This window comes from Ambystoma mexicanum, chromosome 9 (genome assembly GCF_040938575.1).
Source record: "Ambystoma mexicanum isolate Mex_15411 chromosome 9, UKY_AmexF1_1, whole genome shotgun sequence".
Taxonomy (NCBI): Eukaryota; Metazoa; Chordata; class Amphibia; order Caudata; family Ambystomatidae; genus Ambystoma; species Ambystoma mexicanum.
Window position 1 is genome coordinate 954,375,034 of NC_090931.1, and position 1,153,433 is coordinate 955,528,466.

General features: G+C 45.2%; 2 protein-coding genes across 3 annotated transcripts; one reads left to right on the plus strand and one right to left on the minus strand.

The window, feature by feature from the left end:
• The first annotated feature begins 6,499 nt into the window (after window positions 1-6,499).
• Window positions 6,500-191,440, plus strand: LOC138488826 (retinol dehydrogenase 7-like). The gene is made up of 6 exons (XM_069616156.1): window positions 6,500-6,766; window positions 75,783-75,821; window positions 87,080-87,410; window positions 139,910-140,168; window positions 165,229-165,392; window positions 191,005-191,440. The coding sequence occupies exons 1-6, from the start codon at window positions 6,752-6,754 to the stop codon at window positions 191,253-191,255; spliced, it is 1,059 nt and encodes a 352-aa protein (XP_069472257.1). The 5' UTR covers window positions 6,500-6,751; the 3' UTR covers window positions 191,256-191,440.
• An 81,539-nt stretch (window positions 191,441-272,979) lies between these two features.
• LRP2 (LDL receptor related protein 2) lies at window positions 272,980-789,810 on the minus strand. Of its 2 annotated transcripts, XM_069616157.1 has the most exons (80): window positions 789,569-789,810; window positions 697,196-697,303; window positions 689,167-689,289; window positions 679,160-679,276; window positions 665,125-665,235; window positions 663,461-663,574; window positions 661,969-662,085; window positions 659,613-659,756; window positions 658,245-658,364; window positions 648,193-648,321; window positions 646,855-647,024; window positions 644,292-644,515; window positions 641,459-641,665; window positions 639,694-639,896; window positions 638,252-638,392; window positions 633,700-633,903; window positions 615,866-616,058; window positions 596,573-596,698; window positions 595,035-595,165; window positions 582,745-582,882; window positions 579,690-579,971; window positions 569,075-569,314; window positions 565,180-565,299; window positions 564,980-565,096; window positions 558,424-558,801; window positions 551,309-551,557; window positions 543,046-543,257; window positions 532,957-533,141; window positions 524,161-524,389; window positions 522,194-522,371; window positions 519,609-519,737; window positions 503,640-503,806; window positions 500,707-500,850; window positions 500,074-500,183; window positions 491,955-492,132; window positions 475,158-475,371; window positions 472,856-473,095; window positions 469,935-470,123; window positions 468,238-469,158; window positions 466,148-466,313; window positions 446,955-447,113; window positions 444,799-445,088; window positions 443,567-443,770; window positions 441,901-441,930; window positions 441,553-441,795; window positions 439,665-439,790; window positions 437,304-437,423; window positions 434,985-435,116; window positions 428,484-428,685; window positions 425,161-425,456; window positions 422,059-422,575; window positions 412,671-412,823; window positions 410,953-411,123; window positions 407,420-407,643; window positions 406,839-407,016; window positions 390,071-390,267; window positions 387,579-387,824; window positions 386,285-386,413; window positions 384,108-384,227; window positions 382,548-382,664; window positions 382,302-382,418; window positions 381,453-381,590; window positions 378,686-378,808; window positions 377,081-377,209; window positions 373,408-373,539; window positions 368,971-369,102; window positions 349,117-349,260; window positions 343,857-344,022; window positions 341,264-341,392; window positions 337,560-337,780; window positions 334,243-334,422; window positions 331,742-331,861; window positions 314,302-314,389; window positions 304,884-304,951; window positions 303,051-303,171; window positions 299,052-299,181; window positions 293,843-293,956; window positions 288,644-288,754; window positions 278,395-278,466; window positions 272,980-275,562 (listed from the first exon to the last, which is right to left on the minus strand). In XM_069616157.1, the coding sequence occupies exons 1-80, from the start codon at window positions 789,660-789,662 to the stop codon at window positions 275,398-275,400; spliced, it is 14,016 nt and encodes a 4,671-aa protein (XP_069472258.1). In that variant the 5' UTR covers window positions 789,663-789,810; the 3' UTR covers window positions 272,980-275,397. The 2 variants fall into 2 exon arrangements, with proteins under 2 accessions (XP_069472258.1, XP_069472259.1); XM_069616158.1 differs by lacking the exon at window positions 441,901-441,930.
• Between the last annotated feature and the right edge of the window lie 363,623 nt (window positions 789,811-1,153,433).

Sequence of the window (1,153,433 nt, forward strand, 5' to 3'; positions counted from 1 at the left end):
TGTGGTGAGAAGAACATGTGTGGTTTCTCTAAGAAAGACTTTGTGGTTGAAAAAGACGTTTCTAATTCTTTGAACAGAACTTTGTTGAACCAGAACTATATGTTGAGTATTCCTAAATTGATCCAGGGGAAGGGAACACAACCCTGATCCCAAGGAATACTAACAAGAACATTTGAGTTTGTATTACAAAACCGTTTTGTTGAACCAAAAGTCAGTCATATTTTCCTTGTATAATTAGATTGTGTACATTAGTGTGAGGGCCAGAGGTATTTTGGACACTAGATAATTTTTCTTTAGTTTTAGTTTGCTAGGTAGGGACCTCTCTGTTAGGTTAGGGAATGTTTGGATATCATCACATGTCTTGATGTAAATCTTATAGGCCTCAGGCAAGCAATCACCCATGCCTATCAATTCTCACAACCACCCAAGCTAGAAATAAATTATCTTAAATGCAAAGCATGTGCTTTCAAAAAGGGAGATATGTCAGGAATCCTATTATTGTCCATCCCATAGAGTTGCTTCGTAATATAAAATGCCTTGGATTAAAATTAACAACAGGCTTTATTCAACAGGTGGATGTTATCAACAAACGGCCCCAATTGATCACTGCCCTCTGGAGCTGTGATACATGTTGTGGGGGCTATAGCCTCTTACCCTATGTTAAGGCTTACAAGTCTAAAATGGGTGCCATAGTGTTCTTTGATGCTTTAGTGTGGGCCACTGGTATCATGAAATGGATGAACCGATTGGAGGGATATACATGGAAAGGGTTGCTGGGTCTCCCCTCTAGCACATTCATTGAATATAGTTGGGCTAATGTAGGTGCAGTTTCTCTGTGTTCCATGCAAAATGCATGGATCGTCAATTTTATGGCCACGTCCTTGCTGCATCAAGCTATTAACTGATGGCCGGACTTTGAGAAGTAATCAAAGCAAAGAGGCTGACGACCTCAATAGCTTTTTCCATAAATGTCACTTTTGGTTAGGAAGCGGCCACGCCATTTAGGAGAAGACTAGGGATCTCAATTGGTGAAGACCTATGTTAAACATAACCATGCTTCACTGGATCAGAATAATAATAGTGATAGTTTGAAACAAATAAATAGTGATGGGGCGTATATAAAGGTCTGCTCAGTTGTCCAGATATGTCAAATCTATGTCAAGTTATCGCCTTCCAATAGTGTGAGACAGAACCTTAAGAAGCTAAGAGTTAACCTTGACATTTGAGCGGCCGGGAGGAAGCCCTAGAGTGGACAGAGCATGTTGGTTTTGTAAAACAAATGGATTCGTGTAAATCACCAAGCATACTAATTGCACTTATTTGCACTATATCCACATGCAAATATTATTTGATTTTGTAAACGATTTCATTAGGGCAGTTATGGTCACAACCAAATTGTTACAATTTGGTGATTCATTTGTTTTGGATTGCTCAATATGTTCTTATCGGATGCATGTAAGTGGAGGAGGATAACTGATGTCATATCCTATTGTATTGATTTAATCTATTCTGATTTTATGCAGACAAGGTTTTCCTAAAGCACATTATACTGAATTAAAAGGATGGTCTAGTAAAAATGTTTATTTAAAAAATAGATAGGCCACATAAAAAAAGAAATACTAGCATCCTCCGTTTTAAAACTTCCTATGTAAAATTTTGAGCTATTCAAGCTCAAAATTCGAAAAAGCAAGCACAGGGGAGCAAAGTCTACCGCTGGGTGGCTTTCCCTTCATTAGTGCCGGGACTCGGAGAACGCGGACCGGAGACCAGAGCAGGAAAGCTGCAGCTGAATCTCGGTAAGTGCTATTTATTTTTTTTACAAAAAATAAGCACTAGCTGCGGTTTTTTTTCTAAGTTTTCTGGGCTGGAGGAGCCCGGAAAACTTAGAAATAAAACCGCAGCTTTAAAAACGTTGTATTTATGTTTGCGGTCGCTTTTGAAGTGACCGCAAACATAAATACAACGTTATTGTGTCGGAAAACGCTGCAGTTTTTTTTCCAAGTTTCTCAGGCTCCTCCGGCTCGGAGGAGCCTGAGAAACTTGGAAAGAAAAACCGCAGCATTTTCCAACACAACCGCGTGTGTTTCTACCTGCTGTGGCTATCACTTTGGGTCTCCGGTGCTCCCAGGGGAGCACCGGAGACCCAAATTTATGTATTTATGTTTGCGGTCGCTTCAAAAGCAACCGCAAACAGAAATACAACGTTTTTAAAGCTGTGGTTTTATTTCTAAGTTTTCCGGGCTCCTCCAGCCCGGAAAACTTAGAAATAAAACCGCAGCTAGTGCTTATTTTTTGTAAAAAAAAATAAATAGCACTTACCGAGATTCAGCTGCAGCTTTCCTGCTCTTGTCTCCGGTCCGCGTCCTCCGAGTCCCGGCACTAATGAAGGGAAAGCCACCCAGCGGTAGACTTTGTTTACTACAGCTGGCTGGCTTTTCCTTCATTAGTGCCGCAAAAGCCAGCATAGGAGGGCCTCCATTTCACAAAATGGCTGCGCCCCTGTGCTTGCTTTTTCGAATTTTGAGCTTGAATAGCTCAAAATTTTACATAGGAAGTTTTAAAACGGAGGATGCTAGTATTTTTTTTATGTGGCCTATCTATTTTTTAAATAAAAAATGTTACTAGACCATCCCTTTAATTATTTCGGACCTTTGTCCTATATTCATGACCACCGCAAGCTTTAACTCTGATGTGCACACTATATAGCAACATTTGGGGAATAAAAAGAAATACTACCGTAAAAATCACTTAAACTGAAAAAGGCACTGAATGGGTGGGTCCAATAGCATCATGAACCTGAAGTCTGTCGCTTTGCCTGCATGGGCAGAATTTCGCCCCAAAGTGATGTTATGGGGAAACTGCGCTTTTCACCTCGCTCCTCTTTACTTCTGCACTCCTCCACCCACTTCATCAATCTGCTCCAAACTTCCCAACAATAATATTTGGGGCTGAAACACATTATTTTAGAAACCTGGTGCATACCGACTCCCTAAAATATCATTATATATGAAAGGAGCCCCTCTGTCTTTGTACAAACCCTAAAACCTTGTGCTACTTTCTGCACTGCATTTTTACCCCCACTGTAGGCGGAGGTCTATATTTTTGCTTCAGGCCCATAATCTTTCTATGAAAAGTAGAAGGCCATTTTCCCAGTGCCGCTCCATTGGAAACATCATTGAGGTCCAGCAGCATGGCAGCCTGGGATGGGTATGCTCTGACATGGCCCCGTGCCTGCTGGTCCTAGAGACCCAAGCTACTCCTCACTGATGAGGCCCAACAAGGCCGAAACATGTTTGGGAATGCTTGTGGTCTCGTGCAGAAGGGGTGTGACCTAGCAGTTCGGGCTGGACCGCCCCTTTTGGGGTGGGACCAAGCCTGATTTGCCTATGGTCTTTCCCCTTTGGTAATGGCTTGGCAGGCAAAGAACGATGGTCTGGAGGGATACCCAGAGCAATGTCAGAGGTTAAGATTCATTCTAAACCTTCCAGCCATCACCTCTTTGTTTTAGCCTGTCAGGCTTTACATGGCAAAGTCACAAAGATATACACTCGAACATAGCTATGCCTGGTGGAGCGAACACCTGCACAGCCCTGTGCAATGTTTATAAGCACACTCGGGGGAGCGGTTTCTTTCCTTACATGAAGTGGGATGAATCGGTAATTAAAAATTAAATGTTTATCTAAACTCTCCACGGTGCTGACCCTTTGTCTATTACAATTGTAAGGTGTATGTTGGTGATTGTATGTATGTACGTTTGGTTGGTGAGATCTTGTTTCTTAATTGTAACTTTACAGATGTTACCATTAGTTCAGGAAAATACCACCTTATCTGGGAAATTAACACAAAGGAAACATTACTAAATTCACATCCAGTTTGGAATGTCACTCCAGGGGCGGCATTACAGAAACCAGGGCAAACACCCATTCTTTAAATGTGTTTTTGCACCAAGGCAGTGTTTCCACTAGTCGTGTTTCCGTGCAAAGATGCATTTAAAAAAATGTTCCTGCACTAGGGCAAATTTTGACCAGTGCTAATTGCACTTCGAAATGTTTCTATAATACCACCCTAGCACTTGCCCAGGAAGGCCGGCTACCTCTTTTTTTAGACAGTGGTGCGACTTTTACCCTTCTGGGGATCAGGCCAATGTGTTAGCCTTAAGGGAGTGGGGTGGACAACTAAGTTCTTGTGAGATGTCCCCATCCTTCTTGGAACTGGGTTGGGGGGTAGCAAGTCGGATTTTTATCTCCCCTCACGCTACTTCTTTGTTATGTAAGACAGTTTGCAGTAAGAGGGCAGGCAAGTTTATGGAAATCATGCGCTTTGTGCATGTTAGATTTGCAGTGTTCTCCAATCGCACTGGAGCTTTCTCCTGTGCAATACTAAGCATTGAAGAGGTGGATAAATAGAATTATAGATTTGCTGGCTAAAAAGACTAGAAGACCTGTTACCTCCTAAGATATGCCAAAGCTCAACCAGCCAGCTTCCTGACTGGCTCTGCGGTCTAGTTGCGCCTCTGAGTGTGGTTCACTATCTGATTGGAGGCCTAAGTGCCTTGGGAACATTTCCCAAGCCTGCTAGCTACGTAGTCCAGCAGATGAGAGAAGGCAGAAGCCTGCATTTCCTCTCTATGCCTAGAGGGGGTCTGGAGGACCTTTGGCCCTGCTTGCGTAGCCACTGGTCGCGACCCGAAAGCTCTTCCTTAGTGGAGTTCAATGCTGAAGAGAGCTCAACTTCATGTGGGCGTTTGAGTAGCATTGCTACTTCTTCCTAAATACTGATCAGGGCGAACGTCCAGCACCAGTCTTGTAAAAGATGCTATTTCCACAGGCCGAAGAAATGTGTTGTTCTGCTCAGAGAAAGACTTTATGATCCAAACCATGTTTGCTCCATTCCATCAGGGTGCCCGTGGCACTGCTTTCCTCTGGACAACCAGCAAAAGAACTGTGATTGTGAGAAGGCCCCAATCCCGGGTCTTTGAATCGAACTCCAGAGTACACCTTCTCCTGCATGAAGTCTTCATCAGAACATCTTTAGCTGTACCCTGGGCTCGCTCGGGGGGGGGTGTTTGGTGCGTGAAGCCTGTTTGCCCACTGCTGTAAGGCTCAAAAGGATGAGCTGAATGTTTTGCTGTTTGAGGAAACTAATTCTGAAGGTGAAATTCTCATCCAACATAAACTTTTTGCTTAGGCTGCCTTCATTCAGTCACGGTTCATGCTTACCTGACCGTAGGTCCTGCTCAAAGCAGCGGGTTGGTACGTTTTTCTTTTTCCTTCAGCGTTTCATTGACCTGCATACACACCCATATTAACTGTAATGCCCATCGACTTTTATTAAAATGGTCAATCTGTTTTCGACCTTTCTAATTGTCTCGAACGACTTACTTTCAAAATGTTTCCTTTTGGTCGTGCACTCTGTTCAACCAGAATTCGACCATTTATTTTTATTATGGGTGGGGGCCGAGCCTCCTTACCCCATGCTCTCACCTCTCTGCCCTGTATCCCCCAATCAACCCCCCCAATACTGAACATAGACCTATACCTATAAAAAAACGGGTCCAACACAAGTGAATGACCGTAATGAAAACTTTTAAAAGTCAATTGTTCCAAACACGGTTGACTCTTTTCCTCACTGTTTCTGTAGCAATATCATATTTTCTGTGGTAATCAGTTGATTTGCATTCTTAATTATTTTACCTTTACAACTATTTGAGTGATCAGCAATTTCTTGCATATGCTTGTATCTCCCCTACAGTATGCCTGCAGCTCAGCCCGCGCTACCAGAATGCGAGCCAAGGACAGTTTCAAAGTGTTCCTGGTGTTCTTCTGGGTTGCCTTCCCGACAAGGTTGTTGTGGAAGATTTGGCTTGGCAGATTTTTAAGTTTCTGGTCACTCTTCCTTCTCAGGTTGGCTAGAAGAATTATTGGGATATAAATATACACCCACACAAGTTTGTCTCACTTGTATTAAATTGATAATACTGTACATAGGCTCATTCTTTCCTTGAGCCCCCCGGCTTGGGTAGGCCTTCTGAACATATGTATAGCATGTGTCTGTGTGTCGTTGTACACTTGCCACATACCCCTGCGTTTCATAGAGATGACTGTCTGCTGGGAGCAGAGACTTGTGCAAAGATTGAGGAGTTGACACTGGCTCCGTGAAAGATGGAGTTGATTATGGAGAAATAATCAGTGAATACGCGCACCATATGCAGACTAAATACTAGCAGAGGGAGAAAATATTGGCAAAGCAGGTTCAAAGATACATTAACTGGAACACCCATTAAAGCAGCACATTTCTAAATAATGTAACGTGTAAATGACCGCCAAAAGATGCTGGTTAGTGGTTACATATGTAAAATGTGTGTAGTCTGCCCACGCCTGCTGATTCTTTGTGTAAAAGTGCACTCTAATCTAGTGAAGACAATTTCCCTAATGCGGTTGACCTGTCCAGCCTCTGGGATTAAATAATTAGCAGCGGAAGGATACGTGCCGCAAGGAGCAGGCTACCGACAGCATCAGGCACGGATTAGGACAGAAGAGAGCCCAGGGCCAGAGCAGAAATGACAGCCTGTTTCTAAAAGTGGGCACTCCTGTTACGGGACAGCACCAGGAATCGGGGGGGGGGTTCACCTGAGGCCTGCTGGAAAGCCCCGCGCAATGGATGCCGGGAGGGTAATCCCGCTCTTCGCTTCAGTTTACGATACGTGCGGTCGGCAGCTCGCATCGGTCTGTGTTTGACAGTAACTCTTCCAATGGCCCACGTAAATGTGAGTACCTTCACCAACATTCAGTGAAATGTATTTCAAATGTCGCGATATCTCTTCTTGGTCTTTCCTCTCTTATCGTGCTCGCTACAATCGTGGGCTTGCACGTGTATTTAGTGCGCTGCGCTCTAACGCATTGCTGCAAACGTCTTTCATTGTTAGCCTCTCAATTCAGTATCGATGCATTTCTTTGACGTTGTAACATTAGAGAATCCACAGCGGGCTGGACTTTGTTTTGTGGGTTAGAGTTTTGAAAACATTTCGAAATCCGGGTGATAAGGTGGTCTACCCTGAAGCCGTCCTAGAGTCCTGTAACCCTACTATGTATTGCAACCAGTCAGAGCCCACAAACCTTTACACAGAATGAATTTGATTTCCGTGGTAGTGCAATATTTGGATATGCATTCTTGTTTTGTTTGATAATCAAAATGTGCAATGACGATGAAATAGACCCTTTATAAATGCAGATTAATTCTCAAAACATTCATTACAATGTTTAATTAATTTATTTGTAGAGCGCACTACAGCCCACAGGCATCAAGGCGCTATAATCGGAGTTTAGGCTTAATTCAGGGTTACAGGAATGCAGCTCAGCAAAGGTAACTTGGTACAGGTAGTTTGGTTACATATATAGCGGTACATACAGGTATATAGGTACACTGACAGTGATACATAGAATAGGTACATGTGCAGTTGTCAATCAAAGAGCCTGGTTTTGATGGCTTTCCGGAAGGCTGCATGAGAGTCAATCGCCCTGATGTGGGATGGGAGCGCGCTCCAGAAAGTGATGGCCATAGTTGGGAAGCTGGTACCGCCCGCATGGACTTTGTGGGTTAAGGGTACTGTGATCCTATTGGAGTATGCCGCTCTGGTGGGCTTAGAGGGAATAGGTTTAGATATCCTATGTGATAGGTAGGGAGGTGCCAGGTCATGGACACACTTGCGTGTCAAGGCGAGTGTTTTGAAGGCAATCCTTTCCTTAACAGGAAGCCAATGGACCTGCCTCCTGACCTCAGAGATGTGGTCTCTTTGTGAGATGCCTGTAGCTGCACGCAGAGCGTTTGTTTTGTGCTAGTTGGAGTTTGGCAAGATTCTTACATGATGTCCCTACAAAGAGGGCGTTACAGTAGTCCAGCCTTGACCCAATTATTGCCCGAGCACTGGTGAGGCAGTTCTGTTGGGATAAGAAAGGTCTAGCTGCATTGAGCAGTTTGGAATGATACGCAGAGGAAGATGCTATGGCATTTACCTGCCTATTCATAGTCAGGTTAGGTTACAGGTACACACCCAAGGTCTTAATGGTGTGGGAGACAGCAATGGGGATGTTATCAACGGTGAAGGAGCTGTACTGCTTGTCTAGTTTACAGAGGCCTCGTGAAGAGTTACACAGGTTTACTTTACTTGTTCCCACCTATTTTATATCATAATACATTTTGCCAATATACATGCCAACAATGATGAAGTGAGAATAGCCGAACACACTCAGACAAGCTTTTACGTACTGGGAAGTTAACGAAACACATGCATGGTTGACAAAATTAAGCAATGACTGCCAACTGTTTAGAAGATCTAGAAGCTGTTTCCTTATAATGTAGCCTTCTCATGATTATTGCGGCTATTTGCCCAGTTTTCTCTAAATTAAGACCAGCAGGTCTTTGGTCACAGCCCTTATTCATCTGCCTGTGAAAAGACTTACATTATATCACTAAAGTAGACTGGGTGGTTATCGTGCACGCATAACATATGGGCAGTCTTCCTATGTTTATTCTGAAGGTGGGACGACCTCCCTGTTGTATAATCATCTTGTCTTCAAGTGACGCTGTTGGAGACCATCTTCCTCTGGAAATACACTAAGAAGAGGCGTTTAACTGGCTTATCCTGGCATGCAATTTATCCATGTTTTCCTTCCAATTGCAATCTTGCATAAAACAATGCTACGCCTTCGCTCTATCTAGACTTACGGAATTGTTTAGGGATATAAAACTTCCCCAACCATCTCTGTTTGGTATTTTAGCGGTTTCCTCAATATTAACATTTTTGATGTGCCTCTTAATGGTCATCAACTAAGCTAAACAATTCCCTAAATAACATAGGATTTTTTCTGTCGACTTCTCATATTTGTTGAAAGATGTATTTGTTTATTTTGGATAGTTAGTGTAACACTGACGGGGCTCATTGCGGCCAGTTCCGGACTCTAGATTATGCATAAACGTACTGCTTTCCGTTGATAAAATTGGTTAAACAGACTCATATATTCCGGTTGGATGTGATCATGGGTTAATCCAGCACTTGCCAATCTTCTGGGAGTGGGTTCAGAAGCAGGGATGCCAATGTTCATTCTTATAAGGTAGTGGATTGGACTGATGATGCAGACCGGTCTGAAGGCACAGGGAGTTCTGCATTCCAGGGGTCACGTAGTCAAAGGGATGTGCCCCTGGGATTTTTCCACTTTAAGCTTTATACATGACTGAGGGCGATCCTCTGAGCACCAGAAAATCAAAGTTTCTTCAATTGGCATTTAGTGTAGGAAATGTGTCCGTGGGCAACCAGAGCACTTGCTCCAGTAGGCCTGTGGCATTGGCGCAGAGAACATTTTTCATTCCTTGAGAGTTATTGGAGGACTTTTCATGTGGATTTTGTCTCATCCCATGTTGTCAGATGAAGGCTCATCCTGGCAATTTGATTTTGCACTGCTAAACTATCTGTAGGATTTTGGGGATGCCGATGTTGATTATGCTTCAATAATGCAGGACCACCAAAACCAGGGACCCTGTAAGTTTCATCTGATGTCTAGTGTGAGAATAGTAGGAACCTATAGATGATGGGGAGTTGATGATACGGGCCGCTTTGTTCATTTGGGGGTTAGAAGCAAGAATATTAGTCAGAACCTATGTTTTCTGTTTTTGACCGTTCCCAGGTGTATGCGTCTGCTGAATAATATTTCCTTGGCATCTGCTTCACCCAGCGCCATGATTTCTGTTTTTGGACTATTTCAGAAAGGTGCATGTCACTTTTATCCTAAAAGAATTACTATCAGCCACATTGTGATGTTAGCCTGGACCCCAATTATTTTTCCAGGTGTGAATGTGACCGTTTCATCAGCGTACATCTGATGATGATTAATTACTTGTGACCCTGTGTGTCTGTATATGTTAAACCGGATATGTGAGAGGGATGAGCACCCCAGTACACCACATAGGACGTTGCACCTACACCTTTTGGCGTCAGCGTTGCAGTAACATCCTGATTTTTATTACCTATTTCACTCGTGAGAGCTATGTCCAAAATGCTGCATAACTACAATATATGCAGTAGTGCATACGCTTCTACACTCCTGCACTGTGTGCTCTAACGTTGGTGCAGGAGCACAGAGCCCCTCTTCAAAATGCCCGCCATGTTAACACTGGAGTGTTAACCCTTCTTCGCGTCCCAACCTGAATCTTGATCGGGCAGCAGCTGTTCAAAGCTGCCCAATCACGAAGCCGGCAGGAGTAGCCGGCTCCTCACCCAAGGCCTGCATGCAAGGCCCCGTTTATCCCTGTTTGCGCCGGTGTGAGTCAGGGTGGCTACGTGCACCACACCTACATCTCTGAGGTAAGCGTGCAGCCTTTGCACCCTTAAGCATACACATAGCCACTGGTGCTGTTCCCACTTTGTGTAGCCTATTAGGTTACCCCCTACTATTCCGCGCCTCAACTGCAAACTCCACGGTCCGAGCAACCAGCATACCTAGTAGAGCGTCGGGCGACGTACCAGCCCGCCCAAGTCTTGCTCTCCTGGTTTCATAAGCCTGCCGCCTCAACTGACAATGTAAATTTACTTTGTGAGACTTTCAGCTCACCGCTGCATTCTGACCTGGCGCCACTCTTTCCTCTACCAAAGTGTCTTGCTAACCTAGCACCTGCCCCACACAGCACTCCGCAATGAGTGCTACATCTACACTTGTGCCTCGTATTACAAACTGTCTACAAGCCACACTTAGCCAGTCCGTGTAAACGGATCTCAGGTGGAACCTTGCCCGTACTCCCAACTGACTTTATGCCTAGCATGTATTGTAAAGTGATCTCTTGTCTAGCTCTGCACTGTAAACAATTGTCATGTTGCACCTAGCCTTGCATTGAGAATTTATCGTATATGGCACCCAGCCTTGCACTGTAAAAGGTCTCTACATTGCATCTAGCCTCGCACTGTAAACAGTTTTTATGTTGTATCTATCCTTTCATTGAGAATTGATTCTATGCTGCACCGAGCCTTGCACTGCAAAGAGATTTCATGTTGCACCTAACCTTGTACCGTAGACGGTTTTATGTTGCATCTAGCCTTGCACTGTAGAATGTTTTCATGCTGCATCTAGCCTTACAATGTTAACGGTGTCTATGTTGTATCTAGGCACGGCTCTAGCCTTGCCATCTAGAGTGCCCACTGTAAACAATAGGATCAGGCTGCCAACCTATCATATGCTAGCACGGCATACCCAGGATCTACCACTGGATCCAACTAAGCTTGTACTACTCGCCTGACCCCTAATCATGCTACATGCTCCTTCAAAGGCTGTCGCCAAACTATTGCTACTCTGCTTTATAATTACTCTGCCTCATCGGAACAATGGTGGACTACATGGCCATACCCTCCCCTTTTCAGGGTGGAATCAGAACTGTTACAAACATGAACCTCATGCCTTCTTTGATTAGAAGACCTCTACCTCATTCCAACCAAATTAGTCCTACGTACTTCCTGCCACCTCTCTTTCCTATACAGGATCGAGCACCTTCGGTCACAGACACAACCAAATCGCTACCTGACTCAATGACACCAGCCCAATGGATTCAGAGATTGGAAGTATGCCTAAACCCAACCAACCTTGCACTACTAGCCCGAGAAATCTCAGATTAGGCTCTAGCCGTACCAAATTCTCATCATCCACCGCCAACACATGTTACAATCAGACTCCCCTCAAGCTGCGCAAAAGGAATACTAAACTTAGACCCACTGCTGAGTCCAGCGTTCCATTCCTCCACCTCAACGGCCCAGACAAGAATCTAGATTAGAAACCCCACAAAATTAAAGGAGCACTTATCAATGCCAGATCCTTAGTGGCCCATGCCATTGACATTGCGGATATCATCATGGCCAATCAGTTAGACTTCTTAGCCGTCACGGAGACCTGGTTCCACCCTATCACTAGCTGTCCCTGACCTGAGAACTACACCATTCTCAGGTTAGATAGAGAAACTTCCAGAGGTGGGGGCATCGCCTTCATCACTAAATCTAACTTGGGTTTGAGAGCCAATCAGCATTTGCCACTACTCTCTGCTGAACTCCTTTCAGTTAAACTACCCCTATCAGCCTCATACTATCACTATGCACCTCGTTTATAGGCCTACTGGGCCTATCGTGACATTTGAAGAAGACATAACTGCTTTACTTAATACCAATACTAAACCTGGGTCACAAACTATTATACTCAGGGACTTCAACTTAGGCTTGAACGATCCTAACGCATCTACCCTAGCGAACACAATCACTGAAACGGGCCTTTCCCTCAGAAGTAATGCCCCCATGCACACAAAAGGCTGCACCCTGGATTGGATTGCAGATATCAACTGTAAAACCTCTATAACCGTGATCAAATCTTGTGCATGTACACCATCTGATCTCGTTCTCCATACAAGAGAACCCACAAATCAATTCAGCCAAAACCCTGGCCCCTCCAGCCTTAACAAGAAATAAACAGAACATAACAGTCAACAACATCCTGCCCCTCATCCAACCTATCACCAATGCGGCTGACCTCCCCACAGACCCTACCGCGCTTGAGGGCCTGTACAACAGTACCATTAACATAGCTTTCGATTCTATTGCTCCGCTCAAACTCAGCAGAAGTTCACTTGATCTCCTGGTTTACTCCTAGTCTGAAAGCCTTATGTAATGAAAAAATACATGCGGAAGCTCAATGGAAAAACAACCCGTCTGAGTAGAATAAAAAAAATCCTTGCTACTCTTGCAGACAGTTATAAAAAGGAAATCATACAAACAAAATAAGACACCTTTAACGAAAAAATTAAAAAAGTGAGCTCCAGTACAAGGGAACTCTTCTCTATCCTAAAAGAACTAGAATCCCCTGTCATTCCAAATGACACATGTATCAAAAATCAAACTTGGTGCACTAACATCCAAAATGCCCTTTGCAACAAAATATCTATGCTCCAAGAGAAAATCGTAGCAAAAAAAAACATGCTACACAAGAATGTACTAGTGGCACAAGAAACTATACTTCAGGAACCCGCAACCAAACAATTTAAACCGAGTAATCAGTTTAAATTGAAACCTTCCTCTATAACAGAAGTGGAAAAGATTATCACATCACTTAAATCTTCCAGATGCTTAGGTGACTTATGTCCAGTATCTATAATTAAAGAAGCAGCTAGGGACCTAGCTCCATTCATTAGTAGTCTAATTAACTGGTCCTTCGAAACCTGCTCAGTTCTGACGATCCTCAAAGACGCATGGGTTCTACCTCTTTTAAAAAAGCCAAACCTAGACCCTAGCATACCTACACACTATAGGCCAATAGCAACTGTACCGTTTCTCGTAAAATTCGTAGATAAGGCTGCTTACCCCCAGATTCAATCTTATCTGGAGACTAACAACTTACTAGGTACCCGTCATTCAGGCTTTAGACCAAGACAAAGGACAGAGACCGCCCTCATCGGCCTAAAGAACCAAATGGACAAACTGAAGGACAAAGGACAAGCTTCCATTCTCCTCCTTTTGGACCTAGCCGCCGAGTTCGACTTGGTAGACCATAAAGTCTTGTGTATCCACCTTAAATCTGCTGCCCACGTCTCGAAGGAAGCCACCACTTGGATCAAATCTTTCTTAGATAACAGATCTATGAGAGTTTTTCCCCCTACCTCTGCAGCGGACCCAGCACCCATCACATGTGGAGTGCCGCAGGGATCTTGCATCTCTCCAACCATGTACAATATATTTACAAAGCCTCTTTTCGATATACTTGATATGCTGGGTGTCTCATATACTAACTATGCTGACGTCACCCAGATTCTTATCCCTATCCAAAGAGACTATGACATAGATGCAGCTTTGATCAACAAAATCTACCTGATCATACAAACCTGGATGGCCACACACAGTCTCTGCCTCAATGATGATAAGAACAAGCTCTTACTCATTGGGTCAACCAAAAGACTGAACGCACTTTCTTACCAATACAACTCCTTCATCATTGATGGACTAAACATCAAAGTCTCAAAGGAGGTAAAAACATTAGGCTTTTACCTGGACTCAACACTGAACCTCAATAAGCAAGTTAACGCCACAGCCTCTGCCACCAGTTACACATGCAAACTGATTTACGCCTGCAAACCATTCCTTTCCACTGCAAGCTGTATTACGATAGCACGTGCCCTCATCCTATCAAAGTTGGATTACTGTAATGCTCTCTATCTGAGTACGAGCAAACACATCATCAGTAAATTGCAAATACTCAAAAATAACGCCCTGAGAACTGCCTTAAGCATCCCTAAGACACACCACATTTCCCACGCTAGGCAATCCACAAACTGGCTTGCCATAAAAGACAGAATAAAGTTCAAATCCTGAAATCTGACCTTCAAATGTCTCGCCAACAAGGCTTCTAAATACCTAGTGGAGAGATTTACCAGACACACTTCAGAACGCCCCATCAGAAAGGTCCCAACCAACAGCCTTAGGATCCCAAATTGTAATCTCAAAAAAGCAGGAGGGACCAGTTTCCCAGTCATGGCAGCCCAACCATGGAACGCAATGCCTACTCCTTAAGAGCTACACCGTCCTTTCAAACCTTTAAGAATGATGCAAAGTCATGGCTGCGCTCCCTTGACCATTATGTATGACTTCATGTATGACAGCTCTCGATCTGTCCCTGTACATATGAACACTGCTGTAAATAACTTGTAAATGTTGTAAATGTGTAAATTTGATTCATTGTATAATGGCTGTAACCTTTAAAACTGTACTGCGCCCAGATACCTCAAGGTATGGAGCGCCATATAAATGAATAAACAATACAATACAATAATATAGATCTAGCTGCTGTTCAGGGGGAGAAATTACACCCACTCTTGACCATCCCCAAACTTCCATGACCTCTTCTAGTTTCAAATAAGAGTGTCCTGTCCAAATCCATTCTCCAATTCAGCTGAACTAATAACATGCCGCAAGACTTTCCCCACACTTATGACAATCCCAGAATTCCCTGTTGAACCAGTTGTTTGGCCTTTTTAGAAAATAGATGCCTTTTTTGGCAGTTATGTTCTTTTTTTTGGCAGTTATGTTCTTTTTGTGTGATTTTTTCCAACTTATTGTTTGTTTGTTTGATTGTTTATTGTTTTTTATATGGCGCACCAAACCCAATGGTAACTGGGCGCAAGCAGTACATGGAGGCTTTAGGCTTAATGATACATAGAGTTATAGTCATAGAATTGCCGGTAGGCGGTTAAGGATATATACAATACATTCCAATATATACAGTTGCATTAAGGAAGGCAGTATAAAGCAGTAAGAGGTGAAGTTTCAGAGCCAACTTATATGGTGGCAGGTGCTGGCTTGATCCGTTGTTTGATACTAAGTTGTTGGGTGAGCGTCATTTGTTCTAATCCATTTCTGTAGGCTTCATCTGAAACTGGGGTAAGTTTGATCAGCCCGGAGTGAGTAGGGGAGTGAGTTCCATGTTTGGGCTTCAATGACTGGGAAGCTTCTGCCACCAGATTTGGCGGTTGAAACGTGGTACGCTAAGGTAGCAAGAATTGGAGGATCTAGTCAGGTGATTAGTAGTTTTCTTGGCTATCCGGTCGGAGAGGTACTGTGGTGCGGCAATGTTGAGGCATTTGTGGGTCAGGGAAGTTGTTTTTAACATAATTCTGTCTTTAATTGACAGCCAATGGTTTTGTCTTCTGATCGCCGATATGTGATCTCTGTTTGGGATATTTAGTGCCGTTCTCAGTGCATTGTTTTGTGGCGTTTGGATTTTGTTTAAGATGTATTTGTTAGACCCCATGTAGAGGGTATTACAATAATCCAATCTTGAAAGTACAAGGGCATTAGCGAGGATAATTCAGCTAGTTGGGGATAGCTAAGGTCTTCAGGCCCTGATTAGTTTGCATGTGTATGCTGATGGGGACGCTAGGGAGTTGACTTGTTTCCTCATGGTTAGGGTGGACTCGAGGTAGAATCCAAGTGTTTTTACTTCCTTTACAACCTTGATGGCATTGCCGTCAATGTTGAAGGAGGAATACTCATTGTTGAGTTTTTTAATGTTGGTCGGGGTACCTAGTATTAGGAGTTCAGTCTTGTCATCATTCAGGCAGAGGCGGTGCGTGGCCATCCATGCCTGAATGAGGAGGTAGATTTTGCTCACCAGAGCCGTGTCCGTGATGTAATTACCCAAAAGAGGTATGAGGATCTGTGTGTCATCTGCACAATTGGTGTAGATGACACCCAGATTGTCCAATTTGTCAAACAGTGGCTTCGTGAAGATATTGTACATTGTGGATGAGACACATGATCCTTGTGGAACGCCACAAGTTATTGAGATAGGATCTGCTGAGTCTATCGGGGAGAATACACACATGGTTCTATTGTTGAGGAATGATTGAACCCATGCTACTGCTTACTTAGAAAAGTGAGTCGCTAAGGCAAGTTGTTCGCAAAGGATTTCGTGGTCCACCAAGTCAATGGCAGCTGACAAGTCGAGGAGGAGCAGCATGGCAGTTTACGCTTTGTCAGTGAGTGCCTCAATTTGTGTTTCTAAATCGATCAATGCAGTTTCAGTGCCATGTTGCGGTCTAAAACCTGATTGGCGGGTTCCGAGGAGATGATTAGTTTCCACATCTTGTTGTATCTGGATGTACGCTACTCTGTCAAGTATCTTTAAAAGAAAGGGAACCGTTGTGATGGGCCTGTAGTTAGTTGCAATGGCTGGATCTAAGGTTTGTTTTTACAGCAGGGACAAGACCCAGGATACTTTCAAATTACTTGGGACAATGTTAGTTGAAAAGGATGCATTGATGAGTTTGGTGATGAATGGTGACAAGCCTCTCGCTGCATCTTTGAGTAGTTGTGCTTGGCAGTTGTCACCCTGGCATCTAGTTGGCTTCAGGGAGGAGATGATTTTCTCTACTTCAAGGATGGAAACTTTGGAGAATTTAAATTGGTCTGGTTAATTGGTTGGTGTGTCGGTAGTTTGGGAGGGAGCATCGTGTTTGGTGAGGGAGGGTTTCTTATTCGCAATCTTTCTTTTGAGGAGTACAATTTTGTTGGCTAAAGCACTCTCAATGTTGGTGCACCAGACTTTGTCTTTGGTTATATTGTTGGCTGGAGGGATCGATGCCTCCATTTCTCGTAGTATGGTAAAGAGCTCTTTTGTGTTAGAGCTGGCTTTAGCAATCCTGTCGTTGTAAAGGTCTTTCTTAGTGTTAATTATTTCTTTTTTGTAGTGGTCGGCAAATTTAGTTCTGTTCGTTTTATTTTCTGCTGATGGTGTGTGTAGCCATAAGGCTTCCAGTTTCCTTTTTTTGCCTAAGTTCTTTTAAATGTGAGGTGAACCACGGGTTTAGGTGTGCTTGTGATTTGCTTTTGCGCAGTTTAAGAGGTGCGATGAAGTCCTATGCTGTGGACATAGTTGTGTTGTAGGTGTCGACTAGTATGTTGGGGTCTGTGGATGCAGATATATTGCTTAATGAAGGCAGGATATTGCTTGAACTGAAGTCCTCCACACATTCAGCAGTAAAGGTCTGATTTCTCACATCTTCATAGGAGGTGCCATATGTCCCCCAAAGAACCATGATCTTTGAAACATGATTACTGACATGCCACTATGCCGCCTTATTTTCTTTGTCTAATTCACACGAGAGTCCTAGTTTCCTAAACCTTGTGTGGTAAGCGTCCAGTGTTTCATCCTTCATCTGTACGGTGTTGCAGAAATTGATGGTTTTGTAGTCCGGATTCAACTGTGGCATGAAATGTGCTGTAAGGGTGTCTTTGGCCAGTTGGTATATGTCTGCACCATCGTCAATGACCAGCGTATTGAAAATGGGTAGGACATTGTTACCCACATTGAGCAGAAGGTGTGACCTCATCTTCCTGGGCGTTGTAATGTCCTTGCAGTCCATCGCCATCTCGAACCTTTGGATCCATAGCATCCAGCAGGGTCCCACTGAGGATGGATCAGTGTAGGGGTCGAAAGGCCCCAACGCAGCAGTGGCCCCTCCATAAGGTCGAGGAGACGGCGCCGGCGGCGTCAGTGATGAAGCGATCCTTGATGGTGTACTGGGCCTTGGCGTGGAAATGCCAGTTGCCATGATGCCTTGGTGCTGGAATCAGCCCTGTATGTGTGTGGGTAGCGATGGATTCCTCCTCACCTATGTTTTCTGGTCAGTTGGTGTGGCACTGATGATTTGCCAGCTTCTCTGTATGCCTTCGGGAGGCGCAGTGGCACTCTCTGTGCTGCTTGGCAATGAAGCACGAGGAGAGAGGAAAAAAAATGTCCCCAGTGAAATCCACTGAATTTCTGGGTTCGCTTTGTGGATGGTTGAGTGTTTTGGGAGAAAAATATATATATATATTTTTTCATGTCTCCAACAATTTTCCTGTACCGTGGGCGTGTGGGCTGAGTTACAGCCTAGGAACAGCTGCGTGTGTGTTCAGTTCCCTCTTCTCGTCGCCAGTGTTGTGTTCCTCCCTGCCGGTGCAGCCGGCAGAGGGAGAGATGATCAGGGCCTGAACCGGGGCCCTGCTGAGGAGCCAACAAAGGACACGACACGCTCTGTCTCGTGCTTGGAACTGCCTGCCTTCCGGCAGGGCGGGCTCTTTATTAAACGTATGCCTCACGTCACTGTGCATGCTAGACGTGAGGCGTATGTAACAGGACCCTCTTCGAGGCCCGATCCACACATTCAGCCAAGCAGCACTCAGGCAGACTTCAAGGGAAGCAGCCCAGCAGCCATTAAATAATGTATAAACATGATTCCCAAGTACGGAAAGTACCCAAGTGCTAAGAGCTCTTTGAAGCCTCATGCTCTGCAGAGACCGGGTTCTCATCCGCATATGCACTGCACATAAAAGTGGATGCCCAGGCGGCCCTGCCACTGTGAACCAAACCAGGGAGGGGATATAAACAAGAGGGCCTGAGAGCAGGAGACAGCTATCGGAGTGAGGGGCATGAAACCAGTTGGGACTTCCTAGTGGTTTCACGCCCCTCACTATCTCTGCGTGGTGCAATTTGTGTTGAAGAGGAGCTCCACTCTAGCTCAGCTGCTTCTGCTTGGTTCTGATCATGAGGAGGAGTGACTGACCCACTCCATCTCGGCCCCATGGTAGAGGGCCCCGCAGTGAATCCGGCACCACCTGCTGTACCTGTGCTGTGCATCAACAGAGCGCATGTGGAAATGCTCTGGCCCGCCCATCCGTCCAATTTCATTGGCTCCTACTAAGAGCCAATAAGAATTCAAAATGTCTTTTACCAATGGATAATAAACAGCTACATGGAATCACTGCGCAAGAAATAATGCTGTTGCGGTCATATCTCTGGTGCCCCGCCAGAAGCCTAATTTACATGTTTCTGATACCCGCGTGTGTGCTGCATTTTGGGAAATCTACTGTGATATGGGACCCACCCCTGCCCGCCTTCAGGATATGCTCCATCCTGGATGGAAAATGATGTATTGATATTAATTTACATTGCTGATGTAATCAGCGTGCACGTGTGCTGTAAGTCAGCCTCTGGTTGCACTCTGGTCTGGGGGGGCCCGATCCTCCCCACTCAGCCTTAAACAGCCTGCCCCCACTGTCTGTTGGTACAGCTACCCCGAGTTTCTAAGGTCAGTTGCCATAATGCCGAAGCTGTGCCCAGCGTCAAATGCCAAAGCTGTGCCCAGCATTAATTAAATGTGGAAGGTCCCGCGATACTGGCAGTTGGTCAACTTCAAAATCGCTTTTGTTGGCTGAGCTGTCCGTGAATCACTCCAAAACCAATTAATAGGAGTTAAGTGTATTTTTTCCAAGTAGACACACCTACGACGAGACGTTAATTTGTATGTCAGTGGGATGTTATCTCCAGCTCAGTACGAGTTCAAGTGCCTGCCCATCAAATATGTCCGCCTCGTCAAGTATTTGCAGCGAAACACGCCGCACTAGACTGGGGAGGAGCGCCTACTTGTCTGTCTTGCACATTGCATGTGTCGAAGCATACATGCAGCTTTGAAAAGATTGTATTTTGTCAAAAATCGCACAGATTGTGTTCAAATCAATAGAAAGTACGTTTTGTTGCAAGAAGAGCAAAATATACATTTCAAATACTTACCAAAAAGCATTACACAAAGCCAATAAGTCTAACAGTCATATGCCAGGCCCCACAAAGTATCTCGATCTGTACGGACGAGAAGAATTGGACCCATTGCAGAATGAACAACAATGGTTGCAGTGTTTCTGGTTGACGCAGAAATTAAGTAACCTTACAGTTAATTGGTGAATAGTGTGTCAGGGCTACTGTAGTCCTCATTAAGGTTTCCTTTCCATGCGTTCCCTGGTAGACATACACAAGTGGCAGTCACAGGTTGGAATACGTTGTCAAACTATTCAGTCCGTTTCCTGTCCCTAAAAGGGATTATGGGGGTATCTTAAGTCATTGCACACCCAACAAAGTCGCCACTGATGGCAGACATCTGAAGATATTATCCTGCTTCCTTACAACCATTTCCCGGCATGTGCTTTGCCATCACAGACACACACAGGACGCCTCTTTGCTTGAAAAATTAAACATTTTCTGTTAAACATGAACGTTACAAACATATAAGCAGGGCTCAAGTCGAGGGTAAACGCGGGTGGACGGAGTCCACCCACTTTTTTCAGAAGGTGGATGCCACCCCCCTGGGCATTTTAAAGGCCATGTGTAAAATAAGGAACTCGAAAGGTGGTCACCAGGGCCGCAAGGCAGGCACTTCTCCACAGCACCAGATAAGGTGATGAAAATTAGCAAACAACTAAAGGTAAAATGTCCCATTTCGGGACTGCATGTTCCAGGGAAACATTGTTATTGATTATTGGAGTTTGAACCGTGCACACCGTTTAACATTTTCAAACCACTTCTAGAAGAAACTTTCTTCTTGTTTTTTGTGTGTTGATTTTTTTGATAGTCAAATGCCATTCGTCCGGTGCAATTTGTGTGGTTCTGCAAAGCCAATTGAGTGATATTTGCATATTTCTCCTTGATATGCTAATTTCTGGTGACGTCACCTGTGACTGCATATGTTAATGAGTCCCTCCACTTTTTTTTGTTAGGACTTGACCCCTGCTTTTAGGACCCCCTCCCCCCTTCGGTCCCAGCCTGTGTAGAGCATAGCATACATTGAAAGCCTCTTCGTTGATCACAGTCCTGCTTTTAGGATGCCCTCTCACCAAGTTATTAGTGCTTTCTATCAGCCCCTGCGAGGATCTTGCGATCGTGGAACATCCCCATACCGTATGCCAGAAGCTGGCTTGTTCTTGTGGCCCCTAGGGCAAAGACACCTCTATTTTAACAGGAAAGGCTAAAATGTATAGACCTAAAAGAGAAACCCAAATAGGTTTATAAAATCTGCTGTACAATAAAAGACCCGGCATGTCCTAGTAAAGATCACGGTTGTGCATTTTAGGGCCTCATCACGAGTTGGGCAGTATCCCGGTGGCAATTGTGCCGGGATACCGCCCAACGGAATTAGCACTACCGCTACTCTTTCCGGTGCAATTTGCGCCTGATCACAAGTAGTGGTAAAGCGGTAAATCCCCATTTCGCTTTGGGGTTTCTCTGCGCTATTAGCGCCAGCACAATTAGAGCTGCGCTAATAGCATTGAAAGCGGGTGGAAAGTGAACATGTTTACCTCCAGCAAAAAGCTGGAGGTAAAACACCAACTTTTCACCCAACTCGAGATTGGGCAGAGCGGTAAATGCAGCGGTTATAGCTTTACTGCCACATTTTACGGCTCCATCTAACTTGTGATGAGGCCCTTAATCATGTATTTTTTAAATAACGCTGTGTTGCACTCTGAATCAATTCAGGAGGGAATGGTGGCGTTGCAGGATCCAAGGTTGCTGAGGCAGACTGTAGAGAAAAGTGAAGTAGTGTGTAAAACGCCAACCCGAAAGCCCGCCCTCAGCTGTGACCCGTATGCAGTCACATCCATAGACCCCAATGGTCCTGAAAGCACGAGAACTCTCACGGACACTCTAAACAGCCCACCGTTGAACCAGTGTGTATCCATGGCAATATGTACAATTAAGTGCACCGACAGAACTTTGGAAGTGGGAGATAAAGAGGTGAGAGGGAGTCTGGGTGAACTCCCAAAAGGCAGCAAGTGTTTAAGAGAGAAGAGAGGGTCCCTCTATTCAACCGTCCAGCTGAAGAGGAAAAGATTGGTCCTCCTTGGAGGGGGACAGTGTCTTGATGAATAGAAAACGCTTCTTCTTTAAAAAAAACTTTGGGAAATGGGGAGGAGTCTGTCCCGTCGGCAGTGAAATAGCCAACTGGGTTCTTTTGGAGTCGGCTGCAATGGTGGAACAGGATCTGCATCGTGCACTGGTGGAACAGGGCCCGGTGCACAGTGGAAATGTGGTGATTCATACCCCAAAAAACAAAGTGTACACGATGCCCCTCAACTGTGATCTAAGACGTATCGCGACTGTGAGGGATGACCAATGACCAGGAGGCTCTAAACTGCATGAACACAAAAACAACTATGAGGAAGAAACGGGGGACTGGTGGTCAGCCCCGCAGGAGTACCTACCCTCAGTGGGTTTTGTGCTCAAATCTACCTCAGCTAGTGTTAGTGCTGAGTCAGTGGAGCCCTCCCTTTCCTCGGTTAAGCCGCCTGAATTGTTCTTCACATTGAGTGGCGGCAGTGAAGCTATGAAGGCCCAGTCCACGAGGGAGGTCTTCTCTGAGGAAGGGGGCTGCCCCATGGAAGGTGGCAAAGAAATAGGCACTCCTGTCAGGCCTCCTGAGTTCCAGCAACTTCTACTTGGAGGAAGTCTCCCCGGGGGTGAGTCGGATGAACACCAGGCCTCTAGAGGGCCGTTCGGCAGATTGAGAGACGAGAGGACCCAAAGCCAAGATCCACAGCAACAATCATATTCCTCCTCTGAAAGCTCAGTGTCCTCAGAAGTCTATACCACTCCTAGGGCTGTGGAATGTAGAAGGAAAAAAGGAGGACCAATTACAGTCATGCAAAATTCAATCCAAGAGAATACATGGGGGACAGTGGCCTGGATGTGGTTATGATGTCAGCACTGAACATATGGCTGGCCCTGTTCCTAAAACTACGTGAGGCTCTTAATGACAACCTAAAGGACCAGTCAACAATGCCAGCCATGATGCATTCCAAGGTGACCTTTTTGGAAGGTTTTGTGACCTCAGCCCAAGGTGCCTATGACAAAAGTCTGGAGGCGAATGGCAAATCCCTCAAATCAATCTTGGAATCTCTGATTGAGGAACGTCATAGGAGGAAACGACCAAAGCAGGAGTATGAGGAAATGAGTAGCCACTCTCAAGTCCAGGTGACAAGGGGGAGGAGGGACTGGATGCAGGGTGTTCTGAACCCCTGGTTGGGGTTGATACAAGTCCTTTGGAAGGCCCGGGTGGGGAGGAAGCGGTCGACTCTTCCCACAGAGAATATCCTATTTTTGGAAGGAAAAAGCTGAAAAAGCAGACGTTGAGACGCCCTCAACCCTACATATCCGAGAAATAAAAAAACAAGCCCCCCTGGCAAAAAAAAAAGATCGAACAGAGAGAGAACATTTCTGAGGAATCTATCCCTACCAAGCTCCCCTGAGCAAAGTATGAGGAGCATACCACTAGCGAGGGGTGCCAGTGCCAAAGAAGGCTTGCAGGGAACTACTTTGGTCCATATCGAACAGGGGGGGGACATTACAGACGGAGAAGCTTCTCCATCAGCCTCATTCAAGTGGCTTTGAGTTTATCACGTACCTCTTGGAAGGATCAAGTACAAGAGGGTGAATTGACCGAGGCATTCAGGTCTGCTGAGCTGGAGCAGTGTGATCGGCCCCCATGTATTCCCAAGCTTAGGGGAATTTCGGTGAGGGTGGATGCAGGCCTCATTGCCACCACTATAACGCAGGACGCGGTGGGCAGAGTCTTCTCACAAACTGAAACAGCAATTGAGAGTGAAACAATCGGGCGAAGCGCCATGGTGGCGGTTGCTATCTTCAACATACCGCCTAGTACCGTGGAGCCCTTCTTGACGATGGAGCAAAAGCGCAATGCCCTATTAGAAAAAAGAGTGGGTCTGTCAAAGCAGACTTACAAAGACACCAGATCCGACGTCCAAGATGCGTGCCTAAATCCATCTAGTGCCAAGGGTGGAGGATGTGTAGGCTGCCCAACGGGGATTTTCTGTGTCGCTTCGGAGATAAAGGCAACACAAAACCCTATGAAGTGGCCATGAACTCAAAACCTCCTAAGCTCAGGACGGGCATCCGACCACTGGGAGAAAGAACTGTATCTATCGGACAGACACAGAGGGGGCGACAGTGGAGGTAGACCCAAGACCTTGAAGGAACTCAAGAATGGTGTCCGTCTGGAACGTCGGTTCAGTTTGCCAGATGGCCTCATCCTGAACAGACATAATACACTAAGACTTTTTCACTGTATTCCGAAATTGAGGCCTATCGAAACATGGAACATTGATCTGGTGGCTTTCCATTTGACAACTGTGTGGACAAAGTGCACACATATTTGGCATCTAACCATGTGAAAGCTTTGTTATTAGATGATACTCTCATTGGGGATTTTACCTTACAAACCTGGCCACCCTGCCGAGTGAGGCTGTAACAGAGGGGGTTGAGGGAAAGGGTGATCATGGAATGGCAGGGGATGAGCCCTCACAAAGCCAGGATCGACCAGCTCACGTCCTCAGGGAGGAGGGCCCGATGGAGGGTCCAAAGGAGCATAATCTGGCCAGGCTTTTGTCAGAGAGCAACCTTCCCACTGCCCAAATGGGAAGAGAGGCTGAGTCCCAGGTACTTACCATAACAGTCAGTGGTCCTCAGAAGCAGCAAAGGAAAGTTACCTCCGGGGCATGTTATACACGGGCCTTGCCGATAAGATCTCGTGGGCATGGCTTTCTGAGGCTTTGGTGATTAAAAAAACAAAGAATTAGCATGGAATAACAACTAGGGAGGGGGAAAGCACCATCATTTAATAGAATACCCGGGGCTTTAAGCACCCTTTTGGATTAGGAATACCCCATGCAAGTAAAGCATCTGTTATATGTTTGCAGGAAACTTGGTTACACGATTCTCTGGTAATGGAAGGTTATTCAGTAATATTGAACTCGGCCATAAAGGGGCCTAAAGGGAGGCCATCCTCTGGACTTCTGATGGTGTTAGAGTTGGGTGGCAACCTTTCGGTGGTTGGGTTCAAACATCCTGACTCTTTCATACAGATGGTGTCCATTGAAGTTGACCACTACCAGGGAAGGGATTCCTATATATTATGTAATCTTTACTGGAAACAAGGCCAGAAAGGTGTCAAGCTTTTTATGGACACCTTTGCCGACACCTTAATCAAATGCTTAGAAATACATCCTGGCTCTGAGATTGTAGTGTGTGGAGACTTTATATTCTCAGACTTTGAGGGAGGGGGTGGTAAAGGGGTGCCCGAGGAATCTCAGAGGGGGTTGTGGGCCCAAGAAACCCATGAGAGAAATGTGCACAAATTGAATGGTCAGGTGGAGGGTGACTTTCTGTGAAAAATCACATGGAAAGGTGAAGGGAAGTCTAGTATAATTGTCTACGTGTATGTAACCGAGAAGCTTCTGAACTATGTTAGAAGATTTGAAGTTAGAGACACTGTAACAAGTGACCACATCGTTTTGTACATATGTTGGACTACCAATATGGCTCCTCCCAAAATAATCTTAGCCTTTTGATTTGGAGGTTACTCACTGCCATAATAGATTACAGATGACATGTAGGGAGATTGAGATCTTGCATACGAGATTATGGGGGAACGGGAAGGGTACACCAGACCTGGCCTTCGTGGAGGACATCAACTATCCCAGATTCCTGCTAGACTTTTTTTCTGTGGTAGGCAGATCAACCAAAACCGAATTTGCTTCAAAACATACATACAGCTGGGATATTATGAAAGAAAATAGAATCCTTGAGCCGATCTCAGACACATTCGGTTAGCGAAGGGCCACTTAATGGGAGAGAAGCTGAGGAAACTTCAGCAATATCGCAAGTGGCTGAGGATGTACAAATGGAGGTTGGACCAAGCTGATGCCGAATCCATATTATCTCAGTTGAGAAACAAAAACGTAGCCGAGATGTGGAAGCTGATAAATTCAGTGTGGTCAGATCCTAGAGCGTTCAAGTAAAGGCAGTACTGGAGAAATGATGGATGAAACATTTTACTGACCTCTTTGGGATCCAGCACGATGGGAGTGTGGTCTCACCTATGCTTGAAGTGAACCCATAGGCCTTGGGATTTGACAAAGAAGATATATTTGATCTAAAAACCAAGGCGGTTAACTCCAGAGCCCCGTGCCCTGATGGTTTGACTAATGTGTGGCTCAAAGCAGAACCTGGAGCCTGGGCAGACTTTCTAGAGGTCCTCTTTGGAACGATTGAGAAGCTTGGGAGGGTCCCAGACTGTTGGAAAAGATCTATAATAGTCCCAATTTTTGAAAAGGGCATCCAGGACAATCGTGCCAACTACCGGGCCATTGCCCTGTTGGATTTAATTGGTAAATAATTAAGAACCTTGAGTCCCGTGGGATAATTCGTCCAGTCCACAGCACCTTCAATAATCCGGTGCTGGGGATTTTGAAGCCAAACGGCCAGTGGAGACTCTACGCCGACCTAAGGGAGCTTAACAAATGGGTCCATACTTCCCGATAGCCTCTTCCCTACATTGACCAAAGGGTGTCCCTCGGGGATCCTGTATCGCCCCAACACTCTATAACCTCTTAACAAGGCCCCTGTTTAGCATCCTGGATTCCCTTGGTATTTCATATACCAACTATGCTGACGATACGCAGGTACTGATCCCACTCACGGGCGACTACCAAGCAGATTCCAACACCCTCACCTCTATCTACACTACCATCCAATCCTGGATGCGGAGAATTGGCTGTGCCTCAACAGTGAAAAGACCGAACTCCTCCTCATTGGGTCACCCTTCATTCTGGGTAACCTCGGAGATCAGTACGCCTCCTTCACCATTGATAACATTTCAATCAAGGTCTCGAACCATGTTAAGACACTCGGAGTCTACCTTGACTCCGACCTGTCTATGGATAGGCAGGTCAATGCTATCGCTGCATCCTCAGCCTACTACTCCAAAGTCCTCAATGCAGCCAGGCCCTTCTTGGCCCGTCAAAATTGCCTCACGATTGCCAGGGCAATTATGGGGTCAAGACTTGACTACTGTAATGCCCTTCTCGTGGGGACATCCAGCAAAAACCTGGCCAAATTGCAGCTAGCCCAGAACAATGCGCTAAGGGCAGCCACCGGCACCTCAAGAAGAAACCATATCTCCGAAATCAGAAGGCAAGCACACTGGCTCCCTGTCAAAGAGAGAATTGTCTTTAAAACTCTTGTTTTCACACATAAATGCCTTCACGAACTTGCCCCTCCTTACCTGACCAACAGAATTACTAGGCACACCGCCACAAGACCTCTCAGGTCCCCTTATGCCAACTCAATTGTCACGCCTACTACTCGTAAAGTTCGCGCTGGTGGCTCTAGCTTCCCCACCCTAGCAGCCACGCACTGGAACGCTCTGCCACCTCACCTAAGACTCATTGAATCCCACCTAGCCTTCTGTAAGGCCATCAAAACCAGACTCTTTGTTTAACCTGAACCTGTATCTTCCACTGCATATATGCTTGCCAATCTGTATCTAAGAGCCCTCCTGGCACCTGTCTGTAATCCTAAATGTGTGTATCCTCTGTAACAGTGCCTCGATGCCTTATGGGCTGCAAGCGCGCTTAACAAATAGAAATAAATAAATACAATCTATGCAGCATTATTGCTAAAGAGCTTGAGGCAGTGGATTTCGGTTTCGGCAAGCTTTGACCTCCATCAATCAGGCTTCGTTACACAGGCTGTGACATTATTAAATATATTTTTGCTGAATATTCTGAAGACGAGGGCTCTTGAGAATAAAATCATATATACTTGGCGTTCGTGGACCATTAAGTAGTACAAGTTCTAGGAAATTAGGACTTTCGTTAATCATCAAAAGGCAATTCTATCAAACCTCAAAACACAAAATACAAGTCTTCTTTGCTTTACTTCACCATTGGCCTGGTTTGCGTGTGTCTTAAAAATTCAAATATATACAGACGAGATCAAATGTGCAGACCATCACAGAGGAACAATGAAAGGAGTATTGAGTGACAGACCCCCTGCATACAATTAACATCTTATTCTGCAACATGCTTTAGGGCGTGAACCAGCTTTAGAGTGCCCAGGAATTGGTGCACAAATCATTTGTTGTTCTAAGTTTGAATACCTTCTAATAACGGTTTACAAAATGTCTACTGCGCAGAGCATTTTGGATTCCAGAAGCAGTTAGTCTACGCATTTGGACTAGTTACTATCAATAATATTATTTCTATCTGTGAGGAGCTTGCACTGCAAAGTCAATTAACTGTACCTGTCCTGTGTGAGTGGTGCTCTCACTGATGTGGTTATGCTGTTTCTTTTCTTTGTGAGGGGAGCTTGGATCCCTGCCGCCCATGCTGGGCATGTTCTTGGTGATGTGAAATTGGACTGCTGAGGCCATTCTCTTCCCGTTCCATGCGCGTGTAGCATGCATTTCTGAGGCCCTTTGTTTACCTGTTCAGTGTGGGCATGCTTGCACTGCTCCATCCCATGCCCATAACTTATCTGTTCTAAGAGTGGCAATCGTGTACTGTTGAGACCCACAACGTTCCGATTCTATGCGAGGATAGCATGATCTACTGAGGTCCATGGTATAACCTTTCTATGTGAAGGGGAGCATCCACAGCAGAGGCCCATTCCTGATCTATTCTGTGTGTGGGAATCTTCTACCCTTGATTTACCTTGCAATGATTCACTCCACTTGTTCTACATGATGAAAGCTTACCTTGCTGTTGCTCCGGCTCGTTTTTACTGTTTTTGTGAGGGAAGCTTGACCTGCTCTGTCTGAGCAAAGCATTGAAAACGGTATGCTGCGGTTGTACATATTGTTTGCAGGCAAGGGAAGTTTAGTGTTAGTGCTCATCTTTTCTAGTTGCAAGAGGATGTGTTTGCTACTGCACCCTGCACCTTATCTCTTAATTGTGATGATGTGGACTGCTGCCACATGATAATGATTGCCATACATTTTAACTTTTTGCACGCAACTGCTGGATGTCGCATACTTTTAACTCTCTTGCGAAGGCAAAACTAATTTTTACGCCCTTGAAATCACATTTTCTCCCAAACTTTATAAAATAGGCAGTAAAATACTTCCACCTCTAAATCCTATCTGGAGCATGAAGGGGGGTCATTCCCCAAAGTACAAATCCCAACTCGGAATAGGGAATGAGACCAGGAGAAAGATTGCACGTTAAGTAAAGGTTTTATAAAGTAAATGATGCCCGCAGAGGACTCTGCTGCTCTGAGAGAGCTCTGCCAACAATACAGAAACAACATATCTTTATACACAAATGTTGTCATCAATGATGAACAGTATAAGGGATGAATAGTGCAGACCCATTGGTGCATTGTAACAATACTGTATAGTCCATATGGGATTTGTGCAGCTTGATTGGTTGGTGTGGAGTTGTTGCTTCTCGCAGCACGTGGGTTGGCTCGGCTCATCTGGGAGGGGTGAAGGTTAGGCTGGGTCCACAAGATGCGATTGTCCTGTCTAATCTAACTACACAGTGATCAGTGACATACTAAGAATAATGTAACACATAAACCTTATACCAGAATGCGGGGTCGCCTATAAATTGTGAACAAAGATATACACATTTTTAACCTAGGCCTTAGCAGGGCAGGGGGTATAGTGGTCTTGTTTGCCAGGTGCCTTATCTACAGGTTTTGATCTGAGAATTATTTGCCCTGGTGCCTCATGGTTCAAACGAATGGATTGATAGGTGTTAGTCTAAGGAGAATATATGAATCCATAGGATTAGTTATATTGGGGCAATTTAGAGTGGTCTGTGGGGAAGGGTCTCACCAACTGCTACATGAAAGGAGACTAGAGGGGCGAGAGGTTGTGCAGGCAAGACTACCTAAAGGTGGAGGCGAAGGAGCAAGATCAGGTTTGTGGAGATGGATGAATACACAAGTCAAGATTTGCCCCAGTCTCACACACAGCAATGAGCTCAGAGGAAGAGAACGTTTTCAGTTTGCAACATTTTGCACCTGGGCTTCCATGAGAACAGGGCTGGTACAGCGCAGCCAGACAGGGGAGGAGGTGGTGGGAGCTGTCAGAGCAGGCCGTGCGCAGCGCTGGGCAAAGGGAGAGAAGGCTCTTTACAAATCATTGTGCGCCCTAGTACAAAATTGAGTCTGGGGACATACAAAATGTAGCCGATGTGTCATTCTATGGCTTCCATCCCCTGTTGTCAGAGGCCAGACTTGGGGGACGTCTCCCAACAATTGCATGAGCATATGACACACTTTGTACGGAATGCAGGGGGGCCAAAATGACCTTTCCTAGCTTACAAGCACTGCATGCGTGTGATTATGCACGTTTTTCCTCTCTCTTCAATGAGAAGTCAAATTAGGCTGACGGTCAAGGACCCCAGTTCTGCAACAGTCCTGTCCCAATTTGGAAGAATTTTGCAACTAAGTTGTTCTCAGCATCAGCCTCCTCTGGGCTGAGTGCTGTGCCGCACTACCTCCCACCACCTATCCCGTTGACACTGAGGCTATGAACTGTGTGCTTCCTCTTCTGAGGTTCACTGCCCTAAGTAGCTTCATCCTGAACCCTCACCTTCTGTTCACCTATGCCAACTCCAAATGTTAGGATGCTGCTCTCTACGGGAGCCTGTTATGTGGCTGGCTACACACAGGGTCATAGGGGTCATAGCACCTTTCACCTCTCGCGTTTACCTGCCCTCACATACATACAACACACAGCCACAACTATAACCTGCTTTATTCAACTTCTAACTCACACTAACTGTCATTTCTCTTTTTCACCACCCTCTAAGGTCCAAACCATGCACCGAGTCTTCAGAGTCTACGTCCCGCACTCTTAAAGGGGCGATACAAAGGTTGGGACAGAACTCCTTCCTCCCCCCACTTAAAGCCACTCCTCATACCTCCTCAATCAGCTGGTGTGGATACTGGATCACTCCACCACTGCAACCCTGTGCTTCTCCTCCACTATCAGTCTCTGCCGCCGGACCTGCCTTGCCTTCGCCATCTTCTCCTTCCTGGCTGTCTCCGGATGACTCCGACTCCTTTGCTCCCGGTCCATTGAAGTGATGAAAGTGGAAGGTGTTTCTGGTTCTTTCTCGTCCACCACCACAACCTGCGACGGGGTAGGCACCTACCAGGTATCCGTCTTCCTCAACTGCGGCTGCTGGTCAGTGACCTCATCGCCGGTCTCAAAGCCCCGCTCTCGGCACCTCTCTTGGCATCACTGTTCTCGTTGGAGAACATTTTCTTCCAAAGGTATCGTTGCCTCACCTCTAGGTAGCCCTCTGGTGGTCCATCAGCGCCCCCAGGAACACTGCCTTGTACTCGTCCCCTAATTAGTTCTGCAGGTGCCTTTCCGGTGGCATCATGGGGATTGCTCTGTACTGCCTCATTACCCTGCATATAGCCTGTTTGGCGGGGACTCTACTTGCACCTTTTGTACTGTCTATTTCAAAGTGTCCATGAGTTGCTCCACCATCCCATTGGGCTGGGACCACAATGGTGTGATTTTTCGGTGGTGGAAGCCTAAAGGGTCGGCAAGCTTTTTGAACTTGAGCCCATTGAAAGGGGGCCTATTACCAGTTTTTACAGCACAAGGGACACCCCACTCGCTGAACATCTTGTCCAAAGCTGGGACAGTGCACGCAAAGCTGGTTGTTTCTACCATCCTCGTGAGGGGGATCCTGCAATACTCATCAATGGCTACCAATATATATGATCCCTCTGGGAGGGGCCCAAAGAAGTCGACTGCAATGGTGTGCCAAACAACAGCTAGCATTTCCATTACCACCAACGGTGTTGGGGCACTGCTCTCGCTGCTAGCTAGCAGGCTTCACACCATTGGGTCATGTTCTGCACCATCTCATCGATGCGCAGAAACTAGGCATATTGTCTTTGCAGCCTCTTCGTGTTTACAGTGCCCCAGTGTCCATTGAAATTGCTCAAGGAGAACTGTCCATGTAACTGCTTTGGCACCACCACCCTTGTGCCCCTCATGAGGAGTCCATCTGTAGTGTCGGCCAGGTCATCTTTCATCTTGGCCAGTGCCTGTATATCATGTCTATCTGCAGTGCTGTCTCCTCCGGTGTATCTCTGGTGGTCGTTCCACCTTCCCCGCTTGGTAATTGTGACCACCATCTGGAGCGTGGGATCCTCCCTCATGGCTGCTATCAGTTGGAAGCTTGTGATGGTCAGTGGCAACGCCTGGGCCGCCATATAGTGAATGTACTCCTCCCTTCCTTAGTGAGTTGCCCGACGTCAGGTGTCATTCCCCGGCCTGAAGTCTGAAGAACTTCAGTTGTGATTGGTTCACTGTACACTTGTCTATGTTGAGGGTGAGACCAGCATTCTCCAGGGCTTGACAGACTTATGAGAGTGTCTGATCATGTTCTAGCTGTGTGTGCCCAAAGATCAGTATGTCGTCGTTATAATTGAAAGACTTCCTGATGGAGAGTAAAATGCATCAAATTCTTTCCTGGAAGATCTACAGAGCTGAGGAGATGCAAAAATTCAACTGTTTGTACCTGAAGAGGCCCTGGTGAGTAGCAAATGTTGTGATATGTCTGGATAGAGGGTGGAGGGGCAGCTGGTGATAGCCTTGGTTAAGGTCTACCTTTCAGAAGTGGAGTGCCTTGTTTGAGCCTCACTATCACGTCTTCTATGCTCTGCCCTGGGTGGGGTTCTCTTTCGATCGCATTATTGGGCAGTCTCATGTCTACACGCTAACTTATCCTCCCTCCTTCTTTGGGTACTACAAAAACCGGTGTGTTACGCTCACCTGGCTCCCACAGAGGCGTCGATCGGAACTGGACAGCTGCGGTCTCCACCAATGTGACGCGTAGGGCCAAGATGACGGACTGGACTGGCCCACCTAGCTTCGTTTGCTTGGCCCGTAGGAATATTCCTCTGTAAATGGAGAAAGGGAATTAACCACCCGTGGGGTTGAGCGTAAATCCCCCCACCCCCGCTGTTCTCCCCACAGATCACCTTTGATGTCCCCTCATATAGTCTCACCTGATGGTTTGAAAAGATGAGCTCTCCATCCTGCATTGAGCGGAGGGCGCGTTGATAACCAGTTGCTTCACTGGCTCGAAGGAATTGGTGAGTTCCAGAGCAATATTGACTCCGAAAAGTATGTAGTTCGTAATAGTTCACATGTCTGACTTTCACTCTTGTCCGATTCCTTGCAGTTTGCAGCTTGACCCCAGCGAAGAGTTCCTCGTGGTAGCTGACGAAGTTCAGGTAAGGATTTGGCTTATCCTACACAGTTCAATAAAATAAGGCCAGAATGTAACCTGTGGCTTGCTCCCTTATTCAGGTGTGGAGAGAAAATATGAAGTTCGAGGAATAATGCCTCCGGCGGTAAAATTAGGTAAGTCTATTGTGGTGAGAAGAGTTCCCCTTGTTTGTCCCTTCGTCTCACCTTGTTGTCCTTTTGTTCCCCTTAGGGGCTGGGGTACGGCGAGGATGTAATGGAGACTGCGCCGACTCGTGAAGAGGAATAGTACCCAGGGCGGTAATCAGGTAAGTCTATGGGGGTAGTTACTATTGCCTCTGTTTATTCCCTTGGCTCACCTTTGCTATTCTTGTGTTCCCCTTAGGTGCCAGAGTGCGGCGGGAACGTGCAGAAGGATGCGGTGGATCGTGAGGATGCTGCGAAGGCCGGTGAGTTGCGCGCGGCGCTGCAGCGTAAAATGCTTCTTTCTTCCAGCTCGAAGGCGCGGTGGATCCGGAATTCAGGTAAGGATCGAAGGTTTTGCTCTTATTCTAACCTCTTCTCCTTCTGTTGCTCCTTTTTTCTAGGAGTTGCAGACTCGAGGCGGGCGTGGCAGAGGACTGATGCAGGCTTGCAGACTCGGTGAGTGTTACGCTGCTGGATGCAGAATAACGCAAAGCGTGTGCTGCTCTCCGGGCGTGGTTTAAATAGCTTCCAAAGTAGTCCCAGGTAAGTATTCCTCCCCAGCCCCACCCGAGTAAAAAATAGTCCCTAGGTAAAATAGTCCCTTCCAAGCCTCATTTGGCTTGGAGCTCTGCAGCATGGTCTGCATCAGGTAAGCTTGCAGCATGGTCTGCATCAGGTAAGTTCTACTCTATGAGCCTGGCGCCTATGGTGCCAGGACTGACTCTCCATATCAGCCTGGCGCCATAGGTGCCAGGACCGCACCCAAATAGCCCCTAGCAGGGGTTTTTGGGCTTGCTCAACATAACTTGATGCCTGCTTCCGGGGTTGCTGGACCTGGTCTGGTTCCCCGGGGGTAGGCATCATGACATGGTGATACCCACGGGGTGGGCCCTGTGGCCGGCTCAATGATGTCATCCTTCAACAGTCTTTTTAGGTCCTCTTTCACTTTCCTTTGAGATGAAAACCCACTCTTCAAGGTTGTTGTAGGACTTTGATGTGGAGCTTGACTGGTGCCCCGCTAAACCTTCCCAGGCTTTGGATAATGCTAGGAAAGCTCTGCTGAATGTCGTCTTTGGACTGGAGTGGTGCCGCCGGGGTTGATTTCATGTCTGTTGTCACGCTGTAAGTCAGATCAGTCCTAATTCTGTCACAGAGGCAAATCTGAGGGAGGCACTGACTGATCTTCGACGTGCTGAGGACATATATGGTCGCCATGTGTGTGTTATGTTCATGGTGGATGCAATGTTGGAACCAAGCTATGCACAGTAGAGGCTGGTTTGCGGCCCTTTGGAATATCGGACCTTGGCTGGTTGTAGATTTGGAAGGAGTGTAAGTACTGAGCATCCATGATGCCAACTGTGGCTCTTGTGTCAATGACAAATTCTGCTACTTGTTGGCATATTTCGATGTGGATTTTCAGAGAGGAAGTTCTTTTCGACTCATCTGACATGAGGTGTATCTATAAGTCTTGTATGGTGTAAAATTTGGCGCTGTTTGGTGCATGGTCTTGGGATTCGGGCATATAGTCTTCCTTTCCATCACCTGTACGATTCTGCGTTGATCCTCTCTCCCTTCTTTGTCGGAAAAAGCTGTTCTGGTGCTCCAGCACACGGATTGGACATTTCCTTTCCTATCTGCTTGCATTTGTTGTAGGCTTGGTTGAGGGCTGGGCACTGGTCGCGGTGGGGCAACAAGAGCCCACAGCGATAGCATAAATGCTGTTCTTCTCCCCGGAACTTCTGCAGTCCACGCCTCGCCTGTTGCTGGTATTTTATCTCTCCCTTGTACCTCCTCTTCATTGGCGCACTTGTGTGGCTGTGGTGGCGGCGGTTAAACCTCTGCCGGCTTTGGGTGCTTCTATTACGACCATTTTTGTGGCCATCCTCTCGTAAATTGTAGCCAAATTTGAAAGTTTCGATAGGGTCTGAGGTTTCTTGAGTAGATGTTTTCTTAGGCCTGATGGCATGCACCCCTCAATTACTCTTAACCTGATAGCCTCTTCCTCTGAGAATTGGTTGGAAATGCAGTGCTTGGTCTGTTTCTGCAGGTGAAGTACATACTCGTTGACCATTTCATGAGCCTGTTGGTTACACTGGTTGAAAGGGCGACAAATCTGTTGTTTAGCGCCACAATCAGTGTATCATATGAGGCTTTTCCTGATCGAGCCACAGTCTTTATGACTTTCCTCACTACCATGCCCGCCAGGTCAGTAAAAAATGTAGATTTTCCATTCCGTTTATGGTCTCCTACGGCATTCGATAAAATACTGAAATTCCTCTACCCAATCGGTCCACTGTGATCCTGTCTATGTTGGGGGCAAGCTCAATAGTTGTGGCTTGTGGCGGAAAATTGGCCGATGACTGCGTTTTTCCCCTTGTAGGTCCTCTTGTTGCCGATCTTGCATGGTGGTGTTTCCCAATTGCTAGATGGTGGTGTGGCAGTATTATCGTAAGTATGAGATGTTGTGTTGCTGTCCCACTGCTCCCTGTGTTGCAGTATGTATTCAGGGCAGTTTGTGTAGTCAGCATGTTGTCTCCATGTATAGTGTGGGGTTTGGCCTATGGCCCTGCTTACCCCGTGCTCCGGCGGTGTGTTCACTGCTTCACACCTAAACAGACTGGATTATCACGCACTCTGACATCTGGCTGGCCTCTGCGTGTTATGGTCCGATTTCTAAAGCGTGTGGATTTTGCAGATTCTCTGCTTTGCACTGAATATGCAGGGGTCGAAATAGTGAGGTGTGTACTGTAAGAAACCTGAGGGTATTCTGGGAAAGGCCATCGATATTCGATCCTGACCTTGGGGGCGAGGACGCGAGGGAGGTTCACCTGAGTGGAGGGTTTTGAGGATTGGGCATGGGGTGCCCAAAGGCAAGACATGATATCCTCCTTTCCCTGTTGACAAACAACCTAACCCTCCCCCAACCTTCATGGGCTATTTGAAGCCAGTTCCCTTCAACTTTCCACATGCAACACTTGACAGTACTGGGAAGAAGAATAGACCACTAAGAGCAGTGAAGAATACACCTTTTCACCAATTTGGTACTGGGACGAGGAAGATGCATACTAAGAGTTGTGAGGGTCAGACATGTCCCTTTGTGGTCAGACAGGGCTAATTGGATATCCACACCTGTAGCCTGTCAAGGGGCTGCAGGTGTATAAATGAAGATCAGCTAAACAGAGAAAGAGAGAAGGAGCACGGCAGGGACGGAGCAACGTCTGAGGAGGCAGCTGTGGTGGGACTGGAGCTGCTTGAGCTAGGATGTCGGCAACAAACCCAGTGGACTTGGGGGACGCGATGTAGGTGGCCAGTGTGTTTTCCCCAAGCCTGTGAGCCTTCCTACCCCAGAGCGTGCAGTAGGAGCTGCCATGGAGCCGCAGCAGAGAGGATGCTGTCCGCCTGCCGACAGAGGCAATGAAGCTGCCGATGTGAGGTGAGAGGCACAAGGCTGGTGAGCTGCGCTCGTGCCGGGAAAAGCACAGAAGACTGGCAAGTTTTGGGCGGACAGAGAGGCTCTGGGTCACTCCAACAGGACCGCGAGGGAACACTGGTCTGTACTATGGAAACAACAGTGTTTATTGAATACCGAACTAAAGAGAAACTTAACTTTGAACAACTAAATGCTCTCTGAATACCAAACTAAAGAGAAACTTAACTGTGAACAACTACATGCTGTGAGAAACGAGAAGGTGTTTCACCCGCTAGCGCCTGTGGAACTCTCTCAGGTGGCCAGGGCACGGCTATTGCCTTTGGAGCCAGACCCTGAGGGTGGACTAGTGTGGGAGGAGCACCTGGGTGATGGGTTTTCAGGGAGTGGGAATGGGACACCAAATGGCGAGATGCGGTACCCCTCCCCCGAAACACCTTTCCCCATCCTACCCAGTAGGATATATGAAAACTCTACCCCTCCTTTTCCTGCACAAACACTTTCACATGGGCAGCCCACTCTGGGACGAAACCGACTCGCACCGAAGCAGTGTACCTGACATGTCCCACTACTATGGTCAGGCAAGGTCAGGCAATTAATAGTAATCATTCACACCTGACTTCCATTAAACCTCCCCACTTGGATAAAAGGCAGAGCACAAGAGCACACTTTGAGCGAGGCAAAGCACATGAAGGAACAGTACTTTTCCGACAGCAGCTGAACAAGGGAAGAAGGACGTCAAACCAAAAAGGGTACGCAAGGAGGGAGATACCCTTGACCTTTTCAGTGAGAAACCGTTAATTTCCAGAACACTGCAAATCAGAAAGCGTAATGCCCAGAAACCGAACTGCAGAAACCTATATTATGTGTTGGAGAAACCCAGGGCCCTTTCCAGATTGGCCACGTAAGAACACTTATATTGGCTTTGTGCTTAACCCCAGACTAAAATGCAATTTATAATAAGGAATAATGTTTCATCTTGATGGATAAATGCTACTGCATGTAAGAATGTTCATCTTATTTTTTTTGCCTGCCATGCCACCTGAGAAAACCTTTCAGTGCACCAACACCCCCTTAAGCCCTATCCTTCCACGCAAACATACATTCATCCATATTCACACCAGCAGGCATGCACCCATACAGGTTCTCTCAATCATTCATACATGCACAGAATATTCACGCTACATACAGCACACTGTTTTCCAAATGGATATGTAGCTATATAATAACCCTTATATTCAGTGGGAAGAGAAAACACAGCGAGCGCTGCAAAGCACACATTTTAAGCCCCAGAACAAAAATAGTGAAATTAATATTTTGCAGCGTTACAAAACTGATGACTGGCAACACAGGGGCTGTTGGTGTGGGCCCACTTGACATGAAAAGGTTGAAAGGCCCTGACACTGTCCCTGTCACAGCTCAATGCATTTTATTTAGGAACTCCACTGTGCTACCACAAATATTTCCCTCCATTGAACTTATTTTCTGCTTTTGTGGGTTTGGGTAAGAAGTTGGTTAAATACCCACACATCACTGCTTCCAAAGCTCATCAACTTGAAAAGAAATACGTTTTTAGGTAACAAAAATAATACCGCTTTTTTATAGACTGTTCAAACCTAGTGTGTTTCCAGACCCTGCAGTTATGGGTGACATTAATATTACTGTATTAAAAGGTACTCATTTTTGTTAACTTTAAAAGGATAAAAGTGTGTGCTGGTCATATTGGGAGGCTGTGTTTTGATTACATAACATTCTCTGCAGTCGCCACATTACCGTCCTTTGACCTATTTATTAAGATTGCTTGCATCCCCCATCCATTACATTCCCTCCCAAAGAATCAACTCCAGAAACTCTCCCTTCTCTCAGCAATCCACTCTGGAGCAACACAAAGCATGTAGTGCGATACAAAAACCAAATAAATAAATGAAATAAGCATCAGCTGAAATCCCATATCTGAATTTTACACATAAATTACTTTCGAATATGCACGTCCCTAATAAAGTAACAAGACGTTCTAGATAAAAGAGGGTGCCCAATAGCTTCCAGTTGGGGCTTAAGTAATGGGCTGCCCTGCTCACATCAGCACATCACGACATGCATCTGTTTTCAATTATGTGTTCTATCAATATTTAGGCAAGTACTCTGTTTTTAAGGCTGCTGTCCTTTTAGAACAGGTTGTGTGAGAGTGCTATAGGGGTGCAACTAGACTAAAATTTCAGGGCGGGGCTAACCCTTCAAATATTGGGAGAGACACTCATTTCAGAGAGCGTGGAGGAGTGGCAAACTTACTTGTGTGGGGGCATCTAACTTCATTACTCATTGTAATGAGACTTTTCTAGTGCAGCTTCAATGTTACAATCAGTTAACTCTCTCCTTTAAGTTTGACAACACCCACTTCTTGCAGGTCCTGAAGGTCCTAGAAAGTGTGAGAATGGCAGATGGGGTGCTATCAGCATAGCAGGACATAGCAGAGTGTGGGGCAAGCAACTTCAGTGGCTAGGAGCAACAGGGGAGAAAATGTAATGTTGGTTCAAGCACAGTTAGTCCGCTATACTCGAATCTCTGGTTTGCTGATTGGCTGGTGAGACTATGTCTACCTGTCAAATCAAGTGATACGAGACTGGGGGAGGGCCAGTGCAGCAATAATGCAATTCTACGTGACAGTATTGGAGCCACTAGCAGAGGAGCACCAGGGCACACCAATTGGTCCCTACACTTATTAAAACTGTCCTATTTTAAGGGTGTAAATGTAATCACTTATACACACTCACATTTTTGCAGTTGAATTCAGGGTGAGATTACATTATATGCCCAGAATCACACACTTACGCTAAACAGTGAACAGGGATTTTAACCCACTCTGCAATTTGGGCACGGCCACCTTCTTCCACGCTTTACTTGGAACAAATATTTAAGTTTTGGGTGTCCATCAAGACCTACAATAATACTGTCCTATAGCGTTTACTTGCTAAATGCACAAATTGCATAGTAAAGCATCATGACAACATGCAAATCCATATAGCAGCATGTTGGGCCAAAATAATATCAGTCTACCTTTTATTTTCAGCATCCTGAATGGAAAACTATAATATGCAAAAGGCAAAATATCTATTTACCCACTTTATTTTCAGTACTTTAAGACACACTCACAATAAAATAAGTTGCGTCATAAACTCAATTAGGTTTGGAGATTCATCACAAACCTCCAGCGTGTTGTTATGTATGGTTTTAGGAATATTCAACTAAGAACATCAAAGCAAACTTTACTTTTTAGCATATCAAGCTTTTAGACATTATGGGTGTGAACACATTTTCAAAGGGTGCTTTATTGTGTTGCTCACTTTAACTGTCAGTCACAGATTTGCATCTTGGGAGAGAGGCACAGCACTGAACCGTCCCTCTCTCCCAACCCACTAGTCACCTGGCCTGGCCCTGACTGTGGGATGTTTTTATCCACGAATCCGAGCCCTACCTCAAAACTGTGCAGTACTGACATGGAAAACATCATGATGGCCAGAGCTTCCCAGAAAATGCACAGGGAAATGCATGAAGAATAGGCTGCCACTCAGTTTTGCCGATGTTATGGGCACAGAAGGACACTGCCTAAAACCACCATTGGACTACCCACACAGTAGTCTGAAACCATTGGGAGTGGCAATGCTGATTGCCAAAAGCAAACCCATAACTGTTGGGAATTCATTTTCTTAAATCCCAAAAAGGGGTGCAGTACCAGTACTCACCACTATCAAAAAGCCGGTGTTTTAAAACAACACCAGATTTTACTTTTTTTGTGTAAAACTGAATAAATGAACCCAAAACATGCCAAAGAAAGACTTGCTGAGAGGTGGATCCAATGTAAAGTTATATTCTGAAGTGACTTGAAGGATTATAACAAGACTGGCTGAGCTGTGGATTTCAGCAGTTTAAGTAAATTTGGACTGAACGACACTAAAAATCTAAATGTTTAAAAGAAATGAGTGACCTACTTTGAGTGTCACATAGGTTGCAATTGTTTAAATGTCATAGTTTTAAACTTAGAATCAGCATTCTAGCTGCATATGTAAACATTGTCTTGACTTAAACTGGGTAACAAAAAGTGACATTTTATCTGAAACCTGGCTTAAGGAACTGAATTCTGCCCACCAGCTACCCCCGACAGGAGATGAGACTTGAGTCACAGCTGTGTTCCCAGGCCTATCTGCCTTTTGCTGGCCACACTAAGGATATGCCATCTCTCTGATAATTGAATTAAGGGGAGCCCCCACAGAATACAGGAGCTCTGAACAAAGCCCTGTCCTGACTCAGGCAAATGTTTTATTGGCGGGAGTCGTAAATGGAGCTTCCTCCTGGAAGGACAGGGGAGGAGCACTGCCTGTGAGAGCAAGCTGGCTTGGCAGAACTGGAAAAACCAGAAATTCAACCTTGTGCTGGGGGGAAACCACACCCCTTTGGGGCCAGAACATAACTCTAAAAAGATGAATAACTCATAGTACGGACTTGTCATAATTATTTAAATGATGCCATAATTCTTGTGATTTTTCGGTGCACATTTGAAGACGTGTTAGGACCCGGTGGTATGTTCAGGGGGGTTTTAGCGGAAAAGAGGATATTACTCAAAATGTGTGCATGTGAAAAATCTGACACTTCATCAACTAATGTCCATACCCCTTGCGCACATGTGTGTAAATTTGGGTTAATGTCCGATATTGCAAAATCAGTTAAAAAGTGCAAATATTGCCATTTCTGAATGCAAGCTCCCAGGAAGAGCAGATTTGGACAAGGGTATACCTCCTGTAATGCATGATGGGTGCATGTAATTTTAAACAAATGTGTACCTGTGCAAATATGTCTTTTTGAGCAAATATAGATTGTGTGTAAAGTTGACAGGGGTGGGTTCTCTGTACCATAAACAGACCTCATCATGATGACACTTCATTTCATTCCCCCAATCAAGTGGAAGCGGATGAAGTGGCCAATGACAAGTGGAGAGGGGTAGGGTCTAGTGATGCTGCACACACACCCATTTTAAAAACAGATAAAAGCAGACAGACAGGACAGATAGGGACCTTCAAATCCATTTGCAGCTGGAAGCTCTGCCGGGAAAATCCATACTTTACCTCCATCAACCTTCAGAGAGCTAACAGAGAGACTTCCATCTATCCACCAGCAGAGCAGACCCAGACCAGACCGCTGTTAGCAGAACCAGAGAGAGCTGACCCAGATCACTGTGAAGTGCAGAGACCAGAGTCCAGTCTAAAACCTGACCAGATCCGTGGCGAGGCCCATTCTATTTCTAAATATATTGTGAGTACATAGGAGAACTGTGCAGAACCAATCTCTTAGTTAAAATAATATAATCCAATCTATTTAATCTAAGTAGAACTGCCTCCTAACTGTCACCTGTCATTTGCAAAGCTGTCACCTGTCATTTTCTAGTTGCAAGCTGCACTTGTCTTTTTGAACTTTAAAATTTCAAATCTGAAAATCGACCTTTATTTAATCGCTCATATCTCCATGACCGTTTGTGCTAGAGACTTGCAGTAACTTTCCTCAGAAAGCTTAGAATCGTGGCTTTCCTACGAACCTAGAAACACATTCCTCCCCCCGATACTTTTGCCGCAATCGCGGGTAACGCACTCGCGAATTTACTGTGATTTGCAAATTTCTCAACGTGTGAAAACAGCAGTTTTCTTGCTTTCAGTTGCCAAAAATTCGTTTAACCTGCTAGTTACATCCTAGATCCTTGCTAACGTGAGCCTGAACTCATCCCAAGTATATTTCACTCACCCTGAACCTCCTAGAGGGAATTAAAAGCATTTTAGTATATTTTTCACTTCATTGCCAGCACATATAAAAGCATTTTGGGCCTGTGTTTAAAACTCCGATCTGTAATCTAAGCTTGCTGGGGTGAACTGAATTACAGTTGATTGCATTTCTGAGAACTGTGTGCTTTCCTTCCATTTCCTTGCATTGCATAAAGGGGGGAGGGGATTGCCAGAGAAAAGTGATTACATTGTTTTGTTGAACGCATATTGAGTATTTTCTGTACTGCATTTTCATTCCACCTTGCATCCATTTGAAACCATAAAAGTATTGTTGCTATCTTATTCATCCTATAACCACTCATCATTGATTATAAAGAAGTGTGCTAGTGCCAGACTATCCATTATTGATTACTGATCAGATTAAGTGTGATATTCAATTATTAATTTATTATAAAGTGTGATATATATATATATTGTTTAAATTATCAAATAAACCTTTTTAACTTGCAAAACAGAACTACTTCTTGGCTCAGTGGGGTCAGGAGGATTCCAAGAGAGGGGTGTTATATAGGGGTAGTCACCCAGAACGCATGAACTGGACATAAAGATATATTAATAAGGGTTTCCATTCAGTATCCCAGACTAGGCATTGACTTAGCTGTAGTGTTGAATTGAATCCTCTTACAAATTGGGGGCTCGTGCCGGACGTTTGGATTAGATCTATCACTTGTGCAGATTAATACAGCGTGCCAGCTGACCAGATACACATATCCGGTCGGATCACACGCTGTGCTACGCTGTAAAGCACTCCTCAAAGGAACGCTCTAAGAAAAAGGTCTGTTTTGCAAAAATAAAATACTAATTTCTGTAAGTCAGGACAGAGACCAATCTCTAGAATGACGACCTTGGTAGATATGAAAATAGCCAGAGAGCACTTCTTACATAAGTTATTTGTGAGAGGTGAGTGGACTCACCAGGACCGCATGGTCTGGTTGCAGGCCATCACGCAACAGGTCACTGAAACAGGGTCAGATATATGGGGAGATCAGGGTCCCATACATGTGGCCCTGAGTGAACTATACATGGCTCCTAAAGCTAAGGATGAACAAGACAAGATGGTTAGGATAGCGGCATACCTGTACCTATATATGGGAGACATGCAGGATAAATGTACTGAAAGCCAAGATCTGGCGAATAAGCGACAGATGGCATTAGAGAAGGTCCAATCTGACCTGGTCTCTTCTGAGCAGAGGCTGCAGGGGAGCCAGGAGTCAGAAAATGAGAGTAGACAGCACATCATTAAAATAAAGAGGGATATGGACATCCTGCAACAGGAAAAGGCTGACCAGGATACCAGATTTCTGGCCCTGCAGAAGGAGTACCAAGAAGGTTTGGACTCCCTACTGCAGAGCCAGAAAAAGCTGGAGCAACAGTTAGACTTCAATAGGGCATGTGCTGAGCAGGTAGTCACCCTGCAAAGCCACCTAGATAGGGAGAAGGCAGAGAGCAATAAACTGACTTTGAAAGACCTGGATACCCAGGCAGAATTTGACCAGGAGCGCCAGAAAGCTGGTGCCTTCCAAAGGCAAAGGGACGACCTGGCGGCACAGATGCAGGCTCTTAGTCAGGAAAGGGATACCTTAGGCCAGGAAGTCTGCCACTTAAAAAGGAAATTGGAAGAAAATCACCTGGCCCACCAGGGACTGGGTGACCTCCAAAAAGAACACCAGGACTTGCTAGAGCACACCAGGAGGGTGGAGGATGCTCTGGCAAGACAGGAGCAGGCCAATAGGGACACAGCTCAGGAGGTAACCCTCCTGCAGCAAAGACTGGCCCAGTGCTCCAGGACCAATCAGGAAACGCAGAGCGAGAATGAGGCTCTCTGCCAGCACAATGATAGGCTCCAACAACAGGTAACGATGCAGGAGAGACTGATAGAGTCTAGTAAGGCCTTAACTGAGGAACTGAAGGCGCAGGCTCTTGCATTGCAACAGGGAGCAGGGGCGGATAGAGATGAGGTTCGCTGGGAAAGAGAAACTCCTGAGCATAACCCCAGGAGCCCTAGTACCAGAGGCCTTTATCTCTCTCAGTCCCTGACTCTGTCACCCCCATGTCCCCTGGCGCACATGAGCACAGGGCCACAGGGATGGCAGATTACTATCCAGCCAGAAGCATGGGGCTCATAGGCCAGTACCACCCAGGAATGCAGGGGCGGGCATCCGGGTATGGGCACCCAAGCACGGTGCAATTTAATGGGGAACCCCAGGAGAGTAGGCCCATTAAGGGCATTCTGAAAACCTCTGCCCAGTTAGGTCAGTGGGGGGGTACCCAGCAAATCCTGGCCGCAAGGAGGGATCTGAAGACTCCTCTGAGCACCACAGGAAACAGGAGACCAGGTCCCCACATTCTGCCAGCCATTGCCAGGCTCGCAGAATCCGGGAAAACCTGGAAGATCTGACGGGAACCTCTGGGAGCAGTGCCTCTGAGTCAGAAGATGAATGGACCAGGGTTACCCGAACCAAAAGGGCCAGTAAGGCAAAAAGGGCCTTGCTTAAGGACCCCTTAAAGCAGATTAAGGCGATCAGGAGCGTCATCACGCCTTACCATAAGAACGCTAAGTATTCTGTTTGGGAGCACTTAGAGTTGTTTGAGCAAATGATGGAGACTTTCCATTTGAAGGACAGCCAAAGCTGTATTCAATATGTAAAGTGGACCTTCTCCCCGGAATACTCCAGTTTCTTTGCGGGGCTGGAGGACCAAAATCATTTAAGATGGTCCACCTATAAGGCGGCCATCTTGAAACATTTTTCTGTTCACAGAAATCCTCAAGAGGCTCGCAAGGCAGCCTACAATTTACAGTGTGGGGAGGATCAGGCCCCACAAGAGTTTGTGCAAGAACTGAAACGTGCTTTTGCACAGACCAAAAGAAGGTTGCGCACGGATAGCAGAGAATTTATTAATACGTTTTTCCATGCCTTGCCCAAATATATAATGACCCAGCTCGTGAGAGATTTTCATGAGAAAAGATCTTTAGACTGGGTCATCGAACAGGCTACCCGGATCTATGAGGTGCAGAAGCCCATAGAAAATAAAAGCAATACCCAGAAAAATCCCAAAACCAACAGCACCCCTGCTGCTGCCAAGGTGGCAGAGGTAAAGGTCACCCCCGTTTTGGATTTGGAGATGGGGGGGCCTAAAAACCTACCTGCACCTAATAATGTTAGGCCCAGAAGGTCCTCGGGCCAGTCACAGACAGGGAGCCAGGGAGGCAGCCCCACAAATGGGGTCCCTCGCTCTCCTGATTATGTAAGTCCCCGTTACAAGGGAAATCGGCCCATCCTGGGTTATGTGTGGACTCCTCCAGCCCAAGGGGGGGATCCAGCCAAGCACCTAACCCAGGGAACTTCCCTCCTAACTTCCCACAGGAGGGCAGAAATTCTCCAAATCCTGGGCAGAACTTTTTCCCCAGGTATCCACCCAACTTTCAGCCCCAAAACCATCCATCCTTCTTTCCCCAATTCCCTGAGCCCAGACAACTGAATCCGGGAGAGGGGAGGCCAAGGGTGGAGGGGTACCCAAATCTTCCCAACCTGGGGTATTACCAGAGGAGGGACAGCTACCCTTCCCGGGATCAGCCCAGGGGAGAAAACAGGGCCCCGTATCAGCCTGAGCGGGTTTCCCAGTTAGAGCGCCAGGTTCAAAACATGGCGCGGGATCTGGGTCACATACTGAGGGCTCAGCAGAACCCTCAGATGGGCGTGCCGGCGCAGAACGCACCCAACTCTGGACCTGGTGCTCCAGAACAATGACGGGGGCAGCACCCCGATAACTCACCGGTTCCCAGGGAGGAGGCACAAGGGGAAGGGGGGTGTAAAGCCTTAGAGGAAGCTTCCTTCCTCACTTGTAAACAGCCCCTGGAAACCCAGGAACCGGAAACAAAATCTCTTGCCCCTGAAAGTCTGCCTCCTAAGGAGCAGAGGGGGGGTAGGAGAAACAAAAGACCCAAACAGACACAGTTTGAGGAGGAGGTACGGATCTTCCAATTTGAGGGAGAGGGATCCTCAGAGGATCCTGGGAAAAGGATCTTCTCCTTCAGAGAGGGGGGAACTCCTCCCAAAGAAAAATGGGTCCCTAGGGATGCAAATCCAGACTGGGGAGATGTGGAGACTGAGTTACCGCCGCCCACCATCTCATCCCAGAACCAACCGCAAGAAAATCCCCTGGTTCAAACCCATCCTGGTGACTGCCTCCAAAAAGGGGGGGACGGCCCAGAACCGGAGCCAGGGGAACCCACAATGGCTCTGATCTCCAGTTGCCAACTTTTTCTCTCAGATTCCCAAGACTCTCCACAGAATTCTGCCCAAATCTCTTCTCTCGCCATGTCCAAAACCAGAAAATTAGCCCACCAGTTGTCCAAAAATGTACATTATCTGTGCCCCCTTGAGGAGAAGGAGGGAAGATATTATGCCCCGGTACAAGTACAGGGGCAGGGTACAATCTCAGCGCTGGTGGACACGGGATCTCAAGCTACCCTTCTGTCCAGAAGGGCCTTTGATGAACTGAATGCAGGAAGGGGAGAGAATTACCAAATTCCTCTCACCTCTCTTCCTGGACAACTGCAGAACTTTGACGGGAAGGAAATTCCTGTCGAGGGGACGGCAGACTTGGACATTAAAATTGGGTGACACAAGTTGAAACACCCGGTCATAGTTGTGACTCCAGAGGGCACCCCTTGTTTACTAGGGAATGACCTCCTGAGAAGGTTGTCACCCCTAATAGATTGCGTAAACAAGGTCCTCTGGACCCAGACTAGCCGACCAATAAAATTAAAACAGAGTGTCAACCATGTTAGTTTAAACGGCACCTGTCACATGGTTGAACAAAAATCTGACCAAGTAGAATTTCACTTCCAGAATAGCCAAATTCCAGACGTGACAGTAATAGCAGTAGGACAACAGACTGGTGATGGGGAGTCCTCTCTATTTCTGAAAATCAACCTTCCTTCCAGTTTAAGGTGGTATTCCACACTGGAAGGAAACACTCTGAGATTCTATACTAATCCACAATCAGAAACTCCCACTCCAATAGTCCAGAAAGATGTGAAATCAGCTCAGAGCCTGGCTGATATTCAGCAAATTGGAGAGCAGTTGTTCATCCCTGTTCAGTTAAATGATGGGAAGGACTCTGTTCTCGCTCGAGTGTGTGTGAACAACGGTAAGAGCTTCATCAGCGAAGCCATGTTCCGCCAACTCCCAAAAGATCCAGCCATTCCCACATTCAAACTGATAGACAAATGGGAAATGGACCTGGAAGCACCTAATTCCAAACATCTCCTGCCAAGCAGGTGTATGCTCAAAATCTCCATTGGCAACAAGAGCATAGTCCACAATTGTTGGGTCGTGCGAGACGTCCCTGCCGCCTTTTACTTAGGCAGTGACATTCTCAATCGCTTTGCCATTAGTTTGGACCTAATAAACTTCAAAGCTTGGTCCCGATTAGCGGATAATCCCATGGGCTTTGATGATCCAGAAAAAGCATGTAGGTCAGCTCAATTGCTACCTTATGCAGTTGAAATTCAGATCAAAGAGGAAGTCACCATCCCAGAAAGGACTCGACAATTCTCCCTGGAAGTGAAAGCTAAAAGAGGACAATATTTGCAAAACCCTGATGCTTACATACATCTAAATGCTTCTCTCCAACTGCAAGGGTTGGGGGTAAACCCAACTCCATTAGTCAACATTGAACATGACACCATTCTAATAGAGGTGGATAACAGCGGCTTAAAGAGTATTACTCTAGCCGCAGGCACCATTATTGGAATGGCGGTTGATGACCGACATTTTTCCATAGATTTAGGTAATGAACTGTTAGGGCCAATCCCCAAGGACTGCTTTGACAGTGACAGTGATGATAATACAACACCAGACAGGATTTTTACCCGGCATGGGGGGAACTTCCTGGTGTACACTTCTTGCCCTTATGGTAAGGAAGATGTGACTTGTGACTTCAGGAGGGATGAGGTGATTTTCCAGGTCCATGAGGGCTGCCTTTCCCACCTGAAGCCTCCAGTCCAAATCAGCACTCTGACCAGGGACTTCTCCACCCAGCTGGAGGAGGCCGCTGAAATAGCCAAACCAGAAGTCTTTCCAGGCTTCAGGCAGATGGTGGAAGAGAGAGTCCACCTAGCTGATGCCTGTGTGACTCTGGAACAAAAGCAAAAGTTGAAACAAGTTTTCTTGGGTTTCCAAGATCTCTTTGCGGTAGACTCATATGACTGCGGTCGCACTGACATCCACACAACAACAATCCCCACGGACCCTGGCATGACTCCAGTGTTTGTGAAGCAATATCGCTTGCCTCTCGCATCAATGGAGTCCCTTACTGAAATAATTAAGAACCTTGAGTCTAGGGGAATAATCCGTCCCATCCACAGCACCTTCAATAATCCGGTGCTGGGAATATTGAAGCCAAACGGCCAGTGGAGACTCTGCGCTGACCTTAGGGAGCTCAACAAACGGGTCCATACTTCCCGATGGCCTCTGCCCTACATTGACCAAGGGCTGGCCCAGATCCAGGGGTCACAGGTATTCACTGCAATAGACCTGACCAATGGATACTGGACTGTGCCTGTCAGTAGGGAGGACCAATCCAAGCTGGCTTTTACCTTTGGGGGCCAGCAATACACATGGACCCGGACTCCCTTCGGATACCTTAACTCCGGTAATGAGTTCAACATTTTCCTACATAAGGCCATGCCCGACCTGGGTGCGAGGGGTAACCTGGTTTATGTAGATGATGTCCTCATCAAAAGTTCATCTGTGGAGGAACACATAGCGGAGATCCGTTATGTTCTGACCCAGTTGAGGGCCGCCGGAGCAAAACTTTCCTTTCAGAAAGCACAGTGGTGTAGAACCCGTGTTAATTTCTTGGGGCATGAGATTACTCCCCAGGGTCTCTGTCCCCAGGAAAAGAAAGTGGAAGCACTTCAGAAACTGAAAGACCCCACAACTCTGCGGGAACTAAGGAGCCTCCTTGGACTGACTAATTACAGCAGAAAGTTCATTGAGGGCTACGCAGAGATCACCAGACCCCTGATTCATCTCCTGAAGGGGGGGGTCAAGTGGGAATGGGGTCCAGAACAAGCCGAGGCAGTAAGACAACTCAAAAGAAGCCTCTCACAAGCGCCTTGCCTAGCTTACCGTGTCAGAAACAAGGAGTTCTTCCTGGAGACAGGGTTATCTAATACGTGCTTGACGGCAGTATTATACCAAAAGCATGACAAGGTCAATAAAGTAATCTCCTATGCGAGCAAAACTTTATCCTCTGTGGAGGAAAAATTCAACGATTGTGAGAAGGCACTCCTGGCGACGGTGTGGGCATTGAAGAATTACCGCCCGTTTATCCAGGGGGAACACATCATAGTGGAGACTTCACACCAGCCTCTGCAATATCTCCAAAGTGACAGAATCCGGGCCGGAAATGTGAGTAATTCCCGAATTACTTCCTGGATTCTGTCAATGCAAGGCTTTCCTGTGGAGGTCAGATATGGCCAAAACAAGAAGAGTCCCCTTGCGCAAAATCTGGCTGACTTGCATGATTGTGCCAGAGAAAACTGTCTCGAGGACAAAAGTCTAAAAATCAAGGACAACACGGAGGCATACCTTAATTCCCCACACAAAGTCTTTGAAGAGGACAAGTGTGAGGGAATGCCCACTGTCTATGTGGATGGATGCTCTTACCATGTTGACAACAACGGGGAGAAAGAACTGGTGGCCGGCGTAGGGAATGCATGGGTGAATGAGTCCCCAGAACCCTCCGCTGGATACAAAATTGGTCCCCGAAGTAGTCAGGTGGCAGAATTGATGGCTGTGCATCAGGCCATCCTCACTGCTGTCCAGCATCAACTCCACGAACTGGTCATAATCACAGATTCGGATTATGTACGGAACGGGTTCGTGGAGCACCTGGTTAATTGGAAAACCAGAGGCATGTTATGTGCTAACAACAAACCCTTGAAACATGGGAAGTTGATCCAAAACATTGATGATCTGGTCACCTCGAATGAGATGACCATCTATTGGAAAAAGATCAAGGGTCATTCCAAAGTAGAGGGACCAGACAAAACTGGAAATGACTTAGCTGATCAGCTGGCCAAAACCGGGGCCATCCAAGGGGATCTAATTGAGATTGAGTCCCTGTTGGGGGAAATCCAGGTCACTGCTATCACTAGGTCCCAGACAAATGCTCACAACGACCTTTCAATTGCACAACGGAGTAAGGAGACCCCTGATGCTGATTTGATTACAGCTCAGAAGGGGGATCCAATTATTGGTAAGTTTTACCAACACCTTGAGGACCCAGAGAACTTTCCCCTGACGGATACCGATTACATTGGGAAAGAGGACCTAAGAGTGTTGATGAAATGTCCAAAAATGTTCCGGATCCAAGACGGTTTGCTGGTAAGGAAATCCAAAGCTGGCCACGATCAGTGGGTGGTTCCTACCTCGTTCCGAAGCCTGATGTTAAGTCACGCCCATGATGCGGCCACCGCCGGTCATAGGGGGTTTCACACAACATTGGAAATCTTAAGAGAGGTTGCATACTGGCCACACATGGGGCAGGACCTCGACCAATACTTGAAGGGGTGTCTTGTGTGTGCACAATTTCAGCCAACATCCCTCACGCACCGTGCGCCTCTCCAAAAGAGGGGGATGACACTGCCATGGTCAGATTTACAAATCGACTTTGTAGGCCCTGTGATTCGCTCTGCTAGGGGGAATAAGTACATGTTGACTGTGACATGCTTGTTTACCAAGTGGGTGGAATGTCTCCCAGCCCCAAATTGCAAGGCAGAAACTGCAGCTGCCCTGATGATTAACCACATCTTTTCCCGATTTGGTCTACCTCAAAGGATTGAGTCAGACAGGGGTAGCCACTTCACCAGTGAAGTAATGACAAAGATGTGGGAGATACTGGGGGTCAAAAGGAAGTTGCATATTGCTTACCGGCCAGCTTCTTCTGGGGCAGTAGAGAGATATAACCGGACAATTGTGAGCATCTTAAAAAAGTTTGTGGCAGATTCTGGGCCAAGTTGGGATATCCGATTACCTCTGGTCCTAATGGCCATCAGATCTACCCCTTCATCTGCAACCAAAATGTCACCATTTGAGTTGATGACTGGGCGCAAGATGGTGCTTCCTCAGCATTTGCTCTGCAGGACCCAAGAGCAGACACTGATAAATGCCTCCACAACTCATGAGTATGTGGAGAATTTAAGGAAACACCTTCAACATGCTTTTGCTTATGCTCAGCGGAATCTAGAAAGATCAGCTGATAGCATGAAGACCCACTATAACCTGAAGACTTCCAGGAAGGAATATCAGGTGGGGGACCGGGTCTATCTATACAACTTCCAAAGAAACCAGGCAAAACAGCGGAAATTCTTGCCTACATGGAAGGGACCCTTTGAGATCATCGACAAGATCTCCCCTGTGGCCTATAAAATCCACATCCCCAAAGGTCCTTTGGCAGAAGGGGAAGACAAGTGGGTCCACATAAACCAGTTGAAATGTTGCCATCCCAGGCACACTCTGCAACAACTGGAGGAATCCTCTGGAATCCTAGAGGGTACTGTCTCAGACTAATTCAGTTCCAATCATAAAACATACCACATCTAGTCTCTAAAATATTGTGATTTGCATGAAACTGTCTCTTAGTTATACTGTTTTTTTTTCAAAATAAGAATGTAATGTTTCGTTATGATGAAATGCATATGCTGCCCCACTATCTCAACAGTGGTGGAAGAAATGTCCATGAATAGGTATTGCCGCTCTTCCTTTGTCGTCCTAGGAGAAAGAAAACCTGGAGACGGGCCAAGGAGGACGATCCGGAGACCGGGAGCAGAGACGCAACGGGCCCGGGGTACCGCCCAATATTCCCATCAGGACCGGCGAGGAGATCCGATCGATCAAAACCGGATGGAGGAAAAGATGCTGAACTGTGCCATCTATTGGACGAAGATGAGGAAACATCCCAGGTCTTGCGAGTCCCATCAGTGAAACAGAAGGGCCATCGCAAGAGGGGGGCTTGTGGGATGTTTTTATCCACGCATCCGAGCCCTACCTCAAAACTGTGCAGTACTGACATGGAAAACATCATGATGGCCAGAGCTTCCCAGAAAATGCACAGGGAAATGCATGAAGAATAGGCTGCCACTCAGTTTTGCCGATGTTATGGGTACAGAAGGACACTGCCTAAAACCACCATTGGACTACCCACACAGTAGTCTGAAACCATTGGGAGTGGCAATGCTGATTGCCAAAAGCAAACCCATAACTGTTGGGAATTCATTTTCTTAAATCCCAAAAAGGGGTGCAGTACCAGTACTCACCACTATCAAAAAGCCGGCGTTTTAAAACAATACCAGATTTTACTTTTTTGTGTAAAACTGAATAAATGAACCCAAAACATGCCAAAGAAAGACTTACTGAGAGGTGGATCCAATGTAAAGTTATATTCTGAAGTGACTTGAAGGTTTATAACAAGACTGGCTGAGCTGTGGATTTCAGCAGTTTAAGTAAATTTGGACTGAAAGACACTAAAAATCTAAATGTTTAAAAGAAATGAGTGACCTACTTTGAGTGTCACATAGGTTGCAATTGTTTAAATGTCATAGTTTTAAACTTAGAATCAGCATTCTAGCTGCATATGTAAACATTGTCTTGACTTAAACTGGGTAACAAAAAGTGACATTTTATCTGAAACCTGGCTTAAGGAACTGAATTCTGCCCACCAGCTACCCCCGACAGGAGATGAGACTTGAGTCACAGCTCCCAGGCCTATCTGCCTTTTGCTGGCCACACTAAGGATATGCCATCTCTCTGATAATTGAATTAAGGGGAGCCCCCACAGAATACAGGAGCTCTGAACAAAGCCCTGTCCTGACTCAGGCAAATGTTTTATTGGCGGGAGTCGTAAATGGAGCTTCCTCCTGGAAGGACAGGGGAGGAGCACTGCCTGTGAGAGCAAGCTGGCTTGGCAGAACTGGAAAAACCAGAAATTCAACCTTGTGCTGGGGGGAAACCACACCCCTTTGGGGCCAGAACATAACTCTAAAAAGATGAATAACTCATAGTACGGACTTGTCATAATTATTTAAATGATGCCATAATTCTTGTGATTTTTCGGTGCACATTTGAAGACGTGTTAGGACCCGGTGGTATGTTCAGGGGGGTTTTAGCGGAAAAGAGGATATTACTCAAAATGTGTGCATGTGAAAAATCTGACACTTCATCAACTAATGTCCATACTCCTTGCGCACATGTGTGTAAATTTGGGTTAATGTCCGATATTGCAAAATCAGTTAAAAAGTGCAAATATTGCCATTTCTGAATGCAAGCTCCCAGGAAGAGCAGATTTGGACAAGGGTATACCTCCTGTAATGCATGATGGGTGCATGTAATTTTAAACAAATGTGTACCTGTGCAAATATGTCTTTTTGAGCAAATATAGATTGTGTGTAAAGTTGACAGGGGTGGGTTCTCTGTACCATAAACAGACCTCATCATGATGACACTTCATTTCATTCCCCCAATCAAGTGGAAGCGGATGAAGTGGCCAATGACAAGTGGAGAGGGGTAGGGTCTAGTGATGCTGCACACACACCCATTTTAAAAACAGATAAAAGCAGACAGACAGGACAGATAGGGACCTTCAAATCCATTTGCAGCTGGAAGCTCTGCCGGGAAAATCCATACTTTACCTCCATCAACCTTCAGAGAGCTAACAGAGAGACTTCCATCTATCCACCAGCAGAGCAGACCCAGACCAGACCGCTGTTAGCAGAACCAGAGAGAGCTGACCCAGATCACTGTGAAGTGCAGAGACCAGAGTCCAGTCTAAAACCTGACCAGATCCGTGGCGAGGCCCATTCTATTTCTAAATATATTGTGAGTACATAGCAGAACTGTGCAGAACCAATCTCTTAGTTAAAATAATATAATCCAATCTATTTAATCTAAGTAGAACTGCCTCCTAACTGTCACCTGTCATTTGCAAAGCTGTCACCTGTTGTTTTCTAGTTGCAAGCTGCACTTGTCTTTTTGAACTTTAAAATTTCAAATCTGAAAAACGACCTTTATTTAATCGCTCATATCTCCATGACCGTTTGTGCTAGAGACTTGCAGTAACTTTCCTCAGAAATCTTAGAATCCTGGCTTTCCTACGAACCTAGAACCGCATTCCTAGCCACGTTACTTTTGCCGCAATCGCGGAAAACGTACTCGCAAATTTACCGCGATTTGCAAATTTCTCAACGTGTGAAAACAGCAGTTTTCTTGCTTTCAGTTGCCAAAAATTCGTTTAACCTGCTAGTTACATCCTAGATCCTTGCTAACGTGAACCTGAACTCATCCCAAGTATATTTCACTCACCCTGAACCTCCTAGAGGGAATTAAAAGCATTTTAGTATATTTTTCACTTCATTGCCAGCACATATAAAAGTATTTTGGGCCTGTGTTTAAAACTCCGATCTGTAATCTAAGCTTGCTGGGGTGAACTGAATTACAGTTGATTGCATTTCTGAGAACTGTGTGCTTTCCTTCCATTTCCTTGCATTGCACAAAGGGGGGAGGGGATTGCCAGAGAAAAGTGATTACATTGTTTTGTTGAACGCATATTGAGTATTTTCTGTACTGCATTTTCATTCCACCTTGCATCCATTTGAAACCATAAAAGTATTGTTGCTATCTTATTCATCCTATAACCACTCATCATTGATTATAAAGAAGTGTGCTAGTGCCAGACTATCCATTATTGATTACTGATCAGATTAAGTGTGATATTTAATTATTAATTTATTATAAAGTGTGATATATATATATATTGTTTAAATTATCAAATAAACCTTTTTAACTTGCAAAACAGAACTACTTCTTGGCTCAGTGGGGTCAGGAGGATTCCAAGAGAGGGGTGTTATATAGGGGTAGTCATCCAGAACGCATGAACTGGACATAAAGATATATTAATAAGGGTTTCCATTCAGTATCCCAGACTAGGCATTGACTTAGCTGTAGTGTTGAATTGAATCCTCTTACATGACCTACCGAGGGAAGCTTTACTGTCTGTGTGCATGCATTGTTCACTGTGAGGGAAGGGCTATGTCTACGAGTGTGAGGGTGGACATGTCCCCATGTTAGTGCGTGTGTACACTGTGTAAATGTGAAGGAGTGCAGTATTATGTGTGCAGTCTGAATGCTAGCACATAGCAGCTGTGATCGCCTACGTTAGCTTCTTTCCTGCAGGCAGAGTACTCTATATTAACAACTGCAGCAGTAGGGGGGCTGGCACTGAGCCTTCCCCAAAGCACTGTATGTTTAGTATCTGTGCCTAATGGTGCGATGGGACGATGGGCCCTGTAGTAGGCAGCGACAAATGGAGCAGATGCTGCAGACATTTAACAGGGGCTTTAAATCTGAGGGAAGCAGACAGTGTATACCTGCATTCTGGGATATGGTGCAGTTCACGTTTACACCAAGTTTAACAGAACCCTGTGAAATGAGGTGGGCCCAAATAAAAAGAAATACATGCAGGGGTTACATTCACAGACACTGAGCCACCATTCTGTGTGGGTAATGCCAAAACCAGTGAACTCACAAATTGACTTTTGCACCCAATTCATGTTGCCATGGAAAGTGGTGCAGTGGTATAGATTTTCCTGTGTTGTATGTGTGTAGCTTTGTGTGTGTGTGCTTGGTTTGTTTCATCGCCATACAGTCACTGCAAGCAGTGCCGCCCTTAGTGGCAGCAGTGCCCCGGAAGAAAAATAACAATTTGCCCCCCTCCCACCGAGCCCCTCGCTGCAGCACCACCATGCTGCTTTTTGCATTGCTTTTGTGATGGCGTTGTGTATGCCTGGCACTAACAGTCTATCATGCTTGCGGCGTATGTTGCAATGGAGTACATTTTAAAGAAGTGTGAGTTAGCCCGCCCGCACCCGGCTGCCCTGCAGACTACACCAGCAAAAGTAAATCACAGCCAGATTTGTTAATGCTGCCCACAAAACATCAACATAATAGTGCAGCAAAGTTATCAGCAAAATCAGTGTGCAAACCAAAGCTTTACATTTCAGACCCTGCGACAACGGCCTCATTAAAATATCGTGGTTACTGGGAGGGAGGAAAACAAAAGGCGGGCACTTTTGTATCTGGAAAAGTGCTCCCAGAGGGAAGGCTACGCGTGGAAGCAGTTTCCTCTTGCACCCCAAAGAGCTAAGAGAATTACTGGTGAACCAACATGGCAGCCTTTTGTGGCCAATGATGCATCCACATAGGGTTGTGTTTGTGTTACCCAGTGATGCCTTCCAGATGCCAGCTCAAAATTAAGAAAAATCTACCTGACTGTTGTGTTATAAATGAAACCTGCCTGGTTACAGGGGAGATACTGTGCCCGCTACTGCAGTAGTACAAATCAAATTAAAATATGCTAGGGTCAGGAGAGATGGAGGGCACTGAACCTGCCCTCTCTCCACTAGTCACCTGGCCTGGCCCTGACCTCCCGCCTGCACCCTGCAATGCAGACTACTGTAGTACAAATAAAATATGCTCGTATCACACCCATGTCTGAAGCGGGTGTCCAACCCACCGAGCTATGTTCCGCACGTGAGCACAATATGTACATACAGCTGAACCCAGCACTCTAATTGCCAAATCATATTTAGACAAATGCTTTTTCACCAAGTTTGTCAACTTGTCAGATAGTTACTCATGGTAAATGAGTCAAGCTCACTGATTTCAGCATGCGCACACAGTTGCTTCCCCAATATTTGTGATTGTATTGTGGAGAACGACATATTTTCATGCTTAGATCACAAACTTTGCTGGAGAGCCTTGTAGTTGCTTTGCGGCCACACTCTCTGTTCTGGTCTTCTTAAGCCTTTTCAGAGGGAATGATACTTGCTTTTCCAACAAGTTTCCACGACGAATTCTTAAATATTCTTAAGTTGGTTTAATGCTTTTAATTGAGCTTTGTGGCACATAGGACAGCTTTTTAGAGCCAACTATGCAGCAATATGTGTTGGTGCACAGCTAAAGATGGGTTGAGGTGACGTATAGGGCCTGATTTACAAAACGTTTTTGAATGGGAATTTTCCATTGAAAAACGCTATTGTAAATCAAGCACATAGAGTACTGCTTAAAAGGCAAAATGATGATCCAATGAACATTGACTCAAATCCCAGCTCACCAACGCGATCAAAGTGTGTGATACTGGGCAGATCACTTTACAAACTGGGGTCACCGAGAAGTGATTACTATATATATATTTAATATTGACTGTTTATACAGTGCATGCAACAGGCTGGACTGCCTCTTAGCTCCAGGTTCTCGCTCCACATAGCTAAGTGAATTAAACGATATTACAATGTTCGGTGGGTGGGAGAGGCTTGAAGAATCCCATTCCGAATTCTGAGTAGGGGCAGGAAAGGAGGGGATAATTGTTGTGAGTTCTATATCCACCCCACAAGTGACCTGTGAACATTCACAGTTCACCCTGATCAGAATCTGGCAGCCCACGAGGCTTGCCTTCTGACCAGCCTTCCCTTCTCGGATGGGTCGGGAGAGAGGGACGGCACTGAACCGTCCCTCTCTCCCGACCCACTAGTCACCTGGCCTGGCCCTGACCTCCCGCCCGCACCCTGCACTGCAGACTACTGCAGTACAAACAAAATACGCTTGGGTCGGGAGAGAGGGACGCCACTGAACCGTTCCTCTTTCCCAACCCATAGTCACCAGGCCTGGCCCTGAGTGGCCTCCCGCCCGCACCCTGCACTTACAAACCCCCTCATTACCTACCTGGCAGCAGCAGCCTGCAGGAGGTAACAAAACTCCGACAAGACAGAAGCTGCTGGCTGGGTCACTGGCCCGCGCTTGCGCATACTGAGGGCACGTGCAGAAATGAACCGCACTGCACCTGAATGCGCAGGCGTGGGCCAAGGCTCTGCCATTCATACTGTCGGCAGCTGCATCAGACAGTGCAGTGATACGACGGTCCGTACCTATACTTTTACTTTAAAAAGGAGCGCTCCAGAGCGGTATCTTTTTAAAATAAAAGTATAGGAATGGTAATGGAGGCAAAAAAAAAGTATAGGAGCACCGCTCCCATCCGCTCCCCCTCACTTCGATCACTGGTCCAGAGACAGTTTAAGCAAAACTCATTACACATTCAAAAGGCTTCGATTTTGATGTCAAGAGGAAAACGTGGAAAGTGAGATTGCATGGGCCGAGCCAGAATGAGGGAGACCAAATGTGAATATTGTGCTGCAGGGATCCGAGCCCGAACGAGGGAAATCCATGGTCCGAGCCCGAACGAGGGAGAACAGTCGTGAACATTGTGGTAAAAATGAGCTCCGAGCCCAAACAAGGGATACCAAATGTGAATATTGTGCTAAAAGGATCTGAGCCTGAACGAGGGAGATCCATGGTCCAAGCCTGAAGGAGGGAGACCACTGATGAATATTGGAAATGAGAACTTGTACATTTGAAAATCCTGATAAGAAAGGAACTTTGGTGATTGTTTGTTATGACAGACCCTCTGCAGCAAGAGACTGTTATTGGAAAGGAGGCTTTGGCAAAATGCCCTTATATATATATATATATATATATATATATATATATATATATATATATGCTTTGAGCTGTATCCTTGTGGCAGAGAAACCAGAGTGTGTGTAAAGCTCGAACATGCCGCCTTGTCCTGTGCCGAAAATGTGGGGAAGGGAAGCCAACTGCTGAACTATCCTGACATATTGTTTCTTGAACACTTTTCTTTTTGCATACACTATTGTCCCACACCATTATGTATTTAGAAGTAAGTATTGGCAACAGTTTTATTAGTGTAGGCCCTTTCATTTTGACAGACTGGACTAGGACTCTGTTGTTATTATTTGATGGTCGTAGCTTGCTCTCATTTTTAGATTTAGATTGCACTGTGATCACTTGTGTCTGTCTTCACTTTTTGATACCATCCCTTCCTTACAATGCTCATTCAATATCGAACAAAAGTGAAATCTAAACATTGAAACCAAAAGGTGTATATTGAACATCGAACTGAATAGACCTTTAAATCTGAACAGTAAAAGTGCACATTGAACACTGAACCAAATTGAGCACATGTTGCACAACGATTTAATTCAGACATCAAAGTTAACAGTATCAAAAGCGGAAAAGAGCCAGTTAACTTTTATGAGTGAATGATGTGTGGTAAGGCCACAGCTTGGCAGAAGGTGGGTGATACATGGTGGCAGGCCCACAAGGCTAATAAGGCGAAGTTAGATAAGTGCAAAAATTCCCACAAAGCCAAGAGGCCAATAAAAGGAACGAAGTGAAGAGGACTTAGAGAGAGAGAGAGAGACCGACCCAGAGAGAGAGAGAGAGAGAGAGAGAGAGAGAGAGAGAGAGAGACCCAGAGAGACCCAGAGAGACCCAGCCCCCCTCCCCCCCCTCGGGGCCTTGGTTGCGTGACCTGTAATGGGTGGGCCAGGAGGTCTAACAACTGTGCCTAGAACAGAGAGTACTGCATGGTGAAATATGAGGTCACCGAGCAATAGCCTAAGGAAACCACTGCATACAAACTGGCGAAGTGGGCCAGAAAGAAGGTCAGGTTGACCTGGTGTTTTGTTAAGATTCTTTTCTTCGGAAAGAATGTAACAAGTATAAATGGCAGAGTTGAAGTCTTGGGGAAGGTAACCCTGAGGCTTAAAGGAACTACACTTGTCTTGAAACCCCTTTTGCTTTTGGATTGTGTTACTAGAAACTTGGGGAAGGGAACCCCAGGGGTTGGTTCTGAACTACATCGCCTTGAACTGGGAAAAGGTTAACTTTGAGACTTTTTCATGGAACGTTCTTCTGCTTGGGGAAGGGGAGCTGAAAGTAAGCTGCGAGCTGGAATAAGCTCTGAACTTTGAGTTGAACACTATTTCCTTTGACGGTGACATCCCTACACATTGGTTAATTGTGATTGTGAGGGCAAGGATAGGTTTTGGACATGGACAGACTTTTAAGTTGAACGCTTTGACTTAGACTTTGTTAAATTTCGTTAATCCCACCTTAGCATAGGGTAAGTTAGGCCTTCAACCATCTTGACATTTAAGTTAATAAATATCCTTTGTTTGAACTTTAAGTCTGTTGCTTGCGTCGTACTTCATGATGCCTTCACAGTACCAGGAGCTGAAAGTAGCTCCTGGTGATCTGGGATTATCTTCTAACCAGGAGCTATTTGAGTGGCCCAGGAGCTATTGAATCGAACCATGCTATTCCGGGGTGCCCTCCTATGTTTACCAGTTGACATTGGTTGGAGAGATACAAGGAATGCAGTCCAGCCTAGGTCCCATTCGGGCGCACACTCTTCACAGAAGCTTTAACACATTTAAATAAAGGAGGATCCATTGTTGGCGGTGGAGCCTAGCGTGCAACTGGCATCAGATGTTGCAGCGTAAGGTTCACCTTGTCTAGCAGATTGCAATGAGTACTGTTGGGCAAGGGCATCTTTGTAAAGTGCCAGTGCCCATGTACTGTAGTGGGTGCTAGAGAGAGGGTATTTTTTAAAAAACGTCCACATGTCCAGTATATTGCACGGACGGTGAAATGTCTGCCAGGTTTACCATGTGCCTCAAGCACGCTGCAGAGATGCAAACAGCCCCTACTGATCATAAGCTTCCAGCAGCCCAGGCACATTGCACTGATGCAGTACTTCACTGGTGCACCTGGAGCAACTTGCTTTCTCATTTCCCATTATTTTGAGCAAGAGTTCTCTTTTTCTGAGATAGCCCCACTAGCACCAGTAGTCAACAGTCAATTAGTAATGAATCTGTGCAGCACGTTTGCACTCTGTTTTCTGGCACGTTTAGCATAAATGTAGCTTATGTTCAAAGGGTTACACCCTCAGCACGCCTTTCACTTGACCTTTCCCCAGGGCTTTAAGTGGGGTAAGAAATTGATGGGGGGGGGGCTCCTTTGGGAGCGTGGCTTGGGAGCGTGGCCTAAAAAAGTACACAAACCATAGTAAGGTACACAAACAAATATATAAATGCATGCAATCATTTATATATTTGTATGCGTACCTTACAATGGTTTGTGTACTATGCAAGCCATCTTTTATAAACATAGACATATGTAACATATTTCTATGTTTATAAAAGATGGCTTGAAAAGTACAGAAACCATAGTAAGGTACGCACACAAATATATAAATGATTACATTTATATATTTGTTAGCGTGCTTTGTTATGGTTTGTATACTTCAAACATGCCTAAAGAGCATTTGTCCATCGGCAAAGCTTTATAAAAGATGGCTTGAATTGTGTACTTTTCAAGCCATCTTTTATAAACATAGACATATGTAACATATTTCTATGTTTATAAAAGATGGCTTGAAAAGTACAGAAACCATAGTAAGGTACGCACACAAATATATAAATGATTACATTTATATATTTGTTAGCGTGCTTTGTTATGGTTTGTATACTTCAAACATGCCTAAAGAGCCTTTGTCCATCGGCAAAGCTTTATAAAAGATGGCTTGAATTGTGTACTTTTCAAGCCATCTTTTATAAACCTCGATATATGGCACTTCTGTTATCTTGCCTGACTTAATGTCGGGTGCATCTCCCGTTGCTGCGGGAAAATGTGCCCCGCCAACATTCTGGTGGGATCAGATGGCCCCGGCTCAACCCCACTTTTAGGAGACTGCCGGGGCACGGCCCCAGCCCACTTCAAGCACTGCCTCTCTCTTTCCCACCCACACCGGGTACTTTGCAATTGCATACAGCCGCCTATGTGCCTTTTAAAAATGTACATCAAGCAAAAATGAACTTGTTTAAAACAACAATACTGTGGTCATCGTGATTACAAAAGCAACCAGGTCCGTGGCCTCTGATTTTCAGGCACTGGTGACCTTTATCTGTCTCCTTCAATTACTTGAAAGGGATGTCTAAATGTGAGTATTTAGGGCGGCTGCGTGTGTGAAAAGGCCCTAAAACGTTCTACCATAAAGAGCAGACTTTTAGAAGCTCATTCGGGCAGCAGCACAAACCCCGTGAAACTCTTCACACTGCCAGGGGTGTTAAAGGGAAGAGGGTCACAACAAACACCAAAATGAAAGTTACGTAAGCTATAAGGATGCAGATTACAAAGTGACCTTATCTCACCGGTGCGCAGTCACTGCTAAATATTTGTGGAGCTGAATTTCATCTTGGTGACTTTTATGATGAAATTCCCCCATGTGTCTTGGAGAACTTGTCCATGAATGGACTGGCTTGGAGGTCTTCCAAAGAGCATACATCTGTAGTACAGACCTATTCGCACATGCTGCTGGCATTGATATTAAATAAGGTTAGGTCCTCCTGATTGTGGCGTGAGATTAATCATGTTGCAAACGACTGAGTCAGTTTGGGAACGTAATTAGAAGCATGGCATCCGGAAGGCTGGGCGCGTCAGATAGCAGAGTCTGTGCCCTCTGCAGGCCACTAACACGTGTGAATGCCTTTTGAACAAGCACTTCGGTGCTGGGCATGTTAGCAAAGGCCCTTCGTTACTGCAGGCGGCTCGCCTTAGAAAAGGACTCTGCTGCCACCCAGTGGTCATAATGAAAAATTGGAACACACATTGAACATACAGCAGGTGCAGAAGTCGGCGCCTGGAAACAATTAAAGGGGATGTTATCAGGCGCTCTGTCACGTCGACCAGGAGCTAATTAATTCCAGTCCCTGGAAATGGGAGCGAGCCCGACGTCGCAGGCGTGTACCTTGTTATAGGAGTCGCATTGTCTGGAAATGCGTGGAATCCTGCTGTCATCCGTGTGAACGACGCACTCGCCTTAGCGCCGAAATCGGCCCCCAGCCGCCCGTCGGGAAATGTCTGTCCCGCTGCGTGCTCTTCTTTCAGGCTGTCGGCGCCCTGGGGGTGCTGTATTGCAGCTGCTGCAGCGCCGGCCCGGTGGATTAAGATTCTGAAACTGGCTCTGTAAAATCTTCCTCACTAGTCCAGACATGGGCACTGTGAAACCACGATAGTGGTGATTTTTCTCTTATTAAAAGCGCATCAACATAAACCTAACATAATTCAAGGGTAACACAAATATTGGGACCTATTGAACTTCATCTTGTAGCCTAGAAGAACCTATTTAGCTGGACACCCGTAGCTAGCAGACGCTACTTTGGACTCTGCATGCCAACTGGTGCCATACAATTATTTTATTTATTTGAATTTGTAGAGCGCACTGCTTCCCGCGGGCATCGAGGCGCTATGAGACAATTTAAGAAGGCTTGATTCAAGATTACACGAATGCGGCCTCAGCATAGAAAGCTTGATACAGAGAGAAATGTTACAGTTACATGATTAACAGAGAAAAGCAGAAGGCATACATGAGTGTAAAGAACATAGCACAAGGCATACAAGCATTGTCAAACAAAGAGCCTCGTTTTGATAGCTTTCCTGAAGGTTGCATGGGAGTCATCCATCCTAATGAAAGGGGGGAGGTCCGTCCAGTAGGTGGCTGCTATGTGGGGGAAACTAGAACTGCCCGCACTCTGCGGGTGAAAGGGACAGTAATTCTGTTGGCACAGGCAGCTCTGGTAGGTCTGGAGGAGGTCTGGAGGGAGTGACATAACCCCTGCATATTTGGGAATGTATGTAAAAGTGCGCATATAAGCTTCTAGTAATGGTCAAAGCATAATGGGTTATGGGTAATGGACAGAAAGTTAGATTTTGCATCTCATGTGGATTTCTGGCCTTTTGGTCCTTGTTCCCCAGAGGTAGAACCTACTTGCTTGATGATGCCTGATCCCCAGGGTCTGCTTTTAGCTCCTGCTCATCAAATCTTTATTTCTATCTCATGGTACTTTGAGATACAGTTGACAGGGTGAAAGGTGGGGCGCCTGTAAATCTGTTTTATGGTTTGACTAAAGGGTGTTGTGACAATGTCTCCTGCCTGGCCATGACCACCGGCGTGAGGGTAACCCTGGGGGCCAGGCCTCCCCACCCGCTGAATGAGATGGGGCCTGGGAGCAGTATGTGGAAGGATCCCCGTGTTCCCAGCAGGGCGCATGGATTGGCTGATGGGGGACGTCACATTGTGTTCACTACCTGCCTTGACAAAAGGAAAGGATCTTTTCAAATATGCGCCCAAGAGTCTGCTGGCCCTTTGTGGCAGGATGCCTTGACATAGGCGTGAAGAACAAGAACCGCTGAGTACCTTATAAGACAGAGCAAAATGGGCAGAATAAGGAAAGGCAACTTCAAAACAGAGTAGGTGAAACATTTTCTGCACTGCAGGACATGGAAGCACAGAAAGGTCAAAAATTGCAGAATAACACTCGATTTCGGGCTTATATTCCAGTACAAATAAATGAAGATCACTTCAAAGAGGGGGAACACATATTGAATGGAAGTTGATGTGTTTCAGCTCCTGATGAAGAAATATTTTATTTCGAAACACGTTGAGTGAGAAAGACCCATTAACCATCATCAACGAATGGTAGAATACGATATATATATATGTGTGTGACCATAGGTATGTAAATGATCCGAACAAAATCTTTTTTACTAACTGAATGGAACATTTCAAAGTTTAAGGTGAACTTTTTTTCTGTGTGAAATATCGTTCATGAACGATTGAAAACGAATTCATAAAGGAATTAAAGTGCAGTAACAAATCAAAATGTTATTTTTGAAGGATAATTTCCCTATTTAAAAAACACAAGCAAGTAGTATTCCAGGACAGAGTGCAGAGTTAACCCGACAGATGGTAATCAGGGGATTGGACCTTTATGGCGGTACCCAAGGTGTCAGGCCCACCTTGTAAAAGTTACCAAACTGTGCAGAGGGAAACTACATCAAAGTGACAGTTCCACGGAAAAGATCTTGGTGCAGATGACAAAAAGAGACCTCTTCCTGCTGTCATGTGAGCAGTGCTGGACGGTTATAGGGAACCAGAGAGCCGCTTGCTCCCTCCATTGTACCCATCAGCTTTGCCTCACTGCGCAGGCCTGGCTAGAACAGATCAAAGATGGCGGATCAGCTCATTGAATGATTGATTTGAGACAGGGGAGAAAAGCAGCACAGAACTCATTCCCTCACACACCTGCTGAGTAACATCCATTACACACACACCACCACCCTAAGAGGGAACACTTGTGGAGAAGGAGGATGTGGAGGTGTAGAAGGAGGTGGAGGTACTGAAGGATCTGGAAGTGCAGGAAGTGCAGGACGTGGGAGTAGTGTGGAGAGCTGGAAGCGCAAGTGCACGTAAAGGGGCAGAGGGAAAGGAAGAGGTAGAAGGAGGTGAAGGTACTGAAGGATCTGGGAGTGCAGGACGTGGGAGTAGTGTGGAGAGCTGGAAGCGCAAGTGCACGTAAAGGGGCAGAGCGAAAGGAAGAGGTGAAGGTACTGAAGGATCTGGGAGTGCAGGACGTGGGAGTAGTGTGGAGAGCTGGAAGCGCAAGTGCACGTAAAGGGGCAGAGCGAAAGGAAGAGGTAGAAGGAGGTGAAGGTACTGAAGGATCTGGGAGTGCAGGACGTGGGAGTAGTGTGGAGAGCTGGAAGCGCAAGTGCACGTAAAGGGGCAGAGCGAAAGGAAGAGGTAGAAGGAGGTGAAGGTACTGAAGGATCTGGGAGTGCAGGACGTGGGAGTAGTGTGGAGAGCTGGTAGTGGAAGAGCAGGTGAAGGGGCAGAGGGAAAGGAAGAGGTAGAAGGAGGTGAAGGTACTGAAGGATCTGGGAGTGCAGGACGTGGGAGTAGTGTGGAGAGCTGGTAGTGGAAGAGCAGGTGAAGGGGCAGAGGGAAAGGAAGAGGTAGATAGAGCAGAGGTGAAGAGGTGGCGACATGCAGTGAGTTGAAGAAGTAAGAGGATGAAGAGAAGGAAGGTTGAAGGTATACATTGGGCTGGAGCAGGATAACACAGAGTAGGGGTAGGAAAAGGTGAAAACAAATGAGGTGGCATTATCAATATCTATTTTATTAACTGATCAGCAAAAAGGGCCTACCTTTCCCTATCTCTACAGGGTTACCCGCTACCTACTCTAAAATAACTTGGGTGCTCGTCGTCAGGGTGAGGGTCAAAAGAAATAAGTCTCTGTCCAAAATCTACCTAGTTCAGCTTTTATAGAAAAGAAATAGAAGGAGAATGGCTCTGTTCTCTTGGTAAACTGGTCTAGTAGTTTCCAATCTTTTTTCTGATTCAACAAAGGGTTCCGGGGCAGGAGAATGACTCACTTCTCCTGACCCACCCTATAGTCCGCAAAAGCCTCGTTAATTCCTCCAACAGATTTTTACATACTACTTCCATGATTCCAATGGTTCTTCTCGACCTTTTCCCACCCTGAAAGTTCTCTCTAAAGAATTTGGGTTGTCCGATTTTCTCTGTACTGCTGCTAATGTAATCACTGTGACAAGGCACAGTACTCTATTAATTTCACTGTCACCACTGTGACAACGAAATCACTCCTTTTAAAAATAAATTTGTTTGTTTTTTATAACAGAATAAAACATTACACTACAACAGTACGACGTATGCATACCACAATCAATGTTCATACATATTGGTAGAGGGATATGAGAGCGCCGATTCCAGGGCACTGGCAAGATCAATTGGTAGAAGGACTGTTCAAGGTTCGGGGAGTCCATCCTAGCCTGCCACCTAGCCGACCCCTTCCCACTTCCCCCATATCTCTGTAAATTTCCCAGGGCAGCCCCTTGCTCTATACACTCCTCTTTCTAGGCCCTAGGGGCATGCAACAGTCCAGTTCCGCTGACCACTGACTTAACCTCGGGCGCTCCGCAGACCCCTGGGATGCTGCTATCATTCTTTTGACGTGTCCTATTGCAACAGCCAGGAACGTTTTCTCATATTTCGTGAAATCTGTGTCTTCCCATATTCCCAGCAGTGCCATTTTCGGTTCTAGAGGGACCTGGGCCCCCATCACATTGGAAACGAAATCACTCTTGTTGCACTCTTGACTTTGTCCGCTTTGCCAACTACTGCTGTAATAAGGAAGGCTACTCTGGTTTCTCTTTGTGTCACTGCTGTGACAAGGGAGATTGATCCTGGGGGTTACCTCTGTTTGGCTTCTCTTAGTGTTACCACTGTAATGAGGGAGATTACTCTGGATTGTTTCTTCTTTATGGCCGCTTTAAGGGTTACCACCGGGATGAGGGAGATCACTCCTGTATTCCACTTGAGTTTCAAAGTAGTCACCACTGTGACGAGGGTGTGCAACCTTAATGCAGTTATATTCTGGTCCCTCCCAGTCTCCCTCTATGCCCGTTACCTTCTGTCTTGAGTTCGAGCATCACAGGGTCTTCTTGTTGGGTCCAGGCTGCTTCTCTCCACCACAGGACTTGCACGGCTCGGTCAATGTCTTCTTCCTGGTGGTATGCCTCTTCCTTTGAGGCCTTGAAAGTATCAGCATTGTTTATGGTCCAGCCCGTCCACTCTCCTCGTGTCATGCCACTGCCTGGACCTCTTCTTTTCCGGTTCGGGTGGGTGGCTTGCCTCCCCCTTACTCGTATGGTCGGAATGGGCCGCACTCGGGTCTGACCGTGGTTGTCCCGGCTCTCACTTCTGGCTTCACTGCTGCTCCGCATTCGAATCTACATTGAAGGTTAGTCCTTTCTATCTTTTCTTCAGGTACAACTCCCCAGAGTGATTGCAGAGTCTTTCGCTTGTCTGGTGGATTGCCCTCCACTCCTCTTTCCCTCTTTTTTCGTCTCAGTATGGTTGGCTTACCAACCAACAAGCACTTTTTGTAGAGTTTTCATTCTTCCTCTTCTCAGTACTATTAAAATATGTGTGTGTAAATGGGTCAGCATCACAGTAACAAATAGCAACTTGAGGGTATGATACCTTAGAATGATGAGAGTGTACAGGGATGTCATTTACGAGGTTATGAGGGAGTTCTGTAAAGGAAAGGGAGTCTTTATCCGCCAGGTTGGAGTCTTTACCCATGAGGTCTTCCCACTTATTACCACCAATAGGTGGAATATTGGGTAGCAGCCTCACCTCCCTAGCCTCATAGGGAAGGGCTCCCCCCTGGCGAGAAGTGAAGGAATCCCATGAATCATCACAAACCCCAGAAGACAAAAGAAGACACAAAGACAGAAGAAGGAAGCGGTAGAAAAGAAGGAGAAAGTCACCGGAAGCAAGAGACGGAGAAGTAAGAGTATAAGTCCCTCTCCACCTCACAGCACCTGCAAGACAAAGATGGAAAGACGAGGTTAGTGTTGCTGTCTCCCCTGTTCCGCTCCCCCGCCCTACATCAGCGCTGCTTACCTGATAGCCCTGTTCGGCGCCCTGTGCCTCGCACCATCACTGCTCCCGCATCTAGGTGGCTAGGAAGGACAGGCAAGGAGCTAACCGAAAAATGGAAGGAACAGGTAGGGATCAGATACCATCAAGAAACAAGGACATTTTAACTCAGGCTACAACTCAGGATAAAAGAAACATTAACCCAAGGCAAACTGTACATAAGACTGCACTTCCGCAGGATCGCGCCGATGGCCAGGGTGCACTTTACCCTCCCCCCGTCCAAGGCAAACATCCCAGAAGAGCGAAGCAACCCTTTTCACGCCTCCACTCCCACTTAGACTCCAGGTTGCTGCGGTCTAGTTCCTGGGGGGGGGGGTCACCACAGAGAGACCTGGGCGAGAGGAGGCATCATTCCCAGGAAGCAAAGGTACAGCCCACTCATGGCGGAGGTGGGGAAGATCGTCGGGTGGTGGGTTGAAAGTAACGGGGACAACAATGGTTTCCTTTTGTTCCCCTCTTCTCCTGTTAAACAAGGGGAACCAACACGGACACATCCACGAGAGGGCACCGAGCGGCGGCTGGGAGGAAACTGCTGTCGCCCTCCACGGAACACCTCTTGCTGGTTGTGCTATAACTTGACCTGCAGGGGGAGGCTCACTGCAGGTACAGGCATGGGCATCCGAACCTCCCCAGAAGTTGCGAGAACAGGTAGGAGGTTACAGAAACCCAGAGAGACTTTTTGAGGAAATCTTTTTGAAGCAGGAAGTCGTCTTTTCTTTGTGTTTGCTATTTTGACCCAAGTTACATTCCTCTGTAATCTATTCTCAAAATCACGAGAGACAAGTCCTCCATTGCGTCCACTTGGCTTCTTAACAACACTTTCCAAGTTTTAGAATAAATACATTAAATAAACCACGAGTGCAGTTAAGGTTATTTGGCAAAACCTTTGTCGAAAGGTTCACTGAGACGTGGAAGGCTTGCTTAAAAGTGTAGTCCTGGAGTTTTTTCTAAATTATTTGTTTCCTGGAGTCTCAGGGCCAGGGCTTAGTTGTTACTTATTGTTGGTCTCATGAATGACCGCATTGTCCCCCCAAATTGCCGTCTTTGGGAGGAGTTAGGAAGGAGTTTTCATGCTGCTGCTAATTTCAAATTTCTTATTGATTAGCAGTAGTTAAACAGGTTGATCAAGTTTTTAGGGCCATTGGGCCAGTGACTCGGTGGACCCCTGGACCAGAGAGCTGGATGGATGAGGCTTTGAACACACTTCTTTCTTGGTTGGGCAGCCAGTGTAATACCTTAAGTGCATGAGTGACATGGCCAGCCTGTTTTAGGATCATTCTTACTTCATTGTTTGAATTGGACTGCAGGTGAATTGGTCACTTTCTTTGGCAGTCGCTTTAGTCCAGTCCTGTCAGGATGAGTATATACTTACTACTTGCAGTTTGAGGTGAAGCTCCAGGAGTTGGAGTAACTTTTTAAGAAGGTGTTGCTGGCACTGGGAATTATGTATCATAATGTTTAGCTGAGCCGGGACGGTTCGTTTCTCTTTTTTTGTCTTTCTCCACCAGTAAATGGAGCTGCTCGTGATTTTCAGACACGGTAAATGGGGGCGCTTTACAGACTATAATCCTGACAGTACGGTTTTCTGAGATGCCTGCATTCGTTTTTTAGGAGTGAAATGATGATTTCATTTTGCTCAAAGGTTTTGTTTTTGTTCCCTCTTCCATAGATGTGCTACTGTCTGTTAGGGATATATTGCAGAATTCCATCAGGGTTGGAGCTGCAGTACTGTTCGGCGCTTGTGTGATGCTCGTAGGGGAGAGGTGCTATGGCTCTGTGCTGTGGGTGCTTCCACAGTTTGTGTTTAGTGCTAGGCTTGAACCATGACTCTCTAGTTGGGATTGCCGAGCAGTGCTGGGCAGCAGTTGATCTGCATTGGGTTTCAACATTGAATTTTAGATTTTTAAGTTTGTCCTCAAAAAATGTTGCTAGGCTTTCTGCCAACTTTTCAGTAGGGGTAATACTGCTACGGCTTTGGTCATGACTTGTAATTTTGGTGTATATTTTGAAAGGTTCAAAGTTATACTGAGTACTTCCAAGGTCACCATTTAAACTATTCCTTCCCCTAGACTATGTGACAAATTGACAACCAAGAGCATGAACTTTTCAAGCCGGTTGTTCTTCGGTTAGGTTTCATGTCTGCCTTTCCCTTTTAAGACGTCAACTGATGATTGCGTATTTGTGTAAAAGGTCAGCGGGGAAGTGGGGTCATTTTGTTTGTACTGTTTGGTGTTTGGGTTCCGTGACATCATTTGTAAAGGTGTTCAGGTGTGAGCTTCTTGATGTGTCTGAGGGTAATGTTGGGTGTGTTATTGTCAACCTCTTTTTATTTAAGGTGATGGCCATGTCATGTCAATTTGCAGGTGTCTAGAGAGTGGTGAGTCCAGGGTTCTTGGAAGTAGGCGGGTTGGGTGAGGTGAAGATGGAATCCATGGCGTGTAGTCATTCTTGGTGGGCTCCTGTACCTCTAGCTCCAAGTCTATGTAGTTTTTATCGACCCACACCTTCCTGTACCGGTGTGTTTGCTGGGTTATCAGTCCCCATGGTTAAGTCTCCCATGTCAAATATTGTCTTTGAGCTGGATGGTGAATTATCCTTAACTTTATCCATTCCTCTAGGGAGACCGAGCAATGGTCAGGGGCAGCAAGGTATTACTATTAAGGGGTTTTCTGTCATTTAAGGTACATTTAACCATGGCTGTAGTGCATTGTACATTTTAAAAGAAAATCATGAATAATTTAAGCCGATGTTCACGAGTTTCTTTTCTTTTTCCCTACTCCTACTTGGAAATGGGCTTGGAATGAATGACTTTGTCGTCAGAGGAGAGGTGGTAGGGGTAGCTACTTTAGTGGTGCAGCACACGGGCATACTCGCGCAGCCTGGCCACATGAAGCTACCCTTGCATAAGTGCCAGTATATGGCCATTTGTGGCAGCTTCTAGCCATGTACATATGTATTAAATGAGGGTACTTTACTTTCCGAAAGTGATAAGTTGTGGTTTGGGATGAAATTAGTTAATTTACTAACACTGAAAGGGCAGTTTTGACAAATGTTCATATTAACCATAATTGACATGCTGATGTGTGAATTTAGGGATCCTAATCGCCGATGTTATGGCATCATTTCAGTTATTAAAGGGTCATCTTGTGCTACAGCAATTCCTTCATAACTCGTGTGGATGATTTCTTGCTCTCTGGGGTGTAAGGGGTGTGTCAGTAAGGTGGGTGTAGCCTAAGGAGTAGGTCAGCTGGTGGCTGAGGTCTAATCTGACCGACCTCATGAACCGTTCTGCTGTGCAAGCCCTGGGACTGAAAGACACGTGTAATCTTTAATTCCCTCCTCTTGCCTCTTTCAAGTAGATTAGCGCTTACATTACACGAATCACGAGTTACAGGGAGGGAGTTGCATGGGAAATTCAAAGCAAGCGGGGGTAGGAATGAAGGGCAATGGTTTAACGAATTTTAAATCATGATTATAGTCAGTGCCAAACGGAATACTCAAGTTGTTTAAACTATCTGGAAAAGCGATGGAATATTATAAACATTTATTTTGAAAAAAAATAACAGCTTACCCCGCTTTTTAGGAAAAGTCTCACTTAAAAGACGCTGCAGCATTTCGTCACTGACCATTTACATTTAGAACTGCGTCCGCGACCTATTTTAAATTTCTTTGCCAAATTGTGGTGTACAATGCATTGCTCTCATTTTTAAATATTTCCTTGAGAGGAGAACCCCCTTCCTCCCATGTTGGACGCATGGGCACATTGCCTTTGCCGCGTATTGCCATTCACATCCAAACTCTTTGAAAGTCCACTGAACACCTTCATGGACGCAAAGGGTGTGTGTCCAGGTCGCCTTCATTCTATCAGGGAAAGCAAACGCATGCATAAGCCAATGGCTCAAGGTGTGCAGATCTGACCAGAGTCCATGAAACCCACCGCCACATTTAGAATTTTGTTTTTAAAGGACTTAATAGCCAGAGGGCATGCCCTGGTCTAGCAGTACTGCCTAGGCATGCCAACTTGAGGCCCACTAGGGCGCCCCATTTACAGTGTTCGGAAGCATAAACATAACCATAGCTAAAGAGGCGCTGTAGCTGCATCCACGACCTACATGCACTCATCTTGCACTCACTCTACTTCTTTCTCTTTTACTCTTTCTCTCTCCATCTCTCGCTCTCCCACACTCTATGTGCCAGTTTGCAAGAGACACCCCAGCCGTTGCTGATATCTTCTCGCAACTAGAGGAACAAAAAGATATATGAGGCCTGGGGGCTCTTATTTTTGCAAGATCAGCTTTTAAAATCAAGAATGACATTGTTTATTTGCACTAATATTGTAAATTGAATTTTTAAAAAATCTTTTACAATTTTTATTTCTAATGTTCATTTTGCAGTCTTACTAAATATCTACTCTTGTCTTATTGAGTAAAGGCATTATTAATACCCAGAATAACCATCTAAATATTTTTTTGATAGGAGGCTACAATTCCAAGATAGTCGGGCACGCTCCTAATGTACTCTTTCGAAATATCCATATAATAAAGGGGAAGCGGAACAATAGGACAATAGTGCCAGGGAGGATCGCAGCCTGCTTTGCATAACATCAAAGAGCATAGCCACAGATCTCTATATCTCACATATGTCTGTGATTAAAGGTGTGTGTACGTGAATCACTTAGTACATAACGCACACTGGGCTCAGTGCTTTAGTTTTTCACAGTACTCGCCCTCAATTACATGTTATGTAACATCGACGCGTATGTACACTGATTTAGATAACCTGTTAAAACAGAGGAATTAAGAAGGGAGCAAGATTTGAACTTGCATCAGCGCCAAGGACATTAAATAGCGGACATTGCAGCAAGGCAGGGGATGGAGCGTGTGAAGGTGGCCATCAGCATTCCGCTAAGTGGAGGAGAAAAACAAGCGTAATGAAGAGGGCAGTTATATAAGACTGTCAAGAAAGGTGGGATAATAGCAGCAAATGAGATATTTATTACGCCGGCAAGATAAGGTTAGAACTAAGAACTAGGAACAGAAGTCCTTATCCAGAAAACACATAACCATTTTAAACAGACACTGATTAGTTCATACCAAATTAAAATGTCCGTTATTCAAGATGGGCAGGTATGAGTCAGGAAAATGTGACAATTGTGGTCAAGCAGACACAATCCAGCATTATATCATATTAGTCCCGGCGAGTGTCAATGAGCTTGTAACAAGCAAGCTCATTGGCCCTCACCTCACTGACAAGGCACCGTTCTCTGGCGCGTCCGCCGGTGAATGGCCACCATGGAAAGGGAGAAGAGAGTATGGCCATTTTCTTTGTTTTCTTTTTTCCCTTTTTTTTAATGGCCATCATGGAAAGGGAAAAGGAATTACGTGCAGTCCCTTCTCCTGTTCCATAGCGGCCACTGAACTCGTTTACTTTTTTAAAAACTATTTTCAATGGGCGCCATGGAAAGGAAGAACGGACTTCGTTTTCTGTTCCATGGAAGCAATTTTTCTTTTTTTATTTTCAGTTGCGAAATGCCTGAGCGTCTCGCAACTGAAAATAATTGCTTTTAGTACACCAGTCTTACGGGCTGGAGTACTAATAGCAATAAGCCCCTCGCAGGGCGGTAATGCCCTGGCAGCCATAGTTACAGGCCCAAGCAAAGCGAGGGCCTTAACGCAGGCCTTGAAATGGTAATGTGCCCCCTGCTTGGGGCTTATTGCGTAATTAGTTCACGGCGAGGGGGATGTGGTGGCCTCCCTCACCAGGGGGGGCATAACTACATCCAGTAATGCCCCGGGGCCTTCGTTAAGGCCTTCGCTTTGCTCTGGCCTGTAACTATGGGCCCTGGGGCAGTAATGCACCCCGGTTCAGGGCCTATGCATTAAGGATGTCCAGAGTATGATCTACAAAGAAAGAACATGGAAGAAAGTCTTCAGATGTTGGGAACTGAGGTTGACTCGATTAGAGATTTTTTTAGGGCTAATGTGGGTAACTAACAGAATAAGAAGAATCAGAAAATACTAGGATGTGCCTGAGGCAGGGAAGTGGGGCAAACTGTAATTGGCAGACAATCAAACGTTACGCAGACGTTAATGACACTGGGTGCAAATCGTCAATATAAGGATGTCAGTCACCCAGGAAAAACCCTAAGATCTACAAGACAATCTACGAATCTGGATGCAGGAATAACGTGTGTGTGAGATCCGTCACCCCAGTGCGGTAAAAGGGCCAAGTTTCCTTTCCCCACATGGAATTGTAGCTGGATTCCAGCGTAAGGACAACTGTGAAATGCTCTGTTCTGAAAGGACTGACATCCTAAGAGAATTGTGTAGATATATCTTTGTGTAACTTGTTGTCACTCATTTTCTTCTAGCGTTTACCTTATCACTCTGTGTCTCATAGACATATCTTATCTTGTTTAAACAAGAGATGTGACCTCCTCCAACTTCACAGTGTACACCTCTGGTCCTTCAATTATGATTGTGACTAGAATTTCAAGCAACCTAATGGTGAAGAGAGAAAATCAATTGCTTATTCTGTAAGAGTATCATCTGTGCTATGCAAGATTACGTGGAATTGCTATTTGCCAAGCACATTCTTTTTGCATTAACACTTGTTTTTATTGCAGGATTCTACAGAAGAAAATGTTCTTGACAGAGGGTTAGAGGTAAATTTCAACATTATTATGAGAAATCTTACTGGGATACAAATGCTTGTGTGTCCAATCCTAACGCAATCAAGAGCATAAACTACCAGGCACATATATTATAATAATTGCCATGTACTAAGGTGAAAATACATTAACGTAGATCCTCCAACTCTGTTATATTCTGGTGCTATTTGTAAAGCTCATGGCCTATGTGTTTCCTTGTCTCGGAGACTCAAGTGATACAGGGAAGGAAGTCACTGCGGCACCACTCGAGGGTCGGGATCAGTGTGGAAGGTGGAAGAAAGGGGCCTGTCTTGGGAGAAATCCGGAAAATGTGCTAAGTGAGGGCCTGTCTGAGGGAGATCAGCAGTACAGTTCAGAAGGTAGGGCCAAGACTCCAGAAGGCGCTGCCACCCATGCGGGTGCAGGGGAACTGAGAGACAGTGAGCAGATGGGGGGGGTGGGGGGCGGAGGAGTGGAAGCGGAGGCCCGGGAGGTATAGAGAAAAATGAACACATTTGAAGCCAGGGCAGCTGCTCAACATTTATAGACGCGGTAAGGGAATTGAAGCCCATGGGAAAGGGCCCCCACATATGAACTGAACTTTGGCCGACCTGAAGAGGTAGTTTAAACCATCCCTGCAATAAAGTGGCAAACATCACAGTAGCTCTGCAGTGGCAAAAAACCCAAAGAAAAACTGAAGTGGTCTATTCACCCGGAGGAGTTTGTTCATCTTAGTGCACTGGAGGGAGCAACTAGGATCCACTGGAAGGTACTCCGTGCCCTAGCTCCACCATTTTATCAAAATGAGCATTTTCGGTTTGGACCGAAAGATGATCGCGGTTCCCATCCTGTTAGGCTGAAGTGTGATGTACTGAGCGTTGGTCTACGTGCAATGCTCTTTTGTTGCATTGCATTTCTGCCTTGCGGTGTGGAAACCGCAATTGCCATATATTATTAAATCTGCCAGCATACCCTTCCCAGGACATGTCCTTGTGATAGACCCCTGTAGTCATCGAGAATCAGATGATTCATAAATCCTTAAAGTTCAAGTCAATACCCTTATCCTAGACTACTCATCTGGGATTCTGGTTGCGGTGTCGCATATTACTCTAGGCTTTTGCCGAGTCCCATCAAAACAATGAAAATACTTTTATACTTGGGCAACACGTAACAAAAACAAGATTTTTCCCGACTTTTCCTGACTTACTTATTCATTTATACTTGTAGTTGATTTATAAAGCGCCAGTCACTTTATTGCGGCACACGTGAAAATGGGGAAGGTGGGGAAACCTTCAGCGCCTTCTCATATTCAGGTCAGGTAAGTGCAAAGAGAAAGGAAAGTAGGACAAGTGCTGCAAAACCCTCATTAAGAGGGCTATGGCCTCTATACTGGATTTATTTTTTAGAAAGAGTACCATTCAAGACCCCACTTCTGGTTCATAAGTCCTTCTGCAGAAGGTCCCCTCTCTTTGAAGACGGAAAACTTGTTCCTTAAATCCCTTCAAGGCAACCACACTTCACAACAGCCAGAGAAGGTGAGAGGCCGCAGAGGGGGCGATTTCCATAGATTAACCAGAAAGTCATGTGTTTTTCTCAAGCAAAGCAACCCCGCTGGTTCAATGGGGATTCAGCACACATATCAGATTCTGAAGGGACTCACCCAATCAGAATGGCTCTTGCCAAACATGTAATAGTATCAGACGCCTATTTATGAAGAGTTTGTATTTTCGCAATGAAGGTCCTACTCCTAGCTGATCCTCCCTTTTTTTTTTTTTTTTTAGAAATGCACTGTATTTTTCAAGTTCAACCACCCATAGTCAGATATTTCTTGGATCCATGATGGATACACTGCCTTACAGGGACCATGAAAGTTGGAAGCCCCATACGGCAAATTCAAATTCCAACTAATATCACAAGCGGGAACACCACATCGCCAGGTTTCCACTCACCACCACTCATTCCCCATCCAATTTTTTATAAAATAACCAAGTGCTTCAGCAAAGTGGGTCTGAAAGTCCAAAATTCATTATCCCTGAGGAAATGAAAAAATGAAAGCATTTTTTTATAGACTTCGGAAAACCATTGTTCATTATGCTAACAACTTCCCCAAAGCTAGGTTCTCTGCGACCTTACCCTACTAAATAGTCATGATTGGGTTTTTGGTGATTTCCAAAGCTGAGCCAGGGTTGGGTGGGCAACGATGATGAAATCTGTAATTAGAACCACCATATGGTATGGTATACTGACTAATCCCACGCACCATTACCACCACTGGGGCGTTCTTAAGGCATATATGATCCAACACCGGGTAAGATCACTCTCCATCTGAGTCCTGCGGTATAAGCACCACAGTGTCTAAGGGCAGCCGAATGCAAAGATCTCCTTTATTCTGGACAGGATTATTTTCCAAGATATATGCACTATAGAGCAGGCCCACCCTATTCGGGCAACATTACATATTTTGACAAAAAAGTGTGGAATTAGCTAGGATCACTTTATGTAAACACAGTGGCAAGAGATACGTATGAAGGCAAACCTTGTAGGCAAATTACTATATTGCCTTCACTTAAAAGATCTGTGGGCTCTGGCCCAGATATGTGCCCAGGAATTATGCCCTATGTTCACTCTCAGATCTTTGTACTGTTATGTCATGTAGGGCAACCTTTCTTTGGGATCCACTTTGTCTAGCAATCTATGGAGCTTGGACGCACAACCCATGCCAATCACATCTATCAGGTTGTGTTCCAAGGGTAGATGTCTTTCTGGTATCTGCTCCCACATGTTGAGGGTGAGAAATCCAGTGATGCATTTAAGTTTAATGAGATCTTTCAGTCTCTATCACCTGAAAGCATGTCTTACACTCCTCAAGCATCAGGGGGTGGTGGGGAGAGCTGTTCAATAGCAAAAGCATCTTCAGTCCACTTTGCACTCGGGCATTACGCCCTTCTGAAACCAGGCCTGGTGAGTGCTTTATTAATCACAGGTAAGTGTGGCCCAAGACCCGTACTGATCCCCATTACCTCAGCCCCCTAGCCAAGTAATGTAGGTCAGTCTGCCTAGAGTAGAGCAAAATTCCACTCGGGACCTAACCGTTTGATCGAAAAAGGGAAGCATAGGAATAGGGGATATCCACTACTGAGTGCACCACCTCAAACCACCTTATGCCCTCTTGAGGACCACCCTAATCAAAGCAATGTGAAAGCTGGGAGTAGAAGAAATATTGCTAAATGCTTCTGATGCCCAAACCTCCAATCCCTACCACTCTCATAAGTATGTTCCTAAAACCCTTGCCAATGTTTTCAAAGAGAACATGTTTTACAGAAAGACATTTAATGGAAACTTGTGGATTTTAACTCGAAGTTCCAAAAAATTTGCACTATATCCTGGGAACCAGGTTAATTATTACAGTAGTGATCCTCCCAATCTAGGATAGTTCCTCAGATGATGATTTATCTACGTCACTCTCAAGGCTCTGAAAGAGTGCGGGAATACTTTCGTGATAAAGAATGTTAAACACATGTGATTTTTACCCCAAGATAATAAAAATTCTCGATGGACCACTCAAAAGAGAATCTACCCTACTACCTGGCAACAGTACAGGGAAATAATTAAACCCAGGGATTAAGTGTGATTGATTGAGAAGCCGAAGCCCCTGCCAATTCGCCTCACTCGTTTATCATGGTTTATAAAGTTAATTCTGACTCTTCCATGTATAAAAGCACATCATCGAAATACAGTGGAATTTAATTTGAGCCACATGCTCTTGTCAGTCTCTGAATGTTATCACTCATGTGAACTGTCTGGGTAAGGGGTTCCATTCAGAGATAAAAAAAAAATCGAGGCTGGTAGGGAGGCAAACATGTCAAGTTTGCCACATAAATCTGATGGTGTCGGTGAAAGCTCCATTGAGTTTGATTCTAGTATAGAGATTGTAAAGACTGTGCAAACCATCCCAAGGAAACTCACTTGAAGCCAGAGTGTGCTCAGGGTCTTTCAGATGTATTCCCAGTCAAACCAGTCAAAGACCTTGTTGTTAAGGCCAAGAATGAGAAGGAATTCTAAATTGTCTGCCATGCTACGTGGTCTATGGTTACAATATTATCATGAGCATTCAGCTTTGTAATAAAATCTGCCTGATCTAAACCAACTAAGGAGGGAAGGGCTCCTACCAGTCGGATGGATAAGACCTTCACGTAGAACTTGGCGTTCATGGTGAAAAGGGCAATGTAATGCTATAAGCCACAATCTGTGGCTTCTATCTTTGGCTTCGGAAGCAGCACAATTCTTTACTTAGCTCTTGCATGTCTTAGAAAAGAGGGTAGAGAAGTCCTCTGGACTTGGCCTTTGATATATTGGAGGAAAGATATCCATGTGTCCGTATCTTCCTTTGTAATGGGGCTCTTGAGAGTCTTCAGTTTCCTCTCGAGCAACCAGCGTTGGTTCTCCCATTTTATATAATCCCGTTGATTATCATAAGCTAAATTATCCTCTGACAAGAGTGACCTGTAGTAGCCAGATAATATAGCAGCATTCCCATTATCTCAATATTAAAATGGATCCGGCAGACATGCAAAGTAGTGCTTGGATCTGACTAGTTTGACTGTATGTCTATTGATTGTTTTTTTAAATCAAATTGTTTTCCTCAAATTTCTCGCAGCACTTGAACCTCAAGGATCGGGTCTTTCAGTCGCCAGGTTAGTTTCGAGGGAGCTGTCGTTTGGTTACCCCTCAGTGAGACTGAGACTGCACAATGATTGGTAAGAGCCCAAAGGCTCAACAAGAGACACATATTGGACTGAAATGGAGAACACCAGGACCATGTCAATTTGGGAGGGCACAAAGGACAAGAGAGCGTATTCATTCTCCCTAGCATGGAATAATTGCTATGCCTCGCACAGACCCAACTCTCTCAGAATCTGAGCAAGAGCAACTGCCACAATGAATTCACAATAAAGGGGGCTATTGTTTTGTCATTAGTGGGGTCCAAGACCATGATAATTTTCCTCAAAAAGTGGCTTACCCTGAGGTAAGATATAACTACTTCTGCCATTGGAACAAAGTCTGTGAAAAATGTCTCTTGTTTATCATTTGGAGAATAGATCAAAATATGAGTGACCTGAAGCTAGAGACCAATCGGACATCAACAAGTGAAGCAAGACACAAACATGGGAAATTCCAACCACACAGACAGCTGCACAGCATGATCTTGTGCAAAGTGATACTGGCACTGTGTGCCAAGAAAGAACATAGCATAAACATTATGGATTTTCTGGACTGACATATGAGTAAGGCCCCTTGTCATTGGGCCACAACATACAATTTAAGCCCACACTTTCCCACTGACCCCTACAGCAACAGAAGACAAAAACAACAGAGCATAAGGGACCATGATTAGACCAAATGATTCTGGTGTCAGCTGCAACAAATCCTACTCCTGGGTGGAGCCTCTGACCCCTCTTGACTTTCCTCAGTCGCGTTCTTCGATAAACAGTCTCTTGGAACCCCATGAAGAACCCTCAGATGTGGATGGGCTTGTCTTCGTGTTTGCCAGGGATTCTCTGGTCTCTACCTTTGTGCCTTTTCCCATTCTATGGTCAGATCATATGGTTGTCCCTTTTGCTATGCAGATTGGTACTCCTCGTGTCAACCCTGAACACAAATACCAGATGCGAAACATCTGGCATAAAACCTCTAATGAAGCTATTGTTTCTAGCATCCAGGCTCAGTGCCTTTCTTCTGACACCATCAACTTCTCTGTTCTGACCCAAGTTTTGGCTCACTGGCCAACACGCTAGCCCCACTTACATCTTGTAAAGTGGTAGGCCAGCCCTGGTTTACTGATGAGCTGAAGGAGCTGCGGCTTTTGAAACGTCAAGCCGAGTGGGAATGGTGGCGCACATACTTCCTTTGCGACAGCATTGGCTTCTCTCAGGCCACTTAATCCTACCACCAAGCAGTTCATCTGGCTAAGTGTACTTACTATACCGAGAGGGTGGAAAAGGCCCTCAATCGGCCCACAGAGCTCTTCCCATTAGTACACTCGCTAATCTTCGGTCCAGAGACTGCACTAAAGGTGATCCCCTCTCAGGTTCTCTGTGATGACTTGGCACATTTGTTTCTCACTAAAGTTAATAACATACGTGATCAGATACGTTTATCTCGCAACGGTACTGATTGCAGAGATGCGATAACCACTGTTCCGTTGCTTGAACATAAATGGTCCACTTTCCCTATCGTCTCTATTCAAGATGTTGAGGGGGCGATTAGTCAACTCAAATCTGCCTCTCCCTCTGATGCAATTCCCCTTTGAATCATAAAGGAAATCACAGCGTTTAACTCTAACTGGATAATGGAAGCAGTTAACGACTCCTGCCGTTCAGGTTCTATCCCCTCTGAACACAAACATTCTATTGCTGTTCCTCTCTTGAAAAAGATATCCCTTGATCCTTCGGTACCGGCCAATTTTTGTCCCATTTTGCTTCTACCTTTTTTATGAAGCTTTGGAGTCCCTTGTTTCTCCCCTTTTTACTTCCTTCCTTGATCACTCCTCTTTTCTGGATCCATTCCAATCAGGTTTTTGTCCTGGTCGAGGCATGGAGAGAGTGCTGGTTTCTGTGCTTGATGACTTGTCCCTGTTGGCCGACAGGGGTGTGTGTTTGCTCTGATCTTGTGAGACCTGTCAGCAGCATTCAACATGGTTGACCATCGTGTGTTGCTTGACCGCCTCGTCCTTGCCGGCCTCTCTGGCCAAGTCCTTGCCTGGTTCACCTCCTTCTTGATGGACAGTAGTCAAACACTAGCCCTCTTCTCATTTCTCTCCGCTGCCACCTCTGTACTTTGTGGGGTCCCTCAGGGATCCGCCTTGTCCCCAGAACTTTTTAACATCTATAGTCAGTCTCTTGTCTTGCTCATCCGCTCCCACGATTTCAGGTGCTACTCCTATGCTGATGATGCTCAAATCATCATCCAGCTTGATTCCACCCAGCCTGTCAGCGATGGGTGGATGATGGGCAACAACTGGCTGAAACTTAATGGGGACCAGACCGAGGTCCTGATGATGTACCCAATCATGGTCCCAACTCTGGCATCTTCCCCCCTCAGCCCTAGTTTGGTCCTCAGTTTTCTGGCCAACGGAGTGGGGTCCTTGCCCCACTCCAGTGCTCGAGGTAAAGAATTTGGGCCTCAAATTATCTGCCTCACTGTCCACCTGTGCCCAGGTCAGCGCCATCTGTAAGGCTGGGTTTTTCCAACTCAGAGTCCTTCTCAAAGATCTACTTTTTCTCCCAGCCCTGGTTAGGCCAGTGGTGTCAGCTTCCCTGGTCCTTAGTTTCCTTGATTACTGTAACTCTGTTTTCCTTGCACAGCCCCTATACTTATTCCACCATCTGCAACTCCTTTAGAACCACGCTGCTCGGATTTGCACAGGTACTTCCCATGGATCTCATATCTCACTGGTCCTCCGCTCGCTCCACTGGCTCCCTGTTTTACAGCAAGTGCAGTTAAGTCCTTTACCATTGTCCACCAAGCTTTCTATGGCATAGGAGCGGATTTTTTGCAGGAACAATTCCAGCCATATTTACCACCCTGTGTGCTTCACTCTAAAGATGCCTGCAGTCTTTCGGTTCCCCGCTACCACTATGAGCTGGTAGGTGGGTGGTCTTTTTCAGTGGCGGCTGCAAAACTTTGGAACTCTATTCCACCTACTCTTTGCGCCATAAGCAATCATTTGGCTTTTTGGCGTGCACTGAAAACGTATTTGTTCTAATTGCTGTATCTGTCATGTAGCAACACTGGAAGATGTGGAGACATTGGTGGATCAGCTTGTGTGCCGCTGCGTCATACACCAAAGCTCCCGCCGTGGTCTAGTCTTCCTCCAATATGGCCGCTTCTAATATTTCTATCCTCACTCCCGGTGGAGCTTTGCGTTGCAACCCTCATGTGTTACTTTCGAGTAAGATGCTCAGTGGTTACTCGTAGCTTCTGTTCTCTGGCTGTTTTCCTCTTTCCCTCTCAGCTTTGTCCTCGTCCTGGGCTTCGCCCTCTCCTCTCCCTGCTGTGCCTCTGCTCACTTGCGAGCGCCTCAGCGTCCCTCATTCATTCCTTGGTATCACGCTTCCTTTTTTTCCTTTGAGCTTCGGGCTCCAATTACTCTGTCTCACGGTCTTATTCAGAATGTATACCTGCTATCCTCTTCACATACCAATGGATTGCTACACATACCTCCTGCATACTGGACAACTGACTCAATGGGTATTTTCTGCTTCAAGGCTTTTTCCCCTTCATTTGGGCTGTACCCCTCAGGTTCCTTGCACCCGGTTCGCACCAGAACTCTGGCGCGATGGCCTCCAACGGGGACAGACTCTATCTCCACTCTGGTCGCACCTCCTCTAAAGGTAAAGAAAAGAAGAAGAAGAAGGCTGCAAAGGACTCATCGGACTCAGAAGGTGAATCACAGAGAACAGTGAGATCTGTGAATATCACCCGCCTTTAAACCCTGATAGATCTCCTTCTAGTGCCAAGATGCTTTGGTAATCGTGCGCTTCATAAGTTAATTTACCATAACATAACATAACCAATCTGGATGGAGCAAAGTCCTGAAATACCTTGATGTTGGCATCTCTAAATGGAATCTTCTGTCATGTGTGGAGCACGTCCATGATCTATTTTTTGTCTTAATGAAAATTAACCTGGCTATTGTTAAGGTATCTGGGAGAAGGGCCTTTTCATGCTGTACAGAAAAATGGGCTCCATGTGCTCTATCTAACATCATTTCAAAGCTGTCCTGGAGCTTGAGAATGTTTCAAACAGATCTTGCAATACCCATTAGCTCTGAACTCTATACATGTTTTGGTATGCATTGAATGCGTATATTATACTGACATGATCTATTTTTAGCATCCTCTTATTTAACCTGTAAGGGCATAGTGAGTTTGGAAATACCAACGATCTGCTCAAATGTGGTATTTTCCACTTCACCCAACCCCAGCTCCACTTCTGTCACCTTTTTTATCAAGGCTCTTCACTTTTTGGACTAATCCACCCACACTGCTCTGATATTATTTTTTAATGTCATTCAGGGGATGTCGAAAGTCCAACTTGGTGGTTTCCATCACCATGGCCTCCATGGTCTCACTATACACCTCAGTGACGATCCTTTTATTGGACTTGGGTTGTCTTGGACAGCCATGAAAGAAAGGATAGTGCCCATTCTGGGGCCTTTCGATTGTTTAGTGCTAAATTTGTTACTGTAGTATTAGATGTTCATTTCATGGTGGATTAATACAATCAGAGTCTCGTTGATCTGTCACCCTTTTGTTGTACACCATGTCCATTGCCCCATCAGCTCCAAGGCCATCATCATTTAATGTTAGAGTCTGAGTGCAAGTCTGCACAAAACCTGGGTCCAAAGAGTTCTGTGCGGGAAGGGAAAAGTCACCCAAGATCCACTTGTGCTCAGATGCAAGAACAACCCACTCACTTCAGGCCTATGCAAGCTAGGTCACACATTAAGGTCCTTATGAAGTCTCAAGAGCCTCCCCTGATCCTCCAGAAAGTACTCAATGAAGGTGCGGTGGTGCCAGTCCTGTGGGTGTTTTTATTAGGCTGTGGCAATGCTGATGAGCACGTGGTTCGGCTGTTGGCAGGGAGATGGGAGGGAGCCATCAAGTGCTTCTTAGAATTCGGCAGGGTGGCTACTCCGTTACAGAACTGCACTCTGCCACCCCTGCCAAGCATTCCCTGCACTACTAACATTCGATCCACGTTACTAAAGCCCCTCCCAATTTATAGCCAGTCTCCCGATCAAAGGCTATAAGCGTTTTATGCACAGAGCCCAAAAGCAAAAGTTCAAGGCAACACCTTGTAAAAAAGAGAGCAACACTTCTACCGAACCCAGAACATGCTTGTCCGCCCCCAGATAGATGGACCTCCACTCACCCCGAGCATCCTTGTTGGGAATCAAACCAGGTCTGCGATCCTTACAGTGGGATCCGCTCAGTGCCAAGCACAGGGGTGTGGATACCATCTTGGATCATGAGACAGCAAGTATACAGAATCTTTGTATGTGCCAATAACACCCCTCAAGTCCTCACTGGGTGTACATTGAATGTAAAATATTGGCTTAGCTGACTTTATTACATTGGACATCCCAGCATGTTTTGGTATGCCCTCTTGGAGACCTTCTTCATGGGAAAACATTTGTTAACATTCTTGGGCAGCTGATCTGAATGTCCTCTGTCACTGGTGTTATTTTGTATGTTACAACATCTCCCTTCTTCCTCTTTGTGCCTCCTGTGTCTACCTTTTGGATGGACCTTTTGTTCCTTTGTTTCTTTCTTTTTTGTCTGTGCCTCTGAGGGTGTGGTGTAGATGTTCCTTCCTCTCCCGAATTCACTCTTCCTCAGGGCCACCACATCCATTGGTTATCTAGATAGCCTCCTTGTTTCCAAACTGCTTCTGTCCACCGCAGGATCTGATGTTTGACAACTACACTATTGTGGTCTAACCTCATTCTTTTATGACAGTCCATAGAATAAATGGCTGTTCCTGGCATCACCTGGTAAAAGCTCACATTTATGACAAATGATAAGTTAAGAGTCCTAATTCAATGATGAGGAATCCATTACTGCATCTTATTTCGTTATATCATGAATTATTTCAGTATTACATTTAAAATTATTCCTTACATTTGTTCATTGCCTTCTTCAAATATTCAAACTTATTCAGAATTAAAGTGCTTGTAGTGCTGGTTTATCCTCGCTCTCCTTGTTCGTGTGCATTCAATTTGTTGTGATTATTAAAAATCTATTAGAGCTGTATTACAGAAACTTTAGACCTTGTAGTGTGATCTGCAGTGTGATTTCTTCAGTGTTTTAGAGTATTTTTGGAAAGATTTCACTGCATAGGTGCAACGTTTCTGTAGGGTTGGCTCTGGTGTGCCGTGTATTATATGTTACAAACTATTTAAATAGTGACTTGGTAGCAAATTAGAAATGTGAGCGCATGATTTCCCAACACATGCACCTGAACTTTCAAATAAAGCATGTCTTCTCATTGCGGGTATAACGTGATGAGAACAATACCATTTTTGACCCAAATGGGGAAACCTAAACTGATGGGATTCATACTTTTCTATTAAATTAATTTGCGCCTTACAATGTTCCACTTCGCTTGACACAAATATCAAATTGTAGCAAACAGTGTGGGTAAACCGCAAAAGTACATGAATGTTTGAGAATCAACAAATAACTAATGTTCATGAATATGACTTGCAGTTTTTCCTGATGAAACCTGAGCTGACCGGCTTTTTGGTGACCGCTTGCTTCATCACTGTATGCTGGTTCGTCAAAGACAGTCTGCGACTCAGTGACGTCGATAAAAAGCATGTGTTCATAACAGGCTGTGACAGTGGCTTTGGGAACCTACTTGCTCAACAACTTGACAAAAAGGGAGTCAGTGTCATTGCTGCCTGTCTGACAGAAAAGGGCAGCCAGGAGCTGCAAGCCTGTGCATCGCCCACACTCAAGACGGTGATACTGAACGTCACAAACCCTCGCAGCATTGACAAAGCTGTGGAATTTGTAGAGTTGGAGACTGGAAATAGAGGTAAGAAATACAATGGGGAAGAAACGGTTCCATACTGTAAACCAAAAGGATGGTATGTAGTTTGACAAAGAAGTAAAAATTGTTCAAATTTAAGGGTGTCCCATTTTCTAATTGTCCAAGAGTAGAGGTTTACACAACACCTGTTGATTTGGATGGTCGCTCGATCAAAATTGGGTGTGGTGTCGGAGTATATAATGATTAGGTTAGTGGCTGGTAAAGCAAGTGCATTGTGGGATGGGACAGGAAGGTAAAGCGTGTAGGTGAAATTTTGACTGATCATGATTGGGTGATCTTGTGTGGACTGCTAGTATAGATGGGATTGGGATTGTGAACATAGGGTGGCAGTGTGTCTGTCTAGACTGCTGGATACAGGAGTGTACGTTTGGCTGCAATATTGAATATGTGCCCGTAAAAGGCTAGTACTTTCTCCTGTCAAACACTCAAATCGCATCGAGGAACAGAAGGACATGCAAGGATGGAGGAAATGCTTTAAAGCTGCCATAGTGCACTCAAGATGATGAAACCTTGGGGGATAGTTTGATATACTGCAAGTGCCATGCTTCCCAAGAAGATGAAAGTTTGGCGCATCTAACATCTATCTGCGTTATATGAAGAAGATGAAGAAGAAACTGATATTCATGAATTATTTAACTTCTTGTTATACCCATTAAATGTGTCAATCCATCCCAGCCAGTCGATAGGCCTCCAACTAAGCATCAAGGGGCCAGTGCTGAACACCTAATGCACTACTGCTGATCTGATACTGCACTATAAAGTGGAAAATGATTGCATTGTGAGTTTCAAGCTAATACATATGTGTTTAACCTATTGCCAGGAAACACTTCCAGATAGTTTTCTAGCCCTTAATCTGTGAAAGTTCTTATGTTCACAGTTTTACATATTATTTTCAATTTACATTTGCTTTGTCAACCAGTATAAATCATCTTCAGGAGGTTATTTAAATGTAATAATCATCTTAAAATAATGTTAAAAGGGGGAAAGACAAAGAAATTCATACACGTTCGTAAGTATGTTATCTTAAGGAGAAACCTTTGTTAAAAAAGTACATTTTACGGATCTTACAATATATGAGTGATACAAATTATACTATGATTTGATATTTAGGCAGAGTGTTTGCTACTCATGTAGTGTAGTACTAATCTGTAAATAACGTGGATTGAGTGAAAAAGTGCAAAGATCAAGCAACATGTGGGTCAGACGCAACAATGCATTCAGAGGACCTATTGAACACCAGCAAAAAAGACAAAATACAGGCGTTTGCAGTGAACTACTGGACAGGCATGAGAATTCACAAAGGACGGAAAGCAATTGATTAAAATTAGAAATGTAACAACTAACATTATGGCGGTACAAACCTGGTGGTGGTGATGATGATGATGACAAAAGTGTCTAGCTTCAAGTGCAATTAATGGTGTCCCACAGGATAAAAACAATGACAGGTTTATAATGATGCACTAGACGATAGTGGCTACTGAACTGGGGTTACGCCCAGCTCTTTAAGACGAGGTAGCACCACCCGGGAGATGAATGGGGATGCAGAAGTTCCAAACATCAATAATCAAAATGACTCAGGTAGTTGACAAAAAGGTTTACTGTTTTAATATCAATTATCTAAAACAGGGAGTACAATGGACATCAACTGACATCTCAGCGCATGGTTTCTCAATTTGCTTCAGAAAAAACATCTTCTTTATAGTAAAAACTCATGATTGATGACGTCAACCTACGAATTTACTAACGTCATCCTGCATGGCAAACTACAAAAACCTATTGAAGAAAGTGATAGGACTGGAGGGAACATCTTAAGTACATGTTCCATTTTAGTCTAAGAAAGTAATAGGCTCCTTAACATTAGGTGGGGCAACTAAGCCCTCCCCTAAAACAGGTCGCTATGAACGTCACTAAATACACAACATCCCATTGGTTACACAAACTATAGGACCCTTAATCACACCACCCCCTGCAATTGGTTGGCACTCTTGCATCCGTCAGTACTTTTCCACCTACGTTAGCAGCACGCAGGCTAGACTTCCAGGTCCTGGTGAGCTGGTCATAACCATAGCTTACCACCAATTAGCATATCATCACCTCAGTGGTCTGCTGTCAATTAAGGCTTTGAACTTGACCTTGGGACTGTTCCTTACTCTGGAGAGTTCAGGGGAGTGAAGGCATGCTCTGCCTCCATGTGTAGGTGTGGTTGTCATCTGTGTCCAACTTCATCCGTCCACGTGACTGAAGACCACTAAATTGAGCTCCAGTGTATTTAAAATACTATTTTCTAATAGACCTCTGACGTCTTCCTTGTTTTTGTCCATGCCTTCTGAACAGGAGTTTCGTTCTTTCACACGATTTGTATCCAATGTCTGTTCATCTCAGTCTGATACGACCTTGGCTTCTTGGGGCTCATCCAGCCTTGCCTTTCTGAGTTTCACTCATGTTAATTCAATTTCTTTTATAACTGTGACACACTGAAAAGGCCTTCTTTTCCTGTCCAGCACTGCTATAATACGTAGTGGAAACATCCATTCTTTACTCATTCCTATATATGTATACGTTGGCGCATGCCACAATCTATTCACTATAAAGCTAGCCTCAAGAATACTTTGTCTGCTTGTTTTTTTTGCATATTTACACATATAAAATGACTTAATATCGTCACCATTTCTGTAGCATAAATTTCTTCATCTTGAGCCCAAGATGTCACTTGTCTTTGATACTTTCTTGATGCCTTATAGAATATCTGTATTCTCTTGTCTCTGCATCTTTTCTATGTACGTCAGGCTTGTTTCATGTGTGATGTCACCATTCTTCTCTTCCATTCATTGGTCCTGCTTCTTCTGGCATTTCATTCAAATGGCCATCATACTGTCATGTATGCAGCTATGGCTTTCTTAATGGGAACCTTGCTTCCAGGATTCTCCTTGGTATCTGTAGTTTCAGTGGTACTGTACGTGTCTCACACTCTGGTTCCCAACATATAGGCAATATGGGCGAGGTGGGGGTACTTGGCTCCTTCTCTACACTATTTCATACATTTTACAGACAAAAAGACACAGAAGGTATTCCTAGAGCTAATTATTTGTTAATAAGTGAGCAAGAACCGAGAATTTCCATGGAAGCACATGTACATGCAATGTAGCTCTCTAATAAGGAGATTACCAAAAGGGGCGGACTGGGAACCAGTAAAGGCACTGGAGATGTTTTGCAAAGTAGCCTTCTTTTACACTGCAACCAATGGGTGACTGGTGGGGAGCAAGGGCAAGAGGAACAGAACACCAGGGTAACCTTACAAAAGAGGCCCATAAAGGCCTCCGGGAATTCTTCAGACTCCCCTGTTGACCAGCCCACCACTGATTACCAAGCAACCTAACAAACATATAACCGAAAACAAAGCCAACTGCAGCTGCATGCAAAAAAATGGCAAGGGAATAATGTATAGTTCTGAACAAGTATCAAAGTCCTAAAAGGAAAGGTCTAACATGCATGATTCGCTAGCTTGAATTATCACTGGGCATGATTGCCAAAGCAGCAAGATTTCATTTAAAGAAGCGCAAGTCTCAAATCTAGGAAGTGTAAACAGTATAATATGAGCCGTGCTGCAATGTTCAAAAGGGAAAAGTACATCTAATTCTGAATAGTATGAAAGAATAAAGGGTAACACAAGAACTTTCCAAGACTGAGGATCAAGTTAAAAATGATGCACCTAAGATTAAGGGTTAATGAAAGAAGCCTGGGCTGTTCTTGCATAATAAGTTAAATACATTTCTATATATATTAAAAAAAGCTTAGCACTCTGAGTCAAGAATGACTAGTTGCAGTTCTGTTGCCTATCCAAGGCAATGGCAGCAATGGCATTGCTGTTTTTATCTACTTTATAACACATTTAATCAGAGAGTAGAATAGGCCTTTTCAGTTAAAAAGCAGCACATGCCAGAGTGACACCTAGTAGCCTGCTTGCTATAGGTATGAGAAATAACTGCATTTTGTCTCCATGTGGGATAATTGTCATTGGGCCTCATTCCGAGTATGGAGGTAGCCATGCTGCTTTTATCAGCATGGCTACCCCCATACCGGGTACCGGGTCCGGGTTCCTTGAATGGGGAAATACCGTGCCATTCCGAACTTGGAGGGCCTGGTATTTCCCCATTCAAGGAACCCGGACCCGGTACATCCGCAAACCCATTTGAGCCCCCAAAGGGCTCAATGGGAATGGGGAGGATGCTAACAACGGGCCCGTTAATGACGGGCCCGTTGTTAGCATCCTGGTCTGCTTGCGGAACCCGCTAAGGACGCCTGGTTTACCAAGTGTCCTTGGCAGGTGCCGCGAGCAGACCTCGTAATGAGGCGGTATGGGGTTAACGGCGCCGGCAGCTCAACCGGCGCCGTTAACCCCCTACCGCCTCGGTTGTAATGAGGCCCATTGTCCTATAGGGCAGTGCTATTTTATATTTATTTTATACATAATCTCACCAACCCAAGACCAACAACTCTCTGAGATGTAACAGCCATCGAATGTGTTTCAAACTCTTTGGGGTTCATCAATGTGGTGTAGTTAACATACTTGGGGTTGGAGCATTGGGGCATGTGTGCCAAACATTGATAGATATTTCTCCTCTGTGAAGGGTGCAATTAGCTAAAACGTGGTTGTTTGACCCTCCTGAGTGGAAGAAATTCCATAGAACAGGGGATTTGATCAATGTTCATTCTCAGTAGATGGGCTCCAACGCACCTTTTCAGTTTTGTAAAACTTAAGGTTTCACCCTAAGTAACCAAGGTTAATCCAGATGTGGACCTCTTGCTCACTGTGCCTTAGAGAGGCTCAGCTTCACCTCACTGATGAGGCCCGACTAGGCCGAAACACGTGTCTGGGGTAGCTTATGGTACTCTTGTTCAGAAGAGAATTGCCTAGCATTTCGGTGCTGGACTGCCTTTCTGGGTGGGACAAAGACTGATATGCAAATGGATATGTCTCCTCTGTGAAGAGTGCAGAGAGCTAACACATGGTTGTAGACCTTCCTGATTGGAAGACATTCCATACAACAGGGTATTTGACCCCTGTTCGTTCTCAGTAGAGGGGCTCCCAAACTCCTGTTTAACCATTGATGGTAATTTACCATTATTAAGGCTTTCACTTCCACACACAACCCATGGTATTCATAAACACATTATTTTGGGTTATAAGCTCTGATTTAATTATCAACTTTCATTCTCTGCTAATTCTTTTACTGGTAAAAACCAGCATTTTGCACAGAAGGTGTCACAGCATTAGGCTTTGGGCATATTCGGGCAGAGTAATGTGATGCAATGAACAAGAAAAGTAAAACCTTCACAGATCAAAACACCATAATTAATGACTTCACTACATGCCCACCAGGATGACTTGCAGGTCTTCTTGTTACAAACAGCAATTTAAGCCATGGTAAGGCTGAGTTCACTGCAGAGGTGACGCATCTAATTGTGTAAGCGACAGCACTACCATAGAATTGCACCCACTGGTTGTCTTTATCAAGGGCTGCAGGAACATGCACAGAATCTGCTGGCACTCTCGGCACTGGGAGTGACAGTTCTGTTTCTGCATCTACATTTTTACCAACTACCAGCAGAATCCCTAGCATGGTTTGTTGGAGCTTGACGGCTCCTGTACTCCCACTCAAGAGGTAGCGGGCACGGGACGGATGGAGAGCCGTGCAATAGCCCTTGCTGAGATTTCTTGTACTCATTCTGCTGACTAGAACCTTGAGCCATATACTTTGATTAAGGTGAATCTGCAGCAACAACAGAAACCTCAAACATTATGTCACCTGGCCCTCATGTCCCCACCCCTCCAAGATGTCAGGCTGGAGCCAGGCCACGATCACCTACATGGCCCTCAAGGGCCTCGCCATCCCTCCAAAGACCCACTTGGAGTCAGACTGGGCGCTTGTGGCACCAGACTCACTCACTCCCATAGGATAACATTGGGGATTGGACTTGTAGTGCATTGATGGGAACAAGATGGAGGCCCCCTCATATTTCGGTTCCCAGAACTGCATGTGCAGTCTAGTCTTTTGGGTGTGGTTCAGCCCAGAGAAACCTGGGATACCCAGAGACTATTTAAGCCATGCCCAGGCTGAGAAACATGCTTTGTGTTTTCTGCACCTGCAGCGTGACACTCACCGTGTTCGGATCGGTCTCCAGTAGGCCTGCATCTTTCTTCTGCGCTCAGCTCCTGCAAGAACAAGAACACTGTTAGGAACAGCCTTACCTTGCGGCGCTTCTGCCCATCATTCATCGCTTCTTCTTTTCTGCGGGCATCTTCGGCGGTGTCATTCCCATTCCGGCACGCCGCTTCCTAAGGAAAAAGGAAAAGAACAGAAAAAAGGCATTAGTAAGCATTCAGCAAATCTTCGCTTATTTTTAAAGACTGTACGAGCTTCAAACGCTTACCTGAATCCCAGCCGCTCTGAGGGAACTATGTCTCCAGAACTTCTCATCCATCTGCAAGAGGGAAAAGACACTACAGGTTAGCGTGGAAACATCTAGAGGCGCCGCATACCGTGCTTACTCACCGCATTTCTTCTTCATAGCCGGCATCCACGCTGAAAACTTTGCAGCACCTAAAAGACACAGAAAAAGAACTCAGTTCAATACAAATACGAAAGGGTCGCATCGCGCTCTCAATCACCTTCAGCGCTACTCATCTCAGCAGCACGTCGCCATCCCAGGACGCCGGCCATCATCTAAGGAAGGAAAGGAACGAAGTTAGAGAACTGTTCAGAAGACTCATTATACTTACCTGTCAGACTCTTGCCAGTGAAGTAACTAGGCAGCAACGAACCCGCATCAATCAACGCGCCCCTGCACTGAAAGCAGGGCGGAGAGCACACTTTCCAAGAAAACAAGGTGAGCTGTGGATCAAAGAGAAGGGTTGGACCCCGGGGAAGAAGGGGTTCAAGCACACAGAGACAATAGGGAGTTAAACTCTACCAATCCTGTGTTTCAGGCCCAGTCTCCAGTCAAGTAGACTCCAGGGAAGGGTTCGAGGTCATAAGAGGTCAGAACAGGCTGAGTGACGTCCCCGTGGATACCAGGTGAGCGTTACACCTTAGAATGCTATGATGGGAGATCATTAAACCTTTCTGAACGTCTACTATTTCATGTGAAAGTCAAAATATTATAGGCTGGGCATGGCAATGTTTGACGGAAAGCAACATCTAAATTTCATAAATCATAAAAGCAGGTTTCCAGAGAGGGCTTGGAATTATTGTTTTTGTTGCAAAATGTGTCTTATCGAAAAAGCAGGCTTTATGTGTAACATTCATGTAACAGAACAAAGGTTTTGATGCAGTTTTCAGGCCTCGGGTCAGGACTGCTTTAAGTAAGATGTTGCTCCCACCAGAGATCTGCCAGCAATCCAATGTTTACATAGTGGGCATTCTGCTGTCACATGGGATCCTGGAGGGGAATGTCACGGCCTTTCCCCATTCAGAATTGAAGTGGCCCAATCTTTGGAATTGGGACTGCTGTTGAAGTTGCCTGTGCTCAAGTTAAGGTTTTACCTCTGTGTCTCCATTGTCAGTATTGTTTTTAACAACTATCTAATAAATTTGATATTAACCCTAAAATGTCAAAATATGTTGAACATTGTTTTAGTGTAAGGGGTAAAGTAGTTCTAATTGCCTTTTGCTAGAATTCTGACCATTTTATTCATTATTGAGGGTGGAGGAATTAGCCGAGCACGGTCAGCTTTGGCTGAAGTACATCTCCCATCCGCTATCTTGGGATTGAAGGATTCCTTGGGTTTCCTTAGGCTACATTCATTAAACAAACTTAGACAGCTGGGTATTGATGAACCTAGAATTATCTTAGACTCGATCAAGAGTGCCACTGCATATACTTCTAACCACTGTTTATAAGGTGCATTCATTAATGCCAGGCCTGCAGTGAAAAATGCAGTGGCTTTGAATGACCTTATTATTTCCTCTAAATTAGACTGCCTATTCATCACTGTAAAATGGTTTCAGGCTAATTCTGTTTCACTGCTCCATTTACTTGTTCCTCCTGGCTTCCTGATAACATTTGTAAATCTGGAGCCTAAGAGAGGAGGTGGGGTTGGTATTATCTTTAATTCTAAATTTACAATAACCAATTTTCAGGGCCTAATATGGGATGATAATTCCCAGATGCTTGCTTGTACTTTTTCCATCTCAGCAACTATTTCTATGCAGCATTTTCTATGTTACAGACCGCCAGGTCTGATTGGTACCTTTGTTGAGAAATTCGAATTGTACCTTGCCTCAGAAGCCTTACGTTGCTCCAAATTGATGATTCTTGGGGATCTAAAAGTTTGGTGAAATGATCCCAGTGATGCAGATTGGCTACTGTTAAGTGAGATATTTATAGCTCACATCTATTATTGTTAAATGCTGGTGCCTCGCATTATCCAGGTCATTGCTTAGACATTGTTCTATCCAGGGGACTGAACATCTCCCATCAGGAAAAGAAGGCAGTTATATAGCCAGATCATTTGGTTGTAGTTTTCTCAATTTCTAATGACCAAGCAGGTTTATTGAAAACTCCTCAAACTAACTCTGCCCTGTCCCATAGAAGACAGGCCCTTGATGCCATTACAGGACCTCAATTAAGTTCAGAATTATCAGCACTTTCTGTGGTAAAATATTGTGAACATTCCTATCAGATCAATATGTCATCTCTGAAGAGGTGCTGTGATGCAAGGGCACATCTGAAAGTGAAATAAACAAAGTAAAATAAAAACAATCCCTGGTTTGCAGACTCTTTTAGAGAATTAAAGCAGACTTATTGAAAGAAAGAAAACACATGGCTGAAACTTTAAAGCTATATCCTCTCGCCAATCTGCTAAATATGCATTGGTAGGTTATAAACAAGGAATTGCTTTAGAAAAATCTCAGTTTTTGCAAAGACAAATTAATTCATCAAAGAACCGCTCTAAGAAATGATTTGCTATTATTAGGAACCTTACCTCACTGACATTTTTATCATTTCACTTACCTCCGTCTTGCACTTTGGCAAATGAATGTAATGTTTTCTTTAGTGACAAGGTCAACTCTATTCGTATGCATATTGATTCCCAATCGGGTTCCGTTTTTACTTCTAGTGAGATTCAAGATTTTTCAATAAGATTTACCCCCTAATGCCCTCCTTTTCATTGTATCTGGTTGATCTAGATGACATTGAAGTCCTGATTCGTAAACTCAAACCTACAAACCATCCCAGGCTATCTTGAGGTGCAACATGCTTCATCTGCTTTATGATGGATTTTGTGAGTGCATCGTTAGTGTAGGGAATTGTACCGCAGGAATTTAAAAAATCCTTTTTACGCCCTTGCTGAAAAAACCTACCCTGGACCATCAGATCCTGGCAAACTACTGTCCAATTGCTGGCTTGCTATGGACCGTGAAGATCCTGGAAAAAATGGTCACCACTCACTTGCAGAGCTACTTGGTAAAAAATTCCATTCTCAATACTTTCCAGTCTGGTTTCAGACCCGGCCATGGGACTTAGACGGCGCTGGTGAATGCGTGGGACGACATTTTGAGGGCCTCTGATGAAGCTGATCCGAGCATGTTGAGCATGCTTGATCTATCAGCTGCCTTTGATATGGTTGACTTCGGTCAACTGTTAAACAGACTTGTTTAAGTCGCCCAGGTATCAGAGGGTGCATTGAGGTGGTTCTCCTCTTTTTAGAAAATCTGACCCAAGCAGTGAAACTTGGAGGTTGTTCTACTGAAGCCTCCCAGTTCTTTGTGGAGTACCACAAAGGTTGTCACTATCCCCAATACAATTTATTGTCTATCTTAGGCCTTTTATTGAAATCTATTCCAGTATCAAGCTGAACTATCATTCATATGCGGATGACATGCAAATTTATGTTGGATTAAAATCTGTATCAGAAGCAACAGAACATGTCTTAGCCTGTGCCACTGCTATTGAAAATTGGATGGTAGAGAGGTGAAGCTTCAGCTGAACCCCACGAAAACAGATGTTATAGTGTTTGGCCCAAAACATCTTCTTAATAACCATCATGTCACCACCTCCTGTCCTACCATTTTCGATGCTGCCACATCCTTCTCATTTAAAGTAAACAATTCAGGCTGTATCTGGCAAGCATATATGAGTTGTAATGTTCATGTTTCGGAGGTTGTTAAATCTGTTTCCTATCAACTTAGACTCTTGAAATCTATTTTGTCATTTGTCCCAGAACCAGAACGTGCTGTGGGGACAATTGTAAACACTAGACCCTACTATTTTGGCTTGCTACTTTTGGGAGTGCCAGACAGTCAACTTGAGTGGCTTCAGGTAGCCCAAAATGTAGCCGTTAGATTGGTGTACAATCTGCCAAAAAAGGCTTTCATCTCTACGCACCGACGAAGATTGCATTGGCTTCCTGTCCAGAAAAGAATTGAATTTAGAACACTGTGTTTTATACACAAGTGTATTCAAGGAACTGCACCTACATATCTATCCTTAAAAATATAGTTCTGTCAGTCGCCTCGAGTTTTGCGCTCATCTGGCAAAAATCTACTGGCTGTTCCTCAATCTCACTGCGTTTCTCGGGAGACTGATGTTTCTCTATCAGGGGCACCTACCTTTGGAATGCACACTCCCAGAAAAACTGCAGAATACTGTCTTTTGAAAATTTTTGAAAACAAATTAAACCTTATCTATTCCAATAACTTTGTGGGTCTTACTTTTGGAGTGGGCATAGTACTATAACATCTGCACCTAGATGCAGTTCGCTGTTTGGTTCCAAAAGGATATGCGCGTCATAAATCTTAAATCAAATCAGAAAGGCCTGTGTGATCGCTTCCTTACTTTTTTCCATTTTTATTAATGACTTGATGTGGGAATCTCATTCCTGAATGCGGATACACCCTGTCCGAAGACTAGAAGCCTTCAAATCCTCCTTTATGCAGATAATGCAGCTCTCATTTCTAAAACACCTGGAGGATTTCAAACGATGTTAAAGGAATTCCAAGATATTTCAAGTGAAGGGGTTAGTTATTAACTTTAGAAAAACTAAATTTATGGCTTTCCACAACTGGAGGCCCCTGAAGTTTCATTTGTGTTTGCAGTAGGCCATTATTGAGAGGGTCAGATTATTTGACTAGATGCAAGTGCCAGTCAGTCAGAATAGTTTGGTGCCCCACTACAGAGTAGTGACCATATTCCATCCTCGAGGGTTTGGCTCTTGACACTATTGAAGGTTTTCCTCTAATGCATTAAGATCTGGAGTTCTCTAGCCCTTGGCAAATACAGGGGGGAGGAGAGGCCTGCCAATGTTCTTAAATATCCAGCTACTTCTTCATTGCCTGTATGAAAAGTATCAGGCAAATGGCCAGAAAACTTAGATTGGATTTTATTTGGGATAACACTTCTTTAATGGGTGAGCATATTAAAGGTGTGATGCTGGAAATGCATTGGAGGGACAGGGCCTCCCTGTCCTTGCCCTGTAGTCCTTTTTCACTTATGTTATGTATTGTTTTCTGCCCAGGAGTCCATGTGGGACTCTTGGCAGTGCAGCTCTTCCTGTTTTTGGTTTGGTGTACAGACCCATTGGATACCCTTATGGCACCCATGGGTGGGGGGTACAACCCTGTGCCCCTATTGTATGTTTTTGGGCAGCTGTATGTGGCCCACAGAGCAGGGTATGGGCTGGTGGGAGCTCCATGCTGAATTTGACAGGTGCTCCGAGTTTCCTCCATTTTGGGATAACTAGGCCCTGCAATTGTAATCAGTTGATTCCTGATAGGAAACAAGATGGCCCCTCTGGCCTGTTACCTTGTTTTCCCAAAGTCTTGGGAAGCCCCCACTCTGTCCCTTCCCCCTGAATGGCTGTTGGGTGGAAGTTCCATATATGGTGTTGTTGTGAAGTCCAGGCCAGACTGGCTGGAGCCTTCCCAGTGACTGTATGTTGTGGGTACACCCTGTGGGTGGGACCTGGGTGAATGAAGTGTGTGACCAATATGCACTTCTTGTTGTGGCTGTCTGGTTTCTGGTATGAGAGACAAAGACTGTGACAGCTCTGCCAGAAACTGGTATGAATGCAGTGTGTAGTGTTGAATGGCTGGGTACTTGTCCCAATCCACATTCCTTGTTGTGAGTGTCTGAGAGGGAGGAGTATGGCCTGAATGCACTGTATGCCTGATTGGCTGACTGACTGCATGAATGCCTTTCTGTATGATTGGCTGCTGAGTGTGACCCAGCAGTGTGGATGAGAGGCAGAATAGTATATCTGGGGACCTCTCATCACTGGGAATTGTTCAGAAGCTGTGTCTACACCTGAAGAGTAACTGGAACTGCTGACCCGCGACGCCCAGCTGGAAGAAGAGGAACTGCTACTGCATTTGCTTCAACCCGATCCGAAAGTTGCCGAGTTCGTCGAGGACTGATCCGATCGAGGACCTGGTTAGGCGCCCTCTTCCCGTGCTCCGAGGGACCATCGAGCACCGCTTATCTTCGCCGAAGCTTCCTGGAAGACAAACCCTCGAAAGGCTGCCGACTGGAAACGGGGACAGCCAAGGAGAACGAAGTAAAGCACCCGGACATCGATGCTGTCGAAGTCCATTGCCATCGACCAGGTTTCGGAGTATCGCCGTAACCGCTGGAGGCCCGTCAAAGCTGTGTTGCCCAGAAGAGGGGGCTGCTTGATGCTGTGCCGCCGACGACCGGAGCCGTCCGCTCCTTTGCCTAAGACTGTTGAATCGAAGGACTCCCTTGTCGGCACAGATGACCACATTATCCTGCCAGAGAAAGTCGAGGACACTGGTGCACCGAGGAGAATCTGCCGGTGGGTTTCCCGCTACCCAAGGACCACAAAGACTTCGACGACTCAACGCCCTTGTTGGGCCACAGTTCTTCAGAAACTCTTTGCGGTCCTGAACTAGCAATCGCTGTGGTGCCCCGCACACTTCATCCTCGCAGGACGTTGCCGACGAGCACCGCCTGGATCGACCACGTGGTCTCGGCACCCTCGAACTTTTCATCGACACCGTTGATGCCAAGTTCACCTTCGACGTCTCTCGACGATCTGTGGCTCTTGCTTTAAAGAGAGTCACTCAAGAAGTATCCATCAACGCCTCTTCGAAGAACTCTGCTCCACCAGGTACATTTGGGGGAGGTAGAAACATTATAAAAGGAAATAAGACTTATAGAACAATATATGGACTGGGCTTGTGATACTTCTATGCTTTACAGGTTGCCCAGGTGGGGGGGGGATCTCCACACAGAACTGTGTCTAGTGGTAGGGGCCAGTATTCCCCCAATTGTGCTAACCAACTGCTTTCCTCCTATCTCTATTGTTGGTTACCTTTATTAATTGATTTGTGTGACATTGATCTGATAATAATTGTGGTGCCACTTTAGAACTGTATATATTTGCCATTGTAGATTTTATGAGCACAAAGTGAGTTATTGTGATAGTGTACATAACCGTGAATATTAATTATATAAAGACTGTGTTATAAGTAATACAGTGTGTGGACATTCCTTTGTGGGGGCTTGGGGACTACACTGTACTTAAGAACCAGCCTGCATCACCTCCTGAGAAGCTAGGCTTTGATTGCTCGACCACGTACCAATAATAGAGAATCTTGGCTGGGGTCCTCTATGCCTCTCCTCTACCATATAGAGAGCAGGAGTACAGACCCCCCTCCAGTCTTTACAAAAGGTATAGTCAAATCTGCTTTTGTAGAGTGGTCTCTTGTTACTAGAATAGAGAAATACAAGTGGGGGGATTTCCCTACGAATGTTTAGATAATAAATGGGCCTTAGGCTTTGAAGGCTATTTGGATGAGATTGAGCCTTTTAATGGGAAGGTTTTATTTAATACATGGGGGGTGGATTTCATTGTGGTAGAGTAAAAAGCATGCATATATTCATGTGCAAACATTTTACTAATGCTTTTACTCTACTGAACCTTTCTTAGTTTGGGCTATTCGGGATATGTGGAAACATTTGCATTAGAGTACAGATAGGGATAAATGGCATATGAGGACGTAGACTCAAAGCTCGAAGGTGTTTAATTATTTGCCCACCCATTAACTACCCATGGCCATCATAATGCCTTTGGCCATTCTCACCCAATTCCTGCTCGCCCTGCTCCAAACACCTCCTCATGCGAACTTGTAAAATCCTGGGTTCCCAATGATGACTCTGACATCTCTTGATGTTCCAGTTGTTCCTTTAATTAGGTTCCAGTACATCTCTTATGTTTCTTATGTCAAGTTCATCAGAGCTCAAGGCAAACATACACTGGTATCCTCCCAGGTAGGCTACATCTCACTAACTCTCTCACTCAGAACTCTCAACCATACAATAACATTCTCACCAGCAAGATTCCATGTCACTCACTCAGCATTCTACTCATTCTGCAAAGACAACATGGAAACCTAAATCACTACATATCTCCCTTCCTTACACAACAACAACAATGCCAACAAAAACCGGTCACACTCAAAACACATAGTACACACACACACCCTTCAACACATGCGCGTGCATCTCAACCACATGAACTATCACCACACCTGTACAACCTGAACGCGTCACCAGTTCAAATAGTACCATAACACAATACTAACGATGCCCCTCCCCTTTTCTACACAGTAAAGGAAGGACACATACCAATGAAAATTGTACCACTAGCAATCCATCTTTAACAGCTCAGTTATCTCTCTAACCTCTCTCCTCCTCTACCACACAAAAACTATAACCAATACTAACCTCATAGCCACACCACACAAACAACTCCGAGCTGTGCAACGCACACATCAAAGAACAAGGCTGGGCATTCCCAACACCCAAGTGAAACGACACAATAACACATTGCACCCTAATGTACCTATGCCGCCAACCTCACTTCGTCGCCTGTGTCCTAAAGATCCACCTAAAGACCAAACACAACTATGAGAAAGCATCGTCTCACACACAACATATAAATAAATGCTTCACTTTCACCAGAACAACAGTACTCTGGTTACACTCAGCCACCCATAACTTCACAGCCAAATAAATACACACCACTTTGATGTGAACCTCACACTCAAAGAACCAGGTTGGACGTTCCGAACGTCTGAGTGAAAACAGTACAAACAGTGCAATATTGCCACCCCTTATCCGTGTTCCTTAAAACAAACAAAAGCAACACCGCTGCTGGAACGAACCACTTAGAGCACACCACGCACTAGGCCACCAAGCACACAACTACAAAAATCACCAAAATGCTAAAACTGTAGCACACCACAAAGACTCCCAAATGGTGATCACCACACTGCAACAAGCTAACACTGCTTAAAATTAATAACATTTCTGCAAAAACTCTAACAAATCTTACTGCTCAAAATTCATAACTTTTCTCCAAAACTCTAACAAATCTTAAAGCTCTAACTAAGCTTCTTAGCTCTCATCAAACTTAAAGTCCCACCTGCAAAGGAAAAAATTAGTAAGCATGTTCCATTTATCACATTTTCCGTGCGATGTACTATAGCTATATCAGACCACTTTGCCTATTGCATTGAAAAGTCCATCTGTGGAAAGAACATGCGTTAAACACAGCTGCTTCAAAAAACTAATATTGCTCACATCAAATATATGTCTCTCAACAAAGTCCACGACACCACACTCTCCCATCCAGTGTACATTCTCTCATAAATGCTCATGTTGCAATTATAGTGAAAAAATATCACCACTATCACAGGCCTCACATGACAATTAAAACACAACATGTTAACTTAAACTCTGCTGCATGCTATTAATGCACCCATATAACCAAAAGTAATTCTGTAGCCATGTTTCTTCTCATGCAAAGTAATTCTGTAGCCATGTTCCTTCTCCTGCCATCTCCATCCATAGGAAAAAGTACCTTAGGGGACAGGGCTCCAATTTGCAATGGGCTCTAAACTCCACCAAAGTCACTTTTGACTTTCATAGAAACACAGTTCTCATTGTAGGCACCTAGCCCCTTGACCAGAGAGCAGTGGCCCCCTAGTCACTCCTAGGTGCAGCTCAGCTCAAAGCCTCTCCCAATGCTGCTGTCTTGGGCTCCAAACCCCTCAGTTGCACAGCATGACCTCTGGATTCTTCAATCCCCTTGCGCAGCTTAGGCTCCAAGCCTCTCCTATTGCTGCTGGCATGGGCTCCAAGCCTCTCAACTGTGCAACATGGCTTCCCAGTTTTCCAGGCGTAGCTCAGATTCCAAGCCTCTTCACTTGCTACTGCCATGGGCTTCCAGCCATCCATGTTCCCAAACCCCTTCAAGACAGTCAATGGGCCCTCAGCCCTGCCACTGTTGCTCTGCCAGTCTCCTGGCCCTCTGAGTTTAACCTGTCCAACTTCCGGTTAGACAGGCCAACCCAGATGGCTCTTGCATGGCGCAGATCACTACATCCTGTGCCAGTGGCCCCAGCGCTGGGCCCTACTGCGCCTAAAGACAATGGGCCTCATTACGACCCTGGCGGAGTGGGTTTACGCCAGCGGTATTCGCGGCGGACCCGTCCGCCCTACTACGAGTTCCCGTAGCGCCATGGAGCGTTTTCCGCCTGGTTTTTCCGGGCGGAGAAATCCATGGCGCTATGGGACCTTGTTGTTAATTACGCCACTGTATTTTACGGTGGCGTAATTAACGCCTTCCCCACTCCCATTATACCCTATGGGGCAAAAATGGGAATGGGGAAGGGTAAAATGGGGAATGGGGATTTACCGCCCCGCCAAGGTCGGAATGGGGCGGTAAATCCGCCAACCCCCATGGCGCTATCGGCAGCTTTCCGCCGTGCTCCATGGTGCATATTGCACCACGATCTCCGCCAGGGTCGTAATGAGGCCCAATAAGCGCTCGCCCTACCTGGAAGGGTCTTTTTCTTGGGTTGGGGGGCGGTGCATGTGCCATCCTCAGTGCTGTCCCCCCAGCACAGCCAGCATCCTCATCGCCAATGTAAAATCCTGGGCTCCCAATGATGACTCTGACATCTCTTGATGTTCCAGTTGTTCCTTTTATTAGTTTCCAGTACATCTCTTATGTTTCTTATGTCAAGTTCATCAGAGCTCAAGGCAAACATGCACCGGCATCCTCCCGTGTAGGCTACATCTCACTAACTCTCTCACTCAGAACTCTCAACCATACAACAACATTCTCACCAGCAAGATTCCATGTCACTCACTCAGCATTCTACTCATTCTGCAAAGACAACATTGAAACCTAAATCACTACAGAACTCTTTGCGCTGGCTTAATTCAAGCCCTACCATCAAACTGTGTGCTCCAAGTGCCTGCAAGTGTTTTTTCAAAGCAGTCTTCTGAGAGTTAATGGTTTAAATGGAGTTGTAAACCCACTACTGGTCTAATAGAAATTGTCAACCATGTAAAGGAGCGGCAGGGCACTCTTACCAGTTACCCTGATTGCCAGCATCAGGGTACTTGGGCTCCACCAACATCCCTGCCGCAAGAACGGAAGACGCAGTCATAGGGCAAAGTTTACTTTCTTTATTATCAATCAAATTGACATGGGACCACACTAGAATAGCATTTTATTCCAGAAGTTCTCGTCCTCAACACATTGGTTGCACCATTTTAAAGGATAGTGACATCATAAAACAAGTTACATCTCAACAATCTGTCAGGGCAGGGGATTGGTTAGCCAGGGAAAACTATATATGTAATCCCTAGGCATTAGTATAACGGTTGGGAAGCCATATCTGGTGGCCCCTCTTAGGACCACCTCTAAATGTCACAATTGCAAAGTTGCAGGTTAACAGAGAAAGTATTGGCCACTGCAACACAGTGTGCTTAACGTGAAAGGTAGCCAAGGATTGGACAGAACAGGTCAGCTACCAGGCTGAATGAAACTATTCAAGGTAAAGAGAACGTTTTTTAAGGTGCTGTGTTTTCTCAATAAGTTGCCATCTCTGATGCCTAAGCCCTGAGAGCGTACATCCAGCTTTGAACCTGTGTTGTAATTGTATCCTTCCACATCTGGTTCGATGGGAACAGCTTTCCTCCATCTGCCTTGAATGAATAGGCACTGTCCTATTCTTCCAGGTCAGGTGCATCTGGACAATGAAATGGATCTCCCATGCTTGTAATTTTGAGGATAGTGTGCTGTATTCTGTGCAGGTGCTTTATCGCCTTAGCTAACTGGAAACTTTCCATCTCTGCTCTGCTGGTTAGGATGTGCACTGTGCTCGTGCTGGAAGCTCTGTTCACTTTCCTTTAGCTGAATCAGACTCTGTTTATTCAAAATCAGTCTTGCTTTCCATATTAACTTCAATGCCCTATGGCTTCCATCTTTGTTCTTATGGACGTTCATGTTAGTCGCAATTAAGCATAAAGAAGCTAATTGTACGTATTCTAGGCATCTTGCTGTTTCCACATAGCTAAATATGGTGTAAGTGTGTCAGTCCTCTAACTACTATGAATCATAAGCATGTATCTCCTAAAGGTGTTTGTGTAACCTCATGCATGGATGCCTATATGCTTCATGTCTAATGGATCTACATCATGTTGTTAGTGGTGACGTCATCAGCTTCTCGAAGTTATAGTCAGTCAACTTGTTCGATCAATGATATCTGCATGTCTTCCATATCATAATGTCGACTGGTTGTGACTTGAATGGCTGTCTGAGACAATAACGTTTCTCACATCTGCTATACATCAAAGATGGTGCTAAAGGGCTTAGGAGTGATGTACATCTTTAGGAGTGATGTACATCTCTCATTTCTCTGCATTCGAGCAGCAAGTCAGGTGGGGGCCACAAGGGCCTCATTTGGGTCTTCCACTTCAATCAGGTCGCCCATCGGCCTGAGATTTATAAGCATTCTGCGTGTCCTTGAAGTCCTGTTAAATACAAGCATTGCCAAAGCCAACAGTTTTGGCTTGTGTATAAATATGAGGCATTTGCCAGCCACTGCTATTAGATGCCCACACCATTTGGCACCTGGTACCATCAATGACCAGTTAATACCAGTACCTTTCCCATGCCTACACAAAAGCCCAAACTGTGTCCATTTCCACTGCTTGTTATTCATTCGTATGGTGGAGATGGGGCACGGAACGTATTTATCATTTCCGCCACCCCCATTGTCTCTGCCATACAACTGTGCAAGCATTTACACCAACATAACATTTGTTAAGTATTATTGTGGAGTTAAATATTCAATTTGCTAAGGAACACTCTTTGATTTAGCACCCTCTATTGTACAATCCTACTCCAAAATTCGGGCTCAGGAAACAGGACGTATTTGAATTTATACTCTGCTTTATTTGGATGTAAACTCACCAACTTTACACATGCCCAAGTATCTCTTGGCAAGAAAACCTTCACAACAGTACGCATAATATATCAGACTGGTGCCACAACCACTTCAGGCCATTATATTCATATGTGAAAAAAATAACTGGTTAGTTTGAATGTAACAACACTTCAGGGTATACAGTTATAATAACGAAATGCAAATAACAAATAACTTTACTAACGAAAATAAATAATGAGAACATTTCGAATTTCTGGTTAAAAGTGTATGTATAGGGTGGGGTAAGGGATTAAAAAGGACGGGGGTGGTTTGGGGGTGGTAATAAAGCTAGGGAAACAGATGTTTGATGGGGCACCCTGCAAATTAAAAAGAGAACAAGATTTGAAATGTTTTCGTTATTTACAATTAGTTTAAAATGTTTTTGTTATTATTGCATTCGTTACAATCACATGGAACCCACATCAGTAACTCAAACGTATAGGTTACCAGCAAATCTAACAAATGCATACTTAATATGCCTTAAACCCATATTTACTCATTATATTACACTTAAAATTCACAATTACAATGCCATGCAGTTGGAATACTCCAATGGATATCTAACTACTTTAAACATAAACAAACGCACAACTAATATTCCTTGATTGCAATACACTTAAATACTTAATACGTCCATACTATCACTATGCTACCTTTACAAAACTATACAGTTAGAATACGCCAATGGATATCTAACTACTTCAAACAGAAGCAAAAGCACAAATCTAAAATTCCTTAATTACATTAACCTTATAACACTGTCGCCTATTCAATTACTTAGTATACCCAGACTACCACTATACTACTTTCTAAACTTTCAAAATGTGTCTCCCTTTCATAAATGTAACCGTCTTCAAAAGAAATTAAGAAAAAGTTGAAGACAATGTAAATTTCATTAACAGTAAATGTAGACTCCCCCCCCAATGATTACAACATGTTAATACAACAGTGTATTGCGCACACATTTTGTATAAAAACATAGTAGATACAATGCGTCACTTATGAGTGTCAAAAAAGTAAATGATGTGTAAAACCTTTAAGTATTTATATATTACATACTATTTTCTACAACTAACTATATTTTCTTTTCTTTACAAAGAAACAATGATTATACCCTTTTTATCGTGTCCAACTAAACCCACTATTTTAGCCATTGACACAAGCCACATTGTTGCTCCCATTGAACCCAAAGTAAACACAATGCTATAACCATGCCCCTTGTCCAGATTATTGGTTTCACAATGTTCACATCATCACTGTGGCCATGGCCACTGTCCAGATCATTGGGCGGAAGCCCCCAACGATCTGGCCATGGCCACAACAATATGGTTCAACCATGTCACAAACAGTCTAGCCAATTCCATAGCTACAGCAAGATGCATTGTTATTTCAACTGCACATACATAGTAGTCACACTCACTAGTTTCATTACATAACTGTATAATCCAAAGTAAACACTTTTGAAATATAACACCACCAAGTCCCAAAGAAATCTGCAGACCTATGTTCATGTCTGTGTTGGCCATGAACAGTAAAAAATTATCACAAACTCAGTGACGCACCCACAGCCATTTAACCCACTACAATGATTACGTGTTTCTATTTCTTCTCTCCCCACCCTCCCTAGCCACTCTTTGATTCTCAAATTAACCCCAAATGTATTATCCCGAGACATTTCGCGCCATGCCGTCAACAGAAGAGGTTTGTGGTTCAAGGATCCAATATGGCATTCATTTCAAAACTTTTGATGCACCTCACGTTTTTTAATCAACCAATCAGCGGCCGCATATGATGTCCACAAATGTTGCGCAGCGCCCTTAATGGCCCAGAGCTGTCTGTAGACACTGAACCAGGAAGTGTGTCTGCGTACCGGATAGAGATATCACTATTTTGTTTTACCTACTTTTCCACCATTTTAATAATATCTACTGAACAGATTAACACCAAACTTGCAAAGCACGCTTTTGGGAGCAAGTCACATCACCTCATGCAAATTAGATGCAAATCCATCCAGTGGTTTGGGCTGTAGAAGTGAGCAAAATATGTGTGCATTCATCTCTACCCAGATTTCAAAAGTTTTGGCCATTGAAGGATAAGCACCAGTTAATAATGGCAGACAAAGAGGCTTAGAGGGCAGTGGAAGCCTCATTTATAGTTGATGAACAGACATCAATACCAAGGAATAACAAGAATACTATAGTGGATGGTGATGCTAACAAAAATAAAACAGTGAAGCAAAAAATGATGGCGCTAGAGAAATTGCACAAACGGGAAACAAGCAAATGGTCGGATGCAACATCACTACAAAATTATATAGACATGCAAAGGATTCCAGGAGGCCTGAGGATTCTAAATATTCTGTCATATGAAACACCTGATCCAGAAATGTTAACAGGATGTGCAGAAACAACCAACGACTGCTCATTTAGATTCCTAGAAATGCTATTGAGATATGCCAAAAAGGATTGTGTAAAGATGGTCCCATGTAATAATGTCCCCACAAAAATATCGGCATGCAAATAAATCGCAAAAAGATTGCTGTTTTTTGTGGGGACATTATTACATGGAACATGCGGGGGACACCCCCGCAACCCCCAAACCCTTTTTTATTTTTCATAGGGAGCGGGGGACACCCCTGCAACTCCCGCTGCGCCTGTCCCTTTAAATATGGTCACCTATATAATGTCCAAAAGGAAGGAACGGATAGCTTCCGTCCCTGGAAGAGCTCACTCGTAAGACCCTATCCAGGGTTTCAAACAATGTTCGAATCAAATAGTCGCTTTCATGCAATTGATATGGTTCTAAATCAAAATTCTGTAATTCCTTGTAAGGTTTTTCTCAAATATCCTTATTTATTCCTGACTCGTCAGTGTCATACAGTTTTAGCCAATGCATTTCGGACATCCGTCCATTGTCAGGGGTATTAACACTGCTATTTATCAACCAGTAAATATCCCATCATTATATTATTATTCATTAGTACAATTCATCCCAGTTATCCATCGTAAAGTAAAACCCCAAAAAGAACAAAATATAAATTACACATACCAGGTGATAGTTGTAGTCCAAGGTGAAATTCAGAAAAAACAAAAGATAATGCATTGTAATACATTATCTTGTTAGCTGTCTACTTTGCATATGGAGTTATAATTGCAACTCACTGCCTGTATGCCTTCTATCACCCAGAGCACTGTTCCACTCTGCTATATTTTCTGAGCAGCCTGCATTACCTGTAAAGTTAAGTACTCATGTTAGGTCCCCATATAATTCTACTTCAGCCTATCTGTTCATCACTCTCGTGCGCTTTCTTACCTTGCACTCTCCGTGCTGCAACGACAAGCTGGCTGCCCAAAAGGAGCTGCCGCCGTCACTGCTAGCGTTTTTAAACTCTAATATATTTCGCGCATGCGCGCGACTTTCTCTCTCTCTCCGCCGTTCACTGTATTGTTCTCTGTGATAAACAGTTATTAGATATATCACTAGTAAGTACTCGTGGCCCTTTACTGATGACTAACTGTTACAAACGTGGAAAAATCTAAAGCAACAGTTCTTAAATACGATATATGTTTTAAACACGATATATATTTAAAAATGCATGCGTGTCTGGTGTACACTACAATTCCGGGCCCCTCGCATGCTCCTTGGCCCCAAGGTAGTGTTTCACTATGTGATTTTTGAAAAGCATTCAGAAAGGTGCCCAGAATGCAAATCTACCCATATCTTCGTATTTCTTCATATAAACAAGTGCATTATATGGCCTATATAATTACATACGTTCACAGAAAAATCTTCAGGTTCTCCTGCGTAATGCTCTGGCAATAATAGGTGCTATTTTCCTTCAATGTCCTCAATTCATCCTCTTATTTACAAACTCATCTTTCACACCTAAGGTATACAAACTATCTGCATACATGTATTTCATTTACATTTGTCTCCCTGCAGTATCCTCTTGTATATCACATGAAATCTTGTCTACATGCTTGTTTTTACATTCCCAACCTTATTTAATTAGTCCATCAGCCAGAATCCACTGTTTGGCAGTGTATCACTGCCTTACGCCCCACAGGGGGCTTATTCCCTGCGGGACATGTAGTGGACTCTCTGCTGGTGGCAAGTTTGGCGTACCCAAAATACTGAAAGTCTTGTACCAAGTTTTGTGTTCATATGCAGCTTCAAGTCACAATAAACACATAAAATTAAATTCTTCATTTATAGCTTCAAGTCACAGGAAACGCATAAAATTCAATTCTTCATTTATACCCCCTGGTCTCAGGGAGTCAAGGCGATCTATCCAAAACGATTCTCGTTGATCGAGTCTTCTCCCCAAATCTTCATGTACATTGTGTTGTTGGATAACTTCTAAAACCCGTATCCTCATTTGGCTGACGTTATGTTTCTTTAAATTCCAATGTCTTGCCACCGCTGAATTTACATTATTATTCCGGATACAATATCTATGCTCGTTCCACCATAACTTTCCTGGTCTTATTGATTGGCCTACATAATAAATGCCACATGGGCATTTAATTCCATAAATTATGTACGGTGTATCACATGTGGCATAACATTTTAATTTGATCTTTTCACCCGTGCGTGGGTGATCTATGATGTCTCCTGTCCTTATGAAGTTGCAATTGCTGCAATGAAAACACGAGTATGTCCCTTTTCTTGCCGTATTTTCTTTCCAGGCCTTGTTTTCACCAATCTGTCTCTTAAATTCGCACTTCTTTTATACGCAAAGGTGGGCATTTTTCTGAACAGATGTTTCACTCGCAAGTCGCTTGTCAGCGTACTCCAATTCTTTTTGATCGCATTTTTAATCCTGTTACTTTGTACACAGCAACATGAGACGTAGACTATATTAGGTTCATTCTTCTCCTTCTTTGTCTCACTGTTAGGGGGTCTCATTAGACGTTCTTTTGCTGCCACTATCTCTAAGGGTTTGTACCCTCTTGCTTCGAATCTTTCACCCATCTTCTCAATTTCTGTTTCACATGTGTGATCATTTACAATCCTTTTCACCCTCATCATCTGGCTGAAGGGCAAATTTCTGATAAGACTTGGCTGATAGAAACTTAGACGGTGGAGAAGATTATTGAGGTCTGTTTCTTTCCTGTAAATATTAGTTAAGAAACTGTTGTTTTGAATTTGTATGGACACGTCCAAAAAATGTATTTGAGTTTTTGAAATTTCGTGTGTAAATTGTATCCGCTGATCCACACTGTTTAAATATGTAAAGAAATCATTAAGAGATTGCTCTGTACCGATCCATATTCCAAAGATATCGTCGATAAACCTGACCCACATCGAGATGTAATTCCTCCATATTGAATGATCCAAAACATACTCCTTTTCAAATGTATGCATAAAGGTATTTGCATATGTGGGGGCCATCGAAGACCCCATGGCTGTCCCAGATGTTTGTATGTAGAATTTATTTCTATATTGAAAATAAGAGTTTTCAGAGATAAACTGTAGTAATACAAGAATAAATTCTTTGATTGCCTTCAGATCACCTTCCTTTAGGAGTAACCATTCTATTGCTTCCATCCCTAAAATCGTGTGGGATAGACGTGTATAGGCTATTTACATCAATGGTGAACATGATCGAATACGCTGTATATTTGTTCTTCCTCACTTTTTTCAAAAAATGGGTGGTGTCCTTAATGTAGGTTATCTGTTTTCTGTATGAGTGGTTGCAAAAATTGATCAATGTATTGCCCTAGTGGTTGTAATACGCTATCCACACCGGAGACTATTGGTCTACCTGGTGGCTTAGTTAGATGTTTATGTATTTTAGGCAATGTATAGAAGTTTGGTATTCTTGGGTGCTTGTTGGTGAGAAAATATCTTGTTTTATCACTTATCTAACCTAGTCCTTCAGCTTTCTCCAAAAGTTCTTCTAGATTCTTCAATATCTCAACTGTAGGATCTTTATCCAGTTCTGAATATACATCAGAATTCTTGAGTTGGTCCATACATTCTTTATGATAGTCTTGACTGTCCATGATCACAAGTGCTCCCCCTTTATCTGCCGGACGTATAGTTATATCATCATCTCCAAACAGACCCTTTAGCAAGTTGGGTTTCAGATTACTGTACTTTGGTCATCCCACTTAAAAGAGAGAGCACAACTAACATTCCGTAAACCTTCATCATTAAGATTGAAAATAGTGTCCTAATTTTTGCAGAGAGACAACACCAAGACCACAAAGCAATGGCTCATAGGACCAATCAAAGGCTTTTTCAAATGCAGCAAATGCAAAGCATGTAGATATGGTTCGAATGTCAAGCAATATGTCAACCAACGAACAATGGAAACAATGTTGACATGTGAACGTATGTTTGCTATATATATTATACAATGTGGAAAATGACATGTAGGGAGCACAAAACACATAGCTAAAATTTGCATCCTCTAGCAGATTCGAGCAATATGCAACAGAGATTATGCAAATACCCTGGTAAAACATTTTCAAGAGATATATTAAGGATATCGATCTACATTACAATATTTCGTTATAGATACAATTGACAATAACCCACGAGGAGGGACAGAGAGAGAAGATTGCACCAGCGGAAGTTGCAGCTTATTGTCGACTTGGACACAAGCCCCTAATGGACATAATATGGATGAAGGGTTACACATTTTTCTGGGAGAAAGAAAATAATCTTCAAATTACAGCTCTCCAGCAGGTGTCAATGAGGAGCATTTAAAACAAAAAGTAAACAATTTTTAATGGCTTCCAAGCAATGACGAATTTATGAAGAAATTGCCCCGAAGAGGTCACCTGACAGTATGAGAAAAATGGGACCAATTCAAATATGATGTTCCAAATTTCAGAGGTGGCAAGGTTAAAAGACATACAGCAAGTATATTTATTACTGATTTTAAAGGTGGTTGCTGTTTTATGTGATACAATTTGATGATTATGTCACTTATTAATGTGTTTTAGGACTTAGAAAGGTTGGTACATTCCATGTTGATCAATACCGAGACTTTTAGTTGATGAGAAAAGCCTGATATGAACCAATATGCGCTATGCACTTTTAATATATTTCCCGATACCATGTTCTTATATGTTGCCAAATATACATGGCACACCTGCACTAGATGAAAATGATGCTGCTAATGCATTGTTGCACTTTATTCAAAAGAATAACTTAACCAATTGTTAAATGTATAGGATATATACGCAGTGGATTTGAATGATTATTAACATATAGGTGCACCCCATTTGAGATATTCTCCAATTTAATATACATGCAGGAAAAATAAATGTGTAGGTAACACATGAAACACTAGCACTGGACTTCACTGATGCTGCTTAAGCACAGTTTCACTTTAATTGAGATATTATTTTAATACATTGTGAAATGTATATGATGTATTTGCATTGATTTCAATGGAGCTGCTACTGCACATGGGCACTTCACCTGAGAATTTAAAGATCTATTTCTAAATTAATTTGGTAATGCAGAGTTGCACTTTAAGTTGAGTTATTGTCACAATATCTTGTGAAATGCATATGATGTATTTGCATTAATTTCAATGCATACAATGTATCTGCACTAACTTCAATGGAGCTGCTAATGCACAAGAACACTTTATCCGAGAACCTAAGGATATACTGCTAGTTATACAGATGTTCTCTATTGGTATATATCATTACATATACGGCCAATCTATGGAGGTAAAATATGACATATTAGCACTAGATTTAAAATGATGCCGTTATAGTGAGAGTATATGGTGCTGCTAATGCAAAAAAAAAAAACACTATTTGAGACACATTAATTTACAGCACAGATGCACCTTAGAGACATATGCCTAATATAGGGCCATTATGCCCAAGATATGTGTATACACTTTAACAACTAGGGCTATTAGAGGCTCGATGCTCCCATGCAAGTTAACAAAGTGTAACAGCGGAATCACGAAAAACCAACACGCCAGTGCGCTTTTATTACAAAACATGGGGATCCAAATGCATTGTGCATGGCATGAGGCAACTAAGTGAGAAATGGTAATAGCCTGTTCAAAACCAGACTTCATAATGTTAATTGGAGTTGTACCTGTAAATATAACACACTTGATAGGTACACTAGTGAAAGATCATGGTAAAAACACCTGTCAACCAAAATAATTTCATGGAAATTACATTTTGTCATGATCGTTTGACAGAACACAACATTGTCCACCAGGACAGTAGTTGACGTAGGCGAATATAACATATACAAAGAAAACACACTAGGCCAAGATGGGATTCTACATTTGGCAACTCCAACACACTGATGTGCTGGGAAGAGCAAAGGAAAGTGTAAAAGGACAACAATCCATCATCACAAAAAGAGTATAAAACGAATGAACCAACTCACACTATCAACTCTGATGAAGCCTTGATGGCGAAACGCGTTGATTGACTCACCTGAGTTTTGTCATCCCACTAGTGCCAAATAAATATTTTTATAATATTGTTAAAGACATTTTTTTTTTTAATCCACCACATGTTTTCATGTTTTGATGTTTTTTTCTTCCCGTTCCCTGCCGTGGAATGAGACTCTCGAATGGATGAGAGAGAGGAGTGGAGCCCTGTGAGTGCGGGGGCAGAACGGGGAGTCATCCCTGTAGTGTGCGGCATACAGTTAAGTTGCGCAGATTTAACGCCTTCATCCATGGCTACTCTACATGTCTTTTGGGCCCACTTGCCACAGCCTTTAGCCCTGGCCAGTGAGCATAGGCTTTGGCTGTGCTCACTATTTTTTTTCAAAAACTCCAAAGCCACTAGCCATGACCTTCGGCCGTGTCCACTGTACATGTTCTCCTGATTTGTTTCTTTTGGACCCCCTAGGTGGCCACGGCCTTCAGCCATGGTCACTGTACATGTCTTTCCCAATGGCCACTACCAAGTAACTAGCCACAGCTTTGACATGTTGCCCCAATAGGTTACCCCACACCTCACAGTAGCGCTAAAATTCCAATTTTTTTGTATTAATCTCATTTTCATGTTCACCAATATGTTTCTTTTGGACCCACTAGATGGCGATGGTATGTCTTTTGGGCCCACTAACCAGGGCCTTCAGCCCTAACCATTGTGCACGGCCTTCAGCCATGTTCACTGTACATGTTCCTTCAATATGTTTCTTTTGGACCCAATAGTTGGCCACAGCCTTCGGTCGTGACCACTATACATGTCTTTAGGGTGCACTAGCCAGGGTCTTTGGCCCTGGCCAGGGAGCACAGCCTTCGGCCGTGCCCACTGTATATTTTCAAACACTACCGAGTCCACTGTACATGTTCCCCCAATATGTTGCTTTTAGGCTGTGGCCACTGTACATGTCATACCCACTACCCAGAGCCTTTGGCCTTGCCTTTGAGGACAGCCTTCGACCGTGACTACTGTATATTTTAATACACTACCGAGCCACTAGCCATGGCCTTCAACTGTGTCCACTGGGTTCCATGTGTTAAAATCGTGGCAAAAATGGCTGTGAATACAAAATATCGTGGTATAAAGGCATTGGTTTTGCCACTGCAATCCATGTAAAGGATGCAGGGGACACCCCCGCAATCCCCGCTTCCCTAAATGGTGTAATGGGGTACACCTTTAATGGGTCAAACCACAGCATTTTTGCTGTGATTTTTTTTTGTACAGGCGACATTTTTGCCACAATTTTATCACTGAATACCGCCCACTGTACATGTTCCCCCAATATGTTTCTTTTGGACCCACTAAGCAGCATGTCTGTTGGCTGCGGCCACTGTACATGTTTTTTGGACCCACTGGCCACTAATGAGCCACTAGCCATTGCCTTCGGCCATGGCTATTGGCCATGGCCTTGACATGTTGTCCAAATCGGTTACCCCAGGCCTCACTCTAGCTGTAAAAATACACTTTATTTTGGTATTACTCTCATTTCCCCCCTCACCTTTAATTTCTGAAAAGCCACTCTGCTGCAAAGCACCATTAGAAATATAGCTATAATTGTGGAAGGAGGGGGGCACTCCCTTTTCCATCAAATATTTTAACTACTGGATGGAATAACCCCAGATCCACCCCGGAAATCGATTCAATGCTTTGTGCCCAAGTTGTTTCATACCTGGTACAATTCCATTCAATGGTTTTGGCTGTGCGTTGGAGCAAAATGTGGACTTTTTTGATAACTTTTATATTTTTAATGGATCTTTCCCAAAATCTCACATCCATGTGGGATGGTTAAGGGGCAGAGGGGAGCGGGAGGAGTTGGGAGGCACGGAGGGTATAGGGGCCTTGTTAGCAGAATTTCAGCCAAATCCGTCATGTGAGGCAAAAGTTATTAGCAATTCATTTTTTGGGTTTCCTATGTATCTCGATATTCAACATAACTATACTGCGATGACTGACGCACTATTATATATAGAAAGAGAGATTTTATGCCTTCATGCATAATGTACATGAACACTTTGCATACAAACTGTACACAGAGTGTGTGAGTTTTGTAGATCCTATATTAAACAATTAGCATCTAAAAACTCACATCAAAGGCAAGTGACACCTGACTTTGATGTGATTGGGCAAATGTACACTTCATGTGAAAAATGTACACTTTGCATGCAAAGTGTGCATGAGTTTTACAGTTCATACATTACACAATTAACATCTCCTAAAACTCACATCAAAGGCAAGTCACAGCTGACTTTGATGTGATTTTAAGTTTATGGAATAAATGTACACTTGTCATGCGAATTGTACACAGTGCTTTTGAGTTTTACAGTTCGTACATTAAACAATTGATATCTCCTAAAGCTCATATCAAAGGCCAGTTGCAGCTGATTTTGATGTCAGCTTTAAGGGGATGTAATAAACATAGACATTTTGCACAAACTGTAGCAAGAGGAGTATGAGTTTCACAGCTTGTACATTACACAGTTTACATCTGAAAACACATTAAAGTAAGGGCTGATTTTACACACGCACCTACTACACATAGCATGTGCTCTTACATGGACCTACAACACATACACCTACGACACATGAACCTAAAACAAATGCTTCTATGAAACATGCTACCACTACATGCACTCTTACGACACACAATCTAATGACACACACTACTACTGTATGAGTTTTACAGTTGGTACATTACAAAATTAACATCTCCTGAAAACTCACTTCAAAAGAATATCCCAGCTGACTTTGATGTCATTTTTAAGGAGATGGAATGAATGCACACTTTTCATATAAACTGAACACATAGAGTATGAGTTTTACAGTCAGTGCATTGTACAGTTTACATCTGAAAACACATCAAAGTCAGGGCTGATTTTACAAATGTGCCTACTACACATAACATGTTGATGTGTAACACATGTTCTAACATGGGCCTATAACACATACACATATGACATGCGCATCTATGACACACGCTTCTATGACACACGCTACCACCACATGTACTCTTACTAAACACACTTGTAGCACACTCTTGTGACACACAATCTACTGATACAAACTCCTATGAAATGTGCTCCTATGATACGCACTGCTTTGCCAATCGCCCCTACAACACACACTGCTATGATGCCTGTTCCTATGACATGCACACCTACTACACACAACATATGGACATATGATATGTACTCTCTCAGGCACCTAGGACACATGCACATTGGACACATGGACCTACAACACATGCATCTACAACACGTGCTCCTACCACATACACTCCTATAATCCATGTTCCTATGAGACATGCACCTACTAGACACATGCAGTTTGCAGATTACGCAAATGACATCTTTTGACAACTGCCCGGAAAGTGGAGAGAGAGGTGGTGGAGAGAAAGGACCAAGTTGGGCCTGGGAGGGTCGGTCCAGGAGGAAGGAGTTCAACCACTCCAGGGGCTGATCCGTGATGACCAGGTACTCACAGAGTCGTTTGATCATGATAGCGTGATTGACCTTGTCAAAGGCAGAGGAAAGTTTAAGGAGGATGAGGACAGAGGAAGGCTAGAGTCCAGATTAGTGAGTAGATCTTCACGGGTGTTCAGGAGAGCAGTTTCCGTTCCTCTGGCTACTCTGAAGCCAGACTGATGGTCACAAAGATAACCAACAGATTCAGTGTAGAGTGTAAGCTGGTAGATGGCCCAGAAAAGGAGTGATAGAGATTGGGCGATTGCTTACGGACAGGTAGGATTGGCAGAAGGCTTTTTAAGGAGGGGGTGCACAAGGGAGTGCTTGAGGAGAGAGGGGAAAGATCCAGTGGCAAAAGAGTGATTGCAGAAATTGGTCAAGGCTGGAGCGAGGGTGTCAATGTGGTCCTGGATGGTTCTGGAGGAGCAGGAAAGCACCTGTTTGGATGAACATCGTCAGGAGTTGTCTGAGAAAAAGAGGAGAAAGGAGGAGGAGCGGAAGAGGCTGCCAGAGGGGGGCAGAGAGAGGTAGAGGGAGAGGTAGAGGGAGAGGAGCGAGAAGACAGGATGTCCTGAGTTTCAGTGGAGAAATGAGAATAAAGAGCTGTACAGAGGACCTGGGAGGGAACAGGAGAGGTGGAAACTGCAGAAAGATTGGCCAGCTCCATGCAGATTTTAATGAGTTTGGCCGTGTTGTTAGAAGCCACATAGACGCGGGTTTGGATGTGGACTCTCTACTTGGACAGGGTAGAGAGTCTGTATTGCCTTCGGAGCAGGCGGCAGGCCAGTTTGCCAGAAGACCTCCACTTCTTCTCAGCGACCTGCACTTGCGTTTCAGGGTGGTGAGGCCGGAGTCATACCAAGAGATGCACTTGAAGGTAGTCTTCAGATGGATTCTCATGACAGGGGCAAGGACGACCAGAATGTTGGAATTGGAAAGAAGAAGGTTACAGAGGGCTGTGTCAGATGCGAGTCAGCCACAGGCGCACGAGGAGCAGAGAAAGTAGCGGCAAAGGCATCCACTGACACACGCTTCATGGGCCGAATGTACAATGTATATTTTCCATACCAACTATAGTATAAATCTTTTTAAGACCATCAGTAAAGTTAAGGCTTACTTTGATGTAAGTGCAAGTCCAAATTGGAGAAGGCATATACACCTCTCATGCATATTAAAAATGCACATTAAAGTTGACTTTTATGTGAGCTTTCATAACTATAAGAGGAATACAATGCATGAGCACAATGGAGTTATATTTTATATTAAAACCCTAGACTTACATTTGTGATATTAACATTGTGTACATGAACACTAATAACATAAGCTCTTACTATGCACCCTTTTACAACACACGCTCATATGGCACGCACTTATATAACATGCACTCCTACGACATATGCTCCTACCACACACTCGTATAAAATATAATCCTATGACTCGAGCACCTATGTCATGCACCGCTATTACTCACACTCTTTTGACATATTGGTATCACACACACTCCTGACACATGCTCTTATAACACATGCACCTACAATGTGTGCAACTATAACCATGTGCACATATCACACCTACACCTACAACACATGGACATATGACATGTGGATGTACGACACTCGCTCCTATGTCACATACTCCCAGTGCACACCATCTTATGCCACATACTCCTATAACACGCTCCTACAACACATGCTCCTACAACACACAGTCTTACGACTCAGGCTCTTACAACACAGAAACTTACGGCACAAGCCACATACACTTGCCCCACGTGTTGTTATACAACATTCCCTTATGCCACACGTACACTTTTACTTCATGCTCTCACAACACATGCTAGTATTACAACAAACACTCAAAATCAATAGTCCAATAACCTTAAAAAAAGTTGAAATTATTTGAAATGTTTTTTACAAAAGAGTTCAAGTTAAACCAACAAAAACATAGTCTACAAACATCAGAAATAATAACACAAAGGTAACAACATAATAAACATTATTAATACATGTTTAAAAATTATATTAATATCAAATATCATGGCAACCTTATCTAACCAACACACTTAAAAGCATACAATATTGCGGTAAAATGGTAACAATTTCACACATAAAAACAAGTAGTTGTATAAAATGTAAAATCCTTCAAAAGTACATTAAATGTAGACCTATAATATATGTTCGAAGTATAAAATATTTTTGAAATACATTTCTTCATAATAACAAACTTTTAATATACACAACCACAATCACCCCAAAATGCAATTTTAAAAAAATACACAGAATATTAAAAAAAATACATTTTCAATAACAAAATATACATAATCATTCAAGTATCATGCTTTACATATACAACAATATCAATTAAAAAGGTGCATGTCATCATTGTAAATAGATATAATTTACTAAACAATAAACGTAACATTATAAAAAGAAAACATACACTAAACAAGGAAAAAGGTATTACTATCATACACAGTAACAGCTTACTAACATGTACTTCTACAAATAATATATGCACAACATTTATGCAAAAAGGTAATGTGTGCTAAATTAAACAATCAATAATGCAAACTGTAAATACTAACAAAAGCAGCACAAATGTAATACACATTAAAAAACCAGGGTGAGTAAAAGTTGTGAAATTTGGGCTCCGTCCTCGAACTGACTTCCTGCTTCGGTTCACGGACGGGTGCCCGATTGGCTGGAGTGTGTGGCCTAGATATGTCAGTGAACAAAAACAAGTGGCCCAGATATGTGATCTCATCAGTGATGTCATCAATGACATTTATGATGTCATCTTTGATGTTCTGTTTTAGCAGTGCACAGTGGTGGCGTGAGTTATGGTTGCTTAGTTTACCATAACTGATGAATTTCTGAGGTTTTTTGGTTTTACTTCTAACCATAACGTTCTTTCAACAAAGTTTTTTCATTGAATTTCATAGGTTTTTATTAGTGCAACTTAACCATAATGTATCTTTCACAAAGTTTTTTCAGTGATATGTATACATATATATATATTTATATGCATATATATATACATATATATATATGTATATATATATGTATATATATATATGTATATATATTTCTAAACATCTAAATATTTCAATGCAACTTGTAAGTATCACAATATAAAGCTATCTTTACATGCCACATATCGGCTACTATAAGTTAGGCTTTCACTACACATGTAGAGCATATATCACTTTGCATTTTATTCTCCAATATCAAAGACAAGTATTGGCATTAGAGAAAGATAACACATAAAATGACATTTCACATGTATCACATTTATTGGATATTTCCCATAAGCTATGTGTTCTCATGTGCAATGTGTTGTATGATATGCATGTACATGAAATACATGCAATAGTAGATGAGTTCAAAATCTACATCCTTCAGTTTAGTGAAGCTGTGCTACCAATTTAGAACAAAAACTATATTGATTCATCTACATTATGTGTGGAACCAAAATGATAATTTTCTGAAAGGACAACAACTATCCCCCAATTATTTGATTGATTTGGGTCTATCTAATGCAGGGTGCTCTCGCTTTAACAAAATGTTATTGGCATATGTAACTGTTAATTTGAAATTGCATTATACTCTACTACGCTAATATACCTTTCATCCAAATCTTTGGTTTTAAATGACTAGACTTTCACAGGTGTTGATTTAGATATTCTCTGTCAGGCTATGAAGCGTGTGCCTCATTTTATAGCCCCAGTTGTTAACTATACTGTTGCAAAATCTTGAGGTTAAATTTACTTGGCTTTAGTTGCAAGTGACTGTGCGCCTTGCACAGAAATGCTATTGAGTTCCAATTTATAATTGGTCTAGCCTTGGCTTTAAATATGCTTGGAAAGCAAGATGTGTTTCACACTAACATCTTACAACATTTTACTTGCTTTCAATTGCATATAGTTTATCGGTGTCTGCACGATGTGCAAAGAAAAATGCTATTTGTTCTACACTAAATCAAATCTCACCTGGGTTTGAATACAGTGAGAAAGCAAGGTGCATGTCTGAAGTGCATGTGTGAAAATGAGCTAAACAACATGGCACCGGTGCACAGCCATTTTGGACATTCACTTCCAAACTGCAATGAAAGTCTACATTTCTGTGAGCTCATTTAGAAGGCAGACATGAGTTCTGCAACGGTTGCAATATTGTATTATGAAGCCGCTGAGCTCACTACGGCGGATAGTTGTTGTATTGTTCGCTCAAGGAGGATCCGAGAGGGGAGTCAGAGATGTTCAGGTGCATTGATAAGGGTTGCTGGGAACGAGCATGTGAGAGACGAGCTAGGTTTTTCCACTATTGTCTGGATTTTTCTGCTCTTTGCCGCCCATGCTTGCTGTCTGTCCTTCGGCTGGGGGCAGTTTGCAACTTACGATTGGAGAGATTGTGTCCCCTTTAAGAAGAGAGGTATCCCGATGAGGAAACATAGGATTGGAACCCCGGGTGATGAAGTCTTGCTGAGAGGGGGGACGCTCTGCTCCAGACCCTATTAGCATGTGTTGCCTCTCTGCCTACCTACCTCGGGACTGGGTAGTGTTGTCGTGGCTCAGATGAAGTTTTCTCCTGTAACTGCACTAACAGTTATGTACATCCTTTGTAGCTGTCCTTGTTTGTGTGTTTATGTATAACCAATCACATTTATCCCATAGTTGTCTGTGTGCTTATAAATTGTGAAAGAAAGGGCCTGTAATGAGCCAATTATATTTCCACCCTATGGTCTAAGTGTGCATTATTGCTTTTCTGAGTCCAAGAACTTTTAGTCTGTGTAAAAGGGTAAGTGCTGAGGTCATTACACGTGTCTGAAAAGCAAAACATAGTGCTGCTGTGAGCAGGGTCTTTGTGCTGAAATAGATGCCAGAGACCCAAATGAATTTGAAGCTTGGACACAGAAAGGCAATTTCTCTACTTTTGTGAATTTCGCTATTGTGTTGAGGTATTTTTGGGAAGGGCCGGATCCATCGATACAATGAGTTCCTTATTTAGGAAAAATTGAAGCTCTGCAGGTGGAGATTGTCCCGAAGTGATGATCCCAGAGTGGACAAAGAGTCCGTATGACAAACTTGCAGAGACCTGGGCGTGTGGTGCAGGTTTGAGTGAGACCTGGGACACTAGTTTAGGAGAGGCGAGTCCGGCCGAGGTGGCGGCTTGCTTCCAACAGGTTTTTGTAGAAAAGGGGAAGGAGAGCTCAGCTTTGGACAGACAAGGTTGGATTTTGTTGCATGCATTAAGAAAGGTGCATCAGCAGAATGTAGAATTGCAGGTAAGTGTCCTGAGATTGGAAAAGGAGCTAGCTGCTGAGAAACAGATTGCGTTAATGCAGCAGCTTCAGATTAAATTGTATCATGACAAGGCCAGTAAATATCAAGCAGTTGCTAAGCGAGCTGCTGTGAGAGTTTCCCAATACAAATATCGAAAGAGGAGAGAGAGAGTGAATACCCGCAAGGTGGCAATGGCTATTACCTCCGTTGGGGTTGATTGGGACCCCGACCAATGGGATGGGGATGTATTTGATAGCAGTAGTTCACAGGGTGGTTCGTACAGGGAAATACTTTCCAAGCCAGAGCCTAACAGGAAAGAGGTGACCGCTAAACCAGTTACGCGTAGACGAGCTGGGCCACACCTGAATAATCCAGTGGGTGATCTAGTGGATTTAACAACGTTGGAGGATTATTCTCAACAAGAGGTTGGGGAAATAATTAATTGATTAAAACAGTGGGCTGGTGAGTCTCTATTAACATGGATGGTCAGATTATTTGATGGAGGTATGGCGGGTCTTCTGGTAGATTCGACCGATTCTCCGAGGTTCCTTCCATTGTCCCATGAAATCCATATTCAAGAAGTATTGCAGGGCCGCCTCTGGATGATCAAGGCAGACATTTGCAAGTGTCCTTGTTACAGTTAGCTGCTCAAGGATGTAATCATAAGTATCCGATTACATCGGACTGGCCTAGCGAGGAGAAATGGTGGTACACACTGAGAAAGTCGATCCAAAGGCTAAGGGAGCATGCTATGAAAGAAGCCATCCATGTGGATGATCCAGAATACATGGGGGTGGTGGCATTGTCAGTCTCTGCACGAAATACAATCATTCAAACGGCTCCACTGGCCTATAAAAATTTAATTATGACTGTACTGGTAGTATGACAGGTAAATTAACGGATGAGATAGTGGATGCTATTCGACAGTTAGCAGACTTGGGGGAATGGGACATAGCTGAGGAGAGACCCTGTGAGAGAGAGATAGAGGGGGGAAGTGATAAACAGACCCCTGGAAAGAGGTTCGACAGTAGAGATTTGCGTGTAGCCAGAAAATACATGTTTTTGGCGCTGCTAAAAGATGGAGTGCCGCGCAAAGCCATTGATGGAATTGAAACTCGCAAAATATATTAGCTGTATAAAAAGCAAGGGCTTGAAGGGAAAGAGCAGTACAAGCAAGTGAAAAGGCAAGATGTGAACAAGCAAAGTGGGGATAAGTCCCCTTCTGCGCCGCCCAAAGAGGAGATGGATGACGGCTGCATGGGGACGCCTTCACCATATCAGCCGACCTATGCTGATTTACGAAAAGTTGTGAGTGCAATGTTGGAGACAGAGTCCAAATACACGCATTTGAAATATAAATAGGATTGTAGTCAAACTCTGGTAGCGTCTGCACCGATTAAGGTAGACAGACGACCTCATGTGAATGTGAAACTATTCTAGCAATCGGGGAATACGCAAGAGGTTTGAGCTTTCATTGATACCAGGGCAGAGGACTTAATTCATGGGAATCCTTCGAGATTTAATGGCAGACATTTTACCTTTACTAGACTGGGTGGGAAAGAGACCCCTGCAGTCCAAACGAGAGTTGACATGAAAATGGGTAATTTAAAAGAGAATAAATACCAATTGTTGATTGTTCCCATCCCTGAATATATTATTAGCTTTGATATTCCGGAGGGATTGACTTTAGGACTGGGAGGTAAAACATATCAGCTTGGGGTGAGTGCATTGACGTGTACCCCTGTCATTGTGGGAACATTGAAGGTGCCCCCAGTGCAGGTTCCTTTGGCCACAAAACGGCTATCTATGAAACAATATTGTATTCCGAGGGGGCAGAAGGAGATCTCGGATACCATCAAGGGATATGTTGAAGCAGGCGTGCTACGTCCTGTAACTACGGCTTGGAACAATCTGGGCTGGCCGGTTAAGAAACCAGCTGGAAGCTATAGGATGACTGTGGATTATCACGAGTTAAACAAGTACACTCCTCTGGTAATACCTGCAGTCCCAGATGCCATTACCCTGATGGAGAATGTGCAAAAGTTCGACGGAACTTGGTATGCAGTGATAGATTTGGCGAATGCATTCTACACCGTGCTGATTGCAGAAGTGTCAGGAGCGGTTTTAATTTTCCTGGAATGGGAGGCAGTACACGTTTCAACGTTTGCACATGGGATATGTACATAGTCTGACTATTTGTCACCGGCTGGTGAAGGAACCTTTGGATAAGATCCCGTGCAAACCTGATGCACAGATTTTGCACTACATTGATGATACTTTGATACAGGGAAAGGATGAGCAGAGAGTGCGGATGCACCTAGACACCATTATTGAGGGTTTGAGAAAAGAAGGATGGGAAATTAATGAAGCAAAAATCCAGGGTCCAGCAGAGACCGTGTTTTTTCTGGGAATTCAGTGGCATAATGGCCATTGTGAAATGGTGCCAAAGGCCAAACAAAAGATTCTTGAATTCATTACACCCGTGAATAACAAACAAGCTCAACTGTTCATAGGGTTGTTTGGGTTCTGGAGACAGCAGATACCACATTTGGGGCGATTTTAGCACCCCTTTACTAAGTGACACGAAGGAAATCTGACTTTAAATGGGGCAAGGAGCCAGAGAAAGCATTTCATCTAGCGAAAGATACCATTCAGAGGGTGCTTGATTTATGTCCGTTAAGGGCAGCTGAAGTGGAATTAAATGTGTCTAAACCTGACAATTACGCCAATTGGAGTTTGTGACAGAAACAGGACAGAAAGCATGTTCCTTTGGGATTTTGGAGTCGTAAAATTACCTGAAGCTGGTGATAGATACACTCCCTTTGAGAAGCAGTTGCTGGCATGCTATGGGGCTCTTTTGGATACAGAGCAAATGACAGTGAGTCATGATCTATTGATCCGACCAGAAATGCTGATCATGCAATGGGTACTGAGTTTGCCTAAAACACATTGAATAGGACATGCTCAGGAGGCTAGCATCATTAAATGGAAATGGTACATACAAGATTGTGCCAAAACGGGAAAGGGTGGAGTTGCGAAATGCCATGAGCAAGTGGCTGGTGTTCCGCTGTTTGATTTGGAACCGTCGGAGGGAACTGAAATGTGTGAGTCTCCTGTAAAATGGGGAGTTCCTTATGGTAAGCTAACTAGTGAACAAATTGAACATGCCTGGTTCACCGATGGTTGACTGCATATGTGGGTACTGAGCGACACTGGAAGGCAGTGTCATATAACCCAAAAAATTAAGAAAATACTGACCACATTGGGAGAAGGGAAGAGTTGTCAGTTTGCTGAGTTATATGCAGTTTATCAGGCATTGAAGAAAGAAGCACCTGGTCATTGTTATATATACACCGACTCTTGGTCTGTGGCAAATGGATTAGCTGTTTGTATGCCAACATGGCATAAAAATAGATGGAAAATTCATGCAAAAGTGTTATTATGAGGAAAAGAATTGTGGCAAGATATTGCCGAAATGTGGATGCATAGTGAGGTGACAGTGTATCATGTGGATGCACATTGTGCTACAGACTCATTAGAACGTTGGTTCAATTTTGTTGCAGGTGAACATGCCAAAATTTCAGCCATGGACACGAGGTCAGAGGAAAATGATTTGGAAGGGATTGCTAAGTGGGCACACCAGAAAAGTGGGTATCTTGGAGAAAATGCTGCTATCTGGTGGGCACAAGATCAAGGAATTAGCATTCCTTTAGAGATTGTGACAACTGTGATTTTACAATGTCCAGTATGCCAACATCAGAAACAGAGATCTATTCCACATGTAATTCAAGGCACCCTGAAACAAGGTAAATTACCTGGACAAAGTTGGCAAATCGGTTACATCGGTCAGATGCCAGTCAGCAGAGTATGTCAATATGCGTGTACGATTGTGGACACTTATTCAGGATATTTAATGGTGTTACCATGCAAAAGAGCCACGCAATTGAATACAATTAAATTGTTGTATCAAGTGACCGTATATTATGGGATACCTCTACAAATTCAAAGTGACAATGGGTCTAATTTTAAAAGAAAACTGATACAAGACTATTGTCAGGAGCAGGCGTCAAATGGATTTTCCATGTTCCCTATCACCCCTAGGCTTTGGGTTTGATTGAGAGAATGAATGGTTTATTGAAAGAACGTCTGCGAAAAGATGCGATGCAAGTGTTGAATAACCAACAAATTGCTAACAATGAAACGCCATTGATGCGCATGTTACGCAGCTTTACAAATGAAACCAAATAGGGCATTTGAAACATTGATGTATTGGGAAATATTACCTGGAGCTCTAGCTCCTTATCGAGAAACACCTGAGTCTGCAGGGGTGGATTTACATGGTAGGGAGGAGATTAAACTTGAACCCAGAGAAATCTGTGTTATTGATAGAGAGATTGAAGTACAAATTCCATCAGAACATATGGGATTGATTGCCCCTAGATCTGGATTGGCATTGAAAGGAATCCAGGTACTGGGAGGAATTGTTGATGCAGATTATCAGGGTGAAAAAAAGTTGATCCTAATCAATTGTGGAGAGAAAATGCTTCCCATCCATAAAGGTGATAGAGTGGCACAGCTAATTATCATCCCTATGAAATTATCTATGGTGAAGTAAGGAGAGCCACACACATGGGGATAAAGGTTTTGTCTCATCAGATAGAATGGTTCCTGGAGCGAAAGTTTGAGTTCAGAAACCAACTGATCCGCCAGTTCCAGCAGATGTGATTGCTGCAGGGGAAGATCAAGTTGTTCTAGTAATGGAACCAGGAAAGAAAAAATGGAGTCATGTTGTCGCTGACAAATGTTATTTACATAAGTGATGTACTTCACTGATATCTTGTGTTTTTTTTGTAATTTATTTTTTCAGACCCTGTGTGTGATGTTTGCACTTGTGGATTTGTGTGGAGTCGATTCCGGATGGTCCGGGGACATACGGAACAGATGTGGCAAATATCTCTATCCTACAACTGAATTCGATGGTCTGGATGACAACAAGCGGTTTTGGTGGTACTGCACTGCCTGACGCCGAATCGACTGCGTTATATCATGGTTTTTTGAGAAAACGTTGTGGGCATGGGTGTGATTTTTTACCCCGTTCCGCGACATTCGTGTCTTTTATGGAGCATGGCTATGCTGCTATTGTCGAGCAGCCTGGAAATGTATGGGTTTTTGTAGCCCGTCAAGTTTTGAATATCTCGCACTTTTGCCTGACTGATGTTCATGATGCTGCAAACTTGATTTCGACGTGACTGGTGGCCGTGCCAACGCTGGCCCAACGCCGGCCCATGTGTTGTGACATATTTTCGGAGTGCTGCATAATGATCCTCTAGTGGAAGAGTCCGATGTGAGAAGTTCTTTCTCTGTCTATAAATACTGCAAATTCTGTGTGTGCACACCGATCGTAAATGGAGGAATATGACACGTATTGTCACCTATGACATTCCTCCTGCTGATGTTTACTATTTCATGACTTGCGATCCTCAGCACATTGGCAAATGTCAGCAATTGGACTTGACTAATGATCAGGCTGGAACTGATTTTGAGAAACTTTTATGTACATGGTCAACGGCTGTTTGTACAGGAGTGTATAACGCTAGGCTCTGTAATTTTACTGTCCTAGCTGCCAGCCATCTTTGACAGGTTAAGCTTCCGACGGGTTGGTTGTTTTTCTGTGGTAACTTTACCTATACCTACATTCCTGCTAACATTTCTGGTGGCCCTTGTGCTTTAACACGACTTAGTTTGATGATGTTTCCCTTGCAGCCTGCTATTCCTCGTTCCATGCGTTCTGTTCAATATATTGGCCTATTTCCTGATTGTGATGCTAATGTGCATTTGTTATCTGAAGCTGAGGTTTTGGCGCTTGCATTTTCCTTGGTGGGTGTTTGGGGTTTAGCTGCTGGGGGCTATACATCCTTTATTAGATTGGCCTGTGTAGTGGTTAAGGGGCTTAATGAAACCTCTCAAGCTTTTACTGAACTTTTGCTAGATAGCAGGAATTTTCAGAAAGCTATCTTGCAGAACAGAGCTGCTATCAATTATTTGTTTTTGAAGCACAATTTGGGTTGCAATGCTGTTAAAGGGATGTATTATTACGATTTGGATGATCGTTCCCATTCTATTGAGAGACATATTAGTAGACCTGATTTCTCAAGTAACTCAAGATCAGAACCGGAGCTGGTGGAATCAACTATTTCCCTGGATTCCTGAAGCATTGCGCTATGCTCTTGTTTGTGTTTTTGTAATTGTTTTGTTTTTGATTGTTGTTGCGATATTTCATGCATTCCTAATTTGGTTGGGATGTTTCGTCGGTTTGGGAAACCATCATTTGTTTCATTGGGATATGGTAGTTGATTGTCCATAGGGTGGATTGTAGTGCGTTTGTGAAAATGAGCTAAACAACATCGAGCCGGTGTGCAGCCATTTTGGACATTTACTTCCAAACCGCAATGAACGTCTACATTTTCCGTTAAAAGGCCGACATGAGTTCTGCAATGGTTGCAATATTGTATAATGAAGCAGCAGGGCTCACTACGGAGGATGGTTGTTGTATTGTTCGCTCAAAGACGAGCCAAGAGGGGAGTCAGAGATGTGCAAGTGCATTGATAAGGGGTGCTGGGAACGAGCGTGTGAAAGATGAGCTGGTTTTTTCCACTACTGTCTGGATTTTTCCACTCTTTGCCTCCCATTTTATTTTATTTTTAAATTTGTTTATTGGCATTTTTCAGTGATATCAGTTACATGACATTCAAAAATGCCGTGCACATATATGATCGCAATGCATTTTAACTTAACATTAAACATTATTATAAACAACAACTGTCTCCATGTTCTGTTCTTACAGTTCCGTGTCTCTTGTCTCGGTGGGGGGGGGTGGTCAGATGGTTTAAAGGGGGTGGGGGGTGTCCTCAGAGGGCCAGCTTTATCTCCAGTGGCCTCATCTGGGTTGCCCTTTTTTATCCTGCGGGTATGCTTAGCCTGGGGCCTTTGGTTCATGGGGGCTTATCGTCAGAGGGGTAGAACATATGTCTGGTGAGTTCTCTCCATGCCTCGAGCGCCCTGCTGGATTCATCAGTGGACCTGGCGACGCAATCCTCCCAAGCTTTGGTCTCAGCTAACACCCACCGCTCCATTTCACTGTGCCATATTTTGTAATGTGGTCGTGCTGGTTTTTTCCAGGACATGGCAATGGTTCTTTTGGCCAGTATGCATGCCAAGTCCATGAGTCGTACCGTGTGCTTAAGCTTGGCCAATCTGGGGTAAGTTCCTAATAGACACTCCTCTGGTGTCCATTTGTATTTGGTCATGCCTGCCTTCTCGCACGTCTGTTTTACTTTGCCCCACAGCGACCTTGTTTTGGGGCATTTCCACAGCATATGTATCATGTTGGCCTCTTCCCCCATGCACCAGGTGCAGTTCGGCTGAGCTTGCTTGTTAAATTTGGCTATTCGGTGTGGGGTCAGGTAAGTTTGGTGCAGTACGTTCAGCTGTATCTGTCTGAATCTGTGATTTCTTGAGACTTCTTTGGGAAATGTGAGCGCTCTGCTCCACTCCCCCTCTGTCATTTCTCTGCCTATGTCCCTTTCCCATTTGTTTTTCATTTTCATGCTGCGGGGGTTGGGTATGTCACTCAAATGGCCATATATTTGGGATATTGGTCTGCTGCCCTCCCCCAGGTTATATATCATCGTTAAGAATGGGTCCGAGTCCGGTTCTTCAGGCCACGTATCCCATTTGCGTCGTGCTGTAGTGCGAACCCTTTGATACCATAGGAACTGGCCTGTGTGGATGCCGTCTATTTCTCGTAGTGAGGCAAACTCTTTGAAGGTGCCCTCTTCGTAGAGGTCTCCCCAGGTGTAGACCCCTTCTCTTTCCCATAATCTGATTTGTTTCAGGTCTGTGGCCGTTTTGCAAAGGTCTGCGAGCAGTGGTACTTCTGGTGCATAGGTGTTCCGTGAGTGGGTGAGCATTTTCGTTCTGTGCCATATCTTTTTCCCCAGGGCGGCTCGGAGGGGTACGTTTCCCATTAGTAGTGAGGGTGTCCAGACCAGTTCTTTCAGTTGGTACGGGCGGATCATTGCTGCCATCAGGGGCGCTTCAGATGTGGGCTCATCGGCTAGCCATTTTGTCACAAAGCTTAGCTGGGCTGCGAGGTAATATTTATCCAGATTCGGAAGTTGGATTCCTCCCTGGCTGTGTGGTAGGGCTAACGTCGACAGCACTAGTCTGTGTCTGTTTTCCCCCCATAGGAACTCTTTTATTAACGTCTCAAGGAGTCGGAAGAAGGGTTCGTTAATATAGTAATGCACATTCTGGAACCCGTACAAGAACCATGGTAGTACAATCATCTTGACTATCGAGGCCCGTCCCATCATTGACATGGGGAGTTTCGCCCAGAAGTTCATTGATTTACGCAGAGCTGGGAGTGCTGCTTTTGTGTTGTGCATGTGCATCAGTGCAGGGGTGTGCATTATTTGGATTCCGAGATATCGGAACGAGGTGGTCTGCCATCTTGTCCCCACTGCCGGGAGTGCCTCCATGTCCTCATGTCTCAGGGCGGCTAGGGGGAACAGGCAGGATTTTGGCTTGCTGAATTGGATTCCTGAGACCCTGGAGTAATTATCCAAAACATCTAGCATGGTGGGCACATTGTGTTGTGGGTTCCTAACGTATATGAGTACATCATCTGCGTAAAGTGAGATGACGTGATCTATTCCTCCCAGCCTTATACCGGCATCGAAAAAAAATTGCTTTCTGAAGTAAATGGCTATGGGCTACAGTCCCAGTATGTACAACATTGGGGACAGTGGGCAGCCCTGCCTGGTCCCTCTTTGTATACCCCAGGCCTCTGACACGTGTTTCCCAGAGTTCAAGCTTGCTCTCGGCTTAGCGTATAGTATTGTGATCCATCTAATAAACCCTGGTCCAAAGCCAAATTCCTTGAGTACAGCCACTAGCCACTCCCAATATATGGAATCGAACGCCTTTATGGCATCCAGGGATAGTAGTGCACACAAGTCCTTATCGTTGTCGGTGTGTGCTATAATGTGTTGCAGCCTACGCAAGTTCATGGATGTATTGCGGCCCGGTACAAAGCCGCACTGGTCAGTGTGTATCATGTCTCCTATAATTCTGGACAGCCGCTTAGCTAATATTGTGGTTAAGATTTTCACATCATAATTAAGCATCGCTAGTGGCCGGTAGGAGTCACATCGGTCCGCCGGTTTATTGGGCTTGAGGATCGGGACCACCAGTGTTTCTCTCATGCTCTCAGGTAGTATCCCCCTCTCGTATGCTTCATGGTATACCTCATGTAACAGGGGCGTCAGGGAGGGCTCATAAGCTTTATAAAATTCTGAGGGCAATCCGTCTGTGCCAGGTGCCTTGCGCATGGCCAGGGGCCTAATGGCCTCTGTTATGTCTTCGGGTGTGATGTTTGTTTCTAGTGTGTTGGCCTGTTCCGGGGACATCTTGGGGAGCCCTATCTCGTCCAGTGTGTCCATTATCTGTTCTTGGGAAACCTGTTCATTGTGGGAGTATAGGTGCTCGTAGAAGCATTTAAAGGTGTTCTTTATGTCCTGCTGTATGTGATGCGTGTTCCCCTCTTCGTCCCGCAGTGTAGTGGTGGAGTGTCTGGGATGTTCCTTTTGGCAGAGCCAGGCCAGTAGCCTGCCTGCTCTGTCCGCCTCTACATGTGCTCTGTTTGTTTTGGCAGTGACTCTTTGCCTCCCATACATGTCCTTTGGCCAGGCACAGTTTGCAATTTATGAGGGGCAGGGATTTGTCCCCCTTAAGAAAAGAGGCATCCCGATGAGGCGACAGAGGATTGGAACCCCAGGTGATGAGGTCTCACTGAGAGGGAGGACGCTCCGCTCCAGACCCTGTTAGCACGTGTGATTTCTGTGCCAGCCTCGGGACTGGGTAGTGTTGGTGTGGCTGAGATGAAGTTTTCTCCTGTAACTGCACTAACAGTGATGTATATCCTTTGTAGCTGTCCTTGTTCGTGTGTTTATGTATATCCAAACACATTTATCCCATAGTTATCTGTGTGCTTATAAATTGAGAAATAGAGGGCTTGTAATGAGCCAATTATATTTCCAACTGATGGTCTAAGTGTGCATTATTGTCTTCCTGAGTCCAAGAACTTTTAGTCTGTATAATAGGGTAAGTGCTGAGGTCATTACACGTATGTGAAAAGCAAAACAATGTCATGCTGCAATGGTGAAGCATTGTATTTGGAATCTGTTCCCTTGTAATGGCTCCCCCTCCCAGTTCCACCCACACCAGGGACTTAGCAGGGAAATGATTCTGGCAGGTATATATCTAATTGCATTGGATTTTTTATACTCACTTTTAGATAACTACTTTGAACACAGAGCTAAAATGGACCCTCACAGCCTCCAGGTAATCTCCCAAATCAGCCACGCCCGTCTGCACTCCATTTTAACCACCTTTGCGAATTCAGGTCTGCCTCAGGTGAAACCTGCTTCAGACTTCCTATTGGACAAGACCCATGGTCTCTCTCATCTCTAGATATTATCCCAGATCAACACTCATCCATTTGGACAGAGGTTCCCCTTTCTGCGTCCTTCACAATCTTAGCGCTCTCTCCCCACTTAATGTGGGTTTCTATTTAAATAGTCTTTCATTTGTCATTTGAATTCTAAACCGCTCCATTTATTTATTATATTCATTTGCATTTGTTAAGCACACTAAACCCGGAGGCATCAAGATGCTGGTTACAGGTAAGTGCACAAAGGTTAAAGGCAAGATAGACACTTAGGATGAAACAATCCAGGTCAGCTAGTGAATAATAAAGTCTCAAGGTGTTTTCTGAAGGTCCAGTAGGATTGTTCAGATCTTAGTTTTTGAGAAAGAGCGTTCCAACTCTTGGAATGAGGTTTGGAGAATATTTGGGAGAGGTAAATCAGAGCTTTGTTCGAAAGAATTTGTTGCCTGATGGCTACGGATTTGAAGATGATATGGTCTTGGATGGGGAGCCAGTGGACCTCTCTTCTTAGAGCCGAAATGTAATTACACTTGGATATGTTGAGAGCCGCTCAGAGCGCGTTGTTCTTGACGATTTGTAGTTTTTTGATTTTGCGTGAGGAGGTTCCTGCAAATAGGGCATTGCAGTACTCAAGCCTGGATCCTATGAATGCGCTGGCAATTGTGACACAGCTTTTTGGGGTCAAAAAAGGTCTACAGTCGTTGATTAGTTTAAACGTGTGAGCTGCTGAGGAGGCGATTGCATTAACCTGTCTAGAGAGGGAGAGCGTCTCTTCCAGGTTAACACCTAGGGTTTTAACGCTGCTGGAGACCTCGATGCAGGTGCCTTCGATGGTAAAGGATTTGTAGGCAGGGCTGAGCTTCTTGATAGATGTGTGTGACGCTACCAGCAGGATTTCTGTCTTTTCCTCTTTAAGACAGAGATGATGGGAGGCCATCCACACCTAGATGTCAGTGTCAGTGTTATAATTCCCTGCGAAGAGGAGCAGGATCTGCATGTCATCTGCATAGTTTGTGTATGGAATTCCTTAACTGTCAAGCAGTTTGAATAGTGGCTTAGTGAATATATTGTAAATTGTCAGGAAGACGCAAGAGCCTTGTGGGATACAGCACGTCACCAGTAACTGGGGCTGGGGGGACTTCTGCACTAGAGGAAAACACCCTCATAGTTCTCTCAGAGAGGTAGGAGGATATCCAAGAGAGGGCATCAGGTGAAAAATGCTTTGCTGAATTCAAATGAAGGCACACGATTTGATGATCCACCAGGTCAAAGGCAGTAGACAAGTCACTTAGCAGGAGGGGGGCTGACTTGCCAGTATCTTTTATATCATCTAATTGGATCATTACATCCAAGAGGGCTAATTCAGTGCCGTGGTCAGGGCGGAAGCCGAATTGGCTTAAGCCTAGAAGGTTATGGGACTCCAGGAAGTTCTGGATCTGGAGGTATGCCACTTGGTCCAGGATTTTTAGCAGAAAGGAGACAGTGGTGATAGGCCGGTAGTTTGTAGAAATGTTGGGGTCTAGAGTAGGTCATTTGAGCAGCAGGAGGACGCAGGCGTCCTTGAGGCTTGATGGGACTGAGCAGGAGGAGAACGAAGAGTTGATTACCGTCGCAAGGCATGTTGCAAGGGCTTCCTCACAGTCCTTGATGACAGGTGCTGGGCACATAGCTCCCTGGCAGCGGGAAGGTTTGAGGCCTTTGATAATTTGGACCACCTCAAATTCAGAAATAGGCTTAAAGCAGAACATGGGGACATCAATGCCGTTGGGTGGGGGGCATGTTTCCTGTGAGTCAGGTACAGTGTTTCCCAGGGTATTTTATTTAGGGTAATCTTTTTTTGTAGGATGTGAATTTTGTGGAGACGGGCGTGTTGGATATTGCTGCACCAGGTGCTGTCCTGGGTGCAGTTGGGAGGTATAGAGACCGGTGAGTCTAGTTCGCACATGATGGCAAAAAGTTCTGTAGATTGATGAATATATAGCCAAAATCATTGTAATGTGCAAAACAATGCTTATTTAAATGTTACACTTTATTTATGTTAGACTGGGCACATGAAAACCTATCTCATAATGAATCACATGAGCAACTCTGTGGAGCCCTTTGTGAAACTAATAATTAATATGAGTGCCTAGCAGGTCCCTTTGTGAAGACTTCCATTAACTACAGATGGTGAATTTTATGGGGAGGTGGAGTTCAAAGTTGACATTTCTGAGTGCAATCATTTTTCTTTCAATCCTCTGGTTAGAAAGCAGACCTGTTCAGCCTGTGACTCAGATCTTTTTTATTTGGAGGACCATATATATGGCTACACTGGAATGTAAAGATGTATATATGAGCTATGTTTTTAGGCCCCGAGTATCTGATCCCTTTGTTGTACAGGGCTCCATTTTTTTCCTTTGATGAATGATACATAGGTTTTTCTCCAGATTGCAGAACTAATCCTCTGGGACCTTGAGACTCCCCCATCCGTAATGTGTTCTAGTGTAGGTAGGATAGATGTTTAGCTTGTATCAGACTCACTGAAGAACCAGTGAAATAAACATTGGCAAAGTTAAAATTAGAACTGCTATCTGGCCATGCAAATTAAAACAGTAATTTATTAATGGCTTTTCCTGGGTATCTGGAGAGCTAGGCAGCAAGCAGGAACAACAAAGGACCCAGTATTGTAAGAAAGGAAAGCATTATATTGTTGCAGGTTACAAGTTAAGTGGTTATTCAGGAGATTAGGTTATTAGCATCCAGCAGGCATCAACTGTCATCCTGAATCCCCACCAACAGTCACTCCTCGAATCTAGAGAGCCCCAGTTTCCAGATTCCATGTTCGATTATGCATTCTACTAATACATTCCAACTCATGCACCGAAGACAGAGTAGCCCAGGCACAAACAAGATACCTCAATTCTCACTGTATATGTTCTTACAGTTTAACCTTTAATGATGGACATCTGATATCTTTAAAATATGCTTCTCTCCATGTGTAGTTGCATCATAAAGATTTCTTTGACATATATCCTCAAAATTACAGTACACTGGGTGTATCCTATTACAACAAATGATATAGCAGATAAGGAGCAGCTCACAAAAACAATTTTTGCTGGTGCTATTTCTTTGTTGGTAGTAAATTAGAGGATGTGAAGATGTTTCACCCCATACTGTAAGATTGATGTTTCGCTGCTCTTAGTTTGCAGATATTTATTTTAGTGGAGGTTATTTCATATTAGATCCTCGCAAGCTCCATTCACTCTACAAATGGGTCATATTGAAAAAGGAGGTATGGAAATTACACTGCAGACCTAGGCTGTGGCCGTTGACAACCTTTGCCTTCTCATTAGCCTTTTCTTCTGTACCTTCTTTAAGAAAAAAAGAAGGAAAAAAAGAAAATAAAGAAATAAGAAACAATAAAAAGAAAATGAAAGAAGGTAGCAGGAAAGAGAATAAGAAAAAGAAGGAAGGAAAGGAGTAGAAAAGTAGGAGGAAATGTAATGAGAACAAAAATTAAGAGTAGGAGTGAAGAAAAGAGTCTGGAAAAGAGAGGAGACGGAGATCTAGACTAAGGTAGATGGCAAGAATTAGACTATAGAAATGAAGACACAAAGAATAGAAGAGAAAAAAGATGGAAGGAAAGGAAAGGCTGGCAAAGGATGGGGTTAGGTTGCACAAATTAAAACAAGCTTTTGAAAAAAAAATATGTCTGGCTTTGTAAATGTGAAGGACTAGGTTGTTTGCTAAGCACCAAGTAGCAAACATATTATCCTCTGCATGTGCAAAAACAGGCCTATTTGCTTTTCCAATGATTGCTTTGTAGATTTGCAATTGAAGAAAAATCCCAATGTTTCTACTTCGTGTTGGTCAGATTACCAAACTCATTGTTTGTACTTCAGTCTTATTCTTGTTTTAATTTCCATAAACCGCACCCACCATGATGCCCTCACAAGTAATGTTGTTAATTTCCAGGGAGATTTCAAGTTTTACCTCTCTGCTGAATGCCTGACTCTTTAACTTTAGCAGATGTCCCAGTTAGGGTTGGAGGTAGGTGAATGAAGCATCGATTGTTTTGGACCACCACTATTTCTTAAGTGTTTAGTGATGCATCATGGATCAGCCTACTTTCTTTAAAGAAATAGGAAGAATAAATACAAATGCAGCATGGAAATGGGAAAAACATAATGCACTAGTAAACATAAACTTAAAGTGCTACAATAGAAAATATTCTACAATTCTCACCTAACTTACGCTGTAGTGCTAGCTTCTACAAAGTGGCAGATCGGAGAACAGTAAGAAAGAAAATGTGGGACCATACTACACTCAACGTTTTTAAATGTTTGCAATAGTTTAGTGGTGCAACAATCAATGTTAAAATATTCACATGCCAAGAATTTCACACAAAACAAGATTGCCTAATGTGAAGGCCACCTACCAGCGTCGGAGCACTCGAGTATGGCTGAAGGCTTTCGATTGAGTATCCAAACGAATAACCAGAGAAGTGCTTGTGACAACATTTTTTTTAATGCAGATTATATATATACACCTGTCCATTAAAGCAAATTTCCGCAAAGAAAAGGGCGAAACTCTTGAAGAACGTACACAAACAAGAAAAAGGAAATCAGAACTAGCTAAAGTACAATATGCATAGTCTCAGTTCGGAAGCCGCATAGCAAAGTTACCTTGTTTTATAGTCTGTTTTTTTTAATTTTTAAAGCCCCCTTATTTTATAGCTTTCTACTCCGGGCCGGTAGGATAGCTCAGAGGCAACAAGTTTGTCTTAGAAGCAAGACAACCCAGATCAACATAGGTTTGAATCCCGGTCTTGTGCTTACAGACTGATCTCTGGTATTAGGCACATAAAAAAAAATGAATTAATGACTGTTTTCAGTGTTTACTGTGACATGACACTCACGCAGCATATATTTCAGCTCTCTTTTGTATTAACACCATTGATTTAAGTTGGACCGACATTATGGGCTCCGAAAACTAGATGTGGATCAGGGCTTTAGATATTACCAGTCCAGAAAGTCGAGTGCCAGTTGACTAAAATTAAAAATACCCTCAGCAAGTCCTTAAATGTCAATATCAAATTTAAAAACAGGTTTGGTGGTAGTGCTATCATTGTAATTATTGGGCAAAATGTGTACTGAACACTTAGGGGCCGAGCACAGGAACTTCTGCCATGTCAGCCTGCTGTTTATAGTTGAACATTCTTTTTACATACATTCTTTGATCCTGCCATAATCAACACCTACACATGCCTTAAATGCAGAACTGAATGCATGTGGGGTACAACTGGTGGGTTCACTTGTTGGTGCCAAGGGATCTGTATGGTGCCACTATTGCGATATCACAATGCACACAAATACACCCCCACTCCAGTGGCTGAAATCCAGATTGACATTTTCTTCATATGGTTTTACACTTAGACAAGGCATCATGTATCACTATATGCAGTGCTTATTTTTGTAAAACGATTGTGCTCAAACATTCACCAAGGATTTCTTGTAGGTTTGTTTGGCTTGGTCAACAATGCCGGCAGAGCGACTCCAATTGGACCTACAGATTGGCTGGACATGGAGGATTTCCACAAGGTCTTGGATGTCAACCTCATTGGACTCATTGACGTCACTTTGAAGTTTCTTCCTCTTGTGAAAAGAGCCAGAGGACGTATAGTCAATGTGGCCAGTGTGATGGGCCGGCTCTCGTTTGCAGGAGGTGGCTATTGTTTGTCAAAATGTGGTGTGGAATCTTTCTCAGACAGTTTAAGGTAATCCAATTACAAAAAAAAAAAACGTTTTTAATTAATGATTTAAAAAATTATGTATTTATGTATGAGAATACTAGTCTCAATTATGTTGGGTAAACCATGTATTTTGCTTCTCAATATGGCAGAGCATAATAAGACAATGGGGGTCATTTCGAGTGAGGCGGTAAGGGGTTAACGGCGCAGGTAAAGGTGCCAGAGCCGTCAACCCCTTACCGCCTCATTACGAGTCTGCTTGCTATTGTTATTAACGGGCCCGTTGTTAGTACTATCCCCATTCCCATTGAGCCCTATCGGGGCTCGAATGGGGATGGGTTCCTTGAATGTGGAATTACCGGGCCCTCCAAGGTCGGAATGGCCCAGTAAATCCTCATTCATGGAACCCAGACCCGGTACCCGGTAAGGGGGTAGCCACATGGCTACCTCCTACCTCGTAATGACCCCCATTAACTGAAAGAACCAGGACATTATATCTAAGTGCTGAGATTTTTGTTCTGTTTAGCAGTGAGTTGGGGCAGTATTTTCTGTGTTTGCTTCACTTTACTTTATTGCATTTATATTGCACTACCAAGAGACCCGGAGGCAAATGGGCACAGTACAAAAACAGGGAAAAAAAACAAATAAACATTTAAAACATACTCATTCTGGGAAACTAAATGTAATCACATTGAAGAAAGATCACCCTCTGTATTACTTAATTTACCAACAAAAAGGTTGTTTAGCTGCTATTTCATCCAACTTAAAGGCGCTCATACATGATCAGTGATCTGCAACCTGTAGCACTCCATATGTTTTAGATTATGAATCTAATAATCCCTCAGTATTGACAATGCTTGCTACGGCTGATGGGAGTTGTAGTCCAAAACACTTAGAGAGCATAATGTTGAAGTCCCTTGCATTAAATGAAGTAGGAAACATGGGAGCTGACTCTTCTCTGGTGTTGAGGCTCTCAGGATGAGAAAGCATCTCTTCCTCAAAAACTGTGGATAAGCACTATTCTTTCTATGCAGAGAATCACAGATAAAACTGGACATAAGGGAAGCTGTCCTTGGAAGCTGTCAACTGATGGAGACCAGAAGCGCAAATACCTGGTTTGATTTTGCCTCAGTATGACAAGCTTTTTTTCAATTAATGGTTGTATTTTAGCTCACTGGAAAATAAATCAATGAGGTTTACCCAGCCGAGAGATAACAGCAGTCCTGACTAGGAGAAACTGAAAGAGGATCTCAAAGAAGTAGTGTGTTTTAAACAATAAAAGGGCTAGCTGATCTAGCACAAGAGAGTCCAGCTATCCAATGACTGGTCAGAGAGCAGACTTGTCTGAATTTCTCTGTCAGGCTTGGGCACTCAGGATTAAAGGAAGGAGACATACTTGTTAAGAGCTTCTTGTTAGTCCCTCTTCACAGTAACTAGGACACACATAAATCTAGGGGCCTGGACACCAAATGTATTAAGAAGGGAGAGCTTGACGTAACAAATTTGGTACAAGCACATTGCTGTCAAAGCCACTATTGTAGCTGTTACCTCGCATACGGCAAGACAAGCTCTTTCTACACTTAAAAAAAGAGCTTTTAAATCGTACTTCATGCCAGAGACCAACCAGCCTCTAAGTGCGGGACTGGGATTCTAGCCAGTGACGATCTGGGTTGTCTAACTTACAAGACAAACGGGTTGCCCTGAGCAATACCCTCGGACCATGATCCACCTTTGGTAGTGAGGTGAAATGCAATGGCTGCGACTCTGTTGATTATTAGAAAGAATGAGATAGACTGAGATATAGTTTAACAAAACACAGCACAATATCAAAGAAATAATTCCCATTCATTGGTATTTGCCTAAAAACAAATAGCTATATACAATCTTTAAAAATATCAGTCAGAAAGTATTAGCCAAAAGGTTGAATAATTTTTGAAACTTTCCTCCCCTCCCTATATAGGTGCATTGTGCATAATTGCAACCATCCTTGATCTGAGAAACCACTTAGGCCCAGTGTTGTTATAAGTGTTTGCTTGGAAAGTCAGTTGAACATTATTTTTTGGTTCAAGATTATTTTTCTTGGTCTTTCAGTGTTTCTGAAACAGAAATCAGAAAAAGGGGAATAGCATTTTATAACATATCCCAAAATCCTAGAGCGAGTAATATTCAATGGACTCACTGAGTTTCTTGATACTCACGACCTCCTGGACCCTCTTCAGTCTGGATTCTGACCCCTGCATTCGAATATGACCTCTCTCCTCAATGTCAGCAACTTCATCTCTTCCTCTTGGCATGCAAACCTTTAATCTATTCTTATTCTTTTTGACCTCACTGCTGCCTTCGATGGTGCCAACCATTCTGACCTTCTCGCTACATTGGCCCTCATTACGACCCTGGCGGAAAGGGGAAAACGATGGCGGAAATGCAATACCGCCATCGAAAAGCGCTCGGTGCGACTATGACCCGTCACCGCAAAGTACGAAGCCATTAGCGACACCGTAGTGAACGCCAACGCTAACTGCACTAAGCACGCGCGCGCGCACCATGCCAAACCGCAAACACCACCATGGTGCAACGGTACGCCAATTCCGACCCTAGCGGACATGTACCTAACGCCATCAGGCATGGCGGAATGGACCATTCCGCCATGGCGAGAAATACGGCATCGTGAACCAACCGTAAATGGCCCACTGAGTGCCTGTACTCCACTCCCTGGCCACATTGCACAACTCCTGGCAGGCGCAATGTACTCACACCATGCAACCAGTGAAATCTACAATTCACCCATGCATGCCAACGTAGAAATGCATGCAGGTGTTCGAAGCGCCCCGTGAGTGGGCATCCATGTACGGCATTTCACCATAGCCGTACTGATGCAGCACAGGCATGTGAAGGTACAAGACATCAAAATGGAAATCAAGAACACATGACACAAAACAACAGTAGTCCCCCATCGCTTGCCACCAGCGCAAGGCAACATCCAAAACAGCATCCTGAGGGGGATTGCACCAGACCTGTACTCTTGCCAGTAAACAAACCAACCATCAGCAGAAGCATGTACCACACAAGTTGGCAGAGTGACTGAGCAGCCAGGCACATCCCAAGAGGGGCCGATGGGAGCTGCAGGGCACAGATGGCATGAATACAGAAGCTATTCCAATGGACATGACCCCAGTCCCCCTCCAACAAACGCACGCAAACACAGGCACCTGTGACCAGCCACATTCTGAACATCCCATCATACCATCAATCGACCTGGCTGACAGGCACCAGTCGGCCAAAAGCCAATCCCCCGCCCCTGAACAGCACATCATGTAAACAGTCACAATGGCAGCCCCTATCCGTGACCACACTGTGCTACGTAGGCAAAAGCGGCCAGTACTGTACCACACAACTCAACTCAGAAGGCGGAACACAATGCAGATCATCTCGCAATACATACCGCCACAAATCGAAAATCGCCACATCACCTGCAAAGAATAACGCAACACGCCAAATATCGGAATACAATTTAAATGCACATCCAAATGACAAAGGCCTCACAGCAATTTGTAAAATAACACCAAAACATCCATCATCACCGAGGGCTGCATCTGCAATAATTGACCAGCTTCCACTTGTGTGACGCCCTGTACCATCATGGCACACAGGGCCAACATCAACGTTCCAAAAGGCAACATGGAAGCGGCAAGAACCGCAGGTCCGTCCCATGAGGCAGGCACTAGTCCAGCTGAAAGGCCGAAATGTTGCACCTAGCCACCAGAACAGCGTAAGGGCATGTGGCCCATTGGCGATCGTCCCATAAGATCGTAATGCTGCTCCACTGATTCACCCGAAGCTGCAGGTGTCGAGAGTAAAAACCATCTGGAGGAGTGGCGTACAGATGGCATCTGCAATAGGGCAGGAGATACCTGTCACCAAAATGAAACACAAATTAACCGATTGCACTACATGACACATGATGCATCACTATCTTCATTCAACACACCAAATCCACACCCATATGCATGCTAGCCCACTCCAAAGGAATATACACACCCCTAAATCAGTATCGATACATAACGAAACCAATCGAGGTTAATACACCATTGGCAACGTCGGTTACTGTGCATGCGTCCGTCAAGATAGAACCCATGACATGGGATTAGTAACGTGCCTAGACACAAGTGTATGAAGGCGCGTCGAGACAGGGAGGATCCGACAAGGGCAGATAGACGTAAGTCCCACTATGGCAGCCTTGCATCACATAGCGCAGGGGAAGGGGATTGAATCAAAAAACACATGTACATGGCAGACCCTAAATGGAATCATCTGTCCATGCATCCATTCATCATTCCCTCATCCCGCAATGAAAACGCATGAACATTCACTCACATAATATGTGAAACTTCCATCGCGTCTGTGCGTAATGCAGTCTGCAAAAACCACTGTGCTCCTGGCCGGATCTGTAGTGTCGTGAAGCTAGATGGACTTGGGAACGTCCTGCCTTATCGTCCACTACGCTATTGCGCATCCCATTCAATTCATGTCATTCATTGCTTGCTCGTTATGGGCCCTGTCCCAAGGACATTCAACAATAGAACGTTACATTTCCAGGCAGACCTGTGGGCGTCTCCTCACCGCTACTTCGCAACCAAAAATCCTGGCCTTCGAATTCCTCACTTGCAACATTACGTCGAAAAGGCTTCTGTGAACGCTTGCATTCACAATTACATCAATGTAGTGCGGCTGTGTGTCATAATGCTAACTGGCTGCAATCACAAATGGGACGCCACGCCCGTCGGTGAAGTACGATACTGTGCTGCATGAGGGTCGGCCATCGATCGAGCCCTACATACCACTGACTCTTCACAGGTATGTAAGCGGCTGCAATCATAGCATGTGTAACAATGGGAGCATAGCATGAAAATCAGTCAAAGTACATCACACTGCCATCGGGATTTGATACATGATTCCAATCCCAAGATGCCATGCGGCCAAATGCAGCCTTACGTGCGGGACGTGCTCGGCCAGAAGGGATTGCATCTGCCACAGATTCATTCAATCAGCACAGGTGGAGGCCATACAGGCCGACAGCACATATATAGCAGACCCAAACCCCTCCCACAACCACTCCCACTCCAAAATGCTACCGGCAGGACTAGCGATGTTGGGCCTGGGGCACCAGATAGCACTGCAAGTGCTACAACTACAAGAAGACGACGAACAACAACAGGTACAACAACCGGGCGCACAGGGGAGACGGAGGAGAAGGAGGAGGAGGAGGGCAAGGCAGGGTCAGCAAGGCCCACAAGCACTGCCACTACCACCACGCAGGCGGCCCGCAATCCCACGCCTCCGAGCTGATCCGTTCAACCTCACTGCTGAGCAGATCCACACCCTCTACCGTTTGGACCGGGACACCATAATCGCCATTGTGGACATGACACATGCTGACCTCGTGAGCATGATAGATAGCCCAACCGCCATCCCACCCCTACTGAAGGTGGTGTCTGTACTCCACTTCCTGGCCACAGGCACCTACCAGCACACAGTGGGACAGTTGCATGGCATTTCACAGCCACTGTTCTCACGGACACTCTCCCAAGTGCACGATGCCCTCCTGAAGCACGCCGACGACCACATCACACTACCACGCACGTACCAGGAGATTACCAACGCAAAGGTGGGATTCCATGCACTTGGCGGCATCCCGGGTTGCATTGGTGCCATCGACTGCACCCATGTTGAATTGGTTGTCCCACATGCCATGGAGGTCCAGTACCGCAACCGGAAACAATTTCATTCAATCAATGTGCAAATGGTGTGTGACTCCAACAAGATCTTTACGCATTGTTGTGCCAGATTTCCAGGATCTACCCATGATTCTATGGTCCTGAGGAACACAAGAATACCACGCTACATGGAGCGACACGCAGGGCACAGATCCTGGCTACTCGGTGAGTCTCATTCCATGCATGACATCGTGGCCCATTTGATGCGTCAATGACCTTGCAGGAGGGGGGGGGGGCTACTTAGCACTATCATTCCACTGACACCCTTTATTCGTCCCATACAGGTGATGCCGGGTATCCACTGAAGAGATGGCTCCTTACACCAATCCGGAACCCACAGAACCAGCATGAGGAGGACTACAACCATGCCCACTCACGTAGCCGTGTGGTCATTGAACAGGCATTCGGCCTACTGAAGGCTCGTTTCCGCAGCCTCAGCAGGTCTGGCGGGGCACTCATGTACAGCCATGAGAGGGTTTCTAAGATGGTCATGGCATGTGTCATGCTGCACAACATGTGCATACGTAGGAATGTGCCCATGCCCCCTGACGCTGTACTGCATGCACCTGAAGATGATGATGATGAGGGTGGGGATGTGGAGGCACCCCAGGGAGTCCATGAGGCACAGGATGCACGTGCAATCCGACAGAGCATCATAGATGCATGCTTCTAGCAACCACGCATGGTGCCTATTACACGGAAAGGGGACCTGTGGCACTGTGTGTGTGTAGTACAGGCACATAGTGGACTGTACGCCTATGAAGGCCTCGTACGCAAATATCAATGTCCACACATGTCATTGGATGATAATGAAGTGCTGTATTGTTAATGTGATTTGATTCATACACCCTATGGACCCGCCACCCAGTGAAGCCCAACACACCCCCTCCACCCTACTTCCTCCCCCCCCAACACCAGTGTCCAGATATGCATGCTGCCCGTGGGTAGACGCTATTGCAAGCCCCCTCTACGGGTATCAGGGGCACCCCTGCCCGTGGAGCGCAGGTTCCTGCCAGATCTGCGTTGGGGGCTGCCCTGGACGGAACTTGCCACGGATGACGTCTCTGCCTGCTCGCGTCCATGCATGTCTCTGAGGGTTTGTGAGAGCTCCGAGAGCACACGGCGCACAGCAGCAAGTTCAGCACAAACGTCTTTGGACGTCGCATGCAGTTCCCCCCTCAGGCTCTCGGTGCTTTTCTCCATTTGTGCTCTCAGGCTCTCGGTGCTTCTCTCCATTTGTGCTCTCAGGCTCTCGGTGCTTCTCTCCATTTCTCCCCTGAGGCTCTCACTACTTTTCTCTATTTGTGCCCTGAGTGTCTCGGTGGATGTTTCCATGGCTGCCCTGGAACCCCCGCATTCATTTGCATGGTCCTTGAGTAGCGTGGACGCTTCCTGCTGTTGCTCGATCAGCAGGTCGAGGGACTGTTGCCTCTGCTGGGCCATGGACATTTGCGGTGGTGTGACAGGGGGGCTGCTCAACACATGTTGCCTTGGCACAGGACTTGTGGGGGTTGGCCAGTCGTCGTCTTCAGGGTGCCCCTGCGTGGTTTCGTCATGGTGTAGGGGATGGAACATGCAGGGGGATTGGGAAAGGTCATGGATGGTACCTACGTCGCCAGCACTGTTTTCCGTGTCGGAGCATGCTGGCATGACAGCTGTGTCACCTATGGTGCTGCTACCACCAGAGGCAGTGCCATCAGATACGTTCTTTGGGGGGACCTGTGGTGCTGGGGTTGTGGACTTGCTGGCTGCTGGGGTGCCTGTTGCAGTCCCCTCCAGTGTGCTGGCACTTGATTCCTGCTGCTGCCGTGTCTTGATCCTTGCACCTGAGGTGGAGGCTCTTGGGACGTTGGTCCTGGCCCTCTTTGCAGGCGTGCTGGTAGGGGTGTCCTGCAGCTCGTCGTTGGTATCGGACCCTGTGGTGGAGTAAAGAGGGGCGAGCGTTAGTTATGGGTCTGTCGGATTTGGAATGGCAACGTATCAAATGCATTGGGGTGGTACATGAGGCTGATATGGGACTGGGCCTTGGAGGTGGTCTCATTTTCGTGTGGATTGAGGATGCATTCATTTGGCTGCCTGCAGTTAGGGGGTGCATGCTGCACATGTAGGGGTTGTTTATGGCATCTTGATTAATTTGTTTATTCATTCTGACTTTTAGAGGGCGCTGTCAGGGCAAAGTATGTATTGCACTATGGGGTCACATGGTACTGCACATGTTCGTGGTTTGTGGATTTCGCATTGTTTCTCTTGGCAAACCTACCTGATTCTCCGGATGTCGGCACTCCTTTCTCCATCCCTCCGACTCCCTCTATGCTCTCCATTCCTATGGTGGAGGCGCAGATCTCCTCCCAGGGGGTCAACTTGATGGGCGACTCTGATCCCCCCCCGGTAGCTGTGGCGATGTTCCTGTTCGCAGAAAGTATGCTGCGTACGCGGATCCGCAGGTCGTCCCACCGCTTGCGACATTGCTGTGGCGTGCGGGGTGTTGTCCCCACCGCACTTACGCGCTGTGCCACAAGGGCCCATATGGCCTTCTTGTTGGCAAGGGCCGTCCTGGTCATTTGACTGGAGAAGACGACGGCGGCATTTTCCTGCAGGGTCTCGGTCAGCACGGTCAGTTCCTCTCGGGAGAAGTGGACCTGCCGCTTGCGATCACACGCTTTCTTGGCTACCTTTCCCATATTTATTTTTTTAACTGGGGTTGCTAACGGGTTGGGATGTGTGTCAGGGTCGGATTTTTAATGGTTGTGTTGGGATTCGGATTTTATAGTTGTGCGGCGTGCTGTTTCCCGTTCCGGCCACATGCTTTTACTTCCGTTTCCGTATATTTACGGTGCCCGTAATTTGCGGTGCCCGCTCATTACGGTGCCCGCTCATTACGGTGACCGCTAAGATGGGTGGCGGTATTGCACCTGGTGCAGCGTACGGCGGCGGTAAGGGCCGTTTTGGGGTCATTTCCGCCATCGCAGCCTTTCGGATTCCGCCATGGCGTAATGCTCGTGCCCGATGGGTCGTAATTAGCCGCACTTTGCTCCTTCGTGCAATGGCGGAAACGCTATTTACGCTGTTGCGGTCCGGTCAGTCAATTTCCGCAAGGGTCGTAATGAGGGCCATTATCTCTCCTTGGCTTCAGAGATGAGGCCTTCGCTTGGTTTGCTTCATACCTTGCCTCAGACACTTTCAGGTGTACTGGGACAGCTTTACCTCCACACTCCCCCCTTACTGTTGGAGTTCCCCAAGAGTCTGTTCCTTGGTCCACTTCTCTTCTCTCTCTGTACTTCAGCTCTTGGCACCGTTATCTCCACTTACAGCTCCTCCTATCAAGTCTTTGCTGACGACACTCAGATCTTCTTCTCCTTTCACTTCTTATCCAACTAGCTGTTGTCAAAAATGTCATACTGTTTCTCTGTCATAAATCATTGGATGGCGTCTCACTCACTCATGCTCAACTCCTCTAAAACTGAAGTTCTCCACATCCCAGCCAAACAAGCTATCTCTTCGCCTCCTCCTCTACTTCTCTTCGCTCCTGAGAACCTTCCTTTCTCTGCTTTTTCTCGTTACCTTGGTGCCATCTTCGACCCATCACACAATTTCTCATTCATCATCTCCAAATCTGCCAATGCTGCCAGACCCAACCTCCTCAATATGGAAAAATCTGTCATCTTCCTTTCAGTACTGATAAATGGCTAATCTCCTCCTTAGTCCTTTCTAGACCTGCCTACTATGCGACTCTCCTCTATGGCCTTCACAACTATGCATTGGCAACTCTAGAAAAAGTCCTCATCTTCTTGGTCAGCATACTTTTCAACCTTTCTCGCTTTACCCCTACCTCCTCTGCCCGTCACCAGATTGCTGGCTATCTATGAAACAAAGGGCTAACTGTAAACCTCTAATCATCTTCAACTATCCATGGACTCACCCACCCTACCTATCTGCTCATCTCACTCTGTGCTCTCCTCCTCACTCATTAAGGTAATACTCAGTTGACCTCCTTGCCACTACTCCAGCCCCCTGTGCTCCCTCTTGTTTCCTCTCTCTCTCTCCCCTACACTGAAATGTTCTTCCTCTCTGTAATACTCCAACACTGCCTTTATTATTTAAATCCAACCTTAAAGCTCTCCCTCTTTCTGAAGAAACTGTTTCCTAGCACTCACCACTGCATCACCCTGTTTTCCTCTCTCCCTACCCTTCATAGACAACCCTATGGCACATTTTGATCACCCCTCCATCCTAAATTCAGCACGTTCTCCACCATCCCATTCTTATATCATTCTATCATGTCCTCATCCCTGGTTTATGTTGGCACCTTCCCCTGCAACATCTCGTTATTAAAGTCACATTCTCTCACCCCAATGTAAAGGACCCATGTCCTCCATTCTGTTATCAATGGTTAATTATGTAAGCGTTTTGTGCCAAAAATACCTTGCTTTGCCAGTGATTTGCATTAATAAATAAATACATACTGTTCAAGACATGTGTAGTTATTAAATGACAAGAGCACCCTGTAGACTTTACATAATCATAGTTGGTTATTTATAACGCACTTAATACCCAGAGGGACCAAACCTGTGTTGCACTGCGTCGTCTTGCTTCCAAGGCGAGCATGTTTCTCCAGAGCTATCCTCCCAACACAGTCTCTAAGTTCACTTGGCAAATTCCAATAAATCAATTTGAATTCATTTTTCAGAATAACAGTTTTTTAAATTGTTTATTCATTAATTTCTTCATGAACCAAAATTTATGTATTCCTTATTCATAACTTAACCAGCTCTTTGGTTAAACTCAAAAATGACTCTGCACGTGTTTCACCACCCTTTAGTGCATCTTCAGGAAGACTTATGGACTGGTTTGTAAAAAAATGTTCTGTAGGTACTGCAGGTGAAAGACTAGAGCGCACCTCGCAACTCTGAGTCTTCAGTCCTTCTTCCATATCGCCCACCTACTCCATACCTTCCATGGGCAATAAATGACAACTGCACACAACTATGACTACAGGTGTAAGCAAACCAACCTTTGGAATAAGGCTGTACTACACAGTTTTGGTAGTGGGGCTGAGCAGCCAGGCTTATCTCAAGAGGGGAATGTGAGCAGTAAGGATGTTACACAGAGGTCTACGTACACAAACTGGTGTCCCTCTCTCATGGTCTAACATTCTGTAACCTTAGCTTTTGACAGGTAAACAGTCACCAGTGAGACTCTCATGCTGGCCCCAAGGGGTCAAGCCTGGTGATAGTGAAAACAGAGGGGCAAACTGATTTAACAGAGATTTGCACTCCTCCTGTTGTTCCACTGTCAGATTAGAAGAGAGATTAACTCCTTCTATCTTTCCATCGAAAGGTTGTCCCCTGAGGAGGTCAGGCAGAGGTTCACTCTACTCCTTCTCCTGAGCATAGACTAGAAGCAAAGCTCTCAGTTCTGGTCTAGAGACATGGGCTTTTAGACGGTTGGTGTGAAAGACCCTGGGGGCCTCCTTAGGATTGCCTAAATCCACCAAATAATTGACCTCTCCAAGTGTTCCCACAACCTTGAAGGGTCCAGTTCACTTGTCCTGTAAGGACCTCTGCCTTGTAGGTACCATAAGTAGAACTAGCTGGTCTTGAGTAAACTGAACCATGTTGGTCTTCTGGTCATGCCAATGTCACCAGATCCTGACCTGCTTTCAAGTTATCAGAAGCTTCTGTCATCGTGTGTGTCATTCTCCTTCGGAGACCTAACACATAGTCAGTGACTCTCACTGGCTTGGGGGAAGGAGCACTCTCCAACCCATCCTTAATTAAGGCCAAGGGGCTTCTAACTGGATGGCCATAGAGTAGCTCAAAGGGACTAAATCCAACTTCCTCCTGAGGGACTTCTCTATAAGTAAAGAGAAGGCATGGCAGTAGAAGGTCCCACTTTCTTCTAAGGGGTTCCTTTAAAGCACCTATCATGCTCTTCATAGTTTGGTAAAACCTCTCTACCAACCCATTGTTCTGGGGATGGTAGACAGTTGAGAACTTGTAAATTACTCCACTATTTTTCCACATGGCCTGCATGTAGTGGGACATAAAATTAGATCCCCTGTCAGAGATAACCTCCTTAGGAAAACCTACTCTGGTAAAAAATACCAAGTAGGGCCTTAGCAACTGCCTGAGCAGTAACAGTTCTCATAGGTATAGCTTCAGGATACCTGGTAGCATGGTCTACCACAACCAATATAAATCAATTCCCTGAAGATGTTGGAGGGTGTAAGGGACCAACAATGTCGATTCCTACCCTCTCAAAAGGAACTCCCATCACTGGGAGGGGCACCAAGGGTGCCACATTCTTGGCTCCACTCTTGCCAGATGTCTGACAAGTGTGACAGCTTCTACATAATTTATCTACATCAGACCCCAATTTAGGCCAGTAGAAATAAAGAGAAATCCTTTTTCTTGGTCTTCTTAAAGCTTAAGTGACCAGCCGAAGGAATCTCATGGGATAACTGTAGAAACTGGTGTCTTATCTCCTGAGGAACTGCAAGTCTCCTGTAGTCCCCTGGGATAGACTCAGTAGGTTCACTGTAGAAGAGGCCATATTCCCAGTACAACCTGTGCTTCCCAGGCTCTTGCCCATCCAGCTGGGAAGCTGCCTGTTGGCAAAGTCCTCCAAGAGTAGGACACTCTCTTTGACCTCTGCTGAAGTCTGCCCTAAAGGGGCCACCTTCTGCCAGTAAAGACTGCAGCTCAGGATGGTCTTTAGGATCCAGATCTCCAACAGGGGCAAGGTCTTCTTCCAGCTCCGAATCTTCAGCAGCTGATTCAACCTCTCCTGGTTGTTTCTCACACTCAGCCTCAGCTGGTGGAGTAGTCACAGGTGTGACTTTGGACAGTCCTCTCGGGGATGTCCTGGTTTGATGCACAGGAGTGCTATCTTTCTTGTTTCCTGAGACCTTGGGTTTCCCCTTTGTCTCCTTTTCCCTGGAAATAGAAGTTGGTATTTCCTTTGGACTGGGTGTTATAGAATCTCCTGTAACAACTTCTTGAGAGTCACCTAAGTAGAGCTCTCTGGCCTTCCTTGTCTGCTCCTGTTTCCTTTTACTGGGAGGCCTGGGGGTGCTTGATACAACTCCAAGAGTTTAAGTCATTCTCCAGCAGGACTCTCCTAGGCACCTCACTGTGTACACTGACGGTTATTCTTACAGTCATATTGTTGCACTGGATGATAGCTGGTAGTCTTGGAAGCATTTGGACAGGACCTCCATCAAGCGTAGTGAGGCCTTTGGGTGCCTTAGCAACTTCCTCAGGTTTGAAAAAGGTTTCATCCACCACTGTTATGCTGGCCCCAGTGTCTCTAATGCAGGGGTCTCCTGACCATTTACAAGTACACTGTCCTTTTAGTATTCTTTTGTGTTATCTGGTATAGATTTATAGACATCTAAATTCGGCTGTTCGCACAGACCCAGGGACACTAAAGAAACACTGGCATAGACTCCAATGGGGTCAACAGGCAGTATCTGAAAGTTTCCACTTGCTATATGTACTTCTCCCTCAGGGATGAAGGCTAAGGAGGCAGTGTGGACCCCTGAAGGTTTACCCTTGCGTCTGGGATCCCCTTTCACATGGTCAGTTGACCCACAAGCATAACATTTTCCAAATGTTTTGACAAATGGGGGCTTCTGCTGACCTCCTTCTGGTTTGTCACCAGAGGTCTCGCTAGACTGACCTGATTTCCAATGTGGCTTATCCTTTTTCTGTTTGTGGCCCTCTTTTGGATTGGAGGTTTTAGAATTCTCTTTGTCATCATTCTTTTGCTGCTTCCCTTGATCCTTTTTATGAGTGGCCCCAGAATCCTTATGAGTAGCCCTGTTGGCAACCCACAAGTCAGCAGCTTTTGCTAGCTTCTTGGGTTCAATCTCTTTAGAGTCAACCAAATGCTGTTTCAGCATCAAAAATAGATTCCAACAAAAACAGATTTCTCATTCTTTCAAAAGAGTTCACTCTGTAACCCTTAACCCAACCATCTAAGTTTATCAAACATTCACACACCCAGGTAGCCCAAGTGGTACCATCAGTCTTTTTGAGGATCCTAAACCTCTTAAGGTACTGGGAAGGAGTTTTCCCAAATCTAGATATTTAAGCTAGCTTCACATTTTCATACTCCAATCTTTCAAGTTCCCCCACCTCCATTACAGCATCAGTTGCAACCTGGGGGAGCCTAGACAAAAGCCAAGGAATCAACTGATTCCCTGTGAAACTCTGAATCCCATAGTTATATTCAAAAGCACCCAACCAATCCAAAATATCAAGCTTTACCTCATACATACTCACAGCTTCCTTAGGCTTGCAAGGTATCTTAGGACTTGAAGACCTAGAAGACTGTGGGATAGAAACATTTTCAAGAGACAATTTCTTCATTTCAAGAGCATTTTGCAATTCCATTTCCCTTAGTTTGAGATCATGCTGTTTGTTTTCAGGTTGGAGTTGTAATCTTTTGAACTCTATCTCAAGTCTCATTTTTTCAAGAGAGACAAGTTCTGGACTCAATACTGGACCTGGTAGGGTCCCTGTGGCTAAAGGTTGAGGCCTAAGAGGTTGTTGAGGTAAAGAGGGGCTCACATCCTGAGACTCCTCTAACTCTTCTGACTCTTCAATAACATTAGAAGATGTTGAATCATTATCATCCTCATCAACATTTTCCACATTTTCTGAGATAGCAGGTGTGTGTGTGACAGGCCTACTACTCAGGTTTTGATGATTCAACAAACTTTCTATCAATTAATGTGTCTTTCCTTTAACAGCGAGATTCCTGACCTTACACATTTCTTTCAATTGCTCTACTGTTAGAATGATCAGGGGTTCCTGTCTGAGGTTATCCATATCTTGCATGTTACAATTGCTTTTCTAGTGGTGCTTAGCCATGTGACTGTTACTATTTGAACAAAAGTAAAGCAGAACTCTCAATGTAACAACTCTACAATTTATCCTCACCGCCTGCCACCAGTGTTAGGCAAGGTTTGTATGCAGTACCCTTTGGGAACACTACACACAACTATGACTACAGGTGTAAGCAAACCAACCTTTGGTATAAGTATGCATTAAACAGTTTGGGTAGCGGGGCTGAGCAGCCAGGCTTATCTCAAGAGGGGAATGTGAGCAGTAATGATGTTACACATAGGTCTACAATCACAGGTGTTCAAATAAACTCTTACACTCAAGGTTTTCTTGGATAAATACTTATTAATTTATTTATCAGTCAGTTATAAAACATTCATTAGAAGGAGGCAATTATATAATAACACACAAATATACTTCAATACTTTTCAAGAGGAGTAAAAGGTAAAGGTTATCAGAACATAAAAGACTCAATTATTCTTAGACAGTGCAAATACTTTGAGTTCACCAGAAGAGTCAATCCAATTCAATAGGCTAGGCCAAAGACAATGGGCTAAAGTCTTGGATAGGATAAAACGGTTCTGCTAAGTAAACAGTAAAGTCTCTGCACAAGTTCTCAGAAGTAGTTTGTAACAAGAAGAATCACATGTTGGGTCACAAGCTGATTAGGCCTGCGAGTTGCAAAAGTTTCAAGCACTTTCACCGGGAGAGGTAATTTCTCTCAGTCTTATTTCACAGTACCTTACAATGAAGAAAAAGAGGCAGCTGGTGACTTCTGTTCTTGGCAGTTCCTGCAGATCTCGCTGTTCTTGGGCCTCAGTCGTGGGAACAAGAGTGAGGACATCGGGGGACTCCTGCACTGCACTGGGACTGGTCAAAAAGCTTTCAACTGGCAAACTTCAATTCTGGTGGCTGTCAGCAAAACACACAAACTGGTGTCCCTCTCCCTGGTCTTACAGTTTCCTGCAGCATCTCTGAGGAAATTCAACCAGCTCGGAGATGGGTGTCCAGGTGGTTTACTTCGGAGTTGAGGGTCCCACCAACTGAAAGGCAGAAGTCATCCTTTGCAGGGCTTCTCTGTCAATACAAAATTGGCGATTCGGACCTGCAGCAGGGCTTCACCGGGCAAACCAACGGTCCAGGAGTTGCAGCAGTCGTCCTCTTCAAGCTCTTCTTCGGTTACTTCAACCAGTGGTCGACTCTGCCTTTCAAGCCAAGAGACTCGCCTTTTATTCAGTTATCTCCCATTCATTCCAGCCTAGCTGTCACTCACCCAGCAGGGTGGCTGTCCTTGCCGGACAGTCAGCCAGCCAATCACCACAGACTGCGTTTGGGTCTCCTAGGATACTAAGCACAGGGAGTTTCGGGCAACTCCCTCACTTCCTGCCCACCCCAGACACTCGGGCGCAAGAGGCAGTCTTCACTCCTGAAGCTCGCCAATGGTGAATGAACAAAGAGACCAAACCTGGTTTGGCGCGCAGAGAAAAACTCTAGAAAGACCTTTCCACAAAGAAATGGCGAAAAATGAAGACTAGGATCTGCTTTAACAAAGGGGGCTCAGACGCAATTTAACGTTACCAGAGCTACAAATAGTTTGCAGTCGGGAAAAATCCTGCTAGTTCATTGTAAAACCACTGCCACCAGCCATTCTGAGAGGAAAGAGTAGCATTTGACTGCTACATGAGTATCTAGACACAGGGGATACTAAGTAACCCCTCTAGTACTCTATTGTAAGATAGGATGTGCTGGGTCTAGGAATTTAAAAGACTACTAAAGTCAATTTCACTTTACTTACTCTGGGATACAATAGTTTATCCGAGAGAAGGTAGTTAAACCTTGGGAAAAGCCTAACACGCTTCCCTGTGTCACTGCACTGAGGGTGCCGTGTGACACAATTGCAGATGCTGCCTATGGAGTTGGTTAGACTCCATAACCAAGAAAACCCAGAGGTAAAACACATCTCAAAATACATGAGAGAGTGGGAAAAAGGGTCACACTCTCTCCAGATAAACAAAATCAAGTCCTTAAAATCCAGCAAAGCTGCTAGGGGTCTCTAAGGTGAAGGGAATTCGCATATTTTTGAGAATTCTCCCTAACATGACTCACCTAATCTTTTTCACAATCTTGCTCACTAAGGAACCGAACAGTGTTTCAAAATCCTGAAATCATACAAAAAATATAGTATTTTAATGGATTGGCCTTGTAAAAATAGCCTACTTATTGATATTGATATTTTATTTCTATTGTGCTTCTACACATGTGTTTCAGAGCGTGACAAGGCAAGGGAGGGGAACAGGGGAGAACAAAATGGCGATCTTACTAGGCCCAGTGACATTGAGAATGCGCAAGTGCATGGGAGAGGGGGAGGGGAAAAGTGCATTGAAGGGGAGAGAAGTGGAAAGTGCAAAGCAGAGGAGAAACAGATAAATAATAATAAATAAATAATAATGAATGCAACAAACAGTGGTAGTGCAGCCAGCAATTTGCAAGTGCTAGGTTTAAGGCAGCAGACAGGGTAGGTCTGATAAGTGCAGAAAGAAATAGGGAGGGGGCTGTATGGGTACAGATACAGACCCCAGTGCAAGGGGTGGCCCGGAGGCAGTGCATGAGGGTGGCAGATTGAGCAGGTACCTGGGCCCGGAGGACAGAGGGTGGCCCGGTGCACAGTGCTAAGAGAAAACAGATCATCAAGGGAGAGGGGGAGCGAAGGCAGAAGAAAAGAGGAAGGTCTTGAGGTGCTTCCAGAACCCGAGATGGTGCTCCTCAAGTTTTAGAATGGCAGGGAGGCTGTTCCACAGGGAGGCCCCAGCCGAAGACAGAGATCTCCCCCCAGCTCGTTTCTTTGAAAAATGACTGACCCTGTGGGAGTTAGAGGTAGAAGAGCGAAGAGCTCGAGAGGGGAGGTACTTGCGGAGGGATAGCTGAAGGTATTTTCGACCCAAGCCCCCAGAAAGCCTTGTGGACAATGCAGAGGGTTTTGAAATGTATCCTTGCATCCACTGGGAGCCAATGGAGAGATTTCAGAGCTGGAGAGATACGATCCCAGGGCTTGAGGCCAAGGACATGTCTTGCAGTCCTGTTCTGGATTAGTTGCAGAGGGCGGAGAGTAGAGGCAGGTAGATTTAGAAAGAGGCTGTTACAATAGTCCAACCTAGAGAGAACCAGAGCTTGGGATACCATGAGCTTCTGGGGGAAGGAGAGGAAAGGCACAGTACCTCTAAGGAGGTGCAGTAGGAAGTTTGACTTTTTAGAGACCTCAGAGATGTGGGCGGGGAAGGAAAGGGTGGAGTCAAAGAGAGGTTCTTAGCTTCGCAGGTGGGGGTAGGCGGAGGACCAAGGGAGGCCTCAATATAGGATTTGGAACTATTACATTCATCCTATCTTAAAGGGCCTGATTGACAGGAGCGTTTTATAATGGCGTAATCCCATAGGAAAACATTATTTCTTTGAATCTGGCCCTAAATGTTTACCTTTTATCGGATTGACATTAATTGCTGGATCTAATAATCCAGGAAAAACCAAAACCGCCTTTCTGCGTGGAACATTATTTATTACTTTTGGGCAGACACAAAAGCAGTAGTTATAGACAAGCGACTTGACAACTAAAAACACGGTGAGTATCACCCTGAGACTAAGTGTATGCCTGCACATATTTAATAATAAAAATAAATACATACATTTGCTTTTTTTTTCCAGTGCCATGTGACTCTCATTCATGGGAGTTCACCTAGAGGGCTCTGGGTACAATGGTTTCCAATGGGTGCAACCCTACAGGCTTTCATGGGCCTCCTCAGGGGACCATTAGTGCATGTCCCTACAGAGTGGCCTGAAGGTCCTTGGTAGAAGAAAGAAACAGCACCAAGGGCCGGGAGGATAGCTCAGGGGCAACAAGACAATGCAGAGCAACACAGGTTGGAATCCTGGTCTTGCGCTTAGAGACTGGTCTCTGGATTTAAGTGCATAATATAAGATTCATTATTTAAGAACAACAGAGGAGGAGTTTCCATGCTTCAGGACAGGATTCTTAGTGATTTTCAACATTGGTTGAATCTCTCCAGTTCCCTAAATGTGCCAGTACCTTCAGCATTCAGCGGTGGAGTCACAGGCAGCAGCAAGTCCTTTGAGGGAAACTCACTAGGACTTTTGTGAGACATCAGGAAGCTTCTGATAGGTAGTGATGGAAGCAGATGTTCTTGCCTTTAGCAGAGAGGTCTACCTACTCTGTGTTAAGAAGTTGGAACACAGAATGGTCCAACCCTGGAATCTGTGAAGCAACTTCTGACTATCCTGTACTAACACATTGATTCTATTGACCACTGCCCTGAGCCAGCTCTATTTATGGGCATGGGACATTTATGCATTCAAATGAAATGTATACATTAAAATGCACCAGTTAGAATGAGATGTATCTTTCATGTAAAACTCGAATTGCCTCTGGGTTTTGATGTGGTCTATGCATTATGGCAAAAGGAGGGAAAGGGCTCCAATTTCAGACAAGCCCAATAAGTAGCTTTTATTGAGATGCTGTCAAACTTTAAGGAAAATAATGAATGCCGGTTAATAACAATCAGTTGGGGAATGTTAAAGACAAGCTGAATAGTTACAAAGAGGGATTTGTAACACCAAACAAAATGGTGTCGCACAGCAGAGCATCCTTCCTGAACTATGGCTGCAACCCAACTAAAACCATCCCTCATAATGGCAGTCCTGAATGTATTGCGCATTCTTCCAGACAGCAACTTTTTCCAGAAAACTATGAATAGGTGCCATCAAAATGTATGTCTCATAAAACAAATATGATTAAGAGAAATCTACAGGGCTCACATCATTATACTTTCTTAGTCACTCACCCAGGTACTCAAAAAGGAAAAGGAAAAGGGGCTCTACAGCTCAGGACTTTCCTTTCACTTGCAGGCATCCAAAATATAGACATTATAGAGTATTTAGTTACAGAGTGACACATTTAATGTTTGGATTGGATGTACTTCATGGAATGTCCAGCCATTCACCTGTGGTATTTTTCTTACTTCGCCTTACTTGTGAAATTGAACTCTCGAACAAAGATAGCAGAACACAGTATTTTGAGTTCCCTCCATGCATAACTATGCACTAGTTCCATAGTCTGGGGTCGGCCCTAACCCAGAACTGTGATCCAATAGGAAAGGGACTGATTTATTAAGGCCCATACAATAGCAAATAACTCCCTCTCTATTGCAGTCCAACATTTGTGGAAGAAAACTCTGAATGACTGAATGCCATGGTCTACCTGTTACTTATGCCATTCAACTGAGCCAAAGCAGTCCCTAACCCAGGACTAGATGCAAATGCTTGAACAAACAATTCCCATATATAATACCGTCATCACAGGTAAAATGCTTCACATAGAGCCCTTTCAATTTCTGGAATGCCTTCTGACAGACTGTCGTCCTATCTTAGAACAAATGGGGATGGTTCAGCTTCTACAATTCCTGCAGAAGGATGCTGTCTTGGACAAGCAATAATTGCAGATCTTGATGACCTAAGAATGTCAGTGGCATTGGGGCTGTCATTTTATTTGCTCCTTCATCTGCCTTGTTCACGCGCCGTCTGGCAATCCAAGTACAGTCCTGCATACGTGGGACAATATGACCCAAGATACCTTGGCTTTGTTCCTGAAAGGATCCGTATCCTCAGGAATGTGCTCTGATCCAATACAGATGCTAGAGAAATGTTATGCAAAGATTGTCTTTGCTGTACATTTCTTGACTCCAGCTACTAACTGAAAACTAGGAAAAAAGAATAGGGAGTGCAATGCGTGGTTTTCTGCTCTCCTCCTAGGAGGACATTAAATAGTCTGAGCGAGCATGGAGGAAGAACTATGATCCCCAGGCTCAACAGGCAACACTTGTTAATTTCTCTAGTCCTAATATCGCTCAAAAACTCTTTAAAGTGCTGTCTGAACTGCCTTCCCTGACATCAATAAACCGGAACTTCGTTCCTTCACAGAATTTATGTGACAGTCTGGCTCAATTTGTTTAGGGATAAAATCTCTAAAATCCAATTGAAAGGGGCATTTCCATTACCCCTGGTGCTGTTTGCCTACTAGCCCCTGACTGCTCCCCTCACGTAACAGTAGGTTGCCTTTGATTCTCTGAGCCATATCTATTGGAGGTGATGAGTACCTGCCCACCCATCAGGGTCCCCATTCGATGCTTGTCCGGGATGGATACTAAAGAATGTTCGATCTTTGAGAGTTCCTGATCTCTGTTGTCTGATTAATAGCTCTTTCAGCACTGGAGCGGTTCCAGGGCAACTAAAGATAGCAGCAGTGACTCTGCTTCTTAAAAAACCTACATTGGATCCATCCCAACTATCCAATTATCACCCGATTCCGTTACCTCCGTACCCTAGTAAGTTGATGAAGGCAATTGCAGCATCTCAACTCCAGTCATTTGTGGAAACCCATGGCTTACTAGATCAGACACAATTTGGCTTTAGACCAGGCTGTAGTACTGAACTGAAAGTTGTGGCAGCGATTGACTATCTTCATGGTCTGGCTGATGGGTGGGGGGGGGCTTAATATTATTGTCCTCTCTGCCGTTTTCAATACAGTCGACCAGTCAATCCTGCTAACTCGGCTTTCAAACACTGGATTGGCTGTCCTCTTTTCTTAGCAATAGGGCTCAGGCAGTAGTTTTTACCACCTTTTGTATCATCGGCCAAACCTGGCCCCTGTGGTGTTCGTAAGGGGGTGAGCCTTAAGCGCCTTCTATTTAATCACTATAGGAAACCTCTCGTTGACCTATTTAGATCTCCTGGTGCTAGGTTTTATATCTATGCTGACGATATCCAGCTGATCTTCCAGGTTGGAGAGTCGTGGGGTGATCCTGCAGGTTATATGAAGGCTTGCCTGGAACAGATTGGTGGGTGGATGGCTGCCAATCTAACACTAAAAAAAATGAAATGTTGTTATGCCCGCCCCTGCCACCAGCTCAGCTATCGGATGAGCTGGAAAGTACTCGGCTCCAGAGCCTGATTTAGCCCTGATATTGCCGGAGAGTTGGGAGAAGGCCCAATCCCTGTTTCAAAGGCTAGAAATCTTGATGTATTGTTTGACTCTTCCCTTTCTTTAGAGAGCCAAGTGGCCTCTGTAGTCAGCTTCTGTTTTTTTTCATCTTCGCTCCCTTAAGAGATTTCCTAACTGCTTTTCATTCCCTCATAAGATTCAACTGCTTAATGCATTCATGTCTAGTAAACTTGATTTATGCACTGTAAGCTATCTGGGTTTACCCAAACAAACTATCCACAGATTGCAGATTATCCAGAAGACCTCTGCAAGGCTTCTGTTTCATCTGAGTTGCAGATATCAATGCCCTCCTTTTTTCAGCGCTAGATTTCTTCGTTACATCCCTGCCAGAGCTTTGCAGTCATCTCTGCTGGAATTTAAATATGAAAGATGGGACGACCGTCCGTTCACAGTTCTGGCAGTCAAACTGTGGAATGGCCTCCCTCTGTCCCTGTGACTGATTAGCAACCACCTGCAATTCAGCCGAGGTGTGAAGACCTTCCTGTTCCCCCATTAATTTCCTGCTGGGTAGCATTGTGCGTGGGGCTCTGCTGTTATAGCACCATGATGTCTTTTACAAGGTGTGGGTTTGCACTGTATAAGTCACTTTACCATAAAAAACCATATCATCATGTAGATCTTGGTATGTACCTTTCCTCAAAACTCTTGGTACCCCAGATACAACATCAAGATTTTCCCAACCTGACACCACTTGGTGTTAATATTAAGCACACTCATGAAACAGATAATGTGCAGAGCTCTGGGTTTTATGCATTAACTCTTGAATTTATTGAGCGCTTTACGTCAAATTAAATGATAAAATGGCAAAAGGACCAAAAATTACAGGGAAATCAGGTGCGCCTTAAGGCCTGAGCGGAAGAGAGGATAAGAGAGTTGGGGAAGAGAGAGAGTGCATTGCAGTGGAGAGGAGCCAAGAGAGAGAGAAGGAATTAAAATGGGATTGAGCACAGGGAGGGTACGGAATAGACAGAAGAGATTGAGACTGGGATTGGAGAGATCAAGCGGGGGAATTTGATTCACATAGGGCGTGTGTCCATTCGGGTTTCTCAGGATCCCATAACCTCATTGCGCCTCCAGCCTTGATTCAAAGTGTTCGGACCTCTCAGTAATAGTCTCTCTGTGGGAGCGTTTGCTACCCTTTTGCTGCTTGTCTCTGCAGCTAACGTCCTTCTGGCGTAGAGCTTAGAGATCCTGGCTGTCCTCTGCGATCAGGTCTCACCCTTGGTTACTGGGCTCCAGGCCCACCACGGCTTCTCTGTGATCGCACCACTTAAGGAAACGGGTGCATCTCCGTCTCCACCTCTTCCTCCGACCTGGGCATCTCGATCAGACATGACGCCAGCCTTCTGGCATCCGGCTAGCATTTGGCTCACCCTCTATGATATCTCAGGCTCTGTGGTTGAGGCTCACCTCTCTATAGGAATCACTACTCCCTGTGTAGGAGTTTCCTATCCATTCACAGTTCCTCCACAGTACGTCAGCACAAACAAAAAGGGAGTGTGCTTCTTCTTTGACTGTGGCGCTCAGACAAAATCCAGCATTACCTGAAGCAAAAGAGGTGAAAGGAATGGCACTGGTTGGTGTAGTCAAAACAGGAGTAAAAACAGTTTTTCCAAGTCTCATGTATGCAGGCTATGTATTCCGGATTTGGAGGTCCTTATCGAACTGGGAGACCTTGTCCCCAAGAAGGGAATCATTCCCAATGAGGTCCCACTTGCCCAGACCGCTAGGAGGGATCACCACCCTAGCCTCACAGGCGGTGGCTCCCCTCTGGGGAGAAGGGACGAATTGACCCGATTCATCACACCACCCATTGTTTTTGTAAACACCATGGTGTAACAAAGCATACCAAAAGCACCTCCTGTATTAGCTTGTTCACTACCAACTTTCTCATTGTGGGCAAGTACAGCTGGTACGTTGGGCACATATTATGGAAAACCTCCAAATCACCAGTGTGCCAAAATTCAGTTAGGCCCCTAAAATCTCTGTTGAGCGTTTTGTCGCGCAATCTTTTGAAGGGCTATGTGAGGAAGGGAGCCCAGCAGCAATCACTTTTTCTTGCGATCATGCTCTTCACTCAAATGTCCATGTACACACTTGTGAAAATGCTCATTATCCACCTATGGGTGTATGCTTGAGCTATGATTGAGCATTGAATGCCACTTTTCAACCAGAATCTGGACGGAACCCTCACAAGTTTTTGAACAACACCATAGATGGTCGCTGATGCACTGTGACCATTTTAACATTTCTTCTGGCCACTTGTTTTACCAGCACCAGTGGTTTTGGGGGATATTGATTTTGTGACATGACACACATCAAATTGAAAAAGGTATGTAGTGCACCTCTGAACACCTCAAATATAAATAAAAGTTGCTCTAAACTTGATTTGGAGACAAATTTTACCGCAACACAAAACCCTCAGGTGGTTCGTTCTCACTGAACGGTATTATCTAAAAACACAAATGATCTTTTATAAGCGACTCCAACTGGTGAGTTTTCTCTCTGTCCTTTTCCCACCTGCCTATGCCCTGGGTGCTATTCGCTAGGAGCCACGTTATGCCCAGTCTGTGAACTTAGTGCAGAGTGCGTTTAAAACTATGTGGACATGATAGTGTTTCCAGTGGAAGTTCGTTCTTTCTCAGGCTCCATGTTAGGTTCAAGGCATTCAGCGGTCATCGTGGTTGTAATTATTTTTACAGTTTGCATCTGAAGTCAGTACGTAAATAAAATACTGTTATTATATTGAACTTCTGACAACGGGACTCAATGGTATTCTCAAAATACTCGTGACCTCACAAGTAGACTAAATCTGAGACATGCCACAAACTCTTCCCAGGTCTTTTCCATTGCGCCCCTCGTGGCTGGAATTCCTTGCCCTTTCTACCCCTTTGCTTTCAACTTTGTTAGCTTTTTGGAAGGCCCAAAAAGCAGATAACTTCTTTCTTGTTTATCCCTAATATCTGCTCTTGCTTTTCAGTTTTTTTCCCTAGTCACGTGACACATTTTGTCTTTGATGCACAAGGTTGTTTTTTTTCTATTTTTCGCTTCTGTATTAATATAAATGTACAACGCGCCAATCCTGTGGATAAGGATGTGCAACATTTATATTTTTATACATACATTATCAATAAATGGTAAAAACAAGAATAAGGATAATATTTGTGTTCAGTGTAATATATTAGGATACAATTTAACAGACAATGTCAGTATTTGAGTAGTCAGATTACAAAAACAAATATTCATTTTACAATGCAACATAAATATTTGAATAATCACTATGCAATTTTTAATTTATCAGTGGCTTACATAACTGATTGTCTGATTAAATGCAATCAATCAGCGATGACCAACGTATGGAATGCTTGGTTTACACTTTTCTGTGCTTTGCATTTAAGGAGGGACATGCAGCATTTTGGCGTGAAGGTCAGTATTATTGAGCCAGGATTCTTCAAGACTGGTGTGACAAGTTTAGAGCTTATTGAGAAAGACCTGCTTCGCCTCTGGGAGCGGCTCCCTCCAGACGTCAGATGTTCCTATGGAGACAAATACTTTGATAAGTGTAAGTATGAACCCTTTACATTCCTTTTTGAAGAGCCACATCAATGTATGACATTGTGTAGAGTCTACAACTTCGCTGCCACTTTCTCACCCACTCCTCCCCCTTTGGCTGACTCACACCCTGACACAGCCCTTTCCATGCGCTATATCTTATACTCTCGATGTTCTTGCCCTGTCATGAGGATCAACCTGAAGCCCAAAGCCAAGTGCAACTCCTGGTACACCTCAGACCTCGTCACCCTTAAACGCAAGTGCAGGGTGGCTGAGAGGAAATGGCGTGCTTCATGCACATCCTCTGACAAACTGGCCTGCCGCCTCCTCCAAAGGCAATACCGGATCTCTGTCCGCACCAAGAAGAGACCTCACATCCAAGCCTGCATCTCTGCTGCATCTAACAACTCGGCTGAACTCTTTAAAATCTGTAAGGAACTGGCCAATCCTGCCGCAGTCTCTACCTCTCCTATCCCTTCCCAGGCCCTCTGCACGGCACTGGCTTCTCATTTAATCTCTAAAACTCAGGACATCCTGTACTCTCTCTCCTCCTCTCCCCTTCCTCCTTCTACTCCCTGCTCTTCCTCTGGCCCTTCTTCAGCAACCTCTCCTCCCTCCTTCACTGCCTTTCCCCTGTTCTCCCCAGACAAGGTTTCTAGACAAGTCCGATCTATGAAAGTCTTGTCAAAACAGGTTCATCCCTGTTCCTCCAAAACCATCAAGGACCACATTGACTCCCTGGCTTCTGCTATGGCCAACTTCTGCAACCACTCCTTCACCACTGGAGTCTTCCCTTCCCCCCTGAAGCACTACCTTGTGCACCCTCTTCTTAAGAAACCCTCTGCCGACCCGTGCTGCCTGGCTAACTATCGCCCAATCGCCATCACTCCTTTCCTGGGCAAACTCTTGGAAAAGCTGGCCATCTCCCAGCTCAATCTTCACACTGAATCTGTTGGTTGTATCCATGATCATCAGTCTGGCTCCAGAGCTGCCACAAGCATGGAAACTGCTCTCCTGAACATCCGTGAACACTTGCTCTCCAACCTTGATTCCAACACCCCGTGTCCTCATCTTACTTGATTTCTCTTCTGCCTTTGACATAGTCAACCATGCCACCCTGCTCAACCATCTCCGTGATAACCTGGGGATCACTGGTCAGGCTCTGTATGGCTGACCTCTTTCCTCTTGATCGGCCCTCCCAGGTTCCACTTGGGTCCTTCCTCTCCTCTATCTCTACCTGTGGTGTTCCCCAGGGGTCTAACCTATCTCCCTGGCTGTTCAACCAGTACCTGGCTCTTCTCGCCCACCGCATTGCTGGACTCTGCCCCAACTTTCAGTGCTATGTGGACGGCACTAAGCTCATTTTCAGGCTACCCTCAGCCACCTCCTCTCCCTCTCTCATCTCTGACTGTATGTCCACCATCCAGGAGTGGTGTGCCGCCAATGCTCTCTGCCTTAATGCCAGTAAGACCGAGATTCTCCTCATCGGCACACCCGCTCCCTCCTTTCCTGTCACTCTCTGGCCGGCCTCTCTTGGCCCTCTTCCTGCTCCCACCTGTAATGCTAAAAACCTCAGGGTCATCTTCGACTCAAAACTCTCCTTCTCTCCTCACATCTCTGACGTCTCTAAGTCACACTACCAGCTGCACCTCCTCAGAGGTATTCTTTCTTTCCTCTCCTTCCCCCAAAAGCTCACTGTCTCCAGAGCTCTGGTTCTCTTTAGGCTGGGCTATTGAAACAGCCTTATTCTAAATCTGCCTGCTTCCACTCTCCGCCCTCTGCAACTTATCCAGAACAGGACTGCAAGACTTGTCCTTGACCTCAAGCCCAGGGATTGTATCTCTGCAGGACTGAAATCTCTGCACTGGCTTCCAGTGGCTGCGAGGATTAAGTTCAAAACCCTCTGGATTGTCCATAAGGCCTTCTGGGGCCTGGGGCCTCAAAGCCTCCAACTCTCTCTCCCTAAATATCTTCCTTCTCGAGCTCTTCGCTCATCCGCCTCCAACTCCCTCACGGTCAGCCGTTTCTCCAAGCAACGAGTTTCTGGTAGATCTCTTTCTTCGGCTGGGGCCTCCCTCTGGAACAGCCTCCCTGCCTCCCTGAAACTTGAGGAGAATCATCTCCGGTTTCGGAAGCACCTCAAAGCCTTTCTCTTTGCTTCTGCTTTTTTTCCTCCTCTCCCTTGCTGACTTCCTGGCTAATACTGAAACTGCATTGGTTACCTGGCCACCCTCTGATCTCGGGCCCAGGTCCCCTCCCCCGGCAGTCGCACTTCTGCACTGCCTTCCTTGCAACCTCCGCACTTGGGGACTGTTTTCTGTATCCCTACAGTCCCACTACCAGCACTTGACACCTGATGTCTGCACTTAACCTTGCACTTGCCACCTACTGGTCATACTTTTACTTTTGTTATTTATTTTATTATTCCATGTACTGCACTGTCCCCTTCCCCTTTCCTCCCCCCGCACTTTCCTCCTTCCCCTTCCCATGCACTTGCGCGATCTGAATGACACCTGGCCTATTAGGATCGTTGTCTGTCCTCCCTCTGGTCCCCCTCCCTTACCTCGTCGCGCCTTGAAACACTTGTGTGTAGGCGCCTTATAAATGCCATATCATATCATATCATTTAATATCATAACCTCTCACTAAGCTGAAAGAGTTAATCTGAAATTGCTATTTGTGCTTATAAAAGAAAGGCATGGAGTCCATTTTTGATAGTCTTATTAAGTTTTGCTAGAATAAATCATGGTGATGTCATGTGTATCTGAAGGAGAATTAAGATAGGTTGTTCCTTGAACATTTGCTACTATGATCATCAGACATTGTGACTCTATCTGTGAGAGCTTATGTTTTTCTAATTTTTGATTTAAACCCAACTCGAATGTTTAGTGATCTTCATTGAGACACTGTGGCCCTCATTTCAAGTTTTGCGGTAGTGCGTTAATTAGTTCTGCAGGCAATAAGTACAATTACTGCTTGCGAAAATCTGAGGAGGATCGCACAATAAAGTGCACATGATGGACAATGCCTAAGAATGCATGCAAGCCCAATACTTAATGAAGTAAGTACTGTTACTTGAGTTGCGGAAAACCAGAAACCTAGCAGCATCATTTTGAAACCATGAAACACAATCCATTATGAATCTCTGAAGCAGGCAGACATTCAACAGTCATGATCATGACCTTATCTGCATATAGCTGGCAAACAATACTCCATTTTAGTGAGCAAGAGCTCACTCTCCTCGCAGGGGAGGTGACAAAGGAGGACGCTCAGCAGTTGTGTAACCTAAAGATACACAAAAGCACTCTGCACTATGGACCTGCATCTAGGACCATCTCTGTGCGGTCAGAAGTAGAGGGGGTGGCTGGTGGTGGTGAATCATGAAAAGAGCTGTCGGCCATAATAGGCGGCAGTGCCCCTCCACTCATCCTGTGATGGTGGGAGGAGAATGTGACTTCAGCCTCAAGAATATTAGAAGCGAGGCTGTCGGGGCTGGGCCCTCATTAGCTGAAGTCAGCCACATTATTCAACATATCTGTTTACAATGTTAGAAAAATATTATACATTGTCAATTGTAGACACACAAGGGCCTTGTTGCTAGAGCTGTTAGCAGTAGATAACTTATTTTCAATTGTGCATGTTTATAGGCTGCACGATTGTAGAGTGTGCGTGGGGATTCCCAGCTTTGTCTCCCATCCAAGAGCAACGCACATCCTAAGCAAAGTCATATAGTGAAAGTCCACTTCTGTAGTATTTCATGCCAGCTCATATTCAAGCCCTCATTTGTTATTCATCAATTACTTGCTTTATTCAGTATTTATCTTCGACTAGGCCATCACACAAATACCACAAAAATAGCTTATATCCATATTTTTTCATTGCATGAACCACAACAACAGTTGCCCACCATAGGCCATTTAAGGTGTGACAAGTACAGTCAAAGACTCACAAACAAAATGAACATAAGGTTCTTTGAGTAGTGTATCATGCAGTGGATGGGAAGCAGAGTAACTCTTACACCAAATAACGGAACAAACTCAGGAAGATGGAAAGTTTGTCTGTTTTAATTTTTTTAATTTAAAAAAAAAATTTTATTGGCTTGTTCAACCTTTAAAAAACAAAAAGACAATACAAAACAACGGCTAACAGATGTATCCTTCTCATTTCCTTCTCTCCCTCCCTCCTCGTATCTTTAGCCAGGTCATTTGACATCTCCAGTGCGAATAAACAGGCCCTTATACTACCAAGCCTTATTATTTGTCTCTAATCACTTAGGTTGGTTCCTGTTCTTCCAGCCAAGTTTTTAAGACATGAAAGTTTATCAGAGCAAATAAGACTGCTCTATTGGATCCTTCAAAAAGAGCATTCCACCACTCTTCAATGCTCCTTGAGCAATAGCTGTTAATGACTGGGGCAAAAATACGACCTCTTTGATGCTCAAGGCTCGAGCATGACATAGTCAGATGTTTTAAAGTTTCTCTGGCGAGATTACAGAAATGGCACATGGGGTTAAGGTTTGAGTGCTTTGGCCAACTACATATGCATTCTTTTGTGCGAAATGCATTTAGTCTGAAACGCATGTAGAGTGATCTTGCATGCTGGGTTGGCAGGCGAGTTAAATAGGAGTGGCGTTGGTTAAAGACTTTAGCCTCACCCGGAGCTTCGTGCTTTTAGATTTGGCTCTTAAGTCGCAGGTCTTAATCCAGTCCAGCCTCCAAATCTTCCTCTTAGCTGACTCTGGATTTTCTATTAGCATTGAAGGAGTGATGTCATACTCTCCTAACAAATCTTGACAAAGCCGATTCCATTTAAAAAGAATGGTATAGTCTTTCGCAGAGTCAGGCATATGCAGAATTGAAAATTGTGGTGCTGGTATCTTCATCATCGATTTGCGATAGAGACTCAAAAGATTTCATGAGACTCTTGCATGTATTGAAATTAGGCCTAGTTCATATCGTACGCACACAGTTGCAGTACCCCTCGGTAAATGAAGCACTTGAGTCCAGAAGATGTTTTCCAGTGAATTCCATAAGTCACTAGAACAGCCAAATGCATTTTCGCCTCCATAGATTAGACTAGGCACCACTTTTTGTTGGAAAAACATGATGATAGGTTTTAAAGAGAATTTTCCGTATTTGTTGTTAATCAAACAGGCCTGACACGTCAGCTGCCGACACCTACTTTTCGCTACTTCTGCCCACGGTGCATCGTTTTTGCTCGCGCTGATTGTCATGCCTATATATGTTGTATGTTTTACAAGCTGGATTGCCACCTTGGCGATATGCCAGTTGAACTTCGGCCCCCTTTCATGTAGGCCCAATAGTTTTTCCAAAATCAGGATTTCAGTTTTTTGTCTGTTTATTTGCAGCCCATTCGATGTTATATAAGTATCTATAAGATTCATTTTACGCTGAAGGCCTATCGGTGTCTGATCTGTTAAAACAAGGTTGTCAGCGTATACTAGATAGTTGATGGGTGATCCATGGATTTTAGGGGGGAACGTGTTGTCACCACAGAATACATCCTTTACGTCTGATATGAACAGATTAAATATTGTTGCTGCCAAGGGACAGTCCTGTTTCACGCCCTTATGTGTCTTGATTTTAGTTGACAGTGTACCCTTCATGTCAAGGCGGACCCTAATGGACGTTTCCGTGTGCAATTCCCGAATTGCGCCCATTAGGCTAGACGGGCAGTTCCACTTGGCTAGTTTTCTCCACAACATCTCTCTGTTAATACTATCAAACGCCTGAGAGAGGTCTATCAGGGCCAAGTAGATCTTTGAGTTGGTTCTAATTGCCTCCATCTTTAGAAGGTTCAGTAGGAGCAGATTTAGGCTGCAGCCTACCCCTCTTACAAACCCTGCTTGTCTATATAGGGTCTATATGGTTTGAGTCCTTGGCCTACCTCAGGATTTTACGTTGGAGAAGAGTGGCATAGATCTTCCCCCCAACATCAAGAAGTGCTATAGGTCGATAGTTTTTAGGGTTAGTTCGATCCCCCTTTTTAAAAATGGGGACCACAACAGTGCTTTTCCAAGAGTTGGGGGTAGACCAGCTCTTGGCAATACGATTAAATAGGGTGACACAAACGTCTGCCCACAGTCCCGGGTTACGTTTGATTGTATAGTTTGTTAAGCCATCGGGACCTAGGGCTCTGGATTCTCGCATACCTTTAATAATAAGTAGGATGTCTTCTCTTTCGAATTCCAGATCCCATTTGGCTACATCCGGTGGGTCACAAGAAGTTATTAGTTCGTCTTTACAGAATAGTGCTGAGTAAAACTCTACCCATGCTTTTTCAGTGACAGCATTAGCCTGTAGGGCATACTGAGGTGCCAGGCTGTTATCTATCAGTTTCCAAAAGTCCGCTGAGTTTTTCCCTTCCATTTTTGCCAACATCTTCTCTGAGTCATTTTGCATCATGATGGCCGCGTGTGACTTAAGCCAGTTCTTGTACTTTTGCTTAATCGCCCTTGTGGTCTGTTTCATGATTTCATTATATGCCCCTTTTATTTTCTTTAGTTCCTGTCTCATCAATCTTTTATGTTGCAGGACGATCAAGTCGAATTTGTGTTTTGGATGTAATTCGACCTGTCTCGGTTTAGATCTTCGTTCTTCAAATTGAGCTATGAGATGTTGATATTCTAGACCCTCTGTGTTTTTTATGAAGTTTGATGTTATATTCACTACTTCGGTATCCAGGAGGTTTAAACAAATCCTTCTTGATCCTATGCTTACCAGATACGGCCAATTCACTTGGGCACAATCAGGCTGTTTATTAAGTGTGAGTTGCACCATATCATGGTCGCTGTCGGTCGTTTGAAGAACATTTAATTGCTGCACTCTCTTGTGAAGATTTTCTGTGACAAAAATATGGTCAAGGACTGAAGTTTGGTCCACTCTTCTCCATGTAGGCTGGGCTAGCGTGTCTCCCACAGTGTTGCCATTTAACATATACATACCACGTATGTCCATTTCTGAGCACCATTGAGCCGCTTTATGTTCGAGTTGACTTTTCTCATTTAGACATACAATGTTTAAGTCACTACATACGATCAGATCTAACGGATGTTCTTTTTCAAGGAGTTCATCGATCGCAGCTGTCACTCTGTCTAGGAATGACAAGGCATTTTTTGCCCGATGATTCCAATAGACATTGATGATATATAGTCGACCACCGTTGGTTTCATTAGATTGTGTTACACCAATTGTTGATAACTGAATAAAAGGCGACAGGTTTTGGGAGTCAATGATCCTGAACCCTGCAGCCTTTCTCACAGCCGTCAACAAACCGGCCATCGGTCTTCCCTTAATTTGACGGATCGCTGGGTTACATGCTATTTCAAAGCCTTCTAGAAGCGGACTTGTGCTTAGCCATGTTTCTTGTAGGCACAAAAGATCCAAGTTGATTGCCCATGATGTTTGGAACAAATGGTTAAAGCCTCTGGTATTCCAGGATGCCATTAGGCAAGAACTTCGCTTCTCTGAGGCATGGCATTAGTTGTTCGAGACCTTGTTTAGAGTACCTGCTAACCAGGACCAGTCAGACACCCCATGAGTCACATTGATCTCCATCGTATCCTCAGCAGTCGTCAGGGGCCCGCTCTGTGTTTCATTAACTGTAATCCTTATCAGCTCCCCCTTCAGAGTTGCTTCGACTAACTTCGCCACAGGTGACGATGGCATTACCGGAAGTGTCGTCGACACAACAGATGTTTCTATTTCAGGCTGCTGGGACCAAGCTCGACTTGTCGCAAGGTCTGATGGGATGCCGAAGTCACCTTTAGGCAAATGAAGGCGAGAACATTGGTCAGCTCGTGTTATGTCAAACCCCAATGACATTAGCACTGGACCGGCATCGAGCAGAGCATCAACAATGAGTTTCAACTGAAGATGTAGAATGACGGCATCATTTTTCTTCTCATCAAAAAATTCTACAATTCTGAGATCATCTGATTCAATTGCCCTTAAACTCGGGATCAGGTGACACAGCCAAAGTACATTGTGTCGATTTAAAATGAAATCGTCTGAAGATTCAATACGTTCGAGTATAAGTCGATGCAGGTCCTGTTGATCTTGCTTCTATGGATGTGTCTCTCTCTCGTTAGCAAATTGATGGTTCGTCTTCATCAGTTTCCGTCTATCAGGTTGTTGCTTAGACTGAGTTTTGGGTGATAGTAACCTAGTGACCACTCTAGATCACTTAATAAGGCAGATAGACCGAGGGGCACTGTCACGCCTTCCACTGGCAAAGTAGCCTGCCCATCGCAATTGACGGTGCACTTAAAGTTCTCGCCTTTGCCTCCAGCAGTTTTCTTTTGTCGTCCAAGGTTAGAAATTGTGGACTCGAAACACCTTTTTCCGGGATTGGCCGGATCGGCAGTTGAATCAGGTGACATGTTCTTGACGCTGTATTAGGATTAGTCGTAGCTTTTATCCCCTCCTTTGATGAATTCTGTGGCAACGTGGGGGGCAACTTTTCGGCACTTGAGGCTGGATTAGTAACCAACTGTTGGTCACTCCCAGACTGAAGCGGTAATGATGATTGGATCACTTTTGGCACTATAATTGAAGGAGACTCTTCTGTTAGCTGCTCTTTTTGAGCAAGCGACTGGATCGTAACTGGCTTCTTCAATGCACTCCATGCTAAGTTGCAAAGTTGTCCACTGCCAACACATCATGGGATGCAGGGTTGTGAGTGGACCTAGTAGCTGTCTGTACCAGGGCTACATTTAAGCCACTGTCGCACTGCTCATCGTCCTCGTATGTTGAAACATTCATCAGGGTGTCGGATACATCACTGATGCAAGTATAGGAGCCCTCCAATTCCATAGACACTTTTTACCGGCTGCTTATGTGCCGTTTGAATGGTTTTTCATAACACACCATTGACAGTTACATTCACAGTTTTGATGTTCCGCAAGACATTTCGCGAGTTGTTGTTGCCTCTCCTCACTTTCTTTGCCGGTTGGTTTTCTGTCTTCATTCCAGGAGCACCAGTTGCATGACCGTTAAGCTTACTCATCTTCTGTGAGTCTACAGCAGGTTTGAAGATGTCGTATGTAACTATAGATTTTCCCACGACATTCGTTGTTTCCTCTAATAGTTCTTGAGAGCGTGACTCATGGAAGGTACCAGCTGTTAATGATGAGGGCCTTTGCGGGTTCGGTAGAGCTAGATTTGCAACGTCTTGGGACTCCTTTACAGCGTGGTTTTGGTTGGTTCACTACTTATGAGGATTTGGGCCTTTGAAGTGATCGGGCAACTGTCTTTGAGTGCATCTGGGGGTGAAGGACTGGGCTCAACATGAAAACTCTTCTCAGGAGACGTCCGATCCTCTGTGGCAGCCACTGTCAGGAACTGCAGGTCATTTGTATTTTTTAAGTGTTCCACGTTTTCGACAGGCGACTTGGTCGCACACGCGGAATTGCTTATTGAGATCACACTATCAGATCTTAAAGGATACACAGCCTTGAGCAGCGCGGTCACAAGTTGGCACTTTGTACAGTTAGATGCTGATGTTTGAACGCCATGAACCTTATTTTTGTGAAATATTTTCAGAGCTTCCTTAGCAACCTCAGCCAAGAGATTTCTGTCGATATTTGCATTTAATACTTGGTCCAATAAGGCTGCGTAAGTCTGGTCTGCCTTCTTATTCATTTCTTGCGCAACTGCCTTGTAGTCCAACATTTTCCTTTCAATGTTCCTTGAGTTGTTTGTCAGAGTGGAAACCACAGCTGACAGGTCTTTAATCCTGTCATTAAGACTCTCATACAGTTTGAGAAATGGAGCGATAGATATATTCATGGAGGACATTATCAAAGCCTGCAGATCTTGCATATTTGGCACTTTTCCCAGTGCTGACTGCTCTGATTCTCTACAACGCACACCTCTTTTCTTGCGGTGAACGGGACGTCTGATCTTAGGGTAAGGACGCTCCATGAATGAAGAGTCTGATGACACATGGCCTGCAAGGGCGTCGGTAGATGATGAGTACGGAAGCTCCAATGGGGGGGTAAAATGTAGTAGTGTGCTAAGCGAAGTCCTTTTGGCCTTTTTGTTTTGAGAACATCTCAGGCTGGGCGAAATGCTTTCATCAAGTCTCCCACACTTGTTCAGATAACCAGCCCGAGGGGTTTGCTGGTTCACAGGCATAGATAAGGTCCCATGGGCATCGTGCTGCAGCTCATTTCAAAATAAGCTGTTGTGTGTGCAGCCATCATCATTCCTGTCTCGCCTTTGGGCGTTCTTCGATTGTTAATCCGAGTGAGGTCTGCTAGCAGTTTATTAACGACCTCTAATGAGTTTCTGCACTCAATGCCATAGGCTGTGACAGAGGCAGAGGCAGAGTAAATGTTCCTTGAGGATTTCAAGCGTGAGTCATCTGCCAAACTCACTCGCCCCCTTTCAATATCTCCTACGGGACGACTGAACACAGCGTCCTCGCCTTCGCTAAAGGCAGAGCAACAAAGGGCTGCAGTTGTAGTCTCTTCAGTAGTACCCATTGAGTCCACAGCACTAAAAAAACAGCATTGCGGCGACTCTTTACTAAAGTCTGTTTCGAGAGCCAAGCTCTGAGAGTTACAGTTTTGAGTGCCGCAGTCGATTTTCCGGCGACATAGCTCACTTTGGTTCTGCTCCACAGAGTTAGCCAACGTGTAGAGCTTCTTCGCGTTCCCCTGGGGGACACTATTTATGCTTGTGTCCCGGGTTAAGCTCTCAGATGCAATCGAGCAAATGACCGCCGCCATCACGTCAGTACTGCCAATATGGTCAGCAGAATCCATAGGGGTCATGATAGGACTCTTGCTAGCGCCTGCAATTTCCACCACGACCGGCACCTCCAATGCACAAGTCGAGGTCTCATCAGGGGCCACAGCAGACAAGTGTTCATAATGATTATGCTCTGATGTAATTGTGCGTCTAGCAGATTTAAATGCAGTTAATGGTTCGTACAGACATTCCCATTAGCACTTACTTGCTGTGAAGAAGCGGGTGCTGCTTTTGTGGAGGCAACGGCTGTGGGAGACGTCGGGACAGCCAACACAACCACCTCCGTGCAGGGAGTATCCAAACGGCTGGAAAAATAGCCGTTGACATGATTTCGCACAGCTGATGTCTCAAGTGACGCAGCTTCGAACCTTCGCTGCGCCTGTGTTTTGGGAGATAGGACAACCTTCATAATAATTCCAAAGAAAGCTCAAGTCCACGAAGTCACCGAAGTCCACGAATTCCTCGGACTTCCTCAGACTCCGCGCCCGCTCCGCGGGGGGGTCGAGTCTTTATGGTACAGGAACGCCCACAATGTAGAAAGCAGTGTAAACAGACTGCTGCAGCGCTCCACTCCGTCCACTCCTACCTTAATATCAATTGTCTAAAACAGGAAGTTACAACTGACATCAACGGACGTCGCACAGCATTCTCTCGTCGCATATCATAAAAAGTCAAATTTATATAATAAAAGTTAGTCATACGTGACATGCTACGTGGCAAATAAGAGAAACCTACAGGGTGTTTTGATACGCTCAACGGGAACATCTAAATATACTTTCTATAAGGGATTGGGTTGTGATTGGTCATCTACTGTCAGGTGGACAACTCATGCAAATCATCTTCATAAATTATTATATACATGGTACATCATTGGCTCTCAACGTATAAGACCCTTCGTTATATGGCCCTCTATAATTGGTTGGCATGCTCGTGCCAGTCTGGAACATTTGGCTCACTAACAACACGTAAATTCATACCCCAGGTGTCAAGAGATGGACTGGACTGTCCCTCCCCACCCAACTAGCCCGACATCTCTCATCACCCATGTCTTTTGCCATGACTATTGTCTTTGAACTTGACCTGGCAAGTATGCTTGCCTCTGAGAATATCGCGGAGTACAGGCACACTGTATCATAGTTCTGGAACTGCATGCCCAACTTCTATTTTCATCCCTGGCGCATGTGAAAGGAGACCGCAATTCATCTCATTTTGCAGCATTTAATTATCTTAAATGAATAAAACTTGGCACTTGTGATGTTCTTCCTTTGCACCTTAATAGGGGATGGTTCAACATTTCATGTTCACTGCCTTCAAGGATATATAACCAGTTCCTGGCTGCTTCAGCCTTAGCACCAGGCCAGACAGGTCTTCCAGACTCATCCACGATCCTAGCTAATACTTTGCTGCGACACAGCCCTCGGCTCTTCTCTCCATGGGTTTGAACTTACTAAAATTGTGACAACAATTTACAGATTCTATATAATGGCGGCTCGCCTGCAGTCTATTTACTATGAGTAGCCCGCTTCTATGATCACTTAGTCCACTTGCATTACTGCATCTATACAGTTAGTAATGATTTGCATTTTCTGCAGTGCTCATCACAAGTGCACTCTTCGTTGCGCGTATGAAAGTTTACTCAATTCTTTACTTCGTCGTTAGTTTCTACAAGGTCCCTACACTCTCTTCTTCAGCCAGGCTTCTCTCTGCATCACGCTTGTTTCTTGTGAAGTCACCAACTCCTTTTCTTGCTCTTCATATTTCTTCAGGGACTTCCTCCATGTGATTGTCATCTCTTCGGGAGTACATCTGATAGGGTTTTCTTAGTGGATACTTTCTCTCAAAGATTCGCAGGGGAATAGTCACAACTGCTGGTGTCAAGCATGGCACAATTTCAGGCTTCCAGCATATAGGTGGGAGCGGGGCGGGACTTCCTTTTGGGGCAGTTGGCTGCTCCTCAACAAAAACTATCAAGATTATAAATGCCATGCTTTTATATGTCCTCTTGTGTTGTTTCCTTTTCAATTTGGGACTTGCATTCAGAAGAACTTGATAGCTCTGCTAACATTGAGCCCTTCAAATGGCATTGGATTGTAATGTGCAGCAAAGGCATCAATGAGCCTCTCCTATACGTGTCTCCTCAACAGGTGGTGCAACATCTGATGAAGGCAATGGTAAGGAGAGAGATGACCACCTGCACCACCTCCTCTGACACCCCCGCCTCTACCCCCACAACCACAAACTCCACTCCCAGAACCACCACAATTGCTGCCAGACTGATGGGGGTGATTGCTACCCATAGCCACACAATCTGTAAGGCCAAGGAGGAGACAAGGCAGGCCTTCAGTATTATGTTCAAGACCCTAGAAAGTATTACCAATGCAGTGACATGGGTGGCTTTTGGGAAAGAAAGGCAGCTCTCAGCCTCCCTGAAGTGACTGATCCTCCCTTTGGAGTCATCATTATGAAGCATTCAGCTGGGGCAGAAGCACTAGCTTTTCCCAATACCTCCTGCTCTGGATGGAAAGCAGCCACGCTGCAAATCAGGAGCCAACACATAAACCAAATGAAACCCATGCCTTCACAAGAGATTGTTTTTGACCTTCTGGTTATGTGAAACGTCCATGCTGTGCATCACCCTAGCCATTCGGATGGAGCAGGTTGTGTATCATACAGTGCAGGGTGGTGAGTAGCCCAAACCTCTCCAGGTTTCCTGCGGTGCAGTTTAATCAATGGAACCAGAACTTCAGAAGCATAAATACATGTCCCATCGTGTTACAAGCTCTAATACTTGCAGCATGGTAATGTTCACCCTGCACATTTCCTGTGTCATGGATGGGCATGGGGAAAATGACATAAGCAGGTATCCAGAGTGACATGTAACTTGCTCTGTGTAACTCTCTGGATCCATATTTTCAGCCTGCCATGCCTTTTCAGGTGGGGAAAGACCATATGCAAACCTGGCTCATTCCCACACCAAAGGGGGCAGTCAGGCTGAACTGCTAGGTCACATCATTTTTTAAAGAGATCTCAAGCAATCTCATATATGTTTCAGCCACATTGGGCAGTATCCGCCCCATCTATGACATTTGAAATATGGTTTAGAAGTGGGATGCACAAAGGCTGTGATGTGAGGCTACCATGCCTCTAGAATAACAGCAATACATATTTTGTGTATGTCCAGGTTCCCACTAGGGCCACCCCAGATTCAGCGGGGATGGAGTAATGAAGCATAGATACTATTCCACCTATGAAGGTGGCCATTGATGTCCACCAGAACACACTTGGAGCAGTATTGCCTCAATCTCCACCCTGGCCATTAGATTTGGACTAGATGTTGGGTCAGTGTCATCGACAGTGATTATAGGGGCATGGTTAAACTTCTTCTCTTTTTATTCATGGCTCCAAAAGCTTTGAAGTCAAAGAGGGAGACGACATGGACCAGACCAGCTGATTTTTAAGAACTACCTTATAGCCTAGGCGGAGGAGACCCCAAAGCCTGGAGAAACAAGCAGCGGTGAAGACTGCTTTGGGTCCTTCTCTTTGGGTCCTCCTACCTTCTTTAGTGGAAACCCTGGGTACCCAGGGTCTGAACAAACTTTGGTCCATACTAACTAACCCCAACATAAAACCAGTGGAAGAGTTCTCTAAAGGCACAACAAAGCAACCCTTCCTTTAGATTGGCATTTAATCCCACTTTTCAGTCAAGGAGGAGAGAACATTAGTTAGAATAAGGCAGAAGATAGTCACAGGAGCCTTAATCATCCCACCCTAACTGTGTGAAAACAGGAAACAGGGTAAACCCCTTTGGGGAATGTCAGATCCTTACTCCTGGCTTTGTTATTCCCCCATTTGCTAGATCCACACAGAATGTGGGAAGAGCTTTTCTGGAATTGAGGGACGAGATGAAGGAGGCAGAGAGTCTGGAAGTAGATGTAAATTATTGACACCCTTCAAAGATGGCTGCCGAAGGTGACTCAAGAATGAGAGCGATCCAGAAAGGGGAGTACATATGGGTTGGGTCAGAAAGGCCTTAATAAACCTGGCTGGAAATCACATTGGCTGCCGGGCAACATTTTCGATTGTGGTTCCTAGCTCTAAAATTCCCTTTCCTTTGGACATATTTTTATTTTATTCCTGAATTTCTTTTTGGTCTTTGTTTCTGTCTCCTTGCCCTTGCACTTTCTTCAATCCTTAGATGAGGGTTTGTTGTTTGCTAAATGGTTGGGTACCCTGGATTCACTGGGTAGTGCATTTGACTTGATCTATCTCGTTTCCCTCACAATGGGTTTCTACTTTCGATCCCTTTGTGGCCCATCACTCTGTTGCCTTCCTCTCACTGAACAGAAACTGTCATATCATCATTCCTCCCTTCTCCACCGGGGGATTCTTAATTCTTTTTTGTCTGTTTTCTATTCCTTAACGCTCGTCCGTCCTCCTGGGGCACTATACTCTCCATTCCTGTAGGGAGCTCTTCCTGTATGCTGCTTGCTATTTGAGTGAGCTATCCCGGGCCTCCACTGGCTAAGGCTTTGAGAGACAGCACTTCTCTCTCCCTTGTGGCAAGTCAAACCTCCTTCTCCCGTGCTATGTCTCCCCACACTAGGAATAGATGCCTACCATTTTGTTGACATCTATGAGGATCCGCTTGACAATCCCGAGATGATCTTATTCCCCTTTTACTTGATCATTGGCACCATTTCCTCTTTTGAACAAATTCTCTGCTATAAGAGCTGCCCCATTTAACTAGTTTAGCTCAGTATGACCTTTTACGTGTGGTTTTCAGAGCTCTTTTATTTTCTCTTGTTGTGGATCCACATCAGTCGTCCTACAGCGTTCACTACTTATTCCTTTCCCCATTGGGAGAGAATATTCTGTAGACCCTGCTCCCCTGACCAGCCTGGAAGCAGCAAAGGGAGATGGCCAGCAGCTCTAATGCTGGTAAGCAGTGCTCATGCCACAACTTGTATATCTTCTCTAAAGTCCCACTAAAGGGTAGTAATTGTTTGCTTGTTCCTCATAGGTTTCCAGTCCTGATCTCCCCGGTTCTGTTTTTGCCCACTTCTCCTGAAAAAAGTACTGCCTTTTGGTCTAAGGAAGGGTGGGCAATTTTCCTGGGGGTTTGGTGAACCTGTTTTCAAAATCACATTACTCAAGTGAAGAAACGCTTACTTTGCCAGACCTGACAGATCTGGGACTGCTCCTTTAAGGGAGCGACATGCCGATTACAAGAATGCATTATGAAGACCAGCAGCCCATTCATTAAGGTATGCAAGCACCACAGAGTTTGACTAACTCATGCAGTTGGCTCATGGACCTGCATCAAAGTTGTGTATGCTCAAAGAATGCCAGGACAAGCACCCCAACTGCTCATGGTGCAGGGAATCTCAGAGCTCTCAATTCCGTGTGACTGAAGCCATGCATACTTAAATTGCTCATGCAAGACCTCCCAAGGCACACCATCACATGCCAAGAGGGAACAGGGGCACAAGTGCGGCCAGCACATAAGATAAAAATAAGACGAGGGAAGAAGAGAGCTTTCAACAAGCTAATGACCATATAAATAGAAAATGCTGCCCAGCCCAAAAATACCTTTGGCCATGCCCACACCAGTCAATATGACTACAGCCACATGGCTCAATCCCAAAGAAGCTCATTTCCCAGTCCAAATGTGCAACCTATGAGAACAAGCTCCTCCCCAGGGCAAGGGTAACTTGTCTATAAAAAGCTGCTTACTCAGTGCTGTGTGATGCTGGAGGAGGAGCTGGAAGAAGAGTTTGGAGGTTGTTGGTAATCAAGAGAAGTTTTGAGAGGTGATGCAGAGAATGTTGTTGGTGGTTGGAGGGAGGGGAGGAGAAATTGGAGAAGGAGGGGTACCACCTAAGAGTCATTTTCATTTGAAATGGAGGAGGGTTACCATCTGGGAACTAGGGTTGGGGTCTAAGGGTGATTACCATTAAATATCCAAGAGGTTGGAGCCAGGGAAGGAGATGCCACTCCAGGAAGTGCTGGTAGTGGAGGCTGGAAAAGGAAAACCGCGATTTACTGGCAGGGATTGGCAAAGTAGACACAGGTTAATGGGAGAGACCCAGCTACTCACCCTACGGAGGATGGAGGAGAACAGGGACCATCACTCACCCTTTTGCCCAGTAAGGTTGGTTCATGGCAGGGTTTAGAGGCAGATAAAGGTATGAGTCACTGATAACTCACCGAGAGTCAGGGAGGTTAAATCAGGAAAGGGGTTGGGGAAAGTGTACAACACCCTAGAGCAGTGAGGGCTGACAGTGTCCTGCCCACCCAAGCTAGAATGGACACTTGAGTGAACGCCCCCTCATCATGCAGCTGCTGTATCTCTTTGGGTTCTTAGGGAAGGGCCTCTGACTATAGAATCAGTCAAAAGTGTGACGAGGAGTCAGTAACTCCATAACCCAAAGACAAAGGGGGTCATTATGAAGTTGCCATTAAGCCACAGGTATGACCGGCGGCTTTCCACTTGATGGCATGGGAACCACTGAAGCACCGGCACTGTTCTGAACAGTGCCGGTGCTTCAGAGAATTGTCTGCTCGTAGGGGCCTGCACTACCGGCAGGTCAGGCCTGTTGGTAGTTCACTGCCCCTACTGGCAGACTCTGAGTGAACCTGTCCGGTAACAATGTCTGAGCTGGTCGTACCAGCATTATTTCCAGCATTGAATCCCAAAGACTCAGGTCACCTGAGTGGATCATAAACCAGGTCCAGGATGTGCCGACCCAAGAGTGAGTGTGAGAAATGTCTATCGTTTTGGTTTTGTTGGGAAGACTTATATTTTGATTTGTTTCAGTTGGAAATAAACCAGAAGATTAAGAATGGTATCCTTGTGCCTGCCTTGTATGTGCATCCATCTTAAGCTGTCCTGGGATAACAGTGACCATAATAATTTGGTACAGCCAGATGACCAGCAAAAGACCAGCCAGGAGTATCACGAGAATTAGTTGAAAGCATGGAGGAAATCAGAAAAACTAACCACAATGCTCCTGTTGCTTCCAATGAACTCAGGACATTTTTGACAATCTTGCCAGAACTAATGCACAAAGGCCTCAAGCTGGAAAAAGACCAGACTTGCAGAGGTTTTTGCAAAAAGTCTCTGACGTTTTAAATGACCAACCAGGGTGGGCTCATAGAACCCTACACCAGTTCGAGATCCATGCTGGAACAGCTGTCTTGCTACTTCCCTACCACTTACCGGAGGCCACAAAGTAAGGCAGTTGAAGAAGAATTTTAAACAATGCTGGAGCTTGATGTTACTGAACCATCCCAAGGCCATTGATCATAACTTGTTGTCCTTCTTTCCAAACCATATGGTATCTGGCACTACTGTATTGACTTCTGTGAGGTGAACCAGGTCTTCCGATTCAATGCATACCCCAAGATGAGGACTGAAGAAATGGTTGAAAGAATTGGACCTGCCAAATATATCCCTACCCTCCATCTAATCAAGGCATATTGGCAGATACCTTTGGCCCCAAAATATCATAAATGTGCTTGTCACCCCAGTGGATCTGTTCCGATTAACTGTCCTTCTTTTCGGCCTAAATGGAGCCCCATCCACCTTCCAAAGTTTGATGGATGTGATTCTTCAACCACCTCAAGCATTTTCTGGAAGACATTGACATTTACAGTAACAGCTCAACGGATCACGTGGGGCACCTCTATTTAATTATCTAAACCCTTCAGAAAGTGGTTCCTGGCTCTCATCCACATTCTTTCATTGTCATCATCATCATCATGAGGCAAGGCTGCAGACAATCACAATTTACCTCAGTGGATATCCCCAGGATGGGCAGGTGGAAGAAGGAGATATGTGCAGTGGTTCGCTTCCTGACCCTCTGGACAACCAAAGGGGAGACTAAAGGGGCAGGGTGCCTCCCTAAAGCCAGTGGATGAGTGGAACTGGAGAAGTATGGGGAGGGTCCCATCATTTGATGAGAGACAGTCACCTGGTGGCATGCCACCCTGTGTAAACACTGATCGGAGCCAATAAACCAAACCTCCAAGGTTTTTAGTGCTCTGGCAATCCATTGACTCAATGATGGGCAAGTTGACATGCAGAGATTTTCTAGGTTAGCATGCTTTCTCAAACAAGCCAAGTCCAGCTGTGAACCCTCTGTGGCCTTTGGCACCCCGCTTATACTCCCGTGATGAGGTCATTTTTCCTTTCCGGTGGTGCCACTCAGCGAAATAGCACAGCCACCAGGACCTCCTCTGTACCCCAACACAAATTGCAGAGACGGCCAGGGGTTAGTTCTAAAAGCTCATGGTCCACAACCCGAGAGACGGGTGGTTCATGGACATCAACGAATAATTATATTTATCTTGGCGGAGGAGAATACAGAGGCACCAGTACTACACAACAACCTTCTCGGCAGGCAAACAAGCTAGGAACCGAAATCCAATCTTTTCTCTGTGTCTATTTGTTTGGTTTGTGATAAATATTCTGGAGTATATTGAGTCAAAAAAACAGATAATGATCTCGGATTTTTTGATCTGGAAATTGAGCTAAATAGGCCAGAAGTTCATTTAGGGCTCTGGATTCTGTGTTGCATCGGAGAAATCTTTTATAGTTTTTTTGGCATGCTTGAGTTTTAATCCAGTCATTGCGTTGTAGTTTTATTTTCTCATATTGTGAAGTCAGTGTCAGCAACTCTTCAGAGATTTCTTCCCGTTGCATTAGTTTCTCTATCTGCTTTTTCCATAGGGAGCGTGTGGTCATGTGCATTGCATTTTTTTTCTTCCGAATAATCTCTATTGCAGGTATTTTTTCATTTCTTATGATTTTCCTATACAGGTCCATTTGCTTCCACACAATTATGGAATCAAGTGATTGTAGCGCAAGCACATATCTCATTCTCGGCATGGGAAAGTTTGATGGTAAAGCTAATGTTTTTCTCCAGAAAAACGCTTTGTATAGATGCCATTTCATGTAATGTTGATTAAGTAGAGTTTCTCCAGCGTAAGTCAGGATTGGGACTACATTTTGTTTGAATAAAGCAACCACTGGTTTGATTGAAAATTTACCGAATTTGCTGTGGAAGAAACGGTCTTGGCGTGCTAGAGATTGGGCTTTTGTTTCAAGATGGTCTTTCCATTCCTGTTCGTTAAGAGATGGGTTAATAATTGCGCCTAGATATTTAATGTGTCTTACAGTTTTGATCTGCTCGCCTCTCAGTGTTTCCACTGGTGTTTTTCATTGCCGTCCTTTACGATTTAATAGTGTCAACAGTTTTGTTTTGGTTGTGTTGATTTGAAGTTCATTGTCCATCATATATTTCTCTAGCTTGTTGAGGCTCGCTTGGAGACCAGAGAGCTTTTTGTCCTGAATTATGATGTCATCTGCATAGATGAGTGTTTGGGCTGGTTCATCGTTTAATTTTGGAGGATTCGCGGCTGCATCGTAAATTTGCTCAACAAAGTCTGAGGTGTATAGGTTATACAAGATTGCCGCCAGAGGGCATCCTTGTTTTAGACCAATCCAAGTGTGTATTGGAGTGGTTACCAATCCATCCTTTGTTAATCTGACTTGAATTGTGGTGTTCGCGTACAGCTGTTTAATCAGGTTCAGGATTGCTTCAGGGTATTTCCACGCTGTTAATTTTTTCCATAGCTTAAGGCGGTTGACTGAGTTGAAGGCTAGTTTTAGGTCTATGAGCAGAGCATTTCTTTTTAAGGAAGCTTCAATGTGTTCCCCAGTCCACTTCGAGCTACATATCTCATACGGAAACAGGGCAGCCTTATGTTTCGGTTTTGACTTGTGCTAGACCGATTCTATTTTGGTACACTATTTGGACAGAAAATGGGAATGATTCAACTAGGGTTTTGATTCAAAATTTTTGATGCACAGTAGCTGTGGTAAAATCGATTGGTTGGTGCACAAGTCCTTACTTACCAGGTTGCTGCTGGAAGCATCCTGCACAGCTGGCTGGCATTTCAAAAAGAATTTTGAAGCTTAAAACCAATCAGCTTTTAGTAGACAGTCGAGAAACCAGAATCTTGACTAGCATACAGGTCAGGACATACTTACTGCTTAGCCCTTCTGGTGACTTGCCTAGGTATTTGACCGTCGTGAGCTACCACCCACATAGGACTATACTTACTAGAGCAAGGAGGGATGCTTTGCCCTTAGCAGCACATCAATGTAGATGGAAGAGGGAGGTGGTCATCTGTGTCTTTCTGGGGCAACAGAGGACTTGGTTCATTTTATTTTGCTTTGCCCCATCTATGCAGATTTAGGAAAACCTGGTTGTTAGCACATACTCAGGGATAGCGGATTTAGAAACTACAGACCTTCTCTTTTTACTGATGTGCTCAGAGATGAAAGTCGCATTTGCCCAAGGTTTTTACTTAAACCGGGCATTGTCGCCAAGAATAAGGGCAATTAGAGCCACAGAGAATTGACAATGTCAGGGTTTTTACTTGGGTGGGCGAGGATTAGGCTTTAGGCAGTCATAATCTTTACCAAAGGTTGACACCGGAATTGGGCTTGATGAACTTTTTGTATGCCTTCTAATGTATAATTTTGTTGCTTTTGCTGTTTTGTTTGCAGGCATGGTCGCAAAGAATTAGGGCAATCATAGCCTCAGAGAACTGATCATGGTTGGGGTTTCTACTTGGTCGGGAGAGGTTCAGGTTTTACGCAGTTACATTGTTCACTTAATTTTGACACCCAAATTGGGCCTCTTGGATTTTTGTATACCCTTGAATGGATTACTTTGTTGCTTTGTTTGTGGATGATCTGTTTTTAGTGGACGCACTCCGAGGATTTTCTGTCTCTTCTGGATTTTTACGTAGTTGACAATTGCTAACTTGGATACATTGCTTGTTTTCGATCTTGAGCTTCATACATCTTTAATCTGTTTTTATATGTGCTCTGTGTTGTCTGAAATGTGATTGTTGTGATGTTTTTATCGTTGTACTAATCCGTAGAATGGTAGGAACGATTATCGGGGGACGGAGGATGTATTGCTATATTTTCATGGAAAGGAGTGAATGCCTAGGTTAGAGTAGTGTTTGGATTGGCGAATGTTAGGCCTAGTGACATTTCATTGTGGCAACTGGCCAGTGTATGTGGGTCCAGTGGTCATTTTACCCTAGGTAGGCAGCAGCATTTTCTATGATGGGAGGGGTTATTATGTCAGTGTGGTTAATTGGACATTGAAGGAGTTTTGATGACATTTCATGTATGGGTCAAAGCCATGTTTTGGCGAAGATAGTGAATTGCTACACTAGAGTAATGTTTAGATTATTGAATGACAGGCTAATGACATTTTACTGTGGCCACTCCTCTCGGTACAGTGGCAACTGAGTGTGCCTATAGGCTTGGTGAGTGGACGCTTTTTATTGGTAATTGATGTACATGTTTTATATGGATAGTGTCTGGGTTGATTTCTTATTTTTCTGTAGAACAGTTATTGAGCATAATTGCCAGTCTCCAAATGTCCTTGCAACAGCCCTGGTGCCTCAATACTGCCCTTTGGGAGTATCCATAGGGCATGTAGGAATTCTATACCAAAGATACCATGGGTTGTGTGGATCTTAACTATAATGAACTTGTGAAGAAGGGCAACGTTTACTCTTCTAGCACAGGTAGTTTTAGCTAGCAATAGTGCTAACATTGTAAATATGTTTCGTTGTATTAGTGCGTCCTTTTGTTGCAGAGTGTGTACCCATCAGGGATATCATATGTTATGTCATCAGTGGTATTCACAGAACGTGAGAGACCTTTTGCACCCAAAAGACAGGCACCCACCATGAGGAGAAAAACTAAATCGCTCCATCAAATAATCAGGAAATGTCCCCAGTACAGAGAGCTGGTGTGCAGATTATCTAAAAAATACCCGGTGAATAAGTGTGCCTATCCAACTGAATCCCTTCTACATATTCACAATAAATGTGAACATTTGTAGCACGGATTGGTGCAAAACCATAGGGGAAAAAACTGGAATAATTAAACAAAATGCTAAAATCTTAGCAACTATGGTACCCCTGAACAGACTTTTATTGAAATGGAAACACAGTGAGGCAATAGTATTTTTGAAAACACGCCCATTCGAAGGCTACGGCCATAAAACTAACACGCATCTCCCCTGTCATGTCACACGATTTCAGCTGTAATATTTAATGTCAGCTTTCATCAAGACAGGAGTGCAAATTAGTATCCAAATAACCATGCAGTATACTTCGCTACTGCCCAAGCTCCCGACCCCTCTGCTGGTTTATAGTCAAAATTTCGAAAACAATAATGTTGAAAAACAAAATGTAGATTTCTTTTTTTTTTTATGCCCCCCCAACCCCCCGTTTATTTTTCATAGCTAAACCCAAAAAAAAAAAACACATTCGTTTTTTTTTTCGACGTTTATTTTCGATATGATTGTTTTCGACTTTTTGCAGTCGACATTATGACTGCACACCCTCGTTGGAAAAGTCAAGGGATTTTCATTTTGCCCAGAGCATGGTTGTCAGTCATTCCATGGGGTACAGTAAACCCCTCTGCATTGCTTGATGGATATGCCTTGTGCCCATACCCAGACGAAACTGCAGCCAGTATGTGGCCCTCGGGCATACACCGGCATAGTGCAATTATAAACAGTGTCTTTGGCCATGATATATGGCAATACGTAGTGGACACTGTGACAGTGCACTGCCTTTGGCTATGCACCAAACACAGTGTATAATACCAACAAATTAGGTTGTTTATGACGTGTAGTCTTGCCCACTAGACAATGTCTCTGGGCACAGTAACAAGGCCATGCTCAGCAGGGATTGTTGGTGAATTCAGACTCATTGGCTGTGTCCATGCCGCTGGCACAGTGTGCATAGCGGCAATGTCTACTGGCAATATCCGTTCTTCATCCCTACAGGACAATGGGTCCATGGCATGACCATCAGCCATGCTTAGGGCACATAGCATCAATGCCTGCCGAATATGGCCTGTGGCAATGCCCCGGGCACAAAGCAAAAACTACAGTGACTGATGGGTGTGGTGCCTGGCCATACCCAGAAGCCACACCCCCTGGAAGATGGTCTTCAGCCATGCTCTAGCCACAGGGAACGTAAATGCTAACTTCTCGTCCAGGTTTGACATCAATTTGATCAGTGTTTTCTGTGCCACATTTCCACAATATTTCACAAATGGATATTGAATAGGAAATGTTTCATTTAGTCCTGCCTGTAACTTTGCAACCTCACTCTACAGGCGGAACTTCTCAAAACGTTCCCCCAGTAGTTAGAATGGGCTAAGTATGTTTGGAACGTTTAAAGCAATTGTGGCCAAAGTTGTGGGAAAGGTAAAAGGTGTTTTTGGATGTGCCCTTTAACTTTGTCTCTCCTGTGCAAATCCTCACAAGGTTTCCCAATTCTATTATTGTCTCTATCTGTATTCCGCAAAGCTTCATGCAATTTCACCCAGTGGCCCAAAATTATAAACCTCTAAAAATTGCCTTTTTTATGGTTGAATGCCAGCAGATACAAAATTGTGGATACCTGTGCCATGTGGACATTTTGACAATTGTTTTGAAAAGGGCATATTTCACATCTTTGGGGCAGGTCTTCAATCTTTCCAGGGCCAATTTTTCAGGCTAATATCAGCCAATCACATTTGTAAATTCCTCAGACTCTACGAGGGGCACAACAAACCTCTAAATCATTTGGGACTCATTGCGATTCTGGCGGTAATTCAATGGTAATTCCTAGAGTTAGGTTACATACTTAATGGAGTCATATGGACTCCATAAATGGGGACTAACACCACCCTACCACCACTTGCAGTCCTGTGGTAAACCCACGGGACCAAGTGGCGGTAATGGTGTCCAATTGTGGTGATAATTCGGAGGAATTGCCAAAGAATTACCGCCAAATGAGGTCCAAATGATTTAGAGGTAAATCCATCACTTTTCCTCCAGAAATCGGCAGAATAACCACTCAGTAATTCCACTGGTGGTAATTCTGCCAAAATGTGTAATTTGGCGGTGTGGGAAAATGGAGGTAATTCCGTTGCCGCCCAAAAAAAGTGGTAGAAATTACCTCAACCTTTTTCCTGCACTGTCAAACTCAGAATGTGGCCTTGTGTTCTACTTATTCACCCACTGCCAGCTTTGAACTCACTGTTTCCAGACATGTATCTAACCTAACAACCATCATTTTTAAAAGTTTAGGAAATTCGTTGAGTTCCCAATATTTAACTAATTGTGCGCCACGCATCTAACAATCCACTTTCCTTCTCATAAACATGTTAGCTTTCATAGTCCATGCTTCCTAACTAAATTTGAGGTAACAGGGTTCAAGAAAGGGTGCCTTTTTCCATGCGATTGAAAACTCATTTTTTAAATATGAATGTTGTAAAATAATGGCGTTCTCGCCCAAGTACGTTCATAGCTCATTTTGTTTTAAATATATGAAGATAGGAAGTTGAAAGGGTAGCCCCCTTTAGTTCTTCTACACTCACTTCATCAGACATTTACTGCTTCTTTACTTCGTTTTCAACTTCACATTGTCAAGGCGGCAATGGAAATGGTAAGGCTTGCTGAACAGAGGTGGAGTCAAGAGGGGGTGGGGGAAGGGTATGCTTTAGAAAATAGAGGAGGTACAAGGGGGCTCCCCCTGCAATGATGAAGTGAATGCTAGAAGAAGTGAAAGACAGGAAAAGTAAAGGTATGAAGAGGTAAATGTGGCAAAGTGAATGTCTGGGGAAGTCAATGTTGAAGATGTCACGACATACATCCGCTATAAAGTTAGCAACTACATAAACATGAAATGCCAACTTCAACCGCTGTAAACTCCTCTGCTTTGATTGGTAATTGATGTTGTTTTCTTTCCCAGATTTAAAGGCCCAGAGACTTTCAATGAACACGTTGTGTGATGGGGATATTTCCAAAGTTACTAAGTGCATGGAGCACGCCTTGACAGCGAGATACCCCAGGACGCGGTATGGAGCTGGGTGGGATGCAAAGTTCTTCTGGCTTCCCCTCTCCTACGCCCCAGCCTTTCTATCCGATATACTGTTGAAGCTGCTGTTACCCAAGCCAGCAGCAAGCAAGAAAGCACTGTCTAAAAACCGGGTTGATGTGTGAGCTCAGGACTGCTGATGGCACAGTACGAGCAATATTTGGGGAAAATGTCACAAATATGCCGACCTAGATAATAATGTATCTTGTTTTAGTCAAGTAAAGTAACTTTGCACTTGATTACTCTTGAAATCTATAGATTTGTACATCTCATCTGAAATTACAAATTGAATAAAAATAAAATAAATACATGTTGCTGCTTGTTATTGTTTTTCTAGTTAGAGTTATTTTAAAAAAGAAAGAAAACGATGTGCAACAAAACCAAAATAGTGTCAAATACACATGTAACTGAATATTATAGGTTACAAAATAACAACGGCATACGCCATTTCTGCCGAATTGCCCAGCGCACTCCCCACAAATCCAGCAAGTCGCAGCTGCCAAAACATAATTCAGCCTTCCGAGAATTTACGTGGGACGGTAGGTGATAGCTATATTGGGCTCAAAGTAACAGTCATCCTTGAATTCATCATCTAGCTTAGCAACTCTGCTTAGATCTGCCTTAGCTTGGAGGCCACCCTAAGGTTTCTCGCAAAACCACTTCTGATTTTACAATTGATTGCAACCAAGATGGACCCGATCTTGTGTGACCAAGTGACAGGTTCAAAGTATGACAATGGAGACTTAATGCTGCTTAGATGACCATAGAGATGGTTGATTGCTTACTTGTGTAACACAGCTAGGAGGTTTGCCTTGATATGGGCCCAAGGCAAAACTGTACTCAGCTCGATGTGGTCGAAAACAGTTTACACTGGAATAAAGGTATTCTTTGCTCTTTGTGTATGCATGAGAATCATACACAAGAGCAACCCTGGCTGGCAAGGGTATCCCCCTTTACTTCACCTCCCCTACACTTACTGAGTCTACCTTCACTTCGCCAGACATTTCCTTTGTCATATTATTGATTCCTCTAACCACTTGCGCTTCACCACACTCAAAATCCAAAAGCTCTAATCCATCTCAATGACTACATATAAGGTCCAGTTGGCTTCATATATTTACAAACATTTACTGTAAAGCCAACCTGTGGATCGACACGTACACAGGTCTTCCTCAGGGCAATTCAGTTATGCAAATAGAGTCACTGTATCCTCCCTTTGGATGAGTGGGATAGTAACCCCGGATGATTAGCCCATTAACGTTTAAGCAGAGTATTTCACGCGATCCCCATGCTGTGTATCCCATAACATATGATATAGACAATCTCCATGGGGTTACAATCCCAAATAGTCTGTCTATTTACATGCAGGCTGGTTAGGGCCATGCACGAATGCAGTACAATACTGCAGTGTGTGTGTGGCTAATTTACTTCTTCATGCCTTTACTTTGTCTGCATCTTCACATTGTCAAGGTGGCAGTGGATGTGGTAAAGGTTAGCTAAAGGTTAAGGTTGGGGTCAGGTCATAGGGGGTAGAATATGGGGTAACAAATAAGGGGGTACTGGAGGTCTCCTCCTCTAGTGACAAAGTGCAGGGGAAGTGGAAGACTGGAGAAGTATATGTGACTAAGTGAATGCATACTTGGTGGTGAAGTGCATGCAGGGGAAGTAAAGACATACATCGGCTGGGATACCACGATGCAATCCTGTATAAAGGAGAGGCAGCCAGGGGCTTACAATTATAGTGCAGGGATACCAGAGGATGGATGGGTAGGGAGAGGTATGGAAAAGGAGGAGAAATGGGGTTGATTGGATGATCATTGATTTGTGAGATGTTCTTTTAATAGTAACACCTTTGGGTCCTTCCTGGAGTGTAAAAAGGGGGGTGCCTGTCTTCTCTGCGTGGTAGGTAGCCCAACAATTCAGTCAACTGTCAAGTTTACATCCTGGTTGCAGACAGTGCCACAGAGACAGTGTTCCCAGCATACCTACGCAGCTTTTTTTATTAATCCAATGAAAAACCTCCTACGAAAATTGAGCGCCCAACAAGCTCCAGCACCACTTTTTCTTTTCCCACCTGACTGCTAGCGGAGCCAAACAAAGCAAAATGGACCCGGTGATCATATTCGTTCAGTTTGCGCAATGGAAGACCACAGACCTGAAACCTCCTCCTGCAAGGTCTTGTCAAAGCCATGGATTTTGACCTTAAACCTCAGGTTATCAGATGTTGTAAGGGTGTGGTCGCCACAGAGTGGTTTCCACTATTCTGGGAACATGGATTAGTGGCTGAAAAACAGAATTCTCATTTGATTAGGTGGGCTTTTTTGAGCAAATACAAGCATATGTAAAAATAAACAGAATAGAATTGCATAAAATACCACAAACCTAGTCAGAATTTGTAACGAGAAGTAAAACATTTATTAAAACCAAAACTACACCTAAATATCAAGAACATTATGTAACAAGTAAGGTTGAAGGCCTCGTGGGGATAGAAACATTTAATCAAAAGATAAAGACATTTAAAAGGGTTTTAACAGTGTACCCTTGAAAAAAGGATAAGCTCTTGCAGCAAAGGTCAATTGTTACATAGGCCAGTTAGGTTTGGAAGATTACTACACACCGCTTTTGTGGCGTTTGAGGACAGATGTTCTGTAAGGCAAACACTGATGTCCCTGGCCTCCAGAGGGGGGCTAGCAAGCCCAGCAAGGGTTCATTTTCAAGCTCTCCTCTTGGAGGACCATGTACCATTGTAAACAATTGCTGTTGTGTCTGATTACCTAGCTTCAAATCACTTTGCAGTTTGGGACAGAATTTCTGGGCTCTAGAAGCTGAAATGGCATTAAGTAGAACAGCTGTTATTTCTAGTCGAGATGGACTTTTTCCAGGGTGCAAGACACCACAGAAATGGGCAGGGTCTTTAGTTGTGAGAGAGAAACAAAGAAACTGTTTCAGCAAAGATTGTTAGCAACACGCGCTGTGCAATATGTGGCCCTGATTGTGGGGCAATGTCAGTGTCTTTTCAACCTTTAATTTTCAGAAGGGAATGAAGTCCCATCTCATGCTCTTAGCTGGGCCTTGACAGTCACAGAGACACACACACACAAACCCCTCCTGCCTCCCTTCTAGGAACAAGAATGGGGACACAAGCAGACCAGGCAGTAGTACAGAGCCTTGTTTTATAGAAAGGTGATCTAAAATAGGGAGAGAGGGGTAATCAGTTATATATGTGAGTTCCCAACAGTGGCCTCGTCCCTTCTTGTAAATGCAAGCAATAATTTCTAATGAGTCTGTCAACAGCTTAGTGTTCTCCCGGTACTGGGACTTCCTCAAGATACACAGAGGGAGCAAAATATGCAGAATGGGAAGATGGGCAAAATGCTTGTTTCTGCCAGAATGTGCAGGGTCTCGCTGTCAGTAAATGAAGCATTCTGGTGGGTCTAAGTAGTTCTTCGAGGACAAGTCAGGTGTCTGTGAACGTGTGATGGGTTTGGGATCCCTTCAAGAAGTCCCTTGAACTATGGAAGCTGTCAAGTTCTGGAACTGTCCATTATTTTACCAGCAATCTGGCTGTCAAATCCTAGGACTCAGCTGGCTTGCAGTCAAGAGTTGGCAGTGTGAGTAGAGGCGCAGGCATAGGGCAATGGAAGGAGGAAACAGAGATCTGTGGAGATGAGAGTGAATCTTTGGTGCACCAAACCTTCATAATGATGTGTCAGTCATGAGTAAAGTCAATGGCTAATAAGAAAAAAAGTCTGGCCTGCGTAAAGTACCATTCCTTAGCCCAGAAGGGTCATGAATAAGGCAAACCGTGTGGTAAAGTATTAGCATGAAAGGGGCAGGCACAAGTGTTGGGGTGCATCATCTCACAAGTGAATCAAGCTTGAGAAGCAGATGCCACACTCCTAACAATTGCAAGTGAGAGGAGCGAGCAAACCGGGAAAAAAGGCAAATCCAAAAGCCAATGGCAAGCTGACATAGACAAAACCGCATTTGCATGTCAACACCGCTGGAAAGTATGGGCTGAATGGTATGCGTATTCTTTTATTTTTTTATTATTGTGTTATGGGCAGACCATGGCCTTTCACACAACATTTAATTCATTTAAACAATATTATAATTATTTGATTAAACATTAAGAATATTATACATTACTAAAATAGTATACACATCTAGCAAAAATAATAAAATACATACACATTTCTTTAAAAACAGATCAATACAAAATCACCAAAACTACCAATTAAATGTTCCTTAAACAGATGTTCTCTAAAACAATCAATTTAAATCTTTCCTCTTTTCAGAAGGGAATTGCCATAACATTTCATTGCTGGACTGCCCATGTGGCCGGGGCAAAGACTGATATGCAAATGGGTATTTCCCATCTGTGAAAGGAACAGTGAGCGAAAGTGTGGCTGCGGACTCTCGAGTAGAACAGGTCAATGGGCCATGTTCGTTCCAGCAGAGTGGCACCTATGGACTATTTTTTGATTGTTTAAGGGACTTATGTTTAGTCACCCTAGGTTTCCTAGGGTCATCCAGACGTGGACCCCTTGCTCACTGTGCTCATAGAGACACAGCTCCACCTCACTGATGAGGCCCAACCAGGCTGAAACACGTGAATGGGGTTGCTGTTGTTCAGAAGGGAATTGCAATAGCATTTCGGTGCTGGACTGCCCATGTGGGCGGGACAAAGACTGATATGCAAATGAATATTTCCCATCTGTGAAAGGTGCAGTGAGCTAAAGTGTGGCTGCAGACTCTCGAGTGGGTACCTTCCCAAAGAACAGGTCAATGGACCATGTTCGTTCTCGCACAGGGGCGCCTGCGGACTATTATTTGATGAAATCTTTCCTATGTTTTCCAAATAAAACTATCACGTAAAACATTTAATTTGTATTTAGCCCAGTGTTGGTCCAAGAAGTATCTATTATATCACAGACCTATAGTGCAATTACTAATTCATGAAGAATCTTCACTATTTCATTAGTTTAAAATATTTCATTTCCCACATTTATTCGATTCCACACATTCTCAATACAAATATCATTTCTAAGCTGGAAGAAACGCCGTAAGTATTTCGTTCGTACATCCTTCAGATCCAGGCATTTTACAACAATGTGCTTAAGGGTTTGGCTGACATTTGGATTTTTGCAGAACAAACAGTTTAAGTTCAAATCCTGACCCTTACAGCAAGCTTGTAACATTTCCCCGTGGGCAAGCGATTCAACCTGAAGCGTAGAAATTGACTTCTGACAATAGAACATGGAAATTGGTTGACCTATTTAAGAAGCATACCCACAGATTGTGTCGAAATATGAGAAGGTTGAATGAATTTTATAAGTGCATACTTTTCTTATAGTTTCTATCTATCCAATCCATGGTCTTAATATATTTTTTTACCAAGATTGGATTTTCCACCAAATCATTTTGTGTTCTCCCACAGTGATGTCATATATTGCTTCTTTTAGAGTCCAGGATATTCAATGGAAGATTTGTTATTCAATTCCAGTTGGAGGCACTATAATCTACTCATTAGTGAGACAATTCGCCACTGGAACCAGAATTTGAGCCATAAAAGTCCCAACTCATATATCAGCGATGCCATGGGGTTTGATGATGGCAAATCTTGCCCTCAAATCTCTCCCATGGTAAACTATGTGATAAAACGTCAATCTCCATCCCATACAGTATTTTTGTTATTACATTTTCCATATAAAATACAATCAACAGTTTAATGGAGAATTTACAGTAGATTCTCTTCATTTGATGTATCAGCTGGCCAATTTTCTTTTCAATCCTGTTAATAATTACCTAATAAAAACCAAGATAAATAACCTTGCTCATAACTTCGATCTTAATAACATCAAGAAACCATTTAAATGTAGCTTTTTTTCTCCCATTTTACTGAAGTGAATTATGCCGCATTTCCTGTCGTTAATTATCAATTAATTTTTCTTAGCATACACACTCATAACCACTAACAGACGCTGTAACCCAATCGGTGTCATATCTAAAAGGACAACATCATCTTCATAAGAAAGTCAATTTGTAGATAGACCACCAATATTTGGACTAACTAATGATACGTCTAACAGCGCTCCCTGCAAGTCCAATAAGTAAAAGTTAAAAAGGCATGGAGCAAGTATACACCATTGGTGTAGGCCCTTCTTAGTAGGTATGGAGTCTGTTAAATGTCCCTCAGTATCAAGTCTGATTTTTATCCTAGTGTCTTCATGGCATGGATAAATTCCAGAATTGATAACAGAGAAGGGGGTATTTTCCATTTCTTCAGTTTACGCCACAAAAAGTGTTGATTAACAGTGTCAAAAGCCTTTGAGAAATCAATCATAGAAACATACAGCTGGGGACCAAGCACTTCATTTTAAGACCACACCTTTTCTCTTAAACCTGTGATTGCTAGGCCATTTAGAGTAGAAGCCATCCCTTTTCTAAAGCATTGTCTGGAACTTTGATAGAATACAGGTTTCATGAGACCCAAGCTTCAAATTCTTCGAGAACCAGAGAAGCAAACACTTTACTATCAGACTTCAGCAGGGATATCTGCCTATAATTTGAAGGATCCTTGCGGGCAAACGTATTGCTGTGCATTAGCTACTAGTTGAAATTGAAACCCAGAGCCATTTTAGGAGTGAAAGATTCCATTAATTTGGTTAGATTGAGTTATACAATTACCGGCAAGATAGTTTTAGGAATTCTTGAAATCTCTGCATGACCCTTATTCATTGCAACCAAGATGACTCTTTCAGTATGCGTACCAGGATGGAGGTAGGCAAACTATTGTCATAGGTGCCAGAAGTAAACCTCATCAGTGCAGACCAAACTGGAGGTTGCCATAATAGTGGAATGGCATTAATGTGCACATATCCATCACTCATATCCCCTTCTATGATGAGGAGGAGTAGATTCTTGATGGACAATAAATGTAATGCTTGATGTTCAAATAAAGAAGAAACTTAACATAGAACTGAAAAAGGGTGTGGCACAGGTTGTGCATAAGTAAAATCATTGGATCTACCTGGTGGACAAATGAATACTATCACATTACAGTAAGGAAACTCAGCCTAAAGGGGCACCAGAGAGTATCCCTGCTGCCCAGATATACTGTTTATTGGTAATCTGCTTCCTCTGTTTGTCCAATGCATTATCCATCTACTGGTTTTTTTTGCCTCTCTGCCATCTAGCCTTATTTTTTATTTTCACCAGGGGGTGGCGCCATGGGATCCCCCAGCTTGTAAGGTGTGATTTTACTCATATTATTGCCTATGTTCCGAGGCCTCTGAACCTCAGTAGGTCACCATCTTCAGCTCTCGGGTCTCTGGCATCCAATCACCACCTCCATCCCTTCTTATACCCTCAACATGATCCCCATCCCGTGTCCACCACTCTAATGCAGAAACTTACCTCACCTGCTACTGGCTTCCCACGCTGTCTGCTTCCCTCTGCCTCTACTGGCTCAGCTGTTTCGTGTCCTGAAAAATGGCTGCCATGAAATAAGAGATGGGACGAGGAGTAGGTCCCTTCTCCCTTTCTCCATGGTGGGCATTTTTAAGCTATTAACACCCTGGAAATCATGCCAGGGTGCTAATAGCTATAAACCCCTTGGTGGAAGGCCATTACCGGTCAGGCGATTACACTGGGGCCCACATTAAGGCCCTTCAACCCCCTTCCACCCAACTTGGGGCCTATTACTTAATTCTGTGTTCCCACTTCCCCACCTTGCCATTCACTTTGATCCCTCACGAGCCTTGCCCTCCCTGTAGTTAATATGAAGCTGTGTGACATTTGACATTCTTTTATCTTTAACATGGCCTTCTCTGCTTGTGTTCCATGAAGGAACATTTAAAATATCAAGAACTTGTAGTAAATAAACAGGCTGATCCACTCAGCCTGTTAACTTGCTTGTGTTATCTGTTAAGGATGGTTGACAGATCAGAAGCACCAACTGCCATTACTTCATTTGCCTCTGAAGCCTGAAGAAGCATGTCCCACCCTGCAAGCAGGCAGCGTGCTGAAGAATATGTTGCATGCACCTACAGAATGCCATTGTCACGCAGGCGTCTTGCCCGCAGGTTGGGTTGTTGCAGGGACAGGTCATCAAAATGATTCAATGCTGTATTAAAATCTCTGAGCAAACCAGTGGCTGTGTTGAAGTCATCGGACCACCGTGACATGGTACAGCAAACCCAAACACCACTAAGAATTACATATGTGTGTGCTTAATAAACCAAAGCAGACTTTTATAAGGAAAACCACATTTACAACATACCAAAGTAAGCATTTTGCCAGCCACACAGGCCCACAGATCTCTCCTGCTTGAGGCATCCTTCTGTTGGGTAAATTAAAGATTTTCAAGTAATGAGCATACCTGTGTTCATGTATAGTAGAGATTCACTTGAGGGTGGGAGGAAGGGGAGAGGCCAGGGCTGGGGTCGATCAGAGCTTTTAGGGGAACTGAGTGAGACAGAGGAGAGTGCGACACATCAAGAGGATGAAACAAGCAAAGGGTAAAGAAAGGGAGTATTCATTAGAAGCGTAATGTAGGCCTAGGAAAATTCCATTCAGGGAAGGTTTTAATGCACTGTGAAGCTGGAGGCCAACTAGAAGGACAAAAACGCAAATGGAAGAAATTCGGAGTTATTACACATCATCTCCAAAAAGTGGCTGCGGCCGAAAATGGTGAGAGGAGGAGTGGGAATGAAGTGAGGTTAGAAAAGCCTAGGGGAGTGTGCAGGGTAAGGAAAAAAAAGGAATCGGATCCCAGGTGCTTGCAAGGATCCCATTACTCTAAAATGAGAAAAAGAAAATGTTACCGGCACGAGCGGCGTGCCGGACAATGGTTGGAAACCCTCCAAGGGTTTTCAGGCGCTCCTCCCTGCGCCACTTCACCACCGCAGCCCGCACCTTCATACTGGGGCTCCCAGGACAAGCAGTGGAGCGCTGTGATCACTGCCAACCCCCAGAAGGCCCAAAGACCGTCACTAGCCCTGAGTACATCTCACGCTGCATCTGATTGATAGGCTGCATCTTGCCTATGCAGCCCAGCCCAGGAAAAAAAATGTTGGCCCCCACACACTGTGGTTTCTGTTGCATACTGTTTGTCTGCCACAAGCAAAATCCCAAGAAGAACCAACACAAGACAGTAGAAGACCATCGCGAAGAAGCAACCGCAAAAACCTTGAGACAGCCCTGGCCAGGTTGTCTCAGAAGTAAGGTGGTTTTATATATAGTTTTTTGTACAGTGCACTGTATGGACTTTGTATATTTTAAGTCTTTTCTATATTTTCAATATTTAAAGGACTCTTTATATTTTTTTTGTTACGCAGCTGCTTAGCATATTTATTGTACGTAGTGGTGTGTGATCCCTTTTTTGTAAAAAACTCTTAAAACCCTGCCGGTGTACCGGAACAGAAACAGTATAAGTGTGCATATAACAGGGCGCTGTTGAACAGCGCAAGGATGCACACTTAATCCTCGTTGCTCCGCAGGGGCCAATAAAAAATCCTGCTGAAATATCCTGAAATCGGCTGATTCCGGTCAAACAAAATATATATTAGGTAATCAGAAGATCTCCCCGATGGAATGTTCACTCCTGCAGCAGAGATAGACAGAAGGCTGGGGGGGAGCTGGAGGCGAGACATGGACCGACCAGCGCTGGGCGCCATCTTGTAAGAAAAACAGAGCGGCTCCTGAAGCAGACCCTGACGTAGGATTCGCCCCACCGAAGATATTGGGAGACCATCGCGGGAAGCCTTGTTGGAGGACTGGCCGTTAGGAGTATAACACAGCAACAACTTATGCTGACAGACTCCCTTTTTGCCGCAGATTACGCACCAAACAAACTTGGACACACACTTTTAGACTGCATATCCTGCGGGTGGGTGAGTGAGGAATAATGCGGATCAACAAACGGAATCACACGAGAAGCAGCGCCAAACATCACAACGCCTCCAGGGTGCTGCAGCATGCTCCGAACTGCATTGGGGGCTGTTTCCCCCACGTTGGATGATGACGGTTCCCGCGAGACATCTGTTGTTGCCTGACTGGAAGGGTTCCCTGATTACAGTTGAAGGTTGATCCGCTCCTCGCTGCCTGCGCTCCCAATAGTTTGTATTGCCGACACCATAAGGTTACAAGTTACAGCGTACATTTGAACGCTGTACGAAGGAGAGGTTGGGACACTGGGTTCCAGTGAAAGCAGAGTGTACAGCAGGAGCTCTTACCTTGTGTAGATTGGCTGCAGGGCCCCCCGATCACACGGCGAGAAGAACATCGATAATCCTTGGCGAGACGACCTTAGAGGGGGAAATAGCCAATCAATCACTGTGAACGGCCCGGAGAGTGGGTCACAAGGGATACAAACTCGAGATTCCTTAAAATAGTGATTTGCATTAGGTGGACATTGGTCTGAGCATATTGAAACATCCGAGATCCTCAGCATCACACAACAAATGTGCACCTGAAACATAGCAGTACACTGAGGAAAGGCGGAGGAGGGCACCAACGCTACTAACTTGGATGCAGTCGCGTATTATATTCAAGTGAACATTTCGGACACCCGAGCCGAATCCAACCACCCACAACGCATTTCTACAGAGAAAAAGAAAGACAAGAATAGAGAGTTCGGGAAAGACATTGCACTAGAGGGAACAGACAGAGCAGAGGTGTCAGTTATATCCCCGGGAAAACCACCCACAATCTGGTGAAAGGCCAACAGAAAATGGAGACTTATGTCGGAGCTAAACCTAAAACAACCAAACAGGTCCTTGAACAGCCAGAAAATGGCCCAGGGACACAGACAGCATCAGGTGGAGTAACCCTGGAGAACCTCATGACAGCAATCCAAGACACGCGGAAGGTGCTAGAGACAAGAAGTGGGAGTAGATGTCTCATTAGTGCTAGCGGACCTGGAAAGCCATCTTGGAAAGAAAAATGGCGACTATTCTCTTAAGGAAAGTTTTGAAAAACCATCACTGCATTCCCATGTACACCATGGATTAAACCGTTATAGTTGCCATTTTTCTTTCCAAGATGGCGCTGGGCGAGTAGCTCAGGGGGAAGTATAGTGAAAGGTCTAGCTTCAGGAAACTAACCCAGAATTAATGTTTATTTCCGGGTGGCGATAAGGGAAGAATAATGGTTTACCATTACATCACCGCAGGTGGGCTGCGGTTTAAAACACAAGGGTCTGACGGAATCCGAACTGCTAAGTGAGATAACACTAATATCCCGGATGCGCGGAGAAATCGCGTATTCGCGAGAAGACAGAACGCAGTGTTTTTTCTGAATTAGTCGGCAACAGATAAAGACAAATTGGGAACCATATTTCTCGGTAACGCTAACAAGTATACACGAATTTAAAGCAGACTGGCAACGTGTATCTTGCTCTCTAAACAGGGATTGAAACGGTTGGTGGGGAAAGACTGAAAGGCTTGGACAGACCATTACCAACGCCTTTACCAAAACGCAGATAATCCTGCTAATTCAGGAAGGAATCCTATTTGAGTCATTTGCAGGTATGTTTTTATGCGACTTTTGAATGATTAATTTAGACTCACATGACCCAGAGAGGTGACAATTCTATACATGTCTCTTTCACAGCTGGAGTTTCTTTAAACTCATAGAAGTACCCGGCCAACTGAACATATCCTTTTGAGGGCTCTACAAATAGACAGAGGTGAGCCCCATGTTAAAAGTGATGAATCATGAACAATTATACTGAATTCCTGTACCTCGGAAGAACTGTTTACTGTGCGGGACACCGCGCTTTTTTGCGTAATGTCCCACCTCAGATCTTCTATGGGGTACAGACAATTCACTGATGTCAAGTATGAAGCCCTGAGGTTAATCTCTGGAACTGAATTCTATAACTTTGATTTGTTTTTAGGGGACTAATAAAGAACCCAACAGACAACAGCGTACATATCTGGTTGATGAGTGTAGAAGACACAGGTTAGAGTATGGAAGTCTAGAAAGACTCATATTTCCTTAAATTCTATTTACCTTCACAAGTATAGTGAGTACTAAAACATACTGACACATTTTATTTTTTATTAATTTATAGGAAGACAAACAACGATATCTAATACCTGAAGAAGGGAATCTAGCCCGAAACGCGTAGTAATAAGACTAGTGGAGCATGTTTAAATTAGCATCTTTAACAAGACTCCTGGTACAGATATCGTGACATTGATAAGAAGTCTTACTAACATTGAAAACCGACTGATAATTACAATTTTGAGACACATTGATTGATTATTGGAATTTGGTTAAATTGAATTGTACTCTTATGTGAATGTTCATTTTTTGCAAGTGTTTTTTTTGCAAGTGTTTATACTGAGTTTTAGGAATTATTTGATTTGTGAATAACAATGACCATATGTTTATGATTTATGTGTTTGACATTTAATAACATTTACTGATAAAACAAATACCTTTGCAGTTTTTACTGTATTAGTAGTGCACCTATTTGTTTCTCGGCGGGATTCTGAGGCACCATGTTCGCTTTCCAATATTTGTCGGATCTGGTAGCACAGATCTAATATGTTAGCACCTAGAATTATTTGGTTACTTTTTCAATTTACTTAACATAGTCATCTTTGAATTGTGGTATAAGAGTGCACCTCTACAACCAATCCATGCCAGGGTTTTGGCACATGATCTGGGAATGTCCGGTGATCCGAGTATTTGGGGACGAAGTGATGGACAAAACTGATGCTTGGACTGGTGGTACATACTTAAATACACCCAAAACTTGTCTATGGGGTATATTACCAGGTGGAAAACGTATGAAACCTAGGAGAAAAAAGGTAGCCTTTCCTCTTATGCTGGCCAAACGCAGAATTGCGATATGCTGTAGGCACCCACAGGACCCAGCGGTCCAACAATGGTTGAAAGACGTATACCGTTGGGGTAAAGCGGAGATGGAACTGCTTAGGACTCAAATCACGACAGACACAGGGGCGGATGACAATATGGATTGGGGGCAAATGTTAAATGACATGATGGCCTCTGCTGATCTGCGCTCCCCCTCAAAGGTGAGGTGCCAGGATAGTGATGACGAGACACACACTATTCCACATAGAGACCCGTACTGAATGTGGAGGTGGTGATATGAGTCGTGGATGCCACAGAGGTGGCCCATACCTGTGTAACGAACAAGTGATAAAACTGTCGACCCTCCACTTTGAACAATCAGGACTCGGAAACCCATAATACGCCAAATGCAGGGCCCATCTGCACCTGTGATGTATGTAATTGGTACTAACTACTTGTTTCTTGGGCCCACCAAAATACTAGTGACATGTTGATTTGATGTTCACTCACAGCGCACTCTGAGATATGAGAGGATGTTTTTGATGACTCGCAGATATAATGACAATGTATGTATACCATGGAATGTGTACTGTTCAAACTGTGTCCATTCACCAATAAAAATATTTTTTTTTAAAGATTTTTTTTAAGTGTGCATATAAGAACTAAAGAACCATACACCAGCATTCCTTTTCCTTTTGTGTGCCAGTTACTATGACCTTGTGTCTTTTTCCCTAGGGGTATTTGGGGATCTTGCCCCAACCTTCTGATTTTTTCTACCTCCTACACATTCACAGCAGGGCTCACCAGGGTGACCTCGAACCCACAGAAGCGGGGTTTGGAGACAGGTAATAGGCGGTTCATGTTATAAGTTAAAGCATAAAATATATATTGTGTGCCCGCCTACAACTATCTCCCAATAAGGTGCGTAACACGATAACCCGCTACAGGAGGGCAATGAGGTTTAATTCAATCTTTTCTCCCTTGCCACAAGGGGTAAAGCTTGAAATGTGTAGTGAGCAAAGCAACGCCGTTAAAAGAACTTGCAGCTCTTTCTTGATTTTGAACAGCCTGGGGACCAGTCACCACTTCCTGATGTTGGCCCCAGAGGCGGTTTAAAGGGCATCCCACATGGCCTCCACCCAATACCTAGTCTTGTGACTTATGACCCCAACCCGCTTCAAAGAACATGCCCGATACCCCGTGAACATAAGCTGCACTATGCATTCAGAAACTGTAGAGTTCAGCTTGCAAGACCCTGCTTACGGGTACGGAGAGACACATTTTTCCACTACCAGCTAAAAAATCTTCGAGCGTGACCAATGTTTGAACAGAGTTTGTCGGGTTAACCAGGAAGTATTCCCACGCATTCTGAGGGAAGCTCGTGATCCAGGTCAGAGAGAAGAGGAGTGCATCAGCAAAGAGGTTAAACTGCACCTCAAAATGTCGGGTGGTGTAAGACACGTCTGCCTGACTGCAAGATGGTGGGGGGATCTGTTGAGCCTTCAGTATGCAGAAACCTTGTAAAGCCTGCAGTATGACTCGACTCACCGCCAGAAAAAGTGGTAGTCCATTTACTAGATCATCATTCAGAAGTCTCCCATTGAGCTGTGATGAATTCCAGACTCCTGGGCCCTATCGCAGGTAGAGGAAGTATATAAAAGGGGCCCGGAACAGAAAGATACTGTGGGAGTCAGTTGAAAACAGGGCAAAGCAAGAGCAGGGTAAGACAGTAGAAATGAGGGAAAGGACCGTGAGGTGCTAAAAGAGAGGTTGAATAGAGAGAAACAGAGTTAGAGATAAATAGGTGAGGTGGAGTAGGAAAATCATCATAGAGGCAGATATTAGAATAATATTGTAACCGAGGGAGAGAAGGGAAGTAGAAACATGATTGTTCAGAGAGAGGTGAGAAGGAGGAGAAACATTGTAGCAGACATAGAGAGGAGGAGGAGTAATATCGAGATACAAACCGAGGAGTGGAGGAGGAGTGAAGTCTCAAACAGGAGAGAGAGGAGTGGAGGGAACGGGCAGAGTGGGGTAAGGGAGAGATGAGATGAGAAAGAAAGACACCTGCAGAAGGAAGGAGAAGAATAAAGAGCAAATCAGGAAGAACCAATGGAGGGACGCGTGATGTCCTGCGCCAGAATAGAGAGACCCTAAAACACAACAGCAGTGCTCAGGAGTACTTTGGTCCACACAGAATGATGGCCTTTGGATAGAAAGGGAAGGACTGACTCCAGATTAGTGTCCTTAAAGAAGGGAAAACTGAGTAAAATTCTCATTGCTTGTTATTTTGCACCAACCCAGTATTAGCTCACACTTTTCCTTTTATTTTGCCACCAATAAACACTTTGCCGTATTCTCTTCCTATAGCCATCGTGACACCCCAAGTACAAATATTGAGAAAAACTAAAAGTAGTTTTGAGTTGTCTCTTAAGACCTCGGGTGTAACGGCGCCTAAACTGACACCCAGTCACATGAATAGAAATTCTGCTGCCACTACAGGAGTACATTATTTGAAGGAAAAATGGTCCTGCACATGGAATTGCATTTCACATCTGAAAGTATTACCTACTGAATGCTTGGGGTCCTATAAGTGGGATAATGGGAGAACCCTGTGGTGACGTCCACGGCTGTACCCCAACAGGAAGGAGAGGTGTGCCGGAGCAGAGTGAGAATGCAGGGTAGAGGAATAAAACTGCCCTCTCTGACCACCACTCATAGACAATCCTTGCAAGTCTACCAAGGGGATTCTCCCTCCTCCTTCTCATGTCAACCATTGCTTTGACAGATGCAAGCTATTTCCCTTTGGGCACAATGATGGAGGAGAAATACACCCAAAGTTGTGGTCTCTCAGGGATTCCAAATTGTCAACCAATTTGAGAGTGGCAGTATTCCAAGTCCTGAAGCATCTGCATCCAGAGATTGAATTAAAAGCATTGCTCATCAATTCAGATAATACCATAAAAAATGCACCAGAATAGACAATATCCAGTGCGATGGACGGACCATTGTTTGTCATGGGGATATGGGCTGATCAACACCCACTCTCCCTGGTGGGGTCACACATCAAAGGTATATACAGTGTGTAGGTGGATCTGTGAGCAGTATGTTCACAGGATCTGATATTGTGTCCGAGCATTTACAACTTGGTCTGTCAGACGTTCATGATATGATATGATAGCTTATATATAACGCGCTTAACAGCCAAAGGTTTCTAAGCACAGATTTGGGAAGGGAACCTGTGTTGCTCTGTGTCGTCTTGCTTCCAAGGAGAGCAGGTTGCCCCTGAGCTATCCTCCCTCAATTACTAATCTGCCCAGACCTTGTGCTGGTTTTTAAGACCCCAGATTCGGGGACTGGGATGCATTGTTCCTTCAGTGGCCCCAATAACACCTTTATGCATTTCCCCACATACCTTGATTCACAAGGTGTTTAACATAAGAGGCGCATTTCATCCTAGGTGATTCTCGTGGTTCCTTATTAGCACAGGTGGTCTTGGTTCCCTCTCCTAATCTTGTTGGCAGTATCTCCCCAGATATTCCACGATGGTGCCGGGTCCCTAGTCATCTCAGCAGGTCATACACTGCAGATGCTCATTGTGAAAATTGACAAGGAAATGCATAGGAGCAGGTCCTCTCCCTTGAGATAGCCAGAGCTCAGCTCTCCAGAGGGCTAGAAAGGGCTAGCCAAAACTGGGCATACTTGCAGATGTCCCTCTACTTTCAAATCATATGATCGGCACTGGGCTTTTTTTCTATCATAGTTTGGGTTTAGGGAACCTACTGTCTAGAATGTGGGTTTACGAACATTACAATTTTTATTTTTATTTGCATTGCCTATTGAACAAGCCTTAAGCAATATTTAAAAAAAATATTACAAAAAGTACAAAAAGCAAGAAAGAGAAAAAAACAAGAAACAAGGTAAGTACAACACAAATTACATGCTATGTGTGACCATATCATCCAAACATTATACAGTGCATAATTATTTGTTTATAATCCATGATATAAAATATCTATATACAATCTAAATGAGCTGGGTAATTATTTTACAAATTCATCGTTTAATCTGTAACTATGGATGTGGCCAAATCAAGTTTTTGCAAGGCCATTTTCCAAATTGAATGTGCTGCTGATGTAATTACAACTGATTCAGCAGAATATAGAGTACTCCAGAATTGATCATACCAGATGTGGTCTATGTAGTTAACCAATAAACCATAGCTTTTTGCATGGTTTGGCAATAGTGTGGAGGAAGAGGTCAGCATGTGACGGCTGGATCCAATGTCGTGTCCACAAAGTCGGCAAATACGTTCCTCATATTGGATTCTGGAGAAAACGCCCAAATACTCCCCTGTGGGGAGAATGTTTAATCTCAGATATATAAGAAAGCGCTTCAAAGCCAGAGAACATAACTTGGTCAAATAATGACAAGGTACATTGTGTTTAAATCCTTGTGTCGAGTACTCGGAGTATCTTTTTTTAGTTGAGAGTTTCTCAACGTTAGACATAATGTCCGATTCCCCAGCTTTCCTTTTTATGATAATCTCTGCACTGGTCGTATTGACAAGCTGATCGTTTCAGATGCCTAGTTCAGCAAGGAAATTCAGAGCAGTACTAAGCAATTCCACAAGGAATGCGGCGTTAGTTTCTTTATCGTATCCTTTACCAATCAGTCTCGTCAGTTCATTATGGAACTCATAATCAGTCCTTAGCCTTAAATAAAGTAGGGTCCTTTGTACTAGCCATAGGGACTCCAATGGCATGAGGGCGTATTCCATTCCTAGGGATTCTATCTGAACTGATTGTGGCAGATATATTGTTGACCGCAGAATTCTGCCCTCTATTTTCTTTAGCTGGGTAGGATGTTAACTTTATATATCTCTAATAGCACAGCAATGTTATAGCTTACTTTCTTAATTATGTAATGCTTAGTTTCAGGCCATTTTTTCCATACCATGGTGAGTATGATCTCCGCATAATAGGTATTAGGAGGTGCAGCAGCTATGGGGAAACCCAAGTAAAGATATTCCTTTGTCACCTGTAATGGGGTAGATTTACGCAACAGGTGAATCATTGGCTCCTTTCCATTTCTTGACATCTCCAAGGCACATCTCTTTCATCTTAGAGATGTTTAATGTCATAGAATTAATGTACGCATAAGAAGACAAAACTGCAATGGATCGTTGAAGGCCTATGGGAGTCTTATCCAAAAGAACGGTGTCATCTGTGTAGGCCAGCCACTCAACTGGCCTACCATATATTTTTTGTGGGTAATTTCTTATATTCTCAAGGTGGCTTTCTATGGGCCTCATTAGGACCCTGGCGGAGAGGGTTTTACGCCAGCGTAGTGCATGGCGTACCTCTCCGCCATACTACGAGTTCCCGTAGCGCCATGGCGGCCTTTTCCGCCTGGTTTTACCAGGCGGAGAAAACCATGGCGCTACGGGACCTCGTTGTTAATTACGCCACCGTATTTTACGGTGGCGTAATTAACTCCTTCCCCACTCCCATTATACCCTATGGGGCAAAAATGGGAATGGGGAAGGGCAGAATGGGGATTGGGGATTTACCGCCCCGCCAAGGTCGGAATGGGGCGGTAAATCCGCCAACCCCCATGGCGCTATCGGCGGCTTTCCGCCATGCTTCGCGGTGCATTTAGCACCGCGAAATCCGCCTGGGTCCTAATGAGGCCCTATGTCTGCTGTATATAAATTATAAAGCATCAGTGCTAATGCACAGCCTTGTTTGAGGCTGCAATTTGTCTGTCTGTACCCATCAAATTCCCCAAGGAGCTCAAACGCACAGTAACTGCTGTATTAGTGTAGAGGGATTTAATGAAGTGCAATAATTGTGGGTCAATCCCCCATTTTGTGAGCTTTTCTCAGAGCAAGTCCCCGTGGCACCACGTCGAAGGCTTTGCTATAGTCCACAAAGCAGCAGTATAATCTATGCTCCCCCGGCTGAGTCTGCTATCAAATGTTGCATAGCACACACATTATTGAGAGTGGAATGACCCTTTCTGAAAAGTAGAAATTAGCTTCTTGTCCTGCCCCCTGCGAGTCCATTTCCTAAGCAATATGGATGCACACATTTTTTGCGAAGTGTCCATCATTGCTAGTAGTCTATAATTTGTCGGGTCAAGTCTATCCTCTCTCAGGGATCAATATCGATTTTGACCAGCTCTCAGGGATGGCTCCAGTTATTTTAATATGCCAAAAGGAACTATACAATACCTTGCCCCAGGCCTGAGGGTTCACTTTAAAAAGGTTATTGGGGATACCATTTGGCCCTGGTGCAAAAGTAGATTTAAGTTGTTAATAATTATTACTAGGTCATTGCTATCAAAACCCAAGGTTGATTCCTTGCAATAGGGCCAGGCCTAAGTAATTGCCATGTTGTCAACATTGCGATCAAAATATAGATTATCGATAAAAATACTTCAAGAGACCTCAGTGATAGGATTAATTTGTTTGCAGTTGAGTGGATCAGAAATTCATCATAGTGACCCAACATGTCCTGCTATTGTTTGATTTAAGCAAGCCAGCCCAGTAAAGCCAGTTAGCATGATCATTCGAGTGCTTCTGCTCGTGAAGCCAGTTTTTATAGCGTGTCTCCACATTGGAGAGTACATTTTTCTTTTCACAATAGGAGATATGGGGGTTTCCTCTAATTTCCACCCTTATACGCCGCTGATCCTGCTTTTGTTTGCGTGTCATCATATTAAACAGTGGGCCGTGTTTTTGCTCCCGCTTATTATTGGCACCATTCTTTGCCCAGTGAACCGGCACTGTGATATTGGCAAATAGTGTTTCCATGGACCAGCCACCTTGGATCATTCTAGATTTCAAATGCGATTGGTCATTGATAAGGTAGTTGGTTACTTTGCTTATATGGGATCCTGCCCATGACCTGGGAGAGCCCTATCTATTTACTTTGGTCTGGGTGTTGCTCCTTATAACCCTTCTCGGGGTATCATTAGTGACTGTCCAGCTCAACAGAGCATGGTCACTGACTTATTTAAGATTTATGGTAATCGGAGGACATCCCTCCAGCATAAGAGGGTCTGAGCAAACGTAATTGATGTGAGTAGCATACCGGCCATTGGACCAGATATGCGTCGCACCCTTTGGCTCTGGATTTGTTTTTCAGTATGATAAATGTTCTCATTCATTATGCTTTATGAATTGACACCAATTGCTTTCCCCAGTCCCTTGCTCATTCCTCCATAGGTGTAGATTCTTCATATTAAGCTCCCCTGCCAGCAATACATATCCGTTGGGGAATTCCTTGTGCCAAATGGAAATAATATCGCTCAGTATTTGTTGAATACACTTAGTCTGAGATCCTTCGGTTAGGCCATAGACGTTTAGAATTATAACTCGACTTATTGACTTTCCGCAAGACTTGAAAATGTGCAGCTAAGACATAGGTTGAAGTAATAGAACTAGCATAGGGTTCCAATTGATATCTTGTTCTTGCTCCATTGGCAAGGCCGCCACTTGGTCGGCCCAGTTTTGAAGGGGTGGCTGCCCTAACTCTTATCTGGTATCCATCTATGTTAAACATATTGCATAACCATGTTCCTGCAATATGAAAACATCGGAAGACAACATTTCCACCACCCCCAAAGGATGTTGAAGAAAAAATCTATAACCGTGTGTATTACACAATATCCACTTAACGTTGCCCTCCGAGCCGTTGGGTGCTGGCGTGATATAATCCAGAGTCCAATAAAATGTGTCTGACATCAGTGCATCGCCATAGATTTGGCTCTGCCTCAACTCTTTTCTATTTGTGCCGAGGGCTGATAGGACATACCCCAAGTATTTATCGGGTATAAATGAGTGCCAATAATACTCATTTCTGCACTCTTAGCCCTACAGCAAGTTATCAAAGTAAACCCCATCTGTTCTAGAAGAACCAGGTTGGACTTTAACAATGCCACCATCAGTGGCGAAGTGAACACAATCAGTGCCCAATTCCACAGACTACCCATACTCAGTAGTTCCATTTTCGATATATCTCTGGTCGCAATGATGCCAGCAAACCCCATCCTGCCCAATAACCCTACCAAGTTGGTATGATTAAGAAACAGACTAAACTCTGTGTGAACAGTAGTAGAAACTAGGGGTTGTTATAATAGACAGTGCGCTTGATAGAATTGGCACAGGTAAGTGTGATACACAATAAATGATCCGTTGGTTGGATAGGCTGCGTCAATAACACTCCAAATGGTACCCCCTAGTAGGTGCCAAAAAACAGATACTGAAAGAAAATTGGAGGTAGGTTGAATGCGAGATGGAATAGTGCACCAGCCGACACGTGTTTCGACCCTCCGGGTCGTTATCAAGGCGTCTGTCTTTGTAAAAAGAAGCCACTAATGGCAAGTAGGCAGGGTCAGAGCAGAAATGCTGACAACCCTGCTTGCAATATGTTCAGAATAATATATATGTTGGATTGGTATCAGAATAGGAGATTGAAGAATCTTTCATTAAGCTTAAAATGCTGCTGGAATAAAGTCACAGGGCCAAATCCCCATCAAAACATCATGTGAACATCTTGAAAATCAGAATGAAGATTGGAATGAACCTATTTCGTTTACAAACGTTTTGGAATAATACAGAGTATAATACAGAGTCTTACACATGAGATTGGAGCATTCAACCTACCTCCAATTTTCTTTCAGTAAACTCTGTGTGATTTATTTACTCCATGATAATCCATTTGCCTAATTCAGAGATGTTTTGATTCATCATATTGCAGTTGATGGAGTTACCCATGTGGCCCTTAAATTCGTTTTGAGTTTTATCCTTAACTTGGTAGCTCAATGTTTTGTTAGTCGGTTCCATCATATGTCGCTCTTTATCCTCTGTGATTTGTGCAAAACTCTGAGATTCTCACAAGGAGTTGAATTTTACTGCCAGGGCCTTTATATCTGTAGATTTTAAATTGGGCCCAGGTGATTTCGCCCTGCTGCACCTGCCATCACTAAAACAGATTTTTTCCCTTTGCTTTTGTTCATATGGGCATTTGTGTTGAACATATGGGACAGACCAGATGTGGATCTTTTCATAATCCCACTCTGGATCCTCCACCGAAATTTGGGACCTATGCGTTCTGGTCCCCTTTCCCCCTCCAACCTTATGGTTTCCCTTTGTTGGTCCCAAGAATTCTCGGTCACTGACTTTGCTGAAATTTACCAGCATTGCATCCACCATTTTGCCCAGGGTAATTTTGACCTCTGATTGTTCATGCACGAGTGTGACCAAAAGGTCAGTCATTATGTCCAGTTTATTTATGATTAGCTCCATGGTAGTAAAGGTAGCGTCTGAGTTAGCAACGGAGGGTCTATGCAGTGATGGAGAAAAGTCTCTGTCTGAATACGAATCTGAGGAAGCATATGAGTCTGATCGTGAAACTAATTTGGTTAAATCAGGCGTAGCCGACAGGTTAGTATATTTTCCTCAGATTTTACCACCTCCTAATGAGTCTCTGAGGCATATAACCATGTTCAGTAATGAGTTCTTATTGTCCAGAGAAGACTATTGCACCATAGTTCCAACTTTCAAAGGAGGGATCAACTGGTTTGGCTCATGCTTAGCGATAGGATCCAAATGATTTGTTTACATAATTGAAAATTGGCTCAAAGATGTCCTCTACTCTGCCCTTTCTCTAGGATAGGCTCTCTTTGCTCCCCGGTCATGCCAGGCTCCTTTGTCCCTTTTTAGCACAGTTTGTGGTGCTATGCAAGGTGTATTTCTTTGTACAGAAGCTCTTCATGTTATGCTAGAGAAACAAGGTTGATATAAATGGGCTGGAATGTAATACCCTCTCACCTCATTAGCAGAGCCTCAGGCCACAGATCACCAGACACTCTACCTCACTCCGCTGATTGTCATGCGTGCTGCTGCGCTGTTGTTCCTGTTATAACGGCAGTGGAGGTGTATGCAGGTTGGAGCAATGGAGCTCAGAGCCAGGGAGCCAGGAATCCAGGAAGTGAAAAGCAATCAATCACCAGATCATTGTCAACTAAAAAAACATGAACAAACATAATGTTCTGTGAGGAACTATCTGGGCAGTAAAAGAGGTACACCAGGCACTCTACCTCACTCTGCTGACTGCCACACATTACAATTCCATCCAGGTGGTTCGTAAGTAGTAATGTCTACCTCCGTTCTCAGGGCTCAGTGGGCAGTGATGTGTGCATTCCGGCAACCCTACCCTTGAAGAGCTTTTCCATTTCATGGCCTTGATGTCAGTCTTTGATTGCCTCCTGGGATTTACCCTTCAGGATCTTGGAGAGCACCCACCTGAGCCATTAGAAGATTATGATATTATGTTCTTTATCATGAAGGTCATGTTTCTAATGGAAATGATATCAGCTAAAAGAATTGGGGACATAGGAGACCTATTATAGGTGTTTACTTTGGAGGTACATCCTGGGTCCATCATCCTGCAGTATAACCCTAAGTGGGTGAACAAGTCCGCTGTTTGGCTGTGCTAGAGCCTGCCACTACTCAGGGCTGATGTTACAGACCCTCTCTTCAACGGCACGACCAAGGAAATTAAAAGGGCTCCTTCCGGTGCACCCGCACCTGCACCGAAGTTGGCACACAGGTCCGCTGTTTGGAGGATGGGTGGCTTGGACCAGTATTGTCTAGGTTTAAGGAAAGGGCACGTTCTCTCAGATACTTCTCGTTCGATACAGCTCTGCTATATTCAACTAGTAGGGTAGGGAGAGGTTATCCGGCTTGCTTCTCAATGACTCTATATACGTCACCAGTAGCTAGTCAGATATCTTGAGTGAAACATCTTCGTCGCAGAGACTTGAATAGATACAAACTGTTTGAAAAGTTATATTTTCGAAACTTTTCTATGCACATTTTTCTTACAGTGGTATCTTTGAGCAATTTTATTATTTTTAACCCTGTTCTCTGATACTAATATTTATTATACGCATGTTGTGGTCACTTTATTCTTCTATGTTTGGCAGCTGGGCACGTCATCACAGTCTCCTTCTGTCAGGGATTACCCTGGGCACCCAGGTAGATTTGGGGTGGTTGTGCTAATGTAAGGGAACTAGCAAGCACACACAGCAGGAGGCTAAACAAGAAGGAAGAATAGACAAGGTCATTCAGAACAACGGAACAGGAAGAAAGGGCAGACCTCAATGGTGTACAAGAAAGGATGGGGACCATGCACTGGACAAACAATGAGGAATCCAACTAGGGGTGTATACACAGGTTGGACTAGAGACTACCCACAGATATAAGGGAAACTCAATGCCACTGTGTAAGTTACTTTTACAGGCACAACATCCTGTGAGCCAATGGAAGGAGGCAGCAAGAGTGGCTTCTGTGTCTGGCCCTAGGGCACAAACAAGGAGTGTACTGACATGAGACAAGCCGGTATGGGTCCAGCCGGACCCTACAGCGGATGTCTCCTGAGGGAACAGAATGCAACACACTGTTACATTAAATTCACTCTAGACTAGACTACAAGTAAAAAGGGACAAAGGAAGGGGCAGAGATTGCCTGCTGGGAAACCCAGCAGCCAAACTCTGAACAAAGGAATAACAGAATGAGGATAAGAACAGTAGCAGAAATATCTAGGGAAGAATAGGCAGTCAAAGTAAGCAAGGTTCAGGACAGAGACCAGGACTGAAAGAGGAAAAGCAAGTAGAAAAGAATCTAAGTGCAGTGCTACAGGAGACTGGAACTGCAGACTAGAAACTAAGGAAAGGAGTCAAGCAATAGTGGACTGAACTATAGACCAGGAACAAGAAAACTCAGGACTGAAACTCTGGCTAGAAAAACAAGGACTGAACAGCAGACTGGTAACATGGAATTCAAGGAACTGTATATCTGGACTGGAATAACATGGGCAGGACTGCAGACAGATAACAAGGAAATTCAGGACTGGAAACCTGGAAGCTAAATCCAGGTAACACAGAATATGGGGATAGAACAATGATCTGCAGGAAGGGAACAACATAATAGGGGAGCAGGGCAATAGTGCAGGAAGCATAGAGGAGCAGTGCGGTGGAGAGTAGGCAAAGTAGTAGGGCTGCAACGCAGGGAACACAGGGCACTGGAACAGGGTCAGGAGCAGGTTCTGGCAGCATCAGGAAACAGCAGAATTCCGAGGCTCAAAGCACAAAGGGCTAGGAGTGAACTCCATGCAAGAGCCCTGTGCCCTTGCAGGCAGCTGCTTAAATACGGGCCTTCCCTGTGCTGAAGCAGGCTAATTAGCAGCACCTGGAGCAGCACACCTGAAGGTAATCTGCCTCCTGGCTCTCTGGTTGTGGGAAAGTGAAGCAGCACTGATCTCTAGGGCTTCTGGGGATTGTGTTTCCAAGACTGATGCATATGAATAGCCAGGGAATGAGAACTGCCACAGGTGCATTGCGGGAATTTCAGTCAATGTTTTCAGATATACAGATTTGTGAAAGGAAATGTTAAATAATGATTTAGGGTCTTCTCTGAAGATGATAGAAAACAGCGCCACCCAGAGGTAAAGATTCAGAAACCCAGCAGTATCCCCCCTCGAAGATCCAGTGCTTCAAGGAAAAAAAGGGAAAGAGTAATTTGTCATAATGTACAAAATGACAGTAACTACCAGGCACAGCTGCACAAAGCAGAACCCCCCCCATGTGTTACTGAATGACAGTTTTTCCAGTGACACAAAGAGACATTCTTTATATGCTCAGAAGCCCTGACTCTTTTCTTGAAAAGCCATTTGGTACATAATGGCAGAGTTGGAGTCTTCAGGCCTGCATTCATTTGCTTGGTTTTAAGTAAGGTTTTAGTGTCTTTACAGACTGAAGAGTTGAAAACAACAGGAAATTGATGTGATTTTCCTTCCTTGGCAAAAACAGCATTGTCATAAGGCAACCCAGAATGTGTTGGAGATAAGGACAAATGTTCTTTTGTCATAGCAATATAGACACAGGTTGCACTCACAGTCTCACTAGAAAGGGGAGCTGTAAGTTCAATAGCAGACTCAGATGATTCCAAGCGATAAGAAGCAGGAATTGAAGGTGTTTCTAGTTGAATTGACTACGGCAGTGCACTGAAATGTTCTTCATCAGTAAACCTAGACTTCCCAGATGCAGAGCTTGCTGTAGTTTGGACTGAATTAACAGCACTATTAGAGCTTTGAAGTTGATTCATGGCATCAGCACAATTATTTGTAAAGTGAAAACTGTCTTCTGTTGGATTAGAAATTCTTAGAGCAAGAATAGTCGTTACCTGATGAGTGCTCGGAAAACGTGAAAATAGACCCTATAACTATAACTATAACTATAGACCAGGAACAAGAAAAAGCATGGCTGAAACTCTAGACTAGGAACACAAGGACTGAACAGCAGACTGGTAACATGGAATTCAAGGAACAGTCAATATAGACTGGAATAACAAGTTGCACGGCTGCAGACAGATACAGACAGAAACTCAGGACTGGAAACCTGGAAGGTAAGGCCAGGTTGGACTAGAGACTTTGGGCATAGAACAAGGATCTGCGGGCAGGGAACAAGAGAATAGGTAGTAGAGAGCATGGGGTTGAGGACAGGGAACAGAAGACTGCAAGCAGGGGATCAGGGGTGCAGTGCAGGAAGCACAGAGCAGCAGGGCAGAAGGCAGGGGAGAGTAGGTAGGGTAGCAGGGCTGGAAGACAGGGAGCACAGAGCACTAGAACAGGAGCAGGAACAGGTTCTGGCAGCAACAGGAAACAGCAGAATTCTGAGCCTCAAGACACAACGGGCTGGGAGCAAACCTAATGCAAGAGCCCTGTGGTCCTGCAGGCAGCTGCTTAAATACTGACCTGCCCTGTGCTGAAGCAGGCTCATTAGCAGCACCTGGAAAAGCGTACCTGCAGCAGCTCACCTGAAGGTAATCTGCCTCCTCCGTTTCTGGTCCTGGGAAATTGAACGCAGCACTGATCTCTAGGGATTCTTGGGGTCATGGTCCCAAGACTGATGCATTGGAATAACCAGAGAAAGAGAACTGCCCATGGTGCATTATGGGACTTGAAGTCCATTCTTTTTCTCGCATATACAGATTTGTGAAAGGAAATGTTAAATAATGATTTAAGGTATTCTCCGAAGATGGCAGAAAACATCCTGCAGGTCTGTAGACAGTGCCAAAAGAGGCAGAGATGCAGAAACATGACATCTTCTGCTTATAAAGACCCACAAAGCGAGGAGTCAGACTATGGGTTCCCCCGTAAACGGATTGTATGTTCCTGGTGGTGGTTGTTCTTTTTGTTATTGGTATCGGCTCAATTGTAGCATTTGTACCACTGAAACAATGTCATATAAGAAGAAACGTCCTATGTGCCTCTAATCCTGTGGTTAAGTAGGACAGACTTAATTGGGTTTAGATGACAAATGCAAAGCTAAGCTACTCCTGTCACCAGTACACCATCCCAAGAAACCTCTTACTAAGGACTCTACAACCAAACCTGCCAAGATATTGCCATGTGACATTGAATCCTGGCTATCAGAGCAGGAGTCAACACCATCAGCAACACGTTCTACAACTGCCAATAAGCAAAATCAAAGTAAATCTTCATCATCTTCACTTCCAACTATCGCTCTGCCCTAAGGGAGTTTTGCCTAGGATAAGTGTGTGTTTATCTAATTCATGTTGTCGGAAGGGTACTGCCATGTGCATGGTCTCCAGGTGCTCACGTGGCTCTGTAAGAAAAGTGGGTGGGGTAGGTCAGTGGGGGAAGAGGGACAGAAAAGAGGCTGTGCTCTTCTGTTGATGCTTGCAGAACCAGAAGAAACTGGCATCTGTGCATGTAAACGTTCTGCATGTGCTTTGTTGTATGCACTGGGCTTGTTGTGTCTGGAGGGGTAGCCTCCAGTGTCTGGGTTGTTTTTAACTATTTGGTTTTGTGGCATGGTTGGCATGGGCGTGCGGTTTGCGAGTTTATCGGTGTGTAGTTTTATGGGCCGTGAGAAGTATGCAGGTGTGGAAAAGAGGAGGGAGGTGGTTAGTTGTTTTCTATTTGGCTCTGGGTGTGTGGTGGTTTTATTGTTGGTTCTTTAATCCGTATTGTTCCATGTTTAATTTGGTCCCAGAGATGGTTCATGGGGGTGTGCGTTTTTATGCTTGTCTCTTTGAGTTGAATAGCCAGGTTTTCAGTCATTTCCTGAAAGTTAGGTGGTCTTCCATTGTTATTATTTCTTTTGGTACCAAGTTCCATATGTTGGCTATCAAGTAGGAGAATGCAGTTCCTCTGAATTTCCTTTTCACCTTGTATTTTGTTTCTATTTGGACGTCATTACTCAATCATATGGACATCAATTTTGCTGAATTCAATGAGGGTCAATCTGTGTTAAAGGATGATTATAACCTTAGAAGGGTATGTCTTTCTGCTGATGTTGATAACTAATGCATCCTGGAAGTCGTCAATGTGTTAAACTTTGTTATAAAACAAGTATTAGCAACAAATACACATAGAAGTGGAAAGCCTGTTCAACAAACTTGGTACTCGAAGGAACGTAGAATGGCGAAAACGGAATTAATTGTAGCCTATACAAACAACTAACAGATAAATAGGACAGCGTTAATACAGGACTGTCAAACTTACAAAAGTGTACTGAACCAGGCCAAGCGTTCCTATGAGAATGCTAGATGGAATAACCTGTTAACATAGTACACCAGTGAGGAGGTAACTAATGGGAACATTTCATAAGATAAATGGTTACTATATTTTAGTGCATTCTTTTTCTCAGTGGACAGCAATGATGTGGTCAATGATAAGACTTGCGATAGACTCGAGAAATTGGCAGATGAATTCATGTTGACGCTTGTTATTGAGAGTAATAACCAACTTGCCTCTTCTAAGGTCTCTGTGCCGGATGGACTTCCCAGGGGCCTTTTTAAAAGAAACATATTATTATTATTATTATTATTATTATTATTATTATTATTATTATTATTATAATATTCTTATTATTATTATGTTTATTTTTTATTTGAAACTTAGGGTTTATTACAAACCTTAGTCACAATTCATTCGCTATTGTCATGGCAGTGTGACATGATTAATCCATAAGAAATACATTTCATTTTTATGGAAAGGAATCCTTTGTAATTCTACTCAAAACCCCGTCGAGGAATTGAATTAAACAAAATATGACTGAATAGTTGTTTCCTTTGTGAAAGAAAAGTCCACAACACTTCTGCATCGTTCTTATAAGGCGCTGTCACCCATCTTTCAAGATAATATGTTCGTAAGTCAGTCAAAGCAGTGGAGAAGAACGTTAAATGTTTCAAAGTTTCAGTTTCTTCAGGTTTGCTAGAGACGCGGCATTCGGGAGTAGTAGTCTGCTTGTAGATGCTAAGTAGCTGTTTAGTTGGCAGCAGATTTAGTCTGAAGCACAAGAAATAGTTTCTGTAACAGAGTTTTGGGAATTTTGTAAGATATTTCGGCAGCTGGTTCCTGGATTTCATGTCGTCCTTTACTGCTGTCGAAAGCTTAAATGCGTTCTTGCACTCCTGGGTCTTGATCCAGTCACCTGTCCACAATTTCTGTTTAACCTTTGCAGGGTTGTGGATAACTTCATCAGGATATTTTTGCAGTTGTGTCAGAAGGGTGCGGCAACCTTTGAGCCAAAGACTCAGTAGAACCTCTGAATTGTTTATCAGAGCCAAGTTCAGTATTCAATAGGGCTTGGCCGAGGGAGATGATAGGCACTTACGATAGAGGGTCAAGGATTTCCATTGGGACCTCGCGACAAGCAAGATTAGTCCTAGCACGTATCAAACGACCGCAGTGGGGGGTATATTTAAAACTTTATTTGTTTGACATAACAATAGAAGAGTGAGCAGTAAATAGTATTCAACGATTACAGTAATAGCATATACAGTCGGCATACAGTATCTGCAATCAAAGCAAGGGGGCACCGGAACTGTAACCGGTCATCCCACATGTATGATATAGTATTCAGGGCCATCGCTTAAGTAGGTACGTTGCTAGGGCAGGGAGGTGCAGATGAACTGTCATCAGTATCAGTGGAGATAGAGGAGATGTAAGAACGGAACTGTGGCCATATATCCCTGGGTCTGGACATTGGTGGCTGCTGAGTCGCCCACGCCTCTTCCGTGTCTGAGGCCCAGGTCACGGCAGACAGCCACTGTGCATGTGTGGGTACTCGGGGATGGAGCCAACATAGTAGAATGCAGTGCACTGCGAGTAACATGCATATCCCGGCAAGCTTTTGGGAGTCTCAGTGAAGGCCTGGAAAATCATGAAAGAGACATTTCAGTGGGGATGGAGTAATCTCATGATCTAGGATAGCTAAGAGTGTGGAGCAGATTTAGGCCCAGAATTGGGTAAGGCAGGGACAGGCTAGATCCTATGAATATAGGTTGCATCTTTAGATCTACACCTGGGGCACCTGGGGGAGTGGCCTGGAGTCCCGCAGAGTCCTTGGCGTCCTTGTACCCTGACAATCTTCCCAGTGACAGCAAGGGGTTAACGTTGCTGGAGGAGGCGGAGGCAGAGCTTTCCTTACAGAGGACCTTCCGGGCGCACAGCATGCGGAGTCACGCAGAGTCCTTGGTGTCCTTTTACCCTGACAATCTTCCCAGTGGCAGCAAGGGGTTAACGTTGCTGGAGGAGGCGGAGCTTTCCTTACAAAGGACCTTCCAGGCGCGAAGCGATCGGATTCCCGCAGAGTCCTTGGCGTCCTTCGCGATTCGGTGTGAAGAGGCAGTAGCTAGGATTGCTGTGGCCTGTCTTAATATCTCAACCTGAAGCTGCGCCTCAGTTGGGGAGGCGGTCAAGTAATAAATATTGGTCCTCCAGGAGCAGAAGGGTGACTGTCCTGTGCGCTGAGAACTTTTTGCGTATCAGGTACCGCCAGTGGGCTCACGGACTGCATTTTTATTTTGAACTTTTCTGAGGGCAGGGGGGAGAGTCGGACTCTGGCAGCTCCTTAAGCTGCCGGGCGTTCCCTGGCTGTGTATGGCATACACCTTATTGAAGTGGTGTTTAGTTTGACAGTTTGCTCTTTTCTGAGGTGCATTGGACTATATTGGAAACTTTTTTGGCAACAGTGGTAGCGGCGGTGGTAGTAGTAGGGGTGTTACTTGTTATCTGCTTCCCGCTACCCACTACCTTTGTTGTTGTTTTTGTTTGTCCTTCTTTCGTGTTGGAGAAAACGAAAAGGAAAGGGCCATCAGGAGTTTCTTTTGTCGGTCTGAGACTGGTCTGGACTGGATTTGGATTAGGGGGCTTTAGGGGGCTGCAAAGAGTGTTCTCTCCCCCACCTGCTTTTTCTTTGGGTCAGTAAGCGGGGTCTGCGAGTTCATTCTCTCCCCCCTCTTTTTTATGCCTTTTATATGCCTCTTATACTCCAGTGGTGGATTTATTTTTAGGTTATAGTATGTCCAAGTAAACCTTTGTACTAGTATTATTTGGTATTAATTGCTATTTTCCAATTGTATTTATTGTACCACTGTATCATTATAATAGGTAAATAGGGATGCACGGGTCTGCACCTGTTTTTATTGTATTCAGCTGTTTTTGTATAGGGTTTTATTGATGCATTTTGGGCATTGTTAGTTAACTGTCAGTCAATGAACGGTGCTGCAAAGTTTTTATCATCAGATTTTATTTGTTCTTATTGTTCCACTGTTCCACGGTTCCATTGATCTATTGTTCCTCTGTTTTTCCAACCAATTGTGCCATTAAATCAGCAGGGAAAAGAAAAGCTGGGGATATGGGGAGATCAGGGGGAGCGGGGGGCTCAGGGAAGGGGGTGAAAAAACCTAAGAATGTTAAAACCACTAAGGTGGGAACCCCCCGCTCCCTCAAACCTGTATCTAATGCGTCCCAGAGATCCCTTGACTCCTATATGGATGCAATGGCCAATAAGATAGTGAGCTCCATGAATGCAGCAGAGCTAGCCTCTAGAGAGGTAGCCCCGTTGCTAGAGGGCGATTGTAATGGAAATAATGGGGTTGATGGCCCAGGACCCTTGCAATGTGAGAAGAGGTTTGAGGGTGGGGCCATTCAGGGTTTGGGGGTAGTACGGGCGATTGAGCAGGAATCATCTATATTGGGTATTTCAAGGTTGGGTAGCCCATTGTACGGGGGCCATGCCAGTTTGGATTTGGATTCCTCCTCAGCTTGTGAGGGGGATAAGGTGTGGTTGGAATCCCTACTTGATGATAAATTAAAGCCTCTCCAGTTGATCTTAAAATCCCTGCAGGGACTGAAGGCAATGGTCCTAAATACTTTTGCAATTATGGATGATTCTATCAGAGCCCTTTCAACGAAGATGTGTGATCTGGCTAAAGCTAGGTTGGAAGGGGCGGCTGGTTTTGGACCCTGTGCTTTGTGCGCGTCAATGAAAGGTGGACATTCCCCCAGCTGCGACATGGCCGTGGAAGGGTTAAGTTGGCAGTCTTCTGTTGCAATTATAGAGGATATCGACGAAGGGCCTTGGGCTCACAACGTAGGGATGGGGTCTATTCACAACCTAGAGAGTGATAAAGTCATTGAGGACACTGGGCCTCATTCCGAGTCCGGCGCTAACCAATGCCGGTAGTAGCGCCTTGGTCGGCACCGGACCCGTACCGGCACCGCCCTGGTGGAATGGGAAATTACCGCCCTATTCAGAGTTGACCAGGGCGGTAATTTCCCATTCCCCAGGGCTCTTCCCCATTCCCAAATGAGCCCCCATAGGACTCAATGGGAATGGGGAAATTGCAAATAACGGTGACCGTACTTTACGGTCACCGTTATTGGCTAAAAAGCCCCTTTGCGCCCTCGTCCTTAACGCCCCTTTGCGCCCTCGTCCTTAAGCAGGCGTTAAGGACGAGGGCGCAAAGGGAACTCGGAATGTGGCAGTAAGGGATTACCGGCACCGGTCTCGTTAACGGTGACAGGTATCCCTTACCGCCATACTCGGAATGAGGCCCACTGTCTCTTCACAAGGGGTAGGGGATCAAACAATTTTAAACCTTCCACCGGAAGCAGTTCCATTTGTGGGGATTATTACCAGCCTCCAGGGGCTCCCTAAGGGCAGCTTTGAATCAACCCTCTCCCTAATCAATAAGGCATTGTATTGGATCAATAGGGCCTAAGATAGATCCTGCAATCATTCGTATGGCCAGAAGAGTGGGCTGGGTTGGTAGTAGGCCCAAAAATATGCTTGGTGATTGTGTAGTGGTGATTTTTTCGAATGCAACTATGGCTGGTTATCTTTTGAGTTCCAACCTTGCCCGAGGTCTTAAACCAAATGGTAATAGACTTTTCAGTAAGCTTCTCCCCTTGGATTACTTCTATGTGAGGGTCGGTTGGCAGGCGGCCTGGGGTCAGTCTCAGGGCAGTAGGGCAGAAGGGCAGTGGGGAGGAGCGGGTAAAGGAAATATTGTAGTTCGTCCAGTACCTGATTGTGACACTGTGGGCGGCTGGAGCCTAATCCCCATGAAAAGAGGTCCGACTGATAACAAGGAAAGGGCCCCCTCTGTCGCTCTGGAGTTGGCCAGTCAGTTCGAGAGCCTCACCTCGTGTGAGGCGCTGGACTGACAGCTGGTTATTCCAGGGGGCTGTCATGCTGTCATGCAAGAATGGGAGAGAAATTGATGGTACCTATTTTGGGCGGTAATCTTCAGGCAAGTAAGCCCATACAGTTTAGTCTGCTTTCCTGGAATATCGCAGGCTCAAAGAGGAAGTTGGATAATGGTCCTGTTGTTGAGTTTCTTTAAGCCAATGAAGTGATCCTTTTATAAGAAACCTCAACAATCGATTATTTTTGTATTTCGGTGAGTATTTGGGAGCAGGCTTTGAGGTGATCCCTGATGCGAACCGTGATCACCACCCTATCCATTTGTCCTTAACGGGATTGTTGGGGGTAGGAGTATCATCGGTCGTCGCTCTCTGTCCAGTGATGGGGGTGACTATTAGCTCTAGAAGAATCAAATGAGGGACTATTTTGCAGGAGAAATTGTATTATGAATCGATTGTGGAGAACAAACCCCTTTTGTCGGGCAAACTGGTGGATAGTTTACCATCAAAGTCAATTGTGGATATATTTGTGGAGCTAGTGGGTGCCCTCTCCAGTAAATTTACGATAGCAATTAAGGCCATGGGGAGAGCCACGCAGAAGGGGTGGTTTGATGAGGCCTCTAGAGGGGCGAAGAGAGGACTGCTGGAGACTCTAAAGGATCCAACATCTAGTAGAAGAGCGATCACCCAGGCTAGAGCATTTTATCAAATAGAGCTCTAAAGAAGGAAACTGGAAATTGAAGGGGTCTCCTGGGAGGGCTTTTTGAACGCAGCTAAGCAAAGGGATCAGAAGGCTTTTTGGAAGTTTGTGAAAGGTGGCTCTGTCGGGCGCATGTCCAATGTGGGTAGTGGGACCCATGTAGAGGAAGGGGCATGGAGAGAGCACTTTGGGAGTCTGTTTGCGGTAGTGACCTCTGGGGGATGGGCAGATCAAACTGCATCCTGTTTAAAATTTTAAGTGGAGGCAATCAACCAGCAAGCCCATAATCGGGTGCCAGGCCCAGATATGATTCCATCAGATCTGTTTCAGGATCCTTTGGATTTGTGGGCACCACTAATAACGGTGGTGTTCAATGCCTGTGTGGAATCTGGTAGTTATACCCCTTCGTGGAAAAGGGCTATAATTTTTCCAATTTTAAAAAAGGTGACCAGGCCAGTCCCAGTGCTTTCAGAACTATTTCACTGTTGGATTCCTCTTTTAAAACTTTTGGGCGAGTCTTGTTAGAACATATCGAAACATGGCTGTCGGAACAATCGGTTTTATCAGACATCCAGCTTGGTTTTCGTCCGGGAGTTGGAACTATGGAACAGAGCCTTAATCTGTATCTTCTTGTGGCTAACTCGGTCTTTTGCAGGGGTGAGGTGGTGTACCTAGCATTCATGGACCTGAGTACAGCCTTTGATAAGGTAGACAGGGCAAAGCTCTGGTCCGTGCTCGGGTCCTTGGGCTGTCCGGGGGACATACTAAGGACCCTGGTTGACATTCACACCGACAATGAGGCATGTGTGCGCAGTGGTCCAGGGGGACACTGTACGGCATGCTTCAGGGTCGGTTGTGGTGTGAGGCAGGGTTGTGTGCCGGCCCCAATTTGCTTTTGTCTATATATTAATGGCCTTTCATTACATCTTACAAACATCTTGGCTGACCTTTTGGCTGTGGGGGGACGGGCTTTTCCTGTGCTAGCATACGCGGATGACACCTTATTGCTAGCCAGAACCCAGAGAGCATTACAGATTTTGATAAATGCTTACACAACTTTTATGTGTGAACTGGGGTTAAAAATGAATACAAAAAAATCAGCTGTGATGGCAGAAAACGGCCAGTGGCAATGAGACCGATGCTCTGTGCCAGAGAAATTATCACTAGGGTTAAGGTTTTTTATTGTTTGGGGATAAGCTTCTCAGAAGCTCTAACTGGGAAGGCCCACCTGGCCAAACAATCGGCTAAAAAGAGTCAGCAAATAGGTGGCATCTTTCGATTCATGTCAAGGTGTGAGGGTCAGCCTTTGGAGGTGATTTCTAAAATGTATGTTGAGCAAGCCAAGGCAGTTACAATGTATGGCGCCGCTTTATGGGTTTTTCAGAGGGCTGACGAAGTACAAGTTAAGGAGAATAAATTACTTAGGAGACTGTTGGGCCTCCCGAACTCCGCGGCATGCATATCTATTCATCGAGAATTGGGATTGGAGTTTTGGGAGGACCAGTGGGCGCTAACTCCGACCTTATTCTGGGTTTGGTTGTGGGCAAATGAACATACATCTCTCTGTCACTTCATCATCCGGTGCGTATTGCGCAGGGTGGGTGGCACAGAATCCCTTGGCTTGACTATATCTTTAAAGCCCTTGGAGAGGCTAATTTAAGTGCTCTTTTTCCGCCAGTTGTATTACCAACAAAAGCAGAGGGGAATAGTTACAAATCTGTGCTGTGTGAGCCCTTTGTGAGGAAAAGAAGACTTTTAGAGTACAGCAACAAATCTGTACAATTACATGCGTTGATTAGTAGGCCTCGTGTGATCCAACCTTATCTAATTTGGGGTTCCTATAAGAAAGACCGGTGGCTAATTACTAGGGGGAGGTTCGACTGCCTTCTCTTGCGAGGGAATACAGCAAGTTGGAAAGGGTTTCCGGATTCTGCCTAGTTCCCGGTGTGCGACCATTACTTAGAAGATCTGGCCCATGTGTTACTGTTTTGTACAGGGTATACAGGGATTTGGAGAGCAACTCTGATACCTGCACTTAAGTAGGCAGAGATCCACCACTATAAAGCAGCACTCACTTTCCTTTTGAGTGCTGACTCCGTTTTCACTGTTTGGCCAGTTCTCTCTTTTTTGAAGAGAGCGATGTATTTTAGAAAGGGGCTGATGAGGCTTCAGGGAGATTGAGGTTCTTTAATATCTTGGTGGAACGCAGTTGTAAATTGTATTCAATATTTAGGCAACTGAGTAGTTGGAACAGCGATTTTGTATTACTTTTAAGGCTATTTCACTGAAGGTTTTTTATCAACGTATGATATGGTTTTTGTATATGATCTTGAGGAAGATATTCTATAAATTTTATTATTTTATGGATGTATGTAATGTAGTTTTTGTGTTTTATGGATTTTAGTATCCGAAATAAACTTTTGACTGACTGAACATCCGATGTAGTCGAATTGGGGTGTAGTGGAATCTGTGTAGGATTTTAAATTGGATGAGTTTAAAACGGGAGTTAAACGACATTTTGTGGATATGAGCGCACAAATGTTTCCAGCATTGATCGCTTATGTCGAGTTCCAGGTCCCTAACCCAAGAGTGTTTCAACGTATCAAATGTGGGGGAAGTTTTGGACTGTAGTAAGGTGTATAACCTGGAGATGTTCCCTCTAGTGGTTGTAGTGTTCATTATTTCAGCTAGAATAGGATCATTGTGGGGCATAATAGGGAAATCTGGATATCTGCCCTCGAGGAATCGACAGAGGCCTGAATATTGGAGCCAGATGGGTGATTTTGGTCGTAGGGCTTCTGGCAAATCTGATCATTCCAGAAAGTTGTCTTTATCAAAGACATCTCGGATGGCCTCAAACCGCCTCTGCCCAGTGGTGTACTTCGGTCAGAGTGCTCCAGGGGGCATCAGGGAGGAAATTCCAGAGAGGTAGACAGGTATGAAAGGGGCGGGAGCCACCAGTCAGCGCCCATACTTTAGCAAGAGCAAAGAACATGGTGCCTACCGGGTCAAGAGGGCTACAGCTAAGGGCAGGGGGAGAAAGAGCTAAGGGGCGAATATCGCGATCTCCAACCGCACTGCGCTCGAGTCTAATATGCTAGGGGAGGTTGGAGATGGTAAACCAGTACGACGCAAATTGTACTTGGGCGAACACCCCGTATTTTTCGAAGTTGGGAGCTCCGAAGTCACCATTCTCCATGGGAGTGGCCAATGTGGTATATTTGAGACAAACTGCACCGGTGTGCCACAGGAATGTGTTGAGCGTGCGGTTTAGAGATTGGAAAAATTCCCTTCCTGGCCATAGGGGGAGATTGAGAAAGCGGTAGAGGAGTTGGGGAAGCACAACCGTTTTCAAGATACCAATTTTGTCTGCAAGGGACAATGGGAGTTTGGCCCAGCCCAGGCATTTCTTAGTGAGCTCATTCTGGTAATTGGTCTCATATACCCTGTCAGGGTGGCGAGAAACTACCGCCCGAGGTAAGTGAATTCCAATTGTGCCCAGGTGAATCCCATGAGATCATGGGGCGGAGGGGTGGCATCGGTGATTGGAAAGAGTGTCGGTTTTGTAGAGTTAACCTTGAGAACGGACAGTAGCCTAAAGTGGACGACATCTTCTAGGATCGGGGCAAGGTTGCATTTGGGAGAGCGAATGAAGAGTAAGGAATCGTCGGCATATAGGGAGACAGCAATCTCAGGCCTCGGTGTGAATGTGTCTGTCGTATTCTATCTGCTAAGGGTTCAATAGTTATGGCGAAGATCAGGGGAGAGAAGGGGCAGCCCTGTCTCGTGCCTCTGGCTATACAAAAGGGGGATGAGTATCTGTCCTCCGTGAGGACCCTGTCCACTGGATCTGAGTATAGTAGTTTAACAAAAGAGAGAAAGCAGGGCTCAAAGTTGCATTTCTCAAGCGGAATGGAAAGCCTTCTGCATGTCAAGGGATGCCGCCACTGCATGAGTGTTAGGGTCAATTCGGCTGATGATGTTAAAGAGGCGGCGTAAGTTGAGGTAAGTGGATCTACCAGGGATAAATCCCAACTGGTCAGGATGTATAATGTGGGGCATATAAGAGTTCAACCGTAAGGCCAGGATCTTGGCATAAATCTTAACATTGCAGTTAAAGAGCGAAAGAGGCCGGTATGATCCACATTGAGTGGGAGGCTTGCTGGGTTTGATTAGGACGGTGATAATGGCTTCGCGGAGGGAGGAAGCGTACCCAGGATTCTTCCCTTAATGTCAAGAGTTGAGGGACCAGCCGGGATTGAAATTGTTTATAAAATTCAATCGGGAAGCCGTCGGAGCCAGGGGTTTTACCTGAGGTTAGGGAGTCGACGGCTTTTGATATTTCTTTGGCCGTAATAGGCGTGTCCAGGCTGGTGCTAGAGTCGTCGGAAAGAACAGACAGGGGTAGGCTGTCCAAGTATGTGTGGACCTCCGAACCAGGGGCAGTGTCAATGTTTGTATATAAGGCAGCATAGAACGATTGAAACTCTGCGTTAATGTCCTGTGGGAGAAGGGGCAAGGATCCATCAGGCCTCACTATGGCTGGGATGTGCGGGATCCCGTTTCCTGACAGAGAAGTCTGGCCAACACTTGATTGGGGTTGCTCGCCCTCCCCGTATCACCTCGCAAGTCCGGGGTTATCAATGAACTTCCTTTCCCTTTCAGCATGGGCACGAAATGTATCTAATTCGGTACCAATGCTGGAGAGAAGAGCTAGAGACTGATGTTGGGCGTATTGGGCCTCAAGGGAGGAAAGTGCTACTTCACTTTTTGATATGTCCCTACGGATAACCTTAAGGATCCCAGACTCCTTGGAGATAGCTATCCCTCTGATGTAGGCCTTGAACGATTCCCACAGGGTGGCCTAAGTGCGGACCGACCCAGTGTTTAGTGCAAAATAATCATCAATGGCAGACTCTAGGTCAGTTCTGAAGGCCACATCTGATAATGATTGTGGCTTCAGCCTCCACGAGTGGGTTGCATTGTAGTCAGTACCCCAGTCAAGAGAGATAGTCACTGGGGAATGATCTAAGTGTGTTCTGGGGAGGATTAACATGTGCATAATGTTCCTGATAAATATGTCAGATGTGAGCCATCTGTCTATCCGGGAGTGAGAGTCATGCACAGAGGAGTAGAAAGAATACATTTGGGAATCGGGGTGTACCAGTCTCCATGCATCTGAGACCTCCAATCATGACAGGGACCCCAGGACAACTTTGGCAGCCCTGGATAGTTGGCGAGGTCTGGTTCCTGATCTGCCCAAGTCTACATCCAGGATTGTATTAAAATCCCCTCCCCAGAGGATGGGGACCAGGGGGAATCCGGCAAGTAGATCAGTGAGCTGGGAATAGAACTCTGGGTCGTCGATGTTGGGCCCGTATACATTAAGAAATAGAATGGGCCGAGGCAAGGCTGGCCGGAGAGGGAGCCCCCGCGGGGTGCCACATAGTCAGCCGGGGTAGTGGCTAAATCGGACCCACAATCACCCTTGTTGAGGCGGTAGGCTCCAGTACCCGACGGGTGGGTCGCCGGGCCGGCGGGGCACACCCTGGGCGGGTGACCGGGCTGGGTGTAGGCACCGGTGCTGGCTGTGGCTCGGGACCCCTCCTGGTAAACTGTAGAACACTTGGGATCCAGTATACTGCACCACCTGGAACGCCATTCATCATGGGGGAACCACAGAGGCCGGCAAAAGGCTCCAAGACTCCGGGAAAGCTGAGGAAGGGCCCCATGGACGCCTACACGGGTGGTCAGGGTCAGGCCGCGTCGGCTGACGCCCACGCGGCCGACACCGAGAACCCTGCTGCTGAATTCAGTGAGAATTTGGACAACCTAACAGCTATAGTCCAAAATGGGTTTTGCTCAATAAACACAAAATTGGATGACATAGTCTCTACCATCGGCTCCTTAAAGGCTAGAGTGGAGAAGGAAAGCCTACGCATAGCGGAAACTGAAACCCGCATCAGCACTAATGAAGATACTATCTCGCACCACAGCCGTGATATCATCCAAATTAAGGAAAGCATGACGAAGCTACAGAACAAGTGCAAGGTCCTAGAATCGCGCTCCAGGCGCAATAACATTCGTGTCGTGGGCGTAGCGGAATCATTTTGAAAGGGCCAAATGGAGAAACATCTTGAGACACTGCTTAAAACCCTATTCGGACCGGAGGCTTTCTCTGAACAATTTCTGGTGGAACGAGCACATTGTACGCTGGCTCCTGCCCCTAAACCAGGCGCGCCACCACGCACTATAATTGCTCGGCTCCTCAACTATAGAGACAGAGACACAATCCTACGAAAAGTGAGAGAGGCGGGCACCCTTCACTATGAGGAAAGTCGCATACATTTCTATCCTGATTTCTCGACTGGAGTTCAAGCGAGCAGAAGGTCCTATGAGCCAGTTAAGAAGCTCCTAAGAGAGCGCCAGATTCCATACGCTTTAATGTTCCCGGCGAAAATGAGGCTTCAACATGCGGGCAGGGCCCATTTCTTCGAGTCCCCAGCGGAGGCCATGCATTATATTGAAACTTCCATACCCCTTCCTCCCAGAGGGGGCAGACCAGCACAAAACAACAGGCCCAGACCCGTGGAATGAGAAACACTTGTGTGTCGACCCTGGTTGGGCCCGGGGGCCCAGATGGGTAACTGATTAAGGTACACCAGGCACTTTGGTTGGTGGAGTTGTTGGACCTGATCGGCGGCCATGTGAAGAAACATGGCTACCCATGGAATGTTCCATAAGTTTGATGGGTACATCGTCAAGTTGGGGGTGATGATGAGGGGGGGCGGGTGGGACAGGGTGAAGGGGCTGTTGCGTTCAGTTGTTGGATGGACTTATGGTGGCATTTTGTTGAGGATTATGGCTACCTTCCGGAGCTACCTCTAAATGGAGGGTGGAATGGGACGACCTGTTGGTTGAAAAGTAAAGTTTTGGTCATGTTTGGGCTGGCACTGATTGTATGGCACGAATACTGTGAACTGTTTAGATTTGACAATGGCTAATTCTCCATCGCAGGTCCCCGGTAATGGGCTAAAGGTTAAACTACTGACGTGGAACGTGAGGGGGTTGAACAATCCAGTTAAGGTTAGGAAGATCTCCAATTACGTCTCCAGGCATAATCCCCAAATACTGATGTTGCAGGAGACCCATGCAGTGGGAACGGGTAATTCTCACATCCTGCCCGGGTGGGGTCCCCTGAGGTTCCACACGGACTACTCAACTCAGTCCAGAGGGGTCCTCACCCTTCTTCATCCAGGCCTCGGGTTCCGGGTTGGAGGTCACAAGGTCGATCCCCAGGGGAGATTTGTCATGGTTTGGGGGGAGGTGGCTAACCAACAGCTTCTCCTGGTCAATACATATGGCCCCAACATCGATGACCCGGCCTTCTACTTTTATACTATTATCCGGTTCTTGATAGATCCTCTACAGTGGTGAGACCCCCAAGCAGGACAGCACTGAATCTTAGACATGTCGATGCACAGCTCTCACTGGTTGATGCATGGAGGCGGGTCCACCGGACAGTAGAAGATACACGTTTTATTCCTCGGTACATGATTCCGAGTCCAGGATTGATTACTGGTTGGTCTCCACGCCCATGACGCCCTCAGTTTATCGATGTGAAATCCTGCCCCGCACTCTCTCAGATCATTCCCCAGTATTGTTGGAACTATTATTCCGGAACACCCCACGTCCCTTCAGGAGGTGGAGGATGTCTGGTGGAATGTTATGTGACCCCGGGGTAGTGGAGTCACTCCATGCTGAAATTTCGGAGTTTCTGTCCAATAATATTGGATCGGTCGACAGACTCTCGACAGTGTGGGAATCATTCAAGGTTTGGTTGAGGGGTTTGTTGATGTCTAGAACTGCGGGTATGTTGAAGGCTGTGAGGTCCGAACTGTCATCTGTTGAAGGAAAGCTAGATGCACTTGAGAAACCATATTCAAATACGCAAGACAAGACAGTACTAGCTGATATACACACACATCTCCAGGAGTTTGACAAGCTTGCACTGAGGGAGGTCCGATATGTGCCGGCCCCGATTCGGGCGTGCAGGTACGGGGAGGGCAACAAGGCTTGCAGGGCGCTCTCCAACCTAATTAAACACGATAAACAACCCACACAGATCACAAGTATACGCACGCAATAGGGGAGGGTTCTCCTTGGGGATGAGGACATTAACGGGGAATTTATGAAATTTTATAAGAGGCTATATTAGAACCGAGATAAGAAAACATCTGCAGAAATCAAGACCTGTCTTGAAGCCCTCTCCCTCCCTAGGCTCCCTGACGAAGTGCGCCTGGCGATGGATCAGCCGGTAACGACGGAAGAGATTGGGGAAGCAATCAAGGATCTGTCAACAGGCAGGGCACCGGGGTCGGACGGGTTGGGCGCGGAATTTTACAGGGAGTTCCGTGAGGAACTCGTGCCGATACTATTACAAGTGTGGGAGGAGGCGCTCGAATCCGGCAGGTTGCCCTCAACTATGAGAGAGGACATAATAATGGTACTCCATAAGCCCAGGCGACCACCACAGGACGTTTCGTCCTACAGGCCTTGTCACTCATCAACACGGATGCTAAAATCTTTGCAAAGGTCCTGGCGAATCGCCTTCTGCCAGCAATCCCAACCCTAGTTCATCCTGACCAGAATGGGTTTGTCCCTACTCGATCTACAGCCCTAAACCTCAGACGACTCTTTGGTATTATGGCACAGATCGACCCCGCGAGGAGCGCAGTGGCCATATCCCTTGACGCTGAAAAAGCGTTTGATTCGGTATCGTGGGTCTATCTCCTTTCGGTGCTAGAGGCGTTTGGGGTGGGGTGGGTCCCACCTTTATACGATACGTAAAACTCCTATATACGGAACCTGGGGCTCGTGTCCTGACCAATAAAGCCATTTCCGAGATGTTCCTCCTGGAGAGGGGGACCAGACAGGGGTGTCCTTTTTCATCCCCTACTATTCGCATTGACCATTGAACCTATGGTGGTCGCTGTCCGTCTTAGACACTCAGACAAAGGGATCACAATGAAGGGTTCCACCCAACTAATCTCGCTTTATGCGGATGACACATTGCTATATATTAGGGAGCCTGAGGTAAATATAACACCCATCATGACAGAGATCCAGGGTTTTGCAGACTATTCTGGGTACACTATAAATATGTCCAAATCGGAAATATTCCCTCTAACACCTGCCACCCGATGCCCTACAGACACAGGGGGACTCAAGTGGTCCAAAGACCACATTGGATACCTGGGAATACTGGTCTCCAGGAACAAGCTCACACTCTATGCAGATAACCATGAGGGCTCCCTGCAGGCCTTAAGCGCCAAGCTTCAGATTTGGGGACGGCTCCCAATTTCCTTAGCCGGCCGTGTTGCCATTCTTAAAATGGTGGTCCTCCCTAAACCTTTATACTTATTTGTCAATATTCCCATATGGCCTGGCAGGGCCTTCTTCTCCAAGCTCAGATCCATGGTGGTAACATTTCTCTGGAACAGTGAGACAGCTAGGATTAGCTGGGAGAAAATGACAGAACCCTATTCCTCTGGAGGGATAGCGGCTCCCGATTTCGAGCTTTATTATTATGTCTCCCAAGCCTAATTTGCGAAATATTGGTATAATGACGAGAACAGTACACCCCATGCATGGATAGAGGAACATACCACACATCCCACGAATATACAATCAGTTATTTTTGATCCAAAGTATAAAGACACATGTGCATATAATCCGGTTAGCTGTACAGTCAAGGCATGGATGGCTATATTCAAGAGGCTGGGATTGGAGGTCCCCTACAATCCAGAGGTACCGCTTTGGGACTTTCCGCGTATACCCCCCACGCATGACGCTAACATACAGGAGTCCTGGGACCCTAACGGGGAAATGAAGCTGGGTGACATGTTTGTTAATGGTGTTTTTGTGGACCGGGGTCTCTTTCTGAGGGCACTGTGGGGGGACCCCTGAGAACGTTACAATATTACAGTATGGGGTCTGCATTCCCGAAGAGGTGTCCTCTCTTCCCGGCGGAACCCCCACCTCATCCATGTGTGCAGTTAGTAACATCTAAAAATGGCCTGGGGATTTCTAGGTTATACACAGCTTTTCAAGCTCATACCCCCACATTGAATCAGATAAAGGAGCACTGGGAAGCGGATTTACAGGGGCCCATTGAAGAAAAGAAATGGGCCAGTTATTGTGCGTTATCCAAGAAGGTCTCGCTTAATGCTGGCCTAAGGGTGATCCAATTTAAAATCCTGAACAGGCTACATTATACACCGGCCAAAATCGCAAGGTTTGCACCAGACACCTCTGACACTTGTCCTAAATGTAATGCTCCTCAGGCTGGATCCTTTCACATGTACTGGGACTGTCCGGGACTGAGGGAATTCTGGACGGCGGTGGCTGAGCTGCTGGAAGAAATCACTGAAGTGCCCCCCGATTTGACTCCTCAGAAGTACTTGTTTGGGGACATTGGCAAGCAGTCAGAAAAATTAGAAGATTATTTAACATTTCATGCGCTATTGCCAATAGATGTATTGTACAGAAATTGAAAAGTTCTCTTCCGCCCACCATGAACCAATTCCTACAAGAATTGACACATGTCAACGAATCAGAGGAACAGTTTGTTTTAACCCGACCCTCGGCATGCAGACCTAAGGACATTTGGGGCCCATTCAGATTCTACCTATGTAATATGATTACTGATGCTGACTTGTCGTCATAATATTGCTATGTGAAATGCAACGGATATTTTACTCTTGATGTAGCAGTTAAACAGATGTGCTGTGGTGTAAAGCCTATACGTGACCACTAATAAAAAAGAGTTTTTAAAAAAAAGAAATACAATGGGCCTCATTATGAGATGTGCGGAATGGGTTTAACGGCACCGGTAATGGTGCCGGTGCCGTTAAACCCACTCCGCACTATTACGAGGTTCCCTCGCAGGACCCGCTGTGGACGTTTGGTTTGTCCTGTCGTCCGTAGCGGGTTCCTCGAGGGAACCAGGGAGCTAACATGGGCCCATTATGAGTGGGCCCGTTGTTAGCTCCCTCCCATTCCCAGTGAGCCCTATGGGGGCTCAAATGGGAATGGGTAAGAACCGGGCCCGGGTTCCCTGAAGGAGGAATTACCGGGTCCTCCAAACTCGGAATGGCCCGGTAATTCCCCATTCAGGGAACCCGGACCTGGACACGATTTTGGAGGCAGCCATGGCACTAATAGCGCCATGGCTACCTCCAAAGTCGTAATGAGGCCCAATGTCTTTGTTATGCAGTCTACCATAAAGTAAAGCGTATCGCCCGAGGGGTCTATATGAGAGACAATAAGGTGGAACTTAACACTTTTATGGATTAGAATCATGATGCCTCTGTTCTGAGTGGAGTAATCAGTGTAGTATCTTTGTGGGCCCCATATTTTTGCAAATTTCAAGCATCCCTCAGATCGAGCATATGTTTCCTATAGGAAGAGAATTTTGACTCCATGTCGCTCTACATACAGTTGTACATTCCTCATCTTTCTGTAATTTCCGAGACCCCTCACATTCCAACTCATACAGGTCAGGTTATGATCAGCCATTGAAGTACATAGGAAACAGGGGTATTGCTAGGCATCGTAGTAGCATACGGGGGCCCAGTCCGAGTAGTGAAAGATATGACTATCAAGGAGCCATGCCCTCCATGATGTAACCTCGCACTCTTCCTCCATTGTACATGTCAAGCATTTTTTCTAATAACACCCCAACTCACCCGCCCCCACCCACAACCCTCTCCCAACCAGAGGGATGAAGACCCGATACCCAACAAACAAAACCAAAAACAGTGGCATCATCGCCTGGGGACTCGTGCGCCGATTAGGCGGCTTCGCTTCCTTGCTGGCGACATGATTAGGATAGATATGGTACAACGTAGGTAATAACCAACAGTGGTGGTTCAAGTATACCGTTAAGTTCTAATAGTAATTAGCGACAATACTCATTCAACAAAATAGTTCTAACAAGAGCCTCAGGACATAAGCAAAAAGAGTCAGGGGTTTCTCAGATCAGAACATACACTTCCGCTTGATGTGTGCAGTACAAGTGTATTCACTAGGGTAGATACGTTTATCCGAGTAAGTGCTCATCTATAAACTTGGAAGCCTCTTCTGGGATAGTAAAGAAAAAAACCTGATTCAAATGTTCGATCCAGAGTTTAGCTGGGTACAGCATGGCATATTTGCCCCACAGTTCTCGTAATCTCTGCTTGGCTGCCATAAAGGTGTTGCGCTCCTGCTGAACAGAGATCGAGAAATCAGGATATAGATGGATCCTGGCGGAACCCAGTAGAAGCTCACTCTTGGGTCTCGCTGCTCTAAGTAGTGCATTGCGATCCCGATAGTTTAAGATTCTCGCAATGATGGGGCGCGGGGGTGCACCAGGTTTAGGTTTCGCTGTGAGAGCGCTATGGGCCCGCTCTATAGCAAATTGCGGGGACAGTTTAGGGGAGTCAAACAGTTAAAGCAAAGTATGTTCAATGTAGTCTTCCATGGGGCCTTCGATCCTGTCTTCAGGCATTCCGGTAATGCGGAGGTTATTGCACCTGGAACGGGATTCGAGATCCTGATTTTTCTTGGCAACCTCCGACACCTGCCTAGCCAATGTGGCAACCTCCGAGCGGAGAGCTGCTATGTCAGGTATCCCTGCAAAATATCCCCACCAAAAAAAAAAATATATATATATATATGTATATAGGCAATATTTTTGGGGGGATATTTTAAAATAATGCGGGGTTGCAGGGTTGTCCCCCGCAGGGTCCGTGGGTGAATATCTTAGCAATAGCAATATTTTTGGACGGATATTAACACATGGAACCCTATGTCATCCTCCGCCGTACCCACTCTGGACTCGACCTCTGTGACCCGGCCATCCATTTTTTTCATATGCGCTTTGATTGATGAAATGGTCCCGTTTATATCGTCTAGTTTAGAATGTAGGGTAGTAAACCCTTCCCTCATTAATTCAAACATTTCCTGGGATTCAGCGGGGTCAAGAGGAGTAGATGTGGCAGGTTCGGGTTCCAATCCAGACTCAGTCGGCTTAGTAGGGGCTTTGGCGAACATATTGATGGAGCTTTGTTTTTGCCGGCCCCCTTGGTCATGGTCTCAGCAGTTTTCACAGTCAGCGAATGAATCGTCCAGGGATGGCAAGGGCAATCCCATGGGGCCAGCTTCCCAAGCTGGCTGCAGGACAGATTGCAAACTTGTGGACCGAAGACACCAGGTATGGGTTCCCAGGATCAAGGTGTATGGCTGAACCTTAGATTGGTCCCAGGGGGTGGGCCCGGAGCTGGATCAGTCGTGCACGCTGGGACAGCTTCCTGGCAGGAGAGTAGGGGTCCAAGAAACCTGGGGGCAGAGCTCAGGTAGGTGACCAAGGGCAACGGGGCCCGGACGGGGAATAGGCTCTGCAATGTTAAATATGTATGGCTGAGCACCGGGGTAGAGCATGGGTGGGTGTGGGACCCAAAAGTGGAGTGAGGATGCCCAGGAGAGATGGTGATATGACAGACCCCAGGTCAGGGGGCCCAGGGGAACAGAGCTGAAGAATAGCAGGTGAAGCCCCCCTCCAAATGGCCCATCCGGGCTGGTATTAAAATAGCATTTGGGTAGGCAGCAGGATGCAGACCAGATAGGAAGTGAACCGAAATGAGTCATATGCCAGAGCCCATTTGTGAGGAACCAGGTTTAGCAGATGATATGTTCCGTAGATGAGAACAGGTTAGATCATATTGGTAATTGCAGGCAGGTCTCTTCGTGGCCAGATGTCTAGTGTCTCTTCCAGTGCTAGGGGAACCAGAGAATGTATTGTGTCCTCCCATGCATCAAGGGGAGAGCAGGGGACCGGCTCTTCCAAAGCGATGGGTGAGCGTTGAGAATTGGGGGCGTTCCGCACTGGTTATCTGCTGCAGAAAGCAGGGAAGTCGGGGACGGTGCATCGCGGGGGGAGAGCGAGAGCCCCGCAGTCCTGCCGTTGTTGGGGGTTGCCCAATGTTGCACATAGAGCTTTCTTGCCCAAAGCAGAGGGAAGGGGGGGTTAAGGTCTGCAGATGGCAAGAGGTAGTAGCTGTTGGGGGTGAAAAAGTCGCTGGACCCAGTCGATATCGGGCTGCTGCTGCCATCCCTTCGTGGATTGAGGATTAGCAAATGGGTTATTTCTCTTTTGGGTTTGAAGAGATTCTAATAATATGCAACCCAACTTTCCTCTGGGATCGCATTAGCTAAATGTGTGGTCGGAAGGGCCCCAGTTTCATTTAGTAATTGCCAAGTTGCTCTTGGGTCTTTTTTGTTGAGCAATTTTAACATCATCTCTGCGTTGTTCTTTACAAGCTCTGATTTATAACTCTTGAGCAAATTCTTAAATTGTTTCCTCTTTCTTCTCTTCAACCCTTTCGGGTCGTCGTGTAAGAACTTGAGCTACTTCAAATCCTTATGGAGGGATTTCTTTGCCTGTACGATATTTCTGTCTAGGACGTGTTTGTGGCACCACCCGCTATGGTTCACGCTTTGGGGCAGACTTTGATACGGCAGTAGTAGGGGCATATAGTTAACATCGCTGCCAGACCGTAAATGTCATTTAAGGTTGTCTGTGAGAGCTTTGATATATTTTTTGGGCAGCCGTAGACGATTAAGAATTCGAATATCTTATTTAGACACAGGCCAATATTCTAAAATGTGAGACGATTCAGATGAGCAGATAAGTTGGCGGAGAGCATGTCGCTAGTCGTTTTATGAATGACGTCAAATGTTTTGATGCTAGGCAATAGGCCACTGGAGATGAAAATGTAGTAAAGAGTGCTGGAAGAAGTGCCGTTGGTTGGACCACGTCGGTTTATGAGGGTAGTCTCAGCTAGGGTAACAGTTCATCATGTGCAGGTCTCAAGCCGTCATTGTATCCATCAAGTCAGCGGCCCTCTTATCTCCATTGGAGCAAGGAGGATGTTGGCCTGTAGCAATGCTTGGACAGTTGAAATCGCCTCCAACAATGATGAAATGAGGGTTGAAAACGTCCATTCCTTCATCAATGAGGGTAGTTAGAGCAGAGATTAATTTGTCCGTTGATATGGCTGCCGGGTTCCAATATATGTTCAAAATGAGGTAACGTTGTGACTGTTCGTCTGCATGTGAGTTAACTGTGATTCCAGTAGCCTGCAAAAAATGATTTGGGGAATTGAAGGATTCAATCTTATTGATGTTATCGTTTTTGATGAGCATTAACAGCCCAGAGGCTGGACGACCCATTGGTCCTTTGAATGCTGGATTAAGTAGAGCCGTATATCCGTCGAGTACCGGTTGCAGTTGGAGCCATGTTTCCAGCTTTTTTTCATTTCGATTTGCCAAACTCATGTGGGAAATCTTTGAGTGTGTCAAGACCTGATCAGAGGCTGCATTCTGGCCAGGCAGCAAGGTATTGTCGTTGTTGTCGTCGTTTCTTTTGTTGGCGTTCTGCATCAAGGGTTTCAAGTGTAAAAGGTCTAATACAGAGATTAGCATGCATTTTTTGTCCGCTCTTTCTAGCTTAAGCGCATCCCCAGCTGTCTTCGAATGGAGTCGGCACATTCCAACTCTTGATCTACTCTAGTTTTTAGACATGTAATAAAGGACTCCATATAAACCATTTTGGAGTTAATCAGGGCCAGCAAGGTTGCTTGGTGTTTGCTGTTTTCGCTGAGTCCTTTGTAAAGTTTTAGAAAGGGTGCTAACGAGATGGAAAGAGCGGATATCAAATTGCATGGCATTGACAAAGAGGTCGAGTTAATGTCAGGCAAATGTCTGCTGGTTAAGTTTGATGCCTGCTCTGCAGTGTCTGGTCTCGGAGCATCCGAAAATGGTTCTCGTGAAGGTATTGAATGGAATAAATCAGGCTCAGAAGTGAAGGAAGTCAGTCTGTGACCTTTTATCAAAGGACTCGAAGTAGGAATAATTAGTGATGGAGAGGTCAACAGGTGATCATCAATGTCAGTTCTAGCTCCACTGTGAAGTTTTGGGCAGAAGGCCCAGTGAGGGTAGGAATAAGGTGGGAGGCTTCCGAAGTACAAGAGCTGTCTCATTGGTGTTGCAGGACTTCAAGGTGTCGGAAGGTGACAATATCGAAGTATTAGGTTGAGTGATTGCAGCAGAAACATGTGTGATGCAGTGACTGAATACTATCCACTGGGTCGCTAGATTGGTCTTTGTTGTTTGTTAATTGGGACAACTTTAAGAAGTGCATCAAAAGGAGTGGGGATGAATGTATTCGAGAGGGAGGCGGCACCATCTTGGATCCAGTCTGCTGCGTTGGTATGGCAAGGGGCCCTTATTGGGGTAACTGGGTGCGCTGATGAGGATACATTAGGAACAGGCATTTCCGGCAGAGTTTCACGCAAGAAAGGAGCACTGTGCCTCTGCATGCTGTTCGTTAGAGGGAAATCCAGTCGCAAAGTCTGCGATTTCATAGGAACAAACACTTGATCGGAGGCAGCCAAGACTGTTTCGGTCTCTAGAATTTCAGCGTCCGTAAAATCCAATTCTTGGAAACCACTTCTCTCATTAGATGGAACGATGGTTGTCAAAGTAGTGGTTCTCTGAGGCACAGCTAGTGGGGGTATCGGGCAGTTTAATGAGGGCAGCGATTTTTTTTAATTAAAAAAAAAATATTTGTAAGCCCTGTGCATTTGATTCCTCCACTAGCATCACGTAGCCAACAGGTAAGAGTGTTAGTTTAGAGTTCATCTGTGACTTTTTTATTTTCTTTCATTTGGGCCATAGGAGTCGTACCGGATTTAGGCAATTTAAAGGGGGAGCCAGAGAGAGTGCTCAACAGAGTTCTGAGGTGTTGTCTCGACCTTGTCATTGGAAAGAAGCGGAGGGAACTGTTTGTAGCATCCATTGAGGGGTGAGTTTAGCCACCTTGTTGCCTCACCGCCAATACCAGCCACACTCTGACACACTCTGCGTCGCTCCGTGAGTGTCAGCAGCTTTGGTGTCGAAACAAAGCAGCTGAAATGAAGAAAAGACTGTTGCAGTCTCGAGTCCACATGCAGTAACAAAGTAGTGAGGAGCCAGCAACACTCCAGTGCACTCCATGTCGCTCTGCGAGTGTTAGGAGCTTTAATGGAGTAAAAGAGGTGTCCGCTTCAACAGCTGAAATGAAAAAAAGACTCTTGCAGTATAGAGACAATTTACAGTAACAAAGTAGCAGGGAGCCAGCAACAGCAACATTCCGACGCACTATACAAAATGATATGATTGGGCATTGCAGTCTAGCATTTTGTCAGATTCCCAACTCGGTTTTTTGCCCAGGTTTGGTCACAGTAGAGCAATGTCTAAATCTTTCTTTACTCATTGATTAGTATCATCGTAACAAAAAGGTGTCAATGTATCTCGCATTCATGGATGTATCCATGGCTTTTGACAAAGTGAACAGAATTCTGTTGTGGAATCATTTGCTTAAATTGGGGGTTGAGCTGGACCTTTTGAGTATTTTGAGTCAACTTGTATCACCTATGGACGCTTTTGTTGTGCCTGGTCTTGATGGTGAATGTGCACCTAAATTCCCTGTTAATCAGCGAGATTGTCAGCGCATGTCTTTTTGACGTTTACTTGGGTGAGCTTGATTTAGTCTTAAAGAAGGTCACTGTAGATGTTCTGATGGCAAACGATCAGTGTATTACATGTCTAACATACGCGGATGATCACAAGTGCAGGCATTGGTCCTCAAATTATTCCATGCCTGTGCATTTCAAAGGAAAAGTTGGTGAAACCGAAGTTTGCTAATTACTTTTCTTGCATAACTGTTAGATAGTAGTGTTAAATAATGATCCACAACGTACTCGTTACTATATTGACGTGGTAAATACGCTTTAACCATTGCCTTCTGATATCCTGAGAACAAAAAAATCCGAATTGTTTTGGACAGTAAAGCTTTATTCAACACAGTCTTAGAACTCTTATCAATTAGCTCTGTTTGTGAATACATATGGTGCAATATCTGACAGGGAGCTTTTCGCACAGCGTAAGCATGGGATGTTGTGAGCATTTTCTGCGTTATTTAACACTAGTATCTAACAGTTATGCAAGAAAACTAATGACCGAACTACGGTTTCATCAACTTCCCCTTTCCTCAAATGCACAGGCATGGAACAATTTGATGAGCAATGTCTGCACTTGTGATAATGTTTCAATATTCACATGTTGTTTTCTTAACTGTATAAATTACCGCGCAAACGATGTTCTGATCCAAGTAATGTATATTTGAAAAGAAAAGTCTATCACGGTTTAGCCTGACGTGTATAACATCTATCACAGTAAAGTTTTATGTGTATATATCTTATATTGGGTTTTATTTTTGCAAGACTTTTGCCATTGCAGGGTTTTATGAATTTTACATTCGAAATAAACTTGATGATTGATTGATTGACTTTGGGAGAGCTGTGCCAAAATAGTTCGTTTGGATAGACACATTGTGCAAGTCTGACCGCTTGTTCTTTACCTTTAGTGCATCACAAGAAGGCAGGAGGGCCTCTCCATCCTCCATCAATAGAGGTCTCTGAGACACTTTTGCTTCGGCTTGCACTCTTTCAGATGCCCCCTTGACACAGAGCATGCAGGGCTGGTCTACCCCTGGACCGAGGCTGTGGTAGTGATGAGATCTGTACCGCAGCCATTTGGGCTCAGCCCAGTCTATTCTACAGCATTATCAATTAAAGGTAGGTCATCTTTTGGTATAGGTGGTATGGATGTTTTACACGCTATCTCGGGTTAAGAAGTGACTGTATTGTGTGTAAGGCTTGTATACATGTTGGTGTGTGCTGGAGTATTAAATGTGGTCTGAGTGTTTCCCTGAAAGGGTTATTTTGACAGAATTACTATTTGTAAGGACTGTGGCAAGAAAGGGTGATGTGGGGTTAATACCTAAATTGCTTACCAGTAATTTTAATTTTTTTCTTGTCCTACTCTTATTTCACAGATTACTTACACCTACCACTGCCTCTATCTTTCACCTCTACTCCAAAGAGGAGGCCAGTTTCTTTGTAAAACAAAAAGGATTTCTTTCAAAAAAGGGTTTCTATTTCAGAGACAGAAGGCCTCAAAAGTGAGTGCAATGAAGTTGAAGAGAAGGACTAGGAGTAATGACGATTACTTGCCAGTAATTGACACACACTCTATCCTCTCCAGATGGACATTGGCCTGGATCTCAGCATTGCATTGTTCCTTTATTGAATGATCTTAAAATGACAGCTGATGTCAACGGGGAGTGTTTTTGTTCTCCTTGACTTCGTATGCATATTGCACCATCAAACACTAAATCTCTCTGGAAACTGCCCAACTCCTATCTGGCCCGCATGGCCTTGTTGTGAACTGTCTCATCTTGTTCCATAAAGTCAAGCGATCCTCATTCAGCTACTCCCATCTCACTTCATATGGGGCATTACGAAACGAAGGCACGCACAACAAAGGCTTTCCAGCTGTCCCAAGCCTGTCCGGAGCCAAAGGAGCAGAGAGCCATGGAACTCTGTCGGCATACTGCTCTAGGTAAGCGCTCGCCCTCTAAACTAATGACACCTTATTAAATCTCGCCATCGCTTGAAAATAACTGCCCTACTCGCTATTCGAACCCACAGAGGTTACTCTATGATCCCCGGCATTCCCAGACTTTGCCACTTCATTAGCATGGCTGCGCACCTTAAGTGTATATTGTAAAAACACTTTTTGGCTCCACTCTGCACACTTGAACTCAGCAAATCAGACACCCCTATGTCTACTGTAATGTACTGTGAAAAACCAATTATGTCCTATGTAGCTGAGGCTGCACTGTGCATGCATTTCATTTATGCTCTGATTTTGAATCTAGAAAGACCCTACTTGCATACGCTTTTCAGCTATATTCTTGATTTTTGCACCTAGATGTACCTACTGCCCGAGTCATTACTCGTATGCTGCACATGTACTTACCTAGTCTGCCTTATTTGAATAATTGCCTTTGAGTCATTGATTGCCTGCACATGTACTTACCTACTTACCTAGTCGGCCATATTTGAGTATTGCATTTGAGTCATTGATTGCCTGCACATGTACTTACCCAGTCAGCCATATTTGAATAATTGCCTTTGAGTCATTGATTGCCTGCACATGTACTTACCTAGTCGGCCATATTTGAGTATTGCATTTGAGTCATTGATTGCCTGCACATGTACTTACCTAGTTGGCCTTATTTGAGTATTGCATTTGAGTCATTGATTGCCTGCACATGTACTTACCTAGTCGGCCATATTTGAATAATTGCCTCTGAGTCATTGATTGCCGGCACATGTACTTACCTAGTCGACCATATTTGAGTAATTGCCTTTGAGTCACTGATTGCCTGCACATGTACTTACTTAGTCGGCCATATTTGAGTAATTGCCTTTGAGTCATCAATTGCCTGCACACGTACCGGTTACCAATATGGTATTCTAGATAGGCCACCACTATACAACTATGTATCTACCAGCCATTTACTCAACCCTACTGAGGACTATCCTACACTTACTCATCATGCCAGATGCTAATGTACCTAATTCCTTGCCACCTTTGACGCCTGTAGTACACTTGGACGATAACTCTCCTGACCAATATTTACGTCCTAGCTATGAGCCCCTTGAGACAGCCACCGTGATTTCTCACCCATGTGATACACCTAGCAGAAACCTTAGACTCCGTGCAAGACTATCTAAACTGCATGAACCCCTCCGCAGATCTCTGCCCTCTACCAACATTAAAACAAACCTGTAGCAGGTCTGTAAACCTTGCCATACTAGACGACCGTCACAACCTAATTCCTATATTTGACTAACTCAGAACAATAAGTCAAAAACACCCAATATGTCCACTATTCTACCCCTTCAAGCCACAGAGGTCACTAAGACCCCAACTATTGTTGGAGCACTCCTTAACGTGAGATCGCTTGTTGCCCATGCCCTAGACATTGCCGACATAATTACAGACGGCAACCTTGACTTTCTCGCGATCACAGAGACCTGGCTACACAATGCAGCAGGACCTTTCGCTCATGCTAGCTATCCCTGATGGCTACACTATAGTTAGACACAACCGAGAAGGTGCTAGAGGTGGCGGCATCGCTATGATCTCTAAAACAAGCCTTTCACTTAGATTAGTACCCATACATTCTATTCAATCTTGTGAAACCCTATCTGCCAAACTTCAACTAAATAATAATCAAACACTTATCATTCACCTTTTATATAGACCCCCTGGCCCTCTAGGCACCTTTGAAGAGGATCTCCATAACTTACTCACAAATAACCTCAAACCTTGTTCTCAATCAATCCTTCTTGGGGACTTTAATTTAGGTCTCCATGACACCACAGATACCAATGCTACATTGGTAGGCAACACTATTCATGCACTTGGCCTAACTCAAAGAGTTGACAAGCCTACGCACCTGAAGGGAAGAACATTAGATTGGATAGCTGATTGCAACTGTACAGCCACTATTTCATCTATAATGCCCTTACCCTGGACAGACCATTCCCTGGTGTCCTTTAACCTGGCTACTGCCAGACCTAACCCTACGGCCCTTCCACCAGCGCCACCTTGCCTAAACAGAAATAAAAAATGTATCACTGTAGAGAAAGTGATCCCAGCCATATTACCGACCCTTAACGCTCTATCAGCTAATCTAAACCCTAGCATCCTAGTGCAAGAATTTAATACTATCAGGCTCACTACCCTAGATAAAGTGGTTCCTCTCAAACTTAGACCAAGCAAACCAAAAGCTCATCTAAACAAATGGTTTACTCCACAGCTAAGAGATTTACGCATTCTGAAAAGAAAGAGCAAAACCACCTGGAGGCTCTGCCCATCAGTCGATAACAAAGCTAAACTATCAACTCTCTCCTCACTTTACAAAAAAGAAGTTTGCCAGGCAAAACGTAACTCATATGATGACCGTATAGCTAAATCTAATTCCAGCATGAAAGAGCTCTTTTCTAAAGGAACTCGAGTCTCCCATCGCCATTCAGGACACCTGTACCAAGGACAAACCTTGGTGCACGGATAACCAGCAAGCCTTAGCAAATACAATTATCACACTCCAAAATAAAATCCAGCAAAAAAAAGAAGTACTTAAAAGTCAGGACTCGCCTAAAATGCCTCACACCAATAACCCACTGGCGCACAGCAATTCCTTCCCCTTCTCCAAAATGACCACTTTGGAAGTAGAAAAAGTTATCCTGTCACTTAAACCATCAAATTGTAAAGGTGACATTTGTCCAGCACAGCTAATAAAAGACGCTGCCAGAGAATTATCTCCCTTTATCACTAAATTGATTAACGCCTCCTTCGCCTCAGGCACTATCCCTGCCAACCTTAAACAGTCCTGGGTACTCCCCCTCCTTAAAAAACAGACATTAGATCCCCTCATCCCTACTAATTACCGCCCTATCACTACGGTACCGTTTCTTCTCAAGATTATGGACAAAGCCGCATACAACCAAATTCAAAAGCACCTAGAATTACATAACCTGTTAGGCGAAAGACAATTGGGCTTCCGTCCCCTACACGGAACAGAAACTGCCCTCATTGATTTGAAATCTCAAATTGATGAGCTGAGAGACAAAGGGAGAACAGTACTCCTACTACTCCTGGACCTCTCAGTTGCCTTTGATTTGGTGGATCACAAAGTCCTCTGCAGTCACCTGGACTCCGCCGCCCATTTCTCCTCGGAAGCCATTGGATGGATCAAGTCATTCTTGAGCGAGAGAAAGATGAGTCTTCTCCCCCTCAGCAGCGGCAGATCCCACCCCTATCTCATGTGGTGTTCCCCAGGGTTCTTGTGTATCCCCAACTCTATACAATATCTTCACCAAGCCCCTGTTTGATGATCTGGACCATCTTGGTATCACCTACACTAATTATGCAGATGATACACAGATCCTCCTCCCGCTTTCTGGGGATCATGCAAAAGACACAGAATTGGTGAACAAGGTATACCTTATCATCCAGGCATGGATGGCCACTCACGGCCTTTGTCTAAACGATGATAAGACAGAGTTGATTATCCTGGGTACCCAAGCCAATATCAAAAAACTAGGTCAGGAATTCTCCTCATTCAACATAGATGGGAACATCATCCAAGTATCCAAGGATGTAAAAACCCTGGGATTCTATCTTGATTCTACTCTATCACTTGATAAACAGCTAAAATCCCTCCTCCACGGCCTACACGTGCAAACTAATAAGAGCCGGTAAACCATTCCTTTCCAATAAGAGTTGCCTAATCCTGGCCAGAGCCTTAATTCTCTCCAGAATTGATTATTGTAATGCTCTATACTCCGGAGCTAATAAAAAAATAACCCAAAGACTACAAACATTACAAAATAATGCCCTGAGAGCAGCACTAGGCATTAATAAAAGATCCCATATCTCTTCCGCCAGACGACACCCCAACTGGTTCACCACGGAGAACAAAATAAAACTCAAGATGCTATCCCTGACCCACAAAGCCCTTAATAACTCTGCCCCTAGTTACCAGACTGACAAATTCCACAGGAGAACATCTCTAGACCAACCAGAGTTGTCAACTCTAATTGCTTGACAATACGGAACTTTAGACTCACAACTATTGGAGGAAATAGCTTCCTGGTAAAGGCTGCTAAAACTTGGAACTCACTACCACAAGACCTTAGAGCGGACCTGCCTTACCTTTGTTTCAGGAAAAAAGTCATTCAATTCCTTACCTCGACTGACCTCAGTTGACCAGTGTTACCTACCTCCTACTGGTATTAATCAATAGACCTTTACTCTATACAGCTGTAATTCTGATTGACCTACTTGAACCTGTATATTCTGTAATTATTTGTGTGACCTTATTGTATTTTCTAATGTACATTTTGCTATGATGTAACCTTGTAGGTTTCGCATTTTCTTGCCATTGCGCCCTGCTACCCATGGGTCTGGCGCGCACAAAAAATGAATAAAACAAACAAACAAAACAAACAATGTCCTCACAACATTTCAACCTCTGCCTCCTGCCATTGGCGGACACCATCTGTCCCTTTGGATTTAGTAATTACATGTGCACAGCCAACATCCAGGTGGTCCTCTAACGGTAAGCACAGTCGATCCAAGCCCTCCTCCCCCCTCCTACTGACTACACTCCTTCACCACAAGGAAGTGTGGCGATTGGCTGCTTACAAAGAATACTACCACCGCCTTGAGCTACCCAAGACACCATCTCTTTGTTATAGGTTTTGACTGAAATGTACTTGTGTTCCTCAGGTAAGTGGGTTTCCTGCAGGAATATTATGCCCGCCACCTTTTTTCAACTGTGCATAAGAATTTCTTTCTTTTTAGCAGGCTATTAATGCTATTTAATTTCCAAAGGTGGAGTGATAGCATGCCAGGCATGGAAGGAAAGTGAGGAATGCGGCAACATTCTGTTTCTAAACTCTGAAACTATTTAAATTATGCAACGTTTCTTTCTCTCTTATTGTTTTTCTAGTTTGGTGTATCATTCCTAAATTACTTTAAAATATATATATATATATATATATATGTCTCTCCCTCCTACAGTGTCATCTGGTCTATATGTGCAAACTTTATAGAGATCCCCCTGTCTGTCTACATATACAGTTCTCATCTGGACCATACATGCACAGGGAGTGCAGCCCTACTGGATCCCAATTGCTCTGTCTATATATATATATATGCAGTATCATTTGGTCCATACTTTAAGGAAGGCATGGTATCAACAGTAAGACAGACACAAGTGACCACAGTTCAAGGGTGTTTATTTAACTTCAAAAATGGTATGATAAATGTCTATCTAACCCTAAATCTACAGATGGGAGCAAGCTACGACCATCAAATAATAATAACGCAGTCCTAGTGGTGTCAGGTCAAATAAAAGGGCTTATACTAAAAGAATAAATGATTAACAATCCTTACCTCGAAGTACCAATAGTGTAGGGACTAATTGTATTTATTTATTTAGCATTTATAGAGCACGCCAAACCTGTGGGTATCTGGGCGCTGGAAAACAGGTAATGCGGTACAGTCAACAATAGAAAACATAATTTTGGCACATATTATATTGAGCATATTTACAGACATAGGATATATAACAGAAGCATAGGATCCGTGAGTATGACAATCAGTGATATTTACATGTGCAATCTTATTCCCATAAGTGGTGTACTGATGAAGTAGAGTAGAAGTATTTACATAGGCAGATTGTATAGTAAATATACTGTGGGTATTGCGGCATTGAGGGCTAAATTGTTATGTAAAGAAAGAAATGTTCAAGATTATATGTCAGGATGTTCATGCGGTTGGCCTCCCTTACCCGTGTTTTCAGCACAGGACAAGGCGGTTCACTCGAGCATGGAACACTCTTTGGCTTCTTTGGCACAAGGACACAGATTAATTATAAGTTTCAGGGCCTTCTGCAGCAAGTCTCTTTACTTATCAAAGTCGCTTGATGCATAGGGCCTGATGTACCAAAACAAGCGAAAGTTCCTTTTCCTCTCATAAGTACTCAGATTATAATATTCACTCTTCACCCTGCATCCCCCTCAGCCGGCCTCAGATCCCTTTTCTCATAATGTTCATTACTTTGGATCCCCCTCTTTGGGGCTCAGATCCCTTGTTATAATGTCCAGAGAATATTCTTTCTGGGGTGACTCATGGTTCACCCCGCATCCCCCTCAGCCGGGCTCAGACCCTTCCCTTTTCCACAGTTAGTCTCCCTCAGATGGGTTCAGACTAATTTTCAGTTCTCATTAATGAGTGAAGACTTTCGAAGGTGCACAGGGTTTGGCTTGACCAACAGAGACCTAACAGAGACCTTCGAATGAGCAGCCACGTGACGCCAGACCACTCTGTGTACGGTATCTTTCTTGGCTTCCAAAAGTTCAGTCACTCCTCTTTTATTCAATATTCGCGTCAATCATCCCATATTAATCACACACTCTTTTCTTTCCATTTTCTCCGTACAATGTTGCTGCTTGCAACCTTGGTTCTAACACAAGCTGGTCTGGTATCAGTTTCCTCGACTAACCGGCTGTGCTGACTTTACTGATGCTGCTTTTGTTGTAGGAGCCAAGGACAGTACCAAAGCGGCAAACGCTCCTCCCCAACTTGGTTATCGATTGTGGGAGAGCCCCGGGTACCCCTGACACACAATACAGGTTTGTTCAGCTTTAATTCCAGGTCTTAGGTTCCTTATTTTCCAAGGTTCATGAAAGTAATGTTCGGAAAAGGTCAAGGGCACTTCCCTCCTGGCAACACTCTCTGGTCTTGTCGTCTTTCTCCTTGTATCAAACTGCCATCTTGGAACTGTTGCTTCCTCGTGTGTTTTGCCTTGCTCAGTGTGTGCTTTCATGCTCCGCCTTTTATCCGTGCGGGGAAGTGTGATGGAAGTCAGATGTGTGTACTGATCAGGAATTGCCTGAACCTGCCTGAATTTTGTATTGGGACATGTCAGGCATATGGATCTGGTGTTAGTCCGTTTTCGCCAATGGTGAGCTGTCCATGAGAAATTGTTTGTGTCAGGAAAGGGGGGGTTGATGGGGGGTTGAACTCCTAAGTATCCCACCTAGTAGGATGGGGAAAGGTGTTACAGGGAAGGGGATACCATGTCTCACCATCCGGTGTCCCACTTCCACTCCCTGAAGACCCTCATCCAGTTGACCCTCCCGCCCTGGTCCACCCCCAGGGACTGGATCGAAAAAGCAATGGCCGTGTCCTGGCCACCTCGATGACAGATCCCCGGGGACTAGCAGATTAGACACCTTCAGGTTTCTCACTATGCATATAAAGGGAGTGCAGCCATACTGGATCCCAATTGGTCTGTATATCTACATATGCAGTATCATCTGGTCTATACATTTGCAGGGAGTGCTGCCCCACCGGATGCCAATTGCTCTATCGACATGTGCTGTATCATTTGCTCCATACATATAAAGGGAGTGAAGCCCTATGATTCCCAATTAATCTCATAGATACCTCTGTCTGTCTATATATATATATTTGCAGCATCATCTGGTCCATACATACAAAAGGAGTGGAGCGCAAGTGATTCCCCAATTACTCTCCTAAATACCACTGTCCTTACCTACATATGCTTCCACAAAAGTGAACACACATAACTCCTGGTGAATTTCAACCAAAAAGAGGCATCCTTTAGGCTGCTGGTTTCCTCATACTTGCAAAGATGCTGCAGTATGCCATACTATGTAAATATTGCTGGGGCAATGTTACAGAATGTATACAGGTTATGAAGTTGCACTATTTCGCATGTGAGGTTAGTCGTACTTGGGGTCAAGATGTGTTTGGCCTGGGAGAGTCAGCTATAGCTATACCTTACAATAATGCTTAGAAATATGCATGCCATAGTGTGAGTAAGAGAAAAACATGCTTTTAATAAGTAGCCTTGGTTGTTGCAAGCGTGCTTTGAAGAGTTTAAAAGCTCTAGGTGCTACCTCCATAAACGCTGTGCAGACTGGAGAATTAACATAAAAGAAAGAGAAACGGTATAGTGTATCTTAAGTAGAATGGACACTGATTTTCACTAGTGAAGCAATGTACTATTATTAAGTTGTCATAGGAGCAGGGCATATCAGCTATCATGTCTATTAGACTATCCCCACAGGTTTTCTCTTTCTAGCTGCTGTGTGACCCCCAAAGCGTTTTCCCGCATCATTTAAATAAAGTGCCCACTGGTTTCTGAGAGAGGCTGAGATTTGTCAGCCATCTTAGAATGGTTTATTGTCAACGCGTTCGGATTCAGTCTATCTGGTTTAATGAGCCTGTGTTGCAGCAACTGTCAGGGGTGCAACGATATCTAAATTTTGCAGGAGTGAGGGGGGCTAACTGATAATCGAAGGGGCCACTTGGCAGGGCTAACTTGGAGGCTCCACACCCTCTGTTCTGCCCCCAAGAATCTTCTGGTGTGGGGACCAATTACCAAATGGTACATTTTAAAGTGCAATGTGCCAGTAAGAATGACGATGTTATTGGATTTAAAGACATACACATTTAGTTGCTTTGATAATATTTATATGCCATGGACAGCAACTTTTGAAAAATATTCTTTAAAAAAATGTGATCTTACACCATAACACTTGTACTTATAAGGTCATGCCACCGTATTGAATGACTAGGCTGGCTGCACTATTATGCTATTGTAGCCACATAACACATATGCCGAAGAAAAACCAAGGGTGCACATGAGCCCCTACCCTCGGATGTGAATGCACACATATCGTTATATGTAGGCGCGTATTCCGTGGGGAGGGGGCTGATGTGAGCATTTGATGTTGCTGAGGCAGATGGGCGATGGAAGTCTTGAAAGTAGCAGCTTCTACATGTTTCTGTATCTGCACATACACAGTAAAACTCTAATGCTGCCAGTTTCATGAATGGCTTCTCTCCTCACCTCTCTGCCAATAGCCAGTGAGTACAGGTGCAAAATTACTTGTGCAGGAGAGCGGGAAGGCGGGAGGGGGGTGCGGGGGGGTCGAGATCTAACTTCTTTACACATTCCAAAGAGATGTTGAAGCTTCATTGTTAAAAGCAGTTAACTCTGCCCTTTACCTCTGAAAGCACCTGCTTAAGGACTGCTGCGAAAGTGAGCCAGTCCTGTCTCTACGCTTCCAAGCACTCCCCTGGCACGCAAGTGCTGACCCCACATCACGATTAAAATTGCCTAAAAATGTATGCATATGAATGCAGGTGCTAACAGTGAAATGCTTTATGTAAGGAATTGCAGGGCCTGTGTTAACCGAGACGCCCAGGCGCGTTTAACGTCTGTGTGCTATTCTGTCCTGCCACGCACGGCTCTGTAGGTCAGCCAGGTCGAGTGTTGCGTCACTGGCAACTGTTAGGGTTTGGCTAAACGTTGCTTAGTTTGGTTTTAGCAGTCACCTTGCCTCACTTCGGAGGACTTTCCTGTAATTTTTTTTTTCTTATTAGCAGATAGTTATGAATTTAACTGCCGGAAGGTTTGGTTTGAATAGTCAAAGTGCGTCACCTCCTGGAATTTGATGGTATTATACACATAAACATTTTTCACTACAGATATTCATTTGCTTTATTAACATTTAGTCTCCTTATAGGTCACATTCTTGGTTAACATGTTAGGGAAGCGTACGATCACCGGGGGGCATCTGGTGGCAGGGTCTGGTGACTAATCAAATTCGTATTATTATTTAATTATTACAATTGTTCCACGTGTGATTTGTAATGACTTTCATAAGGTGTTAGAATAATTAAGCCACTCTCTCTAAGTCCATTCACGCCCATTTTATATTAGATCCTTTATTTCGTTTTGATGTAGTCGTGTTATTATTAAGAGTAATTTCATCTGATCAAAGCATTATTTCTGCAGAACACTTTTACAAGGAATATGACCCCGCGCACCTGCCTTTCAAGGCAAACCTGCTCCCTCTTTGGGCTTCCTGCCCTCCATAGCCTACCCCTATTACTGCCCTGTGCCCTTCCTGCGCCTTTTTACACGTCTTGGAAGGCCTTTGCGACATGCATGGGAAGCTTGATTATAGAGCAGAGCTTCATCGAAGGGGTCCTTTCGTGGGGGGGAGGGGGGTCATCCCAGAGGCCCATGCTTTTTTAGTTTGGTGATTAGGTGTCGTTTGCGGCACCTATAAGACGAAACTATTGCAATATAGTACATATAGAGCGACATGGCATATGAGGAGGGACACGCAGCTTGTAGGTGTTGTTTGGTTATTTGTCCACCCATTTACTGACCATGGCTATGCTAATCCCTATGGCCATTCTCACCAGTCCCTGCACCTCTCTGCCCAAAACACCTCCTCATGGGACCTCTTAGAGCTGGCTTTAATCAAGCCTTACCATCGCACTGTGTCCTCGAGGTGCCTGCCAGTGTTTTTTCAAAGCAATCTTCTGAGAGTTAATGGCTTAATTGGAATTGTAAACCCGCTACTGGTGTGATAAAATTGTCATCCAGGTCTGCCTCCAGCCACTCCATTTATATGCACTACACGTGTCCTTCACACAAGTCCTGTTCAAAGCAAGCATTGGCAAAGCCAACCGTTTTGGCTTGTGTATAAGCATTAGGCATTTGCCAGGCCCTGCTATTAGATGCCCAAGTACTCTCATCATTTTTCACCTGTTAGCATCAATGACCAGTAATGCCACTATGGTTGTACCTGACAAGTGCATTTCCCATACCTACACAAAAGCCCAAACGGTTAACTTTGCCAATGCTTGTTTTTTTAATAGGGGCCAGGATGTCTGCTTATGAGGGACACACCCACCATCAATATTTTCACATTTTCCTTTTCAAAAAAGCATTCTGCGAATAAATCACAGCCATGAAGTGACCCAGTCCCATTGCATCAGTAATCAGTGGCAATCTCCAAGCACATTCATATCATGTTTAACTTTCTATTCACATAAAAATAGAGTTATTTGAAAAAGATATGGATTCTTTGTTAACTCTGCTGTACTGTTCACTTAAGTTTTGCCTTTAAGTTATTCATTGTTGCATGTCAAGTGTTTGTTCTGGAAGATCTATATAAGTTATTGTTAGGAATGATTTCTCTAAGAGCAATTTGCCCTCCATATTGAGGGGTCCCCCAAACATTTTGCTTTTGTTTGACTGACCTAACCGCACAGGGGTCTTTTTCCTTTTATGGCCCTAGCCACCCTATTAGTATTTCTGGTTGTTATACAAGTGTGCCTAGGATGAACTGGTGTCAGCAATTTACTTTGCTGGTATTTTTACTTCTTTTTCTTAAACCATGCCGCGTTTATCGCGTTTGGTCCCTGAGGGTGGCCAGTGCCAAAATGGCTGTGCCACAAAGTCTTTTGTTCTATCCTTTGGCCATCTTGTCTATAGCCTTCACCCAGGTCGAGCTGACCCAGGACATCCTTATTTGGGCATGCAGCCTTCAGCGAAAACAACATCTTTTGCAGGCTCCTGCATGTCACGTGTGCTACTGCCCAGGAAGGTGTGCTACTTTTTACGCGTCTTGGAAGGCCTTTGCAGCATGGGACTGTGTCGTCCCAATCCACACTACTGGTGCCAGGATGTCTGGTGTGCCTGAATGACTAAGACCACTGTGGACCATGATTGGCCCACGCTTGGCTTGCATGCAGGAGAGCAGATCTTCCATTCGTTATCCCAGATTTGAGCACAAAACAAATCTTGGATAAGAGAAGGGACTCTGCATTAATTCCAGATCGATCAGCTGAAGTTCACTCCGAACTACAGAAGGAGACAGGTATCCTGAAATGCTGAAGCAGAACCGTGGAACTGCCAGAGATGCACTGGAAGGTTTGCCACCCTGAGCCTGCTACTGTCCCGTTGGACGCCTGCTTTTGTCATTGATCTGAGAAGGCCTGCACGGGTGCTTTGACCTTTTGGAGTAGTGGAAACTACTCTCGGCACCTCCTGATTACCCACCAAAAGGGCCTTCTTGGAAGTGTTCCTGACCAGTTTTACCCCAGGGTATCGCATAGGAGCGCCACCACCCTGAGTTGACATTCAAGACTTGGGGAACCACTAGCTTGTGGTATGCGGCCCTCTCCTGCCAAATTCCATAGTCCTAGCTCCTCTTGGTGGCAATCTAGGAGAGTGTGCCTCAGCATGCCTCTTTGTGATTCCTGCATCACTACGTTGTGATGATGGTCGCTGTAAGTGTTTTGCCTCACTGCTTTCCTGCGCCTGGAAGCCTGCTACACCAGAATGTTCTTCCTCACTTTTTCGTGAGTTGCAAAAAGGCTACTATCCCATCACGGACGATCATCCTGAACTAAAATGATGAACTTCCACTGGTCGACAAATGCAGCTAGGCGACCACCCACTGGGGTGCAAAAGTGGGGGCCTGGATCTACAGCTGGTTCAGGCCTGCTTGGGCGTCTGTGTCTTGGCCTGTGGGCAACAACAACACTGGCCTCTTCTGCGGTAGGCCTGTGAGCGGCCTCTGTACGCCTCCTGAGTGGAGGAGCAGGAAGGCTGATGGAAGGGGCTTGTGTAACCCTTGGAGGATATGCTGGACTTTCCTCTAGAGGACCGAAAGGACAACAATCTCCTCTGCTGCAGAGTCCTCAGCGAGCATGCCATCTCCATCATCTTAATGGCTCAGAGCTTCTCATCCACCGTCTTGCCAAATAGATTGTCCTTATCAAAGGGCATGTCCACCACCTTGGGCTGCACATCCATCCTGAAGTTCATTGCCTTCAACCAACCTGGGCACTGGGAAACAGGGGTCCATGATGTCCAACGCCACCCCAATGGCATGGTCAGAAGCCACTTCGTCCTCATGCGACAGGACCAGGACTTTGGCCTTTTTTGCTGGCAGGAAGTCCAAGATTGGTCTGAGCTTATACCAGAGTTCCCTTTCTTAGCGGGACAGGATGGCAAGGGCATTGGCGGTCTTGACGGTGGAAGCCACAGTGTAAAAGATGTGCTTCCCCACTGCATCAAGCTTTTTCCCCTCCTAGTCCAGAGGCACCATGGACGAGGATGATCAGTTCGACGAGTGCTTCCTCGCAGTGGCACACACCACGGTGTCTGGAAAAGGATGCGATCTCAAGCACCTGGGGGCTGAGTGCGGGACCCTGCAGCCTGTCTCTTTTGGAGCGATCATTACTCTGCGTCTTCATGAGGGCCAACTCTTCCTCCCAGATGTCATCCAGCAAAGGGACCGATATGATGGTCTTCCGTGAGGACTCCAAGCATTGAAAAAGAAACCCCTCCTTTTTCTTCTCTGATACCAAATTGAAGATAGCGGATGCCCTCGAGATGATGGCACGGAAGGAGCCAACCTCGTTTGATGGCGATGCCCTGGCGGGCTCATCAACACCCATCAGCTCCCTGTCAGCTGATACATAGTCATTTTACTCAACCATATGAGTTGCTGTAGTGTCCGTGTCAGTGCCTGTGTCGATGTGTGGTGGCTCCTACACCACTGGAGTTAAAGGCCTCTGGGGTGGTGTTGGATGTGGTGGTGCTGGCTAGCATTTTGGCCCTGAATGGCTAGGCTGCCACTTCGGCCCAGTGGGCTAGGTAAGCGCCCTGGTCTTGGAGGACAGGGCCTGGGAGGACTACTAGCCGGTGGTCTTGGACAGCTGCAGACTGTGCAGGCATCAGGGAAACTAGCAGCCTCTGCTGTATTTCCGACACCATAATTGATTTCTTCATATGGTACTTGTTCTGGTTGTTTTTCAGTTTTGGCATGGTGTAAATCACAGGTGTTATTATTACCACATGTAATGGTTTAATGGTTGTACTCCACCTCACCTCTTCCTGTAGAGCCCCAAACATTACTGTCTTCCTTAAGTGAACCAGGCGAAGCTAGAGAAAGCAGCACACATTTTGCCTTTACCCATAATGCCCTGCCCTGCCATCCTGCTCAACTGTCTCCGTGATAACCTGGGTATCACTGGTCAGGCTCTGGCCTGGCTGACTTCTTTCCTCTCCGGTCGACCCTCCCAGGTCCAAATGGGCTCCTTCCTCTCTGACATCTTTTTCTCCACCTGTGGTGTCCCCCAGGGATCCAACCTCTCTCCCTGGCTTTTCAACCAGTATCTGGCACTCCTTGCCCACCGCATCGCCGCTCTCTGCCCCTACTTCCAGTGCTATGCAGACGATACCCAGCTCATTTTCAGGCTACCCTCGGCCTCCTCCTCTCCTTCCCTCATCTCCGACTGTCTGTCTGCTATCCAGGAATGGTGTGCCGCCAATGACCTCTGCCTCAATGCCAGTAAGACTGAGATTCTACTCATCGGCACACCCACTCCCTCCTTCCCTGCAGCTCTCTGGCCGGCCTCCCTTGGCCCCCTTCCTGCCCCTACCTGCAAGGCTAAAAACCTCAGGGTCATCTTCGACTCCACACTCTCCTTCTCTCCTCATATATCTGACGTCTCTAAGAAGTCACACTACCAGCTGCACCTCCTCAGAGGTATTCTTCCCTTCCTCTCCTTCCCCCAGAAGCTCACTGTCTCCCGAGCCCTGGTTCTCTCTAGGCTGGACTACTGTAACAGCCTCTATCTTAATCTGCCTGCCTCCACTCTCCGCCCTCTGCAACTTATCCAGAACAGAACTGCGAGACTTGTCCTTGGCCTCAAGCCCAGGGACCGTATCTCTCCAGGACTGAAATCTCTTCACTGGCTCCCAGTGGCTGCGAGGATTAAGTTCAAAACCCTCTGCATTGTCCACAAGGCCTTCTGGGGCCTGGGACCTAAATACCTTCAACTCTCTCTTCCTAAATATCTTCCTTCACGAGCCCTTCGCTCATCCGTCTCCAACTCCCTCATGGTCAGCCGATTCTCGAAGCAACGAGCTGGGGGTAGATCTCTCTCCGCAGCAAGGGCCTCCCTCTGGAACAGCCTTCCTGCCTCCCTGAAACTTGAGGAGAACCATCTCCGGTTCCGGAAGCACCTCAAAACCTTCCTCTTCGCTTCTGCCTTCTCTCTCCCTCTCCCCTGCTAATCCTGCTTAACTCCCCACTGAATTCAGCACTAAACCTGCATCTGGGCCACTCTCAGCAACCGGTCCAGGGCCCAGCCACTCTCCACTTGCACTGCCTCCCTGGCTCCCCCTGCACTGTGGGACTGTCACTGTATCCCTACAGCCCCCTTCCCAGCACTTGCTCTGCACTTACCTCGCACTTGCCACCAGCTGGCCCTTTTTATTTATTATTTATTATTTTTTTTTTTTTACGCTACTTACCTTGTACTGCACTTCCCCCCACCTCCTCCCCATGCACTTCCTCCTTTTCCCCTTACCTCTGCACTTGCGCGATCTGAATGACACCTGGCCTAGTAGGATCGTTTGTCTGTCTTCCCCTTGTTTCCCTCCCTCCCTGCCTCGTCGCGCCTTGAAACACTTGTGTATAGGCGCGTTACAAATACCATATCATATCATATCATATCATATCATATCATACTGCAAGTCAACATGTCCATGCTGACTATGATCATGTTGGCCAGTATCCCTTTTAGGATCATTCACTTTGGCTTTGTCCATAGTGCCAGTAGTAATGACATGCCACTTAAGAAAAGATATTCATACTGGCTTTGCCAGTGTAGTGCAGAATCCCCATGTAGGAGTAGGAAGCGTCACTTAGGTTTTGCACATAATGCCAGGGAAATAAAGCAAACCTGCTGGATGTGACCATGTAGGGCGTTATATGTAAGACAACTCGCTTGGCTTCGCCCATAATGCAATTAATAAAGCCATGCCATTTCAAGAAAAAATGTGCAAGGGTGGGGTGTACCACTCGAATCCTCCCCCATGACTCTGCTCCTCCAATTATGGCAGACCCCTCTCGGTTCCCCCTGGCTCCTCTGCATTCACTGGTCCTGTGCCCCTTACACATTCACATGCATTCATTCTCACTCTGGATTCCTGGCTCCTTCCCAGGCCAAATTACACCCCCCAAACAATTATACACAGACTGCACTAGCAGACATGCACCCACGTTCTCTGTCTCTCTCTCTCTCCATATGCTCATCGTCGCTGGAGCTGGGACTATGGCTCTTGCTGCTGCTCCTGTGAATCCTGCCAACACAACTACAAGCCACGAACCAAGAAGAGTGTGGAAGCGTTACTGCAACACCTCTTCCTAAATCCTGGCTTATCTCATACGTGCAGCGAGATCACACAGCTCAGGCCCTTCTAATCAGCAGGGAGGTGCATTAATGTATCCTACACATTTCTTTTAAAAATTTGATTTTAAAAAGGTATCATCAAAATTGTAAACAATCAATGAGAGACTATGTTCAAGGCATGTCATTAACAACAAATTCCCCACAACCACCCGCCCTCCAACAAACCCTAGTCATCTGTCAATCTATACTTTCCCTCATGCCTCTCCCCCTCCCCCCTGGAAACGGTGTCTCATCTGATATTGAACATAACAGCTATTTCTATGTATCTGAAAATATGGGCGAGTGTCTTTCTTCCAAATATGGGTCGTCAGACCCCTATGTAGCTTGTCAGGGTGGGGTACAGTTCCAGATGTGTCGTGGGACTCGGGGGTGCCGATCTGATGAGATAGGGCAGTCGAACCAAGTATAGCCACCTAAACACCAAGTTATCTTCCACTATTTGACGTACAGCACAAACTGTTGGGTTGCAATATATTTGCTTACAAAGTCTCACCATAATTGTTCGTAGCAGGTGGATTTCCCATGAAGGGATGCTGTGATGCTCTCCATTGTACAGATGTTAGTGGCCACACATATCCCTTCTTTCTTCGTGGGAGCCCTGGCTCTTTTCCAGCCCATACTAAGGCAGGCCTGGGGCGCCAGTAAAAGCAGAGTTACCAGGCCCGTCACGCTCCTGAAGTCTCCATCATGTTCCTCCACGCCAACCATTACGAGGAGGGGTCCGGCTACACGCCGGATCCCATCTAATTCCTTAATCCACCCTAGTACCTCATCCCAATACACCTTGATGCGGGTGCATCCCCACCACATATGCCAATAATCCACCCTCTCACCACACTGGCGCCAGCAATGGGGGCTCATTGACCGAAACATTTTGGAGAGTCTATGTGGATCATATTGCCATCTATGGAGCAGTTTAATAGCGTGGAGTTTATATTGGCTTGATATTGATGTTTGCGAGGCCCCTCTGCACATCATCCCCCATCATTCTGGGTTGATTCCAGTTCCAAGGCCTTTCTCCCACTTGGCCCTTAGATTTAACGTTGAGCCACCTCCGGCTTCCACTAGTGCCCTATACATGGCTGAGATGAGGCCCTTTGTTTCTGTTCTCCCATCTAAGATTTTCTCGAAGGGGGTTAGTTCTCGGTGGACCTTTTCTCTCAATTTTTCCCGTGTGAGGACTCCTTTGAGTTGGAGGAAGAGAAAGACTGAAAGAGGACCTATCCCCAACGCCTCCTCTAATTCCAGTAATGAAACAAAAGTACCCCCTTTCCAAAGTTGTCCCACCCGTTCGAGACCTGCTTCGAACCAGGACTGGAATCTCTCGTGATTCGGAATATCTTCTCTAATTCCTGGAGCCCAAATGTGACTAAGTGGCGACGGCCAGAATGTGATCCCTCTGTTGTCCCACCTTTCCCTCCAAATCTCCCACATTGTACCTAGTAATGGATGGTTTCTCAATCTGCGTAGTAGTTTGTTTCTCGGGACCCACAACCATTCCGCAACTGTGGCCGGGGCTAGATTGTAATTGTCAAGATCTAACCATTGGAGTCCCTTCTGACCTCTCAGGTGTGGGACAGGGATTCTCAGTTGGACCGCTTGATGGTATTTCTTAAGGTCTGCCCAGGTCGAACCATCTGGATTTATCACCATTAACCAATACCGAGGCCTTGGGGGACGTATATACTGCCTTCACCCCTCTTCTAAATCTCGTGCCCAAGTTCACCTTGCCCATTACCGCGTCTAAAAAACTCAATTCGACTCTGTCGAACGCCTTCTCGGCATCGTCGGAGAAGAGGACTGGGTCATTCTTACTATTTCATGATTCGTGGATCAGATGTAGTGTCTTAGGCATTGTGTTGGTCCCCTGCCTCGCTATTACAAAGCCAACCTGGTCAGAGTGTACCTTTTCGAGCCTGGCGGCGAGGACCGTAGTATATATTTTCAAGTCTAGATTTAATAATGATATTGGACGGTAAGATCCACATTCTTTGGGATCTCTGCCCTCTTTGGGGAACACAGTGAACTAGAAATGGGAGGAGAGAGGCGAGGAAAGACTTGTAGAAGCCTGCAGTGTAACCATCTTCCCCTGGGGCCTTCCCTATCGGTAACCGCTTCACCGCCCTTTTGATTTCCTCTGCATTTATCGGGGAATCTAGGTCAATGTCCTCATCTCGAGAGATTTTCGGCATTCGGACGCTCTCTAGGTATTCATCTATCCTCGAGCTAATGTTCTTTGGCTTGGATTTATAGAGGGTCTCATAAACTTTGCAAAGGCTCCAGGTATGTCCCCTGCCTCCATATTCCGGGTGTCCCCCTCGTCTTCTATCAGCGCTACTGATCTCTCAGCACGTTGTCCTCGAAGTCTGGCGGCCAACAGCACGTCCACCTTGTCGCCTTTCTCATAATATTTCTGTTTGAGAAGTTGCAGTTTTCGGACTATTTGTGCCTCTTCTAGTAAACAGAGCTCTTCCCTCTTCTGCTTGGCCTCGAATACCCTATCTGCCTGCCCCTCTTATGTGGTCTGCGCTACTCTGTCTAATTGGGATATCTCCAGTCTCAGTTTATTCTCAATCAGGGCCCTTTCTCTCTTCTTGCGTGCCCCCTCTCTAATAAGGATCCCTCTCCAAGTTGCTTTCCCTGCCTCCCACACTGTTGCCCTAGGTATCTCCCCTGTGTCATTTATCTTAAAGTACTCATCCATCTCCTTTTCCAATTCTCTACAAAAGATTGGGTCCTTCTACAGCTTTTTTGTTGCATCTCCACTGTGAGCCTTTGTGGGAGGCCCGACCAATCCAGATCCATCACGACCATGTCATGATAAGACCATGCAATTGGTGAGATCTCCGATTCTATAGTAAACTCCTTAAGATCCGTTGAGACGTAAAGATAATCAATCCTGGTGATGGTGTCAGGTGGGGCTGAGTAAAAGGTTTATCCAGTATCATTTGGGTGATGGCATCGCCACACGTCGCCCAGGCCGTATAACTCCAACAGTTCCATAACCCTGGTCCGACCCGCCTCAATTGGGTCATGCGAATCCGGGTTACCTGCTAGCCTGTCCAGCCTAGAGTCGGTCCAGAGATTAAATTCCCCTCCCAAGATGACATGACTCGTCGCCTCAAGCATTATTTTAGGAAGTGTCTTTTGTAAGACTTGGGGTTGACCCGTGTTGGGGGAATACAATGTTGCTAATGGAACCTTAACTGTCTGTACTGAGCCCACCACCACTAGGGCTCTGCCCTCTACATCAGTCCACATCTTGGTAAGCTCGTAATGTAGACCCTTCTTAATCAAGACCACCCCCCCAGCTTCCTCAGAGGGCCAGAGTCCCAATATTCCACTGATTGTCTGGGGTTGAGAATCGTGCACTCTTCTCCCTGTGTATACTTAGGTTCTTGTAGAAACAACATATCTAATTTCAACCTTCTGAATTTTCTCGCAAGTAGGGATCTTTTGGTTGGGGAATTCAACCCCTTCTCATTTAGTGTCCCCACCCTAAGGAAGCTATTCCTCTGCGGTTCTAATTGTACCGCCATTTCATCCTTTTTACACTGGCAGACCTTTTAAAAAGGTCCATCGTCAAAACTGTTGTGGCACTGCCCATGCCGATACACAATTCACACTCAGAGACGGTCCCGTTCCCTCCATTTCCCTTCCCTAACACCCTCTCCCCCTCCCCCCACAACAGCATCTGATCCAGTTGGCCATACAGACCGGGCGAATGTCAGATCACCAGTGGAGACCAGAAAACTTTTGGTCCTCCCTCCTTACCTCTGCTGTAACAATGAGCTCCCTCCGACCCCCCTCATTTGAATGTCACAAAAATTCTCAACATTAACAAGCTTAACATCTAACAACGGAATCTGTCCCTCCTGTTTAATACTTCACCCGCGACACCCCGGTCCAGGTTATCCGGCGGTCTGCACCCTTTTGTACTTGAATCATCTGGTCGAGAGGTCGGAAAACAACTATGATCCGGGTCAGGATTGTGTTGGCCATATCAGTCATGGTGTACAGTTGTTCAGTCATTGCTTCCAAAACTCCCATTTAGGAGGCTACATCATCATATATATTTGTAGGAGTAATGTTGAGTGATGTTTGGGTGTTTGCTCTGAATTAAACATCTGATTGTTTACTTAAGTTTCCTTAATGTAAAATTATTCAGGAAGTGCCTAATTTCCCAAGCCACGATGGAGGGTCCGTTCCACAACAGTGATTGGATGAGAGATGCTGTGAGGATTCTAAACTGCCTTTCATTCCAGTTTCCTTAGAGGAAGGTTGCAGTTATTTAGCTCTCTAGAAAATTTAACTATAGTGATCTTTAGAAACTTTTTAAGAAGGAAAAAACTACTGAGAAGAGAAAGTTATTTCAAGAAGAACTCATCCAGTGTTGAAAGAAGAAATTCTATACAGATGTCAATAAGTGGTTAACACTCATTATTTGTTATCAATATAATATCTACTATTGGAGTCAAGAAGTTATTTAGAAACAATATTCGTTTGAGAAAGTAATCCTACTAAGCTATGAACTTTCAAGTGCTCTTTGCTCGTGTTGTTTACCGGCTGGTAAAGTAAACGTTCGCTTTCCTGTAATTGCGGCTGCATTTACATTTTATCTTAATAAATGTTCTAGTTGGAATAGTATTACTGAATCTAGGTATATATTGTTTACATGAGTCAAGTTTTAGTGATGTTTTACAATACTAAATTATCGAATGTTTATTTGAATTCAGGCGTGCGCGTGAAGTTCGTCATAGATTGTTTGTTTGAGTAAAGTACCTTAAAACGTGTATCGGGCGTCCTCTGTTGAGCTCCTGATGCTTCCTGGTTGTGACGTAGTTGCATATTCTTGTACGTTGTTTCGTGAAAGTATTATTCAATTAGCTTCCGTTTGGGTAGCGCTTATTTTCTAGTGCGCAGATCCTTTCCAGTGTGCGCGTGTGCTCGGTTCCTTTTCAACTGCGCGGTTCATCTCTCCGGAGTGCGCGGTGTGCGAGGTTCCTCTTCAACTGCGCGGTTCATCTCTCCAGAGTGCGCGGTGTGCGCGGTTTCTCTTCTACTGCGCGGTTCATCTTCCAGAGTGCACGGTGCCGTTTGCTTCGTGTTTTTTCGTTAGCTTCATTTTATTTGAGAGCACATCTTCAGTCAAGGATTCCTATATTCTTCATGGGAGTTCAGGTATGAGCACGCTATTTCCAGATGTCAATAGTAGCGTGTTCCTCTTCAACATTTGTACTGCAGTTAAGTGAAAGTTACCAAGAAAAAATATAAACTTTTGATTGTGAATTTCTGACATCAATATTCAGACAAGAACAATTTAAATCTCAAGACTTTGAAGGATTTTGAACTATTAATGCTTCACAATAAATTTAGAATCTTGAGACTATAAGTTTGAGTAAAAGAAGATATTAAAGATTCAGAAAGAAAGATACTGAGCTATATTAAGCCTATCAGCTATCAAGCATAGGCTGCAGGTATATATATATATATATATATATATACAAATATTTCCTTTAACTGAAAACATATTAAAGCTTTTGTGGTTAATTAAAGTGATGGTAATAGTATATTATATATGTTTAGATCTTCACAGACATGACACGGAGGAATCATCAATCCAGAACACCAGTTCCAGATGGAAAATCAGTAGACGAGAAGTCTTCAAAGAAAAGACCAGTGAAGATCTGCTTTTGTTTTGTTCTCCATTCCCCTTTCCCCTTGGGTTTGCGAGTTTGGTAATTGTATTTATTAGAGATTGTTGAGTTGGCACACCTAGGGGGTCTGGTGGGCCAGCATCACTCCTGCAGGAAGATTCAAGACTGGACCTTGACAGAGAGAGAATGGATAACTCCATCTATAACAGACTCCTTTGTCCTTAAACCACTTTGTGAGAGGCATGCACATTCGTCGAAGGGCTAGGGTCAGCAATGAGAGATCTTGGAAGATCGGAACTCGTGAGGTATCTAACAGGACGGGTCCGCTTCGCTTGGCCTTTTCCAGGATCCTGGCCATGTCCCCATAACTGTGGAAGCGGACCAGTACCGATTTCGGTCCACCAGGGGCTCCACCGGCTCTGTGTGTTCGCTCAGTTTTTGGTTCATCCATTGAATAGTCCTGAAAAAGGAGCTTAATTATTTCATGGAGAGTCCTTTTTCGATCTAGTTCGGATTCACCTTCCATCTCTGGAATTCCGAACAATCTCAGGTTGTTCCATCGTTCACGATTTTCCAAATCGTCCATCTTGAGACAGAACTCCTCCTCTCATGATTCCAGGTCATTGATTCTTTGTTCCATTTGTGTTTCAAGCCTGTTTAGTGAGGTCTGATTGTTTTCAACCCCTTCCAACCGCTCCTCCATTTTGTCCATACGATGTGTAATTCTGTCGACCTTCGCACCAATGTCCGCTCTCATATTTTTGATTTCTGCCAGTAATGAGGCTATGTCCCCTTTGGTAGCTGCAGTTTCTGCTTCCGAAGTCGCCATGGCCGGGTCAGGAACGTGGTTTAGGAAAGTACGGGACGGTGTATATTTGTATGCGGCCAGCTTTTGCCTTGTTTCCATACAGCCGTCGTCGAGGACTCTCCCCTCTGTCCTTATTGTCCCTCTCTATGCCTCTCCAAACTACAGTCTTTATTGCTTGAAATTATTTCACTGGCGAGTTTGGTCCTCGGGGCTTGAGTTCAGGGGATACTTCTCACGAGTTATACCTCCTGATTCTGCTCTTCTTCTCGGGTCCGATCCCTGGAGGAGGGCACACGTCCCAAGACTGGGGGCCCAACCCTGACAAGGCTGTGTGTGTTTTACAGTTGGTGTTGCCTGTGGCACACTCTGCTGCTATTCACCTCTAGATGATGTGGGTAATGGGGGGGGGTTGTGATAGAGAAACCTCTCCTCCTACTGTGTACGGTCACGTATCCAGTATGGCATCAATCTTCTCTGTTTGCCAATCAGTGTCCAATCTTGTCGCTGGTCTTTCAGTGTAACAAAGGAGGACACACGCCCCAGAGTGGGGGCCCAACCCTTTGTTGCTGCTTCTGGACGGAGAGAACTGCCCCCACCTCGTTGAGGTTGTCTGTAACCCTGAGGTCCCGCGTTGGCTGGGCGGGGGACTGTGGGTGATGGGGTCCAGCTGTGTTAGTCGCAGTGGTCGGTATCCCTGCAGTGCTTTCTTGTGTCAGGGTAAGGCCTTGTTATGGGTTGGGCTGAGGTTTGCTTGTTGCCGCCGTGGTGGTCTATGAGGTGCAGGGCGTGTGAGAGGCCGCCTACAGTTGGGACCAAACTTTGCGCAGAGTCGGCGCGGCCACCCGATGGGCCCCAGTACACCTCCGCTGGGTCCAGGGAGGGGAAGTGTCCCCCAGGCCCTGAGAATCTGGCACTGCCTAACGGCGCACGCTCTACTGTGTGGATCACGGTGGGGCCACCGTACCTCAGCTACTGTTATACGGATTGGAGGCCGGCCGCCTCATCGTTGCAGATCCGGGTTCTCCTTCCAGGCATGGGATGTGGCTGGGTGCATGGGTGATATGTTGCCACAGCGGAGGTCTTCTGGCGCCTCTCTAGGGGGTCAGACAAGGTCCAGAGCGAGGGCTCTTTTAGGTAGCACTGCCCAGGCAGGGGGTGTAGGGGGGCGAGACGGGACTCTCCACCGTGCGCCTTCTGAGGCCTGCAAACAGAAGGTGCTGGTCTTTTGAGGCTCAGAGACCAGTGACTGCGTTGTGTGCTACGCGCTGTCCACTTTCCCCGTTATCCTGGGGGCGCGAAACATTGGGAGACCTTATCTGCGCTCGGGGGATGGAGGGGTGACATCACCGTCTGCCTCAGGTCAGGTTTCACTTTGGGGGGCCGTGCGACCCCATTCCCAACAGTGGGCCCGGGTCCGGTGCACTCTATCCCACGCTCCTGTTGTCTGGAGGATCTTATTTTTGCTTTCGGCCCGGACAGAAATGAGCAATTTCTCGGTATTCCTAAACTGATTTTGCCCGGTATTTCGACCAGCACCTGAGGGAGGATTCAGACGCCTCTGGAGTCGGTGGTCTTTTCGTTTGGGGGTCATAAATGGGGGCTCAGACCCTTTTGGAGGACCGACTTTCCAAGAGCCTACGTGGAGAGCTGCTTCATCCATGCACCCTCTGGTGGCCACTCCCTACACATTGTTTAATTTTATTAGGTGCAGCATCAAAGCCAACATGATCAATGGTAAACGCAGGGCTGTGGAAGACTGAACATTCAGGTAAGAGCTCTCTTAATATTTTACCATCTAACTGTCTTTCACACTTTCCTGCATGACTATCTGGTTTTATCCACATGCTTGTGCCTGCTACTCAGTTTGTTTTTGTTAATTTCTGCCATGTTCCAGTAATGGCAAATATTGTCTTCATAATTCTTTGGTGTATTAAATGTTTTGGTGGACAGCCCGTTTGATATACCAAATGTATGCCTTAAACTTTATTTAACAACACCCGTGGCTACTCTTGTGTATTTGCTATAGCTTGATACTTTATAATGCTTGTTTGATATATTGATGAATTTGATTACATTTTGAGTGATTGGGCCTCATTACAAATCGCCCGGTATGGAAACAACGGTGGCGGTAAACCTGCCGCCACCGTTGTTTCCATGCCGGGCGATCACAACTCCTGCAGGCGGGAGGTGATGTTCCCGCCAGGTCTGACCTGGCAGGGTTTAACACCGCCCACCTGCAGACGGACAAGGAAAACCGGCAGCATTACGAGATGCTGCCGATGTTTCCATGATCCCCATCCCCATTCCCATTGAGTCCTATAGGACTCAATGGGAATGGGGATTAACACCATTCCGTCTCCGTGATTCCTGAAAAACCGGGGTTGTAATGCCCCGGTAATTCGGGGAATCACGGAGGCGGAATGGTAATACGAGTGCGGCGGTAACCAGGCGGTTTTACCGCCGCAGTTACCGCCGGACTCGTAATGAGGCCCATTGTGTCAGATGCTAGTAGTTGGGAATTTACCTTTTCTAAACCCTTTGCCACCCTTGTTCCGTTGCTATTTTGTTAACATCTGGTAATTCTCTGATGTTGTGGTATCCGGATGTATTTATTATATGTGTACACTCATGGATTAAACATATCTTTTGTTTATTAAGTAATCTAGGTTCATTTCAAAAACCTGCTGTGCCATTCATAAACCTTAAAGAGGAAGACAATAGCATGACATTCAGGGCTCGAAATCGAACCTTCGTGGCATCAGCATATACTTTGGTCGTATAGTGATCACAAGAGTTTCTAACACTTAGGAGTGTTCGGCGTGCAACACATCCGGAAAGTCTCAGATCCATAGCAACCCCCTCTTCCCGTCTGTTTTCCAACTGCATTCACCTTTCACACAGTATATGCTTGACTAGGCCACACTTGGCCTCCAGACTTGGCAGACCCTAAAGGATTTTCGGAGGTTTTCTCCATGGAAAAGTTCAAGTCAACCAAGGCTTAAAAGGCACCCGCATTTAACTGGGCAACTGGAGCCCTTCTCTAATCCATCATAAAAGCAAAGATTATTTGTTTGAATTACTTATTACTCTTTGAATTCGCCTAACATAGTTGGTTTAGCTGCAAAATGTCTCTAAACTATTCTACCTTCAGCAACTGCATTTACGGGCCAGCACAATGGAAACTCATGGATCCAGGCTATCACAAAACCCTCCCTGACCCTATCTAAATCAGCCCCCTCCTAAGCGTGCTGCTCTTTGCCATCTTCTTATCTGCTCCCTCGCAGACTGAGGTCTAGAAACGCCAGGTGAGGGCACAATACACCAACTTCCGGAGAAGCCAGGCACTCTGACATCACTACGACTGTGATTTTGGCAGTATAACACCCCTCTAACACAAACGTATGAATCTTAAATTCTTGGGGGAAATGTTTTGTTTTTTAGTTTATACATTTGTAAGGCCCGTGCTGCTGTAGTAGATAGCAGAGAAGAGGTTGCAGTTTATATGAGTCTTGATGTCTTTGATCAAATCAAACTTTCCCGTACAAGGCTACCAAAAATCTGCATTGTCTTTGCTAAATGTTGCAACAGGACTGACGCATATTCCGCTTGTTTCTCAAGTTGCCTGAAACGTTTTGTCCATCCCTATGTATGATGAGTTACACTGAGGTGTACTTGAAGTTGGGGACTGAAACAAATGGTATAGACAAATATACAGGATAAGGGAAGGTTTCTGGGGACAAACAGGGTTGGGTATATACACTGTGTGATCAGTGCGACATGGGAAGACAAGGCATTTTTAAATTGATTTATTGAATGGATGTAGGATTACCCGAAATCCTAAGGAATGATCCTCAGTTTTCGTGCAGATATAGCGAGAGAGGAGCCCCCATTGCATTTATTTCAAATCAGATTAGATTGTGAGCAGGACTTGATGGCACCATCTCTGATCACGCAACCATTTGTTTGGCAGGGAAAAAACATTTTTGTTCAAGCCCTGTAAACGGCCTCTCTTATGCCTTGCTTCACACACTATATTGTGATCCTGAGAAATCTTGCAGTTGCTTTGCGTGGCATTCAGATTTAGTTTCAAGCCTAAGTGGGAAAATGCAAAGCCAGCCCAATTGTTATGGATTTGATGGAAACTGGAAATTAACTAAGATGAATTTGCAGCACCCTGCACAGACCTAAAAATACAGCTGGAATTGTACCCAAAGATGATTTTTCGTCATTTGCCATGAATGTCGACCAGTGAAGGCATGCAGGCCCCCTTAAGTCAAATGTTCAATTCAGCCCAAGGACATTTAAAGAAAAACATTCAATGTATAGACTTTACAACAACATCAATTGGTAGGTTAAGCAATGTCACACTGGCTCGGGCGCTGTTTGAATTAACATAGTGCCCAATTCTAAACAGAGATAGCGATATGCACTGCTGCCCTTTTTTTAGGAGTCGGAGATCCCAGGGATTGTGGCCAAAGGACAGAAGGTTGAATTTATTGCTTCTTCAGTGACCCTACCTACTTCAATGATCATTTGTGGATGGGCAGGAGTGAGGGCGGTGTCTGTTATCCTTTGCTTTTGGGAGACGAGAGACTTAGAGGAAATTACTTTGGCGATATTCGTGTTTTGGTTTATACCCTTTTAAGAGATCCAATCAATTGCATGGAAACAATGGATGTGCAAAATCAGCTTGCACGGACACGTGGCTTCGCATAGGCCTATGAAACTAAATGTATTCAATTTTTTTATTGAACAATTTTTTAATTAAACTATTTATATAAATATGGATGGGCCAATTTTGTCCAAACCCTACTTCTCAATTATTTTCATCAATGTGTGTGTGAGGAATTGGAGCTGATGGCATTGTATTTTTGTTAAGAATGAAATTGAATCTTGAATATGAGTTTTCTAGCAAATTATTCAGGGCCTATTGTGCAAGAAAAAAACAGGTGGTAAATTACTACTTTGCTGAGATTACTGCTCTGCTGGACAGTAATCTTTGAGGTTTTGCAATAATGTATTACTGCTGGTGGCTGAAAATGCTAAAAGTACGATTAGTAATTACCACCAATCCTAGCTGTTATTCATTCTGTAGTGGGAGTTACTGGTGATGATCACTGGTGGCAGTGCATTTTCAGTGGTATATTTGCCACAAGCAGCATTGGAGTTTCACTTTCTGTAATGGGTGGTATTTAACCTGTGGAGATAAATGGCACTTTTAATGGGCAGTAATTGCTCTCGCTCTGTAATGTGGCTCAAAATCCTACATTAAAATCGTTCAACTTACATTTGTCACCACATTTTTGTTTTTTGGCTCAGTTTAACAAGAGGATGATATGTCCAAAGCATGCTTTACTTTTTCCTGGAACACGTCATGTAATTATCATCAGACTCCCCTTTTCAAAAGGTGGGATGTGAGTATGTTCTCTAAAAGTTAGCGGTAGGAATGGTTTGTAATTGAAATTCCCCAAGTTTACAATGGACTGGGAACTACAAAAAAGAATATGTTGGCACACATAGCATGCTCTTTACAGGTCAGGTGGATTTTGGGGCCCGGCTTCAATCATTTTCCTGGACCCTGAAAAATAATTATGCCTTACTTGGTAAATTACAAGTGAATTACTGGAACAAATTGTTTCATAAATATATGATAAAATAATACATTTATTCAATTGATTCAGCAGCATAATTCCCATTCATCATTTCTGATCAAATTACATTTCATTACAATTACAAGTATTCTAAATCGTATGTTGTATGTCTCTTGTATCTCCAGTAGAAAGCAATCAGTAGTAGAAATCGTATCCATCACCTTGTATATGTTAGCTGCGACTGCTCAAAACTGCATATTCCTAGTTGTAGTCGCGATACCCAGAAATTACATAAAACTGTATTGTCTTGATTTTAAAAAGTAAAGAATTGTATCCATCAATGGAAAAATCAAAAACACAATTTTTAAAAAGAAACATGACAAATTATGAAATATTCCAATGAAAACCGATTAAGAAGATATTGCTTCCCTTTCTGAAATACACTTACCTCTTACAAAAGAAAATATTTCACAATGAAATAAAAAGCAGATTCTAAAAACAGCCAATTTCTTTTTTTGAGATTGTTTCCCCAGGATATAAGGAGTGTTGCAGAATGGGCCACTTCTACTGATATTTAGCATTATTGTAAAGGACTTGGCATTGAAATAACAGTAGTGTGTGTGCTCAAGAGATAGTCTAATTGAAAGAGAATGGGCCCTGTGCATCTTGTGGCAATGCCCGAATGAGCATATGTCCGTATAGTGATTTCTTAGGCAACTTCGGAGTGTGATGAACGGAGAGCATATAAGAAAGGAAATCTTGATTTGGAACTTGAAGGTGTATCTTCTGCAGCAATTTATACTTTATAGAGGTGCTCTTCCAGCTTTGGAAAAATCTATCGAACCATGTGTTTCTGGTAAATAGACTTATTGTCCGGCTCGACAATGGATCATAACGCTGCAGTCTTATACCCAATGCATGTTATAAAGTGTTCCTTTCCAGTTTACTTTCCTGCAATCAATATTTGATTTCTTTTAATAGAGGGTTTGCTTGTTGGGCATTCTGTTGCACATTCCCTCATGCCTCTCATAGTACTTTTTCCTTCAACAACATAAGGAACGTTAGCCCATGTGCCGATGCGACATTAGGCAAATCTGTGGCTGCCATATTACAGTGATGCAAGGCTGCAGCACGTGGTGAAGCCTGGAAGACCTAGGAAGGGCCAGCACACCAGGAGCAGCACATTTCATGCAATTCTCAGAAGACCCCTTTACTCAGGGACTCATAACCCATCTTCTAAACAGCCAGAAGAAATGTTATTATGGTGGTTGCTAGATTGTCTCAGGAACACCTACAGGGCAGTACAATGTTTTGTTTGACTTTCTGCTTGCTATTGAATTTCCACATAGTAAAACATATGAGTTCTAAGGTATACAGGTGTGTACATACATCGTTTGCATATATGTATGTATATATTTGATATGCAGTAGTTTCCACGAAAAATAACTTCTTCAAAGTATAAACAGGGTTTTTTGTGCAAGTTTTATCTGATGAAAGAATGTATTCATGTACGACTGTAAGGAAAATAGAACAGAAGTGGCTGCCTAAAATGATATGAAATATGTCTATTAAGATAAAAAAAGATACATTCACATGAATGCTTTAAAGGCACCGTGGGATGGTCTGCGAAGGACCAGCATCTTTAATGCCTGCGGCATGTACATCAGGACTGAAAATACAAGGCGGCCCCAAAGATATCAAGGGCCCTTCCATCAATAATGGTAAACGGGGAGGCAGTTTATTTGTGTGAAAAGATAGAGACCATTAGAAAGGATGGCTCTGATTCGCAGTTACTTCACTCAATCAAGGACTAAACACTGCTCCTAACGGAATTGGAAGTTTCTGTCACACATTATCAGTGGGACAATGTCCAGGCTTGCTCCAGTGCCATGTATTACAGGAGTGTTGCTGCTCGGAATGCTTCACTAGAGTTTCCTACCTGTACACCCCTAGAAACGGGCATGCGCGTCAGGGCAGGGAGCGATCTCTACATGGCATCCCCGGAACAACCATTGGCCCGGTGGTCATTTGTGCCTGGGCGTATGTGACTTCCAAAAAGTCTCCATAACTGATTTACCGACTGACATACAACATATGCTGATTTTTGTAGTTTAATCATTTCTATGACCTCCTACAGAGGCACAGAGGCAACAAGCAATCCTGCAAACATTTCTGCCAGCAGCAGCAACAAGAAGGACAAGATAATTATTTTTAAAAAATTTACAAATGTACAATATATTTATAACATTATTTCCAAACAGCTTCAGTGCAAAGATATACATATAGTACATCGTGATCATTGTTCATATACACAGGAAATGGCATAGAGTAAGTTGAAAAAACAAGGCATAGCTTCCCCTATGGACCAGAGGATACAAGAATGGAATGTTAACCTTTTCTTTCATTGTTTTTATAAAAAAAAACAATATGTGCAAAGTGGTGTGGTCTACTTCTTCCCTAATGGATTCTATGGTTATACATCAGAGTCCTCCTTGACAAGTGTGGCTGTGTCTCGAAAAGTGTCTTCGGTTGGCGTGTAAGCGTGTGGTTGGTCTATTTTATGGGGAGGTTTTTCTGGTGGTGGGGACGTTGATGGCGTAGGAGTGTCTTCTACATCACCTTTCCGTTCTTTTTCCATCTGTAAGATTTCCAAAGGAAAGCAGAATTTTAAAAAGGATTTTAACACATGTTGTGTAGTCGTCGTTGATGGGAAAATAAGTTGGCTGCAACAATAGCATACAATGGCAACAATGGCATATGACTCAAACAATAGGATAACTCGCGTCAAAAGCATATACCTCCACCAATAGTATGTGGCTGCATCAGCAGCAGGTGGCTACATGAAGAGCGTGTGGCTGCATACATAACTCTCAGTTGACGTTGCGGCTTCTAGCAGAGAACCAATAAGTATGGGACGTGATTTGGTCACATACACCTTTTAAAACAAATTCTGAAGGGAGAGTACATTTTGCTATCTCAAGAAGGTGCAGTTTTCATTTAAAACACAGTGCTTATGAATAGCACATACAAACCTGATATGAACATCATTGTCCGCTATTCCAATGGATTAGTGCAATATCTATGAAGCAGCTGCTTAGCTCTTTCCATGTTTTCACGGAAACGGGAGGTTAGAAATGGGTGTTGGGTGAACTGGGCTGGTGTCTGACTAAATCAAAAGTCTGCAATCTGTGGCTCTCCATATGTTTTGGACTTCTATTCCCAGGATCCCTCCCCATTGACTATGATGACCAGGGCTGATGGGCGCTATAGTCCAAAACATCTGGAGAGCCACAGGTTGCAGACTGATGTACTAGGTACATTAAAGAGCTTTGGGACGACACCTACAAGATTCCTCTTGCTATGTATTTATTGTTTGCTTGTTAGGCACTTATACAATAAGAAGATACTGTTTTAAAGCACCCAAAGGGCAAAGGAGGGAGCAGGATTAGGAAATACATTCAAATACATTAAAACCACAATATATAAGAGCAATGGGGGGAAGAGGAAAAGAGGACGAACCTACTATGCCTATGAGTATTCAGAGCGTGCAAGTGCAGACAGACAGGAGCTGGGCCGATTGAATGCGTGAGGTCAGGGCCCCAAGGATGCATAAGGACCCAGGACACCAATCACAGCAACTGTGGGATTAGTAAGGGAGAGAAGAAGGGAAGGAGGATGTAAAGAGGAGAGTCTTAGGGAGCTTCCAGAATTTAAGGCACAGGGGTCTATTCCATAGGAGGGAGCCAGCTGACGAAAGCGAATAACCACCTGCGCTCTGTTTAGCAAAACGCTTTACACACAGTTAGAGCCAGCGGAGCAAAGTGGTCTAGAAGCGGAGTATTTAGTAAGATAAAGTTGAAGATAGTGTGGTCCCCGGGCCCAGACCGTCTTGTGGATGATGCAGAGGGATTTAAATTGAATCCGTGCAGCAACCGGGAGCCAGTGAAGACGTTTAGTGCAGGAGAGATGTGGTCCCTGGGCTTCAAGCCAAGGATAAGTCTTGCTGCCCTATCATGGATTAGCTGGAGGGGTTGCAGAGTGGAAGATGGTAGATTTAGGAGGAGGCTGTTGCAATAGTCAAGCCTGGAGAGAGCCAGGGCTCCGGTAACATTGAGCCTCTGGGGAAATTGAGAACAGGGAGAATTCCTTTGAGAAGGAAGAGCTGAAAGTGGGACTTCTTGGTAATGTCCTGAGTGTGAGGGAGCAAGGAGAGAGAGAGGAGTCGAAGATGACTCCAAGGTTTCTGGTTTCAGAAGAGGGCGCAGGAGGAGAGCCCATGGAGGGAGGACAGAGTGAAGGGAAGAAGGAGGGAGCAGGGGTCCCGATGGAAAGTATCTCAGTTTTACAGGCATTGAGGCAGAGATCATTGGCGTTTGACCAGGACTGGTTGGCAGTCAGGGAATGATGGAGGGTGCATGAGGGTCAGCAGGGAGTTTTAATAAGAGCTGTGTGTCGTCTGCATAACACTGGAAGTTGGAAGAGAAGGAGGAGATGAGGCATGCAAGCAGAGCAAGGTGGCTTATATCTTGCTTGTCCCACAGTATTTATCCATCACCTTTTTCCAAGTTATAATGGAGCTCATGTGCAGCTCTAGTGCTCATAAAGACATGTTACTAATTTACTTCAATGTCATGTTGAACAGTTGTCTTGACCTTCTTTCTGCCTGCATTTATTAGTTATAGTCAAATTCCTACATATGGGTCCATATGCCCTGCTGATAGTACACTTTGAGACAATCCACCCCTTCCTTTCAAACATGTTACATTATGTTCTGTACATTTTAATGAAACTGTTCTTTTTAGATTTGTATTTAGTCTTGCCTTTTTTTTACATTCACCTTCCCTGTTTGTACCACTGTTCTTGTTGGAAGACTAACTCTGACTCTCTTTCATTTAAGAATATTAATGCAAATTGAAGTAATTACGAAAGAAGTGGGTTGTGGGATCTCAGGTCTTCTTTTGTTCTGTAGGGGCTTTCACTGATCTATCTAACTCTGAGAAAAAAGAGCCTTCATTCAGGGAGAATTAGGCTCTTTCCAAAAGCAAACGTGGTATAATTTCTCAAGGCAACACTTTTTGTGGCTTGTAATGCAGCAGTGTCCCCCCTTTAATTGTTGTTTATGGCCAACCACAATTCCAGACGGCCCTCCACAATATACACAACTCATCACTTGAGTGATGGCTAAGAAAATCTATATCTCAAACAAAACTTAAATCTATACAACGGCACACGTTCCACGGAATGACCACATTGGGAGACAGGTTCCAAGTGACATTACAGCGTCTTTGTTGCGCCATTCTGCAGCAGCGACACTGAAGTGCCGCTCCTGTTGAATGAATGATTGAGTCAGGTATGAGATGACTGAGTTTTTGCAAACTAATTGTGAACATGTGTTTCTTCGGGCACCGCAATCATAGCCACTGCTTTTAACAATCAATGTCCCAAACTGAGTACAAGACTTTGAACATACCTCTCCATAGATCGGGTTCTCAAAGTTGGTGCTTTGTTTCAATTTCCTTTTGAAGAAGCTCCATTTTGATTCCTGCTCGGGAGAAAAATGACATCTTAAAAGCAAGAAATAAAGCCATAGCAAGCGATAGTCAAACCCCACAGATGTCAAACTGGCAAAACAAACTACAAAATCACCAAACGTGTGGTACGAGTTGCCCTTTAAATATGTTTGCTGCGGAATACAATATTTGTATACAAAGTAAACCTTTTGGTACCAACTGTGTGTGAAATAGATGACATTAGCTGTTAACATTTCCTTAAATTAATCTGAGGAGAGGAGCCGCAGGTGGGGAATCTAATTTCACAAATGTTAACTGGGGCATCTCATTCGCGACAGCAGTTATGAGTGGGAATAAAATGGAATTTCAAGAGTGAATGGCCCTGGGGCGTCAAGAAGTACGCCCCAACTCACAGTGTCGCTATTCTGGACCTGACTCTGGTATAAGCAACCTTTGTTACATGTTAAGAAGACCTTGGGGGTCAAACGTCTATCGACCCAATGGCGTGTCTAAACCTAAGATCGATAGGTAACTGTGCGGATACTAATGCAAAGACCTTCACAAAAGCAAACCATACAGAAGAAGCATTGCAGAGCTCAACAGATGTGTCTGAAACAGTAAAGGAAAGCAGGAGTAAAGGAGTTTGAGAAGTGGATGCAGAGAAGCAAAGAGGGGCAGTACATATGGCTACTCAAAAGAGAAAACAAAGAATAAATCCATGAAACAACCCTTCTTATTGTTTTGGCTGAAAGTTGGCTACGTCCAATTGGCCAAAATATGTCCATGCAGTGCGTGCTTTTGGATTTTTATAAGGTCCACGTAGCGCGGGTCGCTGTCTTCTTTCTGTAGGAAATTAATCCACATTAACATTCACCACCATCTCCTTTATGTTGGAAACATGAGCCTTTGTAACCTATGCCTAGTTTATTTTAACTTATTTATTTATTTTTTGCATTTGATTAAGCGCACCTAACCCAGGGGCATATAGGCACCGGTTACATAAGAGCAAGTTCAGGAGAAGGTTCATGTAAGAAACAGTAGGTGTGGTACTTCGAGTTGGTTGAGCAGCCAGGTTTTTACAGGTTTTCTAAAGGTCCAGTAAGATGGCTCTGCAGAGATGGCAAGCGGTAGCGAGTTTCAGAGCATTGGGGCGATGACTGGAAAGCTAGATAGCTCTTTTGCACTTCAATCTGTTAATGGCTAGGCAATGGCTATTGGAGGACCGAGTGGACCTTATTGGATTCGCTTTGGTAAGTCTTTGAGATAGGTAAGTCGAGACTGAATTGGACAGGTAGCGGTGGGTACGGGCGAGGACTTTGAATTTGATGCGTTGCCGGACAGGGAGCCAGTTAACTTTTCTCCTGGTTTCAGTGATGTAGTCACGAATGGAGAGGCCCAAGGTGACTTGGAGTGCGTTATTCTGGATGATCTACAGTTTGTTTCTTTCCGTGATGCCTGCAAGAAGAGCATTGCCGTAGTCGAGTTTAGAGCAGACGCTTGAGTGAGCAATGGTGAGATGGTTATCTATGGATAGAAATGGTTTGCTGGCATTAAGTAGCTTCATGGTGTAGGCGGTCGATGATGCAATGGTGTTGACTTGCCTGGTCATGTTAAGGGTTGCATCAAGGTAGACTCTGAGTGTTTTCACCACTGGTGAGATTAGGATTGTGGTGCCAGCTATTGTATAAAGTTGGTAGGGTGGGTCAAGTCTGTTGAGGAGGGACTAGGGGCGACAATTAGTATTTCAGTTTTGACGTCATTGAGGCACAGCAGGTGGGAGTCCATCCAGGCTTTGATGGTCTCATAGTTGGTGTTAAATGTGGCAGATTCATGAGAATGATTGCTGGTGGGGGTAAAGAGGGTTTGTGTATCGCCTGTGTAGTTTATGGAAGTGATGCCAAGGGAGTCAAGGAGGTCAAAAAGGGGTCTTGTGTATATGTTGTAGAGCGTGGTGGATACGCAGGACCCTTGAGGGATGCCACAGGAAACGGCTGGAGGGGCAGAAGAGTCACTGGCATAGACACAGGAAGTCATGTGTGTGAGGAAAGAGGCAATCCAGTTTGTTGCATCAATTGAGAATTTGGCGTCGGTGCTGAGGTGTCTTTAGTGACATGTATAGCTTGATTGTATTCTTTGGCGATAGTGTTGAAACATTGTTTATTAGTATCAGAGGGCTTTCATGCATTTATTTTTAACTTGGGGGTCTGGTAAAGTTCTGCACACCACTAATAACTGCCTTCAAAGAGCTATGTCACTGAGTTGGAAGGGGAACATGACTATTGGTAGGTTAATTTGGTGACAGCTTTGGCCTGACATTTCATTGTCAAGCAGGGGAATTGATGGTGAAGCCTTGATGTCAAGAGCCATAAGTAGTCTTTTGTGTACCATGTAAGAAGGTGGATGAAGATGGTAAGCATAGTGGTTGTAGGCCTGCGGCAAGTGTTCAGGAAATCAACTTGCACATCAGAGCTTGAGACAAGGAAATCCAAAGGGATGGACAGATCTGCTTCACAATCTCTTAAATCTGACTGCACGTAGGGTGAGTTGGGTTTCAGTGGAGACCTCAGATGTCTGGCTTTCTGGTAAGGCAGGAAAGTCTTGCAGAGATATTGCTGTGTGAGGTTGTGCAGTCTTTGTGAGTTAGGCCTGGAGTTTTACAATGTTATCTTTGATTGATGGGGAGCCAGTGGGTGCCTACAAGGCTGCTGTGATATACAAACTCAAGCATCTGTGACTATATCTGAGCCAGGGCTGCATAATTCTACAATCTTTGGAGGGCAGAGATTTTCTTTTAGTTGACCCTGTTTAAACACCCACTGCCAGTTCCAAAGTGATTTCCTGAGTGACATTGTATTAACTCGAAGGGTGACAGATTAGCTGCATCCAATATTTAACTTGTTTCAAACAATTCGCTTCTTGATGACCTTCCCCACATCCTTCTTCCCAACGGAGGTAGATATGGGTAACATCTGTGTAGTCGATGGTGACTGACCTGATGGGCTTCAAAGATTCATGCAAGTGGTACACCATACAAGTTAACGAGTATCATCGGCAGAGTTGATGTTTTGAGGGACACTGCCACTGATGATGGTTGGTTCAGGTATAATGGATCTCAGCCTGATCTGACGGGTGAAATTAGTTAGTAAGTATAAGAACCAGGATAAGCTAAGTCCCCCAACTCCAGGCAAAGTGCAAAGCATTGGAACAACACACTGTAGTCAATGGTATTGAATTCCACAGATTGGTCTACTAGAATGGTGTAAGAGGTTTTGCCTCTGTTCAGGTCGACGGGAGATCTTTCCTGATGTTTGTTAGCAATGTTTCTCTCTAAATCCACACTGCCAATCACTCAGTAGAGTATAGGTTTCCAGAGGGATGGAAGGTTGAGTGATTTCTATTGCTCCAGTTGACTTTGCAATGCAAGGAAAGTCAAAAATGGGTCACAATTTAGAAAGGCAATGGATCAACACTGACTTTTCAGTAATGGAATGAAATTAGCATATTGGAGATTGTCAGTAATGTCTGCGGGGGATAGAGTCATTGATGATGCTGGTATTAAGAGGGGAATGTCCTTCAAGACCCAGACTGACCACTTTAGCATTGCAGGCATCTGTAGGAAGGGATTGTGCAGACGACATAAAATGTGTATGTTTTTGTTGGATTCCTACACACTTGGCGCTATACACAACTTATAAGTGGTTCCTTTGTCCGCTATTGGTCATGAAAGGTATAGTCCACTCGTTTGAGCTTGATACCATTTACATCTTTATGTATCACCATGGGTGCCGCCACATGTTTCGACCATTACATCGACTTTATCAAGGCTAGATTAAGATGTCTCTTCTGTATGGAATTTGAGAAAGCAGGTAGCCAATGGTGATTAATATCACTTAGCCAGTGCATCTGAGGAAAAGATAAACTATAGAGTTGGCATCTATTGGTTCAGGTATAGACGACTAGCATTACAACATGTGTCTAGTTGAAATCGGTAAATACATATGGTGCATTTGGTGGTGTATGGCGGTAACCTCCCTTCTGCCAGGGTTGCTATTAGATGTAGTTTTAGCCACCTCATTGACAACATGTCCCCATTTGATATAATAATTAAATTGTGATGGTTGGTCACCATGATTATATTATTACGGTCGTGCAAGACCCGGAGTTAGTTGGGTCTGGTCAAATGGTCCTAGAAAGGATGCCTGTACTGCAGTAAGAGCCTGCATGTGTTCATTCAGCGTGGAATTGGTGCAGAGAAATACTATACTAGGAAATACTAAGACTACTCTCGCTGATATTGTAGATACAATCCGTCCCTTGGTGGTTGATATGAGTCAAAGTGGTTATATACAATCTGATTATGGAGGGCAGAGGGTGAGTAGGTCTTAGCCAAATAATATCTGAGTCGGTGCCTATGGTGCAGCCAGGGCCTGCACGTGATGTTTAATGATTAGATGGTGCTGGTAATTAGTGGAGGCCATTTATGCATTGTTTCTACTAAAATCTTATGTGGAGTTGTGAGTGCATATATCTAGTTGCATAATATTTGGGTAGTACCCAAAATTATTGTTTCAATTGATCTTATGGTAAATCTGGCCGAATTCTGCCAGTACCATTAAATCGTTTGGAAACGATCAGATTGGGTAATCACTCCTAAACATGGGTTGTGGGGGACGAAAAAAAAAACAAAAACGAAAAGCGGACCCTGCAGCGTCAGATCCGACCCGCGTAGGAGGGACGGATCTGACGCCGCAGGGTCAGAAGATGAACGGACACCAAAAAGGTAAGTAGGGGGTGCGTGGGGGAATGTGGGGGGTTTAAATTTGGCCGGATTTGGCCACGGCAAAATTGTCTTTGCGGCCAAATTGACCACGGTCATTTCGGCTACGAACAACTGTGCCAAGGCTAAATCGTATACATCCAATATTTGCCAAGAAGGAAACAATCTTGTGAAAGTGTCATACAGTTCTCTCAAAGATCCTTGGATGGTATTGGAGTGAGCAACGGGGAATGTTTGCACTGCTAGAGCTCTGTAGATCTGGCGAAATTCTTTATGGGAATGATTGGCTTTATTGATCATAAATTGGAAGTGGGCCTTTTATGTTCTTGTTTAGGCGACCTTGATGCCTTATGCATGGATTCAGCATAAAAGAGCTCTCACTGTTTGTGTGAGTTAGTTCCAGGTCATCAGTATATCAACTGCTTTGCGTCCTGTAGTTGTCCTAAAGCTATGGAGAGTTTCTGTTCAAGGTGGGCTAGGATTTCTGGAGCGGTACACAGTGGTGGGTCTTTAATTGTCATGGGTTCTTTTCAAAAGTACCTGGGTGGATTTTCTTCCAGTTCCACTTTGGTTGAGCCCATGCATGTTAAGATGGTGATTAAATTTTTGGAATAAATGTGGTCTTTACTGTGGAATTAATTAGGATGCGGCCAGATTAGGAGGTGGAACAGATTATAGCTGTGGTCCCTGTATTGAAGAGGACGGAAGGTGTGTTATCTTCTGGGTTGATTGGTTTGTCAGGTTTTTGGGTTACTAAATGATTCTGTGGGCATGTGTGTTGATAGGATTGCAAATCCAGATGTTCAGGTTACCCAGGGGGAATGAGATGGCAATATGGAATTGGGCAAGGTTAATCTGGGGTCACAGTGCCGGGGCACATACAAATAAGGAAGCTGGGCTAGTGGTTCTTTTAGCTCACGCTCCTTTGAGTCACATGACGGAGCAGGAGATTAAGTGAACCAGGCTCCTGCAAGGGTATGGAGGCGTTGGAAGAGTTCTACTAGGAAGTTGTTGATGTTAAGGGTGTTCTTGATAGCAGGCATTGAGTTGAGAAGGGCAACTTTGCACAGACCTGTAGAGAATGGGGAGTATTCAGCTATCTACGGCCTCTGGTGTGCCTTAGGGGCAGGACTGTCTTTTTGTCTGCCAATTTTTCGGCTTTCGAGTGTGATCACGAGATGCTTGTATCATGGCATTTATGGTGCACATGTTGATGGGGTCTTCCAGATTGTGGGGTGGCTAAAGAAGACGTCAACCCCAAATGAAAGGGAGTAGTTCCAAGAGTGTAATGGTTTGGGGCAGCAGTATTGGGCAAATCAATGGTGAGGTTTGGCCATGGCTTTAAGATGTCTTTACATTACCCAAGGCACTGCATTCCACTGTAGCAGGTATTTGTGGTAGGCTTTGGCAGCAGGCATTGACCTGTTCTTTTTCATTGGCTTTTGGTTGAAATTATTTTGAGCCAAAATGGTAACAGGCTGGAAAAGTCAAATTACGCAATTGCCATGATAAAATTGCTGATTACGGGAATTGAAAAGAAAATATCACGGGATATGCATGAATGATAGGTGCGGAATATCTGTGTTCATGTGAGAACTACATTCATCCATCATGGGGTTAAAACTCTGCAGTCATGACTCAAAAAAGTGAAAGCGGTTATCTAGAGACAACCTACCATGGATGGTACAGCAGAGCCAATGCCAAAGCCATGAATTAAACAGTGATGCAGAATTACATGTTTCAAAAGTTGCCAGACAGGATGTGAATTGGCTAGATAATGTGGCATTGCCAGAAAGACAACACTGAACACCTCCAGTTGCCCAAAGAGTGGTACCACAAGGAAGACATGATAGATTGTTTTCTTCACTGCAGATGTAGACGTATAAAAACCTCCCGAAGAAGATACCTGTCTTCAGCTGGATTCCTTTCAATGAGTCACATCATTCTTCAGAAACACCTACGACATTAGAGTCATTCAGGATGCTCAAATTCCCTCTGCCGAATCCCTGTCCATCAAACTGCCACTATCACCTAACCACACAGCAACAGTGCACCTTATCTACCGACCACCAGGACCCATTTCCTCATTCATAGAGGATATTGTATCCCTTGTATCCACCGACGCTAAACCTAATTCACAAACGATCCTACTAGGGGACTTCAACCTTGGTTTTAATGACCCCACGAATAATAATGCCCGTGATCTAGCTAACGCCCTATCAGACTTGGGTCATACCCATATTAATCATGAGCCCACACATATCAAAGGAAGAACATTGGACTGGCTCACCAACCTTAACTGCTCAATCGATCTTCTATCCAATGATCCATGTATTTGGTCGGATCATCATAAAATAACCTTCTCCATCAAAGCCAACACACAACACCCTGCTCCTATCATCGCTCCAGCCACCCGCACTAGAAATAAGAAAGACATTACACCAGATAAACTCCTACCGCTATTACTTCCCCTTCTTGACAACGTGGCCCCCTCCGACCCCACAGACTTAGTAGACATTTACAATCAGGCATTACTGAAAGCCTTGAATACCATTGCCCCCCTAAAATTGCGGAAACCTAAACCACAACGTCACCTGAATACATGGTTCACGGCGCATCTTAGAGAACTACATAAAACTAAGAGAACGGCAGAAGCACATTGGAAAAAGTGCCCTTCAGTAAATAATAGAAATTAACTAATTCTAGCAACTTCTAGCTATAAACAAGCTATTATGCTTGCCAAACAAGACACCTATAACAAAAGGATCGAACAAGCGAAATCTAACACAAAAGTACTTTTTAAGATTCTAAAAGAATTAGAATCCCCAATTACCCCTATTGATAAATGTGTCACAGATGCACTATGGTGCAGCAACATTCAGAAGGCACTTCTAGATAAAATAGCCCATTTACAATCTAAAATCAATGCGAAAAAAGACCTGTTACTCGCTGACCCTGATCAAAAACAACTTCCTAACAAGTCACCTACCTTTGAGCCAACCTGTAAAGCATTAAGTTTCTCACCTCTCTCAATTTGGGAAGTAGAAAACATCATTAGGAAACTTAAACCATCTAATTGCCAAGGCGACGCTTGTCCTGCTCCGATTATCAAAGCAGCAGCTCATGAACTGGCACCATTCATTACTAACCTTATCAATGCCTCCTTCAAAACAGGAGTAGTGCCTGATAACTTAAAAGACGCCTGGGTCATCCCACTAATAAAAAAACCCACTCTTGACCCAGCCAACCCGATTAACTATAGGCCGATAACAACTGTACCCTTCTTACTAAAGATACTAGATAGAGCAGCCTACCTGCAAATACAGGCTTATCTAGAAACAAACAATCTTCTGGGACTAAGGCAATCCGGCTTCTGACCCAGACATGGCATGGAAACTGCCCTAATAGATCTCACTACTCAGATTCAAATTTTAAAAGACAATGGCAAACTAGCACTGCTCTTATTGCTTGATCTGTCAGCAGCTTTTGACTTGGTCAACCACCAAACGATTTGCCACCACCTGAAATCTGCAGCTCACTTTTCGTACGCAGCCACTGCCTGGTTCAGCTCCTTCTTGGCTAACAGAACCATGAGGGTCTTTTCTCCTACTGACTCGGCTGAACCCTCACCAGTCCCCTGTGGTGTACCGCAAGGCTCTTGCGTGTCCCCAACGCTCTATAATGTATTTACGAAGCCCCTTTTCGATATCCTTGACTATCTGGGTGTCACGTATACTAATTATGCGGATGACACCCAGATATTCATTCCTATCTCTGGCCACTATGAAAGTGATAGCAAAACCCTCAATGAAATATATGCAGTAATACAAGCATGGGTGGCACACCATGGACTTTGTCTCAATGACGAAAAAACTGAGTTGATTATCCTTGGTACTCACGCTAAACTAAACAAACTAAATACTGCTTTCAAATCGTTCACTATTGATGGTAACCCCATCCCTGTCTCTAATAATACTAAAACCCTTGGTATCTACCTCGATGCCACATTATCATTCGCCAAACAAACCAATGCAGTAGCGTCTTCAGCCGCCTACACATGTAAACTTATTACTGCATGTAGGCCGTTTATCTCCACTCCCAACTGCATTACTCTTGCTAGAACGTTAGTCTTGTCCAAAGTAGATTATTGTAATGCGCTCTGCTTCGGCACTAGCCCCAAAAATATTCACAAACTACAAGTAACTCAAAATAACGCCATTAGGGCAGCCCTCAACATCCCTAAGAAGTCGCATATCTCTGAGACTAGACGTAATCTGCATTGGCTCCCAATAGAGCACAGAATATCCCTCAAAGTTCTTGCCCTTACGCACAAAGCCAGGGCTAACCTCGCACCATCCTACATCTCTAACCAATTTACCCCACACACATCTACAAGACCACTTAGAACAGCTCAAGTTAACACTATGTCTATACCAAGATTCAAACTCCATGACTCGGGAGGAGTTAGTTTCCCTGTACAAGCCTCAAAGCTATGGAACAAACTACCTGTTCCAATCAGGTCTGTAACTTCCTTCAACCTATTTAAACTCAACACCAAACGTTGGCTTCATGACCTGGACACATTGACAGCTTAACATCCTAGAGCTTAGATTTACTACCTACCCACTGTACATATTGTAAATAATATTACTATCTGTCTCACCTTCGGCTCACCGCCTGAATTGCAACATGTATGCTTGTACCTGTAATACCAATGTATGTATTTATTTGTAACCGCAACTATTGTAATTGTTGCCTACTGCTGCTAATGTAACTGTACTCTTATGTAACATGATCAAAAAACCTACGCGCCCGTATGCCCCTGGGCCTGGTTGCGCTTTATAAATAAACCAAATACAAATACAAATTGCATAGTATGCCCTTATCTGGGGAGTCCACTTTACAGATAAGAGACAATCCAAAAAAGGAGGCCCAGAATAAGCAAATGGCTTAAACCAAGCATTCTATGAAGAGAGAAACACACAATGATGTATATACCCTCGGGCAAAGGGGGGATGGGGACTCAAATGACTAGGGCGACAAATAGAGTGTGGGATGAAGGCATTTTCCCTCACAAGAGCACTTCTAGAATGTGAGGTTGTGACATGAGACCAGTGGAAACATGTATTTCATGGACAAATAGTCACAGATAAATCTCCTAGCAGAAATCCTAAGGACAAAAAATAAATGATGTGTAACAATAACATGAAACTGGCCGACTCGAGAGTCCTGGCTCCTGTTATTCAGGACAAATTAGACATGGCAGCCAATGACAGAATCCGGTCGATCAGGCCTTACTGCGGCTCGTGGGCCCTGTGGATCCACATGTGAGTTGCAATGTATGGTGGGTATAAGGGCACGAGCTGTTTGAACACTAATCCTACTATATGAATAGATGTTTGTAGACCATGTAAAAAGAACCATGTTGTTACCTGTGGCGTGTCTGCACTCGGGGAAGGTCTTGGGGGAGCGAAAGATTCGAGAGTCGCATAGAAAGGATTCTCAAAGCTTCCTGCTGTCTGGCCAGCATTTGATATTGTTATCTGGAAAAGCAATGCAAGGAGACGTTAGGTCATATATATCAAAGCAAACTCATCATGTGTTCTATAATGATCAAAAGTAGCTCTTTCTTGATTCTGGCGATTGATGCACATTATGGTCTCAATTTGGGTTTTCTCTTTCACTCACCGGTTTTGTTTGTGAAATGTTGACCTTAGCATTGCAACCCGAACGACATGTAGGGTGTTAATGCTTTGACAAGTGCACATTTGGCATGTTTCTGTGCACTGTGTATCAGAGCTGGTGCATGCAGTGTGATGCAGTACATTGCACCGAGTAAATTGTTGTTTGAACGTTCAATAGTTTCAGAACCAGGATGTAACTGGGCTAACACCATCTCTGAACTATGTAATCTTCATACACACAGTAGCAATCGCCCCCATTTAGTGGGCGAACAGGGCCAGTAATGGCCAGCAAGCCTGAGCCTAGCTAGGTCACTGGCCATATGTGCCCCCTAAGCACGGGTGATTGCTATTCACATCGTCTGGTTTGGGGATCGTCTTATTTTTATTATTTTATCGAGATACAGGCTCCGCATTTATTGCATAAGCTTTATCTCCGTTTAAAAAAAAAAAAACAAGATGGCGGCTGACACACACAGTAAATAGAAAAGGAACTCTGTCTATGGCAGTCGCAGGTGGGAGGGAATCCTGGGAACGGAGCACAAAGCTCCAGTCCAGCAGGCAGGTAAGGGAAGGGTGCAGGATGTCCTGGGCTGCGGGCATGGGGAGGCAACCACAATCAAGATGGCGGCACCCGGGGAAGAGCTCGGTTGGCAAGAGAAACATGGGCAGTACACTATATGTTCCCACCTGTGTTTTCCAGCCACCTGATTGACTGACCACCCATCCCCAGGTGTGAATGCACAGTCTGCTCCCTGACATCATCCCAAGGCCAGAAGAGGACCCTGCAGCCCAGGAAAGCTGGCATAATACCGGGCCTTTTACAGAGCCATAAGTTACATGGAGGTGGTACGGTGTGGCACTCCAGAGCCCACCTCCAAACCGAGGGCCATACCTGAACCTGAGTGATATCATTTATAAACTTGGGGACTCAGTGGACAGGACTACGCCTTTACTCTATAGAGTACGCCCAGACTCTATTTTTTATATGAGAGTATGAGGGGAGGCAATTCCTCACTTGCCTTTTAGGCTTTGGAAATACTGGTGCCCCTGTTCCCAGGGGACCTGACGACCTGGAATGAGAGATGGCAGAGTGGGCCTAATCAGACTTTCTATGAAAAGACTGCTGGAATATGTTTTCTGAGGGGTGACCACATGCCAGAGGGGGCCCAGCGGCAGACAGGAATTCCGAACCTGGATGCAGGAAAAAGAGAGTATGTAGAGCAGAGTGGCTGCCTGTGGTCTGCCCACAGCAGCGGCCTAGCATGAGATGCACTGAACGTATGGCAAAGCCAGCAGAGCAGAGGGGCGAGAGGAGCATGCGAGGTAAGCAGAGTGCATGCACTGGCCGTACAGTGAAGCCAGATGTGCAGAGGAGAGCAGAGCTTGAAGCATAAGCGAATGAAGCGGCATGCATTGACAGCATGGTGTGGGTATTTGTATTTGTATTTATTTGTATTTATTTTATTTGTATAGCGCAGACCAGGCCCGGAGGCTACCGGGTGCATTTCTTAAGGCAATGGTTACATACGTTGCATACAATGATGATATATCAACAATAAGTAAGGCATAGAAATAGACATGTGTAGGTGGTACATGGAAAGTCAAGTAATGCATCCTTACTGATGTTATTGCAGCACGTTTTAGTAAGAATCTTAGGCATTGGAGGAGGCGAGCCAACATTTGGCTTTGTGTTTGAAAAGGTTGAAGGAGGGGAGGTTTCTGATAGTCAAGGGGACAGTATTCCACAGTTTGGCTGCCAGGACTGGGAAGCTAGACCCACCGGCTGTTTGGAGCTTGTATCTGGGTATCGTTAGGCTCTGATTCAGGGTAGATCTAAGTGATCGGACTGGAGTGTACATTGTGAATCGTGAGGAGAGATACGTGGGGGCCAGATTGTTCAGGCATTTGTAGGTAAGGGCAAGGAATTTTAGTGAGATCCTTTGGGTGACTGACAACCAGTGAAGGTTCTTCCTGGTATCCGAGATGTGTGCAGATCTGGGGATATTGAGGGCTGCCCTGATGGCGTTATTTTGTATAATTTGGAGCTTGTCTAGGTTACACTGGTTAGTGCCCTGGTACAATGCATTGCAATAGTCAAGTTTAGACATGACCAGGGTCCTAGCCAGGGTAGTGCAGTTATGTGAGGAGAGGAGAGGACGACAGGCTGTGATCAACTTGCAGGTATAGGCGGCGGCGGCCGCAACTGCATTGGTTTGTCTGTGAAGGGAGAGGGTGGAGTCAAGGTAGATTCCAAGTGTTTTTGTGTCTTTAGAAACTTTAGTTATGTTTCCATCAATGTTAAAGGAACTAAACATAGGGTTTCGGTTTGTTTAGTCTTTGCTGAGTACCTAGGATGAGGAGCTCTGTCTTGTCATCATTGAGACAGAGCTCATGTTGGGCCATCCAAGTTTGAATGACATGGTAGACATCGTTCAAGGCTTTTGAGTCTAAAGTGTAATCACCCGTGATGGGGATGAGTATCTGGGTGTCATCCGCATAATTTGTGTAGGTAACACCCAGGTAATCAAGCACATCGAATAAGGGTTTAGTGAATACATTATAAAGGGTGGGGGAAACGCACGATCCTTGGGGGACTCCGCACGGGACTGGTGCAGGGTCAGCCGCAGAGGTGGGCGAGAATACCCTCATCTGTCTGTTTGCCAGGAAGGATTGAATCCAGTTTGTGGCCATGTCAGAGAAGTGAGCTGCAGTTTTCAGGTGGTGACAGAGGATTTGGTGATTAACCAGATCAAAGGCAGCAGATAAGTCTAGTAGTAGTAGCATGGCTAGTTTACCTTTGTCTTTGATATCCTCGATTTGGGTCTTGAGATCAAGGAGGGCTGTCTCCGTACCATGCTTCGGTCTGAAGCCGGATTGTCTCATGCCTAGTAGGTTGTTTGATTCCAGATAGTTCTGTATCTGAAGATAGGCTGCTCTATCTAAGATCTTTAGCAAAAAAGGGACCGTTGTGATGGGTCTATAATTGGTTGGAACCTCCGGGTCTAAGGTGGGTTTTTTTAGGAGAGGGATAACCCAAGCATCCTTTAGGTTATTGGGGACCACTCCCGATTGAAAGGAGGCATTGATGAAAGAGGTTATAAAAGGAGCGAGGTCATGAGCCGACTCCTTAATGATAGGGGCTGGACAGGTGTCCCCTTGGCAATTTGAGGGTTTTAGATTGCGGATGATTTTTTCAACCTCCAGAACGGTGAGTGGTGTGAAGCTAAACGGCACCGGGGAGTCGAGGGTTGTTATTTTGGGTGGCCTGGTATTGCTAAATGAAGGGGTGTGGAGGGTGTTTTGTTTGGCGTTGATTTTGGCTTGTAAGGTGGATATTTTGTATGTTGTTGCACCAGGTGCTGTCCTTAGTGCACGTGTCCGGTGCAGGGGAGGGAGATTCTAGCTCTTTAAGGATTTTGAATAATTCCCTGGTGTTCGATTCTGCCTGGCATATTCGTGTGTTGTATGTCTCCTTTTTGGCTTGTAATATGGTAAGCAAAAAGAGCGCATGCACTGGCAGTACAGTGAAGCCAGATGAGCAGAGGAGAGCAGAGCTTGAAGCATAAGCGAATGAAGCGGCATGCATCGACAGCATAGTGTGGGTAAGCAAAACGAGTGCATGCACTGGCAGTACAGTGAAGCCAGATGAGCAGAGGAGAGCAGAGCTTGAAGCATAAGCGAATGAAGCGGCATGCATTGACAGCATGGTGTGGGTAAGCAAACAGGCTGTATGCACTGGCAGCACAGTGAAGCCAGATGAGCAGAGGAGAGCAGAGCTTGAAGCGTAAGCAAATGAAGCGGCATGCATTGACAGCATGGTGTGGGTAAGCAAACATGCTGTATGCACTGGCAGCCCAGTGTGAAGCCAGATGAGCAGAGGAGAGCAGAGCTTGAAGCGTAAGCAAATGAAGCGGCATGCATTGACAGCATGGTGCGGCGTGCATTGACAGCATGGTGTGGGTAAGCAAAAAGAGTGCATGCACTGGCAGTACAGTGAAGCCAGATGAGCAGAGGAGAGCAGAGCTTGAAGCATAAGCGAATGAAGCGGCATGCATTGACAGCATGGTGTGGGTAAGCAAAAAGAGTGCATGCACTGGCAGCACAGTGAAGCCAGATGAGGAGAGCAGAGCTTGAAACATAAGCGAATGAAGCGGCATGCATCGACAGCATGGTGTGGGTAAGCAAAAAGAGTGCATGCACTGGCAGTACAGTGAAGCCAGATGAGCAGAGGAGAGCAGAGCTTGAAGCATAAGCGAATGAAGCGGCATGCATCGACAGCATGGTGTGGGTAAGCAAACGGTAGATATGACTAGACAGATATTTTTCCATAATTCTTGGGAATTGAATAATTGCTATAATTCTGGATTTCAACCAATGGAAAGCCTAGTCTATCAACCCGGTCACTAAGATCCATGTTCTCTGAGCATAAGAGTAACACAGTATGTGATTAACTCTCCATGAACATAGCTGTCAATTGCTGATGATTGTGAGCTGGTATTGCAGTTCCCTGTGCCGGATGCAATCAATCCCGAGTGTTACATCAGCAGCCCACCTTTATAGACACGTACATGCCCTGATAAGTGTAATCATTCCCAGCGTCAGCTGCATAGAGGCGCGATCAGCTGTGTAAACCCAGCACAAGATCTCGAGCAAACCCCCACCTGCTGAATAACATGCATTAGGCGTAGGTCGCATATTTCCCCCTGCGGCCTACCAAATAGGTAACAACAGTTTCCAACGTCCCACTTCAAACGATTATTTTCCTGTTTGAAAATAAATATATGTTCCTGCTAGACTAAACTAAACTAAACCTAGTGCTTTTAATATAACGAGTACGTAATCCATGACGTGTTTCATGTTACGAAAACTGCAATCTTGTCTGGGCATTGGGTAAAGCGAGGGTTGGCGCGCCGCGTCACAGCGCTCCGCCCCGTGGGCCCTTCTTACTTTGGCGGGCTGGTCCACCGTGGCGACGCTGACTCCCGCGTCTCTGCTCGTGGCGTACATCGGGTTCTCGAATGTAATAGGCTGCTTGCCAGGGTCCACCGTAAAGTTATCACTCTTAAAAAAAAAAAAAAAACATGATAAACCATTGTCCCAGGATACTGCTGCTTAGTTACAAGAAATTACGAACATAAAAAAAAATATACGTGTTTATTTACATTTTAATTACATATGTTATGCTATAATTAAGAGCTGATGTCTCACTGTACACAATGAAACTTTAATTTATTTCCCCAAACACTTTCTGATTTACAGGTGTATTCAAATCACATGTGGACCAAACTGTTCCATTAGAATGGGTAGGATATATGATATGATATTTTATTTATATCGCGCCCATTCACAAGTGTTTCAGAGCGCGAATCTTCAACCTAAGTTTTTTTTTTAAGAAAGCTATTGGTGAAAGGGGTGTTCCTCCAACAAATAGTTTCAGATCATAGGCGCCACTTATGGCGCCAAACTAAAAAAGAATCTGAAGGACGGCTTTTCACCACAAAAGCCCCAAAAAGACAAATGCAACAACAGACATTGCAAACGAACAATTGAAAACAAAACATTTCTGGGGAAAAAACCCGCTGGGCTGTTGCGACATCCAAACTGCTGGAAGCAGCGTTTATTAAAATCAATGCCCTTGGGGCATAGCGCAATCCAGCCCATTTCCTCGCTCTAACTGCTTCTGCGAGGGGTGAGGTCCCTCATGGAAATTCTCTTTCTCACATACAGGCTAACCGCAGTCTACCTGTCACTAGACTTGAACTCTGGTAACTGAGCTATACACGCCTGATCTCTTCAGTTAATGTTTAGCCTTGTAAAAATCATGTATCTTTGATTATGCACAAGTAAATTAAAAAAAAAAAAAACATTGTATTTGAATTTGGATATATTGCGGGTCTTGAGAACATCTTTTTTTGTTTTTGTTTTTGAGGCACAGCAACAACTTTTTCAAGGCACTGGATTTCAACCAACGGTCCTGAACAACAATGTTTCAAGGAAAATGTGGCAGAGACAAATTTGTACCTGTGCGCTGAGTGCTCATTATTTTCTAATTCCCCAAAATGTTACAGCATGTAAGGCTCAAAATGCGCATAGCGCAAGAGATGCATGAAAATGTTTATCTATCGGAAACATGTTCTGTAAAAATGCCTTCACGCATGAATGTATTGCGCATGCATGGCCACAACACCAATGGGCACGGTGCGCATGAATGTATTGTGCATGCATGGCCACAACGCCAATGGGCACGGTGCGCATGAATGTATTGCGCATGCATGGCCACAACGCCAATGGGCACGGTGCGCATGAATGTATTGCGCATGCATGGCCACAACGCCAATGGGCACGGTGCGCATGAATGTATTGCGCATGCATGGCCACAACGCCAATGGGCACGGTGCGCATGAATGTATTGCGCATGCATGGCCACAACGCCAATGGGCACGGTGCGCATGAATGTATTGCGCATGCATGGCCACAACGCCAATGGGCACGGTGCGCATGAATGTATTGCGCATGCATGGCCACAACGCCAATGGGCACGGTGCGCATGCCCACAGACGCATCCAGATGCTGGGTTACCAGTAACACTGATTTAAATATGTACTATTTTCAGCAAACATCTCTAGTGCTGATAATTTGCTCCGGTCACTTACTGTTACTGGTTTTCCGGGGTGTTACCCGGGAGCCACTGATTGGAAGAGTCTGAGTTTAGGTACTTCCCGTTCAACAATGATCCTTGATCTATGTGCCCAATACATGATTTGCCTGTGTCTGCTTGGGACAGGAGAAGCTCAGGATCTGGTGGCTGCTTGTGACAGGAGCAGCTCAGGATCTGGTGCCTGTTTGGGACAGGAGCAGCTCAGGATATGGTGCCTGCTTGGGACAGGAGAAGCTCAGGATCTGGCACCTGCATGGGACAGGAGCAGCTCAGGATCTGGTGACTGCTTGGGACAGGAGCAGCTCAGGATCTGGCGCCTGCTTCTGACTGGAGCAGCTCAGGATCTGGTGCCTGCTTGGGACAGGAGCAGCTCAGGATATGGTGCCTGCTTGGGACAGGAGAAGCTCAGGATCTGGTGGCTGCTTGTGACAGGAGCAGCTCAGGATCTGGTGCCTGCTTGGGACAGGAGCATCTCAGGATATGGTGCCTGCTTGGGACAGGAGAAGCTCAGGATCTGGCACCTGCATGGGACAGGAGCAGCTCAGGATCTGGTGACTGCTTGGGACAGGAGCAGCTCAGGATCTGGCGCCTGCTTCTGACTGGAGCAGCTCAGGATCTGGTGCCTGCTTGGGACAGGGACAGCTCAGGATCTAGTGCCTGCTTGGGACAGGAGCCGCTCGGGATCTGGCGCCTGCTTGGGACAAAAACAGCTCAGGATCTGGCTTCTGCTTGGGACAGGAGTAGCTCAGGATCTGGTGCCTGCTTGGGACAGGAGCAGCTCATGATCTGGTGCCTGCTTGTGACAGGAGCATCTCTGGATCGGGTGCCTGCTTGGGGCGGGAGCAGGTCAGGATCTGGTGACTGCTTGGGACAGGAGCAGCTCAGGATCTGGTGCCTGCTTGGGACAGGGGCAGCTCTGGATCGGGTGCCTGCTTGGGACAGGAGAAGCTCAGGATCTGGCACCTGCTTGAGACAGGAGTGGCTCAGGATCTGGTGCCTGCTTGGGACAGGAGAAGCTCAGGATCTGGTGCCTGCTTGAGACAGGAGTAGCTCAGGATCTGGTGCCTGCTTGGGGCAGGAGCAGCTCACGATCTGGTGCCTGCTTGGGACAGGAGCAGCTCAGGATCTTGCACCTGCTTGGGACAGGAGCAGCTCAGGATCTGGTGTCTGCTTGGGACAGGAGCTGCTCAGGATCTGGCCCCTGCTTGGGACAGGAGCAGCTCAAGATCTGGCGCCTGCTTGAGACAGGAGCAGCTCAGGATCTGGTGCATGCTTGGGAAAGGAACAGCTCAGGGTCTGGTGCCTGCTTGGGACAAGAGCAGCTCAGGATCTGGCAGTAGGATGAGGGAACAGGTTGGCTGATAGCAATTATCAATATTTTAATTTCTACGACAGTGGTCTTGGGGGCTGCACCTTAACTATTTTCTGATCTTCTACCTATGTTTTATTTTAAGAAAGCTATTGCAGAAAGGGGTCTTCCTCCAACTAGAGTGTTGCTTTGAGACGGTTGCCCTCTTCAATGCTTTTCAGTCTGGATTAAAATTAATGATGGCAACAAAACCTCCCCAGTCATGTCTGGTGGATGAGATATTTACTGTTCCCAAAGGGCTTGAATTTCGGCTCTTTATGTTGGATCTCCGGGCAGCCCTTGCCACCAAGCCATGTTGTGGTACTGTAGCATGCGTGGGCCCAGAACAGGATCAGCGGCTTATGCTGTGATATATGATATGATATGATAGGTTATTTTTAACGTGCTTATTATCCAGAGGTTTCTAAGCGCGGACCCGAGGATCGAACCTGTGTTGCTCCGTGTCGTCTTGTTTCCAAGGCGAGCACGTTGCCTCTGAGCTATCCTCCCGAGATCACATTGTTGGTGCAGGGGGGCACCCCAAGTTAAGATGGTTCTCATGTGTTGCTTTTGGGACACGACTATTATTGCCTCCTATGTGGCTTAATACTGTCCCTCATTTTATTCGATGTTCATGCCAGGGCATTATTGGATGCCATCTGGAGACAGGGTTTGCAGCAACATCAGTATGGCAATGATATCTAGCCCCAGCTTGGACATGAGGCACTTTTGGAGCCTCTAGCAATGTACAGAGGAAGCCAACTGGAGAGAGTAAAATTGACCGAGCTACTGACCCTGATCGGACCGGCAAGCTCAACTAGCTGCACCGGCCAGGGCTTGGTTATTTTGATATGAGGAAAATCAGGGGTTTGCAGCTATTCATGTCGACTTCAGGCAGGAATCATTGGTCCATGCCTTTGTGTCGGCATGTTTTGACTATGGAAATGACTGAGAAGCTTCCATTTTTCTGACCAGGAGGTTTAAGTATTGCAGAAAACGTAGGACTGAAAGCAGTGGTGTGTTTCTCGTTTTTAGCATGTGATCAACCAATCCACCGGTCAGATTCAAGTTCCATTAATTTAGCATTAATGTCTTCCTCGATGGATTGCACCAGCCAATAATGTCCAGCTGCCGAGTTAATAGGCCTAGACGTGGTGAGGGCTTCTAATGATATTGTCAGGCTGTTATGATCCAGTATCGCCTGCCCTGGAAGGTGTTACTTCGATTAATACCCCAGCATAATGTCTGGGGTGCTAATGGTTTCTTTTTTTTTTTGGTGAATAAATACTTGGGAGTGAGGATCACCAAGCTTTCTCTCACCAGAAGAAAATGCAATCAAGATGGAGCAGGGCCACCAGCAAAGGGAGCACTTGCATTTCCGTTCACATGGTAGCTGGAAGAGGAGAGGGCGCATCAGAGATGCGTGGATGCAGCAGGATGATGCTTTGTTTAAGGGAGTAGGGCAAGGAACAAAGATAGTGGGGGCGCAGGGCAAAGGAGGACATCCAACAGTTGCTCAAAATGCATGCTTATAATGCAGGATTCACCCCGTGTTCTGAGTAATTGGCTGTGCAGCCCCTCCCCGGTGCAAAAGGTTGATATCATTTTGCAGGTGTTCGGTGACCATGGGCCTCATTACACGGTAGGCGGTAACCATGGCGCTGCTAGCGCCATGGTTGCCGCCGGTATTTTACCGTGTCCGCCTTGGTGGATGGCGGAATTACCACCCTACTCCAAGGTGAGCGGGGGCGGTAATTACCCATTCACCAAGGCTCTTCCCCATTCCCATTTTTGCCCCCATAGGGCATAATGGGAATGGGGAAGGTGCTAATTACGGTACCGCAAATTGCGGTACCGTAATTAGCTCCGAGGTCCCTTTGCGGCACCCTACTTTAACGGCTGGTAGAACCAGCCGTTAAAGTCGGGTCCCACAAAGGGAACACGTACTAAGGCGGTTTACCAGTACCGGTGCCCTTACCAGTACTGGTAAACCTCTACCGCCTACCGTGTAATGAGGCCCATCCGCAATCTGGTGAGGTTCTCCAGAGGGCGAGTACCTGTAATCTAATATTCCTGATCATTTTAAACACGTGGCGTGTTCCTAAAGAAACCCATGAAAAATAAGCAGTCCTTTAGAAAATGCCACTTACCAACTGCATCGCTCTGTCTATGGTGGAGTCGGCTCCGAAGCCGGACACGCCATCGTCCATGGTGATGTCGGCCCCCGATCGAAATGTTACCCCGTTGCTGTTTTCTGTTGACTTGACCAAGCTGCTTAAACTTAAAAGACAAACAATGACAGTTTTAGGACTCCTAGAACTCGAAAGCATGTCTTATGTGGCAAATAGCAACGCGCACACTTAAATCGCTGCGGCTCGTTCCAGTGCCCGACGAGGAAGAGACACCTTCCCCAGGGTGCGCACGTGGCATGAATCCGAATCTGTGCTCAGCTTACCAAAATATCTACTTTTGGCGAAAGGCGTGCTGTTTCCTTGCACGATTAAGGAACACTTAATCCTGAATCCTTTCACAGCGTTTTAATCAACGAATACTTATTTTTAAGATCATAAATGAGTTTACTGCTTTGTAGGAAAACAAGCTTTTTTTTAAACGTGTCAATTACTTTTATAACTTCCTAACAGTTGGGTAACTGTGGAAAAAAAAGAAATGTTAATGTCTGTTTTGGGAGACATTTTGAAGAACATTTTGATTGCATTGTGAGAATCTTCCCAATGAATTCCAGCAATGGAGGACTTCAGAATGCTTAGAGCAATATACACATATAGGTGATGTCAACATACTTTTCATTTGAGCTTTGTTCTTGTGCATGTTCAATGTGATTGTGTTTATATACGTAGAATATTAAATGCAGCTCATTACCCTGAGAAGCCAATCCACAAGGGCTCGACGTATTGAAACCAGAGGGGTGTACGTCCATGCAATGATCCACATGTACCTCATTGCTGTGATGAGTGAAGGTTGGGGGTCACTTAATTCAAAAGGACAATCCTCAGCGTAGTTACTTAACCCCTCCCCCATTCATTTGCAAAGATGTGAACAGCAATGGGTGGCTCATCAGGAATGCTGGCCACAGCACTGGAGACTGGCAGATCTAGGCACTTTCTGATTTCACCTTCTGCATCTATGCTGTGAGTATCCAGCGGTTGCTACTTGATCATCTATGCAGTGAGTATCCAGTGGTTGCTACTTGATCATCTATAAAGTGAGTATCCAGCGTTTGCCACTTGATCATCTATGCAGTGAGCATCCAGCGGTCGCTACCTGATCATCTATGCAGTGAGTATCCAGCGGTTGCTACTTGATCATCTATGCTGTGAGTATCCAGCGGTTGCTACTTGATCATCTATGCTGTGAGTATCCAGCGGTTGCTACTTGATCATCTATGCTGTGAGTATCCAGCGGTCGCTACTTGATCATCTATAAAGTGAGTATCCAGCGTTTGCTACTTGATCATCTATGCAGTGAGTATCCAGTGGTTGCTACTTGATCATCTATGCTGTGAGTATCCAGCGGTTGCTACTTGATCATCTATGCTGTGAGTATCCAGCGGTCGCTACTTGATCATCTATGCTGTGAGTATCCAGCGGTTGCTACCTGATCATCTATAAAGTGAGTATCCAGCGGTTGCTACTTGATCATCTATGCTGTGAGTATCCAGTGGTTGCTACTTGATCATCTATGCTGTGAGTATCCAGCGGTCGCTACCTGATCATCTATGCTGTGAGTATCCAGCGGTTGCTACTTGATCATCTATGCTGTGAGTATCCAGCGGTCGCTACTTGATCATCTATGCTGTGAGTATCCAGCGGTTGCTACTTGATCATCTATGCAGTGAGTATCCAGCGGTTGCTACTTGATCATCTATAAAGTGAGTATCCAGCGTTTGCCACTTGATCATCTATGCAGTGAGCAGCCAGCGGTCGCTACCTGATCATCTATGCAGTGAGTATCCAGCGGTTGCTACTTGATCATCTATGCAGTGAGTATCCAGTGGTTGCTACTTGATCATCTATGCTTTGAGTATCCAGCGGTTGCTACTTGATCATCTATGCAGTGAGTATCCAGTGGTTGCTACTTGATCATCTATGCTGTGAGTATCCAGCGGTTGCTACTTGATCATCTATGCTGTGAGTATCCAGCGGTTGCTACTTGATCATCTATGCAGTGAGTATCCAGTGGTTGCTACTTGATCATCTATAATGTGAGTATCCAGCGTTTGCCACTTGATCATTTATGCAGTGAGCATCCAGCGGTCGCTACCTGATCATCTATGCAGTGAGTATCCAGCGGTTGCTACTTGATTATCTATAAAGTGAGTATCCAGAAGTTTCTACTTGATCATCTATGCAGTGAGCATCCAGCAGTTGCTACTTGATCATCTATGCAGTGAGTATCCAGCGTTTGCCACTTGATCATCTATGCAGTGAGCATCCAGCGGTCGCTACCTGATCATCTATGCAGTGAGTATCCAGCGGTTGCTACTTGATCATCTATGCGGTTGCTACTTGATCATCTATCCAGTGAGCATCCAGCCGTTGCTACTTGATCATCTATGCAGTGAATATCCAGCGGTTGAAACTTGATCATCTATGCAGTGAGTATCCAGCAGTTGCTACTTGATCATCTATGCAGTGAATATCCAGCGGTTGCCACTTGATCATCTATGCAGTGAATATCCAGAGGTTGCCACTTGATCATCTATGCAGTGAGTATCCAGCGGTTGCAACTTGATCATCTATGCAGTGAGTATCCAGCAGTTGTTACTTGATCATCTATGCAGTGAGTATCCGGCGGTTGCTACTTGATAATCTATGCAGTGAGTATCCAGACTACTTGATCATCTATGCAGTGAGAATCTGGCGGTTGCTACTTGATAATCCATGCAGTGAGTATCCAGACTACTTGATCATCTATGCAGTGAGTATCAATAGGTTGCTACTTGATCATCTATGCGGTTGCTACTTGATCATCTATGCAGTGAGCATCCAGCAGTTGCTACTTGATCATCTATGCAGTGAATATCCAGCGGTTGAAACTTGATCATCTATGCAATGAGTATCCCGCAGTTGCTACTTGATCATCTATGCAGTGAATATCCAGCGTTTGCCACTTGATCATCTATGCAGTAAATATCCAGAGGTTGCCACTTGATCATCTATGCAGTGAGTATCCAGCGGTTGCAACTTGATCATCTATGCAGTGAGTATCCAGCAGTTGCTACTTGATCATCTATGCAGTGAGTATCCGGCGGTTGCTACTTGATAATCTATGCAGTGAGTATCCAGACTACTTGATCATCTATGCAGTGAGAATCCGGCGGTTGCTACTTGATAATCTATGCAGTGAGTATCCAGACCACTTGATCATCTATGCAGTGAGTATCCGGAGGTTGCTACTTGATCATCTATGCGCTTGCTACTTGATCATCTATGCAGTGAGCATCCAGCAGTTGCTACTTGATCATCTATGCAGTGAATATCCAGCGGTTGAAACTTGATCATCTATGCAGTGAGTATCCAGCAGTTGCTACTTGATCATCTATGCAGTGAATATCCAGCTGTTGAAACTTGATCATCTATGCAGTGAGTATCCAGCAGTTGCTACTTGATCATCTATGCAGTGAATATCCAGCGGTTGCCACTTGATCATCTATGCAGTGAATATCCAGAGGTTGCCACTTGATCATCTATGCAGTGAGTATCCAGCATTTGGTACTTGATCATCTATGCAGTGAGTATCCGGCGGTTGCTACTTGATAATCTATGCAGTGAGTATCCAGACTACTTGATCATCTATGCAGTGAGTATCCAGAGGTTGCTACTTGATTATTTAACCTGCATTTCCCATTTACATGGGGACATTTTGTCAACCAAACGTAAACAAAACCGATACATTTGTTCTTTAAACTGTGCAATTTCATGCACACTGGGGGTACTTCCCATCTACTGGATAAGAGTCTAATCTACTTCCGGAATCGTGCCACTCCACAGTGCTGATTGACGCCACCTTCTAAATACCCCTTTGCTGTTTACCAAATATGACACTTATTCTACTTCCTTTAGTAAAAGGATATTTGAAATACAACGTATCACGTATACTGAGTGATGTCCTGCATTTGCTGCACCTACCTTGGCAGTTTGGGAAGTGTTGGCATGAGCGACCCGGTTTTTCGGTAGTTGAAGAACGCGCCACTGGCCAGAGTTACAATGATTATGATGAGAATCACTGTGAGCAACACAGCTATAGCTGCTGTGGGAGGAAATACAGGCAAGGTCATTGATGAAGAAGGGGATGCCAAGGACACCGCTAAGCCATGACACACGTGTGACACATGTTAAGAGTAACAGATATGCAAAAAGCAGGAGGTCTGACCCAGCGGCTAAATCTCTAACTTTGCAACCTCATCTCATCTTTAGCACTTGACCAAATCCTGTGAGTGATTCTGGACAATTAACTTTTTCCCTTTTCTGACTGTGACTTTGAGTGCAAATAAGGGCGTCAGTTTATAACATATGCCACATGCATGCACGGGACCACCAACACTTAGACTTAAGTGTTTCTGGTTTCCTGCTTGCAATTTTAAACACTCTCAAAGCGGAGTGCATTTGTGAAGAGTAAAGCTAGACAAAATGGCGTTTACTCTCCACTTTTACTCTCCACTTTGAGAGAAATAAAACACTGCCTGCAAATACGCTTTGCTGGCTGCGTTTTCTATTGGATTCCAATGGAATACTCATGCTATACACCAGGTGTAAAGGCAAGGAGTATGCCATTGGAATCTTTGATTCTACGCCTGCATGGAAATCTCATGCAGGTGTAAAACCAAATGCTGCTCGCTCTGCTTTGCTGCCCTCCTACATCTTAGGACAGCTAGAAAATAAGCTGGTGGATGAAAGGAAAGCATGACATATTGTCCAATTACGCCCTCGGTCATTAGAAAATGACTACCTAAGTGTAATCAAGAGTAAGGGGCTCATTTTTGGTATCCAGTGATTTTACCGAAAATGTTTTTTCAATGGATTGTTTAAGCGAAACAAATTCATCGGAAAAAAACACTGAATTTAAAAAGAATATATGGGATGCGGGGAGTAAGGTGATAAAATGGTTGGGGAGGAGGATGGAGTGGGGTAAAAACATAGGGAAACGATGGGCTTGGGGAAAGGACCCCCCCCCCAAAATAAAAAAAAATCCATCAAAATGTTTTTTTTAGGTAACATCACTGTGAACCTAGTTTTTGAGTTCCCGTAATTCGGCGGGGGGACCCGTTACATGTAGACATATGTGCAGGCGGGCCTCCGCCACCGAATTCTAGTCATTTGCACGGCGAAGTGTGTAACTGCAGGGCAAAAGGCAGCATACAAGCGGGCACGCCAACTTTTGTCCTTCACTTTTGCACTCTGACATGCAAATGACGGAAACGTTGCCTGTCATGTATGCATGGCAGGCAATGTTTACAATGGATCCCTGTGGGGTCCACTTCCTTTTTTCTGGCGCGTAAAGCAGGCATACCACACAGGGATTCCCAGCATTTGTGTGGTGGAGAGGAAGGGAGGCAGCGGAAATGCAAGTTGCATTCCGCCCCTCATCGCCACCATACCAATGCTTGCAAATGAGCCATGATGTGAATGCATGGAGCAAAATCCGTATGCAAGGCCTTTAGGCCGTCCATTTATGTTACGGCTCTGTAGAAAATGAGCTCCTAAATAGTTAACGAATGAACAACTATGCTGCGGGTCATCTAGTTCTGTCCCAGTTACATATCCCACTCCCCATCAGAACTGTTTTGCTATATTCCGGTTTCAACTGGACCGTCAAAGACCACCCTCTCCTATGGTAGTCCCACATGGTCGAGATGCTCCTGTTACAATAACACTGTTCTCTGCAAAGCTAGATCGAACCCCCCGCCCCCAAAAAAGAAATATGCTGTGTCTCCTGGCTTACTATATGGCTTTCATACATACCTGTTCCTGGAGGGACTCCCCGGGAGAATCCTACTTCACAGTAGCTTCCGGAGTAGCCCGATGCACAGCTGTAATGAGAAAGTTACACTCACTTGTATGTCTAGACCACAGGGTACAACACCGGGTCACTGGAAACCTAACTGAATGCAGTTACTATGCATGCATGCATGCGTCGAGCTAGCAGCTGCTGAGGATGGCCACTTAGGGTGGTCGGGGGCATTTCCCCCGCTAATTCTATTCCAACCCTCCGCATCTCACTATTTTACTGCAGAATAACATGAAGCAGTAACATGTGGTAGAGGGGTGAGTGGGCGAACTTCTCTGAATATGGCGGCCATCATCGTCCATTCGCGTGTACGTCCAGGCGACCACGCTTGACATGCAAACAATGCTACGCCCAGCCCAAGTCATGAAGGATTTGAAGAAAAACAAATCTCATTACCCACTGTCCTAGGGGTGCATTTTATTTTAAAAACCTCCATGGCCACATTGGGAATAGCATCTTATATTGTGCAGGTCGGAAACCACCGTGCTCGATCTGAGCTCCCAAATACATTGATGGGGTTCAAGGATAAAAGTGTCCCCAGAAATTCGGGTGATAAGGATTTTAACCAAAAACATTTACCCAAGACTACCTAGAGGTTTGTAAAAGCATATTACCTGTTTCTGGACTCATTTCAAATCCCAGTTGTGATTCCTTTTCACTGATCTCAACTTTGCAAAGACTTCTTACAAGGGGTGTGATTCGTGTGATTGATTTAACCTCAACGCGTGCTCACCAATTAGAGGTATGTCTTGATGCACATGAATTTTGGATATTTGTTCCCACACAATGGACAAGGTAGCATTACACAGAATAGATTTGCAGTGAGGAAGGGTGAGTCATGAGCTGCGACAGCCACAATTTCCATGTCTACCCAGGAATGCAAGGGGCACAGTAAGGTGGCAAGGTGGCAGACACTATTGTATCCCAGCCTCCTTACTGATGAATTAGATGTAAATCATGTGCCCATGTGGTGTTATTAATGCTGCTGCTGCATCCTACACATATTTATTGGCGATTCAACCTCGACGTGGAGTCCGAAAAAAGATATTGTGGAAGTAGGACCATTTTAAAGGCATTCTGTGAAAAAACCTTTTTGGAAAAATAAAAAATAATTCTCTGAATAATTGATCCAAAATATGTGATTTACATGGGGGAGAGACTTATAGTGTTACAAAAAAACATTAATGAAGAATGGCTGGTAAGAGGGAGAGGTAGACCCACCTCCCCGAAGCATGCATGGGACAAAACATTCTTTAAAAAGACCCAAATTTGCAAGGTGTTATCGGGAAAGCCATTTTTTCCAGGAGGTATTTTCATGTAGGACTGTTTTTAAATGCATCTTTCTGGTGATTTGCTCTCAATGGGCTTTTTGTATGTGATACTATCAACAGGAAGAACATTTCAATAGGGGCAGGCAGCATTTCCGAGAAAATCAGTGCCTAGGGGGAGATCGCCCTCACCCTAAACCCCCATTTGTATACCTTCCTTGGAGTGCTCCTATAACTCCCTATGCTGGCAGGGTGACAAGACGGCCCCAGATTCTGTGTCAAACTTTGTCCAAGGCTTTAAAAGGTCCACATAGAGAATCCAGGGCACATCTATGCTGGTGCAGACTCAGCAGATCAGAACATTGTGAAAGAGTGTTTAAGATCTGGTTTACCGTCAGAGCTGGGCTTGTCCACGTATGTATTGTGGCTATCCTGAAAAATGGACCGGGTTTTAGAAGTTGCTACTACTTATATAAACCCATCCTATTTTCAGGTGCAGTGTAACAGAGAAATGTTTTGAAATGTTATCTCATCAGCATAAACGTACAAAGGAAACGATGTTGGTTACAGTAAGACCTTGCGAATTGGGTAGCTTTTTTGGGTGAAATATCGCTGTTGGCAGTTCCAACCTCTAGTGTTATTAAACAAAATCCTCCAAATTCAGATTTTTACACTGGTGGAGAAAGTATTTCTGGGAGACCTTGGGAGGGATCCCAGAAATACCATCACTGCTAGTGGTAACTGTAACATTTATTTTTTTGAACATTGTTTCCTACCGATTCCCACCTTCAATGTGACAATGGAAACAGCTAATGTACAGTAGTGGGTTATATCACTACTGTACCTTTTATCGATACCGAAAAGCGTCAATACTCCCCCTTTTATTGATTACGTGGTTAAAGTGGTTAGATGGGGCATCAGAGTGGCCCACCTTTTCCCACTTTCACCATGGCATACAGTAAGAACGCTTTTTTACTGTAGTGATGGTTTAAGTTACTTTCCTTTAACTATTGTTCTCCAGCATGGGGTCTGGCATGGATTCATATGCTCATGAATATTCCCCGTTGTTAGGGTGGGAATCCGCGGTAAACAGAAAAAAAACAACAGTTTCACTTTTGCTTTAAAACTGTATTTCTCCTTTAAACCAATCACTGTATTCTGGGTCATACTGCGCTCATCCAAAGACAGTCCTCTCCCTAAGCTCCACCCCTGGTGGCCATCTTCAGTTTTGGTAAGCATGTGAAGTGGCAGTATGAACCAAGAAGAGCCACAGAGGAGAGGGAGGGTGGGTTCGGTTGTGAATCCATACCAGACCCATGCTGGAGAACAATAGTTACAGGTAAGTAACTTAAAGCTTCTCCAGAATGGGGTCTGGCATGGATTCACATGCTCGTGAATAACGATTACAGAGCAGTACATATATACAATCTCAGGAGGTAGCAAGGCTCAACAGAAGCAATAAACACTCATCTCTGGAACAGACTCACCTCAAATGAACAGGTTTTGTAGCATGGCTTGGCCGACTCGGGACTCCTCCCTGGAATCCATGTCTATGCATTAGAACCTCATGAAGGTGTGCGTGGACCTCCAGGTAGCAGCCCTGCAGATGTCGAGCAGGTGCACACCAGGCGAAACGCTGTTGTTGCTGCGATGGCTCTGGTGTAGTGGACTCTCGGCCGGCCCGGCAGGGGCCTGCTGGCTAGTCGATCAAAGTGCATGATGCAGCCGGAGAGCCACCTGAAGATGAAAGCCTTCAACAAGGCCTTTCCGTGATTCATAGTCCAAAATTGACAAACAGCTGATAAGTCTTCCAAAAGCTCTTTGTGCGTGTCATGTAAAACTTCAAGGCACGAGCAATGTCCAGCGAATGCAAGGCTCTCTCCGCTGGTGACGTTGGATTCCGGAAGACAAGCAACACCAAAGCCTTGTTGAGGTCAAACTCTGACGGCACCTTCGGCAAAAAGGTGGGATGTGTACGCAGTACTGCCTTTGAAGCGTGGAAAAACAAGTACGGCTGTTTGCACGACAGGGCCTGGATCTCCCTGTCACACCTGGCCGAGGTGAGCACCACGAGGAAAGCTGTCTATCACAATAGAAACTTGAGAGGGGCCTGATGCAACAGCTCAAAGGCGCCCCCATGAACAAAACCACATTGAGCTCCCAAGCTGGGGCGGGGGCCTTCATGGGTGGAAAAGCCCCAAACAGTCCTTTGAGGAACTCCTTGATGGGTCTGTGTGACCACAGAGAAGGCCTACCCGATGCCCTGGTGTAACAGGATATGGCGACTACGTGCACCTTGATAGAGGCATGAGCCAGTCCTGCCTTGGCCAAGGAAAGAAGGTATGGTAGGAGCTGCGGGGGGCTGTGACATGCAGAAGGGTAATCTTCTGAACCCAGGAAAACACAGAGAAACGCTTCCACTTATGATCTTAGCACGTCAACTTTGAAGAGGTCCTGGCCTTGGCCAGGATGTCCTTACACTCTGCAGGTAAAGAATAATGTCCAAACTCTATGGCTGGCTGCAGGAGCCAGGCCCTGAGGTTCAGTGATGCTCGGTCGTGGTGCAGGATCGCTCCTCCTTCTCTGGTGAGAAGGTCCGGAAATAGTGGCAGTTTGATGGATGGAACAGCTGAGAGACATAGCAGGTCTGGATACCACGCCATGCCGGAGGGACGAGTATCATCCTGCACTGCTACTGCCTGAGTGGGCTGATCACTCATAGCAGGAGTGGGAGCAGGGGAAACACGTATAGGAAAAGTCCCTCCCATAGGAAAAAGAATGCATCCCCCATGCTCATCGGCTACAGGACCTGCTGGCGAACTTCTGACACTTGGAATTTGCGCTGTTTCAAAAAGGTCGATCTGGGGTTGACTCCATTTGTGGAATAGAAGATCCACCTGGTCCTGGCAAAGCACCCACTCGTGGCGAGGTAGCTCCCTGCTGAGTGAGTCTGCAATGGTTTTCTTGGTGCCCGCCAGGTGAAAAGGGACGAGAAACATGTCCTGACAAATGGCCCAGTGCTGCAACTCCTGGGTCTCTATGGAAAGCATGTCTCACCCTGCTACTGGATGTAGAACATGGTGGTGGTGTTGTTCATGAAGATCCTCACCACCTTGTCCCTCAGCGATGGCAGGAAGCACTTGAGGGCCCAGAAGACGGCCCAGAGCTCCAGTACATTGATGTGAAGTGTCTTTTCCTCCGGCAGCCAGAGGCCTCTGGCGTGCAACTGTCCGGTGTGAGCTCCCCAACCTTCCAGAGACGTGTCCATGGTGACTGCCTCCTGGTAAGGAGGAACATGGAATAGAGCCTCATGTGAGATGAGAGCGCATGACCCACCACAGTATTGCTTGCTGGAAATCCTCATTGAAGGCGATTTTGTCCATCCAGGATCCAGAGACTTGCAGCCACCTCGCATCCAGAAAATCCTGGAGAGGCCTTATCTGTAGTCTGCAAAGTTGGACAAGGTTTATGCAGGAGGTCATCATGCCCAACAGCGACTTGACAGCTCGCACAGTAGCTGACTGCACCGGCAACAGGCGCGGCAGCTTCCCTACGATGGCTACCACCTTCTCTTCCGATGGAGATGCCAGGCAATTCACTGTGTTGATTGGGGCCCCCAGAAACAGAGTGTTCTGCGATGACTCCAAGCAGGACTTTGTATAATTTATGGAGAATCCCAGATCCGTCAGCAAATGCACAGTCCTTGCTATGCGTTGGCTTGCCAGAGCATGGGAGCGGGATCAAACTAGCCAATCGTCCAGGTAAGGATAGACATGGATGCCCTTGAGACGAAGATGCGCCGCCGCCGGAGCCAAGCACATTGTGAAGACCCTCGGGCCGATCAGGCCGAAGGGAAGTGCCTTGAACTGATAGTGTCGCCCCAGTTCCACAAACCGCAGGATCTTGCAGTGTTTCTGATGAATGGGTGCAGAGCGAACGTGCCGTCTCCATGTCATTCTTGATGATTTGAAGAGACTTGTCGATTGTCTTGCCAAACAGGTTCTGTGTGGCGAATGGCATGTCCAACACCTTAAACTGAACGTCCGGCTTGAAGTTGGAGGCTTTCAGCCATCCCTGCCGACCAAGAGACACTCTGTTTCCCATCTGACAGAATCCAGTGTCCGCGATGTCCACCGCCACTGTGATGGCGTGGTCCAAGGCCACCTCCACCTCCTGGAACAGCTCAAGAGCTTCTGACTTCTTGACGTCAGGTAGGAAGTTAAGAATAGGGCCCAGCTTATACCAGAGCTCCCCTGAGACCACACAGTCAGGTGAAGGCTGGGGCCTTGAGCATGTACTGCTTGGGTGGGGCAGTGCTTGGATTCTTCAACAGCGCTAGGCCTTCATACCAGATTTTGTCCAAAAAAGGAACGGACATGATGGTTTTCCGTCTGGACTCTCGACATTGATAAAAAAAACCTTCCTTTTTCGTCTACTAAGGCACCAGTTGTAAAAGGTCGGAGGCCCTGCACATCATAGAATGGAAGGAGCAGACCTCATCAGGTGGAGAGGCCCTGTGCGGATCATCTGTGCCCGCTGTCTCTCCGTCCGCTGGCATAAAGTCATCGAACATGACGGTGTCCATCGCCATAGCCGCCGTCTGTTGCCATAGCAGCTGTATCCTTGCCCGTGTGCGTGGCAGGAACCCCCGCTGGGGGCAAATCCTGAGGTGGAGGAGGTGGTGGCGTCAGTTGGTGCCTTAAACCAGCAGAGCCCTGAGACTCGTGTTTGCGCCTGGAAGGACCTCCAGGAAGCGGCCTTGGAGGACTTCCAGATGGAGCAGGGCCCAATGTAGGTGGCATTCTTTGCTGAATTTTTGATCTCAGCTTGTGCAGCGTGGTCAGAATGTCCTAAGAAACGTCCCTGGGTTGAGGTGTAGAAGGAGTGAGAGGGGGAGACTCCGGGCTTGTAGGCTCCTGCTGGTGAGGTAGACGATAGGGTTCACGCTGCCATGATCCAACTTCCAACAAAGGTCCCTGGACCCCTTTGTGGTCCGTATCGTAGCCCCTGGGCACTTCGTCACCCTAATCGGAGCTAGTATAGACATGCCCCGGCACACTCGGTTCAGCTCCTTGTTCAGTACCCTTCCTAGGGATCGTTGGAGCCCTACTCCATCCCCTCTCCTGAGTGAGACTTCTGGGAGATGAGGCTGATATCCCCTCCCCGGGGGTCTTTGCTGAAGCCGTGGCAATTACCCTCACGCTGTGCCGGTAAGGACACCTGCGGAGTAGCCAGTGCTGTGACTGTGGGCACTACCTTTGTGGTCTGCCATCCTTTTCAAGTAGTAGTGGTGGTCGACGAGGCTGTCGATGGGGTGGCAACAGTAGCCATCGTCGATGTGGCCGTTGATGACGCAGCTGATGATGGTGTTGTCTTGGCTGGTTAAGACGCTGAGGCAGAGAAGAGCCCGCCTTGGATTTCACCTTCATCGCCTTGTCCGCCGATGGCAAGCATAGTTTCGAAGGGGTCAAGGACTTTCTCTTTGAGTGCGCGAGCCTACATGGCAGGCTTGCCATGGATGTGGTCGGTGATGGAGACCTTGACCTTCCCGAGCTGGGAAACACAGCAGCGGAGAACCGAATAGGAGCTGTGGCAAGTGGCCTTGCTTTCTTTTGGACCCCACCGCGCGCGGGCCGTCCTCAAAGGAACTCAATCTCTTATCTGAGGGAGTTGGATCGTGGAAACGGACGTCCTGGGGGAAGCATGACCATGCCCGGAGGCAGAGTCAGAGGCCTTACCCGACTTTAACCACACTGCCAGCCTTCTTTATCGGTCCTTATTGGTTTTTTTGGAAAATCCACAGCAGAGCTCGCATCCCTCCTCATCATGGTTCGGATGCAGGCAGTAAAGATAAATGTGGTGTTGATCCTCCACGAAAATGTTCATTAGTCCACATTTCGCGCAGAGTTTGAAGAGGCATCCCTTCTCCTTGGTCATGGTGAAAAAGGAGCGAAGTAGGCCCAGGCCTTCCGATGAAAGAGCCTTAATGTAGTTTGATCTTCACTGACAGCGAATCCCCGCTGCTGGTAGTCGACCTCCGGTCGAACGATAACTGCAAAAACGGTCAAAAATTTCAAATTTCACCCAAAAACTCAAAATATTAGGAAAAAAGCTCAGAGAGCACTAAGAGGACTCCCAACACTGAAGCGTGCAGTACAAATCTGAAGAAGGTCACCAGGGGTGGAGCTTAGGTAGAGGACTGGCATTGGATGGGGGCAGTAAAACCCAGATGACAGTGATTAGTTCAGTGGAGAAATACAGTTTTAAAACGAAAGTGAACGGTTTTTTTCTTTTACCAAGGATTTCCTGACGACGGGGAATATTCATTGACATGTGAATCCATGCAAGACTCCATATCTCTACCTCTGAGGCAGAGGTAGAATTAGGTGGACTTTCAGCTGAAAGTCTGCCTGGAATTCCGCCAGAAAAATTTCCATTGAATTTCACCAGTAGTATTTGAATAGGATGTATACGATTTGGCCATGGCACAATTGTTTGCAGCCGAATTGACTGTGGTCAATTCGGCCATGAAGACAATTTTGCTGCGGCCAAATCGGGCCAAATTTAAACTCCCCAAATATTGCCCAACTATCGGCCTATTGCAGGCCATTTGTGGCCCGGTGAGATTCTGGAAAAATGTGTTACTTGACAGTTGCAGAACTTTCTCGACGAGCACAATATTCTTGATACTTTTCAATCAGGTTTCAGACCCAGGCATGGGACTGAGTCCGCACTGCTCTGTGTAGGGTGATATTTTGGGAGCTGCTGGTGGGTGCAATGTCTTCGTGCTGGTTATGCTACACCTATCAGCAGCCTTTGATACGTTGGATCTTGATATCATGCTGGGGAGACTGACTTCAGTGGCCCGGATCTCCAGCAAGTCCCTCAGATGATTTGCTTCCTTTTTATCACACTGTGTTCAATGTCAAACTGGGTTCTTTTGTTTCTGATTTCCTTCTGGTTCACTGTGGAGTACCCCAGGGTTTGTCATTGTCTCCCATTCTCTTCAATATTTATATGCGTCCTCTGTTGGATATTTTTGCACAGTTTAATTTACAATATCGTTCCTATGCGGACGACATCCAGATCTATGTCTGACTTACCCAACCTAGGGAAGCCCTGAATAGAGTTACCTGTTAGCCTGTGCAGAGAAAATGAACCTTTGGATGTTGGATAACAAACTCCAATTAAATCCTGCTAAAATGGAAATTGTTAGCCTGGGCTCAAAAAAAGGTTAGCTGCTACTCTACCTTCTGTCCCACATCCCTCTTTTCTTGGTGTTCCCATCTAATTTTCATCTAATATAAAAAATCTGAGTTGCATCTGGCAATCAGATTTGTCTTTTAATATGCATATCGGTCACATTGTCAAATCTATATATTTCCAACTTAAATTGTTGAAATCCAGCTTTCCTTTTCTTGTTGAGAAATATCGTGGCTCTGTAGTAGGAGACTTTGCTAACTCAAAGCTGGACTATTGCAATGCCCTACTTTTCTTCGGTTTTCCTAAATATCAAATTCAGAGCCTCCAGACTGCCCAGAACTCAGCTGTTAGGCTGGTCTTTGTACTGCTCAAGCATTCTTCTATTTCGGGCTATCGCAGAGCTTTTCATTGGCTCCTAGTGTCGCAAAGAGTTATTTTAAAAATGTAGCATTTGATTTATAAGTGCATACACGAGGCTGCACTGGTATATCTTTCATCAAAGATTGTAATCTACCAGCCAATGCGTTCTTTACGTTCTCTTGACCAACATCTGCTGTGATACCTCATTCTAGATCAGTTTCTTGGGGTGACAGACGGTTCTCTTCCTGTGGACCTCGGCTGTTGAATGATCTTCCTTTGGAACTCTGTCAAATAGACTCTTACAGTCGTTTTTTAGAAAAAGTTTAAAAATTGCCTTGTTCAGCTAAGTTGATAGTTGTTGGTGCTTTTTTTATAACAGCTGTGCCCAGATGGAAGTTCCCGGCCTGGTTCGCAGAAATATGCGCTTTATAAATAATTAAATCAAATCAAATCGTAATGTATTTCTTCACATTCATTGATGTCTTATATGGAACATCTGTGTCATTTCACCCCAAAATGTTACTGCAGCATGCTGACTTACTTGCATTTGGGTAGATCGCCTTCAATGGAGCAGGTTCCTCCGTGCATACACCTGCATGCCGGTGGCATTGGCGGGGGGGCTTCGACCGCTATGGAAATGGAAGTCATGCATATATTAAAGAGCTACACTGGACATGGAGTGCTGATGTGCTGCCATCGTTCCCAAAACATCCATGCTAGGGTTCATGAAACATACACACATGACATACATGGGGCTCTGTCCCCTTTAATTCACTATGTGTAAATGTAGTTACAATAATAACAAGCCACTACATTAATTTGTTAAGCTAATCATGCTGTTGGCGTATTTACTATGGCGAAAGGAGCATTTTCACAGACACACAAAAAAAATCACTTTTGCCTAAATAGGAGGATTTATTTCCATTCCATGCAACTTTTTCTTACCGCCCGTTGTAAAGCTGTCAGCAACTCAAGAATCTAGAAGTATTTTTAGGCAGATGCGTTTATTTATTATGACCATCCACAACACTGCTGATTGCAGCTCAAGAAATATAACAAGAAATGCTTATTGTATGTTATGTCTTTGTGGTGAAGCACATGGCATAGGTCCACTGTGATCGGCTGACCAATCACCTTATAGAATACCAGCATAGAAACGTGAAAAACCAAAGCAAGCTAGTTTTCTAGTTGTATGCCTATGCTTTTCTCTGAAATAAAAGAAAAATATGAACACAAAAAAAAAACACTGGATGGCCTGACACTATTTTGCTCTTTGTCCGTACAAATTACCACACAAGTGACTGCACTACTTCCGGTTAAAGTACAGCCATGTGAGGTACAGTAGAATGTCACCGCTGACTCAGGCTATTTTTCATACAAATGTGATATTAATTATCCCCAGAATGTATGAATAATTTAGCCATAGTGCCTGTGGATGGGGGGGAGCGTGGGGGCGATTCACACCCAATAGCTGCCTGGAAGCGCGACGGGCCCTGACCGAAGGAAAGGCCATTCAGGTGGGCTTAGAATACCTATTGGCATGAATCATGCCCTGCAAGGGAGCTAAGGGAGCCCAGTATCACACTGCAGAACACTGTCATCCACAGAAGGATGTTCCTGCCATGCCTCACTTAACAGAACCTTTGCTATTCAGTAGTGATTTCACGATTACTCCCCTAGGGGGACATCCAACACCCACTGTTCACCATGAAGACCCTTTGTCATGGTACCATATTAGGGTGCCAGTGTAGTTGGCTGAGTGTGTACACACCATGTGATAGGGAATGGGACATATCTTGTAGAAACTGAACACTGAGGTTACTCCTACAGACCCAGGGGCATAGTTGTATATCTCCAGATCCTCTGCCAATGCCTCACTGCCGCAGCATGCTTCTCGACAGAAGCCACCACACGGGTGGCCTCCTTCCTTCGAGGGCAGGTCCATGAAAGTGTTTGCCGAGAACCACAGTGCCCCACCTGCCCCTATCCCCTGCAGAGTCCCCCAAGGATCTTGTGTGTCCCTGGCCCTCTACAACATATTCACCAGACCCCTCTTCAATCTACTTGACTCCATTGGCATATGCTACACAAACTATGCTGATGACACACAAATTCTCCTACACTTGGCTGGCAACTACTTAGAAGACACCCGCTCAGTAAACAATGTCTGGGCTACAACAGTAGCTTGGATTGCCATTCACTGCCTCTGTCTGAATGACGAAAAGACAGAGCTCCTCCTGGTGGGGCCACCGGCAGTAATCAAAAATCTGAATGTCCAATACACTTCCTTCTGCATTGATGGCATCCAAATACCTGGCTACACTCTCACGCCAAGTTAATGCTATTGCCTCTTCTTCTGCACACACAACTAAACTGATTAATGCCACCAGGTCCTTCCTCTCCCAGGACAGCTGTCTCACAATTGCTCGTGCAATCATACGGTCAAGGCTGGATTACTGAAATGCCCTATTTGCTGGCTGTTCCTGTCGGAACATTGGAAAGCTACAGGTGATCTAAATCAATGCCAATCGAGCTAAGCGCAATATCCAAAGTCGCAAAAACATCTCGGCCGGCAGAGAAAATGCTCACTGACTCCCGATTAGAGAGCGTATTATCTTCAAGAGACTATCCATCACACACACATGTCTGTCCAACTCTGCTCCCCCTTACTTGACCCAGAAAATCATCAGAGATCACTCCAACAGACCCCATAGAGCAGCCTACAGCAACAAACTATTGCAACCGAAATACAAACTAGCCAGAGCTGCTGGTGCCAGTTTTCCAACCCTTGCAGCAAAACAGTGGAACTTGCTCCCCCCAACCTTGAGAACAGAGAAATCTTACAGGGTCTTCAGGAGATCACTAAAAACCTGGCTATTTGCATAACTGAACATGGTATAAACGTTGCCCTGAATTTTTATCCCTGTGATCACTTTTGTATGTGTAAATGGTTCTGTAACAGTGCCTTGATGCCCCTGGGCCTAGTGCGCTTTTGAAATGAAAAATGAATAAATAAATTAAATAAATAAAAACATATGGTTTACAAAGGTACTAGCAAATTGTCTAGCTAAAAGGTGTTAATAATTGTCCTTGTTACAATACATGGATCCTGTTCAGTTTGCATAGTGCTATTGGTTTATCTGTGCATTGCGGTTGCTGTGTGGGGATTGTGGTTCAAGTCCATGTGGCATCACTGTGTTCCCTCATTGCTTGACTTGCCTTCTATCCAATTCCCCAGGAGAAGAAGACAATGAGTTCACTTGTCCATGGTTGCAATAGAGTGGTGGGGTTCTAATGAATCAATCCCACCTGCAGATACCTACGAAATCCTCTTTGTGCTGCACACTCTGGGACATGAGATCTCATGTTGTAACCCAAACAACCAGGACCACACTCACTTTTTTAGGAAAGTATTTTGAAGAATGGTGTACAGCATAATGTTCTGTGCAGAACATCTTCTGCCGCACCACCTAGCATAGCAGCCCAATGCACTTTTGCTGGAACAAAGGTATTCCATCCACATCAAAATCATAGCGACAAAGGTGGCAGGTAACTACCAAAGAACACACGAAGATCACACGCTTTCTTCTTATGACAAACACATTTTTCTGAAATTTTTGGTGTTTAGCTCTTGCAAAATAAGGCCATGTTATTAACACCTCACATCAGGCTTAGGCTCGCTTCTGCATCTACAGAGTTTTTGTAAAACGAACATTTCCTATTGCCAGGGGATCGAATAAAGCTTGTCAGACCTGCAGGAAGATTTGTCTCAGATGTCTGCAGTTGAGCTTCACAAATTAATTTGCCGTTGTTGTGCTTGACGTGCGTCTGTGCTAGAGGATTTGCAGTGTCTTTCGGGATTGGCCTTAAAGACTTGAGCACATTGGTACACCAAATTAAACCCACGTGCTACATAATAGTGAATGATTATCCAGTATGCTTACATTGAGTGATGCCAATGTTCATTATCTGCTATGTTCCCCTCACTTCTAAAATTAAGCACAAGGCACCACTTCTTGATGGTTATGATGAGGTGATTTAGTGGATATCCTCTGAAAGGCAGTCCTGATGATGAACAATTTATTTACCTCTCAGTAATGTTCTTTTGGATGGATGTTCCTGCCACAGATTCCTCATCTCTCATCTATATCATCTTTATCTGAGGTGCAGCTGTTCTTGGCAACCTCTCCGTCGCCAGGGGGGGTCATGCGGCTCTGCATCGGGTCTGTCTGACGGCTCTACATGCCCTGTGCCGGAAATGACATGGGGTGGCATGCCCCATGACCTCAGTTACACCCTATTTCCCAAGTACTCTGATTCTAAGGGACAGTAGAACCGATGGTCAACTAGCTTCCGGCAAGAGGTGTAGGTAGGGAGGGCGATGAAGAATCCGTGGCAGGAGCATCCATCAGAAAGGACATTACCGAGAGGTAAGTCATTTGTTGTTCTAATGGATTTTTTCATACCACGGCTAATGGATTCTTTCATACCACGGATTTCTCAACTATGATAGACTCCCAAAGCAGTATGTAATTCGGAGGAGGGAGGAAATCAAGGACACCACTTAAACCAGAAAACTCGAGAGCCTCATCCTTCCCAGCCAGATCGTAGTATTCTGAGATGCAGAGAATGTTCTACCTAGATAGAGTCTCTTTAGTCACAGCCCTGCCAGCATGAGCACCAGCGTAACCAACAAACAACTGGTCATCCTATCTAGCCTCTCTAGTACGGGAGACGTAGAAACAAAGGGCCGGTACCAGGTTCAGACAATTAAATCGTTCCTCTGCCTTAGAAGGGTGAGGCGGAGGAAAGAACACAGAAGGATGGATCTTCTGAGAGAGATGGAAATCCGAGACCATCTTTGGCAGAAAGGAGGGCCTCACACTCAAAGTCACCTTCTCTTTGGAAAAAAACAAATAAGGAGGTAAAAGAGAAAATGCCTGGAGCTCACTCACCCGTCTTGTGGAAGTGATGGCAACCAGGAAAATCGCCTTAAGGGTGAGCAATCTAATAAAATAGGGGGTCAAATGGAGCACCTATATGAAATGTTCAAACTAAATGCAAATCCCACGCCAGAACCACAAACTAGCAGGAAGGAAACTGGTTACAAAAACTCTCAAGAACTGCTTAAAGGAATGGTGCGGTCAGAAATATTATTGTCCCGATGGTTCGGCCATGTCTTTTTAACCATAAGTCGATCTATCGTACAAACATTTCCTATGCACCTTACCTGAGTTTTCGTCTCTTGAACACAAGCGAAATCAGCAGCAGGGCGCAGCCATCTTGTGATAATCTTATGACTTGCCGCATCGCCCTGGGTGACCTGCCTTTGCGGCACTAAATCATATCCCCGCCCCTGAGCCTGACAACACTAGACGCGTACCGCCCATTTCACAACGCCAAAGCACGTCTCGTGACAACATTCTCTGCGCTTCAGCTAATGACGTGTCGCCATGGAAATGGCAGGACGCCTCTTTCCTCAATAAGTATAAATAGAACGTTTCACAACACACAACAGCAGATTTTCTATTCCATTCCTCTCACTGTATTTCTTTGAGTATTCTGTGACTCGTTTCTGTGCTCTGGTCATCTACCTTCGTTGCTTGTAGCCCATGTGAACAGATCCCAGTACCATCTCTATAAATTATTTTTGTTTACCACACAATGGCAACAATAATGCCCTACCAGTACGAGCCCGAGTATTCGAGGAGGAATTACTGGAAAGAGAAAGATGCGGAAACGATGGGGCTTTGGACGACAGTTGGGAGGACGATTCAACAGATAAAGAGCCTGGGCCCAGTCGCATGGATGGTGTTTCCACCTGGTGTACCTGCAATCGGTGCACGCTAATGCCAACTGAGGAGGAGAACTGCTGCTGCCGAGAAAACTCTGGATGCTTGTCCTACATATCGGAAGGCGGGACACGGCCGCAATGCTCTACTGAGCTGCCAGACTTCAGGGCAGCCTGCCTCACACGGTCAGTGTTGAGGATTTTGATGGTGCTTATGCACAAACTTCGCGCAACAGTTCGTCCTCGTAATCCAAGTAACGAGTAAGTATACTCTGGTTGTGATGTCAGTTAGGCCATTACTTTTTCATGGTTGTCTTCTATATTCTTGTAACTTATATCATTGTCATATTAATTTAGTCTTGCAATTCTCTAGTAATAGTCGTATAAAAGTCGTTCAATATTGTGCAGTGTCTAGTTAGCATTTGTTCTGGCAAAAAAGCCATTGGATACAAGAATTGTCATTGACAACTAAGGTTTAATACACTTATCTTGGTCATTTAAAAACAGTTTTTATCTTTCTCTTTCACAGGTGGTAACGGCTGGTGGCCTATCGTTCTTTTACATGGTGGCTTCATGGGAGGCTTGGACACCGCGTTCGACGAGTAATACCTTCCTGTGTCGTTGGTGCCATTATATAAACTTTCGCCAGTGACAATGGTCAGTACAAGGGATTTTCCCTCGCTGTGCTGCAACCAGACCTTTACAATGTGTAGTTTTGTGCCATCAAAATAAGAAACAAAATAAATTTGATATTTATATGATTGTATAGCTTTTTAAATAATTACCATTTTGCTAAATATCAGTCCTTGTTTTTAGAACCCTCTTTGAAAATTGATTTATGGGCACAGATAACTATGCTATATTATGCATTTACATAAGCATCCTTTTCTCTTATTCAGTCTCCTTACATGCCATTTTTTAATGTTAGCATTTCTAAATCAAATAATACTTTCCCTTTATAACTCCATGACTATCCACCGAATATGAAGCAACAAGATTCAACATCCATGTCTTGCCTGGAGTCATCAACCACTTTGAGTGCGTATCAGGTAATCTTACTTAGTTATTCTGTTCCAGACTTGTTTTATGCATGGAATTTGAGATAATGTAATCATATTTACGTATTGTGTAATTCTATTATGAAATGTTTCATTCGTGGTTTGCAATTGATATGTACCTTTGTCGTCTTTCCAAAGTGTGTGTTCAATTTCCAATATTTTCATCCTTATTAATGCAAGTACTGTGTTTCAGGGAGATGCTGAAGCGTCCACTACAATTACATCATCCCTTGTAGTTGATCCAGAGCCAGAGGTATGCGTACTGACAGTTACATCGAATGAGATAATCTGATCAGATTTACGTATTGTGTCATTCGTTTACACGTTTCATTCGTGGTTTGCTATTGATATGTACCTTTGTCGTCTTTCAAAAGTGTGTGTTCAGTTTCCAATATTTTAATCCATACTAATGCAAGTACTGTGTTTCAGGGAGAAGCTGGAGCGTCCTCTACAATTACAACACCCCTTGTAGTTGATGCAGATGTATGGGTGTTGACAGTTCCATCGACTGAGATAATCTGATCATATTTAGATATCGTGTAATTCTTTTACACAATGGTTCATTTGTGGTTTACTATTTATATGTACCTTTGTCGTCCCCCCAAAGTGTGTGTTCAGTTTCCAATATTTTAATCCATACTAATCGAAGTACTGTGTTCCAGGGAGTTGCTGGAGAGTCCTCTACAATTACATCATCGATTGTAGTTGATCCGGAGCCAGAGGTATGCGTACTGACAGTACCTTCTAATGAAAGAAAGTCGGTCTAATTTTATGTGTAATGCAAATTACTTATTTTAAATGGATACTCTTTTCTAGGGATGTATACAAGATCCGTATATTTAACGGGAGGCATGTGAATCTCAGTTGGTGCACCAGCTTGCTGATGGTGATGTTAGAGTAAAGAAGGTTTCAAAGAAAAGAAAGAAAAATAAGGTTAGTTATAAACAGTTTATATTTTTAGCAATTGTTTTGTGCTGAGGCCTTCATTATATGCTTTTTTAATGTAAATTGTACGATACTGTATGTTGGATTTACACTGAACATCCTTTTTCCTATCTGTCCTGTAGTTGCCCGATGGAGTACGGACTATGCAGACACAGATAGCGACACAAATGAGAGATGCTGCTTGCCAAACTGTTTTCACCATGGAGGAAATATTAATTGAGGCGCTGCGTGTTCAGACTCGAGATGCCTTTGTCCAATGGCCAGAAAATTAATTTAATGTGACCGGCGAATCCAGCAAAGTATTTTTGGACCATTGCTACAATGCGACTGCTCCGCCAGATGAAGATGAAACTGAATGTATAGAAGATAGTTTTGCATTACTTGCACCTGACACAATCGACACCCACCAAAAAAATGCACCCCAAAAAGCAGTCGACATTGATGTTTTCTCCTATCCATGGTCAAGTAACAGATGTTGAAATGACAGAGGCATCAACACTATTGACCGACGAACAAGACAAAGATATCAACTATAGTATGTCCAGTTTGGCTGATATGTCCACAACGGTTCTGTCCGAAACAACAGTGATGCAGGATGACAGTCTAATAAAAGAGGTAAAATACCGTTACCGGTAAATCCTTACCGCCTTACTACGAGGTTCCTTTGCGGGTTGGGGGATTTAACGCCTGCTTTTTGCAGGCGTTACAAACCAACCTGCAAAGGGACCCAGGGAGATAATTACGGTACTGCAATTTGCGGTACCGTAATTAGCACCTTCCCCATTCCCATTATGCCCTATGGGGCAAAAATGGGAATGGGGAAGGGCAATGGTGGAAGGGGGAATTACCGCCCCGCCAACCTTGGAATGGGGCGGTAATTCCCCTTTCCGCCAAGGTGGTGCCGGTATTTTACCGGCATGAACCATGGCGCTAATAGCGCCATGGTTCTCCGCCATCCGTGTAATGAGGCCCATAGTATTCGACAGCAGCTTGATGGAGATTATAAAGATGCTGAAATGTGTGCATTCAGTGAGAGGAGAAGTATGTGGGAAGCCATTGGTGAATGTGACTTGTCAAACACAAGGCAGTAACCTCAAAATACATGCCACCTGTGAAAAGTTACGTAAACATTTTCATGGTCAGCTCAACCGATGCTGGGCAAACTGTGTGCTGCAGCTTTACTTTTCAGTGGCTTTAGTTTCAGGAAGTTATCCAGTTTCTTTCAGTTTGTGGGACTCCATTTCATTTCTAAAATGCAATACTACAAATACCAACGTGATTATCTATTCCCTGCCATTAGTGAAGCTTGGAAAATTGAACAATTGGCTATTCAAAGTACATTCTCGGACAAACGGTTCAGGCTAGCTAGCGATGGACAGTGTGACAGCCCCGGATTTTCTGCTAAGTACTGCACATACCATTTTCAGGACATGGAAAGTAAGAAAATTGTGAGTTTGGTGGTCCTGCAGGTGCCCCAATGTAAATCCTCAGTGACCATGGAGAAACTTGGTTTTATAAAATCACTTGAAGATCTGCAATCGAGGGGAATGCAAATCGACCTCACAGCCACGGACAGACATGTTTCAATAGCTAAGACAATGAGAGAGCAGTATCCAAATATTAAACATAAATTTGATGTTTGGCATGTTGACAAATCAATCAATAAAAAAATCTCGGCTGCAGGGAAAAAAAAGGTTTGGAAAGTATTTCACAATGGTCGCAGTCTTTCAGCAACCATTTTGGTGGAGCTCCAAAACATGTGATGGGTCTGTGGAAATTCTACTGGAAAAATGGCAGTCACTAATGTACCACTGTTCCAGCGTTCATCACTGGACAGAAAACCAACATTTCCACCAATGTGAACATGGCCCTTTGTCCCCAGAGCAGGCACGGAAGAAGAAGTGGTTGATCCCATCTTCACCTCCACACAAGGCACTTGAGAAGATTGTGTTTGATAAAACTCTATCAAGAGATCTGAAGGGACTCACAGAGTTCTGTCACGCAGGAGATTTGGAGGTGTTCCACAATATGTGCCTAAAGTATAGGCCAAAGAGATTGCATTTGGGTATCAAAGGGATGAAATCTAGGACTTTACTAGCGGTATTAGCGCATAACGAGAATGTAGGCCGTGAACAATCTAGGACTGCAGGAAACTTAGGGATGCTTCGCTACACTATGGCCTTTACGAAAAGAAGCAAAAAATGTGTGGTCAAACCAGTATATGAGGAAATGGAATTCAATTTTGTGAAATATCTTATTATTAATGTCATAGAGATGCATACTCACGGAATTGCGTGCCAATCTGTTCAGAGCACACATACATTGCCACAAAACATTGCCAACATGCCATGTCCACCCAAAGCAGAGCTTGTTGAACAGTTCAAATCCCGGTACAAATAATTACCATCTGTTTTTATTTTTGCCAAATTTATTTTTATAAAAAGTGTCCAAATAAAGTATGCTATTTTTCTTTTGAAATCTATCCTCTTAGTCCTTTTTTACACTGCTTTCACATTTTACAGTTTAGTCCAGCTACTGTGGGACCTTCATTTATCGTGTTAGTGCCCGATGGAGAACAGTGTGTAAGAATCTGTGGGTTTTGACAGTTGCCTTGCCATACAGTTCCCCAAACAGCTGAATATCTGCTCGTCACACAAAAGGAATGAGACCTAGGCTACATAAGATACTAGGCACGCAAGAAGTACTGACTGTGAAAACATGCCATGGGGTAGGAGGCCGTGAGATAAGCAGAGGTGGGCCTATTACTAAACACACTTTGACTCCGTTTTTGTGTTTCATCGACTATAATTTTGGAGTAGGGGGCATTCTGTCATTGGTAAGTTTCCCCTACCCCTCAGCAGTGCCACGAACAGCGAGCAGTGACAGCCCCCAATTTTTTCCTCCAGGGCCCGTGCTTCAAAATTCAAGTTCTCATCGATGCGTTGACACGGGATGTTGCAAACTAAGAATGTATGTTCATTGTGAGTGAAGGTCACCAGCTTTGAATTTTTGCTTGGGAGCTGGGGAGGCCCACACATTGCACACACAGTATAAGGTTCTATTGTTTTTTGACCTTGAGAGACAGGGACCATTCCGAAAGGGATTGAATTGAAGGAGGGGTGTAATAACGTAAGATTATGATAAGGTTGTCCATTCCGAAACTGGACCTAGTTACATGTAAGTTCACTTTATGAATAATCGTTGACACGAACAGAGTCTGCATTACGCCAAGTGAATGGAAATGCCGAATATAATGTAAGTTTCTCATCAGATGATTTTATACCAGAACTAGTAGAAATACGAATAGCTGACCGTTATTGCTGGGTTACATTGTACTCGTTCGTTCTGTGTGGCATATTGCAATGAAATGCAAGTACAACCTTTGTGTGCTGGTTTTTCTACCGGGCACATGGGCAGTCCAGCATCGACACACATGTAGACCAACACTCGTTTCCCCTGGTTCTACGCTAATAAATCATTACATTGTGTGTGTACCTCGAATTGTTGCCTCAGTTTACGCATTACGTTTAGAGCTGAACATACTCCATTGCACTATCCTCGGAAGCAAATAGCTGAGTACTTTGATATTCCATGTTGTATTCTCTCGGTTCACATTGTGTCACCTCTACGCTAATTAATAAAATGATTAATTGTAATAAAGATTGGCCACTGAGACACATTTCTATTTTTATGTTTTGCAAACAAGTACATCCTGCCATTCTGCGATTGTCATCTATTCCAGACCCCAACCGATGGATTCTTCAACCGCCAACTGCAGCTACATGTCAATCACTGGATTTATTTTACTATTTTTTGGGACGATCGACAAGGGCCAATATGCCCTTACGCTGTACCAGCGATTAGGAGCAACATAACAACCTTTACGGTGGTCTAGTGCCAAGTTGATGCACCAGCCTTGCAATTCACCGTGCGACCAAAGTGCTTAATTTACCCAAAATGAACACCCTGTGTACCAAAAAGGGACAGCGCGTGACTCACGATAAACATATGCGGATTTGCGGATCGAGAGCTAAGAAAAAAAGTTCAATTTTGATTGAATATGTCAGACGCCGAATGTTCTCGAAAGATTTAATGTGAAATAAATGTACTGTACCAATTGTACAGTCTTGCTCTTTCCTTTTAAAGTACAGTTTCATATTCCTAATTGTGACGCGCTGTTCTGTGTGATGATGTGTGTTGTTTTCCGGGTTCTGCGTCAAGTCGCGTAGGTGACGACTGGGCGCGTTTGGCTACGCTGCCCAGTAACGTCACGGAGAGAGGCGGAGAACTCCACTACTGACCATGCCACCAACCCGTATCTTAATGCACCTGCCTTGTGGCTTCAACACTTCGCCAAGAAACCCACACCTAATCAACCATGCTCGCTACAACTCAGGAATGCCAGACTCAGATCCAGAATGCCCCACTTACCCTGTGCCCAGCGTATCACACACCATCACCACACCTCACGTCCACATCCGACCATGCAGACCCCACCCGTCGACCCTGTGGCCCCCCCCAACAAAGAAGTAAAGGGAGCCCTTATCAATGCTAGGTCCCTCACGGCCCAAACCCTTGACATCGCACACCTCATCACCACCCAAAACCTAGACTTCATTGCCATCACGGAAACCTGGTTACATGCTGCCTAGGCCCGCTCCTAGCCCTCGCCATTCCAGATGGTTACTCCATCCTTAGAAATGACCGCCAATCCAACCTATCCAAAGGCGGCGGCGTCGCATTTATTCATAGGGATAACATCAATATGAGACTCATTCATAACACTCAACTTAGTTCTGCCGAATCCATATCAGTTAAGCTCTCCCTATCACCGACCAAGACTGCTTCACTACATCTTATCACAGACCACATCACAGCCCAGCAGGACCACTCGCCACCTTCGCAGAGGATATCACAACCATCCTTACTGACAACACCAAGCCCAACTCCCAAGTCCTGCTACTGGGTGACATCAACCTTGGCTTATCAGACTCCAAGGATCCCATGGCCACTGAGGTCGCCAGTATCACCTCCAACCTGCGCTTTCAGCAACGCATTCTCGAACCCACCCACAACAAGGGCAGAACGCTTGATTGGATTGCAGATTTAAACTGCGACACTTCAATAAGTTCCAATTCCGCCTGCGCCTGGTCCGATCACCACATCATCAACTTTCATATACCAGCCAACAACACCTGCCCCAAACCTAACATAGCTACTCCTATTCTTACCAGGAACAAAAAGGACATCACTAGGGACAAGCTACTCCCCCTCATTTTACCCATTCTTAACATTTGTGCTTCACAGCACAATAACGCCACAGCCCTAGTAGACACCTTCAATCAAACACTGCTCAAAGCCATCAACACCATAGCACCCCTGAAACTACGGAAAGCTAAACAACTAGCTCACTTGAATTCATGGTTCTCGCCGTAACTTTGAGCACTACGCATTGAAAAACGTAAGACCGAAGCACTTTGGAAAAGTCTTCCATGTGTGATTAACAAAGACAACCTTTTTCATCGCATCCCTTAACTACAAGGAAGCGATCTTACAAGCAAAAACAAGAGACAAACAGCGTATCCCGCAAGCAGAATCTAACACGAGAGATTTATTCAAAATTCTCAAAGAACAAGAATCCCCTTCTCCCATCTTAGACACATGCAGCAAGATAGTACATGGTGCAATAATATCCAAAATGCTCTCCTCACTAAAATAACCACCTTACAAGCCAAAATCAATGCCAAACAGGACTGCCTTCTCACCTCCTCCCAAACGAAACTCCCGGCACTTAAGACAGCTACCCCCTCCTTCATCCACACCCCATTCAGCTTTATTCCTCTCACCATCCCAGAGGTTGAAAAAAACATCAGTAATCTAAAACCCTCCAACTGCCAAGGCGACTCTTGCCCTTCCCCCATCATCAAGGAATCTGCTCACGACCTTGCCCCCTTCATCACTTCCTTCATCAATTCGTCATTTCTTTCTGGAATAGTCCCCAACAATCTGAAGGACTCATGGGTCATCCCCCTGCTGACAAAACCCACTCTGAACCCTTCGATACCATCCAACTACAGACCCATCACTATGGTCCAGTTCCTATTAAAAATACTAGACAGAGCAGCCTACTTACCGATCCAGAAATACTTGGAAACTAATAATCTACTTGGCATCAGAAAATCTGTCTTTAGACCCAGGCATGGGACAGAAACAGCCCTATTAGACCTCAAAACGCAAATTGAGGACTTGAAAGACAATGGCAAATTGGCCATCCTTCTACTCCTCAACCTCTCAGCAGCTTTCGATTTGGTCAATCACCAAATCCTCTGCCATCATTTGAAATTAGCTGCCCACTTCTCTGAAAAAGACACCACCTGGATTAGCTCCTTCACGGCCAATAGACATATGAGAGTATTTTCACCTACCTCATCTGCAGATCCTACGCCGGTCCCCTGCGGAGTGCCACAAGGGTCTTGCGTATCCTCTACACTCTACAATGTATTTACCAAACCCCTGTTTGATGTGCTTGACTATCTGTGTGTCTCGTACACCAACTACGCAGATGACACCCAGATACTCATCCCCATTTCGGGTGATTACATTGCTGACTCCAAAGCTCTGAATGACATATACCAAGTTATCCAAGCCTGGATGGCCCAACACGAGCTCTGTCTTAACGATGACAAGACAGAGCTCCTCATTCTGGGTACCCAACAAAGACTTAACAAGCTTGACCCCTCGTTTAACACTTTCAATATCGATGGCAACTCCATCAAAGTCTCCAAAGACACTAAAACCCTGGGAATCTATCTCGATGCTACCCTCTCTCTCAACAGACAAACTAATGCGGTCGTCGCTGCCTCTGCTTACACATGTAAGATTAACACAGCCTGCCTCCCGTTTCTCTTCACACAGAATTGCATTATTCTAACTAGGACACTGGTTATGGCCAAACTTAATTACTGCAATGCACTCTATCAAGGCGCCAACCAACGCAACCTTAACAAACTTCAAATTACCCAAAATAATGCTATCAGAGCGGCACTCAACATTCCAAGATCTGCACACATCTCTGAAACCAGGAAGAGTCTTCACTGGCTCTCAGTTGCCCAAAGGATATCACTGAAATCACTGACCCTCACACACAAATGTGCAAACAACCAGGCTCCTACTTACTTACCCTCTCGGTTCTCGGATTACATACTCTTGCGGTCACTCAGATCCTACCAAGCTCACTGCCTCACGATTCCCAGATACAAACAACAGACAGCCGGAGGTACTAGCTTCCCTGTCCTAGCTGTCAAACTCTCCCACCCTATTCAAACACAAAGCCAATCTCTGGCTTGCCACCATTTCTGACCCATCGCCCTCACAGGCCATCTGATTCTCCTCGCCTCTCTCTATTCTGACAGCCATCACTCTCACTATCTGCACTGCTATGTACTTTACTGTTCCTTACTGTAACTGATTGATTGTATATGTAATCCATGCCATGTATGTACCTGCTGCTCTAAGATATGCACCCGGTTGCCTTCGGGCCTGGTGCGCTATACAAATAAAACAAATACAAATACAAATATCAATGATTTGGTGATGTCAGGCTCAGGGACGGGGGGATATGATTTAGTGCCGCAAAGGCAGGTCACCCAGGGCGATGCGGCAAGTGATAAGATTATCACAAGAAGGCCGCATTCTGCTGCCTGATTTCGCTTGTGTTCTAAAGACGAAAACTTTGGTAAGGTGCATAGGAAATGTTTGTACGATCGATCAACGTATGTTTAAAAACACAAGGCCGAACCATAGGGACAATAATATTTCTGACCGCACCATTCCTTTAACAGTGGTGATTGCAAAAAAACAAGACCTGTTCCGGGGATCTTTTAAACACAGAAATAGCACCAAGGTAACCCCTTAGAGTGCCAATCTGTAGGCCTGCTCACCCAACACCAAAAAGAAAATGTACGCCACCTGCCAGTATAAATGGACTTCGTAGTGGGTCTCTGAGCTGTGAGGAGCACATCGATGACATCATCCCACTCCTTGTATCTGGGTCTCTGAGCTGTGAGGAGCACATCGAGGACATCATCCCACTCCTTGTATCTCATCCTCTCAGTAGCCAAGCATGAAAGTTCAGGCTGCTGAAGTTCGGAAGGAGAACCCGCCCTTCGACCTGGGAGAGGAAGTCCACTCTTCTCGGAAGGTGCCATGGAGGGCAGATGGACATGTCCAGCAACTCTGAATACCCCTTTCTCCGGGCCCAGTCCAGAGTGATCAGGATCAGCGTGGTAGCGAACAGACATAGTCTCCTGAGGACCAGTGGGATGACCGGGATCGGCGGGAATGCGTAAAGAAGGCAGAAAGTCCACTTGACCATCAAAGCGTCCTCAAAGCTCCTTGGCGATGAAATTCCCTGGAGCAGAACAATTTGCACTTCCTTTTGATACTGGAAGCAAAGAGGTCTACTTGAGGAGGCCCCCACAGAGAGATCTCCATAACTTCCTGACAGAGCTCCCACTGGTGGGAGGCCGAAGTTTGTCTGCTCAAGGCATCCGCTGTGACGTTCACCCCTCCAGCCAGATGAGCTGCCGTCAGGGAGACGCTGTTCTCCAGAGCCCAGAACCACAGTCTCATTGCTTCTCTGCACAGATGCAAGGACCCCACTCCACGGCGTTTGTTGAGATAGGGCACGACCCACTGTGTTGTCAGTCAGGATTAACACAGTGTTGCATTTTACAGAGGGGTGGAAAGAGACCAGTGCCAGCCTGAATACCCTTAGCTCCAGCCAGTTGATATGCTCCTGAGACTCCACAGGAGACCACAGTCCGCTCACCGTAAGATGACAGATGAGCACCCCAACCAGTAAGAGATGCATGCATGCCCACCGTCACCTGGAGCCAAGGCTGCCAAACAAACCACCTCTCAGCAAGTTGTCTCGCCCAGCCCACCACGCTAGGTCCTGAGCTGCCCGACTCAAGACCTCCAGAAGGTCTGACATGTGGCCCTGGAATTGCGACCATTAACAACAGAGAAGCCACTGAAGCAATCCCATGTGTAGCCTTATCTCCGGCCCTACTAGGATGCAGGATGCTATGAGGTCCAGAAGGCAGAGGAAGGCCGAGGCCCAGACTTGTGTCTGTGATTGAAGGACATTGACCATCCGGAAGATGTTTGCCACTTGATCCTCGTGCGGGAAAGCCTTGCCCATACGACTGTCCATGACTGCTCCGATAAATCAGAGAGACTGGGACTTTTGGAAGTTCAGGGATAAACTCAAACTGTGCAAGAGAGTGCATGTGCGGAGTAGATGCTCCGACTCTAGCTTGGGTGAGTGAGCTTGGAAAAGCCGGTCATCCAATTAAGGATAGACAATGGGCCTCATTACACGGTATGCAGTAACCATGTCGCTATTAACGCCATGGTTGCCGCCGGTATTTTACCGTGTCCGCCTTGGTGGATGGCGGAATTACTGCCCTACTCCAAGGTGAGTGGGGGCGGTAATTCCCCATTCACCAAGGCACTTCCCCATTCCCATTTTTGCCCCCATAGGGCTCAATGGGAATGGGGAAGGAGCTAATTACGGTACCGCAAATTGCGGTACCGTAATTAGCACCAATGTCCCTTTGCGGGCCTGTTCCTTAACGGCTGGTAAAACCAGCCGTTGAGGTCGGGTCCCGCAAAGGGACCTCGTAGTAAGGCATTAAGGGTTTACCGGTACCGGTGCCCTTACCGGTACCGGTAAACCCTTACCGCATTCCGTGTAATAAGGCCCAATATGTGCAACAAAAAGAGGGAAGCTAAAAACACACCAAAAACCTAATACGGAAATAAAATACCTAGGCAATCATATGAAACAACGAAGGCAAGAAAATAAAAAAGGCAGAGGGGTGTCATAGAATAATAAGAAAATAAAATATAAAAGCTGGAGAAATTAAACTGCAACCGAGCAATGAAAAGGGAGGGAGTAGAAGGAGGGGAAACAATAAGGAAAAGGGAACATTTTATGCATTTTTGTGAAATTGATGGTAGTTAATCTCTAGTGTTAAAACAATGAAAGTGTAGTATTAATCACATGCAAAAGAATGCACACTGCACAACAGTTGCAAGTTTTCAATGGCTCAGGGTTACACATGTAAAGTATAATTTATAATTCTCCACATTAGGATTTCTACTTTCACAAAAGACAGTACCTGCATCACACAGCGTGGTGCTGCCTTCAAAATAGCGCGTGCCTTGCGGACATGCACATGTGTATCCGTTAGGTCTCAGCAAGCACAGATGGGAGCACACATCCTTACACGGGCTGGCAACTGAAAAGAAAATGATACAAGCACAGGTCAGTGAAAACCTATGTACAATTGCTTCCCTACACTGTCTCCTATCTACTGCACCTTATAGTGGATTTTGTTGTCCATGTTTTAACATGTAGTGTTGTTTTTCTTAGTCCCTCACAGGACGGTAAAGGTCGGAGAAATTCACTGTCTTACAGTGAAAGGACAACAATGTTAAAAATTCCTTTTATGACTTAGAATCTTCCTTGTTTAAATGTTGTAAACCCTCTGCATACCAATTGTTTCCAAATTAGTTAACATTTTTACATGATACAAATTCATAAATGTGAAATGTTTGCTCATCGTTAAAAAAAAATACTTATTTTCAAGGTTTCCCAAAGTATTTAGAACTTTTAGAATATTGGGATTATCTGGTAGCCACTTTTAACATTCATTTATAACTGTTCACCAACCAATACCAACTCTTTTCAAAGCTGCAGAGTTATGCAGAAGATTTATTAAACATGGCAAACTTTCTACACCTCCTGAATAACTCGTGGTCTGCAGCTTTGAGGCTGGACATTTCCATTAAGTCGGTATTTGCTCATCTTTACCCACTGTGGCATGGATTCTACCTTGGAAATAGTATCTAAGATGTGCAGGGTTCCCAGTGAAAATGTGCATCTGACGCCTTTTCTCCAAGCCCCAACTCTGTGGGAAATCCATCATTTTAGAGCTGCATAGAGACAGTGAAATCTCTTTCCTAATGATTTTACTTGATCTTTGATGTCCTTAAAGTTGTTTGGGAACTTGACCAAATGAAATGGAACAGATCACCTAAGGAAATAAAAACTATAGGTAGGCAGACTTCATGCATGTTTTTAGGCAGTGCCTAAAATTAAGTAAGCATCACGCGTACTTAAGGATCCATCATCCTAATGGCATGCAGGGCATCGGCCGGTCTTCCCTACTCGATGTTTCACCCACAAATATGAGGCAGGATCAATATCTGTTCTTATTAAGAGAATTCTAATCTTCCCTTAAAATGTATTTTTCGTTCAAATCCTCGAAATCCGAATGCTAAACTTACCAAGCCCCTAATAAGCGGCTGTCTGCCTTGCTTCAGGTTTACTCATTGGTTCTACTGGGGACTAAGTTGAAGGGTGTTCTTTTAGGTGAAACTTGGGAATAATAACTAGTAAATCCAGAGCCAATATCAGAATAAAATGGGAATCACTGTTTATGATAGGATTGTATTTGAATATCACTGAAGGTTGAGCTTCCTGAACACACAGAGAGTCTCCATGCCACACTGATGAGACTACAACACACCTAATTAATGGCATGTGTGGCTTCACAAATATGAGATGGAATGCCTATCGCAAGTGTGGAAAAGAACATCTCACATTGGATAGCACCTGCAAGGCGGTGCATTTTATTAGAAGGGCTAATTGCCCGTGGGGAGGTGAGGGGCGGTCAGCAGTAGCAAGTAAGTGCTGTTGGGCCCCCTTCACGCAATTTTCATCTTTCACAAAACGGTGTGCTAAACAAAAGCGTAAAAACAGGCACAATTGCCTTACACCTTGCTTTTACACTTCGTTTTGCAAAAAGTGAAAATCCCATCTGCCATTTACACTTGGCAGACGGCATTTATGTGGATTCCACAGGAATTCATTTGTTTTAGACCAGCCTGAAAATCTCAGACTGGTGCAAAAAAGCAGGTGGTTTTGCAGGTGGTGAGGGAACGGGAGGCAGAAACGCATATACCCTTCTGTTTCCCACTGCCTATATGAAATCTCCTGGTGCGTACAATAAAGTATAAACACTACTGGCTTACACTTAATACCCCTTACACCTAACTTTTACCATTTTATTCCTGCTCTGAGAAGTAGAAATTACCAGTGAAAAATATTATTAAAGTTTCTCATGAATTTTGTAAACTTAAGAGGTTGCCAGATTTGGTGACATGTGTTCTGCTGCACTTGTGTGTTCTCGATGGTTGTTAAAGCAATCTGATACAATCAGCTTTGCAGTGAACTCTTGATAGCAAAGTCAGAATGGAGTAGTAAAGGATCTTCCTGCCTTGACTTTTACTGGGCGTGTTACTGACTTTGCTCCCTGGGTGACAAACACTGATTCGAATGGAGTTGGCAGGAACACACATTCACACTAAAGTCATTCTTCAGAAATACACAGTCCCTTCCATGTCACTCCCACCCATCATGCTAAGCTCACCCTGATCGTTGTTGCTACTTATTTTGGTCTTGCCTGTTAAGCCAGGCTTGCTGTTTGGTTTCTATGGGATCTTTAATTTCAGTGCATTTCTGTACAGCTTCAGTACTATAGCTCAGACCAGAGGAGCACATTCGAAAGTTCTGCTTTCTGAACAATGTATCATGCTGTGAAACAAAGTGACTTGCCTGATCGATTGTATCTGTGCTCGTGGTAGATGCGCACTTGCGTAAGCCATGGGTTCACGGTAAGCACTTTCGTTTTTCTGCCATTCCCAAATTTCTCGTCTTTCCACACTTCCCCCTTCTCCTTCGTTGTCCAATACAGATGGTTTTCAAAGACATCCAGGCTGTAGGGATTTCCCAGGTCTTAAAAGGAAGAGAAGCTGTCAGACACCAAAGATCCATGGAAGTGGCAGAAAGAATCTACAAATACAGCGCTATGTAAATTGATCGAATCTTGATGTTGAATATGCTCTGTTCAACCCAAAGTGGCACTATACCCAGGTCTGCAAGCTCAGCTGTAGCATACACTATGTTAACGTTTAGTATTCAAAACCTTTGCAAAAGCATATACAAGAGTTGGCCAATATGGGGCTGTCCCAAAGCAATTAAAATAAATATGATGTCGTGAATATGTGAGCGCTTTATCAAGTGCAAGTACTTTCAATGTCGAAACATTATCAAATATCAATGTGTTTTCCCTGCATGCAATACAATATATATCCCTTTGTTTGTTCATGAAAGTACATTTCCCAAGATTCATAATCTTACCTATTTTGCTGAACTGGGTCCTTTTAAAACAGAATCATAATTTTAAATGTAGTTTCTTAAGGTGAAGCCTATACCCTGCTTGTAATTTTCTATGAATGAGCTTCATTTCGCTGCACATACTCATCTTCTTAAGGTTCTATGTCATATTTCTGCATTTTAAAGCTCGAACACAAAAAAGACTGATTGCCCCCCTCCTTCACCGCCCTCTCCCGCTGATTCTCTCGTTAATCAGGGGGTTCAACCCCCGATCCTACATTTTGCCACCCACCAACACCTTCCAGCCTCAACACAAGCATCCTCCCCACACATACGCACACACACACATACAGACAAAAACTCACCTATCACTCCTGCGACGACCCCGCTGGGTTCACAGAGCCTGTCAGCCCCTGCGCTCACTCGTGTGCGGCAGGGACGTGACAGATCGATTTAGAAAGATCGCTCTGTGCGGTCACGGAGCGGTCTATCTAAATCAATCTTTTTTCGAATCGATTTTTTTAAAACGGTCTTTTGACCTGATACCCTTGTTAAATGACAGGTTTCCAAGCTGAGACCCAGGGATGGAAATTCACGGACATGAGGTACCACTGTGTAAATACATCCAAATGACCACATATTGTATTCCCTTGAATCCAAGTATATTGTTCTATTGTTCAAAAGGTAATGGCCAGGAGGAAAAGGAATGGAGGTGGCAATAACCCGGAAGATAGGAGATTGACACTACCACAAACACACAGATTACTGATCCATAATGATCGTCATGACCCAGCAGGCTTTCACTATCTTGAACCAAATGCATCAGCAAGAAAGGAGGTGGAACCACATTCAAACACAAAGGCACAGTCAATTCTAACATACTTACCTTGCATACAAACTGAGCCAGGAAATCACTTGTATTACACTGTACTGCATTGCACAAAATCATCACGGCTCTTTCAAAATCGAGCAGTTCATGGAAGGATATCAAGCTACATGTGATCCTCACAAAACTAGAACATTTCAAAACCCATCCCTCCTCCACAAACCAGATAGGAACACCAGATGAACAACTCCAATACCTTCACAAATGGATTTCAAACTCTATATGTACTGGCCCCAAAGAAGCCCTTCAAAAACTCCCAAAACAAGGAGGAAAGGAGGCTACAGCAAATAGAGGAACAGCTATCTGCTAATGGATAAAATGGAGTACTACAGACAGCTCCAGATCAGAAATGACAAAGGCCTAAAAAGCAAAGCCCACTATGCACACCACAGGGTCTATTCAACATGCCCAGAAGTCATTGTTCAAATATTATTAAAACATTCAAAAACCGTCCAGCCTGCAACACAACACATAAACCCACCCCAATAACTCAGTGACTAATCTCAAATTCAACAGATCCGAGAACACGTGGGTTTAACAGCTGAATTACAGCATGCACCAAGCAACTAGCACACAGCAAAATCTCAATACCGGCCCTGTGACTGTTCTGCTGCTTCTTGATGCAAGAATTAATAACCACAGTCAACACCAGCAAGGTTCACCTGAAGACCATACTCCCAAACATCTACAAAGTCGTAACCTAACAACCCAAAACTTGCTATCTTTTTCTAACATCTCTTGAACTCAGACTAGAACAAGGTGTCATCCAATGAGCCTTCAAACCAGCTTATGTGAACCCTCTACTTAAGAAAACTACACCGAACCCGATGACCTGACAAGTTCCGACCCACCTCCAAAACACCCTTCATGGCCCAAATCCCTAAAAATGTATCTACCAACAAGCCTCAGACCATGCCAAAACCAGAAAATCATACCTAAATCACAACATAAATTCAGACCTAAGAGAGGAACAGAATCCACCCTCTAATCCATATGGCATACAGTTAAGAACTCCAATGCAAACATACCAAGTGCACTCATCCTACTAGACATTTCCCCAACCTTTAATACCATCAGCCACGAAATCCTGCTAAAAATACTCATGGACCTCAGACTAAAAGATACTGCTCTAGGTTACACAAAATTAGATGGGGCATATTTGTAGCTGATTCTTGAGTGGAAGTTGATCTACGACCAGAAACACTGTCTGCAACTCAGCTCAAAGCCATCTGTGCTACTCGAATGCCAGGGAACGTTTCCCAAGAGCTAGTGACATGTAGGTTTACTGTGTCACAGCAAGAGCAGCAACACACATGCCACAATGAGACTAGAGCCACGACTGGCTTAACGGACATCAAACATAAGAGCAAGGAAATAGTTGACCCTTGCAGAGCATGCGTGAATACTCTGCTAGATGGTGAAAGGAATCTTGACAAACTCACAATATTCTTTGCAAGACGGAGATTCTGTATTCCCTAATAGTGTGATCCTGGAGCACAGTACTGACGTACATAGTACAGAGTCTTCATGCTTTTGTAAATATTGGGAAAATTAGGAATGAAGTTATAAACTAAAATAAGTTCATTTTGATTAGTAACTAGACAATATGTTCACATCACTTGGCTTTGTTGCTGAGAATCATTATTTGCATGATAATCCTATACGGTTAGTCATTCACATTTCTTTCTTTAAGCATGCAGACGTGTGTTGTCTGAGCAACTACTTGTTTATTGCTGCACTAGATAGAGGAATGCCATGATGGTTTAATGGATGTCTCCGGCTAAAAGCAAGCTGCAACATCATTTCTGCAAAACAATATATAGGTTAGATGCTGGTTGTAACTACATGTATCCATCCATCCATTCTTTACCTCCAATTAAAACAGTCCTCCTTTCTGACCCATCATACTTGATGGTTTCCACAATGTTTTCTTTAGAGTCGCTCCAATAGATCCTGTCATTGTTCAGATAGTCAATGGTAAGGCCAGTCGGCCAACCCAGGTCATCTGAGATCAGAACCTGCCTTCGTTGTCCATCCATCCAGGCACACTCAATCTTTGGCTGCCTTCCCCAGTCCGTCCAGTACATGAGTCTGCAACCAGAACAGAGATAGATCAGAATTCTGCTCAACAGATACAGATATTATTTTATAACAAAAATATAGAATGCAAACAGTGTCTACTGGTGGGTTTGCCTGATATACCTATTGAGCAATTCCTGTACCAGAATTTTGGGTGAAGTGATGGTGAATAACATTTCTTTCGAAATAGGACTTATCTTCAAATCGAATTCCAGGGCATTATCGAGGACCTTTCGACAAACAGTCAAGCATGTCCCCGTGTCCTACCATAGCTGCATAGAACGTAATGTTGGCCACAGTGGAGCAGATCAGGATCTTTGCTGATTCCTACAGCCCTGCATTTCAAATGCTTTTAGGTACCTGATTGTGTGTACCGAAGACGGAATATGTGAACTTTCAGGAAACCCTTTTTTACGTATTGAGCTGGACGTTTCAGAACCGCGCTGTGTATGTCAAGCAGGGTTTCACGGAACTCAGTGGTTTGTGACTTATCCTCTACTTCCAGGTAGATTCCGGACCTCACTCCCGCTCCTTCCTTTCACCCAGGGGTCACCAGTCCTTGTCAACTATGCTATTTTTTTCCACCACTTCCTACATGCAGATAAGACCGGCCTTTTGTGCAGTCAAGGGTGTTCTGCTGAGACTCCATTTTTGTTTTATTTATAAATCGGGAGGAGAACGTGCTACTCGGGCTGCAGTGCTAATGGTTGATGCTGGATCCCATTTGTATTTCCACTGGCCAATGAGAACATGTGTGCTTTAAGTTCTAAGCCTACCACACGTCTTACTTTTGTTTATAAGATTATCCAGGTGATGGCCATAATCTTAAAACTCCTAATAAAGATGAAGTCCCTTGCCAATTTGGGGTCGTTATTTAGCATCCTGAGTTTTATCATCTCCTTCTCTACTTTAAGCATTAGTGCCTGAGGGGGCAGTCAATGCCAGCCATTAAGTGCTAAGAAGGCATCATGAAGCAAGACACAGACAACAGACTTCAAGTTCAAAATAAAATACTTTATTAAACCCAATGCCAGGATGGAAGAAGGCTCCCGATTGAGTGGGCTGAGATGTATGTTTCAACAAGGGCGCTCAAATCTCAGGCCCGATGGCAAACATAACTTTCTGAGCCTAGGGAAAAGGAACCTGGGGCTCTGCAGCCTAGATCTGTTATATCCTTGCAATCACACACCTCCTGAACAATGTAAACAACCTTTTTCAACATTCAGTTTCTGATCTGATGACCTGCGTGAAAATATTATTTTCAATGTCAATGAAATTCAGCTGCTTGGCAATGGAAAAAGGGGCTTATGTGTTGTGAATGCCTGTTTGCAGCCTTGGCCAACGAATTATGAAGAAGAAACTGTTTGCTGTTATTGTTGTGTACTCTTTAAATTACCTTATCTATGACAGGAAGAAATAACTGGTAAAATTCAACAGCAAAGATTCAATCTGCAGACATGCGTTTTACTTAACTTTCTCCATATTAAAATAAGTATTTTTTGACAAAATGTGTGTCTAAAAATGTAGCTGTAAAAATGATATGGGCTGAACCCAGCAGCGTGAAAGTAGGATGCCCTTTCCCTAACTGGCACAGTGGGCTGCAGGGGCCTTGAGCAAAGCAGTCACCAGTAATGCAGCCAACACTTTAATATAAGGCTTTTCGGTCCTAAGGCACACCTTGGGATGGAACCTTTGCACATGGCAAAGCTGGCGTTAGCCGCTGAACCAAGGAACACAGCAAGGGGGCAATTCTTGACATTCTGTGCCACTTTTCCGGTGGATGGCTTGGCAGGGTAAGAGTCATGGGACAGTGGGACATGCGCCTTAGCTGGGCTGATCAACTAATGTTAACAGAGCTATTGGACAGCTTCTGATCATTCCCAGCAGCAGAATGCCCACTCCTGTGCCAGAAGGCTGCACACAACTGGATGCAACTTGTCTTCCTTAATGTAGGGTGATGGGTTATAATCTAGTGGGCACACACAGGGTACGCTACTGCCATTGCTCGCTATCAAAGATGTCCTTTAATGCGACAAAGCACTATAATCATAATTTCTTTTGTATCTAGCACCTTAGATCACTTTCCTCCAGTATTCAAGTGCTACACAGCAGGTAATAGCATTGCCCTTCTCAAGTGGTACTCATGCATACTCCTCAGTATGCTGGAAGGCTAAGTGGACCCTTTTGGGATAGGAACCTGTGACTACAGGTTGGAAGAGAGGCTGCTTACCCCATTGAGCTATATCATGATCTGCACTTCATGATGCAACCACTACGGTGGCTCGGAAGCACAATTCCTCGATAGGAGTTACAGAAAGGAGTTATTTCTTTATTTATATTGTTCATTTATAACGCGCCTGATGCCAGCGAGAGGTTTCTAAGCATGGGGTCGGGATTCGAACCTGTGTTGGGCTGCACTGGTTTGCTTCCAAGACAAACGCATTGCCCCTCCCGGCCCCCCCACTCCCCAGCTATGCTTCCTGCCCTGTCTTGAAGGGGCAGTTAAAGTAATGCGCTCCCGATTTGGTTTTAAAAGCAGAGTTCCTAAATTGGGGCAAAAGAGAGCTGTGTATAAACGGTAGCTACTTGTGTGGTGCAGTGTCAGGGTTCCTAAATAGGAGCTGGAGGACAGGGTGTGGCGCAACATACTTCCTTAGTATGAACTAGAGGACTGCACACACATGGAAAGTACTCATGTGATTTAATGACAGAATTCTGCATGTTCTTTCCCTGTAACGCCAAACAATAACAAACAATAACAAACATGTTTGGCTTTTGTTTTGGCTTTTGTTTAGGCAGTTGACTGACATTTTCGAGGAATTGCCAAAATGGTACTACCTGGCCATGAGATGACAACAGCTGGCAAATGGCGATAGTACCCGGGCATACTATGGCAGTGCCTGGCAAATGCTTATCTAATACCTGTACAAGAGCTAAAACTGATGGTTTTGCCACTGCATGTTTTTAACAGGAATTCAGTTCATGAACAGATGCAAGGACACACCCACATTGCTTATAAATTAAGTGGCTTAAGACTCACTTAAGACATTTCCCTTGCACCAGGACCTTGTTAATAGCTGCAATTAAGTCAATATCTATCAGAAGGGTGCTCAGATAGCATGGAGCTAGCACACGAGATCCCAAGGGATGTGCCTTGGTTGGGGAAGGGCAGCTATTGGGTGGGAATACACATGATGCTGGCATGGTTATGGGTCTCAATGGATGGGTAAAAATCTAAACGCCCACTAGCTCTGCTCTGTGTCCCTTCTCATATCCCATATCTCAGCTCCCATGACAATCGTTTTGGCTTACAAAAACAAAAAAGGAACAGCCAAAATTGAAGGCTGGCCTCAGCTTGGCCATCACTCTGCCTCATTCAATACCCACCAACATACAATATTACATTTTGTTGAAACTTATATGGCATACTTTGTAGATATTCTGACAGTTGTGTGCGTGATGTTTAGGTGCGCTACTGAAGAGATCATTGCTTACCCAAGTTTCGGATTCACTGCAATAGCTGCTGGCTGCTCCAGGTCCGAGGAAATGAGCCATTTTCTGTACCTTCCGTCCAGCATAGCCACCTCTACCCGGTTAGTCCCTGCATCGGTCCAGTAAAGATGCCTGCATACGCGGGGACACAAACATCACCTCTGACTGCTTATGTATACATGTAAACATGTTTTGGCATATGACATTAGGATTTTCTTCTTGTAATATTATTTCTCTATGTCTGCACATCACAAAGTGGGTTTTGAAAAGACGGGGCTAAGGGCCACACATTACTCCAGTGTGGGAAGTAGGGGCAGGGCACTAGAATATGCAGATCACTGGGCTGATCAGTAGCATTAGGCGTTGGGCCCTCCCTGCTGCCAGTGAAGGGGTCCTAAGGAGATGGCACTCTCCCATCTCAAATGTGGGCTAAACAGAAACTGGTTAGAACCCCGGTCACATAGGTGCTGGGTCAGGGGTCTGTTACTTCCGTCCCTTCGCAAGAACTCGATCTAGTCGGGTGCGGTTCGTCCCAGGGTGGTTTTAATAACGGTTTTAGCCAACACGTATATGTACCCTCCTGGGTCACAGCATGGCATTAGGGCGTGGTCCATAAAGCTATTGTAACCTGTGTCGCTCTTTCGCGAGAAAGAAAAACATCACAAGGGAATTCATGGAGAATTCAAGCAAGGACTTTATACTGCTCTATAACAGGCGGATTAGTATTCTTTGCTTCCTGCTGGTAACTGCCACTCCACGTCTGGTATTTACATTAGCATGGGTGCCCAGGTGCCTGCTGATACTATTTAAACCCACCCAGGATATTGTGGGGAATTGGCAGCAGATAAGTCTGCACTGACTTGTTGGTAAAGAAATCACCTGCGTGGTTGCAGGCAATTGGCTGCGGGTACATTGCATGCTATCAGTATTCTTGGAATGTGGTGATCTGAAAAACCTCCAGGCTGTTCCTGTTCATATTGCCCGCAGACTATCCAATGAGAATGCCTTATCGACATTCTAAGCTTCATGGGCATGCTGCGAGGCCCACAGCGAGCGGTACAGGCACAAGTCATACTAGGTGGGTTCGCTTTCTCTCCTTCCTGGGGTAGGGGCCTGTTGACAGCATGTAAATCTGCCAGGGCAGAGGTGGGGAATTAGAGGCGGGTCCATCTGCAGCTGCAAATCTGCCTTGTCTAAGTGGTTTCAGCTGCACAGTGTTTAAAGTGGACTGTGTCTCCATGGCAACTCCACTGTTGCAATCTCATCATTTTGATCTTTCTTATCAACGGGGTCCATCCACACCCCACACCCCACTCTCCCTGCTCTGATCCCTCTGGTCTTCCCTCTGGATATCTCCTTCCCCCGTTCAGACATATATCTATAACATTGTGGTGATCAAATTGCCACAACCAAACAGTCCACGGGAACAATGGTGGCGCTGAAACCACTGCAGGTCACCCGCCTGGCAATCCTGGCACGCGGATGCCACTGGTAAAAATCCTGCTGCTGGCATTTCCCTTGCATTTTAGTTTAAATGGCCCCCCCAGTACTTCCATACCCATGCATGCCCCAGCATCTAGCCTGTGTTGGTTACCGCCCCCAGCATGAGAGAGTGGAAGGGAACACGGCTAATGGTGGTTTCACCAGAGGCATGCTAATGATATCTAAGGAATTCCGGGTTCACACTAATCACACTCTCGCTTGTAGTGTAAAATCTATCTATTTCCAGGAGGGAATAGGATATTCGTATAATTGAGATAGAGCTGGTGTGAGAGGTTAAATGGCTAATTTATTGTTTTTTTGCATTCCTAAAGATCATTTTTTACCTGAATATCAGCACCTATGTACAACTAAATGTATATTGATTTAATACTGTTTTTATAAAATGTTGTTTGAATTGAATAAACTTGTTTTTTACTGTGAAGGATAAGTTGCATTTTGCTACCTTGTGAAGTGTAACCTGTCACACCAGCTCTATCTCAATTATACTAATAGCCTTTGCCAGAGGCATTCCACCGCTGGCATTAGGACCTGCAAGGGTCTGCTAGATCAGAGTTTGGAGCCTCTTTCTGTTTCCCCACCATATGGAATGACCAAACAATACCATTCACTGACAATAGACACTGGAAACAGCATCTTCTGCGAGGTCCCCAAGCCAACCTTCTGGAAGATACTTTTGCTGAATACCCACTTATGTAATGTGATAGCCATATTCTCAATGTTTTTTCTTCATCTTTCTTGTATAGCTTTATCTCACTTAAGCTGCGTACAACGACCTTATCCAATGAACCTCACTCTTTTGCCTTCAAGGACAAGCCAAAGATCCAATCCAATGCTTGGAAGCTTGTGCAAAGCAACACCCACAATGCATCCATACTCATCCCGATTCCACATCGCCAATCAGATCCTGGGATTTACCCAAACACCTAGGCATGCACAACACTCAATCGAGACCACCACCCAGGTGAGGTGTAGGGGGCATCACTCAGAGCACACTTTCCAAACTGTGCCCACTGCATACAGTGCCCTAGGGATATGTGCTAGTTCGCATAGATGATCCTGCTGTAATACCCATTGATGGGTTCGGTCTGTGTACCTTCCAACCCAGTCCACGGCGATCCCCTCAGGCTTGGTGATGTAGCGCAGGTTCAGGTCAACTTCTTTGACGGGGTTGTTTCCTTTGAAATCAAATGTGGCTAAATATGCCCGCTTTATGGCGCCATACGACGCGCCACGCCCCTCAACACTGTAGTACACGATACCTGGAAGGACCCAAAACAGGACAGTTACTCTCAAAATTCAAAGTGCACCTTTCCTTCAATCAAACGAAAACATATGCATTCCATATTTGTTATTTAACGTTTTTTTGCAATATGACAGCTTAAAAGAAGTTCAAAAACAGTATTTAGTATACATGCTAGCATGTTAGTTGTACATCAATGGGCCGAATGTGGGTGATATGGTCTCATAATCTTTAGAAAGATGGCACAATATTTGCCAGAGAAATCATTTATGATTTTTAGCTGCATTTCTTTTCATTGTATTATTCTGGTACCCAGCAGCATCTAGTCATTTCTTCTGTTGGTTTTAAAACTTTTAGCAAACTCTAAGGCAAATGTGCCTGAAAGCCTAGGTGAGTGTGCTGATCGCCCTTCACTCTGCAAGTTTTTTAGACACAAGCAAGGCATTACACCACACAGGCCTAGACCCCTAAGAGAGGAAGGCTGCTGCCTTGTGGGTGAATAGTACAGTTCCCTAGTGTTGGTTCTAACTTATGGCTTATGTATGTTACGTAAACAGACAAGGATATTCAAAGAGAAAGTAGAAACTCATACAATGTAACTTGGTTCGTGTAATTATATTATTAATTTAACATGTCCCGATTATCCAGCTACTAGAACCTTTTCATTTCCACTGCACGTTTGTGCAAACGCAGCATTTAAGCTACAGAGTACTTACCTTATAGTCAGTGCGCTAGTGAAGATTTGGAAGTGGGAATATTGTACTCTAATTTTTTAAGTTGGGAATAAAAATATTTTTATGGGAGTAGAAATGTAAGTCCGATTTCAAATGGGACTCTTTTATAAGCATGTAAAAATATGTTTAAACTGGAAAACGGAAATATGTTTATAATAATTATTTATTTGCGCAGAGTTACTCATGCACATAAAAAGATACATGTTTACTTCTTCCTATCAGGCAGTAATAATAGTAGTTTCTTCCTGTGGTACTGTGTGCACTACTGGTCCAAACATATCCATGTAATTTGTGGGTGAAAGCAATTTTTTGTTGGGCGTATTTTTACTCCCTAATTATATTTTTGGGGAGTATTTGCCTATTATTAGGGAGTAAAAGTGGCTGATACACCCCTTATATGTAGGGCTGCTTGTAGTGCACATGAATTCGCTCATAGGAGAAGTTAAAGTTCACCCTGACTGAGAGCCGTACTAGCCTTGATGAAGAGCACAAACAAGAGTTTCTACGTGATATGTCAACTTCATGCTGTTTTCGGGAGGAGGAGATGTACCTTACATCCACATCACATGTGCATGTTATTGGCTATAAATGAAACAGCTTAAATTCTGTGTCTCAGTATTGCCTTGAAAAAGCCAGCCAGGAGTGAAATATCTGTTGACATGTTTAATACTGTATGACTTTCTGCTTTCCATTTGAATACATGTCCGATTATGTAACATATGTAAACGATAACCAGGCCTAGGTAACGCTATTATATGGTAAACCACAAGGCAGCGGGTGATAATTTCTTGACCTAAACTATGTGGAAGAACACAGACCAGAGTCAAATAAATAAATACATTGTAGATCAGGGGCACATACAAAAACCGAAAGAACTAAAGGAGGGATGCGGATGGGTATTTTTATTCTTTTCAGGTAAAAATGTACCTTGGTTACGACATGATCCCGTGTCTCTAGGCCTAGTGTTGAATATTTTTATTTTTCCTTCCTAGCAGACTTTGGCTAGAGCACCCCATTTTCCCTTTTGGCGTTGGTGAACTGGACTGCAAATGTGCACCATTTCCGCTGAATGTGAGCTTTGTGTTGTGTAAATGGCAGAGGGACAAGGCTGTTGAAATGAGGCCAATGTATCACACCGTTGCAGACCGGCCAACACATTGAGCCCTTCATCATGAAAGGAAGCTGTCATGCGGGTGGAGACCTGCCATCTGTCACCAGAAGAGGACGAGACCAGAAGCAAATTTGATCCACCATATTTACCCATTAGTGGATCATGACGTGGTGTCGCTCAGCATTAATACACTCGATGGACCACACATTGGGATGAAGGGGTGGCTTGCTTTAGGCAGGAGGTGGGAGTAGCATGCCAGGAAGCCTGCTAAGAGCTTCCAGAAGCTTTGAGGGTCATGTGCCCCATACAATATAAAAGTGGCTGGTTGGGTTAGTCAGTTGGGGATGGGTTATGCAGTAGGATGCTGTCTAGTTGTCTTGCAAGCAAACTAATACATCCTTTTGATTAACCATCACCAGACTCTGATGAGAAGTCTGTTTCTGAGGTTCACAACTATCAAATGGATTGTAAAAAATCTTCAATGGTTACAAATAAATCACTTCCAATTTTGCATTTATGTTAGCAAATAAGTTTAAAATTCAGTATTGCCAGACTTCTAAAGCCCAGCATGTACACTGATAGGCATAAATGACCCTGGTGTAATCACAATCGTTTGTGTTTTAAAAAAACAAATATTCAGAAGTTTAAAGCTAATTATAAACTATTCATTTGAATCGTGTGCAAATCACTAGACTTTAGAATCCTGTGGATTTTAATGTATTAAGAAGTGGATCAATGTTCTTACAAATTAGACAGAAAGCCCTTCACAGACAGGTTGCATAAGAAATGATCTGCATTGTAGAAATGTACCCACAATGTCTTTAAATGTGAGTAGGAGAGCAAGGCAGATCAAGGCAATACACAAAAGATATTGGACTCCTGATAGAATGAGCAAACAGAATACGTGACTCCAGTGCATGCTGGGGGTGCAAGCATAACACAGGGACACTGGGACACATGCTATGGGACTGGAACAAAGTGCAAAACCTTTGGGGCGAAATTGCTGGAGTGTTAAATAAAGTATTAGGAGTGGATTTAGAATGTTACTTTCAAACGTTGATTTTGGGAGAAGATGTGATTTGGGAGGACCTGACATATATTCGCAAAAGAGGTGGCTGGTCAGAGCACAATTAATGGTGAAAAAGATTATTCCAAGAGACTGAATATCAATCAAACTTCCAACTGCAGCATCATGGTCTCGGGAAAAGTATCCCATCTCCGAACATGAAAGGGTGATTTTGAAGTACCGGAAGAAGAGCAATGTTTTTGAGGACATACAGGGTAGAGTTTTGGAATTGGACTTGGAGTAATTGGTCTATTTGTTTTTCTATGTTGTCTTCTTTTCTCTTTTCCCACAGTGTTCTTATAAGTGTCTTGTAGTCAAATGGTATAAAATATAAATAAAAAATATATGACCTGCAATGGATTGATTGTGTTCCCACCGTAGTGGGCAGAACATTTGGTTTAGAAAAGTTACCCAATAATTCTATACAATAACCAAACATTTTGAAAGCTATATTCCAAGATAATCTGCTTGGCACCCTTGATTTCTCCATGTAAAAAGGGGACTCTGCAGATCCTTTACATGGAGAAGCAACCTGCTGGGTGCAGGTGCAGTGCATCAACCTTTAGACCCATCCACTTTGAGGGTCATGTTTGTTTCTCTGCCAACCGTTGGGGCTCCCTGAATAGACATGCTATTCATGTTCTTCCCAGGCAACTGTATGTAGCGTGTCTTTTTGGCACGTTGTCCTGCCCATGGTATAATTAAGGGTCTACCCTGGAAAGGGTAATGTGTATATATATTCCTCAAGGTATTCTCCGGCCTCCAGGTAGTTAGCGAGAGAGGTAAACTGGCACTGTTTTGCAAGGTCATGCTTACTCAATCTTTAAAATAGACTGAACTCATTTGTGGAGCTTGTGGCTGAGTTCTTGTTAAAAGCTAAATGTAGGAAGAGTTTGTTTGAAAATACTTCTGTCACCGTGGTCTGGTTATTGGCTATCAACTGCATAATGCGGATGGCAATCCAAATGGATCCATAAATTCATGACTCTTCTCTGCAGGGCTCAACATTGCATCAATTACATCTATTAATCACAGCAAGGCTCTCATCATGATGCTGCTGCAGGTGGCGGCCGGCACGCTGACATGTGGCTGTGCACGTGTCCCTGAGAATACGTGTAGTCATGAAAGGCCGCTAGGAAACAATTTGAAGCCCATGGACAGGTTTCCCAACCACAGTGAAGATAACCCCTGTTTATTGAGTGAGCCAGTCTCAACTTGCCAGCAGCAACTGATTTGTGGGTTTCGATTGCTCCCACACGTGGTGGAGTGCTCCGTTCTACCGGGCAGCGTGACTGCCCTTGTGTTTGAGGTAGTAAGAAGGGCCTACCAGGTCCTAACATCTGGAGCGTCTTCATTGTCAACGAGATCTTTTCGAAGTCTTGTAACTGAAGCAAGAGAAGGCACTTGTTGGTCAATCACTCCAGTCACACTTGGAATCATCACCCTAGGCCACCTTGAGCTTTCAGGGGCATGAACCTGAACCCTGACTGAGGAACTTTTGCAGTGGTTAATCAATGACTTGTTTAAGAAAAAGGCTGATTGCATGGTTTGGTGGTGCTCACAATTGTGGACCCCAGGCGTTCTGCTTGCAAAGGCAAAGGTTTCAGATGTAAACCTGCAGAGACAATTAGATACGCACCTGGGTAGCATCCTCGCAAATCTGGGCAGCCTATGCAATATAATATAGCCATATACTATAGCCTGTCTATCTGAAAGCCTTTCAATAAATGAGGCCAGTGTACCCGATGAATTGCAGCGCATCACAAACCACGTGTTCATTGGCAGTCTGGCCCTCTCACCCTAGAACAAGCAAATGTCACTTTTTTTAGAACCCTGCCAATCTGCAGACAGAATGGCGATCCTGCCTTTGAAACACAATCTGTGCTGCCTGCAATTCTGAAAAATGTCAGATTATTTTATCAGCTGGATTATTCATTCGGTACTTGGAACGACTGAGAGGATAGAGGTATTGAGTGTGGCATCTGCCCAGTAACGGCATTCCGTGGGCTTGCTCATGTACCCCGCCCAACTGAACACACACCAATATTCTTTGTTCCTTTCTAAATGAGCAGTAAAATAGGCGAGAGGAAGGTGTACTAATAATCAAAAATCAAACATTCCATGGCTTATCAGAACAGGATTCCGTCCAGTTGAGGTCACCACAGTCATGAAAGGTGAAAGGGAATGTTAGCGTTGACTTACTGAGGCCTATTTCCTCTGGATCCCAGTCGTAGTCCACGGCGTGGATGCGCTCCTGGTTATCAATGTAGTCGGAGTACTGCTCGGAGGAGAGGTTGTACTGGCGAATGCGCACACTGTCTGGCAGCAGCAACAAGGGGGGGTTTCCTGAGGAGGACATCAGATCACATGAAAGTTATTATTTAGTCGACGTGTGGAGACAAACATAATACCAATTGGGAGTCATTGACCCGTTCAAAATAAAATAGGCACTTTTTCCTTTTGCAAAACAAAAAAAGATTCTAAAATGTCCTCAATGATATTAGCATAGCAACCAGCATGGGGGAGACAGCCAATCAGCTCCTTCCAATGCAGGGAGTGCGTGGACGGTGCCAGCCTTCGTGTAGAAGTTGCTGCTGATTGCCCACCCTACAGGCACTGTACTCCCACTGTGGCTCCCAGCTCTCCCCGACTAAGCCCCCTCCTCACACCCACAAGCCCTTTCTCAACCTCCCCAGCCTCCCGCCCCCGTGCCCAGCCCCGCTGCCCTCACCTGGCCGATCCGCACCCTGGGGCCATCGCTCATACATGCCGCCTCCCTTCTCCTATTTGGCTACCACAGACAGCAACACGGGACTCGCCTGCCAGCCACTGCCATGTGCCTGTGGCAGCCATATTGTATAGGGTAAGACAATTCTTTACCTTGATAATGGGGCACACACGTTTTTCTTTTCTTCTTCTTTGGAAAACATGTTATTTATGTATTTATTACATGAAAGTGCGTGGTACAGTTCAAGAGTATAAAGTAGGCATATGGGTGTCTTTCACATAGTGGTAGATGGTCGAGGCACATTTTGTTTGGCCCCATCTCAATAGGTAATAGGCAACATTAGTGGGTGCACAGAGTGGGAAACTCTCACCTCATGCTGCAAAGGGTTACATCAAGTATGCAGATACAAATAGTTTAGAAGCGACATTAGTGGGTGCACAGAGTGGGAAACTCTCACCTCATGCTGCAAAGGGTTACATCAAGTATGCAGATACAAATAGTTTAGAAGCGACATTAGTATGGGTGCACAGATTGAGAAAGCCTCACCTCATGGTGCGGGGGCTACATCAAGTATGCAGATACAAATAGGTAAAATGCGAAATTAGCATGGGTGCACAGTGGGAAAGCTTCACCTCATAAGGCGGGGGGCTACGTCAAGTATGCAGATACAAATAGTTTAGAAGCGACATTAGTATGGGTGCACAGATTGAGAAAACCTCACCTCATGGTGCGGGGGCTACATCAAGTATGCAGATACAAATAGGTAAAATGCGAAATTAGCATGGGTGCACAGTGGGAAAGCTTCACCTCATAAGGCGGGGGGCTACGTCAAGTATGCAGATACAAATAGTTTAGAAGCGACATTAGTATGGGTGCACAGATTGAGAAAGCCTCACCTCATGGTGCGGGGGCTACATCAAGTATGCAGATACAAATAGGTAAAATGCGAAATTAGCATGGGTGCACAGTGGGAAAGCTTCACCTCATAAGGCGGGGGGCTACGTCAAGTATGCAGATACAAATAGTTTAGAAGCGACATTAGTATGGGTGCACAGATTGAGAAAACCTCACCTCATGGTGCGGGGGCTACATCAAGTATGCAGATACAAATAGGTAAAATGCGAAATTAGCATGGGTGCACAGTGGGAAAGCTTCACCTCATAAGGCGGGGGGCTACGTCAAGTATGCAGATACAAATAGGTAAAATGCGAAATTAGCATGGGTGCACAGTGGGAAAGCTTCGCCTCATAAGGCGGGGGGCTACGTCAAGTATGCAGATACAAATAGGTAATAAGCAACATTAGTATGGGTGCACAGAGTGGGAAAACCTCACCTTATGGTGCCGGGGGTACTTCAAGTATGCAGGTAAGAGGTGCATGGTGTCAACTAGGGTGCAGTTATTGGTCCAGATAGTCTGGCACGGCCTCACCTCATGGTGTGGCGGGCTGCGCTGCAGCAGGTTTGCGAGATGGCAAAGAAAGGAGCATGAAAAGCAGGTGGCCAACCAACGTAACACAGCAGTCTCTCCATGCGAGCACGGACATACACCCATGTGGGGCCAAAAGGACTGAAGAACTGGTGGGGTCGGGAGACAGCGGTAAGCCAAGGACAGCGAGAACAGAATTACAGGCAGCAGCGCTTACCCGCAAGTTTTGATCTGAGTGATGCAATGTGCCTCGGCTGGAGAGAGAAGCTTTGTACGGTGGAGATATAACGGTCTACCCTTAGAGTTGAATGGATCAAGCGCATGGACAGGGGGGTGGGTGGCCCACCGGCACTCTGGCCCCGGCCGGACAAGCCCGACAGGAAACATAGGTCTTATTCACATACTATTAGCACCCTGGGCAACAGGCCAGGGTGCTAGCGCTGGCAGTTGGGCTTGGCCATTCATTGGCGTTGGCAGTTGGGGTGAGGCATTGCTGAGGTACTTGTTCTACTCTGTCCTTCTTTGGCTCAGACTGGGGAGCTGTTAAAAGCCAATCCCAGCCACCAAGCCAGGTACTTGCTAACATCTGGTCTTCTAACACATGTGTTTTTCTATGTTTGTATGTGACGAATTTTTACAAAAAATCATTTTATAATACATTTCCTAAGATGCACTAAACTAGTGACTCGAATTATATAGTCGGTGTAACTGTCTCGAGAGGAAAGAACGAGGACAGACCACTGCCATAGAAATGGTTTCAAAGCTCGAGGACATGGTGGGTAAATCTTTCCATGTGCAATGTTACTAACATAAACAGGGATTTGTATGTTGATTTATGCTGCAAACCGCTGCCATTTGCATGGTCTGCAGGCGCTCGTGTGGCTCTGTAAGAAAGGTGGGTAGGTTTGGTTAGTGAGGGAGAGAGGGATTGGATGGAATTTGTGCTCATCTGTTGATGCGGGCAGAACCAGGAGGAACTGGCGTCCGTGTGTGTGAGCTTTCTGGGGCTGCTTTGTTATGTGCACTGGGCTTGCTGTGTCCGGAAAGGCGGGCGTCCAGTGTCTGAGTTGTTTTTTGTTGGCAGGTATTGGGTTTGCAGTATGATTAGAGAGGGGTGTGTGTGGTTTGCAAGTTTTTTGGGGGTGTTTCACTAGCCCTCTGGGTGTGGGTAGTACATGAGAGGTGCGGGGGTGTGGAGAAGGGAAGGGGGTAGTTAGCTGGTTTCAGGTGATCTACGGGTGATGAGTTTTATTGTCGGTTCTTCATTCTATATTGTCCCACATTTGATTTGGTCTTGGTAAATGGTTTGCGGAGTGGTGCTTCAAAACTAAATCTAAGCAAATACATCAGTATGGTTCTAGGGTGGCTAAATTCAAAAGGTCGGGATGCCAAATCAGTATGTTTCTAGTGAGGGTAAATTTAAACTGCCTTAACTAAATCAGTACAAATTCTAGTGTGGCTAAATTCAAAAGTAGCAGACGCCAAATCAATATAGTTCTACTGTGGCTAAATTCAAAAGCAGTGTTCTCAAAATAAATCTGTACCATTCTATTGCGTCTAAATTCAAAGCACCAGTAACCAAGTTAGTACAGTACTACTGTGGTTAGCTTCAAAAAAAGCAGATGCCAAATCAGTACAGTTCTAGTGTGGCTAAATTCAAAACTAGCGTTAGCTACCTCGGTATTATTCTAGTGTGGCTAAGTTCAAAAGCAGCAGGAACCACATTGATCCGAATTATATCGTGGTGTCCCTTAACTTCTTTTCTGTAGTCCTCTGAAAAGTGGAGGAAGGGTGCAGGGCACCAGCTGAACAGGCCAACAGGAACCACCCTTATCTGTGGCCCTTCTCTGGATGCCAATCAGGTTGCTTGGATCTTGGGCTGAATCCACGATCTCAGCCTGTGTTTGAGTAGCGCGACAGCTGCTTTCCTGCCATTTTCCCCCACCATCCGCTCACCTCTGGTCACAGTTTCCGAACCTCACCATACTCTTCTGGCAGCAGCAACCGCCGCCACTCCACCCTTCGTCCTGGCCACCATGGAAATGGAAGAGGGGCTCTGAATGGAGCCCCGTCTTCCGTCTCCACGGCGGTCATCTTAAGTCACTATTTTCTTTGAATGAACGAGACAATGCGTGGCGTCCCCTTCATTCAAAGAAAATACATTGCTATCAGCACCCTGGGTTTCCTAAAGGCAGTAACACACGATCAGGCATGCTGATCTGGCGTGGCCCATCGCTAAGGCCCTCGAGCTATATTCGTAACCACCCTGGATCTGGCACGGTGGTTTGGGTGTTATTGCCATAATGTGACTAGAAATGAATGCTCATATTTTCCTCTAATTTTTACGGAGAGTTATTATGTTGAGTTAAAAAAAAATAACTTGATTTTTTAAACTTGATTTTAAGTCCTGACGAAAAACAACATTACTTGAAATCTTTATAGACTCTGCACACTTTTATGTACCTAAACAGCGGTTGATTACTTATTGATCAAGCGAAGATATACAATGCCCACAACTATGTGAATTTAAATTGGTTTACCTGCATGAACATTGGACATAAACGGATGATGTGAAGACATATATGCTACATTTTTAAACCTGCACCAAAAATGCATTCAATAAAATAAGCAGTAAAATAGGGTACTTCTTGTCTTCAAATATTTCTTTTAATCAGTGACAACCTGGATGTTTGACCTTGACCAAGCAGTGCTCAAGCGTACCCATATACCAAAGTGTCATGATGAAAACTGCTTTCGACCTCTATTTCCACATTTTGGTTCCTAGTAACTCGTTTATGACATTTGTTTTCTTTTGTTGGCCTTGTTGATGGTTGTATAAGATTGCTGGGTAGGAGGGATAAAACATTTCTGCAACTCTCTAGAAACCAGGCAGTTGAGCATGCATACTGAAATGCATGCATGCTAAAGGGACATGGGGAAAATGGATCAGCTGCGTTCCTGTACCACAAAGGTGTGGTAGCCTGTGGTTTCGGTGCCCCATTGATGGATTGGAAGCGAGGAGGACAGGAATGAAGAGAAATCTGCTCAGCACAGGCATCTCCTTGGTTTTGATGTGACCTTTAGCAAGATCAAGGTACCTGCACTAGGCTTAGTGTTGAGTTGGGCTTGTGCGAATGCTAGGAGTGTGGCCTTTTGATATGTCAGGGTGACATTATACAACCAGCTCAAGCTAACCTTTGTGATTGGAGACCAATATAATGTGTGTCTAGCTTAAGGTCCAAAGGGCATCATTGAGTGGTTGTGTTCGAGATACATCAATGATATCTGGAAAAGATGTTGCTATTGTTTCATGTTAAAGAGTAGTGAGGTAACCAAGCTCCCTAACTCTTGAATCCAAATGCCTTTAGGATTGGGGAGCAGGAGTTATTGTTGAGCAAATTATTCCTCATGGTTACTGTGGAAGTGTCATATTTGCCCAAGTTGCTTTTAAAATGTGTGGTCTGGGCATGAGGAAAACGTGTCTTAAGATAATTGGTTCCTGCAATCTCGCCCACATTTACCCAATGGACTCAATATTTTATTTGTTTATTTATTATATTAAGGCCATGGGTAGATTGGGGGATGTTTCCAAAATGGGTGATCACGAATACCATATTATTGGGACGCCTTCCTAAAACTGAGCCATTCTCCCCTTTTTGATCCTGATGGCCAACTCTTCATTGAGGCCATAGGTGCAATTGTAGATGCTATGTGGGAAGGGCAATTTTTGGTCAGTGTGACCGGCATGCTGCTGCCATTATGGGACCTGGAATTATAAATTCAGGGATGCCAGTGAATACATTTAAGCTTTCCGGACACCAATACGAGCACATGATACTACACATTGAGCAACAGAGATACCGAAGTCTGGGTTAACTCATCAGAAGTAAAAATATATGCCTCAGGGTACCACAGATTTCTGGATTCTAGATGCACTCTCCTGCTAGGCTGTTGAATCAGAATCTGATCTACTAATCTTCAAACATGCAATTCTGCCTTATGTTTGGTCACAGTTAAATCACAGCACTGATTTTGAGGATTCCAGTTGATTGGTGTAACAGCTAAAAATACATGTGTTGGATTACATGAGCATCATATATTCTGTGACTTAAGCTTTGGATGTTGTGCCTTCTTCTCTAGGGGGGATCCCGTTCCAATGTGGCCAGGGAGAGGACGCTACCTGATAATCTCCCCGGTGGTGGTACTTAGCAGGAGGATAACATGGGTGGGAAATCCCCCTGTAGGATTAGGGTTGAACATCAGGAGAGATTGCAGTATCCCTGCTCATCACCTGACCCTAGACCCCCTTCCTGCAAACCTCAGAATAACCCCTTCCCTAGAAAGCTCATGAATTGTTGTCATTCTAGCATTCCACTAGAAAGTACTGGGACGAGGAAGAATAGGAGTTACACAAGTGAAGATCCACTTCCCGGTACTGTAACGAAGAAGAACATCAGTGACTCACAAGGGAGCTTTAAGATCAGTACTGTGAAGAGGAAGAAGTGTGGAAGCTTGTAGATTACCTATAGGAACAACATTGAGCGGTCTAGTGCTTCTCCAAATCCTATTGGCCAGTCTCAGTATAAAAAGGAGTAAAGACTCAGGAAGTATGAGAGAAGCCCTCACTGGAGGAGCAAGGAGCCAGAATGCTGTATTGAAGGTGAGGAAACAGTGAGCCTGTTTGATTCCCAGAGAAGGGGGCGAACCTTGAGCGCCAGCAGTCTGAGGAGAACCAAGGGGAGCTGGAGACTCCCTCACTAGAAGGAGCAGGAGACCCCCTCTCCTGAGTGGAGCTATCAGCAAGGCTGTGGCACTGGCTGCAAGGGGGGAAGTACTGGAGGTGAAATCCCTGTCAGTCCAGCCCCAGAGCATCTTCACGCAGGGGAGCAGAGTTGCGCAGAGAGGACGCGCTGCAGACCCGAATGCCTGGGGTAAGGAGACCACGAGTGGCCAGTGGAAGCCACAGAAGCTTACTGGTGTTGCTGAGTACTGGGACCCTTGCCGAGCAAGTGCAAAGGTATGCGAAGAGGGAACAGGAAGGAACAGGGAGACCCCACAAGTTGTGGTTGGGAGGAAGAGCAGAGGCATCTGTCTCGTCCCAGTGAGACCGAAGAGAGATACCAGTTGAGAATGGAGTGGGTAGAAAGAGCACCCAAAGAGACCCCTGGCAGGATAGTGACCCCTGCCTAGTCAAAAGACATTATAAAGCTGAGAGATGGGTCTGGGACCCGAATTTTGAGAAACCAAGAGACGTATACATACGAAAGGATGCCCTGCAGGGTAGTGAACCGGGCATAAGAAATACACCTTACAGAGTTGAGAAAGTGGTCTGGGACCCACAAAACAACATGAGAAGTCCAGGGAAAGGGATCTTTTGGCACAGATCTCATGAAGTGCAGGGGAAGAGATCCTCCAGCAAAAGTCATGAAAAGTCCAGGGGAGAAGATCTTTTGGCCCAAGTGACAAGAAATCCACGGGAGGAGATGCTTTGGTCCAAGCCATGAGACATCGAGAGGAGGCGATCCCTTGGCCCAAGTCATGAGAAGTCAAGGGTAAGAAATCCTTTGACACCAATCACAGAAAAGTCCAAAGGGGGAAGAGATTTCTTTTTTGACAAAAGTTGCGTGAAGTGCAAAGGAAGGGAGATACCTCCTTTGGAAAGGAGATGGAACTTGATAAATAAGGCTGTTGGAAAAGAGAGCCTGAGAAAGGCTTGGGGAAGGGCGATGCCTTCCCAATATTGTTTTGAACTTGGAACTTTGCTAAGAAGGTCTGGAGAGAGACTGGCCCCTCCACGACCAGGGGGAACAACACATTAAAAGCCTAATGATGGCTAGGGGAAGAACATTCCTCCACCATTTATGAACTGCCTAAAATACCCCAAAGAAGGGGGTCATCCTGTTAGAAGCAGGACACCATCTAATTATAGGTTTCTGTTGAAGTGTAAGGGACAGAAATTGGTTTGGGAAATAGGACAGTGGGCCATTTAATTCTGACTGACATCATCCTTAGTTTTGTTAGAGGCAGGGAAATCCCTTTTAGTTATAGGGACAGGAAGGTTCTTTTTCCTTATTTTTGAGTTCACTAAATGTTTAAGCCAACAAGCATAGCCGAAGAAAAAATAGAGTGTGTTAACTCTATTAAGACTGGTGCTCTCAGTTTGCCCTGAGTGAAGGGACTTAAACGTTTTTTTTAAAAAAAATTTTTTGCAGTACTTTTATAAACAATTCAAATGCGATGTTATTCTTCTTTTTCTCAGAAAGTCTGTTTATTTCACATAGTATTTCATCTCTCCTGGATATTCTATATCATATTCAGTGAGGACAGGCAGATACTGGTTTGCATATTATATACGATTGCCAATGCATTTCGATTCGTGAAAACCTTCATCAGGGCCGTATAATGTATCTTCCACAATAAGATTTACACCATTTTAGCACAAATATTGCTTCATAAGCATAATTAGATCATTCAACAGTAATTCCCAAAACAGTTGTAAGAAATTACACATACCCAGTCCAAGTTGTGTATTAGTTGTTCCAACGATAAAGTAGTATTATGAGAAAGAAAAAGAGAAGAAAAAGAAATCACTATCTAGGCTTGAAACTCTAATAGCAGTAACAGTCTGTATCGCAGCCATTTTAAGTTTTGGTAATCTCAAGAAAGTACCTTGTGCTTCATGCGAATCGAGAACGCATGTGGACGGTATCCAAACTGAGTAAATGTACCTGTTGGTAATATTAGAATAGCCATCAGGGCGTGTTTGATTAACTGTTCGCATACTAACACCCAGTTTCGTAGACGCTCACCTTTACTCAGTGATAGCCGCTCCGTGCAAGTCTGCCGCATCTGCAAGAGCGTGCGTGTGGAAATGCTGCGAGCTACCTTAATGCGTTACCATGGTGATCCCAAGGCGTCGCGTGTGAACGCGTACGCCTTGGGTCCCACCCCTGTGGCAACACAGAAGGCGGGACGTGTCACCATGGTTACGCTATGCGTGTTTAGAGATCACGCTGGGGATGCGAGATCGAAAGTGTGTCATATTCGATGTATACATTAAAAAAATGAATGAAATGTGGTGCCTGGATGTAGAACATAGTTGAATGTTTACTAAAGCAATGGTTTGCAATCGGTACGAAAGAAGGTTCCGTGTAAATCTGCCGCGTCAACATGGGCGCGCGTAAAGAAATGCTGGGAACTATGTCTATGCGTTGTCATGGTGATGCGAGGGCGTCGTGAGAGATCACGTACGCCTTGGGTCACACCCCCGCAGGGGCATGGAGGGCGGGACATATCACCATGCTTGTGCTGTGTGTGTGGAGGAATAACGCTGGAAAAACGGGATCAATGGTTTTACTTAAAATCTGTGTGCGCTGGAAAGAAAAAGGGATGTCTAAATGTTGATCATGTTTTCATGTACCTGAAAGTGGTGATCAAATGTAAGAAGTTCAAGCATTGGGATGTAGAAAATTCACAGACAAGGTGTTCTAAAGGTAGAAAATAGAAAAAAACAGAAAAAACAGGGTAATCAGATTTCTCATGCTGAGTAAAAAACAGATTTCTCATGCTGAATACGAAAACTCGGCAATTAGCCGATTCAAGCATAAGTCCGTCAGAGTGGAGGACTGTATGTGTGTGCTGGTCTAGATCTCTCCAAACATTTAGCGAACAATTATAGATAGCACATATAATTGATTTCTTCATTCAGTCCCCTGGGTGTCAGGGAACTAAGGCGATCTATCCAATATGTATGTGTGTGCTGGTCTAGATCTCTCCAAACATTAAGCGAACAATTATAGATAGCACATATAATTGATTTCTTCATTCAGTCCCCTGGGTGTCAGGGAACTAAGGCGATCTATCCAATAAGTTTCTCGTTGGTCAAGTCTTTTTTGGAGATTCTCATATTTGTTGAATTTACGGATTACTTCCAGAATTACAAATCTGATCTGCGCCAGGTTGTGATGTTTCTCTTGCCAATGTCTGGCCACCGCAGAAGTGGCTGTGCCATTCCTTATGCATGAACGATGTTCATTCCATCGAATTTTTGCAGTTCGTTGTGTCTGGCCAACATAAAACAGCCCACAGGGGCATTTGATTCCATAGACGATGTTCTGTGTATCGCAAGTAGCATAGTCTTTCAGCTTGATCTTAATTCCAGAATGTGAGTGGTTGATAGTTGATCCTTTGATGACATAATTACAATTGCTGCAATTGAGACACGGAAATGTGCCTATTCGATCTGTTACCTTCTTCTTACGCATTGGCTTAGTGTAAACCAACTTGTCTTTCAGGTTCTGGCTTCGTTGATACGCAAAAGTAGGGAGTTCCTTGAAGAGATGTTCTATTCTCTGATCACAGGTGATGGTATTCCAATTCTTCTTGATTATGGATTTGATCCGATTGCTTTGCCTTGAGTATGTTGATACAAAGACCAATGGGGGAATCGCTTCTGTTTTCACTTTGGGTTTTAATAGTTCTTCTCTATTTTGTGGTGTTATGCGAGCCGTAGCCGTATCTATTTCATTTTGAGAGTATCCTCTTTCAAGAAACTTGTTTCCCATCTCCTTGAGAGCTTCCTGACATTCTGTGGGGTCACTGACTATTCGTTTCACCCTTAGCATCTGGCTATAAGGAAGGTTCTTAATCAGACTTGGCTGGTGGAAGCTTAATCTTTGTAAAAGGTTGTTACGGTCAGTGCTCTTGCGATAGATTGTAGTTTGATATTCACTGTCCTTCCCTTTGATTTCCACATCCAGAAAATGTATGACCTTGTTTGAATGTTCGTGCGTAAACTGTATGCGAGGATCTATGGAGTTAAGATACTCAAAGAAATTAAGAAGTTCAGGTTCTGTGTCTGTCCAAACACCAAAAATATCGTCTATGTATCTTATCCATAACGACAGATTCCTTTTCCATTGGTGTTTCTTTAATACGTGTTCCAATTCGATTTACACGGAACCTTCTTTCGTACCGATTGCAAACCATTGCTTTAGTAAACATTCAACTATGTTCTACATCCAGGCACCACATTTCATTCATTTTTTTAATGTATACACCGAATATGACACACTTTCGATCTCGCATCCCCAGCGTGATCTCTAAACACGCATAGCGTAACCATGGTGACACGTCCCGCCTTCTGTGTTGCCACAGGGGTGGGACCCAAGGCGTACGCGTTCACACGCGACGCCTTGGGATCACCATGGTAACGCATAAAGGTAGCTCGCAGCATTTCCACACGCACGCTCTTGCAGACGCGGCAGACTTGCACGGAGCGGCTACGAAACTGGGTGTTAGTATGCGAACAGTTAATCAAACACGCCCTGATGGCTATTCTAATATTACCAACAGGTACATTTACTCAGTTTGGATACCGTCCACATGCGTTCTCGATTCGCATGAAGCACAAGGTACTTTCTTGAGATTACCAAAACTTAAAATGGCTGCGATACAGACTGTTACTGCTATTAGAGTTTCAAGCCTAGATAGTGATTTCTTTTTCTTCTCTTTTTCTTTCTCATAATACTACTTTATCGTTGGAACAACTAATACACAACTTGGACCGGGTATGTGTAATTTCTTACAACTGTTTTGGGATTACTGTTGAATGATCTAATTATGCTTATGAAGCAATATTTGTGCTAAAATGGTGTAAATCTTATTGTGGAAGATACATTATACGGCCCTGATGAAGGTTTTCACGAACCGAAATGCATTGGCAATCGTATATAATATGCAAACCAGTATCTGCCTGTCCTCACTGAATATGATATAGAATATCCAGGAGAGATGAAATACTATGTGAAATAAACAGACTTTCTGAGAAAAAGAAGAATAACATCGCATTTGAATTGTTTATAAAAGTACTGCAAACATTTTTTTAAAAAAAAACGTTTAAGTCCCTTCACTCAGGGCAAACTGAGAGCACCAGTCTTAATAGAGTTAACACACTCTATTTTTTCTTCGGCTATATTATTTGGGTCCTTATGCCACAGGCCCTACTTATGACTGGTAGCACCAGGTCAGAACTTGATCAACATATACAAGTGAACCAAGCTTAAGCATTGTACAGAAACAACACGTAGTGCCTCCCTTCAACTCCTTTGTATGCCAACAAGCATGCCACCTTTATGTCCCGCGTCTACTTTTGCAACCTTACATCTCTTATGCTGCCCTCCCAATTGAAAAATCTTCACGTGTCATAAATCAGCATTTTTGTTGATGCAGGGCCTGGTGCCCATTGTTTGCTTTGCATACCTACACACTTAATACATTTTCTTAGCATGGAAGGTGTGCAGCTTGAAGGTGAAATAACGTTTTTACGAAAAATAAAAGATGTTGCTGCTAAGTGAGGATTAAGCAGCACCTTCTCTAGCGGGTATGAGACACGGTCTGCGCCTCTTGCAAGCACTCACACCTTTTCAAGTGGTTGCGCCAGTCAGCTGATCAAGAATCAGTAGCCATCCAGACAGGAGAGTCACCTGTGCCAGGTGACAGTTGAGACTGTTGGCTTTGTTTTAGAAAAGCGCGTCGAGTCTGGAGACCTTTGTCCAGTCGTTAGGTAAAGCCTGCAACGTTCGGCAATAGTTGTAATAGGAGCACTGGCGCCATTAGTTTCTGTCTGTTTCACCTCTCCTAAACAAGATGAACGAGGCGAGGTGGTGCTGCTGTGAATCCAGAATACCACGTGATGCAGGGACATTGGGAATTGAGAAGTACATGTGACGCAGGTCCCTGACATTAGGAAGATGTATAGGAGAGCTAAATGCGGTATTAGTATATTTGACCTAAAAACATTTGACCTAAAACATTTGATCACATTTATTTGACCCTTTTTTCAGTCAAATTTAATTCTATATATATATATATATATATATATAATTAGGTTGAGGGGAAGTGGGAGGGAGTTGTGGGGGGACTCCCACTGCATTTTAAAAACATTTGACCTAAAACATTTGATCACATTTATTTGACCCTTTTATATATATATATATAATTAGGTTGAGGGGAAGTGGGAGGGAGTTGTGGGGGGACTCCCACTGCATTTTAGACCAAAGAAAGGTCAAATAAATGTGATCAAATGTGATTAGGTCAAATAGACGCAAACCTAAAGGCAGGTATACATAGTGAGCAATGAACATGGCAAAACCTAATCCTCAGTTCACAGGGCTCCGCGTAATATAATGTTTAGTCTCTACATGGATACAATTGCACCAGGTCCTGATGTAGATATTGTATGAAGCATGACTGTGGATACATATTCAAATGCTAGAGTAAGCATTTTTCTGCCGATGTTATGTTCTGTAGGTGGAGGGTGGCGTGCTACAGATCATATATCATTAGGCACTCCTATTGCGCTTCCATGTCGCCATACATTTTACCACACCAACCCTCATACTCCTTCCTCATAAGTGTCTTCTTTCGTCTCCAGTGTACACATTGCGCCAGCCTGGAATTCCTGACTGTAAAAGGCGAGTCAGTCAATGATTGCGATCTCCATGTCTGATCCCTTCTCGGGGATATTGTGCGAGTGCTGCGCCTTTCACGCTGCGTCCCTGCCTCTCTTTCAGAAATATCTGTACTCTGAGCTAAATGTCCACACCTCCACGCGCTGCTGCACCTCGGGAAGGGCATTAACCGAAAATGTGGACCCGTGCCAGGATTCCAACTTTGTTCTCAAGTATTTCATGCTTTAATCTTCAAGGTTACCACAGCCCTGGATTTCGATGCGGAGGGCTGGCAACCTGCACTAATGTCCTTCTGCTGACAAGGCTGTGGCAGGCGGCCTTTGATGGCTGGGTACTTTGCTGGGGAATGCAAGAACAGCTCCTAATTTGAGGGTATTTAACAAATTAGACATGGTGTCTTGTTATGGGTGGAGAATTTGATCGGTAGATATTACCTCTTTCCTGTCTTATCAGGAAATAACAGAGTCAGTGTCACAGGACTGACTGCACATTCATATGTATAATATCCATCAGCAAAAGAGACAATTCAAAGAAATAAAATGTACAGATCAGGGTTAACATTACATAAAGTCGTGAAATACTCTTCCTGTTTGCATAGTATAACTTGACTGTAGAATAAACACAGCTCCACTGTTTTCGGCTCTTTACATATTATAGAACAGAGAATTTAAAGATAGAACTTTAATCAACAATGAAAGACAGGCACAGGTTGGTCCAAAATGTCGTGTTATATAGGAAACAGTGCAACCCCTCTCTTTTCACTGTGCTTGGCCTGGTGCAGAGTTTTTTGTTTCTTATGAACCGGAGCAAAATCTGTTTATTCCAATCCTGATCACAGAAGCAGCAAACATCAGGGCGGTATCACGGTAATGGGCCTTGTTACGAGTTTGGTGGTAACTGGGCGGTAAATCCACCCAGATTCCACCAAACTGAATTACCATTACCGTCACTCGGTCCGGTGGAATTACCGCCTATTACAAGTGGCAGTTGGGGGTTACATCCCAATTTTTTCGACCCCATAGGACTCTATGGGCCTTTTTTGGTGGTTTTATGCTGAGTTTGCCGATTTTTCGGCGGTGAGTTGGAGGATTTACCTCCAGGATTTTCCTGGAAGCAAGTCCTCCACTCTATGCCCAAACCAGTAATTTGGTGCGGTGGTAAAGTTCGCCAAACTCGTAATGAGGCAGATTGTGGCAGGGGAATTGGAAGGTGTCCGCCACACACGCGTCTTTGCTGAACGCGCGTCTGGAAAAGAAGTCTTGGCAATCCATCATTTAAACTGAGGGTGTGCTCAATCGCAATTGCTGTGCATTTTATTATGCACAGCAATGACCTCAGAGTATGTGCGGCAATGTTACATGAAATCAAGCAAAGACTTTCTTTATAGGAACTTATGTGGTTAAGATGAATTTGTGGCGGGCCCTTGCAATGCGCCCGCCCCAAGGTATTCAAATGCTGACCCAGGTCAAATGGATTAGCTATGTTGTTGCCCTAGTTCACACGTTACGTAAATATGCCTCAATATTCTCGATAAAGTATGGTGATATCACAATGAGATCATAGCGAATTTGCTGCCGTCTCAATGAGGACGGCCACACGTGAGATTGTGGCGCATATGTCCGCTAGTGGAAGAAGACTCAAGGACTTGCGCATTGTCCTCTTTGCTCTATCCGTGTGGCAAAGGAAACAATGACTCCTTGACTTGCTCAAATTATTCAGGTCCATCCCTGTTCGTTCATGTTATGCAACTCTTGCTTTCCCTTTTCGCTCAAATTATAGTGCCACAGTCTATATTCAATTTCTTTTAGAACTGTCCACATACCAACTCACTGCAGCTGCCTCTGTCCCTTTTCACTCAACTAATAGAACGCCAGTGCCGGCCTCAGGTCTACCAGCGCCCTGGGCATCATTTTTGCCTGCTCTAACCCCCACTCCTGGACTACAAACAAAGGCGCTGCATAATTCTTGAATAGGCGCTGGTGCTGTATGCTTGTCACTCAGTGTCATGTAAAGTGTGAGTCAATAACTTTCTATTTTCTACGACACTTTACATTGTGTGAGCTGGCAGCACCCTTTTATCTGCAGCGCCCTTGTGCCACCGCACCACTTGATCGCCCCTTGAGTCGGATCTGTAGAATGCTCACTGTCCGTATTCACTCAAATCATAGAACTTTCCCTGTCCCTATTCACACAAATCTCAGAACTGTCCCTGTTCGTAAACAGTCAATTTATGTTGCTGTTGCTGTGCACATTCTTTAAAATCATGCAACAGTCTCAGCCCTCATCCGCCCCTGTCACAGCACTGAATCTGCCTTGGTCTCAGTTTGGGATTAGGTTCTACAGCTAGCTGATTCCGAAAAGGTTATACATTGTGATGAATCCCAGGATATCATCCCTGCTTCCGTAGGGGGAGCCCCTTTCCATGAGGCAGGGAGGTGAGGATGCTACCCAATAGTCACCGGGAAGGCACCCCCCTGTGGGACTGAGAACGACTGTTCTGTGAGAATGTAGTGCGCTCAAAATACAACCACTTCTCCCTCACTCTCCTACCCTACACCAAACTCTACAGTCCCCCATACCTACATATACTCCTGTGGGGTAGAAGACTTAGTCACCACAGACAGTACTGGGACGAGGAAGAGTAGGGACTACTGATGTAAATTCCACCATAAGACTGTGACGAAGAAGAACACCTATGTCTCTCTGGGAGTCATCAAGATCAGTACTGATATATGATATGGCATTCATAACGCGCCTATAAACAAGTATTTCAAGGTGCGACAAGGCAAGGGAGGAGGACAGAGGGAGGACAGAGACAAACAATCTTACTAGGCCAAGTGACAATGAGATCGTGCAAGTGCAGGGGTGAGGGGAGGGGAAAAGTGCCATACACGGGATCCATAACAACAAGTAGCGAGGCCAGCAGCTGGCAGTGCAAGGGTTAAGAGCAGACACCAGGTGTTCAATAAGTGCAGGTAAGGGGACTGTAGGGTTGCATATACGGCCCCAAGTGCAAGGGTTGCCAGGAGGGGGTGCGGGTGTGCAACTGGGCGGGCAGGGAACCTGGGCCTGAATTCAGAGGGTAGCCAGGTGACCAATGCAGTATCAGAGATGAGATCAGCAGGGGAGAGGAAGAGAAGGCATAAGCAAAGAGGAAGGTCTGGAGGTGCTTCAAGAACCGGAGATGGTTCTGCTCATGTTTCAGAGAGGCAGGGAGGCTGTTCCAGAGGGAAGCTGAGGAAAGAGATCTACCACCAACTCGTTGCTTGGGACAAAGGAGAAGTGCGGAAGCATGAAGATCATTTATGGGAATCACATTGAGCAGTCTAGTGGTTACTGACTTCCTATTGGTCCAACAGTAGTTGAAATAGAGGATGGAAACCAGGAAATGTTGTCAGACCCTCCCTTTGAGGAGCCAGGAGCAAGGGAGCTGTGCTCGGCTGAGAAGGGGTTGTGGACCTGTGCGCCCACCAGAGAGAGGGGGAATCTTTGAAAACCTGCCAAGTGTGAAGAACTGGGGAAAGCTGAAGAATTCCTCACTGGAGGAACAGCCAGTCCCTCTCCAGAGGAACTGCAAGTCAGAAGGATGTTCGGCTTGAAGTAGGGGAGAGAACGTTGGCCGGGATGCAAGAGTGGCTCTTGAGACATCCCTAGTCGGTTTGCAGTCTGGCCAGAGGAGCGGGAGCGAGGTGAGAGCAAGTCACCTGACTGCCTGGGCATGGAGAAAGTCTCCAGTTTCTCAGCCTCCTCGGCTGCGGAGCCGCCACAGTGTATGCAGACCTGCGAGTGAAGATGATTGCAGGAGAGAGAATGAGATAGCAGAGATTCCCCATGCCGATACTGAAGACCTAATGAGAAATCAGAAGGTGTGAGGGACGTTGGGGAGAGCACAGGAAACCATACCTTTCACACTAAGAAGGACAAGGGAAGAGCCATACCCCTTGGCAATATGAACTGTAGAAGTCTTAGAGCCGAGGGAATAGCAATAGCCCCTGGCATTGTGAATTGTGAAAACCTGAGAAAGGTTAGGGGAAGAGCCATGCCCCTTGGCAATATGAACTCTAGAAGCTTGAGAGCCAAGGGAATAGCAATAGCCCCCTGGCATTGCGAATTATGAAAACCTGAGAAAGGTTAGGGGAAGAGCCATACCCCTTGGCAATATGAACTGCAGAAGCCTTAGAGCCAAGGGAATAGCAATAGCCCCTGGCATTGCGAATTGTGAAAACCTGAGAAAGGTTAGGGGAAGAGCCATGCCCCTAGGCAATATGAACTCTAGAAGCCTGAGAGCCAATGGAATAGCAATAGCCCCTGGCATTGTGAATTGTGAAAACCTGAGAACGGTTAGGGGAAGAGCCATGCCCCTTGGCAATATGAACTCTAGAAGCCTGAGAGCCAAGGGAATAGCAATAGCCCCTGGCATTGCGAATTATGAAAACCTGAGAAAGGTTAGGGGAAGAGCCATACCCCTTGGCAATATGAACTGTAGAAGCCTTAGAGCCAAGGGAATAGCAATAGCCCCTGGCATTGCGAATTGTGAAAACCTGAGAAAGGTTAGGGGAAGAGCCATGCCCCTAGGCAATATGAACTCTAGAAGCCTGAGAGCCAATGGAATAGCAATAGCCCCTGGCATTGCGAATTGTGAAAACCTGAGAAAGGTTAGGGGAAGAGCCATGCCCCTTGGCAATATGAACTCTAGAAGCCTGAGAGCCAAGGGAATAGCAATAGCCCCTGGCATTGCGAATTATGAAAACCTGAGAAAGGTTAGGGGAAGAGCCATACCCCTTGGCAATATGAACTGTAGAAGCCTTAGAGCCAAGGGAATAGCAATAGCCCCTGGCATTGCGAATTGTGAAAACCTGAGAAAGGTTAGGGGAAGAGCCATGCCCCTAGGCAATATGAACTCTAGAAGCCTGAGAGCCAATGGAATAGCAATAGCCCCTGGCATTGCGAATTGTGAAAACCTGAGAAAGGTTAGGGGAAGAGCCATGCCCCTTGGCAATATGAACTCTAGAAGCCTGACAGCCAATGGAATAGCAATAGCCCCTGGCATTGCGAATTGGGAAAACCTGAGAAAGGTTAGGGGAAGAGGCATAGTCCCTGACATTGTGATTTTTACATGGCAAAGAGAAGCCAGGGAAAGGGAGACATCCTCCCTGTGTTTCTGAGCACTGTGATAGAAAACCCATAGAAGGGAGGCATTCTCTTGGTGACCAGGATTCAAGTTGGGCCTTTCTCGTTGTTTGGAAATAGAGACTTTTTATTTGCTAATCTGCAACTTCATGTGCTACACATGAAAAGAACCATAACTATAAAAAAGAGAGTCTCTCTCTCTCCAGAAATAGTCCTGAGAGAGACTGGTGGCATGGTACTCCACTACGCAGAAGACAGAGACCAATCTTCCGCGTTCAGAAGACTCAATAAACCCTTTTGTTGTTTAGTTAGAAGTGTAGGAATGGTAATAGGTTTGACTCAGGCCGATGGATATTTGATTTCAGACTTCCTGACACATCCTTAGTTGTGGATGAGGCAGGGAAACCCCCTCCCATGAGTAGGGCAAGATAGGGCTTTTCTTTGCTTTCGTTGAAAATAAAAATCTGTAGCCAAAACTATGTCTCTCCTGTGTCAATCTCCACACCCTTACAACATGCTTATCCTTCTCAGTCTCTCTGCGGTCTTCAACACCAGTCGCTGAGAAGATATCAGTCTATCCTCATCAATAATGACGTCATTGGCTCCCTGCTGCATCCAGGATTAAATTCAAGATGCTGGGTTTCATCTTCAAAAAATATCCATGTCCTCTTACCTCAATACATTCAAAGCAAAATACAAGGTTACCACCCAAGCAGAATTTTGTGCTCACTGGACTCCAAACGCCTGGCCATTCCTTCCGATGCAGGAGTTTTTCCTGCCAACCTTTGGAACTCACAGCCTCTGTTCAGAGCCATTGTTTCCCACTTTTGATTCGGAGAAGGAATCGACATCTTCCCTTTCTAAGTACTCCCAGTGTCCTGAGCCTTTTGTCTGCATTCGCCTGTCATGCACCCCTTCCCTCCTTTTCATGCTTGCCTCACAAATCTTACTACCGCCAAAAGACAATTCAGTTTGCAGAGTGCACTTTAGAATTGAATAATACAAAAACGTCACTCTGTCATGACGGTCAAAAGTACAAAAAGGCTATGATTTCTCTACAGTTCCACCAATTGACATATCAACTTCTGGCCTATTGTCATTGAGGGTGAACACCCTACCAGGTGGTGAGACTCTGAGGAATACCCTAGTCTTTCTCTTCTTTGTGGAGAGGCCTATATTCTGGTTTCACGCTGTGGAGGTGGGTACGACCAGATGCCCAGTTTGCATGAAACAGTGATAATACCCGGCACCAAACTGAACTTACCATCTATATTTGTTATGCTAGGTGTTGGTAAGCTTACCATCTGCTGCGCACTGCCTGCCATCAGCATCGCCCACCGACTTGAATCCTTCGGCGCAGAAACACTCGTAGCTCCCCTTGGAGTTCTTGCAGTCCTGTGGGCACGTACCGTAGACCTGGCACTCATCGATATCTAGGGAAGGAGACAGCAAAAGACTCACGTTACCTCCTAATCTTCTTGGTGCAACACTTTGCTGCATGATTGTTGCCCCCCAAAGTAAAATCGTCCTTATAGTGCAAAAAGTAGAGTGAGGTAGGGTTAGCCTGCCAACATTTCTGCAGAGGAGACCATGAAGAATACTGGGATACATGTGTCCCGCGTTGCCAAGCCCTGAGTCTTCCATCCCGCCGCACTACTCACTGCAGACGCTGGCTATGGCAGTGCAGTTGCGGACCGCTTGGCACAGTGCAAATGCACTGGTGCACACCTTCTCTGCACCCACTAGAACTGTGGCCAGGCAGAATCAACATCTTTCAGAGTCAAGTCTTGAAATGCATTGTCCCCTAACACACACATTACAGCTTAGTTCAGGTTGATGTTGTAAGGGAACAACTAGGCATGAGGCAGTATGTAGTTGACCACATTGAATGGTAGATGGGAGGATTAGCCTTAAATATCCGGTTGGATTCTCCGATTTACATAAAATAATGATCATTATATAATAAGATGTATATACCATCTGTCACTGCAGTTTTCCCATTGTGTAGCCTTTTCATGAACTCATCTCAAAAGTAGTCCATCTTATAATATTTACCTGTATATTGTAATAGATGGCTTTAAATATGTGTATCTGTGGCCTACAGATTGCACAGAAGGCCACAGTTAGGCAAATTATTAGGTTTAGTGGGTTCCTATCTATTTAGAAGATTACCTTCCGCAGGTTCTGTGGAAACTGGAACATTGGGATGCCTAGTCGGTATTAGCATAATTGAACTAAAACATTTGATCGAATTTCTTTTACCTTTTCTCTGTCAAATTTCATTAAATATATGGAGGTGGGTAAGGGTATTGATTAGGTTAAGGGGAAGTCTGGGGGTTGCGGGGATCTCCCCCCACATGTTAGACCGAAAAACAAAGGTCAAATAAACTCGATCAAATGTGATTAGGTCAAATAGACCCAACCCGTCTAGTAAGTTGCAGGACAGAAATCGAGTCCTCACACTGCACAGTTGCCTTCTTGAATTGGGAACGACTATGGGTGCGCTGGCAGCTCAGAGGTTTCCTTCTGTAACGGCAGGGATTCTGGTTCTTTACATTATTATGCAATAGAAATGCTGCTTGCTTGCTGTAAGCGCCTTTATTCAGTGGGAACCCTTGAACCCGCAGCACCAGGTGCAGGATAAACAGGAGGTGCAGTAGCACGGTGAACCGTGACCACAAAAGTGATGGGTGGAAGGTTTCGAATGAATCTGAAGCACTGGCAATTGCTCTGGGCAACCTTCCACACCACTGTTTTTTAGCCCGTCTGCGCCATTGCAAAAGGGGTCCAGCCATGTGCAAATCAGTCAGCTGCCGCCACCAATGGTAGCAGCCCAGCCCGAACTGCTAGGCCAGGTCCCCTCTACACAGAAAACCAAGCAACCCCAGACATGTTTCAGCCTTGTTGGACCTCCTCAGTGAAGTGCAGCCTGGTTCCCTAAGGCGCAGCGAGCAAGGGACCCATGTCTGGGCATACTCTGAACCACCATTCATTCGAAACCTTCCACCCATCCCTTTTGTGGTCAGTTTGTTTCTCCTTGTGAGAGAGGGTATGCCCAGATGTGGGTCCCTTGCTCGCTGCGCCACAGGGAACCAGGCTGCACCTCACTGAGGACATCCAACAAGGCCGAAACATGTCTGGGGTTGCTTGGTTTTCTGTGCAGAGGGGACCTGGCCTAGCAGTTCAGGCTGGGCTGCTACCTTCGGTGGCGGCAGCTGCTGACTGATTTGCACATGGCTGGTCCCCTTTTGCAATGGCGCAGACGGGCTAAATAACGGTGGTGTGGAAGGTTGCCCAGAGCAATTGCCAGTGGTTTAGATTCATTCAAAACCTTCCACCCATCACTTTTGTGGTCAGTTTGTTTCTCCTTGTGAGAGAGAGCATGCCCAGACGTGGGTCCCTTGCTCGCTGTGCCACAGGGAACCAGGCTGCACCTCACTGAGGAGGTCCAACAAGGCCGAAACATGTCTGGGGTTGCTTGGTTTTCTGTGCAGAGGGGACCTGGCCTAGCAGTTCTGGCTGGTCTGCTACCTTCGGTGGCGGCAGCTGCTGACTGATTTGCACATGGCTGGTCCCCTTTTGCAATGACGTAGACGGGCTAAAAAACGGTGGTGTGGAAGGTTGCCCAGAGCAATTGCCAGTGGTTTAGATTAATTCGAAACATTCCACCCATCACTTTTGTGGTCAGTTTGTTTCTCCTTGTGAGAGAGGGTATGCCCAGACGTGGGTCCCTTGCTCGCTTCGCCACAGGGAACCAGGCTGCACCTCACTGAGGAGGTCCAACAAGGCCGAAACATGTCTGGGGTTGCTTGATTTTCTGTGCAGAGGGGACCTGGCCTAGCAGTTCAGGCTGGGCTGCTACCTTCGGTGGCAGCAGCTGCTGACTGATTTGCACATGGCTGGTCCCCTTTTGCAATGGCGCAGACGGGCTAAAAAACGGTGGTGTGGAAGGTTGCCCAGAGCAATTGCCAGTGGTTTAGATTCATTCGAAACCTTCCACCCATCACTTTTGTGGTCAGTTTGTTTCTCTTTGTGAGAGAGGGTATGCCCAGACGTGGGTCCCTTGCTCGCCACAGGGAATCAGGCTGTACCTCACTGAGGAGGCCCAACAAGGCCGAAACATGTCTGGGGTTGCTTGGTTTTCTGTGCAGAGGGGACCTGGCCTAGCAGTTCGGGCTGGGCTGCTACCTTCGGTGGCGGCAGCTGCTGACTGATTTGCACATGGCTGGTCCCCTTTTGCAATGGTGCAGACGGGCTAAAAAAACGGTGGTGTGGAAGGTTGCCTAGAGCAATTGCCAGTGGTTTAGATTCATTCGAAACCTTCCACCCATCACTTTTTTGGTCAGTAGCACGGTGAACCAGCATCATGGCCGAAGAAGCCTGAGCCCCTACAACGGGGTTGTGCGTCTCCTTGAGGAAATGCTGCTGGTATGGTCGATTCCTGTGAATCGACTCCATCTTTTCCAGGAAAAATAGTCAACTACCAGCAGCGCAATCTTTACAATATCTATTAATGGTGGCACTTTCTGATTTCAAGAAAGCACTGCCATTTCCAGTCATGCAATGAGAAAACATCACCACTTGCAAGACCCTGATCCTTTCAAGGCTATAGACCAGCCATGGAAAGTGAGAGGAATGTGAGCTGTGGCATACAGAACTGCACCATTAACAGAGACAGAATAACAGCTCAGAGAGGAGGGCAGTGGCAGGATCTAATACCTGGAAGGTCAGGGATTCCAATTCTTGAAATTAGAAGATGAACTAGGATGAACCCTTATTCCTCTTCTATTTCATCGAATGGGTGGCAGTAAGTAAGGAGAGTGGCGTGGGTGATGGACGAGGCAGCATTAGGCCTTTGCTGAAAATGGCGAAAGGTTTTGCCAGTTAATGTCTCTTTTTTCATCTGTTCTTTGGTTAAAAGCACCTTTTGCACCCGGGAAGGGCGCTCAGCCAATCAGGTGGCTGGAAACGCAGGTGAGAACAAACACTGTAACGCCTGCGTTTCTCCAGTCACCCAAGGTCCTTTCCTGAGTGCCGTCCATCTTGATTGTGGGGAGGCAACAGCGAGGCTCTCCCTGTTGCTTCCCCGCACCCACACTGTCCCCCAAACCTCCAAGACATGCTGCACTCTTCCACTCCCCTTTCCCCCCTCCCCACTTACCTGCTGAACTGGAGCACCGTGCGACTTCCCTCCCGTGGCACCGATAGAAATAGAAATGGGACCCTGTACCTTTTCTATCTCGCAGTCAGCGACATAGAGGTGGCCATCTTGTTTTTTTAAGGGAGATTGGGCTTGCGCAATATGTGCATAGACCACATTCCCATTTAAAAAAAAGTTATTTGCATCCCAGCTGCCTACCTAGGCCCAGGCTGGCGGGTTGTTACTGGCCCTGTATGCACCCTAAGCGGGGCTGATTACTATATTCTCTTTAGGAAAGAAAAACACACTTCTCTGTCAATCTCTGAGGTCTATGCATTGTTGCTCAGCATCAATTATGAGCTCGGCTCTTCATTTCAGTTTACATAAAACTCCATTCCAGTTGTCGACCAATAATCGAAAAGGAGAGGGGAACACGATGCAATACTTGAAGACATTTTTCAAGATCGCTTATCTGATAAAGCCCTCCTAAATACAGGATACTACAGGGGAGCCCCTGATGGATTATCAATATACTTTTGGAAGCTCTAAAAAGGTGCCCCAGCTAACGGAGCATTTAAGCATTCGATTGTTTTGGTACCGTCACAGGAGTTCCGGTCGGTGTCACTGGCTTGGTAGCCAGAACGACACCGGCAGATGAAGCCGCCTTCCCTCAAGTCGGTGCAATTGTGTTCACATATGTTTTCAGAGCACGTCCGACCCACTCCTCGATCTGTAAACAAATACAAATATTACAATGAATCTGTAGGTACAGTACATGGGATATCACTATCATGCATCTAAAAGGACCGAACATGGGGATGTCACTGTGATGCATCTAAAGGCACAGTATATGGGGATATTACTAGCATGCATCTATAGGCAAAGTGCAAGGAGATATCTCTATCATGCATCTATAGGCACAGTGCAAGGAGATATCTCTATCGTGCATCTATAGGCACAGTACAAAGGGATATCACTATCATGCATCTAAAAGGACCGAACATGGGGATGTCACTGTGATGCATCTAAAGGCACAGTACAAGGGGATATCACTATTATGCCTTTATAGGCACAGTATATGGGATATCACAATCATGCATTTATAGGCACAGTATATGGGATATCACAATCATGCATCTATAGGCACAGTGCATGGGGATCTCACAATCATGCATTTATAGGCACAGTATATGGGATATAACAATCATGCATTTATGGGCACAGTATATGGGATATCACAATCATGCATCTAAAGGCACAGTATATGGGGATATCACTAGCATGCATCTATACGCACAGTACATGGGGATATCACAATCATGCATTTATAGGCACAGTACAAGGGGATATCACTATCATGCATCTATAGGCACAGTACATGGGATATCACTATCATGCATTTGTAGGCACAGTACATGGGTATGTCACTGTTGACCTACAACTTTTACAAGCCTAGAGGACTATTTGGTGGAGCCTGGGGTATCTTACTAGCACTCTCAGAAAAGGGAATCCCAATGGAGATGTGTGCGAAAAATATAAAGTATCCGTCTTAACATTTTCAAACAATCTATTTCCTTTTCAATTTCTTTTTAGGACAATGAACATTTGTATTTATTCCTGCATGGGAAAATGTTATTGCCATTTTATTTGAAAAAAAGGGAATGAGAAAGAAAGGGATAAGCTTGCTGGTCTATAACAATGCCTCCTTTTCCCTTTTTAAAAAGGAATTTCAAATACCCCACATTCTACATTTTCTTCTTCAGAACACCCACAATCGGTCACCAAAAATAATACAACATCTGCTAGTTTGTTGTTTGGCACGCCGGGGTGTACGTTAGACGTAGCCGTGGGATCATTGTTAGATGATAGCTGAAATGCAATGTTTGAGATAACAAAGCTTACTACTGCACATTTACTCTAAAAATCAAATGCAGAAGTAAAGTATGCCTGCCCTTCATCAGCCTCCTTTGCACAAGCATCTCCCTGAAACTGGTCTCTGCTTCCTATACAGCAATATGATATAACATGTAATGTATAAAGCACCTGTACGCATGTGTTTCTAGGCCTGACAAGGGAGGGTACGGAGGGAAGACAAGATCTTATTAGGCCTTGTGTCATTCAGATCGTGCAAGTTCAGTAACACAAGGAGCATGGGAGGGGGCGGGAGAAGTGCAAGGAAGAGGGAAAGAGAAAGTGCGATTAGCGCAGCAATTGCTCTCAGTAAGTGCAGCCAAGGCAGCGCGGCTCAGGGCAAGTGCAAGGAGGCGGGGGACTGTAGAGGTTACAGTTACACACCCTAGTGCTTGACAGGCCCGGAGGCAGTGCGGGAGAGACTTGTCTTATAGAGGCCTGGTACCCAGTGAGATTCTGAGGGTATCCAAGCAGCCAGTCAGCTCAGCAGGCAGGTAGGTCAGCAGGGGATGGCGAGAGGAAGCAGAGGAGAAAAGGCAGGTCTTGAGATGCTTCTGGAACTTCAAGTGGTCTGGCTCAAGTTTGAGAGGGGCAGGGAGGCCTTTCCAGTGGGATGCACCTGCAGAGGAAAGTGATCTGCCCCCTACTCTATGCCTGGAGAAGCGTCTGACCCTCAGAGAGTTGGAGGCAGCACAGCGATGGGCTTGAGAAGGAAGGTATTTAGGAAGAGAGTGTTGGATGTAGTGAGGGCATCGGCTCCAGAAAGCCTTGTGGATGATGCATAGGGTCTTGAACTTGATCATTGCAGCCACCGGGAGCCAGTGGAGAGATACGTTCCCTGGGCTTGAGGCCAAGGATAAGTCACGCAGTCCTGTTCTGGATTAGTTACAGAGGGCGGAGAGTAGAGGAAGGCAAATTGAGAAAGAGGCTGTTACAATAGTCCAACCAGAGAGAACCAGGGCGTTTGGAGACAATGAGCTTCTGGGGGAAAGTGAGAAAAGGAAGAGTACCTTTGAGGAGGTGCATCTGGTAATTGGCCTTCTTGGAAAGGTCTGTGATGTGAGGAGAGAAGAAGAGAGTGGAGTCGAAGATGACCCCAAGGTTGTTTGCCTCACAGGAAGGCGAAGAAAGAGGGCCCATATAGCATCAGTGCCTTTGTGTAGGTTTGCATTTATCAGGACTGACCCCAATACAACAGCCCTGCTGCTCCTGAGAACATTATAATGACTTGCATAGCACTGCTTCCTCCAATGGCGCGGAGCTTGTGGTGGGTCACTAACCTTGCATCTGACTCTCACAATGTTTCCCGACCTGTGCTCTGAATTCCTGACACTCACTCTGGATCCGACATAAAGTTGCCTCTGTTTCTGAGTCTGAACATTGGTTCCCTGTCAACAGAGGTGTTGCTAGGTCTGGAAAGGATCCATGGCTATGCTAATGTCGGAACTGTCGGGACTCTGGACTGGCTAGCCTTTTTGTTGCAGCCCCTAATGGGCTATAACCAAAATACCCGGGGCTATAGCTCTGCCTGTCAATAACCCCCATGCCTTTACGCTTGCCCTATGTAGGGGGGAAGGCACCACGTCACTGACAGGTGCAACTGTCCATGACTTATTCAATGTTTCTGACACCCCCGGTCATCTCTAACACTACCTCTGCATCCCTCAGACTCACTTGATGCTTCATGCTACCAGCCCTGCGACTCATCACGCATGCCTTTTGATGTGAAGGTCCCAGCCCTGGTCTCATGGCACCTGCCCGGTGTTCCATGGCACTCGCCGAGTGCCATATGGCCTTCATTGCTTGTGTTATGGCACCCACGGTGTGCTGCATGCAATGGCCCTATTGCAAAGGATGTCCGGGCCATTCCTCATGGCACTTCTGCTGTGCCTCATTGGATCAGGCCAGTGCCTCATGGGACCCACTCTGTGCCTGACGACACTTGCTCCAAGCCTCACTGCACTTGCCCCAATCCCAATGACACACTAATGCATACATCATGCCACCTTCTGTGCCACACTGTGCCTCCTAGGACTCCCCCAAAGGCACCTTCCCTTTAGCTTTCAGCACTCTGCTTATGCTTCATGACACTTCTTGGCAGTTGAGCTGATTTGCTGTATACTCGAGCTGTGGCTCGTGACACAGGATGCATGCCTCATAATATCCCCTTCAAGCTTGACACCCCAAGCGTCCCTATATCTCTCCCTTTCCCACTTTCATGACATGTTAGCTAAATAAAGTCTTTTAACACGCTATACAAATTGTGCTCAAGATTGGGGGCTGGGTGGACTAACACAGCTGCCACCAACACCGTTCAGCTGTGATGAGAACATGGCTTGTGCTGCGAAGAGCACACTTACTGCAGCCCGTTTCGTCCGTGTGGTCTCCGCAGTCGTCATAATGATCACACACATTGTGCAGAGCGACGCAGTGTCCATTGGCACACTTATATTCTTCAGTTGTGCAGGGGGCTGGAGTAGGCGCTCTACCTACACAAACAAACAAAGCATGTATTTTGTTAAGTGAACATCTTCACGGTTTTTCCCCATTCTTGCAATTTTTGCAAAGCACGTCCCACAGCGTTCTATAGTGTTGCTCTGTAGAAAACATTGGGAAGAGGGTGCATGAGGAAACCTGTTATTTGTATTGCACGCATAAATATGTCATGTTATTTCAAAATGGAAAAGAACAAGCACATGGCCTGATTCATAGAACTTTTTTCCTGTGGGATTGTGCTATTATAAACCACTTCCATGAATCAGGCCCACAATGTTTGTGGTAGCAAGCCACTTAACCACTTAAGAAACAGCTAACTTTATGGTCAAAGATGTATTACTAACAAAGAGATATTTTGGGCCCGATTCATGGAATATTTGCCCAGTTCAAAATGAATTTGTACTGCTGAAAAGTGTCTTTGCACTGTCGACACAAACCCTGATTCATGGAACCGTGCAAAGTGTATTTTTGCCTTGGAAAGTCCAGACAAAGTCCTTTTTAACTGCAAAAACGACTATGCGCTGACTTTACCCGGACTTTGCCAAAGTTTAACATTTACTTTGTTTGCAGTAAATATCAAATAAGCGTTTCACTGTGCATGGCTGGCCACTTGGTGGCAGCAGTGTGTCAACCATACAGTGGGCTTGTGGTGACGTGCACCATTGTTGTCATATGTTGTCATGGCTCGAGTGCATTCTCTTAGGTCGAGCAGGTAAACTAAGTGAATCGGCCTGCAGGTCCAGCAGAATACCATTTGCAAGGGCTGACTCTTCACCAATTTCTAGTGGTAGACAAAACTGCTGTATTATTGCTCATTTTATGTCTTGGGTACAAATAACTTCTGGTGACAAAAATATTAGTACAACATTGCTAATCAAATAGGTTTGTTTGCTAAACAAGAATATTTTAATGAGCAAACGCTGATAAACAATTTCTGAAAACTAATTTATGCCTTGCTGGTCAAAGAAAACCTTGCAATAAATACACTCAAACACGCCTGTGCTAGTAGCATGCACCCTCTGCCAACTATGATTCCATTGTTTTACCAAAAAAGAGTTGGTGCTATCAAGCCACTACAAAGAGTAACAAACCACACGATCTTGAGCCACTTCAACAAATGATTCTTATTGGACATCATTCTGCTGTTCAGCTGAACAGAGTTTTTCAAACAGCGGTAGAAAATGGTTCATGTGCAACATTGCCCATTTCTTGGGTTGCATAAGCAACTTCATTAAATATGGTCAAGCTTGAAGGATGAATGGTTCAAAGTCAGCCTTGACCATTCTAGGCTCAACCTTTTCCTTCACTATTCATGACATGCCAGGGGTTTCGCTGATCACTAAAAACAGATGCGTTTATGCTTTCCTTTCTTCTGGCATTCACTAAATACACGGAATTGTCATTAACGCATGCCATATTAAGAGCCCTCCACATGCATGGAAATGCTCCTGCAAGCAGAATTGACTCACAGTGCTCCTCCTTCTCGTCGCTTCCATCGCCACAGTCGTCCAGGTGATTGCACAGCTCATGCCTGTAGATGCAGCGGTTGTTGTCACAGCGGAATCGAAATGGCGGGTCACAAGGAATGTCCACTGAAATGGAATGCATAGTGTTTTTATCACCAAGGAATAATTCAGGCCGGCGCAGTGATCGATACCGGCTCAGGTTTTTACTGGTTAGCCAGGCAGTCATGGTCACTCATTTTGTGGCTGTTGAATTCCAAAATGCTTGGAGGGCCATTGAATGAGTAACCGTGCTCTTCCAAAAGCGGTCTATACATTTTAACCATAGGACATGCTATCATTGCCAAATATTCAACGCTCACAGTCGATTCATGGAAAACCACTGCTCTTCTGAAACAATAGAGTCTTGTGTATTAACAGAACTGTAAGGTCAAACGATACACTTACTTGGGACTTGTACGCTCTGGCCACTTGCACATAGTCATCCATACAATCACCTTGAAACTAGAGAATTGTGTTGCTGGAGCGGGCCAACCCTTCAGTAAATGGGAACAAACCAGTGGGTCAGCAGATGGGAGGTGCAGTCATTACTATAATCCAGGTCGAGCACCACTCGCCTAAAGGTGGAGCAGTTTGATAGTATGTGCACAAGCCCAGTCATATGTGATCTGAACCTGTTATGCATAGGCCGAGTTTACACGTAAAGGGTAGGAATGCTGATCCTCCAGGTGTGCTTTGCTTCTCATGCTGAACTAGACTGGTGGGGGGCTGAAGGCATCATAAGTGCAATGCCATAGTGGGAGATTACATAGTTGGTTGTACATACGAAACACGCAATAAGATTGAGTAAACACTTTTTTTATGTTGGAAGTAGATGGGCACACCGGTAATTCCCACTATACGGTGAACCACTTTGAGGTCAAGAACCAATGAGGGGGCCATTCATCGAAGGAGACATCAACTCTCTAGCGTGGCAGAAGAATGCTACCAAGATTCAATTGCTACGCTCATGAATCGAGCTGATATTTGCATTAACCTAAGACAATATTTTGTTATGTTAATGAGCTTTTATAATGCTCTTACAACGCCAAGGCTAGTCCAAATAGTGGTATATTGTGCCCCAACCCAGGATAAATCAGAACTCGGTCTGTCGGGGAAATAAAAATGGGAAAAGGTGAGAGGCTAGAAGACACAGAAGATAAAGACGAACAGGCAACCAACTGGAAAAGGTACAAGGAGATGGAGGAGGAGAGCATTGAATGTGCTGGGAGGGGGGCAATGTTGATCAGGAAAAGAGGGAATAAAACCTGCCTGTGATGCTGAGAAATTGTTCCCTGAGAGCAAATCATAGTACATTGATTGTGAGTCACTAGGACTACTAACCGCACAGTTGTGTGATGGACTTGAGCATGCCCGGGAAGTGTGGAGATTTCTTCTCCAGATGCAGTTGACTTGAGACATGCTCGAGCATGCCCCAGAAGTGTGCAGGCTTCTTCTCAAGATGCAGTTGACTTGAGACGTGCTCGAGCATGCCCGGAAGTGTGGAGGCTTCTTCTCCAGATGAAGTTGACTTGAGACGTGCTCGAGCATGCCCGGAAGTGTGGAGGCTTCTTCTCCAGATGAAGTTGACTTGAGACGTGCTCGAGCATGCCCGGAAGTGTGGAGGCTTCTTCTCCAGATGAAGTTGACTTGAGACGTGCTCGAGCATGCCCGGAAGTGTGGAGGCTTCTTCTCCAGATGAAGTTGACTTGAGACGTGCTCGAGCATGCCCGGAAGTGTGGAGGCTTCTTCTCCAGATGAAGTTGACTTGAGACGTGCTCGAGCATGCCCGGAAGTGTGGAGGCTTCTTCTCCAGATGAAGTTGACTTGAGACATGCTCGAGCATGCCCCAGAAGTGTGGAGGCTTCTTCTCAAGATGCAGTTGACTTGAGACGTGCTCGAGCATGCCCGGAAGTGTGGAGGCTTCTTCTCCAGATGAAGTTGACTTGAGACGTGCTTGAGCATGCCCGGAAGTGTGGAGGCTTCTTCTCCAGATGCAGTTTTTACGCATCACATCCATTATACGAGTGGTGTTACATGGGGGTGCAAAGGCGACAGGTGTGGCAGAGCCAAGAGTCACCAGCGAAAGATGAATGCAGGAAACAACACAGGGAAAGAGGAATGGAAAGAAGGGAAATCGCAAACCCCCATGGGTCGGAACTGCTCAGCCACTTGATCGGGCATGAGATTTAGTGATCTACGCTCGGCGATTTGGGGGGAAATGTAGTACAGGATTTGTGAGTAGGCTATCGAACCCTAGTAAAACAGAGTGAATTGCACAGTACAATCTAACGGTGAAAGGTAATGTTACAGTACTGGTCATCTCTGCCAAAGCAAATGTTATTTTCCTGCCACTAATGAATTACTAACATTAAAATCACACAAATACAGAGTTTCGATGAGTCCTCCGCTGTGGAACTGATGCATCTGCTTCATCAACACAACCAACACAACCACTGATGCTCATAAGCCTTTCGGAGAGCCCTCGTGGAAGACCACCAGTGGAAGCCAGTCCTACGAGTCAGGCACTTTTTCTCAAGTTCGAACAGCTAGGTAAGTGGTAATGAAGTGTAAACTTTCAAATTAACGCAGATGTTAAAATCACCTATTTTTCCATATACCTCATACAAAATGGGATTCTAGATAGACTGGAAACACATTTACCAAAGGAATGGGCAGCCACAGCTTATAGAATGCCGCTATTCAAGATCGGCAAAGCAGCCTGGGCACTTACAGCAGAGGTGAAGCTCCTCATCAGACCCGTCCCCGCAGTCATCGTCCCCGTCACATTTCCAGAGCTGCTGGACGCAGATGTGGTTCTTGCACTCAAACATCGCAGGGTGGCAGTAGGTCCCATTGGGGTAGCGCGTGGCTGCTCAACACAAAGAAAGACATTGGATGCAATTCATTGAATTTTGGATCCATCACATTAACAAAGGTGCGTCCCGCTTATGATGGCTAAACTGTTTTCCACATGCTGCAAGATGACCAATAACATAAACAGCATGTCTGCGTCTTCCTGCTTTGGAGATATAGTGCGCTAAAGGGGGACATATGTTCTGTAATGCAGACGATGAAGCACTGCATACAGTGTTCACTGACTGGACATGTGAGGTGGCTATCTAGTAAAACTGAGTTGCAATTAAGCACCCAGATGCCTTCGGGTTAGGCGCACTATATAAACATCAAAGTAAATAAATAAATAAATTGGCTTTTTACCATTGTACATCATGTTCAGGTCTCTGTATTGAGGCTTCCCCCAAATAAAATGTAATAGCAATATTCCTGTCAAAATGATAACACATGATTACACAGTTGTCTTGTAAAGTCAACTTTGGCCATGCATCAGATGCCATTTTAAGAGCAGTTGTGTTTGCTCAACATCTTTTGAGCAATGGAGCCTACAAACGCACAGTGATCCAAAAACCAATCCTTCCATCTTCCAACAGCCAATTGCTTCTATTACCCTGGCAACTGCTGCCTCCCTATGTGGTCTTCCTATTCCCTGCTTTAAAAGCCTTTGCCCATTGTCTTCCTCAGTTCAGTGCTAGGTGCAATCTTTTAGGAATTGTTTTCTACTCACGGCAGGTTGCCTCATCCGAGAAGTCCAGGCAGTCTGCACTGCCATCGCACCGAAAGCGTTCCGCAACGCAGTGGCCACTGGTGCACTGGAAGTAGCCAGGGTGGCAGGTTCTCAGTTCTAGGGAGAAGAGACAGCGTGTATCTCAAGGCTATGCATGGATATTGGGGAACAAGGTTTCAGATAGGCCGTTGCTATAGAGATCATAGTAACCAACTGCTCCGTACATGATACATGGCACTAACTTACCACAGTCACGTTCGTCTGAATTATCCTCACAGTCGTTGTCATGGTCACATATCCAGCGTTGAGGGATGCAGCGCAGGTTGTCACAGCGATGCTCACTTTCTGTACAATCGCGAGGACCTTCATGCAAAGAGATGGTAATGATACAACAGGTATGAAATTGTTGTAGAAATAAAAGAAATCTCTCAGACCTGTAACACTCAGACTATTTTTTTATTTGGAACCAACTGTAAAGGGAATTGTAGCATGAGAATGGGAGGCACTGCTGAGATAGGCACACAGTGTAGGGAAAGTTTGTAAACTAACAGGATGATGGGAGAATTCAACATCAAGAGAAACGTTACAACAAACCACCCAGAAGATGGAATCTTGGATATGGCCACAGAAATGACAGCATGCATGGCACTGGCCTACGACTGTGCCGCAATGTCCCAGGCCTACGACTGTGCCGCAATGTCCCAGGCCTACGACTGTGCCGCAATGTCCCAGGCCTACGACTGTGCCGCAATGTCCCAGGATTATGATCATGCAAGGTTTCCATTTGCACTTTTGGTTTGTGTGGCACAGAACATGTGTCGTGGCTCTTCCTCAACAGAAAGTGTGCCCTTCCAGGCAGGGTGTCAACTTGTGAAAGTGACGCATCGTCACAGCCATTTCAAGCACACCTGGAGATGCGGGAGCCTCCGGATCCCAGCGCACTGGGAGAACAGAAATTAGTGAAGACAAAGGCCACGATGGTTGGCATTATGCGCAACGGATCACACCGCCACATGGCATTTTTCTCACTCGAGTACTGTTTTCTTGTATATGCATTCTGAAAAGAGCCTCGGCACAGCCAGTTAAGGGAGGTCCATTTTCAACGGTTCCATGTGTTAATATCCCCCCAAAAATTATCCCCCCCCCAAAAATATCGCCTATGGCCGTTCCAGACGATCATATATACGGCGATATGTTTGATGGGGATAATATGTAGTGATACCTTCTCAGCAGACTACAAGGCAGTGAAGCAATATGAATGGCCGGGTTTTAGAGAAATCACTGATCTGCCTGATAAAATCAGACAATTGACAAAACTGAAATAAAGGGTCCAGCACATTGAATGAGGTGTCAGCAGGCACTACACGCATTTTCAAGATATTGCTAGTTAGCCCTATTGTGGAGTGTACAGATGGGGCTACCCGTTTTTTGATACAAATGTCGGTCGGTTAACTATTTTACGGGTCATTATACCGTGACCCCCTTTTCCTCTCCTGTTTCCCCATCCCATTTACAGGAGGGGTTGCACGGGAGACACCGCTGGGACCCCTGCTTTTATTGTAAAGGCAATGCAAAATCCTTCATTGCAGACACATTTCAGTAGCAAATTGGCCCGCTCCCACACCCGCATGCAAACATCACACCTTATTTGGGGATTGGACCTGCAGTGCACGGAACTGTTTGCAGTGACAGCATCTGGGGCTCTAATATTTGCAAAACGTTTAAGTAGCTTTCAAAGGACATAAAAAGCATTCTGAGAAAGCGGCATTATGCGGCTGCTCACAGAACGCCGCTCCAATCACTTACTGCAATTGCGCTCATCTGATTCGTCCCCACAGTCGTTGTCTCCATCGCACTTCCAGCGTAGAGGGATGCACCGATGGTTGTCGCAACGGAAATCTCCTCTCGGGTCACAAGTCAACAACTCTACAAAATGCATAAAGGACGCTTAGCTTGATACCTGCTTACCCTACTCTGGTGGCACTCCACACACATTAAGGCCACCATGAACCACCTTTCAATCACTTCTGTAGATCCAACTCTTTCTCAAAGCCTTCCACACCTGGCAATGCACACCACTGCAAGATCCTACCTGAGTACTCCCAATCGCTTCCTTATCTCATGCCCAAATCACTCACCCGCTTTGGTGGTTCTCAATGTTATAATTTCTTTAATCAATAATCCGCGAAAGAAAACATAATTTCAACACTGTGCCGCCCATGCATTCATAGCTTTATAACTTTAGAGAAGTGATTGCTGTGCCCTGGTGCACTGCTTCTGCATTTCAAATGATGACTGGTGGCAGAAAGCGTCCAAGAGAATCATTTAAAACTAAAAACAAATAATGTCCAGGAAAAGGCCATTTACCCATGTTTGGGTTTTGGGGAAAGAAGGCAGAGGAAATCAATTTTGAACAATGCTTGAAGATTATAAAGAGCAATCCAAGTGTGGGGCTAGGGCTGGGCGATGTGCTTTGTTATGTTAAATGTTTTTTATACCACACATTATCCCAACCTGCTTGGTCCCCTTGCACTCTATTGGATCTGTAGGGCAAGAGGGTGAGGAGGGTGGAGGTTAGTGCGACTGAGTGGAAGAAAAGAGCAAGAGAAATCTGATGTGTAGTTGGCAGCTTCAGTTCGGTTTACACCGTTCGCTGAGTTTAGGTGTGTTTTTTGGTTGGTAGCCATCATATGCTGTTTTGCGAGGCTATGTGTAGTTTGTTTTTTGCTGCAGTATAGTGAAGTGTGTGCGGCTTGTTGTGCTATAGAGATATGTTTGTGTTTGGTTCAGAGTTTGAGAGGTGTGTGCAGAGGGTTGAGTTTTTCAGTAGGGTTGGCAAGTGGCGTCACTATCTAGATGTGACACATGCTAATCTCCACAATTCTATCTAGATGTAACTCGTGCTAATCTCCACAATGCTATATGGATGTGACGCATCCTAATATCCACAATTCTATCTAGATGTGACGCATGCTAATCTACACAATTCTATCCCCTTTAAACTGCCCGAAATGCAAACTGTGGCCAAGTAACACAATTGGCTTAGTGCCAGGTATGGTCTTTATACAGATTGACGCTAGATTCAAAGGGCTGCCTTATACAAGTAGGTTAAATGCTGACTATGGCTGATAACCAAAAACAGGCGGAAAGCTGGGGAAGTAGGATACTAGGTAATGAGAGAGGGGGTAGTTAATGGAATACAGTAATGGCTGTACCCCTACCTACACCACACCTATGTAATTATTCACCGTTGGTTGACAGCTGCAGGCTTCCCAAGCAAACATGGGCAAACACGACCTGGAGCTGCCCTTTGCCTTAGGGCCCCTAGCCAAGGGCTGCCCGGGCAGAGGCTGCCCTGGGACGATGTCCCAAAGGGCTGCAGGCCCCATCATGCAATTGGGAGGGTGGGAGGGGGGACGGGGCACTGCAGAAACAAAGGAAACGGCATGGATGGGGGAAAAGAGGGCTCAAAGCAAACAGAAAGCTTTAAAAAAAGCACAACATGCGCACAATTCCAATGAAAGGAAATCAATTTTGAACAATGCTTGAAGATTACAAAGTGTGGGGTTAAGGCTGGGCCATAAGGAGCAAAAGTCATATCTCGATATTTTTGGGCTGAATGGCGATATACAATGTATATCTCAATATTGATTATGTGGGTTAAATGCTCAGTTGTAAGCTGCCAACTACACGTGAGATGTTACAAACACCTTTCTTTATGAAATTGATCAAAATAAAGAAAGTGCAAATACAGGGTTCCTTTTCCTGTTTGAGAAAATATCAAAATGTGGAAAAAAAATGATATTATATGAATGTATATATGTATATATCTCAATGTTAATGATATTGTCTCATCCTATATCGATTTTGAAAATATGACAATATATCTCCAGAACTCGATATATCGCCCAGCCCTATGTGGGGTAAGTGAAGAATGGACACATAGCACAAGCCTCTCCAAGTCCTGATCCCCCCACACCTACCGCAGCCTTGCTCATCGCTGTTGTCCCTGCAGTCATCATAGCCATTACACACGGCCCACTTTGGAATACAGCGGTAGTTGGTCCTACAGTCAAAATCAGTGTGGTTGTCGCATCGATAGGCCGGTCCCACTGGAAAACACAAACCAAAAATGTATTCAAATAAGTCTGCATGAGGAACGTTCACACTGACATCGCTGAAAATACAGTGGTCGCTAAAGAAGGAATATGCTTATTACATAATGATAAATAGCTTTCTAATCATTTTCCATTCATGAAGCAACTTTTTAGTTGGCCACTTAGGGGGCTATGAGTGTCTGTCTTCCGAAACGGGCCCACCCATTCTTTGATCAAGTTTTGTGGAACTTAATATGTTAGAATCCTTGGGAAGCCAAATGAAGATCATTTATCCCCAGACATGTACAGACATGCATCTGGTGCATCATGCATTGGCTTGCACGCCCGGTGTTGTTAATACTGCATTCAGAATTGGGCGCCTACCGTTTGACATCCCATTGGTCCATCGCAGCATGTTTAAAGATGGCCCTCGATAATGCCTAGACAGCTTGATACAGGAAGATGTTGATCTTATGTGTTCACCTGTAGAAGTGTATTCTAGCTTCATTACATGAAATATCACATGCAGGAAAGTAAAGAGCCTCTCCTCAACTCTATGGAAATACTCTATGTGAGCTCCATTTCAAGGCACCAGGAGATTTCGGTCTGTTCCAGTGGGCAAAGCTGCCTTTGTTTGGCCTCTTCTAACTTTAACAGATACGGGTAAAGCTGGATGCAAGGTAGGAAAAGACGCACTGGACAGAGAAAAGTACATGTACAACAACAAAAACAAATTGAAAACGAAGTACAGTGCCTGTGATGCTTCAGGCACCTCTACTTTCACTGTATTCTTAACAATGTCGGCCATGTTGGGTACATTTTCATTCTGGCATATAAGAAGCTGGAAATGGGTCAAGTCCAGCTAGGTTCGCACTGCATGAATATTTCACTGCTACAATTGTCCTCATTTACGAGACAAGTATGTGCTAGGTATATGTACGTGGGCTTGCGATGGGTCGTGCCACTCACCAGCATGCAGTTGTGTGCGCCATTTTCAACGCGCTATCATGCCATACATGAACACATGCCAGAACAGTATTAATCAAGCCTTCAGCCATTTCTCTGTATCCAGCCCCCCGACTTCTATGTTAGGCATTTTATCTGGCACAGGGAACACCCTTTGTAATCAGTAAAATGTATTAATGACGAACTAGCAACCCCTTCCTTTTCTGCTACTCACTGCATTCATGTAGGGGTTCGTCTGAGTGGTCGCCGCAGTCGTCATCGACGTCACACTTCCAGCTCTGTGGGATGCAGCGCCCGTTGTTGCATTTAAATTGTCCCGGGTGGCAGGTCCGGCTGGCGCAATGGGCACTTTCCTCGTCGGAGTTATCTGCGCAGTCGTCCTCGCCATCGCACTGCCAGGCCTCCGGGATGCAGCGCTTGTTGGCGCACTGCCACTGGTGGGTCTCACACTGGTGGTTGGCTGCACAAAAAAGTGACATGTGACGCATACCCAAAAGAGGCCTAAGCCCACATCTTGTTTATCAGCAGGGGCGAGTGAAAAGACAGACTCATCCTTGCTTCAAGTCATTATAATACACATGGATCATTTGGTGTCATTGTGGGTAACTAAATGGGCATTTTCGGCAAGGGAGAGGCACAGTCACATTGCATTGGTTAGACAAGCTATTTTATGATACATGTTTTGAGGTATGCCCCGGGTTTTGATGTGTGCAAAACCTGTTCCTGTTGCTTGTCAGGGCCTACCTGATGGACCTGAGGCCTCAACCAACATGGAATTAAAGTATTCCTTTTTCAGCATTTCCTTCCTTCTATCTCTCCTCCTGGCCACCTAACTCCAGCTTCCTCCCTCCTGCTACACAACAACCGCCTACTTACTGCCTCTGCCAAAAACTCTCTCTTCAGGTTTAATGTCTCGGGAGGATAGCTCAGGGGTAACGTGCTCGCCTTGGAAGCAAGATGACACGGAGCACCACAGGTTCGATCCCCGGATCCACGCTTAGAAACCTCTGGGTATTAAGCGCTTTATAAATAACCTATCATATCATATCATATGTCCACACCACTATCAGAAATCTCCTCTCTTACATAGTGGGGTGGTGGGGCACATGCCATGGGACTGCCCTTGCAGGAGTGGGCTTATGTACGAATGAAATCCTTGGAACAGGATTGGGTAGATGGTAATTGCTCATGGCTGCTCTGTCGCCTTTGTGGTCTCTCACTCCCAGTGTGAACCCGCGGACTGAGCCTTGATGAAAGCGGGGGACGTCTTACATTTCCAGTCTGCTAACTTTGGGAGTGCGGTGGCAGCTGTGGAACACTGATCTCACAACAGGCATTAGTCATCTGCTTGTGTGAATCAGAAAAATACCCGTTTCTTGGTGTGTGGTCTGCCACTTGTGATGTTTGATTGTGAGGCTCATGGTTTGTTCTAGTGGTGCATGGACCCCTCTGAGTTTCACGCTACCAGCATAGTAAGCATTATGTGTCTCGGCAGGACGGGGTGAACTCTTCAGCGCTGGCAGCACTAGTGTTATCTTGCAAGGAGTCATGGATATTACATGAGAACACCTCACAGAATATTAGGGCCCGTGTATATTACAGGTGGTACATTTTGATAATGGTTACACCACAGGGGCCTGGTATTGGTCATACCGCTCATGCAGGCGCTCTCCTGAAGGGACAGGGCAGGGACGAGCCCCCGCTGAAAGACTACAGTGTACATAGCAGGTAGTGGTATCCCACCCGATCTACCGCAAGGGTCAGATAGTGGACTTTGTGATGCCTCCCAAACGTTGTAGATGCAATTCCATCGAATAGTAGTAAGACTTTCCTCAAACTTACACTCGCCCTGGAGGTTTCAAGGAGCTGCAAAGTTGGTCTGGTCACAGTCACGCAAGTAGGCCGGCCCATGGCTGGTAATCTCAAAGCCTCACTGGCTCAGACATTCACCAACACAGAGAGAGGCTCACACATTGCATGGGTGAAGATGCAGGGGCCTCATGGTATGTAAAAGGGGCTCTCTTGTATGCTCTGCCACCTCTGTATTCCCATGCCAGAATTTCTTCCAGTCCATACTCCACCATCAACACGGACACATGTAGGAGGCATTCTGCGGGCACACACTTAGGCGTGGATGTGCTAATTCCGAACGCTTCATCATATTTCTACTGTCCAATAGTTTTAAACACCAGAGCTAAGTATCTATGATAGCGGGTCGTTACCTTCTCATTGACGTCAGAAGCAGGGGTGTTGCTAGGTCTGGAAAAGATCAGGGGCCAAGCTAATGTCGGGCCTGCGGGATTCAAGGCTAGCTATAGCTTTTTGGTTCTAGTCCCTGAGCTTCTATCCAGGGCTACAACCAAAACACCCGGGGGCTATAGCCCCCTCAGCCCCCCAGCAACACCTCTGCTCCGATGCTAGGGGACGCGTGAAGCACATGCATGCTGAAGGGCCAGGGCAGGTCACAGTTGATGATATAAACTGTACTTTGAAAGAGGTAGGACACAGTGAGATTCAGAAGAATGAAAAAGACATGGCATCCCTTCACCCGATATCCCTCTATGGAAATGCATCACATATTTGGATAAGGGTTCAGGGGATCTACATCACATGACAGAAGCATACATCAGAAGCACCTATGCTCAAGAATTTTTCTGAAGTTAGGCGTGTGCATAACAGGAGGAGGTGCAAAGTACGTCAACATACCACACAACACCTGGTCTTCATCCGAGCCATCTGGGCAATCAGGAACAGCATTGCACAGGAAATGCGAGCTTGTGCAGTTGCCGTCAGAACACTGGAATTGGCCGATAGGGCAGTATCTATGTGGACACATGGAGGGCTCATCGGATCCATCTCTGCAGTCCCTCTGCCCATCACATTTCCACCAAATGGGTATGCACCTGAGTAGAAAAAGTCATCCACATCAATTAAAGTCATGCAGGCGTGGCACGTGTATTCAACTATGAGAGTGATTGTTAGACATTGGAGGAAACATGTTGGGCACCATCCTTACGCAGATGTACAAGGGTGGCCCCATATTATCCCAGCTCCTTCTCGTCGATGATCGGCTGGTTCACAAGAGTGGGGAGGTGAACAGGACCTTGCCTACAAAGGTCCCCCTGTCAACCTTTGCTCCATCAGATGATATTATAACCAACAAAACCTCACCTTTCACGTCGAGCAGGTCGCTTTTAGTGACACTGTCAATGGTACAGGGAGGGTGTCAGGAGAAATGCCTCGAAGTCCTCAGGTGAGGGCTTGGGGATATTCCCCAAAAGTGCTATCCATGTAGGGTTTACACCAAGTTATTCCTGTGCCTTACAGTGGTAAAGTGGGAAGCAGCCAGGCTAGACTCTTTGTAGGAAAGAGGGTTGTATGATTGAACAGCTCACACACATTCAATAAAGGATGTCCGCACTAAAAAATATACTCTTTATAGAAAGTTGTGCATAAAAGTAAAATCTCCAATCACAGGTAAATACTGTGGTCCAGAGATACCTAAGGAAAACAATAAAGTGTCTCTCAAAGACACACAACACAATTTAAATCCTTGGAACACAGTCCACCAGGTGAGCTATTTTAGAAGATTGAGGGAGTGCAAAAATATTTGCTGAAGCAAACAGGTAAGAATTGAAAATGAGGTCAGTGTCCCAAAAAATCTCAAACCCCTCTCTAAACAGGAATGAAGTAAAATATCACAAGTAAGTTAAAATATTCAGTGCTTATAGTTAATTTCAATTGTTCAGAAAGTTTGCTCTTTGACTTTAACAGGACAAAGTCTCCGGGCAGCATGCAGTTATAATGGAGAGCGGCAGAGGAGGAAACCTTCGGTCTGGCAAGGCTCCTGGACCCTGCCAGAAGAGTTTCTGATCCACGTTCGACGACCAAACAACTGTAGAAGGATTTCATAGTTGCAGTGAAATCCGATTGTAGTAGATGCTACCATTTGAGGGGCCGTGGAGAAGAGGACAGAACGTCGGAAGGCCCCCTGGATCAGGATGCTGTTGAGAAAGCACAGTGTTATGGGTGCAGTGATCAGATCTGTTGTCAGGGTTTTCTTTGCTCACGCTGCTGCTACCTGTTGCAGGGTCTGTAGAGGTATTTGAAATGGCTAGGTGATGACAATTATGTCAGCAAAGTTGGATGGCTGCCAAAATGCTTCATGACGTGCAGGACGGTACCACAAGGGGCCGGGAGAACTGCGGGTATCCAGGCCAGGGGGTCCCATGAAGGAGCAGCAGCAGGAACACCAGTAAGGTTTCAGCAGGGGGGCCATCCCAGTTAAGGTCCGGTGAGGATCATGGGCCCATGAAGCTTCAGGCAACTCTACCATAGCTTCCCCTTCAGGAGCATCAGGGGTAAGCAGGTTTCCACAGCATCATTGCGGTCTCTCAGCCACTTCAGAAAACGATTCAGTAGTCGACTGAATAATGGGGCTTGAGGCCACCCTATTTCTACACACAGGACATTGGGAGCAAGCCCAGCCCTCCAATCACCATCTTTGCACCTGTCAAAGGTTTGGCAGCCATCCAATCAATCAGGATTGGCCTGCCAAAAGCACTGTTGTGGAAACACACACGCACGCGTGCACGCACACACACGCCCCATTACCCAGCCATAGGTGGATTCCAATTTCCAACGACTCAGGGTAGCCTATGATAGATCTGCAAAGAGCCCACACAGACAGAAAAGCCAAATCATCTGTAACCCATGTCATAAATACAAAAAGGAGGACCACAAACAAAATGACCGGATCACAGGACCTGAACATGCATTGGTAGTCACGGTGTTCCTGTTCACAGAGCAAGCAGCTACCAAGGGTGTATATGACCCAGCACGCTATCAGGGTGAGAAAAATCACTCAGGGACTACAGAGGGTGGTCTGGGAATTCACAGCGCCTCGATGCCCCTGGGCTTTTAGTGCGCTTTACAAATCTAAATAAATAAAGAAATACACAGGTAGCTAGCTATATGAGCTACTGAGAGCCACATATACACATGTTGCAGCCTACATGAGGCTTTCTAAAAAGACTTCATGTTGACAAAATAGTCTAGCACACAGAAAAGGTTTATATAAATACCAGGCAGAGGGTCACTAGTGTTAGAAAGAGGGCTTCCAGCCCTAAAGGAAGGGCACAATGAGTTTACACACCTAATTGACTCTCTTTCAGAATGCTGATCCTAATTTTAAGTTGCATAAATGCCAGATTTGTTTGTATGTGAGTGGTGAGAAATGTGTGAAGGAGTGGCCTTTCACCCACTTCAGCCCTCCTCTGGCCTGGTGTGCCACCCCCACCACTTGCTGAGCTGGCATTGCAGGTACTCATTCATGTAAATAAAATATTTAAATAAATGCATGCAGGCACGAGTACCTAAGCTGGCACTGCAGTCCATATATTATTATTATAACCAGGCAACCAAGGGATTCCCTGCCGTGGAATGTGTCGAATGTGGTTTTCCGTCTGATGGCTCGTCCTGGAATGTGATAGTGAGACCTGCTGGTGCAGAGCCCCGCCATACCAGAGGGAAATTGATGCATGAAGCCACAGATGACGCATGTCTAGATATGTTAAAAAGTGTTTGCATACATGCATGCGTATTTTCAAGTGGTATGCAATGACTGTGTTTGTAAAAGTTTGAATGGTGCTGTGCGTGTGTGTGCGCAAAGCTGTGTGTGAGTGTATGTATGTTTCTGTGAGTGTGTGTGTGACCGATTAAGTGTTACAGTCGATGGGTGCACTTGCAGAGGTGAGGTGCCACAGGAGTATTATGAAATTGAAGTGTGGTGACCGTGCTGGCATATATTGTGCAAGTCACATCAAAGTAATTTACGGTACGATTGCTGGTATACATTGCGGGTGCAGCTTACTGAAAGTGTCTTCTCTTGACAACGCTGGAATATATTGTGGGCACTGCATCATGAAAGTGATTTACAGTGGCAAAACCAGCTTACATTGTGGTGTAGCATCATGAACAGAATTTACAGTGCCAATGCAAACATTTATTGTGGACACAGGCACATTTTGTAATCTGCTTCTGAGCACTTTTTACTATTGGTGACCTGGAATCTATTTGATATTTACCCTAGAGAAAAGATTTCAATTTATATGACCTTTTATCGTATTTAAATTTGTGCTCTAAAATGCACGATTTCAACAATGTTCTCAGGGGAGAACTCCCCAACCTTATTTTGGGACCCCTGACTGTACTCGGTCCCTTGCACTACACTAATTCAGGGAGTTAATTATGCCTCTCCACTGAATATATGTAGCAAGCCGCATATGAACTTCAATCATGTGGTATGCTGCTGCCTCCGCAGGAGATGTCCGCCCCAACAAGTACCAAAAGCTGCTACTGCCACTCTTCCAAGTCTACACCAGGTGCCCACGGTAAATAGCACCCTTTCCCTCTGTCTTGCTCGAAAGAAGGAGTGACTTAAATGGGTGTTAGAACATTTACTCTTTCAGGAGGGATGGGTTTTAGCTACTTACACGATTATTGACATTATGGCAGTGGGTCTGTGCTGCAGGTGCTTTTGTTGGAGGGCTAGGAAGCAGCTTAATACCTGGAACTACATGTCCAACTGTCTGGGAGAGAGGATAAGAGAAGAAGAGAGCCAGGGTACACTCCAAAAAGAGGCCTGTGGGCTAGAGGCCCACCGAGAAATCTCCCAGGTTCCAGGTAGGCCATTTCACCACTGCATAAATCTCAGGGCTTCTGAGATCTATTTTTCTATAAAGTAGCAAAAACTCTTCCACATTTCCATAATTTGAATACATAACAGTTTAAATACTATGGGCCTCATTACGAGAATGGAGGTAGCCACGAAGCTATTAGCTCCATGGCTGCCACCGTTCCGGGCTCCATTACCGGGTTCCTGCAATGGGGATTTACCGGGTTACTGCGACATAGGAGCACCCGGTAAGTCCTCCTTGCAGGAACCCATCGTCATTCCCATTTGAGCCCCCATAGGGCTCAATGGGAATGGGGAGGGAGGTAATAACGGGCAGATTACATCTAGCCCGTTATTGCCTCCCTCTTCCCCTTGCGGGACCCGGAAAGCACGCCTGGTTTTACCAGGCTTGCAATCCGGATCCCGCGATGGGAAGCTCGTAATCAGCGCTCCCGTAATGAAGGGGGCCGACCCGTACCGGCCCCCTTCATTACGGGAGCGCAAGCCTTATAATGGGGCCCTATGTGTTTAGAAAACCAAGGTTCATTTGAAATTTACAGAGAACAATCAGACTCCCAGTGGCCACCGAGCATGTATGGATATTAGGAAACTGTGTCTCTTTTCATTTTCTCATTTTTCGAAAGCCAGATATCCAAACTTTTTCATGAGCGCCCTGAGTTCAGTGCTGTGCAAATGGCAAGTGGGTTTTGTGGAACAAATACTGCTGACATTAGCTGTCAATCAAAGCACATGCTATCTATGAAGGTTCTATGTGATCTGGCCGAAACTTTTTCGTGGAATTAGATTTTGGGCCTCATTACGACCTTGGCGGTAGCCATGCCGCTATTGGCAGCATGGCTGCTGCCGAAATCGCGTCCGGGTCCAGGTTCCCAGAATGAGGAATTACCGGGCCATTACGAGTTCGGAGGGCCCGGTAATTCCTCCTTCCAAGGACCCGGACCCAGACCTTCCCCATTCCCATTCAGCCCCCATAGGGCTGAATGGGAATGGGAGAGGGAGCACACAACGGGCCGATTACGAGTGGCCAGTTGTTTGCTCCCTCTTCCCCTCGCGGGACCCGGTAAGTACGCCTGGTTTTACCAGGTGTGCTTACCGTGTTCCGTGAGGGGACCTCGTAATGTGGCGGAATGGGTTTAACGGGTCCGCATCCTTTTGCGGCACCCGTTAACCCGTTCCGCCAGGGTCGTAATGAAGCCCTTCATCTTTTTCTTGTTTTACAGGATGATTTTGTCACAAATATATGCAGAGGAGAGCCCCCACTGCCTCCTCTAACCCTCCTACATTAATTATTCTTCTAAACCTACCCCCCAACATATATGTGTGGAAAATTCTGATGAAAACACATTTCACGAAATCTACTTGGCCGATTTCTACTGCTGCAAAAACTCCCGATATCCATAGGAAAGTAAACAGGTTACTAAGCAGCCACTTATTGCGCCTAGTGCAATATACATATAGACATTATGGAGACATTATTCCCATGTTTTCATCTACTAGCTCATTGATGCATTATGAGGGAGGCAATGATGTTATCAATGCTTGAACTACCACGCGGATAACGTTCAATCTCAACCGATTTTATTCACTATTGTTCGGTGCTTTTGGTTCTGTATACCCCGAATATACAAATAAAAGCAAAATACAGCATAAAACTCGTTTGCCACCACTTTCATGTTCAACATAGTCCATAAGCGTAAAATGCGGATAGCTTAATTTCCAACTTGATGTATAGTTAAAGTCCATCACATGGCATTTTGCACTGTAATATACATGCACATTCACGGTGACACAAATGGGCATGAGTTATTCCGAATTCGTGTTTCTATTAAAAGGTCATTTTTGCACATTTGGCTTTATACTTTTTAAACAGTGTTTAGAAGGGAATAGTTTCTTACCTGTAGCTCCATTTCTCCAGCATTGGTATCTTTCATGGATTCACATGCTTAGAATATTCCCTGTCGTCAGACTGGGACCCCTCGGTACACATATATAGCCTTTTCCTATAGGAAAACTTCCGACACTTTTGTGTCCTATCTACGTCCTTTTAGGACCCGCCTACGCATGCTCCGTAGGCCGTCCCAGTATAAGAGGCCCGCCCCCGCGGCTCCCCTTCAGATTTCGGCCCCTTCAAAGTAGGAAGGGTTAAACTTATCAATCAAATACATTGTATTCCGGGGAGGCTGGCGGGCTCATGTGAATCCATGAAAGATACCAATGCTGGAGAAATGGAGTTACAGGTAAGTAACTATTCCCTTCTCCAGCATTGGATCTTTCATGGATTCACATGCTTAGAATAGATTGTATAGCGGTAACACATGAAACGGCGGTGAGAATGTAATGTAATATACCCTCACCATAATACACAATGCATATGTACAGCAGGAATAAGTTAACTCATATAACCTTACCCACATAAAATATACTGTCATCAAAAGGTAGAAAACAGATTCTCCACAGCGTGGAGCTTACCTTACTGAAACAGATGGCGCAGGACAGCTCTTCCCATCTGCACCTCGTCCGCATGCTGCCTGGCAAGGCAGTAGTGGCGGGTAAACGTGTGGGGCACTGACCATGCCGCAGCCTGGCATATGTCCGTAAGCGGAATTCTTGCCCATAATGCTGCTGAGGAGGACGTTGATCTTGTAGAATGGGCTCTAGGATGTCCTTGCAGTGGCCTTCCGGCCTTGGAGTGACAAAACGCAATCGTCGATGAGACCCATCGAGCCATTCCCTGTTTAGAGATTGCTTTTCCTCTCGTCGACGGACCATATGCGATGAACAGTTGTCGAGTAGACCTGAGTTCCTGTGTACGATGTAGGTAAAATTTCAGAGCCCTCTTAACGTCCAAGGTATGAAGAGCTTTTTCTGCTGTCGATGATGGGGTCGCAAAGAAAGTAGGGAGAACAATGGACGAGTGTTTGTGATACACTGTCGGAACTTTTGGGACGAACGTAGGATTAGTTGCCATTACCACTTTGTTCTTAAAGAATCTTAAGTATGGCAGGTCTACGACCAGCGCTTGCAGTTCCGAGAATCTCCTAGCTGATGTGATAGCAAATAAAAAATGCCAACTTCCACGATATGAATTTCATGTCGGACGTGGCCATAGGCTCAAAAGGCGGTTTCATTAAGCCTGCCAACACTGTGTTGAGACTCCAAGTTGGAGGGAAACGTTTTACCGGGGGAAAAGTTCGAAATAAACCCCCCATGAAGTGTTTCACAAGTCTGTCGCTAAATAGAGGAGACGACTGTCTCTTCCTCGTGGACCTCGAGATGGCCGCCTGGTGCACCTTTATCGATGTGAAGGATAAACCCCTCTCCGCCAAGAGAAGCAGGTAAGGTAGAACTTGTTCCGGCGTCACCAACAACGGTTGAAGGCCTTGTTGTCCTCGACACCATTCACAGAACCTCCGCCACTTATAGGCGTAAGATTTGTTTGTAGAAGGGGCTCGAGCCGCCTGCAGAATTTTTTGACAATCCTCCGAAACGTCTAAAGCACCGAACTCCGAAAAGTCAGGAGCCAGGCTGTAAGGTTGAGACTGTCCGGGTCGTGATGCCACACCGTGCCTTTGTCCCGGGATAGTAGGTTCGGGACTCTCGGAAACGCTATAGGATGTTCCAGCGACAGGTGAAGCAGGTCGGAGAACCACGGTTGCCGCGGCCAGTATGGTGCCACTAGAATTACCCGGCAACTGTATCTGCGTATCCACTGTAATGTCCTCCGTATGAGGGGGAACGGGGGAAAAGCATAAAGGAACATGTCCGTCCATGGGAAGGAGAATGCCTCCCCCATGGAACCCTCCTGAGGCCATCTGCTTGCGAATTGCTCGCATTTCTTGTTGTCTTTGGTTGCGAAAGCGTCCAGAGGGGGGCGACCCCATTTCTCGAACACTTTCATCAGCTGAACTGTGTCCATTTCCCATTCGTGTATCTGGGCCATGCTTCTGCTGAGGGAATCTGCTTGCGAGTTCCTCACTCCCGGGAGGTGGTGAGCCATGATGGAAATTTCGTGCTTTAATGCCCAATGCCATGTTTTCTGGGCCTCTATGGAAAGAGTTCTTGATCGCGTCCCTCCTTGTTTCCTCAGATAAAACATGGCCGTTGTATTGTCGGTCAGTACTCATATTCGCGATCTCTTGATGTGTGGTAGGAATGCCTTCAAGGCCCATCGTACTGCTCTGAGCTCTAACACGTTTATGTGTAGGAGTGACTCTGTTGGAGACCAGCGACCTTGCGTTTGGAGAGTTAGGGTTAGGGACGCATCCGTGACTATGGTTCGCTGAAAATCCGGTTCCTGTAGGGGTACACCGTTGTTCAGATTGTGGAAACTCTGCCACAACTGAAGGGTCCAAAGCAGCTTGTCGTCGTTGATGGTTATCTTGTCTGACCACGATCCTTGGGCCTGCGTCCATCGGTCCGCAAGGAATTCCTGTACTGGCCTCATGGACAGTTTGCCACCAGATGGATGCAGGATGCCATGGCCCCTAGGACCGAAACATATTTTCTAACTGAGAGCCTGGTGGTTTGACGTAGTCGGCTCGCCAGCTGATTGAGTTTTGAGGTTCTGTCGAGAGAAGGCTTCACTAGCCCTAACTGGGTCTCGAACTGTGCCCCCAGGAATATCAGCATTCTCGATGGCCGCAGAGAGGATTTTTCGAAGTTTATGGCGAATCCCAGCTGTTGTAGAAGCTGCATGGTGGCTTGTAAACTTGTGTTGGTCGACGCTGGGGAGGATCCCCTTACCAGCCAGTCGTCGAGGTATGGGTATACATGGTGGCCTTGCTTCCTTAGCCAGGCCGCTACTGGAGCCAGGCATTTCGTGAACGTTCTGGGGGAGGTCTTGAGCCCAAAGGGAAGAACCGTGAACTGGTAGTGAGTCCGCCCTATTACAAATCTCAGGAATTTCCTGTGTTTCCGACACATTGGAATATGGAAGTACGCGTCCTGTAAATCCAGGGACGCTAGAAAATCCCCTTCTTGAACGGCACGGATCACTTCCTGCAGAGTGAGCATTTTGAATTTTAGGCTCTTTAAAGACTTGTTGAAATCGCGTAAGTCTAAAATGGGACGCCATTTGCCGTTCGGCTTTTTTACGACAAAGTATCTTGAGTAGACTCCTTGACCTCTCTGTGATGTTGGAACTAATTCTATCACGCCCTTTGCTAACATGAGTGTTACCTCTTGTTGCAGTATCCTCAGATGGGAATGAGCGGTGAACGCAGGTAGAATGTGCGGAGGGCTGTGCTTGAATTGTAGAGAGTGCCCGTTTCTTATAGTGTCCAGCACCCATTGATCCGTCGTTATTCGTTCCCATTCGTCGACATATGCTGACACTCTTCCCCCCAGAACGGCGTGTTGTATGTCACTGCTGATCTTTATTTTGCTTGTCTCTCGACGACGACGGATAGGATGGTCTTTTACTGGACGTCTGGAAGTTACGGCATCGGTTTGCCGTTTGGGAAGCACGCCTTTATCCCTGGGAGGGGTAAGCCGACCTGCCAAAGGATCTGTCTCCAGACGCAGAGAATCTGGAATTACCTGAAGCCCCTCTAAAGGGACGAAAAGACTTGTAGCTTCGGCCACTCTGGAGGGCACCCAATGAACGTGCCGTGTCCGAGTCCTCTTTCATTCCCTTTAGGGCTTCGTCTACCTTCTCACCGAATAGAAGGTCTCCCTCAAAAGGCATATCTAATACTTTGTATTGTACCTCTGGCCTGAAGTAGGTACACTTAAGCCATGACTGTCATCGTAATACGACCCCATTATTGACTTGCTTGAAGCCTGACTCAGCGAGGTCCACCGCAATGTTTATTGCGTGATTGGAGGCTTCCTCAGCCTCTCGGACAAGTAACATTGCTGCCTTCCTATGCTCTTCCGGAAGATGATCAAGCAACGGAGCTAGCCTGTGCCACATTTCTCTGTCGTATCTGGCTACAATAGCCAGAGAGTTTGCGGCCTTTACTGTGGTTGCTCCCACGGATAGCACTTTTTTTGCCAAAGGCATCCTGGCGTCTCGCTTCGTTTCAGGCGGAGTCGTGCACTTGTGCTGGGCCTTCGCCTTCCTTGCCACTACCGCCGACACCACCGAGTCTGGCGTTGGTTGGGAGGATAAACACTTGGGGGTAGACTCTGGAGCCTTAAACTTTTTCTCGAGGCGTCCTTTCACTGCCGGCTCTGAAAAAGGGTGACGCATTGTCTGCAACCCCTCCTTCCACACGTGGTCTAGTATTGGTATTGAGAACACAGACCTCCTTCTCTTAACCATGTGGTCGAACAAAAAACAGTCCTTTTTCTGTTCTTCCTGGGACAAACCAAATTCTTTACACGCCTTCTCCATCATAGAATGGAATGATGCAATGTCGTCCGGAGGGGACGGGTGAGCTGGGCATCTAGGGATTTCCAACTCCACCTCTGACTCCCAGGTTGGATCCCTGGAGGGGGATGATGAGATATCCGATATGGCTCCCCTGTCAGACTCCGAATCTGGCAGCTCACCTTCCTCGTGTGCCAGTGCTGAGATTGGCGTGCTTAGGTGCGTTGGTGGACGGGACGGGCCCGGCTCGTCGACGGGTGACTGTGGCAGGTTTGCCTGAGGTAGTCTCTGGTCCAACGACTGTAGCAAAGACTGAAGCGTGGAGAGAATTTCCAACGACAAAACAGATTGAGGATTGAGAAGAGGGGCAGATACCGGTATACCGGATCCCCTCGTCGACGACTTGTCAGCCACTCCTAGCCCTAGGTCTGCTGGGCCAGCTATTCTCTCGCTCTCGTCCTCCCTCGAAGACAGCGACACAGCCTGTTCTTGCAGTAAAGTATCTGGGGGGATCGGATCAAATCAAAGGCCTCCTGTAGAACCCCCGTCGACGAGGCCATTGTCGCAGCCGTTGTCGGTGGGACGGTGGATGCCACCTGCTTCAGTGGCAGGGTGGAGGCCGATGACTGGATCGCCGTCGACGACGGTGACTTAGCAGGTGGTTTAGGCGGTCCCGCCTTTTCCACACTTGGCCTGCTTTTACTCGACTCTCGACTCGTGGTTGATCTATGGTGATCGCCCGATGAGGATTTCGGCCTTTCCTTTTCATGCTTTTTTGATGAAGATGATTTTTTTGACGAGGAGTCTCTAGCTGAGTGACTCCGAGATGACTCTTTTTCCGTCGGTAGAGATTTCTTCGCCGGTGGTTCAGACGAGGCAGCGCGGCGTGATGTTTTTGCCGATTGGGTGGAGCCTACCTCCGAAGGGGGGTATGCCCCCGCTCCATCATTCAGCCATGCCACCAGCCGTCAACTGCGGTCTTTGAGGGTTTTTTGAGAAAACCCTTTGCATATGCCGCAGTTATCAGCCGAATGATGAGGGTGGAGGCAATATATACAATCCATATGTCCGTCCCCCTCGTAAACTTTTTTCGAGCCGCACGTCACGCATGGACGGAACAGCGCTTTTCCTGACATGGAGGACATTTTCTTCTCACTCCAACTCCAGGTATACAACCTTGTACAAAATAGTAAGATGACGCGAGGAGATCCCACTACTTTGGAGACAGTTGAAATCTGAAGGGGAGCCGCGGGGGCGGGCCTCTTATACTGGGACGGCCTACGGAGCATGCGTAGGCGGGTCCTAAAAGGACGTAGATAGGACACAAAAGTGTCGGAAGTTTTCTTATAGGAAAAGGCTATATATGTGTACCAAGGGGTCCCAGTCTGACGACGGGGAATATTCTAAGCATGTGAATCCATGAAAGATCCAATGCTGGAGAAGTTTGGTAAAACGAATTACTTGTGTGTTTTGAAGTCCCTGCCATTTTCTTCCCTCATGCACTGGAGTTAGACATTGTTTTTCGCTTTTTCTTAGGGTTGGTTTTGCATTTGCAGTCAGGCACACTGCTTTTGAAGTTTCAGCTTCTTCAACCTGGCAGCAAAAGCCCTTTGTGAATGGATGAACTGAAGATGAACCTAGTCAGCTGGCCCCAAAAACTATGATGGAAGGTATTTAGCACATACATCTTGAGGCTCGCTGAATGCTGTGATGTACCTCCAATGATAAAATACTGGATCATTTTAATGGTTACTATTCAAAACAGAATTGTTTGATTTGGTTTTGTAATGTGTTGAAGTAATGTGGTTTGGCAGAATATTGTTTTTTGGTTTTCAATGAATTTGTTTGGTTACAGCTGCAGTGTATTTTGCAGGTCATTTTATAATTAGGTATGTTATGTTTTCTGTATTTATTATCCATTTTACACTCAATTCTTGTTATTACCGCTAGTCTTGGTTAAATCATTTATCATTTTTGTGGTTGTACATTTTGATTTATTTCTGGTTATTTGGAGCGCAAAAATATTTCTCAGTTTTTAATTATTCCTGTGATCAGGTTGTCTATGAGGGCCTTAGGATCAATACTTGGGGTGCTCTTCTTATTAGGAAGGGTGAAGATCTCCTCACATTTTCGTTTGTTCATTTCTTTTAGTTGCCTTAACAGTATGTATTGTTTTTGAGGGGCCATTGGTTGGTTTATTTGATGTGGGAGGTTCTCATTCACAGAGGATGTGTTGGCAGTCTGACCATAGGTGTGTTATCTAGACAGATATGAAAGGAGGGGATAATGTCCAAGGCATGACCTTTTCTGTGCATTGGCCTATTTACCCAGGTAAAAACCCCAAGACAATCCATGGTTTGTGAGACTATACTAGTAGATGAGTGGTCCAAAAATAGGTTCATATTTACTGGCCAGTATCAGGATTCTACTGGCAGTGGCCTGGATGGTGGACAGAAACTCTGTACATTCCTGGTTAAATTAGTTTGTTGGACCAGGAGACCAATATACAGCCACAACTGTTTGTGTGGTGTTATTATTGATGTGGCTGTTGCATGAGGTGTTTTCAAAAATGTTGGTGGGGCCCTATAACTGAAGGTCACTTGGAATCCACACAGACATGAGCATCACTGCCAATCCCTTTTTGTTAATTCTGTGGGAAAGATGAAATTCTGTATCCATCAGGCAGGATGGCATCAAAGAGGGTGTTATAGTCATCTTTGACCCGTGTTCCCGTGATTCCCAGGAGACTGATGCTGAATCCCTCAATGAACTGGCATATCTGCAAGGCCACTGTACAGCAGATCTACTATTGATCGTACCTATTATTAAGGTTCACAATAAGCAATGCTATGTTCTAATAACAGTAATTTATTTAACAAAATATTAATTGCATGTAGGCTTTCTGAAAGACTTGCGGGAAGTGCTGCAGTGGTTTAGTTGCGGACATTTGAATAATGAAGTATCTTGTGACAGTGAATGAGAAGACATTCAAAGAGGGAGCCCAAAAGATGCCTCAATAGGAATGTCCTTACAGCACAATGCACCACAACACATGATGCTCTGCTTGAAAACAACAGTTCATTTTTTGGATTTCAGTTTATGCTTCACCAAAATAGATAGTATGCTTTTTAGCCCAATTATAAATCCAAATGAACAAAAGACATTCAGTTACTTTAATGAACCCAGTGAAATTTCTTTATTGGCCAAATTGGGTATAACTGAACTCTGAGCAACCTACACAATGCAGCTTGTAAATGCTTGTGAGATGCAGCCAATCACTCAATATCCAGGACTGATTCAAGTGCCACCTCTATGTTGATTGCCACAGCATTTCTTCCACCTGCATGACTAAATTAAGCCAAAGAAAGGCCAACGCTGGATTATGATTTACTGCACAAAATGACAAACACTAAAACATGATTACAATAAAGAGTTGCCTTGTTCACGATAGGTTGTTATGCAATGTGTCACCTTGTCCATGAGAGTTCACCAAATTGGGTAAGGAGCAGATCAGCCCTGTCCCATCCCTCTTGCCATGTGTGGTCAACTTTTATGAATTATTTCATGTTGAAAATGAATGTTGAAAAATAGGTGATTTTTTGCATAGGGCTTTTCGTAGACACCACAAGAAACACAATGTAGGAATAAATATTGCACAATGTCTGCCTTCTGTATTCAAGATTTCGGGTACCTGCTTAGCCCATACTTTGAACTGGATCATGCTTCAAAAAATTCAAAAATCAGATGAGCTAAATTTCGTAAACAAGTAGCAGGAGCGTAGCTTGAAGCAATATGTCTGTTTGAGGATGGCACATGTGCACTAACATGAAAACACACCATCACAACACATACTATTCAAGTAACAGACAAACAAAAGTTATAAACACGCATTTGAATGAACCATGGCCACCAACAATGCCCCATGTACACAGAAAAACCGCCAGTCCAAAGGGGAAAAAATGAAATATACCAAAGTTGGGAATGTCCACTTTAAGCAATCAATTTTCTCCCCAAATGTACCAAAAGACGATCATAACACAAGGCAAACCTTTGCTCATGCTACATCACCTTCACAAAATGTGCTTTACGTATTAGGCAGCCCACAATCATGCAATATTTAAACTGTGCGATGCAAAGTACCTCAGTGGTGTAGTATGCGTTCCGTTTGTAGTGTGATGGAGTTTGTTTGTATTAGGCAAAATGTATATTTGGAGCGTGTTCTGTGTGATGAATGAGGAAAGGGTGGAACACTCCCCCTTCCTCATATCTTCACACATGGGACCTTGGGAGCTTGTCCCGCTGGAACCCTGGAACTGGCAGCAGGAGAAACTATTGATTTTGGAACTAGATCAGCACAGGGATCCGTTTTTCCTTAAAGCTCTCACCCTCAATTTCTGTGTGATGAAGTCAGGCCTCTATCTTTTTCCCAAGGCTCGGAGGGATGTCTTGGTAGCCCAGAATAGCTGGCCTAACAGGCCAAGGCTTTTAGCTACGTGAAAGGAGGACATGATGTGAGTTTCAGAGTCCCCTCCTTCAAGGCACTGCCTGAGTTAAGTGACACACTCTACAATTCCAAAGAGAGAGTTATAGCTGTCTTGTGTGGCCAGCACCATATCTTTAGTGTGTGTGTGATCATCCAGAAAAGCAAAACAGGGAGAGAGGGGGAGTTGCAGGAGTGATAATACGGACAGGAGGTGATCCAAGCAGGAGGTTGGTGTAGGGAGTTGACACGGAGAGTGGCAAGGAACAAAAACACCAGCGGAAGCCAGCGAAATTCAAGGAGAAAGCTGGGATGCGGCATGGGAACCTGGCAGGGGTCTTGGTTGCTAATATAAAGGACTAGACTTCTCAGCAGCAAACTCAAGGAGGGTCATAGGAACGGGACCCCTCTTGAGGATCCTGACAAGGGCTAACTACTTCTTAGGGTAAAGTATCTCCAATTGCCTTGCTGATAGTGCAACTGACGTCTATATCCTATAATGGGTGAGAAGCACACAATGCACCTTACTTTCTATTCAAGGGGGTGAGTTCCCTTGTAGTGGGAAAGGCAATATGCCCCTTAATGTTGCAGAAATATTGCCCTTCCTACTACTACTACTGAGGAGGGCACCATATCACTTAATGGTTCAAGAGGGCATCATAGCGTCTAGCAATGTGAAATGCACTATACCCCTTAAAGAGATCAGGGGCACTCTAACCCCTGATCAGGAAGCAGCGAATCAGCCACTATCCTTCTGATGTGGACTGCAAACAGCGGGCAGGGTGCCGTGTCCCTCTGATGAGTGAATGTGCCAAAGAAGCGGGTAACACTACATCCCAGAATCCAAGAAGAGGCTGGCTGCTACACCCCAGAAACTGTGCTGTGTTTGAGGAACCTTGAGGAGGCCAGTAACCCGGCAAGAAGTAGCAGAGTGTTGCTTAAAACCTTTGGGAGAACAGTACTCTCCCAAGGATAGGAACCCTGACAATGTATATGTTAACCCATCCTAACACTGTCGAGCTAGACAATTCTCAAGGGGGGAGTCTCGGTTCTCTTGTAAATAACCCCTCGTCTCTACAATCATTTCTCTCAATAAACACCTTGACAGCAAGTCTGAGCCAAGATGCGGCTGAGCCACGGTAGTCATGTGACTATGTACTTGCGGATCAAGGGGAGACCATTATCCCCATGAGAAGAACAGTGCTGTCCCTTTATAATTTGATACATTCTGACAGTGTTGAGTCAGACCACTCCCAAGGAGGGAATCCCCATTCATGTGTGTATACATGTCTAGTCCCTTTGTTTGGTGTTTACCCCAACCCTCTCCTATATCGAAATAAACAGAATCGTACAGAAATGTCACCCTCATTTGTGCGCCCCCGCAGTTACTGCGACTTTGAGGGCGCACAAAATGAGGGTGATATGCGTCAGCTCTAACCCACGTTAGTGGGAGGAGCTGACGCCGCAGGGATAGCAGGGTTCAGGCGGCACACACAGAAGTGTGCCGCCGCAAGAGGTAAGTTGGGGGTTGGGGGGTGGGAAGGGGAAAGCAGGCCGGGGAAGCGGGCACAGTGATCTATATGATTGCTGCGCCGCGCCGTAACTGGCATCGGCATTTCGGCCGTCGCAGTTATGGGCGGCGCAGTGATCACATAGATCCAAATAAACCACCTTTAAACATGTACATCTCAAGTTAAGAGAAAACCTATTAACATTGATTGATCTTTGCCAAACATTCTATTGCTAATACTTTTGACGTGCTCGACAGATTTGGATACATTTTCTAAACACGGTTTATACATGAATGAATTGAGTGGCAAAACACAAGGCAATTGGTAGGAGTACATTGGCTCAGATGTAAACAAAAGATCATTATATTCGGCTGTCGGCAGCAGATACAAATGTTACACGGTCTATAATTGAGGTGAACACAGTGTCCCCACAAAGACTTACCAGACAAATTTGAATATGAAATGAAGCATACCTTTCACTGTCTGCACATAGGAACTGTGTGCTTGAACATATAGGCAGGCAGCGTGCGATGGAACCGAACTGTATGACCACAAAGTTGTCAGGACACTCGCAGGTGTAACCCTGGCCGCCAGCTTTGATTAGGCAGAGATGGGAGCAACCACCGTTATTGGTGCCACAAGCGTTGCTTACTGTGAAGGCAAGAAGAGTAACAAAAGTAGTTGAGTCATTCAGACTGACATGACCAATTATTTAAGGGCCAAGAGACTAAGCAGTGTGTTGTCACAGAATTCACTGCCTACCTAAAAAAATCCCCATTGCAAATATGTACAAGAATCGTAACACGGATAAAGGCAGCCTCAAATATGACTGCACTTTTAGAAAGCTTTAGCCTTTCACAGTAGTGACAAATGCACGGATGAGTATGTGCCAGAACCATAGATAAACACACAACGTACCCGCGTGCACACACACATACACACACACACACCATTCTCTTTACCTCGTTATGATTGGCAGCTAGTCCTAACAAGCAAAACATGGATGGGGTAGTTACTCTAGGAAAGTTGCGTGCCTTGTTCTAACCGTACTCACCAATGGGCTGTCTGTACGGATGGTAGACATGGATATCAAATGGCCTGTGTGTGGTGTTCACAAGGACAACCCTGTCGGTTCCGCTATACTTATTTCCCTTTTCCACGGTCCGGGTGTTCCAGTCAGTCCAGTAGACAGTGTCTTCGAAAACACTGATAGCAAACGGGTGAGGCAAATTTCCATCGTATACGGTGTGTCGATGTCTTCCATCGAGATCGGAGTACCTAGAGAACACACAAAACGATTCAGCATACCTTTACACACCAACATGCCCAAATCCGGGACTATGCCCCTAAATCAATGTATCTGCCCTGATTTATGTAGGTGGCAGAGGTATTTTTGAAAGCATAGAACTTAATGCAGATCTAAACAAATAGCCCTTCTTACACCTAACATGACAGCAAGCAAGGCTTTATCCATGGTTTTGCTGTAGACTACTCCACTGTACATTTCCCATGTTAATATAAATGCCACTAATAATTAGGACTTCCACAATACAAGAATGGCCGCATAGTAGGATTCTCATTGGTCTAGAATTGCATATAAGCCTCTCTCCGGTGTAAGATTGTTAGCAATATTTCATGTGGGAAAGCAACATGTTAAAATACTATCACTTGCGGCTTGTACATCGTTCACTTTTTCAATATAGGGGTGTTGCATCAGGGGAAGTTGGCAGGGTGTGATGTGGAACCCACCACCAGAGACACTCTAGAGCAGACCACAGCTGTGCTTTGCTCTGAGTGTATCGGCTACTTTCATAAGGACTGAAGGAGAGTGGGGATCAGATATGTACCCCTACTCCAGATCATCTGCACGCTATATCTCTTGCCACCCCCACCTCGCCGTCCCGCCTGTCATGGAAATCAATGATTTTTTGTCTAATTCACATTTCATTGGGTGCTCCAGCCCCATATCTGTTTTCACTTTCTTTAAAGTTAGAATTGTTTGATACTACAAAAAGGCAAATGGTACATGGCCATGGTTCTATGTGATGTTACCGGAATGAATGTTAACAAATGGAATGTTACCAAAAAAATTAAAACCATTTCTTTTAATTGGGGGTTCCACTTCCACCCTCCACCCCCGTTTCCCCATGCTTGTAACCCCACCCTGAACCACCCCCACACCTTTTAACCCTTTACCCCCAGCCCCTATATATTTAATTTTTGTTATTTTTTGGGTAACATTTCATTCGTTGTTTTCTTTTCGGTAACGTCACTGGATACCTATGTCCATGGGGTTTTGGCTGCAGTTGTGACTATCTACCAGTGGTGGGGCCTGGGGATCCGCTCTGTATGGTACTGATCCTATTGCTGCAGGGTCTGGTGATTTGATCACCTGTCCTTAAGAATGCAGATCCACAGGAGCCTAATAAGTACATAGACAGTTTGCCATAGCGCAGAATGGTGTTATGGGCCCTCGGCAGCAATAGTTTAAGGGGATAGTAAATGCAGTGGTAGTAAAACGGGATTTCCCAGTGAAATTTAAGCAACTGTGATTCCATTTGCACCAGCAAATAAATGTCCATTCCTAACACAGTACAAGTTTGATAGACCAATGTCATCAAAATTAAAGGAGCAGTAGAGAACACAGTATACTCTAGCCATGCTATCATCACAGGAAGTGACATCAAAAACCTGCCCACTTGGTCCCAATGGCAGACTGTTGAGCATACCTTTTTGCAATGTTTAATGAAGAATTGTGACCGTGGCATATTATGAATTGAATATCGCTATCACCTTCACGTTCGGCGACACACATGGTTCGGGTCAAATGGCTGCCACCCTAACAAACAGAAAAGGGACTAAATACCTTTTCTATTTCCTTTGTGGAGCGGGGGAGATGGCGAGTGAGCTCAGAAGCTGGGGGAGAAAGCCCCAAGACAGCAGGTAAGTCATTAGGGGGCAGGGTCGAGGTTGCGTGATGTTGTGGGGTCAAGGGTGTGGCATGCTGAAGGGGCTGGGAGTGGGAAAGGAAGCCAGGGGGAGGGAAAGAAAAAAAAAGGCAGCACCCGGGGAAGAGGCATTGGTGGCTGGGAGAATATGGGTGGTCAGTAGCGGACTCTTCCTGCATTCCCAGTCACCTGATTGGCTACGCGACCCCTCCTCAGGGTGTGAATGCCAGTTATTGACAATATGCACACACACACCCAACTAGCAAGACTATCAAATACAAAATGTCGCTTCCAATCGAGGAGTCATCAGAATGGTTACTTGCCGAGGTTGCAAAGCTGTTTATACAGCAATATTAGGTTGCAATTTCCACCTCTACCACTAACTTATACGTTTGTCGAGCTTCAAAGGGCTTTGCAAAGTATTGCAACAGGGTTACTACTAGCCAACAAAGTTGCCACTTGTTTTATTATTGATAATGGTTGAGGTAACATGCAGATTGCATGGATTCACTGGATGCAGTAATCTATTGAACTATCTCGCTAGAAAAGCAAAATTACAATCAGACGGCCACAATCAGACGGCCACAATCAGACGGCCAACTGCAAGGGCACAACACTTGCCGATGATTCATTTGCTAGAATTGATTTTCAACGTCACAGATTTCACACATTTAATTAACATTTTCATTTATGTCACGTTGACTTGCTTGGATGGGAAAGCAGTTACCCTTTGTCTCTTATCGTCAATAATTGCCTCCCCCTTAGTACCAAAGGGGGTTCATAAACTTTGAAGAAGTCTTAACAATAACGGGCCCGATGCATGGAATATTTGCACGGTTCAAAGTGACTTTGCACTGCTGAAAAGTGACTTTGCACTGCTGACACAAACCCTGATTCATGGAACCGTGCAAAGTGTATTTTTGCCGGGAAAAGTCAGCGCATAGTCATTTTTGCAGTACAAAATGACTTTGCCCAGACTTTGCACAGTTTCATGGTTTGTGTCGGCAGTGTAAAGTCACTTCTACCTTGCAAATATTCCATGAATCAGGCCCTCTGTGTCAAAACTTCGTGCACGTACCACGTTAGAACAACCAATCATCAAATGTTTGCTTTCAATCCCTTACGTCTGGGTAAGTCTGGCATTTCGATCCCATGTCACTTTTTTTGTGTCTGACGTGATGGCACTGCCTTGTGATGGCACAGTTGGGCATAAAGGCCACATGAAGTCTTCAAGGTGTATCCTTTGTGACTTAAATAGTTGCTTAATGCGTTTTGCCCTAAACTTTAGTCCACACTGCTCATGTGTTGGAAGGCCACCAACTGAGCGTTCTACGTAACAAGCTACCTCTTTGGCCAGGGTTTGTCTTGGTATTAGAGGTTTGCCAGTAAAAAGCCAAACTATTCTTGCTTGGTTCACCCTTCAGAGTACCTTAGTTTCTGCAGATTATCGTGCCCCCTAACTGCCGCGTTGGGGCCCATTGGAGAGTGAACAAGAAAAAAAGACTTGACCAAACTCGTCAAATGCTGAGATTCCAGCCTGTCCTAGATATTCATGTGTCAATTACTTCCAACTTTATAATAAAACAGCTTCCGAAACTTATTCCATGAGATGCTTTACTCTTGTTCTCTATGCACTTACTCAATGTAGTTGAGGTGGGCATCGGACCAGTACAGATGGTCATTGGTGTAGTCGATCGTAAGTCCATTGGGCCACTCGATCTTGGTAGATATTATGACGGTCTTGTTCTTGCCATCCATACCAACACGACCGATGAATGCCCTGTCTCCCCAGTCAGTCCAGTAGACCTGTCTATTTTAACATAAATTATTATTAGCTATTGAATGTTGAGGGGCACGTGAAAACACAAATATATGCAATTTTCTAGAAATTAGGCTTGAGTGTTGATCACTGAAGGGAAACACAAATGAAAACCGTGAGTTAGTTAACATAGCAACATTCTAATATTTTACATCATAATAAATGGGTACTGGAAATCGGGGAAATACAACGGAGGCTACAGATGGACTCTGACGGACACATGCACCCTACGCCAGTGCATTGGATACAGAACCTTGGTAGGTGCAATGCCACTATCTCTATACCGGGTTATCCCTCTAAGGCAGATTTGCGATTCACTATGCATTGCCCTCAGAAGTGTCTGAATGCCACAGCCAGGGTGCCCTATGGGCACAAACAATGGAAGCAAATCCCTATAGTAGGAAGTTCCTGTGCTGGTTGCCCGTGCCAGACAGGGTGTGCTTTGAGTCCTCCTGCTGATCATGAGCAGGGCCTCCTCTGTCCCCGAGGGACTGTCCTTCCGCACCACTCACCGAGAGCATCAAGGCTTCAGCGATGGGTCATGGCTGCTTCCCATAAGCAGGAAGGAGATGTGCACATTAAGGAGCACACCTTTGAGACCTTTCACATAGCATGACGCCAACTAAGCGCATACAGAGCAGTCCCAGTCGATCACACTCACTCACTTTCTCACTCTCTCACACACACTCACTCACAGGCTCATTATCCAGCTATTGGGCTTGCGTGATTTTAAGCATCCCACTCGCTATAAGCAGCTCTTTCGCACACAATATGCAAAGGTAAGACATGTTGATAAAGTTCTGATAGCCTATTCTAACATTAGAAAGTAACCTTACCTTGTACTATGGATTTTCTCAGGATGTATCAAATTATATGTGTCCCTTCAACTTTTGTTGCCAAAAGACATGCAGTGCATCCATCCATATACTCTAGAATGGAACTGTTCTACTGCCTTTGTTACAGTCAATGCACCTCATTACAAGTTTGCCGGTCTGGAAACAAGGGTGCTGGTAAGCTCACCGGCACCCTTGTTTCCAGACCGGCAAACTACGAGTCTGCCCGCCGGAGCCACTGTGTCCGACAGGTCTGACCCAGCCGGGCGCAGCGGCCACGATAGGCAGACCCGTCACGGAAGCACTGGCTCTGGTGTCTCCACTCCCATAGAGTCCAATTGGACTCTATGGGAATGGGGATTAACAATTTACTGGCGCCTGACTTCCCAGCCGCCGGACTCGGAATGAGCTGGAGGCACTGGGAGGTCAGGCACGGGTACATTATTTTGAATCCAGCGGCAACCTGCCGTAGGACTGACAGGGTTACTGCTAGACTCGGAATGAGAGTACAATAGTCAGCACACAAGAACACTGAAACAAAGGATGTTTACCAATGAGTTACGAGCTCAATTTCAGTTTCTGGTCAATTATGCAATATTAACACATCCATATTTTGCATATGCTCGTGTTTGCAGTTGTTGAAAAGTCACGGTAAGAACATAATACATAATACCATATGACAAAAATTGTTGATAACCAGCATACCCGTATTTCGGATGAACCACGAGTGCCCTTGGGTTTAGGAAGCAGTATGTGTGGTTTGCATCGACACAACGATCCGCCAGTCTCTTCCTAAATCTGCCATCGAGCTCCGCGACATTCAAAGAATCGGTGTAGGCATCTACCCAATAGAGCTTCCTAAAAATCAATTATGACAAATGTGCTCGTTTAGAAATGCTCTCTTAAAAAAATATATAACAAACATGCTTTACATTTTAATTGCACTATTCATTAGTACTTCGCTACGTATTGTTTCTTAACCAACTAAATTTGGAGAACGTAGTGTTTCTTAACCAACTAAATTTGGAGAACGTGGGCTCTAGGATGGAACCGACCTTGCTGAGCTCTAGTATTGAAAATCTGTTTGATTAGTTTTTTGGCAAGATCACAAGTTATTATTGAGGTGCAGCTCACACCTCGTTTGTTGGGTAGAGAGAAGGTGGTAACCTGGATACCTTGCGTTTGTCAAGTACAAGAATTGTATTCTTCATGCATTTTTTGTACTTGGTTGTGAAAACCGTTAGTTTATTAGGTTTGTTAGCTTATTTACACCCTTTGTAGGTACAGTTGCGGTTCATATATCCCCACGCAGCCAGCCGACACATGTTTCGACCCGTAGTTCCATCGCAAGGCTATGGAGTGTGGTCCGGTGCCCCCTGTGGGGTTCTGTTGGCCGGTGGGGTTTGCTCTGTAGATACAGTGGCTCCTGTTGGGCCCTGGAGTCTTGCTCCCACCGTTGTTTTCTGAAAACCAAGCACAACAACTGCATGAAGAATACAATTCTTGGCGAACGCAAGGTATCCAGGTTACCTCCTTCTCTCTTCTCAACCAACTAGCACCAAGTTGGAGAATAAGAATGGGTACAACACATCATGAGCCGACTCTGCATAGTATTTACTAATGATCAATTTCATTAGATTGTTCAAGCCAGCCCTTATGTCTACGGAGTCCTTCCCAGTTATCAGCTTGATAGATATTTTCAGTACCTTGGGTCCAAAGGAATGGGAGAAGCTCCCATGGCACTCCTCCTCTTCTTCCAAAATCAGAGAGAAGAGGTGGGGGAATCACACATATACATGTTCGCTGTTTGAGAAAGGGCTAGGGTAAGAATTAGACTCAGCATGCGTCACATGGGCAGCCTGCTCTCAGGAGACCCTGGCAGCCAGACACTCGCACCTCAATATTTGCCAATCTATGGAGTTTGTGAAGAGTTGTATATGGTGGCTCATGCCCACTCTCACTCGCTCTCCATTGTGCAGGATGTTCTTTTGAGAAGTAAAGAGATGAAAACGAATCTAGGGGTGTGAGAGTCTCAAAGAGAAACTCGTGGGAACACAACCTGCTTCTTTGTCAACACACTACTGCTTAACCAAGTGACTTCCTTCAAATCTCACTTGCTGCAGCGCTGGGGCTCATTCACGTCATCTGTCCTACTTGAGGTGCAAGGGAAAGAGAGTGGCCTGTGGGGCAGCACATTTAGTCCATGAGAGAATGCTTGAATGGGTCCCTGTTTCCCACTCCCACCAGTGCTGGAAAGCAACACATCATCTGTCCTCTTCTGAGGGTGAAAGCAGATTAGAAGTTCATTTGGACAGTCTCCTGCCTTGACAGTCACCTTTAGTAACTGCCCCGAGTTATTCTCCCCACAGTCATATAGAATACACCATGTGTCTTGTTCTGAGACTAAAGGAAGGCAGAAAGTGACTCGGGCATCATCATTTTTCCATATGCAGTGGTTGTTAAGACATGTCCTTTTTCTCTCAGTCAGTATACTCTCTTGGACGACATTGCTTGCACAATATGTGTGCAATGGGCATTATACAGGAGTGGCCACTTCCTCCCTGTGTACATGCTTGATTCACCGATGGAGGTAACACTTTCCTTTGTCTTCACTGTTGGAGGCGAGGCACACAGGAGTGCAATGCAAACCACTGCCTGCATGTATCTGCTCCAAATAGAAACATGCCCCCTTGTAATAAGTGATTCTATTTTCCATTTGAGTGAAGGGATTCACCCAAGCCCTCCACCCAAGTGGGTGCTACGGGCCAATGCATGGTAAATGTGTACCAACCCTTACACATACATAGAGTAGATTCTTCTGGGGCCCTAGCACCCATACATAGGGCCTCATTACAAGTATGGAGGTAGCCATGCCGCTTTTAGCGGGTCCGTTTTCCCCAAATGGGGAAATGCCGGGCCATTCCGACCTTGAAGGGCCCGGTATTTCCCCATTCAAGGAACCTGGACCCGGTACATCCCCATTCCCATTTGAGCCCCCATAGGGCTCAATGGGAATGGGGAGGATGCTAACAACGGGCCTGTTAATCACAGGCCCGTTGTTAGCATCCTGGTTTGCTCGCGGGACCCGCTAAGGACGCCTGGTCCCGCGAGCAGACCTCATAATGAGGCGGTAGGAGGTTAACGGCACCGGCAGCTCTACTGGCACCGTTAACCCCCTACCGCCTACGTTGTAATGAGGCCCATAGTCTCTCTCACTTCCATGCAATTACATTCTGTGATTCAGGGTATTTGCAGGCAGGGGACTGCGGCAGCAGAAAGAGTACGTTATGTACTTGTAACTCCTGTTCTCCAGCATTGGTATCATTCATAGATCACATGCTGTATGCATTTTCCACGCCACCAGGCTGGAAATCCTCGGTAACAAAGAGTAGTTTATTTTCAAACTGAAAACTTCAGTCACTTTAGTGCTCTAGCCTAGTTGTTCTTGGGTCATATTGCCCACAGACAATGGAAAGGGCTCCCTTACCTCCACCCTGGAGGCCATCTTCTGATTTTGACAAACTCACGTGAATGTGGCAATATGAGCAAACAAGAGCCATAGGCGGGGTAGGCGGGAGCTTCACATGTGAATCTATGAAAGATACCAAGGCTGGAGAACAGGAGTTACAGGAAAGTAACTCATCCCTTCTCCAGCATTGGATCTTTCATAGATTCACATGCTGTATGAATAGATTACAAAGCAGTACCACATTACCATAATGGGTGGAAGTAAGCTCCTCGAAGAAAACACATAGCATAGGAAACACTAACCTCGCGCAAACAGGTTACATAGAATCCCCCGGCTGACTCTGGACTCTAAAATCTTGTAAAAGTGTGTGCGGACCTCCAGGTCACAGCCCTGCAGATGTCCAACAGGGGATCCGCAGAGAGGAACCGTTCTAGTTGAATGAGCTCTGGGTCTGCCCGGGAGATGCCTGCCAGCCTGCTGATGACAGAAAGAGATACATGATGAAATCCACCTGGCAATTGAAGACTTTGAGATTGCCTTGCCATTACCAGAGGCACCAAAAGTCACAAAGAGCTGAGAAGACTTTCTGAATTACTTTGTGCGAGCAACGTATTATTTTAAGGCACGCACTATGTCCAAGGAATATAAAGATCGTTCTTCAGGAGAAAAAGGAGATCCGAAAAAGAACGGTAAAATACCACTGGTTCATAGAGAAGGAATGCTGAGGGACTTTGGGTACAAAAGATGGGTTAGTGCGTAGCATTACCTTGGACTTGTGGAAAGTCAGATAGGGGACTTTGCAGGAAAAAACTTGGATCTTGCCAACCCTTCGAGCCGATGTGATGGCGACCAGTTGGGCAGTCTTCCAAGAGAGGAATTTGAGCAGGACTCAGTGCATTGGCTCAGAAAGAGGTGTCATGAGTCTTGACAGGATGACTTTCAATTTCCAGGCTGGTGCAGGGTGTCTGGTGGGTGGAAAAGAATGAAAGAGGCCCCTGAGGAGCGCCTTGACCAGCTGGCTAGACCAAACAGAAGGTGGCTAAGTGGAGCGGGTGTATCGGGACAATGTCACAAGGTGCACCATGATGGAGGAGTGCGCCAAACCAGCTTGCGCCAGCGATAATACATATGGTATGGTAGGAGGTCCTTTGGTTGAACGGTAAAAGGGTCAAGACCCTCTGGTCGACACCAAAGACCAAAGCTTGTCCACTTGCTCTTGTAGCAGGCGAGTGTGGACAGGGTGTGGGCTCGTGCTAGAATGTTTCTGCAGTCTTGCAGCAGTTTGATAGAGCCGAACTCTAGGAGCACAGGAGCCAGGCCATCAGGTTGAGAGGGTCTTGAACGTGGTGGTGGACTGCACACTCGCTCTTGGAAAGCAGATCGTTCCAAGGTTCCAAGGAGGAAGCCTCATCGGGGGAGAAGAGGACAGGGCCAGAAGCTCAGAGTACCAGAACTGTCTTGGCCAGGCAGGGGCCACTAATATCAGTCTACACTGATGTTGTCTGAAGACGCTTAACACTTGAGCCACCAGGTGAATTCGGAAAAGCATGCTGAATTTCCCCTCCTAGGGATACGTGAAGGGGTCTCCCATTCGTGGTATGAGCAGAGTTCGCTGCTGATGGACTCTGTCAACGTATTCTGAACGCCTGGGAGGTGGAAAAGAATGAGGAACACTTGCTGCTTCAGTGGCCAGTGCTACAGGGCTTGTGCTTCCGCAGATATAGCGAGAGATCTGGTGCCTACCTGCTTTCATATATAAATAATTGTCGTGGTGTTTTCTGTAAAGATCCAAACCACCCAACCATTGAAATGTGGAAGGAAGGACTTGAGTGCCCAAAGGACTACCTGCAGCTCAAGAAGGTTTATCTGGAGAGCCTTCTCTTTGTCCATCCATAGACCCCTGGCATGCAGATCCCCTGTATGCGCACCCCAGCCCTCCAGGCAGGTGTCCGCAGTGACAGTGACTGGGTGAGGGGGCAGATGAAATGAAGCACCTTGACCAAGGTGAGCTTGGATTGACCACAAGTGCAGTGACTTCCTGAACTGTTGTGTCAGCACAATCTTGTCCTCCTAGGAGCCTGGAGCTTGTCGCCAGCATACATCAAGGAACTCCTGGAGAGGTTGCTTGCCGAGTCAGCCATGTTGCAGTCGGGGGATGCAAGAGGACATCATCCCCAGTAGGGCCTTCAAGAGCCTCAGAACCTTGGCAAGCCACAATTGTACTGTTTCCTCCGATGGAGTCACTATGCAAGAGCGAGTGTCCAGTTGCTCCTTCAAGTAGGGAGCCCGCTGAGATGGGGTCAGACATGATTTTACAAAGTTCACAGAGAACTCTAGAGACTGTGGGCATTGTTGCATGGTGTGATGGGCAGCTGTGGTGAATTGTGCTGTCTGTACTAGCCAGTTGTCCAGATACAGGTAAACGCATGGGCCTGCTCGGTGAAGGTGTACCACTGCAAGGGCCAGGCATTTGGTGAAGACTCTCGGGCCAACCTAAATCCGAAGGGCAGACCTTGAACTGATCGTGGCAACCTGCCACCATGTAGCACGGGTAGCCGCTGTGTTTTTGGTGGATAGCGATGTGGAAATATGCATCCTCCAGATCTAGGGATGCTAGAAAAGGCCCTTCTTACAGCTCGGATATGACTTGTTGAAGGGTAACCATCCTGAAAGTCTGGGCTCTTAGAAACTTGCTGAGGACCCAAAGGTCTAGTGTGGGCCTCCACCATCTTGACTTTTTCCGTACTAGGAAATACCTGGAGTATACGCCTTATCCCCGCTGGCTGGGAGGTATTTTTTCAATGGCTCCCTTTGACAGAAACGAATGAACCTCCTGCAGTAGCAGATGCACATGTTCCTACACCTTTTGCAAGGCAGTAATTGTGGGCGAACATTTGACAAACTCCAGCGTGTGGCCATGCTGGATGAGGGACAGCACCCATTTGTCGGTGGTGATGTTTTGCCACTTGTGGACAAACTGACAAAGCGTCCTTCCCACATCGGTGTGAAAGTGGGGTGGGGCTGGACCTGAGGCAGGTCAGGCCTGCTTAGCCCATGATGTGGGGAGAGCCATGTCGGCATAGCTTGCCTCTGTTAGATTATGAAATACTCTTCTATGCATCTGATGGTGAGTGGGACGGGGACCTGTATGATGGCGACTGGTAGAAAGGCTGATATTCTTGTGTTGTCCTCGACCAATGAGATTTTACTGAGCGAAAAGACTGGCACTGCTGCTGCAATGTGCCTAGCGAGCAGGCCGTCTTTGTGTCGGCATGGATGGCCTGCAAGATCTCGTCCTCCTTCTTCCCCAAGAGGTCAACCCCATTAAACGGCATGTCTGCCACCTTTGCCTGAACTTTCAGATGGAAGTTGGTAGCCTTGAGTCAGCCTTGCCTGCGAAGGACTGCACCATTTCCCAGCTGTCGGAACCCGGTGTCTGCAATGTCCACAGAGACGAACGCCGCCTCCACTTTGCAAAGAAGGGTGAAAGCCCCCTCCTTCTTGTCATGCGCCAGGAACTGAAGAATAGGCACCATCTTAAACCAGAGATCCTGGTTGTACCTAGGCAGGATGGCCATTGCATTGGCTGCTTTGATGGTTGTGGCTGCTGTTGTGATGATCCTTTTCCCAAATGCGTCCAGATGCTTTCCTTCCTTGTCAGGAGGAATCAAGAACGAGAAGGAAAGGTTGGCGGATTGTTTACTGGCTACCTCCGACACCACAGAGTCTGGGGTAGGTTGCGATTTAAAACACATAGGCCCAGTGTCTGGTACTCTATATTTTTTATCCAACATCTCCTTCATGGGAGGTGCAGAGAAAGGGTTGGTCATGGTTAACAACCCATCTTCCCAGATATCCTCCAGCAAGGATATGGCCACGATCGATCTTCTCTGCTGATCTTGACGCTGGTAACACAAGCTGTCTTTCTTTTGCTCTTTAGGGGCTTGACCGAACATCTTCGTCAGCCACGATGTTAGGGCGTGAAAAGACCCAATCTCGTCTGGTGGAGAATCTTGCAGAGAAACCTCCTTCAGTTCACCATCTGAAGGGATAAGGTCATCAAGCTTGCCTGTGCTTGTGTCTGTGGTGTGGGTAGAGGCATTGTCGCCAGGAACATACTCCTCTGACTCTGTGTCCCTTAGTGTTTGCACCGGAACAGGAGGACAGAGGTCTCTTGGAGGGTGAGGAGGGGCAGCTCATCCACTCTGGCCCAGTTGTGGTGCGGAAGGATCAGGCAATCTGTTTGGGAGTGCCGACACCTGTGATTGTAAGTTGGCTAGAATGTCCAAGGCGATGTCACTAGGAGCTGCAAGAATGGCAGGGGGGACTACCCCTGCAGCTGGAGCTGCTTTAGTCAGACGCATGTCAATTTTGATGTTGGAGAGGACCTCCTCCATCACCATCTCCTCGTCATTGGCAAAGACTGCCAGTGGCTCTTCTAAATCCAAACTGTATTGTAGGATGTCTTCCGGCGGAACAGTTGATGAACTTGAGCTTTCTCGAGAGATCCCAAGAGCCAGTGGAAGAGGGTGAACTGGCCTGGGCTAGGCAGATAATGCGGATGGCTGAGCCAACAAAGGAGTTGACGGCATAGCAGCTGATGGTGCTACAGGCATAGCCTAATCATGGTTGAAAAAGACTTGATCGAGGTTGTCGACGGTGTCGTGGTCGAAGGTTTTCAAGCACACGTTGACGGGGCTCATACTCATTGTCGTCAATGGTGTAGTTGACGGGGTCTAAGTCGTGATCGCCGGTGGGTCTTATTTTTTGAAGATGAAAATCAGCTATGAGCCTTTCGTTGAGTGGTAGGTAAAGTAATGGATGACTTTGATGACGATTTCTCCATAGACAAGGGGCGGACATGCCCTGCGTGATTGTCGATGACGCATACTTCTGTGAGGAATTCCCAGAGGAGTGTGTCGCAGTGTCTGCCTTTTTTCTACTCTGAGATGCCGCTTCCTGTGACCTGGGCCTCTTACTAGATGTGGTACGCTGTGCTGGTCTGCCTTGCCTGAGCGAGGCATCACTGCAGACCGATTTCGAGTCAGAGACCCCACCCAGCGTCATCAAGTCATGCCACTAACCTTCAGTGGCGGTCTCGCAGCAGTTTATTGGAAAACGACTGGCAGATCTCACACTCCTGGATGATATGTGTCAGATGCAGGCAGTAGAGGCAATTGTTGTGGCGGTCCTCCACAAACACATACTTCAGGCAGCACTAGGCACAGGCCTTGAATAGACTTTTCCTCCTGGACTCAGCCATGCTGCAGGCAGGCCTCAGCATCAGAGATGAGTCAGAGATGAGAAGCTGGCCATGGGAAGCCGGCTACCGGACTACAGCGAAACCCCAGGTGTTGTGGGAGTTAAAGATCCTCAAGATGCTGTCGCCAATTAAAAAATTGGTTGAAAAACTGTAGAAAACATTCAATAATAGAGAGAGATTTTTCTGAGGACTCGCAGCACAAAACATGCTGTTAAAAAATGATAATTTGAAGATGGCCTCCAGAGGTGGAGCTAAGGCAGCCCTTTCCATTGGCTGTGGGCGGTATGACCTAAGAACGTATATACTAGAGCACTAAATTGACTGACAATACAGTTCACAAATAAACTGCTCTATGTTACCAAGGATTCCCAGCCTGACGATGGAGAATATTCATACAGCATGTGAATCTATGAAAGATCCAATGCTGGAGAATGTGAGGCACATTTTACAGTTCACATTATGTGACATGGGCTATTGTTAACTAGCTCTTTAGTGTTTGCTTCTGACTGCTGAACTTGTATTACTGAACTGGTTAAGGGACATGCCCCTGCAGTGACATTGCACCAACTTGTTTTGTTTTCTGTGGATCCCATCATGTTATTTGCTCTGTCCTGGAATTCACTGTTCGTTATTATGCGCATAAGGAATGAGAGCACAGATCAACAGGGTTCGAAATTGAGGGGAGCTGGGATCAATTACGCTCCTGCTTGTAGTCTAGAAGAGCCTGGTTAGCTTGAAAGCAAGAGCTAACAGGAGCTACTTTTGGCTCCCTAAGCACACGGGTGCCGAACAAACACCTACCTGAAATTAACTGTGTGCATTTGGTACAATCTAAAAATAAACATTAGGACACATCTATACAGCATTAAATCATAAGGGTTCCTAAATAATGGACAAAACGAGAGGTTTGCATATTATGTGGAAGTTACAGTTGTGGAACGCTAAGTATTAGCTTCTTCCCCAGTGGTAACTCCTGGTCATTGGCCAACGCTGGATAACCAGGAGCTGCTTTTCTTAATTTCAAGCCCTGGGACAACCTAAGCTGCAAAGAGATAAATGCATTGCTAACAACATCAATAAATTCACTGTTTAAATAAAATGTGTATTTCCCTTAACAGTTACAAAGGGTGAATTCTTCATTAGAAATGATTTAATTTAATTTCACTATCTATTTTGCACTGTTTTCAGAAATAAATTTCAAACAAAAAAACTGAAATAAAAAAATCAATAATATTTTATACTGTTGAAAAAAACATCATTGGTAGTAAGACATCGCCCATGGTTTTCAGGAATGGAACAAGTGTGCAACACAATTTTGTATACAGACAGCATCTGTGAATGCCTCAGATAGGTTTTCTTACCTTGCCACCCAGTCAATGGCCAAGCCTTCCCCATTGGGCACATCATTGCTGATAATGGTTTCCCTGTTGGTCCCATTGAGGAACATCCTTTCTATAACCCTTCTGCCCACATCAATCCAGTACAACCTCCTTTCCACCCTGTCAAAGTCCAGGGCCACAACGTTGCTTAGTCCTTGCAAAATGAGGGAGTAGGACTGTCCATTGGCAGTCAGGTTCCTCAGGTAGTAGCGGTTGCTAAAGACAAGGTAGGGAGAGATATTGCTGTTCTGGCGGCACTGCCTTCCGTTTGGCTCCCGGATGTAACCTGGGGCACACTTGCATATGTAGGAGCCCGCCGTGTTCTCACAGACCTGGCTACAGACGGATGGATGCTCGGTGCATTCATCAATGTCATCGCAAGTCCGCTTGTCTGACATAAGCCGGTATCCCAGTCGACAAGAACAGTGGAAACTTGTCTGAGTGTCTGTGCAGTTGTGATCACAGCCACTGAGTGAAGGGTCATTACATTCATTAATGCCTGCAAAGGAAAATAAAGATGACAGTAGGTTATTAAATAATACATTCCGGGAGACTTTAGCGCTGGAGCCCAAAACCAAGGCACAGAAGTTCTGTGGCAGTCATTCAGTTTCCGTGAAACATGGATTCTACTAAAGAAGCAGTTATAGAAATATTTGCATAATTGACTGATCCATTATCAGTGATGGACCATTGCTTATTCTTACACAAAGTGTTGTGGCAATTTATCACAAACACTTTTGAACGATACTTTGTAGTGAATACACATTAAAAGCCCTGTCACATTTATAATAAACCATTGTTTTGGCTTGTAAAGGCTTTTAACATTTTCCCGAAACTTATGCAAAAAGTCCAAGGCCAGTTTACAGAAAGCCCTCAACGCTCACACTAGAAAAAATACAACCCACTAGGGAAAAAGGCCCAGCACACCTCTTGCAAAGAGACCAAAGTTTTACAACCACAAACATATAAATGTGCCAGCAAAGTACTTGCTGCCACGGAACGTTCTTGCAAAATCAGCATGAGCAACACTTTTTGAAGGCACACAGCGTCATCATTGACGTAAATTACATAGGGCCTCATTAGGAGTTTGGAGGTAACCTCCAAATCCTTACCGACTCCGCCCTGGTGAATGGAGCTATTACCGGCCCATTCCAAGGTTGGCGGGGCGCTAATTCCCCATTCATCGGGGCCCTTCCCCATTCCCATTTGAGCCCTCATAGGGCTCAATGGGAATGAGGAAGGCACTAATAATGGTACCACAAATTGCGGTACCGTTATTAGCACCAAAGTCCCTTTGCGGGTCCCGTCCTTAACGCCTGGTAAAACCGGGCGTTAAGGGAGGACCCGCAAAGGGAACTCGTAATAGGGCGGTAAGGGATTACCGGTACTGGTGCCCTTATCGGTACCGGAAACCCTTACCGTCCGGGTCGTAATGAGTCCCATAATGTACAAATCCAGATGTTTGGTTGGTGTGACCATATACATAAGCTACCTGCTCCACAGGGGATGCCAGGCCATTGGCCCCAGCCTCTCCTGTACGTCTTCTTGTATGGGGCTCCTCCTTGTGCATCATCTGACATGAAGCTACATTTATTTGGCTATTAGGCAAAGAAAAACAATTCAGACTCTATTTCTAACCTGATGTGCCCCTGGTACTGCAGACAAGGGCTAAGAGGATACTTTGAGGATATTGCATTGCACACACTTACTCAATTCCAGACACGTCGGTGCCCATCCAAACCTCCTCACCCTCGTTTTAGCTATGTTGTTTTACCCCTCCTGGCACCTCACAGCAAAAATCACGTGACCTATGGTGAAGGCAACTGGTGCCTGCTTTCTGATCTCTCCTGATTGATTGGGGGGTCTACCAGTTTTATGGTTGGTGGTCTGGGACTGACTGGTACCTTGGAATGCTAGGGCCGTTTTTGTACGGATCAAAGTAGTAGTTACTACCACTGTTATTCTTGGCTTTGCATCTGAGTGAGAAAGAAGTGCAAAGAAGGCCCCTGTCTCGCTCTCTGGCATCCACTGATTCTCTCGAGGACAGGTCGGTCAGTAGGGTCTCCCCATGCCGTAGATTCACCAAGTGCCGGAAAGGCTCTTGTGACAGACTCCGCAGACCGAGGAATCATGACATTACTATTAACAGCGCAACTGACGTGATTCTGCGATCTCCCTGGTAAGATTCTGTGTCATGGCAGAAAGAAATAATTGGCTCCACACATGGTTTTCCCTGTGAGGGCAGTGGTGTGGAGAAACAACACCTCCCTGGAAAAGAAAGAATTTAAAAGATAGGCCCTCTGGCATGCAGGTCGGGGGAGAGAAATTGTGGATTGTCCACAGGCACAGAGAAAACCTCTGGAAGGGGGCTGGCGTGTCCCCCAGGGCTCTATCCCTAAGGGTTTTGCTTGTGCACAGAAAATTGCATTTGAGGAGCAACTGAGAAGAATGTAGGCCTTTGTTGCTCAACTGTACTGTGCAACCAGAAGAAAATCACGAAAAACATGCTCCAAGCATTTGATCTGGGTTGTTTTGTATGTTGTAAAGTGTAGAGAGGGTTATGAAAAGGTTTTACAACGTGTTTTCTGAGAATGTGACTGTGCCAATGTTTGTCAACTTTTGCTTGGTTTGTAGCTGCTGTGCCTTTGTAGAGGCACAGCTACGATTTTGCTGTGACAGCCTAACCAAAAATGATGCCTTCGATACCAAAATGAGTAACTCTTCTTCATATGGGTTGACCTTCTCCCCGCTTTTGTATAGTAGGCAAACACTTAGCCAGGTAGATCAAAGTTATGGATAAAATGTGTCCTTACATAAAAATACTTAAAAACTTATCATTCAACATGTAGGAGAGACAAGGATGGTACCATTAATTAAGCACAGAATAGAGTATAATTATTTATGCACAGAAAGGAATGCATTAAAAAGATTTGGTATGGCAGTAATGATCTACTGCATATGAAAAGCTTGGGAAACACCCCCTACTTAAGAAGGGCCAATCACTTAAATTCTTTCTTGTGAGAACTTCACAAAACTATTGGAATCCATATCAATGCCATAGGCGAAAAGTAAAAATGTACATACCACATCCCTTTTCGTCGCTGTTATCCGAACAGTCATCCAGGTGGTTGCAGATCTTCGCTGCTTCGATGCAGTGCCCATTGTCACATTGGAAGTACTGGGGCGCGCAGGTGGCTTCGGGGGTGTTGCAGAGGTGTTCCAACTCATCAGACTCATCGCCACAGTCATTATCCCCATCACAGATGTATGCCTTGGCAATACAGCGACCGTTCTGACAGACAAACTGATGCGGCTGGCAGGTGGGGTATGTGCAGCCCCTCTCGTCACTGCTGTCCCCACAGTCATTGCGCCTATCACACCTGCGAAGAACCAGCAGAGTGTGGATGCCTTGCGCCTCTATTTGCAACAGCATGCAGGCCCATGCCGTTGCACTCGAAAGACCTAACAACATGCACGTGACTGGATCTATCCTTGGGACCCTCCCCCTGTTCAAGAATTGATTCTGGAGTTATAGGCTATATATCATCAACATAGAATGGAATAGTAATTTACAATATAAAATGTTAACTCCAAAGCCAACAATTCCTGTTGATGTCTTCCCATGCGTTTGCCCAGACATCCTCAAACGAGAGATATTCAGATCACTGTGATTGCAAGAGTCAAACACCATTGAATCTTCTTTCACTTTAGTCATATGTACACCCATGGGTAAGTCTTACTACCTGGGACTCAATGTGAGCCCTTGTTACACAATCTGGACTTAGTATTAATCAGCAAATATGTGTATTGATACATGGACTTATTTATTGAAAAAGAAAATTGCTTCACCAAAGAAGCAGTGTGACAAGGACAGATAGAACAATCACATCACTGGCCACTTCACAGAGTCATGATAAAGGAATTGACCCATTAAACCAGATGGAGGTGGGGAAGGAACTGGAAACAGTGAATTGGGAAAGCACAAGGCATTGTACAGATATGAAATCCAGTGGTGGTGGTGGAGGCGGTGGTTGACATCATGAGGCATAGAGGGGGTTGCGAGCACCATAAGATTCTGAGGCTCACTCCTGTGAAGGCCAACTGTGAAGCTTAGAATTTGGTCAGCAGCTAATGTGACTGCAATGTAACCCTTTTGTGAACAGAAGGTATATGTGTATGTGTGCAGGTGAGCTCATTTCTTCCACTTTTGCACCACTCTTGCCTCTTCCTGCTGCTAGTTTCAGGTGGCTGTGTGCAGTGTCCACAGGATAGCATCCATGAGTTCTGTGCAAGCACCCAAGCAAGTGGGAGGGACAGATGGGCTCCCTGTGTGTAAGAGCAGATTGGGGAGATGTTTTGGGGTGTTGTTGCGGAGCGGCAGTGATGTTGTGTAGTCTGGGCAGTTACGGGGTTAGGGTGTGGTTTAAAGGCTGAGGGGTGGTTTATAGTCCCATTATCAGTTGCCATTGGGCAATATTGGATGTTAAATGTCTTGTTCACGCATTTTATAATCTCTGGTTCTAGCCTTCCTCGTTTCTGACAGTTACAGCTGGGCAAGGAGAGGCAGGTTCCTCACACGTGCCACAGCAGCAACTGCCTGGCACTTACAACAGATAGGCAATCAAAGGAAGCACTAGACACAAGGTGCAGGCCATGCACTAACTATCAGACATCTACATTTGGCCACCCATAGCAAGGATGAGGAAACCTCATGGTATTGCCTGTATTTCAAGCCCCATGAGCAGCAGGAGGCCACCATCTTGCCTCCTGGGGCAAAAGCCTTTCAGTCACCCGCGCATCCTTTGCCCCCTCGCCACTTCTGCCTCCCCCACCAAATGTCCCCATCTTCCCATCTCAAGCCCCACTAACTTGCACCCACCTCAACTGTTGCCTCATAGCCGCCTCTCCTGTCATGCCCCCTCCGCCTCCACGGCAATGACCACCATGAAAAAGGAGAAGGCACTATGTATGGTTCCCTTCATCCTGCGTTCATAGCGGCCATTTTGTTTTGTAGCTTTTTGAAGTTTTGAAACTGTAACCATGCTGTTTCTCAACTTAAAAAAAAAAGCTCTTAACACTCTAGAAATCATGCCAGAGCACAAATAGCTATAGACCCCTCTGTGGGCATAACCACCAGTGAGGTAATGGCGCTGGGTCCCAAGTTAAGGCCATTGCTTTGTTTGGGCCTGTGAATTGGGCTCTGGGTCATTACCTGGAGGTAATGCCCCCCAGCTTGGGAGTTATTGCTTAATTATTCTCCACTCTGTATGCCCTGGGAGCTGCAGCTTGCTGGTATACTTCAGGGTGCAGGTAATTAAGGCACACTTAGGTGTGTGATGGAAGACTTCCATACTGGTGCTATGCTACCCACCTACTTATTTAGGTATGGAACCGAAGCAAAGCATCTCTCTTTCTTTGATTGGGCAATAGCCCAGGCATCAGGGGACATTTTCTGCTATTGAAGGACTATAAATCAGGATCCAGTCTTGAAAATGTTAGAAACATGCCTGTTTATTTGTCATTCAACAAAGGCACTACACTTGGCATCTATTTGAAAGATGATTACTATTAATATGAATAATCTCTGACTGAGAAGGTACTACGTGGGAAGTGATGTCCATCTAATGCCATTTAGAGTGCTCTTCAGCAGAGACTGTTTCACCTTCTAGAACAACACCAGCGTGCAGTTCCAATGGTGGCCTGCCCTGGCTGCTCAGTGTTAACACTGATAATCAGAGGATGACATATGTGTGTTTTGAATGCTCTCTGGCTGACATGTTCAGCATTTACTCTCGGATAAAATTGTCTAATAGACAAAGAACCATCTTGGTCTGAGCTCTACTCAGGGAACTTCAGGGCTGCTTCAGGGAGTTCAAGCTGTTCCTGAACTCTTACATATATCATCAGGCAATGGCCTTGCAGGGCCCTGTGCTCCAAGCACGGGTTTCCTCTAGCGACCCATACTTCATGCTACAAACATATTGGGTGGTTAATAGAAGTGTTGCCTGAAAACAAAGCCATACAAATAATGTAGGAATTGTGACGAAAACTGTCTGTGAGACGCTCAGGCCACGACATGTGACACAACTCTGATATGTTTCAGAAAAACAATGGACCCGACCTAATGTAATGTGGGTATGTCATACTGAAGTAGATTTTTACACAACTCAATACCAAGTCCGATTCCAAACACTCATACAAACAGTGGAATCCTATAATACTGAGGTAAAAAAACAACAGACTGGGATAACGCAGCATTCCATCTTCAGGCAACACAACACACTCTTCGTTATCTCAAGCTAGAATCATTTTCGGGATCAAATGACATTGGCTATGTACTCAGTAGTAAAGTAAGAACACAGCAAATTATCAGCGCATTACAGTCTGTGTTGCTATTGGTTACTAACCTGTAGGAATTGCGGACACATAGGCCATTACTGCAGGTAAACTCGTTCTCACCGCACGACCTTCTGGTGCAGTTCTGGTGTTCATCGTAGGCGTCAGAGCAGTCCGCATCTCCATCACAGACCCAGCCTCGCGGGATACACCTCCGCATGGGTGGTCTGTTATTCACACATGTAAACTCTGCTGCTGTGCAGTTTCGGCTTCCTAGAAACAATTCACACATTAGAAGCATGCTCAAATGTCACAAGGACATTTCCATGGGCCTCATTATAAGTTTGCCGGTCCGGAAACAACTGTGCCGGTAAACTCACCGGCACCCTTGTTTTGGGATCGGAAAAGAGTCTTCCTGCCGTGGCTGCTGTGCCCAGCAGGTCTGACCTTGCCGGGCGCAGCGGCCACGCTAGACAGACCGGTCACAGAAGTACTGGCACCCTTAGCAAGCGATAAGGCTCATATGGAAAGCCCCGAGGATGGAGCTTGACTCCGAAATGCACCGGCTTTCAGCCATATTGTGACTTAGGAGACTGTTCTGCCTCAAAGAAGCCAATTTCCATATTGGTCTTTGTTGGATTAAAAAGCCTTATTTTATTTACTTTTTCGCAACTGTGTACATAATTCTTTGGATTTAAAGACACCATAGAGAACTATGAGATGAATGAATATTAAAGAAAAATAATGATAAGAATCATCACGATTTAACAGCTCGTTGTCGAGTAATATGAGAGAATCAGGCATTACTTGGTGGATACTCCTGGTTCTTGTGTTTTGAAGTTTTTGCGGATCCGTATCACAGGATCGACTTAAGCCTTGTAGCTCCTTTAAATTGAATACAAAACGGCATAATACAGAGGATATATCGATGAGTGGATTGTGGTGCCTGCTTCTTCCCTTTTCTATATTTTTGGACTCCCCATTTTAACATAGTAGGTAATGGCATGCTCTACTTTATTTTCTACTTGATATTTGACTTGTCATCTATAAATGTATCACCTGTCTTTAATTGATAGGTGACTTCACTTGATGTATAAATCTGGGAAATGAATTAGCATCTGTATGTTTGTAATCAAATACCAATGCATTATTAATTGTTCTAATGCAGACATCCTTTATTGTGAAACTATACTCATAATTCTAAATGTACACTTCAAATGCAACGGTTTCTATTATAGCCTAAGAGTTATTAGTCTAAATATTGTGCCCGCCTCTTAATGAAAACAGCAGCAAAACAGCTGATTGGGCATCTCAAACACAGTACTTATCTTACTCTTCCTAAATAACACTTTTTCAAACTCCTTATGATTTTGATCATTTTAATGTTGCATTGTTCTACGTAGAATTTCAGGAAGCCCAGATCTATATTTAACTAGTTTAGAGAAATAGATTTTTTGCAAATATCTGTTGGTAAAGCAATAACCACTCTGATGAGATTAAATACTGTCTCCTTTTTCTTAACCATGAATCTGTCTATCCGTCTGGATAAGTACTGTCTTGCCCTCTATGAGAGGGAGGAAGGCTTTGAGGGCTAGCCATATGTCCTTCATTTCTAGTCAGTTGATGTGGGACTCCTGTTCCAGCCGGGTCCAAACTCCATGGACGCTGTGGTTGTCCAGAGTGGCTCCCCAGCCCTCGAGGGAGGAGTCTGTCGTGACAGTGACCTGAGGGAGAGGCTGCCGGAAGGGCTTCCCCCACTGCTGGTTGAAGTCTGCGGATCACCAGAGGAGGTCCGGGTGGAGAGACGTGGGAATGTCCACAGGCTCCGATTGTGAGCCCCGCTCCTGATTCCAGGAAGCTGCAAAGTGCAGCTGTAGCCTCCTCATCCTGAGTCTCGTGTGGGGGACGGCCAGAAGGACCGCCACCATAAGGCCCAGTAGGTGTTGGTACCACCAGGCCGAAGTCACAGCCCTGGAGAGGAAGTGAGTAGTAGCTCTCTTGATGGCCGTGATCTTGTCCTCTGAGGGAAACACCCACTCAGAGACGGTGTCCCAGATGAGGCCCAGGAAGGTCAGTTTCTGTGTCGGTTCCAGCTGAGACTTCTTGAGATTGATAATAAATCCCAGGTTGTGGAGTGTGCTCATAAGCACGCAGGAGGTGTGAAGAACTGCCTCCGGAGATGAGGCCCTGACGAGCCAGTCGATGAGGTATGGTTAGATGTGTTGGCCCTGGGCCCTGAGGAGAGCCGCCACCGCATTCGTCAGCCTGGTGACTACCCTGGGGGATGAGTTGAGGCCGAAGGGTAGAACCTTGTACTGGAAATGGCAGCCCATGATCCTGCAGCGCAGGAAGGACCGATGCGGCTGCCAATTCGGAACGTGTAGATAAGCGTCCTTCATATCCAGATAGCACATCCAGTCTCCCCTGTTCAGTGTCTCCGCAATTAGAGCTGGCGTAAACATCTTGGATTTTTGTAGAGGTAGGGAGAGGTTGAGGGTGGAAAGGTCCAGCACAACTCTCAGGCCAGCCTGGTTCTTCTGTATGGCAAAAATCCTGGAATAGAAGCCCAATCTTCTCTGGTAGGCTGGGACTTCTTCCACTGCCTGGCTCTCGACGAGCGACCGGACTTCCACCAACAGAGTTGCTGTCCCAATCTGTGGGAGAGGAGGGAGGAAATGGAGGGATCGGTAGGCGGTACTCCGTGGACACTACAGACAGGATCCAGGGGTCTGAAAAATGTTGGCGCCAAAATTGCATGTGAGAGGCAAGCCTGCCCCCCACTGGAGAAACATGGACCCGAAGAGGCTTGTCATGCCTTTTTTCCGCTCTGAGGTTGCTGAGTAGGAGGGGGATCGGAAAAAACCCTTGCCCCCACCCCTCCCCGTTTTGTTGTTTCCTCCGATGCAGATTCGGGGAACGGTCAGGTTGACTGGACCTCTGCTCCTGGAAGCCTCGGAACCCTCCAGGCACCCGCCCCTTGTCGGAGCATGGGTTGGACTGGGTAGTTCTGCGTTATTTAATTGCGGGACTTTTCATCGCAGGTTTTTTTACCGCAAATTGTTTTTTGGAAAACAAACCATCAATTCTTTTTTTGGGGGGTTACCCCACCAAACACCCTGTTCACTTTATTTATTTTTTTACTCCCTTACACACATTTTTTAAATTTTTTAACCCCTCCCCCCCAAAAAAACAATGAGTTTTTTTTTCGAATATAAATTTGCGGTAAAAAACCCTGCGATCAAAAGTCCCGCGATCAAAGGACGGTATACCGACTGGGTGTACACCTTGGGCGTGGCCTTCGTAAGAATGGATAAAGACTTTGCGGTCTGTGAGCTGTTCTTCTTTTTATCTAATTCTTCATCCGCGGAGGAGTGAAAGAGGTCACTACCCTCGAATGGAAGGTCCAATATGCGTTCCTGGACGTCCGAGTTGAACTTCGTAGCCCCGGAGCCAGGCCATCCTTCTCATGTCCGTGGCAATGCAGATGACCCGGCCAGAGGTATCAATATGGGCCACTGAGGACTCCATGATGTTGGATGCTACCAGTCTGGCTTCTTCTAGTCCCGCTTTGAAGCGAGCCTGGCTTTGGGGCGGGAGTTCCGGGAGGAAGTCCGTGATTTCCCACCAGAGCCTTTCATTAGCAGCTACCAGCATGGCATCGGCGTTGATTTGACTCAGGTGCAGGGAGGTGTTGGAGTACATCTTTTTCCCGTACGCCTCCAAGATCTTCTCCTCCTTGCTTAGCAGCGCCGAGGACAAGGTGGTCGAGGAGAAATGAGGCTTAGAATATAGTGACGCTGCAGCGATCTCTGAGGAGTGCAGCTGAGGATGGGCTGAAAGCAAGAGTGTATGCCCCTCTAGTTGCCTGTACTTGCCGTTGAGGTGCCGAATGACAGGTTGGGCCGAGTGCAGCTTGAACCACCCCTTCTTGGCCAGGGCAACAATGTCCTGCTGCATCGGGATCCCTGTCTTGAAGGGGGGCCTTAACATGAGGACTTCTGCCAGGACACCCTCCACGGGCTGCTCAACCTCGGGCTGAGGAAGGCCCAGGTATTCTGCCAGGGCCGTAAGGCGCTCGTGGAAAGGTGCTCGTGGAAGGCCTTTGCTGATGATGGTGTGTGGGGGTCCTCCTCCTCTTTTGTGTCCACCTACGTGCTCGGAGGATCCAGAATTAGTGGAGGGGTACTAGGTGCCGTGTACTGCGGTGTGGGAACCGGAGCCTGTGGAACCGCCTGTACTGCCGGTGGCAAAGGGGCCGGCAAAGGAAGAGCAGGAAGCGCTGGGGCCTGAGGCACCAGTGCCATTGGTGTAATGACTAAAGGTACCGGTCGGGTGACCTGAGGGAGCATGTCCCTGATAGCATCCCGAAGGACATATCCCATCTGGGGCGTTCGCATCAGGCAGGTGGCAGGAGATATTGATGGAGTGGCCACGGGCTGCTGCTGCCAGGGCGCACTCTGTCTGGGATGTAGGGGGAACCTGACCTGCGCTGCTGATGGATACGCTGTAGACCACGTATCTGGTTGACCACAGTCCCACCTTGTCACTCCTTCCTCGACCTGCTCTGCTAGAGGAGGCATCGGAGGAGCTGTCATTTTGTCTGGTGCGACGGCCATTTTGTGGAGCTGCGTGCCACGTGCCGAAGCCGTGGTGCCTAGCTCGCTGGAACCAGCCCTGTCCAAGACGCTTGGTATTGGATTGTAAGGCTTATCCCGCCCCTCAGGCTGAGGCAAGGAAGGCGTACAGCCCTCGGCAGAACTGCTGGTAGTGCTGCGTGAATGCGTCCCCTCGGACATGATGCCGGTACTACGGCGTTGCTCCTCGGGAGTAACCCTGGTACAAGATCGGGGTGCGATGGTGAATAGAGGCCTTACCTTAGGCCTCGAACGAAGTTTGACAAAGTCCTTCAGGACCTTAGGAGGTGACATCTGGAAGAGCTCTCTCCACCTAGCTAGCCTGTTCTTCAGTTCCTCAGGTGTCAATGAGTCGCACGATGAGCAACCTTCCCAGCAGTGGTCGAGGTCAAGGCAGTGGAAGCAAAGGGCGTGCGGGTCTGATGTGGGGAAGAGCTCCTCGCAGGCGGGACACCTGCTGAAGCCAGTCAAAGTCGACATGCGCCGGGGGGAGCGTGGCATCGGAGGACCAAGTATCTAGAAGAAAAAGAAAAGATAGAAAAATATACGGGGAAGAGCGAGTGGTATTACATGGCCGAAGCCAAAACCAGGAGCGCTGCTGAAATCGGCCCGTTCCCGCCACAGATAAAAAGGCGACTGAGGAGTGGTGCCAGTGGGCAAAGTCAGGCGAGCGCATGCTCCTAGGGGCGTGCCCGCACGCGCCACTAAATTTAAAGGGGAAGAAGGTTTTTCTGTTGAAAAGGTTAAAGGTTCTGTCTCCCGTCCCTCACAAGGGACGCCCATACAGTATGGAGGAAAGGGGACGTGACGTAAGAGTATTACATGAATACATACTTGTGGCGAGAGGAAAATAAAGAATGTTTGGTTTCTAGACAAAAGATCATACTCATGGGATCTGCACGTCCCATGTCCCCGAGAAGGGCCGGCTCTGCTCCAGCTGAATTACTCAAAGCTATTGTGCTGGCCTATAACCACATCGTAACCAATGACACTTCAAACTCTCATCCTTTTGACAAATGAGAATGGGGTAGTGGGAGCAAAGAGGAATTTAACCTTCGGCTAGAGGTAAGTGGCCTTATCACTGCTCACCTCATAGAGTGGCTGTGGGTGATCTGAACCATGACGCTTAGATTTAGCCTTTTTCTCGGTCATTGAGTGAAAGACACCCGGAGAAATGCAACAGGTCAATGTTGTGGCAAGACCTCTGGCACCGGACGTTGCCCGGTGCAGATCCACATCCTAGGATACGTATTTATTAATAGGGAAATGGCAAATGTATAAGCTTCCTTGATGAGACAAATCACCTATGTGTAGAAAGAGGAGTAGAGAAGATGCAAAGCAACGGATTGTTTTGAGAATTAAAAAACGATGATGAAGGTCTCATCACCAACAAAAACATTCGATGAAATTCTGAAATCTTACAACACACATGGATAAAGAACCCCAGGTGAGGCAGTGGCCCAGCGTGTTCACTGGAAGCGCACATCTACCATAACAGTCTGGGCACATTCTTACTCAATCTTGTACTTTCTGATAGTCATAATTTGGTTCTCCACATTAGATCATAGACACCTTGTGAAAAGTTGGACAGAAACTCAAAGGAAAGAGCAAACTGCAGTGTAAGCAACTATAGTACAGGTCCCAGAACATCTGCACACTCTTATAGAGTGTTGGGGTCTTTTTCTGAATTATAGTTATGAGTTAAAGTTTACTGGAATTGTAGGAAAGCACAATATTTTATATGTGGTAGTAGAAAGGCACACACAGAATTTCCAATCATCTGAATTTCCAATCTTCTGAATTTCCAATCTTCAGAATTTCCAATCTTCTCTCCAGGAAGAAGCTCTTTTGATTGCTGGAGAGGATTGGTTTTAACAAAGCTATTTTGTTCTACGCATCAGCCCCAGGCCATTACATGATTACCTTTCTCAGACTTACCACAGTTATGTCTCTGGTCTTCGTCACTCATATCTCCGCAGTCATTGTCCCCGTCACAGATCCACCCTGAGGGGATACACCGTGCATCATCACACCTGAACTGGTCGCTCGAACAAGTCTGCAGCCGGGACGCTTCAAAAGGAACACAACCATATTGACTGTTAGAGCAGACTCCAGAATTAAGATTAAAAGATACCACCCCTGAAGAGAAGCATTCTTTGGAATAGATTTACTCCTGGGGAATGCAACACACGAGAAGGGATAGCTAAGATGCACTGCACACAAAAGTCCTTCAGGATAAAGAAAGCATTATTCAAATCTGCCTCCCAATTTCCTCAGACTTCTCCATTACACCATCAGCACTGGGAAGGTATTACAGCTTTGCTTATCAACAGGTGAATCTATCGATAGACCTGAGGGCTTTAACGGCAATTTGAAACTCTGAAAGTTACAATAATGTGGACTTCCAAAGTCTGTAACCTGAAATCTGGATTAGGGAAACACTGCATGAGGCCAGGCTGGGCACCTCCTCTTACTGAATGCTTATAACCAGGGCAGGGATCCTTCATATTCGCACACACAGTCCATAACATAGTTACACACCGTGCCTCATTTAGAGTTTGGCGGTGGGCAAAATCCAATGGTTTCCGCCGATGGAAAGAAGCCTGTTAAAAGTTAGCATTCTGCCAGTTTTCAGCTGGCAGAAAATGCGCCGACCCCCATTGCAAGGCATGGAGACCGGGGGATTTTCCACCGGCGGAAGAACATTGCAAAACTGGCAGAATGCTAACTTTTAATAGGGTTCTTTCCGCCGGCGGAAAACCGGCAGAATTTACGTCCCACCACACTCCGAATGAGATCCCGATCCTGTGCATCTCGAACAGGGCCAGTACTTCAGAAAGGCCATACCACCTGGCTGTCAACACGAGGGCTATGGATAGGCCCTAAAACAGAAACAGTGGCACAGCAAAGAGGTATAGAGATCGCAACATGTTCCTTTGCGTACCGTAGCACAATCCCGGCACCACTCCTAATCCTACAGGATGATATGAGAACACGCAGAGGACACTTCTGTACCTTAAAAAATCTACATTGTAAAATACAGACCATCACTAATCCATTCATACCTGAGAAGGTGGATATTGTATGAAGACTGTATTTGGGAGCACGGCCCTACTTTTATTTTATTTCAAGAACATGGAATTGCAAAACTATGTGAGAGTAGAATAGGCCTCACATGCCACAGTGCCACCCAGTGGCCATCCCTGGAAGTTCCCCTCCAGTTTAGAACCACTGAGCAATGCATTTTGTGCAAATTAGCATTCTTGTTGCTCTTTATCCTATATGGCACCACTATTTGACACACAGATTTATCAACCCAAGATAGACATCTCTCATGGATGCATACAACCACGTCTGCGTTTCAGCCTTCTTGGGAATCATCAGTGCAGTACAGACCAACCGCACAGATGATCCCTAACAGGGGTGAAGCGTGGATGCAGGTGTCTGCATCCTTGATATAGAATGGTATGGAGGGCCTCCTACCCCTTCAAAGTCTCCAAAATGCCCACATCTGGACTCTGGAGATATCACCTACACATGCGCAGTTCCGGCTACTGCTGTTTTGAAACCAGCAATGCGTCACGCTGAGGCAGGAAAGGACGAAGAGTACATGTACATGTTCCCGTGACATGCAGAAACATATACATCTCCACCATTAATATGGCCCTTATAATCATGAACACACTTTAGGTTGGTTGGATGTCTGATGCTACTTTCGATTTCAGGAAAAGAAATAGAAAAGGGCAAGATGACAAAAGCAGTCATTTTACTATTTGATTTGTGCTTTATTCTAAAATGTAGTGGCTTTATAGAGCATTTTTGCACTTACAATGTTGGTAAAAAAGGGAACCACTGCCGCGAACACAGGCACAGACTCTGATTGGGCAGATCTGGAGCATACAAGTCATGGCTAACTAGCTGTTTTTTTGAGTAAACAAAGTTAAGTTTAAGAAATTAAAAGGTCAGATATTCTAAGCCAGTAGAAGAAAAGGACAGAGGGATTGAAATTAGCTGAACCATGAATAAAAACAGTTGGAAGCACTGACTATACAGTGCATTGAATCCAAACGGCTAACTTTGGCAGTGTGTTGTACTCTCTTCATTGTTTAGATTTTCTTTCTAGAAACTTTCCTAGAATTTGACTACAAATGCTAACAAATAAAGAAAATAATGAAAGAGCCATATAAAAAATTAAGATTAGTGTGGTGAACTGAAGCACTTAAATCTTCTTTTTTTACTTATATGAAAACTACTTACCACATGAAGGCGGCTCGTCAGAGCCATCCGCACAGTCCACTCCAATGTCACAGTACCAGTGAGCAGGGATGCAACGGCCGGACGTACAGCGGAACTCACTGTCTGTGCAAGTCAATGACACTGGAAGAGAAAGTGCAGAGTTAATGGTTGCTTATGGGCCTATGTTCGAAATTTGAAATATTTGCTTTGCAGATTGAGCGGTTCTATGTGTCCTCCACGCAGTATGTTGCGATCTTCTATAACGCAGGTGAAGGGAAGATGAAGTGTTTAAGATATTTTTATTTACTTGAAAATTTGTCATAGGACACGCATGCGCTCTACACGGTCACTTCATGAACCTGGGAGTACACCATAAGTAAAATGGCTACGTATGTGTCATCAATCAGCCCATTACTCAGTTGGATCGCATAATCTTTCCACAGAATCCTATTATGTAGTAAAACACAATACCCATAAGTTAAGCATATCTATCGCTTGAACGGCTTAGGTTGTCGACGGAATCAAGATGGAACCAAATGGATGTATATCCCATTGTACCCTCAGTATGTTGCAGTATCCACACACCGCCTGTCATTCCAGCTCGGAGCGAGTCAATCCAGCAGGGTGCAGCGTGTCAACGTATACAATTTAAGACGCCAGAGGATGTGGGGCCTGGGAATTAGCATTTTGGACAATCCAGCCCGCGCAGGGGCATGGTGTGACTGAAACTGGCCAAGGGCAGGTAAGTGGCAATGTGGGGGCAGGGTAGGGAGGAACAGGGATTTTGGGCAGTCACCTCATTACAAGATTAAAAACTGCAGGGGTGTATGGAGGAGAAGGGCAGAGCAGGCCGCACGGGAGGCTAGTAAGGGGTCATATTGGCCTGCCCTCCCCTGTTGAAAGTGGGGGTGTCTGAAGCAGTGGGAAGGACCAACGGCGCGTTGGCTCATGCCGACTCATCAAAAATCCACATTTCACATCAAAGGTTATCAATTTCAGTTTGATTTATTATAAACCATGGAAATACATAACTTGAAAAAACCTTTGATAGCAAGTTATACTAATAGAGCATTTAATTTAAAAATACTCTCATTGTCCAAAGCAATATACAACTGGTCTCTCCTGCTGCTGCTGTGTACATGTGTAGTTGTGGAAGGCAAGTGGGGGTACCTAAGGTCAAATGTCAGAGAGGAAAATTGTTTCTCATTCTTCTATGTAAAGCGTCATGTAACCTTAAATATTATATTGCTATCACATGTTTTTTGCCTAATTTGGTGAACTTTTATGGATTAGGTCAGTCAAAAGTTATAGAAAATGTATTTTTAATTTGCCTACGTAATGTGCCATGTGACCTTATCTACAGTGTCCATACTGTGACATTACATATGTAACCTTAACTTACTCCAGACCACGACTTCACAACAATGGCTTTAAATATTAGTGATGTATTTGAGTCAGGAATGACATGGAGCAGGAACCAGGCTGACTCAGGTAAGTGTAAAAGGAAACAGGCTTTATTCTTCTTGGTTACATAGCATAGTCAATGAAAGGTTGGAGAGTAAGTAATAAGCCTCTGCCCTGGTTCCCAGTCTATCTCCAAGTCCCAACCGACACACAGTGGAATCCCCATGCCTCCAACACTCTCAGCTCCACTTTAACATTCTGTGAGGCCCCTTCATAGACAAGTACTAACTACAATCATACCAGGATACCACACTCCTTAACAAACAAACTACAAGAAACAGAATACCCTCACCATGATGTTAGGATCACAATCAAAACAAACAAAACACCTTCTACCCCGGCCTGCCACACCGAGGTCTCAGTGCTGCCAACACCGAGCGCATACGCCGCTCATAAGTGTGCTACAATTAATGAAAGTTAATCGGGTGAAGTAGTGGTGTAGTGTTAAAGTGAAATGTGTAGTGTGAGGGACTTTATTTTGTATTAGGGAAACTCTAGTGTGTGTACCTAGACATTGGCATTGCCAAGATTCATAGCCTTGACATGTTGTTACCTTTCAACTGAGTGTTTGTACTTTAACATTGGCATTCCCACATTTTGTAGACTTCTCTTTTTTGTAGGTAATATAACTATTTTTCAAAAATGTGTTTCCTCTGTATATACACACTTGTTACACCAGCAAAATCTTTCAACTGCTTCATTTCAAGTAGTTATTGCACACTTCTATCTTCTGATATGACTTACGGGAATATTCTACAGCTGGTGTTTTGCCTCGAGTTTTTTGACTGATGTAACAACTCACGTGGCACCAGTTTTCATCACATCGCTCTTTACTGATGGCTATTAGCTAGGAGTGACAGAGCAGGAGCACGCGCGCAAGAGGGAGCGAGAATATGACTGGCCCCCCTATCAACTTACCGCAGTGGGTTGGGCTTTCATCACTCATGTCACCACAGTCATTATCTCCATCACAAAGGTAAGTCCGAGGAATGCAAATGTTGGTGCTTTGACATTTCGTGTATCCTGGTTGACAAGTGCGCTCAGCTTTGAAAGGGAAAAAAGGCACAGAAATAATTGCAACCTGTTTCTCTTGACTTCCTCCTTTCTTCCATGCTTGAGAGCTAGTCATGGCTCTCCTAGTACACAGCGTGCAGCGACGATGCTCGGCTACAGCTATTTTCTATGCATCTTTGTTTAAGCAATTTGTATCTTTTGGAAAAATCCAAGCCACCTTAGTTGTGAGCTGACACAGACTGCTGAATGTCGCTGCTAAGGCAAAAGGGTTGGATCTAGGGAGATTCCTTGCATTTCTCTTGCCGAACACACCTTTGCTAAATGTTCTTGCAGATTTTGCCTCTTTGTTTACCACAAAAAGTATGGTGGACACACCTCCGGCCACCTTCCACCCCTTAATCCCTCTTCTATGTGTAATACGCAAACTTACCATCTATTTTTTGTGGTATAAAATACAGCAAAAACATTTACGGCAAAGTTGTAGTTGGGAAAACTGAGGAGTATGAAATGATTCCTCTTCACGCAAAACAATGATCATTAAAAGAAATACAGGTGTGCACCCTTAATGAAATTAATTCCCAAATTAGTATACCAATGAGTATACCAAATGGGATGTGTCCCTCAAGGCCCCTCTGTCTTTTCTGTGTTTTTCTAATGTTGGCCCCCATCCATTGGAGTCTAAGGAGAAATCCAACCTTGATGTAAAAAAGTGCTGAAATAAAACTGCGGCCAGATATATATCCTTCTCTGAAGGGGAAACCCTAATACCTGGGATGATAATCAGTGCCCAGGTGGATGCCCCCCTCTCTTCCTAGTGAAACAGGTTTCGTTGTGTCATGATCCTAAATAGCAAACCTGCAGTGCCCTCAGTTTTTCGAGCAACAGTTTTGGTCTTGATTCTATCAATGTCATACTCTGCACAGACCTTTCCCTTCTTGCCATTCCCTTTCCCGGACAGGCTCTCTTTAAGAAGTCATACTATGCTTTTGACATGGCCATGCTCACCTGCCAACTAACCAAATAATCACCAACTAGCAAAAGCAACCCTCAATCGACTCCATCTCTTGAAGATTAACTTTCAAATCTTTTGCCCACTTGACAGAGCTCTTTTCTGTACAAGACCTCGGCAGCTAAGCTAGACTGAAGAAGCTCCCAAAATGCAACTTAGACCCAATCAGATTGTGTCTTATTTGTTTCTGAAATAAAATAGGTAACAGGGAGAGGGCCTCCCTTTCACTAAGCTCCAATCTGGGAACACAATTACATTTCTGATTGTCTGTATTAAATGCTATGCTGGTGAAATATTAAGCTCTTAGTATTTGATGGTCAACTTGTGGAGGACCGGTCCAACCCAGTGATCTAGCCGCACTCAGGGCTGTGTTCTTGAGTCTAACTCCCTCTCCAAATGTGTATGCTTTCTTTGTTCTTCTGGATCCCGGTAACGTTAACTGCCACTATTATGCAAGTCTATGCAAAAAGGACAAGCATACTCGTCCTTGGCACTTAAGGAGTTAATGAAGATGCACTTGTGAAATAAGTTGCTTCCCTACCAGTGCTCGCCAATACATGCGCCACAGACTTATGTAGACTCATTAAAAAGAATTTGGGAAACCCGCTCGCAATCATAATATTATTCATTGTAAAAGAAATGTCTTTGCGATGTCTATTAAGAGAGGAGCATAGTTACACACAGGCTGAAGCCATAAAATAGATGTTTAAAAGAAAGCATATTTAAAAAATATAAATTTACATAGAATTACATTATTTAACTACATGTCCAAGAGCAACTTACGGCAGTTTCTCTCATCCGAAGTGCCATTATCGTAACAGTTGTTGACCCCGTTACACACATACTGCAGGTCGATACACCGTCTGTTATTGCATGTGAACTCGGTTGCGGAGTCGCATGTCCGAAAGATGCATCCCGCCTCGTCGCTGTTGTCACCACAGTCATCATAGTGGTCGCACCGGTAATGGTACGGGACGCACCGCCCATTGCCGCACGTGAACGCTGTCGGCAGACAGGTATGGAAGGCTGCCAGCAACAAAAAAAAGGCACTTAAGAAAAGTCATGGATGGAACAAAAAAGACCCCTGTGACTGTACAAGGGGAGCAGTTCATATGAATACTTCCATGTTACCTGCCAGAGCAAAAACTGCCTCAAAGCGGACTGCATGAAAAGTAAAATATACATTCAGATTAGTGGTAGACAGATGCTACAGAATTATTGCACACATCAAGTATTTTCTTGCCTATATATGGGAAACAGAAAAGGGAGTTGAGGCACTAAAAACAAAGTACCAATTCCAAGAATTCCATTTAGTCAGTATCAAGAAGTACCAATTCCAAGAATTCCATTTAGTCAGTATCAAGAAGGAATCTTGGATATGCAATAGAAGCACTGAAAGTTCAGAGGGTAGCACTATATAAGTATTATGGGGACATATGGCGACTGCATGTATAAGCTAGATAGGGAGCGGGATGAGTTACATGGTCCTTGTCACAGAAACCTATAAACTATGAGACTCTTTCACAAATATGCTACCCCCAGTAACTATGACTTACTGATGACTTCAGCATGGAGGGAGACTATTTAATCCACAAAGTAGTTTCCAGGACTGACTCACTTTTGACTTACTCCTGGAAAGAGAAGAGTAAGTGGGGAGGGACCTATAGATCACTCCTTGCTATCTCTTTCTGAATTGAATAGTCTCACTCCAGTACTAAGAGTTACTCTTGGTAACTTTGTGAACTGGAACCTATGCCTATACCTGCCTGGAGAAGTCTGGGTAAGCTCATTAATGTAAAGAAGAGCTTTTTCGGGTTGAACACTGTTGGCATTCCAAACAGGTGTGTGGCTTTTTCGTTGGCCTTCCCACAGACATGTAGCTATCCTTGACAGCACCTGGTCGACATGCCTGTTGATCGACAAATCACTTCTCTCATCGTTGTTGTTTCCTGTCTGCTCATCATGAGGGCCAGGAGGGTGCACTTATCAGGCATGGCGAGTTGATGGCAATTGCAAAGGCATTGATAAGTTGATGACAATTAACCTTGGTGTCTGCTAAATCAGAATTCCTGTTTTCGGGATTCTAGGACCACTTTTTTGGGTCCCCTCACCATTTTGCCTTTTCCCCCTTGTCTTTTTTGGCTCATTGACTTCTTTATGGGGGACATAGGGTTTTCTCCAAAGGTCCCCCTGCCATTACCTCTCTTTAAAACTTACACAGGTTGTATGGTTTTAGGTCCCCTAAGTTGCCCAGTACCATTCAGGCCCCCCGGAGAAATTCAGCACCACCAGAAGCCAGGACACGTGCAGACTTGAAATCCGCTGCTGCAAAAAAGAAAGGTCCAGAGAACAAGCCTTCTCTGCCTACGCCCCAAGACTATGGAACCTCCTCCCCGTCAGCGTCAGACTCTCCCCCACATTCCTACAATTCAGGAAAAAACTCAAGACCCAGCTCTTCAAGGAATCTCTCCTCCTCAACACCTAGGCCATCACATCACCCCTGCATCACCTGACTCAGTAGAAGCCATCTGCCCCTCTCCTCCCCACCACCCTGTGGAGCTGTACCCCTCTGTTGTGCCTCCTGTATCCTACCCCTGCTGTATATCTGCACTGTTGTATACCTCTGTAAAGCACTCCTTTGTGTTCCGTTGTGTATCTGTATTGTGTATACCTCTGTACAGTGCTCCATTGTTTCTCAAAGCTAGGTCTGCGGTCAATAAATACCATAATACCATAACATCATCTGACACACAACATTGCAATCTCTTCCTGGTGGAAATATGAATACAGTTCTTACCACAGACACTTTCCAGCTCATCTGAGTTATCGCCACAGTCATTGTCATTATCACATTTCCATCGCTCCGGTGTACATTGCCCATTGAGGCAGGTGAACATGCCAGTTTCACATCTGGTCCCATTGTCCACAATGCAGTGCTTGTTGTTGTTAGCCAAATACCAGCGTCCTGCGGCTGGACATTGGCACTCGGCTCCATTAGGCCCTATATGTTTGCAAAGAAAGAGAAAGCACATTCTTTCATCACTATTTCATTAGAAATATTAACATCCCACAGTATTTACAAACACGCCGGCCTTTAAAACTTCGTTATCTCCTTCCCCATAATATACATGAATCACATTCAAAGGAAATGCAAGGTACAAGGAAAGAGACCCTTTTACGATCCTCTCCCGTGGCTGGATGTCTTAAACCTTTGACTCAAATATTTTACTGCAAGGATGATCTGTGATACTGTGTGATATGTCTGTGATCAACAGTCAATCATAGAGCACAAATTATACATAGAGTGTTCTCTAAAACACATACAGAATGATGTACTGGTGATTGTACCGATTCTTCAATGCCCTATGACTGAGAGTGCTACAAGCCGCTCCCGTGTCCCAGCGGTGGTACGGTCCCAGGCACTCAATGCATGAGGGTCCAAGACCAGGTACGATGGGTCAAAAGAAGCACATCTCGAGAATACTTCTGCAGCCGACATGCACCGCGGGAGGCAAGGCAACGAAGGGAGGTTAAATAAAAATTAAAGGCAGAGAAGGGGAGCGAGCAGAACGGTAAAAAATCTCTACGCTGGCTGCCAGGTCAGACACTGTCCATGCAGAAAAAGGGACTAAGGTGAGGCGCCATAGGGTGGAGCCTCGGCGGGTTGTTACCATGACTGAGGCTGAGCCCTGCGCACTGTACTAAATGTAAAGGGGAAGTTCAATTTTTCACCCCATGTTGGGGGACGCCCACAAGGATGGAGGAAAGGGGACGGAACGTATGAGTACGACTTCATTTTACACTGTGACACAACAAACATTTAACCAGCATTTAACAAATGATTGACATGATATTACTCTTATCCCTAAAGCATCATTAAATCTTCTGTATGTAGCAACAGGCAAAAGGTCATCATAACATATCACACATGCAGATTTTAATTTCAGACATATGTCCAGATGTAAGCTTGTCTCTATCAGACATGCCTAACAATCCCTCACTCATATCGCAAGAATACCCATATCTCACCTGGAGCACAGATGTGACTGCAGCCACCGTTGAACTGTTCGCATGGGTTGCTGCACTGCTGCTGTTTACTGTTGGATAGAACATGGATGTCCATGGGTCGCTGTGGCAGATTCTGGATCATGACAATCTGATCGGAGCCGTCATGCTTGTTTGCGCGGTACACGCTGCGCGTGTTCCAGTCTGTCCAGAAGATATGCTGGTCAAAGAGGGTCATGGCGAATGGATAGATAGCGGTGCTCACGATGACTTCACGGTTTGCTCCGTCCAGGGAGCAGCGTTCAATTTTCTGTCTATGAGTGATTAACATGTTAGAATGCTTTGGGGGCATTTGCAATATTTACTTAAACACATGATATTTTTATTAATTTTATTTTATTCCTGGTATTTACTGAGTGTAAACCTAGCTCCGGGAAGCTGCACAGCATTCCACACGAGTAAGGCTCACAGGTATACACAAGATGGTTCCAGGTAGTAAAAGTCCACATAACATAGCATTTAGGGGCGCAGGAAATAGTTAACATTTACAGTTAGATGGGAACATGTATCAGTGCTGAAAGAGAGTGATGGAGTGGAACAGGTGCGTGGGAAGTGGAGTGTGGTTCTTATGAGGAGTGTGGTCGGTACGAGGGATACATCCCAAACTCTTCACCTCGTGCCCCGTATATTACTGGCTGGCCCATCTAGAGTGTTGTTTTCCTACGTTGCTACTGACGCACACAGACAGGAACATCCTGGGCCTGAATGTACACTGTTGTCCATTCAGTGGTTTCGCTCTCTGTGTTGGCAGCTGTTTCATACAAAACTTGAATCCATGGAAAACATTTCTTCCTAATGTTACTGAGATTCTACCCCGCCCATCATGAACGCTATATTTAGGAGTGTTAGTCCTTACCTTCTGTCATCCAGTATGTACATGTTTTGAGCCTTGCTCTTCTCCTCGGAGGACATGTGATTTAACCCATGTACCCTTTCTGTGCCCCAACCCAAGGCAAGGTCAAGCATAGGCTTCTGTTCAGCAAATCTGCACTTCAGGCCTGACCTTCAAAAGAGCTGTGAGGTGTACAGCACTCGCTAGGCACTCCACCATTCACCCTGCTCTTCTTAAAGGCTGCTTTCATGTGTATAGCCACACTGGCATGACCACGACCACTGCATTGCGTCCATCTATGGTACATCATCACTGCCGTGCTCTCTTCTTCTTGCAGTCGCACAATCGAATCCTTCTCTCAGTGATCCTCCCAAAATAGCGTTGCCGAGGATGTAGGCTCCCAAGACCACAGATGCTCACAGGCCCACTCTAATACTGCCTGCATCTCTCAGATTGCATAAGGGTGGCCATCTTTAGTTGGTTCATTTTACTAGCTACTTGAGGACCTGATTCTAGGCGCAGACTCCGAGTTGCTCCAATCAAAATATCTGAACACAGTGTGTACAAACAATAGTATTTCCCGCTTTACTGGATATACTATAAATAGCCTAGGCTAAATCAGTTTGCTGATTCTGTAAATATGGTCTGGACTTTGCATGCATATATTACACCAAACATAATTCTTTTGACTTTTGTTAAGGCACCCAAGAAGACCAGATGTCTCACAAGTGAATATCTGGGTACCCAGTCATTTTACCAAAAATAAAACAGAGTGCTAAGTTTCACAGAAAGCCAAAATACCGAAAAAACACAGAACATTTTAATTAAATATATATGTCAGTGGGGCAAGGGGTTACAATGGGTGGTGATAGTTTGGGGTGGGGTTAAAAGGATAGAAAAACAGTGGTTGTGGGGGGGACATCCCCAAATGAAAAAAAATAAAAATCGGTATTTTGACCACTCTGAACTTTACCACTTTGTTTTGACCTTCGATAAGATGACATAACCAATTTCTGCAAGCATCAGATTGGCACACGGTTTGCCATGTAAACTGACAGATAGGAGAACTGGGTTGAGCTTAGAAACTCCATACCACTTGCGCTCTGGGTATAATGGACCTGAAAGTAGTTTTCACGCAGTGTTGTAGAAAGAGAAGAGGTGTCCCCAGGAACGAGCGTATCGCTTCGTTTTCATACTCCCCAAATGAAAAGATATCTTTGCCCTCAACAGTGGACAACTTGGAATGGGGGCTTCAGGAAACTAGATTAACACAGAGGAAAAGACTTACAAATTTGCATCTGCCCAGTAGAGACGCTGCTCCTCGTAGTCCAGGGTAAGCCCATTCGGCCAAACCAGGCTGGTGTTCACAATGTCCACCCGGAAGTTCCCTCCGAGTGTTGCTCGCTCTATTTTAGCATTGGTGCCCCAGTCAGTCCAGTACATGTACCTAGCAGACAGACCAAAGAGAACATTTACATTTGCAGCAGGGAAGCGGTCTACCCCTGTGCGTCAAGTGCTTCCAAGTACATCATGCACTGCACATCTTATGTTACACCAGATCCACCTGGCTTGCAGAATCCCCCCACGAATTCAAAAATGTCAACAAGCTTATTATCTGGCGAAAGCTGCACATAACATACATTTGCTCCTAAGGACATGAGGGCTCCCAGAAAAAGAGGTACAAGGACACCATACAAAAGGCCAACACACAGGTCCACTTAATCGTTTTATTAGTAAGGTCTAATCGGGCATAGAGCCGGTGGCGGGGTCTTTTGAGAATGTCACTCGGAAACTGACATAATGATGTTTGCTGGGTGTTCAACGATGGGCTTAACAAGGTAGCTCTCAGGGTCTCCTTGAGGCAAGTGGTTGGGGTTCGAGTCTAAGAGAAGGATCAAGCCCATTGCTGAGGCATGGACCATGCAACTGACGGGCCACGCCGGCTGGCAATTCTTTTTTTAAGTTGACTCGGGACCGGAAATGGCCATCAATCAATAGAACTCAATTCCGCATTATTAGAAAACAGTACTAAAGTACACTACATACGCTTCACATAAACCACTGTATACTATGTACACGCCATGAAGTATTTTTTTAAAAACGTCCATGTTAAATAAAAACATCTCACCGGCACTGTCTTAAATCCTGCCAAATACTGTGACCCGCATGTAAGAACCTTAGGCCATATTTGCAGCAGAGAGATGGAGCCTCAGTGGTGTTCCGGCTGTGAGTTTCCAATTGCGTGAGTGCCACGATCTAGCAGCTTCCACAAACGCCACAGACACTAAGAGATTGCAACCACCACCACTGGGCCCTACCATAACTACAATCCCGGGGGCCTGGTTCACCCTGTCCAACTCCCTTAGTGCTTCCTTGAGACAAACCTTGCATAGCCCAGTTTACAATATCTTCCTGTGAGTGTATCTATGGGACGTTGGGGCATCAGAACTCTCCTGTACACTTTCCTCACTGCGGGGGCAGGAGTGGGTCGAGTCTCTCACCACTGGGGAAGTCTTTTGTCTATAACAGGCTACCTTTTGCAGGAGAGCTATTGGATGCACTTACCTGCTGCAAGGCTACACTATTATTACCACATTAGGCCTCATTACATATTTTGTGGCAATGGTACAAACGTGCAATACTCACAATACCACATATTTTTACTGACACTGTGATTATGAGTTAATGTGGTATTTGTTGGCCCCCCTTGTGGGGCCGTACCACGCACTCTAAATGATCATGCAGGAGCCATTCTCCACTCCAATGTTCCCTTTATTCCTCCAGTACATTACTGACTTCCCTTTCCCTTTGCCCCTCCCTTTCCTCCCTCCACCCGCTCCCTCCCACCATTGCATGCCCTCTTCCTCTTAAAGGGGGCCAATCTTTATTCACTCACAACACCTCCCCCTCACTTAACATGAGACTTCCCGGGCTACATCTTTTTGATCAAGCGTTGGGGTCTCTTTATTGTTTGATGGGGTCTGTTCGGTGCTTCACGGGTCTCGCCAGCATTTTCTTGTTGCGGTGCTTCATATGTCTCTCCTCTCTTTGTTCCTTCCATCTTGACCGTATTCTCTTGTGGTGGTTCACACTCCCCAGGTATAACTCGTGGAAGAGGGAGGCCTTTGGCATCGTTTCCCTATTGTCCTTTGTCGTGGGTGTCACTGGTTCTTTGTCCCTTGTCACTAAGATGGGATCTGCGCGGTCCGTCCTTTCTTTGGTTTTCCTTGTCTCTCCCATCTCTTGTTCAGGCGTATAGTTCTTCACCTGGGTGACTTCAAATGATCTGTAGTGGATGTTGATGAGGGCGCGTTGCAGTGCCTTCTGATGGCTCAGACGGCTGTGCCCTGTGGCGGGACTCGGTACCATGTGGATGGCGGTGGGTACTCTGCGTTTTCCCTGGGTTGGGTCGCAGTTTGATTGTCCTTTTGGTTGTACCGGCTGTACTGTTTCCCACTGGAAAACGTGTACTCTGGGCACGTCAGAGGTCTGCTTCTTCTCTGGTTTCATAATGTTGCTTGTGTCTTCCGTGTCTCCCCCTCACCCCGTTTTGGCATCTCGTAAGGCCCTGGGTGTCTGTGGTACTGGCGATCATCTTGCTGAGCGGGTGGAGGGTTTGCTCTGTAATCCTGCTCCGGTTCGTACCTCTTGGGCGACTTAGCTCTGTGTTGGATGGGTGTTCATACCCGTGTGGTCTGGTTGGGTTACTGTACATGTCCTCAGTGGTCCTCATGACATCTGGCCAGTCCATCAGTGGTGTCAGGTATCTCTCTTGGGTTGGCAGTACCTGGATCCTTCCATGCGTTGGCCAGTTGTTTGGCCCACTTGATTGTTCAGGCTGTCTGGGCAGGCTTGGTGGTGGTGCAGGTTGGCCTGCAGGGTTTGTAGGTAGTCTCACCCTGCACATCACCTTGAAGTGGTTGTCTTGGCCACATCTCCGGCATCATTTCTGTCATATGGCTGGGCATGATCGTCTGTGTGGGATCTCAACTCTGCATCTGTGGCGTTGCGTGTTGCTCAGGGTTGGGTGCCGGTGTCTGTTGAGTCTTCGTCTCCTCCAGGGTCCTGCAGGCTCAGAGTATGCTGGCTGTCTTACTGTGAGGGTAGTGATGGAGTCACAATTGTTTTCGATGGCGGGTGCTTGTGCGTCTGTCCGCTCGTACGTTCTTGCCAGGTGGAGTATTTCTTGTAGGGGCAGGGGCTTTCTGAGAAGGTGTTTCCTGAGCATTGATTGGGTGCATCCTGCTATGATCCTCAGCCGTATTTCCTCCTCATCATTAAAATTAGCAAAGTTGCAGCACGCTATGTTCTTTTGAAGGCGGGTGACAAACTCTACTATGGACTCATGTGGAAGCCGCGCGTGTTGATTGAATGCGTAGCGTTCGTAGTCTTTGCTGTGGGGCATTATCAGCTTGTCATTGACTGCAGCAAGGAGGCATTGGTATGTGTTTCTTTCTTGCATGGGGATTGTTTTCATTATGCCTTTTATTTCCGTTCCTGCCAGATTGATGAAGATGTTCATTTTGTAGGGTGAGTCTTGACCCCTAATTGCACCTAGGAAGCCTTCAAACTCTTCGACCCACTCCTCCCACCTTTCACCTTGATCATGGTGTGGGGTGAGAGTGAATGGGTTGGGGCGTCTCATGAGGCTGGTGTGGGCTGTGGGGCTCACGTTCCCTAGGGCCTGTGCTCCTGCTGCAGCTGCTGGTGCCTGGTCAACCATGATTGCTGCTGATTGCGACGGTGCTTGTCCCGAAGTCGTGGGAGCTCTTCTTGTATTTTACACTGTGGAGACGTGGTATGGTGGCGTTTCGTTCTGCCTCTACTTTCTGCAGGAGTTTGGTGTGATTCTGGTGCTGTTGGGGTGCTGGTGGCATCCAGATCACGAGTTGTAGGCCACCGTTTCTTCCACGTGACCCTTGGTGGCGTTCTGGTGTGTGTCGGTCTGTTGGCCTGTGCCACTCTGTGGGTGATGTGAGTGATGCTGTGCCACTCCCCTTTTCATTATCCGTGGTGGAGGGGGCTTTGTTTTGGTCCTCGTTGTGCTGCTCCTGCTCCCCTTAGTAGGGGGCTTTTAGATTGGCGGCTGTTGTGGCTGCCGGTGTGCTGGTGATCTGCACTCTATGCGCTGCACTTGGTGTCTGTGGTGGGGGCCCTTGTAGTGATGAACGTCGTTGAGCAGGCATTTGACGCCTCGCTCGGGTTCCCGTGGCAGTGCTGGGCGGGTGTGCTTTTGGCGGCCTTTTGTTTGGCAGTCACGTATTTTGGTGGCCGCATGGAGGCAGCTGCTTCCGGTGCTGCGTTGTAGGGCATTCAGTGTGCTGGAGCTTGTCTGCCGCGTTAGTTTAGAGTTTATTTCATGTCTCTTTTTTTCCAGGCCACGTATCGCGGCAGCCGTCCTGTGCTGTCCACTCTGTTGCACCGCGTGGTGCGGCGACAGTTCGGTGGGGGAGGAGTGCGGGGTCCTTATCATTGTCAACCATAGCCCTTTGCTGCTCCCACTGTCGGGGTGGTGTGCGCCACTCGACATGGCGGTCTCCCGCTGTCACGGGCTGTTGGGCTTCCTTATCCTCTGCTTGCTTGGGTGCCGGGTACTCCCCTTCTTTGTCCGTGCTCGCTCCAGTGCAGGTCGTTGCCAGACTGCTGGGCTCGCTGCTATTTCTTCCATTCTCGCTCTGCTGGGCTCATTGCTGCCTGGGCCTCCCCTACTTCTGCGTGGACTGCCGGGCTTCCCACGTTGTTCGCCCGCGACTTACCGGGCTCTTCCGTGCTTAGACACAGACTGCTAGGCTCCTCTCTTCCTCATTCTGCCCCTCACCAGCGTGGGCTGCTGGTCTTCCTTTCTTCAGTCTGCCTTTCAGGATGGGGCACCGCTCTCGCGGCATCTGTCTTGCTGCTGGGGTCACCCCCCCGTCCCTCTTCATGCACAGCGCGCCTCCTTTGGCTGGTCTGCTCGGTCCACACAACCTTGTCACTCCACGGGGAGCACCCAGCCCGCCATCGTATAGTTTCCGCTGAGCTTGCACGTCTCTCCATATCTCAGCTGGGCTCCTGTCTGCATCTCGCCCGTCCCATGTATTCAGCTGCACAGTGCGGGCGGTCGTTTCCCTTCGTCACCAGTTTTTGGCCCCCCTCTTGGGGCCGTACCACACACTCTAAATGATCATGCAGGAGCTATTCTCCACTCCATCTTCCCTTTATTCCTCCAGTACATTACTGACTTCCCTTTCCCTTTGGCCCTCCCTTTCCTTCCTCCTCCCGCTCCCTCCCACCATTGCATGCCCTCTTCCTCTTAAAGGGGGCCCGTTCTTTATTCACTCACAACAGTATTAACCTTAATACCTATCACAGGAATAAAGCACTGGGGTAAATACTTCATGATTACCAGGTTGAAATACTGCATCTTTTTATCTTTACCCAAAAGTGGTGGACACAATATATGCAGCCTCTACCTCTTTCCATGGTAACATATTCTTGGCATTAAAATAAGGGGATGTGACATCACATCCCTCCACTTTATGGCACAGGAATATGCAGGGGATCCCCAAATGAAGCGAAAACATGTTACTCTCAGAAGCCCATATTCTCCCCGCCTTTGATACATGATAAGTAGATGGCTCGTTAATGACCTTTCTGTGCATTTTCCTTCATGGCAGAAACCAGCCCTGCTCCGAATGCATTGTCACCCCTTAAACAGGGATTGAAATGCATTTTTTAATTGTACATACATATTCAAATAATTGGAGACATGCATCATGGTGTGTTTCCAAAATACTGCCTGCTTGGCACAATGTTACCAGACTTGTGTCCATAAAGTCATAATCCCGACAGACTAGATGTGCAAAAGACAATAGCATCATGCGTTATTCCCATGGGAAATACCCCCTGTGCAGGCGCCCCCACATCCAGGGCAGCCCCGATGCACGCTGGGCTGAGCTAATATTCCCCCAGGCGGGGAACTCTTCCAATGGCTTCTTTGGCACGAGCCTCACCCTGGACTTTAGTCTGATCTGCTTTTTTGTAACTCTTTCCCTGGCCTAGATCGAGTGCAGGTGTACTAGATTGCAGCCAGTGGGAATGCAGAGACCGCAACGTAAGCAGCAGAGTCTTTTCTTCCATGTTAAGCCAATCGACTACTGACAGGTGCCACAACGTAGCCATATATGTTGCTCCTTCCATGGCAAGCTTGCAGTATCTGCTTGGCCACATTGCCCTGCAAACAGAAATGAAAACAGTCCAACGTTTCCCTATTGGTAAGGCCGGGGCTCTGCAACTAAAACAGTCCAGCGTTTCCCTATTGGTAAGGCCGGGGCTCTGCAACTAAAACAGTCCAACGTTTCCCTGTTGGTAAGGCCGGGGCTCTGCAACTAAAACAGTCCAACGTTTCCCTGTTGGTAAGGCCGGGGCTCTGCAACCTTTGGCTCTCCATATGCTTTAGAGTACAACTAGCATCTACCCTAGCCAACATAGCTAATGTTGAGGCATCCTGAAGATTTGTAGTCCAAAACATCTGGAGAATCGCAGGCTGTAGACCTCTGAGTTAGACTCATAAGTGGGACTTTGCACCCTCTCTCCTAGTGTTTGGCTGTGGCTCTCTACCTTGCCTGCACGACCCAACTTTTCTGTGCGTGTATGACCAATGCTTTCCCCAGAATAAAACAACTGCACAAACCTCAGGACCTGGGTCAACTCCTCAGCCCCCATTCAGGGGCTATCCTAAGCCACTCCTGACAGCTGTTTGGTGAGAACAGTAATGAAAAGGTTGAAAAGCATGGAGGCAAAGATGCACCCGTACCTCACTCCACATACTACCGAGAAGACCCATATTAACTGTGCATCGGCACCGCTAGCGTTTAATCATGTAAGGGCTCCATGCTGCCTGGCTGTAAGTCAGGCCTCCCGTTAACATGCGTACCACTGATAGGGTTCAGTAACTATAAACCAGTCCAACAGATGGCTTAGTAATGCATGCCTCACAGGGTGTGCATACAGGAGTAACATGGTTCCTAGAAAGCTGGGTGCCCATAGTTCCTCTTCTTGAAGATGGGCCCCCAAAATTGCTTCTCCCCAGGCAGGAGGGGCACGGATTTTCGTTTTACAGCATTTGAGACCCAGCCCTAACAGAGGGTCAAAGATCTTGGCATAATGTGTACATGTCCACCTAAGCCATGTCAAGCCTTAGCGTTTTTCCTGCTTTTTGGGCAGATGACTTGTCCTGCAAAAGAGAAATAAGTAGGGCTTATGGATCACCTAAAATCTTCGGAACTGTTTCCACTGAATATCATCCCGTTTCATACCGGGAAGCAACCTGCCGAGTTCCAGTGTTGCAGGAGTGGTCGTGAATACGTGCCAGCCCCAAAATGTTACGCAAGTAAGTTGTGATCTGATTTGGCCTTTAGTTCAGAACTAAATTACCCATCAAGCCAAGGATGACCCCTGTTCTACCACACAGGTATCTCTCGCTGGGCTATATAACACCTTCTTCTTATTGACTATTCATAATAGTATGTCACATAAAAGTATGTTTACATTTAGATCCTCTCTGCCACTTAGAAAGTTCATTAAACGTTAGTTCTCATTGCCCAGTAGGTCAGGTTAAGTCCCCTCCTACCGCCATGATAGGATTTCTACTAATTGCACAGATGCCCCCCAACCTATTCCTGAGTACACCCAGACAATCTGTCACCACTGGGGCCACTGTCTGCATGGAACCTGTATCGTACACATTGATGAAGTGGATTGGGAATAGTTTCTTACCTGTAACTCCATTTCTCCAGCATTGGTATCTTTCATGGATTCACATGCTTAGAATATTCCCCGTCGTCAGACTGGGACCCCTCGGTACACATATATAGCCTTTTCCAATAGGAAAACTTCCGACACTTTTGTGTCCTATCTACGTCCTTTTAGGACCCGCCTACGCATGCTCCGTAGGCCGTCCCCGTATAAGAGGCCTGCCCCCGCGGTTCCCCTTCAGATTTCGGCCCCTCCAAAGTAGGAAGGGTTAACTTTATCAATTAAATACATTACATTCCGGGGAGGTGGGCGGGCGCATGTGAATCCATGAAAGATACCAATGCTGGAGAAATGGAGTTACAGGTAAGAAACTATTTCCTTCTCCAGCATTGGATCTTTCATGGATTCACATGCTTAGAATAGATTGTATAACAGTAACACTTGAGACGGCGGTGAGAATGTAATGTAATATACCCTCAATTTACTACACAATGCATATGTACAGTAGGAATAAATTACCTCATATAATCTTACCCACATAAAATAAACTGTCATTAAAAAGGTAGACAACAGATTCTCCACAGCGTGGAGCTTACCTTACTGAAACAGATGGCGCAGGACAGCTCTTCCCATCTGCACCACGTCCGCATGCTGCCTGGCAAGGCAGTAGTGGCGGGTAAACGTGTGGGGCACTGACCATGCTGCAGCTTGGCATATGTCCGTCAACGGAATTCCTGCCCATAAAGCTTTTGAGGAGGACATCGATCTTGTAGAATGGGCTCTAGGATGTCCTTGCAGTGGCCTTCCGGCCTTAGAGTGACAAAACGCAATCGTCGATGAGACCCATCGAGCCAATCCTTGTTTAGAGATTGCTTTTCCTCTCGTCGACAGACCATACGCGACGAACAGTTGTCTAGTAGACCTGAATTCCTGTGTACGATGTAGGTAAAATTTCAGAGCCCTCTTAACGTCCAGGGTATGAAGAGCTTTTTCTGCTGCCGATGATGGTGTGGCGAAGAAAGTAGGGAGAACAATGGACGAGTGTTTGTGATACACTGTCGGAACTTTTGGGACGAACGTAGGATTAGTTGCCAGGACTACTTTGTCCTTAAACAATCTTAGGTATGCAGTTCCGAGATTCTTCTAGCTGATGTGACAGCAATCAAGAATGCCAACTTCCACGAAATGAATTTTATGTCGGACGTGGCCATAGGCTCAAAAGGCGGTTTCATTAAGCCTGCCAACACTGTGAAATAAACCCCTCATGAAGTGTTTTACAAGTCTGTCGCTAAATAGAGGAGACGACTGCCTTTTCCTTGTGAACCTCGAGATGGCCGCCAGGTGCACCTTTATCGATGTGAAGGATAATCCCCTCTCCGCTAAGAGGAGCAGGTAAGGTAGAACTTGTTCCGGCGTCACCGACAACGGTTGTAGGCCCTGTTGTCCCCTACACCATTCACAGAACCTCTGCCACTTATAGGAGTAGGATTTGTTTGTAGAAGGGGCTCTAGCCGCTTGCAGAATTTTTTGACAATCCTCCGAAACGTCTAAAGCACCGAACTCCGAAAAGTCAGGAGCCAGGCTGTAAGGTTGAGACTGTCCGGGTCGTGATGCCACACCGTGCCTTTTTCCCGGGATAGTAGGTTCGGGGCTTTGGGAAACCCTATGGGATGTTCCAGCGACAGGTGAAGCAGGTCGGAGAACCACGGTTGCCTTGGCCAGTATGGTGTCACTAGAATTACCCGGCAATTGTATCTGCGTATCCACGTATGAGGGGGAACAGGGGAAAAGCATAGAGGAACATGTCCGTCCATGGGAAGGAGAATGCCTCCCGCCTGGAGCCCTCTTGAGGCCATCTGCTTGCGAATTGCTCGCATTTCTTGTTGTCTTTGGTCGCAAAGGCGTCCAGAGGGGGGTGACCCCATTTCTCGAACACTTTCATCAGGTGAACTGTGTCCATTTCCCACTCGTGTATCTGGGCCATGCTTCTGCTGAGGGAGTCTGCTTGGGAGTTCCTCACTCCTGGAAGGTGATGAGCCACGATGGAAATTTCGTACTTTAATGCCCAATGCCATGTTTTCTGGGCTTCTATGGAAAGAGTTCTTGATCGCGTCCCTCCTTGTTTCCTCAGATAAAACATGGCCGTTGTATTGTCGGTCAGTATTCGTACTCGCGAGCCCTTGATGTGTGGTAGGAATGCCTTCAAGGCCCATCGTACTGCTCTGAGCTCTAACACGTTTATGTGTAGGAGTGCCTCCATTGGAGACCAGCGACCTTGCGTTTGGAGAGCACCCATGTGAGCTCCCCATCCGGTTAGGGACGCGTCCGTGACTATGGTTCGCTGAAACTCCGGCTCCTGTATGGGTACGCCGTTGTTCAGATTGTGGAAACTCTGCCACCACTGAAGGGTCCGAAGCAGCTTGTCGTCGTCGATGCTTATCTTGTCTGACCACGATCCTTGAGCCTGCGTCCATCGGTCCGCGAGGAATTCCTGGACTGGCCTCATGAATAGGCGACAGTTTTCCACCAGATGGATGTAGGATGCCATGGCCCCTAGGACCGAAACGTATTTTCTCACTGAGATCTTGGTGTTTCGCCGTAGTCGGCATGCTTGTTGATTGAGTCTTGAGGTTCTGTCGAGAGAAGGTTTCACTAGCCCTAACTGGGTCTCGAACTGTGCCCCAAGGAATACCAGCGATCTCGATGGCTGCAGAGAGGATTTTTCGAAGTTTATGGCGAATCCCAGCTGTTGTAGAAGCTGCATGGTGGCTTGTAAACTTGTGTTGGTCGACGCTGGGGAGGATCCCCTTACCAGCCAGTCGTCGAGGTATGGGTATACATGGTGGCCTTGCTTCCTTAGCCAGGCCGCTACTGGAGCCAGGCATTTCGTGAACGTTCTGGGGGAGGTCTTGAGCCCAAAAGGAAGTACCGTGAATTGGTAGTGAGTCCGCCCTATTACAAATCTTAGGAATTTCCTGTGTTTCCGACACTTTGGAATATGGAAATACGCGTCCTGTAAATCCAGGGACGCTAGAAAATCACCCTCTTGAACGGCGCGGATCACTTCCTGCAGAGTGAGCATCTTGAATTTTAGGCTCTTTAAAGACTTGTTGAGATCGCGTAAGTCTAAAATGGGACGCCATTTGCCGTTCGGCTTTTTTACGACGAAATATCTTGAGTAGACTCCTTGACCTCTCTGTGATGTTGGAACTAATTCTATCACGCCCTTTGCTAACATGAGTGTTACCTCTTGTTGCAGTATCTTCAGATGGGAATGAGCGATGAACGCAGGTGGAATTTGCGGAGGGCTGTGTTTGAATTGTAGAGAGTGTCCGTTTCTTATAGTATCCAGCACCCATTGATCCGTCGTTATTCGTTCCCATTCGTCGACATATGCTGAAACTCTTCCCCCCAGAACGGTGTGTTGTATGTCACTGCTGATCTTTATTTTGCTTATCTCTCGACGACGACGGATATGATGGTCTTTTCCTGGAAGTCTGGAAGTTCCGGCGACGGTTTGCCGTTTGGGAGGCACGTCTGTAACCCTGGGAGGGGTAAGCTGATCTGCAAAAGGATCTGTCTCCAGATGCAGAGAATCTTGAATTACCTGAAGCCCCTCTAAAGGGACGAAAAGACTTGTAGTTTCTGCCACTCTGGAGGGCACCCAATGAACGTGCCGTGTCCAAGTCCTCTTTCATTCCCTTTAGGGCTTCGTCCACCTTGTCACCGAAAAGAAGGTCTCCCTCAAAAGGCATATCTAAAACTTTGTATTGTACTTCTGGCCTGAAGTAGGTACATGTAAGCCATGACTGTCGACGTAATATGACCCCATTATTGACTTGCTTGAAGCCTGACTCAGCGAGGTCCACCGCGATGTTTATTGCGTGATTTGAGGCTTCCTCACCTTCTCGGACGAGTAACATCGCTGCCTTCCTATGCTCTTCCGGAAGATGATCAAGCAACGGAGCTAACCTGTGCCACATCTCCCTATCGTATCTGGCAACAATTGCCAGAGAGTTTGCGGCCTTTACTGTGGTCGCTCCCACGGATAGCACTTCTTTGCCAGGAGGAGTCGTGCACTTGTGCTGGGCCTTCGCCTTCCTCGCCGCTGCCGCCGACACCACCGAGTCTGGCGTTGGTTGGGAGGATAAACACTTGGGGGTAGACTCTGGAGCCTTAAACTTTTTTTCCAGGCGTCCTTTCACTGCCGGCTCTGAAAACGGGTGACGCATTGTCTGCAACCCCTCCTTCCATACATGGTCTAGTATTGGTATCGAGAACACAGACCTCCTTCTCTTACCCATGTGGTCGAACAAAAAACAGTCCTTTTTCTGTTCTTCCTGGGACAAACCAAATTCTTTGCATGCCTTCTCCATCACAGAATGGAATGACGCAATGTCGTCCGGAGGGGACGGGTGAGCTGGGCTTCTAGGGGTTTCCAACTCCACCTCTGACTCCCAGGTTGGATCCCTGGAGGGGGATGATGAGATATCCGACATGGCTCCCCTGTCAGACTCCGAATCTGGCAGCTCACCTTCCGAAGGGGGGTATGCCCCCGCTCCATCATTCAGCCATGCCACCAGTCGTCGACTGCGGTCTTTGAGGGTTTTTTGAGAAAACCCTTTGCATATGTCGCAGTTATCCGCCGAATGATGAGGGTGGAGGCAATATATACAATCCATATGTCCGTCCCCCTCGTAAACCTTTTTAAAGCCTCACGTCGCGCATGGGCGGAACAGCGTTTTTCCTGACCCGGAGGACATTTTCTGTACTCAAATTCCAGTAATGCAACCTTGTACAAAATAGTAAGACAACGCGAGGAGATCCCACTACTTTGGAGACGGTTGAAATCTGAAGGGGAACCGCGGGGGCGGGACGCTCATAAGGGGACGGCCTACGGAGCATGCGTAGGCGGGTCCTAAAAGGACGTAGATAGGACACAAAAGTGTTGGAAGTTTTCCTATTGGAAAAGGCTATATATGTGTACCGAGGGGTCCCAGTCTGACGACGGGGAATATTCTAAGCATGTGAATCCATGAAAGATCCAATGCTGGAGAAGTCAGACTTTCCACCATGTTGAATATTGACACGTTGAATGTGTGGGTGCCCCCTCTGCCTCGAAAGCATTGAGCATACCAGCAGATCAGCAATTAGCATGAGCCCGCCCTTCAGGTGCCCTCTAGCTATTTCTGAGCCATGGAGCTGTAGGTCTGAAAGCCTGCTGTTAGAAAGAGCTCTGGTAAACACCCCAAGAAGAACATGTCATACCATCCCCATAGAATCTGGACACTTCCTCACACCCCACTTGGCCACTATGATGCTATATTCCAGCTTAAGTACTTGAGATCCACCTTGAGCCTTTTGCCAGGCTTTGGGCTGTGGATCCACGGCCTCACGCAGTCACGTGGGCTGACAATCCACTGCCTCACGTAGTCATGTGGGCTGTCAATCCACTGCCTCACACAGTCATGCGGGCTGACAATCCACGCCTCGCGTAGTCATGTGGGCTGTCAATCCACTGCCTCACGCGGTCATGCGGGCTGACAATCCATGCCTCGCTTAGATGTGCGGGCTGACAATCCACTGCCTCACTCAGTCATGCGGGCTGACAATCCACTGCCTCGCATAGTCATGCAGGCTGACAATCCACTGCCTCACGCAGTCATGCGGGCTGACAATCCACTGCCTCGCACAGTCATGCGGGCTGACAATCCACTGCCTTGTATAGTCATGCAGGCTGACAATCCACTGCCTCACTCAGTCATGCGGGCTGACAATCCACTGCCTTGCATAGTCTTGCAGGCTGACAATCCACTGCCTCACGCAGTCATGCGGGCTGACAATCCACTGCCTCACGCAGTCATGCGGGCTGACAATCCACTTCCTCGCATAGTCATGCTGTCTTGCTAGGAACTCTTCCGCCTGTGTCTCCATGGTGTTGATTTCACATCCCTTCTCTGTTGAGGTGCAGAGCGCAGTAGCACAATCCAAGAAGGCCATCACTACACCCACAAGTTCTTCATAGTTTAGAGGGGTGCTGCTGATCAGAGTGTCACATTCATACATTGCATTGTAGAAGGGTGCTTTGGGGGTGAGGGACAAACATGAGTTGAGGGTGGGGCACTAGCTGCTGTGAGGACTATGTCTAACATATACACTGTTGCAAAGGATATTACTGGCTGTGCAGAAATGAAATAACCTCCCCTCACAGCTATCAAGGTAGTCAACCTATCATCCAGTGCAGCCCATCTAACAGCTGTAGGACCCTCAGCCACCTTCCTTCTGGTTCTTGGGCTTGACCCCACAAATACTTCTGTCGGGGGAACCCTCGTGCAACAACCCCCTCACAGATAAAACAGAATGCCTCGTCATCTCAGGGCCTCGCCTTTATTGCTTTTCTTCTTTGTCATCCCATGACCTTGATTGGGAATTGCACAATAGAACAGGTCTCCCGCCTCTCCTGTCCTCACCGGTGCCGTTTGAGAGTGCATCACAGGCCTCACCCTTGCACCACTGCACCTCTCCAAACAATAAGACTCTCTCTTTCTCCCATTGCAACATCCCAGCCTTTGGTGTTTTGAGCAGTTGGCCAGTCTCAGCATTGGCACTAGCTCAGAGTTTAGAAATTCTACAGCAGAAGCCAGGAAATGTGAGATACAACAGGTAGGTTATACAAGGTGTGAAAAGATGAAGGACACTGCTAAAAAGCTGAGTGGCTGAGCCACATCTAACCAGCCTACTTCAACTGCAACCCCGCAATTGTCAAGCTTACATTCCCTAAGGGTTTCCTTCATGCCCATGCTCTCTAAATAAATACAGGGAACCTGCCAACTAGGGATGTGCCACATCTGTGGGTCAGTGGAGTATTGCATCTACTACAGGAATCTGTGTTTGACCTTATGGTCACAGGTTCCGGTACTGGCAGCTCTACATAGCCTTCTGCTTTTCCAAGCTGGATAACACGAGTACCGTTGAGTTCGGAAATAGTGTTTGTCTTTTTCTCTGCACTGTGCTACGTTGCCCCCTGGGGATAGACCATTGCAGCATGAAAAAGAGCCTGTTATGACTCATGGCACTCATTACACGTTTCCGGGTGTGGCAAAAAAGCAGGTAAAAGTGCTGGTAATTACGGCACCAGCACTTTTACAGCACCGGGAAACTGCAAATTTGCGATGGGGGTTTACTGATATACCTCCAGCAAAGAGCTGGAGGTAGATCAGGCCCCTACCGTCAAATAAATGCTGGTATTTCCTGCACAGGAATTACCTGTGCAGGACATATCAGCAGTCCCCTAGATGGAGCCATGTGGGCCTCCATGGAATGCAGATTTACTGGTGTTTCTGCCACTTGTTATATGCCAATATTTCTGTGATATCAGGCAGCAGAAACGGTAGGTGAGTTTGCCGGTATCCTGCTGAAACTACCAGCGGGATACCGGCAAACTCATAATGAGGGCCATTCATGCAAGGCCTACTGGAGATTTGTCGTTGGCCAATGGAGGGTATGTCCTCTGCCTCAAAGCACTGCTGCTGTGTACTGCATCAGCTCTCAGCACATGCAACTTGGTTCTAAATTTAAGAAGATCTTTCACACACCATTTAGTGCTGCGATTCTTATAATCTGTTTTCTGGGTGCGTGATGCAGTTGGCAGCATGATTGGTCAATGCGTGCACAAGCTCAGTAGCAGATATTTGTTGAAATTGACTTCCCTATTCGAATACAAATAAAGGTATTACCCAAATTGATCTTTTACAAACAATTGCATGGTAAATCTGGTCGAATTCAGCCAGCACCATTCGATTGTTTGCTAACTATCAGTTTGGGTAATCACTACCAAACATGCTCCCCATGTTTGGTAGTGATGGCTTTTGGGGATAGCAGGGGTGCCCCCCACTTCCGGAGGTATGGCGGTGGGGGACAGGAAGAAAAAAATAAATAAAGAGGACGCTGTGGCGTCGGATCAGACCCGCATAGGAGGGATGGATCTGATCAGGGCTTTAAGTGGGCCGGGGCCTGCCGGGGCTCAGTAATCTCGCCTGACAGCCCCGGCCACTACACGAAAAGGCATTTTTTTCTACAGCCAAAAGCTCTCGCTCGTGTGCGAGAGCTTCAGGCTACAGAAAAAAATGCCTTTCAGCCATAATGGTGGCGCCGCACCTGCGAGGCATCCCTTTAATCAAGAGATTCCCGTCGGCCGGCGCCACCATTATGGAGAAACATGAGGCCGCTGGAAGCAGAGGCCTTGCTTTCTAAATACTGGAGCTCCCGCTCAGTATTTAGGAAAAAGGCCTCTGCTTCCAGTGGCCTCACCCTTTCAGCCTTAATGGTGACGCTGTCCCTCCCCAGCTGGCGAGGGGCAGCACCACCATTAAGGCTGAATAGGCAGGCGCTGTCCCCTGCCAGGCAAGCCTATACAAAATAAATGCAGAGATCAGCACCCTCTCCCCAGTAGGGGAGAGGGTGCTAATCTCTACAAAAGGCTGCCTGGCAGGGGTGCCCAGTAGCCCATTGAGCCGGGGCTCATCCGGGGGCGTGGCCTAACGGGCCATCAAGACCCCCGCTGTTAGGCCACGCCCCCTCGATGAGCCCCGGCTCGATTTGTAGTTCCACTTAAGGCACTGGATCTGATGCTGCAGGGTTAGAAGATGAGCGGACGGCAAAAAGGTAAGTAGGGTGTTGGTGGGGAGTGTATGAGGGTGGGTGTTCTTTTCTTAGTTTGGACGATTTTGGTCGCACGAAAATTGGCTTCACAGCAATTCGGCCGCAAGCAATTGTTCCATGGCCAAACCGTATACATCCCAAATAAATATAAGTAATTGTACACGATTTCTGGAAGTGAACTTTTAAGCTGAGTATTATAATGGATTTTCAGAATCAGCCCTGGAGTGGGTATACATTATCTTGCCCTATGGACAGATTCTGAGAGGCCACCCTATTCTGGTGAACACCGAAAGACACTAATGTCTAGCCAAGCACTATCAATGACTCAGCATTAAGGCTTGGACTTAGGAGAGTGTCGGGTGAAGGGGATGAAGGGCTTAGATAAGCACACACAGAACACTCTTAATAATGTAGATTAGGCAGAATGTATACAAATACAGTTATATGTATTAGTCCTTGAGCAAACGCTTACCAATTAAAAGCACAGGTTAGTTAAACTACTACACATCCACTCTTAACATACGCACATTCACCTTGCAGTGTTCAGCCTGCAGAAAACCAACACTTTACTTTTCACACAGTTACATCAGACATATAAAAAAGTGTAATATAGCAAAGCAATTGAAGAAAGACAAAGGTAAGTAATTAACCACTTTGATGACAAGTCAGTTATGCAAAGAGAGAAAAGCACGATACACAGATTTACAAGAGTAAGGCCATTTACCTCAGACGTCCTTCCCTTGCCAAAGTAGATGGGGCCTAGTGCCCAAAGAGCCACAAGTCCCAAGAATTAACCCTTGCAGGCAGTTAAATGTCTTTCAAGGAGGCAGAATAACGGTGAGTAAAGCCAACAAGTAGTGAAGAATAAAGGAAACAAAATTCTTAGGAGGTCCTCTCTGAATTCCACCACTTTAGGGGAAGCCCATGGGGAAGATGGTTGGCCAGAATTTCCCCGATCATGATCAGGAAAGGGAGAATTAGGGTAAGGACATTGCGCCTGCTAAACCTTATAGAGGTGGAGGGTAGAAACAGGTAAGTTAACTCACACCCTGTACACCGAATCTGACAGAAAACACTTCTGAGATTTCTGAATCCACTGGTCCCACTTACGTTGTGCCTTGGTTCCGTTGGTGGAGGTTCTAGGGTCACTGGCACAGAGGTCACTTTCAGGGTTTAGATCTGGCTGTCAGTGATTCCACGCTCTGAAGAGATGGATCGTGTCGCTGGACAGTCGGACCATCCTGGCACAGTGAAGAAATGGCCATCAAATTGCTGATGACTTTGGAAAAGCCCCAGAACAGATGCAGGCAGAAGACAGAGATGACCACTGTGATCAAATGGTGGTAGACGGACCTTGTGATGAAAATGAAAAAGCTTTCTTCATGATGGAGAGCTGCAATTCAATTGCAGGGGAAGGTCTCTTGTTTCACTAGTAAAGGGTCTGCAGATTTCCAAGTCCAAAAATGGGACGGTGGCTGATGCAGTGAGGTAGCCCAGACAGGAACTGGTCAGTCCATCGGGGGTCCAGGGACACTTCCAGAAGCTTTCAAGTGCAGGATCTTCAAGCAGTGGTTGGAACTGGTTTTTCCTACTAGTCAAGGGGTTGAAGCACTGATGAAGGCCTTAAGGAGATCAGACAAAGAAGCAGTGCTTCCCCGGGACAGTTGCTGAAGGCAATGCTGCATGGCTGCAATGGCGATCCACAGGTCTTCAGCAGGATGCTCCACTCGTCCTAGATCCAATGACAATCTGAAGAATGGCTGCAGATGTCCTCCTTTTATCCTAAGTTTGAGCTGGAGTACCCCCCGAGCTCACCAATAGAAAGCATCTGCACTATTCAAACTGGCAGCGTCTGTCCAATCATGGACAGCCTCCAGCCACCATATCTGACCAACAGGCACACTTTTGGCTTTCATGTGACCTGAGACGAGACAGTCCCAGCCCCTACATCTGGGTACAAACACATACTGCCACTCTGCCCGGGAAAGCCATGGCTTTGCCCAGGAAGGGGATTAGCATACATGGCATATCTAGCCCCAGATGGCAGGACGAAGGCCACAATAAAAGATTGCCAAAGCACAAGGCGAAATCTGACAGCACAGACATATGAGAGTATATGGTACTCTGAAAGGCATTATGCAGTAAAATGATAAAGTGCATGCGACAAAGTGATAGCAGTCTGACTGCCGGGCGGTATGGTGGAAACATATCTTCTGCCACCATAAACCTACTGAATACAAAAGAGAAAGGGATACAAAGTTCTCTTGCAGCACTTCATTGTATGGCGAATTGTACATTGTAAAACAAACAAAGAATATTGTAATGGGCGACGAAGTCTCCCTGTACTAATAGCTATAGGGTTTGATCACTGCCGCAAAAACATATGAGCTCAACGAGGTAAGTAAAACAAAAAGGCATTAATTACCTCCAAACGTCAGGACAGGTTCAAAACATGAGCAAAACATTGGGGTGGTTTTAAAGATGTCTATGAAGGGAAAGTACCAACATGAAAAGCTTTCCTAACACTGGGTCAGTGCAATGTTGATATTATTCAAGTGTAGTGTGGCTGTCCACACGCTGCGATAGTAACATTTCACCCGGGAGTGTGTAAGAGCACATCTCCTATGAGCTGTGTGGTGTGTGGAGGTCCTTGTGATAAATACAGCAGTTTGTGAGTCAGGAGTCTTGGGGTGAAGCAATGGAGCAGCATTGTGGATATCCACATGGTGATTGGCCACTCCTCCAGTGCCCACCAACTGTACCTCAGTTCAACCACTGTAGCTTGGCACAGCGGCCAGATTTTTTTTTAATAAGGAATCAGTCACGTTACAAATACCAATGTTTGGTTATTTGTTAAATCTTTGGATGGAAACTGCATCGTTGCTGATCTTATTTAACCTTGGACCAAAATAAGGCAATGTATTCATGTTTTCTGTTTTAAGATCACAAAGTAAGCTAATGCTATCCATAAAGGTTTTGGCAAAAAGTACAATGGTTTGCAAGCATAATTGAAAACACCTTTATCGCGGTCATTAATATTCACAACACTAAAGAAAGGTCTACATGAAAACAAGAAAGACGTACCCTCTGCAGGGATCCACCATGATAGCTCTGGGTCGCGGCACATTGGCTATCACGGTACGGTTGGAGCCGTCCGTGGCCATTGAGCTGATTGACTGGTTCAGGTAGTCGCTGTAATAGATCCTCTTATTGATCCAGTCAAAGGCTATGCCATCGGGTGCCCCCAAGTCTAGAAAGGAGAAGAGAAAGAGACAAGGATCACCGGATGCGCTCCACAGAATTCAGCAGACGTTGACTCGGCTGCCGACTAGGCCTAGGTATGGAAGGTGTGATCTGCATGCAGGCCCGGGTGAAAGCCAGCAGGCCACCTTGGCAGTGGAGGCCGCTGGAAGGTGGCCATGGAAAACTAGTACCATGAAGTGACATCCTCCATCTAGAGCACAGTAAAAGTATGAATGAACTGACGTGAAGTCGCATGAAGTCCAAGCGCGTCTGCACCCATTCAGATTATTGTAGCAGGGTGCAAATGTTGGCAGCGTTTGGATGCTTAGAAGGTTCGTTGTACCCAGGCTTCCTTGAAGCCCGCTCATCTAATAACCTGTCTCTCACTCAAGACTCTTATCACACACAGGTCCCATGCACTCAGATAGTGGTGACTGAGGGGTGCATGCCATGTGTCCATCAATGGAAGGATCTGCAGGGGTATAGCAACAAGGGGCTGATCGAAGCCATCACTTGCGTCCTTTATTTTTAGTTTTCTTGTGCGCTGCTCTTTCCATTTAAAGCAAAGAGGAGTCGTATGTACTGTTGCATCTCACATAATCACATGGAGGATGTGCTTACTAGGGAAACTCTGCACAATTCAAAGCAACTGTGCATTTTGTAAATTTGCTAAAGGGATTGGCTTGCTACTGGGGCACTGACTACCCGGTGCTGTGGGGCAGCACTCCCTGGTCCTCAAAACACATTAGAGGCTCATGCCACGATAGGCATCAAGGGCATCGAATCAAGAAGTAGCTGGCCCGCTGTGATGAACTCGGAGCATCACCTGGGCACCTGCTGTAAAAGCATCAGCTACATGCGTTGCCGCTAAGCTGGCCAGACGTCACTATGTGCCATTCACTCTTGTTTGCCTATGGACCTGTCCCCATCAGCTGTAATTCTACCGTCGATATGCCAACAAAATAAAATCACAGGTTCATATGTTGATAAATATAGCTGTGCAGAGAAGGAGTTAAAACATGCTTAATGTTTTATGTGAATGTTAAAACACCTATGTGAAACATTATGTGCAATCACAGACCCTGAAAATGCACATGCATCAAACTTGTGCTTTAACAAGGGCTTCAGACTGGTCGGGCTTCACAGCTAAACGAGAAGAACAATTAATGTCTTAGCATTTACGCGGACCACGCATTATTTCCTTTGAACGGTTCCATGTCTTATCATTGATGCTTTCCTAAAATCGGCGGCAAGTCCCTAGTAACCACTCCCCCCCTTTTGTGTATATCTCCGCCTCCCGTTTCTTTACTATAGCAATTACCCTGTTGTGCTTGTTCCCTGAAAAACGAACAAAAACAATGTCATTTCATCTTTACATTTCTTTTTTTTTACCATAGCCTTTGCCCCTTTTGACATCTGTTTCATTTCTTTCAAGAAAAACGAACACATCGGATGTTAGTGCCCAGCAGTAAATGCATAACGCTGCAAATGTGTACTTAGATCACCCTTTCAACATACACTGGGCCTCATTATGACTCCGGCGGTAGCCATGCCGGTAAATATGAAATCATTAAATTACTGGCACCCGGCAATGGGGACTTACGGGGGCATTCCAGCACCGGCGGACCCGGTAAATCCCCATTGCCGGGTGCCAGTAATAATTACATCCCATTCCCATTTCAGTCCTGGACTCATGGAATGTCCTGGATTCAGGAATGTTGCCGGTGCATCCGACATGGTCTGCTCGCGGGTGCCGGTCCGCCCGCCATGTCAGACCTAGCGGGCGGTAAGTCACCCGCGAGCAGAACTCGTAGTTTGCCAGTCCGGTAACAATGGTTCCAGCAAGCTTACCGGTGCCGTTGTTACTGGAGCGGCAAGCTTATAATGAGGCCCATTATCTACTTATGGTACATTGAAAGGAATGCACTTACCTGATGCGACTGTGGTGGACAGTCTGCTTCCTGAAGAAAGACTGAAATAGCTTATCCGGCTCCGTCCAGCCCCAGAGCTTTGTGTGTAGTAGATCCTGTTGTCTGCACCATCATAGTCAAGGGCCACTGCGGTTCTGAAGACATTGACTGGCGCAAAGGGTGGACTGTGGTTCTCAGGATCCATGTACAAACTTCTGAGGGAGGTCTCAAGGGCAAAAATCAGGAAATTGTCTGTTGAAATTGCACACGTTTTGCCTGTTGGGTCTAGCTCTCCATAAGCACACCCACATTTTGGTAATTGTAATCCGGGTATGGCAAAGCAGAAATGGGAGCACCCTCCATTGTTCGTCAAGCAAGGGTTGTTGTTTATGGCTTCAGGCGACCGCGGTTGATATCGGCTATCGTATACTGTGACATCTCTCAGAAAATTAATATTATCTCTTAGTACAGCTGGCACGTCTTGGCTGCCTGGTTCCTTGCTAGCTTGGAAGACTTTTTTCAGATTGCGGTCCACCCATATTATGGAGTTTTCAAAAATAGTAATGCCATATGGTGTGGGAAAGCGGCTTCCATACCGCACGATTTCAGTTTCTCCTCCTTCTGATCGAATTCTGGCAATCATATCAAGAGACTCATCGACCCAATATATGTAACCATTGCTGTGGTCTATGGCTAAGCCCCGTGGCGTAACAATGCCTTCCGACACAAGCACTGTCCTGTTGGTGCCATCAAGTAAAGAACGCTCAATCTTCGGGTTTTGCCCATAGTCTGCCCAAAAGATGTAGCGACTCCTGGGGTCTACCACAATATGCCGCGGCATGTCAATGGTGGTTTTAAGCAGTACACGGCGGTAGGTGGTGTTCAAACGTAAAACTTCAATGAAGGTCTCTGACAGGAAAGCATTGGTGAAGTAAAGATTTCCTGCAAACATATGACAAAGTATTGGTTATGTGCACTTGTTGGGAGGGATATTGCTACAGATGTGTGACTGCTGCCTAAGAGCAATTGATTGATAATGGCATCCCTGAGCATACTCTACATTCGCATTTTGAAATTAAGAGTATTCTGGGATGGATGTCAAAGTGAAAAAAAACGATTGTTTTATAGAAAATCCATGCAAATCTACCCACACATTTGTTCACTTGCAGAAAAGTCAGGTCTTGGAATGAAGACCTCTAGGACTGGCACCCTATCACCCCTCTTGGTGTATTTAGCCAACTTTTTTTTGTAATGATAATGATGTGTTATTTATATAACACTTTGACCAAAGCGCTTTATATAGAGCATATTTACATACAATATTACCCAACCGAAGCTTGTACTCATTTATCAACCCCAGAAGGATGACAGGTGAGTTGGTCTTGCCAGGATTTGAACCTGCAACCTGCAGATCACACACACAGATCGCAGCAGCGAGCACTCATCCCGGTGAGCTATTTTACGCTCACAGCATGAAACTCTCTCGCCCACACTTGAGCAAGTATGATTAAATTTCCATTAGCGTGATACACAACGTAACGTTTTTCAACATGGTATAGTATGGCGGTATAGTAATTATGTTGTATCAATTGATTATCTAGCACCCATCTCAGAATGTAATTGTGAGGCAAGGGTTTTAATATACATGGCAGCCACAGCTACAGAATCAACTTTAAAAAGCTTGGCCTTGTCCTTTAACCACTGGTTGTATTACTCACCGGCTGCCCAGTCGATAGCAATTCCACGGATTCCATTCCGTCCTATGCCATATGTAACAATGTTTCTGAAAGATGAGCCATCTGGTTTAATTCGGCGGATCCCATTTGGTCCGGACGATCCGCTGTTGAAATCACACCAGTAAATGTAACCGGAAGGCATGTGGACATCTACATGTAGGACATTTCGACCTGAGAGATTACATGAAAAGGATCACTGGAAAAATCCTACTTGATCATTGATTTTTCAATTTAAAAGAGTTTTACTTTTGATTCCGACAAGAAATGAAGCACAGTATGGTAAATACAGTAAGGCAATACATTGATGTGGATTGTATCAATGTGTTACATTGATGATCCATGATCCGACGCGGGTAAATCATACGTTCTTAGCATTTCGGCATGGGTATATGTTCAAGCAGACTGGGTAGACATCATAGGCAGTACAGTTCATCTTGTTTGCTTAACCTGAAGATGGCTGTTTATCAGCAGAAGTGAAGTTCCTTTAGCAGTTAGATGGATGGATGCATGTATAGTGCAAATTACTTAATATGTGTATCCTGTTCACAGGTATGATGCTTATGGATAATGGCTGGATAGATGGTCTGACACCGGATCAGTAATCGGCTTTGAAAAGGGGCCATTCTCGCCAATTATTCAGGCAAATGTGTAAATTGCTCACTCAAATTCCCAAAAATTGTTCTGTCATATGTCATTGAGGTAGAAAGAAGCATGCACAATGTACACTTTTGTAGAAACACGATGCACTCTCTCAGTGTTGGAGAACCATTCTCTGTTTTACTGGGGCTATCTGATACAGGGGAAGGCTATGGTGCCGATAGCACAGGGATAAGTGGTATCCTGCGAGCGATGTTGAATTCTCTCCATCTGCAGTGCTCTTCTTCCTGCTGATGAGGCTGAGAGCAAAGTTAGGGGCGTGAAGAGAGGTGAACGTATGAGCCTCTGGACCTACTTTTCCCAGGCAGGCCTGCCCGCCTGGGAAATGATGAGAGCAACCTCACGGATGCCGCTCCCACTGCTCACTAAACCGGGGCACAGTACATCAAAAGGTCAGAACAGTTTACGTTGTCTCGGTATTAGAAGAAACATGATTTTTGATTCTGTGAACTTGCCAAAAAGGAGCCCCAATCTGCTGAGCTGACGGAATCACAAGACGCTCGAGAAGGAAGTAAGCTCACTTTCACTTTCACTTTCAGTAACATAAGATCTGCAAGGCAGGGCACAGGTTTAGTGTCCATGGATTTGAATCCTGGCGGGAACTGTGTTCAACTGAAGGGCGAATATGTGTTCCACTTCAGAAGTAGGAAATACTGATTAGAGCCTGGCCCTATTCAACCCTGTCACCTGCAGTTTGAGTAAATATCCCCGCTGCATGAACACTGGCGGCCGACTTATCTCAGCTGTTAAAGGCGGTTAGGAAGAACATGCGAGCTATGGTGACCATGTGATAGGCATGAATAATACCCACTGCAATGGAACTCTATCTATTCTATTTCTGAAGGATGAATGGCTAGGTTGTTTGTTTCGTGCTTCAAATCTGCAGGGAACATACATACATCTGCATAACTTAGACAATCGCATCATTTTTTAAATTCTATTCTATAACTTTAAAACAGGTGACACAGGCGGGCAAAGAGTATTTTAGAATTAGCCTGTTAATTGTTACCATAGTCTTGCAGACATTTCAAATGATTGGCAGGTCATTTACACATTCCCAACTTCATAAAAACATATACGCAACATTGACACTTGCATCTTTGCAGCAGATGCTCAGGGAACTGCGCTATATTTTAAAGGGGCCTTTTCCTGAAAACTGGCCTGTAGCTTCCATGGCCTGTGGAAGCAGCTGCGGTTAGACCAGTTGCAATTAACTCACACTTCTCTTTAGCAGAAAGTGAAACTGGCATGATGCCTTATATACAATTCGTCAGAAACTGATCACCTGAACTGATGATGTGTCTGTAATCTGTCCAGGCAAGTTCCATCTTATGAAGGGATCATGGGGGCCAAATCCCATGTCCCTGATGGAGCAAGAAAAGGCCTTGCTCAACAGAATCAATGTTCGATTTTTTCATTTATTACATTTGGTTATACGCCCAGACCCTAGGGTATCACGTGAATTGATGGATTGAAATAAACTGATTAACTGTACAATATCATAGAATCTCCCCCATCTTGTCGTCGATGGAGGAAAGTAGATGCAACGTCATCCAACAGGAGGCTCGAGCAAAAAAGCGTGCAGCTCCTCGCAAAAAGATAACATTGAAGTATTTATTGTGTTCTTTCTGTCCCAGGTGGTCGCGCAGGGCACCTGGTGGTGCTGAGAAGAGTTGGCCAGCATCTGAATGGGATGCTGTGATGAGGACCTTGATGAAAGACAAGCACACCCCTTGGGTAACACAAGGCATTGCCCAAGACAAACCGCGGAGCTGGAGAACTGAGGAAGCTTGGTACAGGACAAGTGCACCCGTTATTTATCAACCTCCCACCCCCTTACACATCAACTAAGTATTCTTTATCCATGACATGAGAAAACCGAGAAGAAGTCGTGTCGAAACAGCAAGCTTCTTCTCTGTAGCATTAATGGGGGGTTGGCCATGGTTTCTACACGAAGAATTTACATTGGCGTTGTTGAAGAACATTCAAGAGATGAGAGCCAGTACAGTGTATGGGCCAGCTCTCTTTACACACAGGATGTTTTTGGTTTGCGCTCGGATGTGATATTTTTCATGCCATGCTACTTGATTGTGTGTTATCGTTGTTCTACTGAAAGGTATGTGTGTTATTGCGTTGTATAGGTATTATTGTACAGCAACCTGTCATACCGAGCGGATGAGCTCATTTTTAAATAAATAAATAGAAACAGAGCCGCCCATCTAGCAAGCAGGATCTGTGTCACTTACCTCTTCCTGCCACAGGGACCATGGCTTCGGAGTGATCTGCAGTATCCAAGGGAAAGCCTTTCACCGCAGTCAGCATGGAGACAACGACGAAGGAAGTGTAGGGTAAGCAGGTCCGGTTACTCGGATCCAACTGAAATCCAGTAGAGCAGGCGCAGGAGAACTGCCCTTGCGGTTTAGGCAGGCAAAGCTGTTGGCATGTGTTTGGATTGTTGCTACAGCCATTTGCGGAACCAGCAGAGTCTAAGGTGGGAAAAACATGAATCAAACTTCCACAGTAGAAGCAAACTCCCAAATATTGTGTGCATTGAGTCAGACATGGAGCATGATGGGTAGGAAAGCAATAGGGCAATGTCTTATACATGTCATTAGATTTTGGAGCGAACCACAAATAATGCCTCGGTTGAGGTTCCCACTAGTACGCATACTGCATGCAGAAATGCTTGCACAGCCAAGCATGATGGCTTCAGTGTGATCATGTCAGACACTATGAGATTAAGTGTATTATTCTCACACATTTTTGCAGAGTATGTGTTTATAGAGACTTACTGAGATGTGTGCATTTCCCAACAATAACAAAGCACAAGTATAGAATGACATGCCATCTGTTTGTGGTGCATGAGAACATCTGGGCTCTCGCTGCTTGCAGAAGATTAGTGCTTCAATGTTCCCAGTGGTGGTTGTGTGCACGCTCGCAGCTCCGTGCGGCATGCACTCTCCTCTCAGAGTAGCCACCGTGACTGAAATGTCATTTACAGCCTGTCCATGCTTCAAGGCTATGTCCTATCAGAAGCTTGGCCTTGCTCCAGCTGCCACTTCAGCTTTTGGGGTTGGAATAGGGCCTGAGTCATACTGTGAGCTGGAGCTGGTCCACCTAGGAATCAGTGTTGTAAGAGCGATGGAGTTGCCTGGGTTATGGATCTACTACAACAATTTCCCAGACGAGACTGAGTCCATCATGGTGAAAGGTCTCGCCCCCTTCATAGGACTGGTGATGATTAGCCCAAGAGGTTCCATGTCGAAGTGCTTGCAGGGAGTCAGAGTAGATATTGACAATATGATTAACAAAGTGTGCTATGTAACACTGACTCATGTTTACCTCAATTTTAGGGGTGGAACCCCATCTGCCTGCACCCCCCACTGTGGCTGGGGTCATTGCTTCTGCTTCGGATGTGTACTCGTCGAGATAATCCTCCAGTGCCTGGCCCGAGCGACAGGTTGTAAGATGCAGCCTTGCTCCACATTTCACAGGCTGTTTGCATAAACACGTGTGCATCACACACCGATGCAGCACCACTAGGAACCATCGATTTGTGTGGAATGGTTCAAGCCAAAGCTGTAATTTGCCTTAAAAGTTCCTTCCAACTGATATTTCCAAACCAATCAAATAACATGAAAATTAAATGGAAAACACTAGCCCACCGTAGTGTGGAGCAGGCAACACACAACCTTCCCATATCCGTTACCCACCAGTACCTAGAGGCCGTGAACCCAAAATCGAGGCCCACGCAGAGGGATGCCCTGAGTGATTCCTGTATACCCCCCACGAGATGCTGTTGCACTTAGTAACACTGGCTTTGAAGTAGGGACTAATTATCAGCAACAGTGTGAAATTCCCAAAGTTGAAGAGGAGTACCCAGGCTACAGGTAAGAAAGAAACCACTTTTTTTTATAATTCACACAAGTAAGCCACCACAGCCCACACTCTAGTGTGACATCATTTGGAACCGTGGGATTGTCTCTGAGCCACATCACAACAGTGGTCTGAGAGCAAGAAAATAATAGGCGGTGGCCTAGGGTACCACCTGCAGGGGGCGGTGCATTCCCTAAACAAGCAGTAAATCTGGGCCCACTGTCATGCAAAAGGGTTGCTAACAATAAGTTAACTGTTCGCTTTGTTTGCAGAGGAAACATTCCTTGAACCATCTCTGACCCTTTATCCCTTTAATTGCAGTCTTTCTGCTCCTAGCTGCCAATCCTGTCTTTGCATTTAGTAATCATGTCATGAGCTCTGTAATGACACACATTCCGTTAGAATTAGTTAGCATCTTCGGTGTATGTTGCATAGATTTCCTGTGTACACCATGGCAACTATATGTAGACATACACCCTCAGCAATTAAGGCTTCAGGTCACTTCTTTCTTAAAGCCTAAAAAAGTATACTTTTGTATAGCATCACTGCAGCATAACTTCCTGGTGTGTCAAATGAATGCTAGGAACAGAAAATCCGCCCGCGGCGCAAGGGTGAAGCAGTTGGAACCTGTGTTGAATGGGAGTCATTGAACGGCAGACACAAGGTACTCACTGTCTCTGTAGTGGACGCGCAGGCACTTCAGGCCTGAAATGTTGTCTCTCATCACCGCCTTGTTTGCGCCCGTGGCCTTGTCAACCCGCTCAATGACTTCATAATCCCGGTCGCTGTAATAGAGGAAGCCCTCGTGGACAGCAATGCCCCAGGGGTGCGAGAGGTGGTTCACCACGGTGACACGGTTGGTCCCGTCAACGTTCGCTCTTTCGATCTAAGTGGAAATTGATGAAATCTGTTAGTATCTTGCGCCAGGTGGGGGGAGTGGGGGGGGGGGGGGAACAGTTTTATGGGCCTCCATCTTAGGAACACTGCAATCAGAAATAGTATTCTTTAAACAATTCATTTGTAAGGCAAACACACATACACACCTGATGTCTGCGGGCTGCGGTGCTTTATAAATATATAAATTAAATAAAAAATCTCACAAATGTAGGATCAACCCATCGAATGCAAAATTGATACGCATTTCCCGGGATCAGACACTGCATGCGCAACACAGCTTTCCCAGCGTGGACACGAATAGACAAGATACCATTGTATGGACTTGCAAAGATGTGCCGAAGTCGGGGTGGGGCAACGTGTGGGATTCTGCACAGCCAGAGTGTGCATGCTGATTGGGGCAAGGGGCAGGCAGGCGCAGTCCTTGTTGACACAGCGGCCCCTTCACTTCCTTCCATCTTGGAACACGTGTTCTCAACTAAAGAGCGGGAGAGATCGGACCATGCTTAGAAAGCCAACAGCGTGTTTTCACAGAATCAGCATGCCTGGTGTGAAGTGAGAGCACCTCTAAGCACTCACTTGAGTACGGGACACATGCATGTTTCTTACAAGTGCATATTGCGCAGGGGTGCGGGTGGTGACGTTTCTGTGTAATTAGAGGACAATGTCGGCACATGTGCGTGTGCCAGAGAGGTGTATGCTTACACTTGCTCAGGCCTCACTCAGCCCACCTCTGTGTGTGTAAGGGTTACACGAGTGTGTTGGTTTACTTGGATTGGATTTGGAAGTGAAGCAGGGATGCAGGAATGGGGGGGTCACTATTTTGCGGGTCGTCTTTCTGTGTTCCCCTTTTCCTGCTCCAGTAGACTCTTGCCACATGTCCCTTCCGTGGCACGAGGACAGCCCTGTGACGCTCCCTTTTATGTTGTAAAAAACAGGCTGCACAATCCTTTACTGCGGAAACATGTCTGTGGTAGAGGGACCCGCTCCCGAGAAGCAAGCCCTTCTCTGAGACAGCATCAGTGGTCGCAGTGTCCGAAAAGAAGTAGTGGAAGTGTGCTCCCTACTGTCCTGCCCGCACCCCCCACAAACCCCATTGCCATGCCCCCTCCCACACACAGTACAAACCCCCAAACGCATGCGACTGCAGTTTAAGGGAATGTTCAGTGCACTGCACTGAAAGTGCAAGTTTCAATTTCTAACTACACATTTATTTTAAAACGAAACCATTCCAGAACGGTTTCTTTTTAAAATAAAAGTATGGGAACAGTAAAACTTAATTAAAAAAGGTAGAGGAGCATCGCTCCCAAACGCTACCGCCCACTTCGACCACTGGACAGCAGTCTCTGATTGTGCTATGGCAAATGGCACCGGGACACCGTGGGAGATGCTCTTAGCAACACCATTTTGGCCCCCAAAAAATCTAGAGAAACGGGGGTCAATTGGATTTTTTCGTTTGTTTGTACTTGTGGTAATTAACAGCCTGGCGGTATCATTAGTGAAAGAAAGAGGCCAGTGGTCGAAGTGGGCGGGAGCAGTGCTCCTCTTTTTCTTATTAAGTTTTACTGTTCCTATACTTTTATTTTAAAAAGAGAGACATTACCGGAATGGTTTCGTTTTGAAATAAAAGTGTGGGAAGCAGTTGAAACGTGCACTTCAGTGCACTACACTGAATGTTCCCTTAACCAGCAGGCGCATGTGTTTGGATTGCCCGTGGGAGGGGGCGTGGCGATGGGGTTTGTGGCGAGCGGGGCAGGCCTGTAGCGAACATAGTTCCACTACTTCTTTTGATACCCTTCGACCACTGATAGAGGCACAGTGTCAGGACCAGTGACGTTCCGACGTTGCTCACGTGCTTTCATTCCGGAAGTTGCTGCACTTTTGTTCCACCCCTGCAGTGCAAATCCCAGGTTGTGGCAGCGCTTCAACCTGTCTCAGAAACAGGCTGCAGCCTCTTTAGCAGCTGCTGGTGTGTGATTCCGAATGAATCATCATCTATGGCAGGCGTCTACAAATTGTGCATCTCCAGAGGTTTTGGACTACGACGCCCATGATCCTTCATCATTGACTTCGATAGCTAGAGCTGATGGGTGCTGTAGTCCAAAACATCTGGAAAGCCATAGGCTGTAGACACCTGGGCCATGGTGTGCTTCCATTAAGAATAGTGGTGCATTTGCAACCACAAGTTGAGCACCATCCTGCAGAACTTCAAAATGGACCAGGCCCACAGAGCAAATGAGCTTTGGGTAGTGTGGGGGTTACCGCAGGGGGCATGCAGGTACCCCGTGCAGGTGGATGCTGCTGTAGAGGGAATCTGCGCGTAGGGCAGAGGGAGTGCACTACAGTGCTTATGCCTTTGTAGGGGGCGATGGGTGATGTGGCAGAGCGCATATTTGCTGTCAGGGCAGAGGGTGAAGCCGCAGAGGGAATGCACAAAAGCATATTAACATAACATGACACGCAGTCTGCTGAACTGGGATGACAGGGCTGCCTCACGGGGCATATGTGTTCAAAAGGGAGAGGTGTGCTATGGGTGTGCTGGGATAATGGCTGCTGCCGCATGGGGGCATGTGTGAGGGGTTTGGGTTCAGCCATGGCAGTGCCACCTTGAAGCAGCCAGAGTACATCAGAGGAAGCCCAGGAATAATGGCATTGTGGGAAACAGCTGCAGTGTAATCCTACTCTCCATTTCCCATTCTGTGCACTTCTTAACTCCGCCATTGCAACATACTCAGAGCGCAGGTGCAGCCCACCCTGTGACGCTGCAGCAGTCGCCAAAATCACTCTTTTCCCATGTCTGCTGTGTGTTCTACTCCCACCCCATGCAAGTGTGGGGGAAACACCCACCTTCAAGAACTGTGACGAATGCACCACAGAGCCAGGACAGGCAATTACATTAGAAATGCATATCATGGTGGGACGCCCACAACCCTTCGCAAAAACAACAACCCCTCTTTAACAATTCAGACAGGAAGTAAGAAATAACATTAGGACCTCATTAGGAGTCTGGTAGTAACGTAAACCTTTCAAAAATACCACATAATTATGACTTGCGATCTAATGTGCTATTTACAGCACAAGGCATATGGAAGTACGGAGGATGGCACAGGGGCAACACGCTGGTCTTGGAAGCAAGACCACGCAGAGCAACTGAGGTTCGAATCCCGGATCCGCGCTTAGAAACCAAACTCAGGTATGGTATTAGGCGCGTTATAAAAAAACAATTAAATAAATAACTATCCCATGTGGTAAAGGTTTGTTATTCATGTTTACAATACGTGAAATAACCTGCAACTGATCCTTCATGTATGGAAAGGACCACTCCAATGACATACCTGTTTTCAACTCCAGACACTAAAAAATAAAAACGGGTGATGCCTACCCTATTATTACCCACTCATGGTACTCAATTTATTGACCTGAGGGTGTGGAGGACTGAGTAGGCCCAACCAAGGTAACAACCACATGGTGTATGGAGTATGGCATCATGCTGTTCCAAAGGTAAGCACGCTGTGCTTGAGCTATGCTTTACTAGCTGCGAAGTGTACTCACGTCGCTCTTTGCCATGGTAAGACTTCTCACTGCGGATCGAGAAAAGGACCACTCACAACGAAAGAGAATGCACAAGGCATTCTCTTGGAAGTCTGTGGAATCTGGCCTAGATTTACGGGAGTTTTGAGAGTTCATGTGAGCAAATCTGGAATAGGGATAGAGCAGGAGTCTGCAACCTGTGTCTCTTCTTATGCTTCATACTACAGTTTCCTTGAACCTGCACTGTTGACTATGCTGGCTAGGAGTGATGGGAGTTGGAGTCCAAAACACCTGGAAAGCTAAAGGTTACAGGCAGTGTGGGTAGGGGAATTGAGGTGAGTGTCCTCAGAATGTCCATGACTCTCCTCAAGGCTGGCTGGGCCCCTCATATGGGGCTGAGGGAGTTTCAGAGTTAAGGGCCCAACACTTGGAGGGCTTTCCCTCCTGCTACCTTCGGCCAAATATGGACTGAGGTACAACCTTTGCACTGCCCATTCGTATGGCAGGGGCTATAAGGGAGCACTTGCTTCCAGAGGGTTTCCATTCTCAACCCAGGAAAGGGTCTGCAAATGACCCTTAGGTCTTCAAACGTGATTCCTTGCTACACCGGAAGCCCAACTGGAGTTCGTGCAGGGGGTTCAGATTGTCTGCTAGAATGAAGCACAATGTGACAGAGAGACACGGATTGGTGTAAACTACTATCACAGTCACAGTCACCAGACAGTGAGCCTGTGCACAAAGTGTGCATTTTATTGTTGAATTCTAATGACCATGAGAATCTCCTATACTCCTTTGCCTAAAGCACCCTCCAGATACTCAGCAGTAAATGCTCTGGGTGCTGTTAGGTACGCGTTGTTACTTATTAACTGATTACTCGTTCCCAATAGACTAAGCAGCTTGTTAGTCTCATTTGCTGGCTAACATTTCCAAGCAAAGTAGTGTTCTTTGAATAGCGCAAATTGTGGCCATACTCTAGCCTAAGGGCCTCTACTGGGGTGGCAGAGGGCCGAATAACTATGCTTCTTAAAATCATTCCTTCCATTTGTTCAAGCCACCTAACATGGGTTTAAGGTAAAGTTGCCAGCCCATACAAGAAGCTGCGTACTATACTCACCTTATAGATCTCCAATAAGGCATTGATATTATGGTCTCCATTTCTTTCTATATATTGTTTTGCTGCGGACCATTTCTCCCAGATACATTGTATTCACATCTCTGCATAAAACGGGGGTTCTTTTTAATATGGAAACCCATGTAGCAATAATGCTGGACCATTTCAAGGTTTTTAAGTTTACAGGGGAATTTGGATTTTCTTGGGTTGGTGCCTCTGAAAATCGTTATCTTGGTCTTATCAGTGTTTATAGTCATACGATTTCTCTTTACATATAAAAGACAGTGCCTCAATCGATCTTTGTAATCCTATTGGTGTTAAGTCAAATGCAACCAATTTCTTAAGTATTAGTGCCCAGATGCCTGAGCCAATGTAACCAACTTCATAAGTACAAGCGCCTAGATGCCTGAGGGTTAGGCACGCTCTATACGTGTAAAAAATGAATAAATAAATGCATAAATAAATAGGACTGTGTCATCCGCATAAGCTAGCCAACTTATGGGGACACCGCTTATTTTAGGTGGAACATTTTGGGTTGTGCTTAAGGCTTCAGCGAGGTCCGCAACATACAAACTATACAGAATGGGGGCCAGTTCACAGCCCTGCTTCAGTCCTTTGTTAGTTTCACAAGGAATCACTATTGCTCCACTTTGCTCAAAATAAATTGAGACTGATGTTTGGGAGTAAAGTCCTTTTATGTAATACAATAGGCAGGGGTGCATGCCCCACTTTGCATGTTTTTCTCACAATAGGTGACGTGACACACTGTTAAAGGCCTGACTAAAGTCTATATAGCAACAATATAGACTTCTCTTTCTGGAAACCAGTTTTGACTCCGCCATAAGATATTGAATCACTAATATATTATTTATGGTGCCATCATTTTTTCAGAAGCCTGTTTGAAATGGCTTCAAGAGACCTTTCTCACTGGCCAATTTGTTATTCTTTTTAATCGTGCAGTGGTAAATATCTTCTGGCTGGAGTCCTGGATCACTAATAGATGATAGTTAGCTGGGTTCCATTTAGATCCCTTTTTATGGATAGGGATAGGGATAGGGATAGGCATACATTTATGCCAGGATTTAGGTATTATCCCTGTGGATTCAATCTTTCTAAAAGCTTTGCAGAGGATCCTTTATATAGGGTATTAGGGATCCCATCCGGGCCTGGGACTGACGTGGATCTCAATTTAGCTATGATGATTCTAATATGTGCCTCGTCGTAATGCATTACCGTGCTGCTACATTGTGCCTCCCAAGTGATGTCTAGTGATATTGCATCATCATTGTTATACATTTCCCTAATATATCTGGCCCAGGTTCTGGCATTGATTCGGTTTAGCTCTATTGAATTAGTAGAGGTTTTGCTCTCGTTAAAATGGTTTCAAAAATGTTTCTTATTATGAGTTTTAAGTAAGCCGAACAATAGTAGCCATTTAATATTTTTTTGCTAATGTTTATGTTGGCGTAACCAATTTTTAAAGACAGTTCTCGATTTCTTTTTTTTTTTAATTTAATTTATTGGTTTATAAAAACCTTCAAATATTCATACATCACAAGGCAATTTTACAAAAATTCAACACTTTTTCTCATACGTTTGTGTTTATAAGTCTCTCATTAATGGTTTTTAAAAGAAATGTTAGCACAAATGTTAATTTGATATTGATATTGCTATTTTATTTCTATCACGCTCGTACACAAGTGTTTAAGAGCGCGACAAGGCAAGGGAGGGGAACAGGGGAGAACAAAACAGCGATCTTACTAGGCCCAGTGACATTGAGAACGCGCAAGTGCATGGGAGAGGGGGAGGGGAAAAGTGCATGGAAGGGGGGAGAAGTGGAAAGTGTGAAGCAGAGGAGAAACAGATAAATAACAATAAATAAATAATAAAGGCAACAAACAGTGGTAGTGCAGCCAGCAATTTGCAAGTGCTAGGTTTAAAGCAGTAGACAGGGTACGTCTGATAAGTGCAGGAAGAAAAGGGCAGGGGGCTGTATGGGTACAGATACAGACCCCAGTGCAAGGGGTGGCCGGAGGCAGTGCGGGAGGGTGGCAGGGTGAGCAGGTACCTGGGCCCCGAGGACAGAGGGTGGCCAGGTGCACGGTGCCAAGAGAGAACAGATCAGCAAGGGAGAGGGGGAGCGAACGCAAAACAAAAGAGGAAGGTCTTGAGGTGCTTCTGGAACCGGAAATGGTTCTACTCAATTTTAGAGTGGCAGGGAGGCTCTTCCAGAAGGAGGCCCCAGCCGAAGACAAAGATCTACCCGCAGCTCGTTTCTTTGAAAAACGACTGACCCTGAGGGAGTTGGAGGTAGAGGAGCGAAGAACTCGAGAGGGGAGGTATTTGCAGAGGGATAGCTGAAGGTATTTTGGACCCAGGCCCCAGAAAGCCTTGTGGACAATGCAGAAGGTTTTGAATTTAATCCTTGCATCCACTGGGAACCAATGGAGAGATTTCAGGGCTAGAGAGATACGATCCCAGGGCTTGAGGCCAAGGACAAGTCTTGCAGTCCTGTTCTGGATTAGTTGCAGAGTGCGGAGAGTAGAGGCAGGTAGATTTAGAAAGATGCTGTTACAATAGTCCAACCTAGAGAGAACCAGAGCTTGGGAAACCATGAGCTTCTGGGGGAAGGAGAGGAAAGGCAGAGTACTTCTTAGGAGGTGCAGTAGGAAATTTGACTTTTTAGAGACCTCAGAGAAGTGGGCGGAGAAGGAAAGGGTGGAGTCAAAGATGACCCTGAGGTTCTTAGCCTCGCAGGTGGGGGTCGGAGGAGGGCCAAGGGAGGCCGGCCAGAGAGTGAGGGGAAAGGATGGGGAAGGTGTGCCGATGAGGAGGATCTCCGTCTTGCTTGCATTCAGACAAAGATCATTGGCGGCATACCAACCTTGAATGGCAGTTAGGCAATCAGAGATAAGAGAGGGAGAGGAGGTGGCAGAGGGCAGCCTGAAAATGAGTTGAGTGTCGTCAGCGTAGCACTGGAAATTTGAGCAGAAAGTGGCAATGCAGTGGGCGAGAGTTCCCAGGTATTGGTTGAAAATCCAGGGCGAGAGGTTAGACCCCTGGGGAACACCACAGGTAGAGAGGAAGATAGATGAAAGGAAGGACCCAAGTTGGACCTGGAAGAGTCAATCTGAGAGGAAAGAGGTCAGCCAGGTTAGAGCCTGATCAGTGATACCCAGGTTTTCGCGGAGACGGTTGAGCAGGATGGTATGGTTGACCGTGTCGAAGGCAGAAGAGAGATCGAGGAGGATGAGGACAGAGTGAATGTTAGAGTCAAGGTTGGAGAGCAGATCTTCGCGGATGTTCAGGAGAGCAGTTTCCATGCTTCTGGAAGCCAGACTGGTGGTCATGGAGACAGCCAACAGAATTGGAATGAAGGTTAAGCTGAGAGATGGCCAACTGTTATTGGATTTGTTGAAACAGTCTTCCGACCAATCTTCTGCAGGTCTCAATTTCATTAATTTGGCACTTTTTTGAGTCTCTGTCAAGGAGGCATCTCCACGCACACCAGCCAACGCTCTTGTAAGGGCAACCTTTTCCTTATGGATGATCACATCAAAGGGATTATTATGTAAGGCAGTTTGATTTCCTATGGGTTTAATCTTCTCCAATCCCGTACAAGTTTTTATATCTTTCAATAATTTATCTTACTGCCCTTCCTCTTTTTCCCCTTGATATAAAGCTTTTTTATAGTCTATCGACACACGGCTATTTATTTCCTTCATTTTTGCCATTTTCCATCTTATTTGATTATTCTGATTATTAACTCTAAAGGTTCCTTCAAAAGAGTTGGGTCAGGCCTGTGTGCGGATGCTAATCCGCCAGGATAAGGCTTTATGATCGCTTACATCGTTTTTCTTCAGTTCAACTGAGTGATAAATGTCATTCTTGTCTGAGTTAACAATGACATAATCTATATGAGAATAATTTATACCAATCGTCCAAGTGCCCGTTTCTGTGGCCAAGTCATTTCTTTTTCATATTCTAAGTCAAATGCCCTCTTTAACTGCTGCCATTTCCGTGCACAAGAGCACCACACTGTATTCTTTTGCTTTTGCTCATTTGACAAATGTGCCCTTCTTTGCATGATAACATATTTCCAACACAGGGGAACTCACTAGTCATTTCAAACATTGGCAATACCGTTCACATTGGTCTTCTGAAGTCCATCCTTCTTCCACAGAAGGCTCTGTTTGATTCTGTTTCCCATTTGGTAAGCAGCACATGCACATGTGACCTTTTGCCTGTCCTGCAACACTAGCACTGGCTGCCAGTGGAGGTGCACATTAAATTCCTCACAGGTCCCTTCCTTATTAAAACTGGTTGCCGTCAGCAACAGTGTTATCTGTCCAACAAATTGTGGATTTTCGGGTGATCCTCGCACCACACAGAGTTTTGCAATGGGTGGATTGGACATCCCCTAAATTCAAAGAGCCCTCCAGCGTTGTCTGTGGTCAGACCCTTTTTCTGAACTTATCTCCTAGTTTCTCTTGACCTTGCCCCTACCCTGATTCAATTTCAAAAGCAGGTTTAAAAAAAAAGTGTTACCTTTCTGATCAGTCTTTATTAAATGTTCCACCCTCATTATGACTTTTAATAATATGTGTTAATATTTTAGTTGTTTTTTGATGCCACATTTTTTCCTTTCATTGCTTGATTTTGCTGTTCTGCTTTTACTGCATTTTACCCTATTGTAATTGTGAAGAGCTTGGTTTGCCACTCTTGGACTGGTTCACACTCTATTAAATACAATAAATAAAACAAATTCAATAGTGTTACGAACATGCAAGTGGTGCTGTATTGGTGTTAGGGAAGTTTTCCTAAAGACCCACTTGAAGGTAAGACTTTAGTAAGCTGTCTCAGTGGTTTGTAGATACCCCACCTCTTAGTATCAGTCTGCACTACTCAGGAACCTTGGTAGAGTGACAGAGCAGTCAGACGTATCTTAAGAGGAAGCTGTGAGCTGTAGGTAAGTACACTGAGCCCAGCTAGTAATGCACATCAAAGAAATAATTACACATACATTTATATTAAAATATATTTATTATATTTTCACTGTTAAATACCTAGCACAATAAACCAAAACATATAGGTATACTTTTTAAAACTTTCAAAAGGCCACTTCTTAGTTGGTAGTGGTTGAACATATACAATTGTTACAGGAGTTTGACAGGTCTACTGTACTATTGATAATAACTTGCACCCACAAAGAAATACGGTATACACATATAAGATTGTGATTTCTGGGAAGGAACACAATTGGTTAGTGTTATCCTAGTAGAGCTTCAGATTCTAGAGGTGGTTTCCCTGCACAGACGTCTTTTAAAGTCGAAAAAGTAACCCTAGCTAAAAGACAGTTTGGAGAGGCTTAAAGTATTGAAAAGCAGCAGAAGTCAAATGTTCCTGTGGATACGTTCTAGTCTCTAGGAAGGAAAATACATGATGGCTAAACCAGCATTGGAGACCCTGTTAAAGGACTTGCTAAAGGGACACAAGCAGCGGTTTGAGTCAGAGGTGAGAGGAGGCTGCCCTGAATACCTCTACATGCACTCCAACACTCTGCAGCGACTTTTGATTTGTTTTTGGAATTAAAGTTTTTTGAATTTATAAAGCGAAAACGCGAACTCAACAAAATGAACTGTATAATGGTGCAGATGACAATGATAGGATAGAGAGTAAAGCAATATTAGGCCCTCGTCATAAGGAGGGTTGTCTATCTGAACAGGAAGGTCTTTAGTGCTCGATGAAACTGAAGAAGCAAGCTCATAGTCCTCAATTCAAGTGGCAAAGAATTCCACAGCCTTGGACCAAAGACAGCAAATCATCTATCGCCCTGTGAATTACAGACTGAGTGAGGGATAATCAGAAAATGACTATCACTGGAGCGTAGCTGCCTTACAGGGTGATATGGCTGAATTAGTTCCCTCAGATACAAAAGGGCAGTACCATTTACACACTTGAAGATTATGCAGGCTGTCTTGAACCTAATACAATCTCCTATTGAGAGCCAATGTAGCTCGCAACGAAATGGGGATACATGAGCTGTTTTCTTCAACTTGAATATCAATCTGATTGCTGCATTCTGTGCTTTCTGAAGTCGCTGAAGTTGTTTAACAGGGATACCCAACAATTGACAACTACAATAGTCTAGGTGGGCGCTGGTTAAGGCTCCCACCACAGCCGCCTGATCTTTCGTGGGTATATAAGAAAGAACTGCAGCAGTCTCAGAACACAATGCACCGCTTGAATCTTGGCTCCGACCTGGGCTTCAATCCCAAGATCCTCCTGCCAGATGCAGCCCAGATTGTTTTACCTTAGATGCACATTTTAGGCCTTTGCCCAAAAGCAGGGGAATAGGCAAGTTCTTAGCAATATTCAACAAATGCTTTGGCCCAAACAAGATTAGCTCAGTCTTTGAAGCATTGAGCTGTAGATAGTTTTTTGACATCACGCCACTTACTTTTTCCAGGCACTGGCCTAGTCGATTACGTGCTTCCTCAAAGTTGTCAACTCGAATGAAGATCTGTGTATCATCAGCGTACGAGTGAAAATTCTGCCCGTAATGCTTCAGAATTTCCAGAAGGGGTCGGATGTATAGATTGAACAGCAGAGGAGACACGGAGGATCCCTGCGGGACTCCACAATTTAATTTAATGAGGTCCGACAGGAACTCCACCAGCCTCACTCACTGTTGACGGTCAGTTAGAAAGGACCTAAACCAGCCCAGTGCCAAGTCAGAGACTCTTCCTACTTCCTGCAACCGTTCCAAAAGAATGCCATGGTTCACAGTGTCAAAGGCTGTAGACAAGTCCAACATCACCAATAGTGAAACTTCCCCTTGGTCCGCAGCCTTTAACAGTTCATCCTGTACAGCCAGAAGTGCAGTCTCGGTTCCATACTTTGGCCGGAAGCCGAACTGAAATTTATCTAATAACAATTTGCGTTCAACAAATTCCTGCAACTGGTTGGTAACAACTTTTTCGAGTATTTTAGCTGGCCAGGGTAGCCCTGCAATGGGGCGATAGTTCTGAAGAATCTCCACGTCTAAAGATGGCTTTTTCAACAGGGTTGAAACAATGGAGAGCTTCAAATTTTCTGGGACAATCCCACTTGTCAGTGATTTATTGACTAAAGTTGTGACGAATGGGGTAAGTTCCTGCACCATTCTCTTTGCTGCATAAGCCGGCAGCATAGATAGAGAATCAATAGTAGGTTTAAGAGACCTAATACGTTTAAATATATCATCTTCAGCAACTGGGTGAAACTCAAACATAGGTACTAATGTCTGATTCTGTGAATCATCTGAGTGGCCTAAAGGTTGGTTAGACAAGGACAAAGGTGAAATATTAGAATCTTCCTGTTCAATATCGGCCCTGATCCGTTCAATCTTATCCACAAAAAAGGAATTAAAAAGATTAGCCTGGACTACAGAAGCGTCCAACACTGCTGCTTTACAGTTAGGATTGCAGAAGTTGGATATAATAGGGAACAATTCACTTGATTGATGTTTGGCAGTTTTCAATTTCTCCCCCAAGAAATCCTTTTTTGCCAGAGAAAGAGCTATTTTATAATCCCGAAGTGTGTTTTTAGAATGAATTTTAATTTTCCAAAGTTGGCTTCCTTTGTCAGATCTGGCAATACCTTCTTCCCCACCGTACCTTAGGATTGAAGAAAACGTTTGTGGTGGATGCCCTGCAATGTTGCAGCTCTGGAACCAACCTCTGGATTCCTTGGTCTGAGGACTGAAGGCAGGACAATGGATCGGATCGTTCAGTAGCAGTCTTGAGAGAGGGCGTCTGACAAGCCTTTCATCACCTTTTTGATCACTCTGCGGTTTTGGTGCCTTTTCTGCAGCACCAACATAGGGCCCGATCCGTCCGGTCAATCTTCTTCAGCTTCTGCAGTCCCGCACTCTGATGAGGAGGTCCAGATGGGTTGGATTGCGTCTCTGGAGTATCCTTGAGGGCTCAGCAAAGGGTCGAACGGATTCGGCTTTTCCACGACGATGCACTTCAAATGGGCAGCAGGTCTCCTCTTATTGGGGCTCCGCAGCTCTGGAAACTTACAGGACCTCAGGAGATGGGTCAAATCATAGTTTGTCTTGGGACTGGTTGTTATCACCAGTAAAAGGGAAGGAGTCGTCCTCTCTTGAGTTCCTCTGTCGCACAGAAAACAGGGCCAGGACAACAGTGGTCGCTTCACGGTATTGCAAAGGGTCTGCAGGTGTTTCTGGTCATCTTCTTCGTTGATTACTTCAGCTTTCCATGGTCGACTTGCTTTTCACTCTAGGAGCTTTGCTTTTTATACAGTTTCAGCACTGAATCCTCTTCAATCTCTCTCAGCAATTTACAGAAAGGGGTTGTTTGGCTGTCCAATCAGGACAGCTAGACCCCCAGTGGGTGCTGGTCCCATTCAGGCACTCTGGCAGATAAAGGACAGGGGGAAGGAAAACTCCTCCCCCACTTCCTGCCTGCCCAGACACTTCGCAGCCTAGGCAGGGAAACCCAAGCGTTCCCAACAAAGGCAAAACACATACACAGGCCTCTCCTCCCAGAATGGTAGAAGAAGGGCTGACAGAGAACAACCAGACTAGTAATGGCAAAAAAAGAAGGGAGGTGCCAAGTTGGTACTTGGGTGTCCCTATTGTGCACTACCAGGCTATGGACATAGCCTGCGGTGGAAAAATGATACAATAGTTGATAGAACACTTCCACTGCCATCAGCCATTACTAGGAGATTGTCTCAGTGATTCAAAAGTCACAGGTGCAGAGAGAAGGGGGATACTAGGTATCCCTTTAGCACTTTACATACAGTGGTGTGTGCCACTCTCTCAGACTATAATGTTTTTGGAGAGATACCAAGTATCTCTCTATCTTTAAGAATGATAGTTACTCTAGGATAAAGAAAATAATCTCAAAGGAGGACCCTAATGGTCCTCAGAAACACTGCCCAGAAGGAGATGTGCGCTGCAATGGTAAAATACAGATGCCTTTAAGGGTAATGCAGGAAAATAGACTCAATAGGACATGTTGAATACAAAGAATAGAGTTCCAAAAGACAGAGCCCATAAGAAGGAATGAGTGAAAAAAGGCTCCACTCATTCGGGATTTCAGAAAAAGGTGCTGAAGTGCAGCAAAAAGTGCTGGGGTCTCATTAGGAGGGGGGTAAAGCATAACAATGATACATAAATCTAACATTTGGTACTGATGAACAGAGAAAGATGAGAAGCATCTGGAACAACTTTACAAACCCTGGATCACTTTCAAGGTCACTCTTGGATATATGACACCTGGCTTGACAGCAAAAGAGCATCATTTTCACTAAGTCGTATTTTGCTAAATCATTTCCAAAGCATTGTATTATTTCAGTAGGAATTCCTCCAAACTCTGCATGATAAAAACCAAAGCGTAGTGGCCTGTACTGGGAGTTCCACAGTCGGGCGGCTACCTTGGCGGAAGAGCAAGCAGTCAATGTCTTATGCTACTAGGTGATTATAGGCCCCATCAGTTCACAATAGTATCACCTGGAGGTTTTCACCAGCACAGACTGGGACAAATGCAGCCCACAGAGGTGAACGCAGCACTCATACAACTTCCGCCTGACTTCAAAAGGGAAGACTGGGGTTTTAAATGGCCAGTCAGCCAATCTAGATAAACAAGTAATGATACGAACATGAGGATTCCAATGATGTAAAGATAAACACCTGTGGAACATAAGGGGAAACTGGGGCAGAGCCAATCCCCACAAACCTGGGAAACGATGGACCAAGGCAACCAATCCTAGAGATTATTTTGTAATTGGGGCAAATCTATGATCACAGGAACTCTTGAAGGTCAGTTGAGGGAAAGAAATGGCACAAACAGGACTGTGTTCCAGTAGGAGGAAGGCGGATCCAGAGGGCCAGAGAAGGGGTGATCCTATGTGTGCTGAAAGCGGCGATTCAGCCATTTGAGAATACTGAAGCCAAAGAGAAGATCAGAACTGGCCTATCGAGGGCTATTTCCCAGTCTTGGTAAGGAGCAGGACAAACAAACTGAAAACTACAAACTGTTGAAGGATCAAGTCCATGTGTGCGACCCTGGACGGCATGTAATAATAACTTACACCTGACAACAAACCTGGCAAGGGGAAGAAATTCTTTCCAGCAAGTTATTCTAAAAGACACGGGTAAGCAATACGCGATTGCTGGCATGTGTGTGCAAACATCACATGAAAGAACCGGTGAAAGCAAGCCACAGCAGAGGGTGACAATACCTGGACCAAAAAGGGTCACACCCACAAGAAAAGTCAAAAAGCGTGTAGGGCACTAAACCCCTTGGACTGAGAAGTCATGAAGGGTGCTGTTTGCTATATGCCAGAGACTGTGAGACTTACAGGAGGGACGGCCAGGCTCAGGCTAGGAGTCCACTTACATAGGTCCTTTCACCAAATCTGTTCTCCGTCCTCCCACTTTCAGCACGGTTATTCCTCCTTCAGTTATAGTTGTTCCCCAGTGGCCCTTCCCTCAAATTCCAGGTAGGAGAGGCAGGCCAGAAGGCCCAAGCCTAGGAGACCCATCCAAGGAAAAGACCGGCAGATCCAAAGAGCCATATACTTCGCTGAGCTTTTCAGCAAACTGAGAAACTCTAATACAATTTTATTTGAACTATACGGGCCACTGTTTGAATCAAATAAGCCAGATAAGCTATTCTTTGTTTAGGAATGTCCCCTACCCATCTGGGCATTCATCCAAGCCCAACCTAGTGTTGTGTATTAAAATAAAAGTGTTGCACTACATCTTGACTGCCTCAAGTGTTCTGTTGGCCTCTCCTCATCTCAATAGCGGAATTGTGTTGTTACAGCTTCTCTGAAAATCACAAAGAAAAGGACAAGGAATATAGTGGGTACACTTGGTGACTGAATGTGAGTACCGCGCGCATTGCTTTAAACCCCACAGATGTTTACAAAGTCCACAGAGCTGTCTATTCTGCAGGTGCTCCACCCATCCCAGGAATAATATTTTCCTGGTACCCAATATTATAGCTGACGGGGCCCACGCATGTCAGACGCACGGTTCTTTCTTGAGCAAAGCCTTTTCCCATCAGATTACTCAGGCGTTTGGAGCAAGCGCTGTAGGCTGACAACTAGACTATTTACTTGCATTTGGGCGTAACCTCTGTGGGACCGGTGCAGAACCTTGTCACTGACCATAAGTGGTTTGGTTGGTAAACTTAGTCACAATCATAGGGTCTTTTTTGAAACAAAAGATGAGATGTCTTCCTGAAAAGCCTCACCCCGGATGTCATTTAAAACTACTAACTGTGCTTACAAGACATTCATGTGGGAGGGGTGTCTCACCACCCCATATCTGTTATACAGCAGTGCTGTGAATCACAGGGGTCAAGGCAAAGAGCAGCACATGTTGTTTTTGGGAGACTAGGTCATGAAGCACTTGCTTCCATCCCTTTCCTCCAGCTCCACTCACGCAAAACCCACTTTGGAACCAATAACTGCCCCTTAACCAGGGGCCAACCACGCAAAATGGCTTCCTCGAAAGAAATAGAATATGGGTCTCTCTTTGCATTGCTTGTGCTTTCACGCCTTAATCCAAACATCTTTAGCATTGCAGTATTACAACCTGCGTACAACAGGCGAGTTCTCAGGATACCATCCTACTGGGTGCCAACCCAACCAACTTCAGATATTCAACTCACACTTACATGACCTTCCTCATAGCCTGCAGTTATTTAAAGGTCAGAGACCTGTATTAACTTCTGACATAATAACTGCATTTTTCGACATTTTTTACTCTGTACATATGACATTAACTGTAAAGCATAATGAAAGCGCGCAGCGGATTGTTTCATTATTTATGGATTGACTGAAAGGTCTGACTGTGCAAAAAGATCACATGCGCAGCAGAGCTCCGCAAAGTATTGGCGTGTCTGACTTACCAATCCGCTGCCTGTGACCGCCCAGTACAGTTTCTGCTCCTTGATGTCGATGGTGATGAACTCAACGTGGTCAAGGTTGTTGGTGACCAGGACGGCGGCATTGGAGCCATCCATGTCGGCGCTGGCGATCTTGGCCTGAATACCACCCTCCGTTCCTTGGTCGGTCCAGTACATTTTGCTGCAGTAGACAAAATGGCGTCAATCACAGAGGCATGCAGTGACTGAACAGCATGGCAGAACAGCCCATCAGCACCCTCTACAGGTGCTATCACTGCAGACCATGGTTCCCGTGGGAGTACATGCCCTCGAGGTAAAGTCTGCGGACAAGTGTAACGGTATCATAGTTGTATTGTGTAATGGACACAATGATAGACGAACAGAAGATTTTATGCACTTAAAAAAAACTAATTCAAAAGGTATGGCACACCAGGAATATCACAACGCTTCATTTAACTCATAATTATAGACACATGTATGCAGCGCAATCAACCATCATCTGTCATTAGAGAATTATGATTATAATTGGTTATTCATAAACGCGTGTAATACCCTGAGGTTTCTAAGCGCAGCCCCGGGGCTCGAACCTGTGTTGCTCTGCGTCGTCTTGCTTCGCACATTTGATGAAAGCAAGGCCTGGGTAAAGGTAGCTATGAGTAACTCACATAGAACATTGGGCTCAGCGCTAAGCTTGTGTTCAATATTTGCTTAATCCACTCATGGGCTAACATCAGAGAATAAAGGAATTGTTGAGTGTGTTGCTGCTATAATAGTCGAAGGCTAGTACGGCCTTGTGGAAAGAGCTACACAATTTTTAGAGCCTGTGACATTTTTTTTTTTGAACGACTTGTGCAGGACATGTGCACCCCAAATGGGTCCCACCCCAACTTTTTCCATGTGTTTATCCATTGCACACGCACTGCACTACCCTGGAGTGGACGCTAGACATTGCCTACAGCTTGAAATATGCCCATGGAGCATGGAGGACAGGTGCCTGCGGCGTTGCAAAGCCAGCATGTAAAAGCACCAGAGTCGCCAGTACCTTTCCTGATTGTTACTTCTAGTCATCAAAGAAAGCACATTTTCCTGTGTGGATTCATTTTGGATGATTCAACGTCATGGGACAGATTAGCCAGGCACTGGGCTAGACATGGCATAGTGCAGACAGGCTGCACAGGGAGCAGCCCGCGGCTTTGCCACCGTTTACCTAGAAAGAAATGCAGTGCCTGTGGGCACCGGCACTGGTCAAGAGCTGTACGGCATGTCCCTTTCAGCCTCACACAAGCAGACACTTGGAGCCTCATTACGGGTTTGGAGGTAGCCGGGCATGGCTGTCTCCAAACTCGGGTCCGGGTTCACTGAATGGGGAAATGCTGGGCCATTCCGACTTTGGAGGGCCGGTATTTTCTCCTTCAGGGAACCCGGACCTTCCCCATTGAATTATGAGAAAAACAAGAAATGTACTAAATACAAGAAAAATCTGCCTGTACATGGGTCTTCCTCAAAGAATGTCAGCATACGGCATATTCATGTATCCATTCATTCAGGTTCTGTTTAATGCATGCCCCAAAAGTCTCCATGCACCATGTTTTTGAATATGCGGAACAATTGTACCAATGTATAAATGCAATTTCTGTTTTTCATATTGGACAATCCAATTTTTGTTTCCTTTTAAAAAAAAGTGATTTAATGACTGAGGAGAGAAAGTAAAAACCACTCCCAGTTTTCATTTATACGAGCGCATGTGCATTATTACTCCTTTGTTTGTACACCTATCCTCTGGATATGCATAAATAAGGCTACAATAGAGGATCAGATACACCTTTAATTTCTTTTGCATATAATCAAACTGCAATAAGCTTTGACTTTCATAGACAGGACACCCCCTCATGTTTTCCTCTCTTGGCCGTACTGTGCATCATTATGGGTTGACAAATACAGGCCGTAGCAATAGAACTCACATTGGGCATGAGGAGTTGGTACATATGCCATGGCCACATGGCCCTCACTGGAAAGCTCTGTATACTGTCAAACTTCTGTTGCAGTGGCCAGCGATTTGCTCTGGGAAAAGCTCCCCTTTTTTAAACAGTGGGCCTCATTCCGAGTACGGCGCTAACCAATGGCGCTATTAACGCCTTGGTTGACGCCGTACCCGGACCGGCAGCGCCTTGGTGGATGGTGGAATCACCGCCCCATTCCAAGGTTGGCGGGGCGGTAATTCCCCATTCACCAAGGCTCTTCCCCATTCCCAAATGAGCCCCCATAGGGCTCAATGGGAATGGGGAAGATGCAAATAACGGTGACCGTTCATTACGGTCACCGTTATTGGCTTGGAGGCCCCTTTGCGCCCTCGACTTTAACACCTGCTCAAAGCAGGCGTTAAGGGCGAGGGCGCAGAGGGAACTCGGAATATGGCGGTAGGGGATTACCGCCACCGGTCTCGTTACCGGTGGCCGCTATCCCTTACCGCCATACTCGGAATGAGGCCCAGTGTGTATTTAAGTACGCTGTTCACATATTTATGGATTTTTTAAGTTTTTTCTCTAGGGCATTTCCATTGTGTGTGATAAACAAAGATTGGAATTCTCGCTCGTGCTTAGCTTTTTTGATGAACAAATAACTTGGCATCTGTACTGTGAAGTTACACTCGGCAGGACACAGGCGCAGCCAGGGGAAAAACGACTGACCGGTAAAGTTCTTGATGTAAATCAACATCTGAACGAACACGAGAAATTAATGAGTGGTGTGCACACAGACCTGCAGTATTTTGGTGGAATGCAATGTGGAGCTCAGTTGAAGAAGGAGCCTCAGGTGGTATCCGGTAATATTATGCCTATATATATATGGTCGCCATCCAAATGGTTGCCGGGAAAAGGCTCTGGCGACTTTAAAATGTCCCTGCAAACCACATCCCTTTTTTGGCAGCATTTTTGTCAGACGACATCTTTGCAGGGACATTATTACATGGAACCCCTGAAGTGGGGCTTTGGATGCACGTGTGCATGTCTGGTCTAGGTAACACAAGGCCTACATAAAGTGGCCCGCATACAGGTTAGGCAGTTCGCTCTCTCATCCAATGCCTAGTGCCAAAACCTAAGCACATCTTATACCAGCTTCTGCTAGAATCCTGTCTGACTGCAAGCTTCAACTGACCCATTCAAAGACTCCAGTCGGCAAAGGCTGAGCGATTGTAGGAAGGGGTGACTTCTTCTTGCCAATAGTCACAAGGTCCGAGAACACGCAGCGTTGTGGGCAAGCTGGCCTATAGAAAGTTAGGGGACACCCCGGGGCGCCTGACTTGGCATTGATACCGCTTCACTTAGTAAGATAATGGTAACACAACATAAGGAGCCTTAGGCATGCTTCTGCTAGAAGAACAATAAGCTCTGATGTGCTTCACCAACAATAATCTCTTAAAATATACTTAAATGGAGTTTAATGGCAACAAGACCTTGTCACCGGTTCAGGAGTTGCCTTGCCGGTGAAGGAAACCGGGACGCTAGTACCGGTACCGACCTGAATGTATGACAAACTAAGCCGCGTTGTCTCTGTTCGTGTCCGCAAACGCCTTCTTCATATAAAAACCTTCATCCACTTGTGCAAATTGAAATGTGTGCATTTTGTCTCCAACAATCCACATTATAATTTCAACGTTCGATCTAGTGACATATCAGTTTCACGAAGTTCTGGTGGCTTTACTCACCTAAAACATGGCAACCTAATTTTTACTTACTAAAATATTTTTGAGTTGCCATGTTTTAGCCGCATAAAACGAACATGTGTTGAACAATGGCATCAATGCTCTCAAAATGGAAAGTCGGTGAGATGAGGCGGCCACTCTTTTTTTAAACCATCTTTTTCTTTTAAGCACATCGACTTCATTATTCTGGATGAAAATGTTCCTCACGGAATGCCCTGAATTGCAGTTGGCATAGCACCTCATTAACATCCCTTTTAAACCTGTCCTTTTAGTGAAGCACATTGGGGCATATTGTTCTGGATTAAAATCTGTGATTGCTCGTGTGCACTTTGTTCTGACAACAACAAATATGTTCCTCTGAATAAACCCCTCTTAGTGGCTCAGATCAGCCCCTCACCCCACTCTTATACATTTATCTTATACATTTATGATTTATAAAAATCATCCAGACAGCCATGAGATAAAGGATGGCTGGTCAATTTGCACCTCATTCTTTGCCGAGGACCAATTCTAAGAATTCTAAGCCTTACTGAGCAGCTTTGATGTCTCTTTCCCTTTCATCCTTAATGCATAGGGGAAGCACACCCGACCGCGCTGGAACAGCTCAGTGTTTTTCATCTAGTAGCAATGCAAAGAAAGGTTTGCCACTGTGTTTTAGACTTTGTGTTAGGAAAATGCAGTACTGACCCTGCTTCCCAATTATCTGTTTTTAAACCTTTCACTTCAATGTCTTTTACAAAAACATCGGCAACTTCAGTAAATCACCGTGGCCCACCTTATGACTGCCTTTGCCTAACTTTGAAAACATATTTCATTAAACAGTTGCATGGGAACCCAAAGTGTTTTCTTCAAATGTAACAATATTTTATTTATTTATTTTATTGTTAAAAGCACGGACCTAGCTCTAGGGCAGCGGAGAGCTGTGCAGAGTGTGAGTAGCCCGCATTTGGGCTGGCATCTTTTGACAGTAGTGCAGTACTGTGAGGTCTGTGCGTCAGTATGTGCATCCATTCGATTAGACCTTGGTCAGGTGCCGATGCAAGAGCCATTTTTGAGAGAGTTGCAAAGTTAGTGAATTGTGGGGGCATTTCAAGCGGACACTCGGGTCGAGTTCCAGAGGGTGGGCCAAGAGGAGGATTGTTTGAGGGTCCTCTCTTTGCGGATGAGTTGTGATTCAAGCCGGTTGGTCGATTTGTTGCGCAAAGAGCCTTTGCTACCAGATATGTGGAGCTTAGCCACCAGGTACGCTGGTGTGCTTCTCGTGACTGCTTTGTAGATGATACATGCAGTGTTGAATCTCGGCTTGGAGTGGAAGCCAATGTAGTTTGCATAGGTTGAGGGTAATTCGGTCAAATTTCAGTGCCCCAGTAATAAGACATGCTGCAGCATTCGGGCTGCTTTTAGGGGAGCCAAGTGAACAGCTGGGAGCCCTGGCAGGAAATAATTTCCCCCATAAATATGTGAAACTACAAGGGCCTGCACTACGGTCCGGACGTCCTGCGGTGTGATGAAGGGTTTGATTTTTCGAAGGGTAGAGATTCTCAGCCAGACTATTTTGGCCTTCTTGGCTATGTGTTTCTGGAAGGATAGGCCGCTGTCAATGGTGAATCTAAGGATTATGCCGAGTCTGAGAGTTGTGGATCAAATCCTGCTAGGCGCATATCATTGAGCCATTGTTGGACAAGTTGTTTTTAGGGGGCGGACTGATAAGGATGAATTCAGTCTTGGATGGGTTTAGTTTGAGGTATGCAGTTGACATCTAGGACTGGATGATGACTCAGTAATCGCGGAGACAAATGATGTCCGGCACGCTATTTATTCTCATGTACAACTGAGTGTTGTCTGCGATTTGGTGAATGGCTATGTTGGGATCTTTCAGGAGGGTTCCCAGAGGCTCCATGTAAAAGTTAAAAAGGATTATGAGAGGGTGGAGCATTGGGGGACCTGGAGTCTGGTAGAACGCAACACGTTCATCTGAACAGCCTGGTGTCTGCCTGAGAGGACAGAGGTAAACCAATTCAGGGCAGTGCCAAAGAATCCCATCCTGTCAGCAAGGAGGGAGAGATGTATGCAGTGGTTGATGGTGTTAAATGCAGCCGAGAGGTCAAGGAGGATGAGGAGGCATGGGTCGCCCTTATCCATGATTTGGAGAGCATCGTCCGCCACCCGTATGGTGCCTGTCTCGATGCTACACTTTGGGAGGAACCTTACTTTAGGAGGTGGAGTTGTTCTATTCTGGCGAGTAGTTTTTAGAAACTACTTTTTCCAAGATTTTGACAATATATGGGAGGTTCGTAAAGGGCCTGTAGTTGGCCAGGTTGTCTGGATCTAGGGTGTTTTTTTTTCAAAAGAGATCGTATGGGACCCGTCTTGAGGGTGTCTGGGAATTATCCTTCTGCGAGGGAGGAATTGATGATGCTGAGGAGTGCATTGATCAGGAGAAAATGTGGACTGTTTCTAAACCGTTATATGTGCTCCCTACTTCCAGGAGGATTGTGGTCTTTTAGATAAGTCAACCACTCCAGACCTGGATTTCATGTGCACTGTTTCTTTAGCCAATGATGTTTAAAATGCTCTTTGTTTTGCTTTGAGAATTAACTGTCCCGTGGATTTTTCTCAATGAATCATTTCACTCTGCACCATCTGTTTAAGAAATCTGTGGGACTTTGAAAGCGAATTCATTGTTCCATCTCTGCGCCGTGTTTTCAATTAGTCCAGCAAAATGTATCAAAGTCTGCATCTTGCATTGTCTAAAGCAGGAACGAAATCATGCACAAACCTCCTCTGCAGGAACTAGGGACATTTTAGAGGTGCTCCTGCAACACGGTAGAACAGAGTGGTATCCAAGCTTGCGTATGCTGAGCTCACCATTCAGTAAAAATATTGTTGCCTGTTCACCCAAATACCATACCTGCTTATATTTTCTAATAAAAGCAGTTACAGTGCTCCCTTTTAAGACAGCCTCTCGCCCCCACACAGGCATCCTTTGGGCTCCCCGAGTTGAACTGGCCCCAGAGTGTAGAGGACACTGCTATAGAATTACTGGAATTTTAGAAAAATCACAATAGGAAAAGGATTCATCTTCCATGATTGTTTCACTGATGGAAGATTCACTCATTGCTTTTGGAGCTCACTCTGGTGGCACAGAGATGCCCTTGAAAAGGTTGCACAAGCGGAAATCCCTTGGTGGTTGGTTTGGTTGGGTTTCCTTTCATGTAGAGCAATATGGATAATGTTTTAATTATTGAGGGTGCATCACACATGTTAAATAGAGCAGATCAGGACCCATTCCCAAATGTCCACTGCCAAAGTTTAGACCGTTTCGGATTGGGTTCTACCACGATTCCTATAGAATGTATAACAGTATTGCTGCCTTTGGAGACAGGGGCCACGATGGGTTGGTGTACATGGAGGAAGGGCAGATTGCTTTAAGCTCCAGCCTGTTTATTTGCAACCTCTTGTCATCCAATGGGGAAAGACTGTTAGGCAGTATTACAATCAGAACTCTAAAGAATCTGCCGTGCTGGTGACGTGGACACAGCACTAAAGAGAAACCTGTGCAGTCACTGGGAGTCTTTGTTTAATGCCTTTTATATACTGTAGATCGAGCTCCCGCGATCATGGTAGAGACTCAAAGGGAGCCTGTTATGCATCAGGAGTATTTCTAACACTTAGAAGCTGTACATATATCAGGATGGGGAGGTCAGGTTGAGTCTAGATCATCAAGATGGAGAGGAGGGTTGGGAAGATGAAGACAGTACTAGACGGCACAGTGTATAATATTTTTATAAACTTACATTATACATATTTCAATTTGTCAACCAGGACAAAGTTTACAAAAGAATTGCAATATCAATGTGCCTCATTACAAATGTAGTGATAATTCAGCAGTAAATCGGACAAATTACCTCTAAACTCGATTACCGTTAGCAACACTTGGATCTGCGGATTTACAGCCGGATTATGAACGATAGTGGGGTGTTCTTAATCCACATTTCTGGAGTGTGTCGGACTCCATAGGGATTTCCTTGGAATTACTGCCTGCTCATTTTTGGTGGTATGGTGGAGGATGTACCTACAATTTCTTTCTGCAGGTAAATCCTCCACCTTACCACCAAACTTGTAGTACAGTGGTGCATTAATGTGGCAGTAATACAGCAATAACAGCATTACCAGTGCATTATGGCCATTTTTACCTGCACCGCCGTACTTGTAATGAGGCCCAATGTTTTATTTTCCCCTCAAATGCAATAACGGGGATGAGGCTTAGGTCTGCCTGTCTTTTGGTCAGTGCTTGGTTTGGGTGGAACTACACAAAATCTTGTTCAATTCATCAACATACTGCTCATTTCAGAGCACGGGACCGACTGTTTGAAATAATTATATTCAACGCGTATAGAGGCAGGAATTCAGGGTACTCACCCACGTCCTGGGTCAACAGCGATTCCAATTGGCCTTCCAGCCGATGTAGGAGAGCCATCGTTGGTGATCAAAGTCTTTCTGTACTTGACTTCCCTGCGTAATGTTAACACCTGCAAGCATAGAGTTGGAATTTAGCCCACTTATTCTATAGAATTCCAACATAGAACACAGGGCAACCAATGTGCTTCTTTGCCAGTCAAACACGGCCCACAGACATGAGGAAGGCATGCAGTGCTATTGTGGGATACCCATCATTAGCGGGTGAGCCTGAACACCATGCAGAACATCATCTTCTGTGTCGGACTCGTTGTCGTTGATATGAGCCAACGGGCACATAAGGAGACACTGATGTAAAGGTAGCACGTACAAAACTGATATTTCTTGAAAAGGTGTCAATCTTGAAAAATCTTTGGCTGTTACAAGGAAGTTTTTTTTATGTATTAAGCCTAGTAACAGTGACAGAAACATGACAGGAGTAACCTCCAAATATACTAAAGAAGGGATTGCCTCTGTCACTGGAAATGATAGCGTAGCATTTCTACTGGAGTTTATACCAGCTACAGAACAGTGCCTTGCCAGCTTTAAACCGCAAAGGCATACCGATTATGAGTACTTTGACGCTGAATGACTTACCTCGATCGACTGCGTTGCAGGGTTTGTGTAGTAAAGGTTTCCTGAGATCCAGTCTAGAGCTAGGCCGATAGGCGCGCCCAAGATGGCAGCCGGTGCAAAGACGGTCCTGTTTGTCCCATCAGACTTCACTCTGTGAATCTCACCCTTCAGAGGAACAGAAAGAGAGAAGAGGTGTTCAGACGAGCTACTCTTCCACCTACACTGTAGTATTTTCTTGGTCTTGCGCTCTTCGTACGAAAAGATCCCCTACCGAAAATATATTTGGGCTTAGGACTAGTTTAAATCCAAATAAAACTAGTAAAACAAATTTGAAGTAGTTTAAAATTGGTGGAAAGTAACAAAAATATGACACAAATCATCCTGACAACCCAGTCAACTTCAGCATCGGGAAGAAAGACTCTTTCAGCGATATTGATGCCCTAAGTAACTCACGAATTTGGACAGAAATTCTTAGCGACTGAACCAGAGTTTGTCTCTGCAGCAGAATAAGAGTCATGTCAATGCCCGATGCTATAGCTCTAGTCTTCTGTTTTCTCCTAGTGATGTCGGGCTGTGCTCTGATTGCTGGGGGTGGGCGTGGTTGATTTTAAAACTGGTAAATGGGTGATGTTTTGTCTAATGTGTGATGTTCTTGATTTTATTAATTTTTCAATCTTTGTATTTGTTTATGGAGAAATCTGATTCAATAAAGTATTCATTCATAGTGATGGTGCGTTCTACGACTAGCCCTTTCCGCCACGGGGATAAAGACTGCACGATTGGATCTCTGCTGCTGCTGGCACACACAGGGCAAGAGCCATTTGACCTGATTCACAAAGCGTGTTTCAATTGGATTGTGCCATTGAAAAAGGCCTTTGTAAATCGGGCCCACTCTTGTCTTTAAATCTCTGCCAGGGTGAGTCCATTCAGGATCCATTGAACCCCGTGCAGCAAACACTACCGGTTGGCCGCTCAGTACTACAAGGCTACGCCCATGGCAGTTAATTTCTTTACAAATACCAAATAGCATAGCATAACGTACTGTGCATAGAGGGTTGGTTTGCATCATGTGTATACATTAACACCTAAATGAACCTAGGGATATAATAATTATTTGCTAGAGGGATAAATATTCCTCCTAAAAGGAGTTTGCTTGGGGTATATGGTATGTTTTTTAATCTATGTTTTATATGACATTTAACCATTAGACACGATAATAATTATACTTATTTAATATATTTGTTATAAAATTAAATCTACAAGTGTTCAATAATGTAACTTTTCCGTTTTTATACATGTCGACTTTATTTCTTTCAAAGTGCATGAAAGACGAACAGAATAAGGTATTTGGAATATTAGTGTTAATTCTAAATACAAAGGTGAATTACATTCTAGACGTCAGCGCTGAATGCCATTGCTATGACTTGTGACAGGGTATCGAAATATGAATTGAAATTAAAAATAAGAGTCCTTAGCTGCTATTGCATGTTATGTGATATTTCTATAGTGCCTAACTGCCATTGTCATTGCCTCTAAGCACTTTGGATGTCTGTGAGTTTGAAAGACTGCACAGTCTGAACATACATGACACACAGTACATTGCATTACAGTGAAGGACGATAGATGATACTATATATCTACCAGTGAAGGTAAAATACAATTTTTGGCAGAGATTACTAATATTGTAGTTTTACATTTAGCAGTTGTATTTGGTGTGTGTGGCATGTTGCGTAATGTGCTATGTCAGTAAATATGTGGTTGCTGCCGTGACGATGGAATTTTGCATGGGACTCAGCCAACTAATATAGGGACACTACACTAAAAGGCCGCATGGCATACAGAGTGTTATTTACACACTTATCCCCCGAGCAACTGATTACAGTTGAGAGCTCTGCAATGTGTTTCTGTAGAACATTAAAAAAAAAAAAAGAACATATGGCATAATTGTTTGAATTTCGGTTGTACTAACATGTCGTTCACTCAACATAGCCGAAGAATGATGCCATGCATTCCCATTATAGCCAAGAAGGGGGGAAGGGGTGAGGGGGTGTCCTCCGCACCCTTGTTTGCTGTAATGGGAACAGGGGTTGCGGGGGAAAGATATTAAAACAAATGTTTTTAAAAAGGACCCTGCAGCGCTGATTTCCTTACACGTAAGCGGAAGCAACTGCCGTCGCAGGGAGACGGGAATCGGCGGCACACAATGCAGTGTGCCGCCGAAAGGTAAGTAGGGGGCGGTGGGTGGGGAGCGAGTTATGCTATTTATTGACAGATTCGCATTTTGCTGCCCTTACGACATTTTAGTAAAATTCGTTTAAATATACTTTGGGTTTTCATCCTACAGACTTTTTCACATATATCCCAATAATGTACATGCACATACATTTAACATAAACATTCGGAAAACATTCCATGCATATTTGCTACATATTTACATGCATATCACGCATTTGGTAAACATTACAGGTTAAATGATATATTACAGTGCATGCATATTTGGCAGAGTGAAGTTTGGCCATACAGATGCAGGAAAATGAGTTGTTGAACTCAAAATAATAATTTGTTATTTATATAGCACTTTTATCCAAAGCGCTTTACATAGAACACATTTACATACACTATTTTTTGGTAGACCACAGAGTGGCCTTTGCAGGGTAAGAAGGACAATGCCGTAGTCAGAACACACATGCTAAACAGCACAATGCATTTAAAATTGCAGGTCAATAACCATTATTGCCAGAAATGGCTATCGCTGCCATGCCACAATGAGCAGTCCCACATGTCGGGCACAAGGACAGAGCTTCACGTGGGACTCATGTTGACTCATGTTTATCCAGCCTAAGTGGATGGTGGATCTAGAGGGCAGAAAGATGTATAGGGTAACTTCAAACGTAGTGTGTAACAACCCACAGAAACTTAGCGGTGTAGATTTCATGGGCCGCGTCTGTACTTACGGGGTATTCAACCCAGTAGATCATCTGCTCCGAGTCATCAAAGTCAACATCGTAACCATTGCGAATGCCGGCCACCGGCACCATAGCGTCATTGGTCTTCTCGTCCGGGTTGAGGGACATCCCATAAATGATGCTATCTCTCACAGCTATGAGGAACGGCTGGGTATCTGCGGAAAAGGAAATGACGTCAATAACAGAGCCAACCCGGGATGGCCTTCTAAAAACAGGAGGCAAGCAAAGATGTCACTCATTGCTGCTTTACAACTGAAGCACGTTGAGGCATACCAAAATAGAAAATGGCGGTGCGTGAAGATATGTAATTCCATACTGCCATTGCAGCACATGTTCATAGAGGCCGCCTGGCCTTACAGTGGGTCAAAGTGCACAACCGTGACCCCAATACTCCCCAACACAGTCAGTATCCTGTGCATACCTCTCAACTCACCCTTATCTGGAGAGTGTGGCCTGCCCTAGAGTCAACAAAAGCGATGGATATCCCCTGAACCGTGGACTGGGGGAACAATATACATAAGAAAACAAGGTCAAGAGTCACACGGGTGAATATAGACACTATTCAAATACTAATTGATTCAAATAAGTGTGGAGAGGGAAGAGGCTCAGTCAGGTAACCAATTTTAGCATCCTATTTTAATAAAAAAAACATCATAATAACATTAAAATATGTACTACATACACACAATAATATCATTAAAATACATTTAAATGTATTTCGACACAAAGGAAGTATTCAAAAATATAAAAATATCTCTATCTAAAAGCAACCTGTCAATTACTGCTAGATGTAATACATCTCTATATTTCATAAGCAATAAATATAAATCACCATGAAGGTGCTAAGTCACTGAAAAAGTGCTATCACAAAAAAGTGCTAAGTGCCATCCCCAAGATTGGACCCAGACCCTCCGTAGAGTTCACTGGACTCTTACCCACCAAAAACAAAAACATCGGATTATCTGCGATGTGCAAACTCAACAGCTCGAGGGGTCTGCATGAGCCACCGATGACAAAACTCTGAGTGGGTCCCAGTCTACTAGTGTATTGTCCACTAAATGCTCAATTGAAATTCAGTGCCCCTGGAATCATTGGACTGGGTCTGACTGGGCCATTCGACCGATTTAATGTGGGCGTGAGGTCTGCTAGAAGCATGTCACTTGACTGGGCTTCTAGAATCTTCCAAACGTATCTAAATCGTGACAAGAGTTCAACCTTCTTGCCTTTCTTGCGCACACATCTGCTCTGCCCATCGATAACATGCAGAAAGCATTCCCCGGTTTACCAGCCGCCTGAGAGATTGAACAGGATAAAAGCAAAACAAGGCCGCATTTTGAAGACAGAGGAGAGCAGGACCCGCTAAATGCAATCTTTTTGAAGAGGTAGGATCCAGGAAGTCACACTCGCCAATCAGCCTTGATGTCGGTAACCTTAGCTACCCAAATTACCGAGGCCGGGTCAAACCATATTACTATGTTGAAAAGCAGACAATTGACCGCGGCCCTGATTGGCTCAATCAGATCTTTGTGCTGAAAGTTTGTGCTGGCGAGTCAAAATATGCAACGCCAGGACGGATTAGGGGGGCATAATAACTGCGAGGGCAAAAGGTCAAACGACGAGTCCGTTCTGTCTGAGAACGGGCAGCAATTTCATATGGGTTTTCTGATCTGAAAAGATTTGGCCTGCATCACGCCGCCCAGAGACATGGCTTGTTCAACGGTCAGTGAGGAGAGGGGAGCCGATTGGGGTGAGACAAATGTTGTGTTTCTCATTATCAAGGGGGCGTGGGTCGATACTAGCGAATACGTGTACAGGCTACAGACGTGAGCGTCAATCAGAAAAACAGAAACATGTTCATCGCCAGGTAGGTTCTCAAAATGAAATGAAGGGAACCCTTTTTAAAGTTCAAAGTGTGGTTTCTAAAGGGCTCAATAACGTGTCAGCCTGTGTGTCTTTGCGCAATTAACCAGACACCCTTTACCCAAATGTTGTGTCCAATATTAGGTCAAATGAAAGGTCACCATGCAGTGCTGGCCTTCAGACAATAGGAGGCCCAGAGATCAGCACAACGCACCGGCTCCTGTAGAAAGAGATACCCTCCCAAGTCACAGCGGCCATTCCACTGCATTTGGTGACCAGTCACTTTGATTTTACCCCTTTTTAGCGACATTTGTAAGTGGGTTGAGGGGATCGTTTTAATGGGATTTTAGAGCTGTGATGAATGTGGAAGCGAATGTGCGTAGAAGAGGGCATGGGGTGCACCCCCCTTAAAAATACCACAATAAAAAGGAAGGGAGAGCAGGGACGTCATTTAGTGGTCGCCAGGGGTCCCCCTTGCTACCCCTAAAACAAACACGATTTTGTAAATGTTTACTTTAAATGCAAACTCCTGGCCTGTGGCCAGCACCATGCGGCTCTTCGCTTCAGGGGTGCCTGGCTTTCTTGTCCAGGCCTCTTGAAATATAAAAAGACAAAAAAAGAACAGGGGTTCCACAGTCTAACACTTTGAGCAGTTACCCTAAATAAGAAAGAATAGGAATACCACATAATTAGTCTTTCTGCAATTCTATACAATAATTGCTAGACAGATTAAAGGTTTCTTTCAGGCACACTTCATGGGGCGAGTCACTGATTTAGTCTGTTCTTAAACGCCTCAACTCAGCCTTTCATCCTTCTGAGGTCCATAAATGAGCACCAACCCAGGTTGGGTGATATTGTATATATTATATATAAAGCGCTTAAGCGTAAGTGCACATAAGTAAGTGGCCACACATCATTATCATTTGGCCATGGACGTCTACTTGCATTTACAGTAATTTGGTAATATGGGCCTATACACACTGATCTTAACGATACATATGCGATATCATAGTGATATTGTAAACATATTTTTCGTACTGTACTTCGAATCAATGCTATGTGATACCACTTCCTGTTTTGTCAAGGTGTGAAAGGTCGTGTTCCATCGCTTCCCGTGATATCACTTCGGCGTGGAGTAAATTGACATAACTTCTTGTGATGTCATCAGAGGTCAAGGGTCATATGATGTCACTTCCGCTACCCCAGGCATTTTGGTGAAATTACTTCACTGAGTGAGAGGTCACATTTAGTGAGGTGTCACAAATCCATTTACGCAGCCCCTAAAAGGCAGGTGTGGCTCACTAGGCACTACAGGCTTCAAAATGGAGCCCGGATTCATTTGAAGTCCAAGCACCCCAAAGAGTTCGAATAACCCCTTGGGATGGATGTCTACTGCAAAGATCTCATATGCCAATTGCCGGGACTGTTCCGCGCTCACTCACCGGACACTAGGGCAAGAGTCGGACAGAGACAATGTGTGTTTTCATGCAACTGGTGGAGCAACAAATGAACCCTTGAAACTGAATGTTGTTCTTGGTTCATTACTCAAGCCCCCTTTGGCACAATGCAAACACTTTAATTAAACTACACTCCTTGCCAAACCCTCCCCGCCACTTTCCTGTTACGCTGATGCTTATTATGTTGAATGCCAACTTTTGTAAAATGAAGAATAGTTTTCTCTGGCAGACGTGTTCGTCCTTATAGCCAACTCGACTATACCGACGGGTGTAAAGGGTTTATGTAAGGTGTCCCATCGTTGTTAGCATACAGAGTGTAATAGCGTCGCATAATGCAAGTTTAGTCCAAAAATGAATAAGGGTGTGTCTGTCAGCATCAGGATTTACAGCTACGGGCATATCGCGAGACCATGCATCTCCGGCAGTGCAGTGTGGGGCACCCACTACTCAGGGCCTTTGCATCTCTCCGGCAGGTGGGCATCCCGGGGGTGTCCATCACGTCCGGCAGAGAACCCCACTAAGGCGTTGGCTTCTTGTGAACTGAACTGTACGTTTTACCCGGGTCCATTTTTAAGTGCTGCAGTGCCCTAAGGCCAAGCCTCTTGCAGCTGCCACTACAAGTGAGGTGTCTCTGTCTATCACTAAAGAGGATCCGCGTTATCAATGAGAATCGTGTATTGTTTAGGTCAACAATGAATGCATCACATTTCCATTGGAGCTAGCAGGGAATGCAACTCAAAGACTGAAGTGAGAGCAGAGCAAGACTCGAACCCAAGTAGGGAGATTGGTGTGGCAGGATTACTGGCACATTTTTACCTATGGTATGGTTACTCATTACGTGGCTATCCAGATGTTTTGCACTTCTTTTTCCATGATCCTTAGACAGCATCGTTAATGGTAAAGGGGCATGGGAGCTGAATTCCAAAATATATGGAGATACACATAATGAGTTACCATGCCCTATGGCTGGCTATCTGAACTCATATTAACTCCCATCTGTCCGAAAGCACTCTGCTGGTTAACAAAGGTCCATATGGCTATATTCCATAAAATGCTCTACTCCCTGAAGGGAGGAAAACATTAAAGTATTCAGAGTCCATAGTTCCCTTTCCTCCATTTTTGTGGATGTCCCCCAACATGGGGATGGTACTGGAACCTTAGGCAGCAAAATAAATGAGCTTCCCCTTTAAGTGTAGTCCAGTGCGGGGCGAGGCCCCGTGCATGGGAATGTCCCCCGAGGTCCTGCCCTCCGGCGCATCACCTCAGTCCCCTTTTAACACATCAGACGTTTTAATACCTGGCAATACTGAATACTTTAGCCCCTGGTATACAAGCGGGGGAAGGTGCGTGGGACGTATGGAGGAAACAGGACTAAGGACTATGAGTACTCTAGTCAATACAGTGATTAACTTCAATTACTCATATGTCCTGTCCCCTTACCTCTGTCCTTGTGGGTGATTCCACTGAACAAAACCATAGGGTGGAGCTGTGACAACCTGCCTAATAAATAGCATGACATAAATGGTTATTCAGAACCGCCTGAATGAACTCTGCATCTCGCCTGGAGATGGTATCCAGGGGATAACCGAGTGGCCCAAGTAGCTGCCCTGCTGATGACATCCCAGGAAGCATGTCCCTGAAATGCGACGGCCCTGGATTTAGCTCTGACCACATGGGCATGAATCTTCTCAGGAACTGGTTTGCCCATGGCTGTGTATGCCTCCGAGATGGCCTGGACCATCCAAAGGGCGATAGAAGCTTTGGAAGCCTTTGTGCCGGGGGACGGGCCCCCAAACATGATGAACAATGCCTCAGACTTCCTGAAAGATGTTGTAAGAGAGATGTAGAACTTGAGGACTCTCTTGAGGTCCAAAGAATGCAACGCCCTTTTGGCATACGACTGTGGGTTTGGGAAAAACACCGGCAGGCAGATCTCCTGATTCAAATGGAATGGGCTGACCACCTTCGGCAATACATTTGGATTGGTGCGTAAGATGACCTTGTCATTATGAAAGTGGTGAAGGGCTCACATGATGACAAAGCCTGAAACTCGCTGACCCTGCGCACTGAAGTGAGCACCACCAGCAATACAGTCTTCAATGTAACCAGCCTAGTGTCCACCGATGCCATAGGTTCAAAAGGCTTGCATTGCAAGGCCGCAAGAACCACATTAAGATCCCAGAGAGGATGAGGCCTGTGTACCGGAAGAAAGCGCCTGGACATCCCCTTAAGGTGGGCTTTACTGGCCGCTGAAAAAACCAGGAGACCCCATCTCCTGGTCCCAATTGGCTGCCTGGTGAAGCTAGAGGCACCTCATCTTGAGGAGGGCGTGCTGAACCGTGAGCATGCACAATGCCATCAGTCCCAGAGGGTGCTGGAACCACCATGCCGAGGTGTTCGAATTGGCTAGAAAGTGCCCTATCGCTTTGCGGAGGGAGAGGAGCCTCTTGGGCACGAGGAACACTTGCTGCACCGTCGCGTCCCAGCGCACTCCAAGAAACACCTGATCCTGGGTGGGAGTCAGCTGCGATTTCCGCTGGTTGAGGGAAAAGCCCAGCTGGTGACAATGTCTGCCATCCATTTGCAGGAGTGCACTGCTCCCTCGGGAGAGCTGGCCCTGACCAGCCAGTCACCCAGATAAGTGTGCAAGTGATGGCCCTCCAGGCAGAGGAGACTAGCCACTGCATTCAACAGCTTCATGAACACAAGAAGAGCCAAGTTGAGTCCAAAAGGGAGCTCCTTGTGCTGGAAGTGGTACAACATAATCGTGAACCGCAGACATTTCTGATGCGGCTGGTAGATGGGGACATGCAGGTACGCATCCTTGTGGTCTCGGGAATACATCCAGTCCCCTGCACACAGAGATTCTGCTATATGCCCAGGAGTAATCATCTTGAAGAGTTTGAGCGGTAAAGACATGAGAAATGACAGGTTCAGGACTACCCTCAGGCCAGCCTGGTTGTTTTTGGGTACCACAAGAATTCTGGAGTAGAAGCCAGAGCCTAGGTCTGACTGAGGAACTGGCTACACCACCTGCAGCTCCAAAAGATAAGGGATCCCCCGTAAGAGGGCCACGGCCCCTATCTGAAGCAGAGGAGGAGGGGAAGGTAGAGGAAAAGGAAGAGGAAAACTGAAGCCCGCAGAGATTATAGAAAGTATCCAAGGACTCTTGAAACAACACTTCCAACTGTCCTAGAAGGAAGCTAGCCGGCCGCCTACAGGTGAAATGTGTTCCCTGAGCATTATGTCACTGCTTTTTTTGTATCTGAGGCAGGAGAGGAGGAGGGGGAGCGAGAAAATAAACATGCAAAGTCCTCTGCTGCTTCCTCTTGTGGTCACTAGGCGACCGGTCAGCCCTTCATGCACCATGATCCTGAAATCCCTTGAAGGTGGTGAAAGTGCAGGGTTTGCAGTCAGTCCTGCCCTGAGACTGAGGGAAGGACTTCTGTCCTGACTTAGTCAGGATCGCCCAGGACCTGGCGGTCTGTGTAGAGGTCTTCTTTTTAGTCATCTCGTCATCAGTGCACAAATTAAGATCTGAGCCCTCAAAGGGAAAGTCCAGTATTCTCTCTTGCACATTAGATGAGAATTAAGTGGCATGCATCCAAGCAGTCTGTGGCCCTCATTACGACCCTGGCGGAAAGTGACTGACCGGACCGCAACAGCGTAAATAGCGTTTCCGCCATTGCACGAAGGAGCAAAGAGCGGTCCATTCCGACCCATCGGGCACGAGCACCACGCCATGGCGGAAGTGCAAAGTCCGCGATGGCGGAAATGTCCCCAAAACGGCCCACACCGCCGCCGTACGTCGCCCTAGGTGCAATACCGCCACCCATCACAGCGGACACCGCAGAGTGCGCCTACCGGAAAGTACGGTGACCGGAAATATACGGAAACGGAAGTAAAAACATGGGCCCGGAACGGGAAACATCCCGCCGTACACCTATAAAACCACTAAAACCACACTACCACTAAAAACACTACCCTGAGACACACCCCAACCCGTCATCCACCCTAGCGAAACCAAGAAAAATGGGAAAAGCAGCGAAGAAAGCGTGCGACCGCAAGCGGCAGGTCCACTTCTCCCGTGAGGAACTCACCGTGCTAACAGAGACCCTCCAGGAGAATGCTGCCGTCGTCTTCTCCACGCAAATGACCAGGACGGCACTTGCGAACAAGAAGGCCATATGGGCTCTGGTAGCACAGCGGGTAAGCGCGGTGGGGACCGCACCCCGCACCCCACAACAATGCCGAAAGCGGTGGGACGACCTGCGGATACGCGTCCGCAGCATACTCTCTGCCAACCGCAACATTGCCACAGCCACCGGGGGAGGTCCTGAATCACCCATCAAGTTGACCCCCTGGGAAGAAATCTGTGCCTCCACCATCGGAATGGAGAGCATTGAGGGAGTCGGAGGGATGGAGAAAGGAGTGCAGACATCAGAAGAATCAGGTAGGTGGGCCAGATAAAACAATGCTAAAACCACAATGTCCAATCATGTGAAGTACCATATGTCCACATAGTGCAACAGAAACACATGTCCAGGAGAACGTCCACACACATCGCCCTCATAGCGCACTTTAAAACCACAATAAATACATAAATAATTAAAAACCCCTAAAACACCCACCACACGTCCAGCAGGCACACCCTAACTGCAGGCTGCCAAACAACTGCACCCTCACCCCACACACAAATGAAAGCACCTCCAAGGCCCCGACCCAAATCACCCTCATGTACCACCCCAATGCATGTGATACAATGCCATTCCAATACCCACAGACCCATTAATAACCCTCGCCCTCCTTTACTCCACCACAGGGTCCGATCCAAACGACGAGCATCAGGACACCCCTACCAGCACACCTGCAAAGAGGGCCAAGACCAACGGCCAAAGACCCTCCACCTCAGCTGCACGCATCAAGACACGGCAGCAGCACAAATCAGGTGGCAGCACAGAGGAGGGAACATCAACAGGCACCCCAGCAGCCAGCATGCCCACAACACCACCACCACAGGTCCCCCCAACGGATGCCACAGAAGGCACTGGCTCTGGTGGCAGCAGCACCATAGGTGACACCCCATTGATGGCAGCATGCTCCGACACAGAAGACGGGGATGTCGAAGTCAGATCCATCCATGACCTGTCCCAATCCCCCTGTCTGTCCCATCCCGTACAACATGAGAATACCACGCAGGGGCACCCACAAGACGACGACTGGCCATCCCCCCCAAGCCCTGTGGCAAGGCAACATGAGGTCAACAGCCCCTCTGTGACCCCCCCGCAAATGGCCATGGCCCAGCAGAGGCAACAGTCCCTCGACCAGTTAATCGGGCAACAGCAGCAACTGGCCACGCTCCTCAAGGACCATGCCGATGAATGTGGGGGCACTAAGGCAGACATAGAAACATCAACTGAGACACTTAGGGCAGAAATGGAGAGAGGTACAGAGACACTAAGGGCACAAATGGAGAGTAGCACCGAGAGCCTGAAACTCCAAATGGAGAGTAGCACCGAGAGCCTGAGAGTCCAAATGGAGAGTAGCACCGAGAGCCTGAGAGTCCAAATGGAGAGAAGCACCGAGAGCCTGAGGGGGGAACTGCATGCGACGTCCAAAGACGTATGTGCCGAACTTGCCGCAGTGCGCCGTGTGCTCACGGAGCTCTCACAAACCCTTAGGGACATGCATGGACGTGAGCAGGCAGAGACATCTTCCGTTGCAAGTTCCGTCCAGGGCAGCCCCCAACGTAGATCTGGGAGGAACCTGCGCTCCACAGGCAGGGGTGCCCCTGACACCCGCAGAGGGGGCTTGCAATAGCGACAGTCCACTGACAATGAGCATCTTTGGACACTGGTGTTCGGGGGGGAGGTAGGAGGGTGGAGGGGGTGTGTTGGGCTCACTTGGGTGGCCGGTCGATAGGGTGTTCAACATGATATCACATATGCCATAAACAAGTGCACGATCAACCAATGAGATGTGTCGACAATGATCATTATGTACTAGGCCATCCTAGGCGTATAGTCCATATTGTGCATGTACCAGACACACACAGTGCCACGAGTCCCGTGTCCATGTATCAGCCACCAGGCGTGAGTGCTAGAAGCATGCATCAATGACATGCTGACGAATGTCACGGCCCTCCGGTGCCTCGCAGACTCCTTGAGGTGCTGCCACATCCCCACCCTCATCATGACCATCATCAGGTGCTTGCAGTTCTGCGTCTGGGGGCATGGGCACATTTCTACGTACGCACATGTTGTGGAGCATGACACATGCCATGACCATATTTGCAACCTTCTCATGGCGGTACAGGAGTGCCCCGCCAGACCTGCTGAGGCAGCGGAAACGAGTCTTCAGTAGGCCGAATGCCTGTTCAATGACTACACGGGTACGTGAGTGGGCATGGTTGTAGTCCTCCTCATGCTGGTCCCGTGGGTTCCGGACTGGTGTGAGGAGCCATCTCTTCAGTGGATACCCAGCATCACCTGTATGTGGACGATAAACGTATGATGTGGAATGCCATTGCTACGTACGCACACCCCCCCCCCTTCCTGCCAGGTCATTGCCGCATCACATACCCCACATCATCATGCATGAAAAGAGACTCACCGAGTAGCCAGGATCTGTTCCCTGCGTGTCGCTCCATGTAGCGTGGTATAGTAGAGTTCCTCAAGACCATAGAATCATGGGTTGATCCAGGGAATCTGGCACAACAATGTGTAATGATCCTGTTGGAGTCACACACCATCTGTACATTCAGGGAATGAAATTGTTTTCGGTTGCGGTACTGGGCCTCCATGGCATGTGGGACGACCAATTCCACATGGGTGCAGTCGATGGCACCAATGCAACCCGGTATGCCGGCAAGTGCATGGAATCCCACTTTAGTGTTGGTAATGTCCTGCTCCGAGCGTGGTAGAGAGATGTAGTCGTCTGCGTGCTTCAGGAGGGCATCGAGCACTTGCAATAGTGTCCGTGAGAACAGTGGCTGAGAAATGCCATGCAACTGTCCGACTGTGTGCTGGTAGGTGCCCGTGGCCAGGAAGTGGAGTACAGACACCACCTTCAGTAGGGGTGGGATGGCGGTTGGGCTGTCTATCATGCTGACAAGGTCAGCCTGTGTCATGTCCACTATTGCGGCTATGGTGTTCCGGTCCAAACGGTAGAGGGTGTGGATCTGCTCATCAGTGAGGTTGAACGGATGTGCTCGGAGGCGTGGGATTGCGGGCTGCCTGCGTGGTGGTAGTGGCTGTGCTGGCGGCCCTTGCGGGCCCTGCCTTGGCCTCCTCCTCCTCCTGCGTCTCCTCCGTGCGGCCGGTTGTAGTTGGTGTTCGTCTTCTTCTTGGAGTTGGAGTACTTGCAGTGCTATCAGGTCCCCCAGGGCCAACATCGCGAGTCCTGCCGGTAGCATTTCGGAGTGGGTGTGGTTGTGGGAGGAGACTGGGTGTGCACTTTATGTGTTTTCAGGCTGTATGGCCTCCACCTGTGGTGATTCATTCCACCTGTGCAAGCTGCTCTCCCCTTTGGGCGAGCACGTCCCGCACACAACGCTGCTATTCGAGGAACGGCATCTTGCTATTGCAATCATGTATTTGTACCCGATGGCCGTGTAACATTTGTTGATATGTACATTCGGCTATGGTCCCATTGTTTCACATACAATCTTTGCAGTCGCAAACAGACTTGTGATGGGTCAGTGGAACGTAGTACTCGAGTAACGGTGGGCCCTCATGCATCACTGTACAGAGTTGCAACGACGGCCGGGGCGTCCCATTAGTGGGTGATGGCAGTTGACATTTTCACACACAGCTGCACTAGATGGATTAATTTGTGATTTCAAACGGCAACAGATGCCTTTTCGACGTGATGTTGCAAATGAGGAATTCGAAGGCCGGCGCTTTCGGTTTTCGGCTAGCGGAGAGGAGATGCCCACAGGTCTGACTGCAAATATAATGTTCTATTGTTCGATGTCCTTGAGACAGAGGCCATGGCGAGGAAGCAATGATTGATATGAATAGTTTGGGATGCGCTATAGTGACGTGGGCGATGAGGCCGGACGTTCCCAAATTCATGTAACTTCACAACACAGAAATTACGGGCTGGGACACTGTGGATTTTGCAGGCTGCATAACGCACAGACTCAATGGAAATTCCGAATGTTTTGTGAGTAAATATTCAGGCGTTTTTATAACAGGATGAGGGAATGATGAATGGATGCATGGGCAGGTGATTTGATACAGGGTTTGCCATGTACAGGGCTTGTTGGAATCTATCCGCCTCCCCTGCGCTATGTGATGCAGGGCTGCCATAGTGGGACCATCGTCTATCTGGCCTTGTTGAGCCCTCCCTGTCTCGACGCGCCTTCAGACACTTGTGTCCATGCACGTTAACATTCCCATCTGATGGAATCTGTTTTGACAGACGCATGCACAGGTACACTCGTTTGGGATGGTGTTTACACCTCGATATAGATAGTTATGAGTCGCAAGTGGTTTTGGGGTGGTGATGATCCTTTGGAGTGGGCTAGCATGCATATGGCTGTGGATTTAGTGTGGTCATTGGAGTGAGTTGTTCGAATGTACTTCTGATGGCCATTCTGTTCTTTTTCTTTTCTTTTTGTTGACAGGTATCTCCTACCCTTTTGCCACTGCCATCTGTATGCCACTCCTGCAGATGGCGTTTACTCACGACACCTGCTGCTTCGTGTTAATCAGTGGAGCAGCATTACGATCTTATGGGACGATCGCCAATGGCCCACATGCCCTTACGCAGTACTAGTGGCTCGGAGCAACATTTCGGCCTTTCAGTTGGACTAGTGCCTCCCCATTGGGACGGGCCTGCGGTTCTGTGCGCTTCCATGTTGCCTTTTCGTACGTGAATGTGGCTCTGTGTACCATGATGGAACAGGGCGTCACACAAGTAGTAGCTGGTCATTCCTTGCGGATGCAGCCCACAATGGTGATATGTGTTTTGTAGTTCATGGACTAATGGCTGTATGAGCTTGGTGATTTAGTTGTGCATTAAATTTCTATTCTGATATGGGACGTGTAGCGTTCTTCTTTGCGAGTGATGTGGCATATTCCTATTTGGGGAGCGATGTATTGTGAGGAGATCTGCATTGGGTTCCGGTTTCGGAGTATAGTCGCGTGGTACTGTGCTGGGCGCGTTTGCCTACGGAGCCCAGTGAGGTCAGGGATGGGGGATGCCAATATGACTGTTTGGATGTTGTCATGCTCAGGGGCGGGGGATTGGGTTTTGTGTAACAGACGACGGTCAGCCAGGTGGACTGGTGGAATGTTGTGATTTTCGGAATATTGCTGGTCACAGGTGCCTGTGTTTGCGTGCGTTTCGGGGGGGGAATGTGGTCATGTCCATTGGAATGGCTTCTGTATTCGTGCCATCTGTGCCCTGCAGCTCCCATTGGCCCCTCTTGTGGATCTTTTGTTCGTTGGCATGCATGGGTGACTTGTACATTTCACTGGTAGCATTGTGACTTCATTGCACCTACGAGGAGTTGTACTTTGTGGGCAGGGAGCGGTGTACAGGCACTCAGTGGGGCCGTTTACGGTTGATTCGCGATGCCGTACTTCTCACCATGGCGGAATGGTGCTTTCCGCCATGCTTGATGGCGTTAGGTACATGTCCGCTAGGGTCGGAATTCGCGTACCCTTGCGCCATAGTGGTATTTACGGTTTGGCATGGCGCGCGCGCGCGTACTTGGTGCAGTTAGCGTTGGCGTTCACTACGGTGTCGCTAATGGCTTCGTACTTTGCGGTGGCGGGTCATAGTCGCACCGAGCGCTATTCGATGGCGGTATTGCATCTCCGCCATCGTTTTCCGATTTCCGCCAGGGTCGTAATGAGGGCCAGTCTCATCTCGATCCCCAGGCACAGCCCACTGCAAGCAGTGACGATGTGGGAGTCCGAAGACTCCATGAGGTCCTTCGCAACAGCCCGGGCGTCCGCCAGGCCGGCCTTAAATGAGGCCTGCCTCTCCAGAGGGAGATCAGGCATGAACTCCCCAAGCTCTCGCCCAAGAGCTTCTGGTTCGGCGCGGCTAGGAGGGATTCAGGGTTAGTCTGCCGTAAATGTAGCTCTGAGATGACGTAGCAGCGTTTACCGAAAAAGACTCAAGGATTTTGTCCTCAATGGACAGACAACTGGGGGCGGCTCCTGCAGAGGAAGACGACAAAGACAATGGTTTAGAATACAAACAGACCAAAGAGGCCACTGCCACCACTGATCAGTGTGGCTGAGGGTGGGAGGCCAGGAGGACTGGCTCCCCATCCAGGATCCTAAACTGGATGTCCAATTTATTGTTCACATGGGCATTGGCCCTGGGCTACTCCCAGACTTTTCTCGCCAGCTGCAAGACATCCTTTGGCAAGTGAATGCAGACGATCGTAGACCAGAAATGCTTTCCCTTCTTAATTTAGTGTGATCTGCGGCTGCATGTTATTTCTTATGTATTTCATCTGCACAGAACTAAACAAATTATTATTGAAACAGAAAGGAAATAACCTTGCACTTGTTGCATCAATTTCTTTTTTCTTTTTGTGGGGTTTGTTTTGTTTAAAACCATTGTATTGCTCTGCTTTCAATACGTACATCTGCTGGTATATCTGCTTTGATAATGTTACTAATGGTACATTTTTCATTATGTTCTTGCTCAGTAATTTCAATAATCAATACATCCTTTCATTGGTGCTTGCATCCTCTGGATTTAAGGCCAAACTCTCACAACATTTCCATTCAATTAGCTGTTTCAATCCTTCTTTAATATAGTCCAATCTGTTCATCAGTAGTGTAAGATTAGCAACGTCCCAAACGGAATAGCAATAATCTAAATTATATCCTTATGACTTCTTTCTCTCAATATGATCCTATGTGTAATAGTAACAAATATGCTTTAGCCATCCAATAATAAGGTTTGAATTTAGCAATATGTGCAGGCCTTTAATAAGGGTCCCTGGTGCTGTTACTACCCGTTCCGGCCCATGAACGGGTCCCACCTAGATTTCCGCAAAGCACTCAAAACACAACTCTTCATCTAACTAATAAACTGTCTCTTATATCTACTAAAAATGTTATGAATACTGTACTTGTAACTAAGAGACCTCTCGGTCAAACTTTGCTTACTGAAAATTCTTTTAAAACTCCTGTAACAAGCGCCACTATGCCCCCTGCGCTGTAGGTGCGCTCTACAAATGCAAATAAATAAATAAAAATAAATAAATTATTGCTATAAGCATCCCGGTTACCAATCTGGTAATCCGGGGTGCTGATAGCTCTACCTTTTGGTTGAATGAACGGGACGCCTCACGGTATCCCATCCATTCATTAAAAAGACTTTCAAAATGGCCACCACGGAGCTGGAAGACAGAGCTCCAAGCGGAACCCCTCTTCCATTTCCATGGTGGCCAGAAGGAAGGCAGAGCAGCAGCAGCAGAGGCAGCAGCGGAGGTGCCGCCACCACTGAAGCCATCAGGTAAGTGGGAGTGAGAGAAACGGGCAAATTAAGAAGAAGGGAAGGGAGGGTGTGGGAAGATGGTGGGCTGGGGAATCAGCAGGCCGATTGCTCAGAACGCGGGCCTAGTTCGTGGGATTCAGACCGCGATCCGATCAACCTAATTGGTTGCTCCCCAACACTGGGTACTAATTAACTATAATTTCGTCTGCTGAACCATTTACTGGCGAAACACGTGTACAGGATATTTGAGGAAATTTCAAGAGGATGCACTAAATAAAAAAAGTGAGGACAAAACAAGACAGTTAAGGATGTACCAACTAAGAATGCAATCATTGAAATGCTAAAATGCAAAAAGAAAGATACATTAACTAAGGATGTATCCATTAAAGCCAAGGATGCACTAACTAAAATTGAATACATTTAAAAAAGCAAGCACCAATAAAAGGATATATTGATTATTGGAAGCACTGAGACAAAACATAATGAAAATGTACCATTAGTCACATTATCAAAGAAGATAAACCAGCAGATGTACCTTTTAAAGCAAAGTAATACAATGTTTTTGAGCAAAACAAACCAATCTTAAAAGTGTGAGATTATTTCCTTTTTTTCAGTATTAAGTTTATTCTGAACTAAATAGACCTAATGCAATCCCACCTGCAGCCTGTTTCTCCAAACTATTCCAAAACTTGAGATGTTTCAAGACCTTCAACTCTTTTACGTGAAGGTTTCTTGTAATTATATCAGGTTTTTATATAGTGCTTGAAGCCATATTCCTCCCTCTTCTAAGTGCAGTGATCATAGATATTCATATTACCCAAACTAACGTTAGTAGATTTATCAGCCTCAGAAGGATGACGGATTGAACCAGCAATGCTGGATTATTCGAATTGGCAGAGTGCAGGCTGCCCCCATGCTTGGGTTGCGTGTTTAGCTTGAATGATTTTTCCCCTTCTTGCCTAATGTGTCACCTGCATGTGTGAATTGGCCACAGAGAGCTAGCTCATGGTCAGATGAGGAACCACAAATTGTGCAACAAACATGTCCGCTGGCCTTGATCATGAGCCCTTCTCTGCTGGAGATCTCTAGGCAATGCATCTGGGCACACCCCTTTTATTCATCATCGAGGAATGGACCCAAAGGATAACGACACCATTGACTACCTTACCTCGCTTGCAATTCACAGAATCTGTATCGAGAGACCATCCGGACGGGCAGGTGCAGGAGTAGAACCTCGGACCAGAGGAGGACAGCAAACACAAGTGGCTGCACGGAGAGGCTGCACATGGATTGGAGCCTAAGAAAAGGAAGATTTGTAGAATGTACATATGAGCATGGCTTCACCCCACAGATCTCTTTATTTTCCTGCTGTTTATGAAGCAGGGCAACCATCTTCCCCTTTCAAGAGGGACCAGGACCTTGCAGGGATTTCAATTCCCCCCAAAAACCTGCTTTCACGTAGTGGTGCAATTAATGGGCATATGTTCCTTAGTCACAGTCACGCCGCCAGCACTATGAGAAGGGACTTCATCAAATAATCTATTGGTGTGCCCATGCATGTTTTTCTTTTTTTCTATTCATATTATTATGTAATTTGTATAGTTCCTTTTATGTTTTTTTCAGTTTTCCCTGTCATTATTCTACTCAAACCCAAATTTACTTTTTTTAAAGAACAGGCCCAGGTCCAATGGGGGAAGGGTGTGAGGAGTGCTGAACTTATCAGAGATGTATTATTCCAGCAAATGTGGGGGTGCCCGTGACTCGGGCGCAAGAAAGCAGGCTGGAATAGTCTATGTTGTCATCAAGGCCCACCTGCCTCGTGATTTTGTGTATACTTCTGTGTCTTTATTGATGTTAACTCTATGGCAACTTTCTGATCCTTTGTGATAATTTTGATAACTTGTTGGCTTGTTCACCACTTTTTCCACCCTGAAATATGACCAGAAACCTTGTATGGCACCACCTCAGACCTTCCTGCCCTCATCTGTACCCTAAATCACCTTTCTTATCAGGGGTGGACTGGGAACCAAAAGAGGCCCTGCACATTATTTAAATAATTGCCAAAGGGGGCCCATTTATTACACATTTTCAGCAAGACCAAGCCTTTTCTATTGGGAAAAATCCACACAAAAGAGGCCCAGAGTGCAGAGGCCTGCTGGGGAATCTCCAGAGCTCCCTATAAGCCAATCCACCCCTGTTTCTTATGAGTACTCACCCAGATTGGTATTTTACCTGCCTACTAGGGAGTGAACCATGTCTCATGAAAGCTTTTACCAATGATCTCTTCCTCCATACACCCAGTGCCCCGTCTTCCCATTTGATGCCTTCTTCATTCCCCTTTCCCCAAGTGAACACCTGCTTTAATTACAAATGTACTCATTAATTATTCTCCGTTTAAAAAAAACTGCCAAAAAATCAATCATAAAATAAAATCGTCAAACTTGTAAAAATCTTGAAATCGACTAAATTGGCCCTGGGGTGATGTTCCCGCCCCATAGGTCATCAAGTGATATTCCCTGGTAAATAGTTGCTGTTTTAACTTGGGTGATCAGAGCAGGCACAAGCACATTGACATGCCATACCCAGAGGCGACACGATGGGGAGGACGGGGGGGGCGGCACACCCACCCCACCCTTATAAAAACGCTGTCCCCACCTGCTTGTTAGGTGTTTGTTTTGGTGTGCCACCCCAAGATTTCCAGGGACCTCATCAGGCCACCCCTATGAAAAATGTCTGGAGGCGCCTCTCCACACACCTGGTAAAAGAGGTGACTGCTGAGTAAGCTCCACGCGGCACTTTCATCTGCCAATCCCAATACACAAAGGTCCTGCGCGGTACTGGGTGCCTAGCAACACACCCACCAATCGGAGCTTCCTGTACATTGGGTTGTGAAGTGTGTACCAGTAATCTACATCGCGTGCCATGCATGCACAATGTTGAGTTGCACAAAGAAGCTATGATAGTGGAAAAATATGACAGATAACCTAATAGTCTGACTCTAAAACGCTGCACGTGTTAGGGGACTGTTGGCGAGTCACATGGATGATGTTTTGGGGTTTTCATACCCATTTACACTTACCAATCTTGGGGGGAATGGCAAAGGATTGGACTGCGTCTTGCTGACACCTACCCCATGCCAACCTATGCACACCCAGCTGTGTCAATAGTTGGATTAAAAGGCAGGAATCCATTTCCTAACCAGAGTCCTAAGTGTGTGGAATGTTCTTTCTACAAAACCTAAGCAGCCACCATCAAGTGCAACAGTGACTTCATTGCTGAACTTTTGCACAGGCAGAAGTGCATTTTTGCACAGTATGAACACTGTGGCAAACATTGCACTAGTGCAAATATCTATTTTTTTGGAGGCATTTTTGCACCAGCGCAGTGTTTTCTCTAGTGCTAATACCGTGTCCCATTAGCACCAGGGCAAATCATGCCCCGGGGCAATAATGCATGGAATGAGTGTAGTTTGTGCCCCAGTATTAATAGCATGCACGGTTGCGCTCGCGCCAGTGCAGCGCTTCGGTAATGAGGCCCCAGAATCGTCCTTTATGATCATGCAGCAGATAAATAGGCAACACTTACTGCATTGGGGGTACACCGTTTTGGGCAAATGAAAGAAGGCTGTGATTTACCCCAAGGGGGCAGACCTCTGTCCTGCAGCACAGTTCTTCTCTGTGTCCTGGTGACTTCCTGTTGCACTGGCGTGAAGGTCAGGTCACTGGATTGGCATGCAAGCGTTATTGGACTTACCTGGTGGCTGCCTTATCGGATGCACCGCCGCGATCCCCATGGGCTGCGGAATATTGTACATCAGGACTGTTTGGTTCCTTCCATTCCATTTGTTGGCTCGGATGACTCGATTGGTGTACCGGTCGCTCCAGTAGACAAAGTCTTCATGGACAGTGATAGCATGTGGATGTTGCAGCACCTGCGACGGAAAAGGAAGGGGGAGAGCTCAGTTAGTCTAGTTCTCTTCTGTTGGACTATCAAAGGCCTGCAAGCTCTGGCTCTCCAGATGTTTTGGACTGCAACTCCCAGCAGTCCTGGCCAAGCATAGTCAAGAGGGAGGGATCCTGGGTGGTGTTGTCCACAACCTCTAGGGAGCTGTAGGTCTCAGACCCATGTGTAAGTCTGCTGAGCGTGCGCTCATGTATGAGAGCTGTGAAACTGGCTGCTTCCGGAGGACTATCAGAGCAGATAAGGCACAGGCAACAGGTGGAGGCCCCCCACATTAGTGTTGTTATAGTCATCTACCACTCAGAAAGGTGAGTGCTGGACCTATCCGCAAAGCGTGCGGATTCTCGCCATGGTGGCTGCACCAGCACACGACAAGCCGCGGTCTTGTTTCATAGGCAACGTAAAGGTCTTTAAATAGCACAAAGTTGCTGTTTCACCGGACTTTAGGCTATGTCACTATTTGGCCAAATATTCAATAACCATGAGTTAGACAATCGGCTAATAACCTATTTAATACATTCTCTACGTACTTATCGAATGTATGAATAGACCTCCTAAGAAGGGAAGCACAATCCATACCAGAGACACCTCAATCGCAGCGAGTTGCGCTGTCCCTTCTCAGAGGCTCGTGCAACCCTCACACCAACATCGATCCATTGAGTCGTTTTCCAGCCATGGTCGGCGGCGTGGGTGACAGAGCCGCGTGTGCAGGGGGAGCCAATGGGGAGCAGCTTCACTAGCAGTTGGATCATCTCATGCATTCCTATTCCAGAGGGATTTGCCCAGTCACATGTGACAGAGGTGCTACTTGCACATGTGACTGCTAGTCCACATGGACATTCTTATTTCATATCAAGCATCTGTAAGTCCTCGCGCAGTGCATCCAAAAACAGCACTGAAATCCTTACACTTCTTCTTAGAAATAAGACAAATCACTTTTTAAGTTCACTAGACTAGACAAGTGACTCACTTTCCATTTACACCAAAACCCAGAAATATCGAAATAATCATGTTTAAGAATGCAAGTTTAGATATTCCGATTTTAAGGCCCGAGGGGGAAAGTGCAACAAGTGTTGGCATTACACCAATGTGCATATGCGCCTTCTTATGCACAAGGTGTGTTGCGGTGCCTGACAGGCTGCTGGCAAGAGAGTCAAGGACTGGGCAAAGGCCTCCAAAAAGTGCAACATTATATACACACTCAGGAAACATACCTCAACATTTCTCCTTGGAGGCAGAGCCCCTTTTCCTATAAGTGGGGGAACAAATATGCAGCAGCATGGTGCACAAATGCACTATTTGGTTAAGATAGCTCAGCAAGTTGAGCGCTCACCTCTGATATCTATGTGTGCATGCCTTGCGGTCATAGGTTTACATCTGGCCAGGGCTGCCTCAGCCCTTCATTCTTCTGAGGATCATTACATTAGGCAACAGTGGCACCTATCATGACCCCACCCCAGCTGTAAATGGTAGAGACCACCCTTGGTTTCAATCTCAATGCATCGCCCCTAATTTATTTCAATTATCCATGATGCAATGAAAGAACTCCCTTGCATAGACGCTTTGTTTATACATTTGCATATTTTTATTTTTTGTCACTTAATGCTGACTAAGCTTGGAATGGTTAAAATGCATGGCCACTCCTCAGCTGGATATCATGGCCAGTGTCACTGTTAGAAACCGAGGTGGCACAGGACGAGCGTAAGTATACACACGGCACACGGGAAGGATGTATGCAATGACACATTGCGTAGTCTTACCAGGTCACTGGCCAACACCTGCCGCCTGTTGTTTCCGTTGTAGTCACAGAGGTCGATGTAGTCCAGGTATGCATCGGCGAAGTAGAGCAGTCTGTTGGGATAGTCAAGGCACAGGCCATTGGGCCAGTAGATCTTCTCGCTGACGATGACCGTGCGCTGCGTGCCGTCCATGCTGGCTCTTTCAATGCGAGGATTCCGGCCCCAGTCTGTCCAGAACATCACGCGAGCCCTGCAAAAAGTAGCGCATTACTAATAAGCCCAATCCACAATATGTGATATAGCAATTTTGCAAATGACCGATGGCCTACCCACCATCTGATATGTACATTTGATACACACGAGAATATTTCTATGCCTATCCCATCACTCTCCCGTGCTTTTATGTATCCACCTGTTTGTCAAATTGGATTCCAAGTGCAGATTTAGAGGAGGGGGCGTCCCAGGAGGGGCTCGCGTCGGGACAAGTGACTGCCTTGTCAAGGGGGGTTTGAACAGCAAGCTGTACATTACTGGCTGGTCTGGCCAATGTGGCAATGCTCACTTTAGTGCATTTCCCTCTTAAGCATCCATTGCCTTACTGCTCCCCTACCATGCCAAACTAAATGCAGCAACTCTCATCTCTCCTTCACTGATGGTCCTGAATGAGTGAGCGCATGGGTGAGGGTGCTCCTGCTGTGGCTGCACACCTATTTGCCGCTCTCATCTCTCCTTCACTGATGGACCTGAATGAGTGAGCGCATGGGTGAGGGTGCTCCTGCTGTGGCTGCACAGCTATATGCCACTCTCATCTCTCCTTCACTGATGGACCTGAATGAGTGAGCGCATGGGTGAGGGTGCTCCTGCTGTGGCTGCACAGCTATATGCCACTCCCATCTCTCCTTCACTGATGGACCTGAATGAGTGAGCGCATGGGTGAGGGTGCTCCTGCTGTGGCTGCACACCTATATGCCACTCTCATCTCTCCTTCACTGATGGACCTGAATGAGTGAGCGCATGGGTGAGGGTGCTCCTGCTGTGGCTGCACACCTATATGCCGCTCTCATCTCTCCTTAACTGAAGGTCCTTTATGGGTGAGGGTGCTCCTGCTGTGGCTGCACACCTATATGCCACTCTCATCTCTCCTTCACTGATGGACCTGAATGAGTGAGCGCATGGGTGAGGGTGCTCCTGCTGTGGCTGCACAGCTATATGCCACTCCCATCTCTCCTTCACTGATGGACCTGAATGAGTGAGCGCATGGGTGAGGGTGCTCCTGCTGTGGCTGCACAGCTATATGCCACTCCCATCTCTCCTTCACTGATGGACCTGAATGAGTGAGCGCATGGGTGAGGGTGCTCCTGCTGTGGCTGCACAGCTATATGCCACTCCCATCTCTCCTTCACTGATGGACCTGAATGAGTGAGCGCATGGGTGAGGGTGCTCCTGCTGTGGCTGCACAGCTATATGCCACTCCCATCTCTCCTTCACTGATGGACCTGAATGATTGAGCGCATGGGTGAGGGTGCTCCTGCTGTGGCTGCACAGCTATGTGCCGCTCCCATCTCTCCTTCACTGATGGACCTGAATGAGTGAGCGCATGGGTGAGGGTACTCCTGCTGTGGCTGCACACCTATGTGCCGCTCTCATCTCTCCTTCACTGATGGACCTGAATGAGTGAGCGCATGGGTGAGGGTGCTCCTGCTGTGGCTGCACACCTATATGCCACTCCCATCTCTCCTTCACTGATGGACCTGAATGAGTGAGCGCATGGGTGAGGGTGCTCCTGCTGTGGCTGCACACCTATATGCCACTCTCATCTCTCCTTCACTGATGGACCTGAATGAGTGAGCGCATGGGTGAGGGTGCTCCTGCTGTGGCTGCACAGCTATATGCCACTCTCATCTCTCCTTCACTGATGGACCTGAATGAGTGAGCGCATGGGTGAGGGTGCTCCTGCTGTGGCTGCACAGCTATATGCCACTCCCATCTCTCCTTCACTGATGAACCTGAATGAGTGAGCGCATGGGTGAGGGTGCTCCTGCTGTGGCTGCACACCTATATGCCACTCTCATCTCTCCTTCACTGATGGACCTGAATGAGTGAGCGCATGGGTGAGGGTGCTCCTGCTGTGGCTGCACACCTATATGCCGCTCTCATCTCTCCTTAACTGAAGGTCCTTTATGGGTGAGGGTGCTCCTGCTGTGGCTGCACACCTATATGCCACTCTCATCTCTCCTTCACTGATGGACCTGAATGAGTGAGCGCATGGGTGAGGGTGCTCCTGCTGTGGCTGCACAGCTATATGCCACTCCCATCTCTCCTTCACTGATGGACCTGAATGAGTGAGCGCATGGGTGAGGGTGCTCCTGCTGTGGCTGCACAGCTATATGCCACTCCCATCTCTCCTTCACTGATGGACCTGAATGAGTGAGCGCATGGGTGAGGGTGCTCCTGCTGTGGCTGCACAGCTATATGCCACTCCCATCTCTCCTTCACTGATGGACCTGAATGAGTGAGCGCATGGGTGAGGGTGCTCCTGCTGTGGCTGCACAGCTATATGCCACTCCCATCTCTCCTTCACTGATGGACCTGAATGATTGAGCGCATGGGTGAGGGTGCTCCTGCTGTGGCTGCACAGCTATGTGCCGCTCCCATCTCTCCTTCACTGATGGACCTGAATGAGTGAGCGCATGGGTGAGGGTACTCCTGCTGTGGCTGCACACCTATGTGCCGCTCTCATCTCTCCTTCACTGATGGACCTGAATGAGTGAGCGCATGGGTGAGGGTGCTCCTGCTGTGGCTGCACACCTATATGCCACTCCCATCTCTCCTTCACTGATGGACCTGAATGAGTGAGCGCATGGGTGAGGGTGCTCCTGCTGTGGCTGCACACCTATATGCCACTCTCATCTCTCCTTCACTGATGGACCTGAATGAGTGAGCGCATGGGTGAGGGTTCTCCTGCTGTGGCTGCACACCTATGTGCCGCTCTCATCTCTCCTTCACTGATGGACCTGAATGAGTGAGCGCATGGGTGAGGGTGCTCCTGCTGTGGCTGCACACCTATATGCCCACAGATATGCAGCATGCAACATGGAGGAGTTGGGTATCACTGGTGAACTTGTGGTATCTAGCACTTATCAAGCCAGGATATGTAAACATTGACAAGGACTGGAAAGGGTGTGACTCCTGTGTCATCCCACACGACAGGCTAGTAGCTGACAAGAGAATGAGCTACTTTCACTTGATGGATGTGGTTTGACATTAAAAAATTGAGCCGTCTGCTCACCATCCTACTCAGGCCCACATCTCCTTAGAGTTTGAGAAGGACATTGCAATCAACAATGCCAAATGCGGCGAAGAGATCAGGTAAGGTTAACACACAGGCATGATGCACCCAGAAGGATTGCTGCAGCACAGGAAGGGACATGTATGTATGGGGACAATTGTGCCATGCCACAGTCTTTGCTGTTGGGCGGATGTGCCAGGTCTGGCCAGATGTCTCTTATGAACCCTCACATCCAGTTTCTGTTTTGGGACACCTCAAGCACCCATCAGAGCATCCCTAGACACACACCAATTGCCCAACGAACATGTGCTGGGATACAAAAAAGCCTATGGATGTACCATTAAAGTATATTAATGTACATGGTAGTGAAAGGCTAGCATTAGATATGCTGAAACATCAACATGTGTAGCTTTTTGCAGCCTTAACCCAACCATGTGATTTGATAAACATGTGTACGCATCACGCAGAGAACATACATTGTCATTGCACAATCTGCAATCTTGACAATGTTTCCACCAAGCAGTCACCAATTAATGTTATGGTCTTGTTTAGTGAGATCATCAAACCTGACGTCATCTCTGTTTGTTGTTGAGCCTTTCCGCTGCCTGCAGCAGGAAAGAGCCAATCTGCCAGGGACTGTATTTGTCCTGTTCGAGTGGCTGATCCCATTGTACATATCAATTCCCACACATAAGTAAAAGGTGTATATATTCCTCCCAAGGGTAAATAATGACCACTTTCTGGGGAGTCGCTAAACTTCTCAAGTGACAAAATCTCCTTAGCAATGTGTGAGTGATAAAAGGTAAAGCAAGAGGAGAATGAGGGAAAGGGGTAATACATTAATGTAGGCACGTGATGCAGTGTGAAGGGTGCGTGCTAATGATTGCCAAATCTAGGCACTGTCATCGCTCTCCTATGCACGTGATTTAGAGGCTGCAACCTACACTCTCACTGGCATTGATATTAATAACGATATGGTGCCCCCCAGGGGACTGTAGGTTCTAAGGGTCAGGGTGCAGATGGGGGCTCCACTGGTTGGTGGCAGTCAGCCCTACAGATAAGGGGCGTATCGAACACTTTTACTCCCTAGAAATGGGCAAACACTGCCAAAAAATAAAAAAAAGGCAGTAAAAATACTCCCAACAAAAAAACAGGCACGTAGAACCATGTGTCCCTTCTTTCAACCACAAAGATCCATGGATGTGTTTGGAGCAGTAGTGCACACAGTACCACAGGAAGAAACTACTATTATTACTGCCTGATATCGGAAGAAGTTAACATGTATCTTTTTAAGTACATGAATAACTAGGTGCAAAGAAATAATTATTCATTAAACATTTCAGTTTTCTAGTTAAAACTTATTTTTACTCGCTTATAAAATACTCTCATTGGGAATTCGACTTACATTTTTACTCTCGCAGAAATCATTTTACTCCCAATTTTAAAAAATAGAGATTAAAATACTCCCCCTTCCAAATCTTATATGGAGCTCTGGTGACAGTCTTTGAATTATTTCAGTGAAGCAGAGCCTCCTGTACCCCCTGGTGGCTCTACCGGGATCCCGTACATGCATTCAGTACAGAGTCCATTGTTCAGTCTTGTTTCTAAGAGAGAGTAAGTGCAATATGGATGTGGTCATATATAGTTCTGTCTACCGCCCGCTGCTATCGAGAGCAAAGGGCAGAGTAGCCAGAAGCATATATCTATCTTCCAAGGACTGTTTTGATGGTAAAGCTCTGCCTGGTATCTGCGAACACCAAATATCCACTCACCAAAGTGACTGAGGCAAAGTGATGGTTTCCTTTCGCTACTCTGGCCGAGGGGCGTTATAAGCCCCTGAGAGCCTAACCCTAGCAGGCTCTGCTGATGTATACCTGCATGGACAATACACGAGGAGGCAGAAGCACCGGACATCGAGAACACCAGCAACCGCCAAATCCCAAGGCCTGTGCTTGATATCCAGAGGAAAGAATCAAATACAAACACAAGTGACATTGGGACTCTGAAGAAGACAAAAGAAGATAAGAGAGGCACCAATCCATGCCCTAATATGTTTCCATCAACCTTTAGGAGAGAAATCAGAACTCAGTAAGTGTAATACATAGTGGTATATTTTAGGAAATATTGCTATATTGCTGCTGTTTTATACTTTCTTCAGACGTTGATTTCCCACCATCTCTGATATACTCTACAAAAACACACCTCTCTCAAAAAGGTGGGCACAGACAACCAATTAACCACGATCAGAACAGGCAGCGACCAAGCTTCACGACCGACAGAGAACGTAAACACTCTAATTGTCGGTCACCCAATTACAGCCAAGAAAATATCAATGTCCCCTTAGAATATAATATCCAATGCTCCAATTGAAGCCATTACTTTGCAATATATAAACAAATCATTATTGTTCATCCGATTTAACTGATACTCCCACCCAAGTATCGATAGCCTGTTGACATATCTTCCTTCGGCTGTACAACATGTCACTCTCCCTAATCTGCCCATCCATTTAATATATTCCCATTTAATATTCATCCCAATGCTGCTGCTCTGTCAGTAGGCCTTATTATTACTCTATCACTCCACTACCCTGACTATTGCCTCATGTCTCAACATAGTTGGCATAGTTTGGACAACTCCTTACAAAAAACAAAACTTTACTAGAAGAGTGACAAGAATACATACGCCTCACAAATTCGTCCATTCCTCCTCTTGCATCCACCGTTACCAAATTGCCCCCTTGATCCTTAAAATGCACCTGAACCAATACAATATTAGTGTTAAAACAGAAAGACAACAGTTACTAATCAAACCCCTACCTCAGTAACTTCCTGCTAGTTAATCTCGCCATGCCAACAGTCTCACCCACAAGTGAGACTAAGGGCCGAGTTTGTACAGCCTACTGACGCATCAGAAAAGGGGTGGGATGCAGAAGCAATAGTAAAGTGGTCCTATTCTACAGACGTACAGTCTCATGGGCTTACTCTAAAAGTGGCTAGGGTCCCTAGAGCCATACACTGGCTACTACCAGTGGTGTCCTACTGCTAATTGCAGACGGGCAAATAAGGGTTGCAGTAATTATAATTGCTCTTCTATAATGTGCTTTATACCGGTGACCAGTTTCTAAGCATGAGCCCAGGACTTGAACCTGTGTTGGTATGCGTTGTCTTGCTTCCAAGACAAACACGTTGCCCCTGAGCTATCCTCCCGGCCCAAGCAAGGGCATTGAGTCACCAACTTGTATCCTTGCAGCCCTGCAGAGAGCTGCATTGCAGTGGTCAGAGCTGAACAAGCTGAAGCAATTTGCAGGACGCGTTCTCCAGACCAAAAGACCCTCTCTCCTCCTCCAACTCCTCTGGCAGACGATAGAACCAATGCAGAGGGCGCATTTCTGCCCTAATGTAAAAGCAGTCCCTTAGACATCTTACGTGTGGTAGAGTGTATAGAGTATACGTATGAGGGCTGTCGGGCGCATCTGTTCCTCCAGTGGTGCGTCTGTGTAGGGGTGAGGAGGGGGAAGGAAAGATCTGCAAAGATACCATGCGCCAGGAGCATGAGTATTAAGAAGGCTCCATTCAAGCTCTACGTGGGAATAATTTGTGCAACACCTCTCGGTCTAGCAGACACATTGGGGCAGTGTGAACGCTTCTTTAAACACCCTTGACACGCCCTTGCTAAGCTTGGAACTTGCAGTCTTCTGGCTATGACAATCTGAATCTCCAAGGTGATTTTAACCTGGGGGGTCCACACCAAAGTCACCTTTTATGCTGATGGGACCCATCAAAGAATGGGTGGTCTTAGACTTAAAAGAGTGGGTATCAGAACTCATACTTCTTGGGAACATCAGATTTTCTTCAAAGATGCACGCGTCACCTCTGCACTGCTCCCAGTTTCACCAATGGTTTCCTCTGACCAAAGACTGCTGCAGTTCTCTCTGCCCTTTACAAAGCTCACAAACATCAACGTCAAGGTAAACAGTACAGGCCCCATTGCAAATGCAAATTGCCACCCGACTAGAAAAATGGCCCTCATCCCCCACATTTTAGAAGAGCTGTTGGACTGAGCACCAAACTCTAGTTTATCGATAAAACAATGATCACAGATTTTTAAATAAAGGTGCTTTGTTACTATGTACTAAAACAGAACAAATTGCATCATGCATGACACTGTTAATTGACTAGCCCATTCTTATTAAACATGTAACGTCACATGAAAATGAAGAAAAGCACCCAGAGCAACTGGCAAACTGTAATAAACCGCAAACTGTAATAACGATGCACCAGGGGAGACAAGAATACATCTTCTAAAATCAATTAGCATCCTCTGTGATGTTCTGGTCCAACCCAGTGCAAGAGAGTGCAGCTGTACTGACAGGTACAAGTCCACGTTCTCTCGCTTGCGCACTGGTTGTATGAGCATAGCTGCTGTATCCCCTCTGCTCTGGTCCTGCTCCCATTCACCCATTCCCCAACAAGCCAAACCAAACCCCTGACTTACTCTCACCTCCGCCCTGCATCGGCACTCTTCTCTCCGCCCTGGATCCCCAAATGGCCACCATGGAAAGTGAAAAGGTACTCTGTACCGTGCCCCTTTTCACTTCTCTCTTGGTGGCCATTATTCCTTGGGCAATGTTTCCCTTGTATGCAATGTAGTGCACTCCAGCCGATGTGGCAACAAAGGAAACATTTTAAAATATAAAACCAGGCATCATCACCACGAACCCAAGTCTTGGCATGCAGTGCTAGTGGTGATATAACTGGTGGCCGCGAGCGGACTCTGTCCCATAGAAATGATTGAACTTGCTTAGGCTTCCTGCCTCTCAAACCTTGTTCAAAGATAGTTAAAAAAAGGTTGCTCCAAAAGGAAGACATCTGAAAACTAACCTCATGAAATAACCTTCCAAACTTCTGACCAGAAATAGTAACTAGCCCAACAAAACAACCTTTGTGAGAAATATTCTGCCTGGGAACCAACAAGAGGGTGAACAGGGGGTCGGATACCCAAGACAGTGGATAATGGACCTGGGGAAGAATGGCACAGATGCCCTGGTTAACTCCCCTTGATCCTCGTCACTTGGCAGCGGAAAGTCACTAAAGAACCAGAAACACTAGTAGCCATGTAAGAAAAGTCCTCTCAGTTAAATCTTCCCAGAGTTTTTTCAAGCGTGGAGTTCCACCGACCAGGGATGAAGTTACAAGTAGGACAAGTGTATATCCTCGGGCAGGTTTAGCAGGCCTGATCCCTTAAGAGAACACACTACTCATTCCAGTCAAGGCCAACCCCAGAGTCACCACCGGCCTCTTACTGGCAGACGCACTAGGACACTGAAAAGGGTTTTCCTTCACTAGGTGAGTCGCTCATAGAATACAGGCTAAGTTGCCCATAGCTACGGCAGTTTAATGCCGCAGTCTGTGTGCTCTGGAGTCGAAGAGTTCATGGACATGGAGGGAAATGGACATTCGTTTGATACTGTAATACAATGGTTTTGATTGCAAATGAATTTCCACAAGAATAATAATATATCGTACTCGTTTCGGGGATCCAGTACCAGTCCTCTTGGGTGTGAGACATTTTCACTTATCAGGACAGTCCTGTGGCTTCCATCCAGTTTTGAGACTTCAATTGTTTCCAGAACGTAGTCTGTCCAGTAAAAATTCCGTCCTATCCAATCCACCGCGAGACTTTCAGTGACGGTGACACCGCTGTCGAACACCTGTTGGAAATAACAAAGAAATGGGTTATGTCTTGGGTGTACCGGCCTCACCGCTTGTCTTGCTGATAAGTAAACTTGGCAAAGTATTGCAAACTGCACCTGGGAGCATTTATCCTGCCTTCTAACCCAGCTATTTATTTGATTCAGCAACTGGGGTGTGACATCACAAAGGGTCCTAGCCAGCCAGACTGCTTAGACCGAGGGTCTCACCTCGTGGCATAAACCTGCAAACCAAGCTCTTAGATGGGTGATGGACCCTTCCCGATGCTGCTCGCCAACTACCTCCCTGAGCCACTCACCTCCAGAGCACTTCTCTGCACCGCCTCCTCAACCCCGTGCGTCAGCCACCACTTGCCTGATGGACTATGATTGCTGTCTCCATATCTTCTGCCTTCTTACCCCGAGGCGCCAAGGGTCTTTCCGTCTCTGGCAACCAACATCACTGGCACCTGCACGTGTCTCCTCGAATCCATTAAGCAGCCCACTGTACAGAGAGCCGCCATGAAAATGGTGAAGGGACTATGAGTACGCCATCATAACTGGTAGCTGCACCCTTTCCCACCTTCAGAGAAACCGCTCTTTTGGCACCCTGGAAAACATGCTGGGTGCTAATATGTGTAACTCACGCACAGGCCTGGTTACCTAGGTTGGAATTGCCCAGAGACCTTTCTGAATGCATTTTCTTCAATTGGGGCTTTAAGTTAGTATTCGGGCTGTTACCACCCTGGAAAGCTTACGTGTGTGGGTGTTATTGCTGGATTCATCATATCACTTTTAATGCTTGCCCTAATGCCAAAGGTGGCAGGATGTGGAAGAAACATAAAAGCAAACCAATAATTAGATTTTAGCACAGATGCAACAATAGCATTGATATAGACAGATGTGGATTTTATGGAGCTCAGAAAGAAAAGGATCCTCTCCTTGGATAAAAGCAGATGAACAGCCAAGGTCACAACACTGGTTAATGAAGTGTGCATCAGGAACATTGGGACTTTAATGTCAATTTCATCGTGAATGTTTTTCATTTTGTCAGCAAAACAAAGAGTTTATTTCAGCTAAACTGGTAGCTGAGAGGAACTTGGGAGAAGGTGGCATTACGGCACTGTCCGAACACAGAAAGGAGTTGACAGGGAGGGTTGAGGGCAGGTACAAGTGGAGAAATGGAAGGCGTGAGGTTATTTTAATTGGACTACATTGGCTTCAAGATAAAAAGCTTTGGCGAAGCCAATACTTTTGTCATTTTGTGCTGAGGTGGTCTCACAGAAGCACAGGAGCTGCTTGTACAAAAGTAAGCCTGCTGTATTCCAGTTACAGGTAAGCAGATAGCTGGTAGTAGGAACAGGACACAGGTACACAAGGAACACGTCCACCGGCCACCCTCTCTCACCTCAACTGTCATTCCTAGACCCATGCAGCAGGGAACTCTCATACGGCATTCTACCCATGGAACACTCATACATCACATCCATAAATAGCAGAGCAGAAGGGTAAAGGTAGATTACAACACATGTGCAGATGCTTATTGAATTTTACATTTGGGAGTGGGTGCGGAGTACTGATGTGGGATCGAGGTGTCATTGGAGATGTGCATGTGGTGTGGTGGTGTGGAAGTATGAAGTGGATTCATTTAGAGGTGTGGTGGTGTAGAATGGTGTGGGGTGGTGGGGGTGGAGTGGCATGGGGTGTGGGAGGTTAGGAGTGTGGAGGTGCAGTGAAATGGTGGTGTAGAGAGGTGGTTTGGAGTGGGGTGCGGAGGGGTTGTTGTGCGGTGTTGTGGTGCAGTGGTTTGTTAGTGTGCAGAGATGTGTTGTGGAGTGGTGATTTAGTGGTTGGGGTGTGGTGGTTAGAGTGTGGAGGTCTAGGTTTTTGGAGGAGTGTGGAAGTGTAGGCTTGTGGGAGTATGATGGTTGTTTGAGGTCTTTGGAATGGAGTGGTGAAGTGGAGTGGAGGTGTGTGGTGGTGCAGAGGTATGGGGGTATAGATGTGAAGGGGTGTAGGGGTTTGGTGGAGGATTTGGCAGAGAGGAAATGACTGGGTTAGAAGGTGAGTTCCAATACATTTTCCAGTCTCCAAGGAAATGAATCATAGTCTTGGCATCAGGCATAGTCTACTGAGCACAGTCTTAGATCAAGTGTTGCCCTTGCCACTTTACGCAGCTGACTCACAGGTTGTGCTGGAGACTTTCCAACCATATCTGGCCTTCTTTTGACACATTGTATTACCATGAAAGCATTCAATGGCAAACTTGCAATGTCACTGGAAATAGTTGATGAATAATGTAAAGGTTGTGACATTTCTGGAGAACAAAGACTTGCAATGTCGGAGCTACATTTTTGACCCTTCACAGGGGACACAAATCGGTATCATATATTCCATAACCTGAGCTTACTCAATTGGAATTTAGAACTATACAAATAATAGCCGTAAAACCCTTTTAAAGACACATCAATGATACAACATTCCCACCTACAAGAAAATGGCCCTCGTATTATAAGCAGAATAAGATGTCATTTTGTCTGAGCCTTCCTTTGTACAACCTGCTACGAACAATGCAATTATTAGAAGACTCAGCAACTCGGTTCGGGAGGAGGCCATTGGACAGTTTGCAGCAAGTATGTCTCATTCAGCCACAGTCTGAAATGGACAAAGACTATTCATATTTGTGATTGGAAGTGAGTAGGAACATTGTGTTCTTCACCCATTCTGCCGCTCCCTTGCCGTCAACTGATTCACTGTTTCCTGACCCTTCTTACTGCACGGGTTTTTGCACACCCCTGTGCCTGAAAGGGTTCTAAATGTTCACCTAAAGGTCATAGGGGCACACAGCATGTGTCAGTGTGCACAGGGTCTTAGGATGTATACATGCATCCTAAGAGCAAAGCAAGAGAAAAAGGTAGGAGAGGGGTTAGTATCACCACCCCCATCTCAGTGCACCTGTGGCCTTTGTCAAAATCATCTTAGCTCATCCTCAAACCTGGCCTTCACTGCAAGGTGGCGCATCCTGCAGGCACATGAAGCGGTGCACAGATTCACATTCTAAAACATGGCCAAATATCCTCGCAATTCCACATCATGAAGTGGATCAAACAGTTGACGATTGTTATTCCAGTAAATAATGTTAAACTTTAAGGGTGTTGTCTGTCTAGGGCTGCACATTGGATATCTGTGCGGGTTCCTTAGAACTTTGCTTACTATTAAGAAAGCATGACTTCGTACGGTGGGGTAACGTCCACAATGAGTGAAGGAGCAGTGCGGTATGGAAAGGCCACCACTGCTCTTGTAGAGAGGGCGCGCCACCAATAAACCTGGTGGGGGATGCTCTGTGTGACAGCAACCTCTTCTGCCTACAAGGTCAGGTGCCCTCTAGCCTCCTATTGTAGACAGGGTACCGCCCCAGATGGGGATCTGTATTTAACACTGCGTAACTGTCAAGTGCAGCATGGTGTGCAGATCAAATTCTTCTGAAGTCTGTTCACTTTCCGATCAAGTGTAGAGGCCACGATGAAGGCATTCCTAATGTAAGGGAAAGTAGTTCATTTAGCAGGCTGGCATATATTAGGACAGCTTTTGAATTAGCATGAGCAGAACATTTAAAAAAAACCACTGCGAAAGAGCAGAGGTCTGCAGCCCCTGGCTCTCCAGATGTTTTGGACTACAACTCCTATCAGCCATAACCAGCATGGTCAATGGTGAAAGATCATGAGAGCCATCATCCAAAGCATCCCGTGTCATAGAGGTTCTGTACTGAACATACATCCTCAAAGTGTTGTTTTATCAACTTACCACAAGGAGGCATCAGTTGCAGTGGCTGGATTTGGTGTGCTCTAGAAGCAGGAATCAGTGTGCATCCCTATCACTGCTAGGTGGCATGCAGACATAGATTAAAGTACTGTGCATGCAAGGGATGTTTTTAATCTAGTGCCAAGCATTACATTTAAGGCCCCTTCTTCGCATACTGCTCCCATTGTATTCAGCATAGTAGTATTCCGAAGTGTCTTGTGATGGGTTCACATGGGCATTACGTGAGCTTTTGGGTTTAGTGCCTGTACTGGAGAATGTAGCAATCACGCCTACTTAGGGGGGTACAGGGCCGGTAATGGCCCGCCAGCCTGAGGCTAGGTTAACAGCCCTGTATGGCCCAACTCAAAAGCAGTGATTGCTATTTGCACCCCAGTGTTTGTCGGGGGGGCGACAAGAGTTCAATTTTATTTTTTAACTGGAGATGGGCTCCGCGCAGATTGTGTAATCCCAGTCCCAAGTGGAAAAGAAAAGATGGTCTCTGCTACAGTAAACTTAGTCCCTGTTGTATTTCTATAACAGTCTGTGAAGGAGCGGTGGTGCTGGGAGCGCACAAAGGTAAGTGGATGGGAGTAGGGTTGGGAAAGGGGGCTTGGGGATGACTAGGGAGTGGAGGGTGCAGTGAGGGTGAGGGCAGCAGGGGTTGGCAGAGGCACTGGGGGAAGAATGGCAGGCACGCAGGGAAGGGGGTTGGGCGGCAGGAGAAAGGCGGGCGGTACACTGTGTTCTCACCTGTGTTTCCAACCACCTGATTGGCTGAGTGCCGTTCCACGAGTGCAAATTGAATATCTTCCCTTTCTTCTCCAATAGAAGATATAGATTTGCAGGAAAGCTGAAGTCTCTGTTCTTACCCAGAGTCAGAAGTACAAGAACGAAACGCTTGTGTGCAGGCGCGTAATAAATGCCATATCAGATCATATCAAAATTAAATGTAAAAACGCTCTGAAAGGAATGCCCTGCTATTTGATATTTCTACCAGTGCCTTGCTGGCTTTTCAGAGGAAAATAACCACCTTTCTATTTCACTAGCTGACGTGTTCATACGTCGATCGTGTTGTTATTAAAGCGCTTAGATACCTGTGTTGGCTGTTGGGACAAGACAACCCCCTCTGGATCACATCAAATCAAAGTTGCTTTAGACACGGTGTTCCTCGTAGAGCTAGGAGGGTGTTTTAGGTGCTGCTGAATTATGGATGTGGGTGCAACGTCGTGAATTGCTGGAATTGGGGTGTATGTCTAAGGATGGTTTCCAGACAAAAGTGCCGGAAATTCCCCCAGATTGCGCCAGGACCCAGGCCGATCTATAAAGCCAAATAGTCACATTGTGTGTTTGCTTTAATGACAAAATCCTTCATCAATGGAATGTCCGGGCAATGAAAAATCCCTGGGGTTTCTCGTGTCTGAGTTTCTCTTTATGGTGAGCACAGTAATGACATCGGGCATGGGGAAGAGAGTGAGTCCTGTCGGGTCTCTTATATCAAACTTGGTGCTAACGCTATCCGGAGGAAAGCAGCGTTTTGCACAGAGTAAAAGGAGAACACCTTTCAGCGTTGCATCCTGTGCAGCTTCCTGACTGATTGAGGATAGCCAACCATTAGCATATTTGGGGTCCAGTGTTCACCAAGCCAAAGTTGACAGAAGAGTTATACGAACAAACATGCCCATTTCCTATGAATCATACATGATCCGCTTACTCAGAAAATGTTCCTCCACTTTTCCTTCCGGCATGTGGGTGCAACATGGAAGCATGACATATCCATGCTGAGATTGTGTTCCGCACTTGAAAGCAGCCCATTGGTAGGTGTCTCTCTGAAGGGGATGCAGGAGGAGAGGTCATTTTTAAGATGGAGCCCAGAATCTTGACGACAGGGTTTATTGTTAATTTGAATAGATTCATGGATCATTGAGCCAGGCATTTTCTTTATTGGAAGCAAAATCCCATGAACTAACCCCCAGTCCCTCCACAAGAAGGTAACAGTTTTCACAAACTACAACAAAGAGGTACTGATGTTAACATAAGTTGTCAAACATAAGTTGTCTAACATTCGTTAAAACTGTAATATTTCTTATTTCTGCTTGAGACAATGAGACTACGACAGATGGTGATAGGAGCGCACCCTTGACGCAATCTTTGCCAATAAAAAAACTGATCTCAACTGCACCACCAATACAAATACTATGGAGCAATCACCTCATTATGCCATTCGTGATCCAACTACCATCAGATGCACACAAACAGCCCCAAAGGTTCCCCCCCGATCTGGAAAAGTAAGTGGAACACTGTCAAAAGCAGTAACTTAGAAGAACAACTAGAATCCTCAAAACCATTGATCACAACCTTAGCCGCATCTAACTTAGACGAAAAAGGAGACCTAATCCAGAAATGGATCGCCAAAATAATTGACACCATCTCCTCTGAAAAAACCCTCATCCCATCATAAAAGAAAGCATTGGCAAAATGGTTCGAGCCCCACCTCAATACAATGAAAAGAAACTAGAACAAGAATGGAGGAAAAAGGGAACCACACACTGTGCCCCCATCACTGCGACTTCCGAAAATGTCGACTTTTATTTTTATTTCGATCCCCTTTACACCACATATATATGTGGGGGTGTTAATGGTATATAATGCAAGTAGGAGGTATTCGAGGGGACTCCCACCCGCATATATATGTGGTGTAAAGGGGGTCAAAATAAAAAAAAGTTGTCCGTTTTGGGGTTGCAGTGATGGGGGTCGCAGTAATCGTATAGATCCAGGAAAAACTACGACCAAGCCAAAAGAATAATTTATCAAAAACAAATCCGGGCATACAAGAAGGAAACTATTCAAGCAAAAAGAAATACTATAACGACGGGATCACCAAATCCAACAACACTCAGAACTAACTATTCAACATCGTAAACGAGATGAGAAATCCCTTTTGATGCAATAACACACTGGTACCTTCGCAAAAATGATGCGATGATCTCACAGATCATTAAAACAACGACATACACCAGTTCAAACAAAATAGACTAATCAACCAAACTGTGCCCCCTCACCTACCTACCCCGGGACCACAGAACAGGTTAAAGAGTCTAGCCCAAATGTCAACATAAAAACTCCTCAGCCTGGTGAAAGAAAGCAACAAGGCAGGCTCCCCAATGGATCCCTGCCCACCTGACATCTATAAATCAATCCTTACACAGGGTACACCATCGGAACGCTACCTAAGCCTCTTCAACCTATCACTCTCAACAGGGAGAGTACCGCAAGCATTAACATCTGTCTACATCAAACCACTCCTAAAGAGGACACAACTGGTGATGTGGAAGACCTCTCAAACTACAGACTGATCTCAAACATTCCCTATACAGCAAAACTATTAGAGTCCTATGTCTTCGATCAAACACTGGAACACGTAGAAAATCAACAACTATTGGATCAGGCACAAGTTGGCTTTCAGACCCATGAGAGGGATGGAGACGGCACTTCTCTCTATATGGGACAACCTAAAGATCATCACAGACTCCAACATAAACTCGGCACTGATACTACTCAACCTCTCTGCAGCATTCGACAGTCAGCCATAACATCCTCATCAAGAGACTAAAAGAAATAGGGATCACCGACACGGCACTGCTCTGTAAATCTTTCCTGTCTGAAAGAACAGAAACAGTATGGATAAAACCATTCAAATCCACACTGCGGGACATCACCCGTGGAGTACCACAAGAATACTCGTTATCCCTGCTCCTCTTCAACATATATATGACGCCACTAATTAACCTCATCAAAAGATGCGGCTTTAATTGCTACAACTACGCAGATGACACCCGAATCATCTATAAAATATGTGATGAACAGGACTAGAACACAACGCTAACAGACTGTCTCAAAGAACTCTACCAATGGATGAACACAACCTCAAAATCAACCAAGGCTAGACGGAGATCATGATTACATCCCACAACCAAGGAAGCAACCAGTACATCCCATGGCCCAAAGAACTGAGAACATCACCCATACCATCCAAAGTTATCAAAGGCCTTGGAATCCTAATGGACAACAAGCTAACTTTAGAACCGCAAGTAAACGTAATAATCAAGAAATGCATCTTACATCTAAACACAGTAAAAAAGATTCTACCATTCCTCTCCTTCACGCACAAAACACAGGCCATCCTTTCCCTCATCATGTCCAGGATAGACTAAGCCAACAGCTTAAACCTCGGAATGCCGGATTATTTACTGAAGAAACTGCAAAGTATACAAAACACAGCTGCCAGACCACATCACTCAAGCGCTAAGGATGCTACATTGGCTCCCAGTCAAAAAACGAATCATCTTCAAAATGATGTACATAAAACACAGAGCAATCCACGGCCAAGGAGCAGATTTCATACGAAAGAAAATCACCATCTACCACCCGACTAGAACATTCAGATCCAACAACGACATCCACTAGAACCTAAACTATACACAAAGACAAAACTTAGTGGATCATCATTCTCTTGCTTAGCTAAAAAACTTTGGAACTCCCTCCTCAGAGAAAAACAAACGATGAAGGACCATCTAAAATTCAGAAAACGTATAAAAAAATCTGGCTCTTCAATTCCGAATGGAACGAAATGAATGAACAACACCCACACACCATGAAATGAACACACAACTAAAAAGGACTGGGGATTAGGCTGCACCGGAGTGGAGTGCAAGGAAGAAAAGAGGCGTCTGAATGGGAGGGAGACATAGGTGTACAAGTCCCCATATGTGGTCAAAGGGGAAACAGGGCAGAGAGAGTTATCAGGATAATGAATGGACCACAGGGCACAGAGAACACAATCCCCTTGAAGGAATCCCGTGGGGGGTGGAAATTGCTGCACACCAGAATGTACTACCGGGGAAGGGATATGGGCGGCACTTGGTCTGAACACTGGGGGGTAGAAAATGTACTGCCATTGAATAACCCTATTGAGGACCCACACTTCTACACATAACATGAGCGGTGATTGTAGCATGCCAGAATTTACCAGAGGTTAAGGGATATGGCCCACAGTCAGTCAGAACAGAGGGGGTAGGATAGGGTACTGCCACTAATTAACTACTAAGAAATGTATCCTTCTTCATAAACCTCTCAAACTCTGAACTAAACACAACCATACCTCTACAGCACAACAAACTGCACACACTTTACTACACTACAACAACTAAACAAACCACACAAAGGGCCTCATTACGAGCAGGGCGTTAAGGGGTTAACAGCGTTAGTAAAGGTGCCAGAGCCGTTAACCCCTTACCGCCCAATTACGAGGTCCACTCGCGGGACCTGCTCAGGATGCCTGGTTTTACCAGACGTCCTTAGCGGATCCCGCAAGTGGCCCAGCATGCTAACAACGGGCCCGTCATTAACGGGCCCGTTGTTGGCATGCTCCCCATTCCCATTGAGCCCTATGGAGGCTCAAATGGGAATAGGGATGGACCGGGTCTGGGGTCCCTGAATGGGGAAATACCAGGCCCTCCAAGGTCGGAATGGCCCGGTATTTCCCCATTCAGGGAAACCGGACCCGGGTTTGGGGGTAGCCATGCCCTTACTAAGGGCATGGCTACCTCCAAACTCGTAATGAGGCCCATAGCCTCGCCCAACAGCAAATGGCAGCTACCAACTGAAAAACACACCTACGCTCAGCAAACGGTGTAAACCAAACTGAAGCGGCCAACAGCACATCAGAGTTCTCTTACTCTTTTCTCCCGCTCAGTCTTACTAACTTACCCCCCAACTCCGCTATACAGATCTGCCAGAGTGCCAAGAAACCGGGCAGGTGGCAACAGTGTTCGGTATAAGAACCTTTAACATAACATAACATTTAGTCTCGGGAGGATAGCTCAGGGGCACCGTGCTCGACTTGGAAGTAAGACGACACAGAGCACCACAAGTTCGATCCCTGGGTCTGTGCTTCAAAACCTCTGGGTATTAAGCGCGTTATGAATATCACATCATATTTTTTACACCCCAGACTGCCCTGGTCATATGAAGCACAATATACATTCTTCGGAAGTAACAGTATTCTTTTAAAAATCATACTTCAAAGTAACAACATGAGCTCTGAAGAAACTTTGGTAAGACTTACTATCGCCCTGTCTGTTCCATTTTCATAAGCGCTCCAAATTTTATCTTGTGTGGTGTCAGACCAATAAATCCGATTGGTAACTGAATCAAAATCGATAGCCACTATGTTCCTTCCATTTCGGACTAATGCGTATATATTGTGCCCTTGCGTAGTGATATTGGCAGCAACAATTTGACTCCGGCTTGCCACCAACAGTTGGAAATTCTGTGAATCTGTAAAAGACATAGGAAAATAAATGCCTAAGAACGTGCACATGGACAGCACAACAAAACTGATATTTGGAAATGAAACAGCAAAATTTCTCGAATGATTTTTAGTAGCCGGCGCACGTTTAAATAAATGAAACAAACGGACCGATTGGTGCATTTAAGAGCCTTACCCTATTGTAAGCCCACACACGTTGTGGCGTGTCCCCTGCACCTGTCTTCCTTTTTCTTTTTCGCCACCATGCAATGGGAGAAGGGACTAGAAGCAGTCCCTTCTCCCTCTGCCCTGGGGGCCATTTTCGTTGTTTACCTTTTTAATCATGTACTTTAATGGCCGCCATGGAAAGGCAGAAGGGACTATGTGCAGTCCCTACTCCCATTCCATGGTGGCCCATTTTGTTTGTTTACTATGGCTGCCACGGAAAGAGAGAACGGACTACATTTCCCAGTCCGCGGAGAACAAAAACACCATTAGTACACCGGTCTAACGGGTCGGGGTATTAATGGCAATAAGCCCCTCGCTGGGTAGCCATTACCATGTCAGGTAATGCCAGCAGGGCCTTTGTTAACAGATAGAGTATTCTGAAATAACAATAAGGACATTTTTCAAGAGCTTGCTGAAAGAATGCCTGTTTATTTACTGCATTAGAATGCCTCAGTAAGAGATTTGCAGATTGTCAACCCAGATATGGACATGATTCTAGCTTTTTTGCCCAACCATCTTAAAAGAATACAGATCTTCGGAAATATTTCCAAAAATACACTTGTAAGATTTATAACTCATTTATAAAAATCCATCCATTTACATCCCTGTTTCGAGAATGTAAATTAATTGGTTAGGGTAGTGGATCGAACCGCTACTCTGGCATGTGAAATAATCCACAGGTATGTGAAAATATACTTTATATCCTCTTAAAGTTCTGCAACCATTGGTTAGACAGATGTTTTGGACCACAATTCCCATCAGACCCAACCAGCATATTCAATGATGAATGATCATGGTAATCTATGTCCAAAACACCTGGAGAGCCGGAGGGGACAGTCCCCTTTGTTAAAGGTAAGGTACTGATGCGGGTTATATGGAAGTAAATTGGGACCAGACAATATGGTCCTCATTCCGAGTTTGGCAGTAATCTGTTGCTAATTCCACTGAATTACTGCCAGAATCGATTACTGTTACCACCACTTTGTCCCATGGGCAAGTGATGGTAAGGAAGTGTTGGTCTCCATTTTTGGAGTCCATAGGACTACATGAGGTTTTTGGCAGAATCACTGCAAGCAGTAATGCTGCCACTCTAATTCTGATTTTGTTACCTTAAAGCAGAGGCTTTACCTCTAGCATTGTGAGATCAATCCTCTCTAAAGGACAAAAATTGGTATTTGGCGTTTCAGTAAAAACAGTGGTAATTCCGTTACCGCCAAACAAAAGTTCATGTTAATGTTGTTGTTAATGTTAAAGGATATTTGTACCGCGCACTATCACCACCGGAGTGGTCCCCTGGCGCTTTGGAGGCTCTGAAAAAAGGGAGAACGGGGGAGTGGGGGGGGGTGGTTAGTTAGTGGGAATAAGCTGGAAAAGTGCAAGAGAGCAGTGATGTGCTGTTGGCAGCCTATGGCCGGTGGGTCCATTGGCTGGGCTTGGGGTGTTTTACGGCGGGTAGTTGTCGTGTGCTGTTGTGCAAGTCTAGGGCCTCATTACAAGTGAGGCAGTAAGGGGTTAACGGCGCCGGTAAAGGTGCTAGCCCCGTTAACCCTGTACCACCTCATTACGAGGATCCCTTGCGGGACCCGCTCTGGACGTCTGGTCAGACCAGACGTCCTTTGCGGGTCCCGCAAGGGGACCAGAATACTAACAACGGGCCCGTCATTAACCCCCCCTATGGGGGGCTCAAATGGGAATGGGAATGGGAATGGCCCGGGTTCCCTGAATGGGGCAATACCGGGCCTTCCAAAGTCGGAATGGCCCGGTATTTCCCCATTCAGGGACCACGGACCCGGACCTGAGTTTGGAGGCAGCCATGCCCTTATTAAGTTCATGGCTGCCTCCAAACTCGTAATGAGGCCCTATGTGTGGTTTGTTTTGTTGTTGCAGTGTAGTGAAGTTTGTACTGATTGCTGTGTTTAGGCTTGTGGTTGTCTTTGGTTAGAGTTTGAGAGGTGTATGCAGAGGGATTGAAGTTGTTAATGGATTGGTTAGTTGACATTGCTGTCCTTGCAATTGTGTCTAGGTGTGAGGCCCACTATCATTCACTACTCCATCCAAGCGTGGCACCTGCCATCACTCACAGCTTCATCCAAATATAGCACATGGGAACACTCACAATCCAGTCCATGTCTCTATCTAGACGCAACGAGGGCTAACGTTAAGGATGACATTGAAGTGTGTCACATGCTAATATTCCTATTTCTAACTAGATGTGGCGAAAGCTAAAGTTGAGGATGATATCTAAGTGTGGCACATGCTAACATTCATATGTCTATCTAGATGCAACAGGGTTAAAGTTGAGGATGACATCTAAGTGTGGCACATGCTAACATTCACATCTCTATCTAAATGTGACGGACGTTAAAGTTAAGGGAATTACCGCCCCTTTTTTACTGCACCGCCAAACTTGTAATGAAGCCAATTATCTATGTGCGATCTTAAATCATGATCTTGCTTATTAGGCTCAACTGCAAAATTAAAAGCCACTGGGAATTTAGAGTCCCGAGGTTGACAGGTCATACCCATCACAAAAAGGTCATGGATTCATCTTCAGCCAGACATGTCTTGTTAGGATGCTGAATCTTAATTTATGGGTTCCATTGGAACAACCCAGGACTAAAATAATACTCAGCATCAGGAGAGAGCAAACTAAATGAATGGTAAGGAAGGCTACTCCTTTAATTCAGTTCTTATTCCAAAGGCTTCTATATTCCCTATTCAAACAATAATGCCACAAAATGTTCCTGGATTTCAACAATCCCATAAGTCCTGATCTCCCTGTCCTGAAATCCACAAGGGAAGGTTTTGGTTACTCACAGTATGGAAAGCCTTAATTGTCCCTTACACTTCTCGAAATCCCACAGCTGTTGTTCTCATCTCTTTTTCAACCTCCCAATGGAGTCTCGTTCCAAGGGTCACATGCTGTCAAGAGCAAAACCTGGATGATCAAAGCAATGAGGCGAGAGGTAACTAAGCATTGTCTCCAGGGTCTCTGAGTGTTAATTGGCCGGGCTCTCGGGAGAAGGGACTGGTACGACTAGCCCAAAGGGGTTTTTGACTAACACCCAATTCCCTTTCTGGTTCATTCCATGGGGACTATTTCCACTCCTCTGCTCTTCTTTCTTTGGGCCTTCCCTGCCCGCTGCATACTCGTACCTCATCCAGTCCACTCTGCCCGACCAGACTTGTAGAGTGCATGGGTTGCATTGCTTGCCGGGGTCGGTCTGCCCAGGCTCTGCTTCCCCTTCTCTCCCCTTCCCAAGGGTTTTCCCATCACCCGCTCGCCCAGCGTTTTGTCATCTCCTCTTTTCTCCCTATGACCCCTTCCTTTGGGGATCCATCCACTCCCCCCGTTGACTTCCTTTTTCCTTTCTTATGTTCCACTCTCCTCCTGATATTTCTCATTCTGCTCCGGAAATATCTCTTTCTGTGTTGTACCACCTCCTCCTCTTTGCGCACCACCCCCTCCTCTTTGCTCACCAGCTTCTCCTCTTTGCTCACTGCCTCATGCTCTGCATTCGTGGCCTCCTCCTGTTTGCTCTCTGCCACCACCCGTACTCTCACCACCCCCTCCTAGTCTATCACCACCTCTCCCCCTTCATCTTGTCCAATGGTGTATCACATCCTTTTCCTTCCAAGCGACTTCTCTTTTTCAATTCCCACCTACTTCCTCTTCTCCAGCCGCCTCGTAATCCACCTCCTCTTCTCCTTTTCTCTCGACTGTTTACCAAACCCTTCCCTCTTTACAGGAACCGTGCCACTCCACCTGAGACCGCCTCTCTTCCATCTCTAATAGGTGAGTTGTATATTTGTATGCTCCATTGGATTGGTAGATTTGAACTCACATGCAGCAGTCCACCTGTTCTGCAGGCCACTCCCCACGCACATAGCTCGAAGAAGCAAGCTGATATGAAGTGGGTGCCATCTTGCCTGCGGTCAGGTATGCATTCTAAGGACTCCATGGCGTTCACGAGTCTTGGACCTAAGAGCAAATGTGTCTACACTGAAGGATTGCAAACTTCCGCTAGGCGAGTGAGTAGTCCGTTGTTTCTCCCCGGGGGAGCATTGTCCCATGGCAGTGTCACCAGGATACTCCATCTGCATCAATGTTGGCTCATCTCACTCCAAGTTTGCACTCCAGTGCAAAGTCACTGGAAATTCACTTTGCACTGGAAAAAAATAATTTGCACCGCTCTGTGAATCAGGGTGTTTGTTGGCAGTGCAAAGTCCCTTTGCACCAGTGCAAAGTCGCTTTGCACTTTGCTAAAAATTCCATGAATCAGGCCCATAATATGTCTGGAGGCTTTGTCTACCACCACCAAAGGGAAGATCTAATTTAGGACTTTCTTTGAGGCACCTTTATTCACTACATTAAACCACACACTACAGAAAACCAAGACACAAACCACCCCGTACACACTCACACAAAACATTGCCACACCATTACAGACTAAAAAACAAACCCAGCAAACAGTGACCATTTTTCGGTACTGAAGCTACCAACAGCACATCATAGCTCTCTTGTGCACTCCCTCTCGACCCCACTAACTAACCCTCCCGAACCCTCATTCTTGTTCAGATCCGCCAGAGCGCCTTGAGACCACGAAAATGGCAGCAGCGCATGGAAGAAATCACAATAACGTAACATACAAACGTTCAAAAGGTCCAAGATTTAAGAACTGTGTAGCGTAATACATAGTTGCCTAAGCTATATAATGAATCTGATAAAGCAATGACCAAAGGTTTCAAGTTGTGTGTACTAAGCTGAAACGCAGGCTTTGTGCAATTTACATCTCACAAAACAAGTACAAGAGACAAAATGAAAGGGGGGAACTGGGTTATTTTTTAAAATGGGATTCTCAGGAAAGACAGTGGTTAGTCACGTGGGCAGGTGCGAGGAAAGTACCTTGCGGATAAAGAGGAAGTTTAGTGACAAAGGGGCACGCAGTGGAAATAGGGAGGAGAGAGCAATGGTTTATGGTTAAAATGTGGGGGTGAAGGGCTTAACAGTGACATGTGAAACTGAACACTTTGGAGTTCATATCAACAAAAGAAACTATGTATATTGATTGCAGATTTGTTAACGCGTTTGCTCGGTTTGGTCACACACACGCAAACACAGACGCGCTCGCGTGCGTCAATGAAGGTCGCATCTGGCGACAGCGCGGGAGGGGGAGTGGCAGTGAAGAGCAAAGGCATCTTTTCCCCCGTTTTGCTTCTAAATATAACCATTAAATTGTTTCGAGTTTGTATTGTGACCCACATCTCCTACGTGAAATACATGTGAAACAGAGTCGGTATTTGTTTGACCTCAGGTTTGTATCCGATGAAACGTTTCAGAGCTGGGATGTTGTCATTGTGCGCAGGGAAATAACTGCCGTGTCCAGACAATTCTTTTCTATGGGTCCTTTGTCAGCACGACAATATAACATTGATATCACATGCTCCTATATCAATGTTTGGATTATTTTGAACCTACAGGCTTCTTTCTTAGGAGATAAATGGGACCCTTTGGGAGGAGTTGTTAAAGTGCTGAAGATTTATCCCATTGAGTTCCTGGCTGAGTGCCAGCTGGTGCAGTGACCTGCCGCAGTGTGAGGGCAGTGAAGCAGTGCTGTACCTCACAGCCCACATGAGGAGCCATGCCCTGAAAGTAAGTGAAGCCAGGTGCACAGGGAAAGTGCAATTCGCTACATTTCGAAACAGACTGAGTTTTTGGTCAAATTAGTTGAAAATAGTGCAGCTGAAAGCATATACGCTTAGTAATAGTTATTAAAACTAGTGCAGTAACTCGTTAAGCTGTCCCACGTTGGGGACACAACTGGCCCACTCTGGCCCCAAGAAAACGGTCCGCAACTAGGACCATGGGCTGGCAATCGCCGTATCGGCTAGTCCGAGCCTGCCGGTGCATGCATGTCACGGCTAGCCTATGAGATGTGTGGGCCTTGGCACAGGAAGGCGATCGGTGACCGGAGCTGGAAAGAGATGCATAATGGGTGCAGAAAAGAAATGGAGCTCTTCCTGCATGGTTTCAATGAACAGGATTCCTAATACATTGTTGCGTATAAATGCCAGGGCTGCTAGAGAGCTTGGCGCTCAGCGGCAATAGTGTTTGGCTTAATTGGGCATCATTACACCGTGTGGATCACAAGCAGGTGAAACACTCTAGTGTTTCCTAGTATTGTACAGAAATAATAACAAGTCATGTCTCAACCTGTGGCACTGGTGGAAAATGTCCTTTAACGTGTTGCAGAAAAATAAAATCTGAGGTCATTCCGGGTAGAACCCTCAGACACAGGGAGTGAAAGTACTCAATACATAATTACACGACAACTCTTCAAAGGTTGATTAGATGGAGAGGCCAGATAGTGGAAACCATTCAGTACCATGAAGCTCAAGAAGCCTGGGAAGAGCAGTGTGGACCTTTAATGTGGCTTCCTGTTACCCTGACCCTGCTCGTACATGGGGAGCCGCGGGGGGCCGGAGGGGGTACATTTAAGATTCAGGAGCATTTGTTTATGGGGGATCTCAAAAGAAGGCACTGACAAAAGCACTGTGACAAACAGAGGCGGTGGGCAAGTGCTGGGAGCCAAGGCGGCAAGTGCCAGTGGGAAGAAGGGAGGAAGGGAGGATGAATGCAGTGGACAAAGAGGACCAGGTTAGGGCTAGTCCGAGGCAGGGAGCCGGAGGGCAAGTGCTGTCAGAGGATGCTAAAGGGAGTGGTAGAGGGGTGGTCTGGCCCCTATGTGACTCTGAAGGGACCAAGCCCCAGTTGCAGCAGCAGAAGGAAAGTTAGCACGGGAAGGGGAGAGGGAAGGAAGAGGAGAAAAGAAAGTCTTGAGAAGTTTCCGGAACTTAAGAAGATCCAGCTCAAGTCTGAGGGGGGCAGGGAGGCTGTTTCACAGGCAGAAACCTGCTGAGGAAAGGGATTTACCTCCCACTCTCTGCTTGGAGAAACGTTTGACCTGCAGAGAGTTGGAGCCAGAGGACCGAAGGACTCTGGCAGGGATGAATTTAGGGAGGGAAAGCTGGATGTAGGGAGGCCCCAGGCTCCAAATGGCCTTGTGGATGATGGAAAGGATCTTGAATTTGATCCTGGTAGTCAGCGGGAGTCAGTGGAGAGTATTTAGGCCTGAAGAGGTGCAATCCCTGGGCTTAAGGCCATGGATAAGTCTTGCAGTCCTATTCTGGATTAGTTGAAGGGGGCAAAGGGATGAAAAAGGGCAGATTGAAGAAGAGACTGTTGTAGTAGTCCAGCTTCGAGAGAACCAGGGTTTTAACGATGCTGAGCGTCTGGAGGAAGGTGAGGAAAGCTAGAATGACCCTGAGGAGGTGGAGCTGGAATTCAGTCTTTTTGACAAGGTCTATGATGTGTGGTGAGAGGAGTGAAAGATGATCCTAATGTTCATGTGTAGCCCGTTTATCTATTTTCACCTCAACGAGGCTCTCTGCATCATACGATTACAATGTCTGACTGAAAGGATTCTATGGAAACCACCTGACACATCCTCAATGTTGTATGTGCATAGGGGGAATAAGGGGAGATGACATATGTCAGTAACAAAACACCACACTACATCCTTGGGCACTCTCTGTGCTCAGTCAACAAAACCTACTCTGGATCCCTTGCCCTAGCTGCGGCTCAACAAGGGGGTCCAAGGACCCTCACTGTAGAATCCATAGTCTGCTATGGCACCTCCCACCTCCCTTTCAGAACACAACTCAAGACATACCAGTTTGACATGTCCCACGTAACCACTCCCTGGGCGCCATTTTGGCTTGTTCAGATGCACTCCACAAGGCCATGCATTCATTCCATGTCGGCACGCAGTGTTGTGCCGTTGCCACCCACCTTGGGCTTTACACGTCCTCCCGTTGGGCTCCAGGATGTAGCCATCGTCGCAGTGGCACCTGAAGGAGCCCCGCTCATTGATGCATTGCTGGCTGCAGGCGCCTGGAGGCTGGCACTCGTCAATGTCCACACAGGTCTTGGAATCGTTGGTGAGCTGGTACCCCACCGGGCAGGAGCACTGTGCCCCGAAAGGGCCTTGGATGCACGAGTGGGTGCAGCCGGCATTGTTGTCAGAGCAGCTTTCTTCATCTGGCGGGAAAAGGGAGGTCAGCATTATTGTTTGCTCTGATTATAGTTCTTTATTGGATCTATAATGCACTTTGTTACCCGACACTTGTTTCCCTTTATGATGCACACGCATTTGACATGGTTTTGGCGGCAGAATGTTCCCTTCCGAAAAAAGATGATGAACAAATGTTCTTTATCGAAGCAATGTGAACAGTTTCAGCACTTTACTAATTAATAGCCAAGCTATTTTCAAAGGCAAACTCCTTTACTGTCCGCTTACAGAATAGAAACCCAAATAGTGTCCAGACATTTCTCTATATACATAATTTATAACAATACATCAGGTTTTTGTCAGGCCTGATAAAACGGTATTCCAAGAAATAAAAATATCAAATGTTCAGTGTCTATCGCCCCCCTCCTGTTAGCCCCCCCACTCCCTGTATCTCCACTTCCCTCAATGTGACCTCCCCTCATAACTGATAAAGCGCCACGTTGCTTCCCCAAGGCATGTCCACGCTCTATAAATACTCTAATAATCATTTTTAATAAGCATTCAAGAGCTTTATAAAGTTGTGCGGTCGAGAAGATAGATGTGACATGCATAACAGAAGGGGCAGTAAGTGCCAAGGACGAGTATGCTCGTCCTTTTTGCATAGACTTGCATAATCGGAGATTCTGACGTTTCATGGGCAAGCCATACACGTCTTGCATTCCTTGAATGGCCCATGGAAAGGCTCTCCATTAACATGAGCCAGGGAAGTAGGTGGCTCCAGAATGAGGGTCCCTTGAAAGAGTACTGTGCAAGGCTACTCCATTTAGTGGAACCAATATCTTGGCTCTAAACGAAGGAACACTTCAACGGGTACCGTACAGAGAGAAGCCCGTTTAAGGGTGCTCCATTTAGAAGAACCAATGTATCGGAGCTCCAGAGTGAGGAGCCCTTAACTGGGCAGTCAGCAGCCTGTGGAAGAGTGCTCCATTTAGGGGAACCAATGGGCAGGTGCTCCAGAGTGAGGAGCACTTAAATGGAGGATCTATGGAGATGAGCCAGAGGAGGAGGGCTCCATTTAGGTGAAGCAATAGACAGAGCATGCGGAGTGAGAAGCCCCTAATTGGATACTCATCAGAGAAAGGCCAAGGGAAGAGAGCTCCATTTCCACATACCCATAAAATAGATGCTCCAGAGTGAGGAGTCCTTAAAGGGGTACTTACCAGCGAGGAGCCATTGAAAGAGTGCTCCATTTAGGAGAACCAATGGGCAGGTGCTCCAGAGTGAGGAGCAGTTAAACAGAAGCTCTATAGAGATGAGCTAGTGGAAGTGGGCTCCATTTAGAAGAACCAATGGACTGGTGCCCGGTAGTAAGGATCCCTCACATGGAAACTCCATAGTGGGGAACCCATGGAAGTGTGCTCCATTTAGATGAAGTCATGAAATAGGTTCTCCAGAGTGCGAAGCCCTTACATCAGTTCTCGAAAGAGAGGAACCCATGAACAAGTGCTCCATTTAGCGGAACTAGTGGACAGGTGCTCGGGAGTGTGGAGTCCTTCAATCAGTCCTCACCAGAGGGGAGCCCATGGAAGATGCTCTGGTTAGGGGAACCAATGGACAGTTGCTCTAGAGCAAGGACTCTTTAAACGGGCACCCATCGGAGAGGAATCTGTGAAAGCGTGCTCCGTTTAGAGGAGCTAATGGCTCTGTGCTCCATAGTGAAACGTTCTTAAACGGGTACTCACCAGAGAGGAGCCTGTGTAATTTAGGGCAACCATTGCACACATGCTCTATAGTGAGGGACCCTTAAATTAGTACTCTACAGAGAGGAGCTAATGGAACAGTTCTTCCAATAGAGGAACCAATTGACCGCTGCTCCAGCGTGAGGAGCCCTGAAATGGGAACTTCTCAGAGGGGAACCCATGGATCTGTGCTCCAGAGTGAAGAGCACTCATCAGAGAGGAACCTGTGGAACAGTGCTTCCATTAGAGGAACCAATGGACAGCTATTCCAGAGTTAGAATCCCTTAAATGTAACTTCACAAAGAGGAACCCACGGAAGAGGCATCCAGTGTGAGTGTCTGTTAAATGGGTACTACTCCATAGAGAGGGGCATATGGAAGACGAATCCATTTCGATATGTCAAAAGATCAATGCTCCAGAGTAAGGAGCCCTTAAATGAGTACTCATGAGAGAGGAGCCTGTGGAAAAGGGCTGCATTCAGGGGAACCTGTGGACTGATGGCTCAGAGTGGGGAGCATTTGGAACCTATAAAAGAGTGCTCCATTTCGGTGAACCAATGGACTGGTGCTCGAGACCAAAGAACCTGTGGATAGGTGCTTCACAGTGGGTGCCGACTCTGAAAGGTGTTCCACAAAGTACAGTCGATGAATGTCTGACCGATGCCAGCTCACACACAGGTGGGTGGGACACAGGGAATCACTTGTGGACGGATTCACCACAGAAAAGAGCCACGTGTACATTGTGCTATTATAAGCTACCCATTATGAGCTACAGAGGTACTCTACAGAGTACCGAGGAGAACCTTTTCAAAGGTGTTCTCTGCAGACAGCACTGGTGTAAGAGTGCTCCACATATCTAACTTAAAGTGCTCCAGGGAGATTTATCCACAAAGGGCACTTTGCAGATGTCCACCCATATAAGGGGTCAACAGTAATCCCACAAATAAAAGGGTACTTCACAGATATTCACTAGGGCAAGGGTGCTAGGCAGAAAGTACCTAATGGAAGGGTGCTTCACAGAAGAGTGATGCACCACAGAGATTATGGACAGGTCATGTACATATTGGAGACCCTGGACGGCTGCTCGTTTGAATGGGAGTGGCCATGGAATGGTACTCGTCCGCAAGCAGGGCATGGAAACGAGGCCCACAGAAAAAAGCGATGAATGGATCCCCAACAGAGAATTGCCCATTGGTGATGCTTCACAAAGACCCACTGGTGGAGTTGGCTATGGGCAGCTGCTCCAGAGAGAGGGTAACATGAATAGGGGGTAAGTGGTACACTGTGGAGTTCATAGAACAGCCTTCCGCAGACAAAAGCCTTTGAATGGCTGCTCCACAGAGGAGCATGACAATGGATCTCCCGAAAAGGGAAGTCCTTAGAAGGATGCTCCGAAGACAGGAGCATATGGAGGGGTGTGCCTGATAGAGAAACACATTTACAGACATATAACCCAGAGATTCCCGTGTACAGGCGGTCCCCTGACAATAACCTAAGGAATAACCGAGTCCATGGATGGGTGCTATACAGGAATGTTCCATGGCGAGGCGCCCATTCAAGAGTACTCCATAGAAAGAAGGCCATGCGCAGGGGCACCGCAGAGAGCAGTCATTGGAAGGTCTCAGAACAAGGAGTACCTCATGACAAGCACATGTTGGAAAGCCACTCAGGTGATGGGGCTCCATAGAGAGTCATACACTAGGGGGCTCTCTACGGAAAGGAGCCCATAGACATATACCCCAAAGAGGAAGGCAAGCGAAAGGGCTGGCACTGTGTATAGAGGACCCCCACACAGGCGCTTCACAGAGATGGGCAGATACAAAGTGCTCCGCAACAAGTGATCCAAGGAAGGTGCTCAATGACAGGTGTGCCAAAGGCAGGAACCCATGCAAGGGTGCCCTCAGTCCCGGCTCCACCGGAGAATGCTTGACCATCGCGGTAGCCCCATGCGCGCGTACTCCACAGAGAGTCACCCATGGCTAGGTACTACACAACAAAGCGTCTGTGGGAGCACGGAAGGAACTCATGGGCATGAGTCCCACAGAGGGATGCCTTTCGCTCAATGAAATACAAAGAAGCGAGTCCCTTAGAGGATTTAGGGCCCCCCATCAGTATTGCACACATGTCCCAGCATTCCCAAGAGAGGCATTCATGACTGGTGCTACACTGAGGCAATGTGTCCAATCATCAAAGGGGCCCTAGGGGGCGCCTATTTAGCCTTAAAACATGAAGATATCCTGAGGGCAAGGGAGGGGCGGCAGGAAGCCTCGCACCAGCCCTGTATTCGCTGGATCGCCTCATAGGAAGCATTGACTTGGTCCACTCTAGAAATAGTAATGACAGGTCCCAGGATTGACTTCGGTGACACTTGAAGCTTAGAAATTAGTTATTTCATAGTACAGTGCAAGAGGGTAGCCTCAGGCCCCAGTTCTCGTGACGTCATGGCAACCTTAGCAAATTCAGGAGCAACAGTGTGTGACTCTGCCATTTCTTTTTGCAGGAATTTCCTGAAATGTAGAATAGGGAATGAAGAGCCTGAGGGGCAAATCAGGGTTTGGTGTGCACTAAAACAGTGCATTATTTACTACCATAGAAGCTGGGTCTTTGCTCAGACATTCCAAGCTTTTTTTGTACCTATTTTAGAGAATGTCATCTTCATTTGCCGTTCAATTGCACATAAAGAAGTTCATTGTATATGGTTTCGGCATGCATGTCTTGTGTTCTTCTGTCGCCCAGCTCTGGACAGTGAGCCACATTAGTAGGTTGGTCCTTGCGGCCGTTCCATAACAAACAGCGGCTAATAGCACCAAGTCTGAAGGCCCATGCTAATCCAGCACCAGTGATGGTACCATTGGAGCTGCCCTCGGAGTGTATTATCTTCTCACTTCCTCTCCCTCCATTTGGGAAATGAGAAGTGGGTGCTGTGGGAGGCGCGTGCCTGAAGCACTAGGTGGGCCTGCATTCGAACCTTCACTTCAATCCCACATCCCTGCCTGGTCCTCTATCAAGCTGGATCCAGCAACTCATTATGCAAGTGATAAAGGAGCAGAGGTCGAACTTGGCGGAACACTCACTGGAATGGCAGAAGGGTGAGTAACCCACAGAAGTTCTTTACCATTGCCCCTTGGCAACTCTAGGTGACTTCAGCAACAGGGCCATCTATGTGCAAGCTAATTAAGCGTGTGTCTGTGCGTGCGCACGCACGCGTGCAACTATGGACAATTAATGTGATCTGTTATGTATTGCACTTGAAGCCCTTTATAAATGCATTGGACCTTGATCGGTTCACTGTGTGGAGATTGTGGCCCAATGGTGCTTTGCCATTGTAAAACACTTCTGTGAATTAGGCCCTTTGAAAATTGCTAAACAAAAGTCATACCGGCGTACCTTTGTAATCCTTGTTTGTGAAATGTTTAGGGTGTGATTGTGCTGAGCTTTGGCACATTCAGAGCACCTCTGCTTAGATTCTTAAGGAAGTCACAACATAGTTCAGTTAAAATAGTACAAGGCAAAGGAGAGGGCAGGTGTTGTTGCATTCTTATTATAACCCATAGATTCATTGTATAATGGCAAGTAGCAGCGCCAGCCCCCATACATTTCTACCCGTTCGCAGGTTAGTGAGTCTAGGCTAGTAACGTGTGGTAAGCAGCGCGCTACGCGCGCCCATCTAACGTCACATGCAGAGTTAGTCATTTTCACCAGTGTACAGTACCTGGCTTGATTTCATCTGAGAATGGACATTGGTTAAAGAGAGGAAAGAAAGAAAAGAGTTAGAATTAAGTTGAAATCAATCAACAGTAATCAAAACAATCAGCGTACCCCCATTCCCTTGATTTTGATTTAGCATCACATGATTTGAGCCAGAAAGGGATTAGAGATAAGAAAACATTGAGGATGTAAAATGCGCTGATGTTATGTCACAAGAGTCTACAATCTTACACTGGTCCAAAACAATGAACTTCACCTCGGAAATAATGTGTAGTTTAGTGCACATCTGAACATTATTAACTATTTGATCCCTCTAAACAAGGGTGTCCATCAAACCACTCCCCCGGTATGAACCCCACAAAGGGAGGAATGCATAATTCAATAGGAAAATCTCTTCAATCTGGACATGCCAGGTGAGGCAAAAGCAAGAACATGGCATGCAGGGGTTAAGAGTCCGATTCGTGGCACTTCTTGCACTGTTCAATGTGACTTTGCACTGCTGAAAAGTGACTTTGCACTGCTGAAAAATGACTGCACTGCCAATGATATGATATGATAGGATATGGCGTGTATAACGCGCCTATACACACATGTTTCAAGGCGCGACGAGGCGAGGGGGGAATAGAGGGAAGACAAAGACAACAATCTTACTAGGCCAGGTGACATTGCGATCGCACAAGTGCATGGGAAGGTGAAGGGGGAAAGTGCAGGGGGTTGGGGGAGGGCACAGTGCAGAACCTGGGATAATAGAATAAATAACAATGAGTAAAGGTACTGCCAGCTGGTGGCAAGTGCAAGGGGCAAGTGCAGACAACAGGTGTCAAGTGCTGGTAGTGGGACTGAAGGGATACAGAAAACAGTCCCCAAGTGCCGGGGTTGACAGGAAGGCAGTGCAGGTGTGATTCATGGAACTGTGCAAAGCGTATTTTTGCAGTGCAAAGTCAGTGCAAAGTCATTTTTGCAATACAAAATGAACTTTCCACTGACTTTGCACAGTTCCATGAATCAGGGTTTGTGGCGGCAGGGCAAAGTCACTTTTCAGCAGTGCAAAGTCACTTTGAACCGTGCAAAAAACTCCATGGATCGGGCCTTAAGAGTCATGTCATGAGAGTCATGAAACACTTGTGTATAGGCGCGTTATAAATGCATATCATATCATGTTGGATGAGGAGACTTCGGTACAGCAGGCAATGTGTAGCTTGAGCAGGCGCTGCACAGGTGAGGGCCCAACCCTCATAAGAGGGGCGAACAGAGCCAGGAAAAAGGCAATTTAAATTTTGGCAGGTGTAGGTATCATTTCAATTAAAATGTCATATCACATTCAGCATTCCACACCTGCAATCTCATTTCTGTTTGACAGGGTATGGTTAAACATCTTCCAGAAAACACAGGTGCCCACTTCCCCATCAGCATGTATTGCAGGCACGCGCATGCGCAGCGACAACTTACTGCAGAGGGGCGACTCGTCCGCCCCGTTAGGACAGTCCGGGGTGTTATCACATACTTTACTGATGTTCAGACAAACGCTGTGACCGGGGCACTGCCACTGCCAGCTGGGGCAGCGGAATGGCGGGGTAGGGCAATCTTTCTCGTCGCTCATGTCCCTGCAGTCGTTATCGCCATCGCAGACCCATGAGCGGAACACGCAGTTCCCGTTGTCGCAGCGGAAATGAGAAGGGTGGCAGGTTCTGACGACGCAGCCGTGGTGCTCATCGGACCCGTCAATGCAGTCAGGGTGCCCATCACATTCCCAGTTGGCAGGGACACAGCTGCCATCGGACTGGCATTGGAACTCGTTGTGGTGGCACATTCCGGGTGGTCTTGTGGCTAGAAAGAAATTGTTTGTTTTGAAAACATAAATTCTGTGACTGTCAGAGATTTGTTTTGACAATTAATATTCAGTTAATAAAATCATCTCTCTACAAAATGCACTTATGCATATTCAGGAGCGGATCGCATTGTAATAACGCGTCTTCCAGACTCTAATTCATAGTTTATCAAAACTTGTGAAAAAGGTTTTACATAACCATCTCTTTTTCTTAGTGACTTCTTAGTGTGCCTCTCTTTTGTTGGAGGTGTCAAGATTACAAGTTTGCCGGGCTGGAAAAAAGAGCCAGTAACAACGGTTACAGGCACCAAACTACCAGTCTGCCAGTAGGTGCCGTGAACTACTGGCAGGTCTGGCCTGCCGGAAGTTCTGGCCCCTACCAGCAGATTTTTCACGGTCACCAATGGTGCAGGTGCAACAGGGTTCCCATACCCATGAAGTCCCATGAGACTCCATGGGAATGGGAACTGACCGGCTTTCCGCCACCCATATATCACGGTATTACCGGGATATCAGGCGGTGGAAACGGTAGGGCGAGTCTGCCGGTAACGTTATTGGCAGACTCGTAATGAGGGCCATTTGTCTGGGTTGGAAGCAGACAAGAGGACACAGAATTTCAGGAACACAGAAAACAAAACAAGCAAGGTAAAGTATATGCCATACTGATATAAACTTACATGTACATTTCACAGTTTAACGATTCACTGATATCTATAAATGATTTTTATTACAGAACACATGGATTGATGCAGTGATAAAAACATTTATTTTTTTTACAAATCATTCAATGATAAAATCGTGCATACACATGTTACATTCTGCTTTTAACTTATACATAGTTTGTTGTTCAACTTATGTACGATCCACTTAATTTACTTATGCAGTATTTACCTGCAATATTTTCTAGGTAGAAGGAAAAGGACTTACAATTCATTTAATATCCTACAAGGCACCTGAAGAGCAATGAAGAAATCAGGTAAACGGTCTTGTCCATACTCGTGCCGAAAAAAACAGGTCTTTTTTAAAAACATATTACTATATAGTGGTGGCAGGGCTTGGCTTTTTTGTATCTCCCACAGTTAATGATGCAATGAAAAGGCTACAATACGCATAAAGGGAACATGTCAATGAATAAAACTGCTACCGTCCCCTTGCAGAGAGGAGAAGGTAGATATAATGTCTACCTCTGGAGATATTTACTTCTACACAATCTCTTATACTTCATGTATATTTGAGTGAAATATTGCATGTTCTTGATATCTAAAAATAGAGCAGGAAATGAACCTGCATAGCAAGGGTTTCATATGTAAAGCAAAGCCGGTAAACCTCTGGGCCCGGGCAAACCCAAATCTGGGTAAATATAGGGATGCACTTAGGGACCTATTGACCCAAGAGGGGGGTCAGAGTTTACCCTGGTTTGCAGCCGTCACAGGTGAACTGGTACAAATCAGGTTGTCTAGTTACTGGCTCAACCAGGAATTAATTCCGATGAGCTACAAAACCAAAATAAAAACAGCATACGTGTCAAGATGGGGACGAGAAACAGCAGTTAAGTGGCTGAGTCTAGCAGCCTAACCAGCTATTGGCTGCTAGCGGAATCTTATGGGGTTGGGCCGCACGTGGATGTGATGCAACCCACGCGAATGAGGGCACTGTATACGAAACTGCAAATGGGGATCCTCCCTCTTGCAAGTCTGAGAAATTAGTGGAAAGAGGGCAATCCGCCAGACTGTCAGCATTGTCCAAACACAATGAAGACATGGCCCATTTCGTCCTCCTATGCACAAGGTATGTTGGTATAAGAAAGAAGTATTTGAGACCCTCGTTTAAGCAGCGTAGAGCTTTGAGCGCCAGAGATACACAACATTTGTGCCTGGCAGCTAAGGACCCACTGGCAACTCATTACCAAGGAACTCTTTGCGCTACAATCATGGAGGAAAAGGGTGAAGGCTCTCACGCTCTAGACCATTAGCATCTATGAATTTCCTTCGTTAAATATCTAGTGTATTCCCTCTTATGTTGGTTAATCTGTATTAATGTATCACTGTGAATGTCACAATGTGGTACTGGAATTTGTTTTGACTTAACAAAAAATGTATTGGGTTTCTTCTCACTTGATTTTATGTATGGATTGATGATCAAATGTCAATCTATGTATTTCATCTGTATTAATGCATTACTGTGAATGTCAAAATGTGGCACTGGAGTTTGTTTGGATTTTAATCAAACATTCATTTTTTACCAGTCTGACTTCATGCATGATTTACTCTGCTTAATGGTCATATTTCAATGTATGTATTTACTTGTTGTATGATACTTTTCTTGGCCTGCGTGGGCCAAAGTGTAGTAATAACGAATGAACGAACGAACGAACGAACGAACGAACGAACGAACGAACGAACGAACGAACTAACTAACTAACTAACTAACCAACTAGCGAACTAAAGGAGGAGATAACCAAAAAACAAAGAGTTGAGACTCCATCAGTAAACATGTTACAATGCTCCTATGATAAAAAAAGGAATTATAGAAAGGTGTACTGGAAGAGGTAACCCCTGAGGAAATGTCCACAACTGAGGTTGAACCACATAAACAGGAATCTACAGATTTTTAATATCACATTGTTGAATTCAGATTGATCCATAAACAGGAACCCTGAGAGCTTTTATACCACATTAATTCCAACTCAGATTTAAATTAGACAGACACTTGGAGCTTTGATTATATCTATTCCAAATGTGGGTCAACTTAATTAGACATCTATCTGTTTACTAGCTTCGAATGTGTAGTTCAGACAGAGGCGACATTCTTTTCGTTTAATTGCTGTTGAAATAGAATAGCAAAACTTCGTTCAATTTTGTTTTGTCTCCTGTAAGCATTGTCTGCTGAAGTACACTTGTATTGTGCTAAATTCGTTTTTCTTTGCATAAGTGTTTTCTCACATTAATTTTGGTAAATTAGCATCAATCAAATATGTGTATCGTACATCAGTTGAACGACAAACTATTGATATGCTTTCAAAAGAGAATGTAACATGCGTATGCATAATTTCATCATTTAACAACAATTTATAAAAAAGGTTTTTATCACTACGTCAATCCATATGTCCTGTATAAAATCCTTTATAGATATCAATGAATCATGAAAATGTGAAATGTATATATAAGTGGATATCGATATGAAATATACTTTCCCTTCCTTTTATTGTTTTCTGTATTCATGACTGTACCCAGCTGGTAGGAAGGCGTAGCATACATCTGAGTTAGTCCCTTCGCAATGTTTTTGGATCATAGAGAATTGCATGACATATCAGCCAGGAACAAGAGCTATATTTCATATAGTTGTCTCCTTACAACCAGGCATATCGGGACAAAAGAACGAGCCCATCATCACAAACATGGAAGGTCCCTACTACCCAGCAGAAGGCACGCCTAACTGTGCTGTGACAATACGTCAGAGAAGCAGAATGGTGTCAGGTGGTGGCAATTCCCGCTTGCAGGAGCCTCCTAGTGGACAGCCGCATGGAGGCCGCCATTTGAATGACCATATATCCTGCATTCAGGCTGTTCATACCAAAGCTGTTGTCACCATGGCAAAACTACTTAGATTTCAACAAGATTTTTGCTGGTCTAAATCCGGGTGTCGGTTTTCCGATAGGTGGCAACCATCAGGTTTCCTTGCAACCTGAGGAGTGTGCAGAATCTCTAGCATGACTTGAAGCCCTGTGTAAAAAAGACACAGTACCCCTGTGAGCTGCGCATCACATGGCTTCCTCCGCCTAGCCAAGAAAGGATTGCCTTGCAGTTCCGAGAGTCCCGGGGCAGAAATGGCTGGGTGGGTTGGAAAGCTACACTGCTTGACAGTTGCTGTAGCGAGGCTGAGACCCCTGCTCGGGGGGGGGGTGTGTGTGTGTGTGTGTGTGTGTGTGTGTCAGGGGCACCTGTGCATGGCACAATGAGATGTAGCATGGAGCAATTCTGGGAACTATGGTAAATAAGCATGTAACTGACAGGTGTTGAACACTCAAGTATTAGAGATTAGCAAGATGTATTTCAGCGACATTGGCCCATTGACCAGCATACTATTAACAGCATCCTGGAATATTTTATCAACAACCTGATATTACTCAGCATTTAGGAATATTTCAGCAATACTGAGATATAATTCAGAAGTAATTTGCCATGTGGTGTCATATCCCAGCGGAAATGATTGTATTTTGTTTGTGGGCATTTCTGATTTGTATTTTATGAACCAACACAGGAACAAAACTGTAGCACTATATCCATGGCCCAGTATTTAAACGTGGTGCAATTATATCTCATCCCACCATTTTTGTAGTATGGCGCATGCACACACACACGCTCCAAACTGTCAGCAAATCTTAGTGTTTTTTTCTAGAAATTGAGCTTTAAAACTCACCTTTTCGACCCTATGCTGAAAAGATGTCGTGGGCTGTGAAACCCGCATCCACTGCAAGCCTCCTTCACTCCCCTCACTTTCTTGCTCTGGTTTGGGCCTGGTATTTCCACCCGACCCGTTTCAGATTTCCCAAGCCGCCACTAGAGCGGGAATCCTTTTATCATCCCACAGCACGGATGCAATTCCACCCGGTAAAAACGTTTCCTCTCCCTCTTGGCAGACGGTAAACGTGCTATGGGAAGGTCTCAGGTGTTTGCGCTGTGAGGTGATCTCTGTTTGAAAGCAGCAGTGCCCTCACCCTGGCGTGGCTTGTGACTCCAGCAAGACATTCGCACGGTCCCTGTGCAGCTGCTACTTGCGAGAGGCCCAATTATTCCCAAGCCCCAAGAAATCACAGACATGTAGCTTCATTTGACATGAAATGTGAATGTCATGCAAGCGGCCACCGGCGTTAGCACTTGAATGCTGTGGGGTCCCGTGCATTTAAGTCGGAGCGGAGAAGAAAAGAGAAAAGCGAAGCAAACTCCCTTTGACTCTTTCACTTTTCTCTACATCTTGTGGAAAAGAAAAAGGCTACCTGCAAATGACGGCGTTTACTAATGGATGCCTATGGAATCTGCCGGGTGTTTGCCAGGTGGCAGACCAAGGCGGAGTCCACAAGCATCTATTCATTTTACTCCTGCATGAAGATCTCCACTATGCCAATTGAGGTTTCATGTTAGTTTTTGCCCCTGTCCACCTGCCCTTACACTAATCATGTTTGCCCTTAGTGCCAAATATTTCTAGAAATACCTGCTCTTATCCTGGAGCAATGTTTTTCCACTTAGCTCCATTTTTGGTCCTTGAATTAAACTCTACATCTGTGACAGACCCCTTCCTCCCTCCAGATGTGGAATATACCAGAGCAAGGAACCAATTACCCCTCTCTAGATCCGATTCGTTTTGGTTAGTGTCCCACCTGTTGGCCTTATCACCAGCTTTCTATTTGTCCTACACTACGATCGCATAGAAGGTCCTTTTTGTCTGTAGAAGGATTCAAGTCACTGACTAACCCCACTTTTCCGGCAACACGATTGTGTAAACTTGTACACAAATAATTTTCATTGATTTTATGTATGTTGTATGAAAATATGAATAAAATATGTTTTATATGAATGGTTTGGAGATAGCCTGAAGGACCTTATTACTATTTCTCTGGTGATAAAGTCAACAGGTGGGACACTAACCAAAACAAATCGTATCTAGAGAGGGGTAATTGGTTCCTTGTTTTGTTATATTCCATGTATGCCCTTCCCAGTTTGGGACCAATCCCCCGATAATAAAAAAAGGGAAGCACCCATAAATTACTACTCCCTCCAGATGTGACCTACAAATCCCATGATCCTCTCACCGCTCCCTATGCAGGCTGGGGCTGATGGGAGTTTTAGGCCAAAACATCTGGAGGGTGGTAGGTCGGCTGCCTCTGCTCTTGGTGATCCTGTGGGAGTTAAAGGTACCGTGCTGTTTCTGAGTGTGGTCGTCTGTGGTCCGGTAAATTGATTTGACAAGGACGGTGTGTTTGGTTGCAGCTCAGGTGGGCGCCACATTTGATAATTACTCTGTCCCCCCTGATCCTCTTAAGTCATGCGAGCGGCTTCCACATTGCGCACATTGCGTCAGCACCGAGCCTAGGGGAACTTTACACAAGAGCTACCTATACTTGCATCTCTCAGTGTAGATATTACATTTTTTGCAAATATGTGTACTTGGGGTACTTACGGCAACCAGCCTCGTCTGAATGATCGTTGCAGTCATACACTCCATCACAGCGGTTATAGCTGCTCACGCACTGATCTCCCCGCGCACACTTAAACTGCCAGGATGTGCAGTTAAACCCTAAAGCAAAGAGGGAAAGGGGTTAATGTTAAGCTAGAAATAAGGTCACCCAGTAAAAGCTGAGAATATATTCAAATACATACTGCAGCCCGCCTCATCAGCGCCGTCCACGCAGTCCCGGTCCCCATCACAGACGTAGGCTGGATCGATGCAGCGGTGGTCGGGGCACTGGAATTGGCCTGGCTCACACGTGCTTGTGAAATCTGACAAAATCCCCCAAAATGCGCAGTTTGGTTATTGACTTAGCTCAGAGCACAAACATGTGATCAATCATTTTGGGTGTGTGCTAGCAGTTTCAAGGTCTAAGGCTCGCTGTGTTAGGGGACATGTCATTGGCTTGGTCATTCTAACAACAGTCTGAGAAGTGTGTGGTCCCCAATTCAGGGTTTTCTCTGAAACAGAAAAGACTTAGGGCACAGTGTTGTCGGGCCTTAAATCCTTCAAAAAAGGAATGGAGGAGCCACAGCTAAATTTCAACTAATGTTACTTATTCTCCTGCCCAATCTAGCCAGAAGCCTCAAGTCCTTCCCGAGCTCTCATCGAATTTTCAGAGACCATTTCCCTGGAATAATTTTGGTGCTGATCAAGGACCGGTCACGTTTCACTGCAAACACACCCTCATTTACCAAAGATTTGGTCAGCATCACCAACGTTTACCTTTTTTTGTGTTGGCCTAAGAAAACCCTTTTTCATGTGATTCCCATAAAGAACACACAAATAAATAAATAAAAAATGGTAGGCGACGCTGTCCCCCTTGTGGGGGCCATTGCAAGAAAATACAAAAGGACACTATGCGGCCAAGAAATGAACAATGGTGCCTGCAAATAAGGCCCTCCCGTAGGCCAGCCCCACAAAGCTTAAATCGGTCCGCCAGGTTCGCCGAGTGGACACTGGAGGTGACTCGGACATCTGGCAGTGGCGCAGGCGGCCGGCCCGTCTGCTGATTTCCTCCTGCTCGCTTTTGATTCGATGCCAGGTGAAGTACAGGCAAAGCTGGAGTTGCATCAAACATAGTGTGACCCCGGTGAAATAACTGAAACACAATGAAGCAGTGTACTGCGCAACAGCTGGAAAGAAGGGAATCAGCCGCTGCTGCCAACTGTCCTTCATCGGGATGGTCAAGGACTCATTTGCACTCAAGAAATGGCCCCTTTCATGCAATCTCCTGCGTTGTAAATGCCCGTGCTGTTCAGGGCCCAGGATAGTTCAGTGAGGAGTAGGGGCCTATCAGTCATTTGGGCCTCACCTGGCCTTACCTTGAACCCGCGGCATGTGGCGCTATCATTCAGATATTTTCCATCAAGTGCGACATTATGCATAAGCCTAGTACTCCTGCACATTTATCAGGGAGACACCAGCTAAACCTCCACAACCACCCTCGCATCGTGGAACCTTAAAGGGGCTACAGGTAGGACCCGAGTGTGCACACTAAATTCGCCTTAATGCGCAAAGTTTCAGTTTTGGAATGCTGTGTATTCTGTATAGGGGAGAAATGGCATATGCTGTAAACAGCGTATTGGCAGGCAGCTGTCACCATACAACATCGACCGTCAAGTTCCATGTAGCATAAAACGAGTCACACAAGAAAGCAGTCAAACTCCAGACAGTGTTTTTATCTCATTGACGGTTGCACATAGAGTTAACTCAGAACCCCACACACAACCCATATCACTGATTGGTTATGGGCCTGCTGTGTTTGGAGATTATGGATCTGCTGTGTTTGGAGGTCATGGGCCTGCTGTATTTGGAGGTCATGGCCCAGCTGTGTTTGGAGGTTATGGACCTGCTGTGTTCGAAGGTTATGAGCCTGCTGTGTTCGGAGGTCATGGGCCTGCTGTGTTCGGAGGCTATGGACCTGCTGTGTTTGAAGGTTATGGACCTGATGTGTTTTGGGGTTAGTGGCCTGCTGTGTTTGAAGGTTATGGGCCTGCTGTGTTTGAAGGTTATGGACCTGCTGTGTTTGGAGGTTATGGACCTGCTGTGTTTCGGGGTTATGGACCTGCTGTGTTTAGGGGTTATGGGCCTGCTGTGTTTGGAGGTTATGGACCTGCTGTGTTTGGGGGTTATGGACCTGCCGTGTTTGGAGATTTTGGGCCTGCTGTGTTTGGAGGTTATGGACCTGCTGTGTTTGGAGGTTATGGAAATGCTGTGTTTTGTGGTCATGGGCCTGCTGTATTTGGAGGTCATGGGCCCGCTATGTTTGGAGGTTATGGGACTGCTGTGTTTTGTGTTTATTGACCTGCTGTGTTTGGAGTTTATGGGCCTGATGTGTTTGGAGGTTATGGGCCTGGTGTGTTTGGAGGTTATGGACTTGCTGTGTTCAGAGGTTATGGACCTGCTCTGTTTCGGGGTTATTGACCTGCTGTGTTTGGAGGTTATGGACTTGCTGTGTTCAGAGGTTATGGACCTGCTCTGTTTCAGGGTTATGGGCCTATTGTGTTTGGAGGCTATGGACCTGCTGTGTTTGGAGGTTATGGGTCTGCTGTGTTTGGAGTTTATGGGCCTGCTGTGTTTGGAGGTTATGGCTCTGCTGTGTTTGGAGGTTATGGACTTGCTGTGTTCAGAGGTTATGGACCTGCTCTGTTTCGGGGTTATTGGCCTGCTGTGTTTGAAGGTTATGGACTTGCTGTGTTTAGCGGTTATGGACCTGCTGTGTTTGGAGGTTATGGACCTGCTGTGTTTGGGAGTTATGGGCCTGCTGTATTTGGAGGTTATGGACCTGCTGTGTTTGGAGGTTATGGACCTGCTGTGTTTGGGTGTTATGGGCCTGCTGTGTTTGGAGGTTATGGACCTGCTGTGTTCGGAGGTTATGGACCTGCTGTGTTTGAAGGCTATGGACTTGCTGTGTTTAGCGGTTATGGACCTGCTGTGTTTGGAGGTTATGGACCTGCTGTGTTTCGAGGTTATGGGCCTGCTGTGTTTGGAGGTTGTGGACCCGCTGTGTTTGGGGGTTATGGGCCTGCTGTGTTTGCAGGTTATGGACCCGCTGTTTTTGGAGGTTATGGACCTGCTGTGTTTGGAGGTTATGGACCTACTGTGTTTGGAGGTTATGGACCTGCTGTGTTTCCAGGTTATGGACCTGCTGTGTTTGGGAGTTATGGGCCTGCTGTGTTTGGAGGTTATGGACCTGCTGTGTTTGGAGGTTATGGACCTGCTGTGTTTGGGTGTTATGGGCCTGCTGTGTTTGGAGGTTATGGACCTGCTGTGTTCGGAGGTTATGGACCTGCTGTGTTTGAAGGCTATGGACTTGCTGTGTTTAGCGGTTATGGACCTGCTGTGTTTGGAGTTTATGGACCTGCTGTGTTTCGAGGTTATGGGCCTGCTGTGTTTGGAGGTTATGGACCCGCTGTGTTTGGGGGTTATGGGCCTGCTGTGTTTGCAGGTTATGGACCCGCTGTGTTTGGAGGTTATGGACCTGCTGTGTTTGGAGGTTATGGACCTGCTGTGTTTGGGGGTTATGGGCCTGCTGTGTTTGGGGGTTATGGACCTACTGTGTTTGGAGGTTATGGACCTGCTGTGTTTCCAGGTTATGGGCCTACTGTGTTTGGAGGTTATGGACCCACTGTGTTTGGAGGTTATGGGCCTGCTGTGTTTGGAGGTTATGGGCCTGCTGTGTTTGGAGGTTATGGACCCGCTGTGTTTGGAGGTTATGGACCTGCTGTGTTTGGAGGTTATGGACCCGCTGTGTTTGGGGGTTATGGACCTACTGTGTTTGGAGGTGCTGTATCAACATTGCATCTGCAGCGCCATGACACTATTATGGGAATCATTTAGCATCTGGGTGAATAGTCCTTAAAGGGTCAACCATTGCAGGGGCCTTTGGTGCTAGGAGACTGCCCTCCCTTGCTTAAGCCATGCACTCGGGGATTTACATACAGAATACATAACGTGCAATGTTTCTTTCTTATATTGATGTGGACGCTTTGATAGGGTCCGATGAGAACCAATCAGCAGCCGTGGGCATGCAGGGTCACTTACTGCATCCTCTTTCGTCGGATCCATCCCCGCAGTCGTTGTCGGTGTCGCAGAGCCAATGGCGTGAGATGCACCTCTGGTTGTCACAGGTGAACATGGCTGCCGGGCAGGAAGTGGGGCCCCGAGTCGGGCAATTCCGCTCGTCGCTGCCGTCAAGGCAGTCATTGTGACTGTCACACCTCCAGCTCCTGGGGACGCACCTCCCATTGGCGCAGGTAAATGCTGCCGTGGAGCATGTCGTGTCTGAAACACAGTAACGCAATTGTCAGCAGAATAGCGGGACGTGCCCACAGGCATACACAGAATGCTATAGACAGAGGCACGGCGAGGGCCAATAGGTGCACTCATGTGATGAACAAGGGCACGTAGGAAGTGTGTTCCCAGGATTCCGTGACCCAGTAGAGTTGGCGTGCATGAGGATGTTGATGTTGGCGGGGAGGGTGGGGGTATGAATTGAGCCAGACATACTTGAAAGCTGTGTTCTGCAGGTTACAGGGCGATTCCCACAGATGACGCGGACATGTACATTCCCCGCTCAGAAAATGAAGGTTATGATTTAGTGCCTAGATATCTAACACATACATTTGCACAGTAACATGCGTGTCCTGGCATGAAAGCACCAGCAAATCCAGACAGACACATAGTTGCAGCAATTTAGCAAGCCTGCGACAGTTCCAGCAATGGTGATTTAGATATGCATTATATAAATGAATCAAGGGGGTGGTCAAAACTGTCCATGCAGGAAAAATGGGATTACCATGAAATGATTGGAAAGAAAATACCTCATGAGAAATGACCGAATGACCCCCGCACCCTCCCACTCTCCCCAGACCCTCATCTATACGCTTACCCCATCCCACATCTCTATATTAACAAAAATCCATAACAAATTCGACCAAATAAATGTGGTAATTTCTCATTAGGTAATGTTGCATTCGATTATTTCTGCGGACACCCCGATAAATGTAAGCTCTCAATTCACTAATTTATTATTTATAGTACATTTGTAAAGGTGGCAGCTATGAACGCAGCCATTTCATAGCACCCACCCCAAGAGGAAATGGAAACGCAAAGGTGAACGGGGACTAAGCCTCAAAGTCTACCTGTTGGGGGTGAGGGGTAAGCACAATAGAAGGGTCAGAGGAGGAGAGTGCACTGTTAAGTGCAAAGGAGTTCAATACAAGTAAATAAGTGCATGGCATTTCAATACAGAGCACAGCACAGTAAGTGCAAAGAAGTCCAATATCAATCCAACAGGAGGCAGGGGTCACTCAGCTGAAGTGGGATCAGTCCAGACAAGGAAGGGAGAGCGCAAGGAACACTGATGGCCAAGGAGGGCCCCTAGGACAAATTGTTTCATAAATTTGAGAGCTTTAATGCCTTTTCTGAAACGGACTTAGTTCTGCTCTGCTCTGATGGTTGGAGGGATTTCATTCCAGCGACTTACCCCAGAAGCACTCATAGTCCTGACAGCAAAGTACCTAGTTACTTTGATTAGGAGGTACCTTATGTCCAGGCCCTGGTAGACGTCCACTGGGAGTCAGTGGGGGGATTTCAAGTCTTGTGTGCTGAAATCTGTAGCCCTAAAGCCAAGGATAAGCCTTACTCTGAATGACTGGTAACATGTCTAGAAGAGACTACGAAAGCCAAGTTAAAGACTACTGCATTATTCTATTTGAGGGGCAGGGCCATAGTTACTTCCACTATGCGGGAGAAGTGTTGTAAAGAAAGGATGCCCCTGAACACAGGTAGCTGGTACTGGAGGTTTTTAGAGAGTTTTAGACCTAGGCGGCGAAAGAAAGAGCACCATCAAAATTGCCCCCAAGTTCCTAGCCTCAGGGACCCGGGTGGGTGGGTAGCATAGGAAGAGGCGCGATGAAGGACACAGAAGGAAGCACAGCAGATCTCAGAGCAATGATATTGGTTTCAGATGCATTGGGGCGCAGGCCATTAGTAGACATCCAGTTATGGACATAAGTGAAGCAGGCCACAATCGAGCACCAGATCAGAGAGAGGCCCCCTGCCAGTTTGAGGGTAATACGCGTGTCATATGAATAAGCCTGGGATGGGGCAGGAAAATGGGCAATCAGCTCAGCCAAACGTTGCAAGTACATGTTGGAGTGCCAGTGGGAGACCATGGATCCTTGCAGAGCCACTCTTTTGTAGGCCTTAGACTCAGAAAGGAATGTGCCTGACCTGGTCTGCACCCACCAATCCTCGAAGAAGAGGCGATTCACCCAAGAGACTGTTGTTCATCCCAAAAATGTTCTCCAGGTGGTCAAGCAAGATTGCATGATTGACTTTGTCAAAGGGACGGGACAGATTCAGAAGGCTGAGCATAGCAGGTCCGTTGTTGTAACAGGACTAGAGTAGCTTCCCTCTCATGAAGAGGGGGGCATATTGAGTTCCGTGTTATTTGGCAACTACAATTTGCTGGGATGGTCAATGCAGGTGGGGTGGGTGCCCTGATTCTGCTCGATCTGTCTGCAGCATTTGATGCCGTTGACCACCCCACCTTGCTGGCCCGCCTAGCCCAGGCCGGCATTTCCAGTCAAGTGCTTGTCTGGTTTACCTCTTTTCTGGCTGAAAGAGGACAAATACTCCCACTTCCCTGGTTCTCTTCCCTCCCCTGTTCTCTTTCCTGTGTTGTCCCGTCCCCTATACTTTTTAATATCTACATTCAGCCACTTGTGTGTCTCATTCGCTCCTTCGGCATTAGATGCTACTCATATGCTGACGACACTCAGATCCTGATTCGGTTAGGCTATCCACCTAGAGTGATCAAGACTGCCTCTAAAAGAGCGTACAACAAAAACCGGGAGGCTCTTTTAGAGACAAATGTGAAGATGAAGAGAAAGATTGGTACTGTTTTTGTAAACACTTTTTCCAATTTATCCTACAAAATTAAATCTATTGTTATGAAAACATGGAAGAAAGTTTATCGTAGCAAAGAGGTTTTGCCGCCTTTGGTGGCTTTAAAAAAAAGTCAAAATTTAAGGAATGTTTTGATTAGGAATGATGTGACAGAAATGAGTATACCCCTTGTTAGACAAACAAGATTGTGGGGTTTACCGGAAGTAAAAGGACATTTTGCATGTGGCAAATGTAGTATGTGTGCCCAAACAGATCCATACAAATTCTGCCTAATGTCAAATGGGTGTTTAATGAAATGACCAATTGTAATACATCTAGCGTTGTGTATTTAATTACGTGCCCTTGTGGCCTACATTATGTGGGCAAGACTAATAGACAGTGTAAAGTCCGAATGGTGGAACATCGGAGCTGCATTAGAAATCAAGTAATCACAGCTCCATTAGTTAAACATTTTCTTGATATGAAACACGGCTGCAATGACTTCACGTGGCTTATATTGAAAAAAGTGCATGGCCGTAGTAAAGCTGAGACAGACCAAAAATTATTGAACTTGGAACAGAAAATCATTTTCAAATTGCAAAGTAATATTTTGGGGCTCAATGAAAGCATTGATTGGCATTTGGTCAGCCAAATATAAAGAGTAATATGTGATCATGTTTTTGAGTAAGCGATTTCAGATATGAAAAAATGTGCAACTGTGGTCATGCTTGACGCTGTGACAATTTCATAATATCTTCACTTGCATTTATAGCAAAGAATAATTTGTTGTTTTACCCTGACCTGTGCAACGACTAAATTATGGAATTTGTGCTTTTTGGCTTCCGCAATATATTGTCTGCATTAAATGTCCACTTTTGCCCCTTTCCTGCCTTCTTTTGGTTCACTCATCTCCTCAACAGCAACCATTTCTCTTGCGGGGGTTTTCATGTAAAAATGGCTGCTCTGTTGTTGTGAGCGTATGCCTTACTGATGAGTTTAGTCCCGTTTTAGTGTTTATCAGGAAGATGAGAGCCCTTGTAAGTCGGATAACGCTGCCGCGTTTGTTAATCTTTGTTTGTTAATCTGAGTTTGGTGAGATGCTTGCTGTTACTCCACGGACCATTAGAGCCTTGGTAGCTGAGTGACCCCTGCCTCCTGTTGGATTGATATTGGACTTCTTTGCACTTACTGTGCTGTGCTCTGTATTGAAATGCCATGCACTTATTTACTTGTATTGAACTCCTTCGCACATTGAAGGTTGAGGTGAGCGTGTCAATCTGAGCAATACTCGCAATATATGTCACTGTTTGGTCTGTAACCGGGGCCAGTTCTATCCGTTCTGCACCGCGTTTGTCTTTCTCTGCTGATGAGACGGTTGCTGTTCGTTCCACGGACCCATGGTGCTTTGGTCCTTGAAGCGAGTTGCACGCACTCTTAAGGATAAGGGGAGCATGCCTGAGAAACACACGCGCATATGGTGTGTTTATCCTAACATCGGAGGTAGTGGTTTTAATGCATGTCACTGGGTGGTCTGCATTTGGGGTCAGTTCGATCTTTAGACATGGGATACATTTATCCAGCACCGTGGTCCTCACTTAGTCGTCTATCAGGTTGTACCCCAGTCCTGTTAATCTTTGGGAATTGGTGTATTTTTTGGATCTTTACAGACTCTTGAGTTTACTCATGATCATCCCTTTCACTTGCAGATCAGCACTGCGTTATACTATAGAATTTTGTGGATTGTGTCTGGTTAGCACCATAAGGGAGGTTTCTCCTGTATCCAATGTTGTGGGCATCGCCACTTTTGTGGAGGTAATTAAGACTACTTGCGGCATGAATATGTTATGACTTGTGCTTTCAGTGACTTTTGGCTGAAACAGAATGTGTGGTTCACTGGTAGTTGGTTTGTTCTTTTTAGGTGTGATGATATCTCGGCGGACTGTGACGCCTTTTGAAGTGTTGGGTTTCTTATTGGCGAGAAATTAGTATACTGGTCATTTACAGACGTGCATCGAAGGTTCACCATTTTAAGGTAAATCTAAGTGGTTTAATTAATTAAAAATCTTTAGACCTGTGTGTGTAGTTGTCATCTGTTTTGAGCTGACTTCCCATTTACATTTTGTAATACCCCCATCCCCTTTTGGGACTCATTAGTTTCCTCTATCTTTTCCCTTACAGGCTCTGTTTGCCTGAAACTACCCATTGAACACGGTGTTGAGGAGAATAGTGGATGTTTTAAACTTTCCCCTGAAGAATGTTTGCCCGAAAGGGGCTTTGAAGAACAGAAACATGTTGGGATTATATGTTTTTTATTGACACATTTAGGTTTTTTTGTATTTTGTTATGTGAATTCGTTTGTGTCTTGGGTATGGGTATAATTTGAAACCTAGCTTTTTAGATTCTGTAGGTTTTAGTGTTAGCATTTACACTGTGTTAGGTGAGGGTAGTATTTTATGTTTTAATTTAAATATTTTGAATAAATAAGAATGGTTTTGGAAAATTGGAATGTTGCACGCAGTCTATGTTGTCAAGACCGGTAGTTCTTGGAAATCTATCAGAAGTTTCTAATTGAGGGGGACAGAGGGGTGTGAGTAGAGAAAGTCTACCATTTTATCCTTTTTTATATGATATATATCGGTTAGATCTTGAGCAGGCTGAGATGTCATCATGCCTCTTCCGGTGTCTTTCTGCCGTGGGACACTGGATGAACCACAACTGGCTGAAACTTAACGGAGACCCCTACCCCACCCCCGATCCCTCACTTTGGGTGTCTTCTTTCTGGCTGTCTCTTCTTTTTTCCCTCCCTGTTCGAGTCTCCACTGTAAAGAATCTTGGGGTTGTGTTCTCTTTGACTCTTTCAATGGATCACCAGGTTTTGGCTGTGTGTAAGGCTGGACATTTCCATCTGAAAATCCTGCCAAAAGTGCTCCCCTTAACCTCCTAAACTTAGGCCACCAGTCGTAGCCGCCCTGGTCCTTAGACGATTGGACTATTGCAACGCACTTTATCTTGCCCAGCCTAAAGGTCTTGTCCAGCGGCTTCAGTGCTTACAACATCTCGCTGCCCGAGTGGCCATTAGATCCCTCTATGGAGGTCAATTACCCCAGTTCTGCATGCACTACATTAGTTACCCGTAGCCCAGCGTGTGAAGTTTAAATCACGTTGTCTGGTTCACCATGCCCTTCAGGGCATAGGGGCTGAATATCTTTGTGACAAATTTGTTTGCAACATCCCTAATTGGATGCTTCGGTCCAGGTCTGCTCTGTGTGCCTGCGTTCCGCCGCATAAGAGTAGGCGGCCGGGCTTTCTCTGTGGCGGCAGCTCAACTGTGGAATGACCTTCCGCCCATACTTAGAAACCTCTCAAATCATTTATAATTCAGGAGATCCATGAAGACCCTTCTCTTTTAGGCTGCAGTGTCTAGCACGCCCTGTGCTTCCCAGCTCCAAGATACCTTTTGGGTGACAGTGTGCTTTATAAACGTTGGTAACATAACTTTGGTAACATACAATGATGGCCATGGAGGAGGTCACTGGATTCGCAGAAGTCCTGGAGCTGTGAGATGGCCATGTCCTCAAAGATGTTTCCAATTGAGTGATGATGATGGGACAGATATTAACTAGGATAGTGAGATCATCCAAAGCTTTCTTTCGAGGAGGGATTTTTTTTAGTTCTGTAGGAAACATCCCTGCTTTGGAGCTGTTGCTCAGTGCTGCTAGCACAGGGGCCAAGGTTGAAGCAGGGCAAAGGAAGACCTGCTCTGAAGACGCTGTCATCCTCCTGACTACTTTAGGAACTTCTGAAGAAGAGACCAGTTTGAAGGTGGGGCAGGAGGTTTTAGGACTGGCTAAGCATGCAGGACCAAGACTGGGAGAACCTTTGCAATGGCTAGTCGGGTTCACATAACAAGCTTCATCACATCGTAGAAGAAGGACCAAAAGTTCTCCACCAGAGCCATGGATGAAAAGGGACTGGCAATGCATTCATTTGAGGTGCTCATCTCCTTGTAGATCCAGAAGACCTCAGCAGATTTGTTGGTGGCCCTGGCCAACAAGAAGAAGAATGCAGAGAGGCATTCTTCCATTTGATGGTCAAGTAATAAGTCATGAAGGCAAGCCAGCATGCCATCCATATTCTTAGATTTTCCCCCTGGCACTCAATGGGCTCGGTTTCTTCTCTTCATAGTAACAACACCTGAGTTCAACTAGTTGTCATATTTATGGGAAATGTCTTCTTCTTAGTGACCACAGGTACCATGCTGTCAACAGCATGATTAACTCACTGTGAAGGCTGGAAAGCAAGGCATCAGGGGTGGTAGCATTGGCAGCAGGCCCAATGCAGGATAAGGTGAAGGTGGCAGCAAAATCAGCAATTGCTAGTCTTTTCTTGAGTCTCATGGAAAGAAACTCTGCAGGCATTTCATGGGGCAGTGGCTGCACTTTTACTGGTTTTATCAGGCAGTCAGTGAATAATGAGTGGTCGGTCGACGAAAGGGTGGCAGAGTAGTTATTAGTTATCTGGAGGGAAGAAGTTGGCAGGGTGTCCAGGGCATACCCCCAATGTGAAGGCGAGATGGTGGGATTGAATGACTAATGAAACCGGCAACAAGTGAGAAATGACACGTCCCTGAGACTCAATTGCCAGCACTCTGTACCTTGTGTCATTTCATCAAAACATCACGTGAGTACCTTCTTATGAATACACTCATCGTTTATATCAAGGGTGCATCACTTTGGGGAGTATGCTTGGTTACCCTCTTTTTAACCCTCTTTTAAAAAACTTTTTTTTAGCAAAACCGCGGGCCACATCGGCCTCTGATAACTTGTGACTGAACCTATGCACTATTCAGATTCTTGTAGAATTCCAGATTCAAGCCTCCACTTTTAAACCTGACAATTCTTAGCTGGCGGCTTCTAACCATGCATCTCCACAGCTGTTTTTCCTGCTAAAGCCAATGCAGCTCGTCCACTGGTTATCTGTTGCTTTAACCTCTTGCGGGAAGTACCAGCACTCCTCTTGTTATCCACGCAGGCTTTTTACACCGTACCACCACTTTGTAGTCAGTCAACATGACAACCCCAAAATCCCTCTATTGTTTCGTGACATTTAGAACCCCACTTCCATTTTCATGCTGCTTCTCGTGGCTGTGGTGTCCGAAACGTGGGATGATGCACTTAGTGGCATTGAGCAAAGTGGCTCCCGCATACATCATATCCAAGTTTATCTGAAACATGGCTTCCTTGATCATTTCTGCTGGAATATATATCCCATGATACCTCTTTAATTAGCACCTGCAGAGAGGTGCCAGCCAATCGGGTGGCTACATAGCTTGGCAAAATCCACCAGTGACGGGCCAAAGGCCATCCTGCCCATCTCAGACTCTCACGTGGATCTGCCATTTTTTGTTTGGGCTATTAGGTGGCGCTTATGCCAAATATAAGTGAAAACTATTGCATTAAACACAGTTACGGAGAAATGGCATATGAGGAGGGACACAAAGCTTGTAGGGAGGTGTTGCTGGGTTATTTGCCCACACATTCACTGCCAATGGCCATGGAACTCCCTATGACCATGGAACTCCCTGTGGCCATTCCCATCAGTTCCTGCCCTTCCCGGCCCAAAACACCCCCACGAGGAAACTCTTTGAGCTCGCTTTAATCAAGCCTTACCATCAAAGTTTGCACTCATGTGCCTGCCAGTGTTTTTTCAAAGCAGTCTTCTAAGATTTAATGACAGAGTTGTAGCTGTAAATGCACTACGGGTGTAATACACATTTCTTTACCATGTACGCCTACAGCCACTCGATTTATAAGCACTTTGGGTGTCCTTCACGACAGTCCTGACAGAGCCAACAGTTTTGGCTTGTATGCAAGCATCAGCCATTTGCAAGGCATTGGGGGTCATTACGAGTTTGGAGGCAGCCATGGCGCTATTAGCGCCATGGCTGCCTCCGAACTCGTGTCCAGGTCCAGGTTCTCTGAATGGGGACTTACCGGGTCATTCCAACCTTGGAGGACCCGATAAATCCCCATTCAGAAAACCATTCCCCATTTCCATTCGAGCCCCGATAGGGCTCAATGGGGAGGGAGCTAATAACAGGCCTGCAAATAGCGAGCCCGTTATTAGCTCCATGGTCCCATAGCGGCTCCCGCTAAGGGACCTCGGAATGCGGCGGTAAGGGGTTAACGGCACCGGCATCCTTACCGTTGCCGTTAACCCCTTACCGCCGCACTCGTAATGAGACCCATTTTTATTAGATACCCAGGGACTTGCACCATGTTGTACCTGCTACAATCCATGGCCAGTTAATACCACTGCAGCAGTGCCTGGCAAAGTGCCTTACCATGCCTACACAAAGCCCAAAAACTGTTGACATTGCCTGTCTTTGTTTTACCGAGTCAATGCCCCCGGATTCGCATTCCTTCCTCTCCCTGCTCCCGAACCCATGGAATTTCACACCTTAGTCTCCCATATCCTGCAGCTAGCATATGCCCTCTCGCTCTGTCCTTATACTCACCGTCCCGCCCACTATCAGAACCACCAATGGGGAAAGGGACTTACTCTCTTCCTATTTCCTATGGCAGCCATCTTGTCTGCAGATTTCTTTAATGGGAAATCAGCATGCATTTTGCCCAAGAGACTGAAGCTTCCTCCACCTCGTTGAGGAGGCTCAGAGAACCCAAAAAATTAGACTGGGTTGGCATGTTTGCATTCAGAAGGGCTACGTCCCAGCAGCCTCGGCTGCCTCCTTCCACTGTGGGTGGGTGGGATCAAAACTAATTTGCATTTGGCTGGACAGACCCCTTCTGTAATGAAGCAGACAAGCTAAACACAATGAAATGAAATGTTGCCAAGAGGGAATTATGTTAATATGTAGCTTTTAGAGCACACTCGTACAACCTTGGGTAGCTTCCTGGCGCTAGGAAGTGCCAGTGGTTATGAAGGGTTAGCGCAAACATTTCTACCCATCCCTTTTTGGTTCTCTTTCCGACCTTTTTTATGGCTATGGCACATAATAATAATGTATGTAAATATGTGCTATGTAAAGCGCTTTGGATAAAAGCGCTATACAAATTGGATATTATTATTACAGGTATTATTGTATTATTTTATTTATAGCATCAAAGCAAAGAGTACTCTTTTGAATAAAATGTCAACATCTCAAGCTGACCTGTGCAGTGCTGTGTGATTTATGTGAGTTCAGTGTGCTGATCTCCTGAGTATTAGGAAATAGGTCAGAGAGGTGCCACGGCCTGGCAGACTGGGTAAAGAAATACTGGCCCTGACAGACTTGTGAGAAATGATTTGTGTGTGAACGTTTCAAACATACTTACACATTTTGATGTCTGGTCATCCCCCGTCTACTAACATTGTTTGTGGTGTAATGCTGTTTGTGCATGCCAGCTAGTGTTGGAAGACAGAATCAGTACGCAGGCGCCATGTAACATTAAAAGGCGGGCTCCAATTGGCAAACGCACGGCACCCTGCTGAAATGCGAGCAAGCGGCAGAAGGGGCAACGTGGCCTTCCTAAATTAACTTGTTTAAACGTGACTTCAAGGCGCAGTGGTGCGTTAATGATGGGGGACTTGAACATGCCTGGGTATTTCAGACCACACAGAACGTGCGTAGCTTCTGCGGAATTAGCATCGTGCCCGGGCTGAGAAGTTAGACTGGTGCCAAGAATGCAAAGCAGAGCCATTGCAGGGTGCCCGGCTACAACTGTGGCTGCGAGGAACAAAGCTCGCCCATCGCATTACTACTTACTGAGCGACCCGCAGCCCAGCTCGTCGCTGTTGTCATGGCAATCGTCCACACCGTCGCAGCGGAAGTATGTTGGCACGCACTTCCCATTAGCGCACGCGAATGAATAGGAGCCGCACTGCAAGGTGGGTGGCTCGCTCTCGGGGTCCTCCACGCAGGTCAGCTGATTGGCGCCCAGCTTCATGCCGTATGGGCAGCCGCACACCCGCTGCATGTTGGGCACGGGGAAGCAGAAATGGCTGCAGTCCCCATTGGGGTTGGCTTGCCGATTGCAATAGTTGGTGCCTTGGGAGGAAACAGAGAAACAAAGAGGGGTTGCTGAGTGTTTGCACATCTTGGGTCCATTTACAAGATAATCCGGGCGAGGGCGAGCGCAGCTGGCTCTGCCATGCCCACGCTGCCTCGCCTCGCCTCCCGCGCCTTTTGCATGCCACCCAAGTGGGTTTGTGCACTCGGTGCATTTCTACACATGGTGTACATGAGATGTTCTGCTGTCAAAAAATCCTTACAAAACATTTTAAAGACTTTTACAATGATTGCTATTTTTTTTATTGCATATTTGGTTTATGGGCATCTTATACATTATGCCATGATAAAGAAACAGCACTGTGTTGCTTCCACACGTGTTTGCTTTATATATCCGATACCAACACACCTGAGTACATACCGTCAAAAATGCATAAATACATACAATACAAATGTAGAACACTGAGGGTGTAATCCTCTCCTGGGTGGAACCCATTCCCTCACAATCTCAATTACTCAAAACATGATTGTCACATGTATCAAAGTACATGAAAGGCTGCTTGTCACTGAGAAGTTTCGAGTCCCGTCAGAGACCATGAGAGCAAAGCTTGGAAACCACCAAGTGGAAGATTTCCCTTTGTTGAAACCTAGACCACCAAGCTCAGTGTTGTGTTTGGTGCATTTTTTCGCTCCTTCGGCCAGCTCTTTTCAGAAGAAAGACGGCCGTCGTCTTGTTACTGAGGTTTCTCTTTTAACGAGGTGGCCAGTCAATACTAAGGGATTGAAATGATGTCTGACAGGAGGTTGGATGGCGTGGTAGGAGCTAAATCCTGTTCTGTGAGTATATGTTATGTTAGGTTATCTTGCATTTGTATAGCGCCCCCTGCCATAGCTTGGGGTGTGAAATCGCGTTTTCAGTCAGAGAGGCAAAGGCGGAGTATGATAGAACGTTCAGTAGTGCTAGGGAGGAGCAAAGTCGGGAAGATAGTTGGGATGAGGGCGATGGAGAGATGAGATGCTCAGGAAGGCATGAGAAGGAAAAGGTGGATATGTGTACAATTGGACAGAATTTATCGTGCAAACTGTATTCTTTGGGCTGCAGCCCCAAAAGCAGAGACAGCTGGCGGGGAGGTGTTTTCTGCACTAGGGGGTATGTCTGGAATTTACTCACTACCTGGCAATCCTGGGCGTGTTGAAGTCATGCCCACAAAAGCAAAGACAGAAAAGACCTTCTACTTACTTTCCTAGGCCCTCAACAACATTGGGGAGGGGTTGTACCATTGGGGAGGGGTTGTATGTCAGAAATCCAAATTTGCCAAGTTTGCTAAAGCTCCCTGGAAAGTGAGCAAAAAACCCTCACATGTTTTGTTTTCCTTATTTATGTCATAGTTCCTAAAACCCTGGGCTTTTGCTTGTGCACAAAGTGCTTAAGGACACAAAGCCTGTCTCTGGCTTAGACATATGACTTTTGAGTCATCCACAGTGTCGTGGTGAGCAAGGGCATGAGGAAACCGTGCCCAAGAAAGCACAGTATACAAAGCCCCTCTTCTTACTGCCCTGAGCCCTGAATGGCCAGGCTCTATAGATGGGAAAGCTGTCAGGAAATATGGGCACATTTAGCTCAGCGGCATTTAGACCCCGGCTTCCTTGCGGGCAGAATCCCCAGTCCGGCCTTCCTGTATGTTCCTGAGCCTTGCTAGGGCCTTTACACTAATTGTTATATTGGTGTGTGAGGCAGGAATCCTCTAGGCTGAGGCTGGGTGCACTTATGGGAGTTAATTTACATTATCCAGCCTTTGACTAACCTTCTCACTCAAGGCTGCAGTTACTGTGTCCTGTTAATAGAGGGAATCATGCCAATGTAAGGACAAAACAGGGGTGTAGGATCTAGTTAAAAGACTAGATTTCCAAGTCTACGCTTCTAGTTTTTCTTGTTCAGTTTTTTTGTGTGTTTATTGGGTCGCTACCTGCTGTCCTATTGCTACTTCAAAGGCGCTCCTACATTTGAAATTTAAAGCAAAACATTCAAATGAAAGCTCAACATAATATAACATGAAGTTAGTATAAAAGAAAACAGACATCACATCCCTCCCACCTCTCCCGAAAGGAGTGTTTGAGTAAATATAGTAGCACTTAGGTAGATTCTAGTTAACAAGCATTTAGCTTTGGGAAAAGAACACATCATGCAACATTAGTACCCAGCGAGAGACAATCAGATTGTCACAAACTATCTGATTGGCCCTCGCCGGGTCGTTACATGGCCGACCGGGTACAACTTACCTGAAGTGCTCCGTTCGGAGCGCCAAGTCCCTGAGTTCCTTCCCCTTCTTCCCCGGCTGCCATGGAAAGGGAGAAGGAACTATGTGTAATTCATTGTCCCCGATACCTGGTGGGCATTTCTTTAGTTTTTTTTTCTCAGGTTGAGAAACCGTTTTAACGCTGTTTCTCAACTAGAGAAAAAATGCTATTAGTAGGCTGGTACCACATGCCGGGGTACTAATAGCAATATAACCCTCAGAGTGGGGCATTAACGGTGTGGTAATGCCACTGAGGCTACGTCAAAGCCCTCGCTTCACTCAGGCTTGTAACTATCACCCCGGGGGCATTAACAGACCAGTAATGCCCCCCTCCTCGGGTTCTATTGCTTTTATTGGACATTGTTTTCTGTTCTCTTGTACAATGGCTTTGGTAATACCCTGTTTTGATTTCATAAAAGAGCACAACAGCTTCCACGTTCTATCGCCGTTTCTAGCACACAGATATACATTTTATACACAACAGATGCTTTCTTTTTCATCAAGAGCATTCTTACCTGTCTGAGAATTTGCATCAAAGGACCTCACATGCATAATGTTACTTATGCCTCGTCGAATTATAGTCATCTCTCCTCCATCTGTTTTTCTCACTCGTATAATTCCTCCGAGACGCCAGTCAGCGATGTATGCAAAACCTATACCATGACATAGGAAAACATAAGCCAATCAAAAAACGGTATAAATAAAGAATGGCTAAAGAAAAACATTGGGTGGTAATTACAAAACACATTTAGACAAGAACTAAAAAGGTCTTCTTGTATTTGCAAGTAATGTTTAATCTGCTTGCACGCCCCATGGATCTTCTTCAAAGCGCTGTTACGATTGTCGTCATAGTTTCTTTTATTTACTTCCTCTCTCAAGTATGTGGCGAATGCTGAAGTGAATTAAAGGTTCTATTTGTATCGTTTTGGGGTATAGAAAAACAATTTGATGAAGATAAACTATACCTTTTTGGTTTTGGCTCCCCTTTAAGTGAGCACAATGTGCTGCTATACATATAGAGAATGGGCCTATTGGAGGCAGATGTTAATCTTGGCTGTGTTTTAGCTTCGAAGCCGTGTGTCTTGGTGAGCATTTATTTTAATATCAATTATATCCCTGTTACTAGTTTAGACTTGCCCTTGTTAGGGCCAAGAAGTACATCTCCTTTGTGAATGCTCATTGGTGTTAGGAACATCATCGGGTATTGGCAAAGCCAACAGTTTTACCTCCAATAGCCATAGAAAAAGACTCCCCTCGACCATGGTGGGTGTAGGTCTCTTCACTATGGCCCTCATTACGACCCTGGCGGAGAACCATGGTGCAATTTGCACCATGGTCCATGGCGCTAAGCTGCCAACTCCGCCATGGTGGTTGGCGGACTTACCGCCCCATTCCGACCTTGGCGGGGCGGTAAGTCCCCAATCCCCATTTACCCTTCCCCATTCCCATTTTTGCCCCATAGGGTATAATGGGAGTGGGGAAGGCGTTAATTACGCCACCGTAAATTACGGTGGCGTAATTAACAACAAGTCCCGTAGCGCCATGGATTTTTCCGCCCGGAAAAAGCAGGCGAAAAAAGCACCATGGCGCTACGGGAACTCGTAGTAAGGCGGAAAGGTACGCCATGCATTACGCCGGCGTAAACCCCTTTCCGCAAGGGTCGTAATGAGGGCCCATGTCTTTAAATAATACTATATATGTGAAAACGCCAACTTTACAATGGAATTGTGGGTATGTCGTGTCTGTTTAAGGACTGTGGTGAATGGATAGCTATTTTGATATGTCACCCGATTGTGTCAGAATCTCGAAATGGGCTGTAAATTCAGCACAGTTACTCAAAGCATTGCTCCCGCCTCACTGGTGTGTCTTCAGGAGCTATGAAGCCATCGGTCCATTCATAGGGATTGATCTTTACATTACACCCTATCAATTTTGGAGGACGCGTCTATTAAGTTCATATTCAACCAATCGTCTTAGTGGGGTTGCCAAGCTCTTTAAGTTGAATTGATGTATTTTAAGGCCGTCAGTGGAGTTCAAGGTTGGGTGGCATCACAATGCAGCTTCACAGAATCACTCCAGATGACTGGCCAGAGTTTTCTGATTTTATCAGACGGGATGGAATCACAAGCACTCACAGGCCCTCTAATTGTTAGTCAGTTGGGTGTGATGTGAAGCAGGGAAGCAGGGATGTGCCCTAGCAACCACACTGTTCAATCTTTACATCAATGGGATGGTTAGTGCCCTTTTGGCTTTACTGGCTTATGTCCTAGTTATGGGGGAGATTATGTTCCTGCTCTATACAAATAACACAGTGTTGCTGGCATGTATTCCCTGTGCGGGGGATTGAATGTGCATGCCTCTGGAGACCTTTAGGGATGAACGAAGAATTGCACTAGTCCAGGACCAGGTGATGATGATCATGGCATTCACATCCCTTAGCCTTCATCATCAGGCTATGAGCAATGTCTTCACATTGAAGGCACCAACCAGGGCTCCTTCACTGATAAAAAGATTGATGGAATGTGGCATACAGGAATCTGCACTAAAGTGGCTTACCTAACAAACCGAACTGAAAGAATCTACCTACCACAGTTCATCTGAAACAACAAATATATATACTGCAGAGTCCCACACGCATCCAGCCTCTCACCTCTGCTTTTCAACATCTACATGTGCCCACTGATGAAAATCATCCAAACCCACAGACTTACTGCCTACAACTACAAAGACACACAACTGATTGTGAACACAAACAGAACCACGAAAAAAATAACAGCCTCAAAAACTGCCTCAACGTCATCTAAAATTGGATGACAACGAACAACCTTAAACTGAACCTGGCAAAAATGGAAATAATGATCTCACCCGCAGGATTCAACAGAGGGAACCCACAACTGTACTGGCTGATTGGCATGGGAACAAAACCAGAGACTACCGACGTAGTAAATAATCTAGGCATACTCATGGACAATGGTCTAACCTTGGACCAGCAAGTCAACGCAATCGCCAAAAAATGCTTCTTCCTCCAACGACTGCTCAGAGGATTACACACATACCTCTCCTGCGCCCACAGAAACCTCACAATCATATCCCTGATACTCACTAGAATTGACTACGCAAACAGCCTCTACCTAGAAATACTAGAAAGACTTACCAAGAAACTCCAAAGCGTGCAAAATACAGCAGCCAGGATCCTACTAAGACTGAACAGAAGAGACCACATCACTCCAGCATTGAAAAGTCTACACTGGTTACCAGTAAAAAAGCGCATCAAATTCAAAGCACTCTGCATCGCCCACAAAGCCCTGCACAAACAAGGAGCTGAATACCTCCAAGACAAGACTAGCCGATACTGCCAAGGAAGGGAACTAAGATCCAGCAACAACCTACGAATAGAGGAAAGATAGTATGAAAAAAGGAAATTCGGCGGAACAGCATTCTCACGTCTAATTGCTAACATCTAGAACACCATACCCAAAGAAATTAGAACCACAGAAGACCACATCATCTTCAGGAAACAGCTAAAAATCTGGCTATTCAACAGACAATGACAACCATGAAGGGACACCGTTAACAACACCATGTACAAAAAACTAGAGAGGAGACTAGATGGACCAAAGAACCACAATCAAGAACATGGCTAACTACCATCAAGCGGCAGCCAAAGAGCCGCGCCAAATGTGGCAACAATGCCAGCCGATTTACTAACCCATATTCCCCTTCCTGCTCCTCCAACATTACTGACGCCACTACACCAGACCTTGGGAGCCAAACAGCACATAAACAAACCAAGAATCAATACTAAGTTCACACCCAGCATCTTCAGAAGCTGAAGCACATCTAGAGCGAACCACCCACATAGTTTAGAACCATCCAAACGCAAGTACACACCAAGTTACCAGATAATCTTACAGCTACGGCCTTCCGTGACTTTGGATCCCTTATGGACACTATTTAACCAGTTTGCACTACCAAACCCACCACAACCCGACACAACACACTAACACCAACACAAACATTTCTACACACCTGAAGCACTGAATCTTACCCATACGGTTACAACACACAAGGCATCTCGCACAAACTCCCACACGCAAAACAACACTCACAGGCAACAGTTCCTCCTGGTTCTGAACCAATCCTCTCACCCTATCCCCACTTACCTCGACACCCTCCTCTCTTACAGAGCTGTGCGAGAGCACCTGGAGACTGCCCTTGGGTGGTGTCAGTGCATGGTATAAATCAACATAACATAACATAACTAGCATCTGTTAAACATAGCTTGATACAAATTGACCTGCCGGAATTCTGGTGTGCCCCGAGGGTTTTTGCAACCACATCTGTTAAAATTGTTGAGGATGAAACTTGCGAGGCATGTAGATGTAAAATGCAGGCCAGGGTGGCATGATCTCCAGGGTGCCATGTTCCATTCCTTAACTCCCTTGCCAGCCACAATCCAGAGCAAGACCAAAGGCTGGCTCTGCCTGTGATGAAATGACTACTGCTCTGCATGGGTACATGGATGAGCAATGCAAAAAATGCCTACTCAGTCACACCCTACTGCTAACTCAGCAGTGATTCCAATTATAAAGATGAAACAGACACAGTTACAGAAGTATACCTCTTTCACCTCTTTTGTTAGGTAACATGGGCCACAGACAGGCTATACTCGTCAGGAAGGATGTTAGTTAATAAACAAACATCAATTATATGGTGCAACTAAAATAAAGGAATGTTCTACCAAGGTTCTATACAAAATAAGAACTTTAATCAAAAATAAAATATGCACAGAACTAATTACAACATGAAAGGCCCACCCTGTAAAGGAAACACTGTGACTTTCAGAGCAAATGGGCCACTCTGGATGAAGACAGGAATGCAGGCACTTGATTTGAGACTTGAATCCTCCTTGTCTTGCAGTCCAAAAGTAAACCAACTAAGGGCAGAATTTCCTCTTATAACTGCAAAAAACGCTTCAGAGGATTAGTCAAAAGCAAGCCTGTTGTCAGGGGTCCAATTCAGGCTACTACTGTAACAAGTACCCGTTGGCTTCTGATGTAATACCCAAGGTGCTTTGTCTGCAGGAAGTGGGTAAGGGGCAGTACATTTAAGGATCCCTAGCAGAATACAGGATGTTCAAATCCCTCTCTTGGCCTAAATCACTCATCTGACTACTCTTAATCCACCCCTTCCCCATGTCTGCCCACTTAAAAAGGACTCCTGTGATCATCCCCCTGGCATGAGAGTGTCTTTGTTATGCCATGACTGTTTGTGAAGCACTACAGTTACCAGTGCCCTGGAAAAGGTGTTCCCCTCCTCAGAGGGATCAAATAGCCGCTTCCTGGGAAGGCTCCCTCATGGTTATTGTGGATGAACTCAGGCCAGAGAGCTAATACACACCAACCCTGCCAGGATTGAGTCACCTCGCCAAGCTGACAAATAGTATGCCATGCAAATGCCGTGGTTGTATATTTGTGTGATCCCCTTTGCATAACATGGCTTATTTTTATAGATCAAACTGCCACCAGGCTGACAAGGGCACACAATTATATTACAATTATATATTTTGAAACATAGGCTTCCTTATGGGCTTGTGGATGGGGTAGAACATTCAGTGTGCAGCAAGCAGGAAACTGAATATCACCCAGGTAAGTATGCCCTTTGTTTTAGTTGTGTGCCACACTTGTTATTTACTCTGTTGGCTTTGCACAGTACCCGCGGATGTGTGGTGAGGTATCAGATCTTGGAATATGCCACCCACTCAAGTAGGGGGAGGTCAGCTGTGTGGGGAGACTCCAATGGGGACAGCAGCAAGATCCCTTCACATCAGCAGCCAGGCATCTACAGTGAATCACTGGTTCCTTTTATGTTTGTTTAAAGTCACAGTGATTTTAATAAACACATTTCAAAAAGAAAGGCAAAAAAGACACAGTGATTCAGCATGAATGGGGGAGATAGGCACTGCATTAGAATAACATGACAGCCTTTCTTGTTACATTTAAATAGAGCTTTCAGAAGACCAGTGCCAGCCTGGCCTTGCAGCTACAGCAGTGCACAGCCTTCCCTTTTGTCTCTTCTGTAGCAGTGTGCTTTCTGCATTGAAGTGGGTAGGAAGACATCTTCTTAGAGGAAACATATTCCCCCCACAGTCACTGCACAGGAAGAGGATGCCTCAGCATTTGATTAAACCATAGCGACCGATAAATTCGCCTGGAAAACTTCACCGAGACCTACCAGAGCCAAATATGCCCACTGCCTCAGCATTGCCAAATTCAGACTCCAAAACTCATTCCCAGTTTTAGCTGCCAAAACTTGGAACTCCCTGCCCCTTGCGCTTAGAGATGAATATTCCTTCCTAGCATTCCGATTCAAAGTTAAATCCTTGCTACACCCCCAGACCACCCCTCCTAAGCCTCACCTGCACAACACCCTGCTTGTATATCAATGTAAATATTCTAAAATGTCTACCACAGTTTTTCTCTATGCACCCTACTTCTAAATTCTGTCAATATTGTAAATTTCTGTATATGCTCTTGTCTTAACCGTACCTCACTATGTATAACATGTCTGTAACTCATCCTTCAAGTCAAGCGCCTAACTACCTAAGGGTTCAGCGTGCTTTATAAGCAAAACACATCAGGTCAGTGTCGAAGAAGGAAGGGATTTTCACCTAAGGGCCATCCGCTGATGTCTTTACCAGAAGCCCTTTCTGTCAGTAGAATTTCTTAGACACTGCAAACATTGGAACAGAGATTTGCTTCTTTGGGCATTTGAATTCTCGCAGCCCTTAGTAAGGCTGTTTTGCCTGTGCAGATGTTCTTTTATGTTAATACTATAAGGGCCTGATCACGACTTTGGCGGTAACCCTTAAATCCGGCGGTAGCGCTATTACTGCCGGATTTAAGGGTCCGCCAAATCAGGACTTCGACGGATTTCGCCCCAGCTCTGAGCTGGGCAGAAATCTGCCAAAAATGTGCGCTATTACCGCCGGCGGGAAATCCGCCGGCGGTAAGAGCGCAAATTTTCCCCATTGAGCCCAATGGGGAATGGGGCATTCCCGAATGGGCTCAATGGGGAATGGGGAATTACATTACCGCCGAACTCATGATCCGGCGCTATTAGCGCCGGGAAGTTCGGCGGTAGGGCTAATACCACCGGCGTTACTGCCAAAGTCGTGATCAGGCCCAAGTGCAAAATATGCCCAACAGCATCTTTGCACTAGTGGAGACAACTTTAAAAATATTCTGACACCATCAGAGAAAAGTAGATACACCAATTAAAAGGGCAGCAGAAACAAGTATTAGTGGCCTTGCAGAAGAAAAAGAGCTATCTATCAGTTAGATGTAGCGAGGCCTAATGAGAAAGTAAAGACAGACCCAGATTCTGCGAAAGGAAACCGAGGATCAATGAAAGGGATGTAAGAGGCCTTGCTGTAATTTACTTGTTAAGTCAAGTCTTTCTTTCAGGGAGTGAGGTCTGATTCCTAGGAGGGTTCTGTGGACAAGCCACCATTTCTTGAATTCATTGCGTTGGGCCACCAGAAGCTCGTACAAATTCACAGGTGCCTGAAAAAAAATGGATATATTTCCTTGGAGTGCAAATCATAATTGTGCGACATTTTGAATACACTGATACCTGTTGATTTGACCCTAAGTGAAGCCCAGGTAGACCCCATTACAGTAATTGAACCCCAGTGACGCAATGTTCAAGTGCAAAATCTAGAACATGTCTAAGGTTCTTAAAACGGAAATATACCTTGGAGACAGTGTTAATCTGAGGGACAAGTTACATTTCCGAATCCAAACGCCCTCTCAAATTACGGACATGAGTGACTTGTAAAGGGCAGGTGCTCAAAACTGGGGGCCAAGATGGAAGATTTAGAAGGAGAAATCTTAGTGTTGAAGAGGATAACCTCGAGTTTAGAAGGATTTAACTTACATCTGTTATATATCACCCAGGGCTTCCCTTGGGCATAACATCTTTAACATTTAAAGACAGCACAGATCTATGCGATTCCATCGAATCCATTTCATCGAATTTTATTCCATTAAATGGTTTTTAAGACATTTTGCCGCAAATGTATGCAGGGGGAGACCCCTTCCAACTGCCCCATTTCCCCCTGCACGTGTATTATTACCCTAACCCAGCCTCCAAATATACTGCAGCGAAATTCGATGGCAAAAATTTGATGGAATCAAATTCGATGGGATCTCCTGCAATGGAATCTACCTATACTGACAGCACACCCAGAGTGTCATCAAGCTTGAGGAATATGGGGGTGTCATCAGCATACATACAGAATTGGGGGGTTATAAGACCTAACCCATTTGGCAAGAGGAACAAGGTTAACATTAAAGGATAGAGGAGATAACATGGGTATCGCTCCTTTCCATCACCCAGAAAACACGATGTACACTTATACCAAATGGTATGTGTACCGGGTGAAAAGCAGCCTATTGGATGTTAAACAGAACTTTATCTTTTGCCAGAGGTTGCAGTTGGCGACTAACATCCTTCTTGATTATTCTTCCTGAGAAATGGAGTTTAGAAATGATATTGATGTTTGCTGGAACATTTTGATCTTGCAGGACTTAAAAAAAAAAAAAAAGATCCACTGTATGCTTAAGTCAGGCAGCCATTAGACTCAGGAAATGCTACAAGTGACGATGTATGTGCTTACTTGTTTGATAAGCTTGGGAGGGTATGGGCCTCTCTGGGAGCCAGTAGCTTTACAACTCTTTAATAATAGGTCAAAGGATCAGAATCTAAGGGGCCGATGTATGATATCCCTGTATTGTTTTCTCTCAGTGATATGACGCTATACCAGCATCCCAATGTCGTCCGTTATCCAAGTCATTTTTTGCATTTCTTGCTATGCGGTTTCTGTTTCCAAATTTTCAAAATGGCTCTGGATGCCTTTATTGTCAACCAACTACCCTTGTTCCAAACCATGCAATGAGCTTGTGGCTTGGGACAATGCATTATAACTTGCATATTTGCAAATTGATCATATGCTTGGAGCAGAGAAAGATGTACAACAAGACTTCCTGCTAAGGCCTAGCATGAACAGCATTTGAAAATGTAGAACTTATGACCACCTGGTTTGGTTGGCCAAGGTAGAGGAGCCGGTCTTCTTATTCTATTGGAACCCTCTGCTGAATAGAGGTACTCACAAATAGAGAGGAAGGCCATCTCCATTCTTTGATGTCGATGCTATTTCCAGCTCCATCTGTACAGACAGCCGTGGACAGTCATGACTGATCAGAAGCCACCAGTAACACGATTCAAAGCTTTGACTGGAAACCACCCCAAAGTTCAAGAAGTCAATTCTGCCGTTACGGAGATACCCTTTGAAGCCAGTGCTCCTCCATGGAGTGGACACCCCACCTGAGTACCTGTCATATCACTTGCGCCGGCCCCTACAATCTGAACAACAGGAAGCAAAACGCATAAGTGAGCACGGGACCCACTTCCAAGGTTGATTATCCCAAGGATGAATAGGTGTGCCTCACAAAAGAATCACTCCCTGATGGCCAAAAGGGAACGGAATGACAATCGCTTCAGGCCGACGGTTAATAAGACCCTAAGGACTTCCGCAGCTGAAGCCACCATTGCTGTTCTTGCTGTGCAGAGGTTTGGATGAACTGCAGAGACTCTACTGCTAGGGCGATCCTGGCTCTGGCCTCTGGCCCATGAAAACTCTGGTGGCTGATGACGTGGACCGGCATTTCTTCAAATGAAAGGAATGAACCCAAGTTTAAGGTGAACGATAGTCATACATATAGGTGCGAGAAAGAATTCTGGTCCAAGATTACAACCTGGAGAAAATTCAGTACACCATTTAGTACTCACCCCATTACTGTCACGAAACACAGGTGTATTATGAGGACCGCTGCTTGAGAAGAGACCACCACGAGGCACAATGTAACATAGTTTAAAAAGTCCCTGGGTCTGGTGGCGCGGTACAGTCGAGGACTCTGTCATAGGGGCAAGAGCAAGGGCTGAGCGACAGCATGGATTAGGTAGGGGAGGGAAACCTTGGCTTGCTGGCACTGTTACCACTTGAGGAAGAAGATGCCTGGAGGTCCTCTATCCCCTCCAGACTCTTCCATTGAGATGGGACATTTCTAGGGCATTGAGGCCACATGTCCTGAAATCATTGAAGCAAGAACAGTCAGTGGACTAAAGGCCATCTTGGATCACCACATACCCGCCCATCAGACTCAAAGACTATGTGCCCCTTCAAAGGCATGCCCTACATTCGAGCCATACATCCAAGAAGAGGCTACTGAGCGAGACAATTAAAAGTGGTACCTATGATTGAGCAAGCACTTCCGACACACAGTGCATCGCTGTTAAATGTCTGTCCCACGCTGGCCTGGGCATGGCTCAGCATGGAGTCCTGCCATCACACCCTTATCAGCAAAACATCCCCATTTATGGGCGGCACATGTGACTCGAGTAGCCCATAGTATTCACTTGCTTCCAGTCATGGCAATTACGGCTAAGAAAGCTCTGTGTTCCACACATGAAAAGACTAATTCTCCAAACTACATTGAAAAACAAGTTCACCCCTCTGCAAAGCTGCATTGTTTACATGTATTGTTATTTGTATGAAATCTTCTTGACCATAGATCCCAAATGTATAGTCGTACACAGAATACCATTTCCTTATAACCACAAACATGCCATCAGATAATCATATCCACAAAAAGATATGTTACCAAACCATAACCATTCACTGAGATTTATAATAGAAACCTTTACCGTCTGGGCCATATGACAGAGTATACACCAGTTGAAGAACATATGCAATGTGTTGTGGATTGAATGAGTGGGGCAAAGGCAGATCCTCTCTGACTAAGGCAAGCCTGTCATCTTCCACAGTACATAGCTAGAGGTACTACACACAGCGCATATTGTACTATTATGACTCCCCTAAAATCAGATTGCTGAGGTTAAATTAGCTTTCTGTCACAACCAAACATTGCCTCACTATTCGCATTGGTGACAAGAGCTGGGAAGATAAGAGCATGTTTACATTTCCAAGAAGCCCCGGTGTCAGAGTTCCCTGTGATGCTTGGCCACCCTCAATGCATTCGTCTCAGTAAGGCCTAGAAAGATTGTTGTTTTGTCCTCCGTTGTTCCGCTACCCCTTGCCTCGTCACGCTCTGAAACACTTATGTATGAGCGCGACACAAAAAAAATATATATATATATATATCATATATCATATCAGAGGCCCAAATGGAGGAAAGGACTTCCGTTTCAAGGGTAAAGGAGGCATGGATTAGCGGGAGGATTACAGATCTTTTCCAGTCCCACGCCTGGGTTCTTTTTGCAATTCACGTTTGGTGGACCTCAGAAGCCCGAGCATGGCAGTTCATTAGCCGCTTCTTAAACAGCGCTCTGATTGGCCAGAGGCCTAATTCTAAAACATACAGCACATATTATAGTAGGTTGATCTGATCAAGCCCTAAAACCGGATGCCAACACCAGGGGTTATGCTTTGTGTGTCTAGTAAGTCACTACCACCTCAAACACTACTTCCACGAAGCAGCATTGGGACCACGTGACTAACAGGGCTTTCTTAAGTGGGGTTACTGTCTGATCCCTAAATTGCTTGTTGAAACATAGGGGACCCGGTATGACATGCTTAGCATGAGATGGTGCTGTTTCTACATATGATGCCCATGTCAGAGTGAGAGTACACTGAAACCCTAATATCTATATTTATTAACCACTTCATTTTCAGTTATCTCCCGAAATCAGGAATTTTACTTGGTGCCCCACACACCGCAACACCTTCATTGTACTGGAGGTGACCACCGCAACACCTTCATTGTACTGGAGGTGACCACCGCAACACCTTCATTGTACTGGAGGTGACCACCGCAACACCTTCATTGTACTGGAGGTGACCACCGCAACACCTTCATTGTACTGGAGGTGACCACCGCAACGCTCATTCATGTGCTAGGGTGTTGACCTGGCTCTGTAATCCAATCGGGCCGGGTCCACGAGGAGTGTGCTCTTTGCATACCGGAGCAATCCCTGGTTTAACCTTCCCTCAATCTTTGATGAAAACATTGCACCACGGACAAAACGTCAGCGAGATCGATCAGACAGTAACAGGTCAAGAAGGAAAGAGGGGAGCAAACATTCTTCCTGCAAACCATTATCAATTCGAACCCAGGGGCTAAAATAGCCCCCCAGCCTGCGGGCAGATAGCCTATAACTGTGCAGTACAGTTGCCCACAAATGTGATCTGTCCATTGGGTGGAAGACCACCGTGACGTCCAAAATCCAACTTCCGCCTGTGGTCACGAGGGCATTCCTCCTCAGTCGTCCAGTGTGCACGTGTCCTTGCAAAACCCAGCTTCTAATTCTAAAAAAAGAAATTGTCCAAGTTTCTGTTGTACAGTGCTGTCTTTAACACACTTTTGCTTGACAGGCTTTGCCAATGATCCAAAGTGCTTTAAAGTGGTCACACAGACACAGTAAGCCGCTCAAACGAAATCACTCACAGGGTAGCGTCACCCATGGCACAGCTTTTGTCATCACCAATAAATAGTACTGTAAATTCTTTACCTAGAAATCAAGAACCTTTCATATTTCCAATTGGTCTGCATAATTGGCAGAACATAATTCGCAGTACACGAAACAGGTAAACCGTGTTCAAGTTATGGGTAAATGTGTCATATATTTTAGCCCTATCTGGTCGCATCAATTACAAAAGATAACAGAACGATTAGTGAAAGTTTAGTGTTTGGTAACTGGTTCTTTGAATGCACAAGCAACTCACCTCCAAATATAGTGAGGCCAAAGGGATGAGTCATTTGGCTTATGCGATCAAGAGTCCGTCTGTCGGCTCCATCAAATGTGCTGTGCTCAACCTTATCAAAAAAGGCATCCACCCAGTACAGTCGCAGGGAACTAAAAACACAATAAAAAAAACAACTATTATCTCTGCACAAAATATACCTGGAGATGCTTTCCGCCATTTTGTTTCAGAATGATATGGCTTGCATGAATCTCAAATATGTCCTTTCATGCATTCTCCAAATCCTCTTGGAATTAGAACGTACGGCACATCGCATCAGCATTCGCCATTTGTCAGTGGCAAGCTGCAACCAAAAGCCATCACCCTGATCTTTGGCAAAGAAGACTTGCATAAGCTGCTAAACACAGAGTGCCCGTGCACCACTCACTAAGAAAACTAATCTTACGGACTCACATTTCCCCGAAATCCCAAAATCTGGCAGGGTTCAGAGTTGCTCCAGTCCCTGCCTGCATTTCATGATCTAGAAACAAGCCGAGTGAAGGCCAGCCACAGGTGAAGCGTATTGTTCTGACACACATTCACAGTACTCTAGACATGGCTCAGTATTGCTCATACAAGCCCATATTGCAGGTTATACGTAGGGCTTTAAGTGGGCCGGGGCTAGAAAATGCTTCTGAGCCTGGACCCTGCCGGAGCACACCCTGACTAACCCCAGCCATGCCTACACCTCAGGCAGCCCATATAGCAGCTGTACGGTTACACAAGCTGCCTGCAGGTATCAGCATTTCGGATTCGAAAAAAAGAAAGGGTGACGCCTTTCCTTTTTTCTAAACCGGAGCACTGGCACCTGCAAGCAGCATGTGTAACCGGGCAGTGCAGGCTGCCTGATGTCTGTGTACTCAAACAGGAGACGGGTGGACTGCACGGCTCGCCTTTTGTTTCTGAGTAAATAGTCATCACCCAGCATGAAGCCCCTTGGCTTCATGCTGGGTGATGACTTTTTACTTGGTAACAAAAGGGGAGCTGGTGAATCCCGACATCCTCCTGCTCAGAGATATCAGCAGCAGGCAGACCTTTCATTCAAGCAGCCTGTGGTTAAAGCGTTGCCTGCCACGCGGCTCCTTGAATGAAAGGGCTGCCTTGTGTGAGCACTGCGACACACTGGTGTCTCACCTTTGGTGCGCCCAGCTCCTTCTTTTGTTTTAAAGGAGGGGCTGGGGGCATCAAAGGTAATAATGCCAGTGCGCCCCAGCTCTACTTCTTTTAACAGCCCACCCACCCCCTTTAGGCGAGGGGGGCTCTCGTTCGGGGGGCGTGGTCTGAAAATGCCAGTACTTAGGCCACGCCCCCTTATTGAGAGCCTCCCCCTCGATTTCTAATCTGACTTGAAGCACTGGTTATACCTGACCTTAAAGTTCATCCATGCTTTTAAAATGTTCGATTCTTTAGGCTGTCTTGACAACTTTGTAAAGTCTAATGCGCAAGTAGTGTACTTGTGCACGTTGAAGCAAACCAGTTACTTGAGGTAAAAAGCAGAGGCATCCAGGTAGTCGACTTACCCCCAATCGATAGCCAGGCCATTTGGCCAGCCAAGCGTTGCATTCACAATGGGAAGTGCGTGTGTCCCATCACACCAGGCTCTCATTATTTTAGCTGGGCGGAACCAATCTGTCCAGAATATATACCTACAAGTGATTAAATACACCGTATGTTATACACATTCAAATTCAGCGGCCCATTTCATGGCAAAAACGAATTCACAATTAAATGACATTTCTTATGATGCAACTCACACAATACATCTTTACACCTTGAAGATGTATACTTTGAGATTCATGCTGTCAAATTATTAAAGTAATCTCTTTTTTAGGCGAAAGATTGTTAAATGTCTAGGCCATGGATTCGCTCTATTAGTCGCTGGGTGCGTAGATATGTCTTTAACATTTAGCAGGAAACCTTAAACTGCAGCTACATAGCAAAGTGAGACAATCTACACTGCTGTCCTCTCTCTAGCAGGAGCCACTCCCACAATGAGCACCCTGGTGTCGCTGGTACACGCTCGCATGGCTCTCCAGATTTGTGGGACTACAATTCACATGACCCCTCCCCATTAACTATGCAGGTCAGGGCCTATGGGAGTTGGAGTCCAAATCATTGGGGGTACCAAATGTTGCAGACCCCTATCCTACTGACTGCCCCATTCATATATATATAAATATAGGGCTTGCATTCTAAATAAGAGCGGGCAGGACAATATGCACTGAGAGCCATAGCTGGACCCTGATTTTGCTCTTTGGGTATAATTCATACAATCCAACTAATTTAGCTTCACTGACATTCTGTGGCAATTTTACCCATTTATCAGCACTAATGTTGCTAAAAACGTGGCCAAATCTTTCGCTATTATGAATGTCGGATAAGAAGATCTAAACTTTATATTACCGACCTAGACTGATAAGTGAGACTGGATTCAAATCCTTTTTTTTCTTCTAGCGCGATGTTTAATTTGGGGAAACCAGAAGAAACGTCCACAGAACAAAAAATTGCATTTTATGCCACAGCCAACCGGAGTCAGCTACGGACTCTTGTAAAAGTGAGGGAAAGAACACCCGCTTGTACTGCATTTGAAGCTAATACCAACTAATACAAAACTCTGTTCTGGAAAGTGAATATAGTTTGGAAATTAACTCGTTAATTCACTACAAAAGCACTATTGTTATCACAACAACCGCCATTTTACATCGCTTGGCCACTGCATAGTCAGAGAACCATCTCGGCCAGAATGGCCTCTGAAATAAGGCTCAGGTGGGTTTCTTTCATAAACATGGAATGGAAACAGAACCTCGATTTGGTCCACTCTTTTTTTTAGATGGACATACAGTATTTCCCAGAAACGCCTCAACTGTACTGATGTCAAGACATCTTTAACCACCAAATTCCCCACAAAAACTATCCCTTGAAGACGTGTCCCACGGACGTTGCTCAGTGATGACAGTTGTGATGTCATCTTTGATACTAGTCTGAGCTGTGCATTGTAGGGGCTCGAGTTATGGTTGTGTGACTTGCCATAACTGGTGAATCTCTTTGGTCTTTAGATTTTGTGCTGCAACCATAACGTCCCTTTAACAAAGTTTCTTCACCGAATTTCACAGGTTTTTATTAGAGCAACTTCACCAAAACCTCCTTTTAACAAAGCTTTTCACTCATTTTTCCCACTACCAATAGTTGTATTAGGGACATGCCACCTGTCTTGGCCCCATCAAAGGATATCAGCTCAGGAGAGCTGAAACACAAGAGGATGCCCCAGTACCCCCAGCACCTACAATGATGGTAATTTACTTCAGCGTTCGTGAAAGCTATTTAACAATGGCCGACGACTTCGCCGCAAACACACTGAGCCCCCAGAAGTGCCTCCGACCTGCACTCTAACTTCCAGCGGCATGATTGGCTGCCTGTGGAACAAATGGAATCACCAGCGACAGGCCGGCAGCCGCAGCCGGTCTGCACCGAAGGGCCGCACATAAGGGACATGCTACCTATCTTGGCCTATCTGAGCCAGATCGGGACGCGCTACACTATCCCTGCCGCAAATGCACATCCCGAGCATCCAGATACTGATCGCGAAAGCAGAGACCCGGAGTTCAAGTCTTGGCTGCCTGCGCAAGGTAAAGCACGTTATTGTTATGTGGACCTCGTCTCCACCTGCCCAGAGATTACATGCCGTATCCCTCTTCAGGGATTTGAGCCCTTGGTACTCCTTCCGCCCCCAACCTGGTCCCACCACCCCCCTTTACTCTCCCTCCACTAGGGACCTGCTTTCCCCCAACCCAGGCCAGGTGAGCCCCCATCCCTGCACACACAATATCATAAACTACACCCTGCAAGGGAAATGAACAACAGTCCCTGTAACGCCCTCCCACTACCTACAGCGGCCTGCTTCTCTAGCACCCACCGCAGCTGCCAGACTGCCCATCAGAGTGCACCCTGCCTACACTCAGCCTCGCAATCACCCCAAACCACCAGCACACCCTCAAACAACTGGGATGCTCCCCAAAGCCATGTGGTTTCTACCCTCCATCAAGTCCTCAAGCAAATGCGCCAGCATAGTGACAAAACCCCACAATAGTGCCACAACCTCACCTAGCTCACACCCTAACACGCTCCCTGGCTCTAGCAGACCGGACCCACCAGAACCACATTATTACCCACCAGGGCATCCACCTTATGGACAGCAGAACATGCCCACAAAAGCCTTCCACAAGGAACATTCGCCTAGGAGAACGTTGCCTTTCTACCCCAACCACTGGCTGCCCTAGCCCTACCACCTACCCACCTAATACCCCACTAAGAAACTCCCGCCTAAGGGATCATACCACCATCACCTACACAAAACGGAATGTCAGTGAGAAGACTGCATCCATCAATCCAAACAAACCTATTCCCTCCGTCCCTTTACAACGTGCACTAACTAATGCGCTCTGCATCCCGGCACATGCAACAGATATCTAAGACCTCATCAACATTCACAACTTAGACATCCTAGCTATTACTGAATCTTGGCTAAATGCAGCTTCCGGCCCTGCCCTACCCATTGCCCTGCTGCCAGGTTATACTGTCTACCGTGCAGATAGGTTAAATGCGAAAGGAGGGGGAGCGGCTTTGGTCACTAAGGATACCTTGTCCATTAGACAAATGAGCTCTACTCTTACAAACAATAGTGACATACTATCTATGAAACTCAAAATATCCAACTCAACCTCCATCACTCTTCACACCATATACCGCCCCTCAGGCCCTTCCCTGGCCTTCGATGAGAACCTCCTTCACTGCCTGAGTGCTGACATCACATTGTCATCCAAAACAATACTTATTGGAGACCTCAATCTTGGCTTGAATGACCCTGATGACCTAGCAGCCCTATCACTGGCTAACTCACTCACCACTCTCGGCTTCCACCACTGTGTCATCACCCCCACCCACAATAAAGGAAGGACTCTCGAGTGGATCGCTGACCTCAATTCCCATGTTTTTCTCCTCTCTAATTGCCCTTGCCCTTGGTCAGACCACAACATTGTGCAATTTTGCATCTTACAGGTCGCCCAATCACCACCCACTCTCACCCCACTGCCTGCTAACCTCGCCCGCAGCTCCAAAAACCTCACAACAGAATGCCTAGCCCGCATGTTGTGCCCACTTCTTCCCAATGCCCCTTTCCCCAATGACCCAACCACACTTGCCAACCACTACAAGGAAACACTAACTATAGCCATAAATACCATAGCCCCACTAAATCCCTGTAAACCTAAACCATCCACACACAGAAACCCCTGGTTTACCCCAAACAATTTGCACCTACAAGCGGGTTACAGAAGCCGATTGGAGGAAATCTCCATCTGAGGCCAGTAAGCTCTGATATACTACAGCAGCTAATCTATAAAGAAAAACACATCATTACTGCCAAATCTTCTACATACAATACCTGTATTGCAAAGGACAACTCCAATACTCGTGAGATATTCCTAATTCTTAAAGAATTAGAAACTCCCACCATCCCTCCCACCACCTTAACTAACGATGCCACATGGTGCACTGATATCCAAAACGCCAAGCTCACTAAAATTGAAACCCTGCAAAAGAAAATTGACACTAAACAAGCCTTGATCCAACCTTCTCTAAAGCTCTCAACCAACTACTCCCCACCTACTGATATCCACCAAGCCTGTCTTTTGTTTCACTTCACTAACGTCTCTGAAGTTGAAGTTAAAGCCATCATCAAAGGCCTCAAGCCTTCTCGCTGCAAAGGCGACATCTGTCCTGCAAGCCTCATAATAGACTGCTCAGACTTCCTCACCCCCCTCATTACCACCTTTATCAACGCATCCTTCTCCACTAGACGAGTCCCCACCAGCCTCAAAGAAGCTTGGGTTCTCCCTCTTATCAAAAAACCTACACTGATCCAGCAATCCCCACTAACTACTGCCCAATCACAATGCCCTTTCTACTCAAAATCCTTGACAGAGCAGCCTACATACAAATTCAAAGACACCTTGAAACCAGCAAGATCCTGGTCATGCGCCAATCTGGCTTTCGCTAGGCCATGGGACCGAATCAGCAATAATCGACCTCAAAATCCAAATTGATGAAATAAGCGATGAAGGTAAGCTTGCCTTTCATCTTCTCCTAGACCTCTGAGCTGCGCTCGACCTAGTCGACCACGCAATCCTAGCTCAGCACCTATCTACCTCTGCCAACTTGTCACCAGAGGCATGAACCTGGATACCCTCCTTCGTAGGAAACAAGTCCATGAGAGTATTTTCAGAAAATGCCTGCACACCACTATCTCCTATCTTCTGCTGGGTCCCACAAGGATCTCCTCGACTCCATTAGCATATTCTACACAAATGATGTGGATGACACGCAGATTTTACTTCCCCTATCTGGAAATAACCAAGAAGATTCCTCCTCTCTCAACTCAGTATACGTGACAATCCAATCCTGGATGGCCACGCACCGGATATCCCTTAATAATGAGAAGACCGAAATTCTCATAGTAGGCCCCCCGAGTAATCAAAAAACGATGCCCCCAATACTCATCATTCAACATAGATAAAGTAACTATTCCAGTCTCCCCTATAGTGAAATCTCTGGGGGTTTACCTAGATGCATCACTCTCGTTAACATTACAAATGAGTGCCATCGCCTCCACCGTTGCCTACACGACCAAACAAATCAATGCAGCTAGACCCTTCCTCTCCACAGATAGTTGCATGACTATAGCTCACGCCACCATAGGATCCAGACTGGACTACTGCAATGCCCTTTATGCAGGTAGCACAGACGCCAAAATATAAATAAAATGCAGGTCATTCAAAATAACGCTCTTCGAGCTGCACTCTACATTCCCAAAGCTGACCACATCACTGCAGCTAGAAAACATGCCCACTGGCTCCCGATTCGCGAACGGATCATCTTCAAGACCCTTTCCATCATGCACAGATGCCTGTCCAAAGAGGTCCCCCATCTGTCCCAGAAAATCACCAAAGCAAACGCGACCAGACCAACTAGAGCAGCCTACACCCACTGCTTCACCCAACCAAAATTCAAGCAACAAAAAGCTGGGGGATCTAGCTTCCCAACATTTGCTGCCAAACAATGGAACTCATTCCCGCCCACCCTCCGGGACGAACAGTCCTACTGGGCCTTCAGGAAAGCACTAAAACCTCTGCTCTACACCTAACTCTATCTCCCTTTCCTCACCCCCTATCCCTCCCACCTATGCAAAATGTTTCATGTGCTCTTAATTATCCTGTGAGTTATATGTTATGGTTCCTCATTAAGTGTAACTGGTTTATCTAACAACGCCTTGATGCCCAAGGGCTTAGCGGGCTATACAATATAAAAAAAAGAAAAAAAATATGCACTATGCATCTGACACGGCAACAGCCATTACAACATCATTCGTGTCCTAAACAGTAAAGCTTCCAACCAACAACTTCACACTTGCACTAAACCCACACCACCAACATGACCAAGTTACACCCCAAACCCACAATTCATTGACCCACATTATATGATAATAGACTTCACTAAACACTTTCTATTTCAATAAGTACAGCCCTGGTCGGCCACCAGGGGGTGCACGGATGATATCCACCTCCGTGTGAGCTCCTCGCCCAACGGTCCCTGAAATGGTCTGAGCCCCCACTTCGGTACCCCCTACCCTAGAACCATCGGTTGGTGGAGGCGTCGGAACACAACCCCCACACTGTGGAAAAAAAGCGGAGAAAATCGGACGAGGATTGTTGATTTACGAGGCTGTTAAGGCGTACCACGAACACAGCGTGGCTGGCGGCAACGGAAAGTGAAAGCAACCTGCAGGCCGAGTGCAGCCAGGACGAAGCTCGAACAAGCCCCGAGTTGCAACGCTATCAACATATATACAATGAATTGAGGACACAGCGGACAGAGAAGGCAGCCTGATTGTGCACCCCTACCGGAGCGGCGTTCTCACGCCCGCGGCCCGACTGAGCGCAAGGCCCAGATGCGACGTGGCGCTCTGGCCGCCGCTAAAGGAAATACAGCGGAGGCCTTCACCGCCCCACTCCCCGAGTGCCATTCTCAAGATCACAGGTACCCAGCCTTTTCCATTGGGAACGCAAGTGGTGAAACGTCCTGAGCTCCGGCCCGCGGACCCAGAGAGCGCACGCCCCTCCCCCCGAGTGACCGCGGACGAGCCTGAGGGGGAAGTGTGCTGTCCTGGGAATACGATCGGGGCATGCTACCCACCATCCCTCTCTGCGCCCATTCCGGCATGCTGGCGTGCGTCTCCCTCATCAGTAAACTCACCCGTGCAACGGGAACATTACGGCATATCAGTACGGGGGTATCCCGCCTTTACATGGGCTAAAGTAAATTTCACACGCAAGCAAGCAGAAACCCCGCAGGGTGCGAACCTATGAGCGGAAACGCATGGAGAGCCCCCAGGTGATCATATTCCATTGAGGTCCAGACATTGGTCCCTATAATGCACACTTGAGGGGCTAACCATTCACTATGTGGATAGGCCCCTGACAAGATCGGATGGACAATCGGGCAGGAAGCTTTCTACATATGTTCCAGGAATATAGGGTGCCATGCCCACGTCGAACCGCCCCTTGTCCAGCTGGCAACGATCTGTAGGCTATTTAGAGGTCTGAGGGTTGGGGCCCCCAAATCCTGGGGCGTGTGCCCACTCAGACATGATTTGTTCCCCACAGCCCAAAGTGCTTACATCTATTAACTCTCGCAGTGGTGGTGATCCCCAACTCGGGCCACGGGACCGCATAAACAATAGGATAAGGCGCGACAACAGCTCACAACACCTCCTGGTGAGCTCCTGGAATCATTCTGAAGTCTCCTTGTCTGTCAGACTTACGCCCACGCTGCATTGCTCTGAAACTAGACTACAGGGTACACTAGTCTGAGCTAGTAGTGTCCACAAAATAAGTCCAGCCAAAGAGAGTACTTATTAATAAAGCCGACTGCTGCCTGTTCTTCACACCTATGCATATATATATATATATATGTCTCATTAACCAACCTCCTCCTTTATGAACGCTAAGGAAAAACTAGCGAGATATCAGTTCCACCAAGCCCCGGACACATCCCCGTTATCTGGGTATATGGTCATGGCCTCAAAAGGATCCGAGGTGGCTTCGACCAAAGCGGACATCGCTGATCTGCTCACGGAAATGAGAAGTATGAGAGCGGATATTGGAAACAGAATTGATAAGATCACGAATAGAATGGATAAAATGGAGGATAGACTTGAGGAAGTCGAACACAAACAAACCTCCTTGAGTACGCTTGAGATGCAAATAGAACAGCGCCTCGCGGAAGTTGAAAACAAGGAAGAAGAGATCCACCTCAAGGTTGATGACCTGGAAAATAGAGAACGCCGCAACAACGTTCAGATTTTTGGCATTCCCGAATCGGAAGGGGAGACTGAGTCCCATCTTAAAAAAACCTTACATGACATTCTAAAACAATTGTTCAAAGACGACACGTTAGATGAGCCAAAAATTGATCGGATTCATAGGGCTGGCGGCAAACCAGGTGGCCCGAGATCGTTATTGGCCCGATTCCATAATTACGCGGACCGAGCCCGGATCCTGGAAAGAGCGAGACTGAGGCCACAGATTGCAATAGGAGAAGCAAATATCATTATTTTTCAAGATCTATCTTCCCTTACATTGGCCTTAAGAAAAAGGTGTCTGCCAATCACTAAACTCCTCAACGAAAAGGGGATACGTTACAGATGGGGATATCCATTCTCCCTCGCATTCGAATGGGAGGGCGCTAAAATGAAACTGATCTCTGAAAGAGATATCGCTAACTGTATTACGGACCTGCTGGGGGCCCAGGCTACGGGATCAGCCGCGACCAAACAGAAGGACGAGAATGGAGAATGGCATACAAGAGGTCCCCGTCGTAGAAAAATGCAAGGATCCAGGAAATAAAGAAGAATAAATGCCTCCCCGGATATGGAACATTGAACCTCTTCTAGGTCCGATCGTCTACATCAGACTGTACTATCTGAACTCGAGGATGAAACGAGGTTGACCGGCGGCAGACGAAAATCGCAAACATCAGCCACCTGCTGCAGATTGGCGTGCGATCCCACTGAGTTAAAGTATCAAGGGTAAAGGGGAAATATTAGATTTGATTTGGTTTACGCCCGGTACGTGATAGTCCAATGGACGCCGAGCAGCTGAAGGATGATGGGAGGTGCCTAACCTCCTACCATAACTGATTTTCACGAATGAAGGTGAGACTCACAACCCCCCTTACCCCGCCCATACCACGGTGGTCATACCACCCACCAAATGGATATATGTAAGGCTTTGCTCATGTGATGGGAGTTTAATGCGCTCTGGTGGACACTTGGGACGGGGGGGGGAGTGAGAGTTTTTGAGCCACCTGGGTAAGAGAGAGACTTGTGAAATGGGAATGTGTTGTAAAATGGCAAAATGTTCCAACGTGTTAGCAAATGTTTGTATTATAGGGGGCAAGTTGGGGGCTCATTGTTACGTGGAAACACTTTATAAATGGGACCGTTCGCTGTACGGCTCCTGCTGGTGGTCCGAAGACAGCTGGGTGAACATAACCCAGCTGAGTCAGACGCTGTGTGGTTTGGGGGGTGGGGTGGGTGATAATGCACAACCCAAGGGGAAAAAAGGGACGGAACAGTATGCGAGGGGAAAGGAAATGGGAATACCCAGGAATTTTCAGTCTGCTGAGCACCCGGAATATGAAACGGACCCACCGGAACCGTTTTGGTTTTGGCGCTCATGTACAACATTAGACACGCGACTCGAACCAGACGCTGCGTTAGGGAGACAGAGGCAGTTATTGGGTTTCCTTTTACAGGAAACCAGCAATGGCGACGACACTTAAGGGCTATAAACTACATACATTACGTACTACGTACACTCAATGTCAAAGGCATGAATTCCCCCACAAAACACTCCTTAGTGGCGAGAGAATTTAAGAGAACCAACATAGATATCATGTTCTTGCAGGAAACGAAATATCAGAAGGGGGATGAGAGAAAGATCCCCAGCGGTCAGGTGGGACATACCTTCTGGAGTTCAGGGGTTCTGAAAAGAGCTGGGGTTGGGATTCTGATCCGAAAGACCCTCCACATGAAGATCCTCAACTCCTGGTCCGACACTGAGGGCAGAGCCCTAATAGTAGTAGGATCCATAAAGAATTCTGTGGTAACCCTGGCTACAATTTATGCACCTAACCAGGGCCAGAAGAGATTCCTCCTTAAGACGACTGAATGGTTGTTTCACAAAGCACAAGGGCACACAATCCTTGGGGGGACTTTAATATTTGGATGGATTGCATCTTGGACAGGCAAACATCATGTGACACCTCCCACCCCGCCCAGGTGAATGCAACTGCACACATCAGTACAACCCTTGCCCTGTACGGCCTTCCGGATAGCTGGCGCCACCTACATCCAACAGACAATGGATTCACCTTCCGCTCTCTCCTCCATGACACGCTCACTAGAATAGATTATGTATTCCTCTCTGAAGCCCTAATGAAGATACTCCAGATGGCAGACATACACCCTATTGCATGGTCGGATCACGACATGGTCGTGGTGGACCTAAACTGGGACGATCTTGTCCCACGCAACTCAAAGTGGAAATGCAATGAATCACTGTGGTCTGATGTAGTCTTTAGGGAGGAACTAGAAAATTAAATCAAACAATTTTTCATAACTAACGATAATGGACAGGTTGCAAAAACATATGTGTGGGAAGCAGCTAAAGCCACGTGGCGCGGGATCCTCATTAGAGAAGGGGCCAGCAAGAAAAGAGAGCACACTCTAATAGAGACCAACATCAGAGAAAAATTGAACACAGCGGAGAGCCTGGCGCAGTCATCCCCACGTAGTCGATCCATATATCTTGCTGAAGCCAAGGAACTTAGAGAGGAGCTGAAAGCCCTAGAGATAGGCAAGGTTACCCAGACTTTACAATATATGAAACAAAAGTACTACGAAAAAGGTGACAAAGTTGATGCCCTCCTTGCGGCACGGCTTAGGGCGCAGTGGGCGGAAAGATGGGTAAACATGATAGAAAGGACAAATCGCACTTTAACTGAAACAATAGAATCTTCCCCAGAAGGAATACAAGAGGCCTTCGCCTTCTTTTATGAGGAATATATACCAGTGACCCCCCCCCCACCAGAGAGCGTAGATACTTATCTCAGGGAAATCAGACTCCCGACACTCTCGCACTCAGAGGCTGAGGTCCTCGATGCACCAGTCACCGAGGAAGAAGTCTCAGATGCCATCAAACGTCTTAAGGTAGGGAAGGCACCGGGAGATGACGGATTCACCCCTGGCTTCTATAAGGCGTTCTCTGCTTTCCTCACTCCCTTCCTGGCGGCCCTATTTAATGACATCTTTGAGACTGGCCAAGCACCCCCAACATTCACCCAAGCCCTTCTAATGGTCATTCCGAAAGAGGGCAGAAACCCAAAACACTGTGGGTCATACCGCCCAATATCACTCTTGAATATAGACGCTAAAATCTACGCTAGGGTTATCGCGGCCAGATTGGAATCATACCTACCGAGGTTAATACATGCGGACCAAGTCGGCTTCGTGATGGGTAGACAGGTCGCAGACACTATGAGGAAGACTTTACACCTAATACATGAGGCACAGGGAAGGCAAGATGATCCTACACTCCTATCATTAGATGCCGAAAAGGCGTTTGATAGAGTTGATTGGGAGTTCTTAGAGAAAGTTCTGATCTGGATAGGTCTCTGCCCCAAACTCCGCCGCGCCATCAAGGCAATTTATACATCCCCCAAAACATCGGTGGCTGTAAACGGAGGCTATTCGAGGTGGTTTCCATTGGAAAGGGAAACCAGACAAGGCTGCCCTCTATCAGCCATACTATTTGTATTGTCCCTTGAACCGCTGGCACAAAGGCTGAGACTTGACGAGAGGGTGGAGGGAATTGTAGTAGGGGACCAAGAATACAAATTAGGCCTATATGCTGATGACATCCTTCTGCATACAACCAACCCCCTAAGCTCCATACCGGCAGCTATGGAAATAATTGAGGAATATGGCCAATTGGCTGGTCTAAGGATCAACACAGGGAAATCAGTCCTCCTTCCACTTGACAAGACTAAAGACGCAGAAGTGGAGCGATTTACATTTCTGGGGATGAGGGTCAGCCTCACCACTCTGCGCTACTTGGGTATCAATGTGACCCGAGACCTGCAAGACTTATTCGTGGCCAACTTTCCTCCGATACTGCATACAATTCAAAAGGATATAGAAAGGTGGACAAGGCTCACCATCTCATGGATGGGATGCTTGAACACAATCAAAATTGTCATCCTGCCAAAGTTGCTATATTTGTTTCAAATGCTCCCTATCCAAATGCCAAAGGAATTCTTCACAAATGTAACAAAGACTCTCCACACTTTCCTATGGCAAAACAAAAAACCAAGAGTTCCCGCTGCCCTACTCCATCTTAGAAAAGACAACGGTGGGGTAGGCCTCCCAGATGTTGAGCTCTATTATAGAGCAGCCCAGCTAAGGGTACTGATCCCGCACGTCAGGCAGCAAAAAGAACCCCAATGGATAGGACTAGACAACTATCACATACGACCCTTCATCATAGGAGAATGGTTATGGGTACCGGGGCCCCAATTACTTAACAGAGTTAAAAACCACCCCATCCTCGGGACCATATGGGCCATATGGAGGCCAAACAAAGGGATGAAAGGGATTACTACTTGGCCCTCCCCCCTGACACACCTATGGTCTCCGGGGATTAGGGACGATATCCCGGATCCAGGCAGCTATGATTCTTGGTACGATGCAGGCCTTGAAAGGGCGGGGCAATTGTGGCAAAATAACACATTTATCACCATTCAGGAGTTGGAGGAAGCTCTAGGAATAGGACCACTTTCAGTGTTCCATTATTTAAGGCTCAAAGGAGTCATGACACGGAAGGTATGGAAGGAAGCTCTGCAGAAAGATCTTACTCCGTTCGAGACCATTCTGGATACCCGCGTAGGGTCAAAGGGCCTTATAAGCGCAATGTATACGGCACTAGTTGAAGTTAATATAACCCCCTCAACCGCACTAAAGCACAACTGGGAAGCTGATCTTGGGAGACAACTCTCCCCTAAGTTATGGCTAAAGATATGTAGGAGAACAGCGAAAACATCAGTCTCATGTCAGTATAAAATGCACGGCATTAAGCTACTATACAGATGGCATTATGACCCACTCAGATTAGCTAGAATGTTTCAGGATGTGAGCCCTCTCTGCTGGAGGGGTTGCGGGCAGAAGGCAAATTATTGGCATATGTGGTGGGGGTGTAGAGCGGTTCAAGCATATTGGGATGAAGTCCTCAGCTGGATAAAGACCTCGAAGAGGAAGAAAGGGAGAAGCGACCACTCCTGATTCTATTTGGCTTGGAGGAGACAGATGAAGCACTGATTAGTCTACCCAAAATGACCCATGTCGTCCTCTTAGCAGCAAGGGCATGCCTCACAACCGTGTGCAAAAGAGCAAGCCTACCAACGAAAGCGGAGTGGGTCAATATCTCCCGTAACATTTTCAACATGGACAGACTAACGGCAGCAATTCACGGAGACCGCACCTCCATTGACTCTGAGTGGTCTGCATTTCGAGATAAGTACATGTCGTAAAACCAAGTGTGATATAGAACATGTCTGAAAGCCATTGTTTCGAACAAACATCAAACCACAACTGAGTCCTCTGTTGTCACCTAATATCCCAATGTCTCAGCATCTGAATGTATATACGAACACCTCTCGCAGTCTTTACTCGATATTACTGTTTACCGTATCCGTCAGGGTTGGTGGGTGGGGGGAGGAGGGCGGGGATCAAAGCGGGGATTTTTGGCATCAAGAAACATGTAACGCAATTTCATCACTTCCTTAAACCTTCTTTCCCTTTCCCCTTCTCTTTTTCCCCCACCCCCTCCCTCCATCCCACCTCTCGCTTTCTTTCTTTGATTGCCATGTTACTTTGTTATGAGTGTACCAATATCCATAATGTCCCTGTTTAAAAATCAATAAATTTAATTTAAATAAATAAATAAGTACAGCCCTACCAAACAGCCATACATATCCAATTGGCCTAACCTTCAGCCTCCTTCGCTAATCACTACACCCCCATCATTGAACCATTCACCACTCTCCATTTCTTGCACCCATGTCCATTCTCCACAATCCCTGTGGCATAGTTTTCAGCAGTGTTGCAGAATCCACTAAACAATTCAAAATACACATTTCCCGTTCCACTGGCCAGACCCAGGACCAACTATATCCACAGGGACCTTTCACCATTGTCTATGGCATGTGACCATTAGAAGTATCCACAAACCCTAGGGCATAGCCTTCAGACATGTTCCATAAACCAGTAAGCATCTCAGCGTATACCCTGGCCTTTGCAACAGGCCCACACCCAAAGCCGACTTGAATCCGACATATGGTCCTTCATCGTCATGACTAGTGACCAGATTGTCAATTTCACCTACCCTGCTCCACTATCCATTTTATCCCAATAATTAGACCATTCACCACTGTTTGCAGCATGCAGCCCGGGCCAAATGCCAAAATCTATGAGGCATGGTCTTCATCCGTTTTGCAGACCCCAATAACCATCTCGTAGACATTGGCCCTTCATGCAGCTAAGGCCCACTGCCAACTTCAATCCCATATGTGATCTCTCATGGTCATGGATTGTGCTAGATTGTTCGGGACGTGGCCAATTTAATCAGGACACTAACCAGATTGGTCACAGGCAAACTTTGCACTCCCTTCCCATGCCGCAAACAATCTGCCAACTGGCCATGCCACAAGGCAACTGTGCACCCCCTTAATAAAACTGGGCCTGCACTCCCTTTTTCCATATCTATATATGAAGCAGAAAATCTGTTTGTTACTTATACAATTCCACACCGCTCCACCACTTTGCACCACATTTTGCATAGTTACCTGTTAGGACCCTCTGGACATTACTGGCTACATGACATTTGGACACCCCACCCCTTTCAGCACCTTCACACATGAGACGGTTGCCTGGAATCGGCAAAACATAAATGTGGTTATAGAAGGACTGGACAGGGCTCATTTTAAGCGTCTCGACATGAGGAACAGAACTCGAAGTTTCATATCGGACCTCAAAAACCACCTTTCAGGGTCCTAGGATGCACTGTTTCCATGATATTTGCACCACAACGCACTGCACTGCGCCAGGGTGAGGCGACAGGTGGGGAGAGCGCACAGAAGGTCCCAGTATGCTGCAGCACACCAACTCTTGCCTCCTCTCCACGCCGGCTCCGCGGTATGTCAGCCAGCCACACATGCGCATTCTCAGTGCACTTTGCTGCAGAGTAAAAGGCACATCAAGCGATAAGCGACTCGTAACAGTGACCTACTGAATCATTTATTTTCAACAATTGATGAGACTGTCGTCATGTCTGTCTACAGAACCCATGCGGAGTACGGGTACTTTTTGCTAGTCTGTAATATAATAAAATCCACCCCAACAGGTATACAATCAATGTACATTAAATACATCACCAGACACGTGGCCTCAGACTACCACCATAGTTAACGCATATTTATCTGCAGACAGCAAAACAGCCCCATGAACGGATTCCGGTGTCCGTGATCATAAAACCGAGACTGCGAACAACACACAAAACAAAATGGTATTTTTTACCCAATAAATCGTATATACAGTGCCTCTCTACCCACCCAGAACCCCCCCCCATGAGCAACACAAGTGTAAATGTGTGTTTTGACACATTTTTCTACTGCAGTGTCCACTGATGTACTGTATGGATCACGAACCAACTTGCCGCCATTGGAAATATTTTGTCGCAGCACACATTTCCTGGTTGACCAATTGGCGCTCTCGCCCAGTGTCCACAGATGTAACAAGGCTCTATGGTTGGTCACAAAGCATCCGCAGTCACTGACTCAGGAAGTCAGTTTGCAGACGGGACAGAGATATCATTAATTTCTTTTCAGCGCATTCTTTCCTCATTTTTAAAACATCCACTGGACAGATTAACACCAAATTTGCAAAAGCACACTTTGGGATCAGGCCACCATTCCTCGAGCCAGTTTGATACAAATCCATCCAACGGTTCGGGCTGTAGCAACAAGAAAAATTATTTTCCCTTTGAAGTCCATCCCAATTTCACACATTTTGGATTCCCTCCATAACTTTGCCTCCATTGACGAAACCGTGTGCAGGAACTTCCTAAGACTTAAAGGAGATATGCAGTTCTCCCAGTTACCCATAGGGGGATGAGCACCTCCTAGGGTACAAACCTATAACAAACCATGCAGAGGAAACCCCAATACTGAGTAAAACTACCCCAACCGTTTGATGGGTCCCCTCCTGGCCTTTACCACAAAGTCCATGGCCAGGACAAACTGAATATTTTTTCCCACCTAGCACTACCCCCCAGATTAGACTGCTGCCACGCCTAGACCAGCTTTGTACGCAGTTCCCGCAGCTCCTTCTGCTCTCTATCGTCTCTACTAAAAAATCAGGCAACAACAGGATCCTCCTCTGTTTGAAGTTGATCTACATTTTTAGCCTCAGGATCACCTGATGCTGACCTTTGCTCTGGAGGATAACCTTTACTGAGGTCAAATCCTCAACACATGGCTTCTGAAACTGGGTGGCTCTTTTGAAAATCAATGTAACCCGCGCAGGGTAACATTTGATGTTACAGGCTGCATGTTCTGGCCTCCATCTTATGGAGCACCTCTAGTAGTGCCAGAGATGCCCTTGCATCTTCATGTCTGAATCCACTGAATGTCCATCCTCCTGTGTATTTGCCATGTTGCTGCTTCTTAGTTCTTGTTTGTGTATATTTCTTAGGTATTTTTTTTACAAAGGTTCTGCATCACACATTCCGAGGGCACCACACCATCTCACTTCATGGGCGCCAAAGAGCTCTCCCTACATACAGTTCATACATACAATGGTGTTTCTCTGCACGACTATCCCAGAAGTGTCAAGTCACAATCTCTGTGTCCTCTCCAGTTATGAGCTTCCCATCTGAACTTACCTCAGGGACGAGTAGGTGATATGTCCCCAGGAACAACTCACAGACTTCACTCCTGTCAGGATATTGACCCCTCACTTCCCCGTACTGCCAGTGCATCCGTCTCTTTCCATCCTCCTCTCCTCCGGCAGAGGAGAAGGCTGACCCCTTTGTTACGCCAAGTTCCTCTTTGTCTAGCCTTTGGTCGAAGCCCGCATCCAGCCATTTCACAGCTGCTTGCTGGAACTAATTGTGCCACTGAGATATTGATTACTAAACTGGATTTGTACTAGAGGAAAGTACGGTTCAGGATCATCAGCTAACTACTTGAGCCAGGATTTTCCCAGCTATAAGAAGATGACCGCTAGGTGAGGTCACCTGCTCTCCCAAATTGCGGCATCCCAACCTGCAGATCCTCATGGAATGGGTGGAGCAGGTCAGGATCTCCTGGTGCTGCACAGAGCTCATGCAGTTGGAACCTTCTCGAAGCCTGCCAGACCACTCCCCTATTGCGGCAGTACTGTTAACTAGACACACATCTTATGGCGATAAGGGCTATATTGAGGTGTTAGTAAAGTTGTACCCCTCGATACTTTTCAGCACAATCAACTACTTAATCCTTCTGGATAACAAGATCTTGATGGTGGCGCATTGGAGCTTAATCTGGCTTGGTTTGCTTCTATACTGTTCAACGCAGAGCTGATAACAGTCAATCCTTTTTTTTCTCGCACAGTCATTTTCACTGTTACTCTACAGACATTTCTACAGCCTTCTTCATCCTGTATCTTGATCCTCTTCTCGCTCTCTTTATCCTCTGTGGAGAGTGAACATTTCTATGTGGATGCTGGTAGGAAAATCTTTCTGCACGTCTTAGGTAAGTCCGCTCAAGAAGGAGTTTTGAAGACCTGTCCTTTGCAAGTGGGGAACCAGATATATTTCTGATGACTATATTTAAAGTCTGGAGGAGGTGCCCAAGATCGGCCATTCCAGGATTACCCCAGAACAGCGCAAAGTGAAGGCACTTGGTTGCTGCTACCTCATTATTAGCCAAGATAGGTTTGACCCATCATGGCAAGCATGATCATTTCAAAACTGACTATGGTAATTCTCTGTATTTTGTTCATCCAAACTCTGTTTGAAAGCTTGTCTAGACTTCATCATAGAAATGTGTTTCTTGCTTAGGGTCCTTTTTGAATTCTTCAAATTGCTGAAGCTAGAGAGAGCCTTTATCAATTGGATTTTCACACTGGAGTATCATTCTCGGTATTGTTTGTAAGGCCACCAATGTACAATGCATAACCTGCCACTTGCTTTAATCACCAATCAGCCTAGACAAGTAGCGATCCATACTTGGAATCGCTGAGCTCCTAGTCTGAAGCATTAGACAGAAGTGTCATATGAGTTGAACAGACTGTGTGCTAACGAAAAATCTAGGCAACACATGTGTTGGATTCTTTGTATGTTATGTATTGTTGCTTTGTTGTACATAGCCTTAAATGTTTTTTCTCTTTCTTGTTTTATTTTGATTAGTCAATTGGTTAAAGAAACACAAAACACAATCAATAAATAGATGTTTACATTTGTTATTATGTGTTCTAAGTCACAAGGATAAGTGTTGATTTTGAAAAGCCGTTCTCTATCAAGGAGAGCTCTGTACAGCAGCCCCTCCACCTTGCACCGGTTTGCATTTTTCCACATTCATTTGTCTTACTGCCAGACCAGAAACGAGATGATGTTTACATATGATAACAGATGTTGGGAGCCCACCAATGTAATTCCACCAATGTACAAGGCCCAGTTTACATATCTTCCACGGCTGATAGCATGACCTGGAAAGATGCGATCGCCCTTCTCATTTAAAATGCCTTAATTTAAAGATGTTCCCTACACTGGGTAAATGTTTCCCATGGAGCAAACGGCTGTGCACCATTGCTCTGCACAAATGCAACGCTACGTCACACACTCCTAAGACATTTTTCGAAAAAAATGCCATTCTGTGGCAACTACCATCATCAAGACTTCGACTTGATGACGGTTGTTGCCACGTTGCTATGTTCAGATCTGGGAGGACGAAGGTCATATAATAATCATGCAAGTCGCTGCTGGGCCAGAAGATGCAAGTGTATCTAACCTTGCTCGGTAATTCCGAAGCATTGGTAGGTCTGGGAACCATTGATCTAATTTCATAAAATACATGAAACCCCTTTGCTCGAGGACATTATTATGACAAAACCCTGGCAGACACCATGTGCTATTCTTACATAACAACTCTGTCCCAATAATGGAAAATAAAGCAATAAGTCTCCTTTATTACCACTTTAAGGTGGCTTCGCGGCTGAAGCTCTAATGGTGTGTAAGCTAAGAACTGGTCGCAACATTAGCAGACTTATCGGCTTGATTCTCCTGGCATTCTATGAAAATACATGTGCAAAATAAACTTTAGTTCTGAAGATGAAACTGTGATATCTCCTTTTCAGAGCAAAACCTGCCTTATCCTTCTCTTTACTTGGGACTTTAAGACAAATACAGTGTCGCCGAGTGAAAAAGAGGCTGAAAGAGGAGACCGTCAAACACAGTACCAGCTTACAAGAGAGAAGAGAGAAAACAGGGCTGATGGCAGACTCTGCATAAGAAATTCTCTGAGCAATAAATGCCCGCTATGTAATCCCAGAAGAAAAAGAAAAACAAGCGCTTTGGTGTGTCAAGAAAGGGAGGAGTTATATTTACCCAATGACCGGATGCACCACTATCGATCGGGGGTTATTTAAATTCTGTACAATCGCGCGTCTTGACTTATCCGCAATCTTCAAAACGCTAATGCTTCTGTATCGTGGGTCTGTCCAATACAGGTTCTTGGAAATCCAGTCGAACGCCAAATCTTCCACGTTTTCCACTCGTCTTGCTTCTACAACTTCTCTGCCTAAAATTTGCAATTGGAAAAATGTCATCGGTTAAAAATATAATGAAGAGAAATACAAACGCAGTGTGTATTATGCTTTCTGTAATACACAGAAATTGGATTTGTCTTCAAGACAATCTATTGACAATTCAAAATCTTCATAGCATCATGAGCATGAATGTATGCATATAGGATACATAAAGAAAAGTCTGTGCCGTGGGTAAGGAATATCATTTGAACTATAAAATGGGAGTTTTTCTCTTTGTTCTTCAAACTTTGTTATCTTTATATGTAACATCTGCATGAGAGTAACTTCAATGGCCGGCCCCCTTGTCGCCGGATACTCTTGACTGCCTGCACAAAAGTGATTGTGAGTTCAGTGGGAAATGCCAAAATCATGTTCATTGTGTATGTGGTTGATGACTTGTATTGAACCTCTTCTGAGACGCGTCTTCCTAAGTCTCTGTCTCCGCTGATAATGGCCTTCCTATGGGCGGTCACTGATGGAAAGGTGAACACATCTGGATCAATAAGTTCTTGATTATGCAAAAGATGAATTATGATGCATGGTCAACCATAGTAGGATGTTCCTTGATTTTTGGCCTGCTCCTGAGTTTGATCTAATTCAAACAGTAGCCGCCCTTAATATAGCCAAGGAGCAGAGCAAATGTGATTGGTCATGGATGGTGCCTTCCTCATCTTCAAAGACAGGCAAGACTACCCACGCCCAATTTACACAGTGAGAATTTCCTCGGCTCCAACCGGCCGCCAGTACAGACTATCATGCTGGTGTCGGTGAAGTGGCACCCTATGGCATCACGGCTGCTGCGCTGCACAGTGTGCATGGCCTTTGCCTTGCATAACGTGGGGTTCCGCTGCATGTTTCTCGGGATGGAATAGAAGAAACTGGGTAACTGGTTACCCTTTTCGGACGAAAGTATCTAGTTGTGGTTAATTTGTAAAAGCACTGAGAGTTCTGCAACCCAAATCCTCACTGTAATAGCAACCTGAGATCTTAATGTCAAGCGGCCAACAAAAGACCCTGAATTTTCAAGGAAACTACCAGGGAGTGGGACCGGCTGATTGCTAGGAGGAAGCACATAGCGAATTGGCTGCTTAATGCTTACATCAGATGCCTGTTCCCTGAGCTCCTACCTCATATGACTTGACACCAGAGCTGCAACGTACCACTTCATACACACATACGAGCCGAAATGTACTTCTACTTCCCCGCATATTCGCTCACATCCATGCAGGCTCTATGTGCCGTGCATCTGCACGTGCACGAGAAACACAATGAATCTAGTTGCCACTAGCGGCATGCCTATCCCTGACAGGCTACTCAGCTCGAGTGCAACGCCCGCACCCGGCACAGTGACTGGCACCGTGTTCAGAGCTCAATATATGCAGACAGACACGGCTCTTATCAGCAGCCCCACTCTCGGTGTGCTGAGCTGTAACAGTATTTCACGCAGGCCTGCCAGGAGCCTCGCGCCCTCTCTGCCCCACATCAGCCCTGAGGAGGCGGCACCGGCGGGTACCGGCTAGCGGAGCGGCCCACACATTTTTCCCTCGCGAGCTTCAGCCCTGGTCGGCGTGCCCCACTCACCTTTCACTCGCGGCAAAATCAACACCTTTTCTCGGCAAGACCAAGCCCAAACTCTACGTTTTACTTTTTTTTTCTCCAGCGGAAGTACTATGTCAAAATTCTATAACCGGAATGATGCATATTGATATTTCATGAATGCGTCTAAAAAAATAGGCGCAACCGACTTTTAAGGACGAGTTAAACTCTCAGAGCGTTTTCCAATGGCGGTTTGCCCTTATAAAACGCTCCTGGCCTTCTGCGGATTTGGCCCAGAAAGGAGTCATTTATGCATCTTCACCAGTTTCCAGGGGTACATGGTTAGATTTTCCCCACGTTAAAACAAAAAACGCAACACTTATACCTTCCATCGTACTGTTAAATCTAATTATCGTTTAACAGGCGAGCGTGAGAAAGGAAACATACGCCTGAGCTACCTCGGATTAATCTGGACACGTAAACACACGCCATCTGGCAATGCCGGAAGTTCATATTTTTAGTGGATCATGGATTTAAGTTTAGTAACAACTGGTATGCAAAATATTAATTTAGTGATTAATTAATCAGGACAAAAATCAAACGCCCTTCCTTTTTACCATCTTACTTTAAGGGATGGAAAAGCGAAAAGGCAAGAGTGGTCGCACCCAACCCAGCTCCGTATGCTCCCCTTCACCTCACCTCTACCCCCGAGTGTGTTCCCAATGTAACGCACTCTCTTTCTTCCTCGAGAAGTCTCCATATATACACACGCATATCGTAAAAGGCCCTTGATTCACAGAGGGCGCAAAGACATGCGTCACATGGCTGGGCCCTCTGTCAGTCAGTGGTTTTACATCCACATTCCCTGAGATGTTCCTGCAGCAAAAATCTAAACCTTCATTTTAATATTGGGCAATGGACGTAATCATTTTAAATAGTTTCATTGTCATCTTGTTATAGCAACAATTTTAATTATATTTCCGGGTATTTGGGTAAGTTGCATTTCACAATGATAATTGGAGCACGAGATCGCATGCGTGCTGGATATCTGCAGTGAAGTGCATGTGAAGCGGCACCTTGCCGTGCGCCTGCTAGGGCCCCGCCCTGAGGGTGCCGTTGACCTCCCTTTTCTGGGCAATGCTGCAGTGCCTCACAAAGCGAGCCAGGGTAACTGCTGTTACCACCAGCAGGCCCGGAGAGGGGCAGCCCAACCTCTTCTCCCCACTGCTCCTCTCCTCTCCCACTAGTCGAAGAGACACACAGTCTGTACAGCACAATGCTGAGGAAGGGTGAGGTGTGAGCAATCACCTCACCCTTCCTTCGTGCAACAAGGTGCTAAGCACCTAAGGAAACCAACAGACAGGCAGGGATCAGGTTCAAAGACCTGCCCCCCCATGGGGCCAGATAGTCGGCTATCCGGCCGGGGGCTGATACTTAACAGCCCCCACTACTATACATATCAAAGACCCAGGGCTCCCCTGGGTCTTATAAATACAGAGCAATTGCTCTGAGAAAACACAATCAGTTTGTGGACCCTGAACGGAGACCAAAACACCGGAGGTGCACTGTTTACTCAGTGCTTCTTTACCACAAAACCCTCCCACCCTACAAATAAGGGAGAAGAACAAAGGAAAAGAAGTACAGGGCACTGTACGGTGCCCACAACAAGTCGTGGGTCATGAGAAGGTGGGCACGGGCCAGAGGGGGTAATCCCAAGACCTGGTGCCCAAAAGTATTGTTATTATCTTATGATACGTGATTATTGTTATTTGCATAACCATATCTGTACAATAAAACCTACGGCCTTTTATTGCCAACATTTGACAAACAATGTGTGAGCCAAATTATTCTGGGTGAGGGTATGGGTTCGGCAATGTACAAATTTGCATGCATATGGGTTCAGCAGTTATTGCAGGCTGCAGCGTGGGTGGTGTACTCAGAGTCCCTGTGCTTGCTGCAGTGCACTCTGAGCACACAGGCAGCACGTGCTGCAGACTGCATGATGACAGGGAAGCTAATCTTTTGTCGCGGGTCAACCTCCTACTGCGAGGCTGGCGTGACAAATGCCCCCTCACAGCGGCCCAATAGGCGCTGCAGCCCTCGTAAGCACTGCTGATCACTTTAAAGGTGGGTGCGATTTACTAGTGATGGCGATTTAAGCGACCATTGTTGTGGACAAGGCGTTCTTAACGTGTTAAGAACTGCAAAGGGGCATTTTTATTTTGAAAGCACATGCAAACCAGCAGTTATCTGCCTAAAATCAGTGCCTTCCTCCAGCACAATTGACCATATCACACCAAACCGTTTTAGCTATTTGACTTATTTCCTAGTTTACAAAGCTACTATAACATTTTCCTCACATTGTACCTGCTGCAATTGAGCCATGAATATTTACCACGCTGAGGGACCTCGGAATGCGGCGATAGGGGGTTAACGGCACTGGCATCCTTACCAGTGCCGTTAACCCCCAACCGCCGTACTCGTAATGACCCCATTTTTTGTCATCCTGGAGACTGGAGGGGATATTTTCTCTGGTTCTGGCCCTGTACTGATTTGCGGGGCACAAGTCGATACATGTGGGTGGACAGTGTTGGCCCACTTTTTTCAACGGGTGGACGCAAACCCCTGTTCTGTGTTTTTGAGGCCAGCATTAAAAAAAAAGTTTGCTTGCTCAAGTGTTTAGCTATTAGAATTTCTCACCAGGTGGTCATGTTTCCAATCCAGACGCTTACCCACAAGAACACATGAAAGTGCCATATAAGCGCACGTCTCAAGCTTGTATTTTCTTTTCTTTGGAATATTTCATTATAAACTGTTGGCCTTAAAAGGTGGGCACCTTTTATACTTTGCTAGGGAAGTTATTGGACATTTTCCTCTCAGATTATTTATATATATATATTTGTTTTTCTTACCATGTTTTCGCTCCTACCTACATGTGTAGTGGTCATTATCTTGTGATGTCACTTGCTGTAATGTCATCAAATGCAAATTAAGGTGCCCGCATTTAATTTGCCGCACTTGGCCCCACAAATCCTAGGGCCGGCCCTGATCTGCAGCACAGGTTTCCATGCAGTACGGCCTGTTACAATGGAGCTCCCGGCACCTTCCATTCTCACATTACTACCTGCGCTTGTGCAGGCCTGAATGGTAGGTCTGCTTGTTGCACCCGGCCTTTATCACCTGCACCCTGCAGGCCCCTACTTTCTACGATAGCCACCCTAAAAACATATAAGCTGGCTAGACAGCAGCGTGTCTCAATTTCTGCCATCAGATTCTCGTCTTTGCCTCTTGGTGGCATGGAAATGATGCTCTCCTTATTACGTCACTTCCCAGCAAGCTTTTTTGCATAATTGTCTCGCCAGAGTAAGTATTTTCTTTTCTGTAATCTCAACCTCGGTTTGGCAGGATGTGTATTTGAAGCCTTGAGGAAAAGAAATGTCAGCGACATTGCGCGTAGTGTTTACCTCCTTTCCTCCGTTCCTTGCCCGAAGTTGGACAAAGCTCAATTGTAGCTTTTCCCAGTTATACCACTTTTGATTCAACACGCTTCCTATCGAGCCAGGACGGGTAGGCATCTCAGGTTGCATGGTCCCTGGGGAGGGATCATGGGAATCGTAGTCCAAAACATCCGGAGAGCCACAGGTTGCAGACCCCTGGGACTCTAGCCCATGAATTGCTCTCAGACTAATCATGATCCCTTGCAGCAAGGAGTGTGGCTGTGCGTTTCTAGCCCTGGTGTTTATGCGCTGGCCCGCTGGTGCGGATCCTTACCCATAAGGCCAGGGAGGAGCACTGCTGAATACCAAGACCCGTTGCCCCACAGTCCAGCCGCAAGTTAGGCAACCTGCTTTTCCTAGATAACCTATTACCACAGGACACGGGCTGCTACCTGGGTTGTTTCCTTGCAAGAGTGCACACCACACGAGGGGACGTTATTTAAGCCCATGCATGAAACTATTTTAAAAAACATATGCACAGGTCCAACAACACAGAGTAGCCCACTTTCTGCTCCACTCTCAACATACCACCTGCTCTGGCTGGCCCTTGATAATGGGGTTAAAGCAGTGGTATTCAAACTGTGGGTCGCGACCCCCTATGGGTCCGCGGGTGCATCCCAGGGGGGCCCTGAGAGCTCAGCATGAAAAAAGATTTTTTTTTTTTTTTTTTTTTTTTTTTAGATTGGAAGAAATGGGCAGGGGTGGCCCACATGGGCGGGCTGAAGCATGAAACTGTCTCGGGCAACAATGAAAAAGTGGCCCACAGTTGTAAATGGATATTCATTCCTTTAGTCACAGACTGGGCCTCATTACTACTATGGCGGACCAGTAACAACGGTGCTGGTAAGCTACCGGCACCGTTGCTACCGTTCCGCCATAGTAAGAGTTGTGCTCGTGGGTGCTTGACAGCCCCCGCCAGGTCTGACCTCAGCTCGTCGGATGCACCGGCACCGTTATTAACGGTGCCGGTGCATCCGAGCTCCCCCTTCCCATTTGAGCCATATGGGGCTCAAATGGGAATGGGGATCTACCGGCACCTTCGAAAGGGCAATTATCATGTCCGCCTAACTCGGCATGACCTAGTAATTGCCCATTCGCGGGTGCCAGACCCGGATGCAACTCCAGTGGCAGCCGTGCCGGTTTTACCGGCACAGCTACCGCCAGAGTAGTTATGAAGCCCACTGTTTCAATAGTACCCAAAGGGGTGCTTTGTGTTAAAATGTAAGTAAATTGTGATATATTCAGCAACAATGGTCAACATTACTAACTGCATAGTGGCCCCTCACCCATTATGGAGGAGCTAAGGAGCCAGCCCAGTGAAACAGTGAGCACTCCCTCAGCTGCTTTATCCAGCTAATGGAGTGCTCCTGGGCTGGCTGAACTGTCAAAGGGAAACACTGTTTCCCTTTGACAGTTCAGTTTAGTTCCCCAGCCGCACATGCTCACTGAGCCATGCAAGTGCTGGGGCGTTTTGCTTCGCCAGCATTGCATAGCTCATTGGAAATGCTGGCTGGGGCACTGCATGTCTGTATGTCCGAGGGGGAGCTCCTGCGCCTCCTCGCACATACGGACAGAGCAGCTGGAGCAGCACCCACACACAGGCCAATGCAGAAGGTACGTTTATGTTCATTGTTTTTATTTAAACATGTGTATGGATGCGTTATGAGTGAGTGTATGGTGATGGATGCTCATGTGAATGATAGAGTGATTGCTGTATGAATGTGCAGCGCCTTGCATATACACATAATCATGTTCATTGTGTTAGGACCAGTGGGGCCCAGGGGACAGGGATGGTATCTTTTTACCGGACATCTATCATTCAAAACCCTCTGCCTTGTCCACAAGGCTTTCTGGGGCCTCGGTCCAAAATACCTTCAGCTATTCCTCCGCAAATACCTCCCCTCTCGAGCTCTTCACTCCTCTACCTCCAACTGCCTCAGGGTCAGTCGTTTATCAAAGAAACGAGCTGGGGGTAGATCTCCGTCTTCGGCTGGGGCCTCCCTCTGGAACAGCGCCCTGCCACTCTAAAACTTGAGGAGAACCATCTTTCTTCCTGCACTTATCAGACCTACCCTGTCTGCTGCCTTAAACGTAGCACTTGCAAATTGCTGGCTGCACTACCACTGTTTGTTGCCTTTATTATTTATTTATTGTTATTTATCTGTTTCTCCTCTGCTTCGCACTTTCCACTTCTCCCCCCTTCCATGCACTTTTCCCCTCACACTTGCGCGTTCTCAATGTCACTGGGCCTAGTAAGATCGCTGTTTTATTCTCCTCTGTTCCCCTCCCTTGCCTTGTCACGCTCTGAAACACTTGTGTACGAGCGCGATAGAAATAAAATATCAATGCCTGCCCCCTGGACTCCCAGCAACAATTGCAAACTGTTTGGCTATTTACCCATTTTTTGTTAAAAGTATGCTCTACAATGCAACATTTTAACCTATTATTTAAAAAAAAATTCACAGGGGGAAACCCCCCGAACCTCCCCTTAATGCCCCTCCACTTAAAAAAGATTCACCAGCCGCCACTGGCCCTCAGACTGTGTTGGGAACGGGATGGGGGAACCGAGGGACTATGGTGGGAGCACAATGGGCGGGAACCATGGGATAGTGATGGGAGCAGAGTGGGGAGAGCCCTGGGTGTGTGATGGGGTGGGGAGAGACCAGCGACTGGGTAGGAGTGGGATGAGGGAGCCCAGCGACTTTGATGGGAGCAGGTGACGGCGCGCAATATATACTGTCCATTTGGCATTTCTGGGGGGTCCCGACCTGCCCAAATTTTGCTCAGGGGGGCCCTGGCCAAAAAAGTTTGAAGACCACTGGGTTAAAGGATAACCCCCTCAGGCAACACCATCTGCCTGGTGGACTTAAGGCAGGCCGGCCCACACTTCCTGGGTTTCCAGGCCTGCACCCTTCCTATTCAAGCACATAACAAATCCCCCTAACACAATACTGGCAGTTTCCATCTGCAAAAGCTTTAATTTTCCTATATCATAAACGCGTTCACTTATTCTGGTTGTCCTTGTCTATATATATCCCTCTTCTTCCCCCTTACACAGTACCTTATGCCCATTTGCCTGTCTTCTGTTGGCATCTGGCCATGTGTCGTGGGTGGCTACTACAAGTGTCCATCTAGTTCCCCCTTGATGGTGCTCCATCGGTGGCTGGCAGTCCCTGTGTTTCCTCTGTGGCAGTGTGTCTGTTTATTTGCATGCTGTCAGCCCCTTTGGGCACTATCAACTGAAGCCAATTTCCTCTGTGGCAGTGTGGTTACAGCATTTACCTCCGTGGTGGCATATGTTTACAAGGTGTGTTCCTTGTGGGGCGGGGTTCAGCCATTGCGGTCAGACTCTGGCGAGCAAGCCACCTGGGAGTCACTGTCCAGCTCCACATACCTGGCGGGGACATCAGCAGGAAAGGCACACTCATTTCAAGCTCCCCGGCCACTTCAGTGCTGGTGGCAGGGTCTCCACGCCACTGCCTGCTCACCAACAAGCCTGCTCCTCTGCCGCAGCGCCTGCTGTCTGGCCCGGGGTGGATGGAGGCCTCCCAGGGCACCGTGTCTGCATGGGCTGCCCTGCGCACGCAGCCCGTGACTGGGAAAACGATTATTTTATAGGCACGCTCCATCTGGCCCTGAGCCGGGCCGACATGAGGCTAGTACGTCCCATCGATGCCTGGGTTGCATCGCCTATATGGCCTGGTAGATAGCGTTCTACAAGAGCTGCATGGCACACGCAGCCCGGAATGAAAGGGTGTTCTGGGCCCACCACGACTGGCCGCCGCCTCTCAGTTTGCCTGTGGCCGGCCTTGACACGCGGCCTAGATGCCAAGCTCACTCGGCTGCACGGAGCATACAACCTGAGCTCCAACTCCCGCTGCGCTGGCCTGCGCACACAGGTGTCATGTGATCATTCCGCATTTTGAAGGCACCACACAAAAAAGAGCAACTTTTTTCAACCGATTTTGTGTGGCCTTTAAAATGAAGAATAATCACTATTTTGTGTGGGGGGGGGGGTTCACCTCCAACACCTCTGTCCTCTGGCACAGTCACGCGCGGACACAAACAAACACACACGGACTCGCTCAACTGCCCCCTCCCTTCCACCCAAGAAACACCCTTCCCGACCTCAGCAAACGTTTACACTTGACCCCTTCCCATCCACGCTACAGACATTCCCTGCAACATTCACACAGATACAGACACACACATACACGTACCTTCACCGCCCACAACTCCCGTCCGGATGCTTCTGTCAGGCCCTATGACACTTCAATTTACAAAGACAGCTCGGAGTGGTCTCTGAGCGGTCCTTCTAAAACGATTTTTTCTATTTTCGCCTTTAAAAAAAAGGCTATTTCACTCCACACCGCTTAATTATGTCTTGCAGGCCCCAGGGGACTGCTCTAGGCTGCGGCCCTCAAGGGAGCGTCGTCTCAATCCCCTTGCTCTCTTGCCTCCTTCAACCGTTGTTCTCTAATTGTATGTTGTTCTCTTCAGTTCAGTCCACAGTTCCTTGGCAGAGGAGGCCTGGCTATTATCTTCTGAAAATTCCAGGTGTGCGCCATAGTGAGGACACGCTGGTACAGTACCCTGGAGCGGTGAGTGCTATAGTACAATGCACATTTACATTAAATACATATTTTCTTACGAGGGGTGTATGTTTACAAGGTCTGCTCTCCTTCTGGGGTGGGATCGGCCACCACCGCAGACGCCGGTGAGCGGGTCATTCAGCACTCACCGCCTAGGCTCCACCTAACTGGGCGAGGGTATTGGAGCAGGTAGCACAGTCATTTCGTGCTCCCCAGCTGCTCTGCATGTGGCACCTGGGGTCTCTGCATATCTGCTGCAGGCACACCGGCAGGCTTGCTCCTCTGTTCTGCCGCAGCGCGCATGAAGCGCTGTGTTCCACACATTTCTCCTGGACAATGCATGCGGCCGGTGGACTGTGGATGCCTGGGTAAGCTGTTAGCAGCTGTCTCCTTGTTATTCTTTACACTTCTAATTTTGACATCCAAGAGTTGCTGGGGTGTTGAGGTGCTGGGCTGTATAGGTGCTGTGGTGGTGAGGTACTGGGGTGTTGAGGTGCTGGGGTGTTGAGGTGCTGGGGTGTAGAGTTGCTGGGGTTTAGAGGTGCTGGGCTTTAGAGGTGCTGGCGCATAGATTTGCTGGGGTGTTGAGGTGTTGGGGTATTGAGGTGCTTGGGTGTAGAGTTGCTGGGGTGTTGAGGTGCTGGGGTTTAGAGGTGCTGGGGTGTAGAGTTGCTGGGGTGTTGAGGTGTTGGGGTGTTGAGGTGCTTGGGTGTAGAGTTGCTGGGGTGTTGAGGTGCTGGGGTTTAGAGGTGCTGGGGTGTAGAGTTGCTGGGGTGTTGAGGTGTTGCGGTGTTGAGGTGCTGGGGTTTAGAGTTGCTGGGGTTTAGAGGTGCTGGGGTTTAGAGGTGCTGGGGTGTAGAGTTGCTGGGGTGTTGAGGTGTTGGGGCATTGAGGTGCTTGGGTGTAGAGTTGCTGGGGTGTTGAGGTGCTGGGGTGGTGAGGTTCTGGGGTGGTGAGTTGCTGGGGCGTTGGGAGAGGAAGTGCACCTGGCAGATGGTTGTCAGGGCTTGCAAGGCTGGCCAGTTGTTAGATATGTTCAGTGATGATTCTAAAGTAAGGGGTTATGTTTATATTTGTTCAGCCTTATTCATGATGGCTATGTCAATAAAGGTTCACAGCAGCCATATCGTTCAACAATATCTTTTCTTCCCAATCCATCCTGGCTACCAATGTGTTTTCCTAGTGAGTGTATAGTGAGGTAACCCTATCTCCTTATAAACAGAAATCATGCATTAGTCACAGCGTGTCACAACCCTTCCTGTCAACACAGCACTTCCTGTCAGTGACTTTGTAGCCATCCCCGTCTCAGGTCTTTGGCATTTTGGACCTTCTCATTACTGTGAAATTGTGGCTGGAGTTTTTTTCCAAAGTTGTAACTCATCATTTCTCATCTCTCACAATCTTGTCTCACCTGATTGCGGTGGCCTCAACATGGTCTACTGTTTCCTTTTCCAGATAGGAATGTGGTGGAGGACAAATTGGCGTGTACTCTTCCCTCGGCATACGTTTTTTTTTTTTTTTAAACAATTTTATTAATGTTATCCACCAAACAACTTACAACAAAAACTTGCAGTACATGTCTTAACATTTCACAATTTGCATATATCATTCAGTGTCTACTGCTTCCCCTTATCCCTCCCCCCCATTCGAGCCTACTCCACTTCGCAGTCCGCATCTTCCTCTTCCGCAGGGGTTTCGTTTCCTATGTCCTCGCCAGAGTCCTGGTCGCTTGCCAGTCCTGGGTGGGACCGTATAGTGTGGCCACCAATTGTTTCCAGGCTGTCAGGGTTTCTGCCTCTTCCTCCCTTCTACCTCCCTGCTCTATTACCCGATTCTTGCCACACTGCTGTTTCAGCTCCAGTCCATTTCTGGAGGTCTGCCCTCCAGACTTCTATCCTAGGTCTGTTGCATGCCTTCCAACCCATGGCGATTCTACGCTTGGCAAGTTTGTATGTCAAGTTCTTTAATTTGCTCACATGTTTCAAATGGCGTGGCCATGGGAATCCTCTTATCAAGCATGCCCACACTGATTCAACATCTATTTGGATCCCCTTCTCCTTTAACCAGTGGGCTATTTCTTCCCAGAATTTCCCAATTCCAGGGCATGCCCAAAACATATGCGTCATCCCCACATTTTCCTCCCGGCATTTGGGGCATGCTTGTCGTTCTGCGTTTTTTAAAATTGGCTATCCTCTGGGGTGTCATATGGGTTATATATGGCTGTATTTGCTGTGGCCTCCCGTTCCTAGATACTTTCTAATGGTATCCTTGGGCCTTCTCCCACATCCCATCACTCATGGGTACCCCAGCCTCTTTTTCCCAGTCATATCTTAATTGTGTCACTTCTTTCCCCACTTTGGACATCAGTAGCTCATATAGTCTGGATATCTCATGTCCTCCTTCTGCTACATCATATATAGTTTCTATGGTAGCGTGAGGTTGCTCTTCTAGTGTTATTTCCGGCCATGTCTCTCTGATCCGCCGTACCAATCTGTTATATGTAATATATTGCCCAGCATGTAACCCTGTTTCCTCCATCAACGCCCCAAATACCTTAATCTCTCCTTCTTGCCATATGTCTCCTACTGTTACAATTCCCACTGGTTCCCAGTGCCTCCTAATCGCCTTCATTAGTTGTCCATCCCCTCCCGTCAATATGATCAGTGTACTTGTGGAGAACACGGGGTTGGGTTCTCCATGACCTGGCAAGCTCTGCCATCCCAGAACCAGCATCTTCGAGCGCTCTTTCACCTCTGATTTGGGCAGCCATATTACTTAAGTACGGGGCATACTCCAGTTTCAACAATCTTAATTCTGAGGTCAGCTCTTCTGATAACCATTTGACCACATATTGTAGTTGACTAGCTAGGTAGTAGATTTCATAGTTTGGCAGTTTTGTTCCCCCTTTATCATGCGTGTTCTGCAACTTCCAGAGGGCGATTCTGTTCCTAGTCCTGTGCCATAAAAACTCCCTGCATATGCTCTGTAGCTTAATAAAAAATCTCGTCGGTATCAGGTATGGTATATTCCTGAAAAAATGTAATAATCTCGGCAATACGACCATTTTCAGCAGCACCCCTCTTCCCATCATTACCAAAGGAAGCTTAGTCCAGAACCTCATACTACTTTCGATGTTCTTTAACGCTTTCTCCGTGTTATGCTGGTGTTCTGTCTCTACCGTGTGATAAATGTCTATCCTCAGGTATCTGAACGTATTTGCCTCCCATGGTATTTGCAAAATTGGTAATTCGACCCGTGGGATTCCTATATACCTCCCCAGTGGGAATATGCATGATTTTCTGGGGTTCACTGCTATACAAGATAGCGACGCAAATCGCTCCATCACTTCCATGATATATTGGAGGTTTTCTTCAGGATATCTTAAGTACAGCAGCACATCCTCTGCGTAAAGCGAGACAAAATGCGGCTCCCCTTTTATGCTAATCCCTATTACCTCATACTGCTGCCTCAGGTATATCGCCAGGGGCTCAAATGCTAAAATGTACAGCATCGGAGATCCCTTCAGCATAAGGTTAAGACTGCAGTGCTTTCAGCGACTGGCATGAAATTTGCAGATATCAGGCATATTTCCCTGGGATTCTGTAGCCTTTCTAAATGTGGAGGCCAAGGTCAAACTACTTCAGGAGACAAGTCCTATAAAAAAGTGGGAGGATTCATTAACATACCAATTGAATGTGGGGTCGCTATAAATTATCATATTAAGGTGCCCTCTGAAAAAAAGTGGGGGGGGGGCTCCTGAAAAAAATGCAGGGTCTCCGTCGAACCGTGTGTACTCTGGACTTGAGCCCAGAACTACTTTCAATCAAGCTTGTAGGAAGATTGGCCGATAAGTAACCCCACCTTCATATCGAAGAGTTAACACGTTCTTCAGTTGCTTCAACGTCTTGCTCACTTGTATATAGGTAGCAATGGTGCACTTAGCAAAGTACCTTCCTTATGTTGAAGAAGACACATTGTATACGTTCATCTGTTACTTTCTTCTTTATGGACTTGAATCTATGTGTAGCTTGTCCATGTGTGCATTGGTCACTTCAAGTTTAACTTCCAAGGCTGCGACATAATTGCACAGCCTTCCTCGAGAAGTGTGTAGCTGAGCTCGGGTGATAATGACTTCTCTCACTTCCTCATAATACTCCCCTTATTCTTTCTGTGGTATCATCACAAGAATAACCTTCAAAGCATTCAATGTCTATCCCAGGGCCAAAAAGAGACTTGCTTTAGTCATTTTTGGTGGTAAATCTTGCTCGTTATTGATCACAATGTACATCGCAACTAACAACATAGTTACACCAGTACTAATAACTTTCAGGAGGGTCCCAAAAAGCAAAAGGTAGGGGGCAGAGGTGGTTCCTCATTTATGCATCATACTAGTCTGCTCTGCCACCTAGCAGTGTTGCAAGTATGGCTTGGCGGTCCACCTAGTGAACTTCACAATAGCCCACTGATAATGTTTTACAGGTGTGTAGCACTGGTGGATATTTCACACACTAATATGGCTGACACCTGGATCTGATGGGCACGGTCCAGGCTGCCAGGATAGATAATGCTCCCTACACACACTCCTCCTTTTGTGCTTTGCTCTCGCTCTTTTTATCCTTCTGGATTCCCCTCTCCTGTGGCGGAACCTTTTAGGTATATCATCTATTTCTATCCTCATCTAGCCCCCTCTCCCTTGAGGATATGGAATTTGGCCTTTGGGTGTATCTGAGAATGACCTGCCATTCCCCTAGTTTTCTCTTTCCCCTTTTCTATCCCCCTCTTCCTCAATGATCTGGAATGCAGCTTTTGGCCTCAACTCTGGATGACTAAGATTCCCCTACTCTTCTCATTGCTCTCTTCCTTTGCCAACTTCTGAAATGCGTCCTTCACTCGTAGCCCGGATGTCCATGACCATCGTTCCCCTCATCTCTTTTCCCACAATTTGAAAGGATTGCTGCTGGGGGTGTAGCATATTACAGAACTCCAGCAATTAAGTGCATTGGTCCAAAAAACATTCTTGTGTTCAGATGCATTGTTAATTTCTCTATTTCAATATGATCACCTAAAGCCCAAAGGCTTTCTGTGATTGCTTGTGTTATGGAGCAACACCTCCAAACACCTGCTTCAGTTCTGGCAATTAGGAGACGCATTGGGCCTCATTACGACCCAGGCGGTAAGTTACCGCCTGGGCCGTGACTTTACCACCATGGCGTAAACTATGTTTACGCCATGGTGGTTGGCAGATTTACCGCCCCATTCCAACCTTGGCAGGGCGGTAAATCCCCATTTTCCCATTTTCCCTTCCCCATTCCCATTTTGCCCCATAGGGCATAATGGGAGTGGGGAAGGCGTTAATTACGCCACCGTAAATTACGGTGGCGTAATTAACTCCATGGTCCCTTAGCGCCATGGATTTTAACACCTACTAAAAGCAGGTGTTAAAACCTCCATGGCGCTAAGGGACCTCGTACTCAGGCGGTAAGGGTCGGCGCTGTTTACGCCGCCGTAAACCCCTTACCGCCTGAGTTGTAATGAGGCCCATTGATTCTCATGGGCCTTGTGTGAGCTTTGCAGTATTCTTTATATGACCAATGGTTATCATTCCAATACATTACAATTCTGTACATATTCTATTATTATTATTATCATTATTATGGTTCTTATCGAGAGCAGACCTTGCTTCGGGTAGCAAAGGTACACTTGGGAAGATGGGGGTGCACAGCAAGGGAAGAAGATCACAAGGGATCCATACAAAGGAGCAGGGAGCTAACAACAGCGCGGGGGAGGGCGAGAATGTGGCAGCAAAGGATCTGGTAGTAACCAGGGGCAGGAGACAGCGGGAAGAAGATCGCCCACTCCCAGATTAGGTGGGGGAGCACAGGATGCGTGGATCTAGGTGGTAGGGAGGAGACATTCCTTGAAGACAAGAGTCTGGAGCTGTTCTACTTTAAAACATAGCTGCATGATATGATATGATATGACATTTGTAACGCGCCTATACACATGTGTTTCAAGGCGCAACAAGGTAAGAGAGGGGGAACTGAGGGAAGACAAAGACAACGATCTTACTAGGCTAAGTGACATTGAGATTGCGCAAGTGCAGGGGAGGGAGGAAAGGGTAAGTGCAAGGGAGAGGGCATAAGCAATACATAGGATCAACAGTAAAGAATAAATAGAATAAATTAAAGAATAAATAAAATAAATAAAAACAATAGGTAAAAGTGCGGCCAGCTAGTTGCAAGTGCAGGGGTAAGTGCAGACATCAGGTGTCAAGAGGTGTCAAGAGCTGGTGAGGACAGTAGAGCCCCCAAGTGCAGGGGTTGCAGGGAGGCAGTGCAGGGGTGCGGCTGGTGAGGGAGGTGACCGGAGCACGAGATCAGAGGGTAGCCAGGTGACCGGTGCAGTTTCAGTCGGGAGTTCAGCAGGGGAGAGGAGGAGAGAAAGAAGAAGCAAAGAAGAAGGTTTTGAGGTGCTTCCAGAACCGGGGATGGTTCTCATCAAGTTTCGGTGAGGCAGTGGGGTTGTTCCAGAGGGAGGCCCAAGCCGAAGAAAGAGATCTTCCACCAACTCGTTGCTTGGAGAAGTGACTGACCTTGAAGGAGTTGGAAGCGGATGAGCAAAGAGCTCGAGAAGGAAGATATTTAGGAAGAGAGAGTTGGATGTATTGAGGCCCCTGGCCCCAGAAGGCCTTGTGGACAAAGCAGAGGGTGTTGAACTTAATTGTCGCAGCCAGTGGGAGCCTGTGCAGAGATTTCAGTCCTGGAGAGATATGATCCCGGTGCTTGAGGCAAAGGACAAGTCTTGCAGTCCTGTTCTGGATGAGTTGCAAAGGGCCGAGAGTAGAAGCAGGCAGATTTATAAAGAGGCTTTTGCAGTAGTCCAGCCTAGAGAGAACCAGAGCTCTGTAGACAGTGATCTTCTGGGGGAAGGAGAGGAAATGAAGAATACTGATGAGGAGGTGCAGCTGGTAGTGTGACTTCTTAGAGATGTCAGAGATGTGAAGAGAGAAGGAGAGAGTGGATTTGAAGAAGACCACAATGTTTTTAGCCTCACAGGTGGGAGAAGGAAGAGGGCCAAGAGAGGCCAGCAAGAGAGCGTTAGGAAAGGAGGGAGCAGGTGTGCTGATGAGGAGAATCTCAGTCTTACTGGCATAAATTCAGAGATCGTTGGCGGCACACCACTCCTGGATAGCGGACAGACAGCCAGAGTTGAGAGAAGGAGAAGAGGCAATGGACGGGAGCCTAAAGATGAGCTGAGTGTCGTCCGCATAGCACTGAAAGTTGGGGCAGAGAGCAGCAATGTGGTGGGCAAGAAGTGCCAGGTATTGGTTGAACAGCCAGGGAGAGAGGTTAGACCCCTGGGGAACACCACAGATAGAGATTGAGATAGAGGAGAGGAAGGACCCAAGTTGTACCTGGGAGGGTCGATCTGAGATGAAAGAGGTCAACCAAGCCAGGGCCTGATACGTGATACCCAGGTTATCACAGAGATGATTACCTGGGTATCACCGATCAGGCCCTGGCTTGATGTAATATGTAGTGGGATGCCTAATTATTAAGCTAAATAGAATCCTTAAACTGATACACAATACCTCTGCTTATGGCCACTTCCTTTTCTCTTGCTTTAAATTGTACAATAATACATTTTGGGGTATTGGGCTCACTTTGTAAATGCCTTCAGTAATGCACTACTACAGTGAACAGAATCAAACATAACAACTGGCTCCACACTTTTCGATGCTTTATGACATATAGTTCAGATTTTGACGACTTCTGTTTATGGTGGCAATCGGAATGAGAACATATATGCTTAATTTAATTGATACATTTGTGAGGTAACATACATTGGGAACATGGTTAATTTCTGCAAATTGAAAGCTGACATGAACAATAAAAAACTAGTGTCTCCCTCTCTCACTCTCTCTCACACACATACACACACACACACACACAGGCACACACACACACACACGGCGCAGGGAAAGCTTGTGGCAAGTAGTTGCCGCTCACCTGTTCCATCGGTTTTCTGCTTGTAGATGATGTCTTTGGCTGTGTCTGAGAAGAAAATTGTATTTTCCTGTGCATCAAAGTCAACCCCAACAAAGTAGGAAGGGGCACCAGTCAATGGGAGGATGACGTCTTCCTGCGTGGAGAGGTTAAATGGGATGCCGCGGATTGCTAGCTGAGAGGTGAACAGCAAAAACTGTTTCACAACTGCAAGAGAAAAGAGCAACTTATGTGTGTGTTCGTAGGGTGATCCCCATCATCACCTCAAGCCCTTTGCGCATGAAACCAAACACACAATTCATGACAAAACATGCAATAGCACTTTAACAGTAAAGAGCTCACCAAAATACTAAAACATCTGAATTGTTAAAAACACCATCTCTTACACTTAAAGAAATACAATCAACAAACGTAGGGCTTGACATAGGGCTTATTGCCCACCCGCCAACTGTTTTGGGAAACCAAAATAGCCCCCGTTGTGTCAGGAGTTTGCTCTTCGAAACCTATTGAGTCCGGGAACACTTACTAGTTAACCAAATCTCTAGATAGTCAAAAACCTTAAGAGAAATAGTAGTTTTGCCTACCAATTAGAAATTGAGTGTCAAAGATCTATGCAAGTGGCATGCCAATGCATGATTATTTTTTAAAGTTAATAGCAAGTCCTTTTCCCTCACACAGTTCGCTGAACCGGTGCAGATGTTTTTGCAAACCAGAAATGATGTTGATTCCAAAACAAAATCATGTGCAAAAATGTTAAAATTGAACACCACTCCATTTAGTAACATCGGCATTCAATATTTGAGTTCTCTTGCCACTCAACCACTGCCTTACAGATGGACCATTTTTAGATTAAAGTTCTTTGGCCACACCGAACAATCCCTGTTTAGCAAAGGCGTCCCTCAAAAGGGGTTCCTGTCTGCAGGAAAAGTCAAATTCAAATGAATGACAACAAGGTAGCGAGCGCTCTTTTACTGCAGAAGATGGATCTTAAAGGTCTGGTCAACTGTTCCCACACCCTGATGAAACGCACCGTAAAGGCAAGACCGTAGTCTTTTCTCATTGCACCACTCGTCCAGATATTTTAAAAGAACTTTGCCAAAGACTTTGTTTAATGTGTATAGTTATGAGGTTGGGCGATAGTTTGCTGCCTCGTCCATAACTCCCTTTCGCATTAAACAATATTGGTGCTAATTTAAGGAGATGAAGTGGCAGCCTGTCTGGACTTTTCCCGTCTCCGACAGTTTAATGCTCAGGGCATTTGCTGTCTTGCAAAAATAATATTAACAAAGGTCTGCAAATCACAGTCAGGCAAAACGATACCTTCTCCGTGTCTAGGAGACCAATTAGTTTTATGCAGACCACTGAAGTGGGTCAAGCTCCAGGATAAATATGTCGATGAAAGAGGGGTTTTCAGTGGCACCTCTACTTGCAACACGCCGAAGGTCAGCCTGATTGTTCAGAGCAAGAGCTTCTTGCAAGGTCTCCCACTTCCTCTCAGCAAGTTCCTATCACTTGCATAGAAATAATGATTTATTTATTTTTGTGGTTTTGCAGAGCTTGAACGTGGCCTAAACGGGCATCACCATAATTACAATGAAACTTAAGTGACCCCAACCTCACGGCCAACCTCATGGCTAGCGGAGGCGAGAATGGTAGCTCTCTGTGGCGATAGTGCAAGGATTACACTGGGAAGTCAGCCTTCCATGCTGTACCCGGATAAAACATGCAAAACTTGTGCATCTGTGAAACACTACAAGTTGTGCCCAATGATATGGGGCTGGACAAGGTTGGTCTCTCAATGCCTTTAAGAGAAGATTGCAATGGAAAAGTCATCTGAGGATCTGTAAAGTAATTAACATGTGTTGAAGCTAATACAATAGGTCTACCTGAAAATGATCCTCCTGCAGCAACAATAGAAGCAATCTGTGATGGGTAGGCCAAGCTCATGGCAACAGACAATGCATGAGGATGACTGCTTAGATTAAAAGGTTGGGTGGCTTCTTAGGTGATTTAAGTTGTTAATGAGATAAAAGGTATAGTAACAACGAACGGCAGAAAAACACATATCAGGGACCAGGAAAACTCAAAGGTCCGGTAACAGGAACTCCGAGTTGACAGAGCTGGACAAATGTATGACTCAAGGCTTCCTTTGGTGGGACTCAATCTGTCATTTCTAATTTGTTAAGAATATTTCAAAAATGTGCGTTTTTAGTTCCTTCCTGAATTTGGCTACAGAAGGACAAAATTGGGACGGAGGGTGTGATTTATTTTCAGTGCGTTACCGTTTCTTCCTAAAAATCAGAAATAGCTGTGGGGGCTGATAAGGAGATCATATTGGCAACATGATGCAGGGGGAACAGTTTGATGGCAACATATGTCTTCTAGGGCTTCTTGAAGATTGATCGGGATTTGGTGGGAAGGCAATGTGGGGATACAAGAATTCAGGTGAAGCGAGTGGATCGGCTGGTGCAAACTATCTGGCAGAGGCATGTCAATTTCGATTTTAAAGGGCAGAACCAGGACTTTGGGAGATCAATGCCATAATCACTGCCATTATCCAGTTTCGATATACCAAATGCCTGCACCATAATGAGCAATGCGAAGAACAGGGGGTGGGACGGGATATTTTAAAACAGATACCTTCATCCATGCCTTGCAGATTGTCAAAAGCTTCCAATATAAAAAAGAAGGTAAGAGTGGTGGGATTAGACTGGAAGACAGAAAAGGGAAAATGTATTTGTGCAGAGGGACCAGGAAGGAAAACTCTTGTTTGAAGAAAACAATGGGCAGTTTTGGGGAATAGGTAACTCTGTAGAGAGGAAAATGCCTGTAATGGATAAAACAATGTTGACAATGAGAACTGAAAAAACATTTTTCAGATGAATACCTAGAAAAGTCTGAATCTAACGATTTACCCCTTTTAAGTAAAGGGCACTCATATCCAGTCAAGGGACCGTGTAGAGATCGCGAAATCAACAGTGATGCTTTGGAATCTCACAGACATTTTTCAGTACTTTATGTGTAGAACTACTTCTAAGAAAAACTCATCCTTGAATTTACAATCTACATAAATACAAACATGATAAAACTATTCTTACTCATAAGAGGTTCACACTTCCCAATCATAAACCACATTGCACAGAAAAGTGAGTACTTTGTTAGCACTGTGATCTTCCATTTTAAATCCTAGCTTTGAAGTGCTAACACATCTGCACAGTTTGCTTCGTATGACTGTGTGCACGCCACACAGAGACAAGAGGAGGAACAGGCCACCGAGGAGGAAGAGGTAAGGAGAGGATGATGCAGGGTGGGGCGGGCTTGGTTACATGGCATAGGCATGGGGTGGAGAGGGCCCAGTGAACAGTGGTGAGGGCCTTGGAGCAAGGTGGGTAGGATGCGATGGGGCAGAGTTGGGTAGGTGTATGGATGAGGTAGTTAGGGGCATGGGGCACACCTCTCATTCAGAGGTACAATGGGAGAGTGCAAAGGTATGGGGGCCGACCCCCCAAAGAGACAGAAAAAAGCAGGGGAGAGGGAAGTAGCTGAATAAGGTAGGCAGCTAACAATTCACTTTGGTGCAAACGCATAGATCCCAACTGCTCCGGCTAAAATGTATTTTCCAAAGTCAAAATCTTCAAGGTGATGCTCCCCTTGTAGCCCATTTTCTCTTTAGGATCTGGGGTTCAGCCGTTGGGTTTATCTGAGAAGGACCTTCATATTCCCCTATTCTTCTCTTTACTCGCTACTCATATCTTCGCCCATTTTGTAGTGACACCTGCCTCACTGATGTCAGGCTCATTCCAATAAACATGCAAGAGATCTGATAAAATAATTCTCTTAATCCATGAGTATGGAAGAATGGAAGGGCCTGCACCACCACCTGGCAATAAAAGCAATACAGAATATAGTAATCCATACGCCAGAGCTGCACGTAGGCTCTAAGAGAGATCATCAGATCTTTAGGCAAACAATGTGGCCCCTTTCCAATGGTCATGTTTATCTGCAGTGCCACGTAAGAGGTTATTCTGCCTTATCGACCATAGCAAAACTGCTCAAGCCTTCAATACTATCACTTTAAAGTCTATTTGTTAGCTTTCATGGCCTGTTGCAGGAGGCAAACTCAGTTTTTGCTGAAAGCACAATTCTTTTCTTATTTTCTCGAAGGAGTGAAAAGGATTCTGGCATTCAGCAGTGATTTTGGAAACGAATGGAATTTTAGTGACCTCATGAGAGACCACACACAAGTCTTTAGCATGTGTTTTATCCTGGAAAACACTGTTTCATGATGATGCTACTTCTAACAGAGGATTTCTGCACCATAAGCAATCTCGATTTCCCAGAGATAGAAGGCAATATGCAGAAATATTCTCACGTTCACACTTGGGGTTGTTTTAGATTTCTTTGGAAACCATGTGGTTGCTCATCCAATGTCCTCCTCTATTCTCAATGCTGCTGCTCCACAGTTGTTTTCATTATGTTGGATGCTAAGATAAATCCACGCCATTACTTAGATGGGACCAAGATTTTCAGAAAGACAAACAGTCAAAATCCTCACCAATACAACGCTTGCCGTCAGCTTGCAGGTCAAATCCCAGCCTGCACCTGCAGCGGTATCCCAGGCCATCATTATCCATCCTGTGACTGAGGATGCAGATCTGCTCGCACCCCCCATTGCTGCTTCCACAGGGATTTCTTACTGGAAAAAGAAAACATGAAATTAACCAAGATCACTTTCAATTACCCGACACTAGAGGGTCAGTTTCACAGGTGTGTGCTTTCAAAACACCCATCTTGCTGACTCGCACTGGTCTGATTATTATGCTGATTGACACAAACAAGGCGGCGGGTCATAATTTCTGTATGATGTGTCTAGAGAGGATGAGACACAACAAGAGAGGGGGAAGGCGGGGTTGCGAGAGAGAGAGACTGAAATAGAGAGTGTGAGAGAGAGAAAAGAAAGGCAGAGTTTACCTTATCCCTAGACAACAAAGTCTGTGGCATTGGTTGCGAAATAACACCCCACCTTTGTTAAATTGTACAGTAAATATGTCCTTAAATTGGTGAACTGCATACAATCAGGAACCAGCATCGGAGTGCGTAGTTAAGATCTCCTGCAGGCCGTTCTCCTTGTATGTTACTTGCGTACACAGCGCCATTAGCCTGCTTCGCACTGGCGGGGGCAGTCGAAGCAGTTATAGCAGCACTCAATGGCCCAGTGAGCAATGGTAGAATCCAGGGTTGCCCACCGATCCCGGGAGCGTACAGCTTATGTTAAACACGGGCACACACATCTCCCAACAGCTTGGTACATGCACCTCTTACTGATGCATACTTTGGACTCATTTCCCTTCTTTTAAATGGCTAAGAATATGCCTAGGATTGAAGTTATTAGGATCAGCTGTATAACCGACCTCAAGCTGTTACATGCAAATGAACGAACAGAAAAAGGATTGGGTCAGGAAAATCATGGCTTTATACTTGTGGTTGAGACTGAGCGAGGAAGTCCTATGGTTATGGAGTGTGTGGGAGGGTCAGAGAGAATAAAGTTTGTATTAAAGGAAGTGCAATTAAGTTTAAATGTCTAACAACCCACCCGCAATGGAAGTCAATTTTCGCTCTGTGTTGGGTCAAAGTATTCCTGTTCTCGTGATGAGATTGTTTTGGGTAACAGCGGGAACAGACGTATTCCACAAATGTATACATGCGAGGCATAGGTATGGCTACAGCAGAGGTTTACACCCGCGGGAACTAAAAGGTACGATTTCCCCCCACTTTTGTGGGGAATGTGCATCTGCAGTCACTCCCTTACTTTTTGTCACCCAGACACAGAGCGACAATTGACTTCCATTGCGGGTGGGTTGTTAGACATTTAAACTTAATTGACATATACGCGCTTTACTCTGTTGCACCCCTTGCCCAATTCTTGTAATCTGCTATGGAGATGCCGTCCCCCGTAGACGCACATGGGACTACAGTTATAAGAGCCGCTTCTCTTACCGTATGGTTGCCTGAGGCTGTGGTAGATCGTCAGGCCGTAGGGTCTCAGTGTGGAAGTAAACACCGCCCGTGGGTTCGTTTCTGTGAATTTATTAGACTTCATCACCGCAAGCTTCGTCCAATCCGTGAAAAACACACTATCTTCAAACAGACTAATCCCAAACGGATGAGGGATCAATGAACCGCCATGAACGACCGTCTTCCTGCGGGACAAGAGATCTCGCGATTTTATCATCTTGTAACTGTCAATTTACCAACATTTGGTCCATACACATATAACAATTGTAATTTTGTATTTTTCTCATAAAGTGCACGCTATTGAAGTCTTCCCGCTTGAAGCTGTGCTAATTTATCTATGTATGTTTTTTTGCTACAGCACAAGCCCAGCTGGTCAGCAACGGAACGCTGGTTAGCAACAGAGCGCTGTGCAGAAATGGCCGGCGTGGGTATGGTCACCGGATCTGTGTGGATAGAATGTCAGGTGGGAAAAGATGGCAGCGTCAAGGAGGCAGGCTGTCAACGGTTCAGCGTTCTGTGCTTGACGAGGAACACGAGTCGTCGACACCCATTCAAGAGCATTGCAAACGACTTTTAACTATGACCTGGCTCAATATACCCTTCATGCAAGTTGGCAATTTTCCATTCCCACCAGTAGAAACACTACAGCCCTGCATTGCAAGGGCTAATCACAGCTTACTAACTGAGGCCTTACACCACAATACAGGAATGTCCCCATTTGACCGCACAGACCGCACATTGGTTCATTACCAAAAAGTGTATGTAGGCCACTTCAACAAGGCACTGGTTCTTTGACTTTTTGGATCATCTCCGACAATGCAAGCAAATGCCGTCTCTGAACAACAGGACTCCACTATGTGCCATTGGCATGCATTTACTAGACTGTTGTTTCCTTTGCTATTTATGTTGGCACATTGTGTTTTACGTTGTTCTCTTTATATCCTAGTATATGCTTTTGGCTTTCTTCCACTGTTACAGGACCTGCCAACATAGCGAGTGAGGAATGCTTTAGGTGTGGCCGTAAGGCATGCAATGCACGTTTCTATGTAATTAATTAATTATGTAATCTTTTGTTTGCACTTAATACCAGAGACCAGTCTTTAAGGGGAGGCCTGTGATTCGAACCCGTGTTGCTCTGCGCTGTCATGCTTCTAAGACAAACGGGCTGCACCTGGGCTATCCTGCTACATTTTCATATTTTTTTCTTTCTTTAAATGGGGGTGTGGTGGCCTTCCTGCTCCCCCCACCGACAACTGCCTATCTTCTGCTGTGCCCAACCCCGTTTCCACATCCCTAAATACCCCACACGCATTACTTCATATACATATATATATAACCTTACGATTTTCAATGTTGTGCACCTGTAACCACTGCATAGCACAACACTCAAGGTAAAATAGTGGGTAAAGTTGTCAGCAGAGTTCCTCCCTTCTCAGTATATCTAGGCTTTTCCAGAGCTGGAAACACATGCAATTTATGTCCAAAGGTGCCTGGTCTGTTGAGACTGATTTGGAAAATCATCCTAGGATTGGCCGCTCCTACTACTGGACTATCTCCAATGCTGTGAAATAACAGAATCTTTGAGTTCTCTTATCTTTATAAGCTCACCAGCTGTACCCAGGTTTGAGATTGGCCCAAACGACAACCAGAGATACTTCCTCAAAGCAGAACTTCCCTCACAGCGGCCCATGTCATTACCTCTGTGAACACACGGGGACAGGGACGCTGATCCCCCAGTGAGACCTACCTTTGAAGGCCATCATAGGTTGCGGTTTCAATGTAATCATAGCGGCTATCCGCCCAGTAAACTCTTTTCGCCACAATGTCCAGTGTGATTCCAGCCGGCCACCCCAGCTTGGTTTTGATGACGTCATGACGGTTTGTGCCATCCATGAAGGCCCTCTCCAACTTCGGCTCCCCAGAAGCATCCTTCCAGTCTGTGAAAAACATATACCTAGAGAGGAAAAGGAGAACCAATCAGAGGTTTCGCTTGTTTTTCAGAAATCAATATTAAGATGCTAACATTGTTTTTTTAATGTATCATTTCACTTTTTTATTTACTGTAATTTTAAAAGGGTTTGGCATTAGAGGTGTTGCTGTGCACAGTGAAGTTTTTTTAATGTGGGTGGGGGTGTTGGCCAATCAGAAAGCTTGCAGCCTGGATTGTCTTTACTTGTATAAGCCCACATTCCCAGCTTCCCAGGTTCTGGCTTGCCTTGTGCCCCACGTGCTCCCCTATAACTCACACTCCGCTTTATGCATCCAAAAAACAACATGTTAAAAAAAAGAAAAATCTCACATACTTTTTGCTCCTATGGCACACACCTTCGATGAGTGGGAGTCCGTTTTCAATGTTGATTACGTCATCCAAACCAACACTGAAAACAGACTCCCTCTCATGAAAGAGGCATTGCAGGACAGAAGGTAAGTCACATTCTCTTTTGGGATACATTGTTTTAGACTTCAACACCCACGGGTGCTAATGACGATATAACTCCTGACGGTGGGTTGACTCTGCCAGTAACAGCATCGCTGCTCACATTTGGTCCGCAGGGCGTTACCAGCAGGGCCGGACCGTAGTTATTTAGCCTCAATAACAAATCTAGAGATTGAGTGATCCAAGTAAAAGGCTACAATGTAACCGCATCACTTCTGAACATTCCCTTTGCTCCTCAGTGAATTCCTTTTCTTGGAGCTTGCATACCTTCATTTGATGTATTTGATGTTTATTCGAGGGTTTTTGTGCATCCCTAGCAAAAAGCCCCACAGCCACTCCCCTGCACTTTGAGACACTGCAAACATCCAGAGCTAGCACACTGCAGTAAACAAAAGTCACAGCTTTCTGACAGTGCCCGGAATTGAGTGGCTTGTCAAATTGTGGATGCTGCCACACCACGTCCATCGCAGATTACTATCATGGAAATAGAGACGGGACAAGGAGTAGTTCCCATCTCGATTTTCAATGGTAGAAATTTTGATTTATGTTTTTTTTAATTTGTGATAAACCACTGCACCGTTTCACAACTTTAATAAAAAAAACAAGTGGCACCCCGCAATGTGAGCCTGGAACTTGGGCCCTCAGCCACCTCAAGAGCGCTCTCTTAATTAGCACATAGATTTCATTATAGACGTCTTCCCAGTCCATCAGAATGGAGTCTAAAATCTCTGGTATACACCTTCCAAATATTCTACCCTGAGCAGCAGCCTGACAAGCAGCAACGAAACAACTGTCTTTCGCTCGGGCACGGCAGACTGGGGCATGTGCAGCCCAATGCCACAAATGAACAAACATCAATGAAACACAAAATGTGCAAAGTTTTTTGTGACTAGTTTCATGTTCATTAAATTCACATTACAATTTACTTGTGTGGGCTAATGTGGGTCCTACAATAAAGATGCTCTCCTTTTTAGTTGCACAAATCCATGTGCAAAATAGCTTATAGACCTCGAGGTGTCTAATTCTAGCTTGGGATAATGACTCGTGCCGAACTCATAGCTCTTGACTTCAACTCTGGGAATAACATTAGGTCGGGGCCATTGGGCCGCGCCATCGACGCCTTCCTCGGTCTATAAGACTTAAGGATGCTGCTGCTAAGCCATTGTGAAAGCATAGAAGTGGCTCTTATAGTTTATAGAGCACATCGTCAATATTATTCACTAGCAATTCTTGAATGGTTAGGGAGGGTTGGAGCAGCTGTACAATGAGGAGAATACAGTATATACAGTCCTTTGGAAATACTGGAAGGACCGAGATATCGCTCATTACACAGCAACTTTAAAAAATCTAATCTCCACGATATCCATTCCCTTTGGCAACATAGAGAGTTATTATTATGTTCATTGCATTCATAGACTTAATGCACGAGGCTGGACTGGTCCTTGACCCTCAAGACTAAACCGTATAAACGTACCGTGCCCTGAAACAACAATGGCAGCGATTGGAACAAAATACAGAGTATTTTTTGTACCTCCACCAGTTGAGAGCCTTTTCCCAGGGATTTGTGGTGGCGATCCATGCAATCCCAAAATAACTGATTCCTGATAATAGTGATCCCCCTCGTCCAACAGCATTTCATAAACTCCAACTTTTGATCATGAAGGTAAGAGGATACAACAAAAGGAACCCTTTGGGACTGCGCTGAACGATTTCGAGACAATTCTAATTCTTCTAATGTACAGAATATGCAGTGATGAAGATTGATATGGGGGCAGTTGGCATCGAACCACAACTGCCGATGTAAAAGAAGCCTATTTGATGCCTCTGCCCGCTACATCGTGCTACTTCCCCACATTGCCTTGTTTCCGTTTCATTAGTCACACCCTACTTCACAACAAGGAAGGTCTTTTTATTCCCACAAAGTTGCCATAGAGAAATAGTGTAAACTCTGTGTGGAGGAGACAGGCGCGAGACAATGGTTCAGTTCCGTAGGAAGCACGATTCCGAATGCTACATAGTGGTGACATTTCAAAGGGCGGCAGAAGATGGAGTGGACGGAAGTAATCAGAGATTGACTATGCAGGGATTAGTTGGAGAAATGGTGCCCATCTAAGGTCAAGCACAAGCCTCTCAGATTTCTTACCCAACTGTCGGATCCAGCGCTATGCCGATGGGATTGCCCAGGTTTTCTGCAATGAGTGTAACACGGTTGCTTCCATCCAAGTTTACCACATCGATTCTGTTCACACTTGTCTCTACTATGTAGAGTTTGTTACTAATCCAGTCCACGGCAAGGTTCTCTGGATTGTCGACAGATGCACTCAGAACCTCCTGAACGTCTGAGCCGCTGATATCTGCAGAAAAAACCTACAAAACAGCACAATGACTATTCATGTCGAGTTAATTTACAGGCTAGTGTGACATTCAGAACTTACTCTAGATGGATCAGCACACAATGGCTAATATGGTGAGATATTATATATGGTTATTGGATCAGGGCAGCCGTTATCCCAGTTGATGGCTTCCCGTGTTTTGCTTTGGTGGCTTGGGCCATTCCACAGTTTCTTCATGTCCAACATGTCTTGTTTTAACAGCTTACCACTTTTCACTCACTGTGTTAATGCTTCAGTACTGGCTACAATATTCCTCCCAACACCTGAGGCTTATGTGTTGCCAGAGTAATATGGGGACTTGCAGGTAACTTTTTGGCACTGGTGACATCTATCCCGCTGTATGTCTGGGGTTGGTTCCATGCAGAGGGGACATGGTCTCAGTTCGGGTTGGACTGCTCCCATGAGTGGCAGGACCAAGACTGATTTGCATATGGCTAGCCCCCTTTTGCAAAGGCACAGATGGCCTGAATAAATGATGACGTGGAAGGTTGCCCAGGGCAATGCCAGTGGTTAAGATGAATTCATAAACTTCTACCAATTACAGGTTCTGGAGGTTATGTGTGATCTTACCGACCACAAAAACAGAGTGGTACATAACAGAGTGGACAAAACATCGAAACACACTGTTTCTCTTTTCTTTTTTTTTATTTGGGCCCCAACTCCTTTTTTTCCACCCTTTTAATGCCACCCCCAACCTGACCCATTTTAACCCCTTGCCCCACTGCCCTTTATATATTTATTTAAACGTTTCTGTGTTTTTCTGTGTTTGTGTTCACTCTGAAATGTACCACTCGGTTTTGTTTCCGATAAAATGACTGAATGCAGTTCTGGTTATTGCCTGCTTGGCTGTGCTGCCCACAGTTCCCAGGGGCCACTTCCTGTTACGTCTGCAAAGCCATCTAGTTTGTACCCAAGCTTAGTATGCATAGCCAGCAGTGTGTGCCATCTCTTTCTGTCAGCATCATGCCCCGCTGCTATTTAGTGGCAGTGCCCCATGTGATGTCAAAACAAATGCAAGAATGTTTTGAGCCCTTCTACATTGGCCCAGAACTAGATGACGTGTAGGTAAGTCTGCTGTTGCCTGGTGCAATTGCGGTTGTGCAATGTGGCATCGGCTGTTTAATGTCTTCACATGTGCATTGGATATGACAGTTAGACATTATCTGCTATGGTGGGAGGCTTTGCTTTTTTGGCAAACTATTTCCAGTGGGCGCATTATTGACCGCCGACATGATTCAGGGATGCATGTGAGCCTATTTATTCAGGGGAGGTGTGGTTCTGGGGCAGCATTGCACCAAATGACTAATTACTCACTAAAATAACCCCTCACAGTTCTGCATTTCTTCCCCCAGTCACACGCAGCTGCTAAAACAATATGCAATGGTGCTGTGGCCTCCGAACACTAGTGCTGTTACAGGTAATCTGGGGCAAACCAGGGATCGAGTTGGCAACCTTCACTAGAACTCTACCTTCTAACAAGAAGAGGGGACCCCCGGGCTGTGGCGGTGGGGGAGTATTCAGCCTGCATGTCACCCTACCACTGGCCGGGTCCTTCTCATTTCATTATTGACACATAACATAATGTCCCTTTCTATTGTGAAGAACTCATCAATGCTTATACAGTGTTTACACATTGATCAGTCTTTTACTTTCTGACCTTGTGGAACGGCCTTTAGAAAGTATTTGACAGAAATATGAAATTACAAGGCATCCATTTAGAAAAGTACATGGATAATCAAGTAGCACCTTCATTTTAGACTGATTGCATTCCGACATTTCTCCTTAAATACTTAGTCATCAGAAAACTTAATCCTTTTGTTTCATAAAAAAAAGTCAGCGAAACCAAATCGGGCCTGTGTTTGGACAATGCTGTCAATATTTGTTATCCGTTGCTCAATTACCGCCCCATTACCAGTAGGCCGGAGAAAACTGATTTTTATCATGCAGAATAGCAAGGTAGTTTTCACATCTGAACCGGTCGGGTTTCCAAAAATTGCTTACAAAAATCTGACTCGTTTTGAAAGAATGTCGTCTATTCGCGTAATTAGGAATGCGGACTCGGTTGAGAGTAAAATTAAAAGGGACTTAAGACAGAATCCTACAAAAGCCTTCTTTGTCTGAGATATGTTCTGTAATAGTACAGTGTAAAAGTTATGGTCATAGAATATCTCTATCTTTAAGGCATGTTTTTTCGGGAGACAAGGAAACGGCTTGTGTCCGCCCGAGTCGCAAGTATGAGACTCACTCAGCAAGCCATGCTTCCGAGACTCCGAACTTCCCATAACATGTCTTTGGCGGGAAATCCCCTCCTACCTTGTTTTGCAAAGTGTCAGTCCAGAAGATTCGGCGAAGTTGGAAGTGAAAATCCACGCCGACTGCCACCCCACGATTCTGAGATGAAACCAGGGTACGGAGGCTTCGTCCGTGCATGTCCCCGATGATCAAATCGCGGCCATTGGAGAAGATTATCGACGCCACACCAGCTGGAAGAAAAAGCACTCATTGGCAATGCTAACTCAGGCTGTCTGGGGCTGTTCTAGTTTACTGAAGACGTCTACTCATCAGTGCATCAAAGCAGTGCAAGTGGGCGCCATTACTGTATTAGACAAGCACGTGACCGAGCACTCTGGTTTTATGAGGCCATGATCGTGCCTCAACAGACCGGCCACCTGGCCACAGACAGTGGCACTTGTGGAGTGAGGAGCCAGAGTGATCCAGATCAGAGACAGAGAGAGCATCCTCTGAGGACATATCACCCACTAGATAGACATATTGCCACCCCACCCCTATAAGAGCAAAGACAAAACCTCAGCCTCTGAAACACAGATGCAACCGCTGCTAACTATCCTCGTGTCATGTGTGACACCAGTCCTGGCTTTTTCACATCATGTTGCACGTCGGACCTTGTAAGAGAATACTTGTAATGGGAGAAACATAACTACAAGTCCCAAAGTGCAAAGTTCTTCGGGCTGAAAAGTCAGGACTGGCTGAAGGTGTCACATATGGGGATGAGGCACCTTGATATTATGGAGGCGTGTCTTTTCTCTATCAGTTTCACAGATGTACTTCCAGACATCATAGGGGGTTAAAAGTGCAAGAAGGATAATTTCACACGTGGTTTAGTTAAGTGGACTGCATTACACATTGAATAACATAGCTAAAGCAATTCCATATTGTTCAAGTTCACATTGGCAAAGGTGTCACAAAAGGACAATGTCATGGTGACATCTGTCATCTGGACAACATTGATGTCAATGATGCCTACATTGACTTTGAGTATGCAAGGGTGGCCTGATTGTTGTGTGAGCCGGCACAATCAAAGCAAGATGAATATTTCACTTTTTCAATTGTTTTACATTTCATTCGTTCATATGTTCCTTTCCTTGTTATTGCTATTTTGACTCTGCATGAAATAAAGTGATTACGAATCGCTTCCAGTTCCCAAAATGTGCTTATGTAATTCAAAGGACAACATACAAAATATAATATTTGAAAAGATCTTTTCTTTAATGAGATTTTACACTGACCCCCCCCCCTCCTTGAACAGGGTAAAAAAAAGGTTAGTTGCTGGATCTAAATTTGGAGTAGCAAACAATACTTGCTTATTAGAAATGCAAACATGCCGAAGGGACGGGTTGAGTGATTACTTACACGAGGTATTAGCCCGGCAGTGCTTGTGGTGCTCCAGGAAGTACCCTTCCACGCAGCCGCAGTGGTGGCTGCCCACGCGATCTTCACACAGCTGGTCACAGACTCCCCACATTTTGCAGTCATCAAAGTCTACGAGAAGAGAGGGAAACCCTGTTCAGGCAACCTTCCATGCATGGTGTATGGGCACATTATAAATACCCAATAAATAAAATAAAATAAATAAAATGGTCCGGGAAAAGCATATGCTGCCACTGACAAACAGGCCCAATCTTTGGGAGCCAAACGCAGTGCACACCGTAGTAAGTGTGATGCTACACCACTGCAAACACATGCTCGTGCCCGTTGAGCCAGTGGTATGCCACCAGCAGCCTGGGCCGCATGAGCCTGCAGTGCAGTTATGAAACTCTTCCAATATTCCCCACCACACGCACACCCCTTTGAACGACTCTCTACACAGAAGCACTACAACATAGAAAGAGGACGTATACTCTCATTGCCAAAATGACGGCTTCACCAGGAAACAGATTACTTTTCTCGTACTCTTTGCTCTGAATCAGACAATGTGCACAAGCACTCTATGGGCCTGTGTTGGGAAAGACTCCCAGTTATGCCAAAGCGATGCTGGAAGTTCGTGGACTTGGAAAGCCCAACTCCCTCCCCCAGTATACACAGAGCACTGAGTCAATGGCAAGTTCAAACTGCGGTTTATTGCAATAAAACCAACAGGGGTCGATACGAGAACACAGGTGGATTCCAGTACGTCTCGGTATCTTCTGGCTCACAGGACGTTTTACTCTAAATACACGTCATCACTCCGTCACTACTTGGGCCTCTCTCCAAAAATGTATCAGTTAGTGCGATTGGCCATTGGGAGTATAATAACCTATATGGTCACCTACACATGTTACTCTACTGGCTCTCGCATGTCAGGTGGCTGACCTGTCCCATCCCCATGACGTTACCTACTACATTGTTGCAGAGTAGTGGGCCTACCATTGGTTCTCACCCCTTGCTACCCACCCCTGGAGTGGTAAACTGTGATTGGCTAGAGCTGATTCCCCCATGCCTGGCACTCGGCCGAGTTTCTCACCCCGCAGTGTACCTCTTCAAGGTAATGTGAATGATTATGTGTCTGTATTGTAATTTGTGTACACCACTTTTGCCTTATGAGAATATTCTCCTAACAGTAGCAATACGTGTAGCAATCTGTGGCTGGGTGCTGGGACTGGCTTCTTCTTCCCACCCTGGAAGATTGTCCATTGTTCCATTCGGCTGTACCACATGTTTAGAGACCACACAAACAAGCTCTCCAGCTCCTAATTATGTGGATTTATTCCATTTTCCAGCAGCTGGTCCCTTTGTCGTCTGGGGATTAGAATGTCTTTGTATCTCTTCACCTTGGCTGTGGGACCTGTCTCACGCGTCTTGCTCTCTGTCCAGCCTCAATCGGCTCAGCTCGTCTCCTGCTCAATGATTTGAGGCCTGCTGTAATTTTCATAAACCTCATAATGCGGTTTATACGTTGTCCATGTTATACTACATTCCCTATGGATTAGCTATACGTGGTTTGATCAGGTTCCGTATATACTCCTGTATGTCCACGTAATTATTGGCTTTAAGCATCAGCAAGCTTGCTCAGGATCTCTTGTGCCTTGCGATTTCTGTGTTACTGCATTTGGCTAATGGCAAAATAATAAAAGCAATGACAGTATGTATATGTATCTGTCCTTTAACTATAGAACTGTGCATTCATGGTCTTCATGTTTTTGAGTGTGTTTTTGTGTGGTGCAGTGCGAATTGCACGTGTACTTCATGTCTAACACTGCTGTGTCGTGGAGTCTCTAATGACATCAGCAACATGGCTTCTTGGTGCTTAGTCCAGGCTGTCCATGTAGGTGTCTCTGATCATAGTCATCGGCTCTTCATTCATGCATGGATAGATTTTACCACACTTGGTCTGTATGGCTGACGCATTGTAGCGGGGTGCAGGAAGAGTTTACGGGGGATCACATGCAGGTTTTCAGAGTTTTACCCGAGTCACAAAGTATCGTATGCATGTTGTCAGGGTTCTGGTAACATTTACGGGGGACCACGCACAGGGTCCCCGAGATGCAGGCCTGCTTGCGGGGGACCGCACGCACTGTTTGAAGGGTGCATCTATTCTTTTTTGTGTACATTTAGTTAATTTACAAAACTTTAAGCACACTGAATATAAAAAAGGAAGACAAAACTAAACATATTACATACATCATTTAAAAAAAAGAAGCAATAAGCTGCAATTAATATTCATATGATAAACATACCTTTTCTAATCTACAGTAAAATGTATAAACACATAATACATTTCAATATAAAAGAAATTTAGAAATTAATTTGGTAATCAATTAACTTAAAATTTCTTTAGTGCTTCCTTCCATATATTAAAAGTGGTGGCTACCATAACTATCAAATTTGTCCCAAATAGAGCAGACCAAAACTAGTCATTTGGAATGCCCTCAATATTTGTGACCAAGTCTACATAGCCTTGCCAATATCAGGTTATCAGTGTTGTGCAATTAGTCAAAATGTGGCGACTGGTCTCGATCTCCTTGTGACAAAGACGACATAAGCGTGCACCCAAAGGGATGTTCTGCCACACACCAAATATAATCCCTAGTTGGTAAGAGATTTAAACGCAAGGATAGTGTAAAGCGTTTTCATTTCATAGAGCACAACTTAGTCAAATACTAACACACAGGGCATGCGGCACAGAAAGCTTTGTCATGAACATTCTTTATACCTTATTGTCCTATGCGGCTCATCCACATTCATCGCCATATCCCATATCCCATATCCCACATCCCACATCCCATATCCCATATCCCATATCCCACATCCCATATCCCACATCCCATATCCCATATCCCATATCCCACATCCCATATCCCATATCCCACATCCCATATCCCACATCCCATATCCCATATCCCATATCCCACATCCCATATCCCACATCCCATATCGCTATATCCCACATCCTAGATTTCTTTTGTATTTTCATTTCAAAATCAGGATCAGTACCTAAGATGTCTGATTCCAAATGTAGTGCTTCTATGAAGGTGTCAGCTGTTTTTGTAATTCCTACAATGAGACTATTTATGTTTACTTGATCAGTGCTTCTACCCATCAGCAGGAATAGGTCATTGGTATTTTGGCTTCCATGCAAGAACTTGGCGTACAAAAAGGTCTTTTGTACATACCATATCGTCGTGAGCGAGGTGACCCCGAATTCTAGTCTCAGGGCCTCTACTGGTACAGGGCTTGGCACCTTAATGACAGAGTGCAACAGTTCACCTTCAAGCTGTTCCAACCAGGATATCTGTTTACCTTTTAGCACTACCAAACCATACAATATAGTTGGTACCCTGCTTACTCAATATACCTCCAAAAGTCCCTCTATATTGAACCCCCACGATGCACAATATAAAGCTTTGATGTCAACCACTTTTTTGAGTTACCTTCTCACTATAATATGTTAATATGAAAGATCAAGCATAATTATGTCATCTGCGTACGAGAGCCATGGTATCCACACGCCATTTATTTTTGGTAAAATGTTGTTGATCGAGTGGAACACATGACTCAAGTCTGCAGTATACAGATCATACAAAATCGGGGCCAAAATACGTCCTTGTTTGAGCCCTCGGTTTGTATCTTGGTACCTCGTGCATAGTCCTGCAAGGTTCAAACGAATCGTAATGGATGTGTGTGTGTGTATAACTGCTGGATGTAATCAAGTACATTTTCCCCAGGCTATATGCTTTTCCCATACTAGCGCATATGGAATAAAATCAAAAGCTTTACTAAAATAAACATAACAACGATAGTGATTTGGCCTATTTTCATTTGCGGTTTCTGCAACTAAATATTGCAAGACACATATGTTTGTAACTGTATTATAATTTTTTTCTAAAACCTGTCTGGAAAGGACTGAATAGTTTATTTTTTTAGAGCGTTTTTTCAAAAGAATCGTAGCAAAGATCTGTTGGCTAGTATCGACCATAGCTAATAGACGGTATTTATGCAGGGCTAGTCTATCACCTTTGTTGAGAATTGGTATCAAGGTGGATTTACGCCAGCTATGTGGTATGGTGCCAGTGGATTCTATGTGCTCATATAAGTTTATTAATATGCAAGCCCATAATGCAGGATGTGCCTTCATTACAACATTAGGTATGCCGACAGGCCCCGCAGCATGCAAACTTTTGGGTTTCATTAGGATGCTTAACAACATCGACTCCTCTATTTCAAAACTATCCATACTTATTTTTGCTGCGTCAGATCTCGGTGATGCAAGAGGCCCATCCACATCGTAATACAATTCATCAATATAGACCAGCCATTTATTTTCTGGGATGGGATTTAATTCAGTAGGTCGTAATCCCTTCTTATAGTCATTGAAATTTGACCAGAATGTATGGCTTTCATGAAATTTCAGCCATTCAAACAGAAGTAGCCAGTTACAGGTTTTAGTTGAGCTTTTGTATTGCTGAAGACAATGTTTAGTCGCCAAGTTTCTAATGTAAGACTGTTTTTCACCGCAATTTAATCTAAGGCTATTCCTAAAACGGGTGCATCTATTCGCGCCTGGGGAGATTGCAAAGGTGGCGGTTCTGGTTGTTTTTGCTTTGCGTGGGTGCGTGTCGGGGGGCGTTCCGACCACAACTTGCATATATGGTTACTTTGAGCAAATAATTCCATGAATACGCAGAGCGTGCATGTTCTTGTTCTGTGCGCAGGCTCACGCAGTGTCCGTCTTGGCACGCGGCCCTTGCGGGATAAATGCACACTTTTTCATGAATCGGGCACTATATGAGTAATGGTAAAAGTCAATCTAACTGATGGTACTTTGTTTGTGTACTACATGCTACTCTGCATCACAGCACCAGTGTTAATATTAGACATTTTAGTATTATGCAATGTATCAGCCCCAGAGGAATGAACGCGTGAGGAGGCCCTTCTGAACATGCACAATTGACCTGCGGCGAGAAGGCAGATCTCAGCAGCAAACACAGAACTCAGTGAGCTATCTGTTTAACAAGCTAGCACAATCTGTGTAGATGTGGGTGACTAATCTGGTCACTCACATCGTCATAGTGTAGTAACCAGCCACCCGTTTCAATGAATACTGTAGGAGGGAGGCACAGCAGTAAGTGTCACAGGTACCCTAGTTCTGCTCTTCACGTGTGACTGTATTGCTGTGTTTCTATTAAAATAGCCCCTTGGCTTTATGGGAAAAAGAAGACAATGACCACATGCAGTGAGGCACCCCTAAAGCAGCATGGGACCCGTTTTGCGGGCTTTGATGCTGCAGGCCAACTGGGGTGTAAAACCGCTCACTGTAATGGTCAATTTGCCTCTTCCCAAGAACCTAACTACCAAATAGTAGAAACTTTCAATGCAAACTAAATACATTCCTTTGTTAAGAAAAAGGGGAGAAGGCAACCAAACTAAACATAATAGGAAAACATATATGTTCACCTTGCACTGAATAATTCTAGTCCTCTAAGCAACAAGAGAATCAGTTACACAACAAAGTAGTGATAGGTGTCCTCCTTCTGAGGTTTGCAAACAACACTGGCAGGCACCTTTGGACTAATGCTCAGTTCATGTCATAGGATAGCAGCCTTTATTGGTAATGGCAGCTTCCCGCCAGGAGCCCCAGGAAATGAAGGTGCTCCAGCCTGATCTAGAGGCACGCCATATTATACCATACTGTAGCATAACAGGCATTGGATTGGGTGCTGCAGGTCCTCACTTGTTGTTGAACATCGCTGGGCGCTGCTAGGACTGAAGCCACTGAGGTGAGCGCCTTCATGCAGAATAACAGCCCTGAGGCCTCACTGGTGAAGAGACCCTCTTGAGGATGTGAGTGACTGTCTACAGATCGATGGGCTGGCTGGAGGGTCAGAGATCCAGCTGAGCCAAGACTGCGGGACGTTGTTTTCAGCCGTTGCACAAACCAAACATGGGGAAATGGGAGCTGCTTCTGTGCCTACAGAACTTTATATTTTTGGGAAGTTTTAAACAACACATGGCGTTTTTTGCTGACACACTATGAATGCCTACAGAAGAAAAAGTTTCAATGTACTTAATCCATTTCACTAAAGTAGAAGGCCTTGTGGTTTGTATAGGTCTATTGAGGCTTAGCCAAGGGGCCTCACAGCCCACAGGAAGGCCTTGGAGGCCGCTCACATAGTGGGGATGCCCACCAAACACTGCCAACACCTAACCCCTGATAAAATGGGACGAGAAAGGGGAGGTGCAGGAAGTTGCATTCAGGGGCAGGCCACACTGGGTGAGGTCAAGGATCAAATAAGTAGGGGCCAGCCGGGGTAGAAGCCCTCCAGCTTCACCTCCTATGCCTTTTTGCTCATTGTTATGGGAAAACTGATCATAAGTCCTTCCGACTATCAGCACTGGGAAACTATGTTTCCCTTTTTAAATTATTGTACTTTTTAACATTGCACACAGCACCTTACAGTGCAGTGCAATGGGGATACTTCTGCATCACCCTAGCTTTTTACACATATGTTTTGGTTACTTTCATATGTGCCTAAAGACAAGCTGGTGGCAGCAGATAAATGTGTACAATTTTTGCATTACTTTTAGTGTGCACATTCGAGTTTGCCACATATGGCTACTAAACTTGACTAGTGCCCTAAAATGGTCGTGCCACGGGATTTTCGCTTGCTTCCTCAGCCATATTGTTGTTTGGCCTTCTTCCTGACTTGCCAGTTCAGGAAATCCCTTATGAGGTCACGCACTTGCTGCTTTCGTGGGCTAGTGCTGCATTTGTGTGTGTGTGGCCTAGGAAGTGTGTGGGACTGTCTGGTCCCACTCCACATCCTTGGTGCCAGAGCCCGTAGTTGTGCGGCAAATGTGAAACCAGTAGTTGTCCCTGATTGGAAAACTACTGGCTGTTTCAATGGTGCAGATCCATTGCTGGGCTTGGACTTGCTTCAGTATCACCCCATAATATTGTGGCAAAAAATGCAGAGGCGGAAAATGCCAATTTTTCAACTGTGGATTTCGATGCAATTATATGGGGGGTGGGTTAGGGTAATAAATAATTTATGGGGCATATGGAGAGGATGCAGGAGTGTCCCCCAGATATAATTGCACAGAAATGTGCGAAAAGAAAAAATAATTGGTATTTTAGGCTTTGTTTTTTTTCCTTGAGATAATCACATAGATCCAGTTGCTTCCAGCTCGGATTTTGGATACGAAAAGGTCCTCTGCAGCAATTTCTCAAGATCATCATCGGAGAAAAGAATGCCTTGAAGAACGACCAGCTGACGATCAGAAGACGACTCCTGAAGTGGCACAGGATCCCTGCCTGTGTCTAGCCCGGTCAAGCCCTGGTTGACTACCTGATCTCCGAAGACCCTAAGCGTGCTTCAGCATTTGGACTGGTGGGACCCAGCAGTCTCAACGCCTTCTCAAGGATCCTGCCCTTCTGTGCCTTCGGAAGTGTTGCTGGACTGCCCGGGGGACTGACCAGCTCTCTTGTGGGCTACCTCACCAGAAGTGTTTGCGTTCCGTGTTCAAGTCAAAATCTTTGGCGGTTACCAGCTTGTGCCACAAGTCACCTTCTCCCAGAATTAAAGCATCCCAGCATTAAGGATGCTGTCCTCGATCAGCTTCTGTGACCGTGACTGGAAGGATGCCTGTCGACGCCTTTGTGTGGAGACCGTCTCTGGGACCCTTATTTCTCCAAAACAAGCAGTATCCTGAGGAGGTCTGCACCAGTGTTTCTTCCATTTCTTTATCGACAGATGTTGCATCTTGCAGTTGCCAGACTGGAAGAATCCTTGAACTCGCAACTCCTGGGCATCACTCACCAGAACCAACAGCAGATGATCGAGCCTCCAACAACCACCAGATGATAAACAAAGTCCTCTGGAAAAATCGGAGTCATGGGGATAAGTAAACACAGTGTATCTGTCCCTCCCATCTTGCATAGGATAACATTGGGAATACATCCCCTTATATCCCACATTCCATTCCACTCACCTTTTGGTCATCAAACCTGGGTAGAGTACCCTGAAAAATAAGAACACATATACTTACCTTTGGCAGGAATTGGTGAATCACTTTTTGAACTATCACCAACACAAGTAGATAGCAACTTACCTTCAGAGACTACATTCATGGGGGAAACATTGTGGGTCTTGTGACTTTTGGGCACAGGGCCACATTCTTCTTAGGGTTGGACTGTTTAGGTTAGGGTAATTCACTTGTGACCTGGTTCCATCATTTATTGCATTTTTCATACGTACCTGCTGTGCTGAATAAGTTATCTGAATGTATATCTGAACTTTGTTGAATGTATATATTTGTATTATAAGGGTATTGTGCGATAATACTGCTAGTCAGATATATTTTCTGTTTTTTCCAGAAGGCCTATAATAAATAATTGTACATTTTATACTTACCGTCTGAATTGAGTTATTGTGTGCCATACTGTCTGGACTCATTGAGGGCTCCTGACCCCACTCACATTCTCCTGAGAATAAGCCTGGACTGCTCTCGGTTGCTACCTTGATTGTTTTTTTTCCTTGTTCACTAGAACTAGGGTGGCCTCCTAAAATCTGTCCAGCATGCCAGATTCTAGAAATCCATCTTCACAACTTGGTTCATTTGGTGGGTTCCAGTGCCTCAAAATTGAGTATTTGAGCTAAAGTGTATTTTTGGAGGATCCTTTTGGTCTGGGCGACGAGAGGCACAGTGCATGCAGCAGGAATGCTTGAGGATTAAAGGCAATGTGACAGCTGCACATGGGAGAGGTGATAGGCTTGGGACCTTCATCAGTGTGCAGCTGCTGACAAGGCCTGTAAGAGATCCCCACCACGGGGCCCGTCCTTCGGTAGGAGGAGGCGCAGAATATCCTTGGGCAGATTTTGGAGACACTGGCAAAGCTACTTTCCCAAAGGGCATGGGCTGTGGGAGGGTAGGTGGAGAGGAATGTGAAGGGTGAGAGGGGGCCCAGAGAGAAACAGGGGTTGCTGTGGTATAAGGGCCAAGTAGCAAGTGGGAAGACGGATATGGCTCACTAGGGTGAAGATGACAAGGTTAGTGGAGTGGGAGCTAAAGGGACTCAGAGGCTAGCCATGTGCTCCAAACCTCTTTGGGAGAGGACTACATGGAGTGAGGGGGAAGAAACCAGCGCCGTGGTACACCCAGAAACCTCAGGGCCACACAGAGAAGGTGGGCAGATTCACATCACTGAGTGGACCACAGGATCATGGCGTTTTATTAGTGTTTGTGAAGACCAGGGGCATTAAATCCTTGCTGTCATTAGGCACGGAGACCGGGGAAGAGCTGTGGTTAATTTGGAGTAGACAGGAGGCATTGAACTGATGAAGAAAATGGGCCAAAAGAAACAGTCAAGTATATTAAGAAAGCCGAAACAGTCAAAGGTGATCCACAAAAGGAACGGCTGTCCAAAACATGTGGGTGGCATCTACCAGTCAAGTAAACTCTCTCATGTTGATTCAGTGCTGACCTATCTGTCGGCCATCTTCTAGCCTTATATCGTTGTTGAACCTTGTAACATCTCATATGATTGCTGGTTGAGCATTAATTGATTGACAAAGCTATTGCAAAGCAGAAGTTACCTTCCCTGATGCTTATCAGTCGCTATTTTGAGTTGAAGCAATATTTAAGATGACCATAGCTCACACAGACCCCAGAACGGCAGAGCACATGTAGATCGAACCACTGCATGTGTAAGTACAGCATTGATGCTGTGGAAATCGTCATACACATGGTTACATGCAAGCCTTTACATTCTACAAGGCTTTACTCTAAAGTAATGACCATCTCCATTGAATGAATGTGCAGAGGTCAATTTGCACTGCTAATCCCTTGCACTGTAGCTGTATCGCATGACCACGGCCAAAAAGCAGCTCTGACTGCAGAGGGTCGATGCGTGCATCACACTGCTGCTTGTATGGCTCGATGCAGTTTACACTCCATGTTACTACCCAGCACGCTTGAGGGTCACTTACCCACACAGGTACGGTTGTCAGTTTGACTGGTCACGTATCCAGATGGGCAATAGCACGAACCGCCAGTTGGTGATGAATGGCACCGGTGTTGGCAGCTTAAAGCAGCACAAAGGCCTATACCTGAAAAAGATGAAGTCCATGATGAATGTAACAAAGCAATGACAATAATGATCATGTTTCGCAGCCGATTTTATGCAGGTTCCTGTTGCCTAACATTATTTTAGCAAAGCTAAAGCTACTGCGCTGGCAATCGCTTTCAGGGGCAATCGCTCTTCCCTGGAGTCCTAGGGTCTTACGGAACAGCTCACTGCAGACAGCGTCTTTACCCCCACCGTGTAGGACTTGGCCGGGCACACCCGTGGCGTTGCAAGGCGTGGCTGGGTGTTTCGCCTGACGGATCTGGATATTCTTCAGGTACCATACCCGGGCCGGGATAGATTTGAATCCCTTCTTATGTTAGGAATTGCTAAATCCCTCATGCACCTCATTTGGCTCTCGTTCACACATGTCTTGGTAGAGACAGTATGGAGCGTGGCAGATACACGGTCGAGGAGCAGCGACATGTGCACGTGTACGTGCTACCGGACGCGGTCCCGGGCAGAATTCTGTTCTTTCAGACAACTAGATGAGCTACCATAGTTTGGGACCCGAGACCTGCTGTTGGATGGAGGGAGAGTGAACCTGTTTGCTAAAAGGCACCAGTCCCAGATAATCTCTTAAGAATACAATGATGGTGTTGGGAGTGTGTGAGAAGGCGGGGAGTGTGAGAGTTTGCTCTAACTTAGTCCTGGTGACTAGGAATGGTGGCCCACAAAATAGAGAACGTATGCAATTGTGAACCCATGGTCTAACACTTTTGCGTCACACAAAAGATTTTTTTGACATTTAGTACTGTTTTATTCTGTTACTTTGAATATACCACAAACTCAAATACATGTAGCACATTATGGCATTTTTATTAGTATGCTTTGTGAGTGGAGGGACTTCTGATTCTTGCCTCTTGCATGCCATGGCTCATCCTTTTGTTGCATCCCTCCCTAATGCTTAAATGGCATTCATGATGCACAATATATGGTGTGTGCACAATTATCCAGAACATGTCCGACATGTGACAGTGGCACATGAAGTTTGAAAACATACGTAAATATGGCAAGTGCCATATTGATGTCAAAAGGACATGTGCATATCTGTGAATGCTATACTGCCGTGCTCATTTCAACATGACAGTATGGCACAAACCACCGTTTTTGGTTGCATAGGCGTGCTTCAAGGGCCCATTAAATACATACAAAAATACACATTTGACCGAATATTTCAAATAAATAAATGCACATTTCAGAGGGTATTTTTTCCTGCTGCGACACTCACTGCAGTTCCTGCCCGCCGTGCTGTTGTTTTCATCTTCCCCTGAAGGGCAGTCTGCAGTTCCATCACACACTTTCCCAACGGGAATGCAGCGCCTGGAGGCGGGGCAGGCCCATTCCCCTGGAGAGCACTCATGCTGGCCACCTTCTATGAGAGGAAACGGAAGAGAGGTTAGATGGGACATGCGCTTCCGGTGCACGGCTGGCTTTGCCTTGCCTCGACGAGATAAGGCCCATTCACCAAATGCATGAAATACAGAATAAACAGCCGCCGTGATGTCATCCTTAGTCACGGGTGCACCTTGTGGAGGGGGTTCCCTTTCCTTCAAATGTGCTCACGTGCAGGCGGATCATTAATTACTAGCTGGAGCATTCAGGCGCGAGCCAACTCAGGTGGCCAGAGACTTGCCTTTCTCGCTCCCAAAGGAACCATTTTCTGCTGAGTATAGAGATATATTCTGTTTGCATTGGCAAAAGGTTTTCTTTCAGGTAAACGAGGCGGAATTGCGAAAAGGCCACGAAAACGTGCATACCATTGAAAAGGAGGGGTGCTGGTGGCAAGTGAGGTGGATCAGGCTGGCCTTCTAGGTGACACTGGCGAGGCGGTACCACGACATATGCGCAGTAAAATCAGTGGCAGCCGCATGGAAGGTCAGATTCTAAGACGCTGACTGCTGCCGGCACTAGAGCCTGATTTGTCCCCCCACTTCCCGTTAGCAAACATTACCAGACGATTCCATGTCACGTAGGACACTCTACTGCAGTCATGGGCTTTGCTTTTACTTTAGATTTAATTTAGTCAATTGCATTCATTTGATAAAACCAAGGAGTACAACTTCCAGGATGAAACTAATGGAGAAATGAAAACCCAGGACTGGAGCATCGTGTTCCTGGTGACATGGAGTCATTTGGTAAACTTACCTTAGCTGGAGTATTACAATCCTGGGCCTGCATGTTATCACATACCTGTGCCAGTAAGTGGTGCAAGTTGCCTGCGGACTACATTTTATTTATTTTTAATTGGTTATTTATAATGAGCTTAATACCCAGAGGTTTTTAAGCGCGGACCCAGGGATGGAACCTGTGTTGCTCTGTGTTGTCTTACTTCTAAGGCGAGCACGTTGCCCCTGAGCTATCCGTCCCTGATCTATGATCATAGTCAGCAGGTAGACTCCAAGGGGCATGCCAGATCATCAGAACCCTCAGTCCACGCTACCAGGGGTTCCATGGAAAGTCGTACACGAGATGCCCTGGTCCTGGCTGGGGCAGCTGCCCCACGGACGCCAAGAACAGCTGTGTTGAGGAAGTGGCTGCTAACTTGGCGGCAGGTGCAGTCGCCTGAGTGTACTGCTTAACAAGGGGTTCTGGGGCGGGGGCTCAGGATTGCCTCCACCATGTCTCTGGTCTCCCACTGTAACACAGTTCAGTACAATCGCCACATTTCAGTCACAACTAAAAATGAAAACCTTGAGAGCAGGCTTATGACCAATGCTTAAACACATGCAACCAAAGAGCAAGGCACAAGGAAAACATACTTTGCTAAATGTCATCGCCTCCAAATGGTACAAGAGCAGGGCTGTGTTCATCCAACTCCCCCCCCAAATATTAAAATAAAACCAGGTTTTAGGGATATCCAAACTTCATGATAAAGATGCAATACAGTTGAGTGGAGATTATTTGCACATGTATTCGTAATCCTGGAAACTGGACAGGATGTTACTGTTCAGCGGGTCAACGAACCCAGTCCTGACGGAGAGCCTCAGCCTCACTGATGGGCCACTAAGTTCACATACAAGGCTTCAACATAAAGTCAAGGCCCGACATCGGTGTTGGGACTAGGGTGTCTGGGGGGAGCGGTCCCCTTCCACCGCAGGGCTCCTGTCACCCCTCTGCCACCTGCTGAGGAGGTGCCCAGTGAGGCACTCGTCACCCCCTCTGCACCAAATCCTGCCTCCCCCACTGCCCCAAAGTCTTGGGAGGATAGCTCAGGGGCAACATGCTCGCTTTGGAAGCAAGACGACACGGAGCAACACAGGTTTGATCCCCGGGTCTGCGCTTAGAAACCTCTGGGTATTAAGCGCGTTATAAATAATCTATCATATCATATCATATCAAAGTATGACTCTACCGCAAAGACCGCACAGAAAAAGAAGCTTAAAAAGTTGCAGATTTGGAGACAAACCATGCAGACCTGTCAATCTTCAAAAATACAGAAAGGAATAACTAAGATATGGAATTCAGTGGTGGTTCCTAGTAAGATCCACCGAGGAAAGGGCAGGGGCTCAGCACGGGCAACGATGCAGCTCCACCTAGCACAGCAGCAGTATTACTAAACAATCCTAGATTCCATATGGCTTTACCACATCCGTTTTCGTCGGAACCATCCTCGCAGTCGAGATCATCATCACAGATCCAGGTCTGGTGGATGCAGCGGCCACTGGAGCAGGTGAAGTAGTTGCCTCCGCAGGACGGGTAGCCTGAGAGAAGGAAGACACTCAGAGTCAGCGCAGGAGAAGCGACTCAACTAGCCAGCAGAGGAACAGACCCGGGCGGACATCAGGGCACTTCACACCGACACTATGACTCAGTACTGAGGGGACCACTTCAAAGACCTGCCTTTTTATACCACAAGCTCTTGGAATGGCTGCCCTTTTGAAACCTTTGTTCTCAGAGAAGCATTCTGAAAAAGGAGTCCTGGTGGTGCTGCTAGAGGAAATATTGGTGTTTTTGTTCCGTCAAGTCATCCAAATAACTGGTGATTTGACCTTTTGAGTAGCTGCCCCTTGGGACCAGACTAGCGGGACACAAGAACATATTTGGCCTGTGGACTTGTGCGAAGGGGGCAGAGGCGTAGTGTGATGCATATGCCTTGTGGCAAAACTGGAGCACTTTTCTAGGGCATATGAATGCATCCAAAGAGTAAGCAAAGGCTTAATGGTATTGAACAAAAGAACAGGCACTGGGGCATTTATACACTGGTATGTACTTACAAACTACTATCACAAAACACACATTGACTGTCCCTAGTAGGAAGCACACCATTTCCCCTAGAAAGGCCTCCGGCCTCTAGGTGTTCCCATACTTTTGGGTTGTTTGTTTTTAAAATCCCGGAACAAGGTCTGATGTTTGGAAGGGTTCTACAGGAAATCCTGGTAGGAATAGCCTTCCATATTACACAGAAGAGACAAGATCTAATGCGAACTCTCTCAATATATACTCGCTCTGGGTTTTTTAATTGAGTGTGATTGAGTAAAATGAATAATTGTTGACGAGGGTAAGTTCTCTCGCTATCCCTATTAGATAGACGGCGCACCACCGGCTACCTAGGGAGAGCTTGCCCTGACATGGTTAGGGTGTGCTTCCTACTAGGGACAGTCAATGTGTGTTTCGTGATGGTAGTTTGTAAGTACATACCAGTGTTTAAATACTCCAGTGCCTGATTTTTTGTGTTATAAATCGTTTGCTTTAACGGCAGGAATGCAAAAGAAGCAAGTATAGCTTATAGCTTCGCCCTTGGTGTTTTTTGTTAATGGTATTGCAGCCATGTTTACTCACTACTCTGAACTGGAGGGCAGCCGTAAGGCACACACACCAGCATGGCACGCACAGCACAAGTAGATCTCTAACCATTGGATGTGCAAGTATTGCATTAATGTGTGGAGATTGTCAGGTACATGGTGTCATGAAAGCTTGGCATGGCCTTGCGTAAGGAACATGTCCAGCAAATTGATGTGCAGAGGGTAATAGGCACTGCTGCTCCCTGGCACTGTGGCTGTACAGGATTACTACAGACAAAACACAACTCTGACCCAATTGACAAACTAGAGCGGGAGGTAAATAAAGTCACAGTACTGCAATTGCGCTCGTCGCTGCCGTCCCCGCAGTCGTCATCGTGGTCGCAGATGTAGGACTGAGGGATGCACTCTCCATTTCCACACTGATACTGGCTGCTGAGGCATCGGCGAGCTACAAAACAGAATCACAACAGGGCATCAATACAGGTGTAGATTTCGCGCTCTGAAACACTTGTGTATGAGCGCGATATAAATAAAATATCATTTCATTTAATTTCATACATTGGCGGGTCCAGATACTTTGTTGGGAAGAAACAATATCCCTCGTACTAAGAGTGAAGTGTGTAAGATGTCCAGAAGGCTGAATTGATATGGATGACAGACCAGTCCCTGGTGATCACTGTGCGTCCAAAGTGCCCTAAGGGGGCTCTTTGATCCCTGTTTACTAGCAGTTCTTTTTGTCGCTATTACAACAATAGGATCCTGGATGCAGCTCGAAGCAGGAAGCCCTCACATACCGACCCACTGCTGTTGTCTCAGGTGAAGACCTCCTGGGCGAAGTTGTGTACTCTAATGGTGTGTGCCTTACGAACTTCGGTGCTCATTCCATGATGACCCCGGAGTGCCCTTAGGATGCACCAGACTGGTGATTTGTACGTATGAATCCCATTCCCACAGAAGCGATTTGATGTGGCTGTGCGCGAGCAGACACTACGCTTTACACATCTTCATAAATGATTACCTATATAAGTCACAACCAGCAATGGCTATGCCTGCCCTTCTTGCAGCAAGCAGCCCAACTCTGTTAAACTGATTTTAATGAGTCAATGTTTGATAAAGATAACCACCTAAGGAATATAGTTTGAAATTCCCAGACTCCATTTGTTCCAGTGGTAAAATCGTTTTTAAAGGTCTCCCATTCCATAAACGTGCACTAAATTTAAAGAGATTTGAAAAACATCCAACTAGAAGCTTTGTGCCTCCCAAAGTGACCAAAGGCTAATTATGTGGAGGTACATGAGTTGCGCTACTCAATGGACAGACCACAATTTGTTATTTGCTAAATCTGTCCTTTGGTCTAGAATTGCACTATCATGTGACAGGCTTGCTGTGTGTCTTCCCTTTCCATGATGTGATGGACAGAGAAGACAGACACCAAGCTTCACACATGGCACTGCAGAGCTGCAGGGTGTTTTTCCCAGTGTTTAACCACCAGGAAGAGGGAAGTGATAGAAAGAAGACTCTTCCAGACTGGGCAGTCCACAGTAGAGTGCGTTACTTGGCCTCTGTTCCACTTCCCATTCACCCCCACCTTGTCTCCCTTGCATTCTGAGAGGCCCCACTCCAGCGCCTATGCATTAAACAGATAATGTCCTGGCCCCCTCCCTGCTCCGACTGCAACTGTCAGTGGGACAGAGGAGACTGGCGAGTCAGGAGGCAGGTGGGCAGCCATGCAGGGCTTCCACTCCCACCACTATCCTGCTGTCCTGCCCATCTCTCTGGCCCCTCTGTGTAGGACAGTCGGATCACTAAACCGGTTTGGGCATGAGTAGCACAGACAAGCCGTACTATAGGGTCTCAGCACGCGCCCCTCCCCCCGTCTCCCACCAATGTCCATGTCAGTTGGATTGGACAATGCAAACATCTGCTTTGTGTTGAAACAAAACCCTGCTGGTTATCTGTATGATCCATAATGTGTAACTATGTTGTGAGTGTACTTACTGCAGTTGTTTTCGTCAGACATGTCCCGGCAGTCAGCTCTTCCGTCACAGCGCTGGCTTGTATTATAGCATGCTCCATTTGCACAAGACAGCTGGTCACACACAGGGTATTCTACAAAACCAAAGAACAGATATGTACAGGTATCATCAACCTCATATGGTCTGGCAGGGTACACAAAGTACAGATAGTTGTGTTATCTGCTCCTAGAAACAATGTAAATAGCAACAGTGCGTAGTATAAATTCCAGTAACTTAACACAGCATAGCAAAAGGTTAATACTCATGGTAACAACAGAGATCATTCAATTTCACAGGTTTGTCACGCTTTCATGTCAAGTCTTTTCTTTTGCAGATCCTATTGGAGAGAGCGAAGATTGAAACTCAGAGAGCACACTCACTTCTTAAATCAAAACCCAAGATACGAAAAGTTGTGGAGTCATCCTACTACCCTATAATTGTTACAGTTCGTGTTTTCCACACCCAAAGACAAGAATCGAACATACTTAGCTTCCTGTACACATGGACGCTTATCATAACACCTGGTGTTTATTGTCGGTCCCCCCCACCTGCCCTTTTCACCCCCATCTTCCCACCAAGTGTGTTGATTCCATTCTTTTTGTGTTTTGTAACCCGCAAGCATGCATCGAAACACATTTTAGCACTTGGTGTAAAGAGTTCACTGTGATATTAAAGAATCAAAAAATAACCAAAAACATTTTTAAAGAAACATGTTTTCTGAAAAAATACAGAATTTTTAAAAATCTCGGTGGACCCACGAACCCCCTCGTTTCCCTTTGCTTATAACCCCACTCCAACCCCCTCCGCAACCATTTTAACCCCTTAACCACAATATATATCAATATATATATATATATAACAAATTCGGTCTTTTTTCGTTAAAATTATTTGTTATAAATGTTGGTTATGTTGTTTTCGTTATCATCACTGGATACCGGTGTGAAGATGTGGGTGAATAAGGAAGGAGGTAACCAACAAACATTGGGACTCAGTGAAAGCAAGTTATCATTCATTGTTTTTATTTGTTTTTACTGTGGTGGAGGGAACATTCTGGAAAACGGTCCTTTCTCTACCGGCTCCAACCCCAATGGTAGCAATACGATTGAAATAAGGTTTGCTATCATTAAAAATGCGCATGTTATGGAAATGCACTCTGTTGTGCAGAACATTATTAGAACCACAGAGAGGTTCCCTATTTGAACAGTTCAAATAAGTGAACCGAACTCATTAAATTGGCACGTGTGAGCCATTGTCAACAAGAGCTAGGGTTTTTGATTCCGGAGAGTGCTAACACGTGGGTATATAGTACAAGACCCAGTTATGGAGACATGACTTAGATGAAGAATTGGCCAAAAATAAACGTATACCCGAGCTGCTAAGGGTACATAAAAGATTAGGTATATGCGCTCCATATCTAGTTCGCTTTCCATCTAGGAGAAATGGCTATGCCCTATTAAGGTTTGTTACCGACTTTAGAAAATGTTATCTATGGAAGAGACCCGGTATAGATAATGTATTCTGTCGGCACTGTTTGGCTACTGAAGAAACTTTAACCCACGTTGTTCTTAAGTGCCCATAGGGATTTTTTAATAACAAACCCTTTTTCTTTTTCCACTTCTCCCCTAGCCACCCCATCCCTCACTTTCCATTTCAGAGCCACGTGACCATGAACATGGGCGCAATACGAGCACCAGCATCAAAAACAAAACAAAACATAACATTCCCAAAAGGGGTTGGTTGGAATTAAAGCCTTCAAGAGCTAGGCATTTACCTAAACATAACCGAGAAACCATATGGGAAAATACACAAAGCCCAGATGGTTCAAATAACATTATGTAGGCATGCTCTTCCTCCTGGCAATACTGGCCTCCCCAAGGTTCTCTCAACTCAACGCAGTCTCATGACTAAGCTTCCAGGAACTGGTTAGCTCAAAGCAACAGTCAATGTGGTACAGTGCCCAGGCTCAAATGACAGTCACAGGGATATATCTCACCCAGCCGCTTCTTACCAACCCACTCTCTTGCCAGGGATAAATGACCCAGCTTGCTCTCTTTAATCCAGCCAGAAGATATGGACTGGGCCATTTCTTCTGGACACATTGTTATAGCACACCCAGTTCACTGGCAAGGGATATGTTGCCCTTCTTCTCACCCTTAATAAGGGAAATGGTGCCCTTCTTACCTTCTGCAGGGGCTGTCGTGCCCTTCTCAGTAAGGAATATGGTGCCCTTTTCACTCTTAAGAAGGGATATGGCGCCCTACTGACCCCCGCTAGATCAAGTGCATCTGACCACCTCTTACACTGTGCCTTTGGGATGTTGCGGGGTACATGGAAAGCAATACTGCCAAAGCCTTTAGCATCTTGGTCTCTCGTTGCATTGCCATAAATGCACAAGGGTGAAGACCTGCTCCATAGAGTATAGGTTGGGTCCTATGCTCTAAGGCTTTGAGTTCAGAGACCACGTCTCTGCGGTTGGGGCAAGGCTATTAGTAAGGATGGGACTCTGCAGCTCCCACTCTGTAGCACCACCAGTTAGCTCACAGCTCTGACAATACCATGGTAGGCCAGCTTTCCTTTGCTGCAGATTCCCCCGGCCTTGGGGCAATCTTAGGGAACTGATTTTGCTACAGGATACAATATATGAATATAAAACCGTTAAACATTATTTTGAGAATCCAACAGAAACAGAAAAATACTGTTTCTACGGGTCCAGTTGAAATGTTCAATAACATTTGTAAAATATGATTTAGTATAGTGAGGGGCAGAAGAAGCCACCATTACATTTCTTTTGCTAACTTCCAGTTTCCTCCCTGTTGGAATGAGAAACAAAGCTATTTTATTGAAGTCTGATGGGTAGTTTAGAAATCTCAAAATACCCACAATCTTGTTTTGGGAGAGGCTAACCTCCCCGGCATGACCAACAATATTAACATTTTTAGTGCATACTTTTAAAGAAGTTGACTGGACACATAGAAATAAAAAAAAATACTAACAATTTCTATGAGTCAGTCAAGACTGTTTAGTAATACTGTTAAAATAATATTTAGCATCCTTCAGGGGAGTATAGGAACCCTTAGACCTTTTACGATAGACATTTCTAAGCAATCCCTCTGATCCAATCAGTAATAGTTTTTTTCTATTTGTAACAAGTACAAGGCTGGCCTGTAAACAAGGAAAATAATGTCTATAACCCTATAGGACCTTGTTCTCCCCAACGGGAAACTACATGTTATTTTCACATGTTATTTTCAAACTGCAATTTAAAGCCCATAAAAATAAAAATAAAGCATTTTCTTAGGCTGGTGCAATTTCTTTGTTTTCATACTTAAATCCTTTTTCTTGAATGAAGTGACTTACATGGATGAGGAAAGCAAATTCAAATACAACAACCTGGAGACTCAACTTCAACTCAAACTAAATACTTCCCTTGAATCATAAAGTTCTCCTTTCAAGTCGAGACCTCTGCCTCTAATGCAACAAGAATGTCTGATCTTGTTCACATCTGCTTCTTCAGCCCGCCAAGTCATTAGATGGGAATTATAGGGGCGGGAGGGTGAAAAATTCACTGAAGAAGCAAATACAAGAGGAAACACTACTTACACATAAAAGATCCTCTGTGCCCACCCAAGTGAGCAATCGGGAGACCACCATGCAGTGAAGGAAGGCAATGGTGTCACACACATTTATTATGAAACACTTTTCCTCATCCTCTGGACTTGGCACTCTGGATTGGGTCTAAGAAATCCTGATCTTCCTCCTCACGAATGAAGAAGCACATCCTTTCCTTCTATTTATTATTGGTCTGTACAAGACCAATGCTTGAACTCCAGTGGCCATATCCCCTTGTAGTGGTCGAGCGATTACGTGTTTCACAGAAATAAAGAATAAAAGAAAATCACAAACGGGGGAAGCACTGGGGCATGCTGCAGTAGTTAGGTTTCACTCTGGGAGTCAGGTTCGTTACCTTCCCGCTGTTCAATTTCCATTGGTTGCGGTACATCCCACAATAAGGGTGCCCGCACTGCTGCCATTGGCTTTGCCAATTATGCCCTCCAAATTGCCTATCATCACTGACGGGGGCCACACGCCGGGTGAAAACAAGGTCCATTGCCACCCAACCTAAAATCTTGCCAGACATGGTAGTTGAGAGATGGGGCAAAAAGCATCTGAACGGCTTGATCAAAGAATGGCTTCCCATCGAAGGCCAATGAATTGCTGTACCAAGACTGATCAGCACATGGCCTTTCCTTAAAGAAGGGTTAACCATGAGATTCCTATCTCCCTTGATTAACAGCAGACTAGTTTGAACCGCACTGCTGGAAATGGCGTTCAGGTGGAGCCAGAGGCTTCACTGTTTAAAATCAGCCCCAGAAAAGACGGATTTACACTGTCAACAAACGGTATGAGAAGATGATTGATTTGTCACATGGTGCCTGTCTTAGAACAGACCTTGACTTATCCTAAGGGGGTTATGAAATGGCAACAATTTTAATCATTTAAACATGCCATCATAACTGTGAGCAAAGCAAAATCCAAATAAACTGGTGATACTACCTCTTTTATAAATGGCGCTTTCACTCAGCAGCACATTAAGGTAGATGCTTCCAAAATGGCTCTGCTGTTTGTGCAAGGTCCCTGGGCATCATTTCCTTGCTGTTAAATGGATTGAGGCTGGGAAGCTCCCTTTTCCGGTATATTACTTGTTAAATTGCTTGCTAAATGAACGCCCTGTGAGGTATGTCTGGGTCCACCTCTCCGCTGGTGTCTCGGGACCATTAAGAATACCCATTTATTCATACTTACAGGGAGGAAGAGGAGGATGTGCTGTGCCCAGAGGAGGTGTGAGCTTGCTCGCGACACTCAGCTTCTCAAGTTACATTGGGCTGGAAGAAGCCCGTGTGCAATGGTGGGTCCAAGATCCGTAGTTCCACTTACAAAAGCTCTGTGAGATTTAAGAGAGTTCTCCACTGGGGTGTTACTAATAAGGACTGATCCAGCAAGCTCTCACAATGCACAGCTAAAATCACAACTCGGTAATCCTGCTCAACATTCTCAATAATGATACGAAACCGGTCTTCTCCAAAGGCTAAAAAACAGGACAATAGACAGTAGCCTCTGCTTGAACGACACCAACACAGAAATCCTGAGTTTCTACACTCCCCAACCTACTCCATTCTCTTCAAATGGCTCACTTCCTGGGAACTTCTAAACCTACCGAATGCCACAGCAACCAGCACAATAGCACCCCTCGGATCAATCGAGCAGCCCAAAAAATACACTTTCATCTTCACTTGATAGGTAAAATCATCTTTACCATGTCAAGACCCAGTAACAATGTGTACAACTGTTGCTTCCTTGGATTGGCAGTCCAAGCCCTGATTCTATACAATCTTTTCAACTGCATCTCCTGCTACATGGACATCAATACCAACACCTGCAGGCAGCTCAGCTAATCTTCACTCTAAACCCCTAGGATTCCATCACACCTGCTTTGTAAGTCTTGGATTGGCTTCCCATTGAACCAAGAATCCTTTACAAGACTCTATGCAATCCTTTATAAGACCATAAGACCAAAATCATTTGTACTACAGAAAGAAGCAGTAGTATAATAAGGAACATTGTCCCTCGCCCGGATAGACCTCAGAAGAAGGTAGAAGTCTATGCCTTGATTCTATCCAGACTTGACTACTGCAACTCCCTCTTCACGGGCCTCAATAAAGACCTTATCCAATACTAACAGCTGATACAATGAGCAGGGATTCTGGTCCCTGTGCGACCAATGCCTGACAAATGCATGACAAATGCCTCCTTGCCCTGCCCAGGACACGCCGTGTCCTGACATGATGAATTCCCAGTAGGCCACTGAGGTCAGCATCTGAGTATGGTAGAGTGGACTTTGAAGCATCCCTTATCCTGCAAACTAGCGCGCTAAGCAAGGCAAAATGGGGGATAACATCTAGCACATTCTCTAACAATAAGGTTTTTACTTCCCATAACTCTTTGCAGTAGTTTATGGAAATTGGTTGGAGTTTACAGACTGTTCCTTCCCCCTCATCTGCCCACTTGCAGATGCTGGTTTTGTTACACATGGGATACAATTTATCAATGTGAGAAAGAGAGTGAGCGAGAGAGAGATTGACAGGGTCAGAGAGAGCTAGTGAAATTGGACCTGTATGCAAGAGGGCAGAGGCGGGAGTGCAGGCTTGCAAGTTGTTTTGCCTTGTGAGATATACTCCCCCATTCTCCTGGCTAACTGTCTCCTGTCTGGCATCGCCTACCACCTTACACTACGCACACAAACTCCACACAGACAGCCACCACAGACCTAGCCATTAGCCCATCACCAATAACCAAGCCACTTCTAAGATCTCCTCTTTAGCCTTGTCACACCCTCCCACATCAGCGGTTTACAAGATACAATGTGCTGTAGTCTTGGATCTTGGGCTCTCCCTATGGATAACATACTCCCAGGTTTCTCCGCCAAACCCACAGAAAGTAGAGTTACATTCAGGAACTGGGCACTTCTAACCTGTACCTATCAACAAGATAGGTTTTTCATCTGTCTTACTAATGAAGCCCAACCCTGTTTTTCGCAAGGCGCCAAGCACAGCGAGGCCAACAATAGTGGCAGGTGGGAGCTATACAAGACCACTTATGTTACATTACATTACAATACAATACAAAACAATGCAGGTAAGCTAATCTCCACCCATAAACCCTGTGAACGCATCACACCTGCTTTAAAAGTCGTGCAATGACTTTCAATTGAACTAAGAATCCATTATAAAACCTTAAAGGGATGGTCTAGTAAAAATGTTTATTTAAAAAATAGATAGGCCACATAAAAAAAAATACTAGCATCCTCCGTTTTAAAACTTCCTATGTAAAATTTTGAGTTATTCAAGCTCAAAATTCGAAAAAGCAAGCACAGGGGCGCAGCCATTTTGTGAAATGGAGGCCCTCCTGTGCTGGCTTTTGCTTTTGCGGCTTTAATGAAGGAAAAGCCAGCCAGCTGTAGTAAACAAAGTCTACCGCTGGGTGGCTTTCCCTTAGTTAGTGCCGGGACTCGGAGGACGCGGACCGGAGACCAGAGCAGGAAAGCTGCAGCTGAATCTCGGTAAGTGCTATTTATTTTTTTTACAAAAAATAAGCACTAGCTGCATTTTTTTTTCTAAGTTTTCCGGGCTGGAGGAGCCCGGAAAACTTAGAAATAAAACCGCAGCTTTAAAAACGTTGTATTTATGTTTGCGGTCGCTTTTGAAGCGACCGCAAACATAAATACAACGTTATTGTGTTGGAAAACGCAGCGGTTTTTCTTTCCAAGTTTCTCAGGTTCCTCCGTCTCGGAGGAGCCTGAGAAACTCGGAAAGAAAAACTGCAGCGTTTTCCAACACAACCGCGTTGTGTCTGCCTGAATCTGCTTTACCAATTGGGGCTCTCGGGCTCCCCATGGGGAGCCCGAGAGCCCCAAATGGAAAAGCAGATTCAGGCAGACACAACGCGGCATTGCGGAAAACAACCGCGTTGTGTCTGCCTGAATCTGCTTTTCCATTTGGGGCTCTCGGGCTTTCAGCCCGAGAGCCCCAAATGGGAAAGCAGATTTAGGCAGACAACGCAGCATTTAGCATTTCCCATTTGGGAAATCAGCTGCAGGTAGAAACACTACGCGGCATGTAAACATAACCGCGTGTGTTTCTGCCTGCTGTGGCTTTCACTTTGGGTCTCCGGTGCTCCCCTGCGAGCACCGGAGACCCAAAGTGATAGCCACAGCAGGCAGAAACACACGCGGTTGTGTTGGAAAACACTGCTGTTTTTCTTTCCAAGTTTCTCAGGCTCCTCCGAGCCAGAGGAGCCTGAGAAACTTGGAAAGAAAAACCGCAGCGTTTTCCAACACAATAACGTTGTATTTATGTTTGCGGTCGCTTCAAAAGCGACTGCAAACATAAATACAACGTTTTTAAAGCTGCGGTTTTATTTCTAAGTTTTCCGGGCTCCTCCAGCCCGGAAAACTTAGAAAAAAAAACGCAGCTAGTGCTTATTTTTTGTAAAAAAAATAAATAGCACTTACGGAGATTCAGCTGCAGCTTTCCTGCTCTGGTCTCCGGTCCGCGTCCTCCGAGTCCCGGCACTAATGAAGGGAAAGCCACCCAGCGGTAGACTTTGTTTACTACAGCTGGCTGGCTTTTCCTTCATTAGTGCCGCAAAAGCAAAAGCTAGCACAGGAGGGCCTCCATTTCACAAAATGGCTGCGCCCCTGTGCTTGCTTTTTCGAATTTTGAGCTTGAATAACTAAAAATTTTACATAGGAAGTTTTAAAACGGAGGATGCTAGTATTTTTTTTTATGTGGCCTATCTATTTTTTAAATAAAAATTTTTACTAGACCATCCCTTTAAGCATAATCCACAAAAATCTCTGTAACTCTAGATCTTTGTACTTTGCCTAATTTTACCTGAAACACATACTTAGCAGGTACCCGAAGTCTGCCTCTTTGCTCCTGTTGCACCCATGTAAGTTGACAAATCTAGCAAGCAAGGTTAACATTCCCTATTGACTTCCACTATGAATCATCCATCAAAAGACTGTAAGCGAAGCTTAAAGACTGGCTTCTTATGCAGGCCAATGGGCCAAAGTAATGTCTCTGTGATGCCTCTCATCTTCAAACTTTGCTTTTCATTCACCTTCCATCAGCTCTTGCTGAACTTGGTTGTCTATCATTCTGAACTCATGACATCCTAAACTAGGGATCTGCAAGCCTTAAAGTGCTCCACTCAAATGCTGGTTCAAGCTATTTGAGCTTGCATTGAGATGGGTCATGAGTCAAATCGTGCTAAGTCAGTAAATGTCGGATTCAGCTCAAATCAGTTCGACCCAATTCGAGCCATAGGTCAATAACTTGTACCCTTTTCTCAAAGGGCTTCTGATTGTGTGTATCAAAGCTGGGCCTTGTTATAACACAGATTTTCACATTTGCTTCCAAGAAGAGCACGTTGCCCCTGAGCTATCCTCCCCAGGGGAATCAAGAAGGGTAATCCAGACTTGGACCGCTTGCTCTCTGTGCTTAAAGAGGCAAAGCCTCCCAGCCACACCTCAGTGATGATGCCCAACACATCAGAGGCATCTATATGAGTGTGCTAATGGTAGAAGAGCATTTTCAACCATTTTAGTGCTGGACTGCCTTTGTGGACGGACCAGACTGATGTGCAAAGGGTTATTTCTCCTCCATAAAAGCCCATTGAACTAAGAAAAAATTGCACAATCGCAAAAGGTTGATACCATCTAATTTCACATGTTACTTGACAGTGTTCATTCTTGACCGAGGGCCTCTCACAACTTTTGCACCCTTTGAAACACCTGGGTTTTGTCCCTAACTCAGTGAGGATAATTCAGACATGGACCTCTTGCTCTATGCGCCCAGAGAGACACTGCACCACAGCTGCATTTCCTGATGACACCCAACATGGCAGAAACTGGCTAAAGTATTTCAGTAATTAAAAAAAATGTTACAATAATAGAACACACAGTGTTTCATGCTGGAACTGAGCTGTGTCATGTGTTTCATTGTGATATACAATTGGTGTATGATTATAGTCTATGTTTTTGCATCCATAATACATAGCCTGGTTTTCACTAAAAAAGATAATACAATTTAGAGGTTTTCAGAACTAAATCATGGAAACCCTTGATCAAATTATACACAATACAAAAAGAAAACCACATTCTAAAGAACATTCTACAAGTAATTAAACCAAGTAACATTGTTGGAATTAGACATGAACAAGGAATCCAGAAGCTTAAACAGAATATGGAAACACTGATTCTGAAACTGTGGCAGAAAATAAGCGCCGCTAAGGAGGGGGTCATTACGAAAATTAATTTATGAAGAGTTGAAAAACAATCCATGGTTGAGAGTTAATGTATGGGAATGGTTATTAGAAAGATAGCCAGTCCCCTTGGGCATCCCAACCTTTATCATGATTGGTCTTCGTCATCTAATCTAAAATTAGATATAAAAACTATTAATTCAGAATCAGTGCTAAGGTTGAGTTTGACAAACTTAAGAACCGTAAATTATGATAACTTTAATTAATGTAATTATGAATTATGTCATTCAGAGAGATATATGCCTGTGAACTTGATGAGAAAGGAAGTAGAATGTGTCAGAAGGTTATAGAGATGATTGGGCAATATATTGTGTGAAGTAAATCATTTCGTTGTAGCTGAAGAGATCATTTTACTTTTTAAAGGTGAATCCTATTCGATTTGTAACAATGTATATGAATTTTGTATTTTCCATTGGAAATAATCACGATAAAGAACACACATTCTTGGGATTTCAAAGGAGTAGTAAGTATTTTTTTTAGTCAATTACTTGTGTGATTTTATAAATGTGATATCATTTTAAATTTTAAAAATATGTAATAAATTAAACAGTCTGGCTCTACAGCCAGGCACCAAATAGACCAGGTCGTTGTCCTAAACTTCATACCGTACTACAATGTTTTACACTAGAAAATAAACTTTATATCCTTGTGACTCAGTTACATAATTTAACAAAATGTAGAGAGTTTAGGTTTCATCTAAATGCCAGTAAGGCACTTTTAAATGGAATGGACATATGCATCTAATGCGCATTTGAGTTGTCTGTTTTTACATAATGGTTTGACCTAATGGTAGGTGCTCTGTTTGGGAACTGCTTACGAAATGTATTCACATTATACATTAAACTATAACTAATAGAGAAAGAGTTGATTTGTGCCTTCCATTGCGTCATAGATTTGGAAAATGTTAGTATTCAATGTTATTTAATTTTAAATGTGCAAAATACATACGAAGAATTTGGCGTTTTTGAAGTGATTATTTGACAACAGTAACAATTGATCCCTCCTCGTTGTCACATTTGTAGCCTTCCTAACAACTTCCAGTTCCTTGACAATTACTGCATAGTCCGTGTTCATCATGGATTTGATGAAGTGAAAACCTTAAGTCCAACATGCATTGTATATTTTTAGCAAAGAGGGCAACTGTTAATGGAGAGTTCCACTGTGTCCAATAATTCAAAGATATTTAAAGAGTTTCCTTGTTACTGTTCTTAATTCAGACATTAACATTACATTCACCAGCTTATGACATAGTATGTCGTTCAATAGCATCAAAGGTACCACTGAAAGGCAAAACTAAAAATGATACAATACATACGATACGATGAGCAATACACTCAGAGTCTCCTTAGGTTACATACTGTGCTGAATAATTATAGTTTTCAATCAGTGTGAACCAAAACGTAAAATACATGCACATTTCTGAAAAGAACATCAACAGTGCTGAGGCAAATATAAAAGTTTCTGGAACAAATTAGATTATAATGGAAACATGTTATTACTCCAGTTGTCCAATTGTGTATGTTGACAAAATGTATTGGTGTGGAAGTTTGCTCGTGGCTCAAAAAACGTGCCATAGAGAATGAAGAGGAAGGGAGGAATGGGGGGTAGTTGAAGGGTGACCAGTGGTGTACACGAGCAGAAGAATTGGGAGGAAAGAATGAATGGAAAGGAGTATAACAACATTAATTAAAAAAAAGTAATAAAAAAGAGTCCTATCTCAAAAGACCGGCAGTACCCCTGCAGTAGAGAAGGAAAAGGAAAGGGGAAATGAGGGGGTAGTTCAAGGGTCACCAGTGGTGTACACAAGCAGGACAATTGGGAGGGAAGAATGAATGGAAAGTAGCATAACAACATTAATTTAAAAAAGTAATAAAAAAGAGTCGTATCTCAAAAGACCGGCAGTATCTCTGCTGTAGAGAAGGAAAAGGAAAGGGGAAATAAGGGGGTAGTTGAAGGGTCACCAGTGGTGTACACAAGCAGGAGAATTGGGAGGGAAGAATGAATGGAAAGTAGTATAACAACATTAATTTAAAAAAAAGTAATAAAAAAGAGTCCTATCTCAAAAGACCGGCAGTACCCCTGCAGTAGAGAAGGAAAAGGAAAGGGGAAATGAGGGGGTAGTTCAAGGGTCACCAGTGGTGTACACAAGCAGGAGAATTGGGAGGGAAGAATGAATGGAAAGTAGCATAACAACATTAATTTAAAAAAGTAATAAAAAAGAGTCGTATCTCAAAAGACCGGCAGTATCTCTGCTGTAGAGAAGGAAAAGGAAAGGGGAAATAAGGGGGTAGTTGAAGGGTCACCAGTGGTGTACACAAGCAGGAGAATTGGGAGGGAAGAATGAATGGAAAGTAGTATAACAACATTAATTTAAAAAAAAGTAATAAAAAAGAGTCCTATCTCAAAAGACCGGCAGTACCCCTGCAGTAGAGAAGGAAAAGGAAAGGGGAAATGAGGGGGTAGTTCAAGGGTCACCAGTGGTGTACACAAGCAGGAGAATTGGGAGGGAAGAATGAATGGAAAGTAGCATAACAACATTAATTTAAAAAAGTAATAAAAAAGAGTCGTATCTCAAAAGACCGGCAGTATCTCTGCTGTAGAGAAGGAAAAGGAAAGGGGAAATGAGGGGGTAGTTGAAGGGTCACCAGTGGTGTACACAAGCAGGAGAATTGGGAGGGAAGAATGAATGGAAAGTAGTATAACAACATTAATTTAAAAAAAAGTAATAAAAAAGAGTCCTATCTCAAAAGACCGGCAGTATGTCTGCCGTAGAGAAGGAAAAGGAAAGGGGAAATGAGGGGGTAGTTGAAGGGTCACCAGTGGTGCACACAAGCAGGAGAATTGGGAGGGAAGAATGAAAAGAAAGTTGTATAACAACATGAATAAAAAAGTATTGAAACATTCCTAGTGCAGAAAACCTGCAGGACATCTGCCATAGAGAAGGAAAAGGAACAGGAAACTACAGGTGTAGTTGAAGTGTCACCAGTGGTGTACACGAGCAGGAGAATTGGGGGGAAATAATTAATGGAAAGTAGTATAACAACATGAATCAAAAAGTAGTGAAAAATTACTAAACCTACAGTGGGTAGAGTGGAATAAAGGGAATGGAATTTAAAATGCAGAAATATGTGCAAAAGATGCTGGAAAGGAAAATAAAGACGTGACATTTTTTTTAAAAAGACCAAATTAGAAGGTGAGATTTTTGACCATTTCTATAACAGTGAACAAAAAACCCTTACTATAAATGTAGAAAAAGCATAGAGGTACTAGGAATTATCCTGGTGGGCAGAGATGTGTATTCCTGATGGCAAGCATCAGGCTGGGTATGTCCTCAGGGGGGAAGGTTCGGGGGGATGGGGAAGACAGGGAGAAAGATGCATGTATGTGGACCGCCTGGGAGGCAAGACGTGTTCTCAGGCTTCTACCACATCGCTTCGAAACACCCGGCATGTTTTTGAGGTCTCATACACGTGTGAGATTAAATATCATCCTGCCTGCTTTCTTCAGCTGGGCACATTACAGTTAGGGAATAAAAATAAATCATTGGAAAGAAATCATCTCTCAAATTATGAAAGGCCAGGTTCTAAATTGTGCATTTAAAGCCAATGTACTGAAAAGAGCACATAGTCCAAGCATTTAATTTTATGACAGCAAACCACTCCCCTACACTTTGATTGTTCTTCCTAAATGTAACATGCCTGAAATACCTTGATTTTCAAATGTTCTTTACTATATCCTTAGAAGTACTGACAATTACTTTAATTTGATTCAATTGACTTCCACGATTACATGCTTAACTCGATCATGAGACCTTCTACATTTAAGTGCTGAAGAAGTGTTTCTATGTAGGTGTTTAATTTTCTATTTTATAATAGAAGCATTTTAATGCTTCACACTGAAAGAAAAAGCTCCATAGGGCACAATGAGCCCAGTAAGACCTCCCCACAATCGTAGAAGTGTATTGGGACATCGACGCTAATCCACGAAAGAATCTGCAATGAAACGCTGATAACAAGAAGCACATTGTGACCACTGCTGTCTGTCAGCGAGCCCCTTAATCTTACAAATTGATTAAAATGCCAAAGAAGCAGAGGGTGAAATCAAAGCTGGTGCCAGCATGGAAAAGAAAAACTCACGGCAGCCTCGCTCGTCCGCTCCGTCCGTGCAGTCGTTGACGCGGTCACAGCGGTACCTCATCGGCACGCACACTCCGTTAGAGCAGGAGAACTGTTGACTTGAGCAGGTCCGTGATGCTGTAAAAATATACACTACACCATGTTATATTTGTTCTTCTCCAGTTAGCTGTAAGGTGTAAACACTAAATTAATAGGTGCTATGCTTTACCAGTTGGGTGGGTGGCATAAAAGTGAATGGTAAAAGGAATGATCCATGTGACATTTGAAGAACTTCATGTCCAGAAGTTTATTTCAGAGAGACCACCTTGTTTTATGACATGCACAGCAGCTTTTGTCTACAAATTCAAGACAAGTTTTCCGGTATCCCGCTGGTAATTACGGTGGGATACCGGCAAGCAGACCTACAGTTACTGGCTCCTGATATCCCGGTATTACTGGGATGTTCCAGGTGCCGACAATGGTGGTCCTTCCCCAATCCATGGAGTCCAATCGGGACTCCATGAAGAGTACTGCCGGTATTACCGGCACCGGTAGGGGCTTGATTTACCGCCAGCTCTTGGCTGAAGGTAAATCAGGTAACCCCCACTGGCAAACTTGCAGTTTGGCAGTGCAGGAAAAGTGGTGGTAATGGAATGACCGCCTCTTTTCCCCGCACCGCCAAACATGTAATGACCCTCATAGTCTGAAATAAGCTTTACATTGAGCAGTCATGAGCAGTTTCAAGGAATGCAGCAAGAAAATAGCAGCTACCCAATGCAAGCATTCTATGGGAAAATTACTTGTAAGTCCTGGGAGAGAACCTGCTACCCAGCCAACCGGGCCACGCCTCCACTATTCCCTCTGTGCTTCTTGGATTACCCTTTGAAATTCGTTTTTATGCTTCCTACAGTCAATCACACCTTCCGCAATGGGTAGCAACGCAGTAGTCTGCCACCCTTAATGGAGGATGCAGGGGGCAGTCAAACCAGAGAACGCCCTCAGCTTCAATGAGCAACTGAGGAAGCACCCCTTGGCAAACCAGTGTTGTGGATAAACTTGTCTTGCCCTGGCCATGGAATCACACAAACAGCCCATGCCCAATGGTCCATGCCAGGCCGTGAGTGTTTTGCTTCTGCATATTCCCACTGCTCAGGCTTTCCCGGGGCACCTGAATTCCTTTTACCACCACATACTCAAGAAGCAGTACTGAGGAGACGTGTTGATTCCTGTATGCAAGCTGTTGGCATTTATTTGAATCATTCAGTGGACTGATGGAGCAGATAACAAGCAACTCTGTGACGGTGTGCATGAATATGCACGTGAACGTATCTGCATGTGTGGTGAATGCAGTGTGTGTGTGTGTGTTTGTGTGTGTGCGTGCGCGCACGTGCGCGCGGCAATGGGGGGCAGTGATCGGCCGGAGGAGGGTTGGCAGGTGCTAACAGAGATTTTATATGGCACTACTGGCATATTTAGGGCACGGACAACATCAAAGTCTTATGGGGCAAAGCTGGCATATATTGGCACAGCTGGCACGACAATGCCTTTGGACAGTGGAAATACGGCATTCATGGGTGAAGTCAGCACGAACATTGCTTTTGCCATTGGCTCTACAGCCTTGCTGGGCCTAGCAAACATATCTATTGTCTGACAGTAGCAGTAATGGCATTATTCAGCACTGCCAGCATTAACGTATTCGTGCCATTTTCACAATGCACTCAGTCCATGGATACACAACAGTGCAGGAAGTTCTAGGGTACGGACATTGATCTCCTGAGACTGATGCTTCCGCCCCAGACAGTTGTTCTTTTTAAGGAACGATGTTTGAGCGCTGATACTGCTGTCCCTTTTCATGTTGTCAAGGAGAATATGTGTATGGAAGCCTGTTACCCTGTGGAGGCTAAGAGTAGAGGAGTTGAACTGTAGCATTACATCGCACCTGTGCCCGCACATTACCTCCTACCTCAGTTACAGAATTCCACTTTCACAAAGTGTTCGCAAGCAGTGTTAGTAACTTTAAGGTAGTGGAAGCCTGCACTTGACGTAGAACACTGGGTGCAGACACAGGACTGGTGTAATGTTAAAACACCAAATGAATAAACTATGAACTGTCAACGTATTGTATGAACTATTCACCCTTCTGCACCCACATTAAGGCTGGGGGGAAGGTATTTATGCATTATTGGTGATTTGTAACAACGCCATATCAAAATGTAAAATTCGTAAAAGGCAGCTAGTGGGCTGCAGTGGAGGATCCTGGGTAGGATGGGAGGAAAGAAAGAGTTAATCCAAGGTGGGCAAGATGGCAATGGAAGAAATCCTTCGCAGGTAACCATAGTAATCGTTCCTAAAACTCCAAGGTGTTAGTGGGAGCAGTCAATCAAAGGGTAATATTTCATGGGCGCATTAGGCGTCTCAGAGTTGATGTGGCAATGAGAACCTGCGCTGATGCTACCTGATGAATATTAATTCGATTGGCCAGGTGCACCTTGTTGCACAAAGCCCCTTTTCCCGCCATCAGATCTGTCCACTGAGATCAGGGCAAAGTTCACACAGTGCTGTTACTCAGGAAGATCCTGAGAAGACATTGTCATGCTCTGGTCATAACACCCGTGCCATCTCCAAGGACCAAAACATGGGCTCGAATCAAAGGGGCAACTGGGTGTGCAATGCCAAGGGCTGCTATCTGTTTCGAACAAAGTGTGTCTGTACCGTACTGCTCCATTCAGGGAAAGGAATGTTCATCATATTCCTCTGGGTGAACCTCAGGCCTGCCAATGGTGTAGAAGAAGCATGCTTGGAGGGCGTCTGTTGGCCTTCTTCATGTATGCACCTGTAGATTCTTCCCTTTGTCTCATTAGCACCCTAATGATTGGCAGGGGGAGCCAGCCAATCAGGTGGCTAGGAACGTGGGCTTGAATCTGCAATGAAAGCCTGCGTTCCATGACGCCTGACGGCTGGCTCCCCCCGCCGCCATCTTCCCTGAACCTCTGTCGCCCTTTATTTTTATATTTCTTTCATTTCACACCCCCCTGCTTACCTTATTTCGGTGGCGGCACTTACTGTCACAGACGCTACTTCCCCTTGGCTCCCGCAGGCCACCAGGAAGAGGGAAGAGGGGCTTTGTATAGAGCCCCGCCTTCCCTTTCCATGGCATCCATCTTAAGTCCGTATTTTCAGTCATGGAACGTCTTACTGCTTTGCTAGCCCGGTGTTCTAATGGTCTTAAGCCCCCCCGGTCCAAGGGCTAGAATGGGGGAGTAACGTCCCGGTGCCCTTGTTAATGTTCCTTGCTTTGCTTGGGCCGTTAACTTGGGCTGCCGGGCCAGTGCTTGGAACGGGGGCTTAACGCCACATTAATTCCTCTTTTAGACTTCACCTTGGACTATTTTATTTTTCTGGATCCTTATCATCAAAATAGAAATGCCTGCACCACGCCCCCAAATAAAAGGCATGCCTCTATGTGCACTCCCTAACATTAAGCTAATAATCCCACCAAAAAACAGGTAGTAGCACAAAGGTGGGTGTCTGCCCTTTGCTGCCACCTGTGCTGCTGTGTTCAAGTGTCCAGACCAGAGGCATCTTTGTCTTAGTGGATCTGAAGAGGGTCTCGAAAATATAAATAAATCTGTCCTTATTTATGGTATTTACTGGGCCCAAACAAGTATGTTTTAGGGAAAAATGCCCATGGGTTTAAAAGTAAATGGATTTTTATTTGCTCAAATCTACCTACATTTAGAATGGAAGCTACTTTATTACTTCACCGAAAATACACTTTATACCTTACTTCTAACAGTAGGGAGCAAACTACTCCCACCTCAAAATCTCATGTGGACCACTGCCTCTATATCTGGTTTGTGATTTCTGGCTCTGCATTGGATGCCTCACACTGAAAGCAATGTTTTCTAAATGGATCTAGCCAGATGTACAAAAAACCCTGTATTCATTTCTAGGAAAGAAATAGGTCTGTGCTTCTCTACAGTGTCTTTGTTTACTGAGCCTGCTCAGGGAAATATTTTGTGGGTGTGCCATATCTGTAACCCCCATTAAAATGCCCCCACTTCCATTCATTTTATTGGGAGATTAAATCCATTCAAGCTTTGCCACTTCAAAGCACTACGCAGGGAGTTTTTTTTAGACTTTGGCTGCTGCAGCACAATACCCCTGGCACCAGCACTGCTCCTTTGAACCATAGTCAACAGCTGACTGCGTGTTCCCCAGTGAGCAGAATATGGTGACTGCCAAGGTATCACCACCTTCATCCTCCACTCATTCAAAGTGCAACTCCATCCCCTCAGCTGACCTTGAATTCTTGATGCATTACTGATAATATGACTCCTTGATTCTTGTTCCCCAGGCTCTTATTGCCAATGACTTGCCAGACAGGGACTGGCAAGCATCACACAATCATTGTGATCCAGGGTCTCATTTAGTGGTAGCTAGGCGGTGCATTTGCTAGCCATCTGTTGCCGCCTGAAAATCTTGAGATTTAATCAATCTTATCCCTGATTTGTTAGTAACTGGTGTTTGTGCAAATTATTAACTGTTATTTGGTAACATGCCACGCCATGGAGTTTTCATTCAGCGATATTAAAAGACACAACGACTTGTGTTTTATTTTATGGAATTAACCTTTCTGATATCCACAAACCCCAATTTCCCCTTAACGAATCGGACATGGAGATGCCCTCAGGATTACTGTATTCAGGCTGAAGCCTCTATGGGAAGCTCTGTAATGGGGGGCTCTGCTGTTTTTGAACCATAACCTCAGTCCCACTCTGCTGAGTGCTGGAGGGCAAAGGGGAGACAGAAGTAGACCCTGGGGCAGATGGGAGACAATAGGGGGCCAATGTTGAGAAACGGAGGATGGCGGTGAGGCGTGTAGGGTTGATTTGGATCCATTAGGAGTGTGAGATCAAAGGTTAATTCCTACACCTTTGCATGGGTCTCTGAGTAGTTTTGGTTTTCTCTTACCTGGTTTACCCAAGTTTTCCCTGATGAGACGTCATCTGAGGACTCATCGGAGACACAAATACAGAATGTGCTCCCCAAGAGTGCTGAACTCCCTCAGGATTAGTGCGCCATAATGCACCATATTTCCGTATGCAAGTCTGCTTGCACAGCTGGCTTGGTGGGTGCCACTGGTTTGATTCTGGTGGGGTACAGTCTGCTGTAGCCTCGGTGTGTCCCTGGTTTAAATATGTCATAGAGCCATTAGGTGTGGAATGATCTAAGAGAGAGTGAAGGACACAATATGACAAGTGCTTAAGTTGTGCTGGTGTTTGCTAGGACTCAGCCCCGGGACTTATTTCCCAGTTCCGGCACTTAGTATCTAAGGCCCTCAATCAGTAAAACCAGCCACAGGCTGGAAACACACAAGATTATTAAAGATGTATCATTATCAAATAGGTGATTACACAATGAATATTTAACCATTCATTTCAAATATCCAAAACTCATTTATAATAAATCAACTTGTTTAAAACGTTTTTTTAAAAAAAAGAAATACATGGGACTGGTCCGACTTCACAACAAGTCCACTTTAGTCAAAGTAATATTCGACTTCAGCAAATATTCTATGAGAGACAGAAGAACAATCCACACTGGGAAAGCTATGTCAATTCATGTAAAAGTGGCACACCTCGCCAGCAGTTCCACCAATTTCCTGCACGGCATGTTCCCCGGGTAGCGCTTCGGAACGTTGGACTTATTGGCCACGAGGAGGGGAAAGAAGTACTGCTTGTTGCTTTTACAATTTTGTTCAATGCAAATGATCGAACTAGGCACTGCAGCAATTTAGTTGAAGAGATCCATCTCTTTGTGTCTACTTGTCACATGTTTATATGATTCTGTGTCAGGACCCTAGCAGAGGTTGCTTGCATTGCACTCAATAAAGAAAACCTAATTCATCCCAACGTTGACTTTCACCATTATAGATCGCGAGTTTGAGCAACCACCAGCCAAGTCTTTGATTTCATCCTGAGAGCAGGAGATGGGATTGCAATGCCAATGGCCCTTCTGATTGAGGCGTTCCTTCAAACTGTGCCAGATGCTGTGGGAGAGAGTGCCCGGGACAGTCGTGCCAACTTGCAGTCGAAAAGGATGATTCTTCGAGAGAGGACAGTGCGGATCTTAGCCAGCAGACGTCTAAGGAGCAGGATCTATGGATTCTCGGTCAAACTGCAGAAACCTTAGATTCTGATTATGGGAAAATATCCTTTCCGTCTGAAAACAAACCACAATTTTCGAAATGTGGATAACACTGGCTGAAAATGTGTCAAACCCAGAGCACAGCCCTTCACCAACACTTTACATGGTGAGGATGTCATTAGGAAGCCACGGGGACACGCATAATGAACAATCAACTCAAAACGCTTGAGGAAACGCCAGGGTGAGAATGGGATACCAAAGGCAAGGCGATTGACAGATCTGACTTCTCTAGGTTAACTTACACACTCTCTGAACCAAAGGACACACTGAGACTGTGGAGCATGCCACAATTCATGCCCAACTTTACAGTGCAACCCAAAGGAAGGTGGGAGCCCCAAAAGCAGTCTATCCCCCTATTTTTGCAAAGGCAGTAAAGCACAGATCAGGGGTGCCCTAGCAAATGCTGAACTGGCCTCCCCTTCCTCTTGTTCTAAGTAATATTGCTTAGACCAGGGAACCAGGATGACTGCACTCTTAGAGCACATTTTGAGGCTCTTTCAAACAACCAGAGAAGTGTCATGCTGTGAAAGCCAAACTGTGTGTAGAGCTTCTGGCAGAAGGGGAACATCCAGGCACCCCTGACAAAAGCCAAGGGCCTGATGTCAGTGAGCACTTCCAGAGAGGTAGGTTGGTCAACCTTCATGAAGATGATGTCCCAGAAGAAAGTGAAATTGAAGCACTCTAGTGGAGCAGCCCTTGCAATGTTCTGAGCTACTCCTCTCCTAAGGGTTCGAATGAGTGCTTGGCCTTACCGTGGGAAACAAATCTTGTGGCAGCCTGAAATCAATAGAAGGACGTAAGGCCCTGCCCAAAGCATTATTTGGACCTTGACGTCTACCCATGTTTAGGGGAATGGACCCCTCAGCCTGACACAGCAGCATCTGCCCCTCACCAGAATGATCAGCTCATTGATGACTATATATGCTCACGGAAAGTAAGATTGCAAGGGTTTGGCATGAGAGGCTCAGTTAAATGAGCAGACCTCAAGGCTGGCCTGTGTTCATCGGGGTCCATATCATCTAACACAGGGTTCATGAACTTAAAAATGACTTTAGTTGTTCTGCCGGCAGGGATAACTTTGTGTTGCCCAGAGGAACTCTTGCTGCTCCTCCTTCTGGGTCTCCCTCCCTCTCTCCTCCTCTTCCGTCTCTATCTTCATTTGTTTTGCTTACCAATTCTGATACCTCAGATTACTTGCCATGTGCTCACCCTGCGGCCTCTCCTTTACACCCAATTCCTTCCTGCCTCATTTCCTCCATCTGCCCACCTCTGTTTCCATATCTTGCTCCTCTTATCAATGTATCCTTGACATCCTCTATTATTCCTTCTTTCTTTAAACACGCTGTTATCTTAATGTATATCCCTTTGTTTGAGCAAACCTACAGGACTGTGCCTTTTTTACCCTACTCTGCACTTCTCAATGCTCTGTTCACTCATTCCAGATTATTCCTCTTCTTGCAATTGATTATGAAATATCTTAATATTTTGTAAAAAGGGATGTTTAATCCAAACAAACGCTCTTTAAACAAGACACTTCATCTGTGGGAGGACCTTTTTTTTACTGCTAAATGCTTTTTAACACAGAAAAGAGAAAGCCATAGCATGGGTAAAAGCTTTCACTTTCTTATAGAGAAACTGTTTAGTTTAAAATGACACCTAATGCATGTTCATGTTAAAACCGCTCCATTGTTTCTAAAAATATTTTATTTTACATTTTCATATAAATTCAAGCAATTGCGTAAAGATCAAATATAAGTGCAAAAAGAACAGATATATCAGCTAAACGAACCACATTTGAATCCACGTCCCCCAAAGACTATGGGCCTCATTCCGAGATTGGAGGTAGTCATGGCGCTATTTGCGTGATGACTGCCTCCGATGACGGTACCCGCACCGGTCTCGTTCAATGGGGACTTACCGGTGTAGTCCGACCTTTGCGGGACCAGTAAGTCCCCATTGAAAAAAACATTCCCCATTCCCATTTGAGCCCCCATAGGACTCAATGGGAATGGGGAAGTAGCTAATAACGGTACCGCGATTTGCGGTACCGTTATTGGCTCTGATTTCCCTTAATGGGTCCCGTCCATAACACCTGGTCAGACCAGGCGTTAAAGGAGGGACACGCTAAGGGAACTCGTAGTAGGGTGGTAAGGGATTACCGGCACCAGTCTCCTTACCAGTGCCCGGTATCCCTTACAACCCTACTCGTAATGAGGCCCTATAAGACAAAAAAAGACAAACAAGAAAACACATCCACACAATCATTATGAGCTAAACACATAACACCACTTCCCAAACCATAAACCCACAAATCTAACGATTCAGGTTACCCATATCTATCATTGAAGGACGTCCATTTCTCAAAATAGTCCTCAATATACCTTTTTTTGTAAATTAAATCCTCTCATAGTTTGACAAAATCTGTAATTCACAAATCCAGTCATCTGCCTGTGGTTTTTTCCATGTTTTACAGACTTTCATTATTTGTTTGATAGCCACTATCAACAGCCCATCTATCCATTGGCTATTTGTCCCAGCTACAGAACATCTTCCAGATTGTGATAACAACCCAGATGAAGCGGGCAGACGCGGAAAAGATATACCCATCACCAGGTCTGACCTATCCAGTATATCCTACAGTAGGCACGTACTCTTGTACACTCCCACAACATATGTAGTCAATTACCTGCCTCCAAACCACAACCCGACACAAGTCACTATCAACCAGCCCAAGTTTATGCATACGTACTGGTGTCCAATATAAACAACCAGGACCTTCTAGTCACTCAGCCTCAAATTGAAATCCAGAGTTTTTCAGAACCGCTCCATTTAACCGAATTTGCAATTAAAATCCTTACATTATTATGAAATCCTTGTTGTTTAAATACCATAAAATTAACCCACATTTAATTGACCTACTCATTTTGCCTTTACTCACTATTAAGTAACATTTATTAGCCACCAAAACTCAAAAACACATATTACTACCACCACAATGTGCTACTCGCCTTTCAATCCTCGGGAGGGATCATTATCGCTTGTGATTATGGCCCTTCCCCGACCTATGGCCCACTAACGACCCCCCCTCTGTCAATAACGTCATATTAGCACATGGAGATCGTTTATGACCTCCTCTCAGCCAATCAGAATCCTTACAGTGCAGTCAATAACTACTTGTATAGGCTGCTCTCTGGACATTCGGTCTTCAAAAGCTGACAGGGAAACAACAGTGCAATTTGCAGGCAAGGTTTCTTTCAGCAAGACACTTCCTCTCAGAGATGACCTTTTTATTTGCTGAAACATCTTAGTAATGCACAAAAGCCAAAGCTAACGCAGGGCAACATGCTTTCTCTTTCTTACAGAGCAATTGTTTACTTTTACATGCCACTAAATGCATGCTCATTTTAAACCCATTTCAGTTTTAAAAGTTTGCAATTAAAATGCTCAATTTATGAAAACTATGTTGTTTAAATATTACAAAATAAAACCACTTCTAATTTACAAACTAGGTGGCCATGCCTGTGTAGTTTACCCAATAGTAAAGTAGCATTTTTTACCACCCTAGCAAAGCTCCAAGACATGTATTGTTACTACCATTATGTGCTACTAACCTTATAGACCTTGGGAGGGGTCATCATTGCTTCGGATAATGACCCTTCGTTGAGGGCCAAAACCTGGAGGCGGGCCATTATCCCGCGATAATGATCCCTCCCAAGGTCTATAAGGCTATATTATGTTCCTTCAGACAGGAAGGATGCAGGAGACATTAGGTGGTAATGGAAAGTGTTCAGGAGATGGCAGCTGCAAAAGGCACTTACCGCACTGCTGGCGCTCATCTGAGCCATCATCACAGTCCTCCTCATCGTCACAGACCCAGGTTCGAGGGATGCAGTCTCCGTCGCTCACACACCGGAACTGGCTGGCAGAGCAGGTAGATGGGGCTGAAGAAACATGCATTGATTTGCAGTTAGGTTTCAGCAACAGAGCAGACCTGTTATCACACTCTGCCAAATTATCTCTCAGATTGGTTTCATTTGCTATGCAGGGTAGGGACATATAATATCTCCTCAACACACTTAAGGGTCACACACAATACAATGTTGTGCATTTTCTTTGCATTTTTACCAAATGTACCCCGGGGTGCCTTTAATGGTAAACACATAGAAATACAATAGTTCTTCCCTATGATGCCCGGGGGCTCCGGCGCATTATAAGTAAACCAATAAATAAATAAACATAATTAAGGGCCTACCGAATGCATAATAGTGAAATGTAGTTTTCGATTTGTAATCAATGTGCCCACGCCTGTAATAAGACTAAGCAAATGAATGCCACTATGCAATTATATGTCAGCTATTGAGGGGTAGCACACAATCACGTTTCCACATTGCATGGACATCTTTGCCGCTACTGAGAATGCTTCAAGTGTAGGGTTTGGCTGTGGTTGGCATGCTCTCAGTGTAGAGCAGCAAGGGGCCAGTCATGTATGCAGCGCGGGATGTTACTGTGCTGCACATTCAAACAGTCTGGGGTGGGGTTGTGTATGACATTCTGACCACGTAGGGTGGGCCTGTGTCTATCAGGATGGGCCTGTGTCCAGCAGGATGGGCATGTCTCCAGCAGGATGGTCCTGTGTCTAGCAGGATGGGCCTGTGTCCAGCAGGATGGGCCTGTTCTTGCTGCTTTCCCCATCGCCTGGTGAAGAGGAAACCCCAGGGCATGTGCACTGTCCCCTTCCACTGACCTGCAACAGCTTTTGCCTAGTGAACGAGTGGTAGATTATCCCTTATGCATTATTTAAAAATGGCCAGGGACACCCAGTGGCCCATTCCTCCTTTACCCGGCTTCCTCCTTCTTCCCGCTCGATAGAGTCATGCTCACATAGACACAAGGGTAGCTGCATTCACATACTCTCACACTCAACAAACAAATCCGGCCGAAGTGAGTCTCTGGATGGACCGGCAGCCTCCACGTTGCATAGTTCATTATCTGCCACAGGTGGGCAGGGCTCCTGGCTGCACCTAAGTACTTCAATCACTGCACACAAACACATGCAAGCACACACATACAGATGCATGTACACATACTCTCCAACTTACACACATTACTTGGGTTCCATGTGTTAATATCCCCGCAAAAATATCACCATACAAATATATCGCCATATTTCTGCGGTGATATTAATGCATGGAACCTGCGGGGGACACCCCTGCAACACACACATTATTTTTAAAGGAGGGGGGGCATCCCCGCAACCCCCGCTCCCAAAAACCCCAAAAATTATCCCCCCAAAAAATATCACCTATGGTCGTTCCAGAATATACAGCAATATTTTTGGTAGGGATAAAACCCCAAAAATTATCCCCCCAAAAAATATCACCTATGGCCGTTCCAGAATATACAGCAATATTTTTGGTAGGGATAATATGTAGTGATACCATTCATTCCTTCGTCACTCTCTCGCTCCCTCTCTCTCTCACACACACATACATAAACACACACAAACTCACATTGCTCTTACATGTTATTCTGAGTTTTTATTTTGCACTAAAGCCACTGAAAACAGCTTAAAAGAGCTTAAACACAGGGACAAGGAGAAAACCAAGGTGCATGCAGCCTGCACAAGTGGTGCAAAGCTGATGGAAGTTATGTCGCACTGCAGCTGTCGACATCAGCAGTCGAGTGCACTGCCATCAACAAAGTCAGTTATCTAAGATTCCAGTGGACATATGGCAACATGCTCATAGGATGGGGTGAGTCTTTAGTAGTCTTTAAATCACCTTATTGTTGAGGGGTTAGTAAGTGAGGGAATAAGTGAGTGATATGAAGGAGTGAGTGTGTGATGTAAATAAGTCACTGAATGGTGTGAGCAGCTTAATGGTGTGCGCTCCCGAATGAGTATGTGTAAGCGATCAGTGAACGAGGGCGTGTGTGTGTGCACACAACAATGTGTGTGTATAGTATCATAACAGACAACACACTTTAGCAGGGACATCCCTATTTTGTGGATTTCCTTATTTTGGCAGACAAATTACAAAGTAGTGATTTCCTTGCATAACGTCTTAACTGCTCCGCTTTAATCAAGTCTATGCAAAAAGGACGGGGATACTCGCCCTTAGAGTAATTGCTTAATTGTGTAGCCCCTTTCGCTCCCGCCTCCTTGGGAGACGAGAATGGGATGAGTCCGCCAAAAGCACGTTCATGCACGAGTAGCACCAATCAGCCACTTCCCCACACATTCTCTGTGACTTATGCCGTTATGCTGAAGCCGGGCCTAGGAAGGCTTTCTGATCGGCATCATGGCGGCTCATTATTCACATGAGCTGCATTCTATGGCACTGGCCAGTTCTGATATAGTGATGCAAGTCCAAAACCTACGAAGGCTGCAGGTGGTACCTGCGTACATGATGGAGATACTTTGGCGTAGGGTGGCAGCACCAAAGAACATGAGACTGCAGCTGGGTGTGACATGATGCACGTGGGCAAATAGTGGAGGTACCTGGGCATATGATGACAGAACAGAGACGGTCCAGGCAAAGTTTCGAAACAATAGTTTCGAATTACAAAAGTTCTGAAACAAATGTTTCAAAAAAAAAAGTGTCGAATGTATTTCTTTTTAATATTAAAGGCTTTATTTAATTTGTATAGTAAAATAAGTGTGTTTACAAAAAAAGGGGATTTGGGGGGGACACATTCAAAACTTTTTTCTCTCGACACTTTTGTGTCAGAACTTTTGTCATTAGAAAATGTGACTGTCGAAGCTGTCACTATGAACCCAGAACAGATGCCTATGATGCGAGTTGCTAATAGTATGTTGTTCGTAACCGATATAAGAAAGCAGTACCTGGGCATGTCAACATATTATTGCTGCACTCTGATATGTGATGGCTGTACTCGAGCATATGATGTTGAATGTTGACATACTATGGTATTGGCTGTGCACGTGATGACAGAATGTTTGCCTATGAACCGGTTACCCTGGCATATGTTATGTGAAATGTGTATAGCGCCTACGGGTATGGCCTCGAAGCGCTGTGGTGGGTGAACGCCCTTTGGAAGACCGAAGTCCGTGTTGAACAGTAATAGAAGGAGCGGGAAAAGGTACGAGTGCATTTATAACCAAATGGAAGGTGGGTAGAGATTGGCTAGGCCTCTAGCAGCAGCCCATATTGCAAGGCGAGAGGACGGGTGCTGTGTCAAAAGTGTCTTAGTGTCAAAAGCTATGTGAACAGCTAGACTGGATTTTTCGTGGGACTCAGCTGTATTCTATGGGTCATAGCACACAGAGGTCGAGGGTGATAGGGGCGAGCTATTTATTGAAATTTCCATCACAGTTAGTGTGTTCAGGCTACCTAAGATTCAGATTGAACCTGTGGGAAACCAGTTACATACTCTGTAAAAGGAAATTGTTGCTATATGAACAAGGCTATTGTAGATACTGCCATGAGTTAGACCAAAGAGAGTCCTTACAACATTTAATAGTGGAATGTGAAGCACTAAGGGAAGTTGGGACAAGATGCTTTGATCATGTGATACATTTCCAGAATTGTATGAGTAGCAATGAAGCGTGGCTAATCCGGTTCTCTAGTGCGCGTTCAAGGGTACAGACAGCCATAGTGCAATTTCTGCAGATGGTGTTACCAAGATTTAAAGTCATTTTCTTTGTGATTTCTTTTTTTGTGTGTTCTCTTGATATTACTAGATGGAAAAGTGAAATTACAATGTAAATGTGTATTATGTAATTTGAAAGTTGTTATGACAACTAAACCAAATAAATACAATGTTTTTTAAAAGATAGGGGTCTAGAGTAAGGTATTAGTCAAATAAGGTGTATCTCAAAGGCGAGGGGTGTGCCGCAATGTGAACAGCTGGAATGAATTTATCGTGGGACTCAGCTGTATTCCACGGGACGCGGTGCACAAGGGTAGAGTGAAGGAGGTCTGAGGTATATTAGTTTTAGTCTTGAGGCGCGTATCGAAGAGGAACGGATAGGAGTGCTATGTCCCATCTAACCGACTCCCATATGATCGCCGAAATTTAGGATATTATAGCGCCACTTGGGCGTATGATACTAAACATTGACATATGGAAAGAGTACTCATCCATATGAGGTTAATGTAATGAATAGTAATGTAGCACAAGGACATATAACGGGCATGTCATGTTTTCCCGGTCATGAGATGGAAAGAAGCTGGGCATGGGACGACTCATATGCCTAATTCCATTACATGCCCAAGTACTGCAATGTATACCTAGAATCTTGCAGCATATGTCTGGGTACTGCCATGATAGGCCATTGTGCAGTCATATGGGCGGACAATGCCTCATATATGTCCAAGAAGCGCTATCAAATACTATTACTGCCATTATAGGCATTCCCAGAAGCAGTTCACATATGCCCAGGAACTGACGACATACTCACGGTACAGACAAACATACCCATATAACCCCCTTGCTCCCACACAGACACACTCATACGAACAGGGGAATGAACATACATAGCCACATATACACTTGTACAAAGTGCCTGGTACTGAATGGAGTAACCAATTGCATTTGAGGGATGTTTTCACTACATACAGGCACAGATGCACTCACATGACTACTCCCCCCACTTGCAGATAGACATTCTCAAGCATACTCATGCCCACTCAGGCACACTCACTACTGAACCAGTGATGTGACTGGGCAAACCATGCAAGCGGTTGCACAAGGTGGGATGAGTCGGTGAGGTTATCCACAAGCTCACGTTTAAAGGTTCTTTAAACACTCACTCGCTTACATATACTCATTAGTGAGTGAGTGAGGGAGGACATAATGGAGGCATTTGAGTCAGTTGTGTGTTGGTCACTGAGAACATGTTCAATTTTAACAATGTGCACTCGTCCTAGAGTTCCCCTGATCCCATTGTCTCTTGCATTTCAGAAAGAAAATCACAGTTCAGCGTTTCTCCTACTCTAAGTGTCCCTACCTAAAACCTGCCTCCCACCCTACCCCTGTGGCAGGTTGGCGTGGTCTATGACACGTTTTACTTGGAGAATTGCTACTCTGGGATTCTCAGCTTCATTCAACATTCGTCTGCCCAGTTCTGGAGGAGGCTATGGAAAAGCCTGTACTTGGGCATACAAACAAAGGGTAAACACATGTTTCGAATGCCTAGTTTAACCATTTAAATGCCCTAGACATGGCCATCCACATCCTCGCCTCCTCTGGTGCCAAGAATATGTAGTCAAAGCGATGGTGGCATTGCACAAATAATGAAGTCAAGATTCACCCAGAGGGTGCAAAAAGGAAGTGAGACAAACTGAAAGTCATTGGCTAGGTGCCTGTAGACGCACCCACAGGGGCGGCAATGCAGACACAGAATGGTGGTCCTTCAAGTGATTCAGGACGAGGGCCTTTTCTGCTAAGAAACTTGGGGGTGATCAGTTGCATGCCCTCTTCATGATGCCAAGTTATGAAATTCTACAACAAACACTAGTGCACAAAAGCAAAAACACCTTTCTCATTGATTGTCATCACAAACCTCTACAGGGGATCAGTAATAGGTCCATCTTCTCACATGATTCACAAACAAACTGGTACAGGTCGTAATTAAGGCGCACAGGCCAATTATTTCTTTTCGGACCAAACTGCGCAACTAGAATACTACTACAATACAAGCAGTACATTTAAAAATAAATTACGTCATTTTAATTTCCCATTACCAGTATATTACATGTACCCATTAAAATATGGGATCGCGTGATCACCCCCACTATTAAATTGATCTGCACATCACAACGTTGCAGCATGTCATGAAATGACTAACCATCACTATTGCCAAACTCTATATTTGCATCTGTAATCGAGCTTCCACTATCAAGCCATTTCCACTAACATTTGCATTCCAGTCCCCTTTTCCTTGTGGTGATGTCGCTTCCAGGATCTGCTTGTGTTGTGTAAAAACTAAAAAAGGACAACTTAAGTCAGGCTTCCACTCACACAGTTTATGTGTTGATTGAGGAGCCTCAGGATTTCAACCAAATCCCCCAGGCCCAGTGGCAAGTCAAAGCACCACAAGTGTAGCATCGCACTGTTCCTTTATTCTCTCAAAGACATTAGACTGCTAGGTTTGATCACTAGGAGTCTAATTATTCTTTTGCAGTTCTTTCATTCTCTAAGATATTATGCTGGATGATTTTAATTTGTGTCTATCTCAAAGAAAAGATTGTCGGATTTAGCAGAGTGTACTATGGATACAGCCTCTACCTTGTAATGCCAGTACACCTAACAGGAAAAACTACAACGCATCCCAAATACAGCAGCAAGACTTCTCCTGAGACTAAATAGAAGAGACTGCATCACACCAGCCCTGAGAAGTCTACAATGGTTACCAGTACAAACATGCATTAACTTTGAAGCCCTCTGCATTGCCCACAAATCACTACATAGACAAGGAGCGGAATTTCTCCAAGCTACAATCAACTGCTACCAACCAGGAAGAAATCAAAGATCGATCAACAACATCCAAATGGAAACTAAACACTACGAGAAAAAGACATTTGGAGGAACCGCATTCTTCATTTTGATAACCAAACTATGGAATTCAGTACCGAAGGAAAAAAGAACAAAAGACCTAACTTTCAGAAAATGACTGATAACCTGGGTATTCAACTCACAGAGACAAGCATAAAAATGTACACCCCCACAAACCATACTTCGGAGCAAAGCAAACGTTGGGACACTATGGATCGAAGAACCAACAATCAAACAAACACACACCCAAACCAACAAACCATCCCTCCTCTTTTCCACACCCGCATGCCTCTCACATACTACACATGCCCAAACGGGCCAGCAAAACTACGCACAAAAACACACAAACCGCACACTCACCGCTAACCACGCCACAAGACCAAACAGTTGCAAGCAACAAACAACCAACCCAGACACTGGACGCTACCCCTCCGGACACAACCAGCCCAGTGCACACAACAAAGCACACCCAGAAAGTTGACACACACAGACACCAGTTTCCCCTGCTTGGGCAAGCATCAACAGAAGAGCATAACTTCTATGCTATCCCTCTTCCCTCACTTACCAACCCTGCCTACTTTTCTTACAGAGCCACATGAGCGCATGGAGACCATGCAAATGGTAGCAGTGTGCGGTATAAATCATTATAACATCACATCACATAGAACATTGAGGTCATAATCTGCTATTGTTTTCAGTATCTTTACTATTTCTTCTGTTCTAACAGCATAATCATCCTCCTACAGTTTAATTAACGAGCACTTGATAGCAGTGCCACCGCTGCCACTTCATCCCTATGCCTCACACAATATGACCAGGGCATTGCACAGTGTACAATTTGCACCATCACAATATTGTGGATTCTATGTTGTCAATGTACTTTGATCAGGAGCCTTGACCTTGGTTGAGTGTGGAAGCCTGCTATGTGACACAGGTCTCAGGATTCCACAAAAGGTCATATGGTTGCTGGCATAGCCCCAAAGTAAAATAATAATAGAGACTTCATATCTGCAACTCAGGAATATTGAAACCTAATGGCACGGCGAGAACATGACCTGTTTCCTCTCCATCGATCCCGAATCTAGAAAGAGTGGTTGCATCTTCAACCAACACTTGTTTGGAGTGATCACTCTTCGGAGGCAACTAGTGAAACTCACACAGACCAGTTAAAGACCTCAAACACAAGCACAGTCATCCTTGCCACATGTTGACATCCTTTATAAGTGTTGTAGCATTCCTGATACGTTCTTGTATCTAACTGATAGAAACATCATCAGATATAAATGGACCTTTATACCGCTTGTTTAGCAACCGCAGTCCTTTACTTACCACAGCCAGCTTCATCTGTGTTATCCGGACAGTCCCCAGTCCCATCGCACCTCCAGCTAGCAGGAATACAGCGGCCATTGCCACATCTGAACTGCCCACTGGCGCAGCCTGAAATTGAAATGAAAGAAGGACAATTATTTAAACATTTCCCCACCGACAACTTAAGTCACTTCAATTAGCTCCCAAAATCTGCAGAGTGTCCCTTCGCTTTTAAGAGGTGAGTTATATATGAGTCATAAGGCCAATTCCAGACTAGATATCGTCTTTAACTGGTTATTTGTCACCAACAAGTTTCAATGTCTAGATATATTTTGAGTGACAAATTGCTTTATTTAACAGCAAATTGAATGTTTGTCATCATTTTAAGAGGGATCATCGTTGCCTACTGTATGTACAGTGTCCCTTAAATATATCAACAACCCGCCCCACCCTAAATAAAATGCGACATTAAGATTATAAAGGCATCTAGAGGATATGCCATTAAAATGGGGCTTCTCTTGTGTAAAGCACACACACTGGTCCCTGTATGGGTTTTTGCCATAGAAGTAGAAGATCTATCATGGAAAGCGTCACATGAAAGTCTCCAACCATGACAGAAGAAAGACTGCCATGAAAATCTTTACATCAAATTCCTCTTCAGAAACACAATCAAAAGGGGTGCCCTTGAGCACGCCTGTATTTATCCTTCATTCTTGTTTATTAGAACGTGATCAGTTCTGTACTTACGATAGAGGACTATCGAGCTAATTTTACTATTCTGCTTAATTGCTCAAGTGGACTGCTTATATCTGCACTTACATGCAAACAGGTCCCCTCTGGGCAATTTTCCTAATTTGCTCTGCAAAAGGGCAGTGTGAAGTGGTGGCGGAAGTACCTGTACACCTCCCTTTTGCACTCTGCCATGCAAAATGAGTAAGCGCTGCCCACCATTTACGCATTGAAGGCAGCGTTTACGATTGGATTCCTATGGAATCCGCCTGCTTTTAGCTGGGGTGGAAAGCAGGCAGATTCCATAGGAATCCATTGGTTTAACACCAGCATGAAAGACTCATTCTGGTTTAAAAGCAATTCGTTTTTGAAGATGGTGGGAAACGGGAGCCAGAAACGTAACTCCCAGTGCGCTGCCCCCTCCACCTTCAAAAACCACAAAAAATGCACGCGACAGGCCTAACACCTGTATTCCTGTCTTTAGCATCTTCGTTTGCGCTCTGGAGACTCGGAGAAAGAGCCCCTATAAGAGCTAGGGACATCCCCCCACCCCCTTGAATTCTAATGATTGCGGAGAGAGCACCCACTCAAATGTCAATCCGGCCTCTTTCTCCTTTGATGTGCATTGTTCTCGTTTTACCCCACCCCTAATTATTTTATTTAGACAGTTTGCATGACTTTGGATCCCAACGCATGAAACATGTAATGCCCAAATGAAGAATGTACCTTTCCTCCAGCTTGCCTGTTGTGCAGGACTTGGGTCTACATCATAGTTGTTTTCACAAAATAAAGCGCACTATAAAAGCCTGTAGAAAATACATTGATATGTTGGTGTTAATGGGAAGAGTGGCAAATCAAACCATGCTATGATGCCATTGACTAATCGATCAAGAGCATCACTAGACTCCTGCCATCACCATGACTCAGAAGGGCAGGCCAGGCATCAAGAAAGGAAGCACTGGTGCCAAACTGCGGAAACGATTCGACGTGATCCCAGAAAACACCGATTCCATGGAGCGCCTATAGTGTTTTACCTGGGAGTGCACTCCACTTAAAATGTGAGATTACTCGGAGTGCCCCAGGAGGATAGCTCAGTGGCAATGTGCTCGCCTTAGAAACAAGACGACACGAAGCAGCACGGGTTTGATCCCTGGGTCCTCGCTAAGAAACCTCTGGGTGTTTAAGCGTGTTATAAATATGCAACTAAAACAACTGCAAAAATAAAAAATTCTGTAATAGCAGGGGATAGAGAGAGAGAGAGAGAGAGAGAGAAGGAGAGAGAGAGAGAAGGAGAGAGAGAGAAGGAGAGAGAGAGAAGGAGAGAGAGAGAAGGAGAGAGAGAGAAGGAGAGAGAGAGAGAGAGAGAATATATGTGGCAAAATCAACCTGTCCAAAAACTAAATTCGCCCAAATGTGACCACTCTATGCCTTGTACAGTCAGATTGAAGGAGTGATTGATACAGTGCCACACTTTAAAACTCATCAATAACTCAGAAATGCATAAATCATGTGCCTGGCTCAAGTTGAAATTGCAGAGGCCATCTTTGTTTGGCGTTTGATTACCTTTAAGCAATTTCCAGAATCCACTGTAAGTAAATAGGGGCTTGGTAAAATCCAACGACCCAGAGCTGGAAAGATGTTCCTCCATTCCACTTCTCGGATACATAAACGAGGGGACAAGCGAGAAGGAGATGGGTTTCAGGCGCACTGTGCCATTTATAAAGTATGATCCTATGTTTGGAAAGTGGTAAACGCTTAACTTTAATAGGGTTGATGTGTTCAATATGAAAAGGTAGGCTCAGTTTGAAGGCTTTGTAAATCAACCCTGCAGAAAGCCGGAACATGTTGGGAATAATTAGAAAAACAATTCCATTCAGAGATCCCTCAGGAATTCGACAAGAAGTCCAGCAGTCCAGCTGAACACAACAATAATCAGCACACCTTTACGTGCCAGTTTTTGAAAAAAGTGCCTTTGTGTTTGAGTGTGCTTGGAGTGCAAACCCACACTGATGAACCTTTAATTCTGTGATGACAGCAGAGCTCATATGCAGGGCATGTGGACCTGTAGTAGCTTAATGGGATGCAGTGGCCACTTCAATTAAAAGACAAGTTGGGGATCATTACAAGTTCTCCAGTATCCCGCCGGTAAATCCAGCTGGATACCAGGGGACTACTGTACCATCTCCATTGCTCGATATACCGGTATTACAGGGATATCACGGGACACGCTGGTAAATCACCACTGGACTCCATGGGATGGGGATGCCGCAATCAGAGGGACCGGTAATGCCGGTGCCTGTGATTGTGGCAATTGTCCACTGGTAGGGGCCTGAACTACTGGCAGTTCAGGCCTGCACAGTAAATCACGGCCCCTACCAGCAGACTAGGAGTTTGCCGGTCCAGAAAGGTGCCGGTACACGTTGTTACCTGAAGGTCATTTATGTTAAGAGTTTGCAAAACATTGACTCTTGTGATTGTAACAGTCACATCATTGAGTAAACGTGCACAAGGACAGTCAAAGAATGTTGAGTGGTCACCCCGGTGCAGTTTTAGATATTATGTTTGCCACTGTGTTAGTATATTAACGGATTTCAGGCTTCCATCAGCTTATTGATGGAAGTATCCATCTACTGCCGAGATAAAGCTTTATGTTCTATCTCTCTCTAGTCCCCTGGTGGAATTTCCAGTAGGAAATACAAATATGTGTCATGTGGAAAAATAAGGGGCTTTCTAATGGTCTGATAAAATTAACAACTGAAACTAATATACGCCCAGGTCCAGGATGCAACTGGAATTTCCACCTGGGACCTCTGGTGCCTCGTTTAGCCTCATCCACAATGTCTGCCATCACAAGGAAAGCAGTAGCACGTGGATTCTACCAAGTATTAGAGTGCAGGGGGGTTTCACGCCACTCCAATATCAAGCTCCAAACATTGTCAACTGGAGACAGTATTCTCCAGATCCATAGAAATGTGGCATCCCATGACATTGTGACCTTAGGAAACTCGGCAACCATCTAAGCGACAACAGCCATGAGCTAGCCTACAGCAGCTTCCACTTTTGAGACTATAATTTCCAACGTTGGCTTGAACTGTGACATCAGAATGTCCGACAAAATCTATACACACTTCAGGAGGCCCACATGAGCATGCTTGAGTGCTGTGACAAACTCACAGTGCCAACATAGCATCCAATCTCAGTTCGCCTTAGAGAAGGACTACTAGGACCAGCCTTGAACTATTCCTGAACCGCCTAAGAGAGAGCAATTAGTTAGCAAGTACCATGTGCCAAGGGTATTTAGGACTGCATCTCCCAAGATTCAGCTGGTTTAAAAATCTAAAACACAGAGCAAATACCAGAATGTATTTCGGGATTCAGGAAAGATATGCTCTGGGAAATCACTAACACATCCAGAGAGACTCCTTTGTCAACAGGTGCAGATCCTGTAATTGTAATTGTTTATTTGTAAAGCGATTATACACAATTGGAGTGTTTCAAAGTGCTGGAAGGAAAGAACCAAATGTACCCCCACCCCCAGAGTAGCAGTGCTTGTGAAGGAGAACCTCTTACTCCCTCCGCTGCAGCATTTAAGGCAGGCACAAACGTTGCAGTCACCACTGGCTATTGACAATTTACGCTTGATGAGTAAGAAATGGTGAACTCTGTGCATGTGTAGAATTAAGGTGGCAAGTGGCTTTTTATGGCTGGCTAGTAACTTGCAACTTGACATTTTTACCCCTGATTTAAGAAGAGAAATACACCCTTCCCCCACCCCAAAGGAAAAATGATTTTACACAGGTGGGAAATTACTAGAGGTTTCTCTGTTCCTTTTGATGGCCTTTCAACACCAGAAACCCACAAAACTGACTTCTGTGCAGGGGGACAGCCAGGAGGCAAGGCAGGGGAGAGCAGCAGGCAAACATCCGCTCCTGCACAGGAAACAAACTGAAAGAAATCCCAAATGGTGGCAAGCCTTTCCACGACTTCCCTCCCCTGACTTGGAATAGGAAGCCAATTACTCATTCTATTAAGAAGGTTGTCTCGCCCAATGGGAGGACACTGAGGGCTTTAAAACCAAGACTAGGATCCACAGACAGTATTTCTGAGCTGGGATTTGAGATGAGGAGTTTGTTCAGAAAGCTGGAGAGCACCAGAAAAGAGGAATTCCTTGAGCCCAGAAGAGGGGTGGGCTCCAGTGAGGGGGAGAGGAGCCTACTATACGCCAGAAGAGAGTTATGCTTCAGTGAATGAGAGAAGTGCCCCATGAACCAAAGAAGAGGGGTGTGCTACAGTGAGGGGGGGAAGAGACTCACCTCTCCACTAAATGCAGACTCATGCGAATCCCTCACTGCCAAGTTGACTATCTCAGACACCCAGACCTTATCTATTCACCTCATTTACAGACCCCCGGCCCACTAGGCTCTTTCGAAGAAGATCTTACTAATATCCTATCTGATAACCTTAAAAACTCCTCACTATGCCTTCTCTTAGGAGACATCAACCTCGGTTTCAAAGAACCATCAGATCATAACGCTACGCAGATTAACGACTCCCTTGAGGAATTAGGGTTCACCCAAAAGGTAACAGGTGCGACCTATACTGAAGGTAGGACCCTCGATTGGATAGCAGAGCACAATTGCCACACAACCATCACCTCCATAAAACCTCTGCCCTAGTCCGACCACCACCTGATCTCCTTCTCCCTAGAGGCTACAGCTCCCCTACATGCTGATAGCATAGCTCCTGCCATTCCCACTAGAACCAAAAAAAAACATTACAGCCGATAAACTCACTCCCCTGATTCTTCCCACCTTGAACTCTCTTCCTGCCCTCACAGACCCATTCATCTTGGTAGAAGAGTACAACAAAGTAATGCTATCTGCTTTAGACGCCATAGCACCATTGAAAATCCGAAAGAGCAAACCGAAAAAACATGTGAATACATGGTTCTCTCCTCACCTGAAAGCAATCAGACTAGAGAAACGCAAAAGTGAACAAACCAGGAGACTAGAGCCGTCTGACACTAATAAAAATAACTTCAGCAAACTAGCCTCCCTTTACAAAAAAGAAATCATCCTCACCAAACAAGAGTCATATAACCTGCGTATTACTCAAGCCAACTCAAATACTAAGGAATTGTTCACAATCCTCAAAGAGATAGAAACGCCCATCCAAGCCCCAGAAACCTGCCTCAAGGACAAAGGCTGGTGCACCAGCATACAGAGCACCCTATCCAACAAGATAACGACCCTCCAGGCTAAGATTAACAATAAAAAAGAAACTCTCCTCCTTGCCCCTAATCCTTAGAAAATCTCTGCACCCTTGCCCCTGACCATCCTGCCTCCCACTCTTCCCACTCTACCTACAACGCACTTCAACTTCAAGAAAGTATCCATCCTAGAAGTTGAAAAAGTCATCCTAACCCTCAAACCGTCCGACTGCCACAGTGACCCCTGCCCAGCACAAATTATAAAAGATGCTGCACGTGACCTCTCCCCATTCATTGCCAAGCTTATAAATGCCTCCTTCTCCACCGGCACCATTCCCAACAACCTGAAACTGTCGTGGGTCCTCCCACTTATTAAAAAATAAACATTTGACCCGTCTATACCCACAAATTATCGCCCCATTACCACAGTTCCGTTCCTGCTTAAAATCTTAGATAAGGTGGCATACCTCCAAATCCAACAATATCTGGAATGCAACCACCTTCTAGGACAGAGGTCTTCAATCTGTGGGGCGCCCCCCTTGGGGGCCGCACCACCAAGCCTGGGGGGGCGCGTGATGCCTGGTGCAGAAGAAGAGTAACGCTTTTTTTTTCTGCACTGAACTGAGCATGTACAATGGGGAGCCACTGGCTCCCATGCACATGCTCAGCCAGTGGGATGTGCTGGGGGTGTGGCCATGAAACAGGAAATAAACGCAGCCTGGATGCGCGCTTACCTGCATTTGGATCGCGCGTCCAGGATGCGTTGTGGTGTCCTGTGTTCCTTGCTCCTGCTGCCGCCGCCTGTGAGAGGCAAGGGACCCTTTATTTACAACGCGGCTCCCCCGTGGCAATCTGCCACGGGGGAGCCGCGTTATTAATACAGTACCGGTCCCCCCTTCGCCTCTCTCCCCCTGCGTCCCCCACATTAGGGGCATGGAGGAGAGGAGGCAAGCGGGGGACCAAAACTGCTCTGCCGGTGCTGTATTAATAACGCAGCTCCCCCATGGCAGATTGCTGGAGCCCAGCAATCTGCCATGGGGGAGCTGCGTTATTAATACAGCACCGGCAGAGCAGTTTCGGTCCCCTGCTCGCCTCCTCTCCTCCATGGGGCATGGAGGAGAAGAGGCGAGCAGGGGACTGAAACTGCCCTGCCAGTGTTTTTTGACAACGCGGCTCCCCCATGGCAGATTGCTGGAGCCCAGCAATCTGCAATGGGGGGAGCTGTGTTATTAATGCAGCACCGGTCCCCCAGGCGCCCCTCTCCCTCTGCAACCCCCCACATTAGGGGGCATGGAGGAGAGGAGGCGAGCGAGGGACCAAAACTGCTCTGCCGGTGCTGTATTAATAACGCAGCTCCCCCATGGCAGATTGCTGTCTGGCATGGGGGAGCTGCGTTATTAATACAGCACCGGCAGAGCAGTTTTGGTCCCCCGCTCGCCTCCTCTCCTCCATGGGGCACGGAGGAGGAGAGGGAAGCAGGGGACTGAAACTGCCCTGCGGATGTTTTTTACAACGCGGCTCCCCCATGGCAGATTGCTGGAGCCCAGCAATCTGCCATGGGGGGAGCAGCGTTTTTAATGCAGCACCGGTCCCCCCTGCGCTCCTCTCCCATCTGCAACCCCCCACATTAGGGGGCATGGGGAGAGGAGGCGAGCAGGTTTTGGGATTCTGAAAAATTGAATAGTAATGCTGTTGATGAAGGCAACGCTTTGAGCGGGAAAAGCAGAATGAATTCTGTTTCTTCTTGAAGCCCATCTACAAATCATTTGAAGCACTAAGAAGTTGATTATTTACCTAAAAATCCTTACAAAATGTATGATATATTTCATTCAAATTTATCATATTGTGATGATCATTACCGCTCTGCTCTAATGATCCTTACCTCTTTCGAGAATTTACTCTGAAGAAGTATCCTAGTGTGCAGGGCACGGGAATATCTTTTATTCTTGGAGACCATTTCTTGTGATTTTTTTGTATTTACAATGTTTGTGCCAGGGTTGTTGTCTTCTCCCCTGCACCTTTATACTTCTAAAATGTCTTTACCACCTTAATCAATACTTTATTTTTTTCTTAACAAGTGGTGTGCAATTTGGACAACTCATTTTTTGCAGCTTCACTCCCCCACCCGATGCCCCATGGAGAAGAGGAGGCAAGCAGTGGAGTACCTTTGCTGAAAATGTTGGGGGGGGACATGATACCTGCTGAAATGTTTCCCCAGCTAAATGAATGGGGATAAAATGGTGTGCCATGAAAGTTGGGGTGGGGGGGACAAACACCCCTGTCCCCTCTAAAATTACGCCCATGGAGGCAAGTGGGGGGCTGAAACTGCTCTGCTCTCGCCTCTGCCTGTATTAACCTCGCCTCTGCCTGTGTTACCCTTGCCTCTGCCTCGGTTACGTGTTGTATGTGACAGCCATTTAATTTTTAATATGTCGCTGGCACGAGCCTACGCTATACACAGTGTTTACTAGTCACTCCTCAGATCTGCCGGTGTTGTGTTTGCATGTTAAAAGCCTGTCTTTAACAGTGATGCCTCCCCACCTCTGCTTTAACACCTTCTGTCCTCCCCCCAGACCTGCAGCACTTGCGCCAGAAGACCTTCGCCTTCCCATACTTTGACGGATCTTTCCTGCCCGTCGTCCGATCTTCGTATTTCCCTGGTAGGTGCCAGTGCCATTTGAGAGTAGGTAGGAAGGGCGTCTGGGGGACAGGGGTGGCAGCGCCATGCGGGTCATGTATTTGAATCAGGGATTTAAAACTTATCTATTTCTGGGGCTGTACCTATCTCTGATGCATTGTACCCAAGAGCTGGGTTTAGCTCCTGCTCATCTAATCCTAATTTGAAGTCTCAGGAAGACCCATATATCCTTGTGTAACTGTTCTGTTTTCATTGCAGCAGCATTGCTCCATGTAACCTTGACTAACTGTTCTGTTTTCATTGCACAGCATTGCTCCATGTAACCTTGACTAACTGTTCTGTTTTCATTGCAGCAGCATTGCTCCAAACGTCAGTCTATCAACCAAACCACCTGTGTTCCGGCAAGAAAATCCCAGTGAAGCACTTGCCCAAGTCACGCAGGTAAGGATTTATTTTAACCCAATATTGACAGGCTGGCTGGTGAAAGGCAGGCCCACCCTTCACACTAGTTCGCCATTATGCCACTGCCCAACTTGCAAGTGACAGCATTGACAGTACGTTGTTGTACTTGAGAAACAAATTGTTACAGCACTTGCATAGCAAATGTTACTACAGGACAGCAATATTGGGTGTTTTCGTTTTTGTGAAATAAATATCCAACACTATTTTTAGTTGAGTCCTCTGTATTGTAGCAAAATCGGAATGCTTTGTTCACAAATATTTGTCCTCTAATCTGATTTGAATCATTGCAAGCAATGATTTTGAAACAACGTGGTGTTTTGCATTCACTCCTTCGTTAGGGGCACCATTCTACTCCAGCGCCCGATAACCGTTCGCAACCGAGTACAATTTTGGAGTCCATGTTTATAGGGGGGGCCTGGGCCGGAGACATTTTTCTTAGGGGGGGCTCGGGGTCAAAATGTTTGAAGACCACTGTTCTAGGAGTACGTCAGTCAGGTTTTAGACCTCAACACGGAATGAAATCTGTGCTTATCGACCTTAAAGCACAATTACACACCCTGAGAGAGAATGGAAAAACAGCACTATTACTGCTACTTGATCTCTCAGCGGCGTTCGACCTAGTTGACCATATGATTCTTTGGAACCACTTGGACTCTGCCGCTCACTTCTCACAAGAAGCCATATGCTGGATTCAATCCTTCCTTCACAATAGAACATTGCAGGTTTTCTCACCTTTAGCAGCCGCTGACCCCATCCCCATCACCTGCGGTGTGCCCCAGGGCTCCTGTGTTTCGCCTACTCTGTACAACCTCTTTACAAAGCCCCTTTTTGATGATCTAGATGGCCTGGATATCACCTACACTAACTATGCAGATGATGCACAGATCCTCATCCCGCTGACGGATTTTGTCTTTGTGAATAGAGTTTACCTCATCATCCAGGCATGGATGGCATCTCATGGTCTATGCCTGAATGATGACAAAACTGAACCCCTCATTCTTGGCACCCCTGCTAACCTCAACAAACTAGGCCATTTCTACTCGAATTTCAAAATAGACAATAACAACATCACAGTAGCCAAGGAAGTCAAAACGCTTAGATTCTATCTAGACGCTATTCTAACCTTCAAAAAACATGTCAACTCCATGGCCTCAGCTACTGCTTATACTTGCAAGCTAATAAGTGCAACCAAGCCCTTCCTTTCATCTAATAACTGCATCACCCTAGCAAGAGCCCTTGTCTTATCCAAACTGGATTACTGCAATGCCTTATATCTAGGGAGTAACAAATACATTACCAATAAGATCCAGATTCTACAAAATAATGCCCTGAGAGCAGCCCTAAGCATTTCCAAGAAAGCCCACATACCTGACTTCAGAAGATCCAACAACTGGCTCTGCACAAAAGACAAAATTCTCCTCAAAACAGCCACCTTGACACATAAATGCCTACACCATGCCGCCCCACAATACCTCATTGCCAGATTCTCGAGACAATCCTCCAACCGTCCTTCGAGAACAGCCAACGCCAACCTCCTACTAGTGCCCAGATTTAAACGCATGAAGACTGGTGGAAGCAGATTTCCGGTCAAAGCTGCCCAATATTGGAACTCGCTCCCACCTACCCTAAGGGAAGACCTACCCTATCTACGCTTTAGATCCAACCTCATCCATTGGATTAAGGAACATGACATCTGACACTCTACTACACTCTGATTACATCACTTGACCTGTCTGTACATACTGTATATAATTGTTTCTTGATGTTTCTTTCCATAATGTGTATACAATGTATGATATTTTACAGCAATGTAACCGAAGCTGAACAACCCTCTTCATGCCTTTGAGCCCTGATACCCTCTGGTCTGGCGTGCATTATAAATATTAAAACAAACAAACAAACAAACAAACAAACAAACAAACAAGAGCTCCCCGAGCCCAGGAAGAGGGATGTAGTCCTGTGAGTAGGATAAGAGCCGTTGATACCCCAGAAGGGGGTGTTCTCCAGTAAGGGGGAGGAGTAGGGATTGAGACCAGAAGAAAGAGACCCCGGGCCCAAGAGAAGGGAGAGAGTGAGAAGTTCTAAGAGAAAATGTGACTGTGATCTCCAGAAAAGGGGATTCGTAACAGAAGAGAAGGTATGTCTCAGAGAGGGGGAGGAGGTCCCTGTAAGCACAGAAGGGGCGTATGCTGCTATGAAGAGAGAGAGAGAAAAAGAGAGTGACTTTTATCCCCAGAAGAGTGTAGGTGTGTGTGTGTGTGACTGGGATGTATATGATGTTTGTATGTATGCATGCTTGTATGCAAGCGTATGTTATGTAGTTTGTAATGCATGTAAATGAGGGAGTGTATGATGTATGGATGGCTGGATGCATATGAATAAGTGAGTGTATGGTGTAAGGGTGAACGTGTGAATGAGGGTGAATGGTTTGAGTAAATGAGTGAGTGAATGTGTTTGTGCTGGGCCAGCTGTCGAGAAGCTGATTTTGGTGGAGGAGGGTATAGGGCATGAGAGGCTGGCAAGTATGTATCTGGTATTACGTGGCTATAATGGCATTTTGGTGCAGCCAATCTAGCAATTGCTTACTGTGGCATGACATTTTTTTACCTGGGCATTTATAATAAAGAAGCACGATAAGTGTTATTACGTGGGTAGACTGGCATTTTGATGAAGCCAGTCTAGCCATTTCTTACTGTGGCATGACATTTTTAATGGGCATCTAACCTTGATAAAACAAGCATGGCAGACGTTATTACGTCGCAAGACTGGCATGTTGGTGCAGCCAGTCTATCCATGGCATTTTCTACTGAGCATGTATAATTAAACAGCTTGATGAGTGTTCTTACGTGGCTAGACTGGAATTTTGGTGCAGCCAGTCTAGCCATTTCTAAATGTGGTATGACATTTTTAATGGGCATCCAACCATGATAAAGCAAGTATGATATGTATTATTACATGGCTAGACTGGCATTTTGGTGCAGCCAGTCAAGCCATTTCTTACAATGGCATGACATTTTTAATGGTCATCTTTGATAAAGCAAGCATGATAAGTTTGATTAACTGGCTAGAATGGCATTTGGGTGCAGCAGTCTAGCAATTTCTTAATGTGGCATGTCATTTTTTACTGGGCATCTATGATAAAGCAAGCATGAAATGTGTTATTACGTGGCTAGATTGGCATTTTAATGCAGCCAGTCTATCTATTTCTTACTGTGGTAAAATAAGCATAAATGTTATTACGTGACTAGACTGCATTTTGGTACAGCCAGTTTGGACATGTTTTCTTATTGCGGTATGCCCTTTTAATGGCAAAGCCAACAGGAGTAAGTCATTACGTGGAGATACTGCCATTTATTCACAGAACCAACATGGACGTGTTTTCTTATAGTATCATTACTGGCATTATGTGCACGGCAAAGATGAGTATGTTCTTCTATAGGAATACTGGCATGTGTTGGTGCAGCCATCATGGACATGTATGGGCACAGTCAGCTTGAACATGTTTTTTATACTGGCATATACTGTGGGAAGGTACTCTACAAACCCAATTGCAAACTGTCTGGATTTTTACCCAATTGTTCCAGAGAAAGTGTGCTGTATAATGCATGGTTTTATCCCATTATTGGAAAAATTGTTCTCTGGTGTAATGGGAACTCCCCTGAATCTCCTATGGTTGGTGGGGGCTCCCTCTCTATTTTGGGTCACTCTGTCATATTTGTAGGAAATGTGTACATCCCTCAAATTAAAAAATTCACCAGCCGCCACAGGGTGAGCAGCTGGTGGGTGAATGGGTATGGATGTGTGCATGAAAGGCTGAGGACCAAGCAAGGGGCATTGGAACATGGACATTTTCTTACATGTTTTGCTGGTATTTTTGGGCAAAGCCAACTTGATGAATGTTATTACATGGAGGAGGGTTTGGGGTGGGGGTTTTATAGCACAATGCGGCAGGCAGGCTGCATGTTTTCTTTCTGTAGCATGGCATTTTGTTAACTGGTTGGACTGGCATTTGAGTGCAGCCAGTCTACCAATTACTTACTGTGGCATGGCTTTTTTTATGGGCATCTATAATAAAGCAAGCATGATATGTGTTATTGCATGGCTAGAATGGCATTTGAGTGCAGCCAATCTGGCTGTTTCTTACAGTGTCATTGCTTTTCTCTCTGGGCATCTATGGCAAAGTAAGCATGATAAGTGCTATTACATGACTAGACTGGCATTTTTACTCACATAAGGCGCAAGGCCAATATGGTGTGTGTTCTTACATGGGGTCGGAGAGGGCACTTGTGCAGTCAGCAAATAAATGTTTTCTTACTGTGGCATTGCATGTTGTACTGGTGTTAAGGGCAAAGTCAACATGATGAGTGTTCTTACATGGTGGGTCATAGGTGGAGGCATTTCTGCAGCCAAATGAGGAAATGGTTCCTTACTGTAGCATTGCATGTATTACTGGTGTTGAGGCCAAGTCAACAATAAGAGTATTCTCACATGGTTGTGCGGCGGTTGGGCAAGCATTTGAGGAGCAGCAACAACATGTTTCCTTCCTTTTGTGGTAGATTTTTACTGCCATTGAGGGCAAAGCCAGCAAGAGAATGTTTGCACATGGTGATACTGGCATTTACTGGCAGAGCTTTCTTATGGTATCGTTATTGTGCGTAATATTACAGGCCATGCACAGAGATAGCTGATACTTTTGGATGTCAGGACTCAGAAGCCAGGCGCAGTTCCCTTCATTCTACATTGATGAAACATTTAAAGGTTGATTAAAACATATACTTACATCTTTCACCTACTGCAGTGTGTGGCATGCCCCTGATGAAACATGATGATCATGCACATTGTGCATGCACTGTGGTCCAGTGCATTGTGCTTATTTTCCAAGCTTGTGGGTGGAGTGGGTTCGGCAACCAGAGCATTGTGCTATTTACACTGGCCTCCAATTCTTTAAAGAATCATCTTCAAACCTATGAGCATTGGGCACAGGGTGTGTTGCCGAACAGGTCCCAAGTTCACAATAGCCCACCTCACCTGTCCCAATCCGAGCTTGTATATCTGGTATGAGGTCAAAATATTCCGAAAAATAAGAACTGGTGGCCACTGTTTCACTGTTCAGGCAATGCAGCTATTTTCGTACTGACTACGCTAACCATAAATGGTGATCATTTGGTATTTCGTAACCGACAACGCAAAACCTACCTGTTGGGTAACTAAAATGATCTAGGTTTCAGTGCTGGCCAATGGACCGGCTCTTGCCAGATCCGAGCTCCAGCATCAGATGTCTAGCCAGACCTGGGGAAACGGCCTGCATGACAATCATGCCTGCACCCCCTCCCCAGGTCACCGAGGTGTCCTTGACCCTCAGCGAACCTGGCGGCTCAGTGATCAAATCTGCTCTGCAGCGCACACCCTCACCCCGGCCCATGTGGGATCCCCACCAAATTGTTTCCATTTCCACCACTTGTAGGTTTCACACAGTAGGGCCTCCCAAGGGGTGTTATGTTCTTACAGTGCTATATAAAAGACATATAACATAAGGTGGAAAGCTGTGCAGAGACAGTATTTAACAAGTAGAAAAAACAAGGTAAGAAATGAGTACCTTTTAAAGTAAGAGATAAAACATTATTTCAGTTTCTAGGATGGTGCAGCAGAGTAAAGGCGTGCTGTAGGAGAAATCAGGTTCCACTCCATGGCATGAAAGGGGGGCAGAGCAGATCTTAATGTGGTGTTAAGCCCCATTCCAAGGGCTGGGTAACAGCCCGGCCGCCCAAGTTAATGGGCCGAGCAAAACAAGGTCCATTAATGAGGGCTCTGGGACGTTATCCCCCATTCCAGCACTTGGAACGGGGGCTTAAGGCCATTAGCATCCCGGGCTCCCAAAGTGGTATCTCGGGGTGCTAAAAAAAAGGATTTTCCTTCGTTCAATGGGACGCCACGCGCGTTCCATTGAATGAAGGAAAATCCTTTAGAAAGATGGCCGACATGGAAAGGGATGGCGGGGCTCTGTACAGAGCCCCTCTTCCCTTTCCACTGTGGTCTGTGGGAGGCAAGGGGAAGGAGCGGATGCGGCGGCGGCACCCGCCGATGCCGAAATAAGGTAAGTAGGGTGCTGGGGGATGTAAAAAAAAAATAAAAAGGGGCAGAGTGTGGGGGAAGATGGCAGCTGGAATAGCCAGCCGTCCGGCGGCATGGCACGCAGGCTTTCGCCGGCTATTTAAGTCAGCGTTCCTAGCCACCTGATTGGCTGGCACCTCCCACCAGGGTGCTAAAGGTAATGGCAGACCTCACCATTGGCCACGCTAGAAGTTAAAGTTTGCAGGTGGCATGCAACAGTGAGGAGCCGGGAAGGGACCGTGGCCACCTCAGAGCCCTTTCTCGTCCCGTCACACCTGAGATACACCGTGTTCTTTTGAAATGCGTTCTGTCCTGAAACATACTAGCAGAGGAGAAACGTTTCATCAATCATTCTAAGCTCTATCATAGAATGAGGCAGGAATCTAAGGGCACTGTTGCTGTAAAGGGGATATTGAAAAGAAAGAATCCCAGTTCTCTTTACACATCCCAATCTCATCCATAACACCCAACAATAAGGGTTCCAGAATGGGGCTTCGCTTGATGGTGCCTGGTTGGGTAGCTTAATATTTACTGTCAAAGGGGGAAGTGGGAGTAGCAGAGAGTCTGGGGGTATATTTTCTCCTATATCCACAGTGAAAATAAATGCTAATTTATATTTCATTGTATTGTACTGTACTTGTCCTTTGTATAGCGCCAATGGTACCATTATCATACTCTCAATGCGCTGTTAGTGGGAGCACCCTGGGTGGACTGCAGTCCAGAGTGTTGGAGGTCATAGAGTACGATTAGGATGCGTGTGTGCATTTAGCCAAAAAAGGCTTAGCAGGGCTGGCCAGGCACCGGTAGAGAAGCACCCATGGGTCAGGCATGTGGATGGGTGCTGACAGGAGTAGGTGTGGCGTCAGTGCTAGAGACTCGCTATGTGTTCAGCGTGCCCGAATGTATTGCAGCACTGCGCTGCAGTCTGCTGTCAGAGGTATTAAGGCACAGTGTAAGTATGTGGAGAGTTCACGTGAACAGCAGGACCGAATGTTGTCGTAGTCCTTGCTGTATACTGACTGATGCGTGTGGGTAGCCATGCCTGCGGCCAGTGGAGTGGTGTATTATACGTACCTTGCTGCCATTGACGGCGCATTGTTGCTAGGCCGCCCGCGCAGAGGTTCAACATTACATGGAGAAACACCTACATTCAGGATACTGCGTCCAACAGCTCAAGTCACTAAAGGGAACTGTTGATCTTTGATTTTAAGTCGGAACTTGTGCAAGTAACAAAAGGTTCTCTAAGAAAAAGCCATTCTGGAACCCTCTGCTTTTGATTTATTTTAAGTAGCACACATGCACAGCTTATGCTATTCTAATAAAAGTGCACTTTGATAACACAAATCTAAAGTACCCCTGGTAGCTTAAGGATAGCACTTCAGGTGCCTCGCACTTGCGAAACAAGGCGCTTCTGGGAGTGTCTTTAAATGTCCATCAATGAAATAACGAGAGTGGTGCCCTTTGTCCACTTCTGCGGCCGTGGCAGAGTCCAGACTGGCAGGAATTCAGCCGGCGCTCGCCCTGCCTGTGCAAAGCCTGACCTGTCCACGCGCACCCCGGCCGCCGCCGGGGATCCGGCGAGTGCGTGCGCTCCCGGGAAGGCTGCTGCGGGCTGGAATGTGCCAATCTGATTGTCTCGCGGCGACATCCTGATTTATGGTGTGGGCTGGGGATGGGCAGGACCTGTAGCTAGGCCGAGGAGTGGTACTGAGTGGTACAGCATCATGTAAACCCACATACCTTCCTGGCTAATGTATGTTGGTCGTAGTTGGTGGTGCAGGGCAGGGGTTGGTAGTGGTGCGCGCTTCTTATCAATTACCTTCAGAGCGCAGGAGCCTCCCTTGCGCGCGTGCCGGGCGCAGCGAGGCGCCCATTCGCTTTGGAATGCCCGCGCCTGCACCGCGCGCGAGGCTGCGCTGAGCGCCGTCTCTCTAGGGGAGAGGACACCCTCTCTAGTCTGTGATAAACATGAATGGCTGATTATTCAGCATCCGCAGCAGAGAGATCAGAAACACGCTACACGGACCGGACACACTTTCAGCACACAAGTAAGTATAGTTACACAACTTACAAAAGTACATGCCCAAAAAGTGGTGTGATGCAGTAGGGCACTCCTGTGCTAAATGTACAATTGCACATGAGCAGTGCTGGGCAGTCAGAGCCATGTAGGCCGCAACCCCAGGGCTGCCCCTCCTCCGCCCCCTCCACCCCCTAGACAGCCACTGCTTTTACCTAAGAGGCTGTATTTTAAAGTATGGATCATGTGACTGTACTCCGGGTATGGATCATGTGACTGCAGACTGAGCAAAGATCGTGTGACTGGAATCTGAGAATGGATCCTGAGACTAGAGTATGATCATGCGAAGTCCGAGTATGGATCAAGTGACTGAGAATGACTATGGATCATGTGACTGGAGCATGAGAATCGATCATGTGACTGGAGAATGAGTATCGATCATGTGACTCGAGCATGAGCATGGGTCATCTGACTGGAGTCTGAGCATGGGCCGTGTGACTGAAATATGAATGGATCATGTGACTAGAGAATGAGCATGGATCATGTGACTTGAGTCTATGAGTGGATCATGTGACTAGAGAATGAGCATGGATCATGTGACTTGAGTCTATGAGGGGATCGTGTGACTTGAGACTATGAAGGGATCATGTGACTTGAGTCTATGAATGGATCATGTGACTGGGGAATGAGCATGGATCATGTGACTTGAGTCTATGAATGGATCATGTGACTAGAGAATGAGCATGGATCATGTGACTTGAGTCTATGAGGGGATCGTGTGATTTGAGACTATGAAGGGATCATGTGACTTGAGTCTATGAATGGATCATGTGACTGGGGAATGAGCATGGATCATGTGACTTGAGTCTATGAAGGGATCATGTGACTGGGGAATGAGCATGGATCATGTGACTTGAGGCTATGAATGCATCATGTGACTGGGGAATGAGCATGAGCATGGGTCATGGAGCTGAAATTTGAGTATGGGTCATGTCACTTAAGTATGAGCTTATGTTGGGTGTCTTGTGTATGAGTATGGATCATGTGATTAGAGAATGAGCTTGGATCATGTGACTGGAATCTGACCATGGGCCATGTGAGTGCAGTCTGAGCTCAGATCCTGTGACCGGTGTATGAGTTTGAATTATGAGATAGATCCGGGGACTGGAGTGTGAGTATGCCTCGTGTCGGCTGGAGTAACTCGAGTGTGAGTATGCAGACAAAATAACACGATCATTCTTGGCTGTGATGAAGTTTGTGTCTGAGCTGCAATGCTCATTTAAATACTTTCCTGGTTCAAGAATGCACTCTTGAAGGAAACCTTTAAGCGTGGACCGCCCCACTCCACGAGAGAAAGGTCACCTTAGCTGCACCCAGGACTAATGTAACCCTCACTGATGCGCCAAGCCCGAAGGTCCCAAATAGCCTGTGTGTCTATGCTCAGAACGAGTGATTTTCAGGTGCATCCGAAACCCAGCACTAGGAGGTGCCATGAGGTGGCTTCAAGGCGCTTAGCAAAACACATAAGCAATTCAAGCAAAGCCCATGCAGTCCTTGCACCCTCCTAATGTCTTATCGCACTGGCTTTCAGAAAGTTCCCACGAGGCTCAACTGACTGTATAGCCTTTCCGTGCAGCTTGCACACAGATATCTCTCTCTAGCTGGGACTCTGCTCTTTCAAAGGGATGCAAGCCACGAAAGCCCTGACACCTAAACAGACCCGCTACTGCATAGACAACAAGCGAGACTGTTTACTTCCGGTTTCTTTGATTTTTGGATATTTGTTTAGTACAGGCCTAGTTTCGGGAAGCCACAGATTACTGTAAATCAGCAGGGGTTACAGGCATGCATTAGATGGTTATGTGAAGTGGCAGTCTTTACAACATAGTATTTCTTAAGAGCATATCATTTAGGTTGGCCGGCAATAGTTAACATTTGCAGTTAGTGGGAATCAGGGCGTCTGATGTTGATGGGTGTGACGTTCCGGAGCCTGGATTCGTAGAACTAGTTAGGAGCCTGGGCAGGTCTCACAAATTCTTAAAAATCCCACTAGACCTGCTGGGCGGGACCCTTAGATTATGTACTCAACCAAGAGAAATGCACTTGCCCCATGGTGAACAGTGACACAATATTTACTGGTGCTTTCTGTAAAATGATGCACGTCACCATAAGCACACTTATTATTTGGTGCAATGCTGCCACCCAAAGGCCAGCCATGCACAGTGAAACTTTTATTTGCTGTTTACTGCAAATGATACGGCCAAAAATTAAGGGCCCTTTGCACTGCTGAAAAGTGATTTTGCACTGCCGACACAAACCGTAATTCATGGAACTGTGCAAAATGTATTTCTGCAGTGCAAACTCAGTGCAAAGTCATTTTTGCAGTTCAAAATGAACTTTTCACTGACTGCATTGCAAAAATACACTTTGCACAGTTCCATGACTCAGGGTTTGTGTCGGCCGTACAAAGTCACTTTTCAGCAATGCAGTCATTTCGAACCGTGCAAAAAATTCCATGAATCGAGGTCAAAATCTTTTCGAGGATGCAAGTGGGCTAGTAGATTTTGCAAGGCCTGTTCAGTAACCTGTTTGGTTTGATGGTCCTGGATCCAATCAGTGATTTTGTACAACAATGAAATACCCTGTTCAAGGTGAGGATGTTTAGTTTTCCCCATATATTAAAAACTCACTCAAGTGTAATTTACTTGGTAACTATGACATATGTGTGTGTGTGTGTGTGTCTTAAAATCAGGTACACTGTTCTAGCATAGGTTGCTGTCCTAAGAGGAATGCAACGGTATTGCCCTGAGGACTCCGCAACTATTCACACTGCATGGTTACAAGCACGCCCAGTGCTGTTGTTGCCACAAGCGAAATACACTTTCCTATTCTTCACACACCACATTGGCGCAACAGCAGATCACGGTCCGAGGCTTATCCCTCCAACACAAGGACAGCTCGCCTGCCCTGCACTCCTACACACGCTTCAGTCAACAAATATGCACGTTGCTTCCGGCCAGAACAGAAAGCCTCCCAGGCTGGTAAGTAGAGTCAGTCCCTTTCAGCATCCACAATACTCTACAGTGCAGCGGTTTGAAAATGTGCCTTCTTCACTGTACAGTCAAGTGGGATTTCATGAACGGAAATTCGTCCCAGCAGATGAGAAAAATACAACCACAGGAAGCAGGCCTGATGCGTTGTGCTGCTGTGACGGCTAGCCAACCCGCCGACAGGGATGTAGCAGCGGTATAAACGGGTCTCTGGGAACGAGCATTAGCTCCAAACACATGCCCGCGAGAAGAAATAGTAACCAAAAGGACAACACGGCCAGGCATCAGGGCGCGCGCTCAGTAACCGCAAAGTCAAGGTTCAAACAGGCGTGCTGGGTGGCATAACTACACGCCCAAATAAGAACTGGCATGCTGTTTCCAAACCGCAAAGAAACCGCGGGAAGGGCAGGCTGGGTGGCACGATGCAAAGACTTGCACCAGAGAATGGTCAAAGGGCATCTACCTAGAGGTCCCGCAGAGGGACAGGGCATACTGGCAAGGAGGACACACCCCATCACGCGGTCTCGCAAAACGTAAACCATCCGACGAGCGTTGGAAAATAATAGTCGATACATTTGAAAGTAGTAGAGAGCTATTTGATGGGCACTGCTGATATAACTACTCACCCACCCAGAGTCTGAGCGAGTTTGAATCACGCATTTTGATTATTGTAAAGTTTTCTTTAGTGCAGCAAAGACCTGAATGGGCACCAGAGGACAGAGGCACACATGGAGTCCACTTGCAATGGCTAACCCTGTGGACAGTCCTAAGAGTGGCAGCAGAACTTGCGTAGGCAAGGACGCATGATGCAAAGCACCTGGGCTAGATCCACTCTGCCTACAAGCCGTCTCTGCCTACGCCCCAAGGCTATGGAACCTCCCCGTCAGCATCCGACTCGCCCACACGCTCCTACAATTCAGAAAAGAAGTCAAGACCCACCTGTTCAAGGAGTCTCTCCTCAGCACCTAGGCCATTACGTCGCCCCACGTGCCACCTGGCATGCTAGACCCCAGCCACCCTTCGGCTCCCCGCCACCCTGTACATCTGTACCCTTCCTCTGTATCCTACCCCCCTCCAGCTGTATATCTGTTTTGTTGTTACCTCTGAAATGTGCTCTGTTCTGCATCTGCACTATTGTATACTGTGGTATCTTGAATGAGTGAGAGGGACTGTGTGTGCAGGCCAGGCCTCCGGGAATGTTGGGTGCTATGTGGGGTGCTGGAGGCCTGGGGGTTCTCAAGGTGACGGGTGGGGACTTGCAGTATGGATAGGGACTGAAGACCTTCTCTCTCACACCTCTATGAACGGTGTCTATGGAACTAAGAATAAAGCCTCCTGTCTGTCTGCACTCACCTGGCTCAGCCTGGTCCCTGGCCCTTGTCATTCCTGGTCCAGGGCATAACTTGCTGGGGAGCAAGTTACAACATATAGCTCTGTAAAGCGCTTTGATGCTCATCAAAGCTAGGTCCACGCTCAATAAATACCATAATAATGATAATAATAAATCTACTGAGCAGGTGCTCCGATCACAGCGCTCCTGTGTAGGGGCGAGGGCGCCCCTCTAGGTGTACCCTGCACCATGACACCGTATTAAAGGGTGCTTGGTCAACAGAACGGGGTAAGACCTAAACACCAGCTGGGAGCCACCCATATCCGCTTCCCCTGCTGATAGTTCCCTGCCGGTGTCCGAGCTCTAGTAGGACGGAGATCGGGGTAGAGTGGCGGTGCTCAACTCAGGTCCTAGAGAGGCGCAAACAGGTCAGGCATTTGGGATATCCATCACGGATATTAATCAGATCAATTTGCCTGCAATGGATTCAAATGGGAAATCATCCATGATTAGCCTGACAACACAGCGGGTGTGTAGGCCACAGGGCCGAGAGTTGTACACCAGTAAAGGTGAGGGATACACCACAATACCCTGCATTTAGACAACACAGTGGTAAACGTAACATACATGTTACTGTTTGGTCAATAACGTTTAGCAAAGCTGGCCAAGCCAACAGTTTTGGCTTCTCTGTAGGCACGGAACAGGAGTTTGCTAGGCAATGCCATAGTGGTGCTACGTGGCCATAAGATGGCAAGAGATGGCAAATGGCATGAGTACTTGGGCATGTGGGGGCAGGGCCTGGAAAATGTGTATATAATTCCTATACAAGAGCCAAAACTGTTGGGTTTGTGAATCCTATTTTTAGCAGTAATTCAGTGCAAGGTAGCAATGAGAGGGGATACTTATTAAAACACCCAAAAATAACCCAATGAAGCCCTAAAGCAGGCTCCCCGCATACATTGAACCCCCAGCCCGATTTAATGCACCACAATTGTGCATGTGTCAACAGTGTCACTATGATTCAATGCCATTGAATTCCCTGCATCTGCCTCTTGAATGAATTAGTTGCAACGCAAAGTATGACCCGCGGCTGTACACAGGTCACACTACATTAGATCCATGCAACCACTTTACTTATCCTAGGATGCATGAACTCATGTCCCACAATGCAAAGGACTGTTGGCTGAGAAGCCAGAGCTGGCGCCATGTTGGCCAGTTTGCAGCTTTGATGGTCAGCTGCCATGTATTTCCTCTGCAAAATTCGAGGGTTTGGCATCGTGCGAAATAAACATCCTACACATTTTGAAAAAGAAACATAGAAAGCCACACATGTTCCATGCCCAGTTCTGGAATCAGCCTTTAGCATGAAATCTCCATGTGTATTGCAAGTGCACCCGTTTGGGTAGGAGCTATAACCAATAATATGAAAGTGGCTGTGAAGAAGGGAACCAGGCTCTTAGACTGCACTCTGGGAAAATGCGTTGTATAATTAATCTTTTAATGAATTAATCTTGCATACCACACTTAACACCGGAAACTAGTTTCTATGCGCGGGATCAGGATTCGAATCTGTGTGGGGTGGCTGGTCTTGCTTCAAAGACAAGCATGTTGCCCCTGAGCTATCCCTCTGACCCCCAGTGTGCATGGAAACAGAGCATTCTCAATGGGAGAGTACGGAAGACACTCTATGGACACGTCACATTGCACAGCATCAGCTGCGCAATCCTGCCTGCCAGTGATTGGCAGTGGCACAGAACTCCAAGAGCCAGCAATGCCTCTACGGAAGAGGAGACGTGTAAACATGCCAGCAATAGGTCAAAAAACTGTAACAAAGGACTGACATATCTGGCATTAATGGACGTGCCAGATTCTCTTATTTCAACCTCGTCCCCCAACCCAACAACGCTTTGCAGAGGCAGGACCCTGAGACATTAAACATGCCAAGAATTGCCGACGGTTTATCAACCAGAAAAATGTTATCTGGCGATAAGAACGGATTGGCAAACACAAATGGACAGGTGGGGGGAGAAGAGGGGTGGCGGGTGGAGGGGAAATGGAGGCAGTGGGAGGTACGGTGGGAGGAGTAAAATGCTGGAAGGGGGAGATGGGAGACAACCCAGGAGAAGAGGCAGGGATGGGAGCAGCAGGAATATGCATGCCACAGAAGAAAGGCCGCAGGAGACTTGGGAAAATACGTCTACGGATATGCCAACAGCACGCTAGAATAATGACAAGTGGAAACACACACAGTAGTGTTCTCTCGTGCACATGGTAAAACGTTTACACTGTGTAGCAAACCAGACAGAGTATGACAGCCTCATGGACCCAATTACAATGCCAAATGTGCATGAAATATAAAAAGGAGTGGCTTGGAATGGTCGTAGGGATCAGCATGACAGTTGGCAGTCAATTGCAGGTTAAAAAGCCCCAAAACACCCACAGGCTGTGTGATCCTCCTCACATCCCATCTCACTCCTACATCAATAGCTTTGGCTTAAATGTGGCATTAGGGCACCACCTCACAGCCAAAACTAAGATCATTATTTTCTAATTTGGAAACTATTTACTGTGACTCACAAATAATGCGAAGGATACAAAAAAAACAATTAGATTATTCACATTATTTAGCAGCCACTGAGCCCAAAAAATAACATCTGAAAAAGCGATGTCATGTTCCAACCCTACATAGAGACAAACACACCTTTATGGGAAATCAACCCATGTTAACCTGTAAGAAACCCTAATGTTTAAGGTAAGGGGCAACTGACAAGTGGCCTCCATGGGCTGTCCACTCAAATGACTTTGTTGATGTCAGGGAAGCACAACAATACAGTATTTGTCACATTTACGAATCCGAAGATGTTAAAATAGAATACAGCATCTGAAGATGTGCCTAGGGTCACACATAGTTTACTGTAAAGACTATACTTTGCCTTATATGGAAAGCATTCTAAGAAGATTGAAACTGAAGGTTGCTGATCACCTTCGGCAGTGAAAGATGGCGATGAAGCATATTGCATGGCCGTGAAGCATATTGCATGGCCGTGAAGCATATTGCATGGCCGTGAGGCATATTGCATGGCCGTGAAGCATATTGCATTGCCGTGAGGCATATTGCATGGCCGTGAGGCATATTGCATGGCCGTGAAGCATATTGCATGGCCCTGAGGCATATTGCATTGCCGTGAGGCATATTGCATGGCCGTGAAGCATATTGCATGGCCGTGAAGCATATTGCATGGCCGTGAAGCATATTGCATGGCCGTGAAGCACAGGGATGCAACTACTACCAGCTCCAGCGTGGCCTAGAGACACACATGTCAGCTCTTGATGCCTGGTCCTTTCATCAGCCCCCCAGTTACCACTTTCTGAGTCCCACCCTCTTCTCTCCTTCGGGAAAACCGTTGGCATACTCCCATGTGTACGCCTGTAGCCTCTTAAGAGACATTTCGGCGGCGAGGGCCGAGTATAAATCATAAATAAATAATCATAGTGTGTGATATAAGCCCAGCCTTCACCTCTGCATAACATGACTCGTTCCTGTCACGTTGCTTAGTTGGCAGAAATAAACCAGGCGTGTGCGAGGTGCTCTCCAGCCCCAAACACGCCTCTCGTTTACATGGAAAAGGCCCTCCTTTGTCAATTATGATCTAAGGAGTGTCAGGGATGGCCTGGACATGGTCAGCATGGCACTTAATTCTGCATTACATATGATTTTATTCCGATTTAAGGCCAATATAGAGCCATGCATTCACCTCCTATTCTATTCAAATGTATTTTTTTCAATTTTTTCTTATGCATTCACGTGTCCAAAATCAGCCAAAATGTCCGAGCTAAGGGTCGTACAGTGGCCACTTATTGGAAGGAAGTGGTGGCAACTTGTGCCCACTGAAGGCGCCTAGCCCGCTGGCAGTATGGCATCTTATAAAATGTGATTAATAACTGATCCCACCATCTGTGCATCTCCCTTCACGCAGGAAAGCAGGGCTACTTGTCGTAGGTGTGTTTCGCAATCGGCAGCTGGTACAGTGACAAAAGCCTTCCGCCGTGCAAAGTGTGCACTGGATGAGGGCTGCAACAGGACCGTCGGTGCCTGAGGGACTTAGGGACATCTAGACAGCAGAAGTCACCTTTCTACCCCACATCCACCCTGCCTGGAAACCTGCACGGTCCAGCAAACCATGCCAAGAGCTGAGCCCAGCCTAGCTCTGCAGATCCATGGAGTATTATTACTGAGGCATGGAAGTCTCGAGCTGGGGACTCACCCGGGCGGTGCTTGGTGCCTGGAGAACTGGACTGCCCCCTTTTCTAGGCTTGCTCACTGCCTGGCCGTTATTAAGTGAGTTTCGTGTATGCACTGGGTTGTAAAGGCAAGCAAGTGTGCTGTACAAAATGTGTGGGGCCAAGCAAACACGACTGCTACACGCGACAAAATCGGATTTCTCTGTGCCCCGTTCTGCCACTCTCTAGCTGTTTTCCACTGCAAAGTCTCCTCAAAGGTCTATGAAAGTAAAGTTCGGTCCTGTAACATGTGTGTAGTTAATCACCTGTTGTGATCCTGTAAACCTTGCACTATCTCAACGAGGTCACCCCAGATGGGTAGCCTTCCTTTTCCCCTCACTTTCTCTCCATGATCGAGAAGCAGTACTCCAAGGCAGGGCGGCCACTTCTGCAGAGCCAAGCACAATAATTGCGAAAAGGGCCTAACAAGGGGTTGCGCTAATGAAAGTTTCGCACAATTCCCAGGTGATCGCATGGAAAACAGGGACTTTTTAGCAGGCCCATGTGCACAACTGTGCAATGTGCTTTTACGTCAGTAAAGTCATAAACGCTGAAATACTTGTGACTGGTTTCCACCTGATAGTGGCATCCCTGAGGCGAGATCGAAAAGTAGGTCAACAGCAGCAAAACCTGTTTCCTAAATAAGGCTTTGATTGGGTTGAGCTGAGCGAAAATGCTGATGCACCCTAATGGGGATTTCCAGTGTGGTGGGGTGCTACAATTGGCAATGTATTCCATTCCTGATAGATTTATTTGTAAGTCATCCTTACATAACATTGGGAGCTTTTACGATCCTGCTAATAGCTGATGGCATTGCAATAAGATCAGGTCGCATTGTTTTCTTGTGTTTGTCTCAAGTGCCAGTATGACAGTAACCTTGGGCTCTCCAGATGTTAGGGATTGCAACTCCTAGCCACCCTAGCCAGAATGGCGCTGATCATGGGAGATGTAGTCCAAAACATCTGCAGAACTGAAGGTTGCAGACCCCGGCAAGTATATTATATTTTCCAGTGGAACTGTGGGGGTTAATCACCACATTTAACTATGTTGGATTGGAGGAATATTGCCATGTTTACATGCTCCCTGTGAATGCTTTCAGTTCAGCTAAGAGTTGCTTCTTTAAGTTGCAGTGTACCATGTAATCAACATATTTCATGATGTGGGTGAAATGTACTTATTTATTTATTTTTTTATTTATTTGTATACAGGAGGAACAATGCTCTTTTGATCACAAAAGAACGTACAATAGATAAGAAATCAGATTTGACGACAAGCAGTGAGCTTCATACAGTGGGGTGAGTTTGAGGGATATTCTGACCAGGTTGCGGAGGGGAGTAAATGGAACAGTCACCGGGGACAATATATAAGTGGACATACATAGATTAAGGACAATGAACATTGGACATTTTTAAGTGCAGGTAGGTGGTACGACCAGCTGTGCTCGGGATGTGACCATGATGGGTGAAGTGCTAGAATGGAGGCAGAGGAAGTGAGGGGCAGAGGCAGGTTAGAGGCGAGGGAAAAATGTTAGCTAGAAGGCAGATGAGAGATAGGTTAAGCGGGTAACTCAGAGGCGAGGAGGAAGGCTTTTAGTTTGGTTTTGAAAAAATCCATGTGGACTGTTTTTCGGATGTCCAGGGGAAGAGAATTCCATGCAAGTAGAGCAAGGAGAGATAAAGAGCGGAAGCAAGAGGAAGCACAGGGGGGGGCGAGGTGCCACAAGGGTAGTCAAAGAGGCAGAGCAGAGATTACAAGAAGGTTTGTAGAATTAGATAGAGGAGGATAGATACAGTGGTGCCTTACCGTGGATAGATCTGTGAGCAAGGAGAAATTGAAATCTGGCCCTGTTTTGCATCGTCGGCTCTCCAGCCTGGTGACAGTACAAGGAAATAGATGTGAAGTGAGGGAGTTCAAAGGGAGCCCGGGTAGCAAAGTTACTGTAAATGGTTTCCGAAAGGAGCAAAGATAATAGTTTATGATTCCCTGTTGAAATAAAAAATGTAATTGCCACTTTTCACGCAGTGGGTGAAATGTACATTCAGAAAATTTCCAACGGGTGCAATAGACGCAAGTTATGTTTTCCAGTAAACCATAGGGCGATTCCCTGTTGAAATAAAAAATGTAATTGCCACTTTTCACGCAGTGGGTGAAATGTACATTCAGAACATTTCCAACGGGTGCAATAGACGCAAGTTATGTTTTCCAGTAAACCATAGGGCGTAATCGCCACAATGTCACTAGTGGGCGAAATGCACAGTCAGAGGCTCTGGTTGCAAAAGGGTGACTCAATGGGAGCAGCACGTTGCATGACTTTACAAGATCACCATATGATGGTAAAGGCTGGTGCTAAGACCCGTTGTGGTGGGCAGGGGTTTAGGTGGGTGGAGTTGAAAAAGGACACAGAATTCATTGGTCACACAGCATTTGTAAAGAGCAATGTGCGCCATTTTCATCTCCATCTACGACATGAGGAACTGATGCAGTAGGGTGCAACATTGCCTCTCTAAAATATTCAAATTATTTCCCAACTTTTCTCCAGTCAAAAATGCATAGAAAGGAAGCCGAAGTATGGACGACATGCTTTGCAACTCATGCCAATGAATGGCAGGAATCCCCATGCCAGGCATAAGAGACACTCTGCAGAGCTGCACCCAGGTGCAGAATCCCTGGGCATCCGAAGCTCTATGCTTTCTGCACTCACCACCACCTGATAGTTCTTCCAATCAGCACCAGCATGGCTGCAGAAAAGGATGGCTGCTGTCAACACCTACACTCTGTAGCCTATGGAGGCCCATCGTGATGAGAGAATGGGCCGCCAGCATACCTGGTCAACATCAATTGCCACAGTCCAGACATGCAAAGGTTTTATTTTGTTTGGCATTTTTGATTTGTTGCTCTTCATCATGAGTGTTTTCATAGACTTCTATTTAAAAGTGTGCATTTTGTTTCTGCAATTCTGGTCGCAATCAATGTATATGCATATGTGTGTGAGGGTAAGGGAGTAGGATGGTGTGGGTGGGGGTAGAGGGTGGGGGCTAGGGGGTATGGTGGCAGACCCTCCATTACAAAACAAAGTTGAATTCATGAAGACCAAAAGTACGCAAAAAAAGCAGACTTTTAAATAGCAGTCTATGAAAGCACGTTGCACCTTACTGGGGTCTCTGCAGAGGCGAAGGTGCACATGACTCTTCTCCCATTTGGCTAGGGTTAAGACTCGTAGGGCCTCATTACCACCCAGGCGGCCACGGAATGAACGGGGCCGGTAAGGGACCGGCCCCGTTCATTCCAGGCCGCCCTATTACGAGGTCTGCAGCGGGACCCGCTTGCAGACCAGGATGCTAACAACGGGCCCGTCATTAACGGGCCCGTAGTTAGCATCCTCCCCATTCCCATTGAGCCCTACTGGGGCTCAAATGGGAATGGGGATGTACCGGGTGCGGGACCCTCCAAGGTCGGAATGGCCCAATAAGTCCCCTTTTGCGGGACCCGGTCCTGGTACCCGGTATGGGGGTAGCCATGCCGCTAAAAACCTCCATACTCGTAATGAGGCCCATAGTTTCCTTCAACAGTAACCGATTTTGGGGATCCTTTATAATCTTTCTGTTATCAGCAATGGGTCAGGATTATACACGTGCCATTTAAGTGTGCACTCTTTGTTAGATATTAATCTGGAAAAATGTGATTCACTTTCACAATCAGATAGTTAACTGGATCCTCATTTTTAGTTTTGGGTATTAGGTGATACTTAAGTGCCGCCTATAAGCCGCAACTGTTGCTTTGGAGTACAGTTAAGAGGGTGATGGAGTGAGGAGTGGCACACAGCTTGTGGATGTGCTTACGATATTTACCCATCCATTGACTTCCCATGACCATCCTAGTCCCTGTGGTCCCTCGCACCCATTACCTACCACTTCACACTCAAAACAAAGCCTCCTGGGATCTCTTCGAGCCAGCTATGCAAGCAACAACATCACTCTTTGGCCTGCCATTGTTATTTCTAAGCAGTCTGTAGGGAGTTAATGGCTTAAATAGAGCTGTATACGCACTACTGTTATAACAAACATGTCTTAACCATGATTTCCTTCATCCACTTGATCTATATCTGTTGCTTACACTGAAGCATTGTTAACAACAAGGAGTGACAAAGCCAACAGTTTTGGCAGGCACTGCTAACATATGCACAGGTACTCCCACAATTTCAAGCTGTTGTACCAATATGGTATTGGCTGACATATGCTTAACCCATGCCTACCCAAAAGCTAAACTGTTGGCTTTGTCAATGCTTGTTTTCTAAGCAACTAAGTAGGATTTTCAATGGATTCTTGATCATTTCGGGTATTTAGAAATCATGTACAGACTAGATATCTCCAAACTAATTACAATCGCCCACTGTTTACCCTTGCAGGAAAAAGTGAGAATATGTGCGACTCTACACACACAGTCTCTCATCTATCTATCTATCTATCTATCTATCTATCTATCTATCTATCTATCTATCTATCTATCTATCTATCTATCTATCTATCTATCTATCTATCTATCTATACATAAAGAATGCTATAAATATAGATATATATGCCATGCCCATTGGACCCTCTACCCAAGAAAATGCAAAGAGACCCAGGTTCCTACTGGGCATGGTTTGCCTCCATTCCCAGTTTACACTGTATCATTAGCATACCCCGGGCACTGCAAACGCACCAAGTGGTGAAAACAAAAATACTGCCACTTCCCAGTGGGCATGCCTACTGCCTTTCCTAGTGAAAACTGGTCCTGTGGAATGCCTTCAGCACTTCAAGTATGTCCTTACTACCCAGTGGGCGTAGCCAGTGGCCATGCTCAGTGTACTCTAGGCCTGGGATATGGTCTTTGCCCATTGCCCGGGCACCTCAAGAAATTTTAAGTGCCCACTGGGCATCGCCCTACTTAATAGCCAATGTACCTGGGAAATTACCTTAGGCCATGCCTTCAGTGCTGCCAACATCTAAGGTGGCCATTGAGTATGGTCTGAGTCCATGCTCAATGTAGTATCTGGCTATGCAGGGGGCACCGAAAATTCACTGGCAGTGCTCACTGGGTACACAGATCCAGACGTGGCACTTACATCTTATACTGGCATCAAAAAAAGTTGGTACAACATTAAGTAATTGAATGAGACACCTCTATGAATACCCAGGCATGATGGGATTGTGGTACACATAATTGGAGAAATCCTGATTATTGAGATTTGTTTTTAGCACCCCATTCTGAACTGAACATGCTGCTGTTACTCTTGTCATTTTTGATTTAAGAGCAAATGTTGCTAATGCACTAAGCACTTTATAAAAGGCATCTGATGTAAAGAGTTTAGATGGGTTCTAGATGACTACCACAACCACAACTTGCACTAAATTGTAGGAATTAATTCAAGGGGTATGCAGCAATGATTTTTAATATGCAGAACCAATGGGTCAAGGATTGGCATTAGGCATCCGACATGATGGGATTGTGGTATACGCTACTGGAGAAACCCAGATTTTTAAGATTGACTCTTGGCACCTTATTCTTGAATGTGATATGCTGCTATGGCACTTGTCACTTTAAATTTAAGAGTTAATGCTGCTAATGCACTAAGCACTTTAAAATGCTTCTATTGCACTTGTCACCTTAAATTTAAAAGTTAATGCTGCTAATGCACTAAGCACTTTAGGCATTTTACGAAAAGAGTTCGGGTTCCAGATGACTACCACAATCACAACAATCCACACTATGCGGGTACATTTGTTCATGGCTTACACAGTAATGACACTCCATTATATACGGAGGCAAAGAAGTTACATCTTAAATGCATATATTAACAAACATCAGGATGCAAGCTTGATAGAGCACCAATAACAAATGGAAACACAGAGAATGTAAACTCTAAAGTACACTTTGCTAAAATGGCCGACACACGATTTGAGTGTTCAGGTTAAAGGAAAAACTGGTCCTTTTTCTATTTCTGCTTTAACTCTTCCCCCACCCCATTCTCCCTGCCTTCCCCTCCCTCATGTTTTAAATGGTTTTACGACAATGAGGCAAATCGTTGTGAGGAAGCGGCGAGTTAGCCGCGGAACGCCTGAACGTCTCAGCACTAGTAGTGCTGCACTTTGGGAGGACCTATTATTTTGGTCTTTTTTCTATTGGGGAATGGATTTCCATGTTTTAAAATGCTACACATTTTCCCTGTAATATGAATAAAGGAAGAAATTGAAGAAAAACACTGGTGTGGACCCGGACTTCTCTTTTTCCAAACTTGGATGGGCTATGAACAACTGTGGAGAGTGCAGCTCGAATTTTCCACCTGAAAGGTAGAATTGCCAACATCTTAAACTGTATATGCCTTTTTATTTGCCTTCCCCCGCACCATATTCCACATTTCCAAAACATGCCCTTGTACTCTGATACATCAGAATGACCCTACAGCACCACTAATGACATATGGGGTGTCCCTTTTCTTGGTCTGTGGAAGTTATTGCAAAATCGACATGTTTTAGTTAAAACAGGTAACTTCATCCCATCTAAGGAGCACTCTAAGTCTGATACTGGTTTTAATATGCCCCAGATGGCTGTGAAATGCAGCTTTCCCAATTCCTGCACCCTAAGATGGCCTCTGACTCAAATATTTACAGACCATCTCTAACCAATCCTTATTGTGTTGGAAGGCAAATGAATATGTCATCCATTGCTTCTGCCCCGCCCCTGCCCAATACTGCAAAGGTGAGAAACGTTACTCACTGAGACAACCATACCGCCCTTATCCCAGGAATGTACAGCAGGATGTGGAGACAATTTAAGCTGAAGATTCCAACTGATGATATAACTGTAACAAGCACATCCTTTAGACACAAAGCAAATTTGCACTCCAGATGAAGAACACGTATACAAGGTAATATAGGAATTTATACATGAAGAATATTAACATAGCATCCACAGAAATGAAAAACGCTAACATGATTGATATATAAGGTGAAGAACACATGAACGACACGCGAATATAGCTCACTAACACAGAAACAAGAGTGTAATTGGGCAGCCAGCTTCTTAAAAATGGAAGCCACAGCATGCTTTGAATGTGCAAATGCCTCATGACTTTGGACAACTCGAAAGGCTGAATCCATAGAAATACATATCCGTGCAGAGTTCAGACAGTAGCTGGTAACCAGTGCCAACATTAGAGTGAAACAAGGGAGGCCTGAAACGACAGAACGAAGGCACGAGATAACAATTCCCAAGACACAAGCAGTATATTCCCAGATTAATTAAAATTTATGAGAGTACAACCAGTCTTTGTTAACCAGGTGCAGTAACACAGTATGTCAAAAGACTCCATGAAGAGTAACTCAAGAGTGTCCCTGGTGGCAACAGAAAACACAACATACATGTTAATATTAGCTAAAACCTCAATAAATAGGAGGTTATTCAATTTCATACACTGTCTTTCAGCACGTGATCCAAAATTGGAGAACATGGATGATTCATTAGAAGCCAACGAAGATAGGACACCTGCAGTACCCCCCTAGACGCAAACATAGATACAAGCTGCCAAACAAGGCCAAGTACAAAGAGATTACCTGGTCTCACAGCCTGGGAATGAGGGATGGTAACTTTTAATTGAACAAAGAACAGTCGATGGGCTTCGCTCCCCCTACTTCACATCTGGTTCATATATTGACGACCTGTCAAGTGTCCAAGGTTGGTTAGCAGAGAGTCAACCTATCAAAATCCCTAGTGTAGTGCAGCCCATTAAGTAGTATGACAACCAACCACTTGTCGAAGAGCTGATGTATTTTCTACCTTATCAATTTAGGGGTGGTTCCAGGTTGAGCCATCAGATATTTGAAGCCCAATAAAATGTTTAACCGCTATGGAACCTATATGTTGCCAAACCCATTAACCTATCCCCATTCCCCATAGGTTTTGTAAACTAAGAATACGGTATTGGATCACTTATGACACGTTTTTAGTACTTAAGCAATTGTGTTTATTACCATTTCAAGAGCAATGAGATTGTAATGCTTTTATGCTGTCCCGGCTTTGTTTTGATGATAATAAAGCTGGGTTTGCATTGCACTTTGTCTACTCTGTCATTGAGTGTGGTTTGGACTGACTCTAATTGCTATGGGTCTATTTGGGACTTTGAGACCACCTTAACAATTGCTTTCTTTCATTAACCAGTTAAATTCTACTTTCCTGCCTTCTGGGTCACCAGGCCTATCTGCACACGCAAATGAATGAACGAAGTACCCCTTGAGATGCAAATGGATCCATACAGTATTATACAAGCATGAAAAACCTCAACCTTGATTTTTCCCTTTGAGCACAACTGCTGGATGGGTTTTTAGCAGACCAAGTGTAGATTATGAGATAAACCAGATGCCAGCTTCTTTTGCAGATTTGGTGTAAATCCATTTGGCAGTTTTTCTCTGTAGGTTAGAACAAATATTCAACATTGGAGTTTGGATGGAAAATGCAACTTTTGATACCTCCCCTCATAACTTTTCCCCCAGGACGGAACATAAAACTTTCCAAAAGGATTCAGGGTCAGGTGTATATTTTTGGGGAAAGTCTCATGCAGTTTTGTCAAATGGTGCCAAAGTTATAAGCATCCGTAAAAGACGCCTTCATGTGGGCAACGCAACTTAACCGTACCTACAGAATCACTATAGTTGACTGTCCTTACTATGTGGGCCCTATGCCACCACAAACCAAGGCCCCTGCTGTGCCAGAGGCCCGCGTCTTACATGGGCTACCAGACAGGTCTGTGCCAGGTCTTTGTGGGCCATCTGGGCATATTTGGAGAAATCAGGCATTTTGAAATTTTAAGAAAATCGAATTAAAAATTGATAATCTAAAATGCAGTAATAGTTAAAATGATTGCAAAGTTAACTTCTTCCTACAACAACCAGTCCACATCCCAAGAGCCACTGTAAGTCTTCACTAGGCCTCCCCTTTACAAGCAGGGAGACTACATTGAAGCCATAAAGATCAACTGGTTTTCAAATCCACTTCTCCTTCGATGCTATGACATGAAATATGCTTAGCCTCTCAATGCAGTGTGCGTCAGATAAATTACTTACTGATCCACCTGTTTTCATTAAGTATGATATCATGATTTCCTCCCATGTCAGCTCACAGGAGTCATCATCTTCCCTCCTCCAACCAGAGGCTTTGCTACCCAAAGCTACTGTACCGTGAGACAACACCAGAACGTTCTTGCTAGTTACTCACCTGCCCTAGGATGGCACAATCATTTCAGGAAAGCACGGGTGTTCACAATCCAACCAGCAAACTGGAAAGTGCTTGTTATGGAAACATCCAGTAATGTCAGAGGATAACATCCCTGAAATTGGGGCACTTTTAGTATAAGGGATCCTTTGTACGTTTTTCAGGAATCCCCACCATTAGGCAAGATTTGATTGTCTCCTGGTTCAAAGCCAAGTGTATATCAATGAATTTCCAGTAAGTGCCTGTGCCTCCGGCATCCTAGCCTTTAGCCGATTCCCCGGCTTTCGGAGTGTTACTTTCATTGCTAAATTGCACACCACACCTTCTACTTTCTTGGGTTTGGCACATAATCCCCTCTGTTGTCGCTCTTCTTATACAGTGCAGAGCTTCGATACTGAAAAGTCCCCTTGCTCTGGGTTGTGAAATACCAGTCTAGCTGGTAACAGGCCTGCCCTCATTAAGTTCTTTCATGTTGTGTCTATGTTTAAAAACAAATAGTGGTGAATATAATCTTTATTCAGAGATCTCCCCATGTTTGCTGATAAATGCTGGAAATGCACAGAACATATTCATGAAGGCGCAGAAAATAATTGCTCACCACTCCAATCTGCAGGATATGGGTATGGGTACAGAGTTGTAGTGGAGAAACCACTGTGCATGTTCTCTAATCTGCAGCTTAGTTAGTGCAGCTAGTGTAGTGTTGCATGAGCGAATTTACAAAGCTGGCTTCCCTTGACTACGGTCGAATGAGAAGCGGCATGGGTAATGGTGCTCTGTGTGGATCCTCACTTCTTCTGCGTAGGATGTGTAAGAACAGAACGGGTACTATCACAGGAGCCGCTGCGCTATACTTAATGAGGTGGCGAGAGACGCAAAGAGATGGATGCTCATCTACAGCCATGCACGCGGAATGCTTCATATCCTTGGGAACGCTGATCCCCGCATTTCACAAATGGCTGATACCATGCATCACATGATCAGTGTTAATGCAAATTCCATTATAATCATTATAAGCATAACAGAAAGGTGGGTAGCTTGCATGAGAATAGTGGTGAGATTCAGAATAGAGGAGCTGGGCGGCCAAGCAGTGGAGGTGTTATAGAGGGAGAAAGATATGGTGCCCTCGACAGTCACAGTAATATTGAGGTTGAAACTAGTACACGTATATTCCACTTCACATCGCCTAAAACATTGAAAGAAATTGAATAGTCACACCGTGAAGTGGTGCATTTGGTCTTGTACCGGTAGACGTAGGAAGAACACATATATGCCATAGGTGCTAGAATGGTTTTTTCCGAGAATTTGGCAGATATCGTGATCTCCCAAAAAGGCCAGAGATGGAAGGTAGTGATCTGTTCAATCATTCTAGTCTTCACAACTTAGACATTTCTTCTGAAAGCTGCACTGCACACTGACACAAATAGCAAGAGTATTGTAATACTGACTGATTTGGTAGAGTGAGACTTGATAGAAGTTATCAGACTATGCTTTCTACCCAATCGACAATGGTTTGCCCCGACCTAGTCTTCGGTAGATTATGGTAGTTGTCAATCTTGTGAAGGAACACACAGCACAAACTAGTTTGTAAAGCTGTTATTAATTCACAGCCAAATAAACCAGGAGTATACCATGCAATGGGGAATATGCAGAAACATGAAAGTACTACATTCTGTGTAATTACCTGGTTGATCAAGTAGAAAAACAGCATCAAAGACAGGATCACACCATATATCGATGGCTTAGAGGGAAATAACCCGCTCATATTTCCATTCATTATATTTTCTGAAAATATTAAAGGAACCAGGGATGCCACTGCACTAAGGGATGCATCATTGGTACTAAGTGAGTTTCCCAATTTGTTTTACCCGCCCACAATTATGATCGATTTAGAAAGACTGATTACGTTCAAAGTCTGTCTTTCTAAATCGATGGTATAAACCCCATTCACCCACCTGCCTGGCCCATAACCAAACCACCTCTTCTCCCCTCACATCACTTTCCTTACTTGATTGGACGCTTCATTCCTCTGGGTGCACCAGCCATCTTTGGGATAAAAACTTGCGATGCACATGGATGTGCGCGAGGAATGACAGGCACGGTCAGAGGGTGGGGGTCGGTGATATTTCGGCATTTTGGAGTGGAGGCTACACCAAAAACAACCAAAGTAAATCTTTTTGGTGTACACCCTTCAACATGCAGAATATCACATAGAACCGTATCATTACTGCAGGTGGGAAGCGGTATATGCTGCAAGAGGTGAAACACTGCCCATTATAGGAGAAAACCCATAACCGTTAATGATAAATTCCTTGCCACCAGTGATCCACAGAAGACAATAATGACAAGCAATTGTCATCATAAGTAGAATTGACAGTGAGACAATCTTAAACATGATCAACGTTAAACCAGCTCCCACTACCGCAATGTCAGGAGAGATGGTACAAACCTTCAACTGATGACCTTGTGAATGATCACCAAAAGAGAAACATGCATACCAGCCCGTTCCATCACCCATCTTACCCAATGGGGCTCTGGGGCGGCAGAGATGGCCTCAAACGGTTTCTTCAAGACAATTAACAACTGTGAATCTCCACTTGAACTAGAGGGTGCAATCCCGTCCCTAGTCATTCAAAAACACATCACCCACAGATGTGGATTAGCTGAAAGTTCCAAATACAAGGCCAATTTAGTCCCAAATTAGTCAAACTATGATGGTAAAACTAACCTGATCCAGGGAGAAAACATGCTGGGAGGTGGACGTTACATGCCCAGCTCGCAGACATTAGGCTATCTCTTAAAGGAAATAAGACTGAGTAACATAGCAAGCTTGCACACAGCTCCTTGCAGCTGATCCCAGAATGCTTTACACCCACCGATGGATGCTCCCTGACTGAGAAACAATCCATGTAGTTGTGACCGGCTGCAATAGAACAATAATGGCCTGCGGCTTTCCAGAAACATTTGCCCTCTGGTGAGAGAGGCACCAAATGATTCCGGATATTCACCAAAGCTCATCCCACCCTCTACCCATGCCAGGGTGCCCATGCAACTTTGTAGATTTTGGCCATGGAAGGAACCTTGGGCCTCTCGATGAGCCCTGCAGTTCATTGTGAAAGGCCTGGCAATCGCAGGTGAGTCCCAAAATGCAGGGCCCGCGATCTTTCCAAGATCAGCAGATGAATTTCCACTGGCAGATCCCTCAGCAGAGTCCAAATTTGAGGGGGAAAAAACAGTAAGGGTCAGTAGAAAATTCTGGGAGAACTGGAAACGAATTTGAGACTTCCACCAAGGCGCCATAAGGACCATGCACACCTTCTCTCTTCTCACTTAAGCAGGACTCCTGGCAATGAGAATTAATGGTGGGATAGCGTATTGTTTCCCTGGACTTCAGCTCTGCAGTAAAGCATTTTTTCCGCTGCGGCCGGATCTGGTCTCCAACAGAAAAAATGGGGAAGACCGACAATATGCAAATAGATCTACCTGTAAAGTAATCTCAAAGCGACTAAAACAGGCTTGTATAAAGCCACCACTGGAGTCTCCAGCCTACACAGGGTTCCCATCTGCTACCATATTGAAGTGTGACAGGAGGTATAGTGCTGTGACCTACAGATTTATTCATTAATATCAGAAATTGTTAGTTAATACTGCAAGTAGTTGTGATCTGATACACCACAAATGGCTAACACACAAATAATTGAAATTTTGTTAATCCGGAGAAGGAGGAAACAGTTCACTCTTTCTCCCACTGATGAGCGGAAGGTTCTGCCAGCAGCTACAGGACAGTCAATAATATGTCATTCTATCTCCTTGGGGGGGGGGGCGGAGGGGGACGACAGAATGTTTCATATGGAAGAGAATTGGTCACTTAGATACTGGGCCTTCTGCGCTTTTATAGAGTAATTAAGATATAAATGTGATATTACACATAGCCACCAAGTCTGCATTGGGTGACAGTGAAAAAGTGAGTCCTAGTGCCCTACTACACCGGGACAATGCCAGAGTTAGACGGACACTGACACACTGCACTGACTTGCAACCAATGTATTGCTTACGCATAAATGTGGTGGGGACTGTGCTCATGTACAATTTTCTGAGAAACACACATCCAACACGTGCTTCGACCCACTGTGTCTTTCTCTAGGCAATCATGTGGCTAATAGTGTTGCCCAATCACCTTGAAAGGGATTTTATATGGGCAAAATATGTCACCAAACACTTGAGTGGTTCGGTGCGCAGTACAGAAAAAGTGTGTTCCCCGACTAATGTCGATTCACACTCTAAGTCTGGTAACTTGCATACCTTTAAATAATGAAAGTCTGATAATCTGTCGACCGCCCAATGTTTCGTGACTTGTGAACCTTCCAGTCAGAACATCAAGAAAACCGACAATGCGGATATGCCCCAGTGATGTTTCCAGCACTGGTCGAGCAGCCTCTCTGCGTTCCTCCCTCTTTGGCAATTTGGGTATACGCACTGCTGCATCTGACTCTCTCTGCATTTCTGCTGGCATCTGATTGTACTACCAGATCCGAGTGGCCCCAAAGATTGCCTCCCTGTTCCAGTTGTCCATATGATCCTCCCACAAATTCAATTCTGTAAGCGTGCCCACTGTTAGGAGGACCACCTATTTGGATACTCGCTCCTGCCGCAGATGGTAAATCTTCAACCTTCCCACAGCTCTGCCCTACAAGGAATCCAGAAAGATTGTATTAATCAGAGAAGGCAGTATGCTCAGTATGCCATGAGAGACATCAGCCATACCACCTTCTGAACCTACCTAAGTTGAAGGGCAAGAAGATCCAAGTATGCCCTTAAATCCCTTAATTTCGAGGAATTCCATTGGATTGAATGGGATCAAATCAGATTTACCACAATTGATAAGGAAACATAGGCCTTCAAGAAGGTCGGCCATCATCTTGATGTGGACTACAATGTCTGAGTGTCGGGAGACTTAATAATTCATGCCATCCAGATACATTTTTTCAAGATGTGAATAACTAGCCGAAGGAAAAACTTGCAAACTCCTACATATTGCCCTTCCACCAAAATTGTTAAAATCACAGTAGGAATACACATACAATCACTGCCAAATGAGTATCCTTCCGACTGATGCAAACAAATGGAAAGGGGTGGGGGCTGACCGCTCTCATTAGTTCAATAACTATTGAAAAGCATTTGTTAAATGAGCCTCTTTTTCACTGTCCTTCAGATTGAGACACCATAGCCACTTAGTTTCCTGCAGGAGATCCCTGAATAGATAGATACATCAAATCTTCACATCCCAGTAAAAACACCCAGCTATTTAATTCCCGAAGACTAATCACTGAGCACATCTTCTTCTTGTGCACTAGTTACAGATTGCTGACAAATCTGCTGGCGTGTAGCACTGTGGAACTATAGAAGCTTGCCATAGGAAATCCACCTCCCCTTGTCCAGGAGTGCCTCTCTCTCAGAGGTCAATATGACAGATTGAGGCGGTCTCGCCATCCAGGTCAACACGCCTGATCATCTGCAAGACCAGGACAAAGAACGCCCCTAAGAGTGCGTGGGGGGCTCCTGCAGAAACCTGGAGACCGCAGTGACTGTGGAAATTCACCTTGACCGAGGGACTCACTCGCAGCTCCCACTGCAGATGAGTGTGGAGTGGTGCACACTGGTGCATTGCACCAGTGTCTGCTGATCAAAAGCTTGGCAATTGTTCCAACGCAAAGGAGAATTGATTCATAGATGGGAACAGACCATCTGCCACAGCTTAAGGTCTCCCCCATCTGATGCTATCACAGAGCCGCCCAAGCACAGGAAAATGGGCCCACATTGAAAACCCACCAGAGAAAGTTGTCAAAGGAAAATATTACCCACGTGCTCATAGAACAATGATAGAGGATGATTAGAAGACAGTAAGTGAAGTTGTGGCCTGGGCATTGTGGCATTTAACTGTTTATGTCACAGGGTTCAAAAATAAATTTAAAAACTACAAAGATCCTAGGGTGAGCTGGGAAATGTAGTTGATTTGTAAAAGATGTTGACTCTACTGCTGAAAGACGAAATAAAGATAGGTAATACTTTCCACTGATTTGTCCATATAATCATAACTTAACATATATTATTTAAATGGCGTTGTTGAAAGAACCTCGCACCTCACCTGTCTACGACAAACATTAAATCAAATAAATCAGTGAGGAAACAGAATAGTACTTGAGATCTTGAATATTTGCTGATTGCGAAGGAGGGGCACACTGCTGGGCAAAGGCTGAAGGGATTGGGGCAAGGGGTGTTTTGGATTTATCGGCATTACAGCGCATGTTCGCATGAATATGATATTATGTTTAAACAATAATCTTTTTTTCGGTAGACGATATACATCAGTAAATGTGGCATCAGGAAATTAACAAATAGAAGAAAATTGTATAGCAGCTAGATATTCAATGGAATTAATTGTTCCAGCAACATTGTGCTAGAATTCATCATAGTGTCATGCCAATTAACTTTGATAGAACTAGTTCTGTGCTTAGCTACCAAATTTGAAAGTGAGGAGCAATTCACTATGTATTCATCCTTAAATCCTGCACCCACTGTTCCCATCCAATTTCATCATCAAATATTAGAAAAGGGTACACATGTAAAAAATAAGACGTGTCAGTTCTGTATGCTTCAATTTCGTCATGCAGCCTCTTTTTAAATTCTTTATTCCCAAAGTACAACACTGGGAGCAATATTATTCTGCCTCAGGTATCCAGATCTGTGAAATATGCATCCACACAGTGACCTGATCAGGATTGGTTTACAGATCTGTGATCCTTCTAGACAAAGGGACATCTTGATGCACCCTACCTTGCAGCTGATCCTTTCTGCAGCTTGAAGGGCCAGTCTAGGACCATCTTGAGCCCCTCCACTGGCGGCAGGATCCCAGTGGGAGTTCTAGTGTCGCTTTGCCCTACAACTGGCAGTGCAACTGATCTTTGCAAAGGCAGAAAAGCCCCTTAATATTCCTCTTTAACAACAAATAGATCTAATTCTGCTCTTCATTGACTGCCAAGAGAAGATAAGCACTGAGCTACACTGAGCAGATACTGCGCAGAAAGTCTGCTGCCACTGCATCGTGCCACATACATAATAGGGATGACAAAGCCTGGATTATGCTGCTAGCCGAGAGAATCCCATCCTCAGCCTAAAATCAATCCAGCCTCCCACAATGTAAGAGCAGTGCCAGCAGGCTTTAAGCACACTCAGGCAGCCACGTCCATGCCACTGCTATCTGTGAAGGCATCATGAAGTAGGACACAGACAACCGACTTAAAGTTCCAACTAAAGAGATTTATTAACTTAAATACCAGGACGGTAGACGGCCTAACTTGCCCTATGCTAAGGTGGGATTTCCCTACCTGAATAAAACTAAGGAAAGTCTGAGTCAAAGAGTTCAACTGAAAAGTCAGTCTGTATTCAAAACCTATTCTTGTCCTCACAACTAGAGCTAACCAATGTCAGGTAATGTTACTAACAAAATAAACAGTGTTCAATATAATGTTCTGAGCTTCTTCAAGCTCTCAGTTTCCTTTCAGCTCACCTTCCCCAAGTGCACAAAATTTCCACAAAATATCTCAAGATTACCTTTCTCACGTTCAAAGTAATACAGTTCTAAATATTTCTCGGGGTTCCCTTCCCCAAGCGCCAAGCAACACAGTTCACAAAGCAAAGGGGTCTTGAGGCACTATCCTCAAGACAACACATGCAGTTCCTTAAGTCTCAGGTTTCTCTTCCCAAAGACTTTAACTTTGCCAAGTTTATTTCAGTCTTTTAAAATGTGTAAGTTAACTCGAGGACAACCTGACCCTCTTTCTGGTTGGCTTCACCAGTTCATTCACAAGGCCTATTCTTGATTTGTTTCACAATGTCTTTGAGTCCTCCTCATTCAGGGCTCACTGGTCTAGGTGCAGTTGTCAGACCACAAGGTCTACCCATCACAGGTCGCGCAACCAGGATCCCTTGATTCTCAGGTCACACAGATTCTTCCGCTCCTGTCCCTGTATACCAAGTCACGCTCACTTAATTTCACTTTGTTGGCCTCTTGGCTTTATATGCAAAAGTACACTTCTTTGGTTTCTCCATAACAACCTCTTGATTCTGCCATCATCTGCCACACACCTCTTGCCAGTCTGAGGCCTTGCAGTATTGCATTCACATATAAAAGTTCACCTTTGTGGGGTTTTATTCACATCCCACCTTCTGTGGCACTCTTTCACACTTATGCCCTTTTACGTAGTTTATTTTCACATGGGAACTTTGTTTGTCCTCAATATTTACTTTGCCCATAAAGTTTTGAATGCATTTATAAATATAATAAATAAATAAATAAACGTTAAGGTTTCTTTCAGTTCGATATTCAATATACTTCTTTTATGTTTAATTTCACCTTTTCATTCAGTTTGGTGTTTAAAATTCAGTCAGATTTAATTTTAAGTTTTCATTAGGTTCGGTAATTACGATGCATTTGTTATGCTTAACTGTACGTTTTCATGTAGTATGGTATTTATGATGCATTTGTTATATGTAGTTTCAATTTTCTGTTCGGTTTGGTATTCAATAGGCATTGGTTGAACTTGGTTTCACAGACCGTTACTCATTCCCGGTCTATTAGGTGCACCCCAGTGCCCAGTTGTTCTCACTGACACTCACCGGCTGATTGCAGCTCCCTCTGATGGCAACCGCAGCTCTTCTATGCTCGCGAGGCTGACGCCCTTTCTAATGCGAGCCCCGCTCACCTGCCTGGTATTCTTCTCTGCATGCCAGCAGTTGGAGAGACTTCTCTCCGGATGCCAACAACGTCCTCTCTCTCCTGGATTAGCCCGCAGCTCCTGCTGCTCGTGCACTGTGCTTGAGGCTCCCCCACCTGTAACCATGATATGGCCCACTTGTCTTGGGCTCCACAAGTTCCCTGGGTTCTCTTCCAGCTTCCTGGCTCCTTCTCCAGTCCCACCACTGCTGCCTTCACACAAAACGGGATCCTCTGCTGGTCTCTCCCACGCAGCCTCCCTGTTGCTCTCCTCTCTGGTTCTCTGACCCTCATTTTATACACCTGCAACCCATTAACAGGTTGCAGGTGTGTGTCCTTACTAAGATTTGCCTGACCATGTTTAAAGGGACATGCCTGACTCTCTGTAGGCATCTTCCTCGTCCCAGTACCAAAGTGGTAAAAGGAAGGGGTAGTGTGTATTACTCTCAGTCTCCTCTTCCTCCTCCCAGTTCTTTTAACTGTCAAATGTGGGGAAATGAGGAGAGAGGTCTTGCAGTAACCCATAAAAGTTGGGGGAGGGTTAGATTAGTCATTCATATGGAAATGGGGACACCATGTCACACCTGTGGTACCCCACTCCCAATCTCTGAGGACCCTCAAACAAGGTGATCATCCCTCGCTTCAGCACCCCCTGGATCAGGATTCAAGAGCAATGGCCTTTCCCTGGTCACCTGAGAAGAGGATCCAGGGGGATTAGGAGTGAAATACCTCAGGGTTCTCATATATCAAAGGAGCCATAGGTGAAGCAAAGGGTGCGTTCTGGCATGAGGCGCATGCCAATGTTCGGCGAGGTTAGGACATTATCTCTTTCTGCTTGCACTTGCAACCGTCCTGTGTCTACTTGTTTCTAAATTTTGCAGGCATCAGAGCTGAATCATCTCTTTCACCTCACAGCAGGCCAGACCGGAACCACAACACCACTGGCTAAGGGACCAGACACCACCACTCAGAAAACACCTTGTTCACCCACCCTCCTCCAAACTCCAAATGAAAAAAGACATCTGGACATTCAGACAACTATGGTGGCTAATCAACTTGATGCCAGTACATGCAGGTGGACAAGAGCTTGCATGTGGCTGCAAGGCACATGTAGCAGTACACAAAACACCTAACTAAATCAAAATGAATTCATTCAGCCATAGGTTTACTCTAGTGTTGTAGGAAAACTGCTACCACATAGTTAAAACAAATTATATAACAAAGGATGGACCAATTTTCAACCTACCCAACATCAATCATTTACACTTTGCGGGGAAACCTCTCGTGTTAGTCCAGCTGGGTTTGCGTCTGAGGCAAGCACAATTGTGATATAACATTAAGAAGAAATCAAAAAGTGGAGTGTAGCAATGAATTTAGGATGTAAATGTAGATATGTGGCTACAATGTAATGAGTTAACATACCGGATAATGAACACTCAGTCTTCCGTAGTAGGACACTACAATTTAACAGTGGCATTTCCTGCCCAACCAGTAAGAATGCCGGTCTCCAAAACAATGTTCCTGAAGTTGGTAATACTGAGGTTACATTTACATGCATGTTTTCTTTTAAAAAAAAACACCAAATAACCTTTCAGTTAATGTTCTTACTTGTCAGCAGACCGTTCAGATCCCTGCTCTCTTTCTCATACTTGGACAGTGTTGTGTCTATTATGCCATCTTAATTCCAAATCTCGCATTGTTGTCTATGTTTAAAGATGTGCAATGGATATTACTCCTTAACATTACCAAGGAATGGCCAGTGAATCTAATGCCCATGTTGTACACATCCTATTGAACCTCTACCTGGAAGAATCAAATGTTAATAAATATAATTTCATTTGTATACACAGAACCATATTAATATTATATATTAAAATAGCACTAAGGCTCATTTAGGGGAAAATACTTCCTACACAGTCCAGTGATGCACAAAGATCTTTTGTGCATTTATGGGACTCAAACATTGGATGACTGAGGACAACAGTAAGACATTTCCAACTCAACTTTCATGCACATACATGGATGCTTGTGGTACTTCTTAATAGAACAATATTGCGGTACCTCGATTAACTGAAAGAAGCTAACTAATTTGCACAAAAAGATTGATCATATTTTTCATGTAAATGTTTTCACGCATCCCATCGAATTACCCTTTTGCCTAACAAATAATGTCTCGATGTGAAGGATGTAGACAATGCTTAAAATGCAATTCTTTGGTATTTTAGTTACTTGTGGAACTTAATTCATATAGACTGGTGGCTCCTGTTCACCTTGGCCTGGCGCATGTAGATATTGTGATGGCAAATCCTGTCTCCCAATAGGCATTCATTTACTTTCTCTGCCCTTCTGTTCAGTCTCCCTGCCTTTGTTTGTTCGTAACATTGTCCTGTCACTTTTATCACACTTGAGGTGATGGATCTAGTGTTTTTCCATTAACAACAATTAATGTCAACAAGATAACAGCACGAGATATCCCAACACCACCGATTGCAATGTCAACATTGCGTTAGACGTGATGAGGTCTAGTACGAGAGAATTGCCTGACAATGCCTTTTACTGCCCCTATCTGACCAATGTCATATCTGGTAAACTTAGACTGCTAATGCAGACCAGAAACTACTCCTCCCTTAGAGCATTAGAACCCTTAGTCTACAGTTGGCCGACCAGAAGGTTGAGGACCAGTGCAGTGCCCTGTATGTGTTATAAGTGGTCCCTGTGACCAGCATGTAAGTCATATGATCACCCAAGGCACTTCTCACTTACCCTAAATCGACAGTTCTACTTCACAAATTCACACCATAATTCTGGCATGACATGTGGGGTTACCAGGGGTATGTGACACATGGAATCCGTATAAAAATTCGAAAAAAACCAAACGAATGGGAGATTTGTTAGAAAATCGGCTGTACGAAAAGTATGTATAGCTGAAAATGTTTAATAAATCCCCCATTCTGTGTCATTATAATGAACAAACGGAGCAGGGGCTGCGAGGGCGTCCCTCGCACCCTTGTTGATTATAATACCATTAGGGGGAGCACGGGTGTCCCCCGCTCCTGATTAAATAAAGATTTAAAAAAAAAAAAAAGGAGGAACCTGCAGCACCGGTTCCCACGCACGTAAGTGAAAGGAACCAGCAGGTAAGGAAGGGGTTGTGGGCAAGCAGGTTGCCAGAACTGTCCATGGGAGGGAAAACCAAGTTATTTTCGGTCAAATAACGTAGTTTTTTTTTCTCTCTCGGACATTTCACATTTGATCTATTCATGAACAACTGTGACACATCACTCATATGGACGCAAGGCAACTTTCTGAAGAATGGGGAGCATGGTGCAAGCATCCACTTCTTGACTCTCTTTGCATGTCTCTCTTCTGGCTGAGGCGACAAAGAAAGAGGAAACCGGTTTTACACAACTGACAGTAGAGGTTGCAGCCAAGAGGCTTGTGCAGTTATAATCGAAGCAAACCCGTTTTTTTTAAAAACACATCATCATTTCTTTTTTTATTTTGCATTAAAATAGAGTAATCTTTAAAACTCACATGAATTCTCCCCCTCAAATACATACACCGCCATTGTGGGGGCAAAATGGTCACTGTAGACAAAAGAAGAGCTTTTCTTTCTGAAACACACACCAGTCTCAGAAATACCCCCGGAATCACACACCTCAGTGTTTGGGTACTATTGCCCCACAGTATGTGCAGTAAGAACACACCTAAAACGAACCCTAACGAGTGTGCCCAGTTCGAAACATGCAAAGGCGCGGCCTTGCTTTTTTGTTAAATTCCCCCTGGATGATAATTTCTGAGAACTGTATCAACTAAATAAGGGGATGTAAGATTACAGCAAATGTTGCCGCAGGGATAATTAACACAATTATAGTACACATGGGAAATAGCATGGATTTTTGAAAGTACATAATGGACAACCTCAACCTTCCCAATATCTCTAAGGCCCCACAGCTCCAACTTGACTCCACACTTTCTAACAACTCACGAGTCAACGCACCTACCTTTCCAACCCACACCTAAGGCAACTCTCTCGATGTGCTATTTATATCTTCCACCCTGGTCTGGTCTGCTCACACAGTGAACCCACCCCTCTCTGATCACTCTTTTCCTCTGCCACTCTCCAGTCGAACTCCCTCAACTACCCCCAAATGTAAATTCAAGCCTGACTTCACAGTCCCCTGTATCAACAAAATATCTTGCTCCTAGCACTATTTCCTTCACTTGCTCCCTCACTTAACTGGTCTCGCCTTTACTGAATTCAACTATTTGTTGTGCACCCAATTCTATGAACACTACCCGGCCCGCTCATTTACCCACTCCCACCTGCATCCTCAACCAATCCAGGTGCTAGAGGCAGCCATGCATTTCTGCTCAAAACGCTGTCTCGCAGACCAATCCCCACTCTCCTTGCTGCCTACTTACTCCGGCTACAGCTCTCCACACAGGCAAATCCTCTTATTGCATTAACTTTGTTTCCTCTCACCGCCCTCATACAGTCTCAAGGACCCTCCAGGCCAAGCTTTGACCTCGTAAGAACTTCTCTGTTTCCACCTCGCCCCTCGCTAATGACTTTTCCTCCTACTTATCCACTAAAACCACCAAACTACGGGACACCCTGTCCACCTTACTTTCGCTCTCACTCCCTTCCTCCTTCTCCACTCTTCCCATCTTCCACACACGCTTCTATATATCTTGTTTCGCCCTCATTTCCCCCACTGAGCATCTACCCATTCGTTGCTCTGCCAAGCCATCCTGTGCACCAATTGATGCATTTGCACCGCAATTCTTTAAGGAACCTGTCACCTCTGCACACTTCTCCAGCTATGTCAGCCTCTGCCTCTCGTCTTGTATCTACCAAGCCTGTTACACAACAGCCACCGCCATATCTCTCCTAAAGAAATTAAGTGATGACCCCCAACCTGTCCCTCATTCTGTAGACCTGTTGCTCTCCGTTCCTATCACTCTGAGATCCTTGCTAGGGTTGGCTTCAACTGCAGAGTTAACTATCTCGAGGTACTATCACCTTCTTCCTCGGCAAACATATTTCATCCTTCACCCCTGCAATCTCTGAACACATAACTTAGAGCTGGCCGATATTGACCAAAAGTCATATCTGAATATTTTTGTGCTGAATGGGGATATATATGATATATATATATATGTCTCGATATGGTTTACGAGGGTTAAATAATCAGTTGTAAGCCGCCATCTACATGTGAGATGTCACAAACACCTTTATTTATAAGGCATTGATCAAAATGAAGTGAAAATAGAGGGTTTCTCTTTTTCCTGTTTGAGAATATGCACAGCTGTGTAGATATCAAAATGTAAATAAAAAATGGTAGCATATGTAATAATGTATATATATGTATATATCTCTATGTTAACGATTTTGTCTCATCCTAAATCGATTTTGAAAATATATCGATATATCTCCAAAACATGACATATCGCCCAGCTCATACAAAAATCGTACTCTATAAAAATACTATGCAAGCAATTATCCCAGCCCAGCGCATCATGGGCCTCTGTGAACCCGTTAACAAGGAACACTTGGCCTACGAGCATGAGCACATTCCCACATTTCTAATTCCCAAAGGAATCCTGTCCTGACCTTGCGCATGCGCGCAGAGCACTGGTTGCTGTGGTCCACGCATTTGCAAGCTATTCGGCTCGGTCACAGCCATTAATAGAACAAACCAGGGGCGTTGCTGGGGGGGGCTAAGGAGGCTATAGCCCCTGATCTTTTGGTTGAGCCCCAGATAGAATCTCAGGAGCTACAGCCAAAAGACTAGCTAGCCCCCAGTCCCAACAGTTCCGACATCAGCTTAGCCCCGGGTCTTTTCTAGACCTAGCAACTCCCCTGGAACAAACACTGAGTCACTGCCAGCTTCAGAACTGAGGAGCGTGCTACAGGTAACCGCCCATGCGGTTAATTTATCCCTTGTATTATTGAGCCCGCAACAGAGTTTATACTGAAATCGGCGTCCCACACTTAGTGGTGCCCCGTACCACAAATGTATGCTAAATGCTGGCCATAGACAATTTTCGAGCACGTCCAATCATGCGGCTTTTTCACTCAGCCCCTAAATCAGTGTATAGACCTCAAATCTTAGTCACCATGCAGCCACCTACTAATTCTCAGCTTGTGGCCATTAGTGCACGTTTGAACATTAGGAATGGACGGATATACTAATGGCACTTTTACAGAGTACCTACACGCGGGTTCCCGGTTAGCCCTCAGTAAACCATGAAGACTACTCTGATCTTCATCCGGGCTCACTTCACTTGCCTTCTAATGGAACACCGATTTAGACCAACAGTTGGCCACGGGGTCCGCACACCCAGTAACAACAAGGTATTTCTGCACAACAGCGCTAATCTCCAAATGACCAGGCTCCCCCACCCCCACAATTATTCGCTCACGCATTGGCAATCTGTGTTATAGTCACCGGGTTACAAGAATGTATCAAATGGCCATACGGTCCGGCAAATAGCTCTTTCTATTTTTCATCACACAATCCACTCGCCACCTAGCTGGCTGCCAACCGCACCAATGCAACCAGGTTTACTAATTTAAATACAGTTTGTCCTACCTTTGCTGACGGCCCTGCCTCTCCTTTCCAGCACCTGGATTCCCACAGAACATGCTGGAAACTTCTGCCAACCGGCTCAGTTGAATTTTCGGTATATTGTTCCCTCTTGACCTAACCTTACCTGGTAAGAACTCATCGGGTTTACCAAACACTGCAAACAACTGAATTTAAATACAATACAACAAACTAATTTGTTTCCCCTCTTTTTCTTTCTCCTCTCTTTCTCTCTTCGCCACCTCTCCATGAAATTATGCCGATTTAAACATGATGGCCATGAATTCAACCTTGTTTTGATTTTTTACTTATGCTTGTTTTATTGATTTGTATCCACATATTCACTGTGTCACCTTATCACTATGCTTCACCTCTCTCACCATTATGAATATACTGTTCATATGTCCACAAATACCTTAAATTGTAACCATCTTGACTATAATTGTTAAACATAGCCTTGAGAAAGACCCTCAGGGGTTGAAACATGTTTCGGCTGACCACACCTTTGCTTGACAATGTGTCTACTTCAAGACCAATAAAATCACATCATAAACACAGCAATGTATGTGAGACCCTGATTCACAAGGGTCACAAAAATGACTTTGATTGCAAGGTAACCAGGACTTTTCTGCAATTTAGCCAACAAGAGGTATTGGGTTTACCCCTTCTAACCTGGGACCTTGCAGAGAACAAATTGAAAGTAGCAAAAAAACCATAAACAGAGCTCAGCACAGGAGTGTTCAACACCTAGAACCCACCCACTATCCCCAAATTCCTAACATAACTGATGCCGAACTGCTTTCCGGGCACTGTATGGCTCAACACTGACCCATGGTCAACTCCTCAAAGACAGACGTCTTCCTTCTCCCCGCATCTAACATCAACCCCACTATTCACTCTCACATCTTCCCCCCTGACTTTCTCATATCCTCACCCATGGTTTGTAAACTTGTTGTTCTCTTTGACAGTGACCTTAAACTCTACCAGTTCACTGTGGCCACTGCCACCGCAGCTAGACTCAAGCCCCTGAATTTTAGAAAAATGTAGTTTGAAGTTTGAAGTTTAGTTTATTTGTAAAGCGCAGCCAGGCCCCTGGGCAACCGGGCGCATAATCTTAGATACAGGTTACAATATATACAATATAAACAGGTTACATACCTACAATAAAGCACGTTACAATTTACAAGTTATAAAACAGGTACATTAAAGAGTATATACACAGGTGAGATATACAGGTCGGGGGCATATCTTAAGTGAAGGAACTTCAGGGGTTCTGCGTGAACAGCCAAGATTTGGTATTATTCTTGAAAGTTAAGAACGAGGGCTCAGTTCTGATGGAAGTAGGCAGTGAGTTCCAAAGTTTCGAGGCTAGGACCGGGAAGCTCACACCACCCGCTTTTTGGAATTTAAATCGAGGCAAGATTAGGCTGTGAGTTTGGGCTGACTTAGTGGGTCGAGAGGATGCGTGGAGTGTAAGGCGGGAGGAGAGGTAAGGTGGGGCATTGTTGTCCAAGCATTTATGATTCAAGGCTAGTGTGTTTAGGGCAATTCTTTGTTTTACCAGGAGCCATCGTAGATCAGATCTGATGTTAGAAATATGAGACTGTCTAGGGATATTGAGAGCTGCCCTTATGGCATTATTTTGGATAGTTTACAGTTTATTGAGGTTAGACTGGCTAGTTCCCAAGTAGAGGGCACTGCAGTGGTCGATTTTGGACATAATAAGTGTTCTTGCAAGGGTAATGCAGTTATGTGGGTTCAGAAAAGGTCTGCAAGCGGTGATAGGTTTGCAAGTATATGCCGATGCCGACCTTACTGCATTTGTTTGTCTGTTCAGGGAGAGGGTAGAGTCCAGATAGACGCCTTGAGTTTTGGTGTCTTTCGAGACCTTGATGTCATTACCGTCAATGATGAAAGACTTGTAGGCTTGGTCTAATTTGTTGAGACGTTGAGTTGATCCTAGTAGTAGGAGCTCTGTCTTGTCGTCGTTGAGGCATAATTTGTGTTGCGCCATCCAGGCCTGAATGGCCAGATAGACATCATTCAAGGATTTGGTATCGGCTGTGTAATCACCAGTGATGAGAATGCTTATCTGGGTGTCATCTGCGTAGTTGGTATAGGAGACACCCAGTTAATCGAGCACATCAAAAAGGGGTTTGGTGAACACGTTGTAAAGCGTGGGCGATACACTTGAGCCTTGAGGGACGCCGCAATGAATAGGAGAGGGGTCTGCCGAGGCTGTGGGTGAAAATACCCGCATGGACCTATTGCTGAGGAAGGAGTGGATCCAGGCATTGGCAGAGTCGGAGAAGTGAGCCGCTGATTTAAGATGTTGGCAAAGTATTTGGTGGTTGACCAAATCAAATGCTGCGGAAAGGTCCAGGAGAAGGAGTAACGCTAATTTCCCGTTGTCCTTTAGTATCTCCAACTGGGTTTTCAGATCAATCAGGGCGGTACCCACCCATCTGCCCATACCTATGCACCACTCAACTAAAAAACGTATTTCTACTTTCGTGCTTATCAAACTGGAGTCTGTGCAATCCTATTTCTCTGCCTATTCCTCTACTCTTATGTTGCCCTCAACAAAGCCCTCAACTCACCCATTCTAATGTTCCCAGATCCTCCTCCACCTCTACATATTGTCATCACACTGGATGGCTCTCCATACAAAATCTCTCGCTATATACATTTCTGCTACAAGTCTATAAATACATCCCTGGTCTTGCCCCCCACTGCCCATTAAACACATCTTCCTGTACTCTTCCTTACTTCTTTTATCTTCACACTCTATCAGTACCCTGCCATTGTGAGCCTTCTCTAACTTTTGCTCCTTTTGCCTACTTGACCCTCTCCACTACCATCCTCTGACATGTTCATCATTGCCATCTCTTCAAAGCGTAGCTCGAACTCCAACTTTTAGCGACTCTCCTATGAATACTAACTGCTCAATCAAACTCTCTGTTGCTGTGCCTTCAGGACCACGCTTTGTAGACAGTAAATGTAAACATTCTGCCCTCAGGCTGTCAATATTAGAAGCTAATGTTATGTGCTCCAGTCCTTGTCCTTGGTATATGTTCCTTCTCTTACCCCTTCACCACCCAGCATACGTCACTCAATCAATGCTCCTACATACAAGCACCCTACCCTAGTACGTACTGCCTCTGATCTCTCTTACTGCCTACTTTGTAAGTCATTTCTGGTGGAAATTATGCTAACGGAAGGTTTGGCCAAGGAAGAATTGCTCGAATTCGATTTTATCTAATTTTTTACAACGCTTTTTGCTGCAATTATATGTGGGTGCTTGGTTTAGGTGAATATCTAGTGAGGGAGGTTATGGGGGAGGGTGCAGGGGGGTCTCCGCTTGCATATTTGTGCGCCCTGAGGCCTACGGGCCTACGGGCATGTGGCGCATTACAAAAATTAAAATAAATAAATATATTTGTGGCAAAGTAAAAAAGATCTATGTGATCAACCAAATCACATAGAACCGAAATGACACCCGGTTCTTCCATACAAATAGAAATCACAGGTTGTAAAGTCTGCATAATTTCCAGTGTGTGCATGCAGAACTTCATGCAGTGCTGGGGGCAAGACTGCGCAGTGGCTCTTTATCACTGTGCTAACACAAACTCGCAAAAACACGGACAGGTTTGTGGTACTCTTATTAACTGGTGATCACCATGCCTATGTTGATCCTTTGTATTCTAGCCTACCCTTATTCTCAGACCTGACAACCTGACAAGTGGCACTACCAAGTCAGAAGCAGACCTCCAGGCCAGAAAACGGAAAACGGAACACGCCAGCAGTCCGCTGTCGAGAAATGCTTGCTGTGAAGTTGACATGCCAGGGAGATGTCCACATGTTACATACCACCACTGACTACCAAATAGAGAAGAAATCTGAGAGCCAAACCAGCAATCTACTGGTGCATTCTGCACTTCAGTAGATATGCCGGTGTCCTGGCAGAGGTGGGCAAATGATGTCACGTGAAAGACCAGGGGTTGGGATCAAGAATAACTGTACCTGAGGGAACCATGCTCCTTATACACCAAAGTTGTGCTATACGGGTTACTGAATCACATTCAGAATGACATTTCCTATTCTCAAGACTGATGTCCCCTTCCGTGTATGCTCTTTCCAGAAGGAGGACGCAGAGAATGAAAGCATCAGGAATGGCAAATAACTCCCAGCATGGAATTGTGTCAGTAAGGTTTGTAACAATGCACAAGGTCGCTTCTCAGAAATGTTGCATATTGTTTCTTAAGAAGAGGCCCCGGGGAAGATGCATGCTTTCACTGTGAGTGTCCCCCGACCAGCCCGATCTCTGCATCAAGGCCGGCCGGCTTCCAAAGGCCTCCCACACAGTTGGCATGAATCATGAGGTTTTTGCCAAGTAGGCAGCTATAGTGTTTTAGTACATTTTGATTTACAAAACCCTATAGAAGGCATCATTGTTCGGCTCATTTCACTGCTCAAGGGTTTACTGACCAGTGGAAAAGTCAGAGAAACACACAAATTAGACATCACAGGCAATACTAATGGACATCCGTGTGTAAATGTACTCTTCACGGTTATCTATACACTCGCCAAACCGACAGCCATAAGGTTCTGACTGCGAATGAACCTCTGGTCCACCCCTTGCTGCAGGGTCCTTGCAGGGATGCATGCCCTTCTTTGGCAAACCTAACTGCTGGTATTACCCTGCATGGGAAAGACCGCCTTTGCCGGCACCTGGAATATCCCGGTACTACCGGGATATCGGGCACCATTAACATTAGGTCAGTGTGATGGTGTTTCGCCAGTTTTACCGGCGGGCTACCGGCAAACTTCTGATGACCCCCATTGTGATTTACAAAACCTGTTGAAGGCATCATTGTTGCATTAAATACCGCAATGGCTTGCCATGCCAGGCATAGCCACGTCAGAGCAGTGACGCGTTCTATTTTTTATTCTAGCATAGATGAGCATAAAATAAAAAATATAAAAGGCCCATCCACACTGTAAATAGAAACAAAAAGATGAGTTTCTAGGATGAAGCTATCTTTGCTGGAAACAGAACCAAGTGATTTTTCTCATGGAAGAGCTACACACTGGAAATCTTCCCTCCATAGAAATATTTCCACTGTGAGAAATCTTTTAGCATGAAGCCCACCCCACACTGGAAATAGATTTGTGTTGATGTCCTCGGTGGGTAGGCCTTGCACACCTGCGATACAAATAGTAAAGAACATATTTCCGGTGCTGGGACCAGGACAGAAATAGTAGCATTGCTATTTCGATTGCGCGGTTTGGCGGACTCCCAGACTGCATGGTGTGGTTGTGGTGGGAGCTATGGAGGGATCAACTCCATTTTGTGTGTGGTGATTCGTGATTATTTGTAGGACGTTTGGAAATAAATATGCGTGTCATCTGGCAGGTTCTTTTATGAGAAGCAGAAGAGAATTGTTCTACGTTCCTCTGGCAAGGGAAAGCGAGGAGGGACTTTCAGCTATTCTCATCAGAATCATATACTTTCGCTGTGCCTGGCTGCGCTCCTGAGGTTATGTGTGCTCGCAAAAGAAGGAGCACATCACGCTGGCACTGCTGAGGGAATTACGCACATATGATCGTTTGCTTTCACATGGCTGGAGACCCCAACTTGCTGGAATCTCTACAAGAGAAGGCGCCTGGGAAATACCTTCCTAAGCTCAAATTTCCCATAAACAGTGTCCTCTTATTAAAAGACGACATGTTTAGCACCAGTGGAGGCTGGTGCATTTTTTTAATTGGAGCAGTGTAAATGTTTATCCTGAATAGGAGTGTAGTGAGGTAGCCCGAGGGAGGTTCGGGGTGGCACTTTAAAATAATAAGTTAAAAGGGTGCATTTTATAGTCACCAACAGTACGCAGGAGCATTGTCCAACATATTTTCATTATGCCTTTGCCCACAATATATGCCAGTATAAAAAACATGTTCATGCTGGCTGTGCCCATACACGTCCATGTAGGTGGCACATTTATACGCCAGTATTACCATATTAGAAGTTAATCATTGTTGCTTTGCCAGTAAAGAAACGCCATGGCACAGTAAGAAAGCATTCAGGGTCTGCAGGATGTGTAGCTGAAAGCCTGATGTACAAAGGGTTGCATAGCAAAGCGTGATGTGCAGTATGTTGAGCTTCCGTGTACATGGCTTGCAGACTGTCAGAGAAGACAGCAGGGGCAGCAGCAGGTAAGTACAGTTGGTGGTCTATAGGGGGGGTGGCAGGGCAGCCCAGCGGAGAGGGGTTCATGGGGACTCACTGAAAAAGGACCTGCAGAAGGGGGCAGGAAAAAAAGACCGACCTTGATGGGGTGGCATTCATGGGCTGGATTCTGCAAAGCCAGTCTTTTGTTCCTGGTCTTCGGACCCCGTACCCAAGAAAATATACCTAGACTGGCAGCACCACATTAGGACAATATTGCTATATAATAATACTTATCATGTTTGCTTTACCCTCAGTGCTCCAGATAAGATTTTGAAGTGGGAGCATTTTACCCCCTATTCTTTAAAGTTGTGAGTAAAACTATTTTTATGGGAGTAAATATGTAAGTCCAATTCCCAATGGGAGTATTTTATAAGCAAGTAAAAATATGTTTTAACTGGGAAACGGAAATGTTTTTGTAATAATTATTTCTTTGCACCTAGTTATTCATACACATTAAAAAAGATACATGTTTACGTCTTCCTATCACGCTGTGATAATACCAATTTCTTCCTGTGGACTATGTTGCCCTGATGGTCCAAACATATCTTTGGAGAACAAGGTCATGTGTGTCTGTTTCCCATTTTTTGTTGGGAGTATTTCTACTCCCTACTTTTTTTTTCAGGGAGTATTTGCTTTTTTTTAGGGAGTAAAAGGGGCTAATATGCCACTTATCTATAAGGCTGTTTACCCCTAATGCCCAGTAAAAAAATCCCATTCAACAGTATGAAAGTATATCCAGACTGGCTTCACCAATGAAGGCCAGTCTAGCAGTGCTATAACACTCATTGTGCTGGCTTTACCTTCATACCAAAAATGCCATGCCACAGTAAAAACATGTTTCTTGACTGGCTGCACCAATGAAGGTCAGCCTGGCCACATAATAAAACGTATCATGTTTGCTTTACCCTTGACGCCCAGTAAAAAATAGCATGCCAAGGTAAGATAATGTAGCCGGACTGGCTGCACAAAAGTAGGTCAGTCTAGCGACTTTAGAGCACGTATCATGTTTCCTTTACCCTGGATGCCCAATACAAATGCCATATCACATAAGAAGATATGGCTAGACTGGCTGAACCAAAGTAGGCCGGTCTAGCTATGTAATAGCACGGATCATGTTTGCTTTACCCTTAATGCCCAGAATAAATGCCATGCCACAATTAAAAAGTATATATGTAGACTGGCACACCAAAGTTGGCCAGTCTCAAGCCACATAATAACACTTATCGTGTTAGCATTATCCTTTATGCACAGTAAATAATTCCATGCAGCACTGAATTCTTTTCTGTGCATCAAGGGTAAAGCAAACCATGCTGCCAGTAGCCCTCAACCCTCCTACGTTAGCGGCTCCCTCCACTTACCCATCACAAACAGGCACACCACCCTCTCATTCATATGCAGTCATACAACTTACACTCTCTCATTCACCCGCACATTCATAGAGCATTCAGACATCTCCTTACATTCAGGCTTACATAAAAAGACCATACATGCGCACTACAAGCAAACACATTACACATGCACATAAATTGTACTTCACTTACCTGCTCACAAGCTCTGCAGTCTGCACACCACTCGCTGCTGTCAAACAGGAACGGTTGGCCCACCCATCTTCAACACAGCATGAGCACACTGATTACCTGTAAATCAGCGTGTCCTAACTGTTAGCGCAATAATGAGAGGCGGCGGGCCACACTTCCATTGCCCTTTCGACTTCCCATTACTTCAGCCTACGTACCTTGCAGAGCCAAAAGGTCTCTGCCTTACAAAAAAGAATATGTAGAACATGGACACGCCCCTGCTCAGAGGTAGGCAGCACAATCCCTCTATAAATAATGGACTGTGCTGCCTGCCACTCAAGAGAGGGGGCAGTTCCACACCCAACCCATGCAAATGAGCCGCCACTGTTTAGCACCCATCTATGGATTACTTGCGGTATGTAAAGGTGAATGGCCTATTATTTTTCATGGTTTTGCTTAAAGGTCTGGGGGCATTTGCTATCCCGGGAATAGGGGTGAACTTTCTGTGTTTCCCCATAAACATAACATTAAGATAATTTGATAATTTGATGTCTTGTATACACTTCTGATTGTTATGTTTTTGTGCGAGGGAAGTGGAATAGAAGCTTTAACCAAAGAGTTCAAGGGGCATGAAGTAAAATATTATTGTTAATCGATGAAACACGATTATGAATCTGTTTTAAAACATTGCAAAACAAGGTTTTTCAATGAGTTCCTCAGTAAGTTAACTAGGAGGATGCGAGGAGGCATGTGTACAACACTGTGTTTTTCTTTAGGGATAAACTACAGAATATTGTAACTCGGGAATGTGACTTGCTGTCTTCAGATTCGCCAATCACTGAGTTATATGAACTGGTATAGCTTGCAGATTGTTAAACCCAGCACATTCCAAGCAACCATACCGCAAGCACAGAGAAGAGCGCAACCACAGCAACAGGCTCCGGCATACATAAATGCATTCAATTCCCCATGACTGCCCAGGCGGATTTATATACTATATTCAGGCCCATGCATACTCACGTTAAACACAATTGCAGAGGGGCAATCACCCCCAGGAAGTACAAAAGGCTAATCTGACTGCTATGCCGGCATATTAAGGCTTTACTTAATTCCACCCTTTATGACCTTTTGACTTTTTTTCCTTCTCATGAAAGAGCAAGGGGGGGATATAACAGCTTTATAAACCCCGCTCCTGGGTTGTACTGGGTGCTATGGCCCATAAACCTGTTCAGGCTTTTAACACAGTCTTTAGGGACTATATCGCCTGCTCCGGCCCTCAGACTGGGTCTATGAAGCTTCAATGCAAAAAAAAATCATAATTACAGATTTGTGGTCATTTTGACCAACAGAATTGGAGTGACTTACAGTGGTTATTCTTTGGAATATCTGTACCAAATGTTAATATGGATGTAAACTGTTTTAACAGTTCTGAAAACCGCAGTAATTCAAGAGTTCAGACATCTTTCAACCACCCATGGATTCCATGTAGTCTTTCCTAGTCAGGAAATATATACATTTTGCTATGGTCGATCAATGCATTGGTTCTGTAGAACAGCCAAGGACGCAGTCCATAGTGGGCATCCAGAGAGAACTTGCTGGCACATGCTCCTTTCTGCGTTAGCGCCTGAGGAAATGATTCCTCTACTGGTGTTACTACACTCAGAAGATCAACTCTTACTGGTGCATAGTTCATATAATCTGTTGGCTTACTCTTAGATGAATGAAGAAATATATATATATTAATTACAGGTATGCAGTAGCGGCCCTGTAGTTATGGTTAAGTTGCTCAACCCATAGGAAGTGCAATTTGCAGGCGGCTTATAACTTTGCCCCCCTGGACAAATCCTCACGAAACTTTGCAAAAAAAAGTATATGCCCTGTCAGATCGATCCTGCGAAGTTTGGTGTGGTTTTGTCACGGGGGGCAAAGTTATAGGGGGGGTGCCAAAATTGTTGTTTTTTCCCATAAATGCAATTGAGAAAAAGATTTGCTCACGTCTACAGCCCAAACTGCTGGACTGGTTTTCACCAGATTTGCAGCAGGAGCAGCAGCTAGTTCCCGAAAGCGTGCTCTTGTAAATCTGGTGTAAATCCGTCCAGTAGTTTTTTTTTTAAATGACCAAAAAGTAGGCAAAAAGAAATTAGTGATATCTGGGTTCGGCCCGCAAATTGACTTCCCTCTTCGGTCCACGGACGGGCAACCAATTGTCCGAGGGGCGGATGTGATGTTCACGGACATAAGACACAGTCGCTGATTGGATGAAGAGCGTGAAGCGTGTCAGATTTATGGAGACGCCTGCCATGTTGGATTCGTGGACATCGCGGTATATCAAAAATCACAACATTGCACTTGTCAAATTAATGAAACAATATCTGGGGAGTTGAGTGGTGATAAGGATGGGATGGAATATGGCCTTAAAAAGTCAGAATATGGGTGTGTTTCTTCTCGGATGTCCGTGAACAGCCCGAGGTAGTCTTGTGGTGTCTGCGAACATCTTGCGGACCTCATTTCAATTGCAGGGAAGTGGGGGTGAGTTTCATTAATTCACTGTGTAAGATACGTACTTGTTATGCAGTTAATTGGGTTGAGGTCAGTGGCTAGATACTGGGGGGCATGGCCGCAGGCCACAAGCCATGCCCCCAGAATATGTGCCCTGGGCACTATGACTACAGTAGTAGTATGTGTATTGTAATTATAGGTAATGTAGTAGGAGTAAGGCCAGAATGACCATAGTAGCAATATGTTTAAAGTAATTGTCCTTAATGTAGTGGGAGTGTAACATGTTTAAGAAATTATGAAATTGAGTCATGGGGAAAAAAGTACTGGATAAAAAAAATCAAAATACAATTATTACAAATTGTTGCATGTAAACAGTTGTGAGACACTACTGTAAGTGCACTACACGTTCAAACATATAAGCGTATTGTTATATATTGGTGTGCAATAACATGTGCATTGGCCTATGGCACTCGCCTTGCCCTTACATACCCACTGTCTAGTATCAATGGCAATTGGCACCTGTGATGGTGTGCTCAAAAGGCATCTTGTGCACTGTGACTATTGTGGAAATGGACACCGCTGTGCTGGTGTCTGCAGGCTCTCCTTTGAAGAACTTGTTCCTGCAATGAACATATGTATGAGTCCATTGAATGTTGTCCCAGGTTGCCCTTACCCCATAAACTGAGGAGCAGCAATGGCATCCCTGGTCCTCTTGTGTTATTACCCCCTACCCCCAACCCTGTTGGGTTGTTTGTCCAAAGACTCCTGACACATTGTAGGTAGTGTTGACAATAAAAGGCTGTGGATTTTACTGCACTATTACATATACCATAATAACATTTTATTCATAACATTTGGCATAAAAATCATGAAAAAGTCCTTTTGGGCACAGTGGCCCTGTGGTCCTTTGGGCACCCCCTGGCCCGTACCTCCTTTTTTTCCCCACTACTGTCTGACAAGTTTCGTTGTTCTGTCATTCTTTTTTGTGTCTGTCTTTAATTCTTGTTATTCTTATTTATCCAGGTGGGTGGGTTAAGTGAAAAAGTAGAAGTCTTCTGTGGTCGCAGAATGGCTCCTTTGCGCTCCCTTGGGAGTGATGTGCGAATTGGAGACCCTTGCTGGCAGGGCTACTTTTATTTGATTTTTGTGGTCTTAGGCCATTCGCTTGGTGGTGGCCTTGATGTCCTTGCCGGCCGGCTGGGGCTGAATAATTTGCACATGTGTGTGTTACTCTGCCGTCCTCCTATGCTGCACTTGCTTCACTTCCTTTCTTGTTCTGCAGAGTGACACCTGAGCCCTTTAGGCACCATGGTGTAAGATCCTAACTTGCCTTTTGGTTCCCCCAATGGTCCACTTTTTTTTAGTGTGGCTAACGGAGGGTGGCAAGGAAAAGAAAACGGGAACTTAGCCGGGAAAAGGGGGGATAACAACCACTGTTGGTGTTCTGTACTTATTGTGCTGTACTCATATTATACAGCTTCAGTGCCGCTGTACTCGCCCTATGGGTCCCTGCAGCCCCCACTTATATTCCTGCGACTTGTTGCTAAATATGATGCCCTTATTTCTATATTTATTGGAAAAATGGATTCGCAAAACGCAATGTAAGAACATTTTAATAGAAAGCTATTGAAGTGTGGAAAGTGTACTGTCTGCCACATAATCTTAGCTGTGATGCATTAATATTCAATTTGCTGCAAAGACTAGACGTTGTACATCTTACGAGAAACTTAAATGTAAAGCCAAAATATGAATGTATTTGTATATTGAATTGTAAAGTGGTTACTGAAATATGTTATTCTGTTATCTATTTTACATAGATATACTCCCGCTCTGTGCATGTCATGGGTTCACTCTACCGGCCGACGCCTATTTCAATAGTGTTTTGGACTATAATTATCAACAACGGATCTCTTATAAATATTGTGTGAAATGATCGCCAGACAACAATTTGTCCTTTTGCCATTGCAGTAACAAGAAGCAACATGGCCGCATATAGGTTCTAGAAAAGTGCAGATGTGAAAGTATTGCATTTATTTCAATTTCAAAACAGAAATTTGTCTTGAGTAATGGAGCGGCATGTGCACAGATTATTTGTCGACTATGGAAAATAATTTTTTATTGGAGATCGCAAAGACTTGCATTGATGGATTGATGATCGGATTTGGCAGTAGAAGATTACAGTTGTCATTTTCAGTGAAAATCTGAAATCTGCGACGTTCGGTAGCTATGAACCTTGTTCGAAACAGTTAACACACTTTTCGTGGACTTAAGTGAATGTTTTCATCATCGTGTGAAAAGGAAAAGTATTTTTTACGGTCCCCACTATTGCTGTTTTCTTCAAAATCAAATGTTTCTATCATTTCTGTAAAAAAAGACAAAAGTTTTGCCTTTGTTGTGGATGTTTGTGTTTAACTTCCTTGTTCTGCGAAACATAACTTTATGACGTTGGTGATGACTGTGTATGTTTGGGTACGCTGCCCAATAACATCATTGAAGTAGATGGAGCTCATTCTGAGAGTATAGTGATGTTAGCGTCAGGGGTGGGTGAATGTAAGTGCAGCGCAGCTCTTTGAAACTCGGCCGATAGAATCTTATTGAATTTATCTACTTTATTCAACATGCAAATTAGATTAATTCTATAAGATTACTTTTTTAGTTCTATTTTTTAACTGTGAGAGGTCGTTCCTACTGGAACATTTCTTTTCTTTTTTTTCATTTTTTTTTCAGGAAAGGTCACAATGTAAGGTGGCCGGGAAATGAGGGAACAGGCACACAGCAGTAATATGGAGGGGCAGGTGGACAGGGGAAGATGTTGCACATGTGTTACATCTATGGTAGGTGGCTAGGTGGCTGTGTTTTTCATGCTCTTTGATTACATCTTCCAAATCACTTCGAAATTGCTCCCCCCTGCAGAGTGGTGTGTTGCAGTATATACAGAGGACTGTTGTCTTCGAAAAGATATGGATCAACAGCCTCTTTTATTGATTGCAAGGTAGCTGGTGGAATTTTGTCTCCCACAGAACTAGACTGTGTGGTTATAGTACTGGTTGACAAAGATGAGGTGGAGGAAGATAGGCTACTACTTGCTAAGAAAGAAACACTATTTCTGAGAGCATTGCCGTGGATGGATTGGGTGTGGCGGCGCATGAATGTGGTCCCGTAGGAGTACTGTACAGGTAGACTGTGACTAGTGAATTTCACTTTTGCAGCTTTAGCCTTTGGTACATTCCCAACAGTGGTAAAGAACTGCCACACCTCTACCTCCTTTTCTTGGTAATTTTGGAAATTTTCTTTATCTTTGGAAGGGCTGCGCTTTTTTTGTTATGCTCGTCCTGCAGCTGGTAGTGGTGATGGTGGCTCTTGGGGAAGAAGGATGGCAGTAGATGATGCAATCTTTAAGATAAATTGCAGTTTTGCTAATATTGTTCCTAGGATGTGACGTGTGCTAGATTGTTAGTGGATAATGAGTAAGAATAGGTGTAGGAGCTGTGCAAAAGTAAATATTTAGCTTAAAAGTTGCTAGATTAGTAGAAACTAGAAAGTGCCGTTCCGAACTGTCCGTGAAACACAGACCCGACCGCGAAGTACGGATGTGTTGGCGAACACGTCATCATGCTGCACAGGAGCGCATGGTCACGTGACACTCTCCGGAAATTCCGCAATTATGTTAGACGTTCGCGAACTTTGACAGACTCAAAAACAAATGGGAAAAGTTGCAAAAAGTGTTAAAATGATGCTAAAAGGTGGCAAATTGAGCTTTATGGTGAAACGTTGTAAATAGGAAAGAAATATTGCTATATAGGGGTAAGTATGATATTAGTAAGTTGTAGGAAGTTAGCATGCGCTGGTAAAAACTGATGAAATTCACTGAAAAAACTTAGTTAAAGGGATGTTATGGTTAAGTTGCACTTACAAAAACCCATGAAATTCACTGAAAAAACTTTGTCAAAGAGACGTTATTGTTAAATTGTACTAACAAAAACCTAAGAAATTTAATGAAAAAATGTTGTTAAAGGGATGTTATGGTTACAAGTGAAACCGAAAAACCTCAGAAATTTGCCAGTTATTGTAAGGGTACGACGTCCTTTCGTGGCGGGATGTTTTTTTGCGGGGGTTTTTTTACAGCAGATTTTGTAACAAAAAAAACTCAACTAATTTTTAGTAGGGGTTAGAAAACTACATATATATGGGGTGTAAATAAATAATTAAAACAAATAAAATTAGATGATTTTTGTATGTTAAAAAATCTGCGGTAAAAACCCCCGGGAAAAAACATCCCACAATGAAATGACATGGAACAATGGTAAGCTAAGTAACCATAACTCGCGCCACCAGTGTGGACTGCTAAGACTAACACCCAGGACATCAAAGATGACATCACAAATGGTTGCTTAGTTTACCATAAATGGCGAATATCTGAGGTTTTTTGGTGTTACTTGTAACCATAACGTCCCTTTAACTATGTTTTTTCATTGAATATATATACATATAACAACTTACTGAAACGTTTGTGGAAAATGTCCACCTGTTGTGAAGAACATGTGTGCCAGTAAAATAGCTCAGCATGTTAGGCGCTCGCTTCAGGCATCTTTGCTTAGCCTTCAGGACACCTATTTGTGCCCCAATAGCTCTGATTTAGCTCTTCATCCTTTCATGGTCGATAAATTAAGTGACATTAAATTTGGTATGAGTAATAATGATTATAACTAGTATTACAGTGCTTAAATGTGGAATGAAAGCAACAGGAAGTGAAATATAAAAACTGTGACATTATTTGTATTAATATCATTATTTCTATTGCTACTATTGTCATCATTATTTTGTATGTACTTATGTGAGATAGTTATATAGGCCAAACTAACGAGGTAGCAGTGGAGTCCTTTATAATAAAATGGTGAACACAGTTGTGGTCAGGGCAGGGCTGGCCGCCAGGTGGGTGGAAGCGTGCTGCTAGAAAAGCAGAAGTGCTTTGAGAAGAATTCCTTAAAGAGTAAGGTCTTCTTCTCCCCGTGTTTTTCTTTCGAACCTTTTTCTTTCCAGTTTTGCAATGTTGAAGGCTTTGGAATGACCCTGGTCTCCCAAGATGACCAGTCATTGGGCCAAGTATAATGGTTCTTGAGTTGCCAGGGACATGCATTCTCAAAGATGATTTGAACTAAAACTGGCCCCCGCTTTAGTTCCCTCAGTTTTGGAGGCTTGTGACCGTACTTAGTCTGGCTGCGGCCAGATGTTTGTGGGACGAGGGTTGTGGCGGCGATGCCAGTGTGTTTCCTTTGTCCAGACGTGAGAGAACAGGACTGGACTTGTACTGAAGTCCTGAAGTCTGCAGTGGTAGGAAAAACTTGATTATGTGTAGTAAACCTAGCTGATTCCAGGCCATCAGAATACTTAGGCCTAGCAATTTAGCGCCCACGGCTAGATTTGGGGTTAACCAGCCCTATAGATAAGGGGTGTATCAGACACTTTTACTCCCTAAAAATTGGCAAATTCTCCCAAAAAATTAAAACGGGGAGTAAAAATACTCCCAACAAAAAATAGGATAAAGACAAGTAGAATCTTGCACCCGGGCTTTCACCCTCACAGCTTCATGGATATGTTTGCAACAGTAGGGCACGCAGTGCCACGGGAAGAAAGTACTATTTTAACTAACTGCCTGCTTACGAAATACTCTCATTGGGAATACGACTTACATTTAAGTCACAAAAAAATCATTTTACCCCAATTTTAAAAAATAGGGAGTAAAATACTCCCACGTCCAAATCTTATCTGGAGCACTGGCGTTAACCCTTTGAGGTTTGTGCTTGTTAGCCGTAACCGGATGAGTGCTTGACTGAGCAAACTTCCAAGCCTTATGCACTTGTTTATTTGTTGGGTTCAGTATAGAAGTTTGTCACCCAAGACTGAATTGAATGAGTGAAAGACAGTGTTTTAGCTATGCAGTCTTCGCAACAGCCGATTTTTTGTTATGCTTGCATATCATTTGGGCATTGCTGAAAAGAGATTCCTGGGGAATTAGGAATAGGTGCTAGAGGCTCCATGTAACGATCAGAGAAGCCTGGTGGTAGGATGGACCCTTGAGGGGCCCCGCGGGAGACTGGATTGTGCTTTTCTCATCCATGGTTCCTCATCTAGACTAGCTAGTACCTGTGGGTAGGTTGGAGGTGAAACAAGACCCCACAGAATCCAAGAAGCCCAATCATGCAGCCAGTACTGTTCGGAAAGGTGAGTGGTGGGAAGGCCCAGGACCAGCTGGCAGATCTCTGCGTTATCCAAAGACCTGTATGGTTCTTTTATCAGTAGTGTTAGTCCTGCCCCCCCCCACTGTTAGTTTGGTAGGAGACTCTGATGTTGTATTTGCTCTTGTGACCATTTTTCCAATCACCTTTGCCAGGAATAGAAGTTTGGCTATATAATGTATAATATATAATTGGTTATTTATAGCACGCTTAATACCCAGAGGTTTCTAAGTGCGGACCCAGGGATCGAACCTTTGTTTGCCCCTGAGCTATCCTCCCGAGGCTATTGTTTGAAAGGCCGCCTGGATGCAGCTTTGCTTTTTTGAGAAGAGTGAGTATTAAGCCTGTATGTTCCCTTGTGGCAGGAATGCATTGATTACATGGAGCAGAGGCAGGGGCGCATAAGCCCTGATGATTGGTGAGGGGAGGCCATCATCCTCCTATCTAGTCCTGTGGTATGCATGTTGGAGAGGCCATCACCCGAGATGGGTCCGAATTTTGCCAATGTTGGTGCCTTCTGGCAGGGTATTGGTGTGAATAGGCCGGGGCCATTGATGCGAGTTGTGATTATCGAGATTGTATTAATGAAGGCATTTGGATTGGGTGAAGCGGGTGATTTTAGGGGCTGCAGCAGTGTTTAATAGCATGAGTCTGTTTCTCGTTCCGTGAGCGTTAAATCATGGGTTAAATCCCTCCTCAATAAGTCACATTTAGGTCTGACTGCCTCGCGTACGGCTCACGGAACGAGAAAAGGACTCAGGACTATTAAAATTGATCATTTTTTCTGTTGGAAATTAGCCCTGATTTGAGAAAGGTGTTGGGACGCCGAAACACGTGTCATCACAAAGGGCCATGTTTTTTGAAAAACAAATCACCATTTAATAAAAATCTTTTTGTTCAACCCTAACTTTTTGTGGCGCATGATAATATATGAAAAACGCAATACTGCCTTTTGCTAAACGGAGTAGAGGGACTATTTTTCTCCGTTCAAATTTCATGCACACGCGACACTGGTGTTGTACCGCCAATGACTGCAGGGCGCTGAGGTACTTATGTTGGTGTCCCTAAAAAAAGTTCCTCATACCCTTTCAGCGTTTAATAGCCTGTTTGTATGTGTTGCCCATGTTATTGTTGTGGAGTAGCACGCGGCCTTGGCTGTTTCCATCAGTGTGTGCCTGGCCCTGGGCAGTTGCTAAACTGCAGCAAGGTTGAGCAGTGCTTTATCATGGCACCAATGCCGCTGCTGCCCAGTGAAGGGCCAGTTTGTTGTCCGTGAGCTGCTGCAAAACTCAAGAGGGAGCATGTTTTTTTCCTTACGTCACAGAGAGTAAATGGTGCACAGGTGTTGGCCACTATTCGCTATTATTTCACTGAGACCTCCTAGCTCCCTACTCATGAAAGTGTGTGGCAGCCGCCCTTAACAACGGCAGAATCAGAAAAAATAAACGTCAGGGGTCCGTGACAAGGATGTCCTTGAAAAAGATAACTTTCCGTTATGAAGACAAAGGCCTCCTGTTTCCTCCTCGGATACCCTGATGAAGGGCGCGTGCATGGCCTTGAGAAGTCTGCGACGTTCTGGGTTGGGGACTGCAGAACCCGCCTTGCAGCCACCCTGCTGAACTCTAGCTGGCGGGAGGCAGTCACATGGGCCAAGAAGGCATCCTCTGCAGGGTGTCTGAAGACACAGGTGTCATCTGTGGTGATCCCGTGTGATCCTGTTAGCCCCTGAAAGCCAAGGGACAGAGCCTCTGCTCACTGCCTCTGACTCTTTCAGAGCTCCATATTCCTGTAACTAACCAATTTATTGCGCAATCTCTCTTCTCTTAGGCGCTCAAAAACCTGCCGCAAAGTGTCCTTCAATATGCACCACCGACCCCAACTCACCTGTCCACATTGTACTCATCACAACACACAGTCCCCCGCAGTGCACCTCAGTGCCGCTGTAGTTCACGCTGCCGACACACTGGGACCGCCTTTATGTGCACCTCAGTGCCGCTGTAGTTCACGCTGCCGACACACTGGGACCGCCTTTATGTGCACCTCAGTGCCGTTATAGTTCACGCTGCCGACACACTGGGACCGCCTTTATCAACCAGAATCCTGCCTGGCTCAACACCTTCTCTATCCTGAAAGTCCTCACCGACAGAGGGGGCAAATATAGGACAAGCAATCATCCACAAACAACATGGCATGACAACGAGAGCATAATCTTAGATGTGGTAATCACTCTGCTGACTAAAAATTGGACTGGTCTGTAGCACCACACTTCATCCAACCGTCGTGATCAACCCAAACCCATCAAAGAAGTCTTACATGCCTTCAAGGTCTCCCCCTATAGAAAAGTTCAGCCACTTCCTGGACACCCTGACAGCCACTACCTTATCGTCCTCAGAATACTGCTCATAGTGAAACAGGCACAATTCAAACGAAGGCCACCCACAATCAAAAGATGCTCTTGTGCAAATACCAATGCCCAAAGCACTCTGCACACCCTGGACAAAACTAATATATAAAGTCAAAGTAAAAGCCACCTAAAATCACACCACCATTCCTAGGCAAACAACATGGACATGTTGATGGCTGTCAAGCGATGTGTCAGAGGACTCACTGAGTCACTATTACTTGGCTCCATTCATGCCGTCTTTGCTGAGAGAACGCATCACCCCATTGAATCCAGCACACACACACGCGCGCGCGCACACACACATACACTACCATACCATCTACCCAGTTATAGAACTCATGTAGGTAGTCATCCTTATCCAAAACACCTCCTCATGGGAATTCTTTGAGCTCACTTCAATCAAGACTTTCCATCAAACTTTGCACTGACAAGTGCCTGCCATGGTTTTTTCAAGGCAGTCTTCTGAGAGTTAATTACTTAATTGGAGCTGTAAACCCGCTACTGGTGTAATAGAAATGTCTTACCAGGTCTGCCTGCAGCCACTCGATTTATAAGCGCTCTGTGTGTCCTTCACTGAAGTCCTGTTAAAAACAAGAATTGGCAAAGCCAACAGTATTGGCTTGTATGTAGGTATTTGGCAGCACTGCTATTAGATGCCTGTGAACTCGCACCATTTTGTATTTGCTACCGTCAGTGGCTAGTTAATACCACTACGGCCGTGCCTGGCAAGTGCCTTTCCCATGCACACATACAAGCCCAAACTGTTGCCATTGCCAATGCTTACGTTGTAATGTCTTCATGGGCTTGCTCCCCCCACCCTCCGTTCCCTTCTCTCTCTTTACATCCCCACTCGCTCCCTTCGATCTCAACTCCAATGTCTGCTAAGAGTCCCCAACAGTTGGCTAAGGAAATAATAGTTTGCCAGGGCACAAGCACGCTGCAGTGCTCCACCCACCATCAGAAACCAATAGTGTATCGTAAATCCCGTGTGATCTACTCTGTGTTCCACGCTAATTGGATATTAGATGTGCAGATTGAAAGGGCCTCATGACTCTGCACAGTAGTTCTGTCTGTGGGAACAGTGCGCCGTGCACCTTTTGGGACTTCACATTTGGTGAGATTGAATAGCAAAGACAGGGCGAACTCTCATTTAAAATGCAGTAGGGAAACAAGCCTTCATTGCTGCCCGCCACTTCTGCCACCAAGCAGAGCCTGGTGGGGGCGCTGGGGAGCACTCCAGGGATCTTGTTCAAGAGTGCCCACTCCCATCTCCATGCAGGCCTTGCACCGCATTTAAACACGGGACCTTTCACCATGGTAAAATGCCGTACAAGATGGGTGGAGGGCAAATATAGGGGTAGGTAGAGGTTAGGAATATGATATCACAGGTTATTTATAACGCGCTTAATGCTAAGACGTTTTTAAGCGCGGACCGGGGGATCAAACCTGTGTTGCGCCATGTCGTCTTACTTGCAGGAAAAGCACGTTGCCGCTGAGCTATCTTACCGAGTCAGTTAGGGCACGAGGAGACCGGTGCCCTTTAATAAAAACCACTCTGGTGAAATGTAGTGAGGGAGGCGTGGGGGGCTCTGTCATAGATATGCGCCGATTAATGTGGCGGCATAGTGCACCGACCTGGGCTGAAGAGCAGTGCAATCGCATGCTGCACACGCAGCAAACCCCAGCTCACACTTCCAGAGTTCGCCGAATCGTGCCTGCACGGAAACATGAACCTTTTCATCTCACGCATGGACCCCTGCCATCAATGGATGAAAAGCCCATTTCTATGATCTATCGGGGGAGTTTATCTACAACAAATCAAAGATGGCGGCCCACGAGGCACCCTGACGCACGCACATTCCTATTGTGCGGCCTGCTGGGCCTCGCTGAGTTCCCCTGCATATTTGCATGTTAACTCCTTCTGCTCCTTTGTCCCCGGCCGCTCTGGGTGTGCAGGGCTGCAAAAACAATGCCCTGCTTAAGCCTGACATCTCAATGGAAAAGGCCAGGGAAGCGAATGAGAGGGACCCATTCAAACACAAATCAACTATCTCATTTAGTGTGCGTCTTCATTGGAATGTAGGCCCAAACTCTTTGCACACAAAGGACTAGCAAGTCAATACTTCTCCGTCAATAAGGCAGAGGCAGCAGAATAGATGTTGCCGGGAAAACGACGTTTCTGCCCCAGCGCTTATGTATTTAACAGATTGGGTGTTAACCATTAGCAACTTGTTGATTGGCTTAAGATATTGGATTTCCATAACCTCAGAAACCCTGTTGACTCACATCTTGAGAAAACATCCTGTTTTCCATTTCTAAGGCACCCAGGAGTAGATCATTACATTAAGAAAAACAATCTTGTGTCCAAGAATGCGGTGAACAAAATGCTATTTTATAGGAGTGTGCCCAGGTTTCAGGAAGAGCTTTGCCCCGATTGACCCCAGGCCAGACCAGAAAATAGAACTGCTCAGTGGAACTCCTGCGTTTTGGCTTTCAAGTGAAAGTCTGGTCTTCTAAAATGCCTCATGTTCAATGGGAAAATGCACGCTAAGGCTCCCTTTCAGTCTCGGGAGGATAACTCAGGGGCAACGTGCTCGCCTTGGAAGCAAGACGACTTGGTGCAACACAGGTTCGGTCCGCACTTAAAAATCTCTGCGCGTTATAAATAACCATATCATTGCGTAAATGTACTCACTGAAGGTATAGTTCTGTTACCTGAACCAGAGAAAATTTGAATTGGAAACATATTCGTTAAATAAGTAAATGCTACACAGTAATCACGTGGTATTGCGATACCATACTGTGTGCGGTAGCGTAATGTCATGGCATTGCTACAATGACTTCCGGCAGGCTCTGTGGGATTGCCACTGGGGAAATTGCCACCCATGGCAAATGTGTAGCAATCAAAAATTCGAATTTCATGATTTTCATGCTGATCTGTAAAATAAGTGGTAGCAAAAGATTTCCGCTGGAGGTAAAATCACAACTGGCCAAAACATCCTTCGATTTGAAGAGCTGGAACTAAGCCAGTGCAACACAAACCCCAGCTCCATCATGATGTAAGTGTGTCCTGTCCATGCATGATGCATGGTTTCATTCCAATCAGCTGCTTTCTAAGACCATGCCCTAGCATGCTTACTGCATGTTTAACGGTAACATTCATTTTGGGGTGGTATTTTGTTCTAGGGTTTAGAGTGCTGTCAGTAATGCGTTTTCTGCCCTATGTGATAGTCCCACCCGCTGTATCTTGTGAGTTGTGGGGTTTAAAAAAAGCCGCATTTCCCACTTGCTTAATGCATGGTATTTTACCACCAGCTGTAATTGCCAACTCATACTGCCCCTAGAGGTTAGGGCCCGATTTACAATACCTTTTATTTATGGGATTTCCGCCTTAAAAAAACGTTTTTGTCAATCAGGCCCTTAGACTTTCTAGGCTGTATTTGTTATCGAATGTATCATTGGCATTGAGCGGACTTGAAGTGGCTTGAGCCGACGCTTCTTTTGGCACCAGAATGGTGCGCCTTTTACTTCCCATTTGGGTCAGACATTGCCATCCCAGTACAGCAAGTGCCAACCTCAGGGGTGGACTGGGAACCAAAAGAGGCCCTGGAAATAGTTTTCAAAGTGGCCCCATATTATACATTTTCAGCAAGCCCAACCCTTTTCCTATAACAACATTTGGAAATAATATAGGTTACCACACAAATGAGGCCCGTGGTGCAGAGGCGTACCAGGAAATCTCCAGAGTTCCCTATAGGCCAGTTCGCCCCTGGCCTACCTCCACACTACAGCGACCCTCAGAACGGTGTGATGCTATGAACCCAGAGCAAAGCAAATGCATGCCCGCTGGCCAACCACCGGAATTAGTCAAACATGTTCCTTGTGGCATGCCATCAGACGAACACGGCCAGGCGGTGACAGGTCACCGATAGCCTGAGCCGCTGCATCATGCAAATCCAGCAGGCCCCAAAATGAAGGAATTCAAAGGTTTTAATGAAACTGCATTCTAACTCCAGCAAACAAATCTTGTGGTCATTTCCTGTAAAAAACACAAGCAAACTAAAGCGGGATTACAGAGGGATTGCTTTGCTCAAATTTCCATTGAGCTCAACTCAAGAGCACCCAGGGATTGCCTTACATGGGACTTGGGCCCGCAACACACTCTTTTTTAGCAGCAGGCCTCTCCAGGGGCGCTCCTCCGGCCTGAACTTTGCTTCTTAATAACTTGAGCGGGTTTCAAGCAGTGGGCAAGTAACTTTACGCTAAGCAGGTGTCTGCGTCCTTAAATTTTTAACTGATTTTGGACAGGCTGTTTTACTTTCTAACTTCAATTCGTGATTAGGTGGCAGATTTCTGATCAGGTCCAGTGCTCACGCTTGCGCAAAACAGTAAATTATTACAACAGAGGGTGGACAAAGGTAGACTGTGGACACTGGTGAAGATCGCCCCCCCTCCCACTCCGCCCGGTCACCAGTTTGCCTTTCTTTGTAAAATGTGCGTTTCAGACATTGAGCGGAGGGTTGGAAACAAGAACCGGAATGGCTGAAAGCAGGCATACGACTCTGTAAAGCTCACTCCACAGGCTCTCAAGCGGCTGCGTGGCGCAAAGACGGGGGATTCCACTCCCACTGCAATGCCGGGGCCTCAGACAAATACAAAGAACTCATTGAAATATGCATTGGCACCCCAAAAATTGATAGAAAATCAGGCTGGATTCCTTGAAGACAAATCAAACAAGTATTGGCAAAGCCAATATATCTTACTTGGTAAATGTAGGGGGTAAAAATCTTTTTTTAAAAGCAAGGGCAAGGCTTATCCTCTACATTTGCACGGTGCGGCCTATTGGCTCTGAGAATATTAGGGTTTGGTAAATGTGCAATATTTTGTGATGGTTTCTTGTTTTTTTCTGCTTTTTTCTTCTTTTTCGTTTTTCCTTTCTTCCTTCTCTATTCCTCCCTCACTCTTTGACCTTGCTCTTGAACTCCACTAATCCCTTTACTTTGTTGTGTTACTGCTTCTTCTCTTCTAATACAGACACCTTTGAAAGAAAAAAGGGGAAGGGGTGAGAGGAAAGAGTGGTGAGGGGAATGGAGAGGAGGAGTGAGGGAAGGTATAGGGAGGGAGGAGGGAAGGGGAAAGGAGAGGGAGCGGGGGTGGGATGAAGATAGGAAAAATGTGAGGGGGTTATAAAACAAAACGAAAAAGAATTTAGACTCAAAAATAAAGGGGAATACAACAGCGGTGGAGGGGTGGAGAAAAGGAGGGGGAGGGGTGGGAGGAGTAAGATAATTTAAGATGTGACATTATTCTATTGTTAATATTGTATTAATTCACTTTTTATTGTATTTATTTGTTTGCCCATGAAAATGTTAATAAAAAGATATTTTAAAAAAAAAAAGAAAACTCCCAACGGTTCCACTTCCTAATGTCAGCCAAGCTCCCTGTTTGCATTGCAGCCTCATTTGTGTTGTAATTTCTCTAATCAGCACTTGCTGTATCAAACATGCTCCACAAATCAGATAGGGCTAATTTACATACCCACAGAACTCTGTTATTTGATTGGACATTTCTTCTTCTTCTTCCTATGAATCATGTCTGAGAATAAAAAGTCACCATAAGTGTGACATTTTTCAGAAATAGTCTTTTATACACTGATTCATTTCAGTTTGAGACAAGCATGCCCAGTGCAACACGCGGACACAATAAATATCACAAGTTACTTCAAGATGCAACGCAGGTGCAGCCACCACTGGCAACACAACTTCAGGGAAACAATTCCGCAATCCTGTAGATACACTACCCTGAAAGTGAACATGTTCTCCTAACATATAATGCAGAGATAAATTCACTATCATGTACTGCTATATTACACACGGTTCTATGTCATTCCATCATCAGGCTTATTTTCGCTGAGTTTTTTGCCGTCGATTTTTGGCCAACAAACTCAGTGATTTTTTTATTTTAATTTGGGGGTTCCCTCCCCCCCCCCAAACAGTTCTCCCAGTTATTTACTACCTACTCGGCACACCCCCCTACTCCTTATATATCTTTGCCCTCCCACCCCCATATTTTTCGATGAGTTTATTTGGCCACAGATACGCTGCAAAAACAAAAGCCTGGGGATGAATGAACGTCGTGTCATTACACACTAGAACACAAAGTTATAGCACGTGCAGCAAATGAATGCAGTGGGTATTTTAACCCTGTGATTCATTCACTACAATATATCATGACACTTGTCACAGACAAATAACACAAGCACGTAATAGAAACTTTATCATGCAACTGACACACAAGTAAACTATACAATGTTCAGGTGTGTTCTACCATTCGAAGATGGGACCTGTGAAAATACCACTTAAGTTAAGAAACAAAAGGCCACTGAAAGGCACTCTATCGTATAGTAACTGATTTGTATGCATTGGAACCCGTGCTATTGTATCTATTATGCCAGTCTATGGAAAAAGGACAAGCATACTTGCCCTTGGCACTTAAGGGGTTAAACCACACAAACAGTGCAGCCACAGATAAATAAAAGGAAAGTTACAATAACAACAGGATAAAAAGCAATGTAGCACAACATGGAAAATCATCAATGTATCAAGCATGATGAAAACAAAAGAGACTCCCAAAAAACAGCAATTGACAAGAAACCCCCACCACACACAACTGCGTTAATGACTGTGGCATGCCAAGCACTGTAACATGAGGTTCATCACGGCGCACCCTTTCTGCATCACAGCCTGGTTGACAAGAGGGCCTCGCTACACACTGTTGCAAGAGTTCTGGCAGAGCTGGAGCTCTCTCTATCCAAACATACAAACATAACAATTAATATCGATTTCCAACCAAAAATGACCCCTGTCCGTGCTCAGTTATCGACAGTTCCTCCCTCCCACTTCTTCCGCAACGATCAGAGAATGAGAAGTAATAGCGTCTGTTCAATCTGCGAAAGCATCCTCGGCGCAGAGCTTCCCATGCCCAATAAGGCTTACAAGGGACTGTGGCTCCAGCATCAAACAATGTTGTGCTTTATACCACCAGACAGAATCATCCCATTAGCAAGTAGGAAACCAACACAGATGCATCCATCCTAGCAAATTAACGCCCCATCTCAAATCTATAATCTCTGCCAGAAATCCTAAAAAAACATTGTTGCGGAGCTATTCCAAACCCATTGTGAAGACAGCTCTCCTCTCCTTCACTATGATTCTAGGTATAAACTTCCTAGAGTCTCCAAGGCAACCCTCTTGGGAGTTGGAGAGTACTTTTTGTACAGCACTTAGCAACCAACAACTTGTCATAGGCATACGGCAGACCGTGCTATCCTCCTGGGTCTGAATGGTAGTAGTATGTCTATAGGATCAGGCCAATTTACATGCAGTGTCACACAAGGTCCAGCATTATCCCAGTGGCTCTTTAATGCATCAATGCAGCCTGTTGACATGTCTCGCTGAAAGACACCCTCTGCTGTCAACAAGTAAATAACCCTTTGACTCGGAAAATACGATATCCATATCCACCATATCACAGTCTGAGTGAGAAACATCCACGATGGTATGCCTGACAACAAACTACCAGATACCAAGTGTTTGCCAAGTGGAAATCCTCACTGTTGGCTTCTGACATCCCAAAGAACCTTCCATTAATTTGTCTTGTAATCCGGAGCAAAGATGTAACTCAGGTTGACAAAGCAAAGAACCTTGGCATTTTGGTGGAATCCGTTCTCACCCATATCCCACCTGTTCATGTCTTATCCCCTAATCTTCATCTCATGAAGAAAATCCTTCAAGGCAATTTACCTCCTTCAACCAGTTCAAACTAGGACATGCAGAATGGCTAGAGTCTCCAGATGTGAGACTACGTCACCCCAGCGCTGAAATCTCTGCACTGGCCAGTTGCTCAAGGAAGAATTGTGTTAAAAATACTGAGCATCACACACGACATTTACTTGGCAAAGTGAGCAAAAAGCATGACCAATATCACCTCTTCATTCAAACTGCCCAGATCTCGATTTCCCATGATTTTCACAAAGCTGAAATGTTCGAGGGAGAAAAGACCGAATGCTATTTTACCGAAAATAACTTAATTTTTTTTCTCTCCCCCAAACATTTCAGACTATCCCCTTGGTCCCCACACCCTTAGTTACCTATGGGAGACACACCTCCTCATGTGCCGCCATCTCCAGCATCCCTCTGCAACAACGGTTTCCTTCACTTGCGTGAATGGGAACCGGCGTCACAGGGTCCACTTTATCCTTTTTTTCTTTTTTATAAACTTTATTGAGACGACAGCGGGGGACACTCCCGCAATCCCTGCTCACATTGCAGTGAAGAAGGGTGCGTTGGACACCCCTGCAGCCCTTCTTCAATGTAATGGTTTGTATGTCATATTTGTTCAAATATTTAGGCTATACGAGATTTTCGTACAGCCTAAATTCGGTCAAATATGCCATAGGTTTTTTTATTCTGTCTTTTTGGGTGCTTCCCAATCTCTAAGAGGCACAGCATCAAAGAATACTCAATCTGTCCCTACTCACCAGAGGTGCCTTGTATGTGCTGTGTGTATGTGCGGGTGTTCCCACAGCATGAAACTAACTGTGTAGGCAACCTCAGATACAGTAAGTGTATAACAGCGTGGATGACTTCAGAGATAAAATGCTAATGGGGACAACACTTCTGGGACACATTCCACTGGACATGAGTAACAGCATTTCTCTCTTAATTCAGGAAAGCCACAAAAACAAGAAACTTCAAAGTGGCATTCCCAGGAAACGTTCTTCAGACCAACTGAGCTAACGCCAACACCATCCTCACTGTTACTTTATTTGTTGCTTTTTGTGACGAACCCGAAGACTTCGTCCCTTCCTCTCTAGGGGCAGCCACCCCTTTTGAGGCTAGAGAGGTGAGTCCGCTCAGCAAAAACCTTCCTATGGGTTTGGATAAGCGGGACCTCACTGGCTGTGACTCCCCTATAAGGGACAAGGACTCCCATTCCCATAGGGAACTCCCTATACAAAATGTACTTTCTGCCTATATATGAGTTAACAGAGAAGACACAACCTCTCAGTGTTTGGCACAACGTAATGCTGAATCCCCTACCTGTTGGATCGCTTGTCGTGAAGAGCACGCACCTTCTGAGGAGTGGAGGACGGAAAAAGGGCGAAAGACCCTGTAATGGAGGGGGAGAATCCTGGAGTCAAGATGACTCTCTGACATGAGAGCGAGTACGAGGGGAGGAGCTGTGCAGAGCTCTGGAGCTGGAGGCAGTGCAAAAGCAAGAGAACGCTAGAGTGGGAGGTGATACAAGGCCTCGTGGAGCAGAAGCAACCGGGAGATGCAACCATGTATCGGATGTGGTGGGCCCGGAGCCCATCAAGAAATGCTGAGTCCTGAGTTGACCGGAGCCCGAGAACCTCTGCTCTCATGCCGAGAGCCAGAGAGGAACATGAGCGAGGCAAGGCCTGTGGAAGGGGGAGACTGCCCACTTCCAATAGCGAGGAGCGGCAAGCAAAGCAGGATGACGCTGCTGCTACTGAGACTGACCCTCCCTGGAGCAAGTACCGCAACACCAAAGGTATGTGAGGTGCCAGGTGAATGGGGGAGAGAAAGAGAAGAGTAGGAGCAAGCAATTCGAGGATGAGGCCCTAACCTTAACAGAGGGTCACAGAGATGCGAGAGCGAAAGAGAGCTCAAGCAGACAAGGGGTGGTGGGAGCCTGAGAAGCCTGAACAGCTCACGCCTCATAAGAGTCATAGGGACCAAAGAGAACCAGCGAGAGTCAGAAACCCATGAGGATTTTAAAAAACCACTGTTGTACTGAATAGAATAGTGGGTCAGGAGATCCCAATCGATTTACAGGGGAAGAGCCAACAGAGTGAGCAGGAAATAACAGAGGGAGACCAAAAACCACAAGAATGGGTTAACGTGTGGAAAGAGCGGACACTTTGGTGGAAGGGGATCAGGGAAATGTCTCTCTAGATAAAGAAGATTGTTTTTATTGTAATTTCAGGAGCTTGAGATCAGCACAGTCTTTGTGGAATCTTTAAGGAACTTTGTGATAGGATTGACAAGAAATGTTTTGCTTTGAAAGGAACTTCTGGTAACTATACTCTTGGATCAAGATCCAATAGGGAGTCCTGGAAAGACTGTGTAGTCTCTATGGAGAACAAGAGTGCCAGACACTCTCCATCCTTCTGTTATGTTTTGATAAGTGGTGGGGCCAGTTTAGTGGGTAAGTTTGGACCGAGGACTATTTTTGTTATGGACTTTAGATAAACATCTTAGTTTAGTTTGGATAAGAAGAGAAACACCCTGTAGAAAAACAGTAAGGTATTTTTTCTGTTAATTTAAATAAAACTATGTGTACCAATGCTCTCTGGTCCGAGTTGTTCTTCTGGCTTGCCACATTTTTATAAAACCTTTGATATTGTGCTAGCCCCTACAGGGCAATCGAGAGGTTGAACTAATAAAGGACTTTAATGTTTACCCTTCCATCTTAATGTAAACATTTGACTCATTTATGCTTATATTTACGGTTGAAAAATAACACAAGATTCTTGAGGAACATGAACATTTGAAGACCAGGGCATACATAGGCTGAGGCTACAAGCGGGTGGATGTTGTCTGGATACTGCCCTTCCCCTACCTGGGTAGTTTTGATCCTGGGATTCAAAAAGGGCAGTGTGATCCTGTGAACTGAATTAATATTTCTGTACATAGCTGGCCAAAAAGACCAGCAATGAGGCAGGGACTAGAACCAAGTTCCTTGGGTTCCTGGAAAGAAAATTACCTACTAGACCACATGAAAGAGCGATCACAGATTCTGTATAATCTCTTATAGCCATTAGCACCCTGGGGTTCATCCAGGATGGGAGTGGTTTTTAGTTCACCATAGGGAGATTCGCCGTTTGCGCAGCCAATCTTCTGAGGGAAGAAAGAAAAGTGTACCCCAAAACAAAGAGGTCCGCCACAGGTCCGGCGGACAGGTACAGGGAGCTCAAAACTCTGATCCCACAGGTAAGTTGGAAGGGGAGCAGGGGTTGGGGAAGGGAGTTTGTTGGTTTTGGGGGAGGAGGGGAGGGAGAGGCTCCATGTTGCCTCCGCACACAAAACATTTTTTTTAAAAATTGCACTACCCGGGAAGGGCCTCAGGTGGCTGGAACAGCGAGTTGAGAATGTATAATCTCGCCCAGTGTTCCAGCCATCTGATTGGCCAATGGCCCTTCCCTGGTGTGAATCCAAAATCAAGCCCTATTTAAAGGATTTCTGAGCACTTTACAATCTGAACAAACAGTATCAAATTTGGCTGCAGATAGGACTTTCTAACTGTGGGGATTGAGCCACTCCACAAATTGATTTGCATGTGATAGTCCAACTTAGCCAAATTGATATGTTCTCGACACCCCTTTCTCCTAGCCTTGCTGTGATCAATGGCTCAGATAAATTCTGAGGCTTTGTCAAGATGGGGTTTGTGCATGATGCAGATGAATTGCAGGGCGATTATAGCAATTCATGAAATCTCAGAGAACTTCATCCAATAAAGGTGTTACAACTCTGTACCATTTAGCTCTGGACAGCGCTTTCAGAAAGTCAATTGCCATAGTTTATCCCCAAAGTATGTGTGTCTGTGTGGCCAGGCATGACAATCAAGGCATAAAATAAGCAGTGTCGCATAGCAATTTGCTATGCAATTCTGTAGGTTTGATCATTAAATTGACACTTGTGTAGCAAAGCTAGCTATTTAAGTTACCATGTTCAATGAAAGCACAGCTCACCCTGCACTCCATTCTTGCCCTTGGGTCTCTCTACACCCTCTTTTCTCTGTCACTCCAGTTCAAACGGGGCTAATGAAGAGAGAGTGTAGCAGTAATGATCTCCTCCACTCTTAATTGCCAAAGGCGTGCGTGGGAGTGTTAGGCAAGAATTTGTTTTTTTTCTTCAAATAATTGAAAACACCAGATGATACTTTTATTAAGCTGACTATATCTTGTCTGACAAAGACCAGTATGTGCTAACTTTATTTTTTTAAACAATCTTGTATTTCCATTCCTAAAATTTGTAGAAAAATCATGCATAATTACAGTATTGCTACTGTAAAACACTGCATTGTCTCCATTTTAGTTTAGTGTATGTAAATCTTATAGTGTCAACTATATTCCATTTTGTTGGGGAAGATGCATCTCATTGATGAGTGAACACGTTTAAAAATGTACATGGTCAAAGCCCCAAATGCTTTTGATGGCAAACCTAGTTCTGTGAACTGCTAGTCGGATACATCTTTGCAACTGGTGCTCAACCCATAAGCCAATCACATAATCCCTGGATATTCTATCTTATTACCTTATTACTTTATACCAGCTGCCTTGAAAGTGAGATGGGTGCAAACTACAATATTCCACCTAGTTTACCTAGTTCTCTGCCTGCTACTCCATCCGCCCTGATTACTCCTACATAGTGAATACGCAAAGCTAATTAGATGGTTACGTAAAGTAGTGATCAATAGTTCCATCCACCTGTGGGAGAGAACTGGCCAAACTGTTTTCAGAGCCTTTTTATCATATCTATTTATTTATGTGTGTCCATTCATGCAGCTAACCTTTTACCTTCTGCAGACACTCACTGGGCCTTGGAAAGTCTACTTGCCCACTCCGCCTAGTAGATTTTATGTAAAGCCAGTACCAGTTCACCCCGCTGCATCCACCTCTCAAACTCTAACCAAATACAACCACAAGCCTACCACACAACAATCCGCACAAACTTCACTACACTGCAACAACAAAGCAAACCACACATAGACCCGCACGACAGCACATGACGACTACAACCGTAAAACACCCCAAGCCCAGCCAACGGACCCACCGGGCTGAGGCTGCCAACAGCACATCACTGCTCTCTTGAACTTTTCCAGATTATTCCCACTAACTCACCCCCTTTCCTTTTTCAGAGCCACCAGAGCGCCAAGGGACCACTCCGGTGGTGATAGTGCGCGGTACAAATATCCTTTAACATTAACAATAACATTTGCATGGGGTGTTTGAAACATTTATTTAACAAATACTTTGTTTGCATTAAATGTCAAATAAAGGTTTCACTGTGCATGGCTGAACTCTGGGTGGCAGCAGAGTGCCAAACCCACACAGCTCAATTGATATGTTTGGACAAGTAGTGCTTGTTGTAACACAGGAAGAAACTACTATTATTACTGGCTGTTAATAAGAGGTAGACATGCATCTTTTAATGCGTATCAGCGATTAGATGATTAGATGCAAAGAATAATTATTTCAAACATTTCCACTTTCCAGTTAAAAAAAAACATATTTTTAATCGCTTATAAAATACTCCCATATGTACTCCCTAAAAATCATTTTACTCCAAACTTTAAATAATAGGGAGTAAAATACTCTGATTTCGAAATCTTATCTGGAGCACTGGCTGCAGATGAATAATATATCTCATATTTATATTACAAGGATTTTATAAGGCACAGAGGGGTTCTGTGCCAAGCATGAGGCCGAAGATCAAGCGCTTCAATGAGGCAACGTACACAAAAGTGGCAAATAATATCCTTAAAATGTACTTGATAGGGGTAAATTGTTCCAATGATAGCAACATAATAATGGCCAAAAGAGTATCAGTAGGTAACAGTAAACGGATGCAGGCGTTTTTCCCCCGGAGAGTAAACTCAAAAAGGGCATAGCCGCATCACATAAACTTCACTTCCATCTGTATAATCATAGTACAATTGTCCAGTTGTAATGTCACAATGGGGTATTATGACATAACCAGTAACTTGTAATATCACAATTAGAGGACGAGAGAGACACAGGATAAACCCCTCTGTGTGCCTAAAATGATTGGGAGGACAGTGCAGAAGTGGGTCTTACATGCTGCGATTGATTCAATTAGAGGGACGTGGTACATGAGAGAATGGCAGTGCCATACTATCCATGCCGGATGTTTGAATGTATAAGGATACTCTTTAGCACACTGGAGGCGCGTGCCAGCCAATCAGGTGGCTAGGAACGCAGGCTTGCACTGCCGGTGAAATCCCACGTTCCATGCCGTCTGATGGCCGGCTCCCGCGCCGCCATCATCCCCCACCCTCCGTCCCCTTTTTTTCATTTTATTTTCACGCCCTGCCTCTACTTACCTTATTCAGCGGCAGCGGGTGCCGCTGTCGCATCTGATCCTCCCCCCTGCCTCCCGCAGGCTGCAATGGAATGGGAATAAGGGTTCAGTACTGAGCCCCGCCTTCCCTTTCCATGGCAGCCATCTTTGTAAAGGATTTTCCTTCATTCAACGGGACTTGTGCAATGTCCCCTTGAATGAAGGAAAATCCTTTTTTATTTTTATAGCAACCCCGGTCACTGCTTTGGTAGCCGCGATGCTAATGGCCTTGACCCCCGTTCCAGGTGCTGGAATGGGGGATAACGGCCTGGTTTACTTGGGCTGCTGAGACGTTACCATTAACCATTCCAGCCCTTGGAACGGGGGCTTAACACCACAATGGTTCATTGTATCGGGAGTTTGGTAATCTCTTTTAAGGCTTGCATATTGAAGGCTAATCAATGAATGTATCGAAGAAGGCGAACAGGAGCAGAAGTTGCAGAAGTTGGAGAACTAACCGAGTGCCTTGCTGTGGAACGTGGTCCAGGTTTTTTATTTTTGCTGGTCTGTGGTTTACCACTTGCATTACATATTCACCTACAGTTAGGAATATTCACACCTCAACCCCGATGGTAAAGTTAATGTAGTTAATTTATTTACTACTGGGTCACCTTGGTAGAACTTGGGTACAAAGTGCATTCAAATGTGACAAAGACTCTAAGGAACAGGTGCATTTTAGTTCAGAAAGTACTTTGGGTTGTTCTGCTGTGTAGGAGGAACCTGGTCCGAACTCACACTAGTCACACTTTGATACACTTTTATTGTGTGGTGAGGAATCACTGCACGGACTAGAAACTAGGAGTCTCTGCTGCCACGGAGTGACGAACCTGAACCTTTTTTCATGGAACTGGTTCGCTCCATGAGTGCGATTCAAATCTTCACTCTATGCAATCTCAGCAGTCAGATGCATAACTAAGGTAGCTGTGGTTAACACCTTTTCCCAACAGTGCCATGGTTGGCTCAGACATGCCTTCAAACTGCAGGACTAGGCCCTAACAGGTCGAAATTGACAGGAGCCGGGAGGTATTTAGGTCCTGGTTTTAGCCTGAGAGGGCTGGTTGGATTGACAGAAACACCAACCAGGGCATACATTTGACTCACTAGGCCAACTGGTGCCATACAAAGAAATGTAAATAGCATTAACTCTGCGTTTTCAACTTTAATGTCACGCCATATACTTCCTCCACACTCCCCAGAGATAGCTCCTGGTTACTGGGCAATGACAGACACCCTGGAGCTACTTTCAGCATCTGCCCATCAAATCCTTATTTCAATCCCTTCCTGAGTAACAGTGGCTCACATAAGCTCACCTACCATCTTTACGTAATGCTCTGAAGTGGTTTCATTCATATTTATTTCATTTGTATAGCGCACCAGGCCCAGGGGCATCTCTGGTACCATGCTGCATGTTGGGCAGTACTAATTGGCCACCATAAATACCTAAATAGGTGGCTGCCGTTTGCCACCTCTGCTTTCCTGCCCCTGCTCTTGTGCTCCTGGAAACACGGGGAGATCTTCAGCTGCGACGCAGCATTTCCAGGACCTGCTCAGCAACACAACTCTTTCTTTCCAACAGGAAGATGTGTTAGAAAAAAAGTAGATGTGGGAATAAACTTGCTTGAAGGTGCCAGTCCCCTATTCCGGTCACACTCTTGAGACCAGCGTCGGGGTAAATGTATTGTGCAAGCCAACTGCACCACTTGGAATAAAATGCACCCTCATGGAGTTGTAGATAAATATCTTTCTAGAGCAGAGTGCAGCCCGCCAACCTAACTTCTACGGTCATCAGCTGGCACCTGAATCCAAGCGCTTCAATTCTTTCTCGGCCTCAAAACACACATATTTGATAGGAATTAACAGGGATGACTGCCTGTAAAGCTGAACCGGTCAGTTGACTTGCTGCTTCTGTGCAACAAATTGTAGAAATGTGTAACAAGTTGTAGGGACGTTTGTGTCAAACCTGGTCTGCCAAAGAGCAACCGGCAGGAGAAATATGCGTCAGTTTCTTTGGAGAAACCCTGCACAACATATTAACCAATTAATGAGGGATACTGACCAGCAAGCAGGAAGGAACGCTTGCGCTGCTCTTTCTGACAGGATCCAGTTGCAGACGGCCTCTAGAAATGTCCAAGTTTGTGCTCCACAGGAGGAGACGGTGATGTGCCAAGAAAAAGAGATACAGGAAAAGCAATGTTCTGTCTTTGCACACAGGAAGGCCTTTCTGCAACAATGCCCCCGTGCTAACCATCCATCGGGCTGAATTGGTCGCGTGGGCCTACTTGGCAGGGAAAGAGAAGCATCTCTTTAAGACGACATTTACTTCGGGTTTCGGGCGCAAGAATATGTGTGTTAAGCCGCTAAGCTATGAATATCTTCTTCTAACAGGCTCAGAACCACAGTAGCAGGGACTTCCTGAAAGGCTTCACCTGGAAAATCCCTGCTACCACAGATTCTGGGCTTCTTGACCCGGAAGGACTAGTGCACGTATGCGTGAACCATGCAGAATGGAATGCTCACAGCAACGCATCATTTCGGCACCTTGATCGCTGGGTCAAAACGAATGGTGGAGAGCATGGGGCAAGGCTGTCATTGCAAATGTCGCCTGTGTACAGCCTCTATGCGTGTACACAGCGGAGACGTGAAATTGTGGATATCATTTAAATAATGCAGTTCCTTGGGAGTCCCTGCTTGCATGCCAGTCATGCTCCTATCCATCTTTATTGAGTGTGGAGAGGGATCAAAATGGGCCAGGAAGGGGCGGACCTGCAGTCGTGCTCTATCCTGCTGCAATGTCTCATGCTTCAGTGTTGTTCTAGTCTTTGACTAACCACTGTATTTTGTGGTTACTCGCTCCATTATTTGTCTTTGTTATTTACCATGGTTTTCTTAGGGCATGAGGCTCTGCTGTCCACGAGACAGAGCTCTACTTTGAGGGGGATGAAGTTGGGGTACTAATTGATACCAGGTCTGATGCCTTCAAACCACCACACTGGGATCTTACGATGCTAATCTTAGGTTCCGGTTTTGCTACACGTTGAAGGGTCGGACAAGCCGTTTTCAATGGTGATTTTGGACAATGGTGGCATCATCTATTTAGGTCCTCCAAAAACATCTTAAACTGTCTACAGACTACAAAATTAGGCAGACAGACTGTGCATCGCACAACATTAGCCTCCAGGGAGGTCTACAATCACTTTTCCATTTCTCTATTTCATTCACAAGGCCAAAGGTACCAGGTACCTACATAAACATCCCCCACCACGCTCCTGCCAGACTCCTCCATTTAACGACATCTCACTTGATCCAACAACATTCCCTCAAACATCTGAAACGTGGCGGTCTGTCATTCAGAGTTCAGTGCCCTACATTCTGGAAAACACTTCACCCTAAGCAGAGAGCAGTGCCAGACTACTGCCTATTATTCAGAACCCTCCTCAAAACAAGTCTGCCCAAACTCCAGCCATGGACAGGCATTTCAGAAATGCTGACCCTCCTTATTGCAGATTGGACTGCAACTTTCCATGGAAACTGTTCTTCAAACACTCTACAATACTCTACAGGATGACTGTTCTTTGACCGCTGAACACTAGTCTGGAGATCACACCTTTTAAACTGTTCAACTTCCCTTTCTTTTGTTTTAACTCTGTTCTGCGTCTCATTGCTGAGAAGTAGAAGCAAAGCAACACTATCCCTTCTAAAGTTCCTACATAGAAAGGGTTTATCCACAAGATCAGTTCCCTACCACCCAAAATGCACTGATATGCTAAACCCCCGCGACACCGCTTGGTGCTCAAAAAAGTGGGCAATCTGTCCCTTCCTTCAGATTTGCCCTCCGTGGAGGCAGAGTTTGTGCAGTCCTAGGTGTACCCTACTTTCCTAGAATCTTGGCTTTGCTCTTCTCAAGTGACATGTTTTAGGTAAGCGGAAAATACTGCTTCACAACGTACCATATTTCTTTCATTGGACACAGAGCAGTTGGGTGACTTTTTAAAGGGTAATGTAAGGTGATGAGTTTTTTTTAAAGTTCAAATTCACCCCAAGAGGGGCTTTGGCTAAGACTCTGCGCGTGAACTGATAAGGAGAAAAACACAAGCGAGCTCACAGGAAACAGGAATGTCCTAAAATGCCTCCGAAAAAAAGTGGTCAGCATTTACCGAAGCTTCAACTGATGTGGTTTAACATCCTTTCTTTAAATCTAATGCTAAGTGTGAGCATCGCAGGGGTGACATTTAGGGGCGACAAAGACTCAGCCTGAATACCAGTCTTGGGAAGTGCAATGACTGTAGACTGAAAAAATGCACAATATATTCACTGTTTTGTGTCAAGTTCCTCTTTGATTGTTACATTCATTATCCGTTTTAGATATCCCAAACGCTTCAGCACTGAACCCCTGCTAATCTACAAGAAGCACAGGGGGCATTAGGAATGTTCCAGTGAGGCACCAGTCAAGCTAGCAGAAAGCGAGTTTAACAGAGCCTCCAGAAAGCACGCTGCACCTCTACTAGTCTATGATGCGAAGAATGCAGACGGCTCTTTCCATAGCATTCAAAGGTGTTCTATTGAAGACATGCTGCTCTTTGTGAGGATGTCACTTAACACGAGTTTCACACTGCAATGCTTCCTCAGGACTCAACATATGTTACTATCTCACAATCATCCGTCTCGCTGATGTGTTCTCGCTGATGTGTAATGCCTCTGCCACTCTGAACACTATCTTTCATGTTTCCATGCCTCCGCTGGAGGAACCTGTTTCTTTTTTGCATTGGAGTAGTTAAGTGCTGCAGTAATTGAAGATGATGTTACCTAACTCAATGGTGGGCATTTCAACCATTGAGGAAGGATGAAAGGTTGAGCAGGCATTTGCAGTATTCCAACAAGTTACCATCGCTTTGCACGCGCATGTCTGCAGGAGTCATATTGTGGCACAGTAAAAAAGTTGCATAAGACAAAATGCATTATTGCTATTGGCACGATAACCGTATGAATGCCATTGTCAATATAATTAATAGCATGTGCCCACGCACTAGACTTACACAATCTGGCAAATAATGTGGCATGCAAACCCTAGAGTGCATGCCAAACGCTCAAACTTAATTTCTCAGCTGGCATGAAAACCATTGCATGCCCCTGCATCTTTAACGAGAGGCATTGCATATTTGGAGCACTTGCTTGAAGGAGATCCAACATGGAGATCGAAACCTGATGTTGGAGGGCCACACAGGATCAGAGTTGATCAGCCCCATTGAGGAATATCTTGAATCGTGTTTATTGATAAAGCACTGTTCGCCCACAAGACGGTCAAGGTGCTATGAACTAAATTCTTTAGAGAAGCAGAGCGATGGCAGAAGCTTGGGGGGTTGTTACTGGCCCATTATGTGACCACTCTACTGCAATGAGAGCTGACCCTTACCTGAAGTTTTTCCACAAACAATTACTAAATTGGTGCACGTTATTTCAAAAAGGGCTTTAGGTTGTCTTCTCTGCACAAGGTACACAGTCCAATCATGGTGAAGTGGTTTGCGCTCCAGTAAACCAGTATGCGGACTCTATTCCAGAACCATTACATTGGGAGGAATGACAGCTTGGCTTGGAAAGTAGCGACTGCCGCTGATCCAGTGGTGAATGAGAATCTTGCTGCGCATTGCGGTGCGCTCCAGCAATCCTATTGAAAGCTCCCTGAAATAACACTCTGACAGTGGAGATTCAGAACTGTCCTTTGCATTGTGGTGGCCTCCAACAATCCTACTGAACGCTCCTTTGCACAGAACTGCCACAGTGGAAATCCAGAACTTTCCTTTGCGTGGTGGTTCACTCCAGCAATCCTGCTGAAAGCTCCCTTGGTTAGTACTGCCACAGTGGAAATCCAGAACCTTCCTCTGCATGGTGGTGTGCTCCAGCACTCTTATTGAAAGCTCCATTGACTAGCACTGCCACAGTGGAGATCCAGAATCTTCCTTTGCATGGTGGTGTGCTCCAGCATTCCTATTGTATGCTTGCATACCAGGAATGTTATAGAAAGCTCCCTTGGATAGCATTGCCGCAGCAGATATCAAGAACTGCCCTTTGCATGGTGGTGCATTCAGGGAATGCTACTGAGAGCTCCCTTGCATAGCACAGCCACAGTGGAGATCCAGAATCTTCCTTTGCATGGTGGTGCACCCCAGCAACCATACTAACGGTTCCCTTACATAGTACTGCCACGATGGAGATCCAGAATCTTCCTTTGCATGGTGGTGCACCCCAGCAACCATACTAACGGTTCCCTTACATAGTACTGCCACAGTGGAGATCCAGAATCTTCCTTTGCATGGTGGTGCACCCCAGCAACCCCACTAATGGTTCCCTTACATAGTACTGCCACGGTGGAGATCCAGAATCTTCCTTTGCATGGTGGTGCACCCCAGCAACCCTTCTAATGGCTCCCTTACATAGTACTGGCACAGTGGAGATCCAGAATCCTCCTTTGCATGGTAGTGCACCCCAGCAACCCTACAAACGGCTCCCTTACATAGTACTGCCACAGTGGAGATCCAGAACCTTCCTTTGCATGGTGGTGCACAGCACACCATGAATCCTTGTGAAAGCTCCCTCGGACAGAGGTGATAGGCATATAAACATGTTTCAAAAAATCAAGAAGGAAAATGGACACCCGCCTTGTAAAGTCTGATTGTTTCTAGTCACTTGAAGATTACATGAGTAGTGTATGTACAGGGGGTTAAATCCACTTTACTACAGTCGCATAGGGTGTCGCATGGCCAAAACGCGCACTTCGATTTGCCCATAATCTATGTTTCTTCCCATCAGCTGTGGAATTTGGCCATATTTCCTTGTCAGGAGGGGCCATCATTCAGCCGGCATGACGGAATAGGTAGGATATTATACTGCTTTCTCACTCTCCCAAATGCATTGCACCCAAACCATCATACACACAAAATATCCTTGCAGCTAGCCAGCTATCCAAAACACCTGCTGGCCAATTAAAATCCACCCACAAGAAGTTGGCAAAGGACCAAAGTAATCTCTTCGAGGGCAGGGAGATTACCTTTCACAAGTACTTCAACTCACTACCCAAGTGTGTAACAGAAGTTAGCAAACGGAATTGGTTTTAGGTACATTAACCTATCAACTTCCAAGACAGAAGTTGCTGCCCTCTCTTGGGGTACACGTTTCCAAGGTGGGCAAGTTTCTGCATGCATTGCACCACGGCACTGGCTCTCGATCTCCAGTCGGGGCATGCTAGGATAACAGTGTGTGTGTGCAGTGCAAGCACAGTGTCAGTTCACTTTAACCTCCTGTGTCCAGTGAACGGTGTGAGGGCATGAGGCTCTTGTCCGCAATGACCTCTTGTTTACCTCTGGGTGGACTGCTGGCCCCGTGAGAAGCAGGGTTTATGGGGAACAAACGGCACAGCGGGATGAGCGTGGTGGGCACTAGTGTGCATGTTGCATAGGACACCCCTATGGAAGACGGGGTTAATCCTGCATGAGAATCCCAAACCAAACTCACTCGTGCACCAGTGTATATATCCACCGAACTGATTTCCAGCGGAAAATGAGAATGTGCAGTGTGTGGACTCCTGCTTTGTTTGCAGTAACAGATCAATGGCATGGAGTCCGGGCATGGGGTTCTGCACTGACATCAAGCACACACACCAACAAGTGATAGTTGGGTGACCCCTGATTCTCCCACTTGCCATACACGGGTGTTTTGAGCAGCAGTCGCTGTGTGGTTGTCTTACTCGGGTCCCTGTAAGAGGCTTACACTGGGAGTTGAGCGAGGAAAGCAGATTACAGTGTGAATAGGTGTCGGTGTAAGGGAGTGCGCGGGGCATGCCGGCTATATGTGTCCCGGGAAATCAATGTTCACTTGCAGTACACCTGACGTAAAAGAGCGTGCTCCTCATTGTAGGCCTGCTGAGTTCCTCAGAGAGCAGGGGACTGGGGGGGGCTGGCCAGTGGAAGCATCGACGAGGGTGCGCGGAGGGCTGCACCGGGCCTAGATTAGCCCCGCACAGGCCTGCACTCCCAGGACTGTGCGCCAGTCACATGCTGCCCCGGTTGCTGGGCAACGCCAAAGCCCAGGAAAAAAAGTTGCATGGGGGGGGGGGGGGGAGTCTGAGGCTGTACAGCCCGTGAGCGGCTTTGTGCTGTAGACCACACGACTCTGTGAAAGGGGTGAGGGGTGGGAGCTCCCTAAAAAAAACGGCGCCCGTAGCATACACACAACTGCAAACACGTCTTCCCAAACAAATCCACGCTCCTTTCACACTCGGGCACTGAAAGAATATAGCACATGTCCTCTCACCCCCTAGATACAAGGATGAACAAATGTCAGAAGTGGGACGAAGACGAGACGACGGAGCAACGCGCAAGTCCGGTTAGCTGTCGGGTTCCTTTCCGGGCAACCGCTGAAAACGGTCCATGCGTGCGTACGAAAGTGCACTTATATTTATAAACATGTGACATTAGAACGCAACCACGCAGAAAACACAAAACTCCAACTTACTTTGCAAAGCTGTCATACTAATATGTCGTTCCACGTTTCCTTAAAGACGTCTCTAAATTGTTGAGAAATTGTAAGGTGTATCTTATAATTTGGAACGCCTAACTGGACCTGCATGTATGGCACACGTGTAAATCAGTTAGTTGTATGATACAGCAAAAATGGTATATTACACAGTGAATTTTACTGGAAAGTAAAGGTCCAGCTACTTTTTAAATGTAAAACCCTGCCCTGAACTTTGCAGTGTGGTATTGAAAAGTATGGACACACCACTCTAACTCATAAATTGCAACTTTTAAAAGTGCCCTCAAGTGCCATAAACGGTCGGTGGGTGCCCGGGGGGCACCCCACTGGCGCGCGTCGGGCTAGCAGGTGGCTGGCAGCGGACAGTGGTGAGGTGGCTTACCCTGGCCGTTGGTGTGCTCTACACATGCTGCGAAGAGGAGCGCCAGGCAGAGCGCGGCCGCCGCTCGGTGCATCCTGGGGGGCAGGAGTGCCATCGCTGCCTCTCAGGACTGGTCCAGCCTGCGGGCAGCAGTCGATCCGAGGAGCCTCTCCCGTACACTGCACTTTAAGCGTCCCGCAGTCTGTTTTTCTAATCCCGCTATTTGCAGAAAGGAGGCGTGTTCTCAGCCTGAGACATCGCCGTTTCCAACACCCTCCCCACCCCCCAGACACGATAAAGCCCTTTATAGACGCACTGCCCCGGAACCAGTATTACTCAATCAGAGCACGGCCCTAATCGACCCCCACGGTGCGACCAGGCACACAGGCAGCCGCGGGGGCAGTGTGCTGAGAGAGCGTATCACAGTTCGGTGACACTCCTGTTCCCAGAAGAAGGGAGCGACAGAGACGCAGGTTACAAGAGTTCTCAAGCAGCCCGCATTCTGTGCACCAGCGAGGATGGAATTATCAGCTGGCAGAAATACTTCGCTATTCGGTAGTAACGTTGCAGTGGGTGAAAACACCTGTTGTTACAGCGGTTAGTTTAGGCGGAGGAATCCAGCATAAAGCACTATATAACAGTACTTACAATAGTAATAGCATTATTACCATTATAATAACACTTTTTAAACATGTTAACGTATTTCATTGTGTTACTTTATAAAATGTTGTATAACCAAATTATACCTAATAATATATATATATATATATAAATATATATATAAATATATATATCTAGGAAAGTTAATTTGACCCAAGTCACAACAGCATCTAGTATTCATCGCTGGAAGTTCACCTCCAGTTTCTTATATATATATATATATATATATATATATATATATATATATATATATATATATATATATATATATATATATATATATATATATATATATATATATATATATATATATATATATATATATATATATATATATATATATATATATATATATATATATATATATATATATATATATATATATATATATATATATATATTACATAAATTACTAAACCCATAGGAAGACCACTTTTTGGGCAGTTTATAACTTTGCTCCCCCTGGACCAATCCTTACCAAACTTTGCAAAAAAAAGTATATGGCCCGCTCTGAATTTTTTTTTGGAAAGTTGGGAGAGGTTCCATGGAGGGGGTGGGGGGAGTTATAGGGGGATCCCAACATTTTTTTTTCTCCATTGACCGATTGGGTAAAAACTTTATGCACGCCTACAGGTCGAACGGCAGGATGGATTTTAACCAAATTTGCAGCAGGAGCGGGGCTTGGTTCCGAAAGTGTGCTTTTGTGTGTTTGGTGGAAATCTGACCAGTACTTTCGTTTCAAAGAACTGACATGTACGTCTCAAAAATTAATGATGTCTGGCTCCGCTCCACGGACCAATTTCCCTGTTCGCTGCGCAGACAAGTCTCATTGGCTTGCAGTACTCCGTGATGTCAGCGAACACTGGACATGGCCGGTGGTTGGCTGAAGGGAAGCATGCTGTGCGTCAACATTTTTGGGAAACGCCGCCATAGTGTACCAGAGGACAGTGCAGTGCTGAAAGGACCTGGCAAACATACTTCACGCCATGTGGTGGTGGGATGAAGGGATGGAAAGGGTGGGGGAGTGAGAAGTGGTTCATCTGAGATATGTTATTAGGTGGACGAAGACGGTGGTGTGCCTGCAGTATCCATGTGTACTGCAGCAATTCGCGGGTCCCTCCACAGGCGACTAACATATGTGGGATTGTAGGCAGCCTTCGTTATGGCACGGTAGCTCGTGCCGCAACCTCTTACCGTGGTGACTGGTGGCAGCTCAATTGCAGAAGGGGAGTGCCTTGCACACGACATAAACATTGTAACATAGCGTGTGCTATGTTGTGTTGCTTGTGGTAAGCCCGTAGCCCCTTCTATGCATGGCTGAAGGCCTTCCACCAACAACTTTGGGCCCTGGTTGCAATTAGGTTTGACATTGTTGCCTTGTGTGTGTGGTTTGTCAGCATTGCATACATTGTTGGTTCGATGGGAGCTCCAGAAGTGAGCTGACATGCATATATTGTTGGTTCCATGGGTGTGGTCATTCTTAGAGCATCCTACAGTTTTCGGTGTATGGCTGGAGATGGTGCAGTGACAAGTCTGCATTGTGCCCACTGGGTGCAGTGTTGGAATACTGTCAGTATAGAAGAGGGTAGGGTTCAAGAGCATCTTCTATGTGCTTGGCTACTGCAGTTTGTCAACTGGGTGAAATGTTCTAATAGTGTGTGCATAGAAGTGGGTTGAACTGCATATTTTATGGGCTTGGGTAGTGTCCATTGCGCGGAGTCCTGACTATTGTACTGCACTGTGAAGCATTGGTTTTGTGCACTGAATAGAGTATTGGTAGCAGGCCCCTTTTGTGAACAATTGTTTGGTTCGGTTGGCAGTAACAACCTAGTATGTGAATGAAAGTAGGTAGGGGTGCCAGAGGCTGTGTTATGTTTGTAGATTCTTTCAACTGTTGCGTGTTTCCATGTATAGCTGTATCCCGGGGCAGAGTTTGGGTAGGAGTGCCGGAGGCTGTGGTACATTTGTGGATTGTGGTACTTGGTCACATGTTGGCATGCATGGTTGCATTACGTTGCGGTGGGTGTGTCCAAGGCCTAGACTCTTGGGTGCATGGCCAAAGGCCGTGGACTATGCACCTAAGAGCCAAGGCCTTGACCACACACACTGCAGCAATGCAGTTTGGACTCTGCATTAGTCAGAGGGTGGTGACCTGTAAAGAATGGTTGTGGAGCACATTTTAGACTTGATAGAGCACCAGAAGTGAGCTGACCTGCATACACTGTTGGTTCCATGGGTGTGGTCATTGTTAGAACATCCTACAGTTTTCGGTGTATGGCTGGAGATGGTGCAGTGACAAGTCCTGCAGTGTGGTCACTGGGTGCAGTGTTGGAATACTGTCAGTATAGAAGAGGGTAGGGTGGAAGTGGATCTTCTATGTGCTTGGATACTCTGCTTCGTGCAGATTGGTGGGAGTAGTTCCAATGTTGTGAAGATTTTGTGGTTTGGTTGGCAGTGACACAATACTTAGTGAATGGAAGTGGGTAGGGGTGCCGGAGGCTGTGGTATGTTTGTGTATTCTGTTAACTGTTACATGTTTCCATGCATCGCTTTGTTATGGTGCGGGGGTTGGGTAGAAGTACCGCTGGCTATGTTACGTTTGTGGATTGTGGTATCTGGCCACATGTTCGCATGCATGGCTCCATTATTTTGTGCTGGGTGTGGGCAAGGCCTAGACTCTTGTGTGCATGGCCAGAGTTGTGATGGGTGCCGCTCTGGATGATTTTGGATGCTGAAATCGTAGATTCTTTGGCAGAACTTTCTACTGGAGGTACATGCGACAGGCACTCAGTGTTTAACGGTAAATATGGAGTGCTGTACAGAACTGATAGTGTTGGATGCAGAGGTCTTGGATGTCATTGGTGTATGCGTCTGTGAATAGTTCACAGTACTCAACAAGGGAGTGTCAGAAAAAGAACAGTGGAAAGGGAAGACGTACAGTCCCTGCTTTACTGGGACGCAGCCCTTGATGTAGTTGGGAAAGCGCACCTGCCACATCCTGCCATTCTGAGCATGGTGGGCATGGAAATGGAACAGTGGGGATTATCCAATCAGGTGTTCAGGGTGTGGGTGACAGGAAGGGGCAGTTCTATTTTTTCCCAATACTCTGTTTATTGAGGTTCATAGAGATGGAGAGATGCACAGTGCTGATCGTGGGTGATACCTTTGTGCAACATCTGCACAGGTGTGCCATGCAAAGAGGCGTTGCTGCTAATTTCGGGTTGGAAGGAGTGGACGCTTTGTGGGGCAGTCTCTATGAGTTTCCGTTTGATGGTTCACCTTTGCAGATATGTGGCCTCTGTGGCTACCGTTAATGTTGTCGGGGAGCATTATGGAAGCATATATTTGGATTACATGTCGTGTGGACGTTTGCTCCGTCACCTGAAGAAGTTGCTGAATGCAGTGATTCGGATTTTTCCCACTGCCAAGGTCGTTTTCTCATGCATACCACCAATAGGAGTATGGGACCATGCCCGTGTAATTTTTCCCCAGCCAGAGCTCGAAAGGTGTTTTATAGACAGAAGCATGTGTGAATTTATGTGCACTGCTGGGATGTTCTCCACCCACTATGAGATCATGAGGTCGCAAAATATGCAGTGGTTCCATAGAAATGGCATTTATTTGACCACCACTGGCAATGCCATTTTCTTTTACACTCTGCAAGAAGCACTGAATACAGTTCGGTAAAAATGTAAGGAGGACAAGCAATCAGAAACTTATATAAAGAGAAAAAAAAGGTTGATTGCAAGCACGTAAAATAAAAAGAACACAATCCCCATCCCCTTCCTAGCACGATAACTCCACGGATTCTGCAGTAGTTTCAGGATTACACGTGCCACATCCGGGTCTTTCCAGGATGGCAGGCATGGAAATGGGACTGTGGAGTCTAACGCATTGCTCAATAAGGTTTCTGGTTGTGGTGTGTAGGCAAAACCTGTGGCAGAAGGTCTATTTGTACAGAGAACTGCAGAAGGCTATGGATGAAGTGTGCAAGGTAAGGGGAAAGCATCCTGTTTGAAGGCATGCACTGCATGTACTTGTGCGTTGCTAAGAAACATTGAATGCTGCTTTAGTGCGATATTTGTACGAATGTTAAAGGAGATGGGTAAGTGTGGAACAAAATTTGTATTATTGTCGGAAGGAAAGAAGACAGTTACTGTTTGAATATTAGAATGGCTAATATGGGTAAATGAAAACGTTGAAAGTATATTCCATTGCAGTGGCACTAGATGATAGGTGATGGGAGAAAGAACAATACGTCTTGTAAGTACATTGTGGATGTTCAGTGGCAGACAGCCTGCTCAGAGGCACTTATAACAGAGTTGTAAATTTAGTGTACAGAAAATATTTCTACCTGCACTTTGCAGTGATGGGTGGCCATGTGGATGAATGTGGATGCAGAAATCTTGGATAGTTTTACAGAACTTTCTACGGGAGGTGATTTCAAATCACATGCCGCTTGCACTCTGAATGTTTAACGGTACGTTTGAAGTGTTGTACAGAACTGACACTATTACATGCTGACATCTTCAATGTGATTTGTGGATGCGTATGTGACTATTTAACAGTACCCAATGAGGTAGTGTTAGACAAAAAATAGTGGAAAGGGAAGAAGGACTGGTCCTGCTTTTCTGGGGCGCTGCCCTCGCGGTAGTTGGGCAAGCGCACGTGCCACATCCTGCCCTTCTCAGCAGGCTGGGAATGGGACGGTGGGGATTATCCAATCAGTTGCTGCAGGTGTGCTCCACAGGAAGAGGCAGTAACATTCTTTTAATTGCTCTGCGTACTGAGACCGGCAGACATGGAGGGACGCACCGTGTTGTTCGTCGGTGATGCCTTTGTGCAAGATCTGCACAAGTATGCCATACAGAGAGGCTTTTATTGCAATTTTGATTTGGAGGGAGTGGAGGCTTTGTGGGCCGCTGTTGATGTGTGCAGTTTCAGCAATGTGCTTGCACGTTGTAGAGAAGTGGCCACTTTCGCTACTGTTGACATAGTGGTGGTGCACTATGGAGCGTTCCATTTGAGTTTGATGACGTGTGCACGTGTGTTCTGTCAATTGAAGAAATTAATGAAAGCAGTGAAGCACATTTTTCCCACTGCGAATGTGCTTTTCTCATGCATCCCACCAAGAAAATTATGGGACTATACTAATGCATTTTGTCACCAGCCAGAGCTCAGAAAGTGTCTTATCAACAGAAGCATGTGTGATTTTATGAGTATGTTTTTCTGTGACAATGACATAATTGGTCCTCGAAATGTGTAACTTTTCAATGCAAATGGCATTTCTTTGTCCATTGATGGCACTGTTGCTTTGTTATACCATCTACAGGCTGCATTGAAGACACTATTGTAAGAATGTGAGGAGGAGAAGAAAACAAAAACCCGTATAAAAGCCAAACAAAAAAGGATCTTCTTTGCAAGCACCAAAAAAAAGCCACCACTACAAACGAAATCCCCTGTCCTGGTTGAAATGTATTCACCCACTCCCGCAAGCACACCGCAGGAAAAGTCTGCAGATATTGCGGTAGGTCTAGGATTACACATGCCACATCTGGGGCTTTTGAGGATGGCAGGCAAGCAAATGGGACTGTGGAGGCTAAGGGATTGCTCAGTAAGGTTTCTGGATGTGGTGTGTATGCACAGACTGTGGTAGAAGGTGCATCTGTAGAGAGGGAGGCAGAAGTGTACGGTTGTGGCTGTGTGTTGCAGGAGTCAGACTGTATGAATTTTGGGGAAGTCCTACATACATTGTTTGAAAGTGAATGTAAAACACTGTGCAGTAGCTGTTCATTTTGGATTCTATCCCGTGGATGCGCAGTGGTACGGCGTACCTGCAATAAAGTGGCTGAGTGTGGTTCCTCTTTTTGGCATTTTGGTGACGCACGACCATCCACAGGATGCAATTTTTCACTTTGGAGGGAAAAGTTTAGACATGTTACCAGAATTTCTCTGCAGTTTGCGACGAAGGACACACTTGAGCAGGTCATGCGCATGTCTCCAAACTACTGCATAATGTTTTGTACCATTACACAGGCACGGATGTGGCTGCGCTCTTCCTGATTTGGTCCGGAAATGGAGAAAGCAAGGCACATTGCCAAGAAGGCTATTTGTGCCTTTTTCCGACATGTGACAATGTCCTAATTCCACAATGGAAATATGTTTCATAGCACGAAATTCTTTAGCACCAATGGCGTTCATCTCCCTGATCCTGGCATTCAGGTATTTGTGCTACATATGCAAAATGCATTGCTGCCCTTTTTGGAAGTACAGCACGCATTTATCTAGTAGGTGTTGCACACTTCAACCCTTTGCAATGCAAGCAAACACAAGAAGAACCCTCTTTTTACAGGCAGCTCTTTGTACCCTAACGGACTGAAAGGTTTTCCAGTTTTCCACAAAGCCAGGCCTCCCTTTATTTGCCGCACAATGTGTGGAGCATATAGACAGCACGGCGACCTGCATCCTTTCATTGGCAAATCCATTTTATACCCCTGAAAGGAGCTTTTTCTTTAATGGTTTCCTTTTTCCGTTGTTTTGCATGTTTCTGGTCTTCTAACATACAACACAGAAGTAAAGGAAGTAATGGGAGGGTAAGGAAGGACCACCACCCACAATAATAAAATAGGGCCAGTGCAGACAGAGGAAGATGTTGGGTGGCCTTCACTTTAGTAGGCGGCAGTCATTGTCATGCTCCCAGACCGAACATTTCGAAGCACTTTGAAGTTGCTCCCTCCTGCAGAATACCGTGTCACCATACATGCACAATACAATGACCTTTGATAGGTAATGGTGTGCTGCGCAGCGTATGGTCTACAAGTGTGCTTTAGAGCTCTGCTGCCCTACAGGAGTGTCCCTGGTGTTGGCAGGAGCAGATGGGGTGGTGTAGAGGAAAGTAACCTACTGCACTGTTGTAAGGGCAGTACTCTGCACACTGCTGCCTTATATTTCGATTTGAGGTGTTGTCGCATGCAATATGGTCACTTGATGGTACAGCATTAGCCGTAGCACCAGCATTGACAGAGATGAATAAATTGTGAAATACAAGAATGCTTTTAACATTGACAAACGCAGCTTCATTACGTTGAGCAAGAACATAATTATTCAGGCAGCGCCATGCCGCCACAGTTCCTTTCAAAGCAACACTCATATTATTTGAGATCGAAGGTTCTGCTGTTTACTTAGCTGTCGGTACATTGACAGCCTGATTCATGGAATTATTTGCGTGAAAAACGCAGATTTGCGCGGTTTTCTGCCCGAAAATCCCTATTTGAAGTATGGGGATTTTCGGGCAGAAAGACACGCAAATCTGTGTTTTCCACGCATATAATTCCATGAATCAGGCAGTTAGTTGTATGGAAGTAACCAAGCAGGAACAGTGATGCACCTTTCCAGACTGACTACAGACTGTCACACTTGCAGTGACATCCGTTCTCTAACACTAGAGACCGCAGGTGAGTACTTGACCCTTTACCTGACGGTGCTCAGTGCGGAGACGATGCGTCTGTTTCACGGGTCGTGGAAGGGCTAACAGCACATTAATCAAAATAATGGGCCATTTAACACACCCACCGTACACTGGATGACGCTGCTCCTTGCTCCCACTGGGCGTCAGGCAGCAAGGCCTGCTGCAGCCATAATTCGGTAGGTTTGGACAGCAAAATACATAGGCTCTATCACTTCTTTAAATGCGGTAGCCTACAGCATGATTCGGTAGGGTTGGCGACAGGGGCGGTGTTACCAGTACACAGAGGATGAAATACGTCTCTGCATAGCTTTGGAATGGACATACGAGCGCTCCCACAACTAATTAGTGCATTAGCAGATGCGGACATGCAGCCAGTACTCGAGTCCTACGGATACCTGCATTGTGATTGCCGGGCAGGTGCAATCTCCCTAGGAAACCTCCATTTTGCTTTCCTGCTCCCATCTTGCACACTATTCTGTGCCACAGACTCACCATGCAATTTCAACACAAAAGGAAAATCTACTTACGCACTCACCAACACTTTACATGTACATGTTTAATGTGTACAATACATACACCGTCCTAGCAAAGGGAAGGGGTAGCACAAATGGATACATATACAGGGGAATTTGGCATTTCAACAAGTTGTCATGAGGGGAGCCAAGTATTGAGGTCTCATCGTAATGTCTCTGCTCACAGGGATGTTTTTGGGGATGGTGCACTGGGAAATGGGGAAGGGGTAGACGTGAAGGTAGGGCAGTGGTATTTCATTTCTCCAATAATATGTCCTTGTACAACATCTTTTAAGGCCGCTAAATTGTTTAGCAATTGTTCTACTTTACTGTCCAGGCTGCATAGGTTGCCTTTTAAAGCGTTTCCTTCATTTCCTGTGGCCACATGCTGTTCTGCAAGAGGTGCCACATCTGATGCATTGCTTTCATTTCCAGTTGTCCTGTTAAAGATAAAAATATCTGTTAGGTGTGCATGAAGGAATACATATTAACTGTCTTACTTTTCAGACTGTGCTACGTACCAATGACGTTGCTCTCGTGACTCATTTCGTGAAGAGGGAAATTCTCTTCCAGCCATTTTTGGGTGCTTTGCATTGCTGCGTACAAAAATAACAATCACGTTTTTCCACTGTTGCACACTGCACAAGTTGTACAATTATATGACAAGCTTCAGTGTACTTACTGCGTTGTAGTGACGTTCTGCTCTCAATACTTTGCAGTCGTTACTCTACCATTTCCTTCTTCATTTCTATGCAAAGCAGGAGTGCAGTAATATTGTAGGATGCAGACCTCACTTCGCCTATTGGTGCATTCCATTATGGTGTATACTCTATGCTTTTGCTCTGTTTCACAAGTACAGTGTTTGTAGACCTACTCCATTTCTCCTTGCAATGCACATAGATGGTGCTCTTTGTACATGTGCCTTCTCTTTGCTGGATGCAACCACTATGTACGAGCACCCCTGTCTTTCTCAGCACATTGGATGCCACCCAAAGTCCGCCAACTGACGGACAGTTCGCAACCACTGTGGCCATTAGTTTGGAGCCACCAATTTCACTATGCTCTATAAAAAACCCTATGGGATTCAGTGCAAAAACCGTTGCTAAAGGGGCGTTATGGTTAAGTTGTGCTACTAGAACCCTATCACCTTTACTGAAAAAACTATGATAAAGGAATGTTATGCTTGAAGTGGCCTACTAAAAACTTATGAAATTCACTGACAAAAACATTGTTAAAGGGACGTCATCGTTAAGTTGTGCTACTAAAAACCTATCACCTTTACTGAAAAAACTACGCTAAAGGAACATTACGGATAAAGTGCCCCACTAAAAACCTATGAAATTCACTGACAAAAAACGTTGTTAAGGGACGTTATGGTTCAGTTGCCCTAACAAAAACCTATGAAATTCAGAGCAACAACCATTTGAAAGGGACATTATAGTTACTTTGCACTAACAACTACCTATCCATATTATGGTTACAAGTAAAACAGAAAACCCCCAGAAATTCGGCAGTTATGGTAAGCTAAGCAACCATAACTCGTGCCGCCCCTGTGCACTGCTAAGTCTAACACCCATGAATGACATCAAAGATGACATCACAACTGATCCACAACGTTCCATATCTGGTCATATTTCTGCCCTGGAGGTCTAATTATTCTAATACCTCTCAGAAGTTTTCAAATTAGTGGGTGTTCTCCCACTGGCAGCCCCTCCTTCTTCGGGTGTCCCGCTGAAATAGATGAACGGGCTGTGTTAGTCATCCTATACGCTTTGCTCTGTGCTGCTAACTGTGCCAGGAACTTGGCTACGTGTACCACATCTGTTCCAGTGGAATGTACGTTCCTTTCCATGCACCAATTGTGCCATGTTGACCAGGCTGATCTGTATGCTTTCCTGGTCCCACGTGCCCAGGCCTCGCCCAGCATCCCCTGAAATTGCCCACGCAATGAACCTGAGGTTGCCTGTCTTCACCAATGGGTGACCTCCCCTGAAGGGTCCCTCACTATTAGTTAGAACCTCGGTAGAGCTATCAGGTTGTCGTGGAACATGCCTAACAGATCCGGGAACCATGATTGCCCCCTCCAATCTGGAATAATCAGCCCAATGGATGCTTGCTGTCTCCTCACCTAAGCCAGGGTCCTTGCTATCATTGCAAAGGGGGGAAATGCATATTCCTTTCTCGGACACCACTGTTGCGGGAATGCGTCTATCGTTTCCGCCTCTGGGTCCGGTCTCTAACTGAAGAACCCAGAAATTTGCCTGTCCAATCTCGATGCAAGCAGGTCTGTCCTGCATGCATCCCATCTCATCATCAATTTCTGGAAAACTCTCTCGTCCAGCTTTCAATTTCTGGCATCCCTGATGAATCTGGAGTTCCAGTCGTCAATCTCATTTCGTCTGCCTGGTAGATACTCTGCCGTCACTGATATCTCTCTCTGTAGGCAAAGGTTCCAACATTATTTTGCTAACAATGCTAGCATTATTGACTTCGTGCCTCCCAGTCTGTTTATATATCGGACTGCTGACACATTGTCCATCTTGAGGATAACGCAACATTGTGCCCTCTTCTGCGACTCCAGCATTTCACAGAGAATGAACCCGCTAGGAGCTCCAGGCAGTTTATGTGGAAGCTCAGAAAGATCACAACATCTGGCTCCCCATCCCCACCTGATGGCATTGGACTCTATTACCAGGTCGGGGGATGAGCCAAATATTGCCCTTCCATTCCAGGCATACATGTGTTGTAACCACCACTCCAGCTCCTCCCTTTCCTCTATTGTGTGGGGTATTCTTTTCTCATAAGATACACCCCTCCTGATGTGTTGGATATTTAATCTATGGAAGCCTCTGTAGTGTAGCGGACCTGGGAAGATCACCTCAATTGAAGCTTCCAACTAGTCTTGCTATCTCTCTCAATGACATCATCTATTTCACTAGCTTGTTCCTTATCTCTTTTTTGATGTCATTTACTTTGGGTAATGGGAGATTCAACGTTCCTTTCACTGTATCTATCCTGAAGCCCATGAACTCCATCTTCTGCTACGGCTGAAAGATAGATTTCTCCCAGTTTACTAGAAACCCTTGTTGCTGAAGGAGATCTAAAGTGGTGTCCACTTGTTCCTTGATCAGTAGTCTGTCCTGACACATCAAGCATTTGTCGTCCAGATAAATGATTAGCCTGATCCCTTGTTCCCTGAGAAAGGTCACAACCAGCTTCATCACTTTCGTGAAGCACCACAGGGCTGATGCTAGCCCAAAGGGAGGCATGTAAACTCCCATATTTGCCCCTTCCACTGAAATCTTGTGGCGCCCTTTCACTAGGAACATGTTGCTTATGAAACTCACCATCATATCTAATGCTTTCACTATGGCTGCTTTGCACGCTATCTGTGTTATTTCTGTATCTAACAACTCATCGTCTGCTGTGCTCTGAACTAGTGCGTTTGGCCATCCCACTTGTCTTGGTCTGACTTGCCAATCTATATGGAAAACCTGCGCTGTGTCTACAACCCAAGTATCTGATGAAATCAGTCACCATTTTTCTATATATTGCACGACTCTCCCACCACTGCGTGAGTCTGTGTGTTTGACGTCTACACTTGCGCCTTTACTCTCACCTGTGTTAGGTTGGTGTTGGCTTTCTGCCTGTCTCCACCCTCTCCCTTTTCCTCATCCTCTTGAAGGAAAGAACAGGTTGGGCTTCCTCTCATCTTGTTTCCATTGATATCTATCGTTATGGAACCTATTGAATGAGTAGCGGTTGGCAGAGTTGCCCCTGCTTCTTCAAGCCCGGCCAAAAAACCTACTTGCCAAATACCCTTTTCAGGGATGCATGTGCTTTATCGATTGCCGCATAAGAATTCGCAAATTTAATCAGCACTTTTATGAACGTGTCTCTAAAATGTTTACCTTTTTGTCAGAAGTGGCTGCTTCTGGCATGGCCAGGTCCTAAGTTTCGGGTTGATCTATCCTAAGATCGACATCCTTCTCACTGCCATGATCGCACTGTTAGCGTTGCCCAGCAAACATATTGGTCTATGGCTTCTTTCTTCTCTTTCGCCTGATCTGCCATCTACAAGATTTTTGTCAATGGGCCGATCACGTCCAGTATCTTGTCCTGGCATGAGCGCCATGACCTGTCCAATCCTTTTTTAATGTCTTTAACATATCTCCCCATAAATGTGATCATGCAGTCATTAATATCTGGGGTCTCTGCTATACCGTCTGGCAGATGTGGTCTCAGGCATTCCATCTTTAACTTATTTCTGGCTTCTTTTGCCAAGGGTGTCCTGAGTCGTCTCTTTATGTACGCTGCTATTTTCGCAGGCGGTTCCCAGTCTGAGAAACGTGGGTGGATTAAAGCGTCCGGGTCAAAATCGTCCCCGGCTTCTTCCTCCTTGTCCTCAACTTTCTTTTTCTAAGTAACTCTATTACTCACCTCTTCCTCTGAGGATATTACTTTAACTTCCTAATCTGACGATTGGCCCCCCAATCATCCTCTACATATTCTTCTGAGCTGTCAGAAGTAGCATCTTGCCATCTGTGCTATTATTTTTTAGGCTTACTGCCTTTCTCTTGCCCTTTCCTTTTTGTGGTGAGCCCGGGTGGGTTTTGGGCTTTCTGGCCTTACAGGCTTTCCTTCTTCCCCCTAGAATTTCAACCAGTCCTCCATGATTGCCAACTGGTGTGAGCTGTGTCGCAGTCTGTTTCCCAGAGCCAGATGAAGACTTATCCCATACTGGGCTGCATTCTTTTTTGGCACACCCGAGCCCTTCCCTATTCACTGGAGCTGGACATTTTAGGGTTTTATATGAGAACAATGTGCCACTGGTTAGTCAACAAACATGTTATCATTTGCCTGCACCGTCCAAATTATATGATAATAGGGTAGAGCAAACCTGCAGAGCTGTTAGTACTCACAGAGGCTTGTTTGCCCAAATATTGCCTGCAAACTTCTCTTTCCCGATCCAATCTTTCTGGCCACCAGGTGGCACTGTTTAATCTTTGAGCGGCATTGTTCGACAGCTGTTTTATCACTATAAGCGCTTTGCGGAGTGTGTTTTGAATTTATATATCTAATTGTCAACCGGCTCGTTATGCTCTCCACTCAAGTAATTCCCAGGGATCTGGCTCAACTCTATAACGGTCACGGAAGCATGATCGTGGAGTGCCGGAACTATGATAAGTCCCGTTGAGTTATGATCACTTCTGTGACCGCAGTGCCCCCTTTACTGGAATATTATTAATGCGGCCACCAGAACCTTTCGTCCAGTTGCAGACCGCCACAGAATTGAATAGATCACTTCCTTATCCTGGATATGCTCCGTCACAACTGTCTAACGCTGCACACCTGAATACTCACACTAGATGTAAATATTATATCCTCACTGATCATAATACCATTAATCACACAACACACTCAATATATTAGGGAAAATTATATTGCCTGAGCAGCAAAGAAAGAGGAGTTTATAAAATGGTGGACAGGATTTATAGGGATGGACAGAGGTGATTGGTTTATTAAGGTCACATGGTTGGAAGGGACAATAACACAAAGTACTACAAAAACTCAAAACATATGGAGAGTGTAGTTTTTTCACATTTTGGATATTACTGTTATGGTTTAATGATGCTGAGTGAAGCATAGTCTGAGTCTCCGGGTCTTGACATAGAATTCTAAAGTCTGTAGTCGTTTTCGTTGTCTGTAGCAAGTGCCCAAAGCAAGTATTGCTGATTACACCAAAGACGTTGTGCTCCTCTTTTCTTACTGCACCTTATTGGGCTAAGCTCCAATTTGATTAAACATTCGAGAAGATTCGCCCACTTTTCAGAATGCAAATTTAGTTTGACTCAGCCTTTCGTCTATCCACACCAGGTCACCGAAAGAACCTTTTGGTAGGTAATGCAGTACTAACATCCTTTTTACTCCAAGCATTGTATTGTACGCATAGACATACTCTTTGATATTTTCAAATGTCCATGTTAGTGTACCCTCAATTCATACATTGCCTCAAATAATTTTTTATTGCAGAAGCATCAAATGCTTAACGACAGGGGTCTTGAAGGGTGGGTTACAACTCCTAGTATGACTTGAGCTGGCTACTGACGGCACTTTGTAACATGGGTTGTATAGATGGTATACAACTTGTCACGCCACCATCAGAGAATGCTTAATGACAGAGGTCTTGAAGAGTGGGTTACAACTCCTAATATGACTTGAGCTGGCTACTGACGGCACTTTGTAACATGGGTTGTATAGATGGTATACAACTTGTCACGCCACCATCAGAGCTCATGTGTTGGTCCAGCTGACGCTCAGCGAGTTGCCAGTTACCATAATAGGACCCACATAACCACAACACTGTAGTGAGGGTCACCTTCATAGTCACATCACATTCGCGAAATTCAAACACAAGCATCTCTGGCCAAATCGGACACAGAAATCTTTGTGGAAAGCCTTGTAATGTTTTTGATTTGATTTTTTGATCACATATGAGTATTTAACGCAAAACAAGATGTTGGCATCCGAATGCTATTCCAAAGTTGCAAACGAAAATCAGGGAGAGCAAATTTAAGTGGCACATCAAGCTCTCTATATATATTCAGAAATACATATATAAATTCAGTGGAAAATCCTTAGTCAAGAGAGATTTAAGTTAAAACAGTTCAACACAACAAAACCGGAAATTCAGTGAACAAACTTTACTTGAAGTGATGGTTTAGTGATGGTTTAGTGCTGGTTTAGTGCAGAAAAGCCAAAGTCATTATAATTCAGCAGGTGTTGGACCTTACCTTACTATGCCACCTTAACTCTGAGCCCTGCATTGTGCAGCCTATGAGCACACTAATGGCATTACAGATATCATTGATAACATCACTTATGACAACGCGTCTTATGTCATCAATGACATCGCTAGAGACTAGAGCACACTGAAGACAGCCATGTTCTGTTGCTGTATTGCCGTGACTAGGCACAATGGCCAAGTTACTCCCATAGTGGCTCCATGGCCATTAGATATGGCCTGGTGCCATTGCCAGGGGCCACACTACCCGGGACATGACCAAACATGCAGTTACCCTAGCGGACGCTTGGGCCACAGGCCTCTGACCACAATTCCTCGCGTGAACACAATGGGTACAACGTTCATTCATTGCCAAGGCTTTTTTAGCTGAGTTTTTTGCCACCAATTTTCGGCAAAAAAACGAATTGGAAAATATGGGGGAAGTGGTAAAGGGATATAAGGATTAAGGAGTGAGGGGAATATGTAGTTAAACAACTGGAAAGAGGGGATGGGGAAAACCCCAAATAAAAAAAATAATTAAAATCAACAAGTTTTATCGGCCAAAAACCAGCAGCAAAAAACTCAGCGAACAAAACCCTGGTGATAGAATAACATAGAACCAGCCTATGGTATGTCTCGCCACACTAAGTAGATGCTAGCCTGGCCTGAGGCCTGGCCAACTGGCCATTATACCCCTTAATGGGTCAGAAGGTATATTACATCTCAGTTACCATGCATTAACAGAGAGAACATTTCACTCTGTTAGTTTTCCTTGATATTCATTATGATGTCATCAGCGATGTCATATGTGCTGTAATCATTGCGCTCTAGTTTCCACTGTTGGAGTTTAACTGATGATGTTCTAAGAGTTGTAATAAGTAATGTCATCTGTGATGTCATCAGTGAAGCCCTCTGTGATTTCATCAGTGTGCTCATTGACTGTACACAGTTGGCTCATAGTTAAAGTGGTTTAGCCTCACACTTACTGTATTTCAAGGTTTTGTTACATTAAACTATCACCTTCACATAAATTCAACTAAAGTATTGCCACTGAATTTCAAGAGTTTTGTTGAGTTTTAGAGACTTTTTTTTTACTATATCTTCCACCATTTGCACTGCTGAATATTATTCTTGTCATATCATCACACATATTAATCTCCATATTATCAGTATGTTTCTAAGTTATGCGCAGTGACATTTTTCATCATTACCGGTTCGTGGCCTACTCGGTCATGGCCAGTCGTCATGTATATCATGTACCTTAAAGTACTGCTGCCAGTATTTGCTGTGTTTAATTTGGGTGTAATGAAAGTATATTAAAATGTATCCTGTTATTGGAATTCAGTGTGTGTGAGAGTGTGCAAAATGGTGTGTGTACCCTTTGTGTGTATATGTTTGTACTGCTGTCAAATATGTGCAGTGTTTAATATCTGTGTGTTTAGTTAACTTAATGATGTAAGCATCTGAAAGGCACAATGATTAGCCATCTTCTGGGGAATCCTGATTGGGGCTCCTACATTGTTTCCTGAGGAGACTAGATAGTTAAAGCATTTGCTTTAAGGCGATCACAAGAACATAGATTTTAGATAGTCAGGGTTATGAGCTTGTGGCCCTTTAGGAACGTGCATATGTAATGGATGGATAGGATCACACCAGAAACATTCTGAGTCGAAATAACGGAAACCAACTCAAGAAGATGACAAAGTACTGTTTTATTAACAATTATCTAAAACACAGAGGTTACAACGAACATCAACGGACGGACGCTTAGTCTCTCAATGATCTCCACCAAAGTAAGACTTTTATACATAAAATGCGCCAGAGTGACGTCATACTACGTGGTACTAGTAAAGAACCTATCAAGAGTCGGGACTGGTTAAGGGAGACATCTAAGTATACTTTTCTATGGGAGATAGGATTGTTATTGGCTGTCTGTTATTAAGTGGACAACTTATGCCTACCTCTAAAAAACATGTAATTTCAGAAACATTAGATACACAGTTTCTCATTGGTTTTTGAACTATAAGGTCCTTCGTTATATGGACTGAAATAATTGGTTGGCACGCTTGTGCCATGTCTGAAACATTCATTTCAGTCAGCAGCACGTAAGCACAGACCCAGTTGCAAGGAGATAGGGCATGTAACTTCCTCCCCACCCAATTAGCCCAGCATCTCTCATCACCCATGCCTTCTGCCATGAAATTGTCTTTGTACTTGGCCTTGTAGAACATCCTCGTCTTTGAGAATGGGCAGGAGTGCGGGCACTCGCTATTGTGTCTGAAACTCCAAGTTCAAACTCTATTTCAATCCTTGGCTCACGTGACCAGAGACCACGATTTGGTCCATTTAGCAGCTTTTAAATGCTCTAAATGAATTAAACGCTGGCATCCTTTGTCTTCTGTCTTACACCACAATGTGAGAAGGTTCGTCCTCCGCATAATCATTCTTCTTCAGAATAGATAGCTGACCTTGGTTGTTTCAGTCTTGACTTCAGGCCAGACAGTCTTGCCATGCAGCTCCATGAGCCTATTATTCTTGCTGCAACACAATTTTCCATTCCCGCTTCATGGGCTCTGGATTACTAAAATCATGAAACCAATGTCCAGTTTTCTGTGCAATGGTGGTTTCGTCTGCATTCTATTCACTACTGAAAACTGGCTATTATGGTAAATTAATCTACCTTGCATTTCAGCATCTGTACATATGTTGAACGGTTGTCTTTCTGCGGCACTTTGTGCACCTGTAGTCATCTTTCTTTACAATGAAAATCCCACTCGATTCTTCGCTTCGTCATTAGTTTCTTCAGGATGTATGCATCATCTTCAGCTGGTACCTTTGGACGTCGTACACACTTCTTGATGACGTCATCAATTCATTGGTGGGTTTCCTTTCATACCCCTTCAGGATTGTCCTCCTGTAGGTTATCATCACGTCGAGGGTAAATTCGGTAGGGTTGTCTCAATGGGTATCTTCTTTCAAACACTCGCTGCAGTATTGGTATTATGGCTGGTGTTAGGCGCGGCACATTCTCATGTTTCCAATACACGGGAGGTAGGGGGTGGGATCTCCTGCAGATGCACACAGCTGCTCCTCTACAGTTACGTGGCAATGTACCTTATACACCGGTCCTGGTGCCACATTACAGTTTCGGCCACCCTCTGAAAATTAACAAAAAAAACAGCTGGATCCTCCCCAGTGCCTTGTTTCTGTAGTATAGTTGAGGGTAATGAGTGTTGTTCTCATCTCTCATCCATTACACCCTGTAAAGTGGTCTTTATCTCTGTATGTTGGCAACTCATATTTAGCTGACATTGAAAAATGGGTTAAGGTTAAGGTTATTTATTAGTATTTTGTGGACCCTAGGGCAATCCCCCTCTCTCTCTCCTCTCCCTTGGTGTCCATAACCCCAGGTTATTTCTGCAGCACGGTAGCACCTAATGTCTATGAGCTAGTCTTTATTCTATATAAGTGTCCCTAATTCACCAGCTGTCTAAATTCCCTCAGACTTAGTAGCTGCCCCTACTCTGTCCAGTTATTAGTGTGCTAAAGGAAAAGTTAGTAAACTCCTAAGCAGATTAATTTGCACTCATCTACACCTCTCCCTCTCTACCCTCATGCCTCCTTTTACTCCTCCCACCAATCTGCTATCCCATCAATGCTTCACTCGTCCTAGATCTTCCCACTACCCTTTGTTTTCACCACTCCTCCAAATGCACCTCAGTACTTCCCCATCCCACTCCCCCCACTATTATACTCCTCCCACTATCATATTCCTCCTCCCACTACTACACTCCTCCCACTACCATACTGCTCTTCCCATCATTACAGTCATCCTCCCTCTACTACGCTCCTCCTACCAGTACTAAACTCCTCCAGCAAAACTACGCCAACACCCTCCTTCCACTCTGTCTCAGGGGCTTCCTCTCCCAATGCTTTCTCCAATCATGCTACGACTTCCTCCTTTCCTAGCCCTATCATAAAACTCACATGTCAAAACTCCCACTGCTCCATCTCTCTTGCACCTCCTACTTCCAACAAACAAAGCCGACAAACTATCCATACCTCCTCTAGCACCTAGCCACCTCGCCTCTCTTCCTCTGAGACTCCACTTCTCTACTCTTCCGTACCACATCAACTTAACATTGCACTCTGGAATGCTAGGCGATATGCAACAAAACTTCCTTTATCACTGACTACTTTCATGGCAGCTCTCCTCCCCTAGAATTCCTCGCTATTACTAAAACCTAGATTTCCTCATCTGACACTGTCACCCTGGCAGCACTACATGACTCCAAACTATCCTTAATGCACTCTCCTTGTCTGATTGGCAGAGGTGGAGCCGTCAGAAACCCACTCTCTTCCAGCCACAATGCCTCACAAATCTCCAATGCCACGTCCTCTCCTACCTCTTTTGAATTCACCCTTTCTACTATTGCTCCGCCTCACTCGGTTCACATCATCTCCCTTTATCAACCTCCTGGTTCCACTGGACCATTCTGTGATAAACCTGGGCAACTGCTTGATTCCCTTTCCACTAAACATAACCTTATTCTCTTAGGTGACTTTAACCTTCGCTCTCCAACCACTTCTCAGAAATCTGAACTTCAGTCTTTTCTTACTGACCACGCTCTCTTCTATATCCATAAACTAGCCACACCAGGGGTAACTCTTTGGATCTCTTATTCATATCGACTGCCCTCTCGGCCACTAATACTACTGTCACACCATCACCATCTGATCACTCCGTTGTGTCCACCACCATCTCCTTCCACCCTCTGACCTCTCTGAACCATTTGCTCCACATATTACTAAGAGCAAACTTTCTGCCATTACTCCCTTTCTATCGGTCCAACAGTTCTCACCTCCTCCTTCATACCTGATGCCTATTCCACTAACACTGCCTTCTCCAGCTTCCAAACCCTACTATGTGACTCATTCTTCTCTCACTTCCCACTGCTAACTTTTTCCCCTCAGTCTCAGCATCCTCAACCATGGGTCACCCCATTCATACACTCTCTCAGCACAGATATGCGTTGGCTGCTGTGCATATGTTTGCCTACCCACTCACTCGAGGACCTGAAACTCTACCTCTCTGCCCGGAACTCTCTCAAGTCCTCTCTTGATAGAGCAAAACCTTGCCGGCTACAGGGCACCCTAAATTCATTCCTCGCTCCTCCTAAACCTTTGACTATCAACTCCACTCTCACAGCTAATAACCTAGTTGAAAATGTGTTGCAAGCATTCGTACATTAAAGACTCTCTACTGATCTTCCTCAAACTCCCTTCTCCTACAATCAACACTTCACCTACTCTACCATCATCCTCTGCCTCTATCTCTCACTTTAGTCACACTAATACTGAAGAAGTCCTATCTCTACAGACAAAGTCTAACCGATTGTTCATCAGAGCCGCTTGCTTCCCAGATAGTCAAGCCTATTGCCCCTTTAGTGGCATCCTACCTCGTTGAACTCTTCAACCTGTCCCTAGTCTCCACTTGCTTTCCCTCTATTTTCAAAACGGCCATGGTCATCCCTCTCTTAAAAAAGCAAGGGGCTGACGGAATCTACTGGCTAACTTTCTCACTGTGTCTCTCCTTCCGCACAACTCTAAATTGCTTGAGAGGGTTGTGCTCAACCATTTTACCAATTTCTTACACTCTACACCTCTGCTTTTGCGGCACTATTCTCCTCCTTTGGATTCACATTCCAACTGTTTGCAGATGACGCCCAAATCTTTTTCTCTTTTCATGAACTCTCCTCTGATCGCTCTATGAACATTTCTCTCAGCCATTACATATTGGATGGCTTTGCACTCCCTGATGTTAAACTCAACCAAAACAGAGGTGCTCTTCTTCCCTGCCAAATGCTCTCTATATTCCTCTGCCTTTCCAGTTCCCACCTGACACTCCCCTACACTTCTTCAGCTAGAAACCTTGTGTCATCTATGACCCTTCTCAAACCTTCTTTATTTTCATCTCCAAAACTGCAACAGCGACTCGCCTCAACCTCCTGAATATTAGGAAAATCGGGCACCTACTTCTTGTGAAAACTGCCAAGCATCTCCTAACCACTTTTGTATTCTCTAAACTGGACTAGTGTGCCAGCATCCACCTTGGTCTCGCAACAATGCTTTCTGTCCCTTCAACAAGATCATTATTGTTGCTAGCAGGACTCTCTATGAACTCCCTCTCTTCACAACTACTTCCTCATACCACTTCCAGGCTGGATGGCTGACGATGCAAAACAGTGCCAGATTTAAATTTCTTCTCCTGGTTCAAAAATCTATCCGCGGAATGGCACCACTGCATCTATCCTCATCGGCATCAGTGCTTTACTGTGCTGACCAAAACATTCTGAATGCAAAAAATGCCTAGCTTTTTCTCAGATTTTTGCTGCAATTACATTTGGGGGGTGGGTGAGGGTAATTAATTATGTAAGGTGGTATATGGGGCTGCAGGAGTTCTCCACCGCACATAACTGCGAAAATCAGAAAAAAAATATTAGTTTTTTTGTATTCAGTATTTTTTGGTCGCATTAATCACACAGATCCCCCTCATCTAGCCTTCTCGTAATCTCTGTTCTTCCTCCTTGACTATCCTTGTGGAACCTCTTCCCCCGGACATTTGAGAAACAGTCCACACCGATTTGTTCAAAACCAAACTAAAAACCTACCTCCTCGCCTCCGAGTTACCCGCTTAATCTACCTCTCATCTGCCTTCAAGCCAACATTTTCCCATCCCCTCTACCCTGCCTTTAGCCCTCACTTTCTCCTGCCTCCACTCCAGCACTTCATCCTTCATGACCACATCCCTAACAGAGCTGGCCGTACAGCCTACCTGCACTTACAAATATGTAATGTTGGTTGTCCTTAATCTTTATATGTCCACCATGTATTGTCCCTAGTGACTGTTCTATTTAATTCCCCCCCCACAACCTGGTCAGACTATCACTCATACTCACCCCATTCTAAGAAGCTCGCTGCTTCCAGTGAAATCGGATTTCTTTCTATTGTATGTCTTTTGTAATCAAAAGAGCATTGTTCCTCCTGGTATATACAAAATAAATAAATAAATAAAGCCAACCTAAACCCAAGGCGCATGCTTCACGTTAATCTGCATTCTCATGCAGCGTAACGCTCACCGCCACCTTGGATAAAGCAGCACTTACCTTTGGGAATCCAGTCTCCTGCCCATATGCTTACCTCCTGGAGTCAGCATTCACCTGCATTCTTCACCGCTGAGCCGAGTGTCCATTCGTCATCCTCCGGAACTTCAGCTCTGAGCACCACAGCACAACATCTTCTTCATCCACGAAGGCATATCTTGTAAAAGGACAAAAGACAGGGTTAGACATTACGAACTTTCAGTTTGAGGTTGCGCTGTAAAATTCTTTGTGCTTATCCTTAAACGCTCACTTACCTGCTGCTGGACCGTCGCGGGATCCTCCGCTCCTCATCTGGAGCCGCCTCATGCTCTGTAGCTCTGCTGGGCCGCAATCACACCTATTTGGGAGAAAGATAGACATTATTACAGAGCTGACAACAGGCTGTGAGAAAGACAATACAAATACTTCAAGACAAAGAGAAAACTGAAAGACACTTACCAGAAAGGCGTGGAATAGTCGCAGCTGGACTGGACACCATGTATGAAGGACCAGTGAAGGAACTCGGTCCTCATCTTAAATGCTCCCCTGCCAGAAGTAGCAGGACGGAGAGCTCACCATTAATAATCTACAGGTGAGCCTTAATGGGTCGATGCATGCTCCTGGAAACCACGCTATGGGAAGAGGGAATTCACTCACAGGCCAGCAAACTTACGTCCTCTCATATCTACGCAGGAGCAGTGTTCCAATTCATCACAGCAGTCCACAGCCTATTTGCAGCTGGAGAAAGCAGACAGGGGGGTTCTACTTCCTGGGAGGGCTGCAACCATGCCCCACCGTCCCCGCAGAGACCAGGTGAGCGTAACAGAACATGAAGCCACTATGAATCTCTGCCCGGGTGTTATGGATACCTCAGAGACTGACCAATTGGCCCAACATTTGGATGAATTACAGGCTGAAGTTCATGCCTCTAGGCAGGAAACTAATGCCTTAAGAAGGGACCTTATTGTGAACTGAGAGCGTACTGATGGTTTGGAAAGACATTTACTCCATGCAGAAGCTGGCCAGGTCCCATTGCCAGGGCCTACTCCCACACTGCACCAGTCACCACCAGTTCAGGTGGTTCTCCCAGGAGAAGTTCCTCTGGCCCCACCCGAACATTTCACAGGCGACCCTAACAAGTACGCCATATTTATGAATCAATGTCGCTTACATTTTTTGTGCAGACCTGGGGCTTTTCCCAACGCCCAAGCCAGAGTGGCGTTCATACTCTCGTATTTGGGAGGCAGTGCAGCGGACTGGTCACTACCTTTGGTAAATCAAGATGATCCTTTGCTTCGGGACCTTCAGGGTTTTCAGCACAAAAAGGAGAAATTGTTTGCACGACACTCAAGAACAGGCCCTGTACAACGAATTACTGTCACTCAGACAGGGAAATCAGGATTTGTTAACCTACATCGCATCCTTCAATCGTCTTATAGCTCAAACAAATTGGTCAGAAGGAAAAAGGACTACGCTCTTTTACCGTAGATTGTTTGGAGAATTCAAGGACGTATTAGCTCAAGTAGTAAATCCCCCAGAGGGCTGTTGCGGAATACATCAACCTAACTGTACAGCTCGATCACAGGCTGCAGGATCGAAAAAAGGATTGAACAAAGGCTGAAGGGCGACCGGTCTATGTGCGGCCTCATGATAATCAATCCAAGTCACATGAACAGACCGAACCCATGCAAATTGGAGGACGACGGCGTCCAGTAATCAAGGCAGAACGAGAAAAAAGGAGACAACAACTCTGCTTGTACAGTGGAAAAGTAGGTCACTTTCTTCGAGAATGCCCCGTGAAGCCACCCAGGAAAGTAGTCGGAGCAACCGACAAAGACAAAGAAGGAGAACAAGACTCAGAAAACTCCAACGCCCGGCAAGCGTAGGGGTCCACTTGTCAAGCGGCGAAAAGGAACCTGTACAGACCTCACATCTAGTCATCCCGCTGCTCTTGGTAGACCACAAACAACTGTGAAAAATACATGCTTTGGAAGCATACATTGACAGCGCAGCTGTGGGAAAATACAAAGACCAAGATCTGGCTATCCGAATAGGCCTTCCTCTCCGACAAAGGCAGAAATAGGAAAATGTCACAGCGGTAGATGGATCTCAACTTTCAACCGGCCCAGTAACACATTATACCGAAAAAAAAAGTCAAGCTGTTGTGTCTGGACGGCCACCAAGAGGACATTACCTTCGATCACATTGGTGCTCCTCAGTTCCAGATGCTATTAGGAATGCCTTGGTTGAAGACCCACATCCCTAAGATTGACTGGCGAAAATGAATTCTTACCTTTCCCCCAGACTGTTTTGATACCTGTCACACTCAAAGGCCCACCAACCCGAAGACTAAGAAAGGAATTGTACTGGGTCTCACTGACTCCTTGCCACTCGAATACCTAGATTGCCAGGATGTCTTTCAAAAGGAACAAGCAAACGTCCTTCCTCTGCACAAGTCTTACGACTGCCAAATTGATCTCGTACCCGGAGCCCAGATACCCTGCAGTCAGATTTATGCTCTAACTCAGCAGGAAAACCAACACCTAAAATCTTACCTAGACCAGTACCTAGCCAATGGCTTCATCCATCCATCCAAATCCCCTGCCTCCTCAGCGCTCTTTTTCGTGCCTAAAAAGGAGGGCGACTTAAGAACTTGCATTGGTTATAGAGCACTAAACCAGATCACGGTGAAGAATAGATACTCGTTACCACTTATCCCAGAACTCTTGGATCAGGTAAAAAACGCTCAGATTTACACCAAACTGCACCTACAAGGGGCCTACCACCTTGTAAGGGTCAAAGAAGGAGGCAAGTGCAAGACGGCATTCCGTACTAAATATGGCCTCTATGAATACCAGGTGATGCCCTTTGGAATATGTAATGCCCCCGCGGAGTTCCAGTTTTTTATGAACAACGTGCACCATGAATTACTGGACGTTTGCACACTTCTCTATATTCATTTATTCAACTTCCAAAGAAGAGCATATTGGTCATGTCCGGCCAGTTCTAGAAAAGCTTCGGCAACATCGACTGTTTGCCAAGTTGGAGAAGTGTTTTTTCCATGTAACAGAGGTCGAATTTCTAGGCTTTATTCTCACACCACGAGGCGTTCGCATTGATACACGCAAAGTGGACGCTATCCTTCAATGGCTCTCACCGACGTCTACAAAAGGAGTGCAAAGTGTGCCCATATTCGCCAACTTCTATCGTCGGTTCATACCCGGTTTCTCTCAGATCGTCCATCCTATTACCTCTCTGCTGCGAAAAAACAAACAATTCTGCTGGTCCCCAGAGGCTGAGGAAGTCTTTCAGAAACTAAAACAAGCATTTACCACAGCACCAGTTCTACGACACCCGCAACCAGACTTACCGTATGTGGTTGAAACTGATGCCTCCAACATAGCAATGGGGGCTCTATTGTCACAACGGAACCCTGAAACCGGACAGTTACACCCCATGGCATTCTGGTCCTGTAAGTTTTCTGCTCCCGAATTGTACTATGCAATCACTGACAAACAATTGCTAGCAATCAAGGCAGTGTTTAAAGCATGGAGACATTATCATCTCGGAGCCAGACATACAGTCACTTTCATCACGGATCACCGCAACCAACAATACTTAAAGTCTGCTAAGGCACAATCTTCGCGCCAACTTCGTTGGGCCCTCTTCTTTACAGAATACGACTTTATCATTACCTGTAGACCAGGAGATTGTAATGGGAAAGTGGACTCCCTCTCCCACAATGAGCGAGGGAAGGGAAGCTTTCACTACACCGGACCCTGTGGCTATCATTCCTGAAGAGCGGATCCAAAATATGATTGTCGCGGCTACCTGTCTGGACGATCTACATTCCAATTTGCGATGCCAGATGTGTCAATCTGCCCAACAGGGATGACTTCAAAAAGGAAACTGACACACCATTAAAGATGATCTACCCTACTTCCGAGGGTGACTGTACATTCTGGATAAGAAACTGCAAAACCAAATCAACGCCAACTATCATGATGCCTTGGTGGAAGGACATCCAGGAATAGCAAAAACTCAGGCAAAAGTAAAGAAACACTATTGGTGGCCCACTTGGAGAAAGGATATTACCCATTTCATTGTGACCTGTGGTGTCTGCACTCAACACAAATCCCAAAAGCAAAATCCTGCTGGTCTACTACGTCCATTGATGGTACCGCCAGCACCTTGGCACACTCTGTCCATGGATTATATTACAGATCTCCCTTCCTGTAACAGTTACAACACATCTTGGTTATTGTGTTCTCCAAAATGGCCCACTTCATTCCTTTGAAAGGACTCCCGACTGCTTCTGCTCTCGCGACAGTGTTTCTGGAACAGATTGTGTGACTGCATGGGTTCCCATCGGTTTTAATATCGGATTGTGGAACTCAATTTGTTTCAGCATTCTGGAAAAGGTATTGTAAAATTTGCCAAAATTGACCTTCGGCTGTCCACAAGTCATCACCCTCAAACCTATCGCCAGAACAAACAAGCCAACCAGACCCTAGAGCAGTATTTAAGATGTATGTTAAACCAATAAGAAGACTCCTGGAAAGACATCCTCTGGTTGGCAGAGCATGCATATAACAATTCCATTCATACCAGTTTAGGGCAAAGTCCTTTTTATACTGTGTACGGACGGCATCCACGAACATCTGTTTTCGATCCACTCAACACATTAGAAATGCCAGCAATAGCAAACCTGCACAAAACCATCACCCAGGTTTTTAAAGAAGCAGCCGAGTATCTGATCAGAGCCAAGGAGAGAAAGTAAAGGTTTGCAGATTAACATCGAGGGAAAAGCTCCCAGTTACCAAATTGGAGACAAGGTCTGGTTGGCATCAAAAAACATCCCTCTGAAAGGACCAAGAGCCTTCCGCCCCAGATACTTGGGACCCTACCCAATCAAAGCCATAATCAATCCTGCCGCCATGAAATTGGAGTTCGCATCCAACATGTGGTTTCATCCGGTGTTTCACGTTTCACTTCTAAAACCAATGAAGCCGGGTACATGTGTCGGCATTCCACCAGCTCCTGAGATAATTGAGGGGAGCCGGAGTAGGAAGTCAAAACTATCCTAGACTCTAAGGTGGTCCGATCCAAATTATACTACCTCATAGACTGGAAAGGATATGGACCTCAAGACTGAACCTGGGAACCCAGCGAACATGTCCATGTTCCCCGATTGGTTAGGCAGTTCCATTGCGACAACCCGACCAAACCAGGAGGAGGATCACCCTTGTGAGGGGCCTTGATGGGGAGTGCTGTCATGGGCACTTGCCCAGGATCATAGGTGCTGCAACATCAGGTTATGGGAGCAAGGGGTAGCATGGTTAACGCACGTCTCTTTGGGACATTTATACACAGGGGCCCGGTTGGACTCAGTCCTGGCTCCTGGCGCCTTTGGAGCCAAGCTCATGGAGAAACATAAGCAAGACTCTTTATTATGGGCAGGAGTCCTTTTCATGAACTTTCAACGTGTGTGCAGTCAGTCCGGGTGTGGCTTTTCATCTTGAGCTGCATGTGCAACTTTCCATCCATAAGCTGCACGTGCAACTTCAAGGAGTGGCAGGGTGTGGCAAGCAGAACAGAACTAACGGGCGTGGCCTTAAGAGCTCAGCTATTAAAGCCAACCCAACCCCAAGGGGCAAGTTTTGCTTTAATCTGCATTTGCATGAAGCGTAACGCTCACCACCGCCTGGGATAAAGCAGCACTTACCTTTGGGAATCCAGTCTCCTGCCCATACGCTTGCCTCCTGAAGTCAGCATTCACCTGCATCCATTCTTCATCCTCCTGAATGCAGGACTTCAGCTCTGGGCACCACACTACGACATCTTCTCCATAATCCGGCATGCAGGACTTCAGATCTGGGCACCGCAGCATGACATCTTCTTCATCCACGAAAGTGCATCCTGTAAAAGGACAAAAGGCAAGGTTAGACATTACAAACTTTCCGTTTGAGGTCACACTTGCAAAAATTCTTCACACTTATCCTAAACGTTCACTTACCTGCTACAGGACAGCACGGGATCCTCCGCTCCTCATCTGGAGCCGCCTCCTGCTCTGTAGCTCTGCTGGGCCGCAATCACACCTATTTGGGAAAATGATATTCGTAAAGGGGTTCCTTAGTTCCATTCCATATAATTAAAATGTCATCTATAAAACAACCCCAATAGACTACTTGATTGTTGACTGTCAAGGATGGATGTTGCCATGGATGTTCCAACTCGAAATGACCCATGTACAGATTAGCGTATGTCGGTGCAAAATTTGCACCCATTGAAGTTGCTTGTTTTTGTCTGTAAATCTGATTGTTGAACGTGAAGATGTTGTTTTGGAGAGTGAAGCTTGGCATTTTGATTATCCTGAGATTTTGTTGATGATATGAGATGGATGTAGTTTTCAGGAAGTAGTAGGTAGTTTCAATTCCCTTGTTGTGTAGGATACTATAATACAATGAGGTGACATCCAAAGTTACTAGTCTAAAGTTAGGTACCCAATTCATTGATTCGAGTTGTTGGATAACATGTTTCATGTCTTGAATGAATGATGCTAGTCCCAAAGCAAGTGATTTTAGATGCTTGTCTATACATTGTGAGATAGATTCTGTCAATGATCCTATTCAGTTTATGATTGGTCTGCTTGGTGGTAGTTTATCAAATCGTTATGGATCTTTGGAATAAAGTAGATAGAGGCTAAAATTGGATGTGAAATATTCATGTAGTCATATTCATTTTCCGTTAGGAGGCCATCACTCAGCCATTGTGTATTCAGACTCTTCCATTCATCTACAAGTGCTGGTAGAGGATTTTCTTTCAGTTTCTCATAGCATTGATCTTCATCCAAATGTTGTGATGCCATAGTGACATAGTCTTCTGTCTTCACTAATACAACTTTTCCACCTTTATCAACTAATGTTGTCATTATTGCATCATTCTTACTTAGTTTTTTATTGCTATTCTCTCCTTGTATGTTAGATTGTGTTCAATTGATGGTTTTTTACCTTCCAAATTTTTTTCTCTTAGATCCTGTAGTACAGCTTTCTGGAAGATGTCGATCACATTATCTGATGCTAGGTGAAGCGAGACTTGGGTTTTAATGTAGTTTCCTCTGCCAGTCCTGTGTTTATATTTAAGTTTGTTGTAAATGATTGCAATATGTGAACTTCATCTCTCTCTTGAATATTCAGTAGGTTAACTGTATCCTCTGAGTGTGCAACTGTTATTTCTGATGGGATTGGTTGAGCTGCTATTTCTTTTCGTTTTGTCATTTTAGAAAAATATTCTTTGAGTTTTAAAGGCCTGCTGAATTTATACAATTCCAAATTGGTCTCAAAGTAATCCATGGTGCTGGAGGGGCTAAATGAAAGTCCTTTATTGAGTGCTGATATTAATTCTGGGGAAAGATCAATGTCGGTTAGATTCATTATTAAGTTTTCCTGAACTGATTGTGTTTGGATCTTGTTTGCATTCCTTGATTATTTTTTCCTTGATCTGAGAATACTACCACTCCCCCTCCTGCCCCTCCTTGGCATCCTCCGCTTGTGGTAGATTGTTGAATGGTTTGAATAGGGGATATGTTCTTGTTTGTCTGTATTTCTGATATTCCCCTAAAAAATAAAATTCTGGTATTTGGTCTGTTGAGATCAATGATGTTGCTTGGGATATTTCTGTTTCACTTTCACTCGCTGATTCTACATCAGACGATTGTGGGGATACCACTGGTGGTGTAGGTTGTGGTACTACTGGTTTTATTGGAGGTCTTATTTGTTTAGTTGGTGGTAGTCTCAGGAAAGTATACACCCTCTTAAATTTGTAGTCCATTTAATCCATGAAAATAATTTTTAGTTTTTTTGCTTTCAATTCTTTTGTATTTGTGTCACGTAGTTGTCCAATATTAGATAATTTTTGAGGGTGGCTTCTGGTATATTCAGTTCTTCTATTTGCTTTTTGGTGTTTGTTATATCCACAATTAGTGCATCATGTGCTTTGCATGAAGTATAACTCTGTGCATCATTTCTTTCGAAGTGTTTATTAGGAGTTCTTCCCATTCTTTCAATGCTTGCAATTCGTTTTCTTCAAACAACGGAAATATACATAACCTAAGTCCCCTCGGGATTCTACCAACTTCTAAATACTTTTGTAGAGTTGTGACCTCCCGCCACCCGGATACTTCTTTTTTGGATAATTGTTCAAGATGTTCAAATAATTTCTGTAAGGATTTGGTATTTGAATTTTTTTTGTCTTCAATGGGTTGGTGTTGGCCCAAAAACAGTAGTTCAGCCTCTTTTTCTCTTGATTGATATTCGTTTGCCATGATTGTTTTAAATTAAATTGTATTGTTTTGTCTGGATTCAGCCTTAGTTGCATATGAATCAATATTTATAGTTAGTTTTTCAGCCTTTTAGCAGCTTTTGGCGAATTTCAATACATTGCAGGTCATTAACGCTTTTCTGATTGATGGGCTGCAAGTGTGGATACTCTATTATTGAGGCTGCCCAATAAAAATGACTGAGTATAGAAAAAAAGAAGGTTTGAGTATCCTTGATTTTGCACTCCAATTTTCAGTTTGTTGTGGTTATTATGTTCAAATTTCTCATCAATTTCAAATCGTGATTGTTAACATTTGCTGTTTATGCATCAGTTTCACAGTGTTACCCTCGACACATGTTTCTCCATTTATTTTAAATGGTTTATCAGGAGAGGTAGATAGTTACAGGTCTGTATTATAAACTGAAAACAAGAGTCAAATAAATATAAATATATTAGAATGATTATAGGTATATTCTATGTCATCATTTGTTTTTCTAGCGTGCTTTACTAACTGGTTTGTGCATCATATCTATTTAATTCATTTGGTTGTTCAATGTGAACATGACATTTCAAACAGTTAATTGTGTTACTCACTTTTGGATCTTGGCGTTGTTAATTTAGTATCTTGATGTATCACGCCAAGTTTGGTTGCTCTATTTGTAACAAAGGTCGTATTTTATGGAGTGTTTATCTTTCATACTTTTCACCTCTGCCATAGGTTTTAAAAGGTGAGTAAAGCCATGTCTCTCTTCTTACACCGTACTGCTCTGTAATAGTAATGGATGACCATGCTGTACATCATGCTCGTTCCTGCCAAAGAGCCACATTAATGTATGCGAAATTCCACCTTCCCCCATTGAGCCCCTAGTGGTCTATGGTCTTCATGGAGACCACCCCTTTGGGAGTGTCGAGGCTGAGCAGAGCACCACATGGCCACATATGGGCCTCTGCTCCAGTCTCGGCTTCACTAGTGTAGCTGAATCCAGATTTCCGCATAAGCGGCGGTCGCCCGGATCACATTTCTGTCTCTATTAGCTGCTCCTGCTGACCGGGGTGTTCTTCACTTGGTGTGCAAACCATGGGCAGATCACTCTCATTTTGCTGGTGGAATTCTCTGCAATAAACAGAAAAAACCTGGCAAGCATATTTGTTTCAAAGTATGGTATATGGGGCAGAGTTACTGCAAACTTGCAGGCAGGCAGCGCGAGAAGCAGTATGGGTCGGAAAATGTTGTGGCAGGTCTTGCCTGCTCCCCCTGACAAGGCTAGGTTACTCGCCTTGTCACAATATGCCATGCCCATGACTATATTATGTATGCACATCACATTCCTATGCAAAGTATGGACTTTACTTATGGCGTAATTGTACGCATTGTTGGTCCATGTTTACATTGTTAATGGATTGTTGTTGTCATTTGTAGTAACACATACGTGCCATATGCCACATGTATTATTACACCCTGTTTAAATGCACAGAATATGCTAACAAGTGTACACCTTCATTATGTAGGCCTCGTTTAAATTTTACATTTTATCTGTAAGCTGTTGTTTAATTGTGTACACAAATAACAAACATACCCCAAGAGGTTTTATAAAATGAACGCTGGTCTCATTAGCAATGAACATGCGCACGGACGATTTACTATACAAAGTACACACTTTTCTGCTTATATATGTATCCATTGCTTTTTGGATATACTTTTTGGTAGAATATGGTTCAATAAAACCTTACAACCTTACTCCCCTCTCGAGGTCTTCACTCCTCTACCTCCAACTCCCTCAGGGTCAGTCGTTTTTCTAAGAAACGAGCTGGGGGTAGATCTTTGTCTTCGGCTGGGGCCTTCCTCTGGAACAGCCTCCCTGCCACTCTAAAACTTGAGGAGAATCATCTCCGGTTCCGGAAGCACCTCAAGACCTTCCTCTTTTCTTCTGCCTTCTCTCCCCCTCTCCCCTGCTGATCTGTTCTCTCTTGGCACCATGCACCTGGCCACCCTCTGTCCTTTGGGCCCAGGTACCTGCTCACCCTGCCACCCTCCTGCACTACCTCCGGGCCACCCCTTGCACTGGGGTCTGTATCTGTACCCATAAAGCACCCCCTTTTTATTCCTGCACTTATCAGACCTACCCTGTCTGCTGCCTTAAACCTAGCACTTGCAAATTGCTGGCTGCATTACCACTGTGTGTTGCCTGTATTATTTATTTATTGTTATTTATCTGTTTCGCCACTGCTTCGCACTTTCCACCTCTCCCCCTTCCATGCACTTTTCCCCTCCCCCTCTCTCATGCACTTGCGCGTTCTCAATGTCACTGGGCCTAGTGAGATCCCTGAATTTGTTCGCCCCTGTTCCCCTCCCTTGCCTTGTCGCGCTCTGAAACACTTGTGTACGAGCGCGATAGAAATAAAATATCAATCAATCAAAAAAACATCTCATTACTATAAAATGGACACACCTTTTTATGGCATACATGTCTGCACTGTTGCTCCGTGTATAGGTGTATTGTAGCCTGTGGTTCAAATCTGTCCTTACAAACTTGCCAAATACCACAAGTATGATTGTGCTAATGCACAGCTATAATGTAAAAGTATTGCAGCGTACCTGTAGTAAAGCTATACATTTATGTAGACCATTTCCTATAAGTGTATTGTGTTTCTGAAATATTACCAATTTCGTTGTTTGTACTTGTAGTAAATATAATATAGATTAAAAGAAACACCATGACGCAAATCTGATTAAACAAACTCAATGTAAGTGGAAATGATAGTTTACTACAATTAAATGCAAACAATTATAAGCAGATTTACTGTTAGCATAAAAGTACATTTACAATGATTTACAAGCACATATATTACACAGCCCGCGGTAGCAGCCGTGTAGTTATGGTTAAGTTGCTAAACCCATAGGAAGAACACTTTTTGGGCGGCATATAACTTTGCTCCCTGTGGACGAATTGGGATAAAACTTAGCCCAAAAAGTATATGGGGCCCGCTGAATGTTTTTGGTTTCGTGGAGGCAGGGCAAAATATTTTTTTTTCCATAGACTGAATGGGCAAACATTTTTCCCAGGCCTACAGGCCGAACGGCTGTACGGATTTTAACCAAATTTGCGGCAGGAGCGGGGGCTTAGTTCCGAAAGCGTGCTTTTGTGTATTTGGTGGAAATCTGACTGGTACATTTGTTGCAAAGAACTGCAATGTACGTCTCAAAACATTTGTGGTATCTGGCTCCGCTCCTCTGACCCATTTCCCTGTAGGCTCCGTGGGCAAAAGTCTGATTGGCTTGCTGTACGCCGTGATGTCGGCGAACATTGGACGCAGCTGGTGGTTGGCTGGAGGGAAGCATGCTGTGCATCAAAATATTTGGGAAATGCCGCCACTGTGTATTGGAGGACAGTGCGATGCCGGAAAGGCCTGGAAAACATATTTTATGCCATGTGGGCGTGGGAAGAATGGATGGCAGGGTGGGGGAGTGACAAGTGGTTCATCTGATATATCTCATTAGGTGGAAGAAGACAGTGGTGGGCCTGCAGTATCCGTGCGTATTGCGCCAATTTGCAGGTACCTCCACAGGCGACTACCTTGTGTGGTGAATGCAGGCAGCCTGCGTTACGGCACGATAGCTGGTGCAGCAACCTCTTTCCGTGGTGACTGATGGCAGATCCATGGCAGAAGGGGAGTGTATTGACAATTTTAACATACAGTGTACTATGGTGTGTTGCGTGCGGTAAGGCCCTAGGTAGGCCCTTCGATGCATGGGTGGAGGCCTTGCACTGACAACTATGTGCCCTGGTTGCAAGTAGGTTTCACATTGTTATCTTGTGTGTGTGGTTTGTCAACATTGCATACACTGTTGGTTCCATGGGTGTGGGGATTGTTAGCACATCCTACAGTGTGTAGTCCATGGCTGGACCTGATGGAGTGAACAGTCCTGCAGTGTGTCCACTGGGTGCAGTGTTGAAGTACTGTGTGCATAGAAGTGGATAGGGTGAACTGCATATTTTATCGTCTTCAGTACTGTCCATTGCGCTGTGTGCTGGCTACTGTACTGCACCATGAAGTATTTGTTTTGTGCACCTGGGAGCAGGGCCACTGTTGTGAAGATTTTGTGGTTGCGTTGGCAGTAATGAAATGCTATGTGAATAGAAGTGGGTAGGGCTGCCGGACCCTGTGGTATGTTTGTGGATTCTGATAACTGTTACATGTGTGCATGCATCGCTGTATTATGGTGTGGTGGTTGGGTAGAAGTGTTGTTGCCTATGTTACTTTTGTGGATTGTGGTGCCTGGCCACATGTTCACCTGCATGGCTCTGTGTGGTGTGCTGGGCGTGGGCAAGACCTACACTGTTGGGTGCATGGCAAAAGGTCATATGCCGGTGGTCATGCACCCAATAGCCTAGGCCTTCACCACAGCCACCACAATATAATGCAGCCATGCAGTTTTAACTCTGCATCTCTCCGAGGGTGGTGACCTTCAAAGAATGGTTGTGGAGGACATTTTAGACGTGGTAGAACAGCAGTGAGATGATATGTGCACATTACCATATGGTGTAGGTTATTGCACGTGTTGCACATTAGGGAGCCACATGTGACCATTTGTGTTTGCTATGGTTTGCCCTTTATAACACCCTTCCTATGGTACGTTTGTGGATTGTGGTACATGGCCACATGTTCGCAATCATGGCTCTATTATGTTGTGGTGGGTGTGGGCAAGGCCTACACTCTTGGGTGCATGGCTAAAGGCTGTAGGCCATGCACACAAGACCCTATTCCTTGACGATAGCCGCCACAACATAATGCAGCCATGCAGGTTTAACTCTGCATCTATCCAATGGTGGTGACCTTTAAAGAATGGTTGTGGAGGACATTTTAGACTTGGTAGAACACCTGACGTGAGGTGCTATGCGTACATTACCAGATGGTGTAGGTCATTGGACATGTTGCACATTAGGGAGTCACATGTGAGCATTTGTGTTTACTAAGGTGTGCCACTTATAAGACCCTTGATGTAGGAAGTGCTTTAAGATATTGCGCCATGAAAGGAAGTCCTCAGCATCACACATTTCAAATATGGACAATGCACACAGCCACCCACATACCTTTCACCATACCCAACGCAACGTCATGCAGCCATGCATGCAAACATGTGGCCAGGGTGAAAGTTGCCAGGCTCAATTGCAGCTGAGGAGTGCATTGCACATGACATGAGCATTTAAACATAGGGTGTACTACGGTGTGTTGTGTGTGGTGAGGCCCTAGCATCTTGGATGCATGGCTAGAGCCCTTGCACCAACAACTATGTGGCCTGCTTGAAAGTAGGTTTGCCATTGGTGCGTTATGTGTGTGGTTTGTGAGCATTGCATACATTGTTGGCTCCATGGGTGTGGTGATTGTTAGCACATCCTACAGTTTTTAGTCCATGGCTGGAGCTTATGGCGTGAACCCTCCTGCAGTGTGTCCATTGAGTGCTGTGTTGAGATACTGGGCCTCATTACAACTCAGGCGTTAAGGGTTAACGCCGTCGTTAACCCTTAACGCCTGATTCCAATTTTAACGGCTGCTTTTAGCAGGCGTTAAAATCCATGGCGCTAAACCGCCTTGGTGCTAATTACGGCACCGTAATTTACGGTGCCGTAATTAGCGCCTTCCCCACTCCCATTATGCCCTAAGGGGCAAAAATGGGAATGGGGAAGGGTAAATGGGAAATGGGGATTTACCGCCCCACTCACCTTCGAATGGGGCGGTAAATCCGCCATCCACCATGGTGTAAACATAGTTTACACCATGGTGGTAAAGTTGGTGTACTTACCGCCTGGGTCGTAATGACCCCAACTGTGTGTAGAGAAGTGAATAGGGTTTAACTGGATATTTTATGTGCTTGGGTAGTGTGTATTGCGTAGATTATGGACTACTGTGCTGCACTTTGAGGTATTGGTTCTTTGCACTTACTGGAGTGCTGGGAGGAAAAAATAAATATTGCTACCTGTACTTAGTGGTGATGGGTGCCGCTCTGGGTGAATCTGGAGGCTGAAAGCATGGATACTTTTGGCAAACTTTTAACTGGAGGTGTTTTGAAATCACACGAGACGTGTACTCTGAGTGTGTAACGGTACATATGGAGTGCTGTAGAGAAATGGTAGTGTTCGATGCAGATGTGTTGGATGTGATTGCTGCATGCCTGTGTGACTATTTGATAGTACCTAATGAGGGAGAGCTGCAAAAGCAATAGTGGGAAGGGAACAAGGACTGTCCCTGCTTTACTGGGGCGCGGCCTTCGCTGTAGCTGGGAAAGTGCACGTGCCACATTCTGCCCTTATCAGCATGGTGGGCATGGAAATGGAACAGTGGGGATTATCCAATCAGGTGCCGAGGGTATGCTTCACAGGAAGGGGCGGTACTATTTTTTCAAAATACTCTGTAGTGAGGTTGGCAGAGATGGAGAGACACAGAGTGCTGATCGTGGGTGATACCTTTCTGCAAGATCTTCACAGGTATGCTGTGCAAAGAGGCATTGCTGTTAATTTTGATGTGGAAGGAGTGGAGACTTTCTGGGACACTCTCTATGAGTACAGTTTCAGCGGTATGATTGACCTTTGCTGGTACTGTTGATGTTGTCGTGTTGCATTTTGGAGGTCAACATTTGGGGTACGTATCATGTGGACGTTTGCTCCGTCACCTAAAGAAGTTGATGAAAGCAGTGATGCAGATTTTTACCACTGCCAAGGTGGTTTCCTCAAGCATACCACCAAGAGGAGCATGGGACCATGCTGGTGTAATTCGTCCCCAGCCAGAGGTCGGAAGGTGTCTTATAAACAGAAGTATGTGTCAGTTTATGTGTACTGCTGGGATGTTCTCCACCGACTATGACATAATTAATGAGTGAAATGTGCACTGGTTCCATGCAAATGGCATTTCTTTGACCGGCATTGGCAATGCTGTGTTGTTTTACACTGTGCAAGAAGCGTTGAAGAGAATCCTGTAAAAATGTAAGGAGGAAAAGGAAACAGAAACTGAGATAAAGTGCAAAAACAAACAAGGTTCTGTGCAAGCACGTACATTTAAAAAAAAAAAAAAAAACAATGCTCTTTTCAGAGCCACCACTACAGATGAAATCCCCTACCCTGGTTGAAATGTATTCCCCCACTACTGCTGATGTGGATGAATCTGGATGCAGAAGTCTTGGATAGTATTACTGAAATTTGCTTTCGATTCACATGCCACTTGCAGTCTGAATGTGTAATGGTACATATGAAGTGTTGTACAGAACTGACAGTGGTCGATGCTGACGTCTTGCCTGTGATTGGTGGAAGCGTGTGTGACTATTTAACAGTACCCAATGAGGTAGTGCTGGACAAAAAATATTGGAAAGGGAAGAAGGACTGCCCCTGCTTTACTGGGGCATGGCCTTCGCGGTACTTGGGGAAGAGCACGGACCACAGTCCGCACTTCTCACCATGCTGGTCAATGGAAGTGGGACTGTGGACATTATCCAATCAGGTACTGAGGGTGATTCACAGGAAGGGGCGGTAATACTATTTTATATTACTATGCGTAGTGAGGAGGGCTGACATGGAGAAACGCATTGTGTTGATTTTGGGTGATGCCTTTGTGGTAGAGCTGCACAAGCATACCCAGGAAAGACACTTTAATGGCGATTTCGGTTTGGAAGGAGTGGACGCATTGTGGTGTGCTGTCCATGTCAGCAGTTTCGGCATTATGCTTGAACTTTGCAGACAAGTGGCCAGTTTCGCTACAGTGCACATTGTCATTGTGCATTATGGAGGCATGCATTTGGGTTACATGGCTTGTACACGTTTGTTCCATCAACTGAAGAGGTTCATGAATGCAGTGAAGAGGCTTTTTTCCCACTGCCCAGGTGATTTTCTCTGCCATACCACCAAGAAGAGTATGGGACTATCCTAATGTATGTTGTTTCCATCCACGAGCTGGAAGGGGTCTCATCAACAGAAGCATGTGCGATTTTTTTGTCCGCTCATGGGATGTTCTTCTGCAACAATGACAGCATTAATTCTAGAAATGCAGTGTGTTTCCATGCAAATTGTATTTTTTCTTTGTCCAGCATTGGTGATTCTCTTTTGTTTGCCCATCTACAGGACACGTTGACAAGTTTACTGTAAAAATGTGAGGAGGAGAAAAAAACAGAAAAACCTATAAAACCTGAAAATAAAGGTGTTTCTCTAGAAGAATCTAAAAAAGTCTATTAAAAAAAGGCTCTTTTCCGAGCCACCACTGAAGATGAAATCCCCTACCCTGGTTGCAATGTATTCCTCCACGCCTGCACACAGCACGAAAGCCACATCCGGGGCTTTTGAGGATGGCGGGCATGGAAATGGGGCTGTGGAGGCTAAGGGGTTACGCAATCACATTTCTGGGTGTGGTGTCTACACAGAGGAATGTTGTACAGAACTGATAGTGTTACATGGAGAGCTCTTTACTGTGATTGGTGGATGCATATGTGACTATCTACCAGTACCGAATGAGGGGGCACTGGAAAGAAGATAGTGGAAAGGAAAGAAGGAATGTTACTGCTATACTGGGGCAGGGCCCTCACAGTACCTGGGGAAGCACACGCGCCACATACTACCGTTTTCAGCATGCTGCCCATGGGAATGGGACAGTGGGGATTATCGGTACTGAGGGTGTGGTTCACAGGAAGGGGCGTTAATACTTTTCTCCAGTGCTGTGCTTAGTGAGCCGGGCGGACATGGTTGCCATTACTTGCAAAGGTAATGTAGCATAGTAGAAATTGTTCCAAAATCAATTACAACTCAAATCTATGCAGGCCACTACTCTGTTCTGAAAAGCTACAAACAAATGCAGAGCAATTCTGGGGTATGACCTTTTGTAGAGCTGCTGTGGAGACCTTGCAACGGCAAAGAGGCCTACATCGTTGAACCAAATACATACATGTGCAATGGCACATTGTGGGGTGTTTTTAAGCGTTTAATGTCCTAATAACACTGCGTAGATCGCAGAACATTGTACTTTTCCACTGTCCGAGGGTCCATATGGTGTCCGCAACATAAGGGCCCATGCTCAGTGTGGGTGCATTTGCATGGTGATGTCGCAAATGTTCTCGATTGGGACGGCTGTTCGCAGGATGTGTTTTGGGTGGAATTCTTTGTGCGCATGTGCATATGCGTCCTATGCACACCGTTGATATCTCTGGACTGATTGATAGAGCGACACATGTGCACCGACAATTTTGGGACACGCTGGGTGTTTGTAGGGTATGGCAGGTGGGATGTTTATGTGTACAGGTATCTGTAGGACGTGGGTGGGTGCCTCAAACTACTTAAAGTACGTCACATGTTTTTTTTGGATATGCTGGACAGGGGCGGTGTTACCAGGAGACAGAGGAAGAGATACACATGCGCGTACTTGTGCAACGGACAAACGTCAGCTCCCACAACTAGTTATAGGTGGTTCACAAGGTGCGGACATGCGGTTCATACTGGCATGGTACGGATGCCTCCATTGTGATTGCGGATAGACCGGGCAGGTGCGATTTGCTTAATTGTGGTCATTCCCACCTGTACTGTGCGCCGCTGAGTCATAAGGAGATTCTAAAAACAAAGGAAAAGCCACATATACACTCAGGAAAAATTTACATATCAATCTTCATTTGTACAGATTCAAAATCAACCTCCCTCCCCAATGTACCATTGCTGTCCACATTGTCTACCGCCCCCAGGCCCAACAGGTGACTTCCAAGCCTCTCTCATCCACCTCCTCTCGGACAACCTCAAAAAACAATCTAAAGCCATTCTCCTTGGGGACATTAACCTAGGTCTCCTGGACAGTAAGGACCCAGCAGCCAAATCCCTTGACTCAGCCCTCAAGGCTTTGGGCTACAATAATACCATCTTTAGCCCAACCCATACCCAGGGCAGAACTCTCGACTGGATCGCACAACATAACTGCCCACTCATCATCACTGGGAACACTCCCACCCCATGGTCAGACCACCACATCATCACCTTCAGCATCCTCACCACCTGCTCACACCACCCCCCACCCAAACCACTGCAACCCTGCCTCGCCAGAAGCTCCCGCCAGCTCACTAAGGAAAGGCTACTGCCCTTCCTCCAAGGCCCAGCTTCAGACCCCCTTTCTCCACTGACCCAGAAACACTCGCTACAGCCTACAAAGTTGCCATCAAAGCAGCTATTAACTCCTTTGCCCCCCTTATACCCTGTAAGTGTAAACCTACCACCCATTCCAACTCATGGTTCACCCCGGACTTCCTCACACTCTGCAACAAAAAAAAGGCTGCTCTTACTCAGTGGCAAATGTCCCTCTCTGACAAAGACAAAATGACCTTTAAATCCTGCTCCACCATATATAAAAAAGCAATCGCCCAAGCAAAAGCCAAATCTAGAATCTCGGAAGCCCAATCCAGCACCGAAGAAATCTTTGCCATTTTCAGGGAGCTAGAGACACCTACCCCTGCCCCCCAAAACTTCACCAAAGACAAAGCCTGGTGTGATGATATACAAACAGCCATGAAAAATAAACTGAGCCTGCTCCAAAACAAAATATTAGCCACCAAGCAAGCCCTAGCCAACACGCACACCCCTATCCCACCACCAGCCCCGGACCCCCCCCCCAACCTTTTTCATTCAAACCCATTCTAGAAAAAGACATCATCAACTTCAGCGCTTTGGTGCAAAGCGCTTTATAAATAAATCAATCAATCAATCAATCAGCATAATGAGGAACATCAAACCTTCCAACTGCAAAGGTAATGCCTGCCCAGCCACCATTATCAAAGATTGCACTGAAGCGCTTGCTCCCTTCCTTACAGCCTTTGTAAACGCCTCATTTGCCACAGGGAAATTCCCCATCTCCCTCAAGGAAGCCTGGGTCCACCCTCTCTTAAAAAAACCAACTCTCGACCCCCCATCCCCCAACAACTATAGACCTATCACCACTGTCCCGTTCCTCCTCAAAATACTGGACAAAGCAGCCTACCTGCAGGTTCAACACTTAATTGAAGAGAACAAACTCCTAGGACTCCGCCAATCTGGCTTCTGCCCCAGACACGGGACTGAAACCGCCTTACTTGACCTGAAAATCCAGATGGACGATGCCAGAGACATGGGCAAACCTGCACTTCTCTTACTTCTTGACCTATCCGCGGCTTTCAACCTCGTTGACCACGACGTCCTATGCCACCACCTCTCCTCTACTGCCAAATTCTCCCCTCAAGCCACAGCATGGATCACCTCCTTCCTACAAGACAGAACCATGCAAGTATTCTCTGACCTAGCATCCGCCTCACCAACTATCATACTCTACGGTGTGCCCCAAGGCTCCTGCCTCTCACCCACCCTCTACAACATTTTCACACAACCCCTTTTCCTCATCCTCGACGCCATGGGCATTTCGTATACTAACTGCGCTGACGACACACAGATTCTCCTCACCCTCACTGGCGACTATGACACTGACTCATTACCCTCAACAACCTCTACAACACCATCCAAGCCTGGATAGCAGACAATGAACTATACCTCAACTCCGACAAGACTGAACTCCTCCTGGTAGGCTCATCCAACACGCTGAAAAACCTAGACTCCCAATTCAGCCATTTCACCAAAGATTCCATCAAAATACCTGTCTCAGAATCAGTCAAAACCCTTGGAGTCTACTTGGATTCCAACCTATCCATGGATAGACAAGTTAACGCTATAGCCTCTGCGGCTGCATATCATGCCAAACTAATCAACGCAGTCAGGCCCTTTCTCTCCAAAGAAAACTGCACAAACATAGCCAGAGCAATCACTGGATCTAGGCTTGACTACTGTATTGTACTTTTCCTAGGCACCTCCAACAAAAACCTACAGAGGTTACAAATCATACAGAACAGTGCTCTCCGGGCAGCCCAAGGCATTGCCAAAAGGGAACACATATCAGAGGCCAGAAAACTAGCCCACTGGCTCCCAATAAAACAAAGAATCATCTTCAAGACTCTGACACTGACCCACAAGTGCATTCACCTTACTGCCCCTGACTATCTCTCTCAAAGGATCCACCCTGTCTCCTCTACTAGGCCAACCAGATCACGATATACAAACATGCTGTCTGTGGCATTAGTAAAAAAAAGCTAGAGTGGGCGGATTCAGCTTCCCATATCTCGCACCCACCCACTGGAACGCTCTACCTCCCACAATGCGAGGTGAGGCCTCCCTCAGTGCCTTCCGCAAAACCATGAAAAACATCTTATTCACATAAGTTGCACCGCACCAGTGGTATCCATATCATATGCATATGTTCCTACTGCATATACTGTATTGTAATGACTAACTGTACCAACCAAAATATCAGTTTTATGCCTTGTAGAATTCATAATGTACCACTGAATGCCACTATTCCTGTTACTAAGCTCTTGCAAGTAACAGCGCCTCAATGCCCATGGGCTGCTAGCGCGCTATATAAATTTAAATAAATAAATAAATAAAATAAATATGCCACATTTAAGACTTACAGCAATTCCTTCCGCCATCTTTAACAAAACAAAAATTAGATTTGATGTAATTTTAAACAACCTTACCCACCACAATACACGCATGCATGTACTATTTTAATACACACCATATACGTATACAATATGTACATATGTACATGTAGTTTACAAAATTCACTTTTCCATAGCTTAGCACAAACAGGTCCTTCAGTTCACTTTTGCTTATTATTCACTTCTTCCTCCATGCTTCAGTTAAAAATAACCCTGCTGATTTAAAGCAACCAAGTTATTTTACATACATACTAGGAAACACATAAACAAACTATACAGTCCTGGTAGTACTTGTGGCACCGGCATAATATGTATAAATAACACACACGCTTCATTTTTAGCACTATAAAAATAACATACGCACACATTTGCATACATTTAAAAAAGCATAGATCACAAAACATATGTTCAACAAAGCATTCCTTCCACATCGCATATTGTAAATTAAAGTAATGACAAGCATGTCACAACAATTTTGTTACCTGTGTATTTAACCCCTTAAGTGCCAAGGACGAGGTAGCTCGTCCTTGGCACTTAAGAGGTTAATGAAGGAGAAAACATTAGAAGGCATTGAATGGCAAAATACCGAAATCACCAAAAAAGGCCTTGGCACTGGGGAGAAAACCCATGGCAGTTTAGCAAAGTTTGTAATTTAATTACATAGTACACCATATGCTAATGCTTTATAATTCCTGTTAGCAGTTGTGTTATGCATAACATGCTGAAATGTTTAGCACACACATTCATTTTCATGTGTGCTATACTACGCATGCAACATAGTACGTTATATTAAAATCTGCATTGTTGTTATGTACTATTGATTCCAAGAAACATACTGTAACAAATACATACATTGTAAACAACACACATTTCTTTTTATTATCTATGTCATAAGCGCTTTACTTGTCCATTAATGAATAAATAACATTTTCATTTCTTTATCTAACATTTTACATATATAGCAGCACACATCTGGAAAGTTAAAATGTTCATGTTTCCGAGAAGCACTGTATAAAAAAAATAAAGAATTAAAGACAAAGGCTAATTTGATCACTTTAGCACCAAAAACAGGTAACAGTTTCAAAACATCATTATTTATATACAAATGGAATGTTACTTTGAAACACAGTATTAAATAGCAATTTTAATGGTAAACAATTTCAAATTACAGGATTTTATTGAGCATGTTAAACTTAACGTACATCTTAATACACATGAAATCCGCTTGAACAAGTACTTAGAATTTTCAGAGGCATTTCATACGCAGTTAAAAAAAAAAGTACTATTTTTTTTAAGTAACCTATTACACAACTGCTTTCATGTAGGTAAGCATACCACAATTTACCAGTGGTTAAACAAAATACTGTCAGTTTACATTAGAACATTCTGAAATAAAGTAGTCAGATGGGAAAGTAGTTTGCAAAATACTACCAGTTTCATTGACAGCATTTGAGAACAAATGTAACTCACATGTACTTTCCAGCCAATATTAACCAACATTTCACAAACATTCTTTTATTACTTACGCCCATTGGTTAACCAAAAGAAATTAACATTAGATACAACATCATGGTATGCTTTCTATCTATTTCTTCCACTTGTGGCACAGGGAAAAACTTCTTAACCAACATAATAACAAAATCTGTATGAATACATACCTTGGAATTATTGACTTCAAGAACATCTTGTCGTACAGCTTGGAAGGAATGATATTTGGTAACTTAAATAAAGTTTGCTTAACTCTAATGAACATCCAAACATTGTATTGACAATTTAATCCAATTACATATACACAACAATGTTGGCTTGCAAGCTTTTTAAATGTGTGCTTTCCTGTACAATATGGTTATATCTTAAACAAATGTCAACATATAACATATAGCAATTTGTCATATAGCTTTATGGTGTTATAGAGCATTTTATTTAGTAAGTTTTATGTTTATTGCAACTACCACATAGTATTTTGCTTATTATACTGTTGTAAAGTACTTGGATGGATGCATGGGACTTATGATGTAAGAGAGAATGCTGAGAGAATGTTATGGTATGAGTGAGATAATGTTCTGTGTAAAGGTTCTACACTCAGGCAGTTAAAAAGAGCTTTCCTGGGTGATGGGTGCCAGTAGGCTCCTATGAGACATCTTAGTGTATCTTGATGTAAATACAGTAAAGCAACTGACATGTAACTGACCTGAAGTGCTTGTGGACCTGCCGTACATCATTGGTGATGAGCTGGTCCCTCTGTGAGGCCTGGCAACTGACCTGCATGGCAAGAAAAGAAGTTTAAGTTGAGGAGTCTGCTTAAGGGGGTGCAGAAAAGAAGAGAGAGGACACACTGCCCCTAAGAAGTAAGTCCTATCACCCAGGGGAGGCAAGGGGTGTTGCATCACCCAGCTAAAGTTCCTGGCCCTATGTTAAGGGTACAATGTCCCAGGGCAGAAGAAGAAGATAGCGCCTAGGGTGGAGGTAGTTTGTTTGTTTGTTTATTATTTGATAATGCGCACCAAACCCACGGGTAGCCGGGCGCAACAGTTACAAGAATATTCGAAGCTTGGTTACAACATAAGGATAAGTACAGGTCATAATAGATTACAGTAGGTACATACAATTTACATAGCGGTTCGTAGAATGTAGATAGTACGAGAGTCGGTGTAAGGATAGTACTATAAAACATAATGGTGACACAAGTGGAAGGAAAGGTTACAGAATGCTTGAGAATGTAGGCTAGGGTGAAAGTCTGCAGGCATGAGTACTGGTGGGTGGAGAGAGCACTCAGTTGTTAGGTGTCGAGGTGGGAGGCAGGTTTCAAGTGTCCTTGGAACAAATCCAGTTTAGTGACTTGCGTCTGAAGCTGGTGTAGGGTTGTTCTGCTCTGAGGTTGGCTGGGAATGCGTTCCAGTGGGTGGTCGCTTTAACTGGGAAGCTGCCTCCGCCCGCTTTGGCAAGTCTGAATCTTGGGATTTCGAGGCATGTGTGGTCAGATGAGCGAGTCTGATGAATGGATCGTTTTCTGGTTAGTCTAGCAGCAAGGTCGGGAGGAGCGGCGTTGTTGAGGCATTTAAAGGTGAGGGATACCGTTTTCAGTAATATCCTATCACTGATTTTTAGCCAGTTCTGGCCTCTTCTAGTGCTCGATATGCATTCTCTGCGAGGTATGTTCAGGGCTGCTCTCAGGGCGTTATTTTGTAGGATTTGTATTTTGTTTATGTTTTTTTTTTGTTAGCTCCTACGTATGGGGCATTACAATAGTCTAGCTTAGACATAATTAGGGCGTTAGCGAGTGTGATGCAGTTAGTTGAGGCTAGAAATGGTCTGCAGGCCCTGATCAATTTACATGTATAGGCTGTTGATGAGGCCATAGAACTTACTTGTTTTTTTAGTGCGAGTGTAGAGTCAAGGTAGAAACCTAAGGTTTTTACCTCGTTTACTACTTTGATTATGTTGCCGTCGATGTGTTGTGTCACCCAGGGCAAAAGAGCTCTGGGCTGATAAGAAATACCCAGGACACTGTGGAAGAAGTTATAAATCCAGGGCACATAGGAAGAAGCACTGGCAAGCTGTAATACCCAGGGCAAAGCCAGAGGAAGAGTCTGTGTCAAGGGGGTGAGTGACCAGGATAGATTGTGGTGCCAGGGCAAGTGAGGACATACAGAGCATAGAAGGCTATAGAGGGCCCGGTCTATGCTTGCGTGCAAAGCAAGAGAGACCCAACGTCACCTACAGAGTGGTTGGGATGGTTTCCAAAAGGAGATGTTCCATCAGCCCATGAGTGCTGAGCACATTTTCCCTCGGCTGCCTACTGTGTGGATGGCGGCGGTACCAATTGACTATCCATAAGTGTCTTAGCGCAGCTTGCAGAAGTTAAAGGTTCTGGGGCAAGGTGATTGGGCGTGAGAGGTTCTGGTGGTTAGCAGAGTTGCCACCTACCTGTATCCCTGTTTCCAGCAGAGACCCCAGGCCACCATTGGATGCCAGGAGCACTGATAAAGCCGTTGGGACCAGCAAGCTCTGTCATGCTCTGTAACTGGAGCTAAATGATGATGTCACTTAAGCAGTGCAGGGTAATGGCAAGCATTGGAATGCTCCAACTACTGCTGCCATGGAGGACCGTTGGTTGAGGATCAAGGAAGTGAAGAGGACGGTGTGCGAGAGGAAAGAACCTGTCTACACGGCTTGAACGTACTGATGTCACAATCAGGAAGTTTAGGTTGATAGAGAGCTACGTCTCAGTATGATGACTCACGTTAAAGGATGGTGCCGAAATACAGACTGGAGCTGCAATGTGTGCATAAGGATTGCCTGTATTTCTGGCTGTAGATTAGTTCAAGAACAGACAGCTATTTGAGGTGCAGCGGGAATATTAAAACTGCTACGCAGGAAGAACAGGATTTGTATTGAGGCAGTGTGTGCTTTATATAGATTCCTGTACTATCGTGCTGGCTAGAGGTATCAAATGAGTAATATCTGGCGAGATCAAACATGTCATTGATGTCATTGACATTAGCAGCGTTCAATAAAAGAGTGTGGAAGTATGTTATCTTGTAAATTGACACTTGAGTGTTGTATTCGGCTAATGGTGTGTGCAATGCACATAGTGTGATTTGTTTTAGCAACAGTGAAAATGCTAGTTTGTATATGTAATACTGACTTGGTGTCGTTGCTATGAAAACTGCCATAGCCCTGCAGGAGGTTCTTTGTGATTAGCCGTAATTAGTGACGGTATGGTTATTAGGAAGATTGAAATAGCATTGGAGGAGGGTCAATGGTTATAGTGGAAGATTGAACTAGCATTCCAGAACGTTCAATGTTTGTTATATTCATGTTTGAGAATTTTAGGTTGGAGCTGTAATACCAGCAAGGACATTTATGTAGCAATAGTAATTCAGAGCTTTACATGTGGTAGTGGATATGTAGGCTAAAACATGCAGAGCTTAATATGTTGATGTAATTGAGAATCTGAAAAATGCGCAAGTCTTTTGGAAGAATTAACATGTTTGAGGATTTGCAGGAGTAGAGCTGCTTTGTCAGCTATGGACTTTTAGCATTGTTTGTGCTGCAAGAGGTTAATTGTCATAATGTGTGGATTGTAGATAATATTTAGTATTGTGTGTGGATATTGAATATTGCCCAGAAACTTGCTCTAGTACTGACATGTTCTGGTTGAGTGTGTGTGTGACTGCACCAGGCATCTGTGTAGGGTATGGTCGAGTGGCCCCACACTCTTAGCAGTCCATATGTGTGTATGTGGTAAGTATGGACTGCATCCCAGGTGTGTGAAGTAGTCATGGGTAAGTGGATCTGCAGTGAATGTGTGAGTGCAGTATCCACACAGTGACACCGCTCAATACAAATGTGTGCTGATAAGTACGTCTACTCTCAAAGGAGTGTGAGGTAGTCATAGGAGAGTGATTGGTGTGGATTGATCTCAACCAGAGTAGAAAGGGGGTACACCCTCTGTGATGTTCTAGAGTTACACCTCTCATTAAAGAGGTGTGGTTTGAGAGGTGTAGTGTGTGTGTTGGTGTACAGTGCTGCGTGATATGTTCAAAGAAAGAAATTTAGTTGTTGGACGGTGCTTTCACTTTCTGTATGAATGTAAGGACATATGGCCTCTACTTGTGTTTGGTTTCTGCAGAGGGGTTTGTACCACCGAATCACTATCACACAATCTCTTTCAGTGGTCATTATGCGGCTGGGATCTGTATGGGTGTGTGTGATTGATGCAAGCTGCTTGCTTGGGGATGGATGGTTTGGACTTGGTAAGGAAAGGATATTTGTTGTGATGTGCTTGGTTGGGATATGGTGAGAACTGGAAAGGAAAAGGAATATGTTGTACAGTGCTTGGATGGATGCATGGGACTGCTGAGAGAATGTTGTGGTATGAGTGAGTGAATGTTCTGTGTAAAGATTCTACACCTATGGGTGCCAGTGGGCTCCTATGAGACATCTTAATGTATCTTGATGTAACTATAATAAAGCAACTTATATGTAAATGACCTGAAATGCTTGCAGACCTGCCTTATATTATATACACATTCAATTAAATATGTAATAAAACATTATTTACAGCAGGATTAACAAATACATTTTGCAATACAAATTCTATAGCGCTCATATTTAAATGTGCCGCTTATACATGCCTGGCTTGTAGTTAGGAGTGTTATGTAAATACATATTTTGTAGGTGCCGAAAAATTCATAGCATACTTACAAACTATACCACAGTGTAGGTAGATTAACAATTGTAAACATAACATAAACTATAACTATTATGTACACAAATGCAAGCTAAGGTGTTTTCCCTCTTTTTAAAATATGCCTCCTGTTTTTGCTTAGGAAATTGCAAACACAAATACACATAGTGCAGTAAAAACATCCTCTGCCCATTCTCTTACTATTAGACAATATACATACCTTGTACACAAAAGCAGGTATTTTAGCAATGCCTACATACACAATAAGCATGCAATTACGTTTATCACATGTTATCATTACATTCTGTTGGCTCACTTTGAAATGTTTGATATTTACATGTTATATGCATAATATATATTATAAAGTGTATATATGTACCATGTACTGTAAAGTATATGCAGTGTGACAACGTAAAACCATCACTTTCATAATTATACACAAATAGAAACCCAAAGATTTGCATATTAAGAGAACACACTTACATTAGCATTAAAGTATAATGCAAACACTAAGTGCATACAATAGACACATTATAGTAATTTTCTTGTACATATACCAGTAGTTGAAAAAGAAAAGTGCATTTAGAAATTATATTGTATTATGTACATTTGTTTTTATTTTTTATTTTATTTACAGACTAAAATATCTTTGAAACAATGGGTAAAAAGTGCACTTAGAAATATGTATTCTTAAAAGAACAGAACATTTTAGAAAACCCAAAGCATACAACCCATAATACTGAAAAGGTTCAACTCACAAGTAAAAATGCAACATTTAGAAACAAACCAAAAACATTAAAATGGTAACGTTATTTAAGAACGCCCTCATTTAGCAAATAAGCAAAGCAAGATAATTCACGTAGAGATCAATGAATGCAATACAAAATACAATTCCAAACCAGAACATAGACACATAACTTTTCAAAAACAACTACGATACAAAAACATGTGTGTTTCTAGCACAACCAAAAGGATCACCAAATTAATTAAACAATGTAATATTGACAAATGGATGCATATACAAGCCCAACAAATCACATTCAAAGTGCTGTTGACAAAACATTTGTTATTCAAAAAAACTTATTTAACTACAATGCTACACTCAAAAGGAGTTAACCATGTTTTTATGTAAGTTTAAAACTGACCGTACAAATGTTGGCGGCTACACTTATAAATGTAAAGAGAATATGTTGGGTAAACAGATACATACCTGCTCCTCAGAATGTTACTTTGCTGAAGAAACATACTCAGTGAACAAGAATACAATATATGCTTTCACCAAACAATGTAATGAACAGTCAAACAAAAGCACCGACCCAAATCATCCTGTTAGATTTAAATGCGTAAAACATTGTACATTGACACTGTGACAGGGCCAGGGGCTTGGTCCTGTCGGGGCAAAATAGGGACCCCTCCCAACGTAGTGTAGGGGGCCTTCCTGGATGTATGCCAGAGCAGATCCTATCCCAGAGGTGGGGTAAGGGATTTGGGGAGGGGGCAGTCCCTGAACATCCAGAGGGTGCCTTGTTTGCTACTGTTGGTACCAATGTCAATCACGCAATACCTTTCAGCCTCTTTTCTGGTCAGTGTTCTCTTTTGTCCTTTACAGGACTGCAAGATCCTGAATGCAACACAGTGGCAAATAAGCAAAATGGAAAGACGGGAAAAGACACTGACCAGGCACTCCCATTCACATCAACTTCCAGCTCACCGGCACAAACTGTAGCCTCCAAAGACTGTGAAGGTGAGATGCCTGGCAAACGCCAACCTGCATTGACCACCAAGACTGCACAAAAACCAGGATTGCAAAGTGGAGTGGGCCAATTGTTTAACTGTGTACCACAATAACCCAGCCCGAGGGGAAGACCTAGATGTAGAATGGTCTGAATGGTCAGGTGAAGCAATGAACCAATGGAGAGGGGGAGGAGCCAAATAACCAGGGGGTCACAAGTATAAAATGCCTGCATTAACAAGACAGAGTGTGCTCAGTGAGGCCAGGGAGTGTAGTGGTGGACCGAGAGGCCATGAGTAAGGTGGAGCAGAGTGCTGAGAAGTCTGGGGAGATTTTGGATGCAAGTGCAGGTAAGGTATTGACTGTGAAAGAGAGTGGTACCAAGTTTGAATGGTTGAAGTTGTCATTGTAAGAGTGTTTTATAGAGTATATGATAGAAAGAAGGGTTGTGCGAGATATGAAAGACTGAGAGTAGAGGTGGAAACAGAGATTGTGAGAATAAAAAGGAGAGTTAAAGTGAAAGGAAGAAGAGATAGGTGCAGAGGGAGAGGTTGGAGACAAGAGGGAATGGTAGGTGGTGGAGTAGAGAGAGAGAAGAAGGAGTGCGACATGACCCGAGGAACAGAGGATTAAAGAATTTGGGGAGAAAAGGGAGAAGAAGAAATAGGGGGAGTGATGAGAGAAAGAAGAAAGAGTGTCAAAATATTAGAAGGACAGAGGAGGAGAGGGGTTGAAGACAGGAGGCAGTCAAAGGAGGAAAGGTAGTAGAGTGAGAGATGAGGAGGAGTGTGAGAAGAAAAAAGAGACAAAGGAGGAGAGACAGAGCGAGACAAGAGGAGATTAGAGGTATACAGGATTGACAAAGCAGAGACAATGTGCGTGAGAGAGAGAAAGGAAGATCAGCAATAGGGAGAGAAAGGTGAAGAGAAGAAGAGAGAGTAGAAGGAGATCAAGGGAAAGAATGGGGAGGGATGAGATCAGGAAAATGGGTGAGAGAATGAGTGAGAGAATAGTGAGTGCGAGGGGGCAGGCTTCACCTTAAAGATCATTGATCACATTTTAGGGCATCAGATCATTAGTGAGTCCTCGGAAAGTTCCAGAGGAAGCAAGATACACTGTACTTTGCCTTTAGGCACTCCACTCCAGATGAGATTAACTCAGACATTATAGGTTACTGATCACTAGTTTTGTGACACCACTGGGGAATAGAGCAGCCTCGTCTAGGATGAAGGGATCAACCTGCAGTTTCTAGATGCCCCCCTCCTCCCTCATATCTGACTGCCTGACTGATATTCAGGTATGGTGCTCTACCAATGATCTCTGTCTTGATGGCAGTAAGACAGAGATCCTACTCATCGGATGCCTGCTCCTTTCCCCAGCTCTCTCCCCTCACCACCCTGTGAGGCAAAAAACCTTGGGATCATCTTTTACTCCTCTCTCTCTTTCTCGCCACACATCTTGGCAAGGTCCAACTTTCAGCTCCACCTTCTCAGGGGCATTCTACTTTCCTCATCTTCCCCCAGTAGCTCAACGTCTCCACAACCCTGGTTCTCTATAGGCTTGACTACTGCAACAGCCTCTTCCTCAATCTGCCTCTTTCCTCCCTTCGCCCCCTCCAACGAATCCAGAATAGGACTGCGAGACCTATCATTGGCCTCAAACCTAGGGACTGCATCTCCGCTACCCTAAAATCTCTCCACTGGCTCCCGGTGACCACAACGATCAAATTCAAGCCCCTCTGCATCATTCAAAAGGCCGTCTGGGGTGTGGGACCTCTTTATATCCAGCTTTCTCTCCCTAGATACCTCCCGACCTGAGTCCTTCAGTGCTCTGGCTCAACTCTATGCAGGTCAAACGTCTCTCCAAGCAGAGAGTGGGAGGTGGGTCCCTTTCTGTGACTGGCTCCTCTCTCTGGAATGGCCTTCCTTCCCCCCTCCGACTTGAGCCGGATCTTCTACAGTTCTGGAAACTTCTCAAGACTTTCCTTTTCTTCTGTTCCTTCCATCTTCCCCTCCCGTGCTAACTCTCCCTCTGCGGGTACGACTGGGGGCTGGTACCTTCCAAGTTATACAGGGGCCAGACCAACTCCCACCAGTCCCCCTGCATCCTTTGCCAGCATTTGCCCTCAGGCTCCTTTTCCAGGACTAGCCCTACTTGGTCCACCCTGCCCCCCACACACATCCTCCCTTCCCCACTTTTCTGCTGGCACTTGCCTTCTTGTCCCCCCCCCGAGCACTTCCCTGCATCCTTCCCTGGGGGCACCCCACACCTGCACTTCAACCACTACCCCGAGCCCCTGCACTTACCATCTTCTCAAGCATTTGCACAGTAGGATTATCACAAGGCCAATATAACTGTTTTTTTATTATTATTCCCTTGCCCCACGCCCCATGTTGTCTTGTGGCACCTGGAAACACTTGTGTATAGGCGCCATACAAATATCCAATAAATAACAAAATAAATAAATGTACCTGCAAAACTAAAGAAAATCCCTTGATTTGTGTTTTCTAGGAATTTGAGGAATTATTAAAACCATACGTGACCATACAGACATGTGCAGTACAACAATTGCACTTTAATTTTCTTAAAAATATATAATTTCAAATGGAAAAACATAGGTAAAATACAAATTTTGTAACAACTTGACCCATGTTATATGAGACAATATACAGGATTATGAGGACATCACGTTTCTTGTTTTTCTCAAAATCATTGCAATAGTACATTTTATCACATTTGCATGCTAGCTACACTTACTACTGCTTTTAGTTTGGAAAACTTACAGGGCTTCATTATAAGTTTGCCGGTCTGGTTACAACGGTACCGGTAAGCTTGCTGGTACTGTTGTTACCAGACCGGCAAACTACGAGTTCTGCTCACGGATGCCTTCCCGCCCACCAGGTCTGACCTGGCGGGTGTACCGGCCCCCGCGAGCAGAGCATGCCGGATTCACCGGCACCATTCCGAATGGTGCCGGTGCATCCGACCTCCCCATTCCCATTGAGCCCTATGGGGCCCTATGGGGCTCAAATGGGAATGGGGAGCATTTTTTTCCGGCACCCGCAAATGGGCAATTACTGGGTCCGGTGGGGCCGTAATGACCCAGTAATTGGCCATTCGCGGGTGCCGGAAATATTCGCAAGTTTGGCGGAAGCCTGCCAGTTTTACTGGAAAAGCACTGCCAAATTTGTAATGAGGCCCATTGATAAACAACCAGAGAACAAGTTACTTACCCCTGTTAATGTTCTTTCGACTGGATATTCCTCCCACGTATTCCTCATCTTTTGACACATGTTGTCCAGCTTCAGCTGCTTCGGAAATGTTTTTTCGGCAGCGTGCGCTGTGTGTTGATGGCGTCGACACGATGTCCCTCGAAGGCCTCCGCCAGATGTGAATCCCCCCTATCCTGAGACTCGCTGCCACCACCGCCATCAGTTTGGTGAAAACCCTTGGGGTGGAGGTTAGCCCCGAATGGCAGAACTCGAAATTGATAATGAGAACCGCCAACTGAGAACCTCAGGTATTTTCTGTGCTTGAAATGGCTTGGCACATGAAAATAAGCATCCTGAAGGTCCTATGACAGTAACCAATCCCGGAGTTGGAGGGTCTGAAGGATCTGAGAAAGACCTTCTTGAACTTGTCCTTCCTGAGACACTTGTTCAAGTATCTCAAGTCCAAGATGGGTCTCAGTCCTCCGTCCTTCTTGGGTATTAGGAAATAAGGGGAAGACCATCACTTGTTTCTCTCCGCTACAAGCATTGGTTCTATAGTGCCTTTCTCTAGCAGGTTTCAAATCTGCTGCACAAGTAGCGGATCGGGAATCCTCAGAGTGGTTCCCCGTTGGATTGTTCTGAAGTCTCCTTATAAAAGGAAGGCAGCAACTGTGGGCCATGGTTTCTAGAGCCCAAGCATCCAAAGTAATGTCTCGTCATTCTTCTAGATACTGAGACAGCCTGCCCCCCACTGGTTTACTGTGACTCAAGACCTCAGAGAGGTCTTTAGGTGGCTGTTGCATCGGCTGATGGCAATTAAGCTCCTGATTGAGCTGGCGTTGCACCCCTTCCTCGTCCACCATGAGGAAATCTTCTTTGGCCCCTTTGATTGGCCATTCCTCTTGCCCTTCCAACTGAGGAGTAGTAGCAAAAATATCTACCCCTCCAAGGTTGTTCACTAGGTCGAAAAGGTTGAAGTTGCCTGATATCTGCGCCTAAAGATCTGGCTGCCACCTTCGAAGTCTGCAACTTCTCAAGACTCTCGTCTGCCTTATTGCCAAAAAAGGTGAGACCCGTCGAAAGGCATGTTGAGAAGTCTGGATTGCACATCCGGTGCAAAACTCGACTTCCGCAACCACACAAACCTGCGCATAACAGTGCTGGGGGCCATGGCTCTGCTGATGCTATCAGCAGAATCCAAACCTGACTGAAGAGACTCGCACATGGCCTCTTTGCCGTCTCTAAATATGGCTAAGAAGCGGTCTCTTTCATCCCCTTAGGGAATGTGCTCTGCCGCCATGGAAATGCAGTCCCACAGAGTGAACGTAAGAGTTGTAGATTTCAGTGCCATACTCCCTGCAGAAAATACCTTCCTTGCCCATCCATCTACTTGTTTGTCGTACCTATCAGGAGGGATGGTAGGGTACACTGTCTGTTTTGATGTTGCAGTAGCTGCCAGCGCCACCAGACTCTCCGGAGTGGAATGTTTTGACAGGTAGTTGGGGGTCGCTACTGGAAGGGCGGTAATTCTTAGTCAAGTTCTTATTAACAGCCGGATTGTTCTCCAGTGTTTACCAATTAATTGCCACCCTTTTCTGCAAGGCAATGTGGAATGGTAAAATGGGATCTGACTGTGGACCCTTGTCTATAATGTCAGTAAGGCCATCTTGTTTGTATGGTAATGAGGTCTACTCCAAACCATGTAGTCCACTACCTTTGACATGAGCTGCCTGTAGTATGCATCTGCATGCTCCCCAGCCTCTGGTTTCCCAAACTCTAGTTTTGGTGATGTATCCACCCCACTTGCAGTCTGAAGATTATCATAGAGGTCCCTCATCCTGTACTCCTCTGCAATGAAACTCTCTGGCACATTAGGCGTACCATATTGTAGGCCAAATGGGGCCTCTTCATCAGACTGCCCCTTTTCTTAATAGATTGAAGAAAGAAACTTAAAATAGTCTTTCCTAGGTAGTGGGACATATGTTTTGTCAGGAATCATGGGTTTTGACAGTAATGTAGTCATCAAGATTTTCTTTATCTGCGCCATTGATTTAAATGGGGCGCTCGGCATTGATGGCGCAGCTGGTAATGATGGAGCAGCTGGCGTCAATGTCTTCAGTGTCTATGTCGACGTTGAGGGTTTGGCAGGTGTCGAAGTCACTGCCGGCTTCGAAGGTGTCGATGGCATCAAAGACTTCGACTTCTGTTTATGGCTCGACTGATCCTTCAATGTCTAATCGGATTGCGGCCTTAAGTGCTCACTATGCGGATCGGGCCTTTGTCCCGGGCTCGAGGGCGCGGAGGATTTAAGTCAAGCCCTTTCTTTCCCGGCTTCTTTCCAAGGCGCAGTAGAAGCATGTTGTGGAGGCTTTTGCTTTTCAAACATTTTGAGCTTCTCAGCTCGGAAGGCCTCCCACTCGGCTGGAGTGGATTTTTTGGTTAGACAAGCAACTCTTCCTGGGGAAGCGTCCGACGACAAAGTCGACGAAGTTGACCTACGGTACCTTCTCTTCGATTTCTTCGTGTATGAAGAAGAGTGGTGTGAGCCACTCCTCGATCGCGACTGATTGGCATTCTTCCTCTGAGTCATCAGTCGAAGGTTTCACAGTACGGGTAGGGGATTTAGGGATTCAGCGTACCCTCAACTTCCCCTTCCGTTCCCTCTAAGCCTTTCCAGCTATACACTGGCACTAGGTGCAATCAGAGGTGTCATGGTCTGCCCCGAGGCACCACAAACAGATTTGGCGGGGATCATTCAGGGACATTTTCAACCCGCAGTCCTGACACACTTTGAAACTGGACACCGTAGTCAGTTGAAGACATCTTCAATAGCAAAGACCTCACAAGAGTGAAGAAGCGCACCGTATTTCTTCGAAGCTATCACTGTCACGGAAAAACTGAACTGAAGCCAACGGGCGATGGGCGTGCTATATATGACTTCGATGACATCATCCTCGATGGAGGCCTTCAAGGGACATCGAGTCAACGCCATCGATGCACAGCACCCTCTACCGAAAAAAAAAATTCCGAAGCAGCTGAAGCTGGACAACATGTGTTAAAAGATGAGGAATACGTGGGAGGACACAATCCATTCGAAGAATTATTTTTATAATTTAAAAGAAACTATGCAAGTCCAAAGTTTACAAAAGATTGCAGACAAAACTCAGGACCAATACTTTGGAGTACAATGTTTGCAAGAAACAAATGAAGATAATACATTAGAAATTAAACTCCAACAACTAGGCACTACGCAAGTCCTCTCAAAATACAATAAGCAAATACATTTGAAATTAATCAACACCCTTTGCTTGTTGTTGCAGATGCCCATAATACAAAGAGTCTGTCCAATTTTTTAAAGTAGATGCAAAGGATAGTGACGGGAACAATATTTGTATTGTTGTTAATACTTAGATGATAAAAAACTACCTATGTAAATAATATGAGACCACAACTAATTCCCAAATTATAACAATATTTAAAAAAATAATTACACTACTAATGCGTCCTTTTCAAACAACTGTACAGTTACAAAAAAAGACCATCAAATGAATGCTAGACAGTTTTGGAAAACTTACATGGCTAAACAACCAGAAGAATTACCTTTAAATTTAAAAGAAACTATGCAAGTGCAACATTTACAAAAGATTGCAGATAATATTCAAGACCAATACTTTGGAGTACAATGTTTTCAAGAAACAAATGAAGATAATACATTAGAAATTAAACTCCAACAACCATGCAATAATCAAGTCCTCTCAAAATAGAATAAGCACATAGAAACATAGCCATTTGAAATTAATCAATACCCTTGGCTTGTTTATGGTTGTTGCAGATGACCATAATACAAAGAGCCTGTCAAATGTTTAAAAGTAGATGAAAAGACTAGTGACAGAAACAATATTTTATTGCTGTTAATACTAAGATGCCAATAAACTGCCTACGTAAATAATATGAGGCCACAACTAATTCCCATAATATAACAAGATTTGAACTTATATAAAAATATAGTTACTCAACTAATGCGTCCTTTTCAAACAACTGCACAGTTACAAAAAAGAAGACCATCAAATGAATTAACACAAGTTTTAAAAGGCAAAGTGCTATACTTACCTACAAACATACATGATAAGGTGCAAGCTTCTTGTGAAAGTTGTGCGATTGAAAACACATTCTTAGTATTAACAATTGATAATGTATCAACAAAAAGCAAGTCAATCAGGCAAGAACTTGCAAATTTACATAAACTGCACCAATGTTTAACTCAGTAAAAAGCTAATGATATTTCCGGGTAATTGAGGTACCGTGGGCATATTTAAACTGCCATGCGGGAAGAACGGAATTTGTATTGAGGCAGTGTGCATTTTATATAGAGTCCTGTACTATATAAGTAATGGCTGTGCTTTTGAAAACACATTGTTAGTATATTAATCGTGTACCAACAAAAAGTACGACAATCAGGCAAGAACCTGCTAATTTACTTAAAGTGTACCAAGGTTTAACACAGTAAAAAGCTAACGGAAAACATTATGAAAATGTCAATATTGAACAAGATATGCATTTACACATTGAAGATGCACATGAAAATGAATTACAATTTTAAAGAGTTCAACAACAAAATGCAGAAAACATTTATGGAAACTATACAATCCACTCGTTGACATTCTAAAGAGGTTGTAGGTTGTAGGGAATTCCCTAGAATAATTTCAAATTAAGCAAGCAAAGGGTGCATTACAACGTGTATGGGATTAATACTTAGAAGAAAGATGCTTTGCCCAATTTGTTCCAACAGGATAGGGGGTTTACAATTGAGATAATAGATTGGTAGAAATATTGACCTCTGACTATAGCGTTCTATATATTCAACAGATCCTAGATTTAGACGTAATAATGAATATATGTATGCCTTATTGTATGAATGTGAATCATCCACATTATGTTATGAAGTTGCACATACACTTAATAAAGGAAAACGCTATTGTAAAATGACAGCACCTACACTAATTAAAGAGTTTAAACTAATGACTAAGCTTTCGAAGGTAGCACTACAAACATTGTAGCATATATGTAAGGTACAAGAGAATACTGCTGTAGGGATATATCAGAATTACATTGTATGTTGCATAATCTAGGACCACCAAGGTGGTTTGTAGCTTTAAGTTGCACAGAATTTGCATAGGAAGAACTAATTGAGTTTTTAAAAGAAACAAATGCACATCTTGATACCAACAACTCTTTTACTCTAAATGACATTTGAGCATGTGATCCAGTAAATGTTTCAAGACATTTCCGTCATTGTTTCCTTGCCATGTTAAACTTTATTTTAAATTCACAATCTCCACCATTAAGCAAAGAAACACATAACCTCTTGAGACATGAATAGCAAGCTAGAGGAGAACCTCATAAACATATGGACTTATTGGTTGAAGGTACACCATAATTTGGAGAAGATACTTCAAAAACAGTAAGCAACTGTATTGAAAAATATGCTACAAACACAAATATAAATCCATACAAATGCTGTAATTTACCTGATAAAGTGATCTGTTTTCAAACTCACAAACGCATATGTTATTGTAAAAGAAGATACAAAATAAGTGAACACTTTAACCAAAGATATCAATTTGACTTCCCTAGAAAGAAACGTGAAGGAACAATCATTAATGATCACCTTTCATCCATTGGACACCATGTTAAATGAAAAACTCAGAAAAGAGCTTATGAACTACACGATCCTATAAAAACACTCACATTAATTAATATTCTCCCATATTTTTAAGTATGTGGAATGGAAACATTGATATACAATTTTCAGCAGTCGATTGAATAGCTGTAAATCAATGCAAAACCTCATACCACAGCAAAAGCTACAAAATGGCTACACACGATGTTTAGGAAGAAATTACAAATGAGAAGTCACTATCTGCATGCTTGGAGTTTAAACTATTTCTCATTGTGAATGTGGCACATATCAAGCTACTGCTAGATTAACTGGAACTCACTTTCATGGAAAAAGTGTAGACATTAAGTTGATTACTCTTGGATACCCAGAAAGCAGACGTAAATGTGTAAAGCCTTACCATCAAATAGAAATGTTAGCAACAATTAATCTAGACAGTGAGGACATAGTTAAAAAAGATCAGACCATTTAGAAAACTTGTGCTTATATGAAATTTTGTAATATTACCATTGTCGTGAAGAAGTACCAGACAATATTGAAAAAGTCTACTTGAAAAGTAAAAGTACTGATTGTTGCTTAATAAAATTAGCAAAACCTAGTTTACCTAATCATGAAAGGGTAACGTGGTTCAGCTGAAAAAAGCACTGTATTACTATTGCTTCTTTTAACTCTTTTTTGTCTTTCACAAGGAATCTGAATTGCAAGGAAATTGGCATTGTTTAGAAGCTGCATTTGCACATCGCAAAGACCACATTCAATGCCCCACTTTTAAAAATGAGATTTCAAGGCTTGATGAAGAAAAAGAGCAGGAAAATATATCATTCTTAAAACAGAGCTAGCAAAAGATACCGAAGAACCATGCTAATTCTATTGTAACTGATCCTCTTGGACAATCGCTGCAAAGAAATGAAGCACAATCAGCAATACAGAATGTAGTTGCTGCAATGCAGAAGAATAATAAACAGACAGATCATTTAGAACAACTAGCAGCCAAATAAAACACCCAATAAAAGTATTTAATTAATTTGTTATTAACATTGACCACAAACCTTTACACAAAATTCAACTTTTTGAGTGTGTGAACTTTAAACCTACAATGTTATATATTAGTGGAAAAGCAGGTACTGGAATTTTTTTTTAATTAAACTTAGATCTAAATGTGTATAAAATACATTGAATAATCCTTTAGCGTGTGTTAGAACAGCTCCAAATGGTCTTACTACTTTTAATATTAGTAGTATGATACACTTCCAGTAGGACATGATGAAACATTGTAATACCGCACAAGAAGTTGCTAACATTTGAAAAAACATGAAAATACTAATAATTGAGTCAGCATCATTTTCAACATCATGCCTGCATTTGTCTTTCTTCGAATGCCAGTTGGTGGGAAATATATTATTTTATTTGGTCATATGTTACAGTTAAACTAGTTAATGCAGAACCTGTTTTTAAAACATTTACAATGAAAGATAATGTTAAAACGATCAGAAATATGGGTAATATAAATGTATGTAAGTTGTATCTCAAACTTTGAATTAACTGAAAATATGAGACATGATGATGTTGAATATGCCAAAATACTTAAAGAAATATGAACTAGGAAAGACAAATAAAACTCCATTACAACATTACAGACAAGAATTATTCAATTATTGTACGGAAAGTAAGTGACTGCAGCAAATGTTTATGTTATATTAGTAAAACAAGGGACAAATGGTATGTCTTATGTCCACTTTAGCAGACTGTGATGAATTTATTTCTGAATTGAAATGCAAAGAAAAACAGAAATTCCATTCACTACATGCAATAGATAAAGTAGAACAGTATACATCAAGTAAATATATTCAACAAAATGGCACAAAAAATATTACAAGAGTTACAACATTCTATTTCTAGAACAGTAGGCCTTCATAGTTTAAATGTTTGTCTAAATGCAAAAAAATAAATGAGCATGAATAAAATGGCTTAAGTAATGGAGCTATGGGCTAGACATCTTTAATAGAGCTATGTACTACATATTTGGTTTCAAAATCGATGCCAGCAACATATTTATTCAATATATTGTAATAAGGTTTAACACATTAAAGAAGTACAAGATATCAAATGATTAACAGTCCATTTCCAACAATTTCCAATAACCTCTGTAAATGTAGTAACAATGCCTACATCTCAATGGCTATGTTGAGACACAGCATTAGAAGATATTGGAATACATGTTTCACAGACTGAATGAGCTCCGTAGCTTTATCCAGAGTAGAAAAACTAAATGTCTTATTTTTAATAAGCATGGATGTATCCAAAATTACAACTCGTATTCCATGCATAAAAGAATATAAGTTTTGTTTTATGTATGCAAAACATTTACCAAGAATTGTTACACCAACTAAACTTAAAATTCTTTCTTCAAAATTGAAATCCAACCTTTTAACGTTAAAAGAAATTAGTAGTAAATTGAAAACCAAAAGTAAGGTCACAAATAAAATGACGAAATCAAGTACTTTAAAGAATGCAAACCCTTATAAAAATACCCCTCCAGCCTTCATAAACCATATTGGAGTAAATAGTTATGCTAATGTAACTTTACATATGCTAATAATAGTATATTTACTACGACAAATAAAAAGTTATCTGTACAATCAATCATTAAAGATATTTATGATAATTCTGTAAAAGCTGATAGTTGTACTTTGATACTTACACACATAGATACAATATTACATCAAACGTATTTCACTAACATTGAAGAACAAGATCCCTTTGAATTATTATTGTCAATGTTTCAATTATAAACTGCAGCATGAATAAACATTTATGAAACAATTGGTATAAATATTGTGAGACGTCAATACTTTTTTTCAGAGATTTGCCATAAAAGTATGCATAACAGACCAATCTGCATACAATAGCTCAACAAATGAACACAGTATAATAAGGCATCAATATACATTTTAAAACCAATAAAACAAAGATATACATCTTAAAACAAATAAAGTGCAGGTGCTATGAACAATTTAAAATTGTTTGATATATCATACAGACACATGTGTCCGATATCACTCTATTAATTCAAAGCAAAACACAATATAATAAAACAGCAACATACATATTAAAACCAATAAAATGCAAGTGCTATGGATTAATAAGAACAATTCACATTTTTCATGAATGAGTATATGGCGAATCAAGCCAGTCTCACTCTATTGGTTCGAGTATACAGATATTCCATTATCGGAAAGCTTCAGGATATCTAAATCTTAATAGTTAATTGTTTATTTAAGACAATGGTGTTTGTACTACTCAGATATACTATGGAGTTGTACCCTACACTGAAAATTTGAGATGGCAGCTCCTATATCAATGGTTGGATTTAATTAAATGGATTAACTAGTACAAGTGTTTTAATGCTTTGGGCTAGAGAAGGGGGGTCTACAAATCATTGGTCTTGCTCATGTAGTTTTTCACTGGAAATCCAGGCACAAAGGATATAGCTTGGCACAGCATATACAAATACATATACAAATACAGCTTTATTCATTCTTTTACATGCCATCGCAGCTATTGTAGAATTGCGAATATTAGCTTTGTTGAATCTTACCTTTAAATAATGCATTCACAATCTGTTATACATGGGACAAAACAGCAAGAAATGAGTGTCCATCTCTCTCGTGTCCATACAATTTGGGTAGGAATGTGATGAGGTCAAACCCCATTTGTAGATGTGCATAGCCAGTGGTAAAATAGTGCATCTAAACTTAAAGAGACTTGTATGTGCTGTTCTTGGTCTTACATAATCGATATATGATTCATAACCCAATGCTGTTTTACAGTCCCATTAAGATGCTAGGGACGGGGGCACTGTTGCGTGAATTCTAAGATGGCCGCCGCCTGAGAAACTCCGGCATCCTGATCCTATGCAAATATCCTTGGTGCCGGTCCCGTACTTGGTCCCCGGGGCTAAAGCATATGCACAACAAGAGCTGGGGCACCTTTTGATGCCACTACAGCCCCCATCTGAGCGATCCTCGCAATAAACGGAGCTCTGCTATCCATGGCATTGGAAAGCGGAGTGGGGGAAGGGCAGAGCGAAACCGCCAGTTGAAGAAGCAGAGAGTGAACCCGCCTGGCAGACCCGCTTGGTCCAAGCCCGCTGCGGCGTAGCCGCACATGTCATGACAAGAGGCACTGATACACCCCGTGGATCCTGCGACCCAGCGTTTGACAACCTGAATGCATCCCGAGGCTGCAAACGGGGATAAACGGCACTGAAACGACTCACAGAAGGAGCCTGAGACAACGCATGGGCACCCACTCGTATCTCGGAAAGGACGGCCCAGCAATACAGGGTGAACTAGGCCCAGACCAGCCAGTGACGGGACGGAGCGGGCTGGGTAGCTGATCTTCACGCACAGCGCATACACCCTACAGCCACTGGGCACAACACCGATGGCCCCCTGACGTGTGCGGCGTTAACCACCAGTGGACACTTAGAGGCCCTGCAATCCTGAATTCAGAGGTGAGCCGGGACTCATTCGACTCTGAGGGAGGACCAGCTATTGCACTAGGGCCACTACGAACAGCCACCAACTGAAAATAGCCTCAACACGTGGCTGATTGGGGGATACTCAGTGCTCCATAGCACTGCAGTACAGTGCTGATCATAGGGCACTGCTCCAACGCTGTCCTGCGGCCCAGCAGCCCACACCCCTCGGATTCCCCTTACCTCCCCAGAAGAGGTTGTCGCCAGAGCCGCCCTTTCGATCCCACATCATAACATCCCCACAAGACTCTTGTGCACGCTGCGGGACGACGTCTCCTGCGGCCCCTGCATGGTCCTTGGGATAGACCCACAGCGGCAGGTGATGGCCTACCCCCACCCTGTTGAATCTGCACCTCAGCAGCCTGGTCAGCTCGGCAACTGCCACGAGCAATGTTCAACAAAGTTTCACCCTTGATTCAGACTGCAATCACTGCCAATTACAGCCTACAATAACTCCATGTAACATGGAACAGTGCCCGTGACACCATAGGAGGGGCCAGAGGGCACCTTGAGACCCTAATGATGGGGACAGGTGAAGTGGGCCTCTGACCTGACCCGCTCTGAGTAGACACACAGGCCCACACTAGCACCTTCACAAGTGGCACCCCCTTATCTAGCGTGCTGAATCTTCCTCATTAAAAGCAGCACCGACACCCAACTTTAAAGGTAGCACGGTGGGCCCATAGTTTGGGGGAAGACACTACCTCTGCACTGGCCAAACACTGGGGACAAGCAGGTGAGCATCCTTGGACCAGCCAAACATTGGAGAAGTAAGGGACCATACCAATCAATAATCCTGCCTGCCTACCCGAGGTAGCAACCTACAGCTGCTATAAGCCTATATCACAGATAAGCGCTCTCATACCAGTCCCCTTTCCATCGTGACAAGCTACCTGAACCTGGGGTGCTACAACCCGAGGACATATAGCGGTAGCAGGGGAGGTTGTGCCGCCTAGGCCTGAAAGCGGCAATCCCACACCACCTGTTGCAAAGACCTACATCGTCTTCACCTAATGGACCATGACCCACAGGTAGGAACCCCACGGAGACACAGCATGCTCCAGACGACGCTCCTATGGGTAACCCCAAAAAACAGGCCAGGATGGACCAATTCGCGCGGGCAGACCCACCCCAACACCCACTACCCCCAAGCCAGGACCGGATCCAAGCCCAGATCGATGTGGCAGCCCTGAATCAAACGCTGTTGGCCCTAAAGAGCAGCACAGACAACCTGGGGGCAAAAATAGATGCTCTAACCTGCAAGGTGGACATATCGGGCATTCAAATAGACAAACTCTGTGGCCGTATGACAGAGGCCGAACAGTGGATAGGGGAAGGGGAGGATAAGGTCGCTAAACTGCAGCAAGAAATGTTGGAAATACAACAAACTGTGAAGAAGGTGCTTGCAAAAAATGAAGACCTGGAAGGACGCGCCAGGCGGAACAACATTCGTATGCTGGGCGTTTCTGAATCCACCCCGATTAATAATATGGAAAAGTTCATGGAAACCCTGTTGGGGGATATCCTTGACAACCCGCCCTCTCCTCGATGGTCATGGTGGAGCGGGCGCACTGATCGCTAGCTGCGAGACCAGCCCCATGGGCCCACGAATGCCCGATAATTGCCTGGATCTTCTGTTACAGGCCTGTGATACCATCCTCCGAGCCGCATGGGAAAAAGGGGAGCTGTGGTGGGGTTCTGCCATGATTCATCTGTTCCCCGATTTTAGCCTGAGGGTCTAGGATCAACGTAAGACGTTCCAAAATGTCAAGAGAATCTTGCGAAGAAAAGGAGTGAAATACGCTATGTTGTACCTCGCCAAACTTCATATTCAACACGGGGGGGTCCACTGTTTTCTTCACCTCCCAGAACCAGAGAGTGGTTCGCGAGGAACCTCCCTGACCCAGGCGGATCGCAGGATCGCTCTCCTCAGCGTCCCTGAAGGACTATCACATGGAGACAAGATAACTCAGACCCCAGTTTATGATAGGCGCCAGCTCCGGGGACCGGGACGGGTCCCAAGTGCCACGTTCTTAACCACAGCCACTTGGAGCGAGTAAGTCACCCCTAGCACCCCAATAACCGCAGCCACTGTGGACTGTTGAACTGTTCAAATGTTTGAAGTTAGTTTTAGGGGGAGGGAACGGGAGCCGGTAGGTTTATATTCATTGGGCATGAGATGATATGGGATGGCGACTTTAATCTGGCCCTCACATTAGACATGGATAGATCAGAGACGTCTCAGCTAACCCTCCCACAAGCAGTCAGAGCATGTTCTAAAATCTCGCAGAACCCTGACCTGCATGACGTTTGGCGCAGACTCCACCCTGCCGATAAGAGTACATGTTTTTTTCAGAGGTACACAGAAGCACATCCAGGATTGACTATGTGATGTCCATGACCCCTATGCTCAGAGCGGTAACGGAGGCCACTATCCTCCCCAGGACCCTTTCTGACCATTCACCAGTACTAATCTGATTTGGGTCCACAGCATATCCCAATAGCCTGCTTCGCTGGTGCTTCAGAGCCACCGCCCTTAGGGACGTGGCATTCCAGGCGGAAATAGAAAAAGATATAGACACATATTTTCAAACTAACAAAAGGTCGGTCCCAGGTCCAGGCACAATCTGGGAAGCCTTCACAGTGTCCATACATGGATGCTGTATCTCAAGGGAGAGGGGGAGTTCTGAACACACTCAGGAGATCCATGAGAAAGTTGGAGGATAACATACTGGAGGGGGAAAAATGGCAAAATACCCAAGACACCCCCGAGCTTGGCCAAGAGCTAAGAACGCATAGGGAGACACTTCGGGAACTGGCAAATAACGAACAAAGATACTTAGGGGATCCAATATTGGCAGCAAGATACGGAGAGGGAGACAGACCAACTAAGACCCTGGCTTGGGCCATTAAGAGGGAACGACTTGCCACTAGCATAGCTAAAATCGAAGGCCAGAACGGAACTCGTATAAGAGAGCTCAAGGGGATTAATGAAGAATTTAGAGAATTCTATGACCGGCTGTATGCTTTGCGTCCCACCCCCGGGCACAACGCAGTACTACTTTATCTAGATGAGGTCGCCCTAGGCTGATTAGACCGCAAACAAGGAAGTGCCCTTAACGACCCCATCACCGAGGAAGAGATCCGTAAGGCTATAAAATCACTTCCCAACGCGAAGGCCCCTGGCTTAGACGGTATCACCTCCGAATTCTACAAGGTTTACATCAATCTAGTTACTCCCCGGGGGGCGCTGTTGAGCAGCCGTCAAGATGGCTGCCTAGCCTGATAGCTCCGTGTACGGCCGCTTCCTATCCGTATACATCTGCGGTTGGCGACTCTTACATGCCCTTATTCCTGCTCCTTTGCCTACCTGACATCTGGGGCTACGTGTCAGTGTGTTTTGAGCGTGAATTGGTCCTCCGATGCCGAGATACGGCGTGTTTGTGGGGCCTCTGCGGCGAGCCGGCTTCTGAGGCCAGGAGTTACGTGGCGTTCCACCCCTTCATCCTGCCGGGGCCGCCTCACCATCGTGCTTGGGACGCCTGCCTGCTCCTCCACACAGAGACTGCGGACCTGCCCTCCCGGTGTCGGTGCCTCGGCTGTCGCCTACCGGACCACCCGCGAGCGGCGCTGCACCGCCGCGGGGCCGGCGTCCGAGACCCTGGGCCGCTGGCGGCCCCGAACTACACTGCTGGGGGCCGCTCGGCGGCGGTTCGCCCGCTCCTGCCTCCGCCTTCATCTGGGGTCGTATGCTGGCCCGACCGCCTACGCCAGCGATGCCGAGCTGCTGCTGGCCTGTCCCTCTGCACCAAGCGGCGGCTCCCGTGGGCCGCCTGAAGATCCGGACGCTCGCGGCCTGCGTCTTGGGCCGTGCGCCGGCTGGGGGCCGGGTGGACGCTGGCCGACTGCTGCGCGCCATCTCTGCGGGCTTTCCTCGGTGGCGGCGCGGAGTGGCGCCGGCAGGCTGCCGCGCCTGGGATCTGGCTGGTCGCTGGCCCCCGCTCATCCCCAGCGCTCCTGGGCGGCTCCTGGCGGTTTGTTGTGCCCCGCTGGGTGTGCTGTGGCCGCGGGGGTGATCGGGCTTACTGGACTCGGCGGATGCAGGTGAGGAGCCGGGGATTACTTTAACTGGGACCGCTGCTCCCTTACCGCCCCTGCTTCCCCCCCCGGCACTCCCCCATGGCCCTGGGCTGAGCTCACCGCCAATTTGAGCGCCTTGTGATCCCTGCCACTGACGGATCCTCTTAGCGGTCTCTGCCTGGCCCCTCTGACCCCTGGCTCCTGGCACCAGCATCGCCTGCCTGCAATTTTACCTCGACCTCGAGCTGCACTGACTCATCAAGATAGCGCTCACCTCTACTCTTGTGACAAATATCATTTGCAGGCATACCACTCATAGAGGTTATATGTATCTCTAGTGCTGTATAGCGCCATGCCCAATAGATCCAGGAATACTAGTAAGACCGGAGCCATGGACAGATTCGCAAGAGCCACCCCGAGATCTGGCTCGCCCCGTGCACCTGGTGACCGGGCGGATTCACTGCCGGCCGCTGAAACACCTCCCACAGACCTACAATCTATGATGGAGTCAATGGCCAGGAATTTTGCGGCCTTCCATGAAAAGCTAGACAATATTAATGCAAACGTAGCGTCTCTCAAAGCTACATTGGACCAGCACGGGTCAAGAATTACTGAGGCCGAAAATAGGGTCAGCACTAACGAGGATAACATAGCCACGCTGCAGGGCACTGTATCCACTCTGGTCATGGACATGAAGACAGTCAAGGCCAAATGCGACGATTTAGAATCCAGGTCGCGGAGGAACAATGTACGCATTGTTGGAGTCCCCGAAAATGCGCTTAAGGGCCGACTCGAGTTGGCGGTTGAGAACCTTTTGAAAGACCTCCTGGGCAACCCCGACATTTGCCCCTTCTTCACAGTGGAGAGAGCACACAGGGCATTATTACCACGCCCTAAGCCTGGTGATTTCCCGAGGCCCATTATTGCAAAGATCCTCAGTTTCAAGGACCGTGACCTGATTCTCCGGCTTGCACGCGAAAAAGGGGAGCTCAGATTGGATTCGCAAGTAATCCGGATTTTCCCTGACTTCTCAGTGGGTGTTCAGCAGGAACGCCGGCAATTTCTCGGTGTTAAGAAGCTGCTCAGAGAGAGAAATATCCCGTATGCCATACTGTTCCCAGCGAGATTGAAGTTCACATTTGACAACAAACTCTATTTTTTCACGGTCCCCTCGGAAGCAGTGAAATTCATAGAGGCACATGTTCCTCTTCATCGCCCTGCCGAAGACTTCATGAACAATGACTGAAACTGGTCTGGACCCTGCTCTCTCTAATTGTTCTGTTTACAAGGTACTGGGAGGGCTGTTGGCCGCCGACCGCATTGATGGTTCTACTGTTATGTCATTTATCCGGGCATGCGGCTCTGACAGCTTGCATGTCGGTCGGCGTCCCCGATACTCACTGCTAGTTTAATTGCATTATTGAGATGTTAATCTTGAGTTTTCCTGGTGGTATGGGTGTTCGGCTGCAGTGCCCAGGGCCTGGCAGCCAGGCCTTGCTGAGACTTAGACCTATACACTTGCACTATGATACCGCAGTCCACTGCTTGTTTTGTAACGACCCTCTGGGCCTTAAGCGCGCCAGTGCACGGCAATGGCGCACCCCACTGCGATTGCAATGTTCTTTATGCTATGGTTGTGTGTTAGCCCTGGTTGGGCCTTTGGACAGTTCGGGCCAGGTTGGGGATGGCCCAGCCGTTTACAGTTAAGGGCGGGTAATGAACACACTGCTGCCTATTGGGCGGTAGTGAGGGAGGGGGGTGGGAACGGGGTGTTATTTAAAAAAGGCACACGAGGTTGCATGCCGCACGCATTGTCTGGCTATGATTGCACACTCAGCACCACGGTTGGTAACTCATGCTATCGCTGGATTTGGGAGGTACATTAACTGTGCATTGCGGGATTAGCTGCCTGACACTGCAATGACCACTCTCATCATGTCCTGGAACATCAGGGGGTTGAGCAACCACACTAAGGCCCGCAAGATTATGGCTTATGCCAACAGGCATGTGTGTAAGATATTGTTTTTGCAGGAGACACACTCTGCGGGCCACATGCCAGGGACCATAGCCCCGACATGGGGCCCCGCTAGATTCTTCACCACGTATTCGACCCAGGCTAGGGGCGTTCTCACGCTGATTCACAAATCCATCAAGTTTATCTTACATAAAAGCTACATTGACTCGGAGGGTCGCTATGTCATACTCCACTGCACACTGGTAAATAGTGAATATCTGCTTGTTAACACCTACTGCCCTAACGTCGACTCTCCTGAATTCTTTGACACTATCACCTCTATATTGCTGGGTTATGTTGGCATTCAGATAATATGGGGTGGCGACCTGAATCTCATTCTGGACACTGTCCTGGATAGAACTGGCACGGCTGTTCGGGCACTGTCAAGAGCTGCCCGCAAACTGCGAGACCACATCGGGACGCTCAGTGTTTGTGACGTCTGGAGGACACTAAACCCCCAGCAGAGGGAGTATACTTATTATTCGTCTGTGCATAACAGGCGTCCAGAATAGACCTGTTCTTGGTGTCAGGGGACGCGATGGGCAGAGTAGAGAGCGCCCGAATTCTACCCCGCACACTCTCAGACCATGCCCCGATTACACTGACCGTTGGGCTAGGGATCCCTGTCCCCAAGTTTCCCACCTGGCGCTTTAAATCCGAGGCCCTCCGGGACATTGTGTTCAGGGCTGAGACACTGGCCGATATCGAATCTTTCTTTGTCCATAACTCCCTCCAGGACACCTCGGCGGCGGTCAGATGGGACGCCTTCAAACTATATATTAGAGGTATGTCTATCTCGCGGGAGGCGGGGGTATTAAAATCAATCAGGGCCGCCCTCGGCCGCTCTGAAACCAAACTTAAACAATTGGAACTCCGAGGCTCCAATGGGACAGATCCCACCGTCTTCGCTCAGATCAGCGACGAGCTCCATATTTATAATGCCCTTGCCGCCAGTGAGGTCCGATATTTCAGCCGCCTGCAGGCCGCCAAGAAATATGGTGAGGGGGACAGACCTGGGAGAACGTTAGCCACTCTTGTGAGGGGGGAGTCTGGTCGTACTCAGATCACCTCAGTTAAAGATAAACATGGGAACATACTGTGGACTGACCAACAAATCCTAGATATCTTCACTGAATTCTACAATTCCCTCTATACCCAGCCTGTAGAGCATACCGAGCAAAACACCCGCAACCTTCTTGACCAGATTCCCACTACGGAGATCTCCCCTTCCACCCGGGAGCAGCTAGATTCCCCAATCACCTTGGATGAAGTAGTGACCGTCATCTCGGACCTGCCCAAAGGTAAGGCACCGGGTCCAGACGGACTTACTGCCGAATTTTATCAAGAGCACATCGCCATACTAGCCCCTAGGCTGCTCGAGGTCTGGACCGAATCAATACGGGTCTCGGCTCTTCCCCCCTCCATGCGGGAGGCAGTCATAATGGTCCTGCTCAAGATGAATGTGGATCATATAGACCTCTCTCTCTCATGAACCTTGACACCAAAGTCTTCGCTAAAGTTATAGCGAATCGATTCCTACCCGTCATGACCTATTTAGTTCACGAAGACCAGTCTGGCTTCGTCACTGGGAGGGCTACCTCTCGCAACATCAGGAGATTATTTAACGTTATGTCTCGGATGGACCAGGACGCGCAGGCTGTGGCAGTCACGCTCGATGCCCAGAAGGCCTTCGATATGGTCTCCTGGCGGTACATGTGGCTGGTACTGGAGACAATGGGTGTTGGCCCAAATATGATCCGGTTCATTAAGTTACTGTACACCTCTCCTGTGGCGCGGGTGCGGGTCAACTCCCTAACCTCTGACCCCTTCACACTTTCTAGAGGCACCCGCCAGGGTTGTCCCTTCTCACCCATTCTATTTGCCCTAGTGATAGAACCAATGGCAGACTGGGTCCGTGCCCGCCACGCTCACAGGGGGATCAGGCTGAAGGGTAACCCTGAGATCATCTCTCTGTACGCAGATGATGTCCTACTGTATATTAGAGACCCCACTACGCACCTCGACCCCATTTTGAGGGACATTACTCGTATCGGCACCCACTCTGGCTTCACAATTAACTATTCCAAGTCCGAGATCTTTCCACTGACTAGTTCAACTAAACAACCCGCTACGGAATTCCCTCTTCGCTGGTCCCCGGAAGGTATCAGATATTTGGGCGTCCACATCTCCCTGGCGAAGCCTGCTCTACTGGCCGACAACTATACGGCTGTGGCGCAGACCGTTGAGTCCAAACTGTTGCGATGGCGCGCTCTCCCACTATCCATAGCTGGCAGACTCTCCCTCATTAAAATGATCCTACTCCCCAAGCTCCTTTATGTCTTTACCAACATACCCGTATGGCCCGGGAAGGCCTACTTCACCAAACTCCACTCGCTCTGCGCGCAGTTTCTGTGGCACTCCGGTGCGGTGCGCAAGAAGTGGACTGACATGGCACTTTCATACAAACGAGGGGGTCTCACGGCCCCCAATCTGACTCTATACTGGACTGCGGCCCAAGCCCAACACGCCACGCATTGGTATCCAGGCTCTCAAGAGCGCCCACATGTCAAGCTGGAGCGGCTAGCTGCCGCTGGTGTCAACGTAATGTCCCTCATTCTCCACCGTCAGTACACACCCGATTCCCCTATTGATCCACTTAATGTGACCCTCCGTGCCTGGACGCGCCTGCTTAATGCGACGCCCGAGTCCTCCCCTTATTACAAATGGCTCCCTGCATGGTCCTTCCCCGGGCTGGAACCCACACATGATACTGCCTTGGTTCGACACTGGAGTTCACTGGGCTATCTGGCTTTATCCGACTTTTACCCCGAGGGCAGGTTTATTGAACCCCGGACGTGGAAACCGGGGCACACTGGTTCCGCAGTAGAAACTCTTCAATACTATAGACTCCGGGCAGTTGCATACATTGCTAATTCTGGCGGTGCCGGCGGCGTTGTATCCTCTCTGTATAGGATCCTACAGGACACTACCCCGATTCTGGCTCCGAGGGCACGCGGTGAATGGGCGGACGAACTGGGTCTGGAGATTTCCGATGAGATTTGGGAGAGGATGTGTCTCCACACTCAGAGAGTCTCTCTAAACTTTCGGTATCGTGCCATGCAATACAAGCTTTTAAACAGGCTATATTACACTCCACATCGCACCTCAAGGTTCACCCATGCCACTGTGCGCGCCTGCCCACGCTGCGGGGCCCAAAAAGCTGATCATCTACATATGTTTTGGTCCTGCGACAGATTGTCGGAGTTCTGGAGGCGCATCCTAGAAACACTTGCTGCAATAACATACACGGTGCTTGACCCGGATCCCTTGGCGGTTCTGTTTGGGGTGTGGGGGGGGGTCGGCACTGGGGGCCTGGCTAAGTTTTTGAACATAGGCTGTATGGTAGCCAAGAAATGCGTACTCCAGGGCTGGAGGAGCTCCTCCCCTCCGGACTTCCAGACTTGGCTGCGTCTGCTCACCTGGTCACGAAACTGTGAAGAGGAATATCTGACAATGCTCCCGGGCCATTCATGCCCCAAGAACATTTGGGTTGAATTTAATGCGTACCTCAACAGCCAGGATGAGGACGCGCCCGGATCGGGCTTGTCCCCTACTCCAACGGAATCTACTCCTGCTCCCTGAATCCATTCTCCCACTTCTCTTATGTGAAGCTAAGTTGATTGTTGCGTCCACTGTGAGTGGCTCATCTCATGTACCAAGTAATAATGTGACTGTGCTGTTCATTTGCTGGATTATTGAGTGTGCCTAATGTATACCTCTGCCGCCAAAAATAAAAGTTAAAAAAAAAAATCTAGTTACTCCACACCTGCTGGCAATGTATGATAGTGCTGTGTCTAACTGCACCCTCCCAGAATATAGTAGATCTGTGCTAATTACCATTCTATTAAACCCCGGTAAGGACCCCCCTCATCTTTCGTCATACAGGCCACTCTCACTTATTAATACTGATAATAAAATACTGGGCAAAATTCTTATGGAACGTTGACTTCCACACATGCCAGCTCTAGTCTTGCCAGATCAGGCTGGATTCATCCCCCGACGCTCCACCGAGAATAACTTAGACGCCTTTTCAGCCTTATTCATAACATCAACCCAGATATACCAATGGCAGTCGTGGCCCTAGATGCTAAAAAGGCATTTGACTCTGTCGAAAGGCCCTTCCTCTTTGAAGTGCTCTGGCGTTCTGGTCTAGGTTTGACATTCATCAAATGCGTTTAAGTTCTATACACAGCACCAAAAGCAGCAATATACATGAACGGCTCCACCTCTACACATATATACCCCACACACAGCACCAGACAGGGATGCCCCTTCTCTCCACTTCCATTTGCCCTCGCGATGGAACCCTTGGCTTGCCATATTTGGGAATTACATGTACAGTGAGGGATCCGTACACGCACGCATCTCTCCATTATATCTCTATATGCTGCTGACGTCCTCCTCTATGTTAAACACCCCCGTCAAAACCTACCGCCATTGATGCAAGAAGTGATCAGATTTGGGGAATTATCTGGGCTCAGGATCAACTGGGAGAAATCTGAGGTCCTCCCCCTAACCCCAGAAGTACAAAGATCTGATGTGGGCAATGACTCCGTTGGTTCCCAGGGGACTTACGCTACTTGGGCATTACAATATCTACAGTTAGAGATAACGTGTACAAAGACAACTATATCACACCGTTAGACAACCTAGAACTAAAAGTAGAAGCAGGGATCCTGCTCCCAAGCTCTCAGGGCACCCGCATAGCATTGGCAAAAATGGTAATACTCCCTAAACTTTTGTACGTATATAATAATGTCCCAATATGCCCCCCCCATTAGCTATTGGACCCGCATCAAGAGATTGACGACGAGACTTGTGTGGGCAGGTAAACAACCTAGGATAGCCGACAAAACCCTGGCCCGACCATACGAGTCAGGCGGTCTGGAATACCCTGATATGTACCTCTACTTCCCGGCCGCTCAGGCACAATACGTATCTGGATGGAATCCTCCCAGCCCCGAGTCTCCACACCCCCTGATAGACAAGGCCATCACCTACCCGGACGCTCTAATGGGTATGATATGGGGCGAAAGAGGCACAGCTTCGAAGGACGAGATCCAACCCATTGAGATAACATGCAGGGCCTGGGAGAAGATAAATCAAATACTGCAAACCTCCCCCTACTTTCTACCTGAATTCACAGTATACAATGTAATAGGAATCCCACTTCGACACAAAAGGTCCTTTGGAGAACGCTTCCAATCGCTGGGGGTGCACACCCTGGGTGATCTAGTGCAGGACGGTCAGTTTGTGTCGTGGGAAGAACTAAGCCCTAGAGGTGAGCATGAGGTAGTAACTCTGCTTCACTAGTATACACTGCAGTGTACCCTTAGGGCCAAATGGCCAGTGGTTCCGCGAGCCCCATTCCCCCACCCGGCACAGTGCTATATAATCGACCCCACATCCACTAGGAAGCTGGTTTCCACCATTTTTAAACTTGTAAGGAGTGGGAAAGTGGTGCAGAAACACACTGACAAAGCTACATGGGAGGCTTCTCTGGGGAAAACACTGAGCGAGCAACAGTGGAAGTCTGTTTGCATTCAAACACTGTACATTTCCCTGAATTGCCGGTACAGGCTGATCCATTATAAGTATATTCACCAAGTCTACTATTCCCCTCTCACTCTAAGCAGATTCTTCCCTGAGAGCCCATCCACATGTAAAAGATGTGGCGCTGAACGAGCGGACTTCTATCATGTAAACTGGAGTTGCTCTAACGTTAAGACCTTCTGGGGTAACATAGAAGAGGCAATGTCTGAGATGCGAACCCCGATGCGAACATACACACCAGAACTATGGCTCTTGGCCCTGATCGAAGGGGGCACCTGCACAGAAAAAAAGCCAAGAGCCATGGCCTCAGCGATAGCGAGATACCTAGTGGCCTGAACCTGGGGGAAGGCAACTCCCCCCCACTTTTCCGAGATGGTTGGAATGCATGAACCTTTGTGAACATAGGGAATCTATGTTCGCCTCATCACTCCCGAGCACCAAACGCCCGTTTGATTATTAGCCTCCTTTCAGACAGTACCAACTGGACAAGGCACAAGCAGCGCAGTCCCCTGACTCTTCCCCGGGTCGTCCTGGCAGGAGATGACTACCCGAAGGAAAACCCGATATTGAATGGAAGGAACATCATAATTGCTATCCTGAACACTGTTTGACTCAGTAATATATATGTGATTTGAATGATGAAAGCTAATTATGGATGTAAAATTGTGAATCTTTGGAGGAAGGGTGGGGGTGGAGAAGAGACAAGGTGGGGGAAGTTAAGCACCCAATTGGGTACCTATTTATTTTAAAAATAACAAAGAAAGTTTTAAAAAAAGATGTTAGGGGCGGGGAGCACATGTTTTTAGTAATAGTTTCTTCCAAATCTCTATTTCATACTCTCAACAGTATGGTGGATTTCACCTTACTGTTGATTGTGTCTGGATTGATTCACTGAGTATCATAACCTAATTTACATAGTAGATTTTTATATGGTTACACCAGGACAAGCATCCTTCACCCGCTTGACTCCTCACATCTTGTAAAGCATCCCTCTTTTTACTCAATGAGGGTGTACTCCATAGACAAACCCATCAGACCAGTCTCTTCGTGCAGTGGAATTGTTGGGGTACTCTTTGGTAAATTCATCACATTTAAAAAAAGGGAATTCTCCCTGACCTCTAATGTTTGAGCAATACATTTGCCCCAGATTTCTGCACCACAGAGTGTGGCTTGTCGTGCAGCCAATTTATAGATGTTGACCGCCGACTTGACTGCACCTTAGCCTTCTTCTCTCATGTATTTCATTGTGGCTGTGCTATACCTGCCTAATGTTATATTGGACTTGTCCAGCTGCATAGTCCATTTACTAGTGCCTGTAAGTCTGAACCCCAGGTAATTAAACAGACTTACTTGAGCGATAGAGCTATAATTATGCATAGAAAAATGAGTGTATGTCTTTAAAATCTTGTCACCTCCAACATATTAAAAAGGAAAAATGTTCTATGTTTACACATTAACAATGTTTCAAAGACCCCATTTAAAGACCTGTTTACATTCTTACTGAAGACTATTGTACATGATGTGGACAACCAATTAAACAATGTACACAAGTTACACATCGTTCAGACTACTTTGTGTTTATTTACTAAGATATACAGCGCGTGGTGTGAAGCTAAATAACAGACTTACTAATTATACCCATTTTCAATTGCCTAGTTATCAAACACATTACCAAGTGGAAAGTATTATTTATCAACATCGAAACTCCACTAACAGTGCACACTACGTAAGATATGTAATGCAAAAGTCATTATGGTATGAATGTAACGAAGAGACTACCAGAAAAGAAAGACTGCCCTGGAATTTAAAAGATGTATACATTATTTATGATCTTATTGTTTCCAGCGTGGACGTAGCTCGAGAGCAGCGGATCGCTGTACAGGCTGTGGGTAGCCAGCATTTGTGCTGACATCTTTGAACAGTAGTGCAAGCAAGGGAAACAGCAAGCTAAATGTAGAATGTTCACATAATAATATAAAAACTATTTTGCAAATGATAATATATGTGATGATAAGTCATTTATAACGTGCCTGTGCACATGTGTTTCTAGGCACGAATTAATACATACTTATGCTTTAAAGGTAATTACAACATTGTACTATACTTTTTAATACTTGCTCAATCTTTGGTGATTTTCATTATGATACCCCCAGCACATTTAAACAAATACATAAAAATATTCATATTGTCACATGTAGAATTAAAACAACTTTAATTTGTTGTTTTTTCTAAATGTCGCCTCATTACCACCCAGGTGGTAAGTTACCGGCTGGGCCGTGACTTTACCACCATGGCATAAACTACGTTTACGCCATGGTGGTTGGCGGACTTACCGCCCCATTCCGAGGTTGGCGGGGCGGTAAGTCCCCAATCCCCATTTACCCTTCCCCATTCCCATTTTTGCCCCATAGGGCATAATGGGAGTGGGGAAGGCGTTAATTACGCCACCGTAAATTACGGTGGCGTAATTAACTCCATGGTCCCTTAGCGCCATGGATTTTAACACCTGCTAAAAGCAGGTGTTAAATCCGCCATGGCGCTAAGGGACCTCGTACTCAGGCGGTAAGGGTCGGCGCTGTTTACGGCGCCATAAACCCCTTACCGCCTGAGTCGTAATGAGGCCCATATACATTAAACGTGCACAATTGGAATTTTTGAAATGTTGAATTTGGCTCTATTAATCAGATTTATTTTTAACAGTTCTTTTTGATGCTGTTGTTAGAGGACAGCTGTAAGGTGAGATTGTGGAGGCAGTCATACAAATTTCACTTACAGGACACACCCACACACCTATGTCACACATTGTTGGACCTCGCACTGTAATGCCACACACTCTTATGACTCAGGCTCTTACAGCATCCTTTCTTATGGCACACACCATAGGACACACACACTTAGGACACACAAACATATTAACCTAGTTGTAAGTCAAATTTAAACACAAAAGGTAATATCTCATCACAAGGGTGAATTGTGTTGGGTGCAGTTGACACTTCTAATTATCTATTTTGTCACCAACCAATTTGGAGCATTATTAGAGAACGTGTAAGTTGTACAATAATTAAGCTAATCATATTTTTCTTCCATTTTCTTTCTCCCATCCCTTTCCCTTTCCTGTTGGTTTTTTTCTCGCCTCAATGAACCACAAATGTGGTGGCTACACACAATGTACATGCTAAATTGAAACACAATGGTTATATTATATGCATTGTTTCATATTTATCTTGAGTTGTGTTTATGTTGCATTTATTATCTGAGTGATACTAACATTGATGTTATGTATCCAAAAATTGGGCAATGTTTATTTATCATGTCAGACACAATATCAAGCCCTGGGGAGGACCTTTGTTACATGTATTGTGCCATGTGGATATTGAACAACAGTTCGCCTACTGTGAACTATAAAGTGTTGAGCTCATATTGTTTGTGTTTAAATTTGACTTACAACTAGACCAACAGGTTTTGAGAGTCTCAATTTAGGTTTGGAGGATTAGCACGCATGCATGGAGCATTTCTCCTTTATTTGTGTTTTGTTTGTTTGTTTTATTGTAGTGCTACAAACCCTCAGGCATCTGAGCGCTGCTTACCCATGGTGTGTGGTGCTCATTTATCAAACTCGGAAGGATGAAAGGCTGAGTTTGTCCCTGCCAGGATTCGAACCTGCATTGGCAGGCACTGCACAGATGCCAAAGCGAGGCACTCTTCTCACTGTGCCACCTGACCTTGGGCTTAGGCCAGCTGCACAGCTTAGGCCATGCTAGCACCCTTCTACGATAGTCAGTTGCATTTTTAGAGTAGCCTGTAAGGTTGCAGCTCGACTCGATAGCAGCCCATTTCTCATTCTACATACTCACATATGACATAAAACTTACAACGCTTACACTTACAGCACAAACACTTACAAGGCATGCTCCTCTGACAAAGCCTCGTATGACACACTCGTATAACACATGCACACCCACACTTACAACACACCTAAGACATGCACACTTTTGAAACACGCTCTCACAGCACATGCACTTACGACCCACCTTCTTACAAGACACATTTTTCATAGGTATATGAAACATATTGGATTTGTGCATTGTGTACATGTACAAGCGGTAAAACAATTGCATGCCAGACACTTATACACCAAACACTCACATTCCTTACCGAATACACACTTATGACACACGCTCTTCAACACATGCACTTATGACACATACTTATGCCAACCAGTCGCCTATGTATAGAAGGGCTAGAAGACATGCACTAAATAAATAGACATGTTCTACATGAACTCATCATGTAAGTGCATTAAATGTACACTGCATACCTGCACACTGCTATACATATAAAAACAGACATCTAAGTCAGTACTAAGTTTGATGTACATTTTCATTTGTATTGAAGACATATACAAGATGCAAATGGTGTCAATGTAGGAAATGTAAATCATACATGGCTTACACGCCATACGCTCGTACTCTGAAACACTCATATGGCAAGCACTCATACGACATACACTTATACAACATGTACATTTCAAATTATAGCTGTGCATGTTCTCTATGCATGCATGAGGTATTGATAAACCTTCAATCTTGAATATTTCAAAATTGATCAGCTTGATTTTTAAAATGTACATGTACATTTCATGCAAGTACATATGAAAACTCACATCAAACATATAGGGTATGGTGCATGAGTGCATGGCAAATGAGTGTGACATATGACTGGTGTATGAATGTGTGGCATATGAGTGTGTGACATATGACCATCTGGTGTATGGCATAAAAGTGTGGTTCATATGAATGTGTTTCATATGAGTGTGTGTTATATGAGTGTATGGTGTATGAGAGTGTGGCATATGGTGTAAGATTGTATGGTGTGTAATTGTCTAGCATATGAGCATATGGCATGTGAGTATCTGCTGTACAGCACATGATGGATTGCGTTTGCGCATTAATTGTGTGATTTTATGGTGCATGAGTTTGATCTGAGGTCAGGACATATCTGCCTAAACTTCTGTTACCTATGCTCACAGACGATATAAAGCTGACTCTAGACTCAGCAATCTCGGTCGAGGAGATTGTCAAAACCATCAATGACCTACGTCTAGTAAGCCCCCATGGATAGATGGTTTCAGTGATGAATTCTATAAAGAACATAAACACAGCTTGGTCCCCTTCCGACTAAAATTATGGGATGACTCTATACACTGTGGCATTCTGCCCATATCAAAGTGAGAGCCTGTGATTACATTATTACTTAAACCAAACAAATTCTCTGTGGACCCTGGCCCTTGAAGCCCATTGTCCTTAATTATCGTGGATACAAAAATGTTTGCTAAGTTATTCACCAGCCACATGCTTCTGGATATATCCTGTCTTGTACATCCCGATCAGGCAAGATTCATCCACTCCTGCTCCACTGCTTGTAATCTGCGTCGCCTCTTCTGCATACTCTCCCAGATCAACCTGCATACTAGAGCAGTTACTGACTCTTTAGATCCAGAAAAGGCATTCAATCTTATGAAACTTTTTATTTGAGGTTTTGCCCTCTTTCTGTTTCGAAAATACAAAAAAGGTAGCAGGCGCCCCTCTCTCGAAAGAACAAGGCATGATAACCTGTTCAGTGGTTATTAACCACATTGAGAGTTTGCAGCCATTGCTTTTTGCTCACTGTACCTTCACAGATGGGAAATATCCATTTGCATATCAATCTTTGTCCCGCCCACAAGGGCAGTCCAGCACCAAAATGCTATGGCAATTCCTCTCTGAACAAGAGTACCATCAGCAACCCCATACATGTGTTTCAGCCTTGTTGGGCATCATCAGTGAGGTGAAGCTGAGCCTTTCTGTTTCGGTTCTTACTATATTTAAAGTGTTCAACTACTTCATAGTTCCGAGAACGCCAAGGGTTTGATGAATGGCCTCCTCTCGTCTTCGTTCTCTCTCGGTAGGGGCACCTGTGAAGGATGTCCCTATCCATGTTATTGTTTGCACTTTGCGTTGCACCTTTAGCAGCCCTTATACGCCTTAAACTCAGTCAGTGCAGATGATATTCTACTATAAGCTGTGGATCTTGACACCAATTTACTGCCTTTGTCAGCGGACGTTTGATTTACACACTTTTCGGAGTTCTGCATAAATTGGAATATATCAGAATTATTTTCTCTCTCCAACTATACTTCTCCACCCAGACACCTTTTGGGATTTAAATGGTCTCACGTATCCATTTCATACCTTGGGTTTAAAATAACCAGCTCACACAAAACGACAGAGGCGTTGCTAGGGGTGGGCTGGGGGTGGGGGGTATAGCCCCAGATCTTTTGGTTGTAGCCCCGGATAGAAGCTCAGGAGCTGCAACCAAAAGGCTATAGCTAGCCCCGAGTCCCAACAGTCCCAACATTAGCATAGCCCTGGATCTTTTCCAGACCTAGCAACACCCCTGCAAAACGACAACCAAGGAGCATACCTCCTGATGCTCACATCTAAGCTCCAGTCATGGTTAAAATTACCCCAATCTATGTATGATTGCCTCTCATTATTGAAGATGATCATCCTCCCTGGACTTTTAGATTTTCTTACTACCTTGCCGATATGGACTGGTAGATCTTGTTTTTTTTCAAATCACATTTTGTTGTTGTTTTCATACAATGTCAACAGAAACAACTTGTCAGGTTACAACCAGTAACTTCTTCCATTAATAAGCATGTGACATGGCCCCCACACCCCGCTCATGCGTTGCTCCAGTAACTCCCAGCGAACATGTGTCCAAGGCTGCACGTTAGCTCAATCCTTCGCAGCCCCTAGGGCTCACTGCCGTCCATATTTCGTGAAGAAGGGAAGCCACACTCCAAAAATGTCCATCTTTGACTCATTCAGGAGATGTGTTAGATGTGTTAGAAATTCCATATCGTAGATGGACCTACCTTTAGAGACCCACTCCTTCTCCGTTGGTGCTCTTTTCTTTTTCCACAATTGTGCGATACAGCTCCTGACTGCCACCAGCAGGATGTGCACCCTGTGTTCCCCCTCTTCCTCTGCCGCATCCCCTTCACATACCCCAAACAATAGCCACCATGGCGAGAGGGACCTATTTATTCCATCAACCCCATTGATCCAATAGAGGACCTCCTTCCAATATTTATTTTATGTGTGAGCACCCCCACCACATATGATGGTAATCGCCCCCGATTGACGGCACTTCTAGCAACGTGAATCAGTCACCGGGAACATTTTGCCTAGGCTGGCAGGTGGATAATGCCATCCATGAAGAAGCTTTATCTCTTGCATTCTGTACTAGAGAGAGACTGTGGTTTGGGACATCCTTCTACACATCTTTGCACATAAGCAATCATCTATTTTCCTACCTACATCGCCTGCCAATTTTTCTCTAATGGTGGAGGACCAATGGGTTCCTCCAGAAATAGTGCCCTGTACATCCTGGCTACCAGGCCCTTGGATCCCACATTTTGCAGCAGTATTCTCTCAAAAGCAGTCAGATCTCTTCCTAAATTGTTCCCTCATCTGGAGTCCATTAGCACACCTTTTAATCTGCAGGTACCGGAAAATCAAAAGCTTACCAATATTTAAACACTCTTCTAGTTTGTCCACAGAGATGAAGGTCCCCCCGACCCACAACTGTCCAGCTCGGCTTAGGCCTGCCTCATGCCAAGCTTGAAACTGCAATGGTTCCATGATCTGATTTCTTAACGGGGGAGCCCTTATACAGCCCTTATACAGCTTAGTTGTGAAGGCATTGTGGACAGCCAACACATGCATTACATTGCCGCCAGAGGAACCACAAAATGAGCAATATGGGATGTTGCACCACTCTTCTGGGGACCGGGTCTGGGGTACCCACATCCACACCAACCAATGCAATGTGACCAGAGCCAGGACAGAGTTGTCGATGTGTACTCATTGTTTCTTGGTGTGTGGGTCTAGATGATCCACCCCGTCACAAAGGCCACTGATTTTTCCAAATGTATTTGAAAACCTATCAACGGTTAGCTTGAAACTAATAGCTACCAGGAGGTATGTTTGGCATCCAGGGCCAACTGGTGCCTTCTAAACATGTAAATGTGCAATTCAATTTGAGTATTTGAGAATGTTAATAAAGACGAATTAGAACACAACTAATACACATTTAAACAAAATGGCTCATACAAAATGTACAAAAGGTTAAAGCAGCATCTCTGGTAGCTCCTGGGTCTGCTCCGGTAGCTCCTGCCTACACGCTGCTGCCCGACAACCAGAAGCTAGTTTTAGCTCCTGCTGATCGAATCTTAATTCCGACACTGCATCCACTCATGGCTCCATGGCAAGCGGATATTGGAGGGGCGATAGAGGGCATCCCTGCCTGGTCCCCCTCCCAGTGCAAATCCTCCCCGTTGACCACCACTTTGGCCCTCGGTCTTGAGTCAAGAGCCGAGATCCAGCCCATCCACTTTGGCCTCATGCCTGCTGCCAAGAGAACCCCCTTTAAAAAGGCCCAGCTGACCCAATCAAAAGCCTTTTCTGCATCGAGCAAAGGACCTACACACCACCCGCTTTTGCCGCAGGTGAGTTTAGTATGTGGAGGGTCTTGCACAGATTGTAAACAAACTAACCTGGGGAGGAAGGTCTCCAGTCTGAACGCCGGCACTCTAGCAAAGAATTTGGCATCAACATTGAGTAAAGAGATAGGGCAGTATGACGAGCACCATATGTGATCCCTCCCAGGCTTAGGTAGGACTTCAATTACAACCTCGAGGAAGGACGGCAGTATTTCCCCCAACACACTGATTGTATTAAACAGTCTGGCTAGTGGCTCTGCAGGATGTCCTGATATTGTTTGTAAAAGTTGGTGGTGTATCCATTCTCCCCCTGTGCCTTTCCCGCCTTTAACTGTTTTATGGCAAGGTTACCCTGTTCCCTATGATCTCGGCTACCAACATAGCTCTTTCTGCTACTGTTAATCGTGGGATCGGGAGTCTATACAAATAGTTCTAGAGGCCGGTGTCTCCCGGCAAGGGTGATTGGGTGCACAAGTTCTTGTAATAAATTGCAAAGACAGCTAGGATGTCACCCTGCCTCTCTACCAACCTCCCATCCTCCCCTCAGATCCGATCCACTCTCCTCTCGCTCCTGTGTCCCTGCACCCTATTTGCCAATAGTGTACCCAAACCCTTGTGCTTCTCGTAGCACTTCTGCTTGGTCTACCTCATCTTTTTAACCACTTCCCCTGTCAAAATAGATCTTTTTTAATGAATTGCATAGGATATCCTCTGACCTTCTTTGAGGGCATGAGCATGCTAGAATAGTATGGGAATTGGTAACTGTTGTCAACATGGATGGTCTGGCAGTGCCCGATTTTGAGCTCTATTACTTAATGGCTCAAGCTCAATTTGTTTCTTATTGGCATCTACTTGGCAATGATCAATCACGTGTGAAAATCGAGAAGCAGTGTGCCTTGCTGCCAAGTTTAAAAGCAGTCATATTGAAAGCCATATTTGAAGACATCTGCATGTTCGATCCGGTTTACAATACTGCCTATGCCTGGGCTAGATTGTTTCGTCAAGTGGATGTATTGTTTTCCTGTAACCAAAAGATTCCACTATGGAATTTCCTTGGCATCTTGTGTGGTAAAGTAAGCCACCTTCTTCACAGAACAGGAACCACCAGAAGGTAAGTTTACATGTAGGTTTATTCTCCAGTTGATAAGTAGAGAAAACACTGGGACACCCATCAAGCCCAGCACATTAGGTCCAACTGACACCAGTAGAACCCAGCACTCCAAACATCCATCAACACTCCACCTGGAATGTCAGTGACATCACCACAGCAACACTCCACATAGAATATCAGTGACATCACCACGCCTTCATAACACACATAGCCATAATCAGGCCCCAGCACAGGTTATGACACATCTCCCTCCTTACCACTGACACAACACGACACCCATAATAGAGACACATCACAAATGCAATATTACATGCAAAGTTATACATACATAGCTCATACCAGCTCAGAAGCAACTCCCAACTGAGCCAATCCACTACACCACACATTCTAACCAAGGTCTTAAATGGAAAACACAAGAAACTAAACCCAAACCCTATGCCCTCACCAAAGCCAGAACACCCACTCAGCTATAACCCACTGAAAAACAACAATAGAAGGAACCAAACAATACATCCTTCCACGGTGGAGACCCCGCACACCACAACCAAAACTAACCCACTCGCCTTTTAATCCCCACATAGACATGTGGCCACCATGTCTGTGTCCAACTCAAAACCACCAACCAAAACTCTGATCCTACCACTAGACCTCACATCAACAAACTATCCCCACAACTTACCTAAACAGTACCTAACTGCCCCTCAACCAAAATATAGACAACACCTCACTGCCTCTTATCCATAACATGAACAGCACCTAACTGCCTCCAAAAATCACCAGACAGCACCTCACTGCACTTAAACCCTTAGACAGCACCTCACTGCCCCTTAACCTCCCCATAAACAGCATCTCACTGCCCTTGAAATCACCAGACAGCGCCTCACTGTCCCTTAATCGCTAGACATCACCTCACTGCCCCTTAAAATCAACAGATAGCACCTCACTGCCCCATAAAACCACCAGACAGCACCTCACTGCCCCTTAAAACCACCAGGTAGCACCTCACTGCCCCTTAGAAATACCAGAGAGCACCCCACTGCCTATAAAAAATCACTGACGGCACCCACACATAACCAGGGGACATATCCCTACAAACAACAACAAACAAGACACCACAGGACAACATATAAACCCCACAATAACCAATCCATGCGAAGTCCATGGCGCTAACATCCCTGCACCAACCCCAACATATCCTTAAAATGCAAGGCAACAAATGCAAGGCAAATGAATATGACATGGTGCTAAAGTCCCTGCGCCAACCCCACACCCACATGTCCCATTCAGCACATCCTGCAAATAAAAAAACATTGTAAAAACATTACAATTGCCCATGGACCCCACACCCACGACTCCATACTCGGAACCCAGTAGAAATATTCTAACAGCAGGCCACCGACATATACACAACAACAATAGACAAAGCTTAACAGGCCTTAAACTACTAAGATTTACCCAGGACCAAACCAATACATGTCCTATCCCAAGAGGCCACAACATAAACACAAACAGCATTGATAACAACACCGGCCTCATCCAACGCCTACCTCGGATAAGTCCTCAGAAGTCACGGACTTCCTTATCCTGATGCGCACATCCCCACTGATCAGGGTCCAACTCTCTCCAACCAACTGCCATGTCAAGACGACCCCAGTTATAGAAGACCTGCTGTTGCTGCAAAACCTTGACACACGAGAAACATGGCACTTCCCTGAAAGATTCTGAAGTGCAAAAACATTTTCCCGCAATTCTCGAACAGTCTCTTCTATTTTCCACATGCCGGTCCTCGACACATACCGCGAACTCCTGTGGAACAGGGCACCATCTCTCAATCTCCATCAACGCTCCTTTGACAAGCTGGGGCAACCCCAAGTCCTCCGTAACGCAGTCTCTCCAACTTGCTGCTGCAGCAACTGGCACCGCCGTACCTTCAACGCTGACGGATGGCCCCCACACCTCTAAGAAAACACTGCCTCCTTGCGGGCCCGCGTCTATGGCACCCGCACCGTGCACCAGCTGAACGCCTCCCTCCAACGTAATGTGGCGTTCCAGCTTTCCACGCTGGACTGCATATGCAGTAGCAGCCGCCAACGTCATCAGTCCCTCCGTCCGCTCTGCAGAGAAAACACATCCTACCGCTCCTGGCCTGACTGTAATAAACATGTGCCAGCCAGCCTGGCTACGCAATGCATGTCCTGCGATGGCCATCCCAAATTTCCAACGTATCTCCCGCCAAACGCAGCAGCTCTGGCCCCAACACAGTCTGCTCCGGCTGTATACAAGCAGAGCGCTAGTAATGTAGTGCCAACCCGCTCCTGATTACGCGACAATTGCAGCACCCGCTCCGACTTTACAGGAGAAATCTCCGCTCCGAGCAGCGCCAATGGACGCTAAATACAAAACTGCGCCACACAGCTTCTGTGCCCTTAGAGGACACCCTGGGGCCACCTCAGCCCCTGGCAGACTTCACGCCTGCACTGCCAAGACCACCTTGCTGATCCTTCTAAATGGGCCCTTAGAGTCCTGCACCGCCCGGCAACTGGACTCTCAGGATCCTCAAACTGGACCCTGACCTGGACCTCCACTGCACCGCCCGGCCTGCAGAATGCCTCTGCTGGATGGATGTCACCCTGGAAGGCAGCGCTTCTCACCTGCTGCCCCTTCCCAGCAGCAAAAATCCCATCCTCATCGCCAGTGTGGTAAACTAAGCCACCTTCTTCACAGAACAGGAACCACCAGAAGGTAAGTTTACATGTAGGTTTATTCTCCAGTCGATAGTAGAGAAAGCACTGGGACGCCCATCCAGCCCAGCACATTAGGTCCAACTGACACCAGAAGAACCCAGCACTCCAAACATCCATCAACACTCCACCTGGAATGTCAGTGGCATCACCACACCAACACTCCACATAGATTGTCAGTGACATCACCACACCATCATAACACACATAGGGCCTCATTACACGGTAGGCGGTAAGGGTTTACCGGTACCGGTAAATCCTTACCGCCTTACTACGAGGTCCCTTTGCGGGTTGGGTAATTTAACGCCTGCTTTTTGCAGGCGTTAAAAACCAACCCGCAAGGGGGCCCAGGGAGCTAATAACGGTACCGCAATTTGCGGTACCGTAATTAGCGCCTTCCCCATTCCCATATTGCCCTATGGGGCAAAAATGGGAATGGGGAAGGGCAATGGTGGAAGGGGGAATTACCGCCCCGCCAACCTTGGAATGGGGCGGTAATTCCCCTTTCCACCAAGGCAGTGCCGGTATTTTACCGGCATGAACCATGGCGCTAATAGCGCCATGATTCAAAGCCTACCGTGTAATGAGGCCCTTTGGGCCTCATTACACGGAAGGCGGTAAGGGTTTACCGGTACTGGTATTTTACCGGTACCGGTAAATCCTTACCGCCTTACTACGAGGTCCCTTTGCGGATTGGGGAATTTAACACCTGCTTTTTGCAGGCGTTAAAAACCAACCCGCTAAGGGACCAGTGGAGCTAATTACGGTACCGCAATTTGCGGTACCGTAATTAGCGCCTTCCCCATTCCCATAGAGCCCTATGGGGCAAAAATGGGAATGGGGATAGGCAATGGTGGAAGGGGGAATTACCGCCCCGCCAACCTTGGAATGGGGCGGTGATTCCCCTTTCCACCAAGGCGGTGCCGGTGTTTTACCGGCATGAACCATGGCGCTAATAGCGCCATGGTTCACCGCCATCCGTGTAATGAGGGCCAAAGCCATAATCAGGCCCCAGCACAGATTATGACATCTTGCCATCTCTTGACAGGGATATACATAACCGATGGGACCACGAAGAATCTCTGGCATTAGGTGACCAGTTCCCCTGTGGCCTTTTTATCTCTTTAGGTGACTTCTCTGCGAAATTAGGCAATGATCCTACCATACAGTTACAATACTATTGCATGAGATCAGCTTTGAAACGTAGGTGGCCCGCTTTCCCCCATGAACCCTTTGCACACCCGATCATAGACTTTATTGTACAAAGAACAGAACATATACAACTCGTCTCCTCAGTATATACACTAATACAACGCAATCAGGTGATCTCTATTTGTATCCGTTCCCAATGGGAGAGAGACTTGGGTCACTCTTTTTCAGATACAGCATGGAAACATTGCTGTCTACTAACTAATAATGTTTCTTTGAATTCTAGACTCTGCGTTATACAATTTAAAATACTGAATGGGATGCATTACACTCCAGCCAAGGTTGCTAAATGTGTTAATAGTGCTAACAATATTTGTCCAAAATGTCTGATTTCACCATACTGACTTTATGGACATGTTCTGGAATTGTTCTTATGTTTCCTCCATTCTGGTCGGAAGTGGCAGACATCCTGGTTGAAATCACTGGTATATCTCCTACACTTGTGCCTATTAAATACTTACTGGGCGATATTGGTAAGTCATCCATTATTAATTGCAGATTTTTTAACCTAGCATGTTTGGTCCCTACAAAATGTGTGCTTAAAAAATGGAAGTCCTGCGCATATGAAATGGTTGCGTGACCTGACGAATGTTAACGGTCGAGAAGAACTTTATATCAGTGTTGTCCCCACGCTCAGAAGCCTTGGGACGTTTGGGACAGCTTAAGTTTATATTTACAAAGAAAATCAAGCACTGCCCCGCTCTGGTAATAATAGCTGTAAAAATATTGTTGATATAACTTGTTCATTCCAATACAGTATGTTATTTAGGAATGTGTGTATCCATGTACATGTCACACCCAATGTTAGGTAATGCTGACCACAAAAGTTTCAAAACTGAAATTAAAAAAAGTTTTTTTTAAAAACCTGAAAAAACCTTGCACCAGAAATTTGAAAACAAAATTAGCCATTTCAGCCAAGTGACACACAGTTCAGCACCACCCAGTAGCTTTTACTGGAAGTTCACCTACAGTTCAGATCCAAATGGGCAATGCATTGTGGGTATGAACATTCTCATCTATTGACATACATTTCTTTTAAGAATTTAAAATGTAAACTCACTCTTAATTATTTGCAAATATTCTATGTTGTCAAACTTAATTTTTATGATTTTGGAAGCCTATTATATAAACTATGACACCAGTCTCGAATACGCGTTCTATATTTACATTTCTGCTCAACGCAATTCTAAATTTGATGCACAAGTGTGACGTTCAGTCCATTAGTTCTAGTAACAGTATATTTGTAATACTTTTCATCCAAGACCATGACGTAGGATTTTGTCAAAAGCTGTTAGAAGTACTAAAGTTTGATTCTCTGTTGTCAACCTTAATTGTTATGGACTGTATGAAGACAATTCTGACACGATTTTAGAAACCTGCTATGGCACCACTCACTAATCCTCATTCTATATTTTAATTTGTACCAATGTAGTGTGCTGCCCATTCCAGGAGTTATAGTAGATTTTAACACTTTTAATCTTAGACCATGATGTCGTATTTTGTCTACAGCTTCTATAAGTAAATTATTGTTCTTTATCATTCAAGTATGGAGGGTTTGAAAGTCAGTAGACAGTAGAGCTGTTTTTTTTCCTTTTGACTCTGTTGGTTATATACATCTCTTCCCATAGTATTAGCACCATGCACATGTTTGAAGAGACCACAGTTTAACATACCAATGGCATGTTGTTTATCTGACCTCTTCTATATTTTTAAAGTATGTTACCTTCATTTTGATCTCTGTTGTGCTGCATATTTTCCATCAACTCATAATAACTGAAGCAGCTCCACAAATTGATGGTTTTGCTGCGGTCTTGCTTAGTTATGGTTTTGAACACTGGTTGCCCATTTACTGGAGTGATTTGTAATAACTCTCTGAATTAAATGGTATGCTTGCCGCCAAAATTGTTGTAGAGGAGGCCCCAAATAAAGCCTGCACACCCATCGCAGAAGTACCAGGAACGTTCACACCATACGTTGACGTATGATGAGCAAATAAACCAGAAGAGAGCCGCAGTATGGCAAAAGAACAACGCCTATTGAAGTGCCAATACCCAGAAAACCATGGACAGTAAGGTATCCATTGAGAAAACCCTGCCAACAAATGAGACGAAATGAAGATTGCCTAAGTACCGTCCCGGAAGAAACCAAAAAGACCATAATGTAAGACGAATGGTGACATCACGAGAGCCCGGACAGACTCACAAATAGAAGAAATGACAACCAAAAAATGACACACAGAGACGAAACGCCATGAATAAAGATATCATGAGCCTAGAAGAAGAGAACGATGTTGAAACACAAAGAAGCTTAAGCTGTAAGCAGGATGAAGATATTCAACCAGCTAATGCCTGTACATATGCTTGAACTCACAAGAAAGCTAAGAAAACAGTGTGGCTTGCTATGCTAAGTAGAAGAATAGAGCGGCAAGCGCCATTATACATAATCTACCTCAAAACAAAGCACAACATTATAAATGTGATTCCACTAGAAGCAGAATCAACTCAGGTTACGAGAGGCCAAACCAGACAAGATTCATATTGTAGCTAAACGAGAAGAGACGGCTGAATCGAAACTCAGCAGATGCAACTTGTGCCAGGAGAGCCAAGGTCATACCAATAGAAGGAAATACATATAATTGAAACTTAAGAACAGAATATCCTGTCTTTGAAAGGTCGAGATAAGGAGGCGTAGGCAGGTGGCAAGCCGAATAAGAATTAAATGCACAAATAGAGAGAAACTCGACAAATTCACGGTGTGGGAATCACGTGACCAACTGAGCGAGAAGGAGCACGGGTTCACACCTACGCTTGGCACCCCCCCCCCACAGACAGAGATATCAGAACTTTTCCAGACAGAAGATGTAGTTTCGAGGCCAGCCGAAGTAAAATAATTGACACATAGTTGCTGAAGCGATGATTCATTGTAACCTTAATTGGAGGGAGGCCGGGTAGCTGAGGGGCACCCTGCACCTGGCTGACCATTCTGCATGCTGCTAAGCAAAGTGGAAATGTATGCATGGGGTTGATGCCAACCCAATCACAATGGACCAAATAATCTATGGTCCTATAGTTATTAGAACCAATGGGACATTGTACTCTTAGTGACATCTACAGTAGTCATGTTTGAAAGGAGGGCTTAGACGCCCACCTGACAGTGTTTACCCAATCCCCTCATTCCGTTACCATATACAGATATAGTACCTATATTAAAGTTACCTTTTCCTAGCCAATAAAATTGCATGTTAACTTTTGAGTGTTACACGTCAATTATGACGAGTTTTGAGTATAAATGTCACTGTTTATGTGAAGTTCGTTTGAGTTGAAGCGAGACGGACTATCGCATCACTGCTGATTTCCATGACTCCCCATTTATTGTACTTGTCATTAAACAGACTCCCTTTGCCAAACCATTCAGTTGTCCTTATTGATTGGTGTTGGAGTAATAAATCTGCACCCCATCCATCTCAAAGGTGCAGCTATCTGGTCTTAAAGTACTTCAGAGCAAACCTCGGCTCTATGGACCGGCCGGGGGTCTCCCCAGTACACTTGGTAGCAGAGGATGGTTACCGACTATCGATTATTGACTAAAGTAAGATACCTATTGACCGTTGACATAAAGTAACTCTAGGTCTTTGGCAATATCACAAGTCCTTTGCCATTCAGCTGAGTAGACCGCGAAGCTCCCCGTAGACAGTGGTAGTTTATAAAAACCTGCTGAAAGGGCCTAAAGGGACCCGTGTTCCCCACACTTCCCTTCCCATTCCTACGGGCAGCTGAGCGGGTGAAAAGCTGAAGAATGCGGTAACAAAGGCGGTGATCCCGAGGGTCCAGAGAGGAACCATGCGAACGGTGAGTGAAACAAAAAATTGAATGTTTTGGCAAATAGTGCATGCCTTAGAATAAGTAAAGGGAAAAAGTAACGGAGGGAGGAGGGAAAAGAAAATATAGTTAGAAGTAGAGAAGACTGTATACATATATAAGGGGATAATGACTCGAGAGTAATAAAAATAAAGAAAAGGTTACCGGGGCAGCAGGCGAGAAGAGAGAGGTTACTGGGGCAGACACCCGAGAAGTGAGAGGATTCACCTTATCCCTATGCTTTAATATAGCGGCTAGAAGAAACATGTACCCAGAGTCCCACATAATGGGGATCGAATAGACTACCACAACGTTTAGATGAAGCACACAGCAAATGGAGAATTTCGAGTGCTTCTTAGTGCACGAATGCCATCTCATTATTCAGCACAGGCTGCAGAATTATTGGCGTTGATACTCGCCATCGAGAATCAGGCAGACCAGGAAGTAAAGGTGTACACTGACTCCACCTATGTGATGTCGACAGTGCATGCAGGCCTATCGCGCTGGAAAAGGAGGGGCTACCTCCGAGCCGACGGCACACCAGTGCAGCATGCAGCCTTATTGGACAGGCTGATTAAGGCACTACAGCTCCCAGAGGGCATAGCGGTCATGAAATGCGCCGCCCACATGAAAGGGACAGATTTTATCTCACGCGGAAATCAAGCAGCAGACACGGAAAGCCAAGCGTATGGCATCCAAAGGTGAAACGATCATGGCAGTCCACTGCCAATGAGCAAATGATGGTTACACGAACCGCACCTGAGAGTTATAGCAATTTGGGGCAAACACAGCTAATGGACCTCCAAGGGGAGGCACCGCAGTAAGAGAAGAACCTGTGGAAACATTGAGGGTGTTCTTTAAACCCCTCTGACAGCTTGTGGTGACAAGACAGCACTGCTAAACCAGTAATAGCGCTGGAGCAACTACATTACCCAGCCCACATGACAAAAAAGAACCCAGCAGCAACGCTCGCGGAAGATGGTTCATACCGAATTTAGCATAGCATGTTGCATTAATTATGGTAAACTGTGTAACCTGCCAGCAATTCACAGCTGGGTACACATTGAAAGTAATCAGAGGAGTTATCCCAAGGCCAAATGGGCCTTTTCAGCACTTTCATGTCAACTACGTCGACATGATTCAAGTATGTAACGGGTACAGATAATTAATAGTTGTGGTGTGTCCATTCTCTAGATGGATAGAGGCAGGTCCATGTACACTCCCAGACTCTACCTGTGCGGCCAAAATTTTAGTGAGGGAAGTGTTCCAAAGGTGTGGGGTATGCAAAGTCATGAGATCAGATAATGGCCTTCACTTTGTTAATTCAATATTTGAGCAGATTAGCTTGCTGCTTGGTATGAAGCACAAGCTCTCATCGGCTTATCATCCACAAGATAATGGAGTCTGTGAAAAGCTCAACGTCTTGTTAAAGGAAAGGATAGCCAAGTTGAATCTTACTCTAAAAGAAGGGATGGTTGCACCACCTTCCACTGGCACTGTATGCACTTCGGAACCAACTAGGTTCCGACCATCATCTCACGCCACATGAGATAGCCACAGGAAGAAGAATGAGAGCTCCCTTGACACCCCGAGATAGAGCTAGATGTGATGCCCAGCCAACAGGAGAGGTTTTAGGGTCTGAAATGCAAAATTATCTGAACTGCATGACATCTTGCATTACTGTAATTTCAGACCAGCTGCAGCGACGACGAAACAGGGGCAGCGCAGCACAGAACACAGAAGTAGACACTACAACAGACCAAGTTCAAGGTCTACATGTTCCACCCGTCTTCCCTAGAGATTCCGTCCTTGTGAAGAATCATACAAGGAAAAAGTGGGACGAGCCAAGATTCGACGGTCCTTTTATAGTGGAGGACTGCACTCTGTGCACAGTGAAACTACAAGGCAGGAGAGTGTGGATTTTTCCCAGTGATCTCAAACCCTACATCGGAGAAGGCCCCCTGCCAGCAACGGGGAAGAACCACAGCACGTGCAGACGAGATCCATGACGAGGAAGAAGGATGCATGACCAGCAAAACAAGGACAAAGAACCGTTTGCAAATCATGGCTTAAATTGGACACTTCCTCTAAGCAAAAAAGGGGATAAGGACATAAAAACGGACACTCTGTGCATCCTAGTTGCAGGGTGAAGAAGAAAATTGTACATACAAGCCACAACACAGTCTATTGACTGCTGAACTTTGGACTGAGGCATACTTAAGCCTTGACGAGAAAAGAATATGCCAAATTTTGATCAAGAACATTTACATTGGAAGCAAATACAGTTTCCCGACTCGTTCCACACCAAGACCCAATTCAGAATCACTTATGGTGTCCTACAGTAGAGACATCACAAATGACATGAACCTATTTTGATCTAGTGCTAAGATCATACCTGTCATTGATAGGGAGGCTCACCAGTGTAACAGACTTTTTACAAGATCCTGAAAACGAAAAGACAATAAGACAACTCCTCACTGTCCTTGCCGAACAACTTATCCTACTCCCTGAGTACAGTGAGAAAGAATCAAATGTTCCCAACACCGGCGGAAATAGATGAGCTTATCAACACACTGCTCTTTCGCATAATCGAAGACTGTCCAACTCTTATCGTGGGAACAACCGATACACTCACGTTTCTTTGAGACCCAGCAAATACAGAACATTTAATCCATCTTTTGAATAAGATCATAATTCTAGTCGCACTCCATGCAACCGGACAGTGCAGCCATTGTTCACATTTAGGAGAAAACATATAATCCTGAAACTCAGCAAAGACAGGACAGATGTTCCTGTCACCAGAAGACAGCAGGTTGGCACACAACATCCTTTTTCTCATAGTCACTGACTTTACAGAGCTAGTGGGGAGACCAATAGATGTTGACATCCTCACTTTCATCAGAGACCCAACTAATGTTGCACAGATGGGAATGCTCCTGCATGGAGTCATGCTCCAAGTGGAACTTTCTAACCATAAAAGGAGCTATCTGAGAAGATTCTAAAAAAGCCTTCCTCTGAGGGACAGATCGAAGAAGCAGAGTCAAGAACTTCACTTGTTATACCTGTTGTTATTTTTCCCTATTTCTTCATACTGATCAGTTTCCAACATGTCCTCAGGACTGAAGCAAATCTGAGGAGTGGATTGGGAGCTTACCTACTTTGAACATGCACAGTAAAGGGACTCACTGAAGTGTTACTTAATTAGATTTCCCATAGTATAGCAAAGGAACTGTATCCTGAAATAAGAGACAATTGTCACTCGCAAGAGGGGGGCACTTGTGGAGCACCTGACACTCTTAATACAGAACTCGAAAGACGATATTGGTTAAGGGAATACTAACATTAACATTTGGCGAATGATCGAGATAGGGGTCCAGAGCAGCAACCTGGTCCTCCCACAAGAAGAGAGGCACCCTCGCTTCTCTGGAAGAAAATGCTGCCAGCTGACCTACAGGGGCATATTGTACCTATGCATCATATTCATTATTGTTTTACTGTCATTAACGATCAGAACTGCATTCTTTATTGGTGCACGAAGTGTTCCAATTTCAGTGCACCCACCTAATGATGCACGCATGAAACCCACAAAAGCACCCAGACCTTATATAGTCATTCCAGTCCCTAGAAGATATGACGGTGGAGTGAATGAACTTGAAATAGATGTAATTAGCAACGATACACACACACTTGTGGTAACGAACAAAAAGAAAAGCTGGAGACACAATCAGCAAGGGATGAATGAAGTAACATCACTGACAACTACATGCACGCAAACACTGAATGCACATGAAACAGGCCTAGTGTCAATGACTGCAGAACCACAACCCAAAGTAGCAGAGACGAAGAGACTGCCTGTCACAAGAAACTCCACAGCAGATGTGGTGAGAAAACAAGAGTTATAGCAAAAGTCAACAGAAGCAGTTATATCAGAAACTCTTAAGAAAACAAGAGCCAACACTGAGAAACTGTCTGCACAGACACAACTGATAGTGGACTCATTAGTTCTGCACATAGCCAGAGTGAGGAAACTGCAAGAGGAACTGAAGAACAAAATCACAGAGACTGTATTGCCAAGCACATGCGTTCCCATGCAAGGGACAAGTACCAGTCCCACAATGCAGCCATATACTGGACCAGCGTCAGGCTGGTTGGCATGGGCATTTGTAACCAGCAGGACAAAGATGGATGAGGAGAGGGAAAGAGCTATCAGATTTTGTCCACTCAAATGGCACAGGTGAGGAGGCCAGCCCCATGGACCAGGATACCAGAAAATAGTCCAGCAAGAAGAAGCCATACCAATGCATTCAGGGATGGCGTCATAGCCAACCACAGGAAAACATTAAGAATCAAAAGAAGTATGCATGGAGATGACAATGAACTAAATGACTACCTGGACAACACAGCACATCTGGGAAACAACATTTGGTAGCAGCACATGAAGGAGGTTGGAAGACGAAATTCTGAAGGGGAATGCTTTGTTTGCGCACTCCTACCGTACAGCATGGGGAAGTCCAAGATCTTCGTGGCTGTAGAAATAGATGTCCCAGACAGCACACTGTCTCTCACACGTAGCAATGTGTAAGACCAGAGGTCAGTTCATGGGAAGTGATGCCTCATTGATATGGGCAACTGAAACAGTTTACCCCGATGAAGATGATAATGTCCAAGACATTAAGACAAGAAACAGAGCTCATACTAGGAATCATGTGATCAGGTGCGAGAAACCTGGAGTTAAAGGAGCAGGAATAAGATGGGAAGTAAACCTGAGACTGTTAGAGCAGAAACGACCCTATAGCATGTATAGTATGTTGGCCTGAAACCAATCATCATCATGTGACAAACATCGCAAATGCAGAGTCATCAATGTAACCAGAGGGCATCCATTTTGTGAAACGTCAGCCATTTGATTTTTTCCTTTCTGTCAAAACGCTTTGCAAAATGTATTCTAGGCTTCGAACTCACACACAGTGCAAGGCCATGGCCTGAATTCTGAAAGACTAACACAGGCGGGAATGTCAAATGATACAGAAATACATTGTTTTCCTCCCTCGTGAAGTCCTTGAAGGCGAGCAGAAGCCGCATCTAATCAGCTGACCAGGTGCCGGCCTGTCTTGCAAACGCTGTAGTGAAAGGCAGTTAAAGCATGAATTATATTATTTTAGCGGTACTCCTTCGAGGAGACTGGTATTTTCTCTTTCAGAACTGTCTGACCCTTAGTTTCATGAATCGAAACACATAGATAACGTGCTAAGGAATCTTACTCTCCTACGAACATGATATCCTTGCCAGACTAATAGCTCTATGTTCCCCATAACAGAAAGCTGTCTCTGCTACTATTGCTAAGAATAACTATATTTAGACTGAATAGAGATGTGTCATAACGTGTCATAATTTTCATGATTGTCAATCACCGAACCCTAGCCTGAATGATTCATTTATGGGCGGATTGAATTGCCTTCAAAGATTGCATGTTATGTATATATATTGTTGCTTGAGCGTTGCTCGCTCTCTTGCATCTTACAAGGTCTGGGTACACACGTTGCGAGATGTTGAGACCCGTTGAGACTGAGAATACTTTAAAATAAACCAGACTTGTTTGGAATTCGAACCTTGTGTCTGTCGTGTCACTAAAGTATATGGTTATTGTGCCTTAGTTTCCATATGCAGTCTTTATGGCCTAGCAAATATGGCGCCCGAATAGGGACCCTCCCCCTTTTGCTCCATTGATAGGTGTTCGGGGTGCCCCTGTAGAAGTGATGAGAGACTCCTTTGCAGATCTTTACACAGCCGATCCATGATCGACGAGCAGCACCCAGAGAGCATCGAGGCGAGGGTCCTGGAACGAGGCAGATTGAGCCAGACATGCAGTCACAACGATTCTTGGTTGCATCTGTATACAGATGAATTGCATCCTGAGGGACAAATTGATTGATCAGGTGAGTCGTGCCCCGATTCTTAAACGTCCTGATATTGGTCGAGAGTTGCTCATGCAAGATCAAACGCCCAGGGTAAGAGAAGGGTAAGGATTAACCATGCCTGGGAAATTGTCTTCCTGCCTAGTGGAATTTTTCCACTGCGGTAGACAATCTTTGGAAACTGGCCAGGTTGCGCCACCTGCAGGGTCACCGGCATATGAAATGTATGTAAAATATGGTATAGGGGCAATAGTGTTTAATTCAATTTGGCATAGGCAGCCCAGACATGTATCAGACTTACAATGGCCTAATGATGGGAGCTTTGAATTAGCACGTATAGAACACTTAGAATCAGTATTGCTACATAAGAAAGCCAGACCAGCGGCGTTCGACGTCATGAGAGACTGGAGGAAGGAAGCTAATATCTGTTTAAGAAGTAGAGAGAAACACGCGCGCAGACATAAAACAAACGCAGAGAAAGCGCTAGAGCATGATCAGCATCAACAGACAGAGGCCATTAGGAACATGGACAGGGCTTTCCAATTAGGTGTACAGAAAATATATCCGCAGCAAGATTTGAATACATCAGATGAGCTAATAAACAAAATATTGAATGAACGAAGAAATGAACATCAAAGTACTGACTAAGTTGCACCTCCTCCTTATGTACCTCCCATCCCTGTTGTTCCATCTGCACCAGTAGCAAGTTCCTCTCCCCCCATGCTTGTGACATCATTTCCTCCACCGCCTTCAGAGCATGAGTTAGCCGCTTTAATAGGCAGTTCTACAGAGATGGGGCCTGAGCAAGGAAGCGGTAGAGTAACTCGTAGTACGTTTAGTAAAGACAGGAAAGAAGAGCTGAGAAATTGGGCAGAAACATATGTTGAAGTTGGCGATGAAGCAGCTGTGCAAAGTTCCATATCTGATCATAGAGGCCTTGGTGAGCACCAGGTATTGTTAGAATGCATGGGGAATTATCTTGTGAAAATATGGAGTGATTTGACTGACACATTGGCACCGCAAGAGTTGCTTGATTTGGTTGTGCTTTCTCATTTGCGAGATAATGCAACGAAGGTACGAGAACATGTAGGCCAAATATTTGTGTTTAAGCACGAGCTTGATCAATTGCATAGAGAGTTAATGAAGAAAGATAAACAGCATATGTCATATGTCAGCAACGTTTTTTTCCGTCGTCGAAACCTGTTAGTGAAGAGATGAGAATTTGTACGCGAGATGTGCTTAGATGGATTACAGATGCCGCCATTTCTCCAATAGAAGTGCATGATACGTTTTGTCAGTATACACCAGAAATGCAGAGAAAGGTATTACAGGTCTTGATAGAATATTTGCAAGATGAATGTATGAACAATAAGACATGTTGTCCCGCTGATTTAAAGATGATTTACAAAAGAGCATTTTCGCCTGAAACTGGAACAACTGCTTTTTCTCTTGCATTAGCTTTATTGCTTAATAAACAAACAAATGTAGAAACACCTAGCTTGCAATTACCCATGAGGGAAGTGCCTCTGCTGTTTGTCCCGAAAGTAGAAATTGCTGCCACTGCAACGACTGCAGCGCGAACGATAGAAGCCCATTATACTGCACAATTTGTACATGTCCCTATTTCTAGGCAAGAGGTAAATAATATCAGGTAGACGATTCTTGATATTAGGAAAAACCTGTCTGGATTCTATAAAGAAATTGAATCTGTTTTGAATTTGTCTGTTTTTACATTGAGTGACATTGATTTATTGTTTCCCGTGATTCTTCCTGTAGACATATGGAAACAGGTTAGAAATATAAATGACACGACGATATTAGGTGAAACATGGGAGAATTTGATCAGAATTGATGGTGAGAGAAAGGCTGGAGAAAAACCGCTGCAAGTTATGTTGGCTTTACCTTCGCGAATAGTAGAGAAATTGAAAACTTTGGTACCCGAGAAGAGAATAGTTTGGGATAAATTGACTGCTTGTTTACAGGGCAAAGATGAAGGAGCGACTGATTATTTTAATCGATTTGAAAAAGTATTTGCAGATTTTAGTGGTCAAGACTTGAGTACTGAACCCGGGAAGAGATTGTTTGTTGATAAGTTTGTGCGAGGATTGTTACCGAAAATTCAAAATGTAATAATGACATCTGAAAGTGCATGGCAAGAAAAAACACAAAGTGAAGTATTACATATGGTCCAGTATTATGAGAACAGAGTAAATGCAGAGAAGGATAAAGAAGTAAGGGACAAAGGGAATTTGAAAACAAGAGTATTGTTGAAGCAAGTAGCAAACATTAATAGAGGTGGCGGGGACGCACAATCCAGAGTCCAATTTTCAAACATGCAAGGTGGTCCTATAGGGATTAATCAATGTGCCTATTGTAGACAAGAAGGCCATTGGCGAGCACAGTGCCTGCAGATACAGAATCGAAATGGGACCTTCCCGAGAAGACAGAATAGAGGTTGAACAGGAACACAAGGACAGAATAGAAACATAAGAGCGCCACAATTTCAGAATAACCAGGGGAAGCAGAATTAGAAACAGAACCAACAGCGAAACAGCACAAATGATGGTAACATTTTTGACAATCAGTCCAATGCATATTACACTGGCGACTTTACATCTGACGATGTATTGTTTTACTAGGACAGCCCAAGACAGGGGTTGGAACCAGTACCTATTCCCGTAGACCAGAAAGGGCCCTACGTAGAAATGAAGGTTGGGAATAGGGAACACATTTTTTTCTAGTGGACACAGGTGCACAAAAATGTTCAAATGACCATCAGCAGGTTCCAGACATACCACTGTCAGGGCATGACAATGTCTCAGTAGGGTTCTCAGGTACACCAGTAATTAGTCCAGTGTCACAATCAGTACCTATAACACTAGGTCCATTCACTGAATCTTGCCCATTTCTTTTGATGAAAAATTGCGGTGAGAATTTGTTGGGATTAAATTTGTTGAAGAAATTGAATGCCATTATTTATTGTTCTCCTGATGGAGTGTATTTGATGATATCGCCACAAAAGACTCCTATATCACAATTTTAATCTAAGCCATTACCGACTGAACTGAGTAAAGTACCGGCTTGTATATGGGCAGTGAACGACAATGATGTTGGTTTAAAAGTAGAGCCAGTGAAAATTATTTTGAAAGAAGGAATTACATTGCCGCGTATTCCGCAATATAAAATTTTGCCCGAAGGAGAGAAAGCATTGAAATGCATTGTGTCAGACTTGATTAAAAGAAACGTAATTTAGGAACCATCTGGTAGCACTTGCAATGGTCCGATCCTTCCTGTTTACAAGAAAGGAGGTAATGACATACCGTACCGTTTCATAATTGATTTGCTCGGAGTGAATAAAGTTGTTGATCTGCTATTTCCGTTAGTCCCGGATGTGACTACAATTTTGACCATGATTCCAGCATCTGCATCGTATTTTGGTGTTGTAGATTTGAAGAATGTGTTTTTCAGCATTCCAGTACATCCAGATAGCAGATATTTATTTGCTTTTACTCTAGGAGGACGTTCAGTTACATTTGCATGAATTCCGCAGGGTTACACTGAGAGTCCGAGTATTTACAGTAGAGCATTAAAGGAACAACTAGATATGCTAGAACTACCAACAGGTTGTGTTTTGTTACAATATATAGACGATTTATTGATAGCAGCAGACACAGAAGAAATTTGTAAAGAAAGTACAGTTGCGCTATTGACACATTTAGCAGCACATGGACACAAAACTTCACTAAAGAAATTCCAGTATTGTCGAAAGGAAGTAACCAACTTGGGCTACCTCCTTTCGAAAGGAGGGAAGAAGATTGACATCAGAAAGAATAGAAAGCATCTCTGATATACCTATTCCAAAGACGCAGAAAGAAGTCAGGGCTTTAATTGGCATGGCTACATATTGTAGGCAGTGGATTGCAAATTTCTCTATGATTGTGAAACCGATAGTGGCATTGATAAGGAAAGATGTTACCTTGCCTTTGCCATGGAACATGGAATGTCAAGAAGCATTTGACTTGCTCAAAGATGCATTATTTTCAGCTCTGGTTTTAGGCACGGCAAATTATGACAAGAATTTCAAGTTATTCGTGCATGAAAATAATGGTTGTGCTTTGGCTGTTTTGACTCAGGAACAAGGAGGGAGAAATAGACCATGCGGCTACTTCTCTTCCATGTTGGATCTGTTGCATGTGCTTTGACACGCTGCTTGCGAGCTGTTGCATCAGCTGCCGCGTCAGTAAAACAAACCGAGGGTATGGTTTTAGGTCACGCTTTAACCGTCATGGTGCCCCATTCAGTGGACTTTCTTTTAAATAGAATGTAGACGCAACACCTTACATCAGCCAGATTAACAAGGTACGAAATTGTCCTGTTTGCACTGCATATCCAAATTCTGAGGTGTTGCGCTTTAAATCGGGCTTGGTTAATGCCCCCTCCCAATGACAAAGGGGTAAAAACGAATTCCCCGAGGATTGTTTAATGGTTACTGAAGAAGAGACAAAAGGAAGAATTGATCTAACTGATACCCCACAGAAAGCGCCAGATGGAGAACTGTTTTGTGACAGGTTTTGTTTTAAATTACCCAATGGTACATCAACTGCTGCATTTGCTATCACTACACTGAACAGTATTGTAGAAAGCAAAAGGATCCCATACAACTCAGCACAAGCTGCAGAGATAATAGCGTTAACCAGAGCATGTGAAATTTCTGCAAACCTTAATGTAAACATATATACTGACAGTCATTATGCATTTGGGGTGGTACACAATTTTGGTCGATTATGGGCTGAAAGGGGTTTCCTGACATCACACAGAACTAAAATACAACATGGCACTTTGATAGTGAGACTGTTGTCTGCACTTGCGCTTCACAAACGATTAGCAAAAATGAAATGTGAAGCACATAAAAAGGCAACGTGATGTTGGAAAGGGGAACGCATTTGCAGCCAGAATTACGAAACAAACTGCCACTGATTTACACACAAAAATGTATGTTGAAAAAGTGAAAGAAGTACCCTGCATGATAGAAAATGGGATTGCCACAGGTAAGGAAATTCAAGCAGAAGCTACTGCAGATGAAATCAAAACGTAGACTGAGGGTCCTGCAGAATTAGACTCTGAAGGTTGTTGGGTGGACAAAGAGAACAAAAAATGGATGTTGTCAAATGCCTATGCACTGGCAATGGTCACTATGGCCCACAGTACAACAAACATTTGTGCTAAGAAAATGATTGAACATCTAGAATCTGTATGGCAGAATCCCCACATTAGAAAAACGGCTGACAGATTGGTCCAAAATGTTATGATCTGTTTACAACATAACATTGGAAAAGGAACAGCGATGCCAGTAGGAAGTTTTGCCCCCCCATGCCGTTTGAAGTCATCCATTTTGATTTCATAGAAATGGAAAGGTGCCAAAACTATAAGTATGTCCTCATGGTGGTCTGCGCATTTAGCAAATGGGTAGAGGCCTATCCCCTGAAAGATTGTACAGCTATGTCCACAGCTAAAGTTATGCTAAAAGAGTACTTTTACCGTTTGGCATACCCCCATCATATGGTCAGATAATGTTCCGCACTTTATTGCAGCCGTGATATTACAAATTTGTGCAGGCCTCCAAATTGACAAACGATTCCATTCGGCCAGACACCCGATGAATGCTGGTTTGGTGGAACGTCAGAACGGTATCTTGAAAAATACATTGAGTAAAATCTGTTAGGGGAGCAATTTGAAACGGCCTGATGCATTACCGCTAGCTTTGTTATGCATGAGAACATCTGTACAGGCAAGGACTGGACTCTCCCCTTATGAAATAGTCATGGGGAGACCAGCAAATGTTTGGAATGCTCCGCATCCGAAACGGCTGAGAAACATAGAATACCCGTTGCTTATCAACTATTGTAAACAGTTAACTCAAAACTTGCGTTTAATTCATCAGCAGGTACGGGAGGCTCTTCCTGTCAGATATACCGGCCCAGGACATTGTTTGCAGCCCGGAGACTGGACATTGATTAAAGATTTTGAGAGAAAATCTTCACTCGCACTGCGATGGAAGGGGCCCTACCAGGTGCTGCTGGCTACACAGACTGCAGTCCGAGTGGATGGCCACAAGTCCTGGATCCACGCAAAACACACAAAAAGAATTCAGTTTCCTATGAAAGAGCTGCCTGATCCTGACATCAAAAGAAATACAGCAGCTATTGATAAAAAAAGATACAATCGCCAGTTCTCAGCCAGAAGTGCTTCCTAAGCCTGAGAAAGGGCCTGGGAGATTGTAACAAAGATTGAAAGGCCAGAGGTGCCTCAACCTTGTCCGACTACTGCCACATCATCACTCATTGCATCGCAAGCTGGCACTGATCCTGCATCTGGAAATGAGAGTGCATTGTTCATCAATCATACTGTACTTGGAGCCATAAGGTACAATCTACGTACACAAAATCGGAAGTGATCTGCAGTTCTGTTTTGCCTTTGTTCCCAAACATGGATGAAGTGGAACGGAGGCCCAGGGAAAAGGAGCGTATGAGCTGCATCAAATTGAAAGCTCTGAAACGCGGTTTCCCATTGCTACCATTGAAAAAGTGAAGGACCAGTGTAAACCCGTGTGGACAAGCGGGGGGCATATGGTACCAACACAATTGATGCTCGCTCCTGCCTTTTTAGAGCTCTGTGTGAAATCAAATCAGCTTGCTGTCATTTATTAAGCAGGCTAGCCTGAACCGGCCTGAACGCTTTGCTGCTACTTGAACGCTTTGCTGTTAACGTGTGTTTCTGTGGAGAACTTTTCCGCGACGAGCATTGAAAACTTTTCCTGAGATAAGCATTACAGACAATGCCTAAACTCACTCCTGCTCCCTCCTGCACCAACGATGTTGATATTGTAGAAATAGAGACTAAGCCTACTCTTAGAAAAACTTGGTTTGGAAAAAATAATATGCTAATGATTATGATACCGCTTTGCATTTTGATTATGGTGGTCCCAATATTCTGGTATCTGGAAACTGTGCATCCTTTGAACTCTCTTTTGCCTGCTACTAATGCTCTTACTACGAGCAGCCCAGTACATACTCTCCCCTCACAAGAAGTGAAACATAGAAAAGGTTATGACAATAATACATTACTATTGATTATGAATATGACACATGCTATTTTGAATAGGTCCAATTGTTGGGTCTGTTCCCATTTACCCCAGCATGGTGGAAAAGGAATGAGTTGATATGTAAATCCTTTGCCAGTTAACACTGCATGTTATGCATCATTAAGAGCGTTATTTTATGGAAAGTGGAACAACAGTGATACTGGTCAGTTTTATGGAACAAACATAGATGAGTTTGAAAGAGTGGTATTGGAACCGGTGGGTTGTTCCATACTTACAAGTGCAAGCAAAATAAACACGGTAACAACAAGTCCAGTAGATAGGCTCTCTAGGCCTTACAAATCCCTAATCACTTTTAACATGGCTCCAATATGAAACAAGGATGCTGTGCCTCCCTCTTATACTATTAATCACAGTCCACGTTCTGTCCCATTTTGTTTACAGAAAAAGGGTTCCTATCCAGTGGGAACATTTACTAGATGCATGAATATTGCCGTACTTGAGCAAGAAGAGAAACCATTGTATATAGAAGGTTCTGTTTACTTTGTATGTGGAGATCAGGCCTATCCATGGTTATTTAGAACTTGGGAAGGGACCTGTTATTTAGGTACACTTTTTCCTGGTGTATTTCTTTCCAAAACTTCTGAAATATCAAAACTATCCAGATCTAGGGCACGACGAGATGATACGGCAGGAGAGATTGCAGGGGATATAGCGAAGTCATTCATACCATTTTGGAGACAAGCAACAAATTCATGGAATATAAGGAAATTGTCCAGAGTGTTAGAAAAGACGATAAATGGAACTACAGATATACTCTACAATATGACACTAGAACAGAAAGCAATTAGATTAATTGCACTTCAGAATAGAATGGTCCTTGACATAATTTTGGCTGATCGTGGAGGGGTATGCAAAATCATGGGGTCAATGTGCTGTGTATTTGTAAGTGACTCCTCCCCCACAATATTGTCATGATGCCCACTCCCGGGGAGCCGGTTCAAGCCCGGCGTCCCCGAAAGCAGACATCCAGTCCCCAAGGAAGGACCCGGCAACCCCATATAGGGGCCCTTTGGACAGTGTCCTGGCGCCTATGGTGCCAGGCTCATAAAAGACATCAGTCCTGGCGCCATAGGCGCCAGGCTCATTATGGGAATGCTTGGGTGCACTTACCTGATGCAGACCATGCTGCAGGATCCCGGCCTCCTTGAGGCCTGAAAGGAACTACTTTACCTGTGGGACTAATTTACCATCCGGGCGTGGTCGGGGAAGGATACATACCTGATTGGAGGAAGGATACATACCTGGAACTTCTTCCAAGGCTATTTAAACCCCACCCGAACAGCCACACGTGCTTCGCGTTGTTCTGCATCTAGCAGCTGGACGCTCACCGTGTCTGCTCCTGCATCCTGACTTCTGCCACACCTGCCAGCATCCTGGATCACCTGCAAAGGAAGAGAAGAAAAGAACAGAAGAAGGGAAAGTCCTTACCTGCTAAATCTGCATCCCGGAGACATCTCGCCGACAATCCTGAAAAGGAAGACTTTAATTTAAAAGCTCATCGCGTCGATCGCTGCAGCGCCGCATTCCACTCACCTTTACAGGGTGCCTCCATGTTCAGCAGCGATCATCCGGATTCGCAGTCACGTCCCAGCGCCTAGGGAGAAAAACACCAGAACAAAAGGTGAGAGAGAGAAGGGAATAGGAAAGCTAAATCTCCATGTTAAGACTTACCTGTTGATTCATTCCCTCTTCATTTCGGGTCCGCGCTGCATCCTGGCATTTCCAGACCCAGGCCCCTAAGGGGAAAAAGAGACATCAGCGTTAATGAGCGAATGAAAAGACATTACCAAAAAACGCTCATTAAAGACTTACCTGATTTCTACAAGGATTTCACCTCTCATCTCGGGCGGTGCCTGTTCCCCGGCATTCCGTACCCCGGCCCCTATGGGGAAAAAGACACTAGCATTAGTACATTAATGCATGGACACAAGGGGAACCTCTTATCAAAAAACTTACCAGGAAGCCAAGCAAGTTTGGTTCTCACCAATCCGAAAATCCAGTGAAGTAACTGGATACCAACGCGCCCCTGCATCAGAAGCAGGATGGAGAGCTCGTCCTTCCAGACCCTAAGGTGAGACGCTACGAGAAATCACAGAAGGGTTTCAAGGAGGGTGAGAGGGGAAAGTGGGAGGCCGATTGCATTACCCCACAGACAGTTAATCCCCTATTTTCGCCTACAGAAGGATACTTCTGCGAGCCAGACAAGCCAGATTTGGGGGCCCGGTCCAGTCCGTCTTCCGAACCCTGCGCATCACCTTAGAAGAGGTCACAGCAGCGCGAACCAGGCCAGCGCCTCCGTGGGAGTCAGGTGAGCGTAACAGATATTTGAAGCAATCAAGAAATTGTATGTCCTGAGTTCTGATATTCATGTCCCCACAGGTGGTTGGACTCTGAATATAAGTTTATGGTTTTGGGAACTGCTGCAATCATGGGGATGGACACTAATTGCAATTCTGGTTATGATATTTGGAATCCGCATGTCCTGCTGTTGTTGCATACCATGCCTGCCAATCCTCTGCTCCTAAATTACAAATGAGTGTGTACACGCAATCAAAACGAAACATCCTGGCATATTAAGTGAAGGTGCCCAACACGAAAATGAAACAATCAAAGAATTCATGGCAATCAATATTTCTGATGACGATTACAGTAGTATGGGTAGTTCGGAATTAGGCACGTGGTCAAATGAAGATGCGATGTATGGATGATGCTCTTGGCTTACGGCCAAAAGGAGGGTTTGCTAGACCAGAAACAACCCTGTAGTATGTATAGTATGTTGGTCAGAAACCAATCGCATCATGGACAAACATCGCAAACGCAGAATCATCAATGTAACCTGAGGGCGTCCATTTTGTGAAATGTCAGTCATTTGCTTTTTTTTCTTTCTGTCAAACACTTTGCAAAATGTATTCTATGCTTCGAACTCACACATGGTGCAAGACCACGGCCTGAATGCTGAAAGAATAACACAAACAGGAATGTCAAACGATACAAAAATACATTGTTTTCCTCCCTCATGAAGTCCTTGAAGGCGAGCAGAAGCTGCATCTAATCAGCAGACCAGGTGCCGGCCTATCTTGCAAACGCTGTAGTGAAAGGCAGTTAAAGCATGAATTATATTATTTAAGCGGTACTCCTTCGCGGAGACTGGTATTTTCTCTTTCCGAACTGTCTGACCCTTAGTTTCATGAATCGAAACACATAGATAACATGCTAAGGAATGTTTCTCTCCTATGAACATGATATCCTTGCCGAACTAAGAGCTCTATATTACCCATAACAGAAAGCTGTCTCTGCTACTATTGCTAAGAATAACTATATTTAGACTGAATAGAGATATGTCATAACGTGTCATAATTGTCATGATTGTCAATCACCGAACCCTAGCCTGAACGATACATTTATGGGCGGATTGAATTGCCTTCAAAAGATTGCATGTTATGTATATATATTGTTGCTTGAGTGTTGCTCGATCTCTTGCATCTCACGAGGTCTGGGTACACACGTTGCGAGACGTTGAGACCCCAGTCGGCCGACTGAGAATAATTTGAAATAAACCAGACTTGTTTGGAAATCGAACCTCGTGTCGGTCGTGTCACTAGAGAATATGGTTATTGTGCCTTTGTTTCCATATGCAGTCTTTATGGTATAGCAAGACCAAATGTCCAAGGAAAACCTCCAGAAGAGCCTCAAATTTGGAAAACCAGCGGCCAAATGCAGATTTGGGGAACAGTGCTTTTATCAGACGGATGGGAAAAAAGAGTAGTGATCTGCAGAGCATGGATGGTCCTCGGAGCCTGCAAGGAAGATACTGAAAACTCACAAAGACCGTGATATGATATGATATGATATGGTATTAGTAACGCGCCTATACACAAGTGTTTCAAGGCGCGACGAGGCAGGGAGGGAGGGAAACAAGGGGAAGACAGACAAACGATCCTACTAGGCCAGGTGTCATTCAGATCGCGTAAGTGCAGAGGTAAGGGGAAAAGAAGAAAGTGCAAGGGGAGGAGGTGGGGGGGAAGTGCAGTACAAGGTAAGTAGCGTAATAAAATAATAAATAATAAATAATAAATAATAAATAAAAAGGGCCAGCTGGTGGCAAGTGCGAGGTAAGTGCAGAGCAAGTGCTGGGAAGGGGGGCTGTAGGGATACAGTGACAGTCCCACAGTGCAGGGGGAGCCAGGGAGGCAGTGCAAGTGGAGAGTGGCTGGGCCCTGGACCCAGGTCGCTGAGAGTGGCCCAGATGCAGGTTTAGTGCAGAATTCAGTGGGGAGTTAAGCAGGTTTAGCAGGGGAGAGGGAGAGAGAAGGCAGAAGCGAAGAGGAAGGTTTTGAGGTACTTCCGGAACCGGAGATGGTTCTCCTCAAGTTTCAGGGAGGCAGGAAGGCTGTTCCAGAGGGAGGCCCCTGCTGCGGAGAGAGATCTACCCCCAGCTCGTTGCTTCGAGAAGCGGCTGACCATGAGGGAGTTGGAGACGGATGAGCGAAGGGCTCTGCCTGGGTGGATGGCAAGCCATTATGGCCAAAATTTGCAAAACTGCTGACATGGGTCAAAGACAGAGGAGGACCCTTGCAGGTAGTGCCACTAGAAAGCCCAAAATTGTGCTTCAGAAACAATGGCACAAGAAAAATGGGGGAGAATCAGAACTGTGGATGAGTTTTTAACGCTCCAGGAATGGTGCATGGAACTGCAGTAATTATGGATCATGATTGGGCATGCGGATCCAAAGCATACATCAGACTACCGAAAAACTGGGGAGGCATATGCACAATAGTGAATGTCCATGTTCCAGCATTGGTGATCCCGAAAGGTGACCTGAATATTGACAGTTTCCCAAAAGCAGATGCTCACCTGAGGAAGAAGAGATCTGCGGAACTGATAACTAGGATGAAGAGAGAGAATTACTTCTCTGCTAAATCAGAAGATGCATTTCAACCAATCCGATATTCTAGCTAAATGAGAAGAGACGGCTGAATCGAAACTCAGCAGATGCAACTCGTGCCAGGAGAGCCAAGGTCATACCAATAGAAGGAGCGAACAGTAGCTACATATAATTGAAACTTAAGAACAGAATATCCTGTCTTTGAAAGGTCGAGATAAGGAGGCATAGGCAGGTGGTAAGCCGAATAAGAATTAAATGCACAAATAGAGAGAAACTCGACAAATTCACAATGTGGGAATCACGTGACCAACCGAGCGAGAAGGAGTACCGGTTCACACCTACGCTTGCCATCCACCCAGGCAGAGATATCAGAACTTTTCTAGACAGAAGATGCAGTTTCGAGGCCAACCAAAGTAAAATAATTGACAGATAGTTGCTGAAGCGATGATTCATCGTAACCTTAAATGGAGGGAGGCCGGGTAGCTGAGGGGCACCCTGCACCTGGCTGACCGTTCTGCATGCTGCTAAGCAAAGTAGAAATGTATGCATGGGGTTGATGCCAACCCAATCACAATGGACCAAATAATCTAGGGTCCTATAGTTAGTAGAACCAATGGGAGGTCGTACTCTTAGTGACGTATACAGTAGTCATGTTTGAAGGGAGGGCTTAGACGCCCACCTGACAGTGTTTACCCAATCCCCTCACTCCATTACCATATACAGATATAGTACCTATATTAAAGTTAACTTTTCCTAGCCAATAAAATTGCATGTTAAGTTTTGAGTGTTACACGTCAATTATGAAGAGTTTTGAGTATAAATATCACATGTTTTTGTGAAGTTTGTTGGAGTTGAAGCGAGACGGACTATCGCATCACTGCTGATTTTCATGACTCCCTGTTTTTTGTACTTGTCATTAAACTGACTCCCTTTGCCAAACCATTGAGTTGTCCTTATTGATTGGTGTTGGAGTAATAAATCTGCACCCCCATCCATCTCAAAGATGCAGCTATCTCGTCTTAAAGTATTTCGGAGCAAACCTCGGCTCTATGGGCCGGCCGGGGGTCTCCCAAGTACACTGTCATTATCGTTTGTCTTTAAAAGTTCTTGGAATCTGAGAAAAATTAAGACAGGCATAACATTTGAAACCATAGTAACCTCATTAAATATGAGTATGTGCATTTTTTTGTGTTTTTTAGTGCTCACACTACACTAGTTAATGGACTATTAAGGGCATCTCTAACAAAAGTGCATATTACTTTACTGACACAATGATTGTGCAAACATGCATGATCGATGTTAACTGCAGTTTTGTAAACAAAATGTATTTTGTTTGACATTCTTTACTTATTAATCTCGTAGTGTTTATTTGACTGCTTGTGCCTGAATCATTTTAGTAACTATATCATGCATTGCCATTGGATCTTCAATTTGTTTACTGGTATCTCCCAGAGATGCACATTTGCTCACTAGGAGAATATTTATTATCTTTTAGGAGTTCATTTTTCTTGCTTTATTTCGTCATTGAACATTTTTAAATAATGTGCACATTTGGAGCATTTTAGGGTGTTGTTAACATTATTAAATTATTCTTCATAACTTTTGTATGTTCTGTGAAGAGGCACTCTGCCTGGCTCTATAGACCACTGGAAGGGTGACTGCAGGGGCAGGTTGCTGTCTCGAAACGTGGGATGGTATGAGAAATATCCATTGCCACTCTGATGGGGCCCACATCACTGGGCCATCAATTGGGTGATACAACACCCCTGCTTCAAGACATGCAAACTCCCACCCCACTGCTCCTCGCCATATGCTAGGGGCCACAAGAACATTCCCTGTAGCCCAAGGAACCCCAAAAAGCAATGGGGGAGGAACCTTGGAAACGGAAAGTTCACTTTTTACGACACCAATAAGCTTTGCTGGTCTGCCTCCCTTCAATGCCCATTCTATGGGATTATTGTGAAATTTCCTTGCATTTGTGAATTTCCGAAAATACAGTGAACTGCACAGCAAACCCCAAACAAACTGAAATCCCCCTTAGTAGACCTACTAGCTCATAAGGAAGATGAAGGCTCATCTCACAGGCAAGCAGCTCTCCCTGATACCCAACACACAAACGAGATTCCAAGATGGCCGCGTTGGTTAATATAGGCATAGGTCGGCCCCTAATAGCTCAGTCTGGCCCTAAGGAGGGGACAGCCATGACCCTCACCTAGTTGGGAGCCAAAGGTGCATATCAGCCCAAGTTCCAGCTAGGGGCATGCAGGTCTCCTTACAGAAGCCAGCCAGCACATTTTAATGTGGACAGGCCCGGCTCCAGGAATATTCATCTGGGTGGGGCAGGTTTGTGATAAGGGGGGCCCAAATTCCATTGGGTTTGGGTCTAAAAGCACCCTAGATACAGTGTTGGTGTCAAACCAGATTTCCCAGACCCCGGATCCAGCAAAAATCTCTTCCCAGATCTGGAAAAATAAATGTTCACCCCTCTATGAAAAAAAACACTACAGTGCAAAAGGAAAAGCAAGGAAAATAGTGTTGCAAAATCAATTTACCTATCTTCCCTACTAATCTGCTCTTCCCTTGCTATTATGTCCTATCCTCCTCCACCCCCAGTCACCTTACTTCAGATTCCCTAATCACCATTCCCATTTACCTCCACTCTAACCTACTCCAACCAGCCCCCAGCATGTCTTTCTTAACCTGGCTGGGGAACATCGAGGGTGATGCGTCCTCCAACTCCTCTGAGAGGGCTGAGAGGGTGAGGCCCCTAGTCTTTGTACCATCTCAGATGGTGTTCGCCCATAAATGCCTTCCTGAACACTGTGGCTACTCCCAAGAGGCCCCAGAGGAGGTGCTTGTGGTACCTCCATCTTATGTGAAAGATAGACCCCCAGAATACTGAAGTAGGGAATAGGAGATTTTGTTTCTTAGAAAATTATGTTGCATTTTTGGAGCACATTCTAATTGAGTTGAGGGTGTAAGGGAATGCTAGCATGTAGGAGAGAGTGCTAGGGCTGGGAGAGCTGCATGAGGAGGCAGACTGTGCAGGTTGAGGGGTTTCCGGCCTCCTGGTATCACTCCTGGTGGGGTGTGGCAGGGAGGAGAGGGCCTTGCTCCCCTGCCATGCCCCTGTACATTATTGCTTGGTAAATACTGTTTATAATATGCAATAGTCCATGAGGACTTTTTGTTTGTTGTGTTTACTTTGATTTGCTATTGAATAACAACATTTTGTTCAATAAATGCAGCCTGATATTTTCAAAGAAAGATGTGTGTTTGTGTTCTTGGCAGCTTCCAATGCTTGTGCTGCCCATCTATTAAACCATGGGTGGCGCATTTGGAATAGCTTATAATGCAAAATGAATCAGTTCTAGGGGCACCTAGTTTTAGAAGGTACAACAAGTGAAATTAAATGATTTGTACAGGATCACACACTTTGGTTAAGTGGTAAAGCCAGAATATGAGCGTAGTCTGAAATTTAGATACTTGACCATGCATCGTCTAAGCTCAATTTTGTACAAATATGTGTAGAAGTTTGGTTTTGAATACCTACAATAATACTTAATGTTATCCAGATTACTTTAAGAAAATGCACAAATCAAAGGATAGATCAACCTGACAATGTATTCATCATTGTAGAAATGTGTTGATGAAAATAGTAAGAGGGGAATTTTGTTTTGAATCCTAAATTGAACAGGAAGGGACCACTCCTGTTTGCACTTTTTGCAAAAGGGGCAATTCATTAATTTTTGCTCTTTACATTTTCACCACGTGTCTGGGAAAGTGTAAATCGCTTCCACAATTAACGATTGTGGGAGCCAACCACAATGGATTCCTTTGGAATCTGCCTGCTTTAATCAGGCGTGAATGTCAGCCGGATCCCAGAGGAATCCATTGGTTTTCTGCCAACATAAAAATTCATGTTGGTAGAAAACCAATCTGATTTGGCAGCAGGACCTCTGGTCTCCAACCTCACATGCCAAATCATACAAAATGCATTGGTCACCACTTCTTGCACTCTGCTTCACTTGGAAAATGGCCCCCAATAATTGTAGCTTTGTTTTCGCCATTCTGAATTGAAGTATATATGCTCCAGCATAGACATTAAGAAGAATTTACAAAAAATCTCATACAGACACAAAGTGAAATGAAATGCATGACAAGATCATTGTTTCACACCGCTTGTTCTGTAACCTAATCACCCAACAATCACACTTAAATAGCTTGTTAAATCCCTATACAATTTAAAGAAAAAAGTGCCACAGCAATGGTCACTACCTGTTACCTTTTCTCATTTCTAATTACTTTATGTTAATCACTTCCTGTTGTAAATAAGTTGCCTCTGAGACACGTTAAAAGATACGACCTTAGTGGGTAGGCAGGGGGGCATGGGCATTTGCCCAAGGTCCAAATGTTAAATCCACCTCTGATTGCACTCTTTAGGAAATATCTAAATACTGCTGTGTACCCCTTTTTATACTATGCACGCAACATTACGAGCTCTTCTCTCATGTAATTTTAAAGGTGCTCTTTAAGGGATTCTGCCACTGCCTAAACACACAGCACCCATGATTTACATTATACTTTCCAAACAAGACCCACAATGCACATAATGTATTCTGTTGGAATGCAAACTCTGTTAAGTTACTCAAACAGTATGAGCTTATCAAGTAAATACTTAGTTTGAATCATGAAACGTTCTAGCAGAGCAGCCTAGGCTTCCACACAGACAAAGATACATTCGATTTAGGTCGGAGAACCACTGTTAAATATGCATGGGAAGATCTGAAACTGGTCCATACTTGCCATCCTACCCTTATAATTTTCAGGTACGGCCTTGTTGGACCAACACAGTGAGGTGCAGCTTGATTACCTAGGCGGAGCAAGCAAGGCACTCACATCTGGGCATATACATGTTCACCTCGGGAGACAAAATGAAACCAACATGCATTGACAAAGCCAACAGCTTGGGCTTTTGATTAGGCATGGACAGACATTTGCCAGGCACTGCCATAAGGGAACCACCTGGTCATAAAATGGGAACAGCTGGAAAATGGCGTGAGTACCTGGGCATATGAGGGCATTGCCTTACCAATGTCTAATACCTATAGACAAGCAAAAACTGTTGGCTTTGTGATTGCTTGTTTAAGACAGTACTCAGGCAGAGTTATTGACAATGATATTGCTTATAAAACCAACTGGCTGAAGACACACATTAAGAGTTTTTATTATCATACCAGGAGCACAGTTACAGTAGCAATTAAGTAATACAACACTAAAGGAATGCTTAGATATAACACTGGCAGGCCTTATATAGCAACATGTTTGGTGTTACTTTGTGATAGAGCTTGCTCAAAGAGTTCCAGAAAGGTTACATTTTGGTGGCGAGATGCAGGTAGTTGGTGGTGATGCCATGGGATCTAACATAGCCATGGCTGGTCATTGGGTGGGTAAATGACCAAATACAACCATAGGATGTGTGTTTCTTCTTACATTTTATCTCCATCCTATCTGTGTTCCACTGCATGAGTTCTGGCTTGAACCTAATAGGAAAATGTCTGAATCAATTATAACCACTGACATTGCATTGGCCAGCCTTCTTTACCATTGTTTGCAAATCAGCCTTAGCCCATTCACCAATGCGAGAAGCGCTTCCCAATCTGCTAGACCACAATGCCTAAAAATGCATGTGGTTGCTGTGTTCCAGTGCAGAGGGGTCATGGCCTAGCAATTGAGATTGGACTGCACCTTGTGGCGGCAGCAGCAAGAGTCATTTGCTAATGGCTTTTCCCCTTCTGTATTGGCACAGGCATACTACAGAATGATGGCATGGAATGTTACGCAGAGCAGCAATAGTGGTAATGTTTAATTCTAAGCCTTGCATCTATCACTTTTTATTTTACTTCACTCCAGAATTACATTTCTGTTACTATCAACCTTATCTTCTTACTTATACTCAAGTAGTTAATGCAGCAGAATAAATACTTTGAATGTAATTTGTAAGGTCCCCAGTCAGATGATGCACCTTCTTCAGAAATCTGTGTTCAAGCAACATCATCTATCATTGTTTGATATAGTTAACCATTTTATTAAGCATGATGCAAAAACGCTATATTCCCACAAAAGATAAACATGCTTTAAATTACAGAAAGCAAAACTGTGATTTTAGGTTTGAGAAAATGGTTACAGGCAGCCAGCTTGAACAAGTGTGCTACCTCACTCATAGGTGTGAATGGCCCTCCATCTCCCTGGTCATTTCATGGCTGTGCGGCATACAATTCTATTTCTATTTCTATATATTTCTAGAGCGCCAACACCCATAGGCATACAGGCACTACATCATTATCTAGGGCATGAAAACAAATCCTGGCCGACCTCCTGCAGTTCAGCCTCTCAGAATGATATCTTTGAAGTTGCTGCTGCATGTGTAGAGTGAAATCCACCCCCACACCCATATTCCCTCAGGTCCCACTGGCATGGCCACTCTAGGGGGGCCAGAGGGTGGCCTTGGGGGGGGCCTGGCCCCCCTGAGCTCCTGCTAGAGCCGGACCTGAATGTGGTGTGTGACAGGAGCCCTATTTGCAGAAGACTGGAGTCTGCTGAAGAGCAGGGAGACTGCACAGGCGTTAGAGAAGCCGGGAAGAGTGTGCGGAGCAGGTGACATCTACATGAGAGAAGCAGTTGGTGAGAATAAACGGGGCAAGAAAAGAGTTAGTAATATCAGAGAACAGATTAGTGAAGAAAAATCCAGAGAGGAATGGAAGGAGGTGATAACAGCAGAATAGAGGAGGGAGGAGGTCAACCCTGGAGCGAAGTGTAAAGGAGGCAGTTGCATGTAGACCTGAGCAAGGTCATGCAGAGACAGTGATAACAATTCATCCCTACCATGAACAAAGCATGCGTTTTTGGGCACTGACAAACCCCCAATGAATTTGGGCTGATCTTCTGGGTCTCGCACAATGATTTGTCATCCAATCTGAAGCTTTGGCTCATGTGACGACTAGCACGTTGATTTGACAGGTTTGTCTAGCCAATATGGTCCTCTCAGCTGATTCGTAAAGCTCATCTAAGTTTGTACAGCTAATCAGAGGACATGATTCTCGTAAAGCAAATATGCTGTAGATGTAGTTTGTGATTGCAGATTGTATGTTATAGTTATTGGTTTTAGTCGAAGGTTGTAACTGTGGGATTGTTTTCTCTACTCTGGAGGGGGTCCTTGTGTTGTTCACCTACTCCAATTCAGTGAAATTGACTCACAGTGCTCTGTAAGGGAAACCAACCCTAAATCCCACTCTATGACTGTGACAAATCAACTTCTGGGGCACCAGTGGTCAAGGGATAAATATTGGTTTCTAAACCATCAATCAACCTCACACCTCTAGTACACCACACCTCTAGTACACCAGAAGGGATCCGAACAGATTGGAATGCAAGTAAATTATAAAACCTCTTAGTCCAATTTTGGTAACGTCGATGGAAGGGCAGGATTATCTCTGCAAGGTTGTGGATCGTTGGTTAGTTGTAACACAGCGAAAATACAATTACTACCTAATGATAAAAGGTACTGTCCAGTCAAGGTTGCATAAAAATATCTACTTTATTATTACTACAACAGACAGTTCTAGCACCCTACAATTACAACACTGTAAAGGAACACAGAGGACAGACAGTTTCATGAAGGAAAGGGATGCACTCTGGATACTGACAGGAGGGTAGTTGGTAAAGTAATCAGTCTTATAGTTCAAGATATTTGGTTTCAGCACCAAAGGGGAAAAGGGTCGTAACTGTCTCTAGGGGCCTTCCGAGAAGGAACAGGGCGGCAGAATCACAACATGCCTGGTGCTGAAGAGGTTCTTGGTGCTTGACAGTGTTGAGGTGGTTCCAGGGCGCTTCGCAGCCCATGAGACAGAGTTAGTGGCGGGAGACAGCTGCGGGTACCAGGCAGCAGGCAGTTCGGCAAGTGAGGCTGGACGGATGTCTGCTGGCCTCGGGCCAAGAATCGTTGTCTCTGTGCTGGTTGGCGGATTATGAATGCAGGTCGAGGCTCTCGGACGGCTCTGGTGACTGCGGCGTGACAACAGTCAGCAGTGCAGGTGGATGCGGTTCGAGGACTCAACTGTCTCAAAATTTTCCTTAAAAAGATGGATGCTGGATGATGCTTGTGTGGCACTTCACTTAGCTTCTTTGCAGGGCTTGTGTCCTTTCAAGGTGGGTGGTCCAAAGCTCAGGAGGGCGTTAGCAGGAAACAACCTTGTCCTTTGTCCAGAGACTCTCCGTCACTTCCCACCTAGGAATCTTGCTGTCAGAACCTAGGAGGGCACGTTGTGTGCTGGCTGGGTACCAGTTCTGGAGCTGGTGGAGGGTCCTCTGAGTCCGGTATCTCCATCAGTTCCCTGGGAGATATTATGGGGAGGGATCTTGCAACTTGGAACTCCTGGTCTTCCTTTACTGGTGGAAGATGTAAGGTAGACTGTATGGTTCAGCCCTCCTTTAAAGCCAAATGGACCCCAGCGATTGTTGTAGGCTAAGCCCACCTTCATGAACCAATCCTGGGTCCCCACCAACAATCTTCAGTGATGCTTCAGGTCAGAACCAGGGCACTTGGCAACAGACAAGGGAAGGATGGCAATACATACTTCTAAGTCCCATCCATCATCCTGTCTGCAGTACATCAAAGTGTCTCCATAATTAACTGATCCCTATGCAGCGCTTGATCACAAAATACTTTCTTCTCCTCCAATTCACATACGTCCCTGCGATGAAATGAGTGATTCCAGACAGGACATTCACTGCCCTTTCATAACAAGGAGGAGGGTGTTAGTACCAAGTTGACACATTGCATTACAAAGAGGTGTCTGCCATCCATTGTCACTTCCTGCACCAAGGCCTTCCCTGAGGCCTGCTAATTAACATTCTTCAGTATTCGCCTCCACCAGCAAGGTTTCACAATGGAGATGCAAATCCATGGGGCCTTGAAATTCTAATCAGGATGCCCATGGCCAAAGGCTTTTGATGTAGCCACAGCTGTCAGGTGTCAGCTACACATGACAGGGGAGGGCGGTGCTGGTAAGCTGTGTCCACCCAGAGTACATGACTATTTTTCTGCTTTGCGGTGAGCATGGAAAAGGTGCGCGGGAATGGCCGCATCATTCTTTCTTTTTAAAACAAACAAAAAAGCCCTGGGGAGCGCTCTTTTCCCGTGCGGATGGTCGAATTCCTCACACAGACCGTGTCAAAGTCACACACTACCTCTTCCTACACTTCTTCCTCCAACTACTCTAAAGATCCCTACACATGTCTAAATAGCCTAAGCCCGCCTCCCGCAACAACCTCCTGCCTCTCTGAGAGTTGCCTGAGAGTGAATGCGAGCTTCAGCCACATGTCCCCTTTTAAACAATGTGGACAAACTTCATATGAACCTTTCATAAAGTTCATCCGAGGTCCGTCTTGACAAGTCACCCAAAATTCAGGTTTTGTTGCAGGAATATTCTTCCAGGCCCACTTAGAGGTATGCCTCTCCCCACAGTCCAATTTTCCTCTGTGCACATCTCACATTCATATTTCAAAATGCAGAGAAAGAAATGTAAGTGTCATAGATTCACAAAAACAGCAAAAAAATGCAACCCAGCCTTGTGTCAAAGGACAGAAGAGAGGTGGTGGGATCTGACTAAGAAGAAAAAGAAGGAAGGAGGTAGGAAAATGGGAGGATTGGAGGATGGTGTGTGCAGGAAAAGAATGCAAGACCACCAATGTGTATAGAGGCGAGGAGTGCCTAGTAGTGGTTGTTTGATACCCGGAAGGAAACTTTGGTTAAAAGAGCATATTCGGTTTAGTTTGTAATGTATGGGGCGTTTTGTGTGTACATTTTCCTCACTACTGTGTTCTCGTTTTGTGTGTGCTGGTCTTTGATAGCATTAGTTAGAGTTCTTCGTTGCTTATCGTTAGATACTTTGTCTGACAGCCTAGTTTATTGTATCACACGACGCATTTTTAAAGCGGTCACACATCCTGGGGGTCATCGGGGCGCTGTTACAGGATTCATACCCAGAGATTTCTAAGCGCGGACCCGGGGATCGAACCTGTGTTGTTTCGTGGCGGCTTATTTGCAAAGCAAGCACGTTGCTGCTGAGCTATCCTCCCCTGAGGTATGTCATCCAACAAAAGTAAGGCACGGCGCTAACGCATAAACAGGGAAAAGAAAGGGCTCGCCATAAACCATATTTTCATCTTCGACCACCATAATTGGTAATTCATCCCAGTTCTTGCCCATAAGTATTACACCAATTAATCTTTTTTATGGCAGTAAATGAAACTTTAAATATGCAACATCGAATGTGGTATTCATCGGCAGCTTTGTTGCAATTATCTTCGCTCTATGTGATATATATCTAATCACCTGACCCCATCAAATCCATTTGAGTTTCTTCTATTGAGAACCCAGTGCTATTTAATGAAAGCCCACATCATTATGTGTTCAGGATAGGCATTACTGACGGGATCAGAATGTCTGTGTGCCCATAGCTCGAGTTCAAAAGCCATGCATCTCATTTGCTTTGCCTGTTCTTCTGTGCATTTCACATAGTTGTTGCTGAAAAGGACTTGAATTGATCCCTTAGATATCAAGCAACATTCACATGTTATTGTGTGCAGAAGTGTTAGGAAGGAAATCTGACAATATTGTAATTATGTATGACCTTTCATAATGTTATAACAAAACCTGATTTTAACTAAGTAAACATGGTCCAGCACAATAAAATACCCACGGTGTAATGCATATTACAACCTCTGGGAGTAATGTGGCACTCCCCATTGGACAATTTCCAGGTCATACGAACTCGCAAAAACCTTAAAGGGCCAGATATTGAGAGGGGGGGCCACGTGACTCCCCCACCGCCCTGTCAGTGCAGCACTGCCGTAAGAATTAGGACCGCTGCAGTGACAGCCGCGCTGCCGTCAGGGCACTTACTGTGTCGCTCTTGTGATGAGAGGAAGCGCCACGCTGACAGCCCCACTACCTGCAGGGTTTTCAGCAAGGAGCTCCCTCTCATCAAGTGAGTGCCAGGCTGAGAGCCCCACCTCCCACTTGCACCGTTAAGTCTGGCCAGGTAACACCCGACAGACGTGGCACAGCAGGCTAAATCCCCTGACTCCAACACCCTCTTCCTTACCTTATAAACGTGGTGAGAGGATGCCTGCTTTCTGATTATAAACCGGGCTGCACCTGGCAGATGCGGCCTGGCTTCTCCTTCAACTGCCCCACCACCACTCATTTGTCTTGCAGGGACACACCTAGCAGACATGGAAGGGCTTCAATCGTACCCCCTGCCCCTCCCTCCTTAGCATGAGAGGTTGTTGCTGTGAACTAGCCAGTTCCCAGCAACCACTCCAAACAGATTTGTTTGACCCCCCCCTTCACCTCAAGGGGTTATGGGGTTATAATAGCTTTATGGACCACACCCTCAAGGCATGTCAGCAGTTATGTGCTCTCAAGACCTCATTAAACTCAGTCTTCAGGGCCCATAAATCCCAGTGCGCCCTGAGGAACAGGTCTTGAAAGCTTATTGAAACGTTTTGGAAATATATAATTAGTCAATATAGAACAATGGATCTTTAGACAAGCTCAAAAATCAATTCTGTGATTCCAAATAAGATACTATAATAGCAGATTAACTAATATTCAAACTACGTACATATGTTTCTTTCACCTATATTTTTTTTTTATTGACTTTTTTGATCAGGGAAATCCTGAGCAAATTTATCAAAACGTTTGCAGCTGTTGAAGCTTCCGTCCTCTAGACACTCCTGATGACAGTGTGTCAATCCGGCGTTCCCCTTAAATCGGTGACGGCAACTCCCGAATCTGTCGGAAAATTGCTTCGATTATGTTCGCCATTGCCACAGTCCATCTTGTGGTTTCTCCCGATATTAACCTATTCCATAGGTCGTTTTCACACATCATCCACGGGTTCTCGATTAGAGGTAGTAGGTGAACGGTTCTGTTATATTGGGTGTTAGGGCAATGTATCACTAAATGTCTCAGAGTTTCCTTCACCTCCGTTTTTTTACACAGCCGACATTCTTGCTTGCCAGCGACACCCCTGATGGGTAAGATTTCCTGGGTTAAAAGTAAGTTCAATCTTGCTTTCATGAACAGCATTCTTTTTCTTTTTTCTGGGAATTTGAATCAGTACTTTAACGGTGATTTCACTTTATTGAAAGTTGCGGGGAGATGCAATAGTAATTTGTTCTCTGTAGCTGACTCAAGTGTCTGAATCCAATCCATCGTTTCCATTTTTTGCTTAATTCTGTCAGGATTCTCTATCAGCTCTTTTTCTGTGCACACAATTTCCTGTAGTTTGTCTTTCCTCCTTTCCACCCAGCTGTTCAGGGCTAGACATTGCCCGCTTTCCATTTCGTCTTTAATGATGTTCAGAGCCGGCAAATTCTCAGCCAGTATCATCTTCCTAAAAAAGCTCATGGCTCTTTGGTCTACCGTGGATGCTAAGGATACCAGACCCAGCTCTCTTCTGATAGCCGCCATTGATGTAGATTTAGGGACTCCTAGGACTGCTTTCCAGACTATTCCCTCCAGTCTGCTCCAGATCGTGATTGGTATGAAGAGTGAAACCTCCATCCCGTAGGTTAGTGCTGGAACCACTTTCTCTTTGTAGAAATTTAATGCGGGGCTTAGTGAGAACTTCCCGAATTTTCTGTCGATGACTCTCATTTGCGATGTTAGTCTTCTCGCTTTGACCCATAGCATGTTTTGCATTGCCATGTTTGTTCCCGAACTGTCAATTTCTACGCCCAAATATCTGATGTTTTTGACTGATTCAATTTTGACGTTATCCAAAAACCAAGTCAGCTGTTTAGATTTTTTGTTCTGTGCTTTTTCAATCGTCAGGATTTTGTTTCTGTTTTTGTTGATTTCAAGCCGATTGTCATTGATGTATTTTGCCAGATTTGAGAGTTTTCATTGTAATCTGATTTTGGTCTGATCGATTAGAATCACGTCATCAGCGTATAGCAGTCTAGGGATGTTAGTTTTGCCCATTTTCGGGGGGAAGCTTCTCACCTCCGCTTCAGAGTATTGTAGGTCACCCAGGAAAGCGATGAATAGGGCTGGTGCCAAAGGGCAGACTTGTTTGACTCCTCTATTAACCTTTATTTCTTCAGATAGCAATCCTTGCTGATTTAGTTTCACTTTTACGGTGTTTTGTGAATGGAGTGAATGGAGTGCTTTGATTGGGTCGAGCACCGACTGGGGGCAATTCCATGTGTGTATTTTAGTCCACAGCAAATTTCGATCAATTTTGTCAAATGCTTTGGATAAGTCGATAAAAGCTAGATGGATCTTTGGAGCCCCCGCCTTTACTTTGGCTTTTAAGATGTTAATAATCATGATATTGATTGAAGTATTTCCGTTTTTTTGGAAACCCGTTTGTAGGTTATCCTTTGCCTGGCTGTTTTATTCCCAGTCTCTAAGATGGTCTAACAGGAGGGTCGCGTATATTTTGCCTATAATATCGAGCAAGGCAATTGGCCTATAGTTTTCCGGGTCATCACGGCTCCCCTTTTTGTAGATTGGGACGATCACTGCTTTCTGCCACGATTCTGGGATTTGTTGCTTGACCTCACATTCGGAAAATATCTTGCTGATCACGATCGACCACACTCTTGGAAATGCTTTGAGTAAGACATTTGTCAGTCCATCAGGTCCTGGAGCTCTAGATATTTTTAGCTTCTTGATTTTCTCTTCTATGTCTTCAGGATTCGACAGATTAACCCAAAAGGGATTCGGCTTCCACGTCTTCTGTGATGGTTGTTCCTTTGCCTCTTCAAATTCCCGCGTTAAGTACTGTATCCATTTGGACTCCGAAACTGCGTTGCTTAACGGGGCATTTTGTGTCGATACTGTACTTTTTATCAGTGCCCAAAAATCACTTGATTTCTTGCCTGCCAGACTTTTCATCATGGCCTCGGCGTCCCGTTGATATTGGGTTGCCCTTTGTTGTTTCAGCCAGTTTTGGTACCTTTTTATTTCTTGGTGCCATTTTTCCCAATCTTCATTGGTATTAGTTTTCTTTGCCTTTTTCTTCAAGCGGCGTCCCATCTTTCTTTGTTCCACCAACTCTTTATTGAAAGCATGTTTCGGGTGGCAAATCTTTGGATCTCTTCCCTTCAGTGGTTTTTTATATGGCAATAGCAACGGTAAATAGTCTGGTCTTTCCTCAATCTTGTTCAGCCTATTGGTCGTGATTTTCCAGTCCCATGCCTTTTTGATTTTTAAGATGTCGGCTTCCGTTAACCTTAGGCGTGTTTGTTGAGTGTTTATTTCCATTTCCAGCAGATATTCAGTTTTGGCTGGTCTCGTTCCTTGCCATGTGCATGTCAGCAAGTTATGATCACTATTGATGGTTCTTTCCGCTTGAAAACTCTTCATGCAATCAATTAGGCCAGCTGAGATGCAGCTGTAATCTATAGTTGCTTTTGACGGCCCCCGTTCCCACGTTGGGCAGTTTATCTGGTTAGGGAATAAAGTCTCTATGTTTTGAATATTTCTTGCGGAGATCAGGTCCTTCCATGCTTTCCCTCGCTCCCTAGTTGAATCCCCTATTACCTGTCGCTTGTTGGTGGTAGGGTTTGCTCGAGTTGGATTATTACAATTTGCATTTAGATCTCAGCAGTTGATGATTTCAATATCTTCGAAATCTTCATAAATCTGATCAATCGTGGCACTCATGTTTTGGCAAAATGATTTGGTTGACATCCGCTGTGGATTCCAGTAGCAATTTATAATTGCTAACAAATTTGTGTACTCTCCTCCCTTTTTGTGTCACATTGGGACCAAGTAGTCAAAGTCACTAGCATCTCATATGATTCTTTCCATTTGCGAGGTTCCGTAAGGCCCAATCCTGTTTTAATAGCTGTTAATAAGCCCGCTGACGGTCTTCCTAGCGGACCTTTCTGTCAGGTACTGTCAGGTTGGAGTGACATATTCTTTACATACAGTATCATATACTCATTTACATTGGGTCAAGGGAGACACATATTTAGTATAGAAAGGTTTTAGGAAGTTATTATGGGTTATATTTTTAAACAGCCAATTTTGCCCTTAACCTTCATTGCAGTCTATGGAGATTGCCCCAAGCCAAGATGGAGGTTCTCAGTCTAAATTCTGATTGGCTGGAGATTGTTTATAGGGAGGACAATGAACATTCTAAACTGCCTTTCATCGTCCTTGCCCAGCTGAGAGGTCGTGTGCCTTGTTGCTCCTGCTTAACTTTGTCAAGGGTGACAAGTTTCTAGCAGTTGAGCGGAAGATCTGAAAGTATAACAGGAGTCGTGTTTGGAGTTTGGTGGAGACACAGGACAGGAGTCAGAAACTTCCATTTTTTCTTAGAAAAGAAGTTTTCAAGTCTTATTCAAGATAAGTGACTTTCCAGATTTGTTGAACTTTGTAAAAAGGTTATATTTATCTAAGGGATTGAAATCAAATCTGTATCTAAAAAGATTGAAGCGCGTACGTTTGATTTTATCGCTACATGTCAAATCAAACTAGCGCGAGAGTTTTTTGTCTGTTACTTTTCGCCCGCGCGTGTATCTCTGCGCGTGAGAGTGAAGCGCGAGCGTGTACTTTGGACTCGCGTTTACTGTTTGTTTACGCAAGGGTTTTTTCTGCGTGATAAAATAAGCGCGTGTGTATTTTGCACGTGTACGTATTTATTCGTGAGTTGGACATTAGCGCAAGTGCGTTTAACCCGCAATTGAATTGTCAGCGCGTGAGCGTATTTTCCGCGACTTGGAGGAAAGCGCGTGTAATTTTTATCGCGTCTTGGATTTTAGCGTGAGTGCGTTTTACCCGCGAATTGAATCGGCAGCGCGTGTTCGTATTTCCCGCGACTTGGAGGAAAGCGCGTGAAATTTTTATCGCGTCTTGGACTTTAGCGCGAGTGCGTTTTAACGCGTGTGTGTATTTCCCGCGATTTGGAGAAAAAGCGCGTGATTTTTTCTTCCCGCGGTTTCTGGCTTTCCACGTGAAGATTCCAGCGCAAGTTAAATTTGTTCCTGAGAAAAAGACTCTCTACAAAGAAAATATTAAAAACAAATACAAGAACTTAAAAGAACTTCATAAATCTTACTTGAAGACCTTGTTCAAGAATCTTAGATTTGAGCAGACTAACTACAAAGTTAAATTACATTCATGGACCTACTGAGAAGGCTGAATTGTCTATAAGATTCTGGTCCACAAGTAAGGAAGTCTTGTCTGCTTTTCACTTCTCTGGGCATTGTGAAGAGAAGAACCAGGTATGGTTTTTAAACTATTTTGGTTAAGGATTTAGAGTTTAAGGTTAGTATAGTAACCCATGAGTAATGAGGTATATTGCATGTTTATGTTTTAACTACAGGTGAAGAACCAGCGAGTTGATAGCTTCCAGTCTGGTGTTTGTTTCTTTGTCCCTTCCCCCTTTCCCCTGAAAGTGAGGTAAACTGAGCAGTTATATTTATGTCAGCTCAGAGTGCCACATTTTGGGTGGATTGTCGGGGGTTCAGCAGCTTCTGCAGACACCAGGTTCTCAGCATGACAGTATCAAAGGCCAATAATAAAAAAAAGTGTCTGCCCGAGCTGTTATGAACCCCGACGAGACAACCATGGAGGCATTGGGAGTAATGGTTAGGGAAATGAGAGAAGAGTTACGGGTGGCTCATCAGGAGTATTCAAGTCTTTGTCAAAGAATGGATGAGTTAAATTTAAAGGTAACCCAAATACAAGGAAGAGAAGGTGAAGTTTCGGAAGGTGCAGGAAACCCACCTGAGTTGATAAGAGTAGGAGAAGAACAAGAACCTAGGCTTCCCAGGGGGGCAGAGAGAGGTTTAGGAACTTTAGTTATGCCTGTTCCTTTGGCAGCCCCAGAACGTTTCTTAGGAGATTCTAGAAAGTTTCAAATCTTTCAGACTCAGTGTGAATTGCATTTTCTAAGTTGTCCAGAGTTGTTTTCCACAGATGCTTCAAAGGTAACATTCATCTTATCATATTTATCTGGAGAAGCTTCTGCGTGGGGAAGTCTTTTGGTTAGTCAAAAGAATTTGGCTTTGAATAATTATTCCCTTTTCCAGACAGAATTTAAGAAAATGTTTGATAAGAGACAGTTATCTTTAGAGGTTGATGGAGAATTACTGGAACTGCGCCAGGGAGGAAAGGAGTTGATTTCTTATATCACTCAATTTAGAACTTTAATTTTAGAAAGTAAATGGCCAGAGGAGAATAGGGCTTCCTTATTTTATAGGGGCTTAAAGGATGAGTTAAAAGATGCTCTGGCTGGAGTTTTGGAGCGACCAAATACTTTAGATGCCTTAATTGATTTGGTGGTACAGTTGGATTTTTGTTTAACAGAAAGACGTTCTGAGCGTAGATGTACTCAGGGAGAGGTTAGGTTTCCGGGAAGAATGGAGAGGCCTAAAGTTGAGGTGGTGAACAGAGAAGTGAAGTCAAAGATAATTGACCAGCAGAGCCGGGTGAGGGGTCCGTTGTCCAAGGAAGAGAAGGCAAGAAGAAGGGAGAATAATTTGTGCTTATACTGTGGTAGGAGTGGTCATTTTCTTGAAACCTGTCCTTTTACCCCCAAGAAGATCTCCAAATCTTCAGACAGAGTACAACAAGTGGCAAACACAATACAGACAGCGGTTCCTAACATAACGGTGAACGTATCCTTGATGTTTGAAAAGGTATTTTTAGGTTCTGGGCCAATTATTATTGATTCAGGAGCTACGGGTAATTTTATGGATAGAGGATTGGCTAAAACTCTAGGTGTTCCTATAGTTGCTAAGAAAGAAGTGGAGCAGGTCAGAGCAGTTGATGGGATATCTCTTTCTTCAGGTCCAATCACTCATAATACAGAGTTACTTGAGATGGAGATGACTGGAGGTCATAAAGAAAATATCTCTTTTGAGTTAATTGACGCTCCAATCTTGAAAATTATTTTGGGTATGCCCTGGCTTACACTTCATAATCCCAGAATTGATTGGAGTGCAAGAATTGTATCCTTAGAATCAACCTTCTGTCAGGAACATTGTCTTTCAGGAAAATCTTTTGAAGAGAAAGAAAAAGTTGTGAATTCCGTTTCATTCTCGCTTGCAGAAAGAGGGGCAATAGGTTTTGACATTGGAGCAGTTGTGGGTGAACTTCCAACTTGTTATCAGGATTTTTTGGATGTTTTTGATGAAAAGGAAGCTGGAGAGTTGCCTCCTCATAGGCCTTTTGACTGCAAGATAGAGTTGGAGCCTGGAGCTATTTTACCAAGCAGTAGGGTTTATGCCTTAACTGAAAAAGAGAATGATTATTTGAAAGAATATTTAATGGAAAATTTGGCTAAGGGATTTATTCGGCACTCTCAATCGCCGGCAGCCTCACCATTGTTCTTTGTGCCTAAAGCTGATGGTTCTCTCAGAACTTGTATAGATTACAGGGCAGTAAATAGAATGACAGTGAAAAATCGGTATCCTCTCCCTCTCATTTCAGAAATGTTAAATCAAATCCAAGGTGCAACCATATTTTCTAAGTTGGATTTACGTGGAGCTTATCATCTTGTAAGGGTCCAAGAGGGGGATGAGTGGAAGACGGCATTTAAAACCAGATTTGGCCTGTACGAGTACCAAGTGATGCCTTTCGGTCTTTGCAATGCCCCAGCGGCTTTTCAATTTTTTATCGATGAGGTTCTTCGGGAATTTCTTGATGTTTTTGTTATCGTCTATATTGACGACATTTTGATTTTTTCACAGAATTTGGAGAAACACAGAATTCACGTTCGACAGGTCTTGAGGAAATTGAGAGAGAATAATCTTTTCGCTAAATTGGAGAAGAGTCAGTTCCATACGGATTCGGTAGAATTTTTAGGATTTGTGATTACTCCTTGTGGTCTGGAAATGAATCCAAAAAAGGTGGAAGCCGTTCGTGATTGGCCTACTCCAACTAAGGTGAAGGAGATCCAGAGCTTTTTGGGATTTGCCAATTTTTACCGAAGATTCATTGAAGGCTTCTCCAGTTTAGTAGCTCCAATTACTCGACTTTTAAGAAAAGGAGTTCCATTTGTTTGGGAAGCTAAGGCTGATGAGGCTTTTCAAATTTTGAAGGAGAAATTCATTGCCTCTCCTATTTTGATTCATCCTGATACTTCTAAACCATTTTTTGTAGAGGCTGATGCTTCCAATGTGGCAATGGGAGCAGTGTTGTCTCAGAGGCATAATGTTACAGGACAATTGCATCCAGTGGCTTACTTTTCTAAGAGATTTTCACCTGCAGAGGAAAATTACACCATTTCAGACCGAGAGCTTCTTGCTATCAAAGCAGCATTTGAAGAATGGCGAAATTTTTTCAAAGGAGCACGTCACACTGTGACTGTATTAACTGACCACCGAAATTTACTCTTTTTGAAGACAGCAAAAACTCTGACACCTCGACAATTTAGGTGGTCATTATTTTTTGGGGATTATGACTTTATAGTTACTTTTAAGCCAGGTAATCAAAATAAAAAGGCAGATGCTCTGTCACAGCAGTTTCCAGAAAGTGAGGTTAAGTCGGTTTGTGAGCCTCTTCCATTGATCGCTCCAGAACGTTTTGTTCTTGCTGGGGTTGAAAAGGAGAACGAAATCTTCAAGAAAGTAAGGGAATCCATTTCTGAGACACAACTTGAAGATTGGGTTTGTTTGGATCCAGCTCGCAAAATTAAAGATGGTTTACCTTATTTAGATGACAGACTCTATTCACCATCAATTGAACTTAGAGAAAAAATGTTGAAGGAGTGTCACGAATCAGTCTTGGCAGGACATCCAGGGTATCGGAAGACTCTTGAGTTGATCAGAAGACATTTTTGGTGGGAACGAATTCGACAAGATACCCTCAATTTTGTTAAGACCTGTGAAATTTGTGCTAGATCTAAGAATCTCATCGGAAAGCCTTCTGGGTTATTGGAGCCGTTACCAGTTCCACCGCGGCCTTGGTACTCAGTGTCTTTAGATTTCATCACGGATCTTCCACAAGATAAAGGTTGTACTTCGGTATTGGTTGTAGTTGATTTACTCACCAAAGAAGCACATTTAATTCCAATGAAGGGAGAGGTTACCGCTGATAGTTTAGCTCATAGTTTCTTGCAAGAAGTGGTAAGATTACATGGAATTCCCAGTCAGGTCATCTCAGATAGAGGTTCTCAATTTATTTCTAACTTTTGGAGAGCTTTTTGTAAGAGATTGGGAGTGGAGGTATGTTTATCATCAGGTTACCATCCAGAAACCAATGGGCAGGTAGAAAGGATAAATCAGGAGTTGGAAAAATATTTGTGGTGTTATCTGCAGACAGGTGAAGAGTGGGTAGATTTGTTGTGGGTTGCAGAATTCGCATATAACAACTGTATTAAGGATGCCACCTCTATGTCTCCGTTTTATTTGGGACGAGGTTTTCATCCTCGTTTTCTTAGTATTGAGATTAATAATGATTCTGGAAACCCAGAAGTCGAAAGGAGACTAGAAGTTATGAAAAGAAATTTGGAAAAGACAAAAGGGGTGTTGGTGGAGAGTAAACAAAAATACAAAGGGTTTGCTGACCGTAAAAGGAGGATTAGTCCTCAATATAGTGAGGGAGATTTGGTGTGGTTATCAACCAAGTTTTTGAGAATTAAAGGAAGAAATAAGTTTTGTCCTCGTTTCGTAGGACCGTTTGTTGTTGAAAAGGTGATTAATCCAGTGGCTGTTCGTCTTAAATTACCCAGTCATATGAAAACTCATCCAACTTTCCATGTTAGTTTATTAAAACCTGTGGTTAAAGGAACTAGATTAATACCTACTCCTTCGGCAGTTGTGATTGAGGAAGATGCTTCCGAAGAATTTCTGGTTAAGAGAATTCTGGACTCTAGAAGAGTAAGAGGAAAGCTACAGTATCTCATTGATTGGGAGGGCTTTGGTCCTGAAGAGCGCACTTGGGAGAAAGCTAGTGATGTACATGCTCCTCGTTTGGTAGAAAGATTCCATAAAAAATTTCCATTGAAGAGTGGCCCAGGGACTGGGCGTTAGGAGGGGGGGTACTGTCAGGTACTGTCAGGTTGGAGTGACATATTCTTTACATACAGTATCATATACTCATTTACATTGGGTTAGGGGAGACACATATTTAGTATAGAAAGGTTTTAGGAAGTTATTATGGGTTAGATTTTTAAACAGCCAATTTTGCCCTTAACATTCATTGCAGTCTATGGAGATTGCCCCAAGCCAAGATGGAGGTTCTCAGTCTAAATTCTGATTGGCTGGAGATTGTTTATAGGGAGGACAATGAACATTCTAAACTGCCTTTCATCGTCCTTGCCCAGCTGAGAGGTCGTGTGCCTTGTTGCTCCTGCTTAACTTTGTCAAGGGTGACAAGTTTCTAGCAGTTGAGCGGAAGATCTGAAAGTATAACAGGAGTCGTGTTTGGAGTTTGGTGGAGACACAGGACAGGAGTCAGAAACTTCCATTTTTTCTGAGAAAAAAAGTTTTCAAGTCTTATTCAAGAAAAGTGACGTTCCAGATTTGTTGAACTTTGTAAAAAGGTTATATTTATCTAAGGGATTGAGATCAAATCTGTATCTAAAAAGATTGAAGCGCGTACGTTTGTTTTTATCGCTACATGTCAAATCAAACAAGCGAGAGTTTTTTGTCCGTTACTTTTCGCCCGCGCGTGTGTCTCTGCGCGTGAGAGTGAAGCGCGAGCGTGTACTTTGGACTCGCGTTTACTGTTCGTTTACGCAAGGGTTTTTTCTGCGTGATAAAATAAGCGCGTGTGTATTTTGCGCGTGTACGTATTTATTCGTGAGTTGGACATTAGCGCAAGTGCGTTTAACCCGCAATTGAATTGTCAGCGCGTGAGCGTATTTTCCGCGACTTGGAGGGAAGCGCGTGTAATTTTTATCGCGTCTTGGACTTTAGCGCGAGAGCGTTTTACCCGCGAATTGAATCGTCAGCGCGTGTGCGTATTTCCCGCGACTTGGAGGAAAGCGCGTGTAATTTTTATTGCGTCTTGGTTTTTAGCGCGAGTGCGTTTTACCCGCGAATTGAATCGTCAGCGCGTGTTCGTATTTCCCGCGACTTGGAGGAAAGCGCGTGAAATTTTTATCGCGTCTTGGACTTTAGCGTGAGTGCGTTTTAACGCGTGTGCGTATTTCCCGCGATTTGGAGAAAAAGCGCGTGATTTTTTCTTCCCGCGGTTTCTGGCTTTCCACGTGAAGATTCCAGCGCAAGTTAAATTCGTTCCTGAGAAAAAGACTCTCTACAAAGAAAATATTAAAAACAAATACAAGAACTTAAAAGAACTTCATAAATCTTACTTGAAGACCTTGTTCAAGAATCTTAGATTTGAGCAGACTAACTACAAAGTTAAATTACATTCATGGACCTACTGAGAAGGCTGAATTATCTATAAGATTCTGGTCCACAAGTAAGGAAGTCTTGTCTGCTTTTCACTTCTCTGGGCATTCTGAAGAGAAGAACCAGGTATGGTTTTTAAACTATTTTGGTTAAGGATTTAGAGTTTAAGGCTAGCATAGTAACCCATGAGTAATGAGGTATATTGCATGTTTATGTTTTAACTACAGGTGAAGAACCAGCGAGTTGATAGCTTCCAGCCTGGTGTTTGTTTCTTTGTCCCTTCCCCCTTTCCCCTGAAAGTGAGGTAAACTGAGCAGTTATATTTATGTCAGCTCAGAGTGCCACATTTTGGGTGGATTGTCGGGGGTTCAGCAGCTTCTGCAGACACCAGGTTCTCAGCATGACACTTTCTCAGCTGCAGAAATTTCAACAGTGAAGCCATCAAGCGCCGGTTTTGCCATCAGCCACGTCTCCTGTAGACATAAGGGTCCTCATTCCGAGTACGGCGCTAACCAATGGCGCTATTAACGCCTTGGTTGACGCCGTACCCGGACCGGCAGCGCCTTGGTGGATGGCGGAATCACCGCCCCATTCCAAGGTTGGCGGGGCGGTGATTCCCCATTCACCAAGGCTCTTCCCCATTCCCAAATGAGCCCCCATAGGGCTCAATGGGAATGGGGAAGATGCAAATAACGGTGACCGTTCATTACGGTCACCGTTATTGGCTTGCAGGCCCCTTTGCGCCCTCGACTTTAACACCTGCTCAAAGCAGGCGTTAAGGGCGAGGGCGCAGAGGGAACTCGGAGTATGGCGGTAAGGGAATACCGCCACCGGTCTCGTTACCGGTGGCCGCTATCCCTTACCGCCATACTCGGAATGAGGCCCAAGATGTCAAATTTGCCCAGGTTCACGTCTCCAACCGTCGTTAAGTGAGAGTGTCCTCGCGTGTTCCAAGATCCTAGACGGAAAAGCTTCTTTGCGGGCTGTTCCTCTCCGACCGTTTCGAGCGGGGGATTGCCGAGGGTCGGCCCATCTCGCTGCTATTTGGATGTTTTCTTCTTCCATGCTGATGTCAGCCAGTTCCACGGCCCGTTCCGTTGTCCCAGTTCTAACGCCTTTTTCATATCTTTCGGCGTATCAGATTTCGAAGAAGGATCTCTGCGTGGTCGGCAATTAGGCTCTATCGGGACCCGGCTTCTAGTTGTTGCCCCTGGTTGTCTGGCTTGGAGTGGGAAGTCTGATTAATTGTTGTATCACTGGAAGTTTCACCTTCTCTCCTTTCACGTTTGATTATTTCTGTCAAACGGAGGCTCATCTGCTCCAATTCTTTAGATGCCGACTGTTCAATTTCCTTCGCATCTTCTGCTCTGATGTATATATAGGCTTTGGCTCTTTTGTCGATGTGATATGGTTCAACCCGCTTCAGGTCTTCAGATTTTAAATGATTTATGAATTTTGATCTCTTCATAATCTGCAGGATATTCGGCCGATTTAATGGCACATGGTCTTTCTTTGAGTCCAGTTGTTCTAACTTGAAAACACGGATCCGATCGTTCTCCATGCTTTCCTTTTCTGTTTTTTCCCTTGCGTGCTGGCTATTCCGGAAACGCTCTGCTTTCTCTCCAATTTATTCATTTCAGTTAGTAGACAACCCCTCTGCTTAAGTTCCTTGAAGGCCAGTTGATCAAAGTGCTTTTAACCTTCCATTTTTATGTGAAGGTATGCTTTTGCTGTTTTCCCCCTATGGTACGGTTCAACTAGATTCAGATCTTTGCTTCTGAAATCCCGTAGAGAGTTTGTTTTCTTCATTATCTGTACCACCGTAGGTCTATTCAGTATAAGGAACTCTTTTTTTGCATCATATTGTTCTATTTTAAATAGCCGACTCTCTTTTTTTTGTTTTCTGATGGTAAAGCTCAGTTCTACTTCTCCATCTTGTTTTCTGTGCTGGCAAATTGTCTAGGGCCTCGCTTTCACGTCTCTTTTTATTTCTCGGCGAGTTTTCATAGTGCCTCTCTTGGATTCCGCCCTGGTCTGTTCCGGACTGGACGTTCTTTAACGTAGCATGCATCCGGTCACCCGTCTTGAGACTCTCTTTGTTCTTTTTCAAAGACGTGTTCTCGTCCTCGTTGCTAGTAGAGTCATTGTGTTCCCAATGTTGGGATAAGTTCATTAGGACCGAGTCTGTCAAGAGCTCCTCTGTTGTTTTTGGAGATCTTATTTCTGTGGGTTCTTCTGCTTTGTCCTCCACTATAACTATTTTTTGTTCTGGGGGAGGTGCTGGTTTCTTAAATATTAGGACTGGCTGTCCACTTGTCGTCTTTAGTGGGTCTCCCTTTTTAGATTGGGCGAGATTTACCATCTTTAGGTTGGTAGCCACATTAGGGGGAGCTGTGTTGCTTTTTAAGATCCACCTCCCCTCTTCGCAATGGTTCAGTGGCGGACCCGTTGGTGTCTCTGTATGAGCGCTGTTCCGTTGCAGCATGGCTTCAATCTGTCTTTCCAATTCTTCAATTTTACTGTCTCTTCTTTGATGATGAGTCTTTTTCAGTTCTTCTACGCCGTTATATAGCTTTCCACATGTGCAACTTTTGTGATCATATTTGTCAAAATTGCCGTGTTGTCGCGGATCTCTTCTTTGATGACTTCGTACAATTTGCAAAATGGTGCAAGTACGACTGACATTGCTGACATAATTGCTATCATGTCCGGTTTCTTGTTAAGGGAGACCTTCTGCATGCCTGCTGCTATATCGCTAAGGCGCCGATTTTTTGGTGATGTTTGGCTTTTCTCGAGTCTTCTTCGGGGAGCCGGTGAATCAAGGGCCGAAAATTCCATCTGCACACTTTGGTCTTGATCTATTCTAATTCTGCCCGTTGAGATTCTTTGTTTTGATAATCCGAATGCCTGCATGGGGCCCTCACCGTCCGACATCAAGCCAAAAGGTGTCTTAAGTATGCCTGTCTCCAGATGAGGCTTTGTCCATGCATGCCTCTGATCCTTTCCAGCCAACTTGGGGCTTTGGCCTACATCCTCTTGCGATAGTATTGCCGTTGAGTCTTCTGTCATTAGGTTTTCCTCAGATGGCTTTTCCAGAGTTGATTGCCTCTGGGGTGGCACATTCACTTTTTTGATATTTTCGTTTAAATCCTTATTCTCCGGCGCCGTGTTGTTATGGGGTTGATGCGTGTCCTTTTGGTTGGATCCCCCTTTATTTATCATTTTCTCCGTTTGACTGTTTTTCTCGTTTGTCTGAGGCTCAACGGCAGACGAGTTTGTTTTTGGCGCTTGGCCCTCAGGTAGATCCGTTTTATTCTGCTTTGACCCTGGAGGGTCATCGTGTATAGCTTCCAGCATCTCTGCATCTGAAACTTCGAATTCCGTAGTATATTTTCTTTTGAACTGTGATGTAAAGAAAGCCTTGAGAGCATACGATAGAAGTGGTTTGGTTAGGCTTTTGGTGGAAGTGCTTCCCCTTTTTGTCATTTTAACGCCATCCATCCCTTTAGGCGTCAGTTTTACTTCTTTTGCCTCTTTTCCCAATCTTTTGTTAGTTATGGCTTTTTTCAGTTTTGCGGATTTAGGATCTTTTTTTGTTTTCAGTCTTTTTTTCTTTGAGGGTCTTGGTATTTGTTTCGCGGGTTCACCCCCTGATTCCTCAGATGAATGCTCCCAGTCGTTGTGCATGTCTTTCTCCGTGTTTCTAACTCCTTCCAAACTGGAACTGTTTGGCACGCACTTATTAGCCAAATTGTTAGCCAGCGCGTTTGCACATACTCCCGTTTCTTTACCCAGCTGGTTCAAGGTAGACACGTCCTTTGTTGGCTCTATGGTTTTTTCATCAGCCAAACCAGGCTGATGGATCATTGCCTTTATCATTAAAGAGTTCAGGGGCAGGTCCGTGTTGCTTAATTTCCCAACTGGAGGTGTTTCAGTTGGATCAGTCCTTTTTTCCCCTATAATTGCCTCCGACTGCCTGGATGCGTCTTGAATTTTGAGCCCCGCTTTTTGTCCTTCTGCAGCGGGTGACCTGACACTCGGATTTGTTCTGGTGTCAGCCGTCAATGTATGTGATATGGATGGTGGACGTTGAGCGCCTGTCATCACAGCAGGCTCCTCTTCAACACCGCGTTGCTCCCTCCTGCCACAAACATTCCGTTTAGCTTCGCGGCGGGGCCGTCCTCCGACAGCTCTCGCGCTAGGAGCACTCGCCGTACGGTTTGCCCTCAGTGCTCCATTCACCAAGTCTGTTTTGACATGTTCTCGTGCCGCGCCCTCCTCTGCAACAGATAGCACACCAGTCAAATCACCACTGGAGACATCCGAGCTCAACTGCTTCGACGGCGCCTGACCCAGCTCCGAAACCGGCGTTACTGTTGACAAGGCTGTAGTAGGGTCTGGTACGTTTTCCAAATCAATTGTAGATTTGTTTTGTGAAGCTGGGACTTTCCGATCCGCGTTCGCGGAAGTCTTTGTAGTTTTATTTCTAGCCGAGGGTGTAGCCGAAGTCACGTCTGACTCTTTAGCAGGTTCCGAGCCAGACACACTTGGTTTCCTGACGGAGCCAAGACTGCTGCTTTCACAGTAGACGGGTCCTTTGGGGCGTACCTCAGGCTCCATTATGGACTTGCTTCGGGTCTGCAGCGGACTGCTCTCCACCTCTGCTCCCAACTCCGCCCACCGCTCGGCGGTGTGTTTGGACTAATATAGCTCACTTCCTGACATAAGGATGTGGACTGCTGCAGACTGCTCTCCACCTCTGCTCCCAACTCCGCTCACCGCTCCGCGGTGTGCTTGGGCTAATATAGCTCACTTCCTGACATAAGGATGTGGACTGCTGCAGACTGCTCTCCACCTCTGCTCCCAACTCTGCTCACCGCTCCGCGGTGTGTTTGGGCTAATATAGCTCACTTCCTGACACAAGGATGTGGACTGCTGCAGACTGCTCTCCACCTCTGCTCCCAACTCTGCTCCTTTTTTCACCTATTTTCCTAATCCACCTACAGAATTTGCATTTCCTCATCTGTATTGTGTCCTTGGTGAATCTTGTTTCTTGGTTAATTATATTTATTTATGTATTAATTTGGGGGTTTTGTAGCATGCCCATACAACCAAAAGAATGCTTCAAAGTGAGTGATCTAATAAAGGCAACCATAGAGGAAGAGTCTAGCAGCTTTCAGAAGGGTTGGAAGAAAAGATAAGTCTTGCGAGAGCACCTGAAGTGACAATAATTGTCTTCAGGGTGAAGGTTGGTGGGTAATGAGTTCCACAGGGTGGGAGCAAGGATAGCAAAGCGCCTGTCACTGAGTTGTTGTTTGGAGAATCTTGCGACCTTTATGAAGACAGAACGTGAAGATCTGATATGTCTGGGTGGCTAATTTTATTTTAGGTATTCCAGTCTTTGGTCATCAATAGTTCTGTGGGTCAGGTAGAGCAGCTTGAACTTGATTTGAGAGACAACGGATGGCCAATTAATTTGAGCAAAAGGCAGGGCATGTGAGGTCGTGGTGCTTGAGGTTGAAGGTTAAACTAGCAGCTTTGTTCTGATCAGGTACCATTTTGAAAGGGAGAGTTGGGGGAAGGTGAGAATGCAGAGAATTAGCATAGTTCATTCTAGATAGAATGATGGCTCTGATTAGAAAGGCTCTATGGGAGGAGGAGATGCAAAAAGGCTGAGTTGAAGATTGGAAAATGTAATTATGTGGTTGATCTGAGCATGCATGGAAAGCTTGTCATCCAGGAGGAATCCTGAATTCCTCACCTACTAGGAAGGGTCAAGAATTGTACCGAGTTGAGGGATTCATGGTAGTGAGGTGCAGGGGGCGATGATTAAGATCTCCTCTTTGTCACTATTTAGAGAGAACTTGCTAAAGTGGATCCATCCATGAATGCCTTGAAGGCGACTGGCAGAGATTTTAATGGTTTGTCAGAGCGGATGAGGTTAGCATCCTGGGGAATTTTGACTTTCACTATGAGTTGGGAGCCATCTGTGTACATTTAAGAATCAGAGTGAAAGGATACGATGGATTCTGTCAGCAGCTTCATATAGGCATTGAAGAGGTGGGGAGAGTGATGAGCCTTGAGGAACACCCCAATCGATGTGGGCGTGATGATGTAGTCAGGTTCTAAGCTTGGTTAGCCTGCATAAGCCAGCAAACTTTCAATTAAATATTATTTCAAAATTTCTGTTAATATTTAAATAATCTATATAGTGCATTTATCTCAGTTATTTCATTGTCAAGATTTCAGTTCCTGTTGCCTTAGAATTGTTCTCCATCTCCTTTTTTCGGTGGCGCATGTTCTATTCCAGAAAAGGGATATGAATTCCCTTTGGCTGCTCTGGTAAAGCAAAATTCTTACCCGTAAGAACGGAAAAGCCTGGATTTCTGGAATCCTGCTCCGCCTTACTTTGCTCTTGTCCAGGTGATGAGATTCTGAGCCACCGAAGAGCACCACGAGACAACACTAGATCTTGCACCGATGACTGTACCCACACCCTTGCGTGGAGCTGCCCCAGAAGATTATTAAGAAATCCCCTGGACGGCTCCCCAAAAGAGTGAGGTCAAAGCACCTCCCCACAGGTGTAGATTCCACCCTCTTGTACAAGGTTCTGCAGTTCCCCTCTAGTAGTGGTTCGGAAACACTGAAGTAGCAATTAGTACCTTTCTCTATTTCGCCTGCCATCCTCGTCCCATCTATCCCTTCCCTGTACCTGTAAGATCTTCTCCCAACTCTTCTTGGGGAGCTCCAAGCAATGCTGCACTACACAGAAGTTTACGGCACTCCTGTGCTGCAGGGATTTTCACTGTGGTTGCGGCCCACCGCTCTTTTATGCTGCAGTGTTCTGATTGTCCCATGTATTCAGAGAGGCAGTAGGACTTACAAGACACGCCTAGGCAGGTGGTCTTAGTAGTAAAGTCATGCAAGCACCATGCCCAAGTGCTGCCGAAAGAGAGTGTTACAAGCAGGTTAGTAGATATATAAGTGCTAATCTCTGTGCTGGCTCGATAATTGACAATTCACGGTTTTCGTCATCTTTTCTTCTCCAGATTAACCCTCGAAGAACTCCTCAGAAGGCATGGATAAACAGGCTGAGGAGCTACAAAGAAACCAGACACGAGAAGCAAGCAGGTAAGTGTTACTTTGATTCTAACGCCAAGCATATCAGTGTGTGGGCGTGGCCATATATATATATATATATATATATATATATATATGTATATATATATATAAGCTTACTCTAGAACTGGCTCCCGAGAGTTGCCAGTCTCGCGGGAACACACGGAAACTACAACGCTACTAGGAGTTATAGTTCTTTTCTCTTTTCTTATGCTCTGGCTTCTAGGATGCCCAGTCTGTTTCCTCCTCCTTTTTAGTCCCTGTTTGCAGCATGCCCTCACTCCAACCCGGGTTCTGTTTTTCCATGTGTTTCTGCCAACCCTGATACTCAGACGTTTTTGGAAAAAGCATGTATCTAGGTATTCATTGCTGCTTACATATTGTCATGTTTATGAACATTTTTAAGATGCATGTGTCAGATGAAAATGTGCATGTCATTTTATGTGTCATCAAAGGAAACTTTCCTCTTTGGTGGTCTGACAGTCTGTGATATTTTGTCTATTTGGGCCTGCTTTGCACCATGTGAATCTGTCAAATCCATCCTCGTTTCTTAGTGTCTAGCCACAATCCTTGCCTATTGTTTGCAGATTAAAAGAAGCTCAGAAGAAGAACTCTTTAATTGATGGGGACTTTCAGTACGTTTGTATCACATTTTATTATTATTATTTGTTTTGGCATACAATGGTTATACATGAAAATAAAACCTTTTAGCCAAAGTTCCAGTTGAAAACATCAGGTTTACAAAAGAAAAGGTGGAGGAAAAGACAGAAGAAGAAGGTGAAAAGAAAGAGGGGGATGAAAATTCTTCTTTCAACCATCTCCTGGTTCCAGATCGTCGATTAGTGGCGTCACTAGCCCTATTCCATCATTCACAGCTGCAAGTCTTTTAAAAACTTCAATCACTAATTGTGTTACAGATACAGTCAGCCGAATACTTTCTCCCTCCAACAGTCTATGCCAGCAATCTTCTTCAGATCTGCTTGAGTGGTCCTTAATGTGTTCCCCCAGAAATCTTGATCTTATTTCCAATGTGGCTGTACAAAACATAATCAAGTGCATGCTGGACTCCAGTGATTCTGGATCTTTGCACAGTCTACACGAAACTTCCTCCGATTCCGAGCGGGCTCTTAAAGTTTCGCTTGTGGGGAGCAGATTTAAACGCAGCCTCAGGAATTGATTCCTGATAAACCAACTGGGGATAAACCTGAGGTATTTTGGTGGGCAATTCAATTTTCTTGCTTCCATCAGTGGTTTCCATACAAATTGTAGCCTTGTCTGTCTTCCTGCGTGGTGGTCCAGTCTTTCATGAACAGTTTCTTTTTCACTTTGTCTGGATTCTCAGGGCAGGGTTTTCTCATTTCACATTTGCCTGTGTAACTCTGCGGCCTTTACTCTCTTTATTCATAGCCAGCATAATTCAGTGCTTGTTGAGAATGTCTTAAGACCTAAACAAATACCCACCATGTGCTAAATAGTTACACATACTCAGGTTTTGCTGGAAGGGAGGGAAGATAAGGCAGTGTGCACTTGTAAGAACGCATGAAAGATGGAATCCTGCAGCTTGTCTTTTGTTAACCTCACAGGTAGCACTTAGAAACATAAAAAGTTGATTGCGCAAGGTGCGTGACCGAAATCCCAGAGGCAATGGCATAATCCAAATGATTTAGTATTTTGCTAAACCTCAAGTGATTTGTGGACCCAATCTTGCAGGTTGCTCAGACTCAGTTTGGAACAATTGTCCATGTACATTCACTACTCCCAGAGTTCCGCTGTCAAATATCTCAGTGCTTGAAGTTGTATTGCCCATAAACACTCCCAGGTAGAACAGATCGGCACAGCTTTCATGAAACAGCTAGTATTTATGATGGTGACACTTTCATGAACCCCCAATTTTGCCAGAAAAGTTGACCAAGACTAGAGACAGTGTTTGCCCAGGATTACACCATTTTGTTAATGGTCGGTAAGCAGTGACTGGAATCCAGTTTTCCTGGTACCAAATTCCACATTTCCTCTGTTAAAAGTTTGGTACAAACAGTACATTTCTAGAGCATGTACACTCAACAACAGCTCCCACCCAAAAAAAATGTGGGTAGATGACAGACGTTTCTATCCTCACGTGGCCTGAGGGCAGGAGTTTTTAACCTTGTGGGATAAATATTGTATGATTAAGGTTTTTTGGGATTGTTGCTTTTATGCTCTATTGATAATGTATTGTTGACTATTAGTTTTGCTATAAAACATATTATTGATAAATGAATACAAATATGTGACTGTACAAGAGAACAGTAAAATATTGTGGTAATAGGTAATAGGTGCTAGCGCTTAGGATTTGCATGTGTAACATTACACTTGTGTACTCTTGCTATCCTGCCCTGTGTATCTACGTCTATGCAGTATAAAGCAAGTGTTTCAAGATGTTTCTTAAATGCATGTATACACTGATGTATTAATAGGTTGCTGCTGCAGACCACAATGTTGATCCATCAGCAGCACCAGGGTCAGTTGCATGGTCGGCTAAAGATATGTCATGGCTGGTGGGGGCCCATTTCAGCATAATGTTTGGGAACCCCCGTCCCCTTGGCTACAGCTTGGAAAAACAGTCCATGGCACCCACGGGGTGCTTATATTTCAATGGAGTCAAAAGAATGCAGCAGGGTGTGCAGAGTTTCAAGGGGCAGGCAGCCAGTGGGGGGCTGAAACACTGGTCATCATTGCAAGTTTGTTGGTATTTCAGCAGTAATCCCATGAAATACCACCAAATGGATTTACTGTTACCGCTACTTGGTCTTGTCGCATTACCGCAGGATTACAAGTGGTGGTAGGCAGTGTTGGTCCCCATTTATTGGAGTCCATAGGACTCCATGTGGATTTTTGGCAGAATGACCACCAGCGGTAATTCTGCCGATCTGGCCTTTTTCTGGCAGTAAGGTGAAGGAGTTACCTCCAGAATTCTGCTGGAGGTTATTCCTCCACCTTACCTCCAAACCCAGAGTTTGGCCGTGTGGTAATGCGACGGTAATGCAGTACCACCATTTTTGGCCTGACCGGCAAACTTATAATTTGGCCACTGAATGTTCTTTGTCAGCAAGGAGCTAATGTAGGCAAACCTGGAGTAAAAGGCAACGAGGTGAGAAGAACGACTGAAAAGGCCAAAAGAGGTGACACCTTGAAGGCTCCAGCAAAGACAACCTGTAACTTGTGTAATATGAAGGGCACATTACTAATGCAGCGGAAACCAGAGTAAAAAGGCATCGAAGTGAGGGAAACCGTGCTGGATACTGAAAAGCACAGGGCACTCTCAGACTGGCCTATAGGGCAACAGGGCAATGTCCGAACCAAAAACACAAAATTCTAGTGTGGGCCAGTTTATTTTGGTCAAAGTCCCTTTGTGGGTCAGTTTGATACGTTACTTCACCATGCAACCAGAGGCGTAGCCAGAAATGTCTAACAAGTGGGGCCTAAAACTGATGTAGTTGGGCCCACCACAATGACATTTACATCTGTAAATGCCCACATAGCGCTGCTGAGTGGACACTTTCAGATTTTGAATACTGAATATTCTTTAAAATGCACAATTTGCATCGCATTTTATCAAAAACCTCCCCCTTGGGTACCACTGAAACAGTCTGGGAGTGAATTGCTATTTGCAACTGTGGGCCACGAGAGAGTTCTCTGCCCCAGTCCGACCCTGGCACAGGGAGGTAACAGGGTGCAAAGGCAGCCTGCCTGGAACGTGCTGCAAAGCGTGCATTTAATGCCCTAAATTAAAGGTTTATGTTGCTGTGCCATCAGGCTGCCAACACGGATGCTGCTGCTCCCAATCCCCCAGGTTCGCGACCTGCGTCAAATCAAATCAAAATGTCCCTGCCAACCGTGCTCAATTGACCATTTTGCTACTTTTTATTTACTCCCGCCCAAAATAAGAGTAAACCCCAAATGCAATCCAATGGGAGAATTCTATTTTCCCGCTTTCTGTGGGACAATCTCCCGCGGAATGCTGGCAAGTATCAAACGTCATTTACGGGAGATTGATGACAAGGGTACTGTCTTTTTCCTGCGCGCAGAAAAGAGGAGGGCGATGTGACAGAGGAAGGATGAAGGCAGGGAGGGCCTCTGTGCTCTCGCTGACCTTCGGCGCCTCGGTGTGACTCACTCAGATTCCGGGCAGCCTGTTGCAATGGTACGAGGAGGCCCAGGTCAACTCATCAGCAACACGAGGGCAGTAGATTAGAGTATGCGCAGCGCTGCACTCAAGCGAGGAGATCCGGGCGCCACAAGAGAGGAGCTGGGCCACACCCCTCCCCCTCCCGCCCCCCGCCTCTGCCCTGGTCGGCTGTCACTGTAGGAGAGAAGGCGGCAGGAGACATTCCTTTCTGCACCGACGGCCTCCCCCCATTGTTGTGACTTTTTTGTGTTCCAGGGATGCCAATTTACTGGCATTCTTGTCGTGGTTTCGCAGCACGGGCCAGGCGGGCCAGGCTGTGGTTTGGGAATGAGGGGCCACGCTCTAATCCCAGAGGACGGCCGAGGCCGGGGGAGTGCGGGAGGCAGAGTACACCGCAAGCAGACCACCAGATGCCCCAGGGAAAAGGACGCATACGCTGTTCAGCACAAAATAAGCAGATGAAGCCAACAAACCTATTGGAAAAATCGAGCACTGGTGCAAGTAATTTAGAGGTATTTGTGTACTTGTAAAAACAGCTGTCCCAAAGTGCAGGGGAAGCATTGTATAGAAACCTTAAAGGCATTCTTTGCATTGTACATGTCATCGCGCCGCTTGGAGGACATATTAGCCCTGTGTGTCCGATGTGCGCTCACAAAATACCTCCCCTTTTGGCTCGAGTTTGAGGGATTTGCTCTGGAAATATCGCCAAACGCAGTCATTTTAGGGGTCTGCATGGCTCCGAGTTATGTAGAACCTTAAATTATTCCCCTTTATGAAAAATTGTAGGACTCCATAGGATTATCACATCACCGCAGGTGGTAGCGCTATTATTCTGCGGCGTTTACTGGCACACCAAGACAGGTGGACTGGCAGAGTTTAGGTTGAAACTCGAAATGTGGCGCAATGACAAAAAATCTGGTATTCTAAAATATTGGGGAGCGCATTTTGCTTCATGGCGTAGCATGAATGACAAGCCTTAAGTAATGCTTTTTTTTCCATTCTCGCCTCACATTTTGATTCCTTTGGATGCTGGAGAGGAGGAGCGAGATGCAGCTTACGTTTCTGCCGCTGCCATACAAATACTACAGCATTTGCACCCGCATGCATGTTCATATGTCCAATAGCATCACAGCAACAATGACCAGGACACAACAAAACCTTTTTTCAGGGTTGGCAATGTTCCGCCCCGCCCCCGGACAGTGGAAGCATCCGCAATTCCACATAAACCCTACTTTTTCACCACAGAAGGAACAAAGAGAGCTCTAGGCAGAGTCCCTTTTCCATTACGGTAGGCGTGGTCTGGGAGCAGAGCACCCGCACAGGCGATGTGTCAGGTAAGTAGGGTGACAAAACATCACGGTTTTCCCAGGACAGTCCTGGGAAATCGTCCTCTGTCCCAGGGTCCTGGGAGTTTTTTTAATTTTACAAACCCCGTCCCAGGATTGGAAGGGTGGGTAACTATGGTCCCAGTTTTTGTCGGACCCGATTTCGAAATCCCGAAATCGGGCCCAGCGCAACTCTTCTTGTATGTGAATTGGGACGTGAATGCTTTTTACGCCCCCATTTCCACCCTTCCCCTCCCGACGGCTCTCCTCCAATAAGAGTAGTGTGCCTGTGAGCACCCCTTCCCACGCCCTGCAACAGGCCAGTGACATAGAAGTACGACTACCATTTTATTTATGTTTACCTTAGTGCTACTTCTATGTCTATGGCCTGTCCCGTTTTTTGTTTTTTTAATCTGGTCACCCTTCAGGTAAGTGGATATGTTTTCATTTTAATGTTTGCATTCGTTTTTTGAGCGAGGTAAGGGAAGAGCGTTTTAATGGAAAGAACATGGAGCGAGACCGAGCCAGCAGGTGGGGCGTGCGCAGCACCAAGACTGCTCAGAACAAAGGCTTTTTTACCTGTGAACAATGCCTTTATTCCAAGCAGACAGATTGGCTGACTCACCTGCTCCTGCAGCGTGTGATAATTCCAATACTGACTCCACTAATGCTTCTTATTCTGCTAGTGCTACTACCTACACTAATAATTACAGTAATCATTTAATATTGCTGCCATATAGTAGGCAAGGGTTGAAAAGAATATAACGTATGCATGAAAAATGCATCCATTAGGTTGCACTTGGTGGGCTCCTTTTCTTGCTTGCTGCAACACTATTTTGTATCTGGCTCTGCTTTTCCCATCTGAAACACTTGTGTACGAGCGCGATAGAAATAAAATATCAATCAATCATCATGCTTTGATTACTAACATTTCTCCATCCCGGTTAATGACGCTACAAACCACAGTAACCCACGGACAGGGTGGTCTATGAATCTGAAGATGTCATTATTGAATCCAGACATTGTTTTTTTATTGTACGAGGAAGACTTATTCTGTTTTTGATCCTCAGTTTTTGAATTGCAAAAACTAGAGTCGATTTTCAATTTGTCCGGAAATATTCTATCATAATATTTTTTTCTTAGTTCGAACACCAACCAATTATAAGCAGAATAGGAACTTTCTGGCCAGTCATTTTTTTGTTCAGTCAGGCTTTACATGTTTCAAATTCTGCTTATATGTTACAGTGATATGATATAATAAGTAATTTATAACGCGCCTGTACACAAGTGTTTCTAGGCACGACAAGGAAGGGAGGACAGAAGGAGGTCAAAACAACAATCTTACTAGGGCTTGTGTCATTCAGATCGCAGAAGTGCGGGGGGGCAGAAGTGTCAGGTGGAGAGTGCAAAGTAAGACTTAAGTGCTGCCGCAAGGTGGCCTATGAGTGCAGAGAGTCAGGGGACTGTAGGGTTGCAGATACAGTCCCTTAAGTGGTTGGGAGGGCTGTAGGCAGTGCAAGGGAAACTGGTCATGCAGGAGCCTGGTCCCGTAAATTCAGTGGCTGGCCAGGTAACCAGTATGCGCAGCAGACAGGGAAATCAGCAAGAGAGAGGGGGAGAGAAAGCGGAAGCGAAAAGGAAGGTCTTGAGTTGCTTCCAAAACCTTAGGTGGTCCTGCTCAAGTTTGAGAGAGTCAGGGAGGCTGTTCCAAAGGAAGGCCTCGGCCGAGGACAGAGATCTACCCACAGTCTCTGCCTGGAGAAGCGTTTCACCCTCAGAGAGTTGGAGGTGGATGAGCGGAGGACTTGAGAAGGAAAGTGCTTAAGAAGAGAGTGTGGACAATGCAGAGGGTCTTAAACTTGATCCTCACAGCCACAAGGAGCCAGTGGAGAGATTTCAGGGCTGGAGAAATTCTATCCCTGGGCTTGAGGCCAAGGACAAGTCTCACAGTCCCGTTCTGGATAAGTTGTAAAGGGCAAAGAGTAGAGGCAGGCACATTTAGAAAGAGGCTGTTGCAGTAGTCCAGCCTAGAGAGGACCAGGGCTCTGGAGACAGTGAGCATCTGGGGGAAAGTTTGATCCCAGCCGAGGGAAACCTGGATGTGAGAGATATCTTTGAACTTTGAAATAAGTCCTGTGCTCGAAACTACATTTACCAAAAGGCCTTGGTGTAGGAAAGAAGAAGTGACGTTTGAGGAAAGAAGGTCAAAGTGGTCATGCTGAGTGCTTTCATGCATGCATCTTTAAACCTTCACCCCTGGGAACAACATTGCCAGTCCCTTATTATGTATGCCCAATGTAGCACATTTTTGATTAAACCCCAACTCAGAATAAAACACAGAGTTTTGCCCCATAATTCCTTAATGTAAAAAGGAAGAGGTAGGTACAAAGAAAAGAAAGGGAGGAACGTGCGGGGCAACTGTTACACCACATTCTAATTGAAATGTTATCTGTTTCTTTAACAGTGACCACCTCTGCCAGCTTACCACAGCCTGTCTCTATCAATACCATTTACTGAAAAAACTCTTTAATTGTAAAGAGTTTATGCTTTACGATTAGAGAAATTTCAGACCAATGATACAGGTGGGTCCAAAAAGTGTCTCCCCGTTATCTAAAATATGAAATGTTAACATTTTGTAAAGAAGATTCTTTAGAACAGCAGTAGAGCGAGCCATCATTTCAGTCATTGGAAAACTCCAAAGTCATGTGCTACTATCCCCTTTGCCATGTGGCACTGTTCCTAACCCTCCCACATCAATTGTAACTCCCTTTTCTGGCGACCGGGTATTAGTAACTAAGTCATGTCCCGATGATACCCCGTAGAATTAGGTCGCACTCATCCAAGAGTCTGTGTATCAAAAAAGATGATGTTTAGTGGCCAAGGTGATTTTTGGGGTCTGAGGTACAGCAGCCGGTAACACCACCCAATCATATTCTGGGAATGAGTGGCCACAGGGTACTGTAGTAATCTGGGCTCAGAAATATATTTACCATCAAATAATTAGACTGTGACAGTGGTATGAAATAACACGTTTATTTCAATATTAAAAGACCCCAACATCATCCATGCTGCGGACAAGCCAATGGAAGAATACAAATTCATTGGTGTGTGCGCAATGACATTCTAAACTGGAACCTTGAATGTCATTGCGCGCTGCATATAAAGTGACATCACCCTGTAATTTGCAGGTGATTGTTACAAAACTGTAAAAGAAACATATATAGCATACCCAAAATGTACATTAACCTTATGGAGAAAAGGAGATGTTCCTGTATTTTGCAATAGGGAACATCACATTACAAAGAGAACAGAAAGATCATGTTAACATATTCTTTTACCTATTTTAATACAAACATGAACCATGCTATTTAGGTGTAAACATCCATATGGAATGACACTATGTGAATATTTGCACTGGATTTGAGACATTTCAAGTCCCTAAACTTCAAAGGTGTTTTCTTTGCCCTACCACATCTTATGTTTTCTAAACCAGACTCTACTACTTCTTCTCTGCTACTCTCCAAATACTCCTGACCACTACTGCAAGCCTCAGACTATTGTAGGATCCCACTAGCAGAACCATGACTGGCATCATTATCCCATTCTTGATACCATTCATTATTCACCAAATCTGAAGCATAGTTGTCAGCATTTATTTCTAACGTCATCTTGTCCACACCACAGTATATGACAACCCTGTCCATACTCCAACGCCTACGTCACTGTTTACAATTTGTTTCTTACCAACCTTAATCACCCTTATAGGATCAAAATAGCGTGAACATCCCTTGTGGACCGAAAATTGTTTTTTAATGTGTTCAAGGTCACCTATATTTACTTGATCTAAATTGTCAATACCCCTACGTACAGGGGTAGACTTTTCTTCTTCACATAACCACTGAGGACACATTTGGGAACACATCATCTTGACTCTCATCTTTCGTTGGGTGGCGGGAAACCCACCAGCGGATGCTCCTCGGCACGTCGACAGCCTGGCCTACTCCGGTGGGATAAGGCGGGCGGCGGTGCGGACGAGGTCGTCCGTGAATCAAAAGTCTTAGGCAAAGGAGCGTTGCGGTTCTAGTCGTCGATGGCACGGCGTCAAGCGGTCCCCGCTTCTGGGCAACGCAGCTTTGACGGGCCTCCAGCAGTTATAGCAAACCTGCAAACTTTGGTCAACGATGGTAAACGGAATGTCTGGTGCTTATCTTCGTTCTCCTCGGCGGTCCCCGTCTCCGGTCGGCAGCCTGTCGAGGGTCTGACTTCCAGGGCGCTTCGGCGAAGGTTAGCGGTGCTCGTTGGTCCCTCGGAGCACGGGAAGAGGGCGCCTAACCAGGTCCTCTCTTGGATCAGTCTCAACGGCTCGTCGGCTTTCAGATTTCGGCGAAGGGAGACAGCAGTCAACATTCTTCTTCAGGCTCGGTTGTCGAGATCGAGCGTTAGTTTCGACTTCAGCTTTTGAACAAATTCTAGCAGTGAGAGGCCCCCAGGTATACTAGTTGATCTCTCATTCATTCTGCTGGGTCACACTCAGGCAACCAATCACTGAGAAGGGCATTCAGCAGTCAGTCAGCCAATCAGGCATACAGTGCATTCAGGCCATTTTCCTCCCTCTCAGACAATCACAACAAGCAATGTGTATTGGGACAAGTACCCAGCCATTCAACACTACACACTGCATTCGTACCAGTTTCGGGCAGGGCTGTCTCAGTCATTGTATTGCATACTAGAAACCAGACATCCACAAAAAGAAGTGCATATTGGTCACACACTTCATTTACCCAGGTCCCACCCACAGGGTGTACCCACAACATAAGTCACTGGGAAGCCTCCAGCCAGTTTGGCCTGTACTTCACAACAAGGGACAGAGTCAGAGCTTCCCAGGACTTTGGGAAAACAAGGTATCAGGCAATAGAAAGCAAGAGGTCACAGGGGCCATCTTGTTTCCTATCAGAAATCAACTGATTCCAATGGCAGGGCCTGGGTATGCCCAAAATGAGGATACTCCGAGCACCTGTCAAATTCAGCATGGAGCTGCCACCAGCCCATATCCTGCTCTGTGGGCCACAGACAGGTGCCCAAAAACATACACTAGGGGCATAGGGTTGTACCCCCACCCATGGGTGCCATGAGGGTATCCCATGGGTCTGTACACCAAACCAAAACAGGAAGAGCTGCACTGCCAGGAGTCCCACATGGACTCCTGGGCAGAAAACAAAACACAAATGAAAAAGGACTACAGGACAAGGACAGGGAGGCCCTGTCCCTCGAATGCATTTCCAGCATCACAGTGACGTCACGCGAAGCAGAACTGACACACCCTGAAAAGATTTGTAAGATGAAAGAACATAAACATTCTATAAGATCTGAAGAGGAGGTGTCGAAGATGAGCAACATTTCGAGCTCGAGATGCTCATGCAAAGAAACGCTGAAGAAAATGGCAAGTCATTTCACACTTGTACAGATACAGTAACGCAAGTAGACAAAGTGATCTTAAGGCTGGCTACGTAGTGAATAGTTTGCGCGATGCGCCAATGTATATACATAGGAATGTATAGAACCTGGATGTTCCACAGTGCACTTTAGCAAGGTTTGAAACCCTGTGATTGGAAAGGGTTTTAGTGTGGCACAGTTGGAAAACAGCTAATGGTGAAGGAGAAATTCAAGAAAGGCTTGGCTGGCCGAGCACCAAGAGTCGAGGCCACCGTGAGCCTGGTTGCTCATCAAGTAGTTACAATGAATGTGAGAAAGAAACACACTTCTGTTTGAGGTGAAATGGAAAAACACTGAAGGTGCCAAAACTTCATAATTTAATAGTATTATATGCAGCAAAGAGCTCTGAAATGTGATCTCCAGTCACATAGTCTGATGAAAATAGACAATGGGTCGAGCTACACTGAACCCAGAAGATAAGACCATGCCATAAGGCCAAGTTCAAAGCCTTAATTGAATGGCAAACGGCAAGAGTGATGACAGATGTTGGGCTAATTGAGGCATGACCACGCCAACCCTCCCTGCACCTTGAGTGGTATCCTGCGTGCTGCTAGCGTGTGGACTATTCCAGAAGGGTACAAGCGTGCCAACCAATTGTAGAGGGCCATATATCAAGAGAGCCCTATAATTTGTGTAACCAATTAATCGGCGTGTATTTTATGACGATGAAGATGATTTGTACTAGAGGAGGGTTTAGTTGTCCACTTGATGTTAGAGACCCAATCAATACCTCCGTTAGTATGGAACATATACTTAGATGTTCCCTGAAAGCTTATCACATCCCCAAGTAGGTTTTTCTTGCTTGCCACGTAGTGTCACGTCAATGATGATGAATTTTGACCATAAAAGTATGTTTTTTATGAAATGAATTGAGAGCTCAATCCATTGTAACAACCCTGTTTTAGAAAATTGCAAATAAAACAGAACAAAGTTTTGCCAACTTCCTGAGTCGGTTTTGATTATTGATGTTTGAGGAAATTCTGCATCACCATCCATCTCTAAGTATTGCTACCTTGTCTTGAAGGGCCCAAGTCTATGGGTTCACGTGGTAGCAGAGGATGGTTTAAGATCCGTGGACCCAGTAAGCTTTTAAAGGTCTCGGAAATATCGCATGTCCTCTGCCATTTAGCTGGAGGACCGTGAGGCTTCCTGTAGATAGCGGCCGAAACAAGATCTTTCAAGGCACAACGAGACAGGTGGGACAGGTCTCTCTTTCACGGAATTCCCCTCCCAGTTTCTACAGGCAGCTTTGCGGACCGAAGGCTAAGGTGGTCGGTTGAGGACGAGACGATCCGGAGGGTCAGGAGTGAAAAGCAAATGGTGAGTAGATTGAGAAAGGTGTCAAAAATAATTGTGTATTAATTGGGGAAAGTAATAATAGGAAGAAAGTAACGGAGGGTTGAGTGGGTATTTGAGTTAATGACAAAGAGTGTCAAGTAAAGATATATGGACGAGGAGCGTTCCATAAGATAAGCCCAGAATCCTACCTCAAGGACATCTAGAAGGAGTTGTTTCAAAATCCAAGTGGATATATAGGCTACAAATGGACAGATCTGTTAAAGGAAACAATTTACACTCCCTATCAGGAGTCATTTTAGGGGGCGAGAGTAGCCACGAGGAGCGTTGGCAGAGATATATGTGGAGCCGGCCAGTCTGTCTGTGTATTGTATATGTTATATGTTTTTAGGAAATGATGAGATGTCGAAGAGCGACAAATAATAGTTTATGGTAAAAAGGCTGAGAGTAAATTGATTATTTATTTATTTACTCATTGAAAGTATTGACTGAATAGGTAGATTGAAGTAAAGTAAGAAATAGAGGTTTGGAGCAGCGACGATTGTTGCACGCTCGTATTGTTTTTCTGAAAAGTATTTTTTTGTGTAAAATAAAGATACGCATTGACAGTCGATTGCGACTTGTCAGGATGGAAGATGTTACCCCACTCATCCACATGTGCAAACATCTGCCGAAACACGCACCCAAGCTTAAGCAATATAGTGCAGAATGGGTTAAGGGTACGCAGATAAGATGTTCATGCCATGACCACAAGGGGGATCTCTGTCAAAAGCAGTTTTGTAACACATGACTACGTATTTGCATGCTGCGTACATGGAAAAGAAATTGGAAAAAAGGTTAGCTAGGTAAGAGCTTTGAAAGATTTATCAGGAGGAATGGGAAGACCCGCCTCACGAAGACTGGATGCTTAACCAGTGTAAAGAGGGGGGTGCTGAACCTTCTGCTCCCTTCACTGCGCTTGAAATAAATGGTGATAGTATGAAAGATGAGGTAGTGAATCAGTTAAGGGAGCTTAAAGCAGCAGCAGGATTCAGTAATCCGGCGCATGAGCTGCCTGCGTATAGTAGTGACGAGTCTGGAAAAAACTCCAGAAAGGCATGTGATCTCTAAAGTCTTATGGGACAAAGAGAGAAGTGAATGGACGAGTATGACTCTAGATATGGAACGAGATGGAAGGGAGAAAAGGAGAAAGCTGATGAGATAGCACTCATACATAATGAATTGATGGGAGGTCAGATATTGCTCAAACTTGATGGGAAGAGCATTGAGGAAGTATGGCAAGGGGAAGATCAAGACGAGCAAGATAAAAAAAGACAGGGAACGAGAGAAGAGATTGAAAAAAGATGAGTATAAAAGAAAGAGTAGACAAAGACGAGAGCAAATGTATCAGGAAGAACAGTTAAGAAAGAGTGGAAGAACAAAGAAAATACAACAATAGGGAAAGAGCAATCGAAGAACGAGACAGGCTAGAAAAGAAAAGAAGAAGAGGAAGAACAGAAATTAAGAGATAAAAGAATGCATAAGACACAGAAATGACGAGGTGCATAGGGCGAATGAGAGAAGAGAAGCGAAAAGACAGGAAGAGGAAAAGATTAGGGAGGTAGCAAAGAAATTAAGAGAATCTGATGAGGAAATGGAATGGAAGAGATGGCAGAGGGCACGCGACATTGATCGCATCGAGAAAGAGCTAATGGAACTAAATCCAGTAGTGGCATGGGAAGACATAGAGGAGTTCCTCCCATCGCAAGAACATATGCCAGGACCCTTTAGAGTAAATCTAGAGGAGAATTTTGAGATAGGAAACATTGGGGACAGAATCAAAAAAGCCTATCAAGAAATGAGGACAAAAAGTGAAATGAGAAATAAAGGGAAAGAGGATTGATTTCATATTGCCCAGTCACAAGGCAAGGAGGGAAGCTTGCTTAGTCTCTAACACAGAGCTTTGTCTTTGGACAGGTTGACTTTAAACAGGGACGGGAAAGAGGACAGCCATACAAGTTGGGGCAGGATATGTCAGACAAAGACAGGGAAACCTTCCGTGGGGAGGCGGGAGCTAGTGCATGCAGTCCCGAGGAATGCTTTCAGACAGACAAGGAAGTGAGATGGTCAGATTTGGACCTGCCTAAAGAAAGGACGGCAGGGTCCATGGCATGCCCAGAGCAACCTAAAAGGCAATCTCTTAGTGAGAGGGGGAATCACTACCATATGTGAACAGACTGAGGTCATTACCAGGAAGAAGGCGATCAGGAACAATTGCCCCCACTATGGACAGGCAGAATATGGAAATTGCGCTTTTGGGATTTTTCAGTTTCCCTTGTTAGAAAAAGGAGGTTCCATGTGTTAAAATCGCAGCAAAAATGGCAGTGGACACAAAATATTATGGCAAAAAGGCTGTGGATTTGCCGCCGCAATCCATGTAAAGTATGCAGGGGACACCCCCACAACCCCCGGACCAATTATACTATTTAAGGGGGGCAGGAGACACCCCCGCAACCTCCGCTTCCCTTAAATGGTGTAATGGGGTACATCTTGACCGGGTCAAACCACAGTATTTTTGCTGCATTTTTTGTACAGGTGACATATTTGCCACAATTTTATCACTGCATACCAAAAAGGAGGGGTCAGACCACAGTATATCCAGTGGCACCAGATGGAAAAGGATAATTTAAGATGTAAGCTCCCGAGTTTTACTTTGGGCGCTGGTAAATGGATCTACAAATTGGAAAAAATGACAGGAGGAAACACGTTAGCTATAGGGGCATTAAGGGTCTTCTAGCAGCTATCCATGGGGAAAGGGTTGATGACATTTGGAAGAGAGCAGGATATCCAAGTGTCACAGCACAGAACCCAGAGCATGATGGAGCTCCGTTTAATAATTGTAGAGCGGCAGTCTGGAAAGCACTTAGAGTACAATATCCTGATACTTCAGATATGGGTGCAATAATGGCACGAAAGATGCAAGAAGGCGAAGATACGCTTGCTTACATTCAGAATTTTCAAGAACAGTGCTCTTTAGAAACTCAAGAGCCTTGGGGGGATTCGATACCTGTATTTTATCATATTTTGTGTCAGGGGTTGCCAGAACAGGTACAGAGACAGCTCAAGAAGTTGGTGGGTATGGAGGCAACGCCATGACCAGAAATACAGTTGACCATTGCGCACCATTGCCAATTGTTGCAAGAGAAAAATCGAAAGAGAGAAGATGCTAGGAAGCTTGAGGAAGCTAAAGTAGTACAGAAGAAGCTGTCGAAATATGCTATAGAAGGGGTGATGTTGACCATTGGAGAAGGGCTAGGATCTCAGCAGACATCAGGTATGCCACAGGTAAATAACCAACGGCAGTCAGATCAAGGAGGGAACTTATTTATACAGAGAGGCAGGGGAGGCTTCCGTGGAAGAGGAGGCTTTCAGAATAACCAAGGCCACATTCAGAATATGCAAGGTGGTAATCCAGGCCTGACAGGACATATTGCGCAAACATGTAGGAGCCAAGGGTATGTGCAGATTGGGCAATTCTCAAGAGGGGGGACAGCATATCCTCCAGCATATAGCCCATAAAGTAGGGATGGGTTTTTCCAAGATCAGACATTGTATCAACCACAAGCACAGTGAACACAACAGGCTTTGCAACCACAGCAGGCACCATTGAATCCACCACAAGGGCAGTCGCAACACGCACCCATGCAGATAGAGGAGAGCGCATACAAAGGACAGTTATTGACTCCTAGAGTTGGGGGTGTCACCATTGAGGGTGGGAATCCTTTTACAGGTATGGGAATAAGTATATACCCACAATAGGACAGCTCACAGGGTGACTTGATGTGTTCAGTACTACCAGTGACGCCAAATCCTCAAGAGAAACCAAGGGTTGATGTTACCATAAGAAGCAAATCCTTTTCTTTTCTAGTAGATACTTGGGCAACTCGCTCATGTTTGTTTGTTTGTTTGTTTATTTATTTGGTAATGCGCTCCAAGCCCGTGGGCATCTGGGCTCAACAGTACAAGTAGACTCAAAGCTTGGTTACAAAGCCTGACACAGGCTATTACAAAAAAGAAATTAAAAAAAATAAATAAAAAAACAGTGGTAACTTACAACAGATGATACAGATGAGGCAGTAGATGTAGGATTAAAATAGGTAAATGCAGAAGAGTATTGTCTTAACAGGTGTTACAAATCGTTGTTGTGCAGTCATTTGATGGCATTGGATCTAAATCTAGTGTAAGATAGAGGGCGTCTGAGGTCAAGTGGGAGTGTGTTCCAAGATTGTGAAGCTCTTACTGGGAAGCTGGATCCGCCCGCCGTGGTAAGTTTGAATCTCGGGACTTCAAGTAAGAAGATCTAGTCAGTCGGTTAGAGGGTCTCCAGTTGATTCTTTCAGCTAGGTAGGGGGATGCTTGATTGTTGAGGCATTTGGCTGTGAGGGATATGGTTTTAAGGAGGATGTTGTCTTATGTATACGAGAGGGAAAAGTTTAGTTATTGGGAAATGCCATGAATGCTCAAGGGTTCTCTGGAGTTACAAGTAGAGTTCCTTCTACTGAGAAATTGCCAGTCTCTATAGGAGAATGTGATATGTCTGTCCCATTGTTGTATTCAAGGCAGACACTGGTTAATTTACTGGGCCGAGATTTAATGACAAAATTAAATATGACGATTTCCTTCACTGATGAAGGCATAGTGTGTTCAACGCCAGGAATACATTATTTAAACGTGGGCACATTTATTATGGCATTTACAGGGCACATTTATTATGGACTACAGGGCCCTATGACGTAGGCATGTTAAAAGGAGTGGGAGAAGTTAAGATTAAGCTGAAACTAGGAGCAATTTTACCTCGAGCAAGACAGTACTACAACTCACAGTAGCCATCGCCATAATTAAATTCATGGAAAACAAGCCGCAGATGAAGAGGCAAAAAGGGTTGCATATTCCCCTGATATAATGAGTTTTGATACTCCTGATGTGAAAGAAAAAATGGTTGTGATAATAGTTATGAATGAAAGCTTTAATCACTTATCACAAACACAGTTAATGGAAGTTCAAGGTGGAGCTCCACAGGAAGAGAAAGAACTATGGATGTGGAGTGGGTGTTCTTTATTCCCTCTGAAGCACTGTGGCGACAAGACAGCACTGGTAAACTGGTGATGCCTGTAGCCTTATTAAGGGTAGCGTTAGAATAGCTACACTACCCTGTGCATGTCACTAGGGAGAGCCTCGCAGCAACCATTTCAGAGGACTGGTTTGTACCGAACCTGTTAGAACACATTGCTTTTTATGTAGTAAATTGCATCGTATATCAAAGGTTTACTGCTGGGCACCTGCTGCGACCAGTCATAGGAGTAATTCCTCGACCAAATGGTCCTTTTCAGCATTTACATATTGATTATGTTGATATGCTGCCGGTCTGTAATAGATATAGGTATATGATAGTGGTAGTGTGCCCCTTCTCAATCATGCACACACCATGATGCCACTTGCACTGCAACGTTTTCAGTCTGAGAAGTATTTCCTAGATGGGGAGTATGTGAGGCCCATTGAAGACACCATTGAAATATTGCTTTTTAAAGGTTTTCATAAAGACTGAATTAATACAACACTATTCCCCACTTTGATTTCTGACAATCAAAAATATGAAAATACTTCTCAACAAGTTGCTTGTTAAAGTTTGATGGTTTTGTCTTCTACAGTGCAACCTGGAAGGGAGAACTAGCTAGAGACAATCATTATTCATTATTACTATTTGTATTATTATAATTTGTATTATTATTATTGCATTTATCAAGCGCAGACCCATCTTAGGTTTTACACATCATACGGGATTGTACACATTGAGGCCCATCTGCCGGCCGAGCCAACTGTTGCTCCCAGAAATTCCAAAGTAGGTCACACAACCATATCACGCACCTGGACGATCTCACAAGGCTGCTCAATCGTCATGACCTCTTTGTCCATAGGCCGCTCAGAACCCCTTTCTCACTTGGGAACCAATAGAGAAGAATGGGGGTATAGGGTCAACAAGTATATGCAGGGTGGGTTGGAGCTACAATGACATCCCCCACAATTCTTAACCATGGCTCACCGGTGGGTGATCTTGCAGGATTTAAAGCAATTTCATGCAAGACTTGGAAAGCTCATGAGACTTCAATTGAGAGCCTACAAAAGGCCTTGCCTTGCTCTTCCACATGCTCGTCATCTTGAGAAGCTCCCGGGAACCGCTTTGTGTTCCCCAATCTTCTCATGTCAAATTCAGCTGCCCTGTGAAGACAGAAGAGAATGCTATCACTGGCAAGACAAGACAGCATAGATCATCAGAAACTTTAGGTAGTCAAGATACTTGGCAAAATTCAAATGCTTCACTCATTGCAGCCCGACCCAGGAGTTTGCCTTCGCAGCACCTAAGAGTAAGAAAAACAAATATTAATAATGCTAGTAACTTTCGCTGTTGCTTAGCATTATCATTATTTGAGGAAATACATTAGGAGAAGCAACATACACAATCCTCTGGAGTGGAGACAATCACAAGAGACTTTTGTACTACACAGTGAAGTGAACTGTGTGATCCAAGGACTTGTGAGCATCTCTGCACTCTTCAGTTCATGCCAGTCACCGCACATAAGTGGTGTAGGCCATAAAACAGCATTCCTGCATATAGGGGTCAGGAAAGAATCTATGTGATCACTGCGCCGCCTGTAATTCCACTAACAAAGATGTTGACGACCATTACAGCACGGCACAGTGATCAGATAGACCACTGCTGCCCACATCCCCTTACCCCAATCCCGCCATAGCCACTTACTTTAATGGCGGCACACACCGATGTGTGTGCCGCTGACTTCCCTTGATCCCTGTGGCATCAGTTTCCCCCCATGTACAAGAGTCGGCGCTGGCGCAGCAGGGTCCTTTTTTAAATGTTGTTTTAATTCTTTTGTGCCCCCCGGTTTCCATTTAACAGAAGCAGGGGACACCCATGCAATCCCTGAGCCCCAGTGCCACGACTAAGAGGAGCGGGCGACACCCTCACAACTCCTGCTTCCCTTAGTCACAGTAATGGGGGGGGGGGTCAGCATTTTATTAATGTGCAAAGGTTTTAGTACCAGGCAACGTTATGTGGTTGCAGTACTGGTTTGATTCTGTCAGGAAAAGGAGGGAATTATCAGGAATAGAGCTGAACTCATTTCATTTGTTATTCAACCAGAATCACTGGGTCGAAGGGGTCCTGTCCGAACAATCAGACCTAAGAAAGCACCTTGGGACAAGAACCATCACATCATAGTACCCACCACCTTTGGGACACCCTTGAGCTGTTGCACATTTGACCTCTGGCGAATCTCACAAGGGAAGATGGATTACATCATCCAGTCCACAGTCACTTTGCACCAGGGGTGTTGCTAGGTCTGGAAAAGACCTGGGGCTACGCTAATGCCGGAACTGTTGGGACTGGGGGCTAGCTAGCCTTTTGGCTGTAGCTCCTGAGATTCTATCCGGGGCTACAACCAAAAGACCAGGGGCTATAGCCCTCTTAGCCCCCCCTAGCAACGCCTCTGCTTGGCACCCCTGGGAGCAGAATCTCCAGGTAGGTTGCTACAAACATCATCAATGGATCAAGCTTGCTCCGTCCCTGTCCCAGTTCCTGCTTCCTATGTGTGATGATGGTGCAGAGATGAGTGGTGTATAAAACCCCTACTCAGCCCCACACTGCTACTAAACCATCAGTCATCCCAATCATAAAGGTGAAGCGGGTACATCCCGACAAGCTTCACTCAGGCCTGCTTCGGCTTGGGCTGGTGGGCCATTGCCGACAACGTACACCCCCCGGCATGGTGATAGCCATGTTCAAATTTGCATCTCTGCCGAACTCAGCAAATCTAAATCTACTCACCTTGCTGTTATTTCCTGCACTGTCCAAACCTAGTACCTCCACTTTCTGAATTGTTTTCTCTTAGAATTCCATCTTCATGAAGGCCACATCCTATTCAGACAGATCCCTGGTGGTTTTTCTTGTTAAATAGGATTCATTTAATGATCTCTTCTTTCTGGCTTTCTTGGGTGAATGGCTTTTTTCCAAAGGAGATTTTCCCCTTTCTCTTAAAAGTGGACATATGTTTCCGTTATTAAAAAGCCCTTCTTTGGACTCCTCTGATTATGCTATTGCTGATTACTGCCTTGCCTTTTGTAGGCCGATTTCTTGAAAAATGCACAGCTGACCAACTTCCCCAGAGCTTATGCAAACAGCCTCTTCTTTCTTTCTGGCTTCGGTCCCGGATATGGCAATGAGGCAGCTACTCTTCAGTTGTTGGTGGATGTTGTGCATGTTTTATTCAAGAGGGTCTTGTCTTTAACTGTTCCTTGATCTCTCAGCAGTGTTTAATACTGTCAGCCATGAGATACTGATTAATATCTTATCCTCGTGTATGGGCATGGGTGATCCTGTCCTAGCTTGGTTTGCCTCTTCTTTGTTTAATTTAACACAGTTTGTTCAGTTGCACTCTGCCAGGTCAGGACACCTGCCGGTCTGCTGTGGTGTTCCCCAAGACTCCATATTGCCACCCATGTTGTTCAACATATATACATGGAACCTCTGAGAGATTTGGTGTCTGAGATCAGTCTAAGAATGCAACAGCAGGTGGATAACAGATAGGTCTATCTGGAAATGCATTCTCTAACTGATATTGCACAACATGGAGAGTGTGTCAGTGCTATCGAGGACTGGATGTCCCTACTTTCTCTTAAACTAAACCTTTTGAAAATTAAATTTCTTTTGGTATCCCCTCTCACAAAATCTCCTGTAACCTCTCCCCTCATGAAACAGTGACGGGGCATTGCATGCACACACCACTTTCACCCACATGCAGTGCTTCTGATGCTCACAGCACTGCGTTAATTTTAGGTGATGAATTTAAAGCATATTTGTGTCAGTTAACAAAGTGCATAAGGTTAATCTTTCGACAGATTGTGCCGAGAAGAACAGAATAATATAACAGCACTGCACCAGAAGCTGCTAGCTCACCACCTCTTCAGGATATAATGTTTTTGTAAGGAACTTTGTCCGCAGATGGATTGAGCCGTGGTATAACTGTCCATATACAGTCGCCTATGCCACTCTGTTTGCGGTCAAAGTGAAGGAATTGCGGTATTGGTTGCACCTCTCGGATGACTGAAGGTCTCCCCATACAGCACCGTCTTCACACGGTTCTGTGTCTGCTGGCATAAAGTAATTGTCTTGTGTTATTTGCTCTGATTCTATTATTTCAGTACATACCTTTTCTACCTCAGCTCCTCTGGAGCGAATGTCAATTTATTAAAGAATGTATATTCCTTTTACTGTAATATTTTTCTACTGTTATCAAGCTATCATTGTTGCACTGCATTATATGAAGAAGTATATGAATACTGTGTGTTTAACCCATTTATCTTGCACCCTGCCGATGTCTAATCACTCACAAGCGTTGTGTAATTATAGTAATGTTGTGAATATTTGTTGCTTTTCTGTGTATTGTGATTGATCCAATGTGATTATCCCAAAGACCCTGGCCGGGGATCCTTCTCATGTGGCCAGGGAAAGGCAGGCACTTCCTGATCCGCACCCTGGGGATCGTATTCTGCGGGAGGATCACATGGGAGGGTACTTGGGACAGAAACATTGGGAGAACACATTAACTAATTTCCCTTATGACCCTACAGTTTTGATGACCTACTGTAAAACTGAGGACCTTAAAATAAAAATAAGCCAACCATTAGGGAATTGAAGTGCCATAATACCCAAGGTACTGGGACAAGGAAGAGTGGTTTGGAGGCACAGAACTGCAATGTGTAGTCTAGTGTTTCTAATGGCCCACACCTGAGCAAGACTTTTGAATATTTAAAGCACCTTCAGGTGCCGGCCATTAGAAATCATGGTGCAAGTCGTGGAAGAAGAAGCTGGAGCAGCAGTGAGCAGCGGTGCATGCAGTCACAGCAGAGAAATAAAGATGCTGGGACCACTGCTGTTTATATAGTGGGAAATGGTGCTGAGAGAGTCGTAGGATTAAGAAGCTCAAACTGTAGCGGTCATACATCGGGAAGCGTTGACGTAACAGACTGCCCTGTAGAAGCAAGAAGCTTTGCGTTCCCTGTTCTCTTAACTTAACCGAAACTGTCGAAGGCTCTGACTGCGAGGACCGAAGAGGTCGCATCAGCAGCTGATAACACAGACGTGCAAGGAGAGTCTGGTGAGCTGGCCTATGAGAGGTGACCCCGGAGCACTCCGTGAGTCACTGCATATTGTGTATAACTGTAACCCATACTACCAAAGCCAAGAGAGGGTAATATTGAACTTTCATTGCCAGAGCCCAGATGGTGAACTATTGATACCTAGCTGCATCCAACATTGCCAAAGCCAAAAGGGGGCAATATTTAAGACCAATAACAGCAAACCTTGGCTGCACCATCACAGAGAAAATGGCAAACACTTGGACATATGGCAAGTGAATAAGTGGAATAAAACAACATCAATGGTTGTTGTATCCTTATAGAAGACGTTGTGAATATCAAAGTTGCTGACAGCTAAAGACTTTGCTGATGATGGAAGTTAACCTCATCACAGAGTACTTGTAGTAGTGGTAGGAGTTTTTTTTGTTAACCTGGCAAGCGAGTATACCAGCAGATGGTGTAATAGTGGTAGTCCTGGCAGGTTAGTGAACCAGGAAAAAGACATACAAGTACTACATTGTGGTGAAAGGTTGTGGTGGAAAGAAAGTGGAAAGACCACTAAAGTTGTTTGATGAACTGTGGTAAAAACCATCCTGATAAAAACATTGTTGTGTTTTGTTATGAAACAGTTTTCTTTTCCAAAGAAGACAAGTCCTTTTGAAATATGAAACAATACCTTTTTGTTTGATAAGGTGGAGCTTGTGGAAACCTATTTTGCAGAGTGATATGATATCATATGATATTTATAACATGCCTGTACACAGGTGTTTCTAGGTGCCAAAAGACAGCGAAGGGGAGACAGAAGGAAGACAAGACAAATGATCCTACTAGGCCTTGTGACATTGGGATTGTGCAAGTGTGACAACAAGAAGTGCCAAGGGAAGGAAGAGGGGGAAGTGCTGGGGAAAGGTAGGGAGGAGTGCGATCAGGGCATCATGGCCCTGAGTAAGTGCAGCCAGGACAATGCGGCTCTGGGTAAGTGCAAGGAGGCAGGTGGGCTGTAGGGGTTACAGTTGCAGACCCTTAGTGTGCGGTAGACCAGGTGACAATGCAAAGAAGACTGTTCATGGAGGAGCCTGGTACCCATTGAGACTCTGAGGGTACCAAGCAACCAGTCGGTGCCGCAGATGGTAGCGAGGGAGAGAAGGCAGAGGAGAAAAGGAGGATCTTGAGCCACTTCCGAACTTCAGGTGGTCAGCTTCCAGTTTGAGAGAGGCAGGAAGACTGTTCCAGAGGGAGGCACAGGCAGAGGAGAGATCTACCCAACACTCTCTGCTTGGCGAAGCGTCTGACCCTCAGAGAGTTAAAGGGCTCTAGAAGGAAGGTATTTAGTCAGAGAGAGTTGTATATAGTGAGGGCACCGGCCCCAGAAAGCCTTTTGGACGACACAGAGGGTTGTGAACTTGATCCTTGCCGCCAAGTCTCAGTCTTGTTCTGGATTATTTGCAGGGGGCAAAGAGTAGAGTTAGGGAGAATAAGAAATATGCTGTTGCAGTAGTCTAGCCTGGAGAGAACCAGGGCTCTGGAGACAGTGAGCTTCTGGGGGAAGGTGAGAAAAAGTAGAATGCCTTTGAGGAGGTGCAGCTGGCAATGGGCCTTCTTGACAAGGTCTGTGATCTGAGGAGAGAAGGAGAGAGTGGAGTCGAAGACGACACCAAGGATTTTTCTGCACAGGAAGGCGAGGCAAGAGGGCCCAGGGTGGTTAGAGTGAGACTGGGAAAGCGGGAGCAGGGGTCCCAATGAGAAGGATCTCTGTATTACTGGCATTAAGGCAGAGATCATTGGAGGCACACCAATCCTGAATCGTAGATAGACAATCAGGAAGAGTGAGGAAGGGGAGGAGGCTGAGGGAAGCCTGAAAGAGAGTTGAGTAACATCTGTATAAGACTGAAAGTGGAGATTAGGTGGGACAAAGGAGCCAGATAGACATTGAAGAGCCAGGGTGAGAGGAAAGAGCCCTGGGGGATACCACATGTGGAGCGAGAGGTGGTGGAGAGAAAGGATGCAAGTTGGACCTGGGACCAGGAGGAAGGAGGTCAGCCACGCCAGGGCCTGATACGTGATGCCCAGGTCCTCACGGAGTCGATTGATCAGGGTGGTGTGATTGACCATATTGAAAGCAGAGGAAAGGTCAAGGAGAATGAGGACAGAGGGAGAGCTGGATTCAACATTAGAGAGCAGATCTTCACGGGTGCTCAGAAGAGCAGTTTCTGTGCCTCTGGCTGCTCTGAAGCCAGACTGATGATCATGGAGACTACCAGCAGATTCAGTGTGTAGAGTAAACTGAGAGATGGCCAGCTTTTTCAGGAGTTTGCCCAGGAAAGGAGTGATATAAATGGGGTGATCGTTTGCCGTACAGGCAGGATCGCAGAAGGCTTTTTTAGGAGGGTTGCACAAGGGAGTGCTTGAGGAGAGAGTTGGGAAAGATCCAGCCACAAAAAAATGATTAAAGAAATTGGCCAAGTCTGTTGCTAGGGTGGGAACTTGGTCCTTAATAGCTTTGGAGGAGCAGGGGAGCACCTGTTTGGACAATACTTTCATAGATTGGACTTGTCTGGAAATATCCTCAGGTGTTGTCCGAGAGAAGGAGGAGAAAGGAAAAGGAGAGGGAGGGGTAGCCAAAGGGGGCCTCAGAGAGGGAGAGGGAGAGAGAGAGAGGGGGAGGAAAGCAAGGACAGGATGTCCTGAGATTTAGTGGTGAAATCAGACACCAAGACCGTACAGGGGGGCTGGGAGGAAACAGGAGAGGTGGAGACTGCAGTAGGATTGGCCAGGTCCTTGCAGATTTTAAAGATTTGAGACATGTTGTTAGACCCCATAGAGACGGGGGCTTGAATATGGGCCCTCTTCTTAGAGAAGACAGAGAGTCTGTAATGGCTTTGGAGCATGTGGCACGCCAGATTATCAGAGGATGCGTCCAAAGCCCTCCACTTCCTCTCAGCCACCCTGCACTTGTGTTTCTGGGCAGTGAGGTCAGAGTCATACCAAGAGTTTCACTTGGAGGTAGGCTGCAGATGGATTTTCATGACAGGGGCAAGGATGTCCAAGTTGTTAGAGATGGAAAGATGCAGGTTAGAGAGCACTGTGTCAGGGTAGGAGTCAGCCGCAGGAGGAGCAAAGAAAGTTGAGGCAAAGGCAGCCACTGACACTCGCTTCATGGACCGAATGACCAAGAAGGAGGGTTGCAGTGCTGGGGAGGGCCTTAAACTTTGTTTAACCCTGAGATAATTCAAGTGTCCAGAGAAACAGAACTTGGATGTTGAAAGGAATTTTGGGTTATTCTTGAGGTGGAATTTGACCATTCAAAATAGCATTTGCTAATTGGAACGTTTATTTAGATATCCTGCATTTAACTTGGGTAAGGGGATACAACCGTGTCTACAAGGATATTTAGTTACAAAGTTACATTTCAATATAATTGCTATTCTTGCTGAACTTGAACAGCCATATACATTCCTGTATGATTTTATTGTATGTACCAGTGTGAGGGACATATACATTTTGATGTTAGAGGGTTTTACTTTAGTCTTAGTTTTATAGGCAGGTAAATCCTTGTTAGGTTAGGGAAAGCAAGGCGTTTATCTCAACCCTTTATTTTAATAAGATGGCTACTTATGAAAAACCTTTACCAGGTTGTCTGCCTCGCATACCTGACTCCTCACATATGATGTCAGCAGTGGGATCAAATCAATTGAAACAAGTTGGGGAACCCTTACATTTGAGAAACTTAGCAAAAGGGCCTTTGATCCTACAATTGCTACTGAACATTCTATTGAATTTGATATTTACAGTAGTAGAGGGGAACTAATTCAACCTGGGGCCAGAGCATTAATATCCACTGATTTATTTCTTATTCCTCCCACTAGTGCCCATATCAGACTTGCCTCTAAGTCAGGCCTAGCCTGGCGCTATGGCCTAGATGTATTGGCAAGAGTAATTGATCCAGACTAAAGGGGAGATATCAAAATATTAATGCAAGTAATGGGAAGAAAGTATATCAAGTTAAGGCTTGCGAAAGAATAGCTCAACGAGTATTGGAAAGGCTCTGTTTCCAAAACCTCAAGAAATTAAAGCTTGTGATTAAATTGAGAGATGAATTCAGGGTTTTGGTGAAGCAGAAAAAATAAGACCCTGTAGAATCAATAATGAAACCCAATGTTGATGAAGAGGAGGAGTGTATCCCTTACTTAGCTTTTTCAGAAAGAAATGATCATTTGTTAACAGAACCATTCATGCATGTAATAGCAGAGGATGAAGCCAGGGAAAAGACAGCACAATTTTTCTTTCTTAAATCCAGACTGTTATATAGAGGAGATGTAGGCCTGGCAGGTATATTATAGTCACAAATTGTCTTACCAAAAATCCATAAAAATATTGTTCTAGAAATGGCTCATTTGACAGGAGGACATTTAGGAACTGAAAAACCTTAAGCACAAATTGTGAATAGATTTTACTGGCTTGGGATGTATGCTGACATAAAGAATGTTGTCAATAAATGTGCCTTATATCAGAAAACCAGTACACAAATCCCTCCTCCAGTTCCATTACCTTTGCCTATTATAGATGTTCCCCTTTCAAGGATAGGCATGGATAAAGTGGTACCTTTACAAACATTAAAGCTAGGAAACAAATATAGATTGGTAATCTTAGACTATGCAGCACGTTACCCAGAAGGTTTTCCATTAAGAAATAACACCTCACATCAAATCCTGAAACAACTATTCCCTTTCTTTTCTAGAATTGGAATTCCCAAGGAAATTTTGACGGATGGCGGTCCAAAGATCCACATTGATGAGTAAAATAATTCTTGAAGTTAAGGTGATTCTTCAGATTAACACTTAACGCGCATCCATTTATCACCCTCAAAATGATGGATTAGTGGAAAGATTTAATCAAACTTAAAAAGATATTTTAAAGAAACTGGAGGAGTCAGAAGGAAATAATTGGGACATTATAATACCTTGGGCCCTGTTTGCCATTAGAAAATCTCCTCAGTCTTCCATGGGTGTTTTGTCATTTGAACTTCTATATGGAAGAGAACCTATAGACGTGTTGGCTATTTTACGAGATACATGGGAAGAGAGAGCGGAGAAAGCCTCTATACCATTGTCTCAAACAGCTCAAAGGTTGAAGGAACACATGCCAGCAGTTTGAGCTATAGTTCAAACTAATATGGTAAGACCTCAGGAAGATCATATAGAACACAATTATGAGAAAGCAGTGATGAGATCCTTTTCTGTAGGTGAGAAAGTATTAGTTTTACTTCCATCTTCCGAAAATAAAATGCTTTCCAGATGGCATGGCCCTCATGAAGACTTAGAACAAACAGGACCCTTTCATCACAAAGTCTCTCAACCTGATAGAAAAATCAAAAACCCATATTTATCACATTAATCAACTTAAAGAAGGGAAAGAGGACCCTATTAAAAATGCTTCAGTAATGTTAACCAGCTTATTATCTGTAGAAAATGATGCCAATAAATGAATTTCTTCTGATTTACCACATCAAAAACAGGATCTAATAGATCGTATATACCAGTTCACTGACGTATTTAGAGCTGAACGAGGTAGAGTCAAAGGAATATATCATCATATTCGTACTCCCCGAGGGAAGGTTATTCATCTGAAACCTTATAGGATCTCTGAAATTAGAAAACAGATTATTTAGGAAGAGATAGAGGCTATGATAAGAGTGGATATTATCGAACCCTCCTAAAGTTGTTGGTCTTCCCCTATTGTCCAGATTGCAAAACCTGATAATTCATCGGAGTTTTGTATCGACTTTATAAAGGTTAATGAAGTATCTCAGTTTGATAGCTGTCCTATGCCTAGAACAGATGATCTTATTGACCGATTGGGGGATGTAGTCTATCGTTCTACCATTGATCTAACAAAAGGATATCGTCAACCCAATAGGTAAACTCAAGACAGCCTTTTCCACCCCGTTGGGCTTATTTCAATTTAAGGTTTTACCCCTGATGATATCATTATAGTAAGTCATGGCTAGCGCATATGTCACATTTATATCAGGTTAGTCTGGCCCTAAGGAAAATTGGACATACTGCCAATCCAAAGAAGTGTTATCTTGCTAGATCTGCAGTAAAATACCTTCTTTGTGGGAAATGTATTAGTCCGCCTCAAAATGAAAAGGTTAGAGCAAGATCAAGAAATAACTACCGGCCTTTTGGGCATAGTTGGTCATTATCAACGCTTTATACCTAACTTTGCTTTTTTAATTCCATTCTCATAGACAAACTTAGAAATGCCGAACCTCAGAAACTGAAATGGCGCCATGAAGACCAAGCTTCATTTGATAAATTAAAATTCATCTTATGTAAGTAACCGGTTTTGAAGGTGGCAGACTTCAATAGACCTCAAATCCTACAAACAGATGCACCACACACAGGTCTTGGGCGGTGCTGTCACAAGTTCATGATGGTATACAACATCCCATTATCTATATTAGGGGAAAGCTATTTCCCTGGGAGAAGAATTATGGCACTCTAGAACTTGAAGCTTTAGCCATTAAATGGGCTATAACTTATTAAACGTATTATCTTACAGGTAGGAAATTACCCCTGGTTACTGATCATGCTCCCCTTAAGTTGTTGAGTTTAAGAAAAGATACCAATGCCTGAGCTATGCGCTGGATTTTGGATTTACAGCCCTATTGTTTTTCAGTTGAACATTGTAAAGGAAAATGACATGGTAATGTTGGTCTCCTTTCACGATTCCTAATAGAGGCTGTGAAAACCAGCGACATTAGGGGAAGGGTATGTGATGCATCCGAGGTGATTATCCTAAAGACCCTGGCCGGGGACCCTCCTCATGTGGCCAGGGAAAGGCAGACGCTTCCTGTTCCTACCCTGTGCGTGGTTTTCTAAGGCAAGATCACATGGGAGGGGACTTGTGACAGGAAAATAGGGAGAACACATTAACTAATTTCCCTGAGGACCCCACAGTTTTGATGGCCTATTGAAATCGTGGCAGACACAGCTGGGGAAGCAGTAAGCAACCATGCATGCAGTCAGAGCAGAGAAATTAAGATGCCAAGACCACAGCTGTTTATATAGCGGGAAATGGTGCAGAGAGAGTCGTACGATTAAAATGCTCCAACTGCAGAGGTCCCACAGTGTGAAGCGTTGAGGTGACAGGTTGCCCTGTAGAAGCAAGAAGCATTCCATTCCCTGTCCTCCCCTCCTGTGGCTGGCGAGCATCAGAGAATGCCAGGAGCAAAGCAGGCTCCTTTTGTGAGAGAAACGGGACACAGAAACTTAACCAGAACTGTCAAAGGCTACTACCGTGAGGACCGACTGGGTCGCAGCAGCAGCGGATAATACAGATGCGCAAGGAGAGACCAGTGAGTTGGCCTATGAGAGGTGACCCCGGAGCGCTCTGTGTTAAACCCCACGCTATGTATAATGGGTTTGAATGGCAAACTAATGAAAGAAAGCATATTTGCTACTATCCCCATGTAAAGACGAACCAAGAGAAAGCGGTTTATAACTATCATTGCCAAAGCCAAGAGGGGCAAGATTAATAGTAAACTGTATTCTACATTGCCAAGAAAAGGCAATAGTGAAACCTACCTGTTACCCATACTAGCAAAGCCAAGAAAGGGTAATGTTGAACTGTCGTTGCCAGAGCCCAGAGGGTGCAACATTGATATCTAGCTACAATCAACATTGTCAAAGTCAAGAGGGGGCAATATTGAAGACCAATAACAACAAACCTTGTCTAATCCATCACAGAGAAAAGGGCAAACAGTTGCCTATATGGCAAGTGAATAAGTGGAATAAAACAACATCAATGGGTATTGTATCTTTATAGAAAAAGTTGTGAAACTCAAAGTTTCTGAAAGCTAAAGACCTTGCTAAGGCTGGAAGATAACCTCACCACAGCGTACTTGCAGTAGTGGTAGTAGATTTTGTATCCTCGAAGGCGAATATACCAGGAGAGGGCTTAATAGTGGTAGTCTTGGCAGGTTAGTGAACCCGATAGAAGACATTAAATCAACTTGTCTAAGCGCTGCTACCATGCAACTATCTCCTATCCCCTGGCATGGTGCATCCCTTTCTGCATTACTCCCCATGCATTGACTCTCTGCATTGCTCCCCACGCAACTTGTTCCCGCTCCTCTGGCCTTGTGCATCCTTCTAAACATTGCTGCCCATCCTACTAATACCCTTTCCCTCCTCTCCTTCCTCTTCAGGCTCCCCTGAGACGCATCCAGTGCATTGTTCCCTGCCTGTGCCTCGCATCCTACGCCCTTACATCCTGCGACCATTGTACTGTTCAGGCCATTGTTTTGCATTTCACTACTATATTGGGCCTCATTACGACCCTGGCGCTAAGGGGTCTGCGCCAGCGTTAGCTGCGCGGACCCCTTACCGCCAACTACGAGTTCCTGGAGCGCCATGGTCATTTTTCCGCCCGCTTTTTGCGGGCGGAAAAATCCATGGCGCTCTTGGACCTTGGTGTTAATTACGCCACCGTATTTTACGGTGGCGTAATTAACTCCTTCCCCACTCCCTTTGAGCCCTATGGGGCCAAAATGGGAATGGGGAAGGGTAAATGGGTCAATGGGGACTTACCGCCCCGCCGACCTCGGAATGGGGCGGTAAGTCCGCCATCCGCCATGGCGTAAAGGGACTTTGCGCCATGGCCGGAAAGTCCGTCGATGGCGGAAAAAATCCGCCAGGGTCGTAATGAGGGCCATTGTCTTTCCATTGCATTGCCTACATTCCTCTTAATTCCAGGTTTCCCTGGACTACCAGTGTTTTGCTTTGTTGGGTTACTATTGTATTGTTCACATGCTGCATTGCTTGCATTTCTCTTCTTCCCCTCTAGGGCCCCTTTTGACCACCAGCTGTGTATTCTGTACTGTACTTGCATTCTCACACCTTGAGTTCCATTGTAGTGTATTTTTGTTGCGTGCACTGTTCTCTCCACTCAAGCTATGACCTTGCAAGGCCCTAGTGTTCTTGTTCTGTGTTGTACTTCTTGCTGCCCCTTTTTGTGTTGCCCCCCCGTGTGCCTCCCTCCTGTTTGCCCTTAGCTTGTGAACTCCCCTCCTGCTTGTGCTGCCCCCTTTTCTCTCCGGACCGCACCCTCTATGGTGCTCTCTGTCTCCCCATCTTCTCTAACTACTATTCTATTCACTATCCTATCCCTCTCACTATGAGCCTCATATCGAGTTTGGCGGTAAACCTTAAATGCGGCGGTAACGCTATTACCGCCACATTTAAGGGTCCACCAAATTACAGGGTTGGCAGCATTTACCCCCAGCTCTGAGCTGGGGGTAAAAACGGCCGGAATTAGTCAATTTGTGGCACAATTACCGTGTGGTATACCGCTGATGGTAATCGCACTGAAAATTCCCCATTGCGTCCAATGGGGAATGGGGAATTCCCCAATGGGGAAGTACTGTTCTGCCAAACTAATCCTGCGCTAATAGCGCCGGGGGTTTGGCGGTGATGCTATTAGCCGGACAAGCTATTAGGCGGACCGGCCAACTCGTGATGAGGCCCTTAGTCTGGTAGGAAGAAGTTCAAAAGGGATATCGTGGTCTCCAACCCAGACCCTCACAGACATCCTCTTTGTCATTCCCTCTCCAGACCTATGGACCCCACATATGGTCTATGTTCCCTCTCCTTTTTCCTCCTCTTCCATTAATGGTGGTACCTGGTGGAAGGCCCTCCTGGCCCCCTTCCACTCCTCCAAGACCATCTTGGTCCAGGGCCGTCAGGCCAATCTCCTCCTTTTCAATAGATGCTTCCTGCATCTTATCAACTTCCTTTCTTCTCCTGCAACTCCTATCTACCACTCTCTGTCTCCTCAGCCGCCCCCTTCCTGTGCCCCCTCTCTGGCACCCTATGCTGCTTCTTTGGCCACTCTGCCACCTCCTTCCTCCGCTACCTCTCTGGCACCCTCTGCTGCTTCTCTGACTGCTGTGCCTTCTCCTCCTTCCGCCACCTCTCAGGCACCCTCCCCTGCTTTTCTGGCCGCTCTGCCTTTGCCTCCTTCTGCCACCTCTCTGGCACTTTCTTCTACCTCTCTGACTACACTTCCACCTTCACCTTCCTCCTCTGCCATTTTCGGGCACCTCTAACACTTCTGCAGTGCATATCTCACGCCTGTACAACTCCACAGAAGTCTTTCAAAGGTGGCAATCTGTTCCACGTTCCTACTCTGAACTCTCGCTCCGCTGTCAAACACTCCTCTGACATCTTCCGTCTCCTGGCAAAGCTTGATTTGGATGTACTCAGTCTCACCATGTTCAACTTGGTTCACGGCCAGCTCCGACACAGGTTTAGATACTCTCCTTCCTGATGGCTACAAGATCCTCTACGAACCCAGAACCAACCGTCCTGGAGGGGGAGTAGCCCTGATCTTCCCGGAGTGGATCTCTGCTTCTGTCCTCTGCTACTCTTCCTTTGAATGCCTGGTTTGCAGGCTCTCTACCTCTCCTGGCCTCTCTCTCACTGTGGCCACCATCTACAGGCTGCCTGGTCAGGTCGCCCTCTTCCTCTCTGAATGGGCTGACCTATCCTCCTCCCTCCTTACATCTACCTCTTAATGTCTCCTCCTCTGAGACCTTAACATCCACTTGGATGCTACTAGCCCCTCCTCTGGATTCTTTTGCGACCTCTGCGACTCGCTCGCTCTCTCTCTCTCTCTCTCTCTCTCTCTCTCTCTCTCTCTCTCTCTCTCTATCTCTCTCTATTCTACCCTCTGGCCCAACTCACTCTTCAGGGTACACCCTGGATGTTCTGATCTCCTCAGACCTCACCCTCTCCAACCCCCTCACCCCTCCTTGCTCTTGGACTGACCACGTTCTTCTCTCCTCTCACCTGTTGCTCTCTGCCCCTAAGCTAAGCTGTTCCCAGCACTGCAACCCACCTTCTCGGTCATCCGGCCCACAAAACATGTGTCAGTGGAGTCTTACACCGCTACTTTCTATTCTCCTCCTACACTGTTGGCTGACTCACACTCTGACATACCCCTTTCCAACCTTCATCTCTCTATCTCTAACACTCTCGATGTCCTTGCCCCTGTTATGAGTATCCGTTTGAAGCCTGCATCCAAGTGCAACTCTTGGTACGATTATAACCTTGCCACCCCAAGAACAAGTGTATGGTGGCAGAGAAGAAGTGGAGGGCATCAAGCACATCCCCGGACAAACTGGCCTGCTCCGAAGGCAATACGGACCCTCTGTCCTCTCTAAGAAGAGAGACTACATCCAAGTCTGCATCTTGGCAGTCTCTAAGAACTCAGCAGAGCCTTTCAAAATCTACAAGGAGCTAGCCAATCCTGCTGCAGTCTCTACCTCTCCTGTTCACTCACAAGCCCTTTGCACAGCATTGGCATCTCAATTTACTACTAAAACTCTGGACATCCTGTCCACTCTCTCTTCCTCTACCTCCTCTTCCTATCCCTCCACCATTCCAGGCCCCTCTACAGTAATTTTCTGCTCTTCCTTTTTCCTCCTTCCCCCGTTCACTCCCAACGATGCTTCCAGACAAGTCCTATCCATGAAATTCTTGTCAAAGTAGGTGCTCCCCTGCTCGTCCGGAATCATTAAGGACCACATTGACACCCTTGCTCCAGCCTTGGCTGATTTCTGCAATCCCTCTTTTGCCATTGGAACCTTCCCCTCCCCCTTAAGCACTCCCTTGTGCACCGCCATCTTAAGAAGCCATTGCCCATCTCCATCACTCCTTTCTTGGGCAGGCTTCTGGAAAAGTTGGCCATCCCCCAGCTTAATCTACATAATGAATCTGTTGTTTGTCTCCATGACTACCTCCTGGCTTGTTTTCGAGCATCCAGAAGCACTGAAACTGCTCTGCTGAACACCCGTGAAGACTTGCTCTCCAATCTTGACTTAACCTTCCTTCTGTTCTCATTCTCCTCGATCTATCCTCTGCTTTTGACACGGTCAAGCATGCCATCCTGCTCAATCACCTCCGTGACAACCTGGGTATCACTGGTCAAGTCCTGTCCTGGTTGACCTCCTTTCCCACTGACCGACCCTCCCAGGTCTAATTGGGGTCTTTCCTCTCTTCTATCCCTCTTTCTACTTGTGGTATTCCCAGGGGTCAAAACTTTCTCCCTGGCTATTCAACAATACCTGGCACCTCTGGCCCACTGCATCGCTGCATTCTGTTCTAACTTTCAGTGTTATGTGGATGACACCCAGCTTTCCTTCAGGCTCACCTCAGCCACCTCGGCTCCTTCTCTCCTCTCATACCAGACTGTCTGGCTGCAATTCAGGAATGTTGTGCTGCCAATGATCTCTGCCTTAATACCAGTAAGACCGAGATCCTCCTCATCGGGACACCTGCTTCCTCCTTTCCTCTCTTTTTCTCTGGCGTTCCAGCCTGCTCCTTCATTTGAAGCTAAGAATCTTGGTGTCATCTTCGACTCCACTCTATCCTTCGCTCCTTACATCTCTGATGTCTCTAAGAAGTCACACTTTCAGCTGCCCCTCCTCAAACGTATTCTGCCTTTTCTTCCATTCCCCCAGAAGCTCACTATCTCTAGAGCCCTGGTCCTCGCCATACTGGACAATTTCAACAGCTTCTTTCTAAATCTGCCTGTCTCTACTCTTCGACCTTTACATCCCATCCAGAACAGAACTGTGAGACTTGTCCTTGGCCTCAAGTCCAGGGATCGTATCTCTCCAGCTCTAGAATCTCTGAACTGGCTGCCTGTGGCTGCCCAGATCAAATTCAAGACCATTTGCATCATCCAGAAGCCTTTCTGGGGCCTGGGACCACACTACCACCAACTTTCTCTTCCTAAACATCTTCCTTCTGAGCTCTCTGCTCATCCACCTCCAATTCTCTGAGGGTCAGATGATTTTCCAAGTAGAGAATGGGGAGCAGATCTCTTTCCATGGCTGGGGCCTCCCTCTGGAACAGCCTCCATACCTCTCTCAAACTTGAGCAGAACCAACTGTGGTTCCAGAAGCAAATCAAGACCTTCCTTTTCACTTCCACTTTTTCTCTTCCTCTCCCCTGCTAATGTCCCTGATAGCTCTGCACACTGGTCATCTGGCCATACCCTGAACTCGGGCACAGGATCCTGCATGTCCAGTTGCCCTTCACTGCCTCTGGACTCCCTCAGCACTTAAGGGTTTGTATCTGTAACCCTACAGTCCCTTCTCTTTGCACTTAAGAGCCACCCTCTGCCAGCACTTATTGAGACACCTGCACTTCTCCTCACCTCCCCCTTGGCATTTCTCCTCTCCTCTCTTCCCCGCACTTGCGCGATCTTAATGACACAAGGCCTAGTAAGATCGTTGTTTGTCCTCCTTCTGTTTCCTCCTCCTTCTCTTCTCGCGCCTAGAAACACTTGTGTACAGGCAAGTTAAAAATTACTTATCATATCATACCATATTATGTGCACAACTGCATTTGTTATCTCCATGTATCCAACATGGAGATAACAAATGTAGTGTTTTCTAAATGGAAACATAGGTAGGCCCTGGTAAAGGGCATGAGTTATATTAAAGCTTAATAGGTGAAATATAGTTTATAACAATGTAAACGTAGGCCCCGGTCCCTGCTGCGAAAATGCTGAAGCCCCGCCATATGTAAAGTGAAGCCTTGTCTGTCGCAGGCCATGATGAAAGTAGCAGCATAGCAAGACAATCAGCCTCATTACACTGAATGCGGTAAACCATGGTGCTATTAGCACCATGGTTGCCGCCGGTACCATACCGGTACCACCATGGAGGAAAGGGGAATTACCACCCCATTCCAAGGTTGGCGGGGCGGTAATTCCCCCTTTCTCCATGGCCCTTCCCCATTCCCATTTTTGCCCCATAGGGCTCAATGGGAATGGGGAAGGAGCTAATTACGGTACCGCAAATTGCGGTACCGTAATTAGCACCAAGTCCCTTTGCGGGTCCCAACTTTAACGGCTGGTCTACAGCCGTTAAGGTCGGGTCCCGCAAAGGGACCTCGTAGTAAGGTGGTAAGGGTTTACCGTACCGGTGCCCTTACCAGTACCGGTAAACCCTTACCACCTACCGTGTAATGAGGCCCAATGAGTACCAAATCACCTTCCCATCCTAAAGCCCCAGCAGGGAAACCAAACATAGATGGGTTCGGGACTAAAAGGTAAAACACAATTGTCCTGTGTTGCAGGCCTGCGAAACCCAAAAGTAATGTGAATGGCCGCGCGCAGGCAGGGCTGTGCCCGTCCGGAATACAGGCCCATGGGAACCGGGGCACAGGCATCGAGCTGCCTGGTCTATATTTAGGGCACTAGCACCCGCCAGAATAATGACCGTCCCTTTTGAACTGCCAGATGCTGCTAAATGCTTCAGAATGTGGCTGATTGTGGCTGAGTGGTGTCTCCAAGAGGCCCAGGAGGAACTCCCAGGAGGGGCAAACGAGAAGGGAGAATGAAGGAGTGAAACATCCTATGATTTGTACTATGAGTAGCAAGAGGAGATGGCAACAAATTTAGCCCTGCGACGGGGAGGCATGATTGGGGCTCCCATATTTCTGGAATCAAGAGAAGCTCTTATTTATTCTGAAGGGCTGATTTGACCTCCAAAGTATCCGCTGAGCTCATCTTAATGACCAGGTGCATGCCATGTGCCTTGGCACATGGGGAGGGTAAGATATCACGTAACCCGCCATTCAGCTAGCGGGGAACCCAGGTGATGGAGTAGAACACCACGTGTTAGAGGGCAGGGCCGGATGAAGTGTGGCCAATCGGTCAAGGGACTATAGGAGATATGGTAGTATCTATATAGGTAGTAGCTAATGACTGTGGTGGGATAACCCTATATACTGTTTGTGTCCCAACTAGCATTGATTTTCTATTTAACTACTTGCATTCATTGAACTAATTCAGAGAGCTCTGTGGCAGTTGGGTTGTGCGGCACCTTCCATCACCTTTTTCCTTTTTATATACAAAATAAGTCTTATTTTCCTTGCAAATGAGTAGAATGTTCTGTTCTGTTATGTTATGTTGGGTTTCTTATAGAGCGCAGCATTAACCAAAAGGTAACTTTGCGCTAGATAATCCCCAGCAGACACACCTAGAGCACGGTCACCTAGAACATATATATTTTTAACAGACAGCGAAACTGAAGATGATCCTGCATGGCGTGGCCCGCAGCAAGCAAGGAAGCTGGTTCCACAAAATGGCTGAAGTGACTGTGAAAGCACGACCACCCAGCTGAGAGCGGCAACATCGTGGAGCTTGCAGGAGGAGAGCATCTTGAGAACGAAGAGTTCAGGAAGGGAGATAGCGGTGGAATTTAGACTGCAGATACTCAGCACCTATACCATAGAAAGCATGGTTAACCATACATAAGTATATAAACTGAATCCGACTCTGGACCAGAAGCCGGTGTAAATGGCAAAGGACAGGGGAGACATGAGCCCGATAAGGCTTGCGTGGCAACTCTTGCCGGCAGATTTTGAAGAACATGCAGATGCTGAATTATCTATGCTGGTTGTGCTAAATAAAGAGAATTTCAGTAGTCTATGTTTCCAAAAACCAAGGAAGCAACCACTGGTGTCTGCATAGACTCTGGCAAATATGGAAGAATTTTCCAAAGAACTCTCAATTTAAAATGTCCTGATTGACAGACAGCGCTAATTTGGGTCTCTACTGATAGAGAAGCTAAGAACTTAAAGCCATGGCCTTTAACTACAGAGATGGGGTCAGGGAAAGGTCCAAGCAAAGGGCACCAAAAGGAAGGTGTCCTGCAAGAGGTACCCGAGGGGCTGGAGCAACCACCAGAACCTCACTCTTATCCCCATTAAGCTTCAGCCAGTTGTTACTCATGCAGCTGAAAATGGATTCCAGACACAGCCTGAGACGGGAAGCGGTATCCTGCTGAGAAATATCTGACCGGACGATGGTCTGAGTATCGTTGTTATGAGAATAGCATTGGAAACCGTGGTACTGGATTAATTTAGCAAGGAACTGGATGTAGACACTAAACAAAATGTGGGAAAGAGCAGAGGGTTGAGGTATCCCACAGGTCAGTGGTGCTGCGAGTGTTAGGGTTCGAGACAGAGCGACTGGACCCGGTCCGAAAGAAAAGAATGGTACCAGGATAACACAGAGCCAGTAATGCCTGACTGCACCAGACGATCAAGGAAGATGAAAAAGCCTGGGAGCTGTTTGTTGCTGTGTCCCTAGTTTTCTCCTCCATGCTGCTGGAACCATGGGATATCCCTTTAAGGCAGAGGCAGAGCCAGCACCAGTTCTGATTCAAAAGGGCGGCACAGGCCCTTGTGGCAAAGAACGCCAGGACAAGCCCAGGGGCTGTTTGTTCCCATGTCCCTCGTTTTCTCTTCTGTGCTGCTGAAACCATAGGATATCCCTTAAAGGCAGAGGTAGAGCCAACACCAGGTCTGAGCAAAGCCCATCATGACAAGCATTAGAGCTGTTTGTTGCTGTTCGTTGATGGTTCTTGGAGCGACAACCGTAGACAACTAGCAAAGGAATTATCTGCCCCGTGGAGTATATGAATTTCATTGAGAAAGTTGCTGCTGCAGCTAGAGTGGACTTGAAGATGCTGTGATTCCGGGCAGCCCAACATTCTGAACCTGCCAGTGACTCTGAGATCAAGAGGTGATGGATTTCCAGGGGGAGGGGCTTGGAGAGGAACGAACCTGAGTCTGGGAAAGGAGCTTTAATGGCTGTTTTCCTTTGCAGATTTTGTCCACCCCTTATTAAGGCTTGTGAACGTTCTGGGAAGCTAATTTCAGCATTATCCCTCTTAAGTGTGTTGACTGTGCGTGCTGCATCTTGTCGTGGGATCTCTGCGGTAAGTGCTACAGTGCCGTCAGCATTGGCCCTGGAAACGCTCAGGAGTCAGGGAGTGCCAAATTAATGGTTGACCGAAATCCCAAAGTCTAGCAAATGAAGTGGTCGGGTGGGGTGGCGGGGGAGACAGACTACAGCAGCTTCTTCAGCTGTCGGGTGTTCCCTGTCCGCCCGAGCAGCCCGTAATTTCACCTTAGTTACTAGGACATTGACATTATTTTTAATTGAGGTTCACCGAGCTCTACAAGTCATCAACTCTCTTTGGTTAATTGTACCCAACTCAGTAGGGAGCACTAGTTTTAATCCTGGTTTTACCAGATTTCAACCTTTACTTTTATTTGCATTTTATTGTCTTAATTTCTTTAACTGTTTATTATTCATAGTCATGAGTAGTATTGCTAGGGGTTTTCTATCATCTGTTATATATTTGTACGCAATCGCATTAGCTATTTCTACTTTTAGATTCATGGTTGTGCATTTTAATCTATATTTGTATATCTTTATATTTGTGTATTTGCACATTTTTATCTTCTGTTTTTCTAATACTATATTAAATCTGAGGGTGAACAATTGTCAAATGTAAGGCTAACTCTACAATTTCGCCAAGGGTGGGTCAAAAGAGTGCCTATAAATTGTTCAAGTCCATTAAGGAGGCTAACGTTTTAATAAACAAAATGTAGGGACTACTTTACCAACTAGATGGGGGGGAGGGGTTGAACTAACGCACCCAGCTAAATGTCAACACTAATTGTGTTGTTCTAGATGAGAGTTGCACGGTCACAGGTATAATTGAGGAGTGGGATGAAAAGGAAGCTGCCTGTATTAGAGATAGGGATAAGCACCAACATTTTACTACTGGCTTAAGAAAACACACTAATGTGGCCCTGTTGGCCACGTTTGTTGTAGAGAAGGCAACTGGTAATGAAGGAGGGACAAACTATTTGTTGCCAATTCATCGTACAAAACCATTGGGATCTAAGGCCTTGCAGGAGGGCAGTGTAATTGAACTCCATCCCTTTCTAACCCATTGTATTGACCTTGTTGACCCAGTGCCTGAGTTTGAATGAAACCCTGATATAACTTCTATGCCTGCCCCAATCAACCGCATGAATGCTTGTATCATTTTAGTAGGTGAAAAGGCCACTGATCTGGGTATAACTGAGGTCGGTATAGATATCGATAATGGTGGAACCTTTATTGATGCCCCAGATGCCCCCTTAGCCAATAGATGTTTGACCCTCCTTGAGAGCGGGAAGAGTATGACTACATCAATAGCGGCCGAGGGCAAGGGAAGTTTACGTTCTATGGAAGTCCAATTATCCCAACATGTGGAAGCTCAAAATTTTCAAAAAGCCTTGCGGGTCAGGGTTAAGAAATCCAGGGTCTGGAAATCTTTTCCCCAAATGTAAATGTGATTCGCAAAGTAAATTTTATTGCACCAATGAAATAGGTTGCAGATCTTAAACAAATGGTTGTTAGTTTATCTAACATTGTTGCGGCCCAGGGCAAACAGCTCTGGAAGCCCAGAAGGAGTCAATTTCTCTTATTTCTAATCTCCAGCCTAACCATGGTACCTGTCTTGTGTTGGGCTTTTTGGCACCACAACGCCACTATAAGCCCTGTAGTGGTAAATGCGGAGAGGTGCTGTTGATGTTCTTAACCTCGAGGATGGAGAAGGATCCCCAGTGGGCTAAGCCTATCACTGATATCATCAATAATCATGGAGCAACTCATCCTCCTCGAATGCTAAGCAGAGCCAGCCTTATCTCCCACACTTTTGCACCCTAGCGGAATGGTATGTCTACAGACCACATGCCTGTCAATAAGCAGCAGGGTAAATCCATTTTTATGTGTAATGCCCCCAAATTAGGCCCTGCTGTCTTCGAAAATGAGGACTCATTAATTAATAAAGGTGTCCACTGGGTTTGCCATGTGAGGGGTTGTACCTCTATCATCAGAGAGGATATTATAAGGGCCCGCAGGGGAACCATGGCCTCTTGCCAGAGGGACTATGTTAAATTGGTCGTTAGAGATCCAAAGTTGGTGGAGGGGCTTGTGTCAATAGAGGCAAGAATTTATCCCCGGCGTGGTTCAATAATTTCTCTGAAACTCTTGTTACCAGAGGCACCCAATAGGCAACCCTATGAATGAATTGCTAGGGGAGATTGGGGTCTGCCCCAAGGCGAGGAAGGTTTGGATGAGGTGGATTAACACTGTTGGCCCCCCCACTTAACCCCACTTGGCCCAGAGGTTCCAAGATACTGTTCTGGAATGAAGCCGGGATTGGCAGGCACTTGAACGATCCCAAATGGGTAGCTTTTATATCCATGAACAAAATCCCATGTATCCAAGAAACCTGGGCTTTGGGCCCTATAGAGATCTCAGGGTTCAAGGTGTTTAACATCCCAGCAAATAAAGGAGCCAGGGGAAGGCCGTGAGGGGGTAGGGTGTTGCTGACTTTAGTGGCAGTGAATTAGGATGCGAATTTGTGATGAGCAGTGAAAGTACAGCAGACCTGCAGCTAATAACGGGTATTAACTCTGAGGCGCTTACTTTAGACATTTTTAATGTGTATAACAGACCCTATGGCACCAATCCACTGGCTGCACTCACAGTTTGAACCACTAAGAGAATTAGAGGGGTTGTGGGAGGATGTGGAGGCGGCCTGGGAGATCCCTTCACTTGAGGCCAATTATCTTGTGTGGGCCCATAGGCATGCTTTGGAGTCGGCCCTTATATTTTATGGACTGAACCTGAGACCATGCAATGTTAGGCGCGTAGAGGATAGACCAGGAAAATATACCTTTTTTGGCTCGGGATGCGCATCCAGAATTGATTATATCCTGATTGATATGGGTGATTGGGAGGAAGTGGAGGAGTTCACTATCCTCGAATGTATGGACAGAGATCCTAAACCCCTTCTGTTAAAAATCAGATGGTTGGGTAGGAAGCAAGAAGCCATTATTTGTCCAGTTACGATTAGGATAACTGAGAACGTGAGACGTACCGTTAAGTGGGATAATATCATGACTGCTGCACTTAAGTCCTCTATTTATCAGTCCACCCTCTCCCCATTGAACATGTTTGCAAATATCCTTTCGGGGATGGTGAAATACCACTTGATCTCAGAGCTCAGCCCGTGGTTCACTAGCCTAGCTCCCTTACATAAGTGCAGGAACCAGCAGATGCCTGTTTGGTATGATTCTGATTGTAGATCTACCAAGGAGGACCTTATGTTATATTTTAGGAACGAACATAAAGTGAATAAGTAGGTACTACACCATAAGAGGGGCAACTATAAGAACATAGTGAAGCTGAGGAATTCTCAATTCCTCAAATCTAAATGGGACTATCTTAGAGGAGCAGCTATTAACAAGGATAGTAAGGCTTTCTGGTCCTTAGTTTCCCAACTGAAGGATTCTAATGACAACAATCTTAACTGTATCATTGAAGCAGAGGAATGGTTTACTCACTTCCGTGGCCTATACGAGGAGGAGCTCATCCCCGAAGGTCACCTTAGTGAGGGCCCTGTTGGAATAGATTGGATGTTACCGAAACACAGTAGCCTACATTTTAATATCACATTGGCAGCTGTTATGAGCGCCTTATTGAGTACTAAGGGCCATACGACTCCAAGTCTGGACAACATTCTCGTTGATCTCTGGAAAGACGAGCCTGATATCTGGCTATTTCAAGTGGTGGTTAGCCTGAATAAGGTCCCAGAATTGTGGCGACTCGTGGAGATCATACCAATTTATAAAAAAGGCAGGAGAGATAAACCATGTAACTATAGGCCCATTTCATTACTCAATGCATTTGGGAAATTGTTTGCAAAGGTGGTTTTACAGCATTTACAGGAATGTGTTTGAGCTAAGAGGGCCTCATTACGACCCAGGCGGTAAGTTACCGCCTGGGCCGTGACTTTACCACCATGGCGTAAACTACGTTTACGCCATGGTGGTTGGCGGACTTACCGCCCCATTCCGAGGTCGGCGGGGCGGTAAGTCCCCAATCCCCATTTACCCTTCCCCATTCCCATTTTTGCCCCATAGGGCATAATGGGAGTGGGGAAGGCGTTAATTACGCCACCGTAAATTACGGTGGCGTAATTAACTCCATGGTCCCTTAGCGCCATGGATTTTAACACCTGCTAAAAGCAGGTGTTAAAAGCGCCATGGCGCTAAGGGACCTCGTAGTTGGCGGTAAGGGGTCGGCGCAGCTAACGCTGGCGTTAACCCCTTACCGCCAGGGTCGTAATGAGGCCCAGAGTCTCATTTCTCATCTCCAGGCTTGGTTCCATCGAGGGTTAAGCACAGTAGATCAGTGCTTTCGTCTATTCATAATTCTGCAGAAATACACTGTGTTAAAGAAGATGCGCATTTATGCAGTGTTTATTGACCTCCAGACTGCCTTCGATAGCATACCTAGGGCCCAGTTATGGCAGGTTTTGTTGAGGCGAAGGGTGCCATGCTATTTGGTGTCAGTGATCGCCCAACTTTAATCTAATAACATGGCAACAGTGAGGTTCGGTCCTGCTGGAGAGATCACTAACTGGTTTCCTGTTGACAGGGGCATGCAGGGGCGTGCGGCAAGCTTGCGTCTTTGCCCCGCTTCTGTGTCGTCTCTATATAAACGAGATTATACTGGACTTGTTAGCAGAATGTCAAGGGGGGAACTTTGATCCACAAAAACTAGGAGCCGATATATATCCGGCAATACTCTTTGCTGATGACTCAGTCCTGTTGGCCACATCTCCTATGGGGATCAGGGGGGGCCTGGAGCGTTGTGCTTTTAACTGTTCCCAGCTGGGCCTGATCCTCAATAGGAGTAAGACCAAAGTAATGGTGTTTAGACAAAGGCGGTCATGGGCCACAGTACTTGGGCTCGATGTTGATCTTGGAACAAGTTACCCATTATGACTATTTCGGGGTAAGGTTCTCTGATACAGGCGCATTGGAAAGCCAGACCAGTGGGTCCCAGACCATCTTGGAAAAGAATAGTGGAGGCTTAAAGGCATTTTTTGTTTCCTACAATGAACATGCAGCCTCGCCTGCCATTAACATCAATTCAATACAGGTTACCTCAGCAGTAGTGAACTGAGCTGAGATATGGGGCTACTCCAATTGCTCAAATTTGGAGGTGGCTGAGAATACATTTTTTTAAAAGCTACTTAGGTTACCATGTAGCTCCCCGAGTGCACCACTACATATGGAATGTGGACTCAAACCCATAATGCACCAATTGGCTTGGACACCAGATTTTTATTAGATTAGACTCTGGAGCTCTTTAGAACTTGGAAAATATCAAGAAGCTCTCCTAGATTTTATGAATCACCCGGGCGGTTGTTTGTTACAATGGCCAAGCCATGTAAAGCACCAACTTGGATTGTTTGGTTTGATAGATCTTTGATATTGATATTTTATTTCTATCGCGCTCGTACACAAGTGTTCCAGAGCGCAACAAGGCGAGGATATTGATATTTTATTTCTATCGCGCTCGTACACAAGTGTTCCAGAGCGCAACAAGGCGAGGAAAGAGAACAGCGGATAACAAAACAGCGATCTTACTAGGCCCAGTGACATTGAGAACGCGCAAGTGCATGGGAGAGGGGGAGGGGAAAAGTACATGGAAGGGGGGAGAAGTGGAAAGTGCGAAGCAAAGGAGAAACAGATAAATAATAATACATAAATAAATAATATAGGCAACAAACAGTGGTAATGCAGCCAGCAATTTTCAAGTGCTAGGTGTAAGGCAGCAGACAGGGTAGGTCTGATAAGTGCAGGAAGAAAAAGGGGGGGCTGTATGGGTACAGATGCAGACGCCAGTGCAAGAGGTGGCCCGGAGGCAGTGCGGGAGGGTGGCAAGGTGAGCAGGTACCTGGGCCTGGAGGACAGAGGGTGGCCAGGTGCACAGTGCCAAGAGAGAACAGATCAACAGGGGAGAGGGGGAACAAAGGCAGAAGAAAAGAGGAAGGTCTTGGGGTGCTACCGGAACCGGAAATAGTTCTCCTCAAGTTTTAGAGTGGCAGGGAGGCTGTTCCAGAGGGAGGCCCCAGTCGAAGACAGAGATCTACCCCCAGCTTGTTTCTTTTAAAAACGACTGACCCTGAGGGAGTTAGAGGTAGAGGAGCGAAGAGCTCGAGAGGGGAGGTATTTGCGGAGGGATAGCTGAAAGTATTTTGGACCCAGGCCCCAGAAAGCCTTGTGGACAATGCAGAGGGTTTTGAATTTAATCCTTGCATCCACTGCGGGCCAATGGAGATATTTCAGAGCTGGAGAGATACAATCCCAGGGCTTGAAGCCAAGGACAAGTCTCGCAGTCCTGTTCTGGATTAGTTGAAGAGGGCGGAGAGTAGAGGCAGGTAGATTTAGAAAGAGGCTGTTACGATAGACCAACCTAGAGAGAACCAGAGCTTGGGATACCATGAGCTTCAAGGGGAAGGAGAGGAAAGGCAGAGTACCTCTGAGGAGGTGCAGTAGGAAGTTTGACTTGTAAGAGACCTCAGAGATGTGGGCTGAGAAGGAAACGGTGGAGTCAAAAATGACCCTGAGGTTCTTAACCTCGCAGGTGGGGGTAGGAGGAGGGCCAAGGGAATCCAGCCAGAGAGTGAGGGAAAGGATGGTGAAGGTGTGCAGATGAGGAGGATCTCTGTCTTGCTGGCATTCAGACAAAGATTATTGGCGGCACACCAATCTTGAATGGCAGTTAGGCAATCAGAGATGAGAGAGGGAGAGGAGGTGGCCGAGGGCAGCTTGAAAATGAGTTGAGTGTCGTCAGCGTAGCACTGGAAATTTGAGCAGGAAATGGCAATGCAGTGGGCGAGAGTTGCCAGGTATTGGTTGAAAAGCCAGGGCAAGAGGTTAGACCCCTGGGGAACACCACAGGTAGAGAGGAAGAAAGATGATAGGAAGGACCCAAGTTGGACCTTCGGAGAATCCACCTAATATGCGTTGATTGCAAAATCTTTCAACCAGGAATGCCTCATATGGTCATGTTTAAGACTGAAATAGGGGTTAGATTATCTCTCCTTGAAAACTACCCAGGTTGGGGAGAGCTATCTAGATCCAATAACTTCAGTCTACACACGCACTCTGGTTATTTTGTTTTACGTTTGCACCCTAAAGGTTGCAAGCTTTACTCGCGGCTGGAGGGGTGGCACCTCTATAATCTGTCGAGTTTGTGGCATTGCCCTTGAGTTTGTGGTGCATTTTCTACTATATTGTGAATGTTATAGTGAATTGAGGAAAATGTATTTGATTCCATTGTTCCAAAAAGCGTGTGTTAAAAACATTCCTGAAGCGGTTGCCGTATGCCGATCAACAGTAATGATGAATGATATCCATTTTGTTGCTAAATATATCCATCGTGCATGGCTTCATAGGAAGCTTCTATCTGTTGTCTGACCAAACCCTTGACACTTTTGCCTATTTTATTTTATTTTATCGGTACGACTCTATGAATTTTGAAATGTTTAATATCACAGTGTATTGGATTATTGCATGACATCATGGACTGGTAATGTTTTATTATGTGTGTGCTGATGGCAAAAATGCCAAATAAAGCAATTTTGACTGACTGAAAGGAATGCTCAATGGTGTCAAAGGTGGCAGACAGATGAAGTAGTATCAGGGCCCCAACACCACGATGATCACAAAGGACGGGTGAGATCGTTAACAACTGAAAGAGGCACTGTTTCTGTACCCCGACTGGGAGGAAAACCGGATTGAAAAGGGTTGAAAAAAATGAATTCTCAAGGAACTAAGGGAGTAACTAAGGATTCAAGCAGTTTCATAAGAAACAGCAGTAAAGAAATAGGGCAAAGGTTAGCCAGAAGGGCAGGGTCCAAAAATGTTATTTTAAGAGAGGAATCACCAAGGCGTGTTTCAGAGAGAAAAAGATATACCCCGACCCAAATGAATGGTTTACCGCTTGGGTAACCAGAGGTGCAATAGTGGGTACAACTCTTTTCAAAATCCCACATGGGATCAGATCCAAGGGGGAAGATGATTTCAGTTGATTAGTGGCAACAAAGACTGGCGTAGAAGTGAAAAGAGTGAAACTGGAGCAGGCAAAAGCCTGGTCAAAAACCCCAGGACTCATCAGAAGGTCAGCAGTCCTCAGACCCTACAACATCATTTTCTCTCAGATAGCAGACATTTTTCCCTGTGAAATAATTAGACAGGGAATCACAGGGAGTGTGCAAGGGGGAAACTGCACCAATATTAGCTGAATTGTAAGGGAGTGCGCGCACCAAAGTAAATAGATCCTTAGGTTGATTGAGAGCAGATTGGACCTTAATGGTGTAAAAGTCTCATGTAACTTCGAAGATGGCTTTGTGATAGATGACAGTGGCCTGCTGAAAAGCATTACTGGCAGCAGGGCAGTAAGCCATTTACCATTTCCATTCTAGTTGTCTTCGATGAAGGCAAAGCTCATTAAGGTGGACATTGAACTAAAGCTCAGAAGGGCGGACACGTATCTTAGAGGTAGAGAGCGGGGCAAGGGAATCTGCAGGGAGCAGAAAAGTTTGTGAAAGAGTAGTCAAATCAGTAGGCTGTATATCCACACAGCGCTCACTAATGTGGGCCGTCTGTGCTGTAATGAGCCTTAAGTAATCAGCGGCTTAGTAGCGGCCTTGGCTTCAATGGAGAACGACATAGTAACATGATCAGTTCAAGGCAATCGTAGAACCAGTTACGCTTTTACCATTTGGAATAGGTTAGAAGACTAAATCAAGCATGTTGACTAATTGGTGAGTGGGCTCAGTAACCAGTTGTTGAAAATCTAAATTACACATAGCCGACAAGAAACAAACGGCCTGAGAATCTGAAGAATCTTTCGGCTTGAAATTGAAATGACCAACTATAAATAAGTTGGTAAAGCAGACCTTTAGGTCGGCTGACAGTTCTAAAAAAGCTACATCAAAAATAGCATCAACCCGAGGGGTGCGATAGACAGTGATATGTGATGGATGCTGTAATAGAGACACAGACTAATAAGGCTTCCATATTACGGGAGTGAACCAAAGGTATTACTGTACATACAAGAGATGACTTAAAAATAAAAGCAAGACCCCGACTGGGGTGAGCGGAAGAGCTATCACACCGGACAATCGTCTATTTATCAGGTAGTGCTTAGACTGTGCAATTTATTTATTTATTCATTGGGTATTTATAATGCGCCTATACAGCAAGAAGGTGTTTCAAGGTGACACAAGACAAATAATGGTGGGGGGGAACAGGGATGAAGAATAACAAAAACGGTCCTACTAGGCCTTGTGTCATTCGGTCCGTGCAAGTGCAGTAACAAGAAGTGCAGGGGACTGAGGGCAGGGGGGTGCCAGTCAGAACGGAATGCATTCATGATAAAATGGGAAGGGAAGAGTGGAGAGCATGCAAGTGCTATGGGGTGGTACAGGGAGGGAGGGGAGCCCCTGGGCTAGGCGAGTGCTAAGGGGAGTCCAGATTGACAAGTGACAGGGGAAAGCAGTGAGTGCAGGGAATGAGGGTACACGTGCTAAGTGCGAGGACAGGGTTGGATCAGGATCAGTAGGGGTGTAGACCCCGCCAGGCTAGTACAGAGGTGGGCGGGGGCAGCCCATCATAACAAGTGCAGATTTGGGGGGGTCAGGTGAGAACAAAGTGCTGGGGTAGACTGGCCGAGGAAGGGCCTGTTGTCCTGTATGATTCCGCAGGAACCAGGCAGCCAGGCAAAAGTGGCAGAGGGCACATTAGCAGGGGATGGGAGAGAGAAGGAAGAAGAGAAAAGGAGGTTTTTGAGAAACTTCCTGAGCTTAGGGACATCTGGCTAAAGCCTAGGAGAGGCAGGGAGGCCATTCCAGAGAGAAGCTCCTGAGGAAGAGAGAGATCTACCCCTCACGCTCTGCTTGGAAAAGCATCTGATCTGCAGAGAGTTGGAGCTAGAAGACCAAAGGGCTCTAGCAGGGATGTATTTAGAGAGAGAGGGTTTGAGGTAGCGGGGTCCCAGGCCCCAGAAAGCCTTGTCAATGATGCAGAGGGTCTTGAATTTGATTCTCGCAGCAACCGAGAGCCAGTGGAGAGATTTTAGGGCTAGAGAGATACAGTCCCTGAGCTTGAGACCAAGGAAAACTCTTGTAGTCATATTCTGGATTAGTTGAAGGGGACAAAGGAAGGAATTATGTAGACTGAGGAAGAGGCTGTTACAGTAATCTAGCCTAGAGAAGACCAGAGACCTGGAGACAATGAGTTTCTGGGGGAAGGTGAGGAAAGGTAGAGTGCCTCTGAGGAGGTGAGCTGAAAGTGGGCATTCTAGGCAAGGTCCGCAATGTGAGAAGAGAAGGCGAGAGAGGAGTCGAAGATGACACGTAGGTTTTTAGCCTCGCAACAGTGTGAGGGGAGGGGACCCATGGAGGGCGGCCAGAGAGCAGGAGGGAAGGAGAGAGCAGGGGTAACAATGAGAAGGATTTCAGTCTTACTGGCATTAAGACAGAGATTGTTAGCAGCATGCCTGAATAACAGTCAGACAATCAGGAATGAGAGAGGAAGAAGAGGAGGAAGTGGAGGCAAGCTTGAAGGAGAGCTATGTGTCATCTGCATAACCCTGGATTTGAGGAGAGAAGGCGGAGATCAAATGGGCTAAAGGGGCCAGGTAGATTTTGAAGAGCTACGGCAAAAGAATAGAGCCCAGGGGGATGCCACAGGTAGAGAGTGTGATGGGGAGAAAAATAGGCTAGTTGAACCTAGGAACATCGGTCAGAGAGGAAGGAGTAAAGCAGTCCGGTGCCAGGTCTGTGAAGCCAAGGGTATCACAGAGACGTTTTATAAGGGTGGCATGATTGACCATACCATAGGCAGAGGGAAGACCAAGAAGGATGAGAACGGAAGGAGAGTTGGAATCAAGATTAGAGAGAAAATCTTCATAAGTGTTCAGGAGTGCAGTTTCCATGCCTCTGGCTGCTATGACGTCAGACTGATGGTCGTGGAGACAACCAACAGATGCAGTGTGGTGGATTAGCTGGTAGATGACCGGCTTCTCCAAAAAATTGCCCAGGAAGGTGGTGATGGAGATAGGGTGGTAGTTAGCCAAGCAGGACGGGTCAGCAGAAGGCTTTTTGAAAAGAGGGTGCACAAGGGAGTGCTTGAGGCATAGCAGGAAGGAGCCGGTGGCAAAGGAGTGATGCAGAAATCAGCCAATGCTGGAGCAAGGGAGGCAATGTTGTCCTTGATAGTTCTGGAGGAGCCGGGGAACACCTGTTTAGAAGAAACCTTCATAGAGAGGATTTGTCTAGAAACCTCATCCGGTGAAATGGGCGAGAAAGAGGAGAGTAGGGGGGAAGGGGGGAGGGGGGCCAAGGGAGGCCTGATAGCAGTTGAGGGAGAAGGGAGGGGTGTAGAGGAGATTGAGGACAGGATGTCCTGGGTTTTGGTTATGAAGTGAGAGGCCAGTGCAGTGCAGAGGGTCAGGGTTGACAGAGGAGAAGTGGAAACTGCAGTAGGATTGGCAAGTTCCGCGATTTTGTACAGTTCAGCCATGTTGTTAGTGTCCCCAGAGATGTGGGCTTGGATATAGGCCTTCTTCTTCGAACAGATGGAAAGTCTGTATTGCCTTTGGAGCAGGTGGCAGACAAGTTTGTCAGAGGATGTGCTTGAATACTGCCGCTTCCGATCAGCAACTCTGCACTTGCGTTTCAGAGGGGCAAGGTTGGAATTATACCAGGTGTTGCGCTTGGAGGCTGGCTTCATGCGATTACTCATGACAGGGGCAAGGATGCCCAGAGGGTTGGAGATGGAGAGGTGAAGGTTAGCAAATGCTGCGTCAGAGTGAGAGTCAGTGGCCGGAGTGGGAGGGGGGGAACAAAAGTTGCGACAAAAACAGCAACTGATACTCGCTTCAGCAATCGAATGACAGAAGGAGACTGGCAGTGCGGGCTGAGGCTTAGCCCGGGGTCCCAAGAGATCCAGGTGAGAGGACAGCAGAGCAAGATCAGACCAGGAGACGGGTTTAGTGAGAAGGTTAGAGGTGGGGATGTCTGCTGAGATGAGAGCATCCAAGTTGTGTCTGACTGAGTGCCTCAGAAGAATGGTGAGGAAAAGAGAGTCACGGAGGTTGCAGGAGAGTCAAGGTGAATATTGAAGTCTCTGAACAAGAGAAGCTTGGAATGGAGGCCAGGAGAGAAGAGGTGAGGTCTGACCACTCTGAGAGGAAGAGGGAGACCGGACCAGGGGTAGTATAGATGGTGGCAAGAGTCAGCCAGAGTTTTGGAGAGACACCAAGCCTGCAGACGAGGCATTCAAAGGAAGAGTAGGTCTGAGTGGGCATGATAGTAGCAGGGAACCATTCAGGAAAGAACAGTGCCACTCCACCTCCAGACCGGTTAGGCTTGGGCTTAGAGAGGTTCTTGTAGCTCTCTGGGAGGAGTGTGTGAAAAATAGTGACAGAGCTGGCTGAAAACCACACGATCAAGCATTAAAAAAAAAGCATTTCAACCAGTCGATGCAGCTTTAAAGCCTAAAGGAAAAACGGTGTTAGAAGGTGCGAGCTGCAGTAATATATTGCACGATAGACACAGCTCTGTAGAGTCGCCAGAACGGCAAGGTCGTTCGCCTTGCCCATGACCCGTCTGTGTCACAGATGGGCACAGATAGGTTTAACTTTGGCGCAACTTCGGCACACAAGACACGTCTCCAATGTATCGTCTATAGCTAATCCACAGGCTGCTGGTGAATAGAGAGAGAAAACAGACTGTGCACTATGCGTGCAGGTCTAAAAGAAAAGAAATAACCACGGAAGACCCCAGGCATGAGACCCCAGATCTTCAATGGGGGCCAGACACCCCACAAATGAGGCAAGTTGACTCGACTACAAAGAACTAAAGTTCAAATATTAAAATAATTAAATAAAGCAAGAAGAATTAAAACAATAAAAATAAACATTGATATAGACAGATTGTCAATGCATTTGTTTGATACTCACAACGCCTATAAGCAAAAGAGGGCCTAGGCAGTCTAACATTGTTTAATCCCAACTGTAGAGTTAACAGGAAAGACTAAGCGTGGGCCATTCATGGTGACTCAATGGAATGGGAGATTATTCTGGTCAGGGGACATAGATATATCCAAATCATGGGTGACGGTAAAAAAGCTTATTGAAGGGAAGCAAGGCAGATGTTGCAAGAAGCAGTGACTTCAAATAATATTGCTCTTTACTGGAAGTTGCAATCCAAAGGCATCCAATGCAAGGATATTGGAAATAGGGTTGTGTTTCTACTAACCTCATGTGTGTAGTGGGTTTTGCCACATGAAAGCCTGTTCCAATCCACAAACTCCCATTGCCAACCTTTATGAATCATTAGCAAATGTGTTCATGGTATTAAGAGTGGACACATAATTGTGTTGAGAATACTCACATGCTGGCTAATGTCTGCTATGGGCAGTGGTGAGTAGTTCCAGTGACGACGACCTGCCTTGCGTGACTTTTTGGTTGTTAGGGATCAAGGGACGAAGAAGGAATGCTTGGTCTGTGGCCCCTCATGACAGGTTGGTGCCTCGGCACTAATAACTTGATTATTCTGTAGCCTGTGCATCTCTGGTTTTGCTGCTTTATAGCGACCGAGAGAACAGATCACAAGGACGACCACGTAAACTCTCCTCTTTGTCCCTGTAGGTGGATGGCCCAAATTGAAACATGATTCACTGCTACCCTGTCTAGCCCTCATTTTACATGGGGATATACCACTTCTGGCAGCTTTTCTGTATACCCCCCAGCACTCCTCAATGTATAATTGACTATACTCCTGTTTTCCTCTCGTAATGCTTAATTTGTTCTTCCCTCCCCCCTTCATCCCCTTTCTGTCCTGTTTGGTGTAACATACTCCCTCATACACTACTCTGTTCCCTGCTGCAGTTTTCATGCTCAATAAAACCCCTAACGATCAACAAATAAGTCTGCTGTTACCCGAGCGAATGCCACTGATTTTATCAAACTCAGACTAATGAAATGCTTGGTCACCCTGTTGGGTTTTGAACTTGTAACCTGCAGATCAAGCAGTTGGACAGTGTGCACTTAATGTGTTCAGTGGAGGTAAAGATCTAAACCAACCACTGTTTCTGCAGAAAACTCCACACTGAGGTCATTTAATGAAATCCACTATCACAGTCGCCCGCAATGCCAACTCCATATGGTCGCTTTCTTATGTTTATCCCACCACAAAATAAATTGCTACTAGGCACTGAGGCGAACAAGAAGCAGCATGGACCACAGTGAGCAGGGGGCGGGAGGATAAAGGAAGCGGGACAGTCTAGCCCAGGGGTCTGCAACCTTTGGCTCTCCAGATGTTCGGGACTACAACTCCCATTAGCCTTCGGTTTAATAATAAATGGTAAGGGGTCATGGGAGCTGAAGTTCAAAACGTCAGGAGAGCCGCACATATAGCAGAACAAGGATCAGACTTGATTGAGTAGCTATGATGATGATGATGGTGTTTGGGATTTGAGAGCTATGGTAAGACTGGTCCACTACATGACTCCAGTACGCATAGCCACAATCTGTCCCACCAATGCTGCCACGTGGGTTTTGCCAAGTGTGCTGCATTACCAGCTGCCATATCGACCCTGTCCCCAGAGTGCTCCCAAGCTTCTCTGGCCACTGATCCTTGGAGGGGTTATGAAGGAGAACAGGCGAGTTGAAAGCGAGTCATACATTTACCCTTTGCTCTTTAGCCACGGTGTAGAGTCCTCTTAATGTGTAAGCCACGAGCTTAATTGCTTTATTTTAAACTTGTGTTTTTCTCCTTCGTTTTCAGCTGGATTGCAAAACACATTTTTCGTTTTAAAATAGGTCATCCAATAATCTATACTGATACTCATTTCCAGACCAGAAAAATGCACTAATTTCTATAAACGGCGCGTAAAAAGAGCCGCCATTCCACCCAGCCTCGTACTTCCCCAAGTCTGCCTTCAGTGTTTAGTTCCAGCGCTAGCTCCTCTTTGCCCAGAGGCAGTCTGTTCCCCAGATAAGCGCGCCGAGAAACCATTGATGGGCCATTGTCTTCTCGAGCCGCCCTCTTCCCGTGATTAGATGGTTGCCCTTGCATTGTGCGTTACCAACAGTCCAGACAATGGGACTGCGGAGGGAAGTAGCACCAAGGACTTACTTCTTATCTGCGTAACTTAGCGCAGGCAATTAGTCTTTTCCCCACAGTTTTGCATAAACATCTCAACATTATACGGGTGTAAACTCATGAGCCCCATAACAAACAAGTGTGCCCTTCTGGGAAAGACTTTCATTTTACGTCTCTTCCTATCTTCCAGACTTCTGTGAGCATAGAGCTGCACTTGATTCCCCTGGACGCCTGAATACAATTTTAAGTGGCCCTGCCCGCTTTACCCATAAGGCAGTGCAAGCCAAATGGCTGACGATCGCAGGTGGCCAACGTGGACTTTGGAGTTGCGAGCTACCACGTAGAACGTTTCGTAAGCGTCAACGCTTCTCAGTACCCCAGCGCTCTTCCGCACGATTTAGATTTTATTTAAAGTCTGGACTCGTGAGTCTTTTGTTTTATGATAAGAAGGTATAACACAAACAGTAAAGAGCATCCAATCTAAAACAGTCCATTATAATAAAAAGATTTTAAAAACATTGAAATAAAACATTAAGAATATTAAAAGGATATAAGACTGTACAAAGTAAAATGACATGTTAAAATTCCTTGATTAGCGCCATAGGGGAGAGCTTGTGACAAACCACCTGTATCCATGACCAAGCTCTCAGTCTCTGAGGTACTATTTAGTCACAGCGTGTACTGGCCCTCTTTGCCCTGTGTCGCCAGGCTCCGTTTATGAAACTTGAGTAGCTTTGGAGATGTTAGTGTCCAGATCCACCAAAAGAAAGTTTGGGGTATCAACTGGGTTATCCAAAAGTCCTTCACTTTTTAGAAGAGGGAGGATGCATTGGGACCTATCATAGGCAGGGAACGGCAGGAGAAACTGGGGCACTTTCTCTGTCATACATATTGCACATGTTGGGTGCGACTCACCCTTCCATTTGTTAGTGATGGCAGGTGTTGCTTGAGCGAAGGCAAAAAGACATCTCATCTGCGGATTGACCAGTGTCGACAGTTACGCATACATGCCAACATTCAGATGCACCTGGGAGGGAGATTTCCACAGGGACATCGGGAGACACATATTTCCCCATAGGAATGCATTGGGGCTACAGTTATTTTAGACGGGAGACTGTGAAAAATCGGGAGTCTCCTGCCTAAATCGGGAGGGTTGGCATGTATGGTTACGTTGGTGTTCTCCCCCGCAAAAAATATATCGACCCAGGGCATATAACTCCTGCTCCATCAACCTCCCTTGTCTGTGCCCTTGGGCGTTTTTAAGTTTGTACAACAAACTGTCAGTTACGTGGGAATCTTCCTCAGGACTTGCTGTACTGTTTTGGAGTGAGATGTCTGTATCTCTTTTCCAGGTTTCTGATTGGTTTTCTATTCATGACATTGGAGTAGGCTTTTTAATGCGGATTAATGTTAGGCTTTAATAGTTTTTTTTCACTAGTTAAATACGATGCCTGTGTAACTTTTTCTCGATTATATTTTTAATATTCACATTTTTATGTAGCTTTTATTCGGAGTGCTCTGAGATAATTTGGAGTCTGTTCACGCTCTATAGAAAATAATGATAAAATAACCAATAGTGTATGAGTGAGTATCCGGGAGTGAAGGTGTTCAGTGAGGTAGTCACAATCCCACTGTATGTGTGGCTCACCTCACTCTTCTTTATCACAGTACCCCACTACTACTATGTCACTCTTCCACATCACTATACACCACTACCTTCAACTCACTCTTCCTCGTCACAGTACCCCACTATCACCACATCACTTTTCCTTGTACCAATACCCCAGTATTACCACATCACTCTTCCTCATCACAGTACCCCATTACCACCAACTCGCTCTTCTTCTTCACAGTCCCTCACTACCACCATTTCACTCTTCCTCACCGTAGTCCCACACTACCACATCTCACTTTTCCTCATCACAGCACTCCACTACCACCACATGACTCTTTCTCATCACAGTACCCCAATGCCACCAACACATGCTTAATTGTCACAGTACCCTACTACCACCACCTCACTCTTCCTCACCATATTACCCCACTACCACCACGTCATTCTTCCTCATCACACTACCCCACTACCAGCAACTCACCCTTCCCCAGCACAGTGATCAACTACCACACCCCACTCTTCATCATCACAGTTCCCAACTTCTCAACTCACTCTTCCTCATCAGAGTCCCCTACTAACCACACCTCGCTCTTCATTGTCACAGTACACCATTACTAAATACTCTTACAACACACAATCCTATGATGCACAACTACCATACACTGTTAACTCATATCAAACGTGACACATGCATCTATGACACATCCACCTATGACACAGGCTCCTACAACACACAATCCTACAACACACACTGTTATTAAACACACTTGCTGCAAACACTTACTGCATACTCTTACGACACATACTCTAATGGCACACACTCCTACTGCAAGTGCTCATACGACACACAGTGTTATAACATGTGCTCCTACAACACCCACAAGTATGATACATATTCCTATGGAATGCACACCTACTACACACGTGCCTAATACACATAACATGTCGGCATATGACACGCGCTCTTATGACACATGTCCCAACCACACACTCTCTTAAGATGAACACTCTTACGATGCACACTTACCACACACTTAACTTACATCAAAGGCAAGCCATACGAACTGTACACAGAGCATATGAGTTTTACAGACCGTACATTACACAATTAACATCTCACATGAAAGGGAAGTGACAGCTGACTTTGATCTCAGTTTTAAAGTCATGTAATAAATGTACTATTTTCATACAGCCTGTACTTAGAGCATATTAGTTTTACAGCTCATACATTACACAATTAACATCTAAAAACTCACATCAAAGGCAAGTCACAAAGTGATGGAATAATTGTATACGTTTCCTGCGAATGTACACAAAGCATTTGGGTTTTACAGTTCGTACGTGATACAATTAACATCTCCAAAAATTCACTCCAAAGGCAAGTCACAGCTGACTTTGATGTCAGTTTTAAGGAGATGGAATACATGTACACTTTTCATATGAACTGTACACAGAGGATATGAGTTTACAGTTTGTACATTACACAATTAAGATCGCCTAAAGCTCATATAATAGGCAAGTCACAGCTGTCTTTACTGTCAGTTTTAAGGTGATGGAATACATTTTCACTTGAACTTTAGCAAGAGAAGTATGAGCATCATATCAAAATTAGGGCTGATTTTAGATACGTGTCTACTACACATAATATGTGGACGTACAACACATGCTCTCACATGCGCCTATGACACATGCTCCTATGACATATGCTCCTATGACAAACACTACACCCACTCTGAAACATACTCCTACGACACATGCTCCTATGATATCTGCTTCTGTGACAAGCGCTCCTACAATACACACTGCGATGATACATGTTTCTATAACATGCACGCCTACTACACACGCTCCTACTACACATAACATGTAAACATATGATACGTGGTCCAACATGCACCTACTACACATGCTCCTACAACACGTACTCCTACAACACGTGCTCCTATGACACATGCTCCTATGACACATGCTAATACGAGACATGCTCCCAGGGAACACGTGTCTATCACACACACTCTTATGGCACACACTGCACACTCTTATGATGCACACTCTAGTGACACACATCTCTTTGACACATGCTCCTGTGAAACGCGCTGCTATAACATGCACTGCTACAACACACACTGCTATAATACATATGCATATGACATGCTCACCTACTACACACACTTCTACTACACATAACATGTGGACGAACTTCACATGCTCTTAGGACACATGCTACAACCATACACACATTCTTACCACACACTCTTACATTGCACATTTACTACACACCTCCAACAACATGTACTACTACAACACATGCTCCAATGACATGTGCAGCTATTACATGTGATCCTACTACACACACTCTCCTATGACACATGCTCCTATGACATGCACTCCTACAACACATGGTCCTACGACAAACACGCTTACAAAACATATTCCTACCACACAGACGCCAACAACATGCGCTGCAATCATTAATACAGAGCATCGTTTTAAAGTTGGTACATTACAAACTTAACATCTCCTGAAAACTCACATCAAATACAAGTCACAACTGACTTTAAAGTCAGTGTTAAAGTGATGGAATAAATGTACACTTTTCACATAAACTGTACCAAGAGGAGTATGAGTTTCACAGTTTGTACATTTTGCAGTTTACATCTGAAAAATAGCAAAAGTCAAGGTTGAATTTGATGTTTCTTTTTTAGGGGTTGTAATAAATGTTACTATTTTCATATTATCTGTACCAAGAGGAGTATGATTTTCACAGTTTGTAGATTATGCAATTTACATCTTTTGAAAACGGAGAGGAAACTTAGGGCTTACTTTCATGTCGGTTTTTGGGAGTGGTAAATTGCATGCAAGTATAAAATAGAAAAGTTATACACACCTCTCATATTTATTAAAAATGTACATTAAAGCCAAAGTTATGCAAGTATGAAATAGAAAAGGTATACACGCCTCTCATATTTATTAAATATGTACATTAAAGCTAAAGTTAACTTTATTGTGAGCTTTCAAATGTATACGTGCATACAATGCACAAGCAGAATACAACACACACTTACCATACCCTCTTACCACACACACTCTAATAACACACTCCTACAAAACATGCTCCTATGACACTTGTTCCTTTGACAAACAGTCCTATATAGCATACATGTACCTATGACGTGCATACATACTACACATACTACACATGCACCTACAAGAGATAACATGTGGAAATATGACATGTGCTCCTTCGACACATGCTCAAACTGCACCCACTCTTACGATAAACACTCTTATGACACACACTCTTATGATGCAGACTTACTACACACACTCTTATGACACTCACTTCTTTAAGTGTTCCTACCACACACACTCCTTTGACACATGCAGCTAGTAAACATGCTCCTACTACAAACACAACACATCATCCTACGACATGCGCTCCGACAACATGCGCTCCTACAACTCATGGTCCAACGACACACACTCTTAGAATACATATGCCTAGCACAGAGGCACATAAAGCATGCACTGCAAACACGTACACAGAGGGTATGAGTATTGCAACAAATGTTCGGAATCAATAATCATACAACTGTAAAGAACAAGTTGAAATTATTTGAACACATTTGTTTTTTTTACAAAGAAGTTAAGGTTAAACCAACAAAAACGTAAAGTCTACAAACATCACAAATAATTACCGTCCGGTCCGATTGCACAGACCCTGCTGATGCAAGTTTGACTCCCGGCAGGGCCAAACCCAGCTTTTCACCCTTCCGAGGTCGATAAATGAGCACCACACACCATGGGTAATAATGATCAGCAGCGCTCAGATGCCTGAGGGTTTGTAGCGCTATATAAATGCTAAATTATTATTATTATTAATTATTATTATTAATAACATTAAGGTAACTACATTGTACAAATATCATGGTAACCATAATTCACCCACACACTTAAAAGCATACAGTATTACCACAAAACTATAACAATTTCACACATAAAAACAATTAATTGTATAAAATGTCAAATCATTCAAAAGTACATTAAATGTAGACCTATAATAAATGTTAAAAGAAAGTATACAATATTTTGGTAAAATAAAATGACTCCCTAATAACAAACTTAAAATATAAAATACACAAGCATAATTCCTCCAACGGTTGCAATTAAATAATACACAGAATATTTTAAAAAAATAAATCTACAATAACAAAATATACATAAGCATTCCGGTGTCATACTTTACATATACAACAATATCAATTACCAAGTTACTTGTCATCTTAATACATATAATTTACTAAACAATAAACATAACATTATAAAGAAAATTCCCTAAACAACTAAAAGGTATTAAAATGTCATACACATTAAAAACTTAGTAACATTTGCTTCTAAAAATAACAATATGTACACAATATTTATAGTCATTACACTGCATAGAAAATGCAAATAATAAGTGTGCTAAATTAAATGTAGTAAATAATACAAACTGTAAATACTAACAAAAAGCAGCACAAATGTAATACATATTAAAAACATAAATAAATAAAAATAGTTTAACAGTTTTATTAAAAACAGACAAATATTCACACAATACATTATATTGCTTTCACTATAAAGCATTTTATAGCAATAACTAAATATTGCAAAACAAAAACTGGGTAGATTAAGGTTACCTTGATATTTGATTTGAATATATAATATTTTTAAATGTATTAATAACGTTTTTTATGTTGTTTTCATAATGTTATTATTTCTGCTGTTTGCAGACTTTACGTATTTGTTGGTTTAACATTAAGTCTTTTGAAAAGAAATATCTTTTCATATATTATTTATATTTAAACAAATTAGTCAACTTTGTACATATATATATGCACGACTCTCTACACAGAAGTCATAGAGTTGATGACTGTATAAATAGTCCTTCTATTGTGTCTGTTGCCCTAAACGTGAATAAGCGTTCTGTTACCGCGAAACGCGTCGTTTTTCGTGTTTGTTTCTCCTGTCCTGGACATTTGATGAATTAAAGTATTGATTTTTGGCTGAGATTTCCCGGTTTCCTGCCTCAGTGTTTTGCTGTGACTATTGCAAGCAAGACTTTTTCCCGGAGTGCCTACCGCCTTTCCTGGACCTAGGTTTAGGGTTTTTAACATTTAAACACGCCGAGGGAAAAACAGCGTAGGATAAGGCACCCGCTCCATTTACCAGCAGCAAAACGCAGCATTCGCTTTTTTTCTTATAAAGGAGCTGCGAATTTTCGCTCCGGCTTGCCCAAGACTTAAGCAAGTACTGTGAAGCATCAGTTCCAGCGTGCAGTGACAGACTTGCCACGTTTGTGGCCGGAGGCATCCTACCATCGGAGAGTGGAGGCGCAATCGACCGCAATGGTAGGTCCAACACTGTTACTTTTGGTTACCTGTGTTTTTAATTGAAATAAGCTTCACTTAAATTGGGCCGCCGTCTGAAGGATTGTTCTTAAAGCACTTTGGCTAACTGAACATTTTTGCAAATAAAGTGAGAATCTTTTCTCTGGTGAGACAGCGAGCCATTGTCAGCCATCATATAACACAGTATGTCTACCCAGAAGGACAGGGAGAGCACACGTAAAGAGCAAGCAGTATTTTTTATTTTGTGAGACACAAGCCTGTGTTGCTGCAGGCAAGCAGAACAACAAACCGCCAGACACCCAGTGCAATGAGGAAGTGAGACTTCTAAGAGAGCTGGAAAAACTTCAGAAAAAGGAGATCAGTAAATGGTGGGAAGAATATTTGTTACAAAATGATATCGATGTGGGACGCATCCCAAGAGGCTTAAGAATACTAACCACACCGACATTTGAGGAGCAGGACCCGGCCATGCTGGAAGAGGGGGGTGAATCAAGTAACAGATGTTCTGTGACATTCCTTAACATTCTGATTAAATATGCAAAGATTGATCGTCTAAAAGCACTGACTAAAATAAATGAGATTGAAGAACAACTTAACAAGTCCAATCCAAGTGAAGAAGGCAAAACCATTCGAGCAAATATAGAAAAGGGACTGAAAACATTTGAGGAAGAGATAAAACAGCGTAAACAACGAAAATTTCTCTGTGACAAAGAGGACTATGAAAAGGGCAGAGTCCTCACATTTGCCAAAAGATTTGTTACTTTGCGGAGAACATTACCAACAACAACATCTCAGGTTGAAAACGCAGCATTTAGTATACCATCTTCCTCTGATGTAGATTCCACGGAAAGTGAAAATGAACTGCCCCAAAGAAAATTACATTTTTTAGAAGAAATGAGACTCTTAGGGATGGTTGGCAGGAGCGGGACCAACAAAAAGACAAGAGGACAAGGACGGGGAAAGTCAATAAAGTCGTGAGGCACAAGAAAACGAGGAGGAGCAACCACCTCAGATACCGGAGCAGTGGACAAAACAGATAGACAGACACGCTCTGGGACAAAGAATTGATGATGCACAAAATACATCAACAGATATGTCAATTGTAAATTTAACATCACATACTTTTCTTTAGAAGAACAAGAGGTGCTTAGACTTGGATTGAACTTTTGCCCTTCAATGTCATACAATTACTCTGAAACAAGAATAGATTTTGACAAATACATGCGTAAGATCCGCCTGAAGAAATTCTTTGCTGTCAATCCACCCAAGACCAAAGACGAGGAGCCCCGATCGGGATGTACTCCCCTGATAATAGAAGACATGAATGTTTTACGAGATCTCGTTCATCTAGAAACCGAATGGCAGGATGACGAAGACATAAGCGACCCCCAGTGGGAACTTATGAACATTAGCACTCACTGGCCTAGTAAGAGCAATTTGAGACTCAAATCTCGATTTAATCCCATGTTCAATCCTGGTGGTAACATAGAGGCTTTTCAAGATCTGGTGATAACTGACCTCAAAAAGATAAGGAAAACTAAAACCAACATTTCTAAAAATAACTTAACTCGACGAGAGCAAGAGATCCTTTCGAGCATGAAAAAACTGGATGATTATATCATCAAACCCTCTGACAAAGGTACCAACATTGTCATTATGAACAGGTCTGATTACATTACTGAGGCCAATAGACAACTGAGGGATCAGAAATGTTATACATTGCTGGATAAGGATCCATCATTAGAAATGAATGATCAACTTTTTGAGTTGCTGATGAAATGGAAGGAAAAATGTATTTTGGAAGAAGATATGTGTAAATATTTGCATCCAAGATTTCCAATGATGCCCACAATTTACTTCTTGCCAAAAGTTCACAAAAGCAAAACAAGACCTCCGGGGAGACCCATAGTGACTTTATGTGGGGCACTATTCGAAAATGTGTCAAAACTAGTAGACGAAACATTGATAAAAATTTGTCACAAGCTTGCCGTCATATCTACAAGATACAAAGGATTTCCTAAACAAAATAGACGGCATACCTTGGGAAAAGTCATATCTACTAGCCACACTAGATGTTGTCTCCCTGTACACTTCGATCAGACATACAGATGGATTAAAGTCCTGTGAGCATTTTTTAAACACCAGATCATTGAATTATCTCGAACATGGAAAGATGATTTTAGAAATGATCAATCTCTGCTTAACAAATAACAGCTTCTTAATTGACAATAAGTTCTACACCCAATTGCAAGGTACAGCCATGGGGACTACGTTTGCTCCCTCATATGCAAATCCAATGATGGGATGGTGGGAAAAGTCTGCAGTGTGGGTCCCCTCCAACAGTCACCTAACAGGTAAGGTAGTTTTGTGGCTGCGTTATATAGATGACTTATTTGTAATATGGGACGGACCCGCAGACGAATGGTTGGAGTTTTTGAAGTTACTTAACATAAATGAATACAATCTCCAGTTCACTGAGTGCCACAGTAAGACCACCATTGTCTGTTTGGACATACTTGTTAATGTGGACAACGACAGTTTGGTGACCGAATTGTATAGAAAACCAACTAGCTCCAACACACCATTGCATGCGAAGAGCAACCACCCCACGTCATTGAAATGGAGCATTCCCTATGGTGAATTTATCCGCATTAGATGGAATTGCTCGCAACTGGAAACTTATGATAAGGAGTGTAGACTGATGGCACAAAGATTCCAGCAAAGAGGTTACCCTAAAAAAGTGTTGGAGAGAGCCTTTCATAAAGTACGGCAAAAGGATCGCTCGATTTTGCTAATGCCCAAGGTTCATATTGAAAATGAAACAGAAGAACAAGATACACGTCTCATTTTGACATTCAGCAAAGCCTCAAAGAACATTCACCAAATAATACACAAACATTGGCATGTACTCAGGCAGGACGAGCATCTGGGACGTACTTTGGGGCCCAACATTAACATTACCTACAGGCGTTCAGCCTCTTTGAAAGACAATTTGGTATCGAGCTATATGAGCCCTAGAATAGCACCTGTGACTCTAAGCTGGTTAAGTACCAACCCAGAGGGTTTTCAAAGATGCACAAAATGTAAGGCTTGCACATTTGCAAAAAATATCAAACAATACCAACATCCTGTTTTGAAAAATAATGTGATCATAAAATCTAGAATCACTTGCGAAACAGAGTACGTTGTGTATGTCCTTACCTGCCCGTGCGATAAGTGGTATGTAGGGAGTACGATCGGCAAGTTAAAACTTAGAATTTTGCAACACATCAGAGCAATCAAAAATGTTGATCCAACATACCCAATGGCCCTACATTTCCAAGAAAAGCACGGAGGAAAACTGGATGGTTTTGGATATTTTGGAATACATGCTATCCAAAAAACAGCAAGGGGTGGAAACCGAGATCTCCTCTTGTGACAAATGGAAACCAGATATATCATGGACTATGAGACAAAGAAACCCCAGGGCCACAACCTAGATGAAGAATTACACACATTCCTAGGAACTTGATAGGGCTCAAGAGCATTCTAAGCAAAACATTCATCTGCCAAAGATGATCCCAGACTGAGTCATGTTTAGTTGGGTTCCTGTCACCTCTAATATTATGCGTATTCTAGATTTTCCTCTTCGTTCAAAATATATTGCTTCTTTTATGATATATTGCATTTATAGGATTGCGTCAACCCACATGTAAAATGTATTTGATTGTTATCGGTCTTTGGTCTGTTTCAAACATGGGGGTTATGTTTTCTCACAATCACAATGATTAGAGGGTCTATTGACTTTTTTACCATTCCGAGAACCACAAGAATTCTAGACCTCTCTAGTCTTTTAGTTTTTACTTTTTCACTTATTTTTCTTGTAAGGGCAACCAACAGATATTTTTTGTTGAAGTATTAATGCAACACAATGGAATAACAGTTACATGCACATTTTTTTAATTTTTAATCTGTCTCTTACTCCTATTGGTCTATATTATTTTTTTTAGGGTTATCTACATTATATGGGGCTTTTTGTAAGTGAGGTTTTATCATGTGTAGGCAATTGCCCTAACAATGATTTGGGAACATTGTTTTTAATTCATGCAAGTAACAAATGATTCAAGTGTAAAATACATCTGTTTTTAAGGATGCACTAAGCACTTTATCATGTTCCGATATAGAATTATGTCGTGAGGCTGCTAAATGCACTAGGCACTTTATAAACTGTAAATTGAATTTTCATGTAATCAAATGTACATAGCACTTTAACAACATCTGTTGTATTTTGCAAATTTTGCACAGCTCGTGAATACTGGTAATGGTATTTGAACGGGTAAAACTAAGTACACTTGAATCGAAGAATTTAAAAGAATGTGTGCACTACGCACTTTATTTTAGATACCGCATGAAACTATTTATTTTCACTAGAACTTACCTCACATAAAGCGGTTTTTGATAACTATAATCGTTCGCCCTGGGTCAGCCAAGCACGTTTGAAAAAGCATGTTTTGTTTTTCTCTGCTATTTAGCTTAATGAGTTCTAACCCGCTTTAAACCGTTCCAAGATGGCGAACTTGTATAAGAGACAAAAAAGAAAGTGTGCACGACTCTTTACACAGAAGTCATAGAGTTGATGACTGTATAAATAGTCCTTCTATTGTGTCTGTTGCCCTAAACGTGAACAAGCGGTCTGTTACCGCAAAACGCGTCGTTTTTCGTGTTTGTTTCTCCTGTCCTGGACATTTGATGAATTAAAGTATTGATTTTTGGCTGACATTACCCGGTTTCCTGCCTCAGTGTTTTGCTGTGACTATTGCAAGCAAGACTGTCTTGCTTGCAATAGTCACAGCATGACAGGACTGTGGTAATGGGCATACCTCTATACCTCTATGTGGTGCCACAGAGATCTCTCTCTATCTCACACTCTCTCTCTCTCTCTCTCTCTCTCTCTCTCTCTCTCTCTCTATATATATATATATATATATATGTGAGATAGAGAGAGATCTCTGTGGCACCACATAGAGGTATAGAGGTATGCCCATTACCACAGTCCTGTCATTCCTCCACAACCAACTCAAAATCACATTACAAAGTGCAGAGAAATACATGGACATCATACCATCTGACACAGATTACTGGATACGCATATATATAGTGTACCAAGTTGCCCATACATTTTCATGCTGGCTGCACCAATATCTGCCAGGATTCCCATTCCAGAGTATACCCATGCTAGCTTTGCACATCATGCCAGAAAGGATGCTATAAGAAAACAGGTTCATTCTTGCTCTGCCAATCTATGCCAATATCCCCATATAAAAACATACTTCTGCTCACTTTGACATTAAAAAGGCCATCTCACAATAAGAAAACATGTCAAGATTGGCTGCACCAATATAGGCCAGTTTCGCCACATATTAACACTCATCCTTCTGGATTTACACTTGATGCCAGTAAAAAATGCAATGCCACGTCAGAAAATATATTCTGACTGGTTGCACCAAAATAGGCCAGTCTAACCATGTAATAAGCTGTTGTGATGTGCTTGTTAGTGTGTGCAGGAGATGGTGTTGTAATGTGAAATGCTATGGTGTAGATGAGAGAATGTTTGTGGTGAGGGTTTCAAGCGCAGGCAGTTGGAGAGCCCCTGCCTGGGTCATGGGTGCCAGTGTTTGTTCTATCTGTCCTATGTGTAAGTTCCTGAGAAGTTAAGCTGATGTAACTTAAGAAGATGGTAATAAAGCTTAAAGGAACTTACCATGAAGACTAAGGAGGTCACTTTGTTTCACTTGACTTCTCCCAATAAACTCTTGCTAGAACCTTGACACAGCATTCACACGCAGGCATTCTGCTGGAGCACACCAACATTCTCTCAGCTCAACCTACACATCCATACATTGCAAGCTTTTCACAGCACATCTCCAGCTCTACACTTACACACAAAACCATGTAAGGATATACAAGGGGCACATACTAACGCGGCATATTTTTAAGCAGAGAGGCAACTCTCATAAACAATTTTAGGGAGCATCTCTCCCCAACATACTCCACATCCGTACGTGGAGGGCATCCCCCTCACTTCGTTTGCCACCTTCCTTTCAGCACTCTTCACTATATAGTGATATATTCACATCCCTAACTGGTACGGATACATTCTACTCACACTCACTTCCCTGACTGAAGGCGTGACCATCCAGTCCCTGTGACAGACAATAGCCACACTCACACAATCAGAAGGTGCAACCCGATACTCTGTGGAATGCATGTGCCCACTGTCACTTGGAAGGTGCTACCCTCCATTCTTATGGAACACTACATACCCACTCTCACATTGAAGGCACGACCCCCCAAATCATTTTGGATAACATCTCCTTCCACACACGTTCATGCCTACATACTTCTCAACAGACATTGTTAAACTGCAATAACTCTTCACTTCGATACTATACAATTGTGCACTAAAAGTCCATGCTTGTTATCAGCTCTAAGGGGCTCTAAAGGTGTTCAACATATCCTCTCATACACTTGGCACTTCCTTGCCCTTTTTTCAGTAAATTAATTCCTAAAAGTCCTTAGGTGCTTAGCACCTGTACACTGAAAATCCTCAAAAGGTTAACACCAACTCATTTCACATCTTTCACACCACTTTGACACATTTGACACATTACTTTCCCCTTTTTCTTCTAGTAGTTACTTAGTTACCTAAAAGTCCTTAGGATTGCACCTCTACGCTGTATTTCTATAAGTCCATAGGTGCATTCCACCTCTACCCTGAAAATCTACAGAGTGTTTAGCTAGCTAACATGTGGGACATCCATTAACCATGCACACATTCTAACTCTTCCTATGAATAAGTTAAACTAACCCAGTCTTACTAACCTCATCACACTGTGGTGTTTAATTACACTTCACAAAGGATACTGCAAATGTATCATCAAACAAACATCCAGCAATCAGTAGCTTCATTTTCTCCTGTGCTTCACATTATACGAGTCTGGCAACCGGTAGCTTGAGCTTCCCCTGTGCTTCATTTTCGCAGCACATTCTTCCCCTCTGTTCATTATGTCACATTATGCTGGTACGCTATGCGCAACATCCGACAAGCAGTAGCTTCATTTTCTTCATGTCAAAACGGACTGTGACGTGGTCTGATTCGCTCCTTTTCTCTTATCCAGTCCTGATGGACCTCTCATAAACGGTGTCCCTCTTCTCTTGCCGTCACATAATGGCCATTCTCATTCCTGGCAACACGCACTCCAGCATCCTCTCCACGCGACAGGGTCCTTTACTATGACAATGGGACATCGGCTCCCAAATGATAATAAGTTCCACAGCTCTTCTCCGCTGTGTTCGCTTCACATAAGGAATGGCGTTCCACTCTTCGCCTACTCCTTCAGCGGAGCGGTGACATTACAATTTTCCAGTCATATATGGATGCAGGCTGAGTTCCAACCGTCCTCCGCTCCTACTTTCCACTACGGCTTGCACCTTAAATGGGCAGCGCTTACCCAAGGTAAGCCGGAAGGTGTCCATTCCTCCACGGGGTGTGAACTATCACATGCAGGGCCCTCTGGATGCCATCCTTTACTTCTAGGCAACCGGCACTGGGCAGGGCCATGCTGTGCAAACCTCACTGGGGACCGCAGGATGCAGCTCCCTTGTCCTAGCTCACCACTTGCACAGAGAATTGTTGTCTTCCCCCCGTGTGCCTCGCTGGGCCTCTCTTCACGCAGTGTTACACTTCCATACTCGGGGACATTCTTCAGTGCCCTGGGACAGGCGCAAATCACTTTCTGCTCTGCCCCTTTTGTCCTCTTATGGAGAGTAACCTCATATCTGCAGTCCTCCCCAGCCCTACTTCTTCTTTCTTGGGTCGTGCTTCTCTGCACTGGTGCTTCAGCTTCCCTTATTTTCCCCTGGGTACCTTGTTGGGCTTCAGGTCCCTTCTTCTTCCCCTGAGTACCGTGCTGGGGCTTATCTTCCCCTTCCTTTTTCTCTGGGTTCGGTGTTGAGCTTGACAACCCCTTCTTCTTCCCTGGGAACTTTACTGGGGCTTATGTTTCCTTCCTTTTCTTACCTGGGTGATGGGACTTACTTCTCATGGGGGGACAGTGGTTCCTCTCCTTCTCTTCTGCTGCCCCCTCAGCAGACTGCTACATCCCATCCTCATCGCCATTGTTGTTCAATGGGTCTAGTGTGGTCATGTTCAGTGAATTATGTGAAGTGGAGAGATAGGGGGGTCATGCCGCCCGCATTAAGAGCGGTTGGGGATTTTGTATGTCCCACCAAGGTTGACAGGAAGGTCCTGCCTTCCGCCAGTGTTATTTGGTTAGGATTGTGAGTTTTCCACCAAGGTAAATAAGGGGGGGTCATGCCTCCCACCAATGTGAAGAGGTTGGGAATTGTAAGTTGCCCACCAAGGTAGACAGGGAGGTCATGCCTTCCACCAGTATTAAGTGGTTGGCATTGGGAGTTCCCACAAAGGTAAATAGGGGGGTCATGCTTTCCGCCAAAGTAAGTGAGAATGAATCCGTACATGGCGAGTAGCCATACAAATTCGCACCATCCCGAAGTGATAGGGTTGTGATTGCATTGTAATACATTATAAGTGCGCTGCCTTGAATGACAGTCAGAGTAGAGATGGAGGGACGAGTTCCGCGGTGTGGATTCAGAGTTTAAGAGGAGGGGGGACACCTCCCATTTATTTTCTTACAGAGTTGGGCCTCTCTTTAAATAAGGTGCACTGTGTGTTGTGTGTGTGGATAACATGTTGTATGTGTGTGTGTGTGTGTGTGTGTGTGTGTGTGATGATCTTGGATGGAAGGTAGATGCGTTATGATGTGCTTTGTTTGTATGTGGTGTTTCTGGAAGAAAGGGAGATGTGTTGTGATGTACTTGCAAGTGTATGGAGAGGCATGTGATGTAATGAGGAATCTTATGGTGTGGATGAGAGAATGTTTGTGGTGAGGGTTCAAAGCCAAGGCTGTTTTTAGAGGCCCTGTCTGGGTGATGGGTGACAGTGTCTGTTCCATGCAACTGTTCCTGATAAGCTTAGCTGATGTAACCTAAGAAGATGTGAATAAAGCTTAATGGAACTTACCTGCAGTCCAAGGAAGGCACTTTGTTTCATAAACCATATCATGTTTGCTTTACTCTCTTTTATTTGTATTGTGTATTGGTTTATAAAAAAACCTTTCACAATTCATTTGTTATCACAATTATAAATCGTGCAATATTCATTAAGTCAGTGCATCATATCCGATAAATAAAAAACGACTTTCACACATTAAAAAAGGCAAACAGTTGAGTCCTCTATTCACATATTATCCCTGATTTAAGATACAACACATTTTTAAAAATACTTCCATCTAACATTAATCACTTTGACAATGCTGAGAACATTTCAGTCAAAAATCTACACAATTTCAAAACTATTGATACACTATTCCATGGTAGTGATCTAGACCTTTCGCCATCATCTTCAAAATTCAAGTATATAATATCTTTAAAATATTGACAGCAAGCCATATAAACAACAAAACAAGAGATTACCAGGTGTTTATTGACTCTATTCTAGTTTTATTCATACATCCTCAGCACAGTCTGGAGGCACGTGACAATCCTATCTTTGCACCCTAAATGTCCATTGTAGAGTTACATTTAAATTTCATAATGAGACACCTCTTATCTTGGCAAGGAAATGTCATTAAATAACTTGGTAAAGAACCCATTCTTCTAGAAATCTTTATATAATCCCTACAGATTGAATATGTATCACATGCGTCGACTATTGTACACCAATCAAACTGATGAAGCTTTAACTTTACTTTCTGTGAATTTTCAGATAATCCCAATATATCACTGCCAATCTTTCCTAAAGTCTCGAGAAGCTTTACAGTCTCAACATATAATGTAAAGGTGGTGTGGTTAGTTGTCAAATTGTTTTTATTATCGTGGTATAATGAGTGACTATCCACATTCAGAATTTTAGTGAAGAGGCCAACCTCTACCACAAAACTGTGCAGCCTAAAGATGAGAGGCCTAATTCATAACGTATAATAACGTTGGGCACACCCTTAGGTAAACCAAGAACCCTCTTCCAAAGGATACCTTCAATACTGTTCAAGAAATTGTCCAGGTCATATAAATTAGTCTCCAACCCATAACTTACAGAAGGGGAAACCTTCATAGTATAGAATTTCCGAAGTGGAATTAATGTAAACTTACAAAACAGTCTCATCACTCTCTTCATTTGTGGATTCATAGCCTTTGCCTTGGATCTGACCATGGCTTTAACACCAGCGAATGAGGCCAATTGAAAAAATATAAGCCTACATATTTGAGGAACTTAACCAACTCTAAGCCATGATCTCCTATTTTCCAGGAAATACTTCTAGAAATTACTTTGTTGTTCAATACCAGGACCTTAGTTTTTGATCCATTCAGTACTAGGTTGTTTTCCTGGACGTAGTAAAAAGAAATGAGACATTTTCCTTTGTGAATCAATCGGGGTGGGGTCAAAGAGTAAGATGTCATTGACATATGCTACCCAGTGTAACCTCATTTGACCCCACCTAACTGACAAAGCTCAGATATCATTCCATAGAGCTTCTATATCTGAAAGATATACATTAAAAAGAAGGTGGCCAGTAGGCCACCCTATTTTACTCCCCACAAAAGTATCAATAGGTCTTGTGAGATTACCCTCAGCCGTAAGGCGTACTCTAATCTTGGTATCAGAGTAAAGTAGAACCATAAGCGCAACTAGACTCTGGAATGCCCTGATTATGCATTTTCCTCCAAAGCGTGTCCTTATCCACTATCTGAAGCCCTTGAAAAGTCGATACTTGCAATGTATATAGGCAAAGTATGTGATTTCTTGGCCTGGGCTTTCAAGCAATATAGGATCAGACCACTTATGGAGGTGCACAACCACCTGCGAAAACCCATCTGAAATGTATATAGGATGTTCAATTTGGTAACCCATATATTCAATTCTCCTAGAAGAATAGCAGTAAAGACTTTACTAGGAGTTGCTAGTATCACATTTGGCCGGTAATTATCTGGTACCTATCAACATCCTTTTTTTAAAATTGGGATGATATACACTTCTTATCCTATCGGGGGAATAAACTCCTTTAAAGTTATCACCATAAACAAGTCACATAAAAGCTGTAACCATAAGTAGGGATTGTATTTGAAGGTAACCAGAACAAATTATCTGGACCAGAGGCCCTAGAGGGATTGAATTTTATAATGGTGTGTTGTATGTTAGATATAGAGAATAATTCCTTCCAGTTAAGAAGATGATCGCTACCATGAGTAACTACTTGAAGTCCTAGTTGGGATAGGCTTAAATATTTCTGAGTAATATGAAACCCAAGTATCTTCCAATATCATGTGCACTGCGATCGGAAGACGTCAATTCCCAAAACCTTCTAGTATCTTTTGAACAAATTACTTGTAACATTATTTGACTGTCCCTAAAATACATCTTCACTTTGAAGCGCTTTAAGTAGTTCTTGCAATTCTGTAACATTAACCTCTTTCCCTTAAAAAATGCTTCAGAGGATAAACTGTGTCATTTTGTTAGTGCTTTTATTAGTGCCCATTTCTCTCTTTTTTAGAAAAATGTGTTTATGACGGATATATGGATTTAATCTTTCCTTGCCAGTATTTCAAACAAGGGATTGATGAATCAATTCTAGGTATTCATGTATCATGAAGCCTACTTGCTCCGAAAACACCAGTTTACCTTCAATTAGGGCAATCCAGACATGGAACCCTTGCTCACTGTTCTTAGAGATGCACAGCTCCACCTCGCTGATGAAACCCAACCAGGCCGAAACATGTGTCTGGGGTTGCTGTTGGTACTCTTGTTCAGAAGAGAATTGCCTGACATTTCGGTGCTGGACTGCCCTTCGGGAGGACAAAGACTGATATGTAGTGGACATTTCTCTTCTGTGAAATGATGGTGAGCTAAAGACTCTGGTTAAGACTCTAGCCTGGGATATAGGCTGGCAGAGAGACACTCCCAGGACCCCCATTGTTTGTGCATATTAAGTAGCTTTGTGTTTTCTCCCCAAGCTAGAAGGGTAATCCAGACTTGGAACCATTGCTCACTGTTCTTAGAGAGGCTCAGCTCCTCCTCACTGACAAGGTCCAACCAGGGCGAAACACGTGTCTGGGGTTGCTTTTGGTACTCTTGTTCAGAAGAGACTTGCCTGGCATTTCAGTGCTGGACTGCCCTTGGGCAGGACAAAGACTGATATCTAGTGGACCTTTTTCTTCTGTGAAAGGATGGTGAGCTAAAGACTCTGGTTGAGACTCTAACCCGGGATATAGGCTGGTAGAGAGACTCTCCCAGGACCCCCCATGTTTGTACCTTCAATGAAGCCCATCAAGGTCCCCATAAATCTATCCATCAATTTAAGATTCCATTTTACTGCCATTCTACTAGTGATTGCAGTTACCAGGGATAAATGTGGCTTTAGTTGAGGCCCAGTGATTTCTAAATTTGGAGCGGCTATTTGTATATCCAGCAGTGGATGGTCACTAATGTTCTTGAAAGTTATATCTATATTTATAAAATGAAAATGTGTGGGTTTGTGGCTGTGTTTGTGGCAAAGCATTGTTCCTCAGACAATTCCACACCATTTCACCAATCTGCACCAAATTATGCATAGCTACCTGTTAGGACCCTCTGGACATGACTGGCCACATAGGATTTGGACACCCTATCCCTTTCCCTGAAATTCAGCACCGTCAGACATGAGGCAGTTGCTTGAAGTCGGCAAAACATCAATGTGGTCGTAGAAGGACCGGTCCTCAACCCTAGAACGCACAGTTTCTGGGACATTTGCACTGCAATGCACCACAACAAACTGCACCACGCCATGGTGAGGCAGCAGGTGGGGAGAGAGCACAGTAGGTCCCAGTATGCAGCAACACACCAACTCTCGCCTCCCCCCAACGTCTGCTCTGGGGTATGTCAGCCAGCCACACACACCCATTCTCAGTGAAGTGTACTTCAGAGTGCAAGGCACATCAAGCGATAAGTGAATCGGAACAGCGACCTACAGGATCATTGATTTTCAACAATTGATGAGAGTGTTGGCATGTCTGGCCACAGAACCCGTTCGGAGAACTGGTACTTTTTGCTAGTTATAATTAAAACAAGAAGGGCATACGTTAATGATGCAAAGATGTGATCAACCCACAAGGAAAATTCACCTTTTTCCAGGACAGCACCTTACTGGTTTGTACATAGACCCTGGTCTATAAGAAGCAAAACCCCAAACGTTGCATAAACTGGTTCTATTGTAGTGCATTATTAGTTTTTGAAGAGGACCCTTGGCCTTTATACATGGGGGTAATTTGTTCATGGGTAATGTAGTCTGCACCACAATTACTAAGGAAGTGCCCAATAACCAAAATGTTATTCTGAAAACCTTCATTCAACCAATTATTCAAAATATCACTAATTTGCTTCTGGATGATCTCAATATCAATTTCCATTGATAAAAATAAAGATTCACAATTAAGAAATCCTTCAGCGTTGACATGTGCCCCAAAGATACGCCCATGGCCATTTAATTATGCCGTTCCACAGTGAAAAATATATCCAGAGTGGCCCACCATCGTAGGCCAGTCTTGCCATATAATAACACAATGGGCCTCAAGAGTAGAGCAAACATGAGTCATGTTTGCTTTACTCTAGATGCCCATTAAAACATGCTATACCACTGTATCAAAATATATACAGACTGGCAAACCAACGTAGTCTGCATACATTTTGATGCTGTGTCATGTTTTAATGGGTATCAACAGAAAAGGAATAAAAAGCAAACATAATTATGTTTGATTTACTCTTGATGCTCATTTTGGTATTGCGTGGCAACACTGGCCTACGTTGATGGGCCAGTCTAGATATAATTTATACTGTGGCACAGCAACCAATGTAGGGCAGTCTTGCCACGTAATAACAATATGAGTATCAAGCGTAAAGCAAACATAAACCATGTTTGCTTTACTCTTGATGTCCACTGGCATGGGATGTTTTAACAGGCCTCAAGAATAAAGCAATAAAAAGCAAACGTGATTCATATTTGCTTCACTCTTGATGCCCATTTTGTTATTATGAGGCACGACTGCCCTACGTTGGTGGGCCAGTCTGGATATATTTTTACTTTACCACAGTAACAAATATATCCAGATTGGCCCATCAACGTAGCCCAGTCTTGCCACGTATAAACAAAATGGACATAAAAATGGGACTCTTAATACCCATTAAAACATTCAATGTCATGCCCTGACATAAGCCCCACCCTTACTGTGTGGATAACCCACACCTCAAGGAGAGGGGGCTATGCCAAGTCATGGCATTGCAGCCTCAATTCCCCTGCATCTCCAGGCCTGCCTCTGATTGTGCAGTGGGAAGAAAAGAGGACTCCCTCCCTCCCCTGCGCATAATCAGAGGCAGGCCCGGTCAAATGCCATTTTCCACAGAGGCTCTCCGGCTCCCGTGCAGCATTAACAGGAAACAGAGAGAGCGTCCTGGTTGCTGAGGGCATGCGCGGGTTGCTGGAGCATCCAGCCTAAATTTGCAGGGAGGCACAAGAGCACCCCCTAGGCACATTTAGGCCTGCAAGTCCAAGGTCCCCATTTCCAATGGCCCGTGCAAGGCGGGGGAAGCCAAAGGTCCTCCACCTTCCATGGCCCATTGAACATGTGCGCTGGGGAACTTAAACTGTCAAAGGGAAACCACCCCATTGCCCATTAGATAGGAACCGCCCCTGGTTTCTATCCAAAGAAGCATGGTATATTCCAGCAAAAATCTAAATTCTACTTCACCAAGCTGCATACACAATTCAATTATGATCAGTAAACTGGAGTGTTAAATCTGTCCTTAGCCTACAAGTGTTTCACTAAAAACAAGCTTCTAAAGAGTATAATTCGTAGGATGCTGTTGAAAATTGTTTTAGTTTCTATATAGTTATATATTTTTACAGGCGGTGCACACATCCATGCTTGAATGGATTCCATGGCAACTTATCTAGCACCTAGAAGCCATCAATGACCTTAAATTCACCTTCTGCACCAACAACTTCTAAATAGAAAGGTAACGATATGGACAGCAATGTTTAGAAACAAATTCCATTTTCAACAGCACCATTATGTACCATTGAGGTCAATTAATTGGGTAATAGTAGCATTAACTATTACCACACTTTGGCCTCTGTTATGAACATGGTGGCAAAAGTAAAACCGTTTACATGGGCTATGTACTGCATTAGTACATAAGAAATACTGCATATGGTGAGTATGGGTTATATACCACACTTAGTACTATTTACTCTATGCAGGACATATACAGTGTGATCCCAGATCATAACTAGATAGAATGGAAAAAACAAGTGGCATTTAAAATACCACATTGTTTTACTATCTTTTTTTATTTTTTATTTTTTATTTATTTTAGTTGGTTGGTTGATAAAATCATACTTTCAAATATATATAACAAAACATAATTCTTTCAACATTAAATCAGATTAATACATCTTATCAACCACAATTATGCATATGCAAAACAATTAAAATTCTTATAATCTTATAACAAGTAATATTCCTTTAAACTATACTCTCAATTTCTACTTTGTTGTTCATCTTTGGTACTTTTGGGAAAGATTGCATCAAGAAATTGTACTATTGCCACTCGAATCGGCAATTTTGAACTACTAAAAAAGAATTGCCATACTTCACTCAATTCCATAGTACAATATTCATAATCAAATATTTCTTAAAAAAGATTTTCCGTTCTCTTTTCAGCCTGGGGCACATTGTTATGCAATGTTCTAATGTCTCAGTTTGAGTTCTGTCTCGACAAAAGCGACAATATTTTAGTTCTTTCGGGATAATCCTTCATCTGGCCAGCACCTCCCTTGCCGTCCATAAATTCAGTCTGAAACGTAAGTACTGGTCATGGATGCACGGCGACAGACATTAGAACAAGTAATCATCCATTAAACACGAAATCGCTTATGTCCAAACAAATGCACATTAAAATCTTTATAGCACAAGCAACTATTTCGATTCACAATCCAGTCATGTTGATACATTTTATTTTAGACCATATTAGATTTTGTAGCAAAAGTTCCAAAGTGAATGATGCATCAGCCAAAGCATTCAGAGTATATTTACACCACAGGCTAGTGAACTCACGCGCGCCAGCAAGCAGATGTTGTGCTATAATGCCCAGTATGTTACCTGTAGACACAACTATAATAGAATTTCTAAGTAATGCACACATTTGCCACTTAATTTGCGATTCCAGTGATAATAATCCTAATTCATGTTGATTAAGTGGTAGTGGAGTGGACTTTGGTAAATGGATAATCGAGCTTCAAGTTGATCCCACCACTTGTGTTCCTTTGGCATAAATGCCTCAACACCGTACGTCAAGCTAGGAATCACTTTTTGTTGATAAAATTGCATAATGTGTTGTAAAGAAAATTGGCCATATTTACCTCTAAGTATTTTTGCTTGCGAGATGAGAGTTTGTAATTTGCGAATCATCTCAAGTTCAAGCACTTCATTGGACATGAAGTCGAATGTCGTGATTCCTAAATACTTATATTGATGGACCTTTAAAAGATCTACATTTTGTAGTTTCCATGTACAAGATTTTATTTTTGTTCTGGCGTTCACTTGACACACCATGATTTGCGTTTTTTGCGTGTTAATCACCAGATTATTGTTGGTCACATGTACAGCTAAATCATTAGCAATTTCTGCAGACCTATCAGCGTTTGTGACATGAGTGTAAGATCATCTGCATAAAGCAGATTGCAGATTTCTTGGGCACCTACTTTAGGAGGATCACATTGAACCTTTTGCAGGGAAATACTCAAATCAAACAGGATCATATTAAAGATTGAGGATGCCAAGATACATTCCTGCTTGAGTCCATGATATGTGTTAAAGAAAGCGGATAGATTTCCTGCTAGAGTCAATCTGACCTGCATTGGTGTATTCGTGTGTAATAGCATAATCAATGCAAGTATCGAAGCATGGCAATTGTACCGCAATAATTTGTGATACAATAAAGTGCAATCAATGGAATCGAATGCAGTTTGAAAATCAATACATGCTAAATATAGCAATTGATTTCGGGTCGCATATTTTGATCTTAACATGTTTAGCGTGATCAGATTAGGAATGGTTCCAAGGCCAGCCACGAATCCTGATTGGAATGGATCTCTAAGGTGTTCTTTGAGAGTGCACTTATTAAATTCTTTTAGTATCATTCTAGAAAAGAAATTCCAGGAGCGCCCAGTAATGCTATAGGTCTATAACTACTTGGAAACCGCTAATCCCCTTTTTTGTAGATCGGAACAAGAATAGAATGCGTCCATGTTACAGGCAAAGATTGTGATTTGTTTATTAAAGAGAATATATTGTGTAAAATATTTGCCCACAATTCTGAATGATTTTCTAAGGTCCGATTGGAGAGGCCGTCTGGGCCGCACGCTCCCGACTTGCTGGCCTTATTTATATAATATCGAGTGTCATCCAAATCAAAGTTTAAGAAAAAACATTTGGAAGCATTAATGGATTCCATACTTGATGATTTTTGTGGAAGGGCATATAAATTTGAAAAGTTATTAATCCACATTTGCTCGGTGACATTATTAGCTTGGACAATGGCCTGAGAGCCATGAAACACTTGGTTCAATATTGCCCAGCTTCTCGCAATGTTTTTGGTTTATAAGGCACACAGCATAGACGCTCCATCATTTTGATATATTTTGGCGTGCTTGGCCTTTAACCAATTTTTGTATTTGGTTCTAATGTTAGCCAACAAGGATGCTCTGTCGGCTATCGGTTGTTTTAAGGCTTCACACTTTTGCCATCAAAATAGTGCTTTTCTTGCTTTTACCTCCTGATCAAAGACATGCAATTTAGGCTGGGTTGATGTAAAGTGAGAAGTCTTAGCAGAGGCACTTTGAAAGTGTTGCAACATGTTGAAATATACGATATTATGAGGGAGATCTCCTGTATTCATTTTATTGATCTGAGTAACCAGGTATTTGTTGAAATTGGTTAAGGATTTCTCAGACCATCATAGCCTATTTCAACCAGCATTAAGGGTTAGTTCCGCTTGTTGATACCTATCATGAACAGTTGCATTTGATTTAGTAATCGGCCATTGTGCAGTCAATTGATCATGATCACTAGTGGGGTTTCAATTATGCAAAAGTTTGAGATGCAATGAAATAACTCTAAATTAACATTGATGTAATCAGTGGTTTAGACACATGAGCCTCGTCTCCATGTTGGACGGGGCGGGGAGGATATCCGCTTGAAATGCTCCATTAAGCCTATGTAAGTCATAATGTGACACAAAACAATGCCATTTTGCCAATCTAGCGTTTTTAGTTGTCAACTTCCCAGAAATGCAGTCAAGATTGAAGTCTCCAGCAACAAGTACCTGTGAGACTGTTGTATCCATTATAGTCAAATTTATAAGGTCACCCAGCTCTTTTAGGAAGCAACCATTGGATATTCCCACCGGATTCCAGTACACATTTAACAATTCATATGTGGTATCATATATATTGACTTTTACTAATTACATGTACTTATTTGGGGCCGCCCACTCCTCTGCAGTGATATTTTGATCAATTTTGATTGCTATGAGAAGACCTGATGTGAGTCTCCCACAATTTCCTTTAGATGCTGTTTCAAAAAGATATAATTATCCCACAGGGGAATAGACGTTAACCAAGTCTCCTGAAGCATAAGGATATTATATTTAGTTAAGGAATATCGTTGTTGTTCAGTAAATGTTTGAAACCTCTTGTATTCCAGCTAATAAATGATTCTATGGCTTGCACTTGTTAATTTGATTTTGATATACATCTACAATCACATTCCATTTGATTACACACTAATGACTTTTTTTGGGATAATGGAGTATAGACTTTGTTTAGGCTAGTTTGGACTTGAGGAATGATCCCAGGGGCATTCATTATTGCAGGGTCAGTCATAAATTCAAAGCCCAATACATAAAGATGTTTTTTGCCATCCATAAAACATTCTGAATGACTCTAGAGTTCATCCAAATCCTGACTGAATTCAAGTTTGTTTTGTTCAAGAACTCAACCAGAGCAATGTCCATGGTTATAATATCCTCAAGTTGGGGAATGTCGAAAATAAGGCTAGAATCGACTTTCGATTCAGATCATATTGCATGTGTGGACTAGGTCTGCAAGCCAATTTAAGGGAAAAGGTCGCCGGCCATTTCCGGTCCTGCGTTCATTATTTATAAACAAATTTCATTTTCAACAACACCATTAAGTATCATTGAGGTTAATGAATTGGGTAATAGTAGCATGAACTATTACCACACTTTGTTATGATTATGGTGGTAAAAGTAAACCCGTTTACATGGGCTACGTAATGCATTAGTAAAATACTGCATACAGTGAGTATGGGTTATATACCACACTTAGTACTATTTACTCCATGCAGTACATATCCAGTGTGATCCCAGATCATAATTAGATAGAATGAAAAAAATACCACATTGTTTTACTATCACCACCATACAGCCCTTACAAGCGAGATCAATGCTTCAGTAAACACCAAATAAAACGTGATATTATAACAACAATAATTCTTCTTATTAATGTTTTCCAGATTACCATTAATAATGCTGCTGAGCATTTGCATGGGGATGCATTACAAGGCGTTTTACATTGAATGTCCTCCTGTCACCATGGCTACCCAGGTCGTAATCATTTTGCATTTACCGCAACAGGAAGCATCCTAAAGTTTCAAGTTGCCTTCTGTCATGGGTGGCTACTATGGGACATACACAATGATGTTTCTAACTTCTTTATTTCTCAGGACGAAGGGTTTGGAGCACAGCCTGTTTCGTCAGGGAACCAACTCAAACAGGGAGAATCTAAGGTACTGTAATGGTGGGAAGAAGGGTGGGTAAAGAAAGATCAGTGAAGTGCCATGCTAAAGGCCTGGTGTCCTGACTCCAGTGCCCATTCCCTTAGGTAAATCATAAGATCCTGGACCCAGGCCTGGGAGGATAGCTTTGGGGCAAAGTGTTTGTCTTGAAAGTAAGACAACACAGAGCAACACAGGTTTAACTCCTGGTCTTGCACTTAGAGACTGGTTTCTGTCATTAAGCGTTTTGTAAAAGATTAATGAATTAATCGTTCCAGGAATGTATTCTCCATATTACTCACAGTCTTCTGGATTTTTAAGTGGCCCTGCACACTTCTAAGTCTTTCTCTTGCGTTTCAGTCGCTGATCAGTCTCCAGGTATCATTCACTTTTTAAACACCTACCAAAGCAAGCCCTGTATCATATTCCTCTTGTCCTATGGATTCTTTGGTGGCTTTACAGAGAAAAGACCTGTAGTGTCCCCTCTTTCTTATGGGTTCCTTGGTAGAATTTCTCCCCGTATCCAGTGTAGGACCTTCTGAGCAGGAATTCCTCTGCCACTTGTACTTCTGGGTACGATTTTATCCTCTTATCTGGTTTATCAAAGATTACAAGCTTCTTTCGTCGGACTGGTGGCCTTGCTGATACCACCAGTAACTGGGATAGATACCCCAGCAGCCTATCTGTTAGCATCTTGGCTCACACCAGCCTAGGATCTTAACAGGCCTTTCAGTCTAACCATATCTTTCAGCTTTGTCTGATACATAGTGTGGGCCACTTGGCAAAGCCACCTCTTGTCCTTGATCTTAGTAACTATTTGTAGGATTCTCTACTGGGTCTAGTTTCTAACAGCGATCTCCCAAGAGCACCACCACATAGGACCACCCACAAATGGGCAACTCCCCCATTGCCCTGCCATGCTCCTCATCTACTTTCTATGCCTGAGCCCCCTGTTTTCACTCTGTGGCCTCTATTCACCCACTACCACTACCCCGGGGCTACCCTCCATGGCTTTTCCCTTCCCAGAGCCACTTACCTGCTCTCCAACTCCTGCAAATTTGCTGGCGGTGTGGAGGCAAGCAGGTATGGCATGACATGACAAAAACAGACAGCGTCCTATGTGATAACATCTGCTGGTGACTTTTGTGCACGGCAACATTCTGCCAGCGGTCTTTGCACCTACAATGTCTCTACGTTCTGGCATCTTCCTCCTCTTTCTACAACATAACTCTCTCTCTCTCTGGACAAAAGCCCTAACATCACCAAATTCAGGAGGCTGGACACTGGACAAAGGAGACATCCTTTCATAGGCGTGCTCTCAGAGTAATTTTCCCAATGGGTGCTTTGGTTGGTGGATAGGTAATCCCATTAGCTGGCTCTACTGCCTCCCCATGTGTCTTGCCTTTTTTCCCCTTGTTGTCAGGTGAGGATTGGGTGTTACGAATTGAAGTCAGCTTGGAGCAAGGGCCCAAGCTGTCGTAGTCCTGTCCACCATATTGGAATCTGTCAGAAGTGTGAATGCGGCCTGTGAATCCTGTGTCCCAGCTCTCCTGTTTGCTAGTGAATTTTGTTTCCAAAGTCCTTACACTGAGTGTGGATGTGTCATATGTGTGTTTTCTGTGATTGCCAAAGGATTTCCTTTTGGCACTAGTTTTTTTTCCACACCGGGGGCTTTTGCACCCTATGTGTGCATCTTAACGAATAACGCTCCATGCATGGAACCGCCAATGGGTGCTGAACTATATGGCAAATACCTGGTGCTGTCAGATGCCTAAAAAGGGTCCGGTGGGGCTGATTTTCTTCAGTATTTTGCCCTGAGGAGTAATTTTGAATCCTAGACACAATGCTGGACCTTCTTTCCCCAATTTCCTCAGCATATTTCTCCTGTCTTCCCTGGGGATTCGTCCCCAACCTGAGCATCCAGAGGACTCTTGATTTGCCTGAGAGGACTGGGGGACCTCTGAGGATCCTGGGAATCCTCCAAAGACTGCATCCAAGAGTCACATGCTTTCCCCTGTCCCAGACTTCTCCAGTCTTCCTCACGGGCAGGGAGCGTTTGTCTTGGCTACCCTGTAAATAATGACCGGTTGTTAGACGTACCTTCGTTTTAGGCTTTTGCTTGAATTTACATACACAAGATTGGTGTTGAGTTCTAATCTATTTTTTCACAGGTATTTTTCCAGTATGAGCTGTGTGTGTGTGTGCTGTGGTTGAAAATGACCTGCTTGTTTATGTGTTGGAGGTGGGATGTTTTGACACTTAATTGATCATGAATTGCCTTTAATAGGATGAACTTCGCCACAGTGTTCTTGTTGGCACACATGAATGTGGCCTCACGTGCCTGGCTGCATGCACAGGAATCTGAGCTTTTCTGCAAGTAAAAGTGTAACTGAACAATTAAATTTTAAATATTTGTCAATCTCTGCGTTACAATAAGGCCACTGTCCCCAAACACCTTTCATTGCCTCCCCCTTTTAGGTTGTGGCTTGCGGTCTGGTGCTCCGGCACGTCGGCTGTATCCCAAGCTGACCCCTTTGTCCACCAGGAGCTGATTGCCGAGATAGGCAGCCTACTGGTGGATTGTTCTTCAGTATGCCAACGAAGGTCTATGTTTGCCCGTTGTCCAGTATGGTGGTTTTTGCAAAGATTAAGTATTCGATTGCTCACATATTGCCCACTGGTAGCAAATGTATCTGGTTACCATTGCAAATTGCCCCTTCGAGAGGTGCTAACCTCCGTCATACCATGGATTGATGGGTGAAGGAAGATGGAGTGACAGAAGATGCGGCCGGTGCACAATGGAAATTGGGGCACTCCCCCTTCCATTACGTACAGGTTGTCGCTGATTCTGACATTCACAGGGCACCTGAAGAAGAGCTGTGCATGGTAGAAAGTTCACCCGGTGGCGCAAGGTAAGCAGGTCCATAGGAGTCCATGAGGACGTCTATTTAGATGCTCGCCTCATGCCCTCCAATTGGCTGTGGGGAGGAGTCACTCTGGGAGGGAAGTTGTCAATCAATCAAGTCAATGAGGAGCTGAAGCAGAGATGAGGGACCTGCCAGGAACAAAAGGGGACGTCTGTGGGGTGGGAACAAAAGGGGACGTGTTAAAAAGTATGTGTTTGGGTGTCTTAATTTTTGTGTGAATGTGTGTCTGTGTGAGCGTGAAAATCTATGAGAATGTTTGGATGGGTGTGCCGACCTGTGTGTGTGTGTGTGTGTGTGTGTGTGTGTATGTCTATGTGGGAGCATGTGAGTTTATGTGTCGGTGGAAAAAGGAGGTTATTTTATTAATTTATTTACTTCATGGCAGTTTTTCAGTGTACACCAAAACAAACAGGTCATTAAACAGCCCTTGGTGTAGAAGGGTGAGGGGCGGGTTGAAAACCCAGGAGGGTGGAGTTAAAAGGTGAGTAGCCTAAACCAATGGTTGGTGCCAAACAAGGCCATAACGTCCGGGTAAACAAACAGCCTTTATCACTAGAGGCCAGCTGTAGTGGGACAGGTGGGCATCAGTCAGTTTAAGCAGTACAGAGGGTAAGTAATCTTTCTTTTTTTAAAAACATAAATGTAAACAAGTACAAGAGGTGCAACAGCCTATCTCAGGGCCGGTCTAAGTGCTAGTGGAACCAAAGGGAGCTTCCCCTCAAGCTGTGAGGTGTGATTGTCATTCACTTGGTGAACGTTGGGTCCCTTCCTCAGAGTAATTCTAGGGATAAAACTACCGTGGAGTCTAAAGAGAGATATCAAAAAGTGACTATGGCTTGAGGCATGCTAAATTGGTTTATTCGATAGTTGGTAGTGCTTGGTAGTAGGTTTTTTGTAAGTCTTCTTTGAAAGAGTCGACCTTTCGGGTCTGTTTCCATCTGTAGTATTTCTTCCAGTTATAAGGCTTTTGGTGAGTCATTCCTGTTACTGGCAGCTTTGAACACAAAGCTTTTACCCTTCTGTTGGCTCCTCTTTACTTTGGGATATATGAGCAGGTTCTCATTCTGGCATTTTATGGTTATTCTGGGTGTGGGTGGTGACAGAAGTTCAGAAATGTAAACTGGTCCTCTTTGTAGCGGTCGCAGTGGATCAGACACAGTATTTTCAAAGGGATGCAGAATTCAATATGTAACCACCTCAAGGCTTTGAGGCCCAGGTGATGTGTTACTGTGTTGCGAGACCCAGCATAAGTGTTGCCATTTGGTTTCTAACCAGGTGCTAAGACGTCATCATATGTGGCAAACAACAAAACCTATTGAGGCGAGTGATTGTTTAGGGGAACGTATATACTTATAGTATGTGTAAGTGTTAATAACATCATTGGCTGCCCCTTATCTAGTAGGCATGCCTCAAACTACCCCTGAAATACGCATAATACTGATTGTAGAAAAATACTAACAAAGGATTGGCTTTTGCAACACAATATAGCAAGCTGCTCCATAACCACTCATGATTGGTTGGCATAGTCTCGCAACCTTGGACTTTCAGCTCGCTAGCAGCATGTGAATAAAATGAAACCCAGGTGCAGAGAACATTGTCAGTTCACTGGCCACTTTGGTCAATTGGCCTACCATCTCTCATCAGTAAGGCCAAAAACCAAGGTTTCTCCTTTATAGTTGACCTTGCTGGCTGTTTTCTTCTCTGGGACCTTTAAGGGATTCAGGGTACACCACTATCTTCGTCTGAGGCCTAATGAATAGACCTTGTCTCCTGTTTTGCACCATGTGTTAGTAGATCACGAATTTGACAAGTTCGTCAATGTATTTACTGCTATTTGATTTAAATATGCTGGGTGTTATTAATCCTCTTGGCTAGACTTCGTCGTTCCATCTTACATATGCTTTTCACACCTTTAATTGTCCACTACTTAGCACTTGCAGATGTTTTTGTTTTGGCTTAATACAAGAGAAATGTGCCCTTCATTCTTAGCTTATACTGGTTAACTCCCTTTGTACTTTCCAACTATGTCCTGCTGCATCATCCTCAGTCTTAGTAAAACAGATATTCTTTGTTCTTCGCGCAAAGCTGTTTCTGCAGTGTCTCCCCGTCCTGAAGCCTTGGGTTTGTCTCTGCGGTAGTTGCAACACGATCTGACGTCCATCTTTCCATCATGGCCGCTCTATTTACATTATAGTTTCTATTGGAGCAAGCTTCTATCTGTCTTTATCTACCATGCGTTTCTGCATATGTACATTCGTTGGACTTCATCTCACTCATCTTTTCAATATAGACGATTTCAGCATCTCTTTGCACTTGATTACTGTCTTACTTCAATTGCACCTTCATTCTTTAAGTATCTGCATATCTTTCCCATATGTTCTCATATATTCCCTTTATGACGTCACTTTACTCATTTTAGTTTGCACTTATAGCTCTTCTACATCCAATGGAGTATGTCGACATCCTTCCACCACAGTACGGGGGCACATTTGATACGGCTGTTTTAGTGCATAACGTCTCTCTTATCTTTGGTGCTGTATTGGGATGACACTTGGCCACAAACACAGCACTCTCTTGCTGTTCTTCCAATATGCCAGAGGTGAGGGGGCGGGCACTAGAGATGACGTCACCTGCTCCTCCACAATCTTTCATCTGTTTTTCCGACTGCTGGCCTCACACTTTCTTGCTCCTCCACCCTTAATATATCTGCTAACTTAGCAGTCGGGGAGGTATCCAATTCTCACTCTCTGTTTTCAACCTCTCTTCAGCCCTAACCATTAAAGGAGTTACCCTTCCACTTTCCTCAAAATCCCAGTTCTTAGAAATCGCAACTGATGGAGGCATTCCCTGTGTCCATCTCGCAACCACTGGAGTAGCCGCTGGGGAAAACCGTGGTATGAACTCAGGGTCTGTGTACCCCTCTGCAGGCGATAAAGGATAGCACCTATATGGGGGCGCTGCAGAAGGAATTCCTGCACCCTCCTTTTTTGGCCATCCCTCAATGATTTCAACATTATGGCCCTTCCTGCCTTTTTTCATACATCCTCCATAATTCCAAGATGTTTAACCGCTTCTCTAGCTTTGAGCCCTTGTGCTTTGTAGTCAAAAAGTATGCATGTTCTCCAATACCTCTGTATCATAGGTTCTCTCGATAGGCCAAGCATTGATAATTTTCCCGTTATTTTGCCACAACCAATCCTTGTGGTATTTTTGAATGTTTACCTTAAATTCAGGTAACACATGGCACAAATTATTCAATGGAGTTTCCATACTCCTCCCCAAGTTATCAAAAATAATTTTACAGAAGAAAAATTGCAAGCCAAACCCATGGCACAAAACATTTTCAACCAAAGAACCTCCTTTTTATCCCTACCCAGTTTCTTAATTGTTCCACACAATCACTCACCGTACTCGCTTTTACCACAATTACCTCACTAAGCTACTTGCTTCAATTCTATTTCTCACTTTTACACAAAAGACGGCATCTTATCAAAGGCACTTGCCTCAATATTTCTGAGATATCCCCACCACTCGAGCATAGTAGGGGCACAATGCTTTCCACTACAGCACTGCTGCTCACGCTTCTCTTTTCTTTTACTAGTACTGCCTTTTCTACTACAAAACCTTCTTTCCCTGACTACAGGAAATTTCTCCTTGAGTAAAAAAACGGAGGTGAGGGCTCCACACGCACAGTTTATATAGGAGAATGTCAAGGACCTATTTCAGAAAGGTATCTACGACTGGACCTACCCTATGATACCACCCCACCTTCAGGTGAGGGCTCCAGCCAACCAGACAAGTCAACTAAAGGGTATCAGGACAAGCCGCCTCACACTGGGCATGTGGGATAACATACCACCTCAGACCTCTAAAATAACAAACTATGTAAAAGATATGTACAAGAGACTTACAACACAGAACAGCTCAATCACTCCGTCAAAAACATTCACTTTTCCAATGCCTACAACCTCAACTAATTTTACACCCACACTCCAGTTCTACCCTTACCAAATCCCTTAAATCAAAGAAACAACCCTTTTATACCCATATTTCCCCTCTTGTTTTACAGCCCAAATGTACACTCATGTGAACCGAATCACTCCGATGTGGTGCTCCGTCAAGTCGCTCTGCACAATTGGACCATGGGACCATGCCTTTGGGCAGCAGACAGACCTTTAACCCATATGGCATCCGCCGACCTCTCTTTTTCACTGTGCACGGAAGTCTGATCCCTGAGCTGAGGTGCCGTAACCGAGTGGTGCTGGCAGAAGACCTCGAACATCTCAGAAAGCCTTGGGTCCCTATGTGGTCACAACATTTGTGGGGGCAGACCCCTAATTACTTCAGCCCATACCGGGTCCCCCAACGGAGGAACAAGTGCATTTTCTGCATGTAAAGCAGTTTATTGTACAATTATCCGGGGAGCAGTTAAATATTGTTGCAGGACCAAATGAACCCAATTCTCAACAAACCACATAATTTGACATCTTTTTTTGGAACAGTTAAAACACTCTGAGATATTATATTATAATTAACCCCCCACATATGATTGCACAAAAACCTCTTCAAAGAATTCCCTGCTTTCTAGAACACAGCTCTTCTTTAGGATTTGTTTGTGGTAGGTCATGACATCAGCACATGGTTAAACATTTGTATGCAAACATAATTTGTTATTAGCAATAACTGGCATGAGCTCTTTAGCCTTAACTTTTAATTTGCACATGGTTTGCATAAATATTTCAAGCTATGTGAGGAGGCATGGGTAAATAATTTCTCTTTGCGTTAGTGATACCACCTCATTCCGCAGGTCACCGTTCCATTGAATCTACAAAACGGCAATTTTATTGCACAATTGCACTCTTGGGTAACTTTGGGCATTGACTCACCCCGTTCATTTCTGCTGACCAAAACAAATAGCGAAACCACTTGTATCACGCTCTCAAGCCTCAGGAGATTACATCTCTCGTCTACGATACTTATCAGACCATAAAACTCATGACCAGTTTCTGCAGCTGAGCTGACTGCGAAGGTTGAACTTACTTATTTTCGCGTCCTCTGGCCTCTGAAAATTGCAGAAATGCTCACTTTGCAAACAGCCCAAACTACTGTGTTTTTGATTCATGTGTAAATATCCCACTATATTTAGATTCACAGGTTCCCCATGTATTTGTATCAATGTGCCTGTATGTTTAATACTTGTTCTCTATAACCAATCCTCTTACTTGCATGTACATTAAAACCCTTTCCCATCTCTTATTTTCCATTTACTTCAAAGCACCCCGTGTGTAGATGGTGTTCATGTTGCATTTGCGGTTTAATATTTAATCTTTCTATGTCTGTGCAGATCTAAAATGTATCAATTGTGAACAACATTGACACTAAAAGAAACATATCCCATCCATAATTAACGTTGCTCGATACATATAGTATTGCAACATTGCACCCACTATGCCACCATCCACAGTCATCAATATGCTGCACGCAACATGAACCCCTCGTAATCATGGTGACCCTTCCTGACCACCCCAATAAGGGTAAGCAACTTTCGTCCATACTTCTCCCAGAAATGTATGTTATAAAATAAATATAAGTATTTGCATTTTTGTATTTAGATTTGGGTTTTATCAAGTGTGAACCTTGCAAGAAAGGAACAGACCACTGCACATGTTGTCGAGGGTAACATATGAGGTAAGGAGGGCGTAGGAATATGTGGCACAAAATGTTCTGGCCAAGAGTCAAAATGTGATTCAGGAATGCAAGTTTCCTAGGTGACATCTAGGTACCATTGGGGAAGGGAAATGTGAACTGAAGAGAAATGATAAATGATCAACAAATGAAAGAACTAAATAATTAAGTTTAGGCGACACACGCTTAGTAACATCACATTAGCAAAGCCCTTAGATCCATTTTCCTTCCAACAGACTTTGTGAGTTCCGATATACGGTTAGAATTTGCTTTGCCATTGCTTGTTTTTTGCAGTGGACTTTGGAGCATGCGTAAGGGATAAGACTTCAGCAAGTACTCGGGCAAGGTGTTTTTGGCCCAAGTAACTAAACGAACTGGCCAAAACTGATAAGGACAATGGTTTGTTCATAGAGTGAGATACCATCATGGAGGGAGGGGTCCATATGCCTCTCTGCAGGAATCACAAGGCCAGAAGTTGTCATATGACATATGGAGTGGAATTTGATAATGAGAAAGGACTAATCACAAATGAAAGGATGCATTGTGTTAGAGGTAGGAAGGATGCCCCACCAAACGACCTAGTGATGTTTACTAGAATGCTCATAGGTTTTTGTTCGATCATGGGACAATTGACCTGTAAAATGAGGAGTCTGTAGGAGAGGCCAGACTAGTGCCATCAGTTCCCTATAGAAAAAGGTTGGTATTACTAGTCTTGACAGACAACAATAAAGCAGTATCTGTCAGTACTCAAAATTGATGTGTGAGCTTGGCTTCCACAATCATATTGACTGAAGAGTCAGGTCTTGAGTTCCTTCCCAAACTGCAAGAGCACTTGTCCGGTCCTGATTGCCAATAGTTTGGTGTTCCACTAGGCAAGCACATAGCAAGAGAAGGCCTGCTTTGTACTTTGCTTGCCAGTTCTGTCTTGATCCTAGTGATGGACTGGCTGCTGGTGGAGTGCAACCCTGCTGAGCTAGGGTTTTGCAGCAAGTTAGGCAGGTGTATGATCAGTGGTTGCCTTAAGGACAGAGCTGGTGCAAGGACTTTAACCACCACAGGCAAAAGGTAATTTTGCAGCCCCAGGTACCAACCCCATATGTCCTCACTATACAATTGCCTCATCCCAGATGTGCCCTCACTATAAATGATTTTGAGGGCATCATCCACCACCTGAATGGTGGCTGTCTCAATCATACACTTGGGTCAGAATCCTGACTGATAGTAATTTAGAAGGGGTAGTTGTTCAAAGCAACTTTATCCAAGATTTCGCCTATAAAGGGGAGGATAATAATAGGCCAGTAGTTGGCCAGGTCGTGGGTGACTCATGTGTCAGCGTCCTCTTTGACTTCTCGGCTGCATTCAACACCTTCGACCACTGCATACTCCTCTCCCTCCTTGCTGACAGGGTGAGATTCGTTGGCACTGTCCCAAATTGGTTTACCTCCGAACTCTCTGGCAGACATCAGGACGTCCACATGAACAAGTTGTGTTCCAACCAACTCCCAGTCTCCTGTGGATTGGCCCAAAACTCCATCCTCTCGCCAATCCGTTGTAATTATTACTTGGAGCCTCTAGGCGCACTCCTGAAGTATAACCATCCATCAATATGTGGAACATACTCAGTTGAACATGAGACTAAAAAGTTAACAGGACATCAGTAGACTCTGTGATTACTTGGCCATTATTCAGTCCTTCAAGTTGACTACCTCTGCAAATGTAACCCATCCAAGACTGAATGTGTCCTCATCGGCCTCCCTGCTAAACAACCACTTGTCCAACCATAGCTCAATGATATGCGCCTAGAAGGATTTGATCTGCAACTCTTGAATTCAGTAAAACCCTTTAGCTTCACAGTTGACAGCAGCTTGTCCTTCCGGAAACACATATCCAAGAAGGCCCAAATAGCATAGCTCCAAATCTCCACTCTTCACAAAATCAAACCCTTCATCCCGTAGCAGGGCATCTAGACCACAGTGCAAGCCCTTGTGGTCTTCCACACCGATGGAGGAAATGCCCTCCTTACAGGGCTCCAAGCTGCTCACTTGGCTCCCATAAAAGCAGTTCTCCACACTGCAGAAGGTATTATTATAGGTGCACAGAAATTTGACTGAATCACCCTCAACCTACACAAACTACATTGGCTTCTTCTCCAGGCCAGGATACTGTTTACGACTAAATGTATCATGTACAAAGCAGTCATGAGTGGCACACCAGCATACCTGGTGGCTTAGCTCTACATATCCAGAGGCACATGCTCCTCACAGAGCAACTCGACAAACCAGCTCGAATCACAACTCGTCTGCAAAGGTGGGACCCGCAAACAATCCTTCTCTTGTCACGCACCCACCCTCTGGAACTCGATCCCGGTATCGGCTCAGAATGCCCCCACAATTCTCCAATTTCCCAAATCTCTCAAAACATGGCTTTTTTAACAAAACCTCTAGGATTAATCCCAATGGATGCACACACAGACACACAGACCACAGCTCACAGTACTGCGCTACTGTTAAAGGATGCTAGCCAAATGCTGGCTACCCACACACTGTGCAGCGCTCCATTGCTTTCGAGCTAGGTTCGTACTTTAAACAATAAATTAAACAATAAAATACAAATAAAATGTCCATCACAGGTGTTTACAAGTAAAGCATGGACAAGTCTATTAAGTGTTTACAAGCAAATACAGCATGGACAAGCCTATTACATGCTTCTCTAACAAACTAGTACATGGACAGAATGGGTAGGGGGGCAGGCAAGCCTTTCTCTCAAAGAGATACATTATCTGCAGGGTCACTGCGAGCTTCCCTTACAACTAGGAGGGTTAGTGCAAATCCTGTGCAAACATGTACTGGAACAGAATGCCAGGGCCAGTGTAGGTTTCCTCCCCAGTATGCACAAGTACATAATTGGCATAATTGGCAAATCAACTGTTTGCAAGGCCCTGTGCACACTTCCCTCAAATTGGAACATTAATGGCTCAAACAGGATCATTACAAGCTTCCCTCACATGCTACTACAGGTACAGCATGTGCAAGGCCAGTAAAGGTTGGCGTTCCACAACAAAGACAGTACAGATGGATGCGAAGTAAAACAAACACTACAAATGAAGGCACCTCACTTTATTGAAGAATACAAAGAACAGCAGAGTTCCAATGCAGTAAATTAACTGCACCACAAATCAAATAAAACACTCTCAAAACAAAGGATGGCAAATGTACTGAAGAATGTGACTGACTGACTGGTGTTGGCAGAAACCGGTCGACCAATAAACACAAAGATATCCTATATTTGCTGATGTTAATCTGGGACATGAAAAAGAATGAATTTTAAGTTCACACATAATCCATTTACAAGAGGGTAAAATAAAGGATTGATAAAAGTTCCCTCTTTTTCCTTTTTTTAGCATTGCACAAGCACACTGGCCTTTATGGGTCCAGCACATGCGGCCTTTATTTTCCTTGGTACAATATCAATTACTTTTGTACAATTCGAATAACTGTTTTACAGTCGTAATTCTCTTCTTTCCCTTTTAGATAGGAGGCACACCACTGCATGCTAGTGAAGACTCATACCCAACAGGGATAGTTCAGCTCCTTTCTATAGGGAAATAGTGACTATACGCATCATTCACTATCCAAAGTGATTCTTTCTTTGATGTATTAGTATTAAAGCAGCATGGTCAGAACACACACTCCTCTCTCCCCATTATACCAACTAAACAATCCCAGGCTGTCCAATGAGATTGGACGGGACAGTCAAGAGAGCAAATCCCAAATCTGCACGGCAGAGCATCTTGGCTGGAGTATATATGGCCCTTTGGAGGGAAAGTGCACTAAAGGCAAAGTGCCATCAGCGTCCTCTATGTTCACTGGCACCTTTAGTGCCTTATTTGTCGCTCCAGCCCACTTTTAATTTACATTGATTTGGAGGGTCAGACCTTTTTTTCCACCATCAAACTGCTAGTATGACCTTCCAAAAAGTTGCATTTGTTCAATACATTCCACTGAAAGTTTAATGTTTGTCCAGGATTTTAGCACCAGAAGACCCACATTAAACTCTGGCTGGTTGAGTGCCCTGCATTTACCCTCAACATGCACATATTCTCAGCCAGAGTGCTTTTCTTAAATGGAGGATCTAAAACCACCTTTAAGCTCACTGCACCCGTCAAGCTGAAACGTGGGTGTAGACCCTTCTGAGTGGAAGAAATTTCATAGGACAGGGTAACTGGGCCATGTTCGTTCTCAGTAGAGGGGCTCCCACGCCCTTGTTTTATTCTGTTTAATGAATACACTATGTTAAGGAGATGTCTCCTTTGTCATTCGCTTCCCCTCTCTGATTATATGTCCCCTCTCCTCCCACATTGCTTATGCTCATTAAGTTTCTACATCAAAAATAATGATTGTTCCAAAAACATGGTTGACAGAGTTCCATCAGCATTGAAAAAGCACAGAAGCCAGCTCTAATGTGTTTTAATTGCATCATACCTTTTTTGGTATATCTACATTCAAATTTGGAAATTGGACTTAAAGAAACATATCCAACCAAGCAGTGTAAAATGAATGTAAAGTGAAAATATACATCACTAATCTAATTATGGCCTGCTGGTAAAATGACCCGTTTTACACTTCCTCCACAGAGAACAGTTAAGCTTAGGTGTGGGTTTAGAAGCTCTGCGGTTTTAAATCAGGGATGGTAGGACTTCTGGAAGTGCTGAAGGCTCTACTGAGGATAACTATCGAGGGTGCTTCTCCTGAACGGATAGATGGAGTGGGCCACAGTGAGGAGGGTATCGGATCGCTACTACTTACTTTTGCCATGAAAGCACCAAAGATACATGGATATTTTGGACAGCATTCAATAATTCTGGAATGGAGGGAGTAGGTGGACAGGGATTGATTCATAGATACAGTGCGGTGGTTCACCAGGAAAGTTCAAAGGGCAGATAGGAATGGTGATAAGGTGAATGGTAATTACCCTGTTTTATGTGTCTGTTCCCCAAGATATTAGCCTTCAGTGCTAGCCTAATTGTACAACCTCACTTGTGTGTAGCCATTGTCATTGTTATACAATGGCTATGGGTGCCTGTGTCTTCCACCCATGACGTCAGTCTCTGTGCTGCAACTACACTGCTTGTAATGCAGGCACCCAACCTACTAACAAACACTAAATCAGTGGGATGGTTGTGTGTTAGGTTTCGTGTGTGTCTTAAGTGACTCTCCATTCTATTCCGTGTGTTATTGCCATTCTACTTCTCACCCACTTTATAATGCAGCTACGACTAAGAACAATTCGGCCTAGCTGGACACATAACATGTTTGCATCTTTACACCAGACTTGCCTCAACACCTCAGCCTTTAGAATATAGCGACAACAAACGGCAATATTCGGTCTAGAATGGTCACATAAGGAATCTCTTGCACTGGCACTCTGTGGTGACCTCCCTCAGCACCTGCCTTCTCCTGCAGGGGGGGTGCGCTGCTTTTGCCCCTACAGACAGCACCCATCCACATGCCTAACCTCTTGGGTTGCTTACTGGAGTCTAACCAGCGCACCTAATTCCTAATCGTGGCCAAATGCACCCACACATCGTAATCCTTATCTAAGAATGTTCCCACACCTGTACTTCTGTGCCCGAGGGCGTTCCCACCACAAGCGCGTTGAGGCCATACAAATGGGAAAAGGCGCTGTATAAATGACCACTACTACAGATTCATGGTCCTAGTGCCCATGTGGACTCATGATAGCAGAGGGAGTGTAGCAGAGGGAGTGTACCAGATGTAGGCTGCCTTCTATGGTGAAGGCTGTGGGCGGTGGTCTGTGACTATTCTCGGATGGGCCTTTTCAGGTTATGCCACCTCGTTGGTAAGTTTTTCTTAGTACACAACATAGCTGACACGCCATTTATCTTGGTAAGATGGTGCTCGTTATGGCACGTATTTGTACTTTTCGCCCCTGCTCTCCTCAGTGCCCCTCCATTTCATGGCGTTCTGTAATTTTCAATCTTTGTTTTACAAAACGTGACACATAAGCGGACAAAGAAGATTGAAAAGCAGAACCCAAATCGATTAAAAAAAATACTTTTCCTGTGTCTGTCGACACATATGCAGTACCTGCATGACAGGACTCACACGGTAGTATTGTTTTGTATTATAAACACACATATTGATTTGGTTATATACTGTGCTTGTTGCTGTATGGTGCTATACATAACAGAGTAACTGGGGGCACTATTAAAGAAATCAAAGGTCCTCAATGTAACCCCCTCTGGTGGATGAATTCTTATCATGATTCAAATCCGAGTCATTCAGGTTATGCATAGAACTCAACAACAAGCGCTTAACTTACTGAGCTATGTGACAGGATTTCAATGATGACAACTGACCCAATGTTATCAGGAATTCCACTTTAGCAAGTCCTGGGCAATGCTTCAGGGCCTCCCAAAGCGAGGCAGGGTAACTGCTGTTACCCTCAGCAGACCTGGAGAGGGGCAGCCCAACCTCTCCCCCTCTCTGCTTCTCTCCTTCCCCCAAGCCAAAGAGACACGCAGTCTGTGCAACACAATGCTAAGGAAGGGTGAGGTGTGAGGAATCACCTCACCCTTTCCTTCATGCAGCAAGGTGTTAAGCACCTAAGGAAACCAACAGTCAGGCAGGGATCTGCCCCCCCTCAGGGGGGGCAGATAGTCGGCTATCCGGCTGGGGGCTGAAACATAACAGCCCCCAATACTATACATATCAAAGACCCAGGGCTCGCCTGGGTCTTATACATACAGAGCGGCATACTCTGAGAAAACACAAACAGTGTGTGGACCCTGAACGGGGACCCAAACACACAGGAGGTGTACTGTTTACTCAGTGCCTTCCAAACCTTTGCTTCTTTAGCAAACTTTGAAGTTTGTTGTAGTCGCAGCGTCTTTATTTCCCTATGAACATTGTGCTGTTCATGAATCTTGTATAGCCAGGAGGCGAGCAGCGGACATCGAACAGACAAAGAAGCGGGATTTCCACTTACCAGCGCGAACGAGGAGCCTGCAGTGCAGCCCAGCGTAGGCGGTGTCTTCAAGAAGCTGTCAATTACAAGGTAAGCCACCTCGCCGGGCGCCAAGCACGCAACAGAAACACTGTTTCTAAGCGCAAACAAACAAAGTAAATATCCGCAGGCAACCGATAACCCAGCAGACTCGGAACACGCACTGCGTGTCTATTTCGAGTGTACAATCGCAAATTTGAAACACAGAGGCCGCGGGGGAAAATCCTTTACAGGGGAACATTATATTCAATGCATGACGAATTTTGAAACAGATCGCGTTTTCGATAGCGGTCATATACTGGTGCTGTCATACAACACCTGGGGGCATTTTTTAAGGCAACAACGGACTATCACTCACCCCGCCCCTCCAGCCCTCTTTTTTGACAACATGCATACACTTTTGTCCCTCATACAGCAACTGGGGCATGCGCAAATTAGTTGCAGCTAACAAGAGAAACCAAATCTGGGCACAAATAATAATCTGCTCCCAAAATCCACTGCATGACAGTTTATTTGAACTAAACCAGATTATAATTTTGGCGTAACATTGGTCAGTTACCTAGCACGGGTAACAACAGTTTCAAACCCACAACGAATATCACGAATAATGTGCATGCTGGCTGGTACATTTGCACAGCAACCAGAAAGCTTGTTTTAACATCTGTACAGAGACTACTGACACAGTTTCAAACACCTACAGGGCCAAACACAGCTTGCTCAAAAAATGTCTTTTCTTTTAATCAAAACAGGCCAGAAAGGGAAACATGGGCCCCAAACGGAAATCACGGGAACCCATCACACCAGCATAGAAGCCCAAATCACCCCATCTGCTGGCAGCCCTCGAGGTAGCGGACCACTACGGTTGGGCCTGGGTCAGGGAAAATATGTACGGCCTCCCAAGGGAAGGGACTCCCATACCATCCAGTCAAGATGACGTCACTACTCCATCAAAGAGACAGAAAGTAACAGATGGCCCTAGAAAACGTAACAAAAAAACTGGCGAAATTGTGTGAGAATATGTCAGGAATGCAACAGTTATTGCGGGAAATGAGGGAGAAACAATTGCCCCAAACAGGGCAACAGGGGCCCACAAACCACAACATACCCCTAGAACCTACCATATTGGTGACCCCCCCGCACCAGCAACCATCTAACATTAGCAGCACCAGCCGCATCGCTGCCACAGGTGCCAGCAACACCAACAGCTGCCATTACAGTTGCATCAACGGCAACCACGGCAGACTCAACAGGTGCTTTAAAAGCATGGGTAACCCCCAGTACAGACCCAGTGGGACAAACCGGGAAAAGCAACAGCAACCCAACAGACATAGCAATGATCTGCAATGCCCAATTAGTTTTAAAAATGAAATCCTTTCAGACTGAAATACAGAATAGATATAAAAGATGCCTAGCATGGAATATTGACACCACAATCAAAGAAGCCATATGGGCCAAGGAGTTCATAGAAATCTTTTCATTTATAGAAGCCCAACGCAAAGGGAAAGATGCTTTTAGATATCCCAAAAAGATTGAAGAGAAAGCCATAGCCAGAAACGCCCAGGTAGAACAGAACTGGGACAACTGGCTTCAGGCTTTTGCCATCTTGGCAACAATATACGAGGAGAAATTTCCGCACGATGGCAGAAAAATATTGGCGTACATGGATAAAATAAGAGAGGTGAAAGTCGCACAGAAAGGGGAGACTTGGCTAGCATAAGACATCAGATTTAGGAGAAGCATGTCAGAGAGGCCAGCCATAGAATGGGACGAGGTCCAAAATGACTTGTACATGTTAAATGCTGAGCCCCTAGTGGAGGAAGAGGCCTCACAGAACTCCTACAAGAGCAACAAAAATACACAAGGTCCCAGAAATAACGATAATGAGAAACATAAGAAGGGGGAACAGCCCTTTCGGAAGAACCAGCCATGGGCAGCTAAGTCGAATACCCACAGACAAAACAAGAACCACACTACTAAAGCCAACATTCCATGCAGGAATTTTGGGAAAAAACAGTGTACCTGGGGGAAGGAATGCTGATACAAACATGCTTGCACAAACTGCAACGGTGATCATGCACCACGCAACTGCACCAGCATGCCAGCCAAAAACTCAAAAGATTAGCGCCAACCATGTCTTTTCAAACCCCCACCTGGCACCAGGCATAACTCCCATCAACCCAACCAATTTTAGAGAAGCACTCTGGAATTACCCAGACAGGGAAACCAGCGAGGCAATCTGGCAGGGTTTTTCCAAGAGTATTATCATTCCATTCAAGGGCAAAGGGTCACAGAACATCCCATTGAACCTAAAGTCGCCAGGGATAACCCCCAATTAGTGGAGAGCAAAATCAAGAAAGAACTTCTTTTAGGCAGGATCGCAGGACCCTGGGACCCCATGCCCCTCAAAGATTATATAATATCACCACTAGGACTGGTCCCCAAAAAAGAACTGGGGAAAATGAGGCTAATTCATCATTTATCCTATCTCAAAGGCCAATCACTGAACGACGGCATTCCACACACGGAATCCGCGGTATCCTACACACACTTCCAGGAGGCGGTAAGACTCATACAGGAATGTGGCAGGAACGCCCTGATGGCCAAACTAGACATTGAATCCGCTTTCAGACTTTTGACAGTCCATCCAGATTCCCAGCAATGGGTAGGTTTTACTTTTAACAACAAATTCGATGTAGACTGATGCCTCCCCATGGGGTGCGCAGTATCCTGTGCCCTATTCAAGCAATTCAGCTCCTTTTTTCAATGGGCTTTCCAAAAACAGAGACCAGGGACCAAGGTAGTACACTACCTAGATGACTTTATGGTAATGGGCCCAGCAAATTCTGAGGAATGCAACCAGGCTCTGGGGAAATTAGAAGGAATGGCCGCACAGTGGGGCATACCTCTAGCAAAAGAGAAAACGACCAAACCTGCCACCAACATAATTTTCCTGGGCATTGAAATTGACTCTGCACAGGGATTATGCAAGATCCCGAAAACAAAAATTGCAGAATTAATGGAGAAAATACAAGCCCTGACAACAAAAGACAAGGGCACAGTTAAAGAAATTCAATCATTAGCAGGCAGTCTCAATTTCGCTGCTAGAATAATCCCTCAAGGGAGGGAATTTTCCAGAAGTCTGGAACTAAAAATCAAATCATTCACCAAACACCACCTACACATCCGACTAGGCGCAGAGGTGAAACAAGATCTGGAAATTTGGGGGAATTTCCTCAAAGATTTCAACGGGACCTCACTTTGGCAAACGCCTTTGAATACATGGACAAAAAGGACCCTTTTCACCGATACAGCTGGGAGCAAGGGGTTTGGAGACATACTAGACACAGAGTGGGTGGCAGGACACTGGCCCAACTAATGGCATCAGGCAGGGTGGACCAAAAACATCACCCTCCTAGAAATATTTCCCATCTGGCTAACATTATACATCTGGGGCAGGCAGCTAGCTAACACTGAACTCTTGGTCTGGTGCGACAACATGGCAGTAGTAGGCTCCATAAACAGAAGGTCTACCAAATGCCCTTTATTGCTAAAAGTCCTATGAGCCATCACAGCAATCACACTACATGAAAACATTGTGGTCAAAGCAAAACACATCGCTGGGACAGATAATGACATTGCAGATGCTTTATCTCTCTTTCAGTGGCCAAGATTCTGGGAGCTAGCGCCGCACGCCCGGGAACAGATTACGCTAATACCGGCGGAATGCTAGGAAATAATGGGAAAACACAAATAACGGCATCAACGCCAGTGCCAGAGAGTCCAGCCCGGGATGCCCAACAAGAACCAGGCACCTCAAAAACAGGTGCCAACAATATAACGACATCAACGCCAGTGCCAGAGAGCCACAGCCGGGATGTCCAACAAGAACCAGGCACCTCAAAGACGGGCGCCAACAACTCCCTAGGGTTCCTCACAGAGATGGCAGGGAAAGCGCTGGCAAGCACCACCGCAGCACAGTACATTAAGTACTTACAAACAGTATTTAAAGCCACAGGCGTAAACCATGTAGAGTTAATAACGATTAAAGACATAGAAATATTTCTAGAATGGGTGCATGAACAGGGCTTTAAGAGAGATTGGGCCAAAAGACACCTAGTTGCAATCTCATATTTCTCAAGAATACGGGGTGATTCAGACCCCACCCAAAGCGCTCTCATTTCTTACGCTTTTAAGGGTTGGGGCAGAATAGAGGGCCCCCAAGTGGACACCCGCCGCCCCCTTGATTTCAACAAACTGGTACAAATTGCAAACCAGCTGGAAGCCATATGCTGGCATCCATACGAGATCTTGTTGTTCAAAACAGCTTTTTTCCTGGCGTACTTCTGGGCTTTCCGTGTAGGGGAGCTCATTGCTTCCAGCACCAAGGCCACCAACGGGCTGGGCGTCATGGAGGTCAGGGTCAGACAGGAGAGCGTCAGCATAGAAATCCAACAATCTAAAACTGGGGCAAAAAGAACTATCAACAATTGTTGAATCGATGAGGCAGTACACTGCCCGGTATGTATCACCAACCTCTATTACACACAAAGACCCAAGGTTGGGGGGCGGTTTTTAATCCACAAGGACGCCTCGGCATTAAGCCGCTACCAATTCAAAGGGGTGCTGATGAAAGCAATCAGCAATGCAGGGTGGGACCCCAAAGGCTTTGGCACTCACTCCTTCAGAATAGGGGCTGCCACTTCAGCATGGCAAGGAGGTTTAGCTCCTTAACAACTAAAAAACATAAGAGGTTGGAAGTCAGATTGTTACAAAAGATACATCAGACCACAGCTAATATAGCCAGCCACCCTCATTTTCTTTCTCCCCCCTTCATACAGAAACACCAAGCGAAGGGAGGACCACTCTCCAATCAGCATGGATAGTCGGCCACTCTTTTATCTTCAGGACTGGCCGATGGGCAGAGGAGACCAAGGAAAGGCCACCTTTCAGAAACACCATTTCCTCATGGTGGGGATACAGCAGCCTAGAATGGGCATAAATCCACGAAACACTAGCAGAGCTGGTCGCATACAGAGACCCGCCTGAATTTCTGCTCATACACCTAGGGGGCACTGACCTAGAATCCATTGGAAGGAGAAATGTATATGAGGACATGTGTTCCTCCCTTGCAGGCATTTCACACAATTGGAAAGGAACGGAAATACATTTCTTAGCCATCCTACCCAGAAAGAAATGGCAAGGGGCCAACTGCTACAAATCCGTAGACATTTCTAGAAGAAAACTCAACAGGGGGCTAGAAAAATTCTGTATAGCAAGAGGATTGGGCTTCATAAAGCACCCAGCCATTACACTGGGTAACTGGACCTTTTTCACAAAGACGGCACCCATCTATCAAAACAGGGCATGGAACATTTCTTTCGAGAAATTACAGCAACTCTAGCCTCCAGGGGTTGCCAGTAGGAGATACTTTTGGAGGGAACGCGGTCAGCCGTCAACCTGCCCAGGTGTGGCGGCACAGGTCAGAGGACGTAACATCAAGAGCCTGTGCCCAAAAGTGTGTTACTATCATGATTTGTGATTATTGTTATCTCCATAACCATATCTGTACAATAAAAACCTATGGCCTTTTATTGCCAACACTTGACAAACAATGTGTGAGCCAATTATTTCTGAGTGAGGGTATGGGATCGGCAAACAAATGTATGCATGCATATGGGTACCGCAGTCATGGACAATGCTGCAGGGCCTCCCAAAGCGAGGCACGGTAACTGCTGTTAGCATCAGCAGGCCTGGAGAGGGGCAGCCCAACCTCTCCCCTTCTCTGCTCCTCTCCTTCCCCCAAGCCGAAGAGACACGCAGTCTGTGCAACACAATGCTGAGGAAGGGTGAGGTGGGAGCAATCACCTCACCCTTTCCTTCATGCAGCAAGGTGCTAAGCACCTAAGGAAACCAACAGGCAGGCAGGGATCAGGTTCAAATACCTACCCCCCCCGGGGGGCCAGATAGTCAGCTATCCGGCCGGGGGCTGAAACATAACAGCCCCCACTACTATACATATCAAAGACCCAGGGCTCGCCTGGGTCTTATAAATACAGAGCGGCACGCTCTGAGAAAACACAAACAGTTTGTGGACCCTGAACGGGGACCCAAACACACAGGAGGTGCACAGTTTACTCAGTGCCTTCCAAACCTTTGCTTCTTTACCACAAACCCTCCCACCCTACAAATAAGGGAGAAGAACAAAGGATAAGAAGTACAAGACACTGTACGGTGCCCACAACAAGTTGTGGGACATAAGAAGGCGAGCACGGGCCAGAGGAGGTAACCTCAAGACCCTGTGCCCAAAAGTGTGTTACTATCATGATATGTGATTATTGTTATCTCCATAACCATATCTGTACAATAAAAACCTACGGCCTTTTATTGCCAACACTTGACACACAATGTGTGAGCCAATTATTTCTGGGTGAGGGTATGGGATCAGCAAACAAATGTATGCATGCATATGGGTACAGCAGTTACAGGTTTTTTAGGCATCAGGCCTTTAAATAATGGCCGTGTGGACCTATACTTACAATGGAATGAGGAAATAAACGCGCAAAGTACATACTTGGCCACCCTACCGATTTAGGCGGTAGGATACCGCTTTTTAAGCAGTCCTACTGCCTACCGCTTCATTGGCAACAAATACCGATTTTTTTTTTTAAATTGTATTTATTTTTTTTACATTTTCTTTTTTGCCAAAGCCAGCTCGGGGGAGTCTTTCAAGTGCTCCCTGAGCTGGCGTAGCGGGAGAAGGCGTGGCATGCAGGCTTTTGTTGTCAAAAGGCACCCACGGCGGTGGGCTAAATGCGCCTCCTGCCGTGGGTGCCTTTGACAAAAGTTGGCATTAGCCCCCCACCACGCCATCTCGGGGGAGTCTTTCAAGGACTTCCCCGAGCTGGTGTAGCGGGAGAAGGCGCGGCATGCAGGCTTTTGATGTCAAAAGGCACCCAAGGCGGTGGGCTAATTGTGCCCCTCCGCCGTAGGTGCCTTTGACAAAAGGCGCCATTAGCCCCCCACCACGCCAGCTCGCGGGAGTCTTTCAAGGGCTCCCCCGAGCTGGGATAGAGGGAGAAGGCGCAGCATGCAGGCTTTTGATGTCAAAAGGCACCCAATGCGGTGGGCTAAATGCGCCCCCTCGCCGTGGGTGCCTTTGACAAAAGGTGCCATTAGCCCCCACCACGCCAGCTCGGGGGAGTCTTTCAAGGACTTCCCTGAGCTGGCTTAGCGGGAGAAGGCGCGGCATGCAGGCTTTTGATGTCGAAAGGCACCCACAGCGGTGGGCTAATTGCGCCACTCCTCCGTGGGTGCTTTTGACAAAAGGCGCCATTAGCCCCCCACCATGCCAGCTCGGGGGAGACTTTCAAGGACTTCACCAAGCTGGCGTAGCGGGAGAAGGCGCAGCATGCAGGCTTTTTGATGTAAAAGGCGCCCACGGCGGTGGGCTAAATGCGCCCCTCCGCCTCGGGTGCCTTTGACAAAAGGCGCCATTAGCCCCCCACCACGCCAGCTCGGGGGAGTCTTTCAAGGGCTCCCCCGAGCTGGGGTGGTGGCAGAAGGCGTGGCAAGCGCCTAATTGTCATTGAATGCACCCGCAGCAGTGGGCTCATTCAATGACAATGGGCTGCTGACGCACCCTACTCCTATCATTACCTCCGCGCCTGACTATTTTTGAAACTTTAAGATTGCTACAGATTTTTGGTCACAGAATTTTGGCATGTGTGAAAGTGATAAATTGACTAAACAAGCCAAGGCAAATATAAATAAAGGCGGTTCCGATGGCTGGGACCAGCTGGGTTATCTGCTAACTTGCACTTGCCATGTTATCAAAAATGCAGAATCCGTCGGCGGGATATTTGATGGAACTGAGGGCACTTTGTAACTGCTACACCTGTGAGGATCGCTCCTGCCATGCATGGAATTGCCGAATAAATAAACGTGTCTTTTGCAATCATAGGCCAAGAACAGACTATTGCTACAAGGTCGCTGCATGGGCTTTTGAAACACTGCAGGGAATCCTTCGGAAAGGAGCCAATGCATGGGTCACAGTTCATTGGACACATGTTGTGCTAACCACAACACCAGCAAATAACCCGGAAGCACAAAAGCCCTGATCACAGGTGTATTGCGCCCTCTATTTAAAGCTGTTTATGGGTAATGCAACGCTGCTCGTATTAACAAAGCACCCCCAAACCGCTCTCCGCCCTCCCCCCCCCGCCCCTCGGGACAAGACAACAGCGTCTTAAAGGCAGAAATCTCACAGAGAAATGTTCTGCTACAAAACGGTCACGTGTTCATACAGCCAATGCCAACCCACGATATCAGGGTGCAATCGAGTCCAAGTATTTTTGTTATACAAAGAAAAGCCGTTTTTGTGCTACTGTGCTTGCGTAGAGGGAAGTGTGCTGTTACTATTGTTAGCTACAGGTGTCCTGCAAACAGACCCCCTTGCACGGAGTTGACCAAACAAGCAGGGGGTATCTACACCTGCGCTATCAAAAGTGATATGTGTAGCGTACAGTCTCAGGGCATATCTTATCCGCTCTGCGATGAGCATACACCGGTCAGTTAAAGTCGGTAAATAGTGCGACAGTAAAGTAATCAGACACGTGATAACATTCTCCCACTGAGTGTAGCCCGGAGACTGTTTCCAGTCCTCACAGACACATCCCACCTTGCAGCTGATCCCTTCCCTGAGGAGGTCACCCAGTGGCTAGCCCCAAATAACCCATCTCCCCAGCAACGTGTAGTGACGGGCCTCAGAGATTCCTCCAATCAGAGTCACCAAGGCCAACATGGAGGACTCCAGGATCTGACAGTTGGCCATCCAGGACACCTATGGGAATAAAGATGTCTCCAAGTCACGGCCATGACTAGTGCGGATTCCCATGCCTGTGTCCTGGAGTAGATGATGGGGCCACAAGGGCTAAATGCTGTCACTTACAGTATGATGTGGCCAGAGGGGTGTGTGGAGGAACTCCCCCAACCCCTACCCCACCATGCCCCTGACCGCTGGCAGGGCACAGCACATAAGACGTTCCATATCCTCTTCTCCTTTAAGAGGCTTCGGTGTTGATAAAACCCTAATATGCCCTTCAGCCCCTTATGGTGTGAATTTGCTATGGATCAACAATGCCACACCAGAGTCGTAGACAGGATTGTCTAACAAGTGGGGCCTGAAGCTAATGTGGCCGGGCCCACCGCAGTGACATTGACATATGTAAATGCCCACACAGTGCTGCTCAGCAGGCATTTACAGATTTTGGGTGGGCTTTGCCCGCTCAAGCCCTACCCTGTCTACGCCTCTGTGCCACACTCGTTTATGTGCATTCTGCTGTGCTCGTCAGCTGCACCTAGGGGTCCATGGCTGTCCCAGCATGACCTGAGGGGGTGCAGGAGAGCCTGCATGCTGGCATTCTGCCCAGTGCTTGGGAAACAGAATATTACAGATCCAAAATGCGAACCGATCCTCAAATAGGCTCCGCCAATGATGCCGCGTTCCACAGCAAACACACAGGGCCCGCCGCTGACTCCAAGAAGGCAATCCCATTCCAGTGCCGGATTGTCCATTAGGCCAAGTAGGTACCAACCTCTGGGCCCCACTCCTTTTAGGGGCCCTGTGACAACAGATCAAAATAAAGCGGTGCAGAAAATTAAAAAGATATTAGGAGATAATTTGCAAAGAGACCCCCCACATTTCTACTGCCTAGGTGCCTCCACAGGGTTTAATCCGGCACTGCATCACACGCAAGACTTAATAGTGATCCCGATAGGAAAAGAACAGCCAGCGAGTGGGGCAGGCCCCTCTAAAAGCTCCCTTTTCCCTTTCCTCCAGAAGATTTTGACAAAATGTGAGAGTTTTAAGTGGGAGAGCAAGAGAAGGTTTGAGATGGAGACACAAGGAATTTAAGGCAGGGGAGGGAAACTGGGGAGAGGTGGCTGAAACGAGTAGGAGAAGTTGAAAGAAAGAGCTTGGCATAAACATCGGGGGAGAGGAGATATAAAGAACAATGTTGGCGATAACTTCAGGGGGAGGACATGGAGCGTTCTAAGAAGAAGGTTGTACGGTGCATCAGGGAGAGGAAACAGAGGATCCTAAAGAGGAGGTTGGATGCAGCACCAGTGGAGAGGCGGAGGAGTACATAAGAGGAGGAGGGGCAAATAAGGAGCCGTGTGTGACAGGCATGCTCTTCTCCTGTTCCCTCCCCAGGCAGACATGTATTCAAGTGGGTACTCATTGCTCGGCATCATCTAGCTGCCTCGCCCAAAGCCACTGGTTTTCATCACAGTCATTTCTCAAAAACTTGCCATTTCGTACATAAAAGTCAAATTAATTAAACTGCTCCATAGGCTGCAACTACGCTCATACAGCTCTATGATTCAAAACATGGCAGTCTAGCCCTTAACAACATGATCTGACTTATTCCAGAACTATAGTTTTGAAGTGTCATGTAAATCAAACATGAACGCAGGAGCAGCACACAATGACACTTACAATAAAATGATACAACTGGCACCTACAACAAAGTGAAACTCAAACAGATAAAGTGCTTACACCGAAGTGCATGCCATGAGTTCTTAATGACTGACGACATTTTACATCTCACCCAAGTTCTGCCCACCTTGCAGATGAAATATCAAAAGGAGGCAATGTGTCCAGGACTCCCACAGAATTGCCCCAGTGGCAAAGGAGCACGTAATAAAATGCCACCATGTAAATGCTAGAAGCCCAGGCATGACCGATACTATCAAGCAAAAGAACAGTGGGCAATACCAGGTTTCGCCCTTGTAGGAGGGAGAAGACGTCATCATCATGTAAAGTCCAGCCAAGTGTTTAATTTAAAATAAAATGTGCATTCATTTGTGTGTGTATGTTTGTGTGATTAAGTGACAGAAAGAATGTGTGCATGTGTGCAGTATGTATGTGTGCGTGTTTGTGTGTATGCGTATGAATACTTGAATTAATGGATGCTGCAGTCTACCTCAGAGTTGACCCCACCCTGATGCTTTTATTGGATTAGATAACTAATCCATCTGCTTCCTTTTCTTATAATGGCATGGCATTTATATTGCCATTTTGGGCATAGCCAACATAAGTGTTCTTACATCTGCATACTGGCCTACATTGGTGCAGCCAATGAAGAGATGTTTACTTACAGTAACTTGGCATTTATTACTGGCATTATGGGAAAGGTCAACATGATGAGCGTTCGCACATTGGGGTACTGGCCTACATTGTGGCAGCTATTATGGACATGTTTTCTTACAGTGGAAAGGCATTTTGTACTAGAATGATGGCAGTGCCAGGAGGAGTATGCTCTTTTGTGGGGCTAGTAGTGTATTTTTGGGCAGCCAGTGTGGATATATTTTCTTGCAGTGGTATTGCATTTTATACTGGCATTATGGGGAAAGCTAACATGATGAGTGCTTTTATGATACCATTCTGGCCGACATAGATGCAGGCAGTATGGAAATGTTTTATCTGCTTGTTGCATTGCATTTTTACTGGCTTTATGGACACAACCAGTATGATAAGTGTTTTTTTTGGCCAGACTAGCATAGATTGGTGTAGCCAGCTACAACCATGTTTTCTTACAGTGGTATTACATTTTGTACTGGGATTATGGGCAAAGTCAACATGATAAACCTGTTCAGCACAGTATGGTCGAAGCCCATGGGTCAATGTAGAATGTTTTTCATTCTCTTGTAATCCACTGTATCTGATGCTGTTGAGATGTGGAACAGGACTAGTAGACTCTGGTCTCTCTTGCCTAAAATTCAGAGGGCATCATTGATGACTTCAATAGTGTATGTCCTGGTGATGCATCATCCCGTGAAGCTCTAAAGCCAGATTGACAGTTGGACAAGAGGTCATGCTCATCAATCCTATCTTGTGGTTGTACAAATATGGCTTTCTCAATGATCTTTACTATGAAGGGTATATAGGTGTTGAAAACTTGAAGGACAAACTGGTCAGCACCAAACCTCCACATAGGAAGAAGTTCACAGACCGTGCTGGTACATTCACTTGCTTGAATTGTAGTAACTGCAATTACATCATGAAATGAGAGACCATCAATCACCCATAATCTGGAGAAAAAATCAAACTGAAGAACTACGCCACCTGTGACACACAGAACAGCATCTATGGGATCAAATGCCTATGTGGCCTTTTCTATGTTGGCCAAACACAACACACGGCCAAAGTCCGGTGGAATGAACACCGATCTTGTATAAGAAATCACACTGCTACTTCAGCGGTAGCCAGACACTGGCAAGCAAAACAACACAATCTGGCAGAGATAAAATGTGTGATCCTTGAAGTAGTCCAGAGACTCAATAAACATGAAAATTTGCAGAAGAGATTAGATTAAAGAGAAACATTTTGGATTGATCGTTTGAACTCTCTGACACCAAAAGGGATTAACGAAGAGATAAACTATATGTGTTTCCTATAAAATAGGACAGTGTATAGGTAACAGTTACATACCAATCCACGCACAAGTTGTATTAGTTCTATTTGAATTGGACATGTTTAAGCATGAGAACCTTAGTCCGACTTTATTTTTCTTCTTTGAATTCCTGCACAAACTGCAACCTAGGTCCCAATGAACAATTGTGCACACAGATTAATTTGCATGAATTATTGACCATTGCAACATGTATTTCAATTAATGTGAGATTCTTGTTAATGCTATGAATTTTCATTTTTTACCACTCCTTTCGTTGTTTTTTTAACTTGGATTAAGCATTTGAGTGGTTCATTTAATTCAGTTTAGGTGCCTTATACATCCTGCTCAGCACCGACTGGTGCGATAATTATGCGTTACTTATTTTTCATGGACACCGTATAGGATTACTAATCAGATAGATTGACAGCTTATTCACGTACAGTGCGCACTCCAGCACCGCTACCCTGCGGCGTTGACACTATTAGTTTAACTTCAGACCGACCATGTTGCCATGATGACAGTCCCGCCTACCCGTGACCTCACGGAGGTGGGGCCCGAGGCGTACGTGCAGCAGCAAGGCTGAGACGCGTCGCCTCGCCAAGGGTCGTCATGGCAACGCATAAATGCTCGTGTAAGCAAACGTGCTCGCGCTACAGCAAATGTGTTCGACTTGGAGACAATGTTTTCTGCCGAATAAGGTAAGCGGATCAGACACACACAGCACCACACGTTTATGTGAACATTGCTGCGTACTTATCAGTTCTCACGTCGTTTTGACAGGAACAATAACCGCAGCTGAATGTTCGGCACGTCAGTCGAAGATATAGATGAAACATAAGGTACAATCCTTTCACTTTGATGCATTTTTATCGCACAGAATACGTTTGCAACATTGCTGACATGAAGTTTCTTTTATTTTCATATCAACCATTTGGGACACACTGATATATAAACATTGGTATTCCTGTTTTTGCATGAATCTTATGAACTATCATTTGGTTGTTTGTATGTAATCGAATTTGACAATGATAGAAAGGTTAGGCACATTTGAGCTAACACATTATGTACAGCCCAGAAGAAGGTTTTGAACCGAAATGCATTGGCATATGTACATTAAATCTTAACCAATATATTTGCCTGGCCTCATTGAATATGAAACAATAATATTCGACAATAGAAGTTAAAAGGAATGTGAATAAACAGCTCCTTTGGGAAATTCTTAAAGATATACTGTTGAGAATTTTTATCATTATTTTTGAAAAAAATAGGGACATCACAGTACCCACATGTGCAGCCAGGTCTAGGGCAAACTGAGAGCTCCGGTTCTAATTGGGTGGATTCACTCTTTATTTTTTATTTTATTTTTGCATTTTTAAAGCGCTCACACAGCCATGCAGGGAGAGGGGCTGTTTCAGGAATTGTTTTTGTTATTTAGTTGTGTAATTGTTTTTGTCTTAGTTGCTTATTTATAATGCGCTTAAACACCCAGAGGTTTCTAAGCGCGGACCCGGGGATCGAACCTGTGTTGCTTTGTGTCATCTTGCTTCCAAGGCGCGCACGTTGCCGCTGAGCTATCCACCTACTCTATTTTCACATGGTTAATTGAAGGATGTCATCTTTATCTGATGTACCTTTGAAGATGATCAAGATGTTGGTTCAGTCCATGAGGGGGATTTCTTTAAACTTTCATCTGGTAGTGTTGCTTGGTGGAGTTGTGATGATTTACATGGCTTTGTCTATGTGGAGTCTAATTGTGTTTGTTTTGTCAGTGAGGAACTGGTTGAAGCTGTTACATCTCTGGTGAGGTGGGTATGGTAGGCACTAGTAGTGGGTTGTTGCAGTGTTTGCCAGCTTTAAAGAGTGCTTTGCTTTTACTGGTGTCTAATAGTAGGTGGCTTTGGGCACGTTGATGATTTTTCTGTGTGTTGATGATACAGATTTCACAATGTTGGGCTTGCTGTCTATGAGATAGTAACTGTATCAGGTCCTGTAGGGTTTAGGCTTGTTAGTTCTTTGATTGAGTGGAGAATGTTTTTTGATGTTGGATATGGTCAAGTTGAGTGAATCTACGAGTACATTTGCCTTGGAGTTGGGATCAAAGGTGGCAGCTAGGATGATAAGGTCGTTCTTCAACATGTCAATTGGAAAGTTCTTAACAGAGCGATACATGGTCTTGGTAGGTGTAAGTTATACATATGGGGTGCAAGGAGTGCATTGAATGGAGATCAGGATAGCAAATTAATATATCCAGTCTGCAGACATGGGGGTGGCACTTTTAATGGCTGATGTAAAAGTCGATATCAGGTGGGGGATGTATTATTGTCTGTGAGTGGGATTGATTACATATTTGCTGTCCACAATGTTGAAAAGGTCAAGCAGTGGTTCTTTGTTCTTCTTGGCAGCTGCATTACCTGATGGATTGAAGTCACCATGGAAGAGGTTACCTGCATGGTTGAGGTGGTGATGAAATCTGTGATTCCATTAAGGAAGGCTTTTTTGACACATACATGAAATGGAAAGTTGCTGTATGAGTTGAGGATGATAGGAAGTGGCATGTGCGGATCTCCATGGAGGAGAGTATGGAGGAGTCTTGGAGGCTGCAGGTCCATGATGTCTTGTGGATGAATGTGAAGCCACCCCTTAACTTGTCTGTGCCGTTGGAGCATATTATGCTGTATCCTGAGGGGATGAATACATCCAGGATGTATCTGTATCAGGATCCAACTATTAGCGGCCCTTGTGTCTATACTAGATTTAAAATGTCATTCTCACGTCAATGATACCCAGGTGCATTCAAAGGTCTTCGGTTCCCATGACCATTTTTGGGAGTTTACCTCCTATTTAAAGGAAGTGGAATCTTGGATGCTTCTTAACCGTCTCAAAATGAATCCACCCAAGCAGCGTTGAGGGCATGTCAAATTTACTCATATTCCATTTCCCTCTTAGCCCTGCATTATTTGATCTTCCCACTTCCTACACTAGGAAAGTCACATATTTATGTTTTGTATGGCAATCATTTTTAGTAGCCAATCTTGAAGAGGGAAGTTGTTCATTCCGCCTTTTTCATATTTTGTGTGTTCCTTTGAACCCACCCCCCATATTTAATAAGAGAGTGTTATACAGTAGTTGTTTGTATGCTAATCAAGGCCAAGATAGATTATGTAAATGTTTTTCATGCCGGAATTTCTAAGATCTAACCTTATTATCTTTACACCATTCAGAATGCAGCAATATGGCCTATTTTTAGATTACTTAAATCCTCCTCTATTTCCTGATTTAAGAAATCATAAATCAATGCACTGGTTGCCTATTTGCCAGCACATACACCCCAAATTACTGTGCCTGGTCCTTAAATACCTTTGCTGGCTTGTGCGCAGTTCCTAGTTCCTAAAATGTATCTTCATCAACTTGTACGATGATTGAAGTATACCAACAGTCATGAATTGGGGATTCCTCAGACAAAAAGTAAAACCTGGGCGAATAGATAGTTCTCCATCCTTGGTCCACATCTCAAGAAAGTTTTACCTTTGCACCATTGCCATTGCAGTGCTCTACTTTATTTGTATTTGTTTTGTATTTTATTTGTAATTTGTATAGCGTTTTGCACCAAAGCGCTGTACATAACACACTTACAGTACAATAAAATGAAATTTGAAAACAATACAAAGTTTACAACATGAATGCGAGAGATGTTTTTTAAGAGAAATGCGATATAGCAAATAAGAAGTGACAGAAAAAAGGGAAAGAGGAAGAGCGTTCCAATGAAGAGGGGCGAGCAAGTAGAAGGAACGAAATCGAGATTGGGCACATGGAGGTTGTGGGACAGATAATAGAAATTGAGACTGAGAGCGAAGAGAACAAGAAGGAAGACAAAAAAGAGATAAGAGATGGAAGGTGCCAGACCATAGAGAGATTTGAAAACAATACAGAGGAAATTCAATTTTAGACAGGAATGAAAAGACAACCATCCAAGTGAAGATAAAGATAAAGAGATAGAATAATGAGGGATAAGTAAGTATAATAGACAAATAGATGCATTAAAAACGGACTAAAGTGCGGCTAAGCATGAAGCAGGAAGTCCAAAGTGTGTAGCAGAACAATAAAACAAGTGTGGGAAGATAAGGGAAGACACTATGGGGCTGATTCACGGAAGCATTTTAAAATGGTGGAATCCCATAGAAAAACGACCTATGAATCAGGTCCTATATGTTTAGTAGCATCAAACATAAGAAAAGACCTATATTTGCGAATATTGAAAAAAGGGAAAGGACAAGAGCCTGAAATTATAGAAATGTGATGAGAAAAGGATAAGTCAGTGTTAAGATAAAGGCCAAGATTACGGACAGTACTAGAGATAGGAAGTAAATGGGCAGGAAACAAAATAGAAGTAGGATGAGAAGGAGGAGGAATAGTATTAGCAGGAAAAAGGGGACTTCACTTTTAGTAGCATTTAGCACAAGAAAGTGGTCAGATATCAACAAATTAATAGCTGAGGGAGACAAGAGGTATGATTATCGTGAATAGAAGGTAGAAAAAAACACAGGTTTATTTCAGCAAAACCATAAAACTGTATTAGTTTCTTTTTTTTTAGCGCCATGATCCCTTCAGGCGTACGTCCACTATACAAATGCATATAACGTAACATAACATAACATAAGTCCCCATTCCTGGGTCTTCTTTTGAAGTCCATCTGTGCCCAGATTATGTTTATTCTTCCCGGTGCACAATACAAATTCATCAAATGAAAAAAATAAAAATCATGTGTGTCAGCCATGTTTCTCTGATGAAGATTGAACCAAAGTTAATTGTAGTAACAAGTTGAGCAATGTGAGTTGCGTGCAGAACTGCAATGTGTACATTGATGAGCATGAGGTGGCCTGTGCGTTTGGTGTGGAGCGGAAGTGGAGTTGAGTGGAATGCTTATTAGGTTATTGGGATTGCTGCTGTATGTCTGTGGAGGAAATGGGTTTTGGATTTGTCGATAGTGGGAATAGGCTATGGAGAGAGAGAGGGATCACACATTAAGAGCTTGACCTTGCGTTGGAGGAGCAGAGTTCTAGGTGACTGGACATTTCCAGTCCCTAACAGGTATAGCTGCAGATGTTGTACTTATCACCTTCCTCCATTTGCTTTAGATGTCTGTTGAAGAGAATGCCTGGCGAGATCCGAATATGAAAAGAACAAAATGGGAAGCAGAAGGGCAGAGGTTTAAGAGGCCAGGATGGTATGCCTGTGTCTGTTTCGGGAATCCAGCTCCACTGTTGTTCAGGAGGGTCTGAGTCAAATTATGGTGAAGAGCTGAATCAGGAAGTAGAGGGTTGGCGCTTCAAAATGGTGCAAAGCAGGTAGGCGGGTATTACATACGCCACAAGGGAGACTTGTGTCTGACTGATAATGCCAGTTTACGAGGGCTTGGACACTTTGGGTTTAAGTTACTGATGATGGCATCTCAGTGACTTGAAATCTTGAGAATCTCAAGGATGAAAGTTCTTATGGTGAAGTGCTGTTGCGGAATGCAAGGGTGCAGATTTGAATTTGATCCTTTGGTGGGGGTGTTTGAGGACTGCTCTGGGTGGTGGTAGAGGTGCCATTGAGGCGTGGCAATCTGTGTTTTGAATTAGTATTTTCAGTAGAGGGCTGCATTTGATTACTGTTCTTGGTGGGAGGTAGAGGTGTGTAGGTTAGACTTTCCTTTCGTTTCCTCCTCAGTAAATATTCCTTGCAGTTAAGATTTTTCTGTTTCAAAGGATATGTTTCTACTTAATATCTTTTTCATAATACAGCTCTTGCTGTTTTCATGGAAATGAACTATGGTTTTTTAAACTCGGACAGCTGAATTTGGATTGGCATTGCCCCTTACATCGCACTGTCGGTGGAATCTGTAGTCACCTGCCATATTATGGACAGGAGAGCTCATGCAGATGTTTCATTGTGATCACAGCATGAAGCAATCCCAATAATTTAGTTCCACTGTTGATGGGGCAGTGGACATTTGTCAGTAGGGGGCACCTGGGTACTTCCCCTCTATTTTCAGGAAGTATCCTGCTGGTGGCACAAAGAAAATATCACCTGCTTTAGGGTAGACTTTTTTTTGTACTCATTCCATAATACACATTTAGTCCTTTTATTTGCAATCTAAACATATTCAGATTCATTATAAATATAAACACTGGTACTGTTAATGCCGTGCACAGCACTGTTCATGTGATAGTGCTGGCGACACAGACACCCATGCACAGCCTATGAGAAGCATTAGAGAGACTTACCCTGGCATCACAGTCTTCATCCCCTTCAATGGACTCTGGAAAATCTGGAGAGATGGAAGACCTCTCCCTCTTCCAGTCTGTCTCCGGCTATGGCAGAGTGAGAATGCTGATCCCAACCCTGGTCTGATTCATACAGGATAAGTTGTCATCACTGCATGCGGTCCAGCGAAGTGTTTAATTTAAAACAAAACGTGTGTGGGTATCTATGTTTATGTGAAAGTGCATGTATGTGAGAAGTTTCAATGACAGAGGGAATGCGTGCATGTGTACTGTATGTAGTATGTGGTGATTGTATGTATGCCCAAGAATGAATGAATGGATGATGCAGCTCCTACCCCTCTACGTCGGGCCGCCCATGCTGTTGGTGAACAAATGCATCGGCTTCCTTTTCTTATGGTGGCATGGCATTTCTATGGCCATTATGGGCATACTCAATGTGTTCTTACATGTCCATAGTCTCCTGTATTGGAGCAGCCAGTGTGGGCATGTTACCAGTGGTTTGGTAATTTTACAGCTCTAATGAGCAAAGCCCAACATGATGAGTCTTATATGCAGCCATTCTGGCCTACATTGATACTACCAGTATGGACATGTTTTCTGGCAGTCAAATTTTACCTTTACTGGCATTATGGACAAAGCCAGTATGATGAGTGTTTCTATGGCCAGACTGTCATACATTGGTGCAGCCAGCTAAGAGCATGAATTCTCTCAGTGGTATTTCATTTTTTACTGCCATTATGGACACAGCCACCATTTGTTCTATGTGGCAATAGTGGCCTTCATTGGTGCAGCCAGTATGGGCATGTTTTTTTTGTTGTTGCAGTGGCATGTCATTTTCTACTGGCATTATGGGCAAAAGCCAACAGGAGTGTGTTCTTTAGTTGGGAAAACTGGCATATATTGGTGCAGCAAACATGGACCTATATCGGCACAGCCTTCATGAAAATATGTTTTTACTCTGACAGAATACTGGCCATTATTGTGAAAAAAGGTATCATGAAAATGTATGATAAAATGCTCCTGTGCACTTTTGGTGGCTTATCATTTATTGGATCTTTTCATGTGTTACCCTACAAAACCGAGTGTAAACCATGTGGCTTTTTACCTTTTTTTCACAGAATGTTCTAGGGTGTAGAAACACCACTTCGCCTCTGGATCTCCTTAGTTGGTCTTGGCTCACTGTTAATACTCCTCCAATAAAAAAAAATCACCAGCCGCCACTGCATGGGGATGCATGTGTTATCCAAGTGCCACCTCAAATTAATATATTCCAGGTCCAGAGTAAAAGATAGAGTTATTTCATGACACCCCTGATCATGGACAACTTTTGAGTAAGGCACATGTTGAACAGCCTTGTAAGAGACACACATCTTTATTAGTAATGGAGTCTCTCTCCTTTGTGAAAACACTTATTCAGATTTACATTAATGTGAGCTTGCAGACTCAAAGTATATTTTTCCTTGTACCTAATAATGAATCCACTCTGATTCAATGTTGGTTTATTTTGAATATACAAAATCCCAAAACATGGTTGCATAAAGAAGAACATAACATTCTTAGATCACACACCTGGTATATGTAACATTCAGACAATTCATTCTTAGCCATTCAATTCTGTCTTTTTCCCTGTCCTGCTTTCAAATGATTTGATACTGAATGGAATGCAATTGTTGGATCAGTCCTAAATCATGTCATCACTGCTCTTTTAACATCTGTAATTTGTAACCAGCCAACAAAATACCAGCAGCAACCACCTTTTCCTAGTTGTATGGCAGATGGTGCAGAATAACAAACATGTTCTAAAGTCTTGGGGGTCATATCACTATAGTAACATTTGTCATATTGATTTTATTGCCATTTTGATGTAACCACTGCCAGATAATGAAGGCCTAGAGGTGTCTTTCGTAAGAGATTCAACTATTGGTGTACAGACTAGAGGTATCATTGTATCTATTTCTCCAATCTTGTTTATATGAAACATTCTGCAAAGACATAGAGCTTTGTGCAGCTCAAGTCTTGCTAAGGCTCATAATCCAAGCAAATGATCTTTTAATTAAGATTTGGGGTGCTTAAGTCACTAAAGAAGGCATTTGCCATAGCTCTGACAAACTGATTTCAACTAGATCCCGTGCTTGATATACTCAACCATTTTGATTGTAAAACCCATTCAGATTGTATCAGATCAGTTAAAGCTTCCTAAAAGCATTCATTACACGGACCAGCTCAAGTTCTAGGTCACGATAAATGTGTCTTACCTAAGCAGCCCTCCAGCATCTTTGCTTTTGCTGTTGGTGAGCAAGTGCAAGTGGATCTTGGCCACGTGACATAAACCCCACCCACCTGTCAATGCCTGCTAATATCTTACCACCTATTTGGTTTGGCACCCTTTTTCTCTACTGTAGGAGTGGGCCTTTGATCACCGTAACTCAAAGTAGGTCCAGCACTTAGAAAGCAAGTGCATGTTTGTTTGTAAAGCAAGTTTATTGTACAAACAGCTGGGAGGGGCTAGAGGACATCAAAGAGTCAAACTAACCAGAGTCTCCCTGAACCTTACAAAAACACACATTTTATACAATTTGCAACAGTTAAAACACTCCCACCGGCTTTGTTACAAAATCAACCCCCAACACATGATTGGTTAAACCAATACAATGTAACCACATTCCCTTCTGTTACCTCACTTCTCATTGGATACATTCATCTAAGCACCATCCTCTTTAAACTTATAATTGTATGTTTCATATTTACACTACACCCCTCTCTGGGGTCCTTCCATATTTGCTCACAGTCTCATCTCCTAGTTACACAGTTTACACAACTTACAAACAGTTTCAATGTACACGTCCCATCTGGTTGGAAACCCTTACACCTACATGTGATGCACATGGCCATTCTATAGAAAATCCATTGATGTGAAGAGGAGGGTAACAAACTTCCTTTTGATCTAATGTTGCAGGTTTTATCACCCAAACTTGTTGCTGTCCTCGTTTCATTTTAAACTATGAATTTACCATTCCAGCCCACATGGTCCCAACCCACCGACGCTTGCATCATGTTAATTGTCCAGATATTAAAACCAGCCTTTCCTCCCAAGTACTTACAGAGATTACATCTCTCTTCCACAATAGCAGCAGACCATAAAACAGGCTTGGTTGAAACTGACCATGGCCGCTGCACCCTCTCAGCCTTCACTCTTGAAAAAACAGTTTCCTGGCCATTCAAAGTTTCACCTCTCAGATCCAAGCTTCGGTGATTCACACAAACTCCCCACAATGAGGGGACACGTGGCACACAGAATAATGTATTCATAATATCACCCATATCTCCCAACTATCCCAAAAAGCTTCCTGGGTATGTTTGTCCATGCATGCGTGTGTTATAGACTACTGTGTCCCCTCATCACAATCTCCATTCACAACCTTCCATCTCGCATGCGCACGTTTAACTCTTTGCTTCTCATTAAGGCTGAGTGACACACCATGCATTTATATTGTATCTATACCATATCAACAAAGTTGTCATTATATTGCTGCATGTGTGCAAATCTAAACATATATCATCTTACACAAATAATGCTAAAAGTAACATTTATCCATTCACATGAACTACACACATTTTCAACATCGCCGTCACTCCAGTCCCCAATATGGCGTGCGCAATTCAAACTCTCTTTACCTGTTGGACCTTTATTAACTACCCCAACATTCCCCACTTTAGTTAATACAATAACAAATAAACCAATTTCCAATTCACTAATCTCACCTTCTCGGGGGAATGAAACCTCATTGCCTTCTCTCATACTGGTCACACCGTTACCATGCTCCTCCGCTGAATAATTCCAATTCGCCCTTTCACTAGTTCCACAATCTACCTGTTGTTCTACACATTCACCCCAACCTGGTGGGGGACACAAGACCACCCCTGCACTTATTTCAGAATCGGCCTGAGTACCCACGTCAGATGAAATTGTAGTGCCCCTAGAATTAGACAGGGTCACGATCATCATAACAGCGGTTCTAGCAATTTGGGCAGAGCAGCACCGTAGACATAGTTGACAGGAACAAAATATATTAAGAAAAAGGGAACAATAGGTACAAGAATCTTTGTAGCTATGCTCTTCAACAAGGGTACCCAAGAAAAAAAGAGAGTCCAAAAAAGAGTCATCAGTAATTCCTGCCTCCCTCTTCATGGCCCCCCTCAGGTTGTGCAGTGCAGCAATCATTCGAGCCGGTGTTCCATTGTCTATATCATTGGGAGTTACGTATGTGCAACATGTACTCCCGATCTTCTGGCAAACCCGCCCTCAATAGCCGTTAGGAGATCAAGGATATACCTATTCTGCAATGCTACAAACCTCAAGGCCCTCAGTACTTCTTTAATTGCACTAAATGCTGATTCAGAGGAATTCACAAAGAATAATAATAACCAGTATCAAACAATTTGCAACCATTTAGAGTTCACTGAGGTTTGTACACCAGGGGCCAAAAGGGAAGTGAAAAACGTCTCCGTTCAGACATGTTCAAAAGAGCCTCAGTGGATGCTGATGAAATATAGTTTGATCTTCTCGATTGTTTAAAGGAGTCAGTTTCTTCGAAAGTCTGTAAAGTCCATGGATTGTCCATATCTGATGGCACAAGGGATGCAACGAGTACGGGGGATAGAAGGGGATAGAAGGAGCACAAATGTAGACTTACATTTCAAAAATGCAAGTGTCAGGTGGCTCTGGGGAACCACAAGGACGGGCATGTGCAGGGTGATGAGACTGCAAATTCCTCACCAGGCAGAGGTAACTGCTTGTAGGAAGAAGGTCAGCAGGACCAGAACAAGATGAGAAGTGTTGCCGTACCTCCAGCCCGATCAGCGATGTAAAGCATGAGGCTGCAGTTTCGATTTGTGCCTACAGGCACTGTACCATCACCCTTAAAACACACAGAAAAACATGTAAGTAACTGGATCTTAACAGGTTTCTCTGGCTCTTCACCAATCCCCCTGCTCTCCAACTCTTCACCCCTTGCTCACATTTATTGTTCACAATGATAAGTCCTTCAAGATTGAACTGTACTCTTTTCTTTGCATGCAACGTACATCCTTCTGTTTTTCCCCCTCTGTTATTAAACATTCTTCTTTGACTGGAAGGATAGAAGCTGCTAAAGATTGCCCCTGAAACTGCTCTCAGACCATGTGCAAGGCTTGGTGCACTAGACACCATGGCTCCGCTACCTCTACCTCATTGGAAATAAATAATCTAGGGACACCAGAAGCATGGGGGAATAAGAGAGCAGATATAACACTACTCTGCCGCTTTCTCTCCCCCCACCCTCTTCCTATGATGATACCATATATTATCTACTGCAAAGACATGTGTGTCATTTACTGTATCTACATTTTCATCATCATCATTATTTACAAAATCTATTTCAAGGTATTGTGCTCTCAATAATGTTTCTGCTGTATTCATAGTGCTTAATAACTCAGACCCATTTTCATTCCTACTACTAAGAACATATAATCACAGAAATTGAGAGGAATAAATCTACACATTCTCATACACATTTTTAAATCCATTCTTTTGTTTTACAGTCTGACTAACAATTCTCGATCTTTGTGAGCTCCCCCCTTTCCACTGGTATGAACTGCAATTCCCTAGGGCACACTTATCTTTGTAGGACTGCTCTTCCCCAGGTGTCAGTGGGGGCACTCTGGTGTCTCTTTGCACGTCACAGACGTGGATCCAATTTTTATTGCCCTCCATTTTGACTACAGTCAGTGTAGCAAAAATCACTCTACGTGGGCCTTGGGAATGCTGTTCATTCCAGTGGTGAACAAAGGAATGGACATAGATGTAGTCCCCAGGGACTAGCAATGGTTGCTGCCGATCTTCTTTTTCCTTGCCGTCTTTTCCCATTGCTTGCTGATGTGATGACGTGAAGACACAATACTGACGCTCTTAGTTAAGGCCCTACAATATTCTCCAAACTCTTCTCCAAGAATCTCTGCTGACTTATGTGCGTCTGAAGCTGTGCGTGCGGGTGAGAGTGGTGTATACAATCTACAGTTCGTCGCCACCTCATGAGGGCTGAGTTGGCGATCTTTCTCTGGCTTATTTCATAAGTAAAACAGGGCCAACGGAAGACAATGCAACCAACTACATAGTTTACACAACTGCATTTTATGCAAACCATCAAGTCTTTCCTCTATCTAATTGGCTTGCGGGTGATACACAGAGCACAACCTGTGCTTGATCCACAGAAATTATGTAATCTTGGCAAATAGTGCATTAAAAAATGAGTCCCATTATATGATCTCAGGACCTCACATATTCCCTACTGTGGAAATTGCTCCCTCACCAAAAATGTAGTTGCTGATTTTGCATCAGGGTGCATGCAGGGACCAACCTCAAGCCATTGGAAAAATGGACACACAATTACAATCAAATACCTAAAGTTATTACACTGCTGTATCGATATGAAGTTCTCTGAAAGAAAGTGAAGACCGGGGTATTAATCATCTCACTAGTTTCATGGTGGTACAAACCTACTTACCTGTTCAGGAATGTTTGGAATAAAACACTCCTCCTGGAGTTCTGTTTCTATTTGTTGTTGAGACAGATGTGACGGGCAATGTAGTTGCTCTAGAGCAGTGGTATTCAAACTGTGGGTCGCGTGCCCCAGGAGAGGGGGGGCACGGTCTCATTCCAGGGAGGGGGGAAAGGGACCCCAGCGAGAAATGAAAATAAATAATAATAATAATTTGTACTTTTCTTTTTTTATTTAAGGGAGGAAAGAAAAAGCTTGCATGGGATGTGACATGTATGTTTGTGCATATCCCATCATACCATGACCCAAGCCACCAATGCACAGGACCAAGAATATATGTGGTAAGGAGGCTGGCCCTGGGGTTGTTTGTGGAAAAGGTGTGTGTCTTTTTGGTTGTTTTTGGATCAGGTGGTGGAGCCCTAGGGTTGTTTTTGTAGCGGTGGGGGCCCTGGGGCTATTTATGGGGTGAATGGGTAGTCCTGGGGTTGTTTGTGGAAAGGGTGGGGGGTCTTTTGGGTTGTTTTTGGAGTAGGCAGAGGGAGCCATGGGGTTGTTTTTGGAGCGGGTGGGGGGGCCTGAAGTTATTTTTGGAGGGGGTGTTGGGAACCCTGAGGTTCTTTTTGGGGTTCGTTTGGGAGCGCTGGGGTTGTTTTTGTTGAGGGTGGGGGGCCCTCGGACTAGGCAGGGTGAGGGCTAGGGGTTGCCCAGGGACTATGCAGGGAGTGGGGTAGGGAGGAGCAGGCATGGGGGAGGTCTGGGCAGGGGCAGCTCATCCGTAATGGGTGAGGGGGCATCAATCCAGCGGCCCGCTCACCCATTATGGAGGAGCAGAGGAGCCAGCCCAGTGAAATACTGAGCACTCCCTCAGCTGCTTTTTCCAGCTGAGGGAGTGCTCCTGGGCTGGCTGAACTGTCAAAGACAGTACAGTTCCCAAGTCGCACATGCTCAATGAGCCATGCAAGACTGGGGGCGTTTTGCTTCACAAGCCTTGCACAGCTCATTGGAAACATTTGCTGGGGAACTGTGGATGGGGAGCTCCTGTGTCTCCGCACACATATAGACAGAGCAGGCTGGGGCGGGGCATTTCAGCACCCATGCTCAGGCCCCTGCACACATGTGTAGGAACCAGGAAGCTCTTGCTTCCCGGTTCCTGTTCATGATGCAGGAGCTGGGGAGGAAACTTCAGGACCAGGGCAGATGGTAAGTTTATGTTCATTTATTTTCCATTTAAATATGCGTGTATGCTTGTGTTATGAATGAGTGTATGATGATGTGTGCATGTGTGAATGACAGAGTGCTTGCTGTTTTAATTCTGTCTGAATGTGTTTGTTTGTGTTGGTCTATGTAGCTGATTTTGGTGAGTGGGTGGGGCTGGGGTGAGGAGGGTTGTACAACAAATGCATTTTAAAAATGACTTTTTTGCACAATCCCTCCACCCACCTGCCAAAATCAGCTCTCCTTCTGAGGCGCTGTGGAGCCCAAGGAGCAGGGATGGTATTTTTTTACTAGACATCTATAATGGATGTCCAGTAAAAAATACCATGCCTGCCACCTTGGCCCCCCAGTGCAAACTGCAAACCGTTTGGATGTTTACCCAATAATTTTTAAAAAGTAGGATTTAAAATGCAACATTTTAACCCATTATCTTTAAAAGTTTCCAGGGGCGAGGGCCTCCCGGAACCACCCTAGATTGGTTTGGGTTCCTTCGCTATGCTCGGTCACGGTATCAGGTAATATTATCCCCATATATATGTAAATAATATCGCCGGGAAAAGGTTGCAGCGATATTATATGGGCATGTTCCATGCAATAATGTCGCCACAAGAAACGCCCATTTATCGGCGATATTTTTGCATGGCGATATTTTTGTGGCGACATTATTACATGGAACCTCGGTCACTATGGCATATCTGCGGGAAATATCTATGCCACTCCACTTAAACAATTCACTAGCTGCCACTGGCCCTGGGGTGTCTGTGGTGGGGTGAGGAGAGCCCAGGGACAGGGCTAGAAGTGGGATGAGGGAGCCCAGAGACTGTGATGGGAGCCGGTGGGGGAGACCAGGGACTATACTGGGAGTATGGTGCAGTGACAGCACGTGATAGTTCATAGCCATTTGGCCTTACTGTCAATTTGGCATTTTGGGAGGGATCAGCCTGCCCACAGTTTGCTTAGGGGAGACCTTGGCCAAAAAGGTTTGAAGACCACTGCTCTGGAGCCACAAGAAGCAGCTCTACGGGCATTACCACAGCCCCCATCAGCTCCTGTCTCCACAACAAATCTGTGGGCGAGAGCCTCCTTACCCAGAGCTCCCTCTCTTCTTGAGGTGCCTTTCCCTGCATTTCTTCTATTTGAAGGAAAGGGACTGCAATATATGTGACTGGCAACTGCAACTGTTGGGACACTATTTTCATTTTTGGAGGGTCTGAAAATGGCAAATATTCTGCTTCCTTTGCCACTTTATCTGCGACATCATTACCAAGCCAAGGATTATTAAATCAGTTCTGTTTGTATGTGCCGCGCACTTCATTATTCCTACCTCTACTGGCAATATTAGCGCTTCGTTTAGTCAGGATAGGGTCCCGTCAGATATTTTAAACCCTCTTCTCTGCCATCTAGATAACCCAAAATGTTCTGTGGAGGAGACATACGCAGAGTCGGAGTAGATAGTGACTGCCTTCCCCTTACTCATCTCTAGCGCCTCTATGAGGGCCACTAGTTGCGCTGCTTGAGCAGAGCAATGTGAAGTCAACCGTTTCACAACTCCAACCCGGTATTCCCCATCCACAAGACAAACAACAGCTGCTCCTGTGTGCCTCTCACCAGGGTCCTGATTAATTGCTGATGACCTGTCAACAAAAGGTACCTCGCCTCCTTTCAAGACATCCTCCTTAACATTTGTCCTCTCTTCCTCTTCTCCCTCATAACTTGCACAGTCATGGACAAAGTCATCAGTTTTCACTGGTTCAGCTAAAAATGTCACTGAATAGACTAGATGACAACTTGCCGAATGTATGGAAGCATTTGACAATATAACTTCATACCTTGTTACTCTTAGGGTTGTCAAAGTCGACTTAGACTTTTCAAAGATTGCAAACACTGCATGCTCCACATACAACGTCACCGGGCAGCACATAGTAATGCTTGAAGTTGTTTGCATTGCAAAGGCTGCTGCCATCAGAGCTTGTTGACACGGGAACTGACCTTTCATAACTGAATCTAAAAGCCCCTTGTAGCAAGCCAAGGGTGTTTGATATAGTGATGTTTTTTTAGCCAGGACCCCTGTCTTTACCTTTCCATCTATATGTAAAAATTGAAAAAACAGTTTCTGATAATTCGGGGTCACTACAACTGGAGCATTACTGATCACAGTCTTGAGTTCCCGGAAACATGCTTTCATTTCCTCTAAGCATTTTATCAGACCCTTCTTCTTTTGTGCTTCCTTAAGTGTTTGAAGTAGGGGCCCTGTGTAACTACAGAAGTCAAAAATCCAGGACTACAATAGTTACAGAGCCCCAGAAACTGCTGTATCTGTTTTACCATAACTGGCTGAGGCGTATTCTGGACTACAGTGACTCTCTCAGGCATCACCTTTCTTCCTGCAAACAATATTACCTGTGCCAAAAATACTACCTCTGTCTGGCAATACTGAAATTTATCTTTGTACACTTTTGTACCCCTTCTCTGAGAGCAGGGTGAGGGGCTTGATATAGTCTACTCGATACTGCTTCTCTGTATCACTACAGACAAATAAGCCGTCCATGTACTAAATTACAGAACTGGACACTTGTAAGTTTCGCACATCCATTTGAATGACCCTGTTAAAACACTCAGAGGTTCACAGTACCCCTGGGGTAACCCCGGGGAACTCAAATGTCTGCCCACGATACATGAATGCTCTGAGGTACTGGGAATCGGGGTGTAAGAGGACAGAGATAAAGACATTTTTTAAATAAATTGCTGTAAAATGGGTTGACCCAGTAGGGCTGTTACAGAGAATGGTGGCAGGATTTGGTTCCACTGGAAACCCTGCTTCAACAATGTTGTTCAGAGGTTGCAAGACCTGGACCATCCTCCAACTGGACCCTTTGCTTTCTTCACAGGGTTGCTTTCTTCACAGGGTAGATGGCCATATTGCATGGGGATACAGATGGTTGTATAATACCTTGATTTAACAACGCCATAATCATCTCAAAAATTAATTTGTCTGCCTCCCTAGACATGGAGTGCTACCTAACTCGTGGCAATAATGTTCCTGATTTTAATTTAATCTGCACTGCTCCTAAACCTTTCAACAACCCCACGTCATGGGGATTGCTGGTCAACAAGTGGTCTGGTAGTTTCTCCAAATCCTCCTTCCAATGTGGCGATGTTTTCCTTGCGACAAGCATGGGTTGTGGTACTTCACTTACTCTATCATTACCTTGTAAGGCACCCCAATCTCCAAGACCATCTCTCCTGTATCTTCTGCACCCTTCAACAATTGCTCATCGGACACATCTCTTAACGATGAGGTTGGATCGATACACAACACTGTGTGCGCATTTGCCTCCTTCCTCATTGGTGCCTGAAAGAACCATCATGTCCTTCTTCACAACTACTGCTTCTATGGTAACAATAGTCTCCTGTGACTCAGCAGGCCGAAAACATTTTTCAAGTTGTATACGACATGTTTAATCTTTTATTTCCAGAACCCAACTCAATACTAACAACACCCCATACAGAAACAATGATGAATGCACTGGCAGCCCCCTGGTTGTGCTGTCACTGTAATATGTAGGAGAAAGCACTGCTGTGCTCACCTGGTACAATCGTGGAGTCGAGCATACTATGCCCTCTTTCAAAAAAGAAATCGACAAATTAAGCTTGCTCAGGAGGTCCCTTCCCAAAAGAGGTTAGAGGGTTTTTCTCCCAAGCCTGTACTGGTGCCTGCGCTGCCCAGGCCCGGCTCCAGGAATTTTCATCTGGGTGGGCCAGGGTTGTGATCAGGGGGGCCCACATTCCATTGGGTGTGGGTCTAGGAGTACCCTAAACAAAGTGCTGGTGTTGATCCAGATTTCCTAGATCAGTGATCCAGCAAAAAATGTCTTCCCAGATCTGCAAAAATATGTTTGCACCCCTCTATAAAAAACCGTACATAGCAAAAGAGAAGCAAGGAAAATAGTGTTGCAACATCAATCTACCTATCTTCCCTTCCCATCTGCTCTCCCCTTTTTGTAATATCTGATCCTCCTTCACCTTTCACCATCCAGTCACCTTCCCTTAGCTGCCCCAACCACTGTTCCCATTTACCTCCCCTCCCACCTATTCACACCAGCACCCAGCATGCCTTTCCCTGCCTGGCTTCGGAGAATTGAGAGTGATGCCTCCTCTTCCTCCTCTGAGAGGGCTGAGCAGTGAGGCCCCCAGTCTTTGTACCATCTCAGATGGTGTCTGCCCAACAATACCTTCCTGGGCACTGTGGCTACTCCCAGCATGCCCCGGAGGAGATGCTTGTGCTCCCTCCATCTTGTTGGGAAAGATAGAGCCCCCCCAGAATACTGAAGCAAGGAATAGGAGATTTTGTTTCCTACAAAATTACATTTCTTTTCAAACTTCTTTTAATTTCAAGAACAGAACATACCATGTCCAATCAACACAGGTAGTCTTTTGATCTTAAGAATATTTCGTGCACAACTACATATCCTCCAATAACATACACATGTATATACAATCCTCCCTTCACCCACCCATTCCACAACCTCCCCCGGCCCTCCTTTCCAACTGAAACACTACAGTAGTCCCATTCTGAATGTCGCCTATCAATGGTTCATGTCCAAAATTACATTTTAAACACAAAATGTATTTAATTGAGTTGAGAGTGCAAGGGGGTCCTGGGGCTGTAAGGGCTGCATCAGGCGGCAGACGGTGCTGTTTGAGGGGTTTGTGGCCTCCTGGTATCGCTCCTGGTGGGGCATGCCCCTGTACATCAATGTCTGGTACATACTCTTTACACACTGGTTATAAATGCAATTGTCCATGATGACTCTTTGTTTGATGTGTTTACTTTGATTTGCTATTGAATGACACAATTCTGTTCAATAAATGTGGCCCAGGCATTTTAAAAGTTAGATGTGCGTGTGTGTGTCCTAATGCCTTTGCTGTCCATCTATGAAACCATGAGTGAGGCTTTTTGGAATAGCTTATAATGCAAACTGAATCACTTCTAGGGGCACCTAATTTTAACAGGTAAGGCATAGTGAAATTAAAAATATGCCAAGGATCACACACTTTAATCAAGTGGTAAAGCCATAATTTGAGTCTAGCCTGAAATTTAAATACTTGATCACACATCTTCCGAGCTCAAGTTGGTACAAATATGTGTTGAAGTTTGGCTTTGTATACCTAAAATAATACTAAATGTTATACAGATTACTTTAGAAATGCACAAGTCACATGATGAACCAACCTCACAATGTATTCATCATTGTAGAAACATGTTGATGAAAAGATTAAGGGGGGCATTTTGTTTTGAATCCTATATTGCACAGAGCATTATTCTCCTGTTTGCATATTCATTCATTTTTATTGTTTCCACCAAGTACTGGAAAAGTAAAGAGTAAAACACAGGCGAAAATTGCCTTTGCTCCTTACTTTACCACTACGTGTCTGGAAAGTGTAAATCACTTCCACAATTAACGATTGTGGGAGCCATCCACATCGTATTCCTTTGGACTCTGCCCGCTTATACCAGGTTTAAACGTCAGGCAGATCCCATAAGAATCCATTGGTTTTCCACCAACATAAAAATAAATGCTGGTGGAACACCAATCAGTTTTGGCAGGGGGACCTTGTTAAGTCCGATATGCTCTCCAACTTCGCCTGTCAAATCATACAAAGCAGCTCATAAAAAGTGGAGCTAAATGCATTTATCACCACTTCTTCCACACCGCATGACCTGGAAAATTATCCCCTATGACTGTAGCTTTATTTTCCCCATCCTGAATGGAAGCCTACAAGCTCCAGCATAGCAATTAATGTGAACCTACACAAAATCTCATACAGACACAAAGTGAGATGAAATGCATGAAAAAGTTATTGTTTCACACAGCCTGTTCTGTATCCCCTTAATTACTAATCACCCAACAATCACACTTAAATACCTTCTTAAAACCCTATATAACTTTTTTTAAAGTGCCACAGCAATGGTCACTATCTTTTTACCTTTTCTCATCTGTAATCAATTCCTGTTGTAAATAATCTGCCTCTGAGACACGTTAAAAAGATAAGATCTCACTGGTAGGGCCTGTTTAGCCCTGCTGTTCTTATTCGAGGGGAGGGAGTAGAGCAGGGGAGCGGGGGGTTGGCATTGGCATTTGTCCCTTGTCCAAATATTAAATCCACCTCTGATTGCACTCTTTAGAAAATATTTAAAAACTGCTTTTTAGGTATAAAAGATGTACACTTTTTATTCTTTGCCGTAACATTATAGAAAACTCTTCTTTTTTGTTATTTTAGGGGTGTTCATGTTTCATTTCTGGCACTGCCTAAACACCCAGCACCCAAGATTTACATCATACTTTCCAAACAAATCCAACAAAACACATGACCTGTTCTGTTTGCATGCAAACTCTGTAAATTTACTCAAACAGAATGAGGTTATCAAGTCAGTACTTATCAGTTTGAATCATGAAACGTTCTGGCGGAGTAGACTAGGCTTCCAAACAAAGATATATTCTATTTAGGTCAGAGCCCCACTGGTAAGTATGCATGAGAAGATCTGAAATTGGTCAATACTTGCCAATTTAGCCTTATCATTTTCAGGTAGGGCCTTGTTGTACCAGCACAGTGCGGTGCAGCTTGATTCCCTAGGCATGGCAAGCAAGACACCCACATCTGGGCATATACACGTTCACTTAGGGAGACAACATGCATTGGCCTAGCCAACAGCTTGGGCTTTTGATTAGGCATGGATAGGCATTTGCCAGGTACTGCCATAAGGGTACCACCTGGCCATAAAATGGGAACAGCTGGAAAATGCTGCCAGTAAATGGGCATATTATGGCACTGCCTGGCAAATATCTGCTAATACCTATAAGCAAGGCAAAACTGCTGGCTTTGTGATTGCTTGTTTAAGACAGGATTTCAGTGCAAGTCAGAGGCATTGACAAATATATTGCTTATAAAATCAACCTGCTGAAGACACACATTAAGAGAATTTTACTACAACAGGAGCTCATTTACAGAGGTAATTAAGTAATTAAACACTAACAAATGCTTATATATAACACTGGCAGGCCCTGTACAGTAACACATTTGTTGTTACTTTGTCATAGAGCTTGCTCAAAGAGCTCTGCAAAGGTTATGTTTTGGTGGTGAGGCATTAACATTGCCATGGCTAGTCATTATGTGGGTTAATGACCAGACACGCCCATAGATTGTGTGTTTCTCCTGACAGTTTATTGCCATTGAATCTGTGTTCCACAGCATGAGTTCTGTTTGTACCTAATAGGTAAAAAGTCTCTGAATCAATTAGAACCACCGTCATTGCTCTGGCCAGCCTTCCATTGCATTGTTTTCATATCAGCCTTGGCCCTGTTACTAATGTCAGAAGCCTTTCCAACACTGCTAAACCACAGGGCTTAAAAAATCATGTGGTTGCTTGTGTTCCAGTGCAGATGTAACACTACTTAGCAATTGAGATTGAACTGCACCTTTCGGTGGCAGCACCAAAGGTCATTTGCTAATGGCTTGTCCCCTTCTCTAATCGCACAGACATACTACAGAATGATGGCATGGAATATTGCATCTATCACTTTTTGATTTTACTACACTCCCCTCCAGAATTACATTTTTGTTACTACCAACCTTATCTTTTCTCTTATACTCAAGTAGTTAATGCAGCAGAATATATACTTTGAATGTAATTTGTAAGGCCCCCCGTCAGTTTACGCACCTTCTGCAGAGATCTGTGTTAAAGCAACTTTACCTGTCATTTATTGTTTTATATAGTTAACCATTTTATTAAGCATGATGTGAAAAACCACTATATTCCCACAAAAAAAAACATACTTTAAATTACGGAACCAAAATTGTGATTTTAGGTTTCAGAAAATGGTTGTAGGCAGCCTGCTTGAATAAGTGTGCTACCTAACTTAGAGGTGTGAATGGCCCTCCATCTCCCTGGTCATTTGTACTTTCATGGCTGTGGGGCATAAATCATTGTCTAGGGTAAGAAAACAAATCCTGGCCAGGCCTCCTGCAATTCAGCCTCTCAGAATGATGTCTCTGAGGTTGCTGCTGAATGTTTAGAGCAGGGGTGCACAACTGATTTTGCCAGAGGGCCGAATGTACCCTACATGCTGCCTATAGTGGGCCGAAAACTAAATGCGGGAGGAGCGGCAGGCGAAGGAGTGGCAGGAGTGTTCTTCAACTCTCAATTATTATTAAACACATGGAAAAAATACATTTTTAGGTGTGCCGGTCTTTGTGTATTTCAAACGTACATTTTGTACCACAGATTTTCCATTTTTATAATTCATTTCTTTCATAAGAATATATTGGCAATAGTGGACAACGTAGACAAATCATTCAGGAGAAAAAACACTGTGCTCAAACATTTCACGCATTATGCCGCTTTAGATTTGCAAGGCACAAGCTCATTATTTTGGACTGCTATTTGGACTGCTATACTTTGCTGTTTGAGTTGGTCATACTCTTGGGAGTATGGCTTTCTTTGTGTCAGGTTTCCACAAAAGGCAAAGGAGGTACATCTCTTAACTGTGCATAATTTAGTTTATGATTGGGTTCAGTCTTGCATGTGACACTATGCCCCATGGCCCCCACCTTCCAACCAAACACTATGCCCAATGGCCCCCCAAACCACAACCAGACACTATGCCCCATGGCCACCACCCCCCAACCAAACACTATGCCCCATGGCCCCCACCCCCAACCAAACTATGCCCCATGGCCATAATCCCACAACTAAAAACTATGCCTCATGGCCCGCACCCCCACGCTATGCCCCATGGCCACCACCCCCTGAACCAAACTCTGCCACATGGCCCCCAACTAAACACTATGCCCCATGGCTCCCACCCCCCAACCAGACACTATACCCCATGGCCCCCACCCCCAACTGAACACTATGCCTCATGGCCACAATCCCACAACTAAAAACTGTGCCCAATGGCCCGCACCTCCACACTATGACCCATGGCCATCACCCCTCCAGCCAAACTCTGCTACATGGCCCCCACCCCCAACCAAACACTATGCCCCATGGCCACCACCCCTCCAACCAAACTTTGCCACATTGGTCCCACCCCCAACCAAACACTATGTCCCATGGCCCCCACCCCAACCAAACACTATGCCCCATGTCCCTCACCCCCCAACCAAACTCTATGACCAATGGCCCCCAGCCTCCAACCAAACACTATGCCCCATGGCCACAATCCCACAACTAAAAACTGTGTCCCATGACCTGCACCCCCACACTATGCCCCGTGGCCACCACCCCCAACCAAACACTATGCTCGCACACCCCCAAACAACAGAGTGACCAGTGGATTGCATCAGCGCAAGAGCCTTTTCACAAAGACAGTGAGCTAAATAGAATTGGCATCAACAAATGACTCTGTCTGCATCCCGGTTTCACTACGAACCAAAGTGTGTGATCCTGGGCAAATCATGCAATCGCACTGTGCCTTATCTGCAGTGATTCACTTCATAGTTTATGTTAGCATATCATGCTGTAATAAAGTCATTAAGAAAAACAAATCCTATTGACTATAGAGTTGTTATATAATAACAGTGCAATTTAGGTATTTTGCACCACAAAGTTATGTGCCACTTGGCTTACTTATGGCAACCTTTTCTAAAGTCACTTCCATTGTACCTGCAAGTACTAAAAACTGATGATGCTCCTTGCAAAGTCCTTTTCTGTGAAGTCACTTCTGTTGGTGCAATCCATATGCAAGTGTAGGTGTTAAAATGCCATCTGCCACTAATGTTACCAAAAAAAAAGTTGATGGGAGGTGAAGCTGCGTGAATGAGGCTGTATGTATGGAATTGCGCACACTGCATTTGGGGGGGAAAGTAGCAGGACTTTTTTTGCGCTTCACCCGACACACTGTTGCAATGCTGGATACTCCCCTGCACACTCCCCAAACTCCCAGCACACAAACACTGATAAAGAACATGAGAGCGCCCCCACTTACCAGCACTGTGGATGTGCTTGCGCTGCAGCTGGCGTGGCAAGGCTGAAATGCCTTCCGGCAACATTCCACGCCATGCCAGCCACAGTGCTGGCCCTCTGTTGGTATAGCCCATGCACTACGTGACTAGTAAGAGCCACGTAGTAAATTCAGTCCGCCAATAGAGGGTCAGCATTTCCCATTGGCAAGTCAAAAAAAGACTTTCCTAATAGAGGACGGCCGTAGCTGCTTGCGGGAAAATCAACATGCTGGGCCGCACTTGGGCCCCATGTTGTGCACCCGTGATTAAGAGTGACATCCACCCCCCCACTCCCTCGGTTACCTGGTGGTCATAAACATCACTGACATGGCCACCTTTCCAGGGGGGGCCAGAGGCTGGCTCTGGGGGGGCCTGGCCCCCCTGGCCCCCCTGCTGGAGCCGGGCCTGGCGCTGCCACAGTTGATGGGGGTGCGTAGGTGTGTGCCATTCCATCTCCTGGTTTCTAATCAACCTGGACTTGCTGTGATGGCACATAGCTTATTGTGGCCATCCTTGACAGTCCTGTGTCACATGTCCCATTCTCCCACATGCCCAACACTGTACTCCATACATTCCTTCATAACCTCCTCCCATCAGCCCATTAAACTAGGCCCCAATCCTCTGAACCCTCCAAATGACCCACCACCCTATGAAAATCCTTCCCTACCATGCAGAAATCCTCTCATCGGTCTCGGTCCAGGTGCGTACCCATCCATCCTTGTCCAATTCTGGTTTACATTTGCCCCTGCTGTCCTGATTGTCCCTGCTGTTCTTCTGTTGAGCTGGTTACAAAAATGCTCAATGTGTGCTTGAATCTCCTGCCAAATCTTGGCCTCTATTCCTACCACTTTATCCAGATCATGCTGGACTTATTTGGGGAGTTCCTTTTTTTACATCTGGTAAAAGATAGCCACATTCTTGTCCCATGTATCTCCCATCTCTGCCCGCCACATTTCTTGAATTAATTGGATGTGGGGGGCAGGATCATCATCTAGTTTCATAGTTGTCGCCAAGATGGAGTTTATGTCGGGTGTATCAGGATAAATCGCCCTCAACGCCCTCCAAACTTGTATAGTATAATTATTAAAGGCCACTCCATCATGGGTGTACGTGTTCAACTGAACCCCCGCACATTCCGCTTTTGTCCAGAGCTCATCTACCCGTTCCCCCATCAATGCTGTGAAAAGGCTTTTTGTGTCCCCAATCTCTGGCATGATACAAGCTGTTTGTTTTTCCAAAGCATAAATCCACTTCCCCACCCGTGCAGTGAGCGAAGGAAGCATCTTCATTAGACTATTCTGGTCCATATGTGTCCACGGGATATAATACGCCTTCCCATGACTCTTCTGGAGTAGTGGGAATTGAGTTGCCCCTAACTTTTCTGGGGCTTATCCCACTGTCCTTGGTGTCTCCCCACAGTCATGGGAGCTCCACAACACATCCCAAGGCCACATGGTGTGCTTTCCCTGCTTACTACTGGAGCGGGAGGCGCAACTACTAACTCTTGTCCTCCCTGCTCATCATATCATCTGTTTCCCATTCATCCTCTTCCTCTTCTGTCCCTGTTACCACATCCCTTAATCTTTCTATGGGGATAGGAGAATATTCAGCACTGCCGTAGCATGCCGCCTCTCTTTCTCCTTGTTCTAATCCTGTACCTGTGACAGCACATCCTTCCTCCAGATCCACATTTACTCCATTTATAACTAATTTATCTAACCTAACGAGGATCTGATCATGCCTCCATCTCCCCTCCTCAACCGCCTTCACTTACCTGTTCCCTTCTTCTTGTTCTTCACTCCTGCTCTGTCGTAACCGTGCTACTTCATTCTCCAGCTAACCTTACTGCTTCTTCCCGTTTCTGTTGCTCTTGCCTCTCTACTGCCATACGCAATCTATCTTCTATTGCGGTGACGGGGCACCTCCTCGCTTCTGTGCTCTTCATCGCTCCTTCCTCTTACGGTTCTCCTTCGCTCTTGTTCCTCCAGCTCCAATTTCAGAGCTGGTCTAACTTTGGAATAGACATTTCTTATTCCACCTTCCATTCGAGACCCATCAATAACTTTTAGTAAAAAAGGTGTTACCCTTTTACTCTCTTCACGACCCCATCTTTCGAAAATTGGAGCCGATGGAGTTGTCACCCTTATCCGTCTTGTAACCACCAGAATGGTTAAGGGAGAGTATGGAGGTTCAAACGCACGGTTGTTATATCCTTATGCAGGCAACAAATGACAGCACCAAAATGGGGGCAGTGCTGAAAAAATTCCTGCACCCTCCTTTTTCGTCCCCTTCTCAACTGTCATAATTTTATGGGACTTCCTGCCCTTCTCATAAAACTTCCATAACTCCAAGATGTTCAATCTATTCTCCAATTTCGAGCCTTTAAAATTAGTTATTAGAAAAGTGCAAGTTCTCCAACATATCCTTATTGTAAGACCCTTCATTAGGCCAAGATTTAAGCATTTTGCCTTTTGTTTCCCTCAACCATTCTCAATGGTATTTTAAAATCTTTACCTTATATCCGGGGAGGACTTAACATAAATGATTCAATGGAAACTTCATTCTAAAAAACAATCTAACTCAAACAAATGTTGACCAATCACGATATAGACCCCAAGAACCAAACCCGCAGCACAAAAGATCATTACCCCAAAAAATCCCTTTTCCTTTCCCTTTTCTAAAAAAGGAATTTCCTGCGCTCACTCTACTTACATGCTTTCAAAACAACCGTCTCAGTACTTATACTCTCCTCAGGCATACACAAAAGACAGCATATTATCAAAACACACACCAGCCAAAATCCTCTTTACTTCTCTGATTTTTCTCCTTCACTGGAGCACAAAAGGGGCACACTGTTTTCCACTATCTCTTCTTTACTAGTAGAACACTCTTGACTACAGTGCTGTCTTTTCCTAACGACAGGAAGATAGCCTTCACTACTTCGGCCTCACCAAGAAAAAGTGAGGCGCAGGGTCCGTCTGCACAATCAATACAAAGTAAAGGTTAACAAGGGTATACTCCAGGAAGGTATCTACGGGTGGATTCACCATAAGATGCCACCTCACCCTAAGGGGAGGGCTCCAGCCAACCAGGCAAGCACACTGAAGGCTATCAAGGCTATCCTTACAATGGACGTGCAGGTGGGGGAGACCACAACTCTAAAATAACAAAAACTAGGTAAAAAAGAATGTATGACATAGAACAATCCATTCACTCCTCCAAAAACACTCACTCTTCCAACCTACTTCACCTCATCTAACTCCACACAGACCTATCTTACCCTATCCAAGACCAAAACAAAAACAGTTTCTTCTCTCCTGTTACCCTCTTGCTTTATTTGGCAAAGATGCAGTGGTGCTCCTTTAGTCTGTCCTGCACAGCTGGGTCACTAAACCACCCTAACCAATATTGCACCTGTATACCTCTTTGTTGTTGTACACGAAAAGCTGGTACCCAGAGAGAAGCATCACAGCCGAGCTCTCCGGACCTGAGACCCCCACTGTCTTTCAGAGAGAGCCTGAGGCCCACCCAGCGGCGCCAAATGTAGGAGTGGACCTTTGATCACTGTAACCCAAAGTAGTCCCACCACTTAAAGAGCAAGTGCACATTAGTCCATAAAGCACGTTTATTGTACAAACGGGCGGGAAGATCTAGATGACATTAAACAGCCCAACTAAAAAGAGTCTTCCTGAACCACACAAAGATCACACATTGTATACAATTTGCAACAGTTAAAACACTCCCATAGGTTTCTGTACAAAGTCAACCCTGACACATGATTGGTTAAACCTATACAATGTTACCATATTCCCCTCAGTTCCCACCCTTCTCATTGGATACTGTACGGAACTCATGGTGGCAACAGTAAAGACAGACACAAGTGATAACAGTTAAAGGGTGTTTATTCAACTGTATGAATAGGTGAGATAAACACCTGATCTAAACCTAAAGCTAAAATGGGAGCAAGCTACGACCATCAAATAATAATAAAGCAGTCCTAGTGGTGTCTTGTCAAATAAAAAGGGCCTATTCTGAAACAAAACGATTGCCAATCCTTACCACTAAGTTACAAAAAGAGTGTAGGATAATGTTCACCAGGAAAAAGAAAGAAGTGTTCACAAAATGATAAGTCAGGAGGGTATGGCTGGGGTCTCCCTTTCTCACATTTTAAGCACGGGACAAGGCGGGACTTCTGAGCACAGCACACTCCTGGGCCTCTCCAGCATGAGGTTCACTATTCCATTCAACAATATCAGGACCTTCAGGGGCCAAATCTCTTGTGCAAAAGTATCTTCCCTTAGAAGGGCTGCTAGACCAAAATAACAAACAAACAAAAGTTCCTTTGGTGATCTTGCACCGTGGGTGATTGCTCTTCGCCCGTGGGATCTCCCTCTGCTGGGCTTGGGTCCTTCTTGCCACTTAGGCCTCCCTCCATCGGGTTCACTACAGCCTTTCACTCTTAACTCAATCTTGTCGGGTGTATCAGATCTTACCCCGATTCGCAGACATCCCTCAACCGGGTTCACATTTGCCAATTTCACAGTTCACTTTGTTTTATCCCATTCAGGATTTTCTTTTTTAGCTTTTCCCTTGGCTTCCCTAAGTCTGGTTCACTTATACATCGTTAACAAATGTAATACATTTCTAAACACAGTTCATGTTTTCCTTCATATTTTCAGAAAGCGTGGTTGCTGTTCCCTAGCTTTCTTTCAGCAATGGGTCAGAGACTTTCGATTGTACAGAGGATTTTATGTGACCGCTGTAGGACCACTCTGACCCTCATGCTGCCCTCTCTTTGGGCCTTCTGGGACTTGTAGTTTCACCACAAAACAAAAGGCGCCAGCCAGAGTCCTTCCAATGAGCATTCCTGCAGTGTCTGACCACTCTGCAGCTGGCCCTTCTCTGGCTTTTCTTAAAAGTTCAGAATTCAAGTTCTTTGTTCACATATAATGTTGTCACTTGCAATTTTGGGCTCAACACAGTTCAGTTTGCTATCAGCTTTCTCCGATTCACCGGCTGGTCTGTTTCATCTCTGGAGTCAAGGATGGTTCCATGGTAGCCAGCATCCCTCCCCGCCTGTGTTATCCTTGCAGGAGGCCCCGGTGACACCTGTCACACCACACACCAGCTGTATTCCCCAGTCCTATAATTCCTTTATCGAAGGCTTCACGGTTCTGAGTTGAAAAGGGCAAGGACAACTCCCTCCTCGTCGTCCTTTCAGGTCTCACCGCTTTTTTCCTCCTCTTGAACTGCCGGTCTGGAATAGCTGTACCCTCATGCGTTGTGCCTTGCTTGTTGTGTGCTCTCATGCTCCACCTTTTATCCCAGCGGGGAAGGTAAAGGGTTGCCATGTGTGTGTGGTTCTGCTCAATTGCCCGACTCTGCCTGACCCTTGTGATGGGACATGTGAGGGAAATGGGTCTGGTGTTAGTCCATTGTCTTTCTCTGTGTAAGAAAGTGTTTGTGTTGGAAAAGGAGGGTCGAAAAACACTCGATGTCCTATGGGTAGGATGGGGAAAAGGTATTACATGGAATGGAGTACCGTGTCTCGCCTGCCAGTGTCCCACCTCCACTCCCCAAAGACCCCCTATACAGATGATCCTGCCCCACTGGTCCACCCCCAGGAACTGTATTCAATAGCGATGGCCGTGTCCTGGCAAACTGGATGTCAGACTTCCGGGGAGAGACACCTTCAGGTTTGTCACAATACATTAATCTAAGCACCACCCTCTTTAAACATATAATTGCATGTTTCATATGTACACTACACCCCTCTCTGGGGTCCTTTCATATTTGGACACAGCCCCATCTCCTAGTTACACAGTTTACACAACTTACAAACAGTATCATTTATTACTGGTTCAATCTGGTTTGAAAATGTTACCCCTACTTGTGATGCACACAGCCATTCAATAGAAATGCCATTGATGTGAAAAGGAGGAGAACAAATTTCCTTTTGATCTATTGTTGCTGGTTTTATCGCCCAAACTTGTTGGTGTCCAAATTTAATTCTAAACTATGCGACTTACCATTCCTGTCCACATGGTGCCAACCCACACCCTGACAACCCAATTGAAAATCCATGATCTATTCGTACTCTTTCGCGCAAGCAACCCTTTCATCAGGTTAATTGTCTGGCCCTTAAACCCACCCCTAACAGGTGGCCGAAATCCCTCAGTCATTCAATAACAGGCTCCCATGTACTTACAGAGATGACATCTCTCTTCCACAATAGCAGCAGGACATTAAACAGGCTTCGTTGAAACTGAGCATGGCTGCTGCTCCCTCTCAGCCTTCAATCTTCAAAAAACGGTTTCCCGGCCATTCAAAGTTTTACCTCGCAGATCCAAGCTTCAGTGATTCACACAAACTCCCCACAATGAGGAGACACACAGCACACAGAATCATTTATTCATAATATCCCCCACATCTCACTACTATCCCAAAAATATACCTGTGTATGTATGTTCATGCATGTGTGTGTTATAGACTACTGTGTCCCCTCATCATAATCTCCATTCACAACCTTCCATCTCGCATGCGCATGTTTAACTCTTTGATTCTCATTGAGGCTGAGTGACACTCTGTGCATTTATATTGTACCTATACCATATCAACAAAGTTGTCATTATATTGCTGTGCATGTGCAAATCTAAAAATGTATCAGCTTGCAAAAATAACCCTAAACTTAATATTTATCCCAATTTGCAACATCGCTGTCACCCCAGCCCCCAATATGGCGCACAGAATTCAAACTTCTCTTTACCCGTGGGACCTTTATTAACTACGCCAACACTTACCTAAGCAGCCCTCCCACCTCTGTTCCTTTGCAGTTGGTGAGCAGGTGCAAGCGGATCCTGATCACTTGACCTAGACGCCACCCACCTGCTTAGCCCTGTCCCTTCATTTGCTTTCTTATCTCTTAGATCAAGGACGTCTCCCACCTGGGCATGCAAAGCAGACGAATAAAAGGGTAATTCCTGTTTGGACCTGTACGGGCCAGAAGGACCCAGGACCAGAACCCATGCTCCACTAACATCAGTTAAGCTCCCTCGAATATGGCTTTCACCCCTCTCTCTCAAAAGCCCATCCCTACCATCCCCACTCGTCGCTAACCATAACCCTCATCAGCAACATCATGGAAACCACATCGCAGCAACCTCACCCATGTCACCATAGAACCCATCAGCACTCCATCATCCACCACTACACGAAAACTGATGATTACCAACTGTGGATCAGTAATCAACCATGCATCAGACATTACCAACCTCATCACCACGTATGATGTGGATGCCATCTTCATTACTGAGACTTGGATGACATCCACTTCCACCAAAATCCTAGATGTACTCATCCCCAATGGCTACAGAATTCGACCAGACTGTCCAAACAAGATCGACAGATCATCATTCACAAGGCATCATGGCAATGCACCCAGCTGGGAGACACCACCATTGGCTTTTTAAAAAACATTTGCTGCCACTTCCAGCTCTCCCCAACAGATCCAGTCACTTTGTAACTCATCTACAGACTAGCCAAGCCCAAATCCTCCTTCATCGAAGACTTCACGGAGTTGGTCAACAATGTGTCTCTCAGGCATGCCCACACCATCTTCCTCTGTGACTTCAACATCTCTGGCAACCCAGCAACTAAGTCAATGAAGGAGATCTCCACTGCTTATTAGATACTCTGAACCCCTCACAGCACTCCAAAGACCCAACTCACAGGGAAGGTAATATCCTCAACTTCATCATCACCCCTATGCCCTCCCTGCATCGCAGTTCTCCTGTCTTACTTGACTGATCAGACCATCTGGCAATCCTTTTTGCAATTAGTCCCACCACACCAGCCAAGCAAACCCATCAGAAACCCAGAAAGCAAGCCTTCAGATCATTCAATAACTTTCCATTGGAAGTTTTCACAGTAAACTGTGCCAAACCTCACCTCACATGAACTGATCTACCTCTGACAAACCAGGACTGTGACTTGCTTATCCAAGAACTCGACACCACTTTCACAACAAACATCAACCACCATGTACCATTGAAACAACGCACCTTCAAGCCTAAAACCTTCGCACCATGGTACACTCAAGAATTCAACTTCAACAAATGAACCATAAGAAAACAAAAAAATACTTGGCAGAAGTGTTACAGCACATTTGAATTGTCCTTGCTCAAGGAACTCTCTGCTACACGGAGACATCTGATCATCACTGCCAAGGCCAACTACTTCCAAAAACCATAGCCTAAGCCAACAATGAAAGCAGGGCCCTAATCAAAGCCATCAAGCAGTGCATCAACCATCTGCCCGACCAGCCTGTAACGCACTCAGTTGTAAAAGCTACTGCCATCAACTCTGCCAACACATTAACACCAGCGGCACAACTAATAGCACATTATACATCCCATATCGCAAAACCACAAATACCTATATAACTTTCAAGACACTCACTATGGAAGGCCTCACTGCCACCCTAGCATCCCTGAAGGCCAAATCATGTCCAGGTGACATCCTCTCTGCCTCCATACTCAAGACCCTTTCAACTGAAGCACTCCTGCCTTACCTGACAATAATCAACAGCTCCCTAACTCAAGGCTAACTCGACCCTCAAGACCGGGCAAATCCTCCTGCATCTCAATAAACCAACACTGGACCCTGATGACCTCAACAACTATCGATGCATCACCCATCTTCCTTTCCTAGTTAAGATGCTTGAGAAAGCACATCAAAGCCAACAACCTCCTTCTGTCCTCCCAATCTGGCTTCAGACCCAGATGCAGCACAGAAATGGCTACCATCAAGGTAATCATCAATGCCCTTAAAATTCTCGATGATAGTCCTCCTTGCCCCCTGGTTCTCCTTGGCCTCTCAGCAGTATTTTACACAGTAGACCATCAAACTCATTGACAATGTTCATCTCTGCATGAGGATCAGCAACATCGTCATCAGTGGGCTCAAATCGTACCTTGATAATCACCAGTTGGTACAAATGGATTCCTCCAGAACACCAACTCCACCTTTCACCTGGAGTCCCGTAAGGACCCATCATGTCCCCTGTGATCTTTACATAGAACTGCTTGGAAGCCTTTTCACTCGACACAGCATCTACATTCACCAATACGCAGATGTTATGCAGATCAACCTCAAGCTATCCTCCATCAAAGACATCCACAGGCTCATGGCAAGCCACATATTGATCCAGTCATGGATGTTCATTGCTTATCTGATGCTCAGCTCATCCAATACTGAATTCCTACAGCTGCCCAACAACACCAAACACCCTGCTATGAACTTCAAGGGATTCAAACCCCATCTGGCCACCTGCGCCAAGTCCTTTGGGATCGACATCGACGGACACCTCTCCTTCAAACAGCACATAGCAAGAAAGAAACAAATGGCTTGGTATCAACTTTCTCGCCTGCATTACATCAAATCCTTTACCCGAGAAATCAACTTCAGATCTGCTGTCCAAGCCTTGGTCCTCTCCCAACTGGATGTTTATAATGCCTTTTTGAAAGGTCTTCCAGCAACTGCCATGGCACCTCTGAGATGTGTCCGCATGCTGCAGCACATCTCATCAAAAGACCCTGAAAATGTTACCACATCACCCCGGCCCTCATCAAACTGCACTTGCTCCCGATGCAAGCTATATAATATTCATATCCTACTGCATCATCTACAAGGCTGTCACCCTGAAGTCCCCAAGCTATGTCACTGATAAACTCAGCATCTCCGGAGGCCTATTATCCACCAGAAGTAAGGACATGTGCAGACCTGAACTCTGACGGCGCAGGAAGGAAAGAATCCAGAAGGCAAGCCTTCTCTGTCTATGCCCCAAGACTCTGCGACCATCCCATGTCAACATCAGACTCGCCACCTCGCATCTACAGTTACAGAAGGAGCTCAAGACCCTTGTCTTCAAAGAAACTGTAAGCTCCCTGCCCCCTTGCTTCTCTCCTTCCCTCACCATATTTTTCCTCCTGTAAAGCGCTGCATTGCTTCCCAAAGCTAGGTTTGTTCTCAATAAATACCCCAATTAAAAAAAAAAATGCTTTGAATGCAAAACATTTGAGACCCATTTCTGTTCATTTAAGCAAAAATGACATTTTCTGAGGACAATTCCCCCCGGTTTGGGCGGAATGAAGGGGAATTATAGCTATTAACTGGGGCCTCCCTCTGGAACTGCCTCCCTGCCTCTCTGAAACTTGAGGAGAACCATCTTCGGTTCCGGAAGCACCTCAAGACCGTCCTCTTTGCTTCTGCCTTCACTCTTCCTCCCCCCTGCTGATCTGTCCGATTCGGCACCCAGCACCTGGTTACCCTCTGATTTTGGGCCCAGATCCCTGCCCACCCAGCCATACACCTGCACTGCCTCCAGGCAACCCTTGCACTTGGGTCTGTACCTGCTACCCTACCCTTCCTGCACTTATTAGACACCCGTTGTCTACACCTTATTCTTGCACTTACCACCTGTTTGCCGCATTAACTGTTGTTGTTCTATGACGTGTTCAGCACTTTCCACTACTCCCTGCCCCTCGCACTATCCCACTTCCCTCTCCCCTGCACTTCCCTCTCCCCTGTTCTCATTGCCACTGGGCCTAGAAAGATCGTTGTTTTGTCCTCCCTTGTTCCTCACCCTTGCCTCGTTGTACCCTGAAACACTTGTGTATGAGTGCGATACAAATAAAATATCATATCATATCATGTCAGAGCATAACACTCCTGTACAAATCCCCGTCATGCTTAGTGCCATGCTTTGTGTGCAAACACGGGCGGCGGCGAGTGATCGGCCCTCATTTATACACAAATCGAGAATAAAATCTGCTGAGATGGCGACCAAGGAATGGAGGCTGGGGTTGTGTGTGGAGTCCCTCTCCCAAAGGGGTAAGGAGGGGTCTGGGAAAGCAAAGGCGGTGTGGGTTAGATGCCAGGAAGCTGTTCTTTGCAGAGGATGTGAGTGTTGTGTGTGTGCTGTGGTTGTTGGAGAATGACACTATGATGGTCTATTGCACCAACCTCACTCTCAAGACTTAAATTTGCTGCATGAAAATTGTGCACTCAAAAAAATGTGTTATGGGAATAGTCTTTTTGAAAGCCACGTGTAAGTAATGTGATTGGCACATTGCAGAGAACATCTGAGACAGACAGCACCACCCTGAGCCTATGCACATCTCTGCTAAGGCGTAGACTACAAGGGAGTGTGCATGCGGCATTTGGTGAAATCTTGGCCCAGGACCCCTCCACGTCTCTCTGGCACTGTTCTCCTTCAGTGCATACATCTTAATTAGTGGGAGGCGAGCCTTGATGTGATCGAGTTAAATCCTGGCTGGATCAGTTTGAATCGGCGGATCCCCTGCAGAGCTGACTCTCGAGGGAATTCCAACCCAGCCTAAAATGTTGTATTTGCCCCATTTTTGTTTCACGTCTCTTTAAACCAAAGCGCAGCTGTTGGTTATAATCAAGTATAATCCATGGAAATCTGAACAGAACTACATATGAGAATAAAATCAATTTAACTAAAATAAAAATAAAAACTAAATGGAATTAAAATAGACAAAGGGAAAAATAAGAAGACACCATGTTCTGTTTCCTGGAGCAAGCAGGTACACCTATCGATTAGAATTGCTCGACTCAAAATGCAAACCGGCTAAGTTACTTTGAGTTGGAGCTCCAAATGGTTTACACCATTTATGGTAATTCTAATCCCCATTGGGTAGCTAGGTTGAGCCTGAGCCGTTTCACACATCCCTGTTCTTAATCATTGGCTCGTCCCTTCTCTTTCTAGCCCCGAGTGCACGCTGACCAGTAACACGGAGCAGCGGCCGAATGGAAGAAGCTGGCGCTGACGGCCCAGTCTGCCCATTTAGCTGGGCACCATTGACCAACACAAATGCTGGTTCATGCAGCTATTTCCCCCACATGTTTAAGATTAGTTTACCTTTCAATTATACATTTGTATTGAAATGAAAGATTGCCAAACAGCATAATTAGTGAGGTTTTTAGCATGTGGATTACAGGTAACACAATTGTGTGGTGAGGCAACTCTACCACTAAAAGGCAGCACAGCCGCCCCCCCTCCCCCCACCCGCTGAATTTTAAGAACACTCATCAGTGCGTGCATCTTCTGCTGGGATTTGCTCAGATGGTACCAGAGCAGGGTGAAGGAGGGCCGCTGTTTGCAGGAGATAACTAACAAGTGAATGCATAACTCTGTTTGCAGGCTTAATCCTGGAAGAGTGATGGGGACGCGTGGTTATCTGGCGTGTTTGACTTTCTCCTGCTATCTGCAAACCTAATCTTTCAAGATGTGCTCAGCATCCATAATTCCCGAGACAGCCGCAGAGGTATAAACAGCAAGTGGCGAGCTTGACCTCAGGGTATGGCACCGAATGCCCTGCCTTAGGGGACTAGAGGCAGGACACCAATATCCACATTCGGAGCCATATAGTACTCACGGGTTAGTTAGAGCATTGGCCATGGGCGCTATGGAGACGAACTTTATTTCGTCAGTCTACTTTGAGGATACACAGAGAAACTAAGCATGCTTTTATTCCAACGGTCTACACATTTATTTCAAGAAAAAGTTATTTATCATGTCCCAATTGACCAGCAGTAACGACTCTACTCATATTGTGTCTGACAATCAGGGGTGTTGCTAGGTCTGGAAAAGATGAGGGGCTAAACTGATGTTGGGACTGTCGGGACTCGGGCTTGCCTTTTGGTTGTAGCACCTGAGCTTCTATGGGGGCTACAAACAAAAGACCCGGGCTATAGTGCCCTTAGCCCCCTACCCCCAGCAACGCCTCTGCAATTAAAACCAACTTTGCATTTATGATGGCGCACCTGGTAACTGAGGTTAGAATAGGATTATAAATATTGGTATCCCGGCTAGTGATGCCGCAGTCTCTCATTGGCTAAACTCCGGCCTCTGATTCCTGATGGAGCCCAGAGTTTCAGCCAAAACGCAATCACCCCCGGAGCCTCCTCACACCGCGTTGCCCCTCTGCTTGGCCATCTCCCCGCTCTGCTGCTACATTCCTTCCCTCCGTCTCTCCTGCCTTCTCTGGCCTATGGTGCTCACGGCTGGGCCTACATGTCCGGCCTCGCTTAACAGTCCACCTCCTTCACGCTGCATATGCACTGAGTGGCAACACCTCGCCCCGCCCACTCATGCATCTGCCACAGTGCTGGGTCTGCCACATCAAATCCACATATCGGGGTATTGTACCAATCCTCCCACAGGCTATACCTGAACTACCTTCAGCCCACATTAACACCCCACAAAGCTTCATCATAACTCTTGCAGTGTGGCTAAAGCCTTCTCATTGGGCAATCAGTGGGCTATATTAACCAGTCTGCCTCTTCGAGTGTTCAGAACACCACATTCCAATCCTACGAGCAGTGCAGCACGTATAGCTCAGCGGCAACATGCTCACCTTGGAAGCAATCCAATACGTAGCAACATAGGTTCGATCACCGGTCCCCGCTTAGAAACCTCTGGGTATTAAGCGCGTTATAAATAACCTATCATATCAAATCAAATTCCCTATAACAGCCCAGTGACGTTGTTATACTATCTACATCCCTGGGTATACTTCCCACAGTCTAAACCCCATGACTGCCCAGGCAGGTTCAAATACTATCAAGAAGCCTTTGCATGACAGTGTTGATGTAAACGTCCAAACGCTGACTTTTAAATAAATGAATAATGAACGAGTGAGTGGGGTTATAATGCCTTCACGGACCCCTCTCTCGAATTTGGTATTATGGACCCATACACCTTTCTCAATGCCCTTGCTGTGCTTGGGCTTTTAACTTGGTCTACATAATGCCAGGTATGCGTCAGACTGGGTCTGGAAAGCTTAATTAGGACAACCCCTTTGTTATCGACATTCCCTCTTAGCCAATTATAAAGTTTCGAATGGAGTCAATCACTCATAGCCTCCAATGCTTGCCAAACGTTCTCTCAGGAGCCCTAATGTCACTGACAACAGGATCCAAGTCACGGATGTAGAATGCACTTTTAACATTACAGGGACTGGTAATTCAGTAGGCCAATAATAACAAAATACTGATGTATGCCCGATTTAAGAATCAACATTAACATGTCTCAATCAACTGTTATGTGCATTGAAAAAAAAGATCATGCATTTCCAAACGTGTGCCTGGATTAAATAAGCATGCTAAACATATCCTGCACTGACCAGAGGCGTAGCCAGGATTCTCTGACAAGTGGGCTCGGGATCTAATGTAGTTGGGCCTCTGTAGTGACATCAACATCTGTAAACGCCCACACAGCGCTGCTGAGTGGGCATTTGCATAGTGGGGCGATCCCCCATTGAGCGCCACCACCCCGTCTTGTGGACACAGCCTGTGTCGTATTATACATCACACAATAACCACAGACAACTTTGTAAAGTATTTGGAAACACAAGGTCACAGTTTTATTTGGAGCAACACAAAATGGGACGGTCCCAGCCACATACTAAAGTAATATACATATACACGATGCCCGTGTCATTCCCTGTCTGCCCTGAGGCATAAGCGGACATATGCTTCTGGTTATGACTGCCAGTCAGTAAACATTCTCGGACCACTGACATGAGATGCTGTAGCCTAAACTGCCCTGGAGGGGAGTCAGTGCCCGTCACTTGGATATGGCTCTAGCCAGGCCATTCCTGAACCCCTCAAAGCCGAAACCACAGCGTCAAAACTCATCACTGGTTAGGACCGCCCCAACACTCCCCCACGCTTTGGGGGTGGCTTCCCCGCTGCCTCCAATGGCCCCACGCAACTAGGACATTCTCACCAACACTCCTATCTTCAGCCAGCCCTTCTCAATGCCACTTGTATTGCCGTGAGGAAGACATCCATTCCCTTATCAGACAGATGTACACCGTCTGCAGCAAAATGCGATGGGAGAGAATTCAAAGAGCAATGTTCAATAAAGCCCAAACCTTCAGATTTTGTGAATTTTTCCACGCTCCTATTCAAGCGCCTCCTAGACTTCACAGTTCCTTCCTGGGAAAGGGCGCCCTGCCAGAGCTGCCTTGGGGCAATCTCAGACCAAAATATGTCTGTGCCAGATAGCTCCTGAGCCACTATGCGTAGGGCCATCTGCACCTGGGCCAAAAGGCGACCCCGACCCAACTTGGCATGGTCATTGCCACCCAAGTGGATCACCATCGTTCTCTGTGTGGGCCTCCACTGCAGCTGCCAATGTATAGCGGGTAGCAAGGAGTGCCACCTCATGTCCGGGTACCCAGCGATACCACCTTCATCCCCCTAAATACAAGGTTAGGGACAAGTTTCCATTGCAAGTCTGCCTTCTCTGCCCGTCTTATAAAGGAATAACCAATCATCCATACTGCATTATCTGTTGGTATAAATCTGAGTGTCATCAACATTTTTACTTCGCTCTTGCCCGCCCCCCACATTTGACACTGCTCAAAACCTCTGCAACTGGGATGGGTACCCGCTGTTGGGGTCCGCATCCGATTTACCACCGGGCATGGGGCTCGTCTGGGGCCATACACAAAGCCTGTAGCGGCCGGATTCCCATCTGCCCACTCTCATGATAGCCGGTGCTAACATCCCCTGTAAAAATGCTGTGGTGGCTGCCCCAATCCTGAAACTGTGGGGGAACCAACCCTCACCATGGATGCTCAGTGCTCCCAGGGTTGCTGATAAAACCTTCCTGAATTGAAACACTGAGAGGGGGGAGGCATCAGCATGCAGTAGAAGGGGACCGCCTTCCTTGCTCCTCTTTGTTAGAAAGAGCTTCAAGAGGTGTACAGGGCAGCTGGCCTTCAGTGGGGACCCATGCATCTCTATACTTGTGCCCTTACCCAACTGGTCAGTTTTGCATTTCCTCAACTTAATCAGGACCCCTTCGCCCACGCCCTTGCTGAACAAGAAAACATCCCTTAAGGCAATGGCCCTACTCAATGTGTCTTTCTGAGAGGCAGAGACCAACTCGCTAATCCTAAAAGCCCAGACAATATCCCATGCAAAGGCAAGCCTAAATACGGACAGCTCAAATGCATGAAAACACACACCAGCCAAGGCAGACAGCAACCTTAACAGTAAATCAAATTCAATGGGTTTGAGGCCATCTCTTTTGGTTGGCTCCACCCTGGCCCAGCCTTTAAATGCGGTGCGCACCAAGAATCCTTTTGTGGAATCGGCTTTACCTCCCAATTTGCAATAAAAAGCCACTGCTGCTAGATGAGCTGCCGCCCAGCCTTTAGACTTTTCTTCCCTATGCGCCCATGCCACAAATGCGCATGCCTGTTCTTCCAAAGTGCACTCTGTACATTATAATGCCACAGTTACACTCAGGAACTTACCATAGCTCTGCTGGTACCTAGACCTGACGCCTGGTGTGAGCGATCGCTCCCCTAAATCACAGAGCGCCCTGTCCATGCTACCAACTGCCACCACTCCTTTTGGAACTGGTCTCCCTTCAGCTTGGCCGCTGGATGGGTCCTGCGAAACTTGGTCCACTGAAATCGAGAAAGAGCGTCAGCAGCAACATTTACGGTGCCCGGCACATGCCGGGCCCTAAACTCAATATTACTGTACAAGCACACCGCAACCAATTTTCTCAGCAGGCTAAGTACCACCGGGCACTATGCAGACTGTAGATTAATGGCTTGCACCACAGCCTTGTTGTCGGACCGGAAACACACTCTCTTGTTACCCAACTCCTTTGGCCACAACATGAGTGCTACCACAATGGTGAACAATTCCAACACCATGATGTTTCTTGTCCTACCATTTTGTGTGCCATTGCTGCGGCCAGCGCTGAGCACACCACTCCTGCCCCAAGATCATGCCAAATCCTTCGCTGCCTGCAGCGTCTGAACACATTTGTAGCTCAACACTAGTCTCCCAAGGCATCCCCCAAATCTGAACCCCGTTGAAATTCTCCAAGAATGTGAGCCACATCCTGAAGTCATCTTTTAGGCCTGCACTGAGGCAGATGTGGTGTTGCATTTGTGAGACCCCTGCAGTTGCCCTAGCCAGCCTCGTGCAAAGGCCCTGCCTGCCGGGAGTACCTTGGCTGCAAAATTTAGCGTACCCAAGAGTTGCTGAACTTTTTCCAGGGTGGTCCTGTCCTTTGTCAAGTTGTTCGCAATCTTTGCTGCCAATCCCCTGATCTTATCCCCTGCCAATCCCCTGAGTGCCTTCCTCAGTCTCAATTTCTATGCCCAAAAAAGTTAGAATCCTGCGTTGACCCTAAGTCTTCTCTAAAACCCATGGTATGCCCATCTTATTCATCAAGTTTTAAAATCAAGACAGCGCGAAGGCACAATCCTCGGACCCATCCCTGCCAGAAGACATATAATCATCTAGGTAATGGACAATGGCCCCCCTACGCTCCTCCCTGTGGGCTGCCCATTCCAAACAGGTACTGAATGCCTCAAACAGTGCGCAAGACACAGAGAAACCCTTGGGCATACATTTATCAACATAAAAACTGCCCTCCCATTGGAATCCCAGTAAATGAAAGCTGTCTGGGTGTACTGGCAATAAGCGGAAAGCTGATTCAATGTCTACCTTGGCCAACAGTGCCTTCGTGCCCATGCCAGCCACCAAAACCATGGCCTGATCAAAAGAGGCATAGTGGACCGAACAGTGCTCAGGAATGAGCCAGTCATTCACTGGGGGTATGGCAGGTGATGTATTAACGTGAACGTTCCCGGTTCCTTATTGGGCGCTATGCCTAGAAGTGATACAATCAAATTGTGCAGGGGGTTGGGGGGAAGGGACCAGCAACCCTCACCCACAGTGCGGGCTGGTCAGCAGCGGAGGGTAGGTTTTTGGCCAACCGGACCGTCAGGGGGCCCTCGTATGGGATGTGGAATCCCTCCATACATCCTCCAAACAGTAAACCCCTCTCATACTGCTTGGGATAATCACTCAAATATTCCTGCAACACATGTAAATTGACGGGGCAGGGACCCTTCACCTGCAGACCACTACTGGTCCTCTTTGCGCTGGCCGCTACCCCCACCTTCGTTTTTGATGCATTTCGCCACTGGGTGGCTTCCGTCGCACTCATGGGGATACCTGCACTTAGGCCCCCATGTGCAGTTCCCTTTGTTGAATGAACGGCATGGGTTTCCCCCTGCCTTTTGACCTTCAGAAGGTCTGCCTGAGCTAGCGTTTTAGGACCCATTGTGAAAGGGCCGACCATTTCCCTTTTGGTCGCTCTTACCATGCTAAGACCTACGGGGAGCTTTGTGTGACTCACCGCACACAATACTGGACCCCATGAAGGAAACCCATCCCTCCGTGGCTTTCTGATCCCAAGTCATTTCCCGGATCAAGGCCATCGTCTTTCTAAAGTCTCTGTCGTAATCAATCCAACCAGTTGAGCCATATTTCTTTTGCTCATTCACAATTGCCGCCATATATTTCCACAAGGCCGGGCTGTGCTTGGGAAATCTTTCCATCCATACTGCAGCCAACAAGGAAAAAGCTTTATTCCAATTAAATATATTTTCCTCAGGTCTATATTTTGTCTGCCTCTTTTTGTCATCCTCCTGGCTAATAGTAATATCAGGGCCAGCAGACTCAAATGCCAACAAAGAGAATATATCAAAATATTCCCTCGCCCAAATACCCTCTTTTATCTGTAAGGGGATATTCCATGCCGAGTAGGATCTGCCTGAAAGCAAGGGTGAAATGGTGATGAGTGGAGTAGATGCCCCTGGGCACGTGCCCCCTACAGCTATTGCAAGCTGCTGTGCAGATCCTGCGGGTACAAGGGCCAGTTCAACTGAGGCAGACCCAACCTTGTCCCCTTGTTAAGTGTGTGGAGGGAGCTGGAAGCCGTGGCTGCCGGAGCACTCTCTACAACTATGTTCAGCGGCGTCCCCACTGGAACTTCCCAGCCTGGCAGATGGAGAGTTTTATAAGTGCGCTTAACATACGATGACAAGTTCATGCAAACCTTAGAGACCACTCGTGTTGCAACTGTTGCTTGCATCACTGTCTTCTCCCAACATGTGGCCTTCAACTTCATCTCGTGCCATGGCTGCGGGGCAAAGCAACTTTTCCCATGCTAATGACGACCCGGTTGGTCCGTGGGACTACATTTTGAGAGCCATGCATTGGCTGCATGTATAGAAATGGGTGCTCTGCTCAAACCGAGTGACTAACTGTAGACACTCACGCTATTTGCTTTTTAGGTTTAGTACATCAGCACAGGCTATTGTATCATGACCTGCTTCCTTTCCCAGGATGCTCTCTGGTCTAAGGAGAACTTAGTGGACAGATGACACTTGACATCTCTATCAACAGGACATGGGCACAGGTTTACTGCTTAACGCATAGAAGATACTCTATTTCTGCACACCTGAACCGGGGGTTTCCACTTTTCTTAACATAAGTGGGCATACTTGAATCCCTGGACATGATAGTAGAATCCCGAAAATGTATCCTTTTAATGTGCAACTTCTTTCTTTGCCAGACTATTTTTCTCAGGCCTTGAACAAGCACTGGCACTGCTGTTGGAGGGTGAAGGGCATCTGAGATGTAGACGAGGCGAGAGAGGAGGTTGAGGGTACCCAAGTTATATAGGTCTCTGGATCTGGCCACTGGCCAAATCCTCACAACATTTAAGGTAACCTTATCTATACTTACGAAGAAGCTAAGCAGTATTTTCAAGTAGTGAGAACCACAAATGAACATGGCATCAGCCATATCATCAAGTGTCAAACTGCTGGCTATTCAGCACTTGTGCACAGGGAAGATCTAACCGGCTGCTAGAGACACGCAGATCACAGGTTTCCATTGCGCAAAGGCCGCATCCTTCTGAGGTCAATAAAACGAGTATCATAGACATGGATAATAAAAGGTACTTATTTGTTCTAAGTGTTTTTTTTTTTTTTACAATTTTTATTAACTTTTACCACAACCAATCAACACATAAAACAAACTTAGCATTATATGTTATACATTTTACGTAACTTGTATCATATTTAAACCATAGCCGCTGCTTACCCTTTACCATCCCCCCCTAACATGAGCCTTCTCCATTTTGCCTTCAACCGTTATATCCTCTAGGGATGTTCCCTCTTCCGAGTCTTGGGAGGTATCATATCCGCTTGGGCTTACCTGGGTGGACCCAGACAATGTGGCCACTAAGTGCCTCCAGGCCGTCAATGTATCTGCCTCTCTCCCCCCCCCTCTATTGGCTGCTTCAGTCCATACCTCTGTTTCGGTTTCAGCCCACTTCTTGAGATCATTCCACCAAACCTTTACTTTTGGTCTGTTGCATGATTTCCAGTCCATGGAAATTCTGCGCTTAGCCAGTATGTAAGCCAGGTCTTTAAGTTTACCCACATGCTTTAGCTTGCGTGGTCTAGGGAACCCCCCCACCATACATGCCCACACCGACTTCACATCTAGCGTGATCCCTTTCTCTGTCAGGCGGTGGGCCACTTATTCCCAATATTTACCAATTTCCAGACATGCCCAGAACATATGTGTCATCCCAGCATTCACTTCTCCACATTTGGGGCATGTTTGTATTTCTGCGTTCTTAAATCGGGCTATCCTCTGGGGGGTCATGTACGATATGTGAGTTACGTATAGCTGGATTTGTTGCAACCTTGCATTCCTGGACATATTTTTATGGTACCAGTGAGCCCTTTCCCACTGTCAATCATTCATGCTTCCTCCCACCTCCTCTTCCCAATCTCGTGTTAGCTGGGTCACTTCCTTCCCCACCCTAGTCATCAACAGTTCGTAGATTCGGGAGTCCTTGTGCCCTCCCTTTGCGATGTCATAAATTGTATCTATGGCTGTATCTGGTTGGTCTTCCAGCACTAATTCAGACCATGTTTCTTTCACCCGCCGAACTAATCTGGTGTATGTAATATATTGCCCTAAATGTAGGCCCGTTTCCTCTACCAGTGCGTTAAATTTCAGTATCTTCCCATCTTGCCATATATCTCTGATTGTTGAAATACCCACCTGTTCCCAGTGCTTGCGTATTATCTTCCTCAATTGCACATCACCTTTGGTCAGTGCTACTAGCGGTACCTGCAAGGAGCACGTAGTCGGGCTCTCCATAGCCTGGCAAGCCCTTCGCCACATTTGCCATCCCAATTCCAGCATTCTCTGGCACCCTTTTAGCTCTAATTTAGGCAGCCATATCCATTCTTTCAAAAAAAAACTGAGTACATTCTGACCTCAGCAGTCTGGACTACGCTGTTGAGTCCTCCGATAGCCACCTAGCCACATATTGTAGCTGGCTGGCCCAATGGTAGTTCTCAAAATTGGGAAGGTATATGCCTCCTTTATCATATGAATTCTGTAGTTTCCACAGGGCTATTCTATTCCTGGTGTTGTGCCAGAGGAAGCCTCTATACATGCTCTGAAGTTTGACAAAGAATTGCTTAGGTATCATGTATGGTATATTTCCAAAAAAAGTGTATCAGCCTCGGTAATACCACCATTTTCAGCAAAGTCGCTCCCCCCTACCATGGCCAAAGGGAGCTTGACCCAGAATCCCATGCTGTTCTCAATGTTTGCTATTGCCTTCTCTGTGTTATATGTGTGTTCATTCTAACCAGCATGATAGATATCTATCCCCAGGTATCTAAAGGTTTTGGTCTCCCAGGGTATTTGTAGAATGGGTAGGTGCTCCCGCGGAATCCCTTTATATCTTCCCAGGGGGAATATACACAACTTTTTGTGGTTGACTGCAATGCCCGTGAGCAACACAAATCTCTCCATTACTTCGAGGATGTATTGCAGGTTTTCCTCCAGGTATCTCAAGTATAGCAACATATCATCTGCCTACAATGATATAAGATGTGGCCCTCCTTTCGTAAAAATCCCCATCTCTCCGTACTGTTGTCTTAGGTATATCGCTAGGGGTTCCAATGCAAGAACATATAGCATCGGGGACCAGGGGCACCCCTGTCTGGTACCTCTGCTAAATTGCCATCTTTCTGAAATGACCGCTCCCGTCTTAACCCTGGCTGGTGGTGAGCCATACAACAGTTTAACCAAATTCAGGTACTCGGGCCCTATTCCACATTCCTGTAGAGCTGCTATCAGCCACGGCCATTTAACAGAATCGAAGGCCTTCACTGCATCTAATGAAACAATTGCAACTTCCTGCGCCTCTCCTTCTGTCTGCTCTATGACCCGGTGAAGCCTCCTAAGGTTATCAGATATGCTTCTGTGCGGGACATATCCAGTCTGATCGGGATGTATAAGTTTACGTATGACCTGTCTCAATCTACCTGCCAACACAGCCGTGAGTATCTTGCTATCCTGGTTCGGCATGGATAGGGGCCTGTACGATCCGCGATCCATGCTCGGCTTATTAGGTTTAAGAATCGGAATGATTATCGCCTCCTGTAGGGATTCTGGCAATGTTCCTGTTTCGAGAGCTTCATTTAGCATAGCCTGTAGCGAGGGAAGCACTTCCATCTTATATGTTTTATAGAACTCGCTAGGGAGTCCGTCCGCCCCCAGGGCCTTGCAAGTGGGTAATGCCTCGATCACTGCTTCTAGTTCCTCCATTGTGATTGGGGCGTCTAAGTTCTCTCTCTCTACAGCGCTCAATTTGGGTAGGCCAATGTCCCGGTAAGTGATTTCAATCCGGCATTTCACCTAAGTCAATGCCTAGCATGGGATGCACAGCTGAAACCCTTAATTATTTATTTGTGTCTATAAGTTATTTTATTCTGAACGATGTACCACTTATATCACACCACTCTCTTTTAACCCCCCGGTCATACTGAACCAGGAATCAGGCTGGTTTGCAAAGTTAAAATTTTGTATGTATTTCACTATACATATATCACACTATTTTTATTTTTAATGGGCATACAAGAATCACCAATGGGGTGATGTCACACTAAACAATCTCTTTAATCACAAGGAGCAATGATGGGAAAAAAGAATGCAGCACAGAAAGAATACTTTTGTGTGTGTTCAATCAAATGGCAATGTGAATACTAGTTCCCCTGCACACCCCTTATATCCCCCCAATATGCAATATGAAGAGATAGAAGGAGAGATAACAGGTTTCAGGAATGCAGTATTCAAGCAAATATATCAATCCCAATTTCCCCCAGCAAACACCAGAGAAAAACAGAATTGATTGGCAAACTTGTCAAAAATGGTTTTAAAGTTGGCTTTGAATGAATGGGTAAAACACTAAATCTGGATTTAATTCACTGAAATTGTTCAAATTCTCAAGGGAGCCACTTTGTATGGGTTCAGACAAACACTAGCAATGATATGACGGTAATAAACAAGTTGAGAACTTCATTTTGAGGTTGGGTGCAATGAAAAGCTATTTTACACGTTATACATTTTAGCCAAACGAAACATCCGCAGCAAACTTTTCCACATGCAGTAAAGCTTAGGAGGTTAGCTACAAGTAGAAACTTAAATTCCGTTTCTAGCATTAAGTATGAAGAGGTTATGAACGTTTTCGTGGAGGTCTTTTTTTTCATAGAGGCAAAATGTAAAACAAGATGCACTTTTAAAATACAAACAAGGTTTCTTTGCACTAGGGATGGACTATGAAGAAACAAACTACACGACAGCACAGCCAACAGACCAGGAGGTCTCCGATCAGGTGTTTGCCCTCCGAGACGCTTGCCTTCTTCAGTTGAATATATCAGCGCAAAGATGATTTTAACAATATTATTACAAAAGGATATGTGAGAGAGTTCAGGCAAGACAAAAATGATTTCTAACAAATACAGTTCTGGATATAAGATAGATTTGATTTGGATAGGGATGACTATGGACAGTACATAGGCTAGTGACAATCCTATACTATGGATACTCACTACCAATGTTTTGAATGGAACCGTCAGGGATCTTGTCAGGGATACTTTTTGGGATAGTCTGCTTGGCACACCGGACTGGTCTGGTTCAGCGATCAGCAAGGCGCTCTTGACACCGCACGGCAGGACTAGACAGCAAGGCGCTCTGGTATACACTGCACAGCACGACTGGACTGGATCTGCAATGGCTCTCTGGTCTGCACAGCATGGCACAGCACCAGACTGGGATTTAATCTGCCCTTCTGGTTATGAAGATAATTCTTTGGCAGGCAAGCAGTTACAGCACAGCCTGGCTTCTCTTTGGTTTCCCCTTTAAGTTGAAGGATAGTTTCTGGAAGTTAGGCCCAGCTGAAAGTGGTTCAGCTATGCTCTGAGCCTTTGTGTTTGCAAAGTTTCTGTAGTCTGGAAAAAGGAGTATGGATATCTCTGTCAAAGTGCTTCGCCAAATTCGGGATGGTGGGTGGATCAGTGTCCCTTTCTAGGTCCTAAGCTGTCTCTATTTATGTGTTTGATAAATGGGTGGGTATGCTGAATTATCCTAGGCGCACCCCCTACGTAGTCTATTGGCTTAAGTCTGCTCTCTCCCTTGATTGGAGGAGAAAACAGTGTGTCATCATGATGATGTGGTTTAGGAGGCAAAACATCCTCCCCTTTGCCTTTTGCACATAAAATCTATTTTTGATATAATATATCTTTACATGTGTACAATCTTGATACCAATAACATACATAGATCACATATTTTGTGGAGCAAGCCCTCTACCAATCCTCGTTGCGGTGGGATCTTTGGTCTGCATTTGAAAAATGTCCACACTTTTTGTCCGGGCTACAACATCTGATTCGTCCAGAATTTTGTACATATGTGCGCATGATATCTGGGCATAATCGCATGAAGTTTCATGCTTGTGACAAACATACAATTGCTACAAAACCAGGATTTTCACTGTGCGTTCTCAGAACATCGCACAGAGTTCTGGGTCCTTTGAAAATGTGCAAAAAAATCACATTAACACTGCTACTAATTCTATAATGTTTACAAATTCATACAGTCCTGTATCAATCTTTTTAGAAATATGCTTTCTGTGCATTGTGAATCAACAAAAATGTCTGGCTCTGCCTCCATCTCCATCTTGTAGCTCAAGAGCAATCTCCGCCTTCTTCCTCTGGCAGAGGCCACTGTTGACACTTTACAATCTGCATATCCTTTCAGCCAAGGAAGGTTCATTGTCTCTCCCAGGAGCAGCCCCAGTGCCCCTCCCCTCTTAATCAACACCTGAATGTGAGTTCCTGGTCCAGAGAGCAGAAGGGAGGTGCCTTGCCCAGTGGGGGACGTTGCTTTTTAGTTTTGGCTTGCATGAGGCTTACTTTAAAAGTCACTTTGTTAAATTTTTCTTTGTTGAAAATAAACTTGCAATTCTAAAACAACTAGAGCTCTAATTCCAGTCTCTAAACCATGGAGATTAAATAGTTGCAACCTATATTACTTTTGATAACAGGTCACTTAATTTATAGACATTTGATTTCAATTGCACAAGTTTAAGCTTCTAATGCAACTAATGACAGCTGTCATACAGGCGGCCATTGGTACTGTGCCCATATTTTGACAGATTTTCATAGGCAAGCACACTTTTTACTGTTGAGATTTTGATGATAGATGCTGCTTTTCCTGACATTGTGTGTTCATAATGATTCCTTAAATGCAGTGGTGGGTAACACCCAGCAAAGATATTGGATGTTTTGTGGTGTTTTGGTCCAGTATTTTGTATTTTCAGCAACCAAGAAAAGGGGATTTATGAACAATTTCTGGGTTTCCTTCAATAAAATACTGCCCTTCCTGCAGTGTTCATGTTTTCCTTGGTAGGCAGCCAAGTAACATGTTTCAGCAGTGAGGTCCCCATTTCACCACTGACAACAGGCAAAGTAGATTTGGCAGCCATCTTTTTGGGCTTGGTGGAGCACAATTTTCATAGGTTTTGGCGCACATAGGATTTTCGTGTCCATTTTGCTGATTCTGGTGCTACCAGCACACAGGGATGCCGCAGGTTAGAGCCTAGTGGGTTAAAACATCCCACAATCCCCCCCTCACGATTTGACTCTTGACCGCCCGTCAAGGGGAAGTCGCGAGATTGGGATGTTCAGTTTTTTCTTTCTGGTCCAAATGGCAAAATTCGTCTGCTTCTACCATCAGTGGTGGATCGACAGGTTCTCCTCGCCTGTTCTGATGTATGGATGTATGGATGTACCGGAGTATGGATACCCCGTGCCCCTTGGGTTTTTCCTTCCGGTCCCTAAGTGGTCCTCCTCGGTGCTTAGGATCCATGGTTTCAAATTCTAGAATGACAAAACAGAGCCTATTTGTAGATATTTCCCCACCACTATTCATGTAGTGGGGCAGATACATACCTTTTGACATATAATGACAATCTTTTCTGTTTACAATTATGACTGATTTTAACCGATGGAATAGTTTTTATAGTTGGAATTCTAGGGGTCTGGAAGGTCCCCCTCTGGGTTTTTGAGATGAATCCTCTAGTTGCTGCAGAGTGTGCCTAGGATGGCAACACTTCAGCTGGTTAATGTGGACCCACTTATCTTCCCCTTCTGCCAAACTGCCTTTGGGGATACGGATTTTGTAGGCGACTGGTGAGATTTTGTCTACAATTTCAAAAGGTCCCCGCCAGCTAGGAAGAAATTTGCACTGTTTGGCCTGGTTCCTTTGGAAATTATATACATAGACCCAGTCTCCTACTTGGTATTCTTTTCTAGTAGTCTTAAGGTCATAGTGGGTCTACATACTGCCTGCAGATCATTCTAGATTTCGCTGAGCATAGGCAAAAGCATGTTGAAGGTGTTTTCTCAGATTTTCAACATACTCATGAGTTGTGGAGGCATTGATCAAGGTCTGCTCTTGGATTCTGTAGAGCAGATGCTGGGGAAGCACCATCCTGCATCCAGTCATCAGCTCAAACGGTGACATTTTAGTTGCAGAAAAAGGGGTAGATCTGATGGCCATCAGGACAAGAGGTAATCAAATGTCCCAACTTAGCCCAGAATCTGCCACAAACATTTTTAATATACTCACAATTGTCTTGTTGTATCTCTCAACTCAACCACTAGAGGCTAGCCGGTAGGCAATGTGTAGTTTCCTTTTGACCCCAAGTATCTCCCACATCTTAGTCATCACTTCGCTAGTGAAGTGGCTTCCTCGGTCTGACACGATCCTTTGGGGTAGTCCAAAATGCGAGAAGATGTGGTTGATTATCAGGGCAGCTGCTGTTTCTGCCTTGCAATTTAGGGCCGGGAGACATTCCACCCATTTAGTGAACAAGCATGTCACGGTCAACATGCACTTGTTCCCCCTAGAGGAGCGAATCACGGGCCTGATAAAATTGACTTGTAAATCTGACCAAGGCAGTGTCATCCCCCTCTTTTGGAGAGGCACACGGTGTGTGAGGGATGTTGTCTGAAATTGTGCACACACAAGACACCCCTTCAAGTATTGGTCGAGGTCCTGCCCCATGTGTGGCCAGTATGCAACCTCTCTTAAGATTTCAAGTGTTGTATGAAACCCCCTATGACTGGCTGTGGCCGCATCATGGGCGTGACTTAGCATCAGGCTTCGGAATGAGGTAGTGACCACCCACTGATCATGGCCAGCTATGGATCTCCTCACCAACAAACCGTCTTGGATTCGGAATATTTTTGGACATTTCATCAACACTCTGAGGTCCTCTTTCCCTATGTAATCGGTATCCGTCAGGGGAAAGTTCTCAGGGTCCTCAATGTGTTGATAAAACTTACCAATTATTGGATCCCCTTTTTGAGCCGTAATCAAATCAGCATCTGGGGTCTCCTTACGCCATTGTGCAGTTGAGAGTTCATTGTGAGCATTTGTCTGGGACCTAGTGATAGCAGTGACCTGGATTTCCCCAAACAGGGACTCGATCTCAAGTAGATCCCCTTGGATGGCTCTGGTTTTGGCCAGCTCATCAGCTAGGTCATTTCCAATTTTGTCTGGTCCCTCTACTTTAGAATGATCCTTGATCTTTTTCCAGTAGATGGTCATCCCATTTGAGGTGACCAGATCATCAATATTTTGGATTAATTTCCCATGTTTCAATGGTTTGTTATTAGCATATAGCATGCCTCTGGTTTTCCAGTTACCCAGGTGCTTCACGAACCTGTTCCATACATAATCCGAATCAGTGATTATGACCAGTTCGGTGAGTTGGTGTTGGACAGCAGTGAGGATGGCTTGATGCACAGCCATCAGCTCTGCCACTTGACTACTCGGGGACCGATTTTGTATCCAGCGGAGGGTTCTGGGGCATCATTCACCCATGCATTCCCTACGCCGGCCACAAGTTCTTTTTCCCCGTGGTTGTCAAAATGGTAAGAGCATCCATCCACATAGACAGTGGGCATTCCCTCACACTGGTCTTCTTCAAAGACTTTGTGTGGGGAATTTAGGTATGCCGCCATGTTGTCCTTGATTTTAAGCCTCTAGTCCTCGAGACAGTTTTCTCTGGCACAATCATGCAAGTCAGCCAGACCTTGCGCGAGGGGACTCTTCTTGTTTTGGCCATATCTGACCTCCACAGGAAAGCCTTGCATTGAAAGAATCCAGGAAGTAATTTGGGAATTACTCACATTTCCGGCCCGGATTCTGTCACTTTGGAGATATTGCAGAGGCTGGGGTGGAGTCTCCACTATGATGTGTTCCCACTGGATAAACGGGCGATATTTTTTCAATGCCCACACCGTTGCCAGGAGTGCCTTCTCACAATGGTTGAATTTTTCCTCCACAAAGGATAAAGTTTTACTTGCAAAGGAGATTACTTTATTGACCTTGTCATGCTTTTGGTATAATACTGCAGTCAAGCATGTATTTGAGAACCCTGTCTCCAAGAAGAACTCCTTGTTTTTGACAGGGTAAGCTAGGCAAGGCGCTTGTGAGAGGCTTCTCCTGAGTTCTATCACTGCATTGGCTTGTTCTGGACCCCAATCCCACTTGACCCCCCCTTCAAAAGATGGATCAGGGGTCTTGTGATCTCTGCGTTGTCCTCAATGAACTTTCTGCTGTAATTAGTTAGTCCAAGGAGGCTCTTTAGTTACCGCAGAGTTGTGGGGTCTTTTAATTTCTGGAGTGCTTCCACTTTCTTTTCCTGTGGACAGAGACCCTGAGGAGTAATCTCATGCCCCAAGAAATTGACACGGGTTCTGCACCACTGTGCCTTTTGAAAGATGAGTTTTTCTCCGGCAGCCCTCAACTGTGTCAGAACATAACAGATCTCCACTGTGTGTTCCTCCACAGTTGAGCTTTTGACTAAAACATCATCTACATAGGCCAGGTTACCCCTTTCACCCAAGTCGGGCACGGCCTTGTGTAGAAAAATGTTGAATTCATTGCCGGAGTTAATGTCTCCGAAGGGAGTCCGAGTCCATGTGTATTGCTGCCCCCCCGAAGGTGAAAGACAGCTTGTATTGGTCCTCCCTACTGACAGGTACAGTCCAGTACCCATTGGTCAGGTCTTTTGCAGTGAATACCTGTGACCCCTGGATCTGAGCCAGCCCTTGGTCAATGTAGGGAAGAGGCCATCTGGAAGTATGGACCCGTTTGTTGAGCTCCCTAAGGTCAGCACAGAGTGTCCACTGGCCGTTTGGCTTCAAAATCCCCAGCACCGGATTATTGAAGGTGCTGTGGACTGGACGAATTATCCCACAGGACTCAAGGTTCTTAATTATTTCAGTAAGGGACTCCATTGATGCGAGAGGCAAGCAATATTGCTTCACAAACACTGGAGTCATGCCAGGGTCCATGGGAATTGTTGTTGTGTGGATGTCAGTGTGACCACAGTCATATGAGTCCACTGCAAAGAGATCTTGAAAATCTAAGAAAACTTGTTTTCATTTTTGCTTTTGCTCCAGAGTCTCACAGGCATGAGCTAGGTTGACTCTCTCTTCATCCATCTGCCTGAAACCTGGAAAGACTTCCGGTTTTGCTATCTCAGCGGCCTCCTCCAGCTGGGTGGAGAAGTCCCTGGTCAATGTGCTGATTTGTACTGGTGGCTTCAGGTGGGGTAGGCAGTCCTCGCGGACTTGGAATATCACCTCATCCCTCCTGAAGTCACAGGTCACATCTTCCTTACCATAAGGGCAGGAAGTGTACACCAGGAAATTCCCCCCATGCCGGGGGAAGATCCTGTCTGGTGTTGTGTCATCGTCACTATCATTGTCAAAACAGTCCTTGGGGATTGGTCCTAACAGTTCATTACCTAAATCTATGGAAAAATGTCGGTCATCAACCGCCATTACAATAATGGTGCCTGTGGCTAGAGTGATATTCTTTAAGTCGCTGTTATCCACCTCTATTGAAATGGTGTCATGTTCTATGTTGACTAGTGGTGTTGGGTTCACCCCCAACCCTTGCTGTTGTAAATGAGCATTAAGATGAACATAGGCGTCAGGGTTTTTCAGTTTCTGTCCTCTTTTAACTTTCACTTCCAGTGTGAATTGTCGGGTCCATTCTGGGATGGTGACTTCCTTTCCAATCTGAAATTCAACTACATAAGGCAGCAGTTTGAGCTGACCTAAATGCTTTCTCTGGGTCATCAAAGTCCATGGGATTACCCGCTAATCGGGACCAAGCTTTGAAGTTTATTAGGTCCAAACTAATGGCAAAGCGATTGAAAATGTCACTGCCTAAGTAAAATGCGGCTGGGACATCTCGCAAGACCCAACAATTATGGACTATGCTCTTGTTGCCTATGAAAACTCTGAGCATACACCTGCTAGGCAGGAGATGTTTGGAACTGGATGTTTCCAGGTCCATTTCCCATTTGTCTAACAGTTTAAATGTGGGAATGGCTGGATCTTTTGGGAGTTTGCGGAACATGGCTTCGCTGATGAAGCTCTTACCGTTGTTCATGCACACTCGGGCGAGAACAGAGTCCTTCCCTTCATTTAACTGAATAGGGATGAACAACTGCTCTCCAATTTTCTGAATATCAGCCAGGCTTTTAGCCGATTTCTCATCTTCTTTGACTATAGGAGTGGGATTTTCTGACTGTGAATTGGTAAAGAATTTCAGAGTGTTTCCTTCAAGTGTGTAATGCCACCTTAGACTCGAAGGAACGTTGATTTTCAGAAATAGAGAGGACCCCAATCACCTGTTTGTTGTCCTACTGCAATTACTGTCACGTCTGGGATTTGATTATTCTGGAAGTGAAATTCTATTTGGTCAGGTTTTTGTTCAACCATGTGGCATGTGCCGTTTAAACTAACATGGTTGACACTATGTTTCAATTTTATTGGTCGGTTAGTCTGGGTCCAGAGGACCTTGTTTACATAATCTATGAGTGGTGACAGCCTACGCAGGATGTCATTCCCTAGCAAACAAGGTGTGCCCTCTGGAGTCACAATTATGACCGGGTGCTTCACCTTGTGTCGCCCAATTTCAATGTCCAAATCCACAGTCCCCTCAACGGGAATTTCCTTCCCGTCGAAGTTCTGAAGTTGTCCAGGAAGAGGGGTGAGAGGAATTTGGTATTTCTCCCCCCTTCCCGAATTCAGTTGATCAAAGGCCCTTTTTGACAGAAGGGTAGCTTGGGATCCAGTGTCCACCAGTGCCAAAATTGTACATTGCCCCTGTATTTGGACCGGGGCATAAAATCTTCCCTCCTTTTCCTCAAGGGGGCAAAGATAATTTACATTTTTGGACAACTGGTGGGTTAGTTTCTTGGTTTTGGACACTGACACGGAGGTGATCTGGGTAGGTTTCTGTTGGGAGTCTTGGGAATCTGAAGAAAAAGGTGACAGCTAGATAAGCTTTGGGTTCCCCTGGTTCTGATTCTGTGCTGCCTCCCCCCTCCCTTTTTGGAGGCAGTCACCAGGATGGGTTTGAACCAGGGGATTTTCATGCTGTTGATTCTGGGGTTTGATGATGGGCGGTGCTAACTCAGTCCCCACACTTACCCAGTCTGGATTTGGATCCTTTGGGACCCATTTTTATTTGGGAGGAGTTCCCCCATCTCTGAAGGAGAAGATCCTCTTCCCAGAATCCTCTGAGAACCCCTCTCCTTGAAACTGGAAGATCTGTACCTCCTCCACAAAATGGGTCTTTTTGGGCTCTTTATCTACCCTACCCCCCTCTGCTCCTTGGGTGGCAGACTTTCAGGTTCCTGGGTTTCCAGGGGTTTCCAGGGGCTTTTTACAAGTGGGGAAGGATGCTTCCTCCAAGGCTTTACACCCCCCTTTCCCTTGTGCCTCCTCCCCGGGAACCGGTGGGTCGTCAGGGTTCTTTCCCCGTCATTGCTCTGGAGAACCAGGTCCTGGATTTGAGGCATTCTGCACCGCCATGCTCATCTGAGGGTTCTGTTGAGCCCTCAGCATGCGACCCAGATCCTGTGCCATGTTTTGGACCTGGCGCTCTAGTTGTGACACCCGCTATGGCTGGTACGGGGTCCTCATGTCTCCCCTGGGTTGATCCCGGGAAGGGTAGTTATCCCTTCTCCCAAAATACCCGGGTTAGGAAAGTTTGGGTAACCCTCCACCCTTGGCCTCCCCCTCTCCCGGATTGGGCTGTCTGGGCTCAGGAAAGTAGGGAAAGAAGGATGGATTGTTTTGGGGGTTGAAGTTTGGTGGTTACCTTGGGAAGAAATTCTGTCCAGTATTTGGGGGATTACTGCTCTCCTGGGCGAAGTGAGGAGGGAAGTTCCCTGAGTTAGCTGCTTTCTGGTTGGATCCCCCCCCTTGGGCTGGAGGAGTCCACACATAACCCAGGATGGGCCTATTGCCCATGTAGCGCGGGCTGATGTAGTCAGGGGAGTTAGGGGTCCCATTTGTGGGGTTGCCTCCCTGGCTCCCTGTTTGTGATTGGACCGAGGGCCTTCTAGGTTTGGGGTTGTTTTGATTCTGTGCGGGCAGGTTTTTAGGCCCCCCATCTCTAAATCTAAAATTGGGGCAACCTTCAGCACCGCCACTTTAGCAGCAGCAGGGGTGTTGGTTGTTTTGGGGCTTTTGGGATTATTTTTATTTTCCTCTGGCTTTTGCACTTCATAAATGCATGTGGCTTGTTCAATGACCCAGTCTAGTGATCTTTTCTCGTGAAAGTCCCTCACTAGCTGAGTCATGATGTACTTAGGGAGAGCGTGGAAGAAAGTATTTACAAACTCTTTGCTGTCAGTGCGCACCCTTCTAGTGGTCTGCGCAAAGGCACGTTTCAACTCTTGAACAAATTCTTGTGGGGCCTGATCTTCCCCACATTGCAAGTTATAGGCTGCCTTGCGAGCCTCCTGCGGATTCCTGTGCACAGAATCTTTTTTCAAGATGGCTGCCCTATAGGTGGACCATCTGGAATGATTCTGATCCTCCAGCCCCACATAGAAGCTGGAGTACTTGGGAGAGAAGGTCCACTTTACATATTGAATACAGCTTTGGCTGTCCTTCAAATGGAAAGTCTCCATCATTTGTTCAAAGAGCTCAAGGTGCTCCCAAACCAAATATTTTGCATTCTTATGATAGGGCGTGATGACGCTCCTAATGGCCTTTATTTGTTTTAGGGGATCCTTGAGCAAGGCCCTCTTGACCTTGTTGGCTTTTTTGGTTCGGGTGACCCTGTTCCACTCATCCTCTGACTCAGAGGCACTGCTACCAGAGGTGCCTGTCTGGTCTTCTAGGCTCTCCTGGATTCTGCAAGCTTGGGAATGGCTGGCAGAATGTGGGGGCCTAGTTTCTTGAGTCCTGTGGCACTCAGAGGAGTCTTCTGATTCCTCCTTGCTCCCAGGATTTGCTGAGTACCCCCTCCCCAAACTGTCCTAGCTGGGCAGAGGTTTTCAGGATGCCCTTTGTGGGCCTTTTCTCATGGAGTTCCCCACTAAATGTTACCATCTGGTCTCTGGGTAAATTGTATTTTTGAGGATCCATTTCTCTGACCCTCCCCTCATTGGAGTCTCCCTGATCAGAGAATATGGCCCTAGCACGTGGGAACCCATACCCAGATGCCCGCCCATCCATTCCTGGGAGGTGCTGATCAATGAGACCCATATTCCTCATTGGATTGAAGTCTGCCATCCCCATGACCCTTGGCTCATGTGCGCCAGTGGACATGGGGGTGGCAGAGTCCATGGGGTTGAAGAGATGAAAGCCTCTGGTACTAGGGCTCCTGAGGTTATGCTCAGGTGTTTCCCTTTGCGAGCGGGCCTCATCTCTCTCAGCCACCGATCCCTGTTGCCATGCAAGAACCTGACCTTTCTGTTCCTCTATCAAGGCCTTGCTAGTCTCTATCAGTTGTTCCTGCATCGCTACCTGTCTGTGAAGCCTGCCAATTTTTCTCACAGAGAGCCTCATTGTCTAACTGTGCTTCCTGTGTCATTTGAGAGTACTGGGCCAGTTTATTGCTGCAGGAGGGTTACCTCCTGAGTCCTGTCCTTACTGGCCTGGTCACTCTTTGCCAGAGCATCTTCCATCCTCCTGAAGTGCTCTAACAGTTTTGTGTAATCTTTTTGGAGCTCACCCAGTCCCTGGAGGGCCAGGTGATTTCCTTCCATCTTATCTTTTAAATAACTGACCTCCTGGCCTAAGGTGTCCCTTTCCCTAATAAGAGTACCCCTCTGTGCAGCCAGGTCGTCCCTTTGTTTTTGGAGTGCACCAGCTTTCTGGCGCTCCTCATCGAATTCTGTCTGGGTGTCAAGGTCTTTGAGAATTAATTTATTATTCTCTTCTTTTTCTTGGTGTAGGCAGTTTTGCAGGGTGACTACCCGCTCTTTGCATGCTCTATTAAAATGTATTTTCTGTTCCAGCTTTTTCTGGCTCTGTAGTAGAGAGTCAAACCTTTATTGGCACTCCTTCTGCAGGGCCAGCACTTTGGTATCCCGCTCGACTTTCTCCTTCTGCAGGATATCCATATCTTCTTTTATTTTGATCAGGTACTGCCTGGTTTCATGTTCTGATTCCTGGCTCTTCAGCAGCCTTTGCTCTGCAGAGTGCAGATCAGTTTGGGCTTTTTCTAATGCTTGTAGTTGCTTGTTTGCCATATCTAGGTGTTCCGCACATTTGTCCTGTATTGCTGCAATGTGGAGGTACAGATATGCCGCTATTTTGGCAATCTTACTTTGCTCTTCTTTTACCTTAGGGGCCATATACAGTTCACTCAGTGCCATATGTAATGGATCCTGATCTTGCCATGTATTTAATCCAGTTGCAGTAGCCTGTTCTTTAATTTCCTGCAACCAAACATTCTGATCCTGTTCTGTCCATTCACCCGTGACAAATAATTTGTGCAGTAGGTGTTCTTTTGCCATATTGATTTCTACCAAGGTCACCATTCCGGAAATATTAATTTCCTTTCTGATTTACAGGAGTTTCTTTTATTTTCGCAAAACAGACCAATTTCCTTAGAGCGTTTCTATTGAGGGGTGCTTTTCACAGTGTGGTAGCCCAACAGGGTTTATGTGCCCCGTTAGTTAGCACGCTGTATTAAGCTGTCACAAGTGGTATGTCTAATTCAGGATCTCGTGACGAGCCCCCAATCTTGTAAGTGATTTCAATCCAGCACTTCACCTAAGTCAATGCCTAGCGTGGGATGCACAGCTGAAACCCTTAATTATTTATTTGTGTCTATAAGTTATTTTATTCTGAACGATGTACCACTTGTTTCATGCCCCTCTCTTTTAACCCCCCCGGTCACACTGAACAAGGAAGCAGGCTGGTTTGCAAAATTAAAATTATTTATTTATGTATTTCACAATATATATATATATCACACTATTTTAATGGGAATACATGAATCACCAATGGGGTGATGCAACACTAAACAATCTTTTTAATCACAAGGAGCAATGATGGGAATAAATAATGCAGCACAGAAATAATCCTTTTGTGTGTGTTCAATCAAATGGCAATGTGAATACTATTTCCCCTGCACACCCCTTAAATCCCCCCAATATGCAATATGAAGAGATAGAAGGAGAGATAACAGGTTTCAGGAATGCAGAATTCAAGCAAATATATCAATCCCAATTTCCCCCCAGCAAACCCCAGAGAAAAACAGAATTGATTGGCAAACTTGTCAAAAATGGTTTTGAAGTTGGCTTTGAACGAAATGGGTAAAATACTAAATCTGGATTTAATTCACTGAAATTGTTCAAATTCTCATGGGAGCCACTTTGTATGGGTTCAGACAAACACTAGCAATGATATGAGGGTAATAAGCAAGTTGAGAACTTAATTTTGAGGTCGGGTGCAGTGAAAAGCTATTTTACACGTTACAAATTTTAGCCAAACGAAAAAGTTGCAGCAAACTGTTCCACGCGCGGTAAGTGCGATTGCGGAAAATCTATAAGGAGTTGAGATGCTTTGGGTTCTTTAGAAAGCTTATGATGTTAGCTACAAGTAGACACTTAGTTTCTAGCATTACGTATTGTTAGGAAAGATTTCTTAATTGCGGGTATTTTCCTTCCAGGTGGCAACCCCTAAACTTTTTGCTGTTGTTTTCACCAGGATCTAGACTTTGCCAGAGAAGTGCAGACCTCAGCCGCACTCCTCTGGGCTTTCGCTCCATTCTTACGGGGAAACTGACTTGCCCTTAAGACAGTCAGTACCGGGAAACGTTGTTTTCCGTAGTTTCTTTATCATGTTGCAGCTTTCGTGCAACATGGCACAAGAGGGCACTGTAAGCTAAGTTACTGCTCTCTTGGGTCTCTAGTCTTCTAAAGGCCCTAGATACTCTCTTTGGATTGTAAATGAACGGTGCAAGTGAATCACGGACGGGATTGGTGGCAGCGATCGTTTCTTGTGTTTTTGAGCTCCTCTTGGCGTTTTAAGCGCGTTTTTCGTGCTTAGCCCAAAATGGTGGCCTGGTTCCCAAAATGGCCAGACCACGAGGCTCTTTGTCCTGTCCGCTGACCGTCTTGCCCCCTTCACCTCCCCCAGGTCGAGCCGACCCGGAGCCTTCCTTATTTGGGCATGTACTTTCCCGCGAAACACAGATGCTTTCGCAGGCTTCTACAGGCCTGTGTGTGCCTCCAGGATGGAGGCTGGGATGTCTGGTCCCAATACACATCCTGGGCGCCAGAGAGTCTAGGGTGGTGTGAATGCCTGGGACCCCCGTGGTCCGTGATGAGGTCCACAGATGGTGTGAGTGTTTTATGAGCGGATCTCCCATTGGGTCCCCTCCGTTTTGGCGTGAAGGGAACCGTGGATAAGAGGGGGCTGGAAACGCCACTACCATGTCGATCTCCTGAGTTCTCACGAACAAAGGAATACAGGAGCCAAGTATCCTGCAACCATGAGGCTGAACCGAGGAATCGCTGGTGACCCGCTGAAGGACTGCTCCTCTGCACTGCTGTCGCTTTGTGAAACCCTTTCTACCTCGGATCGAACGAGAAGGCCTGTACTGGTACTTCGACCCTTGGAATAGCAGGGACAGCTATTCTCGGCACCTTCACCCTCTCCTGCACGTAAAAGTGTCTCTGGGCCATCCAGCAGACTGACCAGCCTACCCAGGAGTCTGGCTCTGTAACCGCCGTCAGGTTGTGTTGTATTTCGAGTCCTTGTCACTCTCACACGATCCATACACTTGGCATTCCCAGGTCTGAAGTGAGTAGTGTACATTTGGCTGGAATACACACGGCCGCTCCATTGCCCTGCGGTGGTAACAAACTGTGCGGGTTCACTGCGTTTGTAACATCCTCAACTCAACTTCTGCTGCTGGGGAATTTACACAACGACGAGACGTCCCCTGCTCCTATCTGAACCTGCCAGCACTGAAACTGACGCGGAGAAGCCTTGGTCTGCTTGCATCAGGGACCGGTGAGTAGCATCGCTAGGAACTGGTCGCCCTCCTGCAGGAGCCCATAGCTTTTCCCCGCTGTGTCTAATGGCACGCCTTTCCATACTCGCGCTCCGCTTCTGCCCCCAGTGGAGGCTGCGCTTGAGTTGCGGAGCTCTATTCATCTTCATTTGGTCACCGAACTAAACTGCCTGATTCCCTCGAAGAGACTCCCCTTTTTGCCCGTTGGTACTAGCGTGTGCAGGTACTTTTGAGCACAAGGCTCCACTCTACGTAGGGCTTGGACTTCCTTTTAGTTAGGTGCCTCTGAAGGCGGACTGGGTCTAATTATTATTCGCACTGCCTGTTTTCCTCCCCATCTAGGTGGTCTACACATTTCGTGCGTCTAACTCGTTAGACTCGTTTGTATTTGTATATATATTGTATTGGTTTGGTATGTGTTGGTTTACTGGAGTTTTATTGTGATTTCTCGCTACGGTCAATGTTACAAAGGCCTTGTAATAAATGTGTATATATTTTTAATATAACACCTGTTTGGAGTAATTTGTAAGTGTCCTTGCTTTGTGTGCTCATTGCGGGCTTTCAGTCACCCTCACCCCTCTTGAGACCTAGTCTTGACCGCCGCGATCGCTACCCTGATTGGTCTGGCTTGTCCAGAGGTTAGCCTGTTCCAAGAAACTAGGCTGGCCTTCTGAACCTCTGCGCTTCCAGGACAGAGTTCAGAAATCCGTCTTAACAAATTGGTGTACAGCGGTGGGATACGACTGAAGGTATCCAGTGTTGCGCACGAGCAAAGGCATTTCAAGTTATTCCTACCAGGACACGTAGTGAATTGTCGTAGTATAACTTTAAAAAGGCCATAGTCCTATCTAACAGTATGGAAACAAATACCTTGTTAACTTTAAATGCTTCTAAATCCGAAACATTGAAAAAGATGTGTGCGGAGAGAGGTGTCTCCTCTCAAGGCACCAAATTGGATGTGATCCAAAGAATCGTGGCGTGGCAAGAAGCACAGCTTGATGCTATAACTTCTGAGGACAGCGCGGAAGGAAGTGGGGCTGCTCTCACTGGTAGAACCAACGGTTCTGCCTCTGCACTGATCCACCGCGACCACGAGGAAAGGGAGGATGAGATGTCTAATGTTTCCTCTGCAGTGTCGATGCGGAGGCCATGCTTGAATTCAAGAAGCAAGGGCTGCGGTTTAGGCAGAAGGAGCTTGAGTTCAACATAACCAAACTAAGAATCGAACAGGTTGAAAAACAGAAAGACAGGGATCACCAGTTGGAACTGGCCAAGCTTCAGGTTGCAAATGGATCCAAGGGGCCTGGACATGGGCCGGGGGCCTCCTCTCATCCACGGTTTCCGAAAGATCTGCTCAGTGTGTACGAGGAAAGGAATGACATTATGGACTGGCTGAATACGTTTGAGTATGCATGTGAAGTTCAACAAGTTGACAATGCTGATAAGATTGCCTGGTTACTCAGCAGACTGCCCCATTCTGGCTGTAGTGCCATTATGGAAATGTCGAAGGCTGAGCGAGCTGATTTCGCAATGTTAAAGCAAACTCTCATTTTAAAGTTTGGAAAGACTCCTGCCCAATATTTAAAACGATTCCGAGTGTACAAGAAATTGTTTTTATTTATTTAACATTTATAAAGCGCTCACACAGCCCACAGGCATCGAGGCGCTGTTACAGGAATTGTTTGTTTTTCTTAGTTGTGTAATTGTGTTGTTTTTTTTGTCTTAGTTACGTATTATAACGCGCTTAAACACCCAGAGGTTTCTAAGCGCGGACCCGGGGATCGAACCTGTTGTTGCTTCGTGTCGTCTTGCTTCCAAGACGCGCACGCTGCCGCTGAGCTATCCTCCCGGGAAAGAAGGTGGTACTTGGGTATCTTATGTGACCGAATCCTTAAAAAACTTGACTGGCTGGGTAGAAGGTTATAAGGTTTCTACCTTTGAAGGCATGATAAATCTTGTCATGCTGGAACACATTTTTGCATCTTCTTCCCCGGAGCTTAAGCAGCATTTGGCCGATTCGAAGGAGATAGATCCTAAGAAGCTGGCCATTGCAGCAGACTTATGGGTGTCACATCGAGTGTCCCATAAGGACAAAACTTATCCTGGTAAGCAGGAGGAAGGGAAAAAGTCCAAAGATAAGGAGGGTGGAGAATCTGATAAATCTTCTTCTCAAAAGGGCCACAAAATGAAAAATAAGGGTAAGACACAAGAGAACTCACAGGGTAGTGGAGGTCAGCCTCCGAAACAAAACTCTGGTTACAATAAGCTTCCCTATGTAAACAGACCCAATGGATCTTGTTTTGCTTGTGGAGCAACTGACCACGTGAAGGGGGATCCCCGGTGTAAGGTTAAACCTTTGGGGGTCCACTCCGCTAATTTGGCCTTCTCCTCCTACGAGGAAGAAGAGATTACAGGAGCATCCTTCTCCTCAGACTTCTTCCCCAGCGGGATGGAGGCTGAGGTAGTTTTAGTTTCCCTGGGTTCCTGGGAGCCTAAAGTCGCAGAGGCTTATGCTAGGATTCCAGATAATACCAAGCACTACTTTAAAGACAGTGTGCTGATCAATGGAGTGGATACTCCAGCTCTTAGGGATAGTGGGTGCAGTCGAACTGTAGTGGATTCTACCTTGGTAGACTCAGAGGAAGTTGCCAGAGCTACTCTGATGCCCACTAAATTGGCTGACGGCCCACCTCGCACGTTCCCAGTAATACCTGTAAATCTTACTTTATATGGTACAGCAGTCAGGATTCCAGTGAGCATTCAGAGAAACGTCCCAGGAAAGGTCTTGTTAGGCAATGATCTCCACAACGACCATCCGGAACTAAAAGACTTGTTAGTAGAAGGTGGTCCTGACCGGGAAGAATTCAGTAAAGGCCAACCTGAGTGCCCATCTCTGGAAGGCCTAAGGAGACAGGCCTGCGCCCAGCTTGAGAGTGAACCTCCTGGGACGCATCGGATTTATTGGGAAGGTGGACTCCTGTATAGTGAGCCCACAGAGTCTACAGAAGGAGACCATAGGAGGTTGGTGGTTCCCCTTGCTGTAAGACCCTTCCTCCTGCAGTTGGCGCATGAAGTGCTCCTTGCTGGTCACCTTGGTATTAAGAGGACCAAGCAAAGGTTATCCATGCACTTCTACTGGCCCAAGATGGGGGTGCAAGTAGAAAGTCACTGCAGGAGTTGTGCCTCCTGCCAGTTATCTGGTAAGAGTGGCTCAACAATCCAAGCTCCATTGGTACCACTCCCAGTTGTGGGAATACCATTCGAAGGGGTAGAAATTGACATCCTTGGTCCCCTTGACCCACAGACATCCTCAGGCAATAGGTTTATCTTGGTGCTAGTCGAATATGCTACCAGATATCCTGAGGCCATCCCATTGAAAACTGTAACTGCCAAGTCAGTTGCAAAAGCGTTACTTGGCATCTTTACTAGGGTTGGCTTCCCTAAAGAAGTTGTGTCTGACAGAGGCAGCAACTTTATGTCAAAGTGTATGCAGGCTATGTGGAAAGAATGTGGGGTCACCTACAAGTTCTCTTCTGCATACCACCCCCAGACCAATGGTCTGTTGGAACGTTTCAACAGAACGTTAAAGAGCATGATTGGGGCTCTCGAAGAACCTCAGAGAAGAAAATGGGATCTTCTTTTACCATGCTTACTGTTTGCCTACCAAGAGGTACCACAGGAGGGTGTTGGCTTCAGCCACTTCGAACTTCTGTTCGGTCATCCTGTACGGGGACCCTTAGCCATAGTCAAAAAGGGATGGGAGATGCCCACTCCCCCTGTTACTACCAACGCAGTAGATTATGTGCTGGGGCTCAGAAAACGGATGGTACTCCTGATGGGCTTGGCTAGTGATAAATTGAAGGCAGGACAAGCGCTGGTGAAACATTGGTACGACCAGAAAGCTTCCCTCATCAACTTTACACTGTAAGAGGATTCAATTCAACACTACAGCTAAGTCAATGCCTAGTCTGGGATACTGAATGGAAACCCTTATTGATATATCTTTACGTCCAGTTCATGAGTTCTGGATGACTACCCCTATATAACACCCCTCTCTTGGAATCCCCCTGACCCCACTGAGCCAAGAAGTAGTTCTGTTTTGCAAGTTTAAAAGGTTTATTTGATAATTTAAACAATATATATATATATATATATATATATCACACTTTATAATAAATTAATAATTGAATATCACACTTAATCTGAGCAGTAATCAATAATGGATAGTCCGGCACTAGCACACTTCTTTATAATCAATGATGAGTGGTTATGGGATGGATACGATAGCAACAATACTTTTATGGTTTCAAATGGATGCAATGTGGAATGAAATGCAGTACAGAAAATAACTTGATATGATTTCAACAAAACAATGTAATCACTTTCTTCTGGCAATCCACTCCCCCCCTTTATGCAATGCAAGGAAATGGAAGGAAAGCACACAGTTCTCAGAAATGCAATCAAATGTAATTCAGTTCACCCCAGCAAGCTTAGACTACAGAAGTTTGAAACAGAGGCCCAAAATGCTTTGAATATGGTGACAATGCAGTGAGAAATATGCTGAAAATGGTTTTAATTCCCTTCAGGAGGTTCAGGGTGAGTGGTATCTAGTTAATATTAGTCCAGGCTCACTCTAGCAATGATTCAGGGATGGTTCTTAAGAGGCAAACGAAATTTAGTAGTTCAGGCAAAAGCAGCTATCTTTTTACAAGTAAAGAAATCGGGCCAAATCGCAAATTGCGGCAAAATTCGGGGGTGCGAGAAACGTGATTACGGAGAACGTATAAGGAGTAGGTTCTAGGCTTGTTGAAAAGCTGAGATTCTAAGCTTTCAGAGGAAAGTTAAACCAAATTCCTAGCACAAACGTTACGGAGTTATGAAGGTTGTTTTTTCGGATTTGAAATTTTAAAAGTTCAAAGCGACAGGTTACAGCTTGCAGCTAGAAAATGACAGGTGACAGCTTTGCAAATGACAGGTGACAGTTAGGAGGCAGTTCTACTTAGATTAAAATAGTTTGGATTAGATTATTTTAACTAAGTGATTGGTTCTGCACAGTTCTGCTAGGTACTCACAATATATTTAGAAATAGGCCTCGCCACGGATCTGGTCAGGTTTTGGACTGGACTCCGGTTCTGGTCTCGGCACTTCACAGTGATCTGGGTCAGCTCTCTGGTTCTGCTGGCCTAGCCTCTCTGGATTCTGGATACTGCTCTGCTTTCAAGGTACTGCTACAGGTTCTGGAGATTGATGGATTTAAAGTCTGGATCTCTGGATGTTGTATGGTCCGGCAGCATGCTCCGCAACAAATGGAATTGAATGTCCTCTCTAGCTTCCAGTGGCTCTTTTTATGTCTTTTGAAAGTGGGTGTGTGTGCAGCATCACTAGCCAGCCCCTCTTTCAACTTGTCATTGGCCCAATTCTCCCCTCTCCCATGAATGGGGAAGGAACTGTGAGTCAGAGTGATGCTGTAGGTTTTATGGGTCAGAGGATCCTCCCCTGGTCAGTTTGCCCACAAATCTATATTTGACCTAAAGACATATTTCATAGATACACAGTGGTTTGAAATTACATGCACCCATCACATATCACATGAGGTATACCCTGTTCAAACTCTGCTCTTCCTGGGGGCTTGCATTCAGAAATGGCAACATTTGTGCTTTTTAGTGGGTTTTGCAACATCAGATTTGTCTCCAGATTTGTACACATGTACACGGCCTGTCCATACATACTCCAGTAAATTCCCATGTCTCTAGCTTAAACACAGAGTCTGTAGTATACATAAATAGCAGGGTTTTGCCCCAGAACATCACACAAATTCCCAATGCGTCTTAAAACGTGCACAGAAAAATCACAAGAATTATGGTATCATTTAAATAATTTTGACAAGTCCGCACCATGAGGTATACATCTTTCTTAAAATCATATTCTGGCCAACAGAGGTGTGTCTTCCCAGGTCACATGGTGGAGAAACCAGTTTATCCAGTTTCTGCCAAGCTCAGAGACCCTGCCCCTCCCAGCTTCTGCCAAGAGGAAGCTATTTTACGGCCACCCTAATAAACCATCTGCCTGGGCCCAGGACAGGCCTTTGTTCAACTCCCTGTAGCTGCTCCACCCCTAATCTAATCAGAGAGGTGACAACTCCTTTTGGCAAGGGGAAGAGTGGCTGAGCAGGTTTTAACTCCTGTGGGGGTAGATGTCAGGCAGAATTCAGTTTCATTAGGCCAGGTTTCAGATAAAATGTCACTTTTTGTTCCCCAGTTTAAGTCAAGACAATTTTTACATATGCAGCTAGAATGCTGATTCTAAGTTCAAAACTATGACATTTCAACAGTGACAAACTATGTGGCAGTCACAAGTCTGTCCCTCAGTTTATTTACACATTCCGATTTTTGGTAATGTTAATCCAGTTTCAGTTTAAGCCGCTGCAGACCAGCAGAGCTCAGCCAGTCTTGTTATAAACCTTCAAGTCACTTCAGAATATAACTTTACATTGTATCCACCTCTTAGTAAGTCTTTCTGTGGCCTGCTTTGGGTTCATTTATTCAGTTTTAAAACTCAGGCTTTCTGATAGTGGTGAGTAATGGTAATGCACCCATTTTTGGGATTTAAGAAAATGAATTCCCCACAGTTCTAGGTTGCTTTTGGCAATCAGCATTGCCATTCCCAATGGTTTCAGGCTACTGTGTGGGTAGTCCAATGGTGGTTTTAGGCAGTGCCCTTCTGTGCCCATAACATCGGCAAAAATAGGTGGCAGCCTATTCTTCACGCATTTCCCTGGGCATTTTCTGGGAAGCTCTGGCCATCATGATGTTTTCAATGCCAGTACTGCACAGTTTTTGTGGTAGGGCTCGGATGCATGGGTAAAAACATCCCACAACACCTGGTCAGCAAGTCCTGATCATGAATCCCATAAGGCCTCGAGCTTTACAGAACAAATGGTCTGTCATGATGCCTACCCCCGGAGCACCAGGACAGGCCCAGCACCCCCGGGAGCAGGCATCATGCCCTCGGGTAAAAGCCCAGTGGCCCCTAATAGGGGCTCTTTGGACTTTGTCCTGGCGCCTTTGGCGCCAGGCTCATGTTGGACATCAGTCCTGGCGCCATAGGTGCCAGGCTCATAAAAGAGGGTGTTTTGGTGCACTTACCTGACGCAGACCATGCTGCATGAAGCCTCAAGCCAAATGAGGCTTAGGAGGGACTATTTTATCAAAGGAACTATTTTACTTGGGTGGGGACCGTGGAAGAATACTTACCTGGAACTTCTTCCTAGGCTATTTAAACCACGCCCGGACTACCACACGTGCTTCGCGTTGCTCTGCATCTAGCAGCTGAACGCTCACCGTGCCTGCTCCTGCATCTTGCCTCCAGCCACGCCCACCTCGATCTTGGGATACCTGAAAGGAAGGAAGGGAAGAGAAAAGGTGAAAACCAAGAACTTAATCTAACTTCCTACCTGTGTCCGGAACCATCACGCCAGCGATCCTGAAGATAGACATTCTTTAAAAGTATCATGCTACTTGTTGCAGCGCCGCGCATCACTCACCTGCCTCGTGGTTCTTCACTATCCACCGCGACCTTCTGGGCATTCCGCCACATCTCTGCACCTGCAGGGGAGAAAAAGAGACAAAAGGTGAGCAGGTGGAACAAATGAGGAAAGCCTGATTTTCCGTCACAAGACTTACCTGGCCATATTTGACGGAACCACTCCTCATTTCGGGTCGGCGCCACTTCTTAGCCTGGTACCGCACCCCAGCCCCTAAGGGGAAAAAAGAAAGACATTACTAGAGGGATTCAAAGACATTTAAAGGGATCATTTTATCACAAACTCACCTGAGTTTATCTCCGGCAATATCCCTCGAAGCATCACTTCCACTCTGCACCTGAAAATAAGGATAGATCGCAGGTTAAGAAAAGCAAACAAAGAGAAGACTCTACTCTGGAACTTTTTAAACTGCATACTTACGGCATTTCCCCTTCCGAAACCAGTGAAGTAACTGGTCAAATACGCGCCCCTGCACCAGAAGCAGGATGGAGAGTTCATCCATTCAAACATTAAAGTGAGCCTTGATTGGGGATTTCGGAGGTGGTCAGAGAAGAGCAAAGGGGAGGTGGGAAGCAATCACAATACTCTGCAGACAGTTAATCCCCTTTCTCCACCTACAGAAAGATTTTTCTACGGGCCAAACAAGCCAGATTTGGGAGTCCAGTTCAGTCGGTGTTTCGAATCCTGCGCATCACGCTTCAAGAGGTCACAGCAATCCAGACCAGGTCAGCGCCTCCGTGGGAGCCAGGTGAGCGTTACAGAACGCGAAGCCTTCCTACAAATTCCCACCCAGGCGCTATGGAAACTTCTGAGACTGATATGTTGGCCCAATTACTGGGGGAATTACGGGCCGAAGTACATGCCGCTCGTCAAGAGACTAATGCCCTCAGGAGGGAAATAATCGTATCTAAGGAACGAACTGATGACCTGGCTAGGCAGGTATTGCAAGGTCAAGCTGGGCAAACCCCTCTAGCTGGTTCCGGGGGGAATTCTGTTCCTGTGGCTTCAAGTAATCCTGTGCAAATCAATCTACCTGGAAATATGCCGCTGGCCCCACCTGAACGCTTTGCTGGGGACCCCAAACGGTTCGCCATATTCATGAATCAATGTCGTTTGCACTTTCTATGCAGACTTGGGGCCTTCCCTAATGACCAGAGCAAGGTAGCTTCTGTGTTGTCATACCTTAGCGGCTGTGCTGCCGATTGGTCAGTACCACTGGTTACTCAAGATGACCCAATCCTTTGGGATTTCCAAGGATTTCAAGCAAGCATGGAGAGATTATTTGCTCGACATTCTCAGGGACAAGCTCTGGATGATGAACTTCTATCCCTGCGACAGGGCAACCAAGGCCTCCTCTCCTACATAGCAACCTTTAACAGACTAATCGTGGAAACTGGGTGGCCAGAGGATAAAAGAATCACATTATTCTATCGGGGTCTACGCGGAGAACTTAAAGATGTCTTGGCCCAAGTTGTAAATCTGCCCCAAGAATGCATAGAATATATAGAGTTAGTGGTCCAATTGGAGCACAGACTCCAAAACCGAAAAGCGGAACGGTCCAAGTTTGAAACCCGGGTGTTGGTCAAGACCCACGTCACTCCCAAGGGTGCCGATGTCTCTGAGCCTATGCAAATTGGAGGGGTTAGAGGACCTTTAACCCAAAAGGAACGTGAAAGGAGGCGGCAGTTAAAATTATGTCTTTATTGTGGGAACTCTGGACACTTTCTACGAGATTGCCCGGCAAAACCGCCCAAGAAGGTGGTAGGAGCCGCTGATAAAAACCATGAAGACTCTGTTTCGGGAAACGACTCCGCCCGACAAGCATAGGGGTCCGCTTGCTGAGCTTGAAAACAAACTCTCAGACCTCGCATTTCATTGTGCCAATGGGTCTCGTAGATCCGGAACAGCCTAAGCGGTTGCATGCAATAAAGGCATACATCGATAGTGGGGCTATAGGAAACTATGTGGATCGTGAATTGGTCTCTAGGATTAACCTCCCTCTGCGTCCAAAAACCAGCAAAGATGTCATCACCACAGTCGATGGAACTGAAATTGCCTCAGGACCGGTAACACATTCCACTACTGAGGTGACTCTTATTGGTCCGGACGGCCATCAGGAGGCAGTTGTGTTTGACGTAATTTAGGCCCCACAGTTTCAGGTTATTCTTGAAATTCCTTGGTTAGAGACACATAATCCTCGAATTGATTGGCGAGCAAAGAGAATAACCTTCCCGGATTGTGCACAAACCTGCTACCCAGAAAATCTGAAGATTAGTCTAGCATCTGTAACCTCTGTCTCCATGCAACTACCTCCGGAATACCAAGACTTTCAGGACATCTTCCAAAAGGAACAGGCCAACACCTTACCCCCCCACAGATTGTACGATTGACAAATCGATCTGGTGCCCGGTGCACAACCCCCTTGTAGCAGGATTTATGCCCTTACTGAACCTGAGAACCGGCATTTGAGACAATATTTAGATCAATACCTAGCCAATGGTTTCATTCGCCTGTCAAAGTCCCCGGCATCCTCGGCTTTGTTCTTCGTGCCCAAAAAAGAAGGCGACCTTAGAACTTGTATCGACTACGGCGCATTGAACCAGATAACGGTTAAAAACCGTTACCCTCTGCCTTTGATCCCTGAACTCATTGACCAGGTGAAGGACGCTTGCGTATACACCAAGTTAGATCTCCGGGGGGCTTATCATCTGGTGCGAGTAAAAGAAGGCGACGAATGGAAAAAGGCCTTCCGTACAAAATATGGTTTATTCGAATACCAGGTGATGCCTTTTGGGTTGTGCAACGCGCCTGCTGCCTTCCAATTCTTCTTGAACGATGTCCTTCGGGAACTTATCAATGTTTGTGTTGTCGTATATATCGATGACATTCTTGTGTACTCCTCTTCGGAATCTGATCACAGAAAGCATGTCCGGGCCGTCCTTGAGAAATTGCGCCAGCACAAACTGTTTGCTAAGCTGGAAAAGTGTGTTTTCCATACCACCGAGGTGGAGTTTCTTGGATTCATCCTGACACCTAATGGGGTCCGAATGGACTCACGGAAAGTGGAGGTCATCCTCAAATGGCCATCTCCTAGCTCGGTAAAAGGGGTCCAAAGCATGCTTGGTTTTGCCAATTTTTATCACAGATTTATTCCGGAATTTTCACGTGTAGTACAACCCATCACTGCACTCTTGCGGAAAAATAAACGTTTCGAATGGACCAAGGAAGCCGAACAGGCCTTTCAGGAATTGAAAGCTAAATTCACGTCTGCACCTATTTTGAAGCACCCGCGTCCCGATCTCCCATATATAGTCGAAACTGATGCGTCCAGTTTAGCCATGGGAGCTGTCCTGTCTCAGAGAGACCCTGAAACCAACCAACTGTAGCATTTTGGTCCAGAAAGTTCTCACCGCCTGAGGTAAATTATGCAATTACCGATAAGGAATTATTAGCCATTAAGTCCGCCTTTAAGGCTTGGCGGCATTATCTTCTTGGCGCCAGGCACACCATCACTGTGATCACTGATCACCGACATTTACAATATTTAAAGACTGCCAAGGCTCAATCATCACGTCAGCTCCGATGGGCTTTGTTCTTTGCTGAGTTTGATTTTGTAATCACTTACCGTCCCGGCTGTAAGAATGGCAAAGCAGACGCACTATCTAGAATAGGAATGGGAGAAATAGACTCTAATTCAGAACCTGTGCCGATCATTCCCGAACAAAGAATTTTGGGATTAACCTCCTTTCAAACCTTTGAAGACATTCAAGCACGAGTAAAACAATCCTGGACTCTACCGCCTTGCAGGATTGGATGCAAAGGGGGTCTTACTTTTCGGTCAACGATGGCCTACCTTACTTCCAAGGACACTTATTTCTGCCAGAAAAGGAATTACAAGAACTGGTTATTTCCCGTCATCATGATACCCTGATGGAAGGACATCCTGGCATTGCCAAAACTGAGGAAAAAATTAAACGACAATTCTGGTGGCCTTCCTGGCGAAAGGATATTAAATCTTTTGTGATGTCCTGTGGAGTTTGCGCCCAAACAAAGGCCAAAAGACAAAACCCGCCGTCTTCTTCAGCCTTTAGACATTCCACCAGCGCCTTGGCACACCTTGTCACTAGATTTTATCACGGACCTGCCCCCTTGTAATGGATACAATACTATTCTGGTTGTGGTGGATCTATTTTCTAAAATGGCTCATTTTATTCCGTTGAAAGGATTACCTTCAGCTTCTGTCCTTGCTAAGGAATTCGTCGAAAATATCATCTGCTTGCATGGATTCCCGTCCGTATTAGTCTCCGACCGGGGAAGCCAGTTTATTTCACATTTTTGGAAAAAGTGTTGTCAACTGGCACAAATAGACGTAAGACTCTCAACCAGCCATCACCCACAGACCGATGGTCAGACGGAGAGAACGAACCAGACCCTTGAACAATACCTACGGTGTATGTTTCACCAATCGGAGGGTAATTGGAAGGATTTGTTATGGGTGGCCGAATATGCATACAATAACTCGGTGCACTCTGGAACTGGACAAAGCCCCTTTTACACCCTCTATGGACATCACCCTCGTACTTCAGACCTGGACTCTCCTCTGAGCCTTGAAATGCCCGCAGTAGACCATTTGCATTCCACTATAACTCAAGCATTCAAGAATGCAACTGCCCATTTGCAACAAGCGAAAGAGAAATACAAGAAAAATGCAGATCTGCATCGGAAGGAGGCGCCTTCATACCAAATAGGAGACCAAGTATGGTTGGCTACAAAACATTTATTGCTCAAGGGACCTCGAACTTTTAATCCAAGGTATTTGGGCACTTATTCGATCAAAGCTATCATTAATCCAGTGGCAGTCAAGCTTGATCTGCCAGCTAACATGCGGATTCATCCCGTTTTTCATGTGTCACTTTTGAAACCAGTGCAACCAGGAACCAGATTAATAAAGCCATCAGAACCAATTCAGATAGATGGGGAGCCTGAATTCGAGGTGAAGAACATTTTGGATTCTAAAATTTCAAAATCAAAACTTTTCTATCTAATTGATTGGAAAGGGTACGGGGCCTCAGGAAAGGTCTTGGGAACCCAGCGACTACGTACATGCACCTCGGCTGGTAAAAAAGTTCCACCGGGATTTCCCAAACAAACCGAAACCTCCAGAGGGAACGACCTTGGGAGGGGCCTTGGGGGGGAGTGCTGTCATGATGCCTACCCCCGGAGCACCAGGACAGGCCCAGCACCCCCTGGAGCAGGCATCATGCCCTCGGGTAAAAGCCCAGCGGCCCCTAATAGGGGCTCTTTGGACTTTGTCCTGGCGCCTTTGGCGCCAGGCTCATGTTGGACATCAGTCCTGGCGCCATAGGCGCCAGGCTCATAAAAGAGGGTGTTTTGGTGCACTTACCTGACGCAGACCATGCTGCATGAAGCCTCAAGCCAAATGAGGCTTAGGAGGGACTATTTTATCAAAGGAACTATTTTACTTGGGTGGGGACCGTGGAAGAATACTTACCTGGAACTTCTTCTAAGGCTATTTAAACCACGCCCGGACTGCCACACGTGCTTCGCGTTGCTCTGCATCTAGCAGCTGAACGCTCACCGTGCCTGCTCCTGCATCTTGCCTCCAGCCACGCCCGCCTCGATCTTGGGATACCTGAAAGGAAGGAAGGGAAGAGAAAAGGTGAAAACCAAGAACTTAATCTAACTTCCTACCTGTGTCTGGAACCATCACGCCAGCGATCCTGAAGATAGACATTCTTTAAAAGTATTGCGCTACTTGTTGCAGCGCCGAGCATCACTCACCTGCCTCATGGGCTCTTCACTATCCACCGAGACCTTCTGGGCATTCCGCCACATCTCTGCACCTGCAGGGGAGAAGAAGAGACAAAAGGTGAGCAGGAGGAACAAATGAGGAAAGCCTTATTTTCCGTCACAAGACTTACCTGGCCATATTTGACGGAACCACTCCTCATTTCGGGTCGGTGCCACTTCTTGGCCTGGTACCGCACCCCAGCCCCTAAGGGAAAAAAAGAAAGACATTACTAGAGGGATTCAAAGACATTTAACGGGATCATTTTATCACAAACTCACCTGAGTTTATCTCCGGCAATATCCCTCGAAGCATCACTTCCACTCTGCACCTGAAAATAAGGACAGATCGCAGGTTAAGAAAAGCAAACAAAGAGAAGACTCTACTCTGGAACTTTTTAAACTGCATACTTACGGCATTTCGCCTTCCGAAACCAGTGAAGTAACTGGTCAAATACGCGCCCCTGCACCAGAAGCAGGATGGAGAGTTCATCCATTCAAACATTAAGGTGAGCCTTGATTGGGGATTTCGGAGGTGGTCAGAGAAGAGCAAAGGGGAGGTGGGAAGCAATCACAATTCTCTGCAGACAGTTAATCCCCTTTCTCCACCTACAGAAAGATTTTTCTACGGGCCAGACAAGCCAGATTTGGGGGTCCAGTTCAGTCGGTGTTTCGAATCCTGCGCATCACGCTTGAAGAGGTCACAGCAATCCAGACCAGGTCAGCGCCTCCGTGGGAGCCAGGTGAGCGTTACGTGGTCAGGCCCTTACACAGTGGTGGAGCCCCTGGGTGAGGTTAACTATTTAGTGGACCTTGGAAGGCCTGGACAGGCTCCAAAAGTGTTCCACGTAAATAGGCTGAAGGCTTTCGTCCCAAGAGTGGAAATCGCAGCACTGCTACTGGCTTCAGATGTTGAGGAAGAGGAGTCGGAACCTCTCCCCGACCTGTTCCAAAGCGGTCCTTCAGATAGCTCCTTTGTGGGTGTCCGAGTGGCCCCTCACCTGACTTCTAATCAGCAGGCTGAGGTGAAAAGTTTGCTTAGGCAGTTTTCCCCCCTGTTTTCACAGTCGCCTGGTTTGACACCTTGGTGCAAACATAACATAGACACAGGAGACAGTGTACCTACCAAAAGTTGGGGATACAGGATGTCAGACAAAGTACGGTCTTACATTAAGACCGAGGTCAACAAGATGTTAGACCTTGGGTGATTGAACCCTCTAGTAGTCCTTGGTCCAGCCCTGTGGTTTTGGTTCCAAAGGCAGGCACTTCTGAATTGAGGTTCTGCATGGATTACAGGGCTCTGAATGCTGTCACCAAGACAGATGCACACCCCTTGCCTCGAAAAGATGAGCTGGTGGATACTTTGGGTGCCTCCAAGTACCTCAGCACGTTTGACCTCACTGCTGGCTATTGGCAAATAGCGTTAGCAGAACATGCCAAGGAGAAGACAGCGTTTTCTACTCCAGACGGCCTTTACCAATTCAGGGTAATGCCGGTCGGGTTGAAAAATGCACCTGCCACTTTCCAGAGGCTTGTGAATCATGTGTTGAATGGGTTGGACGAATTCTGTCTTGCATATCTGGACGATATAGCAGTTTTCAGTGCCACCTGGGAAGACCATGTGAAACACCTCGGAATTGTGCTCCAGGCTCTTCAGAAAACACACTTGACCATAAAGGCTAGTAAATGCCAGATTGGACAAGGCTCAGTGGTTTACCTTGGACATGAAGTAGGTGGAGGGAGGATACAGCCTCTTCCCAGTAAAGTACAAGCAGTACAAGACTGGCCTACCCCCGCTACACAGACCCAAGTGAGGGCCTTCTTAGGACTCACGGGGTATTACCTCAACTTCGTGGCAGACTATGGCACCATAGCTGCCCCTCTGACTGCCCTCACCACTCCGAAGAAACCCAAGAAGGTAACTTGGACCGACGAGTGTGAGAAGGCCTTCAATGGCTTAAAAGACTCCTTATGCCAGGCCCCTGCCCTCAGGGCCCCTGATTATCAAAGACCTTTTATTGTGCAGACGGACGCCTCTGACACTGGGATAGGAGCTGTACTATCGCAAGTAGATGAGAAGGGTAAGGAACACCCTATTGGTTTTATTAGTCGCCAGCTTAAGGACAGAGAGCTCAGATGGTCCACAGTGGAGAAAGAATGCTTCTCTGTTGTGTGGGCCCTACGGAAGCTGAGGCCCTACCTCTATGGGACCCACTTCACTGTGCAAACTGACCATAAGCCCTTAAAGTGGCTAATGAACATGAAGGGAGAGAATCCAAAGTTGCTTAGGTGGTCCATAAATCTACAAGGCTTCGACTTCACTATTGAGCATAGGCCAGGTGTCCAACATAGCAATGCTGATGGGTTGTCCAGAATGTTTAACCGACCTGAACACGAGACTCATCCAGGGGTGGATTAGTTCCCCCTGTCCATAGTCTGGGAGGGGCGAGTGTTAGGAAAGATTTCTTAATTGCGGGTCATTTTCCTTCCATGTGGCAACCCCTAAACTTTTTCCTGTTGTTTTCACCTGGATCTAGACTTTGCCAGAGAAGTGCAGCCCTCAGCCGCACTCCTCTGGGCTTTCGCTCCATTCTTACGGGGAAACTGACATGCCCTTAAGACAGTCAGTACCGGGAAATGTTGTTTTCCGTAGTTTCTTTATCATGTTGCAGCTTTCGTGCAACATGGCACAAGAGGGCACTGTAAGCTAAGTTACTGCTCTCTTGGGTTTCTAGTCCTCTACAGGCCCTAGATACTCTCTTTGGATTGTAAATGAACGGTGCAAGTGAATCATGGACGGTATTGGTGGCAGCGATCGTTTCTTGTGTTTTTGAGCTCCTTTTGGCGTTTTAAGCGCGTTTTTTTATCGCGCTTAGCCCAAAATGATGGCATGGCTCCCAAAATGGCCAGACCACGAGGCTCTTTGTCCTGTCCGCTGACCGTCTTGCCCCCTTCACCTCCCCCAGGTCGAGCCGACCCGGGGCCTTCCTTATTTGGGCAAATACTTTCCCGCGAAACACAGATGCTTTCGCGGGCTTCTACAGGCCTGTGTGTGCCTCCAGGATGGGGGCTGGGATGCCTGGTCCCAATACACATCCTGGGCGCCAGAGAGTCTGGGGTGGTGTGAATGCCTGGGACCCCCGTGGTCTGTGATGAGGTCCACAGATGGTGTGAGTGTTTTATGAGCGGATCTCCCATTGGGTCCCCTCTGTTTTGGCACGAAGGGAACCGTGGAAAAGAGGGGGCTGGAAACGCCACTACCATGTCGATCTCCTGAGTTCTCACGAACAAAGGAATATAGGAGCCAAATATCCTGCAACCACGAGGCTGAACCGAGGAATCGCTGGTGACCCGCTGAAGGACTGCTCCTCTGCACTGCTGTCGCTTTGCGAAACCTTTCTACCTCGGATTGAACGAGAAGGCCTGTACTGGTACTTCGACCCTTGAAATAGCGGGGACAGCTATTCTCAGCACCTTCACCCTCTCCTGCACGTAAGCCTTGGGAAGTGTCTCTGGGCCATCCAGCAGACTGACCAGCCTACCCAGGAGTCTGGCTCTTTAACCGCCGTCAGGTTGTGTTGTATTTCGAGTCCTTGTCACTCTCACACGATTCGTACACTTGGCATTCCCAAGTCTGAAGTGAGTAGTGTACATTTGGCTGGAATACACACGGCCGCTCCGTTGCCCTGCGGTGGTAACAAACTGTGCGGGTTCACTGCGTTTGGGACATCCTCAACTCAACTTCTGCTGCTGCGGAATCTACACGACGACGAGACGTGCCCTGCTCCTATCTGAACCTGCCAGCACTGAAACTGATGCGGAGACGCCTGGGTCTGCTTGCATCAGGGACCGGTGAGTGGCATCGCTAGGAACTGGTCGCCCTCCTGCAGGAGCCCATAGCTTTTCCCCGCTGTGTCTAACAGCACACCTTTCCGTACGCGCGCTCTGCTTCTGCCCCCAGTGGAGGCTGCGCTTGAGTTGCGGAGCTCTGTTCATCTTCATTTGGTCACCGAACTAAACTGCCTGATTCCCTCGAAGAGACTCCCCTTTTTGCCTGTTGGCACTAGCGTGTGCAGGTACTTTTGAGCACAAGGCTCCACTCTTCGTAGGCCTTGGACTTCCTTTTAGTTAGGTGCCTCTGAAGGCGGACTGGGTCTAATTATTATTTGCACTGCCTGTTTTCCACCCCATCTAGGTGGTCTACACATTTCGTGCGTCTAACTCGTTAGACTCGTTTGTATTTGTATATATATTGTATTGGTTTGGTATGTGTTGGTTTACTGGTGTTTTATTGTGATTTCTCGCTACGGTCAATGTTACAAAGGCCTTGTAATAAATGTGTATATATTTTTAATATAACACCTGTTTGGAGTAATTTGTAAGTGTCCTTGCTTTGTGTGCTCATTGCATGCTTTCAGTTACCCTCACCCCTTTTGAGACCTAGTCTTGACCGCCACGATCGCTACCCTGATTGGTCTGGCTTGTCCAGAGGTTACCCTGTTCCAAGAAACTAGGCTGGCCTTCTGAACCTCTGCGCCTCCAGGACATAGTTCAGAAATCCGTCTTAACACGCATGAAGACGTTATGAACGTTTTTGTGGAGGTCATATTTTTTTATAGAGGCAAAATGTAAAACAAGATGCGCTTTTAAAATACAAACAAGGTTTCTTTACACTAGCGATAGACTATGAAGATACAAAATACACGACAGCACAGCCACCAGACCAGGACGTCGCTGATCAGGTTTTTGCCCTCCGAGACGCTTGCCTTCTTCAGATGAATATATCAGCGCAAAGATGATTTTAACAATATTATTACAGAAGGACTATAGGATATGAGAGAGAGTTCAGGCAAGACAAAAAGATTTCTAACAATACAGTTCTGGATATAAGATAGATTTGATTTGGATAGGGATGACTATGGACAGTACATAGGCTAGTGACAATCCTATACTACGGATACTCACTACCAATGTTTTGAATGGAACCGTCAGGGCTCTGGTCAGGGATACTTTCTGGGACAGTCTGCTGGGCACACCGGACTGGTCTGGTTCAGCGATCAGCAAGGCTCTCTGGACACCACACAGCAGGACTGGACAGCAAGGTGCTCTGGTCTACACTGCACAGCACGACTGGACTGGATCTGCAGTGGCTCTCTGGTCTGCACAGCACAGCACGGCACGGCATCAGACTGGGATTTAATCTGCCCTTCTGGTTATGAAGATAATTCTTTGGCAGGCAAGCAGTTACAGCACAGCCTGGCTGCTCTTTGGTTTCCCCTTTAAGTTGAGGGATGGTTTATGGAAGTTAGGCCTAGCAGAAAGTAGTTCAGCTATGCTCTGAGCCTTTCTGCTTGCAAAGTTTCTGTAGTCTGGAACAAGGAGTATGGATGGATCTCCGTCAAAGTGCTTCACCAAATTCAGGATGGTGGGTGGATCAGTGTCCTTTTCTAGGTCCTAAGCTGTCTCTGTTTATGTGTTTGATAAAGGGGTGGGTATGCTGAATTATCTTAGGCGCACCCCCTAGGTAGTCTATTGGCTAAAGTCTGCTCTCTCCATTGATTGGAGGAGAAAACAGTGTGTCATCATGATAATGTGGTTTAGGAGGCAAAACATCCCCCCCTTTGCCTTTTGCACATAAAATCTATTTTTGTTATAATACATCTTTACATGTGTACAATCTTGATGCCAATAACATACATAGATCACATATTTTGTGGAGCAAACCCTCTTCCAATCCTTGTTGCGGTGGGATCTTGGGTCTGCATCTGACACATTTCCGCACTTTTTGTCCGAGACACAATATCTGATTCATCCAGAATTTTGTACATATGTGCGCATGATATCTGGGCATAATCGTATGAAGTTTCCTGCTTCTGACATAAATACAATTGCTACAAAACCAGAATTTTCACTGTGCCTTCTCAGAACATCGCACAGAGTTCTGGGTCCTTTTAAAATGTGCACAAAAATCACATTAACACTGCTACTAATTCTTTTTACCAATTCGCACAGTCCTTTATCAATCTTTTTAGAAATATGCTTTCTGTGCATTGTGAATCAGCAAAAATGTCTGGCTCCGCCTCTATCTCCATCGTGTAGCTCAAGAGCAATCTCCGCCTTCTTCCTCTGGCAGAGGCCACTGTTGACACTTTACAATCTGCATATCCTTTCAGCCAAGGAAGGTTCATTGTCTCTCCCAGGAGCAGCCCCAGTGCCCCTCCCCTCTTAATCAACACCTGAATGTGAGTTCCTGGTCCAGAGAGCAGAAGGGAGGTGCCTTGCCCAGTGGGGGATGTTGCTTTGTAGTTTTGGCTTGCATCAGGCTTACTTTAAAAGTAACTTTGTTAAATTTGTCTTTGTTGAAAATAAACTTGCAATTCTAAAACAGGCAACTAGAACTCTAATTCCAGTCCCTAAATCATGGAGATTAAATAGTTGCAACCTAAATTACTTTTGATAACAGGTCACTTAATTTATAGACATTTGATTTCAATTGCACACGTTTAAGCTTCTAATGCAACTAATGCAGCTGTCATACAGGCGGCCGCTGGTACTGCGCACATATTTTGACAGATTTTCACAGGCATGCACACTTTTTACTGTGGATATTTAGATGATAGATTCTGCTTTTCCTGACGTTGTGTGTTCATAATGATTCCTTAAATAAAGTGGCGGGTAACACCCATCAAAGATGTTGGATGTTTTGTGGTGTTTTGTTTGGGTGTCTACCGCAGGTTCCATGCCTTAATATTGCTGCATAAATATGGCGATAGTTTTGTATGCCAATATTTTTGCGGGGATATTAACACATGGAACCCGTTAGATTCAGGCATCCCATGTGCCCCAAAGCTTAGCACCAAATGAAGCCGCTTGTCTGGCCTGTGCCCTATAGGCCTCAAAGGATACCCGGACTGCCCCATTCCTTTATTCATTTGTGACCCTCGCCAGAGCCCCACTGTACCTTCGCAGTGTAACACCTGCTTTAGCCAGTTGCCCAACCCACTTGCAATTGACTTGACCCTCAATCCTAGATAATCATATTCTTTTACTTGATCTATGGTTGCACTGTTTAGCTCAAGATTTGGTACCAACCCTGCCCATCAGTCTACTAGCCCTAAAGATCAGAGCCTCTGTTGTCATGACATTGACGATTAACCAATTTTCATTGCAATAAGGTTGGAGTTGTTTTTTAAGCCCTGCTTGCGTGAGTGAGAGAAGGATGGCATTGTCGGTAAACATAAACAGCAGGATTTTATTGCTTGCCAAGACAGTGGCAACCGTACGTAAGTTCAAGAGTTTCTCAATGACACCATTAATGATAACACAGAAATGTTTAGGTGCCAGGATGCATCCCTGGTTCACTCCCATCTCTATAGCTATCGCCGGGGTGGTACTACCATCCATTGCCCACCTCAGATTTGCTTTGTTACCCAAGTAGAGGCATTGAAGGGCCTTAAGAAGAGGGATTGGGATGTTATACACAAAAGCAGATCCCTTAAACGTGATCTAGGGACCGTGTCAAAAGCTGTTAGTAAGTCTACGAAAACTCCATAAATACACATCTTAGTCAACACAACATATGTGTCACAGAGTAAACTAAGCCACAGGCTTTGATTAATTGTGCTTATTCCACTGCAGAACCCTGCCTGAAGATGGTTGAACACCCCACTATCCTCAATACATGCCTCAAGGTGTTCGAGGACTGCCCTTGCAAAAACGTTGCCACTCGCATCCAATAAAGAAATGGGCCTATAGTTGTTAGGCAGGTCCCTGAAGCCTTTTGTAAACACAACTCTATTTCCGCCTGGACTCAAGAAGCAGGTACCACACCATGCTTGAGTGCCGTGTTGAACAGTTTCATCAGGTAGGAGATCCAGATGTCAGGATCTAAAAATCAGTTGGGACTTTATCAGGTCCTAGCGCTTTGCCCAGTTTTTGTCCCTTAAGGGCTATGCCAAGTTCTTCAGTAGATAATATTAAAGTAGTGCAATTGCCAGGTCCTCTACCCCTTCCTCTTCATACTCCACTAGCACCATGGATTCACGGTACACTTGCATAAAATATTCACCCCAGGTTGCCTCCTGGATGCAGGCCTGAGGGAATTACTGTCAGTAGGAAGACCAGCTCCCATGATGCCCCAGATTTCCCGGGAGTCTCCATTGTCCATGGCTGTTAGCAGAGAGCACCATACCCATTCAACCCAGGCCGCTTTCTTGTTTTTCACCAACACACTCTTGGAACGACGCAGTCCCCATCATACCAGTGTGCCCTGTGAGTAGTGAGAGACTGCTTTAAGGGGTTCAGTAAAAACGAAATGGAGGAGTTTGGTGAGCTTCTCCCGTGTTGTCATTAAACTGGAGAGCTCACCGGAGTCACTCATAAAGAAGTCCTCCAGCTCTGTGAGTCTGCTTTCATGAGCCCACGGCATTACCTGCTCCCGGTCCAGCCGTGTCCCCTTAATGGTATGCCTCGCACAACCATTTATTGATAGGGTTACATTCGTGCCCCTTGTCTGCCGGGAGACAGTCCCAATAGTGCATCATCAGCCACCAGGACTAGCGGGTGATGGCCACTCTCCAAATCACTAATTAACATCCAGGCTTCAAGGTTAACTAAAATATAGTCAATCCAGCTCTTGTGGGTGCAACTATCAAGCGTTATCCCCCAGGAACCTGCCATTGTAGGCCCTTAAATTGAACACCATTATGAGAGCAGCTGCCTCTTCTGCATTCCTGTATTGTATTTTGGGCTTGAAGGCATTGAGTTCACATACTTCCCAAAGTGAGTCGTCCTCATCAAAGAGCCCTGCCATAATATGCAAGGGCTCACACTGGAGGTTGAAATCACCTGTTAACACAATCTTTATGGGGCCTTTACAGCTTAGCTTCTAGTCGGAGACCCTTTCTTGGAGTAAGCTAAGAACTGCAGCACCCCCCCCCTTGGTTGCTGATTATGTAAATTAATAAAAAGGAACTGCACCGCCATCACAGAGCTTTATATTGAACTCCAAAAAGTGTTTGGACCCACTCTCCAGGACCCTGACGGATGAGAATAGTGAGGAGCTAAACCATAGTAGAACCCCACCACTGGGTCTGCCTCCCATGCCTTGCATGGCTGGGATGGCGTATGTAGAGTACCATGTTAGATTCTGCAGAGGACCAGCAACTGAGTGGGTTGCAGAGAGCTGGAGGGTGTTGCAGAGATCGTTCACAGTGGTGCCTGGGGTGGGCTGAGTACTGACATGTCCCCCAGTGCTCCTTCATTTTCCTGGCCCGTGGGCATGTGAGCTCCTGACTACCCTATTACTTCTGACAGAGACCTTGTTTCCAAGTACACTGAGGTGAGGGCTGGCTGCTGATGGTCTGTGCAGCAGACTAGTTGGAGGTCTTCCCTGTTGTCGTTGGGACCAAGGTGGATTGCGAGGACTTCTCTGGGAGAGGCCATTATGTGTATGAAGTATTACATTGCACCCCTGCATGGTTGAGACCCCTGAGTTCATCCAACCTGAGTCGCCTTCCTTCTTCCTCTGCTGCTGGAGCAGTACAAAACCCTGTTCGGCGACCTGTGTGAAGTCATGCACCTGATTGTTTGCGCCCTGTATTCCGGGTAGGCTGCCTGTTGAGTTAATTGTTCATAGTGCAGTCTCTCCTTCTCTCTCTCTCTCTCTTTCTGTCTCTCTCTCTCTCTCTCTCGCTCCCCCTTTCCTCTCCCACCATGGTGCTCTCCATCTCCCATATTTACTCTAGCTGCTACTCTATTACCTATCCTACTTCTCTCTCAAAGTCTGGATGAAAAGAGTTGAAGAAATATCTCCTGGTCTCCAACCCAGGTCTGCCCATTGCTGACACCTACGTCCATGCTTCTTCCAGGCAGACTGTCACTGACATCCTCTTTGTCGTTCCCTTTCCCCACCTATGGACTACCCATATGGTCTCAGTCCTCTCCCCTTTCTCTTCTTCACCCATTAATGGTGGACCCTAAAGGGAAGTACTCTTGGCACAATTCACATCCTCTAGTTGCATCATTAATACGGTTTCCTTTTTTAGGACTTTAATCGTTTTTACTTCTGGGGGGGGCTTTTCAGTGTGCATAAACATGTTAAATATGTTCAGAATCTGTGTTTATCAGTGTTTTCCTGTTTGCCCCCTTCAAAAAATCACAGATATCTGTTATAATCCAGTGTAAACTCACAAATATTCTTTTATGGTTTCTTTGCGTGTATAAATAGGGTGATGTGTCTCTGAGCAAGATGTTATGAACACTTTCCGGAGAATAAAGATGAATGTACTAATCCAGTAAAATCTAACATTGCTACAGGTCAAACTATTGTAGTAAATCATTAAATACTTTTTCAGGGACTCTTTTCCCATTCTTGCCCTTTCTTTCTTCCCTTGAAGACTTTGATTTGTGAAAACGACCTTTCCACATTGTAGATACTTCTAATTTAGAAGATAAGGCATAGTGTGATAAAAGGATTTGTCCGACAATACTCACTTTGGTGGAGATAAGTATTATTTTGACTGTCAAAAGAAATAAATGCCAAGCAGATAATAACTGTTTATCAAGTTCTGCTCAGTACAAAACAAGAAGGGAATCTCATTAATATACCCCCTGAGGCTTCACTGGAGGGGGTGAGCAGGCCCAAACTGTTTGTCGGGTGCGGGAATATCAGGGGATCCTATGGCAGAATGTTGAAAAGGCAACCCAGCAGGTTAGGTGATTGTTGCTGAGATGTTTTATGTTTATACCTTCCTGTAAATCATATGGCTTTTTTCCTATTCTTGCAGCAACATGTGCTTTAAAATGTGTTGTTTTGACTGAGGATGAGCATGGCTCTCTGGCTTCACTCTGTGTGGGAACTTTTGTCCCCATAGTGAAAATCAAAAGCTGGCACCATGAATATATGCACAGTAAGTGAACATATCTTAAAGTGCAATATACAAATGTAGTTCCCCCTAGAAGAAAGTGTGCAAGACAAAAGAGCATTGGACTTTAAAAAACGTAATTAACACCAGAAAAATAACCTCAGAGAGGAAATGTTCCAATAAATGAAAAGTACTTATACCATAGTAAGGTATTCACACAAATATATAAACCGTTGTAGAACTATGTTAGGGAAACCGTGTACAATTGTGACATTATTCCCCCATCTTGACTTACAGACTACAAATACCAGAATGCAATTCAGCAAAAGGCAAAAAATGGTGTTTGGGTTTTGAAAGGCTTATAACAAAATGTAATGTGTGAAAGGTTTACCTGTGTGTGATTGACAAATGCACGGTTCATCTATGATGTGATGAAATATTACATTCAACCAAAAATAAACACTTGCTTGGTGTTAAATATTAACATCTGAAAATAATGTAGTTAGTTTAAAACTGTTCTGTGTGACATTGGCCTGGAGGACATCATAGATTTAGGCAACTAACTTGTGCTTTCTGTGTGTTCTCAGAATGATATGCCCATTTGCATTTCTTCACATGGAAAGGTTGTGAGTGTCTTGTCCAAAACAATGGTCCCTTAAATGAGCCATCTTGTATAATTCGCTCCTAATTTTAAAACTCTTCTTGAAGAAAGGAAGTGCTCCATAGCAATTAAGGGGCCTGCAGCTTCTGATTGGCTGCTGAGTGTGGGTGCTCTAAAGAGCCACAGGAGTTTGGGAGGTGATTGTGACACTGTGGCCTCATGTAAGCCTCGTACATGGCTGCCTCACGCGGCTTTCCTTTTAAAGCTGACAGGCAGCTGACACTTTTCAGTGCTCCTGCAGACAGATACACTTAGACAGAGGATCTGTGGCCACAAACGGAGACACTGAAACATCCACGTTAAACCATTTCTTAGTCAAGGGCTATTTTGAGGAATTTTAGCCAATTTTAAGACATGAATCGGCAACTACAAAAATGGCTCAAATGTGTCTACAATTCCTCAAAATAGCTCTGACCACATATGAATACAAACATTTCTTTTTTACAAAGAAAACGATTTAAAATTGAACGTACCGTTTATTTTTAATAAGGTCAGGGTACAGGTGGCGAAGCAGTGGGAAAAAGCCAACAAGCATACATAGGGGGAGGAGGGCCCTTTTCCTATTGTCTGCCAAGCCCCATCTCGACCCACCCATTGAACCCCAAACTTCCTCTTATCCCTGCTCACACTAAAGCACCACTGGGATAGAGGAAACAGTGTTTTTCAGTTTAAACCTAAGGGGCACCTTTTCTTCCGAGGGGTGTTTTTACAGTGTTTATCGGATTTCACTGAAAACAGGAAAGCCCAATCATTAATGTCTACCAGAATGATACTGTCATGACCCAGGGCTCTCAGCCCAATCTCCTCCTTCTTGATAGGAGCCTTCTGTCTCTCATCAACTTCCTCCCTTCTCCTGCCACTCCTCCTTCTGCCACCCCCCTGCTCCCTTCGCCACCACTGTAGGGTGTACCACATCCCTGTGCCCCTCTTCAGAAGACATTCAGATATGACAACCAGTTTCACTTAGCTACCCTTAACTCTCGCTCTGCCGTTAAACCCACCTCTGAAATCTGTCACATCCTTGAAGACCTTTACCTTGACGTCCTCACTCTTACTGAGACGTGGTTCACTGCCAGCTCTGTCACTGCTTTTGACACTCTCATTCCTGAGGGCTACAAGACCCTCTCTAAGCCGAAGCCTAACTGGTCTGGAGGCAGAGTGGCCCTGATCTTCCCTGAATGGGTCCCTGTTACTATTATACCCATTCAGTCCTACTATTCCTTCGAATGCCTCATCTGCAGGCTTGTTGCCTCTCCTATCCTCTCTCTGACTCTCACCACCATCTACCGGACCCCTGGTCCGGTCTCCCACTTCCTCTCTGAGTGGTCTGACCTCCCCTCTTCTTTCCTGGCCTCTACCTCCAAGCATCTCCTCCTCAGAGACTTTAATATTCACCTTAACTCTCTTTATGTGGCCACTGGACTCTTGCACAGCATCTGTGACTTTCTCTCCCTCACTATTCTACCCACAGGTCGTCCCACACAGTTGGACACAACTTGGATGCTCTCATCTCAGCAGACATCCCCATCTCCCACCCTCTCACTGCACTTCTCTCCTGGTCTGACCATGCTCTCCTGTCCTCTCATCTGGATCTCTTGGGTCCCCCGGCTAAGCCTCTGCCCGCATGGCCAGTCTCCTTCTTCATCATTCAACCGATGAAGGGAGTGTCAGTTGCTGCTTTGCCGCCACATTCATTCCCCCTCCCATTCCAGCCACTGACTCTCACACTGACACAGTCCTTGCTAACCTTCACCTCCCCCTCTCCAACACCCTGGACATCCTTACCCCTGTCATGAGGATCCGCATGAAGCCTGCCTCCAAGCGCAATTCCTGGTATGACTCTGATCTAGCCTCTCTGAAACGCACGTTTTTGAGTTGTTGAATGGAAGTGGCTGGCTTCAAGCACATCTACTGACAGACTGGTATGCTGCCTGATCCAAAGGCAATACAGACTCTCCATCCACTCGAAGAAGAGGGCCCATATCCAAGCCTGCATCTCTGGGGCCACAAACAACACGGGTGAACTGTGCAAAATCTGCAAGGAACTCGCCAATCTTACTGCAGTCTCCACTTCTCCTCTGCTATCCCAGGCACTCTGCAATGCTTTGGCTGTCTACTTCACAACCAAAGCTCAGGACATCCTGTCCTCACTCTCCTCTACGCCCCTCCATCCTCCCTCATCCGCTCTCATGCCTCCCTCAGACTCTTTCCCCCTTCCCTCCTACTCTCCTCCTTTTCACCTATAGCACCAGATGAGGTCTCTAAACAAATCCTCTCTATGAAAGTCTCCTCCAAACAGGTGATCCCTTTGCTCCTCCAGAACTATCAAGGGCAAAATTGCCTCCTTTGCTCCAGCCTTGGTTGACTTCTGCAATCACGCCTTTGCCACAGGCTCCTTCCCATTACCCCTCAAGCACTCCCTGTGCACCCTCTCCTTAAAAATCCCTTCCTGTCTGGCTAATTACCGCCCTATTTCTATTACCCCCTTTCCTGGGCAAACACTTTGAGAAGTTGGTCATCTCCCAACTGATCCACCACACTGAATCAGTTGGTTGTCTCTATGCCCACCAGTCTGGCTTCAGAGCAGCCAGAGGCAGGGAAACTGCTCTCCTGAACACCCGTGAAGACTTGCTCTCCGATCTCGATTCCAACTCTTCCTCCATTCTCATTGTTAACAATCTTTCCTCTACCTTTGATGTGGTCAATCATGCCACCCTTAAAAAGCGGCTCTGTGATACCCTTGGCATCACAGACCTGGCACTGGACTGGTTGACCTTCCTATCTGACTGACCTTCCTTGGTTCAACTGGGCCATTTCCTCTCTTCCACCACACTCTCTACCTGCGGTGTCCCTCAGGGCTTTATCCTCTGACTTTGGCTCTTCAACATCTACCTTGCCCCTCTGGCCCACTTCCTCTCCATCTTGTCTCCTCACTTCCAGTGCTATGCGGGCAACATTCAGCTCTCCTTCAAGCTTCCCTCCACTTCTTCCTCTCTCATTCCTGATTGTCTGACTGTTACTCAGGCATGGTGCACTGCTAACGATCTCTACCTTAATGCCAATAAGACTGAGATCCGTCTCCTTGGGGCCACTGCTCCCTCCTTCTCTCCTACTCTATGGCTGCCCTCCATGGATCCCGTCCCCTCATCCTCTTGTGAGGCTAAAAACCTTGGTTTCATCTTCGACCCCTCTCTCACCTTCTCTCCTCACATTGTGCACCTTGCCAAGATGGCCCACTTTCAACTGCACCTCCTCAGAGGCATTCTGCCTTTCCTCACCTTCCACCAGAAACTCAATGTCTCCATAGCTCTGGTCCTCTCTAAGCTGGACTACTGCAACAGCCTATTCCTCAATCTGCCTTTATCCTCCTTTTGCCCCCTTCAACTAATACAGAATAGGACTGCAAGACTTATCCTTGACCTCAAGCCCAGGGACCGCATCTGTCCATCCCTAACATCTCTCCACTGGCTCCCTGTGGCTGCACTTGCGTACAGGCGCGTTATAAATGACTTATATCATATCATATCACCAGGGCTTTCTGGGGCCTGGGACCCTGCTACACCCAACTCTCTCTCCCTAAATAACTCCCTGCCAGAGCCCTACGTCTTCTAGCTCCAACTCTCTGCAGATCAGATGCTTTTCCAAGCAGAGAGTATGGGATAGATCTCTCTCTTTGGCAGGAGCCTCCCTCTGGAATGGCTTCCCTGCCCCTCTCAAGCTTGAGCTGTATCTCCTTTAGTTCCAGAAGCTTCCCAAGACCCTCCTCTTCTCTTCCTCCTTCCCTCTTTCCGTCCCCTGCTAATTCCCCCCCTTTGCCACCTTGACTGGCTGCCAGGTCCCTTCTGAGTTTTACACGACACCAGGCCCTCCTCGCCCAGTCGACCCTTGCACCCCAGCCTCCCCGACTACCACTCCACCCCCTAACCTGCACTTGCCCTTCTGGGCCCCCTTCCTATAACTAGTCTTGTGGGGTGTGCACCCCTAATGAGCCTGGTCGACCCTTGTCCTCGCACTTAGCATGTGGTCCTCATTACCTGCATCCCCTGGCACTTGCCCACCTGGCCTCCCCTTAGCACTTGCCTATCCCCAGGGACCCTCTTCTTCCCGTCCCCAACCCCCCAGCACTTGTATGCTGCTACCCTGCCCCGCACTTCCCTTCCACTCTAGCGGCACTTCTTGTTACTTTACTTGCACGATCAGAATGACACAAGGCCTAGTAGGACTATTATTGTTGTTTTATTCCTTGTCCCCCCACTCCCACCCTTTTTTGTCTTGTGGCACCTTCAAACACCATTTGCTGTATTGGTGTTTATAAATACACAATAAATAAATAAAATAAACAAGTAAGTATCTTGCAAAGTATGTAACTTATTCTTCTCTCTGGAATGATACAGTTACGCTCAGGTTACGTTTCAGAACACGGTTCAAAGGAAAGCAGTAACCTGTGGATTACGTTTCAGAGTGGCAGTATTCAATTCATGGATCAGTAAGAACTCACATTACACATTTAGGGCCTCATTACATGTATGGCGGAAAAGGGAAAAATTTGTAGGTAATGGAATTACCACCACTTTTCCCAAACCGCCTGTCAGGATGCCCAGGTCCAAGGCGCAGGAGCGAAGCAATACCAACCACCCCCTCAATGGTCTCAGTGTCTGCGAGTCAAGGCTTACACAGACCTCTGTAACCAGAGCGGGGAAGGAGGGTTAGGGTCTCGATGAGTGGATAGGTAGAGGGATTTTAGGTTAACCGGATTGAGGGGCAGGAAGGGGTTATGGATGGGACTGGGGATTTTAGGATAAACGATGACTGCACACTTTTCTTAAACTGGCTGATGTAACTGTTTTAACACCTTTACATGTAAAGGTGTTTCCCTTCACATTGCATTGCCCTTCTAACAAAACATGTACGTGCTCCTCTGAACACGAAGGTAAAACAAACATGGATTGGTAAAACAATTTGAGCCCAGTTACATCTTCATGAACAAAGTCTCATGCACTAGCACACTTAGCTTTTGCTTCTGTCTTTAAGTCCTGTCCTGCAAAGGCTGTCGAGTCGTGTGCCACGTCCTTACGGTCAGATGATCAGATGCCAACTAAAAGGAAAACAAAGGACAAGCATTAGCGTGTGCTTTCTAGTTCTGTCGGTCTCTCACTCTCCCAAAATACAGTCTACACGCATTCAGCATTCTGTGCATTCATGGATTTCAGGTTCCTTTTGGGTGCGCTGCCGCACGTGGCCTTTCAACCCCCAAGATCTATGTTTTGCCAATATTCGGTCTTCCTTCAGACCGAGTGCCTTTGCACTGTAATGCGCTCCCGTCTCGTGCGCCTTTCCGGCGTATGTTCCACGAGACGAAAACACGTGAAAACATCCACAATAAATATCGTCTTTGACCTTCACACATTCACTGAAGCAGAACTCTTTCCCCGAAGTCCGCCCACTTAGCTTCTATGTGATGGCGCAGGGGCTCTGGAGGGGTTGGGAAATGCCCCCTGCGCTTCCCCCATAAATCCCAGACACTCCGTGGGCTGAGCGGTACTTATCTCTTTGAAGCGAGGGGCGGGATGGTTCCTCCGGAGGCTCTGAGCCCCTCGCGTGTGAATTCAGTGGAGCTGCTGGGCACACGTCCACTCTCCTCGAAGTCTCGAGCACAAGCCCCGTGCCTTGGGGCTTGCGCATGCACATTCACGCGCCACTCCCAGCACGGCTTCCCATTGGCTCGCGAGTCCGCAGAGCATGCTGGGAAATGTAGTCCTGGCGTGCCAAATGCTGGGATTTGTAGTTTTGAACTGCAATATGTCTACAGAAAGGGCATAACAGCCTTTTTAAGTACAATAACTTTCTGGGTCTAGGTTCCTTCATGATCCCTGGCCCTACAGCTCCAACAGTACATGGTCTATGGCCAGTCCTGCCCCTGACACCGCCATATGACGAGTATGGCCCTGGAGTGGAGGATTTAGCTCCAGCATCATGCTGGATGTAAATCCTCCCACTTTCTACTGGAAATCGGCTAAAACAGCGGAATTAACGCAGGGGTAATTTTCTGGCGGCTGTAATTCTGCCACAAATGGCCCAAATAGTCCAATGGACTCTATAAAAATGGGGATTAACTTTGCCACTTGTAATTTGGTGGTAATTCCGCCAGACCAAGTGGCGGTAACAGTAATTTCGTTTGGTGGTATCTGGGCGGATTTACCACCCAGATACCACCAAACCCGTAATGAGGCCCTTAGAACGGCAATAAGCTATTGGTAATAAACCCTTACACTTATCCTAATACAGGAATATCTAGTTATGCCAATGGTACTTTGCAGAAGACTGGAACACAATTCTAAGGTAAGTAAAGAACTTTGTATACTTTTCTGAGGGGCAGAATGCACTTATAGGATAAGTAAGAACTCGTGAATACAGATTTAGAATGGCAGCAGCTATTCCAGGTAAAACCTAAAATACTTTTCTCTTTCAGGAATAATAAAGTTACATCAACTCAGTTACTTTCTAGAAGAGTGGAACACTATTCAAATGTACGTAAATAACTTATTATACCTAGGATAAGGACACTCGCGTCCCCTGCACACCTATTATACTGTACACCAGTCAATTCTTGGTTAGAGTACAAAAAGGTTTGGAGATACATTTTCAGGAAAATATTTTAAATAACGTTAGTTTAAACAAAAAAGTTATTTAATGAAGTACAAACAATGTCATAAAGAGAACAAAACATAATTCAGCTCAACGTGTTTTGGGAATTTTCCCTTCTTCATCCTAGGGATCCTTACTTATTTGTTATAAAAAAAGTGTTGGAGGGTCTTACATGTGAAGGCGATTTGGCATAAAAATGAAAATCTGATCTACAAGGGCCATGTGAGGATTCTCTGGGTACCCTGCCCGTTTGCCCACTATCTCCTGTGGGTCTCTTTGGGTTGTTACTTGCCTCATATGCATTAATGACCTCCACCACTTTGTCAATGCCATCATTCCTGACACAATTCTCTTTAAGAATCCCTTGATCCTCCCTTTTCGCAAGCGAGATTGGAGTGATTGATCCCTCTGTGGGATTCCTTTGTGTTATAAATGTCCTGAGGCTCTGGAGTTTTCCCTTAAGGGCCTCAAATTCACCCTGCAAGATCCTATTATCTTCTTCTAATTTCTTGATTAGGGTTAAGGAATGTTTACAGCCCTCACAACAATAAGTAATATTAAGCGGCTCTGCACAGACCCCCCCCCCATCTTGGGCTAGATTGTCCACAACTTTACAACGGGCCTCTGGCTAACTAATGCCTTCCTTGGTTACCGGTTCCTGCCCAGATAAGGGTAGGAACCTGTTACAGGTTGCCACCTCAGGGGGATAAAGAATAACCTCTGAATCCTTCCGTGTGATGCGAAAGCTGGATTCCAACCCCCCTCCTTTCACCCTCCCACAAGAAAGGGCAAATATTGGAAGAGGAATTCAACTCTACAGGAATCTTGTTGGTGTTCTCTTCCTGCTGCATGGGGGTTAAGGGGTGGCGGTATGAACTTTGCATCCTTGGAGTAGCCAGAGCTGGGAGCAGGAATTTTGATCTACTTAAATTTGTGAGTGCCATCTTCTGCATATCCTTTGACTGTAGCACTTTTCTGCCTACATTTAACAGAAGCTGTTACTGCAGTGCCGGGCACTGGAGCAGGAACTATCTCCTAATTGTTACCAGCCACTATACAGTTAGAGTTTGTCTGCGCTCCTGCATTTCCGCCCCCACTCCCCTTTTTGGGTTAAAGGAGCATGAGTCCCCCGAGGCTCAATGTCATAAAGCAAATTTGCAATCTCGCTGAGCATGCAATTGAAAAACATGGTAGCCCTTATGCCTGCCATACCATTAGTGGGTGATTTCTGGGTCTTTCTTTTAGACATTATGTATTGTGACAAAAATGCAGTAGTACAGTTTTAAAGCGCAGTGCATCCAGTATAGTATATGATGTAAAATGCTTGAGAAGCATTAATATAACCTAATTAGGACACAAAATACAACAAACAGACACATTTTAGATACAATAAAAAAATCTGGTTAAAACCTATAATATGAGCTGATGTGAACTATGCATGTCATCTAATATACATATCATGTAAAACAATATAAAAACTGGTTGAAATTGTCAAAAATGCAAAGACTCCAGTCAGATGGGGAACAAATGTTAGATGCATTGGTGGACAACAATTCTAGAACCTTTTGGTAATTGATTAATGCATTTGGGAATGTCCAATTGGGTAGATTGGCCAACGCATTCGCGGAGAAGGACTGGTTTGACCACTTTGAGGCATCATATGCCCTACCCCATATACGAAGAAAAGATAACTTGGATAGAGAGAAATCTCATGATGTACCTTTGGTTTTAGATCTCTCGCAGGAGAGACTTGTGAAATTAATTGATGCCATTAGTAATTCGAGAACCCCTGTCCCAAATGGACTAACAAATCGACTTTTCCTGTCAAATCCGTAACTATGGGCAGATATTCTGTTTATTCTGTTTGGAGATATTTTCAAGAAAGTAAAATATCCTCCTTCCTGGGAGCGGGCACATATTATTCCAATCTGTAAACTGGAGACTTGGGCCAGTAGCCGGAACCTAATATCAAAATGGCAGACTGGCGTTAGAAAGGGGATGGGCACCCAACTGAATGGTTTATTGTTGAAATGCATCCATGCTCAGGCATGGGCAAAGATGGGGGAGTCAGGTTTTCTTTGCCTCATTCGATTTGGCAGGAGCTTTCGACATAGTTGATCGCTCACTGCTGTGGTCAATACTTAAGAAATGGGATATCCCTTCAGGGCTGCTCAGTCTGCTTGTAGCACTACATACTCATTCATCTATTCAAGAATCATTAAACCAGGAGGTACATCTGTCACGAATGATAAAAACATTTAGAGGCGTTAGGCAAAGGTGTATTTTGGCCCCCTTTCTTTACACTCTTTATATGGCTGACCTGGAACCATATTCACAATCTAGGGCTTTAGCAACTCCCAAAATTGAAATATTAGGTGGTTGTGGACAGGATACGCTGATGATTTCATTGTATTTGACAACACTCTCATTGGTCACCAAAGAATTTTGAACTGATTTTAAGCCTTTGCAAATTCGCTAACCATTAATGCAGCCAAGACAAAGGTCATGCATTTGTCAAATCATAGGAAACAAACTGTCTTCAAGTGACATGTGGAATCCAATCCGATGGAGAGGACTGATTCTCTCATTTATCTAGGCTTCAAGATTTTCTCTAAACCTTCATCCACTTTAATTAGATCATGGTTGCTGCCAAAAACAACAAAGTTATTAAATTTGCTTCAGAGGGTAGACTCAAAATGTGTGACATTTTCTGTATTGTCATGTAAACACTTCTATGAAGGAAAAGTTATACCTAAATGTTGTATAATAGTTGTAAGGATGACAGGAGGCGTCTTAGTTATTGTGATGTCCTTTATTCAGCATACGACATCAGTAGTCACATATAGATGTATATGTGGGGAAATCCAACTGGGCAACGTGCCTCTTAACTAATGTGTTGCAGCTGGGAGGCTGTCTTGTCTCTTGTTAGCCTGAGGGCCTAATTCTGGGAGGAGCTGGGAGGACACGTCCTCACGCGTCCTCTGCTGCTCCCGTAATGCGTGCCGAGCGCGCGGGGGCGGCCCTAGTGGCCACGGCCGAGATCTTGCGAGAGTTGCAGCTCTCGCGATATCTCTACACTAAATTACTCTATGATAGAGATTTATGATCCATCTGTATTGCACTAACTCCCAAACCTTGAAGCTTTGATGTGAAGAAGAATCCTCTTCCTTCCCCCTTCGACGCCACAGGCAAATATCCGGTATGAATTGGGGGTAACTATCTAGCTCTCTATGGGAAAATGTTGGCACTGATATTCAATTCACTGTGGTGTGACTTGGTGTGAAGAGAGAGGTATTTGTGTGGTGGGTGATATTAAGACCATTGCCCACCAACGTTTGAAGGAGTTCAGTTGCACTGAAGCTGAACTAGTGTGCAATCCAGATAAAGTAAAGAAAGATATTTATGCTTTAGATCGGCCCACTGCAGTGGATGAATTCAATGCATATCCATCCCTGGGTCATTTAAAACACGATTACAAAAAATTGGGAATATTGCCTCCTTATTTATCAATATATGCCAGCAGAGCAACGCGATCTACCTTTACGAGATTTAGTTTGAACTTACTTCGCACCAAAGAGATTCTTCTGCGGTATGGTCAGGTGGACCCAGATGATGTCAATTGCAGATTCTGTAGTCAGTCCAAAGAAACTAGTAGGCATATACTGTTAGAGTGTGTAGATCTGGAAACAAAAAGAGAAAGAGCATTTTTTTAGTATAAGAAGGGTCAAATTTTAGGAAGTAATGAATTATGGGATTATTGTCTGTCAGGTTCAACTATATCAATTGTGAATTCAGTGTGTATATTGTTTGAATCACTCTTTTAATGTAATGAATCTTAGTTTGCTGATTTTTTTTTGCTTTTCACTTTTTAATTTAGATTTTTCCTGATGTAGTTGGATGTAAGTTTCGTTCTCTTATTGTTCCTTTTTGATTTAACTATTTTGTAATGAATATGTGGATGAATTTTGTAAAATTATTATTTGTTAAAGCTTGGATTAAGTGTTAACAAATAAAAAAAAAAAAAAAACAAATATATAAAACATCAATAACACCTCACCAGCACTTAAACCCCTCCCAGGAACCTACAACTGTACCCAGCCCCAAAACTGGGCCTAACATTGGTCAATGTCACAGGTCCTCAGGGACTTGGACTACCTGAGCTAGTAAATGATAACTATTCCAAATGGCCGTCACCAATCAGGATGAGGCCATAGCACCAGAGCGGACACCCTGATCATGAACCGGTGCAGCAATACACAAACCTCCAAATGCAATAGTTGGTACGATTCCAACCTAGACTTGCCGAAAAGCAAGTGTAGAGTGGCAGAACGGAAATGGTTGGCTTCTCGCACATCTTCTGACAAACTGGCCTACCGCCTGCTCCAAAGGCATTACAGACTCTCCATCTGGTCCAAAAAGTGGGCCCATATTCAAGCCTGCATCTCTGGGGCCACCACAACATGGCTGAAATGTTCAATATCTGCAAAGGAACTTGCCAATCCTACTGCAGTCTCTACTTCTCCTCTTCCTTCCCAGGTCCTCTGCACTGTGCTGGCCTCCCACTTCACCAACAAAGCTCAGGGCATCCGGTCCTCACTCACCTCCATCCCCTCCCTCCTCCACCTTCACCTGGTGCTTCCCTGCTCCTCCAGAACTTTCAAGGACAATATTGCCTCTGTCGCTCCCTCTCTGATGAGTTGTGCAACCACTCTTCCCACTACCTCTGAAGCACTCCCTTGTGGACCACCTCCTAAAAAATCAATCTGCAGACCATTCCTGCCCGGCTAACTACTGTCCTATCTCTACCCCTCACCCATTCCTGGGCAAACATTTGGAGAAGTTGGTCATCTCCCAATTAATCCACCACACTGAATCTGTTGGCTGTCTCCATGACCACCAGCCAGAGGCACGGAAACTGCTCTCCTGAACACCTGTGAAGACTTGCTCTCTAACCTCCACTCCAACACTCCCTCTGTCCTCATCGTCTTGATCTGTCCTCTGCCTTCAACACTGTCAATCACACCAGCCTCTCAAATTGACTCTGTGATACTCTGGGTATCACAGACCAGGCACTGGTTTGGCTGACCTGTTTCCTTTCGAATCAGCCCTCCCAGGTTCAACAGGGGCCTCGCCTCTACCTCACCCTCTACCTTCGGTATCCCTCAGGGCTCTATCCTCTCGCCGTGGCTCTTCAACATTTACCTTGCTCCTCTTGCTCACTTGATTTGTACCTTCTCTCCTCATTTCAAGTATTATGCGGACACACTCAGCTCTCCTTTAAGCTTCCCTCCTCTACCTCCTCTCCTTCCTCACTCATTCCTGATTGTCTGAATACTATTCAGGCATGGAGTGCTGCTAACGATCTCTGTCTTAACACCAGTAAGACTGAGATCCTTCTAATTGGAACTCCTCCCCTTCCTTCACCCCTACTAACTCAACTTAAAAGTACTATTGGAGTATTATGGATGTAGTTAGGTACGTGTTGGTATATTCTAACTGTTCATTGTGGTGCAGTTTAGCGACTAAATTTGGGTTGAAGGAATATTAAGTAGGCATTTGTTATATTTTCTGGTAACCTATGATTTGGAGTAACAAAGGCGTTGTTACATTCAAGCCAACCACTTCTTTGTTTGACATATGCAGTATAGTGTCCTGAAGTGGCTGTGGCACCAGTGTGGTATATTATACCTACTGTTGTGAAGATTTTCTTTCCAAGAGATACTTGGCTGTGTGGGAAGCCTGTAAGTTTGCAGTTATTTTTGGTATTAACTGCATTGCACCTTAGAAGCATTAGTATGACATATTGGCTATGTGAGTTCATTTGTATGGTGAACCATGTCTGAATTGCAAAAAGGGCGTAATATGCCATGATTTGCATTCTACAGAAGTTGGTGAAATGCAATAGAATCCGAATTTGGTATTGATACATATACAAATCGTTCATTAGGGATGTGCTCTTGTGAAACATGGTTGCAGAGATTGCATGTATGTTTCAATGTGTATGAAATCTGGAGGATTTCATTTATAGGGATTTTTTTGGTTTCCAGTACTTGTAGTTAGTACATTAGGAATTCCTGTGGATCGTCCTGTGTTTGTATGGTACATTTTACCGTTCCTGCACAGTAGTCCAATTCTTGCCTTATACCTGAGACACTATAAGTGTTGTCAGGATTATTTGTGGCATTTCTATGGGGGACAACCATTTGCAAACACAACTGGTCGGAGCCGTTTAAATAAATGTTGTGAACAATTGGTGGCAATTGAAAAAGAAGACTGATTGTTACATTAGCATAACATTTATTCCAGTTGTGTTGTCAAATTTAAATGGACCAAAAAGTTCTGTTTGTGGATCGTTTGATGGGCCTCCATGTTTTTGTGGTGAAGAGACATTTGTGTCTTTGTTTTCTGATGGACGAGCAATTGACTTTGTATTAGACAGTTTTGTGGTTGTATTCTTTGATGCAGAAGGAGTTGGTCGTTGTTTTTTGGCAGTATTGTTTGGAGATCTGGAGATTCTCTTTGTATTACTTCTCTTTCTAAAGCTTTCCTTTTTTGACGTACAGAGTACACATCTAGATGGGAGGTGTATAGTGCATGTAGCCTGTTGTACTTCAGGATGCAAGGAATGTCAGCGTTGACTTTTTTTGCATTAAAGTTAACTAGGAATAGACCATTGAGTGTACGCAGATGTGAAAATGCTACATAACTCATACCTTCTTTAAAGACTGTGCTGCCAATGTCAATCAATGCTTCATCTAGGGTAAGACCTTGTGATTTGTGAATTTTGACATAATATGCAAGAGATAGAGAAAATTGTTCTCTGCGTACGTACATGGCTTTGAAAAGAAGGAACTGTACCATTGCACAGCCAATTTATTTAACTTCTGGAAGTTTGTCAAAGTGGATGTTGACAAACTGAATGTTGTCATGTGGATATGGTTGGAAGCCAACAACTGTACCAATTCCTCCATTGACTAAACCTTGTTCTACGTCAATGTTACGTTTTAGAATTACTCTGCAGTTTAGACACAAAGTCAATATTTTCTTCAAACCAGCTGTGTTGGAGATATATTTTTCTAAGCTATTTAGTCGTGCTGTTGCTTGCTGACACAAGGGAAGTGTCATGCTGTGCACTTCTAGTTTGTCTGTGGAGATGATGTGCAGTATGGGTTGCATTTCTTTTTCAACATTGTTTCGTTGAATTGACTACAGCTTGCACGGGTTGGCATTAAGGACATGTATTTTAGATTTTGTTGAGTTAATTATTCTATGCCATCATGAGCAGATGTGTTTTGTCCATAAAGCTCATGGATTAGTCTGCTATTTAAGATGGATTTTGCAGACCAGCTCCAATGCTTTTTAAAATGTTAGCATGGTTGAGGTCTGCAGACTGAAGCATGTTTTGAGTTAGTTATTTGTAGTGAAAATGTTGCCAGATATTTACATTTCCAATGCTGCTGAGTGCATTGCAGCATTGTTTGTGTCCTAATATTTTGAAAATAGGTGGACCTTTTACTTGTGTTAGCTGTAGTCAGTCTCTGTAAACAATAACATGCTTTCCTCGAAATAGTTGCTTGTAGTTGGTTTTTATGACTTCTTGTATTCTGAGATTAATTAAAGGCAACATGAGACTCAAAACCATACTTACTTGCTCTATCAGGAGCACTTTCATTTGTTTCAGAATTCTGCGTACTTCAGTAGCAGTTTCTGCTGATAATTTGTAGTAATTCTAATTTGTTTTTTGGTGTTGTACAGAGAGGAGTAGGAGTCAGTGTAAAGTTACACCTCCTATGTTATAGGAAGCTAAACCTTTGGGGGTTGTTACTACCGCCGAAAGGTTGTTGTTTGTTAAGTTTTGTAGAAATTTTCATTAAGAATGTTTTAACGGAATCAGGCATGTTATAAATGCCATATCATATAATATCATATCATATAATATCAGTTAGGCACAGATACATACACAAAGTGCTTGTTAGGGACTGCCACCTGCTCCACATAGCTGCAGAGAGTGCATGTATATTTCCACATGTATGAAATCTGGGAGAGTTCATTTATAGGTATGATTTTGCTTTCCAGTACTTGCAATAAGTACATTAGAAATTTGTGTGGATCTTCTTGTGTGTTTATAGGGAATCTCACCATTCCTGCACAGTAGTCCAATTCCTGCCTTATTCCTGAGACACTGTAAGTGTTGTCAGGATTGTTTGTTGCACTTCTATGAAGGAGTAGCATTTGCAAACACAACTGGTCTGCGCCGTTTAAGTAAATGTTTTCAGCAATTGGTGGCAATTAGAATAGAACATTGATTGCTACATTTGCATAGCAATTTATACAATTTTTGTTGGAAAATTTGAATGGACCAGACAGTTCTATGTCTGATATAAACAAAAGAGGGACTCCAAAACGTACAGGCACTCAAATGGAGCAAACAGACATCTATAAACACAAGGGTGTGCCTGAACATACAAAGTCAAAAAATATCATTTGTGGAGCTAACAGTATTATTCTCCTGGTAGCCTAAATAATAGATAAAATCAAATTCAAAATTTACTGGTCTCTCACCAGTCAAAGTAACCTTTATGAGCAAAAAACCGGGAGGAAAAAGTACATTGGCATAAAACAATTATAAACTTGCTTTAATTGTTAGTTTGTAACAAGACAATGTGTCAATTTAATAAGTACATACAACATGAAAAACATACAAAAACAATGCAATTTACAAAGAGAAAAAAACAGGACTATTTAGTCCATACAATCAATGCGAGCAGAATTTATGCAAAGGTTCACAGAAGTAGGGGTACAACCCCACTAGGAAATAAACATGGGAACCCAATATATGGGAACTGACAAAAAATGATTTGGTGTTAGCAAAACAGTGAATACATTTTAAATCATAAAAGTTTTCCGAGATAGCTAATAAAACTAAAACTATCCCTAGCTGACCCTTACTTGTCGAAAGGCTCAGATTAAACAATTTCGTGAAAATGGCACAGTACATGCGCCAACCAGAGCCTGATTATGGGTGGCAACAAAAAAAATATATACACAGAATATTGTTTGCTAAGCCTAATTTTGGCTAACAATGTAAACAATGTCACACAGTGCTGTGTGTTAAGCAAGATTTTGGCTGAAAAAAATTTCGACATATACAATGTCACCCAAACAGTCATTAATCTGCTGTGTTGTCACAGGCTGAAAGGGGGTGTACTTCTCTTTGTGCAGTTGAGTATGCGTTTGCCTTTTCAGTACATTCTTCTGTGGTTGTGGTAATTGCTGGAGTACCAGCTGTATTCAATTTCTTTGGTGATACTGTTGGAAGATCACGTATAAGTGTTTGCACTAGCTTTCTTTTACAAAGTTTGCCTTTTTGAGGAACAGGGTACATTTTAAGATGGGGTGTGTAGAGTGCACATAGTCGGTTGTACTCATGCAAGGAATGTCAGCCTTGACTTTGTTTCCATCGAAATTGACTAGAAATAGTCCTTCAAGTGTACGTAGGCGTGAAAGTGCTACATAACTCATGCCTTCTTCAAAGACTGTGCTGCCAATGTCAATCAATGCTTGATCTAGAGTTAGACCTTGCGATTTATGAGTAGTGACTGCATATGCAAGAGACAGAGAAAACTGTTCTCTGCGTACATACATGTATTTGAAAAGAAGGAATCGGGCTGTTAAGCATCCTATCCTTTTAACTTCTGAAAATGTGTCGAAGTGGATGTTGACAAACTAATGCTGTTGTCACGTGGGTATGTCTGGAAGCCAATAACTGTACCAAGTGCTCCATTAACTAAACCTTGCTCCACGTCAAAGTTACACTTTAGCTTTACTCTACAGTTTAAACACAATGTTAACATTTTCTCCAAACAAGCTCTGTTGGAGATATAGTTTTCTAAGATATTTAGTCGTGCTGTGGCTTGTTGACATATAGGTACTGTCATACCGCGCACGTCCAGTTTGTCTGTGGAATAAATTTGCACTATTGCTTGCATTTCTTTTTTCTAGATTGTTTAATTGAATTGTGCACAGCTTGCTAGGGTTGGCATTAAGGACACACATTTTACATTTTTGTGTGCTAATTGTTCCATGACAGCAGATGTGTTATGCCCGTTTAGCTTATGGATGCATCTGCTATTTAAGATAGACTGTGCTTTCTTAGAAAGCACACCAATCTGAATGCTTTTCAAAATGGTAGCATAGGTTAGGTCTGCAGACTGTCACATGTTTTCAGTTAGTTCTCTTTATTGGAAATGTTGCCAGAGATTTACATTTCCTATGCTGCCAAATTTGTTACAGCACAGTTTGTGTCCTAAGGTTTTAAAAATAGGTTCACCCCTCACTGTTGTTAATTGAAGAAGCTCTCCCAAAACAATAACATGTTTTCCTCCAAAGAGTTCTTTGTAGTCCGTTTTAAGGACCTCTTGCAATCTGAGGTGAATCAAAGCCAACATTAGGTTGGACACCAGGCTCACCTCATCTATTAGGAGCATTTTCATTTGTTTCAAAACTCTGCATAGCTCAATAGCAGCCTCTGCTGAAATTTAGTAGTGGTCTAATTTGTTTTGGTGTTCTACTGGAAGGAGTAGTAAGTAACACCACCTATGTTGTAGGCAGCTACACCTGTGGGGGTATTTACAACTGCTGAAAGCTTGTTGTTTGTCAATTGTTGGAGGAACTTGCTGATGATGTTTATTAAGAATGTTTTGCCTGAACCAGCTTGACCACTTACATACAGGAGTACAGGTTTATAGTTTTGACAGGTACACGTTTTAGTTTTGTGCTGCACACCATGTTCAATTTCTTTAGTTACTTCTAGGAAAATGCTACGCTGTTCATCATTCAGTTGTGATTTCAGTAGAGCCAAGTTTTCTTCAGATTTCTCATACTGACACATGGTGTTTTCTACTTCAGTCATGGCTAATTCTACCTCATTTACTATGAGTGGCTCTCCAAGTGGTTCTTGGCTTCCTGTAAGAAAAGGTTGACTGCTCTCAGGAGTGTCTAAATTTTGTTGTGCTTGAAGTTCTTCTTCTTGTTGGCGTTCATTGTCCAACATGTTTTTGTACTGTTTAAAGGGTTTTCACTTGCATTGAAAGCATCTTCATAGGAGGCATGGGTGTCCAATAAATCTTCTTCTTTTCTCCATGGATTAAAAAGTTACAGTAGGGACATGTAGAAAAGTTCTCTTTGTTGAGGAGTTTTTAATGATAGCTTCATATGATTAATCAGGCGTTGTGTGGTAAGTTTAACCAGGCTACCCTCACAACATCTGACTATGTATTTACCTTTTTTCTCAACTGGTTTAATATTATTTTTGTATGAGAAGTTTTGGGCTATGTGGTATAGACACATGGTTTCCAAAGCAGTACTCCTGTTTGGGTAGTATGTTTCCAATAAATTGTTTTTCAAAATGTCCTGGCTGTTGGGATCGTTTCTGGCTATTGTTTCTATGTCTTGGTATAATTTGAGAACTCTTTTTCTGGATGCAGCAGGACCAAGGCTTAGCCAGACAATGGCCCTCATTACGAGTTGCCCGGTAAAAGCGGGTTCATTACCGGCATGCTGGAATGAGCGGATCCGTGCTCGTATGAACCCGCTAACAGCGGGTGATTATGAGTGCGTGAGCACACGCGTTCCCCATGCCGGTAGTGGCAATACCGCCATGCTGGTACAGGGCCACCAATCCCCCTATACAGGCATTGCGGGGCCCGCCCATAGCATTACTGCCTCATACCAACCCTTAAATACGGGGACAGTAATACCGGCATGGTATTACCGTGTTCGCAAAAAACGGACCCGAAAATTACGTCATCGCGCAGGAATGGGAAATGGGCCGGCAGCCATCTTTAAAAACACAATCCATTGCCATCCTCCACAACCACCAGTTCTTTTGTGTTGTTCTGTGGCAGAATAGAAGCAGGATGTCCAAGGCTACCAGGAAGGCGACCCCCAGGAAGTGAAAACTGCGTTTTTCAGACGCTGAGCTAAGTATGCCCGCTGACACCCTGGCCCAGCATGCAGACACGATCAGGAGCACCGACATGAAGCATGCGGCCCAAACCAAAAAAGTCTGGCAGGAGGTCGCACAGAGGGTGTCGGTAGTGGGAACCACCCCAAGGAGTGTGCGCGACTGTCGGAAGTGGTGGGATGACCTCTGCCTCAGGGTGAGGAAGATCCTGGCGGACAACAGGAGGGCCACAATGGCGACAGGCGGGGGCCCACACTCCCCTGTGAAGTTGACGGCATGGGAGGAGACAGCAAGTACCTTTATAGATCCTGAATCCATAGAGGGAATCGGAAACCAGGAGGTGGGCGCCGCAACATCCACTGAAGAAGGTGAGTGACCCATCACATCCATGTAGGCTAAACCATGATGTGGCACAAGTGACGTGGAAGTGAGACTAGACAAGGCAATGCATGTCCCAGGCCCACATCAACATATCCAGTCAAGAATGTGTGCCACACCCAGCTACACATGCATGCTGAGTGCCAATCCCAACACAAGTGCAACATGACCCAACCGTGCCCATGGAACTCACCACACATCCACCATACCAATGCCATGCCACCAGCCATGCATTGATTGCCCACATGCCCCCTCATAACACCAACTGCCACACCCCTACAATAATTAGATGCATGAATGTATGAACATATCACAGCGCAATGTATTATCGCTGCCATGTGACACCATCACTGATGACCTGCATCTCTTCTATCCCCCAGGCACCGATGAGGAAGATGGCATGCAGGACAGGGGTGCAAGTTCATCCACTGCACGGCAAGGGACCAGGGCCACCACCATCCCCAAGCCCAAGAAACTGCCCAGAGCAACAGGCAGTGTGCCACACCGGGCAGTAACCCTGCAGGAGACACCTGCACCCACTGTCCAGCAGCAGCCACCCACAACAGTGGGAGGAGTTTCTATTCCTGCTCCGCCAATCACCGCAGACGTTGTGGATGCAGAGGTGGAGAATGAGTGTGCCATCATGTTCGGCACACCCACCCCAAGCCCCATTACCAGCATCCCTACCCCTACAGAGGCAGAGAGCATCTACGATCCCTGCCTCCATGACTCAGACCTTGATGAGTCAGACATATGCCTCTTTGAGGAGGAGTGTGCCCTGGATGTGGGCACCACACAAGTGCCATCCACCAGCCTGCCGACCACCAGCCTGATGACCACCACCATGCCTACCACCACCCTGCCTACCACCACCCTGCCTACCACTACCCGGCCTACCACCACCCCGGTCACCAGCACTCTTGCAGCCAACGACTCCTTTGAGGATCGCCTGTCAAGGGTTGAGGCACGACAGGAGTCGATGCTTGGACTGATGCGGCAACAAATATCAGATGGAAATGACTCATTAGCCATTGCCACAGCCATCGCAGCCAACACTGCTGCTGTTGAGGCATCCACAAGTGCCATGAGGGAGTGTGTGGGGGCACTTACGCAGGCCCTGCTTGCAAACCTGCCTCAGATGCAGCGCCCACACCTTGGGGCAGGCATGGGACTGGCCATCGACACCTCCACTGCCACAACCTCTTCTACCTCGGCCCAATCGAGCCCTGTGCGGTTGACGCGGAGGAGTGTTGTACATATGGGGACATTTGGGGTTTGTAGGGTGGGTGAGGGAGTTTACTTGAGTATTTTTGGGGTTTGTAGGGTGGGTGAGGGAGTTCACTGGGGGTTGTGAGGGGATTATGTTCACATTATCACGTGTCTGGAAAATACACCCGTTGTGTGCAAGAAAATCATTGGCTGGACATACTTCTTTTTGTGCATGTACACTTGATGTGTGATGGTGTACAGTGGGGCACTTCTGACAAAACATGTGTGCATGTCCACATGCAGCCAGTGTGTCACAGGCACATTACTTTCATGGTCCATGCGTTTCAAAAGTATTAGTCAATTAGTGCTTGGCGTACAGCATGGCCATCCCATGCATCACGTCTCCATCCCCTTCATCCTCACCCGGCCCATGCATGTCAATGTCAGGTGGCAGTGGTACATTCCTTTGGACACACATGTTGTGCAGCATGACACAGGCCATGGTGATCTTCGCCACCTTCTCAGGCCTATATAGGAGTGCCCCACCAGACCTGCTTAGGCAGCGGAACCGCACCTTCAACAGGTCAAAGGTCTGCTCATTCACAACACGGGTATGAGTGTGCACACGATTGTACTCTTCTTCATGGCTGTTCTGCGGGTTCCACACAGGGGTAAGTAGACACGGCCTCAAGGAATACCCTCCATCACCTGCAAGCAGATACAAATAGGTGTGTGTCACTCTGAACTGCCACCTTCAGGGAGCACAGTCATGGCAGCAGCTATTTGGTGTGGGCATGCACATGTCCCAGTACGTGTACAAAATAGTCACCTATATGCAATGTATACTGTAAAGAGGCGCGGTACACTGGATGGGGTTCAATAGATGATGCAGGGTGTAATGATGCATGTTGAGGCAGATGTGCTGTGGTAGTGCAACAATATTTAGCCTACAATTCATGCTGTATATTCTTTACTATGCATGGTCACACTAGCCGCATTGCCACAGGTGCCATCCTATTCAGTCATGCATTGCTTGCCATCACCATGGTGCCCTGGTTGCGCCACTTACTTGTTGTCATCCATATGCATTATTTGTGATATGTGGCCCGTGTGTTTAGGTCTGCATGCATTCTCCAATCACTGGCTATTGCCACCCAGGTGCACTATCCCCCCCTTTCCCACCCGGGTACAGTAGGCCCCCCATTCTGCATCCACACACATCAGTACCCCACACCATGGCCATGGGCCTGTTGTGCAACTCACCGAGCAGCCATGCAGCTGGCCCACTGTGTGTTGGTAGGTGTCTGTGGCCAGGAAGTGTAGCACAGACACCACCTTTAGTAGTGGGGGGATGGCAGTGCGTATTTCTATGTGGCTGGCAATGTCGTTCTGTTTCATGTCCACTATGGCGGTCACGGTCCAACCGGTACAGGGTGTGGATCTGCTCAGGGGTTAGGTTGAATGGGCTGGGTCTGGTGCGAGAGATTGTTGGCTGCCTACGAGGCACTGGTGGCTGCGCTGGTGGTAATTGCTGGGCCTGCCTCACCCTCCTACTCCTCCTGCGTCTCATCTGTGCTGCGTGTTGTTGCTGCTGTAGTTGTTGTTGTTGCTGTTGTTGCTCTAGTTGTAGCAGTATAGGCATGTCCTCCAGCGCCATGATTGCAACTGCTAGTGGTAGCATTTTGGTGTAGGAAGGGGGTGGTGTGTAGGTGTGCTCCTTTTGTACTGGGCCACTCAACATTGCCCACACCTGTGGGGGGGTTGTGGTGTGTGGGTGTGCTCAGTTTATACTGGCATAGCCTCCATTGACTCCACCTGTGGGAATTGTGTGCACCTGTGGCAGCTGCCTTGTATCCTGCTTGCTGTTTGTGGGTGGTCCGAGATGCCTGTATGGCCGGCATTGTGCAGCCCGTGATTACCGGCTTCGCGATGCCGGTATTTGCATGTATGCATGGGTTGGAATTACCCCTATTACTGGCATGCCGGTTTTTGCTCCCTGAAGGGGCGCGTGTACGCGCCTATGCTGCTATTAGCGGCACGGTTGTTTAGTGTGCCGCTAATACCGGGTTTGCGTGTCAGAATGCGACGGGACGGTAATGCGTGTCAGAATGCAACGGGACGGTAAACGATGCCGGTATTAGCATACCGGCATCGTTTTTGACTTACCGGCATACCTCGTAATGAGGCCCTATATTTTCAGATTTCCCATACAAGTGTGTGCCGGTTAAACGGTCTGTGGCTTCGTAGCAGCCACATTCTCTATGGGAGAGCATTTTTATGCCAAAACTGTATAATTTTTGTGACCCTGTTTTGTCAGATGATATATCATCCCAGAGGTGTTTTCGCTCTGTTTTCTCAGCTTTGATTAAGTAGGCTGTGACAATGCCAACTGTTCACCAGGAGAATTATAGTATGTCTGAGATTGTACTGATTAATGATGGTAGTATCGCTAGTGCTCTACTCCCAAGTGTGAAACCTATGGAGGAGAAAGTTAACATAAAACTTCCAGCTGTCACACCGATTGAAATGCCTGTATGTGTGCTAAACAACTGAGTTCTGGTTGTTAGTGAAAGGCCTGATAAGAAATCTAAAAAATGTATCAATAGATCTGTTCTGTTAGATATATTCACCAAAATACCTGCATTGAGAATTTTAAAATCATGTGATTTCGAATTCATTGAACCAAAGAAAAGAGATTTTGGGGCATTATCATTGGTTCATTGTGTTCTCCCCGCTACTGCAGCCCTGATACGCTCCTAGACTGAATCGTTTTATTTCCTTGGCTATGATCTTGATAAGGAAATTCCTGCTCCTAGTAAGCAAGGTCAATGCGAACATTGTTGTAAGGTAAAAAAAATTATGAAAACCCCAAAGTACTAGCAGACACAGTAATTGACAACCAGGCTGGTTTGCATTGGATAAAGAATTTTGTTAACCAAATTCAAGTACCACAACTATGAGCAGTAACTATTGCTTCATGGAATACGCATGGTCATGCTCTTTTCCTCAAACCAGGTACGTCCCCTGATGAAATTATTGTTAATTCCATCTTTTTATTACAGGAGACATGGTTGATAAGAGGTTTCTACATGGACACACACAGAGTATTTTAAAATAGAGCTGCAAAAGGCTGCAAATGTAGACCCTATGGGGGACTCTTGATTGGGATTACTCACGATTTCCATGCTAGTGAGTTAGTACCTCAAATATTCAATGCTAACGTGTTAGCAATTCAGGCTAAAGCCAAACATGGCTCATGGACCCCTAATGTACTGATAATTAATATGTATGATCCCCCTAGTGGTGAATATACAGAATTGATATTTGATACGATAGATGCTATTATTAGTGATTGGCTGTTGGTAGAAGATAATAACATGATAATAATTGTTGGAGATTTGAATGCCCAATGTAGTGTGATGTCTATGAATGTATGCTTTGACAATTTAGCTACAACTAATGTCTTATCAAAGCCGAAATGCAATGTAAAAGGAATGAAATGGAAATCTTATCTGTCCGAATGGGCCCTATGGTCGTTGAATGGCAGAACTAAAAGCGATTTACCTGGGAAATGTACGTGGTCTAGTGGCTCTAAATCGGCCACTTTAGACTATATATGGAGCAATGTTTCTGTATTTAATTATATTTGTGATTTTGAAGTTATTCAACAAGGGCAACGTCACCATCCATTGATCAGAGCTGAATTGAATATAGTACTTCCTTGTGGAATGTGAGAGGTCCCAAGAATATCAGTATTACCCATGGGGGCAATCGGATAAAATGGAATGTTGTTAAGAGTAAGAAAATGGCATACTTGATTCGGACCTTGATTGACATGCAAAAAATAGATATTTATACTATGGATAGTGATGAAATCGAAGAGCTAATCAAATGTATTACATATGGAATATGGTACCCCTAGTATTGCTTCCAGAAAACCCTGTGATAGATCTTACGATGGTGAATTGTTAAGGGTAAAACATTCACATCGTAGGGAATTTAGAGAAATAAAAAAGCAGAACCTTAATCCCAATGTTTAAATCACTATCAAGAAACAATTGAATAATATCTATTATAATTGGTGTAAACCTAGAAGGGTTACTAGGCTTAATTTTAAGTGGCAAACACTAATGGGCGTTTTGGTGAAAAACGACACCAGCTCTGTTTGGAAGATGCGGAATAAAGCGAGCCTAAACACTAAGGGGGTAATTCATAGAATTCAGCGCACAAGTGGCGCACGCGGCTGGTGCACAGTGTGCGCGTGCGGCAGTCTGCGCCAGCCGCGTGCACCAAAATCCATTTCCGTTCACAGCGTATTCATGGATTTAAACATCCATAACCAGCCGTGGCGCAGAGTGGTGCAGCGACGCTGCAGCAGCGCCAGTTACGCACCCAACCCCTCACCGTGCGCCATGAACACCGCACAAATCCCGTACATGGCGCACAGGCCAGTGGACCAGCATACAGCCCCCCAACCATGATTACGCCTGTAAAACTCCCCGCGCACCCCTCCGAATACACGTACCCAGCTGCACAGGGAGAATCACACGCGATTGGCCCTGTGCGAGCTGGGTACGTGTATTACGGGGGTGCGCAGGGAGAATCGCACGCGATAGGCCCTGTGCGAGTGGGGTACGTGTATTTCAGGGGTGCGTGGGAAGTTTTACACGTGATTGGCCCTGTGCGAGCGGGGTAGGTGTATTTCGGGGGTGCGCGTGAAGTTTTACCCGCGATTGGCCGTGTGCGAACGGAGTACGTGTATTTCGGGGATGCGCGGTTAGTTTTACATGCGATTGGCCCTGTGCGAGCGGGGTACGTGTATTTCAGGGGTGCGCGGGGAGAATCACACGCGATTGGCCCTGTGCGAGCGGGGTACGTGTATTTCGGGGGTGTGCGGGGAGAATCACACGCGATAGGCCCTGTGCGAGCGCGGTACATGTATTTGGGGGTGTGCGGGAAGTTTTACCCACGATTGGCCCTGTGCGAGTGGGGTACGTGTATTTCGGGGGTGCACGGGAAGTTTTACACACGATTGGCCCTGTGCGAGTGGGGTATGTGTATTTCGGGGGTGCGCGGGAAGTTTTACACGTGGTTGGCCCTGTGCGAGCGGGGTATGTGTATTTTGGGGGAGCGCGGGGAGAATCAGATGCAATAGGCCCTGTGCGAGTGGGGTACGTGTATTTTGGGGGTGCGTGGGAAGTTTTACCCGCGATTGGCCCTGTGCGAGCGGGGTACGTGTATTACAAGGGCACGCGGGGAGAATCACACGCGATAGGCCCTGCGCGAGCAGGGTACGTGTATTTCGGGGGTGCGCAGGGAGAATCACACGCGATTGGCTCTCTGCGAGCGGGGTATGTGTATTACGGGGGTGCGCTGGGAGAATTACACGCGATAGGCCCTATGCAAGCGGGGTACGTGTATTTCGGGGGTGCGCGGGAAGTTTTACACGCGATTGGCCCTGTGCGAGTGGGGTATGTGTATTTCGGGGGTGCGCGGGGAGAATCATACGCGATAGGCCCTGTGCGAGTGGGGTACGTGTATTTTGGGTGTGTCCCAACGAATTGGCAGTGTGTGTCCTCCCAGGTGTGCCCTCTCCCCCCTCCCCAAGGCCTGCAGGCAGACCACAACACAGGGGAACACACTGCACCCCTGGCCATGCCCCACAGGCAGCCCATCCACCCTGGCGAAGCCCCCCAGCCAGCCCACATGTCACCACGCACAAGTGAGCACTGACACATGTCCCCCAGAACCCCATCCACCCAGCATTGATGGACACCTGCCAGCAGGCCCCGGCTCATGTCCCCCAGCACCCCATCCACCCAGCATTGACGGGCACCTGCCAGCAGGCCCCGACTCATGTCCCCCAGCACCCCATCCACCCAGCATTGACGGGCACCTGCCAGCAGGCCTCGACTCATGTCCCCCAACACCCGCATCCACCCAGCATTGAGGGTCAGGCCCCGACTCATGTCCCCAGGCACCCCATCCAGCCAGCATTGAGGGTCAGGCCCCGACTCATGTCCCCCAGCACCCCCATCTACCCAGCATTGACGGGCACCTGCCAGCAGGCCCCGACTCATGTTCCCCAGCACCCCCATCCACCCAGCATTGAGGGTCCGGCCCCGACTCATGTCCCCCAGCACCCCCATCCACCCAACATTGAGGGACAGGCCCCGACTCATGTCCCCCAGCACCCCCATCCACCCAGAATTGACGGGCACCTGCCAGCAGACCCCGACTCATGTCCCCCACCACCCCCATCCACCCAGCATTGAGGGTCAGGCCCCGACTCATGTCCCCTAGCACCCCCATCTA

Coding starts and splice junctions, on each gene's coding strand:
- LRP2 (XM_069616157.1), bottom strand. CDS start 789,662: ATGGCACTCCTGCCCCCCAGGATGCACCGAGCGGCGGCCGCGCTCTGC. Junction 595,166..596,572: donor GGCCTGGCTATCGATTGGGG/GTAAGTCGACTA, acceptor TTGTGTTTTTAG/TTCCCTGCGACTGTACTGGG. Junction 428,686..434,984: donor AGACCAGAGACATAACTGTG/GTAAGTCTGAGA, acceptor AATTGTTTCTAG/GAAGCCGAAACTGCACAGCA.
- LOC138488826 (XM_069616156.1), top strand. Junction 75,822..87,079: donor TTCTTGACAGAGGGTTAGAG/GTAAATTTCAAC, acceptor TATGACTTGCAG/TTTTTCCTGATGAAACCTGA. Junction 140,169..165,228: donor TCTTTCTCAGACAGTTTAAG/GTAATCCAATTA, acceptor TTTGCATTTAAG/GAGGGACATGCAGCATTTTG.